The following is a 1,153,433-nucleotide window of genomic DNA, read 5'->3' on the forward strand; positions in this document are numbered from 1 at the left end:
ATATTTGTATTACCTTTGTCTTTTTTACCAGAATATCATTCCAGGAAATAATGCAGTCATTTGAATTTAATTATTCTATCTATCTATGTATCCATCCATTGATCTATCATTTTACTACCTATGTATCCCCTAATTTAAGGTATAACTTGAAATCATACACACAAATTTTCAGGTCTCTTTTTCTTTTTCTACACTGTCTCTCTTGGAAATTTTATACATTTTCTGGATTCAATCAGTGTTTCCATCTCAATCATCCCAACATCTAAATTTTACACCCCAGTGTTTCTCCTAAGTTTGAGTAACAAAAGCATCATCTACTTATTGTACACATTCATCAGGATGTTCTCTAGGTATTTCAAAACAGGACTCATTATTTAACTGTATAAATTCACTGTTCTTATAAAAATCTATGTGCCTATTAAGGACACCATCATTCTTCAGTCACATAATTTTACAACTTCAGAGTCATTCTTAATTTCTTACCCCTCCTCATACAACATATACATACTATTGTCAAGTTTTGTTATTTCTGCCTTCATAATGTATCTTGAATTCATCACCTTTCCACTCAGAGTCACCATCCTACTTCAAGTTCTCATCATCTATCATTGACTATTATAGACTCCTAAATGCTACTTTTCCATCAAGCTATTTCCTCTCTTCAATAGATTCTCTACATAGTTTCCAAACCTCTAGAAATAGCCAAAAGGCATAATGGAAGAGGAAGACCAGAATTCAAATCCAGTTTCAGATACTTACCAACTGTGTGGTTGTATGTAAGGTAATTAAAACTGCTGGCTTCAGTTTTCTCATTTATAAAAAAGGGTTTAATAATAAGAGTTGTATCCCCAGATTGTTGTGAGTGTAAAATAAGATGTTTGTAAACCACTCTACTAGCTTTAAAACACTACATAAATGTCAGCTATAATTCTTGCTCAAAAAACTCTAGAAACTCCACATTGTCCCTAGGAAAAAAAATACACTCTTTTGTTTAATACCATTTAAATCAAATCAATAAGTAAATATTTATTAAATACATATTATGTGCCAGAAATTGTCTTAAGCTTTAGGGATATAAAGAAAAGTAAAAGCTAGTCCTTGCTCTGAAGGAGTTTACAGTCTAATGGGAAGATAGAAAGGCAGTAATAATGTACAACAATACAGGTATTTATGAATACAATATAAATTATAAATAGCCAATGGAGAGAAGGCACTAATATTGAGGAGGATCAGACAAGGAGATCAGACTTGAGTTGAGACTTAAAGGAAGGCAGGTCATTTAGGAGATAGAAACAAATTCCAGACCTGAGGGACAGCAAGTGAAAAATGCTTAAAACTAGAAAATGGAATATTTACTAAGTGGGAGTAAAGGAACAGTAAGGAGACCTGACTTCATAGTCTAGTTTGAACATAACCTTCTAGATTTATCACACATTACTCCCTTTTATGAACTCCATATACATATGTGTGTGTGTGTGTGTGTGTGTGTGTGTGCGTGTGTGTGTGTGTGTGTGTGTATTTCCAAACTGGTCTACTGAAGGGTTTCTCACTCAAAAAAATCTATTTCCCCATCTCTGGGTATTTGCATTCACTTTCTCTAAAACTTGAAACACATTTTCTCCTCATCCCTGCTTCTTGACATTTCTAGTTTCCTTTAAAGAACACCTTCTTTCTACCTGAGGACTTTTCTTAATCCCTCAGGTAAGAAATCTTTCAAAAGAGTTCCTTTCTTCTCTTCCTTTTAAGACTTATTTGAATTCACATAGAAAATATTAAATTTTCCCTAATAGGTAAATGTTATTTCTTTTGACAGAATGTAAGGTATTTGAGCCAGAAATTACTTCATTATTGTCTGTGTATCACCTGTATCTAGTATGTGCCTATCATAAACAAGGCAATGAATGAATCCTTTCTGATTGTTTGATTAACTTTCTTAGTATTGAGGTGAAATAAGTGGTCTGTAAACCTTATAACAGCCTGAACAAATTAATTATCATTATGGTTTGATGTCAAAAACTTTCAATTTTCACTAACACATAAAAGTAAAAATCAGCTTAAATCTAGACTTGATGAATAAAGTTTTGTTCCGATTAACACAAATGTTTCATTCAAATCAGTGTCTAGGAGTGTGAACAAATTTTAACATTTATTCTTTCCTCTGTCCTCTACTTTTCTTAACAATCATTTAAATTCAAATATATTCTTTGAGAAGATATAATCCAGGAAAATCTATTGGTTCCTGTTATCAATATACTAAACTATTTTCTCTACAAAGGTTATATTGGAGGCCAAAAAAAAAAGGAATCTGTTCAATTTTAACAGTTTTTTTTTTTCCTTTTTATATGAGACCAGTCTTTCTCAGGGCTAGTAATTATTGATTAGAGTTATCAGTATCAGGGGTGGCTAGGTGGCGCAGTGGATAAAGCACTGGCCCCGGAGTCAGGAGTACCTGGGTTCAAATCCCGTCTCAGACACTTGATAATTACCTAACTGTGTGGCCTTGGGCAAGCCACTTAACCCCACTGCTTTGCAAAAACCTAAAAAAAAAGTCTAGAGTTATCAGTATTTCATATAGTAATATAAGCATTTTATAAGTGAGGCTATCTTAAGAAAACCTTAACTTTAGGGTCATATGCTTTGTGAAATCTCTTGAATAAATAAAATAAGAAATTTAATTTGTCATATTAGGTAATTCATGCAAACTTAAAATGATCCAAAAATGATCCTGTTTCAGGTTCATACTCTGAAAACTACACTTTTCAGTGCTAGAAATGCCACCATATGGGGGTGGCTAGGTGGCATAGTGGATAGAACACCAGCCCTGGAGTCAGGTGTACCTGAGTTCAAATCTGGCCTCAGACACTTAATAATTACCTAGCTGTGTGGGCAAGCCACTTAGCCGCACTACCTTGCAAAAAAAAAAAAACAACTAAAAAAAAAGAAGAAATGCAACCACATATAAATATGTTAATTTTAAGTAAATAAAAGCCATACTATAGACATGCATTAAATCCCTACATAGCCTCATCAGTTGTGTGCCATTTTGTGATAAGACTCATACTTTTCATCTCTGGGTAATCTTTCTCAATGAAAATCTATGGGCAGAAAAGAAGAGAAAATACATAGTACATTCAATACCACTACATTCCTCTTGGCTAAATACTCTAACTGAATGCCTTCTTTTTACTATTGATGGGTTAGAAGTACTAGTGTGATCATAACATGATGATCTTAGGCATTTATAGTTGTATCAGTAACATAGAAATCTATTATGTCTGGTTATATACTAAGGAAGCTGAATTTCATGCATCTATGAAGCAGCCTCTATTCTAAGGATAACTAGAGAGAGAATATTCAGTACTCAACTGACAGACAAAATAGAAGAGTCTGATTTCCTACTTAGTGTTTTAACTATGCCAAAATATTTGGCAAAGTGAAGAATATTTAGTACTTATTCCTGAAATAACTTGGCTACAAAATAGAAAAATCCAACACAAGGACTATTTATTGAACATTGACTATATTTCCAGAAGGTTTGAAAGATATTCTCCTTGAAGGAAATCCATCAAGCATTTATTTTAGGCTGTTTTTCTTTTGCAAGGCAAATGGGTTTAAGTGGCTTGCCCAAGGCCACACAGCTAGGTAATTATTTAGTGTCTGAGACGGGATTTGAACCCAGATACTCCTGACTCCAGGGCCAGTGCTTTAGCATTGCGCCACCTAGCCGCCCCCATCAAGCATTTATTAAGTGATTATTCTGTGTCAAACACTATTGGGTACTGGAGGGAAAAAAATGGAACACCATGTTGGAGGAACAATGAGAAGGCTATAATGACCAAAGAACAGTGTTAGAATGCTAGGTTGGGATAAGGTAATATTTATTCCTATGGGTTTATTGAGTCATGGTCAGACCTGTACATTAGGAAAAAATCACTTTGACACTGTCTGAATAAAAGTAAAACAGAAAGCAAGGAAAGTCAATTAGGTATTTATTGCAATTGATCAAATATGACTTTATAAGAAAGCAGGATGATGGACCTATGAATGAAAAGGAGAGTTGGGATAGATTAACATGGGCACAGAAATTATAAAATTATAAAATTTAACAACAAACTGCATCTAGGAAAGGGAGTTGAAGGAGAATATATCAAGTTTATGAAGGAGTTTCTGTCATATATTTTTCTTTTATTTTCAAAATCTTGGGTAAGGTAAGTTCATAACATGTTTGTTAAATTAAGTTGTAATTGAAAAACCAGGTACACATACAGCAATATGAAGTTAATTGGGAAAAAAATCAAGTATTAGATGTGATCATGAGTATTATGGATGAATAGAAGAGGAAAAGAATAAAATTAGGTAACCTTTTAAGGAAGCCCATGTGAGAGTGGATTGAGGAACTAGAATATGAAGATGATCACATCTTGTCTGTTATTAATCCAGTAGTCAGGAATGCTTTAAATAACCTGAGTCAGAAAAGATAATCAAGGCAAGGTGACTCAGGTTATTTAAGATTTGGGGGAATCACTCTTTTTTAGCTTTTGTGAATTTTCAATAACTGTAAAAATGATTTCTGCTATTGTTAATAATAATGATAATGGGAATCCACATTTTCTTTAGCTAAAACTTATTAAAATTATTTTATTGCAAACTTTCATTCTTAAACAGTGAATGAAGTGATGAAATTAAAAGTCTGTTCGTTAATTCTCAAATAAAGCATAAGTGAGCATGCTCATGTTAGAAAATAACTACAGCAAATAGTGAAATAACCCACAAAGAAAACAGACTTACATGCAAATTGGGCATACAAATTTTGTAGAGAGAACCAGCGTAGAATTCCTAGAAATATCCCCCCAAAACTCCAAAAGCCATAAAATTGTGACTCTAGCCAAAATTTAGAGGGGCAGAACCCACAGAAAGATCGAGTGATACAATTTCCGAGATCAACACAATTTAGAAGATCCATAGGAAAAGTCTGCTTCACCAGGACCAGGGGTTGAAAAGAATTGCAGTGCAGCCAGGCCGGAGCAAACCAACTCCAGTTTTCTAGGAACAGCCCTCAGAGCACCTGGGTCCCTGGGGATGCCTGGGTCTGTGGCAACAGGGGTAGTTTCCAGACCTCTTGGTCAGGATCACCGGGGACCACTTGAAACAAGAGAAAACTCTGCCAACACCAGGTCTGGGCTAGCACCAGCCTCAGAGCAGCCTTGTGGCAGGAACCTGTAGAGCCACCCAGCAGCTGCTTCCAGAATACTCAGGCCACAGACAGTAAGGGCTGGGGAACGACTTCAGAGGTCTCTCTGTTATCCCTGGGGCAGAACTCTGCTGCTTTTAACATACTCAGATTCAGGTCACAGTCTGAACCCCCATACTATTTCAGAGGAGCAGGGACCCTCGCCACTGCTTCAGAACAGAAGAGAGAGCTTATAGTCATCCATAGACCAGAGCATGGCCAGGAAAGCAATTGAGCCTCTCATAAGACCTTGAAGGAATTGGGCTGTAGGGGGAGTATCTCCAAAAAGACCCCAAAAGCTTTGGAAATATGGTAAATCAGTCATAGAGTGAGTAAATGAGCAAACAACAGTGAAAGAAGAACCTGATTATGGACAATTACTTTGGTCCCATTAAGGATCAAAACACACACTCAGAAGATGGCAAAGTAGAAGCTTCTGTAGCCAAATACTCTAAGAGAAAAAGGAAATGGGCTCAGGCTATGGATGAGCTCAAAAAGGACTAAAAAGCAAGTAAGAGAGGTAGAGGGAAAATTGGGAAGAGAAATCAGAGCAATGCAGGTAAATCATGAAAACCAAGGCAGCAACTTGGTGAAGGAGATACAAAAAAATACTGAAGAAAAATACCATGTTAAAAGCTAGCTTAGGTCAATTGGAAAAAAGTAGTCCACAAGGCAAATGAGGAGAATAATACCTTTAAAAGCAGAATTGGCCAGCTGGAAAAGGAGATTTAAAAAGTTCTCTGAGAAAGTAACTCCTGCAAATGTAGAATGGAGCTAAAGCAACTTGATGATTTTGAAAAAAAAATCAAGAAACAATAAAACAAACTCAAAAGAAGAAAAAAAAACTAAAAGAAAATCTGAAATCTCATTGGGAAAAAACAACTGATCTGGAAAACAGATCTAGGAGAAATAATTTAAAAGTTATTGGGCTGGGGCAGCTAAGTGCTACAGTGATAGAGCACCAGCCCTGGAATCAGGAGGACCTGAGTTCAAATCTGACCTCAGACACTTAATAATTACCTAGCTGTGTGACCTTGGGCAAGCCATTTAACCCCATTGCAATGTAAAAAAAATTATTGGGCTACCTGAAAGTCATGATCAGGAAAAGAGCCTAAACTTCATTTTGCAAAAATAATCCTGCAAAATTACCATGAGATCCTAGTAGCAGAGGATACAATAGAAATTGAGGGAATCTATCAATCACCTCCTGAAAGAGATCCCAAAAGAAAAAAAATCCTAAGAATAATTTTACAAAATTACAGAACTCCCAAGTCAAAAAGAAAATACTTTCAGAAAGAAACAATTCAACTACAATGCTGTTACAGTCAGGATTCCACAGGATTTCCTTTCTTGTTATCCTTCTTTTATTCTAGTTTAGAAATTAGGTTTTGCTTCTGTTCTGTGTGGTTTGTCCTTCTCCTGTTTCAGTTGCCAGTTAATCCTCATGAGACCTCAAAGTATGAACCATGAGAAATTATTGAAATTAGGGTGGAGTAATTAGGGTAATAAAATCAGACCTGCTTGAGGGTTTGGACTTGGAATGTGGCCTGGCATTCATAGGAACCTAGCAAACCTTTTGAATGTATTATCTTTTCCCTTCCCAGAGACTAAAATCATATAAATTAGAGGTATTTTGCCTCACTTGTGGGAGAGTACATTTTTGTATTTATGATGATACATTTGAATAAATATTTTCTCATAAAACATAATCCAGGATGTTAATGGATAAATGGAACTATAATTGGAAGAACATCATTGGCAGGGACTGATGTCATTTTAAGAGTGCATAGACACCTCATTAATATCCTTAAGTATACCAGAGAGCCCTAGGAAGAAGGTTTAAATGTAACCTATCTGTCAAGCAAGGAGGGTCAGATTAAGTTGCATTTCTCTTTTATGAACATAAGTTCATAAACACTTTCCATATCTCCTTTGAAATCATTTATTTCCTCATCTCTTAAATATCATCATATCACATCCATATACTAGAATTTATTCAGTCACTCCTCAGCTGATGAGTCTCCCCTTAATTTCTAGTTTTTTGTCCCCATAAAAGAGCTGTTATGAATATTTGTTCACATTAGGTTTATGACAATAAGTTGCATTAACTTACATTGAAGGAGGCAGTTTCCAATTTAGAAATTTCCTACATTAATGAAACTATAGTTTTAGGCAAAAATACAAACTCAAACATTGAATTACAAGTTATACTAAGGCTGTTATCTCCAGGATAGCATGAGCAAGAGATGTTCTTTATGCAAATGGTACAAGAAGGAGGAAATTTTGAACTATGGATAGATATTCCTTTTATGTGGAAGGACTGATCAATTAGTGATCCAAGGTTCTTCCTACTATTACTTTCTTTGATACTATAAAAAGTGAAACAATGAGGTTTATTCTCATGGAATGAGGTTTGGAACAGATGACTTTGATGAAATCCGGATTGATAAATGGGGGAGATGGACACATTCCTGAGAATAGGTGCTTTACCAAGATTCAATCAACTACCTAGAAAATTTTATTTTATATTACATATTTTCTATATACCATTACATTATATTTATTTATTATATTTATGTTTATGGTTTTATATTAATATTTTATTATATTATATATCTTCTTTATACCATTTGTTTTCCATCCTGGTCTTTTAGTATAACTAATATTACTTTAAAATATGGGGACCTTGAAGACTATAGAGCACAAATAGAACAAATGCCAGACTGCTGATGACAGCATTACAGAGAAGGTAATGAAGCTCTTTCCAGTATCTAGACTTCCTAGTAGTTTTTCCCTATAAGAGAAATAGTCTTAATTCTTCAAGGAGCAGCAGAATTAGACTAATTAAATACAATGATTTTACAAATTAGCTAAGCTATTTGAGGAAATAATGATGGAATAACTGTAATTCAAATAACTATAAACCTCCATTAAGTGAAATTTCACTCTTCGACACATTTAAAGGTATGTCATAGGACTAGTACAGATTTGTTGAAATATTCTCCTGTCCTGTATTGACTGAGTGATGATAAGTTATCCAGAAGAATGGTAATATGAGAGTAATATGCAATTACTTATTATACTGTTATATATTACACTAATATTATATGCTATACAAAATTATGCATTATATACTAATATTATACTATATACTATATTATACTAATATAAATATAATATGATAAGAAGGTAATGAACCAGAGAGAGATGAATTTATACTCTATACAGATTTTTTTTACTTTTACTTTCAAATTCAATATAAAAATGCTGAAAAAGTTAAACAGCATCGTTTGATAGAAAGGACATCAAGCAGGAGAATGTGGTATCTGTGTGTGACAAAACTGAGCAAGATGGAATTGGGGAGGAAGTGCTCAAAATGTCCACAGAGGAGATTATTCAACAGACTCGTCTGTTGGACAGTGAGATCAAGATCATGAAAAGTGAAGTGTTATGTGTAACACATGAACTGAAAGACAAGATCAAAAAGAACAGTTAAATGATTAAAGTGAACAAGACTCTGCCCTACCTCATCTCCAATGTCAATGTCATCAAGCTGCTATATGTTGACCCCAATGACCAAGAAGAAGATGGTGCAAACATTGACCTTGACTTCCAGAGAAAGGGCAAATATGCCATGATCAAAACCTCTACCCGATAGACCTATTTCCTGCCAGTGATTGGTTTGGTTGATGCTGAAAAGTTGAAGGCTGGAGACCTGGTGGGAGTAAATAGAGACTCATACCTTATCCTGGAGATGCTGCCCACTAAGTATGACCACGAAATGAAGGCCATGGAGGTGGATGAGAGGCCCACAGAGCAGTACAGCGACATTGAAGGGTTGGACAAACAAATCCAGGAGCTAGTAAAGGCAAATGTATTACTGATGAACCATAAAGAGAAATTTGAGAATTTGGTGATTCAGCCTCCAAAGGGAGTGCTGCTGTATGGACCCCCAGGTACTGGAAAAACACTGCTTGTCTGTGCTTGTGTTGCCCAGACCAACATCACTTTCCTGAAGTTGGTCAGACCCTGGCTGATTCAGACATTTATCAGGGATGGAGCCAAGCTTCTCCAGGATGCCTTTGCATTGGCCAAAGAGAAAGGACCCTCCATCATCTTCATTGATGAACTGGATGCCATTGGCTCCAAGCACAAAGTTCAGAAGACAATGCTGGAGCTCCTGAACCAGCTGGATGGGTTTCAGCCCAACACCCAAGGTCATTGCTGTGACCAACAGGGTGGACATCCTGGACCCCACCTTGCTCCACTCAGGTCATCTGGACCACAAGATAGAGCTCCCAGTGTCCAGTGAGGAAGCCAGAGCAGAATCATGCAGATCTTTTCCCGAAAGATGAATGTGAGCCCCGATGTGAACTATGAGGAGCTGGCTCGTTGCACAGACAACTTTAATGGGCCCCAGTGCAAGGCTGTGTGTGTGGAGGCAGGGATAATGAAACTTAACAGGGAGCCACTGAACTCAACTATGAAGACTACATGGAGGGCATCCTGGAGGTGTAGGCCAAGAAGAAGGCCAATCTGAAGTACTATGGCTGACCAACTAGGACACCCCCTGGCCTGAGCTTAGAAGCCACTCATTTCTCTAACTTGCTGGTAAAAGTAGTAACAGTGAAGGTGTTTGGGGTTGTTTTTCTTCCAGTGGGAAAAAAAAAGGACATCAAACATAAATGTCAAAAGGACTACAATTATAGTGAACACTTTCTGGGTGAACTTTAGGCTTTATGACTGGCAAGGTTCCCTTCAATTCTAAATCTGTGATTCTCTGAATACTGGCTCTGGCACTTTCTCCTGACTGTGTGACTATGGTTAGGTCATATTCTATCTGAGATTCATTTTCCTCATCTTCAGTACTTGTACAAACAACCCTGAATATTGTGAAAAAAAGGTTTGTTTTTTAATAAAGCCTAAAATACCATATTAATGTGAGGTCTTGTGGTCAATAACAAAAAATCAAACTATCCAATTATGCAAAGCATCCCATTCCTTAACCCCTCTAGATCAACAGACTTGACTATCATGATGTAAGTTCTACAAATGTAAGAAACATTGACTATATTTATACTTTCTGTAAACCAAATAATCAGGTCTGAATAACATAGGTGTTTAATTTTTCTTGAACTGAATTGATTGTTTAAAAAAACCATCAAAAATTTGCCTCTCTAATATATCTTAGGGCAGAAACATAATTATGATTAAAGATTTCTTTTCTATAGGACCTAGCCCAGTACCATAAAAACTTAAGAGTGACAGTTTTGAATTCTGAAAAGGAGCCAGAATATGTCATAGTTTCCATGAAGTAAAAGATCAAAAGATTTGTTGTGAAATATCTGCCACTTCATTAAAAACAAAAATTACCTTTACTTTGTTATAATTTTCCCTATCTTCTGCTCCTTTCCATTTTTTTCCATTTTAAGTAGAGAGCTTTCTGGCTCCTAAGGAAGAACTATTTTCCTCTCTCCTTAGGTGCATAACAGTGAGGGGACCCCATCATCAATGATTCTGCTCAGTACCTCACAGCAGAAAGCCACACAGTTTTTACAAATGAGATTTGCCTCCACAGGTGGCAACTTTGCAGTTAAGTAGGCCTTCTTGACATCTACTGAATTTTCTTAGGGTTTTTTTTCCCCTGTACCTTTCAATCCATTTAAATTACATTAAAAGGAAGAGAAAATTGGAGAATCCTCAGGATTCTAAAATCAAATACCAGCTAGCAAACCCCAGGCTTTCTTTTTGGGTTTGATTTCAAGTTTTTTTTTTTCCCGTCTTTGTTTTTTAAGTGAAACAGCACACTCCAGGGCATTTAAAATTCTATAGTTATTTGGTTTTTAGCTTTGTATGTTTTTAGGCACTTGAAGTACTTAGCAATGTCACAAGGTATAATTCGTGCTGTGTACTATTCCTTTACAATACTGTTTTTTTGGGGGGTTGTTTTATTTTTTTAAGTCAGCTCTTCTAAAATCAGCATACTGAGTGAGAAAAGGAATAATTATTGAAAATTATTGTTCCATTAGTATATAGTTTATCACCTTTTAGAACCTTAACTTCAAAGAATTGGTCTATTACCTGAGCTCTTCTATTTTTGTGTTTGTTTCCAAGGTTCCCACTGCTTTTTATTGCAAGAATGCAGGAGTTCTTTCCTGGTACCTTATTCTTACTTTTGGATGTATTATCCTTTTTTTCATGTGTCCATTATTTTCTGAATGACAAAAAATTATAAAATATTCATCCTCTGTTCATAATGACTTTCTCTTTAATTTTATTAACACCTGTTATATTATATCCTACATTTCCCCATTCTATTTGCAAATATTTATTAAGTATATATTTATTATGTACCAGGAATGTTCTATCATCTTTATTATAAACACATTTACCCCTGGTCAATTCAAGTTACCCCCAAAATAATAAGGAAAATGTTTCTTTGTTTCAGAACTTGACAATGTTCAGTTCTTGGAAATGATGAGAGTCCTAACATTGCTAAGGATCTTTTGGTCATGATGTAAAACTTTTATTGAATCTTTCCTGCCCATTTGTGTTATACTGTTTAATCTTCTATAATATCTTATTGTTACTTTTTTCCTCTCCAAGTTAAATTCTTATTCTAGGTATTGGTTATCATCTGTCCAAATTATAACTACATTCCAAATCCCATGCCCCTGTGTCTTCATATTTCCCAATCATTCAAAAGCTTATTCATGGGGGGGGGGGCAAGATGTCAACAGAAGAAGAGCTTCTCTTAGGTGCGCTCTCTCTCTCTCTCTCTCTCTCTCTCTCTCTCTCTCTCTCTCTAGTATTTCAAGACTCATTAAAATAAGAACTCTAACTAAATTTTCAGCAGAACCCACAGAGGGAGCCAGTGAGGCAATTCTACAACCCAAGGTAACCTGGAAAACAGTGGTAAAGGCTCCACTCCATGGGGTTGGAGGGGTGGCCCACCAGGGTGCAGGAACTTCAGCCTCCTGGAGGCAGCCCCAGGGCTCCTGGGAGCCATGAATTATGGCAGTGGGGGCAGTTTCCTGACCTACGCCCCAGGGAGCACCAAGCACAACTTGGAAGATCAGTGGGGGAACCTTTGCCAGAGTGAGCATGTGAAGTCCATCCCTCAGGGCACTCAACAAGCAGCATGGTCCACAAATCCAGGAAATGGAAACAGGCAGAGCCAGTAACCAGGAGATTCCAGACAACTGAGCGTTGAGTGTTCAGCCTAGGTAGGGGTGGAGAGAGATTTCTGCAGTCTGTCCTCTGTACCTGAAACAGGACTCTGGGGCTCTGACCACATTCATATTCTGATCATAATCTAGGACCCCCATCAAACAGCAGCCCCCCCACCTCAGCCCCATGGCAGAGGGGTGCACTTGTGGCCATTCACAGACCAGGAGGGAGGACAGAGCCTCACACACGGAGATCCTTGTGTGTGTGGGAGGGTCCCAATAATACTCAAAAGCTCAGGAAGCACCCCAAAGCCAGACACAGGCTGGGGAAATAAGTAAACAGAGAAAAAAGAGGAACACCATTGAGAAATACATTGTCTATTATCCCAAGGAAGATCAAAATACTCAATCTGAAGGAGAGGAAGTACAAGCTCCTGTATCTAAAGACTCCAAGAAAAATGGAAATTGGTCTCAGACTATGACAGAGCTCAAAAATGATTTTGAAAATCAAGTGAGGGTGATGGAAGGAAAAATTGGGAAAAGAAATGAGAGAGATGCAGGAAAAACATGAAAATTAAGTCAGCAGCATAGTCAAGGAGATCCAAAAAAATGCTGGAAAAAAAACATGTTAAAAACCAGCATAGGTCAAATGGATAAAACAGTTCAAAAAGTTACTGAGGAGAAGAATGCTTTAAAAAGCAGAATTGGCCAGATGGAAAAAAAAGATAAGAAAGGTCTCTGAGGAAAACAAATCCTTCAGATGTAGAATGGAACTAAAGGAAGCTGCTGACTTTATGAGAAGTCAAGACATAATACTTCAAAATCAAACAAATGAAAAATTAGAAAAAAATGTGAAATATCTCATCGAAAAAAAACAACTGATCTGGAAAACATATTCAGGAAAGATAATTTAAAAATTCCTGGGATACCTGAAAGTCATGATCAGGAAAAGAGGCTTGACATCATTTTTAAAGAATACCTACAGGAAAATTACCCAGATATACTAGAAGCAGAGGGCAAAAATAGAAATTGAGAGAATCCAACGATCTCCCCTGGAAAGAGATCCAAAAACAACAACCCCCAGGAATATTACAGCAAAGTTCCAGAACTCCCAAGTCAAAGAGAAAATATTTTAAGCAGCCAGAAGGACAAAATGCAAATATTGTGGAGCCTCCAGTCAGGATCACACAGTACTTAGCAGTAACTACATTAAAGGTTCATAGGGCTTGGAATATAATATTCCAGAAGGCAAAAGAACTCAGAATGCAACCAGGAATCAACTACCCAGCAAAACTAAACATCATCTTAAAAGGAAAAAGATGGACTTTCAATCAACCAGGGGAATTCCAAATGTTCCTGTTAAAAAGACCAGAGCTGAACAGAAAGTTTGATCTTTAAATACAGGACTCAGGTGAAGCATAGAGAATGGAGGAGAAGGGGAAAATATGAGGAACTTAATGATGATGAACTACATGTATTACTGTATAGAAAAATGATACTGATAATATTCATAAGAAACTTCTCATTTAATAGATCAGGTAGAAGGAGCTTATATAGATGAAGCACAGGAGAGAACTGAATCTGAAGATATAATATAGTGTAAAAATGGAGTCAATGGATAAAAGGGAAATTTAATGGGAGTAAGACAGAGAGGTGGAATAGGCTAAGATATTTCATATAATAAGATTTTTTTATTACAATGAGCTACTGTAATGATATGGAAGGGGGAAGGTGAGGGAGAATGAGGAGGTGGCTTGGAGAGGAAAGCACATATATATACTCAATGCGGTATAGGCATCTGGAGCAAGAAGGAGAGAAGGGGAACAGGAGGAAGGGGAAGGATGTAAGTGATGGAACAAAGGGTGAACTTTAGGGGAGAGTGGTCAGATACAACACATTTTCTTTTTTACTTCTTGCAAGGGGCTGGGATTGGATGACCTGTCCAGAAACACAGGGCCAGGTAGTTGCTGGGCCTTATGGGTAGTATGTGGGCTCAGGGCCTCTCGGCCCCAGGGCCAGTGATCAGTAGGCTGTGCCACTCAGCTACCCTACAGCACATTTAAGAAGAGGGACAAAGTGAGAGCAGATTAAAAATATAGTATATGGTAGTGGGGAGGTATGAATAGAGGGAGTTGCAATCATCAATGGCAACAGTGGAAAAATATGGAAGTAGCTTTTGTGATGGACTTATCATAAAGAATGTGATCCACCTGTGACAGAGCTGGTGGCATTGGAACACAGACTGAAGCACATTTTTATTATTAGTATTATTAATATTATTATTATTTGGGGGGGTGCAGGGCAAATGGGGTTGGGTGGCTTGCCCTAGGGCTGCACACTGGGTGATTGTTGAGTGTCTGAGGCTGGATTTGGGCCCAGGTGCTCCTGACTCCAGGGCCTGTGCTCCATCCACTGTGCCACCTAGCTACCCCTGTTATTGTTATTTTTTTATTTTAATTTTAATTTTTTCCTCTTTCCTTTATTGCTCCTGAGGTTCTATATTTTTGGGGGAAGGGGGGGAATTGCGTTTACTCTTAAACAAGAATATTTTCACAATGTATAAAAATCATTTGTACAACAATAAAGGAATGAATTAATGAATGAATGAATAAATGAATAAGTAAATAGAAATCTTCATCTTCTAGCTATGTTAGTTAGTCAGTCTTTTAAGATTTACTTATTGCTTATTGGAATTATGTTAAGCTCTGATGATAGGCAAAAAATGTTCCTGATTTCAAAGGTCTCAAAAATATAAAAAAGACAAAAATGGAGCAACTTTGCACAAACCAGATATGTTCAAGAAAAATTGGCAGCAGTTTCAAAAGAAAGGTATTAAGATTAAGAGACATAGGGAAAGGCTTGCTGCAGAAGGGAGAAATTTAGTGGAGATCTGAAGGAGTCAGAATGGATACAGAGATGAGGAGATAGAGCTTTCCAGGAATAAGGGATAACCAGTAAAAAAGTTGAGAGTTGATAGATGGACTATCACTTAAAAGGAAAAGCAAGAAGGACAATGTCATCAGATCAATATATTTAAGATGGAGTAAGGTGTACTAGAAAGGTAGGAAGGAGATTGGTTACATAAGGGATATATATATATATATATATATATATATAAATATATATATATATATAAAATTAAAATTCTATAAGTAAAAAGGAGCCACCAGAGCTTATTGAATGGGGAGTGTGCAGTGTTCAGACCTCTACTGTAAGATTAGAATGAAGAAAAACTTAATCCAGAGAGATAAACTAGAAGGCAACTGCAATAGCCCAGGCATGAGTTGATGAGAGTCTGCACCAGGGTGGTACATAAGTAAAATCAAAAGTATGTTTATCAGTAGTTAAATAAAAAGGAGTAACTGTTCCAATGCTTCATAATGGCATGAAGTTGATAAAAGGTTCTCAAAAGCTGTTGATATAGAGTGGAAGGGAAGGTTCACAACTCCTAGAATAACTTAATCAAGATTATTTGCATTTTATATGAGAATCAGCTTGTGGTTAGTTATTTTTCAGAGTCTCATAATCAGGTTGACAACTAAATGCTCTTAGCCAACAGAAATCAAAGAAATCATGAAGAAATGTCTACTATTAGTTGTAACCTTTTTAGAGAGAAAGAAGAAATATAACAATGGAATCAAAAATCTTTGAAAATGTTAGCTTCTTGAGAGGAAGATTAATTTTGTTTTAACCTATTTTTCTTTGCCTTTGTATTCTTACCATTTAACACATAGGAGGTACTAAATAAAAGTTCAGTGAATTAGTGAATAAATGAAAGGCAACTTCCATCTTGGCTTTTAGTATCTTCTTCAGTTTATCTCAGTGAATGAATTCTATGTAGTGCTTAATCCATAGTCTCTCATGAATCCCATCATTATAACCAAATAAATTTCTTAATTTTTAATTCTTCCATTTTCTAAGTGACTTCTTATTCATGGAATGGATTCCAAGTCCACATTTGCAAATCTACATTTTTTTTTACCTTTTTCAAAAGCATTTACATATTTCCAACTCTAAGAACAGGCCAGTTATATGGTAAAGTGAATAGTGTGCCAGGCCTGGAGTTAGGAAGATCTGAGTTCTAATTTGACTTAACAGCTGTGTTACCCTGAGAAAGTCACTTAACCCTGTTTGTCTCAGTTTTCTTAACTACTAAATGTACTGGAAAAGAAATTGTCAACCATTTCAGTTTCTTTGCAAAGAAAACCCCAAAAGAAGTCACAAAGAGTCAGACATGATTAAAAATTATTAAACATCCCTTTAATTTAGAAAAAAGACTGATATCTTGTCTGATCTTACTATCTTTTATACTTTATGTTTTTTCTTTAAGGATATGATTTCCCTCTCATCATACTCAATTTGGATCAATGTAAAGACTGACAAATTGCTTTCTGTGGGGGGTGGGGTGAGGGAAGTAAGATGGGAGAAAAATTGTAAAAACTCAAAATAAATAAAATCTTTTATTAAAAATGACTAAACAACATATTTCTAAGTATACTTAGCTGATTAAGCAGAATTAAAAGAAAATATTGTAACAGTCCCTACATATTCCCCTTTCAAAATTACAACCAGAAAAATATCTCTACCTAATCAAAATCCAGTAGATAGTATAAATAATCCATTTATCCACAATTTAAGTTGGTAAATTATTAAAGTTTCATATTTTTCCAAAATTCCATATGTAAGATGTATTTAGTTTACATTCAAGAACATAGTTCAATATTAAAAAATTATAGTTATATGGCTAAAAATTTTGTCAATATTTTCATTATGAAAATATTTTTAAAATATTAAGGAATCTAATAATAATTCACTGAGGAGACCCACAAATACATTTCTGAAACTTTATAATTTCACAAGTTTGCAAATCCTATAGAAATATGGAGATGACAAAACAGCAATACATTCAGAATTCCTGTGATAAAATTAATTTTATCACTTTCACCAGTAAGAAAAAAAAGTCAATTTAGATCTTTTTTTGCACCAATTCCCAAAAAATGTTCATCTTTAAACACCTTATCTGTAGCTCACTAATTCAGTTATCTTTAGCTTAGGCAATCTAATAAATTAGTAAATTAATATATATTGTATCTTTGGTTTATATACTGTTTTACCTTAGCAGAAATAGTTAATGATTTTTAATATGTATTTTTCTATCTCAAATGATTTCATAAAACAATGCATTAAAATTATGAGTTCTAAATAAAAGCTGAAAGAAATTTTATTTTTGATACTTTTGGAGTCTATAAATATAAATTTATCCACTAAAATTGAGTCTACTGGGATGGTTTACTTAACATGAACTTTCATTAACAAATGCATCAATAATTTCAAAATTAATCAACTAATATGTTGGTTTGCTAGATCTTCACATCAGTGACATAAATAATTAACATACTAATTTTCTTAGCAGATGACAGGCTTAAACAACTCATAATTAAGGATTTCAACCATTTGTCATAACTAGGAATAGTGTCTCTAGAGTTGTCAAGATTTGCCAAACATTTTACATATTTAATGGCATCATCTGTTGATATTAAAAGCCAATCTGTATGCAGAATTTCTCAAAGTGAACACAGCAATCCAATCTCACTAATTCAGCAAAAGCACAGTATGTTCCTGGACAGTGATTCTCAACATGCTTTGTTCTTAGAGAAGCTCTTTTTTTTTTTAGAATTGTATTTTTATAGTATTTAATGATAATATTAACATCATTTACTAGAATGACAAAAAAATAAATTACATGATGTAACACTAAATAGAATGAATAGTTTCACACACAAATCATTTTACTTATTACCATAGTTTAAGCAGGTTAATGCAAAATTCTTCTATTATATTTGTTAAAGAAAAGATGAGAGATCTTGTTTTGGAACAATGAAAAAACATTGAAGATTCACTAAAAGGGCAATTAAATAAGAAGCCAATATATATATTCACTTATTTAAAATGAATGTAATAAAAGCATTACAAACACTAAATTCACCCTCTTCCTCTTTGCTTTGACATTCCAAATTTTATTCCTCTTTTAAGTTTCATCTCAGGTTCCATTTCCTTCTACCTCATGATCTTTTGTGGCACATATTTTCCACACAATATTTTATTCTATGTTCATATGTCATACAAATTATATGTGTTCATTGTGAATATTTCCCCAATCTTTAGATTTCCTCTTTGTCGCTGCCTTTTAGAATTTTCTTATTCAAAATTCAAATATCATTTGCATAAATAAAACCTTTCCTGTTCTACCTAACTACTGGTACTGTCTCTCAGAAAACTACATTTTAAGTAATTTTGTGTCTAATCTATATACATATATATATATATAATTGCTTATCCAGATAGAAGTAAGCTCCCTGAAATCATATACTATTTCACTTTGTCTTTTCATATCTATTCATATTTTCATATTTTAGCCTTCTGTAGGTACTTAAAACTATTTGTTAAAGGATTTCTTTTCTACTGGAGTGGGATTAACTGCAATCAACCAGTTTTGCTATACTATTTATTACTCTTTGATCTCCATTTTTTCAAAAATATCTTCATGTTTGAGAGAAAATGATTTTTAAGTTCTCAGTCTAAGTATTCTATGGAATACTGGTTATTGTTATTGAGTCCTTTCAACCATGACAGATCCCATTTGAAATTTTCTTGGCAAAGATACGAGAGTGGTTTGGCATTTCCTTCTCCAGCTCATTTTACTGATACGGAAACTGAGTTAAAAATGATTTGCCTAGTATTACATAGCTAGGAATTGTCTGAGACCATCCAAAGTCATAAAGAAGACTCTTCCTCATTTCAGGTCCAGTGTTCTACCCGGCTGCCATGACATATTTATATCTCAATATTTGGCTCAATGAAATGTCATAGAAGGTATTTAAATATTGCATGAATTAGATGTTTTTTAAACCATACACTTATAAAATATTAACTAATTAAAAACATTATAATAATAGGATTACAATCAATGAATTGCCTAGCTCTGTCTCTCAAGGAGCACATTTTTTTTCCCTTTAAATATCACTTGATCTTATAATGGTATTGAATATATAGCTTTTGCTTAATAAGTATCTGCTGTCTAAAATATGACAAAACATTTATTTGATAAAATAATGCGGGGGCGGCTAGGTGGCCTAGTGGATAAAGAACCGGCCCTGGAGTCAGGAGTACCTGGGTTCGAATCCGGTCTCAGACACTTAATAATTACCTTAGTTGTGTGGCCTTGGGCAAGCCACTTAACCCCATTTGCCTTGCAAAAAAATAAAATAAAATAAAATAATGCAATATAATGGAGACTTGATAGATATTTGTTGAACTTTGGGCCAATTAGTATTTTTCTAAAAAGAGAAACATTCTAAAACCATCAATCAAGAAGATTTGGCAAATCTATAGGGGGGAAAAATCAGGTCATTTTTACTTTGAAGAAAAGTTAGAGAATGAGCAGTGAATACCTATTGGGGCTCCCTTTCTTCCAATGGTTTTTTTTTTTTATAGAAACTCCATTTTTTGTAAGGGAAGACATTTTTCTCCAAATGAATAGTTATTTTTTTTTAATTGAAGGGCCCTTACTTATGTGCTATATGCTAATTTGGCAACTATTTCATAACATTATCCCTGCTGTTTTTTCATCCATTGCTGTTCATAAACATGAAGGTTGCCTTTTTTATCACATATCAGTTCTTAAGAATTTATCTTATCTCTAATCTAATTTAATTACCTACAGAAAATCAATTCTATCACTCCCAATCTTGAACACCCTCTCATCCACTTATATAAATCCTACCCACCCTTTAAGAATCTGCTAGTCATCCCTCCTACACCAAAGCTTCTCTGATGACTCAAACTCTTCAGCCATTTCTCCTTCCTTCAAACTCCCAGAATACTCATTACCCTTATCTCTCATTTGGCAATTTACCTAATATTTCATAAATTGTTAGTTAATGAGTGTTTGTTTTTTCTGTCCAATGAAATAGTAAGTACTTAGATGACAAGGATGATGTTTCAGAAACAATTAAATCCCTCAATTTTAAGTGCTTAAAAAAAAGATTTTTTTCAAATCATAAAACAGGGATCTGGAAAATGTCTTACGTTCACTAGGTAGGTGATCATGTAACATGATATTTCTTTTTCCCTTGTAAAAGAAGGATAGCAGTATATACTAGGTGAATCAAGAGATGTTATATTGAGAATAATCTATGAATGTGTATACATTATAATTTGATACTTGAAGGGACCAATTCTCTAATCAATGTAAACACTCCTCCCAAAGGTTCAATTCCTACAAGTACTTCTCATCTTGTTACTGTTGTCCACATTTCCAATATTTTGTGTTACTAAAGCAAATGCTTTACTATAGCCATCAAATAGAAAACCAGGTGGATTGTGTTGTTCTCTGTACCTTTGGGTCAATTATATTGGAAATATGTAATGTACAATAAAATACTATTTGTGAAAAATATTTTTTCATTCCAATACCTTCTCAAATTTTCCATAGCTACACTAGCAAATTCTTGTTGTGGAAATTTTGAAGAGACATAGGAAAGAAGGTATATAGATCAACAATTCCTTATCAAGTGTCTATTGCCATTTTCTGATAGAAGTAATGTCTGAGATTATTCAAGGCAGGAGTATTCTCCCAATAAAGTTTATAGATTTTTTAAAAAAAAAGATAGTCTTATTAGCACATTTTTCTTTATTTTCTAACACTCTAACACTGTAACAGCAAAAGGGTATTTTTCAATACAAAGGGCAACCCTGTATTTTTCTGTTTTATAAGTTGCCTTGGCTAATGAATTAATGGCTTCATGGCCTTCTCACTAATTATTGAATTCCATGTATTTAGTGAGACTTGATCCTTAGAAAACCAAAAATCAGGGGTGGCTAGGTGGCACAGTCGATAAAGCACTGGCCCTGGAGTCAGGAGTACCTGGGTTCAAATCCAGTCTCAGACATTTAATTACCTAGCTGTCTGGCCTTCAAGGATTAAAATTAAGAAACAAAGGAAATGTTTAGCATAAGGTAGAATGGGTTTCAGAGAAATCTAGGTTGTTATATACTAAGAAAAGAAGAAGACAGATTTGAGCCAGTGGGCACTAGCTACTTAGCCAGAAGCTTCTAAATTCTCTACTCTAAAGCATTTGACGCCTGGGACTGAACAATTTCCATTTAGAAACAAGAACTTCATAACCAGGACCCTGGAGGTAATAAATTACTCCAAAAAAAGAAAAAGACAAGCCAAAGAAATTATCCACCAAATCCCAACCAGGGCTGTTGTTATTCCTATGGTTGAGAGAAGCTGTTTTTCTTTAAAAAAAAATCAAATAAAAAGTCTTTTTTAAAAAACTTAAAGAGCATTGAAGATAAAACTAGAGTTAAAGATGCCATTTGAATCAAAAGTCATATTAAGCCAGAAGTAGGAAGCAAAAGAAACTCCAACCACAATTACTGATCAGTAAGGAAATTCTGATAGCAGGCCAATGGGAGACAAAAAGTTGTTGCCAGAAGACAACTATGGTCTTGAAATGGCAGAGGCAGCATGAGTTATCACTTTACGTATGTTCTCTGGTCACATAATTCCCTGTGTGGGTGCCTCTCAGTCAATGCATTCTGGTGACACATATTTTCTACATAAATGTGTCCTGAATATTTAACTCCACCTCTGTTCACTCTTCCCATTGAAAGCATATATACTTGAGAAAGAACATGCACCAGCTTCTGCAGAAAATGCATTATTCCTCCTTTATTATGTGATCATTTCATTAAGTTCTTTTACTTTTAACTTAATGTGGATTCTATCAGTGGCATATATATTTGTAGGAGCTTTTCTGTTTTCATGACCTAGGACTCTGATAGATGACTTTATATTATATCTAGCCTGGAGCAAGGTAAAACACCAGAAACTGTGACACTTTTCTTTCTAATGTACTATTTTCCATATTAGAATATACCCAAAGCTATTATAGTTTGGTAGAAGTTAACATATACTTTGGAAACCTCAAATCACATCCATGTCACAGTGATTTTGATATGTTATCTGCTTTTTTTGTGGCCTATCATTTACATTGTTATTGTTCAGTCATTTTCAGCTGTGTATAAAAACTCTTTATGACCTTTGTGTGAATTTTTTGGATAAAGATATGGGAGTAATTTCCCATTTCCTTCTCCAGCTCGTTTTACATAGGAGAAAACTGAGGGGGGAAAAAAAGGCCCAGGGTCAAACAGTTGGTAAGAGTCTGAGACCAGATTTGAACTCATGTCTTCCTGACTCCAGGTCTGGTACTCTACCCACTGTCACCTACCAGCTATTATTTGCATTGGAGAGAATCTAATTCAACTTTCTATTTGTGGAATTATTAAGGTTTTCTCTGATTCTTACAGATATACCTGTTACATAGACAGCTCCCCATTTTCTGAAAGACTTGGGATTTTTCATCAATCTGAAGGCTTTGGTTTTGAACCTACATCAAGATTTTTGTCAGTTCCTTTGTAGAATGTTTTTCTCCTATGGGCCTATTCTGCTTTGTTAACTCCAGAGTCAACTTTTAACTTTATATTTTATGATGCTTTTTTCAAAGTTTATTGGAGCTGATATATACTTTGGCTCTACCAGTGTTTGCTATCATGTGGTATTTCTAAAGATACATTATCAACAAATACTGAAATCTTAAATTCAACCTTTCAAAAACTGAATTATTTTCTCTTTACCTCCAAACTTTCCATTCTTCCTGATTTCCTCTTTTATGGTTAAGAGTACTACCAATCAGGGGGCAGCTAGGTGACACAGTAGATAAAGCATCAGCCCTGGAGTCAGGAGGATGTGAATTCAAATTTGACCTAAGATACTTAATAATTGCCTAGTTGTGTGATCTTGGGCAAATCACTTAAAACCATGGCCTTAAATAAAAAAAAAGAGTACTACCATTCACTTATAATCCAAATTCTCAATGTAGTTGTAATTCTTAAATACTCACTCTCTTTCAACACATATCTAATCTGATAGTATATCTTGTTTATTCTACACTTTTATTAATGTCATTCATATATGCCACTTTCTCTGATACTGATATCACACCCTCAATTCCTTCTCCCTGCCCCCCAGTAAATGGCTTCATTATCTCACATCTAGGTTATTGTAATAGATATTTTTCTTTGATGTCCATGTCTCTGGTCTTTTCCTATTCCAGTTCATCTTTCACTCATCTATATCAAAATGATCTTCCAAAAGTCCAGTTCTGATCATATCACTCCTCCCATAAAATAAAGTCCAGTGGCTCCCTGTTTCCCTTAGGATTTTCTATTTGGTTTTGAAAGGTCTTCATAAATTGACTTCACTCTACCTTTCAACATTTCTTATGCTTTACCGCCCCCCCCAGCCACCTTCACATTATTTGTTAACTAGTACCACTGGCTCACCTTACTATTCCTCACACAAGACTCTCCATTGTTCTCCATGCCTAGAATTCATTCCCTCCTCTCCTCTGCTTCCTGATTTCCCTGATTTTTAAAGACTTGGCTAAAATCTTGCTTTCTGAAAGAAAGGAGTCTCTTAATATAGGTGAGTTCCCTCTAGAATTTCTCCAGTTTATCCTGTGCATATTTTTTTGTATATACTTCATTACATATCATTTCCCCTCATTAGAATGTGAGTTCCTTGGAGGCAGAGACTATTTTAACCTTCCTCTGTTTAGTCATCAGTTAATATAGTGCCTAGTACATATGAAATCTTTTGACTTAATTTAACTAAGAAGGAGAATGATCAATGAAATCAATAAATTAGGAAGCATTGTTATGCATTTTATAGTTGTTCTGTGCCAAGTACCTTCATTGGAACATGGAATAAGAAGATCAAGACAAAAACTCAATTAGCCAGAACATCCCAGTTTCCAATGATACAAATTAACTCAGATAATATGTATAAATATTAACATCTTTAGGTGCTATTTAGGCCATTCATCATGTACCTTCTGTTTTTTTTTTTTTTAATATTTGTTATTGGTTGTGATGTATCTCAAAACTTTTCAGGTTTTGCTTGTCATATAACAAGAACTCAAGGAATGCCCACTGAGTTGACTTGAATGGATAATGTCTGCACATGAAATGTCAGGAATTTGGTCATGGTTAAAAAAAGAGACAGTGAATGGGGGACTTAACTTTATTTCTGTGCTTTTCTATCTCCATAGAAGAACAGAAAAGTAAAATCTGGACATCTCCAAAATCAAGGACTATCTGGTAGTCAGAATGTAAAAAGTCATAAATTCTTCTTTCAGTAAAGGTCATGAGTAATGTGGATTCTCAGCAAAAGGTTCTGTTTGTTAAATCTATTATTATTGTAAACTAAGAATAATGTAAGCCAAAAGAAAACACATAGCCTGAGGCATGACAGCAGTGACCTGTACAAGGCTTTACAAAACCAGGATTTTTAGGTAAAGTAACCTTGATATAGCACCCAAGTGTCTGGGACCTGAGGCCAGTCCTGAGCTAAGGAAACTGAAAAATACCAATCTGGACTAACATACTCTGCAGCATTTTCTTTCTTTGTTTTCTAAAATTACCACATGGATTTGGGGGTGGGAGGTCATTATAGGGATCCATGCCTAGACTGCCCTAATAAGTAAGTCATTATTGAACCACTTACATAATCAGTCTGGAGCTCCCAGCTCATTTCTTTGGTGTTAAGCTGAATCCTTTATGTACAAATGATGCAAGGAAAGATGTAGAGAATTATGAATGTAGCAGAAACAAAATCTGTAATCTTAAAGGCTGTTAAATGTTGTTAAATTGGGTGGAGTTCCCCTACTCTTGACTCTTGAAATGTAAATTGACTACCATTGCTTCACTGTTTATTGTAAAATTTGTATCCTGATCTCCTTAGGCTTCAACCCTCTTTCTAATTCTGGGTCCTATAAAGGGGAAGGGAATTCACCTTTTGCCCTCTGGATAAGGGACAAGACTATAAAATTCTGGGTTGGACTCCACTAGGAGCCAGTCCTCTCTCACTCTCTGGGCCAGTCAACTCTACTTGACTGTTCTTTTATCTCTGTCTCTATCACTTTCTTTTGTGTTGTACCTTCTTTTAATAAATCTTTATTTTTCTTTCCACACCTGAATTCCCAGATCTGAAGGCAGAATCGAACTAGTGGCAACACTAAAGCCTTGAATACCTCATTGCTGGGAATAGTTATCATGGCATGATCCTTATATCGATAGTGGCCAAGGATAGTCTGGCCTTCAAGGATTAAAATTAAGAAACAAAGGAAATGTTTAGCATAAAGTAGAATGGGTTTCAGAGAAATCTAAGTTGTTATGTACTAAGAAAAGAAGAAGACAGATTTGAGCCAGTGGGTACTAGCTACTTAGCCAGAAGCTTCTAAATTCTCTACTTTAAAGCATTTGACCCCTGAGACTGAACAATTTCCATTTAGAAACAAGAACTTCATAACCATGACCCTGGAGGTAATAAATTACTCCAAAAAAAGAAAAAGACAAGCCAAAGAAATTATCCACCAAATCCCAACCAGGGCTATTGTTATTCCTATGGTTGAGAGAAGCTGTTTTTCTTTAAAAAAAATAAAATAAAAAGTCTTTTTTAAAAAATTTAAAGAGCATTGAAGATAAAACTAGAGTTAAAGATGCCATTTGAATCAAAAGTCATATTAAGCCAGAAGTAGGAAGCAAAAGAAACTCCAACCACAATTACTGATCAGTAAGGAAATTCTGATAGCAGGCCAATGGGAGACAAAAAGTTGTTGCCAGAAGACAACTATGGTCTTGAAATGGCAGAGGCAGTATGAGTTATCACTTTAATGTATGTTCTCTGGTCACATAATTCCCTGTGTGGGTGCCTGTCAATCAATGCATTCTGGTGACACATATTTTCTACATAAATGTGTCCTGAATATATAACTCCACCTCTGTTCACTCTTCCCATTGAAAGCATATATACTTGAGAAAGAACATGCACCAGCTTCTGCAGAAAATGCATTATTCCTCCTTTATTATGTGATCATTTCATTAAGTTCTTTTACTTTTAACTTAATGTGGATTCTATCAGTGGCATATATATTTGTAGGAGCTTTTCTGTTTTCATGACCTAGGACTCTGATAGATGACTTTATATCATATCTAGCCTGGAGCAAGGTAAAACACCAGAAACTGTGACACTTTTCTTTCTAATGTACTATTTTCCATATTAGAATATAAGTACCTTGAGGGCAGGGAAAATTCACTTTTATATTTGTATTGTCAGTGTTTGGAACATAGTAAGTGTATAATAAAGGCTCTTTCATTCAACTATTGTAGGCTATGGCTGCATGATGCCTAGTATAGTATCTTGGGAATGGAGTACCTTTCTCTAGATATTATGCTTCCTGCCTACAGGAAACACAAGTTACTAACTGGGTATTTTAAATAATTTAATAATTTTTAAAACTTAGGCAAACATATTAAAAAAGAAAATTGAATTTAAATCTGGCATAAAATAGGATAAAATGTATGTATATATCATATTCAGTACAAATCCAATTTTCAATAAAGCACATAATTAGAACCTTAATCCAATGTGATGGAGCTTATTTTCTTTTCAATTTTTAAGGACTAAATGGAAAAAAATGTCTAAAGAAAGAAGTTCATCTGAACAGGAATTTAAAATTAATTTCATCAGGTAAAGACCAAGAAGGAATTTTATATTTGCCTTTATTCCTCTCTAGGCATTGATCATATCATTAATTTTTTTCCTAATTAAACCTGCATACAAATGGGTTTCTAATAACAACAATTTAACTCAACAGTATAAAGAAGATTTCATAGAGGCTCAGATGATCAGGCCATTTGGACTAATATCAAAAGTTGTGAGTCAGACTAATATAATAATAATAATTACAAACAGGAAATTGTCACTTAAGTGGATTTTGTGAAAATACCCAATAGGTTTATAAGTAGAGCTGACTAAAAAAAATTCCTCTTTAAGGAAATCATTGAGCAACAAGCCTAAATCTGAGAACCAGAATTTAAATTTGATAAAATATAAATTTTTCCACATTAAAATCTTCATTCAAAGTGTCACCACAGTTTGGAAGTGGCAAAAGTTTTTTGGACTTTCTACCAAAATAAAAAGGATTCCAGAGATTGCCAGGGAATGACCAACCAAACTCTTTGGAGATACACTAATGACTAGCTGCATATGTTGACTACAAGGTAAATAAAATGTTTGTAGCAATTATTAAAGATTTACTAAATTATAGGGTTGTAGAAATCAATGTCAGTAGGAGTCCTTACACAGACATCATCATAGATCCTTAAAATATTTAATAATAATAATTTAATAACAACTAGTATTTGTATAATGCCTTAAGATTTGCAAAGCACTTTACCTACATCGTCTCTTTTGATCCTCAGAACAACCCTGTGAAATATATGCTATTCATTTCATTTTACAAAGAAGAAGCTGAAAAGCATTACTGATTCATGTAAAAAAAATTTCATATACAAAATATATACGTATGTATAAAATGTCGTATGCCACCAAGCAAAGCATTCCTCTATTTATGTAATTATTTATTCCTGTCTCATAAAGGACCAGAAGTTCTTCTTCCAATTTAAAGGTCTCTCAAGGCTTCCTTGACTACAAATATAATATCTGAATTCTACCCTCACACCAATCAGTCAGTGTAGTGTCTACTTCTCTCAGCAGGGTTCACTCTTAAAATCCATCCCCTTTCTTCTTTCCATCAGCACAGGTCCCTCTCAAATCTTTTCTAAGTCTGAGTACAATAAGGATTTAGCCTCTTACTGTTCCCTTTCATTCTTCATAGCCTGCCCCTATTCTTCCTGTGGACCTATGACTAGCTCCCTCCTTAACCTTTGCAGAGTAATTACATACAGCTGCAAGCTAATTAAGCATTCCAGGTGTCTGTCCTCCCTTAGGTTAGATTGCCACTCAGATTAGGACACAAGGCTGTTACAGTTTGGGTGAGATCTATTTTGAGCTGCTATTTCCTTACATATCAGAATTCTTTATGGAATATTGGGGGTGGGGTAAAATAATTAAGTTTAAAAAAATGAAAAGCAATTTCTTTTCAAAATAATCACAAGTAAAAAAAATAGTTAACATCAGGAAAATAAAAAAGACAAGAAGGTTTGTAAAAGAATCAAATTTTTTTCATTCCTATCACAAAATAGGATCAGCTGATACTTCAAAAAAACATGTAATTGGTAGAGGGTTCATTTTTTTGAAGAATGCTTATTTTCATATGATCTAAAGAGTTATTCTCTTGTGAGTCAGGCTTTTCTCTGAAATTAAACATGGTCTTTCAGTTCAGACATGAAATAAAAGGCCAGAGCCTGCAAGAAAACAGGTCAAAGCGCAAAGAAATCACGAAGAGGCCAAGTATGAGTGTTAATAATAATGAGTAATGAAGCACAATGGGTAAATATCTTAGTTATTAAGCTCAACTATTGAGTAACCTGAGCAAGTCATCTAATCTTTATGAATCCTCAGTTTCAGCATTTGGAAAGTTAAGGGATTGAACTCAAAGATTAATTTTTTTTTACCTGAACTGCTACAAAAGTGTGATAGATTGTCCAAAATCTAAACTTCTGCAGACAAGGATGCTCACTGTCATACATGATTCAAAAAGTCTAATGTAAGCCTGGGGAATGTAAAAACAGATGAAATTATACATATGTGTATATAATATATATATTGCAAGGCAATGGCATTAAGTGGCTTGCCCAAGGCCACACAGCTAGGTAATTATTAAGTATCTGAGGCCAGATTTGAACTCAGGTACTCCTGACTCCAGGGCCAATGTTCTATCCACTGTGCCACCTAGCCACCTCAAAATATATTTCTATTACACAAGCACACTATACTATTAATATGATATTTTATATTCTTCAGGGTACAAAATTAGATATTTATAGCTAAATACCATTATTACTCTGGTCCTAAATATAGTAATGTTTTAAAAATCAAAATCCCTCTTTCCCTCCTTGATCTTTATTCATCAATTTGGCACTTATAATTAATTTATAGTGGGATTGGATTTATATGATTATTTGAATTTCGGTTCCCTAATATTCCCTCCTCTTCCAAAAAAATTTCTAAAAGGCAGCATGGTTTGGTCAACAAAATGTAAGAAGTAGAGTCAGGAAAATCTAGTTTCAAGTATCCTCTCTCATATATGCCAGTTATGGAATCCTGGAGAAGACATTAAACTTCCCTGGATTATCTGTAAAATAAGAGTCAGCATGAGAAAGGTCCCTTCCAATTTTAAATCTATGACTTTTTATCATTGAAATTCTTTTTTTAAATAAATTTTTGGGGTGGCTAAGTGGCGCAGTGGATAGAGCACTGGCCCTGGAGTCAGGAGTATCTGAGTTCAAATCTGGCCTCAGACACTTAATAATTACCTAGCTGTGTGGCCTTGGGCAAGCCACTTAACCCCATTGCCTTGCAAAAACCTAAAAAAATATAAAATAAAATAAAATTTTATCTTGAATATTCCAAATGAAATTTAAAACATTTTTATCATTCATTTCTTCAAATTCTGAGTTGCAAAGTTTTTCCATTTGGAGAGTGGGATCTATCATACCAAAGACTACAGAGGGATCAAGAAAAATGAGGACTCAGGAAACACATCCTATGACAGTGGTTTTAGTAGAATGGTAAGGATATGATAAATACAAATGGTTGGGAAGAGATTGTTAGTGAGGAAGTATAGACACTTCCTTCCAATCAGTTTAATAGTAAATGGAAGGAGCAAGCTAGTATGGTAGCTAGTTGAAAAATAGAGATTTAGGGAGGTGAATGATATACCCAAAATGACACTGACAATTAGGATGAGAACTGAGATTTGAACAACAGTCCTCTTTAGACATCCTTCCAGAGACAGTGCTCTTGCCATTATATACTGTTGCTTCTGGTTTCAGAAAGGAAGAGAAGATAGGTGATGATGGTAATAAGTTTTGAGGACCAGAGGAGCTGAAAAGAGAGAGATCATATATAATGCTTTCAGTCTTCTTAGTAAAAAGGGATGCTAAGTAATCTGTTATAAAAAGAGGGGGGTTGGGTTTCAGTAGAAAGTGAAAGGAAAAGGAGACTTTGGAACATTTTGCTATGTATGAAATAAGGAAAATAAATAAAGGGAGAAGGACTGAAGAAACAGGCTGTGAAATCAAGATAAGGAAAGTAAACAATATATTTGAAGAAAAGGAAGCTTGATTTTGTGCTTTTCTCAATCACCTTTGATTTAATCCTTTGGTAGCTCTTCAGTACCATAGTCAGACTAACTTGGAGAACCCTGGATAATTTCAGCAATTTTTTTGAGAGCAGAACTATCTTCACTTTTGTCTTTTGTATCCCTATGGCTTAACCCAGAACTTGACCTGTAAAAACTACTTAATAACTACCTCTTGAATTGAATCTTTCAAAGTGAAAATAAAAAAAGGTAGGAGATATAAATTAGGGAGAAAATCATTTTTCTGGATTCTCTTTTCAAAAATTGCCTAAAGAAAAAAAATGAACAAAAATTCAGCAGTATATATATTTATGCTATGTAAGGAGTCAGTGAAATTTGGATCAATTTTTTATCTAATTTGCATCTTAACACTCTACAAAGAAATGAAAAACTGTTTTAGTTTAGATTCTCTTCAGTTTAAAGTTCCATTTCAACTAGTAGCAAACAAACTCTTTTCTAAATATTTTAAATTTTTTGATGTGATACTTGAGGATTGGATTTGCTTAAGGAAGTTTTGTTCAGTTAATTTTCCAATAATTTCTAATTAGAGTTTCTTAGTCTATACTTACTCCCTAGAGGATTTCTATCCAGAGCCAGAAAATATGAGTGTTTGGTGTAATTTGTTACAATTAAGGGATGCTTAACTGGTCAAATTTTTCACAGGACTCAGAGATTGTCATTGCTTATTGTGAGCCATTGTCCTCTATCCCATATGCAAGCTGTCTGCTTTGGAATAATACCAGAGACAGCAGGGGAACCCAGAAGCCCAATGCATGTCAATGAAGTACAGTAGCCATATTTGGAGGCATAAGAAATAGTCAAATCCATTCATTCCTCAAGACCTAGTTAATAATGAGCAACATATGGAGATACTTAAAGGATCAGTGATTTCCTTTAACTGGGGAACTCCAGATGTGAAAACTTTCTCTAGGTTGATCACATCCCTTCTATTATTTGCTTATCTGAGATAAGTAAGTACTAAGGATCTGAATGAAGTGCATAGAGTTTAAGTGATATGCCCTGATCACACAGCCACTTGATGTAAGAGATAAATAGGGTTTAAATCTCATTCCTCCTAATATATAAACTCTGTCCACCCAATCAGAGCAGTAATCATCTTTTAATTTATATGTAAGAGAATTTTCTGGATAAGGGGTTGTATGTACTTTTTTTTTAATTACATAGTTTACCATAGTAGAAACAATTATACAGTTAGGTTATGGCAAAAGTAAAACTGGGGTCTTCCTGACTCCCTGCAAGCTGTCCATTTACCCTGCCCTGATACCTTGTTTCTCAACATCAAAATAGGGTTAATAATAGCACTGTAGAGTTATTGTGAGAATCAAATGAGATATCTGTCAAAAGTAAATCATATTTGTCAGTAGCAAATACTCCCTTTCCCTCTCCTTCTTAACACCAGTATTTTGTTTTGAAATGACATAGCCACAAATTGCAGTGGTGTTACTTCAAAAAATGTAAAATGATAAATGTCCCAGAGAAAAAATGAAAAGACAGCTGAAAGGATATAGTTATCTTGTAAAAAGGAAGTGAATCAGTGATAAAACTAGAATGAAAAACAACAGACAGTTTTAATGGCACATTGGTGCTAAGATACCAAAAGAAAAAGTGGAAGGTTTCTAAATGTTTAGAGTAATCATCTTTGGAGAATTTATGTATAAAGCTGTCTAGAAATCTCAAAAGTGAAAGAGACATGGAGGTGTATCCATTTATTTTGGTGTGGGGATTATGGGAACCACACAAATGAAAACAAGAATCTTTCTAAGCACCAGGGTATGAAGATGCAAGAGAAAAGATAATCTGCAAAATAAAATGATAATTATTTAATAAATTACAACTTAATCTAAGTGGATTAAATTATTTCATCAATCTATATGAATAATTTTGATATTCTGGTGGATCTCAGTGATGTGGGAATTCTTCCTCTGAAGATAAGGATCAAAACATATTTACACCTTCACATTCTGTAGTGCCAATCTTCTGTGAAGGTGAAGGTTCCCAAAACATTTAAGGCATCTAGGTCTCCTGACATGTAAGAATTCCAATAAAGCATATGGATCATCTGTCCTTTCTTGCTGCATTCCTGGCCCACCTACTTATTCTAGTTTTTTTATCTACCCATTGACATTCTTTATGATCCCATATAATTCTTTTCTGGGAATACTTTATGGTATTATCTACTATTGCCTACCATGTGGCTTTTGAGTGGCTGTCTTCTTTAATTCTTTGGAGACTGTGACATTGCATGATCACAGTCATACAAATATCAATTAAAAATTAAAGATTTTAATTTTTTCTTTGTTTCAGGGAGAACTTTGAGGAAATTAAAAATATTGCACAATTTATCTAGTTCAATAAACCTATTAAAATTCTACGTACTTGAAAAATATGGACAAATATTTCATTATCTTGTTTAAATGTACTGAAATACTAAATCATTCCTGGATACATAGTTAAGTAGTTGATTTTCTCCTTTGTTATTTTGGAGTCAAATGCGAGTTAATAGTTTCCTTTTCAAATAAACTAAAATACTCTGTATCCTTGTTTTCTTCTAAAAATAGTTAGTATTCTATTAAGTATATGAAAATCAGCTCTAATTTATCATAGCTAATGGTGAAATTAATGTATATTCCACTTTTTGTATTTGTGATAGGCAGTAGACCCAGACTCAAGATGGAGTCTTCTTTCTCCCTGGGGTGCAATTCGGAATGGGGTATCAAACCTATTCTTCCTCCCCTCAAACCTGTGGGAGTAACTCCTTTCATCTCCCCATCTCTCTGTCCTGCATAACCATGAGGTTATTTATAAAAGCTATTAAAATAGTAAAAGAAAAAATGATGGAATTTTTCTTAGGGGCCCTCCTTATTGTCTCTCTCCAGTTGTTTAGTTAGTTAGGTAAATGAATATGTAATACTATGAAATATCAGGGGAATTTGTATTCCACTGACTATTTGTACCAGCTTCAAAATTTTCTTTGACCAATAGTACAAGATAGCTATACAAATCTATTCGCATTTCTTTCACCTGATTACCTAGTCTAATGTAGCAACTGGTTATTTTGAAAGTGAAAACAATAAATTAAAATATTAGAATTTTATTTGAAGGTTCAAAAATATGAAGCTATTCAATAATTCACTGAGGGAAAATTTAGCAATTTACTTATAACAGACAAACATTTAACAAGTGACTTTACAGAAATATACATAGATAGATAAATAGATGGACAAACAGTCGGGTAGATACTAATAAAATATAAGAAATGTATCCTTACTCTTGAGATTATAATCTAGGTAGCTAATTGAGAAGAGATGACTAATATACATTAAAAAATTAGATGAATGTGAGACAGTATGGGGATAAAGTTAATATTAAAGAAAGCACATTAGTTTCCTAATGAGAATAAAAGAGGGATAAAAAAAGCCTTCACAGAGGAACATACATTTGAGCAGTGATTAAAGTTTAGAAGGGTAGAAGAGAAGTAAAGAGGACAATGAAAATATAATAAAAGCAAGGCAAAGAGAGTGAGATTTCTATGGGGGGGAGACTAATAAGAAAACTCAAAGGGAATAACTAGGGTTCCCACTTGAGGAATAATGGAATGTAAGTGAAAATGCGTTAGAACACTGCTAAGTTATGGAGAACCTTGAAAGTTAGTCTGATGAGCTTTAAATTTGCTTCTTACAATAAGTCATAAGAAGCTATTACAGAACTTCTATTGAAAAGGAATGACACAATTAAAGAAGGGTTTAAGATTAATCCATCAGAAAGGTACATAATGAAATAACCTGGAGGAGACTACAACTAGTACAACAATCCCTACCTCGCTACCAATCATTGTCTGTGGCTATACGTCAACCCGCATAATTTTGAAAAGAAATAAAAATGATGAAATGAATCCATCCAATCCAGCAAGTATCTTTGAAACCCCAGTTAAATGCTATGTACTGGAGAAATCTAAAGGTAGAATAGATACTAGATATGAGTCCAAACCAAGCCTCAGATACTCACTATGTGACTCTGGGCAAGTCACTTAACTTCTGTTTGCCTCAGACTCCTCAACCATAAGTTGGGGATAAACAATAGCAAGATTGTTATAATGATTGAATGAGATAATATTTGTCAAAAGTACTTATGTATCTTGCACAGATATTATTTATTCCCTCCTTGTTCCCCTTCCCTACTAGACATATATACAGACAAAAGGAAAAAATAGTTTCTATTTTCCACAACTTACATTTTTCTGAGGGACTATCCAACATAAATTTATGAGTATTTACATAATAATAACAGGGAGGAATGAAGTGGAAAAAATAGCAGGAATTAAAAAGTTTCCAAAAGAAGGTGGCTCTTAGTCTGATCATTAAAATAAGCTGGGAATTCTAAGAAGCAAAGATGAGGGGAGTGGTCTTTATAGGCATGGGAAAATAAAATGGTAAACAAAGGAAAAGGGAAATAAGGAGATGGAAAGATGGAGTTCAAGAAATAGTAAGCCCAGTTTGGTCAAAATGTACGGTGTATGATAAGTAAAATGAAAAACAAATAATTTAAGTTTCAAAGGAATAGATTTATATTTTATCTGAGAAGCAATTGAAAACCACAGAGGTTTTGAAGCCGTAGAGTGACATGGGCAGCTTTATGTTTTGAGAAGATAATTTTGGCAGTTGGATGAAAGAAGGATTAGAAAAGGATGAGCCCTAGAAGTACAAATATTTTGAGGCTATTGCAATAATCAAAGCAGGACATGATGAGGGCTTTGAATTAGGATGGCTATTGTGAAAGTGGAGAATTATGGAAAGGGTCAGGTGGGTAGAAGGCAATAGATAAAGCACTGAACTTGGAGTAAGAAAGACCTGAGTCCAAATCATGGCACAGATGTTACTAGTTGTATGATCCCCTAGGACAGTTATACAATCTCTCTGAGTTTCAGTGTTCTCAGCTGCAGAACTAAATGACACAATAATGATACCATAATTCATTTTACCATAATTCATATAGTATACATCCTATGAATATCTGTGATCTACCCTATAGCTAGCCTATCTCCCTTATACCTATCTATATTCCTAACCCTATCTGTGATATAATAATTCTACATGACATAAGAGATATTTTAAGACAAGGCTGTTAACTGGATATATTGGAAATGTAACTCACTTCAATTCAGCACGCTAGTTTCCCTACATGTAGTATCATCCACATTTCTATAGGTTTCTATAAAGTCAATGTTTTTTATCAAAGTCTATTTGAGTCCCACTTCTTCTATGAAGTCTATTCTTTGGGATTTTTTTAGTTGTTTTTTTTTTTTTTGCAAGGCAATGGGGTTAAGTGGCTTGCCCAAGGCCACACAGCTAGGTAATTATTAAGTGTCTGAGGCAGGATTTGAACTCAGATACTCCTGATTCCAGGGTCGGTGCTTTATCCACTGTGCCAACTAGCTGACTCTATGAAGTCTATTCTTATCAAAGCAGCTTCTTTGAATTTCTTTCATGTCTATAGCATATTTTTATCACTTAATAAGTGCATTTCATAGGTATTTTGCAACTTAGATATATCTTCAATATCCTTTCCATGCATACTCCCTTGACTTCTGCCTCTTCACCAATGAATTATTTGACAAGCATTTATTAAGTACCTACTATGTACCAGACATTGTGCTAATTTCGAAGGGAGAAAAGAAAGGAAAAAATGAAATAAAGGAAGGGAGAAAGGAAGGGAGACTGATTCCTATTCTCATTGAGCTTACATTCTGCCTAGAATCACAGAATTTCAGTGTTGGAGGGGATTTCAGTGTCTATTTTGATCTAGACCTGAAAAGTACTTCTTTCTACAACATACCTCATAACTTGTACAGTTTTTGTTTGTTGACTTCCTATGAAAGAAAACTCTTGAGATAATTCTTTCTGTTTGGGGGCAGCTCTAACTGTTGGGAAGGTTTTGTTTTCTTCCAAAATTTCTAATTTGCCCCTTTTCAGTTTTTACTTAATCTTTTTTTAGTTATCTTCCCTGGGCCAAATTAGGTTGAACCTTAATTCCCCAACCACATGAATGGCCTTTAAAACACATTAAGTCAAGACTAGGGTCTAGAATCTCTAATTTCTGGACTCAGCCTCTAATATTACTATCTATTTCACTTTAGGAAAGTCCCAGCTTCTTTATTTATAAAATGAAGCAGCTAGTCTTTAAATTCCCTTTAACCTCTAGATCCATGTTGCTCATAGAGCTTCAGTTTCTCCATTTGTGAAATGGAGATAATACTAACAAGAATTACTGTGAGGCTCAAAAGAGAATATATGGAAAACACTTTGTAAGTCTTAAAATAGCAAAAAAGTGATAGCTGGTATTATCATTATTGCATTCTTTAGGTTTCTATTAGGATTTTCTTTTACATTTTATGTTGGACAAATATTTTGTCTCTTTATTTACCCCTCCTTTTTTTAATTCTTGAAGAATTTCTATAGAGAACATAGAGGGTGTGAAAAAACATGGGCTGAATCATTTGGCTAGCTAATTAAATGAACCAAATTAAGTTTCATGATCTTATGAGTCAGACTTTCCCACTAAGCACATGACTCCCTTGGATATTAGACAGTCTAGCACTTGTGAAGTTACAGAAATTCTTTGGGGACCAAAAGGAATCAATTAGTAACTTATTGCTTCAGTGCACCAAATGGTACCAAGGTGGCCCAAAGAGTTAATGCAAGGGGTCATTAATACCTGATATATTCTTAGATATTATTCATTTCATGGGACAGTCTGTCTCAGGAAATTGTCTTCCTGTACCTCATTTCAGATTTTCTATATAATTGTAGAAAATTTTTCATTTAGTCTGCAATATAAAGCCAATTTTCACTTAGATTCTTCCTCCATTCTATCCAACAGAACCCTGGCATTTATAAAGATAAGGGAATTATTTGATTGAACCTCTTAATAAACAAGTTTTGATTTGATTATTTTAGGGAGTTATGAATAGAGAGATTTCCTTTACCAAGTACCCTATTGTCTTAGGGAGTTGCCAGGGTGGGAATGAGAAGACAATGAGAGACTAAGTGAATTTAGGAATTCACAGAATCAGTATGTGACAAAAAAAGGCCATGAAACCAGATTGTTGTGGTCCTAAGGCCTCCTCTCAGGTTCTACCTACTCTTCCTCCTTTCAAGGATTTTTTTAATGTAGGAGATATGATTCTATTTTAAACACAGAGAAGAGAGAATCCAAAAGAAGGAGAAGAAGGAAATGTGGGAAGAGGTGTTAGCTTATTAGAAAGAGGAAAAGCAAAACAAAACTCTACTGTTTGTCTGCAAAAGGACCCATCCATCTACATCCCTGAAGTGAGAAATGTCATTACATGTAGGACCAGTGAATATATCTGACTAACATGTTCATACCTCTTTTGATTTACCTAATTGTTTTTTTCTTTATGTACTTTATCCTGCTTTCCTATAACTAATATAAATCTTACGTCTAACAAAATTGATAATAAAAGCAATTTAAATATGTTCTTTTATAGAATTATGTTATGTTGACTTCTTTTTTCACATCTTTTTATTTTTGAGAAAATGCTATGGATATAATGACAAAATTTATTATGAATCATTTTTCCTATTAAAAAGATTTATGACTCAGAATTATTCTTGTAACTAAATTATTTCAGTTTTTTAACACAACTGTTTTGTTTTAGCATGGATACACAATTAATTAGCAAACGAAAATGCCACACTCATCATTTTCTCTTCTAAAATGCTTTACCTACTTTTGAAAGATCATGACATTTAAATTACCGGTTCACAAGTCTTTGCTGTACTCATTCATGTTTGAATGTAAGATAGATTCAGAATTTCTTCTAATTGGCACATCTCATTTGTTTTGCTAGCTGTCTCCATAAGGAGAATCTCTCCATAGGATGGAAGTATTAATTTTCTTCTCTGAAATTAAGAACAATGCCTGTGAGCTTTTTTTCTATTTTATGAGCATTATCTTCTTGATTCCCTATGATTTTTTTTAACACAGTGAGACTCAGAGGAGAAAGTATTGAAATAGAATGTGCCACTAACTGGAAGCTGGAACAGAATTTTAGGTTTTAGTCTTGCTTTCTCCAATATCCTGCATAACCTTAAGAAAAGTCCCTTTCTGGGTCTTAAATTTTCTATTCTTATATATATAACAACAACAACAACAACAATAATAATGATGATGATGAGGATTAATAATAACATAATAATATCTAATACTTACATATTTCTATATGCTAATGATTTACAATGATCTCATTTGATCCTTATAACAACCTTAGGAGGTAAGTATTATGTTATACCCATTTTGTAACTGAGAGAGAGAGATCTGAGGCAAAGTTTAAGTGATTTGCCCAAAGTGAAATGCCTAGAAAGTGTCCAAAACAGGGTTTGAATTTAGATATCAGCTCTGCATATCTCCAATCTATTAGACAATTTAGGGCCTCTAGGTGCAGTGAATAGAGCAGTGACTTGGAGTCAGGAGAACAGGAGTTCAAATTCAATCTCAGACTAGCTGTGTGACCTTGGACAAGTCACTTAACTCTGATTGCCTTTCATTCAGGGCCATCTCTGGTGGTCCTGATTCATATCTGGCCACTGGACCCAGATGACTCTGGAGGAGAAAATGAGGCTGATGACTTAGCACAGCCCCCCTCACTCAAATCCAATTCATGTGCTTGTCATGGCATCATCTCCTGAGGTCATGGTCTTCTTCGAGAATGAAGGACAAACATTATTATCTACCTTGGGCAGGTCCTTTCTTAATCTCAGGGACATTATTCATACTATAAATAAACTTGTTAGAATTAAAGGGTTTCACCAGTGGATCAATTTCTCTCCATTTTTTAATGGAAATATTTTAACATTTTATTTCTGAGTTTATAAATGTATCCAGAATGTCAGACAGGCAACATGAAACTGAGAGAACAGATAAATATATATCAATTAATAAATAAAAATTAAGTGCCTACTGTATTACAGATATCATACTTCCTAAAGACATGGATGCAAAAATAGGAAAAAAGATAGTGCCTGCCCTCAAAGAACTTACAATCTGATGGACAATCTAGGTAATTAGATATTTATACTAGGAAATTTTAGAAGCATATGAAGTAGGTAATCAATTGTGATTTCAGGAACACTGAAGGTCCCCTGTGCAATCATCTAATCTATGACTTGTCACTTCAAATAGTAATGTCACTGATATGAGTGAGTATTCCCCATCCCCAAAATGCACAAATCATATTCTAAGAATGTTCATCCTTTACATAAAAGAATTTGCATTTTCTACTAAAAATCCCTTTAAGACACACTAAAGGTTCTCATATTCAATTATCTTAGCCAATACTCATTAATTCAGTAGGATGGTAATGTCATCAGAGGAGTAAATCACCCCACCCCATGCTGCCAAAATCAGAGCAAATCACTACCTATTGAAAACTCTTATGTATTACTTCCCATAAATGCTCCAAAAGGGAAATTAAGTGTACAGAGGACTGATATATACTAAGAAGTGGTGGAGAGCTGAAGTTATCATCACAAAGACCAAATCCTACCACAAATATTAGTGCCCTATATATGTGTTCCTGATCAAATCACTTAACCTTTCTCAGCCACAGTCTCCTCATCTGTAAAATGGGAATAACAGTAGCATCTATTCCACAGAACACTTATAAAGAGAAAATGAGACATGATAAAGAACTTGAAAAATCTTTAAAGCAGCATTGTCAAACTCAAATAGTAAGAGAGGTTCATTAAACTAGGCAACATGTTGTTGACTTACAAAAACACATGTTAACATTATCTGTCAATTCAGGCATTTAAGACATCGATGAAAATAGGCTGAAGTCTAATTTTAAAAAAAGGACTGTCTATGACCCTTTGGGTATTCCACAATTTTGAATCTTTGGTGTATCAAGTCACCTCTCACATAGCATTTCTGGAAGAACTTGGTATTAATTAAGATGGGTTTTTAAGTAAAGAAAGTCCTTTAGATTATTTAAAATAAAGGAGTCAAACACTTTGCCACAAGTGGCTGACAACATTCACAAATCAGCTCAAACCAGATTAAAATATACTTGGGAAAACTTTGCAAAATAAATAAAAATATAAAAAACAGCAGTATTACATTTTAAAACTAAGTCAGTAGGTGGACCTATTAGACATAGGGAAACATCTATGGATTAGTAGCCCTCACTTTTATTTGAGTTTGACATCACTGATTTAAAGCACTGTAGAAATTGCAAAATGTAATCCAGCATGCTCCATTCTTCCTGCTTAATTCTCAGTTCATATAATGACCTTTTGTTTAATCCCTAGAATGTAGCACAATGCCAAGAACATAGTATGAGCTTAATAAATATTTGCTTACTGACAGATCACTACCCATTCCCAGTATTTGCCTAAGATGTACACAGTAACAGAATAATTAATTCAATGCTCAGTGATGTAGTTTGAGCAATAGGAATTCTTCTTTTATTTAGTTTCCCTGTATGGTTCCACAGGGTCAGCTCCTTTGCAATGATTGTGGATCTCACTTAGAAGCCAGATGTTCCAATAAGCAATATTATTTTCACAGAGGGACATCTGCAAGACATCATAGAATTACTCACATTTTGATAGCATGTTCTGAGGTCCAAAAAGTACTTTTCCTAGGATCCTAGCTACAGGGCTAGAAGACCAGAGTCCATCTACTTCAAACCGTTATTTTAAACATAAAGGAAATAATCTCCAGAGATGCTCAACTGCTAGTTAGCATCAAGGAGGCTATCAGGGTTTGAACCCACTGATTTCAGAGATAGCATTCTTTCCAAGGCCATGGCTAACTCTTCTATTTAGTCTCTAGGAAGGATAATCCTCCACATTAGTGGTAAAGCAATAATAGTCATATCCTATGGGTCTGTTGTGTGTGGCATATAACCCTAAGGTTATGAAACTTAAATATAATTAAGGGTCCCTGCCTTCAAGAAGATATAATTCTATAAGAGGTAAATACTATTTTTAAGCTTTTAAAAAATTTTGAAATATATTTTGAACCTCATTTAAAATTATAACCAATTAGAAATTGATAATTATCAGAATATCACTAAGTACAATTCATTTATTGCATCTATCAAGAACTAAACAGAATAAACAATAATAGGAATCATGATGGGCATATAGGGAGTGCATGTGGTGGGTACTCTTTGAGATGGGAAACTCATGCCTCATTCTACAGAGCTGCTATTGTTTTCTGGTGAAATTATCAAGCTCTTCTGTCCAGGGCCTACTCCTGTTTCTGTATTTCAGCTCTGCTCCAGGGTCATATAATACTCTTTCACTATCTATGAGATGTTCTGTAACTAATAAGCCTCTTTCCTGTAGAGGAGGAGATGGTTCGGTCAGTTGGCTCTTTCAGCCACCTCTACCATTCACTGGTTATGGGAGGGTGCTGTGATTAATAAGCCTATTCCCCACAGGAGAGGGTAACAGTTCTCAGTCAATTTTTTCAGCCAATGTCATTGAAATTCTTCCCAATAATCAGACTGCTCACATAAGGTAACATATGCCCAGGTTGAAATAATTTCTTTTCTGTAATTCTCACTCCTACACTATTGCATCTGACTCCCTCAATTCATCTTTCATTTGACTTAAGGTCAGAAATTCATTTTCATTCTTATTTCCTATCATAATCCTCTAGCTAAGCAAGTTATCCCCAGAGCTCTTTTTTCTTCAAAGAAAAAAACAGAAAGAGCTTAGCAAAACTGGTTACTCACCAGTGGTGAGAAAATTACTTTCAACTTCCCTTCAATCTGCTCTTCTGTTTTATGCAAATGAGAATAAGGTTGAGCTGCTTTGAAAAATCCTGAAAAGCCTATTGGTCTTTATTTTATTTTATTGTATCTATAACTTATTGCTGATGTCTTCGTTCTGATCTTTCTTCACTTGAGAGATATCTTGTTAGAGAATAACCCTTAAGAATTTGTTTTGTTTTTAGTCAGTAATGAATTTTTGTAATCAATAAATAATAAACACAGTAGGATCTCATAGTCTTTTTTACCTTTAATTCAACTGTGATTCTAAAGGTGGGATCTGCAGTGTAAACTTGTCTATAAAAGTCTTCCTGTTCCTTTCTTCTATATAATCAAGTATTTGGAGCAATCATTGGATTTAAAGTAAGAGGGCATGGAATCTCTTGTATCTATGCAATCTGGGGAAAGCCATTTCATTTCCCTGGGTCTTAATTTCCTCAAATGTAAAATGAGAGGGTTGGTCTAGATCAGGGTCTCTTAATCAGTGATCCACAGACCCCTAGAGGTCCATGGATAATTTCAGGGCAATCATATAGTAACAGGAAAAAAATACATTTTCATTTTAATGAAACTTCAAATAAAATTTACCATTCCTTCAAATATGATTTTTAAAAGCAGCAAAACATTATTCTGAGGAATACCTAAATACATATGTAATATACATACATAAAACAAAAGGTTAAAAACCCCCAGTTTAGATGGCTTCTAATGTCCCTACCAACTCTAAATCTATGAATCAATATTTTTTTAAGGTTTTTTTCCAAGGGTTAAGTGATGTGCCCAAGGCCACACAACTAGGTAATTATTAAGTGTCTAAGGCTGCATTTGAACTCAGGTCCTCCAGATTCCAGGGCCGGTGCTCTATCCACTGTGCCACCTGGCTGCCCCATGCACCACCTAGCCATCCCAAGGCAAGGTTTTAGATAGATAGATGATAGATAGATAGATAGATAGATAGATAGATAGATAGATAGATAGAAACACAGATAGATAGATATGGTTTACATAATACCTTGTAGAGGTGAGAGCAACTTAATGTTATCATTTCTGGATAAAAATACATACATATAAATATGTACAGATATACATAGTCAAATCTATTTGCTTTTTTAACTTAATTTTGAAAGTGTCATATTCCATTCCTCATGTAGTGTGTGTGTGACTCTATAGTCTCTGATCAAAGAACAAATGCTGTGAAATCTGTTCAGGTGACCTCCTCTGAGAGGAAGTCCACCCTGGTCTCAAACTGTGTCTGTATTACATCCAAGGGGAGAAATGAAAATAAATAGATTGAGATAAGGCTTCTCCTGCTCACTAGCTCATTGTTCATATCCCAGAGCAATTCAGGTTACTTCCCAATTTGGGGGTATCTGTAGATCTTTACAAAACTTGGAGATATATAGTTTTATATATTAAGCCCTAATCTTTATTCCAATCCTAGTCATCTTTCTATATGTGGCTATTTGAACTAGATATTTTGAAGGAATTCGTCTTTCCCTCCCAAATCCTCTTCTATTCCAAACATTTCTAGTTCAGAGAAGGAGAACATCATCTTTCAAGTTACTCTGGTTTCCAAGTTTAGTTTCATTCTCAATTGACGCTCATTTCTGCACACTTTGGTCCAGTCAAACTAATCTACTTCTTCTTCCTCCCATATGAAATTTTCTTTCTCACATCTGTGCTTTTTCTCTGAATATCCCCCAAGTCTGAACTATACCCCCTCTCATTTCATCTCTTTGACATCCTTTTATTTTCCTATTAACAGTTAATGTACCACTCTTCTAAGACCCAACTTCCCTCAAATTTAGCTTAAATACCACTTTATATATGAAGACTTCTCATGGTTACCCCAGTTACCAGTGACTCCCCATACTTGCCCCCCCACAGGTGCCTTTTTATTTGTTCTGTATATATTTTGTGTGCACACGTGCGCACGCACACACACATACACACACAGACACACACATGTTATCTTACCTATTAGAATGTAAACTTCTTGAGGTCAAGATCTTTCCTATGTCTAGTATTTATCATGGTACCTTGATTATAGAAGATGCTTATGAATGTTAGTTGACTGATTTTGTATATAGATGTTTTCCTCCAGCTTGATGATAAAAGGTTCTTGAAATATCTCTTAGTTGTGATTCAAGTATAACTTTTTATAAGTTTGCTTTTCTTTCACTGCTTTTAGTGTTTCATCAGGTGATCTCAACCTCCCATCCCTTCTCAATAGTAGCACTCTTGACTTCTATTTCTGCTGATTTTTAAGAATAAATTCTTTGGGGCTTCTTCTATTGTCTGTGCAAGAATGGGTGTGTGGTGGTGGGGTGGCATTTGCTCTATACCACTTAAGAGTTCTCTAAGACATATGAAAAATACGGCTTAGCCCTACCTCATCTAAAATTATAGTATAAAGCATTAGTCATCAAAACTGTCTGGTATTGGCTAAGAAATAGAGAGGTGGACCAGTGGAATAGACTATGTGCAATAGCAGGAAACGATTATAGTAATCTGCTGTTTGATAAACCCAAAGAGTTCAGCTATTTGGATAAAAACTCTCACTTCGATAAAAACTGCTGGGAAAATTTGAAGTTAGTATGGAAGAAACTTAGATTAGACCAACACTTCACTCCCTATACCAGGATAAGATCCAAATGGATACAGGATTTAGACACAAAAAACAATACTATAAGCAAACTAGAATATCAAGGACTAGTTTACCTGTCAGATCTATGGAAAGGGGAGCAGTTTATGACTAAGGAAGAGATGGAGAACAACACTAAAAACAAACTAGATGATTTCGATTACATTAAATTAAAAAGTTTTTACACAGACAAAACCACTGTAACCAAGATCAAAAGAAATGCAGTAAACTGGGAAACAATCTTTACAACTAATGTTTCTGACAAAGAACTCATTTCTAAAATATACAGAGAATTGAGTTAAATTTTAAAAAAGCCATTCCCCAATTGACAAATGGTCAAAGGAGGCAATTTACAGATAAGGAGATCAAAGCAACACATAGTCATATGAAAAATTGCTCTAAATCATTACTTATTAGAGAAATGCAAACTAAAGCTTCTCTGAGGTACCACCTCACACCTCTCACACTGGCCAAAGGATAATGATTATTGTTGTGGGTTGTGGGAAATCTGGGACATTATTACATTGTTGGTAGAGCTGTGAACTCATCCAGCCTTTCTGGAGAGAAATTTGGAACTACGCTCAAAGGGCAACAAAAATTGTGCATACCCTTTGATCCATACCCTGAAGAGATGATGAAAAAGGGTAAAACTATCACTTGTACAAAAATATTCATAGCAGTCCTGTTTGTGGTGGCAAAAAATTGGAAATAATGTAAATGTCCTTCAACTGGGGAATGGCTTAGCAACCTGTGTTATATGTATGTCATGGAACACTTATTGTTCTATTAGAAACCAGGAGGGATGGTAATTCAGGGGAGTCTGGCAGGATTTGCATGAACTGTTGCTGAGTGAGATGAGCAGAACCGGAAAAACACTGCATATCCTAACAGCAACATGGGGGTGATGATCAACCTTGATAGACTAGCTCATTCCATCAGTGCAACAATCAGGGACAATTTGGGGCTGTCTGTGATTAAGAATACCAGCTGCATCCAGAGAAAGAACTGTGGAGTTTGAACAAAGACCAAAGACTATTACCTTTAATTTAGAAAAAAACTGATAATTTATTTTCTGATATTGCTATCTCTTATACTTTATGTTTCTTCCTTAAGAATATGATTTCTCTCTCATCACATTGAATTTGGATCAATGTATACCATGGAAACAATGTAAAAACAGATAAATTGCCTTCTGTGGGGGGATGAGTAAGATCAGGGGGGAAAAACTCAAAATAAATTAAATCTTCAAAAAATATACTAAAAATAGTTAACAAGTTCATCTTTATGTACTTTCCATTTTCTACAGTTTATTTGAAGCATTTGGATTGGAGTTAAATTTCACAATTTTTCTCTTTATTTTAATTTGATGTTAATTTTGACCTCTGCCCTAGCTGATCAATGATATGACTCAGAGATGAATTAGAAATTACCTGACTTGGGACAAAAATGGGAAGGCAGACAGAAAGACAAAAAAATAATCCAAGGGGAGGGACAGCAGTGACATTGATGAGAAGGCATCATTTCATACAGATAATGATGGCTAGATAATCCAGTCAAAGAAACATAAATTACTCTCATCACAATCAATTTGGATCAGTGTATACCATGGAAACCATATAAAGACTGGCAAATTGCTTTCCGTGGGGGGTGGGGTGAGGGAAGTAAGATTAGGGGGAAAATTGTAAAACTCAAAATAAATAAAATCTTTAAGTAAAAAAGGGGCATAAGTTAAAACTAGAAGTAACCTTAAGAGTTCAGCCCCCTCATTTTACAGATGAAGAAACCAAAGCACATAGAAGTTAGTAATTTGCCTAAATTCACAAAGTGTTTAAGATGTGGTGTGAACCTATGCCATTCTGATTTCAAATAGAGGGCTCTATTCAGCTACAATGAGTTGCCTCTCTTCTTCCTTCTCCATTCTCTTATTACCTAGCTCTAGAAACTCTAATTGGAGAAGCATGTTCCTTGTAGGATTCAGGTCAAAGCCTTGTCTTCCCTACCCTAGTTTTGACTCAATTTTAAATGCCCAGAGATAAGCTATTGTGAAATAAGTTTCATGTCAGTCAACAGTCCACAACTAATGATCAAGTGGATATAATGGAAATGTCAACAGATATGGAGTCAAGACACCTTGATTTGAATCCCAGTACTACCACTGGTCAACTGTTTGAGCTTAAGCAACTTGGAACTTTCAACTATAGTTTCCTCATCTATAAAAGGATGCAAAAGCGCGTATATTCTCGTTTCTTCCAACTCTAAATTTATGATCCGTTTATTTTCTACTTAAGGCATTATAAATTATTTTTTCTCCTTCCTTTTTTTCCTGGTACCAATCCTTTTCCTCCTCCTTCTAATCCTCCACTTCCTTTCTCTTTCTCTTCCTTTTTTTTAACCTTTATCTTCTTTGTCAAGAAATCAGCTTCACTGAGTCTTTTCTATAAGCCTTTGACTTCTTTATTTTTGCTCCTAATATGTGCTAATTTTTTTTATCTTCCTCCTTTGTGCTATCGCATAAACATCATAGGGTATAAAAGTACATGTTGACTTGATTTAGGGGATCTTGTCAAAATTTCTATAGTATTTTTCTACTTCAATTTCTTTAACAAATTTTTCAGCATAAGAAACATTAAATTATTTTCAGAGTGACTATACTTAATAAAAATATTAGAAAGGAAGAGTACTATATAATACAATAAAATGACTTTTAAATAATTTCTTTTGGGTCCATTTAAACTACATCCATGAATTCCTTTATGTGACAATTCAAGGAGAATCTCAACCCTCATCTTCTTTTTTCAACATTATCAAGAGAATATTAAAAATAGACTCAAGTATCCTTTGTAGAATAAAATTACCACTTCCAAGATAAGGATCTTACATTCACATAGTCAACAAATATTTTAAGGTTTATTTACCATTTTGAGGCAATATAAAAATTGCACACTCTACGTTCCTGCTATTTTTATTATAGAAGCAGATATTTTTGTATGTTTCTTAATTGTCATTACCAAGTGGTCAGACTATTACTGATGAGTTTCATTAAATTTAGGTAGGCTGATTCAGGAAGTACAGTTCACCATTTGGAGCACTCTGCAAGCTTTTCCAACCCACTTAAATCTATTAGATTAATCTTTACTGGCACAATATCTGAGAACCTAGATTCATTTCTACAAAAGGGAATAGGAGTCTAGAGAAACACAGAGCAAAATTTTTGCCATTAGAGATTGAAGGTTTTATTGGTTTTTCAAGAGTCCTTCCCAGGAGGTGAATTTATATTAAATGTCAACATTCCAATGAATGAATGAGCTAAGACTCTCAAATTCTTAAAAACATTCCTCTTTGGGAAAAGAGCAAAACTAGGTACCCCACTAGAAGAATGGAGACTTGCAAATGGAGAGCTTGCAAAAAGAGGAAATTTTAAAGCAAAAAAATCTGTTTCATCTTTTTCATAACATTCATAAATTTACCTGGGCCCAACTTAAGGAATGAGTTGTTAACAATATCTATTAATACACCCAAAGGGCAACAAAAAATGTGCATATCCTTTGATCCAGAAATACCATTACTAGGTCTATACCCTGAAGAGATTATGAAAAAGGGTAAAAACATCACCTGTATAAAAATATTCATAGCAGATAATAGTGGATAAACAATATGTCTAGAGTAGGAGCATCTGAGTTCAAATACTTCCTGAAGTGTCCTGGAGATACATATGTGCTTTCATTTAGATAATCAACCAACATTTTTCCAAATTTTTAGTGTGGTGGCAAAGAATTGGAAATTTAGTAAATGTCCTTCAATTGAGGAATGGCTTAAAAAACTGCAGTAAATGTATATCATGTAGCACTATTGTTCTATTAGAAACCTGGAGGGATGGTAATTCAGGGAAGCCTGGAGGGATTTACATGAACTGATGCTGAGATGAGCAGAACCAGAAAAACAGTGTACACCCTAACTGCAACATGGGGGTGATGATTAAACTTGATGGACTCGCTTATTCCATCAGCGCAACAATCAGGGACAATTGGGCTGTCTGCAATGGAGAATACCATCTATATCCAGATAAAGAGCCATGGAGTTTGAACAAAAAAAAAGACAATTACCATTAATAAAAACCCATTATCTTTTTATGTAATTCTGCTATCTCTTATACTTTATTTTTCTTCCTTAAGGATATGATTTCTCTCTCATTACATTCAATTTAGATCAATGTATAGCATGGAAACAATGTAAAGACTAACAGACTGCCTTCTGTGGGGTGGGGCAGATGAGGGAAGGAAAATTAGGGGAAAAATTATAAAACTGAAAATAAACTAGAACTTTAAAAACCCCAATATCTATTAGGAGCTTACAATATACCTGGCACTCAACTAGACATTGATTTGAGTTTAACTAGTTTATATCTGTCAGGTGTACATGACCTTCTGTTCTCTCTGCTTTGCTTCCACCTTACCAACCAAGATCTTTTCCGTGACCTTTAAAAGATGAAGTTATATAAGCTTCCTAGAGATAAGAGATTACTTTCTTCTACATTTCTTGATTCTGAGCTTTACCTTGAATCAAAGACCTGATTTTTAAAAATACAATAATTTTCTTCTGATATTATATGACTAAAAATCATGAAACACTAGAGTTCCAAATTTAACTCTGGAATGTCCAGATATTTAAAATGGTTCATGATCTATGGATTCAGACCAAAATACATTTTAAAGAAAGATGTACAGGAGAAGCAGCATAAAAGGGAGAGAATGACTGGTCATGTGAGAAGACAAAACTGATGAGAAGGTCATATGCTACTCTGATAATCACACAAATTCTAGGGGATCTAGAAATAAAAACAGTGGTTTATTTATTGGAGATTATGGACAAAAGGATGGACAGATTATGGGTACAGATACAGATAGGTCACATTCTGGATTAAGAAAGGACTTCTGGGCCAGCTAGGTGGCAAAGTGGATAAAGCACCGACCCTAGAGTCAGGAGTACATGGATTCAAATCTGGTCTCAGATACTTAATAATTACCTAGTTGTGTGGCCTTGGGCAAGCCACTTAACTCCATTTGCCTTGCAAAAATCTAAAAAAAAAAGAAAAAAGAAAAAAAAAGAAAGGACTTCCTACATCAAAAGGAACATGGATTTATAAAATTAATGATGTATGACATGTACTTTGAGGGAGGGAGAAACAGAAATATGAGCTAAAAGAGACAGTATTCCCTTCCTTACCCAGGTCACTTTAACTTCTACAACCACAACAATATATGGTTTGATATTTTTTATTAATTATTTTTTAATTAAAGATTTTACTTGAGTTTTACAATTTTTCCTCCAATATTACTTCCCTCCCTATGGTTTGATATTTAATAAATAAACCTTTATCATACAGTGACAAGCCATGTCTGAAAGGAAGTTAATGTAATATTTTCTGTTAATTTGGTAATACTACAATTCTGATATTTTACATATATTTTCATATTAAATCATGGATCTCGTTATTCAACTGCATAAATAAAAAATTTAAATGTATTTATATACACCCTAAAATTTCATCAAACTCAAAGATTGAGTTGGAAGTATATGAAATTCTAAACAGGTATTTAGAAGATGGGAATAAGGAATATAGATAAATGACATGTATATATTCTATTACTTGAACTTCACAAGTTCTCCATGGGACCGATATAACTGATATTCTCATTTATAAATGAAGAAGAGGAGACTCTTATGGGGTCTGACCTTATAAGCTTCTTGAAAACAGGAACTGCTTCAATCTTGTCTTTATATCCTCAGCAATTAGCACATAATTTGGAATGTGCTAACAATTTGGGAAAATGCTGATTGATTATCTAAATGATAGCACATATATCTCCCAGACACTTCAGGAAGTATTTGAATTCAGATTGTTTATCTACTGTGCCTAATTGCCTCTCTTAACAGAGGAATGAGGTTGGACTTAGGTAGGGCAAGGGGAACTAACATTTATTAAATTCTTATTATGAGGCACTAAGCACTGTTCAGCTATAACTCCTTATAATGATTTGACAGAAATTGAATGTGAAAAGGGTAAAGATCAGAGAGAGAATATCTTTGCCACCAAATTTCAAATAATTAGAAGGACCACAAGATGTGGTGACCAAAGTTCCATTTCCTCTTTCCTTTTCTCTTCTTAATCCCTTTCATTTTTCTTTCTTGCCATCCTGTTTCTATCTACTTTAATACGTACAGTTGCCTTAAGTGATTTCACTATAATCAGTGACAAGTTTCTAGTTGAAACAAAAGGACTAGAGAGACCACTGAATTTAGAGAGAGCTGGCAGACTTAACCTGAAGAGGTTTCAATTATTCTGTTTCCTGGTTTCAAGAACACCTTCTGTCTCATAGGCCACACAAACACACCGCTCATATTCTGTCATTTTATGTCTAACCATTTCCTTTTGGCTTATCCTAACAAATATGCCATAGTGCTCTACATTATATTGCACATAGTTACCAATTCTAACACTTGCTTCTAGCATATTAGACAAAGAGATATAATATAATTGGCACTTTAGTAGAAATTTAGGCATTATTTAATTTGTTCTTCCTTTAGATGAGAAATGATCATGAGATCATAGATTTAAAGACAGAGGGGACCTCATCCTAATATGGTAATTCAGAGTATCATCTAATCTAGCATTGTCACATATGTTGCAATGTGGGGTATTTTCACTATCATTATCATTATATTTTTTAAAAAGATAAATATTATTTCATAAAAAAAAGATTGCTATACATTTTGAAATGGAATTAATTCCATGACAGTTTGGTTACAAAGAAAAAACTGGCATGATAGCCTTTAATTAATCATGATTATTTACACATACAAACACACTGGCCAAATTTAGATGCACTATTAGGCAGCTAATTATGTTGCAAATGCAATAGCATCCTTAAATGGATGATCACACACTCAAGATCACCATTTGTTTAACAGAGTTTTAGATCAAGCAAAAATCTTCACCATGACCTACTAGAAATTTTGAAATTTGTGAAAATACATTCACAGGTACTATAAAGTAACGGTGACATTTTTATCCATTCTGGTTTTGATCATTTTTGCACAATGTATACTAATTATATAGGCAATAAGCTTACCATGATCAAAACACCAGTTATATAATATGGTGAAACCAAATAATTAATTGAGAAACATTTAAATTTGCTTTGTAATCTTTCTAGAATGGTATGCCCTTTATATAATTCTTAGTTACAGGGACATTGACCTCTTATTCCTTGTACTAGACCCTTCATATCCCTACTCCATGGATTTTCACTGGCTTTCTATCATACCTCAAATTTTCTCTCTCCTGATCATTGCTTTCTGGTTTCCCTGCATTCCTTCAAGTTCCAGTTAAAATCCCATCTTCTCTGAGAAATATTTTATAATCATCCTTAATGCTAGCACCTTCCATTTTTTATTCACTATTTATTTATTTAGTATATATGGAGGACTTAATAAACAGTTGTTGATATGAAAAAGGGAAGACAACATATTGGAATCTAAAATCAGACAAAAAAGCATGAACCATAAAGGAAGAAAATATCTCCTAATACATCTTCTACCATAAACTAGAACTAGTTAGCAATGACATGAAAATCAAGTAAAATTTGTAATATCAATGCATACAGGACTTATAATATTTTGAAAAACATAATAGTTTAAGGACTCTATTCAATTTTGTTTTAAAAGTTATTATTACTTACCATTCTCCTCATCTTTTCTCCTCATTAAAAAAGCAGTTGTATCCTTACTTATCATGGAAGATGGTCATAATACTGTACCCTACTCTATTCCTAACAAATGGTCAAGGAATCTTCATGTGCATATCAAAATAAATAATGATTTGGCACCGAGCTAATATAACCCTATATCTGCCACAGGATGGCAGAATTCACCAATGGTAGGAATTCCACACTTGTTTTGCATCAACCCCTTTTCTCAAAGATCAGATGAGATGAGTTGTTGGTTGCAATGCCAATAGAAGAGAATAAATCATGCCATGAGTGTCTTTTATCCATCCATCTGTCAATCAAATCAACTTATTAAGCATCTACTTTTATACCAGATAACAAAAAATATTCTCTGTTCCATAGTTTTAGCTAGTCTCCTGACTAACTTTAAGTAATAAAGTCAAGAAGCAGACCCTACTGCCTTTGTATCAATCAGAAACTCAAAAGCTTCCTTTTAAACCTGAAACTCTATAACATTTAGATTTATCACCATCTTCAAACTATTGTACAGTTATTTTGCAGACCCTACTGCCTTTGTATCAATCAGAAACTCAAAAGCTTCCTTTTAAACCTGAAACTCTATAACATTTAGATTTATCACCACCTTCAAACTATTATACAGTTATGTTTTAAAAGTACTAAGCTGTCAACTTTGATAATCAAATGTGTGTAACATTAATTTACAAAAATCAAAGTTATACTAATTTTATAGCAAATGTTAAGATCTTTGATTACTCTGTGTAATGATGTATTTTAGGAATTAACAGGACAAGTCAAGTATAGTCTTAACATTTAAAGTGCCATATTCATAAAGCAAATTGCTCATTCATTTTGTACATATTTATTATATACTTTTAGTGCATGTTCAATGTATGTCTAATTACTTGAAAATGATTTTAAATGGTATAATTTGGAAACCAAAATAGGTAAGACCATCAAACATCTGTATCTATATTTACATTTGTAGATATAGTGATATTCATAGACTATAAACTAAGCAAGCAGTTTCTGATTTACAGATGATTCCCTCTCTTCCTCTTCCATTTCACAATCCAAAGATGTCAGTGTCACTATGAATATTTGAGACATTAGGGAATCTCTGTGTTTGGAGAAGCTGTGTAAAGCAGTTTAGGAGAGCCAGATAACACATGCAAAAAAAAAGATTCTTTATAGGATGACTGTTTCCCATCCACCTGCAATAGTTTTATTACTATGTTGGTCTAAACCTGATTAAAAGGACATACAAATATAATTTGTAATCAGCTTTATTTTTAATTTATATATACTATAAAATCAAACTCATTACATTGATTGAAATCTAGCAATAAAAGAAATAATGAAACATGCAAAGATTCTCTTTCAAAAACAAAAAATAGCATGAGACAGATTAAAGGCTAACAGTCATTCAAATTTTAGTGCACTTTTGTAAGTAAAAGGGATTTTTTTCTTGAATCATCTGCCCTTGGGAATAGAAGATTTGATTTGGAGAAGATACTAAGTAAAGAGTATTTGGGAAATAATAGCTGTATACATAATAAACTTCCAATTTAGAATTAAGCAGGAGAGAAAAGGTGGTTTAGGAGATCATGACTTTATTATACACCATAATAAAAGGAAAAAAACTTGAACAGAGAAAAAGTACCAAAAGGGAGAGGGAAGAATTCAATTAAACTCTGCACACATTTAAGTCCCTACTAGAATAAGGCACTGGGTCCTAGGCGACTGGAATTTGAAGACAAAAATTACCAGGATCCCTGAACTTAATGAGTTTGCATTCGAAATGAGATTGAAGTCCAACAACTATTTTGAAATTTTGTATAACTGGTCCTAAGAACTAGAAAATTTCCTTCTTCCTCTTTCCCTTTTTTTGCTTGCATCTTCTTTTCTCTTCTTCTAAAAGCCTTATGCTCAAATCACACAGAGTTCATATTAGTAAATAATGACTGTGGCTCACAGGATTACCAATTCAGTGTTGGAAGGTATTTTAGAGTCCAGAGAGGCCATCACTTTAGAAACGAGAAACTAAGGGGAAAAGGAACAATGAATTGTTCAGAGTTACAAAGTTCCTAAGTTTCATTCTATCTAACATGGCATGCAAGGAGTAGCTAGGTGGCATAGTGGATAAAGCACCGGCCTTGGAGTCAGGAGTACCTGGGTTCAAATCAGGTCTCAGACACTTAATAATTACCTAGCTGTGTGGCCTTGGGCAAGCCACTTAACCCCATTTGCCTTGCAAAAGGAACAAAAACCTAAAATGGCATTCTGCCTCCCAGTTCAATTTCTGTTTTGAATATGGGATCTAGTCTTGGATGCTCCACATTATTTCTATAGGAAAACATACTTCAAATACCCCCAGCTTTAGGAGCAGCCCCAAATCAGCTCTTGAGAGGTCTGTATATATTTATACCTTAGAAATTAATGATTAGGAATATAACTATTCCTTAAGGGACTTTAAGCCATCTCTAATACTTGTCTTCATACTTGGACATTTTGAAAGATAATTATTTCCTTCATTAATGTGCATATTTCCAAAACCAATAACTGTTAATGGTGAGTATTAATACTGCAATTACGAAGACATGGGATTAAAGTTTAGTCTCTACTACATACTAACTGTTTGATACTGGATAAATAACTTAACTTCTAAGTCCTCCAGGCAATAAAATACATAAATTCCAAAGAAGATGTCATCTTTTTTATAGCAGGAGTTTCTTATACCACTTAAGTCATAAATCCAATGTCTATTCAAGTTTACAAACATGTCATGACCATTTCCCACCTAAATAATTCACTTAAGTCCTATTGTATATAATATACTGATTTTCAAATTACATCATTAAAAATCATTCTCCTCTAAGAAGAAGTAAAATGATAATGGCTTATATTTGTATAGTCACAAAGTACTTTATATCTTTATAATACCTCTAGGAATTTTACAGTAAAATAATTTATATCCCTATTTTAGAAAATGGAGAACTTAAAACTATAAGGAAGTTAAGTGATTTTCCCAAGGGCATAAGAAGTATAATAATGGTACATTATTGGAATTTTAGAAATTGGAAAACAATTCAATTCTTTCCTCACTCTAATCATGCTGCAATGATTAATCTGCAACCAAAAAGTTTATAGTATATATATATATATATATATATATATATATATATATATATATAATATATATAATTAAAAATAAAGCTGATTATAAATCATATTTATATGTTCTTTTAATCAGGTTTAGACCAACACAGTAATAAAACTATTAGAAGCAGAGCTAGTTCATTTTTAATTTATATACTGCCATCACTAGCAGAGTTCTGGCATATAGTAAGTTACTAATAAACCTTTGTTGAATGACTGATAGACCACAAAAATATTTATACCTACAGAGTGGATATGTATTTTTCTTCACACATTTATATGACATTACTTCCATTGTCCTGTTAATTCTCTAATAGTGCAGTTAATATAGAATAATCAAAGATGTCAGTATTTGATATTTATTTCAATATTTAATAAGCACATATATAAAATTAGAGTTATTCAATATAATGTAAATTATTAAAGTTAATAAAATAAAGCTGAAAATAGATTTCAGTTCTCATTCAATAATATTGATATTTCAGTTCTATCACAAGTTAATGAATTCTCTATACTAATTATTATCCTAGCATAGTACTTTATTCTAATTTAGTAATAAATTAATATAAATTTATTAGTGGCACTTTAGTTTTCTTCCACTTGATTTGGGAAGAGAGTGAGGGGTTCATCACATCTACAACTGCTATGTTCCCAGAGGATTATATATCCAAACTTTTTGCTGTTGTTGTTCATTTCAATTAAATCCTTCTATTATAATATTTCACATGGATTTGTCTCCTCTCTTAAAGAAGCTGAAATTTAAAATATTCATCATAATGCCATAGAAAGTTCTCTTCTGAGAAGGCTCATGTAGGTACTAAGATTCAATATATAAGCAATGAAAACAGACAATAACTGATACCTCATTTAAGAAATAACTAAGTTATTTTAGAAGATATGACTTGGTCAAAAATCTATAAAAGATTATATACATGAAATACAAATTATCCACCAAATGAAATTTGTTTAAGTTTAGAGTTCAAGTGAAACAAACAATCATTTATTCTATGCAGGATAATCACAAATGAAACCAAAAGGAACCCAAATTACACATTTCTCTATAGAAAAGATTTTTTTTCATTTTTAAGATTATTTTACAAGTTTAGCTCATGGGACTAGACCAAAGTAAATATACCTTTATATCATTATTTCAAATAATTAGTGAACTACTTTATTTTTATATGAGTTTTGATTTTTTATCAAAAAAAGAAATGCAATCAGACAATATGAAAAACCATTTACATGTCAACTCTACCCACTTAATAAACATTTTAAATGGATACTAAAAATGTGTTTTACCAGTAAGACAGACCTATCTCATTAAAGCCACTGTAGCCCAGCTCTTGCCTGCTAAGTCCCAGATCTTCGAGGTCCATGCATTTAAATCCTGGTGGGCATTGGTAACCTTCTTCGATTTCTCTGGAGCAGTGCGTATCTGGGATAGCTAAATTATTCCAGGTCACATTTCTGTGGAAAAATACATGAGAAGTATTAGATAAAATCAGTTATGGGCCAATGAACTAAGGATGCTAGAATTTAAGAGTAATTATTAGTTATTAATGACTACTAAAAAGAGTAGATTTGAAATTAATAATTTGAATATAACTAACACAGTCTATCGTGTTTTTCAAACATGAATAATTCTCATAGTTGCCCTGTATGATAGACTGCAAGTGCAATTGTGTTTTATTAGGTTGTGAACACCTTTAGGGCAAAGACTGTTTTGGAACTTTTTTTATCCCTGATATGTAGAAGAGTTCTTAGAAGACAAATAACATTTAATAAATTATTTTTAACTTAAATCATGTTTTAAAGTTTGAGACAGACAATAAGTAAAAATTAAATTTTGAAGTAGAAGGACTGTTAAGATGAATGGGAATCTTATGAAATGAAACTCAGATTACATACCGTGCATTGGACTCTCATGTCTCTGATGATTCCTAATAAATTTAAGAGAACAAAAGAGACTACAAGCTTCTTGAAAACAAGTAACTCACACTTGTCATTGTAATCTCAAGAAAGAAAACATGACTTAGAGGCTAGAGTGCTGGCCTCAGTATTATGAAGCCCTGGGTCCAAATTCAGCTTCTTACAGATATTGGCTGCATATGTCACAGCAAGAGCAACCTTTCAATATCTCAGGCTGGAAGATGCAGAAGAGTTTTTGGTTTAAATTAGTAAATCTAATTACCTCACCAGGAACTGCAAAGACCAATGAAATCTGCTTCAGATAAACTCCCCCCCCCCAACCTCTCCCCAAATCCTCAGGGTCAATTTCAATATTTTGCACACAGGAGGAACTAAATGCGTGCTTCATAAATCAATTTTTGTTCTTCAGTTGTTTTACAGTTGTGTCCAGCATGTTGTGACCCCATTTGGGTTTTTTTGGACAAAGATACTGAATTGGTTGGCTATTTCTATTTCCAGCTAATTTTACAGATAAGGAAATTAAGACAAAGAAAGTTGTGGTTTGCTCAGGGTTACTTAATGTTTGAGGCCAGATTTGATTTCAGGAAGATGAGTCTTTTTGATTCTAAACCCTCTATACAATATTTCTATCTTCAATCCTTTTCATCACCTACTGCCCTATCAAAATCTATATCAAATCAATAATGATATTTTTCGTATTTATTCTTTGATTTAGACCTATTGGATTTGGGACTTGAATGGATTTTGGAGATCATTTAATCATAGAATCACAGGTTTATAGAAGGTACATGTAAATGGATGTTAAAAGTCTTCAAGGCTAGATCCTTCTTTTCCCTGACCTTTTACACAAAAAGAACCTTAAGCTCACAAAGATTAAATTACTTTCCCCCAAACCATACAGGTATAGATCTATATTCTTTGATTATAAGTTCAATGTTCTTTCCACTTCAGAGGACAAAGTAGATTACAGAAGGCACAGAAGTGGGAAAAGGAGTAGATAATATCTTCAGATCTTGTTTCCAAAGTTTCACTATACAATGACTATTATTTTAGGCCCAATTGTTTGTTCATACAGGGAGAGTGTATTTGTGATGGCCATATGTAGGTTACATTTGTACACATACAACTGTCTAGATATAACTTCCAGAGAGGTATCAAAAGATATTTCTAGTCTCTTCTGCCCTCTTTTCTCCAAGGAAATTCCTGACAGGAGAGGAAGCAGAAGATGGATATCAGAAAACTATCCAATCTGCTTGCTTCAGAGAAGTGTGTTAGTTGGATAGAATTAAAACTCTCTGGCTTCCTAAATACTGTTAGGAGAATTTTTAAGTTGTTAATCAAAAGTCAAGATTCCACAAGATATGAATAATAACTTGATTTATTATAACAGAAGTGAACATGTATGTGGAAATCCTTATGCCCAATACAAAGTGAGGTCACAAAATAGGTAGAAATTTGAATATTTATGAGTTACCAAAAAAGTGAAGTCTCATGGGAGGAGCAGAATGAGTGTCAAGGAAGGAGAATACCAGCAGTAGGGGAGGGGAAAGGAATACTCCCTTCCCAAAGGAGAGGAGAAGGGCAGCAAAAGGGATGGGAAACATGAATACTTCCCCTTGGGAAGTACTAGTCTTTGAAGATATGATGGTCTACTTTGAAGATAGTCTGCTTGTTTACAAGGGTTCTACCTGCTCACAAAGTTTATCAGTCTGATGCAGATTGACTAGTGTCTATGTTGTAGTTGGTTCAACTCTCAAGGAGACACTGAGAATTCACCTAGGGGTAAAAATAGAAAATTATGTCAACTTTGATGGAAAGTTAAGGAAGCTTTAGCCTTGTCTCATTGTAGGCCTCCTACATATGCCTGGTCCATGGTTTCTATTTCTGAGAAATATGGCAACTCAAAAAGACAAGTTAGGCTGGCTTAACTTGTGGTCAAAGGGGGGCCCTAATGATCTAATGATACTAATGATCACACCTGGTAAATCATTATCCTAAACACCACTAGGGCGGAGCATCTGGAGGCAAAGGTAAAGAAGCACTACATAAGGAAAAAAAGGTTAAGAGACAGAAAGCCAAAGGATGGCAAGGGAACCAGAATTACTGAACTAAGATAAAAGAAAAGAAGCACAGACAATCGGGGTGATGCAAAATGATTTCAACCACAAAGTAGAACTGGAATTATCTATCAATCACAATAAAAGTCCTAGTAAGAGTGTCTAAAATCAAGGATAAATAAGAATTCAAAGAAGAAATTCACATTGAGGTAACCAACAGAACTCAATAAACAGATTGAACTTAACTCCTGTTCTCTATTACATAACAAACCAAGGCTTGATTATTTTCCTATTAAATGCCAGTAGCAGAAAGATCACAAATGGAGAGTAAAATCATTTAACAAAGTTATCAGTAAATAGAAATCAGAAAAAATATAAGGACAAAAATTACACCAAGAACATACAAAGTGTAAGAGTTGTCTCATGGAGGGGAGGGCTAAGAGAGGTCAAGAGAGGAAAAGAGAGGACCTAGATCTCACCCAAGGGGAAATTCCTCAAAGTCTCTACTGTTGAAAGTAGGGTTTAGCATCTAACTAAAAGACTGTCTCTCTACATGTTAACTTCTTCCAATTTCTCTCTCCCTCCAGAGATCTTAATTGATCTACAATGCCTTTTCTGTTGATGCTAGAAATCAGTAGATCAGGATCTCTCTTCTAAGCTATTGACAACTCCACCCTCACATACACAGAATGCCTAATAATCAAATTCTACCAATAAAAAGAGTCTTATACAAATTTGAACTGAAGGATTACACTACTCAACATCAGGTTCATAGGATCATAAATTTAGAGCTTAAAGCTATGTTAGAGCTCATCTAGTTCAATCTTTTCATTATATGGTTGAGAGAAATGGAGGCCAGAGGGATGGAATAACTTGATAACCTCACTTAGATAATAAATTGCAGAGCCAATTTGAAACTGAGACTTCTGCTTCCAAATTTGTTATTCTTTTCCAATGTGTCTGTCCAGTTACGCATCTGTCAGACAGAGATATTACTTGAATAACCTTCTTCATTGGATTAGAATCATGACTAAATGGGGCTGGAACTGAAAGCACCATTATAATGATAATAACTACCATTTAAATAGCTTCTACTATGTGTCTACCAGACATTCTTCCTACTCTGCTAAGAGCTTTACAAACATTCTTATTTGACTTTTACAACAAGCCTGGGAAGAAGATGTTATATTTATCATCATCAGGGAACTAAAGCAATAAGTAGATAAGAGACTGGTTGAAAGTCATACTGCTTGTAAACATCTTAGGCTAGCTTTGAACTCAGGTCTTTCCTGATTCCAGGAATCATAATTCTCTTGGGGGGGGGGGGAGGGTTCCTGTAACTAAATGTCCAATCATGTTTCAAGCATATGTTTCCTTCTGTGAAGATAAGCATGTGTATTATAGATTTGTTTCAGCAGTGAGTTGAAATAGTGAGGAAATGAATTTGGTGTTCATGTGATGGTTATATCAAACTGCTTCTGACTCAACACAACATGTTTTTGCATTTTCTTAAAGAGTCATCAAATAATTTTTCAAATGCTAGAAGGGATCAACATTCAAATGCAAACGGATTCCCAGGGTGAATACTCACATTTGCATTCTGTTTACTGTACAAGAGTAGTTCCCTCATTTTCTTCTGTTCCCCTGCAATCAGAGGTTGTTAACTATGTAATCATAATCTAGACATTAGGAATATTCACATCTTTGGAAACAAAAATGTCATGTCCCTTGAAAATCATTTCTCTGGACATAGACATTACAAGCCATCTTGAAACCATCACAGATCATTACAAACACTCTGCAGAAACAAGTGTTATATTTCCTCTCTCTGAACTTTTTAAGGTAATTTTCTGATCTTATTTTCCATTATGTTATCACTAACTGGTTGGCAACATTAGTCAGTCATTCAGTAGTTTCTGTGAGAGAACAGCTCTTTGCAGGAGAAAAAAAGTAACATCTAAAAGCATTATTTCCTTATAAAAACTGGTTTAAATAGAAACATTATTTAAAATTAAGTAATCTATTCAATAAACTAAATAATTTATCATTTAACATGTTGTTTATTATTACTATTGTTGTTCAGTTGTTTTAGTTATATCTGACTTTGCCTCCATTTGGGGTTTCTTAGCAAATACAATTGCCATTTCTTTTTCCTGTTCATTTTACAAAGGAGGAACTGAGGCAAAGAAGGTTAAGTGAATTACCCAGGGTCACATAGCTAGTAAATCTGAGAGCAGATTTGAATTTAGGAAGATGAATCTTCCTGATTTCAAACCCAGTACTCTATCTACTATACCACCTACCTTCATGATAAAAGTATATATCATAACTACTTATTCAATTTGTCCTTTGGTTTTATACGTAAATTTTTTTAGAATTAATTTCTGTCTCTCAGCAAGAAAGTCTGTAAAATATGCTTACAATTTCTACCACATATTAGAATAAATTATTATTATTTTATTGTTGTTTTAATTCAAAATGCAGAAATAAATTCATCAGAACTAGTTTGTAGAGTGTGCATACCTGGTATTAAGCCAAATATTACAAAACTTTGTTCAAATATAAAAGTTCAAAATAGAAATTAAATTTATATATAATTATCTTGTTAAACATTTTCATAAATTTTCATAAGTTGTAACTTAATTAAAAATTCTACATATACTCAATAAAATTTGTAAAGTAAATTTAAAATGATATCTTGCATATAATAGCAAGTCTATAACTTCTTGCTGGATTATGGTACATAATAAAGTACATGTTCATTTCATAATTAGTTTTATAATTTTGTTATTTTGCATAATTATTGGTAGAATAAATTTTATATTCTTATAATTACATACTACAAATTTTAATTTGGAGTTTTTGGGTGACAGACATTATTACTGTAGATGTCATAAGCACTTAATAAATCCACCTAAAATACTATAAGGAATATATGTGTGTATATATATATATATATATATATATGTATATATATATATATATATATATATATATATATATATATATATATGTACATATATATTCAATTATCCTGGGGTTTCCACAACCCAATTTTTTTTGGTGGTGGTTGAAAAGGGTTTAAGGAACAACAAACTTTTTTTTGGAAATTCTTAGCTTAAGGCTAATGTACAGAATAGTAATGATGTCGTTTAAGAACAGTATAGGACTTAAGGGAAAAAATTCAAGGCACTGAAATTACTCAGTCTGAAGAAGATATATTGTTATAAACCAACTAATCACTAACTTTAAAAATAGGCAGGTTAAAGAGAGAACACTGCTCTGCTCTTATCTCCTCCTAGAGCTGAACAGAGCTTAAGCTTAAAGTAAAAGGATTTAGATACAAAGAAGAGTTTCCTAACAGTAAGAGAGGTTAGAAATTGGAATAGGAGTTTTACAAAATTGTCCTGGAGAAATGATTAAAAAAGAGGATAGAGTATCTTATATCCCAGATAGCCTAAAGATGAAGTTTGAAGATATATCCTTTTCCCCCATGTCTCTATGTCACACTTCACCACAAAGTTAATCAGCAACATTTGCAAGGACTTTGCTTAAGTGAAGACCTCAGGCAAAGCCTGTCCTTGGAAGGAAATGGTTTAGTCATCTTTAATCATTGGTGCCCTTCTTCTTCCTCTGTGGTACCCTTTTTACTCTTTTGAAGATAGATGTTATATTGGAAAAATCCATATTTATTGTAAGTTTTATTAGTTATTTAGAATTATAGGGTTATTTATAGGGTAGTTAAGAAGAAACTAACATAAAATGCATCTATAATTGAACCATTGTGAAATTCTTATTTTGGCCCAAATTTGACACAAAATATTCAGCACTGGATTGAAAGGATTTTTTTTTCAGCCCCAAAAGAATTAATGTATGGTGCTATACCTCCTTTCCCAAAGTCCTACTTTTTTGTACTTTTTTGTAACAACTATGTTGCAGTGGGTAGATAATCACTATGCAGACATGATCCTGCTCTGTTCCTGTGACACTGCTTCTAAATGGCTATTAAGCTAAACAGTATTAGTTCTAAATTTTTGCTCTAATATTTCTCTCACATCCAATAGATTATCTGCAAACTCTATTTGTTAAGATCTCAGCTCAACTAATTTTTATGTCAGTTTACCTGGGTCACAAACTTTTTTTTTTTAGTTTTTTTGCAAGGCAATGGGGTTAAGTGGCTTGCCCAAGGCCACACAGCTAGGTAATTATTAAGTGTTTGAGGACAAATTTGAACTCGGGTACTCCTGACTCCAGGGCCGGTGCTCTATACACTGCACCACCTAGCAGCCCCACAAACATTTACTAACAACCAAGAAGTGCCAGATCCTATGCTAGATCCTAGGGTTAAAAAGACAAAAATAAAACATCCCCTTGTCCTCTGGAAGCTTAAATTCTAATGTGTTCACATGTAAGTATAAAAAAAAAAACACAAAGCAATTTGTTTTTAGAGGAGAAAGTAGGAAAAGCTTCATGTAGAAGGACAAGTCACTTAAACTTTCTAGGCTTCAGGTGAGTCATGTGTAACATAATCGGATTAATCTAGGTGACCTTTAAATTGTAAAATGAAATGATTATACAAGGTGACCTTTAATGTTTCTTCCACTTCTAAATCCTATGATCCCTACTTCTCTCTTCCCTCCTTAGTGTTTTAACTGTCCACATCTACTCTAGGCTTTCATTATATCTCATATTATAGCTTCCAAAGTAATATCTTTACCTTCAGTCTATTTTACATCCCACTGCCCTATTCATCTTCTGATCACATCATTTATTAACCTTCATAAACTTCCTAAAATGAAACAAGTGTTTTTGTTTTGCCTTGAACAATTTCATTGCATCCTGGTTTTTCACCCTTCTTTCAAACTTCTCTCATAACTGAGTCAATATGAGTCAAACAAAAATACCACTTTTCTTTAAAATTTCTTAAAAATTCTTCAATGCGTGAATATCTTCCTTCTTAAGCTGCTGCCCATTGGAATCCTACCTATCTTCCAAAAACTGCAGTTTAAATTTTAGCATCTCTATGAAGTCTTTTTAAATCCAAGTCAGAAATTCTCTCTCAGAACTCTCCTGTCACTTTTCATCTACCTCTCATGAACTTTTATTATATTTTAGTTGATATTTTCTTTTATTTTTCAAAGTATCCTCTCTCTTATAGATACAGATAATACTAGATTCAAAAACAGAAAGACCTGAGTTTGAATGTTGTTCCAGACACTTACTACCTGACCTGAATCACTTCATCTCCTTAGACTTCAGTTTCCTTTTGAGTAACATCATCGATGGCATAGGAGTTAATTTCTAAGGTCTCTTTGAGTTCTAAGTCTATTATAATCCTTCCTATATTATAAATTTCTTGAAAGTGGAGGACCAAGTCTAATTTATCCTTCAATCATATCTAACTCTTCATGACTCCATTTGGGGTTTTCTTCACAAAAATACAGGAGTAAGTTATCATTTCCTTCTTCGACTCTTTTAATAGATGAGGAAAGTAAGAAAACAAGGTTATGTGACTTACCCAGGGTCACATAGCTAGTAAGTGTCGGAGTCCAAATTTGAATTCAGGAAGATGAATCTTCCTGATTCCAGGCCCAGCATTCTATCGATTGTGCCACCAGGTGGTCATGTGAATATATGACCCCAATTAATATTTTTTCATTACTCTTGAATTTGTTGTATAATGGTCAATGTGATATAATAATACATGATAGTTAATGCTTATTATAGGTGATATATTAGGAAAAATTAATATTATTTTTAAATATTAAAAGAATATCTTATTTTAATACTCTTAAGACCTATAAGTAAATAGCAACAATAAAGGTAGCTGGGCATTTTTTATCACTTGCTAGTTATAATTTATTTTAGTCATTCCAACTTTATTTTTATTGGATGTTTTGATATCATTTATTGATGTTTATACTGTCCTATTAGTTATCTCCTCCTCATCCCCAAAAGTCTCTTTTCCTTCATCCTCTACTTAATATTAGTAAGTTCCACTTGCATGCCATTCAAATAATTCAATTCACTCGTATGAGAAAGACAAAGAAATGTAAAACAGAATTTTTTAATCTCAATTGGATCAGTTGTGCTATTGTCTTGTCTTCTTGTTTTTCTGGTATAAGATTTGTATGTTACCACCATCATAATCTTAATCATTAAATGCTTATTGGAGTTTGATTTATGAAATGATTAATTACCTATAATACACATGCCCTGAAGGCATAAGGCACTATAAAGAAGCCCCTTAAATTAAAATAACTTCTACAAAGTATACTTTAATGAACTTGTGAATTCAATGGAATTAAAAATGAGCTATCATTTACCTAGAGTTTTAAGTTTTGCAAAGTAATTTATATTCATATTATCTCATTTGATTTTTGCAACCAGTCTGTGAAATGATTTTCTATTATTATTCCCATTTTACAAAGTTGAGAAAACATATTGAAAGAAGTTAAATAGCTTGGCAGCGGTAACATAATTTGTAAATGTCTGTTGGCTTTTTTATTATCTTTTTTTAAAAAAATATTTATTTTGTGTTTTACAATTTACCCTAATCTTACTTCCCTCCCCCCCATCCCCCACAGAAAGCAATTTGCCAGTCTTTACATTGTTTCCATGGCATACATTGATCCAAATTGAATGTGATGAGAGAGAAATCAAATCCTTAAGAAAGAAACATAATTAAAAGAGATAGCAAGATCAGACAATAAGATATCAGTTTAGTTTTTCTAAATTAAAGGTAACAGTCCTTGGTCTTTGTTCAAACTCCACAGTTCTTTCTCTGGATACAGATGATATTCTCCATTGTAGATAGCCTCAAATTGTCCCTGATCGTTACACTGATGGAATGAGCAAGTCCATCGAGTTTGATCATCACCCCCATGTTGCTGTTAGGATGTACAGTATTTTTCTGGTTCTGCTCATCTCACTCAGCATCAGTTCATGCAAATCCTTCCAGGCTTCCCTGAATTCCCATCCCTCCTGGTTTCTAATAGAACAATAGTGACCCATGACATACTCTGTTGGCTTTTTGTTTGTAACTCTAGTACTCCAAGTGTGACACTGTTACTTCACCAATATGATTATTCCCTCAACTAGTAAAAATCAAAATTCATCCATGACGTCTTACAAAACAAAATTCTAATCGATGTCTTGTTAAAAATCCTCCTCAAATTATTTTATAAGCTACTTCTTCATGCTTTCTGACTCCATATATAGGTGTGATTTTAACGTGGATATAGTTATCCCTTCCATATCATGACTTTCCCCATCACTGTTTCAATATATCATGGGTTGGCATAAGAAATTAAATGGGAGCTTTTGGGCAGTTTAGAAACCATAGATGACATGTGAAGGTCAGCACAGAACAGGAAAAAGTATAGAAATGCAGAAATGCATAAAATATATGTATAATATCAACTATTTAATACCATAACAACTCAGACTTTCCTTCTGGTAAAAGGGAGGACCAAAAAATTTTACAAGGATTTTTCAGACTGTGGAGATTTGACCCTTGCCCCCATGATACGAAAAGAATAACTGTAGTTCAGTCTCTTCTAAAGTAGATTAACTCAGGCAGCTAGGTGGTGTAGTGGATAAAGCACCGACCTTGGAGTCAGGAGTACCTGGGTTCAAATCTGGTCTCAGACACTTAATAATTACCTAGCTGTGTGGCCTTGGGCAAGCCATTTAACCCTATTTGCCTTGCAAAAAAAAAAACTAAAAAAAAAGTATATTAACTCGCTGGACAAAATTAAGATTACATGTTGAGATAATAAGCATATAAATTAATATTTATAAAAATTCTAAGAAGAGTAATATCCTCAGGATTCTTTGCCCTTTCTCTCCATTCTCTAAGAAAGTAGAAGGGTTTCAAGGAAGACTGAGAAACATTTTGAATTTTCAATAAGCAGACAGTGTTTCAAATACCCCCTGTCACTCTGTGATGAAAGATTTGTTCTGGTATTGAGGATCTTTTCCCAAAGAAAAACATCCTTATCAACACCAAATTTGGGAATTATGAAGACATATTTAGACATAAATTATGGTATAGCTTTGGACTTGAAATTTAAAAGGGGTAGATGATGAAAGATTTTTTCTGGCATTGAAAATCTTTCCCCACAAGGAAGAAACCTCCCAATTGACCACATTTGGGAATTATTAAGTCACAGCTAGTTAAAAATTATGATATACCTAAGGACTTGAAATTTAAAAGGACAAAAGAGACCAAAAGCATAGACAAAGGACACAAAGAACATAGATATGGTTCTTTGAAGGAAACCTTGAATACCTTCAGCTCCTTTGGGAACCATATAGACCTACAAGAGGAAACCCATTTAATCTCTGAGATGGCAGTGATCAGGGAAATCATCAAACCGCTAAGACTTTGCTATTGTCAGTGGCAATGAAACAAGGAAGGATATCCTAAACAACATCAAGATTCTGAAGCAAAAGTGTTCCACGACATAGGAGATGATAAAGCTAAGAAACAAGGTAGGCTAGCCATGATAGAAAAGGCAAAACACATGGATCTTGCTTTTCACTGTTATGAAGTACATGAACTTTGCAGGCTTTTCCTTTGTTTTTCCTAAACAACATCAAGATTCTGAAGCAAAAGTGTTCCACGACATAGGAGATGATAAAGCTAAGAAACAAGGTAGGCTAGCCATGATAGAAAAGAAAAAACACATGGATCTTGCCTTCCACTGTTATGAAGTACATGAACTTTGCAGGCTTTTACTTTGTGAGGAAGTCTAATACATTTTAGTACTACTCAAGATCATAGCAAAAGTCCCTGAAGAAGGTGGAAACCCACTGGATAATAAAGATGTTCAAGGGTTCAGGTATAACTTATTTGTATTTCACATTTTAAAAAGAAATATTATCAAGTCTGCCCTGCACTTGATGTAGGATTAACTCAAGTGTTTTCATGGGAATTGAGAACTTTTTTCTTTTTTTCTTCAAAGAATTAAACATGAACTAGATTCTGTTATTTCCAGGAAAGATTCCAAGTGGGGAAAAATGAGCTAGAGAGAGAAATAGAGAAAGACAGAGACAGATAAACCATTCACACCTTTTCATGTTATTAGATAGTATGTATATATCTGTTATCAGTCATATCCACAGCTTCCATGCAGCATGGGATTACTGAAGCAACTTTATTATACACATTACATAATTTACAAATAATGTGCAGCATATTGAAGAAAATGGAATTAGCTATTCCCATCTGTCATTCACTTTACTTAATCTCCATAGAGATGAAGAAATATAGTTTCTCCATGTAAAATACAAACTCAGAGCTCTCTGTCAGTTCCTCCAAAAGATAAATCAATTTTGAAAATATTTTAAAGAAATAAAAAATGTTAAATTTCTCTTCAAGTATGAAAGGAAAGGCAGATTACATATTTAGTTGTATTATGTTATTTACTCATGCCCATGGGAATTTTTTATTTGATTAATTCTTTTTTGGTTTTAATTTAATTTATTTTGAATTTTATAATTTTCCCCCATTCTTGCTTGCCTCCCCCCCACAGAAAGCAGTCTGTTAGTCTTTACATTGTTTCCATGCTGTACATTGATCTAAGTTGAATGTTATGAGAAAGAAATCATATCCTTAAGGAAAAAAATAAAGTATAAGAGAAAGCAAAATTACATAATAAGATAATGGGTTTTTTTTTAAATTAAAGATAATAGTCTTTGGTCTTAGTTCAAACTCCACAATTCTTTCTCTGGGATGGTATTTTCCATTGCAGATACCCCCAAACTGTGACTGATTTTTGCACTGATAGAATGAGCAAGTCCATTAAGATTTATCATCAACCCCATGTTGCTCCTATGGTGTAAAATGTTCTGCTGGTTCTGCTCATCTCAGTCAGCATCAATTCAGGCAAATCCTTCCAGGCTTCCCTGAGTTCCCATCCTTCCTGGATTCTAATATAATAACAGTGTTCCAATTGAAATTGCTTTTTTCATCAACTAACCAGAAGCTGGAGGGGAGACAACATTAATATAAGAAGATGAGCCATAGGTTTGAGATTTGATATCAGAAGACCTTGTTTTAAATCCTGAATTGGTCAAGACACAACTTTTCTGAGACGCAGTTTCATCCATAAAACAAAATATATGTAATTTGAAATTCTCTTCCATTTTCCAACTCAATAAAGTTATATTTTGTGATAGTCCTCTAGTATAAGGAATCCCTTTTGAAAAAATAACAGGGTTCTGCTTTTGACCCTTGCTTCCTTCACCAGGGTTTACAGTGCTATAATCTCCCCAGCACACAGCTAGGTTAAGTCCTTATACGGGAACAGTTTATATTAAGAGAAAAACTGTGGGCCATGTAGAGATGCTGGGGGGGGGCAATTAATGAATTTGGATGCCAAGAAAAATATTTAGAACAATGGAAATCAGTTCAATATTAACTTGTAAAGTACAGCAATAGATAGGGGAAAGAAAAAAGGGAGAGGAAAACGAGGATCCAATAAATAGCGTGCACAAACACACACACACACACACACACACACACACACGCACACACATAACAAAATGAAAGACTCAAGGGTAACACTGCAATGAAGAGCACAGAGACACCAATTTATTCAATTGGGAAGGTATACTTTAGGGAACAGGTGTGTTTTTAATGGTGGGAAGGTTTTGCTATGTAAGGTAAAAAATGTTGGAATCCATTTGCACTGATATAGTAAGAATGTGAAATTAGTGAGTCATGTAAAATAAGAGTTTGGAAGGAGAAGTTTTTTGTAATTATTATTTGAGACAAGAAGAATATGAAAACTTTTCTATGTCTATAAATTTGTAAATATAATTTAAAGGAATGCCTGTTAAAATCAGTGCTGAATTTTCCTATGGTCTCTGAACCATGTTTCATTGATTTGGCTATTATTAAATTTTATTTTATAAAATAAAAAAAATTCCCATGTGTGCAGTTAAACATGAGAAGATTCATGATATAAACCAATACATTTAAATTTTTAAAAAGCCTATATAATAAATATCACATATTGTGTCCAAAATTGTCCATGTTTTCTTTGCTTGTAGGATTTTGTCTATTCTCTGCTGTGCAGTTTATTTTTTCCTCCCATCTTCCCTCAGGATGGCAATAATTAAGCATGATATATACATGAATATTTATAAACACATAGATCCAAACTCACATACACCCAAAATATAAAGACATATATATGTGTATATATACATATACACATACACACACAAATATATACCCCCACATACCTACACATAGTTCTATAGATTCACATACACAAACATATTCATATATATATATATATTTGGTTTGTGGGTATATACCCTTCACTAGCCTCCCATTAATTTGTATTCCCTGCTATTTAATCTCTTATCCTATTCCTTTATCCCTTAACTCATTACCTTCCCTATTCCCTCCTCTTATTTCTTTCTGAATTTAGGTTTTATATCTATACACATACCTAAACAACATACACACATAGATAGACAGACAGATAGATGGATAAATAAGTAGATAGATATTGTTCATTTTTATTACATTCTCCATGAAAGTCTATTTCCAGAACTACCAGCTCTCCTTCTCTATCTAATTTTTTTTTTTGCAAGGCAATGGGGTTAAGTGGCTTGCCCAAGGCCACACAGCTAGGTAATTATTAAGTGTCTGAGACCAGATTTGAACCCAGGTACTCCTGACTCCAGGGCCGTTGCTTTATCCACTACACCACCTAGCTGCCCCTATCTAATTCTTTGGTATCGGTTCTTCTCAGACTTCATTTGTTTAGGATGGTTACTTTTTTTTACAAAATCTTTTCTTAGATTATTTTAACTTTTAATAATTCCATCCTACTCAGCTCTACCCTCATCTTTCCTTCCAATTACCCAATAACTAATAACCATCTTGAACACATGGTTTAGATTAATGTTTATCTTATCTTTATCTTGGTTCTTGCTTGTCAAATTTTCTATTAAGTTCAAGTCTTTTTGCAAGAAAATTCTGAAAGTCTGGCAATTAATTGAATGTCAGGGAGCATCTTGGTGGCACAGTGGACAGAGCACCAGACCTGGAGTCAGAAGTACCTGAGTTTAAATCTGGCCTCAGACACTTAATAATTACCTAGCTGTGTGGCCTTGGGCAAGCCACTTAACCCTATTGCCTTGCAAAAACCTAAAAAAAAAAGATTCTAGATCTCCTTTCTAGTTGGTTTACTTTCTTTTAATATTTTTCTTGGATTTTTTCTTATTTCCTTGTTTTAGCTTTTTCCTTAATCTTTTGTATTCGATTTCTAAAGTCTTTTTTTTTTTTAGTTCTTCTATGAATTGTTTTTGAGCAGATTGTCATTTGACATTAATCTTTGGATAAGGAGAGACTTTTTGCTTCAGCATCTTCTTCTGAAGATGAACTCTGATCTTCTCTATTCCCATAGTAGCTACCAATGGTTGGATTCTTTCTCCTATGCCTGGTCATTTAAAAAAATAGCAGCTTTTTCTTATATTTTCTTATATTTTCTTATATTTACTGTTCTGCAGTGGTGTGGATGGTGTGTTTTGTCGTTGGTCTAATTTCTGTGTTCTTTTCCCCAGTCAATGCACAGCTGGGGCTCCTCAACACACTGTTTTGGAAATGATCTTACTTCTTGAGAAGCCTCCAATGGCTATTTTTCAGTTATCCCATCTGGCCTGGAATCAAGACCAAGAACTCACTTCTATTACGTGTCCATAACCATCAGTGTTCCTATATCACGGCTTCTCTGCATACCTGTTCTTTCTTGATAAGGAATGAGTCTTACTAAATGACTAGGTCTGGAGTTCCTCATTAGCAGAGGTGCCCTCTCAACCCCTCAGATTCCACTTTAGATTCACCCAAGTTGAATTTTTTTAAATTTTTTTAGTGGAGGAAATCTGAATAGTATAGAATTATCTGACCTGCTCTACCATCTTTCCAGAATCTCCCCTAGATATTCTTTATAATATGGAAAAATAGATAAACAATGGAATATAATTTAAAAACTGACAATATTCTATTCAGTTACAATAGTTAATAAATAAAAAATATAGAAATAAATTCAGAGCATGGAATTATTTGAGGATAGCACAGCAAAATTATAACCTTGAAGAACCATTAAAAGGTTACATTATGGTCCTTTTGTGAGAAATATACATTCAGATTTCATACTACATAACAGATATTATGTTGGCAATTTCTGATTCATAAATCTTTCATGGACACTTAAAGAAGGTCCCAAGAATACAAGACTGCCATATTAAATCTTGGACAGCAGACTAACTGAAAGTAGTGGGACCTATAATTTGAAGAACTGACAGTAAATGGTCCTTGAGAAAACTGTGGTTCTGAATGATATCATTCATAAAGACAGATCCAGATGTTATTGACTTTATTATAGTCTCACTTAAAGTGAGACATGTTCTATAAGTAGAGCAGGCTTTAATGGAAAAATACATAATGTGTGGCATTAAGGCAATATATTTAGAAACTGAAATAAAAAGAATTGTTAAAAGTATATTGGATCAAAATTACTCTAAGCTGGTTTTGAATGAAATTAGTATGGAATGCTAAAACTGATAAAATGAATGAAGTGATTTTTTTTATGTAAGACAATTTGGAAATTAATGTAATTTGACTACCAATAAGTTTTGTTTCATATTTTAATTTCATAACATTGCTTGTTTTATTATTATTTTTCTAAATGTTCTTGAATTATGAATTTTGGAAAATCACTGAATAAGAAATGCTTTTAAGATAATGATGCAATTGTATTATTAGAAAATTAACTTCTCTCTTGATTAGGATGCTATAAAATTATTAATTAAGTTATTAGAGGTTGTCATAATGTTCAAACTTCCCAAGTTTTTAATTGACTATATATCTAGCTTTAAAAAAGAAGAATAATTATTACTTACTTTGTAAGAACAGTACAAAAAAAGTCCTTGTAAAAATGTTTTATTCTGTAAACTTGCCAGGGACCTTCTACTTGGAAGTCAAAAAAAAATCTTATTGAAAGAAGTTGATAAATGTTGCAAAATTCTAAAATAATGAATTGGTTTACATTTCCTCCATCATAAACATTTACAAAGTAAGGGGAACTTGCAAGTTTACTTAAAGTACAGAAGCAATTGATATGATGATTTCTGTCTGAAAATTACAAAATTATAACAGGAATAATATATTTTGATGTTATATCCTGAGCCAAATTAGACTCAACAGATTTGATCCTTAAAAATTTACTTTGGCCTTAAGGAGTTAATATTTAATACTTGCTATTATTCTTGGTATCCAAACTTATTAAAGGCTTACTTTCTTTGGTTTCTCTGACTGATCCATGGGCTCAGTCTTTAGTCATAAATTGAGTCCCCTGGCAAGGAATTAAGCTACACTGCACCTATATTGGGGAAGTATGGCACTTGGGGTCCAGTTATAGCTTGTAGCAAGCAAGAGTCAAAAGGAGAATCTATATCCTCCCAGGAGGGATTCCTTTATGTTAAAAGGCTATCAAAAATACATACAGGTCAAATCTAAAATAGCTCTCAGACTAGACACTATCCATTCTAATTGCATTCTATCAATGGAGGCAACATATACTGTAAGACACTGAGTCTTGAAATCTGTGTACTTTAGCCTGAATGACTGTAAGATCCTGAGTGTCGAAATCTATGCTATTGCATCTCCATCGTGTGGAGTGCCTCTGTTCTGTAATTGGGGACATTTCTCGGACCTTAACATTTGTGGCCTTGTTTGGAATCCCCAGCAGAGGCCACAAGATGTACTTGGAGGGGTATCTAAAGTAACCAAGTCCGCGGCTCTGTATTTGGACTAAGCTGGCAAAGGACCTAGGTGGACTTGCTGTTGTAATGGTTGCCAGCGGGGTTGTGACAGAAGACGTTCCCTGGGAGGTCGTCCTGGAAGGACTGACGTTTGGAAATGAGATAAGGGAACCCTTCTGCAGGTCAGGAATGACTGACGTATGGGAATGAGACAAGGTTAACCTGATTTTTCTTTTAGGACCTGGCAAGCAATACTTAGTTCTGCTGGAAGGGACAGATGCTGACTGGTTATCTATCACCTTTGCTTCTTTTGCTTTGCTTCTGCTTTGCTTCTAGCTCTTAATCATTTAATCGAAGTTCCAGCTGGGATGGGACAGACCCAGACCACTCCTCTGAGCCTGCTCCTAGACCACTTTAAGGAGGTCAAGGTACTGTCCCTTGATTCTGTGCTGCCAGAGTGTTTCCCCCTCCCTCCCCCTTACAGGAGAGAGAGCTACTTCAGGAAAAATTAGTAAAGTAAGTAGTCAGTTTACTCTATTTGAAGAAGGGGGGCAGGGAATGTTCTATTTGGATGACTGCCTTCTCCAGAATTTTAGCAGTTGTATTCAAGAAATGTTACATATTAAAACCTTGGAATGGAAGGTGCATTGTGAAGAGTGGAATCATAGCTGTAGTATGAACTATGTGACTCTAGTTCGGAATGGTGTGACTTGAGGTGAGGGGAAGCTAATGAAAAGGAATGGTGGAAAATGTGAGTTGTATAGTTTGAGTAAGAGATTCTGAAAATACTGGGAAAGAAAATCCAGACTTAGAGATTGGGGTTTCTTTCATACCATTTGTTAAGTAAGGAAAGTGGTAAAAGTATGTAGACAGAAGGTTTGAGCAGGGTTGAATTTGTACACCAAAGATGGATTTGGGGAACTTTGGAAAAGGGTGTACAAATCATTATGATAAAAGAAGAAAGCATAGAACTGTAAATTTATAGGGAGCTATGTGTTTATCTGAGATTGGGGTGATTTAAAATTGCATTAAATTGGTACTTTTTGCAATGTTTGGCAATGAATTAATAAGAAAAGTAATAAGCCCCATAAAGTGAAAAGTTTGATATGAAAACGATTGCTAGGTAAATGTTAATTTTATTAATGTTATTATTGATCCTATAATGTGCTACTCTAAAGATACCTGTAAATTGAGTTAAGAGGCTTGTAAAGAATATGTTTGAGTTCAGATTCTGATGTTTTATGGCCCCTCCAGAGTCATAGGAGTCAGGACAGACTTGTGAGTCAGCTTTAGAATAACTAAACAAGAGGAAGTTAATATTTTACACTGATTGGAATGTGGATCATGTATTTGGGAAGAATCTGGAGTGAGTAATGATAAACAGTAAAGGGAAAGAATTAGTGCATATCACTTTGATATCTCAAATTGTGGGGAATCTCTCATTCCCAGAACATAGAATGTTCTAATATTAAGAAATGTTGGTCAGTGAAGATAGAAAGTTCTTATAAGTGAGAGCACTGAGAAGTTAGAATTGCACTGATGAAGATAAGAAGAATTTGCAAACTTTTTAGGCTTTTGGAAAGAAAATGATTTAAAACTAATTTGAATGTACCTTTTGGAATTTAAGAGAAACATGAATAAAATCTTGTAATCATAAGAAGGGATTTTTTTTAGCAACAATTAGTCTTAAGAATTCTTTGTATTTTAAAGATTTAGGAAATAAAGAGAACATACATGCAACTGAAACATGCTGTGTGAAGCAAGCTTTGTATAAGAACAATTTAAACTACACTTTTGAGATTTTAAAATTGTTTTGTAATAACAAATGAATTGAAGTTTCACCTATCACATTTGTAAAGATTTTGTTATAAAAAAAAAACAAACAACTAGAGAATACCTTGCCAATGGGTTATAGTTCTCAAGGTCCTTTTGGCCCAGAAAATTTGTGAGAGGCTTGGTTTTTCACCTCATGTTTATGAAAGGGAATATTGATATATGAGATTAGTGTAGTTTATTATCTGTTAAAGAGGGATTATACATATTACTGTATTGTTAAATTTAGAACCCTCAGCCCCTGAATTTCCACACCCCATCCCCCACCCCTGTCACCAGGTCCCTTCTGTTTCCTCTCAGAAGATTCCTTTGCTGGAAAAAAAAAGGGGGGAAAGAGGGTAGCAGGAAGATGGTGGGGAACTCGAAAAATCCTTAGCTACTTAAGCCTTAAAGGGAAAGAACCCTCCACAGGTGGGATGTGTGATTGAAAAAAAAAATTATCTAAGATCCAGGGGTTAAGAGACTCCTTTATTGAAAGGAAATCACGTTTAATGACTATCTGCTGGCCATGTGGCCTGAGTGATGACTCTCATTGTTTCTAAAGTTTGTTAACTAGAGTTTTGGGAAGCATTCTGAGGGTTCTAAAAGAAGAATACTAGTGTTGTAATATTCTGACAAAGTTTGTACAGAATGGGAGGAATTAAATAACTAGATTGTTAAATTAGTTTGGGATTAAACTGTTTTAACACTATTGTAACTTTTGCAAGGAATTTGGGATTTTAAAACTCTATTGTAACACCTTTGGGTTAAGAAAACTGGTATTGGGTTACTAAGAGAAACACCTAGGTTATCAGGGATGTTTACTGATGTCTTTTGGGGGGAAAGCTCTAATTGGTTTTAATGTTGAGTTTAATAATGCTAACAGTGTTTTTTATTTTGGAGAGAGCTTTTGGAATGTGAGTGCTGGATTCTCTGTATAAGATACTCTAAAGTTTTTATCGAACTAAGTTTTTTTGGAAAGTTAGTTGAAATGTAATGACATTGGAGTTTAAATGTGTCATATGTATGAGATTGGATTCTGAGAATTTTGCTTTTGTTCTAAGGGAAATGAGATGTTTAAGAATCTTAATGTTTAATGTATATTAACAATATATGTTTAAAGAAGTCAAGAATGTGGACTTCTCTCTTGGTAACTTCAGACAGCTGATGGGGGGACTCTGAACAAGTTGCAATTGTGGGCCCTATTGTAAGGTAACTTACTGATGAATAAGATGTTTTTATCAGCTATGTGATGTTCTTTTGTAACTGCAAAGAGATAATATTTGCAATATTTAGCTATCTCTTGTGAAAATGTTTTCTTTAAATACTATATTGTTAAAGCCTGGGATTAATGTGATTGCTTTGAAGAGCAATAAGAAAAATATGAAAAAGTAAGACACGTTCTGGGATAGATCTGTGGGTTCATGAATAATTCAATACTTATATCTATAAAGGAATTTTCCTTTAATGCCCTGGATCTTTATGGTTAATTACTAAACAAACTAGAAAAGGAAATTTTAGGTGAATTGGATCTAATAGCCAGAGATAGGTTAGGTGTGTGGCTCTGACACCTGCTAACAGCTACATGCTATGATAGGAATTAAGTTTCTTTAATTTTTAGAAGAGATATTTAGGTAAGAAGAAGAATGGGAAATCCTTAGGATAATTATAGTTCTAAGGTCTAGCTTAAGGAAGGGAATGTGAGTCAGATAAGTAGATCAGGAAAAGGAAAATCAATGGTATATTTGAGAATATTTTGAAAAATTTCATTTTTGGTTAAGGATGTTTGAGCCATTACTGTAATAAGAGCAAAGGCTAAGATTGTTGTATTTTTAAACCATATGCTGGGTACTCTGAACTAAGATGATTGTTGAATGTATGACAGTATGACAATTCTCATTGGGAGTTCGCTCATATAGTAAAAGTTTATTGTGTTAAAATTAAGTATGTGCATCAATATGGCAATAAGGCAAAATGTAAATTGCAATAAGCTCCAAAATCTCATTGTCTTGTGAGGAAAACATGTGTTTTGATCTAAGTAAAATGATAAGCAAATCCTTTACCAGAAGACAAAGTTTCACCTAGTCACCTGAGCTGGAGAGAACTTTTTGTAACCAATTCAGAAGATGCAGAAGGACATCAGAGGTCTCGAGGAGAGAAGAGAAGAAAGCAGAGACACTGAAACAGTTCATCTCTACCATTTCTCACCAATGTTTACATTGCATTGTCAAGGGATCTGTTTTTGTAACCTCCCCTTGATAATGAGAATGCCCCTTGCCAGAATCAGAACGGAGCCCCTCATCGCCCCAACCATAGCAACCCTACTTGGAATAGGTCTGGTAGGAGCGGGCACAGCGACTTCCTCTCTCACCCTCCATCAGAAAGGTTTCGACTCCCTCAGAGCAGCGAGGATGTTAGCAGAGTAGAGGACTCAATCTCACACCTGGAGAAATCCCTCACCTCCCTTTCAGAAGTAGTTCTACAGAACAGAAGAGGGTTAGACTTGATTTTCCTACAACAGGGGGAAATATGCACTGCCCTAGGAGAAGAGTGTTGCTTTTACGCTGACCATACTGGCACAGTCAGAGAGTCAATGGCTAAAGTAAGGGAGGGATTGGCCAAACGTAGGAAAGAAAGAGAACAGCAAGAAGAATGGTTTGAAGCATGGCTCAACCAATCCCTGTGGCTCACCATATTGATCTGTACCCTGATTGGCCCGCTGATACTGCTTTTACTCCTCCTAACCTTTGGGCCCTGCATGTTAAACCGAGTGCTTGCTTTCTTTAGGAACAGGTTTAACACTATCCAACTAATGGTACTCAGGCAGTCTTACAATGGTCTCCCTGGGGGTTCTGTGCATCCCTTTGAGAAGCATGAGTGCTCCTGGATTAAACAAGAAGAGGGAATGTAAGACCCTGGGTCTCGAAATCTCTGTACTTTAGCCTGAATGCCTGTAAGATCCTGAGTGTCAAAATCTGTGAACAATAGCCTGAATGCCTGTAAGACCCTGAATGTCGAAACCTATGAACTGTTGCCTAAATTCTGCCCCTAAATCCCTGCTTGGTCAGCTAGCTGAGTTCCTGCCAGATCAGCTCCTGAGGATTCTGCCGGGTCAGCCCTCAGACCATACAGCAGGGGGGCTTCTCCGAGGACCTGCATCCAATAAGACCACGCCACAACACCTCAAGAAAATCAGCAGGCAGATGCTTGAAACTCCCCTACCAAACCATATATAAGGTCTCTCTTCACTTTACTCGGGGTTCCAGGATCCTAGCCCTGACCTAGGATGGAACCCTAGCTCGAGCTAGGTTAATAAACCCTTGCTATTGCATCTCCATCGTGTTGAGTGCCTCTGTTCTGTAATTGGGGACATTTCTTGGACCTCAGCAATACATATATAAATATATACCAAGTAAATACTGAGGACCTCCAGTGTTAAAGTAGTTTTTAAGATATTAAACATTCTAAATCTTTGAAGATACTCTGCATAAGGTATTTTCACAGTTGGGGAATACACTAGCCACTAAGAAATCACAAAGGGCTTCATGCTAGAGGTGTGGACTAAGTTGAGCTGAGAAGGGAAGGCATTCCAGGCATCCAAATGACATATGCCAAATCAAAAAGAGAATATCCTATAAAAGTCTATTCTAGAATCACAAATTCATCCAATTTTTAATCTCCCTATAGAGAATTAAGCTAGTTCTTTAATGTGAGGGTTGAAATAGGCTTGGCAAATGATGAGTGAAAATCCTTGATACTCTTAGGCAGAACAGGTCAGAATGCTTTATACAACTCCTGCTTCTCTACTTCACTCACCTTTCTCTAAGTAAAAAAGCATGTGATTCTTCTATAACTATTTTCAATCAGGGAAGGGGATAGGAAAATACATTCATGTAACACACACACACATGCACACACACACACACACACACACACACACACACACAGACACCACCACCACCCCTTCAATCCACTGGAGAATTCACAGGATGAAGCTAAGCATCAAGATAGAGCACAGAGAAGCAATCTGATCTGCTGGAGAGATTATAGCTCTCTCTTTCTCTCTCTCTCTCTCTCTCTCTCTATCTATCTATCTATCTATCTATCTATCTATCTATCTATATATATATATATATATATATATAACAAAACTGCTGACAACAGAGGGGGGAGAACTATTTCAATCAGTCATATCACTTGAAATTAAAATGAAAAAAGTAAGGATCAAACATTTCTCTGTTGCTAAACCAAAACAAATCCAGTTAGTGAATAGTAAATAATGAATCTGTGACTAGAATAACAAAAAGTTATCTCTTCCATTTCAAAAGAAATAAGTGATATTGTGCTAATTTGCTTTACATGATAAAGTGTGTCTTTTCATAATACTCAGAGAAGGAACTTTTTTATTATTTGTTCCCTGTTGCTCTTATGCATTTTCCTCCTTTCGCTTCCTATATGCCCCAGGTAGGCAGAGGTTTTTAAATTATGTAAAATCACTGCTTTAATAGATTCCATATTTCAAAATTAGTCTTCTGAAATTCTCCAGGGGAATAATTTTTCAAAAACACTTTAATTTTCTGCCCACTAGCATGCTTTTTTTCTTAACATAAGCAAAGTGTTAGTTGTGAATATATAAAGTCTAAGAGAATGTAACTTAAGTATTATACTAACATTTACTAATGTGAGATCTCTCACTCTAGAACTCATCTCCTTAGCATTTATGGTTCCAATCTTAGCATTATTAATGAATAAAATCACAGTACCTGTTATAGAGAGTTAGAAGACCTGACTTCTTCTCTGGATTTTACTACTAAGAAACTGTGATTGTGAGAATTCATTTATGCTCTTTGAGTCTCTATTTCCTCATTTCTTAAAAGAAGGATTTTACAGATGATCTCTCAAGCACTCGTGTCTCTAAAATTAAATAATTCTGTTAAGAGCCATTTTTTCTCATCCAAACACTTCAGATGAAGACAATAATTATAGCGAGACAAGCTGACATCATATTGCAAAGTATGGGTCATGATGTAATGTCAAGCATTATTATAAATTCCCACCAAAGCCATAAGCATTAGCAAAAGACTTTATGTTCCATTTAATTGGCTTGTTCATTAGTCACAGTGCCATCTATCCTTTTCTTTTCAAAATACTATTCTTACATATGGCAAGATATTCACTGCTTTCTTCTCTGGACCTCTAATTACTGTCACTAAAAGCCAGGAGTGTGTTTATTATCATTATTTAACACCTTGACAAAGTGTTTTACTCCTGCATGTGCCAGGTTTTCTGTACAACATGCCTGTTTATGTTAATTCTTTTAGAATTGAACTTTATTTGCATTCTCAAAATATATAATGCAACAATTGTATTCAAAGTCTGAATCTCGCTCTGAATTTCCTTTTTTCTTCCCTAAATAATACATACAAAAGACAATATGAATAAGAGCCACATTCCCTACATTTTCATGTTTCTAATTTTTCTTATTTTTTTCCTTTTCTTTTTTAAAAATCTTACTCTTCATTAGCAAAGTAAGGGTATACAGGAAATATTTAATAAATGATTCTTCACTGACTGCTTAAGCACTGAGCTTGTACCATTGGAATTATGTCATCTATTCCCCATAGTTTTTATCAAATTTATGCCCTTCCATAGGCATACTGATAGCACACCTGGAGAGAACATTCCCATGGCTTCTTGTCCTGAGGGAATGCAGAAAAACTATTAAGATATATGCATGATTCCAAGTTTGCACGCTTTCAATCACCTTGAATGTAGGTAGTCCAAGGGATAGAACCCTGGCCTTGGAGTGAAGAAGACTGAAATTTGAATCTGACCTCAGACACCTGATACTACCTAGCTGTGTGACCCTGGGTAAGTCACTTAACCATAATTGCCTTGCATCCAGGGCCATCTCCAGTCATTAAGATTCATATCTGGTTACTGGATCCAGATGGCTCTGTAGGAGAAAGTGAGGCTAGTGACTCATCATAGCAGCCCCCTCACTCAAATCCAATTCATGTGCTTCTCATGACATCACCTCCCTGATGTCATGGTATTCTTTGAGGAAGCATTATTCTTATTGTTTATTATTCTTATTCTTATTATTATTGTTATTATTCCATCTGAATCTCTACTATGGAAACTCCATGGAAAGAAACCATTTTATAGTTAATGATTCCCTTTCCCCTCATTCCTCTCCTGAAAATTTCTCCATAAATGTAATCTCTTTTCTCATTCCTTTGCCCTTCCTTTCCTGTGGTAGGGCATAACTATTTTTTTCTAGATTTAGTATGTTAGGGAGTGATTTGGAGGTTCAGACAGTAATTACCTGAAGAAAACAGGATAGAACCCACAAGGGCCTCTGAAGGGTTTTGAAGTTCAAGGCTGAGAGCTTATTTGCAATAGAAATGGAAGTATAGGGTCAGGCTAGCCTAGGGGTAGTTAAGATGAGTGGAAATTTCTGGCAACTATACTAGTTTCTTTAAAATGTCATTACAAATTAGATTTTTTCTTATAGTTTTTCCTTCTATTAAACTCATTGAATTCATGTAGATTCTTCCTCATCCCCAAATGCATTTCAATTCTACCTACCTGGAGTAAATAGTATGAGTAGGAATTTCTGGTAGTTTGGGAACTACTTCACCATCTTTCAATATGTACCATATATCAGATTTTCTCTCACATTCTTTCTATTTTATAGAAGTCATAAAAATCTACAATCATTCCCTGACTACCAAAGATATTTCAAACCCTGATACCCTATCTTGCACTGAGGCAATATAAGTAGTATTACACTAGGAAAGAGAGCAGACATCAGAAGAAACGGGCTCAAATTCTGCCTCAGACACTATCTAGGAACGGTTTCATTTAGAACTTTTGTTTCCTCATTTTTGTAAAATGAGGATCATAACACCAATTTCATAAAGTTGAGAAGAAATTATTGTTTGCAAAACACTATAAATTTTGAAGCAATATAATAATTTGAAATATAATACTAATACATTTTACAAAAATATATTTAAATAATTTGATAATGTTGTTGATGGGACTTTTGGGGTCACCAAATAAGCATAGGAATTTGGGGGGCCACTGAAAAGCAAAAGAATTTGCATGCTCTCTGGGATACTACAACTGCTCAGGATTTTATTATGAAATAAAACAAAGTAAACAGGAAGAAACTTTTCCTCCTGAACAGTCAAACAATCATTTAAGACAGAATGAATAACAAAAGCCTAGGAGATGTTACTGGGTAGAGGTCCAGAGAGAGGCTACAAGAGGGAGATAAGGAAAAGATAGTCAGATAGCTGACTGGGTCCAGGAGAGGTGGCCAGTCCCTAGTGGAGGTTCAGAGGGTAAAAGGGGAACTCTTAGGTAGAGGGTTGAAGACTAGGGGCTGAAAATGAGGAGACAGGATACAAATTTTACATTAAACAATGAAATAATAGGAGTCAATTTACATCTCAAGAGCAAAGACCTTTCCACACTTTTAACAAGAGTCCCTGATTTTAACAGCATTAAAAGATTATAGATTTTGTTTCTGCTACATTCATAATTCTCTACATAAATAATATAATATAAATAAAATATTAGTTAATTCTATAAGAATTAAATGTCTTATCATTATTATTTCTACTAGATACAACTTTCCTTATGTTTCCTTATGAATGTAATCAGGAGAAAGAGCCATAACCCTTTTTCTTTCACTATTACTTCTTTCTCTCTAATGTAATCACTTAGTCTTGACTTATCTTAGCTAAACTCAGTGATAGATCACACCCAACACTGACTTCTCTACTTACTCTTAAACATTAATGGGAGAAGTCACATAAACATGCTAAGTCTAGTTCATTTCTCTCAAATGAGCCCTCATTGTTACATAATAATGGAAAGAACATCAACAACTCTACGGATAATAATAAAAATAACTATCAGTTATATAGTGCATTAAGGCTTGCAGAATGTTTTATAATGTAGTACTAGTTCATATAACAACCCTGGAAGATAGGTCCTATCAATTATACTCATTTTACAGATGAGAAGATTGAGGAAAAAAGGTTAAGTTACTTGCCCAGGGTTACACAATTTTTATCTGAGGCAGGATTGGAATGAAAAACTTCCTGTAACACTCTATATTCCATGCCACTAATTGCTACTACATTTCTGTCCTTTGATTCTTTTCTCTGATAGACTCTTTTATCAACTTTACCCATATTATATTTACTCTAAATTTTCTTGTATCCCCTCAAACAACTAATAGCACTCTCAGTAGTGGAGAGCCTCATCTACTTTGTTGAGAAGGAAATAGATCTAACTGACAAGAAATATATCTAACTGCTATTTCTGCTTCTGTATCCTGCTTGCTCAGGAAACCCGCTGTCCCTCAAAATACTATAAAAGTCTTGCTCATTCTGTTCTTTGGGTTGTTACATTTGGGTTTTTACTCCTAGCAACCCCCCTAACAGTGCCCCCCCGAAATAAAGTCTGCTTCCAAATTTCATAGCTTGGTCTTCGACTTGATTTCTGGGTACAACACTCCAAAGGACATTTTAACTGTCTTGCTGGGAGTAGTTAGGATGAGTAGGAATTTCTGGTAATTTGGAAACTATGTAATCATCTTTTAAATGACATTACACATTAAAAAGATAAATTTTCTTTCCAGCATGGTCTTTGACAAAGCACTTCTAGAAAGGTCATCCATATTGTAAAAGAGAAACTCTAATGAAACCCTTCACCTGAAACAAATACAAAAAAAAATCATTTGTATATTAAAATAATTCATTCAACTTTGAAAACTACACAATGCTTATATCTTATATTAATGGCAAAATATGAATTTTAAGTTAATTTTCTAGAGCAAAGTTTATCCACTCCTATTCAGTTTCTTAGCCCTCACTTCATCTGCATTTAATTAAACTGACTTATTCATATCTTCTCTTTCAAATTCATTCCAGGGAACCATCTAGTTTCATTTTTATTCCTAATTAACTTTGCCTTGTGCAGACTAATCAAATACCACTCTGAATTGGCCCAATTCTAATCTTAGATATTAAGGAAGGCTAATCTTTACTAGAAATTTAGGTTTACTGGCAAAGATGATATTATTTAGTGATTTTTGAGATACTTTAACTGATCTGCCTTTCATATTTAGAGGGGTTACTTAAAAGGGATTACTACAAAGGCCACTTATTCCTTAGGTCTGTCCCAGGAAGGGGTTCTGGTTTAAGAATAGAATACCTGGGTATTTCAATGATGTCAGATCTTTATTCCCCTAACAAGAAGCTCACAATTTGTTTCAAATATATGTATATGCCTAGAACCAGTGCTTTTCATCTCCCCCAAACCACTTCCATGGCCCTCCCTAATCCTCTCCCTATCTTGTAAGACTTTTGCCTCATCGTTCAATTAAAAAAAACCTGAATTCATTCACCACAAACTCTACTCACTTCACTCAGATGCCTTCTCTACTCTCTCTCCTCTTTCCTCTCATCTCACATGAAGTAGTTCTCCTTACCAAGGATAATTTCTAAGTATGCAAAAACAATCCCATTTTATCCTATTTTCTCTAGGTACCTGTACTTTACTCTCTCACCTGTTTTTAATCTCTCCCTGTCTACTGGCTACTAATATATCTTCATGCCCCCCCATTCTCCAAAAAAAAGTCAAACCCTTATGTGATCTATCCATCCGTTCTAGTTATTATCCAATATCTCTCCTCTCACTATGAAATTTGAGAAGGCCATCTGTAATCAGTGTCTCCATTTCTTTTTCTCTTGATCCCTTAACTTTCTGCAGCCTGGCTTCTGAGTTTATTCAACTGAAACTGTTCTCTCTAAAGTTACAAGTGATTTATTTTGGTTTTTCCTCAATACTTCATGACCTCTCTGCAGTCTTTAACATGGTATCAACCCTCTTTTCCTTATACTGTTTTGTCTTTAGGTTTTTATGAGACTGGTTTCTTGGATCTTCTACTATGCATCTGAGTGTTCCTTCTCAGTCTTCAACTAGGTCATGCCTGATAGCCTTAGGTGTCCTTGTCCCCAGGACCATAGAATTTCTGAGTTGGAAGACATCTCAGTGAGTTTTTATTTCTTATTTCCTCTGACTGGCTCAAATGTCCTGTCATTCACAATTTTTCTAGAATTACCAGCTGTGTTTTTTCTTCTCCTTCTTCCTCCCTCCCTTCCTTCATCTGCTTTTTATTTAAATTCCTCCCTCCACTTCTTTACTCCCCTTCTTAGTTGTATGATAGAAGTATCTATGTCTTTAAATCTATAGACCAGGCATCCCAAATGCAGCAAAAGAAGCACATGATCCCAGAATGTACCAGAGAGATTTTAATTTTTTTAGTCTAATTAGCTAGCACACATGAACTAGTAGGTCAGTGCTCAAACATTTGTCACCAGAATGGTTGTTTAACCAATCCTAAGGGTAGTGATAGCAGCCTTCAATAAGTTATAAATCATAGTTAAAATTAAATGTAATTACTACTACAATTTATGAAATCCCCACACATGGATATTTAAGCATGTATTGACAAATTTTGATGACTTTATTACAATAGGAATATATTTTCCTGAACAGTTTGCTCAGTCTCACACGCATTTAGGGACAGATTCCTAACCTTCTGTCCACCCTATGACCTTTAAGCTACTTGGGGAAACAAGAACAGGAGTTCTTTATTGCTCTGGGGCTCTTTTTTTTAAAAAAAGTTCTTATCTATATAAAGATGACTAGATGGTTCTTTACTATTCTTCACATATATCCTCCTTGATTTATGCTCTTGCTGTCCTCTAGAAGTTCACTTGCCCTGCTTTGTCTCCTATCCAATGCATCAACTTGTATTTACAGTATGTAGAACCAAACTTTTATTGGCTTAAGTCTTTAGAATATATAAAAAGTCTTAAGCAGAAACATTAACAAATGAGAGAATGAGGTTTTGCAGGGAGGAACAGATATTTTTGACATAGCAAAAAGCATAAAGAAACTGAAATCTATGTTTGATGGGATCACAGAATCTCAGATTTGGAAGAAAATTGTGAAGGGCATAAAAATCTACTGCCTTATACCTGCTCTCCATACAACATCACAAGTTGTCCAGATGAAAAATCCTCTCTCTCTCCCTGCTCCCTGTTCCTTTATATCTCTCCATGTAAGTTCTATCCACACCACTTATGTCTCTATCACATTCTACTTTCTAGTCATTGCATAATCTTGAACCTCTCCTTTTTATTATTTTTAACTCTCTTCATCATATAAAAATTTTTTATCTCCTTCAGGAAATCACTCAACATATTTTGAAATTCATCTTTTACATAAAAATTAGTTCCCCCAATTTCACAATAAGCGAATTAAGGACAGACCTGTTTTTCTTTTGTTTTTGTATATTCAGTACCCAGAAGAAACAGTGCTTGGTACATGATGATGATATTTGTCCTTCATTCTGGAAGAAGACCACAACATCAGGAAGGTGATGCCATGACAAGCACACGAATTGGATTTGAAGGAGGGGGTGCTGTGCTAAGTCAACAGCCTCACTTTCTCCTCCAGAGTCAACTGGATCCAGTGGCCAGATATGAATCAGGATAACTGGAGATGACCCTGGATGTGAGGCAAGCAGGGTTAAGTAACTTGTCCAATGTCACACAGCTGGTAAGTGTCAAGTGTCTGTGGCTAAATTCAGACTTCCGTCTTCCTGACTCCAGGGTCAGTATTCTATCCACTGTGCCACCTACCTGTCCCTTCTTAGTACACAGTTGATATGTTTTTTTTCTAAAATATGGTACAAAATATTTGTTAAATTATTGAGCTCATGGACAAGCTACATCAATACACACTTGAATAAAAATGATCTTTGCAATGATCAAGCAAGTGGACATCCAGTCAGGTGTAGACTTTTACTGAGAAAGAAACCAAAACCATCTAATGCATCCCATTTCATTCTGGAAAGTTTTAACTGGTAGAAAGGTTTTTCTTACATCAAGATTAAATCTCTTTCTCTGCTACATCCACCCAGTGATACAAGTTTTTGCTTCTGTGACCAAGTTTATTAACTTTTTTTATCTAATAGCTCTTCCATTTCTTGTATACAGCTACTGTGTCCATCTTAAGGAAAGTATGAATCAAGCTGAATATCTTCAGTTTCTTGATCTGATCCTCATAAGATAAATAAAGTATTAATTAAGCACTTAGTATGGGTCTTAAACCTACCAAGTCCTTTACCAACCTTATTGCTCTTCTTTTTATGCTTCTTAGCTTAAACAAATTCTTCTAATACAATGTTACTAATAGAACTCAATGAAATATTTCATGTGCAATCTGACCAGGGAAGGACATGGCTAGACTGATATCATTAGTAGACATTACAGTTATCTCAATACAACAAGATTACATTAGCTTTCTTCCCCTGTGCATCTTTTTTAAACAATAGTATGTTTGGTTTTTTCCCAATTACATCTCAAGACAATTTTTAGCTTTCCTTTTTTTTTACGTTTTGTGTTTCAAATTTTCCTTCCTCCCTCCATCCCTAGATCCCCACCCATCTTTTTAAAATGGTAGGCAATTTGATTTAGGTTTTACATGTATTAAGTAAAATTTATTGCTATATTAGTCAAGGTTTTGAAACTAGAAACAGATCAAAAGGGAAAAAATGAAAAAGAATAAAGCTGTTTCTAAATCCAATGGTAGAATTTTATATTTCTTCCTTTATATTTCATCTTATTATTTCTGAGCAAATGGGCTAGACTAACAAAATATCTTTACATCACAACTTTTTATATGATAACTATTTCTCCTAGCTTTGTGTCAACTATAAATTCAATAATAGTCATCTATTCTTTTATTCAATGTGTTTGTTAAATATGTTAAATAAAAAAGATCAAATTGATATTTGGGACACTCCACTATATATGACTACTCTTTGAGTTTGATCATTCAATTAGTTCCAAATCTGCCTGATTGCATTATCATCTATTCCATATCTCTTCATCTTTTCCACAAGAAAAGCATGGGAGACTTTTGTAAAATGTCTCCAACTTTTTCTTCATATAACAAACCTATTCTAAAATGAAATTGACATTAACTTGGAATGACCTGTTCTTGCTGAATTCATGCTGGCTCTTTGCAATCAATGCGTCCTTTTCTAGATGCCATTCCTTTTAGAACCATAACAGGAATGCTAGATACACTCAGGGGCCTACATTTTATAAACTACTTTGTTCCCAATTTTATAAACTTGGGACATTTGACATTGTCCAAAACTGTAGTCATAGCCTAAATTTAAGAGACAGAGAGATTGGTGGAAAAGGGACCAAGGTATACTTTCCTATCTATAGCAGGAAAATAATGCTCAAAGAGGTTGTTACTTGCCCAGAACTTATAAGTGGCAAATTCAGGACTCAAATCCAGGTTCTCTGGCTCCAAATCTAGTTCTTAAAAATGATGTTAATTTCCATAGAATATTATTAGAGTTTATGATAACTCTGAGATTGAATTGACCACTTTTTAAAATGGCATTTCACTATGCAAAATAAACGTTACCAGAAATTGAGATTTTAAAAAATTTAAAGGATGGATGTTTTTGTAAAGTCTTTAAAAACTGCATTTACAATAGAAAAATGTTATATTAAAACCAATGATGAACAAACTTATGCCTCTTGAAGGAGAGCACTGACATAGAATAAAAACCTCATGAAACATTGTAGAAGTAATGTTTGTCCTTTATTCTTGAAGAAGACCATGACATCTGAGGTGACACCACGACAAACACATGAATTGGATTTGAGTTAAGTGGAGGGCTATGTTGAGTCACCAGCTTCACTTTCTCCTCCCGAGTTATCTTAATCTGGTGGCCAAATATGAATCAGGATAACTGGAGATGGCTCTGAATGTGAGGTAGTCAGGTTTAAGTGACTTGTCCAAGGTCTCACAACCAGTTAGTTTCAGTTCTCTGAGGCCACATTCTAACTCTGGTCCTCCTGACTCCAAGACCAGTGTGCTCTATCCACTGTGCTACCTAGTTGCCCTAGAAACACTATAGTATGCATGCTAGGAATATCACTTGATACTGCATTGTCTTTACTATACTATATATATATATATATATATATATATATATATATATATATATATATATATATATATATATTAGATAAGTTATATTATGTAAACAAACAATATAATATATAATGGAATCTATCATAGATTCTTTGATGTATATCCAACCAAATTACTTTAAAAGACAAATTCGCAAAGTATTTGAAAACGTATTTTCTATAAATTCATTTTTATTTCCCCCACAAAAAGTAGCATTCTCTGGAGGAGAATTCCCAAGCTGCTGCAGTTAGCTAACTTTTTAAAAAGAAGAGCAGGCATCAATCAAAAAGACCTCATAATGTCTGTCACTTTTACCCTTCTGCTTTTCTGCATTCTAAATCTCTCTCTCCTCATGAAACACATACCAATTTAAAAACAAAAATTGCTACCTTTCAATTTGATTCATTCATTTGTTTCTTTGATTTTTGTGCATGTTTTTAAATAACAATATTTTGCATGTTGCTTCTTTCCATATTTACATATATTTATATACATAGGAGAATAAAGGACGTATTTTCCTTGTAAGTTTTCCTTGTGGGTTTGTGTGTGATAAGTAGGAATACATTTTCTTTCATCAGAATTGATATATCACAATAAATTGAAATGTACATTGATTCCAGTTAATCAATGAGTAGAACGAAAGATGTGACTTTCCTTCTAAAAAGATTTTTTTTATTGGGCTTAGCAGCAATAAACTGCTGATAATAGTGATCAAATGCTACTTTGTTCCTAGTCTCAACCCTAGTTGCACCAAGTTCTGAAAAATGCCACTGGACATTCCATCTAGAGACCCAGGATCACTGATATTTGCGTTACACTTAATAGCATGTGCCTTTAAAAAAAAAAACCTAGGAAAAACTAAAATAAAAAAAAAAACTTTCTTCAATTACCTGTAGTTTTTGTTCCTTTCTTTGGGATGGCAAAAGATATCAAATCTTATATCTTGTCTTTTTATCTGCAAGTTCTCTTTTTTTTAATGTTCCAGTTATAGCATCTATTAGGAGGTATTTTGTAAGCAAAAAAAACAAAGGATTTTCCACAGAACCACAGACCCATTGTTCCTCTTAACTTTTCTAAGGCTATAAGTTAATTAGTTGCAGGTGCTTCTCTTCTTAATTACCTTAAGTCTCCCCTCATTAACAAGCTGAGATGCAGTTTTTTCCTAGAATTTTTATGATAGGATGGCTGAGGATAACCTCATATTTACTACTGAGAAATTTCATCTATTATTAAAACCAGCATTTACAAATTAAATTGTTTTTCTTGTGCTTTTTGACCCATAGATTAAATATAATCAGGACCAGAATTTCACCAGAAAGACATCAGATCAGTCTTAGAAAAATCTCATCTATAAATTATACTTACAGTTAGACTCTGTCAATTTTTAATCAACAAAAATAGTTAGAGTTATAAGAGCAATGAGGGTACTGGATCTGGTGATTACTTAACAGATAAACATCATAACAAGGACTAATGTCCAATAAGGGAAATTTTATTGTTAATAAGGTAAATGGTGTCCATTAAACATCAAGAAAAATTAAGGTTGACTACTTTCTGTGCTAATATTGGTTACTATTGGTTTTTTACTTGGATAGGCATTGTTTAATTATAAATAAGACAAGAAGTCACCATCAAAATCCAGTCTTAGAATTTGCAGAATTCTATAACAAAAATCACCTATATGAGAAGCACACAAAATATATTTTGTTTGAAAAATTCTAATGAGAGAAAATCTGCTACTCTCAACAGTCCACTCAACTTTTGAATAGGTACAGAAAGACAGAGGATTCCGTGGATAGAGTACTTTGGAGGGCTGGGGGACATTCAAATCCAGCCTTAGACAGTCATTGTTTGCTTTAATCCATTGCAGAAATGGAAAACCACCTCTAGAATCTTTGCCAAAAAAATCTCATGGACAGTATTGGCATGCTATGGTTCACAGAGTCACAAAGAGTTGTACATGACTGCATATCGACAATTATCAGGAATGTTTTACTCATTAAAATATCAAAACACCAGTCTACCCTCTAATTTTTCTTCAGTACTTGCTCTTCCTAAAAAACAATTCAGAAAAATCTCCTCCCTTGATGTTTTTTCTCTTAGATGAACATCTTTACTTTATTTGATTGCTTTATTATATAATCTTTTTTTTTTTTAGGTTTTTGCTAGGCAACAGGGTTAAGTGGCTTGCCAAAGACCACACAGCTAGGTAATTAAGTATCTGAGACTGGATTTGAACCCAGGTACACCTGACTCCAGGGCCAGTGTTTATCCACTGTGCCACCTAGCTGTCCCTTTATTATATAATCTTGAGGTCCTTTTCCATCCTAGTCATCCTCCTCAAATATTTTCTAATTTATTAATGGACATGACACCTATCACTGAACATCATCCTCCAAAGTAGTCTGAGTCAGGGAGTAGTGAGATCATCACGTCCCTTTATCTTTATGCTATAGATTTCTTAATGCAATCTAAGATCACATTAACTTTTTTTGGCTCTTAAGTTTTAGAAGCTGATATGAAAGGGAAATTAAAAGATGTTTCCCCTTATGTATGAAAATTTAAAGTTCAACTACAATGAATTGAATACTAAAATAAAAACAAAACAGGGAATTAGTCTTTGCCAATGTTTGCCATTACATGATTGATAGGACACAGCTCCTTCTTTGTTAGATAGTTGAACTGGCCAATAAAAGGGCAGGGGGAGCTTTTAAATATTTAATGGTTCTACTAAGCAACTTATGGAAGAGCAAAATATTTTGAAGGTATGATTTAAAAATTCAAAGTCTGTGGAGAATTGTATCATACTTCTAATTTTAAGTATTATATCTTAGAAATTCTACTTTATTTTATGAAATAGTTTATCTTTGCTCTTAAAAATTACCTTCTCAGAATATGAGAAACTTAAAGGAATCCTTCTGTCCTAGAACATACATAGTTTCTAAATGGAGAGTCTGATATAGAGCTATCCGGGATGACTTTTCTCAAATGATGTAATATTCAGCTGGACTTCCATGGTAATCATGAAAAATTGCTAATACTCCTCAATTCATCTTACACTGAATTTATCAAAGTTAAGGTTGTTTGACAAACACTTTGTTCAGTTGTACAGATTTTTTTTTAAAAGTTCTAAAATTCCTTTCATTCTGAGTTACTTTAAAGAAAATAGAATGTAACTTTAAATGTTCATCCTGGTGTAACTTCATAGAAAACAGACTTATTCAACCAAATTCTCTCTCTCTTTTTCTCACCTACATATTCACTGTCTTCAGCCCACGATTTTATTCCACCTACATATTCATTCATTCAACAATCTAGACACATGCAACAAATGATGTACTTTCATAAGGCTACCCACACATTATTTCCCTTCACACATTCTCTCTTCTTTCTCACCCACCCACTCACTGTAATGTCTTACTCATCAATCTATATATTGTCTTTATAGTTTTCCTATACTTTTGTTTATTTTTGCTTATCTTTACCCATGATTCCTTATTGCTCTTAATCTCTGCTTTTCCTCCCTACTCTTACTGCTTATCTTCTCCCTCCCCTCTTCTCTCCTCTTTTCTTCTCAGTTTTTTTGTTTGTTTCACTTCTCCTAATTACAAGCTATTATCTTAACAACACTTAAAGTTTGTATAAGATTTTCACTTCCCAAAAATGTTATTTTCTGTGAGAAATTTGCAAGAGGCAATGCTAACTGATGCTTCTAACAAGAATGAAAATTTAACCAAGTAGTGAATTGTGTGTTCTTAGTATTTCTATTTACAAATCTGTCTGAGGAACTAAAAGGCTCTTTCTTGATATCAGTATACATGCAAGTTATTTAAATTTATAAATCTTGATTCCTAAAAGGAAATAGCGTTGTCAAATATATTCAAGGGGGAAGAATTTTGATCTTAACTAAACAAATGGATAAAAAGTATTAAGCATTGAAATTTATACAACTTTACAATTAATGAACTAGACAATTTGTATCCAAGAGCTTTCTTGTTTCAAAAGATAAATAATAAGAATCCCCCTTCCTTTTCAGCCCTCTATCCAAGTCTTTATTCTTAATTCTTTCTTGTTTCCTAAATTATATCCTATCCTTCACTATCACATTCAATTTGACATAAAAAATACACAAATTTCCAATATATTAGGGAGAAAAATCATTCAAATCTATTAACCCATTTAGCTACTATTCTATTTCTTTTCTGCCTCATTATAAAATTTATTAAATGGGTGTTCTTTGTAATTTACTTCTATTCTCTTATGCTAAATCTGAATATTTGAAATCATTTGTCTCATCCATTCTATGAATCTTTTTTTCAGGGTAACAAATGACTGCCAAATGACCAAATGTAATGAATGATCTTTTCTCCATCTTCATTTTTTTTGAGTCTTTGAAACTCTAGTCTGATACTTATATTCCCTCTTCCTGGAAATTCTCTTCTCCTTTTGCTCTGTATTCTTTGTTTTTGGTCCTCTTATTAGACCATCTCCTATCTCCATTATGACTTCTCTTTCATTTATACCAGTAATTCTTAGAATGGGCAGCTAGGTGATGCAGTGATTAGAACACTTGACCTGGGGAGTCAGGAGGATGGGCGTGTGAATCCAGTGTCAACCACTTGACTACATTCTTTTTTTTCATTCTGTGTAGATCAGAAGAATAGTGGAGAAGCAGAGAAGTGATGGGCAACTACTCAGAAGACATCTATCTCCCCCCTTCTCTCCCCTCCCCCCCCTCAAGAAAAGATGCAATGGGGTTAAGTAACTTGCCCAAGGTCACACAGTTAATAAGCATCAAGTGTCTGTGATCAGATTTGGATGCAGGAGACACTGTGAATAGGGCACTGTCCTTGAAGTCAGGAGGAAAAGAGTTCAAATCCAGCCTCAGACACTTGACACATACTAGCTATGTGACCTTGGGCAAGTTACTTAATGCTGATTATCTCACATTCAGAGTCATCTCCAGTTGTCCTGATTCATGTATGAGCACCAGTCCACTGGTCCCAGATGGCTCTGGAGTAGAAAGTGACTTGTAACAACACCTCTTCACTCAGATCCAATTCATGTACTTGTCATGGTATCATCTCCCTGATATCATGGTCTTCTTTGAGAATGAAGGACAAATATTATCAATTCTTAAAATGAGGTCCATGACATTTTTAAAAAATATTTTGATATATATTGCAATATAATTGATTTACTTTATAATCATATGTTTTATTTGGCATTATTCTGAGCACAAGTGAATAGCATTCAATAGATTACCAAAGAAGTCAATGACACATAATGCAGACAACCCCTGCTTTACCATCTCTAGTATATACTTCCCATGTGCATGTTTACTCTATTTGTGTCACACACACAATACAAACACTTATTCTTCCATAGCTTCATTTTTATGCAAATCCTGAATTACATCTCTTATCTCCTAAATTCTCATACCTAATTTTTAGTTTTGCATTGGACATTTTCACTTAGATAACCTATGATAATCTAAAACACTCATATAAAATGAATCTCATCATCCATTTTCTCCCTTTCCAAAAACAAAAACAGAATCCACATGACACAACAACCTGTCACCAAAAAACTATTCCTGCTTACTGTTAAAGATATTCTTTCAGTTACACTTGAATCTCAGAGTAACATGAAATCTTTCTCCCTTACTTTGTTATTGACCTATTTCAGTCATTCTGACTCTCTCTGACCTCATTTGGGGTCTTCTTGTCAAATATACAGTGTTGGTTTACCATTTCTTTTTCCACCTCATTTTACAGATAAGAAACTGAGGCAATCAGGTTTGCCCAGAGTCATACATTTAATAAGTGTTTGATGATAGATTTGAATGTAGGTTCTCCAGACTCCAAGGTTCATTCTTTTATCTTTTGCACCAACTAGCTGTCCTCTTCCTGATTTGCTGAATGCAATTAATTACTAAATCCTAACTATTCTTTCTTAATTATATCTCTGTCACCTATCCCTTTCTTTCAATTTTTACTTTCACTTGTCTAATAAAAGGTGTTATGATTGAACTGAATGGTCAAAAAATGCTTTAACTGGTGTTCCTACCACTAGAATAGGTTTTCTAATCATTATGCATGGAGATATATAGTCTCTGTTTTTATTTCTAAAATAAATGAATAATTTTGGTTTTATTAATTTTAGTGTTAATAATAATAAATTAAATTACTTAGCCTGGCATTTAGAATACATCTTTTGTAGCTTCTTTTATGTTATTCTTGTATATACATTATATGTTCCAGACACATTAGACTGACTGTTCCTGATCTCCCCTCTACTTTAGCTTCCAGTCTTTCTATATACAAACCTCTATATCAAGAATTAATTTTTTTTCTACCATACCCCTTAATTTAGCAAAAATGTATTGATGTTGATTCTATTCTTCCAAACCCAGCTTAGAAGTGATCCTTCTGAATCTCTCCTGTCACTTCACTGACCTTTTCTATGAAATCAATAATTTTGTATAATCTCTAATATATTGGGTATATAACATTTATTTTATTGTCATATTATGATGTGACATATGCATGCATCAATATAGCTATACTAAGCTGCTTATGCATATATAGCTATATTGACTTATATAGAAATAGTGTGAGCATGCCTACACTCTGCTATGCTGACTCTACTAGATTTGTGTTTTTGATGAGTCCCTAGGTTCTCAAAGTCTAGATATGAGTTCAATTTACTTCAGTTCCTACCAAAGTGAAAAAAATTCAAGTATTGCCCAGAGATAGACATTCTTTAATGATAATTTCATCCTTTTATATTCTATTCTGGATCTAATTTTCAAGAAGAGGGTAGAAATGTTTGCTGGATTGGAAAAAATGCAAATCTTGAGGAGAAATAACTACTCCTTTCTAGATTTTGATACAGAAAGAGGAGTGATATAAGATTTCAAATTCTTCAGGGGAAGAATTTATGCTTCAGGGGAAGCATAAATAAGATCACATGGAATAAAATTCTACATTGGAAGCAAGCTCAATAAGGAAAAGAAATATTCCATTGAGGGGCGGCTAGGGGGCGCAGTGTATAAAGCACCGGCCCTGGAGTCAGGAGTACCTGTGTTCAAATCTAGTTTCAGACACTTAATAATCACCTAGCTGTGTGGCCTCAGGCAAGCCACTTAACCCCTCTGCCTTGCAAAAGCCAAAAAAAAAAAAAAAAAAAAAAAAGAAATATTGCATTGAAATTCTGAAGACATATAGGGAAAAAATCCCACAGAAAAAGGTAATTAACAGTTGTATGAAGAGACAAAGTTGACATACATAGATCTCAACAACTGACATTTATTTAATGGAAACAGGGAGTGGTAATAGAATGAATAGAAGAGGATAGTATGGTTCCATAAAAGTATAAGAAAATTTAAAGGTGAAACTAGGCAAAAATAAGCTAATAGCAACAAAAAAAGATTAATTTTAAGCTATATTTAAAGAAAAAAGATTAAAGAAGGATAGAATTAGTGCTTCAGATTGATGATAACAGATAAAAATATAAAGTTATTCATAAAGGTAGTTATTTTGCTTCCATTTTCTCTAATGACTTTTAAAATTTTAAATTAAATTTCAACTTTTTCAAATTAGTGATCCATTTTTCTCAATGTCACTAAAACCCTTAAAACTAAAATGCAGGCAAGCCAAAAAAAATTCCAATACTGACCATGTCAAAAAAGTATGTTTCAATCTGTATTATGAAATCATTATCTCATTGACAATATGACACCAAGACTGGCTACATGACTAGAAGGGTGATGGTAGCCAATCACCCAATTTGGATCAAGGTAGAACATGGAAACAAAGTAAAGACTGACAGATTGCTTTCCGTGGGGGGGGTGGGGGAGGGAAGTAAGATGGGGGGGAATTGTAAAATGCAAATAATATCTTTAATAAAAATAAATTAAAAAAATAAATAAATAAAAAGAGGAGAGTTGGGGGGCAGCTAGCTGGCACAGTGGATAAAGCACCAGCCCTGGAGTCAGGAGTACCTGGGTTCAAATCCAGTCTCAGACACTTAATAATTACCTAGCTGTGTGGCCTTGGGCAAGCCACTTAACCCCATTTACCTTGCAAAGACCAAAACCAAAAAAAAAAAAAAGGAGAGTTGGGACAAGGGAGACAATAAGTACTTTTCTGGACACATTGAGTTTTAGGGCTCTTTGGAACACCCACTTCAAGAAGAAGGACTATATAGATCGGAATAAAGAATAGAGGTGAATCTTTCTATCTAGGAATTATTTGTATACAGATGATAATTGAACCTATGGGAGTTGAGACTTCAGTGTGATTTAGTATAGAGTATAAAGAAAAGAGGACATAGGGTAGAACCTTGGAGGATATCCATATTTAGCGGTGTGAACAAAAGCACAAACCAAGAAACCGAGGCATAGTCATCCAGATAGGAGAAGAATCTAGAGGCAATGCATCATGAAAATACAGAGAGAATAGAATAAGGAGAATTAGGTATAAGGTGATTAATATATTAAATTTTATAGAGAGGTCAAGGATGAGTTTAAGAAAAGATCATTAGATATGATCATTTAGAGACGTTGGTAATGTTGGAAATTGCAGTTGAATGATGAGAATGAAAGCAATACTGGAGAGGGTTTAGAATCAAGTGAAAGCAAAGAAAATAGATAGAGCACTGCCCTGGAGTCAGGAGGACCTGAATTCAAATCTGGACTCAGACACTTAATAATTATCTAGTTGGTGATCTTAAGCAAGTCACTTAACCATGTTGTCTTATAAAAACAAAAAAAAAGGGAAAAAAAAGAAAGTTACCTGAGATAATCAGATCAAATAAAAGATTTTAAAGAAGGGAGGAGACATGAGTATGTTTCCAGATAGCAGAGGGGTAGCCTTGCCCTGGAGAGATTAAAAAATAGTGAGAATGGGGATGGAAAAGGAGGCAATCTACTAGAGAAAAATGGTACATTATAGGGTCAAGGGTGCATATAGAGGCATTTTCCTTGGCAAGGAACATGGCTCCCTTCTCATCTGAGTCAGAATGGAGGAGAAAATGGGAGGTGAAGTGAAAAATATCTATATGAAATTGTGAAGACAAGGGAAGTACTCAGCAAATGGTGTATGTGTGTGTGCTTGCCTCTATCTATGTCTGTGTAGATTAGGTGAGGTTCCTCAAGGAAAGAGAAGGGGTAGATGGAGGCTTGAATAAAGATGGGAAAATATGAAGTAGCCATTCTGGAGAATGGAATAGCAAATAACTAGTGATCAAAATGATTGCCTTGCTTTGGTAAAAACCAGGTGAAGATAAAATAATAAAATTTTTGTGGACCCAATCATTATAGTTTTGCAATTTCTTCCATCTCCATTCAGGATTATGTATATAGCAGCAAAGAAAGTAGATGGTAGGAATAATCTAGAATTAAGATTTGGAGAGAAATGATGAGGAAGAGCACAAAAGGAAAGGGGTTTGACAGTAAAAGATAATGTAGAACAGTGGTGTCATATTCAAGTGGAAACAGGTCACTAAACCATACCTAACATTTTTTTCATGGGCCACATATTAATTTAGAAAATATATATTAACATTATCTATGTTCTAGTATACTTTATATTTCATTAAATATTTCCAAATTACATTTTAATCCAGTATGAACTGCATCTGGGAATGTTATAGACAGTGCATTAAACACATCTGATATGGTTTACCAAAAGGTCAAGATAGGAAAGGAAGGCAAGTACAGTAGGAGTGATGGTCTGAGAAAGATCTGAAAAGATGAAGAATTGACAGTAATGATGAGGACGTAGATCAGAATTGTGAGTTATAGGCAAAAAAGAGGTAAGGAATAGTAAATGATTATCATTCTATAAAGGAAATAAATTTCATGAACAAGGAAATGAAATATTTGTAGGTGATGGCACAATGACCATTTGTGTATGTAGCTATGTGGGCAAGAGTTGAAAAAAGAGAGATAGGCTATGACCCATGCATTAAATTCACTGAAGGAGAAAGAGAAAAATTCTTGGAGAATGACAGATAATGGTCATCAGGATTTACACTGGATAATATATTTGAATAATGTGTACCTAAAAGGAAAAGAAATTGAAGAGAGATGGTAGGAGAGCTGGAATAGGAAAGTGACAAAAAGAATGAAAATGGGGAGGCTAGGTGGTGCAGTGGATAGAGCACTGGTCCTGGAGTCAGGAGTACCTGAGTTCAAATCCGACCTCAGACACTTAATAATGACCTAGCTGTGTGGCCTTGGGCAAGCCACTTAACCCCACTGCCTTGCAAAAATCTAAAAAAAAAAAAAAAGAATTTCAGCTCTCCCTCCCAATACTGTGATTTGGGAGGGTATGGAAGAAAAGTATAGTCACTAGCAGAGAGTGTAAAGATGAAACCAGTTTTATGAGGAGGTCACTAGATATCAGTGAGTAGATGACAACAGAAGGAGTGAGAAAAAGAGAAGTTTAAAGGACATTTGCTACTTAAGGAGCAGAAATTCCAGAGGATACAGTAGAAGAGACAGGGCATTCTAGCGTTAGAAATGGGTGAGAAAGTCATAGCATTGAAAACTAAGGTGGGGGTGGGGCAGCTAGGTGGTATATTGGAAAGAGCACTGACCCTGGAGTCGGGAGGACCTGAGTTCAAATTCGAGTTCAGACACTTAATAATTACCTAACTGTGTGGCCTTGGGCAAGTCATTTAACCTCATTGCCTTATAACACACACACACACACACACACACACACACACATAGAAAACTAAGGGTATTTAATGTTTGGAAATGGGATTCATTCATTGCTATCCAGTTGGAATCACTGGGATATGAAGAAAATAAAGGAATGAGAACATGATAAGCTCTGTCTAGAGGCAGGGATGCCTTCTCTTACACTAAAAAAAGGCCTTGGGAGATTGGAGGTTGACAGAGTCTTAACCCCAGGTTCCCTGCACTGAAGAAGACTATTTGAATAAATACTGCTAGACTAAATTTATTTTCTTTTAATGTCAATTCAGATGCTGTAAAATTGTTTTCCTAAACTTTTGCCAAAAAAGTTAACAAAATGTATTATTCTATCTTGTAAAAGGTAGACAAATAAGCTAAATAATAATAAAATTATTGAGATTGAGAACAGACTGAATGGTTGAATAAAAATAGTTGTTCAATACTCAGTACCAACTGGACAAGAGATCTTCAGGACAATGACCCCAGGAATCTGTGCTTGACTCTGTACTATTTAATATACTTGTTAATATTTTGGAAAAATGAAAATGGCATTCTTATTTGATTTACAAATGATACAATATTGGGAAAGAGAGATAACATAATGGGTAACAAAGGAGAAATCTAAAGATACCATGGCAGATTACAGCCTTGAGCAGAATCTAATGACATGAAATTCAGTAGGGATAAATGTAAAGCCATACTTGAATTGAAAAAAAAAATCAACGTCACAATTATAGGATTGAGGATTGATGATTAAACAGTCATTTGAAAATTATTTGGGGGCTTTAATGAAGAACAAACTTAATATGATTTAACGGTACAATGTAGCCAGAAAATATAATGGGATCCTGTTGTACATTAAGGAAAATGCAATATCTGGAATAAGGAGGTGATAATCTATAGTCTATCTTGCTTAGATCATATCTACAGAATTGTATTCTGTTCTGGAATTGCAGTTTAAGAACACTGATAAACTGAATGCAATCTCAAAAAGAGGAACCTTAATCACAAATGGCATCATTTATTCTGTATCAGGAAACATGCAAGAAATGGGAATATTTAGTTTAGTTAAGAGCAAATTCAGTTAGGATGTAATGGTTGTATTTAAGTAGCCAAAGGCCAGCTGGATTGAATAAAACAAATTTGTTCTGTTTGGCACCATAGGGCAGAACAAAAGAAATGGGCAGAAGCTACCAAAAAGGCAAATTTAGTCTTGACATAAAAAAATTATGAATAATTAGAACTATATACCAAAGTGGAATGGGCTACCTTGAGAGGCAGTGAGTTCTCCCTCATTAGAGATAATCAACCAAAGTCTAGACAACAATTTGTTAGATATATCATAGTAGATAGGAGTCCATGGAGGTACAAGTTGGACTAGCCAGTCAGGGAGGAGGATCTTCTCTGCTCTAATAACTTCGTGAGCATGAAATCATAAATCTTTCAAACATGTTATTATGTTAGCAAACTTCTCTCTATTTTAAAGAATTAGTTGTTCCCCTCCCCCCACAGCCCAGTATGACTATGAAAAAATAAGTAAAAATAACATATTCTAGAGATTTAAAAATTATTAATTCACACAGCTAGTCAATCAAATCCATAAAATAAAACTTGTACTCATCATTTGTTAGCATATGGAGGACAGACACACAAAGTGAGATACTATAATGTAACTAAAGCCAGATGGTTTATCATAATCACTAAAAGGATAAAGTGATTTACAAAGAAATCCTATCACAAAAGGCTTTATCAGTCTTATATTTTGTAGCAACATCAATTAGGGGAATTTGAGCTTTTAAAAACAGTTTTTAATATGTATTCTCCTTTATTAAGATAAATTGGATAAATTACAGCCAATTAGAATTCATTTCCAAAGGCTTTTGTGACTAAAATAGGTAGCTTCAAAATTACAGAAACAATAAATGCTCAACAACATGGCATGGTCTTCATTCATTCCTCTAGGAACACAGAATTTCTGACTTGAGAGGCACCTACTAAATTCTATACTTCAGTGCCAAATTTTAATCACTAAACTAAATAAAGGATCCCTGTGGGCCACATGTTGATTTAATTTTTAAATGTTATCTATGTTATATTATATTTTTATTTACTTTTCTCTTTTTTAAATTTTCCCAGTTAAATCTTTATATGGTTTAGGATGCCCTTGAGTATTGTGGATCATATGTTTGACACCTCTGATCTTATCCAACACCCTCATTTTTCATATCAGTAATTTAAGGTCTAGAGAGGGTAAGTGATTTACCAAAAGTCTCCAAATTAAATAGATGAGTTTCAACCCAAATCCTCTCCAAATTCAATACTTCTATTATATACTATTCTTGAATGAAGTATTTTCTTGGAACAAATTATTATTTAAGTCTTCTATTTTCTTCTCAATATATTAGGTTGCATTCTCCCTGTAATTCAGTAAGGCAGATTTGAAAATTATATTAACTTTTTCTTCATATCACTGGAGTCCAATATAATAAATGACTCCTTCAATGCCCCCAAATGGAGTCCTTGTAGAATTGGAGGGGAAAAAACCCCATATTGTCATCTGTTTAAATAATGATATATGACATCTTACTCATTGGTAATGAGAACAGAGTAGTTTCCAGGCAACCAATTTGCCTGCCTGTTTCAAAAGGAGATGATAAGTAGTTCCCTATGTCTTACAAGCAAAATGGTTAAGGCAAGCCCTATTGAAAGATGAGGAAGTCTAGCTTTTAGATGTTTACTGTTGCTGAAGGAAGGAATCTTCTGAGATTGTATAAAAGGTAAAAAAGACAAGGCAGAAGCAGAGTCCAGTAGATGGCAATTTAGCTTGGATAGAGGAGTCCATAGACCAACAGCAACAATCTACTGTTCATTTCCCAAATAAATAAGAGTCCAGTTTACATAATAAATACTTATTAGTGAAACTGAAAGCAGACTCATAAAATATTTTTATCAGGCAAAAAAATTCTTCTTTGTCATGGAAGGTGGAATAATAATTACAACAATAACATGTTTATACAATAATAATTAGAATAATAATAGCTCACATTTACACATGTGAGAGTTTCTTATGGAGGAAGGAGCACACATATTACTTCCCACATGTTAAAAAATTAAAAAAAAAACCTAGGATGTTAAGTGATTTTCCCAAGGTCAAATAGATAGCAAATGGGAGAACTAATTCAAATCATCTAATTCATGTTACTATAACACATTACAGAAGGAGAAAAAAATAGGATAGAGAAGTATTATAGGATTCTAGAAATTGAGTCAGTATAGATCCTTCTTTTTATATGCAAGGTAAATTAAAGATGTGTATAGCATCATAGTAATTATTATCAAAGGTAGGATTTTAATACAGGTCCTCTGACCTGCTCTTTTCATTATACCATATTCTGGAAGTATAACCTACAAAAATTACTGTTATTTGTAAGCAGCCATTGAATGACCCTAGAGATATTATTGAAAATACAGAAAGATAGGGGCATAAAAAAAAAAGAAAAGAATAATGAAATAAATGAGGAAACCTAAGGAAAATTACAGTGAGCCATTTTCCCAGCTCAGAACAGCATAAGGAGACAGACAAAGCAAGCTGAAACTATGCCCAACAAGTCACTAAACTGTGTGTCCCTTAGACCCAGCAACACCACTAGTAACCATTCAAGCCAACAAAGACCAATATTGACAAAAATTTATATTATCCGTTTTATAGTGGCCTAGAATTAAAAAATAAGAGGGTGCTCCCCAATTAGGGAATGGCTGAGTAATCATACTGTAAATATAATGACATTTTATTGTGTTGTAAGAAACAATGAATGGGAATGCTTAAAGAAACCTGGGAAGACACTGATGAAGAGTGAAGTAAGCAGAACCAGAAGAGCAATTGTGACAACTTGGTAAAGTCAAATTTCTTTTTAAAATACTTTGACAATCTCAATGACCCACAACAATTCCAGAGGACTGATAATGAAGCATGATATCCATTTTGTTTTCCAAAATGGGATATAGAGGTATGAGAAAAAGAAAAGTTGTTTTTGTTGGGGGTTTTTTGGGGGGAGACATTTGGGTTTAAGAGATCTGCAATTTGCTCAAGGTCACACAACTAGTAGTTGAAATGAGATTTAAACACAGGCCCCCCTGACTCTAGGATTAGTGCTCTGCCCACTGTGCCACTTAGCTGCCCCAAGAAAAGATTTTTGCAAATGGAAAAAAAAAATCATGCAACTTTTTTTTAAAGGAAATAGAAGATATCTGTTACTGTAATATAGCTTAGAAGTTCTGAAAATATGGTCTAGAGAACCTGGAAGTTCTACCTGCTTGTTAGAACTGTTTGTTAATTTTGTGAACCAGCAGTTAAACACAGTCAGTGTTCAGTTCACTTACCTTTATTTAAAAGGACCAGTGTCAACTAAAGCAGAATATGTTTTCAATAAATCACTGGATTATTTGGAGCATAATAATCAACATTCAAAAGTAAATTCAACAGCATTTTGTTCAGATATTACAAATATAGTGCTGGGAAGAAATTTTGTAATGACCACAGAGTTATTAGGAAATTTTTCTAAACTCATCATTTTCCTCTGTTTAAATCAATGATATCAAATTTAAGTGAAAAGGGATTCCCTCAGGACAAATATTGTCTTAGAAGATCAAAAATTAACAGTGCTTATACTCTATTGTTTCTTTTTATTTATTTATTTTTGCAAGGCAGTGGGGTTTAGTGACTTTCCCAAGGTCACACAACTAAGTAACTATCAAGTGTCTAAGTTTGGATTTGAACTCAGGTCCTCCTGACTCCAGTGCCCATGCTCTACTCCACCTAGCTGCCCCTTACTATAGTGTTTCTTTTCTAAATGATTTTTTTTAATTAAGATATTTTAATAAAAAAGCATACCTCTCTCAAGGTAGGAGAGGAGCCTATATTGTTTCTTAATGAGGAACAGAAGATCCAAGGCTTGACTCCTTTCTAATCAAAAACCAATTACACAATGCACATACATAGTGAATATGTTGTGATATAGTTAATATATTGTGATAATCATTAAAGAATCTCATTTATCCATTCAACAGCAAAATTGTAATTAGAGTAAGTGTGTATACAGAAACATATACCAGACAAGACAGAGTAAAGAAGCTTTCTCATTGGAAGTGACATAACAGCTTAACCAAGAGAGAATTATTAAAATTTTTCTATTTTATAAAATTCACAAAAGATTACTTAAGTTCATATTTGATTTCAAAAATCCTTGCAAATATCTAAGAGTTTCCAGATGTTTTCTATAGTCAGTTGAGAAATTTAACAATTATTTTAAAAATCATATTTAGAACAAAATTTCTGACAATGTGGTAACACATTTTCTGGCAAAAAAAACACCAAAGGGGAAAAACTTTTTTCTATTTCTGTGGTTTTCAGTCTCTTTGTTCTTTCTTTTTTCCAAAAGTCTTGGAAATCATTTCTAATATCAACCCAAACATATGAAAAGAAAACTCCCTACTCTCCTTATTTAGTTTTATTTTTCTCTCAAAAAGTTTTTACAGATCAGTCTGACAAACAATTGATAGGAAATGTGTAAATGAGATATTGTATATGCAAAGAACTATAAATATACAAATTATAATGTGCTAGAATAGTAAAATGGCTAAATAGCTGAGATTCACATTGTGATAATCATCAAAGAACAAGGACATAGAAAAGCTGTTAGAAAGAGATATTGAGGACCCCTAGTTGAAAAGATAAGAAAAAATTTACTTCAATGCTTGTCAGCTGAGTTAAAAGAGCAAGTCTAACGTATACTAATGATAACAATAAGAAGAAACATTTATTATAGTACTTTAAGATTTTCAAGGTAATTTACAATGATTATCTCACTGATCCTCACAAAAATCCTGGGAGAAAGATGTTATTATTCCTATTTGACAGATGAGGAAATTAAAGTCATCCCAGAGTCACATAGCTACTAAATTTCTGAGACAGTATTTGAACTCAAGTCTTCCTGAATTCAGGTACAGTGCACTATTCATGAACTATTTAGCTGCCTCATATAATATAATTAATACCCAAGATGCAGGTTGTTTCATTCAAAGTTGAAAAGTTTGTTTGTTTGTTTTATTTTTTTGTTTTTGTCATTGTATCTCAAGGCTTTCTAAAGGAAATGCATCAATGCATCTGATAGCTTGATTACTAGGTGCTCACATTCCTTATCCATAAAATTATGGAGTTAGTGAGACTGAACACTAAGTTCTCTTCCAAAATCAATAGATAATGTTGGAGTTTGAGGACTTGCTAATAACTTTGAATTCCCTTTAACAAATAAAAAAATATTTGTCAAGGTCTGCTAACTTCTGGACCATCAATTCTTGTTAATTTTACATTTATATTTAAGTTTCTTTCTATTTACATAGTTATCTTGGCTCAGATAACTTCACTTCTGCACAAATTAATGTAGATCTTTAGCTAATTCTTTATAGCCGTAATAATCATCATTTCTTATAGCACAATAATATTCCATTATATTCACAAATCACAATTTGTTTATCTATTCTCCCAACTTATGGACATCCACTTGTTTCCTATTCTTTGCTACCACAAAAAGTTCTGCTATAAATATCCTGATATGTGTGAGAGTTTTCTTTTTAATGTCTCTCTTGAAGTCCCATACTAGACTCTCTCGGTCAAAAGATAGACAGTTTATTTAAATAATTTTTTATTGCAGTCCATGTTGGAGGGGTTGAAAAATATTGATTCACAGCTATAACACACAACAGTGTATCAATATTTTTCAACCCCTCCAACATGGACTGTTCTTTTTTGTCATCTTTGCAAATTTTCATGGTGTTAAGTGAATCATCAGGGTTTTATCACATCATGGTGGTTCTCTTATTAATAATGATCAGAAGCATTCTTTCATATGATCATCAGTAGTTTGCAATTCTTTTGAGAATCTGCTGAAGATTTGTTTGCCCATTTATATGTTGAGAAATAACTTTTGTCTTCTTCTTATATATCCATTATTTATTAATTATATTGACATCCTGATCTTATCAGAGAAATTTTAAACAAATTTAAAATAATTTATCTACTTCTCATTTTATTCTAGGTGTGTTAAATTTGTGCAGAATCTTTTCATGTAACCAAAATTTTCTATTTTATCATCTATAATTGTCTGTGTTTCTTTTGGTTAAAAAAATACTCATAGCTATGTAAGGACTCTCTTACAATTTTTTCCTATAGAATGATGTGTAACATTTAGATCGCATATCCATTTATAGTATATTATGGAATATAGTATAAGCCCAGTTTCTGTCAAGCTACTTTTCTGTTTTTCCAACTTTTTTTTTTAAATCAGCTGTTCTTTCCTAAGAAACTTTACTTTCTTGGTTTACCAAATATTATTTTGTTGTTATACTTTTTCCCTTGATTCTCTCTTATTTAATCAATCTACCTATTTTTATACCAGTATTTGAAGGTTTAATGAATTAATCTTTATAATTTTATGTATATCCCCCCATTAGAGGAATGAAATTTCTCTTTCTATTATTATCTCTGGGATGTGAGGAGACACTCCTACCCAAAGATGTGAAATGTTTAACAAATAAATGTCTGAAAAAGATATGTATGACAAACTTTTAAGCTTAACCTATATTATTAATATTTTCTCATGGGTGTGAACAATACAATAAATCAAACCTACTGATCTCTCAGTTGTAAATATTTGCACTGAAAATGTAACGTTTGTTTTTCAAGAGCCAGTTTAAGCTTGCTCAAATTGATACACTCCTATGTGTTTTGTAGAGGTGGAAGTTCCATACGTTTGGTGGACCACGTTACACATATATTGTTCAATATATGAAATAAACAAATTTTGTTGAAAAGTCTCTTAAAATTTCTCTTACCTAGTCACTGACTTTTCTACACTGTATTATTTATTCATGTATTTCTTGTTTTGGTTTTTGCATTTCTCCCTAATACAAATGGTTACCTAGATAGTTCATTCATTGTTCCTGTCACAGACACTTCATATTTTTGACAGCAGAAGCTTATCCAGAAATTTAGTAATTGGTAAAATCCTGTTAGGCTTTATATTTCCCTTCCCAAATGCCATTTTAGAGTAAAAAATATATATACTGTATTTCAGAAGAGCAGTAATGGTCTTGGAAACAAGTGAAAACACAGTAATGTCAACTTTTCTGACTTGAGAGATTATTTTTAGAATGTACATGTGATTGACTTATTTTTCTTACTGTTAGGTATAATCATGCTGGAATTTTATTGCTTTACTTGTTTTTTATAAAGCATGTATTTTAAAAAAAAGTATTTGAAATAAAATCTTTGCAAACTGTCTCATTCTTGCCAAGAGACATTAATACAAACTGACAACATTAGAAAATTTGTTTCATTTTATTGCTCTTTTTATTACATTACAAAAGTTATTAATTGTTCATAGCTATTAACCTATCAAATTCTTTTTAAACAAGAAATTAGTTTTTATTACTACTTTTGTTCTTCATCTTATGTGTTATTTCTCTCATTTTGTGGAATTGATATAAAAGCATAACAAAGCTTGTAGGAAAAATATTATCTAAAAATACATGTATACAACTTTTTTCTGTTGGTGGATCACCTCTCTGCTGTCATACTTAAGTCTATGTGCATGTATGTCTATTTGTATAAGCTTCCCAAATGTAAAAAATAATTATATTAATCTTATTATTATGAACAGAATGAGATTTTACTATTCACTTTTTAAAATAACTGATTGTTGTTTTAATAAAAACAAATTGTTTTTCATCAGATATGGTAGGAGAATCTCCAGATCATGCAATGAAATATGGCTTCTGGGTCAGACAAGCTAGAAAGGATCACAGTGATTAAGACTTCTCTATCTACCCCTTTCTAGAGCCACAGGAAGAAATTTCTCCCCATTTTGAAGGGGGATAAAGATGTATACCCAGAGGTTACTATGAGACACCTTTTTCTTCAAAACATAAACATGGTATTCCAAAGTAATAATGGTAATATTGATGAAGAGTAATGTTTAAACAGTACAACAGAGATAAGAAAGCCCTGTTTCAAGATGACACTAAATGATGTAGAAATAGCTATTTCTAATAAAGAATCTAAATTAAATCAATGTTCATAAAGAAACTTACCCCGGCTGAGTGTCAATAGTTACACAGTGATAGGTAAAAGTGCCAAACATCTGAACTCCTAAAATTCCATATAGAAGTAGAAAGAAAAGTAGGAAAATTGAAACACTCCAAATTTGTTCTCCTGAACGCCTAGAAAAATAAATGTTTAGTAAAACATAAAATAGTAAGCTTGCTTACAAATAAGAATTTATTAAAAGTTCATTAAAATTATGGATTACAATACTTACTTTAAAATATTTGTTATCCTTGTTCTTGGTAGTTCAAATCGGAAATATATACGGAATGCTCGGATCATAATAAGAGGCCTTGGGATCCTCAGCATTCCCCAAGGTGACATCTGATCAACTATGTCAGCAATTTCAAATACCTGTAAATATGCAAACATAGATTTTTTCAAATTTCTTCTCACTTACTATATTTATATTTTCTTAGACTCTAAGAATTTCATCATTACAGAGAAGTTTGGATGTCATCTAATACAAATCCATACCTAACCAAAAATCCAAACTACAAACCATCCTCAACAAGTAGTCAATTAGCTTCTTCTGGAAGACAACAAGTGAAAAAAAATTCATTGTCTCTGAAGGTAAAATATTCTGTTTGGGGAGGGGGTATGATTACAGTTGCAATTATTATAAAATTGTGCAGATTATTTTCAAAAATTATTAATTGCATATAGCGCTCTGAATTTAAAGTAAAAGTATTCAAGATAATTAAAAAAGGATCATTAAAAAATGGAAACTATAAAAGCTAAAATTAATTTTGTACTATTACTATGTATCTTATAAAAAATGTAAAACTGTCTATTTTAGAATATCATTTTAAATGTGAATAAATATGAACATATATTTGTGGGTTTGGGGGGGGTTAGTTTTTGCAAGGCAATAGGGTTAAGTGGCTGCCAAGGCCACACTGATCGGTAATTATTAAGTGTCTGAGGTTGGATTTGAACTCAGGTACTCTCCTGACTCAGGGCCAGTGCTGTATCCACTGTGTCACCTAGCCACCCCAATATGAACATATATTAAAGACTCCTTTTTAGTTGCTTAGATTCTTACTAAAAATGATGAAATTAATTTGAGATTTTTTATATCTATAAAGATTTAAATATCTGTGGGAGGAAGAGGGCTGAAAACTCTAAGATAAATTTTAAATGGTATCATTTAATCTATAGGAAGAAAATAAATAAGTTTTATTTTAAAATAATGTTACTTAGTTTCTTTATTTCAATGAGGATAGAAGATGACCAAAAATTATAATTTTATCAGAAGAAAATTAGTTTAAAAGTAAGGAATCCTGTGGCGTCTAGGTGGCACAGTGGATAGAGCACCGGCCCTGGAGTTAGGAGTACCTGAGTTCAAATCTGGCCTCAGACACTTAATAATTTCCTAGCCGTGTGGCCTTGGGCAAGCCACTTAACTCCATTTGCCTTGCAAAAAAAAAACCCTAAAAAAAAAGGTAAGGAAGGCTGTCTGGTTATAAAGCATTCTAATTAGCTAGTAAAAGAAGTTGCCTCTTCCAGTTAATTCTTTTAGGGAAGGTGAAGTGATAGTGAGAGTGAGGCAAAAGTTGCATTTTTTATTTCATTGATATTAGAACTTCTTAGAAAGAAAACAATATCAACTGATAGTTGTTCTGAATTTAAAAGTCTTTAATACAGTATCTGAGATACAAGGTTAAATGACTTGTCCTACATTGGATATAGTATGAAAACATCAAGAATGCTACTTGTAGTCACATTATCCTGAAGGGTTATATCAAACGCTAAGAATATACAAAGGAAAGCAAAAAAAGATCCTGCCCTCAAGATACTCACATTCTAATGGAGGAAACTCTACATAAAAGATATATAACATGTAAATGTAAGATAAACTCATAGAGAAGATACTAGCAATGGGAAAGTATGAGGGGAAGGGAATCGATAGCTCTCTTATTGAATACACCTGTCTGCCTCTTTTGCTTTATCTTTAAAAAAAGACAGGGGCAGCTAGGTGACACATTGGATAAAGCACTGGCCCAGAGTCAGGAGGTCCTGAATTCAAATCTGGCCTCAGAAACTTAATAATTACTTAACTGTGTGTTTATTTATTTTCATCCATATGTACATATATGTTTCTGAGTTACTAAATTTCCCTCCACTCTCCCTTCCCTCCCCCTCCCTCAGCAGGGAGCATTTTAGCATTTTACATACATATTTTGTTACATTACATACATTTAGCATTTTACATACATATTTTGTTAAACATGTTTACAAATTAGCAATTTTTGGCACGAAAGAATCAGGTTTAAGGGAAAGAGATACATGAGAAGTAAACTATTTTTATAAAGCGTTCATCAGATTCGGCAGGGGTGTATTTTTTCTGTGTGCTTTATTTTGTTTTATTTTTCTTCTTCGGGTTGGGGAGAATATAGTCCATAACCAGTCAAATACAGGTGTACTACTCTCTGGACTGATGAAAGGAGCTGCTTCCATCAAGGTTGTTCATCTCACAATGTTGTTGATATGTACATTGTTCTCTTGGTTTTACTCCCTTCTCTCAGCATCAGTATCGACCCTCTTTCAAAAATCTTCCCAGTAACAGCTGTTGTGAGAACCAGGATCCTTAGCTCACAAAGAAACCATTGGAGAAAAGGTTCTCTCCATGCATCCTGTACATTTCAGATTCTTCAGCCTGGTTCTTACCTTTTGTTTTCATTGGGAGTAGAACAAACTTAAAACAACATTTGCCCATTGAGCACTACTCAAGTAATAAATAATGATAAAATATAGTAACAGATGGCTTCTGGAAAGTCATAAATATAAGCTGTGATTTTTATGAGGTTATCCCAATGAGTAATATTTAAAAACTGATAAATATATTTATACAAATGTTTTAAGGTAGAGACGTCTAGTTTCTCTGCTTGTTCAGTACTTGTGTGACAATTTTTTAAGCCACTACCTAGTTCTACACTGTTGAGTGGCAGCCTTCAGGTGTTTAACCTTTCATAATAAAAATGATTGACAGTTCTTGAATAGCAAGAGTGCACAGTCTATAAATGCTGATTTCTTTCCATGGTGTGAGAAATCTTTAGAGTTTTTCCCCATCAGTTTTTCCCTGATGCTACCATAGGTCCTAATTCTTTATCATATGAAATATTGAAATTTCCATATGAAAGTGGGTATTTTAAGTGGGTGTGGGGAGGGAAGGGAGAAAATATATATATAGGTTTCATGGCTGTGCCTGAATCTGAGTGTGTATGTATTTGGGAAAGGGAGTGATTTATTGGGAATACATAAACAAGCTAAATGAGTACAGTGATATTTTAGAGTCTTAGCCTGCTAATTTAGAATATTAATGTGTATGTAGAATAGTGCAAAAATATTCAATGGGCATATGTTTCTTTGAAAATAGAAATTGAATGATGAGGTTTGAGTAATAGGGATGTCATTCTTTAAATTTAAAATAAAATTAGACTTTAAGCCTTCTAGCTTTGAGATGTGTAACATTAAATTTTGTTCCTTCAAATAAAAGTGTTAGTTTTTTTTAAAATTCATTATGGCCTGAATTTAAATTTCTATTATTCAGCTTGAAGTATCTAAGCCTCAATGTTATATTTTAGTTTGTTACATTCAATTCCGCTTAACTGAAATTCTGCTAATTTTAGAATTAAAATATCAATTACTAACAATAATATAAATGATATTCTTGAATATTTTCATGTGTTTAGTGTTTAATGAAATATCTTCTTCCAAAATTATATAAATATAATTGAACTCTCTATAATGAAATGCATTATTTTGCAGATATATATTAGAAGCAATATAAGAAAAGGCAGCTTTAGAATTATTTCTAATATAATTCAAATATAATCTAACCAACAATAGGATCATTTAAAAAAATAATAATTTAGTGTAATAAACAAAATGAAATTTTGGGAACTTTTATTTAGAGCACATTTATTTAGAAAATCTAACTCCAAAATTATAGTTGTTTAGTGAGGTTATAATTAGAATAAGTAGAAATTATTGAGAGCAGAGTAACAAAGAGAATTGAGATGAAACATAAAATAAAGTTGGCAATAGAGTATGTGGGACCTAGGAGATACCCTAAAGTTTATTTAATTCAACTTTCCTAGTTTTACAAATAAGGAAATTGAGGCCCAGTGTGGAGAGATTGCTTGCCCATGTTCATATAGTTAATTGAAGGCAAGACCAAAACTGAAACTTTGGAGGCTGTGAATCCAGAATTATTATGTTATAAAGTGTGTACATATTTATTATTGGGTTAAATGAATTGAGAATGTAATCAAATTGGAGTATCAGGAAACAGACTGAATGGGCCTTCAAAATACTTCAACTTTAGTATTAGGAATCACAGCACCCCATAACAACAAAGGGACAAAAATAACAAGCAGTCATAAATTTTAGTAGTGAATTGAACTATATGACTGCCTTATAGGGATGAGGTAGGATAAAGTTAGGAAAAAATACATCAGGTTAGAAGTTTTTCAAGACAAATGTTAGAAATAAATGTTTAAATGCATAAAGTTTAAAAGCAAAATTTGTGGGACATAACATACACCCACACACATTCCAAAGGAAGTGAATGTTATTTTTAATAGCTATAGGTTCAGCCTGTATTGAGTAAATTGTGAATTAGTGGGACACCTAAATGAAAGAATTTTTAAAAGCAGTTTATTTTTAATTACTTTCAAGTACATGCGATTCCATTTAATGATTATGTTAACTACTAGAAATATTACAATTTCCTTGATAAATTGGAGGATTATTTGTAATTAGCTTTTATTTGTATATATATAAATGTTGCTACTAAAAAGATTTGAAAGCAATGTTTTTTGAATAGGTTAAAAAATTTCATTTGCAATCTTGTTTTGCAATTAATTTGTTTAGCATACCATAAGACTGTAAGATTTAGTTAGCATTGGTTTCACAGTTAATTAAGAGGTAAAATTTGGCCCAAAAATTACTTTAGATTCTTCATTAGTGGGATCCAAATTAGTGATGTTGCATTGTATTATATGTACCTATTAAAGGAGTTTTTTAACAGGTGAAATGTCAGATGCATTCTTCATTCCATATTAAATTTTTTTTCTAATTTATTATTGTTTTTCTAAAAACAACCCTCAAAATAATATATGATGCCTCAGCAGGCTATTTCATTGAATTTAGTTCAATATATATCTATCTATCTATCTATCTATCTATCTATCTATCTATATATATATACATACTAAAAAAATGCCTGCCTCTTTTGGATGCTTCTACCCCAGTTGATATATATTTATTTCTCTCCCATAGAGTTTTTACATATTAATTGTTCCCATCTTTAAATAGCTCTTTGCTGAGCCCCTGGAAGTTTTAGCTCTAATTTTCGAGCTCTTTGAATTTCAAAATAATAATCATTTCTACTGTCTAGTTCTTTTAATAAATATCAAGTGGTTTATTTTGTTTTCTGTCCTCATCTTTGATGTATTGAAATAATTAATACAATATATTTAGGATAAAAGTCAAGAAATAATTATTTTGTTCACATGCTGAAAAACTCAAAAAAACCTTAAAATATATTTAATGCTTAAAATAGTCAGCATTTTATCAGTTCTGATATTAAAAAACTAATAAAATGAAATGTGGTTCAAAGAAAATGACTTTGTTCTGTGCATTGAAATCATGATCTAAGCATGTTTTTCAAAATTTGTTTATATTGCATTTAGAATACAAATCATATTACTTGTGGTTATCAAATATAACATTTTCAAAGGTGTGATAGACTTAATGTTGAAAGATATCTTTGCAGTCATTTTCTCTTATGCTTCACATTTCACAAATGAGAGACCTGAAACCTAATAAATTGTCTAAGATTACACAGGTAGTAAGTAGCAGATTTTTTTTACTCAGGTGTTTTTATGTAGAATCTAGTACTCTTTCTATGATAATGTTATGGAAGTAATTCTAATAACTGTTGTTTCTTGAAATGGTAACAGTGGTTTGGTATATTAAATATTAATTGTACTTTTAGTAATTTGATTTGTATTTTTATTAGTTGATGAAATTAACTAGAAAAATTAATAATGCAATGAATTCTGCATGTTTTGGACATTTTTAGATAGCATACTTGTATCTCTATAACTTGGTAAAGATGGGAGGTAATCCAATATTATTTTGTTTAGCCATGGACTTATCTTGAGATTTCAATGGGTCATGATTATTATGATTATTCCCTCCCCTGGTGAAAATCACACATCCATCATATATTTTTACCTTCCATAATTTATTTCTGTTTTCTTACAAAGTTCATCATAGCAGATCTGTCCAACATAATAGAGAATTACTTTTAAATCTTTTAATATGTCGTGGTTAAATGTGCAGCACTCAGGTCTTGTTCTATAATCTCTATCTCTAGTTAAAAGAATTGCCTATGTCTTTGTTATACATGACATAGTAAAGATGTAGTCATCAGCTGTAGAAAATCATTTGAGAAACCATGTCTATTCTTTTCTTAAGTTTGCACAAAAATAGCTTTAGTGGCTCATACCCATAAAATTAGTAAAAATTAATAACAATGTTAATAATAATAATAATAGCAACATTACTGTAACACTTTTTCCAACTACTTTATGAATATCGCTATCTCTGTCTCTATCTCTATTTCTGTCTCTATCTCTATTTCTGTCTCTATCTCTATCTCTATCACTATCTCTGTCTCTATCTCTATCATCTGTATCTGTATCTGTATCTGTATCTGTATCTGTATCTCTATCATCTCTATCTCTATCTCTATCTCTATCTCTATCTCTATCTCTATCTCTATCTCTATCTCTATCTATCTCCATCTCCATATCATATCCATATCCATATCTGTCTATATCTATATCTATTTCTATATCTATCTGTATCTGTATCTGTATCTGTATCTGTATCTGTATCTGTATCTGTATCTGTATCTGTATCTGTATCTGTATCTGTATCTGTATCTGTATCTGTATCTGTATCTGTATCTGTATGGATCATTCTCATTTTATCTTTACAACAACTCTAGGAGAAAAAATTTCTCTTCAGTGCTTGTGGGGATGTTTTAGAAGTAGTGAACCCATTCATTCATATTTATACATTTCCATATGGATTTTAATAAATCTTTATTAATTTCATTAATAATTATTATGTTATTAGTTGGTTATATGATCTTAATAACAGTAAAAATTCTACATACAGCTAACAAAAGATGGAAGGAATGGCATATGCTGACAAAAATATGTTGAATGTATTGTCAGAGACTTTGGAACCCATTCATTTTTTTAACTTTTTTTTAAATTTAAGGCAATAGGGTTAAGTGACTTGCCCAAGGTCACACAGCTAGGCAATTATTAAGTGTCTGAAGCCAAATTTGAATTCAGGTATTCCTGACTCCAGAGCTGGTGCTCTATCTACTGTGCCACCTAGCTGCCCAATAAACCTATTCATTCTTTATTTTGAATTATAAAGATTTGATTTATTTTGAGTTTTACAATTTTCCCCTAATCTTAGTTCCCCCCCCAAAGAAGGCAATTTGCCAGTCTTCACATTGTTTCCAAGGTATACATTGATCCAAATTGAATGTGATAAGAGAGAAATCATATCCTTAAGTACAAGAGATAGCAAGATCAGACACTAAGGTATCAGGTTTTTTTCCTAAATTAAAGTTAATAGTCCTTGGTCTTTGTTCAATCTCCACAGTTCTTTCTCTGGATACAGATGGTATTCTCCATTGCAGACAGCTCCAAATTGTCCCTGGTTGTTGTACTGATGGAATGAGCAAGTCCATCAAGGTTGATCATCATCCCCATGTTGCTGTTAGAACCTATTTATTCTTGATGGAATTGTAAACTTGTAGAATCTTTTACAAGAGTAATCCAGCTATATAGAGTAAAGTTATTTTTGAAAAAACCCATGTTTGGGGGAAAAAACCTGATTTCATTGGTAGTAATTTGTGGAGCTAGAAAAAGTTACCCAATTATTCTAACTATATATTCAAGTTAAAGAAATTCAATGTTGCCCTCATTGCAGCAAGGGAATTCTTTTGTTCTTCCTTAATTGAATTCTTAGGTCACTTACTACAAAAACTTCTCCAAACCTTCTCATCTTGCCTCAAACATTCCATGTGTTCTGCAAGAACATTCCCTTATACTTTACTGAAAAAATTGAGGCTATTGGATATGAGTTCCCTCTTTTTCTTTTTTCTTCATTTCTAAAAGCCTTGATATCTCTGATAATGAAATGATGCTTTGTCTTGCCAAAGCCAGTTCTCTCAATTTAACTTTTATCTTCTGAGGCAAATATTCCCTCTATTGATATTTCTTAATGTTAGCTAGAACACCTATGGCCAAAAGACTTTATCTAATACCCAGTCTTAGATATATTTACTAGCTGTGTGACCTTGGAAAAATCATTTAACTTCTGTTTACTTTAACTATAAAATGAAGGTAATAGCATCAATAAATTGCTTTCTTGACCCACGCAAAGTACTTGTAATATAAATTCTGATTATTATCATGATTATTGTTATTATTAGTTTATCAATATTCTTTCCTAACTGCCTTCAAACATGCCCAAGACCCTATTGTCTCTTCAGACCACCCTTCTATATCCTTTCTTGGTCTAACCCCACCCCCAATAGTTGTTTATATTTGCTGCCCTTTTTTCATCTTTCCATATGCTTCTCAGACTTTGGTATTCTGGTATCTTAACTCATCACTCAATTAAAACTTCTCTTTCCAAAGTTATAAATGTTTCAATATGCCAACTTTATGATCCTCTCTCAGTCATTATCTTTCATGACTTATTGGTTGCATTTGACATTGGTAATGCCATCTTATTCCATTCTGTGTCCTCTCTGTATTTTCCTGACACTCTCTTGGAACTTCATGTCCAACTCCTCTTTCTGATTTTCTTTGTTATCTAGTTATCATGTGAATCATGCACCTTGACTGTGTCTGTTACCCAAGGTTCTGTCCTGAGCTCCCTTCTCTTTTCTCTTCTCTCTTAGTGACATCATTGGCTCATGTAGGTTTAATTATCACCTCTACACCAGTGGTTCCCAGACCTATATGTCCAGCCCTTCAACCTCATTAATATATCAGCAACTACCAATTGAATATTTCTAACTGGATATTTGAAAGACATCTCATTGATTATGTCTAAAACATAGCTTACTATATTTCCCTCCAAACCTACACCTCTTCTAAATTATTCAAATCTAACATTTATTAAGTACATCATATTTACTAGGCACTATGCTAACCTCTGTGATACAATTTTTTAAATTGAAAGACAATCTCTTTGTCCAAAGAACTTTCAAATGAATTCAAAAGAGAGCACACCAAAAGAAACTGGAAGGGGACAAATAAGGAGAAACTATTATTAGTAGGCATGATAATATTCATATAGAATCCAGGGATAGCCACTAATTGGAAATGGTTGGACTTTGGGTCTTCTTTAAACAGAAATTCTGTGAGAAATATTTTGCTCTGTTCTCTAGCTCTCTGTTCAGAGGGACAGGGCCTACTGAAAGTACTGCTGAGCTCTGAGTACCAAAGATGATTCAGTCTCTCAGATAATAGGTTTGTGGTGATGAGTTTTGCTTGGAAGCATGATTATAGTATAATAGAATTCAAGGAATGAAGCTTGTGGAGAGAAGGAAAAAAAACTACTTTATTTCTGTTAAAGATGTCACCATTTCTCCAGTCTCCTTGGTCCATAGTTTCAGATTATTAACACCATTATCACTATAATCACCACCACCACCACCAAATCATCATCATCTTCATTATTTTCTCATTCTCCCTCAATACCAATTTCGAATCAGTGAGCAAATTTTGCTTTTCTAAGTCCACCAAATACCTGCCCCATTCTCTCTACTCACAAAATAATCTCTTTAACTGAAGCCATCATCATCTTTTGCCTAGATTATTATATCAAACTTATAATAAATTGATTGCCCTGCCTCACATCTTTCTCCATTTAACTCTATCCATACGTACTGCTGCCAAAGAAATTTTCCTTAAGTGCAAAGTGGAACATGCCATTCCCTTCTCAGGTAACCCCTTGTTGTCTCTAGGATAAAATATTAATTACTCAGATTAGTTTTTAAAACCTGTCACAAAGCATCTCAATCAGTTTTTCTAACCTCATTGGACATTACTCTTCCCTGTACTCTGACTTTGCCAAACTGATGTCTTTTTATCTATATTCCATCCTCCAATTCATCTTTGTGCCTTTTCATTGGCTGTTCATCATACTTCAAATATAAATCTTTGCCTTTGGACAGTAATCACAAGAGAGAAAATAATGCAGCAAATCCTAGACCTACCCCTTTTCCCCCTTCCAAAGTAACTGGGCTACCTCTAATAACTTAGTTGACAGCAGAAGAATGAGTCTAAGAAAGACAATGGATGCTTTTCCACCAAATCATAGCTTCAGTCTCCAAGGTAGTAATGTTGAACTCAAATATAAACAGGGAGAAGCATATGACTCAGAAAGCCACAAATTACCATTATCTATGTTGTATTTTATTTATTTTGTTAAACATTATTCAATAACATTTTATTTGGGAGTTTTCCAACCAAATCTGTGGGCCAAAAGTTTGAAACTTTAGTTCTAGGGAAAAGAATTTTCTTCATTACAACAGCTCTTCTTACACAAGGGCAAGAAAGAACCCTATTCTGTGTGCAAGGGTTCGTCTGTCAGAATATAATAGATTGGAGATTCAAGGGACATTAATCAGCAACATTACTTTGTAGCCAGGTGGCACAAAGGATAGAGTGCTAGAAAATCATTCCAATATCTCTGCAAGGAAAACCTCAAATGGAATCATGAAAATTCAGACATGATTAAATAACAGATCTAGAGTTAGGAAGACTCATATTCCTGAGTTCAAATTTAGCCACAGACCCTTACTAGAAATGTGACCATATCAAGTCACTTAAACTTGATTGCCTTAGGTTCCTCATTTGTAAAATGAATTGGAAATGGAAAAGGGCAACTACTTTAGCACCTTTGCCAAGAAAACCCCCAAATGGGGTCAGGAAGAGTCAGAAACAACTGAAAACAACAGTTCTGGGTATTTGAGACTCAAAAACAAAAAAAGAAAATTTTCCCAGTCCTTCAGGTTATATGTTCTCAGGTTAACAGTGTATATAGAACATAAATATTCAATAACGAAATATTTTTGTTTTGTTTTGTTTTTTGAGGGCAGTGGAGATACAAGTTACTATCAGTCAGGAAATCAGAAAAAGACTCATAAGAAGGCTCTATTTGAACTTTGAAGTAAACAAAGGATTCTAAGGGACAAGTGATGAACAACAGCTTAAACAGAGGCACAGAGACAAAAAGATGGTTAAAAAAAGAGCCAAAAAAAGCTGTTTTTTCTAAAACAATGATTTGTGAAAGTAAGTTTACTTCAACTGGTTGAAGTCAGGGTATCATTAGCAGGTGAAAGGCATAGTCAGATGAATCCTTTTCTCCCTCCTATTCTATTGATATTTTATTTTTCCAATTACATTTTATGAAAGTTTTTTAACATTCATTCACATGCACATGCATATGCATATTTTTAAGTTACATAATTCCCTTCCACTCTCCCTTCCCACTCCCTTCCCTTGGAAGTGAATAGTCAGGTGGATATCGTACATACATATTTGTGTTTAACATGTTCACAGATTATTCATTTTTGCTTTGAAGGATTAGGATTAAGGAAAAAAGAAAGAAAACCATGAGATAGGAAAGAAATACATAAGAGAAAAGTTTTAAAAGTGAATGAAGTATTCATTAAGATTCTTGTAGGACTTTTTTGTTTTGTTCTGTTTTTCTTCTTCTGGATGGGGTAGCATTATCCTTAACAGGTCTCCTAGGGTTGTCCTAGCTCTTTGAACTTCTGAGAGGAACTGCATCGATCAAAGATGATCAGCTCACACTGTTGTTCATGTGTACAGTGTTCTCTTGGTTCTGCTCCTTTCGCTCAGCAACAGTTCCTGTAATTCATTCCACACTTCTCTAGAGTCTGACCATTTATGACTTCTTATAGAACAATAGTATTACATAACATTCAAATACCATAATTTATTCAGCCATTCCCCAATTGGTGGTGATATATTTTGGATCATATGGGACTTTTCCCATTTTTTTATGCTTTCTCCTGATAGACTGAGTATTGGTATTGCTGGGTCAAAGGGTATGATAAGTTTTATTGCTCTTTGGACATAGTTACATATTGCTCTCCAGAAATGTTGGATCAGTTCACAATGCCATGAACAATGCATTAATATCACAATCCTCCCACAATCTCTCAAACAATGATCATTTTCCCTTTTTGTCATCTTAGCCAATCTGATAGGTATGAGGTAGAACTTCATAGTTATTTTAATTTGCATTTCTCTAATCAATAATGATTTGGGGCATTTTTCATATGATTATATATAGCTTTAATTTCTTCATTTGAAAAATGTCAATTCATATCATTTAACCATTTATCAGTTGGGGAATGACTTGTTACCTTATAAATTTTAGGCAAATCTCTATATAATGAAACCTTTATCAGAAACCTAAGTATGAAAATTGTTTCTCAGCTTTCTGTTTTCCTTCTTATTTTGGCAGCATTGGTTTTATTAGTTTACAAATTTTTTAATTTAATATAGTCAAAATCATCCATTTTGCAATTTATAATGTATTCTATTTCTTACTTGGTAATTTCTCCCCTTTTCATAGATCTAACAGATAGAGTATTACTCTATGGTATCACACTTTATGTCAAAATCCTGTTCCCATTTTGAGCTTATTTTGGTATAGGATGTTAGATGTGGGACTATGCCTAGTTTTGTCATAATATTTTCTAGTTTTCCCACAATTTTTTGTCAAATAGTGAGTTGTTATCCCAGAAATTAATGTCTTTGGATTTGTGAAACAGTAGATTACTGTAGCTATTTACTGTTTCTTTTGAACCTTTCCTGATCCACTGATCCATTACTCTATTTCTTATCCAGTATCAGGTGGTTTTTGATGATTGTCCCTTACTAATATGGTTTTAGAACCAGTAGAGCTAGGAAAGCTTTCTTTACATTTTTTTCATCAGATCTGATGATATTCTTGACCTTTTGTTGCTCCAAATGAATTTTGTTACTCTTTTTTCCTAGCATGGTAAAATAGTTATTTGGCATTTTGATTGGTTTGGCATTGAATAAGTAATTTTACTTGGGTAGAATTGTCATTTTTATTATACTAACTCTACCTAACCATGAACAATTGACATTTTCCCAATTTTTTCGATCTGACTTGTTCTGTGTGAGAAATGCTTTGTAATTATGTTCATACAGTTTCTAGTTTTATTTTGGGAGGTAGATTCCCAAATATTTAATTTTGTCTGCAATTTCTCTATCTCTTGCTTTTGTCTATGTTATTCATATATAGAAATGCTGATGATTTATGTGGGCTTATTTTATATCCTACTACTTTGCTGAATTTTTAAATCATTTCAAGTAGTTTTTAGATAATTTCTTGGGTTCTCTAAATATACCATCATATCATCTGCAAAGATTGAAAGGTTTGCTTCCTCATTGTCAATTCTGATACATTGCTAAAATTAACATTTCTAATACTATATTGAATAGTAATGATGATAATGACATCCTTGTTTCACCTCTGATTTTAACTGGAAATGTTCCTGGTTTATCCCCATTACATACAATATTTTTTGATGGTTTTAGATAGATACTGCTTATTATTTTAAGGAAAACTCCATTTATTCCTGTACTTTCTAGTGTTTCTAATAGGAATGGATGCTATAGTTTATCAGCGGCTTTTGGAGAAGCTAGGTGGTGCAGTGTATAGAGCACTGGCCCTGGAGTCAGGAAGACCTGAGTTCAAATTTGGCCTCAAACACTTAATAATTACCTAGCTATGTGACCTTCAGCAAGTCACTTAACCCCATTGCCGTGAAAAACTCAAAACAAAGCAAAACAAAAAAAAAAAAAACAACAAAAAGGCTTTTTCAGCATCTATTGAGATCATCATATGATTTCTGTTGGTTTTATTCTTGATATGTTCAATTATGTTGAATGTTTTTATAATATTGATTCATCCATGCTTCCTGGTGTATAATCCTGATTGATCGTGGTATATTATCCTAGTAATACCTTGCTGTAATCTCTTTGCTAAAGTTTTATTTATGATTTTTCCATCAATATTAATTAGAGAGATTGGACTATAATTTTCTTTGTCTGTTTTGCTTCTTTCTGGTTTAAGTAGCAGCACCATATTGGGGTCATAGAAGGTATATGACAGAATTCCTTCTCCTTTTTTTTACAATAGTTTTGTAGAATTGGAATTAATTGTTCCTTAAATGTTTGGTAGAATTCACTTGTAAATCCATCTGGATCTGGAGACTTTTACTTAGGGACTTTTAAGTGATAATTTCAAGGGGGAGGGAAGGGAGAGTGGAGGGAAATTTAGTAACTCAGAAACATATATGTACATATGGATGAAAATAAATAAACAAATTAAAAAAAGAAAAAGGGTCAATAGGCAGTGAGAAATAAACCTTTCAACAAGCACCATACCTAGCGTATCCTTATGCCCAACTAGGCTGGAACTGTTTCTGTTTCAATATTTTCTACCACACCCAGAGTATTCCTGGTAACAACAAATGTTAAATGAGGAGGGTTTTTTTGGGAAAATAAATATAGGGACTTTATCTTGAATGTAAAATTGTCTTTGAGTACATTTTAATATAAGTTAATATGGTTAATAAAATGTTGGGCTTAGAGTCATAAAGATCTATGTTTTCATTTGGTCTTTAACAATAACTGTGTGACCTTAAGTAAGTCTCTTAATTTCTGTCTGCTTCAAGGAGCAGTTTAGGATTTATCTAGTAAATACAATGTATTTTACTAGGAAGACTGTTCACATTGGGAGTATCCGAAATTGAAAAAATTCACAGATCATTCCATTATTTTTTAATTATAAAGCCATCAATTGAGATAGTATAAAATTTTTGGAAATATTTTTTAAAAATCACATTCCCTATTCTTTCTTGAATGAAAATAGTCAATTATTTAACAGTTGTGTTTCTACTACATGACATGACTGACTTCAGCAGCATTTGCTTTAAAATCAATTAGTCAAATGTAGAATGCACAGGTTTTATCCAAACTACAATAATTCTGAACCAAACTTGCCCTGGTTTTTAAAAAGTTTTTTTTTAAAAAAGTTACATAGGCATGAGCACTTTGTTTTTTCAAGTAAATCTTTTCCCATGACTCAAGAGTATTCCATAGAGAGATACCAACTTTGATTGAAAAAAATGGGTCTGACATATAGGCATGCTACGGCATAGATATCCAACAAATCCACACCTATTAGGAAAGTACAATCACTGTAGAAATATGAGTTATGGTTTTCTAACCACAAAGCTTGGATGTTCTATAAAGCTGTTTTAGTCTTTTGGAAAGTACTTAGTGTTTGCATAGCATTACACTGGAACCTGTAGAGAGATTACAAAAACACTTTTCAAAATGATGAGATGTTTGAAATCAGAAAGATTTATTAGAAAAATAGCTAAACTTTTAATAACAAGAACTGAGTTCTAAACCTATCACGCTACTCTCTACATGTGTGATACTGGGTAGGTCACTTAGCCTCAAATATAAAATAACTGTATGATATCTGAGATTTCTGCCAGCTCTAGAGCTACACCTATGACCATATGATGAAATAAACAGCATATATTCAAATATGTGTACACACAGGAAAAATTACCAAAGTAAATATACATTTATGTAGTTGACACAGGGGTATGTTAAAACTAACTCAAACCAACTAATTACATTTTCAGTGAGAGCTTTAAAATCACCTCAGAATACAGCAAACACTACAAATCAGGATTTGTTGCTTAATGTATTTATTGTTGTGCTGGGTTTTTTAAGATTTGAAGTGAGAAAATTTTAAGGATGCAAATTAAATTTACAAGGGGGTCAAGGGTACTTCCCTCCCCTCACTCTTCCTACAGGTTGTTAAGTATTTAACATCACACAACTGCTACAGACATATATTCACATAGATAGTATGATTGCTAAGCTCTCTAGCTGAAAAGGATAAAAGATGAAGATGGAATTTACAGCAGCATGTGGGGGGATAGAACCAAAAATCTTCATGGAAGAGGTGAGCAGTAAGAAAAGATCATTAGGGGCGGAGCCAAGATGGCCACAAGAAAGAATGGAGTCTTAGGCGCTCTCTGATAAAACTCCTAAGCTAAGGACTCTAACTAAACTTTACAGACACAGGAAAAATGGGTCTGAAAAAAATGGGTCTGACATATAGGCATGCTACGGCATAGATATCCAACAAATCCACACCTATTAGGAAAGTACAAATGGGATGTACAAATGGAAAAGTACAAGAGGGATGCAATGAGGCAGTTCTCCTACTCAAGGTAACCTGGGAAAGAGCAGAAAGGCTCTGCTTCCTGGGGTCGGAGGGGCAGCCCACCAGAGGGGTGGCCCACCTGAGCAAAAGAACTTCAGCCTCCAGGAGGCAGCCCCAGGGTGCTGGGAGCCATGGCTCATAGCAGCGGGGGAGTTTCCTGACCTATGCCCTGGGGAGCACCAGGCACAAAGTGGGGGAACAGCAGGGGACCTCTGCTAGAGTGAGCACATGGAGCCCAGCCCTCAGGGCACACAGGAAGCAACTTGGTCTTTCTGCAGCATTGATCCAGGAACAGAAGCAGGTGGAGCCTGTAAGCAGGAGCCCCCAGGGCACGAGCCCATTGAACCTAGGGAGGGGAGTGAAGAGAGACTGCAGAGCTCTGCCCCTGGAACAGGACTCTGGGGCTCTGACCACATTCAGATCCTGATTGCAGTCTAGGCCCCCCCAAGAGCAGCAGCCCCCCCACCTCAGCCCCATGGCAGAGGGAGGTGCTTATGGTCATTCACAGACCAGGAGGGAGGACAGAGCCTCACAAACTGAGACCTTTGTGGGAGTGTCCCAAAAGAGCAGAAGGCACCCCAAAACAGGTGCAGGCTGGGAAAAATGAGCAAGCAGAGAAAAAAGAGGAACACAATTGAGAAATATTTTGCAAATGAGCCCAAGAAGGATCAAAATACTCAATCTGAAGATGAGGAAGCACAAGCTCCTACATCTAAAGAATCCAAGAAAAACAGAAGTTGGGCTCAGGCTATGATAGAGCTCAAAAAAGACTTTGAAAATCAAATGAGGGAGTTAGAAGCAAAACTGGGAAAAGAAATGAGAGAGATGCAGGAAAAAAACATGAAAATGAAGTCAGCAGCTTAGGCAAGGAAATCCAAAAAAAAATGCTGAAGAAAATAGCATGCTAAAAAACCAGCTTAGGTCAAATGGATAAAACAGTTCAAAAAGTTATTGAGGAGAAGAATGCTTTAAAAAAGCATAATTGGCCACATGGAAAAAGAGATAAGAAAACTCTCTGAGGAGAACAAATCCTTCAGACAAAGAATAGAATTCAGGGAGATTGATGAATTTGCCAGAATTCAGGAATTGATACTTCAAAACCAAAAAAATGAAAAATTAGAAGAAAATGTGAAATATCTCATTGAAAAAAACAACTGATATGGAAAACAGACTTAGGAAACATAATTTAAAAATTATTGGAATACCTGAAAGTCATGATCAGGAAAAGAGCCTTGACATCATTTTCAAAGAATTACTACAGGAAAATTGCCCTGATATCCTAGAAGCAGAGAGCAAAATAGAAATGGAGAGAATCCACTGTTCCCCCTGAGAAAGGGATCCTAAAAAACCAACCCCTAGGAACATTATAGCCAAGTTCCAGAACTCTCAAGTCAAAGAGAAAATATTACAAGCAGCCAGAAGGACACAGTTCAAATATCGTGGAGCTGCAGTCAGGATCACACAGGACTTAGCAGCAGCTATATTGGAAGCTCATAGGGCTTGGAATATAATATACCAGAAGGCAAAAGAGCTTGGAATGCAACCAAGAATCAACTACCCAGCAAGGCTGAATTTCCTCTTCCAGGGAAAAAGATGGACTTTCAATGAACCAGGGGAATTTCAAATGTTCCTGTTGGAATGGCCAGAGCTGAACAGAAGGTTTGATCTTCAGATACAGGACTCGGGTGAAGCATAGAGATTGGAGGAGAAGGGGGAAAATATGAGGGACTTAATGATGATGAACTGCATGTATTCCTGTATAGAAAAATGACACTGATAATACTCATATGAACCTTCTCAGTTAATAGAGCAGGTAGAGGGTGCTTTTATAGTTGAAGCACAGGAGAAAGCTGAATTCGAAGATAAAATATGGTGTAAAAATAGAGTTAATAGAAAAAAAGGGAAATGTAATGGGAGAAAGAAAAAGGAGAGGGGGAATAGGCCAAGATATTTCATATAATAAGACTTTCCTTTATTATAATGAGCTATTGCAATGATATGGAAGGGGGAAAGGCAAGGGGGAATGAGGGAAACTTCACTCTCATCAGAGGTGGCTAGGAGAGGAAACAGCATATATACTTAATGGGGTATAGGCATTTGGAGTAAGAAGGAGAGGGGGTGACAGGGGGAAGGGGGGGATGTGAGTGATGGAGGAGAGGATGGACCAAGGTGGGAGAGTGGTCAGATATAACACATTTTCTTTTTTACTTATTGCAAGGGGATGGGATTGGAAGGCCTGCCCAGGACCATAGGGCCAGGTGGATTCTGGGCCTAAGGGGTGGTATGGGGACTCGGGGCCTCTTGGCCCCAGGGCCAGGGATCTGTCTGCTGCACCACTCAGCTACCCTACAGCAGAGTCAGAGTGAAAGGAGAGAGAAAATATAGTACATGGTAGTGGAGAAATACGAAAGGAGGGAGTTGTGATCAGCAATGGCAACATTGGAAAAATATGGAAATAACTTTTGCCATGGACTAATCATAAAGAATGTGATCCACCCATGACAGAGTTGTTGGTGTTGGAACAAAGACTGAAGCACATTTTTTATTATTATTATTTGGGGGGGGTGCAGGGCAAATGGGGCTGGGTGGCCTGCCTGGGGCTGCATAGCAGGGTGATCCTTGGGTGTCTGAGGCCAGATTGGGACCCGGGTGCTCCTGGCTCAAGGGCCAATGCTCTGTCCACCACCCAGCCACCCTGACTATTATTACTATTTTATTTTATTTAGGGTCTTTTGTTTTTGGTTTCTGCAGGACAGTGGGGTTCAGGTGGCTTGTATATCACATGGCTGGGTGATTGTTGGGTGTATGGGGCCAGATGTGGGCTCAGGTGCTTGTGGCTCCAGGGCTGGCACTCCATCCATTGTGCCACCTGGCCATACCTACAATTATTACTATTATTATTTTTTATTTTAATTTTTTCTCTCCCCTTTACTTTATCGCTGAAGCAAGTCTATATTTATGGGGGGAGGGGGTATCTTGTTTACTCTTAAACAAGAATATTTTACTAATGTAAAAATAACATTAATTGTATAAAATGAGAATATTAAATAAAAATATCTGTTTCAAAAAAAAAAGAAAAAGAAAAAGAAAAGATCATTAATATGCTCTTTTGAAAAATAATTATGCCTTTGATTGATTAGAGTAAAAGGCACAACAATAATTTACAGGTCTTACATAATTCAGACTTAATTGGCATGAGTATTCCTGTTATCCCATATTATATGTGATGATAAAGTGGAAAAAAAACATTAGTTCTAGAGTCAGAAGTCTTGGGTTCAAATCTTCCCTTTCATTTAGTTCCTTTGTGCTCTCAGGCAAAGTCATTTAATTCCTTGTGACCTGATTCCCTTACATATAAAGAGGTGGGGATTTACACTAGAACACCTCTGAGTTTTCTAGATTCATGAACTATATATGAGGTTTAGTTTAGGTTTCTCAAAAGTTAACAAAATTAGCTTTCTAATGAAAGCCAACAGCTCAAGTGCCAGTTTCATACTTTCTTTCTGGATTTTGAGGATCTAGAAGGATTTATACTCTACCAACACAGCCTTCAAAAATCTAGTATTACCTCAAAGTCACAATAAATAACAAAGTACAGAACAAAGGTGAGGTCAAGATAAATTGCTATTAGAAATTTGCTAATCTCCTATTATCTACTGAAAGATCATCAAAGGATTCAGTCATGTAGAAATTGAAGCAGAGGAACTGTGGCAACAGGGAAATATTGTCATCTTTTTGTATTGGAAACAGATCTTGTGATTTTTTTTCTGTAATGTTAAAGTGTTCTCAATTCTATATTGGCTATTGTAAACTCAATTTAGTAATAAGTCTGGCAACAGAAACAACTCTAGGTATCCCTATGACTGAAATTAATAGGTGGCCACAGGGGAGGTCCTTAAAGAGTGACAAATACTTGCCATAAAATAAAGACCTCCCCTGTGGTATGAGCAATGAAGTTACCTGACACCAGGTGTTAAACTATTCCTCAAGAATGCCCTTGCTCCTCCCACCATAGAAGTGTATTCAGTCAAGATTTCACTTCCAGCTTGCTTGCCCCCTTTTCTCCTATGTAACTAAATGAGTTTCCTTTCTCCATGCTAGATCTATATGATCCCAGCTCCATGCTGCTAGACCCACATTGATCTAAGTCTAACGAGCATCTTATGGCCACTTCTTTTCCCCTTCTTTTTGCCCTTTCTTAATTTTCTTTGCTGATCCCCCACCCCAGTTCTCTTCTTGCTTAAATCTTACTATCTTCTTAAAAACTCACTTTTTAAAATCTTATTAAAGAATCTAGCCCAGCATATAACTTTCTCATTTTGCTGAACCTCACTTTCTTAGAAACTCACCTTCTTTACCTTTTTAAAGAACCAAAACAAGATTCCCCACATAGCTACTCTCTCCCTGACTGGGGATCAGTGGTTTCACTTTTAGCCTTTTTTTCCCTCCACTTCACCTAATCACAGTCTGCCCTTTAGTCTCTCTTTTTCTTTAGCTCACAGCAGTATTGAAATTCATTATCTTGCTGCTTCTCCAAAGAACCTAACTTGTGAACTTTTTGTAGTAACTTGTTAACCTTTTGTGTAACCTGTGAATTAACATCTAAGCCTTTCTTACCTCCCTGAGTCAGGGAGTTTGGTGATTTTGTCACTCAAAATGAACCACAGCTATTACTCTCAGATTTCCCCACCTCAGTTGCTCTGGCAGCAAAGTAACACATCAACTATATCTTTGGAGGAAGACAGTGAATGCCTATCTTAAATCAGGTTATCGATATCCTTACCTTCTCTTCTTCATTTACCATGAACTCATAGAAGGCAAAAATTCTTAAAATTCCAAAATACAAAGTCTTATTGATAAGAGGAACATTTGTTTGTTTTATATGCTGAATTAAATGACTGAACTATGTTTGGGAGTCCAAGATCTCACAATAAAGTAACGAACACCTTACTTTGAAGAGTCAAGAGCCAGAGGACCCAATGTCAATATAATAGTATAATCAGGGAGATTTTTGTTAGATCATGACCAGGGTAGACCAGAAGGACTGGTCCTGGGTTTGTTTGGAAAGTTTTAAAATATCATCAGAATAGGGAAGTTCTAGGATAAGGCGGTTTTCCGGAAATTTAGAATGGTATGGAGTTTCATCATCTCCTCTAAATGAAATGGAACCTCAAAGATGGCTCAGATCAGAAACACCCTCCATCTCCCCCATCCCTGTTCTTGTTCTTTATCCTTTGTTCTCAAAGAGATTTTGATAGCAGGAAAGAGATGTCATGTCTTGCAAACAAATTGGCTTTAAATGAGAGAGGGCTGTACAAAGTCCTCATCCTCATTTCTCTTCCCTTGAGTCATCTGGCAAGACACAGATCTGGACAACTGGAGATGGCCCCTTGGATTTTTTAATTCAAGATTTTTTTTTCAGGTTTCAATTCATCTGAGACAATACCCCCTCAGTGTTAAGCAAAGTTAGGCAAAAATGAGGTAAAGAATGAGCTTGTTTAGTCAAAAAATAAATCAGTCTGGGAGGGGAAGACCTTCAGGCTTTCCAGCCAAGAAAGAAACAATTACTGTTTGCACTTGCTCTGGGTGATAAGAATCCAAATGACCAGATGAGACTTGGGATGGGACTTTTTGTTGTTTATCAACCAATGTGAATCACAGTGATTTGAGTTTAAGGTATGATATATAAAAAAAAATCTAGCCTGTAAATCCTTCTTTCTGTGTTTCAATGATCAAAATGTATATTCCTTTGAGCAGAGTACCTGCAGGTAGAACTATGATTCCCCGTCAGGAAGAAGGAAGGAATGAAGGAAAGAGCTATATTGCCAAAGTAGAACTGACCATTTGGGCCCCAGTGGCATAGCTACTAAATTCCAAGGTCTGAGAGATAAAAATAGGTTGATCTCTTACTTAACTGGAGATTATTTCAGTCCTCTTTGGATGACTGAAAGGTCCAGAGGGGGAATTCTTAATCCTCAATGGGTCTCTGAAGTTGGATGGGTAAAAAGTTTTCCATTTTTTTTCACTAACTTCTGGCTGAACTTTAGCATTTCTTCTAATTATTTTAAATATTATTCAAAGAAAGGTTCCAGAGGCTTTATCAGATCTTCAAATGTGTCCTTAACAATAAAAATGCTGAGTTCTCTGCTGGAACTACTCAGAGCTCTACATAGATCCCTTTTGACTTTGTTAATGGTAGTGTGCAAAATACAATTCAGTTAAGATTCATTTTGTTTCTACTGTGTGCAAAGTACTCTTAGGTACTAGAGAAACAAAGACAAAAATTAAAAATAGCCTTAAGAGATTATAGGAGCATCTTATGGTCAGGCTACCCTTAGAATCATGGCAATTGTTAGCATATCTCAGATATTGTGGGAGAAGAATAGAACTTATTGCATCATGGATTCCTGAAGTCTTTTCATCTGTGCTTCTATACTGGGGTGGCTGTTCTCCTATTATGTTATTTCTCTCATCTCAGAAAGTGGTTACTAAAATCAGCTATTATTTACTGCTCAGGTATTCCTATTAAAGAGTTGCAAGGAACCTTCAAAGAGCATTCTTATTCTCACAAGTATGTTTCATTTGTGAAAATGTTTACAATTAAGCCCTAAATAGGGAAAAGCATTCCTGGAGATATAGGACTATTCCCAAGTCACTGTCCCTCATCCCATGACTACAGTCTTTGTATTGTCCCTGCTTTCCCATTGCTGTCTTTCTCTGGTCTTAGCTGCCCTATGGGACATAAGTGACAATAATAATCCAAGCCTCCCATTCTTCTTTCATATTTTTAAAACTTCAATTATTATGAAACACATATAGAATATATTTTACACACACCCATACACACATGTTATTTCTGTAACAAGTGGCTGGAAATTCATCTATTTCATAGTCTCCTTTAAATCAGATCAGAGAATAGAGGCGTGAAGGACATACAAACAAGATACCAAAGTAGACCTCCTGGTAATTAAGTCAATTTAGCAGTTGAAAAGGTGCTGAAAGACAATTCCTTTAATTGAAATACAGAATAAAGGTTTGCCTTCTTAATCACATCAAGAGCTCCCCCAGGTATGCCTTTCTCTTGCAGGTCTTTTAGATACTCTTTTTACTGAATTGTATATCCTGCCTCTTCCACTGCCCCATCCTATGTTAGGGACCATAATCATCATTGGAAAAGCCAGAGGTGATGTTTCAGATCACACCTCCCAATGGACAACAGTAGGCTTTCATCATGGAAAGGGTCTAGCAACCCCCTCCACACATACTAGCAGAAGTTTGCAATTTAGAAAAGCATCAATAAATGATCAGTTACCCTAATGGCCAACACTTCTGATAACAGTTTTCCTGATTTAGGACATACTCTGGAAAGATTATCACACATTTATTCCAACAGGTAAAAGCTGGTGAAGTAGCCATCCATTTTGGGAAAAGTAAATTCTCAAGGATAAGGGGGAGGGGAAAGGGAAAGAGGAAGAAAAGCCTATGTAGCCTCTACGCAGTCAAGTGAGACAAATGTGTGTGTGTGTATATGTATATACATATAAATATGTATGTATATATACATATATACATATGTATATATACATATATATACATATACATATATACATATAAATATGTATATATTTTGTGTATATTTATAAGAAGGGGGGTGCTAATCTCTCCTTTCATGTTTCTCATAAGTTTTAATTTGGATTCTTATTTATCATATAATATTATTTTCTTATTCAATTTTTATTGATATTGATTTCTTTTTAGACATTCCTAGGTCAGTTAAGTGTTATAGCGGATAGTGGTTGTATGAAGTAGATAGCAGTGGTATAGTGGTATAGTAGATAGACTAGGGTCAGGAAGGCCTGAATTCAAGTCTGCCCTCAGACATTTACTAGGTATATGAACCTGGGGAAGTAAGTTAACCTTGTTTGCCTCAGTTTCCTCATCTGTGAAATGAGCTGGAGAAGGAAATGGCAAACCACTCCAGTATCTTTGCTAAGAAAATCCCAAACAGTCAGAAGAGCTAGACACAACTGAAAATGATTGAACAATGTCAAATAATCTCTGACTCCATCCATCCCATAGAATCCTTATTTATAACAAATCAGTAAATTCAAGGAAGACAATTCAACATATTGCCCAAGTTTGTATACTTTATTATACATCTATAACTTACCTATCTCTGCTGGGAAGGGGGAGGTATGTTTCAATATTGACTTTTCCTCCAAAGTTATGATTATATCATGAGAAATAAATGAACAAGACTATTCCAACACAGAAAATAGGAGGGAAGCAAGAAGCCCAGGGTTGGGGCAGCTAGGTGGAAGAGTGGGCAAAACACCAGCCCTGGAATCAGAAGGATCTGAGTTCAAATTCAACCTCAGACACTTAACACTTACTAGCTGTATGACTGTGTCTCTTAACCCTGATTACCTAGCTCAAAAACAAACACATCAAAAAGTCCCAACAGAGCAAAAAGAAGCCTAAAGTCCTTTTACTATTTAAAAAAATGTACCCAAAGATTTCAGATGACTGCATATACTGGTTCAATTGGTGTGAGGAGGTTTGATAATGAAAGCAGGATCACTCAAAGGAAGAGGGAATACTGGTTTATAATAGTGGAAAAAGACATTCCTTCAGCATCAACAATATTGAGATTGCTGAATTATGACCTCAAATCTTTATATATACATGCATATATATGTACATATATGCATACATACACACACACACACACACACACACAAGCAACATCAATTACTCAGGTATTTGCCTCTAAAAATATACATGCTACTCCACAAGACAGTCCAAGCAGAAGGATGTACCTCAAGAAAACCAGGAAAAACAAAAACCATTTTTAAAGCTGTGTGATTTCCATTAGTACAGAGTTCTACAATGATTAAATCAAAGCAGTTTTGAATTACTAAAGCATAATCCTTCCAAGAAACTTACCTCAAAAACTCAACTAACTATATTCAAACTTTTTTCATATCAAAGTCTTGATTTATTCCTAGAATCTGTCAATTTCAAAAATTTGATTAATTTTTGTTTCTAAACTCATACAAAATTATCACATCAATCTCTAAATAAAATGAATATTCTAAAAGTAATATTTCCCTAATATTACAATGTTTATAGATTAAAAAATAAGTACATAGCATACCTCTTAACATTTTTATGAAATAATGAAAAGAATTATTTGAGATCTTTTTTCAGTGACCAATAAATGGAATATTACTAGAGAAATGGAATCATTTCAATACTGACATTCTTATTGTATGCAAGAGTGGGGAAAGAAATACGCTTGGCTCTATTGTGTCTAAAGGCAACAAGAAAAATCATTTCATGTAGCATTTGGTTATCTCTTATTACAGCTCTTACAATAAGTATTTTCAAAAGGACCACCATGAAAGGACTACCACTTGTATGCCAACATCTGTTCCAGAGGATAAAGAGGGAGAGAAGTTCTATGGAAAATTTTTGGGGGGCTAAGATCAAGTACTAAAATTTTGGCCAAGATACTGCCAACTAATGAGAAAACTCCTGGTGCAGGATGCTATGAACTGGAATCGTGTCTTTTGTATAGAACATATAACTGGAAAGAAACAGTATTATGATTGCACTTTTGTCTGTTTTATGAAGGCAGGAAATGTTTCTTTCTTTTTCCCAATCAGTACACTATTTCCATTGACCTTTATATACTTTTCTCTTTTTATTCATGTTTTGAAACATTTTTACGATTTTAAAGTACACATCTGTCTCTTATGAATGAACTTTGTTTTAGACTGATGTTGGTTTGTTAAAGCTGCAGTTCTGCTGATATGGAACAGTATTATGTAGACTATTAATTTAAATATATGTACTACTAAATTCCCTATGCTTGAAATGTTCTAGCCTATTTGTTTGCATATCAGTTCAGTAAAATTTTCCAAAATAAATATATATACATACATATATATATATATATATATATATTTATATATATCTTCACATTTGATTAACTCAGTACAAAGTTAAGAATAATTGAAGATTAAAAAAAGTTAATGAAAAATAAGATCATTAATATTTACTTGGAGTAAGGAATCTGAAGGCAATAGCCATGCTGAATACATAATTACATCACAAAAATGAAGCAGATTGTATTTTAACAGACAGGAAATAACTCTTTAGTGATCTGGGAATTATTCCTCAGTCAACAATCCCTCCACATTCAGAACAGTAACTTAAAAATAGATCAAAATTAATACAAGGCTAGGAGAATTAAAATGAGAAAAAATCTACTGATCAACTTTTTCTCTAGAATTTCAACTTATTTCTAAAAGCTTATAGAGAAGGATGGTAGGAGATTGTTAGCAATATTGAATCAAAGTAACAAGAAATGGGGGTGGGGCAGCTAGGTAGTGCAGTGAATAGAGCACTGGCCCTAATGTCAAGAGGAACTGAGTTCAAATCCAGCCTTAGACACTTAATAATTACCTAGCTGTGTGACCTTGAGCAAGTCATTTAACCCCATTGCCTTGACAAAAAAAAAAAGGAAATGGTAGGGGGGGGAAGATTTTTTATAGAGACCCAATTAGGACACAATTGGAAAACAAATATATCAAAAATGGAAGTGATCTGCAAAGACTACTTTTAGTTAATAAAAACTATTATTAAAGACAATATATCCACCGTATTTTAATAATCACATGACAGTACTAAATGTACTCACTGAGGAACTACAAATAGTCCTGATGAAAACACAAGTGAAAAAAGTGGTCAGATCAAGTATACGCAAAATTAATTCATTCAATCCATCCACTCGGGACACAAATTAATTATATTTCATTGAACATTCATTTTTTTCGCTGCTGAATTTTGCAGGGTAGTACACTCTGGATTGTAATCCAGGTCTTTTGCTCTCTGATATATGGTATTCCAGGTCCTCCAATCCTTCAGGGTTGAGGCTGAATAGATCCTGTGTGAGTCTAATTGTGTTTCCTTTGTATTTGATTTGTTTCTTTTTGTTGCTTGCAATATTCTCTTCTTTATTTGAGAGTTCTAGAATTTGGAGATTTTATCCTGGGATCTCTTTCTGGAGGAGTTCTGTGCATTCTTTCAATGATTATATTGTTTTCTTGTTCTAGCATATTTGGACAGTTTTCCCTGGTAAATTCATGTATATTTTCCAGGTTTTTTTTTCCTTGATACAGGCTTTCTGGTAGTCTGATGATTCATAGATGGTCTTTCCTGGATCTATTTTCCAGGTCATTTGTTTTCCCTAAAAGGTACTTTACATTTTCTTCCATTTTTTTCAGTCTTTTTGTTTTGTTTGATGGAATCTTGTGGTCTTATAGATTCATTGATTTCTGTTTGTCCAATTCTAATTTTTAGGGTTTTATTTCCTTCAATTAGCTTTGGTGTTTCCTTTTTAAAAGTATTAAATTACCTGGGCAATTTTTCATAATTTTCCCGAGTGACTTTCATTTCTTTTTTCTATTTTTTCTTCTTCCTCTCTTCTTTGGTTTTCAAATTCTTTTTAAAACTCTTTGGTGGGGTGGCTAGGTGGCACAATGGATAAAGCACCAGCCCTGGAGTCAGGAGTACCTGGGTTCAAATCCAGTCTCAGACACTTAATAATTACCTAGCTGTGTGGCCTTGGGCAAGCCACTTAACCCCATTTGCCTTGCAAAAACCTAAAAAAAAATAAAACTGTCAGATTCTTAAAAAAATAAAAAATAAAAAAAAACCTCTTTGGTAAGCTTTTGTATTTGAGTTCAATTTATAGACTGTTTTTAATACTTCTCCTGTGAGTGACTTTTCATAAGTTTATTCTTCAGATATGGCATTGTTATCATCTCTGTGTATAAAGTAGTTTTCCATAGTGATAACTCTTTAGCTTTTTTGGTTCATTCCTGTTGTTTTAGCTCTGTGCCTGGAGTATGAGGAGTATATATACATATATATATATAGATATATATAGATATATATAGATATATATAGATATATATAGATATTTATATATATAGATATCTATATCTATATATATAAATATATATATATATATATATGTGTGTGTGTGTACATATACATATCCAAGTATATCCAAGCCTCCTTTATTTATTTATTTGTTTGTTTATATATTTATTTCTGGGGCTGGGGCTGGGGTCTGATTTCTGATTTGTTTTTGGCTAAAATGTTGCCTACACAGTCCAAATCTTGCCTTTGATGCAGTTTGTTTTCTCCTTTAAATCCAGGTTCTGACTTAACCAATGGTTTGTTACCAACCAAGTTCTGCCTTTTACCCCAGTGTTCCCAGGGTTTAAACTTTGTTTGCTGTTGGGACCCTCCTTGCTAGCTTGCTATCTAGCTGTTAGGACTTGGATTGCTGTGACTAAAAGCCTACTGCTGGCTTTTGCACTCTCCCACCTCTTGGACTTTACTTCCCCTTCATCCCCAAAAAGACAGTCCTTCACTGAAGATCATCCACAGTGTCAACTGTTGAAAACTTCTTTGAATCTTCTCTTTTTCTTGATGGGATCTGTAGCTTGAATATCAGAATAGAAGCTTCATTTGTCTTTGGTAGGAAAAGCTCTGGGAGCATGTTAACTTCATGACCCCATCTTGGCTCTATCCTGGAAATTCCATGCTGATTCCACAATTTAATTATGTAATAGAAGGAAAGATACCCAAGACAGAAATAATAACAAAAAAGAGTTATAAAGAAATCACCTCATCATACATATACTTTCTCTTCTATATAAAATATTTATGAAGTAATCTGCACAATATATATTATATATATATATATTTCATTTCATGTATTTTACTATCATGCAATTGAGTGCAAAAATGTAGAGAGAATTCAATAACTAATCAAGCTTTTTTGTTGACCATAATGAAGCATTTATTGAGCAGAACATCAACTAAAATCTCTTTTTTTTAAGCGTTGGCAGGAAACCAGACCTCAAATGCCATAGAGAGTGCTAGCTATTTCCTTCCTCTCTTTAGTGTCCAAGACCCTGGCCTTAACTTGCCCAAAAGTAACTCTGTGCTTCTGACCAGTGGCTACTGAGCATTTGCTATAGATTTGCTAGATCCAGGTGAAAAATGCCCTTCTCACACAACTTTATTCTGGCTTTTCTATTCCTGGGGAATAGTATTAGCATGGAGGGGTCAACTGTACTCCTACAGCCAGCACTGGATGCCATCAGTGGGGCTGAGACTCCCATCTTCTTAGATAGCATTGTTTGGATGATGACACCCAAGAACATGCATACAACTGAAATTAATTGATGCAGAAGAAACCTCCATAAGCTAATTAAAATAAACAATAACATAGTTGTATGTCCTAAATGTGGCTGTCTGAAACAAAAGCATGTCCTTTGTGATTACTGCTACAGGAAAGTTCACAACCAGACTATGCAAATCAGGAGGTAGACAGGGAAAAAGAAGAGAAGCCTTTTTGAGGCCCTCACAGTTAGATATGAAGAATAAGATCCCTCAGAAGAAGAATACCATAAGAGAATCATAGAGTTAAACTAGCAGCAACCATACTGGTTAGTAAGAGATTGATGCCACAGGTATATTCAAAGAGGATAATCACACATTAAACATAACTCTGGAAACTTGGGCAATTTTGTTTCTTTCACTCTTTTTCAATATGGGATTCCAGGGAAATGCTCCCAAGAGGCAGTATAGTCTAGTGGGAAGAGCATTGGGCTGGAAGTCAAGAAAACCTGAATTTCAACCCCACCTCAGCTTGGGTAAGCAAACAAATCACCCAGATTCTCTCACCTCAATCTTTTCATCTGTTAAAATAAGGGATTGGGCTCAATAACATCTAAGGTTCTTTCCAAATCCTAATCTGTGACTCTTAGCACACCATGTCTCTGAAATCTGCTTCTGATGCTAAATAGAATGTGATCTAAGAGCAGAACTAATGACCAACCCCGCCAAATAACAAACTGCCTTCCATGTATTCTGTAATATTATATGAGAAAGAAACAATAGATATAACTTTGTTAAAAATTCAAAACAAAAATAATTTTTAAAAACTCTCTCTGATCATCAATATAAAAGTAGAAGATATGTTTATTGATATTCTAGAGGATATCTAGTTCAGGAACCAAGTCAAAAAGGAATACCTCATGATAGAAATGATCTGGTATTTTTGGCATTATACTTACTGCATCAAAACCCAGAATAGTATAGATACTTATTAATTAGATCTATAATCACTCAAAAGAGTTTGTCCCAACCATTCTTAATAATCAGCACTCATACAGTCTTATGCCTTTATATCACAAATAATTCCACAAGTTCTGGTCATAGTGAGCACCAAATAACAAGGGAAAAGGTAAAGCAACATTATATTTTAAGAAACATTTTAACAAAAAGGAAAATATTTTTGATGTCAAAGTTTTCCCTGCATTAGATATCTATATGCAATCATAATACTAACTATTCAGAGTAAAGACCATAGTTTGTGAAACTGAAGAATTAATAAAGGATATGTTAGCAATGAATATTCACCTTTGTACTATGAATATAAATAACTAGCCATGAGAAAAGAAAAACTGGAAATTTGCAAAGACCATAAGACCAAGAATGCTTTTATTATGGATTTTAACTGATATAAATCTATTCTCACAAGAAAATCCAATAAATCCAGAAAGTGCCTTCATTAGCCAATATTTAACTTATTTGTCAAGTAAAGAAAAATGATGCCCAAAGCTGACACTAGTTTGTAAACTGAACTTATTTGAAAAATCTTACAAAAAGGGATGATGTATGATTCTGATCAGTTTCATCTTATCAAACAATAGGTAATTATTAAGTTCTGAAAACTGGTAAAATATTCCATTCACAAAGGAAACTATTTGCACAGGGAAAAAACAGAGGAAAATCTATTGCCCAGATATTAAGATGGCAAACCTATAAGACTCATCCATTAAGTTATTATCTTTGTTAGAAGCAAATTATCAAATTTGTCCATTAGGTGCTTATATCTTTCATTGATGCAATCAATGAACTTATGCTTTTCTCTGAAACAAAGGTTAAAAATTTTAATAACAATTTCTGGCATTATTAGATGGCTGAAAGTCAATCGTCCCTAAAGAACTTAAGTTAAGGATCACAGTAAAGGGAATGGAAAAGACTTTAATGTACAAGTACACACTACAATGTTATAAAAAAGAATGCCATCATTCCCCAGCATCCCCCCCAAAAAAAGACTAAAGGATCTCAGAAACATAAAGGTAGATATACAAATATTTATCTATATTTGAAAGATATCTAAGGGGACAGCTAGGTGGCAAAGTGGATAGAGTACGAGCCCTGGAATCAGGAGGATCTTACTTCAAATCCTGCCTCAGATATTTAATAATTACCTAGCTGTGTGAGCCTTATCATTTAACCCCATGTGTGACCAAATCATTTAACCCCATTGCCTTAAAGAAATAAAAATTTTTAAAAAGATATCTATATCTATATATCTATATGTAATTGGTGGATGAACTAGAATAAAGATAAAAATTAAGAATTTAGGTTAATATACTTGGAATTTAAGAGAATCGGAGACATGCATATATATAGAACTTAGATGCAAGGAATCTGAATTAAAGGCTATTTGTGATCTTGAAAGAAGAAGACCTGGTCATTTGTTGAAGGAAAGTGATAACTAATGGATGATCTCTTTAGTTCTTCATCATCCTCGCAAGAGAAATCAAGGAAAGCCTCCAGGACATTGTGTGAACACCTGGTGGTAGATTTATGTCAAGAAAGAGACAAGAATTACACTAGGTAGTCAGGCAATGATAGCTTAGTTTGTTTTCTGCACTATTGACAAACTTAATTAGAATGATCTGATCACAAATCCAGTCTAGCAATAATAAGTAAATTACTTAAGCTTTTTTTATTCTTGAAACATTTAATAAATGATTGACTAACATTAAATATGTATCACATATTGGATTTCATTTATTTGTCAGAAATATAAAGTAGGCTGATTAGATTTTTTTCATTTTCTTTTTCTTTCTTTTTAAAGATTAGAACTCAGGTACTTCTAAAATGGTGAAAATGTTAGCTCTCTGTTGTTTCCCAGGTGACTGTGGAAAAAAAACGTTTTTTTCTCCAGTGGAGTAAATGAAAGGATCCAGCTCTGATTTTTCCACAGGAGCAAATATTTTAATGCAGAAATATGGTAAGGGAACAAGTATAGGAGAACAAGGAGATTATATTCTCTTATTTATCCACCACCCATTTCATCAGTAAAATCAAGTAGAAAGACACTATATACAGGTTGACTCCAGCCTCTGTTTACAAATCTATTTCACATTAACCCCTTTATATACTCTACAATCCAAACAAAATGGTCCATTATTCTTTCATAAGCACTTCATTCTATCTCCTACCTCTCTATCTTTGGATAGGTTGTCTCTCTGATCCCTAGAATTTTTTCTCCCCTCACCTCTACTTCTTGGAATTCCAATTCTCTATCAAACTCAAAAACAGTCTCGCCACCCCCCCCCCCACATTGGAGGCTTTTCTTGATTCCCCTCAGTTGTTGATGTTTTGTCCTTTGTTCTTGAAGAAGATCATGACATGAGGGAGGTAATGTCTTAATAAGCACATGAAGTGGTTTTGAATAAGGGGATACTGTGCTAAGTCACCAGCCTCACCTTCTCCTCCCAAGCCTTCTGGGACCAGTGGCCAGATTTGAATCAGGATGACTGGAGATGTCTCTGGATGCAAGACAATGAGGTTTAAGTGACCTGCCCAAAGTCACACAACTAGTAAGTGTCAAGTGTCTGAGGCTGGATCCAAACTTCTGTCCTCCTGACTCCAAGACCAGTAATCTATCTACTGCACCACCTAGTCATCTTCCCCTAAGTTAGAACTGCTCTCTGCCATCCTATTCATGGAATTAATTTGTATCTATTCACATTAATTATCTGTTTATATGTGTTTTCCCTTCATAAACTATAAGTTGAGGACAAGGTTGTTTTTTTCCCCTTTCATTTCACCAATGCTTAGAACTATGCCTTTCACTTAATAGCCACTTCAATCCATACTTCACTACATCTTTTCCAAATGCCCTTTATTAATAAGCAGAGTAATATTGCTATTTGAAATTATGAGTGTTTCCTTTGCCACTATATTTCTTCCTTAAAGGTTACCTCCATGCTATGTACTTCCCTTCTGGTTCCTATTAATTTGGTTATAGAAATTAGAAATATTGAAAATGAATTTTCCCTAAGGATATGATAATTTTACTCATCAGTCTATCAAAACTCAATGTAATCTTGTTATGGTGTAGAACCACTAAATATTTTATTCTATTAAAGATAAGATACATCATAATTAAATATTGAAGCATACTTGTATAGCACACAAATTGACTACATACTTAATTTATTAATTCAATATCTACATGTTTGCATACTTATGAAATGTATATATATTTGCATACAAATTATCCTATTTCTGTAATAAACTAGAAGGGATGCAAAGATGACATGTTTTCATTGTCTAGAAAAAATGATGGTTTAAACTTTTAACATATCAAGCAGCATGGTTTAGTTGATAGAGACTCAGTCTCATAATTAGAGTAGGCTGGATTCAAGTTTAGTATGTGACACATACTATGTGATGCTAGACATAGACAAATGGTTATGTAAATGTGGGCAAGTTACTTCTCAGACTATAAGTTGCTAAATTCTTTGGTGAATGGGATTTCCTCTTCATGAGCTCCCTTCAGAAGGGAAATCATCCAAGTATAAGATCATGATCATGATGACAGACTGACTCTTTCTATATACATCTGTATGTGCATATACCTTCACAGTAAGATTTCTGACTCTTTTTCTATTCCTCATGTAATCTCACCATCTGGTAATTTTATATCTGTGCTCAAAATACTTCAATAGTCCTTTACTGTTTCCTTAGTAAAGTTAATTTTTTTGCTGTATATTCAAGGTCCCTCTGTAAATGAGTACTTCCCGACTTGGCCAGATTTATTTCATACAATCTCATGTATTTTATACTCCAAACAAAGTGAGTACAGGGACCCCTATACTTTCCTATATCTGTGGCTTTGCTCACATATTCTTTTATGCCAAGAATAATTCTATGGTTAAATTTCCGCCAATTCCTTACTGGTCAATTCAAAGGTCATCTCCTGTTAGAAGCTTTTCCTGATTTCTCCAGTATTTAAAGAAGTCTTCAGATCACAAAGCACATGATTTATACCTCTCTTCCTGAACATACTTATGATCAAATTATTTTGTATCATAGCTTACATGGTACTTCGTTGTGTAATGAAGGTGATTATAGTTTCTCTAAGGTTACTATGCTAGTGGATCCCTAATTGGAAAGTCCTACCAAAATAGAAGGGATTTGAGATCAAAGATGGACCAAGGTGTCTATTATATGAAAGTCAACTTGTTTAAGGTTGGAGAAGTTATTGAGTAGAATTCTGGGGCTTTCAGGAATGTGTGGGATGGAGAAGAGAGAAGTATAGCACTGATGGAAAATATTTAGTAACACAGGCTGGAGGGTGGTGGAGCACATCTTGATGTCTATTAGAGCAAGGGATACCGATTAATATAAAACAATGATCTCTGAAATGCTGAGGAAAATATTTTTCTACAACAATTATCCGTATGCCATACCTTTATCAGACTGTAAGCTCTATAAGGAGAGGACACAAAAACATATTATCTTTGCATCTCTTGAACTTGGAAATTCACCCAGCACCCATCATAGTACTCTGCAAATTATCATTGAACAAATTTTTTTTGATATTAAATTTAGAGTCATGAAATTGCCACAAAATTTATTTTCTACTGGATCTCCAAGAATTATGGTAGTAAAAACAATGACAGCAATAATAATAAGCATAATAACAATACGTTAGATTTATGTACCTCCTTTTCTCCTTAGAACAATTAATTTCATGAATATCATTGCCTTGATCTTTATAGCATCATTATGAAGCCAATAATGATTTGTTTTCATGGTCAGTTAATTAATAGCTGAACAGTGGTAATACTCTATAGCTCTAATACTGTACTGCATCTACACTATAGACACAAAACCTGCAATGCACAGGAAAGCTAGGTCTAATATCTTTTACCAGAATGCATTATCTTACTGGATCAGTGACCTTGTACAGAAGAATAAATGATTATTTGTTTTCAGCAGGGGTAGGAAAACTTTTTTCTGTCAAGGACCATTTGGATATTTATAATATCATTCTTAGACTATATCTAGTCAAAGTTTTAATTAATTCACCCTTAAAAAGCTATTAGATTTATTGAATTTTGAATCTTGCCTGCCATTGTTGTGGTAACACCAGATCAATTTGGCCCACTGGCTGGAGGTTTCTCCACCCTGGTTTACAGAATAATTGCTAAAAGGTAAATATTAGAGTGAAATCTCTTCTCTTCTCTTCAGTGGGCTCCAAATTCCACATCTTTCCATGACCATTGACTAATGTCAACAAATGTCAACTTCTCAGAAGAACCATGAGCAACATTCCTTCAATAAGCACACCAATGATCTCTATTCACTGCCCTCCAAAATGTATGTCACATTGACACTTTGAAAAGATGATTTATTTGGATTCTACTAATCCCATATTTGTGACAATTTGATAAAACAGTGCTTAATTTACCCTTGTATTATCTATAAAGAAAGGATTTGCTGAGTAAATCTATAGTGTAAATAAGTTTGCCAGGAGGTGTATGTTTAGTCTGCTTAAGAGAACAAACATTTTAAGATCTTTAGTGCATTAATTATTCTTACATAAAGAGATGAATGAATTTCTTGCAGTCTCTTTTCATGTACTCATTGAAAAAGCATTAACTAAGTATCTGCAACATACACAATGGAGAGAAAAGTGTAAGGATAGAAGGACAGACAAAAGCAAAAGTTCATGTCATTAGGAAGTGGGTGAAAACAAATGTGCACAGTCAAAGAAAAGTAAGTATAAAATATACATAAGTAAAATTTATAGTAATTCCCTGGGTAGGGAAGGCTTCCTTTGGTCTGGAAGGTAATACCTGAGTTGAATTTGGGAAGAAGCTAATGAGAAGGCACCTAAGAAACAAGTGAATTTCAGGTCCTGGAAATAACTGCTACAAAAGCAAAGTAACTGCAAATGGAATGGTGAGTGTGGTTGCTCCCTCCCTGGCAACTGGAGACATTTTCTTATCTTTGGCTGGTCTCTCTCATGGGTTATTGTATCTGTTGATACAAGACAGTCTGAATGGGTTGTGTTGGTAAATGATGGGCAAGTGGACCACCAAAAAATACAAAGGACATACTTTTTATTAATATTTTTCATTTTCTTAAATCTAGACAATCAAAAAACAAGCCCTGATTTATAGCATTTGCCAGTTTCTGAGGTGTAAATGCTCACACTGAATATTGAACAATGATATGAAGGCATTAAGAGCTAGCTCCAGCAATACTCCTGAATCTAGGACATAACACCCTCTAATGGCATTCAAGAGAAGTAGCTTATAAGTCTAGATCTCCCATTAGAAAATTTGGCTGAAACATAGAATGTGTGATGCAAAGTAAGGTGAAATAAACCTGGAAAGCTTGTCTAACATCAGATTGTATTTATCCTTTAAGAAAGGAATTATTGAGCAAGAGAGTGATATGTTTTAGGAATATTGATTATCGATTTGGCAGCCATATGGAGAATGAGGTAGAAGAGAAACAGGTTTAGTAGGGAAACCAATTATCAGGCTATTGTAACAATTTAGTTGAGTAATGATGAAGACCAGTTCTTGAATAATAGTTATGGGAATTAGGAAATTTGGAGGATATTAGACATGCTGTTGAGGTAATTGACCAAGGTTTGGCAACTCATTGGAAAGGAAGAACAAGGGAAAAGCAAATAATGAATCAATTAATAAAGGTTTCTTAAATGCCTACTGTGTATTAGGTACTGAGAACATAAAAGCCAAAAAAAATAAATGGGTCCTACTTTCAATAAGTTTATATTTTATAGGAGTTGAGAAAAAGATACAATCCATACATGTAAGGCCTATACAAAGCAAATATGGAGAAATTTAGAGGAAAAAGACACTACCAACTAGGAAGATAAGGAAAGGTTCAGGTAGAAGGTATCCTCTGAACTGAGATTCAAGGGAAACAAGGTCATGTTATTATAATAAAAAATCACTATTAATCGGTTAATACATTAATACCCTAAGTTAAGCCCTCTTCATTCCTTCATTGGAACTGAAAAAGATTTGGATGTTGGACATACAAAAATTGGCTAAACTTCTGAATGCAGTTTGAGAGTTGAAAGCAGGCCAAACTAGCAGTCAGTAGAGAAAACCTGCCTAGCAGGAGAAATTTTTATTTTCTTCTCCCTGAGGAAAGGAGGGCAGGGTAAGGGAGATTTATTTCTCTTCCATCTCTCTTCCTTTGGTCTACTTGGAAAAAATGAGATTCATTATCTAGCAGTTAGGAGGAGAGAGATTTCTGGGAATCCAGTTGAATGGCACAAACAGAAAAGATAATGCACCCAAGGGGAAGATTCATGAGGATTCCGGAGGAGAAAATGACCTCAAGGTCCTACAATTCTGAGTTGGGGAGTTGTTCTGACCACAACTATTCCCTTGTGCAGGTGTAATTAGTCAAGAGACCCAAGTTTAACTTTGATTCTGACAAATATTAAAGCTACTAAAATAACATGTACAGTACCTACCTCATGTAAGGTGGCATAGAGGGTAGAAAACAGGCCACAGAATCAAGAACCCTGAGTTTGATTCTCACCCCTGATACCTGCCATTTGTATAACTTTGGGCAAGTCACTAAAGTCCTCTGTGTTAACAACAACATTGTGAGATGAACAACCCTGATGGAAGCAACTTCTTTCAGTAGTTCAGAGAACTAGGACAACTATATTAGACCAACTATGGTATTCCCATTCAGAGGAAGAAAAACAAAACAAAACAAATACACATGCAAAAAACTCAACCCTTCATAATCTGATTAACACTTTATAAAAATTATATCTTATGCATCTCTTTCCCATAATCTTAATTTCTCATACTGAAAATAATTAATCTATAAACATATTTATCAAAAGTATGTATGAACAATGCTAATCTGACTTTTTGCTGCTGAAGGGAGGGGGTGAGTGGGAAGGGAGGGTAGAAGGAAATTCTGTAACTTGAAAATATACGTGTACATATAGATGAAAAAATTAAAAATTAATAAAGTTCTCTGTTTCAGATAATCCTATATGACTTTAATAGGAGATACACATAAGAAGAGTGAGCAAACCTCATCAGAGTTGTTGTAAAAAGCAAATGAGATAATATATTCAAAACCTGCTACAAACTTTAAGATTGTATTCAAATGTGAGCTCTTATTTTTAAGTGAACCAATTTTTAAAAAGATGACACTAAGATGAGCCCTTGAGAGTTATGTAATAATGCTACACTGTCTTATACTTTGGAGAAACAAAAAGAATTTTCCTCCTTCAGTATCTTAGAGCAATAAATTGATTCCGAAAAGCAGAGACCTCCATAAAACAAGTATGCACAATTTCACATTAAGTAATTATCATTCACCTCCTAGAGTTTCTACTGATTTGTATTTCTGTTGATATTTAGTGATAAAAGAGTTTAGCTTATATTTTATTGTTCTTGTCTGAAGATGAACCTATGTATTAGAACAGTCATGGAATTTGAGAAAGGTTGGAGGACACCTTTGGACTCATCTATTCCATTGCCTTTGTTTCACAGAAGAGGAAATAGAGCCAGAAAATTTAAGCAAGCTATGCCATGCTGCTAGTTAACTGACAGAATTAGGAGTTGAGGTTGAGCAATTTGACTTTTCTGACTCTACACAGGTAATAAAATGGGAGTTTTCTTTAAATCTTCATCATACCCTTTCCTGCAATTTTTCTCCTCTTCTATCTTCGTTATTCTCTCCTTGTACTACTATTCTCTCATTTACTGTTCTTGCTCCACTTCCTCTCCTTTCCTACTAACCATAAATATTTCTCTATTCAAGATAATAAGTAAACAGCATTCCTGAAACTGTTTGCTGGGGTAGAGTAAATTCAATATTAAATGAAAATACTAATCACAATTATAATCTTTTAAAGGCATCATAATACATAACACAGTTGCAGAAATACCATGAATTCTGTCTATATATATATATATATATATATATAATGTATATACATATATATACTTCCTAGAGCATTAACTTCCCTTTTTCCCACCATTTTAACACACTCTATCTTTACCTCTTTTTTAATATGACCTAGTCCAAATATTTCTTTCCCTCTCCTTTTTAATCTCTTTCCAGATGTTGAAAGTAACTCAGTCTGCTGATGTTTTCCCTCAAATCCTGTCTCTCTCTGGCTAAATGACTGTCCTTCATCCACAGCTTTCTCTTCCCCCAACAATTATCCCAAAGCCACATTCACTTTACATAATTTCTATTTTCATTTTACAATTCTATTTTTACTAAAGCTCAGTAATCATATTATTTTACTCCAAGGAATTTGGCAAGAAAAATAAACTACATGAAATTAAGCTTTTGCTAGTTTGTTTTGTTTTACTAAATCAAATATACTAAGACTATTAAGCTTCACCATTCAGATGACAATGTCTTTTGTGTGTTATTTTTTTAATTGAAAAGCTCACCTTAACTATGCCACGAATATGCATTTTTGCTATCATCTCCGCAGTGTAGAGAAACATCAACAGAGTATCCAGGGTAAAGGTGACGTACTGGAGAGGGGGATAGTGTTCAAATGTCTTTGGGGTATTCATACAAACTGAAATGACACTGATGATGGCACAGATGCGCAGCAAAGAATGAACCCACTGAAAAGAAATCAGTAAAATGATTAATTTGACTTCATCATATGATGTATTAGTCAGTGTTTGAAACTCACATTTAAAAAGTGACATATGTGAAAAGAGACAAATTCCAAATTTGCCAGATTGCACATTGTCTCATTATTATATAGGGGAAATAGAGTTAAATTTTTTCTTTTGCCTTTTTAGTAATTTTTCACAATAATATATGACACTTTGCAAGTGTATTCTGTTGACACAGTAAATAATGTATTGCATTTGGAGATAAAAATACAAGTTCAAATATTGCTTCAGACTATTACTAAATGTGTGACCCTGAGCAAGACATTCATCATCTCTTAGTCTCTGTTTCCTCATCTGTAAAATGGGTATGAGTTCCTCCCTCACAGAGTTGTTGCAAGGATCAAATAACATATGTAAAGTACTTTGTAAACTATAAAATATCATATAGATGCTATTGATTCTATTGCTATTCCTTTCCATACAATGTTTTATTGGCATATCAAGCATTTTTATAGTATTTTTCTAATATACTGCATTTTTCCTTAAATATTTCCCAATTACATGAAAAAATTAATCTCCAAATTCTCTTCTTCCTTCCTATATACCTTCTAGCTTGAGAGCAAGCAATTTGATATTGATTATACATATGAAGTCATGTAAAACACTTTCATTATCATATTTCAAAAGAAAACAGACCAAAAAAAAAACAGGAAAAGTAGAGAAAGTAAGAAAAGTGTGCTTTTAAATGCATTCAGTTCTCTTTCTCTGATGGTAGATAGCATTTTTCATTATGAATCCTTTGGAATTTTCTTGGATGATTGTCTTGATCAGAATAGCTAAGTCTTTCATAGGTGATCACTGATATAATATTGCACAGTGATACAACAGTGTCCAAACTTCTCCAGGTTCTGTTCACTTAACTTTGTATCAGTTCTAAGTCTTCCCAGATTTTTCAGAAAACATCCCTTTTATTCTTTCTTATAGCATAATAGTATTTTACCACAATTGGTTTAGTCATTCTCCAACTGATGGGCATTCCCTCAATTTCTAATCCTTTGCCACCACAAAAAAGAGCTGTTGTAAATAGTTTTGTACACAGAGGTTATCCCTCTTTTTGCATTTTTGGGGATATAAACCTACTATTAATATTGCTGGGTCAAAGGGTATTCATAGTTTTATATCCCTTTGGAGATAGTTCTGATATCTAGAATGATTGGACCAGTAAACTCCACTGACAGTACATTAGTATTCTAATTTTCCCCATCCCCTCCAATATTTGTCATTTTCCTTCCCTGTCATCTTAGCCAATCTGATACTTGTGAGATGGCATCTCAGTTATTTTAATTTGCATTTCTATAATCAGTAGTGACTTGGAGAATTTTTTCATCTATAAGTTTGATTTCTTCTTCTGAAACCATCTTATTTATATCCTTTGACCATTTATCGATTGGGAATGGCTCTTATTTTTAGAAATTTGTCTTAGATCCCTCTATATCTGAGAAATGAGGCCTTTATCAGACAAATTTTCTGTATTTTTCCCAGTTTCTTGTTTTTCTTCTAATTTTGTCTATAAGTTTTGTTTAAACAAAAGCTTTTTTTCAGTTCTTGTAATCAAAAATGTCCTTTTTAGAAAAGCATAATGTGTTTCCAAATCCAATCTCATCTACAAATATCCAAAGAAATAAAATAATCTTGATCCTCACCTTAGCTCAAGAATTAGATAAGAAGCATCAACCCTTTTTCCCAGTTACATCCCTTCTCCTGAGTCAAGGGAAGAATGACTCTTTTGGCTGCCTTTAGGAGACACATTATATTGTTGCATTTGAGCAGTGCTAGGCTAGGGATTCCTTTCCTACTTGTTCATAGGGAAAGCCATAGACACAGTCCCAAAAAGCTGGGTAGTCCTACTCTATGCTCATGGTCCCTTTAAAAAATGCAAGCTAAGAGTTATAATACTCTCATTACTGACTTTAGAATTAAAAGATTGAAAGATATTCAGAGAAAGAACTACGGAGTTTGAACAAAGAACAAGGACTATTAACTTTAATTTAGAAAAAAACTGATCTCTTATTGTCTGATCTTGCTATCTCTTTTACTTTATGTTTCTTCCTTAAGGGTATGTTTTCTCTCTCATCACATTCAATTTGGATCAATGGAGACAATGTAAAGACTGGCAAATTGTCTTCTGTGGGGCCTAGGGGGAGGAAGTAGGATTAGGGGAAAAAGTGTAAACCTCAATAAATAAAATCTTTAAAACACAAACAAAAAAGATTCAAAGAAAAAAAGTAAATCTTTAACTCAAAATAAAGAAAAATCAACAGATTTTACAGATGATACACAGAAAGATAGATTGATAGATAATAATGTATTTAAGACTCAAATTCATTCTCTTGAGACATTTCAAGTACCTAATAATGAATATTAACTGCATTCAAAGAATTAGTAAATGTATCATTTCAACAAAATGAAGAAAACAGAACTCAGTTATGGCTTTTAACATAACATTTACAAATTAGTTTATTTTCATAAAGTGTTTTCATTTTCAATGTTACTCTCACTGAGAAAAACCAATCTTGGTCTGGCAATTTGCTGACATTGAAATTGAATAAAATAACACCCCATGTAAAAATAAAACTGCTTGTCAGAACTTTGAGGAATCTCAGATACTGACAAGTTAGTGAGTGGGTTATGATTTATAATATTTTTCTAATATAATATTTGCAAGAAGAAAATAATAGTGACTGTGTTCATACAGGATAAGTCACCAATATTTGAAGGGCTGCTTTCTTCCTTAGGAGTCCAGAAATATTTCAGCCTAGAGCAGTTTATGAATACAGTGTAATATAGATCTCCCAATTAAAGGCACCAAGTAACCAAGCTGCCACTAGTGTTGTACAATGGAAATAGTCCTAGTTTTAGAATCCTCACTCATTCGCTTACTAATATATGTTATTTGGAACTTCTATTGTGATATACATAAAAGAGGTTCAAAAGAACGCTTTCACTTCCATAAGATAGCTCTTTTATCCCACTACTTCAAAATACTTTATTACTATAATTACTGATATCCATATAATCATTCATCTTAAATGTCAAATTTATTTTTAACTTTTTTCTGGTTCTGAGATACTTCTGCCATCAAACATGGCATATTATTCATATTATTAATTTATACACATACATTTTACATTCACATTCTTAGCAACATGATTAAGTTGGTTACTTTATGCTTTGATGTTGCTATGTTTTATTTTATTAATTTTTATTCTGCTATGAATTCTACAGTGTAGGGAGGGACCTCTGGACCTAAAATATTTAATCATCTGTCACAGTTCAGGAAATGTACTAATAAAAAATATATAATAAAGTGAATAAACTTTCTATGCTTGCAATGCTCTGAACCTTCATCTGCTCTGACTACTAATCTCCCTTGCTTCTGTTAAATCCCAAATGAAACCCCACCTTCTTCAGAAAGAAGTCTGGAATCATCTTAATTCCAATGCTTTCCCTCTTTTAATTATTTCCCCTGCATTCAAAGGTTTTTTCATATATTATAAATATATATTTTTATAATATATGTATATATGTATGTATGTATGTTTGCATGTTGTTTCCCTCATTAGATTGTAAGCTCCTTGAGGGCAGGAACTGTCTTTGATCTTATTTTATTCCCCCAGCACTTAGCAGTGCCTGGCAGATAGTAGGCACTTCGTAAATGTTTACTGAGTGAATGATTTTATTGAGAGGGCAGTTCATTTTTGGCTGATGGTATCACTGCTACAGAAAGAATACTTTTAATAATCTAATTCTTCCTAGGTAGAATATTCAGAGTTCTTTTTGAAAAAATTATATATGAATTGTGAATTTTCAGATTTTGAGACATACCAATATTCTCAATTAATTATAAATTCTCACTTTCTTGGATTATTGGCATCACATCTTTCTTCCATTACCATGAAAATCAAATGAACCTTTTTTTTATTTGAAAAAAACATAAACCACAAAACAAAATACAACTTACTGGTTTGTTAATCCACAGTATATCTGCATTATCAGACAAAGATTCATCAGGACCAAAGTCTGTAACTGGTTGGGCTTCCACCCTAGAACTCTGTTTCCTTTTAAGCATGCTGAAATTAACTTTGGTCAGCTAAAACGATTAAACACCCTGGGAAAGAAAAGAGAACAATGGCACTGTGTAAATAGGTCAAAATTGCTTTTAGTTTATAAAACCAATGAGATAAGTTCAACCTAGCCTTCAAGTATTGGCCCTGGATATTGAAGAACAGTGCATATTAAGATTAGAAGTCGATTCTTAAGTAATTCAAGATCAGAAGTAGGTTCTTAAGTTTTTGTGCATCACAGACCAGTTTGGTAATCTAGGGAGACCTTTGAATCCATCTCAGGAAAAAACATTTTGAAATTCATAAAAGATAAAATTACAAAGACTATAAATTATATTGGAAAGCAGTTATCAAAAGCATGTTTTAAAAAGTTCACAGGACCCAACTGAAGCAAGCCTACTTTAGATACCTTTTTGTTCATCTAGTTGGGGTCCACTCAAAAGAATAATCCATAAAGTTTCCTGATTAGCCCATAGGCTTACAACTAAGAGAGTTTACTCCCAGATGTTTCCAATTCTTAGTGATAGTCCCTATTTGGCTGTCAAATTTGAGGAAATCACCTGAGGTAACATATCCTTGTCAGATAGTCTAGTCTACCAGCTATGAGTCCATGGGGGTGGGGGAGAATGTCATCTCTTTTATTTGACATCCTATTCACCAACTAATAGAGAAGTTAGGAATGGCTGTTTGCATTTGTATCTTAAAACTTCAAACTCTGTTTCTTAAATCTTTGACTCTTTTATCTCTTGTTTTTATCCTCTTCTACTGTCCTGTTGCTATGGGAATGGGTATGAATTAGAGCAACAGGGACATCATGAGGGGGTTAGTTTACATTTCTATATAGGTGATGAATGGACCATACATGGAAAAGGAAAGAGCCTAGAAAGAAAAGTGCCTCATTTTTTTCAGTAAAATATGAATTGAAATCTTCAGTTGAGAGGGGAAAGAGTTGGAGGACAGTAGCATAGGTGAAAAAAAAGGAATTAAAAAAATTTGAAATGGGGGGGTTATCTGTATGGTATAAATTTTCATCTAGGTGGGAGTGGGAGAATCTTATACCAACTGCATTCATTCATGTGTATGTAAATATACTTACTAATCCCAGATGTGGTTAAGTTAATTGGTTTTCAACTAAGAGCAGTGCATACCATGGAAACAATATGAAGACTAATAGACTGCTTTCTGTGGGGGGTGGGGAGAGGGAAGCAAGATTAGGGGAAAATTGTAAAATTCAAAATAAATAAAAGCTTTCTTTAAAAAAATGTTTCAGGTATTTCTTGGCTGTCATTTATGGCCCAAATAATAAGGTTGAACTTTGCAGTCAGTTGTGCTAATTAATTTTATTTTACATAATTGGAGTTAGGGATTCTTGAAATGAATATGCAAATATATGTAAAATATTCAAATTAGGCAGTTCCCTGATTTATCAGAGTAGAGATGGAGAAAACGACATCTGGTAGCCTTAATTTGGGATTCCTTTTCAAGCATTTTCTTGAAGTCCCCATGTTTAAATGCAGAACCTTATAGGAAAACCCACAAGAATTTACACACAATATGGAGAAAAATCCTGGAGCATAACTAAAAACAGCTGCTCTAGAGCTGCACCAAAACATGAGGACCCTGGTCATATTGCCTTTTCTAATTAACTATTAATTAAAAATTGGAGAGGGATAATAAAATGAGAGATCCTTAAAATAGCTTTGTCCTTCTTCAACTATGATTTGTTGGAGGTGGGGGTGAGGAAGATAGATAATGAGGGAGAAGGAGAAAGAATTCGTTATTACCATGCTACAACTTTATCTTGAAAGGTCATGTCATTTTTGGAACATAAAATTCTTGAGCTCAAACACTTCCAAGTTATCCATTTATTCATTCATATTAGTTTCCCACTCAAATCTTTTTACCAGAACAATGAACACAATCACCATACCAAGCTAATTTGGCCTCTAGCTTAGGCTTTGATCTCTTTTGACCTTCTGGGAAAGACTTTAACAAACAGTGAAGTAGTAACCTGAGCAATAGCAAAACTAAGAAGGAGGAGAAAGAGACTTTAATTAATAGCGTCTTGGATGTGTATGAACCAACTGTATACATTCATATAGAGGGCTAAACTGAGGCAAGAAATAAAAGAATCAAAATACAATCAAAGTTAGGCACTTGTTAAGATTTTCTTTAGCACAAGGAAACATACTTCTCCACAATAAAATTTGTTGAGTCAATATAGCCACTGCATCTGACCTATTTCTCAACTGAAAAATATCAATTGGAATACTTAAGTATCCAAGGGAAGCTGATCATACTGATAATTCCTACAATTGATTTTAGCCTTACTGTAACCTTATCATATTTACATATTTGATTGCCAACTGTTTTTTCCTGTTTCCAAAGAGTTCCTTATCTAACCCACCATGATTGATCAGTATAGTTTGCTAAATATGACTTTCAATAGCTTTTTGATACTAATTAATAAAAATTGACCTAAAGCTTAGAAGTGGTAGCTAGGCAGTCAGATTATATGTACACCAAGTGCATCTAGAATATGTACTAGAATATGTAGCAGGAAGCTGGGAAACAGAAAATCTGTATTCTTGTACCAAGTTCACTACTTACTAATTCTGAAATCTTGGGTAAGTCACTTTTTAACCTGTTCATTTGTAAAATAGGATAAAAATCTCTATGTTTACCACATGAGATAGTTTTTCAAGAATAAGTCACTCTTCAAATGGAAAGTGTTATTTGAAATCCTTGGAAACAGCTCATGTGAGACTAAGGAGAAAATATATTTGCTGTGAGAAACTGGTTTCATCAGTAGAGGGAGATTCCAATGAGGAAGTTCTACAAATGTAGTAGATATATTCCTCCTCTGCAATTTAGTCCTATGGACCCCTTTATCACTAAGTGGTTAAGTGACTTATTCAGTTACATTATTAGTATATTGTCCAGAATTTTCTGACTGCTAAAATCTGTTCTCTATCCACTTTACCATTCCATATTTTAAATAACTAAAATTTGTGTTTGCATTGATTTCCATTTTACTGTTCAATAAAAGTACATTTATACCAAATCTCTCCATCATTCTGCTAACCCAGTTCAAAAACCCCTCAACTATCATTCTCCTTGACCTTTTTAAGCTGCATATCATACTATAGACGTTTTTCTTCTTTTTTACCTCTTGAATCTTGAGATCTTAAGCATTAGAATTTTTTTCAGATTAATATATTACCTTTTGATTCCTTTCTTATGGTGCTTCTTTTCCTGGGTCCTTCTTTTATCAAATCACAGAAACACCTATTTAAGGAATTTTTTTCCTCTACTTAAACCCCCTTGAAAATTATGTGTTATCACAGTTTTGAGGACTTTATATAGATAGCAATTATATCTAACCATTTACTTCTGATACCCTTACCTAAAAGGTATTCCATTTGGATTATATGATAATAACTAGGATTCAATATGAAAAAATATCTTTTGTTGTTTCTGCATCTAAATCCTTCCCATTATTTTCTAAGATTTCTCATCTTTGAGGCAGTTGAGGTTTTTAAAACATAGGCTTTTTTTTTTATATTAAGCCCTTTTCTGTGCTGCCTACAAACTTGAAGTGACTTTAAGCATTTCTCCTCTACATAAGTTTATTCACAAGTCCTTTCACTTCCTTTATCATGATATATCTAAAATTCATTAATTTTCTTCAACTTCATCATGTTTAACTTAAAACTATATAACAAAATTCTTCAGAATGATGAAATTTAGAAGATGTAGGTTCAAATCTCAGTAGTACTTCTCATTAACTGTATGGAGAATCACCACCTTTCTCTGGGGCTTACTTTGTTATATGTAAAATGAAGTGATTGAACTAGAACTGGGGTTCCTAATCTGGTTTGCTGATCCCTAGTGTAGGCAATATACTGAACAATAATTGAGCCCTTATTTGGAGTATTTGATGCTTTCTGGGTTATAAACATTCACACTGAAAATTTTTAAATTATTTGAGAAAGTCAGAAAAGCTACTGGTTATAACTTTGTTTTTATCTTGCCCTGAGTGTGAAATAAATGTTTGTTGATACAGATGGATTGAGCTAAATTGACACCAAATGTATAAATCTCACATTTGAAACTTGAATAGAAAAAACACTATATGGAATTCCTAAATGTATTTATCAACAATTTGATTACCAATGCTTTTCTGCATCTTATCTTTCCCTTTCTCATAAAGGGAAATTTTATATATCCAGTGCTTTGCTTAAAGGAATCTTCCATTTAAGGGCCCCTTTTCAGGAACAGGAAGAGTTACTAAGAAAAAAAAACCCGCTGCCATAGATTCCAGTTAACTCTGCCAGCTGTACAAATATGGGTGAGTCATTGCCATTTAGCAAATAGAGGTGTGAATCTCAAAGATTAATGAAGGTTGCCAAGGGTTGGCAAAAGCTCAGGACCCAGATGTTTGAATAAATTCGTCTCTCCATCTCCCTTTGACAAGAAAATTAGGGGAATTGGAGTGACTGGGACAAATGTGTGTATATGAGTTTGGAATGGATTGTGAAAGTAAACATAACATCTGTATCTTTTCTATTTTGCTTGTGAATATTATGTAAGTATATATATATATATATATTTAATTAAGCCCTGGAAGCATATATAAATTGATAGCTACTTAATATATTGTCAAGAACTATATATATTCAATAAATAATTTTGGGCATGTGAATGATAACAATGAATCATGGTCAATACGGCTGGTATATTCGACCCATTTTTTCCTAATGTTATAATGCCCACTAATTTTGTATTGCAACTCTATGAAAGCAATATACCAAAAATAAAGAGAAAAAATCTATAAACAATAAACTTTAATATTTTATGCTTAATATCAATATTTATTCACAAAATATATTCTATCAATTAATTTTAAATGTAACTTTTTCACAATGCATTTTCTTCTCCTAAAAGAAGGTCTATTTTAAAACTTATCTTTCTGGATCCTTAATGATATTCTATTTAAAAGAAAATTTATTGTTAGCTATTTGGAAATTTTTCAACAAAATAATTATTCTGTTGCTAATAAAGCACATAAAATGGTTCTAATTGTAAAAAACATTAATCTATGTGACTTATTTGTAGGCTGACCTTGAAAAAATGTTTATCTCCTCTGGATCTGTATCCTCAATTATTAAAAAAGGGGGATTGAGGTGGCTAGGTGGCGTAGTGGATAAAGCACCGGCCCTGGAGTCAGGAGTACCTGGGTTCAAATCCAGTCTCAGACACTTAATAATTACCTAGCTGTGTGGCCTTGGGCAAGCCACTTAACCCCATTTGCCTTGGAAAAAATCTAAAAAATAAAAATAAAAAAAAGTAAAAAAAGGGGATTGGACTAAACTAAATGAATCTATGAAAATCAGGAAATGACAATCATTTGGTAAGCAGAAACTCTTCTTTCATCCTCTCTTTTCCTTTTCCCTAATGTGAAGATTAAGTAAAGAAGGTGATCTAACCAGAGAAAGGCACCATGATAGAGTTGGTTCAGTTTGGGAATCATCTCTAAATCAATCATCAAACATTTATTAATCCTTTACTATGTACTAGACACTATAAATCCTGGATATTCAAAGACAGGCAGATACCCCCATACACACCCACACACACAAATACATCTTTCTTTAAAATATAATTCTATACCTTGGGAGAGACAAAACACAAACACATATAAAATATATACAGATTAGTATCCATGTATGGTTGATGAGATAAGAAAGTACAGGGGGAAAAAAGGAGAAAGGAGTGAGGCCAGGACAGAATCTTGAGATTCAAGAAGTTATGATAAAGAATAAGCAAAGGAAATTGAAATGTTCAGATAGGTAGGGAGAAGATAGAGAAGTGAAGAGGAAAGACCATCCACTGGAAGAAATTAATCAATAGTGTCAAATGTAGAAGAAAGGTCAAGAAAGATGAGAATTGAGAAAAGAGAGAAGTTAAAAAGATTTTACACCTTCTGCAAAGGAAGACAGAGTCAGACATGCCATAATGGAGTAGAGTAAGGTTCCAGTCATACTGGTAGTGTTCAGAACTATAGCAATATTCTGCAGAAAAGCTCAGGGACAAATGGTAAAAGTTACTAGTATAGGGAACAGTAGATAGAGATGTAGGTCTCAGCAGCAGCAGATAGCAGATTGGTTAACAGCAACAATCCCAGCCTTGTGGAAAAAAGAATAACCAATGGCATGTAAGATGCTACCAGTATAACAACTCCTCCCCAGTGAAGGCTAGAAGAATCAAGTCATACTGTCATTGGACGAGAGTTTGTTTTCTTTCCCTTTGAAGGAGGCAAAAGTATCTAACCAACACCATGGAAGACGGAAGGGAGCAGTTCCTCAGAAGCTCATCATGGAACAAAGATTTTAGATATAAATCCACCTCCCTTTCCCAGGTTGCTCTGGAGCGGGGGGAATGTCCTGGCTGATAAATCAAGCAATATTAAATGGAGGGTAATTCTCCATGAACTGTGATAAAGATTGGTGTAGCTCTGCTGTTCCTCATACAGCTCTTACTTATGATCCCCTTTGGATCAACTCTGAATTACAAAGATTTGTTGTTAACCACCACTTGGAGATGATCATTTAGACCTCAGAATCAGTCCTTCCTCAAACTCTCACAGTCACTGCTTCAGGAAACAGTTGTTTTGAGTTTTTGTTTTGTTTTGTTTTGTTTTGTTTTGTTTTTACTGATAATTTTCTGTTTTAGTCACTAAACCTCTCAGTAACCCCAAACAAGTCTTTAAGACTAAGGTCCTTTCCTTTTTTTGTGTTTTTGGCAAGATTGCTCTTGAAACTTCAGGATCCCTTTTGGGAATAATGTTTTTCAAAGCATAAAATATATAGGATTACAAAAGAAACCAAATAAAATGTAAAAATAAAGCTATAAGTCCATAGATTCCCTGAAATCTCCATGCAGCCTTTCTGGGGTCAGTAGACCTCAGGTTAATGACCCTTGCTTTTAGGTTATAAACTATGCATAAGTTGGACAATGGAATACTGTAAAACAGTGAAATCATAGAGCAGACTAAAACAAAACAAATCAAAAAGCTCCAATCAAAGGGTAAAAAAAATGGAGATAATTTGTTACCTATTATAAAGCAACTAAGCTTATCATATTCATGGGATGTTGAGGCAGCTAGGAGGTATAGTGGATAGAGAGGAGAACTGTCCTTAGGAAGGCCAGAATTCAGATTCTGCCTCAGAGATGTAATAGTTGTTTTACCCTGGGTGAAGTAACCTCTCTCATCCTGTGTTTTCTCTTCTGTAAAATATGGATGATAATAGCACCTAGCTCATATAGTTATTGTGAGCATAAAATAAGTTAATATATGTACAATGATTTGTGGAACTTAAATCATCACATAAATATTAGCTGTTATAATAAAAATAAGGCCAGTTTCTCTACAAGAACTTGGGTCCTTTTTGGATGGGGTTAGTTTGAAATTTGTGTTTGGAAAAGGAGCTTATTAAGCTCTATTTTAAATTAAATATCTACATATTAGTTGCAGCTAAAAATGAACCCTAAAGGGGTGCAAAATGTTTCTCCCATAAGACTTTAAGACAAAGTGACCATCTGTTCTATATGCTTAGTCTGTTATTTTTATGTTTTTCAAGTCTTTTTAAAAATAATGGATAAATTTCTCAAAAGATCTTAGCATGGTAGAATTAAACTTATTGCATCTTTTCTAAGATAAGGTTGGAAAATAAGTGATGAAGTCAGTACTAGACATTGTAATGAAGTGATGAAGTCAATAATAGACATTTATTCCCCCCACATATACTCAAAGCCTATTTATGAACCAAGCATCTTTCAACACTAAATTCTCTGCCCTAAAGTCCTACTCTGATGCCTAATCATGGGATCACCTCAACTTCAAAGTCTATTCCAGGAGAGTACAAACTCTAGCAGACTCTACAAAGCTAGACACTAGAGTTAGGAAGACAAAAAATGAAATATCTAGTACTCAGCAATTTGACATCTTATGGGACTTTAACATGAACACAAATATATATTAAAAAACAACCTAACTAAATATAGAAAGACTCATCACCAAAATTTTATTTGTTAGGTAATGAATTCAACTGACCAAAGCAATTCACAAAGACCATCTGATAACAGGTTAGAGAATATATCTTGGTGAAAGGAGTGCCCATACCAGTGAAATCCTTCTCCCTGGAAGTAATGAAGAAATCATTGATTTTCTGATTAAAAAATAGGTGAGTTTTAGCTATGGTAACATGTAAAACAAAATAGGATGTTATTAGGACTAGCTAATTAGGACTAGCTAATTAGGACTAGCCAATTCGATTTTTAAAATTTTTCTAAATAAGGCATGGCATATCTAGTTAGCTAGGTATCTCTGTTTATAGCTATCTGCCTACATATCTATATATACACACACAAATATGTAAATATTTTCATTATATAAATGAAGTCTATATGAAAATTTCATTCTCTCAAGGATTCACATTCTATCACAAAGCTTTCTAATTTGTCAAGCCCTTGAGTTCCTTCTTCATGCTCATAAATGGATGATTATTTTTCCTTCTATCATCCTTAGTATCAAAAGAAGACATTTCATGATTAGCCTAGCTAAATTATCCTTTTAGATTCCAAATAAGCTGTGGATCCTAGCAATATCCTCATAATCCTTTTCTGGAATCCAGAGGTGGGTATGGTTCCTAATCATTTTGTGGATGATTGCTAGCACTGACTCACAGAAAAGTATGATTAAGCCTGTAGATCTATTAAACTCTTTAAATTATTACTTATTCCAGAAAGTAATGTTAGTAGGTTTTTGAATGTGACAACTAGAAGATTAACCACAGTGAAGAAGGTAAGTGAAGATTCATGGGCAAATAGAAATACTGCAACATATGAATGTTAAAAAAAAGTTGATATGTTCTGGAAGTTTTGAAAAGATCTATTCAAGCCAATAAGCATTTGCAAATTATCTTCCTTGTTACATAGTTCTGTTCCAGGGACTAAGTGGGGAGTAGGAGGGTGTGTCAGAACAATAAAGAAACCACCCCATTCCTCATTGAGCTCATCTAGGAGGATACAAAATGTATACAAATATATAATTTCTGAAAAGCATACAAAGAGGGATGTAGAAGTAGAATAACAACAGGGAAGATGAGGAAGGGCCTCATATAGGAAGGGAGCATTGGGATAGAAGGGAGACCAGAAGAGGCAACGATGAAGAGATGAAGAATTTGAGACACACAAGTGAGAAACTGTGTCAAACTGTGAAGGGCTTTAAATGACAGGTGAATTTGTATTTGATCCTACAAGCATTGGTGAACTTTATATGCAGGGTGTCAGACTGAACCCACTTCTAACCTATGGATAGCCAGAGCCAAACTGAGCTGGCTAGAGACTAGTAAGGAAACCAATAGAAATTTAATGTCAAAGTGAGAGAAATGGCTTGCAAGAAGCCCCCTGTACCTAGTGGGGACTCCAGAGGAATTGTGGGAAGATCTCAATACTTTGCAGTGAATTGAAGCCCTGACATTGAGGAGTAAAACACCTGATGCTCCTAGTATTTTGAGAAGGGTCATCATCATCATCATCATTTGTCCTGACCTACATCACTCAATTCTGAATGACTCTGGAGGAGAGAACAAGGCTGATGACTTCATACAATCCTGACACACTTTAATCCAGTTCTAATTGTGAACCAAAATATCATCCTCATGATGTCATTGGATGGAAGTCAAACAACAACAATGGTGATTTACTGCAACATTTGAGCAAAAAAGTAACAAAATAATATCTCTGCTTTAGGTAAGATCAGAGGGGAAAAAATGCATGAATTTCACTATCTAGAGAAAAATTCAAGTTGCCCTGATGCTAAATTCAATCTCTTATCATCAAGTAATCATTAAACTCCCACTATGTGCAACCAATTCCCGTCCTCAAGGATCTTACATTCTATAAGGGGAAACAACATGTAGATAGATAATAAACAAAAAACAAAAAAAAACCCCAAACCATATTCAAAACCTATTCTAGCACTAGCAGTAGGAGATCTAGATTAGCACCAGCACTAGAAATTAAGAAATCATCATAGACTTCTGTGGGATGTAACACTTGAGCTGAGCTCTGATGGGAAGTGAAAGTAAATAGGGAAAGTATTTCAGGCATGGGGGACAGACAGCCTGTGCAAAATCACAGAGAAGAAAGATGGAATGGATGGGGAACTGTAAAGTCAGCCAGCTGGTCTGGAACATATACTGTGTGAAGCATAATGTTCAATAAACCTGAGATCAGTGCTAGTCTATAATGTAACAAAAGGCAAAACCAAGACCAGTAAAGTTATAAGGGAACAAATGCTGATTCTAAACAAAGAACTTTCTATTAGAAAATTCACATCTCCTATCATGTATTAGATGAAGCCTAAGTCCTTAACCAAATGTGCTCAAGTCAAGGGACTAAGGTCAAGAAAGGTTGAGTGTCTTAACTAGGGTCATATATGTAACATACATTTTCTATCTTATCTGTTTTACTAAACCTGCTTTCAACTTCATTTCCCCTTAACTCCTACCTATTAGAAGGCAGCCTAGAATGGTGAAAATGGTGCTGCACATAGAGTCAAAATAAAGCTGTGTTCAAATCCTGAATAACTACTTAACCTTTTTGACATCCATCTGTACACACTACCAATTTTAGAAGGTCATGAGGAAAGTGCTGTAACATAATATAAAATATAAATGCTCATTATCTATTCCTGGCTCCTCTTCTGTAATGGTCAATTTTATCTGAACCATCCTGATTTGTCAACACTTAAGAGACATCACATATTTCCCCTTTCTCCAAATTCAGCTTGTTAATCTGTTCTGTCTGCTTTCTTCAATTCTACTCCCAAGCTACTGAGCATTGCTAGATAATGTAAGGAAAATATATTTACTGAATATACCAAGAATGGCCTCCCACTTGGAAAAACCAATATCATTTTTCTCAGTCTTCTAATCCTTTTTGATTTGTTTTTTTACACGTCATTTCCTTCAAATTTTCTCCTTTATCTCTTGTGACTCTTTACTCTCTGAATTCTCATTTTGCTCTCTCAGACAGTTTTCTGCCCCTTTTATTGATCCCTTTGCTTCCTCTCATTTCCCAACTAAACCCATGCTCCAAAGTTCTATCTGCCCCCATGGATTTTCTGACTTAACTCTCTTCCTTTGCTAACTCCACTAATCATAAAAAGTTCAGCTGCTATATTACCTTTATGCTGGTAACTTCCAAATGAGTATCTCTAGTCTCAAATTCTCTCCCAAGTTTCAGGCTCACATTTCTAAATGACATCTTTACCTCAATGAATTTGCTTCTACTTCAAATTCAAATTCAACAAGTCCAAAATGAAATAATCATCTCACCCCTTGAAACTGATGCTTTTGACTGTTCTAGTTCTATCAATACTACTAGCACCTCTTCATGCTAAATCTATATCCAAGTCATGCCCTATAAGCATGATTCCTTCTGTACTTCACTCTCTCTTCTACTTCTCTTGGTGATGTTATCATCACTCATGGATTTAATTACCATCTCTATGCTGATGATTCTCAAATTTACCTTTGCTCCACCACAGCTCTTCCTTCCTTCCTTCCTTCCTTCCTTCCTTCCTTCCTTCCTTCCTTCCTTCCTTCCTTCCTTCCTTCCTTCCTTCCTTCCTTCCTTCCTTCTTTCCTTTAATTTTCTTCTGTTCACTGTAATTTATTACACCTTTACCTATGGGTTGCTCTTCCCATAGGAATGTAAATTTTGGTTATTGAAATCTTTCATATATCTTGCGGTTTACCAGTCCCAAATCACTCTGGTTCTCATCATATATTGGCCAACAAGCTCCCAGACCAACCCCACTTTGTCATTGTTTGAACCCTGACAAGCTTAGGGTGAATGTAAATAGCAATAGTAAATAGTCATAAACTCTGAAGGTCTTCCTCTTCCAAAATGATTTTTTTTTTGCAAAAAAATCCATTCAGGGACAGCTAGGTAGCACAGTGGATAGAGCACTGGCCCTGGAGTCAGGAGTACCTGAGTTCAAATCCAGCTTCAGACACTTAATATTTACCTAGCTGGGTGGCCTTGAGAAAGCCACTTAACCCCATTGCCTTGCAAAAAAAACCCTAAAAAAAAGGTCATTCTTTGCTTCTCTCTTTCTTACCTTCCTTAATCACTGAATAGGAGTTACTTCAGTCAAACAGAGACTTGTTTAAGGCCTTAACTTAAAATGGTTAAGGTCTCCTATAGTATCAGGGACCATTTCTAGTCATTCTGATTTGTATTTTGCCACTGGACCCAGATAACTACAGAGGAGAAAGTGAGGTTGGTGCCTTTGCACAGCCCTCCTTCACTTAAATCCCAATCGCTTGTGATTCATGTCACAGCATCACATCCCTGAGTCTTGGTCCTCTTTGAAAATGAAGGACAAACAATAGCAACAAAAATGAGATCATTGGATTTGATGGTCTCTAAGGAAATAATCTAGTTTCCTACATAATTCTAAGATCCTATTATGATTGATTCTTCCCTTTCACAGAAAGTTGGGAAAGGGGACATTCTAATAGTTCCACCATTTCATAAACAGCAAAATAGAAATGAAACACTCAAAATTAAAACAAGAGAACCTTTCCCTCCCTTACAACACAAGCTTAATCCCTTTATATACCTGATCCCTTTCTATCTAATCTAGCTGCTGTTAGATGACAAGGAGAAGGTAGATACTTGTCCTTCCATCAAGGAAACCTGAATCTTTTTCATATCCATTTACTTCTGAGATGGATTAAAGCACATTGAATAGGTGCTTATCAGTTTTACCACAGATACTAACAGTTTAAACACACTGCTGCTTTTGGACCTTGCTTCTACAATTATAGATTACTTAGAGATGATATTAGAACTTCTTTTTACAAGGAAATTATCCATGTTTTGCTTCTTTTCTCTCTGCTCATTCCAGTTTGCTTTAGTCTGCTAACTAATTTATCTCCTAAACCCCACCAAATAAGAATACTATTATTGCAAAAATATAATCTTTCATGGATGGCAGTTACACAGCAGGATCACAGCAACCACATAAAACTGGCGAAGAAATAAAGGAAGTCAAACATTTCAAAGAAATGTCTCCAAAGAAAGCCTCTTCTATCTGTTTTCCTTTATAGTAAGCATAACTGATTAAAAATAAGAATAGATTGACAATTTTTACACTGACTCAATCACAACTCAGAAGAAAATTATAATTCTTTTTATAGCTATTACTTCAAAAATTCTAAATAAAGAGGGTATTCTCTCACAAGAATGATTTAAGTTGGTTAAAATACAGAATTTTTGTCTCCAATATATGTGATGGCATACCCACAATTTTATATTATATTAATAATTTGGAGCTGGAAAGAATCTTTGAAGACATAGAATTATAGATTTAAACCTTTCTTATTTTATAGTTGAGGAAACTGAGCCCCCCCCAAAAAAAAAATTAAATAACTAGTCTGGGGTCACAGACATAACAAAAGCAAAGTTGAGGTTTAAGGAAAGGTCTTTTGCCTACTTTATCTCCTCCAGTTCATTTCATAGATTGAAAAAACTCCTGACTCCCAAAGTAAAGGAGCCTATGAGCTACTTAAAGAAAAAAAGAAACAAGAAACATTTCTATCACTTGATCTTGATAAGATTATGAATTAATATAATCTAAAAGCATAATAGACTGAGCAACTATAATCCATCTTCTGTTTACTTAATATAATCTCTCTCTCTCTCTCTCTCTCTCTCTCTCTCTCTCTCTCTCTCTCTCTCTCTCTCTCTCTCCCCTTACCAGCAGGTGCTCTGCTGGAGGGAATGTAAATTTTGCTTGCTGAAACCTTGCAAGATATCTTTGGGTTTACCAGTCCCTTGTTTCAGTCAAACTTAACATGTTTAACACCTTAGCTTAAAAAGTAAAAGGTCTCCCCCTTAATCCTTGGTCATCTACATGTGACTTGATCCATATCTGGCCATTTGACCCACATGGCTCTGGAGGAGAAAATAAGGTTGGTGACTTTGCATAGCCTCCTTTACTTAAACCCAATTCACTTGCAAGTCATAACATCACATTCCTAATAGCTTGGTCTTCTTCAAGACTGAAGGGAAAACAACAGCAACTCTCAGATACTTGCTACCTGTGTGAATCTGAGAAAGTCATTTTACTTCTGTCTACTTCAGTTTCCTCATTTGTAAAACTGTGGTAATAAAAGCAACTATCACAATAACCTGTAAGGTTATTATAAGGCTAAGATGGAACAATATTTATAAAGTGCTTTGCAAACACTTAAGACACTAAATAAATGTTAGTTATTATTAGAAATGCAGCTTTATCAAGTGGATGCAATGGAGGAGATATATGTCAGAGTAAACCAAATGCAAGAATTTGAACAAAGAATATAAGTCAGGGAAAGATAAGGAGATTGGGAAAGGAGCATTCTGATTGATAGGAAAAAATCATGAGAGTCAGAAACCCTCTCTTTTCCCTTTTAAAAGATAAGTTCCTATCACATAGACATATTTGTATTCCAACTCTAACTTGTGACTTGTAATGTTTGTACTTAAGTGTATTTAGAATTAATTCAATTTTGTGGATAAATTATCTTTTTAATATTTTGATAACATTGCTGCTATGATTAATTCAAGAAATATGTACTAGATTGTTTGTCCAGAATGAATGGGGTATATTAAACTCTATTTAACTGAATATTGTGATTAAAGAATTACCTTTAGCTTGACAATTTGCCAATTTCTAAAAGTGTACTTCTTATTAAAACAATATTGAACTTAGAAAATAAGGAGTGCCAGATGAATCAGAGAGGATAATGAGAATGAGGATTGGAGGGGGAAAGGGGGGAAGGTTTTTTCATGGATAGTTTTAGTTATTGAGTAGTCATTAATGATCTGAGAGAGCCACATCAGAAAATAGAGATAACTGAAACTTGAATTGCAAAATATTGAGGACTGAATGATGCAGAAGAAGAGGCAGCATGTGGTAGACTATTTTTTGTAGCAATTTGTCAGTTAAATATTGCCTCAATTTCTTCTCTTAAATAAAAAAAGAGACTGGAGTATGCAAATCATAGGTTATTGAAAAACAAGTAAAATTGTGACTTTTCCTAGCAGGCTAAGTTAAAAACTTATTTTAAAAATATAATTTCATATGCTAGGCTATTTTATTCTTTAAATAATGAAATGGTCATGTTTGTCAAATTCATAATAAAAATAAAAATAATACTTGTAATCACTAATCCTAGACCCAGAGAAATGACACATAAATGTATCTCCCTCCTTTCAGGAAAAAGCACTATACAGTATACTATGCATCTGAATAATATCAAATCACTGAAGAGGGCTGTTTATAACAGATAGCCAGTTGTTATTTGTCTATTAATTAAAGCATTAGAATAAAGTCCATTCCTTGGGACTCTTCCTTCCCTATCACTCCTACAAATGTGTTGTCTCCCTATTGAAATATTAGCTCCATGATTATATGTATTCCTTACCCCCTTTTTGCATTTTTATCCTTCGGTCCTTGTGAGAGGCTTAATATAACTAAAGATATACTTTTCATTCTTTCATTTGATAAAGATCACTTTGTTAGGTAGAAGAAATAAAAGCACAGTGCTATTTTGGCTATCATGTGCCTCTTACAGATAATAACTCACATTTATAGAGTGCTTTCCCCTTACACCTGTGAAGTAATATGACAAAGATAATCACCCCCAATTTGCAATCAAAGAAACTGAGGACCTCTCTATCATATTATTAAGATGCAGTGATCTTACCATCTTAGATAAATGGAATATTGACTTATTTCCATCTGAATATTCTATGATTTGGTAGCTAATGATGACATTCTAAACTGAAATTCCTATTCCCCAACTGAAACAAAATACCTATGACATGTAAAGTGTTTTTAATTATTAAGTTTTCTTTGTGTTATGCATAATGATTGGATAATGGTAAGCTAAAGTTAATTGAATAATCTGTCTGAATGAGAATTATTTTAGAGATCATATGATAATTTCCATAACTCAATACTAAAACTATATTAAATGTATTACTTTCCACCTTAGATAATTGAGACGATGTTTCAGAATCTTATAATGTCTAAAGGTCATGAACCTTAATTTTCATTGCTTAGTTTTTTTATTGTTTTGTTTTGTTTTTAGGTTTTAACAAGGCAATGGGGTTAAGTGGCTTGCCCAAGGTCATGCAGCTAGGTAATTATTAAGTCACTGAGGCTGGATTTGAACTCAGGTACTCCTGACTCCAGGGTCGGTGCTCTATCCACTGTGCCACCTAGCAGCGGCACATATCTTAGTTTTTTAAGGTTCTTTTGTTTGAATTCTGGATAAATGGGCCTTAGTCTAATGCTATAATCAATAAACAAATATCTAATGCCTGTATGTTATAAACTCAACACTCTTTTAGGTGCTATGTGGAACACAGTTTATAATGTATAAGGCCTATATAATATTCTTATGGTTAGGTGTGACTAACATTTATGTCATAAGTGTTCCACATAAAACACTATGTAATTGTATTAAATGGATTTAATAGAAATTATAAATTATTTGGAAATCAATAGAGGTTATAAAATCAATAAAATCTTCAAGAGACCTTGTAGAAATGAAATTAAATCATGCAGAATGATTAAGATTTAGATGAGGCTTGCAATACCTTTAAAGCTAAGAATAACACAAGGAAAGGCATGATTAATAAATAAAAATAAAATAATAATAATAGCTAACATTTACATAGTGACTATTGTAGTCCAAGCACATACTTAAAATTTTCCAAATATCTTATTTAATCTTCACAACAAACCCTGGAAAGTGGGTACTACTATTATCTCCATTTTAAAATTGAATAAACTAAAACAAGATGAAGTGGCTTGCTCAGGGTCACTCATCAAGTATGTGTCCAAGACCATGAACTCAGATTTTCTTAACTCCTTTCTTAAATCCACTGTACACAAAGGATGATGTGCTTTGAAGTCTGTGAGGGCATAGGCTTGAATAGAAAAAAGGTTGGCCAAGAGGATTAGAAATGAAAAACTGGGTCAAAGATCACAGGAAGCTTTGAAAGTCAAACAGAGGAATTTATATTTAATATAGTAAAAAGAAGTTTTTGTGTAAGAGCATAGCATTTGGGGAAAAAACACATAAGACTAAGATGCTAACTCTTCAAAGTCCCAATCTGATCCTACCTTATTCCACTTATTCACTATTCCACTGAATAGTGAGCCTAGATTCTTAATGACAATTTCAGTGTAGCACAAGCTTTAGTGTTCTATGATACTAGAATGGTTTTGAATATGCTATTAATAACAGACTAGCCAATCTACCAATGTATTGAGAAATATACTATAATAGGGATTTCTTGATTCTGTATGGATTGGAGTAGATATCTTCCAAGATCCATTCCAACTCCCATATTCCATCATTCCCTATGAATAGTCCTCCAAATGTTCTTATTTGCAGATGACATTGTGCTTTAAAGCATTAGTCACTAAAATATTATAGTCTCCTGAAATAATCTGCACTCAAAAGAGTTTGTTATACCACAAAAAACAGGTAGATGAACAATATGTATTGCCCAAATTAAAAACTGCAGCTAAGATTGATGATCTTTAGAACTTGTCTATCACAATATGTGAATGTGTGTGTGTTTGTATAAATATTTGTGTGTGCATGTGTATATATGCATGTCTGTCTTACATGTGCAGGTTCATGTAAATGCATGCATATGCAAATATAAATATATATATATATCAGGTATATGTTTACATAGGTATATCTATTCCTGTATATGTCCATGTAGTATGAATATATAAATATATTCACTTGTATATTATATAAATCAACAATATATATATACATATATAAGATATATCTATATAGTATATTTATCATGGCATATTTGCATCTAAACTTCTCTTTCTGATTATGAGTTTCTGTTTGAAGACGAATTTAGTCCGAAATTAAATGGAAGGAGGAAAATAGACATGTTTACTTTCAATAAATAGCAAAGTTACTTTAATGAACTTGAGCTTACCTCAGTAATTAAGGCCTAACTTTAAAAAACCATTATCCTAACAGGACTATTATATATGACTGCAAAACAGAATAAAACAGTCTGGTGGGGGGAGGGGAGAGAATTAAAAGGATATGGATATGAATAGGTCAAAACTTATTCCTAATAAGGAACTCTGAAGAAGTTAATATACAATATATATATATATATATATATATATATATATATAAAATCAAGAAAATATTTGATCACAAAAGTTGCATGTTTAGATATATATTAGGAGCAAGGGAAAACCTCCAGCACTATGTTAAGTGGGACTTCTATCATGAATTCACAGAAGGATATGAATTAGAATCATGCAAGATAAACAGGCATGGATTTTTGAAATCTGCATCCTTGTAGGATGATGGAATTCATGAAAGCATCGATCTATTTGAGCAGTGGAATTAAATGGAAATGATAAGTAGGGTATATAAGAGCAAGAGAATGAGTGACCAATGACATCAATATTCTAAGAGAGAAGGAATTAATGAAACCAAGGTGGTAGCAATAGGAATGAAATCATGTGTGAAACATTTTGAAAAAAATCCACAGAATTTTTTAACTGATTATTGGGAGTGAGAGGATAAGGGAATTAAAAACCACCACAAATTTTCATGACCTGGTGATGTGAAAAATACAGGTTTTCCAATAATTTCACTTTAGTTTTTCTAGATAATGTGACTATATCATGTTTCTTTTTTCTAATGAAAATCTTTTCAAGTAGTTATTTTGAGTGCCCAATTTATTTCACATTTTCCCTGTCTCCCCTTGATATTTTTTGTTGGTATGAAATCTACATGATATGGTGTAATTTCTCCATATCCCTTCTTTGTACTTTGATTTTTTTTTATTTTAGTATAATAACTAATCATCTCTTATTAGCTCTGAAAAGAATACAATTGAATAAAAACAAAGCAATAATGGCTTCAAGAATTTTCTAAAGGGGGGGGGAGCCAAGATGGCAACAAGAAGTGACCTAGTCCTAAGAGCTCTCTGATAAAATTCATCAGCTAAGGACTCTAACTAAACTTTCGAGAGACAGAACACACTAAGGGACCCAGCGAGGCAGTTCTCCTACTCAAGGTAACCTGGAGAAAAGCAGAAGGGCTCTGCTACCCCGGGGCTAGAGGGGCGGCCCGCCAGAGGGGTAGCCTGCCAGAGCCAAAGAACCTCAGCCTCCCGGAGGCAGCCCCAGGGCACTGGGGGTCTCAGCTCACAGCAGTGGGGGGAGTCTCCTGAGCTGCACCCCGAGGAGCACCAGGCACAAAGTGGGGGAACAGTGGGGGACCTCTGCCACAGCAAGCACGTGGAGCCCAGCCCTCAGGGCACACAGCAAGCAGCATCTTCTTTCCCCAGCCCTGATCCAGGAAACAGAAGCAGGCAGAGCCAGTAAGCAGGAGCCCACAGGGCATGAGCCCATTGAGCTGAGGGAGGGGAGTGAAGAAAGACAGCCTAGCTCTGTCCTCTGCCCCTGAAACAGGACTCTGGGGCTCTGACCACATTCTGATCCTGACCACAGTCTAGGCCCCCCCAAAGAACAGCAGCCCCCCCACACACACACATCAGCCCCTTGGCAGAGGGGGGAGCTTATGGTCATTCATAGACCTGGAGGGAGGACAGAGCCACACACACTGAGACCCTTGTGGGAGTGTCCCGAAAGCTCAAGAAACATCCCAAACCAGGCCCAGGCTGGGAAAATGAGCAAGCAGAGAAACAAAAAGAAGACTATTGAGAAATATTTTGCAAATGAGCCCAAGAAGGACCAAAATAGTCTGAAGATGAGGAAGCACAAGCTCCTGCATCTAAAGACTCCAAGAAAAACAGAAATTGGGCTCAGGCTATGATAGAGCTCAAAAAAGACTTTGAAAATCAAATGAGGGAGTTGGAAGAAAAACTGGGAAAAGAAAGGAGAGAGATGCAGGAAAAACATGAAAATGAAATCAGCAGCTTAGTCAAGGAAATCCAAAAAAATGCTGAAGAAAATAGCATGCTAAAAACCAGCTTAGGTCAAATGGATAGAACAGTTCAAAAAGTTATTGAGGAGAAGAATGCTTTAAAAAGCAAAATTGGCCAGATGGAGAAAGAGATAAGAAAACCCTCTGAGGAGAACAAATCCTTCAGACAAAGAATAGAATTCAGGGAGACTGATGAATTTACCAGAAATCAGGAATCAATACTTCAAAACCAAAAAAATGAAAAATTAGAAGAAAATGTGAAATATCTCATTGAAAAAACAACTGATATGGAAAACAGACTTAGGAAAGATAATTTAAAAATTACTGGAATACCTGAAAGTCATGATCAGGAAAAGAGCCTTGACATCATTTTCAAAGAATTACTACAGGAAAATTGCCCTGATATTCTAGAAGCAGAGGGCAAAATAGAAATGGAGAGAATCCACCGATCCCCCAGAGAAAGAGATCCCAAAAAACCAACCCCTAGGAATATTATAGCCAAGTTCCAGAACTCCCTAGTCAAAGAGAAAATATTATAAGCAGCCAGAAGGGCACAGTTCAAATATCATGGAGCTGCAGTCAGGATCACACAGGACTTAGCAGCAGCTACATTGGAAGCTTGTAGGGCTTCAAATACAATATACCAGAAGGCAAAAGAGCTTAGAATGCAGCCAAAAATGAACTACCCAGTAAGGCTGAATGTCCTCTTCCAGGGAAAAAGATGGACTTTCAATGAAACAGGGGAATTTCAAAGGTTCCTTTTGGAATGGCCAGAGCTGATCTTCAGATACAGGACTCAGGTGAAGCATGGAGATTGGAGGAGAGGGGGGAAATATGAGGGACTTAATGAGGATGAACTGCATGTATTCCTGCATAGAAAAATGACACTGATAATACTCATATGAACCTTCTCAGTTAATAGAGCAGGCAGAGAGAGCTTTTATAGTTGAAGCACAGGAGAAAGCTGAATTTGAAGATAAAATATGGTGTAAAAATGGAGTCAACAGAAAAAAAGGGAAATGGAATGGAAGAAAGGAAAAGGAGAGGAAGAATAGTCCAAGATATTTCACATAAGATTTTTTTTTATTACAATGAGCTATTGCAATGATATGGAAGGGGGGAGGCAAGGGGGAATGAGGGAAACTTTGCTCTCATCAGAGATGGCTAGGAGAGGAAACAGCAAATATACTCAATGGGGTATAGACATCTGGAGTAAGAAGGAGGGGGGAGCAGGGGGAAGGGGTGGAGATGTGAATAAAGGAGGAGAGGATGGACCATGGGAGGAGAGTGGCCAGATATAACACATTTTCTTTCTTACTTCTTGCAAGGGGCTGGGAATAGAAGGCCTGCCCAGGACCATAGGGCCAGGTGGATTCTGGGCCTAAGGGGTGGTATGGGGGCTCAGGGCTTCTTGGCCCCAGGACCAGGGATCTGTCTGCTGTGCCACTCAGCGACCCTACAGCAGAGTCATAGTGAAAGGAGAGAGAAAATAGAGTACATGGTAGTGGAGAAATAAGAAAGGAGGGAGTTGTGATCAGCAATGGCAATGGTGGAAAAATATGGAAATAACTTTTGTGAAAGAATGAGATCCACCCATGACAGAGTTGTTGGAGTTGGAACAAAGACTCAAGCACATTTTTTGTTATTATTATTTAGGGGAGGGTGCAGGGCAAGTAGGGCTGGATGGCCTGCCTGGGGCCACATAGCAGGGTGATCTTTAGGTGTCTGGGGCCGGATTTGGACCCAGGTGCTCCTAGCTCAAGGGCCAATGCTCTGTCTGCCACCCAGCCACCCCTACTATTATTACTATTTTATTTTATTTTGGTTTTTTTTTTCTTTCTTTCTTTCTTTCTTTCTTTTTTTTTTTTTTGGTTTTTGCAGGGCAGTGGGGATCGGGTGGCTTGCATGTCACTCAGCTGGGTGATTGTTGGGTTTACAAGGCTGGATGTGTACTTGGGTGCTCGTGGCTCCAGGGCTATTGCTTTGTCCATTGCACCACCTGTCCATGCCTACAATTATTACTATTGTTATTTTTTATTTTAATTTTTTTCTCTCCCCTTTACTTTTTTTGCCCAAACAAGTCTATCTATATTCATGGGGGAGGAGGGTTATTTTGTAAACAGGAATATTTTATTAATGTAAAAAAAACATTTGTACAAAATGAGAATAAAAAAATAAATTAAAAAAAGAATTTTATAACATTAAATAAGATAGTGAAAAATGCAACTTTAAATATTACATATCATTTTTTCATAAATATTATTTACCTAAAATGAATTCATGTCTATACCCATTCCTATATCTTCTAAGAGTTTTATAATAGAAAGAGCATTAAAATCAGTCAGGAAACATGTATTTTCATGCCATTTCTGGTAACTAGCTTTATGACTTTGAGAAAGTCACTTATTTTTCTGACCTTTTTTATCTGTTTCTCATCTATGAAAAACTGTTATGAGATGAAATGAGACATATTTTAAAATACTTTGTGATTATAAGAATCTATTGCAAAATGTATAGTTTTATTATATCCTTAGTATATTCATCCTGAGTATATTTCTCAAAGTTTCTGCTATACAATGTCATGATCATTGGTATTATTATTGCTTGATTTATTTTATAAATTGATTTACACTCATATCAGTGTGCTTATATTTATTATGAAATCACTCTGAGCAAAGGCAAACAAAATACATACAATAGTGTATAGAAGAACTAAAGCCACTCCAAATTGGAATTTACATAATTCTTCTTAGTAGGAAGAATTATTTTTTATATTCCTAGCTGGAATAAATAAGTTAATATGCATATTTTAATTAAAGGGTTTAAAACTTTAAAATAAATGGTTATGTTTTTAGAGAGCCTTTTACATGAAATGTCCTTCATCATTAAAGATTTATAGTTGGGAAAATAAATTGGATATAAAATGGTAGAAAATTATATTGCCTCTGGGGAAACATTTTCAAAAATCTTTCAGATCAAATAATAATCTCACTGAACTGAAATAGTGTGCATCATTTGAAAAAATAAAAATGTTAATTATTTTAGAGATATATTCTAGGATATAAATTAGAAAAGTCAAAAGTTATCTCAATTTTTTTTTTGCTTATAAATTCAGAAATTCAAATTTTCACATTCCTGAAACCTTTCTCAATCAATCACTTTTGTAATATCCCTTGATATGTTCTTTCTCTCTTCTGATACTTCCTCTAACCATTCTGGTGCAGGCTCTCATTACTTAAATCCTGGACTACAGCAATAGCCTTCTAGTTTTTCTGTTTGTCTCTCCTCTTTCCAGTCTATCTTTCAGTTGGCTATGAAAGTTATTTTCCTAAAGCACAGGTCCAACCATGTTTACTATGCTCAGTACTCCCTCCATAAACACCAGCAGTTCCTGTTTCCCAGTTTCAGGATCAAATACAAGATCCTTTGGCAAATTTAACTCATCAGCTTTTCTAGTCTTCTACCTTTGATCCTGAAACACTGGTTTCTTTGATGTTCCTCAAACATCTTATTTCCTGGCATTTTCTGTCTGTTCTCATCTCTGAAATGCTTTTCCTCCTCCGATTCATTTTGGCTTCTGGCTTTTTTTTGGCTTACCTTAAATCTCAAATAAAATCCTAACTCCCAAAAGAAGTCTTTCCTATCCCTTTTTAATTCTAGGACCTTCCTATCCTTAATTACATCCTATTTATCATATATATATATATATATATATATAGATACATATATATATATATGTATCTATATATATATATTGTTTGGAGGTATTTGTTTGCTTCCAGACTTACTCATTAGAATGGAGATTGGGGCCTGTCTTTTATATATCGATAGATATAGAGAGGCAGCTATAATCTATGTATCTATCTATCTGTCTATCTATCTACACACACACACACACACACACACACACATCCATACATCCCAAGTAATATACGAAATGCACTTATTAAGTGATCAATATATGCTATAGACATGAAAGGAATTCAAAGAAACTGCTTTGATAAGAATAGATTTCATAGGGGCGGCTAGGTGGCCCAGTGGATAGAGCACCAGCATGGTAGTCAGGAGTACCTGAGCTCAAATGCAACCTCAGAAGCTTACTAATTATCTAGCTGTGTGGCCTTGGGCAAGCCACTTAACTCCATTTGCCTTGCAAAAAAAAAAATTGTTAGGAAGGTCTTCTTCATTCAAAATGAAATATATACTTTCTTATAATATAACTAACTGCTAAGATATGCGAAACAAACTATAAGTGTTACAGTAATTTGGAGGAATGGGACACTAATGTAGACTTAAGTGGTCACAAATGGCAGAAATATTAACATGGTTTGGAATGCCTTGTAGGAGGTATTCCCTTTAAGGTAAGAATGCTTTCAAATATGGTCGGAAAAGAGAACTAAGGGTCCCGTTGAGATAATGAGACCATCCTTCCAAATATGATTGGTATAGAGTATTTGGGTTTAAGATTAGGGCCCCTGGGGGCCGCTAGGTGGATAAAGCACCGCCTTGGTGAGTCAGGAGTACCTGGCTTCAAATCTGGTCTTGGACACTTAATAATTACCTAGCTGTGTGGCCTTGGGCAAACCACTTAACCCCATTTGCCTTGCAAAAAACCTAAGATTAGGGCCCCCTGGAAAATTTGAATTTCTTAAGTTTATCAGAATTTCTGCTGCCTCACAGGGACATCTTTCTGACCCAGTGCTGTCTTAGAAAATGGTCCACAAAGGATTGGTTTATTTTTTTATTAGAAAACTGCATCATTTTCATCTTATTTAAGTCATTTTATTTTATTGAATTTTATAGTTCATGACTATTACATCACAGTCCAATCACAAGTGGACTGTCCTAAACTAATCCTGACCCAGAATGCCTCTGAAGGTTTTATGAAAATATTGAAGGAAGAGTGAGAATTGGAGAGGCAGGGAATGTTCCAAGCAAAAGTATTTCAAGTTCTTTTTCTTTTAGTTTTTTTTTTTTTTTTGCAAGGCAATGGGGTTAAGTGGCTTGCCCAAGGTCACACAGCTAGGTAATTATTAATTGTCTGAGGCTGGATTTGAACTCAGGTACTCCTGACTCCAAGGCTGGTGCTCTATCCACTGTGCCAACCTAGCCACCTCTGTTTTTCTTAATAAATCTATTTTTGTTATAGGGAAAATGAGTTATTCGGTATTTCCTAAAATATATAACCTTCTTCCAAATCTGATGTCAATAACTTCAACCAAGTTAAAGTGTTTTATGACAGCAGACACTAAGTGAGATAAGTGAAAGTGATAAATTCTTTTGGGGGAAATAATAGCAATTCATCCTTATAGTGCATCTAAACATTCTTCACAGAAGATACTGTCAGAACTAGGATTCAAAGCAAGATGTCCTAACTCCAAGTTCAGCAGACCCTAAAAAAGGAAAATCCTTCTAATACTAAATGGTATCATCCTGCTGATTAAGTTGAAAGGGAAGACTTTGGAGATCAGTCAGTATATTTCTTCCTCTCCTATTTTTCTCTTATCTTTTGGCTAGCAGGCTGAGTAATACAAGTAGAATCAATTTGAATGGAGAGCCTGGGTTCAATTAAGGGCAGCTGAATTTGGTTGCCAACCTATCCTCAATATTTGCTTTGGGTTGGATCACTTCTGTCACACTGCTTGGGTCAGTGTTGTAAGGTAGACACAGGGACAGACTTGATAAATCCCATACAGGTACATACTGAATAAATGAACCTGGATAAATAAACCACCTACTCTTTTTTGTCCCCAGAAGTTCTTCAGACTATAATAAATTGTGAAACAGGTACTGCCAGACCAGTACAAATAGAGAAATTTTCATCTTATACCAAAGAAGTTACAAATGTGTTATGAATACAATGTATAGCACCAACTTTTAGTAGAGCACAAAAAATGTTTTCTGTAAATCCTTGTGAACATTCCATCCCCCTTTCTGTCCCACTCTGTAGTTTTCCACCTTATCTCCTAGGATTTTGAGTTGGAAGGAACTTAGAACTTATCTATTTGAGATAACTGACATTTTACAGAAAAGGTTGCTGAGGTCTAGAAAGGTTAAGTAATATGCTTGAGGTGAAACAAAACAACCCCCCCAAAAAAAAAAGAAAAGCAAACATATGTTTCTAGTCACTGGTGCCCTTTTTAGTTCTTTGTAGGGCTGAGGTCTACCACAAGAGACTGAGAGGCAAAGCATTCCCTCAAGGTTCAAGAGGAAAGAACCATATAAGTCAAATTGCTTGTAAACTAGTAAACATTAGACACAGAACTAAAACTCAGTCCTCTGACTTCAAAGAAAGTCCCCTTGCCATCATGCCATTTTATATCCCCACCACCATTCCTTGTCCATTCAACCCAGAGGAACCAAATATTTCCTCTATCCCTTTGACTTGGGAAACTTCAGGTGCTTTCTTTTCCTGTCCCTTACCTAGTTTAACAAGGCAAATAAAAAGGCCTTAGTTTGGAAGAAATATGAGTTGAAAAGGCTAATTTCATGTACATATACATATATTTTATATATATATATATATATATATATTACACATATAGACATATATGTCTATATGTGTAGGTATGTATGCCTATATACACACATACAAACATATGTGATCAGGAATATTCAAGTAGGATAGCCCCTCATATTTCATAGTTTCTTTTTTAAGTAGAAGCTTAGAACATTATTGTCTTCACTGGTCTAACAAAGGACATTGATCATATTCATTCTGTTTTGAGTATGGCAGATTGAGCATTTGAAATAATTTTGTGGAAAAAATGAACTAAGCCTGAGAGGGTTCTGTCATTTACTTTTTATTCTGCTTTCATTATTCTCAATATACATCAGTAAAACAGACTTTCATTTAATTCAGGCTGGATTTGTTCAAGGTTAAATCTGAACCTACCCTGGTTATGAGTGTAGGCCACTATATTAGCCTAGAAATGAAAGTGAAAAAATCCCAGATGCTAAAAAGAAAGGGATTTTCCTCATAATGTCACATCTCCTCATTCAAAATTATAATTTAAAAAACACTTGGAAGTCATTATTGTGGGAGGGTCTTGCAGTGATAATAGTCTTTTTGAAAATACCAAAGACAAATACAACAACAATACTTCTTAAGACAATGAGGTAGATATGTTCCAAGTATGATGTATGTATGATTAAATTCATCTATCAAAGCTGCTTTAGATTGTACTGGTATTATTTTATTGGAAAACAAGGCATATTTTATAACCTAGAATATAAATTTAGATACCTAGGAAGAAAGGGCAAATAAATCTCTTTCCTAACCAAAGGAGTAAAAGAAAGGTAAATGAAGTTATTATCTGCTTAGTTATTTGTTCCCTTCATAAATCTAAAATCTACATGTAACAGTTATGGAACTTTTTCCTTTGTTTATGCATATAGATCCATATTTATCTATGCATAAACATTCTGATACTGATCCTATCTTAACAACCTCATTGAAACTTATCAAGAACAACATGATCAAGTTGCAGTTTTTGTAGTCTTCTTGGCTAGAAAAGGAAAAGACTTAATGGATCCCATTTACTATGAATGATAAAAAAGAAAATGGTTCCCAAATCTCCTTTTGGAGTCTTTGGCTCCAAATTGATGTTAATCATTTTTAAATATGCGTTGTGCCTTTTTTCTTTAAAGTTCCTACCCAGGACTGTCATCAAGACAATAATCAGAAAGTCTAAATTCTCATAGAAATTGATAACTCCAGTATTCACAGGCTCTATCCCACAAGAGTCCAGCAGGCAAAAACAGAACTTCTCCGGAGACTCCGACCAAGCAAGATGCTCCTAGTTTGCTGTACACATTCTCAAAAATTTTTGAATTTTCAGTTTCTTTTCCAAAGCTATGTTTTTGACCATTGGTGCCATTTTTAGCCCTTTGTAAGGCTGAGGTCTACCACAAGGGCCTGAGAGGCAAAGCATTCCCTCAAGGTTCAAGAGGAAAGAACCATATAAGGCAAGTCAGATTGCTGGTAAATACCTTCCTGTGGTTAATATTTTAGTGAAGGGGTGGTTTTTAAAGGTGTGACAGCTGAATATGTCAGTTCACCTGTGCATTAGCCTGAGTGGTTGACCACATCACTACTTTGTTTCCTCTGATTTAATTTGGAACCACAGCGGTTATGAAAATATCAATAATGAACAATAACATATCCATCTGCCAAGTTATGATCTATTATTCAGACTTCTTTAAGAAAGTAAGTTCTTGTTTTTAACCTCTAGTCATTTTTATTCACCACAGCCCTTTGAAGTAGGGAGTCTCAATAGCATTATTCCCATTTCACAGATGAATATGAGGCCCAAATCGATTAATCACACATACAGAGGCAAATACAGAATAAGAAATATTTTTTTTCCTGTGAAAACTCTTATCTTTTCAACAATATAGCTTAACCCCGAGATGGAATTCACTTATCTACATCTCAGTTCAGGATACTTGCACTGTTGAAGTGTAGCCAATCTGAGAAATGAAGACTGCCAAAGGGATAACCTCCAGCTGACTGGTCAAGGCAACAGTGGAGGGATTAAAGCCATATCTCCTAGGACACTAAGGGCAGCTGAACATACATGCCCCAGCTCTTTAATACTCAGGTGTTGCTAAACCAGGAAGATGTATTGTATTGGTGGTCACCCTAAAGAAAGAGATGCTCAGCAGCCCAATGAATAAAAAGGAGGTCTGATTAGAAAACAGCAAACCAAGGAGGCAGGGAGGGTGGAGGAGGGGCAGCGCGGCCTCCTTTGGAACCGACCTGGCGCATAAACTTCTCCCCCCACCTGGAAACAGCAAGTCTTCCCCTGAAGCAAAAGCAGCCAGCAGTGGGCCAGGGGAAGCCACACGGTCTGCTGCCTCTGCGGGTATCGTCCATACCCCTCCCCGGCTTCCAGAAGCCCTCTCTCCCCCACCCCCCCAGCCCCACTGCACCTGGAGCGGAGACAGGCCTGGGGCTTGACCAAGGGAGAGAGCTCACGACCCCTCCGCCCTCAGCGTTTCACACAGCCAAGGCCAAGGCCAGAGGAGCCGGCAGCCCCCCACCCCCGCCCCCGGCTCCAGAAGGACAGCTCCCCGCAGGGGCCCGCCAGGGTGGGATGGAGGGGGAAGGCGCATCCCCAAACCCGGCGGGTCGTGGAGCCTGACCCTGCCCCACTTCTTCCAGCCTTCTCCGACCTTGGGCCGGGGCCAGCCGAGAGGGAGGACCCCCGGGGCCGTGCGGATGCCCCCGCATCCTCCCACCTGCCCCGGCTCCCCCTCACCCCCGCCCTCCCCCATCCCCACCGCCGGCCTCCGGCCCACCCCCTGGGAGATGCAGAGGCGAAGGCGCACGGCGGGCCCCAGTCTCCCCCAGACCTCAGCGGCGGCGACCAACCTGTAACCCTCAGAACAACCATGGGCACGGGCATCGCGGGGAGGCGGCGGCGGCGGCGGCGGCCACAGCGGGGAAGCTCGGGCCGGGGAGAAGCGAAGCCGGCAAGAAATCAGTCACCGGGGCGCGCGCGGCTCCGGCACAGGCGGAGACTCCCCAGCGCCTTACCTAGCGCAGCTCCCACCCGTCACTGCGTGATCGAGGGGGGACTGGTGGCTGTGGCTCTGGGGCTGTTTTATTCATGTTGTTACTACTGGGCCGATGATTCGGAGAGTGTGGGGGGCAGCGAAATCGGGGGGCTGGGGGCTTCTTTCTTTTTCTCTATTTTTTATCTCTTTTTTTAAGTTGTCTCTCCTGCAGGGTCTGCAGTGATGCTGTGGGCTGAATGGAGGAAGTGAGAGAGGAAGCAGAGAGCTGCAGTTGGTAGGGATAATAAGGGCGTCGGTGCTGGCAGGTTTTCTCTGGGGCTGCAGCCTTCAGTCTCACAGCAACAGCTGGGATCTTCCATTCTGAACATTGCTTCCTCTCCCCCCCTTTTTTCCTTTCCACCTTAATTTTTTCTCCCTCTTCTCCCCCTCCCCGTGTGTGTTTGTGTATATGTGTGTGTGTGGTGTGTGACAGTGTCTGTGTCCCTCTATGTCTCTGCATCTGTCTGATTTTCTCTGTCTCCCTCTTCCTTCTCCTTCCCCACCCACACAGGGAGCTTATTTATATGATAGGTGTGCACTGGAGACGGACAGCATGACATGCATGCTCCACCACTACCTAAAATTGAAAACATCTCTAATTTTTTTCATCTATAGAATGCCATAGTGGTTTCAGCGCTACCCATGAAGTTAGGAAGACCTGGCTTTTAAATCCTGCCTCTAATAGTTAAGCTGTGAGAGCGTAGACAAATCATTTAATCTCTCCGAGTTTCAGTTGCAACATCTGTAAAATGGGCATGGTAATAACTGTAAAATACAGGGTTTTGAGGCTCAAATAAGATAATGTACGGCAAGGGCTTTGGAAGTCAGAAAAGCAACATGGTTGTAATGATGTTGGTAGGAATGTGGTTAGTGCAGACTGGGAGGTGATGTGGAGATGATGATCTTAGATTAATCCTGATGGGGATGCCCCTTTGACATTTTCTGAGTGCCCAATGGGCAAGGCAATTTTCTTCTCTCAGCTTCAGTTATCTCTAAAATAAACATAATAATATTTGTAGGTTCACAAATAATACTCACCGGCTCACAAAAGTTAATGGAAGTAAATCAATTTGCAAATTGTTATATGAATTCCAGTTATTATTACTCTTTCAGCAGAACCCAGGCTACATACAGTATTTCTGTGCACACAGAATACTTGAGTAGATGGCAAAGTTTTACTAATGATATAGTATAGCTAACTTTTTTGAGCTGATTTAACTGGTTACTTTTAGGGAGGTCCTAGAAGGAGCTCCCTCTGTGAATGCAGATGAGTGCCTTCTTTGCACCTTATAGTCTTAGAGAGTTTCCTGAAGAGGTCAAGTGACTTGCTCAGGGCCATATAACCACTCTGTGCCAGAGGGGGGCATTTGAGTATGTCTTTCTGACTCTGAGGCCAACTCTCTAATCATCATACCATACTGCCTCTTTAGCTAACTTGTGTATGTCATTTCTGGGTTTATCTTTCAAAATGTATAGACTTGTCTTTGGGTTTTAATATTTTTTTCTGCTTTTGAATGCCCATTTGAAATTTTAAGTTCTTCCTTGAAGATTGGGTTTTCCACTGTGGACATGTATGTTGCTAGAAACTTGATCAGAAACTTCTAGATGGGCCCTGATGGACATTCTAAAATATCTACTCAAAATCAAACCATCATAGAACTTTTGATTACTACATATCTCATAATTTTATCCACATGTATGCCTATATATGAAAAAAACAGAAATCCATTGATAATTACTCTGTCTCCAACATGCTGCCAGAGTTCCACTTCAAACCCATCAGACTGGGCAAGATGGCCAAAAAAAAAAAAGCAAGAAAAAAGAAAATGATCATTGTTAAAGAATTTTAGGAGAACATAAACACTGAAGAACAGAGTTGTGAAACTGGCCTAGGATTCTGGAAAACAATTTTGTAACTATGCTACAGAAGTCACTAAACTGCATTCTAACTGACTCAGTAGTTCTACTATTGAGTTTATACTCCAAACAGATTAGATGCAAAGGAAAGAACCCATATGAACAAAAATATTTATGACTTTATTTGTGTGTCTATGTGTAAGCAAAGAACTACAAAATTAGGGAGATGTTGATCAGCTGGGAAATGGATGAACAATTGGATCATATGAATGTAACAAAATATTGCATTGTAAGAGACTGTGATTAAAGGGGTGGATTTCAAGAACCATCTGAAGACTTGTGTAAACTGAGTAAGCTGGATGTGGTAGCACATGTGTATAATCCCTGCTAATTGAGAGGTTGAGGCTGGTGGATCACATGGGCTCTGGAATTCTGAGCTGCAGGCTAAAACAATGGAGTGTCTGAATGAAGACTGGCATCAGTTCACACTGATCACCCTAGGACTGGAGGAAGCCACCAAGTTGCCTTAGGAGTGGTGAAGAAGTTAAAGCTTTCACCCCTTGCCCAGCAGTGGTGATAAGCCCTGTAAGTGTTCACTGAACTTCTACTCTGAGAGAGATAGAAGAACCCAGTCTCAAAAAAAAGTAAATAAACAGAATTAGAACAATGTATACAACTATGATAATATTGTAGCAATTTTAAAAGACTAAAGAATTCTGATCAATACAATAACCACCCAGGACTCCCCCCAAAATCTGCTATTTATCGCTTGCAAAAACTGATGGACAACAACTGTGGGATAAGATATACATTTTTGGACATGGTTGATGTGTATGTCTGTTTTGTATGGGGGGGGGGGTTGTTTAGTTTCAGTCTGGAGTCTTTCCTAAAGACACTGACCTCGTAAGTCTAAAGGAAAGTGGAGAAGTCTGACAGCAAGGAAAGAAACCCCAGAAACTACTCCATTGTCCTTGGAAAGAACAGCCATGACCAAAGAGAAGAGACAAACCTAGCCTAATTTAATGTAAAGTTGATTGAAGTGAACTGAGGTGAAATACAAAATGTCTAATTAGGAGCCCTTCCAGACTGCTTTAGGTTTTGATGAAGACAAATGTTCAGCCTCCCAGCAGATTGTAATAATAATTATAAGTTGTTACTGAACTTATTCTACTAGTTCTGTATTATGTGTTATGATTCTTTTATGCTCAGCATTCCTTATGTGAGTAGGAATAAATTATCTATTCATTATCTTCTTCATAATGTAAGTTGAGTACCTATTTTTCTCAGCCTCTTTTTTGGGAGACTCAGACATGAGAAATCATTTCCATCATGAATTGTCCCAAGTATGCCTGGGCTTATTGTGTTTATGAGTGTAAGAAATGAAGAATAATCCTTTTAATTAAAAAAATGCTACCCTACCACTGGATCTGATCTAGAAACTGAAATGTTTATGTATAGGGCAGGAAATTGCTCAGTATTAGGATAACTTTGGCTTAGGATAGTGCATTTGAATTATATGTAGGAAGGATCTTGAGAATCTGATTTGATTCTATCAACCCAAAGTGCTCAGTCTCTCTTTGGAAATATTTCAGCCTGACTTAATTTTCCTTATTGTGGACAAAACATTTTCCTATTTTTGGTGGTTGGGCATTCCTTAAGATTACGTAATGAGGCAACAGATTAGGTATCTAGTGTACAAAAGCAAAATAAGTCCAGTAGTCTAAGATTTGATAAATCTAGAGATCTGGTTTTGAACGTATTATTCAACAAAATCTGATGGAAAAAAAGCAGCTTTGCATAAACTAGTTCTTGACTAGTAGTATCTCAGAATGTAAGCTTAAGATAAGCTCCAAATGGGTATGTGACTACAAGCATAAAGTGTGATAGCATAAACTAATTAGAGGAGCAAAGTTAGAAATTACCTATCTGATCTATGGATAGGGGAATAGTTGATACTCAAATAAGGGATAAAAAAGACCATAAAAGATAAAAAGGAGTATTTTGATTTAATAAAATTAAAACTATTTAGCATAAACAATACTAATAAAGTTAAAATTAGAAGAGAAATATGTAGAAAAGGATGATTTCAGCAAATATCTCTGATAAAGATGTCATAAGTATACGATCCATTCCACAATTTCTTAATGACCAAAGGATATGAGCAGTTTTCAAAGAAATGTTATTAATAACCATATCAAAAATATTCAAAATAATAATAAAAATACAAGTGAAAACTGAGGTTCCATCTTACTCATTAGATTACAAAGGTGATAAAAATAGAAAATAGCAAATGCTGAGGTATATTCATGGAATATTGTTGGAACTATGAATTGGTACAGCTAGTCTGAAAAGCAATTTTGAACTATTACCAACAAATTATTAAACTATTCACTGCCTTTGTCCTAGTGATACCACTACTAAACCCATATCCCCAAAGAGGATATGAAAGAGGAAAAGGACTCAAGCCTATAGGTATATCGCTGAACTAATTGATGGAGACATCACCTCTTTTTGCGGTGGCAAAGAATTGGAAACAGGGTGACCATCAATGGGGAAATACTGAACAAATGAATATGATGGGATACTGTCCGCTAAGAACTGATAAAGAAAAGGTTTATAGAGAAAACTGGGAGAATTTATAAACTGATGCAGAAATTTGCCTGTTCATCATTTCTTATTCAATCATTTCCCAACACATGCATATGCACAGCTTGTTCAGCTATTCTTCAATCAAGATCCCCTTAATTTCCAGTATTTTGCCACCATGAAAAGAGCTGCTAAGCATTTTTTTCAAATGTGGGTTCTTTTCTCTTTTTTATGGTCTCTTTGGAATAAAAATGAAATAATGGTGTTGCTGGATAAAATCATATGCATAGTTTGGCTGCCATTTGGGCACAGTTCCAAATTGCCTTCCAGAATGTTTAGATCAATTCACAACTACCAACAATGAATTAGTATCCTAGTTTTCCCACATCCTGTCCAACATTTATGATTTTCCTTTTTGTTAAATTAGCTAATCTGATCAGTGTGATACGGTACCTCAGAGTTGTTTTAATATGTATTTCTCTAATCAAAAGTGATTTAGAGACTTCTTCATATTCCTATAGATAGTTTTGATTTAATTTATCTGAAAATGACCTGTTTACATTCTTTGACCATTTATCAATTGGAGATCAGCTTGTATTCTTATTCGTTTGAGAAATGAGGCCTTTAATAGAGCCACTGCTTATGAAGAATATTTATTTCTATCTAAAATTATCTTGTTTGACCCCATTGTGAGTAGCTGAATAACTAATAATGTCAAAAGAGAGAATAGTAAAATGACATGAAGTATAAAGCAATATATTCCACCGGATATTTTTTAGGGAAATAATACCTTTATATCAGTCTTCTGAGAAAACTTATGTTGGTAGGGTATACTCAAATTTCAATATGTACTAAACATTGTGTTTAATGTACTGTCCTAGGTACTGGGGGGAATGGTTACATAACGCTTATATAACATAAACTCTTATTCAATACTTTATAATTTACTAAGAATTTTTCTCAAAACAATCTCAGTGCAGGGATTATCACATTTTAAATATAAGAAAAGCAAGGTTCAGAGAGAGTTCCCCATGGTCAGGAGGTCAAGATTTTAACCTGGGTCTCTTCTTCCTAGTTCCATGCCCTCCTCACTATACTAGTTTCTGAGGCAATAATTCCAACATGTTCAGGTTCAATTCTAGGAAAGAATGAAGGACTCACAAGTTAGTGAAATATTTAATATAAGAAAGTGTATTTTGGCTTAGATCAACATCTCACACCCTGTACTAACATAACATCAAAATGGATACAAAATTTAAGACTTAAACAGTGATAAGCATAAGTGAGGTAGAATAAGAAATAGTTTATTATCAGTCTTTTGGAGAGGGGTGGAGTTTATCACCAAACAAGAAATAGAAAACATTATAAATTGCAAAATGAATACTTTTGATTACATTAAATTTAAAAGGTTTTGAACAAATAAAACCAACGCAACCAAGATTAGAAGGAACACAGGAAGCTGGGAAATCATTTTCATAGCTAGTGTTTCTATTAAAGAACTCATTTATAAAATATTTAGAGAATTGAATTTAGAAGATTGCAAATCTTCCTCCAGTTGATAAATGATTAAAGGATATGAACAGGCAATTTTCAGATGAAAACTTAAAGCTATCTATGGTCAGAGAAAAAAATACTCTAAACCATTTTTGATTAGAGAAATGCAAATTAAAACAATTCTGAGGTACTTCCTCAACTATCAAATTGACTAAAATGACAAAAAAGTGATCAAGAGAATGTGGGAAAACTAGAACATTAATTCACTGTTAGTCCAGTTGTGAACTGATCCAACCATTCTGGATAGCAATTTGGAATTATGCCCAAAGGGCAATAAAACTGTACATACCACAGGCAGCTCTCAGAGACTTGGTGTATAGCACTGAATTTGCTCATCTGGGTCAGAACACTCACAAATATCAAAACTGGTTTGATGAAATTGGGGGGAAATACAGAAGCTGCTACATAAAAGCAAGAACTCCTCAAGGTTTGCCAGCAGGATAATTCATCCATTCCCAAGAAGGCATAATTTAAATCCATCAAAAGCAAAATACCAGTAAAGTTAGAGAGTTTTTTGCAGATAGTAACAATTCAAAGTGCTTTTGTGATGCACTGAAAGCTCAACTACTCATTGCTGATGTAGTCACATTGATTAATGATAGGGATATGATCCTAGAGAGATGGGCTAAATACTTCCACAGTGTTCTTAACAGACAACCATCAATCAATGCAGAAGTCATTGACCATTTAATGTCAAGTTGAAGTCAATCTGTCCCTAGCTGAAAATCCAACTGAAGAAGAATGCAATTTTGGATGCAATTAGGCTCCTTTCATGTGGGAAAGCATCTGGTGCTAATGCTATTCCAGCTTAGATTTACAAACTGGGGGGTCTATTGCTTATGCAAAAACTGACTGAAATTTTCTAGGTTATATGGCATGAAAATGTTATCCTCCAAGAATTCAAGGTTGCCTCCATTGTCCATCCCTATAAAGGTAAAGGGAATAGATTGTCCTGTGACAATCATAGGGGTATTTCTCTCTAAGTCATTGCTGGTAAGATTCTTGTCAAAAGTCCTCAATAGGCTGATCCTTCACCTGGAAGATGGTCACCTACCTGAGAGCTGGTGTGGCTTCAAAAAGGATCAATAAGCAGTCAATAAGGTGTTGGGCAGCAAACAGGAAATTTTGTACTCCAGGAAAAATGTCAGGAGCAGAACAGAGGTCAAAATTTGGTTGCCTGGAGAAAGTCATCAATATTGTACGACAATTTCATGACACCAATTGCATGTTTGCTCGGGTTCTGGATAGTGGATAACACTCTCATGATTTCCCCATCACCAAAGAGTGAAACAAGGATATGTTCTTGTTCCCATGCTTTTTAGCATGATTTTTTCAGTCATGTTATCAAACTCCTTCACTGAGGATGAACACAGAATCAAGGTCAGCATCATCGTGAGGTTACAGGCCAAGATGAAAGTGAAGGGAATGTTGGTGTATGATCTGTTTGCAGATAATTGTGAGCTCCAAAGCTGATGTGCAACAAAGTATGAATAGATTCTCTACTGTTTGTGCTAATTTTGCATTAACAACACCAAAAAACATGGGTACCATAACATCCATATATGGAACAATCAGTACAACAAATGGAGAAGTTTTGAATACTGTGGATAAGTTCACTTACCTTGGAAGTGTCCTTTCCAGGGAGTCCACATTGATAATGAGGTTGACACAAGCTTTGTCATAGCTAGCTCAGAAGAGTCTGAGTGAAGAAGTATTACTCTGACTACCAAACTGAAGGTCTACAGAGTCATTGTACTGACCTCATTGCTGAATGCCTATGAAACTGGACAACCTACCATCACCATATCAGGAAAGTGAATTTAAATTGAGACAGTTTAACCTCAAGTTTAAGTCAATCTCTCTCTAGATGAAGTTCAAACTGAAGAAGTTTTGAATGCAATTAGGCTCTGGTTGTGTGGCAAAACACCTTGTGCTGATTCTATTTCAGCTGAGATTTACAAGGTGGGGGGAATCCATTGCTCATCTAAAAGCTGACTGCAATTTAAATTGTATTAGGAAGATTCTGAAAATCACATGGCAGAAGAAGATACCAGACACTGAGGTCTTTTCTCCATTTAATCTGCTAAGTATGCAAATGATGTTATAGAGAAGGCAACTATGGTGGACTGGGCACATTGTTAGAATGCCAGAAGTATGCTTGCCAAAAATACTTTAATGGAGAACTCACACCGGATAAATGCATATAATGGGATTAAAAGTAGCAATATCAGGACACCTGAAGGTCTCTCTTAAGAACTTTAGCATTTGAGGCAGCTAGGTGACACAATGGATAGAATACTGGCCTTTGAGTCAGGAGGTCCTGAGTTCAGAACCCATTTAATACTTACTTAACTGTAGCACCTTGAACAAGTCACTTCACCCCATTGCCTTACAAACAAAATGGGAACTTTAGAAATGATTGTATAGCATGGGAGACACTGTCTCAGGGGCATAGGATCACCCAGCATGGGATGCCCTCATCAAAGAGGTACTGTGTTTTATAAACAAGATAGAATTGAGGGAGCCCAAAAAAGCATAAGTTTAGAGAGATCAGGTGTTCACATAGACTACATAACCTGCAGTAAAGCGTTCTGAGTTCATATTGGTCTGACCAGCCTGTAATTTGTATTTTGTCTCAAATAAAGTGAAGTCATTTTGTTCTTCTTCAGTAACAAAGGACAAGTACCAAGCAACCAACCACTACTAGGTCCATACCCCAAAGAGATTAGAAAAAAAGGGGGGAAGACCCACATTTACAAAAATAATTATAATAACTTTTTCATAATGGCAAAGAATTGGAATTTGAGAGAATGCCCTTCAATTGGGGAATGACTGAACAAATAATGATAAATATGATTGAGTGCCATTTTTCTGTAAAAAGTCATGAGTGGGCAGATTTCAGAAAATCCTGGAACGACTTGAATGAACTGATGCTGAGTGAAGTGGAACATTGTACACATTACAAGCAACATTATGAGATGATCAACTATGATGGATGCAGCTCCTCTCAGCAGTTCATGATCAAGAACAATTCTGAGGGATTTATTGATGGAAAATACCATCCACATCCAGAGAAAAAACTATTGTGTCTGAAGACAGGGGAAAGCATACTGTTTACTTTTTAAAACTTTGTTAAGTTTCTGTTAGATTAGCTGCTCAGGAAGTGGTAGGTTCCTGCAGGCTAGCTTATCCTTACCCAGGCGAACCCAAATGTTGAAGGGACGGGAGACAAGGATGGCAAATCCTCCAAGATTTCCAAAATCTCCATTTATTAAACCAAATACAAGTGCTTAAATATCCTCCCCAGTCCCTGGTCCACTCCCACTCTACAATCAACCAGTAAATAATGTTCTGGTGCTAGAGGACATCAGGTGATTAAGCTTTATAGTACTCCCACATACAACAGTCCTTTAAATTTCTTTTTTTTCCCATCTTTCTCATGAATTTTTCCCCTTTGATTCTGATTCTTCTTTTACAACATGACTAATATGGAAATATGCTAAACACAATTATACATGTACAACCTATATCAGATTGTTTGCTGCCATAGGGAGATGGGGTAAGAAAGAAAGGGAGAAAAATGTGGAACTCAAAAGTTTACAAAAAGCAGAATGTTGAAAACTATCTTTATATAATTGGAAAAAATAAAATTACATTTAATAAAAGAAAGTTTATTTTGCCCAAACACAGTAAGGTTATGCAAGAATACAGGAGTACTTAACTTCTCTAGAGGTGGCCCCACTCATCTACATGTGTAAACATGTCTGGTCATCAAGGCAGGGTGACATTTCTCAGTGAGTTTTCACAATCCATCAAGTCTGAATCCACCTAGGACTTTTTCATGTCCTAAGATGAACAGGAAACTGGACAAAAGAAGGGGCATCCAAAAACTAGAAAGCAACATAATAGATGAAGAAACCAATATGATTGTTTACAATTCAGAAGCATCATGTATATGGAAGATGGCATGAATGACTGGATATTTGGAAAGCAGAGCCAGCACAAGCACTCCTTTCTTGTAACTATGGAAACCTATTGGTGCTGACACAGTGATAAATGGAATATTTAATTAGCAAAAAGTATTTGAGGGCAAGCTAAGAAGGTAAACATATGTACAAAAAGAATAAAGGAAGAAATGAATATGGGTGAACGAACACTGAATATTTCATGGAATGATACAAGTGTGCACTGGGAAATCATTTTTATCTTATCAGTAATATGGAATCAATATTTCTTTGGTTGAATGGCTGTTCTTTGACATATGTAGAATGAGAAAATACTCACAATTTTACTTTATTTTCCAAAAAAACTGCTTCTCAGTAGGCAAAGAGGAAGAATATCAAATCAGGGACAAACAATTAACCTGATCAAGCAGTTCCACTGAGAATAAAACAGAAATCGTATTGTCCTGTTGCATAACTGAGCCAGTAATGGAAAAAGGCTGATGAACTTCTCAAAACAAAGGTCATGTTTCAAGTGAATATCCCATTATAAATTTAGTGAGAATTAAAATGTTTGCTAAATCTTCTATGATATTTGTGCAGTTCTTCAAACTTAAAAAAAATTAGCTAGAGAGCTCATTCTTTACCACACCAAGTGTTCGTTCCCTGCTCTGCAAAATGAAGGGTTGAACCAGAATATTTTTGAAGTAAAGCTCTTAACATCCTATGAATTATGAAGAGATCATTTTTATGGGACTGAATTCTGATCATGTAATCACAGATCAGTAAGAAGATATCATTGATGTATGTGAATCAATGAAAATAAAAAGATTGTCAAATGAAAAAAATGACATTTTTAGGATCATCAATTTCAAAGATTTTTAACTCACTATTATTTTTCCAGCATAGTCCAATTGAACCATAAAATGTAAGACTTGAAACAACATAAATTGGGGTCTAATCCTCTCCTTTTACCTTCTCACTTTTGAGTTGCTAAAAATATGATGGCATTGTGCCAACAATAAAAGTTGAGGAACATAGAAGAACCATGGCAATGAGACATAAGGCTGATGTTCTGCACTCTATAACTTTCAACTTATACCATAATTAAATTTAAACCCTGCAATAACTAGCTTGCAAAACAAAAAAAAATAGTTTCATTTCGATAAATATTTGTCAAACAATTGCTGTGTCCAAAAACATTGAACTGAGCTTGGAGTGTGAGATTTTTTGACAATATTTTTCTTAAAAGGAAGTTTATTCTGGCACTTGAGGTAAGAACACATCGTGCACAGGTTAAAAATATTAAATATAGGATATTAAGAGGCAAATGAAAGACATATAATGTACATACTCTGTGAAATTGTGAGGAGGAATAAAACACTTTCAGGTAAGGAAATATAGTAATATTTCACAAAGAAGCTGGCTCCCCTAGTGGAATGAAAGGTAAAGGAAAAAGAATCTAAAAGAGAAAACAAAGAAGCTCATTTTGAATAGGAAAGACAACTTGTACAAATTTATGGAGATAAGAAATTTAATGTTGATAAATTTGGTTATCCCATAGTCATAAAAACCTATATACCCAAAACATAATTTTATCACCCCTCTTTTAAACCTTCCCTTTTGGGCAATTAATAGCATCATTTCCTTAACCTAGTTTTGCAATAATAGAGCTATCCTCTATGCCTTCTTCTTTCTTCTTCCCCATATTCAATCATTTTTCAATTGTTTATTGTTCCTCCATAACATCTGTTACTTCTTTAATGATGATCTGATTAATGGTTCCAAGAAAGTGTGTAGTATACTTTGCCTTCTGCCAATCTACATGCAAGAACCTGGGGAACTTCCTTGTCCAAACATCTCTGGATCTTCCAAGTTATTTCTGGAATAGTAGACACTAATCAGCTTGTCATTTAAAGCTCTTTGCCATCTGCTTCCAGTATATCTTTGTAGAATAAATTTACTTTACAACCCTGAATGTACTTTGTACTCCATCCAAAGTGACCTAGTAATCATAGGGTGTCTTCTACATCTGTACTTTATACTTTTCTCAAATCAGTCTCTTAGACTCCACTTTTTTTTAAAGTACTTTACTTTCATTTATTTTTTCATAATACTACAGGTCATGTTGTAAAAGTAAATATAATTCCTCCCTCCCCCTGCCACATACACACACAAAGAAAGAGAAACCTCAAGAAAAATAATTAGAGAGAAAAAGATGTCCTTCCATCTGTATTGAGATACCATCAGTTCTGTCTTTGGGATGGATAGCATTCTTTATCACAAGTCTATCAGAGAAATTGCTTCAATGCTTTTCCACAGTAGCTATTGCTTGCTGTTTTTCCTTCCCTCCTATTCTTCCCCATCCCCATTTATTCTGCTCTCTCTTTCCTTTCTCCCTCTTCCTCAAAAGTGTGTTGTATCTGATTAATTTCCCCCACTATCTTCCCTCTTTTCTATTACCTACATCCTCCCTTCCCTTGAACCCTTTTGCTCATTCCTTTCCTCTCCTATTTTCCTCTAGGGTAAGATATATTTCTATACCCAATTAAGTGGGTTTTATTATATTATATTATGTTATAATTTCCTCTCTGAGCCACTTCTAATGCAAGTGAAGACTCACTCCCTCCCCTTCACTTTCTCCTCTTCCACTCTATTGCAAAAGCTTTTTCTTCCTCTTTTATGAGAAATAACTTAGCCCATTCTACATTTCCTTTCCCTTTCTCCTAGTACATTCCTTTCTCATCCATTAACTCCATCTTTATAATATGTTATGCCTTCATATTCAGCTCTCTCCTCTGCCATGTCTATATATACTTCTAACTGCCCTAATAAATTAGAAGGTTCATATGAGTTATCAATATCATCTTCCTATCAGCAATATAAACCATTCAACAACATTAAATTCCTCATAATTTTCCCTTCCCATACACCCTCTCTATGCTTCACCTGAAGCTTATACTTGAAGATCAAACTTTCTGTTCAGCTCTGTTTTTTTAAATAGTAAAGTTTGAAATTCTATTTCATTGAATGTCCATCTTTTCCCCCAAAAGAGGATGTTCAGTTTTGCTGAGTAGTTGATTCTCAGTTGTAATCCAAGCTCTTTTGCCATCTGGAATATGATATTCCATGTCTTACAAACCCTTAATGTAGAAGCTACTAAATCTTATGTTATCCTTACTGTAGTTGCATGATATTTGAATTGTTTCTTTCTGATAGCTTGTAACTACTTGATTTGGGGGTTTGGGAATTTGACTATAATGTTCCTGGGAGTTTTTATTTTGGGATCTTTTTCTGAAGGTGATTGGCAGATTTTGGAATCTCCATTTCTATTTTTGACCTCCAAGGATATCCTTCTGGATATATTGAAAAGTGAAGTCTAGCTCTTTACCTGGTCATGATTTTCAGATAGCCCAATAATTTTTTCATTTACCTCTCCTGGATCTGTTTTCCAGATCAATTGGGTTTCCATTGAGATATTTCACATTTTCTTCTAGTTTTTCATTCGTTTTGTTTTGTTTTATTGTTTTTTTTCTCACAAAATCATCAGCTTCCCTTCATTCCATTATGCATTTGAAGGAATAATTTTCTTCAGAGAACTTTTTGTATCTCCTTTTCCATCTGGTCAATTCTGCTTTTTTAAGGCACTGTTCTCCTCCTTTTTCTTTTGACTTCTTTTTCCATTTGACCTAAACTGGTTTTTAAGATTTTTTAGGATGTTAAGATATTTTCTTCAATATATTTTCTCGTAATTCTTTCACCAAGTTGCAGATTTGGTTTTCATGATTTTCTTGCATTGCTCTCATTTCTCTTCCCAATTTTCCAATTTTCCTCTACCTCCCTTACTAGATTTTCAAAATCTTTTTCAGTTCTTCCATGTCCTGAGCCCAACTGATATTATTCTTGAAGGCTTTGGATACAAAAAACTTTCACTTTGTTATCTTCTGAGGGTGTATTGTGATTCTCCAAGGGCCCAAAGTAATTGTCTATGGTCAGATTCATTTTTTTTCTTTTTTTTCCTTCATTTATCCAGCCTATGACTTTATTTTGACTCTTTGATAAAGTGGGTCTATGCTTTCAGAGTGGAGGAAACACTTTCCCAGGTTTTTGAGGGTTTTCGTAGCTGTTTTCAGGTCACTCCCCCTTCAAGGACCTCAGTTCTTTCAAGGTCTCATGAGAGGCTCTGATTATTCTCCTTGTCTATGCTCTGGACTGTGGATGACCACAAGTACTCCCATCTGCCCTGGAACTTTGAGGAGGATCCCTGCTCTGTTATGGCAGTAAAACTCCTTTTCCTGAGATTGGGGCCCAGACTGCAAGCTGGATCTCTGTTTGGGCAAAACCATTTTCTTTTAAAACTCATTTTAATCTCAAAGATTCCTTAGGCAACAGGTGGTACAATGGATAGAGTATTTAATTAGGTATCATGAAGGGAAAAACAGAAATATGAAATGAAGAAAGAAATCAAGAAAGATTGAAAGAATGTAGGAAAGCAAGAAAGAAGGAAAGATAGAAAGAAGGAAAAGAGATAAGGTAGATAGAAAGGAAAAAAAGGAAAAATAATCTTAAATATTACCTAGCAATTTGTATAGGTTTTGGAAGTCTCCCCAAGATGTAGGAAGACCTTTGTGTCTCTCCATTAATAAATAATTTTCAACTTGTATCAAAGCAAGACAACATATTTTTTCCTTCAAGTGAGCTAGACCAAGAACTGTGTGATATTCTGACTTGATAATAGATAATGGTTATCAAATAATTTGATGAAATCAGTTCCTACAAAGAACCAAGAGCTCACACTTAGAGAATGTAATAAGGGTGGCTAAATGGCTCAGTTGACAGAGTACCATTCTCTGGAGTCAAGAGTACCTGAGTTCAAATCCAGCCTCAGACACTTAATAATTACCTAGCTGTGTGGCCTTGGGCAAGCCACTTAACCTCACTTGCCTTGCAAAAACCTAAAAATAAAAAAAAGAGAATGTAATGTTTACTTGCATAGGGAATGCTATTTATAATATGTTTTTCTTATGCGAAGCTAGAAGGAAACAATCCCAGTTTAAAACTTAAGAACTAAATACTCATATTAAATTTTTCATGTAAAGAAATATGGTGGGGCAGCTAGGAGGCACAGTGGATAAAGCACCAGCCCTGGAGTCAGGAGTACCTGGGTTCAAATCTGGTCTCAGACATTTAATAATCACTTAGCTGTGTGGCCTTGGGCAAGCCACTTAACCCCATTTGCCTTGCAAAAAAAAACCTTAAAAAAAAGAAATATGGTACTGAAAGTGGAAGGAAAGTACTTGATCCCAAAGGAAAGAGAGTTTAACTAATTGGTGAAATAGTTTCTCTTATATAATTAAATAGTTTGATGGTGGAAGAGAAGAAAAGAACTTTACTGAAAATGGCTAAACTTCTGTGTGTAACAAAATTTTCAGATAGGCTATAAGTAGTAGAAAAGGTACAGAAAATATACTGTGGCATAAATATAAAGGCATATATCACCTTGTGAAGGATTTGGGTGATGTCTCTTTTGTAATGTGAACAGTCTGGTGGTATAAAAAGATAAATAGCTCTAATTTATCAAAATTGATGAAATGTCATCATAATCACAGTTGTTAGAGACACAATGTGCTATATTGAACCTATTTCAATAATAAAGAATGCCTCAAGCTATAGTGTATTACTAACAGTGTATTAGTGTCCCACATCCCCTATGATATTTGTCACTTTCCTTTTCAGTCATATTAGTCAATCTGATAGATGTGTGAAGATAGCTCAGAATTGTTTTAATTTGCATTTTTCTAATCAATAATAATTTAGAGCATTTCTCATATAAATAGCTTGGATTACTTTATCTAAAAATTGTCACTCATATCCTTTGATCATCTATTGATTGAGGAATAGCTCTTATTTTTTTAAATTTGACTCCATTTTCTATATATTTGAAAAATGAGGTCTTTAACAGAGAAACTTGCTGTGAAAACTTTTTTCATAATGGTGATTACCAACTATATATTTCCCTCTGTTCTATTTCCCCTTTTATCTCTCTCTCTCTCTCTCTCTCTCTCTCTCTCTCTCTCTCTCTCTCTCTCTCTCTCTCTCTCTCTCTCTCTCTCTCTCTCTCTCTCTCTGTCTTTCTCTCTCTCTCTCTCCTCTCCCCTCCCTCTCCCTCTCCCTCTCTCCTTTTACCTTGTGCCTTCTCAAACTGTTTTGCTCCTTTTAGCTCCTGCTATCTATCTTCTCTTCTACCTAATCCTCCTCCTAGTACTTCTTCCTACTCTCCTGTTTGGTAAGATAGATATCTATATCTAACTGAGTATTTATGTTATCCCCACTTTGAATAACTTCAAATGAGAATAAGTTTCACACAATCATCTCTCTTCTCATATCTTTCCTTCCACTGTAAAATTTAGCTCTTTTATGTCAGATTATTTATCCCATTCTGCATCTTCTTTTCTTATTCTTCTGATCCATTGCTCTTTCTCACTCTTTAATTCTGTTTTTAGATAGTCATCTTATAATCAAATCACACCTGTGTCTTCTATGTATACTTCAAACTACCTTAACAATGTGAGCTTTTAGATGTTATAAATGTTACTTTCTTATTTGATAATGCAGTTTAACCTTGTTTATGATTTCCTGTTTCCTGTTTTTCTTTTTAAGTTTCTTCGGAGTCTTGTATTTGAAAGTTAGATTTTTCTATTCAGTTCTGATCTCTTCATCAGGAATGCTTGAAAGTTCTCCATTTCATTGACTATACATTTTCTGCCCTCAAGGATTATATTTAGTAATTCTGGGTGGATCATGATAATAGTTCCTTTACTCTCTGAAATTCCCAGAGTGGGATTAGGGATTACAACCATACAGATATATTTAAACTTCCCAGTCAGGGGTGAGGTAGAGGGGTAGGGATAGGGTAGAGGGATGGGCTGAATGAAGCGAGGGAGGTTAAGAGAAAACTTGGAGGAGGAGGCAGAGTCAAGATGATGGTGTGAAGGCATGAATTCTCAGAAGCTCTTCCCGAAAAAAACTCCATGTGGTATAAAATTATGACTGTGATCAAATTCTTGAGGAGCAGAACCCCTAGAAAGACTGAGTGAAACAATTTTCCAAACCAAGACAACATGATAGATCTGTGAGAAAAGTCCATTCCACCAAGACCGGGTTTGGAAAGAGTCACAGCGCAGTCCAGGCTGCAACTTTGCCATGCTGGAACAAACCAGTTCTAGTCTTCCAGGGACAGTTTGTGGGGTGCCTGAATCCCTAGAGGCACCTTGGTTTCTGGCAGCAAGAGTGATTTCCAGACCTCTAATCCAAGGATCAAGAAGGACAACTAGGATGGTAAGCAAGAAAACTCTGCCAGAGTATGCATGAAGTCCATTGCAATTTAGATCCCAGTGCCAACCAGGCTAGGGGAAATGAAAGCAAGTAGGCAGAATCACCCAGCAGGGAGCCACTGGGCAGTTGCTTCCAGAGTGCTCAACTCACGGTCAGTAAGAGGGTGGGAGAGACTGTTGAGGTCTCTCTGCTATTCCTGGGATAAAACTCTGCTGGGCTACCTGAAAGTCATGACCAGGAAAACAACCTTGACTTCATTTTTAAAGAATTTCTCCTGATAAACTGCTCTGAAATCCTAGAAGCAGAGGGTAAAATAGAAATGGAAGGAATTCACTGATCCTGAAAGTAATCTCCCTCCAAAAAACTCCCAGGAATATTATAGTCAAATTCTAGAACTCCCAAGTCAAAGAGAAAATATTAAAAGCAGCCAGAAAGAAACAATTCAAATATCATAGCACTACAGTCAGGATTACACAGAATTTAGCATTGTCTACAATAAGGGATAGTAGGGCTTGGAATATAATATTCTGGAAGGGAAGAGCTTGGATTACAACTGAGAATCAACTACCCAGCAAAATGGAGCATCCTGTTTCAGGGGAATTTCAAATTTTCCTAGTGAATAAACCAGAGCTAAATAGAAAGTTTGATCTCCAACTATGGGACTCAGGTGAAGCATAGAGAAGGTGGATGGGAAGGGCAAATTATGAGAGATTCAATGATGTTGAAATGTTTGTAATCCTACATGGAAAAATGAACATTCTCATTTATTAGAGCAAGCAGAAGGAGCATATATAGATAAGGCACAGAAGACAGCTGAATATGAAGGTAAATATAAACATGGATGAAAAAGGAAAGTACTGGGAGAAAGGGATAGGAGAGGCAAAGATATTTCATATAAAAGAGTTAAGAGGCAAAGGCCACTGGAGATCCCATTTTAGGACATGTTTTGGCTCTTTTATTCCTTTGTTCTTCTATGACTTGGCATTAGTGTATCTCAGCACAGGATTTCCAAATTTTCTGGACTACATTTTCTTACATGTCTAAAAATAGTTATTCAACTTGAGCTTTCCTTATTTTAGTTAGCCTCTAATTCCATCCAAGACTCCCATCTATATGTTCCCTACTTTACATCCTTGGTGGAAATATTCAATGTTGCTTTTGTTATTTTTTAATAATATTTGCTATTTCTTTGGTGGCTAAAACTTTTTGCCTGTTGTCCTAGAAAGCACATTGATGGTTTTTTAATAGTTTGACTTTTGATTATGATGTTATTAGGGGAAAATGTCATGTCATTGGATGACTTTGTTTTAATTGTAGTTTTTTTATTAATTTTAGTATTTAAGTAAGTCTATCATATATACTTGGTCTGCCTCAACATACTATGGTAAAAAGAGAACTGGTTTTACAGTTAAACAATCTAGGTTGAAATTCATTAATTGACTTATTTCTGCCAATTCAAATCCTTTCTAAACCTCAGTTTCCACAGCTTCAAAATCATGATCGAAAATGCTCTCACTTGACTCAGGGTAATTTTTAAGTAAGCCCTTAGTAAATTGAAAGTGCCACATAAATTGTATTTTTTAATAATAGCAAAGTATAGTAATGTATATAAGATGTTTGGCATGAAATTCAATAATAGGTAGTAAGATTTATTTCTTCAAGTAAGTTTCACATTGTTCAACACTGTAATGAAGAAGAAAATAAAATCAAGAGACTCGGAGATAGATTCTCATTTTTCTTCGCTGGTAGTGAATCCTGGTACACCTGATTTCCTTGAGAATTTAATAACTATTTCAGCTAAAGATGGGGCATGTAGTGTGAAGAACAAAATGAGAAATGGCATCATGAATGAAAAGAAAATAACTGCTTCGGAACACCATTTGGCTAGGTAACAAAAACAGCATGGCTGCTGTTTTCTATCTATAACTAGTCAGTCATTTTAGTTTTCAGATATCTTCAGTTAAAACTGATGCTTTTTAATCAGTGGAATCTAATGATTTACAGTGCAAGATCATATCCAAAACAGGCAATTAGATATTACTAGGGACAGGGATAAGAAAATAATTAATAGATTGAGATCTATAATTGTAAGAACACAAAAATATTTTTAATTTCATGGGACAACAATTCTCATGTATACATGTGTTATGTCTTTTACTTCAATTAAAATTTTTTCATTTTGTTAAATGTGTTCAATTACTAGTTAAAAACAAGGTAAAAATAGCTCTATGGTCATTTTCTGAATTCCATTAACCTAGCACAAAATCGGTGCTTAATATGTTAGTTGATTGATTAATATTATCATACTAGATGGTAAATTCCTTGAAGGCAGAGATCTGGCCTTATCCATTTTATTATATCCTTTGAGGTTATTCATCAGTAAGCATTTATTAAGCACCATAATGTGAGCAACTAGATACCATGGATACAAGTTAAAACTGAAACAGTTATCTCCTCTGAAGGAGCCTATATTGTAAAATAAAGAGAAGAATTAGTATGTATAAAATAAAGAAAGGAGACTGTACCTGAGATTTCATTGGTATAAGTAATATGTACTTGAGGAAACTCTTTTCTTTTAGGTTATTATCTTCTCTCTAATGGATAGACAGCTATCTAAAGCACTGAGAGATTAAGTGACTTAAGACTCAAACAGTCACTATACAAATGGAAGCAAAACTTGACCCTATCTCTTCTTGGTTTCTGGGTCAGTTCAGAATGCATTTTGCCATACTGTTTCAATTTGTAAAAAACAAATGGCCAATTTTGTGGAAATGGCGCTATTGCTAAATAACGGGTTTCTTGTTTTAAGATATTTTTCTTCTCTCCCTGAAGGCCCAAGTCCAGGTTTCTCTTCTTTCTGTTAACATTGAACCCATGGTAAGTAAAAGGTCAATACGTATTTGAGTGAATAAATGCATGAAAGTTAATTGGATTTCCTATTTTTGTTGTCTTCAAATATTTTTAACATCTTTATTGAAATGCTTTTTATTCTGATGCTTTTTCTAATATTTTTAGCTGAATAGTTAAACATTCTATCTTAGGAATTATAAAATTTCCTTTTTTCATGAGAAATCAAATATTGGTCATGTGATAATAGAATGTTTTATCACTAGCTTACCAGATAATTTTTTCCCCTTTTTTACTATGAGGACAAAATAGAGAAAATACTATATCATCAGGGTATTTTTAAATAATGATTATGAAAAGAATTATGAGGACTATATAGTCAATTTCCCAAATTCAGGAAGAATTGTACCAAAATGATCTTATAAGCCTAGTTATAAAACTTCTTCTATTTTGTTTGTGGCAAATATTTCCAATCAAAAAAATTCTACAATTTAAAGTATAGCAAAATATGTACATTAAAAATTTCAATCATTTGCTAAAGTCAACAGAGGTGATTTTACATAATAAGGGAACTGATCCAGATGAATCACTTTTCAGGATTTTGAAAGAAATATCAACTGTCTCCAGGGCGGAGCCAAGATGGCGGAACAACACTAGGAAGCTCCTGGAACTTTTCCCAAAAAATGTTTAAATGAAGCCTCCACACAGGGCTTAAAGCTACTGATACCACAAAAAAAGTGAAACAAGTATTCAACTCAAGATATCATGGAAAAGGGCTGCAAGGTGACAAATGGGGATAGAGGTCCTGCTCTGTGGTCAGTAGGATATGAGTTCAAATATAACTTCAGACACTTAATAATTACCCAACTGTGTAACCTTGGGCAAGTCACTTAACCCCATTACCTTGCAAAAGTCAAAATAAAAGATATCATGGAGGAACTTCACTAAAAGTCTGTCCCTCTGGGGTGAGAGGGGACTGTAGCCGCCTAATGTAGATGGGAGAGCTGAAAAAAACCCAGCAGGAGGCTCTTACCCACAATGCAGTTTAATCAAGACTCAGCCAGCCAGCATGGCAACAGGCCAACAGTGAGGGTCCCAAAACCCCTGCTCAGATGACATAGTTGAAGCCCTGGGAAAGCTGGTACAACAGATTGGACCCAGTTGGCCTACCTCAACACAGCAAACAAACCACTACATAGGCTATTTCTTGTCATAAAGGGGGAAACAAAACTTTGCATTAAGCAATTGACAAGCATTAAGCCAGGGACCAGATCGCAAACTCAGAACAAAAACCTTGGGACTATACTCCCTGTACCCTGGGATTAGAGTTTAATTACCAAAGTGAGCAAAGAAAAAAAGCAACCAAAAAAACCAAAGGAGTTCTAACCTCATAGAGGAAATTTCCTGATAGAGATAGAAAACCAAGGTTGAGCACATTATTAATTATAGCTTCATTATTTATTATGGCTTCCATTGAAGAACTTCCACTATCAATGCAGGTCATCACCATATCTGCAACTTTTAATCTTAGAGAGTTCCTTCAAATACTGAGACATTGAATGACTTGCCTAAAGTGAGACAATATAAAGAGACAGAACTTGAAATCAATTTTTCCTGACTTTATCTACAATGCCATTCTACATGAACCAAAAATGTCATCACTAATGACTTGAGTCATATGTCAATTCATATTGTGATCTTTAGTAGAATGCTCCAGTAATCTATACTTAAGACTCTACCATTTAAAAAATTTTATCAGTGACTCAGATACTGAAGGGTTTTTATTTGTTTGTTTTGTTTTGCTTTTTCTTCCTCTGGATGGGGATAGCATTGTCCATAGTTAATCTAATAGGGTTGTCCTCACTCTCTGAACTGCTGAGAGGAGTTGCATCCATCAAGGTTGATCACCTCACAAGGTTTTTGTTTGTTTGTTTGTTTTTTAGGTTTTTGCAAATTAAATGGGGTTAAGTGGCTTGCCCAAGGCCACACAGCTAGGTAATTATTAAGTGTCTGAGTCCTGACTTGAACTCAGGTACTCCTAACTCCAGGGCTGGTGCTCTATCCACTGGGCCACCTAGCAGCCCCACTCAATGTTGTTGTTAATATGTACAGTGTTCTCTAGGTTCTGCTCCCTTCACTCAGCATCAGATCCTGTAATTCATTTCACACTTCTCTAGAGTCCAACCATTTATATTTTCTTATAGAAAAATAATATTCCATAATTTTCATATACATAACTTGTTCAACCATTCCCCATTTGATGGGAATCCCCTCAATTTCCAACTATTTGCCACTACAAAAAGATTTGCTATGAATATTTTGGAACATGTAGGACTTTTCTCATTTTTTATGCTTTCTGCTGAATATAGAGCTAGAATTGCAATTTCTGGGTCAGATTTATTGCTTTTTTGGGCATAATTCCAAATTGCTCTTCAGAATAATTGGATCTGTTCACAATTCCACCAGCAATGCATCAATGTCCCAATCCTGCCATAACTCTCCAACATTGATCATTTCCCCTTTTTGTCATCTTAGCCAATTTGATAGGTGTGAGGTAGAACCTCATAGTTGTTTTGATTTGTATTTGTATTTCTCTAATAAATAATGATTTGGAGAATTTTTTCATATAATTATATATAGCTTTAATTGATTTATTTGAAAACTATTTATATCCTTTGACCATTTATCAATTGGACAATGACTTGTAACCTTATAAATTTGAAAATTTCTTACCATCTCAGGGAAGGGGTGATGAGGAAGAGAAGGAAAAATTTTGGAGCTCAAAATTTAAAAAAAGAATGTTTAAAATTGTCTTTATATGTAATTGGAAAAAATTCTATTAAAAAAAAGAATGGTTGAAAGTGCTATGCCGAGGGGCAGCTAGCTAGTGAAATGGATAGTGCTGAGCCTGTTATCATTCCTGAATTAAAATCTGACTTCCTACATTTACTAGCTATGTGATTCTGGTCAAGTCACTTAATTGAGTTTGACTAATTTTTCTCATCTATAAGATAAGCAGAGAGGAAAACAGCAAACCACTCCATTATCTTTTCTAAGAAGATTCCAAATGGGGTAACAAAGAGTTAGATGTAACCAAACAACAATAATAAATGTCCCTTTTCCCAATGAAGGATTATACTCAGTTTTCTTGGGCAACTTATTCATTATTTTAAGCTTATTTCTTTTTGGTTCTTGCATGTCAAATTCCAAGTTTAAGTAGTAAGGGGTTGTGTCTGCTAAATAGTGTATAATTCTGACTATAGTTCCGCAGTACTTGAATTCTTTTTGACTGGTTGCAGTGTTTTGTTTTTGACCTTTAAGACCTTAATTTTGGCGATAATGTTCCATAGAGTTTGCATTTTGGAGTATTTTTCAGGAGATAAGTGTCTTATTTCTATTTTTATTTACTCAATTGATTCTAAGAAAGGCTTAGTTTTGTGATTTCTTGAAGCATTATATGCAGGCCCTTTTCTATGTTCATGCCTTTCAAGTGATCCAATAATTCTTAAATTATTTCTCCTTCAGCTATTTTTCCATCTAAATTGTTTTTCATACTAGATACCTTGCATTTTCTGCTATTCTTTCTATGGTTTTGTTTTAATATTTGTTGTTGTTTTATGGAATCACTTCTACTTGATCCATTCCAGTTTGGTTTTTTTTTGTGAATTTTGTTACTTGGGTAATGAACTGTCCCTCCTATACCAGTTTTTAATTCTTTTTCAATTCTTCCTTCCATAGCTAAAATTTCTTTTCCAATTTTCTTCCAGTGCTTTCATTTCATTTTCAAAATTTTTGTTTTTAATTATTTCTTTAATCATTTCTTTCAGGAATTCCAGTTGAACTCATACAGACTCTGGAGTCATTCTCTTCTTTTGGAGTTGTGTCTTAAGTCCCCCTTGCTATGATATCTCATTATATTATCTTCTTTTTTTGTACTTAGCTCATTACTATGGACTTTACATTAGAACTGGGCTCTGAATATATCTGGAGGGAATAGATGGGTGTCATTAGTTTTGTTTTATATCTTCATTTATTATGTTGCTGTTTTCTTGGAGTACTGATTGTTATGTTAATCAAGGATTTCTGAGATAACTAAGGGAAGGGATATATAAGCTTTCAGTGTACTTGAAATAGTCTGATCTAGGGCAAAATCTGAGACTGAGCATTTCAGATTCCTGATTTGGGTTTTGATGAGTCTGGTTGATTCTACCACTAGAATCAGCAACTATCACTATGGAAATCTTTGAATGTTCAGAGTGACAGAACTACATATCTCCCCCTTTTTTCTAGACTTCTGTCCTTTTTATTCCACTTTAGGCTCCTCCTGGACTGGGAGTTGGATCTAAGACTTCTTTCTGCTCCAGGGATCAGAGTAATACAGTAGATGCTTGTTCCTATACCTGTTCCTTGTTCAATATGGCCAGGATATTTCCTTGTCCTGGACTGTCTCCTCTCACAAAGAGGAATTTTAACAGGATCTGTGAGTCAGCTCTTGCCTTCTGAATGTTCTTGAATACTCTTGCTTTCTGAATAATTTATGCCCCATTTCCAAAATTGGACCTTTTCTTGCTAGGATATATAGTTTTGATCAAGTCCTCTTTTAATCTGTGCTGGAAGGCTTAGTGAAATATGTTCCTGGCTAGATTACATCCTCAGTTTTCACAAAATTCTTTGTTTCTGTGTGGCAACCTGAGCTGGAAAAGTGACACTTTGTGATTATTTTCCTGAATTTACCAATCAGAATTCACTCTGATACTTTTTTTATGTCTTTGTGACAGTTGGTGTGTACTGCTTCCTCCTCCTCTGCCATTTTGGCTGGTCTTTTTCTAATGAATTCTTTTCAAACAAAAATCTCATGACATGAATTCATAACAAATTCAGCCAAATTAAAAATACCAGAACAACAATAATGCATCTATTTGGTTATCAAACATTCTTGATGTCCAAATCCCTGCTGCTCTTACATATGTGTCCTGGGAAAGATTAGTTAGCTATTAACTAGGATTAGCTCATTATTAACCATTCTATTACATTGTCACAGTAAAAAGAACATGCATCAGTCTATCAAGATGGAGCATTTGGAAATTAATGACAGCTCTTGGGAGCACTACTTGGCATGAGATCTGTAGGGTAGGGAATTCCAGGAGTCCATCAAAATAGGAACTTAGACCAGTAAAAGAAGGGCTTTCAACATGAGAACTGATCTCAGAAATCTTGTGATGAAATTTGCAACATCTTCAAAAAAGGTCTAACTGAAACATTAGTCTTCTAAATATTGTACTTTCTTCCCCTTTCTTTTCAGCCCTCATGTTCTTCAATCACATATCTCATTCATTGTGAGAATTTTGCCAGGATTTCCCACATATCCAGTTCTTGGAGAGTTCTCCTTCTATAAATTAATGTATAGCCTTCTGAGATATTTAATTTTATGGTAAACATGGAGTCCATGAAAACTGTAAAGTTCTCTCTTACATGCATAAATGTGACATTTAAAAAAAATATGTCAGCAGAGAATCTAGCAATATTCAAAATCTTATAGGTATCAGTTTTAATAAGTGTTAGTGTTATGCTATTTTAAAGTATTTTGGGTGAGACATAAGCTTCTTAAGGACAAAGACTTTCATTTTTGTCTTGTATCCCCAGAATATAGTAAAATTCCTGGCATATAGTAAACACTTAATAAATCTTTATTTAATTGAGTTATATGTGAAACCTGTTACCAAATATTGGAAAGTACCTCCTTAGGAAGAGAAATTAGGCTTATTTTTGTAAGTCCAAAGGATGGAACTCAAAGTAAAATATGGTGGTTGCAGCTGGGAAGATTTTTTTGGTTTACTGTGAAAGGTAAAATCCTCAATTATCAGAGATAATCAAAAGTTGAATAAACTAAACTAGAATATAGTAGTTTCCTCATCAACCAAGGTTTTTATCAGATATCTAGATGGTCATTTTATTTTGTTGTAAATTTTGATTAAGGGATTCTTACTCAACAATGGCTCAGAGTAAATGACTTTTAGATTCCTTTCAATTCTGAGACCTTATGATTTTTATTATAAACTAAATCACAGGTTACAAAGAAGTTAAAGCTTAAAGGAATAGTTCACAAAATTTCCCTGTAGAGGCAAATAAGGGCTGGACAAATTGATTTTATCATATGCCAAGGGGCAACAAGAAGTCTAATTTTGTGGAGCACTCCTCTCACCTGTTAATGTAGGAATAGTTCACAAATTTTCCCTGTAGAGGCAAATAAGACCTAGACAAATTGATTTTATCATATGACAAAGGGAAACAAGAAACCTAATTTTATGGAACACTCTTTTCACCTGTTAATGTATAATGAAAAAGTCAGAGAACAAAGAACCAGCAGGATGATCACAGCTTATATACCATCACTTTCAAGGGTCAAAGAAACAAACAAAATAAAATGTGAATACTTAATGAGAGGAATATTTAAAGTTAAATAATCTTATACTGTGATATCTCATGACTTTGATGTAAAAATAGACAGGGTAAAAAAAACTATATTAAAATTATGAATCATTATTAAGAGGTTAATAATGACAATAAAAGTTACATACCTGAATATTATAACATGTTTTCCTTAAGAATAAAATTGGCAGGTACTAGATATAATGAGCAGAAAATGACATAGAAATGAAACTATTTCTTTTTTTTTTTAATTAGGTTTTTGCAAGGCAAACGGGGTTAAGTGGCTTACCCAAGGCCACACAGCTAGGTAATTATTAAGTGTCTGAGACCGGATTTGAACCCAGGTACTCCTGACTCCAGGGCCGGTGCTTTATCCACTATGCCACCTAGCCGCCCCTAAACTATTTCTTAATAGATAGTAAATTATTAATGAAGTGACAGTTATTTCATAATCTGCTGTGCAGTATGCTATAAAATGAGTAGAAAAAAGGTCAAAATCAATATTAAATTCCAAAAAAGGATAAAGAGAGGGAATCAGGTACAAATACACATACAGTAGACAAAAATACATAGATTTTTTAATCAATTTTTAAAGATATCCTAAACAACACAACAATAAAAGAAATGAAAAGGTTCAAGGAATCATAGCTTAACCAATAACAATCTTTGTCAAACAGGACAAGTAAAAACTCTTGTGCAAAGCATGATGTAGAAGACAAAAGATAAAGAAAAATGTCTTTAAAAGTTGTGGATATTGGTTCAATATATTGGGAAAATTATTAGCATAGTTGACATATCAATAACAAACGTAACAGAAATTTTATAATTATTTCAATAGATGCTGAAAAAGTATTTGACAAAATACAGCACCCATTTCTATTAAAAAACCACTAGAGAGGGGCGGCTGGGTGGCATAGTAGATAAAGCACCCGCCCTGGAGTCAGGAGTACCTGGGTTCAAATCCGGTCTCAGACACTTAATAATTACCTAGCTGTGTGACCTTGAATAAGCCACTTAACCCTGTTTGCCTTGCAAAAACCTTAAAAAAACCCACTAGAGAATAGGAATACACAGAGTGTTCCTTAAGAAGAAAAGCAGCATCTATCTAAACCATCAATAAGCATTATAACTAATGGGGATAATTTAGAAACATTTCCAATAAGATCAGAGGTGAACCAAGGATTCTTGTTATCACCACTGTTATTCAATATTGTATTAGAAATATTAGCCTAAGCAGTGAAAGAAGAAAAAGAAATTGAAGGAATTAGAACAGATAATGAAGAAACAAAATTCTTACTCTTTGCAGATATATGATAGTATATTTGGAGAATCCTAGAAAATCATCTAAAAAGCTATTTGAAAAAAAAAGTAACAACTTTAGAAAAGTTGCAGTATATAAAATAAATTCACATAAATCATCAGAATTTCTATATATTACTGACAAGAACAGTAAGTAGCAAGGGACAGAAAGAGAAATTTCATTTTAAGTAATTATAGACAGCATGAAATGCTTGGAAATCTTCCTGCCAAGGCAAACTCAGAAATCATATGAAAACAACTGTAAAAAACAACTTTCTCACAAATTAAATCAAATCTAAATAAATGGGCAAATTTAAATTACTCATGGGTAGGGCCAGCTAATATAATAAAAGTGATGCTTCTACCAAAATTAAATTACTTATTCAGCATCATACCTATCAAACTTCCAAAAACTTACTTTATTGAGCTAGAAAAATAGTAACTAAATTCATATGGAATAAAAAAAGGTCAAGAATATCAAAGTAATTAATGAAAAAATGCAAAAGAAGGAGACCTAGCCATACCAAATCAATGCATCAATTTGGTATTGGCTCAGAAATAGTGTGAATCAGTAGTTGATGCTGAGTCAAGGGAGAAGAACCACAAGAACATTGTACATATTAACAACAACACTGTGAGATGATTACCTATGAAGGATGCAGCTCCTCTCAGCAGTTCAGAGATCAAGGACAACCCTGAGAGACCTGCTATTAACAATGTTATCTACATCCAGAGGGAAAAACCCATGGAATCCAAATGCATACTATATTTACTTTTTAAAATCTTTTCTTATGTTTTTCTTTCTATCCCATGGTTTTCTTTCTTTATCCTCAGTTCTAATTTCTTATTCACAAAGTGACTAATATGTAAATAGTTAACCACAAATGTACATGTATAATTTTTACCAAATTGTTCACTGCCATGGGGAAAGTGGAGGCAAGGGAGGGTGGTAGAAAAATGTCTTAATCATAATGTTGCAAATGGATGAATGTTGGAAGACTACCATAGCATGTAATTGGAAAAATAAAATAAAACTTCAATTAAAAAGAAAAAAAAGAAACAGTAGTAAATTACTATAGTAATCTGCTGTTTGATAAGCCCAAAGATTCCAACTTCTGGGATAAGAACTCACTCTTCAATAAAAACTGCTGGGAAAGTTGGAAGATACTTTGGCAGAAACTAGACATAGACTAACATCTCACACCCTATACCAAGATTAGGTCAAAACTGGTAAAGCATTTAGACATAAAAGGTGAAATTGTAAGTCAATTAGGAGAACAAGGAATAGTTTACCTGTCAAATCTTTGGAAAGGGGAGCAGTTTGTGACCAAAGGAGAAATAAAGAACATTATAAAATGTCAAATAGGTAATTTTGATTGCATTAAATTGAAAAGTTTTTACACAAACAAAAATGTAACCAACATTAAAAGGAAGACAGTAAGTTGGGAAACAATTTTAACAATTGGTGTTTCCTGACAAAGGAGTCAAATTTATAAGAATATAAATCATCCACCAATTGATAAAAGGTTAAAGAATACGAAAAGGCAATTTTCAGATAAAGAAATTAAAAATATCTATAGTCATATGAAAAAGTGCTCTAAATCATTATTGATTAGAGACTTGCAAATTAAAACAACTCTGAGGTACCACTGCACACCTAACAGATTGGTCGATATGACTAAAAAGAAAAATGATAAATGTTAGGGGGCATATGGGAAAACTGGGGCACTAATGCATTGTTGTGAACTGATCCAACCTTTCTGAAGAGCAATTTGGAATTATTCTCAAAGGGCAATAACAATGTGCATACCCTTTGATCCAGAAATACTACTACTAGGTCTGTATCCTAAAGAGATCACAAAAAAGGATAAAAAACACATGTACAATAATATTCATTGCAGCTCTTTTCTTAGTGGCAAAGAATTGGAAATTGAGGGGATGCCCATCATTTGGGAAAATGGCTGAACAAACTGTGATTTATGTATGTGATGGAATACTATTCTATAAGACATCATGAGGGATGGGATTTTAGAATAGCCTGGAAAGACTGATGCTGAGTAAAATGAACAGAACTAGAAGAACATTATACACACTAACAGCAACATTGGGTGATGATCAATTATGGTAAACATTCACTTCAACAGCACAATATTCAAAGATAATTCTAAATGGCTTGTGATGGAAAATGCCATCTATATCCAGAGAAGGAACTGTGGAGTTTAAATGAAGACCAACGCTTATTATCTTCAATTTTTCTCTGGTATTTTTTTCTGTTTTGATTTGATTCTTCTTTCAAAACTTGATTAATATAGATCTATGTTTGATATGGTTATGCATGTATTTCTAATAGTAGATTGCTTTCTGTCGGGGAAAGGGAGGAGGAGGGAAAGGGAAGGGAGGGAGAAAAATGTATAACTCAAAACCTTGCCAAAAATGATTGTTGAAGGGCGGCTAGGTGGCGCAGTGGATAGAGCACAGGCCCTGGAGTCAGGAGTACTTGGGTTCAAATCTGACCTCAAGACACTGAATAATTACCTAGCTGTGTGGCCTTGGGCAAGCCACTTAACTCCATTGCCTTGCAAAAACTAAAAAAAAAAAAGATTGTTGAAAACTACCTTATATATTTTTAGAAGAATAAATAAATAAAATATTTTTTAAAAGTTGTGGATGGATAAAGTTGTTTGAAAGCCAATCCTAATCAGCATGACCTGGGTTCTAGTCCTGAGTGTAATACATGCTAACTATATGATACTGGACAAGTTACCCTTTCAATGATCCAAGTAACTTTCTGAGAACCTAAATTACAGAATGGTTTCAGATCTGTCTTAATAGTGTTTCCTTACAGAATATTTGTTGCAGTCATAAAATCATAGGTTCAGTTTGTTACAACTGTGAAAATAGGATCTTTTTGGTTTGTTTTGGTACATTTTCTTTCCTGAAGAATTCTCCCCTATTAGATTATGAGTTCCTTGAGAACTGAGACTGTCTTTTGACTGACTCATTGCTTTATCCCCAGAACAAGCAAAAGTGCCTGATAAGTTGCTTGATTAAAAAGTAGTTTATTGGATAAATGGTAAGAATAAAATCTAACTTTAAGGAAACTATAAGAAGAGAACTATAAGAAAGTTTTTTTCAGATAATTTTCTAGGATAGACCACACTTTTATAGTTGCTCCACTAACTTAGAGATAAAGAGAATATGACTGAATTATGTCTAATGTTCATTAACTAGTTTAGTCGTTTGATTTGTTAAAAATTTTAATAATAAATTTAGTAGATAGCTAAAAGTATAAGCAATCTGTATGTAAGGTAAATTAGTATTTTCCCTCACATTGATTTTTGGTGTTCTACTCTGTTTATAAAATATTAATTTCATTTAATGTTTAAGTTCAAAATAAAAAAAAAAACAAAATCTTCAATAAATATAGATTTAAAGTGATTGCAGGATACTTCTAAAAATAAGTTGCAGGAGAAATGGCATAAATGTATTACAAACATGTAATACAGGAAAAAACCATGGTATGGTAGAAAGAGAAATGCCCTTGGAATCACAGGATGTAAATGTAATCTGAACTCTACCTCTTTGTCTTTAGGCAAATACCTTGATTTCTCTGGACCTTAGTTTCCTCATCTGTAAAATTAGAATGGAAAACTTTTAATGTCCCTTCCAGCTCTCAATACATCATTCCCTGTTATTATTTCCATAAGGAATTATTCCAATAAGAGGAAACTTGGGGAGGTGGAGAGATGTCTTTATTGTCAAGGAGAAAAAAATTAAGATAACTGGAGTACCTCACTGGTAAAAGAGAAAATAGAAGGCTCTGATTGTAGTATGGGTATATCTAATATTTAATATTAATGTATGTGTATAGACTCAGGATGAGAAGGTATGGAGAAAGAGAATTCTATATCATTGGAGGGAGAGACTATACCCATAAAATGATGAAAAAGCATCTGAAGCTTCCAAACTTCAATTGTTTTTAGAAAGTAATACAAGCAGTGCAATAGAAGATAAACCCTTTGGATGTAAACATTAAACAACCAAAATTACATGATCAGTATATTCTTATTCCATTCTGCAGTTCTGGTACTTATCAAAAGTAAGTAAATACACATACTAGTTGCCTATTTCTCATGATTTCTATTTGATTTGAAAGGGCAATTAGGTGGCACAGTGGACAGAGCATAGGCCTTAGAGTTAGGAGAATGGGAGTTTGAATCTGATCTCAGAGACTTGATACTTCCTAGCTGTGTGACAATGGGCATGTCACGTCACCATGACTGTCTTGCAAACCAGTGTCATCTCCTGATTCATATCTGTCCACTGGACCCAGATGGCTCTGAAAGAGAAAGTGAGGTTGATGACTTAGCATACCCCCCCCACTCAGATCCAATTCATATGCTTGTCATGGCATCACCTGTATGATGGACAGGAAGGACAAACATCACTTGATCTGAATAAAACTTTGAAGAATTTTGAGGAAATTAGTAATATGAATATTCCATTCCAAACATAAAATTTCTGAATGCCAGGGCAACAAAAAGGTCATCTTTCTGTTATATCCTCCCTTTTTTAATCACCATCACTATCAGTTAATCCCCCCCCCCCAAACAAGCCAAACAAGTGATCATTAAAAATTCTCTCTAGCCTACTTTCACTTCACTTGGTACATATATTTTCATTGTGCTTTAGGTTGTCTGAAATTTTGATTTTTCTTAGATCATGGATATTGTACAATATATACCCATAATACTGTCTCCAAGAGAAAATGCTAAATGATACTTTTGTGCCAGGGTGTAGCTTCAAATAATCAAGGTGTTATATAATTTCCTAAGTGCAATCAAATAATTATTATGTTCTTCCTTTTCAATTAAATTCCAATTTATTGATCAATTTCTGTTCTTGTCCAAGATGTGATGATGGGCTAATTCATTTTGCTGTTAATTCAGCTGAATGTGCCATAATCTGGAAAACATGTATTCTTTATTTGGTTTCCTATGTCAATTTTTATGCTAATTCCTTTTTGGTTGTGGATCCAATTAAAAAGTCTCATCATTCTAGGGCTCAGTAAAATGCATACAATATGATCCAACCTCTGAAATATCAGAAGAACATCAAAATCCATAGACAATGATGGTTCAACAGAGAAAAGCATTGGACTCAATGTCGAGAAATAGCTTCAAAACCTATCTATTTTTCTCTTTTGACTTTTGGCATTCATTTTTCTGGTTTTCTATTTCCCCCTTCAAAAAATTAGAATCGTTTTATATATGTACTACTTCTGATTATACTGTGAGCACTTTAAAACTATTATAGTAATACTAGTTGTCATTGTTCCAATTTGACTTTATGTAAGAGTTTCCCCTTGAAAACTATTGTACATTTTTTGTGAGAATGTCTTCCTGTTTCATGTTTTGCTTAATATTCATATTCAGAGGATTAACAAAGTAATTTATGTCTTTGCATCTATGCACAAACATTTATATTCAATGTTTGCCATATATACATGTATATACATATGTAGATATATATAGCATATATATACATATACACCTTTATATGATTTAATGTTGGAAAAGTATATTTAAATTTTTTTAAAAATTGATTTTTATTTTAATTTCAGTTTAGAATCATTTTGTTCCATCTTCTTTTCCACTCACTGAGATATCAAGAAAAACATAGCATGTTATTTTTTTTTAGTTTTTTTTTGCCAGGCAATGGGGTTAAGTGGCTTGCCCAAGGCCACATAGCTAGGTATTTATTAATTGTCTGAGGCTGGATTTGAACTCAGATACTCCTGACTCCAGGGCCCATGCTCGATATATCCACTGCGCCACCTAGTCTCCCCCAAACATAGTACATTATTAATATGTATAGCCATAAAAAAAATAAATTCTCACATTAGTCATGTCAAAAAAAAGAAAGAAGGAAAGAGAAGAACATATGCTTCCATCCACAATATGAATCCATCATCTCTCTCTATCTGGAGGTGGATAGCATATTTTATCATGAGTGCTTTGGAATTATGATTGGTCAATCTGTTGTCAGAATTGCTAAGACTTTGGAAACAGCTTATCTTCACATTATTTCTGTTGAATAAATTGTTCTGGTTTTACTCGTATCACTCTGTATCAGTTTATAAAAGTTTTCTCAAGTTTTTCTGAAACTTTCTCCTTCATCGTTTCTTACCACACAATAGTTTTCCTTCATATTTTTCAGCCAATCCCCAATTGTTGTGCACTGTCTTAGTTTCCAATTATACAAAAATAAGACATACTTTTATATATGTGAATTCTTTCTTTGAACTCTTTTGATCTAGTAAAAGTGTGGTTGAGTCAAAGAATCTGCCTAGTTTAATATCTTTTTACTTTACAGAATTGTTGGACTAGTTCACAACCAAGCCATCTGTGCGTGAGTGTACTTTTTTCCCCCCACAGCCTCTTTAATATTTATCATTTTCCTTTTTTTTTGGATTGAACTGCTGGTTACACTTTAGTCTGATACTCCTGACCTGGCTATTCTACTGCAAGCTTACATGCTGGGCTAAGGTTTGCACTAAGTTCCTGCTGCTCTCCTGGGCTCAGAACCACGTAGTTACATTTCCATAACTTGTTACTTGCTCAGTACACAATTAACTCCTTTCCACCTGGATCCATGATCTGGAACTAGGCAGTGGGCAATAGAGCTGCCATACAGTACCCTTTCTTATATCCAGGACTAACAAGTTATGGTTTATGGCCTGGATTTTTGTCTTGACCTTTTTTCTTTACATGAGAATAGAATGCTTCCTACCACAGTTACAACTCACTGAACTCTTAGCAAGTCCCCTGGCTGTAGACCTTTCTGACTATTTCCTTAACCTTTCCTGTTTGGGAATAAAAGGACTCATTTTGATTGTTTTTTTTCTTGACTTTTCAGTTCAGAATTTGATTCTGCTGTATTTGATTGTTAAGGAGGAGGTATGCTGACTAAGTGAGGGAAAAATCCTTTATCTCACTCTGCCATCTTGACTCTGCCCCCAAAATATGTTTCTTTGGAAATAAAAATACAGTAAGTACAGTAATCATCTGTGTTCTGACCACATCTTAGTCAATACTATGACCGTAGGGATATGGACTGTGATGGAAAAAAATATCTACTCTGCACCTCAATTCATCTTTCAAATGACTTATTGTAAAAGTAATACTAAACAATAATGCATCTAAATATGGTTCGGTGTTATTTAAAGTTCAATCAATTATATTATATCCCTAATATTGATTTTTAAGGAAAAAGAATGTTTTCAGAAAAATAGTTCTAGGGCCAAAATCTTTATCTTTCCTTCCTTCCTTCCTTCCTTCCTTCCTTCCTTCCTTCCTTCCTTCCTTCCTTCCTTCCTTCTTTCCTCCCTTCCTCCCTCCCTCCCTCTCTCTATTTCTTTCTTTCTTATTTGTTCTTTCTTCCTTACTTCCTCTTTCCTTCCTTCTCTCCCTCCTTCCTTTGTTTTTTTTTCTGTTTTTATTCCTTTCTTTTTTGTTTTTCTTTATTTCTTCCTATTTTATTTCTTTCTTCCTTTCTTTTCAGTTTTTAACACATTCTGTTGATACTATTTTCTCCCATATCTTTCATTGCCCACCAAGCCACCTTGTTCCTTCACCAAGTAGAAACCCTCCCTTAATAAAAGATGATAAACACATGCAAACACACTCATACACAAATCAATATTTTAACCTGTAGTCTATTACAGCTGTACCTTTAGATCATCATTTCTCTACCCAGAGGTGAAATATATGCATCATCATTATCATCACTTTTTTTTGAAGCTATGACTAATTTCTATGTTTAGAATCCTGGGGTCTTACAGGTTTGTTTCCTCTGACACTGTGGTCATCAAATAATTTCTTTTCCTTAGGTCTTCTAATTTCAGTCTTTACTGAAATTTTTCCCTTATTTCTCCAAACCTGTCATATTACTTATTTCATATAGAACAATATTATTTCGATGCTTTCATTCCACAATTTTTCAATGGTTTTCTAAGTGATGTGCAATTACTTTGTTTCCATTTCTTTGCCACAACAAAAAGTGTTCTTACAAATACTCATATCTATAGATTATTTCCTTTTATCTCTGACCTTGTGATTTCTTGCCTAACAGTAATATTAGAGTCCAATGTTTTGTATAGATAGATAGATAGATAATATATGTTAATAGCCAATGTTAGCTATAGTTCAAAATTGCTTTTCAGAATTCATATTCCACTTGTAATATATCATTGTGTCTGTCCTGTATATTCCTTCTAACAATTACTATTATTTTTGCATTGCCTATCTGATGAGTATGAAATGGAACATAAAAACTTTTTATTTAAATATCTCTCATTATTTAGTGATCTGGAGCATTTTAAATATGATTGCTGATAACTTGCATTTATTCAGTTATTATCTTTCCATATCTGCTGACTTCTTATTCACTGGCGTAATGGCTTATTCTTATTTTTGCCATCCATTTTTTTTTCAATTTTTGGACGTTAGGCCTTTAACAAAAAAAAAAAATGTTGGGAAGTCTTTTTTTCCATACAAAGTAACTCCTTTCCTCCTAATATCATTTGTTTTTCATTGCTTTGTTATAAAAATGACTAATTTTATCTTTTATCATCATCTCATATTTTTAGACATGAGTTCTCCCCTTTATCATCATAGTGAAAGATATCTTTTTTTAACTTTGTCTTCTATTTTTTTGTGGGGGCATGATATGGCATCTTATCTTTAGAACATATATCTATTTGGGATTTATTGTGGCATGAGATGCTGTTTTAAATCTAATTTTTCAAAATGCCTATTACCTTCTTATGTTTTCATCCAGGCTATTCTTTCTCTTTGTGAGAAATAGTCTTAAGGATTTTATTGATAAGAAAATGTAGATAGGATTTATTGATGTTCTCTTGCCTACCCTTTCCCCTCAAAATAGCATTCTCTGATTATTACCATTATTTTGAGATATGCTGTTCTTTAAGATATCTTGAAAATAAATTTCTAAGCATTTTAAGTTTTGCTTTACTCCTAGCAAAGGTCTTTTAAGTCTGTATTTTTTCTGATTATACAGACTTGTCATCCTGACTTCATCGTCATAAGTGTCTTTGATACTTCATACAGTACATCAGGTACTGAGGTGACAGAATCCAAATGAGGTGGCTAAACTGTCACTGGTGATAAGGCCAAATTGTTATAGAACATTAGTAAATCTGCTCCATGTCATGACTATTTGCTCTTTTGCTTGTAGATTTAATTCATTTAAGGGCATGCTCTTACCTAATGTATTTAAGAGGCTATGCCTTGAAATAAAAACAAAAATGAAAAACAATTCCTGTCCTTAGGAGCCTTATATTTTACTCATGGGAATACAAAATGCTTTAAGATAAATAAACAGTTGCATTTGCAAGTTTTTTTCATATTTTCTGTTAAACTCAACACCAAGATTTTTTCATCTTCACCCCTCCCATCAATGAAATCAACAAAATTCATTAATTTAGTGTGTACTATAATATAATAATTAGCATGTTTAGCCATTCTCACTCAGTGTTAATCATTGCCAGTGAAAATTGTTAGGTACTTCAGAAAGTTCCATTAACGCTTTCGAAGTACAGGGTTATTGAAATATATTCAAGCTTTTTAGCAAATGTTTGGAAAATGAAAGTTCAATCAGTTGGATGTTTTAGTCATTCAGTTTATATGATGCCAAATTGACTATTTGGAGACTGAATTAACAAAAGTAATCAGTTGTTTTGGCATTTAAGCCACAAATTGAAATGCAATTTACTTAATGGGGCCATCAGCATCAATAACTAAAAACTGGGGGAGAAATAGTTTACTTTTACAGCTATGGGTAGGACTAGGTAGCCTCTGACATACTTCCTAAGAATCTTGAAAGATGCCTGAATAGTTCAGAATATAGATTATCATTCTTTGAATTTATAAATATTGGATATTTTTTTATTGGATTAGAAATGAGAGTTCCCACTAATTTCTATTTTCTATTAAACCTACATTGTTTTGCTGAAATGCATAGGTTTTGTTTGTTTTATTTTTGTTTTTATTTTTTTCTCTGAAGCAGTAAACTTTGCAAGCTAGGAGAAATGACTCTTCTATATTGTCCATTAGCTCTATTTGGATTGTTAAATTTTCTGAACCTGATATTGCTTATCTAGAAAATTCTAATAATTTCATCAAAGAAAATGTATGTGACAAACAAATAGAATAAATTATTTTAAGAACCCCATAAATTCTATCATAAACACTTTTTATGTCTATGGCTTGATTTTTTTTATAAGTTGTGCAATACTATGAAAAGTTTGTTTCTATGGCATACCTCTAGTCATAGCAGAAGAGCTAATGCTTTCTTCACTTTATTAAATGATGCGAATTTTAGACTTATTTACCAAATATTCAGGACTAAGAATATTGCCACAGGCTTCTGAGTATGGTTTCTCTGATACTTTCATTTGCTAAAGTCAAGCTTAGCATTTCTTATGTTCTGTATCTATTATTTGGTGACATAATGAAAGTCTATAGGGGAGCAGGCATGTTTTAAATGGACAGGAAAATGTATGAAAATAAATTGTTTCCTAACTGCTATATGAGTAGACAGGTTCCATTTATGTGGCTGAGTATATTAGGGAAGTGAAAGATATCACATTATGAAAGGAATTTGATAACTATTATAAAGTCATGCTTATATAAAAAATTTTGACAATTGCATGTGGCATAAAGTGCTGTTGTTTTTGCTTTACTTTTACTTACCAACCTCTATTATTTCTAGCTCAAATGTAGTTTATTATGTATTTTTATAGTGGTTTTTCCCCCTCTTAGAAAGAATGCTGCATAATGATCTGACAAGAATTCATTTAATATTTCTGATTTTCTTCATTTATTGTGAAGTTTGTATGCTCTGCTATATGGGCAATTTTGTGTAGGGCCATGTCCCACAGAGAATTCTATCCCAATTCAATTTTCTTCAGAGGTCTATCATGTCTAACTTTTTTAAAAATGTGATTTACCTTTTAGCATCCTTATTTATTTTGTGGTTGGATTCACCTAATTCTGAGAGAGTAAGGTTGAGGTTCCCCACTAATATAGTATTGCTGTCTATGTCTTCCTATAACTCCTTTAGTTTCTCCTCTAAGAATTGGGATGCTCTATCACTTGGAGCATAGATGCTTAATATTGATATTGCTTCTTTACTTGTTATACATTTTATGAATATATAGTTTCCTTCCTTATTGCTTTTAATTAGATTTATTTTTTGTTTTTGCTTTATCTGATCACCTTGCTTTTTTTTTCTTGAGCTTGAAGCATTCTCCTTTTATCTTTATCAGGTGTGAATCTCTCTGCTTCAAATGTGTTTCTTGTAACATATTTTAGGATTCTGATTTTTTAATCCACTCTGCTATCCTCTTCCATTTTATGGAAGAATTCGTCCCATTCATATTCAAAGTTATGTTCATTAGCTCTCTACTTCCTTTCTTTCTTCCCCCTGATTGTACCCTTTTCTCCTTTCACCTTATCCCTCCTCACTAGTGTTTTGCTTCAGATTGCAATTTGCCTCCCTTCTATCAGGTTTCTTCTCTTTTCTTCTTCCTTTCCCGTTTTACCTTTTCACCACTCTTTTCCATCTATTTTTATCAGTCTCTTCTTCCCCTTTATTTCCCCTTTCCCCTCCTACTTTTCTGCAGGATAGAATTGATTTCTAAGCCCAATTGAGAATGTATATTATTCCCTCTTTGATCCAAATTTTTGAGAATGTGATTTATTCAGTGCTCAAACTTTTCTCCTTCTATAATAGTCCCTTTGTGCCCTTTCATATGATGTCCTTTATCCTCTTATGCCCCTGCCTCCTTCTTCTAGTATAATCCTTTTTTCATGTCTTGTTTTATATCCATCTGGTACTCACACCCTCTGTTTAAGTAAAGTCCTTTCAACTGTCCAATTGGAAGTACCGTTCTCAAGGGTTATAAACATTTTCACAACATAAGCACTTCATACTCATACCCTATGTCCAGTTATATTCCTCTCAACAATCCCATTAGAAATAACCATTTTTAAGAACTAAAAGTATCATGACATCATAGTCAATTTATACCCACATCTTCTGTCCAAGTATAATCCCTAAAACTGTCCCAATAAACATATAATTTCAAGAGCTGTAAGTATCATCACATCATAATCAAATTATACCCACACCTTCTATCTAAATATTTTCCTTTCAACTGTTCTATTAGAAATAACTGTTCTCAAGAGTTATAAATATTGTCTTCCTATGTATGGATGAAACAGTTTAGTATTATTGACTAAATGGTTTTCTCCTTTCTTTTTAGCTTTATGTGCATCTCTTGAGTCTTGTTTTTGAAGATCAAATTTTCTGTTCAGTTCTGATATTTTAATCAGGTACGTTTGAAAGTCCTCTATTTAATTGAAAGTCTATCTCTTTTCCCCTGAAAGAATATGCTAAATTTTGCTGGGGTTATTGATTCTTGTTTGTAATCCAAATTCCTGTGACTTCTGGAATAGCATATTACAGGTCTTCTAATCCTTTAATATTGAAGCTGACAAGACCTGCATAATGCTGACTGTGGCTCCCTGATATTTAAATTTCTTCTTTTTGGAGTAGTTAACAGTATTTTCTTCTATGTTATGTTCCTGTTCAGGGATTGTTAGGTTCCTCCTGACTAGCTTATCCTTACCCAGGTGAATGTTGAAGGGGTGGGAGACAAGGGAGACAAGGATGACAAGTTCTCCTTAAAGTTTTCCTAGTTCTCCAAGATCTCCAAGATCTCCATTTATTAAACCAAATACTAGTGCTTAGATATCCTCCGCAGTCCCTGATCTACTCCCACTCCCATGCCACTTTTCAATCAACCAGTAAATAATGCTCTGGTGCTAGAGGAAACCAGGTGATAAAACTTTACAGTGCTCCTACACACAACAGTCCCTTACATATCCTCCTTTTTGCTTTTTTTGAAGCAAAATTCCTTAATTCAATTACATAATGAATGCACGAATCCACAGATTTATCCCAGAAGGAAGTCACGATTTGTGATAGTTCCCTTACCAGAAAAGTGTGATTATAGATGAGATAAAGAATATATAACATAAGTAACTGTTTTGACAATTATACCAATTTAACATCAAAACAAATCAGATAATACAAATATCTCTTTCCCAAAAGAAATCAGTAAACGATTTATGATTCAATATTTCCAAATTCCTTGAAATACAATTTATCCCAATTATATTTTCCTTCTTAATACACACAAATTCTCAAGATTTTTTACAATTCTTAGGTGACTAAATTACTCTCAGATAGTTTCTTTTTCCTTTAAACATAAGGTAGAGGCTTTTCCACCTTCCTCTTTTCAAAGCCTCCTTAGGGTAGGAAATCTACCCCACTTTGGGCTGCATTCCCAAGCAACCCAACTCCTATAAATCAGTGGAAATGCATCTGGAGGTGGCTGGGGGTCCCTCGAGGCACCTCACCCCCAGCCCTGCCCACCACCCATTGTGGGAACACCACTTGGAGGACTCAAGAAGTCTACATCAATTAACATATACAGCTGTCAATCAATATTAGTTAACAAAAGCTTAGCTCACAGCTGAGATCATTTCACAAACTCTGCAACTAACAAACTTTCAAATGGTATAAGCAGATAGGCTCAGATCCCAACTACATTAACTACTTAAATTAGACCTTATTAAGCAATTAAATTCAAAATTAAAACTAAAAGGAGTAACATTTAACTTTTACCTAAATATTTCAGATCTGAATTAGACACACACACACACACACACACACACACACACACACACACAGGAGTTTAGACACTAGCACAAAGAAACAATTCTCTTGTATCACATTTACCAAGCTGAGACTGATACCCTGGCCAGTACCAGATGTCAGAATACAGAAACATTTTCCCACCTCTCCAGGCCAATGGAGAGATGTTTAAATACACACATAACACACCAATTAAAACTGGTCAATAGAAATATAAACCATAAGCATAGGCTTCATTTGAAAGACAAAAAATCTCAATTTCCCAATACCAGAAAAAAAGTATTCTTCCCCTTTTTTTCTCAAATAATTGGTCACGAAGCTTCCCAATCAATAGCCTAAGAAAAACAGTCATTTCCCAACCCCCCTCCCCCCAAACCAGGAAGAAGGCATGGGGGGGGTCCCTTGATTTCTAAAATAAGTTTTTTTTTGGGGGGGTCTTGCCCTTTTTTGTAGCAAAGCATGCATTCCATCTGAGACATAGGCTTGAGTTTCAAAGTTCCAAAAAAGGAAGATTTCCCTTCTCCCTCCCCCCTCCCTCTGCAGAGGTTGGGAATGGCAGAGAATGAGAGGAAGCATTTGAAATTACTTGAGTTGTTGGCAACAGTAGAATTTGGAGCTGTTGCATTTTCTGAACAATAGTGAACACCATTATAAACTGTCCAATAGCATGTGATATTTTTTGCCCTCAATACAGGAAGTGTAGTTAATGTGTACTTTACAGCAATCTGGTGCTGGAGAAACCGTGGTGGTGTGCTTGGTTGGAGGGTGGAGGGTGACATTTTTTCTGGCTTCTGGAGTGAAATTCATCATAGGGGTCAGGGTTGGTGTCAGGGTCTGCGGCACCCATGAGAAGTCTCTAAAGTTGATCATAGGTTTAGGGGTTTGGGTTACACTTAGCACAGACAGACAGGCAGCAGTGGCCAAAAGGAACAGCCAGCAGGTCCCCCACATCCCATTCATGGTGCTGGTGCTCCACCGACTGCTGCTGAGGAAGAAGCTCTATCCCCTGTGGTGCTGTCTTGGAGACTTTTCTTCCCACTGACTCCTCAATTCTGAATACTTATTTATTTCTTCTTACTTTCATTTTTCTTCACACCTCCTTGTTCCAACTTCCCTAAAATCATCCCCCTGGTAAAAATCAAGCTGTTAACTTCTCCCAAGTCCTCTGCTCCCAGACATTGTCTGGAATTTCTCTTGCTTGTATCTGCTGGTTTTCATCCCAGACTCCACTCAGATAGCTCCACTTTTGTGCCCCTGTTCGGGCACCATTTTCTATGTTCCTGTTATACTAGCTGCTCAGGAAGTGTTAGATTCCTGCTAGCTAGCCTATCCTTACCCAGGAAAATGTTGATGGGGTGGGAGACAAGAATGGAAAGTTCTCCAAGTACTCCAAGATCTCCACTTATTAAACCAAGTACAAGTGCTTAAATATCCTCCCCAGTCCCTGATCCACTCCCACTCTCGTGGCACTCTACAATCAACCAGTAAATAACTCTCTGGTTCTAGAGGACACCAAGTGATAAAGTTTTACAGTACTGCCACACACAACAGTCCCTTACACTTCTATAACTAAGAATTCTGAAATTTGGCCAATTAGGGCAGTCTTCTTGATAATTTTCCTGAAATATATTGTCCAGGCTCTTTTTTTGAATCTGCCTTCCAGGTAGACCATTATCATAAATTATCTCTTCTAGATCTATTTTCCAGCTTGGTCATTTTTCCCTAAGAGATACTTTATATTTTCTTCTATTTTCCCCATCTTTTTGGCTTGTTTAATGAAATCTTAGTTCCCATAGGCTCATTAGTTTCCATTTTTCCAATTCTAATACTTAGAGTTTCATTTTCTTCAGTTAGCTTTGTATTTTCTTTTCCAGTTGGTCAATTTTACTTTTAAAGTATTGTTTCCTTCTCCTGCATGACTCTCATTTCTTTTCTCAATTTTTCTTCTTCATCTCTACTTTCGTTTTAAAAATCCATTTTGAGTTCTTCCAAGAGATCTTTTTTGGATTTTTGACCAATTCATATTCCCCTTTGAGGCTTCACATGTAGGTATTTTGATACTGCTTTCTTCTTCTGAATAGCATTTTCATCTTCTCTATCTGAAGAATAGCTTTCTATGGTTAGTACTCATTTTTATTATTTTGCTCATTTTCATAGTTGACTTCTGTTCCTGGGGCACTGGGTATAGTCCCAAGCTTTATTTGATCACTGAGTTCTAGTCCCTGGAATTCTGCTCTGGCAAATGAGATGCTTGCAGGCTACTCCTTGCATTAGAGTAGCTCCACTTACCCCACCTGCTGCACCAGTAAGTGTGTTGTGCAGCATGGCAACAGTGAGAGTCCCAACTCCAGATCAGAAGACAAAGGAAGAGTTCTGGGAATGCTGGGATTGAGTTGGCTATCCTAATTCAAGGAGGATCCTGGGCTCTAACTTTGTCTTCAAATCTGGGATTGAAACTCTCATTGCTGGTCTGTTGTACTACTATTCTGATGAACTTGGACCTGAACTACACTGTGGCTAAGAGCCTCTCACTTTCTTCCCAGCTCTTATGCCCATGCTGGATTGCACTGCCCTTTTACCTTTTACATGAGACAGACCTTTTCTGAAGTTCTTCCAAGATATTTTGAGCTGAAAATCTCTGTTTCACTCTGGTTTTTTTGTGTGTATTCTATCACTTTCATGCTTGAGGCTTCCTTTTAACTTGTTTCAGGAAAAGCTCCTGGAGCTTCTTAGCTTCCTATCATATTGGATCCTCCCAGTAAGTCTCCCAAAAAATATGGTCTTAAAAGAAATTCAGAACTAGAAAGTAATTTAGATTTTTATTTTGCCCTCTCATATAGGAGCAGAGACCAGAGAGTTTTAGGGACTTACTCTAGGTTACTCAGCTACTGAAATTGGTGGCAGAGTGTGCCACCCCCCAGGTGTCTTTTGCTGAAAGAGTTGAGAATTACATTAAAATAAAAAAAAATAGTTGTTTAAGTCATTGATAAAAAGGCAAGTTCTCTTTTCTTCTAAATCAATTTGACTTCTCTGTAACTTTAATATTTGAACAACTTTTATGAATCATCTGGAATTTCAGGAGTCTCAGATTTTTTTGAAGGAAAAATCCTTTCTCTCAATAATTCCTGGTTGCTTTGGGTACTCTTTCTTTCCTGAGGGTGGGGGGGGGAGGAGGGAGAAAAATACCTTCTCCTTTGCACTTGGGTCTGGAAAAGTTGTTAACCAAATGCCTTTTTATTCCATAGTTCTGGCTCAGCTGAGTTCTTTTTCTTGGAAATGTAAACTTCTTTTTATTGCAGCTGGGAATATTGTGCCTTCCTGAAAGCTTTGGTGTAACTTTTTTGTTTTAAGGACTTGGAAGGTTCTTTCTGGTAAAAAGATTGTCCAATTGGGTTTTGATTAATGTTGAGAATATTTTGCCTCATAATTTTCTCATGATTTACTGGATCTAGACAAAACATCTTGATTTTCATATTAAATATTTCCTTTTCTTATTCATAATTGATTCTTTTCTTATATAACATGGTAATCTCTTTCCTAAATGCCTTTAGTTTATGACATTTTGAATACTGTATGATTTTTTCTCACAATTCAATTCCATACATTTTTAATATGTGTTCAGAGAGCTATGTGAGATACTAGAGAAGAGATATAAAGAGTTGACCCCAGTCTTATTAGAATTTACTGAATAATAGGGGACATACAACATAGACACAAAGCTAAGACACAAAACAGAGGTATAGTATTTGGTCAATAGAAGTACCAATAATACTGGCTAACATTTTCATATCTTTGTGAAATATACTTTTTATAATAGAAAGTTATTAGATGATATCCCATTGTATTATATAGTACTCTATGTTAATACATTATATATTATTTATTATTATGAATTATAGTATTAAATTATGTTATATTTATTCTATACAATCATATATTATGTTATATGTCATGAATATTCATATATGTATATATGAGAGAAATAATATTAAATAATTAATTTAATAAATTTTTGTGTGTGATTCAAAATTTTTTCTCTTACTTCTCTTAAAATCCATCTCCAAAAAAATGTCAGTCAGCCTCTAAAAGGCAAGGTTGAATGATTAGTTTTGCTTCTAACCCTCAAGGCACATTGAGTACCTAAACTGAGACCCCCACAGAATTGAGAGACCAAATCACTATTTAGAGTATAAACAGAATCTTGTATGAACTAGGCTTTGTCTTCAAGAGAAATCTCTGGTCCTTAGCCTCCCCCCCCCAAATAGTGTGAAGGACAACTCACTTCATGGAGGAAAAAAAGAAAAAAACTGATGCTGATGGAGATAGCTTTCCTTCTTGCCCAGTTGCCTTGAGGTTGCTGAGTTTCAAGTCAAGTTCTCAACAGGAGGAGTTGAAAACTTTTAAGCCAGCTCCTCATTAAATGTACACTATCCAGGGTTTAGTTTCACTTGTCAGATGAGTTCCCTTTCAGAAGGCACTTAAGGCATTGCAGAGTCTCCCTTGAAGTTTTTGATTTTTGAGAAAAACCATTGACCACCAATTCATTATTTGCCAGCTAACTTAATTAATAAATTGTTTATTAATTACCTGGAAACTGTATCTTAGTGTTTTCATTTCTTTTGTATACATATACAAATATATGTATATTTATTTCTAAATATATCATCTATAATTTGATTCTTTTTTGTAATTTTTGCAAGGCAGTGGGGTTAAGTGGTTTGCCCAAGGCCACACAGCTAGGTAATTATTAAGTGTCTGAGGCTGGATTTGAACTCAGGTACTCCTGACTCCAGGACCGGTGGACACACTGTGCCACCTAGCAATCCCTATACTTTGATTCTTAAAACATACTTCTGAATTGAGTGCTAATACTAATTTCATTTTAGAGAGAGAAAACAGACTGAGTATATTTGAGTCACTTTCTCTGTGTCATACAACTAGTAAGTTTCTGGGGAGGTTTGGACTCAGTCTTTCTGATTCTAGTTCCTCTGCCACCAAAGTTCCTCTGAAACATTAAAAGTTATATAAAGCCTGGGTAAAAATATAAAGGTCAATTTCTGACCTGGATATTGGAAGCTCACATGAAGAAAAAAGACATGTTAGGTGATCTTAAATGATGGGTAAAATTTCAACATGTGGAAATAGATGAGGATGAAGCAAGATGAGAAGAACATTCCCTGGATAAAGAAAAACATGAGTAAAGATTTGGATGTGAGAAAGCATAGAATGAGCGTGAATAATTAAAGTTGACTATGGAACAGATTATTACATGAAGAAATAAAATGTGAAATGAGACTGGAATGATAAGGGAGTGTCAGACTGTGGAAGGTCTGGAGTGTCAAACTAACAAATTTAGACCTTATTTGGTAGGCAGATGGTAGGTAGCCATGAAAGAATTTAGAGCATAGGAATGACTGATTATATAAGAAAATAATCTGATAGTGATGTGAAAAGGGTAGGTTGCAGTAGGGCAAGATGACAAGTGGGAATTCCAATTATGAGAATATTATATTAATGTTCATAGGAGTTAAGCAGAGCCTGGCTGGGGTTAGGAGGATAAATAGTGGGAGGATAAACATTTTTCCTTGATTTAATAATTAAATATTCCCCAAAGTAGTGCTTTGAGAGGCAGTTTCACTTTTGAAATGCAGAGAATAGATAATTGGGGAAATTGTCTGACCTTATATAAACAAACATATTTAGCATGTATTCAAGCATTTGGAATAACTTCAAAAGAATCGGTCTAAAGTACAGAGTCCTATGGCATTCCAATAGAGACTTTATTTCCAGTTGACATTGACCTATTAGTCAGTAAACTCTAGAGTCATTGAAGTCCAGTGGCAAGAAAAAATTATGTCTGGCGATAGCTCAGAATGCAAAAAAGCCCTTGACCTTTCTAAATTAAAATCATTCCCAGACCTCAGTTGTTCTGAAGCCAAACCCATTCAATGACTAAATGCTAGGTAAGAATTGAGACAAAAGTTGGACTAATTTATCAAAACAAAAATAATAGTTTGAGAGAGGAAGATCCTCAAAATTTCTGTTCTGGCCAGAACAGAAAATAATTACTAATTATATTCATTCTGAGTCATTAAAACTTGCCATAGAGGATTTGTTTAGGTGTTATTATTGACCATTCAATGAAAGCCAGAATGACTTGAGTATCAAGGCATAGACAAGTAGCTCCATTTGAAACCCAGTGAGCCGGTCCAGAGAATCACTAAAATCCTTTAAAACTAATTTTGAAAGCCTGCTTTTTCAAAGCTATATTTCAAGAAATCATAAATGAAAACTGCACAGGAAAAAAAAAGTAAATTTTCCCAGATTTTAGAAAAATATCTAACCCCCAAACCTAAAAATATCTTACAAAATATAAGCAACCAATAATTATATTCCTGGACACAATATCCCCTTGTAAGTTCCCCAAGTAGAGAGAAGAATCACATTGGCAAGGGACTGTAGTTATTTGTGGCTACAAAAGAGGCATAACAGAACTTCTGAGCCTCCTCTTCCCCCACCTTTCTCCAAGAGAGACTTTCATTCTCTTCATGTGCTTTTTTCTAGAACTAGTTATGAGACATCTGTAAGCCCTTGCTTCTTCCAGGGTGGCATGACCCTGGCTTGTGCTCTGGTGTGTAAACTACCACAAACTCTCTTTTACCCTGGAACCATGATCAGGGCCCCTCTACACTACTTATAAATAATGAATAATAATAGCACGCACCTCCAAGAGTCATCTGAATAGAACTGTCAATTTAATTGGCTGCAGTTATTTGAATACTGTTTAAAGACTATCCAGGGCATGGGAACCCCCACCACTCCAGAATCTTTTAAAAAACCTTGCCTGAAATGATCCTTTGAGTCTCAAAATTCAAAACTCAAAACTCATTCTCTTCTCCCCATGTAAGTCAAATGCTATGTCCAAGAGTCATCTGTATAGAACTGTCAATTGAATTGTCTGCAGTTATTTAAGTGTTGTTTAAAGACTATCCAGGGCATGGGAACTCTCACCACTCCAGTATCTTTAAACAAACCTTCCCTTAAATTATCCTCTGAATTTCTTTTTTTTTAAAAAAATAATAAAATAACACTTTTTTTTGAAACAAAAGTCTTTGTTTAAACTCCACAATTCTTTTTCTGGTTACAGATGGTATTCTACATTGCAGATACCCCAAAATTGTGCCTGATTGTTGCACTGGTGGAATGAGTTAAGTCCATTAAGGTTGATCATCACCCCCATGTTGCTGTTAGGGTGTAAAATGTTTTTCTGGTTCTACTCATCAGTTCATGCAAATCCTTCCAGGCTTCCCTGAATTCTCATTCCTCCTGGTTTCTAGATCCTCTGAATTTCAAAACTCAAAACTCAAAACTCATTCTTTTCTCCCCATGTAAGTCAAATGTTATGTCCTTCACAAAATCTTTGTCGACCTGGTAATATAGTATTAGGTGGGATAGGGTGGATTAGTATCAGGAAAAGATTGACTTGAGTTGGACCTTGAAAGAAGGGAATACAATAGCTGGATGGGATAGAAAAAAGTCTCTTGTGAAATTAGAGTTTTGAAAATGTACCGAAATTTTTCAGAGTTTCTTCTGTTTTAGAATTTCATATTTTAAAGATCATCCTCTATAGTCTTACTGATGCTTCCTCAAAGTATTAACATGATCCCTGAATTTTTTTTTTGCAAGGGTTAAATCACTTGCCCAAGATCACAAAGCTAGGTAATTATTAAGTGTCTGAGACCCTAATGGAACTCAGGTCCTCCTGACTCTAGGGTCTATCCTCTATTTACCACACCACCAAGCTGCCCAGATTCCTGAGTTCTTAAAGGCTCTGTACAGAAAACAAGTTCTAGCAGAAGCTACTGAATTGAAAAGGCTATGTCTTGGTGCTAGAAAAGTAGCTTGTTCAGTTATTTCCATCATGTCTGACTCTTTGTGATCCCATTTGGGGTTTTCTTGGCAAAGATAGTGGAGTGGTTTTTCCACTTCCTTCTCTAGATCATTTTACAGATGAGGAAACTGAGGCACACAGAGTTAACTGACTTGATCAGGGTCACAGTACTAGTAAATGTCTGAGGCCAGTTTTGAATCCAGAAAGATCAGGTCAAGTTAATCAATAATGTCAGTCCTTTCCATTTGTTAAACACAAAGCACTCTAAAAAAATTGAATCATTTTTATTTATAATGTGTGTTATTGGGAAATTAGGGCAAATAAGTGAACCACCCCCTGAACTGGAGGATCTTTGACATCATATGCTGAGGCTAATTGCTGAAGAGGGATGATGCAAATGAATACGGAGTGATCATTGGGCTTCTAAACATGGCTATGGAGTTATACCGATATCCCAAAATGTGAAACCTTATAATACTAAACCAGAATATATGTGACCTGGAATCTCAAAGCTCAAAGTGGGTGTTCAGGGCTATTATTTACCTCCATTACATATTTATAGATGGGCTGGAACCAACTCATGAAAACCAACTGTAAATTGTTAGAAAATGTTAGAAATCAGCAATCACTACAAATCAGAGTATGCATTTATTGTTTGGCCTTAAGATAGTGATGGACAAAATGTCAATAATACAAATTAAACTTAAAAGTATATTATACCAGAGGAAAAAACTATGGAGGCTGAAAGCAGAACAAAATATATTTTGTTCACTTTTTAAAACTCCTTTTATGTTGTTTCTTTCTTTTTCATGATTTTTTTTAGATTTTTTTGCAAGGCAAATGGGGTTAAGTGGCTTGCCCAAGGCCACACAGCTTCTTTTACAATATGCCTAATATGGAAATATGTTAAGCATGATTTTATATGTATAACCTGTTTCAGATTGTTCATTTCCAGGGAGAAGAAGGGGGAAAGGAAGGCAATAGAAAAATGTGGAATTCAAAAGTTTACAAAATGTGGAAAACTATGTTTGCATGTAATTGGGAAAAATGCAAAAGAAAAGATGGAATTTTTTAAAATGCACACCATGCATACATTTTTCTCTGAAGAGCTGGTTGTTAAACATTTTTCAGCACACCACTGGTTGTAATGTTTAGTATTCAAGGCATCTCAAGAGGCCTCCTTATGCCCCTTTACAAGACTATATACACTCATACCTATAAGCTATGCAAGAGTTGGGAATATTTTCAGATGTTATTTCTCTTGGCAGCAGAGCTGCTTTCTAATAAAAGAGTGATGAATGCCACTCATCAATAGTCAGATAATCAGTATAATTTAAAAGCTAGAATGAGTCTAATCATGATGCAGACAGGAAAATAATCTCCTCCTAAGCTCACTGTGGTCATAACTAGAATATGGAAACGAAATGAATGATCTATTTTGCTCCTGTAGACATGTGTTTTTTGTATTACTGTCATTTCCCAAAACAAAAAACCCAACATATTTGTTAGATTTAGCAACATATATATAATGTTGGGCATTCATAGTTCCACATCTTTCCAAGCAAAGAAGGATGGTATTATTTTCCTTTTAGGACTGAGAATGATCATTAAAAATGATGCAATGGGGGGTGGGGCAGAGCCAAGAGGGTGTTAGGACAATAACCTTTCCTAAAAGCTCTCTCCAAAATATTTCAAAGACCTTAAAATTATGACTCTAACAAGATGTTTGAGAGACAGAACCCACAGAAAGATCCAGTGAGGCAATTCTAGCCCAAGGTAACCTGGAAGACTGTGGGAAGATTCTGTTTCATGGAATCTTTGGGGCTGGCAAAGCAGATAGGCTCACTTCACAGGAGTGAAGGAGTTTGAGCCCTCGGGGAAGAGGCAAGTGACTGGATCCCTAGGAGCCCTGGCTCCTGGTAGCAGAAGCTGTTTCCTGACTTGCCAACCCAGGTAACACCAAGCACAACTTGGAAGATCAGTGGGGAAACCTCTGCCAGAACAAGCGTGAAGCCTAGTCTTGCATGGCCCTCCTCAGCACAGTCACAGCCCTCAGTGCAGTCCAAGACCCCAGGAAATGGAAGCAGGCTGGCAGAGCAGCCCAGCAGGGATCTGCACTGCAGTTGTTTCCAGAGCACTCAGCCCATGGAAGGTAAAGGAGTGAGAGATTGTTGAGGTCTCTCCTCTGTCCCTGGGACCAGGACTCTGGTGCTTTATCCATATTCAGACCCTGGTTGCAGTCTGGGGCCCCCCATTGCCATAGAGCAGGGACCTTTCTCACAGCTCCAGGGCAGAGGGGAGAGTTTGTAGTCATCCACAGACCAGAGCACAGGTCAGAAAGCAGTCAGAGACACTCTTAAGACCTTTAAGGAACTTAGGTCCTAGCAGGAGGTGTCCCAATAATACTCAAAAGTTTGGGAAACTCCCCTAAACCATGGTGCAGGCTGGGGAAATGAGTAAACAGAGAAAAAAAGGAACGTTGGTCCCATGGAGGAAAAAAACACAGAAGATGCAAAAGTCCAAGCTTCGACATCTAAAAGTTCCAAGAAAAATAGGAGTTGGTCTCAGACTATGTTAGAACTCAAAACAATAGAAAATCAAGTAAGAGAGGTAGAGGAAAAATTGTTAAGAGAAATGAGAGAGATGCAGAAAATCATGAAAACAAAAATCAGCAGCTTGGTGAAGGAGATACAAAAAAATGCTGAAGAAAACAACATTAAAAACCAGTTTAGGTCAAATTGATAAAACAGTTCAAAAAATTAACAAGGAGAAGGATGCCTTAAAAAAGTAGAATCAGCCAGATGGAAAAGGAGATAAGAAAGCTCTCTGAAGAAAACAACTTCTTCATAAGTAGAATGGGGCTCAGGAAAACTGATGACTTTGCGAGGACTCAAGACAGAATGAAACAATACCAAAAGAATGAAACATGGGTGGCTATGTGGCACAGTGGATAAAGCACCAGTCCTAGAGTCAGGAGTACATGAGTTCAAATCCAGCCTCAGACACTTAATAATTACCTAGCTGTGTGGCCTTGGACAAGCCACTTAACCCCATTGCCTTGCAAAAACATAAAGAAAAAGCCCAAAACTTTTTACTCCCAGTAAGAAAACATGAAATGTCTCATTGAAAAAAAAACAACTGATCTGGAAAACAGAGCCAGAAGAGACAATTTAAAAATTATTGGGCAACCTGAAAGTCATGATAAGGAAAAGAGCCTTGACTTCACTTTTAAAGAATTTCTACAGGAAAATTGGCTTGGTATTCTAGAAACAGAGGGTAAAATAGAAATTGAGACAATCCACAGATCTCCCCCAGAAAGAGATCCAAAAAAAAAACCAAACCCAGGATTATTATAGACAAGTTCCAGAACTCCCAAATCCAAGAGAAACAAGCAGCCAAGAAAGAAACAATTCAAATATCGTGAAGCTACCATCAAGATTACCCAGGACTTAGCAGTATTTACTTTAAGGGCTCATAGGGCTTGGAATATAATATTCTGGAAGGCAAAAGAGCTCGGAATGCAACCAAGAATCAAGTACCCAGCAAAATTGAAAATCCTCTTCCAAGGGAAAAAGATGGACTTTCAATGAAACGGGAATTTCAAATGTTACTGTTGAAACACCCAGAGCAGAAAATTTGATCTTCAAGTACAGGAATCAGGTGAAGCATACTCTCTATGCTGGTGGATAAGAAGGACAAATTATGAGGAAATTAATGATGGTGAACTGTATGCATTCGTGCATGAGATGATACAGATATTACTCATATGAACCTTCTCATTTATTAAAGCAGTCAGAAGGAGCTTATATAATATATTGTAAAAATGAGTGGGTGAAAGGGAAATGTACTGGGAGTAAGAGAAAGGAGAGGTAGAATAGATTGATATTTCATGTGAGTCAAGAAATAGCTTTTGCAATGTTATGGAAGGGGGAAGGTGAGGGGGAATGATGGAGCCTTCATCCTCATCAGAAATGTCTCAGAGAGTAAACAACATACATACTTAATAGGGTATGGAAATCTAGAAGAAAAAGGAGAGAAAGGGGACAAGGGAGGGGAGGGGGGATCTGGGAGAGAATATTCAGATATAACACATTTCCTTTTTTTGACTTTTTGCAAGGTGGTGGGATTAGGTGGTCTGTCTGGGACCACAGGGCTTGGTGGTTGCTAGGTCTCTGGGGTGAAATGTGGGTTTGGGGGCTCCTGGCCCCAGAGTCCATGCTCTGTCTACTGTGCCACTTGACTGCTCCATAGAACACATTTGAAAAGGGACAGAGTGAAAGGAGAGAGATTATATAATTAATGGGAGTGGGGAGGAATGAATGGAGGGAATTACAATCAGCAACAGCAACTATGGGAAAAGATGGAAGTAACTTCTCTAATGGACTTATGATAAAGAATATGATCCACCCCAGAGACAGAACTGAATACAAACTGAAGCACATTTTATTTTTCTCTTTCTTTCACTTTATTTTTTGTGAGGATTTTTATTTTTGTGAAGGGAGGGGGGATTATGTTTACTCTTAGAGCAAGACTATTTTAGTAATGTGTAAATAAATAAAAATGTAAAAGAAAAACATATAAAAGAAAAAATAATGCAATAAAAATTGACTTGTAGTCATTATTATCCTTAACAAATTGCAATCTTCCTATGTTTCCCTGCATTTCTCAAATTCTGCTTTTCTATAATGGAATAATATTCATTTCCAATTGTATATCACAATTTGTCCAGCCATTCCCAATTAAAAACAGCCACTTTGTTTTCAGATTTTTTTGCTACCACAAAATTGCTGCTATTAATAATTTTGTTTATATGGAATCTGTTTTGGTCTTTAATCTCTTTGGGGGTATAGGCCTACCAAGTGGTACCTCTAGGTCAAAAGATCTGACCATTTTAGACACCTTAATATTGAGTTTGGTCCCAGAGGTCCAATGACATCTCAAATCTCTGCCAGAGTGAATTCAAAGCAATTAACTTACTTGAATTTCCCCAGGTTCTCTAGACTAGGAAAATGTTTTTCGGGGCTGGTCTGATATTGAGGGCCCATCCAGAGCACAATGTGTTCTATTGAAAGAATGTCATGATTTCCCCAGTTTGAACTCACTTGTCCAGCCCTTGCCAAATTGGCATCTGAGAATGAGAAAGAAGGTAGATCACATTATAATAATACTTTATACTTTTCAAAGCTCTTTCACATATGTGTTTTCATTTGGTCCAACCCAGATCAGAAGCAAAGCTAACTGGTAGTCTGGGTTTTGTTAATTTTCAAAGGATAATAAAATATGAATCAAGTGTTATATTATACAAGGATCGTTGGTTTGCTGTTATGTTTCTTTTTAATAATCCAAATCATGTCTGAAGCATTTGATTCAGTTCCAGGTCCCATCTTTTGAAAAGGGTCATTGACAAACTGGAAGAAGCCATGATCAGAATAAGGAGATTCAAAAGGACTTCATGACCATTGTTTTCAAACAGATAAATAGTTCCACTTATTCTATGGAGCTACTGAGGGAAGAACTAGAAACAATGAATGGGTAGTAGTTTCAGGTAGATCAATTTTATAAGAAGAAGAAAAAAATGTAGTTGACAAGTAAATAAGTTTCCCTGTGAGTTTTCTGTGGTTGGAGGTATTTATGCAGAGACTAGATTTATACTTTATATTACTTTGGAGAAGATTCATGAGATTGAATTATATCATACTTAAAGTTCTTTAGAAAGCTGAGAATACATTATTCTATGTGTCTTTCATTTTTTTTGTAATTTTTTATATATCCTGCCTCCATATCCCCTACCAATTCCAAAGTCATGTGATAGATTTGCCCTATGAAGTGGTAGTAGGTGGTTACTGCTTTTAAAATCTACAAATTGCAGATATGTGAGTTGTCTCCAGAAAAGAAAAAGGCACCAGACTGTCTGCTAATCACAGTACATTTTAAGTTATTCATGGTATTTTGACAGAGATCCCGAGGACAAGAGATATTCCACTGAGTCACAGTGTCAGCCATAATACAACTATTTTAACTTACTGGAAATGTTTCTTCTGTGAGTCACAGAAACAAAATGATCTGAGAATTTAAATATTTTCTAACAGATAGATATTTATTTCACAGCTGTACTTTCTTATGGAATACCATAGTCTGTGAAAATACTGGAGATTAAAATGACTTTCAAAAGCTTTAATCCTCAAGGGGTGATTTTCAAGAAAAATAGGAACCTTGTTTCAACACAATGATTTGTTTTCCTTCCTCAAAAGTGTTCCTCCTTATCATATATCAAAATTATCAAAGCATTTAATAACAAATTAGTTATATTATGGGTTTGATTTTTCTCTTCCCATATTCTGAAAACCTGCTTACTTTTTGGGCTCTTTAAAGTGGATATTAAACTCAATAATAATCAAAGTGGAGAATACCTACCTGCAAAGGGGTTAAAAAGCAAGGGCAGAGTTTTATTCTTGAATTGTGCATCTGCTATAATTGCTTAGGGAAGCATAAATGAGCCAGGAATGTACCAATAGAATTATAGTGAGTAGAAATTCCTTCATTTTACTCTGCTTCACCTCAGCTGCACCTCTGAGGGAAAAACTTTGGTCAAAATTTGGGTGTTCCAACCACCTGAAAATCCAACTGAAGAGTGAATTGCATGGAGAGGTGGGGGAGGGAGGGTTTCTATGACTTGGCTGATCTAGGTTTTTCACTGTCATAATCAGATATTCTATTTTGTGACATGTCAGTGGATGGGAAAATAGAAAATACTAAACCATATTTTTGAAAAAAATTCAAGGAAGAGAAGAATTATAATTTAAAACTGGGGAAAAAGGAACAATTTTCTATAAGAAAAAATATGACAATTTAAGATGTCCCACCAAAATGACAGAGGGCACCATCATCAGATTGCTGTTACCACTAATGTTTTCTCATCATTGTGGGCTTCTCTCCCACCCCACACTCCATCATGTTTCATTGATAATATAACATAATCATTCATATAAGCTATTCCCAAATATTCTCTTCAAATATTTATAGTGCCTGTACTTTAAGAACTAGATAGTTTTCTCAAATCTGTGAACAGGACACTTTTTATGTCAAAATAAACCATCTGCTTGTACAACTGTTTCTAATTACTTCCCTGCCTAGACTGTAAACTTTAGGGTTTGGCACTAACATCCCGCCCAGAGGAGTGCGGCTGCTGCCCAAATCCTTCCAGGCAGCTAATCAAAGGCACTTGCAGCACGGAGAAGAACTTCAAGTTCGTGTTGGCCAGCCCTGGCATTTTCAAACCAAGGTGTCTGGCTGTCGTCTATCTGCTCTCCTGTCTGTCTGTTTGCCTGCCTGGCTGCTGGAGCCTTCTCCTGTGCTACCCCTACTTTGTGGAAGGACAGACCTGCTCCTCACTACTTGGGATATCTCATCATGCACACACAGGGGCTCAGCAAATTCTTACTACTGCTTTCATCCCTTTTCTTCACTGTGTCATCAGTTCTTCCCCAAGGTTTCTCACCATCCCTGAGGTAAGTTGGGTTTGTTATCCTAAAAGACATTTGTGGTTGACAGTTACTTGATGTGGGAGGTCCCAGTTGTACCTTAAAGTTATCCCAATTATACAAGTTCCCAAGTTGAAAGTAGGAAAAATCATTTTCAACCTATTCTCATTTTTCTCTCTAACTCCAGACTTTTAACTCCTAAATTGCTTTTTGTCTCTGTACAAATATATGTGTGTAAAATACACATATAAGAATACATGGAGAAATATGTATAAAAAAAGCTATCATTATTAAAAGACTAATTTTTAAACAGATTCAAATATGTCATGAAGCAGGCTTAATAGGATAACTGACAATCTAAAAGGTCTATAATAAAATTTCCCCTAATGACAATAATAGATTTCCACAGTGAATATACATTAAATTACAAAAGATATGATGCACTTTGAAAATGCAAATATTTTACTATTTATATCATTTAAATACATTTATACTCTCTCTCACGCCTAATTTTTTTTTAATATGCCTTAAGAATTAATAGCTTTGGTGGGGCTAGGTGGCGAGGTGGATAGAGCACCAGCCCTGAAGTCAGGAGTACCTGAGTTCAAATCTGGTCTCAGACACTTAATAATTCCCTAGCTGTGTGGACTTGGGCAAGCCACTTAACCCCACTGCCTTGCAAAAACTAAAAAAACAAACAAACAAAAAAAGAATTAATAGCTTTGTCACTTTAGCTCTATTCTTACTCTGTACCACAAATAAAGTTTATCTTTAATTTGTCATTGGTTTTCAAAGAGGAATTGAAAAGCTTTCAAGGAAATTTTAAAAAATCAAGTGTCACACACTGGATTAATTTATTCAAACTTAAACTTGCCTGTGAAATTAAAAACAAAAAAATAAAAGTTCAGGGGCAAACACATTTCTTCACTTTCAGCTACTGACTTGGCCTTCCAATTCAAGGACTGCTAGGGAAATCTGGGCTACCTTAGCCCACTAGGAAACCAGGCAAATCCATGAGCTGCCAGGCCACTGGGCAGACCTTCTGAGAAACCAATGCATCCTAGGGGATGGTGAATGTGGCCCTTGGCAACCAGTCACTGTTGCTCTCCACATAATCCAAGGAAAGTGATGAACACTCTGGGGTGGCCTGAGACTGTGCAAGGAAAATTAGGGTAACAGATGTAGCAAGAGAAATAATTAAAGTCTCTCCTGACTCTGCACAGGAAGATCAGTGTTCCAAGTTACGTGACTTTTCAAAGATTTCTCCAAGTCTTCATTCATTGCTACTCTTTACATTGGGCATATCTGTTTAAATTGGAAAACTGGGGGTGAGAAGACATGGGGGAAACAGTGAAGAAAAGAGAGAGGAAACAAAGATACAAATATCTAATATTCTCTGCCCTAATAGACAGGTATTGTTTTTGTCCATGTAGGAATGGACCAGGTACCACCTGTAGGTTGTCCCGGGCAGAGGCAGAACGCAGGTGCCGAGCACCAGGACAACCACCTGGGAGTCAGCTGTGCAATGGCCGGGGCCGCTGTGATTGTGGAGTCTGCATCTGTCACGTGACAGAGCCTGGCATGTACCTGGGGCCTCTCTGTGAGTGCCACGAATGGGTATGTGAAACCTACGATGGGGAGACCTGTGCAGGTAAGGGACTAGAATAGGATAAGAGCAAAGAGAAGTGTCAAGATACAAAGAGTGCGCCTTTCCTTGTCATTATGCATGCTCAGAGCATTAGAAGAACAGATTCACCTGTGAGCACGCTTGACTCTTCTTATAATGCCTTTGAAAATATTGGATGAGTAATTGGTTTCTGAGACTTCTGTCATTGTGGCCTAAGTGTGTTTGTGTGAAAGAGTTACTCATAGTCAGTAAAGAAAGTTTTCCAGTTACTGATAAAGATGTCATTTACCTAGTCCCTTTGGGAATCATTTATTTTAATGACTTTCCTCCACATTGAACTCAAACTTTGATAGACAAATTTTGTATAACTAGAAATCTGCCCACTACATCAACCTATCAGGCTCAGTGCTTTCCTGTTTGTGGTTCTCATTTTGGACAAAATTCAACAACCTATTGATGAATCTTTGATTTAATGGAATTTTTATTATTTTGAATAAGAAATCCAGTTCATGAAATATGAATAGCATCTGAGTCCCCACCCTTAACTGGTGGGGCAATGAAAATTTTACCCAAAGTATCTGAAAGTTAAAAAATGCTGAAAATATGGTTTACTTTTTTTTTTTATCACATAGAAACTACTGGAATTTACATCCAGGTTTTCTCATTGTTTCTATAATCAGACCTGATCAATGCTCTTCTGTGGTTTGTAATCCTAAAGTTTTCCCTGTTTCAGGGAAAAGTTAACTGATTTGTGCTGGGTCACACAGTCACTATGTGTTAAGGGTAAGACTTAAACTGAGGTTTTACTAGCATAAAGGTCAATTATCTTTCCACTAGACTGCCACTGCTAATCTTTACATAGCAATATTAGTTCAAATGGGAAAAATTCAGATACTTCCTCACAGTAGGTGAAGTCTTCTCCAGTCATGATCCACCCTGCCCCTTTCTTCACCTGCCCTTAGAGAGTCCTCTTCAGCAATTATGTTATAGACATTTAGGTGACTTGTCTCCCCACTTCCCCCTCCTCCTTTTTTCCTCCTCTCCCTTCTCCTCCTCCTCCTTCTCTTCCTTCTCACAGAATAATGTTCTTTTAAAAAATTTTAAAATAGATTTATTATATTTCATCATACATGCATATTTCCAAGTTACAAAATTTCCCTCTACCCTCCCTTCCTACTCCCCTCCCCTCAGCAAGGAACAGTCAGGTTAGCATTTTACATATATATTTTGTTAAAAATTTTTACAAATTAGTAATTTTTGGCATGAGGCATTAGATTTGCAGGAAAGAGATACAGTATTCACCATATTCTGAAGTGTTGGTTTTTGTGTGTGTGCTTTGTTTTGTTTTTCTTCTTCTGGTTGGGGATAATATTGTTCATAACCAGTCAAATACAGTTGTCCTTGCTCTCTGAACTGTCGAGGGAGCTGCTTCCATCAAGGTTGTTCATCTCATAATGCTGTTGATGAGTACATTGTTCTCTTGGCTCTGCTCCCTTTGCTGGGAAGAATAATGTTCTTGATGTGTGCCCTTCTGAAGTCTCTTTCAGAGTTTTCCCCTCCCTGCCTCACAGGGAAAGATTTCCCTTGCCACAGGAAAAGATTTGAGGCACCTACTCCAGAAGTCAGAACAGTTTATTTTTGTCTGCCTAGGATTATATTTTAACTAAGAAATTAGCAACAATTTCATTTCATTTACTTTAGATTTCTAGTTTTCCTTTATCTTTAATTTCTGAGTTTCCTACTCATTCTTAAGCCATATAGAACTTAAGACTATAGATCTCCAATTGGATAGGACATTAAGACTGATGAGGAGACTAAGCAGTATTAGATACTGAGTGATTTGTCTAAGTTTATACATGCAGTTCATGAAAGTAGAACTTCATATGAGGGACACTCAGAAGTAGGAAAAATAGTTATGAAAATGAGTGAAAGGAGCAAAGGGGCTACTGTCCAGGAAGTTAATACTGTTTCAATTCTTTGAAATATTATAAACTACAGTAGTTATAGTACTGGGTTTTGAACTTATGTCTTATAGCTCAAAGACATTGATACTCATTTCACTCCACCCACCACATTATGGCCCAGATTAAAATGAATGTTTGTAATGTAGGTTAGAATTCATATAACGTTAAATATAAGCAATATTGCCATTTTATCCTTTGAACTGCTTCTGTTTGAAATATGGTCAGTGTTTTAAAGAAAACTGGGAAGGGTATGAAATCAAATTCTTCTTACATACTTTATTTTTGTTCTCTTAAGAGGTTCAGGATTGATAGGAAAAAGGGTCAGAATAATCCTTCCTGCTAAGGGACCGCCTCTAACCTCTTTCTTAGTTTTTCATAAACGTGTCATTTTTTGAGGCCAAGAGCCTCAATTAGGTCATTGTGAATGTTACAGGAATTCCGTTAGTAAAAGGATAACACAAATGCATTCCAAACAGCGGGTTTGGCAAGTCTGGTAGGAAAAAAAGAGCAACTTTCTTTAGCAACAATGTAGCTAAGAATAAGAAGTCCAATACTAACACAAGAATATCAAGAGCAGTTTATAACAAAAAATGCCTATGGTTGGCATCAAGGACCTCCTGGTATTCTCACGGAGAAGGGATTTTATATGCAGACTTCTCAGCAGTGGAAAAAGTAGTCATGCAAATAATTAGAATACAGGTGCTCCTGGACAGGCTATTTTCTCTATGCAGAACCCAGTCTCAATCCTTTAAAATATGATGTGCCACGGTTTGTTATTTTAACTTTCTAACTTTTCAGAAAGCAGAGTATTATTGAGGGTAGCTATTTGGAAGGAAACTATATATCTCCTATTTCATTCCAAATCCTATTGCTATGTGGTTTTTATTGTCTGTGGCATTTCCTTCTCTAATATCATGAGTTCTTAACACTTTTTTTAGATTTGGTTTTATTTTATTGAGAAAGTGAGAGTTGAATCTGAGAAGTCCTCAATGGATTATTAAAAGATTATTAAAAAACATTTGATAACTATCCTCACTTAACAGTGAAAGAATCTGAGCTGGCTTTGTTATCTAAATTGGGAAAGTTAAAGCTCCAGTTCTGAATTGTTTTGTGTGTGTGTGTGTGTGTGTGTGTTTTAATTTTTTTTGTAAGTAAAGTAGCTTGATATTAATAGGAGATAACATACCATGAGAAAGTGTTCAGAAGACTGTATTTATCTGTATGTAGTGGACATTTCTTTCTGATAAAATCAATCAAACTTTTTTACACCAATTTGTGTCTCTATATTCTAGTAAAAACTTAGAGAATGGCAATCCAATTGTTGGAAGTCTCATTTGGGCCAAGATAGCTCCAGAAAGTGAGTCTATAAGTAGATATCTAGAACAAGCACCTTAAATATGTTAATGTTTCATACATTCCACTAAGGTCCTGCTTAGCTTCTGGAATTAGTGAGACACAGGCAACTTTTACACTAAAATCAGAATTTTTTTAATTTTAAGTTTTTTATTCATTTTAAACTTAAATATAAAACAAGAAAAAAGAACATTTTTTACTATACAGCAGAATATAAAGTGAGGATTCACATATAAATTTCAATTTTAGACTATTTGCTTTTTTTGGGAAAAACTATGTAATAAGTATTATACATTTTTTTAAACTATCTAGCATTTTTATGCTTTCTTCTGTTTTCTTTTGTTCTTTGCTGTGCACTTTTTTCCTACCTTTTCCTCACCATGTCCTAGAGAAGATTACAATTAAATATGAATATATGTGTATCCATATATTTCCCAATCCATCCATTCATATACATATGTATATATTATTTATAATATATGTATAATAAATATATAAAACTATAGGTTATATATATTTTTGATTATGACCTTTTCCCCCTAGTAGATAGCATCTTCTTTCATAAGTTCAAATCTTTCCATGTTTTTCTAAACTTGACCAGCTCATCATTTCTTATAGCACCATGGTATTTTCATCACAATAATATTCAATAACTTGTTTAGCCATTTCCAATCAAAAACCTTCTATTAAATCTAATAGGCACAAGAGATTTCTCAGTTGTATTAGTTTGTAATTCTTTCATCAATAATGATTTAGAACATTTCTCCATATCATTCTATATAGATTTTATTTCTTCCTTGAAAAATTTCTCGTTCACTTCTTTTGATAATTTATCCATTGGGGAATTATTCATATTCTTATGATTTTGACAAAGTTCTTATATTTGAGAAATGACACCTTTATCTAAGGGACTATGCAATTCCCCCATCCCCCAATTTTTTGCCTTTCTTCTAATCTTGGCTACATTGTTTTTTGTTTTGTTTTGTTTTGTTTTTGCAAGGCAGTGGTGTTAAGTGGCTTGCCCAAGGCCACACAGCTAGGTAATTATTAAGTGTCTGAGGCCGGATTTGAACTCAGGTACTCCTGACTCCAGGGTCGGTGCTCTAACCACTGCACCACCTAGCCGCTCATGGCTACATTGGTTTTAATTGTATAAGATTTTTTTAAAACAATATAATCAAAATTGTTCATTTCTACACTTCACAATGCTCTCTATTCAGGAATTCTTCTGTGCATGAGTTTGATAGGTTATATTCTTTCTTTTAATTTTCTTGCCATATCTCTCTTTATATTTAGCTCATGTATCCATTTTTATCTTATCTTGATACATGGTTTAAACTGTTGGTCTATGCCTAATTTCTGTCCAATTGCTTTTCAGTTTTCCAGCAAATTTTACCAATAGCACATTCTTAATCCCAAAACTAAAATCTTTACATTTGTCAGACACAAGGTTACAACATGTATTGTATGTCTACTTTGATTCACTGATCTACCTTTCCATGTCTTACCCTGTATCAGATAGTCTTGATAGTTACTGTAGAGTTTGGGGTCCTTTACATTTTCCTCATTATTTCTTATGAAATTCTTGACATTTTGGTCTTCCAAATCAATGTTATTTTTATTCTTTCTAACTCAGTAAAATTTTTTTAGTTATTTAATTGGAATGTCATTAGATAAATTAGGTAAAATTGTCACTTTTATTATACTGGCTTTGCCTACTCTCGAACAATTAATATTTGTCCAGTTATTTAAATCTGATTTTGTTTGAATAAAGAATATTTTACAGTCATGTTCATGTAGTTCCTGGGTCTGTTTGGGCAGGTATGTTCTTAGGTATTTTTTTTATTATCTACACTTTTTTTAAATGCAATCTCTTTCTGTCTCTTCTTGCAGGATTTTGTTGGTGATATATAAAAATGCTGATGATTTATATGGGTTTATTTTATCTCCTACTACTTTTCTAAGACTATTAATTTTTTCAACTAATTTTGGTTAATTCTTTTTGATTTTCCAATTGTATCTTATTGTCTTCAAAAAGGGATAATTACCTAATTTTCCATTCTGATTCCTTCCATTTCTTCCCTTTCTCTTACTTGCTAGCATTTCTAAAATAATAATGAATAATATTGATTGACACTCAATGTAGGTTCCCTGTTTATCTCTTTAAATTAAATCTAATTTAGCTTTAACTTCTGATTTGCTACCCCTGTTTTTTTTAACATCAGTTGAGGCATAATAAATTCTTCTCTGGATCTTTATTTTTTAACTCTGTATGTTTTATTTTTAATTGGATTTTTTTGTAAAAGATATATTGTCAGATTCTGATTTTAATTCTTCCTATTTCTGTTTTATAGGTAAATGAATCCATTCTCATTCAAAGTTACAAATACTAATTGTATATTTTCCTCCATCTTATTTTTCCCAAACTACCTTCTTACTCTGTTTACCCTATCCCTCCTTATGCATCTAATTTACTACTAACCACTACCTTGCCCTCTTGTTCCTTAATCTAGAGTCTCTCCTTTATCCTTTCCTTTCCCCCCCTCATAAATTTTAATCAACACATCTTTCTAAGGTTTCAGTGGTGGCCAGCTCTCCAACCCCACTTTCTTCTTTATCATTTCTTCCATCCTCTCCTTATTTGTATGAGAAATTGCTCTCTTTTAACCTCTTCCTACCCAGTTTTTATTTTATTTTTTTAATCGACCCATCTTACTGTGCTCAGCCAAGTCTTTCTTTCAAACTACCCAAGAAATGTCTTAAAAGAAATGATATTTTCACATAAGTAACCAGTTTGAGCTTATTAATTCCCTTATAATTGGTTTTTCATGTTTACTTTGTATTTCTTTTGAATCTTATATGGTTGAATTTTCCATTGAGTTCTGGTCTTTTTTGTCACAGTTACCTGAAAATCTTTCAGTTCATTAAATATCCATTATTTTGTTCAGTATTATACTCAATTTTGCTGGATAAATTATTTTTGGTCACAACCCTATGTCTTTTGTCTTTTAAAATTATGTTCTAAGACCTACATTCTTTTTTTCTTAGGGTTTAAAAATTTTTTTTTACCTACATTCTTTTAACATAGTAGCTGCTTTATTTTGTGTGATCCTGATTGTATTCTACAGTATTTAAATCATTTTTACTTCTTGCTTGCAATATTTTCTTCTTAACCTTGGAGTTTTGAAACTTGACTTTTATATTTCTGTAAGTTTTTGTCAAGGGATCTTTTTAAGTGAGTATTAGTAGATTTTTCTATTTCTATTTTCTGTTTCTTATTCTAAAACTTTAGGGCAATATACCTTAATAATTTCATATAAAATCATATCAAAACTCTTTTTCTGACTATAACTTTCAGATAGTCCAACATTATTCATATTGTCTCTTCTTGATCTGTTCTCTAGATAAGTTGTTTTTCTAATAAGATGTTTCACATTCTCTTCTATATCATTATTTCTTGCTATCTTTATAACACATTAGTGTCCCCTTTTCCAATTCTAGTCATTGTGAAGTAATCTTCTTCTCAAAGGTTTTGGATCTGTTTTTCCAATTGCTTGACTTTCTTTTTATTTACATATTTATTTATTTTTTCCATCCATATTCCCATGTATATTTTTAAGTTACAAAATTTCCTTTCCACTCCCTTCCCATTCAGGTTATTTTACATACACATTTCTGTTAAACTTATTTACAGATTAGTCATTTTCAGTATGAGGAAATAGGATTAATGGAAAGAAATACCTAAAAGATAATTTTTATAAAGTGTTCATCAGATTCTGAAGGATTATTTTTTGTTTGTTTTTCCCTGGATGGAGATAACATTGTCCATAGCCTGTCCACTATGTCTCTGAACTGCTGAGAAGAGCTGCTTCCATCAAGGTTGATAATCCTACAATGAACAGGTCCATTGCTCTTTGGGCATAGTTCCATATTGCTCTCCAGAAGGGTTGGATCTGTTCACAACTCCACGAGCAATGCATCAGTGTAGCAATCCTTCCATAACTTCTCCAACATTGATTATTTTTCCCTTTTCCTCATCTTGGCCAATCTGATAGGTGTGAGGTGAAATCTCATTGTTATTTTAATTTGCATTTCCCTAATCAATAATGATTTGGAGAATTTTTTTCATATAATTATATATATAGCTTTTAATTTCTTCATTTGAAAACTGTCTATTCATATCCTTTGACCATGTATCAATTGTGGAATGACTTGTAACCTTATAAATTTAATGCAATTCTCTCTATATTTTAGAAATGAGACCTTTATCAGAGCTCCTAATTATGAAGATTGTTTCCCAGCTTTCTGTTTTCCTTCTAGTTTTGACAGCATTGATTTTATTAAATGCAAAAAAATTTTAAATTCAATATAGTCAAAACCATTCACTTTGCAGTTTATAATGTATTCTAATTCTTGTTTGGTCATAAATTTATCCCCTTTCCAAAGATCTGATAGAGTATTTCTTGGTTTGACTTTCTTATAATTTTCTTGGATTGCTCTTGGCTTCCCTCTCCCCATAATTTTTCCATAATTTTCCTTAATTGATTTTTAAAGTTCTTAAGTTCTTCCAATAACTTTTTTAAAATTTCTGGTGATCATCTGACATATTGATTTAGGAGTAGCATTTAACTTTCACTATCTTCCTCTGAATATGAATCCAGATCATCTCTATCATCACTGTAAGAGTCTATGGTCAGGCTATTTTAAATTAAATTTTATTTTAAGCAGTTTATTATTTTAAGTGGCTCTAAACCTAGGGGATGGGGAATAGTGTTCCAAGATTCAGGTCCTTCTTACTGCTATTTTCTGAGCTATGGTTTGTGTGGAAGGGGGCAACTCCCTTCAGCTGTGCTGTCACATCAATGCTCTTGTTCCCTGCAATCTCTTTTGTGTCTGCAAACTTCAGTTCTCTTCACTTCTCTGAAACTACACCAGGGACTGGCTCCACTGCAGGTGTCCACTGCCAGCAGGAACACCATGACTTGGTTACTGAACTCACTTCACTTCTCAAGGGCAGTTAGGTTGCACAGTGCATAGAGCACTGGTCTTGTGACCTTGGACAAGTCACTTAATCCTGATGACCATCTCCAGTCATCTGGTCACTGGGTCCAGATGGTTTTTGGAGGAGAAAGTGACTTAGCACAGCCCCACTTCACTCAAATCCAATTCATGTGTTTTTTCATGGCATCATCTCCCTGATGTCATAGGTCTCTTTGAGAATGAAGGACAGAACATCACTTGGTCTAACCACAGCCTGAGAATTTTGTCTAGTCAGTATAATTGGACCTGGAATCCAATGATTGTGGAGAGTCCTTCCATCTTCCCCTGCTCAGCTGTCTGATCCTTACACTGTCTGTGAGGTGGAAGCTCCTAAGGCCTGATCCAATTGTCCTCAGAGCTTATTTTTTCTTCTTTCAATAGCATATAAGGAAGTGTTTGCTCCCTACTCAGGTAGAATCTTTGCTCTGGGAAGCAGGATTTTTTCCTGAGGTCCTCTTAATTGTCTTCCACTGTATGCTCACTTTGACATGCTCTGTCTCTTCAGTGGGAGAAATTTCAGGAGCTTGGAAATTTCTGAGCAAACTTTAATATCTTCTTATAATCCTCTCTCAAAAGTTGGGAATTCCTATAATAATGTCCCTTAAAAGCTATATTGATATTGTGATAATGAAACATAAAATTTATACCAAGTCTGACTTGTTCTTTTAAGGGGCATGTCTTACAATGAAAGTGACTCATTATCTTTCTTGAAGTTTATTTGTCTGATTGCATCAGGGACATGAAAGGTCATGATCAAATGAATATTTTGGTTTTGTAGCTGAGGAAAAATATTATATGCATCATAAAATTAAATCCTTGATTATAGGTTTCTCATCTGGGGAGCATTAGGTAAAGAACAGAAACAGGTTTCAATTCGCATATACACCATGAAGAGTTAATCACTTTTTTTCAATTTCCAATTGTTTTATAACTCAGGAATCTCCCACAGAATTTTTTTAGTTTGATATAGGATCCAATCATCATCCCTTTGAATTTTATTATTTGTCTAGTAAAATACATTGTTCTGTGTAGAAATGTGTTTGTAGATGTTTAAGAATCATCTCTTCAGAGGGAAAAATTGTACCTATTACATGCTTTTAAAGTGTAATCTTTATAATTAACATTCTCTTCATCACTTTTATGTATAGTCAATTAAAATAATCACTTAAACAGCAGTATTTTTAAGTTTCAGGGTTGTAAATGCACACACTGAAAATTTAAGAATCAGACTCATAGGGTGGCTAAGGTGGTACAGTGGATAGAGCACTGGCCCTGGAGTCAGGAATACCTGAGTTCAAATCTGACCTCAGACATTTAATAATTAACTAGCTGTGTGGCCTTGGGCAAGCCACTTAACCCAATTTCCCCTGCAAAAATCTAAAAAATAAAAAAAGAATCTGACTCATGAAGAACTAGATCAAGCCTTGATCACTCCTAACCAGAATTATTGATTAGCCTCCAAATTGTTTCCCTATTTCTAGTTTCTTCTCTTTCCAATTCACTCTCCTTATAGTTACCAAGATGATATAACAAGTCAACATTCTGACCATGTCAATCACTATTCAAGAAGCTTTAGTGACTCTTGCCTCTATGATAAAATAAGTGTTCCTCTACTGGTCCATTAAAGACCTTCACAATCCAGTCTATTTTTCCAGATTTATTACACATCCCTCCCCTATAAATACTCCATTGACTTAATTGGATCTCTTATCTTTAACATATAACATCCTACCTTCTTTGCATTGTCCCCAATGCATAGAATGAGCTATTATCTCAATGCTATGTCTTAGAATCTCTCTCTTTCAACAATCAATTCAAATCATACTTTCTATTTTATGCCTTCCTCATCCACCCTCCAACCTGACATCATCTTTCCTCTATTTTGTGTTTATTATGAGTCTCTTATATGGACACATAATCATTTTCCCTCTGTAGAATAATTCCTTTAAGATGAGGTGGTACTTCATTTTTGTCTTTGTAACCCTAGTTATGAGAACATTTTTAAGTATAAAGTATCTCACACTTAGGCTCTTAATAAATACTTAATGTTTCACAGAAAAAAAAGTAATAAATAAAAGATGGAGAGCCTGAGGACTCTTTTAAGACAGCCTAAGATTGTATTAGGTTTTTTTGGTTGCCATATCCTGCTATTCATTCACTGTTGGACTTGAAATCTCCTAAATCCCTCCAGATTTTTTTCCAGTTAGAGTGCTTTTTACTAGCACTGACTCCTCTATCTCACAGCTTGAAGATAGTTTTTAAATCCACATATCAGTATTTCATCTTTCGTGACTGTCTGTCTATGACTTTCTATCCATTTATTTATCTATCTCTATAGATGGTATGGGGAGAAGGTTAGTATGTTACTGTAATTACATCAACTTTGAAGCATCCTGTGGAGAAACTCTCTACTCTTCTAAATGGACCAGAAACTTACAGTTTTCGGGAGCTGCCTGTGGTAATAAGAGGTGATATATTTTACCTGTGCCTACACAGTGTTATGTCCCAGAGACAGAACTTGATCTTCTTACTGCAAAGCTAGCCTATATACTTTAACCACACTTCATTTTTTATGGCTCTCTTTGGAAAGCTTTTTACTTATTAAATTGTTTACTGATTTAATTTTTTTCTTTTTTAAATTGCAGACAATCAAGTTTCTTAAATTGGGAGGCAGGTTGGTATAATGGTTAGGGATTTGGAGTCATTATTATCTAAATTCAAATTCTTCCTTAGGTATTTACTGGATTGTGGTACTGGCGAGTCATTTAACCTCTCTTGCCCTCAGTTTCATCATCTGTAAAATGGGAAAAATAATATCAACCATCTCATATATCTTACATGAACACACACACACACACACACACACATGCATCTATCTTGTCCTCCCCCCCTTAGAATTCAAACTTCTTTTTTTTAGGTTTTTGCAAGGCAAATGAGGTTAAGTGGCTTGCCCAAGGCCAAACCGCTAGGTAATTAAGTGTCTGAGACAGGTACTGAACCAGGTACTCCTGACTGCAGGTCCGGTGCTTAACCACAGCGCCACCTAACCACCCCAGAATTCAAACTTCTTGATGACAGAGATTACTATCTTTTCATTGCATGTCTAGGTTTTTTATTGGTTGATTGATTAATCTTTTTTCAGTGATTCAAAATCTTTTTGTTTGTTAGGATTATTATGAGCTCAAATTATTATCTAGGATGCAAAAAAAGGAGGGAAGGAAGGAAGAAAGGAAGAAAAGAAGGAAGACAGGTAGGAAGGATAGAGGGAGGGAGGAAGGGAGGGAAGGAAGGAAGAAAAATTGATTATTTGGAATTATTTAAAATGTGAATAAAAGAACTTCAACTCTACTATTTCTTGTAATTTCACCCTCCTAAGATTTTCCCTGAACTTCTTTTGGGGAGCCATTATCTTCCTTCATTTTCTTCTATTTTACTTAGAGGCATGTCATGTCTAATTTGTATTTTACTTAGTACTCCTTTTGGAGTTTATTATCTTTCACATTATTATCATCACTTATTCCCTTACTCATTGCATTCTTTTGGTGTTCCATCTCTCTACTTTGTGGAGGCTTTTGCTGTACTCCAGTTCATACTCAAAGGTCAAAAGTTCCTTCTACCCAGGGAAGAAGCAAAGAGCTAGAGATTCTCTTCTCCCCAGGTACCTGTTTTATCATGACTACAATTCTGCTGTACTGCCCTGGGGGCATAGGCAACTTGCCAGTTGCAGAAATATCCTGGCATGGGTTCAGTTCATTTCAAAGCTTGAAAGCACTAGCAGGACATATTTGTATCATTATATTATTTTAGCCAAAGTTTACAAGTGGTGGTTTTTAGTTGTTGATTCTTAACATTAAGGCAGATGAGTAAAGTTTCCTATGAAATATAATTGGGCATAGGGATACAAATTTATTTTTGATATTATTTTTAGGTTTTCAAAGCATAGGCTTTTCCATGAACTCTTCAAAGTATATAAAAGCATAGAGCCTTGTAGACTCAGGTGCTCTATAAGACATGCTCGATTTTTCTAGGCTGTGGACCAAGAATTGCTGAAAATAAAGCTGATATAATTGTGTGCTCTAAGGGGGAGTTAAGAGAAAAAGAGAATTGAGTAAAAGGATTCTTTAGTCCTCATTCTTCTAAAATATGTTGAAAGAGTTTTTTCTAAGTCCTAAGATCAGAAGGCCAAAAGGGGGCTTACCATATGCTAATCTTCCAAATACCACAGAAGAAAAAACTGAAATGAGCTGTCTAAGACCATATAAATAATACATTGTAGAGCCAGGATTTGAACCCATATCTTCCAGATTTAGATTTATAACTAATCTATGCACTATGCTTTTATAAATTTATATTTTCATAGTTGAATTTTTATATAGTGTCTAGCCTCAGCTCTGTTAAATAAATAAAGGTTAATGGCCAGACTAGTAGAAAGAGGCTGGGAGGGCAACAGCAAAAGTGGTTATTCTATCATATAACTAATATTTATATAGTTCTTTTATATTCACAGCAACCCTAGAAGACTGGTGATATTATTCCTACTTTACAGTTGAGGGAACTGAGTCAGAAAAAAGGCTAAATTACTTATCCAAGATCACATGATTTGTAAGTATATGAAGTCAGATTGAACTCAAGTCTTCCTGTGTCCAAGCTCAGTGCTGTTCCACTCAGTGGCAAAACAAGAAGTCAGACCAGCAAATTCAAATTGTCTAGCCAGGAGAACACAGTGACTTATGTGTGTATAAGGTCATTGAAGGCAAGAATTATTATGTTTTCTTTTTTGTAACTCCAGCATATTGTCTGACACATAGTATATGTTTCATACTTTTTGATTTGTTAGTTTTGTATATTTATTCCAATAAGAAAATGCTAGAATAATGGAGCTATCCAGTTTCTTCAGGTGATTGGAGTTAACCTCAAATATTAATTCAGAGAATTAAGAATAACCTGTCAGGTTGGGAACCACCTGTATCTTTCTACATCTGTATCCAGAATTAATTGCTTTGTTCATTGTTTCTGTGGCAGGTGAAAGATGAAATGACCAAGGAAACAAAGGTCAGAATTTCCAAGAATATTGATTTATTAAGCCATACGTGCCAATTGCCAAACAAATTCGGAGTAAGAACCTTCCTCAGTTTTAGTACTGGACCCCAAATACGGGGGGGGGGGGGGGTGAAGACAGATTCTTACACATGAAAAAAACAATCAGATGAGGCTAATTAATTAAAGGAAACAACCAAGGTCCCAAATTATATAATTTGATTTCCAATTGGAAGATTAGGGAATTTCCAAGTTGGGGGGGGGGGAGAGAGAGAGAGAGAGAGAGAGAGAGAATTTCCCCTAATCAGAAAGGCAGATATCTCATTCCTCCTCACCCCAAGTGTCTGTATTTAATTAAATGAACATTGAAACAGTAAGTGATTGAACACTATGAGACCAATATTCAAATAAGACATATGAGTTATTTTAGATATGACTGTGAAAAAAGCTACTTGTATCACTCTTCAGAGCTTACTGCTTTTCTGGTCAGCATAACCCAAGTCAGAATAACCACAAGGATCTCTAAGCAAAAGGTGGAGATGGTCCAGGTTGCTAGCTACACAGGGTTTTTCCTCCCAATTCCTACAATTGAATAAAGTTTTCTTTTGGGACAGATGGACTAGACCTGTGATAGAATGGAAACGAAGCTTGAACTAGCTCCAGAATTGAGTCACAAAATGGAGTCACTATGGTTCACTCAATTCCCATAATTAACCACTTGCTGTTTTAAATGCCCTCAATTTCTTCATGTCTTAGAGATCCTGTGTTGATGACCTATATTTCTAGACCTTGGAATGTCATGCATCTGGCTGTTGTTTATTTAATACCATGTAATAACTTCCTCTTTCTAAAGATCCTTCTCTTTCTTCTGGCCTTTCACTATTGGAATCATTATCACAGCAGACAAATATACTTGGGCTAAAATATTCTGCCAGCATCACATTGTAGCCTCTGGCAAGACCTGGCCTGGTATTAGAATACATTTCTTCAGGCCATTTGTGTTCCTAATTCTAAAATTCTTCACTTCAAAGTTTGTTAAATTATTTCTAAGTGTGGACATATCTTCATTTACACCAAATTAGGTTCCTCTTCCTTAGATCCTCATACTTTCAAGCTGATATCTTGATCTTAGATCATTGTGAAGCACTTCTTTGCCCACATCCTGAGATTCTCCCACATCCTGAGGACCTGACGATGATTTTGTGACAAGGCAATATGAGTGATCTTTAATCTTCTAGCCCTGGATAGGCAGATGATATACTTAAGTCCCTAGATGCTGTTTTTTATCCTGAAGAGCTTTATTACTGAATTAATCTACAGCTTTGCATCCCACTTTACTTACACCTCTACTGAAATAAATATTCAATATTTGTTGATTTACTTCTGTGTTAGAACCGTTGTTAGGGACGGCTAGGTGCCACAGTGGATAGAGCACCGGCCCTGGAGTCAGGAGTACCTGAGTTCAAATGCAGCCTCAGACACTTAATAATTACCAGGCTGTGTAGCCTTGGGCAAGCCACTTAACCCCATTGCCTAGCAAAAACCTAAAAAAAAGACTGTTGTGAGTGGGAATCTTTATCACCTGGTGCCCTTGAGCACCAGAATATTGTTTGACTAAGTGCCCCAGGAGTGGGAGTGGATTAGGGACTGGGAAGGATACTTAAGCACTTGTATTCTGGTGAATAAATAGAGACCTTGGTGTAAAAGGGAGAACCTGTCTTCCTTGTCTCCTGCTCTCTCAACACTCTCCTGGGAAAGTTAAGCAGAGTCCAGAAAGGGACTCAATATATGACATCTGAACAGGGACTCAACATTTGTGCATTCCCAACCCTGGACATTGATACTACTTGCAGCTGAAGAGAAAGGATAGAAACCTTTCTCTACCCCCACCATGAGGAGCAGTTTAATCATACAAATCAGATTGTCACTCTATTCATTTCTTCAAATTCCTGTGCTAGGACCAGCTTTCATAGTGCTTTTATATTTTCCTTCTTGGTGTTCATGTAAGTTTCTCTCTTAATAAACATTAGATGATTTCCTTTTTTTAATGAACACAAATCTATTGTTTGCATTTATGTATGAATGTATATATGTTTATATATATATGTATATATGTATGTATGTTTGTGTAAGTGTGTGTGTGTATGTATGTGTGAAATCTCATTCTGTACCTTGAATCCATCACTATGTTTATCATAAATCCTCTATAATAAAGAATGGTCATTGAAATGATTATAGTTCTTAACTGCTTTAATAGTTGCTTGTCTTTACAATTTTGTTGCTATTGTATGTTTTTCCTTCTCATACTGCTAATTTCATTCTATTCCAGTTTATAATTTCTTTATTAAAAGCTTTAAATCAGCTAGGTGACACAGTGGATAAAGCACCAGCCCTGGAGTCAGAAGGACCTGAGTTCAAATCTGCCCTCAGACAATAATTACCTAGCTGTTTGACCTTTGGCAAGTCACTTTAACCTCATTGCCTTGTAAAAACCAAAATTAAAAAAAAACTTTAAGTCTCAGATCCATTTTCTATGAAACTCAAAATTCTTCCTCTTCTTTTCTTCCCCCATTTCTCCCTTTAGTGTTTGTCACAGAATTCTAGCTAGCAACCATGTGCACACACACACGAACACACACACACACACACACACACACACACACACGAATACATAAACAAAAATATATATATATATATAATGTAATCAATATCGATTTCTCTGTGTAAATGTTTATATATGCATGTGCATACATGGATATATGTTTCTATACACACATATACATAAATGTATTTATATAAAAATGGAACATTAGTTTTGGTAGTATAACAACACGTTTACATTTTTTTACTAGAGTAAAAGGTATTAGACATAGGTTTTGAACCCACGTCTTTTTGACTGTAAGACAAACTGACACATACTTGCTTTATGACCCTGAGCAAATCATTTAAATTCTCAGTGCTGTAGTCAACTCTTTAAGACTAAGTTGCAAAAAAAAAGACTAAGTTGTAGAGAAGGTTTAATCTGCACTGATTGAGTTTTCTCACCTAAGAATTCCCAACCAAGAGAATCACAGATCTAATTCTTATTTCCTATATAATATATTTGAGACAAAAATGTTGCATAATGCATAGAAGTGGTTTCAGAATTAGTAAAGAATCATACTCAGCTTCATCATACTTTAACTTCATCCTTTTGCTGTTGTTGTTAACTATTTTTTTTTTGTGTTCAATTTTTTGGAGAATTTTCTTGGCAAATGTACTGTAGTGGTTTGCCAAAACCTTCTCCACTTTTCACAGATGAGGAAACTGAGGCAAATAGGTAAAATGATTTATTCAGGTCACATTGCTAGTAAGTGTCTGAGAGCAGATTTGAATCAGGGAGATGAGTTCTTAACTCAAGTCCTTGCATCTATCTTTTGTGTCACCTACTGCCCTCATGGGGATTTTAGTCATGTCCAACTCCTAACATCTCTCAAAGTCTAAGTTAAAGAATATTTGCTGATTTGTATTCACAGAAGGTCTTTCACATTGACTGATGAAATAATGGATTTGGATCTATATATTTTAGAGAAACATCACAATTTCATTTTTGGGAGTCAAGTCTTAGATAAGAAAAACATTTTAATTCTTGAACTGGGGAATTGATCCCCCTTATATAGATAAACATATTTTCCAAGATTCTATGTTTGTCCTGGCTTGGACTGCATCTTTAATTTACTGGAGTTTATGTCTCTGCTGTAACTTCACCTTTTATGAATAGATGAAGTCTGAAAAAAGCCCAAGGGAATTTCTGCTAAGATTACAGTTCCTCCTGGGAATGAAATGTAAGGTAAATCACTCAGTGTATTCAATTGATACAACAGGGTAAATAGTTTTTAGGCATAATAAAGTTAATTACAAGAATGTATCTTATCTGTGAAAGAAATCTGGTATAGATTCATTTGTTCCACCAGGAAGCTGCTTTGTGGTATCAATATAGATGATTTAAGGCAGAAAAAGAGGACCAAGACTTTGGATTCAAAGATTTAAAAACATTCATATACACACAAATACACACACACATACACACACACACACACAAAATCAAATGACCCTCTAAGAACAAATTTTGTCCCCATCATTCCTATCTCTGCCAATAATACCAACATTTCCCTAGTCACTTAGACTTGAAAACTTCATTTTTTTCTCCTTTGCCTCCTAAAACCAGTAAGTCAAGTTTCATCATGGATATGAAATTTTGATTTTGAATCAGAGTTAACATATCAGGAGACCCCCATGTCCCTACCTGTCATTTTAAAACTTTATTTAGCAAGATCAAAACCAACAAAGTATCCAATGATGTTTGTTTAAAAATGATGCTATTATTATCACTAAAGAAATTCCATGGAGCATTCAGAAATCCCTCAGAAGCCTTTATTGCATGCTAAGTCCCCGAGTGAAGGATTTGGGAGATGAAAATTACTTTTGGCTTTTGGCAAAGATAGCCTCTAGGGGAAAATGAAGTAGAGAACAGAAGGCCAGTGATGAATTTCACAGATCCACGGGGTGCCCTCACACCCTAACCCCTGTGGTTTTGCATCTGGACATAAATCCTGTTGTATAAAGTAGAAACTCCCATCTGTGGCTCCTTCTGAATTTTCTGATCACAACTCTTCAATGGGAAAACAACAAATAAGAAAATTCCACCTCCATCTGCTCTCTCAGCTGCAGTTCCTTTTCTTTCCAGAATTCTCTTTAACTGTCAAATCAATGCAGAACCATTGGATGCATCAGGTCCCATGACAACTACAGACTTAAAAAACTGCTGATAAAAAACAGCTAAGGGGAAGAAGTAGTTGACCCAAGGTATACCTAGTTTTAAGCAAACAATAAAAGAATATCTGAATTTGAATCTTTAATTTGAAAGTAATCATTTTCTTAGCAAAACTACAAACCATATTTTTCAGAAAGCCCAACCCAAATCTTACAATCATTTTTTACTCATATCTCTTTCAAGCCTCCATATTCAGTCTGCCCAAAAACTTGTTGATTCTTCCTTTGAAAATCTCTATCTTTTCTATTTTTTTCTCCATCCACTGCTACCATCAAAAAATCCATATTACCTGCTGCTTGGCATATTCCTTAATCTTTGTACCTTCCTTATGAGATATCCTCAGTTTATGTTGTATACAATTTATTTGTACATAGTTGTTTGCATGTTAAGTTAGGCCTTAGATTGTGTGTTACTTGAGCACAGACTGGTTTTTATGCCTTTCTTTATATTTCCCCCATTTAACAAAGTAGGTGCTTAGTAAGAGCTTCTTCACTTGACTTAATTGACTTAATTTGTTTAGTTACTCTCTGGGTTTCTAGGTTCTCTTCCAATCCATCCTGCATAAGATTACTATCAGGATATTTTCTCTAAAATTATTTAAATCATTCTTGTCAAATCCTTTCAGGTCCATCTCTTTTGAGAAGCCTTCCTTGACTATTTCAGCCCTCTTTGATTTCTCTGTGCTTTGCATCCAAAAGTCATGTTGTGTTTGCCATACAGTTAAGTACTCATTCGTGTGTGTGTGTGTGTGTGTGTGTGTGTGTGTGTTTGTGTAATGTGCTTTATTTTTTGCTTCTGAGTTCAATAAATCATACAGCTGTGCTTTGTAAGAGAAGTAAGAGAAGCAAAGTCAGCATGATGCCCTGAAATAAAAGATGGCATGATGGCAAGAACTTGCTAAACCTAAATATTTTCTTCAGCAGACTATTCAACTAGACCTGGCTCTTTCCCACTATTCCTTGTTCAATTTGTTTATCCTGCTGATGGTTTTGCTTTATGCTTTTTGTCCTGCCTTTTGCTTTATTCAGGACTGATATCTAAGTCTGCTGTTTATCATAGCTGACACACTGAGTCTTGTTTCCAGTTCACTCTTCTTATTCTCAGGCTAAGATACAAATCTGCTAAACGTCCCAGTTTTACCACTTATTATCTATGTGACTATGGGCAATTCGTTTATTGACTCTAGACTTCATCTTCCTTCATTAAAAAAACAAATGAGGAAGATAGACTGTATGACCTTAGAGGGTCTTTTCAGTTTCACTGAGGCACCATGGTATAATAAAAAGTGTTGTTTCTGGAATCTGAAGTACTGTGTTCAAATTCTCTCTCTCTACCACTAGAATTTTGGAGAAATCTAGCTTGAAAAAATCTACTGTATGCTTTAAAACACTGCATAAAATAAAGTAATTTGTGTTCACTTCTAATAATTTTTACTAAAGTTAAAAATAAGAACTAGCACTAAAGACAACTAAAAGGTTAATTCAAATAATGAGGAAATCCCAGGTATGGAAATAGGCTGAAAGGATGAGCAATCTTCAGCTTGGCAAGATGAAGATGTGAGGACGTGATTAGAATCTATACAATGGTGTATAAAGCATACAAATCTCATTTCTCAATTTTCTGTTTATTAGAAATAGGAAGTATTCCTTGGACCTTGATAAAAACAGTTTTAAGACAAAAATGTCTGTACCTTTTATGGGGAATAGTATCCATAGTAACCTTATGAAAGAAGCAACATGGCCATTCACAGAGGTGTTATAAAGAAAACACTTTGTAAATCTGAAAAAATGGATATGGAAATGGGAGCAATCATTATGGAGGAAAAAAAACAGGAAATTATTAGCCTGCAGAACTGGATCTAGGACTTCTATGACTAATTAGCTGTGTTATCTAAGACTTATCACTTAAAAGAGATAGAGTAAATGGTCTCCATGGTCCCCTTATAGCTCTGAAATTCTAGGATTGTAAATTAAACTCTAGAAATCTAAGAAGTCATGCACACTCTTTTTAAGGGCCTGGTGTGGTATGTAATTCATGTATTTCTGGCAAATGATTAAAAATTTATGCAAAGGACAAGTTTCTCCATAAAAAGCCATTGAAGGAATGATGAAGATATTTTATTACATTGGGATATCTGAAGACATATCAAGAAGTTTTCCCCCACAAAACTTTCCTTCTTGTTGCTAGCATAGGCAGAGAATGATCTGTGGACCAATAAATTTGAAATATTTAATAACTGATCAATGTAGTGATCATCCATGATTTTAGAGGAGTGATGATGATGTATGCCATTCCCTTAACAGGGAAATGATGAATTCAAGATTCCAGATGAGAAATTCCTTTTTGGATATGGACAATGTGGTATTTTATTTTGCTTGCCCATGCATGTTTGTTCTAGAGGTTCTGTTTTAGTTTTCTTTTTTAATTGTGGAAATTGGGTAAACAGAGTAAAATGTGACTATTGTTGAAAATATAATCTCTTCCTATACAGTTTTGGACCCAGTTCACTTTATGTACCTGTCCAAGGCACATTTATTTCTTAATTTAATTTTTAATTGAGAAGCAAATCCCTTAACCCTATTTGCTTGGTTTCTTGATCTCTACAATGAATTGGAGGAAAAAAAATGACAAACCACCCTTGTACTTCTGCTAAGAAAACTCCAAATAAGGTCATGAAGAGTTGGACATGACTGAAAAACAACTGAATAACTATATTACCTGTGTATACATTGTACCAAAAAAACGTAAACTCCTTGAGAGCAGGGATTGTTTTAATTTTTATCTCAGTATCCTAGGCACCTAGATAATGTTTGTTAGAATGTTTTGTTAAATCAGTGTGCTTATATTATGGTGTCCTACATGAGACTATGATCATTGGGGAAGGAGGACAGTAGTGCTATGAGTCAAAAGAAGAAAATCAAAACAGTATAATTTATTTCTCAATTTGTCGTTACTGCTCTTTCAAAGCTATCATTTTCTGCTGTGCAAAATAGTTAGATAAGGGTAGCTATTTTTCTTAGCAAAAGGAATTGGCCATTTAAACATTCTTTCCTTCCCTGAAACAGAAAAGCACAAGTTATGTGCTAGTTTCTTCTCAGTCAATATAGTTAGTTATATAAGCCCCAAGGGCATTCCAAACATTTAAAGAATTCATTTCCTTTTTTAAAAAAAGAATGATTATTAAATCTAGTACCTAGTTATACAATATTTTCATTTCAGATGCTATGGGACACATTCTAAAAAGAGGTTTCTTTGGCACATTTTGACTTTAGAGAAGGAAAAATTTCTTCCTAATTAGAGCTACTGCAAAGTAGAGTGGGTGTCCTCAGGAAGTGTTTCCCAGTTAGGCAGGAGTACCTTCCAGACATTGGGGATAGATCATGAAAGGGTAAAGCTTCTCCTGAACTAAAACTCTCCCTCTGCTAGTTCACCATTTGTATCTTCATCCAGTTCAATTCCAACTGACTCAAGATTTATTATTTAGATTTTTTAAATGATGAATTTATTCCTTATCTATAAACATGAACATTTTCTTATCCAAGAAAGGTTTCAAGGAACAGTGAAATGGTCAATTTACTTGGAATGCAGAAGTTATAAAGGAAAAATGATGTGAAATATATCTGGAAATGTATGCTGGAGTGAGTCAATAAGCATTTATTAAACATCTGATATGTGCCAGATACTGTGTTGAGCATTGAGAGAGTGAGGTTGTGTAGCATTTTAAATGGTAATGTGAAAATTGTATATCTGTTGTTCTAGAAGAGAAAGGGGAACACTGAAATTATTAGAAGCAGGTAGTGTCACGGTCATGCCTATAACTAATTTGAGAAGTTTTGAGGAGGATCCATTGGAGAAGGGAGAGATTGGAAACAGGGAAGCCAATGAAGAAAAATGTTTAGTTGAGAGGTGAAAAAAATCTGAACTAATATCATGGTTGTGGAGGAGGGAGAAAGAAACAAAGATGAAAGATCTTGTGAAACATATTATGAAAGTGGGCAGTGAGGTGGGGCAGTGGACAGAGTGGGGTCTGGAGTTAAGAATACCCATCTTCAGCTTCAAATCTGGTCTCAGACACTTACTTGTTATGAGATCCTGAGGACCCTTTTTGCCTCAGTTTTCTCATTTGTAAAATAAGTTGGAGAAGGGAAGGGCAAACCACTCAGGTAACTTTGCCAAAAAAAAAAAAACCCAAATAGGACTTAACTGAAATGACTAAACAACAGCAATAAAAATTATGAAAGTAGAATTAGGAAGCCTTGGTGAGTGATTTCATTCAGGAGACAAATCAAGGAGGATGCTAAGGTTATGAACCTAAATGGAAATAGGGAAGTTCAGAGGAAGAGCTAATTTAGGGGGGAATGGTGAATTCCAATTTCAATATGTAGAATATGACAAACATCGTGTATGAATTCATTTATAGCTTTTTACCAATTACATAATCAATGGGGCTAAGTTTATTATGTTCAGAGCATAGTTATCACTAAAATAAAAATCATTCAGCCCTGTACCTAAGTTTTAAGCTTCAATAGATTTGTGTTACACAAGTATGATGGGTATAAAGAAATTTTGAAGAACAAATAAAGATAATGATTTACAGCTCAAAGCCACACAGATGGGAGAAAGGGAAGATCTGTATCATGTAAAACAGAAAACTAGCTAATTAGCACTGGAACTAGAACTGATGATCTTAAATTTGAATTTATAGATAGAGCATGCACTAGCCAATTAACACCAGGACTGTGCTTAATGTCTCAGCTTGATTTGAAGACTATTTATATGACTTCATCTAAAGCAAATGATGCTAACAAAGTTTAGACAGATAGACTCTTTTGACAAGATTTTGAGATAGCTATGAAACATTTAGGTGAATATTCCTTTCATAGGAAGTTGTTGAGAGGGAACTAGGGAATTCAGGCATTAGATTGGGGCTGAACATCTAGATTTAGAAGGCATCTGCTTAGAGATGATGATTGAATTCATCCAAACTGATGTGATTATAGGATTTAAAGAGTGAAAAGAAGAGGCCCTAAGGACAAAACCTACAACTAGGGGTAGGAAGTACATAATCATCCAACAAAGGAGACTAAGTAGGATAATCACAAAATCCAAGGGAGGAAAGAGTTATTAAGAAAGTCAACCATATTCTTTACTGAAGATGAGTCAAGAAGGATGAAGAATTTAGCATTTAAAGCATTGTTGAGAACCTTGCAGTAAGAATTTTACCTGAATAATAGTTAGAAAGCAGATTAACCAGGAATCAAAAAAGTGAAGCTTTTCTGATGGTTTTTCATCACATTTTAGAGTTTTAATTAATCTTTGACTTCTCAGACACTTTTGAAAGCTGTTGTACAGTCATTTCATTTGTGTTTGAATCTTCATGACTCCATTTGGGAAAGATACTGGAGAGGTTTGACATTTCTTTTACCAGCTTATTTTAGCCATGAGGAAACTGAGGCAAACAGGATGCCCTCCAATGGTGACACAGCTAGTAATTGTCTGAAGCAAGATTCGAGGTAGAGTCTTCCAGACTCCAGGACTGGAGCTTTATTCACTGTGCTTCCTAGCTGCCTCTTGACCAGTATTCTCTCTCCTCTGTTGGCTTCCATGACACCATGAAATTGCCACTTTCCTTCTACCTTTCTGTCCACTGCAACATTGCTGGAATATCATTTACATCTTTTTCAGGTCTAGTCTGAGCACTCTTAAAATTTAGGACTTTCTGCCTGTAAAGTCTTTTCTATGTCTATTACATCACTTAGCTAACATGTTGAGGGCAGAAATATTATCCTTTTTATCATTTCTTGGTAAATGGTTAATGTTAAATTATTGTTTGTTGTTGTTGCTGAATGAATTGTTAGCTGGTTGTGATTTGGGGAGACTAAATCCCCTTATGAAATAATCTGCTGTTACAGGGATTGCAATTATGTGTTGGAGAAAGAAGCAATGAGCCTGATGAAAACAAAAATCCTTTGAAATATTATAGAGAAACAAATGATGTCAGAGTCCAAGAATCTCCCATAGAAAGTGATGTTCTCCTAAACGACTGTGGAATATCAACTTATAGAGAGTGTATCTCTTTTCATCATATAGCTGGGAGTGGTCCTATAGACAATAGTATGAACTACTCCATTTGTGCTACAGGAGGACTGGGCAGGATATTCCTGCACACACACAGAAACATAACTACTCTGGAAATTTAAAGAAACAAAAGAAAGAAATAAAGAAAAAAAAACTCTTTTTGGTCTTAGTCCAGAGAATGAAATTAAAATCAGATTCATGTCAAAGTTACTACACACCCCAGACCCTGCTTGTATAAAAGAATACCTTTCTAAATTAGTGTTCAAAGAAAGAGCCAGGTGAGAGCAACCACTGAATCCAAATTGCTTGTCACCCCTTGAGAGAGCAGTTCCCCCAGCAGTAATTGAAGATCTCAGAGCAATTGCATTTAAAGTCAACTATTATCTAAACAGGCAGCTTCATTCTGAGTCAGCACAGCAGCCATTCTCTCATTAGCCTGGACTTCCTTTGTCCCTAGTGGTTAAAGGAAAATAGAGAAAAAATACAGATAAAGTTTATTTTCATGGATATTAGCTATTTTTATACAGTGGACTTTGTATAATTTCTGTTTATTATGAATACTAAATCACAACAACAGGGGCTTTCTTTGGCTTCTTGACAATTGTACTTCACATAAGACCATTTTGAAATCAAAAGAGACCCCCCAAATTCACATATTTATAATGATTTGCTTGGGCTTAGAGGTATTTTCATAGCCTAACAGTTGGACTTAATAGGGTCTCTAGACTAAGACCCCTGGGAATCCATGGGGTGGAGGAGACAGGGAGAGAAGTAAAGAAATTAAAATAAAACACTTACATTGTTCCCAAGGCCAATTTCTATGGTTTGATGAAGCTCCAGGGAAGGTTGTCTAAGTCAACTCTTCCATGAGACTGTCAGTGATATCCCAGTAAATGGTTAACTGTCTCTCTAGTGGGAAAAATGTGTATGTATGTATATATATATATATATGTATGTATGTATGTATATACATACGTATATAAACATATATAAAGCCCTGATATATGTAGCCAGATTTCTGAGATATAATACAGCTCATAACTGGAAAGTTAGCAGGAAACTTTTGTAAACCATTCCTGTAGGAGCTAGCCTCAGCACCCTCTGAAATTTCACTACTAAAATTTGATTTATTTAAGGGTCAAGTGCAGTTTCAGATTAGAATACAAATACATTCCATCTGGATCTTAAAAGACAGGTAGCAATTGATCAGATTGGTGGGGCAGAGATTTGGAGTGAAGCTAATTTAGAGATAACAACAAACCAAAAAAAATTAGCCCTTTAAAATGTACAAACCATTTAACTTATTGGATAACATTGCTATATAAGGCAATATAAAATATTCCCTATCCCTATCAATGAAGCTCAGAAAAAGTAAGAATCATATAACTAGAGTCAAAGTCAGAATATGAACCCATGTTAGTTTTAAAGTTGTCTTATTTGTCATATAGCTATGTGAATTTCTTTCTTTTCCTTTTCATGAATTTTTAAGGTGTTTGCATAACCCTGGTGTTTAGTTTAACAGTGCTAGCTCTCTTTTTTTTCTTCCCTCCAAAAAATAAGTAGTAATTCACAACCCCTTGGAATAAATTAAGTGTAGGAAGGCAAAAAGTCCACAGATTTGATGTGTTCAAAAACAGCATCTCATTCCACACTCTGGAAAATCACCTTTTTATTATGAGAAAGTAATACATTTTATCATTTTTCCTTTGGAATCTTGATTGATCCCAACAGTGACCAAATTATGTCTTTCAAAGGTTTTTCATTTTTTGAAATTTCATTATTGTAAAAGTACAAATTATTCCTCTGGTTATGTATTTTTCATTTTGCATCAATCCATACAAAATCTTCCCAAGTTTCTTTGAAATTGCTCATTGCATCTTTGCCTAAGAACAATGAATATACATTATGTTCAAGTGCTATAGCTTGTTTGGTCATTTCTCTTCTGATGAATACTCCTTTTGTACAATTCTGGAGCAGTAGGTGGTGTAATAGATGCTAGTCCTGTAGTTTGGAAGACCTACATTCAAATATGGTCTCAGACCCTTACTGTGTGACCCAGGGCAAACCATTTATGCTGTTTGCCTTGGTTTCCTTATATGTAAAATGAGTTAAGAGAAGGAAATGAAAAGAAAATTCCAAATGAGGTCATGAAGAGTCAGACCCAATTGAGAGAAATGAACAAAGGGCACAGTTTCAGATTACTTTCTAGAATGACCATATCAATTCATAGCTCCTTTATCTGTATATCAATCTTCCCAAGTCCCTTTAAAAATTGTCATCTTTGTTAATCTGTAGTGAAAAGTCAAACCTTAAAAATAAACATTATTGAAAAGCAAATATGAATGTAATAGTTGTTGATTACTTGAATATTTTCCTTCTTCCTATGAGCAGCTCATTCATTATAAAGTTTACACTTTATTGGGGCAAGGCAATGCATGCAGGAAGTTGTGGTCAGTGAAAGGCATTTGTTTTATGAAGTCCCAAGGATGGCAAGTTTCTATAAAGGACAGTCAATTATTTTGATTATTATGCCCATAACAATAGGTTGATGGGAAGAAGCAAGAGGGAAGGAGAGAATTCAGGCATGAAAGCAGGCAAATAGCAAGATCATGTGGAATAGTAATTGATTGGAGGGGGTATGATAGTGATTCATGGTCCAGAGCTTCAAACATTTTAGTAGATACAGTAGACTAAGTGGTTTAATTTGCCCTCACTCAATCATCAATCAAAATCTTTGAGATAGGCCTCAAGTAAGAGATATAGTCATAGAGCTTCTCAAAGGGTTTATTGGCATGAATATTATAGATCCAGAGTTTGGAGGTCTATGTCTTGACTGAGGAGTGCTGGTCTAAGTGAGAAGTGGGTTTACAGCAGCATCTAGGTAGCAAGATGGACTGGTTAGATGTCTAGATGGCATTTAAAACTGAAATAGGAAGCTGAATACTCATACATAAATAGCTAAATATAGTTAAGATTTTACCCCTTATTATTATTATTAGTAAGGAATTGCCAGTCTCCCATCAAGTCCAATAAAGTTTAGATCTGTCATAAATTTGGTCATAAGGACTAGGATTCATTATATAAAACCTGGAAGTTAGATTGCCAAGCCATTTATTATTTTCAAAACATATCCCCTCTTGGATGTCTTTGAGATCAACTACAGGTAATATAATTGCACCTTTAATTGGATGCTTAACGTATGATTTATTCAAGTTGTACTATATTGATTTAGACTGATTTTCACAGACTATTAGTGATAAAAGGGATCTTAGAATTAAACTATTCCAATTCTCACATTTGAAAGATAAAGAAACTAAAGGTTACAGAGGTTTGGTTCCTTGATCTATGTCACATCACTAATAAATGCTAGCAGAACTTCAAAATTAGCTCTTCTCTCCATCCAACTTGTGTTCTTTTCATCATGTTTGTTCCTATTGTTTTTTGTTGGTTTGAATTCCAATTGAGTTATTTATCTCTTTGTAGGCTCTACTACTTTGGACAGATTTTTATTTTTTGATTTTTGCAAGGCAATAGGGTTAAGTGACTTGCCCAAAGTCACACCGAGTGTCCTCTCTTCATATCCTCAAGCTATTTTTTTAAATTAATGTGCCCTATCTTTCCAAATTGTATTGTCTTCAATGGCAGGATGTACACACACACACACACACACACACACACAACACACACTACACACTTTAGATCAGGGCCATTCAAAATGTGACTTGCCTGTGGGTTTATTAAATGTATCAGTAAACAAAGCTGAGCTACTGAAGAGCTCTCACGAAAATGGCAAATCAAAATATATTGTTTAGTGATTCAATAAAAACTTTTAAAAGTAAGCTTGGATAGCCCTGCTTTACACACACACACACACACACATATTTCTTCAGATGTATATAATTTTATATATTTTACATATTTTATAATTATATACAGCTTATAATTTTATACAATATATTTGCAAAGCATGTACAATTTAATATATGTATACATATTTGAATAGATTGTATATACACATGTACATACACACATATACATATATATATATACATATACAGCCACACATACTTTCATCAGTTTCCATTTTCAGAACCAAATAAATTGTCTGCATAAAACAGGTTATCAATATATTTTATTGATTGACTAATTTGTTTAAAAATGTGCCATATATTTTTAAGATATATTTTTTCTTGTTCATGCAACTTTCTTTTAAACAATTTATTTCATGATATTAACTATAATAATGAAAGTATATTTAGTTATTTCTGATTTTTACATAAAGGGCAATGTTTATAAACATGTACTCCAAATGTTATATCTTTGAGCTAAGTAATGATGAAAGATGTCTAGAAATGGTTGTATTAACCTCATTTTTTGGAGGATCATGAAGTAGAGAGTAAATCTGCAATTTCATTAATATTGAGAATTCCTAATGAATAAACTCCCCCTACCAATACAAATCATTACTTTCTCCACTATTTATAGTCTTAGACATTTGCCTGTGGGCTCTGAGAGGTTAATAAAAGGTCACATACACTGAGGAAGGTATTAGAGGCGATACTGAATCTGACTATACCCATGCTGCCAGATTGACTCTCATAATAGCATCAGAAAAAAAGACAAAATTTCATATTAAAATAAAGACTATTTTAAATAGTTCTCTACTAAAAATAAAATCTTTGATCCTTAGCTCAAATGTACAATCTCTTTCTTCTCATCCATAATTGTGAGTCATTTATAATTGCTGTTGTACCATATTTTGTTTCCTTTTGACTTTGCTATCCTTTCAACAATGTGTTTTATAGGGCTAAATTATAACAAATTATAAATTGTATTAATATGGCTAAATATAAATTGTATTTATATGGCTACATCATAAAGGAGTATCACTTCACAGAGTTTTGTACTAATGCCTTTGGAGAAATAAAGTGGAAAAGTAGCAGTCTCCCAGTGTTCAACAGGAATACTCCACTCTAACTGCACTAGTTTTCACACAAGTATATAATTCAATCTCCTTAAGAGGAGAGAGAAATCTAAAGAGATGAAAATTGTCTTAGCTTTCACCTAAACCACTTGCTGGACAGCATTTGAGAACTATCTAAAAAAAATTCCATTCCTTTTCTTAATAAAACACGATAAATTCCCTTCTTTAGCATTTTTAAAATTAGTTTTTAAATCCATAAACTCATAAAACCCATGACTTTTAATCTAAGAAACCATAATTATGACCACACTCATGTATAGATATTTATGTGTGTATATATAATATATATTATATATATTTTAAAAATACATTTTTTATTTGTGTGTCCCCTTTTGATATATTTTTGTTCCATAGATTTTTTTTCGTTTTTGGATTTTGTCTCTTTTAGTCCCCTAAAGTCCTCCTCTAATGTTGCAACAAGAAGTGGAAGCAAACTCTGTTGTTTTGAGATGATATAGGTCTTATACTGAGAATCATCAACTTGCTAATCACAAATTCATGATTGCTCTAGAACATCAAATTTCCACAATAATTCAATTTTAATGAACCCAGTTTTATATTGTGAGGCTATGTATAATGTAATAAGTCAAATTCTATGGTAATAATCATCTTTTACAGTTTTCTAGATATATTCATAGTGAATAAATAGTGAAACTAGTGAAAAAAATAAAAGAAAAACTAAATAAGTGACTTCAAGAGACTAGCTTGTTGGTGGTCGTCCAGGTGCTGTAACCAACTCTGTGATCTTATACAAGTCACTTCATAGGCACAGGTTTCATTTTCCTCATTTAGACCAGGGATCTGTAAACAATGGCCTAAAGGGAATTCTGTCCAGTTTTATTTTTGTACAGGCTATAAGATATGATTTTTTTCTAACATTTTAAAGTTGTATTGAATTAAAAAATTTAGAAAGTATTTTTAGCTAGCTGGCTCCATAAAAACTGTCTGTGTGCCAGATTTGGCTTTCTCCTGTAGGTTGCCAACCCCATAGTAAGATGACTTCAAAAGAATTTATTATCTTTGTGATTTTATGACGATATCATGCTACAAATTTGTCTAAATTTGCTTACTGAGAGAAAGATTTGGTGCATAAGGTATCAGATCAATCTCCAAGCAACAAAACAATAAGGAAAATAATTCATGCCTTCAAGGAACTTGCATACTATGGGAAGGAGAGTGTTACCACTTACAGTATGGATTACCCAGAATGGTTTAAAGAACCATTATAAGAAACCATAATGAGGAGTAATAAGCATCAAGATCTGCTGGTATATTCAGAGAATGAAGGTAGGGGAGGTAGAAAGGTGAGAGGTAAGAGGAGAGAGCAGGGATAGAATAGAATAGAAATGTCAAAGATAGACTGCCTTCCTGAATGTGACCAAAATCAAATTAAAATGTAATTGGAAAAGGAAAAAAATAAATAAAAATAAGAAAACACTGATAATGGTTTAGAGGACTCCATTTTTATTTGAGTTAGTTACACTAATGGAGTTGAAAAACATACTCATGCTGTGCAGACATCCAGTAGAATTGTGGAGAGGGGAGTTCCCTATGAGCAACCATTGCTATCTAGCAGGGCTGCAAAGAGTGTTTTGTGTAGAGTCTTTGCATCAGTTCATGTAGGTCTTTCCATCTTTTTCTGAAACCATCCTACTTGTCATTTCTTATATCAGAATAGTATTCCATCATAATCATACAATACATTTGATCAGGCATTCCTCAATTGTTGGACATCAACCTCAGTTTCCTATTCTTTGTCACCACAAAAAGAGTTACTATAAATATTTTTGTATATATATATATATATATAAGTTCTTTTCCTTTTCTTTTGATCTCTTGTGAAGAGTCTTAATGTGAGACAAGTACCAAGAAGCCACACTAGGGATATATCTAACTGAAACACTAGCAAGGGCAGTATTCTGATTGGATGAAACTATAAAGACTTTCAGGGGAGGCTTGCATCTGTGTTGCTATTATTTTCCAAGGGTTATGATGATAATCCTTTTTTTAAAAAATTATATAAATATTTTATTTGTTTTCAATTATATCCAAAAGTAGTTTATACCTATCCTTTTTATGGCAAGGTTTTGAATTTTACACTTTTTTTCTAAACCCCCCCTTCCCCAACTCTCATAGAAGGCAATCTGATAAGCTTTACATTGTTTCCATGCTATGCATTGATCAAAATTGAATGTGTTTAGTGAAAAAAAAATCCTTGAGGAAAAAAAATAAAATATTAGAGATAGCAAAATTATCTAATACATAAGACAACTTTTTTTGTTTAAACTCCACAGTTCTTTCTCTGGATACAGATGGTATTAACCATCACAGATGCCCTAAAATTGTCCCTGATTATTGCACTGATGGAATGAGCAAGTCCATTAAGGTTGATCTGATGACAATCCTAACCATTTTAATTGATCTGTAAATAAATATGTTCATTTTTTTAAACTTGGGAACCAGATATTTGTAAGAGGATTTGGTGCAATATCTTTAGAGATGGAAATATTAAGTCCCCAGATTTTGTGGGTGGGAGCAATCACTAAGGCAATGCCAATAAAGTCAACATGGAAATGCAACACAATTTTGGTCAAATGATGGTCAATGTCTGCAACATACTGGGAAAAAACAAAGGGTGCAGCTTCTGAGAACAGTTGGTATACTTTTTAAAAAATGGAATATTCTTTACAAGTGGTAAATACTTTCTCTTAGATCAAAATGTATTCATAAGTTCAAAATAATAAAACAACATTAATCAGAACAAAGCAAAGGTCATAAATTTAGTTTGTGGCAGCGTTTTGGACTGCTACTAAAAGTTGTTTTCCTGACCCACCAGTTCAGTTCTCTTTTCTTCCTGTTACATCTGGGGGGAAAAAAGAAAATAAGAAGACAAAACAATGAAAGAAACTTGCTTTAGTTTTAGCTTTCTCCATGATATTATTAGAGGAGCATTAGGAATTTCTGGAGAAAGGAAAATATGTTAGGAGATTTCAGTAAGCTAGCAAAAAACATCGTGGCTAATGGCACCCAGGGAAATTTTTTTGACAATCATTTATTGAATATTCCTTCATAAATGACATTACTTTTATTTATTAAAGAAATTTATAGTTAGATTTTACTTTAAAATATAAGAAAAATGAAATGTAAAATACCCTTTTTTGAGATTTTTAAAATGACTGGGCATATTCTTTATCATTGAATACATGATTATGAAGCCTTGATTTATATCTCATTTAAGATACTTACTAACAGTGCAATCTTGGGCAAATCACTGAACTTCTCTAAGTCTGTTTCCTTATTTGTAAGTAGGGATTAATAATATATTCTTAATGTGGTGAATTAAGCTCTATGAAAACCTTAAAATGAGGGCTTCCTTACTTATACAATCATTTATTCATACATTTGAGTAATTATAAATCAGTTATATCAGGACTCAAATAATCATAATCTCCCCCTTCTAACCCCCCCCCACACATTTTAAAGTACAGAGATATGAGCAAGAAAGAGTTATTTTTTAAGTTTTGAGCATACACCAACCAACTGGGAAATAATCTAAAATGTGTGAAGATTTTTTTAGCAATTAACTTCACATCATCTTTTTATAAAATAGTATTATCTTAATTTTTTCATAACACCTTGAATTTCTTAGTACTTGTCTGCTAGCTTGTACAAAATTTCTACAACAAACAATTTTGCTTATTTTCAACCATATTTTTGTAAAATTGGCATACCCAAGTCTTAACAAGTTTTTCTTTCCCAAGCATATATTCTTCTTGCTTAAGTGAACTGTGTTTTCATAGCCTGAAGGTAGGTGTTATAATCCTGTCAAATTTCACAAGTTCATTTGATGCCATAGGACATCAGTTGCTGGGAGACCTAGAGGAACATGGGAAATGATATGACTCTGTGAATGACATTCTGCCCTTGAATTAAGATTTAAAGCCATACCCTCCTATTTATCCACACCACTCATAACTGTTTTTGAAAATTGGATATCCTCATTAGAGCAACAGCAATAAAACAAACAAACACAAAATCACTAAAGTTCCTTTAAATTGTGCCTGCAATTTTTGCTGTTGAAATGATTCCAATAATGTCAATTTAGTCCAATGAAAATTCAGCTACAGACCTTTATACATTAAATAATCAAGACTGATTCCTTTATATAGAAACAGAAATCTGAGGTTAGCTTTTGGCATGTTTTCACTACTTGGGAGAATAAGTGACTATTCATTTGATAATATGGGATTGACCAAGTCTTTTCCCTTTCAAGGGCCTGTCTGTGTTCAGTGAACAGTGAACTGTTACTTTTACTCTTTGTATTAGCCTGGCATCATGGGATTTTATCTCAGTCAATTCAGGAAATTAGTTGAACCTCATGGGTCTTATTTTCAAAAGACAGATTTCCATATAGTTATTACTAAACAAGGGGGAAGTAATTTTTTTCAACTAAGAATTATTTAAGCTACTACTTTATGAGGCTATCTGATTCAGGCTTGTTTTATTTTTAAGACAGAAAATAGGAAATAATTCCCTGAATGAACTTTCAAAGGAGGCAATTAAAAGTCAATTGAGCCAATAAATATTTATTCCTTAACAGAAATGGTCAGATGTCACCAGAAATAGGTTTCCAGAATTTCCCATCCAAATTCATGTGTGTTATATATAAATATATATATATACAAATATATAGCTCTATGAATATATATAGTTATATAAAAATATATATGTATACTCCACATATCAACACTGATCAAGGGAATTTAATCTCTATGGATCTGTTTTACTATTGTAGTCCTAAATACAAAAGGAAAAAAGAATTTATATGTAATATGTAATATGCACATATGTTTGTGTATTGGTACATTGTGTACATGCATGCATGTATACTTGCATGAGTATTTGCATTAAAAATAACTCATATTGGGGCAACTTGGTGGTACAGTGGATAGAGCATCAGCCCTGTAGTCAGGAGTCCCTGAGTTCAAATCCTGCCTCAGACACTTAATAATTACCTAGCTGTGTAGCTTTGGGTAAGCCACTTAACTGCATTTGCCTTGCAAAAAAAAAACCTGAAAAAAAAGAATAACTCATATTTATATAGTGCTTGTTATATGTCAAGGATTCTGCTAAGTGTTTTACAATTATCTCATCTGAGCTTCATGACAGCCCTGGGAGGCAGGTGTTATTATTACCCCCATTTTACAGATGAGGAAACTGAGGTAAACAGAGATTAAGTGATTTGCCCAGGTTCATAAAACTAGGAAATAATTGAGGTCACATTTGAACTCAGGTCTTCCTGACTCCAGGTCTGTAGCACTTCTCTGAAAGTGCAGATATATGTGTGGGCATATATGTGAATATGTGTGTATACATATATATGTGTGTGTGAATATCTATGTCTATATTTGTGTATTTTTGTGTATATATATATATATATGGATAAATGGAAGGTATAGTTGGTCTAGGCTTATATTTTCATTTATATCAATATCTCCTGCAATATGGATAATTCACTCAGCTGTGGTATATAATCTTTTATTTTTGTTTGTTTTTTTAGATTTTTGCAAGGCAGTGGGGTTAAGTGGCTTGGCCAAGGCCACACAGCTAAGTAATTATTAAGTGTCTGAGGCTGGATTTGAACTCAGGGACTCCTGACTCCAGGGCCGGTGCTCTATCCACTGTGCCACCTAGCTGCCCTTATGGTATATAATCTTAAGGAGCTATTTTTTAAAAGGAGTTTTGCTGAGGAAGGAGCAGGCACATGCCCGTAAAACCTAAAATTTTTGTTTCTATTTTTTAAAGAATGAGGGACACGGGTATTTTTGAAGTCAGTAGCAAAAGAACCAGTGGGAAAAAAGGAAGAGGCTGAAGAGTTGAGAGAAAATTAGTGAAGTTGCAATCTGATAGAGAAGATTGTAGGGATAGAATCAAAGGCAAGTCCTAGACTGCCTGGGCAACATCTTGGCCAAGGACAAGCCAGGAATCAGATCCTAGTCCCAGCATAAAAAGCTTGGATCTTTACTCCCTATATCCGGGAGCAGAGCTAAAATAACAAAGATGAGCAAAAAAAGCTAAAGGATCATTTTAGATAGACAGATAGAAAACCACTTCACAGAGAAAGATGATAATATCATGTCAGAAGAAGAAATCAGTGAAAAATTACTCATGGGGGGGAAGTCTCAAAAGAGTCTATGAATTGGATTCAAATCCAAAAGTTCATTGAAGAGAGGAAGAAGAAAAATGAAAAAGAGAAATGACAGTCATGTAGGAAAATAAATTAAGAGATAAGGATTTAATTTAAGAGATTAGAGAAAGGGTGAAAATGTGAGATCCTTGGAATGAGGTTAAGAGTAGTTTCAAATACTTTTGTGAACTTTCTTTTTCTTGTCTTTCTTTTTATTTTTTTAGGTCTTTTTTAGGCTTTCTTTTACAACATGACTAATATGTTTGCATGACTACACCTATATAACCAAGTTGAATTGCTTGCCTGCTCAGGAAAAGAGGGGAAGAAGAGAATTTGGAATTCAGAATTTAAAAAATTAAATGTTAAAAAATGTTCTTATATGTAATTGGGGAAAAAATGTTAAATAAGAGAAGTTTGGTGGGGAGTGAGATAGAGAATCAGGGAGGAATAAATCTGCCCTTGATGCAGTAAAAGCATAGTTGAAATTGAATAACTTGGATTAGTAAAGCACTCAGTCAATCTGGTTGTTAGATGTCATTCAGAACCCTTCACCATTGTAGGGGGTGTGGGGGGACAGAATAGGCAGATGATGGGAGTAATGCAGTACTGAAGTTTGTCAAGTGATTAGCTGCTTGAAAACAGAGGACAGAATGGATTTGAAGTGACCTGCTAAAGTCAGAGCAGTGGGTAATGGATTAAGAAAAGACTAAGGAGTAGGGGAATTGGAGATCTCAAATGATTAATAGGTTTAGGAGGCATGAGTCAAAGGGAAAGATGAAATGATGGGAGGTTAGGATAAGAGAGTTGAATGTTAGATTTTTCTGGCTAATGAACTGGAACCTTTATGGGTAACAATGAGATACAATATGCACCAACCCATATGTGACTGGGGAACAGACAAGTTCATGGTATTTTAGTTATACTGAGCAACTAGGAGTAAGGGGGACTTGAAGAAGTATTGATATGCTTATTTAAGCCCCCTAGAAATAGGGAAGGAGTTAGAGAGAAGCAGAAGTTGATAAGCTAGGTGATAAATTAAATTACAGATTTTTTTTTACAAAACTCACAGTCCAGTTAATTAGTGGAGAGCCTGTTCCAGCCCTGACTCTGCCTCTAATTGGCCATGTCAACCTAGGCAAGTCCCTCAGTCTCTTTGAGCTTCAATTTCCTCATCTACAAATGAGAATTTTTGTTGTTGTTGAGTCATTTCAGTCATATCTGACTCTCTGTGACGCCATTTGGTGTTTTCTTGACCAAGATTCTGAAGTGGTTTGCCAGTTCCTTCTCCAGCTTATTTTTACAAATGAGGAACTGGGGCAAATAGGGTTATGTGACTATCCCAGAGTCATAGAACTAATAAATCCCAGATTTGAAAAAGGGTTATCCTGACGCTATCAGTCTGTGCCACCTAGCTACCTCTTAATAAGAAAGTAGGGCACTTAGGTGGTGCAATGGTTATACTACCAACCCTGGAGTCAGGAGGACCTGAGTTCAAATTTGACCTCAGACACTAGACAGTTATTAGCTGTGTGACCCTGGACAAGTCACTTAACTCCTATTGCCTCCCCCCAAAAACAAGACAATGAAAAAAAGAAAAAAATGAATGAATAAATAAATAAATAAATAAATGAGGGTACTAATCCTTAAATTACACATCTATTAATAATAAATTACACATCTATTCCAAGTCTATATGGAATTAAAAAAACATGATTTACATGTTACTGATCATATCAGACCTAATTTTCAGGGTAATGCTTATGCTACTTCACCATCATTGTTAATGTCCTAAATTCTTAACTTTAAGTAGAACTGTGGCCTTTTTTATATGAAGACATATCACCTTTACTTCATTCACTAGTTTTGCATCATATATTCACAAGAAAAATTGTCCCTAAAGTCACCTAAAATTAGACAAAGTTTCAGCTGCTCTCTATGGAGTTTTTCTGTGATTGAAGAAAAATATATCTGCAGCAAGTGGTCAAATGCCTGAAGCTAGATTTTCAATATTTTCTACTTTAATAAGCTCAAATTCAGTCTCAAAGAATATCAGTGCTGAAAGGTTCCTTAGAGATCATCTAGATCAACTGCTTCATTTTACAGATGAGGAGATGAGAGGTCAGATAAATGAACTAATGATACCTGAGTTAATAAAAGATGCAGGGCTAGAACTGGTCCCTCTAACCATCCATTAGTTGTGGATAACAGGCAAAGAAATGAAACACAAATGACTCTCAGATTTTTAACTTGGCTGACTGTGAGAGTTGCCAAATCTCCCTATACTATTCCCTCTTCTAATGTGGAAAATTAGGACCTCAGAATATTTTACCTCATGTGAGAATCAGTAAGTCACCCAGTTGTAAGCTCACCTTCCTCATCCCCTTCATCTACAACTTCTAAAGTGATGAGACCAGCTCCTGACAAACTTTCAACACTAGCTTATAATTTATCTAATGTTTTAATTAGCTCATTTGATCATCAAAACAGTCCTGTGAAGGTAGGTGCCATTGCTATCTTCATTTTACAGATGAGTAAACAGAGACTGAAAGACATTAAGTGACTTACCCAAGATCACACAGCTGGTAAGCAAGATTTGAATTCAAATCTTCCTGACTCAAGTTCCTGAACTTTATGTACTATGCCCATTAGCTGCCTATGGTTTGCAGTGTGAATATACAGCGGCAGAATTTCATTGCGGCAGAACCAAACTTGTTATCTTTTCTCAAAACTTGATTTCAGAGTAAACTTTTCAGGAATGGAACACACCTACAGGTTTTGGGTGGCAGACCCTTCTGTCCTCAGAATACTATCTAATGTGTGTGTGTGTGTGTGTGTGTGTGTGTGTGTGTGTTTGTGTGTTTGTGTGTGTATATGTGTTGATTGGAATAGTGACTTCATTGATTTAGGAAGCCCTCAGGAAGGAACTTTTTTCCTAATAATGCAGATTGACACTTTTTTTTGTAATTTACTATATTAGGAAGTTACCCTAGGAAAATCTATTTAGTGAAGATATATTAATTCACTTGTCTCTTCTTAAAGGTGGAAAATCATTCATTTATCCATCCATTCAATAAAGTTATCAAGTGACTTCTTTGTGAAAGATTATAGTCACATTATAGAGAAAGGAAATAATGATTTGCCCAGGGTTATACAGCCAGAAAATGTCACAAGTGAAACTTGAATTCAAGTCTTTCTTTCTTAGAGGTAAGAGAGCTATCTACTTCATCATGTTGACTCTTGTGGTTCCTTTAACTGTGTGTATACAAGCATATACATATGTATATTTGTATGTGTATTTGCATACTTTAATATATATGATATATACTTTTAAGTATGTGTGAACCTCTATTCAACAATCCTCTGAAAATAAACATTAGAAGAGGCATAAATTAGGAAGATAGATGTCTGTCCAAGACATTTGCTGCTTCAGTGGAGAAGATCCTATACAAGTTCCAGGTCAAAGAGAAATTTCCTATGGGTGCCAAAGTCTTCCATATACTACAGTTTGTGGAGGATATTGTGCTGATAGCATCAGCACATCAAGTCTCAGAACATTAACAACATCCCTTCTGGAAGAAATCAGTACATCTCTTCAAGGAGATTGGCCTATCAATGCAAGAAAGACAAAGTCAATGGATATTAAGTTAAAAACATTTATTAGACACCTAGGTGGTATAGTGGATAGGAAGATTCATCAAATTGGATACAAATTTGGCTTGAAATACTTACTGTGTGATCCTGGATAACTCATTTAACCCTGTTTGTCTCAGTTTCCTCATCTGCAAAATGAGCTAGAGAAGGAAGCAGCACACCAGTCCAATGTCTTTTCCAAGAAAACTTCAAATGGGGGACACAAAGAGTTGGATCGGACTGAAAAATAACTCCAAATCAATAAAATGTGCCTGACAAAATGAGTTTCCTCCTTGAGGACTTCCATAAATCCCCCTAGCTGGAAGTGATAGTTCCTACTCTATGTTATGAATGCTTTATTTACTCCTCTCATAGAATTTAAGACATTCCACCTCATATGATAGTTAATTCTGCATATTTTTTATCTGACATGGATTGTAAACCCCATGACAGTAGTAAATATGTCTATTTCATGCCCATATCCCAAATATCTCTTTTCCCTAAAGTCCCAGTTTATTGTCTCATTATTATGTGACACTAAACTAGTATTCTGAAAGGCTAGGCCAATGAAGAAAAAATTCAGGCAGTTCAAGAATGGGCTTGATGATGGAATAGGAGCATCACTTAAAGAGAAATCTAACTAAACTCAGAGAAATTCATCCAAAGAAATCTGACCACCAAGTAATGAACTATTGTTACCACAGCCTTAGGACTATGTAGAAGATTCAGTCTCTACAATTAACACATACATGCCTAACAGTGTAAAACACACTATGCTAGGCTGTCCATAACTTCATTGAATTGCACTGAATAAATGTGCCTGAACAATAAATATTCCATTCAATGATAGTAACATTTAATAGAAATAATTACTTTGGTATGGATGTAGCACACTTTTCTTGTCCTAGGTTTCCTAAACTTCTAGAAAAATGTTTTTGTCATTTAGATGAGGAAAAGCTCTCTATATAGAAATAATGTAAAAAGGAAATGTTTTCCAGCATTAAAATCTACATCTACACATATACATCCTTTTAATTCAATGTGAGGCACAGTTTTTAAAGTAAGCAAGGAAGCAAAATGAGTTCATAAAGTTCAGAATATTTTCTTTTTAAAAATTTTTTTATTTATTTGAGTGACTTTCCCAAGGTCACACAGTCAGGCCATTATTAAGTGTCTGAGTTTGGATTTGAACTCTGGTCCTCCTGACTCCAGGACTGGTGCTCTATACACTATACCACCTTGCTGCCCCCCAGGGCATTTTCAACATGAGAGCAGGTCAGTCATTTGAAACAACACCAAACTAGAGGGAACTTTTCCTTCTATTTCCCCTAATTTTTTTTATGAAACTCTTGTTTTTCAGGAATTTTCAAGAAAAATAGTCCTCAGAAGCACCAAAATTGGAAAATAGTTTTAGAGGAATATTTTTTTTAAAAAAGATCAAAGACAAAACAAAGCAAACAATAATAAAATAAAAATACTTGATAAGTTTTAATATCTAGGGAGAAAAGAAGAAACAAGGAACTAAAGATACCATTTAAGATGTAGTAAATACAATGAAATAATTTTCCATTTACCTACTTAGGTTTACTATAAGATAAAACATAATTTTTAAAGTAGATTGCTATTTAAAATGCATGCTAGGAAAGCAGCACTAAAATTAAATACTTTTAAGGTATTAAAAAACAAGAATTATGCTGTTTTTAAATTGCTTAAAGTCACTTTGAAACTTTTTTCCTCTTCATATCTTTTAATATATTTTTCCTTGTGGATATTTAGACTATTAATGTCATTATAGCAGTAAGGAGTTTGTAAAAACTGCATGATGATACATTTGAATAAAGGCCAAATATAGGCTAAAATCTTCAATGAAAAAAGTTCACTTGATAAATGCAAATTTTGTGATTATAGAGACCACTATTACACCAAAAGACACCATCACAGCTAAAGATACCTGTTTTTCCCTGTCAGGGATATCAAGGTAGCTGGTTACCTACAACATGTTTTTACATTTGGTATAGGGAGCCTTAAATTGTCTCTTGTACACTTGTTTCTCTATCAATCAAAACACTGGGTTTTTGAATCTCCAATTATTTAGCCACTACCATTCATCCCTTCCAGCTGTGTTCCCTTGAATGACTTCTACAAAAGTCATTGTTTTAACTATTGTTCTATTAGAAACCAGGAGGGATGGGAATTCAGAGAAGCCTGGAAGGATTTGCATGAATTGATGCTGAGCTAGATGAGCAGAAGCAGAAGAACACTGTACACCCTGCAGAAGAACACTGTACAACCTAACAGCAACATGGGGGTGATGATCAACCTTGATGGACTTGATTATTCCATCAGTACAACAATCAGGGACAATTTTAGGGTATCTGCAATGGAGCATACCACCTGTATCCAAACAATGAATTATGTAGTTCAAACAAAGACCAAAGACTAATACCTTTTATGTTTTTTTTAAAAAAGGTATTATTATGTAATTTTGCTATCTCTTAAATTTTATTTTTTCCTTAAGGATATGAGTTCTCTCTCAACACATTCCATTTTAATCAATATATAGCATGGAAACAATGTAAAGAATATCAGACTGCCTTCTGTGGGGGGGGGGGGAAGAAAGTGAGATTGGGGGGAAAATTTTTAAAATTCAAAAAACAATTAAAAAGTCATTGTTTTATAAAAGTGAAAATCAATTTGTTTTTTTAATGCCAAGTACCTACAATAGAAACCAGAATATAGTAGGCACCTACTAAATGTTTGTTGATTGAATGATCTTTTTAATATCAGACCTGCCCTCCTTTGACTCTCCATCAGGGATGGCAGAACCCTGAGGAGTTCACTTATCATTTTACTTCCTAGGAAAAAAAAATTGTTTTAATTCATTAAGTTTGTCATTTGCTCAGTCTGTGTTGATGAAGAACCTACATGAGGTTTAGTCTCTCTTGGTTATTAAAATGCCATATATAGTGATGTAAACAAAGAGGTAGCCAGAGTTAATGTCACTTTCTCCATTCCATTGCTAAACATGAGATGCCATATATATATATATATATATATATATATATATATATATATATATATATATATACACCTACAAAACCTCTACTTGCTAGAGCAATATTTGCTTCTGTATGGGGAGGCATTGTACCTGGCTCTCAGAAGCTCTCTGAAGGCAGATAAAATGAAAGGGATGAATAGGCTACTTCAACTTGTCTGGCATTATTTCTTCTATTGCCAAGTAAAATACTCATGCATCCAGTAGTAGAAGAGAAGCTCTAAAACCTATACTTCCCTATTCAAGTACTCTACCACTATAAATAAGGCTAATAATAAAGATTTACACAGAGGACCAAATTTAAAACACTGATTCAATTATTCCCATATATTTTTAATAGCCCCTATATTTTACCAAAAAAAATTGCAAGTAAGTTTCCCATAGCAGCTAGTTTTCTAGGCATTTGAGTAGTGCAGTGGATAGAGCAAAGAGTCTGGAGTTGGGAAGACCTTATTCAGATCCAGTCTTATATACTTACTATTTGTGTGACTGTGGCAATTCTCTGTCTTTGCCTCAGTTTCCTCAGGTATAAAATGAAGGCAATCACAGCAGCATCTTCTTGGAAAGGTTGCTGTAAGGATCAGATGAGATAATGTTTGCAAAGCACTGCCTAGAACAGAATAAAAGTTGTATAAATACTTATACACTCAATGTGAAGTCCCATCCCCCAGAATAGAATATTTCTGTCTCCCTGGGGAGTGTTCTTCATTGGAAGGTCAGCTTCTTGGAAGGGTGCAGTGAATAAAGTGCAGAAAAACTCATCTTTTTGAGTTCAAACCTGGCCTCAAATACTTACTATCTGTGTGACCCTGGACAAATCACTTAATTTTATTTGCCTCAATTTCCTCATCTGTCAAATAAGCTGGAGAAGGAAATTGAAAATAGTCCAAATGCCAAGAAAACTGCAAATGGGGTCATGAAAGAGTTGGAGGTGACTGAAAAATCACTGAACAAAAATGCTTATTTTCTTTGCTAAGGGTATTTTACTACAAACAAGATCTAGTTCTACCTTATATCACTGGATCAATTTGAATATTCAAGACAGGTGACCATTTTTTAAATTCAGAAATTTTTCTTAACCAGAATTTGTTTTATTCTTATTATAACCATCAACAAAATATTCAAGTAAATCTTTTCTATTTACAATTTGTTTTTATAGGTGTAAATTCCACTTTAGTAAAATATTTAAAAATCATATTATTTGATTCTCTGTTTTCTATCTGATCTCTTTTCTATATTGATATTTTCCTGGGCCCAAAAGTTTAGAAACTCATTATTTAGAGTAAGACAAAATTTGTTATATTATGTCAGGGTCATGGTGTTTGTTTTGTTTTCTTCCTTTTGTATTGCTCCATATAGGCCTTCCCAGTTTTCTTCATGTTAAATACATTTTTTTTTGGACCTTGAACAAGCATTTATTTATTTATTTGCTTTATAAATTATTTATTCATCTTTAAATTTTACAATTTATCTCTAAATCTTGCTTCCCTTTCCCCCACCCCCATAGAAGGCAGTCTGTTAGTCTTACAGTTGTTTCTATGCTATATACATTGATCTAAATTGAATGTAAACACATTTCTTATGCTTTAAACAATATTCCATTATATTCATATTAACTAACTAACTAACAAGCTAGTTAACTAACAAGCTAGTTCAACTTTTATTTTTCCTGTCACAAATAGAACTTCTATGAATATAACTTTAGAGATGGGCTTTTTTTTTTCTTTTAAAATCTAAGATAAAGTATTAGTAGTATGTTCATGGGTTCTTTGTACAGACACTTTGTAACTTTTATGTGTATTGTCACAGATAAACCCAAAATCTTAAGCCATCTTATTATAGTTAATCTTATTATAGAGCAGAATAAAAAGATTTATATCTCACTTAAAAATAACTTCCAGACCAAATTGTGAAATAGTTTGTTTTCTGAGTTGGCATCTTTGACTGGCCTACCTTTTAACCATTTTGTTATCATTCTGTCTCCTTTCAACACACATGGCTCCTTTCTGCTGTTTTACTTTTCAGGGTTGGACTGGAGTCGGCTAAAGCTCATGAGGGCTGATTGTTAAGTTTTCCATATGGACATGCACACCTCAGAAATCTGCAAATGCTACAAATTATTTTGTTGATAGATGTAATAAAAACGTAGTGATGAAAATCTTAATAATGCAGATTAAGTTTAAGTGTGTCATTAGTACATTTTTTAGCCCAGGAGATCTATTGTTGAACATTTACCAGCAAACTACTGCTATTATTTTTTATTAAAATTTACTTGTTCTGTATTGGTAAGAGCTGAAAATGGAAATCAGGAAAGACAAGTAATTGAGACTTGGTTCTATCCCTTAATAATTGTGTGTGACATCCTAGATAAGTCATTTAACTTTACCAGACCTTAGTTTCTTATCAAAATTTGGGGGTAATAATATTTGTATTGCAGCAACTAGGTAGAGTAATTGATAGAGTGCAAGGTCTGGAGTCAGGAATAGTCATCTTTATGAATTCAAATCTGGCTTTTGACCCTTACTAGCTGTCATCATCATCATAATGCTTTTATATAGGAATAAATTTTCATAGTATTTTACAGTTTAAAGAAAAATTTATCTATATTTTTAGTTTGTATCACAACACACTCCCGTAATATATGTAGTATATGTACTCAACTTGAGAATTTAGATGACTTGACCATGGACCTGAGGCTATTAAATGCCAAAGTCAAAAATAGCTCTCTCTCAAATTTTCTGTTTTTTTACTGCTCTTTGTAGGCCACCATACTGGCCTGTGCATTTAACTATGGTCTTTTGCAAACATTGCCCCCTAATTTTCTTGTTCAGCTGATCAGTCAGTGTACAAATGAAAATTTCAGGCCAGATCAGGACAAAAGGAGAGAGATTTTGAGGCAGACCAGGGATGTGGCTTCCCTCAAATAACCCTTCTTAAGCTGCCAGTCCTGTGTTGCATCATTCCTTTAAAGACTCTGTCAACAACCTGGATTTTATCCAACCTAAAAGAAAGGAAAGACATTTCCAATTCCTCTTCTTTGAACTTACTGATTAAATATAATCATCTCTAAAATAAATCAAGTTGGGTTTACTTGAAAATTAAGGCAAAATGTCTCTAGACCATTAAAAATGGAAAGCTTGAATCCACTCTGTGGCTATTATGTTTGCCTCTTCGTCGTAAATGCCAGTCTAGATCAATGAGAATATCTGAGTGAATAATTTAATTCTCCAGTATTAGTGAATGTCCACAATAAATCAAGGCATAGAGTCCCTAGATAACCCTGGTTAAATCCCTGAAGAAAAGAATGGATTGGAGTTGTTTTCTCCTCCTGCAGGCACAAATCCACATGTACTGCTGGTGATGAGGTCACTGGTATCAAAGGACACTGAAATACAGATGCAAACTGATAAAACAGCATTCACTTCTTCTGACTCACTGGTCAAAAAATAGAAACCCTTAAAAGGTGGAATGCAGAAGGTTGATTTCTTGATGTGATGATTGCTAGCTTTTAGAGGGGAAAAAAGAAAAACAAAATGTTTTATGTTAGGCTTCTTGTCATAAGAGCTTACATATGATGACTTATGTAAGAATTCAAATGGATCTTTAAAATTCAGTATTTTTAATACTTTGTTTGGCATTAGTTATATTAGTTATTTATCATAATATTATTCCAATAAATTTAATCTCATGAATTTGGGGAGATATATAAATGAACCCAAATAGAGGAAGGAATCTTATAAATCATTAAATCTAAATTTCTCTATCTCATTTTATAGTGAAGGAAGTGAATATGACAATGATTAGTTGATATATTCAGGGAGACACACAGGTAATAAATATCTGAGGTAGAACTTGAACTCATTTCTTCCGGATTCCAAGTTTAGTAATCTATTCTATACTATTAAGCTCCCTCATGAAAACTAAACCACATGAATTTCTTAAACAGTCTTCCAAACAAGTGCAGACCCGTTTTATTCTGCTTAGCCTTGGAGATCAGTTGAGAATAGCTTTCTCTTAAATAATTTATCCTCTTTCTTGTCATTCCTCTGTGAAAGCATACCAAAGTTGTTACTGTCTTTATCATTTCTTCTTTTTGACTCTTTTATTTGGGGAATTTGTTGCCCAATTTGTTCAATTCCCACATTCTCCTGAAGTTTCCATTTGGAGAATTGTAGTATTAATAAAATGTTTCAACTGTTATGTATCTCACATTGTCTACTCCATAGCTCATTTCATTTTTCCCTTTTAAATCAGTTTTTAAAAATAAACAAAAACCTATTTTTCTATCTCCCCCACTGGGAAAAATAGGAAAACAAAAACAAAATTCTTATAACAAGTACATAAAGTTAAGCAAAACAAATTCCCATGTTGTTCAAGTCCAAAAAATATGTCTTACTCTGTACCTGGAGTCTATCACCTATCTTTCAGAGGTACAACAGAGATCCAAGGAAGTAAATTTACATGCCCAAGGCTATACAACTATTAAAATCAGATTAAGTCAGGCCTGTATTTGGAGTCATAGGATGTGCATTAAAATCCTAACTCTATTTACTAGGTGACCTTGTGCAAGCTATTTAACTGCTAAGGCCTCGGTTTCTTTTGTCTATAAGGGTTGAGAACTATAAAGTATCTTTTTATTTTAAACTTATGATTCCAAGGACCTGTGATCTAATATTCAAATCCAAGTCTTCTGACTCAAAGACCTATATTTTGCCTATTGAATCATATTCTCTGTGAGGTACATCAAATGGAACCCTGGTAGGGACTATAGAACATTATGATCATTTGGCTCATACCTTTAAGGGTCTAGATACCATAGTTAGAATGAAAGTATTTTATTTCAGTACAAAGTGAAAAAGAAAAGCCACTGAAATCTTTAAGATGTGACGGCTAGGTGGTGTAGTGGATAGAGTATTTTCCCTGGAGTCAAGAGGACCTGAGTTCAAATTTGACCTCAGACACTCAATAATTGCCTAGCTGTGTGACTTTGGGCAAGTCACTTAATCCCATTTTCTTAAATAAATAATAATAAAAAAAAGATGTGGCATCTATTTGGAGAAAAAGCAAAAATGACAAATAGCATCTCATAGTTATTACTATATGTCATTTAAGAAGATAGTATCACAAGTTTAAAAATAATACTTCATTATTCCCTGCATTGGTGATAGTAAAACATTTATTTTGTATAAATGAAAGATAGCTTAAAGTCATTGACTTGGGTTCTTGATGCTTTTATAAAATTGCTGGTCAAAGGAATATAAGTTCCTCTATTGGGGAGAGTTTGTATTTGTAGTAAGTCCTTATATGCTAAGATAATAAAATGATCTTATTGTCATAAATGTATCTCAATATTTTAACAGGAGGCTTTTGAGCTAAAAGCCATTGCCCAAAACTCAGTGGCCAGCTCCTAGTTTAGAGAAAGAAGGAATTGTAGAAATATTTTGTTGAGTGGTCAATTAATCACATCTGACTCTTTATGACTTATTTGGGGCTTTCTTTTTTAATTTAAATATTTTATTTGTTTTACAATTATATACAATAGTAGTTTCTACCTATCATTTTTGTAATGTTTTGAATTTTACAATTCCTCCCCCCCACTTCCCTCCCCACCCTGCTACACAGAAGGCAGTCTGATAGTCTTTACATTGCTTCCATGCTATACATTTATTAACATTGAATGCATTGAGGGAAAAATCATATCCTTAAGGAAAATATCAGGATATGACCTTGGGTTTTCAAAGATCTCATAAATGAAGTAAAAGTTCTGACAGATTCTTGCAAGTTAGAAATGATGGAAAAATTTAGTTTTTAACCAAATAAAAGGGGCTATGCCTATATCTGAAGATCAGTTTAGTTAAATATGCAGGGACTAATCACCAGAAATTTGACCCTTTCAGACTGTTTTTTCCTATGGAGATTTTTAAAAGAGTCAAAATGCAAAATGTCATATATATATATATATATATATATATATATATATATATATATATATATATATATATATGGGCTTCCATGTACTTCCATAGGGATAAGGATAGGAAAAAGATAATAGGGTGTTATGAAGTCAGAATTTTTAAACTGTGTACATGTACAGACAAATGTTGCTGGTAAGATGCGAATTTTATCTTGGGAACCAGTTCAGAGGAACTGAACCATATCTATATTGGCATTTTCATTGTAAAAATAAAACAGGAGACATAAAAGAAGTTGTACCTAAAAGAAGTGAAATGAAGGTTGGCAGGTTCTCCTCATAGAGGCAGATATAGGAAGTAATACCAGTTTCATTATGAACTCAAAGACAACAAGAAGCATAACTTCATAGGATGTTGGTCATTTTACCTACTGTTGGTAAAAATAAGCTCAAAAAGCAGAATACATTGAAACCAATTGTACTATGTACTAAGTATTACACTAGGTGAAAAGATAAAAAAAATATGAAAAACTTGGCAAGATTCTCCAAGTTAACATATATCTTGATTATGCTGTGATATTAACTTAGAGGAGTACGCAAAGAATGAAGTCAGAATGTATGTTGAATATTGTTAGAAATGAGGTTTGTGGAGTTTTCAGAAGTCTCATGCCTATTCAACAAAAACATTTTATTTATTTATTTGTATGTTTGTTTGCTTGTTTATTTTTGAATTTTACAATTTCCCTCCTAATCTTGCTTCCCTCCACCCACCCTCCACAGAAGGCAGTCTGATAGTCTTTATACTGTTTCCATGCTATACATTGGTCAAATTGAATGTATTGAAAGAGATATCATGTCCTAAAGGAAAAAACAAAATATGAGATAGCAAGATTACATAATAAGATTTTTTTTAAATTAAAGGTTATAATCTTTTATCTTTGTTTAAACTACACAATTCTTTCTCTGGGTACAGATGGTATTCTCCATCACCGATGCCTCAAGATTGTCCTTGATTGTTGCACTTATGAAATGAGCAATTCCATTAAGATTGATCATCAACCCCATGTTGCTGTTAGGGTGTACAATGTTCTGCTTTTGCTCATCTCACTCAGCATCAATTCATGCAAATCCTTCCAAACTTCTCTGAATTCCCATCCCTCCTGGTTTCTAATAGAACAATGGTGTTCCATGACATACATATACCACAATTTGTTCAGCCATTCACCAATTGATGGACATTCACTCAATTTCCAATTCCTTGACACCACAAACAAGGCTGCTATGAATATTCTTGTACAAGTGATGTTTTTACACTTTTTCATGACCTCTTCAGGGAATAGATCCAGTAGTGATATTGCTAAATCAAAGGGTATGCACATTTTATTACCCTTTCGGCATAATTCCATATTGCTCTCCAAAAAGGTTGAATGAGCTCACAGCTCCACCAACAACAATGCCTTAGTAAAAACATTTTATTTAAGAAGATGTCTATCATGTTGTGTGCCAATAACATCACAAAAAATAAAATTCACTACAGAATAATATATAGGAAATCTCTGGTTACTGTCTGGTTACCATTTATAGAAGTCATTTTAGAATCAGTTTACCTCTGTGCAGTCAAATTGACTGATTATAACCAAGATCAACATCAATACCAAAATCAATGTCAAATTTCAATTACGAGAAGACACTATGATCAACCACAGCAACTCCAACCTGACCTATTTAAACAAAATGTCAAATCTTCCTCCTAAGAAAAGACAAAATAAACAAGGCTGCATAAACTTTGAATATCACACTTAATAGAATAACTCAAAGATGTACAAGCAAATGTTAACAAACTGAAAAGACACTCCCCAGCCCAAACCACATTATCTAATAAACTATTGATGTTGTCAATCAGAGAAAAATACCAATTAAAAGTTCAGAGTAAAAATTAATTTATAAAATATTAATCAGGAGGAATATGAAAAATTATTAACAATATCATTTCTAGTGACTTCCCCCCCAATAAAGATCACTTTATGAGAAAATGAACTTTAAGGAAGTGACATTAAACCTAATTAATCTGTACATGATAGAATATTTGTAAATGAACAAGAAATGTGTCCAAAACAAATGAAAAGCAGAAGGCATTTTTCATATGGCTAAGGTGATTTATTCTTCTGGGAAAGATAATGGCACTACTTAGTTTTCATTATATGACATAGATGTCTAATCGAAATGAAAATGACACTTAAGGAAAGAGTTTCTAAACTTCACTAAACATACATAGGAGTTTTTTTGCTGGAGGCAACAGTATTTTAAAGGAATTAGGGATTAATTTACAAGTTATCTGAATGAAGATTCCAAGAGAATATTAAAGATCATTGTTGGTACTTTTAATAAAAAAATGTTAACTGGGCTGATATTAGCAAAACCCATACATATTACAAATTTCATATATAAAATATGACAATGACTTTGTATTAATCACAATGATATTAGAAGTTAATAGATCTTTGCCAATGATTTCTGATTGCAGACTTCAAAGTCATGAAACTTGCAGATAGCAGAAAATAACATATTATGTCATTGTTTGCACATTTTAAAACAATTTTTAAAAACATAGAACAAAATTACATTCTTAGAATAAACTCATGAAACATGTATTAAGACTGACCCCAAATATAACTTTGTTCAGTGATACCACAAATATCAGTATCACATGATAAATGGAGCAAGGAGATATGCCTGTCTACATTTTTCAACTTCAAAAAAATCTAGCATTTTTCAATGCTCTGCTAATTCAAAATGGAATAAATATTTCCTATCCATCTTTATTTAATAAGAATTGTCCAAATTCTTTTATTTGCATATGACATTGATATAATTATATTGAACAGTGAAACACTACAAATTCTCTTAATGAAATCTTAATGTGGCCATTCAGAAGGGGCTTCACTATATTCATTAGAAAATAAGAAAAAATGTATAATGTCTAAATTATGTCATACCTATTTATGGTCAAACCATTGAATTAGCCTTTCAATACACATATGTTGAAAAAACCTGCTGATGGGCAAAGGGCTGGATTCAAAACTGATTTGGAAGACGATAGGAGAGTCTTCTTTTTATGTTGCACTTCCATTGATTTCCAAACTGCTTGTAATTACATAGTCCCATTTTTGAAATTTTGTTATACTCCATGATGGTTGCAGAAGAGTCAAAAGGTAAATTATATATGTGAGATTTAGGGAAAGACTTGAACTCAAAATACAAATCCAGGGGAATGGATTGAGATCTGCTGCAGTGAAGCAAGTACTCCTACAAAGGAAATCTTGCATTCATTCACATAAGCCATTCATATACTGTAGTAAAGCAGACTTTGCTAAATTGTAGATCAGATTCAACTTTCCTATATTGGCTCATATAGATTTGCATAAAACTGAAGGATGGTTTGGAATCAATAGAGAGATCAACTCTGGATACTATCTTTCCATTTGATGAGCTGAAAATGTCACAGTTCCCTAGTGTTTTCAGAAATAGCTTTGCTCAAAGCCAAAGGACATTTATTGACATTTAGTAAAGGAAATTTTTAGCATTTTTCTTCATAACTGCTTATACAATACCATTCTTTCTATTATTCTGAATGAGTAGTATGCTAGCATATGCATGTGTAAGTTATTTTTAGAATTTTTGGAAGGCACACTTGGCTGAAAAGTCTGATGCTGGGTTATTTTTAAAAGGCATTTATAAAGTTAAGTGCTATACAATTTATAACTGCTAGTGTGTCTCCAATTTGTCATGGTGGAATTTATGATGGGTTGTTTATCTCCTAGGTTTTTTTTCTCTTTCTATTGTTTTTAAAAGATGAAAAGAGCAACAAATTGGAATCAGTATTTAAAGATATTGAATGAGACATCACTAGAGCATATCCAAGATCCTCAGCAAAGTTAATTACTATCTACTGCTCTCAGTCATTCCCTCCTTTTGCATAATTTTTCTTTCAATGAGTCCCTAGGGAAATTGAAGCAACCAAGGAGAAGGTCAGAGGCAGAACGGGGACAGTGTATTCTCCTTCTGGAATAACAAAAGAAATATTCTTAGGCTATCCTGAAAGGCCAAGATGTATATTATTATTGTTATTTTAATTTAAAATCTACTAGTGGAATTCTTTTACAATTGGATTGCCAAAATACAACTGGGAGCAAACCCCTTAGGACATGATACATTCAGCAATAGCTCACCATGATAGAACTTAATTTGTATTGCCATCTGGTGTACTGTCCCTCACAAGAAAAAAGAAATTAAAAGGAAAGGGAGAGAGAAAAGAGATGATTTTGGTTGAGCTTTAGGATATCATTTTGTGACTTTAGTGGTCCTGCTAATGGTTATCCCTTATCCATCTTCTTGAAAATCCTGTGAACTTGTACTGGTTCTTATTAACAATAAACCAATCACTAACCAAATGCCTTTCTGTGTCTGTTTTTTAATATGTAAAATGAAAGAATGAGATCATGGTCCCTTCTAAAACTGAATTTTATCCTCTAATATAAGTATGGCAAAGCGTTACTCCTTCCCCATACTGAAAAGACTTTTTATTGTCTATAAACTTGAAAATATGTTTTACTTTAATGTGCACCAGTGAAGGGGAAATGATAGTTACTAAGTATTAGGGTTGATCTAGAATAAAGAATGTTACCTTACATTAAAACCATTTTACTTTTCCATTCATCAGAAAGTTCATGGAGCAGGTAGGTAGCATCCATGAGGTTTCATTCAGAATCATAGACCAAGGCTGGCACAACCTTATGTATTTCTAATCCAAACCCTTCATTTTACAGAAAATGAATCATAGAGAACTTTAACATCTGTCTCAATAGAGTCCAATCCTCCTCAGAATGATTTGGAAGGTGTTCCTTATACTATAGAAGAATGGCATTTTCTCCAACCATTCATTGTACTGTTTTGCAAAATGTTTGCCAGGTTTTAGACTGATCTGAAAGATGTTCATTGTTCCAAAGCATTCAATGGGCATAATTTTCATAAATACCTTCACTTTTGTAGAGCCTTTTACTCTCAAATAGCATTTTTTGACTCTCAAATAGCTTCATAAGTAAGGATTCATTCATATACATATTAAATTGGGAAATAATGGCAGGAATTTTGTTAAGGAATGAGCAGAATTGATTTCTTAATGACTCATTATGAAATGCTTACTATGTGAAGTAAGTTAAAAGAGAATAACTAGAAAGTGATATTAGAAGTGTGATGGCCATTTTAATAAATGGTGTGATGAATTGAACTGAATGAGTCATTACTCTTTCATTTTTTGGTTTATTTATTTGATTGGACCTGTGATTTAGTCATTGTAGGTAACTAAGTGGTACAGTGGGTAGACAGTGTTGGGTCTGGAGTCTGGAAGTTTTGGGTTCTTACATATAGACATTAAAAATTTACTATGTGTAACAGAGCAAGACACTTGATCATTGTTTGCCTCAATTTTCTCAATTGAAAATGGGGATAATAATACCATCTACCTCCCCTGAGTTCTGACAATTTACATGGTTTTGCCTAGGGTAGCCTAAATACATCAAAGTAGGATTTGAAATCAAGTCTTTCTCACTCTAAGGTCAATTTTTTATCCATTACATTAGACTACCTCTTTCTATATCCTCTAAAATATAGTATAATTTAGGTAAGTTGATGCTCAGGTTTTTTTTTTAAATAGAGGGGTTTCAAATCATATTGAGCATATACATCCTATAACTTCATGCTTCTATAAGTGAAAAATAAGGATAACCTAGAGTTAAGATCGTCCCAGAAGTAGAATTTCTCTGTGTCTCTGTCTCTTACTCTCTGATTTGTGCTTATCTCTATGACTCTGTCTATCTCTGTCTCCCTCTGTCATCTTCTCTGTCTCCCTCTATGTTTTTTTTTTGGCAAGGCAATGGGTTAAGTGTTTTGCCCAAGGTCAAACAGCTAGGTAATTATTAAATATTTTAGGTAGGATTTGAACTCAGGTCCTCCTAACTCCAGGATAGGTGCTTTATCCACTGTGCCACCTTACTGCCTCCTTCTCTCTCCCTCTTTACTCCCTCTCCATCTCTGTTTCTGTGTCTTGAGTCTCTATCTCGCTTCCCATCATCATCCCATCATACCAGAAAAAGATAGGAATAGGGGACAAGGAAAATCCAAGATCTAAGGAAGAAATAATTCTCTAGGATCTGGGAATCTTCATGTCAAAAACTCAACTTCCAAGTAAAGTATGCCATCTCAGACCTAGGTTATTGCTCTTCTATAAAGAAGTGAGGGGAAGGAATTGAGCACTTTAGAGACCCCCCCCCAACTCCCTTTAGGAGATAGTATACTTTCCATCTGTTACTTTTTTGTCCAACTAATGTAAAGATTTCTGTGAAGAATAAAGAAAATACTGAACGATTTGAGGATCTTTTTCTCTATGTAAATTTTTTAAAGATAAAAATGAATCTTTAAGGTAATAGAATATTTATTATGGAACTGAATAGCATAATAAAGCATTTTTTGAGACATGTCAGTGATCTTACATCTGGTGGGAAAGATTACTTATTAGACTGTGATAGGTCCTACTTTGTGAATATTGTGAATGTTAAATACATGTTGATAATATGATATGACTATAATATAATATAAAACATAATAAATGACAAATGTTCAATAAAGTGAATATTGAAATATAGACTATCTTTTAAACTTTGCCAAATTTCTCCAACTCTTAATGTCTTATATAAAGTTCTATGAGTCTTGCCTTAATCAATCTCTCATTCTCCCAAATTCATTTTTCACATTTGTCCTCTAATTTTGTGAAGTTTTTAGCCTCTATACCTAATGGAAAGAGGTTTATTTGTTTGGGGACTTGAAATCTGAAGCCCTTAGAATACTGATCTCAGTTTTTGTGATTTGACATAACTGAATTCCTATATTTCTTAGTGAAGTCTTTTGCACAGACATAACCACTGTAATCAAAATCAAAAGAAATGTAGTAAACTGGGAAACAATCTTTACAACTAGTATTTCTGACAAAGGACTAATTTCTAAAATATACAGAGAACTGAGTCAAATTTTTTTAAAAAAAAGCCATTCTCCAATTAACAAATGATCAAAGGATATACAAAGGCAATTTACAGATGAGGAGATCAAAGCAATCCATAGTCATATGAAAAATTGCTCTAAATCATTACTTATTAGAGAAATGCAAATTAAAGCTTCTCTGAGGTACCAGCTCACACCTCTCAGATTGGCCAATATGACCAGAAAGGACAATGATCAATGTTGGAAGGGCTGTGGGAAATCTGGGACACTAATGCATTGTTCGTGGAGGTATGAACTCATCCAACCTTTCTGGAGAGGAAATTTGGAACTATGCCCAAAGGGCAACAAAAATATGCATACCCTTTGATCCAGCAATACCACTACTGGGTCTATACCCTGAAGATATGATGAAAAAGGGTAAAAACATCACTTGTATAAAAATATTCATAGCAGCCCTGTTTGTTGTGGCAAAGAATTGGAAATCAAACAAATGTCCTTCAATTGGGGAATGGTTTAGCAAACTGTGATATATGTATATCATGGAACACTATTGTTCTATTAGAAACCAGAAAGGGCAAGAATTCAGGGAAGCCTGGAGGGATTTGCATGAACTGATGGTGAGTGAAATGAGCAGAACCAGAAAAATATTGTACCTCCTAACAGCAAAATGGGAGTGATGACCAACTTGATGGACTCAGTCATTCTATCAATGCAACAAACGGAAAATTTGGGGCTGTTTTGCAATGGAGAATACCATCTGTATCCAGAGAAAGAACTGTGGAGTTTGAACAAAGACCAAGGACTATTACCTTTAATTTAGGGGGAAAAAAAACTGATATCTTGTCATCTCTTTTTTTTAAGGTTTTTGCAAGGCAAATGGGGTTAAGTGGCTTGCCTAAGGACACACAGGTAATTATTAAGTGTTTGAGGCCAGATTTGAACTCAGGTACTCCTGACTCCAAGGCCAGTGCTCTATCCACTGCACCATCTAGCTGCCCCTATCTCTTTTACTTTATATTTCTTCCTTAAGGATATGATTTCTCTCTCATCACATTCAATTTGGATCAATGTATGCCATGGAAACAATGTAAAGACTGGCAAATTACCTTCTGTGGGGGTTGGGGGGAGGGAAGTAAGATTAGGGGGAAAAATTGTAAAACTCAAAATAAATAAAATCTTTAAAAAATGTCTGAAAAACCTGAAGGTCGAGTGGAAAGAAAACCTGTCTGGTACAAAGCATGCTGACCAGTTACCAACTCTCAAACCTGGAAATTTTTAGAGGATTTTCCTGGTAGCCAATGGGCGCCAACACATTTTTTTCAATTGTGGGTTTTGTTGCTGTTGTCAGTCTTTAAGACCGTAAATCTCTGTAAACTAGGACAAGTCACTTAACCTATATTCTCAGTTTCATCACCTCTGAAATTTGGACTAGATGGTCTAATGTCCCCTTAAGTTCTGACTCTGTGACACTGGAATAAGTTTTGGACCTTCCAAAATTATATTAATCAAGTATTAGAGGAAGAAGATGGATAGAAAGATTTTCCCCCTTCAAATCAGTCATTTTTTTGGAGGTATAATATTAACCTGATATTTATATTGTAAGTGTCTGGGTGCATAGAAATATACAACATATGTGCATATATACAAACATGTATACATTTAGATAGACAGAGAGAGAGAGAGAGAGAGAGCATCTTAGTGATGTTCTATATATTTTAGAAGGTATGAAGTCATCTTAGAAATACTTCAATATAGCATGAAGGCATCATAAAGATCACCTATTTATAAAATAATAGAATATTAGAGCTGAAAGGAAGGTTAAATGCTATTGATTCCAATACCTTCTTTTTTCCCAGATGAAGAAACTAGGGTCTAAAAAAATGGAAGTGACTGATTTATAGATTTCCTAATCTGTAAAGTGAAAGTATTGGACTCATTTACCTTCCAGATCCATTCCATCTCTAAATCTAGGATTCCATGAAATGCCTGCTTACTCTTTGCAGTGGAAATCCCTGAACATACTTCTGGGTTTCACTTGTGAGATTTTCCTTCCATTCACATCACTTATGGATTTCTACCAGGGTTTCTTTTTCTTTCTTGACTTTCTGCAGAACAGAATGGCAATCTTAGGTGTATTCCTTTTGAGGTTTCCTGAGAGTTTTGACTGCTATTTAAGCTTCCTACCTCTTGATAGAGAGGTAATGGACTGAAAATGCAGAATGGGTTATAATTTTAGACATGGCCCATGTGGGGTTTTACTTTATTTGGCTATGCTTACTTGTTATATTTTCTTTTTACAACTGGAGGGGTTGTGAAAGGAAGAGATAGCAATGCTTGTTAATTGAAAAATAAAATTTAATTGAAAAATAAGAAACAAGATTTAGACCCTCTAAACTTAGAACCCTAATTAAACTTTTATTTAGTCCAAAGAAATAAAGTCAAAAATGTGCTAATGCTAAACCTTTCTTCATAAAGAAGCAAAGTAAGATGTATTTACATTTCAAAAGCAATTCTGAATGTTCTGTGGCATTTTTGTCTATGGGGTTGGGGCTGAATCTGGAGCGGAAAAACAGGGATTGGTTAAATATATTTCAGGTACATCAGAATTCCTGCTGAAAATGAAAGTAAAGCAAGATCAGTGGTAGTAGACAAAAGAGAAAGGGGTGGAGCATCTTTGGGGTTTGCCTAAGGGCTAAGGTGTTGAAGAGGAGAATTGGGAAGGTGAGATTGGAAGGGCATGAGTGAGAGGAAGAGGGGGGGAGAAGAAAATCCCAAATAACTATCTTAGGAAGGGAAGTAGCAAGAACCCTGTAATCACTTGACATACCTGTCAAAAATTTAAGAACATTTATAAAGTGGGGACTAGCTGTATTTTTAAATAGAGAAGAGTTTCTTTAGAAATTTATATGACCTTGTATGATGTGACTGGTTCACAAATTTTATGATATTTCCAAAAAATGCATACCAGAATAGCTGGTCTTCCTTTTATTTGTGCCTGGTTGGTTTTCTGGTTTTCTCTAATATTTTGGTTGGTCTTATAAAAGTTATTATGCATTTGGGACTAAGGTGGAGAATTTAATAGATAAAATTTGTGTTATTATATAGCTATGTTTCCACAAAATAGTTTTGTGTATATATATATATATATATATATATATATATAGCAGAAGTATGATTAAAGCAGAGAATATTTCATTGTAGAGAGGAAGTCTTTTAGGCACAAATTGAGTCAATTCATCATCATTGAACCTCAAAACCTTTGTAGGTAAGGATTAATTTCTGCAAGTAAAGTATGATTTTCCCATTGATTCCTATCTTGCAGTCAGAGATGAATACCTATAAGGGGACACTGTGTTATATGCTATGGATGTAACTTGTATTAAAGAGTTTATATACACTTATCTGATGAGCTAAGATGTTGATGAAACTGTAAAGGAAACATAAAGAAAAAAAGAAAATGCGTGGGGCTGGGAAGCAGAGGGTGATGGACTTAAATCAAGAATTCTAGGCTATGTTCATGACTCTTCCTTCTTCTGGACTTTATTGTCCTTATTAGTAGAAAAATGGTGTTATACTAAATAATAATAATACATAAAGTCTAAAGTTGTTTTTAACTCAGAAATTCTATGCAGTATAACAGGAGGCAAATCTTTCCCCTAAGATCTTTCCAGCACAGTTTTGGTTTGTTAAACTGTCCAATATAGGGGACATTGTCAATTGGAGATTATTCTGGGATTGAGGGTTTTGGGTTACATGGGATCTGTACTTAGGAACTATGATAACCATGAAGAAGCCTGAAGATGGGGACTCTTTAAAAGAAGCAAGCTGAAAAAAGTAAGGATAAGGTAACAGAAGAAACTCATAAATCAAACAAATCAACCTTAAGATTTTTGAATTTAGGATAAAATAATTGGAGGCAAGACTTATCTCCCTTGATTTTTACAATGCCTTCTACAGTGTATATGAGAGTTATTTGTTAAATGTGTTTGATTGTCAGACAAGGCATCATAGATTCAAAGATTTGGAAACAAAAAGGAACTGGAAGTTTAAGTACAACTTTCTCATGCTACAGATGAAGAAATTGAAGCTAGTGAATTTAAATGATTTGTACAACATCAGACATAGTTTCTGAAGTGAGCATCTGCAAAAACACAATGTTCTTTGTCTATTGGAGAAAACTTCCCTAGAGAAGTAAGAATAACTCTGAGGATTTTTAGGCTTTATTTCATGGTGAAATTGAAAAACCTCATAATAAAAGACAAGACATTTAAACATTGAGAAAACTTTAATGTTTCAGTATGTCAGTATGTGACAGTTCTAAGATGATAGACCCATTCGGTAAAGCTGAATCTAAGAAAGGATATGCTGATATTTTTTATATTTTATATTATTCAATATAATGTTGATCCATATGCCTGGAAGTATTTTCTCTACCCCTACTACTAATCACCATTACAGAATTCTCAGCTTTTAGATAATGGTTAAAAATCTGTTTTGTTACAATAACCCATATCATTGTTTGAAACTAGAATAAATGAATTATGAGATATCTGCTAACAAATCATTTATTTTTAGGGTTTTTTTTGTAAGGCAATGTGGTTAAGTGGCTTGCCCAAGGCCACACAGCTAGGTAATTATTAAGTGTCTGAGGCCAGATTTGAACTCAGGTACTCCTGACTCCAGGGCCACTGCTGTATTCACTGTGCCACCTAGCTGCTCCCCAACAAGTAATTTAAGATACTTTTCCTTCAGTGTACATTAGACCATTAAATTAAGTTTGGATTTCCTACTTACTGATAATCTTCCAAATGTAGCTTATTGACTACTGAGAGGGATTCTTGGTTGAGGCAGATAATGCTTTAGCTTCTCATTTCTGTTTTATTGCTGACTTGTCTCTCCTTCCTGACTGTTTGCCCATTCCCAACTGCTTTGCCTAAACTCCTAGTAATTGTATCTTGTTTTACTCCCGATCCCTGACTTTTAAAATTAAATTGTTTGGTCCTCATCAAATGAGATAATTTATGTAAAACATTTAAACATACTTAAAACATTATATGAACACTAGTAATTACTAATGCTATTATCCTTGGACTCTTTTCCATAGGAGGAATTAGGTACATGGTCCCTTCTCTCACCTTCAGGAGTTATTCAGGTATACATCAACAGTTTCTCAGGATCTAAGATAATACTAGTTTTTCCAAAAAACTAAGGATGGAATTTACTTCATTGAACCTGCCCTGTTTATCTAGAAAGAAAGGTCCAAGTTTCTAATTGTAACATTGGTGTTTTTTTTTTTTTCTGTAAAAGAGGCTCTTTATAAGTACGTTTTAAAATAACAATTAGAGGAATGATCATGCTCTCTAGGCTTCAGGGTGTCAGAGTAGGCAAGAAAACTAAAATGTGATCAGGAAGCAGCTGTGATCAATAGCCCTGATAGCTCACAAGCCTTTCTTTTATCCCTGAAGTAGCTTTCATGTAGCTCAACAGTATGTGGATGAGGACCATCTTAGTGCTCAAGATTGCATTTTTGCAAAAATAAAGAAACAAACAGTGTGCTGTATTGACTGAGAAAGAAAGATGACTAGGTGAGTTCTTTATCACAACAGACCAGCTCAACTGTGAAGTTCACATGTTCTAGGATGTTCCTAGAGCATAATCTCTCTCTCTCTCTGGGAATATCTCTCTCTCTCTCTCTCTCTCTCTCTCTGTCTCTCTCTCTCTCTCTCTCTCTCTCTCTCTGTTGTATATGTTTTCTAGTGGAGGAGTGTGTAAGTAACCACACACACACACACACACACACAAACACACACACACACACACACGCAGTGTGTGTTGTTTTGTGGGACCAACCTGCCCAGGGATTGAGAAATGCCAAGGGATTTCACAATCACATCACAAGATTAAATGACAGCAGTATCCTTAGCAGCAACTTCTGAGATCATTAGAATGACCCAGAGAGCTTCACTTGTCAAGAGAGCATTATTTTTAGTTATTAGAACAGCTTCCTTCCCTGATAACCCCTTGCCTGATGGTACTTTCTTGTTTTGAAGCCAGCTATCTCCAGTCTGACCCTGCTTTCCTAATCTTAGAATATTCCTTGTTTGACTTCTTCCATGTTTAATTACTGAGTCTTTTTGTATTCTATTCTTTTGCACTTTCAAGCCTTTCCTAGCATGGTGCTGGCCTGAATTCTCTTTATAAATTTCTGGTATATAGGTGCAAATGCTATCTGATCAATTCTTATTTCTGGTTATCAATCCATAAATATTTATTACGTGCCACTGTGTGTCAGTCACTGCGCTAGGGATGCATATTTGAAGACAAAAAAAAATTAAATAGTTCCTGTTCTGAGAGAACTTATATTCTATTGGGGGAAATAAACTGTATGTATGTATGTATGTGTGTATATATGTGTGTGTGTGCATGTGTAAAACAGATACTGAATAAATATACTATAACTGAGGAAGAGGCAATAATATTTGAGGGACTATAAAAGGACTCCAAGTAGGAGGTGACTCTTGAATTGGACAGTGGAAGAAGATAGAAATTCTAAGAGGCAGAGGACAGGAGGGAATGCATCCCATGAATGCCGACATTTCTACTTGAATCCTAGTCACTAATCACTTTCTACTCATTTCCATATTATAAACTTCCAATTTGCTTCTGATCCCTTCACCACTACCTTAGACTTTATCTGTCAGTTGTTAAGAAGAGCTATCAGGATACATATGACCTATCTGCTGAATTTGAATAGGCCAGGGAACCTTAGAGCCCAGGGGAAAAAAAAAAACACAACCCCTCCAATTTGGGAATGGCAAGTTTTCCTAGATAGGGCTCATAATCCACATACCCTGATTACCCATGTTAAGTCTGGCTGGTTTTCCTACCTTTAGTTTTCTTTCTCTGCTTCCCCTTTTTTCCTTTTTTTTGGGGGGGGGGATGGTTTTTGCAGGGCAATAGGGTTAAGTGACTTGCCCAAGATCACACAGATAGGTAATTATTAGGTGTCTGAGGTTGGATTTAAGCTCAGGTCCTCCTGATTCCAGGGTCGGTGCTCTATCCACTGCACCACCTAGCTGCCCCTGCTTCCTCTCCTCTTGATCTTCCTTTCTGTTATCATGACCCAACTTTCTACATGATTCTAATGTGGCATGGCAGAAAAGGAAGCACAGAATTACTTGGAGTCCATGTCATGGTTACTTTGTGTGGATTTTAAATCCTTTCCCTCATTCAGGAAGGAACTCAGGTTTGAGACTTGGGGAAGCTGGACCTCAGTTTTTCCATCTGTAAAATGAGCAAAAGGTATAACCATACCTTTTGATATTTTGATATTGAAGGTCCCTTCTGTCTTTCAAATTCTGTGATATTCTCCGTATCTTCTCAAAGTAAAAAAAAAAAATACATTTCTGCACTTTAAAAAATCCCTTGGGACAGCTAGGTGGCGCAGTGGATAAAGCACAACCCTGTAGTCAGCAGAACTTGAGTTCAAATCCAACCTCGGACAACTAATAATTACCTTTCTGTGAGACTTGGGCAAGTCACTTAACCCCATTGCCTTGCCAAAAAAGAAATCCCATTTCAGATTTGATTACATCTTTGAATAAGAACTACTATATATGTTCAGTAGAAAAATAGAATTCTATCACTCAACTTTTGCATATCTAATATGACTATATATGTGTGAGTGCTTAATGTTATTGCATACAAAGTTGATAGAGTATGCCAAGAATTCATGTATAACTTTTAAACTGATTATTATGGCAAAGCCCATGTCTTCTTCAAAACAGTTAAAACTGGGCTCCTTATAAAGCGGAGATGGGGAGTGTTTGGTTCACAGTTCTATTGTCCAAGAATTCAAACCACTTAACTATTTTTAAGCACTGATTGATAATTGTTGCCAATTATTTAATTCTATTTGATTTACTAACTCCTTACCTGGGTATCCCTATTATGGGAAAATGAAAATGAAAGAATTAAAAAGTTCCTCCAATGACTTGATTATTTTCTTTATTATTTATAATTATAATTTATAATTCTGTGGTGGACATAAGGGTGGTATTCAATGCAGTGGAAGGGGGAAAATAATGTTAATTTTGTAGGATATGTAGGATCTCATTGAACATTTTATGATGAGAATTCTTGCAGAGGAGTATCTGTCCATGATCTCATCTGGAGGTCAAAAATATGAACTTCCAAGGGCCGACTTGAAGATTTTCTGTAGAGTAGGATAATAATTCTGAGCTTGACAAAAGAGAAAGGATGGGTCACCATCCAGAAAGATTTCAGAAATATTGATATTAGCTTTCTGAGCTTTTCATTAAGAGATGTCTGAGTGGTTAAGCTAAGAAATTGAATATTGTGTCCAGATCAGATACACAAGTCAGTACTAAGCAATCCCATCAGTCACATACCCATGATCTCAATCTGGAAGAAAGCTCAAATCATTAGAAAAACGAATATTTGAGTTTTTCCATGAATTTGAGACAATCTGTTAACACTAAGTTTCTTGTGAACACAGACATATTGTAATGACCAAAGGTAGGCCCAGATCTAGTTTTTCATCTTGAATTCATCTTTATTTTGTTTTGAACTTACTTGTTTATTTCTTCCTTTAATCATCAGACTGCTGCACTGGCAATAGAGCTTGCTGAAGGCAACATTCTGTTTTGTATTGCTAAATATTCCCAGTTCTTTCAAAATATACTTGAATATTACTTTTGCCAGTCCTGTCACAATTCTTTCAACTCCTCTGTCTTTTCTAAAATAACCTATTAACTGAACATGAGATGTAAAATATGACCTGATCAAGAAATGCAAAATGTGAACTGGTCAAGATATACTGGAAATATTGCTTCTGTTTTTCTTGCTGCATCCTCGGAGAGTATTAGCTTTCTGGGCTACATAAAACACTGTTGGCCTATGTTGAGTTTACAGGTTTTAAATTTTTTTGGATTGTTTTGCTTTACCAACATTTTTTTTAATTTTATGAACTAAATACATCCATAATTTTATGCTTTTGAATTTAATATGTTAACTTTAGTATAGACAGAGCTTTTCATTTATATATATTACATTTCATTTTATTGGATTTGGCTCATCAGCCTCTTTAGATCCTTTTGGATCTGAACTTTGCCATCTAATATATTAATTAACCTTACTAATTCCTAGTCATGTGCAAATGTCATAGTCTGCCTTTAACCCAGTCTGATTGTTTGGGGGCTCACACATAGTATGAACTTTATGAATAATATGCTCTACATGTAATTTGGGACCCAGGTGCCATATAAAGGCTTAGAGTTTCTTATAGGTTTTGTGTGTAATGATTAAAAATTGTTAATACCAGGAAGGAATATTATCAGACCTAAGCAAACTGGCTAATCACAAAACCAAAGCCAAACAATCAAGTACCTGGTGCTACTTCCTTAACAATGTTCCAGATGAGCTTTTTTCATTCCTCATATTCTTTTTTGCAATACCCTCTCTATGTCCAAAAGACATGTGTGTTATGCATCATATTTAACTTACCTAAAATTCAAATCACCTTCTTAACATCCTTCTTGCTTCAAATGTGTTTGTTGTAATCAACATATTGTGGGATTCTGGTTTTAACTCTCTCTACTACCTGCTGCCATTTTATGAGAGACTTCATCCCATTCACAGTTATGATTTCTAACTCTGTATTTCCTTCCATCCTATTGTTCCCTTGTTTGGACTTTTCTCTTTCCTTTCACCTTATCCCTCTCACTAATGTTTTGCTTCTTACTATTGTCTCCCTCATACTGTTCTATTTCTATCAGCCCTCTTCCCTTTCCTTCTCCCTTTCTCCTTTTACTTTTCCCCTTACATTTTCCTTCTCTTTTAATTGCCTCTCCTTTCTCCTTACCCTCCGACTTCCCTGTGTAGGACTCCCTGGACTTTAGGAATATATGTTATTTCCTATTTGAGCCAAATATACTGAAATAAGATTTATTCAGTGTTCCTACCCTCCCTTTTCTATATAAGTCCTTTGTGTCTTTTCATATGATATTATTTATCCTCTTGTGCTTCTGCCTCCTTCTACCAGTTTCATCCTTTTTTTTAATAACTTACTTTTTTATATTTATGTGGTATCCATTCCCTAATTCTCAAGGCTTATAAACTTCATCACATCATAATCACTTCATACCCACATACTCTAAGGACACTCCCTTAAACTGTACAAATAGAAATATAACTGTCAAGAGCTAAAAGTATCAGCACGTCATGATCAATTTGCACCTACATCCTCTATCCAAGTATACTTCCTTAAACTGTCCAAGAAGAAATATGGTTCTCAAGAGTTATCAGTATCTTACCATATAATCAATTAATACCCATACTTTCTAAGTATGCTCCTTTCAATTGTTCTAAGAGAAATACACTTCTCAAGAGTTATAAGCATTGCCTTCCCATGTAGGTATGTAAACAATATAGTCTTATTAACATTTTTTTTCTTTCTGCTTAGCTTTTTTATACATCTGTTAAATCTTATATGTGAAGATCAATTTTCTATTTAGTTATGGTCTTTTTTCATAAGTTGGAAAGTCCTTTATTTCATTGAAAATCCATCTTTCCCCCCTGAAAGAATGTACTGAATCTTGAAGGATAGTTGACTCTTGGTTGTAATCTAAGATTCTTTACTCTCCAGAATATCATATTTCAGACCCCCCCCCCCCCGGACTCCTTTAATGTTGGAGCTACAATATAATCCTGACTATGAGTTACTGTTATTTAAATTGCTTCTTTTTAGTTGTTTCCAATATGTTCTCCTTCATCTGAGAATTCTGAAATTTGGATAAAAATTTTCCTTGGATTTTTTTATTTTGGGAAGTTTTTTGTAAATAATCAATGGATTCTTTCAAAAACTATTTTATCTTCTTCTAGGATATTAGGGCAATTTTTCTTGATAATTTCCTGAAAGATAATATCCAGTCTCTTTTTTTAGATAGTGACTTTAAGGTAGCTCAATAATTCATGAATAATCTCTCCTGGATCTATTTTATAGATTAGTTGTTTTTCCTAAGAGGTACTTTACATTTTCTTTTATTTTTCCCAGCTTTTGGTTTTTTTTTTGGTTGAAATCTTAATCTCTCATAGATTCATTAGTTTCCTGATTTTTAGGGTTTTATTTTCTTTTGTTAGCTTTTGTATTTCCTTTTCCAGTTGGTTAATTTTGCTTTTAAAAGTATTTCTTCAGTCAATTTTTCATAATTTTCCTTTATGACTTTCACTTCTTTTCTCAATTTTCCTTCTTCCTCTCTTCTTTGATTTTTAAAATCTTCTTTGAGTTCTTTAAAATCTTTTGGGATTTGAGAACAATTAATAAGCCCTTTTGAGGTTTCACATATTGGCATTTTGTCACTGCATTCCTCTTCTGAGATGGCATTTTTATCTTTCCTGTCAGAATAGTAACTTTCTATGGTTAGTGCTGTTTTTGTCTTTCTGTTCCTTTTGATTTGAACTCTCCTCCTGGGGCACAGAGGGTATAATTCCAAACTTTTTGTGCTAGGGGCTGGAGGTTTGATCTTTGACTTTCTGCTCTGGCATCTTGGGTGCTACTGATTTGGGTTTGCTCCCTGTGTTTGGATAGGTGAACCTAGTCCCACCTACTGCAGTAGTGTTCATGGGTTGGAACTTTGCCCCCCTCATCTCCCTGAGCTGGGGTTCTCACTGCTGGCCTGCTCTACAATTGACCTGTTGCCCTAGGACCTGAGCTGTGCTGTGGCTAAGTGCTATCCATAGGTTTCCAGTTTTACCACCAATGTTGGATTGTACTCCCCTTTTACCCATGTGAAATAGACCCTTATCAAAAATATGTGTGGACAATGCTAATCTGACTGTTTGCTGCTAAGGGGAAGGGGATGGGAAGGGAGAGGGGAAGGAAATTTTGTAACTTAAAAATATACATGTACATATGGATGAAAAAATAAATAAAAAAAGAAATAGATGTTTTTCTGAAGTTCCTCCAAGATATTATTGAAAAGTTGCTTCACTTTGTTTTTTTTTTTTAATATTTTTTTTTTTTGTGGGTTCTGTAGCTTTAGATTCTGTTTAGAGGTTTCATTTAAAGTTGTTTCAGGAACAACTCCCAAAGTTTCCTAGTTTCATGCCACCATAATGGCTCCACCCAGAGAGAGAGAGTGTGAGTGTGAGTGGGAGGGCAGGGCATCACCCTCCTGATATCATTGGTCCTCTTTGAGATTGAAGGGTGAACAACAACACAGGTGAAATACATGCATGTTTGTATATTTTAAAATATAGAGGACTCTATGAATTTCCTTCCAAAATTTCAGTCATTTATCACCTACATTTCTTTTTATTTTTACTTCAGCTGCTAGTTCCTTCTTATTTAAGAATCAGGTCCAGAATAAAAATTCCTCTTTTAACTCCTTCTTTTAAAAGGAAGAAATAATCTTTAAAGCAATCCATCAATTTATGAGCTGTTCTACTTCTCACTATGATAGTATCACTAGATGCTTGGATAGTTGGAATCCCCCTATTTATAGAATGTTATTCCTCTGTGCCTGGTTAATGATTTGTTTCCCAATATTCTCATAAAAATCTTCTTAGCTTAGAGTATCTATGATCATGTGAAAACATCATTTGCCTTTTCATTTCCATTGACCTTTAGCTAATGTCCCTTTGTCATGCATCTAGCACAGATTCTTGTTATTTCCTTACTGGTATATGTATTAATAATGTATAATGCTCTGTGTATTTAATCCATCACCTCTCTTTTGGTTAGTGGGTAGCATACTTTGTCTCGAGTCCTCTGGAATCATGATATATGTCTTAAACTTTTTCAAAGTTGTTTGTCTTTATAATATTGTTATTGATTGAATTGTTGTCTTGGTTATGCTTGGATATATTTTTGAATGTAGCCAATATGTAAATTTATTTTGCTCTTTTTTCTTCTAGTGGCCTAGGAGGAAGTGAGAGTGAAAATATATGCTTTCTATTTGAAAAAAATCCAATTTATATGCTGTTCTATATGCCTTTTCCCTATCATTTCTTTTGAGTAAAGTATACCCTTTCAGAGTCAAAGTCCAATCATACATCCAATCATATATTAATGATGCAAAAGAAATCAAATTTTCCTTCTTATATTAGAATGTCATACAATTTCTAACCCATACTGAATACATTAGTACACCTGAAACATAGGTTTTATTTTTATTTTTCTTCTTGGATACTATTTGTTGAGGCAATTATGTGGCACAGTAGATAGGGCTTGGAATGGGAATGATTTCTCTTCTTGAGTTCAAATCTAGCCTTCAGATGCTTACTAGCTATGTGACCCTGGGCAAGTCACTTAAACCTATTTGGGTCAATTCCTTATCTGTGAAATGAACTGGAGAAGGAAATGGCAAATTACTCTGATATCTTTGCCAAAATCATTCTCTTTTCTGTTTTTCTTCCTCCCTGCTTTATACTTAATGCAAACTGATATCAAACTTGTCCAAACAAATAATAGGATAGTTTGCTCTTTTCCCTGCCTACTTTAGTTTAAAGATTTCTGGATTAAATTTGAAATTCTACAGGTACTTCCCTCTTCTCCCTCCTGGCCCCTATCAATAATAATAATAATAATCTGTCCTTTGCCAAAAGCCCATCATTCTTATATTTTGATTCTCACCCAAAAATACAGATCTCGTTTTCAGATCCAGTATTCTTAATCTGTTGTTCAATTGGCAAAACTGTTGTTCTCTCCTGAATTTTCTACTTTCAATTTTTAGTGGATAAAACTAGTATATGAACCTTGAGTTTTTTCATCCATAGGACTTAATTTCTAAATCCTTCCAGTGTCCCTTCTGGTGGTATCTCTTCCCCTCTGAATCACTAGAAATAGATATTGGACATCAGAGCAATAGGAGATTCTTTGTTGTTGCCTCAGAATATTCCCCAAAGTCTCAGATGACCTGCCTGTTTTTCATGTCAGAACATTATTCAGGAATTTAACAACCACTGCTACTTTTTATTCACCCACCATTAATGGTTGACTTTAAACTTAATGGTACCTGCAGATTTACATTATTATCCCTGGGAGCAAAAACCCTATTTTTTTTCCCAGAGACCACTTTTATAGGAAGAGCCTGTATATGCTGAATGTTCAGTGGTCCATTTTCTCTTCCTGTTCTGAGTCACACTCTTATATTCCCTAACCATTTGACATGGCTAAAAATACCCCATGCTACTTAACATCATCTTTCTTTGTTTTCTCTTTAAAATGTGTTCATTCAAGTAAACTTTCAGTTTTCCTGATTACATTGGTTTTAGAGATGAGTTTTGTTAAAAAAAAAAAAGAGTTTTGCCAGCCTTTTTACTTCTTTCTCTACAATAAAAACCAAATTATCCTTTGGTTATACATATGTGCTACACAGAACTAACAGAAACCTGAATATTTTACTCTCTTATAAATTACAGAACAATATCTCTTACTTTGCAGATATATGGCAATTTCTTTTCTTCAGTCTAAAATGAACAGTGATGAATTTGTTGAACAGGTAGAGTGAATAAAGTACTACATTAAAGATCAATAATGAAACTGATATAGTCCAGCTATATCTTTGTTCTTGGGAAGGGTAATCTGCTAACTATTCTAAGTCCTTATTGGAGCCATTGGTGACATATTTGTGGTATGTAGTTCCTCTGCAAGGGCACACAAATGTAATATGTAATTAAGATTTTTCAAAAAATAGCATTTTCCTTGTTATTTTAAAAGAACTATGGATTTGCTGATTCATAAATACCCTAAAATATTGTTATCCTTATGTATATATTTTATCCTTGCATTGATGTGATTGGTTGTTTTTAATATTGACTCATAAACAGAATTACTCAAAGGGAAGTATTTTGTAAACATTAATCCCTACATTTATATGTGTTGTTATCCTCATCATAATTATTACTGTTTTTTATTGGAGCTATGATTTCTTTGGTAAAAGAAATTCCTAGTATGGAAAATTCCTTTACCAATGATGTTTGATAATTGCTCTATAAAACAAAGTACTAATTATTATTTCTAAGTGCAAATGAAGAAACTCAGAGTTTTCAACTAGAGCTGAAAAATTCATTGTATGAAAAAAAATATACATCTTTTAAATTGCCTTTCTTAAACTAGGTCCCTCAAGTGAATAAATTATTCTTTTAGAATTAATTAGGCACTTTGGAAAGTGCATTAACTCTTTCAGATCACAAAGAGTACCATTTGGTAAATTATATCTAATTATTTTCTATAACAGGCCACAAGGGGACCATTTGGTAAGAGTTAATAGTTCCTAAGTTTTTGACTTGCTCTCTGAGGTGTTATTTGTGCAGTGAAAGACTTCAGTAGATCTATAAATTTATGATCAGTAATGTGTCCAGAATGAAATTAGCCTTGCTTAGTAATATTACAGGGATTTGAATTTTTCCTTTACTTCTTTATTTTTAATATTGCACCATTTCAACAGATTCGAATAATTCAAAAAAGTCTTTTAGTAGTTAAATTTTTCTCAAATAACAAAGGCACAAATAACAACAAGTTTAGTCATATAACATTTATGAACCTTGGACTTAGCTTCAGTACTCTTAACTTGATTCTCTTCTCTACCCTTCTAAACCCCACAAGTATGAGTATTCTGTTCTATTCTGAGATGGTTGATTATAATTAGCTATGACTTTGGCCACCAGAGGGCTCTCTATTCCTTCCATCTAATGTGAAGGCACCTAGCTTTACAGGGAATCTAAACTGTTCAAATTCATAATGGATACCCATTTCACATATACAGTTTCTTCTACTTATTGGTATATCTTATTTATGTTGAAATATGTTAGATGCATACACAAAAATAGAGTGTTCCTGCTAATTCTGATTATTTTTTTTAAAAAGGCCAGTTTACCCCATTTCTCTTTATTCTGTACCCAGAGAAACTGAACCCGAATATACATTATCCAACTTATACCATACTGACTTGATTCAAATCAGTTTTCATTCATTAGTGATGAGATGAAATTCCTGTTAAAAGTCAGTGTTCTTCTAATCTCTGGGCAATAAATAAAAAAAACTTCAGAGGGAAATGAACAACATAAATTATTCACATACACATGCATTTACATATGTGTATAGATATAAATGCACGTGCATATATGTATGCATACACATATGTTCATATATGCATATATTAATGCATGTATAACATGTGTGTGTGTGTGTGTGTATATATATATATATATATATATATATATATATATATATATATATATATATATATATTGACTAGGAGTCTACAAGAATAGAATTGGTAGAAAGGAATCGAAGGAATTCTTTGAGACTAGCCTCCAATCTCAGGAGCTACCAAGAGGGAAAAAGTAGAGTGAGCCTTCTCCTCTGATCTTCTGTGGGGAAATCACAGGACTGGGGTGCTCTTAAAATGGAACACAATGGCTGAGAATGAGAAGATTTTGATATTGCAATCTAGACAATCCCCAAACTTTCCAGTGCAAGGTAGACAGGCTTTACAAATAAACTCTTCAAAGAGTAGAGTGTTTATTCATGGCCACATAGTTAATAAATAGTAGGGTTAGCATTCAAACCTGGATATTTTGACTCCAAATAAAATTGCTTTGTATACTGTATCTAAAAGTTATTTGGAGAATTACCTTCCTTTTTTGGTTCCTTCAGGGTCTAGAATGTAATTTGGTAGATGTAATTATGACCTATTATGCATTTCCACCTTCAGGTTTTTTCATCTTACCCTCTTGAATGGGGGCAGCTTAATGTTGTTTTTTTTTTACCTTGATCCCCTAAGTTCTTAGAATTTACTTGTGCCTAGTTTTTCTATGCTCAAGAATCCAGGAAAATATCACAGGAGCCTCTGACTAGAAATATACTTACCTGGCAGGAGCACCATGGAAATATGAATAGGGACACGAAACCTTCTAGAGTTCTGAGATGAAACAAAGTGGAATAGGTAGAAACCAGTTCCAGGAATTCAAGAAATTGAGGTTAAGGCAGGACCTTTCTAATTTTCCATTTGACCCCCTCTCCCCCATTTTACAGTATTTGAGGGGAAGAACCAAGAGAAGGAACTAAGTGCCAAATCAGGGAGTGAGAAAAAAGAGAAATGAATATTTGGTGACATTAATTACAAGAGTATTTGGCATAGAATGAAGCAAAAGATTTAAAAAATGTAATGACAAGTGAAATGAAAATTTGGGGAGCAAATAAATTCAATGAGAAAAAAATGATTTAGAACAAAGAAAGTCAATGAGAACAAATGATTTAGAACAGAAAACAGAAAATCTTATCAAAGTAGCAGAATCCTTGAAAGTTAGAATAGACCAAACAGAACTCAATGCCATCAAAGCAAAAGAAGAAATACTGAAACAAAATTAAGTTTGAACAAAATGACACCGGGGCAGCTAGGTGGCGCAGCGGATAAAGCACCAGCCCTGAAATCAGGAGTACCTGGGTTCAAATCTGATCTCAGACACTTAATAATTACCTAGCTGTGTGACCTTAGGCAAGTCACTTAACCCCATTTGCCTTGCAAAAAAAAACCTAAGAAAAAAATGATACCACTAATGAGGAAGAAATTAAGGTAATAATTCAGAGTTGCTTTACCCAACTGCATGACAACAAATTTGATAATCTAAGTGAAATGGATGAGAATTTATAATTAACAGAAGAGGAAATAAGAAATATAACCCCAATTCAAAAAAAAATATAATATACACCAATATAATGCTAATACCTAAACTAGGAAGAGCCAAAACAAAGAAAATTATATACAATCTCCCTAATGAATATTGATGCAAAAATATAATGTTAGCAAAGAGATTTCAACAAGTTATTAATATAATAATACACTATGATCAGGTAGGATTAAAACCAGATAGGCAGGAATGGTTCAATATCAGGAAAACAATCAAGATAATTGACCATATCAATCATATTATTTCAATAGATGCTAAAAAAAGTCTTTTAACAAAATCCAACACCCATTCCTATTAAAAACACTAGAATTTATAGGCATAAATGGACTTTTTCTTAAAATGATAACAGTGTCTAAAACAAAAAGTAAGCATATATGAAATGGGGATAAATTACCAGCATTTCTAGAAAGAGCAGGGGTGAAACAAGAATGCCCATTATCACTACAACTATTCCATATTTTATTATAAATGTTAGCTTTAGCAATAAGAGAAGAAAAAAACTGAAGGAATTAGATTATGCAATGAGGACACAAAACTTTCATTCTTTGAAGATGATATGATAGTATAGTTAGAGAATCCTAGAAAATCAGTTAAAAATCTATTTGAAATAAGTGACAACTTTAGCAAGGTAACAGGATATTAAATAAATCTGCATAAACCTTCAGCAATTCCCAAGAGCAAGAAATAGAAAGACACTGTAGAAAGTAACTGTAGACAACATAAAATAATTGGGAATCTACTTCCCACGACAAACCTAGAAACTATATAAACACAATTATAAAATACTTTTCACACAAATAAAGTCAGATCTAAACAACTGGAAAATGTCAACTGATCATGGTCAGTTCAAGCTAATATAATAAAAATGACAATTCTACTAAAATTATATTACTTAAAATTTATCTGAAGTAACAAAAGCTCAAGGATATCCAAGGAATTGGGGGGGGGAAAACAATGCAAAGGAAAGTGGCCTAGCTATGCCAGAACTAAAACTATATTATAAAACAGTAGTAATGAGAACTGTCTGGTACTGGCTAAGAATTAGAGTAATGGATCAATGGATTAGATCAGGTAAAAAAGAAACAGTAATAAATTATTACAGTTATCTGTTTGATAAACCCAAAATAACACTAATTTTTTTGACAAAAACTGTTGGGAAACTGGAAAATATTCTGGCAAAAATTGGGCATAATGTTCCAGCCTATATGAAAATAAGGTCAAATGGGTACAAGATTTAAATATAAAGGTGAAGCTAAGCTAGGTGGCACACTGGATAGAACACCAGCCCTGGAGTCAGGAGGACCTGAGTTCAAATTCAGTCTCAGACACATAATAATTACCTACCTGTGTGATCCTGGGCAAGTCACTAAAACTAAAATAAACTAAAATAAATAGACAAGTTTGCTTTTTTGTCTTGTGAAATATTATATTCCAAAGGTTGCAAAGTTATAGAATTTCAAACTAAAAAAACTAAAATAAATACGTGTTACATGTGTGTGTGTGTGTGTGTGTGTGTGTGTGTGTGTGTAAAAATTTAAATTTAAAAGGTGATACCATAAACCAAGAAATGCTCTTTCTTTTGGATGAAAGGATAGGGAGAAGTTTATGACCAAAAAAGAAACAGAGACCATTATTAATTTTAAATGGATTATTTTGATTATTTTAAATTTAAAAAGTTTTATACAAATAAACCAATATAGCCAAGATTATAAGGAAGGAATAAAGCATGGAAACAATTTTTCACAGCTAGTGTTTCTGATAAAGGATTAATTTCTTAAATAGAGAACTAGACAAATTTATAAGATTACAGGTCCTTCTCCAATTGACAAATGGTCAAAATATTGGCTAGGATGACAAAAAAAGGAAAATAATTTATGTTGGAGAGGACTTTGGAAACTTTGAGTACTAAAATGTACTGTTGGTGGGGTTTTGAACTTATCTAACCGTTCTGGAGAGTGATTTGGAACTATGTCTAAAGGGCAATAAAATGGAGCATATCCTTTGATCCCGCATTTCCACAACAAGATCTCTATCCCAAAGAGATCATAAAAATGGGAAAAGTCTCACATGATCAAAAATATTTATAGGAGCTCTTTTTGAAGTGGCAAAGAATAGGAAATTGAGGGCATGCCCATCAATTGCAGAATGACTGAACAAGTTATGAAATATGAATGTTACAGAGTGTTATTGTCCTGAAAGAAATTATGAACAGCCAGATTTTTAAAATAGCTTCAAAAGACTTGCATGATGTGATGCTGAGTGAATTGAACAGAACCAAGAAAACATTGGATATTTTAACTACAACGCTATGAATTGATCAGATATGATACATGCAGCTCCTCTCAGCAATTCAGTGATCAAGGACAATTCTAAGACCTTTTAAGGAAAATGCCAACTACATCCATGGAACCATGGTCTCTTAATACAGAACAAAGCATATTATGTTCATTTTTTGAACTTCTTTTATGTTTTTCCTTTCTTTCTCATGGTTTTTTCCCCTTCCTTTTTTCACAACATGACTGATATGGAATTATTTTGAATACAACTATACATGCAAAACTTTTGTCAGATTTTTCCCACCATGGGGAGGAGGGAGGGAAGGGAAGAGGGAAGAAAAATGTGAAACTCATAAACTGGCAAATGAATGAATGATGAAAACTACCATTGCATGTAATTGGAAAAATTAAATAAAATTTCAATAAAATGATAAAAAAAAGGTCTACTACCAGAAGCTGGAAAACAACTTGAAGAAAGAAGAATGAAATATTATTAAGCTCCCTGAAAACTATGAGAAAAGAAAAGCCTGAATAGTTTGTTTCAAGAAATCATAAATGAATTCTCTTAATTATTAGGACTTCAGAGTAAAAAAAAAAAGGTTAAAGGAATGTCATAGACAAAATCAAGAACTTATAAGTCAAAGGAAAATACTTTAATGCAAGTAACTACAGTCATAATTGCATAAAACATTATAGCTGATACTGTAAAGAAGAGAATGGTCCTTGGGTCCATATCATATGAGAAAGGAGAAGAATAGAATCAAATTTGACATATTTGGTGTCTTCTAGTATTTGAATAGCCACCTAATGGAAGAGGCATTAAACTTGTTCTCCTTGGCTGAAGAGGACAGAGGCAAGAGAAATCAGTGGAAGTAGAAAAAAGGGTAATTAGATTCAAAAGTTGGGAGAATAAAAAACAAACTTTGTCACCTCCACAATTAGAGCTGTCAAAAAATGGTATGAAATGCCTTAAAGCTGGGTAAACCCCTGTTCTTAGAGATTTTCAGATTGTGACTAACTGGCCCATTGTCCAAATATATTACACTGGGAATTCCTTTTATGTTTGGGTTTGTTTGGATGGTTAACAAATTTCTTTCCTAACTCTGAAATTCTATAACTTTGCAACCTTTGGAATATAATATTTCACAAGACAAAAAAGCAAACTTGTCTAGCAAGACTATATTTAAGTGCATAGGAGAGAAAAACTACTTTTAATGGACTGGGAGTCTTTTTAAACATACCTGGTGAAAATATAATTGCTAGAAAATTTGAAATGTAGGGGTCAAGACAAGCCTAGAGTAAGTACATTTTAAGAATTGGAAGGTGCTAAACAATGACAAACACAATTCTAATAGGGAGATAAAAGAGTTGTCTCTTCTGACTCCTAATCAATTCAAATATTTTGGTGGGACATTAAATAAGACAAAAAGAGGGTATGGTGATGACTTCTTCTGTTTTGAAGTTTTTGAGAGAAAATAAAAAGGGAATGGAAAGGAGTATTTCATGTAAGAAATGAAGAAAAATGAATGTGCAGAACTTCTATTTCTCTTAATTGGAACACATGAAAAGAAAAGCACCAAAGTGTACCAAAAAGGAGCAAGTGCTAGGAACCATGAGCATCTCATGAACCTCACTTTTTTTCTGCACTGTCCCACAGGAGAAAGTAAGATTAAACATAAACTAATAATTTACATTAAACTTTAAAATTATTTGTGTGTATAAGAATAAATGGATCTTTCCTTAATTTGATAACTAGCATTTATCTAAAATGAAGCGCCAATATTTTATATAATGGAGAAATGTCAGAACAAGAGATAGATTTGGATATTCATTCAGTTCAAACTAGCATCTTATCAAACAAAGGTCTGCATGTTTTTGTTCAAATATTGCAGAGAACTGACCATATTTGTAGATAGAAAGGAATTAGTAGTCAGAAAAGTGGGTGTGAAAGGTTATGGAGAAGGTAGAAGGAAATGGAATCCAAGGCACTTTGAAATATTTATTTAAATTAAATTATTTATTTTCATTGATATGCACATGAATAATTTTTAAGTTTCAAAATTTCCTTCCACCCTCTCTTCCCATCCCCTTCCCCTTAATGGAGAACAGTCAGGTTAGCATTGTACATACATATTTTGATAAACTTGTTTACAGATTAGTACTTTTTGGTATGAGGAATTAGGATTAAGGGAAAGAGATACATAAGAGATAATTTTTATAAAGTGTTCATCAGATTCTGAAGGGGTTTTTTTTTGTGAGTTTTGTTATGTTTGTTTTTCTTCCTCTGGATAGGATAATATAGTCTATAGCCAGTGTAATATGATTAATTCTTCTAGCTTAATGGACTGCTGAGAGGAGCTGCTTCCATCAAGACTGTTCATATCACAATGTTGTTGTGGATGTGTATGTCATTCTCTTGGTTCTACTCCCTTCACTCAGCATCAGATCCCGCAAGTCATTCCCTGCTTCTCTAGAGTCTGATCATTTATGTTTTCCTTATAGAACAATAGTATTCCATAGTATTTATGTACCATAACTTGCTTAGCCATTCCCCAATTGATGGGCACACTTTGAAATGTTTGGCTAAAAAAAAAAATGCAGAGGATACCTGTCCTTATGTAAGGGAGAAAGAAAGAACAAGGAATGTATGAAATTTTTGAGGTGGGGAAGAGGAAAGTTATTATAATTCAAATCAGACAACCTCATTCTTCCACATATGATCATCTCAGAATGAACAACTCAGCTGCTCCAGGCTTCCTTCCTAGTAACAGATGATATCATGGTTACTTCTCTTATTCACCAGAGACAGCCATGCTGATATATTCAGCCTTGCATTAGCTTAGATGTCATTAATAATGCTATATTGTTGGAAGTCTGTATATACTGGAAACTGAAGCATTACTGCTGTGGGCAGTACTATTACCTTGACCTCAATGAATTCTTCGTACAGACCACTTACTAGACTGAGACTCACCAAACCATTGCTCTTATCACAGCCTCTCAGGGCAATATTGATCTTACCAGATTCACTGAGCAGAGCTTTAAGACCATTGTCAAATACAAGATGACTTTCTACTCCTACTTACCATTTGCTTTTGCTATATTCATGCCTAGTATAGATGGAGAGAAGGAATAAGCCAAAGTCAAGAGCATCCTTCTGGAGATGGCGGAAAATTTCCCTATCAAGAATGATTACCTTCACCTTTTTTGGTGACCACAGTGTGATTTGAAAGCTTGGCACTAACATCCAGGAAAATAAATGGAGTTGGCTGATGGTGAAATGCCTTCAACTGGTACCATCTAAGCAAAGTAATGTGTTGGAGGAGAGTTATGGACAAAAAGATCCAGAGAAAATGGCCAAAGTGAGAAAATTGAATTGCCCTCTCTTTTCACCGAGTTCAGGGAAGAAAGAGTAGACTTATGGGGTCATTGAGAAGCATTTATCCAACCTTACCCATCTGTCTTCTTGGAAATGACAAAGATTTACAAATGTCAGAAATGGCCAGGTAGTTGGACATGAGGAGGGGGACTGGGAAGGTAGGGTACTGTATGTGAAATTAAATAGTATGAACTCTTAATAAATTATGACTTTTTTTCATTTCAAATATTTTATTCATTTTGAGTTTTACCATTTTCCCCTAATCTTGCTTCCCTCCCCCCACCCCCCCACAGAAGGCAGTTTGCCAGTTTTTACATTGTTTCCATGGTATACATTGGTCCAAAATGAATGTGATGAGAGAGAAATCATATCCTTAAGGAATAAAAATAAAATATAAGAGATAGCAAGATTATATAATTAAGATATTAGTTTTTTTTTCCCTAAATTAAAGGTAATAGTCCTTAGTCTTTGTTCAAACTTCACAATTCTTTCTTTGGATACAGATGGTGTTCTCCATTGCAGATAGACCTAAATTGTCCCTGATTGTTGCACTGATGGAATGAGCAAATCCATCAAAGTTGATCATCACTCCCATGTTGCTGTTGGGGTATATAGTGTTTTTCTGGTTCTGCTCATCTCACTCAGCATCAGTTCATGCAAATCCCTCCAGGCTTCCCTGAATTCCCATCCTCCTGGTTTCTAATGGAACAATGGTGTTCCATGAGATACATATACCACAGTTTGTTAAACCATTCCCCAACTGAAGGACATTTACTTGATTTCCAATTCTTTGCCAACACAAACAGGTCTGCTATGAATATTTTTGTGCAAGTGATGTTTTTACCCTTTTTCATCATCTCTTCAGGGTATAGACTCAGTAGTGGTATTACTAGATCAAAGGGTATGCACATCTTTGTTGCCCTTTGGGTGTAATAAATTATGACTCTTAAAGAAAAAGAATGAACACCTCAAGATAAATTTGGAAACTTAAAAATAGAGGAAAAGAGCTTTAACATTGGACATCAAAAATGATTTTTTAAAACTAAATTAATCTTTCAGTTATTTGTCAGGAGGCCAATGTAGCATTTATAGAAAACCTGATTTTTGTTTTTGTTGTTTACAACTTTAACAAAAAAAAGAGGAACCCTTGGGACTAGTCTTTAACTGATATTTTACTACTTCACCTAAACCTTCAGGCTGATCTATAATGTGATTTTTTTTTTATCACTCATCACTTATTGTCAATAATTGAAAAAAATTATTTAACAATCTACCTTTTTGAATTACATATTTCTAGAATTCATTTCTTATAATTTCTGCACTTAAATGTGCATCAAGGAGAATAACAACAAGAAGGAACTGATTAACTCAATTATACCACCCACACCTAGATAAAGTCTTTTCGACTACAAGACTGAAACATGGTGTTTTAAGGGAAAATAAAGCAATCTGTTCTACTTAAAACCATTATGTTCTTCCAGCCTGAAGAATACTGAGCTTTCAAAAAATTGCAAATAATTGATGTTAGAATCACATGTAATATGACATTTTTAACATTTTAGAGATACAAAAATTTGACATCTTAAATATGTCTCTTGAATGTTATTTTTAAAAATAATATTGATGATGATGATGATCGGTAATTTGAGCCCTCTTTTCTCCTCCTATCATCTTTGTCCACAATTTTCTGATTTTCTTCAGTGAATGAAAGAGTAAAAAAGAACAAGTTCATTAAATGCTTACCATATGCCAAATATCAATCAATGTAGAAAGTAAATCTTCTAGGAGAAGTTCTAAGTGGTAATTTCATTATTGTTGGGAATGCCCGATTGGAAAACTTTTCCTACTTTGGCAAATCAGCAAGTATTCTGAAATTTATTGTGTTTTAAGATGGAAATAGGGAACAACACTGAGAGATTAAATGACTTGTCTCGGTCATGCAACAATATGTCTCAGAGGCAGGACTTTAATCAAGACCTCTGTGGTTTATGAGTCAATGGTCTAGCAGTATACTATACCATACAACTTATAGAAATGATCCTATAATATCAAAATCTCTTTGCAGCCATTAGTCTGCTGAATTTGTCTTGTCTTTGTATACTTAGGAATATTTCACAATACTAACTCAAAGAATTTTTTAAATTATAATCCTCTTTCTCATCTTGAGGACCTGTATTCCATCATGCCTTTTCTAATTTTGTATATTAAGAACCACAGAAATTTAATTCAGCTATTACCCATGATTCACTGGAATTTAGATATCCTAAGACATTTAAATTCCATTTTTGCACAGAGAAATCTACAAAAAATTGCCAGTGCTAATCAACTTTATTACAGGACTCTCTTTGTGTTATAGTTTTAAACATGAATCAGTAAATGAAATGGCTTTTCTTAGAGATAGGTAAAGATTTTTATTCTAACAAAATTAAACATCATCATAGACCATCCTCCATCTGGATTTTGTATCATCTCAAATGCTTTCTTGGGTAGAAATGAGATTTCTGATCTGCAGCAATTTCATTTAGTAAGACTTTTGACAAAACTTCTATAAATGAGAGATTGAACCAGTTTTTTAGATTATTAATTAAACTATTCAGATAGTAGAGGAAGAATAATTCTTAAGCTATGATATGAGATTTAATGGAGGATTCATTGGTTTAGATCCTCAATACTTATGATTTGAGTCAGTACTGTATATAGTCAATAAAGTAGCTACTTAATTAAATAGGAGGAGGAAAGTGAATAGGATCACCTCGATGAAATTGCCTGGTGCTTTAATGTCCCTGAGATTCTTCATGAAATAAAGGTCTACTTTTTTTAAAAACTATTTTTCTGGTTACACAGTATAGTATCATAGATAAAGATCTATCCTTGGAGCAGAAAGACCTGAGTTCACACTCTAACACATACTAATTGTGTGAACCTGGACAAGTCATTCTCTGAGACCCAGAGATAATCTATCATTAAGGTAGCAGAATTTCTGACATTCTATATTGATAGAGGAAATTTCTCAGTGGGAGTTTGATACACCAATGAAATAACAAATTGATCCAAAACCCAAATATTCTAGTAATGAAAAATGACTGAGTTGTAGAATTACTCAGTCTCAAGAATTAATGCTGAGGTCTCTCAAAATGCATGGGAGAGGTTTATAATGGTGTGAGAAGGATAAAGAAATGAAGCAATGTAAAAAGTATCATTAGGAGATAAATATAACTAGAAAATAAGGAAAACTGGTCATGGGGTTAGAATGAGAAATAACTGTTGGATAGTTGGTATATGTTATTAACAATAATGTTAAGAAAACTGGAGGAGACATCCAGAATATTGGATGGGTTTCCTGTGAAAGACTTAGATTCTAGGCCTTTAATATAGTTATATTAGGGTATTCCCAAGTGAGAATGCTCCCTCTCCCAAGCAAGGTGGCACTATCTTTGTGATTTACAGTCTTGAGTTGCCTAGAGCCCTGAGAAGTTAAGTGACTTATGCAGGGTTAACAATCAGTATGTATAAGGGAGAAGATTTGACTCTTTTTTTTAAGGTTTTTGCAAGGTAAATGGGGTTATGTGGCTTGCCCAAGGTCACACAGCTAGGTAATTATTAAGTGTCTGAGGTCGGATTTGAACTCAGGTACTCCTGACTCCAGGGCCGGTGCTCTATCCACTGTGCTACCTAGCTGCCCCTAAACCCAGATCTTCTTGTCAAGTCCTCTCTCTATCCACTGTGTCATGATGTCTCTCATTAATATGTATGAAGTAGAATAGTAATTGCAGTCACAAAAATTAAAATGAAGAGTAAGTAGTTAACTAGAGACTGCTGATCTGGCTTTTTATGTGCTATTTGCTGTTGCTGTACAGTACTTAATTCTCCCTCTCATTTAAAATACGAATTTATTCCCAAATCCCCTATATTTCTATTACTTAAGTCAATGAGTCAAATCAGCAAGCATTTACTAAGTGCTTACTGTGTGAAGCTAGGCACTGTGTGAAGCACCAAAGAAACAAAGTCAAAGAAACAAAAAAACCACAACAAAACCATCCCTACCATCAGAGCTCACAATATAATGGAGGAGTAAATATATGAACAATTATGTCCAATCAAGATATATTCAAGATAAGCTAAAGATAATCTTGTGGAAAGGCACTATCATTAAAGGGGTTGAGGAAAAATTTTTAGCAAAAGGTGAGATTTTAGGTGAAAAATGAATGAAAGTAGGGAAACAAGCAGGGAAATGCAGAGGGAATAGCCACTGAAGATGGGAAATGATCTAAGATGTGAAAGGAACAGCATGGAAGCCATTATTAATAAATTATCAAGGGGGGTCTAAGGTATAAGGAAACTGAAAAGGAAAGAAGGGGCCAGATCATTAAGGGTTTTAAAGTCAAACTGAAGATTTTATATTAACATGATCAGACCTGCCCTTTATAAAAATAGAAAGCTGAGTGAAGAATGGACTACAGTGAAATATTTGAGACAGAGCATCAACCAGAAGGTTATTGCATAAGGGGCCAGGCTGTGATGTAATGTGATGAAGACCTACACCAGGATAGTAGCAATAGCAGAGGAGAAAAAGAGACATGTTGAGAAGATAAAATGGGTAGGACTCATGGATGATAGCTAGATTGTGATCCTTGGTGACTGAGAAGATAGTGGTACCCTCAAAAGTAAGCAAGGAAAAGGGGAAATTTTAGTGTAGGGAAGAATGATAATGAATTCATGTTGGACAAGTTAAATTTAAGATGTCTAGGGAGGGGGGCAGATAGGTGGCACAGTGGATAAAGCACTGGCCTTGGAGTCAGGAGTACCTGAGTTCAAATCTGGCCTCAGACACTTAATAATGACCTAGCTGTGTAGCCTTGGGCAAGCCACTTAACCCCATTTGCCTTGCAAAAACCTAAAAAAAAAAAAGATGTCTAGGGAACATCCAGACAGAAATGTTCACAGATCCCTCATTCAAATGAGAATGAATATCACATAGCTCTTATACTCAGGATTCTTATCTATGCTTGACTCCCCCACCCCATACCAAATAGCAACAGCATTTTCTCAGCCTCTCAATCCTAATTAATGTTGACTTTTCCTGCTTAATATTTGCAGTGACCTCAACTATCTTATAAGGCATATTAGAAGTGAATGAGGGGCGGCTAGGTGGCACAGTGGATAGAGCATTGGCCCTGGATTCAGGAGTACCTGGGTTCAAATCCAGTCTCAGACACTTAATAATTACCTAGATGTGTGGCCTTGGACAAACCACTTAACCCCATTGCCTTGCCAAAAAAAAATAAAACCCAACAAAAAAAAAATAAGTGAATGAGATCCTAATGAGGCAAGGCATTGTGCTATCACATCCAAGAAATCTTTAAAGTGTCAGATGAATCATGAGTTCAAATCCAGGAATCAGCTGTTAATTGTATGGATATGGGGTGGTCTTAATTTCAAATGTATTTCTTCAGGAATTTATTACTGTTGAAACCTAAGAACTAATAATTTCTTTTTTTAGTCTTTTTGGTTTTTTTACAAGGCAGTGGGGTTAAGTCCCTTGCCCAAGGACACACAACTAGGCAATTATTATGTGTCTGAGACGACATTTGAATTCAAGTCCTCCTGACTCCAGGGCTTGTGCTCCATCCACTGTGCCACCTAGCTGCCTCAAACTAATAATATCTTAAAGCATTTTTATTTTATTGTTATATATTTTGTTTCTATATCTACTCCTTTCCCTTTCAATTCATGATATATTGTCCTTCCTCCTTTCACAATTACTTGCAGTAAATAAAGAATAATAAAGAAGAACATTAAAGCAAAACTAACCATTACATCAAACAAATCCACACCAATAGTTACCCACCTCTGCATAGAATGGAGGAAAGTAAAGTCTCCTATATCTTTTTGTTCATTATCATCTTACATCATTATTAATGATCTCTAAAAGTATTTAAGATTTAAAATTATTTGAAAAATTTTAAGATATGATTAAGTAGCCTAGAAAAATTGTCCAAAGCTTATAGACATCTAGCAGTAAGAGAAATATGATTTACATATAGTCTTCACAAGAACAATTGGATTGTTCTGTTCTCTTTTCTCCCAGCTGTCCATGCCAGAATAAATTCCCAGTATACTGTACTAATTATATTAACTTCTACTCACAGACCTTGACTGTTCTAACTTTCTAATTATAAAAAGTATAAGCTTCTTATCCTGATTTTCATGACTATCCATAATCTGGTCCTATCAGGAAAGCCTTCCAGTCTAATTTCATGTCACTCCTTTTTTATGGTGAATTTTTCAGTTAATCAACAAATATCTATTAAGCATATTTAGTGTGTGAGACACTGTTCTAAGTGGTAGGGTTATAAAGAAAGGCAATGGACCCTGCTCCCAAGGATCTCACATGAATGGGGTAGATAAACCTTCCAAAACTACATATATGCAAGAAATAATCCAAGGGAATGGAAGGTAATCACAGTGGAAAAATGTAAGACTGATGGAAGGGGGTGGGGGAGGTGGAAGGATGACCAGGAAAAGGCATCTTGCAGAGAGTAAGGTTTGAATCTTGAAGGAATACAGGAAAAACAATAAAAAGAAGTGAGGAGGGAAAAAATTCCAATCATAGTCAAAAGGCAGAGTATGGAGGTGAAGTGTCCATGTAAGAATTACCAAGAAAGGGGCAGCTAGGTGGCACAGTGGATAGAATACCGGCTCTGGAGTCAGGAGTACCTGAGTTCAAATCCATCCTCAGACACTTAATAATTACCTAGCTATGTGATCTTGGACAAGTCACTTAACCCCACTGCCTTAAATAAAAAAAATTACCTAGAATGCCAGTGTAACAAAATGATAGAATACATAGAGAGGGCTATTAAGTATAAGAAGACTTGGAAGGGGATGGCAGGGCAAGTTATGAAGGACTTTAAAAGGCAAAAAGGATTTTATATGTATTCTTAGAATTAAGAGAGAGATACTGGATTTTTTTAGGTGGGATTTGACATAATCAGATCTGTACTTTAGGAAAATCAGTTTGTTGATTAAACAGAAGATTGGAATGGGGAAACTCTTGAGACAGAGAGAGATCAGTTAGATGGCTATTACAATATATTTAAGGCAAAGAGTAATTTGAGCCTGTATCAGGATGGTAGCTAAGAAAAAGGAGAGATGTTGAAAAGATATGGTGTGGAAATACTAATGATTGGTTATTCTCAGCAATACAATGGTCCAAGACAATTGCAAAGGACTAATGATGAAGCATGCAATCCACCTCTAGAGAAAGAACTGATAATATCTGAATATGAACTGAAGCATGCTATTTTAACTTTTTCATTTTTTTGAGTCTTCTTGTACAAAATGACTAATATGAAAATGTTTTTACATGATTGCACATGAATATACTATATTGCTTTGTTTATTGTCTCAGAGAGAGGAAAGGAAGAGAAATAGAGATAAAACTAAAGCTAAAAAGTTTTAGTATGCAATTGGTGAAAATAAAGTATATATATATATATTAATATATATATATGTATATATATATATATATATATATATATATATGTATATATAATGTTTGTCCTTCATTCTCAAAGAGGATCATGAGATCAGAGAGGCGATGCCATGACAAGCACATGAATCCTATTTGAGTGGGGGAGTCCTGTGCTAAGTCTCCAGCCTCACTTTGTCCCCTCCGAGGTCCAGTGACCAAATATGGATCAGGATAACAGAGATGGCCCTGGATGCAAGGCAATCAGGGTTAAGTGACTTGCCCAAGGCCATACAGCTGGTAAGAGGCTGAATTCGAACTCTTGTCCTCCTGACTCCAAGACCAGTGCTCTATTCACTGTACCATATAACTGCCTTTTTTGTATATATGTATATATTAATGGGAAGATGTACATATACATATAAATATATAATATTAATGACAACATGTGGTAACAGATTGAATATATGGAGGGAATACAAAAGAGGAATTGAGGATGATACTGATGTTGCAAGTCTGGGTGATAGGAAAGAAAGGAAGAAGGGACAGATTGGGGGAAAAAAACAGATTTTTTAGTGTTAGGCTTTAAAGCTTGAGGTGTCTATCAAACATCCAGTTAAAGATGTCCAATAGATTGCGACTTGAGAGTAAAGGTCAAGAGAGAAATTCATGTTAAGATATTGCAATCTTGGAATTATCTATGTAATTGAATTTATAGATGATGTTGAGATCATCAAGTGAAATAGGGAGAAGGTTAAAGGACCTAGGAAAGGTTCTTGGATGGATGCAGTTAGTGGGCATAATATAGATGAAAATCCAGTAAAATGGCCTAAAAAGGATTGTTCAGAAAGCATAAGGCAAGCTAGGAAAAAGCAGTGTGACCAAAACTTGGAGAGGAAGAAGTATATAAGAGGAAAGGATGGTCAAGTCTGTGTATATGTATGTGGTTGGGGGAAGAACAGTGTTAGTAAAGCAAGGCATTTCAGCTGAATGATAAGGGCTGAAGCTAGAATTGGAAAGTGTTTAGAAGAAATTGAAAGGAAAAGAATTTCAGACACTAAGTGAGGTAACGTTCTGAAGGAGGTAAGCTAAGAAGGAAAGGAGCTATGGTTATATCACTTTTTTTTCTTTTTAAGGATGGAGAAAAAACCATGATCATGCTTGAAAGCAAAAGGAATGTAGCACTAGATACAAAGAAATTGAAGATTAAATAAAGTTTAAGGAAAAATTTTTTCTGGAAAAGATGATTTGGGATTGTGGGTACCTACTTAAGTATTTGACTAGGACAATGAGGATGGTCACTTCTACATAAAAGACAGTAGTAAAGAAGACAAGAGAGGGATATTGCTGAGGCATGTGAGATAAGGAAGATGGAAAAAGAAGAAAGTTTTTTGTCCAATGGTCACAATTTTTTTTGGTAAAGTATGAGTCATGATTCCCAGATAAGAAGTAGAGATGGTTGAGGAGAAATGAAAAGGTTTAAAATTCCCACTGTTGTGAATGTGAGAATGAATTGATTTGGTAGGTATAAATAGATTGTAGTGAGCACCCAGTAGAGATTATGTAACATGCATTTGGGGTGGACCCACTACAAATTTCTGTAACTCTTAGCAGCAGTCCAGAATAAGAATAAGGGTGCCAGAGAGTGGGAGTAATACAGTATAAGGGTTTGGCAAGACATGTTGGCATAACATAAGGGGACCAGATATTCAATTATAGAGGTTAGCGTAAAGTTGAACTGACTCACCAAGCAGCTAAAATAAAGATGGGAGAAAAATACAGCCTATTTAGAAGGGATGCTTAGGAAAGAACTGAGAGGTAGAAGGACTGCAGGTCATGGTGAGGATGAAGGACAAGGTTAGAGAAGGATAATGGAAAAGATGAAATGATAAAATGTTAGAATCAGATAAAGTAATGTTAGAGTTCATAACTTGGAAGAGGAGCAAAACTTATGAATGCTGGCAAGATGAAAGGTTTGGCCATTATGGTCCCATCAAATGTGGTCTAGTTTTTGCTCTTGTTCTCCTATTGTCTACTCCTATTTTCTGTGCTTTTGATCAATCTCCCTCCACCCACATCTTGAAAAGACTCCTCTCTCTCCCTCATCTCTATCTTTTGAAATCACCTCTTGCCTTTATGGTTTCAGTGATACTCCCTACTCCCCCGCCTGAAAGTCATTTCTATTTCCTCAGTTTTCTCACTACACTGTCTCAATCTTCCCTTTGAATATACCATACTTTGCAATATATGATTTTTGCTACATTCCTTATCTTTTCTTTCTGGATATTAGCCCTTTGACTAGGTTGCACTAAATTAGAGGTATCAAAAATGGGACCTTTGGTGCAGCCTAGGGTTTATAATACTCCTAAGTGAAACCAGAACTAGATTAAAATGTGATTGGAAAATATTGAACAACATTTTGTTCAATATGTAATAATGTTTTATATAAGACATCCAATATATAATAATGATATATGTCAAGCATATATCATAATTTTTTTTCTAAGTCAATATATAGCCCATAGAGATCCTCATGTGTGGTTTATTATTTGGGGCCCCTGTTTTTCTTTAAGCTTAACACCCCTGGGCTCTATCTCTACTGTCTCTCATGTCACAAAAACCTGTGATTCTCTGTTAGGAGTGGTTCTTTAAGGATAGACAAAAGCCTATCCACTCCAGTTCCTACAGCCTATCTTATTTTTACATGACATTCTCATTCTTCTTTAACTTCTCCCCAACATCTTGTTCCCATATCACTTAGAATCCTGATTAAAAATCCTAGTTATGTAATATGTAATTTGATTTGACTTTTAATAGAATTATAGAAAGTGGAGAGAGTAATATTAAAGGAAAGAATGCCCAGTACCTCAATTTATATCATCACAATAGGGAAAATGCAATTTCCCCCCCTTACCTAAAGTATTCCTTAGCCATGAAGGAGAATCCTAAAAGATATCCTCTTTATGCTGTAGTTTTAGATTCCCACAATTTAAGCCTTTCTCTTCCCAAGTAAAATGCAGCATATTTAATTTTATGTCTAGAGACAAAATGTGTAATGGCAATTCTTACCTTCAACCAACTTTATCTCTCTAACCATGAGATCATTTGATTAAAAACTCATTAAAAAAAGTATGCCATATTAACATATTCATTTCAAGACTGTTTTGATGGATAATTTGTCTCTGTCTTCCCTAGGTATTTATGTAGTCTGTCTAAACAGCATGAATCACATTTAAAATTGCATCAAGTTGTACCACCTCCAGTGAAACAAACTGAAGTCGAATTGATTTAGTCTCACTTCCAGCTCCCTAATCATTCAGAACATCTGAATGACTTTGGTTCAGTTCGGTTGCTTCATGTTACAGAAGTTAGGAGTCCAAGTTATTGAGAAAGGAGAAAAGGGTGTCAATAGGTCTAATTGTTCTTGCTTATCATGAGTTCTATTTTAGTAGGAGTAGGAGTAGTCTCTTAGAGAAGAGATTATTTTGACTGAATTAATGAACAGAAATTACATTTTCTTTGCTGCAAAATGGATTCTTGAAGAAATAAATTATAATGAAGCATTTTGTCAGGTTTTCTGCACTGTATCATTAAGAAACTGTTACTTATACATACATATATATATATAGATATAGATATAGATATATAGATATATATAGATTGATTCTTCTCTGAAAGTTTATGAATTGTTGTTTGGTACCTTTCATAGGTAGCATGATCTTAGAGATTTGTTATTGAAGGAATTTCATCTAAAGAGGGTAACCACAAGTCAGAAAACACTCCAATACAGATTTAGATTGGGAAGGGATTAATTGATCTTTTAGATCTAAGAACAGATTTTCTTTTTTAAACTTAAAGTTTTGTAATGAAAATACAAAGGTTGATAGAAGACTAGTTTTAATCTATAAAGTTACATTTGTTGTGAATCCTTTAGACTCTTCAATGTCAAATAAGCTTTTAGATAACTTTGGCAAACATTTATATTGAGCAAGAGACTAAACCTTATACTTTGCTACAAAGCTGAGTAAGATATGTCTCTATTCTCAATGATCTTTTGATATAATATGGAAGGGGAAACATAAGAGAAGTAATTAAATAATTAGAGAATAGTGATAATAAAGAGATACTATAAGAGCTATTCTAAGAATGAGCTATGAAGTTTTGCAGGTTAAAATGACCTCAGTTGAGAGGATCAAGGGCAGCTTCATGAAGAAATTGGTATATAAATTGGTCCATGAAAAATGAATTTGATTTTGACAAGAAGAGAATATTCTACTACTTCATACTGCCTTTAGTCCAGTCCCTTTTTGATCCTATTCTTTTGTTCTTCTTGATCACCAATTGGTCTATTTAGAGGCAAAAGGCATAGAGACTTATGCTTGAGGGAATTCATGAAACTCAGAGCACCAAAGATGAACTTGTATTTTTGATTACATAGAAATTGGTAACTGAGTTCATACTCTGCTTTAGGGATATTTTTGCTTTGTTCTCATCCTGGACTATCTGGGAGTTAGGTTTAGAAGTTTATGTTCATTATCAATTCAATCTTGATTTAAGGAATTGACCATTAAATATATGCTTTTTATACTTTTATATTCTTAATGTTTGGGATGATGTGATATGAAAACTGATCTTATATATGCTCAGTATTATAGTGATGATGTTAATGAATTATATGTCCATTACTAATACTCCTGGTAAGCAGTATGGCAAATAAGAATCAGTGGAATTATATAGATTACACAGTGGTTGGCATGTATTTTTATCACAACTTATTAATTTGAGAAGTAGATACTATTCTTATAACTATTTTATAGATGATGAAACTGAGGCAAGAGAGCTTACATGATTTGACTAAGTTCATATTGCTAGGAAGTGTCTGAGGCTAGATTTGAACTCAGTTTTTTCTGAGTTCTATTAACTATGCTCCAAGATACTTAAACTTGACACATATAGGGAGGGGCTATTTGGCTTTCTTATCTTATGAAGAATACAAGGTTTAGGTTTTTGCAAGGCAAATGGGGTTAAGTGGCTAGATAATTACTAAGTGTCTGAGACCCAATTTGAACCCAGGTACTCAGGTACTCCTGACTGCAGGGCCAGTGCTTTATCCACTACTGCCACCTAGTTGCTCCAGAATACAAGGTTTAACAGGGAAATTTGTGAAAGAAGTTTTAGCTGAGTTCTTGCCAGGAATACTTATCTAAACCAGTGTCCAGTTGCTGATTACTTTGGTGACCGTGGAGGCAGTAGGGAACAATAGTATATTATATGTTTTGAAAATACAAGTTGTTTTCTTTTAAATTTCCTGTGATTAAAATTGTTTTTGTTGTATTTATGGACTATGGGTGACTCATTGCAATTTATGCCCCAGCCTGAATTATTAACCTTGGTTGACGTGATCTACCTCCAATACTTTATCCTTCGATATCAACCTTTCAGAATCACTTTTGCTGCATGATACTGTCCTTCATATAATTTCCCTTCCATTTTCAAGAACTTGAAGACTGATATCAAAGAGTGTGTGTGCTTATGTGTGGATGATGGTCAGCTAACTTTAGATAATAAAGCCAATAGAAATGTTATAGACACATTTCTTTTTTTCCTATAAAAGCTCCTGTATAAAGTCCTTTTTTAATGCTAGTCTATCCTCCACTGGAGATATAGATATAGATATAGTTATCAGCTTATAGAAAATACAAGAGATTCTCTGACACTTGCTTAACACTATTAAGGGTCATAACAAAAAATCCTATCTAACATTTTAGTACTATAATTTGTATCAAGTTGATTAGGAGAAACATATTACCACTGAAAATGGGGAAAAAATAAGATAAGACAGGTGGAAGAGCAGTTTTCTCTACTTTCTCTCCACCCATTTTATCCAGGGGAAATTATCAGTCTTGTTTGAAGCCTGTGATTATTTATATACCAATTCCTGCTTCTCCTTTGAATGGGAAAACCTACTATATATTTATTAATCTCTGAGAAGTAGTTTCTGGCTTTTCTGAAATCTATAAAATCTCCTACCTTCCCCAGCCTCCTCTCACAATTCCATTCCATTCCATGACTTGAACCCCAGTGAGCAGTGTAAGTCCTCCCTTGAACATAATGAAGCCTATTCTATTGATCACTGAGAAATCACTTGTAGTGTGCAATGTATTTGATTTTATAAGATGTATGATTTAAATATCTTTTTGGTATTCCTCATTTGGATATATTTTATACACACATACAAATACACATATTGGGGGAGGGAGGTTGGGCAAGATATTTGAACTACAACATTGCAGTTATAAGATTCCTCTCCTATCTCCAGACTCTGCTGGGACTTCCAATTCATTATTTTCTCCTTAAGTAGAGGTTACAGAGATATGTCATTGTCCTGAGTGAAATCTCAGACATAGAGAATCACTAATGCAACTGAAAGTCATTTGCTCAGGAGATTTTATCATGAAGGATGGGTGTTTACATGAGTCTTATGAACATTATAAATACTGCATCAGAACACAGAACAAACTTGTCCACCCTGAGGGTTTATATGAAAAAAAAAACAGATCCCATCTGCAAAAATGTTTATTTCCTCTGCATGTTTTACTCTGAAATCAATAGGAACAAATTTAATTCAATCAAAATTCTACACAAGGAACAAATTGTATACTCAGTGATTCAGAATCAGTATTCTGTATTATGTACCTTTCTAATCCATTCCATTGTTTGTTCCCTCCAAAAACCCAGTTTTCTTGGAAACAAGGCAAAATCCTCCCTCACCTTTCACACTCTCTTAATCAATGCAGCCCATTCATGGGTAGTACTCGCAGAATGATTTCAAAAAAGTCTGAAAAGACGGTTTTGAAGCAATATCTATTTTTTCCTTGTCAGAAAAACTCATGCAATAGCTGAAACACTGATAGCTATGAATTTGCCATGATCCAAAATTGTTCTAAAGGTGGTTTTATTCCTTATATTACTTGAGTCAAAAAATAAGCTATATATTATAACATATTTATAGCTATAAATCTCTGTCTTCACTCTCTTAGGGAATGAGCAAAATCCTAAAATATACTATATGACCAAAACAAGTGAACAAACAGGACTTGTTTCCCTGTATTTTAATTTAAAAAATATTGAATTAAATTTTCCTAACAGCGAAAGCTTTGTTCCTCTATTAACTTTGTTTACTCCCTATTGCTCCTCTACCAGCATTGGGTGCTGATGAAAGCTGGCTGACCAGTTGATTGAACTGATTGACTAGAATGAAATCATTCTCCTGCAGGTAGGTGAAAGGATTTCAAATCAGGACCACTTTCTAGAATACAAAATCAGTCATCAGAAAAAACAAAAATTGGAGTAACAGCTGGTGTGGCGGGCCGAATTTTGCTCATTAGTATTCATGTTATCAGCTTCCTGGTGACTCATGGAGTATTTTACCAAATTCAAAACTCACTTCTTGGATATGGTTAAAAAAAAAGAAAAAGAAAATAAAGCTGTGATAGATGCCCTTAAAAATAAAACTGGGTCAGTAGACAGAAAGGAGGAATTGAAAGCTTTAGTGAAAGATTCAACAGGAACACTTTTTTCCATGCTCAATATTTTCTACCACACATTTCTGATACTGATGGACTGACTCATTTCCTCAATAACATGTATTAGACCCAGTTTCCTTAGCAAATAACACTCTGAACATCATTTGTACAAGAAAAAGAAGTACAAACAAGGCATGATATTAAGAGTGGACAAATCTTTCCCAAATTGGATAATTTAAAACCACTGTCTTTAGAGTAGATCTCTACTTTCTATTTCACAAAAGAGCAATGTTGTATTCTGCCCCATCATTTCTAGTTCCCTAGGAGCATTAATATTCCCCAGTAACACCAAAAAAAAAAAAAAAGATATTAGAAAACAACATAAACCTGTTGAAGTATTGGCTCTTGGTGATGGGGACAGGTCATAAATGATTGATCACAATTGCCACAGACCAAAAAGTAAACCAGGAAGTGAAAATGTCTCTTTACTTTCAAATAGCCACAAGTAATACCCATAGAGTTTATAAACCTCCAGATTGCAAAGCTACATAAATCAAAGAAACAAAAAATTTCTGTGGTAGCTGATGCTTTACCATGTAAAATTAAGCAATTTGGAGATAGGGAAGGGACATGAAACAATGAAGATAACCCATCCAACAAAAATTAGTATATTTTATTAAAGGATAGTTCTTCAAAATTTCTCATGTTCCCATTCAATTTGTGAGGCATTTATTAAGAATCTCCGATGTCTAAACCATTGACTGTAAGCTGGAGATACAAAGAATAAAAACAACTCACTTTTCTTGGGGGAAATGGGTTGGGAAGGGAAAGGATGTAATTAAAAACTTGATTTAGAAGAGTAAAAATAAAATGGGCAAAATAATTTACAATAACTTAAAGAGGATGAGAACATTAGCCAATGAAAGAATATTTAGTAACAATATTTGGAAATGACACTTGATCTGTGCTTTGAACAAAGTTGGAGTCGGGGGGACAGAGGTGATCTCTTTGACCATTATTGTTTTCTGACACAGCCATCCTAAGAGACAAGAATTACTTTAAATGGTGAAGGAAATAAACTAGTTTCCTCCTGGGGAAAAGTAACCTTAAGGGGGAAAGTAACCTAAACACAAACAAATAGAGGCAACAGTCATACCTCATTCAAAGAATTTTGAAAGATAGGTTCCTACCCTATTTAAAATACATATGAATTTCTAATAACCAAAGATCTGCAGTAAGAAACACAAAATGAAGGTTGTGTAGTAATACTTTCATTGCTTCCCTTCTTTAATTCTAAAGTATTGTTATATTCGAAGAGCCTTAAGATGTGGAGGCCAAGAGGACTTCTGGGGCGGTGACAAGATGGCAGCATGAAGTTAACATGCTCCTGGAGCTTTTCCCTACCAAACATAAATGAAGCCTCTACTCTAACATTCAAGCTGTAGATCCTACCAAGAAAAAGAGAAGATTCAAAGAGGTTTTCAATAGAAGACATTATGGAGGATTTTCAGTGAAGGTCTGTCTCTTTGTGGGGAAAAGGGGAAGTAAAGCCCAGAAGGTAGGAGAGCAGGAAAGCCAGTGGAAAGTTTTAAGCCACAGTGCAGTCCAGGTCCTGACAACTTGACCACAGCAGAGGTCCTGACAGCTTAGATAGCAAGCCAGCAGGAAGGATCCAAACTTCAAATAAAGTCTGAACCCTGGGAACAACAGGGAAAAAGACAGGACTAGGTTGGGAACAAACAACTGCACAGGCAGAACCTGGACATAAAGGAGGAAATAAATCTCTTCAAAGGCAAGGCCTGGACTGCATAGATGACATCTTGGTCAACAACAAACCAGGGATCAGATCCCAGCCCTAGCCAAAAAAAAAAAAAAAAAAAAAGCTTGAATCTATACTCCCTATTCCCCAGGAGTAGAGCTAAAATAACAAAGGTGAGCAAAAAAGCTAAAAGACTACTCAGTACAGAAAACTACTTTACAGAAAAACATGATAACAATGCCATGTCTGAAGAAGAAAACAATGAAAAAATACTCATGGGGAAGTATCAAAACAGTCTATGAATTGGACTCAAATACAAAAGCTCATTGCAGAGCTTAAAAAAGAATTTAAAAACCAAAGAAGAGAGGGAGAAGAAAAAAATGGAAAAAAGAAATGAGAGCCATGCAGGAAAATTGTGAAAAATTGATCAGAGAATTTAACACCTTTAAAAAGGAAGCACAAAAAGTAATTGAAGAAAATAAAACCATAAGAATTAGAATTGAACAAATAGAAGCCAATGAATCTACAAGATAACAAGGTTCCATCAAACAAAACAAAAAAGGCTGAAAAAAATTGAAAAAAATGTAAAATACCTTTTAGGGTACACAAATGCAAATAGATCAAGAAGAGACAATCTACCAATCTACTACTTGAAAGCCTGGATCAAAAAAAGAACCCTGGAAAACATGATGAAGGAAATTATCAGGGGAAACTGTCCAAATCTGCTAGAACAAGAAAACAATATAACCATTGAAAGAATTCACAGAACCCCTCCAGAAAGAGACCTTGAGATAAAAACTCTAAGGACTGTTATAGCCAAATTCCAGAACATTCAAATAAAGGAGAGAATATTGTAAGTAGCAAAAAGAAAACAATTCAAATGCAAAGGAAACACAATAAGACTCACATAGGACCTATCAGCATCAGTATTGAAGGACTGAAAGACCTGGGATGCCACATATCAGAGAGCAAAAGACCTAGGATTACAACCCAGAATGTACCACCCTGCAAAATTCAGCATATACTGTCAAGGAAAAAGACAGATATTCAACTAAATAGAGGACTTCCAGAATTTCTTGATACAAAGACCAGAACTGAATGGAGAATTCAATTGCCAAATACATGACTCAAAAACTGCATTAAAAGGTAATGAAAAGGGGAAGGGAAAAAAAACAAAACAAAACAAATGCTAATCAAGACTTTCAAATTGTATCTAACCTTAAAAAGGAAGATATAACATTTCTAATTCTTGAGAACTTTACTTCTCTTAGGATAATTAAAGGGTCAAATATAATTGAAGAAATTAAACTTAAAGGATATAGATATAGTTGGGTCTTGTTTCTCCATTGAAGACAACATCACTATATTTGAGACAAAAAGCCATGATGAAAAGTATGGGTGTTAACTTTAAACTTAAATGTCTCATTATCCTTTGACTCACTTTAATTCTGCTGAGCTGACAAAAGTTTAACACTTTGTCAAATGAGAACATCATAAACTGAGTGGCCCTGGGTCAGTGTCTCCCAAAACTTACAATCATTTGTAAAGTTCTTGGGTGAGACTCCAGAGCCTCCCAGTACTTAGAAATTTCTAAGATTCTTGAAATTAATTAGATCAGGATTTGACTTAATCAGTGCTTCACTTAACAAGGAGTTAAATACCCTGGGGAGGGGGTTAAATTGTGAGGGAAGATAAGCCTGGAAGTAAGGGTCACAAATAATTCATGAAATGTTTTAGCTTTGGATGATATTTTGGCTCTGAGGAGGATTGTGTATACATGGAGGATACTTGAAAAGGAGGTAAGGTAAAAAATGATTGTAATTATAATTTGATGTAATTTGAGACAATGTTGCTTATCAAGCCATCGAATAAACAATCTGTGATATACCTTGATAACAATAAGAACTTATCAAGCAATCAAATAATTAAACTATGATTGATGATACTTGATTAATAGTACTAGAGTGATAAATAACCCAAGGGAAAAGGCATAATGATTTATAGTTTTAGAGGGAAAGAAGGGAGAATGTGAATGTTGAGTAAATTCTATTCAATAGATTTGGCCCAGAGAGGGAATAACATACATTCCCACTTGGGTAAAAAAATTTATCCTAATCTACAGGGAAGGGGGAGTAGGGAAAGGGGAAATATAAGAGAATAAGGGACTGATAAAAGAGAAGGAGAAGGTATAAGTTAAAATAAACTGAAAGTTAAATTTTAAAAGAAAAGTCAAAGGGAAAGGGAGTAAAATTTTTGTGAAGAGGAGTAAGAGGAAAGGAAAGAGAAAAATATAAATGGAGAAAGATAACATGAAGGGAAATACAGAATTAGTAATCTTAACTGTAAATATGAATGGGATGAACTGTCCCATAAAACTGGAAGCAGAAAGCAAAATGGATTAAAAACCAGAATCCTACAATATGTTGCTTACAAAAAACACATATGAAGCAAAGAGATACACACAGGGTAGAGGTAAAAAATTGGGACAAAATATATCACGCCTCAGCAGAAGTAAAAAAAAATCAGGGGTAGCAATCCTGATCTCAGATATGGTAAAAACAAAAATCAATCTCATTAAAAGGAACAAGGAAGGAAGCTACATTTTCTTAAAAGGCACCATTGGTAATGAAAATATATCATTACTAAACATGTATGCATCAACTATGCACCTATGCATCCAGATTCCTAGAGGAAAAGCTGAGTGAATTACAAGGAGACATAGAGAATAAAACTTTAGTAAAGGGGGGGACTTCAATCTCCCTCTCTCATAACTAGATAAATCTAACCTCAAAATAAACAAGAAGGAAGTTAAGGTGAATGAAATCTTAGAAAAATTTAGATATGATAGACCTCTGGAGAAAACCTAATGGGGATAGAAAAGAATATATACCTTTTTTTCTTGGCAGTACATGGCATCTATACCAAAATTGACCTTATAATCAAATTCAGAAAGGCAGAAGTAATCAATACACACTTCTCAGACCATGATGCAATAAAAATTACTCATAATAAAGGGTCATGGAAAAATAAACCAAAAACTAATTGGAAATTAAATAATTTTATCTTAAATAATGGATGGAACAAACAGCAAATAATAGAAATAATCAATAATTATATCCAAGAAAATGATACCAATAAGACATCATAACAAAATTTATGGGATGCAGCCAAGGCAGTTTTGAGGGGAAACTTTATATCTCTAAAAGCCTAAATGAATAAAATGGAGGAAGAGGAGATCAATGAATTGTGTATGCAGCTAAAAAAACTAGGAAAAGAACAAATTAAAGATTCCCAATTAAATAGCAAATAAATTCTGAAATCAAGGGAGAGATTAGTAAAATTGAAAGCAAGAAAAACATTGATCTCACATATAAAACTAAGAGTTGGTTTTATGAAAAAAAAAACAATAAAATAGACATACCTTTGGTTAATCTTATTTTAAAAAGAAAGAAGATAATCAAATTACCAGTATCAAAAATGAAAATGAGGAGGAAATTAAAGAGATAATTTGGAACAACTTTGCCAAACTGTATACCAATAAAAAGCTATGAGTGAAATGGATGACTGCTTAAAAAAAGTATAAACTGCCCAGAATAACAGAAGAGTAAATAAATTACTTAAATAACCCTATTTCAGAAAAATAAATTGAAGAAACCATCAATAAACACCCTAAGAAAAAGTCTCCAGGTCCTGATGGATTTACAAGTGAATTCTACCAAACATTTAAGGAACAATTGATTCCTATTCTACATAAACTATTTTTTAAAAAAATAGGAGGAGTTCTGCCAAACTTCTACTCATTTATTTATTTGCTTGTTTGTTTATTTATTTATTTTTTGCCAAGCTTTTTTTTATGAAAAAAAAAACATGTGCTGATATCTAAACCAGGAAGAACAAAACCAGACAAAGAACATTATAGACCAATCTCCTTAATGAATATTGAAACAAAAAATCTTAAAATAAAATTTTAGCATTGAGACTATAGCAAGTTATTACCAGGATAATACACCATGATCAGGTTAGATTTTATACCAGGCATGCAGGGATGATTCAACATTAGGAAAATACTCAGCATAATTAAACATATCAATAGCAAAACCAACAGAAATCATATGATTATCTCAATAGATGCTGAAAAAGCTTTGATAAAATATGACATCCATTCCTATTAAAATCACTAGAAAGTTTAGGAATAATTGGGGTTTTCCTTATAATAATTAATAATATCTATCTAAAACATCAACAAGTATTATACTTAATGGGAACAAACTCAGAGAATTTCCAATAAAATCAAGGGTGAAACAAGGATGCCCATTATTGCCATTACTATTCAATATAGTATTAGAAATGCCAGCAGTAGCAATAAGAGAAGAAGAAGGAATTGAAGGAATCAGATTGGCAATGAGGAAGCAAAACTTTCACTCCTTGCAAATGAAATGATGGTGAATCTAGAGAACCTAAGAAAATGATCTATAAAACTCCTTGAAACAATTTACAAATTCGGCAAAGTAGCAGGATATAAAATAAGCCCACATAAATCATCAGTGTTTCTATATATGAACACCAAAACCCAAGAGCAAGAGATAGAAAGAGAAATTCCATTTAAAGCTACTATAGACAATATTAAATACTTGGAAATCCCCCTCCCAAGACAAACCCAGAAAGTGTAAGAACACAATTATAAAGCACTTCTTGCCCAAATAAAATCAGCTCTAAATAACTGGAAAAATGTCATTTGCTCAGGGTTAGGTCAAGCTAATATAATCAAAATGACAATTCTACCCAAATTAAATCACTTATTTAGTGCTATACCAATCAAACTGCTAAATAACTACTTTACCAAGCTGGAAAAAATAGTAACAAAATTCATCTGGAGCAAACCAAAGGTCAAGAATAGCAAGGGAACTCATGAAAAAAAATGTAAAGCAAGATGGCCTAACTCTACCCAGATCTAAAACTATACTATAAAGTGGCCAGTCATCAAAACTTCTGATACTGGTTAAGAAATAGAGTAATGGAGCAGTGGATTGAGATAGATATAGATTCAAAAGAAATTGCAGTAAATAACTACAGCAATCTATTTTTTGACAAACACAAAGACATCATCTTCTGGGATGAGAACTCACTATGTGACAAAAAATTGTTGGGAAAACTGGACAACAGTATAGAAAAAATTAGGCATAGACCTAAATCTCACACACTCTACCAAAATAAGGCCAAAATGGGTACAGACATAAAGGGCAATATCATAGATAAATTAATAGACCAAGAAATACTCTATCAGATCCATGGAAAAAGGGTTAAATTTATGACCAAACAAAAATTAGAGTACATTATAAATTGTAAAGTGAATGATTTTGACTATATTAAACTTAAGAATCTTTTGCTCTTAATAAAATCAATGCTGCCAAAACTAGAAGGAAAGCAGAAAGCTGGGAAACAATTTTCACAACTAGGAGTTCTGATAGAGATCTCATTTCTAAAATATATATAGAGAACTGAATCAAATTTATAAGGTTCCAAGTTATTCCCCAACTGATAAATGGTCAAAGGATATGAACAGATTTTTTCAAATGAAGAAATTAAAGCTATATATAATCACATGAAAAAATGCTCCAAATCATTATTGATTAGAGAAATACAAATTAAAACAACAATGAGGCATCACCTCATAACTCTCAGATTGGCCAAGATGAGAAAAGAGGAAAATGATCAGTGTTGAAGAGGATGTGGGAGGATTGGGACATTGATGCATTTTTGGTGGAGTTGTGAATGGATCCAACCATTGTGGAGAGCAATATGGAACTATGTCCAAAGAGCAATAAAACCGTTCATATCCTTTGGCCCAGCAATTCCAATTCTAGGGCTATATTCAGAAGAAATCATAAAAAAAAAATGGGGACAATCCCACATGGTCTAAAATATTCATAGCAACTCTTTTTGTAGTGGTAAAGAATTGGAAATTGAAGGGATGCCCATCAATTGGGAAATGGCTAAACAAGTTATGGTACAAGAACACTATGGAATATTATTGTTCTACAAGAAACCATATATAGTCAGACTCTAGAGAAGCATGGAGTGACTTACAGGATCTGATGCTGAGCGAAAGCAGCTGAATCAAGAGAACAATGTACACATCAACATTGTGAGATGAACAACCTTGATGGAAGTAGCTCCTCTCAGCAGTCCAGAGAGCTAGAACAACTATATTAGACCAACTATGGGCAATGTTACCCCATCCAGAAGAAGAAAAACAAAACAAAAAAGAACCCTTCAGAATCTGATGAACACTTTATAAAATTATCTCATGTATCTTTTTCCCTTCCTAATTCTTCATACCAAAAATGACTAATCTGTAAACATGTTTATCAAAAATATGTATGTATAATGCTAACCTGACTGCTGCTGAGGGGAGGCGGGGTGGGAAGGGAAGGTAGAATGAAATTTTGCAACTTAAAAATATACATGTGCATATAGTTGAAAAAATTTTTAAAAAGATGTGGAGGTTAGAATATTATCAAACTCAAAATGTGTGCTTGAATTTGAGTCTGCTTAGCACTGATTCACCAAAATTTTAGAAGTTTTTTAAAAGAGCTGTCATGACTTGGCACATTCATAACCCCTACACTACATTAAAGAAAAAACTATTGAGATGCAAAGAAGAAAATAAAACTTTAGGAGGATAGGAAGGAGAACATATTATCTCTATCAGCTTTTCAACTACTAAAATTGTCCTGAAGATACTTTGTCTTCATCTTAATTCGAGTCTACATCATAACCCTTTCATTCAATTATTATAAATAAAACAATTTTTATTCACCTGTGCAACAATTGACCAAAAATTTAGCATAAAATGACAGGGAATTTCAGAACCATTTCTGTCTGTATTCTGTTGAGGAAAAAAAAAGAAAGAAAAGTACAAGAAATAATGCCACTAATAATAGTGCACTTACATAGGAAGGAATTTAAGATTTACAAAGTATTTTTCTCAGAATTTTGAAAAATAGATAAATATCTATCCATTTCAGCATTTTCAGAGACTTTGAAATCTAGGTGAGATTGGAAGTGCCATATTAAAACAGGAATCAACTGTTGTAAAGATCAACCCTAGTCTAAAGTTGACATGGGAGAAGAGATGTTGAAAATAGTAAGTTGATTGTACATTTCTGGAGTTCTGACTTGCTTGCACAGTAAACAAAATCAAAACTCATTTTCCCAGTATACTGCTTCCCTTTGCTTAGGCCCTAATGAAGGTTGATTAGAATTCCAGGAATCTCAGAAACAACCTCCTCTCTCTGGGCAGTTTTGGTCTTATAAGTTCTATTTAAGAGGCAACATGAGACTAGAAGAGGAGTGCTTTACTTGGAATTTGGAGATAAGACATTTGTCCTAACTCTGCCACTTCTTAGCTTTGTGAACCTGAATGAATAACCCCAATCTTATATTCTCATTTTCTTATTGGAAACATAAGGCTAATATTATTTGCAAGTACTTTACTGAATTGTAATAAAAAAATGCTACATAGATATGAACCATTATTACTATCATTTATCTTCCCCTCTGACTTGCTATTGTTTTGATAACTCCTATTATAAGGATCACCCCCATGGGTTCAATTATTATATCCAGAAAGTCTCTATTAAAATTCATATATTTACCTAGCAGAATAGCACCCTGGATCAAAAAGTGAAGCGCTGAGGAAATTGGGCAGAGGACAGAAAGTTCAAAACAGAAAGAGTAATCAACAACTTCACATGTGGTAAGCATTAGGGACATAAAGCAATCAAAATGAAACAAAATATGAAACGTGTGCTCAAGGAGACCATGTTAAAATGGAGGCAATAATGTTTAAACTACTTCATAGAACACACAGGCTACATACAGTGTAACTGCCACTCAAAGGCCATTAAGCTAATATAGATGGTGATTAAAATTGAAGAGGGGAGGAACTAATGGCAGAAGGATTGGTAAAAGCTTGCCATGTAAAGTTGGATTTATATTACATCTTAAAGGAAGCAAGGAAGCCAGAGAAAAATAAGAAGAGGTAAAGAAAGCATTCTCGGAATGAAGGAAAGCCAGTGAAAATGTGTGGAGTCAGAAGATGGAATGCTAGTTCTTGTCATATACATATATATATATATATATATACATACACATGGAACAACAAGAATGCCAGTGTTCTATATTTCTATATTGGATAGATGATGGAGGAGAATAAAGAGAAAGAGGAGGCCAGATTGTAAGATTGTAAAGGCCTTTAAAAGTCAAAAAGAGAATTGTATATTTGATCCAGCACTGAATAGTGAACTATTGTAGTTTATTAAATTAATACAAATATTTTATTAGGAATACTGACATTTAACTGTAGGATACATTTGAGTGAGGAGGAAATTAAAAGTTAGGTAGAATAAGTAGCAGGTTATTGATGTGTGCCTGTGATAGTTTGTAGCTGTAGCAATTGAGAAAAAGGAACATATATAATAAACTCTATGAAGTTGGAAATGATAAGACTTGACAACAGAGTGGATATGTGGGATGAATGCAAAGCAATCAGAACAGACAGGTTCAAGTGATATCCAGAATTAGAATGTTTGGGAAATTGAGGAGCAATGTGTGATACTAAGGCTTCAATATGGTTGTTGGTCAAGTCATGATTTTGGCCTTGTGGCTCCTTCTTTTTAAGGAGTCAGGAGATCTGACTTCAAATTCAGCCTCAGAATCATTAATAGTAAATAATTTTCCCAACTCTAAAAGAGAAATAATACATCCCAGGATTGTTGTGAGGATAAAGAGGTAATATTTATGAAAAAAATTCACAAAATTTTAAGTGCCATATGAATGCAAACTGAAATTATTATTACCATTATTAGATATTACCATATTTAATAAAAATATATTTAATATTATTTCTCATTTGTTTCAATTGTGTCCAACTCTCCTGACCCTATTTGGGGAGTTCTTGGCAAAGATACTGGAGTGGTTTGCCATTTCCTTCTCTACTTCATTTTACAAATGAGGAAACTGAGGAAAATAGGGTTAAATGATTTAACCAGGGTCACATAGCTAGTAAGCATCTGAGTCTATATTTGTATTCAAGAAGATGAATCTTCATGACTCCAGGCCCTGTACTCTATTCACATTGTGATCTAGTAAATATTATTATTATTATTATTGCCATTACTACTTGGCCTAGCATTTGCTTCCCTCAGAACCTAGAAGCTCACTACAAGTTGTAGTCTTCCCTCTCAAACTTTCTTTTGAAAATAAAATACTTTGTAAATATCTATGTTCATTTTATATTTATTCTGCATATGCTTATGTAAATACTTTTCCCAGGAGAATGCAGGTAGACTCTGTTTCATGCTTTATATTTGTATCCCCAATTCCTGGACATAACAGACATTTAATAAATGCTTTAGGATTGATTGAGTGAGCAAATAAGTGATGATGTTTAACTTCACTTGCTTTGCTGCCCCCTACTAAAACTCTATTGCAGTTTTGCTGCTTTGATGAAGTTGTACTGCTTTCATGAACAAGATTACTAAGAAGAATATGACTCAGGTCAAGGTGCAACAGCTTCTTATTGGTTAGTCTCATCAGTCTCACAACACTGAGAAAAAGACCAGTTAGGCAGCAGTGAGACAATAGTAACTCACCATTATTAACAAAAAATATTCAACCATTACACTTCAAGGGCAACCAAATTCTATTCACTTTTTCCCAAATAGTATATCTCTCTATTGTCACCATCTTCCATTGAGTGTTTTTGAATTTGGGAAACTTCATCCATCTAGGAAGATGCATGAATTGATGCAATGAACAAAAATAGGATGCTTTATTATCATCATCATCATTATTAGCATTTATGTAATGCTTTAAAATTTATAAAGTCTTTTACATATAGAAATTTCCTTCCATCCTTACAAAAACTACTGTGAGTTGTTGCTGTTGAGTCATTTCCATCATGTCTGACCATTTGTGACACCATTTGGGGTTTTCTTGGCAAGGATATTTGAGTGGTTTGCCATTTCTTCTCTATCTTATTTTATAGATAAAGTGAGCTAAACAAATTGCCTAGGGTCTCACAGCTAATAAGTGTATCAGGCAGAATTTGAATAGGTCTTCCTGACTCCTGGCCTGGTGTTCTTTCCATTGTACCCCTTAGCTGTTTCTTCATTATGCTTATGAAATTATAATATAAAGATGATTTTGAATGAACTAAGAATTCTGATAAAAGAGAATTTTCCCACTGCAATCCAAGAAGACCATTAAATGAGCCTCCTTCCCATTTCTTGATAGGAAAGTGATAGACTCAAGATAAATAATGAAACATGAAATTTTAGACATGACCAATGAGTGATTTTATTTTGCTGAACTATATTCATTATAAACATTTGATTTTTTCATTTTTTTCATAAGTGACAGAATGAAGAAAGCACTGGGTCTGGACACTTAACTAGCTAGGTGACTTCTGGGCAAGTCATTTACACTTCAATTTTTCTTATCTCTAAAATGAGAATAATAATAGCATATAAGTTGGTGTGAGGATCAAATGCAATAATAATTATAAAAAGCTTTACACATTGCCTGCTATATAGTTGGTGTTATGTAAATATTAGTTATTGTTATCATCATCATTAAATGTAGGCTTGTGGGCTAAAGAAAAAATAAATGTTCATTAAAAAAATGAAGTTTAAGAAACAAGGCATCAAATCTAAATTTTAACTAAGTTCTATTAGTCTTTTGAACCAAAGGCTTATTTTTAAGTTTTCATGTTAGATATGTTAATACGTCTCTCAGTATAATACCCAATCTTTTCTTGTGTCACTGTAATTCAGTATTTTCCAATAAAGCTAGACATAATATATGGTAGCCCATTCAAATTCTAAAGAGTTAGAGCTGGAATTAAATATTTATTGACATTAATAGCCAAAATTGATTTCAGAGACTGCTTTTAATGTCTTGGGTAATGTTCATGGCATAAGTAAAAAGACTTTAGGTTTCTGTCTTACCACTCTGATTCCAATTGCTGCCAGTACTCACTGAAAACTACCATATGATAACTATGCTATTGTCTGTGATCCTAGGTCCTACATTCTAAAAATCTCTAACCAGCAGAAAGTCTTAATTCTATCAGCCACATCAGATAGCAATACATAAATCTATGTGCTAGGAGCTTCTAAGTTACAACATGTTCTATTTTATGAAAGGGGCCTTCAGGTAGCAGCAGTAATGAGATTCTGTAACAACATTGCTAAATAAATCACAGAGGCCAAAGTCCTCGTCTTCATACAAGATAACCAAACATCCTAAATATTTGTTCCCTGGGTTTCTTTTAACGACTCCAGAAAGATTACTCTCTCTTAGAATTTCTAGACCACGTAGGCTTCTAAAAACTATAAAGCACAATACAGCTACAGAGCATAGAATATTGGATAGATGTAGTGAAGGATAACCTTGAAGCTGGAAAGATTTGGATCTTGATGCTTGATAACTACTCATTGTGTCAAATTACCCAACACTGAACCTCCTAGGACTCCCAGGGCATGATCTAAGAGTATAATTAGCAGATTGAGTTGCTTATCAAATACATACATACATGTATCCATGCATGGTTACATTTAAAAATCATGAATGTTTAAAACATTTTATAATAAAATAATTGTTTTGTAACCTCTCATTGACAGGAAAAAACAAAACCTCTTATTTCTGTAACTTCTTTATTTCTGTTTTCATTTAACCACATAAACAAAATTAAACAGAAAAACAGCTTGGGAAAAATTCCAGGCACATAACCAATAAGATAGATGAGATATTTTTCAAGGACCCCTTAACTCAGAAAAAAACACCACGCAACAGTGCCCCTGGGTCTAACCTAGATTCTCAGTCCCTGCTCAGAGGTGCACTGTGGCACAGGGTTCTGATCCAGAGGAGCGAAACACCAGTGGCATATGACTGAGGGTGACTTGTTTATAACTTGACTGGCCAGGATATTGACCTGGGGAGTAGAATATGTCTGAATATGTCCAGAAGCAGGGTGCATATATTCTGGATTGTACAATTTAGAGATAGGTGGCCTCAGACTCATGTGAGATTAATGATGGTACCTGGATCCTTTGTAAAGATGTGCAAACTGGGCCATTTATTAAGGGAAACTGATTGTGAGTTAGTATGGACTTGCAAGGAAAATACGGAAATGGCCATTTGCAAGAAAAATAATTTAAGGAACATCACTAGACATATTAGCTATTCTTGGGGTTAACCCAATGACACAAAATCAGGGATTTAGTTTGGTCAATTTTGGAGCCAGGAAGACCTTTCTGAAGACTTTGGTATAAAATTTAAAATAGAAGCAGGTACAACAACCTTGGAAAAGTCCCTATTATCATGGTGATTATAGGGTTTATCTAAAAGGGTCCCTGGGAAGTAAGGAAGTGATCAGGGAGTTGTTATTTAGACTTAAGGGCCAACTCAGAAATATGAAGAAATCTCATCAAAATAAAAGAGGAGCTATTGTGTGGGATAAAGTTTTGAGATTTCTTCAGTAAAAATTTATAGATTGAATCTGGTTAGCTATGTGCCCCTCCTCCCTTGACAAAGCAAACTTCTGGGATATTGTTGAAGAGTCAACTGACTTCATCTTAACTGTTGATGATGGGAGAATCATTCAATTCCTGGGACTAAAGAGATAATCCGGTTTTGGTTTGAATTTTATGTTCTTTTTCCTAGATTAGTTTGCTTTGTTTGAATTCTATGCCCCTTTCCCTAGGGTAGTTTTCCTGTTTAGATTGTAAGACCACATTCCTCACTAACAAGGGTGGGTCAGTTGGGGGGCAGGGGAATCCAGTTAGGATAAATGTGATTCTTGAACCTTTCCCTTTTGCCTCAATCTCTCTAACTGATTGTGTCCTGTTTCTCCAGAAAGAAATAAAGCCTTCTCTTCTTACCTTGAAAAAAAAAACACCACGCCACCACCGCTACCTCCGCCACCACCAATAACAAAGAATAATAATAATAATAATAATAATACTCCATAGGCTGAGCAATTATAGCAGAACATAAGATAGAAAGGCAAGAATATCAGCAAACTCTCATCCTTATAAATTACCAATGCAGAAGACTAATTTCTAGCAGTCACTTTGCACTCCCTTCCCTCTAGTCTAGCCTCAGTACTCAGAGACCACAATCCAAATCACTTACATGAGTTCTGGTTCTAGCAGATGTTGAGCTCTCTATCAACATCCCGTTATTATTCTTATTCAGAACTTTGCAATAATTAGTGATCCTCAACTCTTCCCAGAAGCTTATGGAAACTGAGAAGATAGGGGAAGAAGATATTGGACTCTACCTGAAAAAAATCACAAGGTAACAGAAATTCTATTAAGAATACCCACTATGCAGTACATGGCACCTATACCAAAATTGACCATGTACCAGGGCACAAGAACCTTTTAATCAAATACAGAAAGGCAGAAATAATAAATACACATTTCTCAGACCATGATGTAACAAAATTACATGTAATAAAGAGTAATGGAAAGATTAAAAAAAAAATACCCACTCTACCCTGTCCCAAGCCTGTAAAACATGGTAGGTACCAAGTCAGCCTAGTCCAAGAAATAAAGAATAGAGGGAATTAGACTAGTAAATTTTACTGGGTCTGAAGGAATAGAATATAGCATAGTCTTGTATACACAGAAGTTATTGGTGCTAGGAGCCAAGGTTAATGAAATTAACTTCTCTCCTCTATATAATGGAAGGATAAGAGTATCATATCATCTCTTCTTGCAAACAATGTTTTTTAAAAAATAATTCTTAAATATTTTAAAATATTAAAAAATTAAATATTTTTAAATAATTAAAAAAATTTGCAGCATTCATTTTGATTGTGTGTTTATATGTGACTTTTATTTGCATATAGTAGTCATAGTGTCTATTGTCTTAGTGTTTAGTTTCCTATATTTCATATTAGCCTATGTAGATCTTTCCAAGGTCCTCTGTATTCATCACATCCAACATTTCTTACAGATCAGTAATGTTTTATTACATTCATGTACCACAATTTGTTTGCTTATTTCCCACTCAATGGACCTCTACTTTGTTTCTAATTCTTTGCTATCATAAAGAAGTTCTGCTATATTTTTATGCATGCAAAAATTTTCTTTTTTTAATGGAAATCTTAGGGTAGAAGCAGCATAATGGAATCTATATGTCAAAGAATATGTACATTTTAGCTACTTTATTGAATAATTCTGAATTATTTTGTTAAATAAGTGTATTCATGTCAATCTTCTACCATCAGTGCATTAGTCAATGTGCCTATTGGCCCAGCATCTAATCAATGTGACTATTTCTCACCAAGTTTCAGAATTTGAGGTAAAGCCTTAGATTTCTTATGAATTGCATTTCTTTTATCAGTGATTTGGACAACTCTTTTATGTGGTTGTAATAGTTGGTAGTTCTTCTTTTGATACTTCTTCATATCTTTTGATTGCTTATCTATTGGAGAATGGTTTGATATGTGTATTGTTTATATGTCTCAGAAGCCAAATCCTTATCAGGGATTATTTATTTAAAAAAAAAATTTTTTTTCATTCAACTGCTTCCCTTCTTTTGCTGGGTGCCTTTAATTTTATCTGTGAATAGCCTTCAGTTATCAAAGTTATCTATTTTATCTTTTTCTCTATACCTTGGTTAGTAAAGAATACATTTCCTGCCCATATCTGTGAGACAAATATCATCTGCTTCTCTCCTTTTATTAATTTTAATGGTATCTTTAGTATTAAAGTCACATTCAATTTGAATGTATTGTGCTGTGGTGTGGGTTGTTAGTCTAACTCTAATTTTTATCAAATTGCTTTGCAGTTTTCTATTTATTTGTTTATTTATTTATTTAGGTTTTTGCAAGGCAATGGTATTATATGGCTTGCCCAAGGCCACACAGCTAGGTAATTATTAAGTGTCTGAGGCTTCATTTGAACTCAGGTACTCCTGACTCCAGGACTGGTGTTCTATTCTACTGTGCCACCTAACCGCCCCATGCTTTCCAGTATTTCTAAGTACTTTTTTATTATTGATCAGTTTTATTATTTTTTTCCTCTTCTTGCTCTTTTTTTACCTCTTCTTGCTCTTTTTTTTCCTTTAAAAAAGCCTGTTATTTAGATTGGGGAGAGGAAAGAAATTATAAGAATAATTGCTTACAGAATATAGCCATTTAAGCTTTGCAAATGCTATCTTATTATTTCCCCAGAGCAATCCTGGATGTAGATGCTGTTTTTATTCTAAATTTACAGATAGTAAAATTGAGGTGGTGAGAGGTTAAAAATTACCCAGAGTCACAGAGCTAATAAATATCTGTGGCAGGATTAGAAATCTGATCTTTATGACACCTAGTGGCCTACAACATGAAATTCAGACAATGTAAAATTAAAGAAATGTTGATACACATTCACATGCATGCACATACGCAGACATAGACACACACACAAATGAGGTTGAGAGTATATGTGTTTAAATGGTACATGAATGAAAAGTAACAGAAAAGTCAAACCATTAGAGTTTTCTTTGTATGAATTTCATTTATTTACACATTGCTTTAACTCATTCTTTCTAACAAATTTTATATTTAATTTTTATTTTTTCTTTACAATTTACCATATACCACCTAGTATATACTCTCCAAAGTTATCAAATTTATGATCTCTGTTGCCAAATCCTATGACATATTCTAAATAATCTTAGTTTTCTGCAAACTTTGACACTATTGATGACCCTCTCCTCCTTGATATTCTTTTCTCTTTGGGCAATTGGGACACCATTGTACTGGTTCTTGTCCTACCTTTTCAAATGCTCTTTCTCAATCTCTTTTGCCTGATCTTCATCCAGATTACTGTCTCTAATCATAGATGTGCCACATGGGTTTTTCCTTGGGTCCTCTTCTCTTCTCTTCTCCCTCTATATTACTTTGCTTGAGGATCTCATTAGCTTTATGGATTAATTTTCAAAGCTATCTATCCTATCCAATTTAGAGCATATTGAATTGGATGTGCAGTAGACATCTTAAACTCAACACATACAAAGCCAAACTCATTATCATTACTCCCAAAATCTCAACTTCTATCTTTCCTAATGCCTTAGAGGACACATCATATTTCCAATTCTCAAGCTCACAAACTAGGAATTATCTTGTAGTCCTCATGGCCTGTCAACTTCACCTCTGTAACATATCTGGTATATTCCCCTTTCTTTTCTCTCACTCTGCCACCACGCAGGTGTACTCTTATCACTTCATTTCTAGACTATTACAATAGCTTGTTGGTAATTCAGCCTGACTCAAGTCTCTCTTCACATTTATCCATCCTTCCATTAAGACATCAAAGTAATTTTCCTAAAACTCAGGTCCAACTATATCACAACCCTACTTGATAAACCCCAATAGCTACCTATAGCCTCTAGGATCAAATACAAAATCTTTCATTTCAAGTTCAAAATCCTTCATAAACTAACCACCCACTCAATCCCTACCTTGCCATTTTTTATGCAAGGCAATGGGGTTAAATGACTTGCTCGAGGTCATGCTGCTAAGCATTAAATATCTGCATCCAAATTTGAACTCAGATCCTCCTGACTCCAGGGCTGGTGCTTTATCCACTGCCACCCAGCTTCCCTTTGTCATTTTTTTAACACCTTATTGCCTGCCACATGCTTTTCAATTTAGTTCTACTGGCTTCCTTCATGTTCCACAAACAAAATATTCCATTTTTGGCTCTGGGCACTTCTTCTGCCTGTTCATGACCTGAATGCTCTTTCTCCTCAGCACTGCCTACCAGGATAAACCAAAATTGCATTTTCTACAGGATACCTTTGCCAACTTCTTTTAACTCAAGTGACATCTCTTGCTAATTATTTCCTATTTATCCTGTATATAGCTTGTTTATATTTATTTTTTGTCTCTCCCATTAGATTAAAAGCTCTTTGAAGGCAGGAACTATTTTGCTTCTTTTTGTATCACCAGAACTTAACAGAGATCCTTGCATATGGTAAATGTTCAATACATTTTTATAGATTGATAAAGTGGTGTGAAAATTTCTGGAAGAGTAAAATTTCTTGTTTTTCTATTTTTATGGATAATATTAGTCAGAAGTATGACATGACAGTCACAAAAGTTATCTTGAATATAAGGGTACATTATATATAAACTAGATTGGATTACATACCATTCCAGGGAAGGGGTTGGTAAGATATAATTTAAAACACAGCTTTTTTTTTAATGTTAACATTTTTTAGCATGTATTTTGGGGAAAAATGTAATGTTTAAAAATTGATAATTTCCAGAATAAGATAGGTTATAATAACAATGGGCCTTATTTTGATCAGATCATATCAGAAGTATTATATTATTATTTAAAATGATATATGTTGTTATCTAAAATTACATATTATGTTGCTATTATATGTAATATATTAATTTTGTTGGTTTTATGTTACATAACAAATTATTATATATTAATGATGTTGGTATTATATCATTTAGCTTAAGGCACGATAAGGTGCTGTATTCTATTCAGAGAAGGGCTAAAAGGATGGTAAGAACTGGAGGTCCCTAGATACAAGGATTGGATCAAGGAAATGGCTGTGTCTAACCTGAAGCAAAGGATGCTTGATGAAATGTTAATAGTTGCTTTGAACTAGCTAAAAGGTTATAATGTAGAAGATATATTAATTATTGCCTCAATAGGATAAAATTTAGGGTAGAAGTTGCAGAGAACCATAATATGATTGTAAAGAAAAGCTTAACTAACAATCAGACATCCAAAATTGGAATAAATGGTGTATCTTTCAACAAGTACCTATTAAGCACCTACTATGATCTAGTCACCATTCTAGTTATTTGCAAAAGAATAACAAAAACCAATAGTCCCTGACTAAAAGAATCTTACATTCTATTGGGAGTGTGGAAAATAGCATGCACAGAAAGAAAATGAATACCAAATAAATACTGAGTAATTTTAGAATAGAGAAGAAGGTACTAGTAATTGGGAGATAATGTGGGTCCTTACCCTGGAATTCTTCAAACAGGGGCTAGACAATAATTTGTCAGTTGTTGTGGAAATCATTTTTGTGTGTGGTTTGAACTAGGTTTCCTCTGAGGATCTTTCCAATTCTAAAACTACTGGCCTCTGGAAGCATGATCTCCATTGTAGAAGAAAGCCAGTCTAATGCAGCACAATAAACATAATTCATGACCCATTATGACTTGCCTGTCTTCTAATGCCATTTTGTAAGTTATAAATCTGAGAAATTTTGCAAAGATGATGAATGAGGGATACAATGAACTTAATTCCACTATCCACCTTTCTTAATCAATATAGCAAAGCATTCATTAAATGGGAAAAGATCAAAGGGAAGTATACAAAATGAAGAATATATGATCCTCTGGTATTAATTTCAACTTGCCTGTTTCTGAAAGGAATAGTTTGTTGTTTTTTTTCCTTAGGAGAAAAAACTATCTGAACAACTTTTCAATTTGAGGGCCATAGTTTCCACCTAAAGAACAGAATGTGTTATCTGGCTGAGCTAAGCAAAGGTCCAGAAAAGGAGTACAGTTCTTATGGCTGTTTGATGATCTCATTAACAGCTCACAGATTTATCATGCTTAACTGCTGTAAAAAATGTTTAGCTTCCCACCTTCTCTCCCACTCCCACACTTGCTTGTCAGCCTGTAATGAGTAAGTTTACTTGATTCTAGAATACAATTCCAACAGCAATCAATTTTTGCCACCATTGTAGCACACTGAGTTTAGGGACCTGGGAGGACATTTTTTAGCAAAGTTAGTTATGGTCCAAGCAATAATTGCTCATTCATGTGTGGAATGGCTATGTTCCCTACAAGCTGGATTTGACTCATTCCATCTGACATTTGCCTCTGCTGGCACAAGAACTGAAGATTATTGCAAGGTAGCCACTCATAAGCCAGTATCTTCCCCTAACTTCCTGTGGGAATGGATGTATGGTTCCACATGTATAATTCAGATCCTTCTATTCTCTAAATATTCTAAATATAAACAAATATTTTATAAGTAAAAACAACAAGAGTTATCCAAACTAGGAAGAATTTATGTGCTGGATTAGTTTGGAGGAGACAACTTGGTTTTCAATTTGGTTGAATTTTTAAAGCAATATGGAAAATAGATATATAAATATTAGACAGTATTAGTGTTTAATCAATCATACTATCAGTTATACTAATACTAACAATTATAATATTACAGTATAAATTGACAAGAAAAATACAGGAAATGTGTAAATGCAAATGTAACTAATAGCATTACCAAAATGTACTATTTATTTTAAAAACCCAAACAAACTAAACAATTTTCATAAATTTGACATTTATGAGACCAAAATATTATAAGAATGTAAACTTCAAAAGAACAATGGTTTGAGTGATACATACCCTGGGATACTTTCCAAGCTGACTTCTTTAGTTAAATAACTGAACAACTCTGAACAGCCTTGATTAGTCAAGGAGGGGTAAAATAGTGAAAAAATTAAAAAAATGTATTTTATTTACAACTCAATTCTGGCTTTGTATTTCTTTTGACAAGTAACTAAAGATGCCAAAAAAATTGTTTAATCTGTTCCAAGAAACAGTCAGATTCCTCTGAATTTTTGATATCAAGACCAGCTATTTAGTTCCAGTTGCAAAGAAGACAGTGTGAATATTCCTTATTCTGTGGGATCATTTTGTTTTTTAGCAGAGATAACTATAAAGGGGATTTCTTTGAAATAAAGTTCATTTTCTTTCTAACTAGTCATGTGATTATAAGTTTGTTTAAAAAGTAGAATCCTGGGGCAGCTAGGGGATGCAGTGGATAAAGCACTGGCCCTGGAGTCAGGAGTATCTGGGTTCAAATCCGGTCTCAGACACTTAATAATTACCTAGCTGTGTGGCCTTGGGCAAGCCACTTAACCTCATTTGCCTTGCAAAAACCTAAAAAAAAAGTAGGAAACCCCCAAAGATTCCCAAAAGACAACTGTAGATGGGGGGGGGGGATAGTAAATCAACAAGCATTTATTAAGTGCCTAATATGTCTAATGGGGGAGAGAAAATGCCAAACAAACAAAAAAAATCCCAAAAACATGTAGGAAAAAAGATATACACAGGATAAACTGAGATAGTCTCAGAAGGATGTTTGGAAAGGCAGAAGCTGAGATTTTGGCTCAACTTGAAGAAAGAAAACTAGGGAAGCTAACTCACTCTTATGGAATCAATAATACCTGTCCTGCTTGATATTGTAGTCTATTGCTTGGAGTTATAGAGATCAAGTTCATATGGTAAATTGAAAAACAAAACAAAAAGTCCAACAAAGAATTTTCAGTTGGGAGTCCTAGATTCTAATCCAAACTTTAGTTCTTACTGCTTGTGTTATTATGGGTAATTCACTTAACCCTTCTAGCCTGAGTTTGTTCATATATAAAATGAGTGGTGCAGACTACTTCCCATTCTAGTTTCTATTGCTGTGTGATCTTAACTTACCATGACTCTTCTCCTTTGTCTTTCAGTATATTCTTTATGCCAGAATCTCTCTCCAGTCATTTGAAACATCTTCTTTATCCTGAACTATTTGGTACAAGACCACATGTATATGTCCTTTCTCAGGACATTCCTTAATTCAAAACTATTTCCAAAATTTGTCTGACTCTTTCTATTTTTTATATGAAAATTTAAACTCTTATTCTGGCCTGCAGTAATAACTAGGGATTGGATCAGTGATTTCATTGATATAGATGATTCCCAGATAAGAAAGTTCCCTCTTGATGGGAATTCAGGGAAGCCTAGAAGCATTTGCATGAACTGATGCTGAGTGAGATGAGCAAAAACCAGAAAAACATTGTACACCCTAACAGCAACATGGGGAGGAAATGTATAAATGCAAAAGTAGAATTTGGGTTTGGCCTTAAAACAGACTTGCTCATTCCAACAGTGCAACAAACAGCAACAATTTTGAGCTATCAGCAATGTAGATTACCATCTGTAACCAGAGAAAGAATTGTGGAATTTGAACAAAGACCAAAGACCATTACCTTCAAATTAGGAAAAAAAACTGTTATCTTATTATGTAATTTTGCTATCTCATATTTTATTTTTCTTCCTTAAGGATATGATTTCTCTCTCATCATTTTAACTGTGATCAATGTATACCATAGAAACAATGTAAAGAATAACATAATGCCTTCTGTGGGGGGGTAGGGGGAGGGAAGCAAGAATGGGGGAACATTGTAAAATTCAAAGTAAATAAAATCTTTCTAAAGTCAAAAAAAAAAGAGAAAGTTCCCTCTTGAAACAGTGTCATGGGGAGTTGCTTAGGGCACCACTCAGGGTCACACAGTCAGTCTATGTTAGAAGTGGGACTTATATCCAAGTTTTCCAGACCCCAAGACTAGTTCTCTCTATAACATTATGCTGCAACTCTTCTCATCAATTATAAAATTGAAATGAAAGAGATTGAAGGGAGACAGAAAGGAACAGAGGGATAGAGAGAGAGAGGGAGACAGTACCCTCATTAGAACATTCAATGGAGAAGTCAGTCAGTTGGTTATCAAGTACAATCTAGGTCCTTCACATAGGGATAAATAATAATAAAATATAAATAAAATATAAAATAATAATAATAATAATGACATTTATATGTCTTTAAGATTTGTGAAGCACTTTAAAAATATCTGTCAGAGTTGAATCTAGGAAAGACAATCAGAGTTTGTATACATGCTTTATGGTGGTATGCATGTAGAATTGAGATCTCTTTGGGGTTAGGCCGCACAGAATATAAAAGCAAAAACTGCAAAGCTGGCTGGGAATGGCTCAAGTTGAGTTCCTATTTCCCCTGGAAAGGGTCTTTTCACAGATGCCTTGAGATGCCCCAAGGTGCATGGAATGAGGAAGAGAGTCTGGATGGAAAGTCTTCCAAAGTTCTGTTGTGGTAGATGGATTCAGAATGTGGTGCAGCAGAATGCTCCTTGGAGTTGTAGAATTTGGGTTTGGCTTTAAAGCAGTCTTAGTGAGGACAGGTGAGTTGCTGGAGGTAGAGGTTGGCTTACAAGGATCAGTCATTTGGGGGGGGGGGTTCAGTGAAGAAATGATAATGCTCAGTGACTCAGGAGGGTAAGAGAAGTCAAAACCTTTAATTTACAGACTATTGCAAAACATTAACAAGTTAATTCATAGAGATAGTGAAGTTAAGTAAAGAGAAGAATTACATTGCAAGGCTATTCTTGGCAGCTGGGTTGGGGAGAATTATACAATGAGATAATTAAAGGGGAGGGGAAAGGGAGAAGGGAAGAAGAAAAGTTAACAAGTCACCAGGTAGCAGCCAGGCTAAGATCAACAGAGATGCAACATCTTGGCAAAGAAGGGGCAGAACTTTTAAAGACAGCCTAGGCCACCTCCTGTGTGGGGAGGAATCAGGGGGAGGGGTCAAGAAATGACCCCACATGGACATGACTGGAGTCTGACATACACCTTGGCAGGCTACGTGCCAGATATATGAAGTAGGGAGAAGGGGATGAAGTTACACTCAGTAAATTTACATTTCATAAGAGGTTGAACAAGGAGGAAGTAGTCAGAGGTCCACAGAAATGCAAACACAGATAATATTTTCTAATATTACAAGAAGTGCCAGATAAATATTTCCTTAAATTTCCCCTTCAACATTAAGAAAACAGAGTCAAAAGGGGAGCCCTAATAGCCCTTGAATTTTTTACTTTAGTTCAATCCTGTTTTTATATATCATTTTATCCTCCCGAAACAGCAGAAAGTGTTATTATTATTATTATTATTATTATTATTATCCACATTTTACAGAGTAGCACAGGTTAAGTGGCTTGTCCAGGCTCACATAGCTAGTAGGCTTTTGAGGTCACATTAGAATTCAGGACATCCTAATTCTAGGTCTTCCTGGCTACAGACCCAGTGCTCTAGCCACTGTTCCACAGGTGTGAGAGCAAGATTGCTACACAACACTGAGACATACTCAAAGATTGAGTACATAATAGGAAATTTGGACTGTGGAATTTTACTAAAATACAACTCCATCTCTGACCCTGGCTGTGTGACTTGGGATTAGTCATTTATCTTCTCTATCCCTGGCATCTCTCCAAGACTGTAAGTTGCCAGATGGCTGCAGATTTATATTGTCAGAGGAAGATTCCAAGCAGAGAGGTTTTTACAACAATGAAATAATACCAAGCAAAACTTAACCAAATAAAATTTTTCTTTCTAAGTCTGACTAATGGTTATTTTACAGTGGATATCAAATTTTCTCTCTTTAGCATTTAACAATTTTGACTCTTCCCTTTTTGTAACTCTTTCTCCTGGGATAGCCTCCCACCAGTTAATGTGTGATATTGTATAGCCTTCATGACAATAGCAAATATATTTTGCTATTTAATGATTTGACTATTATTGTATATTATGCAGAAACCAGCCTCCAACTTCTTGGAATTTTAATTAAAATTTCCAAATCTTTTTGTTATTTCTTTGAAAATCCATGAGTTTTGCTGATATTAACAAAATTTAACAAATTTCACCAAAATCATTTTTAAAAAATCTTTTAGGATTTATTTGTGCCATTGTTTTGTTTCAATTTGACAATTAGCATAAACTAAGCATCAAGTTAATCTTTTTTGTTGTTGTTGTTGTTGTTTTTGCAAGGCAATGGGGTTAAGTGACTTGCCCAAGGTCACACAGCTAGGTATATTAAGCATCCGAGGCCAGATTTGAACTCAGATCCTCCTGACTCCAGGGTCAGTACTCTATTCACTGTACCAATTAGCATCCTTCATCAAGTTAATCTTAATACTTTTAGTGGCATTCTTATTTTAGTTAAAATAAGTAAATTTATTTATAGTGTTTTCAATGGACCAGAATGACAAAGTAGTAAGTGCTACTTTGTTCAGTTTGACTTAATTTTTTTTAATGGCCTTATGAATAACAGCTATTGACCAGATACTTTGCTTGATTCTGCACCTACAAAGACAAAGCAGTTATTGCCTTCAAGGAGCATACATTCTACATTCAATCCATTAAATTTGATAGCTTTGATTTGAAATAGTGAGCAGTTAGGTGGTGCAATGGCTAGTATGGGGTCTGGAAAACATGAATTCAAATCCAGCCTCACTAGCTAGATGACCTTGAACAAAGCACTTAGACCTGTTTGCCTCTATTTTCTTCAGTTGGAAAAGGAAAGGGCAAAGCACTCCAGCATCTTTCCTGTGAAAACCCCAAATGGGGTTACAAAGAGTTGAACATCACTGAAATGAATGACTAACAACAAAATATTTGGAATAACAGAACATCAGAGCTGAAAGAGAATTATAGAACATCTAATGTTATTTTTAACTTTTACTGATGAACAACTTGAAGCCCATAGAGATTATGGAATTTGTTGAAGGTCTCATGGATGACATATGATAATCAATCAATTAATCAAACAATCAACTTATGAGGTCAGCTAGTGAATTGCATCACTGTCCTTGGAGTCAGGAGGACCTGAGTTCAAAGATGACACTTAATACTTAGATGTGTGACCCTGGACAAGTCACTGAATCCCATTGCCTTGCAAAAAAATACAAACCCAAATTCTTACTATGTGCCAAGCCCTTGGCACATAGTAAACATTTGGGTTTGGTTGAATATACTAATGGTTTGATTGACTATGCTAATGTACATATGGAAGTATATATATAAATAAGAGTATGCATATGTACATATTCCCATATATCACACAAAATGATACAAGGCAATTTTGAGAGAGACCACTAGCAGATGTTATCAAGAAGATTGCAATTAATCTGAGTCTTAATAAGAAACCAAGAATTTGAAGAGATGAGTGTGAGAAAGGAATATATTCTAGGCATGTGCAAAGTCATAGAGACAAGGGAAGTCATTTTTAAGATTATTAGAAAGGTAAGACTAACTTAGTGAAGAGATATATGCCAAAGAGGATTCTATAGGTCAACCTAAAACAAACAGGAAACTCTCAAAGTCTTTGTAGTAAGGGTGTGACTTGATCAGAACTGGATTGTAGGGAAAATACTTGGCTAATAGGATAATGAATTAAAGTGAATTGATGCTTGAGGCAAGTAGACCAATTTGAAGGCTATTACAACAGTCCGGGTTAGAAGACTTTGAGCACCAGAACTAGGGTGTTAGAATTAGATAAATGGAAAGGTAGGGACATATATGAAAGATGTTGTATATATTTATGTGTAAATATAATACATGTTATATATATGAATATATACATATATATGTAGATATAGATACAAAGCTTGGCTTAATGAATTTACTTTTGTATTTAGATTCTTTGATTTCCTTTCCTCCTTTCTCTTCTGGTATTTTCTCCACATGGACACAAATAACTCTAATAACAACTTCCTTGGCACCTTTTCTATGATGGCCATAGAGACCCAAGAAAATCTTGTAAAAAAGTCTGAAGACATTAAACTGAAACCTCCTTAAAATCTTTATTCCATTGCCATGGTGGAAATATGCTTACATCTAATTTAATTTATAAATATTTTAGGCCCAGATATGTTAATTACAAAATTACAAAGATTAAGTTCTTGTTTTTTGACATATGGCCATATGTTATATGACATAGCTGGAGACTCAGTTCCTGGGTATATGTAGGAATAAGCTCTCTTTATCCCTGTTAAGATCCAAATAGATATTACTTTTCTGAATACACACATACACAAGCACACACACACACACACACACACACACACATAGATGTAAACATTTAAAAAAAATACAAAAGGATTATTTTTAACCTCTTCAAGACTTGAGGGCATGATGCCACAGAAGTGTAGCTAATACAATAGTAAAATTATTTAAGGTTTGGTTTCTTTGCATACAGAATGCAAGCATGTTTCCCTCAGTCAGACAAAAACTTTTATCCCCTGCTTTGTTTTTATTTCCCTCGTTTTTCTTATTTTAGCAGGGGTGGAGATGACCAATTAGACTTTGTTTTTTTTTTTTTTTTTGGCAGAAGGTCATTGGTAAAGAATGTACCAAGCTTGACAAATCCCTTTTTCTTTCCATGTGAAAGAAGATTATTTTAATTTAAAGATCAGAAATGTTTTCTTCCTTATTGCAGTAATGTGTTTTGATAAGCTCTTATCTTTACTTACTGAGGGAGATTAGAGACTTTGCTCACCTCTTAGCCCCAAGTAAAAGAGACTCTGAAACTAAGTTGTTGTATTGTTTATTTAAAGAACCACAAAAAACCATTATTTTCCCTGCATTTTTCAGAACTGCAGACTTTTATCAGCAGAGATCAAATCATTAGCTCCCTTGGGAAGCAAGTGGTGAGAGAGGTTGGCTAAACTAACCCTTGTGTTCTTAAAAATCTTAATAAGACATTTCTATTTTACCCTCCACAGGGGCTTATCTACATTTGCCAGTGAATTCTACCAAATATCACTGGCCACCGCTGAAGCAGTAAAAATAGCAGTTAAATCCCTCCCTTCCCAGGCCCACTCCCATCTCAATAAATTGGTTTGGGATGTTTTGCTTTGCACAAATTCAATTTTTTCCTTGATTCATTTGGCTCAGCTTTGAAGGTCAGCAGACTTATTTTCAAATATAGGGGATTGTTCATTTTGAGATACACATTTTCAAACCTGTGGAAATTAAGTTAGCAGCAAAGGAAAACTCATGCTAAAGTTTGACTTTATTAATAATGGGATGGTCTGGGCAGCCACTAGCAACTGAGTTATGCTTGGCTACCTCAAATGAGTTAGTAACATCACCTTTTACATGGATGAATATGAGTGTCTGAAGTGAGGTAGGCAGTAAGGATTGATTATTTAAGAATTTGTCAAGTGCTTTGAAAAAAATCAAGTGCCTTCTAAACTGTTTTTAATATTGTTTTGATAAACAAATTCTGAATCAGTTGATTTCACCCATATTTTGTATAAGTAGAACTTTTTGCCTTGATCTCCCACCAGAATACCTTTCCTTTTTTTTTTTTTTTTTTTTTTAGTTTTTGCAAGACAAATGGGGTTAAGTGGCTTGCCCAAGGCCACACCACTATGTAATTATTAAGTGTCTGAGGTCAGATGTGAACTCAGGTACTCTGGACTCCAGGGCAAGTGCTTTATCCACTGTGCCAGCTAGCCACCCCTCTACCTTTACTTTCAATCAGGTTTTAACTACTATTTCATGTGGAAATACATATAAGGATCTGCAATATGTGGTTTCATTAGTATGGGGAACTCTTTCCCCTGGAAATTTTTCCCATATGATTTAGTTGATGAGTTCTGGGAAATTGACAGAGGCACCTAAAAGTTAAGTTATTCTTTGGCTAATGTCAACCAGCTGGTTAGTGTCAAGGGTGGATTTGAAATTATAGCTTTCTAACCATGACCCTTTATCCTCTACATTACATCCTGTCTAATACAACATGATAATATAAAAGGGGAAGCTAACCACATAAAGTCTAGGTCAGATAGACATTTTATATCATTGGTGTCTCTAGACTGACAATGAAGTTAATATTGAGGGAACCCATCATCATATTTACCTTGGTATTATGTCTCTTCCTCTTCTTTCCTCTTGTTTTTACTCTCCATCAAACTTTTATTTATTTTTCTGACCTCTCCCATTTCCTACATTTATATTGATGAAAACTGAGGCATTGCTCAGTAAAATCTAAAGAGGTTCCTGATCTCTAGTGTATATGGACAGACTGTAAGGAGAGGGGAGAAATTATATCAAATTGAAATGAAGACTCGGTAAACTTCCATGTTTTTAATGTTCTGAGACCCCCAAATCTCTCATAGAATCATATGATTGTGGATTAGAATTAGATAAGACCTGATAGACCATCTTTGGAGCTCAACGCCCTTATTTTACCTTTGAAGAAACTGAGGCACAAAAAGATTAAGTAACATAGCCCAGGGTTATACACTTAGTGAGTGCCTGGGATAAGATGTAATCTTCTCTTTCCTTTCCATTATTTCATCTTATTTTTCAGGGTACAAGGTATTTTTGTTTCTCTTCTTAGGTACTTATATTTAAAAGTGGCAAAACAAACACAAAAACCAAAAGTCAAAATATGTTTCATTACTTTTAATTTGAAGTGGCTCTCAAAGATTCAGAGTTTTAAACCACTTCTAGATTTCAAGCTCCTTGACTAGTCAATTAGTTAACAAGTATTTATTAAACACTTACTTTGTAAGACCTTATAAAAAATTGTAGGGCTTAAAGAAAGATAACAATGGTTCTGCCCTCAAGTAGCTTAAACTCTAATGGGGAAAATAATATGTTAAAAGTTAGACACGTAAAAGATGCAAACTATATTTGATATTCAAGGCCCTTCATAAACTTGATGGTTTTTACCATTTTATTCTTATACTTTAATTCCCCAGGCTTACCACATACACTGTGATGCAAGGGATACTAGTTTCCTTGCTATTCCTTGAACAAAACATTCCCTCTCCAAACTCTTTGTGTAAGTCTCCTGCTTACTTTCAAATTGCAGTTAAAGTCCCATCTTCTATAGGAAACCTTTCCCAATCTCACTTAATTCTAGTGTCTAGCCCCTGTTGATTGCCTCCAATTTGTTCAGTAAATAACTTGTTTTTTCAGAGTTGTTTGCATGCTCTCTTTCCATGTGAACAGTGCGTACTGCTAGGATAGAGATTTCCTTTTGCCTTTCTTTATATTGCTAATATTTAGCACATGTCTGATTCATACTAGGCTTTTGATAAATGCCAATTGAATGATTTGAGTTGGGGGAAGATAACTTGAATAGGTAAAAGCCCCTAACAACTAAGGAGATCAGGACCAGCTTCCAGCACAAAGGGGATTTGAACTAAATCTTGAAGTAAGATGTAGAAATTAAGAGGAGTTGAGGGGACAGAATAATTAAGATGAGGAAGAGTAAGGGCAAAGGCAAGAACATGAGAGATGGAAGCTACTAGTAGACTAGTGTTACTGGAGTATAAAGTGTGTGGAGGTTAGTAAAGTGAAATAGGATCAGAAAGTTAAAAAGGATGAAGAGCTTTAAATAACCATCAGAAGTAATTATTTTTGCTCTTGGAAGTAATCGGGAGCCATTGACACTGAGTAGGGGTTGACATAATCAAACTTCTGCTATAAAAAAATCAAACACTTTGTAGAATGGAAGAACCCTTAAAGCAGGGAGAGCTTTGAGGAAAAAAATACTAATGAGGAGGCTATTATAATAGTATAGGTTAAATTTTTTTAAAATATATCAAAACAAAATAGAAAACCAAAAATGTGAGACAAAGCAAATATGTGTTATATGTGTACATTGTGTGTGTGTAATATAAATTTTAAAAAATCTCATATAACCTTCCCCCACCTTCAAATATCTTAATTATAAGGGGAAAATCCCAACTGTAAAACAAAAATCACATTTGAAATTGACCAAGACCCAAAATGCTTATCCTCAGAGTTGAGGAGCCCATAATCCTTTACTCACAAAGTTTGAAACTCTCCTAGATTGTGATGACTAAAGTAACCTTTTTTCACCTCTGATTGCTCCTGGTTATTATATCAAAGAAATATTGTATTTAAATGTCCTGAAAGTATTAACACAGCATCTAAGTCTCTAATTTACAACCAAGAGGAGTTTAGGCACTCTAAGAATTTGGCTTAACATTTTAATAAATAGATTGGATGGTTGAGTAGAGAGAGCACTTATGTTTGTTGATGATACCAAGTTGGCTGGCATTGCTTGCACTCTGGAGGGCAGGACTAGAATTGAAAATGATATCAACAACTTGGAGGAGTAGTCTGCCTCGAATGAGATGAATTTCAATAAGGACATATGCAATGCTTTCTATTTAGGACAAGATAATTAATTCCACAAATGCTGTACGATTAGGAACTGGCTACATGGAATATGGCATATGGAAGAACATTGCTGAGAGACAGAGTGGAACACATACTCATGCTGTTTCTGTCTATGGTCAGACTAATGGACTGTGACAGATCTGAACCATTTATCTTGGCTGATCAATCTGGATCACTCTATGAGAGGTTTGACTACAGTGCATCCGAGTGCCCAGATTGCCAAACAGGAAATGACTCTGTTGTGCCATGGTCTGTTTATTTTAAATATATAGACAGATATTATTGTGAGATCATGAAAGGGAATTGACTTTGGAGAAAAGAATTAATTTTTATGTTGTATATAGTCAAATCTTTGGATTACTCACTGTTCACAAAGCACTGAGAAGGAAGAAATGCTTTTCTCTTTGAGGCTTGTAAGATATCAGCTGTAGTTCTATGAGTTTAGTTTGAATCAATAAATATTTATTACACTCCAGAATAAAGTGATACTTAACACCTTTTCAACTTACCTGTATTTGCCTCTCCCCTCTGGTTAAAGGGTGGAGTGCTAAATTCCTCCCAAAGTCTTCTTTTATAGAGAACTCAGAACATTCCAGATGAATACATTTTCCATCATTAGCTCTCCTTAACTAAATGGAATCATGGAACATCCTGCCCCCATACCACACAATATCTTACTTTCAGCCTCCTTTATTTTGTGTTGCCCTTCTCTATAAGGTTGTTAGATCTTCAAGGGCAGTAGCTAAACTCTTTTTCTTATTTATGAACCCAGGAACAGGGTCTGTACTTAGTAGGTGCTCAATAAATGTTTTTAAATTGTATCATCTATTTTCAAGGTTCCGTGCTAGGTGTGTGGGAATGTATAGCTATCTTAGAGAGGATTTTCAGAAATTAAATACTTTTTCCTTACCACTATACAAATACTATTCTTCCATTTATCCCCCCAAGACTCACCTAAAGTCCCACTACTTCAAAGAAACCTTCCATGAGTACTCTAGTGGCCCTGTTACCTCTCTTCTCTTTGATCTATTACATAACCTACATTCTCTATAATTCTTATACTAGTTGTGCATAATTTTGCATAGTATTAAACCAGTCGTTCAGGTAAGCACAATGTCTACCCATAACAGACCCTGTCTCTTGTCTGTTTCTCTCAATTCTAGATTAACTCTCTCCATATTTATAATGCTCTCTTCTCATCCATTATAATATAGGGAAATAAGAGCTAGAAATGAGAAAGAAAGAAGGGGAAAGGGAGGAAAGATGGAGAGAAATCCATATCAATATATAATAGAAAAAAGTACTGAACTTGGGTTAGCAGTGTCTATACAAAACATATAATAGGCTCTCTCTGTCTCTGTCTCTATCTTTATCTTTATTTGTCTCTTTCTGAGTCTCTATGTCTCATTGTTTCTGTGTCTGTTTATCACTTTCCCACAACCCCACCATCATGGGAAGGAGTGTTGAATTGGAGTATGACCTTGACCAAATCTCTTGATATTCCTGGATCTCAGTTTTCTAATTTGTAAAAATGAAGAGGTTGGACTAAATGATATCAAATTATTTCCATCTCTCAGTCTTTGATGCTATGATTCCATGAAATATTTATTGATGTTGCTAATGACATCAAAGAGTTTCATGTTTTTGTCTTGACTTCTCAATTTGATTATTAGTTCCTTGAAGACAGAGGCAACTAGGCACTACAGTGGATACAGTACTGGATCTCAGACATAAAAATCCAACCTCAGACATTTAATAATTGTGTGACCATAGACAAGTCATTTAACCTCTTTACCTCAGTTTCCTCAAATGTAAAGTGGGGATATTATTAGCATCTACCTCCCAGGGTAATTGAGAAGATAAAAAACAATATTTGTAAGGCACTTAGAACTGTATCTGTTCTATAATTCTTATCCTACTTGGGCATAAATTTGTATTCAACCAATCATTCAAGTTAGCATAGTATTTATGCAAAATAGACCCTGTCTGTTAAGAAAAGCTTGTTTCCTTTATTCCTTTTACTTCTCAATCTTCATGGTGCCCAACTTAGTTGATCATAGTTTTTCACAGTACACAGTTTGTACTTGTCTCTTGCCTGTTGATTGATTAATGAGAAACCAAACTTCAGGCAAACAAGGGTTCAAATGATAGCCACAGTTTATAAGAAAGACCATTTATTGGATATTCCCTAGGAAGGGAACTTGAATTTATGATCATTCATTTGAAAAGAATAGAGATTACCTTTAAAGAATCAATGAAGTCTTTAGATTCAGAAAATAAAGGATTTTTTTTTAAAAAAAGCTTTAATGAAGTGGTTCTGTCATCTGAGTTTTTTTAGGTTTATCTGTAATATGTCAGTACTTTATGCTAGGACATACATTGGTGTAGATAATTTTCAAAAGTTTCTGTGGCCAAAATGGAAACAAAAAGGAATTCTTCATTAAGAATAGTATCAGAGTATAAGTTTGTTGTTTTTTTGAATATTGAGAATTAAAGTTAGTTATGATTTATATTTAACAGACAATATGTGACATTGAATTGAGCTGTGTTACTTAAATGTTATAGAATGAATAAACATTTCAGTCCTCAGTGACAAATCTGCAAAGATTATTGGTTTATTGTTTTTTTTCACATATCCTAAAGTTTTTCATAAACTTACTTTGGCCTACTGAGAGTAATTTATTTAAAATGAACTATATGAAAAAAAAATTTTGTCTAATATTGGTAGAAAGCAAGAGGAAGAATAAATTGGAAAACCCACAAGAACTCTTTCTATTTGATACTCATGCACCATTTAGAGTATTTATTCTCCATGATTTAAGTTATTATGTTAATTGACTACTACTTTGTTGACTTCCTAGGCCATGGGAAGTGTGACTGCGGCAAGTGTAAATGTGATGAAGGATGGTATGGTGAAGCTTGCCAATATCCAACTAATTGCAACCTTACAAAGAAAAAAAGTAATCAGATGTGTAAGAATTCTCAAGATACCATCTGTTCTAATGCAGGTAAGAATTTTATTTTTCTCTATGAATATAATCTTTTTCCCTGTTAACTTGAAGACTGTGCTAATTATGTTTTGAGTAAAATGTTCAGCTTTGGGCTCTTTAATGGAAGTGTGTAGCTGTGGAGAAATGCTGAAGTACTGAGTAAAAAATGTATTTTCCTGAAATGAAATTCAGATAAATCAATAGGAAAAAAAATGTCATCTTGCTGAAGCTCACAAGATTGACATATACTCCAGCTGTTCCAAATGCCTTCTTCATGCAGGATATTCACTGGAAACAAAACCTCGGCAACATTTTATGTAAATTGCCAAAGAGGAGTTTCAATGCTGGATTAAATCTTTGAGGAATGATTTAAGTAAACTAACAATTATTTTCTGTGTTATAGCTGAAGAATTCCTAAGATTAGCATCAATTGGATCTATAGCCATTTCAGACTGATGCTTGTTTTACCTGATCTAGTCGTAAAACTCAAGGAAAGCACATAATAACTACAGGAACAGAGAGGGATATAGTGTTTTGTTTTGACAAAATTGCATCATAATGTTTAGAAGGCACTTGAAAACATTTCTCAGAGATTGATGAAAAAGCTGCTAAGACTCATTACAAAAACTGGGTGACAGGAAACACTTGCAGTTCCTGCTGACTTGAATGGTCTTTAACAGGATAAACAAAATCATTCACTCTTTATGTCCCTGTGCTGGTCATATCATCTGCCAGAATCACATACTGGTCCCACAGAGAACACAAGTCAGAGCCTTTCAGACTCAGGGTTGGGCCCTAGCCACAGGTTCTTTGATCCCTACAAATTACTTCGTTTGGATTAAGATATGAAAAAGTGCATGGGAGATAAATTTCTAATTGTAACTAATAGTCCTAGGGTCATGCCTAGAGTGAGTTACCATTGGCTCAAGAAAGGGATTACATTGGTCCTGGGTCACTTTGTAATATCACTAATATTGGCAAATATTTATCTTCAGCATTAATTTTAGGGTCCAGTTTCTGAATGCTGGCTGAACGTTTCCTCATGTATATCTCTACTGGAATCTCAAATGATACTTTATAATTTTCCTTTTAAAAATGCTTTATTTTCATCTCCATACCAGCACCAACATTCTTTCAATCAACTCAATAATTTCAAATTATAGAATTGTTACATAAATGAAAAAAGACCTGAAACAGCAGAAAGAAGACTGACCAGGGTACAAATCTCACCATGCTATTTAATACCTATGTGGCATCACTATGTATCTCAGTATATTTATCTGGAGAATTATATACAAGGTCCTGTATGTTCTAAAAACCTACAGTGAATGAATGAATGACAAAACATTTAAGGTGCTTCCTATTTTCTTATTCATCTTTTTTTTTAACCATGTTCAACTCTTCATGATGATTTAGGAAATTTTTTTGACAAAGATACCACAGTGGTTTTCCATTTCCTTTTCCAGCTCATTTTACAGTTGAAGAAACTGAGGCAAACAAGGTTAAGTGACTTGCCTAAGCTCACACACATAGACACAGCTAGGAAGTGTGTCTGTGGCCAGATTTGAATTCATGAAGATTAGTTTTCCTGACTCCAGCCTGGTGCTCAATTCATGGCATTACCTAACTGCCATTCCCTAAACATTCTTGCCCTATTTTACTTTCATGTTTTTGCACATCACTTTGGGAATTCTCTTCACCACTTTCCTTATGCACTCTTTCATGCAGTCCTAACAATTTTTCCTCCAGTCTTTATGTCTATCCAAATTAGATATGAGATCTCCTTCTACTTTACTGATTTATTTGTTATTTATCATATTATCACATGATTCTTATCTGCTAAACTTATATTTAGTCATACCAATATTTTTCTTGGTTTTGTAATATAATAATATGTATTCATCATGAAATTCAGCCTATCGTCTATCATCTAACAATTTTAGTATTTATTTCCTGGATAAATAGTTAGATGGATAAATGGGCAGACATGAAAGTGTGGAGTTGGGATATTGTTGTAATTGGTTTGGAATTTTGTATCTTCTTGAGAGCAGGAAAATGTAAAATGACAACTCAAAATAGACAAATAGTATGCACATATCTTTTCTTTAATATTTTTAGGTACATGTCACTGTGGCAGGTGTAAGTGTGATAATTCAGAAGGAAATGGATTAGTTTATGGAAAATTTTGTGAGTGTGATGATCGAGAATGCATAGATGATGAAACAGAAGAAATGTGTGGAGGTATGTACATACATATAAAAATGCATATAGAACTACTTAAGTGTTTTAATTTTCATGTATTGTATACTTCTCAGAATCTGTTTTAAGGTTCATTTTATTTTTCAAGCTTATGAGATATAAATTATTAATTATGTATTACTTATATTTATATATGAACAACATTTCAGAGCAATAAGCTAGTGCACTTCAGTATAGGTGAATGGTGCTTAAAAGAGATGCAAAATTACAATTAGCATAAAGATAGACAAGACAACCTAGATGGGTGGTTCATCAAAACAACTATTACACAAAATAAATTTTTCTTTGGTTTCACTTTTTTGAATCTCCTTGTCTCCTTTGCTACACTGGATTCCCCCCTTTTCTTCTGTTTTGTTCTTTCCTAAACTAAACAGGGTTAATTAACAATACTTCTTAGCTCTAAAGGCATCACTCAAGAGAAATATGTGTATTTAATTTGGACTTAGCAAAATATTTCCAGTAATATATACTATATGAACAATTCTGTGCAATACTCATGATTATCTTATTTTCAGTGATTTATTTGATTTTTTTCTTGGGTCATTAGTGATCAAAATCAATCATAACCTCAGTGATTTGGCATATTGTTTTATACTCCAACACTTCTTGTGGCTCCAGAATATGTTCATCCTTGATCAGCACTAAGTTAAGTGGAGAACTAAGGCAGGTGCCTAGGTAAAACATATGGAAATTCCTTCACCACTTGGGTGTATTGACCAATTTTTTTCCTTTCACTTCAATAATTGTTTACTTCTTGGGTTAGTATTTGAACATGATGAGTATGTCTGTGTGTGTGTGTGTGTGTGTGTGTGTGTGTGTGTGTGTGTGTGTGTGTGTGTGTGTGTGTGTGTGTGTGTGTGTGAGAGAGAGAGAGAGAGAGAGAGAGAGAGAGACAGAGACAGAGACAGAGAGACAGAGGGAGACAGAGAGAGACAGAGACAGAGAGAAATTCTGTTTTTGAGTAGTCCAGGACTCTAATTACTGTATGAAGGATAATATTGACAACTCAATGACAACTCAAAATGGCAGAGGAATAAGAGGAAATGATAACACATTAGAGTAAGTAACACCAGCATTAGTAGTACATGTCCTTGTTTCTACAGCTCTTTTCACGTTTAATTCCTGTGGTGAACCAGATGCTCTTTCTGTACATCTGTTTCCTCCTTTCTCCTTGGTCTTTTTGCTTTTCTCCCTCCCCCCTAGGAAAAGTCCTTCTGTTCAATTTTCAAGCTAGTGACCTAAGCTGTCTATAACCCAGGCATTTCTGTTCAAGGATCTAGTCTAAATCCCTTGAACAGTTCAACAAATTCACCCACACAAATTATACATTTTCAGCCTGATTGTTTCATTATACTTCATGAAGACAAAGGGGAGAAGGGGAATAAAAATGTCTGGGGACCAATAGCAGTCATACTCGAGTATATTTTGTCTCACTGATAACCAATGGAATGTAGTTGTGCATTTTTACATGTAAATATATAATTTCCTTTTGGTTTGTGTCATCAGTAATATTTAGCATTTGACTCATGCATTCTATTATCATAAATTATAATATAAGCAATGTATAATTATATTTTATTATAAATTTCATTACTGTCATTTGTATACATATATGTTTGTAATTTTTTCAGGTTCATGCTTTGATTATGTATATTGTTCTTGTTGGTAGCCTTCATCTTGGCTCTTGTAGTTAAATAATAAAGGCTTTTCACCTGATGAAATGTTTCCACTGGATAAGCTGTTTTGTTATATATGTTCAAAAAAGGATTGTAGCCAACACATGATTAGTGCTCATTTAGACCGACAAAATGGTGTGTTTGCTGGGCCTTTCCCTCCCATTGGCAGACATGCTGTCTGATTAATAGGAGTCTTGCCGACAGGGATGTCCTGGACACCAACCCTGTACTATCTCCCACTTCCTACCCAATCTCCACATTCTCCATCTGCTCTTCCACCACCTGTTCAAGCTGTTATAGTATAGAATTTAAAATGGTCTTACAAGCATTTTTCTTTTAGATCTGAGTTTTTGTGAGTTTTACAAGGGGATTGACAGAAGGTAAAAGGAAACCACATATAAACAATTTATAGAAAATATAGACTATATGACAAAAAAAAAGAGTTGAAGAAAGGTTGACACACCAAAAATTTTTGCCATCACATTTATAAGAAGAAAAAATTTAATTCAAGCAAACAATTATACTAATATCTTTTAATAAAATCAAAAAGAAACCTAGAGATCTGGCTACTTCAAAATGTAGAAAAAAATCTGGTGGGAAGGGGCAATAATCTTGCTTGTGGGAATTAGAAGCAAAAGAAAATCAAAACAGGAAAGGAAAAATTAGGGAAAAGTTGTTTGAGCAGTTAGGAATTTGGGGAACAGAAGTTGATGTTACTAGGATCATGGACATAGAATTGGAAGGGATTTTGGTAGTTCAAGGAAGTTGTTCAATTCCTTAATTCTACAGATAAGGAAAAATAGGCCTAGAGAGATGAATTTTAGGAAGTTATGCAGATAGTAACTGATAGAGGCAGACTTCAAATTCGAATCATCTGCTTGCCAATTCCATGTCCTTTTTGCTGTATCACAGTATGATGAACTTGGACAACTGAGATGGCCTGGTTTTATAGAAGTTTTTGTCACTAGTTAATTTTCTCTTTAATATAACATATTCAAGTGGGAGCAAGAAATGACGTGGGTTGAAATGAGCACTCAAGTTTTACTGAAAACCATTTTTCTACATTATAGAACACTGTCCAGACTGGCTAAGTAAAAATCTCACCAGCTTGGAATGATTTGTTCATTAATTATATACCTAGGAGTAAGTTTATTTGGTTCCAAAATCATTGCTCACAGACACTTTCTTCGAGGATTACTTCAAGAAATGCCATATAAGAAAATGCTTTAAGAATCATTTAATTGGTTATGTTAATTTTAAATCTAAAGCTAGGATAATTTGCAGTCCTTTATTTGATTTTTTGTTACTTTTATTTATTTTTAATACTTCTTTTATTTGAATTCATGAGATGAAAAGGGTTTTTGGCTTGAATCATCACTATATATTATTGCATCCATGGGGGGGGGGGGTGTAGAGGAAGCCATGATATGTTGGCACATATTCCATCATCATTTAATAAATTGCATTAACTAGGAAGCTATGGATATTGTTTTATAATGCTATTTATACACATAGATGTATGTACATACACATATGTTACAAATCACTAGGATATTAATTCTGCTTTTAAAAGTTGTTTTCTTTTTTTTTATCCTCACTGTATAAAATTCATTTTGGGTAAAGGCCATGGAAAGTGTTACTGTGGAAACTGTTACTGTGAGGCTGGTTGGCATGGAGATAAATGTGAATTCCAATGTGACATCACCCCCTGGGAGAGCAAGAGAAGATGTACATCTCCAGATGGCAAAATCTGCAGTAACAGAGGTGTGTCATTCATGTACTCTACTACAGAGATGAAAACAAAGCCAGTAATTACTGATGATTCTTGTCTCTCTCTCCAGCCCCCACCACATTGCCTTTCATGAGAAAGGATGTCTGCTTTTAAGTCATTCATACGTGATCCAAATCAACATACACTCTGTACGTAATTTTCAGAATTTTTTTCCATTTGACAAAAACAACACAAAGATAAGAAACATCCTTTCATTATCTTAGCTTCATTGAATAAACAGTTAACAGAGTCAGTAATGTCTTTGGCCACTGCCCAAGACTGGCACAGTATAATTCAAAGACAATTCATGGAGCTACTTCTGTTTAAATGTTGCTTGATTAACAAAGTCTTCTATAGCAGGAGCATCTTATTATTCTGAGAGCATTTAGAAAATATTCTCATCTTAATTATGGGTAAATTGAAAGCTTCAGCCATATCCAGAATGGATATAGACTGATTTCAGTTCTAGATTTCCATAGTGAAAATGATATCCTGAACATGATATGAATGTACAGAGAGAAACATAACATGTCAAGAAAAGTATTAGGTTTCCTATTATATAGGTGATATTTTAGCAAGTGAAGTTAGAAAGATCTTAGACCAGAAATACTTCTTTATCTATTATTAGAAATGAAAGGCGGGGTGGCTAGGTGGTGCAGTGGATAGAGCACCAGTCCTAGAATCAGGAGTACCTGAGTTTAAATTTGACCTCAGACACTTAATAACTAGCTGTGTGGCCTTGGGCAAGCCACTTAACCCCATTTGCCTTGGCAAAAATACCTAAAAAAAAAAAAGAAAGGCAAATTATACTAGGTGATATTCATCTAGATGCAGATTTCTGCAGAATATTGAATGGAAAATTTGGGACCTTCTTTGCTTATCCCCACTGTCATCTCATTCCTCTGCCTGTTGTGTACCTGGGGAGACCTGACACACTTTATACTTCTTTCCCCTCATTCTTCTATCATGAAATGGTAATTTTTTTATATGAAATTAAGACAACAGAGCAGGAAATATCCACTTATATACAGTAAGAATACATGAATGGATGAATTTAGCATATTGAATATTAAAGAACAGGACAACCCCCCCCCCCCCCATTTATTTAGTATAACATTACTAAGCATTGTACAAAGCAGCTGTGGATATGGATAGAAAAAGTGAGGTAGTTTCTGCTGTCAAGAGCTTCATGTTCTTAATTGGAAGAGACAACACAAAAGAGAGATTGACTACAAGGAGGATAGAAAAGTCCAGTGTATATCTGCAGGGGAGGTGGCAGGTTTCCATGTTCTGGATCTTCTCATGGTGTAGACATAGAAGAACAAATATGACACATTTTTCTCCAGCAAGACATATGAAAATATTACATAATCAAGTCATGAATCTTGGATAAAAGTCACATATACACATTGTTCCATTTAATATTTTTTTAGCAAGGCAAATGGGATTAAGCGACTTGCCCAAGGTCACACAATTATTACATGTCTGAGGTCGGATTTGAACTCAGGTCCTCCTGAATCCAGGGCCGGTGCTCCATCCACTGTGCCACTTAGCCACCCCCTTCATTTAATATTTTGCAGAAATTTTTCTATCTGGATTTCTCCTGTGAAAGAAGTCAGATATTGTTTCTATTACTAAATATATTTTTTTCTGCCTGAGTTTTGTCTTAGACTATATACAACAACATATCAACCCTATATATATATATATATATATATATATATTGATGATTCATAATGCTAGAATAACCATACTACTGAGCCTAATTAACATGATACCTGTCAGTGAGAATGGAGAGAAGGCATTATAATTGATGGAAGAGGGACATGAGTAGCACTATCCTAAAAGCACAGGATTTAAGGTTGCAGGAGAGAGAAAGATTACTTTTTAGAAGAACAAGCAAGTGAAATAATGTCTGTTTCATCTTCTTTTATCTAACTTGGCTAGGTTTTTCCTGGCTTTATTATGTGGCTTGAGACCATATATGAAGTGGATCTCAGAGGCTGAAATACATATGAGAACTTTCCACAAAGCAGTTCCCTAAGATAGGAAACATAATGAATGAGTGGTAGAGTAAGGATTTGGACCCAAGATCACTAATTCCAAAGTAAGTGGGCTTTTGCTGTGTTTCAGTTATCTCATGAGCTTAATCATTCTGTTCACTCTATTTATTGTCACTGTCAACTTTAGGATGCTGATGTATGTGTGAGTTATTCTTAAATAACACACACACACACACACAAACACACACACACACACACCCAGCATAGTTTTTTATAGCTCTGGTCTAGAATTTAAACTATTTTTTTTATTCCTTCATATTTATTTGATATTTATAGAACTAATAAATGAAAGAAGGTAAAGTATTATATGAATATGTGTTATATTTCATACTAGTTGATTCAGTGCAATATTTTAATCTGTAAGTCTTTTGGGACTGACATTTTCATCTATCATATGACTTTGTGCCATCTACAAATGTGATAAAGATACTTTTTCTATTACTTCATTTAAGGGGCGACTAGGTGGTACATTGGATAGAGCACCAGCCCTGGAGTCAGAAGTACCTGAGTTCACATCCCTCCTCAGACACTTAATAATTACCTAGCTGTGTGGCCTTGGGCAAGTCACTTAATCCCATTTGCCTTGCAAAAACCTAAAAAAAAGGGGGGGTTGAAAGTGTTGAGTACATCCCTTTACTTCTCTAGGTCTTAGTTTCTTTAATGGTGATATACAGATCTGAACTAAGTGTAGATCCCTGAAATTTTCCTCTGGAGACCTTTCAATTTGGCATTAAGCAATTAGCGTTTGCTTTAAGGATTAAAAAATCTTTTCTTTCTTTCCTTCCTTCCTTCCTCCCCTCCTCACCCCCATCTATCTATTAATCTATCTAATCTCTCTGTTTGTCTGTCTGTCTTAATTCTACTATCATCTATGTCTCACCATTTTTTTCACAAATTAGAGGAGATACTTTTTTGAGTGCTTTGCTGAAGTACAGGTAAAGTATATTGACAGCATTCCCCTGATCTACCACTTTAGTAACCCTATTTTTAAAAAAAGGAAATCAAGTTAATTTGGAATGACATGTTTTTAGCAAAGTCACGCTAGTTCTTTGTGATTAAATCTTTTTTAGAATTTTGCCTAAAGAGGAATTCAAAGTCAATGCTCCATAGACTCTTTTCTATTTATTTTTTTAATGAAATTTTACTTTTATTTTCAGTTCCAAATTCTCTCCTTCCTCTAACCCCTCCTCACCCATTGAGAAGGCAAGGAATCAATATCCATTATGTAAAACATATTTCCATATGTTCCAAGAAAAATTCCCAGGAAAAATGAAGGAAAAATATACTTCAGGCTGTACTTTTACTCTCTTAACAATTCTCTATCTGGAGGTTTTAAAGAATTTTATATCTTGTGTCCTTTGGAGCTGTGGTGGATCATTATTATTGTTCACAATTAGTAAGCCACATCAATTATCTTTACAATATGGCTGCTAAAGTCATATAATACTACCTAGATTTTTCTGTAGATATTCTCTTTATCATTTCTTAAAAGAATATGGTATTCTATCACATTTATACTCCAGAAACTTTTCGGTCATTCCTCAATTGATGGTCATCCTCTCAGTTTCTAAAATTCTTTGTCATCACAAAATACCACTGTTAATCTTTTCATACATGACACATTTTTCCTTCAATTTCTTGGAGTATAGAACTAGTAATGTATTGCTGGATCAAGGTGTATGATAGTTTTTATAGCCCTTTTTAGCATATTTTCAAACTCCAGAAAAGTTGGAGTAGTTTACAATGCCACCAATGATACATTGAAATGTTGATTATCACACAAACTCTCCAGAATTTGTGATTTTCCTTTTTTGTTATGTTGGACCATCTGATAGGTGTGAGGTGATATTTCAGAGTTGTTTTAATTTGAATTTCTCTAATTATTAGTGATTTAGAGTGTTTTTTATGTGACTATTGATAGCTTTGATTTCCTCCTCTGAAAACTGCTTATTTGATTATCCTTTGATTATTGTTTGGGGAATGGCTCCTGATTTTAGAATTTTGACTCAGTTCTTTAGATTGAGAAATGAGGTCTTCTTTAGAGAAATTTGCTGAAAAAAATTTCCCTAGTTCCATGATTTTATTCTACTTTTTGGCTACAAACATTTTATTTATACAAAATCATTTAAATTTTATACAAAAATATACATTTTTATAATCCTGATCCTCTCTTTCTCTTGTTTGATCATGAACTCTTTCCCATCCATTGATCTGATAGGTATTGTCTAAGCTCACCAAATTTGCTTAAGATATAGATCATGTATATATAAATCATGTACCTATTTTAAGTTTTTTCTTGGTATACGATATGAATTGTTAATCTATGCCAAATTTTTACCAGTTTACTTTCCAATTTCTCATTAGTTTTTGTCTAAAAGTGAGTTTTTGCCTCATAGTTGTGATTCTTGGATTTATCAAACACTAAACCACTCAGTTGATTTGCTTCTGTATTTTGTGTGCCTAATTGCCTCCATTGCTATTATTCTATTTCTTATTTAAATTATCTTGATAATGACCACTTTCTAAAATAGTTTGAGATCTGGGAATGCTAAAATCCTTTCCTTCACATTTAAAAAAAGTTGATTCCCTTAATAGTCTTGACCTTTGTTATTCCAGATTAATTTTGATATTATTTTTTCTAGCTCTATAAAATAATTTTTTTCATGGTTTAATCAGCATGACACAATAATAAATCTGTATAGAGAGTACATTCATTTTATGATATTGACTTGATCTACCCATAAGCAATTAATGTTTCTCCAAATATTTAGATAGCCTTTGTGTAATGAATCCTTTATATTGTGTTCATATAGTTCCTATGTATATTTTAGCATGTAGATTCCAAAGTATTTTATACTATTAATAGTGGTTTAAATTTTTTTTTCCCTTTTTATCTCTTTTGCTGGTTTTGTTGGTAACATGCAGCAATGCCAATTGGTTGATTTTATATTCTGAAATTTTGCTAAGTTAATTGTTTTTAAGGCTTTGAACGGTTCTTTAAGTATGGCATCATATCATTTGATAATTTCATTTCCTCATTGCCTATGTTTATTTCTTCAGTTTCTTTTTCTTGTTTCATTGCTATAGCTAGAATTTCTAGTACAATATTCAATAATATTGTAGGTAATGGACATCCTTAATTCACCCCTGATATGACTGGAAAGTCTTCCAGCTTATTTCCATTACAGATAATATTTGCTCCCTGGTTTCTAGTCTTCTTGTAAAAAGAATGGAATATTTACCTTCTCTAGTCTTGTAGTACTTCTGAGCTGATATTTTTCACATCATGGAGGGAGCACTCTCTTCATGTATGTCTAGCAGTTCTTTAAGTATTTAAGACTTCTTTCAGTATGCAAGGTTTATCTGTGCCAGGTGATTTGTTTTATTCACCCAGACCATTAAGCCTCTACCTTCTTTGATCTTCTCTTGTTCACAATAGAGCCTAAAAAATAAAAAATCTTAACTTTTCTGTTGTTTTTCTTGGCTTTGTTGAGCATATTTCAAACAAACATTCCTGACCAAGTTATACCTTTGTATCCATCCTCTGTTAGCTATCATTACTTCCATGTTTTGTTTTTATATTTTTATTTTTAAAATAGATAATGAGTTCTCTGAGTATCCACATTGATTTCTTCAGATAGCTTTTCTTTTTCCTCCTCATTGGAATTATTGTTCTTTCTGAGATGTCTGACTTTCTCCTTGTAATTCACAGAAACAAAACAACCAATTAGAACAATCAACCATTCCATTTTATTGGTTAAAAATGAGCTGATCTACAGACTAATACATACCATTTTTTTTTGTTATTACCTTCACAGGAACATGTGTGTGTGGTGAATGCTCTTGCCATGATGTGGACCCAACAGGAGACTGGGGAGACATTCATGGGGATACCTGTGAATGTGATGAAAGAAATTGTAGATCAGTCTATGATAGATATTCTGATGACTTCTGTTCAGGTAAGAGACAGTTGTAATAACATGGTTAGAATATGCTCCTAATTTCAAAATAATGTCACCATATTTACCCAGTCAGTGAATTCATTTGGATTCTCACTGGAACTGGGCTAAATGTAGATTTCTCAGCAATGGTAGTCCACTTAGTAGCTTTTGTGAAACTGGATCTATGATATCAAAGTTAGTCTAATTGTTTGCTCTTGGAGAAGTCACCTATGCTTGCTGCATCTTAATTTCCTTCTATGTCCAAAGTCAATTATAGTTCAGAAAATCCATGGTTCAATAGCTTGTTGCAGAGAACCAGTAATGGAAAAGATTCTTTGATCTACTATTTGCATTTATTTATTTTGGTCTGTATTTTTGCTTTCATGTTTATGATGGAAATTTCCTCCACTGATATAAGTGGACACCTGTTTTGCACCTTATATAGAATTTTTTGGGAGTTCTCAGAAATTAACTGATATACTATTATATGTGAGAGGCAGGGTATATATTCACATCTTCCTGATTCCAAGTCAGAAAAACTCTTTACTTATTCCTATTCTGCCTTTTATTTTGTTTACAAAATCTCTTAACTAAAAGTTTTGAAATATGGGAATCATAGACATAATGTCCTATCATGAATCTTGTAACATGGTAGCATATTAAAAACCCTATGTTAATAAAATCATTAGATACTTTTTAGAATTTTCAAAATCTGATTACTTGGAGCTTTGCAAACCTAAGAATTATCTCTTTGCTTAGTCTTATTATAATGGGGAGAGTTTATAAAATAAGAAGTCAATTCATAGAAAATGCTATATTTTTATGGAAGATATATTGATTACTAAAATGGATTTAAGAATTTTTGGCCAGTTCTATTTTTGAACTGAGTCATGCCAAAAAGCCTGTCTGACTAGCTGAGGTGTAGTTAGGAAACTCCATTTGTCCCTTTGAAAGACTACCAGCAGAGTAACAGATAAAAAGACTTACCTTATTTAAATGTAAATATTCAGCTTCAAAGACTTTACAGGTTTGGTATAGGAGACCCTGCTGCTTAAGACTTCCCATCACAGAGGGCTCCTTCCTTTGGAGAATTCACAGTATTATGTGGGGATTTCCTAGTTACTGTATGAACTTCCTTTTGCTAAGTGAATTCCTTTTAAGATTTTTCTTCTTTTCAGTATGTAGCTAAATAGTTGTTGTTTCAATATTTACCTTTTTTTTAATATTCCAGGCTTTTTTTTTTGGTGAGTTTTGTTATTAAAAAAATTGAATACCATGAGAATGTCACTTTATTCAAAATGATCTAATTTTTTTTTGTGATCACCTTTATAGGTTATTTAAGTATATACTCACTAGCTAGATTTTTGAAAGGTAGATTTGAAATCAGGGACTATATGAAAGATTATTGCAGATCATTAAGACTCTATAACATAATATAAATCATGATACCTATTTCCACTTTATACCTTGGAAATCGTCAAAGATTACAAAAAATGGGAATAAACAATATTTGAATGCCCTAGAAAGATAGAGACACAAATATTCTGTTGGTGGAGCTGTGAATTGGTCTAGCTATTCTGAAAAAGCAATTTTCATTTATACAAAAGAAGTGACTAAATTATGCATACCGTAGGCAACAAAAGAATACTCTGGAGACTCTAATTATTGTTTGCCAACACAAGAGTCCTACTTGTCTGACTCTTTGTGATAATGTTATGATTTTCCTTGACAAAGATACTGGAGTGGTTTTCCATTTTCTAGCCCATTTTACAGATAAGGAAACTGAGGCACATAAGATTAAGTGATTTCCCAGGATTATATAATGAATAAATGTTTGAGACTAGATTTGAAGTCAGGTCTTTCTGATTCTAGCTAGGGCCCATATTCAGTCTACTATCACTAATTACCCAAAGTGAGTACACATTGGAATTATTTATACTTAAACCACAAAGGAAAAGGAAGGCTTCCAGTAAAAGGAGATTATTTGCAAGAGGTGGTTGTATGTATTAGATGTCATTGATTGTCCTTTGTTCTTGAAATGGACTGAGATATCAGATAGCTGATGCCATGACATGGAAGTGAATTGGATTTAAATGAGAGAGGGCTGTGCAATCAAATACCTCACCTTCTCCACCCGAACCATCTGGGGTGACAAAATATAGATTAGGATACTGATGTTAACCTTGGATTCAGTGGGAGACTTGGCCTTTTTTAGCCTAAGATCTTTAACAGGTCTCAGTTTGACTGAGGCAAAGTCCATTCAATGATTAAGGCTAATCCCTTGACCTCAGTGACAAAGATTATTCCTGAAATCTGGGAACCATTAAAGCTTTTATCAATAGATGTTATCACAGAAAATTTTCTTGTGGAGTTTTCTTTGGGGTGGGGAGTGTGGAAAGGAGGTCCTCTAATAGGTAAACTAATGCTTAAAACAAAATGGAGGAAATTGTTCTCAGTTTAAGATCCACAATTCTCTGAGCCTCAGAGTATACTTCTAGGCATGTACTCTAAAGGGGTCAGGGGTACAAAGAAAAGGCTCAATTATATACCAAAATATTTATAATGGCACTTTTTTTAGTGTCAGAGAATTGGGAAAAAGGTAGATGCCTGGGCGGAGCCAAGATGGCAACATGAAGGGATCGAGTCTTAGGAGCTCTCTGATAAAAACTCATAAACTAAGGACTCTAACTAAACTTTCGAGAGACAGAACCCACAAAGGGACCCAATGCGGCACTTCTCCTACTCAAGGTAACCTGGAAAAGAGCAGAAAGGCTCTGCTCCCTGGGGTCGGAGGGGAGGCCAGCCGGAGGGGAGGCCAGCCAGAGGGGTGGCCTGCCAGAGCCAAAGAACTTCAGCCTCCTGGAGGCAGCCCCAGGGCGCTGGGAGCCTCAGCTCACAGCAGCGGGGGAGCCTCCTGAGCTGCACCCCAGGGAGCACCGGCACAAAGTGGGGGAACAGCGGGGGACCTCTGCCAGAGCAAGCACGTGGTGGAGCCCAGCCCTCGGGGCACACGGCCAGCAGCTTGGTCTTTCTGCAACCTAGACCCAGAAACAGAAGCAGGCGGAGCCGGTAAGCAGGAGCCCCCAGGGCATGAGCCCATTGAGCTGAGGGAGGGGAGTGAAGAGAAACTGCAAGCTCAGTCCTCTGCCCCTGGAACAGGACTCTGGGGCTATGACCACATTCAGATCCTGATCCCAGTCTAGGCCCCCCCCATAAAACAGCAGCCTACCCCCCCACCTCAGCCCCGTGGCAGAGAGGGGTGCTTATGGTCATTCACAGACCAGGAGGGAGGACAGAAACTCACACACTGAAACCCTTGTGGGAGTGTCCCAAAAGCTCAGGAAGCACCCCCAAAAAACAGGCTTAGGCTGGGAAAATGAACAAGCAAAGAAACAAGAGGAAGACCATTGAGAAATATTTTGCTAATGAGCCCAAGAAGGATCAAAATACTCAGTCTGAAGATGAGGAAGCACAAGCTCCTGCATCTAAAGACTCCAAGAAAAACAGAAATTGGGCTCAGGCTATGATAGAGCTCAAAAAAGACTTTGAAAATCAAATGAGGGAGCTGGAAGAAAAACTGGGAAAAGAAAGGAGAGAGATGCAGGAAAAACATGAAAATGAAGTCAGCAGCTTAGTCAAGGAAATCCAAAAAAATGCTGAAGAAAATAGCATGCTAAAAAACAGCTTAGGTCAAATGGATAAAACAGTTCAAAAAGTTATTGAGAAGAATGCTTTAAAAAGCAAAATTGGCCAGATGGAAAAAGAGATAAGAAAACTCTCTGAGGAGAACAAATCATTCAGACAAAGAATAGAATTCAGGTAGATTGATGAATTTACCAGAAATCAGGAATCAATACTTCAAAACCAAAAAAATGAAAAATTAGAAGAAAATGTGAAATATCTCATTGAAAAAAACAACTGATATGGAAAACAGACTTAGGAAAGATAATTTGAAAATTATTGGAATACCTGAAAGTCATGATCAGGAAAAGAGCCTTGACATCATTTTCAAAGAATTACTACAGGAAAATTGCCCTGATATTCTAGAAGCAGAGGTCAAAATAGAAATGGAGAGAATCCACCGATCCCCCGAGAAAGAGATCCCAAAAAACCAACCCCCAGGAATATTATAGCCAAGTTCCAGAACTCCCAAGTCAAAGAGAAAATATTACAAGCAGCCAGAAGGACACAGTTCAAATATCATGGAGCTGCAGTCAGGATCACACAGGACTTAGCAGCAACTACATTGGAAGCTCATAGGGCTTTGAATACAATATACCAGAAGGCAAAAGAGCTTAGAATGCAGCCAAGAATGAACTACCCAGCAAGGCTGAATGTCCTCTTCCAGAGAAAAAGATGGACTTTCAATGAACCAGGGGAATTTCAAAGGTTCCTTTTGGAATGGCCAGAGCTGAACAGAAGGTTTGATCTTCAGATACGGGACTCAGGTGAAGCATGGAGATTGGAGGAGAGGGGGGAAATATGAGGGACTTAATGAGGATGAACTGCATGTATAGAAAAATGATACTGATAATATTCATATGAACCATCTCAGTTAATAGAGCAGGGAGAGGGAGCTTTTATAGTTGAAGCACAGGAGAAAGCTGAATTTGAAGATAAAATATGGTGTAAAAATGGAGTCAATAAGAAAAAAAGGGAAATGGAATGGGAGAAAGAAAAAGGAGAGGGGGAATAGTCCAAGATATCTCACATAATAAGATTTTTTTTATTACAATGAGCTATAGAAATGATATGGAAGTGGGGGAGACAAGGGGTAATGAGGGAACCTTTGCTCTCATCAGAGGTGGCTAGGAGAGGAAACAGCAAATATACTCAATGGGGTATAGACATCTGGAGTAAGAAGGAGGGCGGAGCAGGGGGAAGGGGTGGGGATGTGAATAAAGGAGGAGAGGATGGACCATGGGGGGACAATGGTCAGATATAACACATTTTCTTTTTTATTTCTTGCAAGGGGCTGGGATTGGAAAGCCTGGCCAGGATCATAGGGCCAGGTGGATTCTGGGCCTAAGGGGTGGTATGGGGGCTCAGGGCTTCTTGGCCCCAGGACCAGGGATCTGTCTGCTGCGACGCTACAGCAGAGTCAGAGTGAAAGGAGAGAGAAAATATAGTACATGGTAGTGGAGAAATAAGAAAGGAGGGAGTTGCGATCAGCAATGGCAACGGTGGAAAAATATGGAAGTAACTTTTGTGATGGACTTATCCTAAAGAATGTGATCCACTCATGACAGAGTTGATGGTGTTGGAACAAAGACTGAAGCACATTTTTTGTTATTATTATTTGGAGGAGGGTGCAGGGCAAGTGGGGCTGGGTGGCCTGCCTGGGGCCACATAGCAGGGTGATCTTTGGGTGTCTGAGGCTGGATTCAGACCCAGGTGCTCCTGGCTCAAGGGCCAATACTCTGTCTGCCACCCAGCCACCCCTACTATTATTACTATTTTATTTTATTTGGGGTCTTTTTTTTTCTTCTTTTTGATTTTTGCAGGGCAGTGGGGATCGGGTGGCTTGCATGTCACATGGCTGGGTGATTATTGGGTTTACGAGGCTGGATATGGACTCGGGTGCTTGTGGCTCCAGGGCTGGTGCTTCGTCCATTGCGCCACCTGGCCATACCTACAATTATTACTATTATTTTTTTTAATTTTAATTTTTTTCTCTTTACTTTTTTTGCCCAAGCAAGTCTATCTATATTCATGGGGGAGGTGTATTTTGTTTACTTGTAAACAAGTATATTTTATTAATGTAAAGAAAAACATTTGTACAACATGAGAATAAAAAATAAATTTAAAAAAAAAGGTAGATGCCTATTGAATAACAAATGGTCAATAAGGTTGTAATACATGAATGTAATGAAATATTATTGTGCCCAAAGAAACAATGAGAGAAACAGAAAAATGAATGAACTGATGAAAAATGAAGTAAGTAAAACTAGGAAAGCAATATGAGCAAAGGTTATGATAATACAAGTGAAAAGAAGCACAATAAAAACATCAAAGACTGAATGTGATTACCTGTAAAGACCTAGTGTAGCCCCACAAAAGAGATATGAGAAGTGATTCCCTCCTTTTATCTATGGATATGTATGTAATGCTATAGAAAATGATATATATTTTCAACATGTTGGCTAATTTGGTTGAACTGGTTTTTTTTTCCCTTTGTTATTCTTTGTTATTCGTTATAAGGGATGACTCTATGGAAGGAAGAGTGTTACATTGGGAAATATAGGTGATATAAAAACAAAAGACATCAATAATATTAATGTAAAACAATAAAAAAAATAGTCACTGTGTAAAGTCAGATAATGTTACAGACTCACTCTAAGTGACCCCATGACTTTTGTACTTTGGGTACCCCATACAACCATTCTAGAGGAGATGGTAGTTGGAAAATATCCTCAGAGGTTTGCACTAATCCCATCTCTCTATGATACTATAATGGGGGGAGGAGCTGAGGCACCACTGATTCCAAGTCCTCATTGTCTCTTCATTGAAAACATTTACACATTAGTATTGTCTTGTCCTTATTTGAAAGTTTGTTTACTCCTTTCTATAAAAGCAGATTCTGCAGTTAGAATTCTGAATTTGGGTCAGTGGCCCAAAGTTCCCTGTCTCTGTTACCTAGGGAGAAAATTATTATTTTCTTTGAGGGGTTTTTTATGGATAAGGAATATACTTATTTTGTTTAGTCAGAGAGTCAGAGAGTCAGTCTAAGGCATTGGTGGAAATTTCAGAGACCCAGAGGTAGTCTTGGGATGAGAAAATATATTCTAATAAATAGTTATCCAAAAATGGTATAAGTTGTCTTAGCAGGAAGTGGGGAATTTGAGGGGTCATGGGAAACTGGTTCCCCCTTATTGGAGTTCTTCAAAAAGAACCTGAACAATGATGTGTTGGGAGCAATGTTTAGGTCATTCTTGAACAGCATATTTACAACAGGATTTTGAGGTCCCATTAAGCTCTGGGATTCTGCGTTTATAACAGTGAATGGTTCTGGGCTAAATATTTTGTGATCTGATATCTACAGATAGAGAGACCATCAAAAACTTAAGATGTCTTTTTTTGGAGATATTGAGTTGAATGAGCCTCAAATGTCTAAGGCATAAAACACTTTTTTGCCTTGATCATTCAGCTAAAACTACTCAATTTTCCACTTTATTTTGATAATAAAACCTATATTTTATTTGAAGATATTCTATATCACAATAATCTATGATCACAATGGGAAAATATTATGATTTATTGGAAAGACAACTTTGGAGTGAGAGGATCTGAATTTGGATCTAGGTTCTACTTCTGACTTTCTGGGTGACTTTGCACAAATTCCTTAAGTTGTCAAGGTCTCATTTGTAAAATGAGAGTTTTGTACAAATGATTTCCTTTCATTTGAATTCTTTAATCTCTATAGTAGGACAGCTAGGTGGTATACTAGAAAGAGTGTCAGACCTGGACTCATGAATATTCATCTTCCTGAGTACAAATCTGACCCAGATACTTATTGGCTGTATGAGCTCAGACAAGTCACTTAACCTTGTTTGCCCATTTCCTCATCTGTAAAATGAGCTGTAAAATGAATTTTCTTTGTCAAGAAAACTCCAAATGAGATCACAAGAAGTTGAACATGACTGAAAAAAATAAATATGGCATGGACATCTTTGTGTAAGAGTTTAAATTGAGACTCAGGCACCCAGAATATGTCTCTCATGAATTTACTATAGATCTAGAGTATCCTACTTCATGTCTTCAGGGAGACAATGACTTCTGTCTTTGAATAAGAGGGCAGCTGAGACTGTGCAATCACTCCACTCTCTTGTTTTTCAAACAGCCTCATTGTCATCTCTCTCTTTCTCTCCCACCCTGACTCCTTCTCTCCCTTTCTGTCCCTTCCTCTGGCCTCATCTTTCTCCCCTTTCTCCCCTTTTACTCTCTCTTCTCATTGGTACAGAGAATTTCCTGTGAGGAATAAATAAATATTTGTTTTTTTTTAAGGTTTTTTTTGCAAGGCAAATGGGGTTAAGTGGCTTGCCCAAAGCCACACAGCTAGGTAAATAAATAAATATTTGTAACTGTTTTGTAACTTATACTTTTAGAGAATTGACTGGAGTCTTGAGCAGGTTAAGTTACTTGGACAGAGTCCTATATTTGCTTTCTGTTAGTGATGGACCCTTCTGTGTCATTCCCTCATCAGATCAAATCTGGAGTTTTGCTTTCAGTTCTGGGCACCACACCTTAAGAAGGTTATTATTAAGCTGAAGAGTAGGGAGCAGATCCAAGATAACAGAATGAAGGCAGGAAATCCCAGCAGCTCTCTCTCCCAGGTCACTCCAAATACCTCTTAATAATGATTCTAACCAAATTATAGAGTGACAGAACCCACAGACAGACTGAGTGAATAAATTTTCAAACCTAAGACAACTTGGAGGATCTACAGGAAAGGTCTGTTACATCCCCTTCCCACTCCTCCCTTCCCCTTCCCAGCAAACTGGTTCTAGCCATCCAGGAGCAGCCCTCAGCTGCCTGGGTCTCTGGGGGCACTTGGATCCATAGCATCAGGGCAATTTCCAGACCCCTCATCCCAGGGATTGCCAAGGACAATGCAGAAGGTCAGCAGGAAAACTCTGCAACACCAGAGTGATCCTGGAGTCCAGGCCAGCACAGGCCCCAGTGCAGCCCCAGCCCCAGGAACCAGAAGCCGGTCTGTGGAGCTACCAGACAGGGAGCTACCTGGCATCTGCCTCCAGAGTAGCTCAGTCCACAGATAGTAAGGATGTGGGGGATTTTCTTTGTCATCTATCTCTGAGGCAGGATTCTGTGACTTTGCCCATACTCATATCTGGGTCATAGTCTAGGTTCCAGTCTCAGGAAAAGGAAATTTACTGTCATAGCAGAGCAGGGAACCTCCTCACAGCTCCAGGGAAGAGAGGAGTCCTTGTGATCATCCACAGACCAGAGCACAAAGAAGAAAGTAGTTAGAGCTCTCGTAAAATACTGAATGAATTGAGTCCCCTGAAAACAACTACAAAAATCCTCAAAATCTTGGGGAAAATGTGTATTCCTCTCCATCAAAAAATACTGAAGAAAATAACATCTTAAAACCCAGTTTGGGTCAAATGGAAAAAACAGTTAAAAAAGGTCAATGAGGAGAATGCCTTAAAAAACAGAACTGGCCAGATAAAAAAGGACATACAAAACTCTCTGAACAAACTAATTCTTTCAAATATATAATGGAGTTAAAGAAAGCTTATGATTTTCTGAGAAATCAAGAAACAATAAAACAAAACCAAAAGAATGAAAAACTAGAAGAAAATGTGAAATATCTCATTGGAAAAACAACTGACCTGGAAAGCAGATCCAGAAGAGATAATTTAAAAATTATTGGGCTACCTGAAGGTCTTGACCAGGAAAAGAGCCTAGACTTCATTTTTTTCAAGAACTAATCCAGGAAAATTACCTTGATATTCTAGAAGCAGAGGGTAAAATGGAAATTGAGTGAATCCACCAATCACCTCTTGAAAGAGTCAAAAAATAAAAACACCCAGGAATATTATAGCCAAATTCCAGAACTCCCCAAATCAAGGAGAAAATATAACAAGTAGCCAGAAAGAAAAAATTCAAATATTCTGAAGCTACAGTCAGGATTACACAGGATTTAGCAGCTTCTTCATTAAGGGTTTGTAGGACTTAGACTATGATATTTCCAGAAGGCAAAAGAGTTTCGATTACAACCAAGAATCAACTACCCAGCAAAATTTCAGGGGGAAAAGATAAATATTGATGAAATAGGGGACATTCAAACTTTCCTGTTGTAATGACTAGAGCTGGCACATCGCAAACTGCAAAATGAATGATTTTGACTATATTAAATTAAAAAGGTTTTGCATTAATAAAATCAATGCTGCCAAAATTAGAAGGCAAGCAGAAAGCTGGGAAACAATCTTCACAATTAGGAGTTCTGATAAATGTCTCATTTCTATAATATATAGAGAATTGCATCAAATTAAATGGTCACAAGTCATTCCCCAATTGATAAACGGTCAAAGGATATGAACAGACAGTTTTCAAATGAAAAAATTAAAGCTATATATATAATCATATGAAGAAACACTCCAAATCATTATTGATTGGAGAAATGCAAATTAAAACAACAATGAGGTATCATCTAACACTTATAGATCAGTCAAGATGAGAAAAAGGGAAAATCATCAATATTGGAGAGGTTGTGGGAGGATTGGGGCATTGATGCATTGCTGATGGAATTATGAACAGATTGAACCTTTCAGGAGAGCAATATGGAACTATACCTAAAGAACAATAAAACTGTTCATAGCCTTTGGCCTAGCAATTCCAATTCTAGGGCTATATCCAGAAGAAATCATAAAAAAAGGGAAAAGGCCCACATGTTCCAAAATATTCATAACATCTCTTCTTGTAGTGGCAAAGAATTAGAAATTGAGGGGATGCTCATCAATTGGGGGATGGCTAAACAAATTATGGTACATGAATGCTATAGAATACTATTGCTTTATAAGAAGCCATAAAAGGTTGGACTTGACCAGAAAAAGAGCCTAGATTTCATTTTTCTCTCCATCCCATTCTATTCTCTCTCTCTCTCTCTCTCTTTCTCTCTCTCTCTCTCTCTCACTCTCTCTTGCCCTTCTCCCTGTTCCTCCTCAAATGTGTGTTGTATCTGACTTAATAATGGTTCTACCCAAATTATAGAGTGATAGAACCCACAGAAAGACTGAGTAAAGAAGCATGGAATAAGGTACAGGATCTGATGCTGAGCAAATGGAGTAGAACCAAGAGAACAATGTACATATTAACAACAGCATTGTGATATGAGCAACCCTGATGGAAGCAGTCCCTCTCAGCAGTTCAGGGAGCTAGGACAACTCTATTAGACTGGCTATGGACAATGTTATGCTCATCCAGAGGAAGAAAAAGAAAAAAATACACACACACACACACACACACACACACAATCTAACCCTTCAGAATCTGAGGAACACTTTATAAAAGTTACCTCTTATGTATCTCTTTCCCTTGATCCTAATTCCTCATACCAAAAGTAACTAATCTGCAAACATATTATCAAAAATATTTATGTACAATGCTCACCTGATTGTTTGCCACTGAAGGGAGAGGGGTGGGAAGGGAGGGCCACAGGAAATTTTGTAACTTAAAAATATATATGTGTATATGGATGAAAATACTAACTAACTAACTAACTAACTATAAAGAAAGAAAAGAAAGAAAGAAATGACCAGAGCTGAACAGAAAGTTTGATCTTCAAGTACAAGACTCAGGTGAAGCATAGGGTGGGTGGATGAGAATGGCAAATTATGAGGGATTTAATTATATTGAACTGCTTGTATTCCTTCATGGGAAGTTGATACTGATAAATCATATGTACTTTTGCATTTATTAGGGCAGTTAGAAGAAGCATTTTTAGACAAGACACAGGAGGGAGCTGAATATAAAGGTATAATATATTATAAAGATGGAATTAATGGGTAAGAAAGGGAAAGGAAAGGTAGAATAGGCTGTTATTTCATATAAAAGAGTCAAGAAAATGCTTTTGCAATGGTGTGGAAGTGGAGATGATAAAGGAGAATGAGTCTTCATTCTTAGCCAAAGTGGCTCAGAAAGGAAATAACATACACACTCAATTGGGTATAGCTATCTATTTTACCCCAGAGGAAAATAGGAGAGGAAAGGGATGGGAGAAAGGGGATGGAGGGGAGGGGAGGGGGAGGGGGGATCTAGGTGATAGAAGAGAAAAAAGATCATGGAAAAGGATAGTCAGATACAACACACATTTGAGGAGGAACAGGGAGAAAGGTGAGAGAGAATAGAATGGGATGGAGAGAAACATAGCTAGCAATAGCAAGTATGGGAAAAATATTGAAGCAACTTCTCTGATGACATGATAAAGAATGCTATCTATGCCAAAGATAGAGCTGATAGTGTCTGAATACAAACTGAATCATACTTTTTTTTTGCTCTATTTTTCTTGAGGTTTCTCTTTGTTGTGTGGAGAAGGTATTATGTTACTTTTTAATATAAATATTTTAATTGCTTTCCAATTATATACAATAGTAGTTTCTACTAATCATTTTTTGCAAAGTTTTGAATTTTACAATTTTCCTCCTCTCTCCCTTCCCTCCCCATCCCCCACACAGAAGGCAATCTGATAGTCTTTACATTTATTTCCATGATATGCATAGATCAAAATTGAATGCATTAAGAGAAAAAATATATCCTTGAGGAAGAAAGTATTAGGGATAGCAAAATTATGTAAAACATAAGATTTTTTTTTAACATTGAAGGCAATAATCAACATCCCTCATTAAAACTCCATAGTTTTTTTCTCTGGATACCAATGGTATTCTCCATCACAGATCCCCTAAAATTGTCCCTGATTATTGCACTGATGGAGTGAGTAAGGTTGATCATCACTCCCATGTTGTTAGGGTATACAGTGTTATTCTGGTTCTGCTCATCTTGCTCAGCATGAGGTCATGCAAGTTTTTCCAGGCCTCTCTGAAATCCCATCCCTCCTGGTTTCTAATAGAACAATAGAGTTCCTTCATATAAATATATCACAATTTGTTCAGCCATTCCCCAATGGGCATCCTCTCAGTTTCCAATTCTTTGCCACTACAAACAAAGCTATAAATATTTTTGCATATGTGGGTTTTTACCTTTTTCATTATTTCTTCAGGGTATAGACCCAGGGTATTACTGGATCAAAGGGTATGAACATTTTTGTTGCCCTTTGGGCATAATTCCAAATTGCTCTCCAGAAAGGTTGGATCAGTTCACAACTCCACCAACAATGCATTTAGCATCCCAGATTTCCACATCCTTCCAACACTGATCATTATTCTTTCTGGTTATATTGGTTAATCTGAGAGTTGTGAGCACTCAGAAATGCTTTAATTTGCATTTCTCTAATTGGTAATGATTTAGAGCAATTTTCCATTTGGCTATAGATAGTTTTGATTTCCTCATCTAAAAATTGCCTTTGCATATTCTTTGACCATTTGTCAACTGGGGAATGGCTTGGGTGATTTTTTTTTATAAATTTAACTCAGTTCTCTATATATTTTAGAAATGAGTCCTTTGTCAGAAACACTAGTTGTAATGAGATTATGTTTACTTTTACAACATGACTATTATAGTAATGTGAAAAAAAATAAAGTGTTTAAAAAAAAAGCTGGAAAATATTCAGAGGAGGGCATCCAGAATGATGAAGAGCTTTCAGTTCATTCTACTTAAGGATTAGTTGAAAGAATTTAGGATGTTAAGCCTGGAGAAAAGAAGACTCATAGTATCATAGAGAGAGTTGAAAGGGACCTCAGAATCTATCTATTCCAATTGTTCATTTTAATATATGAGGAAACAAGTTCATGGAGACTAAAAGTTTGATCAAGTTCATATAGATAATGTTTTACAGAGATGGTATTTGAACCTGGACCTTTGACTCCAGTGCCAGAGCTATTTCCATTGTGCTATGCTTTCTCCCAGATCTTATAAGATGTCATGATAGATATGAAAATTTTTTCAGTAATGTGGAAAATTTGTTCTACTTGATCAAAGGGAGTATACCCAGGAGGAATGAGAGGAAGTTTTAGGAAGTTTCCTGGCAGTTAGAACTGTTCAAATATAGAATGGTTTCCTTTTTGGAAAAGTGGAATCTATGTCATTGAAGGCCTTCAAGGAAAGGCTTGATAACCACTTCTTAAGGTATGTTATATTGAAGATTGTTCTGAGATTATAGGAGAAACTAGATGTGACTAATGAGGCAGACCCTACATCTACAACTTTTGGGATCTGAGAGTAGTTCCCTATCCAATAGACTGATTTTACTTCTCCTTTGAAACTATATAAAATATTATAATTTAAATATCAAATCATCACATTTCCATTTTCAAACTAATTTTATTCTTACTTCTTCCCTGTTGAGAATATTTTTGGGTTAGCTCTTATATTAATATTCATTTATACAATAAATATTTATTAAGCACCTGTGTTTAACAAATACAATAAGCCATTCTGGTCATACAAAATGAATAAACTCCCCCCAAAGTCCTGCCCTTCAAGGAGCTTTTATTCTTGGGGAGAGGGATGCAGAGAGAAGAAGGGAATATTATAGATCCACAAATAAATAAGTACAACATAACTTAGGTAAAATGTCAAGTTTACTGCTTCATATTTAAGCCTTTCATAATCATATTCCAGCTGATCTTTCTAAGCCAAGGGTTCTTAATTTTTCTTTTTTTTTTTTTCTATTTGGTCAGCTTTCCTTTTTTTCAGTCTGGCAAATTTGGTGAATTCCTTTTTAGACTAAAAAGTACTCTCATAATCTGGCTCCAATTTATCTTTCTAAGTTAAAGGTTCCCCATCTGTTTTTATGTCATGGACCCATTTGGAAATCTGGTGTAATCTTTGGACCCCTTTTCAGAATGAAAAAATATACTTAGGATTTTGTAGGAAACCATTTGTAAGCTCATGAAACTGACTTCAAGAATACCTTCTGAGTCTGATCATCTTTTTCTCTGTAGTTCCAACCAATGATTCTCACTCCTATGCATAATGAAATGTCTACTGCTTCAGTGATTTTTGTACCAACTTTCTCTTCTGCCTCAAATGTTCTACATCTTTATCCCCAACTCAGGAGATTCTCAATCTTTCTTTAAAGAAGAGCTTAGTTTCCATGCCCCAAGAGAATTCTTTCCTAATTCCCCTACTTGTTATTGCTTTGCCAAAACTACTTGACATTGTCTTTGAATATATTTTACATATATTTGTTGGATGTGTAATCTTTTTTTCTCAATTGCCAAGTCATTGAGAAGAAAGACTGTTTCATTGTTCATCTTTATTCTCAGAACCTGATAATTTCTGGCACACATAGTAGGTACTTATTAATGGTTATTCCTGTAGTACAAGCCCTGGAGCAAATCTCCTTAACCCCAATTCAAATTAACAGACTCAAAGCAAAATGCTTACTCCATTCCTTCAAGTCCCAGGTGTCTCACTGGTGTGGTATCCCTGTTATTTTCGATTCTTATCTATCAGCAAGATTTAACTGACCTTTAAAAATGGAAATTTATTATGATAGTATAGTTGGTATGGAATCATCTCCCTAAAAGTCTGAGACACATTTTCCCCCAGTCACATACAGAGTCTAAGACAAGATAATCTCAGCCTTGGGTTAATCATAATTTCTGAAAGATAACTACTCATCTTCATTAAAAGGAAGTTGCAGGGTGGCTAGGTGGTGCAGTGAATAGAGCACCAGCCTGGAATCAGGAGTACCTGAGTTCAAATCCAGCCTCAGACACTTCATAATTACCTGTGTGACCTTGGGCAAGCTTAACCCCATTGCCTTGTAAAAAACTAAAAAACTAAAAATAAAATAAAAAGGGAAATTGCCTTAGATACCTCTTAATGGTATGGGGACTACTTTCAGGTCCAAAATCTATGGAAATAGGGCATAGATTCATTCCTCATGCTCTTTTTGAATCCTTAATTTCCTTCAAGGTTTAATTCAGCTTCTATCTCATAATTATGGTGAGACTTTCCTGATTTCCCTAGTTGAAGTCAATTTAGTAAATAAAGTGTCAAGGAATGGGGAAATTATTTAGTCAATCAATCAAATCACCCCATTCACCCACTTAAAATAACTGACAAGTTTTTATTCTCTGATTCGTTTATCTAGATACATCTCAGTTGAATTAATCAATCATAGATGGAAACTAAGGCTCTTAGTCTATATCAAAGATGTAAACTAAGATTCAAAAACCAAGGTTCTCTTCATTCCTCATCTCCATTCCCAAACTCTTCTTGACCCAAAGAATACTTTGTGGACTTTAGAAGGTAAAAGGATTTCCCTTTTTTCATCAGTAACCTAGAAGTTTGACTTGGACAGCAATGACTGGAGGCAATGTCTGTATCAGGACAAAATGCACAATGAAGAGAAATAGATTTCACATTTTACAAGAAATCTAGTAAAAAAAGATACATAATTCCTAACAGAAACATTTTGAGGATTTCAACAAAAAGACGTGTATCTCAAGATGAATAATACAGCTGGTAGGAACATGGAACAGCTGGAAAGTGAATTGAGATGAAAGTGGAGTGGTGAATGATATTATTGCTTTCTTTAGTAATCCTGTAAATGACTAAATGTAGAAACATTTCCTTTGCAAAAAAAAAAAGGTTCTGAAAAGTCCATTGACACTACTTTATCAGAGTGCCAGAAGGGTTCAAGATACAAAAATGGTTAATCGATGCTTTTAGAATATAGAACTTTTAGAAGTCAAAGGTATTATAGCAGGCTTTAGACCTATAAGTTATTGAGTCTAACCCTTTCATTTTACTCATGAGGAAACTGAGGAGAGAAGTTAAGTGGTTTACCCAGGTTTACACAATCAGTATATAGCTCTGAATGGATTTGCACTCTAATCTCTTGTCTATAAGTCCAAAATGTTTTCACTATACCATACTGCCTCTTAGAAATTATCTATTTCTATCATTTCATTTCAGGAAATTAACATAGAAATCAAATGACTTGCTTGTGATTATATAGTGGCAGAACCAATAGGGTTCTATAGGGTTCCAGAAACCATGGAACCAAGACTCATTACTCCCAGGAAAGTATTTTTTAATTAATATTTTTTTAACTATATTTAATCTTCTTACTCTACCATGTCTTTTCTAAGATAATTCTTGTGCTATTAGCATAGACTAGTATGAAACCAATTTTGCTTATGTGAAAGTTTCCACCTAAGTAGTTTAAATCTAATGTGTTGGAACTCAGACCTCAAGTTCAAATCTTGGTCCTACGCCTTACTAACTGTGTGATCTTTCGTGGCTTAACTTACCTCATCTTCCTCAATTTTAGGATAAAGTAATTGTTTTAAAAAATACACAATACATATAAAGTGAAAATGAAGCAGTTTTAGAGTGTGTGGATCAGGAAAGTCTTCATGAAGAAGTTGATATTTAAGATAGGTTTGTAAGGAAGCTAGAGATTCTAAAAGTCTTACATTCTAATATTTTACTAATAATTTTTATGACACAGTCAGAGGCTGATGAGAAGATGCCTTAAGTATGTTTCCTGAAAATATCAAAACTAATATTTTCTCTAGTTTCTATTATATGAATTTAACTGATTTTACACTGCATCAATTTTCTAAAGGAGTTCAACTTTTCCTCTGAATTAGTTTAAAGTTATAAGTTAACTAGCTATCATCCCTCAAAACGATATTGTCCATCCTTGTCTGTCCTTGAGATTTTATTTCCCTAAAAAATTCTTTCAAGGCATTAGGGAGTCTGCTAACTTTGGAATTACCAATAGGGTCTTCATGATGCTGATACGTTCCATAAAATAATTAATATTCCTTAATTGTCAGAGAGATGTGGTCAATAATCAGTGGATGTGGCAGCCCCCTTCCTTTAAAATAACTAATCAAGGGGGCAGCTAGGTAGCACAGAGGATAGAGCACTGGTCCTAGAGTTAGGAGGACCTGAGTTCAGACACTTATTAATTACCTGGCTGTGTGACTTTGGGCAAGTCACTTAACCCCATTTCCTTTCAAAAACCAAAAAATAAAAAAAAAATCACTAATCATGTTGTCACTACCCCCCAAGATATCATCTACCCTGAAACCAACAGTATTTTCCTCACCCACCTAATTCTGTACTCCCCCAAACTATATTAATGGTGATGAGCCTTACCTTGGAGTCTTTGGTCATTAGGAGAGTCAATTGACTAATTTATTAGTTACTATTAGCCTAGTTAATAAATTGATCATGCTCAGTTCATTGTCTCTCAGTTTAATTTTCAAATTTAACATTGCTGAAGGACTAAATGCTTCATGTCCTCATGTTTCTGCACTCTATTTATCTCCATTCTTGACATTTACCTACTACTGATCCTGACTGCATACAGGACATGACTTTGGTAAAGAAAATCTGAATTTATTGATTTTTTTCTTAGGCATCTCTATCTTACCTGTGAGGAAATGGAGTTTCTGACAATTCAATTCAATAAATATTTATTAACTACTAGCATTTTTCTAGGTCAGGTGAATTCAAAGACAAAAACAAACAATCCCTGTCTTCAAGAAGTTTGCAATCCTTAACTATAATATGAATCAGAAAATGACCAAAGGTAAATGGAGTGGTAGGAGGAATTTCAGGATGTAGGCATAATTTCTAACTGGTAGGACCAAGGAAAGGAGAACAACCAGGTGCTCCTTAAAGAAGGACTAAGATTTCAAAGGCAATGAGGGGAAAATGGCTCGAATCATGGGGATGACTTCACATGTCATAGTTAGAAACAAGAAAAAAATGGACTGAGTGAGTTCAGATTGCATAAGAAGACATTCAATGAAAAAATCTTGAATTCAGATCAGAGTTAGAGCCTTTTTTTGAATACCAAGCTAATTTTTTTTTATTCAACAGGACTAAAAGAAAAAAAACTACAGAAAAAAAACTTTGAACAAGACATTGCCAATAAACCTATGTATTAGGAAGATTATTTTGTAGGAATAATTGAAAAGTAAAGAAATGGGAGACAGGGAGACTAAGAAGCTATTGTAATTGTGCAGGGAAAAGGTAATGGGAGACTAAGCTATAATCACAGTAGTGTCATTCGTCTGCTCAAGAAGCTTTGAATAGCTTTCTATTGCCTCTAGAATAAAATACAAATTTCTCCCTCTGGCATTGAAAACCACTTTCACTTCCTCTTTTCAACCACTAGATTGATCACTCACTAATCCCTCTTATGCACTCTATGTTCCAGTCAAACTAACCTACTTGCTATTCTTAAAAATGCAACATTTCATCTCTTCCCTTCCAGACGTGAATAGACAGTTCCCATATTTAAAATGCTCTCCTTCCTACCTCTTCTTTTAAAGAATAACTCAGCTGCCACTTCCATCTTTTGCTGATCTTTCCACATTTTTGTCTCCCCCATTTCTCCATCCCTCATCAGCAGCGTTTTTTGCCTACTTGATATATTTTGTATAGACTCATCTGTGTGTATATTGTTTCCTCCTAGAAGATTATAAACTTTTTAAGATAAGGACTGTTCCTTTTTTCTTTTCCTCCCTTCCTCCCTCCATCCCTCCCTTCTTCCTTCCTTCCTTCCTTCCTTCCTTCCTTCCTTCCTTCCTTCCTTCCTTCCTTCCTTCTTTCCTTCCTTCCTTCCTTCCTTCCTTCCTTCCTTCCTTCCTTCCTTCCTTCCTTCCTTCCTTCCTTCCTTCCTTCCTTCCTTCCTTCCTTCCACATTCTTCTTTGTTTAAAAAAAAATTTCCTCCTCCATATGAGTCTACATAATATAGTAGATAGACTTCCTATGAGATCAGGTTCTGCCTATGACATACACTTGCTCTATTATCATGGGTAAATGATAGAACAGTTTAGTGATTGCTAGGAACTCTAAAATTCTAAATTGTGGAGAATTTGATGGTATGCATCAAGGGAGGATATTTCTGCACCATAAGTTCCTTACATGAATCAAATCAAAGATTCAGACCACCCTCCACCCATCCATCTCTCACCAAAATTACCTTTACTTAAACAAAGATATTATCAGTTATAATAGCATTAATGATTCATAGCAAAAAATATTAATTTCTTTAGAATATACCATATGATATTTGAATTGTTTTGGTCTATGTCCTTTCTAACAGCCACTCAATTTGCTTCCCCTTTTAACTAGTTGTCAGCTATTTCATTTGCTTTATCCAAGAGCAAGAAGGAGTAGAGAACATTACATAGCAATTACATAGAACATTAGATTACAATACATTAAATATTGATTGAGGTATGCTACATCAGATTGAAGGTGTTCTTCAATCCTTTTGCTTTAAAAGAATGGCATCTGCCACTTCCAATAGTCTTCATCAATAATAATTTTATGGATATTCCCCAAGATATCAATTATGTGTGTGTGTGTATCCCCATAATTACCATGAATTTGTTTAAAACTTGACTTTTTTTCTGCTACCCTTGTAAGTCTCTTTTTATATCTCTTCCTTAGTTGAGAGTAAGTTGCCTTCCTGATATACAGATTGAAGTTCTGTTATTTAATTTAGTTGTGAAAGTGTTAGTCTTCCCAGAAAGGACAGCATGTTCTTTGTTTGTCCAGCTCTCTGACAGAATGTCTAACTGTTCTCAAAATGATGCCTCCCACTTCTAAGCATTTTGAGGTCACTGAACCCTAGAAACTGTAATTTTTTACCTTAAAAAAGCTGTTTATCTGTTTATTTATTTATTTACCATTATCCATTCCTCCTTTTCCCAAAACAATATAGAAGAGTTGATAATATCAAAGATAATCTTTATCTTAAGATAAATTGTGGAGAAATAAATGTTATATCTTAAATTTCTTTTTTTCTCTGAAATGGACATTATTTATTCTAAGAACTGATTATTCTGAAATATTTTCCCAAAAGATCATATTTATATTTTGCTTAAATCTTATATAGAATTAGTAACATTTTCTTCTAAGATCCTAGAAATTAAAGTTGAAGGGGACCTTAAAAATTGTCTGGTTCTGCCCCTTCATTTTGCAGATGGAGGTACTAGCCCTCAGTGAAGTGAATGATTTGTCCAGGATCAAACAGTGACTGAATTACATTTGAAATCCAGCTCATCCAATTTCAAATAGAGTATTCTTTCCATCACTTTGCACAATTCTACTTTTCATTTAATTAAAGTGAGGAATGTGAGTATCTTACTTGGCATGAAATATGGGTAATCAGTATTTCATGGCCAGAACCAGAAAATCTAATATGAATTTAGCCTACTTTAAGAAAGGTATAATGTACAGCTGAGGTGATCAAATAATAATTGGAGGATTGTATGCAGTTCTGAATGCCACATTTTAAGAGGATGACTTTCATGTAAAAAGACCATGCTTCATAGAAACAGATTGGAAGAATTAGGAAAATTTAATCAGGAGAAGGGATTGGTGATCTTTAATTTTTCACTCATCTTCATCTCATATAGTCAATTTTATCACTTCTTTCATTCTACCTCTATTACATCTCTAGCCCTATCACATATATCTTCCCAGAGTCAACATACTTATTTAGATGTTTGAAACCTCTTTTTTATATTGACATCCCTGCTTCAGGTCTCTCTCTTCTTTGAGCTTTTCTCCACAGCTTCCAAAGTCATTTTCCTAAAGTGTAAATCTGATCATCTCACTCCATTACTCAATAAACTCAAATGTTTGTTTTTTCCCTCTAGGATAAAATCCTATTTCATTTTAGTTCAGACCCCATTTATCTAATGCTCACTATAACCCCAAGTTCCCACCTGCTATTGTCCTACTTTTTCCTTCTTTGATCAGCCAAATTCTTCAAAAAAAAAACCCAAACAAACCAAAAAAAAACCCCAAACAAACAAAAAACAAACAGCTGACAAAGATATCTTCATTTCTGCTCCTTTTACTGTCCTCATTTCTCATTAATTTGGTTATCTAATTCATCACTCAACTAAAACTATTCGTTCCAAATTTGCTGGTGATATCTTTTAAAAATATTTTATTTTTTCCAGTTATAAATGAACTTCTAAATTTTCATTTTTTTAAAAAAAATTGAGTTCCAAATTCTTTTTATCCCTCCATTCTCATACCCCCATTGATAAGGTCATCAATTTCATGTAGATTATACATCTGCAGTCATGTAAAACATATATCCATAGTAATTATAGTGTGAAAGAAAACACCAAAAAAAAAAAAAGAAAGTTTTTAACAAGTAAGCTATCCTCATTCCCACTTTTTTAAGTTCTTTCTCTGGAAATGAATAACATTTTTCATCAAAAGTTCTTCTATGTCTCTGAGAATAGCTAAGTCACTGAATGCTATTACTGTATATACACTTCTTTCTGCTCACTTAACTTTGAATCAATTCACTTTGCATCGTCTTTCTAGGTTTTTTATGAAAATATCTTTTTTCATCATTTCCTCTAGCAATACAGTATTCTATCATGATAATAGATCACAATTATTTTAACCACTCCCCAGTTAATGGACATTCTTTCAGTATTCAATTCTTTACCATCACAAAAAAGAACTGATAAGAATTTATTTGAATAGGCCCTTTTTTCTTTTCTTTTTTTAATCTCTTTGGGATACAGGCCTAGTAATGGTATTGCAGGGTCCATGAGTATGCATTGTTTTATAGCCCACTGTAATTTTCCTTTTCAGTAATATTAGCCAATTTAATAGGTGTGAGGTAGTACCTCAGAATTGTTTTTATGGCCATTTCTCTGATCAATGTTTTTATGTCCATTTCCCAATCAATCAGTTTTATATAATTATGGATAACTTTCATTTCTCCTTCTGAAAACTTCATATCTTTGATCATTTTTCAATTTGGGAAATTCTTATAAATTTAAACAATTTATCTATATAATTTAGAAATGAGGCTTTTATCAATAATTAGTTGCATTTTATCCTCTTCAATCTTGCATTTGTAAATCAATTCTTCTATTTAGCTTGAGTTTTTCATTAGGAAAGCTTGAAAGTTTCTATTTTCTTTTTTTTGTTTGTTTTTTACAAGGCAATGTGGTTAAGTGACTTTCCCAAGCCACACAGCTAGGTATTAAGTGTCTGAGGACACATTTGAACACAGGTCCTCTTGACTCCAAAGCCAGTGCTCTATCCATTGTGCTACCTTAGCTACCCCCAAGTTTTTTTTAAAATTAATTTGAATGTTAATTTTTCACTCTCAATGATATTACAGTTATTATTGTTGGGAATCCTAGTTCTTTTGCTTTCCAAATTATATATTCCAAGCCCTCTGATCCTTTAATTTAGAAGTTGTTAAATCTTGTATTTTCTTGACTATAGTTCCATAATGTTTGAGTTGTTTCTGACTGCTTGCTATATTTCTCCTTACCTTGGGAGATCTAGAATTTGGCTATAATAATCTTGGGAGTCTTCATTTTGGGATCTCTTTCAGAAATTAATCAATGGATTTTTTTTCAATTTCTATTTTATGCTCTGATTCTAGGATATTGGGGCAATTTTTCTTGATAACTTCTTGAAATATGGTACCCAGGATCTTTTTTTTTAATGATTTTGGATTTCAAGTAGTCCAATAATTCTTAAATTATTTTTCCTCAATCTATTTTCTAGTTCAGTTAGCTGCTTTTCCAGTTAGATATTTCACATTTTCTTTATATTATGCCTTTGTTTCTTTATGTCTCATGGAGTTATTAGCTTCTACTTGTCAAATTTGCTTTTTAAGGAATTTTTTTCAGCAAAATTTAGTATCTCATTTTCCATTTGGTCAATTCTGTTTTCTTAAGGAATAATTTTCTTCAGTGTATTTTTGTGGCTCATCTTATCATTTGGCCTATTCTATTTTTTAGGGTGTTATTTCCTTCTGTGTTTGTGCCTCCTTTACCAAACTGTTGACTTTTTTTTCAAGATTCATTTTGAATTACTTTTATTTCTTTTTCCAGTTTTTCCTCTACCCAATTGAAAAATGATCAAAGATATGAACAGTTTTCAGAAGGAGAAATGAAAGTTATCCGTAGTTATATAAAATTGATTGATTGGGAAATGGACATAAAAACATTGATCAGAGAAATGGACATAAAAACAATTCTGAGGTACTTTTTGATCTCTTCCAAGAATTTTTTTGGTGGCCTGAGATCAATTCATATTTTTCTTTGAGACCTCGGATATAGTAGTTTTGACTTTGTTGTCTTTTGAGTTTGCATTTTGATTTTCTCTATCCATAGTGACTTTCAGGTTCTTTTGTTGTTATCTACTTACTTTTCCAGCCTATTTCTTAACTTTTCACTCTGGGCTAAAGTTGGATTCTGCTCCTGGGTCTGAAGGGGTACTGTCCCAACTATTAGGTTTTTTGTACTGGTATTTTCAGAGATAATGCTATATGTATATATGTTTTCAGTTCTTCCAAGCTAGTATGATCTAAGGAGAAGTGTGATTACTGATTTCTCCATTGCTATGGTCTAGGAGTGATCATGAACATTCTTTTCTGTTTGGACCCTGCTCCCCTATGGCTGCATTATATAGTATACTAGAACTCCTCCTCAACCTGGACCTGCACCTGGAATCAAGTATGGGCAATGCAAGTCAGTTGTAATCTACTCTGGACTGTGTTCTACTTTTACTCCAGTGAGAATTTTTAGTTCTTTTGGTTTTTGCAAGGCAATGGGGTTAAGTGACTTGCCCAAGTCACACAACTAGGTAATTATTAAGTGTTTGAGGCTGGATTTGAACTCAGATCCTCCTAACTCCAGGACTGTGCTCTATCCACTATACCACCTAGCTGCCCCTAGTAAGAGCTTATAAGTTGATTTCAGCTGGAAAACTTCTTTAACTTATACTTTTGTTAGTTCTGAGTTTAGAGGGGAATTTGGGAGAGCTCAAGCAAGTGGCTCCTTTGACTTTACTGTACCAGTGATCTCTAAATTGCCAAGTCTACTGATATCTTCCTGGATCTCCTGCTTTTTGACCTCTCTAAAACATTTCAAATAATTGGCTACTCTCTTCTCAGTATCTTCTCCTCCCTAAGTTTTTATGCCATTTCTCTCTCCTAATCTCATTATTTTTCAGTTTTGTTGCATCATTATCCATGTCATATGTACTAGCTATCGATATGCCCAAAGATTTGAATCAAGATCCTCTTACCTTTTTATTTCTATACTGTCTCAAGTGTTGACCTTGTTAGTTACAGGGGTTCATGTACTATGCAGAAAGTTACTGAATTCATGCCTCTAACCCTGGCCTCTCTTCCAATATCCAGTCCTACACCATGAATTGCCTATTACATATTTCAAATTGGATAGTCCATGGATGACTCAAAATAAACATGCCCCAAAGTGGACTTTATATCTTTCTCTTCAAACCTATACCATTTCAAAATATGTGTTTTAAAACCTCACTCACCTCATATGTCTTGTGATTTCATTTTCCACAAAACTGCCTTCTTTTTATATAAGTAACTACCCTGTTTTTCAGTCTTTATCATCTCTTCTTCAAGTCTTCTAACTGAACTTCCTGCCTCAAGACTTTTCATTCAAATTCATTCTCCATACAACTGCCACAATGATTTTTCTAAGGTACAAGATCTGACTGTGTTGTTCCATTTTTAACTTTAGATTTAAATAATTTAAATAAAACCTTCTCCTCTGGAGTTGAAAACTCTTCATTACTTGGCCTCTTCCTTCATTTCCAGTCTTCTTATGTCTTACTCCCTTCCATGCATTCTACATTCCAGGCACACTAGTCTATTTGCTGTTCTCCACACATAACTCTTCGGCTCCCCTCTCTGTTTGGTGTATTAAAAGAACACCAACATCACTGCCTTAAAGGTCTATGATGTAACTCAAAGCCCAAAATCAAAGTCCAACTTATTTCACATCCCCAAGAGTAAAATATAAGAGTCTTAGTGGGCATTAAGGAATTTCTAGTTGCAATCATTTTGCTTTTCTTTGTGATATCAAGTGCTTTTAAGTACCTTAGATACTTAGAGGAGGGAACATCCTTTGCTTCAGGGTTTTTTTCAGTTGATCGTATGAACATTCATTCCATATAGAGAAAAACTTTAACTCTTTCCAAACAACCACAGTTATTCTGCAAGATCTTGAATTCTATGCAGGTTTAAGCTTAATCTGATGAATGGGGCTCAGAAGGCATTCACAATAAAACAATTTGACTCCTATTTCCCAAAGTCATCCTCCTCAACAGAACTTAAATTCTATGAGGACATAGAGGGAAAGACATTAAAGAATCAGCTACCAACCAAACCGTAACCATCAAATATATATATATATATATATATATATATATATATATATATATATATATATATAGTTTTTTAGAACCTAAGGGAGCTAATTAAATGGAATACAACTAAATTTATCTCATACTGACTGATTCAGAATTTGTCTACCAAAAGATTGATTTTATCCAGCCAATTGAATTCCTTCATCATCATAATTTTTTTGTTTAGCTATTCTTTTTAATATTTTAATATTATATTTATATTTTAATCTTTATTCTTTTTGTACAAATGTTTTTTTACATTAATAAAATGTTCTTGTTTAAGAGTAAATGAAATACCACCTCCCCCCCATAAATATAGATTTGCTTGAGCAATAAAGTAAAGGGGAGAGAAAAAATTAAAATAAAAAAATAATAGTAATAATTGTAGGTATGGCCAGGTGGCACAATGGACAGAGCACCAGCCTTGGAGCCATGATCACTGAGCCCACATCTGGCCCCGTACATCCAACAATCACCCAGCTGTGTGACATGCAAGCCACCTGAACCCCACTGCCCTGCAAAAACAAAAGAAAAAAGAAAATAAAAGACCCAAAATAAAATAAAATAGTAGTAAGGGTGGCTGGGTGGCAGACAGAGCATTGGCCCTTGAGTCAGGAGCACCAGGGTCCAAATCCAGCCTCAGACACCCAACAATCCCCCTGCTATGCGGCCCCCAGCAGGCCACCCATCCCCATTTGCCCTGTACCTCCCCACACACATAATAATAATAAAAAATGTGCTTGAGTCTTTGTTCCAACATCAATAACTCTGTCATGGGTGGATCACACTTTTTATGGTAAGTCCATGGCAAAAGTTACTTCCATATTTTTCCACCGTTGCCACTGCTGATCGCAACTCCCTCCTTTCATTTTTTCCTCCACTACCATGTACTATATTTTCTCTCTCCTTTCACTCTGACTCTGCTGTAGGGTAGCTGAGTGGCACAGCAGACAGATCCCCGCCTCTGGGGCCAAGAGGCCCCAACCCCCATACCACCCCTTAGGCCCAGCATCCACCTGGCCCTATGGTCTCAGACAGGCCTTCCAATCCCAGCCCCTTGCAAGAAGTAAAAAAGAAAATGTGTTATATCTGACCACTCTCCCCCCATGGTCCATCCTCTCCATCACTCACATCCCCCTCTTCCTCGTCCCCCCCCCCCTTCTTATTCCAGATGCCTATACCCCATTGAGTATATTTGCTGTTTCCTCTCCTAGCCACCTCTGATGAGAGCAAAGATTCCCTCATTCCCCCTTGCTTTCCCCCCTTCCATATCATTGAAGTAGCTCATTGTAATAAAGAAAAATCATATTATATGAAATATCTTGGCCTATTCCCCCTCTCCTTTTTCTTTCTCCCATTACATTTCCCTTATTTATCTGTTGACTCCATTTTTATACCACATTTTAACTTCAAATTCAACTTTCTCCTGTGCTTCAACTATAAAAGCTCCCTCTACCTACTTCTATTAACTGAGAAGGTTCCTATGAGTATTATCAGTATCATTTTTCTATGCAGGAATACATGCAGTTCATCATCAAGTCCCTCATATTTTCCCCTTCTCCTCCAATCTCTATGCTTCACCCGAGTCCTGTATCTGAATATCAAACCTCCTGTTCAGCTCTGGCCATTCCAGGCCATTCCAACAGGAACATTTGAAACTCCCCTGGTTCACTGAAAATCTATCTTTTTCCCTGGAAGAGGACATTCAGCCTTTCTGGGTAGCTGATTCTTGGCTGAATCCTAAGCTCTTTTGCATTCTGGTATATTATATTCCAAGCCCTACGAGCTTCCAATGTAGTTGCTGCTAAGTCCTGTGTGATCCTGACTGCAGCTCCATGGTATTTGAACTGTGTCCTTCTTGCTGCTTGTAATATTTTCTCTTTGAATTGGGAGTTCTGGAATTTGGCTATAATATTCCTAGGGGTTGATTTTTTGGGATCTCTTTCTTGGGGGGATTGGTGGATTCTCTCCATTTCTATTTTGACCTCTGCTTCTAGAATATCAGGGCAATTTTCCTGTAGTAATTCTTTGAAAATGATGTCAAGGCTCTTTTCCTGATCATGACTTTCAGGTATTCCAATAACTTTTAAATTATCTTTCCTAAATCTGTTTTCCATATCAGTTGTTTTTCAATAAGATGTTTTACATTTTCTTCTAATTTTTCATTTTTTTGGTTTTGAAGTATTGATTCCTGATTTCTGGTAAATTCATCAATCTCCCTGAGTTCCATTCTTTGTCTGAAGGATTTGTTCTCCTCAGAGAGTTTTCTTATCTCTTTTTCCATGTGGCCAATTTTGCTTTTTAAAGCATTCTTCTCCTCGATAACTTTTTGAACTGTTTTATCCATTTGACCTAAGCTGGGTTTTAGCATGCTATTTTCTTAAGAATTTTTTTGGATTTCCTTGACTAGGCTGCTGACTTCATTTTTTTATGTTTTTCCTGCATCTCTCTTATTTCTTTTCCCAGTTTTTCTTCTAACTCCCTCATTTGATTTTCAAAGTCTTTTTTGAGCTCTGTCATAGCCTGAGCCCAATTTCTATTTTTCTTGGAGTCTTTAGATGCAGGAGCTTGTGCTTCCTCATCTTCAGACTGAGTATTTTGATACTTCTTGGGCTCATATGCAAAATATTTCTAAATGGTGTTCCTCTTGTTTCTCTGCTTGCTCATTTTCCCAGCCTAAGCCTGTTTTGGGGGGTGCTTCCTGAGCTTTTGGGACACTCCCACAAGGATCTCAGTGTGAGAGGCTCTGTCCTCCCTCCTGGTCTGTGAATGACCATAAGCTCCCCTCCTCTGCCACGGGGCTGAGGTGGGGAGGGGCCCTGCTGTTCTATTTGGGGGGGGGGCAGAGATCAGGATATGAATGTGTTCAGAACCCCAGAGTCCTGTTCCAGGGGCAGATGAAAGAGCTCTGCAGTCTCTCTTCACTCCCCTCCCTCAGCTCAATGGGCTCATGCTCTGAGGGCTCCTGCTTACCGGCTCCACCTGCTTCTGTTTCCTGGATCTGGACTGCCTTGGCCATGTTGCTCTCTGTGTGCCCTGAGGCCCTGAGGGCTGGTCTTCACGTGCTCACTCTGGCAGAGGTCCACCCCCCACCCTCTACCCCCCGCTGTTGTGCCTGGTGCTCCTCGGGCATAGGTCAGGAAACTCCCCTGCTGCTGTGAGCCTTGGCTCCCAGCTCCCTGGGGCTGCCTCCAGAAGGCTGAAGTTCTTTCCCTCTGGTGGGCCACCCCTCTGGCGGGCCACCCCTCCCACCCGGGGAGCAGAGCCTTTCTACTCTTTATCAGGTTACCTTGAGTAGGAGAACTGCCTCCCTGGGTCCCTCTGTGTGTTCTGTCTTTCAAAAATTAAGTTAGAGACCTTAGTTTATAAGTTTTATGAGAGAGCACCTAAGACACAATCCGTTCTTGTCGCCAGCTTGGCTCCACCCCCAAGCCATCATCATAATTTAATAAAAATTCATTTTTAAGAAATATAGCATTAAATAAAATACATCTATCTTCTTTTAAAAACATATTGTCCAAATAAAGATCTTGATTCCCAGAACATTATTATTTGAAGAGAAAGAACTTTTGATTTTAAAAAAATTCTGTGCTGTTTTAAAGGTCATGGGCAATGTAATTGTGGAAGATGTGACTGCAAAGAAGGCTGGGCTGGGAAAAAGTGTGAGCATCCCCTTTCCTGCCCATTGTCTGCTGAGGATAGCATCAAGAAGTGCCAAGGAAGCTCCAATTTGCCCTGCTCTGGAAGAGGTTAGTAAAACCATCAAAGCTTTCTCAGTTCCTTTTTTTCTGAGTTTTCTTCCTCTTTCTCTCCACATATATGTACACATATACAGATATACACACACACATATGCACATGCATAAATAGATTGTGTTCTTCAAAAGCTGATGATCTGCCTTATTATTTCATCTCATAATGGCCCTCAATCACATTTATATATCTCAATTTATTCAAATATTCTTCAATTTAAGATATCCAGCTGGTTTCCATTTTTTTTTGCCAACACAAAAAGTTTCTATAAATGTTTTGTAGATAAAAGACTCTTTCTTCTTTCTATGTTTTCTTTTTGAGTATAAGTTTAGCAGAGGTAAAGTTGGGCCAAAGGGCTCTGCCTGAAAGAAGATTTGCATTTTCAGAACTAATAAAGAGTTGCATCTACATGAGTGAGTATGAACCACACACTCATCAACTACACTTTGAAACTCTTCCTTTTCTCTCTGCTTTTCAATCCACTCTTACCTGTTGTTGTCTCTCTAGGCCATTTTCTCCTTTGGCTTCTGGCATATTTCTTTCACTTTTGTACTGGATATTTGTTTGTGTGGAGGATTTTTAAAGTTCATGTAAGATCAATTTTGATGTTGATAGATGTGTGCTCTCTAGCCAGAGCATATGAATGACAGCACCTAATTGTCCCAGTGACATTTCTGAGACCTTAGAACATTGCTTATGGAGCTTATTGTCTTTGGCAAAAAGCTTTATCTAAAATAGATATTTATGAATTGGCATCTGCTGTTGGGGAGACTATGTAGTCTCAGGTGTGTTCCCGGCATTGGATCAGCACAAATTGGAGACCAGAGAAAAATCTATCCAGGAAGAAAACTGGTTCCATTCATTTTGATTTATCAAAATATGAAATGTGGTTTCATCTCTCAGATGAGAATAGAAAAGTAAATGTGAAATGGACTTTTGTGGCAATCAGTAATTGAAGTTATTACAAATGTTACCCACTGAAGTTGTTGAAGGGAAAGGAGGAAAGCTGTTCTTTACCTTTATGGATGACCTTCCATTTCATTTCATTTTATCTGGATTTCTTTATTAATATTATTTATGCTAGAATGCTCATAAGCTCAATATACTTTCTGTGCTTAATAGTCCTACCATAATTTTCGAATCCTCAAATTAATACCAAGAACATTAACCATGGCATTGTTTCCATGCACATAAAATTAGTCTTCTTTTATAGACAGAAAGAGCTAAATATAGATTTTAATCAATCAGTTTTTTTACCTTTGTTTTTCCAATGCATTCTCAGTGGATTTAATGGTTGGGTTGCTATTTGTAAAGTCAAAACTTGTTTATCAGTGGCAGGAGAAAATAGTTAATAGAGAATTTGTATTTTTAATAGTGCTTGGAAACACTATATTATGAATTTAGAATGGAAATAAGTCATTTTTGCTTCAGAATATGACTGTATTCCCATTAAAAGTTTTACCTCCCAAAGTTGTTTTTGTATTTGATGATGGGAGAAGAATTTGGAAATAGTGACCTCTAAATGAGTAAGGATGAGAGATGACTGATGGAGAGGCAGTGTGGTCTACTGGTATTGAGCTTTTGGGAGAGAGTGAAGAACATTTCATGGATATTGGATAGACCACATAGTAAAATTTATTGGATCTTTTAATACAATTCTACAGAATGGACAGGATGGGCATGTCTGAATTGAGTTTTCTATCATAGAAGGGGACTTCCAAAGCAATAAGATCATAGATCCATGTGAATATTTTAGATCTCTAATTAGAGATATACTGAGAACAGAAGAAAAGAACATTTCACTGTATTAAAGCTAAATTTGATATAGTTCTGTGTGATAACCGACTTATGACTTCACATATTAATGATGGGCCAAAGGAAGAAATAAACACAACTAGAAATTTTACAAGATACTTCATGCTGAGGAGATGGAAATTATGTTTTGTTTCATTTAAAACAAAAAGGTAAGATCTAGTACAATGCTAGATGGATGCTTTATGATATATTCATGAGTAAATATGAAGAGGAATTTGAAGGGATAGGCATGGCTGGGTAATGATATCTAACAATGGAGGTAATGTGTATATATATATATATATATATATATATATATATATATATATATATATAATTTTAGATTGACTTCAAAAAAAGGGGAGGGAAGATCACAGAATAGAGAAATTCTTACAGGAGTCCTCTTTGTTTTAAAATTTATAAAGTCAGCAATTCACCCTTTTTTGTGATAGCCTTTGGAATTTTTCAAATATGATAATGTACAGATACATGTTGTGGTCTTCATGTATCCTTTCCTAAACTTTTGCATAGAAGAAGTCAAGTATTTCTTTACTTCTATCTAAGGCACATTTTTGCACATCTTTTTAATGGTGCTGGTAACATTTTGCTATTACACTTAAGCTGTGCATCACTATATTTTATTATAAAAATGTTGGGAATGAGAACATAGAAATATTGCTTTGCATTTTTATAGCCTCTTAAAGTATTTTACAAGCAAATAACCTTATCCCCTTTTTTTCTGGCTGGGAAATTGAGGCATAGAAAAGTTAAGTGGTCAAGGTACCATAACAAATTGAAACAAATTCAAGAATGAAAACCAAGGACTTATGATTACCAGTTCAGTCCTCAGACCAATGGATATTGCTCCTTTCTGTGTGACACATCACTACACCTGCAAAACTCTTTGGCACAGGGTATTTTTTTTTTAAGCAAATGGCTAAATTGGAATTTTTAAAGGATTAGATTTACCATTTATGAATGAAAAAGGCAGCTGCAGTTATACTAGCGAAAAAAGCAATTACAAGGCCCATCAATTCTCATGCTTCAGTGCCTCATCTGCACACCAGCTGGGGGTCAAGGAAGAATTCTTCTCTGGAGCTGTGTATAGTGTTTCTGGAATTATTCAGGTAAAGATGCAGAGGAAATGGAATTCTAGATTATCTGTTTCTGCCAGCAGGTGGTTCTGTCACAGTGACAAAATCACTGGTTTTAGAATCAGGAGATCAAGCTCTACTATTTGCTATCTGTGTGACCTTGGACAGGATAGATAGTGAACCTCTTTGCCTTTCATTTTTCTCAGCTATAAAACTGTACTAGCTAATTGTTTGGGTCTCATCCACATCTACTTTAAATTTACAGTTTAAATTTTATTCCACTGTATAGAATATCTTGAGGACATGGACAATTTAATTTTCTTTAGATCTTTCTATCCCTACTATAAAAGGTGTCACACAGTGGGTGCTTAAAAATGTCTTCCAAATTGAACTGGTATATTCTTTGACCTAGATCTTGCTGTTATAGTCTGAAGATAAGGAAAATAATTAACTGATTTTCTGAGATATCTTTTAATCTTATTATTACATATACTCCTGATGTTTTTTTGGGGGGGATTTTGTTTTGTTGAATATTTTGACTGTATTCAATAAAAAAAGAATCTTTTTTAACTCATCATTCCTCTGTCCAAAAATATATAGTGAATATCTTCTTCTTTATGCCAGAATTTTTAAGGGTCCAATCTAGTCATCCAACTTTTTCCCTTATACCTTTTAAAATATACTTTCCATTCAGGTGGTGGTAGGTCTAACACCAGTCCATTCCTTGCTGTGTTCCAGACAAGTGACTTATACCAATCCCACTACCAGTAATCAATTCGTATGTAACCTCATCCACAAAGATCTCTTCCAATCCATGCTGATCTACTGAGTTTTTAAAGAGTCATAAGATCATCAATATGGAGTAGAAAGGACTTTAGAGGTTAGTTAGGTTAATCATGCTCATTTTTGCAAATGAGAAAATAGGCTACAAATGACAAAGCTGGTCAAGTTGTGTCAAGATTTATTAGGGACCTACTGGTGCACGGGTTGAAGGTACCAAAAAAAGGTCAAAAAACAGTTCTTGCTCTCAAGGAACTTGCAGTCTAATAGGGGTGTCAACATGCAAACAACTATGTATAAATAAGATTAGCACTGGATTGGGGCAGCTAGGTGGACCAGTAGATAGAGTACTGATCCTGGAGTCGGGGGGAACTGTGTTCAAATTCAATCTCAGACACTTCATAATTACCTGGCTGTGTGATCTTGGGAAAGTCACTTAACCTCATTGCCTTCAAAAATTAAAAAAAAATTAGCACTGGATAAATTGCAGCAAGAAGATTAAGGGAGTACCAGGAAAGGCTTCTTACAAAAATCTCAAAAACCTTTCTCTAGACTTGAAGAAAGTCAGGGAAACCAGGAGAGGGAGATAAAGAGGCAGCGAGTTCTGGGACTTGAAGGATAGTCAGGAAAAATGAACATTGATTATTCAGTGTAAAGAATAGCAATATTTGCTATATCAGTGCCATTTGCTTGCAGAATGTAGCTGAAGGGGGAAATTTAGGTATTAAAATGACTTACAACTTAAAAAGAGGCAGGTTTAAAAGTCAAAGGCCCTCTTTCTAAAGATAGTGTTCTTTTCACTTTGTCTTGCTTCTTCTTTGTACTTCCATAATTTTAATTTCACACATATTCCCATTTACAGGAGAGAATAGTTTCACTGAACAGGTTGTACCTTGGAGAGAGGGATCATGTAGTTTCCTGATCTGAACACTCTTCTCCCTAGTGTCCTTTAACACACAATTTTGCACTTAATGGTTTCATCTAGTTCTATGTTTGTGTGACTTTTATTTCCATTAAAGTACAGAAGGCAAGGACCACTTCTTAGAGTTCTTTTATATATAACTATCTATTCCTACAACTCTCAATGTACTTTGGGGCTGCTTAAATAATTGTTGGTAAAGTAAAGTTTTGATAAACAATGATATAATCTAGTTTTTATCTTGGAATCACAAGATCCCATAAAGATTTGGAAGAGATCTTAAAATACTAAGTTTGCATGTAGAGGTGTGTGTGTGTGTGTGTGTATGTGTGTGTGTGTGTGTGTGTGTGTGTGTGTGTATGAGACTGAATTAAATACTCTTACTGTATCTTCAGTAGCATTTAGCTATGAAAAGAAAGTTACTTGGGTACTTCAATTTAAGCCTCTATTTTGTAGAAATATTTTCCCTAATTTTCAATGTTTCAGTACTATTTTCACAGAATAAACTCATTTGATTGGCCAGGTATTCTAAATAGTTTTGTTTTAAATGATTTAAAAAAATCCATCCTCTCCCTCAGTTTTCCTTTTCATAAAATGTTCCTTTTCCAAACACACAAATTTGAGACCCCCCAAACAGCCCTATATCTCTTTACTAATTCTAAGGAGAATGGCTTGGAACATATGTGCCATTTATTGTGAACTCTAAAATTTTAAAAGCCGAGTGTTAAAACAAAAAACTATACATTAGACATGAAGTTTTATTCTATAGGATTTACCAAACAAACTCTATAGGTAATGGAGACCATCCCATGATGGTCACAAAGAAACTGGAAAATTAAGTGAAATCTTATACCATCTGGGAAATGGGAAAGATCATTAACCTTCTTAGTGACCTGTACATAGAAATTTGCATAATATTTCTATCAAAATTGATCTACAAAGATGATCATTTCTGTATCTCTTCTGAATTCTTCTCTCCTCTTTTCTTGGGACAATGGTCTCCTTAAATCTTGAACATTATTCTCCTAGGTTTGTAATTAACATAAGGAGCTTAATTTGTAACTAGAAAACAAGGTGATCTAATACAAGACTAGTATTCTCTAAAAGAAATTAATCTTCTATCCCAATATAGTTATGAGAAATTATTATTGCTTTCATAATATATATGTCTTCTCTTTAGCCACAGAAAGTATTAAACCATTCCAAGTTCATTGCAGATAGGAGCAGAATATTCAATTATTCTTCACCTAAAACTAACCACCTGTCAGTTTTTCCCAAGCTTCACAGGCATCTAGGTGGTCTAGTAGAAATGAATACCAGATCTGAAGTCAAGAAGTCTTATCTTCCTGAGTTCAAATCTGGTCTCAGACACTTACTAGCTAATGACACTGTGAAAGTCACTTAAGTTTTGCCTTAATTTTCTCATCTATAAAATGTTCTAGATATAATGTAGGGGAAAATCACACCAGTAGTTCTTTGCCAAGAAAAGCATAAATAGAATCACATGGATCCAATTGAAATTATTGAACAAAACTATGTCTTCAAAGATTATTATGTATGAATATGACTAGCCTAATAATAATAAATCACTTGGCTTTTGTGCCCTACATACACACACACACACACACACACACACACACACACACACACACTTTATGTTTACATTATATTTTCTATAATGAAAATAAGAATAAATAAAACTTAGGACCATAATTAAGTTTTTGATCATTTACAACCTTTTTTGGATAACACATTTTTATTTTGTCAGGAAATGCTTTAAAACATTCTCTTTTCAAAGTCACAAGAGGATGAGAAGGAACAAGAACATTATCTCACTATACTACATCTCCTCCTGTACTTTTGGGTAATAAGCGTGAATGATTTCCCCTGGCCAGCTAGGCAAATAATCTCTATCTCCTGGTGAGTTCCCCAGTGCAAATGGTTTCCAGTTCTGTGCCTTCATACATGATTATAGCCATATACCCTGTATGATGCAATCAGAAAGAATGAACTTTTGCTGGTTGCCTATTGCCTGATGAAATCACAGGAAGGTAAGAGAAATGAAAGTCATACATTGCATCTTCTTTAAAATTAGTTTATTTTTCCAATTTCATGCAAATGTAGTTTTTGACATTCATTCATTTGCAATTTTATTAGTTTTATATTTTTCTATCACCCTTCTCTCCACCCCGCCCCCCATCATGGCATTGAACAATCTGGTAAAAGCTGTACATGTACAATTGTATTTAACATATTTCCATATTATTCATGTTGTGAAAGAAGAATTAGAAGTAAAGGGGGGGGGGAAGCATGAAAAAGAAAGAAAAAACAAAAGAAATTTTAGAAAGTGAATATAGTATTCTTTGCTCAGCATTCAGACCTCACAATTTTTCTCTGAATGTGATTGGAGTTTCCATAAAAGGTCTCTCAGGATTGTTCTTGATGACTTACAGCTCAGAGGAGCTGCATTCATCATAACTGATCATCTCACATTGTTAATATGTACAGTGTTCTTTTTCTGCTCACTTCACTCAGCATCAGTTCAGCTAAGTTTTTCCATAGTTCTCTAAAGTCCAACCACTCAAGATTTATTACAGGACAATAGAACTCCTTAACATTCACATACCATAACTTGTTCAGTCATTCCTCAATTGATAACATCCCCTCTATTTCCAATTCTTTGCCAATGTAAAAAGAGGTGGTAAAAATATTTTGAACATATACGACTTTACCTATCTTTTATGACCTCTTTAAGATATAGATCTAGTTGTAATACTGCAGGACCAAAGGGTATGCACAGCCTTGGGCATAGTTCCAAATTGTTCTCCAGAGTGGTTGTATCATTTCACAAGTCCAACAATACAATAGTGTCCCAATTTTCCACATCCTCTCCAGCATGGAACATTTTTCTTTTTTGTCATCTTAATAAATCTGATAGTTGTAAAAATGATGCCTCAGTGTTGTTTTAATTAGCATTTGTCTAATCAGGAATGATTTGGAGCATTTGTTCATATGACTATAGATAGCTTTAATTTCGTCACCTGAAAATTGAAAAATGTTCATATCCTTTGACCATTTATTAATTAGGGAATGACTTGTAATCTTATAAATTTTATTCACTTCTCTATATATTTTAGAAAAGAGTCATTTATCAGAAACACTACATGTGAAAATTGTTTCCCAGTTTTCTGCATTCCTTTAATTTTGTCTTCATTGGTTTTATTTGTACAAATCATTTTTAATTTAATACAATCTAACATCCATTTTGCAATTTAAAATGTTCTCTATCTATTGTTTGGTCGTAAAATTTCTCCCTGAGCCAACAAATAGTGTATTTCTTGTTCTCTTGTTTGATATACAGTATCACCCGTTTTGTCTAAATCCTGTACCCATTTTGACTTTATTTTGATACAGTGTATGAGATATGGGTCTATGGCTAATTTTTGCCATATCATTTTCCAGTTTTCTTAGAAGTTTTTGTCAAATAGTGAGTTCTGATAGCAGAAGTTTGTGTCTTTGGGTTTAACAAACAGTTGTTTACTATAGTCATTTGCTAATATTCTTTTACATATAATCTAATTCAATGATCTACTTCTTTATTTCTTAACTAGTACCAGACAGTTTTGAAGACTGCTGCTTTATAATATATTTAGATCTGGTAAAACCAGGTCATCTTCTATTGGACTTTTCCCCCCTTAATTCTCTTGATATTCTTGACCTTTTGTTTCTCCAGATGAATTTTGTTACAATTTTTTCTAGCTCTGTAAAATATATTTTTGGTAGTTTTATTTATATGGCACTGAATAGTAATTTAGTTTGTGTAGAATTGTCATTTTTATTATATTAGCTCGGTCTAACCATGATTAATAATATTTTTCCAATTGTTTAGTTCTGAATTTATTTGTATGAAAAGTATTTTGTAATTATATTCATATAATTTCTGGGTTTGTCTTGGGGTATAGATACACAAGTATTTTATGTTGTCTACCATTACTTTAAATGGAATTTCTATTTCTTGCTCTTGGGTGTTATTGGTCATATAAGGAAATGTTGATAATTTATATGGATTTATTTTATATCCTGCTATTTTGTTAAAATTGTTCATTGATTCAAGTTCTCTAAGTCTACCATCATATTATCTGCAAAGAGTGAAAGTTTTGTTTCCTCATGCCTATTCTGATTCCTCTAATCTCTTTTTCTTCTCTTACTGCTAAAATCAACATTTCTAATACAATATTGAATAGTAGTGATAATGGGTTATCCTTATTTCACCTCTGATCTTATTAGAAATATAACTCTTAATGGTCATTTTAGATATATACTACTTAACATTTTAAGGAAAACTCCAATTATGATTATACCCTCTAATATTTTCTTTCTTTTTGGTTAGGCAATGGGATTAAGTGACTTGCCCAAGGTCAGACAGCTAGGTAATTAGGAGGCTGGATTTGGACTCAGGACCTCCTGACTCCATGGCAAGTGTTCTATTTACTGTGCCAACTAGCTGCCCCTGCCCTCTAATATTTTCAATAGCAGTGGGTGCTGTATTTTGTCAAAGACTTTTTCAGTATCTATTAAGAAAATCATATGATTTCTATTAATTTTGTTATTTATATGAGTTATGACCAATTATAATGATTGTTTCCTAATATTGAAGCATCCTTGTCTACTTGATATAAACCCTATCTGATCACAGTATATTTTCCTAGTAATAACTTGTTCTTTGCTAAAAAATTTCTTAAAATTTTTGCATCAATATTCATTGAGTAGATTGGTCTATATATATCTTTGTCTGTTTTGGTTTTTTCTGCTTTAGGTATCAGCACCATTTTGGTGTCATGAAAGGAATTTGGCAAAACTTCTTCACATATTCTTAAAATGTCTATGTAGAATTGAAATTAATTATTTCTTAAATGTTTGTTAGAATTCACTTGTAAATCCTTCTGGCCCTGGAGATTTTTATCTTAGGCAGTTTATTGATGATTCATTCAATTTCTTTTTCTGAAAAGGGGTCATTTAGGTATTTTAGTTACTCTTCTGTTAATCTGGGTAGCTTATATTTTTGTATTCATCTATTTTATTTTATACTGTCAGATTTTTTGAAGCAAAATAGCTTCATTTCCTCCTCATTGGTGGTGAGTTCACCCTTTCCATTTTTAATACTGGTAATTTGGTTTTCATCTTTCTTTTTTTAAATCAGATTAACCAACCAGATTTTTTTTTGAACTTTTCATAAAACCAACACTTAATTTTATTTATTAGTTCAATAGTTTTCTTACTTTCATTTTTATTAATTTCTCCTTTGATTTTCAGAATTTGTCATATGGTATTTAATTGGGAATTTTAATTTGCTCTTTTGTTGATCTCTATTTTATTCATATAATCATAGAAATATAAAATTTTCCATTAAAAACTGCTTTGACTGTATCCAAAAGTTTTGCTTCATTGAAATTGTTGATAGTTTCAATGATTTGTTGTTTGATTTATTCATTCTTCAAAATTAGATCATTTAACTTCCACATAATTTTTAGTTTGTCTTTCCATGAACCTTTATTACATGTTTCATTTACATTTAATATTTCTTCCTTTCTGCATTTGATTGTGAAATTTTTATGTCCTAATACATGGTCAATTTTTATGTAGATGCCATGTACTACAGAGAGAAAAAAAATATATATATATATATATATATATTATATATATTTATATATATATATATTCCTTTCTATTCCCATTCAATATTCTCTAAAGATCTATCATCTCTAAATTTTCTAAAATTCTGTTTACCTTCTTAACTTCATTCTTGTGTATTTTGTGGTAAGATTTATCTAATTCTGAGAGAGGGAAGTTATAATTTTGCCATCCTTGTTTCCATGGAACTCCTCTAAGTTTAGCTTCTCTAAAAATTTGTTTGCTTTACCACTTGGTGCATATATATTTAATATTGACATTATTTCATTGCCTTTTTAAGAAGATGGAGTTTCCTTCTTTATCCCTTTAAATGAGATCTATTTTTGTTTTTGTTTTGTTTGAGATCAGGATCACTATCCCTGCTTTTTTTAAACTTCAGCTGAAACATGATCTATCTCTAACAGCCTTTTACCTTTGGCCTGTATTTATGTATCTCTCTGCATCAAAAAATGTATAAACATTTCTTTTAAACAACATATTTAGGACTTTGGTTTTAATCCTTTCTGCTATCTGCCTTCATTTTATGGGAGAGTTCATCCCATTTCCTTTAATAATTATGTTTTTTAACTCTGTGTTTCCCTCCATTCTATCTTCCTCCATTTATACTTTTCTCTTTCCTTTTCCCTTATTCCTCCTCACCAATATTTTACTTATGATTACTACTTCTAGATCAACCCTCCTTTCTATTAGCTTTTATATTTTCCTTCTCCCTTTATCCTCTTACTTTTCTTTTTCACTTTTACTTTAATTTTGGCTTTACTTTTACTTTCATCCTCCCTTTTATTATTCCATTTACCACCTTTCTTTCCTCCCCCCACAAACTTCCCTGTAGGGAAGCAAGAAATTTTATTTTATTTTAGAGTTTATTTATTTTGTGTTTTACAACCCCCCTATTCTTGCTTCCCTCCCCCCACCCCCACAGAAGGCATTCTGTTAGTTTTTATATTGTTTCCATCATATACATTGACCTCAGTTGAATGTGCTGAGAGAAAAATCATATCCTTAAGGAAGAAAAATAAAATATAAGAGATAGCAAAATTGCATATTAAGATGATGGGTTTTTTCCCTAAATTGAAGGTAATAGTCTTTTGCCTTTGTTAAAACTCCATAATTCTTTCTCTGGATAAAGATGGTATTCTCCATTGCAGATAACCCAAAATTGTCCCTGGTTGTGAAGCAGAAAATTTTAAACGCAATTGGAAATGTATGTTATTCCCTCTTTGGGCCAAATCTGTTGAGAGTAAGATTTACTCAGTGTTCATCCCTTCCCTTCTTTCCTTCAACTATAATAGATCTTTTTACCTCTTCATGAAGTGTTATTCATCCTCTACTGCCTAAACTTCTTCTAGTATAGTCCTTTTTTATGTCTTAATTGTTTTAAACCTGTCTTTTATCCCCAACCTCTGTCAAGATAAACTTTTTCTAATTGTTCTGATAATTGAACCATCCTCAGTGGTTGATTTGATTGATTGACTGATTGATTCCTAAGCATCATTCCCTCATAGTCACTTTGTACGCAGTCTCAGTCCAATCAGCTCTCCCATCAGAAATATATTTCTCAAGAACCATAAGCATCATCAAATTATAATCAATTTATACCACCCCCTTTTCCTATATACCATCTATATAAATACAATCCTCATGAGCTAAAGTATGTAAAGCAAAATCACTTTATGATTCATTTATCCTTCTCTAAATATATTAATTCCAACTGTAACTAACATATTAAGTAAAGCAAAATCACTTCATGGTCTTTTTATGCCCAGAACATCTAAGTATACTTCTTCCCTCTGTCCCAATGGAAATACAATCCTCCTGAGCTAAAGGATCATGTAAAGTAAAATCACTTTAAGTTCCAGTTATAATCATATCCTCTAATTACACTCCCTCCAATTATATTCAACCCTAATGAGCTAAAGTATCAGCTAAAGCATAATCACTTTCATAAATCTATACCCATATCCTCCTTTTGACTATCTTAAGAGAAGTATGGTTCTCTTTTTTCTGTTTTTTTAAGGCAATGGGGTTAAGGGACCTGTCCAAGGTCAAATAGCTAGGTAATTATTAAGTGTCTCAAGATGAATTTGAACTCAAGTCCTCCTGACTCAGGCCTAGTGCTCTATCCACTGCACCACCCAGATGCCCTGAGAAATACAGTTCTCAAGAGTTATAAACATTGTCTTCCACGTAGGTATGTATATAATTTAATGTTACTAACTTTTTGACCTTTTCTATTTTTGTTTTTCTGCATCCCTTTAGTCTTGTACTTGAAGACTGAATTTTTTGCTCAGTTCTGGTGTTTTATCATATAAGTTTGAAAGTCCTCTATTTCATTGAAAATCAATATTTTCCCCTGAAGAATATGCTGAATTTTTCAGGGTAGTTGAGTCTTGGTTATAATCCAATGGCCTTTGCCCTGCAGAATATCAAGTCCAAGTCCTCTGACCCTTTAATGATAACACCTAAAATTCCTGCATAATACTGGCTGTGGTTCCTTTTCATTTTACTTGCTTCTTCTTTACTGCTTCAGTATTTTCTCCTTTAGCTAAGAATTCTGAAATTTGTATACAATTTTCCTTGGAGTTTTTTATTCTGGGATCTCTTTCTGAAAGTGACTTGTAAATTCTTCAAAACATGATTGTTGGGCAGCTAGGTGGTGCAATGGATAGAGCACTAGCCCTGGAGTCAGGAGTACCTGAGTTCAAATCTGGCCTCAGACATTTAATAATTACCTAGTTGTGTGGCCTTGAGCAAGCCGCTTAACCACATTGCCTTGCGAAAACTAAAAGCAAAATAAACAAAAAAAAACCAAAAACATGATTGTGTCTTTTTATTCCAGGATATCAGGGCATTTTTCCATGATAATTTCATGAAAGATATTTTCCAGGTTCTTTTTTAGATCAAGGCTTTCAGGTAGACCAATAATTCACAACTTATCTCTTCTAGATCCATTTTCAAGAATGGTCATTTTTTTCCCCCTAAGAAGTCCTTTAAATTTTCTTTTATTTTTTCAGACTTTTTCTTTTGTTTGATGGAATCTTGGTGTCTCACAAAGTCATTGGTTTCCATTTGCCTAATTCTAATTTTTACGGTTTTATTTTCTTTGGGTAGCTTTTGTATTTCCTTTTCTAGTAGGTTAATTTTACTTTTAAGTAGATTTTTTTCTTTTCCAGTTAGTCTATTTTACTTTTAAATGAGTTGATTTCTTCTGTCAATTTTTCATAATTCTCCTGCATGATTCTCATTTCTTTTCTCCATTTTTCTTTTTCATCTCTCCTTAAGACTTCAAATAGTCATTTTATTACTGTTTTTCCTTTTCTGAGATGCTAGTTTTAATCATCCCTATCAGAATAGTATTTTTTTTTGATTAGTGCTTTTTTTTTGTTCTTTTTGAAAGTTGAGCTCTGCTTCTAGGGTAGTGTATAATCCCAAGCTTTTTGTGATAGGGCCAGGATCTGGCTGACCTCTTGCCTATGGTATTGCTTATGTAGCAGTTTGTTTCCTGTGTTAGGATAGCCTAACCCAGTCCCATCTGGTCCATCAGAGTTCCCAGGGTTTGACTTTGTCTTCCAAGCTGGGCTTTGGATGCTCATTATTGGCCTGCTGCAATGCTGGTTTGTTGAGGTTTAACCTGACCTTCACTGGCTTTCCACCTGTCTCACCTATGCTGAGCTATAATCCCGTTTTACCCCTGTGTGACAGACCTTTACTGAAATTACTGCTTGAGAACTTGTTTCACTCTTTGGGTCTAAGTAGAGGCTTCATTTAAAGCTGTTTTATGAAAAGTTTCAGGAGCTTCCTATCTTGGTTCCCCATTGCATTTTTTTTAAATACCTATCCACAAAGAACTTGCATTTACTGGGCAAGGATCAGATTTTTATTCAATCTACATAAAATAAGACTATAATGACATAATTACAAAAATAACAATAATAAAATGCTACAAAGCTTAAATCACTCTAGTTTGACTATTGTCTATCTGTATTGACTAAAGTCTCAAAAAGGTCTCCATTGTATTTTGACTGTATATTTTCTTTGTGTATGTATGTAACTAGAAGGTTCATGTATCCTATGTTCATGTATCATGTATTCTCTGTATCATAAAGAAAAAGTGGCCTATGATTTATCTTATTAACTAAGAAGTATATTGAGTCCTACATCAAAAATGCAATTTAGGTGTTATTCAACTTCTCATAGAATCATAAAGCTAATAAGTCAGTCATTAAACATTTTATTAAGACTCAATGTACATCATTATGAAGAAAGAAAGCAAGGTAAAAATAGCCCCTGCCCCTAAGACATTTATAATCTAATGATAGAGGCAATATGTAAACAACTAAATATAGACAAAAATATATTCAAGGAAACTTGGAGACAATCTCATATTGAAGGCACTAATATTAAAAAAAAAGATCAGGAAAGGCTTCTTGTAGAAGAGATTTTAGGTGAGAGTTGAAGGAAGCCAGATTAGCCAGAAAGTAGGAAAGAGAAGGGAAAGAATGCCAGGCATGGAGTACTGCCAGTGCAAATGTCTGGGATTCAGGAGATAAAAGTTTCTTGTTTAAATAACAGCAAAAGGGGCCATGTCACTGAATGCATGGAGAGGAATATGTTGTTAAGAAGACTACAATGATAAAAGGGAGTCAAATTATGAAGGGTTTTGAATGTCAGATGCAGGATTTTCTATGTTTGATCTTGAAGATGATAAAGAAGTACTGGAGTTTATTAATCAGTGTACTGAATTGGTTAGAACTGTGCTTTAGGAAGATGAGTGAAAGATAGCTAGAGTGAAGAGTCTTGAGGCAAGAAGAGCAGATTGTTATAATAGTCCAGAAAGGAGATGATAAGATAATACACCAAGGTGGTGGCAGAGGGGGATTCATGAGGGAGGAGATGTTATGAAATTAGAATATATGGAATATGGCAACAGATTATATATAGGGAGTAAGAGAAAATGAATCTAGGATAATATCTAAGTTATGAGGCTAGGTTATGGGGAGGGATGGTAGTACCCTAAATAGTATTAGGACAAGTAGGGAGAGGGAAAGATTTAGGTACCCTCCACATTAATAAAACAATGCTTTTCCTTCATTTTTGAAGATCACAACATCAGGGAGGTGATGCCATGACAAGCATATGAATCGGATTTCAGTGAGGGGGTGCCAAGTCACCAGCCTCACTTTCTCTTCCAGAGCCATTTGGTCCAGTGGCCAGATATAAATTAGAATAATTAGAGATGATCCTGGATGGGTGGGAGGCAGTGAGGATTAGGTGATGTGTCCAAGGTCACAAAAGTGTGTCAAGTGTCTGAGGCTGGATTTGAACTCCTGTTCTCCTGACCCCAGGACCAGTCTCTACTATTGCACCTAACTGCCTCTAGGCAGAAATTGGAGAAATTAGGAGAGGGATAAGATATGGAGTAAAAGCTAATGAGTTTATATCTGTATATGTTGAAAAATATCAGTATCTATGTAGAAGACCCTTAATATGTGGGTAGGAGTTGAAGAGGAGAAATATTATGAAGAAAGTTATGTTCTGAGGGTTGGTAAATGACAGCTACCAGAATTTTGATTGTGTGGAAGATATGAATTGGGTGAACTGCAAAGGAGTGATCTTTTGAGTGATAATGGTAGAGTGAGAACTCGGAAGTATTAGAATATTGATATAAAAAAGCAAGGAGTATTCTTCCCTTGCCATGCCTGTGACTCAGGGCAATGACTTAAAGTTCAAACTGTATTGGAAAGGGTGCCCAGTGGAGCAGTATTATCAGGAAAGAGCCAGAACACAGTGAGAGACAAAAGACTGAGGCAATAGGTAAAGAAATGGATTGATAAAGTGTGTTAACTACAGAGCAAGAATTTTAGAAAGTAGAAAATGTGGACAATTTGGAGTGGTACAATGGTAGGATTTGGTTTGAGGAGGATCGGCATGATGGAGCAGTCAGTGGTGACTTACATAATGATGACAACTAGGGGATGAGTATCAATGGGATGGAAAGGTGATGATTGGTTGGGATTTGTTAATCACTGAGTAATGAGTTCAGAAAACACCTTAAAGTTTAACTAATCCAACACTCTCATTTTATAGAGGGGAAACTGAGGCTCACAGCTCAAATAACCTTTCTTAATTCACAAAGGTAATAATTAGCTTTTCTGGTTTTTGAATCCATTTCTGCAACTCTAATTCATCTGGCTTATCATTTTGATTTCATATTGAGCATATTAATTTCAAAGTGCATATAAACATCTTATTTTAGATTCAGGAGAGGAAGAATAGTGTGATGAGAGGGGAGTAAAAGGAGTTAGGAAGATCATTTAAAAATTAGTTTTAAGAACAGAAGCAGAGGAGAGATAATTCTATATAAATAAATACCATATATAGTCTGTCTGCAGACTCTAGCTTAATGTATTTTAAATGTAGTTGTATGGGCATGGGCATCTTCTCAAAGATGAACATCTGGGTCACTATCCTTTGCATATTAAACACTTTAAAATTTTTATCTTGCTCTTTTCTTTTATGGTAAAAGATTATTACAGTATTTAAAAATTGAAAGACTCTTGAGTTTCCTACATAGGGATAAAAATGGAAAATAAGAAAATATTTCAAACAACTAATAAAATTAAAGCCTTAGAGACATATACTGTGGAAATTTACTGAGAAAAAATTAAGTTGACTTTCATCTCTTATCTCTCAAAAATTATCTGTTATCTGTTGACAGCATGGGAGAAAAACTCTGTAAACACATTGCATTAAAAAAATCTCATTGTGAAAAGAAGCAGAGAATTAATCATTTTTAGTGGTCAATTCAGTCCCCAGAGAGCTGGAATGTTTATCATTCATTTCAAATCTCCCAAAATTCAATCACTACCAGGAATAATTCATTGATCTCAATAATTGAAAGAAACAATACCCAAATACAAAAAAGAAACAATACCCAATTTCTTATCACAGAGAATTTACCAAGTAATTGTTGTGCAGTCATTTTGTAATTATATTCAGTCTTTGTGACTCCAAGTGCTATTTTCTTGACAAAGATACTGGAATAGTTTGCTATTTCCTTCTCCAGCTCATTTTACAGATGAGGAAACTGAAGCAATGAGGTTAAGTGACTTGCCCAGGGACACACAGCTGATAAAAGTCTGAGAATAGATTTTGTACTCTGGAAGAATCTTATTGACTCCAGGTTCAGCACTCTATCCACTGTGCCACCTAGATGCCCTTTTGGGACATAGCCTAGGAGCAAATTGTGTAGCACTAACTCATGTTTCTCAATCAAGATACTTTGATCACATATATCAAGCAAATTCAGTGATTTCTAAGCTTCCTAAACTGTACATCAGTGGTATAAGATACATGATTAGTCCTCAATAGTTAGAATTCCACCAATCAGAAGCCTTATCCAAATAATCCATTGGCATCTACCAGGAGGTTAATAAAAAGAGTTCTAAAGCTTTCCAAGACTTTAAGGGTGATGCAATGAGATATTTCAGTGAACTAAAGAAATATATTGAATTTGAATCATTTTTAACTGAAAAGTTTTAAGTATTCAGTTCAAGTTAGTTAATTCAAGTTAGTGAACTCAACTATCTACTTCAAATAAAAGTCTATAATTAACTTATTTTTATCCATTAAATAATTAAATAAATTAACAAAAAATGCCATAAGTCAGTTTTTAACTGGAGAAAAAGATGTCATCTAATATCATTAAGTTAAAAAACAGAAATGAAACTAGCAATTCATTCTATGAACCCTCTAGTCTTCTGGAATTGTACTCTACTCTAGAAGCTTAAATGATCCAAAACCTCATCTTGTTAAACAAATTAATAATGTAGCTTATCAGAAATATGAAACAAATATTCAAAAAATCTCCTAAGCTAATAGAAAGGCAAGAAAACAGCACCAACTCTCCAAAAAAAAAAAAGAACTGAACTGAACATTTTCAAACCACAAAATAGGGTGAATGTATAAATTAAAAACTAGAGAGTGATTAATAACATTTACCTCCAATGTTAGAAAATAGAACAGAACAATTAGCATCCTAGTTTTTCCATCACAAGGGGTTCACGTTTTAATAGATTTTTTTTCTCACAAGGGGAAAAAAAGCATAAAACCTAGAAGTATTTTCATCATAGCAAACATTTTTTACAAATTATAAGCTATCATCTGTGATCAAGGTATAGTAAGAAAGCTGTGAGATGAGAAATTTCATCTAACAATACTGAAATAAAGATTAATTGTAGCCAAAAGGTTAGTTCTGAATTTATAAGAGGGTGTTTGTGTTTCTAATGTTGATAGGAAAATTCCATGTTATTTGATAATCTATTCTCCTATTTTCCTTTGAAGGAAATGTATAGTTGCCAATAAGCAATATTGAGTTTATTAAATAAACATTGACATTTGCTTTTACAATAATTCTTAAGAAAATGTTTTTATAGGATCTTTATTTTGACTTGTAAAATTGTTGAAGTTCCTTACAAGGGTCTGAATTAAAAAAAAGTAAAGTTAACATTTCATTAAATCTAGAAATTATGATAAGATAAATACATATATAATAGATATAGAAAAGGAAAGAATCAGATTGGATGGGTCAAAGGGTATGGATTAAGGTATAGAACTGGAAGGGGTAGCCACTGCTCAGGGACTTGAAGAAAGGGAAGGATTTCAATGAAGAAGATTTGGGAAAAGGGAAGCTCTCAGGGGTTGGTGAGCATGGAGCAAAAAGGCAGGAAAGGTCAAAACAAGAAAAAGGGATGGTAAATAATTTAATTTGGATATGTGAAGGAGAATAGTATATAGTAAAAGTACAAAGATAATTCAGAACCAGATTATGGGGAAACTTGACTGACAGACTGAGAAGCTTGTTTACCAAATATATTTGCGCTGGAAAGATGAATCAACATGTAATTAAATAGCATGTATAGTGTTTTTGGATTACGTCTTCCTGTAAAATACAGGCTAGTGCTGTCCATACTTGAAAAAGTTATTGAATATATGATCATGGTGTAGTAGTATGAATATTTAAATACAACACTGTATATGCTAATATAAAAGAAAATTTTCATAGAAATTCCTACAGTGAATGTCAAAATAAGGACAAGCAATACCAATGAAATAGAATGTGCAAATGTAGACCATTCTAATGGGAAATAATGTATTTTCACTTCATAATCATCATTATCTTGAGAGTGATTGTAGGTCACGAAGATGACTCTTGCCATCCTATAACCATACCATGGATGACCACAGGTACAGTATTTTTAGATCTCCAGTCCTGAGTCTGTGCTACTCCAACTGATGAAGACTAATTATATCCAGTTAATGCAAACCTGCCCCATCTCCATTATGCTCATTTATGCTTCTCTATGGCTATCTATTTGTCATTCTTCTGGGAGTGCTATTTTTTACCATCATCACTCATTTTTCAAAATGTAACATTTTGTTTTCAACCAATTACATATAAAAACAACTTAAATATTCTTTTCCCCCCAAAATTTTGAGTTTCAGATTCTTCTTTCCTTTCTCTCCCCCCCTTCTAATTTCAAAACTAGCAATTTTACATAAATTATCCATATACAGTCATGCCAAACACATTTCTATGCAAGCTATGTTATGAAAGCAAACACACACTGGCCCTGGAGTCAGGAGTACCTGAATTCAAATCCAGCTTAGACACTTATTAAATACCAAGCTGTGTGGTCTTGGGCAAGCCACTTAACCCTACTGCCTTTCAAAAAAAAATCTAAAAAAAGAAAACAGACCAAAAAACCCCAAGAAAAACAAGGAAAGTAAAAGAAAAGATTTAATTGATTATTTCTCTGGAGAGGATAGCATTTTTTCTTCATAAATCCTTCAAAATTGTCTCAGGTCTTTGTATTGCTGAGGATAGGTAAGTTATTTACCTTGATCATCATATAACACAGCTGTTACTGCATACAATATTTTCATGATTCTACTCATTTTACTTTTCATCAGTTTATATAAGTGTTTCCAGATTTTTCTGAAGACATTGTGATTGCCATTTTTTGTAACTCAATAATATTCCATCATAACACCAACTTGATATGATATACTTATTTGTTATATTACCAACATCCATATATAACAACCTGATCAGCTGTTCTACAATTGATGGATATCCCCTCAATTTCCAGTTCTTTGCTACTACAAATAGAATTGGTATAAGTAAGTCCTTTTCGATTTTAGTTTTATGTTTGGGATACAGACTTATTTGTGGTTTTGCTAGGTCAAAGAATATGTGTATTTTGTAACACTGTGGGCACAGTTCCAAATTATTCTACAAAATCCATTCCCCCACCCCAACTCATCTTTTAACATTTTGCCTTAGGAACGGTAATTGAATAAATTCTACTATTGCCTTTGGAAAGGCCAAATTGTCAATTAATTGCCTTATGGCTTCACAAATAATCCCTGAAACTCCCAGCATAAACCAACATTCCACCAATCATCTTTCTGAGTTTTCTCCCTCAGTTAGCACATAAACTCCTTGATGTCAGGGACTGTGATTTCTTTTCAGATTGCATCCCAAACCCAGTGTGTGGCATAAAGTGAACATTTAATAATAATTTTCCTTAGTTTCTTCATGGATACAATAATTTATTCCATACTTAAGAAAGCCAACAACTAGAATAAATTTTGTTGTTCTGGGGTTGTGGACTATGACTTACTCTGGTGTACAGTAGTCACTAGAAGCAGAACATGGAATGGAGGCAGAACAACTAGGAGTTGGAGTTTCTTAATTGGTCAAGCAACAATAATTATTAAGCCCATTTTATGATGCTAAATACCAGGAATACAGATGCAAAACAAAACTTAACAAAAGCAGAAACCCTTTACTCTTCTAGAAGCAAGGGCTCTGTGGTAGAGTAAAAGACTGTGAAGTTTGTAATGTATTTGGGTGGAAGGTGAGTAACCCAGACATCGATAAATGATACCAATATGGACTCAGAAAGGATTTTTAAAGGAAGAGAAGTAGTTATTATATATGATAGAAAAGAAAATATTTCTCCATGGCACTGGGGAATAGGAGTATTCAAACTTCTCGCCTATATGGCAGGTAATGTGGGAGAAGGAGCAGTTAGAGAGCAAGATATGTCTTTAAGAGAAAAGTGTGTTATAGTCAGCCTCTGGCTGTTCCATGAATAAGATACTTCATCTCTCAGTTCTGAGCACCCTAGTTGTCCCCATGCCAGTGATTCTCTTCCACTTTCACTGAATCTTTTGACCTCCCTGACTTTCTTTAAATCTCAATTAAAATGCTATTGTCTATAAGCAAGCTTCTCTCAAACTGCTCTTAATTCTTTTCAATTTATCCTGCAGTTGTTTTGTAATATATTTGTTTGCATGAGGTTTCTCACATTAGAGTGTAGGCATCTTGAGGGCAGGGATTATCTATTGTCTATTTTTGAATCGCAGGGTTTTGCACAGTGCTTAGCATGTAATAGGTACTTAGAAAATATTGATCAGTTGATTGATTGACCTGGATTGGGATGACCTCCTTAGTTGATTACAAAAGGAGAGGAAAAAATATCAGTGTAACATCATTATCTAAGATAATCTATTGCATGCTTACCTGTACAGAGCATTTTGAAAAGAGGAAGAGGCAGGGAAACAGCCTTGTCCTCCAAAATTTACTGGCTAGGAAATTTGGTAGTTTATATCATTTTAACAACTGATCTGTGATGTCCCCTGAGGTACAATCACTATGTCAGTTATGGGAAAAGGATGACTTTGTTAGAAGATCTGTAATGACCCATCCCTGCTAGTTATCATCCCATTTCTCTCCCTACTCTTGTTGCTAAACTCCTTGAGAAAGTCATCATTAAGTTGAACCTCTGCTTCCTCTATTTTCACTTCTTAACTCCATAGTCTGACTTCCATTATAATTCATTTGAAACTATTCTCCAAAGTTACTAGTGATCACTTGGTTGCCAAATCTGATTCCCTTTCCTAAAATCTAATCTTTTTTTCCAAAGACTTTGAAATTGTTAATCACCCTCTTCTTGATACTGTCTTCTTTCTAAGTTTCTATGGCACTGATCTTTTCTGGTTTCTTATCTATTTAACTTCTCCTAAATGTCTTTAATTGTATCTTTATCTGGATCATACCCAGTAATTTAATAGATGTCCTCTTCTTTACTGTTGTTGATATGCACATGTATATTTTTAAGTTACAAAATTTCATTCCACTCTCCATTCCCACCCCTTTCCCCTCAACATTGAACAGTCAGGTTAGAATTGTACATACATATTTTTGTACATACATATTTTGTACATACATATTGTATGTACATACATACATGCATATTTTGTACATACATATTTTAAAACTTTATTTATTTATATTATTTATATTTATATTATTATTATTATATTTATATTATTTATTATTAATCTATATGTACATACATATTTCCAAGTAATAAAATTTCCCTCCACCCTCCCTTCCCACAATCCTCCCCTTCGCAGGGAACAGTCAAACAGTTAAACATGTTTACAAATTAATAAATTTTGGCATGAGGAATTAGGATTAAAGGATATACATATATATATATATATATATATATATATGATTTTTATAAAGTGTTTATCAGATTCTAAAGGGTTTTTTTGTGAGTTTTGTTTTGTTTTGTTTTTCTTCCTTTGGATAGGGATAATATAGTCCAAAGATAGACTAATACAATTGTTCTAGCTCAATGGACTGCTGAGACAAACTGCTTCCATCAGGGTTGCTCATCTCACAATGTTGTTGTTGATGATGTGTACATTGTTTTCTTGGTTTTACTCCCTTCACTCAGCATCAGATTCCGTAAGTCATTCCATGCTTCTCTAGAGTCCAAACCATTTATGGTTTCTTATAGAGCAATAGTATTCCATGGTATTCATGTATCATAACTTGTTTAGCCATTCCCCAATTGATGGACACCCCCTCAATTTCCAATTCTTTGCCACTACAAAAAGAGCCGCTATGAATATTGTGGAACATGTAGAACTTTACTCTTTTTTTATAATTTCTTCTGTATATAGATCTAGAATTAGAATTGCTAGGTCAAAGTGTATGAACAGTTTTATTGCTTTTTGGGCATAGTTCCATATTGCTCTCCAGAAAGGTTGGATTCATTCACAGCTCCACAAGCAATGCATCATCAATATCCCGATGCTCCCATAACCTCTCCAACATTGATCATTTTCCCTTTTCCTCATCTTGGTCGATCTGATAGGTGTGAGGTGATACCTCATTGTTGTTTTAATTTGCATTTCTTTAATCAATAATGATTTGGAGAATTTTTTCATATAATTATATATATATATAGCTTTAATTTCTTCATTTGAAAATCATTTATTCAAATCCTTTGAACATTTATCAATTGGGGAATGACGTGTGATCTTATAAATTTGTTGCAAATCTACATATATTTTAGAAATGAGATACTTATCAGAACTCCTGGTGGTGAAGATTGTTTTCCAGCTTTCTTCTTTCCTTTTAATTTTGGAAACATTGATTTTATTAGTGCAAAAACTTTTTAATTTAATATTGTCAAAATCATTTATTTTGCAGTTTGCAATCTCTTCTAATTCTTGTTTGGTCATAAATTTATTCCTTTTCCATAGATAAGATAAGGTATTTTTTTTTGGTCTATTAATTTATCTATGGTTTTGCTCTTTATGTCTAAATCCTGTACCCACTTTGATCTTATTTTGGTCTAGTGTGTGAGATGTGGATTTTGATATGGCCTAGTTTTTGCCATACTATTTTCCAGTTTTCCCAACAATTTTTTTCAAATAGTGAGTTGGGTTTGTCAAATAGTAGATTGCTGTAATCATTTACTGCAGTTTCTTTTAATGCACTGATCCATTACTCTATTTGTTAACCAGTACCAGGCAGTTTTGATGACTGCTACTTTGTAGTATAGTTATAGATCTGGTAGAATTAGGCCACCTTCATTTACATTTTTTCCCATCAATTCCCTTGCTATTCTTGACCTTTTGTTACTCCAAATGAATTTTGTTACCATTTTTTTCTAAATTAGTTATCTGGTAGTTTGATTGGTATAGCATTGAATAGTGATTTAATTTGGGGAGAATTGACATTGTTATTATATTAACTCGACCTAATCATGAGCATTTGACATTTTTCCAATTATTTAGAACTAACATTATTTGGGTGAAGAGTGCTTTATAATTGTGTTCATACAGTTTCTGGGTCTGTCTTGGGAGGTAGATTCCCAAGTAATTAACGTTGTCTACAGTTAATGGAATTTCTCTTTCTATCTCTTGCACTTGGGCACTTTCTATCAATTGCATATTTATATATAGAAATACTGATGATTTATGTGATTTATGTGGGTTTATTTTATATCCTATTACTTTGGTGAATTTGTAAATTGTTTCAAGGAGTTTTTTAGATAATTTTCTCTGTTCTCTAGATTCCCCATCATATCATTTGCAAAGAATGAAAGTTTTGCTTCCCCATTGCCAATCTGATTCCTTCAATTCCTTTTTCTTCTCTTATTGATGCCATATTGTTAATATAGTCTGTTAATATTATATTGAATAGTAATGTTGATAATGGGCATCTTGTTTAACCCCTGATTTTATTGGAAATGCTCTGAGCTTATTCCTATTAAGTGATGGTTTTAGATAGATATTATTAATTATTATAAGGAAAATCCCATTTATTCCTAAACTTTCTAGTGTTTTTAACAGGATTGGATGTTTTATATTTTATCAAGGACTTTTTCAGCATCTATTGAGATAATTATATGAATTCTGCTGGTTTTCCTATTGATATGTTTAATTATGTTGAGTGTTTTCCCAATGTTGAATCATTCCTGCCTGCCTCATATAAATCCAACCTGATCTTGGTGTATTATCCTGGTAATAACTTAATGTAGTCTCATTGCTAAAATATTATTTAAGATTTTTGCCTCAATATTCATTAGGGTGATTGGTTTATAATTTTCTTTGTTGGTTTTGGCTCTTCCTTATTTAGGTATCAGCATCATGTTGTTGTCATAAAAGGAGTTTGGCAGAACTCCATCCTCTCCTATTTTAAAAAATACTTTATGTAGAATAGGAACTAATTTCTCCTTGAATGTTTGGTAGAATTCACTTGTAAATCCATCTACATCTTAAAACTTTTTCTTAGGGAGTTTATTGATGGTTTCTTCAATTTCTTTTTCTGAAATGGGGTTATTTAAGTAATTTATTTCCCCTTCTGTTAATCTAAGCAATTTGTATTTTTCTGAATATTTATCTATTTCACTAAAATTATCCAACTTATTGGCATACAGTTTGGAAAAGTTGATCTGAATTATCTCTTTAATTTCCTTCTCGTTGGTGGTTAGTTCATCCTTTTCATTTTTAATACTGGTAATTTGGTTATCTTCTTTCCTTTTTTAAAATCAGATTAACCAAAGGTTTGTCTATTTTATTAACTTTTTTTCATAAAAGCAATTATTAGTTTTATTTATGAGAACAGTGGTTTTCTTGCTTTCAATTTTATTAATCTCTCCCTTGATTTTCAGAATTTCTAATTTGGTATTTAATTGGTGATGTTTAATTTGTTCTTTTTCTAGCTTTTTAGTTGCATACCCAATTCATTAATCTCCTCCTTCTCTATTTTATTCATAAAGGCATTTAGTGCTATAAAGTTTCCCCTGAAAACTGCTTTGACTACATTCCATAAATTTGGTATGATGTCTTATTATTATCATTTTCTTGGATATAATTATTATTTTCATTATTTGCTTTTTGATCTACTCATTATTTAAGATAGTTAATTTCCAATTAGTTCTTGGTTTATCTTTCACTGACCCTTTATTACATGTAATTTTTATTGCATCATGGTCTGAGAAGTTTATATTTATTATTTCTGCCTTTCTGCATTTGATTTTAAGGTTTTTGAGCTCTAGTATATGGTCAGTTTTGGTATAGATGCCATGTACTGCCAAGAAAATGGTATATTCTTTTTCTTTCCCCTTTAAGTTTTCTTTAGAGGTCTATCATATCACATTTTAATCCCTTCTTAGCTTAAGGCCTTCCCCTTTCAGTCTTTTTATTACTTCTACCCTTAATTCTCTATCCATTGACACTCAACTTTCTTCTTGTTTATTTTGTTTGTTATTTTGTTTGTTAGATTTATCTAGTTCTGAGAGAGTGAGATTGAGGTCTCCCATTATTATTTTGCTGTCTATGTCTCCCTGTAATTTACTCAGATTTTCCTCTAGAAATCTGGATGCTATCCCACTGGGTTCATACATGTTTATAATGATATAGCTTCATTACCAATGGTGCCTTTTAAGAAGATGTAATTTTCTTCCTTATCCTTTTTAATGAGATTGATTTTTTTCTTTTACTTTGTCTGAGATTAGGATCACTACCCCAGATTCATTTTATTTCAGCTGAATCCTAATATATTTTGCTCCAGCCTTTTACCTTTACTCTGTGTGTACCTCTCTGCTTCAAATGTGTTTCTTGTAAACAACATATTGTAGCATCCTATTTTTTAATTAGTTCTGATATTTACTTCCGTTTTATTGGACAATTCATCCCATCCATATTTACAGTTAAGATTACTAATTCTTGATTTCTCTCTATGCTATATTTCTTCATTTATATTTATATCTTTCCTTTTCTCTTATTTCTCCTCACCAAAATTGTACTACCTTTCCCCTTTGACTTTTCTCTTAAAAATTTAAATTTCAGTTTATTTTCTCTTATACTTTTCCTTCCCTTTTATCGATCCCTTCTTCTCTTATCTTTCCCTTTCCCAGTTCCCCCTTCCCTTTAGATTAAGTAAGATTTTTAAACCCAAGTAGGAATGTATCTTATTCCCTCACAGGCCTAAATCTATTGAATAGAATTTACTCAGATTTCACATTCTCCTTCTTTCCCTCTAGAATTATAAATCTTTTTGCCTCTTCCCTTGGTATTATTTATGGCTCTAATATTATTAATCAGTTATCATCAGTCACAGTTTGATTATTTGATTGCTTGATAAGCTCCTATTGTTATCAAGTTATCATCACAGATTGCTTACTTGAAGCACCATTAACTCAAATTATATCAGATTATAATTACAATCATTTATACCTTACCCCCTTTTCATGGATCTTTCAAGTTTACAAAATCCTTCTCCAGAGCCAAAGTATCATGCAAGGCCATTTCATTTCTTGAACTACTTGTGCCCCTCTCCCCAGGCCAATTTTCTTTCACTCTTTACTTCTCTCCAGTCCCACCCAAAGTACTTAACACTTTGTTAAGTGAAGCAAGGCCTATTCTGTCTCCCACTTTACACCCCTCTGCACCTGGAGTACTTAACCCCTTGCTAAATGAAGCGTTAAGTCAAACCCTGATCTAATTAACTGTAAGAATCTTAAAGATCTCTGAGTACCAGGAGGCTTTGGAGATCTCACCTGAGAACCACACAAGTGATTGTAAATTAAAGAGACACTGATCCAGGTTCTCACAGTTTATGATGCTCTCATCAGACAAGGTGCTAAGCTAAAGTGAGTCAAAGAATAATGAGACACTTAAGCACCCCTGCTTTTTCTTCAAGGCTTTTTGTCTCAAACAGAGGGATGTGATCTTGGACCTATACAATGGAGAGATAAGATTCAATGAACCCATAGCCTTTAGATTTATTCTCTTCAATTATATTATAATTTCTAACTATACTTAGAGAAGTAAAATTCTAAAGAATTAGAAGTGTTATATCTTCCCTTTTAGGGTTGTATATAATTTGATATTCTTGACCAACATTGGTTATGTTTTGTTTTTTCCTCCTCCTTTTCATTTACCTTTTTTTAATGGAATTTTTGTATGGTGTATTTGGCAGTTGAATTCTCTGTTCAGTTCTGATCTTTATGTCAGGAATTTCTGGAAGTTTTCTATTTCATTAAACATCCATCTTTTTTCCCTGACAATATATGCTGAATTCTGCGTTGTAATCCCAGGTCCTTTGCTCTCTGAAATATGCTATTCCAGTTCTCCTGATCCTTTAGTGTTGAGGCTTATAGGTCCTGTGTGAGTCTGATTGTGTTTCCTTTGTAGTTGAATTGTTTTCTTTTTTTTGCTGCTTGAAATATTCTCCCCTTTATTTGAGGACTAGAATTTGGCTATTTATAGTCCTTGAAGTTTTTATCCTGGGGCCTCTTTCTGAAGGGGTTCTTAGATTCTTTCAGTGGTTATATTGTATCTTGTTCTTGTAGATTTGGACAATTTTCCCTTAAAATTTCCTGCATGATGTTTTCCCAGTTCTTTTATAAGTCCTGTCTTCCTGGTAGTCTGATGATTTGTAGATTGTCTCTCCTGGTTCTATTTTTCAGGTCATTCATTTTTCCTAAATGGTATTTTACATTTTTTCTTTATTTTTTCAGCCTTTTTTTTTGTTTGATGGAGTATTGTAGTCTTGTAGATTTGTTGTTTTTTTTTTTGTTCAATTATTTTTTTTTTTTTGCAAGGCAAATGGGGTTAAGTGGCTTGCCCAAGGCCACACAGCTAGGTAATTATTATTAAGTGTTGCATTTGAACTCAAGTACTCCAGGGCCAGTGCTCTATGCACTGCACCACCTAGCTGCCCCTTTTTTTGTTCAATTCTAATTTTTAGGGTTTTATTTTATAAACAAGTAGCTTCTGTGTTTCCTTTTCCAGTTGGTTATTTTTACTTTTAACAGAGTTGATTTCTTTGGTCAATTTTTCATAATTTTCCTGCATGACTTTCATTTCTTTTTTCCTCTTTTTTTTCTTCCTCTCTTTGATTTTTTTAAATTCTTTTTTTTTTTAAGCTCTTCAACGATCTTTTGTATTTGAGTCCAATTTATAGACTGTTTGGATACTTCACCTGTGAGAGATTTTTCACTGCTTTCTTCTTTAGACATGGCATTGCTGTCATCTTTGTCTGTAAAGTAGTTTTCTATAGTGAGCACTCTTGTAGTATTTTTGTTCATTTTTGTTGCTTTAGATCTGCTCCTGGGGCATTACCCTTACCCTAGCCTCTCATATTTATAAAATAAGTATTATCTTTGATTCCACAAATCTTTGAACTTCTCCAATATCCACATATTAAATCTTTTGCCAAGAACTGTTGATTTTACTTTTATAATCTCTGTTTTATGGCTCTGTAACACTACTGTAACCTTGACCAGATCTTTAACACATCATGTTTACACTACTGCAGTAGCCTTTCAGTTGGTCTCACCAATTCTCAGCATTTCAATCCATCTTCTATTCAACAGTCAAAGTAAATTTCCTAAAACAATGATCTAACCACAGGATCCTCTTATTCAGTAAACTCCTATGACTCCCTCCCACTTCCAAGCTTTGCTGTTTCACATTTTAATCCCTTCTTAGTTTAAGGCCCTCCCATTTCAGTCTTTTTATTACTTCTACCCTTCATTCTCTATCCATTGACACTGTCTACACATTTTCAATGGCTATCTTCCATGTCCAGAATTCTTTTTTTCCTCATCTTTACCTTCTTTCCTTTGCAGCTTGTTTTCAAATCCCATATAAAATTTTACCTTCTACAGGAAACTTTTCCTGATTTCCTTTCAATTACTGCCTCTCTTTAGGGTTATCTCCAATTTATAATGTATATATTTTATTTGTACATACTTATTTGAATTCTGTCTCTTGTGTTAGACTGTGACCTTTTTGCGATTATGGACTTGATTTTTGTTTTGCTTTGGCTTCTTTTATATTGTCAATACTTAGCACAGTGCTTCTACATAGTAGACACTTAGTGTTTATTGACTGACTGAAGGATAAAGTGTGTGGTTTGAAGTCAGTCCTACTTAAACTCTTCCACTGAGGGGAGTTACCAGGTGACAGCCTGGTAGGAGGTAGGTAACCCTACCTTCTAGGTCTCCAAATGTCAGTGCCCAAGGGTCATAGTTAGTTATGATACGGTCATTTTGGATCTGTAAAACAAGACAGAATTTTACCTTTAAGGAACTGCTTTTTGCGGGGGAATTGCATTTTTCAAATCAGTTCTACATAGCACATGATAAAAACGTAACAAAATGAGATAGAATGAATCAAAAAGTAAAACCTAACATATCATTTTCTAATAATTATTATAGAATAATTATTAGAAAATAATGCATTTAATATTTCTTTTGCAATCTTTTCACCCTTATCTCTAACTCTTCCTTTACCATTTATTCTCCCCACAAACTTCACTCTACCATTTAATTACCAAATGACCTTGGCAAGTTATTTTACTTCCCTGAACCTCAGAGTCTGTATTTATAAAACGGGCATAATATCTTGTCTAGCTTACAAGATAGCTGTATGATGCAAAACTGAGAAAATTATGAGCCACCATTGTAAGTGCTAATAAAGACAAAGAAGTCCCCAAATATCTTAAAATGTAATAGAAGGGATTCAATATATCTCTCAAAATCTCTGCTACCAAGTAGAATGTGAGAAGGGTACAAGTGAAGTAAAGGAACAGTAGTTTATGAAATTCAGGGAAGAAAATCACATCCCACCTGGAGGGATTAAGTCACAGAGAGAAGTAAGCATTTGAACTTGAACCATGAATTTCAATCTGTGAAATTTGGAGAGGGTGATTTGAATGAGATAATTAAGGTTATTTAGCTGGGAAGGACTATAGAGTTCATCTATTCTAAATGTCATACATTGACTTATTATAACCAATTATTAGTAACTAACTATATGAGAAATTTAAGCTTACTGAGTGGTGTGAGGTTTGCTGTAAGAATATGCCAGAGCAGAAGGTAACCAACCATCCTTTATTAGACTCCACAAATACTATGCATACTGGCTAATAATCTCAATAGCCTTATGCCTCTCTTGTTCCAAGATTCCTAATTACCAAGGTAATACTGTGGATGGTCAGCCAAGAATATTGTTCAAATGTTGGAATTATTGCTGAAGGTACTAAATGCTTTGTAGCCTTTCGCCTTAGTAAGCAGGTTATACTTGTCAGGGGTAAAATGAAAAAAAAAATAACATAGAAAAACTCCCAATTAAAAACAAAGTACATTCATGATTAATGACACTATACACTTTGTATTATCACTTTGTCACCTATTTTATTAACCTCCTATGTTAGCTTCTAATAACCAGTATTTAAAGAGAAGTCTTCCTTGGCAGATAAAAGACACCATGATTACGGAGGTATATTTGACTTTGTCTCATTAAGTTAGCAATACCTGAGTTCAAATTCTATCTCAGACACATATTATTTATGTGACTCTGGGCAAGGAATTTAATTGTTACGACAACTGTCAAAATTTCCTCATCTGTAAAATGGATATCATTGTAGCATTCATTCCTTAGGTTTATTATAAAGATCAAATGAGATAATACATGCAATGTGTTTGGCAAATTTTAAAGTGCTATATAAATGCTGGAGGTTGCTGCTGTGGTGGTGGTGGTGGTGGTGATTATGTCAAGGGCTTGGACAAGTAGGTACAAGACTTATCTTAGAAAGCTGGAGTAAAATTAAATGCCAGGCATAGAATTTGAACCCAGGTTCTCTACATACTCTTTTCTCATAATAGTCTCATAATAATTTAATTTGTTTAGCACTAACTCTATGAATTAATTCAGCTAGTATTATTTTTTTGTTAAATTGACATGGTCCTCAATCTTGCAGAAGGAAGAGCCCTCAAATTATTTGTCTATGTTTATTCCTTCATGTTTGTTTTTAAATGTGTTATACTGTGAGAATGTTTTGGCAAATTGATTTGGAACTTTTTTTGTACTTATTTTGAATGGAACAATTCTTTTTATTATTTCCTCTTGTTGAGAAGGTGATGAGTTTTCTGAATTCATTCTATATCTTACTACTTTAATGAAGCTTTTAGTTGATTCAGTTAGTTGCTTTGCTGATTGGGGTTTACAAAGAAAATCATTATGTCATCTGCTAATATAGATAGTTTCAACTTTTCATTATGGATTTATTTATATCTCTTGTCTTATTATTAACATTTTTATAACTATGGTAAACACTAGTAGAACTAGGTTTCCTTTTCTCTAGCTCATTTTCCCAACAATCCTTTTCCCAGCTTCCCCAGTCTTCAGAAATTAACATATGTATTTCTTAGGGTTTCCAGAGCCCAGCTTCTCTTCAGTAATGGAAATAATACCAACGAAAGTAAGGGTAGGAAGAACAATTGAACTCTGGATCAAGGTTACAGGGAGGAGAATCTTGCTAAAAGAAAAATAATTTTGAGAATGTAAAGGGATTAGTCATCAGGGTTTTAAAAGGGGGGAGGGAAGGGGGAAAATATTCCAGAAAGGATGAAAAGGCTCATGGATAATTTTTTATAACCAAACTACAAAGCTCACTGACATGGAGTCAGCTTGTGTGCACCAAATTTTCATGTTCTCTCCTTTCTAGAAAATCTTTATGAACATGGTTCTTGAATGCATCAAGTACTCTAAAAGAAAATTTGAAAGGAATAGAATCTTTTTCTGATTATTTTCTAAGTGGACCATATATTCATGGTCTCATAGCTATCAGGATTGTAGAAAATGTAAAATCATTTTATTTTTATTGTTTACTGATTGTAAAAAGGAATTTGACCAAAAAACGCAACATATCCCCTTGAAGGTTTTCCTTTTATACAAGTACAAGGAAATCATAGAAGCTATTAATCTACAAACTAATTTAGTAATCCACTGATGTCATAATAATCACAGAAATGATAGCTTCTGTAGGAGCTATGTTCAGAATGATTTTATAATCAAAATAGAAGATCTTATATTATCCTAGAAGAAAAAGGTCTTTCTTCTTCTAGGTGTTTCTCTGTATAAAAGAACCATCACAATCCACTACAGAAGTCACTCAATGAGATCTTTAATACTGTAGAAGACATTTATCTAATTATTCATGTTAGAAAAAATACTATGGATGAAAACAGATGCTGTCCAGATTATGAAAAACATTTAATATAGAAATAGTTATCCCCTTATTGATTCATTAGTATTTTCACCTTAAGTCCTCCAGATGAATAATTGAATCAAATGGAAAGAGTAGGTAGGATCTAATGGATTTGAATAACTGAGTAATGCTTTCAGTAATCCTTAACTCTATTATTTCCATAACCAGTCTAGAAGGAAGAGGAAGAAGGAGAAAATAGAAAAGAGCAGTAATGGCAAGATTAACCTTGGCAAGGAGGAAGGACATTTCTTTTACCAAAATAGAATTGAGATGGGAAAGAAATTTTGATGATACAGAAGAATTTTAAATAAATAGGAAGGAAGTTGAAATTATAGAGAGAGATCTAGCATGGCATCAAAGATTAATTATGGACTAGCAATAGTTAAGAGTTGACTAATGATTTATATTACTGCAACATATTACGTGATCCTGATGTTGTCTTACTTTCTATAGCCTATATTGCTTTTAATTTCAGGGAGGGAAATAGTGTGACTTTTGCTTTGCTAGCAGAGTTAAGGTCTTGTTTAAAGTGGATAGCACAAATACTACACTTGGCAAGATGTTTGCAATTTGGGAACATTGCCCCTTTGTGAATTGCTATAATTATTGTAATTGCTATTACCAAATCAAAGAATAGACTGATGTTAATTTGTCTCAGACTTCTCTTCCATTTATTTGTTCTTTGCTAAATAGTCTTGGAGTAGATTCACATCTGTTTTTGTAAGCATCTTCATAATCCAGAAAAAAGTAAGCAGTTGAGAAATGACTGATATACTAAAGAAGTATTTGAGGGTAGTAGTTGGATTTCTTTATCTGCCTAGGAGATCAGACTCGAACCAATGCAAGTCTGTGGAGTAGGAAGTTTATTTTAAGGTACTTTTCTCCTCCTCATTTTGTGTTCCTTTCTCCCTGCTCTTGCTTTTGTAAGCCTGTAAGTTAACTGTAATATATCTTCCTTTGTGCCATCCACTGAAAGTAGGAACAGATTCTTTACTATTAGTTTGTGAGCTCTTTGAAAATACAGAAGTTTTTTGACCTTTCTTAATATTTCTTGTCAGTTCCTAGCGCAAAGTAAACAATAGTAAATACTAATTGATTTGATTTGAATTCTCTGGATATAATATTGCCTTGGATTCATATAGTGCTTTAAGGTTTAAAACGCACTCATTTCATTCCTACAACTGTGGAATGTTGTTATTATTATTATTATTATTATTATTATTACCATTTTATTTTTTTAAGGTTTTTTTTTACAAGCAATGAGGTTAAGTGACTTGCCCAGGGCCACACAGCTAGGTAATTAGTAAGTGTCTGAGGCTGGATTTGAACTCAGGTACTTTTGACTCCAGGGCCAGTACTTTGTCCACTGCATCACCTAGCCACCCCTATTATTACTATTTTATAGGAAAAGGTTAAGTGATTTTTCCCAGAGTTGTACAGTTAAAAAAACTCTTAAGACCAAATTTGAAATTATATCTTAGTTCATAATTTCCCACACTCTTCCACCTAGTTCCCTACTCTTTGGTCTTAAACCCTTTTCAAGGGCTAATTTTCAAATTTAGTTATCCTGGTCTCCATTCCTCAAGAACTCTCTATTTGTTTTCCAGTGCAACAAATTTCTATCCGATAAACTATTATCCCCTAAGGTTAATTGCTATTAGTAATAGGATCACATATTTTCTATTCCAAGGGTGTTTGAATGTATTAGTTCATTAAGTCATACGAACAATAAAATAGCAAAGTAGCCATTTTCTCTGATTCCTTTAACCATCTTTCCAAAACAGAAATTATGCAGCAAAGATAAAGTAACTTCAGTTGTATGGTCTGGGTCAGCAAGGATCCAAAAGAAGGTTTTAAAAAATAAAACACCCAGAAATCCATGAATTAATATTCGTTGATCAGTGTTCTTTCCCCACATCCCATGAAAGCTCATACTAACAGACCCAGGGACATGACACAGACCTGTATCATAACTAGTCCCCTTTTCCTCCTTCCAGTGTCATGGAAACCCCAGCTCCAGTCTGGAAATTTCCTTTGTCCTCCACAGCTAGTTTGGACAAAACCCTTCAGGAACAAAAGTCTGCTAGGGACTGCAACCTAGACGCACCAATACTGCAAAGCTCTGAAGGAGCAGTGCCAAGGAAAGCAGACGTATAAATGGTGATTCCAGCAGGTATTGCATTGCTGGTATTGGGCCAAGAACTAAGGAACAGAGAAAGTAGGACAGGTTGCTAGAATAGGACAGTGTGCATGTAAAGAGCTGGGCAGCACCATACCAAGTCTGAGTGTAGCATCCAACAGAAACCAGTTCGGATTCTCCAAAAGTCAGATGGGTGAGAGACCTAGATTGATGATCTATGAATTGCTCTGTGTAAGAAGTGGTTGAGAGGCTTTGAGATTAAGGGCTCAGGCAAATCTTAATTAGAGAGAGACAATCAGAAATGAATTATAAATAAAATAAGGGATGTGGCAAAAAAAAAAAAAACACTTGAAGTACCAAAGATTCCAGGAAGAAGAAATTTCAAAGATTTTGAACATAAATAATTCAAAAGGAAATACAATAACAACTGAAGAAAACGGGACCCTCAGATTTAGTAAATGAGTTCTAACATCTATGAATAAATACTAGAAAATAAAGGAAAATGATCTAGCACTTAATGAGACAGAGGATTCTATGGAAATTGTAGGGAATATGGAACTATAACATTCCATTGTTAAATTGGTTAAAAAAGAAATGAGAATTAAGAGAGTAGAATTTATAACCGTCACAGCAAAATAATGAGCAAAATAGAAAGATTTGCATCTAGAGTGGAAAGCCTTCGGAAAGAAACAAAAAAAGAACAATAAATTGAGAATATAAACACACAGAAGTAAAAGACAATCTAGAAGAGATGCAAAACCTAAGAATATTATAAAAAATATATTCACAATGCAAGCAAAAAACATGAACTTTAAGGACAAGATGTATAGACAAAACCTGAATATTAGGCCTTGCAGAAGGATGTGATAACATAAAAAACCCTTATCATTATGATAGGAATAATAGGAGAGAACTACCCAGAAGTCCTGAAATAGAAAATGAATTTCTAATTCAAAGAATTAACAGATCATCATAAAAACCAGGGGTGCAAACTCTAAGATATATATTGGTTAAATTTAACAATTCAATTCGGAAGCAACAAAATCTGCAAGTCGTCAGAGAAAAAGATCTTTAAATACAAAAGAAAAAATATTCAAATAATGAAAGACTATTTCTCACTCACTAGCAAAAAGAGAAGAGAATGGAATAATAATGAGCCTAAAAATAGAGGACAAAAGATAGACATTTAATAATAAAGAAGAGTTTGAAATACATTTAAAAATGAAAAACAGAAATGAAGAGATTATTTGCAACTTGAACACCCCAAACAAAATAAATTCTGGAGAAGTAAATGCACACAAAGAATGGTGTCTTCTAAATGGGATAGTAAATTAATATGCATCTTTTTCATGGAACTTTTAAAAAAATTGATCACATACTATGGTGAAGTATTACAAACACATATAAAAAGGTAGAAATAATCAATACATCCCTTATGGATTAGAATTCAAAAGAATAGATAGCAAAGAATAGATATTGGTTCAGGGATTACAAACAAAAGATATAGACTAAAATGGAGACATAACAATTAAATCTTAAATAATGAGTAGGCCAAAGAAGAAAATATAAAAAACAATAATAATATAAGTGAAAATGTTAATGATGAAAGAGCATACTAAAATTTCTGGGATGTAACTCAGAGGAAAATCATAACTTTATGTACTGTAAAATAGAAAAAAGAGAAGATTAATAATAATAATTTATAATAATTCATTAGTAAAATAGAAAAAAGGAGATTAATTAAATATTAAAAGACATGTAAAAATTAGAGAATCATTACAAAATCTTAAATAAATGAAAAAATTTTAAAAATTAGAGAAGAAATGGTTAAATTAGAAACAAAAACCCATTGAAATAAAAAAGTAAAAGCTATTTTTGAAAAGACTCAAAAAAGTTCTTGAATCTTTAACCTGATTAAAGAGAAGAGAGAAGAAATCAAATAAATAAAATAGTAAATGAGCAAGGTGAAATCACAGCAAATTAAGAAATAAAAATGAAAATAATAACAAATTTTACACAGCTGTCTGCATATAACACTAACAACATTGAACACTGTACATTGTTAGCAATACTAACAATACTGAGAATGCAAGAGAGATAGAGCAATATCTTGAAAAATATAAAATGCCCAAACTATCAAAAGATCAGATGGACATTTTTTTTTCAGGATTTTGCAAGGCAAATGGGGTTAAGTGGCTTGCCCAAGGTCACACAGCTAGGTTATTATGAGGTGTCTGAGGCTGGATTTGAATTCAGGTACTCTTGACTCCAGGGCCGGTGCTCTATCCACTGTGCCACATAGCCGCCCCTATGGACATCTTAAATAACCTGATCTCAGAAAAGAAAATAGATATAGCTATTAAGAAAGAACCAAAAATACAACAAATAAATTGTCAACCTGTTGAATTCACAGGAAAAGTCTAACAAACTTTTTTTTTTGCAAGGCATTGAGGTTAAGTGGCTTGCCCAAGGCCACACAGCTAAGTAAGTATTAAGCATCTGAGGTTGGATTTAAACTCAGGTCCTCCTGACTCCAGGGCTGGTGCTCTATCTACTTGCACCACCCAGCAGTCCCTAACAAACTTTTGAAATGTTAGTATCCACAGTTCTCAATTATTCTCAATTATTCTCAAAAAATCAAGGAAGAATGAATTCTACCAGAATCCTTTTATGAGACAAATATAGTCATAGTACTGAAATCAGGGAAAGATAGAATACAGAAAATTATAGGCAAATGTCATTAATGAATATTGACTCAACCATTTAAAAAACAATCCTATCAAAGTGTTTATAGTGATTTATTCAAGAAATCATTAGTTTTAATCAAATAATATTCATACCAAGGTTGTAAGGATGTCTCAATATTAGAGAAAAAATCAATATAATTATATTAAAAACCATAACATCCAAAACCACAAAATGTAGAAAAAAGTATTTGACAAAGTACAACACCCTTTTATAAGAATCTTAAAAAGTATAAAAATAGAGGGACCTTTTTTAAAATATAAAATATATTTGTCTAAAAGCAAGAAGTGTAATATGCAATGCAAATACATAATCACGTTTTCCAATAGAGGAGTGAAGCAGAGATGCCCTATCTCTCCGCAATTATTTAACAGAAGTTTAAGAAATGATAGCAATAAAAGAAGAAAAGAATTAAAAGAATAAAGATGGGTAAAGAGAAAATAAAATTTTCTCCTTTTTGTTGATGATATGATATTTAATTGTAAAACCTCAGGGAATCAGCAAAAAAATACAAATTGATTCAATTTAATAATAGCTTCAGTAAAGTTGCAGGTCACAAAATCAATTCTCAAAAAATCATCATATTAATAACAAAAAGCAAGAAAAATAATAAAAAGAAAGTTCTATTCTAAATTCATAGAAAATACATCAGATATCTGTGACTCAACCTATCAAAGGATATAAAAGGCATATATAACTTTAATTACAAAGCATGCCATAAAGAAGGTTAGCTAGGTAGCAAACCTTGGAGTCAAGAGGACAGGACTTCAAATCCAGCCTCAGACACTTGACACTTATTACCTGTATGACCCTGGACAAGTCACTTACCCCTGACTGCCTTACATCTAGGGCTATTACTAGTCATTCTGATTCATATCTAGCCACTGGACCTATATGATTCTGGAGGAGAAAGTGAGCCTGGTGACTTAGCTCAGCACCACCTCACTCAAATCCAATTCATATGCTTGTCTGGCATTGCCTCCCTTAAGTCATGGTCTTTTTCAAGAATAAAGGACAAACATTAAAAAAAGTACCATAACTTCATAAAGAATTGAAGAATAACCTCCTTTCTTGGTAGTAAATATAGGCTATGATAATACTACCAAAACTAATGTATAACGTTTAATACTTTACTAATCAGATCACCAAGAGTTACTTCAAAAAGTTTGATAAACTAGTAGGAAAATTGTTTGCTTCTTTTTTTAAAACAAATTACATAGAATATCAAGGGAAATGATGAAAAAAATTAAAAATTAAGAGGGAATTCAGTTCCAGTCTTCAAATTATGTTACCAAGCAGCGTTCATCAAAACCATCTGGTATTGGTTTTTTAAAAAATAGAATGAGAGACCAAAGGAACAAATTAGACAAGGAATATACAGAAATGTTAGAACTTAATTAACCAGTGTTTCATAAAGTGGGGAAAAAATATTTTATAGAAAAAAGCTCCCTATTTGATTAAATCTGCTGGGACTATTGGAAAGCAAAAAAGTCTGGTAGAACTTAGACTTAAACCAATAACTTATAACATACTCCACAATATATTTTAAATGAGCACATAACTGTCCTATTAAAGATTATACTACAAAAAATGAGAATAAAAGCATTTCATGTACCTCTTATAATTCTCAGTAAGAGGTTCAGCATGAAGTAAGCAGAGCCAAGAAAACAGTAGCTACAAACAATATAAAGTGGGGGGAATAAAATGAAACCCCAATATTCAAAAGTAAGTGAAATGAATTATAAATATTAAATGGGACTTAAATGAAAAGATATGAGAAGACACTCTAAATCTACCCCTTTACACAGGTGGGAGAGCCAAAGGAGTGACACATTGTATGTGTTTTTGTATTTCTCAATGTAACATTTAATCAGTTACATTGATGGGTTTTTTTCCTTCTCTAAAGGAATGCAGGATGGATCCTAGAATGGGAGAGATTGGGGTGGGGGAGTGGTACCCATATGATGGTAAGAAAAAGAAAACCAGTAAAAATTATTTTTACTTATTTAAAATTTTTACCTTTTTCACTTATTTAAAATATATCAGTTTTACTTATTTTATTTACTTAATATTGTTACTTATTTAAAAGGCATAAGTGCAATTGAATTCATCCCAATAGTTTGAAGTTCTAGCATCAAGATCCTATTCCAATTACTTGTAAAATCAGCCCTGCATGTACTACTGGCTTATTGTTTCAGTCATTAGCCAAAACAAATCAGGCCCTTTTTTCTGTCCTTGAGATCCTGCTAAATGACAATGGATAGAACACTAAATCTGGAAGACAATATCAGGAAGACATTCAGATCAAATCCAGTAGCAAACATCTACTAGATGGATGATTTTGGGTAAGTCACTTAATCTCTGTTTGGTTCACTTTTCGAAATTGGAAACTGGGAATAGATAATCAAAGCATTTACTTTTCAGGGTCAAGTGGGCTTTAAGGGAGATAATAATTGTTATAGTCTTAGCACAGTGCCTTGAGAGTAGAGTTGTTTATCCTTTGTTTTCTTTTTTTTATCTTTTTTTTTGCAAGGCACATGGGGTTAACTGGCTTGCCCAAGGCCACACAGCTAGGTAATTATTAAGTGTTTGAGACCAGATTTGAACCCAGGTACTCCTGACTCCAGGGCTGATGCTTTATCTACTGCGCCACCTAGCTGTCCCTATCCTTTGTTTTCAAAATGGACCAGTGACATCTCAGAGTGATGTCATGACTGATTCATGAAATGGATTTACATGATGCAGAGTTGTGCAAGATGTTAGCCTCCCTTCTTCCTGAGTCCAGTGATAGGACAAAAGTCCAGAGTGCTGGTGGTGTCCCACAATTTGGTGAATAACTGGTATCTTTGATGCTTATGATAACCAAGCTCTAAGCACTCCAGCAAATCTGCTTAACTACCTTCATGACCTTTCATCTGCCCATTCCTCCAATGGAAGTCTTCATATGCTTGGGGTAGACACCCTCTTAGGACATGATACAGCTACTTGTAACCACAGGTGAGAGTTGGATACTAGATGGACACCAAAGGAAGATGAGCATCCCCAAAAAGGACTCAGTAAGCCTCATACCAGAGGCACTAGTCCTCCTTGAGTACCCCTTACAACCCAATACACATCTTCATGAATAGTAGGCACTATATAAATGTTTAGTCCCTTCTTCCTTAGTCAAAATCAGTACTGTTGACCAACTAAGTTAATTTAATATTTTTCTTCTGTAATGTTTAGTTATCCATAAGCTAAGTGGTCTAGAATATATAAAAATATTGTTCATTTATATAGCACTTTAAAATATTCATTATTTTCTAATGATACAAGGAAAGGGGGAGGGAGAAACCATTTATATACTGCCAATTATTCTACTTAGCACTTTTAAAAAAATAAGTATTGTCTCATTTGACAATATCACTGTGAGGTAGGTGCTTCCAGTTTTATAAATGATGGAATAGATGTTCAGAGATATGAAATGACTTGCTAAGGGTTACACTCCAGTAAGTTCAATAAGGAGATTGTTTATTCAGTCTTCTCTCAGTTTTCAGTTATATAATCTTTGTACTTCCATCTTTTGGCCCTTAGCTAAAAACTAGGATTGTATAGATCTAACCATTCCTATCCATATACCAGAGGAATATATTGATACTTTAAAGTTAAGTTCCTGCCTATCTTTGATTTTGGATTTTGTCTTATATCATTTAAATCAGTAAGTTTAGTTTGACACAAGGAGTTTGGATGAAACTCATTATTAAGTCTTATTATGACCCTCTGAAGCAAAGGAAATTTAATGTGATAATATTTCATAGAAGGGAAAACTTTCATGCAAATTATGCCCCTTAAAAGAGAACTATTCTTCACCAATAATGTTTCAGAGCTCAGTTTCTGTTGGAGGAAGCTATTTTGATCAAGAAATGCTTGTAGCATTAGATAGCTCATAAGAGTTCAATAAAGCATTCCAAAAATACCTAAAGAGCAAGAACCAAAGGGAATTTCATTTGTATGATAATTGAGTTTGTTTGAACTGCTGCAAAGAGATCCATCTCATTATATATATATATATACATATATATGTATATATATATGTATGTATGTATATATGTGTATGTATATGTATATATGATTTTTGGTATAGTTCATGTATATTTGCATATATATATATATAATTTAAATAAGGAACATTGGTGCCTAATTGATAAAATGCAAAGCTATCATGTCTTAAAATGCAGGTTCATCCAAACCAAAATCATGTTTCTATTCACATTTCCAAGACATTTTTTTTCATGTACTGATACCTAAATACCTCTATAATTTAGACATTAGCAGGTTAATGTTGATATAAATTCATTCTTTGGCTAGACTTCAACATGTGTTTGGCAAATATAGTATTCTATGTTTAACCAGCTGGTGTTCACATCTGCCACATGAGTTAATGTTAACATTATGAGGTTAAAGTTTGAAATGGATAATAGGATCATAGGATTTAAATCTGGAAGGAGCTTTGAGATCAAGTACAAAATCTTAGTTACTAAAGAACTTGAATGACTTGCATAAGATTATACTAATAATTGTAAGCAAAAATGAGGTGCAAATCCAGGTCCTGCAATGCAAACTTGATTATCTTTTGGCTATGGGCAATCTATCATATAGTTTTTCCTTTTCTCCATATTTGGAATTCCAGAGCAACTGCAAATTGGCATATTTTTATAGGATACACACACACACACACACACACACACACACACACACACACACACACACTATACTACCCAGAAGCTCTAAATGCATGAATTCAACAATTCTTAGCAAACTTTAATTTATAATGCTTACAATTCGAGCTCAAGAAGATGACAGAGTAAAGGCAGGGACATACCTGAGCTCTCCCCCAAATAACTTCAAATACCTTTAAATAAGGATTCTAGCCAAATCTCATCACTCAAAAGCCTGAGTGAAATGATTTTCCATCCCAAGACAAGTTGGAAGATCAGGCTAGAAGCACATGCTGCACTATGATAAGAGAGGAGAACAAAATCTGGAGTAAACAAACCCAGCCATTGATGAACAGATTGTGGGGTGATTGGGTCAGTGGCAGCTTTGGCAATTTCCAGACCTTTTAGTCCAGGTATTGCCAAGGGCAACTTGGAAGGTCAGCAGGAAAAATCCACCACACCAAGGTGAGATTGAAACACAGTCTAGCACTGGCCTCAGCAGAGCAGAATTGGTCCCAGCAGATCAGGAGCCACTGGAATTAGCAGCAACAGCTGTTTTAATGGAAAGGGGGTCAGAACAGGATTGCAGGGCCTCTTTGCTGTCCCTTAGGCAGGACTCTGTTGCTTTTCCCATACTCAGATTTGGGTAGAAATCTTGAGTCACAGTCCCAGGAAGAGGAGCAATTCCACAACAGAGCTCACTGCCTTAGCAGAGTAGAGACTCTCTAGCACACAAGGGAGTAGTTGTGGTCACCCAGAGATCAGAGTGCAGGCCAGTTGAGTTGTACTAGCCTCTCATAAAATCTTGGAAAAAATTGAAAAATTGTAGGTTCCTAGAAGAAACTCTGAACACAGCTACAAAAACCCTCAAAAGTTTAGGACAAAGCATCTTCCACCCTGGAAAATTGAGCCCTACCTTAACTAAGAGTTAAAATGAAGTCATGGACTGGGAAAATGAGCACGCAACAGAAGGAAAAAATCCATCTATAGAGAGTTACTATGAGAATATGTAAGATCAAAATATATGCTCAAGATAACAAAATCAAAACTTCCATATCCCAAACCTCCAAGAAAAATATGAATTAGGCTCAAGCTATAGAAGAGCTCAAAAAGGATATTGAAAATCAAGTAAGGGAGATAGAGGAAAAATTTGGAAGAGAAATGGGCAGGATGCAGGAAAACAGTCAACAGGTGTTTGTTGGAGATACCAAAAAATACTGAAGAAGATATAGCTTAGGGACTTGCGGGCCAAGATGGCGGAGAGGACAGGCATAGGTCTAAAGTCTCCTGATCTTTCCCCATTTATGATATGAAACAAACCTCTTAGCAGAAATCCGAATCCACAAATTCCAGAAAGAAAAGCCAGGAGAAAGAACATCTCGCTCAGGATTTGTTTTCCATGGTCCTAGGCGAGTCCTGGCTCAGAGTGTGGATCAGCAGCAGATCAGCCTGATTAGCAGCGGGGTTGGAGCCCCAGGAGTCTGAGGGCCTGGAAGCCAGACCTGCTTGATCAGCAAATGGATCATCCAAATGGATACAGGATTTAGCCATAAAAAACCAATACTATAAGCAAATTAGAAGATCAAGGACTAGTTTACCTGTCAGATCTATGGAACGGGAAGCAGTTTATAACTAAGGAAGAGATGGAGAACATCACTAAGAACAAACTAGATGATTTTGATTACATTAAATTAAAAAGCTTTTGCACAGACAAAAGTACTGTAAGCAAGATCAAAAGAAATGTAGTAAACTGGGAAAAAATCTTTACAACTAATGTTTCTGACAAAATCATTTCTAAAATACAGAGAACTGAGTCCTATTTTTAAAAAAAGCCATCCCCCAATTGACAAATGGTCAAAGGATATGCAAAGGCAATTTACAGATGAGGAGATCAAAGCAATCCATAGCCATATGAAAAATTGCTCTAAATCATTAATTATTAGAGAAATGCAAATTAAAGCTTCTCTGAGGTACCACCTCATACCTCTCAGATTAGCCATTATGACCAGAAAGGATAATGATCATTGTTGGAAGTGTTGTGGGAAATCTGGGACACTATTACATTGTTGGTGGAGCTGTGAATTCATCCAACCTTTCTGGAGAGAAATTTAGAACTACACCCAAAGGGCAACAAAAATGTGCATATACTTTGATCCAGCAATACCACTACTGGGTCTATACCATGAAAAGATGATGAAAAAGGATAAAAACATCACTTGTACAAAAATATTCATAGCAGTCCTGTTTATGGTGGCAAAGAATTGGAAATCAAGTAAATGTCCGTCAATTGGAAAATGGCTTAGCAAACTTTGGTATATATGTCATGGAACACTATTGTTTTATTAGAAACCAGGAGGGACGGGATTTCAGGGAAGCCTGGAGAGATTTGCATGAACTAATGCTGAGTGTAATGAGCAGAACCAGAAAAATATTGTACACCCTAACAGTAACATGGAGGTGATGATCAACCTTGATGGACTCACTCATTCCATCAGTGCAACAATCAGGGACAATTTTGGGCTCTCTGCAATGGAGAATACCATCTGTATCCAGAGAAAGAACTGTGGAATTTGAACAAAGACCAAGGACTATTACCTTAAATTAAAAAAAAAAACCCTGATATCTTATTGTTTGATCTTGCTGTCTCTTTACTTTATGTTTCTTACTTAAGGATATGATTTCTCTCTCATCACACTCAATTTGGATCAGTGTATACCATGGAAACAATGTAAAAACTGACAAATTACCTTCTGGGGGGTGGGGGGAGGGAAGTAAGATTAGGGAAAAATTGTAAAACTCAAAATAAATAAAATCTTTAATTAAAAAAAACAAAAAAATAGCTTAAAAAAACAAACTGAGTCAAATGAAAAAAGAAGTTCACAAAGCAAATAAGGAGAACACTTGAAAAAGCCAAATTGGCCAAATCTAAAAGAAGATACAAAAGATTACTGAAGAAAATAATTTATTAAAATATGAAATGCAGCAAGAGGAAACTGATGGCTTTGTAAAAAAAATCAAGAAACAATAAAAAAAACCAAAAGAATTAAAAAATGGAAAAAAATGTGAAATATCTCATTGGATAAAATATCTGATCTGGAAAACAGATCCAGAAGGGATCATTTAAAAATTATTGAACTACTTGAAAGCCATGACCAAAAAAAAAGAGTCTAGATATCATTTCTCAAGAAATTGTCTAGGAAAACCTGCCCTGATATCCTAAAACCAGAGGATAAACTAGAAATTGAAATAATTCACTTATTACCTCCTGAAAGAGATCCCCAAATGAAAATTGCCAGGAATATCATAGCCAAATTTCAGTACTCCCAAGTTAATGAGTCAAATATTGAAAGCAGCCAGAAATAAACAATTCAAATATTGTGGAGCCACTGTCAGGATAACACAAGATTTAGCAGCTTCTACATTAAAGGATCATAGGGCTTGGATGTGAGATTCTGGAAGGCAAAACAACTTGGATGACAACCAAGAATCAACTACTCAGAAAAATTTAATATACTCTTTCAGGAGAAAAGTTGGAAATTCAATGAGAGGACTTTAAAACTTTTCTGAGAACAAAAGCCTCTCAGAGCTGAACAGAAAATCTGATCCTTAATTGCAAGACTCAAGAGATACCTAAAAAGTTTTCTGGAAATGGGAAAGGAAAATCACAAGGGACTTAATGATGTCAAACTGCTTATATTCCTGCATGAGAAAATGATATCGATAGCTCATATGAATTTTCTCATTTATTAAGGCAGTCAGAAGGAGAATATATAGACAAGGCACAGATTTAAATTGAATTTGAAGGGATAAAATATTAAAAAGATGGAATTAATGGTTGAGATAGGAATGTACTGAAAGAAAGGGAAACAGGGAGGTAGAATAGGTTAAGTTATTTCATGTAAGAAGCAAGAAAAAGCTTTTGCAAGTGAGTGGAAGAAGTGGCAGGTGAGGGGGAGTAAGAAAACCTCATCAGAATTGGCTCAGAGAGGGAACAACATACATACTCAATTCAATACAGTAATCTATCTTACCCTAGAGGAAAGCAGGAGAGGAAAGGGCATGGGAGAAAGATGGGGAGGGGGAAGAAGGGTCAGTGATAGAAGAGAGAGAAGATTATAGGAGGAGGTAATCAGATGCAAAACACTTTTGAGGAGGGAATGGGCAAAAGGAGAGAGAGAGAGTAGAATAAACAGGGGTGGGGAATAGGATGGAGGGAAATAGCAATAGCAACTATGGGGGGGGGGAAGTGAAACGTTTCTCTGATGAAGAGCTCATTTTTCAAACATAAAGCTGAGAGAAATTTATAAAATTAAGAGCCATTGCCCAATTGAAAGATGCAAAAAATATGATTAGAATATCAAAGTTTTCAGATTAGGATATCAATACTTTCTATTTAAGTCATTTAAAACAATGTCCTAACTCACTATTGACAAGACAAATGGGAGTTGGAACAATTCTGAGGTACTAGCTTATACCTATTGGATTGGTTAATTGGACAGAAAGAGAAAATGGCAAATGTTGGAAGGGATGTAGGAAAAATGAGACATTAATGTACTGATGGAGAAGTTGTGAAAAATTCAACAATACTATTGAGTAACTTGAAACCATGACCAAAGGATTATAAAACTATGCCTACCCTTTGACCTAGCAATGCCACTACCAAATCTATATTCCATTATAGTTGAAAAACAGGAAGGAGAAGGACCTATATGCATATGACTCTTTATAACAACCTTTTCGTCTGGTGACTGGAAATTGAGAAGATGCCTATCAATTGGGGAATAATTGAACAAAGTGCTATGTGATTAAGATGAAGTGCTATTCTGTTATAAGAAATGAGAAACAGTATCAGTAAAAATTTCCAGTAAAAATTAAAAAAAATTGCATGAGAAGATTTAATGGGGAATGTATTATATACAAATAGCAATGCTGTAGGATTATCAGCTGTGAATTATGAATGTTGCTATGACCCAAAAGAACTCTAAAGGATTTATGATTGAGAATACAGTTCATCCTAAAGACAGAGCTGATGATTTTTAAAACTTTTCTTGAGGTTTCTTTTTGGGAGTGAGGGTTATGTTTACTTTTATAACATGACTATTGTAGAAATGTTTTTCATGGCTATACGTTTTTAAAATACATCAAACAACTTTCTTGCTCGGTAAGGGGGATGGGATGGGAGGAAAGGAAAGAATTCAAAACTCAAAGTTTTAAAAGTGAATGCTGAAATTTGTTTTTGCATGTAACTGGGGAAAATAAAATATTTTTAATAAAAATAAAGCTTGCAATTCTATCCTCTACTAAAATAACTTGTTCAAACCAAGATTTCATTAGTTTATTTGATATTATTTCCTGATAGTGCGAAAAGTTTTTGAATTTTTTCACAGTTTACTACTAATTTTTAATTATTTGATAAAGATCACCCCTAATCAATAGTCTTTGCAAAGTAACCTTATCAGAAGCCAGCTACAGTGGGCTCAGAGAGTACTCTTCTAAAAAAATCCTCAAAACAAATTGCGTGAAAAAATACCTTTTATAGCCACTTTGACCCTTTTTTGAAATGCTAAAGACAGCTATCAGTTTAAAATTCAGACTTATTAAATTTGAAGGCAATAATAAGCATTTACAAATGCTTATAAAATTGTGAAAACGCAATTGAGATTAGGTGACAAAACATTCTCCCTTTACTCTAGACAAAATAGCTTCTTAAGATATAATGCCAAGGCATGAAAAAAAGTATATTTTTATGCAGAATTCACTTTTTTTTACTTAAAAAATTAATCATAATGCTCTTACAGTTGCAAAAATACATTTCAAAATTTCCATGACTTGAGTTTTAACTTATTAAGTAAAGTTTTAACTTATTTACTAATGTTTCTTCTTATTTCAAAATGTTAAATTCTAGTGATACTAGGAAATTAATGCATAATTTTGTGACATTTTAAAAAATTAACTAAAACTTGAAAGTATAAGCATGCATGATGAAATGTTAAAATGCTTTGCGGTGTGGTCTAGTTTCTGGTTTGAATGTGACAAATTCATGAAAACTTTGGTTCGGGCCCAGAAATATCTATAGACAAAAAAAAAAACCCATTTGCTTATATATTACCTAGTTAGCAGAAACTAAAGGAGAGAGAAAGAATAAGGCAGTGGACTGATCTCCTGAGTTGAGGGACAAGAAAATGACAATTATAGGAGCAGGAGCAGCAGCAGCCTCTACTATAAGGGAATAAGCAGCAAGAAAGGAGAGCAACATAATAAGAAACTAAGTTCGGTTGCAAACCCAACAGGGCTGGTAACAGCAGCTTCCATCTGAAGTATGGGTGGGTTTTTTAAAGGGAGCAGGGAATGGTATATATATACTGGGGGGAGGAATTGAGGCAATTCCCACCATTTAAGAATTCCTTTCATGGGTGGTATTAGCCCTAGGGTGGGAAAGAAGTTTAGGAAAGATAAAACATTTTATTGAGTTTGGGAAAGAAGCTAAGATATTTACATCTGAGAAGGTATTGGGGTGATTTCTACCAACTCAGTAGGCTTTTTATGGGTGGAATTAGATCTGGGGGGCTTTAAACTGGCCCACTAAAACAATGGGCTAGAAATTAGCATATTTCTCTTGATATTTCCTCTACTTCAGACCTCCTCTCTCCTTTTCACAAAGAAAAAAGAAAAGTGATATAACTCACCACTTTCTCTGAGAAGTGAGGAATGAAATATAATATTTTCCTGAGAAGCAGAAAAGCCATCAGAACTTTAAAATCTAAGAGTCAGTTGTAAAGCAGTGTCATTTTTACTAATTAATGGAATACATAGATTTAAGTTAATGCTTGTCTCAGTCTTTTCCAAAAGCATTTTTTAAAAGTTTTTATTAAAGATATTATTTGAGTTTTACAATTTTCCCCCAATCTTGCTTCCCTCCCCCCACCCCCACCCCACAGATAGCACTCCCTTAGTCTTTACTTTGTTTCCATGTTGTACCTTGATCCAAATTGGGTGTGATGAGAGAGAAATCATATCCTTAAAGAGAACAGAATTCTCAGAGGTAACCAGATCAAACAATAAGACATCTGGGGTTTTTTTCCCCCCAATTAAAGGGAATAGTCCTTGTACTTTGTTCAAACTCCACAGCTCCTTATCTGGATACAGATGGTACTCTCCTTTGCAGACAGCCTAAAATTGTTCCCGATTGTTGCGCTGATGGAATGAGCAAGTCCTTCAAGGTTGAACATCACTCCCATGTTGCTGTTAGGGTGTACAGTGTTTTTCTGGTTCTGCTCATCTCACTCAGCATCAGTTCATGCAAATCCCTCCAGGTTTCCCTGAAATCCCGTCCCTCCTGGTTTCTAATAGAACAAAAGTGTTCCATGACATACATATACCACAGTTTGCTAAACCATTCCCCAATTGAAGGACATTTACTGGATTTCCAATTCTTTGCCACCACAAACAGGGCTGCTATAAATATTTTTGTACAAGTAATGTTTTTACCCTTTTTCCTCATCTCTTCAGGGTATAGACCCAGTAGTGGTATTGCTGGGTCAAAGGGTATGCACATTTTTGTTGCCCTTTGGGCATAGTTCCAAATAGCTCTCCAGAAGGGTTGGATGAGTTCACAGCTCCACCAACAGTGTAATAGTGTCCCAGATTCCCCACATTCCAACAATGATCATTATCCTTCCTGGTCATACTGGCCAATCTGAGAGGTGTGAGGTGGTACCTCAGCGTAGCTTTAATTTGCATTTCTCTAATAATTAATGATTTAGAGCATTTTTTCATATGGCTATGGATTGCTTTGATCTCCTCATCTGTAAATTGCCTTTGCATATCCTTTGACCATTTGTCAATTGGGGAATGGCTTTTTGTTTTAAAAATATGACTCAGTTGTCTGTATATTTTAGAAATGAATCCTTTGTCAGAATCATTAGTTGTAAAGATTGTTTCCCAATTTACTACTTTTCTTTTGATCTTGATTACATTGGTTTTATCTGTGCAAAAGCTTTTTAATTTAATGTAATCGAAATCATCTAATTGGTTTTTAGTGAGGTTCTCCAACTCTTCCTTAGTCATAAACTGTTCCCCTTTCCATAGATCTGACAGGTAGACTAGTCCTTGATCTTCTAATTTGCTTATAGTATTGTTTTTTATGTCTATGTCCGGTAACCATTTGGATCTTATCTTGGTAAAGGGTGTGAGGTGTTGGTCTAATCTAAGTTTCTTCCATACTAACTTCCAATTATCCCAGCAGTTTTTTATCAAAGAGGGAGTTTTTATCCCAGTGGCCTGACTCTTTGGGTTTATCAAACAGCAGATTACTATAATCCTCTCCTGCTTTTTACACCTAGTCTATTCCACTGGTCCACCACTCTATTTCTTAGCCAATACCAAACACTTTTGATGACAGATGCTTTATAATATAATTTTAGATCTGGTAGTGCTAAGTCACCTTCATTTGCATTTTTTTTCATTAAACTCCTGGCAATTCTTGACTTTTTATTTCTCCATATGAATTTACTTACAATTTTTTCTAACTCATTAAAGTAATTTTTTGGGATTTTGATTGGTAGGGCACTAAACAGATAGTTTAGTTTTGGTAGAATTGTCATTTTTATTATATTAGCTCTACCTATCCATGAGCAGTTGATATTTGCCCAGTTATTTAAATCTGATTTAATTTGTGTGAGAAGTGTTTTATAATTGTTTTCAAAAAGATTCTGAGTCTGTCTTGGCAAATAGACTCCCAAGTATTTTACACTGTCTGAGGTTACTTTGAATGGGATTTCTCTTTCTAGCTCTTCCTGCTGTTTCTTGCTAGTCATATATAGGAAAGTTGTGGATTTATGGGGGTTTACTTTATAACCTGCAACTTTGCTAAAATTGCTAATTGTTTCCAGTAGTTTTTTAGATGATTTCTTGGGATTCTCTAGGTAGTCCATCATGTCATCTGCGAATAGTGAGAGTTTTGTCTCTTCCTTCCCAATTCTAATTCCTTTAATTTATTTCTCTTCTCTAATTGCTGATGCTAACATTTCTAATACAATATTGAATAGTAGTGGTGATAATGGGCACCCTTGTTTAACCCCTGATTTTATTGGGAATGCCTCTAGCCTCTCCCCATTGAGTATAATGCTTGTTGATGGTTTCAGATAGATACTGCTAATTATTTTAAGTAACAGCCCATTTATTCCTACACTCTCTAGTGTTTTTAATAGGAATGGATACTGTATTTTGTCAAAAGCTTTTTCAGCATCTATTGATATGATCATATGGTTTCTGATAGGTTTGTTATTGATATAATTGAGTATACTAACAGTTTTCCTAATATTGAAACAACCCTGCATTCCTGGAATAAATCCTACTTGATCATAATGTATTATCCTAGTGATGACTTGTTGTAGTCGATTTGCTAAGATTTTATTTAGGATTTTTGCATCTATATTCATCATGGAGATAGGTCTATAATTTTCTTTCTCTGTTTTAACTCTTCCTGGTTTAGGTACCAGTACCATATTGGTTTCATAGAAAGAGTAAGGCAGAGTTCCATCTTTCCCTATTTTTCCAAAGAGTTTATATAGGATTGGAACCAATTGTTCCTTAAATGTTTGGTAGAATTCACTTGTGAATCCATCAAGCCCTGGACATTTTTTTTAGGGAGTTCAATAATGGCTTGTTGAATTTCTTTTTCTGAGATAGGGTTGTTCAGGTATTTAATCTCTTCTTCATTTAACCTGGGCAACTTATATTTTTGTAAATATTCATCCATTTCACTTAGATTATCAAATTTATTGGCATAAAATTTGGCAAAATAATTTCAAATTTTTACTTTAATTTCCTCCTCATTGGTGGTGAGTTCACCTTTTTCATTTATAATACTAGCAATTTGATTTTCTTCTTTCTTTTTTTAATCAAATTGATGAGAGGTTTATCAATTTTATTGGTTTTTTTCATAATACCAACTTTTGGTTTTATTTATTAATTCAATAGGGTTTTTTGCTTTCAATTTTACTAATTTCTCCTTTAATTTTTAAAATTTCTAATTTGGTATTTGATTGGGGATTTTTGATTTGTTCTTTCTCTAATTTTTTTAGTTGCATGTTTAGTTCATTGATTTCCTCTTTCTCCAATTTATTCATATAAGCATTTAGAGCTATAATATATCCCCTGAGAGTTGCTTTGAATGAATCCCATAGGTTTTGGTATGTTGTTTCATTATTATCATTATCTAGGATAAAATGCTTAATTCTTTCTATAATTGTTTTTTGGTCCACTCATTTTTTAAGATGAGGTTATTCAGTTTCCAATTTGCTCTGGGTCTATATCTCCTTGGCCCAGTATTGCATATGACTTTTATTGCATTGTGACCTGAGAAAGATGTATTCACTATTACTGCCTTTCTGCAGTTGATCATTAGGTTTTTATGTCCTAGTACATGGTCAATTTTTGTATAGGTTCCATGTACTGCAGAGAAAAAGGTATATTCCTTCCTATCCCCATTCAGTTTCCTCCATAAGTCTACCATATCTAATTTTTCTAACAATCTATTTACCTCCCTAATTTCTTTCTTGTTTGTTTTATGATTTAATTTATCTAGATCTGATAGCGGGAGGTTGAGGTCTCCTACTAGTAGAATTTTACTGTCTAGTCTTTCTGTAATTCTTTCAGCTTCTCCTCTAAGAATTTTGGTGCTGTCCCACTGGGTGCATATATATTCAATATTGAAATGTCTTTATTGTCTATGGTACCTTTTAGGAGGATAAAGTTTCCTTCCTTATCTCTTTTAACGCTATCTATTTTTGCTGCTGCTTTGTCTGAGATAAGGATTGCTATCCCTGCTTTTTTTACTTCAGCTGAAGCAAAATATATTTTGCTCCAACCTTTTACCTTTACTCTATATGTATCTCTCTGCTTCAAATGAGTTTCTTGTAAGCAGCATATTGTAGGATTCTGGTTTTTAATCCACTCTGCTATTTGCTTACGTTTTAAAGGAGAGTTCATCCCATTCACATTCAAGGTTATGATTACTACTTCTTTATTGCCCTCTGTGCTATCTTCCCTCTGTTTGTATTTTCCCCCTTCCCCCCCTTTTATCCATATTCCCTAGTATTTTGTTTGTGAATACCACCCCCTTCAGTGTGTTTGCCCTCCTATATCACACCCTCCCCTTTCTTTCCCCTTTCCCTGTTCCCTTCCCTTCCTTTCCTTTTGTTATTTACCCTTATTTCCTCCACTCCCCTTCCCTTTCTCTGTCCTCCCTCCCCTTTTCCCCTTTTAATTCTTGAAAGTTTAGATGTTTTATAAGTTAACTGAGTATGTATAGGTTGACTTTAAGCCAAATCTGATGAGAAGAAGATACAGGTGTTTCTCCTCTACTCCCTTCTTCTCCTCTATTACCATAGGTTTTTTGTACCTCTTAGTGTAATGAGATTTGTCCCATTCACTACCTTCCCTCCTCCCGTCTCTTTCCTGTCCCCCTTTTTAGGGAGGTAGTGTATTTTTTTTAGATCATTCTATCTAAGTCATAGAAAATTCTGAGTGTCTGTCCCTTCTAGTTCAGTATATTCTGTTGAATAGAGTCAAAATTCCTGAGAGTTATTAGAGTCTTTCTCCCCAGTGGAGTTAAAGCCAGTTACATCCCATTAGATAGCAGTCTCATGGATAGGTCATGGATGTCCATCATTTCTGGCTTGGTATATTCTATCTGTTAGAGTTATATTTCTCAGGATTTATGAGAGTCCCCCCCCCCCCCCCATGCTGGGATATAGCCAGTTTCAGCTTGCTGGATTGCATTTTTTTTCCTTTTACCGCCCCCCTTTTTTTTTACCTTTTCATATGTCTCTTGAACTTCCTGTTTGATATCCAAATTTTCTGTTTAGCTCTGGTCTTTTCATCAGAAATTTTTGGAATTCTTCCATTTCGTTAAATGTCCATCTTTTTCCCTGGAAGAGAAGGCTCAGCTTTGCAGAAAAGTAGATTCTTGGCTGCATTCCAATCTCCCGTGCTCTTTGAAATATCTCGTTCCAGGCCCTTCGATCCCTTAAAGTTGATGCAGCCAGGTCTTGCGTGATCCTTACTGTGGCTCCTTGATATTTAAATTGTTTCTTTCTGGCTGCTTGCAGGATTTTCTCTTTTATCTGATAGTTCTGGAGTTTGGCCACAACATTCCTTGGTGTTTTCATTTTAGGGTCTTTTTCTAGTGGGGATCGATGTACTCTTTCAATAACTACTTTGCCCTCTGATTCGATGATGTCAGGGCAGTTTTCCATCACTAGATCCTGTAATATTAAGTCCAGGCTTTTTTTCTCTTCAATGTTTTCAGGAAGTCCTATAATTTTCAGGTTGCCCCTCCTCGATCTATTCTCAAGGTCAGTGGTTTTGTTGATGAGGTATTTCACATTTGCTTCTATTTTTTCTATTTTTTGATTTTGTTTAACTGACTCTTGCTGTCTCGTGGAGTCATTAGTTTCTGTAGACTCCATTATTTTTTGGGGGGAGGAGTTTTCTTCATTAACCTTTTCCAGTTAGTCAATTCTACTTTTGAAAGAGCTTTCCATTTGACCGATTGAGGTTTTGAGAGAATTAATTTCTTTTTGCATTTGCTCATTTGAGGATCTGAGAGAATTATTCTAATTTTGTAATTGTCCAATTGATGATCTGAGAGATTTATTCTCCTTTTGTGTTTGTCCAATTCTACTTTCTAAGGTTTTGTTTTCTTGTTGCAAGGTATTGTCTCCCCCAAATTTTCCAGTTGATGTTTAAACTCCTTCCTTATTTCTTCAAGGAAGTCTTTCTATGCTGGAGACCAGATTGTATTCTCCTCAGATGTTCTAGGTCTCTCTGGGTTGGGGTCTTTCCCTTCCAGGAATTTTTCTATGGATCCACCTTTCCACTGACCCTTCCTCATTATGCTAAGACCTTGAGTTGGGTGGGGCTGTTTCACCTGGACTTGGGATCTCTAAAGGCTTTACTGAGTGCAGTTTCTCTGGCTGGCCAGTAGGAGGTGCTGGTTGCCCTCTCTGGAGTGTCTGTGACCTTGGTTGCGAGGCCTTCTCCCTTTGCTTGAGGGAGGGAATTGGAGCTATTGAATTCTTTTGCCTTCAATCAATGGTGGGCTTTACCCTGGCCTGAGGTTATTCCTCAACTGGGCTGGTTCTTTTGCTCACACACCTGGGCCTGAGGTAGAAGTAATTTGCATTTGTTTGGGAGGAGGCCTCAGTGCAATGGAGGCGTGGGCTCAGAGTTTCTCAGACCTGAGGAGCCTAGGGATGGTGTCCACAGCTCTCCTGCACCAGACCTCTCCCCGCAGCCCCTTCCCCAAGCTCCAGGGAGACAGCACCAACACCAGCGCCTCTGCTTCCCCGCGGACCCAAGCCCCCTTCGTCCAGCCCCACTGCTGATCCAGCAGGTCCGGCCCTCAGACTCCTGGTTCCAATTCAGCTGTTGATCTGGCTGATCCCAGGCTCAGACTCACCTGCGGGTACTCAGCCAAGGCTGCTGCCTGAGACAAATGCTGAGGTAGATTTTCCTCTCCTGGCTTTTCTTTCTGGGTTTCCTGGTTCGGATTTCTTTTAAGAGGTTTGTTTCATGTGATAGATGGGGAAGAGATCAGGAGACTTTAGAACTGTGCCTGTCTTCTCTCTGCCATCTTGGCTGGAAGTCCCCAAAATCATTTTTAACAAAATATTTTATTCATTAATTCACTTGGAAAAATATTTATTGAGCTTAGTTGACTCAAATTCAAAATTACCAGTTTATTCAATTCAGTAAACCTTTATAAATCATTATGCCCTGCAGTTAACTAGGCAATAGAGACAATATTTAGCTAAATTAATATTAGTTTCTCCTTTCTGGGAATTTACAATCTAGTATAGAAATTATAATATTATAACTAAGAACAAAAAATAATAATCAGGGGTTATGAAAGTTCATAGAAAGGAGAAACCAGAAAGAACATTTTTTTAGGGTTTTTTCCCCCAAGACAAATGGAGTTAAGCGGCTTGCCCAAGGCCACACAGGTAGGTAATTATTAAGTGTCTGAGGTCGGATTTGAACTCAGATACTCCTGACTCCAGGGCCTGTGCTCTATCCACTGCACCACCTAGCCACCCCCCCAGAAAGAACTTTGTAAAGGAAATGGATAAAATTTTTTAGGGTATTAAAGATTTGAGTTGTTGTATAACAAATGGTAAAATATCTTCCTATCATTGTTTCCTATTGATGCAGAGAATTATGAATGTAGAAAATTTATAATCAGAAAAAATTCTGTAATCTTTAATGCTGTTAAATCTTGTTAAAAGGTGGAAGACTCTTTGCTAGTGAGATGTAAATTGACTCCTATTGTTGCAGGGTTAAATGTAAAATTTTTATACTGTCTCCTCATTCTGAACCCCCAGTTTCCAACCTTCTATCTGGTTTCAGTCACATAAGGGAGGGGGGGCATTTCCCCTTTTGCCCTCAGTGCACAGATAATGGCCAAGGCTATAAGACCTGAGTTGTACCTCTGCTCCTGGTGGTCTGAACTCTGACCCAGTCAGCTCTCCCTGATTTTCTTTCTCTCTTTGTCTCCCTCTCTGTCTGTCTCTGTCTCCCAAGCAGTCTTGCCTAACCTTTTGCCATTCACCCTATCCTAAAGTGCCTGTTACTTCTCTAGGAGGAGAAAAGTTTTAACCTCTTTACTTTGTAATAATTTGTAATAAATCCTGAGTAGTTTTAAAATCCCAGGGAACACACAAATTCCTTCATCTTTCAGTAACCTTGATTTCCATCTTTAATTGGCAACCCTAATTTCCATCCACAACAGTATGAGCAGAAAAAAACTTTTTCTAACTTCAATATTATTTACTCTATCAATCAAGAAGGATTTTTTTTATACTGGTCTATATTCCAGACCCTCTAGTTTATGCAGTAATCTTGTGAAATATGAAGAACCAACTTATTTGTGTCTTGTACATTTTTATCTATCCAGGTTTTGCAAGGAATTTGAGCCTTCAGAGTTGTACTTAACTAAATTTGTTCAACATTTATGATGTTGAAAGAAACATGGGGTTATGAATCTATCATTTAAAAAATTATTATACCCTTTTAGAATGTACAAAATCATATTTTATCAAATTAGAAATTCTGAAAATTAGGGGAGAGATTAAAATTCAAAGCGAAAACTATTGGGCAGCTAGGTGGCACAGTGGATTGAGCACTAGCCCTGGAGTCAGGAATACCCGAGTTCAAATGGCCTCAGAGAATAATTACCTAGCTGTGTGGCCTTGGGCAAGCCACTTAACCCCATTTGCCTTGCAAAAACCTAAAAAAAGAAGAAAATTATCAATTTCATAAATAATACTAAGTTGATTTTATAAAAAAAACCCAATAAAATAGAAAAAAAAACTTTGGTTAATCTGATTTAAAAAAAAAGAAGATAACCAAATTGCCAGAATCCAGACAAAAAGGATGAACTAACTGCCAATGAAGAGAAAATTAAATAGATAATTCAGAGCTACTTTACAGGATTTTATGCCAATAAATTGGATAACCTGAGTGAAATGGACTTTAAAAAAAGATAATAGTATTTAAAGGAACTTATTTCTCTATCTCTCTGATGCAAATTTCTTTATAAAAGGTTTTCAGAAATTCCAAACAGAATTCAGGATTATTTTTCTATCTTCTAAACCTATGCTTAAGCCTAGTAAAATCTTGCTTTTAACCTCTATATTTTCTGCATGGAATGGTAAAACCATTTGACCATAGCTATTACAGTTGAACTAAAAAAACAGGATATCTCTCCCATAAGATTGTCTAGTTTTAGATTGAGAAGTATCACATGCAGAATTTTTCCCAAAGTGGATTACTGAAAGATAAAATGAATATTACAAGTAATTTTTGAAGAGTTATGATACTCAAACTACAAGCACACACACACTCTAAGAAGGTACAGCTTTTGTTTCTTCCCATAATTTGGATTTCTGGTATCAACTTCAAAATTCAGATTAAGAAAGACAAATATTACTAGGTTGCATGCATCCTTTATTTCATGCATACAAGGAGCTATAGTTAGAACTGAGTTCTCTCTGGGGTTAGGTTGCACAGAAAGACAAAAAAATTGAAAAATTGGGTGGGAAGACTTCCACCCAAGATAGTGGAGAAAAGACAGGCACTGCCTTAAGCGCTACCTGTGTCCCCTTAAAAATAACATGAAAGAAACCTCCTAACAGAAACTTGATCAACAAAACCCAGAAAAAGAAGCTAGGGGATGAACACCTAACAACAAGGTCTGTCTCAGGGGAACGTGGGTGAACTGGGAGAGGAGACCAGAGGGTCAGTGCAGGGACAGCAGCTAGGGAAAAGCCAAAGGACCTACATTAGCTGTAGACACTTTGGTGAGAGGCAGCTCAGGAACCAATTTTAGCCATGGAGTCTTTGGCCCGGGGATGGGGAGGTCTGCATGCCTGAAAATCTTCCAGCTGGAGTACAGGACCTGAGCTCCATACTTTTGGAGCATTCTTACAGGAACAAATGGTAGCTGTCCCACCCCCTCCCTCCCATCCCCTTAGGCATAAGTATACACTAAGGAGCCTACTCAGCTGAAAGGGAGATTGGCTTCCAGCCCATTGTTCAAGGTCAACTCAGACCCTGCTGCCCCTCCTCCCTCCCTCCCCCCTTACTCCCTCCAGGACTGGGAAAGGGTTTTAATCAATCCAGAGAAAGCAACCAGTACCCCCTACTGGCTGGCACTTGGAATTATTAAGCCAAGTGAACAAAGCTTCTTAGGATCTTCAAAAGCAAACCTCTGAGAGCCAGCCCCTCCCCCCAAAAACAAGATCCTAGAAAAATGAAGGAAAAACCAGCAAAAAGGGGGACCCATGGAGAAATATTTAGAAGGACCAGATCCTAACACAGAGAAATCTAGTACTTCTGAGGAGAATATGAATTGGTCACCAGCCCAGTAAGACTTCCTTAGAAATCAGGAAGGAGTTTAAAAGTCAATTGGAAAAGTTGGGAAAGGAATCTCAAGAGAAAATTAACATCTCTCAACAAGAAAAAAACACTGGAAAATACAATTGGATAAATACAAAATGAGAATAATTCTCTCGGATCCTCAATTGGGCAAATGCAAAAAAGAAAATAATTCTCTCAAATCCTCAATTGGGAAAATACAAAAAGAAAATAATTCTCTCAAAACTACACTTGGGCAAATAGAAAACTCCTTCAAAAATAGAATTGACCAATTGGAAAAGGAGTTGCAAAAGTAAATGAAGAAAATTCTTCTCTTAAAAAAAGAAAATGGAATCTGTGGAAACTAATAACTTCATGAGACAATAAGATTCTGTTAAACAAAACCAAGAGATCAGCAAAATAGAAGAAAATGTAAAGTACCTCATCAGCAAAACCACTGATCTCAAGAACCAATCGAGAAGGGACAACCTAAGAATTATAGGACTTCATGAAATAATTGAAGAGGGGAAAAGCCTGGACTTAATATTACATGATTTAGTGATGGAAAACTGCCTTGATATCATGGAACCAGAGTGCAAAATAGTTATTAAAGAATAAATTGATCCCCTCTGGAAAGAGATCCTAAACCGAAAACACCAAGAAATGTTGTGGCCAAATTCCAGAACTATCAGATAATAGAGAAAATCTTGTAAGCAGCCAGAAAGAAGCAATTTGAATACCAAGGAGCCACAGTAAGGATTACGCAGGACCTGGCTGCATCAACATTAAGGGCCTGGAATGCCATATTCTGAAGAGCAAGGGAGCTTGGAATGCAGCCAAGAATCCACTGTTTGGCAAAGCTGAGACTTCTCTTCCAGGGGAAAAGCTGGACATTTAATGAACTGGGGGACTTCCAACATTTTCTGATGAAAAGACCAGAGCTAAATAGAAAATTTGGACAACAACAGGAGGGTCAAGCGGCACATGAAAAGATTAAAAATTGGGGGGGGGGGGTAAAGAAAAAAACTGCTATCCAAGAAAATGAAACTGGCTATATCTCCACTTGGGAGAAAGGGTCTCATAAGTCTTGAGAATTGTAACTCTATTAGAGAGAATGTACTTAGCCAGAAATGATGGACACTCAGAATTTATCCATGAGACTGCTATCCAATAAGTAGAAACTGGCTATATCACTACCTGGGATAAAGACTATAATAACTCTTGAGAATTCTAACTCTACTTAGCCAGAAGTGATGGACACTCATAACTTTTCTGTGACTCCTTAAAATAATACCTCCTTAAAAAGGGGAACAGTAATGAGATGGGAGGATGAAGGAGACTGAATGGGGTAAATCACATTATTTTAAGAGATATAAAAGACCTATTGCAATAGAGGGGAAGAAAGGAGAAGGTTAGGATCACCTGAATCTTCTTCTCATCAGACTTGGCTTAAAGTTAACTTACACACACTCAATTAAGTTAAGAAAGTTATCTTACCTTTCAAGTATTAAAAGGAGGAAAGGGGAGGGGGGCATGGGAAGGGGGAGAAGTAACAGATAGAATGGAAAGAGGAAAGGGGAAAAGGGAAAAAGGGAAAGAAAGGGGAGGGGGTTGATATAGGAGGACAAACACACTGAAGGTGGTATTCAGAAATAAAATACTGGGTAATGTGGATAAAGGGAAAAAAGGGGGAAAATACAAACAGAGGAAAGATAGCATGAGGGCAATAAAGAGTTAGTCATTATAACTTTGAATGTGAATGGGACGAACTCTCCCTTAAACCTTGAGTAGAAAAATTGGGTGGGAATGGCCATATCAGGGCCCAATCAGAAACTTATACCATTTCTCAAGAGCAGGAACCTCCACCCATTTAATAGATTTTGTTTCCACTACATTCACAATTCTTTATATCATTTCCCCCTCAAAATTATTCAGGACCCAGATTCTCCTGGGCCTTTCAAAGTCTATTTGGAGATGAATACATTGCAGCAAGAACTTCATTGAGGCAAGGTCCAGAGATTGGTTGGCAGTTGACTGGCATCTTGCAGAAACTAGTCTCATAGCTATACAGCTAGAGAATTTACACCATTCCTTGGATTTGGTTTACTATTTCCCTGCAAAGGGGTCATTTCATGGAAGACATATAGGGTACACAGACCAAAGAAAAGGGTCAGGATGGAAAATCCCTAAAGTTTTGTTGTGGGGATGGATCTAGAATGGGAATGGACTTGTTGATTTAGGGAAATGCTCCTTGCAGTGGTAGAGTTTGGGTTTGGCCTTAAAACACTATTAGGAGGGGCTGCTAGGTGGTGTAGTGGATAAAGTACCAGCCCTGGAGTCAGGAGTAACTGGGTTCAAATCCAGTCTCAGACACTTAATAATTAAGTAGCTGTGTGACCTTGGGAAAGCCACTTAACCCCATTTGCCTTGCAGAAACCTAAAAAAAAACACTATTAGGGGAAAGAAGGTTTAAAGGGGCAGAACCTTACTCTTCCTCAAAAAGTGGAAAAAGGTAGTTCTAGTAACCCCTATTTGTTTAACCAGGAGTCTACACTGTATAACTAAGTGCTAACTTTTCTGTAACTGTGTTCCTTTAAAACAAATTCTGTTTTTTTATTACTCAAATTTACCCCTATATCCCTTAGCTCTCTTGTCCCCCAAGAACCATTTCAAATAACAATTTTTTCCAAAGAAAAAGAGATGAAAATAAAAATCATCAAAACCAAACAATGTGATGAAAATAATCTGAAATTATGTTCACTGAATGACATTTCTGAACCTACTACCTTGAAAAAGCAATGATAGGAAATCTCATGTTCACATTGTTTCTTTGGGGCTGTAGTTGTTCTTTGTAATTTTGCAGCATTCATTTTTTATTATTTTATGGTAAATATTTTATTTTCTTCAATGTAACTAATTCTCATTGGTTTATCCAGTGCCAGTAGTTTGGGCAGTACTACCATATGTCTGACACATAATCATTTATATATATATATATATATATATATATATATATATATATGAATTTACTCAACTATATGCACTTAGATACCGAAACACATATTTATATAATGCATACTGGAATGTGTATATATATATATATATATATATATATATATATATATATATATATATATATATATATCTATTATAAACAGTGAAGTGTGTGTGTTTTAAATTTATATTTCTGTTATACAAATGACTGGAAATTCACCTTTGACATAAAACCTTTTTAATCAGATCGGAGAAAAGAAGGGTGAGTGAGATCAGTTTCTTTTGGATATCTTTAATCAAATCAGTTTAGCACTTGAAAGGCATGCTTTGAGAGAATTCCCTTAATGTAAAGGAAAAAAGCCCCACCCAGTATATATTTGCTTTGAATGGTTTTTAGACTTTTTTTAATGGAAGATGTTACTATCTCCTCTCTTATCTCCTCTATTGTGGGAATCTCTTTTAAGGGGTTGCTGATTGGACAAATCAAAGTTGACATTTCAGATCACACCTCCTGATGGACAATTGTAGGTCTTCATTTTGGGGTGGGGGGGGAGTTGTTTCTTTCTGGCTAGCCCCCATCACCCCCTCACACATAGATATTGGTAAAATCCACAAAATAGGGAAATAGCAATAAATGTGTTGATTAACCTACTTCTGTTTTGTTCTTCAAAACTTCTGGTAATATTTAACTCTAATTAGGACAAACTCTGGGAAGGTCAATGCACAAAACTCCTTTATTTGGGAAATCTTCACAACATAGATATACGCACATATAAGTATATTTTTTTGTTCTTGAAGGGTTATAAGAAGATTCATTGAGTAAGATATTGGCACAAAAATAAATTATATATGTTTCTCAGTGATAATTATTTATTTTAAGATAGATTTCTAAGAACATTTTCTCATCTAGAATCTCCAATTTCACCTGGCAACTTTCTTGATGACTTTGTTAAAAAATTCTCTGATGGAAATTTGAAATTTGGGTACTTCAAATCCTCACAGTCCCTGCCCCAATATAATCCTGCCCATGTTCTCTTATCCCTTCAAAAGACAGATTTGTGGTCATAAAAATTCAGAGACTGCTTGCCTGTTTTTTTCCCCCACTTAAAAAGGGATGAGGAAATTGATCTACCCTTAGACTGATCATAAGCTCTGGATCAGATCTGTATATTCAGTTAGACAGATTTCTATACTCTAGAGTCCTTACAGTAGCTTTGGGAAATAATCATGGCTATCTCTCTACAAGATGTGCTAGACAGAAGAATTTCAGAGTCTTAATGCATTAATAGCAAGATAATAGAAAAAGGAAGGATTTTCCATTTTGGAGGTACCTTTAGGGAATGGTGGGTTTTTATCTTAGTCAAAGGGGAGCAGGAGTGTTGGCAGAAAAATTAAAGCTTTGAAGGGAAGAAGGGGGAAGTAAAAAATCTGGCAGATTATCTTGAAAATTCAAGTCAGACAGTGAAATCCCCAGAAGCTCCACAAGTATGTGAGATTCTGTGCAATGTATAGTTAGACTCTAGGAAAAGAGATATAATATTGGGGGAAAATGTATCAGCCAGAGGGCAAAATGAATGATGACCTTGACTTTGAATAAATCCTAAGGAAAAATATTATTTTTATTAAAAATTATATTTTCAATTGTCAGTCTGTAAGTGTTCTGGATTATTATTGATACTCCCACCATGTGTCACCTCTCTATTCTCCTAAATGCCACGCTAGTTTAGACCCTTACTATTTCTTACTTGGATTACTATTTGAGGTGCCTAGGTTGCTCCTTTATTCCAATGTTCCTCCTCTTCATTCTTTTCTAACCTGAAGCAGGGCACAGGTAATGGCCATGTTGGATTTGAAAGTCACACTGGGACAGGAAAAATTATTGCATAGAAGGCCAACCATGAGCAAAGAGTACTGTCTTAGCCACACCTGGGAAGCTGCCCGTGTGACATATGTATTGGAGAATACCTGGAGCCAGGTGCTAAACCACTCCTCAACACTACCTTTGGCTAACCCATATGGAAATGCATTTAAGCAAGGTCTGCTGGAGTGGAACTCTTTTTTTACCTCCCTCTTCTGTCTCTTTCTCTCTCTCTCTCAACTAGGCCCATGTGCTTCTAGCCAGTGCCACTGGAGAACTTTAACCTCAGCTCCATGTGGATTGATTCACTTGAGCCTTAATGGCTGTTTTCATTTCTCTCTTTCCCTCAGGTATCCTACCTAAAATTTTGTTATGCAGCCTGTCCTCAAGCAGCTTATCTCTCCAGGAAAAAGTTTAATCTGTAAAATTTGCAGGTTTGTCAAATAAGCTTTACCTCCAGGGCTAGTCATAAGTTTTCCATTTTCAAGAAATTTCTTCTTTATGGTGGCACCACCAATTCTACTAAGCATACCAGCTACCAAATGAATATAACTGGCTTCATCCTGTGTGTCAAGAAGCTTCAGTGGCTCCCTATTTTTTCTTAGGATAAAATACAAACTCTTCAGTTTGTCAATTCTTGCAAGTGAATTGAATTTAAGTGAGGGAGCATTATGCAAAAAAGATATGGATCAGGATGGAAATGGGCCAGGATACTCCTGTTGCATCTATATCTGGCCACTAGACCCAGATGTCTCCTGAGGAGAAAGTAAGCCTGGCAACTTTGTATGTTATGGTCCTCTTTGAGAATGAAAGGAAAAATAGTGGCAACAAAAACAACTATCAACTCATTTTATGGAGAAGGAACTGAGGGAAACAGGGGTGAATGACTTTCCCAGTTTCAATCAGATAATAAATGACTGAATTCAGATTTGAACCCTGGAAGCTAAGTGTTTCTGACTATAGGCCCCATACACTATTCATTTTGCCAACTAATGATTATAAAACCCTTTGGCTTTGGAATCATATGGAGGTCAACCATCCTCTGTGGTTTTGCTATGCACGAGCTAGAAATTTCCTTTAGCCAGAAATGCAATATGTCTTTCAATCATTTGGCAGGCCACTATGCCCTAACAGAAATTATTTATTTATTTTATTAAGCCATAGTCTCCTTGGTACTTAGAACTTTTCCAGTTAGTAAATTGAACACTTGGGGAAAGAAATTGATATTTTTAGAGTATTAAATTAAAAGATTGTTTTGTGATCTTCAATATCTCATAGGTCTAATTTATTTTTATTTCTTTGGTCTATTGAAATCAAATTAATCAATTTATTATCCCTTCCCTACAGTTTGGTTGTTCAGTCTCCTAGAATGTGTTTCGGAATGTATCAGTATATAAAGTATGTGTCCTTTTCTCTCCTTAGAGTATATTAGTCTTACTCTACATGTCTAGGTTATCTTTGAACTGGTTCAGTGTTCAAGGAGACTCTTAATAACTACTCTAAACACTTCTTTGATCAGTGTTTCCCAACAATTAGGTACCCAATTCAAGCATAGATTTTTTTGTACTTGCTTTTTTATTGTTTTCAAATCATTTCTTGAGTACATGATTTGTTTCCTCTACAAAGAATTCAACCAACTTTTTTGAATTCAACAAATATTTATTGAAAAACCTTCTCTGATCAAGAAATTGTTAGGCTCTGAAATGCATAACTATCTTATCTATCTATCTTGTCACTCTGTCTGTCTATCTATCTGTCTGTCTGTCTGTCTGTCTATAGTAGTAGTAGAGGAAATGCTGGGTAGAGAAATGTGTTTTATAATTAATCTGTTTTCTCTGTACTGACCGTATATCTTATATTGATCAATGCTATATAACTCTAGATCCCTATCCCATAGTCCAAGTTATAGAGATGAGGTAAATCAACTTTTAGGAAAGTACCTTACCCCTCCCTGACAAGAAAAAGCTTCTATCAATACAACTAATGGATATCTACACTAGCCTGAAAGGATTAACTCTTTGAGCTACTGAATCTTCATCAACATATTCCTTATTCCCTTATCTCTGCATTCTGAGCTACCAGTCCTCCCACCTACATATACCTACCTATACACATACATACACACATAGGCACACAAAGGTGTGTTTTCCTACATTTTCCTGCTCTTGAGTGGCATAATCCCCCAAGTAACCTCTCATACCTTTCCTTGATTATTATCTTCTATTGGTAAATGATGTGGAGGATGTGTCTAATCCCCTTAGGGGATCATGGTGTCCTTTACCCTTTACCTTTACCCTTTCACTTCCTTAGCTTCTGCTAACCATAGCAACACTTAAAAATAATTTTTGTCCCTAAATATATATATATGGTTCACAGCTGCCATTTTTGTGAATTCTTCATATTCAAACTCCATGATAGATCACCATAAAAACATTTTCCAAAAACATTTTTTTTAAGGATTTTGCAAGGCAAATGGGGTTAAGTGGCTTGCAGAAGGCCACACAGCTAGGTAATTATTAAGTGTCTGAGGATGGATTTGAACTCAGGTACTCCTGATTCCAGGGCTGGTGCTCTATCCACTGCGCCACCTAGCTGCCCCTGCCCCACCCCAAAACATTTCTAAACTTCATTTTTAAAATTATATAAATATTTCATATGTTTGACAATTTACATGCAATGATAGTTTCTACCAATCAGTTTACAAGGTTTTGAATTCTACAATTTTTCTCCCTCCCTCCCTATCCTCCCCACTCCCCCAACAGAAAGCATAATGATGTTTGCCATTTGCATCCATGATAAGCATAGATTGAAATTGAACATGTGAGAGAAGAATCAGATTCAAAAGGAAAAAAGAAAAACATTAGAGATGACAGAATGATATAATACATAAGACAACTTTTAAAAAATGAAGATAATAAAATCTTTGGTCTTTTTTAAAACTCCACAGTTCCTTCTCTGGATATGTATGTTATTATCTATCACAGATCCCCTAAAATTGTTCCTATCTATTATGCTGATGGAGTGAGCAAGTCTATTAAGGTCAATCATCAACTCCATGTTGCTGTTAGGGTGTATAAAGTTCTTCACTTCTGTTCATCTCATTCAGCATCAATTCATGCAAATCTTTCCAGGTTTTTCTGAAGTATCATCCCTCATGATTTCTTATAGAATAATAGTGTTCCATAATGTACATATACCACAGTTTGTTCAGCCATTCCCCAACTGATGGACATCCCCTTGATCTTCAATTCTTTACCACAAACAGCTGCTATGAATATTTTTGTACATGCAGAATTTTTACCCTTTTTCATGATCTCTTCAGGATATAGACCCAGTAGTGGTATTGCTGGATCAAAGAATATGTATTCGCATACATATTCATGCACACAAATTGCCCCCTCTCCTCAAAAAGAAAAACATTCCTTAAGGAATTTTCCTGTTATTGTGATTGTGAATCATACTATTTTAGTATTAGGAGTTATCCTTTAGATTTAGTTATGTGAAGTAAGGAATTTGTTTTTAAGATCACATGGGTTCTAAGTAGAATAATGAGGGAAACCAAATCTCCTGAATGCCACCCTAGTGCTTCTCTCACTTTGCCCTGTTGTAATTCTTAAGATACAATCTGATCAGGATAAATTATAGAAAGTAAATTGCTTGCCTCATTTTATATACTATATTTCTCTTAATATATCCAAAGATCTTGCTTTTTTTTTTTGGAGAGGGAAAGCAGAGTGTTATTCCATCATATTCTATGATGATTTTACTTTTTCAGTCTAGGAATAAAAACCTCAAGTTGTTTTTTTTTCTTCATAAACTAATTTTTCATCATATCTAACTCCTATCTTAGTTGTATAGTTGATATTTGAATTCCAGTATGATACCTTAATTTTTTCATTCAAATTCTATCAATCTACTCTGTGGGGATGTTTATAGATCTCAATTTTACCTCCTTTTCAAAGTTTCAGACCACCTGCAGATTGGACAATAATAACACCTACATCTTTCTCAAAAATGATAAGTATCTTATTACCTGATGAAGTTTAAAAATGTTTTGGGTTGTGGTCTAGTTTTGAGTTTGAATGTATAATGGATTCACAAAAGAACTTACTCTTGTCCAGAAGTATTAGGGACAAAAAAGGATTTATTTACATATTATTCTGGTTAACAGAAGCTCAGAGAAAGAGAAGTTGGAAGCAAATGGTCTCCTAAAAGGATTAGGAGCAGTTATGGCTGCAGCAGAAGGAGGAGCAGGAGCCTCCATCGGGGATAAGCAGTAAAAAAGGATATGAGGGAGTGAGAGTTTATTCAGATGATCATGTTCCCCAAGAGTTGGCTGGCTTCCCAAAGGAAGAACAAGGCTCAGCTGAGCAGAGGGTGAATTTTTTAAAGGGGGAAAGTAGATGAGGTATTGAGGGAATATGTAGATGGGGAATATAGCTCAAAAAGCAAAAATGAGGTCATTAAGAACATATAGACAGGGACATAGCTCAATTTTCAGGTTAGGGCAGGGATCTATTTTTGTTGTTGTTGTTGATAGGGGTTTGTCTTATGCCTGGTTGAGGGAATTAAAGAGTCTTTTCCAGGGAGGAGCAAGTTACCTTACTAAAGCTCATTTATCTCATTTAAATAACTTAGACAATAGGATGGGGGAAGGAACTTATAATGACCTTGAATAATTGGATAGAGGTCAGTGTTAATGAAGAGGGAAGAGATTAATTATAGAACATATTTCTCTGTCCAATCCTTTACTACAGCAGCATTTGCAGAGTCCTATAGCATTTTATTAAAGCCCCCTTTCCAGGCTACTAGTGATTCCATGAAAGAATGTTTTTGCATCTTTTTCACTTAACTTCTGTCTGCCTCAGGTTTTACATCTAAATAAAAAAGGTGATAATAGCACCTACCTCTCAGGGTTTCTTTAAAGGGTAAAATAAGATAATATTTGTTAAGCATTTTTCAAACCTTAAAGCGCTACATGGATGCTAGTTGATGGTGTTGTTGTTATTGTTGTTCATTCTCTTCCTTCTCCCCATGTACCTTTTCCTCTCCCTCTCATCTTCCCCATTTCTCCTTTTCCCACCTACCTCTCCTCTCCTCTCCTCTCTCCCTTCCTCTCCTTCTTTTCCTTCCCTGTCCCTTAACCTTAGAACATTGCCATTAATGAAAAGTAATAATTTATATGTCATAGATGCTTAGTATAGGCATATTCAGCAAATTAATTAGTACATCACATTTATAAAGCTAGATCCTAGAGTCCTACTAGTATTCTCACTATCTATGGGGGAAAAGAAGCACATATTTATATAATTTTGGTATGGAGATTCAATATCATGAACATCACACAAAGTCACCTTTCTGCTCAGTGGTTTTTATTTAGTCCATTCAGCCCTCCTGCTGTATAAATTATCATCTTTTATCATCATGAATTTAAGAAGCAGTGCCAGACTCATAATACAGTCACCCTTAAAAAAGAATTGAGAAAGTATTAAGGGATCAGTGGCCCTGTTATCTGGAAAATAGATAAATTTGTATTTAAGAATTTTTAAAAATTATATTTTCCATTTGTAGTTAAGCATTAAACATCCAATTTTGAAAAGTTAGATATTTGGTAGCATGGTTAGTGGATAGAAAGTTGGCTTCAAAGCCTTGAAGCACAAATTGGCTTTGTGACTCCGATCAAATCATTTAATCTCTCACTGGTTAGTTCTCTAAAACTTATGTCTTTCAACTTTGCTAACCTGCCTTTGGTAGAGGGAATTTCCTCACCTAGGAGGTTTCTCTCTAAAAATGAAATCACACTAAGTGGAGCAGTGGATAAGAGCACTGGCCCTGAAGTCAAGAGAACCTGAGTTCAAATATGACCTCAGATACTTAATAAATGCCTAGCTGTGTGACCTTAGGCAAGTTACTTAACCCCATTGCCTTAAATAAACTTTTTTAAAAATTAAAAAAAATGAATTCACTGATTTTGTCTCTATCTTTATGACCTGTATTGGTATTCCACTGTAAAGTAACAACTTTATAGAACAATGTATTAAAAAAAAGAAACTAAAGAAGTAAAAAACCTGCCTTTGAATGTAAGATCTCACTGAAATATTACATGACTCTTCATTCACTTCTCAGTATTGAAGCTAGCTTAATTACCTGATGGAAAAAAATCTTGATTCTTCTTTTACTTATTCCTTCCTCAATCCATCCCTCCATTTTTTCCCCTCCCTCCCCACCCCTCTCTCTCCTTTTACCATTGCTATGTGAGACAAGTTACCCTAGCTAATTTGGAGCTTTGGGTTCAAATTCTATCTCCATTACTTGTTTATAATCTTGGGGTCAGTTCACCATGTGGAACTTAGTTTCCTTATCTCTAAAATGAGAAGATTGAACAACATGATCCCTAAGTTACATTTCAATTCCAAATCAAGGAAATTATCACAGGGAGAAAAAATGTGTTAAATATGTCATCAGAAATTACTGGGTTGAAGTGATGCAGTATTCCCTGGCTCAATATAATCATAATCACTTTATCACTATAAATTTTAATCTCATCTGCAAAGTGAGAATATTAATGGTGTTTCTAATCACAATCTTGTGCTACTGCTTTTCATCCATTCACCTATTAATGGGTATTCCCTCAGTTTCCAATTTTTTGCCAGCAGCAAATGAGCTGCAATAAATATTTGTGTGTGTGTGTGTGTGTGTGTGTGTGTGTGTGTGTGTGTGTGTGTGTATGGATCCTTTTCCCCTCTTTTTTTTATTTTTTGAAGTATAGTCCTAGTAATAATATTGCTAATTTAAAATCTTTTAGGAATAGTTCCTAATTACTTTATATAATGTTTGAACCTGTTTATGATCTACCAACAATGCATTATTATCCTGCTTTCCCACATCCCATTCAGTATTTATCATTTTATTTTTTTCATCTTAGTTAATCTGACAGGTATGAGATGATACTATAGTTATTTTAATTTTCATTTTTCTAATCATTTTTATTTACAGTATTTTTTCAAATATCTTTGATTTCTTCTTCTGAAAACTATATTATTTGACCATTTATCAATTGGGAAATCACTCGTGTTTTTAATAAATTTGATTCAATTCACTGTATATTTTAGAAATAAGTCCCTTTCTTGAGAAGTTTACTGCATATTTTCCTAAATTCCTGTTTTTCTTCTAATTTTGACTGCATTGGTTTTTTTAGTGTAGAAACTTGTTGATTTTGTACCTCATGTTGACATCTGTCTTGCTTGGTTATTAATTCTTCTATTTGTAGTTGTGACAGGTAATTCCAACCCCCCTCCAATAATTTGTTCATCATTTTACCCTGTATGTCTAAATCATGTACTTATTTTGAACTTATCTTGATAAGCAGTGTGAAATATTGGCCTGTACTTAAATTTCTGCCAGAGTATGTTCCAGTTTTCTCAATTATTTTTGTTAAAAAAAGTGAATTTTTATCCCAATACCTGGGATCATTGGATTTATGAAAGACTGCTTTTGTATGTTGTGTTCCTAATCCACTCTATAGATCAACCTCTCTATTTCTTATCAAGAACCCCATTTTATTGATCATTATAAATTAGGGGTATGGTTGGAGATATGTTTGTACTAGACATTTTTCTTTCTCATTTCCCAGCTACCCCATTAATTCCCTTGATATTCTTGTTGCTTTCTTGATCCAAATAGGTTTTAACTTTTTTTCCTATTTTTGAAAGTAATTCTTTGTTGCTGGAATTAGCATGGGACTGAAAAAAGTAAATTAATTTAGGAAATATCATTATTTCTTTTATATTGACTCATCCTACCCATGAAAAATTAACATTTCTCCAGTTATTTAGATCAGACTTTACTTGAGTAAAAATTATTTTGTTTTTACATTCATATAGTTTCTGTGATTGTCTTGAAAGGTAGGGTTCTAAGTGTTTTATGTAATCTGGTGTTATTTTAAATGAAATTTCATTTTCGATTTCTTTTTGATGATTTTTGTTCATAATATATGGAAATGATAATGATTTTTGTGGGTGTATATCTTGCAACTTTGCTGAAGTTGTTAATTTTTTAGCTGTATTTTTAGGGTTGCCTAAATAAGCCTTCCTATCATTTTCAAAAAGTGAGTTTTGTTTCCTCTTTGACTATGTTATCTACTTCTACTTCTTTTTCTCATCTGATTTCTATTTCTAATATGATATTGAATAGTAATAATGATAATAGAAATTCTTGCTTCACCCTTTCTCTTAATAAAGTTTTAGTAGGTTCTTGTCTACACCTATTACAGATCACACTTGCTCTTAGTTTCAGTAGAGACTATTAATATTATTCATTTTAAGGGAAGTTCTATTTAACCCTTTGCATTCTGGTTATTTTAATAGGAATGGGTGTTAAAGTTAATCAAATACTTTTTCTACATTTTCTATTAAACAATCATTTGTATTGTTTTTGCTCTTGATACAGTTAATTCTGCTTATAATTTCCTTAATTCAATCAGTTTTGCATTTCTGATACAAATTCAGCCTTGGAATATTGTATTATTGGATATATAGCAAGAATTTACTTAATATTTTATTTAAATTATTTTGCATTAAAGTTCATTAGGGAAATTGGGCTATAGTTTGCTTTCTCTTATTTAAATATCAAGACGATATATGTATCCTCTCAGCAGTTCAGAGAGCTAGGACAACTATATTAGACTGGCTATGGACAATATTATTCCCATCCAGTGGAAGAAAAACAAAACAAAACAAAACAAAACACACACACACACACACACAAACACACACACACACACACACACCACCCTTCAGAATCTGAATGACACTTTATAAAAATTATCTCTTATGTATCTCTTTCCCTTAATCCTATTTCCTCATATCAAAAATAACTAATCTGTAAATATGTTTATCAAAAATATGTATGTATATTGCTAACCTCACTGTTCACCACTGAGGGGAGGTGATGGGAAGGGAGGGTGGAAGAAAATTTTGTAACTTAAAAATATACATGTGCATATGGATGAAAATAAGGAAATAAATAACAACAAAAAACAAAAAAGACCATATATGTGTCATGGAAGAAATTTGGTAGGACTCCTTTCCATCATTTTTCAGTTTATGTAATATGTTGAAATTAATTATTTTTATAAATATTCGGTGGATTTTGATTATAAAGTCATCTAGTCCCAGATATTTTTCCTTGGGAAGTTCATTTATGACATTGATTCTTAAAGATAAGGTTATTGAAATACTCTTTAAACCTGCTCTATTAAGCTAATCAATTTATATATTTTTAAATATTCATCCATTTTATTTAGATTGCTGTTTTATTGGCATATAATTGGGTAAAAGAGCTCCTAATAACTGCTCTGATTTCATCTTTGCTGACTGTATGTTTATCTTTCCATTTTTGATGCTGGTAATTTAGTTTTTTCAAAATCAAACTTACTAGTGATTTGTTTAATTGTTGTTTTCATACAAGCTCCTAGTTTTATTAGTGCAATGTTTTTGTTTTTCTATTTTATTAATATGCCTTTAAAATTTCAGGATTTCTATTTTAGTGTTTAATTGTGTTTTTAATTTGTTTTTCTATGCTTTTAGTTTTATGCCCAATTCATTGATCTGTTCTTTCCTTCCTTTATTTATGTAAGTGAAATATAAATTTTCTTTTGAGTATTGCTGTTCCAGCATTCTACAGATTTTTTGGGTATGTATTCTTATTATTGTCTATTTTTAATTAAATCTTTAACTGCTTCCATAAATTTATCTTTGACTCACTTATTCTTTGAAATTGTTATTTCATTTCCAATATATTTTAATCTATGCTTTAAAGGTACTTTTTTGAATACAATTTTCTGAATTCAATTTTATTGCATAATGATAAAAATATATTTAATTTTTTCCATATTTGTCTATAAGGATTTGTACTATGATACGTGGCCATTTTTTTTTACAAGGCAATGGGGTTAGATGGTTTGCCCAAGGCCACACAGGTAATTATTAAATGTCTGAGGCTGGATTTGAACACAGGTACTCCTGACTTCAGGGCTGGTGCTCTATCCACTGTACCACCTAGCCACCCCTATACATTGCCAATTTTTAAAGGTGCCATTTTCACCTGAGAAATTTCTATTTTAATACTAAATTAATAAATTTCTATTTTAATTCAATGTTCCCTAGATGTCTGTCATATCTAACTTTTCCAAAAATTCTTTTTAAATCAACCTTAACATTACCTTTTTAAAAAATTTACAATTTTCCCCCAATCTCACTTCTTTCCCCCCAAACTTCACAGAAGGCAGTCTGATAGTCTTTACATTGTTTCCACGCTGTACATTGATCAAAATTGAATGTGTTGAGAGAAAAATCATATCATTATGGAAAAAATAAGAGATAGCAAAATTACATAAGCTATAACTTTTAAAAAAATTGAAGGTAATAGACTTTAGTCTTTGTTTAAACTCTGCAGTTCTTTTTCTGGATACAGATATCATTCTCCATCACAGGTACTCTAAAATTATTCCTGATTATTGCTTTGATGGAATGGGCAAGTCCATTAAGGTTGATCATCACCCCCATGTTGCTGTTAGGGTATACAATGTTCTTCTGGTTTTGTTCATCTCACTCAACATCAGTTCATGCAAGTCATTCCAGGCTTCTCTGAAATCCTGTCCCTCTTGCTTTCTAATAGAACAGTAATGTTCCATAATATACATATACAACAATTTGTTCAGCCATTCCCCAATTGATGGACATTCATTCGATTTCCAATTCTTTGCCACCACAAACAGAGCTGCTATGAATACTTTTTTACAAGAAGCTTTTTTTTAAAAAAATTATTTTTCTTTAATTTATTTACATGTTACTAAAATATTCTTGTTTAAGAGAAAACATAATACCCCCTCCCCCACAAAAATATAAAACCTCATGAGAAATAAAGTGAAAGAAAGAGAAAAAATGTTTCAGTCTGTGTTCTAATACCATCAGCTCTGTCTCAGGTGGGTCACTTTCTTTATCATAAATCCATCATAAAAGTTACTTCCATCTTTTCCCACAGTTGCCATTGCTGATTGTAATTCCTTCCATCCATTCCTCCCCAATACCACCTATTATATTTTCTCTCTCCTTTCACTCTGTCCCTCTTCAAAAATATGCTGTGGGGCAGCTGAGTAGAATAGACAGGGCACCGGCCTTGGGGCCAAGAGACCCTGAGCCCACACCCCGCCCCAGAGACCCAACAACCACCCAGCCCCATGGTCCTGGACATGCCACCCAATCCAAGTCCTTTGCAAGAAGTAAAAAAGAAAATGTGTTATATCTGACTATCCTCTCCTATGATCTACTCTTTTCTCTATCACTCACATCACCCCTCCCCTCTCCTCCCCCTGTCCCCATTCTCTCCTTTTTCTTCGAGATGTCTATACCTTATTGAGTGTGTATGCTGTTTCCTCACTGAGCCATTTCCAATGAGAATGAACAGTTCCTCATTTCCCCTTGCCTTCTTCCTTTCCATACCATTGCAAAAGCTTACATGAAATATCTTATATGAAATACCTTTCCTTTCTCTTTCTCCCAGTATATTTCCCTTTCACCCATTGACTCCATTTTTTTACAATATATCTTCAAATTCACCTCTCTCCTGTGCCTCATCTATAAAAGCTCCTTCTACTTGCTCTATTAAATGAAAAGGTTCAAATGAGTATTATCAGCATCATCTTTCCATGTAGGAATACATGCAGTTCATCATCAAGTCCCTCATAACTTACCCTTCTTGTCTTCCATTGTATACCTCACCTGAATCCTGTACTTGTTCAGCTCTGGTTGTTTCAACAGAACATTTGAAATTCCCCTTTTCTTGAAAGTCCATCTTTTCCCCCAGAAGATGTTCAGTTTTGCTGGGTAGTTGATTCTCAGTTATATTCCAAGCTCTTTTGCATTCCGGAATATTGTATTCCAAGCCCTACAAGCCATTAATGTAGTTGCTGTTAAGTCCTGTGTGATCCTGACTGCAACTCCACGATATTTGAATTGTGTCCTTCTGGCTGCTTGTAATATTTTCTCTCTGAATTGGGAGTTCTGGAACTTGGCTATAATATTCTTGGGGGTTGTTTTTTTTTGTATCTCTTTCTGGGGGAGATTGGTGGATTCTCTCAATTTCTATTTTACCCTCTGCTTCTAGGATATCAAGGCAATTTTCCTGTAGAAATTCTTTAAAAATGAGATCGGCTAGGTGGTGCAGTGGATAGAGCACTGGCCCTGGAGTCAGGAGTACCTGAGTTTAAATCTGGTCTCAGACATTTAATAATTACATATCTGTGTGGCCTTGGGCAAGCCACTTAACCCCATTTGCTTTGAAAAAACCCTAAAAAAAACCTTAAAAAAATGAGGTCAAAGCTCTTTTCCTGATCATGACTTTCAGGGAGCCCAATAATTTTTAAATTATCTCTTCTGGATCTATTTTCCAGATCAATTGTTTTTTCAATGAGATATTTCACATTTTCTTCTAATTTTTCATTCTTTCAAAGTTGAACTATTGTGACTTAGTTTCTCACAATGTCATCAGCTTCCTTTAGCTCCATTCTACATCTGAAGGATTTGTTTTCCTTAGAGAGTTTCCTTATCTCTTTTTTCATCTGGTCAATTTTGCTTTTTAAAGCTTTCTTTTCATCAATGACTTTTTGAACTGTTTTATCCATTTGACCTAAACTGGTTTTTAACATGTTATTTTCTTCAGTATTTTTTTTTGCATCTCCTGGCTTGGCTGCTGACTTCATTTTCATGTTTCTTCTGCATCTCTCTCATTTCATTTCCCAATTTTTCTTCTATCTCCCTTACTTGATTTCCAAAATCTTTTTTGAGCTCTATCATAGCCTGACCCCAACTTCTATATTTCTTGGAGTCTTTAGATGCAGAAGCTTGGACTTTCTCATCTTCAGATTGAGTATTTTGGTCCTCCATGGGACCAAAGTTATTGTCTATGGTCAGGTTCCTTTTTTTTCCTGTTTACTCATTTCCCCAGTCTGTGCTTGATTTTGGGGTACTTCCTGAGCTTTTGAGTATTATTGGGAACCCCCCCCCCAAGCAAGGACTTCAGTGTGTGAGGCTCTGAATATTCTCCTGGTCTGTGAATGACTACAAGCTCACCCCTCTTTTCCTGGGGCTGTGACAAGGGTCCCTGCTCTCTTGGGGGGGGGGGGGCTAGACTGGGATCAGGGTCTGAATGTAGTCAGAGCACCAGAGTCCTGTTCCAGGGACAGAGGACAAACCTCGGCAGTCTTCCTCCCACCTTCGGTGGGCTGAGCACTCAGTACACAACTGCCTGGAAGTTCTTGCTGGGCACCTCCACAAGCCTGCTTCCATTTCCTGGGATCTGGGCTGTCATGGCTGCACTGAGTGCGTGGCTGCACTGAAGGCCTGGGCTTTGTGCTTGCTCTGGCAGAGGTCTCCCTGCTGATCTTCCAAGATGTACTTGGTGCTCCCTGGGGTTCAGTTCAGGAAACTGCTTCTGCTGTGGGGAGCAACCACTCCCAGGCACCCTGGGGCTGTTCCCAGGAGGCTGAAGTTCCTTTATTCTGGTGTGTGCCAACCCTCCAACCCCATGGAACATAGTTTTCTCATTATTTTCCAGGTTATTTTGGGCTGGAGAATTGCCTTGCTGAAACTTTCTGTGGGTTTTCTCTCTCTCAAAAGTCATAATTTTAAGGTTTTTGAGATATTTTGGAGAGAACACCTAAGAGAGGTTCTTCTCCTACCACCATCTTGGCTCCACCCCTCTCTAAAATTCTATTCATCTCCTTAGCTACTTCCTTTTTATTTTATGCTGAGATTTATCTAGATCTGAGAGGGATACATTCAACACTGATTTATTTTGCTATTTCTTCCTGTAACCCAGTTAATTTTTCTTTTAAGAATTTGTATGCTCTCTGAGGTACCACCTCACACCTCTCAGACTGGCCAATTTGACCAGAAAGGATAGTGATCAATGTTGGAAGGGATGTGGGAAATCTGGGACACCAATACATTGTTGGTGGAGCTGTGAACTCATCAAACCTTTCTGGAGAGCAATTTCAAATTATGCCCAAAGGGCAACAAAAATGTGCATACCCTTTGATCCAGTTCTTCCACTACTGGGCCCATACCCTGAAGGGATGATGAAAATAGGTAAAAACATCACTTGTACAAAAATATTCATAGCAGCCCTGTTTGTGGTGGCAAAGAATTGGAAATTAGGTGAATGTTCTTAAAGTGGGGAATGGCTTAACAAATTGTGGTATATATATGTCATGGAACACTATTCTATTAGAAACCAGGAGGGATGGGAATTCAGGGAAACATAGAAGGATTTGCAACATAGGGGTGATGATCAACTTTGATGGACTCACTCATTCCATCAGTGCAACAATAAGTCACAATTTGGGACTGTCTGCAATGGAGAATATCATCTGTATCCAGAGAAAGAAATGTGGAGTTTGAACAAAGACCAAAGACTATTACCTTCAAATTCAGGGAAAAAACCCATCATCTCATTATGTAATTTTGCTTTTCTTATACTTTATTTTTCTTCTTTAAGGATATTATTTCTCTCTCTCATCACATTCAGCTTAGATCAATGCATACCATGGGAGCAATATAAAGACTAACAGACTGCCTTCTGTGGGGGATAGGGGAAAAATTGTAAAACTCAAAAAACTCAAAATAAATGTTGATTGGTTGAAAAAAATTAAATTTAATTTAATTTAAAAAAAGAATTTGGATGCTATAACATTTGATACCTATATGCTTAACATTGATATTTATTCATTACCTATCATAATTTTTATGAAATATATTTTTCCTAATTATCTCTTTTACATAGCTCTATTTCTTATTTTTGCTTTGGCTGAGATCATGATTGCAACCCCTTTCTTTTTTTACTTCAGCCAAAGCATGATAGGTTGTATTCCAGCCTCTTATTATTTTAACTCTATATTTTTTTCCTTCATTTTTCACAGGTGTTTCTTGAAAACAACATATTGTTGGAATCTATTTTCTGATTCATTCTATTATCCTTTTCTGTTTTATGGGTGCATTCCTGGCATTCACATTCATGGTATAACTACTGTGTATTTCCATCAATCCTATTTTTTATGCTTATCATTCTCCCCCCCCCCCCCCCAAGGCAATGGGATTAAGTGTCTGAGATCATATTTGAACTCAGGTACTCCTCCAGGGCTGATGTTCTATCTACTGTGCCACCTAGCTGCCCATTTTTCTTTCTTTTTTTCTTTAATACTATTTTATTCTCAAGAGTCTTTTTGCTTCTTAGTACAGCTTTCCTTAATTTACCTTCCCATTTATTCTATTCCACTCTCATTTCTCTTATTCCTTTTCCCCTTTTCCTTGTTGGATAAGATGGATTCTTATGCCCAGCTACATTTATATGTTTATTCTTTTCTCCTTTAGCTAGCTAATATGAGAATGAGATCCAAGAATTGCTCAATTCCCCCTACCATCCCCTCCACTTTCCAAACTCTTTCTTGCACACCCCATTTATTTGAAGTCATATTTTTTGCCATTCTTCCCTTATTCCCTCTCCCAGTTCATTCCTAGGGTAGCTAGGTGATATAGTGTATAGAGCACCAGCTCTGGAATCAGAAGGATCCAAATTCAAATCTGAACTCAGATAATTGACACTCAATAGCTGTATGACCTTGGTCATGCCATTTACTGCTGATTGCCTCACCTCTAGGGCCATCTCCAGACATCCTGATTCATATGTGGCCACTGGTCCTGGATGACTCTGGAAAGTGAAACTGGTGACTTAGCACAGCCTCCCCAGCCTTTCACTCAAATTCAGTTCATTTGCTGACATAGAATAATCTTCCTGATGTCATGGTCTTCTTCAAAAATAAAGGACAAATAATATCATTCCTCCAATTCACCATTCTATTATTCATCAGAAATTATTCCAACATAATTATTTCATACCAGACCCACTAACCAAATACATTCCTTCTAAGGAACCCATTGATAAAGTTCTGAGCAGTTACATATTTCCTTTATATAAAAATATAAGTCATTGAACTTTAAGTCCCTTGTGATCTCTTACTCTTTTTTCACCTTTTTATAAGCTTTTCTTGAGACATAGGTTTGTATATCAAATTTTCTATTCACCTCCAGTCTTTTTGCGTGTAAGACGTATTTCAAGCTCTTTGTTTCTTTCTAGTGTTAACTGCTAAATATTGTGTTATCCTTATTGTTGTTCCATAGTTCCTGAATATTTTCCCCTGTTTTCAGAATCTTCTCCTTCACTTGGGAATTCTGGACTTTGGTTATTTTGGGGGTTTTTAAAATTTCTGTCAGGAAGTGATCAATGGACTTTTCAATTTCTTCTTTGCCTTCTGGTTCTGCAAAAGCTAAACAGTTTTATAATTACTTGAACTATTTGACTAAGTGGTTATTTTTATGTTGCTTAATTTTTTCTTGATATCTAATTGCTTCTCTAAAACTGCCACTGTCCTTCTGGTTAGCCCCTGTCATGTCCAAAGACTTATTTGCTTAAGCTGCCTTGGGCTGAAAAAGTCATTGTGACTTTTTCTTGGTTTTCTAGATCAGAATTCAGTCTAGTATATTTTCAAGGTTATTATTTACCTGGGCAAAAATGATATGAATAAAAAATGCTCACTGCATCCAGAGAAAGAAATGATAAATAGAAGTATGTGTAGAATAATTTTACATATATATATGTATGTATACATATATACCTATTTGTGTCTAATGATAGCCACCTCAAGGGTCAGGGGTAGGGGAAAAAAAAGAAAAAAGAAATTTAAATGATTTTATTGTGTACTTGAAAGGAATATCAAGTTGTGTCAAGTAGATTTACAGTCATCTTTTTTATTGTACTAAATTATGGAAATGCTTACTTTTTTCTAAAAATTAAAAATAAATCAATTTCTGTTCAAGTGCAAAAAAAAAAAAAAGGATGACTCTCACCCTGCCATCTTGTTTCTTAAACACTGACATTTTGAGAATTTTGTTTTCTACCCAGACCTTTGATTTCATTGCTTTAGGGAATTCCTTGTGGGGAAACTCCTCCAATACATTTTGATAGAATTTTTTCATCTGTAGTTTTTAGAGCAATATCTGGGGATTTTGAGGTTAAATGATTTGCCAAGGGTCACATAACCAGTATTAACCCATTCTACCTCATGATTTTGCAGGCAAATTCTTTTTTAAAAATTCCAATTCTGAGCTTTTAATTGCTCACATCAAAGTACATTTTTAAGAGACTCTAGTCTAATAGGTGGAGACTAAATAATGGATTACCAGGAGGAGGCAAGGGAGTAACCAGTCAGGGGAAGGAGGAGTTATTAAGAAATAAGGTACTTTTACTTTTATAGGTCAGAAATACTTATGGATATCTATGGTTAGGAATAAAAAAGAAATTAGAGATATTAGGAAATTCTACTTGCCTTTCCTCCTAGTGCCTCCTCACTGTCAGTTTTTCACCAGTTCCTCCTAAGGAAGCCGGCAACCTTTGGTTTGAAAGCCAAACCTCAAGGATTTTCCTCTCAATTCTCCTTCTGGTGATTAGAGCCAGATTTGCTGAGGCAGCCAGCTGGAACCACCCACAGATTCCCTTTGTTGATAAGTGGTTCAGAAAGGTGAGGGAAGCCCTAGTTCTGCAGCAGGCTGCAAAAGGACTGAAATATAGAACAGTTCACCATGTAGCTAACATTTTGACCCTCATTTCCAAGGGAGAGAAAAGATAGTTTTATGGCACGACAATGCAGTTTGTGAATCCTGTCATATGCCCAATTAAAACAGATTCTACTGGTGAGCTGTATACAGTGGGAAGAGGTAGGTAATTATTCAGAGATAATGTTCCTAGAACAGAATGTTGTCACAGGATAATGGTCCCCTGCTGATAGATAAATGCAGAGGCAAAGTCAGTATGTTTATTTTTCAAATCAGGAAACATTTTTTCCCGTGACACAATTGAAGCTCTTGCAATTACTTTTCCTGTTTTACCAAATGAATGTTGTAGATTTAATCATTGTGTCTGATGGATGGCTAATGCCATGAAGTGACAAGAGCTTTCCCAGTGATTATGAGACTACTGCTCTCAGATTGGCTTAAAATGGCAGTCCATGAGTGTTAACCAGTGAGGGAATAAATCATCTATAGATGGACAGATTGTTGGTCAAAACTTCTTTCCTTTTTTGAATTTTGCACTCCAGATGGTTAAAGCTTAATTAGTTTTTGTCTTGTCAATTAAAGTCAGCTGGCCAAAACCTTGTCAAGTGGCTATTTTGGGGCATGGTCACATTTGACTTGTAGGTTTTTGGGGGTTTTTTTTTGCTATTTTTGAAGTATAAGTAGATAATCAGATCTGACTCTCTGTAGATTTAGAGTTTTATTGTTCACCTCTGATATCAACTCCTGCAAGCCAATACCTGTTTGCACACTAATTGGCCTGCAGCAGATGAGCAAAACTTAGTATTGTTTTCAACTAACCTCTTTTTCCTATAATATCCATTGTTATGGCTCCTAACTTCTTTTTTCGTCTCTCTCATGGCCCATAACTTTTCCTTAAAACCCAGTCTCATCCCCCAACATTCTTGTGTGCAACCCAAATATTGTGTCACTGGAGATGATTTCCCCTTTATCAGTGATTGACACTAGAGTGAATACTTCCTCCCTCTCTTTACCCACTTTCATGACCTCCCATAATTCTTTCATTTCTAATCTTTCTTGGGTAGCTTAGCAACACTCCCTCTCATTATAGCCAGTCTATGCTTTGCAAAAGTTGGTATAGTAAATGCTTTCTGTAACCTGGACACCATTAGAATGACCATATTTTATGAAATGATGAGTTATGGCATTTTAAATGTGCAGGTTGTTACTAATTATGGAGTAGGATATAAGAAATTATCTAGTTCATTCTAGTTCTTTTAAATAGATCAACATTAAAATCAAAGGTAAAGAATTCTTCTCTTTTAAAGGATTGTGACACATGGGAAAAGCAATTCAACTTCACATAAATAATGTATGCTTTAATTCAGTTAAAGGTTTTTGTGTTTAGTTTTAGAGAAACAGAACTATAAACCATTTTTCTTGCCCAGTTTTCAAAATTAGAAAAGGAAATACTAAAATCTATTAAATAAATTAAACAAATTGTAAATAAAACTAGTTATATGTTTTGGTATATCAAGGGAATAAAAGGAAAGGGAGATTGTGAAGAGGAGAGAAAGAAAAGACCCAGGTATCGACAAAGGGAGGAAGAAGATACAATACCAGCTAACTTTAGCCCTTTAAGAATGGGGGGTGGGGATGCTATTCACAACTCTGTGAGCAAGAGATTAATGTTTACCTATCCTGTGAAAACCATAGTTTTGCAACTGAGGAAACTGAGCCATTGAGAAGGGGAATGATAGCTAATTAAGAAGCAGAACCTTTAAGTTCCTTTTAGAACTGGCAGATATCTTAGTGCTTTATCTAGTCCTGGGTAGCTAGGTGGCTAAGTGGAGAGTGCTAATTTGGAGTCAGGAAAACCTCAGTTCAAATTTGGACTCATGTATAATAGCTGTGTGACTCTGGACAACTCACACTATTTACTTCAGTTTCCACAACTGCAAAAGTGTAGTACTTGTACTACACTTGTACTACCTACCTCACAGATTGGTAAACAATGCACTTTTACTTATGGGGTTGTTGTGAGCATCAAATGAGATAACAATTGTGAATCAATTAGTCCATTATTAAGGTTATATAAATATTAGTTAGCTAGCTAGTAGTAGTATTAGTAGTCATACTAATACATAGTGATTGTCCAGCTATTTAACTTTATATAAAAATAGTCATAGTTTATGATTTGTCCAAAGTCACAGAAGTATAAGCCTAGAATCCAAAGTAGCTACCTTTTGACTCCAAAAGCAATGTTCTTTGTATTTTATCTAGCAACCGCCCCCTTTTAAAAAAAAAAGACTCTTAGAGATGTACCTTGAAAAAGCTATAGAGAAGACAGAGATTCTCAGAAAGACAACATAAAGTTACCATAAGGAAAAAGACACACACACACACACACACACACACACACACACACACACACACAAATAAGGAAAGATAGGGATAAGCAAGGATTTAACATATTCCAAGTATGTGTGTATAACATATTTAAAAGCCATCTAGATTTTTAAAAAATCAGTGAACATTAGACAAGCACATAAAGCATTTTTGAAATCTTTTAGAAAGGGAAACCACCTACTTAAGATACTGCTATATTCTTCATAGGAAAAAAAAAGGTTTCCTTTTAAAAAGATAATTACCCTTGTTTTGATAGCCTGTTTGACCACTGCTCCCAAAGATTTTCAGAGCAAGCTTAAACTGACATAAATGATCTTTACATTTGGAATTCAGGTAGAAGAGTCTACACTTATTTAACAGAATCTATGCAAAATGTATGATTTTGGATTCTACCTTTATATTTTAATGGAATTAGACTTCATTATCCTCCCTTGGTACCCCTCCCTCCATTTAATATCTATTGCAATCAGGAAATTGGTGAAACCTGAGTGTAAACATAAACTCTAAGCATTCCAATGTCAAAATGGAATGCTGCAGTCTGCTCCTTTTGTTTGGAGGAATCAATAACCAGTCAGCAGACATCTATCAGTGCTTACAATGGCTGAGGGGGCAAAGAAAAAAATGAGCACTCTTCCTGCTTACAGAAAGCTTACATCCTAATGCATAATACAACAAGTATATAAATGAATACATATAAGATGAAGACAAAGTAGATAAAATATAAAAGAGGTCAGAAAGATTAAATAATTTATGGTAAGTTCCATCTTGTTTTATTGAAAAAGTGCTATACATATAAGCCATAAAACATTCTTTCCCCCACCAGTTCTATATATCATTTTTTCTAATTTTCTTTATTTAAGGCAATGAGGTTTCTAAATGACTTGCCCAAGGTCATACAGCTATTATTAAGTGTCTGAGGACCCACTTGAACTCAGGTCCTCCTGAATCCAGGACTGGTGCTCTATCTACTGCAACCTAGCTGCCCCTACGTATCATTTTTTTTTAATGATAGCAGCAACATGACATTGTTAATGTTATCTGGGTGGCAATGGCACATCAGTACAAAGAAGTCACCAAGATATTAATTTCTCTAGGAGCCTAGAGAATTGTCTGTTTGGTTTTCCCTTCAAGAGTTGTAGATCATAGGATCGCTTTCATATCTTAGCTCCATGACTCTATTTTGTATGTCCTGTATTAACACTTGAATGTGCTTAACCTTGTGACTTAGAAGCCTCATCAAATAATTGGACAATACCTGAGCATCACAGTTAGTCAAAATAATCTATGTATCTTAAAAATTGTCAGATCTCTATCAACTGAAACTAAGTAAAGTGATACAGAATTCCTAAATAATTTCCTTTTATTGCATAATATTAACTTGCATGTATTTTAAGCATAGCTGCTTGACATCATTTCGACAGTTCTTATAAAGATTCCTCTAGAAGAAACCTAGGTAAGCAAAATTAATTGTGCACATTCCCTTGTCCTCTAGATCTACTTGAAATGTTGTGAAATGATGCAAAAACTTTAAAAGAAATCAATCTGAGGATTTTTAAAATGCTTTAAAATAGAAAAACTGAACTTGTGGGAATTAACTTTTTTTAATTTGATGCTACTGATGTCCTTTAGCTCCTAAACATATTAATATAATATATTTAGGGCCTGAACAATAAATTAGCATTCAGGACTTATTTATCTAGCATTTCTTTAATGGATTAAAACATAGCTCATTATTTAGATCAAATCCTAATTATTTAAAGCAAAAGATCTTAACCTGGAAGCCCTAAACATGCTTTTTTAAAAAAATTTAATTATATTGAAATAATAGTAATTATTTCAAATATCTTGCATTTTATTTTGAACATTTAAAACATTCTGATATAGGATTCATCAGACTGCCAATGGAATCCACAACATCCACACACATGCACACACATATGATTAAAAGAGACATTTTCTTATAATAGAGAGGCTGAGGTCAAAAGAGTTGATCAGAATGAAAATTTCTATTTTTCTTTTCTTTCTGAAATCAAAGAATCAGACATTGAATTGTTTGTTTTTCCCCCTGCTTCTATCAATCATTTAACAATTTTAAATGTTTACTAGTCTTTCCTATACACTCCAATTTAATTATCTTAGCACAGTAGCTTTTCCTGCCAAGAGTATTAAATCTTTCTCATTAGTCCCTTGGACTCCAGAATCATAAAATCTTTGTGAGATGGACCTGGAGTCCATATAGTCACATCTGTATCTTAATAAGAATTTCCTTGGGAAGTTACTATAAGCCTCTACTTGAAGAACTTTACTCAGAGGCAATACACTACCTCTGATACTTCAGAGTACTTCATTGTACTTTTTTAAGATAGCTCCAATTATTAGGAACAGGTTTCCCTTGTTCTTCCCCAATCTCCCCCCCCCCACCATATTGAATATAATGTGTAGTCTGTCTGCCAGGGCAAAAACAAAACATTTGACAACCTTTCAAATACTTGTGAATACTGATAGCATATCACTCCTCTAGTTTCCTTATCTCCAAACTAAACCTTCCCAGTTTCTCTATTACTTGTCTCTTATAGAATGATCTCTGGTTGCTCAACTGTAGACATGATCTAATTTAGAAATAAAATGTTGCTGGGATGAGCAAGGGTAAGAGTAGAGATAGTGTTATCAAGGTAATCCAAGAATCTTAGGTATATAGGTATTCTGCATCATGAGATTAGGGGAAGATGGGTTGGAACTTTGGTAACCAGTCTTTATTTTTCTTTTTTTTCTATTTTTACTTTGAGACACAATTTGTTGTCATAAAAACTGGTAAAGTTATAAGAAATGGTAAAATATAGTAGCAATGGTATAATTTGATTCTATCACTACCTGTCCTTTCACTTTACTCACTTCTCTTGATTCTCACTCTACCTAGTTTTCTCATCTCTAAATTAAACCTTCCTACATCCTCATCAGCAGTCTCTAATAAAATGGTATCTGATTGCTCAATTGTAGACATGACCTAATATAGAAATATCTTTGGGGCAGCTAGGTGGTGTGGTAGATAGAGCACTGCACCTGGAGTCAGCAGGACCTGAGTACAAATGTGACAGACATTTACTACTGGGTGACTCGGCAAGTGACTTAACCCAGATTGCCTCAAAAACCAAAAAATAGAAATGTGGAACCAAACAACAGTTCTCCACATGGGGCATAAAACAGAGCAAACCTTAATAGGATTATCAGTCCCTCTATCAGCTCAGATCACAAGACAGCCATATCTCCTCATGCTCTTAACACTCTTGTTCAAGTCCTTGGATAAGTACTTCAAGAGGAGTTTTCCCAACTTGAAAAATCTTTCCTTTCTGTCTTTTGATGATTTGGGCATACCCATATAAGACCTAAATTCTCTTTCAGTAATCTCTATCTCTAGTTTTGTGACTTTGTCTTCTCCTTTTTTTAGAGAATACATTTTTCTGATGATATTCTTTACAGAGATTCTGCATATTTCTTCATCAGTTTTATGTTCCAGTCTACTGAAACTTGTCATGGAATTTACTGTAATGCTTTGGGTGACCTTTAATGAATCTTCGTATACTATGGTATTCAATGATTCACAGTTAAACAATATCTCTTTTTTTAAATTAATTTTTATTAAAGATATTTGAGTTTTACAATCCCCCCCCATCTTACTTCCCTCCCCCCACCCTGCCAGGGAAAGGAATCTGTCAGTCTTTACTTGGTTTCCATGATGTACCTTGATCCAAATTGGGTGTTATGAGAGAGAAATCATATCCTTAGAGAAGAGACAAGAATTCTAAGAGGGAACAAGATCAGACAATAAGTTATCTATTTTTTTCTAAATTAAAGGGAATAGTCCTTGAACTTTGTTCAAACGCCACAGTTCCTTAACTGGATACAGATGGCACTCTCCTTTGCAAGCAGCCCAAAATTGTTCCCATTTGTTGCATTGATGGAATGAGCAAGTCCTTCAAGATTGATGATCACTCCCATGTTACTGTTAGGGTATACAGTGTTTTTCTGGTTCTGCTCATCTCACTCCGCATCAATTCATGCAAATCCCTCCAGGCTTCCCTGAAATCCCGTCCCTCCTGGTTTCTAATAGAACAATAGTGTTCCATGACATACATATAACACAGTTTGCTAAGCCATTCCCCAATTGAAGGACATTTACTTGATTTCCCATTCTTTGTCACCACAAACAGGGCTGCTATGAATATTTTTGTACAAGCAATGTTTTTACCCTTTTTCTTCATCTCTTCAGGATATAGACCCAGTAGTGGTATTGCTGGGTCAAAGGGTATGCACATTTTTGTTGCCCTTTGGACATAGTTCCAAATAGCTCTCCAGAAAGGTTGGATGAGTTCACAACTTCACCAACAGTGTGTCCCAGATTTCCCACAACCCTTCCAAAAATGATCATTATCCTTTCTGGTCATATTGGCCAATCTGAGAGGTGTGAGGCCATACCTCAGAGAAGCATTAATTTGCATTTCTCTAATAACTAATGATTTAGAGCATTTTCTCATATGGCTATGAACTCCTCATCTGTAAATTGCCTTTGCATATCCTTTGACCATTTGTCAATTGGGGAATGGCTTTTTGTTTTAAAAATATGACTCAGTTCTCTGTATATTTTAGAAATGAATCCTTTGTCAGAATCATTAGTTGTAACAATTGTTTCCCAATTTATTACATTTCTTTTGATCTTGGTTACAGTGGTTTTATCTGTGCAAAAGCTTTTTAATTTAATGTAATCTAAGTCATCTAGTTGGTTTTTGGTGATGTTCTCCAATTCTTCCTTAGTCATAAACTGCTCCCCTTTCCATATATCTAACAGGTTAGTCCTTGATCTTCCTTTTTCTTCTGATTTTCCTTTTACAACATGATTAATATGCAAGTATGTTTAACATAGTTATACATTTATAACCTACATTAGATTACTCTCTGTCAAGGGGAGGAAGAGGGAAAGAGAGGGAGAAAATTATGAAACTCAAAACTTCACAAAACATGATTGTTGAAAACTATCTTTACTTGTAGTTGAAAAATAAATAAATATTTTTTTTTAAAAAAAGAATTTCAGGGGTGGCTAGGTTGTACCGTGGATAGAGCACCAGCCCTGGAGTCAGGAGGACCTGAGTTCAAATGTGACCTTAGACACTTAATAATTACCTAGCTGTGTGGCCTTGGGCAAGCCACTTAACCCCATTTGCGTTGCAAAAATCTGAAAAAACCCAAACAAACAAACAGAAAAGAATATTCATATTGAAAATCTTGGTCTTTGTTTCAAGGAGACACATGGAATTATTAAGAGCAAGTGCTACAAATTTCCCAAAGACAACACAAGCCATTATCCTTCTTAAAATAAGTTCTAGGTCCAGTTTATTTTCCTTCTTCAGGGTTTGTCCAAGATATCCATATAGATTGATAGATTAACTCTTTGTGGTGTTTATCAACTGAATGCCAATTCCAGGTCAATAGTATCTTTTCATTAACATTTTTTTTAATGTGGATAGTTAGACTGAACTATTTCAAAATCATATCTTGAGTGATTATGGATTTAATAGGGAGACTTGGTAACAGTCTAGGACTTGAATCAGTGAACACAATGCTGTTACAAACAGAAATATCTGAAATACCTCCTCATATTTGGGGAATCTGTCTTCCACTTTAGTTTTCATGCTGAGGCATGGTAAGCACATTTTTGCTTCATTTGCTATTAGAAATCACAATCATCAAATGAGGCAACTGCTGTTTTATCTTTTAAGAGATCTTGAATAATTTTGCTTTAAATATGGGTGATTTTTTTGTTGGAAGAGAGAGAGAGATTTTAAGAGCTATTTTCCTATTTTCACTCAAAAAGTTGTTGTTGCTTTTAAAATAGTCAAAGATTAACACTATGTGGTTTTTGTAGTCCAGTCAATTGTGAAGATGTAAAGATGTAGCATGCTTCAGAATTGTTTGTGAAAGCCTGCCAATTCCCTTCCCAAATTTTCATCAAGGATGCCCTTGATTTTTGTCCTTGCCCCTGCACTATTTCATTGCAAGATTCTTTAGGGGAGAATTTGTTCCATAGATTTAAATGTAGTTGCTAGTACAATACCATCTAAATAGTTTAATGCTTAATAAATATTTGTGAAATTGAATTATAGTTTTATATCAATACACAATCTGTACTTATCCTAATATTTTCATTTCATAGGCATTACAAAAGGCCTGTAGTTTGTTCTTTGGATGTCACAGAGAAGACCCACTGTGGATTAATTGCCATACAGAATTTGAACAGATGGTTGAGTCAGAGCCTACAAAAAAATGAAAGGGCAATTTGGATAAGGAATCAGCAAACTGGATTGATCTCAGACAATGGAGTTGCCAATCACTCATTCAACAAGTATTTATTTAACAACTGCCATTTGCACAGGATTGTGTTGGATGCTAGAGGGGTATAAAGCAGGATAAAAAACATAGCACTTAACATTAAGACTTCTTGACTGAAAAGATTTTAGTTTGTTTTTGCTGGTAATTTTATATATTTGTATAAATAAACTTTTATAAATAATGCCCTTTTGAAAGATAAACTAAAAAAATGCTATATCTTATTTCTCTGACAAAAGAACATTGAGCCTTAGAACTAGAAATCCAACATTTTTATTTTATAGATGAGAGACTATAGAGATAGGTAGTTAGTGGAAGGATCAGGATCCAGACCAAAATTATACCACTTCTTAGTCCAGTGCTTTTTATATGACAACAAATTGGATCTCCTAAAGTTAAAAAAAATCAGAAATGGATGGCAAATTTCCATTTCAATTTTCCCTAATCCCATGATGCAGAATCCCTGGATACCTAAGATTTGGATTTCTTTGGTACCATTCTTTCCTCTCTCATCCTCCTCCCTCCCAGCTATATTCTTCCTTTGTACATAACCATTTACTTAGCTATATCTGCCATATCCTTCCATTTTACCAGGAACTCAGTATTTTCATGTAACCCCATATCTTAAACCATTTTATTTATCTAGTTCCATTCATCTTTCTGGACTGATGGAAATATTTTACCCTCTTCTTCTTTTCAAACAGAAGATATTGCATCGCTGGCTACCCTCTCTTGTACTAGATGCTTTTTTGTCATTCTTCCATTTGATTTATAATATGGACTGGATCAGTAGTCAGTGCTATCTGCCAGGCTTCTGTTTTGGTGATACAAAGAAAAATTAAAAATAGTTCTTTGAAAATAAGATTTTAAATTTTACTGGGGATGACAACATACACATTCATGTATATGTGTATATAGATGTGTAAATGCATATATATATATACTAATTTATGTATATAAACATAAGCATAAATATAAATATTTATATATTTTCTACCTATGCATGTATCTGTATTTCTCTCTATATATGTACAAATAGAGTAAATGAAAAGTGACTTTAGAGCAGGTGACACTAGCAGATTGACCTTTTTTTTAGCTCTAGAAGTTTTTTTGGTTACTTAAAGATTTTATTCCTTTTGAGTTTTACAATTTTCCTTCTAATCTTACTTCCCTCCCCCTACTCCCCAAGGCAATTTGCCAGTCTTTACATTGATCCAAATTGAGTGTAATGAGAGAGAAATCATATCCTTAAAGAAGAAACATAAAGTATAAGAGATAGCAAGATCAGACAATAAGATATCAGTTTTTTTCCTAAATTAAAGGTAATAGTCCTTGGTCTTTGTTCAAACTCCACAGTTCTTTCTCTGGATATAGATGGTATTCTCCATTGCATACAGCCTCAAATTGTCCCTGATTGTTGCACTGATGGAATGAGTGAGTCCATCATGGTTGATCATTGCCCCCATGTTGCTATTAGGGTGTACAGCGTTTTTCTGGTTCTGCTCATCTCGTTCAGCATCAGTTCATGCAAATATCCCTAGGCTTCCCTTAATTCCCATCCCTTCTGGTTTCTAATAGAACAATAGTGTTCCATGACATACATATACCACAGTTTGTTAAGCCATTTCCCAACTGAAGGACATTTTCTTGATTTCCAATTCTTTACCACCACAAACAGGGCTGCTATGAATATTTTTGTACAAATGATGTTTTTACCTATTTTCATCATCTCTTCAGGGTATAGACCCAGTAGTGGTATTGCTGGATCAAAGGGTATGCATATTTTTGTTGCCCTTTGGGTACAGTTCTAAATTCCTCTCCAGAAAGGTTGGATGAGTTCACAACTCCACCAACAATATAAGAATGTCCCAGATTTCCCACAACCCTTCCAACAATGATCATTATCTTTTCTGGTGATATTGGCCAGTCTGAGAGGTATGAGGTGGTACCTCAGAAAAGCTTTAATTTGCATTTCTCTAATAAGTAATGATTTGGAGCAATTTTTCTTGTGATTATGGATTGTTTTAATCTCCTCATCTGTAAATTGCCTTTGCGCATTCTTTGACCATTTGAGATTGACCTTTTCTAAAAGAACCATTTGGAACAGTTCATCTCCTAACTTCAGAAGAAGAGATGCCTTGGGAAGAAGTATGGAAGAACCATACCCCTGAGGAAAAGATCACCTACCCTTATTCCTCAAGGAAGCACTTAAGGCAAAGTATCCTTAGGAGTGAGATGAATGAAGGTCTAGTTGAGGTTGCCTAGAAAGAATTTTAATGGACCAAGGCAATTGGACTCTATGATCTTACAGTCATCTGGGGACTCAGAGTAGGAGTGGATATTTCCTTTTCTTTTTTTTTCCCATAGCAAATCTTTTTTCTGTCATGGTGATTCTAGTTCACATCTATTGCCTTCTTTCCTTTCTCACTAAAACTGCTCAAGTTCAGACTCTCATTATCTTCACCTGAACTATTGAAATAGCCTTCCAACTGGTATCCCAGACTCTAGTCTCCCTTCTTCAAGCAGTCCTTCTCTGCTTTTTTTTAAGTCTTTCTAATGCACAGACAAAATTTTGCTAATTGGATTTGAGGGAAGAGCTTTCCACAGTGTTAAAAAAATATTATAAGTAATAGAAAGTATTTTAAGTAATAGAAAACCATCCCTTCTGGCTTTATTGTCAATAAACATCTTTGATGTACCTATTTATTTATTTGCTTTCCTTATTAGAATGTAATCTCCTTTGTTTTTGTCTTTTTTTCAGTGCTTAGCATGGTATTTGGACAGCATAAATTCTATATCAATCTATATTGTCTTACTGAATGATTGTCTATGACTTAAGTATGATTTAAAGGTAGAAAGGTAGCTCCCAATATATTTATTCTATTATTTGAAACAGGATTGAGTCCTACCATTAGAGATTAATTTCCTTCAGTTTGTTTATTCATAAATTCATTTAGTCAATAAATATTTATTGTGTATCTCCTGTGAAAAGGGCTCTGGTCTAAGTGTTTTGGAAAATAAAAAGGATAGAAAAAGAGGTATAGAACTACAAGGCTGATCATCCTGTGAATATGATGTTCTGTTCTGAGGGTCATATTTTAGGAAGGACTCTGTTATTTGTAGAGAGTATAGTGGAGGGCAATCAGAATAGAGAAAGACCTTGAAATGCCTAGATTCATTTGAAGAAAATGTGAATGTTTATAGTTTGAAAGAGAATATTAAAAGGGATAATTGCCTTCAAGTATTTAAAAGATTAATAGACTTTGTGCTTATTTCTGGTTTGGTTTTGGGAGGATTGAAGAGGGAGGCAGAATCAGGAACAAAGTTTGGAAGACAGACATAGGAGCAGAGAAACTGAAAGGAGAGAGAAAGAGAGACAGAGACAGACAGACACAGTGATATAAATAGATGCACACAGAGAATAAATGTTAGCTTTGATGCAAAAAAAATACATGAATACCTAGAGCCATACAAAAGTAGAGGTGTTAGGACTTTTGTCACTGGAACTTTTTCCTGATTTTTTTTTCCTCCCCCTCCATCCAGCTATTAGTGTTTTCTACCTCTTCAAATTGATCAACATTTGCTTATTTATTTATATAAATAAATAGTAGAAAAATCAGTTCTTTATTTTTAATTACTTTAAAAATTTTTCATTTATTAATGTATTTAGTATTTTATTTTTCCCCAGTTACATGGAAAAACAATTTTTAACATTCATTTTTAAAATTTTGAACTTCAAATTCTCTCCCTCCCTCCCTATCCTGCCTTCATTGAGAAAGCAAGCAATTTGATTTAGTTTATAAGAATGTAGTCATGGAAAACATTTCTGTAATAGTTACCTCAAGATACCTCAAGAAAAATTAAGTTAAAAAAAAGTATGTTTCAATCTGTATTCTGAAACTATCAGCTTATTCTCTTGGAATGGATAGTATTTTTCACTGTAAATCCTTCAGAGGGGAAAATATAACACAACTCTTGAGAATTGTACTTCTCTTAGGATAATTAAAGGGTTGAATATAATTGAAAAAATTGAAGTTAGAAGATATGGGATTGATTGGATCTTGTCTTTCTATTGAAGAAGTCCAAGGTGACATTACTATGTTTGAGACAAAAATCCCTGATTAAAAGTAGGGTTATTTACTCTAAACTTAAGTATCTCAGTTTCCTTTGACCTACTCTAATTTTGCTATGTTCACAAAGTTTAGCACTTCTCTGATGAGGGCATCTTAAGCTGGGCAGTTCTGAGTCAGTATCTCCCATAACTTACAATCATTTGAAAAGTTCTTAAGTGAGACTTCAAGAGCATCCCAGTACTTAGAGCCCTTTGAGATTCTTATAGTCAATAAAATCAGAGTTGAACTTAATCCATACTTTACTTAACAAAGGGTTAAGTGCCCTGGATTGGGGAGGGGGGGAAGTGTGGGAGAAAATATGCTTGGGGGGGAGGGGTATAAAAAGTTCATGAAATGATTTGGCTCTGGATGATACTTTTCCTCATGAGGATTGTGTGTCCTTGGATGGTACTTGAAAAGGGGGCAAGGTAAAAGATGATTATAATTATATTATAATTATAATATAATTATAATCAAGAAAAAAGTAAAAAAGTAAATCCTTCAGAGTTGTCTTGAGTCATTGTATTGTTGAGTAAAGCTAAATCATTCACAACTGATCTTTTTACAATATTACTGTTACTTTGTACATAGTACATTTCACTTTGCATAAGTCTCTCCAGGTTTTGCTGAGAGCATCCTGCTCATGATTTCTTATACTAGAATAGTATTCCATTATATTTACATATCACAATTTTTTCAGTCATTCCCCAAATGATGGAAATCCCCACAATTTCCATTGCCATCAGAAAAAAATGCTGCCAGAAATATCCTTATACATATAGGTACTTTTCTTTTTGTTCTTCAACTTCTGGAGACTGACATAGTGGCATTGCTAGGTCAATGGACATGCATGATTTGCATGGTTATACCCTTTTGGCATAGTTTCAATTTTCTCTAAAGAATGGCTGAATCAGTTCATAAATTCACCAACAGTGGAAAGCCAGTTCTTTAAGGATGGGTTCTCAATTTTTATTTTGTCTTTGTAGCACCATAAGTAGAGTGCCATGAACCTAGCAGCTATTTATTTGATGGATTTGATTCAAACAAAGTTTGATTGACTATTTGTTGGGAATGTTTTAGTGGGAAGTCTTGTTCAGGTGCAAGCTAAACTAGATAATGTCCAAGATTACCTTTCAGCTTTGAGGGTCCATAATTCTGCTAAAAGATGAAGATTACCTACAGGAAATGTTTTGCTTACTTTATAAAATTTTGTCTTCTTCATGTTTCCCTTCTAAAATGTGAATGTTCTTATATGAATGATATTAAAGGTTATCAGTTACCTTGGTACTTAGTTACTTAAGAATCCCACAGCTCTTAAGGTTTGACTCTAGAAAGTCACTCTGTACATAGGTTGAAGGTACCTTCCTGTTGGAATAAGATTTGGCATTCAAACTTGTCTTCATTTGCTGGCACTGGCAAGGATGCCAGTCATTTGGAAAATAATGGATTCCTTAAGAGAAGCACAATCTTCTCTAAGCCTCAGTCATATCACCCTATCCATCTAGATACCTCTCCAGTTGACTAAGCCTCAACTAAACTTTGAAAGGCAATCTTATAAAGAATAAGAATGTTTTTGCTTCAAATTGTTTATGTAATTTTTAGCTTGAGTTGAAAATCAACTGCTAATGAGATGGCAAACTATGCTACAAGCCCTTTAATATAGGTAACTATATTTTATACATTTTTATTTCCCTTGCATTACCTAATTCTTAAACTCAAAGGATGCTTACATTTATTGTAGTTGAAAAAAGAGAGAGGGTAAAAATGTCTGAGAAGATTTAAAATGTTGGCGAAGAACAGGCTAAGAGGAGGAGACCAGTTCTGCTTATTTTCTCTTTATTCTACAGATGGAGGTTTTTGTTTTCACAACAAAGTAACTTTTAGGCCTGCTGTCTTAATTATTGTGCAGGCAGCCAGACTGTAGCTACAGCAAAAACAGAACTGTTCACTATTTCCATCATCTGAGTAGGGCATTCCTTTCAGGACCAGATGCAATTCTTTTTAAGCAACTGTAACCATAGGGTTTGACTTCTAGCTAAATCAGAAACATAACTGTATTTAGCTAAACTGTTCTTCTCATCCAGTCAATGATTCTCCCAAGAGCTCTTGAAAGCTTTGGAATCAGCTATCTGCCAATGAGGACATTTATTTCACCTTGCTCCTCTCCTAGATGTCTTGGAGTGGCTTGTTTATTTTCCATCTCACTAAAGATCTGAGCCATTTATGTAATACCATGAGGATAGGAAATAGGCTATCTCTTGGAACTTGGAACTCCTTGAGGTAAATGCTGTGTCTTGGAGGACAACCAATCAGTTCCCTTAGAGTGGTAATTAATCTTCAGTGGGCAAGTGCTTTAATGAATATAAATTACCACTTCTAGAGAGGCACAGGGCCCAGCATAGCAAAGTTCATTTATACATTGATTTAATGTAAATTTATTGCTGTATAAATAGAGCACAGAAGATTCTATATGGAGGATCTTACAATCCAATACATGGACCAGAAATCTTTTAAAGATGAGGTACTAAGTTTCTGACCTTTATTTTTCTGTATGAATGTGTAAAAGAGAGTCTAGAAAAGATCCTTAAGGCTACAAATGATTCTTGTGTGCATTCTTCCAAGTAGAGATTCACTTGGTGAAGGAAACTAAGTCATTCATGCTTGGTGTGATTTTCTTGGATCTGTTAGCTAATTTCTTTCCTTCTGAATTTCAGGAACAGATTGAAGGGTAAGGGGGAAGGAATGATAGGTATCATTGAAGTTTGGGGCCAAATTCAATAACCTTTCTTCAGTTCTCATCCTTTACAACTGAATATTTGACCACTTTCCCTGATTCTCCCTTTTGGATACCCATCCTTCCCTTGTCTTCTGTTAACATTCCTCTTTTCTTCTACTTTTCTAACCATTCTTTCTTCACCTTCTCCATGAACTCATTTTTCTATCCCTTAAATGTGGGCATTTCCATTCCTATTCTTGACTTCCCTCTCTTTTCTCTCTAAACTATCTCTCTTGTTGATCTTATAAACTACTGTGAGTTGAGTTACCATCCTTATACAGATAAATACCAGATCTATGTCTACATCAAATGTTTCTTCTGAACTCCAGTCCTATATTGTTAGATACCTGTTAAACAGTTCTATCTAGATAACTTACAGGAATTTGAAACTCACCATATACAAAATAGAATTCATAGCCTTTCTTCCAAAACTAAACCTTCCTAACCACCCAATTTCTATCTAACCACCTACTATTTACTAGGTACTATTAAGATAAAAGCAAAGTAATGCCTGCCCTCAAAGATCTTACATTCTATTTATATATTCAAAGTAGAAATAAATTAGTGGGGGTGGGTGGGATTGTTAGAAGCTGAAGGAACTCAGGAAATGATTTATGTAGAACTGAGTCCTGAGGGAATTTAAGCGGCATTGCTCTCTTGTTCTTATAGTAAAATGAAAAAAATAACCTCAACTGGAATAATATAAAGAAAAAAATCACTAAGGAAGTCACATACTTAGTAATTGGCAAATCAAAGAAGTTTCCAGAGCTTAGGTAATGAAACATAATTCTCTCTTCACTGCAGAGGAAAGGGGAACAACTGAGGGAGTAAATGGTATAAATTTTGTCAGATATGATCATTATAAAGGATTTTTTTAGATCAGTACTTTTTCATTATCAAAAGGAATGATTGATTCAGCCTTGATGAGGATCTGAGATTTCTAGAAATGAGCATAATTTAAAGGCACAGTGTATCAAGACAATAAGGATTTATCAAGTGCCTACTACCAGATTATATGTTAAAGAATACAACAAAAGAAAAGGAAAATCAATTTTAAAAAAACAATAAAGCATAAAAAGATAAAAAATTGGAGATAACCTGCTAGCAGAAGAAAGTATTTTCTTTAATTTTCTTAAGAATTCAATTTAACCTTAAATATACCTTGAGGGAAAAGATATATTTCTATGTACACAGAAAAGCATAGAAAAGACCATATAAAACCATTAATTTCTATTTCAGACTATTTACTTGAAAAAAGAGCTGTAATAAATAACTGCGCATCATTTTCAGTTAACTAGCTTGTCTGTACTTCCTTTTAAGTTTTCTTTTGTTCTCTGCTGTGTACTTAAATTTTTTTTCTTGCCTCTCTTCCCATCCCATCTTAGAGAATGTTGCAATTAAACACAAATATACATTAACATGTACACACATATATCTCTATAAATATAATGCACATGCGTATATAATCTGTGAATATATTCATGTATATAAATACATAAGTGTAAGACCTTATTAAACAGTTCTCTGAGAAGAAGGTGGATAGTATTTTCCATAGGTCCAAGTCCTTCCATATTTTTCTATAATCAACCACGTCATCATTTTTTTATTATTATAGTTGGATTCTATCACAATCATTTACCAAAACTTTTTAGTTATTCTCTGACTCAATGACATCCATTCATAATTCATTTTAGACAATATAATAGGTATCAGATGATATCTCAAAATGATCTGGAAAATCAAAAGGTCACAAATTTCAAGGAAACTAATTTTTAAAAAAAGTAAAAGAAGGAAGTTCAGCAGTATCAGACCCCAAGCTATATTATAAAGTAGTTATCAGAACTATCTGGTATTGGCTAAGAAATAGATCAGTGAAATGGTAGATATGCAATACACAGTTATAAAGGATTATAATAATCTTGTATTTGACAAATTTAAAGATTGAAATTTTGGGGATAAGAATTCATTATTTGGCAAAAATGTTTGGGAAAGGTGGAAAAGAGTCTGGAAGAAATTGGGCATTGACCAATCTTAAGACTATGTACGAAGATGGGTTCAAAAATAGATGCATAATCTAGATATAAAGGGAGATAGAAAAATTGTTTGTTCATAATTTTTCTCCTATTCATTAATTTGGTAGATAATATGTTCCATGTTTTTCTCACTTCACTTTGCATCAGTTCATATAAGTCCTGTCTTTTTTTTCCCCTGGAAAAATTACCCCCTTTACCATTTCTTACAGCACAATAATACTCTAGCACAGTCATATAGCACAATTTGTTCAGCCATTTCCCCAAATGATGGATATTTTACTTAAAAAGTAGTTTTCCTTTCATTAATCTCTTTGGTGTACAGACATAGATAGTACTGGTATTGCTAGGATAAAGGATATGCATGATTTTATAGCCTTTTGTGCATAGTTCCAAATTGTTTTCCAGAATTCCGCTTCACAAATCCACCAAAAATTTATTTATGTCCATATATCCCTTCATCCCCTCCAACATTTGTCATTTCTGATAGGTATGAGGTGGTATCTCTGAATAATTAAAATTTGTATTTTTCTGATAAATAGTGATTTAGAGGGCAGCTAGATGGCGCAGTGGATAGAGCACGGGCCTTGGAGTAAGGAGTACCTGGGTTCAAATCCGGCCTCAGACACCTAATAATAATTGCCTAGCTATGTGGCCTTGGGCAAGCCACTTAACTCCATTTGCCTTTAAAAACCTAAAAAAAAAAAAAAAAGAAGAATTTAAATAGTGATTTAGAGTATAGTTTTTCAAATTACTCAAATTACTATAGATGGCTTTAATTTCTTCTATTGAAAAATGCCTGTTCATTTTTAACTATCAATTGCAAAATGGTTCTTATTTTTATGAATTTGATTCAGTTTAATGTATTTGATAAAAGGGACTTTTGTCAGAGAACGATGCTGTAAATTTGTTTTTGATATTACTTCATTGTCTTTGGTACTTTTTAGCAAAATAAAGTTTGCCCCAATTATCTTTTTTGCTTGAGTCTATTTTTACTTTTGCTGTGTCTCAGATCATGATTGCTACCAAAGCCTTTTTTTAACTTCAGCTAAAACATAAGAGATTCTACTCCAGCACTTTATTTTAACTCTGTATCTATCTGTTTCAAGTGCATCTTTTTAAACAACATATTATTGATTTCTGGTTCCTAATCCATTTTTTATTTTTATGAGTAAGCATATTGCTTTCATATTCACAATTGTTAACTACTATGCATTTCTCTGCATCCTTTTTACTTTGGTTTATCCTTTTCTTTCTCTTTTTTTTAGTCCTTTCCCCTCTCTAAAGCCCATTTTGATTCTGACCATTACCTCCCTTCATCTGTCCTCCTTTTTATCATTCACCCCATTTCTATCTCTCTCTTATCAGCTTCCTTCTTGGGTAAGATAGATTTCTATAACCATCTGAGGGGTGTGTGTGTGTGTGTGTGTGTGTGTGTGTGTGTGTGTGTGTGTATGGAACTATCTTCCATCTTTGAACCAATTCTGGTTGAGAATGAGGTTAAAGCATTGTCTGCCACCACCACCATTCCCATTTACCATTTACAATAAAAGTTCTTCCTTATGTGCTTCTTTTATGTGAGAATCTTACTTTTGCTAATCTACCTCTCCTTTCCCCTTTTCTTTCTTTTTATTTTCCTCTTGATATTTTATTTAATGTTGTGAAAGTTTTTCAACATTCATCTACATGCATACGCATACTTTAAAGTTACAGTATTTCCTTCCACCCTCCCTTCCCATCCCTCTCCCTTCAGTGGTAATGTCTGGTAAATATTGTACACATATGTTTGTGTTTAACATGTTCACAGATTAGTCATTTTCTGTATGAGAAATTAGGATTAAGAGAAAAGAAAGCAAACCATAAGATAGGAAAGAAAAACAAGAGAAATTCTTAAAAAGTAAACATAGAATTCACTCAGATTTTGTGGAGTTTTTAGTTTTGTTTTTCTTCTTCTGAACGTGGATAGCATTGTCCATAGCAGGACTCCTAGGGTTATCCCAGCTCTTTGAACTGCTGAGAGGAGCTGCATGATGTTGTTGCTAATGTATACGAAGTTCTCTTGGTTCTGCTTCCTTTGCTCAGCAACCGTTTCTGTATTTCATTCCAGGCTTCTCTGAAGTCTGACTATTCATGGTTTCTTATAGAACAATAACATTCCATAATATTCATGTACCATAATAGTTTACCCATTCCTCAGTTGATGGGCAAATAGTCAGTTTTCGATTCTTTACTTCTATGAAAAGACCTGCTATGAATATTTTGAAACATATAGGACTTTTCCCATTTTTTACAATTTCTTCTGGATGTAGCCCTAGAATTGGAATTGTTGGGTCAAAGAGTATGAACAGTTTTATTGCTCTTTGGACATTGTTCCATACTACTCTCCAAAAAGGTTGGATCCATTCACAACTCCACCAGCAATGCATCAATGTCCCAATCCTCCCACAACGTCTCCAACATTGATCGTTTTCCCTTTTTGTCATTTTAGCTAATCTGATAGGTATGAGTTGGGGCCTCATAGTTGTTTTAATTTGTATTTCTCTAATCTGTAATGATTTGTAGTATTTTTAAATATGTTAATATATAGCTTTAATTTCTTCACTTGAAAACTGTCTGTTTGGGGGGCGGCTAGGTGGCGTAGTGGGTAAAGCACTGGCCTTGGAGTCAGGAGTGCCTGGGTTCAAATCCGGTCTCAGACACTTAATAATTACTTAGCTGTGTGGCCTTGGGCAAGCCAATTAACCCCATTTGCCTTGCAAAAACCTAAAAAACAAAACAAAACAAAACAAAAAACCCTGTCTGTTCATATCCTTTCACCATTTATCAGTTAATCAAAACATTCAACATAATTGAACATAGCAATAAAAACCAACAGAATTCATAGGATTATCTCAATAGAACCTAAAAGTCTTTGACAAAATATAATATCCATTCCTATGAAAAACACAAGAGCATAGGAATAAATGGAGTTTTCCTTAAAATAATAAGTAGTATCTATCTAAAATCATTAAGAACTATTGATTATAACATTATAAATTTGATGTAATTCTCTATACATTTTATCCGACACCCTAGCTGTGAAAATTGTTTTCCATTTTTTGGTTTTCCTTCTAATCTTGACTAGCAATGGTTTTATTAGTGCAAAAAATTTTCACTTTAATATAGTCAAAATCACCCATTTTTCACTTTTTAAAGTATTCTATTTCTTGTTTGGTCATATATTTCTCCCCTTTCTATAGATCTGATAGATGAGTATTTCTTGATCTGTTAATTGGTCTGTGGAATCACCCCTTTATGTCTAAATCCTGAACTCATTTTGACTTTATTTTGGTATAGAGTGTGAGATGTGAGTCTATGCCTAGATTTTGCCATGCTGCTTTCCAGTTTTCCCAATAATTTTTGTCAAATAGTGAGTTCTTATCCCAGAAATTAATGTCTTTGGGTTTGTCAGAGATTACTGTAGTCATTTACTACTTTTTAAAAAAATTTATCCTAATCCACTGTTCCATTATTCTATTTCTTAACCAGTACTAGGTAGTTTTGATGATTGCCTTTTTGATAGTTTAGTTTTAGATCTGGTAGAGTAAGGCCACCTTCCCTTACATTTTTTCCCCCTCATTGATTCCCTTAATAATCTTGACATTTTGTTGCTCCAGATGAATTTTGTTACTAATTTTTCTAGATCAGCAAATTAGTTATTTGGTAGTTTGATTGGTATGACACTGAAAAAGTAATTTAATTTCAGTAGAATTGTTATATTTATCATATTAGCTCTACTTAACCATGAGTCATTGACATTTTCCTAATTTAGATTTGACTCTATTTTTGTAAAAGAAGTAATTTGTAATTGTGTTCATATAGTTTCTGGGTTTGTCTTGGGAGGTGGATTCCCAAGTATTCAATGTTGTTCACATAAGGAAATTCTGCTGACTTATGTGAGTTTATTTATATCCTACTACTTTGCAGAATTTAATTGTTTCAAGTAGTTTTTTTAGATGATTTTCTTGGGTTTTTCAAGGTATACTATCATATCATCAAAAGTCGAAGTTTTTCTTCCTCATGGCCAATTCTGATTCCTATAATTTCTTTTTTCTTCTCTTATTGCTAAAGCTAACATTTCTAATCTTGTATTGATTAGTAATGGTGATAATGGGCACCCTTGTTTCACCCCTGATCATATTGGAAATGCTCCTAGTTTATCCTATTATTGTTCATGGTTTTAGATAGATACTACTTATTATTTTAAGGAAAACTCCATTCATTCCTATGCTCTTGTGTTTTTAATAGGAATGGATATTGTATTTTGACAAAGATGTTTTCAGATTCTGTTGAGATAATATATGAATTTGTTGGTTTTCTTATTGTTATATTCAATTATGTTAAATGTATTTCTTAATATTGAACCATTTCTGCCTACCTAGTATTAATCCTACCTGATCATGTTTTTGCAAAACAATGGGGTTAAGTGACTTGTCCAAGGTTACACACCTAGGTAATTATTTAAGTGTCTGAAAGGCCAAATTTGAACTCAAATACTCCTGACTACAGGTTGGTGCTCTATCCACTGTTCCACCTAGCTGCCCTTTATCCTAATAATAACTTACAGTAGTCTCTTGGTCAAAATTTTATTTAAGAATTTTGCATCAATGTTTATTAGGGAGATTGATGTAGAATTTTCTTTTACTGTTTTGGTTCTTCCTGGATTAGGTATCAGTACCATATTGGTGTCATGAAAGGAATTTGGTAGAATTCCTATTTTTTTAAAAAATAGTTTATGTAGAATTAGAATTAATTGTTCCTTAAAATTTATCTAGACCTGGAGACTTTTCCTTAGGGAGTTTATTGATGGTTTTTTCAATTTTTTTTCTGAAATGGGGTTATTTAAGTATTTTATTTCCTTTTCTTGTAATCTGGGTGGTATTTTTTTTTTGAAAATACCCATCATTTTCACACAAGGCATTAAATTGAATGACAGAGTTTGGCAAAATAGCTCGATTTATTTCTGAAATTTCCTTCTCTTTGATGGTTAGTTCACCCTTTACATTTTTGATACTGGTAATTTTTTTCATTTTAATCAAATTGAGCAAAGGCTTATCTATTTTATTGACTTTTTCATAAAAATCAAATCTTAGTTTTATTTATTAGATCATTGGTTTCTTACTTTCAGTTTTATCAATCTCTCCACTGATTTTCAGAATTTCTAATTTAGTACGTAATTGGGGATTTTTAATTTGTTCTGTTTCTAGCATTTTTAGTAGCATATCTAATTCATTTTTCTCTTCTTTCTCTATTTTATTCACATAAGCATTTAGAAATAAAATTTTCCCTAAAAACTACTTTGGCTGTATCCCATAAATTTTGATATGATGTCTTATTGCTCATTTTCTTGAATGAAATGATTATTTCTATTTGTTGTTTGGTCCACTTGTTCCTTAAAGTTAAAGAATTAGTTTCCAATTACATTTTGATTTATCTTTATATGGTGCTTTATTACATGTAATTTTTATTGCATCAGAGTAATTTTGGTATAGGTATCATGTACTGCTGAGTAAAAGGAATATTCTTTTCTATCATGTCTATGTTTTCTAAGATTTTATTCACCTTCTTAACTTCCTTCTTGTTTATTTTGTGATTAGATTTATCTAGTTCTGAGAGAGTTTGAGGTCCCCTGTCATTAAAGTTTTGCTTTCCATGTCACCTTATAATTCACTGAACTTTTCTATGGATTTGGATACTATACTACTAGGTGCCTACATATTTAATGATATAGCTTCATTACCTCTGGTGCCTTTTAAGAAGATGTAGTTTCCTTCCTTATCACTTTGAATAAGGTCAGTTTTTGGTGTTATTTTGTCTGAGATCATGATCACTTATCCCTGATTCTTTTACTTTTTTGCTCCATCATTTAACCTTTACCCTATGTGTATCTCTCTGCTTCAAATGTGTTTCTTGTAAACAACATATTGTAGGATTCTGGCTTTTAATCCATTCTGCTACCCCACTTCCGTTTTATAAGAGAGTTCATCCGATTCACATTTACAGTTAAGATTACTAATTCTGTATTTCCCTCCATACTTTCTTTCTCCATTTATACTTTATTCTTTCCTTTCCTCTTATCCTTCTGCACCAAAGTTTTAATCCCTTTCCCCTTTAACTTTACCTTTAAATTTTTAACTTTCAGTTTATTTTCATTTATATGTGAAGACGTTCCCTTTTATCAGTTCCTTCTTTCCTTTTCTTTCTTCCTCTCTTTACTATACCACCCATCTCCCCGTGTGTGTGTGTGTGTGCATGTTCACGCACATGCAGTCATGTGCATGTACACACACACACACACACACACACACACACACACACACACACACACACTCTTCACAGGAGAGTAGGATAGATTTTTAAACCCAAGTGGGTATATTCAGTGTTCAATTCTTTCCCTTCTTTCACTCCACCATAATAAGCTTCTGTCTCTTCACCTGGTGTTTTTTATTCGCTATTGCCTAGCCTTCTCCTTTTTATGTTTTAAATATTTTAACCCTATGTTGTATTCACATCCCTTTTAACAAATTATACTCCTTTTATCTACCCATATAGAAGTATTATGAACCAAAAGTTGATTGATTGATTGCCTGCTTGATTGATTGATAAACAACATAGCCTCATAGTCTTTAAGTACCCTTCCTTCTTCTCTCATTAGAGAAATACTTTTCAAGAGTCATGAATCACATCAAATTGCAATCACTTTATATCTTAGCCCCTTTTCAAGTATACTCCATAGACACACATTCCTTAAGAGCCAAAACATCATGCAAAGTCAAATCATTTCATGGTCCATTTGTATTCCCCACAAGCATGCTGTCTCTGCAAACCTGGCCTTTAGCTCTCCAGCCTTGAAATTTAAAACTTTGTTAACTAAAATATGGACTAAGATAAAAATCACTGACTAATCTTTTTACATCCAGCTTTTCTAAGTAGGATCCCACCCTAGGCTCCTATGGTGCTACTAATCTCTAAGTATCTAGTAAAATAAAATCACTTATGATTTAATTAACTATAGAGTCTCTAAGTACTCTTAAGTATTGGGACACCCTGAAGGTCTCTCTTAAGAACTTTACAATTGATTGTAAGCTATGAGAAACACCTAATCAGGACCTTTCAGTATAGGAGGCCCTCATCAGAGAAAGTGCTAAACTCTATGAGCAAGACAGAATTAAAGTAGGTCAAAAAGACAGAATTAAAGTAGGTCAAAGGAAACATAAGACATAAAAGTTTAGAGTAAATGTCTCAGCTCTTCACCTGGGCTATTTGTCTAAAACAGAGTGATGTCATCTTGGTCCTCTTCAATAGAAAGACAAGAACCAAACATACCCATATCCTCTAAATCCCATCTTTTCAACTATATTCAGCCATTTAAGGAATATATAATTCTCAAGAGTTACAAGTGTTATATCTTTCCTTGGAGGGTTGTATACAATTTAATGTTGCTGATTAACATTTGTTTAGTTTAGTTTTGGTTTTTTCCCCCTTTTCTGTTTACCTTTATACATCTCTTGAGTCTTGCATTTAGAGACTGAATTATCTGGTTAGTTCTGCTTGTTTTATCGGGAAATTTTGGATATCCTCTATTTTGTTGAGCATCCATCTTTTCCCCTTACAGAATATACTGAATTTTGCAGGTTAGTAAATTCTAGGTTATAATCCAAGGTACATTACCCTCTGATATATGGTATTTCAGGTCCTCTGGTCCTTCAGTGTTGAAACTAATAAGTCCTGTTTAAGTCTGATTTGGTTTCTCTTGTATTTAAATTGCTTCTTTTTTCCTGCTTGCAGGTTTCTCCTTTATTTGAGAAGTCTGGAATTTGGTTATGATAGACCTTGGAGTTTTTTCCCTGACATCTCTTTCTGGAGGAGTTCTTTGTATTCTTTCAATTGCTATTTTGTCCTCTTGCTCTAGTATATTTGGACAGTTTTTCCTGATAATTTTGTGAAAGATAATTTCCAGGATGTTTTTTTTTTTTGAAGTGGACTTTCTGGTGTCCAATAATTCATAAATTATCTCTTCTGGATCTATTTGCTAGGTTGTATGTTCTTCCTAAAAGGTAATTTACATTTTGTTCAATTTTTTTCAGCATTTTTTCTTTGTTTGATGGAATCTTGTAGTCTCATGGATTCATTAGTTTTATATGTCCAGTTCAGATTTTTAGGGTTTTATTTTATTCATTTAGCTTTGATGTTTCCTTTTCCAGTTGATTAATTTTACTTTTTTTTTTATTCAGTAGCATTCCTTTTCCAGTTGTTCGATTTGAGTTTTAGATGAATTGCATTCCTTTTTTCATTTGGTCAATTTTATTTTTTTCAAGAGTTATATTCTTTTTCCAGTTGATTATTTTTACTTTTAAGGGAGCTGATATCTTTGGTCAACTTTTCATAATTTTCTTGGATGACTCTCATTTCTTTTTTCATTTTTCTCTTTCCTCTTTTCCTTGGTTTTAAAATTGTTTTTTATTCTATGAGCTTTTGGATTTGAGTCCAATTTATAGACTCCTTTGCAACTTCCTCTGTAGGTAATTTTTCACCTCTATATTCTTCTGAGGTGGCATTGTTATTATCACTACCTGCATAGTAACTTTCTATGGTTAGCACTCTTTTAGTTCTTTTTAGCTCATTTTGATTGTTTGAATTCTGCTTCTAGGGTATAAGGAGAATAGACCTTTTTATGCTGGCACTGGGCTCTGATCCCTGGCTTATCATTGGCCAAGATGTTACCTATGCAGTCTAGGCCTTGATTTTGCAGGGGTTTGTTTACTCTTTTTATGTCCAGGTTCTGCCAGTGAAGTGCTTTATTCCTAACTCTGTCCTCTCTTTTGCCCACTGTTGCCAGGGTTCAGACTTTGTTTGGGGTTGGGTCCCTCCCTGCTGACTTGCTGTCTAGCTGCTGGAACCTATGTTGTTGTCAGCCTGTCAGGACTTGAACTGTACTGTGGTTAAAAGATTCCCTCTGACTTTCCTGCTTTCCCACCTAGCTGGGCTTTTCTTCCCCTTTTCCCCAAAGAGACAGACCTTCACTGAAGATCCTCTATGATGTCTTTGGTTGAAAACTTGTTTCAATCTTTTCTTTTTTTGGTGGGATCTGTAGCTTTAATGTCTGTGTGGAGGTTTCATTTAGCAAGGTGTAGAGAAAAGCTCTGGAACCATGCTACCTTCATGCTGCCATCTTGACTCCACCTAGAAATTCTCCTTTCCCCTTCTTCCTAGAGTCTCCTTCTTTCTCACTGCTTCTTTAAAAAAAAAAATTGGAGATCATTCTAACATAATAGTCTCACACTCAGCCCTCTGTCAATGTTGACCCCTTCTAACTGCCTTAATAATGATAAAGTTATTTTGAGTAATATGTGTCATCTTCCCATAATGGAATGTAAACAGTTTAATTTCATTGCCTTCCTTATGATTTCATATTTTTTCAATCTTTTGATTTTGTATGATTGTTTCTTGATGTCTAATGAAGTTATTAGCTTCCCCTTATACAGTTCTAATTTTTTAGAAATTATTATCTACATTGAGCTTTTGTACCTTTTTTCCATTTGATCCATTCTATTTTTTAAGTAATTCTTCTCCTCAATGAATTTTTGTACTTCCCTTTCTATTTACTTTAATATATTTTTAAGTTCTTTTCTTTAGTGATTTTTGTACTTCTTCTAACATTAAATCTATTTAGCTATTTATGATATTATTTCCTTCACTATTTTTACCTCTTTTAGAAAGCTGTTAATTCTTTTTTTCATAATTTTGTGCATTATTCTTTTCTCAATTTTTTTCTTTACTAATGTCTTGCTTTTGAAGTTTGGGGAATTCTTTTTTTTTAAATTTTTATTAAAGATATTATTTGAGTTTTTACAATTTTCCCCCCAATCTTAATTTCCCCCCCCCCAACGGAAAGCAATCTGTCGGTCTTTACTTTGTTTCCACTTTGTACATTGATCTAAATTGAGTGTGATGAGAGAGAAATCATATCCTTAAGGAAGAGACAAGAAGTCTAAGAGGTAACAAGATCAGACAATAAGATATCTGTTTTTATTCTAAATTAAAGGGAATAGTCCTTCAACTTTGTTCAAGCTCCACATCTCCTTATCTGGATACAGATGGCACTCTCCTTTGCAGACAGCCCAAAATTGTTCCCAATTGTTGCACTGATGGAATGAGCAAGGCCTTCAGGGTTGAACATCAACCCCATGTTACTGTTAGGGTATACAGTGTTTTTCTGGTTCTGCTCATCGCACTCAACACCAATTCATGCAAATACCTCTAGGTTTCCCTGAAATCCCATCCCTCCTGGTTTCTAATAGAACAATAGTGTTCCATGACATACATATACCACAGTTTGCAAAGCCAGTCCCCAATTGAAGGACATTTACTTGATTTCCAATTCTTTGCCACCACAAACAGGGCTACTATAAATATTTTTGTACAAGTGATGTTTTTACCTTTTTTCATGATCTCTTCAGGGTGTAGACCCAGTAGTGGTATTGCTGGGTCAAAGGTAATGCACATTTTTATTGCCCTTTGGACATAGTTCCAAATAGCTCTCCAGAAAGGTTGGATGAGTTCACAGCTCCACCAAGAGTGTAATAGTGTCCCAGATTTCCCACAACCCTTCCAACAATGATCATTATCCTTTCTGGTCATATTGGCCAATCTGAGAGGTGTGAAGTGGTACCTCTGAGAGGTGTGAGGTGGTACCTCAGATAAGCTTTAATTTGCATTTCTCTAATAATTAATGATTTAGAGCAATTTTTCATATGGCTATGAATTGCTTTGATCTCCTCATCTGCAAATTGCCTTTGCATATCCTTTGACCATTTGTCAATTGGGGGAATGGCTTTTCGTTTTAAAAATAAGACTCAGTTCTCTGTATATTTTAGAAATGAGTCCTTTGTCAGAATCATTGGTTGTAAATATTGTTTCCCAATTTACTACATTTCTTTTGATCTTGGTTACAGTGGTTTTATCTGTGCAAAAGCTTTTTAATTTAAGGTAATCGAAATCATCTAGATAGTTTTTGGTGATGTTCTCCAACTCTTCCTTAGTCATAAACTGCTCCCCTTTCCATAGATCTGACAGGTAAACTAGTCCTTGATCTTCCAATTTGCTTATAGTATTGTTTTTTAGGTCCAAGCCCTGTAGCCATTTGGATCTTATCTTGGTAAAGGGTGTGAGGTGTTTGTCTAATCTAAGTTTCTTCCATACTAACTTCTAATTTTCCCAGCAGTTTTTATCAAAGAGGAAGTTTTTATCCCTAGCTGGACTTTTTGTATTTATCAAGCAGCAGATTACTATAATTGTCTCCTGCTTTTGCACTTAGTCTATTCCACTGGTCCACCACTCTATTTCTTAGCTAGTACCAAACAGTTTTGATGACTGATGCTTTATAATATAATTTTAGATCAGGTAGGGCTAAGACACCTTCATTTGCACTTTTTTCATTAAGCTCCTGGAAATTCTTGGCTTTTTTATTTCTCCATATGAATTTACTTAGAATTATTTTAACTCATTAAAGTAATTTTTGCAATTTTGAATGGTAGGGCACTAAACAGGTAGTTTAGTTTTGGTAGAATTGTCATTTTTATTATATTAGCTCTACCTATCCATGAGCAGTTGATATTTGCCAGTTATTTAAATCTGATTTTATTTGTAGGAGAAGTGTTTTATAATTGTTTTCAAAAAGTTTCTGAGTCTGTCTTGGCAAATAGACTCCCGCATATTTTATATTGTCTGAGGTTACTTTGAATGGGATTTCTCTTTCTAGCTCTTCCTGCTGTATCTTGAGATATATATATATATATATGTAAAAGTTGAGGATTTATGAGGGTTTATTTTATAACCTGCAACTTTGCTAAAATTGCTAATTGTTTCCAGTAGCTTTTTGGATGATTTCTTGGGATTCTCTAGGTAGACCATCATGTCATCTGCAAAGAGTGAGAGTTTTGTCTCTTCCTTCCCAATTCTAATTCCTTTAATTTCTTTTTCTTCTCTAATTTTTGAAGCTAACATTTCTAATACAATATTGAATAGTAGTGGTGGTAATGGGCACCCCGATCTTGTTGGGAATGCCTCTAGCCTCCCCCCTTTGAATATAATGCTTGTTGGTGGTTTCAGATAGATACTGCTAATTATTTTAAGGAGCAGTCCATTTATTCCTACATGCTCTAGTGTTTTTAATAGGAATGGATGCTGTATTTTTGTCAAAAGCTTTTCCAGCATCTATTGATACGATCATATGATTTCTGATAGGTTTGTTGTTAATATAATTGAGTATACTAACAGTTTTCCTAATATTGAACCAACCCCACATTCCTGGAATAAATCCTACTTTATCATAATGTATTATCCTAGTGATAACTTGTTGTAATCATTTTGCTAAGATTTTATTTAAGATTTTTGCATATATTCATCATGGAGATAGGTCTATAATTTTCTTTCTCTGTTTTAACTCTTCCTGGTTTAGGTAACAGCACCATATTGGTTTCATAGAAAGAGTTAGGCAGAGTTCCATCTTTCCCTATTTTTCCAAAGAGTTTATATAGGATTGGAACCAATTGTTCCTTAAATGTTTGATAGAATTCACTTGTGAAACCATAAGGCCCTGGAGATTTTTTTCTTGGGGAGTTCAATGATGGCTTGTTGAATTTCTTTTTCTGAGACAGGGTTGTTTAGGCATTTAATCTCCTCTTCATTTACTGTGGGCAACTTATATTTTTGTAAATATTCATCCATTTCACTTAGATTATCAAATTTATTGGCATAGAGTTGGGCAAAATAATTTTGGATTATTAATTTAATTTCCTCCTCATTGGTGGTGAGTTCACCCTTTTCATTTATGATACTAGCAATTTGGTTTTCCTCTTTCTGTTTTTTAAAACAAATTGACCAGGGGTTTATCAATTTTATTGGTTTTTTCGTTATCCCAATTTTGGCTTTATTTATTAATTAAATAGTTTTTTGCTTTTGCTTTTTATTAATTTCTCCTTTAATTTTTAGGATTTCTAATTTGGTATTTAATTGGGGACTTTTAATTTGTTCTTTCTCTAATTTTTTTAGTTGTATGTTTAGTTCATTGATTTCTTCTTTCTCCAATTTATTCATGTAAGCATTGAAAGCTATAATATATCCCCTGAGAGCCGCTTTGAGTGAATCCCATAGGTTTTGGTATGTTGTTTTATTATTATCATTATCTAGGATAAAATGGTCAATTCTTTCTATAATTTGTTTTTTGGTCCACTCATTCTTTAAAATGAGGTTATTCAGTTTCCAATTGGTTCTGGGTCTATATCTCCTTGGCCCAATATTGCGTATGACTTTATTGCATTGTGATCTGAGAAAGATGTATTCACTATTTTTGCCTTTCTGCAGTTATTAGGTTTTTATGTCCTAGTACATGGTCAGTTTTTGTATAAGTTCCATGTCCTACAGAGAAAAAGGTATATTCCTTTCTATCCCCATTCAATTTCCTCCATAAGTCTACCATATCTAGTTTTTCTAACAATTTATTTACCTCCTTAACTTCTTTCTTGTTTATGATTTCATTTATCTAGATCTGAGAGTGGGAGGTTGAGGTCTTCCACTAGTAGCGTTTTGCTGTCTATGTCTTCCTGTAGTCCTTTCAGCTTCTCCTCTAAGAATTTGGGTGCTGACCCACTGGATGCATATATATATATTCAGTATTGAAATAGCTTTATTGTCTATGGTACCTTTTATGAGGATAAAGTTGCTTTCCTTATCTCTTGTAATGCTATCAATTTTTGCTGCTGCTTTGTCTGAGATAAGGATTGCTACCCCTGATTTTTACTTCTTCTGAAGTAAAATATATTTTGCTGCAACCTTTTACTTTTCCTCTATGTGTATCTCTCTGCTTCAAATGAGTTTCTTGTAAGCAGCATATTGTTGGATTCTAGTTTTTAATCCACTCTGCTATTTGCTTACGTTTTAAGGGAGAGTTCATCCCATTCACATTCAAGGTTATGATTACTAATCCTTTATTGCCCTCCATACTTTCTTCCTTCTGTTTGTATTTTCCCTTTCCCCCTCCCCCTCCCTTTATCTGTATTCCCCAGTATTTTGTTTGTGAATACCACCCCCTTCAGTGTGTTTGCCCTCCTATATCACCCCTCCCCTTTCTCTTTTTCCCTTTTCCCTTCCCTTCCTTTTGTTAGTTCCCCTTTTTTTCCCCACTCCCTCTCCCTTTCTCTGTCCCCCCTCCCCTTTTCCCCTTTTACTCCTTGAAAGGTTAGATGTTTAAGTTAACTAAGTATGTGTAAGTTGACTTTAAGCCAAGTCTGATGAGAAGAAGATTCAGGTGTTTCTCCTCTACTCCCTTCTTCTCCTCTATTACCATAGGTTTTTTGTACCTCTTAGTGTAATGAGATTTACCCCATTCAATCCCTTCCCTCCTCCCGTCTCCTTCCTGTCCCCCTTTTTAAGGAGGTAGTGGTTTTTAGATCATTCTATCTGAGTCATAGAAAATTCTGAGTATCTGTTACTTCTAGCTATGCACCTTCTGTCTAATGGAGTCAAAATTCCTGAGAGTTATTAGAGTCTTTCTCCCCAGTGGGGTTAAAGCCAGTTACATCCCATTAGATAGCAGTCTCATGGATAGGTCATGAATGTCCATCACTTTTGGCTAGCTATATTCTCTCTGCTAGAGTTATAATTCTCAAGATTTATGAGAATCTTTTCCCCCCATACTGGAATATAGCCAGTTTCAACTTATTGAATAGCAATTTTTTTAATGGCCCCCCTTTTTTTTTAACCTTTTCATCTCTTGAACCTCCTGTTTGATTACCAAATTTTCTATTTAGCTCTGGTCTTTTCATCAGGAATTTTTGGAATTCTACCATTTAGTTAAATGTCCATCTTTTTCCATGGAAAAGAAGGCTTAGCTTTGGGGGTTGGTGGAATCTTGACTGCATTCCAAGCTCCCTTGATCTTCAAAATATCTTGTTCCAGGCCTTTTGATCCCTTAATGTTGATGCAGCCAGCTCCTGCATAATCCTTATTGTGGCTCCTTGATATTTAAATTGTTTCTTTCTGGCTGCTTGCAGGATTTTCTCTTTTATCTGATAGTTCTGGAATTTTTCCACAACATTCCTTGGTGTTTTCATTTTAGGATCTTTTTCTGGAGGGGGAATGATGTATTCTTTCAATATCTGCCCTCTGGTTCCATGATATCAGGGTAGTTTTCCATCACCAGATCCTGTAATATTAAGTCCAGGCTTTTTTCTCTTCAATGTTTTCAGGAAGTCCAACAATTTTCAGGTTGCCCCTCCTCGATCTATTCTCAAGGTCAGTGGTTTTGTTGATGAGGTATTTTACATTTTCTTCTATTTTTTTTTCTATTTTTTTGGTTTTGTTTAACCGGCTCTTGCTGTCTCATGGAGTCATTAGTTTCTGCAGACTCCATTCTTTTTTTTTAGAGAGGAGCTTTCTTCATTAACCTTATACAACTCCTTTTCCAATTGGTCCATTCTACTTTTGAAAGAGCTTTCCATTTGACCAATTGAGGTTTTGAGAGAATTATTTTCTTTTTTTGCATTTTCCCAATTGAGGATATGAGAGAATTATTATCATTTTGTATTTGTCCATTTGATGATCTGAGAGATTTATTCTCATTTTGTATTCGTCCAGTTGTATTTTTTAAGGATTTGTTTTCTTGTTGCAAGGTATTAATTGTCCCTCCCAAATTTTCCAGTTGATTTTTAAACTCCTTCCTTATTTCTTCAAGGAAGTCTTTCTGTGTTGAAGACCAGGTTGTATTCTCCTCAGAGGTTCTAGGTCTCTCTGAGTTAGGGTCATTCCCTTCCAAGAATTTTTCTGTGGATCAACCTTGCTGCTGACCCTTCTTCATTTTGCTAAGACCTTGAGTTGGGGTGGGGCTGGTCCACAGGGGCTTAGTATTGCTAGAGGCTTTACTCACTGAGTACAATTTCTCTGGCTGGCCAGTAGGAGATGCTGGTTGCTTTCTCTGGAGTGTCTGTGACCTTGATTGAGGCCTTCTCCCTTAGCTTGAAGGGAGGAGTTGGAGCTAATGAATCCTTTTGCTTTCAATCAATGGTGGGCTTTGCCCTGGCCTGAAGTCATTCCTTTCTTGATTGTCAGCTGGGCTGTTTCTTCTGCTCACATGCCTGTCTGTGCCTGAGGTAGAAGTAGTCTGCAATTGTTTGTTCTGGGAAGAGGCCTCAGCAGCAATGGAGGTGAGGACTCAGAGTTCCTTGGACCAAAGGAGCCCAGGGATGTTGTCCACAGCTCTCCTGCACCCGACCTCTCCCCTCAGCCCTGTTGGCAAGCTCCAGAGGGTCAGCACGCCTGTGCTCCCTAGTTGACTCAAGCCCTGGTGTCTAGCCCCACTGCTGATCCAGCAGGTCCAGCTCTCAGGCCCTCAGACTTCCTGTCTCCAATTCAGCAGCTAATCTGGTTGATGGGGGGCTAATCTGCCCTCTGTGCCTAGACTCACCCGCCCAAATTCCTCCAGTGCTGCTGAGGGAGACAAATCCTGAGGTAGATGTTCTTTCTCCTGGCTTTGCTTACTGGGTTTTGTGGGTCAGATTTCTTTTAAGAGGTTTTTCCATAGGATAGATGGGGAAAGATCAGGAGACTTTAGAACTGTGCCGGTCTTCTCTCTGCCATCTTGGCCAGGAAGTCTCTACTAATATCTTTTTAAAATTCTTCCAAGTATTCTTGTTGATCTTGAATTCAATTAGGATTATTTTTTGAAGATTTGCTTGCCGTTTTCATATTATTGTCTTATAAGCTTATGTCTTGGTCTTTCATGCCACTATAGTAGTTTTTATGATCAAATTCTTCTTTTGTTATTGTTGTTTGCTCATTTTCCTAAACAATTTTTTTTACTCTGAACTTTGTGTTAAAATTGGGCTCTGCTCAATTGAGAATTGGGGTAGGGGAGGCACTCTTCTAATTTTAGACTTTTTTATGCTGTTGTTTTCAGAGCTGTTTTTGTGACTCTGTAAGCTTTTATTCTTTGAAAGTTATCTGATCTGGGGAGGGATATGGTCAATGCTTTTTTGCTAAGTGCTCTGGTCTTTATCTAAGAAGGGGCTCTATTTCCCTCTAGCCAAAAATACTAGCATTATTGTCTCTGTAACTGTAACCAGGACCTCTTTCTCTTGTCAGCAACACTAAATCCTCTTTTGTGCCCTGGAACATTGACCAGGATCCTTGCCCCCTTTTTTTGATCACATGCCTCTCTCTGTCCTAGGACTTTAAATCAGAACTGTGGTTAAGCAAAAGAGCTGCCAATCTGTGCTAGCTGCTTTTAGTACCAGCAATGGGTGTCCTATAATCCATTTCTGACAAATTTTCTTACTCCCTTACCTCATCTGGGCTGTGATGCTGCCACTATCACATCTGCCTCTGAGACATACTACTGGTAAACTTCAGGATGCCCCCAGTCCTACATCACCTCTTAAATTGTTGTGGGCTGGGAAAATGTCTTGCTAACTTTTTGTTGGCTCAGCTGCTCCAAAATTTTTCATTTGAGGAGTTAATTTAGTTGTCTGTAGAGAAATGCTGAAAGAATTCAACTGAATTGCAACCTATTTTCTTAAATAAGTTGCATTTTGTCTTTGTTTCCTAAAGGCAACTCTTAATAGTATAAAATAGTGTAAAAATAGACATCAAGATTTTGTAGACATATAATATTGGATTTAAAAAACTGCCCATTCTCAACATCCAAAGAATATAGCTTTTCAGCACCTCATCCTATATAATGGTATAGTGCTTCATCCTTCCTTAACATAATATACTACAGCATCCTCTGGTTTCACAGTAACTACACTTAAAGGAATAAAGAGAAATATAATTTTCTCTCAATTAGTAAATGTAGCTATGCATTTCAGGCTTTTTGCTCACAGTTTTCATTTTGAAGAATCTACTGAAATGCAGGAAAATGGAAACTATGAAAATTAATATTTGAAAAAAATTGTACCATTTTGTCTAAGTATTTTCCTTTTGGAAAGAAACCTAGTCTTTCTTCTATTTAAAAGTAAGACTTGCATTCTTTCATAAAAGGTTCCTCTTTTCATTCCAAACCATTTGCCAGCCAGGATTCCTATTAGTAGTTAAGAAGGAAATCAACATTTAAATCTAGAAACTTATTTTGCAGTATCAGTGATTATTGATAGGATGATGTGAGAATAAACTTAGTATTTAATTTGGCTATGGGACTAGCAAATATAGTCTGAACTGCCCCACTGCTGACCAGCTGGGCAACACAGGTTCTTCCTTTTCTTTTTTTCTTTCATTTCTTTCTTCTTTTTATTTTTTTACCTTTTTCTTTCTTCCTTCCTTCTTTCCTTTTCCAAGCCCAAATCACTCTAGCTCTGGTTGATTTGTCAATAATAGGTCCCAGGTTTACCCCACTTAGTCTTGGTTTGGGCTTTGACTGATTCAGAGTGAATGTAAAATAAAAATGTTTCTACTTTGACCAGAAACCCTGGGGATCTTCCCCTCGCAATTTTTTTTTGAATAAGCAAAAGAGGCTATTCTCTTGTCTAATTTCTTATCTAGAGTTAGTCACTGAATGGACATTGTCACAGTCAAACTGAGACATTTTAGCTTAAAACATTTTAGCTTAAAAAAGGTCTAGATCTCTCTCTATATCCAGAATCATTTGCAGTGGTCTTGATTCATATATGGTCCCTGGATCCAGAGGGCTTCAGAGGAGAAAGTGAGACTTGTGGCTATTCACAGTTCACCCTTACTTAAATTCAATTCAATTGCATGTCATAGCATCATCTCCCTGAAATCATGGTCCTCTTTTGGAATAAAGGACAAACAGCAACAAGAAAAACAGTATCTTTCTAAACCAAAAATGTGGTTTGATCTATGGATTTTGGGGGGATGGGGAGAACTGAAAAAAAATCATTCTTAATTGTTATCATTTTTACCTTGAAATTCACTATCCAATTGATTGTATCAGATGAAAATTTGACATTTCATGTTAGATTAGAGAATGAATCACTATGTAATTTTGCAGGCAATAAATTTCCAAGTGATATTTCCTCCTTTTTCCTCTTCAGATTATTTTTTTAAAGTAAAGAGAATGCATTCCAAAGTTAATTGGACCTTCCCTAATTTCTCTTTTCAAAAACATTGACTCCTAACATAACTGAAAATATATGTAAGTACAGGGAACAATTTAAAAATATCTTCGGCTTATGATTTTCTGAGGCAGGGAGGGCAGTAGCAGATACTTTTTCATTAGACTTATGTGTAATAAATTGGGAATGATGGTGGTTTTTATGGGCAGGACTTCCTGGCATATTTCTGTGTCTTAATAGTGTATTTTTTGTAGTAAAAATATCACAAATGATACTTTGAGTGATCATGTCAATTATAGTTACTCCTTCCATAGGTATAGAATTATTATTTCTCATTGTATGCTATTCTTATCCATTATCATTTTTAAGTCTCCCATGAGGGATATACCCAGAATTCTAAAGGCCTTCCTCTGCTTTATTTTATTCATTCTTTCAGTACCATAGCAATATCAGGCCTTTCCATCTGTGATCACATATTCTTTGTTGTAAAGTAAGTCCCACTCCTGTTTTGGTCATGTATATTCTTTATGATACCATTTATGACTATTTTTATGTGTTAGTCATTGGTAATATATGGTACCCTACTTGTACTCTTCAATTTTTTTTTCTCTACTGTTATATGAGGCAGCTGCAGTTTGATTCTTTGGATCATGGTGCCCCATGATTTATAGCTATATAGCGCCACTAGGATTATATTAGAGTTAGAAAGACATGCTTTCAAAAGTCCATTTGTAAATTGTGTGTGTGTGTGTGTGTGTGTACACATATATTTGTATAAATAAAACTGATCAATATGAGAAAATGCTCTGGTTGACTAGGCATTTTAGTTATAATACTTTAAAAATTTTCTTATATATGTAGGGTTTTTTTTCCTAGTAGGGAAGGAGGGAGAAAAAAATGCTCATGAATTGAAGAAAATGAAATTTAATTAAAAATAAATACAACCCCTCTTCCCCAAAAGTAAAATCCACTATTGCCATAGCGACTTGAAAAAATTGAAACTAAACATGCATAATAGAAAAATAGGATAAGAATGACATGTGGCACCAAGCCTATGAAACAAGTGAATGAGCAACTATAATTAAGCTAAGTAGGAAAGAGAGATACTTTGGGAAAGATACTTCTTGGTTCTTTTACTCTAATAAAGTTTGCTTATATCCCAAATGTTTAGAACTTAATTCTCCCCAGATCTTCTAGGCAATGATATCAGAATATCTGAAAACTTCCATAGAAATGTCAAAATTTTGCTCAAGAGAAAGAGATATTTAATGGAGAGCATTTGAAACATGGAAAATGTTGGAAATTATTAGTTTCTCAGGAGTTGCCATTCTTAGCTTCTTGATCCATCTCAACTCCTGAAAAACTAGTTATTTATTATTATATAATATTAATTATAATAATTCTTGATTATCAGGTACAACTCAGCTCATTGTGAATATAAAAATCTACCAAATGTAACTCATTATGTCAAAAATAGAATTCTTAGCAAGAATTCTAAAACTATAAGATACACAATTATGCTTAGAAAGAGAATGAGAGAAAGAGAGAATGAGTCTCATTTTTTCAATCTATGGCACCCTGAGAAGGATTTTTGTATGGCCTTTATAAAGCCAAAGAATTTCCAACATTTGAATCCACAGCCATATATGGATAAAAGCCATGAATTATTTCTGATACTACCAAAGATGGCAGGGCTAAAAAGACCTTCAAACATGCAACAAAGTATAGATCAGTTTTCTGCTGCTTGTGCTAATTTTGGTCTAACAATTAACACCAAGAAAACACAGCACCACACCATCCATCTGTGTAGTCACCAGATTACTGGACCTTGTGATCATTTGGACAATTATAATAGCCTCCTGACAGGACTTTTTAACTCCCAGTTACTTCCCTTTACCAATCTGCCTTATGTTTGTTTTTTAACATACATTTTGTCATAGCATTTCTGCCAGCAAAACCCTTTAATAGTTGAGTTCTTGACCATTTTTTTTGTCATGGACTTCTTTAATAGCCTGGTAAAGCCTATGAGCTCCATCTGTGAACAATGTTTTTAATGCATAAAAGAATTATTTAGGAAACCAATTACATTGTAATATCATTGTTGTTGAATCATTCAATTAAGTCCAACTCTACATGATCGTATTTTGGGAAAGATTCTTTGAAAATATACTAGAGTGGTTTCCCATTTTCTGTTCCAGTTTATTTTACAGATGAAGAACTGGGGCAAACAGGATTACACAGAAAGTGTCTGAGGTCACGTTTGAACCCAAATCCCCCAGACTCCAGGACCAATGATCTATCCACTGTGTCACATATTAAAAAAACAAACAAAAACCCAAACAAGTTCATGCCTTCCAAATTAAGAAACATTGCTTTCAGAGCTTACTCTTCCCTAGAGAGTAACATTTAAACTTCTTAACCTTTCACAGTTTGCCTGAATAATCTTATCTAGTTCATATAAACTGGACTGTTTTTCCTTTCTTTTACAGACCATAGACTTTCTTATTTTTGTATCTTTCCTCATCCTCTTCCTTGTACTTTACTATAACAGTACTTTGCTGCTACCACCACACTAGTCGTACCCAGCTTAAATAGTGCTTCCTCCAGAGTCTTCTTCATTCTCTTGATATATAAAAACCTGAAATTATTTTCATTTTGCTTGTACCTTTTCAATATAGTCATCATGCATCACTTTGTATTATAATTATCTGGATATATGATATAATCGTAGAAGGAATACTGAATTAGTTCAAGGCATTTAAACTTTTTTGTATCATATACTATTGGCAGATTGGTGAAGCCTATGCATCCCTTCTAAGGATTTTTTAAATGCATAAAAATACTTAGTATTTCGTTAAATATAGTTATCAGAATTAAATTATAAGAACTTCTAGTTTGGACTCAGAAGAGCCAGTCATAAATCTTAACTCACCACTCATTACTTTGTTATTTTATTTTGAACTGCTCCCTTCTTTTCTTCAGCCCTCAATTTCCTCAAGAATAAAATAAAATATTGGATAAAGTAATTTTTGAACTTTATATAATGATTCTCCTTTTTAATTAAAAAGGCCCCTTTTTTAGTTTAAAACAATCAAATCAAGTAATTCTCTAAGTTAATTACATTCAATAAAATTAAGAATTTATTATGTATTTTATAACAGCACAAAAAAGTAATCTATAGATATTCAATATGTTAAATTCAATGATAGAATTCACATTTATAGCTTATGAAAATAATTACCTTAGACTGGTACCATAGTAAAGAAAATACACAGAGAACCATCTTCAGAATAAGAAAATCTGGGTTCAATTCCTGTTTCTAATCAATATTGATGAGTCAGATCTTCCCTCCCCTCCCCTCCCCTTCTCTTCACTTTGTGACCCTGATCAAGTTACTTATTTTATTAGTCCTTGGACTCAGATGATTCCAGAGGAGAGTGAGGCTGGTGACTTTGTGCAACCCTTCCTTTAATCCAATTCAATTTGCTTGCAAGTCTTGACATTTCATTCCTGAGGTCATGTCCTCTTTCAGAACAAAAGACAAGCAACAGTAACTAAGATCATATATTGCAGAGCAGTTGCCAACCTGAAGTTAAAGAGGAAGTTTCCTATTAATGAGTATGCCAATGTGATAACCTGTCTAATTAAAATAGTATTCTAAATGTAATGTGTGGGAATTGGGGTGGAGGAGAAGCATGCAAAGGTCATTAACAGATCATTTTACTTTTTTTCAACAACTGATGAAGATATGTTTTATCTTTAAAATTGTAACAGAAGAAAAATCCATTTCATGCAAATAAGATATTCTGTATAGAAGTAAAATGTATAATTCTTTCTTTGATAAACAAGAAAACCTTTAACTTTTACATAGCCACAAGAATTTTTAACTGCAATTTTTTTCTAATTTATGATCACAGATCTGTCAAATATTTTTACCCAGCTTAAATAAAAAACAGGTGAACATGTTTATCCCATATTTGTTCTGATTAAATTTCTTGTCCTCGCCCTTAAATGTGTATGTAACTTTATTTGTGCTGTATGTATATATATATATATGTATATATATATATATATTTATATATATACATATACATATACACACACACACACATACATACATACAGGAAAGCTAGATGGATAGAATGCCAGGTGTGGAGTCAGGAAGATTCTTCCTGAGTTCAAATCTGATCTCAACTACTTACTAGATTTGTGATCCTGAGAAAGTCACTTAACCCTATTTGCCTCTGTTTCCCCATCTGAAAAGTGAACTGGAGAAGGAAATGGTAAACCAATTTAGGATCTTTGCCAAGAAAACTTATAGGGGCTCACAAAGAGTAATGACTCTTAAATGACTAAATAATAAAATGTTCATTTATGTAATACATACTCATATATATGGATTAAAAAGTTCATATATTTATGTGTGTGTGTGTAAATCCAATATAACCATCTTAATTCCCTGTTATAACATTTAATAATTTTCCAAAAGTAGTAAGCCTTAAATTTTTCATTAATAATGCTTCTTAAACTTAGATAAATTTTTATATTTTTAAAATTTTATTTATTTACAGCAATGTGGTTAGGTGACTTGCTCAAGGTCACATAGCTAGGTGATTATTAAGTGTCCGAGAATGGATCTGAACTCAATTCCTCTTGACTCTAGGGCCAATGCTGTATCCACTGCACCACCTATCTTCCTCTGATAACTTTTGAAAGAAAAAAATTCCAGTATTTCACAAGATAATTAATATGATCTTAACATTAATACAATTAAGAATGTGAGAGAATTATATGGGAAAATATGCTAAGTAAACTTTTGTATTAAAATTCGAGATGTTAAATGAGACCTTGACTTCTGAAATTGGCATATTGATCATTTCTTACCTCACTCCTTCACACTTTATCTGCATATAAGACAGTAGAATAGTCTTTGAATAAGAAGCAGAAGAAAAGGTATGGTTTATAGCATGGAGAGGATAATCTGTGCCTATGAATTTATAGATCGTTAGGAATGCTGAAGTGTAGCATGAGTAAGCTACTTTTTGAAAGCTACAACCAAGTACATAAATAAAAAGTAAAACTAAAATGCATAGCATTTTAAAAGAGGAAGCCAGTCATCTAGCATTTATTAAGAGCTTACTAAGTGTCAGGGACTGTTCTAAATGTTGGGAAGACAAAAAACACAGTACTTGAATTCATGGAGTACATGAATTCATGCAAATACCTATGAACATTTAAGAACTAGAGTACAAATAGGGAGTAATCTCAGAAGAAAGTAGTGGAGGAGGTGGGACCTTAGGAAAATGGGCTTTTAGCAAATTTTGAAGCTAGGGAAACCAGGAGATGGGGAAGGAGAATATTCAGGACATGGAGGATAGCCACTGAAAATGCTTAGAGGCTTTTACATATATGAGTTTTTTAAAATTTTTTCCCAAATTTCCCCAATTATGTGTCAATTTAATTTTTTTTAGGTTTTTTCAAGGCAAATGGGGTTAAGTGGCTTGCCAAGGCCACACAGTTAGGTAATTATTAAGTGTTTGAGATGGGATTTGAACCCAGGTACTCCTGACTTCAGGGCTGGTGCTTTATCTACTGCGCCACCTAGCCGCCCCCAATTCAATTTTTAACATTTGCTTTAAATATTTTTTTAAATTTCTAAATTCTGTCATTCCCTCCCTCTTCCTGTTCCCCCCCCATTTCCTCCATGTGAAATTGTATAATCCATTTCCATTAGTTATTTTGTACAAGACTTAAATGAAAGACAAAAAAATGAAAGAAAGAAAGTGCATTCAATTAAAAGTGTATTCAATTAACATCAGTTTTTTCTCTGTAGGTAGATACTATGCTTAATCATTAATGTTTTGGTATTGTCTTGTGTTATTGTATTGCTAAGAAAAAAGCTGAGATAGATTTCCAGCCAGGATGGTGGATAGAAGCCAGGCACTGTTTAAAGCTCTCCTGGCTTTACTGACATGAATCAAGCCTCTTAATGGATTTTGGATCGACAGAACCTACCGAAGAACAGAGGGAAACATTTCCCAGTCACAGGGGATGGACATTCCCAGGGCAGAGAGCAGACACCCAACACAGGGGTTATATGGTGAGGGAGGATACTGACCTCAGAATTGACTTTGTTGAGTGTCTATGGCAGCGGACAAGGAGAGCTCCAGTGTGGCTGCCCAGACACCCTTCTGACCAGCTCGATTATGCTAGAAGACCTGGGCAGGAAGCCCCTATGTTTCCAACTGAACCTATATCCCCCACTCTTCTTGTGGGAGGGTCTGACATTCTCAGCACAAATACAGAAATAGCCCCAGGTGTTTGCACCTTGTACCAAGGCCTGGGTATAGGCAGCAGATCTTCTCTAGGTCTGATTACACAGAGAGAGCCTGTGGCTTTCTAGCTGACAGTCAAGTCCAGATTGTGCAAGAACAGCCCAGATCCTGCCCTAGGCATAGGGAATAGGCCAGCAACACAGACAATTCAGAGAAAGCTTTTGGCATTCCTTACTGGTGAGCCTACTGAGCAATCCTCTGGAGTTCCTAACCCCAGTGAGCAAGGACTCTAGGAATCTCAACACTGAAGGACTGCAAACTCCCCCCCCAACACAAGACCCTCAGAATGGGTCCAAAATGAAGAAAGGCCAGCAAAAAGCAGGGTCTATTGAATATTACCTTGGAAATGAGGATACTAGCTCAGAAAAGGAGGACAGAAGGGATGAAGTTTCAAAAGAGAATATGAATTGATCTCCAACCCAGAAAGACTTCTTAGAAGAGATAAGAAAGGAGGTTAATAATCAAGTGGAAAGATTGAGAACAAAATTGACACTATGCAAGAGAAAATGACTCAAATGCAAAAAAGACAATGATTCCCTTAAAAACATAATTGGGCAATTGAAGAAGCATAATAACTCCTTCAAAGACAGAATTGACTAATCAGAAAAGGAGATGCAAAGGGTAAATGAAGAAATTCTTCTGTAAAAATAAGATTGGAATCTATGGAAACTAATGACTTCATGAGATACCAAGAGTCTGTTAAACAAAATCAAAAAATGAAAAAAAAATAGAAGAAAATGTAAAATGCCTTATTGGCAGGACAACTGACCTAGAGAATAGATCCAGTAGAGACAATTTAACAATCATAGGATTACTTAAAAACCTTGAAGAAAAAGCCTAGATTAATACTTCAGGATACAGTTAAGGAGAACAGCCCTGATATCCTTGAACCAAATGGCAAAATAGTCTTTGAAAGAATACTTTTATCCTCTCCTAAAAGGGATCACAAATAAAAACACCAAGGAATAGTGTGACCAAATTCTAGAATTATCAGATCAAGAAGAAAATCCTGCACGTGGCCAGAAAGAAGCAATTCAAATACCAAGGAGTCAAAGTCAGGATTATGCAGGACCTGGCTGCATCAACATTAAGGGATTGAAGGACCTGTAATTTGATATTATGGAGAACAAGGAAAATGGGATTACAATCAAGAATTCACTATTCAGCAAAACTTGAGCCTTTTCTGTCAGGGGAATAGATGGCCATTTAACAAAATAGCATGGAGGACAATAAAGAGTTAGTAATTATAACTTTACATGTGAATGGGATGAACTATCCAATAAAATGGAAGCAGACGGCAGAATAGATTAAAAACCAGAATCCCACAATATGCTGCTTACAAGAAATATATTTGAAGCAGAGAGATACATACAGAGTAAAGGTAATAAGTTAGAGCACAATATGTTGTGATTCAGCTGAAGTGAAAAAGGCAGGGAAAGCAATCCTTATTTCAGACAAAGCAATTGCAAACTTACATCTCACTAAAAGAAATAAGGAAGGAAGCTATATTCTCCTAAAAGGTACCATAGACTATGAAGTAATTTTAATACTAAATGTGCATGCACCAAGCAGTATAGTTTACAAATTCTTAGAGGAGAAGTTAAATGAGTTACAGGAAGATATAGACAGCAAAACTCTACTGTTGGGGGACCTCAACTTCCCTCTCTCAGAATTAGATAAAGCCATCCATAAAAGAAACAAGAAGAAAGTTAATAAAGTGAATAGAATGTTAAAACTTACATAAGATACATATCTAAAGAAAATTGAATGAGGATAGAAAAGAATATACCTTTTGTTTGCAGTACATGGCACCTATGCAAAAATTGGTGATGTGCTAGGGCATAAAAACTTCCTAATCAAATGCAGAAAGGCAGAAATATTGAATGCATCTTTAAGAGACTTCAGTGCAATAAAAACCACATGAAATAAAGAGCCTTGGAGAGATAGACATAAAACTAATTAGAAAGTATTACCCAATTTTAAAGAATGAGTGGATCAAGCAGCAAATCATAAGACGAATTCATGATTTCATCCAAGACAATGACAGCAATGAGACAACACACCAAAACTGGGATACAGCCAAAGCAGTTATTAGGGGATAATATATATATATGTTTATATCTACATCTCTCTCTCTCTCTCCTCTCTCTCTCTCTCTCTCTATATATATATATATATATAGAGAGAGAGAGAGGGGGGGGTTTAGGGGATAACACATATTTTATATATATATAAAATCTATAATAATAATAATTAATAATAATAGTAATAATGTTTATACTTCATTTTTGAAGAAGACCAACATCAGGGAATTGATGACATGACAAGCACCTGAATTAGATTTGAGTGAGGGGCAGCTGTGCTAAGGCATCAACCTTAAAATCTCTTCCAGAATCATCTGGGTCCAGTGGCCAGATATGAATCAAGATGCCTGAAGATGGCCCTGGATATAAGGCAGTCATGATTAAATGACTTGCCCCCAAATCACACTAATAAGTGGCATGTGTCTGAGGCCATATTCAAACTCCCAACCCCTTGACTCCAAGACCAGTGCTCTGTCTCCTGTGCCACTTAGCTGCTTATACATGCTTACCTGAATAAAACAGGGAAGCAGGAGATCAGTGAACTGAGAATGTGACAATAAACGATAGAGGCAGAAGAAATTAAAAATCCCCAATGAAATTACAAATTAGAAATTCTGAAAATTAAAGGTGAAATTAATAAAATTGAAAGCAAGAAAGGTATTGAACTAATAAATAAAACCAAGTATTGGTTTTATGAAAAACCAGTAAAATAGATAAAAACTTTGGTTAATTTGATTTAAAAAAGAAAGAAGAAAGCCAAATTACTAGTATCAAAAATGTAAAAAGGTGAATTCATCACCATTGAGGAGGAAATTAAAGTAATGATTCAGGACTATTTTGCTCAACTGTATGCCAATAAATATGATAATATAAATGAAATGGATGAATATTTACAAAAATATAAATTGCCCAGGGTAAAAGTAGAGGTGATTAAATACTTAAAGTTAAGCATAAATGAATGAATAAAAAAGGCATTCAATGAATTGCTAGACTTTCAGGATTTTGTTGCTGAAAGACCTGAATTTGATTGAAAATTTGACATACAAGAACCAAAAGAAACAAAGCATAAGGTAAGCATCAAAGACTACAAGGATCTTAGGATGAATTATTTGCTAGCTAAATGTAGAAATGTAAAACATATGTGTTAAGATTGGTATTAATAACTGGGTAGTTAGAACAAAAGAATGGGGAAGAACTGAGAAGAATGGCATTCTTAAAAATAAAGTGGTCTAGGAAAATACTTTTAAAAAAAGAGTTACTATTTTATACAGATGAGTTATATGGGAGAGGTGAGATAGTAGTTCTGGAAACATACTCTCATCAGGCTTGGGTTAAAGAGGGAGTGATATATATATATATACATATGACTATATATACATACACAATATAACTATAAAAGTCTTCTAAATTCAGAAATAAATAAGGGAGGTGATAAGTTTGAAGGTAAGGGGATATATTATAAAGGTATATAGCAGGTTGTGAATATTAATGAGGAGGAAGGTATAGAAGGGTGTGTGAGGGAGGGATTCATTGTAAGGCAATTATTTAAGGAATAGGAGGGCAAGATATTCAGTAGAAGTAGAGTCAAGGAATGAGGGAGGGGTTTTTGCTTTCAGAAAATGTTATAAAAATGAGAGATACAAATTCAATCTATATCTAGGAATATGTATGTTTATTGTATCTCTATATCTATGTGTATGCATATGAGTATATATATATGTCTTTATGAACTATATATATGTGTAGATATATGTATATGTATGTGTGTTTATATATTTATACACATCCATGCTTAACCATAGCCATACTGGGGGGTAGTAGGAGAAAACAAATAATGCACAGCATAGAAGAAAACCTACAAGGGAACCAAGGAGAACAATTTTGAACACAATGTGAGATATTTATTATAGATTTTCTTGAAATCAAAATTTATTTTTATATTATGAATCCTCTTATTTTTTCAGCAAACATGATAATTTTTTTAATTTTGTAAAATAAAATATAGATTAATAAAAGAAAAACAGAAAGGGTTCGACTTGCAAAAGACTTTAAAGGTCAAATGGCATCTTACAGTTGATCCTGGAGATAATTAAGAGCCTCTGGAGACCACTGATTAGGGCAGGTAATATGTTTGGACTTGAATTTGTTGTTATTTTTGATAAAATTATAATTCAGCTATCTGATAATCTTTTATATTGAATAAATCTGAATTAACTGAAATTTAAACTAAAAATTCAATCTTGCATATTGGAAGTAGTGTTGGACTTAAAATTAGCAGTCTTAGATTGAGAAACAACTTCTACCCTTGATAACTTGATGTCTATCAGTCAGTCACTTAGACATTCTAAGAATGTTTCCTTTAGTATAGAATGGGGAGATTATGTTTTGTAATGCCTGGATTTTCTACTACTTACCCATCTCTAGTGGTCCTGTTCATTATTTAGCCTCTGGACCCAGAGGGCTCCAGAGGAGGAAATGAGGCTGGTGACTTTGTATAGCCCTCCCTCAATTAAATTCAACTCACTTGCCTTTCATGGCATCACTTCCTGATATCATAGACTGCTTTTGAGAATGAAGGACAAACAGCAACTACAGATATAATGTTGTATACATAATATCTATACTACTATATAATAGTTGTATTACTTATCCCATAGAATTGTTGTGAGGAAGTATTTTATAAGTCTGTGCAATATAAATATGTGTTGCTATTTTTATTTCATTTTTCACTGATGTCCTTAGCATCACAAATGAGAACAAGCTTCACATTTTAGGTAAACATTGTATCTCAGAACCTAGCACAGTTCTTTGCACACAGCAATTATATAATAAAAAGTTGTTGAATATAATGACAATCAAACACCATTTCATCAGAAATTTTAATGTTCATACAGGCCACAAGCTTTAATTCCATATAAATGCAAATGCTCTTCAAATATCTAATTTTGTTGTTTTATGTTATACAGCAGTACAAGTTAGTCTATTAATGGCTATTGTATTCAATGTAAAACAAAAAAATGAAAAGAAGATAGTTGTCAGATGGAGCTATTTCATGCTGTACAAGTGACAAGGGCATGAATGGCAGCTTGTTGAAGTTGTGTTTTACACACTGAGAGAAAGTGATTGTTCTACTCTAAATATAGATGCATCTACAGATGTTTGATATCACACTCATTTCCTTGCATTTAAACAGTATATTTTGGCAAAAAAATATGGGGACAAATGCATGCAGACTATTTGGTAAAACTTTGATGGATTGTGGGAGAGGAGAAACCCTTTTCTTATTCTCTTTATTTTTTTATTACCTTGTGTGGGAAATTATCTATGGTAGACATTTGATTTCTTTCTCCTAAAATACAACCCCTCTTTTTCCTGGGATGCCATTAGATTAATGAGAAACTGAAACATAATCGTGACTTAGAATTAATATGTGCAAGCTGTTGGTAAGGGCTGATGAATGGTTTATGTAAAGGCAGAATATAAATATTTTTGTTGTCCTCTGGAAAGAAAAGCCATTCAAATAGTTCTCTTCTATGAAATATGACTAATCTTCAGTTTAAGTGATGATCATTTTTTTCCGAGAAGTGAAAACCTTTAGGATTAAGTGCAAGCAATTATATATATATATATATATATATATATATATATATGCATATATACACACAGATGTATATGTGCATATATATTATATGTATTATGTGTTGTAAAGCAATTTCTTATTTATTCAAATAAAAAAGTTTGAAATTGAATTTTGTAAACTTAAGGAAAGCCTTATAGATTTTAAAGATGTTTGTCTTTGTTTAATTCAAATGTGTTTTTATAATTCTACATTTCAAATATTCCTATTGTACATTTGTAATTAGATGGCAAGCACTGATTGGTTTCTCCCAGCCTATTTCAGTATTTTGTATTCATTTTGGGAGTACTTTTTGTTTTCTTCATCTCTAAAATGCATTAGTGCAATCTTATTTTGTCTTCAGATCATCCAATTATCAGAATATCACTATGTACATAACATTGAAGGAATGAGTCATTCACCCATTTCCCATCTTTTGTTTCCCTTGCTGATTGAAGGGTTCAATAAATTACTGTGGCTCAAAATGACTATCAAAGTTAAACACTATTTTTATTCATTCAGCTGTGCTTTGAATAGAGCTTTGGTATCTCTTATTCTACCATGGATGGAGGCTATAGGAACATTTGACAATTTATAATCTCTCCTGTCCATATTTATGTGGGAAATATTACTTTATATGCAATAATATCACCATTTTCTAAAGTCCAATAAAATAAAATACAAAAACTTTTAAAATTTTACCTTATATTAATGCTTGCTGAAAATAAAAGCTATTTTACAAGTAAAAGCAGATTTGGTCTTAGTTGAATTTTTTTTTGGAAGGCAGTGGGGTTAAGTGACTTGCCTAAAGCCACACAGCTAGGTAATTTTTAAGTGTCTGAGGCCAGATTTGAACTCAGGTCCTCCTGACTTCAGAGTCAGTGCTCTATCCACTGTCCCACCTATCTGCCCTCTAGTTGAATTATTTTTTTTAATTTAAAATGAAATATGTGTGGCAAGAAGATATTCTTGTTCAGTTATGCCCGATTGTTTTTATACATTAAAGTTGAATGGGGGTAATACCAATCAGAAAGTACTTAACCAAGTAATTATTTCTGTTTTAATTTTAAGAGAAAACCGAATCATGATTTAGATATATATTATTTTCTATTAGAGTACATATTTTCTTCAGTATTCTTGCTTATAGATATGTTAAAATTTTTGAAGGATGAGTTCAACTTCTTATGTCTATCTACTTTATCTGACCATAAACAAATCCTTTTCATCTAAAACCAAATTATATTGCATTTATTCATTTGTTACTTTTTGATTCTTCCCTGATTGTTTTATGTGCTCTACAAATCAGTTATAAATTTCTAATTTATCTCTTTCAATGTGACCACTGTAGTAATGACTTCAAAATATAGGTTTATTTATTACTTGTCTGAAAGATTGAGAGAAATATTATTCTGAACAAAATGCTCTTTCATCCTGACAAGGAAGATTTCTTTCATGAATTATTTTTAATATATATTTATTTTCATCCAAATGTACTTGTATAGTTTTAAGTTACAAAATTTCCTTCTACCCTCCTTTCCCACACCCTTGCCTCAGCAGCAAAAATTCAGGTTAGCATTGTACATACATATTTTTGATAAACATGTTTACAGATCAGCTATTTTAGCAGTTAGGATTAAGGGAAAGAGATACATAAGAGATCATTTTATAAAGTGTTCTTCAGATTCTGAAGGATTTTGTGTGTTTGTGTGTGTGTGTGTATGTGTGTGTGTGTGTGTGTGTGTGTGTGTGTGTGTATTTTGTTTTGTTTTTCTTCCTCTGGATGGTGATCATATTGTCCACAGCCTGTCTAATACATTTGTTCTAGTTCTATGAACTACTGAGAAGAGTGGCTTCCATCAGGGTTGTTCATCTTACAATGTTGTTAATGTGTACATTGTTCTCATGGTTCTACTCCCTTCACTAAGCATCAGATCCTGTAAGTCCTTCCATGCTTCTCTAGAGTCTGACCATTTATGCTTTCTTATAGCTCAATAGTATTCTATAGTATTTTTGTACCATAACTTGTTTAGTCATTCCCCAATTGATGGGCATCCCCTCAATTTTCTTTTCTTTGCCACTATAAAAAGAGTTGCTATGAATATTTTGAAACATGTAAGACATCCCCCCCTTTTTTAATATTTAATTTTTTAAAATAATTTCTTCTGGAGATAGACCTAGAATTGGAATTGCTGGGTCAAAGGATATAAACAGTTTTAATTGCTCTTTGGGCATGGTTTCATATTGCTCTCCAGCAGTGTATCAGTATCCCAGTCCTTCCACAAACTTTCCAACATTGATAAGTTTCCCTTTTTTTCATCTTGGCCACTCTGACAGGTGTGAGGTGATACCTCATTGTTGTTTTAATTTGAATTTCTCTAATCAATAAAATTTGGAACATTTTTCTGCATGATTATATATAGCTTTAATTTCTTCATTTGAAAACAGTTTGTTCATATCTTTTGACCATTTATCAGTTGGGGAATGACATGTGACTTTATAAATTTGATGCAATTCCCTATTTTTTAGAAATGAGGCCTTTATCAGAACTCCTAGTCATGAAGATTGTTTCCCAGCTTTCTCCTTTCCTTCTAATTTTGGCAGTAATGATTTTATTAGTGCAAAAACTTTTTAATTTAATATGGTCACATAATTCATTTTGCAGTTTATAATGTGCTCTAATTCTTGTTTAGTCATAAATTTATCCCCTTTCATAGATCTGATAGAGTATTTTTTGGTCTTTTAAATTATCTGTGGTATTGCTCTTTATTTGTAAATCCTGTACCCATTTTGACCTTATTTTGGTACAAGGTGTGAGATGTGGATCAATGTCTAGTTTTTGCCATAATATTTTCCAATTTTACCAACCATTTTTATCAGATAGTGAGTTCTTATCCCAGAAGCTGATGTCTTTGGGTTTGTCAAACAGTAGATTGCTGTAGTCATTTACTGCAGTTTCTTTTTAAACCTATCCTAATCCACTGATCCATTACTCTATTTCTTAACCAATACCAGGAAGTTTTGATGACTGCTGCTTTATAGTATAGCATAGTTTTAGATCTGGTAGAGTGAGGTCACCTTCCTTTATATTTTTTTCATCAGTTCCATTGCTATTCTCACCCTTTTGTTTCTCCAGATGATTTTTTTTACTATTTTTTTCTAGTTTGGTAAAGTAGTTATTTGGTAGTTTGATTGGTATGGCACTGGGTAAATAATTTAATTTGGGTAGAATTATCATTTTTATTATATTAACTCAACCTAACCATGAACATTTGACATTTTCCCAATTATTTAGATTTGACTTTATTTAGGTGAGAAGTGCTTTATAATTTTCTTCATATAGTTTCTGGGTTTGCCTTGGGAGATCCCCAAGTATTTAATGTTGCCTATAGTTATTTTCAGTGAAATTTCTCTTTCTATCTCTTGCTCTTGGGCTTTGTTATTCATATATAGAAATGCTGATGATTCATGTGGGTTTATTTTATATCTGCTACTTTTCTGAATTTGTTAATTGTCTCAAGGAGTTTTTAAGATGATTCTCTCAGTTTCTCTAATTACACCATCATATCATCTGCAAAGCGTGAAAGTTTTGCTTCCTCATTGCCAATTCTGATCCCTTCAATTTCTTTTTCTTCTTTTATTCCTACAGTTTGCATTTCTAATACTTTATCAAATAGAAATGTGGTAATGTTTCACCCCTGATCTTATTGGAAATGTTCTAAGTTTATTCCCATTATATATAATAATTATTGATAGTTTTAGATAGATGCTATTTAATATTTTAAAGAAAACTTGATTTTTCTCCTAAACTTTCTAGTGTTTTTAAAAGGAATTTATGTATTTTATCAAAGGGTTTTTCAGCATCATTGAGATACTCATGTAATTTATGTTGGTTTTACTATTGATATGTTTAATTATGTTGAATATTTTCCTAATGTTGAATCATACCTGCCTACCTGGTGTAAATCCTCCCTGATCATGGTCTATTATCCTAGCAATAACTTGCTGTAATTCCATTGCTAAAATTTTATTTCAAATGTTTTCATCTATAGTCATTAGGGACATTGTCTATAATTTTCTTTGTTTTGATTCTTCCTAGTTTAGGTATCTGCACCATGTTGGTGTCATAGAGTTCAGTAGAATTCTTTTCTCTTCTATTTTTTAAAAATAGCTTATGTAAAATAGGAATTAATTGTTCCTTAAATGTTTGATAGAATTCACTTGTAAATTCATCTAGACCTGAAGACTTTTTCTTATGGAGTTTATTGATAGTTTCTTTAATTTCTTTTTCTGAAATTGGGTCATTAATTTATTTCCTCTTTTGTTAAAATGGACAGTTTATATTTTTGTAAATATTCATCCATTTCACTTGTTATCCAATTTATTGGCATACAGTTCTGCAAAGTAGCTCTGAATTATCTCTTTAATTTTGTCTTCATTGGTGGTTAGCTCACCCTTTTCATTTTGATACTGGTAATTTGGTTATCTTCTTAATTTTTTAAATCAGATTAACCAAAGGTTTGTCTATTTTGTTGGCTTTTTCATAAAACTAACTTTAAATTTTATTTATGGGATCAATGATTTTCTTGCTTTCAATTTTATCCTCTCCCTTCATTTTTAGAATATTTAATTAGGTATCTTTAATTTGCTCTTTTTCTAGCTTTTTTAGTTACATATTCAATTTATTGATCTCTTATTTTTATGACTTCTTAAAGAATTGGGAAAAGTATCATACATGTATTTCCATGAAGGTTGCTACTTTTATAAAGGGAGCATTCAATTAAAAATGGAAATAATGCAAATAATGAAACCATATTTTATGGTCTAGGTAATGTAGACAGCTTCAGGTTTGACATAGAAAGTTAGGGAAATACATGGTAATTCTTTTGAGGCATTATTAAAGAAGTAAAAGGGATATGATACTCATGGCATCATGACATCTAGAGCTAGAAGATACATTAAATAAAGACAGTCCACCTTCACTCAATAAAGAGATACAGAAGCAAAGTACAAAGAGGTTAAATTACTTTAGCATGTTCCCACAGGTAATAAGTAGTACAGTCAGAGTTGGAAACAAGTTCTTTGAGTCAAATACAATGTTTTTTCCATTATGCCATGCTTCCTAGAGATTTTAACTCAAGAAGAAAAGAAATAGGGTTTTGTATATATTTATCATTTTGTCTTAATGGAAGATAAGTCATGACTAGGATATTACATAATGTTTCTTATTCTTCAAAAGGAACTGATTAGATAGTAGGAATGACAGAGTAGTAGCTATGTTGAATATGCTGTTCTTGTGTAAAAGTTTGTAAATCTAATAGGAAGCTTGGTAGAGAACTTTTAGGTATGAACCAAATAAGAAAGAAATAAAAGTAGCAGTGCATCAAGAGAATGCTCTCAACTGCCTGACTATGCTGAAGAAACAAATGAATTGTCAATGTCTTATCCAATGGCTTACCAGAGAATGTATTTTATTGAGCTTCTGAGAATATGGACTAACTGCTATCTTATAATGAGGCATATTTATTACAAACATTTAAAACTCCCCTTTGCAGTATGCCAAAGATATTCACATTCTCTTGTCTCACAATGAGTGAACTTTGCTTGTAGTGCTGAGGATACCATACTTAAAGCTCCCACTGTGGCATAATCTGTCAATGTGCTTCATTATACATAGTTATTTTCTGCAAGGTATAAGGTACAGAGAATATTAATACTTAATCACCTTAGCTTTCCTCTTCACTGAATTAAGATCTGCTTCTAGATGAAGCTAAAAGAGTTGTACTTCGATGAAAAAAATTGCTTGTGCTTCAGATGCTGAAACTTATATTTCTCATTTATCTATCACTTGTTTTGTGGACACACAAGGACTGTTTAACTCTTCCCCTTGGATTAATAACACCTTAGAAAACTTAATGTTGGGGTGGCTAGGTGGTGCAGTGGATAAAGCACTTGCCCTGGAGTCAGGAGTACCTGGGTTCAAATCTGGTCTCAGACACTTAATAATTACCTAGCTGTGTGGCCTTGGGCAAGCCATTTAACCCCATTTGCCTTGCAAAAACTTTAAAAAAAGCCTTTATGTTTATTGTTAAATTTCACTCCATTTTTCCACCAAACTCCCATTTTGTATGGATTCAGAAGCAGTGGGTCACTTATTTTGTAGAAAGTGCAGTCGAACTTTTTTCTTCCCTTGAACTCATCAGTAAACACTGATTAATGCTAACTGGAAGAGTGTACGTGTTCAGAGTAAAGAATATGCCTACTGGTTCTTCTGGACATTAGATTAATGTGTTTCTTCTGGCTCTAAATCACATTTGGTTCCTGAACCCAAAATAGTACTTACATTATAATATTCTATCATTCTTAAGGGCAGTGTGGTATGGTGGAAAGAGCATTGTCTATGGAGTCAGAGTATTTGAATCCAAATCTTATTTCTAACACTAACAGTAGGAACTTGATTAAATCATTTAAATTCCCTGAGTTTCAGTTTCCTAATTTCTAAAATAGGAATTGGGAATAGATTAGCTCCAATTTTCATTTGACTCTAACTCCATTTCAAAATCTATGATCTTAATGTTGATGTGATATGAAATTGATGTTGATGAATGACCTTATGATGAATATAGCAAATAAAAGATGAGACACCTTGTAGTGACCTAGTTTGCATCTTATTAAATCACCTCCACAGAGCTTCTTGATAAAGACAGTTTATATATAATAATTTTAAGAGGAACATTGGGTCGATAAAGAAGAGCAACTAATAACTCTATCACATTGCCATGATGTTAGTCAATTGCTAATATTCAATAATAATAATGTAATATTTTTACCACTTCATGTTCTGAAAATGTGCTTTCAGATACTTTTTTTCATGTTTTACTTACAACAATACTTTAAGTAGACGGGAAAATTTCACTATTGTCAGTTTATTAAGGGAAGAAACTGAGTCCCAGAGAGCTTGATTGATTTGACCATAGTAAGTGGGAGAAATGTTATTTGAACTTAGGTCTTCTGAATCAGTCATTTCTCTTTTCACTAAGCCATGATGATATCCTTTGAATCAAAAATCCCATGAACCAATGTTAGATTATGGGAATATAGTGGCAAAAATGAGAAATAATAATCTCTTACATCCCAGTAGGAAAAGATAACATTTACAAAGACAAATGGATACAATATAATTTAGGTGGAGAAAAAAAGTCCTTAACAACTATCAAGAAAGTCTTCCCATGGGAGGACAAACCTACATTCAATCTTTTTTTTTTTTTTTGGTTTCTGCAAGGCATTGGGGTTAAGTGATATGTCTGAGGTTGATGTGAACTCAGGTCCTCCTGCCTCCAGGGCTAGTGCTCTGTCTACTGTGCCATGTAGTTTGCCCCTTTGTTCAATCATACCAAAGATTCTTGGAGGCAGAGGTGAGGCAGGAATTCTGGATCTAAGGGACACATGATTTAAAGACATGATGGAAGAAGATGGAATGCAGGGTTTAAGGGTCAACAATTTTACCTGTAATACCAAATGAGTGAAGAAGAAAAAAGGAGGAAGAGAAAATAAATCTATATTGGCAGACTAACTATAGTGTGAAGGACTATATATAATAATCAAATAAAGACTCATTTATAGTATAGAAAGAATAGCCACCTTTGCAGTTAGCATCAAATTATTCCTCTTAATAGCAATTATTCATCTGAAATATAGAAATCAGTTTTGATAAAAATAAGGATATCCTCTTGGATTAAAGAAGGGGAGAATGGATATTAATGGTGAAATAACTTGAAGTATAGAATAGTTAGAAGAGAGAACTCCTAATGGAGTCTCTTTTTCTTGGTAAAATAAGAATTAAATTCTTATGCAGAGAGGAAATAATGAGAAGGTATAAGTGACTTGAAGAGATAAAAGGTGATTTTAAAAAGAGTCATTGGGTAATATATTATAGAGCCAATCAGTTAAGAATAAAAGGATTGATTTTCAATGGTGATGATCTAGTTGATGTTGAGATAAATTTATACTTTTTTGAAAATAGAATAGTAGTGGATTTCAAAATCAGATATAGCTGAATCAGATTTTTATTTTAGTGACTAGTGTGAAAAAGATCCTTAATTCCTGAGTGCCCAGTGAAATCTTAGTAGATCTTGCCTTTGGATCTTTGTATTTTCTCTCCCAAATGAAGCCAAATCATTCATTCTCACAATAGTAATAATGTTTGTCCTTCATTTTCAAAGAAGACCACAACATTAGGGAGGTGATGCCATGACAAGCCCATGAATTGAATTTGAATGAGGGGCTGCTCTGTGAAGTCACCAGCCTCACTTTCTTCTCCAGAGTCATATGAGTCCAGTGGCCAGATATGTAGTAGGACTACTAGATGTGAGGCAATCAGGGTTAAGTGACTTGCCCAAGGTCACACAGCAAGTGTCAATTGTCTTGTGGCTGGATTCAAACTCCTGTCCTCCTAACTCAAAGACTAGTGCTCTATCCACTGAACCACTTAGCTGCCTTCTTCGGAGGATGGCATTAGCATAGGGGAAACAGCAGTGAATCATGAGCAGAGCAGACACAAATTCAAATTTTTCCTCTCAGAGTACATTCTCTTTGAAAACATGAAAAGAAAGCAGGCTTTGAGAATTGCTTTGTCAACAACAAAACATATTTAAAGTCAAGAAAGTAACTCAGAAGTTTAGATGATATGTATTCTCATTTCATTTAGCGGTACTTCATATTAAGAGAAGCATTTGTTTCAGTAGAGCAAAATATTGTCATAAAATGTTCTTTTCAGTAAAATGTCTTATTACTAATTCAAATATATACATGACTTCATGATGGATTTTATCACTGAGCTTAATTATTTGATACAGTGCTCCCCTGTTTTAAGAGATACTAAACAGAAAGTTATATGTTCATCAATGGTGTTGGTAATTGTCATATAATATTTCCAACTTATGAATTCCAATGTACCTGTTGATGACTTGATTCTCCAAATATTCTTATAGATGTTGGAATATTTTCATTGAGCCCTAAAATGACACAGTGTCCTCAACTAAAATCAGAATAATTGATTTTTAAAAATATTTCCTTTTCCCCAATTGGCTAAAACAAAATTTCAAACTTTTTAAAATAATTTTTGCATTCCAAATTTTATCCCTCTCTCCCTTTCCCCTCCCTAAGATGGTAAGCAAAAAATCAGAATAATTTAAAAGGACTTTTAAATTATCTCTCCTGAAAAGATAAACTTGAAGAAAACTGCCTTTTGCCTACACCACAATACCCTGCAGCCCAGTGAGCCACCCAACAACATTCTTCATTGATAATTGTACCCTTGACCAATGGTATCTAGATAAACAGTGAGTTTGGTGGCTCATACTTGGCTCATACTTTATTGTTTTCAGCGATACATAACTTTATGCCATAGAATAAGTCTGTACCTCTCTCATCATTAATATCAAAGTAATGTTATAAAGCCCACAGTCTGAATCATGGAATCCAATGATCATGGAATAATTTGAATCACAAATAGCAACAATGATGCAAAAATGCAAGATATGGATATACGAAGAATATAATATGACCCATCAACAACAAGATGGCAAAATGGATAAAGCACTAGGTATGGTGTAAGGAAAAACTGAGTTTGTATCCTGCATTGAACATTTACTAACTGCATGGCTCTGAGTAAGTCATTTAACCTTTCTGATCCTCAGTTTCCTCACCTGTAAAATGAAATTTTTAATAACATCTATTTCACAGAGTTGTTGCAAGAATCAAATAAGATAATGTTAGTGAGGTGCTTCACAACCTTATAACTCTACATAAACACTAGTGGTTATAATTATAAAATTATTTTTATAGTAGAGATCACTCAAGTGCAAGTAATGTCCAAGATTAGAAACAAGAAAGTTAGAACTATGATCCATTCTATTGGATCACCATGTGTTTCTAATCTAAAATTGTAATTTTAGACTAAGATTAGTCACTGAAAAAATGAAAGGACTCTATGGAGACATAACCAGATGTGATTCAGGAAAACTAGTAATAAAAATAGAATAAGAGATAAATCTTCCAGCCCCTTGCACAAAAGTCTTTTTGTTATCTTATTTCTACTTCCAACAATATTAACTACATTCCTTTTGATTCATGTTTATTTCATAGAGCATTTTAAATTCTATAACATTAATGGTTGAGTTTTTATGTTCAATTAGGAAAAAAATAACTAACTCATTTGAGAAAATAGTGGAAAGAACACTGACTCTGAAAGAGTATTTTTTTTTTACATTTTTACCTCTGATTCTTAACTACATGAACTTGGGAAAGTTACTTCTTTTGTATCTCAGGTTCTTTATGTCACCTGAAAGTTTTAAATAAATAAAATAAAACTGGTAATATGCAAAATATTTTCCTTGCTAGTAATTACCTAGATTTCATTGACCTTTTATTCTAACATCTCAACAAAAAGCATCAATTTTAGACAATATACACTTTTAATAAAACATGGAACCTACTATTCTATAAATACTGTTTATCAAATAAAATCCTTAAAAATTGAAAGAATATTTTTAGCCTGAATCTTACATTTTACTTGTCTGTGGTATGAAGGTTCCATATTGTATACTATATTTATATGATCTATGAGTTCCCTTCCAGATCTAGATTTAAAATTAAATGAAGTGGTATAGATTTACCATCAGGATACAACAAGACCAAGAGAATGGTCTCCAGAATCTTGGACAGATCCCTTACAAAGGATCTAGCACACAGGAACTGAATTGAAGGAAGTCATAGAGGATCTGTGCTCAAGTTGGAATGAGTATTACTCTAATAAAATTATCAATGAATCAAGATATTAAACATAATTTTTTCTGAGTCCATTTCTACTTTCTATCTCAAATCCTGCTTTCATAACTTTCCAAATGACTTGTTTTATGTGTTTGATATGTTTGACCCCTGTAGTTTTTACTTCCATAGATATATCTTAAAGCTAAAGGCAATACAGCTCTTTTGCTTCTCTCAAAAATTGTCAAAAACCAGTTTGCTTTTTTAAATGACAAAATTAATGAAACCCAAACTTTGCAAATAAAATGCTTTTGCATGTAATTAATGACAGCTGTGTGTGTGTGGTTTCTAACAAAATACAGTTTCCCACATTTTATCTCCTTTGATTTCATAGTAATTTTTAACATCTTGAACCTTCACCCCATTTCTACATAGAAGTATGCCAAATTTATGCTAATTGATTATTTAATCACTCAGCTATGGCATCTGTTCTGAAATATTGCAGCTGCAAAAGTATACGTTAATATTCTCACTAAAGTAAATACTATTGCGCACCAGATTTCATGGTATGATTTCTCCCCATTTAGATTGCAAGGGCATTAATTAGTTTGCCCCTTAACAGGAAGGAGAGAAGAACATTTTTTTTTTGATATCTGCCTCCTATAACTTCTTGCTCCCTTCAATTCTATGCTACCTAGCACAGCTGAATTTCCTACTTTGTACATTCAAGAAGTTCCTGCACCTCCTTTCTATTCAAAAGAAGAAGAAAGAGAAGGAAAAGAAGAAAAATAACTCAAACACAACCACAATAGTTGGGTACTTTCCAAATTATCTTCCATCTTTTTCTCTAAGGAGCAATGCCTTTTATTTCCAACATATGGGAAAACAGAACTGTGCAATAGACCATAGCATAGGTTTGTTCAAGGAAAGAAAAGTTAGGGTTATAGATGAATATTTCCAGTCCTCTTAAGGCAGTGATTGATCTCAGTTAAGTAGATGATCTTTTAGAGGAAGAACAGGATTCATAATGGTGTTTAGAGACACTGCTACAAATAAATGTGCAAGCAGAATCTGAGAACTTTCCATACCTCACAACTATCTTTGGCTTTTTCTCTCCATCTAACTCTACTATTGTCTCCACTTTGACATCTTTTGAATAGATTCCCTAGTCTGGATCCTCATACCTTCTCAGATAGACTTGTAATAGTTTCTAATAGATCTCATTCTCTCCATTCTTTTTCCTATTTAATTTATCCACTAGACAGCTGCCAGAATAATGACCCTAAAGTACAAGTATGCAGATTATACTTCTCTTCTCAAAAACTTCCAGTGATTCCTTATTGTTCATAGAATAAAAAACAAATTTCTTGACCTGATAATTGTTCCTTTGCAATGTATCTTTAACTTCCCACCCAAAAAATTATTTCATAGAAATGTCCTTTGTGAACTTTTTGGTCTTTTAAAATCAGAATAGTAGCAGTTTCCCAAATCAGTACTTACTGTTCCTTATCACCGGAGTGGTTCCTTTATGTCTACAAATGTACTTTTGCCTCATCTTTGACTTTCAAAAACCATAACTTTCTTCAAATTTCAGCTGACATCATGCCTTTCAAAAATTCTTGCTTGGTTTCTTGCAAAAGTGTTTCTCCTTCAACTTTTCCTGAAGGCACTTCTTGAACTTCTCCTTCACTACTATCCTTTATATAAGCCTTTTTTGCATACAATGAATCCCTTTGGAATTGAATAAAGGCTATGGACTTCTGAAAATAATATTTTTAATACATAAAAAATAATATGTGGAACTTAGGAAATCAATTATATTGAAATGAGTCATCGAAAATGTATTTTAAAAAACGTTCAGAGACCCCACATTAAGAAACCCTGCTCTAGGTTATACGGTAAATCCTCAACTTTCATCAACATAAAAGTAAAAAATGAGAATGTTGACACATTGAAATATGGGAAATAAGGGGTCAGGTTCCCTTGCTACTAAAACTGTAATCCATCACCAAAAAGTGTTGAAAATACATTTTCTCATGCACAATTCTTTATAACAAAACAATTCTGATAATGTGTTTTCTTAATAAAATAAACATAAAATAAACCATAAATTGCAATATACACAATAACTTTGGTAATATGCAAAACCCTTTTTCTTTCTGGAAATTCCCAAGAATTATGTGATTTTTTCCTAACATTTCAATAAAAAAACACATTGATTTCAGACATTTTCTTTTTAAAGCACACATAGTCTACAGTACCAGAAATACTAAAGAACAAATAAAATTCTTTAAAAGATTTTTTTAACCTGACCCTTACCTTTCACTGTGTTAGAGGGCAGTGTGAAGATGCTATGTTGTATTCCATACTACTTTAAATCTACCTATCCTTATTGCCCTCTAAAAATCAGGGAAAGATTGTTGGGACTTTAGGAATTCCTGCCTATAAGTAACTTACATTCTAATAGGGAAGACATCACATTAATAAAAAGGTGAAAACAAGATCATACTAACGAGATTGAACTTAGCCTTAAAGGGGAAGACCATGAGAATGGAGTTTAGATAACAAAACATACACAAATAAGTTAGCAAAATTTTTTAAAATTCTGTATCCAAGAGGCCATGATTAGCAGTGAAAGAGAAATTGGTTTAGTGATAAATATTCAAGAATGAAAAAGAAATCATGGAGATTAATTGCATAAACATTAACTTTTAATGAATGACTTTTTTGAGTAAAAAAAGTCAGAAACCTGAGATCAAAGTTAGGGAAAATTTGTAAGAAAAGAAATGGGAAATATAGACAAATATAAATATAGATACAATGTGAAATAGTTCACAAATTATTATTTTTTAAGATTATGGGCACAGCATGTCTCTTTTCCTTTTTTTTTTAGTATATCCATGCAGAAATATAGTTGCTAAACATGCATATTTAAATGAGTTGAGAAGAAAGTTGGTAGAGAACATAATTTAATAGTAATAATTTATTTTCAGAATTTTCATTTTTCTCTTAACAGTTTTTCTAATCTTTAAAATGTCATTGAAATACTTATTTAGCTAGTATATAACAACCCTTTAAGAAGGGAATGTTAGAAATGATAGCTACCTGATATATCAAGTTACAAAGTGGAAATAATTAAACTTGGGTTTATAATTTTCTCTCTTATATAACTTTCCAAATCTCACATTTTTTTAATGCACAAGAATATATGGTATATATTGCTTCTGTCTATATGCATATGTATCCATATATGTTTATATACACACATGCATAAATATATCTATCAGCTAATGTACCTATAAAATATTAGAAGTATTCATAAATTTAATTCATCATTTACTTATAATTAAAGAATGACATAATTCAATAGGACTTTAAGGTTTGTAAAGTACTTTGCTCACAAATGAGGTATATAGTTGTCTCCCTATTATGATTTCATAAATGAACAAATGAGAGGTTAAGTGATTTTTTGAGGTTCGCAAAGTTAGTAAAGTCCAGAATAGATGTTAGATCCTGGTCATATGACTCAAAGACAAGTGATCTTTCCTCTATAATTCTATTATAAGTTTAAAGTCATATTAATTTGATCAATAAGTATTAAAATGTCAAAAAAGCAGCATATTGGAATGGATAAAGCCAGGGAGACTTAGATTCTTGTCCCATCTCTGACACATACTAGCTATGTTACCCTGTGCAAGTCACTTCAATTCATAGTATTTCCTTTGGTCACTTTTCTAACCCAATTAGTAACAGAGAAAATGCTGTCTTCCTTTGACAGTGGAATTTTTCTCTGAACCAAGGAAATCATAGATTCAGTCCTTATCTTTATGATAAACACCTATTATGTGTTTAGAGCAACTGGTACTATTGTTTAGTTATTTTTCAGTCATGTTAAACTCTTGGCAGAGATACTGGAGTGGTTTACTGTGGTTTATTTTCTTCCAGAGTTCATTTTACAGCTGAGGAAATTGAGACAAGTAGGATTAAATGATTTCCCCAGGTTCACACAGCTAGTAAATGCCTAAGGCCAGATTTGAACTCAGGAAGATGAGCTTTCCTGACTCCAGACTCAGCACTCTATTTATTGCATTACCTAACTGTCTAGAGCAATGCTACCATTTATATTGCTAACTATAACTTTGTTCATATATATACCTACATAAGTGTACATATACATTCTTAGTGTCATATAATGTTTATACTTTGAAAACCTACTACTTATTTGGAGCAACATTGCTCTAAATGTATAACTGTATACATGAGTGTAGATATGTAAATTTTACACACACATATATATATATATATATATATATATATATACACAGGATATATTTATAAAGGTAGTATTCTAAATTCATATTAGCTGTTGGCATAGGGATATACATATATATATATAGAGAGAGAGAGATAGGTAAAGATAAGATGCTTGCAAGTATATGTTTACATCTATGTACAGATTGATAAATAGTAACTTTCCTGTAAACACCTAGTAGGTGCATTTAATAGTAAAAAACTTGTGATTTCTCACCAATAAATAATTAGAGGATGTAGAATAATCTCTATATGAATATTTATGTGTGTATATATGAGAGGAAAGGAGAGGGAGAAAGAACAGGAGGAGGAAAAGAAGAAGAGGAAAGAAAGGGAAAGGGGAAGGGAGAGACTCGAATGCAGTTAAAATAATAAATTTGAAATCGGAAGATCTAGTATGAAAATCTTGCTATAGTTGTGTGACTTGTGTGACTCAGAGCAATCTCTTTGAACCTTAGAATATCCTTCTGTAAAGGGAGGAATTTTTTTTAATCCATATCTGTAATTTTATTGGTGAATCTCTTTTATTGGTGAATCTCTTGCTGAGAGAAATTTCTTTTTACCAGTGAAGACTGGCAGCTTTCTTTATAGGTTCTTTGTCTTTCCCCCCCAAATATTATAACTATTTTCTCTTTCTAATAATATAGCATCTTTTTAAACTAGCATCCCAGTTTTGGAGATGAATGTACAGATCATATTACTCTAGGGAAAATTATCATCTCTTGTCATTACCTTATTTCTTAATGGATCCCTCTGTTTGAGTTAGATTCTAGGCTATCAACTTTTATGTTCTATCTGGCCCTTCAATGAATGTTAAAGATTACTGCTAGAAATGAACAACAAGAACTATCATGGTCCAGTACTAAATTGGATTATTTTTCCAAAAATATACAATAAGAGCAAAAAGTAAAAACCTTGCCTTTCCCTTGTGATACCATCTCCCCTCCCCTCCCCAATACACAGACAAACCTTTCCTCTAGCACTGGAAAAAACAGATCAGAAATGGTGACTCATCTACAAAATGTTACACACAATGTTAAAAGTGGACTTTGAAAAGATTAATTTGTTCACACAGAGATGGCTGAATACTTCCTATGATTGAATCAGCATCCTCCTCCCCATGGGGAGAAAATGAACCACTATTCAGGCTGAAAGAAATTCATCTAAAACTAAAACTGTCAACAGAATAACTCCAATTGTCTATAAAAAGTGTTAAGAGACTGACTGGCTACATTTGGAGCCAGGATATATATATAAGAAATAAAATATGTCCTATGGTTAAACCAAAGTTCATCTCACACTGATAAAAATGGGCAACATCATCTTCACTGGAAGGAGGAATATAATTAAAAGGAGCATATTTCAACATAATATTAGTTATTATTCGTGTTAAAAATGGAGAGAAGTAGAGTTGACAAACAAGTCATTTATTTTTATAGGGGAGAAATTAGGCATAAGATTTCAAGTCCTTAGGCATATGGATAGTATACATGTTGCAGTTAAACAGGTATTTCTAACTGTGCTATGGACCACAATGACCTGGAAAAATGTGAGATATAAATGGATCTCTAATCTGTTTGAGATGTTTCTGGATTGTGCAATAGAGAGATTTAGACACTTACTGAAAAAAATCAACTAAATGTAACATTCATTGGAATCCTCGGAAGTGGTGATATAACTCTTTATGCTTATTTGTAAAATAAATGGATTAGGATGAGCTCATCTAACATGACTTGAGATGTCCTTTGAAGGACTTTAAAATCTATTGTATATTATTTGTACTTAGATGTTTATTGCATCCAATAATTTAAAAGAATCAAGACAAACTGAAACCTTGATATGAGCACAAAGAGTACATTTCCCCAACAATGTCTATGTTCTCAAAGAGATAAACATGGGGTTCTCTAAACCCTGCATGTTAAAAATCTTTTTTTAAGTCGTGTGTGTGTGTGTGTGTGTATACACTATGCCATATTTAAGTCACAGAATTTATGTTCATAGCCTTACTTTGATGTTTATTATCTCATCATCCCAAAGCTTTCCTTCTTCTTAGTTCCCCTGTTACAATCCAGAAGGTAGTCAATGGGTCACCCAGGTTCACTGTGTCTTTATCATCTTTAACTCCTAAACTGTACTCATTTCACATATTTAATCTGATGCTAAATCTAGAAGTTTCTATCTTGATAGCCTCAGCTTCTCTTCAAACAACCTTCTCTTTCTACTCACTATCACCACACCACCATAGATTAGGCCCTTGTCACCTTCATATTGCTACAATATCTTTATGGTTGTTTTTCCTACCTCAAGTCTTTCCACATTTTAATATATCTTTCCACTCAGGTGACTAGCAACCTCTGGATTTTGACTATAAAATTTCTAATTTTCATTTGGGGTTTCTTTTAGGAGATGGCCAGTAAAGCTATTTCCTTCTTGATTTACAGCTTGGGCTTCTCTTAACTAATGGAATTTCTTCGTTAAATTACTTGTTGGTTTTGCTTTGCCTGTCTCTACATCAGTTCCTATATTGGGACTTTATGACAGGACTTATTTACTTCTTCATACATTCTTAGGGAAGGTATTCCTGCATGCTGTCTGGACACTACTATGACTTCTCTCTTATACTACTGAACTTCATGCCTATGGTATGGAATGGGAATAAGACGTGGGACCATGCCCTGATTTCCATCTTAATCCCTTGATTCTGTCTCTGTCGCCTGGAGCCCTGGTTCACAGAGGTCATAGTTCTGCCTCTCTCCTTCTTCTTTCAAAGGAGGTGACTTCTATTCATGGTGCAGCCCTAACAAGTTTCAACTGAATTTTAAAGATTGTTCTGGCTTCAGGCTTCGTGGGAGGCTCTTTGGTCAAATTTTCAGACAAGGGGCTCAAGTTTTTCTCAATCTCTCAGTTTTCTGTCATACACTGGGAGTTGTCTTTGTTCCCTGGTTTGTGGTCTCAGACCTGATATGGAGCGATTTGAAAGATTAAGCTCACTTCAGGTCTCCTGAATGACCCTGTGTAGGCTATAAAGGTATCTTTTTACTGTGTTCTTGGGCCATCATGGCCTGGGAACTGGCTTGGTTCTCTACTTTATCTCCAATGAACTTGAACCCAAATTGTCAGATCCACTTTACCAGGAATGGTAGATGAAATGTAAGGAGAAATAAGTGGGGGAAAAAGACATAATATTTTACTTGAAGAAGCATTTCATATTCACCTTAGACCAGGAAAAAATGTGGACTTTGTAAAACTAAAATTAAGTATCATGTGCTTTTCTTCTTAAATAAATTGCAAATTTAGTTTATTCCTTTCAAAGCTACCCTACTTCTTTCTGATTTTTTTCCTGACTTCCCTTTTTTGTCTTTGTCTTCTTTTGCATAAAGAAAAAAAAATTTCAAAAAAATTTTGCAGCAGTATATATATATATATGTATAAAGTTTATTGGAGTCAGAGCAACTGGATTAATGATAGTGTATTTGATCTCATATAGTAATCCCTGAGAGGCTTATTGGGTTTCTTTGTATACAGTAAAATGAGGTATGGGTCCTACATGTGGTAAGAAACTCTCATTGTTTTGTTTGAAGGGAGACATAATAGACATTCTTAGCTTCTCTCCCCTGCTCTCCTCCAAGGGAGGCTTTATTTAGCCAGGAGGGAAAGCAGGAAATTGTGGCTAAGACCACTCTGTAGTCCCCGGAGGGGGGGTGGCACTAGACTATCATATCTTTTATGTTGGTAAATTGTATGTATTTACTCCTTTAGATATTGTTTGTCCAGGGGATTTATTTGATTGGGTTTGAACTAATTTCTGATTTCTTTGTCATTTGGGGAAGGGGTAAGGAAGGCCCCAAGCTCTATATCCAAGGTTTGACCCCTTTCCCATATGATACCATGTGAAAAACAGAGAGAATAGCAAATGGCTTTGTCCAAATCATAGCAAAAATAGAAGTCAGAGAAGGTATACATAGGAGAATGTTTGCCAGGCAATACAAAGTCAGCTCAACCAAGAGAGAAAATCTTGGATTTTAACCAAGGGGAAATTCCCTGAAGTATCTACTATTGATAACTGGGACAAGGATGTGATGGATGTTGCTAGAGCTTTTTTCCCATAAGAAGCCCAAATTGGGCTTGGACTCTTCTATCTTCTCTGTCAAAGAAGATCAGTTCCAAAAGGAACTGGCCCTGAAGAATCATGAAAAGATGCTTAACACATATCTCTTACCAACTCTGCTCATTCCTCTCCAAGGCAAGGCATTCATGCCCACTAATTAAGGAGAGAATCCCATATCAATAGTTTTGGTCAAGGGTTATAGTGCTTCCATGGCCTAAAAAACTTTGCAAGTCAAAATACAATCAAATTAACAAAATAGAAACAAGCATTCTCAAAATATAGCAATTTACATGTACAGCAAAAAATCACTTTTCACAAGAGTAATCCCCTATACTAATAATATTTAATTGAAAAGATAGTTATAATTCTATCCTGATCTCCCTTTCACTGAAGAGAATAGAGTGGCAACCTCTGATTCCAGCTTGTTCCTTTCCTTCCTAGCAGAAATTAAACTCCCTCGGAGAAGGCTTTGGAAAGAGGAGACCAGAGATATCTATTCTGCCTCCTTTGATCCATGTAATGCCATTTCCTCTCTTCATGTGGAAAACAACCTCACTACATTTAAAAATAAGAATTATATTTAAATAGTACTTTTGGAATATAAATTTCTTCATTGATGCAGCTATTGCTTTGCTCAATCTCACTTCCTTACTAGGAAGAATATCATATTTTTTGTCTACTTTGCAATCTCAGTTACATTTTACATTGGATCTTAAATGAACTAATGGAAAAAATTAATAAGCACTTACTATATTACAGGCACAATGATGAATGCTGACAATAAGAATTGGGGCAGTCTCTTTCCTCAAAGAGGAAAAGTAGTAGAGGAAGCGATGATCAGATAGGGAATTTTTTTATTTGGCATCATAAGAATAGGGAGTAAAGAATGGGGAAAATGACTGATGTACCTTTTCCCAAACAATGGTTGTAATGCTATGTTTGTTGTGCTCAAGACTAAAGATAGAACTCAAGGAAAGTAGAGGGTAGATAGATAGAGAATTGAGGCTGGGCAGTTAGACATCATGGGCAGGGGGAGTATGAATTCCCTCACCTATAAATGCAACTCAGTACCAGCATGAAAATTCCAGAGGCTTCCTTAACCAAGACCTCAAGGTATGATTTCTTGAGGACTGAATGTAAAAGGTGTTGTTTTAATTAGCAAGAAGAATCATAGAAATAAGATTAATGACAAGATGGCCCAAGTAGATGACTAAATAGCATGAAAAATCATAGGAGTTAGACCTGAAAGAAATCTGAGAGATCTTTGTTTCATCTTCTTGTTTTGCAAATGAGAATAATGAGGGAGATGAAATGCCTTTCCTAAGATCATGCAAAAAAAATAGTAGATCAAAGAATAATGATAATAAGAATAATAATGACAATGCTTATTCAATATGTTAAGATTTGCAAAGCATGGAGTCAATATGACAGCATGAAGCTAACATGCTCCTGAAACTTTTCCCTATTAAAGATAAAGGAAGCCTCTGCACTGACATTAAAGCTACCGATCCCACCAAGATAAAGAGAAAATTCAAAGAAGTTTTCAATGGTAGACATCATGAAGGATCTTCAGTGAAGGTCTGTCTGTTAGGTAGAAAAGAAGAAGTAAAGTCAAGTGAGGTGGGAGAGCCAGAAAACCAGCAGGAGGCTTTTAGCCGCAGTGCAGTTCAGGTCCCAACAGCCAGACAGCAAGCCAGCAGGGAGAGTCCCAAAACCAAAGTAGGAATCCTGGGAATACCAGGGCAAAAGACAGGACTGCATTGGGAAAAAAAAATTACTGCATAAGCATAACTTGCACATAAAGGAAGAAATAAACTTCTGCAAAGACAAGACCAAGACTGCATAGGCAACATCTTGGCCAGTCCCAGTATAAAAGGCTTGAATCTATTATATTCCCTATACCCCAGGAGCAGAGCTAATACAACAAAGATGAGCAAAAAAGCTAAAAGAGTATTCACTATAGAGAACCACTTTGTAGATAAAGATGATAGCAGTGCCTTGTTGGAAAGAAGAAATCAGCAAAAAATTACATGGGAAGTCTCAAAAGAGTCTATGAATTGGAATCAAATCCAAAAGAAGAGCTTAAAAAGAATTTAACAACCAAAGAATAGAGGAAGATGAAAATGGAAAAAAGAAATGAGGATCATGCAGGAAATTATGAAAAATTGACCAAAGAAATTGACTCTGTTAAAAGTAAAAATAATCAACTGGAACAGGAAACATAAAAGCTAATTGAATAAAATAAAACCCTAAAAATTAGAATTGAACAAATAGAAACCAATGAATCTACAAGACTAAAACAAAATAAAAGGCTGGAAAATTGAAGAAAATGTAAAATGGCTTTTTAGAAAAAAAATAAATGAACTGGAAAATAGATCCAGGAGAATCATCAGACTATCAGAAGAACTCGATCCATAAAAGAACCTGGAAAATATCATGTAGGAAATTATTAGGGAAAACTGTCCAAATCTGCTAGAACAAGAAGACAATATAGCTATTGAAAGAATACACAGGACTCCTCCAGAAAGAGACCCCAGGATAAAAACTCCAGGAGCTGTTATAGTCAAATTCCAGAACTCTCAAATAAAGGGGGAAATTCTGCAATCAGCAAAAAAAAAAAAAGAAAAAAAAAAAAAAAAAAAAAAAAAAAAAAAAAGAAACCACAATTAGGCACACATGGGACTTAGCAGCCTCAACTTTGAAGGACCAAAGGACCTACAATAGGATTATAACTAAGAATTTATTACCCTTCAAAATTCAGCATATATTGTCAGGGGCAAAGATGGATGTTCATTGAAATAGAGGACTTCCAAAATTTCCTGATAAAAAGTCCAGAACTGAACAGAAAACTCAATTACCAAACACATGACTCAAGAGATGCATTAAAAAGGTAAATGAAAAGAGGAAAGAAAAAGCAAAACAAAGCAATTTTTAGTCAATACTATAAAATTGTATATAGCCTTAAAAGGGAAGATATAGCAATTATCTCTTGAGAAGTATACTTCTCTTAGCATAATTAAAGGGTCAAATATAATTGAAGAGATTGGACCTAATTAGAGGATATGGATATGGTTAAATCTTGCCTTTCCATTGAAGAGGTCCACTACATTTGAGACAAAAAGCCCTAATGAAAAGCAGCAGTGTTTACTCTAAATTTAAATGTCTCAACTTCCTTTGACCTACTCTTATTCTGCTGTGCTCATATAGATTAGCACTCTCTCTGATGAGGGCATCATAAGCTGGATGGTCCTGAATCAGTGCCTCCCATAACTTACAATCAATTTTAAGTTCTTAAGTGTGATCTTCATAGAGTCCCAGTACTTAGAGCACTCTGAGACTCTTCTAGTTAGCTAAATTAGGCTTGAACTTAATCCATACTTTATTTAACAAGGGGCTAAGTACCCTGGGTGGGAAGAGGGGTATACTTGGGGGAAACAGTACAAATAGTTCATGGTTCATGAAATGATTGGGTTTTGGATGATACTTTGGCTCAAAATGATTGGGTATCCCTGGAGAGTACTTGAAAAGGGGGTAACTTAAAAATGATTAAAATTTGATGTAATTCAAGGTACTTCAAAAGTTTACTTCTAATGAGACCAAAGAGGGGAGGATTTTTAGTGACTTTGAAGAAATGCTGCTCATCAATCAATCAATCAGTCTGTGATGGTACATTGACATCATTTCGAGCTTATCAAGAAATCAATTATTCAATCCTTGTTTGATGATGCCTGAATTAATAGTATTTGAGTAATAAATAACACCAGTGAAGAGATACAAAGATTCATAATTTTAGAGGGAACTAAGGGACAGTGTGAACACTGAGTAAATTCTATTCAATAGATTTGGCCCAGAGAAGGAATAAAATATATTTTTACTTGGTCTTTTTGGTTTTTTTTTAAATTTGTTTTAACTTTTTTTCCACTTGGATTTGAAAATCTATCTTACTCTATAGGGAAGGGAAGACAGGGGAAGGGAAAAGATAAAGAACAAAGGGACTGATAAAAGGGAAGGTGAAAGTATAAGTGAAAATAGACTGTGAAAGTTAAATTTTAAAAGAAGTTAAAGCAGAAAGGGAGTAAAACTTTGGTGAGGAGGAATAAGAGAAAAGGAAAGAGAAAAATATAAATGTGTAAAGATAGTAGAAAGGGAAATACAGAATTAGTAATCTAAACTTAAATGTGAATGGGATGAACTGTCCCATGAAACAAAAACAGCAGGAAGGATTAAGAACTAGAATCCTACAATATGTTATTTATAGGAAACATATTTGAAGCAGAGAGGTAAAGGTAAAAGGATGGAGCAAAATATATTATGCTTCAACTGAAGCAAAAAAATCAGGGGGAGCGATCCTGGTCTTAGATAAAGCAAAAAGAGATATCATTAGGAGGGAAACTTCATCTTCTTTAAAGGCACCATAGGTAATGAAGCTATATCATTATTAAATGTATATGCACTTAGGGGTATAGCATCCAAGTTCCTAGAGGAAAAGCTGAGAGAATTACAAGGAGATATAGACAGCAAAATTTTAATAATGGGGGGCACCTTAACCTTCCTCTCTCAGAACTAGATGAATCTAACCCCAAAATAAACAAAAAGGAAGTGAATGAAATCTTGGAAAACTCAGATATAATAGACATGTAGAGAAAACTTAATGGGGAAAGAAAAGAATATACTAATATCACAGCAGTACATTGCTCCTATACCAAAACTGACTATGTAATAGGGAATGAAAACCTTTTAATCAAATATAGAAAGGCGGAAACAATAAATACATACTTCTCAGACCATGATGCAATAAAAATTACATGTAATAAAGGGTCACAGAAAGTGAAACCAAAAATTAATTGGAAATAAATAACTTAATTTTAAAAAATGAGAGGTTCAAATAGAGAATCATAGAAAAAATCAATAATTATGTCCAAGAAAATGATAATAATGAGACATCATACCAAAAATTATGAGATACAGCCAAGGCAATTTTGAGTGGAAACTTCACATTTCTAAATGCTTATATGAGTAAAATGGATTAAAAGGAGGTTAATGAATTGGGCATGAAGCTAAAAAATCTAGAAAAATAACAAATTATAGATCTCCAAATAAGTACCAATTAGAAATTCTGAAAATCAAGAGGGAGATTAATAAAATTAAACCAAAAAAATCCAGTGACATAAATAAAACTAAGAGTTGGTTTTATGAAAAATTCAATAAAATAGATTAAACTTTGGTTAATCTAATTTAAAAAAAGAAAGAAAAAACCAAACTACCAGTATCAAAAATGAAAAAGGTATACTAAGTACCAATTAGGAAGAAATTAAAGAGATAATTCAGAGCTATTTTGTACAACTGTATGCCAATAAATTTGATAACCTGAATGAAATGGATGAATATTTACAAAAATATAAATTACCCAGATTAACAGAAAAGGAAATAACATACTTAAATAATCAGATTTCAGAAAAAGAAATTGAAGAAATCATCAATAAACTCCCTAAGAAAATGTCTCCAGATCCAGATGGATAAACAAGTAAATTTTGTCCAACATTTAAGGAACAATTAATTCCTATTCTAATATAAACAATTTTAAAAATAGAAGAAGCAGGAGTTCTGCCAAATTCCTTTTATGACACCAACATGGTACTGAAACCTAAACCAGGAACTATCAAAACAGATAAAGAAAATTATAGACCAATATCCCTAAGGAACCTTGATGCAAAATCTTAAATAAAATTCTAACAATGAGTTTATGGCAAATTGTTTCTAGGATAGTGTACCATGCTCAGGTAGGACTTATACCAGGTAGGCACAGATGGTTCAATATTAGGAAAACACTCAACATAATTGAACATATCAATAGCAAAACCAACAGAGATCATATGATTATCTCAATAGATGCTGAAAAAGCCTTTGATTAAATATAAATCCAGTCATATTAAAAACACTAGAAGGTTTAGGAATAAATGGAATTTTCCTTAACATAAAGTAGTTTATCTAAAAATCAACAAATAATATATGTAATGGGGATAAACCTGCACATTTCCAATAAGATCAGGGTGGAACAAAGATTCCCATTATCACCATTTCTATTTAATATAGTATTAGAAATGTTAGCTTTATCAGTAAGAGAAAAAAAATTGAAGGAATCATAAATGGCAGTAAGGAAGCAAAGCTTTCACTCTGCATTTGATATAATGGTATACTTACAGAACTTGAGAAAATCTTCTAAAAATCTCATTGAAACTATTAACAAATTCAGCAAAGTAGCAGATATAAAATAAACCCACATAAATCATCAACATTTCTATATATGGACAGCAAAGCTCAAGAGTAGGAGATAGAAAGAGAAATTCCATTTAAAGTAACTGTAGACAACATCAAATACTTGGGAATCGGTATGAACACAATTAATTATAAAGCACTTCTCACCCCAAAAAAGTCAAATCTAAAAATGTCAATTGCCCATGATAAGGTTGAGCTAATATAATAAAAATGAGAATTTTACCCAAATTAAATTGCTTATTCAGTGCCATTCCAATCAAACTACCAAATAATTATTTTACTGAGCTAGAGAAAAATAGAAATGGAAAATTCATCTGGAGCAAAAAAAGGTAAAAAATAGCAAGGGAACTGATGAAAAAATATGTAAAGGAAGGCAGCCTAGCTCTACTAGATCTAAAACTATACTCTAATGTGGGCAGTCATCAAAACTGCCTGGAACTGGTTAAGAAATAGAATAATGGATCAGTGGATTAGGATAAGTTCAAAAGAAACAGTGGTAACCGACTACAGTAATCTACTCTTTTGACAAACCCCAAAACGCTAGCTTCTGGGATAAATCATTATTGGACTAAAAATTGTTGGGAAAACTGGAAAATAGTATGGCAAAAATTAGGCATAGACATATATCTCACATCCTATACCAAAGTAAGGTCAAAATGGGTACAAGAATTTTACATAAAGGACAACCCCATAGATAAAGTAATAGTCCAAGAAATACTTTATCAGATCTATGTAAGAGGCATGAATTTATGACCAAGCAAGAAATAGAGTACAATACAAACTGCAAAATGAATGATTTTGACCATATTAAATTAAAAAAGTTTTCCCACTAATAAAATCAATGCTGCCAAAATTAGAAGGAAAGCAGAAAGCTGGGAAACAATCTTCATGACTAGGAGTTCTGAAAAAGGTCTAAAATATAGAGAGAATTGCATCAAATTTATGTTACAAATCATTCCCATATTGGTAAATGGTCAAGGCTATGAACAGACAGTTTTCAAATGAAATTAAAATTATATATATATATATATATATATATATATATATATATAATCATATGAATAAATGTTCCAAATCATTATTGATTAGAGAAATGCAAATTAAAACAACTCTGAGGGATCATCTCACACGTATCAGATTGGCAAATATGAGAGAAAAAAAGGAAAATGATCAATGTTGGAGAGAATGTGGAAGGATTGGGACACTGATACATTGCTGGTGGGGTTGTGAACTAATCCAACCATTTTGCAGAGCAATATGGGATGATGCCTAAAGAGTAATAAAACTGTTCATAACTTTTCACCCAGCAATTACAATTCTAGGATTTTATCCAGAAGAAATTGTAAAAAATGGGAAAAGGCCCACATTTTCCAAAATATTCATAGCAGCTTTTTGTAATGACAAAGAATAGGAAATTGAAGGGGATGCCAATCAATCAGGGAATAACTAAACAAGTTATGGTACATGAATACTATGTAGTAGTATTATTGTTTTATAAGAAACCATAAAAAGGAGTACTCTAGAGAAGCATGAAAAGGATCTGATGCTGAACAAAGGAAGCAGACCCAAGAGAACAATGTACACAATAACTTTGTGAGATGATCAATCCTGATGGAACCAGCTTCTCTCAGCAGTTCAGATAGTTAGGACAACTCTGTTAGACTGGCTATGGACAATGCTTTCCCCATCCAGAGGAAGAAAAAAAAACAGAACAAAACAAAACAAACCCTTAAATCCCTTCAGAATTTGATGAACACTAAATTTAGTTTTTAAAAAAAATCTATTATGTATCTTTTTCTTAATCTTAATTCCTCATATCAAAAATGACTAATTTGTAAGCATGTTTAATACAAATGGGTAATGTACAATATTAACCTGACTGTTGACCACCTCCAGTAGGGGTGTGAGAGAGTGTGGAAGGAAATTTTGTAACTTAAAAATGTACAACTGCATATGAATGAGTGCTGAAAAACTTTCATAACATGTATTTGGAAAAATAAAATATCACATAAAAAAGATTATAAAGCCTTGTAGAGAAATTAGCCTATTTGATTCTTAGAGCAACCCTATAAGCTGTCTGATTATGATTACCACTTTACAAATAAGGAAACTGAGACTGACAGAGGTTAAACAATTTTCCCTGGGTTCACAGCCCTGATAGCTTTCTGAGGAGAGATGTTTGAACTCAGATCTTTTGAATTCCAGAATTCTAGGCTCTTTGCCACCTTGCTGAATTCAAACCTGGGTCTTGAGTCCCAATCAAATGCTTTCCAAACGATCTCTTTAGCTGTCTACATTACTTTTGATAAAAGCTAGGTCTTACTGGGTATATTCACTTTTCCCCCAAAAAACATTCTTCAAATAAATCAAAACAAATAAGGAAAGGCTAAGTGCAAAGAGACTTTATTTGAAACTATTATTCTTTTTTTAAATGCAACTTGAAATAGGAATTGAAATGACTTTTTATTTCACCTAATTACTATCCAAACAAATATTCTTAGACCATTTCATTAGCCTAACAAACAACAGTGAACATAATCAATCCAAGAACCTTTCCTAGCAAGGAAAAGAATAAAATAAGATGACACAATGGAGGCTAAATGATTACATGTTTTAAATAATGATAAGCCAGACATTACACAAAAAAGCATCGTCAGAGGAGCTGTGATTACTTTTTGTCTCATTTGAGCTTTGGTTAATACACCTGATCATTGCCTTATCATCCAGAGGCTTGATGTCTCACTCATTTTTTTATGGGCTTCTATGTAATGAGTCATATTATTAATTCTACTGTGATTCTTAATTTGATATTAATTTACTACACTGCAAAATGTCAACTGCTTTGTGAGACATTTAATTATCAAAATGCTAACCTCTTTTTTCAATAGTTGACTATTCAGGGGGATTGAAATTCTAACTTTGGATTTGATTTAACACAGGATATGGTGTGGCATTTATTTTCATTTGACCAAAGTTCGTCTTTTCAGAACTATTATTCCCAGACAATTTTAAACTGAAGAAACAACAGCACAAGATTTTAACAATCCTCTATTCTTACTTGAATGGGTGATATGTTAGGACACCATGGCAACAAATACTAGTATCATCTGTCTGGCTTCTTAAGTTACTCTTCAGAACATTTGGAGGGGGTAACTAACTGGTATTTATTTTTAAATTGGTTTAAAATGGAATTGCATTAGGACAAGTAATTTGAATATTTGCTTCTGAGAAAGTCTTCTTGGTCACCAGTAACATCCATATATTGTCATTTAGGGCAAAAAACACCATCTCTTTTTTTCTCTTTTTAAAGAGGATAACTTCCCATTTCACACTGACTGGAAGTTCACACTCACAAATTGAACCCACTGCTGCTCAGTACAGGAATTTTGATGCACTCCATTTCTGGCATGACCCAGTTATCCCCTTCTTGGGCAAGCTGGTAGTCATCCATCACTAAAGAAATGATGTTGAACTTAGTGTGGATATCCAAGTAGCATAGTCTATTCCAACTCAGAACAACCCACTTTACGAGTTGTATAAGCTACCCCAGTAGATTGTGGGTGTAACCCCTGCCCAAAAGCCCACTTATATTTGAATTATTTGTGGACCCCATGAGGGATGAGCAGAATTGGGGAAAGATACTCATCCAGTCTCCCTTTTGGACTCTTCAGGGTCATTCACTTTTGGGACTGATTGGTCAAGCTTCAAGTGTTATTTGGGTGTTAGGTCTCTTCAGGAACTCCTGGCTTCCGTAGAGAAAATGGAAGAGATCAACCCCATTTCAGGTTTCTGATGATCAAGAGTCTCTACTTGTCTTCAGTTGCATTGAATAACAACAATAAAACCTAACTCTGTTGATTCTGTCTATTGTGACTGTTTTTTTTTGTTGTTGTTGTAGGTTTAGAAAAGGGCACAACTACTTGAAATTGATTTGAAATCAAAGAATTATCATGAAGGAATTAATAGAAGTTATAAAGACTAACTTTAGATGAGATCAGACTTAAGATAAGGGCTTGGATCCTACTAAGTAAAGGAGTTAAAAAAAATTGGGTAAACTTGGGGCAGCTAGGTGGCATAGTGGATAAAGCACTGGCCCAGGAGTCAGGAGTACCTGGGTTCAAATCCGATCTCAGACGCTTAATAATTGCCTAGCCGTGTGGCCTTGGACAAGCCACTTAACCCCATTTGCCTTGCAAAAGAACCCCTAAAAAATTAGGTAAACTTATCCTGAATACACCCTGACTGAACTTTGAATATTAACTAGATGAGGTTGCCCATAGCCTCAGCTGTACTATTATTTATCAAGTTCCCCTTATTATGGAAAAACTTTTTATCTATTTTACCCTGATTAGTATTTAAGATTATCATTGAGTAACAAGAAAAAAATGAAATACAGAAGCTTGTATCAAATAAAAACTCAGCAGCTTTGAGAACAACAAAGATTAATAACCATGAGACCAAGTGAGTCTATCTGGCAGTAGGAAGAAACACCTAACAAAAGCTTATTTTACATCGCTCTCCTGACCAGAGGATACATATCTAGCAAAGACTACATGAAGCCTTTAGGTATCATTGACTGATCAAGCATAACTCTATGGAAAACTTAGAGGAGGGATAGCCTTTCAGCATTATAGAAGTGAGTTGTATTGCAGACATGTTTAGGTCACACATATACTCTCTACATGTTCATCTCCAAATATATATGTTCATCTCCAACCTCAAGTTTCTTTGTGTACCACCATATAGTACATGTGTGTTGGGGAGGGGAATGTGCTCTCCACAGTATGGGAGAAATATTCTTGAGTTTCTTTTTAAACTTTACTTTCCATTAAATATCTTTACTTTTAATTAATTGTGTTTTTTGACTAATCAAAGCACACAAATCAATGAGGGTGTGGAGTGAATGTGGACACTACAAAATATCTTAAAACCTGTGTGGATTTCTTTGAAGGTAATGAGTGTGAAAGAGGGATATCTCAGGAGCCATATTTTTTTCCAGAAGTCATATTAATAAAATTTCATTTATTTTCTGTCTCTACTATAACTGAGAGCAAAATGTACCCTATTAAGGAACTTCTTCTTTTCTTTCTTTTTTGGAAGTATGAATGTATTTTTATATTATAATTTATAATGAATACATATATGTATGTATATATATACATATATATATATATATAATGGATAGAGAACTAGACTTGAAAATTCAAAGACAACATCAACCCTTCTCCTGATGTAAAATGAATGTGTGACTCTGAGGAATTCACAACCACTCAGTGCTCTAGGCTGCTCCCCTGAGATTATAAATTGCAGAGAAGGTGCCAGACTGCAATGGTAGAGAGTGTTTCCATATACTATTAAAATCACATTTTTATTTTTCAAGTTTATCCAACTTTTGATAACCCTTTTTGGGATTTTGGGGATTTTGGGATACTGGAGCAGTTTGCCATTTCCTTTTCTATTTCATTTGACAGTTGAGAAACAGGCAAACAAAACCCCTTTTCCTAGGATCACACAGTAAGTGTCTAAAGTCACTTTTCAATTCAGGTCTTTATGACTCCAAGCATAGTATTCTACCCACAGTACCCTAATTGAACTCTGGATGCCCTAATGAAGCCACATGCCCAGTTTCTATTGCTATACTGATATCTAACCCAAAACCTGATTTTTTTTTTATTTGGTATGTTTAAAAGAAAAAGAGGTCTTGTTTTTATGCAGCATACTAATAGAAGAAATATGGGCTTAGGATCAAGAATGACCCACTTCTAAATCTTGGGTTCAGAATTTCTAGCTCCATATGACCTTAAACCAAGTCATCAAATGTTTCTATTAGCCTAATTTGAAATAACAGAGGCATTCTCTCCTTTATCTGCAGTAATACCCAATGCACACAGAGTATATGAACCAGGTTCATTTATTATTATCCAGATTCAATTTCTGCATGAAATTATTTATAAGGAGACTTTTCCAGCCTCTTCAAGGGCTTCAGTGAGTTATTACACCCAATCAGATGTCTTAGTATGTGAAGTCTTTCCAGCTATTCCCTTTTCCAGATTAATCTCAGTAGGACAAACCTCCAGGTTCTTTCTTTTCCTTATATCTGAATTATAATTGACCCAGATCAATCCATGGATCTGGGCATTGAGTGTTGTTGGTATTTCTTTTTTTAGTAGCTCAGAGATAACTTTAGGAATACATCTTGACTCAAATACCATCATGAAAACAGTTCCATGAATCTTTTTTTCCTAAAGCATCTCTAACAGTAAAGTTCCCTGCCTCCTCTCAGTCAAGCTGTATATTAGTTTCAATTCCAATATAAAATCAGATGTTTATTATTTGTTGACTGAGAAAAGATACTCAAGTAAAATTTAGCTTTTATAACATTCCAAGAAATTTTAAATAAAATATTATAGAGAACCCTGCAACATTTAAGCTTAACAGAGAAATATAGTTAATATGCAGATTTTGTCCAAATTAATAATTTTAGCTTTTATATTTGAACTCCACTTTCCGGGAAGCAATTTACTGCCATATGGAATTTAAAGGTGATTAGTGCTGTAGAAACTCCAGTCATTATTTTACAAATGAGGAAACTGAAGGTCTAATAAACTAAGGGACTTGGTTAAGGACCCTACAGGTAGGCAGTGAAAGTTCTGGGATTAGAAACCAAATATCCTGATCCCTAGTTCAACATTTTTAATACTCTGTTCTCTTTCCTTCTCTCTCTCTTCCCCCCCTCATTTTTTTTTAATTTTCCTCTTTCTCCCTCACTCCCCTTCTTGCCTTTACCTTGTTCTTTCTTCCCTTCCTATTATTAGTTTTTTCCTATGTTTTTACCCGTTATGTCATTTTTGGTGAGTAAAGTTATAGCTTAGAACCTTTAATACAATGCATTTTTATTGATGCCTTTTTTTATATCATGTGTATTTTTTAATATATCACACCATTCAGTGACCCTTTCTTTTAATAAATATATTTTTAAAAGGTAACTGCAGTCCAATTCCATAAAGAGTGCATGCAATATTTCATACCCTTAACTTCCCATCTTTGTAAAGAAGGAGAGGGAGGAGGCATACTTTTCCAATGTAGCTAATGATCACAGAGAAGAGAGTGCTGGTTCTGGAGGCAGAAGGCCTAAGGTCAAATGAAATCTCAGATATTTACTAGTTATGTGGCCATTATCATGAGCTCCCTAAGGACACAGACTAACTTTTGCCTTTATTTGTATCCCCAGCACTCAGCAAAGTTGCTGACACAAGGTAGGCATGCAACAAATACTTGTAAACATTTAACCTTAGAAAATCTCAGTTTCCTTAATTGCAAAATGAACATAATAATAATAATAAACACCTATTTTCTAGGTTATTTTGAGGATAAAACTGGATATTTGTTAAGTGCTGTGCAAACCTTAAAGATCTATACAATTTCTGACTGTCATCATTATCAACATTGCCATCATTAATAAATATTTTTCAGGGCCAATTTGGACATAGTTGTCACAGGGCTTACTTTAATTTAGTTATTGCCACTGTAGTTCTTTCCATTTACATTGTTGTAGTCTTTGCATATATTTTTACTTCATTTTGCATTAATTCATGAAAATCTCATGCTTCTTGGAACCATACATGTGTGTAATTTCTTATAGTCTAATAATATTCCATTCCATTTACATAAAACAATTTTTAGCTATTTCCCAGTCAATAGGCTTTTATTTTATTTCTACATTTTTGTTTAAAAATGTTGCTACAAATATTTTGATATGTATAGAATTCCATTTCTGTTGCTATTTTTTTTGCAGTACAATCTATAGTTTATTTAGATATTTTCTGGGGTTTTTTTTGTTTTTGTTTTTTTGTTTTAGGTTTTTGCAAGGCAAATGGGGTTAAGTGGCTTGCCCAAGGCCACACAGCTAGGTAATTATTAAGTGTCTGAGACTGGATTTGAACCCAGGTACTCCTGACTCCAAGGCCAGTGCTTTATCCACTATGCCACCTAGCTGCCCTATTTAGATATTTTCTTACCTTTTTTTGTTGAAAAGCCCAATTCACTTTACTTTCCAAAATGGCATTACAGCATTTTAAAAAATTATAACTGCAAAGATTTGTTTAATAACCAGAATTCATTGCTTGAGACCTTTCCAGTTTGCTAAGATTTGCCTGGGCTTGCAGTCCACCAGGATTATTTCAGTGCCACACTGAGATATCATAATAGAACTTTAATGTATGTGATCCATTTACATAGATAGAAGAAGCAATCACCTAGATAAGATTGAGAATACAAGGAGGTATCTGAGTATCCCACCCATTAAGAACAAAAAGTTTTAAGATTGTAGAGTTGGGAAGAAATAACAGAACTCTTCAGTCAAAATCCTATCACACTCATCCTATTTTAAAAAAAAACATTCCTCAATAAATGACCATCTATCTATATCCTTTCTTTAAATACTTCCAGTTATGGAAGCTAGATGCAAGGAATTAAGCAGAATCAATAAGAACAGAGACATCACACCATAAGATAAGGCAAAGTCAGGAAATCAGATTAAAAAGCATTTATTGTTTGTACAGATGTTATGCATTATGCTAAATGCTGGGAACACAAATCCAAGTAGAAAGAATAATGGTATTGTACCTAAAGGATCCCAAGTAAGAAGGTCAAAAGTAGCATTAACTTCCTACATTATAAGGCTACAAGAGCATGGTGGAGAAAAGCCTGGAGATTCAAGAGTAAAACTTAGAGAGTAATGAAGATACCTACCCAAAAGCTCCCACTCAAGACTGATAGAGAGCAATACCCACAGATTCCAAATCTCTTGTCTCTGATTTTAATAAAACTGAATATTTTAGAACGTATTTTTTTATGTTGAATTGGAATTTGTCTCCTCATAACACAGCCATTGGTTCTAGTTTTATATTCTGATGCCAAATAGAACTATGATAACTCTTCAAATATTTGGAAACTTTAACAGCATACCTAAAATTGTCATTCTAACAACTCTCTTCTGGATAAGTCCAAGGTTGGCACCTGGATCTCTTCACACTTGCCACTGTCACTCCTGTGTTTTTTTTAAAGAAAATGTTCATATTTTGACCTCCCAGTAAGACTGAAAACTCCTTGAAGAAAGACAAGACTATGTCTTGCTTCATCCTTATATACTGAAATCTTTGGTACAGTGCCTTTCATCCTGTGGGCATTTAAGACATGGTTGGTTAAATGAATTTAACTTCTCATGAACAACTCTTCTAATTATAGGTTCTAAAAATTTAGCAGAATTTATTGTCAAGCTCATTGGCGTATAGTTGAAATTAGTTCCTGATTTTTTAAAATCCAGGAATTTGCCTTTGTTAAGTCCTGAAGGCATTTCTCTCATTTACTGTGATTCCTCAGAGAGAGCTCTGAAGGAAGCAAATAAGCTTATTTGAAAGTTTGGTTTTTTTCCTCTATTTTGCATACAGATTTATCTGACCCAAGTGATGTGAACTCATAGGACAACTAGATTTTCAGTATTCTTTTTGTTTAATCAACTCTTACACTGAATTTTAATTCCAAATTGACTATTTTTTTTTCCTGTTTCTTCCAGTGTAAGGATTTTTTTCCTTTTGTAGGTAAAATAGTGGGTTGAGTACTTTTGCCTTGACTATATGGCTCATTATTACCTTTCTATATACACCAATCAATATTATCTATTCCTTTTCCTTACTCTTCTAGCAATATAGCTAAAATGTTCTTGTTACAAGTCTCATTTTACTCCTCGACCTTTGAAAAATATCATCTAAGTGAAATGATCAAAATCAGCATTCTTTTCTATTGAATCTCATAAAGAATTTCTTAATCACGTTAAAAAGAGTGGTAAAATTATTCTGATTTTTAGCATTCTTCATATTTAAAACTTCATTTGGGTTACAATTTCCCTGCCACTTTCTATCTTGGGACACTATTTAACTTGTCTTTGTTTCTTATATTTCTTTATATATAATTTTGTTTTTAAATGGTGGGTTCTCAAATCCTTTTGTAGCTCTAAAACTAGATCTGAGATTCCATGATGCTGAGATCATCTCATAGAAATTGTATTTAATTAAAAATAGAAACATTTTTAAATGACCTTTTGATGGGGCAGCTAGATGGTGAGATGAATAGAGCCTCAGCCCTGGAGTCAGGAGGACCTGAGTTCAATTCCCACCTCAGACACTTAAGAATTGCTAGCTCTGTGACCTTGGGCAAGCCACTTAACCCCATTGCCTTGCCAAAAAACCCCCAACTAAATGACCTTTCGATATGCTCTAATAAATTTAGGTTGAATGAAGCCCACATTGTTTTTATTCATAAAAATGTGATTTTACAATTTTATTTGGATCACAATCTAATCAAGATAAACGACTTTTTCTTCTTGAACAGCAATTAGTATAATCATTCCATTAATGTTCAAGCTCTCATTCTAGAAAACAAATAAGAAAGCACAGCCATGAGGAAAATGTTCTCTGTTTTCTGGGCAACAACAGATTTGGTTTCTTCATAGAGTATAAGCTCAAAATGCTACCACAAGAGTAGGCAGATGGAAAATATATGCAGCTTTGAGAGTTATCAAGCCATAGAAAAAATTAGCAAAATGAATAATAAACTGTTAACCCAGTAGCAGATCTTTACGAAATGGTGCTTAAAAAGATAACATAAAGCAAAAGCTACCAAGACAATTATGGGAAGAGCAGCAGAACTATTTTGCATGACACATTTGGGGAATTGGCATGAGAGAGTGCTCCAGATAATAATGAGTTATAATTTCACTGCTAGTCTCATTGAGCACAAATGACTAGTTTATATGTCATCAGTCAACTGGTGTCATAGAATTGTAGATTTTCATTCACATTTTCTATAAATGTAGGACTCTGCCTAAGATACTAGTAGGAAATGTCAATTTTGGGGTAATGCTTTGTCAGGTTATTTTACAGTGATCCTAAGATATATTTGTCCTTGATTCAGGAATTTAATTAATGACTCTATTATATGGTAGAAGGAATTCTGGTTGTTAAGTTGGGGTAATTTCTCCCAATTAAACAGCTCCATTGGGCTTTATTTTATCCTTTTACAAGTTCCTTGTCTTCAGTTTATTCATTTAAAAAAATCAACCAAGTGATACTACTAGCAATATCTTTATCATGTTATGAAGAAAAGTTCATAGTAAATCAAAATCTCTAAGTAAATATGAATTCTTTCTAGTTTTGATTATCTTACATATGTTTTTCTTTCCTCCACTTTTTAAAGTGTGTGTGTGTGTGTGTGTGTGTGTGTGTGTGTGTGTGTGTGTATGTGTGTGTGTGTGTGTGTATGTGTATAGGTTAATCTCTGAGTAAAAAAAACAGGAGAATTTATTAGTAGCATATTGATTGTTCTAAGTGAAGCCTCAGATGGAAATATAATTCTTAGAAAAATAACAAATTCTTAAATCTTGCCTTCACATATTTATCTGCTAGGTGACTTTGGATCAAATACTTGAATCCTGTTTGAGCCAGTTTCCAACTTAAAAAAACAAACTCAGAATTCATCATATTCAATTATCGTATTTATGAGATGTTAACCTTTGAAGGGACTTTAGAGGTTGTCTAGACCAGGCTTTTCACTTTTCAGAGGAGAAACCTGAGGCTTTGATATTATAAAGGAGAGTAAAGCAAATTTAAATACATACTCCTAAAGGAAAGAGGTAATACTCATTACCAAAATGAGCAATGCATTAAAAGTGAATCACAAAACTAATAAGGCATCAATAGTACCTCAGTGGCATATTTTAATGAGAAGCATAATGGAATTACTCTAAATGCATATTTTTTTCAATATTGCTCATTAAACTGTTGACAGTTTATAGGTTATCTGGGAACTGGCCAATCAATATAACAAGAAATGAGATTTTAATGTATGTTTTGAGATAGGTCAAAGAATGCTTGAATATAGAAAAAAAAGTTTTCTCAGGAAACTATACTATACTAATGATGAAATGGAATGTGCACTATATTTCAAACCATTGTAAGGATGGTGGGAAACAATCTTTTTGGGCGTCCCCTAGTTTTAAGCTTCATAAAACAAGGTATCAGGCTTGATTTTTTAGACATCTTTCTTGATCAAAATACATGTTATGATGAATTTTTCCTTTAAATGTAAGGCAAAAATTTGGAACTATGACCAAAGGGCAATAAAGCCATGCCCACCCTTTGGCCTTGCAGTGCCTCTGCTAGTTCTATATTCCAGAAGAGATGAAATACAGGAAGAAAAGAACCCTATATGTATAGGGAGATTTATATTAGATCTTTTCTGGTGGCAGGTAGATGGAGCTTGAGGGAATGTCCAGTGGTTGGGGAATGACTGAACAAATTGTGATATGCTATTGAGATGAAATGCTGTTTTGTTTTGGGAAATGATGAACATGATGGACTTAGGAAAAAAACTCATATGAGCAGATGCAATGGGAATTGTACTTTATACAGAGTACCAGCAATATTGCAGGATGATCATTTGTGAATGACGTACCTTTTCTCCGAAATGCTGTGACACAAGAGAACTCTGAAGGCTTATGATAAAGAATGCTCTCTATTCCAAAAACAGAGCTGATTGAGTCTGAATAAAAACTGAAGCATGCTTCTTATTTTTTACTTCATTTTTCTTGAGGTTTCTCTCTCTCTCTCTCTCTCTCTCTCTCTCTCTCTCTCTCGATGGGGGTTATGTTTACATTCACCATGTAATGACTATTGTAGTAGTGTTTTTCATGACCTCACATTTTTAACCTATATCAAGTAACTTGCTTTCTCAGTGAGGGGAGGTGAAATGGGAGGAAGGCAGGGATTTTACAAATCAAGGTTTTGGAAATTAATATTGAAATTTGTTTTACATGGAACAAGGGGAAAAAATAAAATAAAATAATTAAAAAATAAATGTGAGACAAATAGTATTTTCATTATTTTTATATATGGCTTTTGAACAGTAAAATATAGTGAAGGAATGAGGTAAATTTCAAGATAATTCAGAATTTATCTGTAAAATTCAGGTCAAATTGTTTTGTTTTTTTACTTTTTTTACCTGTGTCATTGGTACTATTTGGGTAAATAGATAAAAGTTCTTAAAGTGTTACTAAAGAATAAAGGGGTCATTATTTTGAAAGATAAGGTATTTAAGGACATTCAAGTTACTGGAATATTAGGAATAATTATATCTATGCTATAGATTCCATCAGACTTTTGTGAGGAAACTACTTTAAAATCTTAAAGTAGACTGGAAAATGGATATGTTCCAATTCTGTTTAAAAACTTGTTTGTGTATGATTTTCAGAAAGTCATTTAACCTTAGTTTTGCTTTGTTTTGTTTTAGCTGTAAAATGGTGGTAATAGTCGCACTTACTTCACTGAGTTGTTCTGAATATTGATAGTGATTTGTGAGTATATATATATCTATATATATATCTTTGTGCATAATCTCACATATTTGCTTAATATACATATATATAAATAGGCATATTTAATATATACATGTACATTAACTCAATTATATGAGGCTCCATGTAAGAGTTATTGTTATTATCAGTTTCATCAATCATTTCCTTCTCTGTAAAGTGAAGGGGTTGGGGGCAGTTAGGTGGCACAGTGGATAGAGCACTGGCCCTAGAGTCAGGAGTACCTTAGTTCAAATCGGCCTCAGACACTTAATAATTACCTAGCTGTGTGGCCTTGGGCAAGCCATTAACTCCATTGCCTTGCAAAAACCTAAAAAATATATATATATAAAGTGAAGGGGTTGGACTAGATGACTTCTGATCTTACTAGATTTCAATTTCCCCCCCTACAATAAATGAAAGGATCACTATCAAAAATAAATGTCTTCCATAAGCAAATTTCATAGCTCTTTTTCAATTTTTATATTCTCTCCCAACTCAAGAATGAATCCCCTTACTCTGTTATAACATTTTGTTGAGAATTACTGGGAACTAGGAATTGACAATTCATTTTGGGGGAAGTCATAGGGTAGAAGAGGAACCATTCTGTGATGTCAAATGACAGAAAAACCAGGAGACATTTTCAGGCTACACAAAAGCTGGCACCATTATAAATGACTTCATGCTTTGATCTTTGGGTGCCAGTAAAGCAAGCTCAGTGCTCTTTTTCCTGGATGTGATCATTTTTTCTAATGTGCTGAGGATTGGAATCTCAACAGATCAGCTTGTTAGTCTTCATTACCCCCTCCTTGGAATGGATAAATGAAAATTTCATTTGGATGCCTCCAAGTCTGACACTAAATTTCCACTAAATCCTAAGAACTTTAGACCTCTTTCTCCTGAAAGAAGCAAACTGCCTGTAAGTGTGACTTCATTAAAATATAATTAACATCCTCAAGGTCAAAAATATTCTCTCTGGCAAGAAAAAACTGCAACTTTACAAAAGAACTATGACCTGAAGTTCCAAACTTATATAGTGTGTTCTTACAGGCTTTAACACCTTCTGGTGTGCAAAAGCTAACATAGAAGGATCCAGAAATTAGAAATTCTATATACTTACAGAAAGTGAATTGTTATAAAAGAATATGTATACCTGTGTTTCTGTCCAAACATGCTATGTATCATATATGTATATATTCATATATGTATATTATGTTCTAATATTTTACAGATTACATATTATTTAATATGTATCATATATATATATATAAATATAAAGCAGTGACCAATCAAATTTAATATACAAACACCCACACATATAATCAATCAACAAAGAATTGTTATGTGTTTGTTTTGTGCCAGTCACTGTACTAATTACTGGAGATTTAAGCAAAGGAAAAAACTTGATCCCTCTCCTCCAGGAACTCACACATTTTAATGGGAGAGACAACATGCAAATAATGTATGGAGTAATTAGAAGGTAATTACAAATAGAAAGAACTAGCATCAGGTGAGCAAGACCAAACCAGCAGAAAGTAAGGTCTGAGTTTGAAAGGAAACCAGGGAAGCTATGGGAAATGAGATGAAGAAGAATAATGAAAATAGCATTTGCGTATTACTGTAAGTTATATAAAATATTTGAAACATGTTTCATTTGATTCTCACAACAACCTCATGAGGTAGAAACTGTTAGTCCCAATTTCGCAGATAAGTAAATTGAAGTTAAAAGGGTCAAGTGACTTGCCCATGGTTACACAGATGATAAAGTATCTGAGATAGGATTTGTTCCCAAGCATTTTTATCCACTTCTTCTCCTAGCTGCTTGAGAACACAATCTTAGATAGTCAATGGAAAAAAAAATGAAAGTATGAAGGCAGAAAATACAGCATTCTGTGTAAAGAACGGCAAGTGTGCTAATGTTACATTTTGTTTGTGTGTGTGTGTGTGTGTGTGAGAGAGAGAGAGAGAGAGAGAGAGAGAGAGAGAGAGAGAGAGAGAGAGAGAGGGGGAGAGAGAGAGAACAAAAAATGTAGGATTAGAAATGTAGGAATGGGTGAGGTTGTGAAGGGTTTTAAAAGTTGAAGAGAGGATTATAGAGGGTTTAGAAGTAGATGAGAAGAGAAAGTACAGGTAGCTAGTGAAGACTGATTTCTCAAGCACTTTAGGAAAGAAAGGAAGTAATTGGAAATCAACCCCAAGGAAGAAATCAACTAACAGTGGAAGGTTTGAAAGGCTTCATCTGTATGAGGTGGCATTTCAACTGAGTTAGGAAGGAATCCAGAATTCTAAAAAGAGGGAGTAAAGAGCATTCCAGGAATTGGGGACAGGCAGTGAAAGGATATAAGATAGAGGATGGGGTACTGTGTGGAAAGCAGAGCAAGAACTACTAGAAATTTAGGAAGACTTAATTTAAAAAAGATTTGATTAATTTGCCCCTGAAATTGTTAGGGGATCAGTGGAATATATATAATATATATATATATATATATATATATATATAAATTTGTATGTGTGTGTTAAGTATGTGAGGCATAGAATTATATATTTGTTTTTATATGCACACGTACTTATATGCACATTTTATTTTTGTTTACATTTTATATTTTCCTTTATTTTGTTACCATCCCTTTGAAAGTAATTTGTGATAATGATGAGTATATCTGTTTTCTACGACTTGGAAATAGTAAAAGAGTCTAATGCTTATTTTGAATAAGCATAGCTAGCCCTCCTGGAATATGTACTATGACTAGCTCTGGCTTAACATACGCTATTTTTTAGGATCACAAGAGTTAAACTGGGAAGGACCATTCAAAATCATACACAAAGTTGGAAGGGACCTTAGAAATGATGTAGTCTAATTCCCTCATTTTTGAGGAATTAAGGTTTAAATTGCCCATGATCACACAGGAAGATAATCTACTCCAGTGGTCTCATTTTACTGATGAGGCAGCTGAAATTTGCCAACGATCTTAAAGCAAGCATTGAAACTTAAGTTTTTTCCTCCCTTCACATTCTAGTTCTCTTTAAACTAGACTGTGTTGTTTTTTATGCTATATTGAAAAATGACAAACAAAATTCGTATGTGAGTGAACTAGAGGAACCAGGTATACCCCCTTTCAAATTCTCTTCAAGTATCCAACTGACATTTTAAGAACTATTCAAAATGTAACTCTTCACAAACACATCATTGTATACCCCAGTCTATTAATCTCTCTCCCTTTGCGCTAGTTTTCTTGCATTAACTCATCTTTTAGCATGAAAGGTACAAATAATTGTTGATTTTATTGGATTATGAGATAGGAAGGTGTGGCTTCAAATTCTGCCATTGACAGTGATTAGTTGCATGGCCATAATGTACACAGTATTTATTCTCTGAGAATTATGCAGTCTTTAAGTTTTTGAGTTCCAATATCAAAGAAGAAAATAATTAGTCCTTGCCATATTTAGCCCAATTTCCTATAGGTCACAGGATTCATTTGACTTCTATCACATGGGTCTAGTTTTGCTATCTGATCTTCTATCTCTTATTTCTGCCACTAGCTCAGAAACCTCTTCCTAGAAATCAGAGAATTGTAAAATTGTAAAATTATAGAAGAGATCTGAAATTCCTTCATATTTACAGGTAAAGGAGAGGAAATCTAGAGAAATTATGTGGCTTGGCCAAAATAAAATAAAAATTGATAAAGACAGGATTTAAACTCAGTTGCTTGCTTCCCAGGCAGTGCTGCCGAAATGACTCAAATTAGTTTTTATAGTTTCTGTAGAGCCTTGTATTTAATAACAATAATGATAATGTTTCAGTTCTAGTAAGTATTCATTGAATAAAGATAGTTCATTAAATAATTAATTACAGATATATATATATACACACATATATGCATATAGAGAGGCTAAAAAAGGCTATTGAGAGTTAGCAAGTTATTTTATCAGTTCATCCCTAATTATGCCTCATAAAGTCATGAATATAAGTATACAACTATTTATGATGTTTTGTTACATCAATATTATATAGTAAGTTTCAAAAGAAAAGGGATACTGTGAGAAGTCAGGTTCAACATATGCAATATTTTTTTCATTATCCTCCTTCCCTAGAGCATCATTTTACCTTATTTTGAGGTTCAAATACTCCAACTTTTGACTTTTTGCCCTGAATCCTGGAAAAAGATCTTGATGGAACAGTGAAGTCTCTTAGACTCCATTTCTATTTCTCAACTCTGGTCACAATCAAGAAAAAATTATGGTCAGAACAGACTTTATTGGTCTTAAATGCATAATGTGCTTAAATAGTTGTATTTATGCTTGTGTGCCTTGAAACCACAAGTAACTGTCCAGACATCTAGCCTCATTAAAAAGAAAACACAAGTTTCTCTTCCATCACCAACCATTGATCTCTAATGACATTGTATATTGTTTGCATTTTAAGAAGTTTCATCATCCAAGTCTGAAATTAGCAAAAAAGCTAATTCCCATCTCAAAGGTTAAGAGGAAAACTGTTCTTCATTCATATGATGTAGTGAGTCATTTTTATTTCTACTTTTCAAAGGTTGAGTAAAATGGTACTGAATATCATAGCTCTCAGATGTTTTATCCATATAATATGATCTTAAAATTTTTAAGGAAATTTGGAATGCAATTTGTAGGAGCTTTTACAACATAATCCAGTTGCTATGGTGAACTTATTATCCTAGGCAAAGAAGGCGCTTCTTAAGTGTGATTCTTTTTTTTCCTCTGTTTTTTTATGTGAGCTTCTAATTACTCTTTAACTATTGAGTTTGTACTGCAAGTATACTGCAAGTTATCACAATAAAAAGTGAAAGAATAAGGTCATAGAGAGTGTGCCTGCTATTATTTCGATGGCAGATGCATTTGATAATACAATGCTTTTCCTAAGTAGCTCATTCTGGGTCCTGTAAATACTTTATTTTTTAATAGAGGATATAAAAGGTTGGAAACGTAATGAGTTGGAATTGAGATTATCTGCTGATGCCCAGAGAAAAGGCTGTGCATTTTAGAAATGTCAGTTATATCCATCTGTAGCATGGATAACAAACTATATTCAACAATAGCATACAAAGGGCAATCAGAAAGTTATTAAAACCCTTTCTTTCCTACCCTACCCCTCCAAAGAGGGAAAAATTACAAGAACATCAATAAAACTTTTAAGAGAATATACATAGTGAGACAGCAGATAAATCTGGACATACAGAATAGGCTGACATATTTTTTCATATTCATTTTGAAGTGGCTTCCCAGTATGAATTATTTTACATATCTCAAGGCATCCCTTCAGGTTTTCCCTAGTTTTTTTCACATTTGTAGATTTTATTTCTCATTATGAGTTCTTTCATGTTTATGAAAGAATTAGATATTAAGATTTAGATTAAGATTAATATTACTAAGATTAAGATTATTGAGATTAAGATTTAGATATTAATTTTAAAGTCTTTTCTATTTTAAGTAACTTTTCCATTGTATGAGTGAGTCTTCTAATGTCACTTAATATATGAACCATGCCTGAAACTTTTCCTATATTCATTACATTCAGAAAGAATTAACTTCTGTGTTTGAAGGAGTACAATCATGGTGAGAAATTTCCCACACTCACTATCTTTATAAAATTTCATTCCAGAAATTCATTCATGAATTTCCTGATGTTGAGTTAGTCATTCTGCTGAAGACTTTCTCATATTCATGACATTCAAAGTTTCTGGCCTATGTGATTTATTGTATGAGATTTTGTATTTTAAGATATTTCTTCTGTTTGAAGACTCTCCCACATTTCTCTCTATATGTATAGGGGTTTCCAGGTTGAATTTTCTGATGTCACCTAATGAATGACCTCTTTCTGAAGACTTTCTCACTTTATGAACTGTTTGATGTTCAAGTAAGGTACTGCTGAAACCTTTCCCCAATTCATTAAATGTATTGAGGGGAGGTCTCTCCAGTAGGAATATTTTTTTTGTACAGCAAGGCATTTGATGATGTTAAAGATTTTGCCTCATTTATACTCAGGGAGAGTTCCTTGAACAAATACTCTATGGTAATGAATAGGGTTTAAATGATAAGTAAAGGGCCTTTTAGAATGACTACACTTAAAAAAGTTTATTTCCAAAGGAGATTGTATTATGTTTAGTCCTAAAAACTGTTTGAAGCTTTTTTCTGAGTGTCTAATATTTATAAAAAAAAATTATCTCAAAGGAATTCCCTGTTGAGCAAAGAGGACTGAGCCTAGATTAATGTTTCTTCCAAAACTATTACATTTATATATACTAAATTTATTAATAATTGTTCTACAAATGACAATGACTATTTTCTGTGCAATTTCTCCTTGCTGAACTTTTTTCTCTTTGACATGAGGGTATTACCTCAAACTTCTTCCATTTCAGAATTCCAGAGAGAATCCTTTGGAATTCTCTCCTTAAAACTTGCTCCCATAGGGATACATGGCTTAGAGGTTGAATTTTGATTTTGCAATTGGAATTTAGTTATGTGCTTCTTGAGACTTTTTTCTTCTGGAAGAGCTGATGTTTCTCTTTTCTCCAAATAGAAGATCAGAGTCAGTTTGTAAACTGAAAATGCTCAGCTATACAAAGTACTCAAAGTTTTCTAGTATTATGCCTTTTTGTGGAGGTTCAAATAGCCCCCATTCCTCTGTAGTGAAATTCATGTCCATGTCTTCAGGGATTTCTCAGACCCAGCTGTCAGGATCCCAGAAGTCATTCTCTTTTCTTCTTCCTCCACCTCAATTCTTCCTTTATGGGGAAGGTCAGAGTCTTGAGATGCTAGAGCTGCTGTTTTGGATCATGCTTGAGGACCCAGATCAATCAGAATTGAAATGATGTATACATTTATAGACCATCCAGCTTATGTGGTGCAATGGCTAGAGTGCTGGACCTGGAGTCAGCAAGATTCATCTTACTGAGTTCTAATCCCGCCTTGGACACTTAATAGTTATGTGATCCTGGGCAGTTCACTCAACCCTGTTTGCCTCAATTCCTTCATCTGTAAAATGAGCTGGAGAAGGAAATGGCAAACACTCCAGTATCGGTGCCAAGAAAATCCCAAATTGATGTCACAAAGAGTTGGACTCAATTGAAAAATAACTGAACAACAGATCACCTAACTGTGAGAAAAAGCCTCATATCTCCAGGTACTCCCTGTGGCCAGACCCCAACCTCACAGGACCAAATAGTTAGAACTGGAGGGATCATCTCATCCAGATTCTTTTACAGATCAGGAATCTTAGATCCAAATAAGGTGAGTGATTTTCACAGGGTCACACAGCTAGGATGCAGCAGCTGGGTGGAATGAATACTCAGGTCCTTGGCCTCCACATTCATAATCTTCCTGTTTCAAGCAGGACCTCCTGGAGCCTAAGATACCTCTGAAGAAGATCCCAGGAATGAGCAAACTTACACTCACTCAGTCCCTCCCCAACACAATCTCTCTGTGTCTCTGCCTTTTTCTCTCTCTGTCTCTCTCCCACACACACAAACACAACACACACACACACACACACACACACACACACACACACAAGGTGCCAGGTTAACTCCTCCATTGACAAACACGCACACCCATATACTCACATATTCCCACTCATATATAATCACTTAGCCCCTATCCCAAAATAGGCCCATACCCACACTCCTCTAACTATAACCAAAATATATGCTTCCCCATCCCAGGTTAAAGATTTAAAATATGACTTAAAGTCAGCTTCCCAAACTTAAAAAAAAGAAGGAAGTTTTCCACAGGGTCTCAGAGAGCCATTTCAGAGATATCTATAATTTTACTTTAATAAGAAGGATTTTATTTATTTCTGAGAAAGAATTCTAGATTTGGCAGCAGAATTCTTAAGATCATTGACTTGAAATTGGAAAGGAAGTTAATGGTCATCTGGTCCAACCACCTCATTTAGGGGTAAGAAAACAAATCCAATGATATTATATAAGTTGTCCATTGCCAAAGAATCAGTAAGTAGCAGAGCCAACCTCAGGATCAGTCCTCTGACTCATGGTCTGGTGGTCTTATCACTGTTCTACTCTGCCTCTAAGATCATGTAATAATTCTGCAACTTTGCTGCTTGTGTGACCTTGGGAAAAATCACTTCCCCTCCCTGGGCCTGAGTCTTTTTATCAGGACAATGAGAGATTGGAATGAGATCATCTGTAACATTTCTCCTTCCTCCAAAAATGATGAGATTTGCTGTTTATTATTCGATATACACCTCATATCTACCCTGCTTGACACAGGATCTCAAATATTATGCAGTACTTTGAGTTGAGGTATTGAAAGTCATAATCCTTCACCAATTCTACTCTCCTTATGGAATGTTTTCAAGGTTATGAGAGTAGAATATTCATTCTAGTAGGCATTGTCATAATGGAAAGACTTTGAGGACAGGTTCTTTAACAGACCATATCTACTGTTTAAGGCCATCAATATTCAATGCAAAAATACCACCGGTAGATAGGACACATCAGTCCTCTTTGTCTCCACTAATGTGATCACTATTCTAGAGTTATCTTTCATCACCTATTCTTAGAACTGTTGGTAGAGCCTTTTAAATGATTTCTGCTTCTAGTCATTACCTTCTCCAGCTTACCATCTATAAAATAATCTCCCTGTATTACAAATATTTCTTGTGTCATCCCCATGCTCAAAAATCTTTAATGGCTCCTCATCACATAAGTAAAATATAGATATGAGTCTGACATTTAGAGTCCTTCACAATCTGCTTCAGTCAACCTTTAAGTATAATTTCATTATATTGACCTTCATTAAAACTGGACCTGTCCTTTCATCTCCCTTCTTTCATGCATTCACACAAACCATACTCAAGCTTAGAATAAGATCTCTTCTCCTCTATACCTCTTTATTGAATTCTTAATTTGCTCTAAGACTCAATTCTCTCTGCTTCCTCTCAGAATAATACTGACCTCCTCAGTTTCCTTTTAAGTTCCAGTTAAAATCCCAACTTTTATAGGAAGCATTTCCTAACCTCTCAATTCTAGTACCTTTTAAAATTATTTCCTATTTATTTCATATATAGTTTACTTTGTAAGGACAGTTAGATGATCCTAGCCTTGGAATCAGAAGGTTTTGAGTTCAAATCTGGCCTCAGACACTTGCCACTTACTAGCCTGGCATCTAGGGTCATTTCCAGTCATCCTGATTCTTATTTGACCACTGGCCCCAGATAGCTTTGGAAGATAAAGATTTAATACAGTCCCCATTCACTCAAATCTAATTCATATTTGTCCTGGCATCACTTCCCTGTTGTCATGGTCTTTTTCAAAAATAAAGGACAAACATCAGTTTGTCTTGTATATATTTCTTTGTCTCCCATTTTAGTTATTAAATTCCTTAAAAGCAGAGATTTTCTTTTGTCTTTTTGTATCCTCAGAACTTAACACTTAGTTAATAAATATTGCTTGAATAAATGAACTCAACGGTCATCTTCTCTGAAAAGCCTTCTGTTTCCCTTCTTAATTTTTCTTTGGATAAGCATTGCTTAACATTTCACTATTATAGAGAATTCCCTAGTGAGGAACTTCCTTCTAACATTGTATTTCCTCCTCCTTCTTTGTAACTTAATAGAGAATAATCCAAAACATTGATAAGACCCCTCCAGTATCTTACAGACAGTATGTGTCATTGTTGGAACTTGAAGATAAGTCTTCCTGGCTTGAAGGTCAGCTCTCTATTTCCTATGCAAGACCACTGCTTGTGTTTACACATTGAATTTTCTAGAGGAGGAGGAGGAGTAAAGCAGAAAAAGCATGTAAAGAGTTTGAGAGGAGGTTTTCCTGGGATTTAGGAGTTGGATAACTTAGAAAGAAAGGGAATATTATATTGTAGCAAGAGGAATGAGGAGACCTTACATTATCAGCTTGGCTAATTTGACAAAAAAAAATAAAAATGATAGATGTTGGAGAAAATTTGGGAAAGTTGGAATATGAATGCATTGCTAGTGGAGTTGTGAAGTGATGCAATCATTCTAGAGAGCAATTGGGAACTATGCCCAAGGAGCTAAAAACTGTTCATACCCTTTGATCTAGCAATATCATTACTAGGTCCCTATCCATAAAAGAGGAAAGGACCCACATTTACAAAACTATTTATAATAGCTCTTTTGGTGGTGACAAAGAATTAGAAATTTGGGAGATGTCCATCAATTGGGGACTGGCTGAACAAATTGTGATACATGAATGTAATGGAATTCTACTATGCGATAAGAAATGATGAGCAGGTAGATTTCAGAAAAACCTGGAAAGACTCACTTGACCTGAGTGAACAGAAGCAGGAGAATATTGTATGATGATAAACTATGACAGACTTAGCTCTTCTTAATAATACAACCAAGACAATTCCAAAAGACTCATAATGGAAAATGCTATTTACACCCAGGGAAAGAACTATGAAATCTGAATACAGATTTAAGAATACTATTTCCACATTTTTTTTCTTATTGTAGTTTTCCCCTTTTGTTCTGATTCTTCTTTCACAGCTTTACTAATGTGGAAATATGTTAAATATGATGTACATGGCTAACCTATATCAGATTGCCTGCTGTTTGGGGAGGGGAGAAGAAAGGCAGGAGAAAAATTTGAAACTCAAAATGTTATTAAAACTGTTGAAAATTATATTTACATGTAATTTGAAAAAAGATAAAATACTATAAGTGGGGGGAAAGAGGAAAGAGAAGAAAACATTTTTTACTAGTTTTGACTAACAAAGATTCTATTGATCATGATAGTGAAGTGAAATCGAATTTTCTTTTGATTTCAGGATATAGTTTTCAATAACTTGGGAGCTTTTTTGGTAGGTAATTAATTTAGGGCCTTTAAAATTATATTTCAATATCTTCCCAGGTGGATGTAATGGACATCATTCAAAATTTCAGAATCAGTGCTGGTAGATTTAAGTTATTGAAATGGGGGGAATGGGTTTTGTCCATTTTAAAATCCTATGAGAGTTGATTTTATAAAGGAGTTAAATTAGATCTTGTACAGAAAGCAGTTGAGAAATGTCGATAAGAAGTGAAAGCTAATGAGCCAACATAATAAAGTTTTGACCTTTCAGCTTCTAAAAACATAGTCCTTGTAATCTTCATTTGATGAAAGTCTTAGATGACTCCCAAAGCTATTTCTTTTCATTTCATTCTATAATTTGGTTGTACTGTTTTGTCCTACAAGAGAAAATGTGCATTCACAGAGGGTCCATCTTTTTTACTGACATTGAAATAATGAAACTTTGTTTATAAATGCTTTAAAATCACTGTTGACAACATTAAGGACAGATATATTATTCAGATTAGGTTTTAGTCTATTTAAAGTTTTTGATAATTATGGTGATTGAGTGAAATTCTCTTTTCTCAAAAGCTTTATTATTTCATTATTTCTGTTAATTTTCAAGGCATACAAAAATGTGCCCCTATTTAGGTTGCATCAAGTACTGGTTATAAGCAATGGACTTTTTTCTCTGTCTATGTGAATAGATTTTTTAAGGAGTTTTTTCCCATTGAGAATTCCCAGTCAATTAATACAAGTGAATTTGAAGATTTACTTCTGTCCCCTTACTAGATCTACTTTCAGTTCTCCAAGATAGTAAAAAACATTTTTCAGGGTTTTTAAGTGATTCAGATTTTCTTTTCAAGATAGAAACCTCTTATTCATCCAGTTCAATTTTTATCTATCTTCTTCCATTAGATAGCCCCCCCCACCCAGGACAGGCTGAAATATCACATTCTACATCTATCAGAGGAATTGTCAATCCCACATACTTGTCACATGACCAACCTACCTTTTTCAATTATATATTTGTAGTTATAACTAAGGTGTCCCCAAAGTCTTAGTGCAGTTTTAAGCTTTATTGAGTTAAACTTTAAAAATTTTAAGTTTAAGCAGTTTAAAATTGTACTAAGGATTTTAGGACCCCATATATTTCCCTCATGTCACTTTTGGGGAAAGACCAATTTTTGAAATAAGCTGAAGTTCAGTTGCATCCACCAGGAATGCCTTTAGTCTGAGTCTTCCACACTAATCTAGTCTGATGCTTCATCATCATCAGAGAGGAGTGAACTCAGAAACTTGATGTGCTGTACTGGAAATGTTTAGAGCACCTTCCCATTGACAACCTTAGTCCTCTGTCAGAGAATCAATCTAGCTAAACATGGAGAGATTTATCTCCTGAAAGTTGGTCACTAAGTGAATACTTCTTTAGCAATAGTGTCTCAAAATCACCAAATGACATAAGAGCAAAAATATGGTAATGGATACTAAAATACTTTTTCCATGGCAACTAAATGATGATTATAATAGTAACAAAATATAATAAATAATAGTTGGAGTAGCAGAACTATAAGGTTCATAACACATTTTATATATATTATCTTGTTGATAGCTCACAACAACTCTATCAGGTAGATTGTATTTTCTTTATTTTATAGGCAAGAAAATTGAAATTGAAAAATTATCACTTTCCAAGAGAAGTAAAGCTAGTTAGTGTCCTAAGGCAATATTTGGACTTGACATTCATTCTCTCTAGGTTGTTCTAGGGCTACTCTCATCATTTTTCTGCTATTTCTCTGACCCCCTCCTTCTTCTTCTTTGCTGGATTTTCATTCACCCAGGTTAAATACACTTACTGTAAGTATTCCCAAAGGCTCTGACATAGGCTCCCTTCTCTTCTCACTCTATATTCTCTCACTTAGTAATATCATCAGTTTCCATTGATTCAATATTATCTATATGCTAATAATTATAAGATCTAAGGCATAACTTTTCTCCTACTTGACTCATTTTCTAGTTGTCTTCTGGACACTATGTTTAACTGTATGTCCTAAAGACATCTTAAAGTTACCATGTACAAACTAAACTCATTCATTTCTCTCAAGTTTCCCTTATTCCTAATTTTCCCATTACTGTTCAGGGCATCACCTTCCTCCCCATCACAAAAGCTCACAAACTAGGTGTCATTTTCAACTCTTCACTCTCTTTTACCATCTTTCATATCAATTTGGTTGTGAAGTTCTGAAATTTTTCTTTATAACATGATGTGAATCTCATGGACTATGCTTCTCTGACATAGTGACCACTATGGTACAGTCCCTCCTCACTTCATACCTGGACCATTGCAATAGCCTTCTGGTTGTTCTCCCTATTTCAAATCTGCCCCACACAAGCTAATCCTCTACTCAATTGATATTCTATAATTCATGTCTGACATGTTATAAAGATAAATTCCAATAGTTCCCTATTGGAGAACTCAAACCTAAAATTTCATTTGTGGTATTTAGAACCCTTTATAATCTGACTCACTCCTAACTTTTCCAGTTATTCTATATTTATCTCAAACCTCCCCAATATTCACCCTTTCTCTTAAATTTAGTAACACTGACTACTTTGCTGTTGTTCCATTAGACATTCTATTTCTGACTCCTGGATGTTTTTTCAGACTATCTACCATGACTGTACTTCTCTCCATTCTCATCTTCTTATTGCTCAAGCTTCTTCCTAGTCCCAGTTAGAAATATATCTTCTACTCTATAGTCTTGCTTAATCCTCCCTTAATACTAGTACCTTCCCTGTTTTGATTATTTCAAATTTTTTCTTCTTATATTTTGTCTATAACAGTATATGATGTGCTCCATTAGATTGTGAAATTATTGAGAACAGGAATCATATTTTTATCTTTCTTTGAATCCCTAGAACTTTGACACATAGTCGGCCCCTAATAACTAAATGCATTCTAACTCTCCTTTTTAAAAAAATTTAAGACAATGAGGTTAAGGGTGACTTGCCCAAGGTCACATAGCTAGGCAATTATTATTTAGTGTCTGAGGCTTCATTTGAAATCAGGTCCTCCTGACTCCAGGGCTGGTACTCTATCCACTGTGACACCTAGCTGCCCCCACAATCTAACTTCTTGAATTGACTTGACTTCTACTTCCATGACTTTGTATAAATTCTCTCCCATGTACTTGGGATGTACTCTGTCTTTCTGCCTGGGATGTACTCTGTCTTTTTTGCTTCCCCCATGCTCCAACTCTTGCTTCTTTTAAAACTCAGGACAAGTATTACTTATTAAAAGAGATTTTTCATGGAGGTGGAGCCAAGATAGGTCAATAGAATCAAGAAGTCACCTAAAATTTCCCAAATTCCTCTCCAAACTACTTTAAAATTCAAATAGAATTCTCTAATGGCAGAACCAATACAAGTTCATGATGAAATATTATTTGAAATTTAGAAAAATAGATGTATTAAATGCTTCCTTTTCAGACCATTAGGCAATAAAAATGATATCCAAAAAGGGACCATAAAAGTATAGATTAAAAAATTAATTGCAAACTAAATAATTGAATTATAAATAATGTATGGGTCAAGGAACAAAATTATAGAAATAATCAACAATATCATTAAAGAAAATCACAATGAGACAACATACCACAATTTGTGGGATGCAGCTAAAACAGTAGATAGGGGAATATTGATATAAAATAAACAGCAGAAAAAGAATTTGGACATGCACTAAAAAATAGAAAAAAATGAGAAATCCTCCATTAAATGCCAAATTGGAAATACTGAAAATCAAAGGAGAGATTAATAAAATCAAAAGGTTAAAAAATCAAATTAATAAAAAATTAGATTGATTAGTTGTTTAATTTGATTCCTTAGTAAAGAAGCCTAATTACCCAAAAAAGGTAGTGACCACCAATGAAAATGAAATGAAAGCAATTATTGTCATTTTGCCAAGTTATATGACAAATAAATCTTTTTTAATTAATTAATTTTATCCATATGCACATGTATATCTTTAAGTTACAAAATTTCCTTCCACTCTCCCTTCCCAACCCCCCATATGACAAATAACTCTAACAATTTCCAGAAATGGATAAATATTTATGAAAATATGAATTACCCAGATTAATAGAAGGGGAAATGGAATTCTTTAAGTACTATACTCTCAAGAAAAAGAAATTTGATAAGTCATAAATGAATTCCTATGAAAAAATCACCAGGACCATATGAATTCACAAGTGAATTTTACCAAACATTTAAAGAACAATTAATTGCAATACTATATATAAATGGTTTGGGGGAAAAAAAACAAAGAAGGAATCATAGCAAATTCTTTTTATGATACAAATATGCTGATATCTGTACCAGGAAGAGTGAAAACAAATAAAGAAACCTATAGCACAATTTCCCTAATGAGTTTTGATGCTAAAAATTGAAATTAAAAATTCTAAATTAGAATACCATTAAGGAGATTACAGAACTATATCACAAAGATAATAAAATATATCTAGATGGATTTTGAATCATGAATTCCAAGTTGGCTCAGTATTAGGAAAAACTATCAGGTAAAAACATCAGCAACCAAAATAATATGATTACTTCTATAGATGTAGAAAAAAGCTTTTGACAAAATACAAGACTTATTCCTATTAAAATTACAAAGAAATGTGAGTAGAGCTTTAATAAAAATGATAAGTAGTATTTTTTAACGACATCAGTTAGTAATCTCTGTAATGGTGATAAACTAGAAGCTTTCCCAGTGGGATCAAGTATGAAATAAAGATGCTTATTACTATTACCATTATTCAATTTGTTTCTAGAAATACTATCTATGGCGATAAGAGAAGAACAAATTGAAGAAATTAGAAGCAGCAATTAGGAAATAAAAGTATCATTCTTTTCAGATGATATAATGTTTTACCTAGAGAATCCTAAGAGACTCAAGGACTAAACATGTTAAAATAATTTATCACTACAGCAAAGTTGCAGGTATAAAATAAATCCACGTAAATCATCAGTGTTTATATTGCCAACAAAGTCAAGCAGGAGCAGATCAAAATCGAATTTAGATTTAAAATAACTGCAGAAAACATAAAATACTTGGACTGTCTTCAAAGACAAATCCAGAAACTATATGGATACAGTTACGGAGTACTTGTCTCACAAATAAAGTCAGATCTGATCACTTGGAGAAATATTAATTACTAACTGATAGACCAAATCAATAAAATAAAAAATAATAATTCTACTTAATTTACTCATTTGGTGCCTTACCAAACTACTAAAAATTCTTCTATAGTGTTAGAGAAAAATAATTACAAAATTCATCTGGAAGAACAAAAGATCAAGGATATCAAGGGAATAAATAAATAAAGAACCATGAAGTTGACTTAGTCATAGTAGATCTCGAACTGGATTACAAAGAGATAACAAAACAATCTGGCAGTAACCAGGAAATAGTATAGTAGATCAGTGGAAAAGACACAGAGAAGTAAATGGACCATAGAAATCTAATGTTTGGTAAGTCAAATATCCAAGATTTTAGGGCAAGAACTTACTATTTGACACGTATTGATGGATAAGCTGGCAAGCAGCTTGACAGAAGCTAAGTATAGACCAACATCTCACATAGTACACCAGGATAACATCAAAATGGATACTTGATTTAGAGAGCTCTATGAATAAAGAAAGAAATTATGACCAGGAGAGAGAGAGAGAGAGAGAGAGAGAGAGAGAGAGAGAGAGAGAGAGAGAGAGAGAGGAGAGAGAGAGCACATTGCAGAAAATTCATTAGATAATTTTGATTATTATTAAATTAAAAAAAGGTTTTTGCACAAAGAAAGTATATTCTATTAAGATAGGAAGAAAAGTAGGAAATTAGGAAAATGTTTTTTATATCAAGTTTCTTTAAAAAGAGCCTCATTTCTCAAATATGTAAAGAATCAAGTCAAATTTATATGATTATAGAATGTTCCCAATTATGAACAGGCAGTTTTCAGATGAAGAAATCAAAGATAGTTAAAGTCATATAGAAAAATGTTTTAAATCTGAGATTTCATCTCACAACTATCAGATTGGTTACTAAGGCAGAAAAGGAAAAAAGACAAATGTTAGAGGAGAGATGGAAAAATTGGAAAATCAATGTGTGCATGTGTGTATATGTGTGTGTGTGTGTGTGTGTGTGTGTGTACGTATGTTGTAGTAGCTTTTTTTGGTGGCAAAAATTGGAAATTGAAAGAATTTTCATTAATTGAAGAATGACTGAACAAGCTGTGGGATAATATTGTGATGGAATACTGTTATCCAATAAGAAATGATGAGCAGGATATGTTTAGAACACCCTGGGAAGACGTGTATGAACTAATGGAAATAGAAGTGAACAGAATCTAATGAACATTTGTATATAGTAATAGCAATATTATATGATCAATTGTGAATATCTTATTCTCAGAAAGACAATTATTTAAGACAATTCCAAAGGATTTTTAATGAAAAACATGTTATCTGTAACATCCATAGATTGAGAAACAGATTAAGTAAATGAGATAGATTCATCTTCAATTGACCTGGGAAGAGAAAACTGACAGTCATGTTCTCTTAGAGAACAATAGAGAAAGAAATTTTGCCTCAGTTGCCTGAGGAAGACACTGGGTGTGTAGGTGTGTATGGGAGAGGTAAGGCTTGATAATTGGGCATAAAACAAAAGACATTTTAAGGACCTCTGAGGCACTCAGGCTTTTGAAATGAAAGTCACAGCAGGTTATAATCCTTTCATAGAACAAATGGCTAAGAACTGACACCCTCTCTTGGGCGAAGAGATATAATGTAATGGGGAACAGAAAAAGAGAGAATCAGGGAAGTGATGGAGTATTGGTGGAAGGAGAATCATAATGTCTGACAGAAAGGATGACAGTAGCCATATGGGAAAGTATCTATGTGATATTTTTTTTAAATAAGGGTAACAAGATATGGAACCCTAAAATGAAAAAGCAAACTAGGAATTCTTTCTTATTGCTGCAGATTTCACCAGGGTAATATTTTGAATTATGGAAATTTTATAAGTCTCTGATGGGATAGATTCTCATGTATTCCAGGTGAGAGAAATTCTATTTTTCTTATCCAAAAGCTGAGAAGTGAATATTTTTTGGCTCAATTTCATTCATTTATTAAGAATTTCTTACTATCAACAAGTCTTAGTTTTAAGTACCAAGAATATAAAGAAGTACATTTCTTTTTCCACTGAGTGTTATTGTTTCATCATTCAAAAGATGTCCTGTTCTTTATGATTCCATGAACCACAACTTGCCAGGCTTTTCTGTCTTCCATTATCTCTCAAAGACCGTCCAGGCTTATGTTTATTGTTTCTATGGTACTGTCTATCTCATCCTCTGCCATTCCTTTTCCTCTTGCCTTCAATTTTTCCCAAAATTTAATTTTTTTCCAATGAATTCTGTCTTCTCATTATGTGACCAAAGGAATTAAACTTCAGCTTTGGTATTTGATCTTCCAGTACATGGTCTACTGGAGTTTGAGCCAAATATTATTAAGTAAATACAAATTTTCTGGAAAGCAAATGCAATTCTTTTTTTGTGAAAGGAGTAATACTAACAACTGAAGAGCTGGGAAAAGGACTTTGGGGATTGCAAAAGGTTTATAGGAAGGAGACTAAATGTTGCATATAATGATCAGTAAGGAGGGAAAATTTGTCTAATGTGATATGTGTAGTAGAGACTATAGAAATAGTCTTCCAAGGTAGATAGAAGACAATCTCTAGAACAGAGAATTTATATTTTTTTTGGGGGGGGGAGTGAAAGGAAGACTTTGATGGCTCTTAACCAGTAGAGTTTTTGTGCTTAATCCCACTCTCTTAAGCAATATAAATTTGCCTTTTGTGTCTGAAAGGATTGGAGGGGGAAAATAATTGAGAAAGGATCATTGGAAGGCAGCTGTGATGGTGCATATGAAGATGATGAGGGTTTGAATTAGGAAAGTGTTTCTGTTAATAGAGAGGAAGAGAATGATATTATGATTTTTAGAATTGACAAGATTTGTTAGATGTTGTATACAGGTAATGAGGGAGACCTTAAAGTTGAAAACCTGGATAACTAGTATGGTAGTATGACAGAAATAGAAAACTTGGAAGGAGAAAGAATAATGAATTCTGTATTACATGTGTTGCATTTGAGATTCCTCTGGGTCATCTAGATGGAGATGTTAACAGGAAATTTGTGGTGTATGCCTCGACCTCAGGAGAGGGCTGGATGTGTAGATTTGGGAATCTTCTACATAGAGGTGATAATTGAGTCCATGGTAGCTGACAAGATCACTCTAGTGGGGAAAACAGTTAAGAGAGAAAAGAAAAGAGGAGCAAAGACAAAACCCCAAGGTACGACAAACTTTAGAGTGTAGAACATAGGTGATGGACACAGCATACGCTTTTTCTTGGGGGAGAAATTTATAATACTCTCACTGAGTGGGATCTCTTGACACCTTCACCCCCCACAACCCACCATGGTCTCAAATGTTAGTTCTTTCTGATTCTTTTCAGTGGTTATATTTAGACACTTTGTGCGCCTGAGTACTTATATAAGATATTTTTTTCCTACCCTTTGTTCCTACCAGTGAAAGATACTAAAAAACAAGCTCCCAGTGAGAAGTATAGAAGTTCATCCAAAATGTATCTCAGTATTAAGAGGGAACCTCTAACACAAGTGTTATGTGCTAGTAAGAATGGATACACATATTATCACAGTTTGAGAGCTTGAAGAAGCTTCAGAAATAATAAAGTCCAACTTTTTCTTTTAACATGTAGCAAAAGAGATAAAGAAGGGCTAAGGGATTTGATCAAGATCCAGAAACATTTCTTGTAATCGGGTAATCCTGACTCCAAGTTCAGTGATGATTCCACTAGAATCCAATCTTCTCACTTTACTGATGTGGAAACTGAGGTCTAAAGTATAGGTAGATCGTCTAAGGATTACCAAATTACAGAGATAAAATTAAAACTCTGACAACAAAGACAATATCTCTTCCCCTGCATCTTACTGAATTTTCCACTAGCATTCCTCCAAGAGTAGAAGCATGGATCTTACTCAGTAATGGTAGAACAAGGATTGAGCCATCTGTAAAAATATTCAGAAGAAACAATGAGGATTCTTGTGTTGTTCATTATTATGACATTCTAACTTACTTTCATAAAACAATTTGATATAAAAAGCAATTTACATGCATCTGGTTTTCTACCCACATCAAACCCAAGTAGTAGGAGTCATAATAATCCTCTCTTCTTACAAATGAACAAAATGAGACTTAAAGGGAATAAGTTACTCATCCAGGGTGAGGCAGCATGCATATGTATAAGTATGTGAGTGTGTGTATGTATGTGTGTGTATATGTGTTAAGGGAGGGGGAACACTCATTTATTAAGCTTTCATTATGTGTTAGGCTCTGTGCCATAAAAATATAAACTCATTTGATTCTCACAACAATCCTGGGAGATATGTTCCATAATTATTCCCATTTTATGATTGAGAAAACAAATGCAGACAGAGGTTAAGTGAATGACACATGATTACCAAGCTAGTGTCTGAAACTGGATTAAACTCAGGTCTTCCTTACTGCACTATCCAAGTTCGCCCCTGGGTCCACTATGCCAGATTGCCATTGCTATGTTCTATGAAGAAGGAACTTGGATTTTTCCCACACCATTGAAATAGACTTTAGAGGGACATCTGGGGTGGAGCCAAGATGGTGGCATGGAGCCAAGATGGCAGTGAAGCTAACTTGCTCCTGGAGCTTTCCCCTATCAAAGATAAATGAAGCCTCTTGCATTGATATTAAAGCTACATATCCCAACAAGAAAAAGAGAAGATCCAAAGAAGTTTTCAACGGTAGACATTATGAAGGATCTTCAGTGAAAGTCTGTCTCTTTGGGGGAAAGAGGGAAGTAAAGCCAAGCAAGGCAGAAGAACCAGAAATCCTGGTTGGCTTTAAACCACACAGTAGTTCAGGTCCCTATAGCTTGGCAACAGCATAGGTCCTGGCAGCTAGATAGCAATCCATCATGGAGGGTCCCAACCCCAAACAAAGTCTGAAACCTGGGAATACTAAGACAAAAGATAGGACTGGGAAAAAATCTACTGCATAGGCAGAACATGGACATAAAGGAGGAAATAAACTTCTGCAAGGGCAAGGCCTAGACTGCACAGGCAACATGTTGGCCAAGAAAAAGTCAGGAATAGGACCCTAGTCTCAGCTAAAAAAAAGTTGGATCTATATTCTCTATACCCCAGGAGCAGGGTAAAAATGACAAAAATGAGCAAAAAAATTGAAAGAGCACTCATTATAGAAAACTACTTTGCAGAAAAAGATAACAATGCCATGTCAGAAGAAGAAATCAGTGAAAAATTGCTCACAGAGGAAGTCTCAAAATAGTTGTGAATTGAACTCAAATCCAATAGCTCATAGAAGAGCTTAAAAAAGAATTTCAAAATCAAAGACGAGAGGAAGAAGAAAAATAGATAAAAGAAATGAGTCATGCAGGAAAATTATGAAAAATTGACCAAAGAAATCAACTCCTTTAAAATAAAAATAACCAACTGAAAAAGGAAACACAAAAGCTAACTGAAGAAAATAAAACCCCAAAATTAGATTTTAATAAATAGAAACCAATGACTCTACAAGACTACGAGATTCCATCACACAAAATAAAAAAGCTGAAAAAATTGAAGAAAATACCTTTTAGGAAAATAAATCCAGAAGAGATAATTTATGAATCATCAGACTACCAGAAAGCCTAGATCAAAAAAAGAACCTGGAAAACATTGCGGAGGAATTTATCAGGGAAAATTGCTAGAACAAGAAAACAATATAGCCATTGAAAGAACATAAGGGGGCAGCTAGGTGACATAATGGATAGAGCACCAGCCCTGGCATTGGGAGTACCTGGGCTCAAATCTGGCCTCAGGTAATTACCTAGCTGTGTGGTCTTGGGCAAGCCACTTAACCCCATTGCCTTGCAAAAACTAAAGGAAAAAAAAAAGAACATAGAGAACCCCTCCAGAAAGCTACCCCCAGGATAAAAATCCCAATGGCTGTTATAGTCAAATTCCAGATTTCTAAAAGAAAGGATAAAATTTTGCAAACAACAAAAAGGAAACAACTTAAATGCAAAGGAAATACAATTACACTTCTATAACCCATCAGCCTTAACATTGAAGGACTGGAAAGACATGCAATATCATATATCACAGGGCAAAGAATCTGGGATTATAATCAAGAATTTACTGCCCTGCAAAATTCAGCATTTATTGTCAGGGGTAAAGATGGATGTTCAACAAAATAGAGGACTTCCAAAATTTCCTAACAAAAAGACAGAAATGAACAGATAATTAAATCACCAAATACACAACTCAAGAGATGCATAAAAAATTAAATGAAAAGGGAAATGACACAACCAAATAAAACAAAACAAATGTTAGTCAAGACCATCAAATTGTACACAACTCTAAAAGAGAAGATATAACACTTATAATTCTTGAGAATTGTACTTCTTTTAGGACAAAGGGTTGGATATAATTGAAGAGATTGAACATAGAGGATTTGGTATGGTTGGATCTTGTCTCTCCATTGAAGAGGTTCAAGATGACATCAGTATATTTGAGACAAAAAATCCTGATGAAAAGACAGGAGTTAATTGTCTCAGTTTCCTTTGACCTACTCTAATTCTGCTGTATTCACAAAGTTTAGCACTTTCTCTGATGAAGGCATCATAAGCTGGATGACCCTGACTCAGTGTCTCCTGTAATTTACAATCAAGTGGAAAGTTCTTATGTGAGATCTTTAGAGAGTCCTAATACTTAGAACCTTTTGAGATTCTTATAGTTAATTAAATCAGGGTTGGACTTAACCCATACAACCCTGATTTAACCAGAGTTAAGTTCTCTATGTAGGGAAGGGGGGGAAATGTGGGAGAAAATATGCTTGGGGGGAGGGGTACAATGTTCATGAAATGATTTGACTTTGGATGATCCTTTGTCTCATGAGGATTGTGTGTTCTTGGAAGGTTCTTGAAAAAGGGGTGAGGTAAAAATGATTATAATTTCATGTAATTCAAGATTCTGGAAAAGTGTACTTCTGAGACAGATAAGGGAAAGCTACTTCATGACTTTGAAGCAATGCTGCTTATCAGACAGTCTGTGGTTGATGATACCTGATTGATAGGACTTGAGAGATAAATAACATCAGGTGAAGAGGCACAGAGATTCATAATTTAGAGAGATAGAGGGGAAGGTATGGACACTGAATAAATTTTATTGAATAGATTTGGCCTAAAGAGGGAATAAGGTACATTCTTACTTGGGTAAGATACTACTCTATAGGGAAGGGAGAGAGGTGGGGAAGGAAAAGATAAGGGAAGAAAGGATTAAGAAAAGGGAAGGTGAAAGTATAAGTGAAAATAAATGGAAAGTTAAATTTTAAAAGGGAAAAAAGGGGAAAGGGAGTAAATCTTTGGCAAGGAGGAAAAAGAGGAAAGAGAAAATATAAATGTGAAAAGAGAGCATGAAGGGAAATATAGAATTAGTAATCTTAACTGTAAATGTGAATGGGATGAACTTTTCCATAAAATAGAAGCAGAGAGCAGAATGGATTAAAAACCAGAATCCTACAATATGCTCTTTAAAAGAAATAGATTTGAAGCAGAGAGATACACACAGGATAAAGGTAAAAGGATGAAGCAAAATATATTATGCTTCAGCTGAAGTAAAAAAAAATCAGAGGCAGCAATCCTGATATAGATAAAGCAAAAGAAAAATACATATTATTAAAAGGGATAAGAAGGGGAACTACGTTTTCTGAAAAAGCAACATAAGTAATGAAACTAAACAATTATAAAACAAGTATGCATCTACTGGTATAACATCCAAATTCCTAAAGAAAAAACTGAGTGAATTACAAGGAGACATAGACAGCAAACCTTTAATAATGGGGGCCTCAAATTCCCTCTCTCAGACCTAGATAAATCTAACCCCAAAATAAACAAGAAGGAAGTGAAGAAGGTGAATGAAATCTGGAGAAAATTTAATGGGGATGAAAAAGAATATACGTTTTCCTCAGCAGTACCTGGCACCTATACCAAAATTGCATAAAAACCTTATAATCAAATGCAGAAAGGCAGAAATAATAAACAAATACTTCTCAGAACATGATGCAATAAAAATTACATGTAATATAGTCACTGAAAAAGGAACCAAAAATTGATTGGAAACTATGTAAGTTAATTTTAAATAATGAGTGAATCAAACAGAAAATCATAGAAATAATTAACAATTATATCTAACAAAATGACACCAATGAGACATCTTACCAAAATTAGTGGAATGCAGCTAAGATTGTTTTCAGGGGAACCATTATATCTATAAATCCTATATGAATAAAATAGAAAACAAGGAGATCAATGAAATGGGTATACAATTTAAAAAGCTAGCAAAATAGAAAATTAAAGATTCCCAATTAAATACTAAATAAGAAATTCTAGGGGTGGCTAGGTGGCACAGTGCATAGAGTACTGGCCCTGGAGTCAAGAGTACCTGATTTCAAATCCAGCCTCAGACACTTAATAATTACCTAGCTGTGTGGCCTTGGGCAAGTCACTTAACCCCATTTGCCTTGCAAAAAAAAAATCTTAAAAAATAGAAGAAATTCTGAAACTCACGAGAGAGATTAATAAAATTGAAAGCAAGAAAACCATTACTCTAATAAATAAAACTAAATTGGTTTTATGAAAAGGCTGATAAAGTGGAAAAATCTTTGGTTTATCTGACTAAAAAAAAGAAAGATAATCAAATAACTTGTATCAAAAATGAAATGAGTGTACTAATCACTAATGAGGAAGAAATTAAAGAGATATTTTAGAGCTACTTTGCTCAACTATATGCCAATAAGTTTGATAACCTGAATGAAAAAGATAATTATTAACAAAAATACAAGCTGCCCAGATTAACAGAAGAGGAAATAACATACTTAAATAGCCCCATTTCAAAAGGAAAAATGTATTTGAAGAAAACATTGATAAACTCCCTTAGAAAAAGTCTCCAGGTCCAGATGATTTACAAATGAATTCTACCAAACATTTAAGGAATGATTATTTACTATTCTATACAAACTATTTAAAAAATAGGAGGAGTTCTGCCAAATTCATTTTATAACACTAAGATGGTGCTGATGCCTAATGCAGGAAGAAGAAAAACAGGAAAATAAATTTGTAGACCAATCTCCCTAAGGAACATTGATGCAAAAATCTTAAATAAAATTTTAGCAATGAGATTATAGCAAGTTATTACTAGTATTATATACAATGAGCAGGTAGGATTTATCCCTGGTAGGCAGGGATGGTTCAACATTAGGAAAACACTCAACATAATTGAACTTATCAATAGCAAAAGCAACAGAAATCATATGATTATCTCAATGGATGCTGAAAAAGCCTTTGATAAAAATGCAACATCCATTCCTATTAAAAACACTAGAAAGTGTAGCAACAAATGGAGTTTTCCTGAAAATAATAAATAGTATCTATCTAAAACCATCAACAAATATTATATGTAATGGGGATAAACTGAGCATTTCCAATAAGATCAGGGGTGAAACAAGGATGCCCATTATCACCATTACTATTCAATATATTATTAGAAATCTTAGCTTTAGCAATAAGAGAAGAAAAATTAATTGAAGGGATCAAAATTGGCAGTGAGGAAGCAAAGCTTTCATTCTTTGCGGATGATATGATGATATATTTAAAGAACCCAAAGAAATTATCTGAAAAACTTCCTGAAATAATTAACAAATTCAACAAAGTAGCAGGATATAAAATAAACCCACATAAATTACCAACATTAAGATAAACCAAGACAAACCCAGAAATTGTATAAACACAATTATAAAACACTTCTCACCCAATTAAAGTCAGATATAAATAACTTGAAAATTTCAATTGCTCATAGGTAGGTCGAGCTAATATAATAAAAAATGACAATTCTACCCAGATTAAATTATTTATTTCCATAGCAATCATTCTATCAAATAATTATTTTATCAAGCTAGAAAAAACAGTAACAAAATTCATCTGGAGTATCAAAAGGACAAGAATAAAAAGGAAACTGATGGAAAATATAAAGGAAAGAAGCCTAGCTCTACCAGATCTAAAACTATACTCTAAAGCAGGAGACATCAAAACTATCTGGTATTGGTTAAGAAATAGTGTAATGGATCAGTGGATTAGGATAGGTTCAAAAAAACCACAGTAAATGACTCTAGCAATCTACTGTTTGACAAACCCAAAGACATTAGCTTCTGGTTTAAGAAGTCACTATTTGTCAAAAATTGTTAGGAAAACTGGAAAATAGTATGGCAAAAGGTAGACAAAGACCCACATCTTGCACCCTATACCAAAATAAAATCAAAATGGGTATTAGGATTTAGACATAAAGGGCAATATCATAGATAAATTAACAGGCAAAGAAATATTTTATCAGATTTAGGGAAAGGGAACAAATTTCTAACCAAACAAGAAATAGAGTACATTATAAACTGCAAAATGAATGATTTTGAATATATTAAAAAATTTTTGTACTAATAAAATCAATGCTGACAAAATTAGAAGGAAAGTAGAAAACTGGAAAACAATATTCACAACTCAGAGTTCCAGTTAAGGTCTTATTTTCAAAATATATAGAGAGCTACATCAAGTTTATAAGTTTGCAAGTCATTTTCCAATTGATAAATAGTCAAAGGTTATGAATAGACAGTTTTCAAATGAAGAAATTAGATATAATCATATGAAAAATGCTCCAAATCCTCATACCTGTCAGATTGGCTAAAATGACAATAAGGGGAAATGATCAATGTTGGAGAGGTTGTGGGAGGATTGGGACATTAATGCATAGCTGGTAGAATTGTGAGCTGATCCAGCCATTCTGGTTTTTTTTTTTTAGGTTTTTTGCAAGGCAAATGGGGTTAAGTGGCTTGCCTAAGGCCACATGGCTAGGTAATTATTAAGTGTCTGAGACTGGATTTGAACTCAGGTACTCCTGACTCCAAGGCCGGTGCTTTATCCACTGTGCCACCTAGCTGCCCCTAGATCCAGCCATTCTGGAGAGCAATATGGAACTATGCTAAAAGAGCAATAAAATTGTTTATATCTTTGACCCAGCAATTCCAATTCTAGGTCTATACCTGGGAGAAATCATAAAAAATGGGGAAAATCCCACATGTTCCAAAATATTTATAGCAGCTCTTTTTGTAGTGGCAAAGATTTGGGAATTGAGGGGATGCCCATAAATTGGGCAATATGAAACAAGTTATGATACATGAATACTATGCAATATTATTGTTCTATAAAAATCATTAATGGTCAGACTCTAGAGACTCATGGAATGAATTACAGGATCTGAATCTGAGTGAAAGAACCAAAACCAATAGAATGATGTACACTACTAACAACACTGTGAGATGATTAACCCGGATGAAAGCAGCTCCTCTCAACAGTTCAGAGAGCTAGGACAACCATAATCTATTGGCTTTGGACAATGTTATCCTCATTCAGATGAAGAAAAACAAAACAAAACAAAATCCTTCAGAATATGATGAACTAGTATTCATTCACTTTTTTTAAGGCTTTATTTGTTTATTTTTAACCAATTAACTTTTTTATTGATATTTTATCTTTCCAAATAAATGTTATCAAGTTTTTGCAACATTCATCCATATGTATATGTATATGTATATGTATATGTATATGTATATGTATATTTTTAAATTGCAAAATTTCCTTCCCATCTCCCTTCCTACCCCTTCCTACCCCTTCCCTCTCAGCAGTGAACAGTCAGGTTAACATTGTACATGCATAGTTTTAATAAACAGATTAGTCATTTTCAGTATGAGAAATTAGGATTAAGGGAAAGAGATACATAAAAACATAATTTTTTAAAGTGTTCATCAGATTCTGAAGGGGTATTTCTTTTTTTGTTTTGTTTTTCTTCTTCTGAAAAGGGATAACATTGTCCATAGTGAATCTAATATGATAGTCTTAGCTCTCTGAACTGCTGAGAGGAGCTGCTTCCATCCGGGTTAATCATCTCACAGTGTTGTTACTGTTGTATATTGTTCTCTTGGTTCTTTTCCCTTCAACTCATCATCAGATCCTATAATTCATTCCAAGCTTCTCTAGAGTCTGACCATTAATAGTTTCTTATAGAATAATAATATTCCATAGTATTCATGTACCATAACTTGTTTACCCATTCCTCAATTGATGGACATACATTCATTTTTAAAAAAAATCTCTTATGTATTTCTTTCCCTTAATCCTATTTCCTCATACCATAAATGACTTATTTGTAAACATTTTTAATACAAATGTGTATGTACAACATTAACCTGACAGTTTGCTGCTGGGGGGGGAAGGTGGGAAGGAGGATGGAAGAAAATTTTGTAACTTAAAAATGTACATAGGCAGATAGATGAATGTTGAAAAATTTCATATGTATTTGGAAAAATAAAATAATAAAAATAGACTTTATATGTAGAAGACATATAATAACTTTTATTTAAAAATAGACATTTAAATTGAATAAAATTTGTATGTTTTATTGAAACACTTTTTTGGAATCTGTTTGGTTGTCAATGAGCCTGTTAAGAATTTTGTCATTGCTTCCATTGTGAGCATTAATTGTAGAATTACACTTTATTTTTCTTACTTTAAAAATATAGGTTTAAAAAATATATATTTTGGGGGCAGCTAGGGCACGCAGTGGACAGAGCACTGACCCTGGAGTCAGAGGGACCTGAGTTCAAATGTGACTCAGACACTTAATAATTGCCTAGATGGCAATTAACCTTGGGCAAGTTACTTAACCTCACTGCCTTGTAAAAAACAAACAAAACAAAAAATATATTTTCATCAACTCCCTACCAAACTGAAGCCCTTTAAAAAGGTTTCATAAATATCAGAAGATTGACAAAAGATAGCAGAGATAGTCATGAAGGAGTCTAAGAAAGTTTTAGAGGACTTCCTGTAAATATGGTGGTTAATTTAATAATAGAATGCGGGAGCTCTCTCATACCACAACTATATTTTAGGAAAAACAATGCAACTTTCTCAGATTAATTTTAATTTTTAAAACACTTATTATTTATCCACTTCTTGCAAGATACCTTGTTAGTAGCCAGATAGAAAAATAAGCTATAGAAAGTATATTAGATAGTATACAGAATGAAATAATCCCTACTTTCAAGGAGAGTTCATTTGATTACAGAGAAACAAATATGCTAATATAAGAAAATGCCAATTATCTGCAGAATAACATCCTGAAAAAATTCTGAGATGAACTTTAATGTGTAAACAAGAAAATAGTGGTTTCATAGGGTACAGTAGACAGATTGGGATGAGTGTGTAACATAGGAGGGATGGGACTGAAATGGATAGGTAATTAGAGGAGTTATCTCCCTTTTTCATGTAGCATTTTAATGGCAAATAATAATAGTTTAAAATCACTCAAAGACTTATAAATGTCTATTAATACCCTTCTGATTTCTAGATCTGAATATTCTTGTTTATTCTCTATATTGTATCAAGACTAACTACTAATTCTTTTTAGGATCTAATTGTTAATTATCTATTATGATAAATGCATAAAATATGTATATATGTTTATATTTATATTTGATATAAATAGTAGGTTTTTGAACTATAGAAGTAATCATAAAAGAGATATTTATTTGAAAATGATGTTTACCAACATTCATTTCAAGATGACAGGATGAGTCACAAATCAAAATCTGGGCATTTCAGGATAACCTTTAATGTTTGCACTACTCAATAAAAATCCATCAGTACCTTTGGAATTTATTGCCAGATATGAAATATCACATGATTGAGTTGAAACTATCACCTTAGCTGTCCTATGATAAGAGAACTCTGGCTCAACTGAATTATCTTTTTAAGTGGTCAATGAAAAGAGATAATGGTGAGTAGTCCCTCAGAAATATCATATAACTTCTCTTTAGAACTTGTGTTTGAACTTTATCTTAGTAAGAAATTAGAATGCTAGATCCTAAAATACTAACAGGAATAGAATTTACCTAGACTACTTTTGTTTGGTTTGTTTCCCCTTTTTCTCACATTTTCCGTAGGTTGTTATGATACTGTGAGTTTAATTCTGCTTTCTTTTTCTTTCATTGTCTCCCCAGGTAAATGTGAATGTGGTCAATGTACCTGTTACCCTCCAGAAGATAGCAGAGTCTATGGCAAGACCTGTGAATGTGATGATCGGAAGTGTGAAGACTTGGATGGAATAGTCTGTGGAGGTGTGTATTATCCATCCCCAAAAGGGAAATGGTTATTTTGACTTCTGTGTAAATTGCATTTCTTGAAGCAGTGAGGGCAGTACAATGAATAGAGCACCAGACCAGGAATCAGAAAAATATGAGTTCAAATTACCTAACTATATGACCCTGGTCAAGTCACTTAATCATTTTTTTTGTTTGTTTTTGCAAGGCCATGATGTAGTTAAGTGACTTGCCCAAGATCACATAGCTAGGCAATTATTAAGTGTCTGAGGTTGGGTTTGAACTCAGGTCCTTCTGACTCCAGGGCCAGTACTCTATCCACTGTGCCACCTAGCTGCCCCTTAACCATGTTTTATCTCATTTTCCTCATTTATAAAATACAGATATTAATAGAACCTATCTCCCAGGGGATGCTATGAACATCAAGTAAAATAATAATTATAAAGTGATTAGTATTATTTTAGGCATAAGATAGAATAAGTTCTATCTAAATGTTGGCTATTATTATCATCATTATTATTTGGTTAACTGTAAGACATTATTTTATACATAAAATTAAGAACTCTAAACTCAACTGACAATAATATGTTTTTAAAGGATGTTATTTTTAAGCTTTCCTATTCCAAGAAAAATTTGTTGTCACTTGAAATAGAGGCAATTGTACCTACAATAGAGTATTGAACATGGAGTCTGGGATATCTGAGTTCAAATATGATAGTAAGTGTTTGACTCTGGTCAATCACTTAATCTTTATCTGTCTCAGTTTCCTTATCTCCCAAGGTTCTTTCCTTTTTTTTTTGCAAGGCAAATGGGGTTAAGTGGCTTGCCCAAGGCCACACAGCTAGGTAATTATTAAGTGTCTGAGGCTGGATTTGAACCCAGGTACTCCTGACTCCAGGGCCGCCCCTCCCAAGGTTATTTCAAGAATGTTTGAAATAATATTTGTAAAGCACTTGGCACACCTAAAAGCATTTTATACATTTTATTATTATTTCTTGACCTTTTGTTGTAATATTACTCTCTAACCTTTAAGAATATTATTTTGCCCCACCCATCCATCTACCTGTGAGCATTTACTGTTTCTATCACAATCCAAATAAGCCTGTAAAGTTTTAGTAATAAGAGCAATTAGATATTTTTGAATATTGTTTAGTCAGAATTTTAAGACTCTCATTGGACAATTTATAACCAGAGGTCAAGTAAACAGTAGAGTATGAATATAAACTATCTATATAGTGACCTCATTAAATCACAGATTCTCAGATTTTCTGTTTTGGAAGTAATCGTAGAGATTATCTCTTTCAATCCATACTTCCACAAGATATTCTCAAAGAATAATTCTCCAACTTCCATTTGAATATTTACAATGCTAGGGACCCATTTTGGGCAGTTTATTAGAATGTTTTTCTTAAAGTATTATAGAATTCTGCCTCATTGGGGGTTCCATCTATTGCTCTTAGTCCTGTCTCCAGAGCCAAAAATTAAAAAAAAATAGTAAAGAAAAATGTGTAATGCCTTTTACACATGACTAATACCATTGTTCTCCCCAACTAAGTTTTTTTTTTCCAGGCTAAGATCCTTCCTTCTTTGCTTAATTCTCATCTCTAGCCTCCTTATAGATCTGGTCACTATCTAACTGATGTGGTTCAACTTCATCAATGTTCTTCCTAAAATATGATGTCTAGGATCTCATCTCTAGCTTCTTTGTCACTCTTTAGCTGATATGCTCCACTTTATCAATATATTTCCTAAAATATCTTGGACCAGATTCAAAAAGAGTGAAAAAAGGACTATTTTAATGCATTTTGGACACCACAAATCTATTAATATACCCTTAAAAACATGTTAGCTTTTGTTATAACATAGTGTTGATTCACATTGGCTTTGCAGTCTAGTGAAATCCCTTCATTATTGCCTGGATATGTCTCCTTTCTCCTAAACTTTTATTCATTATTGCCTAAACTATGTCTCCTTTCTCCTAAACTTTTAATTTGATTATGTTAATCCTAGTGCAGGACTCCCCTTCCTCCACCATTATTCCTTTTCAGTTTCATTTTATTCCTTATTAATTCCCTAGATAGTTAGATTATCATGATGTTCTCATTATAATAATGATTGAATAACCCGATAGTAGGGACTAGTCCTTGGGTGAGTAATATTAGTGCATGGAATTAAAGAAAACTCAGTTTTTGGTGAAATAGTCATGGAGCTAGTATAGAAAATAGTTATGAGAATGAGAATGAAAAAACAGACAGTGATGGTGAAAAAAGAATTCACAGAGAACTGAGGAGTCTGGAATCTCAGAGATTATATATGAGAATGAGTCAGCAAGTTTGTGCCCAAGAGGTTAGAAGTCCCAGAAGTTTGTGCAGGAGGAGGAAAAAGGTCATTTGTTTTGGTAAAGTATTGAGAAAAAGAGATTGACTCAGTTCAAAGACAAGTCTGAGGGCCCTCCCAGTTAGTGCAAGTTTGGGAGCAATGCTAAGAGAGAGATCAATGAGAGCTTATAAATCTGATTGATGCATTTCTTTTTTATTATATAAATATTTTATTTGTTTTCCAATAACATAATTGATAGTTTCTACCAATCACTGTTTTTGCAAAGTTTTAAGCTTTATAATTTTTTTCTTCCCTCCCTCCCTTCCTTCCCTACCCTCTCCCCAACAGAAGGCAATCTGATATAAGCTTTCCATTTGCATCCATGATAAGCATAAATCAAAATTGAACATGTTATGAGAGAAGAATCAGATCCAAAAGGAAGAAAGAAAAATTAGAGATAGCAAAATTACATAATACATATGATACCTTTTAAAAATAGAAGATAATGAGCTTTGATCTTCATTTAAACTCCATAGTCCCTTCTCTGGATACAGATGGTATTCTCCATCAGAAACCCCCTAAAATTGTCCCTGATTATTGTACTGATGGGGTAAGCAAATCCATCTGGGTTGATCATTGCCCCATGTTATTGTTAGTATGTACAATGTTTTTTCTGGTTCTGTTCATCTCGTTCAAAATCAATTCCTTTCCTTTCCAGGCTTTTCTGAAATTCCGTTTCTCATGATTTCATATAGAACAATAAAGTTCCATCACATACATATTCTACAATTTGTTCAGCCATTCCTCAATTGATGGACATGCCCTCAATTTCCAATTCTTTGCCTTAACATACAGAGCTGTCATGAACTTTTTTGTACATGTGGGATTTTTACCCTTTTTCATGATCTCTTCAGGATACAGACCCAGTAGTTGTATTGGTAGATCAAATGGTATACACATTTTTATTGCCCTTTGGGCATAATTACAAATTACTCTCCAGAAAGGTTGGATCAGTTCACAACTCCACCAACATTGCATTAGTGTCCCAGATTTCCCATATCTCCTCCTACATTGACTATTACCCTTTCTTGTCATATTCGCCAATTTGAGAGATGTGAGTTGGTGCCTCAGAGATGCTGTAGTTTGCTTTTCTGTAATCAATAATGATTTAGAGCAATTTTCCATATGACTATTGATAGCTTTGATTTCCTTGACTGAGAATTACCTTTGCATATTCTTTGGCCATTTGCCAATTGGGGAATGATTTGCTTTTATATAAATTTGACTCAGGTCTCTACATATTTTAGAACTGTGTCTCTTGTTAGAAACACTAGTTGCAAATTTTTTTTCCCCAATTACTATATTCCTTTTATTCTTGGTTACTGTGGTTTTGTTTATGCAAAATCTTTTAAATTTAATGTAATCAAAATTATCCAGTTTTTTTATAGTGTTCTCTGTCTCTTCTTTAATCATGAACTTCTCCCCTTTTCATAGATCTGACAGGTAAAGTATTCCTTTGATTGACCCATTTCTGATCCACATTAGTTTCTGCATATGCAATTCAAATTCAAATGAAATCAGTAGCAAGAATGTGGCTACCAGTGAATAGCAAAAGAGACCACAATGGCAATAAATACAGGTGTGCAGTGTTTATGACTTTTATACTATGGAAAAATGCTTGCCCTTGGTCAAACAACTCGTTAAAGTTATGAGGCTGTTTTCAAACCCAGATTTTAGAGTTACTCTTTCATGGTGATCCTTTGGAGTTTGTGATCCATAATGGTATTTAAAAATGGGTTTTGTAACAGGAAATTCATCTTCTGATACTGATGAAATCTGGCTACCTTTGGAAGAAACTATATTCTTGTCTTTCCCCTTCAGGTGTTTCTTCTGGACCAGGAAAAGAAGTAGACAAACTCCTTCCCATTGCCACTTCAGTATTTGCACTGGCATGTAGCATCACTAAAGTTCACTCTATTCACATAAGTTACATTTTCTAGGTTCTTGGTGAACACATGTATTAACTTCGCGATCTTTCTCAAGTCAGTCAATCAACAAGTATTTGCTTTTTATGTTTGCTATTTGTCATATACCATGAAAACTGAGGCTCATAAATGTCAAATACAGAATTATATAGAAAATAAATATAGAGCTTTGGGGAGGGGTGGAAGCATTAACAACTGGAAAATCAAGATATGTCTCTTGAAGGAGGAAGGGTAAAGCAAAACAGAATGGTATTCCAGGGATGCGAGACAAAGAGTACAGGATATGCAAGGGGTTGGAATGAAGATGCAATGTTAGTGTAGATTAGTCTGTCTCTATTCAGTTATTAGGTTGGAAATAGTGGTTGGAGTTAGACTTCCATCTTTTTAAAAGTGAATCCATGTATTGGAGTGGAGAGGAGCAGGCATTAACAATTGGACAAATGGAAAAATGGAACAAAATGACAGAGTAGGTAAGAATATAAGTGGGAAGAGGGGAATGGAAGAATGGCATAGGATAGTTGATGTACTCTTAGCAAGTCCACAGATAAATAGCAAAGGGATTATGACTCCTGAAATATCAATAAGAAAGCTTGCTGGAGAATGAGAGAGAGAGAGGACAGAAGGGAAAGAATGAAAGAAGAAGATGGGGAGCACAGTGCAGTTCAAATGAAGACCACTGCCATGGGGAAGAGATGTGTGCTGGTAGTGAGAGATAATATTAAAAAAATTCATGTTAAATAGGTGTGCTGAGAAACTAGTTTCTTTGAAAGAATATTTTGAATAATAACCTCACCCAAGAAAAGGGACAGATGAACTCCTTAGAGAAACTAAGACCTGGAAAAGGGTCTATTCTTTTATTTTTCTCTTTTTTTAAAAAAATGACTTTGTATTGTGATTTTTTCCTTTTGTCTTTCCTATATTTCCTAATGTATTCTTATTTCACTAAGCTATTTTTTTAACAAGGAAAAAAAAGAAGAAATGGTCCAGCAAACCCAGCCAACAGACAAAAGTACTACCCATTGCCCCTTCTCACCCCCATCTCAGCAAAGTAAGCTGAGGGGAAATGCTTATACATATTTCTTCTTTGAGACCAAACTTAGTCATTATGATTTCCATTGCAGTCATTCTGCAACCAATTTTAATATTGAAGTCATTGTGAATATTGTTTTTCTACTTTTATTTATTTCAGTTTGCATCATTTCATGGATGTATTCTCATGCTTCTCTATGGGGATTATATTCATTTTTGCTAACTAAACAAATAATATTTCATTATATTTATGAACCATAACTTGTTTACAGAATCCCCAATCTAGTCATCATCTTCACACTATAAAAATCATGCTTTGAGAGTATATTATTCAGGGTTGTCTCCGGATCAATTCATAATTTCATACATGATTCACAATCATAATTTCAAGTTGTTTTCTATGGTCAGTTCAGTTTACTGACAATTCATTACTTACTGTGCCTTTCCACAAGCCTTCTATCAATCATTCTATCAGTTTCAAATTTTAAGAAACTTATCAGTTTGATAGGTGGAAGTTGGAACCTCTGAATTCTTTTGATGTGCATTTTCTTATTATTGGTGATTTGGTACACTCTTTCATATTGTTAATAGTTCTCAATTCTTTTGAGAACTTGTCATATCTTTTGATCAGGTATCTATGGGAGAATGACTTTTGACCTTGTATATCCTTTTTCTAAAGATTGATTAAATACATTGCATTATATAAGCCTAGACTATTATCAGAAAAAAATTTTGTATGTTTAAATTGTTCTTTGTAAAGAGAGTAGAAGAGAGGAACACATTCGCTAAAATAAACATTGAGTTATTGTCCCCAAAGAATGAGAGGGAGAGAATTAAGATACCTGACAAGGCAAGACAATTGTAAAGATGAATCCAAGTCCCCAGTCATGTTTCTTTTTCCCCTTTCTTATTGTCAATGGACAACTTCAGAATTGTTGTTTGGTTCTAGAAATGTAAGATTTTTCTGTTATAGATCAGTGTCAATGTACCTGTTACCCTCCAGAAGATAGCAGAGTCTATGGCAAGACCTGTGAATGTGATGATCGGAAGTGTGAAGACTTGGATGGAATAGTCTGTGGAGGTGTGTATTATCCATCCCCAAAAGGGAAATGGTTATTTTGACTTCTGTGTAAATTGCATTTCTTGAAGCAGTGAGGGCAGTACAATGAATAGAGCACCAGACCAGGAATCAGAAAAATATGAGTTCAAATTACCTAACTATATGACCCTGGTCAAGTCACTTAATCATTTTTTTTGTTTGTTTTTGCAAGGCCATGATGTAGTTAAGTGACTTGCCCAAGATCACATAGCTAGGCAATTATTAAGTGTCTGAGGTTGGGTTTGAACTCAGGTCCTTCTGACTCCAGGGCCAGTACTCTATCCACTGTGCCACCTAGCTGCCCCTTAACCATGTTTTATCTCATTTTCCTCATTTATAAAATACAGATATTAATAGAACCTATCTCCCAGGGGATGCTATGAACATCAAGGGAAATAATAATTATAAAGTGATTAGTATTATTTTAGGCATAAGATAGAATAAGTTCTATCTAAATGTTGGCTATTATTATCATCATTATTATTTGGTTAACTGTAAGACATTATTTTATACATAAAATTAAGAACTCTAAACTCAACTGACAATAATATGTTTTTAAAGGATGTTATTTTTAAGCTTTCCTATTCCAAGAAAAATTTGTTGTCACTTGAAATAGAGGCAATTGTACCTACAATAGAGTATTGAACATGGAGTCTGGGATATCTGAGTTCAAATATGATAGTAAGTGTTTGACTCTGGTCAATCACTTAATCTTTATCTGTCTCAGTTTCCTCATCTCCCAAGGTTCTTTCCTTTTTTTTTTGCAAGGCAAATGGGGTTAAGTGGCTTGCCCAAGGCCACACAGCTAGGTAATTATTAAGTGTCTGAGGCTGGATTTGAACCCGGTACTCCTGACTCCAGGGCCGCCCCTCCCAAGGTTATTTCAAGAATGTTTGAAATAATATTTGTAAAGCACTTGGCACACCTAAAAGCATTCTATACATTTTATTATTATTTCTTGACCTTTTGTTGTAATATTACTCTCTAACCTTTAAGAATATTATTTTGCCCCACCCATCCATCTACCTGTGAGCATTTACTGTTTCTATCGCAATCCAAATAAGCCTGTAAAGTTTTAGTAATAAGAGCAATTAGATATTTTTGAATATTGTTTAGTCAGAATTTTAAGACTCTCATTGGACAATTTATAACCAGAGATCAAGTAAACAGTAGAGTATGAATATAAACTATCTATATAGTGACCTCATTAAATCACAGATTCTCAGATTTTCTGTTTTGGAAGTAATCGTAGAGATTATCTCTTTCAATCCATACTTCCACAAGATATTCTCAAAGAATAATTCTCCAACTTCCATTTGAATATTTACAATGCTAGGGACCCATTTTGGGCAGTTTATTAGAATGTTTTTCTTAAAGTATTATAGAATTCTGCCTCATTGGGGGTTCCATCTATTGCTCTTAGTCCTGTCTCCAGAGCCAAAAATTAAAAAAAAATAGTAAAGAAAAATGTGTAATGCCTTTTACACATGACTAATACCATTGTTCTCCCCAACTAAGTTTTTTTTTTCCAGGCTAAGATCCTTCCTTCTTTGCTTAATTCTCATCTCTAGCCTCCTTATAGATCTGGTCACTATCTAACTGATGTGGTTCAACTTCATCAATGTTCTTCCTAAAATATGATGTCTAGGATCTCATCTCTAGCTTCTTTGTCACTCTTTAGCTGATATGCTCCACTTTATCAATATATTTCCTAAAATATCTTGGACCAGATTCAAAAAGAGTGAAAAAAGGACTATTTTAATGCATTTTGGACACCACAAATCTATTAATATACCCTTAAAAACATGTTAGCTTTTGTTATAACATAGTGTTGATTCACATTGGCTTTGCAGTCTAGTGAAATCCCTTCATTATTGCCTGGATATGTCTCCTTTCTCCTAAACTTTTATTCATTATTGCCTAAACTATGTCTCCTTTCTCCTAAACTTTTAATTTGATTATGTTAATCCTAGTGCAGGACTCCCCTTCCTCCACCATTATTCCTTTTCAGTTTCATTTTATTCCTTATTAATTCCCTAGATAGTTAGATTATCATGATGTTCTCATTATAATAATGATTGAATAACCCGATAGTAGGGACTAGTCCTTGGATGAGTAATATTAGTGCATGGAATTAAAGAAAACTCAGTTTTTGGTGAAATAGTCATGAAGCTAGTATAGAAAATAGTTATGAGAATGAGAATGAAAAAAAAAAGCAGACAGTGATGGTGAAAAAAGAATTCACAGAGAACTGAGGAGTCTGGAATCTCAGAGATTATATATGAGAATGAGTCAGCAAGTTTGTGCCCAAGAGGTTAGAAGTCCCAGAAGTTTGTGCAGGAGGAGGAAAAAGGTCATTTGTTTTGGTAAAGTATTGAGAAAAAGAGATTGACTCAGTTCAAAGACAAGTCTGAGGGCCCTCCCAGTTAGTGCAAGTTTGGGAGCAATGCTAAGAGAGAGATCAATGAGAGCTTATAAATCTGATTGATGCATTTCTTTTTTATTATATAAATATTTTATTTGTTTTCCAATAACATAATTGATAGTTTCTACCAATCACTGTTTTTGCAAAGTTTTAAGCTTTATAATTTTTTTCTTCCCTCCCTCCCTTCCTTCCCTACCCTCTCCCCAACAGAAGGCAATCTGATATAAGCTTTCCATTTGCATCCATGATAAGCATAAATCAAAATTGAACATGTTATGAGAGAAGAATCAGATCCAAAAGGAAGAAAGAAAAATTAGAGATAGCAAAATTACATAATACATATGATACCTTTTAAAAATAGAAGATAATGAGCTTTGATCTTCATTTAAACTCCATAGTCCCTTCTCTGGATACAGATGGTATTCTCCATCAGAAACCCCCTAAAATTGTCCCTGATTATTGTACTGATGGGGTAAGCAAATCCATCTGGGTTGATCATTGCCCCATGTTATTGTTAGTATGTACAATGTTTTTTCTGGTTCTGTTCATCTCGTTCAAAATCAATTCCTTTCCTTTCCAGGCTTTTCTGAAATTCCATTTCTCATGATTTCATATAGAACAATAAAGTTCCATCACATACATATTCCACAATTTGTTCAGCCATTCCTCAATTGATGGACATGCCCTCAATTTCCAATTCTTTGCCTTAACATACAGAGCTGTCATGAACTTTTTTGCACATGTGGGATTTTTACCCTTTTTCATGATCTCTTCAGGATACAGACCCAGTAGTTGTATTGGTAGATCAAATGGTATACACATTTTTATTGCCCTTTGGGCATAATTACAAATTACTCTCCAGAAAGTTTGGATCAGTTCACAACTCCACCAACATTGCATTAGTGTCCCAGATTTCCCATATCTCCTCCTACATTGACTATTACCCTTTCTTGTCATATTCGCCAATTTGAGAGATGTGAGTTGGTGCCTCAGAGATGCTGTAGTTTGCTTTTCTGTAATCAATAATGATTTAGAGCAATTTTCCATATGACTATTGATAGCTTTGATTTCCTTGACTGAGAATTACCTTTGCATATTCTTTGGCCATTTGCCAATTGGGGAATGATTTGCTTTTATATAAATTTGACTCAGGTCTCTACATATTTTAGAAATGTGTCTCTTGTTAGAAACACTAGTTGCAAAATTTTTTTCCCCAATTACTATATTCCTTTTATTCTTGGTTACTGTGGTTTTGTTTATGCAAAATCTTTTAAATTTAATGTAATCAAAATTATCCAGTTTTTTTATAGTGTTCTCTATCTCTTCTTTAATCATGAACTTCTCCCCTTTTCATAGATCTGACAGGTAAAGTATTCCTTTGATTGACCCATTTCTGATCCACATTAGTTTCTGCATATGCAATTCAAATTCAAATGAAATCAGTAGCAAGAATGTGGCTACCAGTGAATAGCAAAAGAGACCACAATGGCAATAAATACAGGTGTGCAGTGTTTATGACTTTTATACTATGGAAAAATGCTTGCCCTTGGTCAAACAACTCGTTAAAGTTATGAGGCTGTTTTCAAACCCAGATTTTAGAGTTACTCTTTCATGGTGATCCTTTGGAGTTTGTGATCCATAATGGTATTTAAAAATGGGTTTTGTAACAGGAAATTCATCTTCTGATACTGATGAAATCTGGCTACCTTTGGAAGAAACTATATTCTTGTCTTTCCCCTTCAGGTGTTTCTTCTGGACCAGGAAAAGAAGTAGACAAACTCCTTCCCATTGCCACTTCAGTATTTGCACTGGCATGTAGCATCACTAAAGTTCACTCTATTCACATAAGTTACATTTTCTAGGTTCTTGGTGAACACATGTATTAACTTCGCGATCTTTCTCAAGTCAGTCAATCAACAAGTATTTGCTTTTTATGTTTGCTATTTGTCATATACCATGAAAACTGAGGCTCATAAAGGTCAAATACAGAATTATATAGAAAATAAATATAGAGCTTTGGGGAGGGGTGGAAGCATTAACAACTGGAAAATCAAGATATGTCTCTTGAAGGAGGAAGGGTAAAGCAAAACAGAATGGTATTCCAGGGATGCGAGACAAAGAGTACAGGATATGCAAGGGGTTGGAATGAAGATGCAATGTTAGTGTAGATTAGTCTGTCTCTATTCAGTTATTAGGTTGGAAATAGTGGTTGGAGTTAGACTTCCATCTTTTTAAAAGTGAATCCATGTATTGGAGTGGAGAGGAGCAGGCATTAACAATTGGACAAATGGAAAAATGGAACAAAATGACAGAGTAGGTAAGAATATAAGTGGGAAGAGGGGAATGGAAGAATGGCATAGGATAGTTGATGTACTCTTAGCAAGTCCACAGATAAATAGCAAAGGGATTATGACTCCTGAAATATCAATAAGAAAGCTTGCTGGAGAATGAGAGAGAGAGGACAGAAGGGAAAGAATGAAAGAAGAAGATGGGGAGCACAGTGCAGTTCAAATGAAGACCACTGCCATGGGGAAGAGATGTGTGCTGGTAGTGAGAGATAATATTAAAAAAATTCATGTTAAATAGGTGTGCTGAGAAACTAGTTTCTTTGAAAGAATATTTTGAATAATAACCTCACCCAAGAAAAGGGACAGATGAACTCCTTAGAGAAACTAAGACCTGGAAAAGGGTCTATTCTTTTATTTTTCTCTTTTTTTAAAAAAATGACTTTGTATTGTGATTTTTTCCTTTTGTCTTTCCTACATTTCCTAATGTATTCTTATTTCACTAAGCTATTTTTTTAACAAGGAAAAAAAAGAAGAAATGGTCCAGCAAACCCAGCCAACAGACAAAAGTACTACCCATTGCCCCTTCTCACCCCCATCTCAGCAAAGTAAGCTGAGGGGAAATGCTTATACATATTTCTTCTTTGAGACCAAACTTAGTCATTATGATTTCCATTGCAGTCATTCTGCAACCAATTTTAATATTGAAGTCATTGTGAATATTGTTTTTCTACTTTTATTTATTTCAGTTTGCATCATTTCATGGATGTATTCTCATGCTTCTCTATGGGGATTATATTCATTTTTGCTAACTAAACAAATAATATTTCATTATATTTATGAACCATAACTTGTTTACAGAATCCCCAATCTAGTCATCATCTTCACACTATAAAAATCATGCTTTGAGAGTATATTATTCAGGGTTGTCTCCGGATCAATTCATAATTTCATACATGATTCACAATCATAATTTCAAGTTGTTTTCTATGGTCAGTTCAGTTTACTGACAATTCATTACTTACTGTGCCTATCCACAAGCCTTCTATCAATCATTCTATCAGTTTCAAATTTTAAGAAACTTATCAGTTTGATAGGTGGAAGTTGGAACCTCTGAATTCTTTTGATGTGCATTTTCTTATTATTGGTGATTTGGTACACTCTTTCATATTGTTAATAGTTCTCAATTCTTTTGAGAACTTGTCATATCTTTTGATCAGGTATCTATGGGAGAATGACTTTTGACCTTGTATATCCTTTTTCTAAAGATTGATTAAATACATTGCATTATATAAGCCTAGACTATTATCAGAAAAAAATTTTGTATGTTTAAATTGTTCTTTGTAAAGAGAGTAGAAGAGAGGAACACATTCGCTAAAATAAACATTGAGTTATTGTCCCCAAAGAATGAGAGGGAGAGAATTAAGATACCTGACAAGGCAAGACAATTGTAAAGATGAATCCAAGTCCCCAGGCATGTTTTTTTTTTCCCCTTTCTTATTACAATGGACAACTTCAGAATTGTTGTTTGGTTCTAGAAATGTAAGATTTTTCTGTTATAGATCAGTGTGAATATTATGGGATATAGCACAGCTGCATCTGTACCTTCCTATAAATTCCTTTGTAATTATAGTCCCCTTCTTTAGCACTTTGAATGGCTGGTCTCCTATCTAAGAGGGGGAAATTATTTTGTTCTGCAAAAGATAATATCTTTTCTGTCTCTTACTGCTCTTAACACCCTCTTTATCCTTGAACTAAAATTCTCAAATCCATCATTTCAGAATTATTTTTAACAGAGTTTCTACAATCATGCTCCTTTTTTGGAGAATCTTCTCATAGGATAACCCAGTCTTCTTATAATGGATAGTATATAGAAAGCAAATTAGAACAGGCCACTTAAATTTCTTCACATCACAGTAAAATCTTCAGTTTTCTTAGTATATTTCAAATGTCCATGTATATCTAAAAACCCATCCTTTTTCATGTTTTATCTTTGCATACTTTTTTTGTTCTTATATATTTATATATTGATTCTCTGATGGAACCTAAGCTCCTTAAGGAAATCAATCAATCAGTCTAAATTTATGCATCTCTTTTGGTTCTGTTAATATTTTTGCTGAGCACTCCAGCATCCTATGTACTACTTATGCACCTTTTGTCATTTTGCTTTTGGAAAGTTGGCAATCTATGACCAGCTCAGTCTGTTACAGTACTTCTCTGTATCTGCATCAATCTGTTAAGGTTTCTCTATATCTGTATCAGTCTCTTACAGTGCTTCTCTGAACAATGTTTCTTTATATCTGTACCAGTCTGTTAAAGTATTTTTCTTTATATCAAAAGTAGACTTTTGGGGCGGCTAGGTGGCACAGTGGATTGAGCACTGGCTCTGGAGTCAGGAGTGCCTGAGTTCAAATCAGGCCTCAGACACTTAATAATTACCTAGCTGTGTGGCCTTGAGCAAGTCACTTAACCCCATTGTCTTGCAAAAAAACCTAAAAAAAAGTAGACTTTTAAAAAAAGAGAGGGGAGATAAAAAGTAACTTTGGAACTGCCTGAGGGGGATCATCTTCCCAATTTAAAGAAAGTAAAACATTTTGCTTCAATTGATGTTCTAATTACCCGAAGTAATTGCATAATTATTTCCATTTTCAACTTCTCTTTGCTGGGGAGACACAGTTTGAATTTCACACCATCACTTTCATTTCAATAAAATTTCAATTCAAGTGAAAATATGCATTTCAGCTCAGTAGATTTTTAAGCAGAGAAGGAAACACAGAGTATAACAATTCTATAACTATCTTTATAAATACACTGAAAGGGAAAGGGAAAGATAGTTTTCTTTTTTTCATTTAATTGGTTTGAATAGTTTTCCTTAAAATTCCAAATTAAAGGAAAAGAGGGGAAAAATAAGATTCTGCTCTGAGTTACCTGGCTAGCTATACTTCAAGGGATTCATTAATTTTATAGTTGCAGTCAGGGAGACATTGGCATATGCAGTTTAAGCAAAGCCTTTAGGCTAAAAAAAAAAAAGCAGATTTTGCTTCTTAAAAGGTGGTGCCAGCAACTAAGATTGGGGATTCTGCAATCTGAATCCTAAAATGTAATAGTTAAAGGATCTTGACCAGGCTAAGACTGCACCTTAAACATTACTTGAATACTAGCAAATCTAATTTTTTTAAAAAAAGTTTTAAATTAAAAAAGGAAAGGGAAAGAAAAATATATATATATATCACCTAGGATAGCTACTTTAGAAAGTAGTTAAATTTTAGCAAGAATTTTCAGAGAGAAACCCAGAAATTCACTTGTAAACAAAATACAAGGGGGGGAAAATAGTACAAAATAAAATTCAGATAATGACTCACAAGTACATGAAGTATGGGGTCACAAGCAATTTGAATTAGGGATCCCAAAAGAAGGAGGCAAATTTGTCACTAATTTTTGATGACTTGATGACATGGGCCTGAGACCTCATTCTGGAGGGGTATGAATATTCAAAAGAAACAATTGGTACAAAGAGGTGGGTGGTAGGGAAAGTAGCATTGTATATTTATGAGATAGGCTCCTGTGAGGAAATCTAACAATCTGGAGTGCATGGGAATATGGATCAATTGTCCATGGAAGAATCAACAAGTATTGATTAAATGCCTGTGACATGCAAGGCACTGTACTAGGTAGGTACTGAGCATACAAATAGAGTATAAGAAACTATTTGCAGGTTCATTCTTTTTTTTTAGTTTTTTTTTTTTTGCAAGGCAAACGGGGTTAAGTGGCTTGCCCAAGGCCACACAGCTAGGTAATTATTAAGTGTCTGACACCAGATTTGAACCCAGGTACTCCTGACTCCAAGGCCGATGCCGCCACCTAGCTGCCCCTGCAAGTTCATTCTAATGGGCAGTCAACAAAGATACAAACAGGAATAAGCAAAATAAATCTAAAGAAAATAAATTTGACTAAGTATAATGAAGGTATCTGCAAGATAATGAGAAGGAACTAATAGTTGAGGGGATCAGGAAAGTCTTTATAGAGAGGGAGATAATGCATGGACAAGGGACTGTGTGAGAAAGAAGAATATTGTCCAGTGAGACTGTAAAGATGGATTGGGGCAAGATTGTCAAAGACATTAAAAACTAAACAGAAGAGGTTTTATTAAATTGATACAAAAGGCAACAGGAAGTCACCCAAAGCCCAATGGAACCCTACAATATAAAAAAAGAAAAAATAGTACAGCAAAATAAATTTAATCTGCACCAAAAAGACAGAGATAGCTTTCAACATCCCCAGCTCCCTCCCTGCTGCACTCTGGAATAAGCATTGGTTATTGCAATTAATAAGAATTCATCTTTGGGGTAGCTAGGTGAGCTGTGGGAAAGAACACTGGTTGTGGAGTCAGGAGGCCTCAGACACTTGATATGAGCTGTGCAATCTTGGGCAAGTCTTTTAACCCCATTCTCTCCACCCCCCCACCCCCCTCGAGAAACAAAAATAAAATGAAGTCATTTTTTTCTTGTTATTTCATTTACATTATTGAAGCACATGTGTATGTGTGTGTGTGTGTGTGTGTCTGTGTGTCTGTGTGTCTGTGTGTCTGTGTGTGTCTGTGTGTCTGTGTGTAAAATAATACCTTGGTTCTAGTTGTTGTTTCTTACAGCATAACAATATTCCATTACTTTTATATGATAACCTATTTAGTCAATTCCCAGTGGATAGGCAAACATTCTGTTTCCAAATTTGTTTTTCCTCCTTAAACTCTATCACAAAAGAATTCTATTATGAATATTTTGGTATATATGGAGTCTTTCATTTCTCTCTTTGATATTCTTTGTAAACACATTCCATAGTAAATTCACTGAGCATGGGTAATTGAGTGAATTCTTTAACTTATGCTCAATATTTTTCTATAAAAGATGGCACTAATGCACAGTTCCACCAGTTGTTTTTATATGCCAGTCTTCCCATTGCCCCTCAACATGAACTAGTCTCATCTTTTATCATTTTTTGTCATTGTGTTAGAATGTAGTGACACTTCAGAATTGAAAATTTGCATATTTTTTTCATATTCATTGGATGAACTTAGGTGACACAGTGAATATAGCCCTGGTCTTGGAGTCAGGAGGATGGGAGTTCAAATGCAGCCTCAGACTTGACTGTTACTAGTTGTGTGGCCTTGGACAAGTCCCTTAACTCTGCCTTGCATCCAGGACCATCTCCAGTCATCCTGATTCATATCTGGCCACTGGACTTGGAAGGTTCAGGAGGAGAATTTAGCACAGCCCCACCCCCACCCCAATCCAATTCATGTGCTTGTTATGGTATCACCTCCCTGATATCATGGTCTTCTTTGAAAATGAAGGACAAACATTCATTCATTCATATTCTTTATAATTATTGAAATTTTGAAAACTTCTTTTTGTTTGTATGTTGAGAAATTACTTAATCCTATATAGGTAGTCACTTATATTTATATCTTGGATATGACTTTTTATGGAAAATTTAATGCGAAGAGTTTTTCCCATCTGATTTTGCCTCTTCTTGTTCTAACTGCATTTATCTTGTTTGTGCTAAAGGTTTTTATTCATATGTAATTGAAATCATCTATTTTAAAAAATTTGGGGCAGCTAGGTGGCACAGTGGATAGAACACCAGCTCTGGAGTCAGGAGGACCTGAGTTCAAATATGGCCTCAGACACTTAATAACTACCTAGCTATGTAGCCTTGGGCAAGCCACTTATCCCCATTTGCCTTGCAAAAAAACAACAAAAAAACCATGTATAATGGTTCCCCTCCCCTTAATAGTTGTGAGATATACCTTCTCACATTCTTTCTTTTTTATTTTTTCTTTGCTATAACCCTATATTGTTAGCTACTTGTAGTTTATTGCGTTACATGGTACATGAGACTGGCCTATCCCAAGTAGCTATCAAATTTCTTTCCAATTTTCCCAGTAATTCTATAAAATAGAGAGACCATCTTATAGTTCCTTGTTCTTAGAGCTTTCAAAAATTGGGATGGTGAGTTCAGTTGCTTTCTCCTCTATTCTATTGATTTTCATTTCTTTTTTCTAAATTCATAATATAATTTAAGATTTGTAAATGCTATTCCTCCTTTATGCCTGCCTTATTTTTAACATCTCATTTAAGATTCTACATTTTTAGTTTTGTAAATTAATTTTGCTAAGGTTTTGTCTAGTTTTATAAAATAATCCCTTGGTACCTTGATTTGTATGGGAATAATTATATAAATGCAATTTAATAGTTATTTTTATTGCGTAAAATAACTATAAAATAAACATTGCCTAAATGCTTATATCTTAATTTATGTAGCATTCTATTGCGTTTATACAATTCTTGTCAATATTTCAGTAAATTTATCAAATATCCTATATATTGTTGACATTGTTATTTTTATTAGGATTTCCCTTCCTATCTTTCTGCATTTTGCTATAAAAATGCTGAGTTTGTGATTTTCTTTGGTACTTCTTTATTAATTTCTTCATTGAACATTTTTTATAGTATAGATTTGTTTTTTGAATATGTTAGAATTTTTGTGTTCTAAAAGTTTTTTCTTTACTTTTAGCTGAATATTGACTTTTAAGTTTTCCTTATGGAGATAGAATTGTTTTAAAAATCTCAATTTCTTGAATCATTCATCTTAGTAAATATACATTTAATAGATAATCATCAATTTACAATTTTGTTGGAATTAAGATTTTTGTAGCAAATTTTGATTATTTTATATATTTCCTGTGTTTTGATTATAGATTCATATACTACATTTTAATTTTTTGGTGATTCTTTTCATCAAATTAACAAGATGTTTATTTTTATTAGCCTTTTAAAATATATTGGGACATTATTTGCTTTCATTTTCATATTCCATTCTGTTCTTCCCCATTCTTCCACACAGAAAACTATCCTTTCTGAGCAAAAAAAATCTAAAAGTAAAAAAATAAAAACTACTCCAGTAAAATTATACATCAGTCAAGTCCAACAATATTTGCAACATTCTACATCTACAATCCTCTACCTCTTCACTGAAAAAACATGAATGGGAAAGGAATTCTCATAACTCTTCTTTAAAGTCTAGCTTGGTCATTATGATTTTCTTGCATTTTACTTCAATTATTTGATTCTGGTGTTCTTTCCATTTACTTTGTTTTTGTTATCATGTGTTTAGTGTGTTCTGGAAGACTAGAACCTCTGTTGTGAGCTAACTGAGCCCTATTCAGTGCTGTTCATTCACCTTTGGGGTCCACCTATCACCCCACTCTCACCTGTGGCTCCAAGAAGCTATAGCATGCTCAATGACTACATTCTAGTAAACTGTCTCAGTAGTCAGGTTAAACCAAATTGAAGGGAACCACCAAGCCTTCAACCTGTTATTGAGTTAGTATATGAAACTTTCCTTAGTGAAACAGTAAAGTGAGAATAATTTGTTCCAGTGGTTCTGAAGGTTATTGAAGCAGGCACTATGAAGCAATTAAGAGCTTGATCAGGCATCTAGGATACCAGGGTCATCTTGACTTTTGTCCTACCAATGGATTTTGATGACTCAGGAAGAGAGATGAGACTAGTGACTGTGCAACTCTGCCTTACTTAAATACACACATACAAATCAAGACATTACTCAGGATGTCACTGGTCCTCTTTGAAAACAAACCCAAAGGACAAATAACAGTCATCATGTACAGAGGTTCTTGGTTCTGCTTGCTTCACTTCACATAAATTCATGAGTCTTTTCTTAGTATTCTTTTTATTATCTTTTTTGGATTATATATCATAAGCTTTTTGTAATAAAATATGTTTAGCCATTCTCCAGATGATGAGCATCCATTCCATTTAGTGTTTCTTTGCTTCTAAAGAAAAATAAGTGCTGTTGTAAACATTTTTATGTATAAAAATACCTCCTCCCCATTTAAAAAACAAAACTGATTGCAGTAACTTGCTTGGCAGTTGACTATGTCAAGGGCATTTAGTCAATTTATTGTTTGTAATTGGAATTTTCTCATTTAAATACAATATATTTTGAAGTTTTAAGTATATAGTTATGACTTTTTCTATCTCCTGAGTAAATGCAGATTCTCTTGATCACCTTATTATTATTATCTATTTTTAGAACAGGTGGAATTTTTGTATTTCCTGCACTATGGTGTTCAGTTCTTTTGTTTTGTCTAACTCTGCAGGCAGACATAGGAACTTTACATTTTGTCAGCAAGATTAGACATTTTGACTTGCATAGAACTCCTTTATTCTTTTAAGATGCTTCTTTTTTTATTTCTAAGTTTTTCTCCAGTTCAGTCTCTAATGGCTTTCACATCAGTTTTTCTTTCAGAAAGTTTTTCATTTTTAGGATTCTCCATTATGTAGTTAAATGTTCTTTCTCTGGTCATGATATATAGATAGATATAGATATAGAGATAGAGATAGAGATAGAGATATAGAGATAGATACATGTATATACATATATACACATAGATATATAGATACATATATAAATGATATATACATATTTTTATGCATATATATTCATTTATATTTTTCTAAATTCATGAAGTTTTTTCCTCTTAATTTATATTGAAATATCTTACTATCCCATTATCTCTGGAGAGAGTTCTTAAGAATCTGTCTCTTATCAGAGAACTGAGGAAATGGAATAAACCACACTAACTTCATTTTGTGACTAAACTCTGAATCTAGCTCATTTCCCTTTCTATTCACTTATGGGTCTAGTCCAATTTCTGCCTCATGAGAAAACTCAATTCAGTTGGGGAAATTGAGAAATGCAACAAACATCATTCATTGAAAGTTAGTTCTGCATGATGGGGAAGGTGAATCACTTCTACCAACTGCTAAGAGGCCTTAAATAGGAACTCAGATTTTTGCTATACAGAAACCCAGTCAGAGGCAAAGATTTGATCTGTTATTCCTGTAATTATCCATCTAAAGCAGCCCATGTGTCTTATTTGAAAACTGTTTCCATAGTAATCAATTATTGTTTCCATGTTCCTTTGATTGCATTCAAATATGTTGGGAGAATGGGACCCATATTTTTCTTATTTTGTGAATTGTATCTATTCACTTTCCCCCACCCAACTTGTAAAGTCCCTAACTTTTCCTCCAATTATAAATAAGCTTACCTAATGTTTTATCTTGGTTATTGTGTCCTTTTTTTAATGGTATCATTCACTTAACTGTTTTTAAAGCATTAAAAAAAAACTGTCTTCTTATGTATTTGAAGTCCAGTGTCAAACCTGAGGAAAATTACTGGACCCAATTTGTTAAGCAAAAGCAAGCATTGCTTAATAAATTGTTATACTTGGGAAACTTGAATCTGTGTTTCATCAGTCATTTCATCCTTCACCTGTCATACATCCACATTATAATATTTAATCAATGTAGAAAGTCTTTCCTTGAGAATTTTCTTATTTTTCCTTCTATTTTTTAGATAATTCATGTTATTTTATTATTGCTTGTCTCATATTCCCTGTCACACTGAAGCCCTGCCTGTCCTTCCACTGATGAATTCATCCTATGGATTGAATGGTGACCTCAACTGTCTTAAGTTGTTGAATAAGTTGACCATCTAAATCTAATTCTTTACCTTGAGTAACTTCCTGTGGGTAAGGATTATCTCCACTCAGAATTTTAATCTTAAAATCTTAGGCTAAAAGATCTTCTTCTCACTAACTTGTGGCTCTGAGATTATGAGCAGGATCTTTTTTGGTATGGCCTGATTTTATACTCTTGCTTTCCTTTAAATGGATGAGGACAATCAGTGTCTATAGATACTTTAAAGTCCTGATGACTTTAAAGGGAGTTATTTCCATTCGGTATGTTCACTTCATACATTAAGAATGTGAATTGGGGCAGCTAGGTGGCACAGTGGATAGAGAACCGGCCCTGGAGTCAGGAGTACCTGAGTTCAAATCCAACCTCAGACACTTAATAATTGCCTAGCTGTGTGGCCTTGGGCAAGTCACTTAACCCCATTGCCTTGCAAACACCTAAAAAAAAATAATGTGACTTACAAACCTGTGAGATTGCTGGAGATTTTGACAAGCACATGGAGTTGCTTTGAGACTAGAAATAGTCGATGAGAGCTCTAAGTACCAAAGTTCTCAGGAATCATTTATGGAATTTTTACTTTGGGAATGTTCAGGTGGGAGTAATTTTGTTTTGTTTTTTTTTCTGAATTCTAATATAATGATTAGGTATGCCATATAATTTTTTTGAGGTTCTGAGGTTAACATAAGCAACTATTTAGACCATCTAACAGTCTCCAGGTTCAGAATTATCTTTTATTTTTAAAGATCTTTAATGGAACTTGATTCTCATGATAAAAATGGTGCTAGGTCAACAGATTAGTCCCATTGCTTCCTTATCACCTATCAATATACCTTACCCCATCTCCCTCTGAGTCATATATACACAGAAACACAGCAATTCCTTTTTGTATAGTGGGAATTAGTCCCATGAAAAATGGAACTTGCTCTGAGAAAATATTTTCCTGGAGTGTCTAACCTCAATGAGTGAGGTTTGTTGTAAGACTCTTATTGTACACTTTCCCCTACCAAATTTGGGCAATTCTCCATGAAGTTACAAAAACATTTATCATCCATTAGGAGAACCCTACTTCTTATTCTGTGTGATAGTTCTACCAATGACTTTTTCCTACTTTTTTTTGTCTCTCAAGATAAGATGAGGAATTAAAAACTTAATATACATATAACCTAACAATTTTTTGTCTTCCTGTCAGAAAGTCTTTATTCTTTGCCATCTTTTTTATACATTCCTCCCATATTAATTTTTAATGAAGAAACATTTTCTTTCTCCTTTCAATAATAATTATCTTTGTTTCCTTCCTTACTCCTGATTTTTAAGCTGTTCTTTGGTTTTTATTCCTTTGATTCTGATTTCTCTGTCTCTGTTTTCTCTCTCTCTCTCTCTCTCTCTCTCTCTCTCTCTCTCTCTCTCTCTCTCTCTCTTTCTCTCCTTTCAAAATCCTTAATATAATGTGAAGAGAAAAGTTCCATCTCCTCCAAAAATCCCAGCTATAACTATATATATGATAGATGGTGGGAGACATGGATTTCATTAGTCTTTTCTTTTGTTTTACATGTTTTCAATAAGATTGACTAGTTCACCTCTTTTTTGTTATTTTTTGTTTTGCTTTTGAAATAATGTCTCAAAATTTCTTTTTGCTGAAAGCACAAAATTTCATTGATTATTAAACTCTCTTGTAAAGTGCATGGAAATCAGAGACAAAATCTGACAGTTACTACTTTTCTGATTATCTTTTCCCAATGCCAGGTGATTTTTTTAATTGAATTTTTTTTTGTTCCAATTATATGCAATGGTAGTTTTCAACACTCATCAATTTGTAAATTTATGAGTTCCACATTTTTTTAAATCATCTTCCTTTCCTTTCCCTCCTCATGGTAGTGAATAGTCTGGTAAAAGTTGTTCATGTACATTTTTATTTAACATTTTACATATTGATCATGTTATGAAAGAAGAATTAGGATTAAGGGAAAAGGAAAAAAATGAGAGAAGAAGATGTAACATAAAAGAAATTTTTAAAAAGTGAACATAGTATGCATTCAGACTATTTTTTCCCCTGGTTTTGGATGGCATTGTTCATAACAGATCTCTCAGGGTTTTCCATGATCTCTCAACTACTGAGGGGAGCTGCATGCATCATAGTTGATCATCTCATAGTGTTGTTAATATGTACAATGTTCTCTTGGTTCTGTTCACCTCACTCAGCATCAGTTCATGTAATTCTTTCCATGCTTCTCTAAAGTTCAACCATTCATGATTTCTTATAGAACAAAGGTATTCCATAATATTCATATAGCATAAGTTGTTCAGTCATTTCACAATTGATGGGAAAACCCTCAGTTTCTAGTTCTTTGTCACTACAATAAAAAAAGAGTTGATATAAATGTTTTTGAACATGTGAAACTTTTCAGTTTTTGCGAATTCTTTGGGATATTAGCCTAGTGTTGGTATTGTTGAATCAAAGGGTGTGATCAGTTTTTATTGTTCTTTGGGCATAGTTCCAGATTGCTCTCCAGAATGACTGGATCAGTTCACAACTCCACCAACAGCACACTAATATCCAAATTTTGACCCATATTTCTCCAACATTGATCATTTTCCTCTTTTGTTATCTTAATCAATCTGATAGGTGTGAGGTGGTACCTCAGAGTTGTTTCAATTTGCATTTCTCTTATCAATAATGATTGGAAGCATTTTTTACATTTAGATAAGTATCTCTCTCTCTCCATATATATCTTTAATTTCTTCATCTGAAACCTGCCTATTCATATCCTTTGATCATTTATCAATTAGAGAATGACTTGAAATCTTCTAAATTTGATTCAGTTCTCTTTATATTTTAGAAATGAGTCTTTTATAAGAAGCACTAGCTGTCAAAATTATTTCCCAGATTTGTTTTCCTTCTAATCTTGTCTGCATTAGTTTTATTAGTGCAAAAGGTTTTTAATTTTATATAGTCAAAATAATCAATTTTGCAATTTATAAAGTTCTTTACTTCTTGTTTGATCATACATTTCCCTCCTTTCTATAGATCTGAAAGTATATTTCTTGTTCTATTAATTGGTCTATGGTATCACTCTTTATGTCTAAATACTGTACCCAATTTGACCTTATTTTGGTAGAAGTTGTGAAATGTGTGTCTATGTCTAGTTTTTTCCATACTATTTTCCAGTTATCCTAGCAGTTTTGGTCCAATAGTGAGTTCTGATACCAGAAGTTAACGTCTTTGCATTTATCAAATAATAGATTACTACTGTTTCTTTTGTACCTGCTCTAATCCACTGGTCCATTACTCTATTTCTTAATTAGTACCAGGCAGTTTTGATGACTCTCTTTGTAATCTAGTTTTAGATCCAGTACAACTAGGCACCTTCCTTTTCAGTTTTTTTCATCAGTTCCCTTGATATTCTTGATGCTTTGTTGCTCCAGATGAATTTTATTACCATTTTTTTTCCCTAGCTCTATAGAATAGGCTTTTTCTTTAGTTTGGTATGGCACTGAATAAATAATTTAATTTGGGTAGAATTGTCATATATTAGCTTAGTCTAACAATGAACAATTGATGGGTTTTTTCCCCATTTGCTTAGATCTGACTTTATTTGTGTGAAAAGTATTTTGTAATTGTGTTCATATAGTTTTTGAGGTTTATTTGGGAAGTAGATTCCCATTTTATGCTCTCTACAGTTACTTTAAATGAAATTTCTATATCTCTTGCCCTTGGGCTTTATTATTCATATATAAAAATGCTGATGATTTATGTGGGTTTATCTTATATACTGTTATTTTGCTTATATCCTGCTCTTTTACTGAAGTTATTGACTGTCTCAGGTAGTTTTTTGTTGTTAGGTTTTTGCAAAGCAAATGGGGTTAAGTGGCTTGCCCAAGGCCACACGACTAGGTAATTATTAAGTGTCTGAGGTGAGATTTGAACTCAGGTACTCCTGACTCCAGGGCCGGTGCTCTATCCACTGCACCACCTAGCCACCCCCAGGTAGTTTTTTAGTTGATGTTCTAGGGTTCTATAAGTATACCATCATATATATGTTCTGCAAAGAGTGAAAGTTCTGTTTCCTCTTTGCCAATTCTAATTCTTCAATTTCTTTTTTCTTCTATTATTGCTAAAACTAATATTTCTAATACTATATTGAATGGTAGGGCTGATACTGAGCATCTTGGTGTCACCCCTGATTATATTGGAAATGTTCCTAGTTTACATCCCCATTACATAGAATGTATGCTGAAGGTTTTAGATAGAGTTTATTATTTTAAGAAAAATTCCAATTATTCCTATTCTGTGGTTTTTAAGGAATTTGTGTTGTATTTTGTCAAAGGCTTTTTCAGCAGCTATTGAGATAATCATATAATTTCTGTTAATTTTATTATTGATATGGTCAATTATGTAGATAGTTTTCCTAATCACTTGATTTCCTGTAAGGAAGAAATAGTCTGGCATTATTGTGATTTCTTTCTTTTAACATAAGTCAGGTTTTCTCTGCAGTGCCCATAATAATTGTTGTTTAACATTATCCTTCTAAACATAGGCTAGAATATGTCTTGGTGTTTTGAATTTGGGGAGAGTCTCTTTGTTCTGATATTTCTTTTAATCTTAATGTCTTGTTCCAACACTTCTGGAAAATTTCCAGGTATGATATTTGAGTTTTCATTTCTGAACAATGTTTTGCTGGAAGCCTTATACTTCTCATATCATATTTGAACATCTTATCTCCAAATTCAGTAGCTGTTTTATAGAGCTCTCAGATCATTTGGTCTTTTGATTTTTTTCAATTTTCTTTCTCTTTTTGTTGTTTTGTGTTCCAATACTCTTGTCCTTTTTAATCCAGAAAATTTCTTGTTTTGGAGGATTTCTCATTTATGAATAAATGTTCTACTCTCTCATTTATCTTAAGAATTTATTACATGAAGGGCGGCTAGGTGGAGCAGTGGATAGAGCACCAGCCCTGGAGTCAGGAGTACCTGAGTTCAAATCGGCCTCAGACACTTAATAATTACCCTGCTGTGTGGCCTTGGGCAAGCCACTTATCCCCATATGCCTTGAAAATAAAAAGAATTTCTTACATGAGAGTTTTAATTTCTACCCTTTAACAACTGTTATTATCATCTATATGAATTTTAGTTGTTTTTTTTCATTTATAATATTTTACCTGTGAAATAAGTAGCCAACTCAATGTCCTTCAGGAAAAAAAACAGTTATTCATTGTATTATTTTCTAGACTCAATATATTTCTTCCTTTGTCTATTTTTTTCATCCATTTTACTTTTTTTCTGTGGTGCCCTTCCTACTATTAGATTTCCTACTAGCAATCATTTCCCTTCTACATCAGAAAACATTAAAATAGACTTGGTAATACACATACACTGATGCCTAGTCTCTCCAAATCTGTGACTCTTTCCAAGTATAATAGACTAAAACTCTGTCAAAGGAATATTCCAACAGCTCCTTGAAATAGGAACTGTTTTCTTTTTTTCATTAAGCCTTCCTGCAGGAAGTCTAGTCTATAGACTACTACTTTAGTTACATTGCAACCATCTCCACAATGCTAGACGCTTTCCTCCTCCATACTTGTCAATCTTTTTCAATTCCAATCCCTTAATCCATGTAATCACAACTCCTTCAGGGGCAGGTATACTTTTTGAAAGCAGAACCCAATGAAAGGACTTCTTCTCAACTATGTGTTCTAATGTTCACTTAATATTTTATTGGATCCCCTTTTCATAGTGTAGGTGATAGGAAAATACCAGAGTTTTAGATTTATTTTGTTCCCCACTTGCATGAACAGAGATTCCCCAAAGGGAGTTTATATGATATACATACATATACATATATATATATATATATATATATATCCTTAAAACACAAAGAAGGGGAGGATGGTTTCATGCCAAATGAAATTGGGAGGGATTGTTGCAAGAACTGGCTGATCAGATAAAATACCTTGACCTTAATGACCAATTTGATTTCTGAACTTGGGGAACCTTTTAAGTCTCCTTGAACAGATGTTATCATACAGTATGTTTTTGAGGATTAATCGTTGAGGAACATGGCAACGTCTTTTAATTGGTTGAAAACAAGATGGAGGAAATTGAGCTCAGTTTGTAATCCATACTAGTTAGTGTCCTGATAAAGTGCTGCAATTATGGGTTTCTGCCTACTTTGCTATTTCCATTTTTCTTCCAACCCGATCCCCAGGACTACTAAGATTCAGGACATTTGTCAATTTAGGAGTATAGTTGGGTTTCTGCCTATGAAACTGCCATGTAGAGAATCCTAAATTTGCACTCTGATACTACAGTATCCACATGGATTTTGAAACATGAACAAGTAAAAAGAGAGCACTGGGAGTAGCTAGCTAGTTTATAAAATGATCTTTATTTCTCTCCCTCTCCCTCTCTCCCTCTCCCTCTCCCTCTCTCCCCCTCTCCCTCTCCCCCTCTCCCTCTCCCTCTCTCCCCCTCTCCCTCTCCCCCTCCCCTCCCCCTCCTTCTCCCTCTCCCCTCCCCCTCCTCCTCCCCCTCCCTCTCCCTCTCTTCATATAGATGTATGTATGCATATATTCCTGATAATTACACAGTGGCAAAGTAATTCCTTATTTCTATTATTATTATTATTATTATTATGCTATTGTGTACCTTTCTTATTAATTGTGAAGTTATAAAAAAGGGACCCAAGCCTAGTATCCATATCTAACTGCCATCTTCCTATAAACAAGTCTCAGTCTTTTAAGAGAGATATATGAGTGGAATATTAAATTATTTGAATACAGATTTTTCCCCTCTCCTTTTCTGACCTGCAATGCATTATTAATAATATGCCATCCAGACCAGATGCCTATGGAACTATGGGGAAAGGATGTAATAAATGAAATAGCAAGTGATAAAGAACCCTTATTGCTTTGCATCTGAATGTTTATAATGAGTCACTTGCTACTGAGGAGACAGCTGTTCACTGGGATACTATTAGACAGGAAAAAAAAAAGAATGCTTTCCTGAAGAAGCCTCCTGCATTAAGACCTAACATATAATCCTCAGTAATTTCCTAGATCTGATTTATGTTAGACTGTTTCGACTTATAATAATGTTACCTGACCCACCCATTCTTTAAAAATTAATTAAAATTTGATTGATTAAAAGCCCCATTTTGACCAGAAGTACCATGTTCTAGTAAGCTTAACCCAAATAGGGAAGATGCTAGACTTGATCATTTTGTTTCATTTTTGAATACTAATATTGTTTGTTTGGATTTCTTTTGGTCACGAATTCTTAAGATTTTTCTTGGGAAGGCCACAAAACAGAGATAATATTAGGTAACAGTAAATTTAGGAGCATAGATTGAAAGAGAGAATTGATCTCAGAGGGCATCCAGTTCAACTCTCTCATTTTACAGATGAGGAAACTGAAGTATGGAGAGATTAAAGTACTGGTTCAAGGTCACACAGGCAATAAGATGCTGAGTTAAAATTTGAATCCAAGGCCTCAACTTGCTACCCATGACTAATTCCACAGTACCATGTTGCACATCATTTATGTTTGTGTGAATGCCTACACACACACACACACACACACACACACACAGTATTAAGCTTTAAGTAGATGTAAAATTATTAGAGAAAAGTCCCCTTTATCCCTTAGTTTACAGGCAGTTTGAAGTAATAAGGTAAATACATTGAAATAGTTAACTAAGAGAGCAAGATTGACAATTACTGAAATAATTAGCATATACATTAAGTGCTATAAAAATTCATGAAATGAGATCAGTGTGAGACCATATGGGAAAGGCTTTGTGGAGAAGGTGGGTACCATGAAGAATGGATAGAATCAATTCCTCTGTGCACAGGAGAAAGAGAACAATAGTTTGAAGGAACTGCATCAGTAAAAGCCTCAAAATTGAAACTAAATGTACCTTTCCATAAGACATTGGGGAGATAATAACTAGACTAACTTACTGATCTGCTAATGGGATAATGGTGTGATTTAGGGTTTTTACTGGGGGGGGGGGTTACAACAGATAATGCTAATTTTAACTTTCAGTCTGAACTGATTGAGGAGTCATGGGAAGTTTTCGAGAGTAACATGATAAAATTAGCATTTTGTAACAAGTCATTTATGCCATGGGAATTAGTTTCAACATCCTTTCCCTTATTGGTTAATACTGATTATGTTCCCATTGACAGCATGAGTGAAACAACTTGCTTCTGGGATTCAATGAATTTTGAATATACAAAAGCCATAAGTCTCAAGTGAGGTAGGTTTGGAACAGATCCAGAACTCTATCTTTAGCTGCTCATTGACAGGTATGAGTCAGAAGTTTCACTTTTGGGCTCAGACATAGAGTAGAAGAGCTGACAGACAGGAACAAACATAGAGCTATCTATATAATGTTCCTCTACATGACTAAGTCATTTCTTTCTTTTCAGTAGAACAAAGCTAGCTTGATCTCTCTGTCTCTCCTTTGTCTCTCTATGTGTCTGTCTGTCTGTCTGTCTCTCTCTCTTTCAAATGCATTATTTTGTTTACCAGTCTTGATCAATCCAACTTCAGGATGGTATATATTGTTTTGCCTTCCTGCTTTCATGGTAACTTCTGCCTGATTTCATTATTGCTTGGCTACACAGATGAGAGAAGGAAGGGGAAAGGGGGAAGCAGTTTAGGAAGCAATGGAAGCACTGAGGAGAGCATAGAAGAAGCCCTTGGAACTATTTACATCTTGTCCCAATATCTTTTGTTTCATTAACACTAGTGAAGATGTTGACTAAGGAGGTGAGAAAGGAGAGGTATTTTTTGTCACCACTTTAAAATATCTCTTGTACCATTGTACCTTTTGGCTTTGCTTCCTTTCCCTATTCTCCTTCCTATCTATTCAAATTTTACCTTTCCTCAAAAGGCCTAACTTAAGTTTTGCCTTTTCTATGTGGTCATTTGTTCTGAGCTAAATTTCCACTGAACTCATAGCACTATTTTTGTCTATATCCTTCATATGCCAACTAGTCACATACTGGCTTGTCATATTTATTTTAATTCTTGACTTTTGGGTGTATAATTATTTAATTTCTCTCATGTACAAATTCTATTGGGTCAACTAAGTGGTGTGTAGATAGTATTCTGGGTCTGGAGTCCTGGTTTACTACCTATGTGAACCTAGGCAAGCCACTTAATCTCTATTGGCCTCCATTTCCTCACATGACAAAAGGGGAAAATAAAAGTGCCTACCTTTCAAAGTTGTGAGGACCAAATGAGATGATAATTGTAAAGTACTTAGCCCTTGCACATGGTAAGCATTATATAAATATTCACTGTTGTTATTTTTTAAATTGTCAAAAATTTACTTATTTTCACCTTTTCCTGGAAGGAAAACAAAACTACTGTAACATACAAAGGTTGCCAAGTTAAACAAATTCCCCTATTATTTTTACCCCAAAATTCACATCTTATCAGCTCATTTAGATTGCAAATGTGGGAGTAGAAAATTTTTTCATACTTTCCTATATAATTTATACCACATAGTAATATCTTTCTATATGGGCATCACTTAGTAAATATTTTTGATGGATTTAATCTATTAGCTACTTCATGTTCATCCTTTACATGAACAAGAATCCTTGAATAAGTGATCATTCAGCTTTGGATGGTCTCAGTATTGGGGAACCCACCATCTTTCAAAGCAACCCATTCCACTTTGTGATAGCTTTTGTTATAAGCAAGATTTTTTCTTGTATCAGCCTAAAACCTGGTACTTTGCAGCTTTGACTTGCAACTCTTCATCAGATTTTATGGGGCCCAGATGGATGAGTCTTCCACATGACAAACAGTTATTACATCTTTGCTGAGATCTTTCTTCTCTAGCCTGTCTTCAGGTCATAGGGCAGTGGTGGAGAAGAAGCAATCAGAATACCTCTTACCAAGATATTCTGCATAAGAGGTAATCTGGCACAAGAGAAGTACTTGATTTAGGATCAAGGGATTTGGGGTCAGATTAAGGCTGTGCTTTGTACTTACTCTTCCCCCACCCCAGGGTGAGTCATATAACTCTCTGAGCTTGAGTTTTTTAAAAAAATTGGGATAGTAATGCTTATGCTAATTGCCTCACAGATATTCATGGCAGAGGCATTTTGTCTGTCTTAATGGCTTTTGTTAATGGGAACTATGATTATTAATTTTTCAATCTTTGATTCTAAATCCAATAGTATGTTGGTTCATATTATCTCACTTCCAGAATCTGACAGGTATGGCTTCTGCTGCAAAATTATTTCCTTTACTCTCTTTCTTTCTCCTCCATGTTCTAGCTCTCTTTATTTTATTATATATATATATATATATATATATATATATACATATATATGTATATATACATATATATATATGTGTGTGTGTGTATATTTATATATATATATACATATATATATATTTAGAGCATATATAGTAAGTGTAACAAAAAGACAAATTCAATGTAGGGCTATGTAGGAAAAGTTTGTGGAGAAGATGGGACTTGAATTGGAACTTGAAGAATGGGTTAGAACTATGCCACTTTGAAGGAATTACATTAAGAAATGACTGAGAGTTGAGATGCTTTATTTATTGAGATGCTGGAGTTATTTATTATTGCCTTCTCAAGGAAACTGAGGTGAACAGGGTTAAATGACTTGCCCAACGTCACATAGCTAGCTAGTGTCTAAGACCAGATGTGAACTCAAGAAAATGATTCTCCCTCACTCCAGATGCAGCACTCTACCTACTTTACCATTCAGTTGTCCTGAGGGAGAAAGAATAAAATGCTATGCCTGGACTCAATTTTAAGTTTGGCCTCAGACTCTTATTAATTGTGTTCCCTGAGCAAGTCACTTCAACCTCTTTGCCTCAGTTTCCTCATCATAAAATGACCTCTCCAGCTCATTTTTCTTCTCCAATAAAATGGCAAACTATTCCAGTATATTTACCAAGAAAACTCCAAATGGGGTCACAAAGAGTTGGTCATGATTGAAAAATGACTGAACAATAACAACAGTATTATTATTATAAAGGTCCCAGTAAAAGAATAAATGGCCAGAGACCCAAAGTCAAAGCCTTTTTTATAGCTATCCACAGATTACAGAGTTATCTGAAGATGGTCTTTCTGCTAAGCAGATACTACTGAAATAAGCAAGAATGAGAAAGAAGTCTGAAAAGTACCATATTATTAAATGTCAGGGCATAATTAAAATTTAGTTGCTTTGGAAAGGAGAGATCTTGGATGCAACAAATTGGTGAATGTGCTTTCTGTGTATTTTTAGGTGGGAGATGGATGCCCCATGGGGAAGGATAGATAGTCTTATACTATCTTTAGTATAAGAAAACTCTCTCCACATATGCAAATTAGCAACTTCTTTGTAATTTGCAATATTAGAAGTTTTGTATAGGTTACTGAGAGATGGAACAATTTGCTCATGGTCAGACAGCTAGTATGTATCTGAAACAAGACTTGAACCCAGAACTTCCTGACTCCAAGGCTTTGACCTTCTCAACTATACTGATCCTGCCCTTTTAACTGACTTTTCTTTATGTAGAATATCCTTCCTCTTTATTTTAGCCTTCTAGATTCCTTGATTTTCTTCAAAATTTAATTCAAATGAAAGATTTAGGAGGCCTTTTATGGTTCTCCCCAGATTTCCCTTCCTTATAGGACTTTCTTCATCAAGATATTGTGAATATGTTTGGCACATGTATCTCTCTATATGTGTATGTTGTATTTCCTAAGCTTCTTGAGTCCAGGGATTATCTTTCTTTCATCTGTGTATCCTCAGTATTTACCATAATGGCAGGCACAAAGCAGGTACTTTGTAAAGGTTATCTGTTCATGAAGATGGTAAAGGAGAGTCACTGACACTCTCCTTAATGTGCACATCAATATGTCTTTTGAAGAATAACTAATGAATATTCCCAAATCAGAACACTTAGTTCACATCACAATTCTGAGACTTACATATGTTACTCTGAGCAAGGGATATAAATTACTGGGTCCTTATTTTCTTCTTCTATACAATGAGGGGTTTGTATTAAATGGCCTTGGAGCACCCTTCCAGCTTTCCATCTATGTTTCTAGATACAATTTGTACCATGGTTTTATCTATTTTCTATATTTGCTAGATATAGATTGTGAGATATAGATATTCTCTGTGTGGCCAATGAATATCCCAGATTATAAGGTCAATGGCAGGAATAAAAATATCCCCAATATCTTAAATTCAAATTTCATAAAACATTAGTCCAAATAGCATCAATATATTCCAGATTATATTCATCACATAGTCATACATATTGCTGCTTAAACATGATTGTATCCAAATTAGTAGGAAGACTTAAATCAGTTCGCTGGCATAGTTTAAAGATCATTGTACTTGGAGTCAAGAATATCTGAGTTTAAATCCTGCCTCAGAAATAGATTAGCTGAGTAACCCTGGATAAGTGACAACTTCTTTATGTTTCAATTTCTTTATATAATGGGGATAACCATAGCACCTAACTATCAGAGGGGCCATGAGGATTAAATGAGATAACACATATAAAGTACTTTGTAAACTTCAATGATATATAAGAGCTAGATATTCTTATTCTTGGGCATATTTATTATAAGCAATACAGAATCAGGTATTGATGGGAGAAAACAGTTAACTTATATACCACTTAGGAAGAAGTAGGAAAAGCAATCGATAAAATGTTGCAAGTAATTGAAACGTGACCAGCTTTTCAAATTGGTCCAGATGCCATGGTGTCCATGATGAGAATCAGCTCTAAGTCTTTTTAACTGATAAAAATGCAAATGAGGATGTGTTTTGTTATCTATCAATAGAGGACAGAGGAATTCCACTTTAAATAACTTCAAAGTTTGCTTTCCTCTTGGGTCCTCCTCTGATTCGAGCTCCAGATTTATCACATTAAGCTTGAGCACTGTCTGGAGAGTTCATCTGGCAATTATGGTTGAGCTGACTAATGCAGAAAGAACCAGAATAGTGTTTTCCTCAGATAGGAAGTTCAATATTGTAGTTTATTTGAGGCAACCTGCTTCAGTGAGAAAAGTACAGGGTTTTTAGCTTCTTTTTGTATTTTATTTCCCCCCATTAGATTGTGAGCTCCTTGAGAGCAGGTACTATCTTTCTTATTTGTATACCCAACCTGGTTCACAGGAGCCACCTAATAAATGTTTATTTATTATTGACTATTGACTTGGAGTCAGAAATCTCATGTTTTTTTAATTAACGATTTCATCTTACTTCCCTCTCCTACCCCACCCCCCACAGAAAGCAATTTGTCAGTCTTTACATTGTTTCCATGTTGTACATTGATCCAAATTGACTGTAATGAGAGAGAAATCATGTCCTTAAGGAAGAAACATGAAGTATAAGAGATAACAAGATCATCCAATAAGACATCAGTTTTTTTTTCCCCTAAATTAAAGGGAATAGTCCTTGAGCTTTGTTCAAATTCCATGGTTCTTTATCTGGATACAGATGGTATTCTCCATTGCAGACAGCCCCAAATTGTCCCTGATTGTTGCACTGATGGAATGAGCAAGTCCATCAAGGTTGATCATGTTGCTGTCAAGGGCGTACAGTGTTTTTCTGGTTCTGCTCATCTCACTCAGCATCAGTTCATGCAAATCCCTTCAGGCTTCCCTGAATTCTCATCCCTCCTGGTTTCTAATAGAACAATAGTGTTCCATGACATACATATACCACAGTTTGCTAAGTCTTTTCCCCAATTGCAGGACATTTACTTGATTTCCAATTCTTTGCCACCACAAACAGGGCTACTATGAATATTTTTGTACAAGTGATTTTTACCCTTTCTCATCATCTCTTCAGGGTATAGACCCAGTAGTGGTATTGCTGGTTCAAAGAGTATGCACATTTTTGTTGCCCTTTGGGGGTAGTTCCAAAAGAATTCTGGCAATTTGAAGCTCTTTTCTGACACTTTACGAGAACATAGATCTAGAGTTGGAAGGGGCCTCAGAAATCAGCCTGCTCATTTTACTTTTGGGGAAGCTAAGTCTAGAGAGGTTTAATGTCTTCTCCAAAGTCACAGAACTAAACAGTGAAGAACTAGAATTTAAATTCATGTCTTCTAATTTAAAATTTAGTTGTTTTTTTCTCCTCCTCAATGTTACTTCCCACTTCCTAGTGTTACCCCTGAGCAAATCTGGAAGGGGAAGACCCTGATGTCATTGTCCTCCTCTAGAATGAAGGACAAACATCAATCAACAATCCCTGAGCAAGTCATTTAAGTTGATTGGGCCTCAGTTTAGGAAGAAAGCATTTTGTATTAGCAAAGTAATATAGAAATATTACCAATAAGAATAATAATGGTAGCAATTATTTTTTCCCTCTGAAAGCTCAAGTAAAACTTTCAAATTTTTAATGAACCTTTGCTGGCTCTCTTTTTATTTTTCAGGCCATGGTAAATGCTCCTGTGGTCGCTGCATTTGTGAGAGAGGATGGTTTGGAAAACTCTGTCAATATTCAAGAAAATGCAACATAACTGAAGAAGAAAGCAGGAGTTTGTGTGAATCAGCAGATGGCATATTGTGCTCAGGGAAGGGTGAGTATTGTAGTCGAGCACCCAACCAGAATACAGTTATTCTTAGGTTTTCAATTGAATGAAAATTCTGATGTCCTATATCTGTAGCATATTTTAAGTCTGGAAATTAAATCACATAAATCTTAGTAGCCCTCCGAAAGTAGGGTTAAACTTTTGGACAGGGCCAGGATGAAAAGAGAGAGAGAGAGAGAGAGAGAGAGAATAGAATAGAATAGAATAGAATAGAATAGAATAGAATAGAATAGAATAGAATAGAATAGAATAGAATAGAATAGAATAGAATAGAATAAATGAGAGTGGGGAGGAATAGAGTAGAGGTACAGCTAGTAATAGCAACTGTGGGAAAAATATTGAAGCAACTTCTCTGGTGGACTTATGATAAAGAAAGCAACTCACCCCAGAGACAGAGACATTGGAATCTGATCACAGACTGAAGTACATTTTTTCTCTCTCTCTCACTGTTCTTGAGGTTTCTCATTTTCTTGGGGGGAAGGGGGTTTTTCTTTATTCTTATAATAAATTTATTATAATGATAGTAGTAATAATAAATTAAAGTTCACTTGAAAAAAAAAAGAAACCAGGAGGGATGGGACTTCAGGGAAGTCTGGAAGGATTTGCATGAGCTGATGCTGAGCAAGATGAGCAGAACCAGAAAAACATTGTACACCCTAACAGCAACATGGGGGTGGTGACCAACATTGATGGACTTGCTCATTCCATCAATGCAATGGTTGGGGGACAGTTTGGGGGTATCTGTGGTGGAGAATGTCATCTGGATCCAGAGAGGGAATCGTGGAGCTTGGACAAAGACCAAAGACTATTACCTTTCATTTGGGGGGGGCCCATTATCTTACTACACAATTCTGCTATCTCTTATACTTCATTTTTTTCCCTTAAGGATACGATTTCTCTGTTATCACATTCAACTCAAATCAGTGTATACTATGGAAACACTGTGAAGACTAACAAACTGCCTTCTGTGGAGGGGGAGGGAAGGAAGATTAGGGGGAAAATTGTAAAACTCAAAATAAATAAAATAAAAAAATAGGATTAATACCAACAGAATCCCAGTCATAATTGTAACATTGAATCACAGAACATGCTAAAGCAAAGTATTTTGCCAAGTACTATATATATGAACAAATAAGAGAAAGGGTGACATGAGTTAGATTCTGAAATGCTAGAATACAGACACATGGTGAGGTAATTACAGGACATAGCATTGGCAAACAGATGCCTTTTAGCCTTGATGTGGGAAAATTATAGAAAAATTATAGAGAATGTAAGAATTAGTTACATTCTGTCCTCAAAAATTCAGCAAGCATTTTGTTCCTAAGCACTTCATTTTGTCTTGATGAATGGTACAAATATTAAATAGCATTTTACTTGGTCCACTCTATGGTGGACTTGAAATTGAGCCTCAATATTTGAAGGAACAGGATACAATCTCAGATAGTTCTTGCTAAGCCAGGTGTGTTTCAAAGATAGGCCCATAACAGTAAATCTGAGGACTTATCAATGCTAAATTTGGAGAGAGTCATTCATAAATTGAAATAGGATGGTGACTTGTTTTAACCATATCAGCTCAAAAGGCAGTCTTCTAAGGCACATTGAGGTCCTGACCTGTGTTGGTACAAGGAGCATCAGGAATCTTTGAAATACTCATTATCATAACTGTCACACTCAATGAAGGAAAAGGTTATGTCATCTTGACATTTCCATGTTCCCAGCTTTAAAGTCTTGGAAATGGTGGGAGAAGTAAAGTCACACTAAATTTACTTATGCAAAGTAACTTACATCCACATGGCTAAATATTTAAGAAATTAGACTGAATATTAGAAGTTGATATGAACAATATTTATAATTTTTGTTTTCTTTTTGTTTCTCAGGGAAGCCACAAATATGTGTGTATGTACATATATATATATATATATATATATATATATTTGCTTCTGTCATACATGTATTTTTATTCTTTTCAGTTTCTTTCTTTTTTAATTTAAGGCAATGGGACTAAATGACTTGCCCAAGGTCACACAGCCAGGCAATTATTAAGTGTCAGAGGTCAAATTTGAACTTAGGTTCTCCTGACATCAGGGCCGGTTCTCTATCCACTGTACCACTTAGCTGCACCCTCTTTTCTTTTCAGCTTTTGAGAGACCTAATGGTGGTAGTCAAATAAAGACTATCTATGGGGTTATTCTGTTTGTGACTTTAATCCCTTTTTTTCAATTATTTTTTGAATTTGTAATTTTCCTTTTGAACTCAGGGTCTCTCTTTTAGTCATAGTTCAGGTTTATTAGGCAGATGTCATTTCAATTACATTTCATTTGATTCCACTAATTTTTATTCAGTGTCAGCTTTGAGTAGGATAGTGTAGGAAACAGTGGGAAAGATGTGATGTTGAGATACAGCCTCTGCCCTCAGGGCACTTAGAGTCTGTTAAGAAATCCAGACTTCCTGATAATTTTGTTGTGATATGATAATAATAGCCAGAAATTATATTGTACTTTAAGAGTTGCAAAGTACTTTTAAAAATATCCAATTTTATCCTCACAACAAACCTGGGAAATAGGTGCTATTTTTATCACCATTTTACAGATGAGGAACCTGAGACATACAGAGATTAAGTGACTTGCTTGGGTCACACAACTAATGTCTGAGGCAAAATATGAACTCAGATCTTCCTGACTTCAGGTCTTTTATTATCCATTACACTATCTAACTCATTTATCTATAAACAGTAGAAAAAGACATAATACTCCAAGGATCCATTAACTATGAAGTTAATAAAAATTTTATAAACCTAAGTTTCAAAAAAATTCAAAGATGAGTCTGATTAAAATTCAGAATTAGTGAGAAGTATTGAGTGACTTCTGCTTTTAGGGCAAATAATATTTATATTATTTATCCCACACTATCACAAACATCTTGAAGAGTAGAGGGTCCCCAGTACCTGAGGATCCATGGTACTGTCTTCTTAATGGTCAAAAAAAATTATTTTAACAGGAAGTGAAGAGCTCCCCAAGGCGTACCATAAGAAATTCTTATCCTTTTCCAGAGAGAAACACACACACACACACACACACACATAGACACAAAAAACACTTAATATGTGTGTGTATGTGTATACAGTCAGCTCTTGATTTCCTGTGTTTATGTGAGTCATGATATATATTTTTTAAAAAAGATTTAGAGTTGGATTTTGTGACCACATTGTATTCTATTCAATTCTGTATGTCACATTTTAGGAAGGAATAAGTTGAAAGGAAACTGAGTAGAATGGTAAAATTTGAAATCATGAGGGAAAATTGAAAGTTCAAGGGGGATTTAACTTTTGGAATATCAGGTAGCATGATGTAGTGTGTTAAGTTTTATCTCTGGGTTCAAGACTTACACATACTAACTTTGTGACTCTCAGAATGTCCCGTAACCTCTCAGGTAGCTCCAAAGTTTCAGAGAAATCTCTGCCAACTTGCAGATATTCAGGGGTGGAAGAGTGGTATTCAAGATAGATGATAGCTCTCTTCAAGTATTTAAAGGGTTGCCTTGTCCAAGAAAAATTAGATGTTTCAGTTTAGGCCCCTAGGGAAGAATTAGGAGTAATAGGTTGAAGTTGCAGAGGGACAGATTTAGGCTGGATGACAAGAATAACTTCCTAACAATTAGGAGCAATCTAAAAGTAGAATGGGGATAACAGATTCCCACTTAATGAAAGTCTTTAAAGGGAAGCTAATTGATCCCTTAGTGGGGAGTTGTAGGGTTATGTGGACAAATATATCACGAGGATAATTTTTAGGTATGGTTAAGGTATATGTTAATAAATTATTTAGAATGATGAATTTAGAATAATGAATTATTTAGAAACTTTTTTTATCAGTTTTCACAGGAAGTATATACTAGGGTTAACTGGAACTTTCTGTTCATTGATTTAGAAAATGATATTATTTTACTGGTTTAATGAAGACCTTGAGTTTTAATCCAGCAGGCTAAATTAATTACATTTAGTTAATTTTATTGATGTGTATTTTATTGTTTTCTGTTAAAATAAGTTCATATTTGAGTATTATATGTGATATATGATACATAAGGACCACTACTCTATTCCAATCAGTAATAATCATTTTGATATTTTACATAAATCAATAAGGGATAATTAGATAAGATATGTTCTTATGGTAGGCTTTTTTAGCAGGCTTCAAACTTGAATAGAATGTTCAGTATTATTGTTTACCAGTTATGGTGCTCACTTATGCAACCATAAGAATAATGACAAGGTATCTCCATCCTGTTTTATTCAAACTTCACTTGCAAACTCAGCATAGGTGGGATGCCTTGATTATTTGGAAAGTCCCCCAACTCATTTTTGTACCCTGGACATTTTTCTTTTGCCCAGAATGAGCAGCTGATCATTTTATGACCACTTGGTCACTGGAGACTTTTATCTTGTCCCATCTTAATTTTTGGCCCTCAAAAACAAGATCTATCGACAGAAGTTAATGGTATTCTGTATTTTGTGTAGCCCCTGTAGAGTATTAAGATATCCATCATGGTATCAAGTCTTATAAAAATAAGGTCTTAGAAGAAGGGGGAGCATCTCAAGTCATGAGAAAGATTTGAGGGCCATGTCACTAGAGAGGACCATGAAACCTTTTAAAATGTATCATGGGCTCAGAGGTCTGTCTCAGTGATTTTTCTGGCAGATTGGGCAATTATCATCCCAATACATACTTATAGTTATTCTTGCTTAATTATTCATAACCTTGGAGGTATCCCAGGGCATTTGTGGTATAGGAATCCCTTCCCTGGAATAGATCAGCAACTTGTCTGTGACCTATTTTGTAATCTGTTTTTTGGGGGTGCTGCTCTATCAACAATTTGCCCAAGGTCCCACTTGACACAGTTTTTGTCAGAGGCAAGGCTTGAACACATGTATGCCTTCTGTACTCCAATGCTAACTAACCTTCTTGCCTTAAGGTCTCTCATCTCTCATTTAATGTATGATTAATCTCATTTCTTGACTTTTCCTATTAACTTTTTGAGTAAAAATTATTCAGTGTATAGGGATATGCCTGTGTTATTAATGTAGCACAAAAATGACCTGATTTAGGAAGAGTTAGAAATTTGTGCAAAAGCAGTTGACCTCAGAGTCAGTAAGACAAGTTTCATTTCTGCATTTGATGAAAATGGGCTAGATTAGCTTGATAAAGACACTAAGCATACTTATTTGTATCCCAAACTACTGTCTCTAAAACTGAAATTTGCTGGGCAGGTAATGATTTGCATTGATAGAGAGAATTTCCTGACCTAGAATTTCTTATATCAATATAATCACAAGTTTAATTAAAAAATAAATGCTTAAATCAATGAAATTTTACTACCTTCCCTACCCAGTCAAGGAATACTCTTATTTGTGTTCTATTTTATGCTGAAAATGTACAGTGGATACAATAAAGGTTTCAACTGAACCCTTCTCTCCTCCACTTTAAAAATGATGAATTTGTAGCCCCTGCTTTCTCTGGGTTGCAGGGGAATAAATAGAAATCAGGAGCAGTGAATAGAATGATGTTGACAAAGGGCTTTCAAGATATGGCACAGATAATCTTGCTACAGAGGCTGAAGTGTTGGTAGTCTTTTTCCAAGAGGTATTTATCAAGATTAAAGCTATCTTAAGATAAAGCTTCAGTGATACCCACTAATGTAGATCATGCATGCTGGGAAGAAGAAAGTTGACCTAAAATTTAGATTCTGAATATCACAGTTTAGAAGCAATCTATTTAGAGGTTATTAGTTCAATCTATGCATAATTAGGAATTATCTTTATAATCTAGAAGCTGCTCAGAGATCTCCTGTGGTAGATAACTCAGCACTGTTGCATATGTATATACACATGTAGATATCTGTACTTATATATGTGTATATATATATAATACATGTATGTATGCACATAGTACATGTTTACTACCAAAAAATTGTTTATAGGCTTAGTGGTTGTTATGAGAAGGGATATTTGCAGGGGCCCAGGGGGAGCTGGTTAAGAGTTTGAAAAAATCAGTTTTCAAATTGTAACTGTTAAGTTGTATTTTATCAGCTTGCCCTGTGAAGGAATTGTTTTGAGCTTTTTTGTTCATATGATAAAAGTATTTCTAATCTCTGCTGAATTGCTTAGTCCCCAGTATTTTAATTTTGTTAACTATTATCTAATCCTTCCTTTTCCCCATCCCTTAAACTCCCTCCTATCCACTGTCTTATCTATAAAAGCAGATATTAAACAAGATCTTCCTTAGAGTCTGATAGGCTACAAACTTTGTTTTTAAGGAAAAATTAAACACTTACTTATAATGTTTTAATGTTTTCTCAAAATATTTTCCTGCTGACAAAGTAGCATGATGCATTAGAACACATTGAATTCAGATTCAGAGAATCTGAGTATAAATCCTAGTTCTACCATTTACTCCCTGTGTAACACTGGACAAATCAACAAACTTCTCTGGAACTCATATTCCCATCAGTAAAATGAAGGGGTAAAAGTCAGATAACTTCTCAAGTCTCTTCAAACTCTTAAATATTTAAATATATGAAGCACAACCACAGATCAATACTTTTGGTTTGTTCTGCTGTAGATACTTGCCAAAAAAGAACTAAGCATTTAAAACAGAGTTTAGGCTGCCTCCAAGAGCTCCAGTTCAATACTAGTGTGAGTAAAGGAAAGATTTGAGGTACCATGCTATAATGGAAAGGCAACTGGCTTGGCAATCAATTGCAGAGACAGCAAAGTGGCCCAATGAATAGAGTTCTGGGACTGGAGCAATGAAGATCTAATATTCTCCTGCTAGTTGAGTGTCACTTAAAAAAAAAACAAAAAAACCCTCTATTTTCCTCAGTTTCCCCCCTTGTAAATGGGCATAATAATGATATATACTTCACCCTTCTAGCCATTGTTTTGAGGTTTAAATTAGATAATAGTTGTAAATTACATATACTGTGCCTGGAACATAATGTATTTAATAAATGTTTGTTTCCTTCCTGGAAATTAGTCCCAGTTTTACTCATCAACCTATTTGGTAATCTTGAACAAATTGCTTCACTTATCCAGGATTCCATTTCTTTATCTATTCAAATGAGAGATTTGTATTCAATCGTATCAACATTGATGTACATCTTGCCCTCTCTTATTACAGGTGAGGAAAAAGGAAATTCATAAAGGTTAATTGGTTGACCAAAACCCCATAGGTAATTTGGAGATAGAATATGAGTCTAGACCCTCACATTTCAGAATTAGTACTCTTTCTACTTTACTACATTTCTCCCTATGACCTCTCTTTGATTTTAGCTTCTTCATTATCTTTCCATTAAGGAAGACAGCAGCAGCAAAGGAAAAGATCAGTTCTGTCTCCTACTTTTGTTAAGAAAAGAAAAGAATGTATCTAGACTGAAATCATGGATTTCTCTTAATCTATAGGAATCAAGGAACAGATAAATCACCTTCACCTTCAAGTCTGTGTTACAGGGTGCAACTGTTGTTGCTGACTTTAGTGCCTGAACAAAATGATGACCCATAAAACTGAGAAGTTTGGATTAATTGGTATTCATATTCCCTCTTAGCTCTTAGCTCCTATTATTCAGTCATATGATGAATATTATTACCATGCTAGTGGGAGGGGACGGCTAGGTGGTGCAGTGGATAGAGCACAGGAGTACCTGAGTTCAAATCTGGCCTCAGACACTTAATAATTACCTAGCTGTGTGGTCTTGGGCAAGCCACTTAACCCCATTTGCCTTGCAAAAAAACCTAAAAAAAGCATGCTAGTGGAGAAGAATTAAAAATACTCATGTACTTTCATTAACACGATGATTTGTTCAAAGTACAATACTTTGGACTTAACCCCATTTGCCTTGCAAAAAAAACCTAAAAGAAAAAGTCTGATACTTTGGGAGGAAAGTTTTTAAAAGAACACAACATCTTTATTATCACATATCAAGAAATCCTAAGTTCACACTTTGGTATGGTAAAGACATGAAAATTATTTTTATGAGGATACTGTGCTCTCATTATGCCCTAAGTCTACATCATACCCAATTCTTTAATTTTTTTAAGTAACTGTTGAACAAAGCTGACACTTCATGACAGAAGACGGTGAAGAAATAGCATTTTATTTCTTTACAAATTTGTAGCCAAGACAATAAATCACTCCATAGAAAAAATTTAAAACGGATACATTGTCTATGACCATTCATAATGGATGGAAAGATTAGTACAAGAGTGAGAACCGCCTGTTGTGATGTCAGATTGCAGCATTTTGCCAGGCACGACAAAATAAAAATGAATTCCAACTCTACAAATATAGGAAACTTAGCATGATGCCTTGCTCTTGGACTTCAAAGGTCCACATGTACAACCAAGAGAAGAGGAAGTAATTTTTGTGTACAGATCTCCCTAATATCACAATCTGGATTGTATTCCATGGAGTTAGTTACCTTTGCAGAGATCTGAGCACAATGAAAAGGGGCTTTGTGGTTTTGATTATTGAGTTTCTGTGTTTTGTATTTGGATCCTAGAGCACCCAAGCAGGCTTTGTCTATCATCATTTCAAAATAATTCCAGCTAATCATCACCAACCTTCTTTAAAGTAGCTGTCATGAGAGAAAGGATGCAAATTTGAAATGTTAAATTATTCTCCACACTTGGTTGGGAGATAGAATTATGGCACTTTTTGAATCCTAGATCACTCAGTCAAGAGTACAATATATATATCTACTACAGAAGGGACAGGCAAATTCAGTGGAAATTGTCCTTGCTTCATATTAGAGCTATTATACCCAATTTAGTTCTCCAATAAAATGTCTAAGAATTAAATGGACCTACTCCTGAAATTCATGAAAGAAATTTGATTCTGAGAGTCAGTACAGGTGATTTGGGGTGGGGGGGAGAGTGAAAACTGGTCCAGTTCCTAATCTGAGGTTAACTTTGTGATCTTAAGTCGCTTCATCTCTCTTTGTTTCCGTTTCCACATTTGTGAAATTGGAACATCTGTCTCACCTCTACCTGTCTCGGAGGGTAAGCTTTAAAGACCAGAAAAATTCTATGCTTGATTCCCAAAGGACTGAGGCCAAAATGAGACTATGAGCATTCCTAAGTGTACCAGAATGAACTGGGGAGTTACAAGTATTATTCTTCTGTCATAATTCCAGCCTACTTCTCAGAAAACCTGGGATTATATTTAACTTTCAGGTAAGATGATAGTTGCTTCTTTCCTGAAAGAGGTGCAGCCTAAATGTGGCTGAGGGCAACTTCTCCGCTATTGCCTCTCTTATAGGGGCAGGGAGCAGATCCCTTTGTTTGTGAAAGCAACTGGAGCTCTTAGAAGGAAAAGTGCCTTAGTGTCTCCTAATATATCATATCATATTATTATTAACATAGGTTAAACTATTTCTAACCTAGTAGGTAAGGGGAAAAGTTTCCCATCTCTAGGAGGCACTGAGCTTTTAAAAATAGAAGCTTAAGAGCTCAGTGGGGAGAAACTGGCATCTCCTCCCTCCTTTCATTTTAGAGATTTCTGTTTTCTGGCACACTTCTGAGAGTTATTAGTGCTCAGAGTAGCCGGCTTGAGACTTATTGTTCAAAGATCTGGTATAACGTCCCACAAGAAGCTCCACTGTGCCTGTTGAAACATAACCTTTTTTTTCCCCCACAACAGAGAAATGGCCGTGACAGATGTCATGTCACTAGGTAAGAAGGTTTCTAGATTTGACAACAGGAAGAACTGACCTACGGTAATGAAAGTGAATGAGGCTAATGATGCAGTAGCTTGGAAGTGGATAAAGATACCTGAACCATATATTGTCACATACAATTTAAAAAAGAACCTTTAGAAGCAGATGATTCATGGAAGTGTTATTGGGAAATCAATTGGCTGCCATTTGTGGTAATTAACTGGGGCTTTTCAAAACCATTTTGTTCCATATGTCACTTTAAAAAGTTCTAAAATGATGCTATTTAACAAAGCATTTATTTTTATTCATCCAGAAAAATAAGAGATTAAGTATAGTGTCTTCCAAAGTAAATCACAATTAATGAAATTCAGAATGTTTTTGTTGACATTTTTTCTCATTAGTGTATCTGTCAATCTATTAGTTAATCTATTAGCCGCAATAGCTACAGTATGACATACTTTCATGACTAGATGTAAAAGAAGTTTGAAAGAGGAGGCAAATGAAAAACAGAAACAGAAGAAAGATCTATTCTTGAAAGAGTTGAGAAAGGGGGAAGACCTGCTAATTGTTACTGGAAGAGAGCCCACAATAGTCTTTTTTTTGACAACTATTTTAGTCAGGACTGAGGTAACCCTTTCCTTAAGTCTGGCATACAAATTAGCACTGGATCACAAGTAGGAAAAATAGACCAGATATAAAAGCAATAAATGTTTATCAGTTAATGATGACTACAAGTGGAAATAAAATCCATGATTGTTCACTGTGACATTTTCTGTTTGTTAATACTGACAGTAAAATGGCAGTATAGCATGGGAATATTGGCACGGAAGTCCCAATTGATGTGCAAGGAAATAGTTGGGGGGATCAAGGAATTTAAAATCTATTTGGAAATTTCTCTATTAGAGATATACTTGGAACAGGTAGTATATAGTTCTATAACTATTTTCTTACAATGTCTTGAAAATAAAAAAAAAGTTGGTAACTCTCTTTTGCCTGCCAAGTAAAAGTATTAGCTTCCTTTTGGAGCTTTTGTGATGTCCTAATTGATGTTAGAACATCAAAGGTGTTTGATCTTTGCCAAAGATCTTGATGCCACAAAGATAGCTCTTTTTGGTCCCTTGCATTACATGGACACTTTAGAAATGATGTACTCTAAACCATGGAAGGGAATGATATATATAACTATGTAGTAGGGCCTCCTCATTAGTTGTCAATTTAGGATGGGTTCTAATAACACTGAAACACCTCATGTTTTGAATATACAAACCCCATCACATATCCCCCTTCCCTTCTTTTTTACAAATGCAATTTTGTTCCTATCTCTTTTTTCATTGAAGCAGTTATTCATTTATCACACAAATGGATGTTCTTTTTTGGAATGAATGATTGCTGGAGGCACACAAGATCCAATTTTCAAACATATCAAACTAATCTTTATTGAAATTTCAAGTAATATTTCAAGAACTTTCTAAAATCAAAGCATTTTAAATAATATATACTTTTGTCCATGTAGAACTTCCAAACCCTGAATATTGAATCTATTGTTAATAATATGTGACATTTAGAATTAGTAACCAACTCAAGGCAATATTTTGTAGCTGAAAGATATGGTTAAGGAGAACTGAACTAGGTTTCAGGAGGCCTGAGTTTAATTCCCAGAGCAGCCACAAACTTAGTTATATAGTTTAGGCCCAGTCATTTAATCTCTTTGACCTTGGTTGGGATTAGACTAGACAGAATCTAAGGTAATTTCCAATATCTTCTTGACAGATATCAAGAAAAAGAACACCACTCCTAAGTCAATTTTATCTGTGGATATATTTAATATCTGTAAAATTACAATTTTCTCAATAACATCTATTCCTTTAAATAAAAACATAAAAGGCATATCTGAAATATGTTAAAAAAAAAACCTTGGTAGAAAAAAATTAAGCTTAAATGAAGTAAAGATGTGCAGAGGAAGCTTCTTGAGGGCAGACTCTTCTTGGATTCATGTTATTTTCCTCCACCTAACCCCCCCAACTTAAAATAGTGATATGCACAACTTAAGAAATGGATTTGTTAACTTTAAATGCTTGCAATGTGCCATTGAAGATAACATTTTTATTTTTGACTCTCTACCCCAGAGCCTAAAACAGACCAAATAGAGGCTTAATAAATATTTGTTGGATTCAGTTAGTTGAATAAATTGACCACTATTAGGCAATTTTTGATTGCTGCTTTTGATTGGATTGAGAGTTTATCCTAAATGATCCTTTCTGGATTAAATGTGGAGGTGTTTATATTTCTAATTTCCAGTATTCTTTACTTTTAAGAAAAACACATAGATGAAAATCCTGATTTATAAACCAACTGGGGAATAATTATTTTCACTATGAAAAGAGCTTTCACTTTTCAAAATTCATTATTGAATTCCCTTAAATTATAAGCTCCTGTCAGGCATTTAAAACATGATTTAATTTACATGACCTTAATTTCTACACAGCAAATCCATTTGGGATAAGCAAATGGATAAGCACTTGTCAGGGGACCTGAAATTGAACCTTGCTGACATTTTCAGAATGAACTGCTTTAACTTGGTTCAGTGACAAATACATTCACTGGAACCCCAAAAGGATTTCTTTACTGCAAAACTCTTTATGAAATCAAATGATAAAATAGGGCATTCAGTAGAAGTTAATGTGTTGTTAAAGTTCTCCTTTAAGCAACTTTACTTTTCAATAAGCTTTTATCTTGATTTTCTGCTGCTTAGATTGTGGTGGTTGGTGTATGGCATTGCTCTAAGACTGAAAAACATGTTTGGGTCATGATAATAAATACTGATCTTTGCGATTACAGGCTCTTGTCACTGTGGAAAGTGCATCTGTTCTTCTCAGGAATGGTACATTTCAGGGGAATTCTGTGAATGCGACGACAGAGATTGCGACAAGCATGATGGCCTCATTTGCACAGGTGTGTAGGTCCAGATCACCCCCTCCCTTGTTCTGAGCAGCAGGCTGCAAAGCTGGTAGATGAAAATGTTAAACAACGAGACCACTTCAGGCACAGGCTGTTTCTTTCCATGCATGAAAGGCAAGATGTTAAATTTACCCAATAATATGAGAGTGACATTGTGCAGGGGAGGGGACATGGCAGAATAGGGGAACAGTTGATTTCTATAGAAAGGTTGGGAATGACAAGCACTAAGGTATGAAGTGTGAGGAAATCATTGATAAAAAAAAAATCATCTTGAGGCACTGATTTTTTTTAAAACCCCAAAGCATTTTAATATGTGACAAATGAAAATGATTCTGATGAAGATCCTTGCATTTTACCTGTGTAAGGGGTATCTCTCTTTTTTTTCCCAATAACTTCAGCTAAGGAAGATGCTCCTATTGTATATGTATGTATATATATATATATATATATATATATATATATATTTATATAGATATGGATATAGAATATCTATATAAATATATAGATAGATATGGATAATAAGATGAGAAAGAAGAGAAAATTATCATGATACTGGTGCAATGTTTACTTAAATGATGGATTTTAGAGTGACTTTCCTGTCACCCTTTCCAGATATAAGGAAAAATGGGTCTAGCTCCACCTTCCTTCACCATCTCCTCAAAAAATGATAAAATCGCTCTAATGGGGGAGGAAACATAGAGGATATTTTCAAAAGAACTTTGCTAATATACCTAGTCTTTCAATTACTCCCTCAACAACAAGTATACCAGGCATCTTCCTACAGAAGAAATCTTTATGTGGGGCCTGTCTAATGCTCCTCTGCCACCTATTATGTTAGTTTGTTTCTAACTGTACTAGTTAACAGTATTTGTAATTCTATGCTCATTAAAGACAGGCCTGCTGTATAGCTTGTTACCCTGCCTCTTTATTGAGAGAAGAAGACCAAAAGATGGCAATAGAAATCCAGCTGGGTACAAAACCTGATGGAATAATTACAATAGTTACTCTTTGGCTGATGACTTTGCTGGAAAGATGCCATTAATTGTTTCAAAGAGCCAGTTTCTTTTAGCTGCTTAGTCAAATGTAAAGCATTCTACACAATAAGACAATCTCTAAAGGACCAATGGAATGGTTTTTATTATGGCTTGTTACGTTTTATAACAACACATTTTAATGTAATACATTTCAATTATGATAATGATTCCCCTGTTCATTTTGTTCTAGGCAATGGAATATGTAGCTGTGGAAACTGTGAATGCTGGGATGGATGGAATGGAAATGCTTGCGAAATCTGGCTTGGGGCAGAATATCCTTAACAATTACATGACAAAGGACTAAGTTCTTATTTTTTTTAGGCCATTAGAACACATAAATGCACAGCAAACAGCATATAATCACTACTAGGGCTACTCAAGCAGACTATTGTATTTTTTTTCTATTTCTGAATGCTGAGTAAAATCTGGGTACCCATTAAAAATGAGTCTAAGCAGTTTGTGATGGAAATAGCACAAGAAAAGGCTTTCTTACATAATTTGCATGGTTGTCAGGTCAGCACATAATTACACAATGAAAACCACATTAAACTTAATGAGGTGGAGACCTGACACGGAAAACTACGAAGCTATTGGTCAGACATAGACTATATTGTGTGCCAATCTGAATGTCTAAATGTGGATGATAGAAAAGTCAACACCAAAGTGCATATTGTCTGTGACAAGTGCTCCCGGTGACTACAGAGCACAATCAATCCCTTTCAAAACTGGTCACTTTCAACATTGAAGAACCTTTTAACCTGTTTAATTTCCACTTTGTAGAACTCGAAATTCATGTAAAAAAACCCATAAGATGATTAAGAAAAAATGTACAATTTGAAAATTTTAATAAATGTTGTCACAATGTGATTGTACTGGTTGTGAATATGTATGTATCTATTGATCAAAAAAATAAAGAGAATGAATCATGTTTTGACTGCCAGGTTTGGAGATATCCTAGCTAGCACTTTGAGGATTGTAAAAATGCTTTGGAAGTGGCCAAAGGGTACTTATGTGTGGAGATGGATTTCCTTAATATGTAAATTTTTTCTTATTAAGGCATTTAGAGAACTCTTTCTAGATATACTTGTGGATTAAATGATTTATTATGTGCCTTTGATGACTTATATACTTAGTTACTAGGTAATAGAATTATTAAAAATACATAATCTGGTGATATAGCGTAAGCCTCTAATATCAACCACTCAAGCTTTGAAAGGGGCAAGATAAAGAAGGTGTACAGATTTAATAGCAAATACAAATATTTGTATTAGTATGGAGAAAAATAATTTCTTTGTAATGATGAAATGTTAGAATGAAATTCTCATCAAATTATGAAAATCCACAATTATTGGGATGTTCCTAATTTATGATCATTAAATCACGCATGTCAGTATTGGCAAACTTTTTTTTGCAAGGCAATGGGGGTTTAGTGACTTGCCCAAAGCCACATGACTGGTAAGTATCAAATGTTTGAGGCTGGAGTTGAACTCAGATCCTCCTGATTCCAGGGCCAGTTCTCTATCCACTTTGCCACCTAATATCAGCAAACTTTTAAGGTTTAGAGGCAAAATGATAAAATATATATGTTTTGTTTAAATTTAGAAAAGTATATTTGTGAAATTTTAGTACAATTTAGGGAAAGTTATTTTAATGTTTTGAAAAATGCTCATTTAAGTTACAAATTCTTTTATGGGTAGATATTTTACATTCATGATCTGGGCTTTAGAAGTGATATCAACAAAACTTAGGAACCATCCCAAAAATAAATAGGCCTTAAATACCTGATTTCTTAGAAGATCTTTACAGGGCTAATTTTTTTGCAAATAGGCCAGGGTTCCTTTCCATTGATGTGTTTGTAAGTTCTCTATTGTTGGCCTGAAGTGGATTAACAGAACCATCCCAGTTGTCTCCATATCTTTGTATGTTAGTTGTCCTAGAAGCTTTTTAAAAGGTAGGAAGTGAGTTCAGAATCCAAGGACAATTTCATACCTCCATTTTTTCTCTTTTCTGTTTTGATGCTTATTCCCACACTTCTGTGAATAGGTTAACTGGCATTTTAATGAAAGTAACAATGAGATACCACAGAAAGCAATGGACAGAGTTGACTCATAGTCAAGAAGACCTGGGTTCAAGTATTTTTTTCTGACATACACTGGATCTGGTTCAAGTACTTCTTCTGACATATACTGGATCCAGGTAAGTTATTTAATCTTTCAGTGTCCCAACTCAACTTAAGACTATAAGTTGTCAAGAGGGTTGCCAGTGGGGATTTCTTTATGCTGATGAAATTATAGATCTTGTCTATATTCTATTTAATGGGAAATATAAAAATAATTATTAATTCCAGTAATTATGAGATTTTCTTCACTGAACTCTGTGTTTGGAATTCTCCAAGAGACTGTGTTTTTTTCTTTTAAGATAATTTTAGGTGTACTTAATTTTGTTTGTGATGCTTGTATATATATATATATATATATATATATATATATACATATATATTATATATTATATATACATGTTTTTATATTCATATATATAATTAATTTTAAAATATGTCTGAATAATAATGAAAATTCATTTTAAAAAATATTCAGTTTCATTTTTGTGACCAAAATGATTATATAAACATAATAAAAGGGAAAAAGTTGTATAATTTAATTTGCTTATGGTAAGAGAACTTACCCTCTGGTTTAATATAGGGAGACTGCCTTAATATCTGAGTCCAATGAATCATGGTAACAGAGGAGGACATCTGATTAACTAGTGATGACTTTAAGGAATATGAGTTAATGAATCACCTAGTTTATAGACAGGGCACTGGTAGAAAGGAAGAGGATACTCAATCCAAGGATATTCAATCCTTTTTCAAAGCCAAATTCAGGGTGAAACTGTATCTCTGGCACCATGCTTGGGAAAAGTAGTCCTTTCATACAAGGTAAAAGCTTCTTCTTCCAATGGGCATGCAACTGTGATATAAATAGTGAAAACAAATTCATTATCAGTGCCTGCCTTCTGGGGGGAAAAACACCCTATTCCATAGTCAAGTCAGTTAGAAGAAATATTACGAGTTTTACATAGTTAGGAAATGCAAAGAAATACTATCTCTCTCCTTGTTAAGAAGCAGTCCCACAATCTTGATTTTTTGTTTGTCTGATTTTCTGGGAAATGTTGAGCATTTATCCTGAAATGTTATTTTTATAGCATATAGTTTCTCTCTAAAGCATATTTACTAAAGGTACTATTTACTCATGCCCCTCACTGTGTGTTCCTCCTTCTTAGGAAGGTATTTGCTGAGAAATCTAAATGGCATGTATGGATTGGGGTTAGAAATTCAATGGAGTATGCCTATGATTGCAAAGTGGAACAAAGAGTTCATTACACTTAAAAAAAATTTAACCCCAACACTAGTATTAGTCATGAAGAAAAATACTATGTATTAGGTATTTAGAAATGAATTAAACAAATGCCACAATGTGCTCAAGGGGGTGTTTTTGGAAAAAACACAATAACCTTATTTTGTCTTTCATTTCAACTGTGTTTGGTCTGTCACTTGACTGGTAAACATCAGAAGGCCTAGGGGAGTTGACTCTACATACCACCACATTTTGGGAGGTCTTCTTTCATTCTTCTCAAAATGATGGTTCTCTTATTGCTTCAAAGTTGGCATAAAGCAGTAACAGAATTTCTAGGGACTATCAGACAAAAACAAGTGTTTCCATACAAACAATTTTTCCCATTTTGGCTGGGCATGCTTTTTCCAAAAGGGAATTACAACAAGAGTGAGTGGGGAGATGTAGAGTTTGGTTTCAGGAACAAACAGAGCTGCAACAACAAGTTTCATAGAATCTTCCAGCTGCCATTGACCAGAAAGGACATCTAGCCCAACCCCACCTGAATATTCGTCTTTAGCCAGAGATTGAAGAATGTTGGTTCCCCTTTTATTCTCTGTGTGGTCCAGTTCTGGATTCACTTTTCTAAAATGTGAGAAATTTAAATCAGAAAACTTCCATTCCTACATCTCTGAATTGATGATGTACACTAAAAGAAATTTTGTAAGTTGTTCAGGAGATATTTAACAATAGACAAAAGGGGGTATATTCTAAATTGGGGGAGCAGCACTTTTGTTTACTTTCTGTCTACTGAAAGGTAGATTGATTGTATCACATCTCTGCAAATGTTGCCAGCTTCTATTGCAGCCAAAAATAGTTTAAAAAACAATCTGGTTGTAAAACAAAGCTAATGTTGAAATATTTACGTGATGCACATTATAGAAGCAAGGATGATTGATAATAGTCTCTTAGACCATAAAGCAGTCAAATTTGAAACTGATAGAAATCAAAGCTCCCACAAGACATACATGCCAAAGGAATGGGTAACTATAGAAACTTGATGCATAAGGGATGGATATGTACATAGAAGTACAAGACACAATCTATAAGTACAAATCAATTCCATCAGATTTACTATACAGTACTGTGGCAGTAACATTTTTCACTTAATTACAGCAAACTTGATTTGGGGAAACAGAATGGTGAAATCTTATCCTGAAAAACAGCAAGAGAGGTATTATCACGGAGCTAAATTTTTTCTTTGGCATGGCAAAGGGGAAAATTGAGTTTACCAACCTATTTACACAACGTGTCTGTATATTCGTGGGTGGTGCAATGTCATTTTTGCACGTTCTATTTCTTACATAAAGTTGTTTGATGTTTTTCAATATGTCTTTGTATAAATATTTTATTCAATATGTTGCATCTGTGTATACAACAAATGATAATAAACACAGAAACTGTACAATGCAGACAAACTTTGCATATATGTATGTAAATTTAGTAATACATACCAACAGTTCTTGATACACAGGGCCTACTACATGCAGTTCGCCATTTCAATCCTCTTCCCATGCAACAGATGAGACCAGACACAAAATTAAAGACCTGACCAATGCACAAATAACATGGACCTCTCTGTTCTATGTTGAAACATATTTTAGAAGAAACTGCTTTAAGACAGCCATTTATAGGAATAAACACTCTTATAGACAACCCATAGAAACAGACAAACTAAAAGCAAAGTTGTTACAATTACAGAACATTCTAATCATTTACAAATTCAGCTTTAATTTTAACCAGTCAAAGGGATTTGCAGAGCAAGAAGGACCCAGTGAGGAGAGCTTAATATTGAAAACAATGGGTATGTTCATGGGAATGGGAGAGGGAGAGAGGATATTTGAATATATGGTACTTAGAAATCCCATCTCTTTAAAATTCCATGATTCACCGAACTTGCTGAAGGAGACCATGTTTGCCCCTCCCCCACATCATGTTACAGGAGAATGAGCTTCACACAATGTTCTTCAATCTCCAAAATTAAAGTCAAATAGACTTACCCTGCATTTAAAAAGGAATTAGAGAAATTAAGAACAGGTAAAAGAATCACTTTTTCTATTTGTCCTTTAGCATCATCCATGATACTCTATTCAACATTATACTAACTTTTATTTATTAAAACTGAATCCAATATGAAAATTTCAGAAGCATAAACAGTTCATTTATACCAAATTATTAATTAGCTAAGCAGACCAAAAGATTAAACAACAGGTAAGGGCTTCTACGATGCTTAGTGGGAAGCAATGACCAAAGTATTCCCAGTAAATACATTGCAGATGGGAGAAATGGTTACTATGTCATCCATCTCTGTGAACTTACTATCAAGAAGCCAAGACAATGATCTCACATAGAGTTTTCCAGAACTGAGGTACAGATTGGTCATAATTACTTCTTCTGAGAATCAAAAATTTAGTTTTCCTAAGCATACACAATTTTCATTATTTATTAAATCTTTGACAAGTTAAACACTAAATATTTTGAAAATTTTCACCTTTAATAGCTGACATTTTGTATGGCATTGTTAACCTTTAGCCAACTGCTATTGCCTTTCTTAAGTTGGTTACACTGAGTTCAATGAACAGCCCTAAGTGTTATCAACAATAGTCTGCCCCACTCCCTCAAAAAGAAAAGAAAAAAAAATTTTAAAAGATGAAGCTAAAAGCTGATTTTCTAATGAGTTTGTTTTCCTTTGTTTATTTTCATCTATAGCAATTCAACAAACTGTTTTCTGAGATCAAGGCAAGGCACCTGTAACCAAGCTATTTGTAGGTGTGCCCCCAAATAGCTGGGTTAGAGGTATGTACTGGTGAAATACACAGTACTGGACTTGGCATGCTGAGCTAAAAAAAATACTTTTTTTCTAATATGTCCAGTTTAAAAACTTGTCATTAAACACCAAAAATATTAAAGTCTAATTTATAACTAACCTTTGCATTGCTGCTTCAGAAAATAACACAACAGCCGCCTTGCCCATGCTCTGCTGAGTATGAGTGGAACGCAGCCAAAAATTGGGATGGTATTAAGTTCAGTTCATTAAAAACTGGAAAAGATTATATTTGAAATGGATTTAGGTAGCGCAATTCTTGTTAATAATTATTGTTTTTCAAATAATGAAGATTAGTAGATGAAAAATGAGCCTTAATTCAGGCCTACAAGGCCTACAGAGTTCTTTGGACCCACTTTCTCAAAAACCAGTGGGTCTTGCTCGCTGGGCAAGGCAAATGTTACCATTACCAGTAAGCTTGTGATATGTATAAAACACACACACACACACAGAAAGAAACTATAGGGGGATGTCAAACATTTGTCTTAGAAAGCTTTCCCCTGGTCATGTTTGACACGTGTCCCTCCCCAATCATGCTGACCTCAGGAGCACGGAATCTGATATTAGAGCATATTCATAATTTAATCAGTAGTGTGAGTCAATGACAACAACCTTATTCTTTATAGATGCAATTTATAATTATAGGTTTAGAAGGCTTCCTGATTCCCTGATTGCTTTCCAAACTCAGCTACCTGCAACATGTATGTTTTAAAGAAAACACAATCCCTGCAAAAGATCACAGACAGTGGAGCGAGCAGCCTGGTAAAAAAAGGGGAGAAGAGAAATCCATCATAGCACAGGGTTTACAGCGTCTAACTAGAAAGTACTCAATATTATTGGTGTGCTACAAAATCGAACTTAAACACATGGATTTTGCTGAAACTGGACTCAGAAAGGGATTATGGGTAACTGTCAGCAGGCAAGGTATCAAGTGTATCAAGTGAAGTATGTCATTCACATGAAGTGTCACAGTCACAGAAAAGATATTAAAAAGGCATTCCATATCTGGTAGGGCATTCCATGGTCTGAGTTTAGCTGGTTATCCAGGTGTCCTCTTGGAGTGGGAAGAGCGGGAGAAGGAAAAGAGGGTGCAATACGTTGAGCTTTATCCATTTGCAACAAGTTTGTTCAGAAGCAGCAAAGAGCAAGCCTTCACCTGCTTCCAGCTGCTCCATAGATCCCAGAGGCGGAATGTCTGGCAAGGATAAACAGCTCAACTTTGCTCAGGATGCGTTAAGTCAAACACCTGTGAGGATCTGGCTATGTGGTCTTACTCTTGTTCACTGGTTTGCCTCCATTCATTATTGCAGACGCACTTGTGCTTTTACTTGGAGTCACCCCGGCTTTTGGCACTGTTTCTCCGACATCGTGCAAAGATGGTTCTCTGTACATGGCAACTAGTGTTTAAAAGGAAGAAAGACAAAAAGAAAGTTCATTTGCTCAAATAAGCATCAGTATTGGGCAAGTAAATAAACATTTTCTTCCCTTTCTAGCTGCATGGATCATGGGTCTTCAAGATGAACTACAACCTTAGAGGTCATTAAATCTGAGGAAGAAACCAAAACCCAGAGATAAAGAATGACATTTTCAAAGTCATATAGATAATATGTAAGTGAGCTGGGTTATTGCATCAAGCTGCCTGAAACATTTCATACATAACTGTTGAATGTTAAAGTCATAAAGACTGTAGAACCATGGTTAGCACCTAGGTCTCCCTGTTTGTCTTTTATTTCTCGCATATGAGGTGAATTGCCTTTGAAAAGGAATGCCAATTTGAAGTTTAATTATAAACCCTGAGTCTACCACCTCATTTTTCTATCTACAACTGTGTGAAACATACAGACTGTAGGAATTCATTTTGTGGAGATTTCTAGGTGCTGTGATAGAATGGGGTATGAGAAATGAGCTTGCTTATAAAAGCAGAAAAAATAGTTTACAACTATACTTATTCCATTTCTACTGTAAGAACCCATATTTTTAAAAATTAAATTTGCAAACTCTGGTTATTTATTGGTGCAGATCATTCATAATGATTATTTTTCTTTCAAATGTTTCAAGGCTATCACATTCACAATAGTGTGAAAAATCAGAGTAATCCAATATTATAATGAGGAAATCTGACATTAATTATCCTTTCCAGTGAGTATCATTTAAATTTTCCCCCTCTCTCCCTTCCTTGTTAATCATCCTTGAACCAATTTTCAGCACCTGCATGGCCCTTATTGTCATTCCTCATATACTTTTTTTAAAAAGTATTTTTCCTTCCTTTTTTGTTTCATTCTATACAAAGCAAAAAGCACAGTGTGAAAAGAAAGTGAGCCAGAAGCTGACATTTGACTCAGCTCTAAGAAATCTTCAGAAAGAGCCTGGTGATGATGTACTTAATCACAATAGATGGAACAGTATCTGCCTCTTAGGGGGATATTCTAGGAAATACTAGGAAGGCACATTTGACAGTGACCGGTATGTAGAAGAACAATGAAATACTTGAAATAATCTGCCAGCAGAAATCCAAGTGAATCAGAGCTAGCCCAATGGGACTTCTTGGGCTTTCAGATATTTCAGGTTGAAATCTTTTATGGGAAGTGCATACCCATTCAGTTAGGAAGCTGGAGTTTAAAAGCTGTCTGGTTGATGGATGTGACAGAATCTCCTTTTCTACTGCATTGAACCAGGTAATATTTCACCAAGATACAAGTTTACAACATTTATGGAGATCAAAGCTGTGTTAACAGAGATGTCAAGGCAGTCTAACCGATTAATTCTTATGCAATGATTAGGGAACTTTATGATTCTGAATAAGACTGGAATCCCTCTCTCCCTTGACTAATTAGAGTAGAAAACAGAAGTATCAAAGGACTGACCTTGGTTTCTTATGCAGAGAAGTTGTCGAAGAGATATGAAGAACTTAAAATATCTTTAGCTAAGTAAATAGCTAAGCAAGTCCTTAATTTTTAATACTTCCAAAAACATAATTTAAATCTTGACCTTAGCTTTGGAAGTTTGAATTTAATTGACCTTTCCCCTGGACCCATATGTGACAGGTGACGTTTATCATTACAGCACTTCACTATAATTGTTTGCAGAGGATTTCTGTTTTCTAATTATTGGCAAACATGATGAATGTTGGTGAACTCCTCCTGATGCACCTGTTTGTTGATGACACTAGAGTAATTGAATCAAATCCCAAATTGCAACAAAGTTTAGCAATATTAAGAAAAACTAAGTGGATGAAGAATATTTCCTCATAGAGATAATAATATGCCTTTGAATAATTTAGAAGGTCCACCAGTGCACAAATCTGAGACAGTTACTATAAATGAATCAAGACTGAAACAAATTAAAGAACACTGGGACTTTCAACAATACTTAGCGTTCTCCTAGAAACAAAAATTGGTTTGTGAAAACTTTTGCCTTCTAATGATGGTACATGGCTACAGATCATGGACCCTATGAAGATGATTTTTGGAAAGACATGGGGATAAGACAAAAATGTGAATGGGTTTTTATCTCTATTGTAGGAAAGGAGAAAACTCATGATATACAGTTCAGGTCCAGTGAAGTATGAGAGTATGATTGTAGATTATATTTTTAGAACTCCCCTCAAGGAAAATACTGACATCCCACTAACAAAATCTGACTTGGGGAGGAAGTTATCTTGTTTCCCCGTTCTGCCTCTCTGATCAATTTTTCTCAGTCTCATCATTACATTTTGCTTATCTCTTACATTGAGGAAAGAGTTATTTCTTTTTTTTTTTAGGCTTTTTTTGTAAGGCAAACAGGGTTAAGTGGCTTGCCCAAGGCCACACAGCTAGGTAATTATTAAGTGTCTGAGACCAGATTTGAACCCAGGTACTCCTAACTCTAAGGCCAGTGCTTTATCCACTACGCCACCTAGCCGCCGAAGAGTTATTATTTCTCTGATACATTCTGGGTTAAAAGAAGTTCTCAACTATTTAAATTTCAAAGAACTTCTGAAATAAGACAAAATAAATAAAAGGAATTGATATGTCCACAATTCTCCAATTAAGCAGATTATTAAGTTTTAACCATTAAGTCAAAATTTCCAGGTAACAACAAAATAGTGTAATTAGTGAAAGTCCAGTCTATTGTGAGTGCTTGGAGGTGCCTTTCGTAGTGAGTAATACACAGCCTATACCATTTACAATACTTCTGCCAAGTTTCAATCCAACACAGCAAATCTAACTCCAATTATATTAATTCTCCTCATAACTATGAGGGATCCTTTATCTCTCTACTCCCTTCCTTATTATGCTTGAGTCAGTTTTTGATACCTACATGACCTACTTCAGTATACTCTAATGGTTTCCTTTTAGAATACTCTGTGATGATAAAACATCTTTTAATTAGTTACTGAACAGGAACTGAGTATGAAAATGGATAATCTCTTACTTTCTTCCCTAATAATTTTCAATGTAGGAGAACTGTCTTCGGGTAATAAATGGAGGGTTTGGGCTTTATTTCCAATCTAGTTACCATTTTTCTATGACTGTAGTTTTTCTGTTGCTGCTGTGTTTCTTCTATTGATCTTAAATGAATAAATATTCTGAGAAGGTGAATTCTGAGACCAGAAAGTTTGTCAAAGTCATCCAAAATTTAATCCCACTTTTTTCCAAGTTACCTTCTGAGTAATGCTTGAGGAGAGTGTGCCTTTTGATTTGGGGAGAATTGTTTTATAGTTAGAGTTCATGCAATTTTTTTTTCTTAGTAAATGCTCTCTTATGGAAGTGAATTTGTGTCAACTGGTTCACTATTAAGGAACACATCAGATGGGGGTCTATGAGCAACAGTATTAGAAGCCATAACTTCTTTGGGTAACTTTGTATGATCAAGGAGGAGAAGCCATTCTCCCTCTAGGCACCCAACATGTTAGTGCAAGGGTGGAATGTAACTGTGAGCTTGATGAACCATTCAAGTATTTCACTACTATCAATGTATATTTTTGATGGTTAAGATTTCAATAACTTGAAATTGAAATTTCTGATGTACCTTTGTAAAATTGAGAAGTGATTTATCAAAGTTTCAAATAATTCTACAAAAGCATTGTGAACTAGAAAAGATATATTATAGATTTATAGAAAGATAAGTATAGGGAGTACCTAGTTTCCCTTGATGAGTTAAAGTCACTGAAAAATTTAACAGGTATGAGTGCTGTTGCACCATTAGTCATATTTCAAAAATCTGAAGAGAAAGGACCCATAGAATTTGAGAACAAGATCCCCATATTTAAAGGAAGAAAAAAAGAAAGAAAATGAAACCTGCCAAGTCTAAACAAATAGTATCAAACTTAGATAAAGACAAATCCTTGCTTCCGCATGTTGACTTAGAAAACTACAAATTAACATTATCTATGTTGTATTATTCTTTAAATGTCTTTTGTTAAATATTTTCCAATTACATTTTAATTACTTTTAGACACACTTAGGTTGTGTACAAGTTTGATCCCAATCTAACAGATTATCCTTACATCTAGGCCAATGAGCTTGTCTTTAATTCCTGATAAAATTCTAAAATTATTATAGGGATGATAAGAGAACGTGTAGCAAAAGAAAATAATACTATAAATATAACTCATCTAAAATTTTGGCATAAAATTTGACCAAAAAAAACCTCTCAGATCAAATTATAGAAAAGGTCAAATGTGAGCAAAATAGCATAATTTGAAGAACTCTTTTTTTTCATGATTAGTAATCAAAATTAATGTTTTGAAATGTTTTGGCTTTAGGAAGCTAAGGACATGTATTAAGTATTATTTTTGAAAATTCTTTTCAAATAAAAAACTAAAGTAAAATTTTCAGTATTTTACTCTGTTATGATGTATTTTTAATGGAAAAGAGAAATGTGCTTCAGTGCTACTATTTTATATGCTATAAGAGCCTCAAAGATACTCATCATAATCTCTTATTTTAAATGACCATGTTATACCTTAAAACTGAAGGAAATATGATGAATAAATATTTCTAAATCTGAATACAAGTCAATAGAAATGATATTTTATAAGCTTTTCAGGATCTTACTATGTGGATACTTTATTAAACTTTTAAAAATGAGTATATTTGAGGTTTCCAAATAGAATATTAATAATAATTGATTATAATTATATATAATAAATAAATGTAAAATAATAATAATAATTAATAAAAATTATTCTTAAAGAAAAAAAAGAACTAGATGAATAGAAAGTTTTTTCATCTTTTTAATGCCTTAATGCCACCTTGGAAGGTGTTAAGCAGTAGGTCTGAGGGATTTATGCCATTCAACATTTTTGTCAATGCCTGATATAAATACATAAATGGTAAGTTTATTAGATTTGTAGTTGATGCATATCTGGGAGAGGCTACTAATATAGTGATAGCGTTCAATTATATTTTGAAAGTTTTGACTGCTCAAAATGACTAAAATGAAATATGATACTGAAAAAAAGTTTTATACTTGTGTTAAAAAATCACTATCATAAGTATTTGGTGGAACAGTAAAGTGTAATGAAGAGTAAAGTAAAATGAAGTTAAAAAATTCAGTAGATTCTTATATATAGACTACAATCTCAAAATAAGTCAACATAATGATATAGCAGTCAGGCAAGTTAATAGTATCTTTAATGTTACATTCTCTGCTCTTTTTTGAATACATCTGGAGAATTGTGTTCATTCCAGGAGCCATATTTTAGGAAGGATACTGATAGAATAAGAAGAAAGTATTGAATGGGATAAAGTCTGAGATTTCTTCAGTAGAATATTATAGATTAGAAATAGTCAGGGCAGCTAGGTGGTGCAGTGGATAGAGCACTGGCCTTGCAGTCAGGAGTACCTGAGTTCAAATATGACCTCAGACACTTAATAATTACCTAGCCATGTGGCCTTGGGCAAGCCACTTAACCTGTTGCCTTGCAAAAACTAAAAAAAAAAAAAAATAGTTGAACTGTGTGTTATGTCTCTTCTGCCCCTCCTCCCCTGACAAGCAACTTAATGTTGACTGAAATATAAAGAGTAAACTGACCCTGTCTTATCTGGATTGAAGTCCAGATATTTCTACATTCCTTGTCCTAGAGGGGGAGAATCTGTCTCTGTTTCAATTATATGCATTTTCTTTAGATTAATTTACACGTCTAGATTGTGAAGACCACATTTCTCACTAATGAGTATGGGTCAGTGGTGATGGTGGTGGGGATTGCATTAGGATAAAAAGATTTTGGATTCCTTGCTCTGGTACCTCACTGTCTCTCTCTTTGTTTTAAGGCAGAGTGAAGTCCAATTCTCAAGAATTGAATAAAACTTTTCTCTTCATACTTTGAGAAATCTCTGGATTTTATTTAAGTGGGTAAATTCATCTCAGAAAGTTGGGGACTATTCCAGGATTTCATGCCCATTGGGGGCCATTGCCCTCTCAGAACTTGGCAAAAAAAAGAGCCCTTGCCCAAATTTGGCAGTTTGCCATTTTCTGGGGGGGGGGGCGCAGTCTTTGGTTTCCCCTCTGTGCAAGTGACCTGAAGCAGAGAGAATTGGTAGGAAGAAAAAAGCAAATCCACAGTAAAAATCTAACCAGTCAGTGGGGACAAGAAAGTAAAACCTTGGAATATGCTAGATTACTTGAGGGTCACTATTTGAGTGGCTAAGGGTTGGGGGTGACCCCGCCATATTGGGTGTAAGAGACTTGGCTCTAAAGGCACTTGATCCTGAGAGTTTTCTGTCAATATTTAAAATGCAAAGAGCACAGTCATTGCCTCCCCCATGGTAAATAAGACTAAAATATAAAGGGAAAAGTAAGAAGAAAATGATTAAGTATTGTTGTCTTGTATGGGGAAATAAAGATACAGGAGAAGGAACACATTTGATCTGCCTTTGGGAGGGAGAGATTGTCAGACACAATGCTGAAATCTTGCCTCACGGCATTCCTGAGATGTCAAGAATTTGCCATTGGCCTGTGTTTGTTGATATATGTTGCAATTGTCAGTTTGGAAAATTCTGTTGCATTTGTGTGATCTGTGTTTGTGCCATGTCTGTCTTTATGTCTTTAGAATGACTATTCACTTGTGTGTTTGGTTCCTCTATTGATTTGTTAAATGGAGAGAAAAGTTCCCCCTAAAGATTTCTTTGGGTTGCCTCATTTAAATTGCTGTGCTTTGTTATTTTAGTCACCTGGATTTTTAGGCAATATTCATCTAACTCTCTCACTGGTTCTCCCCTTGAGCCTGCTTTATGCCTTTGTTACACTGGGTAATATGAGCCACTGCTATGTCTCATGAGTACTTCCAAGAGGGAATTTTTTTTTTATTTTTATTTAAAAAAGGAATGGATTATGGTGTTAAATTGCCTGAGGCCAAACTACTCATCCCGTTATTCTACCATTATGAGAAGGGCTCCCCCTTCCCTGTTTATGTTCCCTTCTCTTTCCTGTTCTCCATGATTCTGTATGGCCAGAATATTCCCCACCTCTCTCCCTCTTTTAGAAAAAGGACTAAGAGACAGAGAGTTACTTCAGGAAAAACTAGTAAGATAAGTGTTAAAAGAGACCTTATTTTGAAGTTGAAGGAACAGAAAAGAGAAAGTGAATATTACCATATATGTTAAACAAAGAAATTGGAAAAAAGAAATGCTATTTTAATTTGAAAAAGTTGTAGGAAAATTAATTTCAGAAAGGCGAGAGAGTTAGATTAATCCTAAAATATATAATGTGGTTACCAAGATATGCCAGTATAAGGAAAACTAAATAGTTAATTTTTTTCCTCCAAATGTTATGGTATCATTAGAGCTTCAGGAGTTTATCAGTATAGATTCCGATAATGTTAGGTATTACAGAAAATTATCGGACATGTAAGGATTTAAGAATAGACGGTCAACCCCCCCCCCCCAGGATTGTTCCTCTATAAAAGCCACACAGCTTACTCTATTTGAAGAAGGGGGGGGGCAGGGAATATTCTAATTAGGCTAAGGGATTTTTGAATGACATTTTGCCTTCTCCAAGGTTTTAGCAGCTATAAACAAGAAGTGTTAAATATTAAAACCTTGGAATAGAAAATTTATTGTGAAAAGTGGAATCATATCTGTGGTTTATATAGCTGTATAAGCTATGTGATTCTAGTTAAGAATAGTATGAATTAAAGTCAAGAGGAGCTAATGAAAAGGAATGGTGGAACAGTATATTGAGGGAAACTGAGCTGTATAGTCTGGATCAGAGTTTTGAAAAGGAATGGAAAGAAAATCCAAACATAGAGACAATTGACGTTTTTGAACCATTTGTTAAATATGGAAATTGGTTAAAGCATGTATGTAGACAGATTTGAGCAGGTTTGACTGTATACAAAAGATAGATTTTGGGAACTTTGGGAAAATGGTTTACAAATCATTGTTAAAAAAGGAAAGCATAGAACTTTAAATCTATAGGGAGATATGTATTTATATGAGGTTGGGTGATTTTAAAAAACTGCATTAAACTGCCACTTTTTGCAACATTTGTCAGTGAATTGATTGGAAAACTAATAAACCACCTAAAGTGAAAAGTTTGATATGAAAGCAATTGCCATGTAAATGTTAATTTTATTATGTTATTATTGATTCTATAATGTGCTAATCTAGAGATACATGTAAATTGAATTAAGGAGTATGTTAAAAAAAAGTTTGGGTTTTGATTCTGATGTTTTTTGTTTTGTTTTGTTTTTTAGACTTTGCAAGGCAATGGGGTTAAGTGGCTTGCCCAAGGCCACACGGCTAGGTATGATTCTGATGTTTTATGGCCCTTTCAGAGTCATGGGAAGCAAGACAGACTTGTGAGTTATGTGTTTTTAATCAAGCTTTAGAATTACTAAACAAGGGAAAGTAATATTTCATGTATTTGGGAAAAATCTGGAGTGAGTAATGATAAACAGTAAAGGTAAAGAATTAGTACATATTACTTTGATATCTCAAATTGTAGGGAATCTCCAAATTCCCAGAACATAGAATGTTCTAAAATTAAGAAATATTGGTCAGTGAAGATAGAAAGCTCTTGTAAGTGAGAGCATTGAGAAGTTAGAAGTGCACTGATAAAGATAAGAAGAATTTGCAAGCTTTTTAGCTTTGAAAAGAAAATGATTTAAGGCTAATTTGAATGACTTTTGGAATTTAAGAGAAGTATGAAGAAAATCTTGTAGTTATAGGAAGGGATTTTTTTAGCAGCAATTGGTCTTAAGAATTCTTTGTATTTTAAAGTTTTAGGGAGTAAAGAGAAGATACATGTATTTGGAATATGTTATGTATAATTAATAAACTTTGTATAACAACAGTTTTAAACTTTACTTTTTGAGATTTTAAAATTGTTTTTGTAATAACAAATCATGATGAACTGAAGTTTCATCTGTCACATTTGTAAAGAATTTTTATGAAAAAAACTAGAATATGAGTTTATATCTCTCAAGGTCTTTTTGGTCCAGAAAATTTTTGAAAGGTTTTGATTTTCACCTCAGGCTTATGAAAGGGAATAAAGATATGTGAGATCAATGTAGCTTACTCATTATCTGTTAAAAAGAGGAAATTATACATATAACTGTAACACTGTCATGGGTTGTGAACATTGGGCTCTTGAAATTATTGTGTAAAGCTAACATTGATAGAGAATCTTATTTTCTTTGAAAATAGAAGTGTAGGGGCGGCTAGGTGGCATAGTGGATAAAGCACCAGCCCTGGAGTCAGTACTTGGGTTCAAATCTGGTCTCAGACACTTAATAATTACCTATCTGTGTGGCCTTGGGCAAGCCACTTAACCCTATTTGCCTTGCAAAAACCAAAACCAAAAACCAAACAAAAAAAACCAAAAAATAGAAAATAGAAGTGTATTTGGAAAAAGACATAAAAATAAGCTTACAAAGCAAAAATTCAGAAGAGATTTGTGAGTAAAAGATACAATTATAAGGTTAACTTTAGGAGAACCTGTTGTTTTATGTTGCTTTAAGAGAATGAGATGTCAACATGTTATGTTTCATGTAGGATAAGAATTTAATGTTTGTATTATATCTTAACTGCAAGATACCCTTTCCAATGATGTTGAATAAATGTGAGGGGATTTAGAAAATGAATGTGAAATTAAAATTATGTAACCCTAATTAGATGACTTATCAATAAGTAAGGGTGTTATCAAACATATGATCTACTTTTGGAAATATAAATTATTTTACTATCATGATGCCAAAACCTGGATGGTGGGACTAAGGGGATGGAAGTATTTTTATACCAGAAGTACTGGGGTGGGAATAGGTGCAGAATATGGAAGCGATCTTAGCCCCTGAATTCTCAAACCCCATCCCCCCACCCCAGTCACCAGGTCCTGTCTTTTCCCCCTCAGAAGATTCTTTGACTAAATAAAAAGGCGAGAAGAAGGCAGCAGGAGGATGATGGAGAATTGGCAAAAAAATTCTTATCCCAGAAACAATAGGAAAAGAGAGAGTAAAAACTCTTGCAACAGGTTTTGAGTGTCTTTTGGTTTTTGTTGACACATTTTTTTTTTTAGGATGGGTAGAAGCAAATGAAACAGCCTTGGAAATAGTTTTAAAAAAATTCTGACTGAGCTCCTCCTCGATTTGGCCTCCTGCTAGGAATGAGGTCAGACAACGGCCCTGCCTTTACAGTTAAAATTTCTCAAGGAATACTCCAGATGCTGGGAGAACTTGACTGCTTTTTGAATGTTTAGAAAGTAACCCTATTTAATGTATTGTGATGACAGGGACACTCAGAGTAGAATTATGTGATCACTTGAAGATTTAATTAGGTAAAACAACTATTTTAGATCACAGGACTTTGAATCAATTTTCTTTTTTTACTTCAGATACCAGGATGGTCAGCAAAAGGAAATGGTACTGGGTAAATGTCATGTTCTTACAGCCAAGGAAGCCAAGATGTCAGGTGAAAGGGATGTGTAGCCAAAGGGGCAGCTTCTCAGTATGGCCTGAGGTTGGACCCTTTTGACTTCATTTCCCCAAAATGACACTTGGATAATGTCTCACCTGGAAGAATAAATCTGACCTAAGACATTTGACTTACCCACATGACCTCTGGCTGCTGATATTCAATACTTATATGTATAAGGAAATTTTCCTTTGATGTCCTGGATCTTTATGGCTACTAAGAAAACCACAAAAATGAAGTTTTAGGTGAACTGGATCTAATAGAGGTAGGTTAGGTGTGCTAGGTTTGTGGCTCTGACATCTGCTAACAGCTACATGTTAAGATAGGAATTAAGTTTCTTTAATTTTATTTGGAAGGGGTATTTAGGGAAGAAGAAGAAGAAGAAGAAGAAGAAGAAGAAGAAGAAGAAGAAGAATGGGAAATTCTTAGGATAATTACAATTTTAAGGCCTAGTTTAAGGAAAGGAATGTGAGTCAGATAAGTATATCAGGAAAAGGAAAATAAATGGTATATTTGGGAATATTTTGGAAAAAAATCATTTTGGTTAAGAATGAGTCATTATTATAATAAGAGCAAAGGTTAATATTGTTTTATTTTTAAACCATATGCTGGGTACTCTGAACTAAGTTGATTGTTGAATGTATGTGTTATAAGCTTGTCAATATGATAATTCTTATTGGGAGTTTGCTCATATAGTAAAACACTAATGAAAGTTTAATGTGTTAAAGTGAAGTTTGTGCATCAATATGGCAATAAGGCAAAATGTAAATGCAATAAGGTAAAATGTAGTAAGCTCCAAAATCTCATTGTCTTGTGATGAAAACATGTGTTTTGAACTAAGTAAAATGTTAAGCAGTTTCTTTACCAGAAGACAAAGTCTCAACCAGTCACCTGAGCTGGAGAGGACTTTTTGGAACAGATTCAAAAGATGTAGAAGGAAATCAAATGTCTCCAGGAGAGAAGAGAAGAGAGGAGAGACACTGGACCAATTCATCTTCACCATTTCTCACCTATGTGTACATTGTTTATCTGTAACTTCCCCTTGACTTTGGAAAATATGGCCAGCTGAAGGTTTCAAGGGGTTGAATGAACATGAAAGAATTCACTTAGAAAACCGATTCTGATCCAGAGGAAAGAAACACAAGTGGCATATGATTAAGTCAGTTCAGGGTGACTATTGTTTATAATTTCCTGGCCAGGATATTTGCCTGGGCAGTAGCAAATGTCCAGACATGTACAGAAGCAGGGTACATATATTCTGTACAACATAGAGATAGGTGGCCTCAGACTCATGTGAGATTAATGATGGTACCTGGATCCCTTGTAAAGATGCACAAAAATGGGGACTTGTTAAGGGAAATGACTACAAGTTAATGTGGACTTGCAAGGAAAATGAGGATGATGACCAGATAGACCAGCAATGTGAGTTTATAATACAGTAATCTGAAGAAATGGCATCAAAATAAAGAGGAGGGATTGAATGGGATAAAGTCTGAGATTTCTTCAGTAGAATATTATAGATTAGAAATAGTTGAACTGTGTGTTATGTCTCTTCTGACCCTTTTCCCCTGACAAGCAACTTAATGTTACCTTGACTGAAATATAAAGAGTAAACTGACCCTGTCTTATCTGGATTGAAGTCCAGATGTTTCTACATTACTTGTCCTGGAGGAGGAGAACCTGTCTCTGTTTGAATTATATGCATTTTGGGAGAAGGCTAGGTGGCACCAGTGGAGAGAGCACCAGCCCTGGAGTCAGGAGTACCTGATCAAATCTGAACTCAAACAATTAATTACATAGCTGTGTGGCCTTGGGCAAGCCACTTAATCCCACTGCCTTGCAAAAAGTTAAAAAAAAAAGAATTATATGTATTTTCTTTAGATTAATTTACATATCTAGATTCTGAAGACCACATTCTTCACTAATAAGGATGGGTCAGTGGGGTGGGGGTGGGGGAATCACATTAGGATAAGTAGATTTTGGATTCCTTGCTCTGGTACCTCACTTGCTCTCCTTATTTTAAGGCAGAGCGGGTCTAGTACTCGAGAACTGAATAAAACTTTTCTCTTCATACTTTGAGAAATCTCTGAATTTTATTTAAGTGGGTAAATTCATTTTACACAGTAGCTAAGTAGTGGAGCCTCTCAAAATTAAATTGTATGAGAATCATTTGGAAATATTTACTCTAGAGAACAGAAAAAAATTAAAAGGGACATAAAAACTGCCTTCAAGTATCTGAAGAGCTTTCATTTGGACATAATGTCAGAAGCAATAGGTGGAAGCTTCAAAAACACAAATTTAGACTCAAGATAAAAGAAAAATTTCTGAACCATTAGTCCTATCCGAAAGTGCAATAGGTTGTCTTGGAAAGCAGTATAATCACCCTCCATTACCAGAGGAGGAGTCTTTAAGCAAAGAGTGGATGATAATTTATCAACTAAATTGCTGAAGATTATATTTTAATAAGATGAAATTGATAGGCACTGATTTATACTCCAACTCTGAAAGTCTGTAATCCTATAGATAATAGGTATAGAATATAGAGAAGAGTTCTGAGGAAGGAACATCTTTTTGCTTAAGGAAAAAAACAAGGATAGAATGGCCTGTGCTGGTATGAAAAACATTTTTATCCTCATTCAACAGAGCTGATTTTCTGCATAATAGAAACAAAAATCACTGGAACAACTATACAGATTTAAAATCCCTTAAAATTAAGTTTAACTTTGTTGTTCTGGGGAACAAGTGTAACATGGAAAGAAGCAAATGGTACTTTTGATGGAACTGTAACTGAAAAAGGCATAATATTTTCTGATGAGTTAACAAGACTCCTTTTTAGGACAGCTGTGTAGAAATATGATCCAAAACAACATGTGATGTTTAACATGACAAATGACAAACAACCTCTTCAAAATAATCTTAGCAAGATAAGGTATTTTCACAATTTTATATGAAGACTGAAAATTAACACACTTTGAAATCTATAATGTCACTTGGTTCCATAAGGTCAGTATGCATTCTCTAATCTTTACTGTGTTCAAGAAAGACACTATTATTTTTAACCTAGATTAGCATCCATATAAGCAAATAATAAAAAGAACAACAAAATATCTCTCTCTCTTGAATTTATGAAGGCCCTTTTGTAATATAGTCTTTTAAATTTACAAATACATTATTTTTTTGAAAATCACCAAGTTCCTGTTACAGTGTAATAGCTTTTGGCAATGAGAAGTAGAGAATAACTTTAGGTTAATGGAATTCTGAAAATAAATATAGTCCAAAGAATATTGACAACTAACACAATAAATAAAGTCATATTTTAACCCCACCAGTGAGGGTTTTATGTTTTGTTTTGCTTTGATTCGCATAAATTCTAGAGAGTTAACTCTGGGAAGAGTTATAGAACATGTGACCTTGGATCCTTCTCTTTATTAGACAAATGGAATGAGACCCCCACATCTAAATACTATGGGAAGAAGAGGAACTAAAGATTACAAAAAAGATATTATTAACTATTTTAAATTAGTTAACTATTTTTTAAATCATTTTAACTTAAATCTGAAGGTAATAATATAAATGTGAAACCTACCTTCCAATGGCTTGGGTAGAAAATGAGCTGCTGGTTTTGTTTTCTTCACTCTGTTTCCCTTCATGACTTGTCCTTCCTTGTTAAGACCCAAGAACCAAGCCCTACCAGATTCCTGTTGTCTGTACAGCATGGATGAGTAGATTACATAATAATTTTCAAAAACAGATTCTTTAAACTTGCATTCAGGGGTAAAAAGTTCCTATAGGGAGAAGGAAAAAGGAAAAAAAAATTAGAGAAAGGAATGTATGTATGCTTTTGGGGGTTTGTTTGTTCATTTCTTTCTTCTTGACAGCAGAAAAAGTCCTTGACTTCTTTGGTTTTAGTATAGTCAATATTTTCAGAGATTAGAGCAAAAAAACTTTCTCTTGTTGATGTAGGATATCCTGAGTTTACTTAACTGAAGAATAAAAAGAATATATAGACAGAGAAATATAAAACATAGAGATCAAGTTTATAGTTAAAAATTATTATAAGTAAAAAAGAAAAATATATTAAATAGTATTAGATTATATACAATAAAGGAAAATCAATGAAGAATACCTTTTATACACCAAACATTCTTACATTTTCTGTCCAATTAATTAAACACAAAGAAGAAACTTAATTCTCTCCAGGAGCATTAAATATTTTTAACAAGAATTATATTTGCATTCCTCACAGTCTATAAATATTATTTACCTACCATATGTTAAGCTCCGAGTCCAAGTATGGGAATATAAAAAAGAGGTCAAAGATAGTCCCAACCCTCAAGAAATTTATAATCTAAAGGAGGAGGCAATATGCAAACAAATATGAAAAAAAAAGCTATATAGGACAGAAGGAAAGCAAAGATTCCTATAAATGGTGGAGATTTTCAGATTTACTTTCATGATTTTTTATAGAATAGATAAACCCAGGAACTGCTTCTTCCTAGAAGGTCACTTCAGTCTTGTAAATATGTTTCAGTACTCTCTGCCCTTAAAGTTCTCTCTTTGGTTGTAGGGTAGGTGAAGACATAGAGCTCATTCCAGAATCTGGATGCTCAGATCAGCCATCTTTCCATTTCCCACCAGGATGCATACCTCTGAATTGGCCAGGTACTTTCTTTCTATCCTCTTGCCCTATTTAACTTACTTTTGTATTGCCTTCCCCAGTTAGAATGTAAGCTTATCAAGGGAGGAAGGTATCTTTGTATTTGTAGCACTTACTTAACAAAAGTCTTAAGTACTTAATTATTACTTGTTGACTAGAGGTGAAAGAACCAGAAGATCTATGTAGAGCTAGAAAGAATAATAGAGACCATTTAGTTCACCTCTTCATTGTATAGAGGAAGAAACTGAGGTTCAGGGAGATCCAACCGCTGTCCTAGGTAATCAAGAGTTCTTGGCAGGATTTGTATCTCCCTCTGTCTCTGTCTGACTCTCTCTCTCTCTCTCTCTCTCTCTCTCTCTCTCTGTCAACTTGAAAGACCTAGAGAACTGACCTCAGAGTTATGAAGATCTGGTCTTCTGCCTCTGAATATACTGGATATGTGACACCGGGCAAGAAATAACTTCTCTAAAGCCTCAAGCAACTTTCTAAGATTATGAAGATGTTGACCTTAATTGGACAAAGACATTCTTCAACTGAAACTCCCTATTAATTAATTAATCCAAATATATGGCCTGAAGTGTTTATGTATGTATTTCTACTCAATGGCTTGGATAGAAAATGAGCTGCTGGTTTTGTTTTCTTCACTCTGTTTCCCTTCATGACTTGTTCATACTCGTTAAGACCCAAGAACGAGTCCGTACCAGATTCTTATTGTCAAAATTAATTAATCCAAATATATGGCCTGAAATGTTTATGTGGTTTTCCAATGGCTTGGGTAGAAAATGTGCTGCTGGTTTTGTTTTCTTTACTGTTTCCCTTTATGACTTGTCCTTCCTTGTTAAGACCCAAGAACCAGACCCTACCAGATTCCTGTGTACAGCATGAATGAGTAGATTACATAATAATTTTCAAAAACAGATTCTTTAAACTTGCATTCAGTGGGACAGAGTTTTTGCGAATAGATTCATTCTCTAGAGACAGAGGAAGAAATGATGAGATACTCAATACCATGGATTCCTTGAGATACAGCAGAACATTGCAAAATGAAGAATCATTGACACTGGAAGCAGTTCTCTTCTGTTTGACACCACCAGAATTCAAATTATTATTTCTGTCCAAGATAATATTTTGATAAATCTTAATTTTTTCTTTATTCCAAACATTATTCTTTTAGTTTTCTGACTAATATAATCTCCTTCAGTCAAATACCATGCTATACTTTCAAGAAAGTCTGAAAAAATAATGCTTGTACATATATTTGTGAGTCAAGATAAGTAAATGGATGCTATACCTGCAGAAAAATAATACATACAATATACTGGCTAAAACTATGCTTTCCAGGACAAACACATTAGAAGCTGACATACATATTTGTCTTTTTTAACAGAGTCAACAGTGAATAAATCTATTTTTCATTTGTTAGAAAATGACACAAAGGCAACCATAATAGAAAACTATAAAAGCTATTTACTCAAAAAAAAAAGATGAAAGAAGCAAGGTTTGGGTGTAGGCTATTGACCAACTGTTACCAATAGGCAAATAAGAGGAATTATCTGCAGATGCCTGGTCTTGCTTCTAATCTAAACCCCTGGAGCTATGGGAATATGTAGATAACTCCTTTTGCAGTAACTGATACAGCTACTGATATCCCTGAAAAAGAAAATTCTTACTACCACAATCATTGGTACTATCAAATGATTTAACATTAGAAATTTAGTTGATTTTATTTGCTTTATCAATGAATCCAAAGGTCCATAAGTCCTTTCCATGTGACTTCTACCAGCTTCTTTCATCTTTTTTTTTGAGTAATCCTCTATATCAGCTTCTATAGCTTTCTATTATTTGTTGTCTCTGATTCATCTTCTAACAAATGAAGAATATATTTGGCCACTGGTGATTTTGTTAAAAAAACACAATACATATGTCAGCTTCAAATGTGTTTGTCCTGGAAAGTATAGTTTTAGCCAGTACATTGCATGTATTAGTGTCCTGGAGATGTCAGACACACAGCATTCTGTTTATTCATCCTGACTCACAAATGTATGTACAAGCATTATTTTTTCAGACTTCCTCAAAAGTATAACACAGGATTAGATGGAAGGAGATTATATTAGTCAGAAAACTAAAAGAATAATGTTTTCAAAAAAAAATTTGTGTTGTCTCCTCAAATGTTATATGATCTCCTTGCATATTGTCTCTCCTTTTCTCCTTATATCTCTAGCATTTTGAACACATAGTGTTGAACTCAAAAAGCAAGATGGAGACCAAATTATAAGTTTTAAATTGGAGATTCTTTATTACCCAGGGACTGCCTGGGGGGGGGGGATCAAGAGCACCCAAATCAGACAGTACCTGAGTCTTCAGAAGATAGGGTTTTAATAGTATTTTTTGAGGGGGGTATTGGGAGCAAGCAGGACACAGAAGCAGAGATAGTGGTTAGATATATATTTTCTTGTCAGACTACTACAAACATAGGCAAACATATGGTTTAGTGTAGATAATGGTCTGGACAAGGATGGAAGAGGGTCAGGGTCTTTGTGTTATGTCTTAACATGTTTCCCGAAACAGAGGGAGTCACATATTCATGGGCTTCCCACAGGTTTAAGGGAGTTGAATTTACTATCTTATGGTTTCAGCTGCATCTGGGGGAAGGGGAGGCAGTCTTGGGAAGAAGCAAAAATTTTACAGATACAACAAAATGATTAGGTTAAGAAGAGTGCTTTGTGAATCTTGGACAAATTTATGGTATAACTCATGACCCCAGGGTCGACTATTTGGGTCCTGTCAGAATGTTCTCAGACCCAAAGTTTCCTAACCAAAGTTATATTTCTGAGGAATTTTTGGGACACAGAAAAGTGTCAAAGACCCCCTTTATATATGGATTATACAAATATTAATATTGTACTTCAATAGTAAGGACTTAAATGCCCTTTCATTTCTTCATTCATTCATTCATCCATCCATCCTCCACTGGACCAAGATTTATGAGGAGTTAATATTAAAGTGCTGGAGATTGAACTGTCAGCCAGAGAGAATGAACAATATCAGCAAACTAGAAATCCATTATGTCCCTCTTCTCACTTATGAATAATAGGGATAACAACAGAAACTATCATTTCAGTGGTAGAGGGCATTGTGGTGAGAAAACTCTCTCTTTTAATGCAGATGCACAACTTCTCTAAAACATATCTAAGAGAGTTGCCAAGAAAGGGTGATTTCCCTAGGGTTTAAGTTTGCCAATATTGTGTCAAAAGTGGGATTTAACACTACCTCTTCCTGGCTGTCAGTCCATCAACAATAAGCATTTGTTAAGCACTTACTGTATTCTAAGTATTGGGGACAGATTAAAAAAAAGACACAATGTTTTCTCTCATAAGAAAACCCAGTAACAATAAAAAATCAGAATCTCTCCTAAGTAGCAGGGCATTCAGCCTTGATATTTTTTTTTCTTTTAGCAATTCTGGCACTAAACCATACCCCCCCCCCAAAAAAAAAAATGGCATGTGTAATGTTATTAAAAGTCTCTGTAGAAGGCAATTCCACAATCCCCTTTGGCAAGTGAATGATACTGTAAATCAGGTTTTCCTTTGTGTCTTCTCACAATTTCAGTCTATTATATTTGGTGGAATCCTCCTTAGAAATGAAAAATAAAACACTATGTTCTGATACTCTACAATAGTACTGTGTACCACTAAGAACAGTTATCAAATCATTTTCAATCTTTTTCTTTTGTAGACTTAATTATTCCATTAAAATATATGCATATGATTTTCACAGATCAAATTTTCCTAATGCTTCAAAATCTTTTGTAAATAAGGGCCTAGATTATTTCTGAATTTTGCAAAGCTTTCACTTCTGAAACCCAAAATTTGACCAAGTATTTACTTCATAAAAATCATTATACTCTATGGTTGGCCCTGGAAATATGGATACAGTTAATAGCACTTATTTAAAAAATGTTTTAAAGTTTATAAAGCACTTTCCCCCCAACAATCCTGTGAGACTAATAATTTGGGTATCATTCTCTCTCAATTTACTTATGAAGAAATTAAAACACACATTGATTAAATCACATTTCCATGTTAAAAGCTATAACTAAATGTGAAGTTTTGAAAATCATTGGCATAGGAAAAAATCTTGTGCTTTTGCTCTGCTATAGTTCTTGACATCATTGAGTTTACAATCTAGCATGTGTATATGTGTGTATGTATGTGGGAAGATTTGACCCATACACTAATAATTTGGAATGACAGTGGGGAATGGAATCCAATAAGAGCACAAGATAATTAATAATGTTATGAACGATCAGAAGACAGAAAGATGATTGCAGAGACAATCAGAGATGCTTCCTGGAAGAGATAAAATTTATTCTGGTCCTTGATAAAACAATAGAATTTCCAAAATCAGAAATTGGAGGAGAAAGCATTATAGTTTTAGCATGAACAAAACACAAAAGTGAATAACATGTTGGTGGAGATTATATAAGGAAAGAATCTATTCCAATTTTGACTGGAATCTGGCATCTTTAAAGGGAAGTGGTATCACATCAAGAAAGAAATATAGAAAAATCTATTTTTGTTTAGGCTCTTTTATAAGGTTAGGGGTATCATTAAAAGATTTTAGATAGAGGAATAAAATATAAAAGAATTTTGTTCTATTAGAGTTATGAATAATGGATTGGAATAGTCAGAGATTGTAGACTTGGAAATCAGGTAAGATTCACAAGGGTCATAAAGAAGGCTTATGATATAGGGATGGCAATGGGAAAGGAAAGGTGGGCATGGAATTTAAAAATATTACAGAAGTACAATCCACAGAGTTTGACTGGTTTCAAAAAGGACAGATAAAACTAAGATGGCTTGATTGTATGTGAACTTCATAAATCACTTGTATTTATGTAGATAAACTGAATAATAATTCATCAGTATTATATATATATATATATATATTTCCATTTTCTTTTAAATTTTCCTTATTTAAAAAAATGGAAAAACAAGTTCCTGACACATTTGACCAGTCTAACAAAAAAATGCACATAATGGCCATGTCGAAAAATGTGTTTCATTCTGCATCTTGATTCTGTCTTCTCTCTGTCAAGAGGTCAGTAGCATGTTTCATCATTAGCTCTCATTAATTCAAGTAATTAAGATTACATCCTGAAATATCATAGCATTATTCAGAGTTCATAAATCTTTCAAATTGTTTGTTTTTTTATTTCTATTGAAAAATTGTTCTACTGGTTCAGCTTATTTCATTTTTCCCAAGTTCATAAGAGTTTCCAGGTATCTCTGAAGTCATTCTTTTCATTAATAAATGTAATTTATTACAGAAGCAGTGAAGTAAAATAGATAAAGGATTTTGAAGACTGGTTTAAGTCCTACTTTTCACAAATCTACTTATGTGACCCTAACCAAGTCACTTAATGTCTCAGTGATCAAGGCAGCCCTTAATGTCTGTAAATTGCAGAAAAAGTGATGACCTACATTGAAATAGGGAGTTTTCCTACTTAGGATTTCCCAGTACCAAAGAAATCACAATAATAGGCAGTTTCTAGCTATACTATAATTTCAGAAAACTCGGAAGATGTGAGAAGAGTTCACTTTAGCAATAGCATGTTCCTTTTGTGTGAGAAATCACACCTAGCAATAATCCCAAGAGCTTTGCAGTAAGAGTCAGATGACATTGTCCCTAGAATGTTGTAGTGGGGAAAGAAAAAAAAAACATGGATTTGGACTCAAAAGACCTGAACTCTGCTATTTATCCGTGACCCTAAGCAAGTAACTGAGCTCTCTGGGTTTCATTTTATTCACCTGTAAAATGAGGAGACTGATGAAAGTGATTTCTAACGCTCCCTTCCAGCTCTTAATTTTGTCATTCCACCGTCCTTCCTAATCACTGAATCACTCCTCTGAGTCTTAGGTTTTTCATGTATAAAATGAATGGGTTTGATGAGACGATCTCTAGAGTCTACCAAACTTTAAAATCCTATGCTTCTTAAAGAAGGTAGTATTAATTTTATATTAAAAAACAGAGGCATCTTATTCATATGGAAAACACATTCATAAGAATTATTAAAATTATGTTCTTATTTAGCAATGGGCTTAAGAAACCATTTAATCCATCTCCTTCCTTTTAGAGATGAAGAAACAAGGGTCCATCAAGATTAACATTTTTAGTGTTGAAAAATATTTCTTTTTTTTGCCCCAGTGCCAAATTTGGACCAAAATACAAATTTCACAAGGGATCAGTTATAGTTGTAGTTTATCTTAATTTCTTTCTAACAACCCTATAAATGAACCTAAAACAATTAAATATCAAATAAAGCTTGCAGAAAACATGTATTTTTTCAATATTATATGCTCTAGTATCAAAAGAATTAAATGGCTTATCCTAGGTCACACAGATGACTGACTGATTCAGAAATTGAACCCAAGTCCCTGGAGCCCAAACACAAGTTGACTTTTCACTCTGTCATGTAGTCTCCCATGTGACCTTAAATAAAACCTGTTATACTGCCAATTCTATGTTTTTAAATATTAAAAAAATCTTTCTAATAGCAAATTGTTCTTCTCTTGTTCAGTCATATCCAAGTCTTCATGGTTATGTAGATCATGGAATTTTCTTGGCAAAGATACTAGAGTGTACTGCACTTTCCTTTTCTAGTGGATTAAGGCAAACAGAGGCTATGTGACTTGTTCAGTGTCCCAGGGCTAGTTATTATCTGAGGTTTCTTTGGAACTCAGGTCTTCCTGATTCCAAACCCAGAGCTCTATCCACTGAGTCACCTAGTTGCATTCAAGAACAACTAAGCAAAGAGTAATTTTGGGTGTAGCTATATTTTGCTTTAATATATATGATCACAACAATACTCTTCATTTTACAATTCTAAGGGGGAAAAAACTGGTGAAATAAAGGAAAGTGGTAATTACTTCAAATATTTTTTAACAGCCCCTAATTCAGGAATCATTCTATTGCAACAAATTTTATAAAGTTGATCAAAGGAGTTTATATTAAATTTAATTTGTGACAAAACATCTTCATATATATATATATATATATATGTGTGTGTGTGTGTGTGTGTGTATGTGTGTGTACACACACAAATATCATTAAAATTGTATAAGAAATGAGGTTTCATTCTTTCCTTTTGATTTGCTACTTTGAATAACTTCATTACTTTCCCAGCTTATGACTCTCTGGATTTTTCTGCCATGTTGCATTCTCAATTTAGAACTTTCCACAATGCCTGGGTCTTCCTCACCCAGGAATAACCCTCTGATTTTTCTAGAAAGTTGTTCTTGCCCTTCATTCATTGATAAGGTCTTCCTGGGGCCTTCGTTTTAAGGATGGATCCAGGTCAGTCAGCCTTCATTCCTCTTCCAACTCTGCTTCTGATTTAACAGATTTTGCCACCATTCCTCAATTGGAGTCTTTATCCTAAAGCCTTTTCATTACCTGTTGTATAGAAGTCTTCTTTCATTATAATGTAAGCTCCTTGAGGGCAAAGACTGTTTGTTTTGTAACTGCTATATTCAGTACAACGCCTGGAACAAGGTAAGCATTTAATCAATGTTTATTGACTGATTTTATCATGACTTAATTTTTCTTAACAGATAATACAATCTGGTTAAGGTAATGCACTCTTTAAATGAAATTCACCTGATCCAAAATATTCATAGTAGCTCTTTTTGTTATGGCAAAGAATTGAAAATTGAGGGGATGCCCATCAATTGGGGAATGGCTAAACAAGTTATGGTTCATGAATACTATGGAATGTTATTGTTCTGTAAGAAACCATAAATGACTGGATTCTAGAGAAGCATAGAATGACTTGCAGGATCTGATGCTGAGTGAAGGAGTAGAGCCAAGAGAACAATGTACACATCAACAGCATGATGAGATGAACAACCTTGATGGAAGCAGCTCCTCTCAACAGTCCAGAGAGTTAGGACAACTGTATTAGATGAGTAATGGATTATATTACCACCAACCAGAGGAAGAAAAACAAAACAAAACAAAACACGCAGAAAAAAAGACCAACCCTTCCGAATCTGATGAACACTTTATAAAAGTTATCTCTTATGTATCTCTTATGTATCCCTTAATCCTAATTCCTCATGCCCAAAATTACTAATTTGAAAATGTTTTTCAAACTATGTGTGTAAAATGCTAACTTGACTATTCCCTTCTGGAGGATGGGAGTGGGAAGGGAGGGTGGAGGGAAATTTTGTAACTTGGAAATATACATGTAAAATTGGCTGAAAATAAATAAATAAATAGATAGATAGATAGATAATAAATCAAAATAGCCAAAAAAAATGAAATTCACCTAAGCTCCACTCAGTTCACTGGGAATCCCCCCCCCCATATTTTTATTAGCAATTTAAAAACAACCAAAAAAAAGAAAGTTTTTACTGGCATTAGTACAGAATTAATCAAATTTCCTATTAAATTTTTTAGTACCTATAGTAAAAATTTAAAATAAGATTTTATCTTTACTGAGAATATGAATTTTCTCAAGAATATAATTTAAGCTATATTATGAGTTAGAAAGATATTCACTACCAGTATTTAAAACAAAAGACATTTCTAAGTAAATATAAACTAACCTGAAAATACATTTTATCATATCAACTTGTCTAATTGGCAAGCTAAAAGTTATTTAAGATGGCCTTGATCATAAGGTTCCACAACAGTTCTGTGAAGCAGGTTGCAATCAGTAGACCTGGGTTTGAATTATGACTCTAATGTTGAGATAATGGTGGTATAAAATCTGGGGTAAGTCACTTAAGTTTCCTTAAGAGTATTTGATTCCTCTTTTGTAAAACAAAGATAATAATACTTACACAAGCCCCTATATAATAATATTGTGACTTTATAAATATTATATAAACAGGAGTGGTCTTTTTGGTTATTGTACTTAATCAGAGAATTATTCAAGTCTTGATTAATTGATGACCTGCAGCCCACAAGGAAATTAAAATAAATGCATTTCTTAAGTGATTCTCTGTATATTTGCAAGCTCAGTGTTATTTAGTTATCTCTTTGTAAAGAACATTTGCATTCTATATAATGAATTCTCCAATAGAGAAACTGACTTTGCAGAGGTTATTTATTGAGTGCCTCACTGATGAAAAAGTTATTTAAACAACTAGACTTAAGAAAGAAGTGAATATATAAACACATCCCTAAAAGGACATCCTTTTCTTGTTATTATCTATAGCATATTTACCTAGTGAATGTGAAACCCTCAAGGACATTTTATTTTATTTTACTTTATTTTATTTTATTTTATTATTTTATTTTTACTGTCATTATAACCCAGCCCCAAGTACAACATATAAACTTAATGTTTAATAAATGTTTGTTCAATTCAAATGAATGTAGGATCCCAGCAAAATTTAGATCAGCATCTTAATTTTAGAAAATATATTCAATTAGTAAAATGTATACTGCTTTCCCCATTTCCTCAATATTAATAGCTAGCATTCTTACTCTAGGGAAATGTAGATTACATTACAAAAGCAGTAATATTTATAAGCCATCTAGAAGAGAACAGCTAAGATTACAAATGGAACCATGTTTAATGGTTACTATTGTTAAATACATTTTTTTAGATTATAGACATTTATCAGTGCTTAAAATAACAATTTATAACAAGAACAGATGGTTTAAGTGCTATATGAAAGTTGGCAATGAAGCTCAAAACATAAATAAATTAAAGTCAGCACAATACAGATTCAGAAACTAGTCTCATTTATTTGATCCTGTTTAAGAGGGACGTTAGAAAGCATATTTCATCTTTAATATACAAAAATAAGTATTTCTGCCCTCATACTTCAATAGAACATTATTAAATGTTTAGGGAGCACCTCATTTCATTTGAACATAACAAAAAATCTCATATTCTAAGTCCACTGATAAGCAAAGTTAAAACTACCAGAATATTATTTTTTCTATTACAATATATGTTGATGTATTACAGAGGTAACAGTACACAAGAAGCACTAAAAATGGAAAATGTGTATTTGTAAAGAATTAGGAAATTAATTGAAGGCAAAATAAGTAAAAATAAACTCTTTCATTTCTTTCCCTCTCTAATGTCTCTTTTCCTATTCATCAACTGAAGAAACATTGGAAGAAATAGAAACATATATAACTATAAATGACATTCTGACAGTCAGCCACCCACTGTCTTAACAGTAAAACATGCTATTCTCTTCTGCCATTGTGGTGAAGGTTGGGATGAGATGAAGAATCATGGAAGAAGGAATGGTAAATGATGCAAAATTATCTGTCAAATTAAACATGTTTTGTTTCCCAGTTTGCCAATGATACAAATCCCCAACCTTAAAAAAGTGATAATATTGTTTTAAAAAGCTCTGTAAAATTTTACAACCATTGAGAGAGGGTCAAGAAAGGATAAAATATAAGACTAATATTTTGAGTAAAAAGAACTGAAATGAATGTATGCCTCATTACACGTCAAGAAAAATGCTATCTTAAGTCGAAATATTTCCCAGACCACTCAAACTAATATTGTCACCAGACAGCAGATGGACAAAGTGTACCACAGTAAATCTGGAAGCAGTCTTTTTTCCCTCATGAATGTCCAGAGGCTATTTCCAACAAGAAGTTGATGGTATCTCTAAATCAGTCCTCCAATGTAAGGCTTTTTTCACATACTATTAGTAATTTATATTATGGTTATATCCATATTAGGCTGGAATATAAGCAGCTCCATGACAACATCACCACCTGAGTACTGAAGTTTCTAAAGAAAATAACATAATGAAGACAAGGCTATGTGATGACTGGTGTGACTGAAAGTTTCTAGTGGAGATGAGGAAAAGAGAGAAAGGAGATAAAACTCTTCAAAATAAGGTTGTGATGTTTAAGACACACAGAAGTCAATATTGCCATAGAAACACGTGACACTCAAGGCTAACCTCCTTAAATAACCATATAATTGTGAGATAATAGAAGTAAGACAGATATCAGAAAAAAATAGGGAAAAGAAAAAAGTACAAAAACAACAAACCTATTCTTCCTTAATAAACTATACTAAAGTACTTGATTTTCAAGAACTTCCAGGTGAGAGGCAGCTAGATGGTACAGTGGTTAGAATTTTCACCCTGGAGTCAGGAGACCTGAGTTCAAATCCGACCTTAGACATTTAATACTTTGCTGTATGATCTTGGACAAGTCACTTAACTCCATTGCCTTGAAAAAAACAACCACAAAAAACAAAAGCAAAAACAAAAAACTTCAGGAGTCAAGATTGCTGAATAGGCTGTAAATCCCTGTAACTCTTTCAAATATGCCTTCAACCATAAATAGCACCCCAAAACAAATCTTGAAACTGCAGAAGCAATCAAAAGAAAGTGGTGAATTAGTCTTTTAGTTCAAGAAACTTGAAAGATTTACAGGAAAGGTTGGTCTTACTATTGTAAATGGGAAGCTCAGACCAGGACAGGAAACATTCCAGTAAGGCAGCAGCAAGTCCCAACTCAGCAAGCCAGTGGTAGATCCTGAGGTCCAATGTGGTGGACCAGGTAAGCACCAGGACCCGTATGTACCTCAGCATAGCCAGAAAGAAGGGCTGTTCCCAGAGATCAGTATCATCACTGTGCTTCATCATAGCCCAGGGCAAATAGGCAACCTCCAGAGGTTAGACCTCTACTTCTTTCAATGTTTCCCTGGAAATCTTAGAAAACATGAATATGAATGTAATGAAATACTATTGTGAAATAATAAATGATGAACAGTCAGATTTCAGAGAAAGATGGAAAGACTTGTAGGAACTGAAGCAAGATGAAATGAACAGAACGAAAAAAACTATGATCCAACTCTTCTCAGCAGCACAATTATACAGGTGAAGAATAAAAGACTCAGGAAAGAAATTGCTATTGACACCCAAATAAAGAAGTGATGAACTCAGGGCAGCTGGGAGGTACAGTTGATAGAGCACTGGCCTTGGAGTCAGGAGGATTTGAGTTCAAATTTAGCCTCAGACACTTAATAATTGCCTAGCTATGTGACCTTGGGCAAGTCACTTTAACCCTATTGCCTAAAATAAATTTAAAAAAAAATTTTAAAAATTAAAGAACTGATGGATTCTGAATGAAGATCAAAGCATATGTTTTTCATTTACTTTATTCTTTTTCATTTTTTTCTTTTGATTTTTCTTCTTCACAACTGAGATTACTAAAGGAAATGTGTTTTTTCAGGATAGCAAAAGTTAACCCATGTCAATTTGCTTACCATTTCTGAAAAAGTAGAGGGGAGGGAGGGAAAAAGAAAAGTTTGAAACTCAAAATCTTGTATAAATAAATATAAAAAGTATTTTGATGGGGGCGGCTAGGTGGCGTAGTGGATAAAGCACCAGCCCTGGAGTCAGGAGTACCTGGGTTCAAATCCAGTCTCAGACACTTAATAATTACCTAGCTGTGTGGCCTTGGGCAAAGCCACTTAACCCCGTTTGCCTTGCAAAAAAAAAGTATTTTGACATGGAATTAGGAAAAATAATATTTAAAATAAAAATGAAGTACTTGAATTTATTTCTTTTAAGTATAAAGAATAAATAATATCTCATTATTTATAATTTTACAGACCTTCTATTTTGCTAATTAGTTCATTAAGCCATTTAACAGATCCCTAAATCTCAGGATTATTCAATTAGGACCATAACATGTGTTAAGGTGGCATATAAATAATGGGGTTAGATGCTTCAACTTAATTCTATTAACTAATAGGAAAATAAATGAATTGAGCTTTGAGAAGTGAGAATGAAGCTTTTAAGGCTTGTTTAGCTAGGACAAGAGGTCTTAAACTGGGGTTCATGAACCGCTGAGCGGTCTATAGATATATTTCAGCAGGTATCATGAACTTGGAAGGAAAAAAACAAATTACTTCTTTATGTTTATTAATCTTTTATTCCCTTTTGTAATTCTAGGTATTTTATTTATTGCTTTTAAATATGTTATTCTGGGAATGGGTCAATAGACTTCACAAGAATACCAAAGAGGTTTATTATCTATAGACATATACACAATGCACACATGTAAACACACATAAACAGACAAGATTAAGAAATTCTACTTTTAGGGAAAGTTTGAAGGAGAGGGAAAAAGTTAGGAAAATTTGGAAATGTTAGAGGAGAGATGCAAGAACAAGGAAAGAAATATAGGATTTTTTTAAACTAGTATTACAATGTCAAACATGGCATATACCTGGCCACAAATATTGACAGCTTCCTCAGAAAACATTTTCAATGAAGTCTAAGCATATTGAAAAATGCTGGAAGTTAGTCATTAAAATTTATTTGTGAGCCAACTTTTCTGGGACTGCATCCATGTAAAGACTGAGGAATATATGTGTTTTGAAATCTCCCACTAAACAATGAAACTGTACTGTGAGACTTTCCTCAGTCCAGAGTCTTTTCTCTCACTTTGCACTCCCCAGACTGCTCTGTTAGATTTAGGTACATGTACCTGTTCTTGCTTTTCTGCCTGTGATTTCTACTTTTCACTTTAAATTTTCCATTTAAGCTGCCCTGGCTCTATATTTCTCAACTTGCTTTCCCAGAATCACAGAATCTTAGAGACTCAACCTCAACCTGAATATTCCCTCTTCATGATTACATTTAAAGTTCATTTCCTTAACCCAAGTCTCATTTGCTCATTGTTTGGATTTTGATGGCTCACCATGTATGTAAATAAGCAAGACTCTCAGAGTCTTTCCCTTCCTGGTGGATTCTTTTGTGAAGACAAAGTTGAAAATCTTTTACCTCACTTATCTCCTAGCCTTTAACCACTGAATGAGTGTTGTCTTAGACAAACTGAAACCTTAGCTTAAAAAGGTCAGGGTCTCCCACTGCAGCCTGGTCTATTGCCTAGTCATGCTGATCTAAGCCTTGCCACTGAACTTAGATGAATCTGGAGGAAAGAGTGGGACCAATGACTTTGCACAGCTCTGCCTCACTTAAATCCAGTTCATCTGAGAGTCAAAACATCACCCTGCTGATATCATTGGTCGTCATTGAGAATGAAAAATGAACAACAAAACAGTACTTAATGGAAGTGGTTGACGATTTCTACCTAATTTCTCCCTAACCAGTAGGTATTCTATATTTTAGGAATGAAAACAGAAATGAACCATACAAATTATATGTCTTGTTTTATCCAGCCTTTAAACTGTAAGTGACTATAGCAGAAATTGAGTATTCAGAGCTTTCCACATTGTACATTTTATCCCTGTATAGCTCTATATATGTTTCATAAAAGTAAATCAAAATAAAAACCATTCCTAGGACACTCATATTGCTTTTCTCCCATTGTATCATTGTTAAAGTATTTCCTCCATCTAGACTTACCTCCCAATCTAGAGCATATTCATCCTTCAATATTTTTCACTTATTTTAAATACATAAAAACTGATTTTTTAGTTAGATCCTTAAGGTTTGCAAAAGGAATTTATACCCTTTATTTCATCTGAGGCTCATTAAAACCCTGTACTATAGACACAATGATTATGATACAATTTTACATATGCAGTAAACTGAGACACGAAGAGATTGAGCAGCTTATTCACTGTTACAGAGCTAACAGAGCTGCTAAGAATGAAAAGTGGCTTTTTTTTTTTGCAAGGCAAACAAGGTTAAGTGGCTCTGCCCAAGGCCACACAGCTAGGTAATTATTAAGTGTCTGAGCCTGGATTTGAACCCAGGTACTACTGACTCCAGGGCCGGTGCTTTATCCACTACGCCACCTAGCCACCCTTGAAAAGTGGTTTTTAAACCAAGTAATTATGTGTTAGCTGTTTAGTTCTTATCTCTATGAGACTCAAACTATTTCCTCACTTTCTGGAGGATGCCATTCTGTAATTCCAGTGGCTCAATTCCAACTCCTCTTTCAAACCCTAACTCAAAATGTCAACTCTTCCATGAAACCAGCATTCATTCCTCCAACAGGAAATCCTTCCTTTCTCTGGACTTCAAAGCATTTTGTTCACATCTCTCTTTATTGCCATTTTTATACTGTTTCTGCTATCAGTTATTTATGCATGCCTTATTTTCACCTTGTTATTATTACCTTAGTTAGTAAGCTTCATAATGGAATCCCACTCTATTAATCTTGATGCACCCTTAATCTACTATACCTACACAATAGTGCATATAAGCACACATAAAAATTATTTTCTCAATTAATAAAAATATTGCTTTACAGTTTTCAAATGACTTTTTCATATATTATCCAATGTGATACTCATGAAAACCGTGAAAATAAGGCTAGGTATTATTCCTCAGGCAATAATCAAGAATTTGTTAAGCTGGACCTTTATTCAGTGAGAGAAATTTGTCCAGAGTCATAGAGCTGGTATGTCAAAAGTGGGACCTGAACCTGGGCCATATTGCCTTTGAGGCTGGTCAGTTTTTTATCCCCTATATAGTTCTGTCTCCTTCTGCAAATACAAACTAAAAATGAAAGTGTTTTGCCCTGCGGGTTCCTATATTCCATCAGAGAAGAAAGTTTGTGTGTTAGTGTGTGTGTGTGTGTGTGTGTGTGTGTGTGTCTGTGTGTGTGTGTCTGTGTCTGTGTCTGTGTCTGTGTGTGTGTGTAGGAGGTAGGGAAGTGGGGAAAAGCAAATTTTTATGAAAAATGAAAACTATTTTAATTCATTCTCAATTTAAATGATGGTTTTGGGGGTCAGGCTCTATAGTTAAAAATTTGTGTGTGCACACATAGTATATTGATGCAAAACAACTACAAAGTAATTTGGGGAATAGTGAGTACTGGCAATTTTAGAGTTTGAGAAAAGTTTCATGGAGAAGATGACTCCAGTTGAATTATGGAGGAAATAAGAGAGATTAAGAGGTATAAGTAAAGAAGGGCTATATTACAGAAATGGGAGGGAGTAGGGAAAGTACATTGTTTGAAAGATGAAGTTTACTTCTAGAGCTATCTAGAAATGTCCTCCATGTTACTTGGCTAAAGAAGGGTCAGACTTTGCCTTAATGTATGAATCCAGTATGTGTTCCATTATACCAAATTCCTTTACAACATTTTAGACAATGGTAATTTATTAAAACAATCAAATGGATATGTTACTAAACATTTTTCTCTTGTGCCAGTTAATTACCTTAGTAGATGAAAAAAGCATTTTTATAAAAAAGAGTTATGCCTGCTATGAGAATCATTAATAATTGGCTTTTGGGGAGGCTAGGTAGCATAGTGGATAAAGCACCAACCTGGGTTCAAATCCCATCTCAGACACTTAATAATTACCTAGCTGTGTGGTCTTGGGCAAGCCACTTAACCCCATTTGCCTTGCCAAAAAAAACTAAAAAGAATATTAATTGGCTTTTGTACATTGAAGGGGGAGGTAACAGAACGAAATGAGGAAAGAATTTTTTCCTTGTTTCTTACAGGTATAAATACATAAATTATGTTTTTTTCTGATTCTCAGGAACTCCACATTCAAAACTTCCAAAGGTCAACAGAAAAGAACAAACATTAAATAGCTAGAACAGAGACTGAAAGAAAGAAAAGAGAGGTTATACCTTTGAGGGATATAAATTTCTAAAGAGAAAGAAATGTTATCTCTCCACCTACTGACTAAAGAATTCCAACATGGAAATTCCAAAGTCATTAAGACTTATTGTTTATGTAGCTTTAGTCCTTCCAAATTAGCACCAAATCCCTTTTCATGTTTTAATCTCCAATTTTTAAGCATCCTTTTACAATATATTACCTTCTTTTCAAGGTTGTCAGCATGAATGACTTTTATTGCTGTGAAATGGCTAAAAATTACACATACATATTAAACATACATATTTCTAATTGTGAAAGGTATCATCTCTGGATGCTAATAAACTTTCCAGTACCAAATATTATATCTCCGTGTGGAATAGTGTGTTGTTATGAACATAGGAAAACCATTTATATTCATTCATAATTTAAATGATGGTGTTTGGGGAGATAGCTTTCATGGTTCCTGAAAGGTCAGGTTCTACAGCTGTATCTCCCAGATATACAACCTGAAGTAAGGACTTGAAATAGCTCAGGAAAACAGTGTGCTTTCTTTGTAGGTAGGGATTAGATTTTATTAATGAAATACAAGTATGTAAGATAGTGACACTCTCCCTCATTAATTCTGGGGGGAGATGTTCCATATAGAAAAAACTGGGTCTTTCCTCAAAAACCTGTTTAAGGGCCCCAGAATCTAAAACCCTTCAAATTCCAGTTCCAAACTACTTGGCTATCCTTAACTCATGACTTTATGTCTCTATTTTCCTGCCTGCAGGAAATTACTTCTATAATCATGACATTACCCATTATGGTTTTGATATATTGTGATTTCTATATATTACAGGTCTTCATAAGAATTTAAATGGGAATTTTTCTGAAAGTTTTACAGAAGTCACAGACAACATGTGAAGGCCAGAAGATAACACAGAAAAAAGTTTAGAAATTCAGAAATGCATAAAATATATTCATAGTATTGCATAATACCAATACATTTTATCTTTATCCATAATAATTCAGACTTCTCTGATATGAAAGGAGAGCCAAAAATGTTAATATGTTTTTTCATATTCTTGGGATGCTATACCCTAACCCCTGTGCTGTAGAAGAGGAAAGTATAAGAAGCCCACAAACTCATCTGATACCTTCTTATCCTTATGTCTTTTATTGTTCTATGTGATAAAGGAGTCCTACCAATTTATGCCTTAACTATCCCTTCCAAGACAACTGCTTAATTGTCCATAATGCTTTCCTCATAATCATTCAACAATACTCATTAAATGCCTTCTATATGGTAGACATTGCTGAACTAACTTATTCAAAGAAATACCCCAAACAATCCCTTTCCTCAACATAATTTTTTTTCTTTTTGGAAAAAAACGATTTATAGAATAAAACAAGCATTTCTATAACATAACAATTAAAAGGATGATTGCACATGAAACTGTAAATCTACTGCATAAATTTTCTATTCCATTCATATACATAAATGTATAAATATATAATTATTCTATTCCTACTTCTATTTGTCAGTTCTTTCTCTGATTATAAATAGCATCTTTCTTAATTATCCTTTTAAATTAATTTGGATATTTAATACTATTAAAAATAACTTTAATTCAAAGTTATACCTTTAACAATTTTGTTGTTACTGTATACAGTGTTCTCTTGGTTCTACTTATTTTACTCCTATTTGGTGCAAGCCCTTCTATATTTTTTCTAAAATCATTGAGTTCACCAATTCTTATAGCATAGTAGTATTCCATCCAAAGCATGTTCAGCCATTTCCTAATGGATGGAATTTCCAGTTCTTGTGATCCAACAATGACAAAGAGAACTTCTATAAATATTTTAGAACATACAGGTTTTTTCCCTTTTTCCTTACTTATATTCTAATAGCGGATACATCATGTAAATCAATAGGATATAAATAAGGTGGATGATTCATGATAAGCTTACAGGAGAAAATTCTACTCACAAGCAGAAGTCATCCCTTCTTAAATTTTTATTAGCATTTCTTCCTCTTCTATGTTCTTCACTATTTCCATTTTTGCTAGATTTATCCCTATACCTATCAGATTAATGATTTATTAGTCTGTTTTTAGCCCAGGTAGTATTCTTATTTATTTTAGTGTCATTACAATACATATTTATGAATAACTATTTAATTGTGAGAAGATGATAAGATCAAAGATACAGAGTTTAAAGGGACTTCAGAGGAAATTTAATTCAATCTCCTTATTATAGAATGTTGAGTCCCATTCCAGACTCTTTTAACCTTACCCAGGTGAACATTGAAGGGGCGAGAGACAAGGTAGACAATTTTTCCCTTTGTAAACAAGGTGTCAGTTTATTTATCAAAATATAAGTTCTTAAATATCCTCCCTAGTCCCTAATCCACTCCCATTCCCAGTCCCACTCCCAGTCCCACTCCCATTCCCATTCCCATTCCCATTCCCACTCCCACTCCCACTCACTTAGTAAAATAATGTTCTGGTGCTCGAAGACACCAGGTGAAGATTTTACAGTACTCCCACACACAACAGCCCATAACATAATATATCCCCCTTCTTGTTGTTTTTGAAGCAAAATTCCTTAAACAAAAATAGTATTACCAAATGTCAATTAAACAATAATAAAAACATCCAAGTCAATTAACATGAGTTATTAAATTTTACAAAATAATATTTCCATAATTATATTATGCATGAATACAAACTTTTTTCTTTTGCCAACAAAAAAACCTTTCAAAGCAATCAAATTTGAACCCTAAACTGAAGGAATAACTTTTAATTCAGGTAGCATTTAACTATTTCAGATATGACTTATACACACATACACACACACACACACACACACACACACACAGGAGTTTAGACACTAATACAAACATAGAAACAATTCTCTTGTATCACATTTGCCAAGTCAGAATATAGAAACATTCTCCAGGCCTGTAGAGAGATGTAAAATGTCCTATAGATGTTTAAATACACATATACACACAAAACCAATTAAGACCAGTCAACAGAAATATAAGCCATAGGGACAAGCTTCATTTGAAAGACAAAATCTAAATTTCCCAATCCCAGGAAAAAAGTCTTCTTCCTCTTTTACCTTAACTAATTGATCATGAAGCTTCCCAATCAATAGCCTATTGCCCAACACCCCCCCATACCCCAAACCAGGAAGAAGGCATGGAGGTCCCTTGATTTCTAAAATAAGCCTTTTGAGACATAGTCTTGAGTTTTGAAGATCCAAAAGGGAAGATTTCCTTTCTCCCTCCCCCTCCCTCTGCAGAAGGTGGGGCAGAGAATGAGAGAAAGCATTTGAAATTATTTGAGTTGCTGACAGTACAATTTGGAGTTGCTGCATTTTGTGAACTTTAGCCATCACCATAACAAACTCTCCAACAGCATGTGACATTTTTACACTCAACACAGAAAATACAGTTAGTGTGTAGACTTCATGGCTTTCTGGTGCAGGAGTAAGAATCCTGGCATGCTTGATTGTAGGCTGGAGAGTGAAATTCATTGTTTGTGTGTCAGGGTCTCCGTCAGCAAAGAGAAGTCTCTGAAGTTGACTGTAGATTTAGGGATTTGGGTCTTGCTTAACCCACATAGTGCAATCAGGCAGGCAGCCATGTCCAAAAGAAACAGCAAGCAGGCTCCCCGCATCCCATTCATGGAGCTGGTGCTCAGTGCAGACAAAGAATCTCCATCCCCTACAGCACTGCCTCAGAGACTCCACTTCCCGTTGATTCCTCAATGTTCCTTAAAATCAACCCCGTGCTATCAAAACCAGTTACCTCTTCCAAAGTCCTCTGCTTCCAGATGTAACCTGAATGTTGCTTTTATCTGCTGGTCCTTATTCCAGACTTCACTCAGATAATTCCACCTTCATCTCCCTGTTCGGAGGCCATATGTTGAGTCCCTTTCCAGACTCACTTAACCTTTCCCCAGGAGAACATTGAGAGGATGGGAGACAAGAGAGACAAGTTCTCCCTGTGCACACCAAGGTCTCCATTTATTTATCAAAGTACAAATGCTTAAATATCCTCCCCAGTCCCTAATCCACTCTAGTGCTCAAGGACACAAAGTGATGAAGATTTTACAGTACTCCCACACATAACAGTCCCTAACAATAGAAGGGGAAGTTGAGATTAGATGATAGGATATGAAGCAAAGTTCAAATCTCTGTTTCCAGAATTACTATTATTTTCATGGTGTCAAGTATTCTCTCAAGATGAATGGAATGGAGAGAATTGGAGGTTTTTTTTGAATTAACAATATTGGAATTTTTTTTGGTTATTGTTTTTAAAATTATAAACTTTATTTTTGTCCACGCCAGAACAGCTTAATTTTTCAATTTCATTCTCTTCTGCAAGTTTTATGAATTTGAGGTACAAAAACATTCTTGCTCATAGCCAAAAACATATGTGACATACTAATTTAGGAAGTTGAGGATGGGAGGGAAACATACATATTTTAGCTGAAGAGAAATTGGCAAATATGTAATAGTTTTGGAAGCTAGGAGTCTTGTGTTTCCCCCAGAGGATATTGGTGCGGGGTTTATTATTGTCACTGTCATTTAGGACAGAAGTGTGTGGCTAATTGCTGTACTATGTTGAGGGAATAAAAAGTCCCTAAGATGATCCCTGTAAGATGTCAGTTTGAATCACTCTTGTTTGCCACAGAAGAAAATGGGAAGTATTATATGATATTTGATTTATGGTCCAACAGCTCAGTCAGCAGTCTCAGTCAGATGATATAACTATATGGGACTTGATCACTTTCTTTTTGCTATAAACAAAATTAGGAATTTGCTTCTTTAATAAACTAAGGAATTGGGACCCCTTCCTTGTCTGAGACAAAAATCTTGGATGTGTGCCAAAGTCCTAAAGGATTGCTTAATAACTAACACAAATGAATTATCCATTAGGGCCTTCTTCACTAAGGTTCCCTTGTCATCTACTATATTTGTTATCTTGCACAGGCTTAATATTTATATATTCTCTCTCCCACTGTAATATAAATTCTATGAGGGCAGAGAATGTTTTGTTGGTGGTGGTGGTTCTTTGTTTTTGTTTTTTTGTATTTTTTTATCTCACAATGCTTTTCACATAGCAACAATACATAGTTGTTGGCTAATTTACACATTAATTAAAAAACATTTATTTTTATCCTATATTGTTTGCATACCTCAGTATTTCTTTAACTTAAATTTAGCATCTGTGTGCTTTCAGCCATTTAACGTATTTATGCAGTTCTATCAATATTTTGTTTCCTTTGTAGACTGTTTTAGATTTAGATTCATAAAACAGACTCCACAACTCTAATTAGGGTAGAAATTCTGTGGGTTTTTGCCCCAGGAAATTGGACTTTAGAGGGACAAAATTTAGACGCATGCAATCCTTCAGGAAAAAAAAACTGAGATTTGCACCTACTTAAAAATAATTCATGAAAATAGGAGGCTAGCAGATTTCATTATTAACTATATACCTGAGCTATTTAGTAACTTCCTGTCCTACTCAATTGAATTCATTTTAATTACTTCTTGCATTATTTTTCACATTATGAGCTACAAAATTTATTTGAAAGAATATTCCCTGCTGCTGGTTTCTACCACCAAATTTTTTAGTTAGATCTCCAGCCTACCTGGTTCCCCATTTCCTTAGTTCAATGTTATATGCTCTTTAAGATCCCCAAAGGCCCATAACATGCTGGGTATCACAAAGAAAACTAGTAGATGTAGAATTGAAAACATCCAAGTGTGGCACAAATTTAGGATGATATGTTGCTTTTTAAGCCAGTGAATAGGTCTGGTTCAACTCATCAATATATATAAATATATATTAAAGTGTCAAATATAAGATGTTTTAATGAGAACTGGAAATATGAAGAAAAGAAAAAGAACCTGCCCTTAATGAGCTGTCATTCCACTGGTTATTATATCTTAAAAGGATTGAGGGAATACGAGAAGAAAAAATATTTAAGAAAATATGTCTGCATAGAAATGTTATAAAGATGGACAAAACTTAAAGGGAAAAGAATACATTTATATATATATGTGTGTATGTATATGTATATATACATACATATATAAATATAAGTCAGACATATACACACATATACTGTGTTAGCACTTATGCTAAGCACTTTAAAAATAGTACCTTATCTAATCCTCACCATAGCACTGTGAGATATTATTCCCATTTTATAGTTGAGGAAACTAAGGCAGACAGATTAAGCAACTATCCAGGATCAAAAAAATACTAAGTGTCAGAAGCTGAATATGAAATCAATTCTTCCTGAGGGCAGGTCCAGTGTTCTGTGCTCCTGGTGTCACCTAGCAGCATTGTCATTGAAGAATTAATGAATAATGGATCTAAAGCTGGGAGAGACCTCAGAGACCAAGTATCCCACTCTATCATTTTATGGGTGATTAATACCTGTGATTCACAGAGGTGTGTCCCAAAGTCATTCAGCATAGGCCCTCCTACTCTACAGCAGATATGATCAACATTAAGTAAAGTTTATATATGAAGTGTATAAAGTGAGCTTTGTCTTTTTGCAGTACTTAGCATTTGGAACATCAACTTGAGGTTTTAAAGTGAGAAATCTAAAAATAAAACAAAGTATTGTTATATGCCAAGAGTAACCAATTTGTAAAATGTACTATCCTAAAATGTAGTAGAGACTGAAAATATGAATAATTTCAAATACGATATTTTAAAATATGTGGATCCATGACAGATAAATTATATTTCAGAGATAATTTTTTACTATTTGAGTTAGAGAGGTCAACAGTCAGTTATCAGCAAATTTCTCATAGTATCAAAGAGTTTGACTTAACAGTATGTAAACTGTATGATCTTAAAATGACTGAACTAAAAATTCAAAAACAACTGAAAATTTCTTACAAAAAAAATCTCCAGAAATTTTCTATTATGAGATCATCGGAAATATACTAAAGCTTTGTCTTTTGAAGTTCTTGTTAAAACTGAGATTTTAAATATATATATTTATCAAAAATAATTATTTCTAATTTTTCTTTCAAAGATACAACACATTTTCCAGGGAACTAGAAATCAATTTTTTTATCCATGATAAACTGAATATTAAGTTATATATATATATATATATATATATATATATATATATATATGTATTTCTAGTAGAGAAATTTAAAGAAATTGACCAATGCAAACAAGTATGGAAATAAATACTAACTCCTAAAAGGGTCGAAGATTCACATATTTTAAAATTCTGCACATTTTTGAAATGTTATTAAAATTTATAATGTAATATGTAAAATTCTGCCTGAAGATGAATCTACTAGGGATTTATTCATAAGATTAATCTCATATTTATTCATATGGGCTAATCTTTACAATCAGTAAAATGGTGAGCATACCAGCCATTCATACAAAATATCTGAGTGTTGATTTAACATTTTCCTTAACTAGCCTATAACTTGAGGCAAATGTTTGTAACTGGATTCAAACTCAGGTCTCCTTATTCTTAAGTACAGCTCTTTATTTACTATAGGGTACCTGATTAACTGGCAAATAAATAATGAAAACAATACTTAAAAATATACTCAGGTTATCATGACTGAAAAAAAACTATAGAGGATCGACATATTGGTAAATGTTTAACTGATTCTTGTTGCACAGGAAAGTAGTTATGACACACTTTGAAATTTGAAAATAAATAAAACCATAACTCTGGCCCTCTTTTATTGCATTTACCAATTTCCAATTTCAATTAAGCAATCAGTTCTACCAAGTCAGTAGCAGAGACTGGCATTTCAGGTGGGAGCAAAAGTACAAAGATTGGGAACTAAATCAATTTGAAAAGCATTTATTAAGTATGTATTATTCTCTAAGCACTATTCTAGGAAAGTACACAATTTATGATGGGACAGCAAGTAAATCTATTTGATTGGAGAAAAGAATTAAGGTTAGTATTTATGTCTGAAGATGCAGACTGAGAACCTGCCATAGAAGGCCATGATTGTAAGACTAATGGATGTGTACTCTATCAGTAGGCAGCAGGTCAATGAGGCTATTTCAGGGGGACAGTGAGGCAGAGTTGAAGTAGTGAGTTTAGAAAGGAAAAATATATGTCTACAAAAGACACTGTGAAAATAGAATTGAAAAGACTAGGTAATTTGAAATGGTAGGAATAAATATTGAAAATCACTGAAATTTCCAAAATAGGTGATTGGTACATTGCTGATATCATTGATGGAGAGAAGAAGTCAGGATGAAGAGCAGGTTATTTATATTGTAAGGTATACAAGGAATTAAGAACATAAGAAACTGCTTGTGGATATGTTATATTAGGGCTGCCACTACTGTAGACAGATGAATATATAGAATAGGAAACTAGAAAAATGACACTATGCCTTCTGGATAAATCTGATACCAGTTTGATTTCATGATTTACAATTCTAAATTGACTAGACATCCTGTCAATCTGCCATCATAAAATGGATAGATGACAGGTGACATTCCCTCATTTAGGAAAAATACAGGGAAAAAAGTTATTAAACTATTAACACTGACTTTGAAGAAGGCATCGATCCTAATCAATTGAACAAAATTTGATTAAGGGCCTAATGAATGCAAGATAAATTTATAGATAAGAAAAAGTTGTGAGGATAGGTAATTCACTAGATGATCTCACAAGGAAGTGAAACTAAGATGAAATTGCATAAGAATAAATATAAAATCGTATACTTGATTTCTGAAAAAATACAACTATACAAGGATGGATTGAAGGAGAGATGTGTGTACACAGCAGCTCCCAGGGGAAAAAATAAAAACTTAGGTAAGTCAATATGAATTAATAATGAAAAATGACAGGCAAAACAATCTGATCCTAAGTTTAATTAATAGATGTTTCTTGTCAAAAAATAAGGAGAGATATAGATCCATTGTATTCTGCAATGATCAGGTCATACCTGAAGTATTATTAGTTTTGAATACCATATTTTAGAAAAGACATTGACAAATCTGAATACTTTCTAAAGGGGATAATCTGAATAATGAAGTTAGAAATCAGAGAAGGACTATTTGAAGATGGAATGTTTAAAGAGGAAAGACCTCTGAGGTCATAAGAACTAATATTAAAGGCTATCATATGGACAAAGAATTAGACTTATTTTAAATCACATAATAGAGAATTAGAAACTAAAGACTGGAATTTGAAGAAATATAAATTTCAGCATTCTAAAAGGAAATGCATCCTAAATAATAAGAGTTGTCCAAAAGCAGAATATAATGCACTGGGGGAGGTAAAGTAACAAGTTGACTATTACATGGAAGTCTTCAAGCAAAGAATAAATGACATTTATTAGGAATGTTAAAAAGAAGACTCAAGAAAAATTTAATTAGATGGTTTCTAAGATACCTTTGAAAACTGGGATGCTATTATTTTAGAAATGTTTATGATTAATAATTTTTTAAAATTCTAAATACAAATATTCACCCCTCTGCATTAGAAACCATTTTTCTCATTCTTCTATAAATTTAAGTTATGGTTCCATTTTAATTTTTGAACTCTTGAAATTTATTCAACTATATCATAGTAGAGTTTAGGGAATGAGAATTGTACACAGTTAATCACAAATTAAATATTCTATGTTCTAATGTAACTAAATTCTAAACTTTCTGAATACAACTAATATTGCTATTTCTAGGATTTGGTTCCCTTTTGATAACCTGGTTTTCACATAGTAGACCCCTTATAAATACTTTACTCCTTGACAAGTCACATTCTGTCCATTTTCCAAAAATTGCCAACTTTCTGACTTTGGGCCCATTCCTAACTCACAGTTCAGCAACCTCCATTAATTTCAGCAAGCACAAACGTTTAATATGCATGAAAAACTCATTAATAAGACTTTTTTGAAGAAAGGCTTATGGAATTCTTTTATGTAGAATGATATTATGAGATATTATATTTTCCTCATTAGGGATATCTAAGTAAGCATTATTTGAGCAGCAAGGTGATATAAAAACAAGACACCTTCAATAATTTAAAAGTTCTTTTCAGAAAGACCTTGAGAACCCCAGGAAATTCTTACCTGTCAATAAAGTGAAATAACTAAATGGAAATAGAAAGAAGGCAAGAGTTTGAAATAAGAAAAAAATGCAAGAATAGCCCTGTGGTGATGGGAATTTACTCAGAAGCAGACTGGTGAGCAGACAGGAAATAATTCAGTACAAGTTCTTTCTTTTTAGGCTGTGATGAACACATAGCAGCATAAGGCTAGGTAGAAGGAGTCAAAGTTGTGGTGGCTAGATGGCGCAGTGGATAGAGCACCAGCCCTGGAGTCAGGAGTACCTGAGTTCAAGTCCACTGTCAGACACTTAATAATTACGTAGCTGAGTGGCCTTAGGCAAGCCTCTTAACGCCAATTGCTTTGCAAAAGCCTTAAAAAAAAGAGTCAAAGACCTCCAATGGGCAATCATTTGACAAAATGAAGGAAGAAAGTAGTTCTGCCTAGTCATTCATTCATTTACTCATTTATCTCAAAAAGTTATTTAACATATTCATTGGGTATCTCCTATACTTAATCTTTTTACTTAATAAAGTCTTGTATTTGACAAAATGGATCTCTTTATAAATCTGGTTTTAGGGAAAGAAGACAAACATATTTTAGTTTCTGTTCAATTTCTATACACTGACTATATTTGAAGGAATTTTATTGATCTTTGCTACAGGCAAACACCAAAATAAATGGAAATATGTTACAATAAGTCTACAGAAAGCTTCCTTCTTTCCCCCCCACAATTTATTTATTAAAAATTGTTAAGAAAATCATGTATCATCATAAAAATGAAGCAAAAGTGAATTAACAAAACACCTTTGTATAAATTTTTCCAATATAAGTATTCCAATTTATTCTATTTATCTAATATTAAATATTATAAAATGATCACCAAATATATCTTTAATTATTTTATCCTTTAATAAAGTTTGTGAAGAGTCTGATTCTAGTCCTCAGTGCCATTTAATTGGTTAAATACTTTTATTTATCTATTTTTTCAAAACTGTATACAATCTTGCCTAATTCACAAGTACTCATTTCAGCAAATATGTAAATGGGATGGGATGGAATTGTTACAACTTATCTTTATACAATTTTATACTGCAGTTGTTAATTGTTGAAAAGTAGAAGGTGTGCTTTAACTTTAGTAACTTAGTCCCAGCAATAACCATTATTTAAAAACTGTGTTTGTTGTCATATAAAATTGTGTTCATGTCCTGTGATGCAGTAGAAAGGACATTAGATTTAGAATGTACTTAAAGATCTGAGTTCAGTTCTTGCTACTGACATTTAAAATATGTGAGTTTTTTTTGGGAGAAGTCACTTAACCTCTCTGGATGTCAGTTTTTTCAACTGTAGAATATATTCAACCTATAATGTTGGTTTCAGCTCTAAATCTATGATCCTGCATAAATTTAGCCATTGTATTTATTGTTGCTTTTGTACTATCTTCTTTTAACTAGACTATATATAAAATGTCAACATTATGCAATAACTTTTTAAAAAAATTTCTATGGAGTTTTTTTTTTTGTTTTTGCTTTTTGTTTTCAAGGCAATAGAGTTAAGTGGTTTGCCTAAGGTCACACAACCAAGTAATTATTAATTATCTAAGGCTATATTTGAACTCAGGTCCTCCTGACTCCAGGGCCCATACTCTATCCAGTGTGCCACCTAGATGCCTCCTCTATACAGCATCTTAATGAAATTTTTATCATTAGCTATTACAAAATAATTAAAGAAACTCATAGCAAACACTGTCGCTATGTTACTATATCTGATATATAGTTAATATATGAGGTATATAGTAATGGATTAAAATGCATAAAGACCTTCAAATTCATGAAGAAGTCAAAACAGTTATCTGGAAATCATGTCATATCATGATATAGCATTCTTAAAGGAATTTTGTTATCTTGTAGGGATAATAGAGATTTATATCTTTGAAAACCTGTCACATAAAAAAAAAAGATACAGACAGATGCCAAGTAGTTCCAGAAGCAAGAATGGCAAGAAATGGATGAAAGTTACAAGAAATTGATTTTAGCACAATAAAAGGAAGAACTTCATAAAAATCTATGCTGGCCAAAAAAGTCATAGACTGACTGTTCTGTGAGATATTATGATTATTATCACCGGAAAAGTTGGATGAACAGGTTTTATATAGATTAAAAGGAATTTTCACACAATCCTCCAGTACTATACTGCCTAAGCTACCTGGAATTTTAAACTTCTTTACCCAACACAGAATCCAGAAAACTCCAGATTTCACATAACATTACTTTTTTCCTAGAAGATAAATTCACTCCAGCAATTCTCTGAATTATTTAAAAATTCTCTATAAATTTGATGAATCCTAATTTCAAATCTGAAATATCTGTTTGCTTAGAGAGAATTCAAAGATGAAATTCATTCTTATAGGGTTTTCCCACTGGAGAAAAATTCTCCAAAGGATTTGAAGATAGGGTTTATGAAAGTGAAGGTGTGTTCTGGAGATTTTATAATGAAATTAATTTTGGGGAATGACTTCCCATCTCTCCTCACATACTGTCATGCAAATTATGTTAATCTTGGCATAGTCCTTTTCATTCATGGCCAAATTTAACAGAAAACAATTGCAAAATGTAAATAAAAAAATATAGAGTTAATGTTATATTATCCAGTCATGACTGACTCTTCATGACATCCTCTGGGGTTTTCGGGGCAAAGACACTGGAGTGGTTTCCCATTTCCTTCTTTTGCTTTTGTTTTTACAGAAGAGAAAACTGAAGCAAATAGGGCTGAGTGACCTGCCCAGTTCACACAGCTAGTTAGTTTCTGAGGCTGAATTTGAATTCGGATTCTTCTAATTCCAGCTTTGGTGCTCTATTCATTCTGACCTAATGTAGATTCAGTTATAGTGAAAATTATGCCCTCTCTTCTCCATTTGATATTTTAGAAGTAAACTAAATATATATATATATATATATATATATGTATGTATGTATGTATGTATATGTATATGTAAGATGGCAGGTTAAAGAAAAAAATTGAAGAAAGAAGAAAAAATAAGAAACTGAATAGCTTACAAAGTATCACATCATATTTTGATTTTTTTATTGGCTAATCCAATCTGTCAGAGCTCATTAAAATTAAAATATGACTTTCCAAAGAACAGATTTATATTATACTATTTCTTTTGCAGTCAGAATGTGCAAACTGTTGCCCAGACACATAAGAAAGAAATTGATATACATAAATCTGGTTAGCAGGGAACCATTAAATACTAATTTTATTGTTGTTTAAAGGCTTGATTGAATTCTGGGGAAAAAAGCAGCAATTTATTTTTTTAAAGGGAACATTCTTGAATATAACAGGAAAATGATGATAATGCCAACAATATTACTCATTTGATTAACAAACCACTTGATTGAAGGGACACTGAGTCATTTTGGAAATTCTGTATCATGAGTAAGTTATCACATCTTCATGGTGTTAAAACAAAATATAATAACTCAGTTTACAAAACTATCTCTTTATATCTGGCACAGCTTAAAACATATACAATGTGACAAGTTAAATCTTCAAAGAAAAGTCCTTTGTATACTATGTTTCAATTCACTACCCCCCCATTTGAACTGCTATGAATATATAAGGAATATAGATCTTATTGCTAACACATATTCTTATATTTTGCTCCCATCTTTTAAACTCTGAATCTATAGCTGTTTTGGTTTCCAATCATAGTTCATTCAGATATAGACTTATGTTTACAAATGAGATTTCATCTAACTTTTCCCCTTCAGGTGATGAATATAAGGGTAATATTTTTTTAGAACTATTACAAGGTATGTTTAGCTGTCATACAATGGTGACACTCTAAAACGATAACTCAAACTTCAGGATATAAGATCTCACAAGCATTGCAAACCCCAGATATTATCATAGGGCAGGCAGAGAGAGAAACCACAATCCACTGAAACAAACAATCCCGTGAGACCAGTTCTAGAACTGAGAGGAACTCTTAAAAGTAAAGCAATCAGGAGCTGAAACATATCATTTGTAGCTTCCTACTTTAATAAATTGCTTTTTTTCTTTTAAAAAGATAATTAAATTTTATTGCTGTCTTCTGTTTCTATTGTACATTCATTTCTAAATATATCCATCTTCCTAAATGCCAAAGACTTTTGTAATAAAGAACAAAAAATGAATAGAAATAAAAAATGAATAAAAATAAAAAGAGAAAAAACATTTAGCAAAACTAATATACCTACCAAATCTATTTTTTCAGGATCTCTATAGCATAGTTAGTCCTCTTTCCACAGGTACATATCAAAATCCATCCATATTTTCTCATATTCATATCTATATTCCTCTTTAAAGAAAGATCTGCCAGTAGTCACATAACTGATATATGACAGAAATAGGTTTTAAAACCTGCTCTAAGGCCAGTCATCCTGCCACTATATCATAGTAGCTCCTACCTTTCATAATGTTTTGGCAAAAGAATTTAAATTCCAAATAGATATTGATTTTAGTTGTCATAATCTTTCATTGGAAAAGAATAAACTAGTAGATAAAAGTGTTTGCTACATTGTATGAATTATGATTTTCATACAGTAGTTTTTTATGTTGTTTTAATAGAAGAAGAATTGTCCCTCTTAAGGAGAGAGGGAAAATGACCTGTAGCTTGAGTAAGGAAGTTCACAAGGAAATAAACTAGAGAGAATTGGGGGGAAATGCTGACCTGTAACAATGACAGAATTGAATACTGATAGCATTAACTTTTTCAGTGCTGAAATTTATTTTTTTCCTTTCATCCCAGTGCTGAATATTTGTGCCAAATTTGGGCTAAAATATGAATTTCACAAGGGCTCAATTATGGTTGCAGGATATGTTAGTTTCTTCCTAACTACCCTATAACTGAACCTAAACAACTAAATAACAAATAAAACAATGAAAACGTATTTTTTCAGTTTTTCAACATGTTCCCACACCAAAAAAGTTCATTTGCACTGAGCCTAATCTTCTCAGTTCTATGTGTTCTACCAGAATCAACACTGTCATTGGGTACACAACATGGATGTTCAGTGTTATCCTTCCCAGAATCTGGTATAAATTGGGCACATAGTAGGCATTTTTATAATATATGTTAATTTAAACAATAGGCAAATTGGTAGTTTCTAACTATTTTGATACACTTCTTTGCAATTTGTAATGTGCTTATGTACCTTTTCAGGAGGGAGATATTAGCATATCAAAGGGTTATTAAAATGCTCAAAGATTAACCTAGAAATAAAATAATAAATATAAGCATAATCTATTATTTTTCCAAGTTTAGACATAGAGCATTTTGATATTCTGATAACTAGTCCATGATGAAGACAGTTGTCATTAGCTGAACAAGCAAATGATTAGCTGAGTATTGAAATATCAACACAGGCACAATCTACCAATTTTTTGATTTTGGTGAACATTAGTTAACTGGAGTCATTATTCTTGGGTCCTGGGATTACTGTTCTCTCAAGTTCTCTGTGAAATACAAGGCAGAGCACTTTGGATGTCATAATGAAGAAGAGGAATTGTCATGATTATTGGACATTCCCCTTTAGTAACAGAGTCTATAAACATTAATTAATGGACCATCTTAAATTCTACCCTAGCATATTTCTAACTGTGACCTATGTTCAATAAATAGTAATATTATTGAAGAAATATGTAATAGGAAAATAAGGATGGTTAATCATATAGTTATAGAGAGGAATAACAATTGAATCATCTAAGTGAAAAATAAATATCCAAAGACATGCTTGACTATTCTATTAGAAAACTGACAAGAATCACACAAGATGACAAGGTATGGAATGGGTGATTTCTATACTGATGGAAGGAATATTGATGTTGATGAGATCATTTGTCCATTGACTTATTTAAGTATAATTCCATTAGCAATATAAAGTAACATTTCTGTTCTGACATGTCTATTAGCAATCTAATCATTGACTATTAAAAGAAACTAATAAAAACAACTACAGTACAGTGAGAGAGGGAGAGAGAGAGAACTCTTAATTTAAATACAAGGATAAGAAGGATGTCATAATCTATAAAAATGTTCTGTCCATTGTGAACACACTTTGCAAGCAACTTGGCTATGTAGTACATGGGAATAATAAATATGCAAACTATTCAGGTTCAAATTTAAATTCAAAGGACAATGTCCATAAATTTAAGAAGATAAAGTCTTCTTGTACATATCGCACAGATGAAAACTGTGAGTCACAAGGAATGTTAGATTTATCATTAGCATGAGAACTGGATTGTATTCATGTCTCTGAGCTTTCATTTATAGTGTGTGCATTGACAAGGAGATAGAGCTAGAAATAGATATAGACACAATTCTATATCTGTCTCTACATATATAAATACATGCATGTGAATATAATAAATGTTCGATTTGTTTTTTGTACATGCATTGTATATTAATATTGATCATTTAATTAATTAGTCCACAGCTTTGTGGAGGTTCTGAAAGACATATTAAACAATTAATTTCCAAATATTACTCTTTAAAATAAGTTAAGGAATATTAATTTATAATATTTAAGAAAAAATCCAGAATTATAAGCATACATATAATCCCTTTGTTCAATGCAAATTGATTTCAGCAGTTCTTTCCTACTATTTTATAGACTTCAAGTTCTTCTACAACAAAAGAAACATGATTAAATGAAGCAACATGAAGAATAAAATGTTTCATACAATTTCTCATTCATTTTGTATAATAACATATATTAGCTGTATGACCCTGGGCAAGTCCCTTGATCCTGTTTGCCAGTTTCCTCATCTGTCAAATAAACTGGAGAAGGAATTTGCAAAATACTCTAGTATCTTTGCCAAGATAATCTCAAATGGAGTCACAGAACTGAACATAACTAATCAACTAAATCACATAATATCCAATCAGTTTCCAAATATTGTTTTCTTCTATAACTATAATGCCTCTCACATATATCCCCTTTTTTCTACTTATATAGCTACTTCATTAGGTTAGTCCCTCATTCCCTTTTCATCTGAAACCTTCCTATATCCTCTCAAGTGGTCTCTATTTCTATGACCATATCACTATCCCACTCAAAAAAATTCTAATTTTCCCCTCCACCACTGCTGCTAGAATTAAATACATGTTCTTCTGTTGAGCTTTCTAGGCCTTTCACAATCTGACTTCATCCCACTCTTCCTAAATTACTCTCCTTCTCAATCTCTACTGTACAACTAAGTTATGCTTTTTACAGTTCCTTATATAATCTAGAATCTGCAGTCTCTTCACTTTTGCATTAGAACCTTGGGACTGAAATCCATTTCTGTCTTAGTTCTGAGTCTAAGGATTTCTTATTTTTTTCACAACTCTGCTCAAGTAAGCAAACCTTTCCTGAGTCTTCTAGACTTCTCTGCCCCTCATAAAACAAGAAGAAACAAAACCTTTGTATTTTTTGTTTATAGCATTCCCAAGTCTTTCTTGTGTGTGTGTGTTTTCCAAAGTATATATATATATATATATATATATATATATATATACATATTTTTATCTATCTATTTATCTATCTATCTATCTAGTTAGCTAGCTATCTAAAGTTTTTGAAAGGAGAGATTGTTTTCTTTTGCTATTGTTTATTTTTATTATTTATATTTAGAAAATATATTTATACATCTATTTATACTTTCATTTACATATTGCACATAGTAGAGTAGGTACTTAATAAATCTTCACTGATTGAATTAATCTGGTCCCAGTATAAATTGATTTGAAAGCATTGGAGTCATTCCACATGACATCATTTTCAATGGAGTCTACTTTGTTCAACAACAAACACTTATCAGATGCTTATTATACCCAGCAGCTAGACCACAGGACTGAGCTTGGAGTCAGAAAAACTCCTGTTCCAGAGTTCAAATCTGGCCTCAGACAGCTACTAAGCTGTATGACCCTGGTCAAATCACTTTACCCAGTTTGCCTCAGTTCCTCACTTGTAAAATGATCTGGAGAAGGAAATGAGAAACTATTCAAGTATACCCCAGATAGAATACCAAGAATACCCCAAATAGGTCATCCAAAGAGTTAGACAGACTGAAATAACTGAATAAAAACTATTGTGTGTTGAGGCATATGCTAGATAAAGGAAATGCAAAGATAAAATAAAAACATCCCAGGCTTTGATGAACATATATTGAACAATAGAATGTTTTATAAACCAAAAAAAAAGAAAGAAATCTTTTCAAAAAGGGGTAAAATTATTGGAAAAATTGTTCTCTTTTTTACTTCACAATTTACTCTTTTTTGCTTCACAAAGTGAAAAGCTAGGTCAAATTCAGTTTAATTTGAATCATGCCACATAATCAAAGGCTAGATCTTTTAAAAAAAAATCTATCATATTCAGTTAAATTAGGTTTTACTTTTCTCATTTGTAAAGGGTAATGATAAAAAGAATAGGAAATTTATTCTGGAAACCACAACTCTATTAAATTGATCATAAGATGTTAATTAAGTTTGGGGAAGATGAGTTTAGTGGGTTTCTTATGTGTTTCTGGTCATTGTATAGTTCTGTTCTTCTGTTTATTGTCTTCATAATATTCTGAAGAAAAGTAGCAAACATCACACTAATTTAATTCCATTTAAACAATTTTATTCATGGTTCTTTTCTTTAATAATCAAAGAAAAGAGGCAATTTTATGGAAGCAAAATAATTTCGTGACATTTTTAACAAAAAAGCTTTTTTTAAGAATAAAAGAATTCAAAAAAAATGACCTGAGCAGATAAACATTGCTTTAATTTAATACAGTTGAAGAAAGTTGATTTAATTTTTAAATGTTACTAAAGAATATTTGCTGAAATTATTTTTAGAGTAATAATACCTTTGTAAATGGTGTTTTTTAAAAAAAAATAATTAACATAGCAACCTTTACAAATGTTGAACTTCTTTAATATAGAATATGCAAAAGAAACCAAATCTGGTGTTCAACCTTAATTATTTGTAACTGTAGCTAAACTGAGATTTCTGATCATTGTCTGAACATCTTGATTTTGCGGCTGTCAGGATCTTTTTATTTTAATTACAGCCACATGGTTCATATGGTATCTAGAGTTTCCTAGTCTTATTTTAAAAACACAAAATGAGAGGAAAAACAATATGGTAGTCTCTCCCAATCCCAGAGACAAAATTCTGCTTTCTCATGCCTTCTATTTTATTTCAACATTTTAAAATTTCAGTCATAACAGATGAAGAATATGGAAAAGCAAATGTCTACATATGTTGATAAGATATAGTGCCTTATTTCGCTCTAAGAATTTGAAGATATTTGGATTCAAATTTCCTAGAAAAATAATAGGAAAAGAAATTTTTTAGTTCATAAGTTCACTATGATGACACAACTATTGAGCACCCATTCTTCTCCAGTCCTACAGCTTAACTGTAGTTCTGTATAAACCCGTGAGATTTTGCATGGTAAAGACTATTTGGGCTCATACGAACCACGATTTAGGTAAAGGTCACCCTCTAGTGGGATTATAAAGTATTTCAGGTTTCAGGCTGATTCTATATGAAAAGAAATCTCATCTTACTTATATTCATTCTTAAAGGTATGATTTGATGCCCAAGTAGAGATTTCAAGGAGTGGAGGAAGGGTCACCAATGAATCTGCTTAGCCTTAGGGTATGCATCATAAGAATTTCTGGAGCTGTAGGACAGAGGCTTAATAAGTGATGTTATTGTCTGCAGATTATTAAGCTAGTTGTTTATGGACCTCAGATTATTCAGTCAGATGATGATGATGTTTGTCTTTCATTCTCTAAGAAGACTATGACATGAGGGAGATGATGGCATGACATGCATGTAAATTGGATTTGAGTGAAGGGGAGCTGTGCGAAATCAGCAGTCTCACATCCTCCTCTGGAGCCATTGGAATCCAGTAGCCAGATATAAATCAGGACAATTTGAGATAGTCTTGGATGCCAGGCAATCAGGGTTTAGTGACTTGCCCAAGATCACAGTTAGTCTGAAGTTGGATTTGAACTTAAGTCCTCCTAACTTTAGGACTGGTGGCTCAACTCACTGCCTTCATATATAGTAATATATATTATATATAAATGTTAGCATAACATTATATATAATACAATATATTAACATAATATATTAATATTTAAAGTAAGGCACAGAGATCAATTTTTCCAACTTCTCATGTATCCAATCCACAATGCCTCTCCAATTCTGGCTTCTTTAGTTCTTTCCTTGGTTGGATAAAAGTTGGTAAAGTACAGAGGAAGGGCTGGACCATCTAAAGAAAACATCTGGCAGCCTGTGAATATACTTCTAAATACTAGCAAAATTCTGTCTGGGTTGTTCTGACGTGAAAAAGTCATCTTAGTATTAGTGAGTAAAGTCTCCATATAGAATTGCCATGCTTTGATTGATTGGATAAGTGATTCCATGTCTCATCTATAAGAATACATTGCATTCTTTGACAGAAAGGATGAGTTGATCAAGTGTTGGGATGACTTTTAGAAGTATCTGTCAGTTAAAAGTAAAGTGGTTAAGGAAATCTTGCTTTGCTGATTATTCCCTCCTTCAGAAGATAAAGTGTCCATCAATTAGGGAATAGCTAACCAAGTTATGGTACGTGAATCCTGTGTAATATTATTCTATAAGAAACCATAAATTGTTGGACTCTAGAGAAGCATAGAACTAGTTACAGGATCTGATGCTCACAGGGAGTAGAACCAAAAGAACAATGTACACATTAACAACAACATTAACAACATTGAGATGATAAACCTTGATGGAAGTAGCTCTTCTCAGCAATTCAGAGAGCTAGAACAACTGTATTAGACCAGCTATGGACAAATGGACAAAAAAATGACTAATCTGTAAATATGTTTATTAAAAATATGTATGTACAATGCTAACCTGACTGTTCACCACTGAGGGGAAGAGGGTGGAAACAAATTTTGTAACTTAAAAACATACATTTGCATGTGGATGAATGTTAAAAAAAGATAAAATAAAAATATTCTTTAAAATATTTTTTAAAAATGAAAAAATTTTTAAAAAAGAAGATAAGACAAAACTTCAGTTTTGGAGTTTATTCTAAGGAGAAGACAAGCGACAACAGAGAAATGGCTAGGATTTTGAAAGGAAGTGTTTGTACAACTTAGAATTCCCACTAAATGGGAAGAGAAAGGTTAGACATAATTTGTAATGTACCCTAAAATTTGGGAAAGAAGAATTCAAAAGTTCAGAATCAAAAACCAGTAGAATTCAATGGATATGATTTTACACAGAAAAATCAGTTGGTAGTGAAGAGAATGCTTTGAGAATCCAAACATGCCAAATAAACCTCATTCTTTTTTTTTTTAGTTGACAGGCAAATTGCTGCTGAATAGAATGATAGAATAAAGAAGAGAAGACATAGGGTGGACATGAAAATTATTTTCAAGAGTCTAAATAACTATCTCATGAACTTTTAGATATGGATATTTATCTATGCTTTTATGCATATGCATGAATATATGTACACAATCAGATATGTGTGTTTGCTGCTATTGTTATTGTAATTGTTATAACAAAATTTGAATGACTTCTTGTTAAGTATATTGTTCACATGGACTAGAAGGACTTTGAGGTCCTTTCCAAGTTTAGAATTCTCTGATATTATGATTTCTGTGAAAAGTAAAATTCTGATGACATAAATATAAATGATTTCAATGAGGGAAAAAAACAGAAAACTTTCAAGAGACCAATGTTACTACATAGGGAACTCATCAATGAAACCAGATTTTTTAAAAATCCACATCTACAGAGGCCATGAAAATTAAGATGGATAACTGAGGATAAATATATAAGAGCATAATTACATTTCTGTAAGAATATTAGCTTTAATAAAGCCCCAAACAAGTTGACATTTGTAATGAATGCTAAAGACGAGTATTTTATGTTTTCTTTTGTGTTCAAGTTTACACATGCAGAAGAGATAAGATGTAAAATCACTTTGCTGTTCTCAAAAGTTATCATATGTAAATGAATGAATGATATCTCAAGGTAGTAAAAGAACTTGCATATGTGATTACTGAAACCATTTTGGTATCCTTTGAAAAAATCTCAGTGAATAGAAGTACAGCAAGAGTAAAAACTGGCAAATTATCTGATCTACTAACAGGGAAATGAGGTTCAAACCACAAGTTAGTGATTCTGACACTGACTCTTTTTAAATTCTAGAATTCCTGTTAAATAAATGGCTTATGAACAGTTAGAAAGGGGAACAAAAAAGAGTAATATTTAGCATGTTCATCCAGAACAAGTTATGCCAGGCTAACTTTATTTCACATTTTTGACAGGGTTATAAAACAGATGGGTCAGGAGAATGACTTACTGAATTTCAATAAGGCACTTGACAAAGTCTCTGACAATATACATGTGTACAAAGAAGAAAGAGACAATTTCTCTGATGGTATTGTTAGGCAAAAGAATTGGTTTGAATTAAAAAGTGGCAATTGTGTGTGCATATATGCATATGTATTTACATGTGTATGTATGGATATATGTGCACATACACATATACATACACATACATATATACATACACAAGTGTATGTATACACACACACATATATATTTGAGTCTAACTGTTTTAAATAATTATTAGTGCCTTAGATGGAGGTGAATGCTATGGCAGATAGTAGAAAGAAAAAGAAAAATGGCTGTGAATTCAAGAGCCCTGGTTTCAAATACCAGCTCTTCTCCTATCTTCATTATCTTAGACAAGTCACTGATTTCCTTTAAACCTAAATTAGTCCAAGTAAAATGAGAGTAATAACTCTTACTAATAATAAATGAGAGTAATACATTAATCATTCATTGAGTATAAGTAACATAAAAGTTCTATAGAAGTATGAGACTTTGGTTATGAAAAGATATTTTATTAAAAATGCAAATGATAAGATATCATGACAGATTGAATGAAAGTAGTAGGACTAAAACATTCTTAATAAGCTAGAATTAAGCACTAAAGCTACTAAAATGAAATTAAGTTGAATGCATTCTACAGGGAAAAGGACAATATAAACAGGTTAGTTATACATTCAGAATACCAGATTTCAATTCTACCTGTGACATTTTCCTGGGTGACCATAGATAGGTCCTTTAACCAACCTGAGAGCCCTAGTTTTCTTCTCCAGAAAATGAGAGAGTTGGGCTAGTCACCCTTTCATATCTCTTTTAATTCTTAATCTATGACCCTTAATCTAATTATCCTACTCCTATACTTTCACATCTGTGAAATGAGAATGATAATCCTTGAATTAATTTTATCATAGGGTTGTAGTGAAAAAAAAATTCAAAACAGTGTCATATAAATATTGCCTACTATTCTTTTCATCTTTGATTTTCATCATCATCTTAGATCATGATATTTCCTACATTGCAGTTCTTTAGGATTATCAAGAGAATACTGGTGTTAAAGAGCTGAGTTCTGAGATTGACAGTAGTTTAAGGGTAATTTATAGTATTCCCAGTTGGAAGATGTCTAATGCAGAATCCAAAAAGGGGGGGTGGAGAGAAGTCCAGATTCATGGCAAGGCTCACAAAACACTGCTGGTTGCCTGGAATCCTGGAAAACCTCAAAGCTTCACAGGTGAAATTCACAGAAAGAGTACAAAGATTCATTTACACCATACATGTTAATACTTTAAAAAATCTATTTATCAGGGGTTAAAATAAATGTTGAGATAATGATATCCAACTTAAAAGTCAATAAATTTTATATGTATTTCTATCCAGAAATACATATAACTATACACAATAATGGAACATTATTATTATATATTATAATTCACATATTAGTAGCCTAACAACATTTGTGTTATAATATGGTATAAACTGTAAAAAACGTAAATGCAACTGGCATCTTTTTTTGTAACTAGAAAAATAGGACTTGGGTAAATGAAAGAAATTTCTAGATTGTACTTCTCCTGAATAGTAAAACTTAGGAATGTGATATGAGGAGAACCTAAAAAGAAGATGAATTTCCCAAAGGACCCAGAAAGCTTCAAGCATATTCATTCAATACCACTTTTCTGAGTATATTAGGAATGGGGACAACTATAATTTTTTTTCATAAATTGGATTGCCCTGGTAAAATTCTCATCAATCAGAACTACCACCTAATTCCCAGATGAAACTACTTTTCACAACTAGAAAACAGAAACACCAACTAGTGAACTGAGGATGAAAAATTCAATCACCCTTAAAGAATTCTCTAGAATCTCTCCATTCCCTGGAGCCCGGGGGAATAACTGCATCTAGCTCACTCTACCTCCATATGTAGGAAAAACATTCTCCAAATTTGCAAGTATGCAAGTTATCAGTTGCCAGTTTTCCCATGCCATCTATCAATAAGATCACTTTGAGAACACAAAAGAGGTTATTTTCATAAGAATCCTTCAAGGTGGCATTTAAACTAAAATTTACAAAGCAAAAATTAAATTTATATAGCCTTCAAGTGCATCATGGGCACAAAGTGATAATGATCATTCCCACTGACAAGAGAATAAATTCTGCATGACCTAGAGCAAATCATTTAATCTCTCTTTTCTCGAGCTTCCTAAAATGCTTAAATATTGCCTTCTCCTTAATTCACTCTAGAAATAACTCAGATAAGGAAAGTAATGCATCCAATTGCTATGATCTCCTTTAAGGAAATATATGATTTCTAGGTGAGAAAATTTAAAAAGTAATATCCATGAAAATAAAAACACATCATAAACATTTCTCTTCTTAACATTTACAGAGAATTAATAAAGCACATTCTATACCAAATAATAGCTATATGAACCCAAAGAATTCAACTTCATTGAACTCCACTATCCTCAAATGTAGAAAGAGCATAATACTATCTTTGGTACCCACCTTAAAAGGTTATTGGGAGGATCAAATGAGTTAATTTGTGGAAAGCACTTTGAAAAATTAACATGCAAAATAATTATAATTATTTTCAATGCTCTTCAAAAATGTATCAAACTTTTTTGCCCTTGCTAATATAGAATATCTAGTAGCAATGGAATTAAATTTATGTGTATCATACATAAACTTATTTAGAGAGCATCTAGCTATACAACTCCTATTTGTTATTTTGTTATTTTCCTTAAAAAAATTAAACTAAAAAGAGGCAAATGGAAATAACTTTTACTCAAGGGAATAAAATATTTTTGAAATTACCAAATGCAATGTCAAGACAGATTCCATTGCAAGAAGCATTCATACTTGACCAAAAGGTAGTCTATTGAAATGTATTTTTTCTTTTCTTTCTTTTTTTTTTTTGCAACGCAATGGGATTAAATGACTTGCCCAAGGTGACACAGCTAAGAAATTATTAAGTGTCTGAGGCCACATTTGAACTCATGTCCTCCTGATTCCAGAGCCAGTACTCTATCCATTGTGCCTCCTAGCTGCCTTTTTTCATGTAGAAATGCATTTTTCATGTAGAATGGTTTCCAAAAAACCTGGGAAGATTTACATGAACTGATGCAAAGTGAAGTAGCAAAATCAGATCATAGTTTGTTCAACTGTGAATAACTTAGCTATTCTCAGCAATGCAATGATTCTAAAGGACTCATGATGAAAAAATGCTATCCACTTCAAAAGAAAAAATCTTAGAGTCTGAGTAGCTCAAAGTATCATTTTAAAGCTTTATTTTTCATGTTTTTTTCTTTGTTTTCTTCCTCAGTTTATCTAATGTGGAAGTATGTTTGATATGACTTAAGTATAATTTATATAAAATTGCTTGTGTTCTCAAAGCAGGAGGGAGGAGGGGAATTTAGAACTTGAAATCTGAAAAACATAACGTTAAAACAGAAAATTTTTACGTTATTGAGAAAAAATAATTTTTTTTTCAGTAAATGTATACTTTTCTCCTTAGGTTATGATAGTTCCTTTGTTAATACAGCTTTGCTTCTTACTTCAGGCACATGCAATATGCTGGTATTACAATGCATTTCCTTGTATATACTGTAGAGTTTTCATATCCATACATGTAATCTTTTTTAACACTCCCATGGAGGCAAAGAAGTAGCAGCATCCTTTCTTTTGGATTTTCAAGATTCCAAAACCAGGTTTATGTATTAACTACAATCTTGCAAAGAAATATTTTTTCCTCCCCTTTCCTTCTATCTGTTGTCTGTCTGTCTGTCTGTCTGTGTATCTATCTATCTATCCATCTATCTATCATCTATTGGTAGGCTTTTCTGTGCCTGATAAGGATAGTCTTTTTTGCCTTTTATCAATAAAGATGAAAAAAGGTAGATGATGTTATTATTAGGATGTACATCCTAAGAGATTAAGTAAAACATAGCCATGCCTTTCTAGGTAATTTCTATCATCAAGGCTATATGTATCCAATAAATAAATTCCTGAATTTGTAAATTTATCAAGAGGAGCTGTCAGGGAAAAGAAAAGTATGTTTAAATATCATAGATTAAACTCACAAAATATTTTGTTGCACCAAAGATGAAAAAGTTACGAAAAAATATTTTCATCTCATGTCTCAAGTAAACTCTTTGAAAACGTGTGAAGAGAATGTCATAGAAATAGTTCACATTGTGCTTTAGTGGTTTTTAAAGATTCAAGACGGCAGTGACTAATTTATGTAACTGGGGCTGCCTGGTGAAGAGATCAAAGTGTGGAATTCCCTCAAACGAAAATCCCTAGTGATGGGGAACCCCTCTGAGCCACCCACATAGCAGGCAGATGCTTATTTTGGGTCCTCTAGTATTTTCAAAGGCATGAAAGCCCCCTCTCTTCTTTGCTGGTAGCAGCTGGGAAACTGTTGCCCTGCAGTAATCAGTGTATTGCTCAATGGCATGGAACCAAAATAGAAAATCTCTGTCCTCAGGGAAAAATCAATAGAAGAATGAATAGAAAGATCCCTGGGACAGCCCCCTGTTTTATATGTTAAAGTCAGGGAGTCCGGTAATTTCATGGACTGATCTAGTAAGTAGAACAAGACCAAGTGCTGTAAGTGGTGACAATAACAAAAATTAACATCAGTCAGATGAATAAAATGGGAATTCCCTCCACTTCTTTCATTCTCTATATGACCACTGAATTAGTTGAGGGGATAAAATGAATTTGGGTTTTTATGAAATCACCTCAATAGAACAAATGCCAGGAATGATTATAGTTGTTAGAACTCAGAGGTAGAGGATTTCTAAGAAGTCATTTAGAATAACTCCTTCATTTTATGGATGACGAAACTGAAGTTCAGGGTAGGCGTAAATAACTTGCCCCAAATCACAAGACAATATATAACAGGTAGGATTTGAGCCCAAATTCTCCAATTTCAGACCACTCTTCTTTTAAATGACCATTAATGAAAAGATGCTTTTCAGCAGATCTAGCTTCTAGTGTATAAAAGCATACTTATTAGGTTGTGAAAACTGTTTTTAAAAGGGCTGAGCAGAGGCTCTGCAAAGTAGAATTCTGCTTGACAGATGGTACAGTTATATAGCACTAACAACCTTACAGTTATGCAACTTTTTAAATACCATACCCTAGATCCTCAATAGGTTAAATTTGGCTGCAACACAATAATTTCTTTAGTAACTATTTTAACCTGGTTGTTAAAGAGACTGCTTTTTGAATTCACAAACAATGAATTCACTGAACTTTTAGAGCCCTACATCTTGTATAAAAGGCATTATATTCAAGGAGAACAAATGTGTGTCTGTCATTCTCCCTTTTCAGCTTTCTCCTAGAAGTCAAACAGGGATCTCATTTTCAGGTTATGCTACTATGGAATGTTGGGGATGTGATAGAGGAAGACAGCGACCACATAAATTAATTGAATTCATTAAGAATATATTGAACATGGGCAGCTAGGTGGCATAGTGGATAAAGCACCAGCCCTGGAGTCAGGAGTACCTGGGTTCAAATTCGGTTTCAGACACTTAATAATTACCTAGCTGTGTGGCCTTGGGCAAGCCACTTAATCCCATTTGCCTTGCAAAAAAAAAAAAAAAACTAATAAAAAAGAATATATTGAACATGTATTCTATAATACACTATTGTAAAAGTTTTCCAGGTCCTTGAAGAGTGAAAACCACAATGTATAGAACATTATTTAACATGTCACATTCTTTCTTATGACACCATGTTTAATATATATTTGATGACCTGAATGGTGCCCCTTTACTGAACTGATAGCTTTGAATGTCACATTTGATTCACCTAAATCTGGATTAATCTATTACTCCTCTTCTTGTCATGAAATCCCAGGAATCATTTTCAGTCCAGTCAATAAGTTATAATATGGTAGACTGTCCATAAAGCTTCAGGGAAGACTTTTTAATATTGTATCAAACACATACCTGGGACTTCAGTCTTTAGCCTTTATTTCAATTGCGAAAAGGCCCACAATCATCTTTTCAATTACCAGCCTCCATTTCTCTTTTCCATCACAAAGAAAGTCAAATACAGAGTAGCATTTGCTACCCTGAAATTAGTAAAGTAAGACCTGGAAGGAGGTTGATGAATGTTTTTGGGTGGTGAGAAAAAGGACAAAGTCAGGAAGAAGAGAACTTAGAAACTGGTAGCCACTATCACTACAAAGCATTCTATGTGACAAATCAGAAGTTGTTTCTTGCTTCGGCAGTATATATTAATGTCAACAGTGATGAATAATAAACACTTCAAGTATACTACAATGCCTAGTGATACAAAGTCATTCATTGTGCAAAGAAAGGTTTCTGAGTATATTTTAGAGCACACATGGGGATATTTAATAAAATAGAAGCTAACATTTACAGGATACTTTAGGTTGTAAATATATTTTCCATATGTTATCCCATTTAATCCTCACAATAAACATGAGAAGTAGGTGTCAGATAGTAAAAAGGTCTGAACAGAATTTGAACTTGTCTTCTTAACTATTTAAATCCATAGTTTTCTCCACTATGCCTCCTTAATTATTTTTCATGTTCAACAAAAAGGTAATTCTTGGTAAGACAGACTATTTTAAGTATTCAATTTAAAACAGCTTATTTTATTTTATAATACTGTCCATAATACTAGATTTTGTAGTGAATTGTACTCATTAATTAGCATCTAAAGATAATCTCTTGGTTGTATATTTCATGTATTAATAGAATAGCATAGAGAATTCAAAAAGCATTAAATAACCTCTCTACTATTTTAAACCTTCCTCTCTCCCACTGACTTTCTTTATAATAGAGATTAATACTTCATAGTATCATAATTGATTAATTTGTGTGTTGGCTGTTGCCTTTTCCTGCTCACCCTCTTCTGCTGAAGATGTTAATGAGCAAAAAGGAGATAACCCAAAGGAGAAGGAAAAGGCAGAAGCATGAATGATTCCTAAAGTACACAATCATTCCCTAAATAATCAAGATTCAACTGCATGAGAGAAACAAAAAATGCTCTTCATTCCTTGGACTCTTTAGCTGATTATTTTTTCTTGATGTATTCATTTGAGATTGAATTTTCTTAACATTTTATCAGGGAGAAAAACTACCCCACTAAACTGTGTCAAATTCAGTTCTGCACACACTCCTGTGTCTTAATTCTCCATATATACTGCTTCTCTATGGTTGTGGCTATTTTGTTTTCTTCAGACAAAAGAAAGTTTCCATTTTGTGGGCAGTGGCTCTCTGTGCTCCACTTGTCTTCCAGTCTGCAGGTCTTCTGTGGCCAATATCTGAAGACATTTTAGAGGTACAGTTTAAATAGGAATTTCTAAGTAGTGGGCCACAGGGCATTGGTAGCCTTGCAGAGTATTTTTTTATGAACATTAGCATTCTCCTCTATTTTTATTTCTGCTGGTTTTGTGAGTCTCTTTCCTTCTACTCTCAGGTGTAATAGGAGTTGATATTGGTGAGTAGGCAAAAATAATAAAAGCACTTTTGTGGTAGAACTGGTAAAAATCTAAATTTGAAAATAGCCTGCATATTACAATTATATGCAGAGATTCTCTCAGCTGGAGCTGCCAGCCCATGCAAGTTTCAAGTTGAAATATTTCCAGACACTTTTAGAATGTTGGAGCAGGGTATAGGGAGCCACTGCTACATAAATGGGAGAATGTCTGAAATGATTGGTCCTCCCTCCCTCTCAAACTGCAAAGAAAACACTAGTCAAAGAAAAGTTGACACTGTTTTAAGTAATGGTGTTTAACTGTCACTCCCTACATCTAATCTGGAAATATCCTTAAGGGTCAAGGTAAATGACAATTTATCCACTGGAATGAATTGTTCTGATTAATGATTGATAGAATTCTCACAGTGCTTTGTTATATCTATCTAGTCTCAGCCACATGCTACACATAGCACCTAGCCGCATATCTCACTATATTTTTATCATCTTCTCAGCTGGCTTTCTGCTTTGCTCTGTTCTACCCACCCTGCTCTTGCTCTGGGAACCTTAAGTAAAACAATAATACTATTGCCTCCCCATGCATGAAACACCCTCCTTTCTCCATTCTGATTACTCAAGTCCCTGGCTGCTTTTAAGTCCTAACTAAAATCTCACCTCAGTGTTTGGGTTTTGATAGCTAAGAGAGAGTGCAAATGACAATTGTTTCTGTTCTGGACAGAAACTCTGAGGTCTTAACCTTCCAGACTGAATTTTTCATGAAGGCAAAGTAGACTATTGTCTGCATCAATTCTTACCTAGAATGGGTATTGCCTCAGAAAAACTGATCTGGAAAAGACCTTAGTTCAAAAAAAGTCAAGGTTCCCCATTGCAACCATAACCATCACCAATTGTCTAACCGTTTATGTCCTGCCACTAGTCTCAGAATGACTTTAGAGAGAGTGAGTCTGATGACTTCATAGCTCTGCCTCACATAAATCCAGTTCATTTGCAAGTCCTGATGTCATCAGTCCTCTTTAAGAACAAAGGACAAACAACAAAAATCCACCTTCCATAGGAAGCATTGCCTAACACTTTTGAATTCCAGTTTCCTCCCTTTGTTAATTTTATCCTGTTTATTTCATATATAACTTGCTTTGTATATACTTGCCTGCATGCTGTCTCCCACTAAATTGTAATCTTCTTGAGGGTAGGGCTGTCTGTTGCCTCTTTTTTTTTTAATCCCCAGTGCTCAGCACAGCATCTGATCCATAGTCAGCATTTAATAAATATTTATTAATTGATGGGAAAATATGTACCTGATCTATTTAATGGCTCCACTTACTATTACCTGTAATTTTCAGCTCAAAACATCTTTCCCTGGCCAGTATACTGATGTTATCTTAATAATTAGATATCAATTTCATTGAATACAGCAATGAATGAGGTACTTTTGTTTATTCATTCTCAGGAGTTATCTAATTCTATAATTATATCTTCCTTACCTACCACAGTTCTTGGCATGGAATAAGCATATCATAAATGCTTTTTATTCGTTTATTCATTCATTCATTGATTCATTCAATGATTGCAGAGAGTCACAATTGATCAAGGGTCCCCATGGTGAAAATCTGTATGAAATCTACTTCATCTCAGGCAGAGTAATTATTTCCCTTGAGGGAATATATGGAATCTATGCCATAGGTACACTTATATGTAAGTCTTCTCATTAATTTTTGATTTGGCTAAATAGGGTTAGTAATAACGACAACAGATACTTTGAGCACTTTAAGATTTGAAAAGTATTTTCAATGTTATTTAATTTTAGCCTGACAAAAACTCTGATATAGTTATTAAGGTGCTACTTACATTTTAGTCTCTTTTTTAAAGGTGAGAGAACTAAAGCTTAAAGGAATTAAGTGACATGCACAATCTATCCAATATACCATGCTAATATTATATTCCTTTATATTGAACTCTTCAAATGCAAATGATAGGGACTAATTTGAATACTGATTTTTTTTCTCCAAATAAAGATCCTGAAAAGGCAAATAAAAGGACAATTTTATATGACCATAGATAGAATTGATAACCTCAACTGAAAACTGTTTGTATTTTTTGATTATTTATTTATCAAAATCCACCTGTTTTTAAACAAAATCCTTCCAACTAAATGCTTTGTTTTAGGCCTATAATTTACTAATAGTGTTACAATAGTGTAACCTCCCTGTGTCTTTATTTTTGGGTTTTAATGTGATGAATATAACACGTGATAATGAAGTTAAATGGGCATTTTCAGGATTTAATTTCTTAGCCTAAGAATTCTTTTTGTCATATTGAACTGAAAGCTGTTCCTTTCATTGGGGGTTAGATTAAAAAAATCAAGATTAAAGGCAATATTTCATTATCCTTATTTCTGTGGGCTGAATTCCATTATATTGCCATTCTCTTCAAAACATTAACAAAAAAATTAAAACAAAAAAGCTAACAAAAAATTAAAATTCTTAATGTGGGGTCCAGAAATCTGCAGGGGAATTGCACAGAAAACAATTTTCACAGTTTGGGCAATAGTATTAAAAGTATGATTTGTTTTTTTTTTGTTTGTTTGTTTTCAGGATATGCTTATCTTTTACTATATGATGTAAAAGCTAATTCTTTGATCCATGGTTTGAGTGACTAGAATCTTTCCATTTAAGGTTTCTGTAGGTTCAGGAGAGCATAAAAGAATCAATTTGGTTGTGCAAACTTATGTTCCCACAGGACATAAATTATGTTCTCTCTTGAGAGAAATTGCACAAAATATGTGTGAGCCTAGGAGCCATGAACAATCTATATCATAAGCTCTTTTCCCACATCACTAAGAATTTTCTGCAGAGCACTTATTTGGTTGCAAATTTTAGAATTGGAGGAGACAGGAAATATCAACTTGTCTAAGATTCCCATTTGACATGAGAAAAGTAAGGCTCTGGTCTCACTAACTAACCCATATAACTTGAGAGATGCTAAATTAGAATGAGAAAATAGTCTTTAAGAGAAGAACAATAAAGGGCGGAGGAAGCACTTATTTTATGTAGTGAAGTACTGATGGGGAAAGGTGGAGAAACATACAATTTAGATAAATTCAGTTTTTGTATCACTAAATCAAGAGCTCTTCTTTCTACTCCATAGTCTTTATACTATCAAGCACTTAATAACACAAAGTTTAGAAACATAAACTTTAATAATTCATGTTAGTGTAGTGATAGACAATTTTTTTTTTACCATAGTGAGGCAGTTAAGTGTCATGGTGATAATAGTGCTGGGCCTGGAGTCAGGAAGACTTGAGTTCAAATCCAACCTCAGATACTTACTGTATGATCCTGAGCAAGTCATTTAATTCTCTGTGCCTCACCTTCCTCATCTGTAAAATGAACTAGAAAAGGAAATGACAAACTAATATAGTATCTTTGTCAAGAAATCTCTAAATTAAGTTCCAAAGAGTTGGACATGACAGAAACAACTTAACAACAAGCCACAAGGATTATTCAGAAAGGAGACTTGGAAGTAGATAAATTATATAATTTATTAAGTGGTGGCAAGGGGAGCTAAACAAATATAACTCAATACAAGTTGAGGGGAGCTAAACAAGTTGTGGCATATGACGGCAATATAATATTACTGTGATTTAAGAAATGATGAGCTGGTTGATTTTAGAAAAAACAAGGAAAGCTTTTCATGAAATAACAAAGAGGGAAATGAGCAGAACCAAGAAAGGTATAACAGCACTATTGTTTAAAGAACATCTGTGAATAGCCAAGTTATCTTAAGTATTATAAACACTCAACTTGACTACAAAGGAAGATGCTATTCACTTCCTGAGAAAACTGATAAATAGAAGTATGCTTAGTAAGGTGCTACACACAAACATTTATACACATATAACAACACATATGTACATACATGTGTGAGAAATGGTGGCCTTCTCTGGTGTGGGGGAGGAGACAATTCAGATTATTATAGATTGTAACAAAATGTAACAACTGTAACAAAAAAGAACTAAAACAATTTTAAATTGTTTAGCATGTTGTTAAACAGTAGATTAAATGAACATCTTTGAAAAATGTTTCACAAAAGGATAGACAGTCAACTAAATGAAGTCATGCTTTTCCTTCCAGGCTTGAAAATCTTTTGCAAGATTCTCTTGCTTAAAGCAGGGAGCATGAAAAGATTAACAGTGACATCTTTAGGGAAGTTCTAGAGGGCATTGCACAAAAGGGCATCTGCCATCCTATGAGGTGTGAAGTTCTACAGTAAGAATGAAATTACTTCTCTATTATCCCAGAAGGACATGCTGGAATAGTATGGATTACTGAAAATTTCATAACTTTCTAAACTATCTCCTAATGCCATTTGACTAATCAAGATCTAGGGACCTTTCATTTAAAAAGGACACTAGATTTTTTTTTTTACTCTGAGGCATTTATACATTTGAATATTTCCCTTGGACACACATTGTATTACCCATTCTGAGCAAGGAGAATATTTATACTCACAGGTCAGTTTGTGGGTCAGCTGATTCTTCCTCTTTAGGATTGTGGAATAATCCTGTGTGTCCCTAAGGTTTCTCTAGATGAGCACTTATGCAATCTTATCCATTCCTTTTCCCATTGATTATCAAGGATAATCAACTTTTCCTTTTTTTAATTTTTATTTTTAAGGCAGTGGGATTAAACGGCTTGCCTAAGGTCACACAGCTAGGCAATTATTAAGTTGAGGTGAAATTTGAACTCAGGTCCTCCTGACTCCAGGGCTAGTACTCTATCCACTGTGCCACCTAGCTGCCCCTCAATAAAATTTTCCAAAAAAAATTTTATAGAGATGACAGAATAAAATAGTTGACATAAAGAACAATCCCTCCAAAAGTCTGGGGCACACTGTACCACAAAGAAACATGGAGTTTATGGGGAGAATGACCACAAACTTAACAGGAATTATGAGATAAATGGGTAGAGAACTAAATGGGAACAAGTTCCAGGTGACACAGGGAAATTTAGATTTCATTCATTCATTTATATTTTTTCAGACCAGAGATTTCATTGGTGTGAGGAAAAGTGATATATACATATACACAAAAATAATTTATAAACATAGCTTTTATTCCTGTGATTTCATGAGCATACAGAATTCCTGGTAAGGATATCTTCTTTACAAGTGTAAGTTATTAAAAATTCCATGATATACATTGTCTCAGAAAGTTGCTTAAACATTGAGATAGTGATACACCCTGTGTCAAAGGCTAGAATTTAACTCATATTTCTGACTAACAGGCTGGTTCTCTATCTATTATGCCTACATGTCAGTTCCATATACATATATATGTGTATGTGTGGATCCACATGTCCATATAAACACGTGTACCACACAGAGATATGCATAATACATGCATAATACACCAAGTTTATTATATACATAAAACATATAGGTAACAGATGTGCATATTACAGATATAGCTATATGTGCATGCCAAAACACACACATTATAGATATGAATATATATTTATATCAGGTAGTATAGATTTATGTATTTCATTTAGTAGTATGCAAAACTAGATACAAAAAAACAGTGATTTTTAAATTCACCTCAGTCTGAGGTCAATATTACTCTGTGACAATAGGAAAATCAATTTGACCCTCTCCTACCTTGTTTCTGCACTTGAAAAACATTAGTGGAGACTAACAAATCATACTCCTTTCATATATTTACATAAAAGAAAGTGATATAGACACTAAAATGATGTAATCAAAAGATCACAAGCAACTGCCATTCAAATAATTTTATTCCAGGTGAGATTCAAAGGCAAATGGCCCCTTGGTTACAGGGAGGGGAAGCTTGGGCTTTGTTGCCAAGGAAACCTGTGCGAAGGCCAGAGAGCAAACAAACAACCAGGATGGAGTGTGGGAGGCCACAAAAGACTGAGGTATTAGCAGAAAATCTTAACTGCATTAAAACTCCACACACACACACACACACACACACACACACACACACACACACACACACACAGAGCCACCTGGTTTTCCACAAATTAAAACACTTGTAAAAATTAATCTAAAGTTATATTTGCTTGAAGGAATAAATTAACTTGAATTCAGTTTTGACACAGTGAGATCTCCTGCATCTTCTAATCTTCCTATTAGGATTGGTAAACACAGCAAAATATTCCCTATTAATTTAAATCTAATCAAATTTGTGGATGGAGGCACTTTCTCCCCTTTCTTGTATCCCAGAGTGAATGACAATTCTGCCTTCTGTCATCAAGTTTGCATTTGCTGCTCATTGAAAGTCAGTGAAATTCACTATTAATTAAATTGGAATTTCCCCTAAATAATTAGTGAGCTAAAAAAGAAAGACAGATCTATCAAATAGGATATATTATAACTCAAATAAGCATGCAAAACAGGTAAATTATATGAATTACTAAAGCAGTATGGAATGTTGGGAAGAAGTGACAAACTACTGGGGGCCAAAAATAAAAGCAAATTGTAGAATCAGATTAATTTTGGTGAATAAATACTCTACCAATACTCATATATATTAAAAATAGCAAGGGAATTTTTAAATTATTCAGTCATAAAAGAGAAACTTTATAACACTCTCATTATTATATATTAAAATGCATTTGCAATAGGTGGTAAGTCATAGGAACTTAGAATTAAAAGTGAAAGAACTTAAGAGTCCATTGAGTCCAACCTTCACTTTGCACATGAGAAAACAGACACAAAGGTATTAATAATTTACTTATTGTCACAAAGCAGTTGATGATCCGAGGAAGGTCCTCTTCAATAAAGCCCTCAAATTCATGAGTACAAGATGTGAAAGAATAACTTTTTCTTTATCCAAAAAGAATCTTGAGGTTGCTTTTGTTTGTTCTTTGAATGAGCCAATAGTGTGAATTCTCAAAAAAAAAAAGCTTTTAAGTGTACAATTTTAGACCTCATTATTGGAAATGCAATGTCTTTTATATATATAAAATAGAAGAGTACACACTGTACTTTGCATTGATGAGATCATGTCTAGGGTAGTGTATTCAATTTGGGGAATATTTTAAGAGAAAATGAAAAAAGTAGAGAACGTATCTGCAAGGCATAAATTCACAAGAGATGAATTTTTCTTTGAAGTCCCAAGATGCAGCCCAAGGCCAGGCAATTAGAAAGTGCTTAATAAGTGCTTAATAAATAACTAAGGGGCATTTAGAAAAAGAAAGACTTAGGGAGTGTTTTACAGTCATTTATAAGAATATGAAGGACTGACTTTAGAAATTGGAGTAGTCTTTTTCTCTGTGTGTGTTCAAAAAGCAGAACTAGAACCTATAAATGGAAGGCACAGGGAGGCAGATTTGAGTTCCATATGGGGCAGAGCTTTTGAAAAATGGAATGGACCAACTTCCTACAACTGTTAAACTTACTCATGTAGAAATTGGATAGCCACCCATGTCATATACTTTTTAAGGAATTAGTCCCAGAATGAATGAAAAGTTGAACTGGATGGTCTACTTGTCCCTTTCAAGCTTAAGAACATGACTCAAAGATATAGAAATTAAAGTCCTGAGGACAAAGTTTGATTTTTTTCCAAAAATGCTTCTTTGCTGCTCAACCTTCGTTCAAAAACAACCATTGACATTACATTGGATAAGAAGAAATGATAGAAGAAATGAAAACTGGTGAACAATGAACATCTTCTAGAGAAGGACCATCATCTAGAGAAAATAATGATGAAGTAGGATATTTCAGAGGATAGGACAATGGGGAACACTCTCACAACTCTTGCCATTATTTCATAAGACATCTTACTGAGGATAGAAAACCACTTCCCTTTTATGCCTACTTTATTTGTTCTTCTCCTGCATCCTTACCCCATGTTGTTTTGTTGTTCAGTTGTTTTAGTCATGTGTGAGCTTCATGACTCCATTTGGGGTTTTCTTGACACAGATATTGGATAGATTTGCCATTGCCTTCTCCAGCTCATTTTACAGATGGGGAACTCACACAAACAGGGTGAAGTTATTTTCTCTGAATCAGTTACTAAGTTTCTAAGAACAATGATACTATACATTATCGTAATAAAAGGCAAGAATTAAATACATTTTTTAAATGTGAGCATTTACATGCTACATACTTAAAATGTTCCATTGATTCAAATATGTTCATTGTGTAGCTTCAAACTCAAATAATATTGGGGCCACTAAATCCTACGTAAGAATCCCTAAAGGCTGCATTTTGACTTTAAAAAGTACATTTAATATTATCTATGCTTTATTGTATTTTTATTTATTTTGTCAAATATTTCCTAATTACATTTTCGTCTGGTTCAGGCTGCCCTCAGGAATGTTGGGGTTGCCTACAATTTGTAGGTCACATGCTTGATACTTCTAACTCGATAAATACCACACAAATCCTTCCTTTAAGCCTCATTTTGGTGAATTGATAATGCTGAATTCTCCAAGGCCATAGCAGTGTGGCACAAGCTTTGATATCTCCTACCAAATTGAAAAGGATTTAAGTATAGGTCCCACTGCAAACTGGGCAACTTTTTGAAAGTTAGGTAATTAAAGCAAAGCACAGGATTTGGAAGTAAGAATTGAATTCAAATCCTGCCTCAACCACTTATTAGCTGTGTAACACTGAGCAAATCATTTAGGCTCTCGATCTCAGTTTATTCATATAATAATGTATTTAAGGCAATACTTATTTCATGTGGCTGTTGTAAGGGTCAAATGAAATAAAATTCTTACATTTTAAATGCTATTTAATTCTTATCTTTCCATTAAAATATATTGCAACGTATTTCACTATAATAAGTTCTTTACAGATCTTAAAGTGTTCTATCATTTTAAATTATTGTTGTTATTGAGGACAGCTAGTTGGCACAGTGAACAGAGCACTGGACTTGGAGTCAGAAAGATCTGAGTTCAAATCCAGTCTCAGATACTTAATAGCTCTGTGACCCTGGGCAAGTCACTTAATCCTGTTTGCCTCAGTTTTCTCATCTGTAAAAATGAGCTGGAGAAGAAAATGACAATCATCTGTAATGTCTTTGCCAAGAAAACCCTAAATAAGGTCACCAAAATTAGAACAACAATTGTTATAATTATTGTTGTAATTATTATTTAGCACCAACCAAGCTAACTTTGGAAAGCTTCAGCTGAGAGCTAGTTTAGCTTCAGGATAATCAATTTTTCTGCCACAGCAATTTCTAAAGACCATTTACAGCAAGATTCTGATTAATGTGAATGATAAATCCTTCCTTTGACATGTCACATTATTTGTATTCATACTGCATTTTCCACTGGTCTGGAAACAATTACCATATTTTATATGATTATAACTAAATAGTAGGAATTCCAAAACATTAGACCAATTCACAATATTCATTTTATATATAGGACCTAACTGATATAGAATGATAGAAAATAAGGACTTCAGGGATAGGAATTGTTTCATTCTTTGTATTTATTGCTCAATGCTTAGTAAAAGTCTGGCATCTTTGTGCATTTTCACTGGCTAACCTCTGAGCCTGGAATGTTCTCCCTCTTTATCTCTGCTACTTTCCTTTGCTGGATTCCTTAAGTTAAAATCACACCTATTTCAAAAAGCCTCTCTTAGCCCCCCTTTATGCTAGTGTCTTTCTTCTGATATCTCTAATTTATTCTGTACCTCATTTATTCACTGACTATACATAAATGTTTCTATGTTGCCTTTCCCATTAGAGTGTAAGATCCTAGAGGGTATGGATTGTTTTTGTCTTTCTTTGTATCTCTAATGTTAGAATAGTATTTGACTATAATAGGGATTTAATCAATAAGTATTTATTGATATTGATGATACTGATGATATTTTTGATATGTGTTTGCTGATTGGTCACTAAGTTGTAAAGGTACAATAATTCACAAACTTTGATATTGACACCAACTAAATCTCAAGTCCTTGAAGTATGAAAATAAATCAAATGAATTATTCTTGGTTCTGTATTAAAACTTAGGAGATTTTGAAAAACTTAATGATTCTTGAATACATTTAGAATCACTCCCTACTTGGAGATAGTGGATGCGTGTGTTTGGGGGGAAAAAAAAACATTTGGCTCCAAGATAGTATATAGGAAAGATTTTCCCATTTAAATAGATTCTATTTTTACCAATGGAACTTTGTCCAAATTCTCCATAAGGAGGTATACACACATTTGTAGAACTGAGAAATTCTGAGTTTGGGAGAGAGTGGGTATTTTCTGAAAGCTGCACTGAACAGGCTGGCTTTACAAATAATCTTTGCTAGTCTTCTCTCACTTTTAGATATCTATTTTTTTCTTCAGAAGGAATGCTGATCTGTTTTGCATTACTTGCAGAAAGTCTTAATTGTTCATAAGGCATTAGCAAGATTGTCTGAGAATAGTATAATATTACAGACAGATTGCTCCAAAGTCAAAACGGAAATTGAAAAAGGCACAAGAGCCATGCTCCCAGTGATGCCAGGACATGCTTTCAATTTGTATTAATAGAGCTGCACAAGAGTGCAGGGATAGGGGTGGGGGTGTGTATACAATCTTACCCTTTAAAATCACTCATTGCCACCAATTATCTACACAACTTAGAATTCTCAGGCCACATACCAAGACTTCTCAGCAGGAAACATTGTCCTACTCTAAGTAATTATGACATATAGAATGTAGCAATATTTTTCCTATGATGATGGAAAATTCATGAGAGCACTGTATATGAGACTGAAATTAAAATCCATTCTAGGCAATAGGGACTCTCCCCCACTACAGTCCCAATTTCCCCATTCAACTGACACATTTCTCACTTCCATTAATAGATTCGGAAATTACAAATGGGCACCCAGAGAAGATGGCTCAGACCTTCGACCATTTCCCATTATTATGAGTGGGGCAATCATAAAGGGCAATTTTCTTTCTGCCTCATCTCTTTCAGAGTGAAAGCTGGTTATTTAATACCATTTTTTCAGTAATCAACCAGAACACTGAAATATTAAAATTAGGATTATGTTTGGGAAAGGCACTTGTTCTCACTATGAAAAGCAAAAATGAAAATAGACCAGTGATTACATCTATACTTGCAGTTATGATTATAAGGCTATTATTTTCAAGGGATATTTGCAAAGGTGGGAAGGTAAATGGATTACAAGCCAAGTTTATTTTCTTCCAAATCTTGCTATTCAGGGACTCCGATTTTGGTTCAGAGATGATAGAGTAAATCCCCTTGCAATTCATACAAATCGCTGTCAGATCCCTTTCAGCAAGAACCAGCTTTCAAGCTGACCCCTTCAGAGTGTAGAACTGTCCGCAGTTCCTGATCGAGCCATTTAAACCAGACAAAGGGAAAAGAAATCGCAGACCACAGAACAAAACCAGTCCTACTTCAAAAGCACATTCCCATGTGGGATCCCTGCCGTACTCAACATATTCTCAAGGCTGTGTTTCTGGATCCAACTGGTAATTCGTGCTCTATACAAAGTAAAAGTGCTATGCTCCACCAGTAGAAATCTTTAGCTCTCAGAGAAGCCAAGCCAAAAAAATCCACTCATCAAATAGTACTCTAAGAGGACTCACCTGGCACCATTCAATAGCTAAGCTACTGAGACTCATTCAATACAAGCAAAATGAGTTTCTGCAAATAAGGTTTCTGAATTATAGAAGACAGAATACCAGATAGGAGTAACAATAGTTTTTTTGTGGATTGGTCTGGTATGGTCCAGTAACTACTATATAGAGGAATAAGAACTAGATTGAGAGGCAAAAGATCTAGATTTCCTTGTTTTAAAATAGAGAGCTCTTATGTATAGCATGGAAACATTGTAAAGATTGTCAGACTACCTTCTGGGGGGGGAGAATTGTAAAATTCTAAAAATTCAAAACCTTAAATTAGAGAATTCTCAGAGTCATAGACGACTTTGTTCCAATGCAGCCTCATCAGTGTCTGTCTGTGTGTGTGTGTGTGTGTGTGTAGGGGAGTGGAGGGAGGAGGGAAAAAGTTTGGAGTGTGGCACCACTGTAGATCTAAAGTTTTGGCCACAGATTGTCATAATATATGCGTGGATTTTTTCTTTAAATTTATTTTTTTATTTTCATTCACATACACATATACATTTTTAAGTTACAAAATTTCCTTTTACCCTCCCTTCCCAAACCCCTTCCCTCAGTGGTAAACAGTCAGTTTAGCATTGAAGATATATTTTGATAAACATGTTTACATTTTAGTCATTTTCAGTATGAGGAATTAGGATTAAAGGAAAGAAATACATAAGAGATAATTTTTATAAAGTATTCATCATCTTCTGAAGGGTTTTTTTGGTGTTTGTTTGTGTGTGTGTGTGTGTGTGTGTGTGTTTTGTTTTGTTTTGTTTTGTTTTGTTTTCTTCCTCTGAATGGGTATAATATAGTCCATAGCCAGTCTAATGCAGTTGACCTAGCTCTCTGGACTGCTGAGAGGAACAGCTTCCATCAAGGTTGTTCCTCTCACAATGTTGTTATCCAAGTGTACATTGTTCTTTTGGTTCTACTCCCTTTGTTCAGCATCAGATCCTGTAAGTCATTCCATGTTTCCCTAGAGTCCGACCATTTATGGTTTCTTACAGAACAATAATATTCTGTAGTGTTCATGTACCATAAACCATTTAGTCATTCCCCAATTGATGGGCATCCCCTCAATTTCCAATTTTTTAATTATAAAAAGAGCTGCTATGGATATTTTGGAACATGTGAGAGTTTTCCCTTTTACTATAATTTCTTCTGGATATAGACCTAGAATTGGAATTTCTGGGTCAAAGGCATGAACAGTTTTATTGCTCTTTGGGCATAGTTCCATATTGCTCTCCAGTATATGGATAGATTTGAAGGGAAAGACTAGAGTTTGAATTCTAGCTCTGTTGCTTTATTATCTTAGATGTCATTTCTTCCTCTGTGCTCTAGTTTCCTTATCTTTAAAATAGAGGTTGAAATGGAACATCTTTTGGCTTGCAATTCTCTATGCTTTGCACTTGAAACATTTTTTGCCCTTATAGAATTTGTTTATCCTAGAATTTATTGATAAATATGGTGCCAGAAATTATCTCTTTTTTAAATGAAAATTTTTATTTTCTTACCTATTTGATATATTCCTAAACATCAGGAAATGTAGTTTTTATGTCTTTAAATACCTCTTTGTGCCATAATATAGAGCCTCCTAACCTAGTTGTATAGAAAATTGTGGAACTAATAAAGAAGTCCTCATGTTATCTAGGCAAGTAAAGGAAAATAGCTGTACCAAATGGGAGATTAAAGTCAATGCTTTTGTTGTTGTTGAATCATTCAGTTATGTCCATCTCTTTGTGGATCCCATTTAGGGTTTTTTTGGCAAAAATACTGTAGTGTTGTATTATTTCCTTTCCAGCTCATTTTACCAATAAAAAGACTGAGGCAAATAGAATTTAATGATTTGCCCAGGCTCACATAGTTTACAGTAAAAGTGTCAGAGATCATATTTGAACTCTGGAAGATGAAGCTTCCTATTTCCAGACCCAACACTGTCCACTTCATTACCTATCCGTCAATAAAGGAAAACAAAGGGATTGCCACTAGTGTGAGCTACTATGGAAATAGCGATCTTATATCAGAAGAACAAAATAGGAAAAAAATAGAATCAGTACGGAATCTTGTAGGCTTCTTTCCATATCCTGTCAGATTTTGGGGTATATGTGTGTGCATATGTCTATGTGGGTTTGTGTATATAAATTTGGCTGATTCCTTAAGTCAGAAATGAAAACAAGCAATCAACAATTTTATCTGGCCCAGAAAGCAATCAAAATGGGAGGAGAAATAATACTTCACTGTTGCTTTCATTTTCATTAAGAGTTTGATGGGATTTGATATCTGTGGGCTATTTTCATTCTCCTACCTCATAGGGTTGCTTCACAACTCAAATGAGCTAAGGAATGCAAGGCAAACTTCAAAACTTTATGTTCCAATTGAACTTAGTTGTTAAGGCAGATGTTTATATTTGATCAACTAATAAGTATAAGCACGTCTGTTGGCATGGACTTCAGTGGTTACTGATAAACTTGGTATTTAGTAGAATTTAAAGGTCATTAAGTGCATCCTTTATCCCAACAATTTGTGACACATTTAGAATTAAAATCTAGAGCCCTGTTCAGTCCCAGTCTCTATTCACCAAGTCATATGCCCTACTTATACTACTCTTGTCTAGCTAAGGTTTAATATATTAATAAACTCCAACCAAACCATTCTGTGAAATGCATCCACCAAATCTCACTTGCTATGACCTCTCTAGATTAGATTTCATTAGGTAGCTTCATTAAATGAGGATTTGGTCTTCCACTGGTATGCAAGGGTGAAAATGACAATTAACAGTGAGAGTTTGTCACTTTGTCATGCTTTGTTATGTAGTGTTTGTAAAATCTTAATTGGCAAAATTTAAAAACTGCTTTGGAATCTTTTGCCTAACCAGGCACAAATCAAGGGTTGTCACTAGCAGCAAGGTCTGACATCTGAATTTAACTGACATCTATGTATTTGGCTTGAGTTTGCTATCAGCTCCCTCAGTCTTCCAGTAACTGAATTGACTGCTTCAAAGGGAGCCTTAGGGATTACAAATGAGTAAATATCTGGGATTCAAATCCCTTTCAATTACACTAATTATCTGCTAGGGGCAGAAAAGAGTTTTGACTCTGAACTCCTATTAAAATTAGATTTCAAGGTTAATGAAATGGATTTTAAAGCTGCACCCTTACCCCAAGTGGTTTTCCAAATCCCCAGTGAAACAAAATTCTACACACATACTTCAATGAATCTGTGATCAACTAAAAGTCAGAAGCCATTTGCTCTGACCACAGTAATAACTTATATAAAACAGTGTTCTGAAGACAAAGGTGAGGCTAGCTGATGATAAACATCATAGGAAGTGACCTATTACCCTTGCCTAATAGAAAGTCATTTTCCTGAATTTGCTATTATAATTGAATCTGATTTCTGTTGTTGTTATTGTTTGATTATTCTTTTCAGCTGTGCTCAACTCTATGTGACCCCATTTGGGGTTTTCTTGGCAAAAATACTGGAGCAGTTTTCAATTTCCTTCTCCAGCTCATATTATACAAGAGGAACTGAGGCAAACATAAATAAGTGACTAGCAGTTTAGTTGACTATAATCTTTCCTGCTCAAAGAGATCCAAAATAATATCACTATGTTAAGGTCAAGGTACAGTGGGTCCAACTGTGGCTAATCAGACCAATATGAGATCAGAAGGTTTTATCACAGGTGAGGCAAAATAGTCCACAGGAACATTTGGAGAGGAGATATCTCTAAATTTGCACTTATCACATTTCTTTTGAGCTACTGCAATTCTGCTTTTCTCATAGAGCACAAGAATGCTTACTTTGATGTGGGTATACCTGGCTGGATGATCCTGTGCCAGTGTTTCTCGTATGTCTCACATTGATCCCAGTGTTCTCAGAGAGACCTTCAGAGTGTCTTGTATAGCTTTTTCTGACCTCCATGATATCACTTAACTTGTGTGAGTTCTCCATAAAATGGTCTCACACAGCTAGTGTCCAAGAACATTTGAACTCACGACTTTTTGATTCTAGTCTCAGAGCTCTTTACAAGTTTTAGCAAATTACTAAAAGTTGCATTTGAGTTCACTTTTTCATGATTTAAACAATGATTTTTGCTATTTTCTTTCAGAATAGTTTAAATAATTTATTTTTTATTTTTTTCCAATGACATGCAAAGAGATTTTCAAAACTCATCCTTTTGCAAGCTTTTGAATTCCACATATTTCTACCACCCTTCCTTCCTTCCCTGAGGTTGTAACATGGACAGCTTGTACTTGTACAATTGTGTTTTAACATATTTCCATATTAGCCATGTTGTGAAAGAAAGAATTAGAACTAAAAGGGAAAGAAAAATCATGAAAAATGAAAAAATCATAAACGAAGTTTAAAAAAAGTGAATATAATATGAATGCTCTGCATTCAGACTCTACAGTTTATTCTCTGGATATGAATAGCATTTTCCATAACAGGTCTCTTAGGACTGCCTGTGATCACTGAACTTCTAAGAGGACCTGTGCCCACAATAGTTAATCATCTTACAGTGTTGTTTTTAATGTTTTCCTGATTCTGTTCACTTCATTCGGCATTGGTTCATGCAAGACTTTCTAGGCTTTTCTGAAATTCAGTCACTCATGTAAATCATTGATTTCTTTACTGTAGAATTCCTTTGGAGTGGATATTTCTTCCATCAATGCAGATCATCAATTTGTTTCTAACAGAGCATTTTAGATATGTTCCTGGAGCACTGAGAGATTAAGTGACATGCTCATGTTAGCAACAGTGAAATGGACTTGAACTCAATTCTTCCTGACTCAAGACTGCTCTTTAGCCAATCCTCTTAGTCCTTTCTTTCTAGTGTGTGGATGGTGACACCTTAAGCTCTCTCTTAAAGGAATTTTTTTGCCCTTCTAGGGAATTCAATAGTGCATAGCAGGGTTATGAACACAGTTTGGTTTGGGAAATTACCCCTTCTCCTAAATATAGTGGTCATCGTTGACTCTCCCCAAAAAAGAATTATTCTACCAAATACCTAGAGTAATCTGTCAAAAGGTGAAAGCATATAAAAAATTCAAGAGGATTACAGATACCATCTACCATACTTCCTGCCCTTAGAGACCCAATCTTCAATTATCACAGACACTTATTAGTCTATATTTTTCTCTATAATGTAAGTGTAAAATATTATTTTTTAATGATCAGTAAAGGTTTCTAGGACCAAAGGTCAGGCAGATGAGCAATGATTTCAATTGACATACCAAGATATAAAGAATGCATTGTTAAAAACACATTTCCTAGTATAAAATCAGTGTTTACCGAACATCAATAGATTATCAGGACAAATACCAAAGGAGCAAAAGGCATTTCAGTAACTAAGCAACTTAGTAGATACTTAATGAACTTCATGTATGAGGAATTTAAAGACTAGGTTAGAAAAGAAATGTTTTTAAATTAATACAATCTTAAATTTTTTCTCAGATCTAATATAAAGTATTGATGAGAAAGTATGTACATTTGCTGCTAAAAAAAACCATACCGATTTTATTCACCAATATTGAGACAAACTGAGAACTATTTTCCCTTCCCCAAACATTTCCTCTTTCCCCACTTGCTCTCACCTTCACTTTAATTGCCTTTTCTCCTCATATCATTTACTATGATCCTGAACATTCTTGAAAACCCAGTTCAAATGCCCCTGCTTCTCCTAACCACTCCTGATTCCCAACAACAAGGGTGAAATTCTCACTTCTATGAATTTCAATAAATCATCAATTGTGTGATTTAGTAACTAGAGAACTTCCGGAAATCAGGAAGTCCTGAATCCAAATTCAGCTTCAGATACTTACTTATTAGTATATCTCTGGTAGACATTTAACCTCTTTCCTGTCTCAGTTTCCTTATATATAAAAATAGATATAATAATAATAATAGCACCTCACTCCCAAGATTGTTGTAAGGATCAAATAAGATAATATGTATGAAGTTTTTATTATAGAGTCCGGCACAAAGTAGGTGCCACATGAATTTCGCTATCATCATCATCATTGTCATCATCTCAACCCTTTTGCAAATACTTATTACATTCTACTTTTTGATAGTATTTTATTTTTCAAGTTACATGTAAAGACAATGTTCACCATAGATTTTTTTGTTTTTTTTTTTTAGTTTTTAAAAGGTTAAATGACTTGCCCAAAGTCACACAGCTAGGCAATTATTATGTGTCTGAGACTGAATTTGAACTCAGGTCCTCCTGACTCCCAGGCTGGTGCTCTATCTACTGTGCCACCTAGCTGCCCCTCACCATTAATTTTTTGAAAGATTTTGAGTTCCACATTTTTCTCCTTCCCCTGTCTACCCCCTCCCCCAAACATCAAACAACCGATATAGTTTGTATGATAATTATTTGTTTATTAATTTTAGTAACATTCCATACTGGATGTTCCTTGAGAAGAGGAGGGTCATTTAATATATTTGTATATTCTACAGCATTTAGCACAGTGTCTGCAGATTACAAGTGTCAAGTAAATATTATCTCAATCAATCAAGGTATATTTAATCCGATATTATAAACTCTTTTGGTTTCACTTTCTCATCTGGATTTCTCCTGACCATTAAAGTCCCATTGTGATGCTTCATTATGGCAAGGAAATGACATAGATTCTTCGAGTTTTTGTCAGCACAATGCAAGTCCTTACCAATCTGGGAAGCTTTCCAGTAGGGCTTTAGTCATGGGATATATGACTCTAGTCTAAGGACAAGCCTCTAAAGAGTTGCATCCTGAAGTTGTCCAATAACTAAGGGACTTTTTAAAAGCAGCAAGGAAAATGACAAGTCTGCTAAGGATAAATAGAGTATATATTTGTAAGTTTCTATGGGGGAGGATCCACACCACTACAAATACTGATTGCATAGGCATCTGTCATAAGTATCTCCCCATGACTATATGATAACAAATAACAAAGTCATAAGTGTAGAGCTGAAAAAGACTTCAGAGACAATCCAGTCTTAACTGCCTCATTTTACAGGTGAGAACACTGAGTGAGACTCAAGAAGCTTAGCTGACTTGCCCAAGGTAACAGAAAGAATGAATGCCACAGGTGAGAAGTGAATTCAGATTCTATGACTTTAAAGTCAGCATTCTACTGTAACATTTTCCTTTACCTGATCCATAATCCACAATTTGAGGAATTTGTCATTACATTTATGTAGAGAACAGGATAATATTAACTCCTCATTTAGTCACTGATTTCAGGTGTGACCTGAGCAGGTTGCCCGAATTCTTTGAGCTTTAGGTATCCTGAAGAGATTTGCATGATTTCACTGGTAAGGAGACCATTACTAGACAAAGGGGAGCTCAAATGGGAAAGCAAAAATATTATAGACTGTCAAGCTTAAAGGCAATGCTTTGCCACCTTTCTCTCCATTCTCCCCCTCCATTTCTCTCAAGTGGTTGTCATTAACAATATTTCAACAGCCAGAAATTATGGAGCAGATTTTGCAGTTTTTCAGCAGGCACTTGGGAAGCACCATATGCTACAGATATTTTTTTCTAAGAAATTCTTGCAACCTTTCATTAGGCAGATGTCTTCATCTACAGTGAAAATATTTCTTACCTTTTGTTTCTAACAATAACATAAAAAGAGTTATAATTATCTCTGTCTTGACCTGAGACACAAAATTTTCCTTTTCTCTTTGTGTTGGGGGAGGGTTAGAGGGTTAGAGGGAGTGACTCGATCTTATATGACAGACTGCAGAATGGAGAGAAAAGTATTTGTTTCCCTGGAAGAATTAACAAAAGGTCAAAATCTTAAAGTCATTTTGGGTTCTTCTTTTTCCCTCATTCCCTCACATCCAGTCACTTAACTAAATTCTGGAGACACTCATAACAATCTCCCTTATGCCCTTGCTGCTAGATCTTTTATGGTGGCAAAAAACTGGAAATTGAAGGAATGCCCATCAGTTGGGGAATGACTGAACAAGTTATAGCTTATGAAAGTAATGGAATACTACTGTGCTATAAGAAATGATGAGGGGGTGGCTAGGTGGTGAAGTGGATAGAGCACCAGCCCTGGAGTCAGGAGTACTTGAGTTCAAATCTGGCCTCAGACACTTAATAATTACCTAGCTATGTGGCCTTGGGCAAGCCACTTAACCCTACTGCCTTGCAAAAAAAAAACCTAAAAAAAAAGAAATGATGAGCAGGTGGATTTAAAAAAAACTTGGAAATATATGAAGTGATGTTGAGCGAAGTGAGCAAAATCAAAATAAGACTGTAAATAGTAACAGCAATACTGTGTGGTGATCAACTATAACTGATCTAGTGAGCACTTCTTAGCAATATAGATATCCAAGACAATTCCAAAAGACTTTTGATGGAAGATACCATCCACATCCAGAGAAAGAACTATGGAATCTGAATGAAGATCAAAACATTCTATTTTCACTTTTTTTCAGTTTTATTTTTTTCTTTCCTGCGATTTTCCCTTTTTCTGATTCCTCTTTCACAACATGACTAATATGTGAATATGTTCAACATGTTTGTCCAGGTATAATTTATATCAGTTTTTTTCTATCTTGGGGAGGGGGGAGAGAAGAGAGGGAAGGAGAAAAATTTGGAACTCAAATATCTTACAATAATGAATGGTGACAATGCTGCCAAAATGAAAAGGAAAACAGAAAGTTGGGAAACAATTTTCACAAGGGTTATGAAATAGGTCAAAATAGGTAGAAAATCACATCAGATTTATAAGGTAATAAGTCATTTCCCCAATTGATAAATGGTCAAAGGATATGAATAGACAGTTTTCAAATGAGAAATTAAAGTTATATATAATCATATGAAAAGTTGCTCCAAATCATTATTGATTAGAAAAATGCAAATTAAAGCAACTATGAGGTATTATCTCACACCTATCAGATTGGCTAAGATGACAAAAGGGGAAAATGATAAATTTTGGAGAGGATTGGAACATTAATGCATATGCATATGAATGAATGTTGAAAAACTTTCATAACATGTATCTGGAAAAATAAAATATCAATTAAAAATAAATGTTGAAAGCTATTTTCAATGTCATTGGAAAAATACTATTTTTAAGTAAAAAAAATATACTCTTGCTGCTACCAACTAACTGGTTCTTGCCAATGAGTTTTCCCCATCTAATCTATTTTGTAAACTGACATCTGAATAGGCTTCCTAAACACAAATTTAATTAAATTTTCAAAAATCTTAACTGAATCCTTAAAGACTACCAAATAAATTCCACATTCGTTGGGTTTGCATTTGAGTCCTTGAACAGTCTGGTTCTTGTCCATGGTTTTAGTTTTGTCTGTTTTTTCCCTACTTTAAGTTTTTTTTTGTGACCTCTTTGTACTAAACCATTATTCCTCTCTTTTGCATTCAACAATTGGATTACATCCCACCATGTCTGGAATGGAATCTGTGCATTTATTTTTCCCTGCTGAATTGTTTCAAGGCTCTTCTCAGAGCCTTTTGTACTTGGTCAGAATTCTCTCTTCCAGTTCAGTTCAGTTTCTATTTCAGTTTCAGGTCCAGTTCAGTTTTTATTTCTTCTGTGAACATGAGCTACTGCTTTAATTTGTAAAATTTTCCTTGAGAAATTTGTCTGATTTTTCCCTTGCTCCATCCACTCTCTCTCCCTTTCTTATCTTTTACTGACATGTATATATGTTGTATCTCTCCACTAGAATATAAACTTCTTAAGAATATAGACTTTTTTTCTTTGCAACCTTACCAACAAATAGTGCCTTGCATAAAATAGATGTTTAATAAAAGCTAATTGATTTGGATTGAAGACTTATCTGATACTGAGCACTGTATGCCTCATTTTACAGGTAAGAGAGATCTCCTTTCCTCAAATTCTCACAGTAATTTAATCTTCTTTGTATTAATGTTCCAATTCATTTTATAATTTCTTCTCTGTATATGACATATCTTCCTCCTCTAAAATATTTCCAATTCCTTGAGGGAAGAAAGTAAGGCTTAATCTTTCCCCCAAATCTAGTATAATATACACTTTACAGAGTAGAAATTAAACATTTGTTTGTTAAATTGAATTTAAAAAAGAACATAAACAATTAGCAGTTATTAAACTTCTACAGTATGACAGATGCTGTGCTTTTTATTGTTTCTTGTTTTCACCTTTTGTCTTTTATTATGTTTTCGTGCATGGATGGATCTCTAGTTTCTGAGAAAAAAATGAATTGAAAAACTAATAGAATGTGAGAAATCAAGATCTGTAATTTGGAAACATTTCCATTAAAAGAAATCATTCCAAACACATACCTATGACTGTTTAGACTTTTAAATAGCTCCCCCCCAATCCAGGTTACTTTTATAATAAATACTTTTGAAGGCAGTTCAGTTAACTTAACACGCATTATATTCATCTAATTAAGTGGCAAGAAATACTAACTCTAATGGAATTGAAACTAAATGGGGAAAAAAGAGGCAAAGAGCTGAGTATTGATCCTCTTGGCATCTTTAAAGGTGTCCAACAAAGAAGATGCAAATCATGCCTATAATAAATACTCATTGAATAAATGAATGAAAGAAAACAGTTTTTTAAGTGACATCTCTTGCCTTTAATTTATATCTCTGTCAATCAAATAATAGCATATCTGCTAAATATTTTACATGACACAGATCATAATTCTCTAATCTTTAAAATCTTCTAATAATTATTTTTTACCTTTTCCATCTATTTCCCCCTGTGTTTCATTGTGCTTTCTCTAACTACCTTTCCCACTATATCTTCAGGTGCCTGTTTTCTCATATTATTCTATACTGGTGAGGAATCAAACTGGCAAAGCTTTATTCCTCATTTTTTACCTAGAATACAAAGCTTCTTGAACTCAGGAAGATGAAGACACTACAAGTGGAACTTAGCACACACAAAAATTCACATATGCATATGGGGTTTATGTCTAGGCCTGTGGCTGTGGAAAAAAAATTTTTCTACTTCAATTTGAATAGTGACAACTCCTGAAAGATGAGGAGAAAGGTTTTTTTAAAATAATTTAAAGTTCTCTACATCTCTCTGCCACCAAATTTATTAAAATATCATTTGTTATAATGCTGATGGAATGAATTCAATAAACATAACTAATATTAATATTCTTTAATTATATATTCAAGAGTTGAAAACAAATGTTTGCCTTATGTTAAATAAAAAAAGAAAAAAGAGTTCTCATTCAGACAAAGATAATGACAAAGTATTATTTTTGGTTGTTAGGGAATATGTTTAGCATTGCTTATGGTTCTAAATGGCACTTTCATCTCTTTTTTATTAGATTAACAAATACAAACCAATATTTTTTCATTCCTTCCCACTCAGATAATGTAAATCATATTAGGCATTTTCATGATGTTATATGTTATACTAAACAATATAACAGAATGTAGGAGTGTTTTTCTCTTCCTTCCATAAACATGCACCCAATCAACTTGTATGTAACAAAGAGAATTATACATCATGAATTCCAAAGGTAAACACTAACATATCTATCATTAGTTTATATGAGACATTAATTTACTATATAAAGCACTACTAATTTACTTTATAAAGGTCCTAAAATTTCATTTCCAGATACTAAAGGCTTACAAAGAAATCTGCAGATGTGCATCAATCAACTGCTCAAACTTTTATTTTTAGTCAATCAGTCAAAAACATTTATTTAGTACATCCTATACTGCCAGACATGTTTCTAAGCACTGAGGAAACAAATAACAAAAGCAAAATTAGTCCCTGCTCTCATAGAGTTCAAAGTCTAATTTGGAGAAATCCAACTTGAAAACAACTGGACACAAACAACCTATATACACAATAATTTGGAAAAAAATTTACAGAGGAAGACTTTAGTTATATACTTTAGAAATTCTATATGATAACAAGATTAAGGGATCCTTAGAGACTTCCCCAACTGTATGATATCTTTTTTGAGTTATTCATGTGCCCAACTGAAATAACCAGCCACTGGATGTCACTCTTACTCTAACCAAAAAAATAAGAAATACTATCCAAGAGCAAATGACTAGCACTGGCCCCCACATACTCAAGCATTTGGATGGACAGTGAATCCGAATTTTGTCGTACACAATTAGAAAAGCATTTGCATATGGTAAATGCATTTGTAATCCATTAAAAGGGCAGAGGTGATGAGCTACAGTAACCTAAATCATTCCACTGTCTTCTGAACAGGTAAAGGAAAAGAGGCCAAAACATGACATTTCCTTTATGGTCCTGACCCTAGCCCTGTGATTTTCTGAATCACAAAACCTCAAAGGACATCTGGGAGAACATAATGGTTTACTCTTCAAAACAGAATAACCTTTGACTTTTCTACTGTAATTAATGATGATCTAACTGGGGAGTAATTAAACAGTGTGATATTTGAGGGTACTGATGATGATGACAGTAAATTCTCCTAAAATTCTCACTTCTTTTCATGTAGGCTATTATCACAGGAAAATATCTGCCATTTTCCTTCAACCAATGGTTTGGTTCTTAGCATCCAAGTCATTAGTACTTTATGTACTAAAAATGTTCATTCTCTCCTTAATTTTTTTCATTGTTTTACATGATATTTCCATTATATTTGCTATATTTTCCAGATAATTATCTTTCCTCTTTTTTCCCATTAGATTTTCAACTCCTTAAGAGGAGGGTCTGTTGTTATAGAACTACTCACCCTCATACTGATTGTAAACATTCCCCAAGCCTGGGCTTCTACCAGTGTTTACTTTCTTCAACTTCTTGGTTATTACTGAGGGCTTGAAACTATGCTATTTACTTATAGCATCTCCCAAGGCTTTTATCCCACTTTCCTCAGTGCTGAAATTACTCTGTAAAGAGGGTGCTAGGATCCAGAATAAGCCATATTCCCAGTGGTTTGCTTAGACATAGAATGCTATCTTCTGATAATCATTCCTAAACACTAGCTAAATCAAAATCCAGCCTTAGGGCAAAGCCAGCACTTTTAACTCAAACTCCTCCACAAAAACATTGGAATAACTTATAGTTTCATTTTGATGATCTAATATTTTAAGTTCCAATCTTTTGACTAAAGACAATGGCTATTTTATGTGCCCCTGGTTTGTAAATATTAGAGAAGCCCAATCCATTTTTGAAAATGACTTTGACATGAAATTCATGCCTCCCCTGGTTACTTTAAATGTAGCTCTGTTAAAAAAAGGAGTAAAAATATTAAATTTTATAGTTTCTTAAGATTTTTTCATATTCTTGGTTTTATCTCTTTAATATGAATGGGAATAATTTCAAGTACTCCCTCCTCCATTTTAAGTTTCACTTCAGGAGAACTCTATACATGGACCTTGCTCTTTCTAGAGTACTAGGTAAAGTTGACCTAATCAATTCGGTCCTCATTTACAAAATCCTCTTCTCTATACTCCTTTTCTCCTTCACTTGCTTTAGATTGGTCTTATGCTTCTCCAATACCATTCTCTGAGAGAATATTATTCAAATGAGTTTTTATTACCACTCAGAGAAAAAGATTCTGAGGTCTCAGTTGTGATTTTTCATACTCTCAGAAGCACTTTATATAGTTGCTAAGAAATCTCTTTATTTCTTTAATTACTGAAAAATAAAATATGTGTCAAAGGGCTTTTATTCCTTCTTCTGAAGGGACAATTTACCTCATTTTTTCTTTTGCCATCATCCATAATAGCCTAAGAATTCCCTGAACCTATATTTTTGAAGCTATAATTTTTCTTCCATATTCAACACATCATCAAAACCACTTATTTCCTCTTAATTCTCTTCATCCCCACAATAGAAACTACCATCTTTGTGTCTAAGGATATCCCAAAAATCTTCTTGTCATGTTTCCTATGTTTAGACGCCCACTGCCTACACTCTATTTTACACACAGGACAAATTTCATCCTCAACAATGATCATTTATGTCATTTTTCCCTTGCCTAAGAGTCAATTACATTAAATACAAAGTATTGATGACAGGAATTTAGATCTCATGCCACTTATATCCTCTTTATCTACATGCCCTAATCTCAGCAAATCTACTTTGTAGTTTCCTTTGTGTTTTTTTTTTTTTACTTCATAGTTTCTTCTGGTCAGACACAGCCACTAGTTACCCCTTTTCACCATCCCTGAATGACATCTATCACCCCCATATTGTCATTCATCAAATCCTCTTCATTCAGGATTTGGTTCTCATTCCTAAAGTCCCCCTCATATCCTTATATATAGAGTGATCACTCCTTCCAATTTTCTTGTAACAATTTGTCTGAAACTTTCCTTTAACACATTCCTTTTTATTTTTTTATTTCTTTTACTTATTTGTGGTCAAAATTCATCCCATTTAGTTACTGATTTCATTCTGTATCACTACTGATATTTTTATAATTCCCCAAGTCATGTTTCATTTGTCTTAGAGTCAAGTCTGGAAATCCAGCTTTCCTGTAAATCACTCATTGTCTCTGAGTTAAGTTTAGAAGTTCAGTTCTCCTGCTAATCACTGTTCTATTCTTACAGCAAGGAAATCTGTTATCCTTGAAGGATGTAGGTGGACACCAGGGAGTCTGTTCTCACCAAGGCAGTATGGTCTGCTATCACTAACCTGTTTTTTTGCAGGTGGACTCAAACGACGAACATTTCTTAGGGGCAAAGTGGAAAGAAGGGTTGTTGGAAGCTTTTAATTTTCAATTTCCAGCCAATCAGATTGTATATCACACCTATGATGCTACAAACTCTGTGAGCTATCACAATCCCATCATTGATGCTGGTTTCTATTCTGGATGTTCCTTTTTTGTCTATAACAGACAGTGGTTCCCCTCATTTGGGATCATTTGGCTTGCTGAAGAGCTTGAGAGGCTTATTTTTGACCCTGTTTGTCTCATTTCACTTATAAAATGATCTGGAGAAAAAAATGGCAAACCACACCAGTAACTCTGCCAAGAAAACCTCAGATGGGGTCATGAAGAGCTGAATATGACTGAACAATAAAAACAATAAAGTCTTACCAGTAAGTTAAATGTGCTCAGAGTTCTGGGCCTCAGATTATCTTAATTTTAGCAGTGGACAAGTCATATCCCTCTATTAGATTGATGTCTTCTAAAGGACAAAGACTATAGTATTTTTTTCATTTTAAATATCCATAAATGAATGAATTTTTTTGAAATGCTTACTATGAATTAAACATTGTGCTAAGCATAAAATATGAACTTAGTAGGCATTTGTTCATTTCTTTGCTGTATTGAGCTCTGTGACTTTGATAAATTACTTAACATTTCCTTCCTTCAGTTACCTTTTCATTACTAAATGTCAAAAATGACACATGCCAATCCACCTACAATATTAAGAGATAGTGCTTCCTGAAACTCTGGGTGGTCTGTCAATATGATTTACATTTTATCTGCCTAGATTAATTAAGGAAGCAAAAAATTAGATAACAACTTGCTGAAAATTCCTAACTATCTTTGGGTATAAGTCATTTTGTCACAATGCTTCCTCAGTTTGTAAAGCATGAGGTGTATGGATTTAATTGAATTTCCACTAAACTTCCAAAAGTGACATAACAAGAAAATAGATAAATGACATTTCTGATGTCCTTTAAAGTTTACAATTTTTAAAAAAATTCTTATAAAAAGCATGGGTTTTATTGGTAGGGCAAGAGGAAAAGGGAGAAGGGAAAAAGCATTTACATATATATGTATATATACATAAATGTATATATATATTATATATTATGTATCAGGTACAGTGCTAAGTGCTTTACAAAATCAACTTATTTTAATGCAAGTGTTATCATGCTAATTTTACAGATTAGGAATTTAAGGTGCATAAAGGTAACTTGCTCAAGAAAGTGAAGCTATCAAGTTCTTGAGTCAAAAGATGAATCCAGATTTCCTGGCTCCACAGCCAGTGTACTTTATATGCTAAGAAGAAAAATGGTGAATTTCCATACTTGAGCTTCCCACAAAGCAAAAAAAAAAACAAAACAAAAACTAATATACAAACTAAAACTGAAATAAGCAGAATTAAAGCACACTTTTTGCCTTGGCCCCCAAAATGTAAAAAAATTACAAGGGAGCATGTGGCTACAATGTCAGGAAAATCTCAGTGGTAGTATGAAGCTAAAAAACCATCAAAATATTGGACAAAATATAGAGGAAGAAGTAAGCATATGTATAAGTTGATATAAAGTCAACAGTTGAAGTAAGTAAAAATCCTCTTTTTATATTTTCACTGCACAAAGGGAAGCACAATAAAGAAATAAATAGTAGCTTTACTTATTCCATGACTCTATAGTCATATTGGGGTATAGAAAAAAAGAGAAAAGATAGCAGAACAAAACAGTTTCCTGGTACAAAGGGACAATTCTTGATTTTTGTATCACTTATGGTTTGACAAATTGATACACAGGACACATCACAATTCATCACAACTACGTATAGCTGATTAGAGGCAGAGTTAAAGAGTTTGAGGCAAATCTGTATAATGCAGTAAAATGTTTTTTTACATAATAAATTAAGAATCAAGGTCATTCCATTTGAAATATATGTATATATATGCATATATATTTAAAGTTTCTACATGAAAAAAGAAAATTGGCAACTTCCAATAAGATCTTGCAAGAACTGGGGAGGAAACAGAATATATTCTAATTAACCAAGATTGAAAAATAAAAAAGAATAAGTGCTGTTAAATAAGAGGGAACAGGAAAGATATACAACGTAGCAGATAATTAGATTATTTGCCGTATTTAGGAAAGAAAGGAAGTATTGTTTTTCTCTCAAAAAATTATGACATTACTTTGGGTAGCATAAATTATAGACACATATACACATATGTATACATTGTCATCTGTCTGTACATGTATATATGTGCATGCATATACATAGTGTATATGATATGCACTAATTCTTATATATGAAGATTCAGATATAAAACATGCATATATATGTATAAATTTGTATATGTGTATGGCATACAAATGTGAGCATTGAAATTACTGAAATCATTTTCATCCTCAAAAATATGTGCTTCCATTAAAGTTATACAAATCACTTCATAAGTTATAATCCTGAAAATTTTCATTTCAATGAGACAAACCATGTATTTATTGATTACAGTATAATTTCAAAAAATCACAAGAGAGATAGGAATAATGTGGAAAATATTTAAAATTCACATATTTAATAGGAAGCAAATTAAACCATTATTAATAACACTAAATGGATTTTTCTAAAATATTATAGAGTATATGAAAAATGCATAGAATAGAATATAGTCCTGGTTGTATTTGAAAATCTATGTAGCATTTCAAATAATTTCAAGCTGTTAAATATCAAAATAATCTCTTTAATATCATAATTCTTCATTTGATGTGATATAAAACTATGAATTATGAAATGTATCTCAAAATTAACAAAGTAAAGAATATTCAAAGACCAATTGAAAGACACACAGGCTATTCAAGTATATTAGTGATAATGACATGTATAAATCAGCACTGTGTAATGGAAAGCACTTTGGACTCAGAATTGGATGTGGATTAGTGTGATTATGATTCTGATATTTTCCATCTGTGTAGTTCTAGGCAAGTCATTTAAAATTGATGTCTAAGTTTCTACACCTGTAAACTGAGTATGATTATACTTTACTTCTTACTTCACAAGGTTGTTGTTGAGAGAAAGAAAAAAAAACTTTGAAAGTCATTATATAAAAAGTTTCCTGAGCCTCAGTTTTCTTATTTATGAAATAGATTGGACTAATACAGGTTCCTTGTGTATGTGTGTGTATGTATGTATATATATATATATATATATATATATATATATATATATTTGATTCTATGAAGTGTAATTAAAATTATTTTCAAGATTATGACTATAAAAGAACATATGTAATTATCTGTATACATATATAGTGATATTATAAAAACTGAAGAAATATCAGTGCGCCAGTCCAAATGACACACTAATACTCTCATGAGAGTGTAAATGAGATATCTGATGAAATATGAGAGTTAAAAGAGTCATCCCACTGGGTGGATCATTATGAAGAGTTTATAGAAAAATCTAGATGAGCAAAACATAAGAGTAATCAGTTAGAATCTCCATCAGTGGAGAATGTATCCAGACTCAAATCTGACCTTATATACATACTGTGTGACTCTGGTCCACAGAATGTGGAGAGAGAGAAGAAGATGATAGCCTCATTATTTCCCTTCTAATTAGATCACTCATGTAGTCTGGACCACAGAAGGTATTTACTGAATGTTTGCTGAAATGAATTGTTATTGCTTTTTTTTTAAGTGGCAAGCAGTCAAAAGGGAGTCCTTTCCAGGAGAGTAAAGGATCTCCACATCATGTCATATGAGGATTAGTTGGACAAATTGGGTAGATTTAATGCTGAGAATAGAAGATATAAAGTAGACAATGGTAGAGGTCTTCAAAAATCTGAAATACTTTCATGTTGAAGAAGAATTGCATTTTGTCAATTAAAAAAATTACCATATCTCCTATATACAAAATATTGTTAAGTGCCAGAGGAATAAGACATAATTTCCCTCCTCAATAAAGCTTACATTTTTTTCTGTCAATTTGTTCACATTGTAGCAGAGTTTATATCTAGTTTACAAGAGGACATATCCAGGAGAAATGATCAGAAGTTGTAGAGAAGCACATTTCAATTCATGTAAAGAATGTATTTTTAATAATTTTGACTATTCAAAAGTTGCTTTAAAGGAGGTAAGTTTCTGTTCTTTGGAGGTCTTCATGAATTAACAAAAAAAAGGATTAGCATTGTGTTGTAGAGAAGCTTTAGGTATAGTTTGGGTGAAGACCTTCAAAGCAGATTCCTTTTGATTCTGAGCTGTGAAATTCTGAGATTCTGGGTAATTATCCTAACAAAAGATTTTTATAATCACTTCAATGGTTAGAATTCACCCTCCTATCCTCATCCTGACCTGAAGCTGAGGAACAAAACTATTTTTCTTTGGGTCATGAGACTTATTTACTGGCAAGAGGAAGAAAGGTAAAAAGTTCAAAGCCAGAAAAAAAGGCAAACAATAAAAGGAAGGATGATGAGATGAAAGTAAAATAACAAAACATCCCAAGAGAGTAAGGTTAGAGATGCAATGAAAAATCTGAATGTGTCCAATAAGTTTTAAATGCATCAGATCTACATATATTACTTAAAAATCAAATGGTCAATATTTATGAAATAGACAATTTTATATATGAAAAGATTTTTCAACCCATGATAGTCTCCCTAAAGAATATCTGTTAGAAAAATATATTTCTCATCTTATAAATGAACAGGGTTTTAAATAGGAGTAAATATCTAAGTAGGCAGTTAAGTGGTATAGTGGATAACAGCCTGGATTGAAAAAGTTTAAAACTGGTCTCAGGCACTTACTAAGTGACCCCGTGGGCAAGTCATTTCACCCAGTTTTCTCATCTGTCAAATGAAATGGAGAAGGAAATGGCAAACTATCTTTGACAAGAGTACCTAGATAGGTTGTGAAGAGTCCAAGAGGACTGAAATAACTGAAAAGCAAACATCTGAATATAAGGTAACTTCTAGATCTGTCTCTGATACATTTAAAAGTACTAGTAAAACATAAACATTATTTCTTAGATTGTTTCTGAGATTTTCCGTTTAAACAGTGCTGGTTTATACCACACAAACTGGTCATAAAATTAGCCACTGATAATCATTTTGGCAAAATATAGTTTCTATTACTGCTGTCTGATCTATAATAATCTGTGATACATGTAATATGACATATAACCATCTGACATATAATAATATAAACTATAAATATGTTATATAATAATTGTAATATATAGCTTATTATTAAACACCACAAAAATGATAATAGATAGGAGTCCAATTTGCATATACTTTAATTAGTTAGCATTTCTTTATTTAGTGATTTATTAATTCTTTGCTCTCAATGGAACCAAAATGCAGTCACTCAGTTCTTGTCCTCATAGAGCTCCCTTTCACTCTATTTCATAGAAGCATCATGTACACAATGAATAAAAATATATATGAAGTAAAAATAACATATTATGTGGTTAGGGCAACATAATAGGGGAGAGGAAAAGACTCAAGTTAGGATTTCTGTTGAAGGTACTCCTTGAACTGAACCTTCAAAAGAATCAAGGGTTTCCAATGGATGGATGTGAGGAGGGACTAAATTCTAAACTTGGGTCATACAAGTGCAAAGCAGTGGAAGATGGAATGCTTTGTTTAAAAAAATGGCTATTTTGATAAGAAGATAAGGCATATGAAAGGGAATTGAGTATATTAAGCCTGAAAAGTTTGACTACAGCCAGATTGTGGACCTTAGGATGTCAAGACAGAAGAGTTTATATCTTATCTCAGAAGCACTAGGAAGACACTAAGCTCATTGCTCATAAACATACTTGGTATTTAGTATAGTACAGACAAAAAATTGGCAAAACCTCAGGTCAAATCTCCACTAAAGACAAAAATTGGAACAGATGCCAAAACTGTAGTAAACAGAATAAGTATTTATTGGCAGTGGATCAGTTAGAAGAGAATGAATCACATTAGCCCTACAAGGGTCTCAGCACAGATTGGAGACTTTTGCCTTATATACTTTGAACTGATGACAGCAATATTTTCTAGGAAGACAAGCTGTGGTTAATTTCTTTGATTTAATTTCTGTTTGGTTGTGTGTGTGTGTGTGTGTGTGTGTGTGTGTGTGTGTGTTTTATCTTCTGGCAAATCTAGACACAGCTTATGAACTTCAGGAATATAAGATGACTGCCACAAATGGTTTTAAGTTCAGTTAAAAAAAGTAGCCAAGAATTTAAATGCAGTAAAAAGCAAATAAAAGCAGTTAAGCAAATGAAAATTTTCTGCACTGTTTTGAGGCCATTCCAGAAATGCAACCTTTTCCTTTATGATAGCAGCAAAAAAAAGGGGAGCTGATACTAGGAAAATTCTGTCTGAAGATTAAGAAACAATGGAATGACATTGAAATTCTGAAGATAGCAGGTGAACGCATTTCTCTACACTTAGATAAGCTCTGCTGTGAAATTTCTTCCCTTATATTTTCTGTCCCCAATTCTGAATGATCCCATTTTTAATAGTTGTTAAGCAAATTCATGTGTTGCCATGTAAGAAAATGGACATACAAGGGCAATTTTCTCCAATGATGGAGAAAAGAATCCATACCTTGACTTATTGTCCATTATTCTCCTTGAAGGAAGGTAGGGACAATCACTCAATGAACTGTAAAGCATAGATTTCTATCAATCAATCAATATTTATTCAGCTCTTATGTGCCAAAAATGTACTATAAAGAATATCTGTTGTTCAATTTAATTCAATATTGATGTTTCATCTTTAAAAAGACTGAGTGACATGATTAAGATGAAAAATGCCCCCTATGCTTAAAGAATTGATTATTGCATTTTTATTCATTGGCTATAAAAATACACTATCAATGAAATAATTTTTAATCAAAACAATTTGTTATATGTTGATTCATAAAACAGTTGGTTGGAGTTACATTATGTCACTGGCATGTCACCATATGTAATAAATTAAAAGGGATAAGGGGAGTTGAACCAAGGCTTATGGTATACAGTCCAAAAAAATAGCCCTTTCTGCTATCCCAGAAGCTCAAACAATTGAGAGCTCAAATTGGAGTATGTTCATTTGCCTATGACAAACTGGGTGGAAGGTGGAGCAATAACATTAGAATTTTAAAAATAGTCTTCCCCCTATTGCTAGCAGCAAACAATTTCAGAGCTCTGTTTGAGAGCAAGATGTTAATTTATATCTCTGTCTGAAGATGGGAAGTTAAATGTATTTCTGCAAAAGTACCTGGGATAAATAGTTGGGCAGGTTGTATCTCTGTACATATTGGGAAGGGCTGCCTCTGATGCAGGGAGAGCTATACAAGTGCTTTTGTATTTATCTATGGAGGATCAAACATTCAGTCAAAGTATACATAAAGTGCGGGCAACTTTGATTTTGAAAGGTCCTTCCTGTAAAATATAGCCACATATCTATACATACCTTTATGCAATACTTAATCTTTAAACAATACTTATTCTAGATCATTCTTGGACACTAAAATCCATTTTAAAAAGAAAAGGCAGATAATATTTCTGTTGGATCTTACTCATTTCAGTTTCTTCTTTCTCACTGTGATTTGTGTGTTGCCTAAGTCTGCACATATTGTTTGAGCCCAAGGACAGAACAGTCACATCAATGCCTTTAAGTGACAATGATGGGATGTTCCCTAAGCATACTTTATCCTCATTCCTGGCTCAGAAGCTGTCTTGATAAGGACAGGGATGCCTGCAAGAAGCCCTGGTGAAGGGAAAAGCATGGTCAGAGAGATGTTGGAACAAAAACCTGTTTTCATACTGTTTATAGTTAATAAATAAGAAATGAATTCAGACAAGGAAATGTGACCTCAGGATAGGCTGAATAATTTGTTCTACTATTGAAAACAGTAACATTTAATTACTTGAGAATAAAATAACATCTTTTATTAGTATCATCCTTAAATATTCATTCCATAGGATACTGTTGAAATAGCTTAGATTGGGAGTCAAGAGTTTTCTTGGGAAAGTTAAGTGGTATAAGGCTTGGATAGAGCCCTGGGCTTGGAATCAGTGAGACTCATCTTCAGTACTTCAAATCTGACTTCAGACACCTACTTGTGTGACCCTGGGCACTTCACCCTATTTGTCTCAGTTACTCATCTGTGAAATGAGCTGGAGAAAGAAAATGACAAACCACTTAAGTATTTTTGCCAAGAAAACCCAAATAGAGTCTTGAAAATTCGATATGAGTGAAATGATTCAACAAGAGATTTCTGGCTGCATTTGGATCCATCATGTAAGACTTATATAAATATGAACATTTTCCAAGTATCAGATACTTCATCTGCAAAATTGGGTCTAAAAAATTGTATTATATATTTCATGTGTCACTGAGTTTAAATAACCTAGTAAACTATAAAACATTATACAAATTAGTTGTTATTAATTCAATATTTCACTCAATTTGTGATATGAAGTGAGTAGTCCCTTTATTGATGCAAGTTACATCCTATTTATAATTTTTCTTCTGGAACATTTGTCCATTTTTAACGGAATTATACAACAAAAGATTTCGAGCTGGAATGAGTCTTGGAGGCCACAGAGTTTCAATCTCCTTTATTTCACAGGTAAGAAAACTGAAGCTCCAAGCAAGTGATCTACCCAGGGTCACTCATCTAGTTAAGTATTAGAGATAGAATTTAAAGTCAGTTCATCAGATTTCAAGTCCAGCACTCCATTATGTATTTCAGAATATTTTGTGAAAAGTCTCAATGAGTTGTATATATTTTACTTTAAAAAAAAAAGGTTTGCAATAGTTGGCTGAAGAAAATAAGAAACAAATTATACAAATATAAATAGCTATTGTTTAGTGCTATACCTTTTGAAACAGTCAATGATAGTTATACTGCCTTGCATTTTTTTCATGGAAAAGGGTTGAGTAAAAGGCATGGGACCTCAGATTTCACTGCTAAAAGAAACTCCCAGGTCAGAGCACATTCTTGAGAAATGTGTACTGTTATTTTTCTCTGCAATTTATAATCTTAGAAAGCTACCTATAGCAAGACAGGGTAAGGGACTTGCTCAGGGTAATACATTCAGTTTAGCAGAGTTAGGGCTTGCATCCTGGTCTACCTGGCTTCCTGCTAGCTCTGTAATTTACTACCCTATAGGACTGCCAACCTGACGTTTCATCTCTGAGAAAAGGAATAGTTTGTTTCATTAATTGTATGCCCAAATCTCAAAATCTAGAACTGGGGACAGGTAAAAGAGACCTCGGCTCTTGTACCTCATCACATAACTTGCAGTACCAGATAGTCTGAATAGGTATAACTAAAAAGTTAAAAATTGCAAATGATGCAAAACGATCAGGAAAAACAATTTGTGAAAAATGATGGAGTGCTGTGGAATGAGAGGATAAGGAGTTTTAAAAAATGTTTACTCACAAGGATCTTCCATTGAGGAAACATATCCTGAGAAGGAGCAGTCAGTGTAGAGAGTGACACTGCTATCAGATGAGGGCAGCCCACACCAGAATGGCTTATGGAATTATTCAAGGACTTTCTCACTTGAAGAACTTTGGAGCCCAAAACTTTAAAAAGTCTTAGATAAATAGCCAACATAGCTCCAAAAGGATACTGACAGATTATCCAAAGTATTATAGCTGAGATCAGTGGCATGATGATATTTTCTAAATGGCTTAATGAATTAAGAATGAGAGGCCAGGATGAAGGGAACTTATCTCTAATTGTGCCATTCAGCAAGATATAGAGTGGTTAGCCTTAGCATACATGTACACTTGACTGTTTCATTTTCACCAGTTGACAAATTAAAGAGAAAGAAACGAGATAGAATATTGATGTCCATTCAGTTTTCAGTTGTGTCATACTCTTTATCACCCCATTTGGGGTTTTCTTGGCAAAGATACTGGAGTGGTTAGTCATGTCCTTTTCAAGTTATACAGATGAAGAGAATGAGGGTTAAGTGACTTGCCCAGGGTCACCCAAATAATATCAAATCCCCAGATTTGAACTCAAGAAGACAAGTCTTCCTGACTCCAGGGTTAGTACTCTGTACTGTATCAGTTTGGGTACATTTAAAATGATTGGACAAAGAATTCTGATGGACAATTATAGGGAGTTATGGAAAAAGTGTTATAACTTGATGTGCTGAAATTAATTTCAATGTAACTATTAATCAAATTAAACTGATATAAAATGCTATTATAAATATTTTTCAAAAGATAATATATTAGTCAACTAATTGCTACACAACATAGCTTATTCCAAATAAATATGTGAAAGAGTTGCCCGTGTTTGAAATGTATGATAAAACATATATTTGAGCCATAAGATATTTGAAAAAAGAATATTTTATCAGCATCATTTTCTTAACTAGTAAATATTATACCATTATATAGTGAAGCATATTAGAGAGAAGAAACATCCAGGTGTGTGAGCACTCCTCTGACACATATTGGCTGTGTGACCCTAAGCAAGTTACTAACGTTCCTATTGAGAGTAGCTTCCCCATACTTTGAATTAAATGATAGAATATTTAAATAATTGCCTGTCTACACTGCTAGAGGAAGTTTCCTTATCAGAAATTCTTCAAACCAAAGAAAGCATAGGTGAAAAACACTATCACTCCAATTATGAAAAATAATTAATTTTGCAAATTATTAAATAAGTCTACCTGAAATTGACTGAATGTAGAAAAATATCAATAACATAAACACTAAATATCATATTTATATTATAGTTTCATTTTTTCACAAAGCATCCTAATGAGAAAGATAGATGTTATGCTGGTTAATTTTGTTGAAATGCTTCATTAGTTTTTTCCTTCTTTTTTATTTTCTACTACAAATGATGGTCCATTGAGTAGTGGAGACAAGAGGCATCTATTTAAAAAAACCATATGGGTAAGGACTGGACCTCTGAGTTCATTTATATATAAAACTCCTGGATGAGATATTCCTTCCAAAGATGTAAGTCCACACCTTCTGTGCCACTTAGAAAACTGCTTGGAACACTGAATGGTTATGTGACTTGCCCAAAAGCATAATAACTATAAATATCAAAGAGAAGAATTGAATCTAGGTCTTTTTAGTACTTAGGCTAAATTGCTTCTCACTTAGAATTAGAGATGATCAAAAGAAAAATCAATAAAAAAGAAAAATAAAATACTTTATTTTTGAATTAGAATATGTATGAATATGTATAAAACATATATACGTATATATAATAAAATGACAAAAATTAATTCAATATACAGTCAAAACTTTCTTGGGAGAGGATATTTTGTCAAATAGCATTGTATTATGTTAATTTTAGCGTTAATTTTAGGAGGGTGAATACAAATATATCTAGTCTCAAATCCCATTAAATAAAAACCAAAACAAAATAAACCCCAACTCTGACACCCAACAGCTTCCAGAGTATTACCCTGTTAAAAATGAAACACTAAGGAAGGGGCTAGATTCAACTATTAGAAAATCAACACTTCATTCTCAGATATCCTACCTAGTGAAATAAGATTCATGTCTCTACTCCACTATTATTTCACATTTGTCACATTGCAGTTTGCTTCATCAGTGTTTTAGGATTTATCTGATTTAGAATGAATTTGATATAAAACAAAAAAGGCATCAAGATACACTTTTATTTGAACATGTTGTCTACTCAGAATTTCCAAATGGGTGCATGTTCTGTAATTGTACTGAGAGAACAATTAGTAGAAACTTAATCAAACACTGTGGTAAATCTAATAATGTCTAGCAGAATTTATCACTTATAGCAGATGTTAGCAAAAATGTTTTTGATAGAAAAATCTTTTTTAATAAAAATAAAATAATTATCTGAAATTAGCATATTGATCTGTGAGTGATTCCTTAAATATTTGGTTCAATTTCATTTCTCCTGCTTCCTTTTATTTTTTTTTTCATCTGAGAAGAAACAAATGGTTTAGAAGACAGAGCTAGTCTTGAATAAGCAAAACCTGGTTTCAAAATAAGCCTCTGAAACATATTGACTGTTTTACCAGTGAACAAGCCTAAGTATTCTAAGGCAACTCTCAAGGCACTGTAGTCAGAGCTAATGCTGAGCTGCAGTGATAGAGGGAGTTTTCCTCTCTGAGAATTACCAATTCAAATTAAAATCACAGATCTGTTCTTTACTCTTATACTTCATTTCTACCACTAACTGTGTTACCTTGGACAAATTATTTCATCTCTCTAAGGATTAGTTTCCTTACCTTTGAAATAATGATAATACTCTTTACCTTACTTATATCACTAGGTTGTTATCAAGATCACATGAGGTAATGTGTGTACAGTACATTGAAGCCACAGAGCGTACAAAAATTTCATTATTAAGTAAGTAAAAATACTTACCATATAATTGATTAAACTATTAATTGTCTCTTGAGATTCCTTTTTAAATAATTTTATAAAGATAAATTTCATATATGCTTATTTTACAAATTCTAAATTAACTCAGACTTTATACATTATATATGTATTCTAATAAAAATTCATCAGGAATATATTTTATATTATTAAAATATGATAATTGCATTATGCTATTATGAATATTATTCATAAATATACGTGAATGTACATATATGTGTTTATATATACAAATATATTTCTTAGTTTGGAACAAATTATGGATTTCCAGAAAATACATTTTACTTGGAAAAACAATATTTAATAAGGAAAAATGGTTTTGAAGAATTCATATGACAAATATAGATGTTAGTTAATGACCAAGAAGAAAAATTTATTAATCTTAATGCTTCCTTTTACTAAGATTCAGATAAACTCTGAAGACCTGGCAACAATAATGTCTGTTGTCTTCATGAACTATCACTACCCATTTAGATTCCAAATACTGTCATGCTCACAAATATATATTCAGCTTCTATAAATAATTTTCTAATTTAAAACTGACCAAACACAGTTCACATAAGTCATTTTCCCTTTCTCATTTTGTGTTATTGTTTTTAGTTCAAATATTACTTTCTTGAAAAGAACCATGAAGCGCAATTACATTAGCAATATCTCTATCTCCTTCAAAGGACCAAGATTTCAGTCCTAACCAGAAGATCTCTCTGATTTTCTCATGAGGAATTCCATCTTCCCTTTATGAAATGACCTTGTGCCCAGCATAGAATTGTGGTTTTTTTGAGTCAGACCTGGTACAAAGTGCTCACAATAGGTGAGAAGTGAGGTAATAAGGAGGGGGGAAAGAAGAGTAAAGATTGATGGAAAAGAAAAAGGAAAGTGAAGAAGAGGGAGAATCATTTGTGGTTTTTCCATTCTAGGTAAAATGGTTTGCTAGCTACCCCTGAATAAATGAAATTCCATTTGCTGTCTTTGTACCTTTGCATAGGTGCTGTCCCCTCTCTGTACTATGCAAAATGCACTTTTTTTCTTATCTTCAAAGTAAAAACAGAGCAAAATTTCCTATATAAAATCTTTCCATGTCCCTCCCCTGGTCCAATTAATATCACTCTTACCCTCTTTTAATTACCTTATATGTATTATATACATGCATGTTTCTGCATATGTACACATATATGTTTATATAGTATTAGTCATATATACATACCCAAACATACATGATCAGTTTGCCCAAATTGAAAGCAAGTTCTCTGTGAACACATACCTTAATCTGTTGTTTTATTCCCTGGGTCCCTGACTCATAGTAGGTACTTATTAAATGTTGCTGATTTAGAGTCCTTAAACATGGATTTTTCCAGACCATTAGGCAGGGATTATTAAGCATCAGTGCTCTCCTTGGAAGTAAGGTTCTGTTAAAGCAATACTATAATCTCACTGAAAGAAGGGAAAACTTTTTGTATTGCAGAAACTACTGGAGGAATGTGAATGAGGAAATCGGTGGATAGAAAGAAAGCTAAGAGAAAAGGTAGCCACTCAAGCAACCAGTCTGGTAGTTGTCTTTCCTGTTCTCCAAGATCTGCCTCTCAGTCCAACCCAGGTCAGCATCTACAGGATCACCTTAGACCTTCCTAACCATGATGTGCAGTAATTGTTATTCTGAATGCTGGGTGGGTGTTTTAATATGTTGGACTTTATTCAATGTAAGCACTTAGAAAATAGTTCGAGGAGAAGACAGAAGGGATTTAGGTAGTGGAAGAATTGCTAAACATGTTGATCTTGTGTTAGAAAGAAATTAAATGTGAAAATATATATGGAGCAAGCATCGCCAATTTGGGCAACTGGGTGACAAAGTGGATAGAGCACAGGATCTAGAGTTAGGATGAACTGAGTATGAGTCATGCTTCAAGCACTTTCCAGTTGTGTGAACAGAGCAAATAATTTAATTTCTCAATGCCTCAGTCTCCTATTCAGAAAAAAATAAGGTAATTATAACACACACAAATTTTCTATAATGATTAAATGAGTTACATATATATGTATATATATATATATGTGTGTGTGTGTGTGTGTGTGTGTGTGTGTGGATTTACAAACTGTTAAAAGTTATACAAATGGATAAAAGTTCCCAATTTGCTAGTCCTGCTTAAACAAAACATTCTTATTTTAATAAAACATAAGACTGGTGGCATATCAGTGCTAGCTATTGTACTATACATAAGGAAAAAGTGAAATTGCTTTTAAAGAAGTGCAGTATGATAGAAGAATGCAGAGGAAAACCAAGTACAATGGATAGAACTCCTGGAAAGAAGTTATGGGCATTTATGCATGAGATGATATCCATTAATTTTTATCTTTCAGTGTGGATTTTCATATGGGTTGATCAATAGCATTTCTTATTTGGGAAACTACCTGTTTATGCTAAAATATGATAAATTATTAGTTATTACATTATATTATTTAGTATTATATTGAAAGACTTGAAAATACTTTTTTGAATGGCCTAGTAACAGAGGGAAAATTAATTTGACTTTACAAGGTGTTCTTTCACTTATAAAAAAGATATTGCCTAAGAAATTCAAATCATGTTATACTTTCATAATCCTCCATAGCCAAGTTACTCAATATTCTCATACCATATCTAGAGAAGTCATCTTACAGACTGGATGTCACAGGTGAAATTTTATGAACAAGCAGTTTATATTTTGTTTTTTTAAGTTCATGGGCATTTATCACATAAAGGCAAATAAAGGCAAAGGGATATATAATGTCACTCATATCAATGGGAGCAGCCCTAAAGAGAAGGTAAGAAGACACAGTATCAGAGCAGGAGAATAATGTTATAAAATTAGTTACTGTTCAAAATTTAGTCCCATAAAGCTGTGTAATTCTGAATATTAAAAACTCTTACATGGTTTGTCCTATTTGTTATTTAGTTCTTGGTTACTGATTCAGTCTTCAATGCAATATTATGACTGGGGGAGCAGGAGGATAATTAATGGTGATCACTAAAACAAGTGCCTGCTAATTTAACAAGCCAGTTTTAGCATGAAACCTCTATTCCATTGGCTATAGGTATAGGTAAGTCCAACACAAGATTGTTTCAATAATTAAGGCAGAAAAATTTGTTGCTGACTTAATTTGACTCCAGATGAGTAATGTCACTGAATTGGATACAGAAAGAAAAATATTTTAATGAATTGAAATCTCTTTCTTGATTCAATTTTTATGGGGGGGGCACTAATGACATGGATACAATGACAAGAAAATCACATATCACATAAAGATAAACAAATTATTTTCCCTAAATTAACCCAGTGAGTTAGTTCATTCGAACATCATCATCTTCATTTTTCAGAGAAGGAATTTAAGTCTCTAAGAGTTTTTCTGACTTGACCAATGTTTTGTAAATATGAAAATTAAAATTTGAAATCACATTCAGCACTCCTGATTCTAATAAGTTGGCACAGAGACATGTTAGATCCATATGAAGAAGAAATTTCTAATTAATGTGTTATTCTAATATAGAATGGGATTTCTCAGGAGGGATAGAGTTCCAATTTATCATAAATGTTCAAGTGAAGGTTCAATGACCACTTCATGGGAACAGACATGCATACATATATATGCATGTATGTTTATATATGCATATATGTATGCATATACTTACACATATATGCATATATATACTTTACATTTGTAGACACTTATTTTCCCTTTTGTTTGGGTATAACTTTTACAAGAGAGAGACTTTTTTTTGGTTCAGATAATGTTTGGTCTCAAAGGTCTTAAGTTCTGTGATGTCAAATCTAGTAAATGCTTTAAAATGATAAACTGACTGACTGCCTCTCATTGCTGCCAGTTTGTGATAGTTTTACTCTTTCCAAACATTAATATTTTTATTAAAGAAGATTGTGTTATATCTCAGGCCAGAAGTACCTCCCAGGATAGCTTTCAGAACTCTTTCCAGGTATAAAGACTTCTTTTATCTGACTGAATATCATCCTCCATTGTTTTGGGGGACACAATTTCAGGCTATTGAGGATGGCTGTCCCATTTTCCTTTATCACTTTGTTGGGCAGATATTTCTTGCTGTGTTTCTTCTTGATACAGCTTGATCTAACCTATCTAGTACCATACAAGAATTTCTAGGGTTATATAGCAGGCGTGTAATTTTGGTTTGTCCTTTCAGACCCATTGACCAATACTCATTTCCCTCAAAGTGGACACAAGACCTGAGGGCCATGTGTTTTCTTTGAGGTTTCTATATTAGAGCAAAAACATAATCAATTAAGTCATTTTTTTGCTTTTCTCTCTTTTTCATCTGATGAGTTATAAAGGCTTTCTACTCTATCACCCCAATATCCCATGGATTTTTCCTTCCTTAATTCCCTACTTTCAATATTCCAATTCAGGCCTTTATTAATTCATGTCTGGAATCACAATCTCTCACTTCTTTTCTATACCATTCCATACTTTAGTATCACCTAATCTTTCTAAAGCTCAACTCCCATCATGTTCTTATATTCCCCATTACATATTAAGCTAAATTGAAATTATATTTCTTGGCAGTCATGAACCTCTTAAAGTTTTGATTCCAATGTTTCTTTCAAGAATTATCTTCCTGATATTTCTTTACAGATTCTACATTACTACCAAATCTAGAATTGCTGTTATTTCCTCAATAAACCCTATTCTTCTAGTTTTCCCCTTTCAATTCTGAATGTACTTTGCTTGTATTTTTCAGATCATTCATCACTAAAATATTTCACAATTATTGTATACATGTATTATTCCCCAAATCTAGGATCAGCTAAGTCATGCTTTGGGTAGAACATGGGACCTACAACCATGAAGACATGAGTTCAAATCCAACATCAGATAGATTCTGATTTTTTTCAAGCAAGCACCCAGATCTGTGTCATTTCTTCAGAGTTGCCTCTAAACCATCCCTAGGTATGAGAGCAATATCTGATGCTCATATTAGCCATCAGGTTATAAGTTACCCAAATATAAACAAGAATACAGAATCTTAAATTCCTTGCCTTTAGGTTTGTTTTTGTTTTGTTTTGGTTTTTTGGCAAGGAAATGGGGTTAAGTGTCTTGTCCAAGGCCACACAGCTAGGTAATTATTAAGTGTCTGAGGTCAGATTTGAACTCAGGTACTCCTGACTCCAGGACCATGTTCTATCCATTGCACCACCTAGTCATCCTAAATTCCTTGTCTTTAAATCCCTCCTACCTTAGGTTTTCATTGTCATCTCTATTATATACCATATCTTACCCTTTCCTATAAACTAAATGTTTTGGTGGCCCCTTGCCATAGATTCTGTGTAATGAGCAGAACATCAGCATATCATTTTTTCCTGATTGAAATAACATTTGTTAAAAGAAATTCTTAAGATGTTAATGACCTAATGTAAAAAGTTTAGTGCTGGCACTATTTGAGGTTGTTTGTGTTGACTCTAAGTTTTTTACCCTTTAGGGAAGAAAGAATAGCATTCAAACTGGGACAAACTTCCCTAAGTTCTTAGTGAGAGATGAGCATTTAATGTTAAAATTAGTTCTAACTAAAAAAAAAAAATCATGAAGATTTTGATGAAGAAATGAAAACAGGAGAGTTGCTTCTTCAGAGGTTTTTTGAGACCTCAATAGGGCATTTTAAATTGTTATTCTGAAGAAATTAATTTACATACTGAGATTTGAATTTGAATTCAAAGTACTAAAAGCCAGAAACTGGGACATTCATCTTGTTAAACTCAGTTTATAATGAACTGATGTAACTTAAGCTTCACATATAATCTCAAACTTTGCAAAGATATATATAATAGAACAAAAATTAACTAAGTCAAAGTAAAATTTATTGGTATTCCAAGCACCTTAAATCTTTTCAGAGTTTTTTGTTCTAGGTTTTTCAACAATTTGAAATCACAATAAACAAAATTTACCTAATAGGAAATCTTTGATATGAAATTAACTTTTTGGGGACTGACAAGCCTTCCTAAAATTCATATATGGCTTTATTCAGCACTTATGGTCCTGATTCCATTCTACACCATCTTTCATCTTTCACTGAGAGCTGCTTATCTAAACCATCTCCCACGTCTTTCAGGATCTGGGAGTCTAGTTCATATAGGTCAAGTTACTTGAACTGAGCAGAGGTTTCTAGATGATATCTCCCTACTTATTTTGAGAATGAATTGTGATAAACAGATTTTTCATTACAAGACAAAATAGAGCAGACAATGAAGTGGGTAGTGTAAACTTATATGGAAGAGTATCAAGTGAGGGTGATTCCCAGTGGCCATGGTAAGAGTTAGGAACAAAAGCTCAATTGTATTCAACTAAAGTAAATTAAATGCATGGTTCTGAAAAAATAATTTCTCTTTCAAAAAGAGGTTGGGTTTTTAGGGGAAACTGGAGATTTTGTTTTATTTGACCTTTACATTTTCAACTTTCAGAATTCTGTTAAAGTCTGGCATGTGGGGGGGGGGGGAAGAAGGGTGATGTCTATAGAGCAGAAAAGTTATATAATTCATTAAAAAACTATATAATTTCTATGTGGTTTTTAAAGGTATTTACCTGGGGTCAAATTATGATCTAAGATACTTTATGATAGTCTATAAAAGCCCCAAAAGTTTGCAAATATCTACTAAAACTTTTTTTTAAAAAAATGCATGTATAGAATAAATAGCATTTTATTTTGAATGGACCAAAAAATAATCAGTTAATCTCAGCATGATTTCTACATATTTTAACTGAAAAAATATGCTATTTTTGTACTTCATTAACCTTCTTATACCCTCATGAATAAGTACATGTCACTCCATTATATAGATGAACAATACAAAACTCCAGGCTAAAACACAGGAAAATGCAATTGTAAATTTACTAGGTTATAATGATGGGAAAAAAGGAAAACATATTTCATCACTTCAATACTTAATATTTTCACATATTTTGTTTACAAAACATTATATAAATACATGTTAGTCTGTTGAATACAAAGACCCCCCCCCCTCACCCCATCATGCTTTGAAGAAATATACAATTTTAAGACTGGAGTATAATGTTTTTGTTTTCTTATAAAGTAGTTTTATAAATGAAGAAAAATATTTAGTAGTACATTATATTTTCATTACCCATTTTTCTCCATGACAGGATGAGTTGGGGAGGGAGGGAATCATATTTTTTTTAGCTATATATTTTGTTACTTCTGTAAGAAGACTTAATGTCATTGAAGAAAATAGCCTTGCAAATGATGCCATATACTTCCTAAAAGGCACTTTATTTCCTCAGTAAGCTTATAGCATATATAAGTATTTTGGGACATGTGGAAAAGGTATTTGACTAAGTCTTATATTTGACATCTGTCTAAGGTGGGCTGGTGATTTTTTTTTTTTTTAGATTTTTGCAAGGCAAATGGGGTTAAGTGGCTTGCCCAAGGCCACACAGCTAGGTAATTATTAAGTGTCTGAGAGCGGATTTGAACCCAGGTACTCCTGACTCCAGGGCTGGTGCTTTATCCACTGTGCCACCTAGCCGCCCGATATTATTTTCTATTTACTGGTAAAGTAATAGAAGAACAAAGAGATAAAATGCCTTCTGTGAAGTCACTCAACAAATTACAGTCAGTGCTGTAAATATATCCAATCACTACAATACACTTCTTGCTCAGTTTCATGCCCATCAGAGCGAGCCACTATGATCTGACAATTGCATGCATATTTGGTGGTAAGAGGAGATAGGCATAAGAACAAGAATGATCAAGGGAAGGAAGAGAGAGACATAAAAGTCATCCCTACCTTTTGCTCTCTAAGAGAGAAATATGACTAGCTTGTTCTAGGGGAGAGGACTCAAAAAAATAGGGAGCATGAACTTCTACTAAATTATGAGACACTTCATGCTTTCCAGCTAGTAGCAACACCTTTATCAAGGGGGAAAAAAGAACCTTTGAAATTATTGATACATGAAACTTTTCCATGTTCACTGAAGCTTGAATCAGCAAAGAATGTTTAACAACCATCTGTCAGATTTATTGGAAGATTTCTTTCTTTTTTTCTTATTGTTTGTGTCTTCCATACCTTCTGACTTCAAGATTAAAATCTTCCTTGACCAACCCCAAGTTCAGGAATGCTGGGAGATGATGCTAGCTGGTCTCATTTTTGTTGTTCAGTCATTTCAATCAGGACTGACTATGACCCTATTTGAGGTTTTCTTGGCAAAGTTACTAGAGCAGTTTACCATTTCCTTCTCCAGTTCATTTAATGATGGGGCATGTAGGGTTAAGGGATATATGCCCAGTGTTACACAGCTAGTGAGTAACAGATTTGAAATTGGGTCTTACTGACTCTAGAGCATATGATCTATTAACTGTGCCAACTTGCTTCAGTCTTTACAATACATTTAATTTTCACAAGCCAAAGTGAGAACTCGCATCTGGAATTTTTTTTTTAAATCACTAAACAGCTTAGTATTGTAACTAATAAGGTTCAAAATCAAAGAAATAGTAGCATAGTATTGTCTGGACAAGGACATGAGAAGATGGTGGGAAATATGATGATTAATTTATCCCAAAGCTTTACAATCTTCTTCAATCAAATTTGCTTATTTATTCAGTAAGCATTTATAGATACAAACTATGTGAGATGCATTGTAGAAATACAAAGACAAAATAAAAGCAGTTCCTGTCCTTAAGGTCTTCACATTCTATTCTATTAGATCAGGGAAGAAATAATATGTACACTCATAGGTCAATGAAAAATAAATAAAAATAATTTTATTAGGGGGGTGATTCATTTTGATTAGTATATGAGTTGACTTGAGTTTCATTTCTCCTTATCTCCTATTAAAGAAATAAGAATGGAATGGGATTAGTGGTTACTTTGATAAAAAAGAGCTCCCCCTATTACTGCTATTCAAGCATTAACCTCATTTGTAATTGTAATAAGCTTAGCTTCTTTACAAGTCTTAGCCTTAGGAAGTTTGTTGATAACAGTGCTGAGAAACACAGGACATGTATTGACATGATCTATGTTCTACTGTATTTTTATTTATTTTGTTAAATATTTCCCAATAATAATTTTATTTGGTTCCTGCATGTCAGGGAGTCTTTCAGGCTCCCCATTTGTATAAAAATCCTAATCTAGAGCACTAAGAGTTTAGGACTTTCTCAGGTACTCAGCCATCATAGGTCAGTGTTAAACCCAGGTCTTTTTTAAAAATTTTACTTATTTAAGGCAATGGGGTTAAGTGACTTGCCCAAAGTCACACAGCTAGACAATTATTAAATATCTGAGGCTGAATCTGAATTCAGATCCTCCTGACTCCAGGGCCAGTGCTCTATCCACTGTGCCACCTAACTGCCCCAAACCAGGTCTTTTTAATAAGGCCAGCACTATTTACTATACCAAACTCTCTCCCTAAGGAGGTGAAATTGCCCAAAGGAGAGTGCAAACTGACTTAACAGAGGATCTATTCTAAGATTGCAAGTCATTCTACTTTTGTTTTCTTGTGTCCTTGTATTAACTCTATCAATGTGTAACTCATGGAGGTTTGTAAGGGGAACTACTCCTTTTTATTCACTCTGTTGGGCGACTTAATAAACTGCTTTGTAAAATTACTTTCTTTTTTTCTTAAGGAACAATGTGGGGTCAGAAATTGTATTAAATCCCCTGTCTTCTTGAGATGTGGAAAACCTGAGTTTAAATATTGCTGTTTGCCTTAAATTTCTCATCAGCAAAAGTGAAAATTGTAAGAGTACCACCTTCTAGACTTGTTGCAAGGACCAAAGGAGACAATATTTGCAAAGTGCTTCACACAGTGCCTGGCAAATAGTAAGCATTATACACATGCTAACAAAAATAATATTGATCGTGATCACAACAAAAAGGAAATATTGTTGTCCCATGTAGGTTTTGAACTGTATTTGTAGGAGAGAGAAGGATGAAATTGAGAATTTGAAACTTCTTTCCTAACTGAATGGGAAAATGAAGATCTTTGGTAGGTGCGTTCTAGTAGTTTTCTCTTTATTTCTATTTAGTAACTTATTGTAGTTAGTAAAAGTAATGGCATCTTTTTTTTTTAGATTTTTCAAGGCAATGGGGTTAAGTGACTTGCCCAAGGCCACACGGCTAGGTAATTATTAAGTGTCTGAGAGCGGATTTGAACCCAGGTACTACTGACTCCAAGGCCGGTACTCTATTCACTGCACCACCTAGCCACCCCAAGTAATAGCATCTTGAAAAGATTTTTAAATGGTTCAGAATTTGAGGACATTTCTTAGAGCAATATCAAAAGAAATGTTAAACAAACAAGAAATTATAAGCTTTGCTATCCTGTTTAGCATTTCATAAAGCCAGATAATTATCATTATCCTATAATTTTCAGAAATGTAGGTGGGCATACTACTTTATGGGCAGATTTGTTGTGAGGAAGCTATGAAAAGGTTATAGTCCATAGAGAGTGAAGTAGAAACTCTTATCTTCTTTTACCTGAACTACTCTGAAAATGCCAAAAACAGATAAACAGGAGAGATATAGTAAAGTATAATTTTGGCAGCTAATGTGAGACTCAAGACTTTGGGGGTAAAATTAAACATTTCAAATAATAATCACTGAATCAATCATGTGGTAATATTTTATGTGAAATGAAAGTATATCTCATTGTCTCCTCTTCCCACTTCCACCACATCATTTCTTGGCTTTGTGAAGACATTAAAACAGATAAGACTGGGTTTGGTTCTGAGACAGGAAGCCAGGCTCTGCTTCTCTCCTGATATACCATGCCATAGAATTATCTTAATCACAGATATCAAGTCATCAGGGTAACTGACCTTCACAGAAGGGCACACAAGATTGTCTTGCTTTGGAACAGACATGTGTCTCTCACTGGCATATTTAAGGTTTCCTCTGATTTATCTGACTGACAGTTGTTGCAGGGTATAGACAGTTCCTGCAGTGATGTTTATGACTTATTACAATTAGAAATGGGGTTACTGCTTGAATCTTAGCTCTTTCCTTCATCACTTCTGCCACATAGGTCCCATTTAAGCCTTTGGCATTTCCTGTTTCTCCCTAGCTCTTTCTATACTGAAAGCATGAGGAAAGATTAGGATGAGAATTAATTGCATTGAAGCAAAGCTACCAAGAGACTTGCCTAGGAGAGTTGCTCTTCTGTCCCATGGGACAATGTGCCAGAGACACAATAGCAGCAATATATCAAGAAACCTAATTTTTCTGATGCTTGACACAACCCATTTTACCACCAATAAGAGATGTTGAATTCTGTAGGAAGATCACTGAAGAAGAGGAAATGTACTGTCACTTTTAAAAGCAGATTTATTAGAAAAACAAGGCTTCTTTATGTTTAAATTTGACAGTGAATAGATCAGGCTAATATTTTACTACTACTGCTATTAAAAGTAAATGGAAGGGATGGTTTTTTTTAAAAGAAGAGAAACATTTAAATAACATTATGGAGATAAAACAAAGTAATTCAAGGTGAAAGTCAAATCTTGACATTCTATTTGGGGATATTTTATTCCATCAAATAATGCAGTAGCCATTAGCTGATATGCCAGCTCTGAATTACAGAGATCTAAGTTAAATTCAAATCAAAATGAACCTGATTAAAAGAAGATTCACTTTCTTACCAAAATTAACTCTTGTTTTAGGTGGGGAAAATACCTGGGAAAAAAAAGTTTTAAGAAACAGAAATGAAATTCCATTGTGAACTGAAAAGCCAAGTCTTTACTTTACTAGAGAATTTATTTAACAAACTCCTTGTCTTCTCTTCCTGTTTCCTGGAATTTTCTCTGGTTGTTTTCCATTTAAGTATCTAAAGTGTTTTTTTAAATAAAGATTTTTGATAATTCTATCTTTAAATCAAATATTTTTAAGTTTATCTTTTATCTCTGTAATTTGTAGTTGGTTATATTTCATAGAATGGCTTTTAGGTGTTACATACAGGAGAAACAACTCACAAAAAAAAGACTTGACTTTCACCTTGGATCACTTTGCTTTGCTGTCAATATTTTTGGACAATCCAGTATTGCTTCAGGTTCTCTGAACAGAGATTCTAATTGCCTTTTGACACAAAGAGTTGCCTTAGAAAAACTTCTGGGGATATTTGTCAGAAATTTCTCCATAGAAAATCTGCTCTATAAATAGGTTTAAGTTATTTTAAATAAGAAAAATCTCTGGATTATAGCTGTTCTCAGTCTAGGTTATTCACACTCATTCCTGCTACACTTTAATTTAGAGGGAACTATCATATAATAAAGATGATATTTCTAGAGGAAAATGCATTTCTGTGACCAAATTATCTGGAGAGTAGAATAGAAGGCAAAATGGAGACAAATTTTACCAAGGAGAATCCATTTGTGACAGTAATAAGGTAACATATCTATACTGATTACTTCTTAGACTATAGTCCAGAAAACCAGAGATGATATTTTAATCTTCTTTATTTGGGGAAAATGCATTCGTTTTTTGTTGTACCTATAACCTTAATAAATTTACATAAATTATACATCATCTTGTCACCTCAAAAGGAATATCTCTCTTCTTTTTTTTAAACTATAGAACTAATGTCTTTATAAAAGGAACTAAAGGTCATTAGCTTATCATACTAAAACTACCCCCAAAAGAAGTCCAATAGTGAATACTAACTTAGATCCATGATAAGACCTAATCTTGCTCCTAAGGAGTTAGAAACATTCTACCTCTAATTTTAACTTCAAATATCAGTATCTTTTTATTGGGAAAAGTGCCAAAACTACAGGCTGAGTACTTCAGTGCAAATTCTAGCCTTTGCTACTTAATATTTGTGTGGTCTCGGGCAAATTATTTAAACTCTCTGATTCTCAATTCCCCAATCTAGATATGAAGAGGTTGGACTAGATGAACTCTAAGGCCCCTTCCAATTAGGATCCCATGCTAAATTAATAATAAAATTCAATATTTAAGTAATCATTATTTTCAAAATGATGTCCCAGACTTTGCACTAAAGAAAGGAGGCCCTTGGGAGTATGATCAAAATAGAAAAGTTATACACACTAAGGATAGACCATCTTCCTTATAAACATCTTTGATGTATTGCTTCACCGAGTAATAGGACTGATACTCAGAACCCTAACTAATACTGATTTCAGGAAACTGAGCAAAAACACAAAATGATGGAAAGGAAACAATGGAAGAAGAAAGGAGAAAGGAAAGCAAAAAGAAAGGTGGATTAAGACAAAGGTCAAGGCCAAACTGAAAGGGAAAGTAAATAGAGAAAATGACAGTGGCTAAAGGGAAGGAAGAGGTGAAGAGAAGTTAATTTGTTTTGATGTAGAAAATAAAAGATCATGACATGAAATCTAATTTCACAAACAACAAAGTTCAGTTTCATCCAGTATTGACAGTTTTTAGCTTCCAAATTTTAGGCATTATGTCACCTTAACATTCCTATTTACTCAAATAGAATGTAAGTTTTGAGAGAACAAGTACTATTTGGTTTATATATGAGTAATTTAATGCATAGCAAAGCTTTTTTAATTGGTTTGAAATGCATACTCCAAAATGACACTACCTAAAATCTCTTTCAGAAAGGATTAATCCACTGTTTTGAATTTACAATTAATTGGCATTATTTTACAACACACTGCCTAAGCAAAACATTTAAAATTTTCAACCTGCCTTTTCAAGTTTTATTTCTAGTAAGAGGGAGAAACCAAGAAGAACATAATATTCACATAACTCTTACCTTTCTGAAATTTTAGATAATATTTTTTACTCTATGATTCCCACCGAGAAGAATTCACTCAGACCTTAAGTATAAGGTCAGAGGTAAAGTTATGCAATATTGTCAAGATCTATAATCTAAAGTCTATAATAATTAGAAAAGCTGTGAAGAGGTGGTGGCAAATGCCACATTGTATTTTGAAGATAAATTGGGGACATAATCTAATTTGCTTACACAAAAGATATCAGGCACAAAGATTATGCCATAAAAAAATTAGGTTTACGAAATTCACATAAAAACAAACAGTAGCATAATATCTGATAAACCCAAATACTCTAGTCATAAGGATATGGAAAAAAAAACTGCTGGGAGAACTAGAAGGCAATCTTACAGAAATTAGATATAGATCAACATTTCACACTGTATTTCCTTTTTTATTTATTTGTTTGTTTGTTTTTGCAAGGCAGTGGGATTAAGGGATTTGCCCAAGGTCATACAGCTAGGTAATGATTAAGTGTTTAAGGTTAGATTTCTCAGGTCCTCCTGACTCCAGGGTTGGTGCTCTATCCACTGTGCTACTTAGCTGCCCCCAGACTGTATTTCAAAATAAACTACAGTTACATACTTTCGGTGTAAAAGATGACATAAAAAGCAAAGTAGAAGAAGGGAAAAACTCTCTTACCAATTTTTGATAAGTGAAGAGTTGATAAGAAAGTATACAAATATTAATTGAACAATTTTGGTTACAGAAAAGTATATTATTATTTGCTGAAGCAGAATTGATTCAGTTAAATAAGAGAGAAAACCAGTAATTTTTTTGGGGGGGGAATCATTGGAACAAGTTTCTCTGATAAAGGTATTATCCCAGATATATAGATATAGATATAGATATAGATATAGATATAGATATAGATATAGATATATCTATATCTATATCTATATCTATATCTATATCTATATAGAGAGAGAGAAGGAACTGATTTAAATGTTTAAAAATATAAAACGTTTTCATACACAAACACACACACACACACACACACACACACACACACACACACACACACACATATATATATATATTCTCAGGATATAAATAGCTTTAAAAGAGTAGAAATATAAGCTATAATAAGCATGTGAAAAATAGTCCAAGATACTAATAATTAGAAAACTTCAAGCAAAAGCATCTCTCAGGTTCTTTGTCATCTCCATCAGACTAGCAAAGATGAAAGAGGAAGAAAATGGCAACTGCTGTAGAAATTGTATGAAAACAGGTATTTTCTTTATTTTCTTTAAAAAAAATTCAACAGTAGAAAGTAGAAAGAAGGAAAAATTAAATCATTAATTGGGAAAAATTAAAATAAAGAGAAGGGGCACATAATTAAGGTATTATTGTATTTAACATTGTAGTAACAATTGTAGTAACAATGTTAAATTAGAAAAAAAAATCCATATGCTTTATGGAGTGGGGGAAGGCAAAATGCTTCATAATAAAAGTTCACAATATCATATAGAATTTCCTTTTCTTGTTTTTCTTCATATATTAGAATAGCCATTTTTGAAGTTTCAGTTGATTAAAAAAAATCCATTGTTTTTAAGTTTGACATGTGAACCTCCCCAAGTCCAAAATAAACCACTAGTAAGAGAAACAAATTGATGTGTTCCCAAAAGACAATATAAGGGTTACATTGAAGTATTTGCTTTTTAAGTAAATAACATCAATAACATTACAGTTTAGAGCTGTTCAACCTTCTCAATCTGCACATATAATAGGAAATAAAAGAAAAATCCCTGATGTACACCTAGATTACCTGGATTCAATTTTTCCATTCTACTGCCTTTCAGCTATGTAGTCTTGAGCCTGACATTGTACCTTTCCAATTGGTGGCAGCATATTTGAACAAAGGAAGAAGCTCCAGATTTGGCCCTTAGAAAATCTACTTTCAAATTTCATCTCTGACATTTACTAAATTTCCCCATCTGAAATCTGAGAGGATTAAACTAGATAACCTCCTCTTTCCTTTCTAATGCTCAATCTATGATTTTGTGATCTTTATCTGGTTGATGTGAATATCAAATGAGATCACTCATGCTAAATACATATCAGTTTTATAAGGCTAACAAAATTTTTTTTCTTTTATTGAAGAAATGAAAACTGACATCTAATGGGAAAATGGTTAAAGTCACCCTGCTAGTACAGCAGTCTTCCTCAGACAGTAATAGCTTGACCTTAAATCTGAAAATACTACCTTTCACACAACATTTTCCTTCTAGATGTGAGGTCTTTATAAATTTTCTTTAGTTTGGGGTCAGAGAATACCAACAGGTCTTTAACATTGCAAATTAGAGCCACTCCATGCCTTTGAAATGAATAAAGCTTTACTAAGATCAAGGGCCCCAATTCTTTGCCTTTAGGTAATTATTTCAAATGCTAGGAGGAAGATAATTTTGCATATCAAAAAAGAAGATTTGGTAGTTTTTATAAAGTAATTCACTGCACTCAGGTTTTTCAACTTATTCCCAAATCTAAAACCTCTGCTCCCAAACTTAAAAGTGTAAAAAAGTATTATTTACTAAGTATACCTTTCCAAACAGACTTAAGTCTTAATCATTTTACTACTTTCCTTAAAAACTTTTCAATGATTCCTTCTTTTCTATAGAATCAAATCATACTCCTTAGTCTTTTCATCCAAGGAAACTAATCTCTATTTACCTACCTTTTGACCTGATTTTTCCTTCTTAAGATTCAGAGTTATTGAACTAAAGTGTAAATTCTGCCATTCTATTTAATTAGCTCTAAGTAGACCAAGTGTAATTCACTTAACCCCAATTTCTATAAAATAAAAAAGTTGCATGTTCTTTTTATTCAATCTTCCTCTCTTATCTTTTTTTTTCCTCCTTCCCTCTAATTAATACACAAGAAACAAAAATTGTCCCAAGATCAGATGATAAGTACTCTTGGCAATTACATAATCAAGAAGGCAGAGGTATGGAAACATTAGTTGATTATGTTCATAGACTCACCATATACAAAAATCAGTGAGTGCAGAGCCATGACTTTAAGCAACTTTAAGCAGGATGGGTACCATGAAAAATCAAAGGGGAAAGTAAGGAAAGATGATAATTTACAGCCCAAAGAAGAGTTGGCAGAAGGGGAAGATCTTTATCAGGAAAAAACAGGAAAAGGACTAGTAAATATCAGTCCAGCAACTGTAAATTTGCAGTTGGACTATCCAATTAACACCAAAGGCAGTTGATTGTGCAGACATTAACTAATTATATAGTCTACCCTTCTTAAAGATGTCTCCATTTTGCCTGATAATAAAGTTGAGTCAGAAATGCTCTTATTACACACACATGCACACATTATCATGGCAAGGTGATATGATGGATACTTATTTTTTAGGCTAGTTACAACCTCTCAGTAATCCCAAATGATTTATCAAGACTTTAAGCTGCAGAACACCTATCAGTCTTCACTGATTTAAAAAAAAAATTTTCTACCTGGCATTTCCCTATGCTAGTCACAGTTTATTATGGACAAGTTGATTTTGCTAGTGCCAGTAGAAAATGTAGGCAAAATGAGAGTGAATGAGATTGTCAAGCTTTGGGGTAAATTCAGAGAAAGAAGAAAAAAGAACCTTGGGAAACACAAAAAACGAAACAGAAATCTAGATACAGAACAAGTTTAACAGGGAAGAGGTCAATAAAGCTGTAATTTTGACACCAAATATGATCAAAAGCCAAAGAAGTCAAGGAAACTTCAGGTTGGAAAACTGATATTTAATTTGATAATTAGTACTAAATGAAAAAATAATTTGTGCAAAATATCATAGAACTATTCATTTTTCAGCCAATAGTGAGGACATCATGTGGAGATTACTTGATAATGAACTTTAGTCAGGAGGAGGAATATAGAGATGATTCAGAGAAGAGGAATATAGAGATTACCCTTCATTTTTTAAGGAAGTGGGGTAATAGGAGCATGTTTGCACTCAAGATAAGAAGTGATATTGATGCAGGGGGAAAGATGAGAATTGTGATTGTAACAGAAAGAATTTGGGTAGAGATATAAATTGATTCTTGAGATGTAAAGTGATTCAAAGTAGAGAGTTATGATTGTAACAGAAACAATTAATTTTAAGAGCTACTTGGGTGGAGACCTTCCCCTATTTTTGATTTGTATTTATTGTTTTTCCATCTCAAAATCTGTTTTGCATTTCATTTACAGCATTGTACTTAGCTACATGAACAAAAACTGAATTATGATTTTATTTTACTGGATCTCTTATACCAAATTACAGCCTGGCACACTCTTGGTTTTCCTTAGAGTTCAAGCCTGAAGCTTTAGTTATAGGTAATTGCTATATTACAACATATTGATCTATCTGACATCAGGCATGATAACATAGAAAGACAATATGCCAATGAATCCATTTAGCCCTATGGGATTTGTTAAATGCTGCAGATGGAGTAAGTGACCTTTGAAAGAATGACCCTAGCCTCAACTAGGGTAGGATTCCTTTAAAAGTTCCCTCACCTGGACCATTGAAGAATATTGTCTATATGACTTCAGAAGGGAACATGTCCTTGGGTCCCTCTCTGCTCTGTAATAGCAAATTGCCATGATCATTCCAGGTGCATCATAATTAAGTTTGAGAGTGAGGCAGTAGATCAGGATAATGCCTATTGGCGTATTTAATGGCTTTAAAGGAGAATTCCATTCTTCAACTAGAAATTTTGTCCATTCTAATCATGGCCAAAGCTAAAATAGAAAATTTTATTGCAAATTACTTTTTGGACACGTGCAATTTTAAAATGCTTTTTCAGTACATTTGTTTATGCTATTTTTGAGCTTTTGTTTACAACTTATGTGGCAACCATCAATGACTCTGATATATTGGAACCCATGTTCTCATAAAATGTATTTTTATACTGGTTTAGGATTATAAAGTATAATTCTTGTCCCTTATAGACCTTCTAGTTTTTTCCTAATTATTAGACCTCTGTTAAATAGCCTCTGTTACAATATCTCTGATTTTTACTGGTTCATTTTTTCCCCTTGAGTTTTGTTTCTGTTAGCTGTATAACTCCAAGACTAGACCCTGCAGATGCCAGCCAGCTATGTCAGCCAACCATTCCCTGGACCCTGCCTCAATGAAGCCCTCTTGAAAGACCTCTCTTGAAAGGCCCGGAATAATTTGGTCCAGAATAATTTGAGGGGAGAATGATGCAGGGGAAAGATAAAGAGAATTGTGAATGTAACAGAAAGAATTTGGGTGGAGATGTAAATTGACTTGAAATAGAGAATTATGATTTTAAGTAGAAATAATTATATTCTTAAGAGCCTCTTGGGTGGGAACCTCCCCCCATTCTTGATTTGTATCCTGATCTTCTAAGGCTTTACCCTCTACCTAATTCCGGTCCAGTATAGGGAAAGGGAATTCACCTCTGGATGAGAGGCAAGACATAAAAACCTGGGTTGAACACACTGGCTCAAGGCCACAGTCTTCTCTGACCATGGCTCAGCCAAGCTGTTCTTGTTCGTTCTCTCTCTCTCTCTCTCTCTCTCTCTCTCTCTCTCTCTCTCTCTCTCTCTCCCCCTAGCCCTTCCTATATATTGTAACCTTTTATTTCCACCCATGCTTTCCCGAGTTGTAATTCCTCATAAGCAGAACTGAACCCAAGTAGCCAACAGCTACAATATTCACTGGCAGATAAGGAGAAATTAAAGAATAAAATTAATAAAGACAATGATTGGTGGATCAAAGTCTTAAAGGAGATGGAAAGGAAGGACATTAAGGGTGAATAAGGCAGACTGGTATTCAATAAAAGTACAAAAACTCTTCTAGAAGAAAATAAGTCATTAGTATTGCTGAGAAAACTTAAAAAATGAAAAATGAGAGAATTAAAATTGGCCATCAAATTATCACAATCTTTTCTGAAAGCAAGATAATATTATCTGTTTTCACTGAGGGGAATGAAAGTGTGCATAGGAGGAAGGTAGTCACCTATAAACCTCTTATAGAAAGATTCTGGTGTAGTTTTTAGTGATAAGAACGACTTTAGAAGTCATTCATTTTATTTACTTCTTTTTAAAGATAAAAATGGACTTAAATGGTTTCAAATGTTAAACATATATATGAAAAGAACAAAGAACTATTACATACAAAATTAGTCCTCATCATTTCCTCTCTAATGTGAAGTAATGCCCCGTCACAAAGTTTTAATACAATAGACAATTTCTAATGGCTTAAAGAAATAAATCTAAATTAGTCTAAGTGTATTGAGGTAAAACTGGGTATAAATTTAGATCATCACAGGGGATACTGAATGGTTCATTACAGTTTGTTTCTAGTGTGGCATTTTGTATTAGAAATGATATCATAGGGAATAACAATTAATGAGGAACTTCCATTTTGACAATTAAAGATTAGATATAAAATTGAGTTATAGCCATTTTTGAACAAAGCAAAATAAACTCACAACCCCTGATCTATTTCTATTTGATATGTTAATGCATGGATCAGCTAAGTTCCAAGTTTCTATAACAGCTTTTCTGACAATCAGTACCCATGACTTTGTCTATTTAACTATTTGCTTACAAAATGAAGTTAACCTAGTGTATTAATTAAATTCCTAACATACTCTTTTATTTATAATGTAAATTTATTAACCAGTACTAAGAAAATACATCAAATAAAAATGTGATTTATTTCAGTGTTGAATTATATAGCATAACTCTGGTTATATCTATATATATATCTATATATCAAGCACCAAATTAGGTCCTAACTCCTCTGTTGTACTGGGGAGAGTGAATAGAGAAATGGAGTTGAAGTCATGAGGGCCTAAGTTAAAATCTTTTCTCATACATTTACTGAACATATGATACTGAGTAAAACATTTAACCTCTATCAACCTCAATTCATCTATAAAATAAGGATAATAATATATATTACACAAAGTTGCTTTGAGGATCAAATGAAATATTATTTATAAAGTGTTTTCTAAACTTTAAAGTACTATGTGAAGGCTAACTATTATCATTATCATCATCATTAGCATATGACCATTTCAGTGAAGGCATAACATATCATCTTGGAAAATTTGTTCACTGTGGATAGAGTTATGGATTCTGCATTCATCCATATGAAAGGAACATACTCATCTTGGTAACTATTTCCATAACTGTAAAATTCTCATTAACCATTAAATGGTAGAGCTTTTAAAATTAAAATAGACTCTCTTGGGCAAGAAGAGAGAAAGTACACTTTATTATAAACCCCATTTTCTTGTTGGTCAAGCAATCAATGTTATTGCGAAGTTATTGTGAAGAAGGGAGAATAGTTTCCCTTATCCTAAGCATTCTGAACAGAACATTAATTTCTATATGTACACAAAATTAATACAGATTTTTAGTTAGTTCCATAAAATAGCTCAACTTGCTGTGAACTGATGGGTTTAATCTTATGGATTAAGTTAATTCCACAACTGTTCTTAATTTTACCCCAATTTTATTATTGCCATGCTAAAATCTAACAAAATGTTTATCCACTTTTACTTCTGGGAAGAAAAAAATGAATTTTTATGTGGATCTCTATTCACTTCCCTTTGGGATCTTCACTTCTACAATAGACCCAGAAATGGAACTCAGTCATAGAGATTAGTATTCCACTTCAGTTCCCTCAGACCTCTCCTATATTTTCATGAGAAACTCCATAAAAGTGAAGGCAATCTAGGAGTAAACCTGATTTCTCATGAGTTTCTCTACCAGAAAGGACACAGGGTCAAATAGAACACTACAAATTCTTTAATATCAACTAAATTCTGACTTCATCTCTGATCTTAGGACTTGTAACCTTAGATCTATAGAATAGCTATTGGCACATTTGAATCCAAGTGTCCTTTCATTTGTTCTTGTGCTGATAGCAAAAGTATAATTGAGATGGAGAGATTCCATCAATTGTAAAACATATTGAAAAAGAAATCCTTAACATCTTCAGAAGTCTTTTGCATAGAGAGTATATAAAGACAAGGAATAAGCTTCATTAGCTGCTGAGTAGGAAGAAGAGTCAATGATTTAAAGGAATCATTCAAAGGAAAGTAACCTTACAAAGTTCTCTTCCCTTTTATTTACAAGATTGTTTTGAGCCATTTCCCCCGAATGATGTGAAGGAGAAGGTGGTTTAATCTATTCCACTCTCTGGCCAACTCTACAACTATGGGCATATAGCAGATAGAATATATCTACCTGAAAAGTCAAGCATAATTTTCCCCTAATTTTTTTATGTTTATCCTTTCCTAATCTTAGAAAAATGAAGATCAATACCAAGAGATGATGGATATAGAGAGAGTTTGAGGCAGTCCTGTGAGTTTGAGAACTTAAAACTTCAGAAACAGTCAGTAGAAGCTTTTACAATATTTTTTGTTGAAAATGATTACTAAGAGAAAGGGTCAAAGGTCTAGGCTGACTTCCAGAAAAAATGGTTATGAAGATACTGGATTAAATATAAAATATCTGATCCACAGTATTATCAACAACTTTATGTTTTGATGAAGTTTAATTATCAGTCTCCTAAAAATTCTGATTACTTAAATCTTGTCAATGCACAATGACCACAACTTGATGGTGGAATAAAAGGTCTTAAATTCCTCTTATAAAAACCTTGACCAAGTACTCCCTCATTCAAGAAAGGCAAAGGACCTATGAAAAAGGGGCCTCAGCTTGGAATCTTATTACAATTCTAAAAAAAAAATGTAATAGCTATTTATTCAAGTCTGAATCAAGTAAGGAATATATTAAAAGAACTGATAATACAGAGCCTGGCACAAGCATTAGCTCTCTTTTAAATTAGTGCTAACTCATGGCAGGTACAACATATTGGCAGACCTGAAGCATAAATAATGATTATAGATATATAAATATAGATTATAGATATATAGGGCTTTCATATACTATAACCTTGCCTATAAAATATGCAGGACATGAAGGAAAGACTAGACATGAATTGGGAGGGGTAGAGTAATAGGGAACAGAGGAATTGTTCCAGGAAATGGGAACTAGGAAGTTGAAATGTTGCTGCACAAGTATTTAGGAGCTGAACTGTCATCATCTCCCGTGAATTCTAAAGTTTTTCAGTTGGTAAGGCACATAATGGTGTGATAAGCTCTGGAAGTTGTTTTAGTTGCAAGATTCAGCAGATTGCAAATGTAAACTGCAAGCAATTCTAATCCAATATAGAGGTTATCGTAGAAGATTTGACTCATTCTGGATCATTTCTGGATAAGAAATCTATGAGATGCTAGGTTAGTTACTGTGCTAGCCCCCTACTTAAGCAAGACTGATGGTTAGTTCTCCTAAACCAAATACAGGCTTGAATTCCTGAATCTATTCTGGAGTTGAGTGAACTCCACCAATAATGCTGAAAATTGTCTTGGATTCCTCTGCAAAAAAGGAATTCATCACTTAATTTAGCTAATATTATTTAGCATCTATCAAATGAAAGGATGTTTGCAATTAGACTAAAATTCCTTCCCCCCCAAAATGATGAAGATGATGATAATAAATAGCTTTTATATAAACACTTCAAGGTTTGTAAAGAACTTTACATAAATTACTAGGAACTGTGTGGTTTATTTACTATCATTGCCTCCATTTTATAGATGCAGAAGGGCAACTAGGTGTCACAGCATATGAGTGTTGGACCTGGAGTCAGGAAGACTCATCTATCTGAGTTCAAATCTGGCCTCAGACACTGGCTGTGTCACACCTGTGCAAATCACTTCATCCTCCTTGCTTCAGTTTCCCCTCTAGAGGATGAGATGGAGAAGGAAATGGCAAAGCACTCCAATATCTTTGCCAAGATACCTCAAATAGGGTTATGAGAAGTTGAACACAGATGAAAAACATTAAATTAATAAAAAAAAAAAAAACCTCTCAGCAAAGAGAAGTCAATTGACTTGTCTTAAATTATAAGGGTATTAAATTTCTGAGGCAAGATTTAAATTCAGGTCTCCCTGAATCCAAAACCAACATCTATCCATTGCACTACCAAGTCTTCCTGAAAAACCTCACAAGGAGTAATGAAAGGTGGGGGCAAGAGAATATCTAGGCATTGATGCAGTGATCAGAGAAATGAAAAGAAATGGAAAATTTTGGAAAGTTTACAATGTGAGATATCCAATACTGCTCCAGAAAAACCAGACCAATACTACACTAAGATATTCTCAGACCACTCAGCATCTCTCAACCCTAGAGAAGATTATCTGTATTTTTAAAACTCAATCATTCTTGAAGAAGATAGTGATCTCAAATGCTCTTGTTACTGCCATGGCCCTGTAACTACCACCAATTTATTTTACTATGTATTTTCTTTTCTTCTCCTGTAAGCTCCTTCTTTTGGGAGAACCTGAAAAGGAAAATGTTTGTCTAGCAAAATGTATATCAACATCTATATTTACATATGTCTATAGTTAATCTGCATCTAACTACATATAGAACTATCACTTTACTAATTCATAGGGATAATCAGAACATGGATAGGGATAGAAAATAATCGTTATCATAATAACTATCATTTATTTGGCACTTAGGTACTGTGCTGTGCTAAATGTTTTACAAATATTATGTCAGTTGACCTTCACAACAGCCCTGGGAGGTAGGTGCTTTTAATCTCTATTTAAAGATGAGGAAACTAAGGCAAAGTAAGCATAAGTGACTTGCCCAGTTTTACATGGGTTGTAAATGTCTGATGTCAGATTTGAATTCAGGTCTTCTTGACTTTAGACCCAGTATTTTATCACCAAGCAAGGTGAGGGGAGCATGGGAAGGAAAACAAAATGAAAAAGGGAAGGTAAGGGGTTCAGAGAGGAAGAAATGAAGAAAGTGATAATCTTTGTTGTGTTTGAAAATAGAGGCCACTCAATCTAATTTTCTCACTTTCCAGATGAAGAAAATGAGGTTAGTGACTTGCCTAAAGTCAGATAGGTAGCTATCAGAGAAACTGTTTAAATCCAGGGCCTCTGACTCAAAATTCAATACTCTTTTCACTATATTTAGTTAGTAAAGGGACTGGTATAAGGTAGATCCTTAATACATGTTTACATATAGAAATACACAAGCATGCATGTATATATGTGTATGCATATAGATATCTATTGTGTATACATGCATGCAAGTTTTAACTGTGCTTATATATATGTATATATATATATATATATATATATACAAAAAAAACAAATGTATGAATTTCTGATCCAGAGACTCATGAACTATTTAAAAGGCAATTTCCTCTCAGTTTGATGTTATACATCTGATGCCTGAATTTGAAAGAGAGGGAGTGAAATACTGCTTCCTACAAATTAATATTTGGTATATCAAGGAAGGAGATTGTACCCTGTCAAAGACTACTCAGTAGGTTGGTTTGCCTGCAGATATTTTCTATCTGTAGGAAATGGATCACTTCCATAGATGTAATTAGACCACAGCCACCTGCCAGGAGCCATTAAAATATATAACCTGTTGTCTTGATGCTTAATTACAGTCTTGGGTTAACTAAACTACTCCTAAGTGTGCTGTACCTGGAGCATCCAGCAAACCTCCTAAATTGATGAATGTGCTTTGTTATTTCCTGACATGGATCCAGAAAATTTAATGGAATGTGCTATCCAAATAGCAGTGTGTGCTTCTAATTCATCTCCAGCTCAGTTCATCTGGAATACCGTTGCTGTTTAATTTCTCAAACCAATAATAGTGTAATCCCTGGTGATTGTACAATTACTTCCATGTGAAAAGCATAAGGGGCACACTCAGAAAATATAGGTATCAACCAGAAATTGAGAAGATAAACTAAATTATATCTAGCACTTTTTATCCTTTCCCATTTACTTATTACATGTTCTTTTAATCTATACTATTAACCAATTTCATCCATTTTTATCATTTTTATTGGCTTCTTTATATAATACTGAAACCAAGTCTTGTTTTCAGAATCATTTTAGTTATTACAATTCCTTGATACATAGTAGGGCCATCAATGTCCAGATTTTGAATCTGAAAGGAATCCAAGACAATGGCATGGAGCAGGGGAATGAAAAGAGCTTTTGGAGGCAAAAGTATTGAGTTATAATCCTACCTCTCCCAGGTGCTACCTGAGTGAGTTTATAATAGTCATTTAACCTCTCTATTTTGTTTTATTGTTGTTTTGCTTTGTTTTGTTTTATCTACAAAAGGAATGAGTTAGATTAGGGAGCTCCTAATATCCTTTCTAGTTTCCAAGCTATGAACCTATGATACTCTTTTTTTTTCATTCTAGTTTCAAGATAGCTATAATGCTTTTCAGTAACTTTAATAATAATAAGTGACACAAAGAGAATAAAATAGGTTACAAGGATCTATTAATGAAGGAAGAAATATCATCCTGCTTCTAATCCTTATAGTTCCAAGAGAAAAAGAACTATCTGGTTCTACATTTATTCAGCAGTTTGCATCTGAAAATGTCGATTTTATTAAACAAACACTTTTATGCCTAGAAGCTGGTCTGTATTCTTACTCTAAATTAACATAACAGCAACCAAAAGAAAATTTGAAACTGTTCAGCATAAAGTAACATAAGCCAGTAACAGAATTGGGTATAGATTCCTAATTATCAACCCAGGTGATGGGTAAAGGAAGGGCAAAGTAGGAAGGGATATAAATTCCTTATGAGTAGGGACTGTGCTATTTATAATACTTATATCTTAAGTAGATAGGATAGTGTCTGGAAGATCTCTGAATATGAGGAAAGATTAAAGTTATATAATTTAACTAACTGCAAAACTATCTATATATACCGTCATGAGCAAATCAAGTTATTCACTGGATATTAGTTTTTTGAACTCTAAAATGAGGGGGTTTTGTGATCCCTTTCAGCACTGATATCCTGTGATTCATAATATATAATTTTAGAAATGAAATACTAAATCAGAAAAATTTTTTTCTTAAGGATATTCATATCATGAACCAAAATTTGGACCTTTATGTATTATCCCAAAGAGTCATTTCCTCAATATTACAGTCCATGGAAGTCTACTAGAGATTAGAGGGCTATACCAAAACTCTCTTAAGATTAAATACTACCTCTCATCAATAAATGTGGGTATCACTTTTCCAAGGGCTATTAACTATTATTCAGTGGCTAGCAAAGTCAAAGGATTCAACTTTAGAAGTAGAATAAATATTAGATGTCATCTAGGTTAACTTCCTCATTTTAGAGAGATTGGGGGGGATTAATGTCACATAGTGACTAAGTAATTAATTCAGGAAAATCCTTTCATTTCAAATCTACTGGAACAATAAAGTATTAGGTAAATTTAATTTTCATAAACACTGGAGGACTGTTGATTTGTGGTTAATGACTTTCTTCAAAATTCTAAGTATGACACAACTTGAATAACACTGATAATGATATTACATTTCTTATGACTCTTGACTCTCCTTTTATCTCCTTTCCTTCCAAATACACCACATCTCTTGGGAAATTCTGACCTGAGTTAGTGACTGGTGTGGATATATTTTTTCTACTCAATAACCTTTGACTTCCAAGGTAATAATATCCTACCTTGGATTAGATCATATCTTTTCTGATAATTACTTCTCTGTTGATTTTTCAAGTTCTTCTTCTACCCCTCAAGCTGACCTTAGTTCAATTAACTCTGGAGTCTCAAATGATCAATGTCAGGTTTTCAATATTGCATCTATATAAACTCATTTAGCTTACATACTTTTCATGACTTCCAACATATTTCCAAAAATAATTCTTTCACTTTACTTCTCATTCTATTGCAATATCTCTCATGTTGTACAAATCATTTCCATGGAGATATAGAAGTTCTATACAAATAATATAAATAATAATGATTATTATGATAGTCAGTATTCATGTTCTGATTAAAGTTTTAATCATCTTTTACAAATCTTATTTCATTTGATCCTCAAATTCTCTAAGAGAATGGTGTTATTTTCCTCATTTTACACATGAAGAAGCTGAGGTAGATAGAAGCTAAGCCATTTGTCTAAGAACCCTGAACTAGAGTATTAGGTCATATTTGAACTCAGGTCTCCTGAGTTCAATTCCACAGCTCTATCTATGGTTCCACCAATCTGCCTCTACAAAAAAATGATAAAAATGAATAACATTTCTCGGCAATTATCTTCTGTTGAGTGATTTCTAGAATGTACATCACTGTTGAATCCAGATGTTTGTAATCACCAAAATTAATGAGCTCTGAAACATAAACCTAATTATGAGGAAACAATAAATAAATGTTGACATTGAATCAACTATACAAGTTCTTCATGATGAAAAATATTCACAGGTAACTACTAGAATGAAAATATTAGAATATATTTTATATGAATTAAATTTTTATCACTATAAGAGACCCACTTTTATGCCTCATCTATTAAATCTTAAAAAATAAAACCTTCTATAAAGCCCAAGAAAGCCAATTTCACCATTCCTCCACAGTATATTTACTGATTTAAAATATGATTTTGGGGGGCTTTTTGCCACACACAAGCAATAAAAACTAAATATAAAAACCAACATGTTGCAATATATAACAGCATTTATGTATGAAATCAATATAGTCATAACTGCTAAGTCACTCACAGAGAACCTTATGCTTAGGAGATTCAAGAAAACTTTCAAAAGAATGAGCAGTTTCAAAGAGATTATGATAGAACCAATTAAATTTATACATTATCATAATATGTGTCAACATCATATTTTAGAAAATCATCTAGCATGTTAGTTTTCTATGAGCACTATTCTTACTACTATATTTTATAATTACAATTTTTCCAAAAATGTATTTGAAAATAAATTTTGTTATTGTTTTATTGTTATATCAACAAAGTATTCTCATTTCTCTCTCATCCTTCCAGAGAATCATACCATATTATAAAGATTTAAAAAGGAAAAAAGGAAGAGCAGAAAAATAATTGAACAAAACTGATCAACATAATAAAAATATATGCAATATTTCACACTTGTAGTTCTTCTAACCTTGCAAAAGCATTAAGTGGTCTTCCCATGCTCTTCTTTGAGACTATGATTTGTGAAAAATAACAAAACCACGAACTCCATATTTATTTCATCCTTTTCCACCACCCAATATATAGTATTACTATATATGTACTATAGTATTCTTTTTTTGTTCTCTCCTGAAAATCTTTTCAAATACCACATTGCATTGCAGAGATAACTTATATTTTTGAAGGTTATTCCAGTAGAGATCATGGTCTGAAAAATCCTAACAAATTGGAAAGGCCTCAAGTACAAAAGAGCTGATGGATTATATGTTTCTCTATGAGGTCCAATGTATTTAAGTTTCTAGAGCTACATTACCAGAAAGTTAGTTATAGTAGGGTATTTTATTTTTTATTATAAAAACAAACAAAACCATCTATTAAGGCATTGACTTGGGGGAGAAAATTTTGATCTGTGTTGATGGAGGGAGTTTTCTGCAGTAATCAATTTATAGCTCTTTTAAAAAAAGTTTAAGAAGCAATGGGGTTAAGTGACTTGCCCAAGGTCACACAGTTAGGCAATTATTAAGTAACTGAGGCTGGATTTGAACTCAAGTACTCCTGACTCCAGGGCCCATGCTTTATCCGCTACACCATCTAGCTGCACCAAATTATAGCTCTTTTTTAAAAAAAAAATTATTTATTTAAGTCAATGGGTTTAAGTGACTTGACGACTTGACCAAGGGTCATAAAGCTAGGCAATGATTAAATGTCTGAGGCGGCATTTGAACCCCAGGTCCTCCTGACTCCAGGGCAGGTGCTCTATCCACTATACCACCTAGCTGTCCCCAATTCATAGCTCTTTAACAAGAAAAATTATAGTAATTCTTGCTTAGAGAACACCAAGTGCTTTGAAACATCCTTTTAATGACTAGAAGACTCAGTTTAATAAAGCACTAATGATTTCTCCAGACAATAAAAGATAAAAAAGGTCAAAAAAATCAAAGCATAACTCTTGTCTATCCAAGTCTCTAATAACACACATTAAAATTGTTCCTTTATCCTGTCATTATTTTCTCATGGGACTTTGAGCAAACATTTAATACAATGTCAGCATTGTATTATGAGGTAACTGAAGCCAAGACAGTTAATATATAGTTGAGACAAGAGTCCATCTTTGTGCATTTTCTTTAACTACCCTTTCTCTTTTACCCCAATATTTTACTTCACTCAACTTAAAAGAGGGCCATAGAATTGTAGATCTTTTTCTGCAATGAAACTAAAAGAATTCTTTGGTTTAAATTTTTCATTATATTGAAGAGGAACTGAGAGACTGGGGGGGATGTGGGAAGTCATTTACCCACAGTTTCATGGACAGTGGTAGAAACTCCATGGTCAGTAGCCTGTCCACCAAACCTCTCTATCTTAAACTTAATACTCATAAATTAGTCAATAACAAGAATTTATTAATTACTTCCTATGTGCTAGGCTCTATGTTTGGCATTGGATATAAAAAGACAAAAATTAAATAACCCCTGCTTTAAAAAATATTTTCTGTTGGGGGGAGGCAATATGAGCTCATAAGTGCACTTACTTCAAAATACATACAAAATATTTTGATATTTATACCACATTATTACATGGTGAGAGGCAGTAGAACTTATGAAAATGAGGGAAAGTCTCTGGAAGGAAGTAGTGTTTGATGTGAGTTTTGAAAGAAACTAGGAAATTTTTGAGACAGATGAATAGAGAGTGTATTATAGGTATGGAGGGCAAATTGTATAAACTCAGAGATGTCATGTTTAATAAGAGAAAAAATGTCCTTTTGACAGTATTAGAGTGTTTCTAGAGTAGTATCAAGAGTAGTAATAAACATAAAAAAGCAAACTGAAGACAGTTTGTGAAGGGCTTTAAATGCTAACAAGTCAAGTCTGTATTGGATTCCATAGGTATGAGGGAAGCACCAAAGTTTGTTGAGGGGGAGTAATAATCTGTCCTTTAAAAACATTACTTTGTTAGTGGTGTAGAAGACAGACTGGAGAGGGATTAGACTTTTATTTAGAGCAACAAGGCAATTTAGAAGACTATTGTACTAAACCAGGTGAGAGATGCTAATGACTAGAATTAGAGTAGAAGTCATCTAGATAGAGAGGGATGGAAATTAGAGATGTTATGGATGAATAGGTAAAACTAGGAGACTGAACAAATATGATGATTAAGGGTATAACAAAAACACTACAAATGGTAAAGTATGTCTCTGCTTTTAGCAAATAGTGCCTGTGGTTCAAAATATGATACATTACTTGAACATATTTTACATCGAAACTAATTTTATCTTGGCGTTAAAGGTGAAAATTCCTCAATTAGGAAAAATCTTGCATGTAAAGAAAGAGTTACCATTATAGCTATAACAACAATAAAAACTAGCATTTATATAGCATTTTAAGGTTTACAATTCCCCATACATATATATATATACATATAAATATATATTATATATATATATTTACATATTTTATCTCATTTGATCCCTACAAGAAACCTAGGAGGCAGGTCCTACTTTCATTCTCATTTTATAGATAAGAAAACTGAGGTTAAGAGTTATAAATAATTTGTCAAGCATCATAGAATTAGTGACAACTCAGATTTTCCTAGCTACAGGTTTAGTTTGCTATCTACTGTATTACCTATCTGTCTTTAAAATTTAAAACATATAAGCTTCTACACTAAACTACTCATATTCCTCATTTGGGGCATGGTATGGAGGAGGAATAACAATGGTTCTTGAAGTTTTCAGTTATTTTTTTTAACTTTGGTAGGTTTTGGAAAGCAGGAAATTTTTTGAAAACAGATATATGCAAAGACTAGTGTAGCTAAAATGGCAGAGTGTAGTTGCAAATTTGGAGCAGAGTGATGAATTCCTCAGCCATAGCAACTGTGAAAAACAATTACCAATTTATAAACAGGCCATGGTCTTTGTCAGATGAGGGACTACCAATAGACATAATTATAAATCTTTGAAGTACTGAACCAACTATAAATTTCAACACTTAAATACGATTTTTTTTTGGTTTGGTGTGAAAGTTCTTTGTAGGTAGTAGGAAAAAAGAAAGAAACTTGTACCCAGAATCTCCCCAGGTTAAATTGGGATATAATCAGTCCAAACCCATGGGAAACCTGTCTTTATATTAGTAAATATTGAAGGTTAAAGTTCTAAAACACTTGGGAGATTATCTAGTTCAAGTCCCAACATCATGTAGGAATGAATTCCTTTCTCCGCATCACTAAGAGATGATCTGTTGTGTTTGGCTACTTTTAATTTCTGATAACTCACAATCAAAAAGGAAACCTATTTTGGGTCATGATTTTCCTCTCAGAGACTTTTCTCACATTGATCCCAGTCATGTTGTCTGTAGCTAAGATGCTCTTCTACCTGGAAACTTTGAAAATATTGAATTGCAATTCTCCTTATAATTTATTAACTTTATCTTTCCTAGACTGAATGTTCCCAGTTTAGATTATTCCTATTATGATAATCTTAAGTGTGCTTAACATGCTAGTCACTCTATTCTGCACTTGATTTACTTTGTCAATGAACTTTCTGTGGTTATTGCTTGCCTTGTCTGGAATGTTATAACTCCATTAATAAAAATTTTAAAAACAAAAACATTTACTAGAATTAACTGAATTATCCAAGCCCAATTTAAGGTGTAGAGGTAGCATGGTATCATAGACAGAATACTGGCTTTAGGCATCTGGAGACCTGAATTCAATTCCTTGGTCAGTTATTTACAATCTGTATGTTGTTCAGTCATGTCAGACTCTGTGACCCTGTGGATCACAGGGCAAGTCAATTAACTTCTCAGTTTTCTCATTTATAAAATGAAGAGGTTCAATTAAATGATGATTAGATTTCCCTTCGAATTCTAACTGTATGATCTTTCTAAGCAAAAGCTTTTAGGTTTCAGAAACCAGAACAAACTCTGAAATAACATTCAATTTTCTTTAAATTAATAACTTCAAAGTCCTATTGCCTGAGTTTATTCATGACTCTCAGATTCTAAAAGGTTGGAGACACTGAAGCTTCTAGATGTTTTCAGGATTTGGTTTACTTCTTTTAAAATCTCTTGAGGTAAGTCAGAGATGAAGGAGTCCCTTGACACTCATATGTTACTCTTTTGCATAATAAGTTCCATGCCTAACAAAGTTCTTGCTTCAGGCACAGTGATTCATCTTGAAACACAGAAACTTCAATTATTCACTGAGATGGAGATATTTTACATGCATATTTGCAATTTCAACCCAATCAAAAGGTATACCAGGTCATTTTCAACCAAGCAATCTCCAAAACAGCTCTTAACACAAAATATATTTTCATATTAAGTAGATAAAAATCTATGTTAAAAATGAAGTAAGGAGAGATCTTTCCAAGGTCTTTTTCTCCCTACACAGATCTGTATTCATCTGGAACTATGTGTCTTCTCCTTGAAGTCACTACAGTTATAGTTATAGTCCTTTGGTATTGAAGAGGACCAATTAATCAGCCAAGTGATTGGTGGTGTGAGTTTCACAATTATGTTTTTCATAGTGAGGTGTATAATAGGACTATTGAAGATGGTCTCACTTTTCTGCAGGAGTCTCTTGCCCTGAAATTGGTTTCATTTCCTCTCATAACAGTGAGGCACCATGTTGTACCATCAATGCTGTGCAAGTACTAGCATGTGATATCTGGTGACAGAATGTGACAACCTGATATATCCTAACTAGTCACCCAATGAATACAGTACAGCCTTTCTTCTCAGACCTTCTATCTTTGAGATGCTTGTCAATATGACACGATTGGCATCAGCTTTAAAACTAGGATGATGGGGCAACTAGGTGGAGCAGCAGATAGAGCACTGGCCCTGGAGTTAGGAGAACCTGAGTTCAAATCTGACCTCAGACACTTAATAATGACCTAGCTGTGTGGCCTTGGGCAAGCCACTTAACCCCATTTGCCTTGCAAAATCCTAAAAAAAAACCCAAACAAACAAAAAAACTAGGATGATGTTAGCTTGCCATTCATAGGACCATTCTGCTCTGCTGTTAGTACACTCCCCAGAGCCTGATCTGAAGCTAGAAGTCAGAAGAACTGACTCTCTATTCTCTCTCAAGTTCTTGCCAACTCTATCACTCACAAAAGTATGGACTGTTGAATAATCAATCTCCACCAATGAAGAGAGATCCATAAAAATGAACTGGGAGGTATGAGATATGTAGATAAGGAAATGGAAGCTCAAATAATTTAAATGATTTGATTAAAATCACAAGGCTAGCTAACATCAAAGCCAAGATTACCCCTGAACTCCTACTTCCCAGTCTAATGCATTTTTTTCTACTAATAAACTATATTGCCTCTCAAGAAATATTGACACTTTCAATATAGTAATTCAAAAAATAATATTTCACATGTCATGATCACTAGTTAGGAAAATATGGACCTATATTCAGGTTTAGCAACTTAAAGGGTTTATATTAATTATGGAGTGAAAGTTGTAGTTAATACCTATTGGCATATTAAGTTTGATCCCACTTCCAGATGACAATCCATTAAAGGCTTAGAGACAGCTATCAATCATGTGCCCCTAAATATCTTCTTCCCTTGGACTTTAAATAGAAAAGAAAACAAGGAAATGAACATAGCACTCACCGGACAAATGCAGTTCATGAAATAGTAGATATTATTGGCTCCAAATGGATTATAATGAAGGTCACCTTGCCACTACATGATAGGATGTCCTTGTGTAAATGCATATTAGGTTGTTTGTATAGTATTTTCATCTGAGAGCATAATTTCAGCTGTTATATTTCAAGATGAATTACTATTTCTGAAGAAAGAACTTTGTTACATATGGAGCTTCTTATCCAAATGAGTAATATATCCCTCAAATCCCTAAATCCATGATCCAGTGATTTTATGACTTTCATGAGAGCTCTTCATTACCAGTTTAACTTGAGATAATCAAGAGTCCTGAAGGTTCAATATTCCCAAGCTTTCAGACTGAGTGTCAAGGGAAGGGCTCTAATGGAAGTATTTGGCACTAGATATTAGGATCACAGATTCAGAACCAAAAGAGACAACATAAACCAATTTAGTCCATTTCTCTCATTTTGCATGAAAAAAAATTAAGACAAAGTTGAAGTCACTTGCCCAATGTCAGACAACAGTAAATGTTAGTACTGAAATTTTCAGCAAGTCTATTTTTAATTGAAATTTCATTTTATTTTTCCATTACTTAAAAAAGTAATTTTCAACATTCATCCATTTGCAAATTTATGAATCCCATATTTTTAAAAAATCATCCTCCCTTTCCTTTCTCCTCCCCATGGTGGTGAACAATCTGGCAAAAGTTGTACATATACAATTGTATTTAACATATTTACATATTAGCCATGTTGGGAATGAGAAATTAGAGCTAAGACAACAGGGAAAAAAAAAAACAAGAGAAAGAAAGGAAAAATGTTAAAGAAAGTTTTAATAAGTGAAAATATTATGCTTTGCTCTGCATTCAGATTCCACAGTTTTTTCCCTCTGAATGTGGATGGCATTGTCCAGTCTCTCAGGATTTCCCTTGAACTGATGAGAAGAGCTACATCCAACATAGCTGATCATATATAAAGTTGTTGTTAATATGTACAATATTCTCTTGGTTCTGCTTGGATGCATTTTGTGACTGTTAGCTATTAATGGAGTAAAATAAACGAAACTTCAGATAAGTATATTTGAATATTCAATATTTTTTTTTTAGGTTTTTGCAAGGCAATGGGGTTAAGTGGCTTGCCCAAGGCCACACAGCTAGGTAATTATTGTGTCTGAGGCCAGATTTGAACTCAGGTACTCCTGACTCCAGGGCTGGTGCTCTATCCACTGCACCACCTAGCCCCCCAATATTCAATGTTCTTACAAATAAAAGTGACACAAAAGGAGACACAAAGGAAGATATTACTAAGAAAAAAGAAGACTGAAACTATTTCTTAATATAGAAAATTTGTCTGTAGATCAGAAATTACCTTATCTTTAAGGATGAAATAAAGTAAAAAGAGCCATTTCCCAATTGATGGATGTTCAATCAATTTCTAATTCTTTGCCTCTACAAAAAGTACTGCTATAAATATTTTTGAATATGTGAAACATTTCCTGATTTTTATTTCTTTGGGCTATAGATCTAGTATTGGTATTGTTGGATCAAATGGTATGAATGGTTTTGTTGTCCTTTAGGCATAGTTCTAGATTGTTCTCCAGAATGGTTGTATCAGTTCTCAACTTCTTCAACAATGCATTAATATAAGACTGTGTTTTTAACCAAAATTCTCCAATTCTAAATTCAAATTTTTTTCTACTGCATTGCCTCATATAGTAGGAATACATTTTTATTTAGGAAATTTATTTGAAACAAATTTGTAAGAAGACAGAATTCTATTTTTGAATCTAAGACAAAAGGAAGACTTAATGAACAAGATAGAGGATCAGAGAAGGGAAAACTAAAACATTGATTACATAAAAAGTGAAAACATATTGATTACATAAAAAGTGAAAAAAACTTCACAAGCAATATCAATGCAACTAAAATTACAAGATGCTAACTAGACAAACATTTGCAGCTATTTTCCATGACAAAGGTCTTACTCCTAAACTACACAAGTAGCTAAGATCTATAAGATTTAAAGCCAATAAAAAGATAACAATAGCCATATAAAAAGTGGTTCAAATCACTGAGGTAAATGCAAATGAGACAATTTACAAGTTTCCTTATCATACTCATCAGATTGCAAAGATGATAAACAAGAATATTGCAAATGCTGGAAGGATTTTGGGAAAACAAGCATTTTAATGTGCTATTTATTGATTGAACTACATATAAGTGCATACATGTATCATCTCCCCCAATTTGCCACTCCATAGGCTATCAATATTTCAACAAAACTGATTTGAGCAACTGGGAAATCAGAATCAATACAAGCAAGATCTATAATTTGGCAATATACTTCACCAATAAGGATAGAATTATGTAATGATTTAAACACTAATAGATATGAGATTGAGTTATAACCTTGATTCCCTTCCTGACATTCTGTATGACTTGTGGCAAGTTACTATCACTCTGTGCTTTAGCTTTCTTATCTGTGAAATAAAATTCAATTTTCTCCTGCATGTTTATGTATAAGGTATTATGAGCTAATTTTAGTTTCTCTAAAGATTTAGTATATAGCCAAGAAATATCCTTTTCTATGTTCCTAAAGTTTGGCAATCATAGTAGACAGAGGAGAAGATATTGACAGCCAAGTACATGAGCCATGGTGGGGTGTTGGGTGACAAGACTTTCTTCTGGCTCTATTCTCCTCCCTATTGTAAACCTTGCCAAGTCAAGGAGAGAAAAAGAGAAAGTAGCAAAAGCAGCTTGGAGATCTACCCAGTGTAATTTGGAGAGGATCTATTGGCATATCTCCCAAAATTGTTTGGGGACAATAAGAGCTATTAACTTTTGTATTCTTTAATGCATTTTAATTCCTATCTTCTGTGTTTACATCTCTTAAACGTCCCCTATATTCTTTTCCCTCACCTCTTCCAAAGAGCCATCTGTTATACTAAATAATTTTTAATAAGAAAGAAAAAAAGAAAATTCTACCAAACCATAGAAGATATTGAAAAAAGCTAGCAATGCATGCAATGCTCCACATTACATCTTCTGTCTGGAAGCTTGAGTCAAGCATGTGCTCAAAGGCTCCAAAACTTGTAAACTTGGAAACATTGTATGGCTGTTAGCTAATGATGGAGTAAAATAAATGAAACTTCAAATAAGTATATTTGAATATTCAATATTCTTGCAAAAAACTGACATAAAAGGAGACAAAAAAATACCAAGAAAAAAGAAAGGTTGAAAAAATATTTTTAATATAGAAGAATCGTCTGCAGATAGAAATTGCCTCATCATTATCTTTTATATTTGAACTTCAGAAGCGATAATGTATAAGAAAGTTCACTATTTTTTTTCTCTTCTCTTCAATATGATCCAAACTCCTAATTTATCAGGGAAACCACTTAAAGAGGAAGAAGAATATAAACAATATAAAGCATGAATAAGAAGAAATTTCATCCTTAAAAGCATATATAACATAAGCTTCTTGAGGACAAGAACAGTTGTGTTTCTTGTTTTGTCTTTATATCCCCATATATCACACAATTGTTTTCACAGCTTTTTTTCTGTTATGTCTTATTTATTTTCACATCCATTTAAAACTTTTTAATTTCCCAATTTTATTCCTTTCTCTAGCTCTTTCTCCACTCATTGAGAAGGCAAGTAATATGATACCTATTATTCAGTTGAAGTCATGCAAAATTCAATTCCTTATTATGTTAATAAAAATAAGAAAGCAAGAAAAAAGTAAAAAGATAGGCTTCATTCTGCATTCAAAGTTTATCAGTTTTCCTTTTGGAGGTCGATATATTTTTTTTAATTATACAGTCTCTTGAGATTGTCTTGGATTGTACTGATCAGAGTAGCTATATCTTTTACGCTTGATTATCATGACAAAATCTCTATTCCTATGTACAGTGCTCTCTTAGTTCAGTTCATTTTATTTGTATCACTGAATTTGTCTTTCCAGGATTTCTGAAACCATATTCCCCTTCCTCCCATCTTTTATTTTTAGTGCTATAGTAGTTCATTACAGTTTTATACCACAATTTGTTCCCCAAGTGATGGACATACAATCAGTTTCAATTTCTTTGTCATTACAAAAGAGTTACTATAAATATTTTCGTACATAGGTCTTTTACTCTTTTTTAAAATCTGAGTCCTAATACCAAATTGTTCTTCAGAATCATTACACTAGTTCACAATTCCATCAATGAATAACTTTCACAAACTGATTAATAAATGCAAATGAATCAAAATTAATGATGACTAGGTAATGTATTGGATAATCACTCAATCTGAAGCCAGCAAGCTCATCTTTGTGGATACAAATCTGCTTTCAGATCCCTACTAGTTGTGTGACCCTGGGCAAGTCAAACCCTATTTACCTCAATTTCCTCATTTATAAAATGAGCTGGAGATGGAAATGGCAAACCAGTCCAAGTAATCTTGCTAATAAAACTTCAAATACGGTACTGAGAATTGGATACAACTAAAAATGACTGAACAGCCACAATAACAACAATAAATTGGACTAAAAACTAAAAAGGGAAAGGGAAAACATAACAAAATGATGAAAATTTAAAGAAAGATAAGAAAAGGAAGAAAAGTGTAAAGACAATAATAGGAATTTAGCTCTACAACTCAGACCTCAGAATTCTTCTAGTCTAATTGTGTCATTTTACTTATGAGAAAATTGAGGGTCAAGAAGATTAAGAGTCTTGTCAAAGGCTGAAAAAGGAGTCTAAGGTGAATGTGAACCCATGAACTTTAAGACATGAAGCTAGCACTCTTTGCCCTGTGCATGATATTTCCCCTGGGGGGGGGGGTCATGGAGAAAAGAAAGTGGAAGGAGAAGGAAAAGAGGTACAAGAAGAAAGAAAAGGAAAAAGAAAAGAAAAATGAAACACTAGTTGAGAATTCCAATATTTTCTTTTTGCAGTGAACCAGTGATTTTTTTTTTTTGTGGTAAAGAAGTCCTGATGATGAACTCCCTTTACCAATGCAAACCAACACCTGCTCTGCAATTTATAGTCTTAAAAGAATTGTCTGGTAATACAGAGAGGTATAGGGATCTGTCTAGAATCACAAAAATCAGGATGTGCCAGAGAAAGGATTTGAATATAGGTCTCTCTAGCTCGGAGATCATTTTTTTCTTCAAGGCAAGAGAGTTCTTTGAACTTTTTAAACTTTTATCACTGGTCTTTCAAAACCTCATTTATGAACTTTAAATTGAACTCATTCTTGGATTCTTTTGTGTTTAATCTAAAAATAAACTTCCATGAAATATTATATTAAATTCAAAATTGCAAGACATAAATTTATACCCCAGGGATTTTGACTTTGAAAAAATAAAAATCTTGTTCATGGAGAGGAAGATGATAATATGAAAATAAAAATTTGGTCATTTACACTTTGCAACAAACAAAATCATCATTACTGCAAAACAATACTCATGTTGCTGTTTCAAAATGTTGCATTTGGGACAATTTGCTTTTAACCTAATATTTAATTATGGTTTACTTCTGTTTTTTTCTTTCAGAAAGATATTTTTTCATTTTAAATTTATTGCTTTATTTCATTATTTTCATTTTATAATAATGGAAACTTTCTTGTTTAGATAAAATAATGAAAGAAAATGAAAACCTCGGGTTTATGTACTATATTTACACATGGTACATTTCCTGTAATTCATATACTACCTATTAACAAAATAAACCTCAATATGGATTTTATGTTTAACTGCTTCTAAGCAATCAGAACATTAAGTGTATCTTTCAGTGAAGTCTTTTAGATTATTTGATTTGGGATTACTGGTCAATAGCCTCCCTTCAAAATTATGTACATCATGACTCTTTGAGTCATGGGTCTTTGGCCGGGATTTTTAATAACCTCTTCAGGGAATTTTCTTGGCATATTTTTCCTTCTTTGTTATTCAACTGACCAAAAACTTCTTCATACTCCCTCAGTGTTCAAATTATTCTAAGAACTTAATCACATCTGGTCTTAAGCCTAGAACTGAATAGAAGCCCTTGATTCTGGACCACTGATAGTTCCTTATGCCTACAGTTCCTTAGCGAAAAGCAAATCACTTTGAAAATAAAATATTATAGACGTGAAGTTTTCATAGTAATTTATTTGTGGCCCGCCAAGATGATAGTGCTTTTCAAATTACCTCACAAAACTTTTTAAGATAAAAATAACACCTTATAATTTTATACTCTTTCATTTTATGTCATTTAGAATGCTTTCACCTTTCACATACAGTAAATTCATTCTAGTCTAACTTGTTGCAACAAAGAGCTATTATCATTATTCCACTTTTAAATGAGAAATATGAGGTTCAAGTGTGGTAAAATAATGAAAGTAACTTTTATTGAACTAGGAAGTGACAGTCAGGACATAAAGTTAAATCAGGGGACAGCTAGGTAGAACAGTGAGTAAAGCACCAATCCTGGAGTCAGGAGGACCTGAGTTCAAATCCAGCCTCAGATCTTAATAATTACCTAGCTGTGTGACCTTGGGCAAGTCCCTTAACCCCATTGCCTTGCCAAAAAAAACCTAAAAAAGTTAAACTCAGTTTTAAGACTTTGTACTGATCCAACTTCAAAATAATCACAGTAATACTGATGCCAGAAAGTCATAATTAGTGTTTATGAACAGTTAAGATGCTTTGAAATATAAAATATATATATGTTGGTTTTTTCATTAGATCAGCTATTGAAAGAGTAGAGAGCTAATGTAAAGGAAATGCATTAGAGTTTAACATGATTTGATAGGCAAAAACAATATACTGTGGATCTGGACACTTAGAATAGAATCCTAGTCCTTTCATTTGCTTACTTAAAAGCACTCTGATTTTAAATTTATTTATCTATCCTAAGAGATGTCCTCTTTTCTTCATTTACAATCCAATGCTCACTCATCACTTCTGCCTTGGACTATTGAAATTACCTCCTAAATGGGTACCATTGCTTCTCATGTCACCAATCTATCTTCTGCATAGATGTGAAATGGATTCTCCTACAGTTTGTCTAATCATGCCTCTCCTTTGTTGAAAAATTTTCAGTTGTTCCTCCTGCCTGTAGGATCAAATACAAAGTCCTTTGTCTGATATGTAAAACCTTCCAATTTCTTCTATAAATTACTTTCCTCCATATATTATGAATTCTTTGTTTCAAACTGGTGTATTTGCTGATATTCAATAATGTTCTCAATTCAAGCTTCCTACATGACTCCAAAATCCTCTTGGCATGACCAGGTGAGAAATTATTTCCAGTTGTGTAATTTAAAAACTATTTTTTATGGTTATAGGCTATTATTTTTTATTTGCATTATAAACTCAGAAATAGCTGCTAGATAATTATTTTTTTCTTTCGAAAAAATGCAATTACCAAAAGAATGGGAAGCAATTTGCAGGAAAACAAGTCTTATTTCTGAGATTATAAAATAGGAAATGTTGGTAGTGTGGCAGGATTGAATATGATCATATATATATATATATATATATATATATATATATATATACACATATACATATATATATGGTGAGGTAGTATATAGTAGATATGGGGGAAATGACACAATATTAGTATAATGAATATGTTAACCTTAAGCTGGAAATAATTGATCAACTGATAAAAATTTATTAAGTATGTATTATTTGCCAGATACTGTGCTAAGTAAGGATACCAAAAAAAAGGGGGGGGGAAGATAATAATCCCTGTCCTTGAGGAGATTACAATCTAATGGAGGAGCCAAGTAGATAGGAATTAGTCATTTAAAATTTAGGTTTATGTATGAAAAGGCAGTTCATTCACGGTATATTTATGATGATCTAACTAGGTCTAACTAAATCTAGGGTAAAGGAGCAAATTGTAAGGCAAATGAATAATTCAGGTAAATTTAATTTCACAAGGATCTTCAATAATACATTTCTTTCAGGCCCTTCAATCGTTTGGAAAATTGCCTGTATTCCCTACTACTATTTGTTTAGACATAACATAAATGTGTGTTTATGTATATGTATATACATGTTTTATTTTGAATGCCTATTTTTTCAATATTTGAATCAATATTTTTGCTACATACAATTTCAATCTCTTATTGTAATATAATGTATATAGCAAAAATGTGATCCCCTCAAAATATAATTTTTTTGTCTTAATCATGATATGTAAAGATTAGGTAAAATAAGCAATATCAATAATATAAAACCAAATTCTCCTTCAAAGTACATCATATTTTCAATAATGACAGCATCATGTGGGGATATTTTCTACCATCATGGGATAAAAGTATGAATGAGTACTGAATGAGAAGTATTGAATGAGAAAAGTATTGAATGAGAAGAAATAGGCCGCCAAAATATATTGGTATAAACATGTATTTTTTTAAAACAAGATTAATTCCAAAAGGCTTATGAATGCAAAAATCCTTTATATAACAACAAAACATTTCTGTAGGGAAGAATATATCTCTAACAATGTCTTTTTTTGATTTAAAAATATCTGTCTTAGGATATCAAGATAGAATAGGAATAAAGAACAGTTAACCAGGAAACAGGAAGGGAAGAAAAAAGGGATAAGAATTTATGGAGTATCTGAAGAATGTTCTAATATAAACAGTATATACCATTGCCATATTTTATATAAAATCTCTTTACATCTCCTGCAGTATCCAACAGACTTCAGTATGTATTAGGTACTTAATAAATAATTTGTTATTGATTTATTACATAGTGAATTTTTGTAGATTTGGGTATCAAAATATTATTCTTATATTTTTGCAAGTAGGCAAGCCAGTGAAGTACTGTGCAGATAATGTATGCAAAAGACATAAAATATTCTTGCATAGGTTTAAAATAACAATAACAAAAAAGGAAATGTTTCCAAAGAATTTGAAAATTGCAAAATAACTCTGAAATTATCCACCCCAATATCCCACCAAAGTATAAGAAATAAGGAAGGTATTTTAGACTTGCTAATTTCCAATTTTGCAAAAAAAAAAACTGCACATAATATTGTATTCTCTATATCTTTTTCTATTATCAATGACAAATTCCATTTATTTTCTGATGGTTTACACTAGTTTTATTTTCCTCATAATTTTTCAAATGTTACAAAAAAGATGAGATATTTATCAGGTTATTTTGGAGAAAAGTAACTATTTTCCTTATAGAGTTGATACAAGATGAAAATTTATAAATTCCACAAGAAGAATGTTATTGTCATATGATAACAAGGACATTGTTTTTTTGCAGCCTACGTTACTCATGTGAATTTCAATTAGCTATGCAAATCAGCTATGTATAAAATAAAATGTACTGTTTCATATTGCTTATCTACTAAAGTACATAGGTAGTTTTACATATATTTTAAAGCTTATGTCTTTCAATGAATTATCTTCAAGCATTCCATTTGATATCATATCTCCAGCTTTAAAAACAATCTAGAACACATAGCAAAATAACTGTGAGGAAATTAGGTTTAAAGTCTGGTTTTGCCACTGTTGTCTTAACAGTAAAATGAGATTAATAATACAGGCTGTCCCAGAAGCTTTGGTCCAATTTTAAACTTAGTAAACTCCAACAACTTTTGGGACACCCATTACTTACAGTCCATATCTTATTCGATTGTTGCAAGGATTAAGTGAGACCATGTATATGAGTATGCCTTGTAACTTTAATAGTTCAATGTCAGTGTACATTATTATAATTTTAATTAGCCAGAGGAAAATAAGAAATTCATTTTTACCCTTCATGTTGTTTCTGTTGCCCCACCTGGTTTCAAATCCATGAAACAAGATGTTCTAGTGCCAGTACTCCCCGTGTTCCTTCTCCCTCCAAACCCCAACTTCCCTGCCTATGTGTATATGTGTATGTGTGCATGTGTGTGTGTGTGTGTGTGTGTGTGTGTGTGTGTGTATGTGTGTGTTGTCTCATCTCCCAGGTTAGATTGTAAGCTAATTGAGGAATTGAGAGTCTGTCTTTCTTATTATTATTAACCTAGCATTTAACTTAGTGCTCAGTACAGAGTAGGCACTTGATAAATGTTTATTGAATTAAAAATAGTTTTTTTTTATGATTCAAAGACAATTCTTTGAATACAAATACAAGAAAATAAAGGTGATTGATATCAGACAAGTCATTTTTGGGGGGCAATGCCTCCAATCATAAGTTAACTTTAAAGCTCAATGTTGAAATGGTCAGATCTAACTGGAGCAATAAAATGTAAGTAATTCAGTGGTTTAATATCCTATCCAGAAAGGACTAAAAATGTTTGGCTGCAATCCTATAATATGTAGGTCATTTCCTATCTGTTTGCACTGTTGGACTGGACTCTATCATGCTCTCAGGAATTTATAGGAATTCATTATCCTTCAAGATTTCATTAGTTCTGATTCTCATACCTCATCAGGAATCTCAATATCCTTTGATCATTGGAGGGCTGGAAGGAGGATCCCCAAACCTATATTTAAAGAGGGCCCCTAAGGTAGTCATCATTTCCTACTCAGTTACCCTTTTCCAAAACACTTTTCTTCATGTTGTACGTTTTCTTCCCCCCAAAAGATTATAAGGTGCTATATAATCATATGAAAAAAATGCTCCAAATCATTATAGAAAAAAGAGAAATGCAAATTAAAACAACAATGAGATATCATCTCACACCTATCAGATTCGCCAAGATGAGAAAAAGAGAAAATGATCAATTTTGGAGAGGTTGTGGGAGAATTGAAACATTGATATATTTCTGGTGGACTTGTGAATGGATCCAACCTTTCTAGAGAGCAATATGGAACTATGCCCACAGATCAATAAAACTGTTCCTACCCTTTTACCCAGCAATTCCAATCTAGGTTTATATCCAGAAGAAATTATAAAAAAATGTAAAAGTCCCACAAGTTCCAAAAAATCCATAGCAGTCTTTTTTTTGTAGTGGCAAAGAATTATAAATGGATGGGATGTTCATCAACTGGGGAATGGCTAAACAAGTTGTGGTACATGAATACTATGAAATACTACTGTTCTATAAGAAACCATAAATTGTCGGACTGCAGAGAAACATGGAATGACTTATGGGATCTCATGCTGAGAGAAGGGAGTAGAAATAAGAGAGAAATGTCCACATCAACAACAACATTGTGAGATGAACAAACTTGATGGAAGCAGCTCCTTTCCGCAGTTCAGAGAGCTAGGACAACTGTATCAGACTGGCTATGGACTATGTTATCCTCATCCAGAGGTAGAAAAACAACCCCCCCCCCAATATATAAAGCAACCTTGCAGAATCTGATGAACACTTTATAAAAATTATCTCTTACATATCTCTTTCCCTTAATCCTAATTCCTCATACTGAAAATATTAATACTATTCTGTAAATATGTTTATGAGGGGAGAGGATGGAAGGAAATTTTGCAACTTGAAAATATGCATGTGCAATTGGATAAAAATAAACAAATAAATAAAAATTAAAATGATCCCATCAAAAAAATAAAAAAGATTACAAGCTGTTTGAGGATAGTCTGCTTTTCCTTTTCACAAGTGGATCCCCAGTTCTTCAAATAGTTCCTAACATAATTGTCCCTTAATAACTGTTAATACTGGCTAACTTGAGGGAATCCAAGTAGCAAACACATATATAAAAATTCACACTGATAAATCCAAAAATTGGTATTTAAACAGCAGATACTATATGTCTATTCATTTTTTTTTTGTCAGAGATGTGTGGCACAAAAGCAGACAAGAAAGAAAATACCAGTTAAATAGCACATTTACAGTTTTGTCCCTTTCATGTCTTTTAAAATTCTTGGATTATACTTCCTGAGGAACCGTTGGAGATGGTAGTAACAGTTGCATACACTAGAAAATTCCCTATCCTATATAAAGTGATATGTAAACATTCTTACCAAGAACCAAGGTTTTCTACAGAAAACAACTCCCACTCCTTCAAATGCTAAGCAAAAAAAAAAAAAAAAAAGGGAAGTGGCCCTTTAACTGTGCTACTTTTCCATTCTGAAACTTAACTGTTTTAAAATACTGTCTTCTTCAAATTCTACTCCATATTACATAAATCATTTAGTATGAGAATAATGGGAATTTTCCCAATATAAATAGTAAAAAACCTATGCATGGACCCATAAAAGTTAAAAAAAATAATATTAAGAGATTTTATTCTTTAGATTCTGATTAGCAGCATCAAAATACTCTATCATTAACTTCTGTAGAATTTGAAAAAATTAACTTGGTCACATATCTTTTATTTTCAATAAGGTTACAATCAAATGTGGTTCAGTGAGAGCAGATTAAATATGCTAGATAGATTCCAATGAAAAGGGATATGGTGTTTCTGAAGAAAAAAAAAACAAAAAACTATAGTCCTTTTTAAAGATCATTTTGGAAAAAAATTAATGATTTCATATGTATTTTCTCTCATTCAACTATCCAAATTAGCAGAAGAGGAAATGGAGATTCATAAAGATTAAATAACTTATCTTAAATTAATGATTTTTCTGGTAACAATCCAGGTTGGGACTGCACTTGCAAAGGTATATATGAAAAAGCCTTACTTTCCCATATGGCATAGTTTCCATGTCTTTCCAATAAGGACAAGGGGAAGGATACAATAACTAATATAAAGAAAGCACTTGTTGAAAGACAAATTCATTTTGATCTCTGGGCAAAGGAAAAGGGAACAGGGTCACATTTTTAAAATTATAGAAAAATAAGTTTGTTTTGGTCATCTCAATATGCCTTTTTCACTGTTAAGGAAGGAAAATATTTTCATACTTCTCTCTGATTATTCAAAACTCCCATCATGGTATCTGCTCCAACACCCTGCTATATATCCTAGAATTAGGTTTTTTAATCCTTCTCCATATCCAAAATTCCCTGTCATAAGAAAGAACTAATGGGTAATCATTTATTTTTGGAGTCTGAAGAAATAAATATAAGTTCCAGGGCTGATACCAGTATGACACTAACAAGTTACAGAATCATAGAAGCAAAATTTCAAAGCAGAAAGAACCTTCAAAGGCTGCTGAATTCACAACATATTAGGATCTATGAGTCTCTCACCTTGTCACCTCATTCCATGATTGGAAGCTACAATCAAGATAGACAAGGAAATTGTTAAGTTGAATTTGACAGATAATTGAAATTGAAACCAATAAAACTCAAGAAATGATATTTAATAATAATATAATAGTGCATATATGTACATACAACACAAGCCATTAAAGCTTAAGACTTTTGGTACAACCTGTATACAAGTATGGATGAATTAATCAATCAATAATATTTATTAAGCACCCACTATATGTTAGGATTTTATTAAGTACTAGGATTTTGAAAAGAGCCAGAAGACAGTTCCTACACTCAAGAACTTACAGTCTAACAGTGGAGACAACACACAAAGAAATAGAAACAGGCAACCCATATATATAAATTTTATATATATACATATATATATAATATATATCTTATATAAATATATATAAATATATATTAAAGGAAATAATTAATAGAGAAAAGGCACTGGAATTAAAAGAAGATGGGGAATACTTTCTGTAAAAGGTAGGATTTTACCTGAAACCCAATGGAAGGCAAAGAGATCATAGTTGAGCCAAAGAATGAAAGCATTTCAGGCAAAAGGGACACTAGGGAGAAAGTATAGAGTTGAGAAATAGAGTGTCTTAATTATGAAATAGCCATCTATCTATTGATTGATTGATCTATCTAATTTAAAATTTTGTAAAGCATTTCCTATATATTTTCTCTCATTCAACTATCCAAATTAACAGAAGAGGAAATGGAGATTCATAAAGATTAAATAAGTTCTCTTAAACATTAGAGGCAGGAAAATGAAGGTTTTCTTTCCTCCTAATTTATTCACACTGTCCTAGTAACAAAATTGCTGCCCTGTAAGTGCTGTATTTACTCTATTCATTCAATCTAATTATAAAGTACTTCTCCAGTGAAATGATTCCTGGTAAGATAACTGCCAAAATATATAACTGTTTTCTGAATCCTCATTTATTTTTAAAAGCTACATTCATATATATTTCATTTATTTTTGCTATCACGACTGAGAACAATGATGATAATGATGAGGGTGATGATGATGATGATGACAACAGTGGTGGTGATGTTATTTCTAAATGGTCATTTATTCCCAATGAATGGTAGGTAATTTCTTTAATAATATTGACTCTGGTTTAAATATTTTAGACAATTTAACAATTTTTTTAGGTTTTTGCGAGGCAATGGGGTTAAGTGGCTTGCCCAATGCCACACAGCTTGGTAATTATTAAGTGTCTGAGGCCAGATTTGAACTCAGGTACTCCTGACTCCAGGGCCAGTGCTCTATCCACTGCGCCACCTAGCCGACCCCCCCCCCCAATTTAACAAATTTTTAAAAATTCTTTGTTTTCAAATGATAAATTAAAATTACTGACTTTTTATAACAGTATACATGTAAACATTATATAGCTATATGAAGAGAGTAGTTTGACAAAACTTATCTTTTACATTACAGCAAATGAAAATTGCACAATTTTACCACATGAAAAAAATTCTAGTGCTTTTTATCCTTGCCAGAGTCTAGTCTTCAGTATAATGAACACAGTAGATGTATTCAGATTGCTATGCTGTTCACTTAAAAAAGACAAGACTATTAAGGATGAAAACTTATAGGTGCCCCTACATTCATTGTGGCAGAATTGGTCCAAAATCTGGGGAAATGAGAAATGCTGCAAAATAAAAGACTGACACTTTAAAAGCTGTCCTGCAGAGACTTTTTTTGGTGAACTAAAAGAAGCAACACTTTCTCAGTCATTAATTCTGCAAGGATATGCATAGGACCTACTCCAAATCTCAGCAATGTGTTGAAAGATGTAGGATCCTACATGACAAACATTTCCTTTGATTAATGTTTCACTCAGTAGATGTAGTGACTTGCAGCTTCAAAATACTATTTAATGATGGCAAGGTTGATGATAGACGAAAGTATGAAAAAAAGATCATTTGCAAAGTGAAAGCCAATCAGATAATAAAGATCACCATTTGGGACTTAGAGTACATTTCAAAATATTCTGAGAGCTCTAAAAACAGTTGATGTTATAACCAGTAGCTAATTATTTATGTCTTCATTTGTAGAAGTAAACATATTAAACAAAGATGCATTCTTTATATATTTGAATCAAATTTTTAAAATTAGTGCTATCTAGTAGTCATCATTATATTGTCATGCCATAATGTCATGCCCCCCTATTCATTTTCTAAATCAAAGAAAGATTAAATTTCATGATCATAGTAAGTTTATTGATATTTTTAAATATATGTACAGATCTTTTATGGCCACAGCACAAGTATATGAGTACAGAGAATCAAAGAGATGGCATTTGAGGAAAATAGATCCATTTTATTAAAACAGTTGAATATCAATCATTACTGTAGAAAAGAGATAGGAAGCTTACAAGAAATAATAAAAATTAAATTAAAAATCTAACTGAGAAGTACCTACATAGGTAACAAGATGGAAGAAAAAAGAGGGAGTGTCACTGATAAGAGAAGTTGTATTGGATAAAGAGAGATATGAAAATGGAGAAAAAAAGAGACAGAAAAGAGAATGGAAGTCAAAGACCAAATATCAATAGAAAGTACAGAAAAAAGATTGAGAAAAAACACATTTGAGATTCAGAGAAAATAAAGTATTAATAATGTTAGCAAACATGATGTCATAATTATAAACAACTTTCAGATGTTTTGAAATCTTACCTAGTCTCTGAATTTGTTCTAGTCTCTGAATCTACAATATGGTATTCCATTATTGCTAAAAATAATAGATTGCTCTAATTTGGTTAGTATGGTCCCAGTTTTATTATCATTATCACTATTATTGCTGTTGCTGCTGTTTTGTTGTTGTTACTCTCTAACCCTAGAATATCTCTAGAAACTAAGTAACTGCCAGTAAGTTATATCTTATGAATTAATTTTGGAATTGTGATTGTATTTGCATTGTATGTATTTATATACCACATTGAAACTGATAATATAATAAATCACTCCTTAAAAAATTTTCACTTTTTCAGAGTTTGCTAAAGCAAGATTACAAAATAATTTCTCAACATATAAAACAGACCTATAGGAAAATAGAACTGTAAAAGTACAGTTGGTGTTTCCTTTCAATAATATCTTTGGGGTGGCTAGGTGACGCGGTGGCTAGAGCACCAGCCCTGGAGTCAGGAGTACCTGAGTTCAAATCAGATACTTAATAATTATCTAACTGTGTGGCCTTGGATAAGCCACTTAACCCCATTGCCTTGCAAATAATAATATTAATAATAATAATAAAATTAATAATAATAATATCTTTGTTCAAAATTTATAAAAATGACTACTCCAAAAAGAAGACCTACACCCACATGGAAAATCCAGCCAATTGGAACTTTTCTTTCTCTTTATATTTTATCTGTAACTAGTTAGTTGCATGTTGCATTAATTGCATAGTTTTTGATTCTCTGAATCCCCAGTGATGGCAATGTACTTGCAAATCATACCCATTCTTCTTCCCAGCCCAGGTCAGATCTTCCATGCTCTATGTGATTTTCCTTTTCTCTTTTTTCCTTTTTAATTTCAATGAATCAATCAACAAGTATGTATTAAGTGCTTGCTCTGCACCAGATACTTTGATAGATACTAAAGACACTTGACCTCATATAGAACTTATTCTGCATAGAATTATTTTGTACTAAACTATTAGATACTATTACTTATTTAATACTTATGCCTAATTTCCCAAAAGAAATTTTCATCTAACTGATAAAAAAGATCATATTTACTCTGAGTATTAAGATTGTTTATATGTTATAGGGAACTCAAATTTTTTTGTTGACTGGGTAAATTCAGAGAACAAGACTATAGGAGTTGAGAAAAGTGTCAAGGAAAATATAAAAAAAATGCAAAAGGCATATAGAATAAAGAATAGAGAATTGGGGAAATGAGAATTCTTCTTTTGAGGGAAAGGAAGATGAAGGATTAAAAGGCAAAGTAACTTCTAAAATGGCTTGAAGTGACAGTAAATGTCTAAACTCTGTTTTGACTAGCTTTTATTTAGCTGATGTACTATTTACTGTTAAAATCCTTTGGCTAAGCTAACTGCTTTAGGAGGTCTAGACTGATTGGGATAATAATAGCAGTATCACCAGGAAGACTCATTCCCTGGTTTGCAGTAGAAGTGATCATAATAAAGAGAAAGTAAATGAGCCCTATCCTTAGCAAAGATAAATGTATTTTGGAGACTGGACTATAGATAAAAATTCTAAATTCCCATTTACCTACTGATTCTATTGCTTGACTCAACTTGAGGACTAAAGAGATAGTTAAGGGGTGGTGTCTGATATTTCACCTAATGTGAATCATCTCTTAGATGATCAAAATTATGAGGGAGGAAGACAGGAGCAAAGGGGGAGAGAGAGAGAGAGAGAGAGAGAGAGAGAGAGAGAGAGAGAGAGAGAGAGAGAGAGAGAGAGAGAGAGAGAGAGAATTTGAAAATTCCTACTTCAATATAAGAAAAGAAAACATAGAGACATCTTTCTCTTATTCCTCATGGAATAGATGCCAAGAAGGAGAAAAAATGAGGAAGGGGTAATTTAAGGTAGAATTTTTTTCAAAAGGAAAATCTCATTTTTATGATGAGGCAAAGAAAAAAGCAAGCAATAAAGATCAATTAAGAATTTATCCCGAGTTCTTGCTTGTCTGTATATCTGATCACTAGCACTACTTTGATATTCTAGACCTCCTTCTGTTAAGTGACATCACAATGCAGCAGAGCCTCATTAAAAGTTTCTGGGACACAAGAGGAACATGATGTATTATAGGTCCTTGTTCTAGTGGAAGCACTGCTCTTTGATATGCTCCTACATTCCTTGAGCAGGAAATCTAGAATTTTCTCAATTTCTGCAACAATCCTCCAAAGGCCAAACTGGCCCTCTCTGTGGTCATGAGGTGAAAGAAGACCAGACTAAATGTTGAAACCTTAATAGTTTGCAGGCTCAGCTTCACCATTTACTATCTATTTGACCTTAAAAAAGGTTCTTGATCCTTTCTCCACAGTGGTGTAAAGAATATTCATTCTAGGGAGGAGCAGGGAGTTCTCTGAAAATTAAATTGGATAATACTTGGTAAAACCTTATACAAGTATAAAATAAACATTATTTCTCTTAATTTAATATCATTCTAAGAAAAGCAAGATAATTAAAAAGTCCTGGAGGAAACAAGTCAGTTCATTTTCAACAGTGACTATCCCACTCAGTGAAAGCTTTCTTTTTAACTAGATGTAATTTTATTTGCTTCTCATACTAGGATTGGTGGGTTTAATATGAAAACCAATGGATAGAAAAAAATATTGAATTGACATTCAAGAGGTGCACTTGGCAGCAGTTAAAATGATGGAAAATAAGACATAGGAAAAACTAAACTCAAGGTGAGAGCTCTGCATGGGTATCATCTGGATAGAGCTGAAACAAATTTAGTCTTGGTATAAAGTAGTGGTGGTAGTAGATGGTGTGAAAGCTAACAACTTCTGAACAAAGCTCACCTAAAGTGGAATGAACTGCCTCAGGAGGGTGAACTTTATTTAGAAGTGTTCAAATAAAGGCCAAGAGATTATTCCAAGTAACAATTTTTCTTTTTCCCCAATGAAAGAGAAATCATTTATCAATTTATTAACAAAGAGGCAATTACAAACAGAAACTCAGAAAAAAAAGGAAGACCATTGTTAAGAACCAAGTGTATAACCAGCATAAAAATTTATGGATTCATCCATCTATTCCTTTTGCAGATAACACTGTGCCAATTGCATCAAGTCCTGAAATATTCTGGCTTCTTAAACAAGTTCATGCAAACATGAGTGTCCAGATTAAAAGTTTAAATAAAGAGGTCTCTACTATATGTAAAATATTACAAAATATAACAGACATTCCAAGATTACTAAGACATTGCCTTTCTCTTTATAGGATATAAAGAACATTCTCTATAGTATGTAAAGAGTAATGCTCTTTTTAGGATATTAGAGGAGTATAGTATATATACAAATTACAATATTAGGCAATGAATCATGAAAAATATTCCTGAGAAGTACTGAATATTGTTTGAAGATTATCAAAAGTAAGAAGATTTCCAATTGAGGGAATCAGGGAAGGCTTCATAGGAAAGATGATATTCAAGTCATATTTTTAGATCATGATTAGTATTTCAATAGACTATAAATGGTGAGGAGAAAGCATTCCAGGACTAAAAGCAATAAAAACAAAACATTTTTCTTATATTTCTAAGAAAGCTTACTTTCTGTGTAAAATCTTGAAGAGGATAAAATATATTTTAAAATGTTAGCAAACTAAAATCACAAAGCTTCAAAATCTTAGGATAAATTATATTTTAAAATATTAATGAAGTTAATTACAATGTTATAAAAATTCCTGTAGAATAATAAATCATCATTGTATAGTCATTTAGCTAAATCAGATACATAAAAAAGAAAAAAATAGAAATGATATTTTAATAGTAACTTCTAGGATTGTTTTCCAGGTCATTCCAATAACATGGTGACTATTTGACATTAACAGAAAGATAGTGATAACAATTGTAGGTGTGAGATTAAAAACAAATAAACCAACCTCTGCAGTACAACAATGAACTGAATTGAGTTAGAATTTTTTAAAAAGTAATAGGTCATGAAATGCCAAATAAAATTTTCTTTTCTATATGGAGATAAAGAAGAGAACACTGAACTATTTTTTTAAAAAACAGATTTTGACTAAAAATCCCCAGAGCTTTTCCCCTTGAGCTTGTTACTCTGCTAATTGGAAAAATATAAAAGAAAGGTTCTTTCATCTCTCTTTAAAACTCATCAGACACCCATACAGTATAAAGGCTGAAAAGCCAGATCTACTGATGAGTTCTTCAGTCACATGTCAGCTTACTAAGTGCTCTTGAAAAGTAGACATTTCCACCTACATGAATCCACTCATTCACCAATGAAGAAGACCAATCTTCATAGTTAACTTTCTTTTCCTAGAACTACATCTTACAGCACTACACTCACTCTTACTTAAATGTTTTCCTCCTCCATAAAACCTGATTTGTTTTTTCACTGTCAGTCAAGATTGACAAGAAAATGGTAGGAAGATGTGGATAGATTTCATTTCATATTTCTAATACAGAGTTCCTAATCCACTACATAAGTATCTTGCTGAATTAGAGGCTACATTTCAAAGATTTACAGAAACCACAGTAAAATTTTCTTTAGGTAGTAGACCACTGTCCTTGGTATTTCTTGTGCCCTTATTTCTCTATCCACACACAATTTCTTAGGGAAGAAAATCCTCTCTCTCTCTCTCTCTCTCTCTCTCTCTCTCTCTCTCTCTCTCACACACACACACACACACACACAAAACTGAAGTCATGAAGAATTTCACAGTGTGATTTGGTCAAATAGAGGGGAAAAGACTAAGATGTAATAACTTTGGCAACCAGGTAAATAATGTAGAAAGCTACTATATAACTCTTTTCATTCCTTTCTATTTTTGTCTTTTAGGATTATCAAGGTATAACATTACCATTCCAAGGTTCTTTGTCTAATGATACTCCCTGTTTGATCCCTAGTGATGATAAAGTTCAGAGGGAAAAAAATCTCCCCACATAAGAATGTGAGCAGTTTTCCCCTTGTTTAATTCCTTGTGACTTTTTATTCATGTTTACATTTTTATGCTTCCCTTATCTTTTTCATTTGAACTTCAAAGTTTGTACACAACTCTAGTTTTTTCATCAAGAATGCTTAAACATATTTTTTTTCTTTAAAGATCTATTTTTCCTGGAGGTCAATAAACTGTTTTGATATTATTTGTCTTCTATAACATCATAGACTACACTCTTTGCTCCTTCATGATGGTAGATACTAAATCATGTGTGATCTTGATTATAGTTTATTGGTATTTGAAGTGTTTTTTGGATGTCTGTATTAGCTTTCTTTGATCTGGAAACTTTTGATTATTGCTATAATATTCCTGAGAATTTTCATTTGGAGATTTCTTTTCATAGGTAAATAGAGAATTCATAATAACAGTATACTTCCTGACTTCAGACTTTAGGGCTAGATGCTGCATGTTTTTGGTGGGAATGTTCAGAATGGTGTCTGTATAGGAGTACTGAACATTGTGCTATCTCAGGCTCTCTCTGTTTCTGAATGTTCCCATTGCTTGATACATAAACTTATGCTATTAAGACTCATAATTCCAGAAGGTCTCTTCCTAAATCCATCAAGGAACTGTGACCTGAAACCAAGCGGGAGTAACATAACTTTCAGTTGGTTGTTGCTCAGGTGATTACTAAACTGTCTATGCCAGATTTGGTCCTTTACACAGAAGCACAACCTTTCCCCTCACCTAAATTTCCTATTGTACGCTGACCTAGGTGGAAAATATGACTCACTGTGATGTTTTTCTTGGATTTCCTAATCAAGATTGTATCTGATTAATTTTCAGATCTATCTGTAGGAACTGTGTGATAGGGAAGTTGATGCATTTCTTTCTATTACTCCCTTTCAGAGTATTTTTGACTGTATTTATCCTTAATTTTTTCCTAGTATATTAAAATTATCTGTAGCTATAGTCTTTTCACCAAATCACTACATTATATTGTATATTTCTTGAAAACACAAAAAAGTAAAGTGATAACCTCTCAAGGTATCCATCCTATCTAGTCTTATGGTTATATGATTTGTTCATGTACATCATACAGCTGGGATCAAAAGGGTGTTCTTTATTTCTCTATTCTAAAGGATATATAGAGGGATGGAGAGGAAGAATGAATAGAGTAAGCTTGGATATAGAAATAGACACAAGGGGAAGTCAATTAGTATATTGCTTTGATGAATTTTCATTTCATAAAATTATTACATGCCTTTCATCATGAATATTTTGAATATTTTATATGTATTTTCTATAATAAATAAGTTGCCAACATTGTTGGTGTTATTTTACAAATGGCAACCGTACTTTCCAACTATTTCACTAAAGGGAAATATTACCTTTCTTGTTATTCCAAAAGAGTAGGGCTAAGGGAATGCTACAGATTTTTTAAATCAGCTGAAATTTTTGAATATTTACTGCAAAAGTCACTTGCTTTATGAGGGACAGATTGGGCTTTTTGATTTCAAGGGTTAATACTAAGATCATTAAATATGTTCTATGTCAATTTTAAGCATCACTCATTATTAAGAAAAGGTTTTTCTTTAACAGAGGCAGAAAAGTTATCAGAGTAATGAATGGACCAAGTTACAAGAAAATTAAAATAGTACATGATCATCTTTCATCTTAGTTTTTAACTTCTTCATAACACATGTATATACTTCATGCATACATACATACACACATACATATTTATATAGTACAAAATACAAATTATCAATCATATATACATCTGGCATTACAAATGAATCACTGAAACTCAGAATATTTGAGATACAAAAATCTGACATTAATATTTACATTATAACAAGTTCACAATTTTAAATAAAATATCCCTGGATTCTATGATTATAAAATGCAGCCAAATTTCAATCCTTAATGTCTCCTCCTTAAGAATTTCACTGAAGTGTGCAGAATTCATTTTGTCCATCTCAGTTAAAAAGAAAAATTAATCAACCCTGCTGGGATTTAATCCTATTATGGGCACTAAGCTGTCTTCAATTACTACCAAAAGATCTTAATAAAAATATGGAAAAATGGAAAGAAAGTTTGGAAAAATTGCATATTTAGTCAATGTTTTCTTTAAAAATAATTTTTCAGAGAAACAGAGCCACCCATAAAAATATGATTCTCTTAAATGAAAGAGTGATGGTATCCTCCATCATAAAAACATGCTTAAAAGAATGGAAAGTATTATGTATTAATGAAAGGACTGGAAATACTTTGGGAAAGTGTTAATAATGGCAAATGGTAGCATTTAGAAGGAACAATACGAAAGTATTAATTTCAATGTGGAGAAGTTGCAAAATACTTGTAAAGCTGGGTTTCTTAACCTAGAATGACTGAATAAGGGATGGGAGAGAAGAAAGGAGTAAAAAGAGGAAAGAAAAAAACAGAGGAAAATGAGGTAACCTGAGGTGCCAGAGTCACAAAGATAGAAAATGTCTGAGACAGGATCTAAGTTCAAATATTCCTGACTCCAAGAGTCAAACAGATATTCCTGACTCCAAGTCCAGATCTCTATCCACTGTCACCTATTATCACATCTAATTCACAGGGTTCATTCAAGGATTAAGTATGATAACACATGTGAAGAATTTTATATGAAACTCTTATGTATATAATATATATTGGTTTATATAAAAATTATATAACTCTAGTGTCCAATAATCCTTCCCTCTCCTGGTAACATTCTTCTGCCTGCAAGGTACCTAACAGTGTGAAATTACTCTCTGCTTCTCAAATCCACTTAAATTTTTATTTTTTTATTATTTTTTTCAGAGAACAAATACTTCAATCTCTCTAATGAAGCAAGAACAAAAAAAAAATTCCTGGAAATCTCCTCAAGGAAACAACCTTGCATCTTGTGATTATGGTACTGTTACTTGGCCCCAATAAGAGCACAGAATGTGATTTTAAGAAGTCACTGCAAAATTCCTCTTTACTATTATGGACATAATTTATGGAATGGCATTCTTCATTTTTAAAATATTCTTGTTCCTGTCATTAGTGAGACAGATGTATTTTCTATGTCAGGGATACTAGAAATGGCATATCTTTTTATGGGACCCTTCTGCCTTTTCTTTCTTTTTTTTAGAAGCTTTTTTACCCTTTATTAACTCCCCAGACCTGCTTCCTGTCTCTTCTCTTTTTTAGTCTTTTTGAGACTTTGATCCTTTTTAAGTAAAATGTAAGAAAAGGAAAGATGATTTCTTTAATACTCAAAATGATATGATTCTTACTAATCCAGATTTAAATGACAGGGGAAGTAATAAAAAAAAGTATTTAGAGAAAAATGAGTTGAAGTTTTAGCAAATGCATAACAGTCCTAGAAGGATCACAAGGTATAAAAAATGAAGGAAGTCAAAAAACAAACAAACTTTGTCACTATGTCCATTAGTCTACTCTAATGAATGTGAAACTAACTTTTTCATATTATGCATATTACCATGCTTGCTGAACAAAACAAAATTGTCACCATTCTACCAAATTATAATCTCAATAGCAGAAAATCAGAGGGAACATAATTGAGCATTAAATTATAATTGAGAATTATAATTGAGAATTATATTTGAGAATAATTATGAATGCCATCACTATGCTAGGAGAATTCATTAGAAATCAGAAGTTATCCAGAGGGTCAAAGCCTAGCACTTTTATTAGTTCTATACTCACCTCTCATTGAGTCTGTAGTCCTGGGAAATATCTCCCCCATCTTGCCTGTCTATCCACTCTGATCTATAGACTGGTTGGAGCCATGAACCATTTAAACAAGTTTTTGATTAGTTTAAAATTCCAAGAGCAAGAACTCATAGATTTTCTGACCATTCATGACACTCACAATAACAATACTTTTCTTTCCTTTGGGATACATAAGATATATTGAGTGAAGGGAGGGAAGATATACATTCCTATAAAAGGAGGAAAATGGATATGGTCCTTTCCTAATATATTTCAGACCAATGGTTCTAAAGCTTTTTTGTCCAGTTGACTTTTTTGGAAGTGTGGTGAAACCTATGAATCCCCTCTCAAAATGATAAATATTTTTCATTTATATTTTATTTTTTCCCAATTACATGTAAAGATAGTTTTCAATGTTCATTTTTATGTATTTCTGGGTTCCCCATTTTTCTACCTTCTCCACTTCCTTCTCCCTTCCCATGACAGTGAATAATCTGTTATGCATGTACAACCACATTTAACATATTTCTGTACTAGTCATGTAGTGAAAGGAGAATTATAACCAAAGTGGGGAAAAATATGAGAAAAAAATTTTAAAAAGTGAAAATAGTATGTTTTGGTCTGCCTTCAGATGCCATATTTTTTTCTGGGAATGGGAATGGCATTTTTCATGAGAAATCTTTTAGAATTGTCTTTGATCATTGAATTGCTGAGAGGAACTAAGTCTATTATAGTTGGTCATCACGGAATGATGCTTTTAATGTCTACAATGCTTTTTGGTTCTGTTCACTTCACTCAGCATCAGTTCATGTTAAGTCTTTCCAGATTTTTCAGAATGATGTTTTTAAAACATGAAATAAAATACATGGAATTACCAAGAACAACAATTATTTTGAAATAGAGTTTATATATATATATATATATATATATATATATAGTCTGTCTGTGTATAATATATAAAATGGATGTCAATATATACTCTAGATATACATATATATAAACACATGACATTTTAACATATAATCAAATTACCAAGGAAAGGCAAAAATAAAGTGGCAGCTTTTTTTATGATGTTTTCTCTATCATTTTACTTTTGAACAGTACCAGTCAGGTGAAGAGCCTAAAATACCAAAATACTTTCCCATTAATAAGTTTTTTTAAAGAGTCAAACATACTTGTCTGAGAATCTCAAAAACAAAAAAGAAAGTATATCTGATTTTGATTTAAAAGAACAACCATAAGGATTAAGAATAGTTAAATAGAATGCTACTTTGTGATTCAAACATCTCATGCAATATAAGTAGACTCTATGCATTTAAACAACTGTAAAAACTAGAAAAGTGTACAAAGAGTACATAAAAATTAATAAGAATTTCTTTTAGTATTCAAAGTCCTACAAGGCATAATTTGATTTTTTTTCAGAAAAGCAAATTGGAACCATAACTCAATTTAATTATTCTTCCTGTATCAGAATATAAGCCCTCTCACAGATTGTTATCTTACATTAAATAAAACTCTCATATAAATTTCGCCTGGGTATATGTTACTATCCTCTATCTAGCATATCTAACATATTCTTTGAACAAATAGGGGTACATGCTAATTTACCTGGATCATGATTATATTTCATATTAGAATTTATTTTATAATAATAAAAAATTCCTCTTGTCTCTTCACTAATAAACTATTATATTGTTTAGATCATTAAAACTATTAATTTATTTATTATTTTACAATGACCAACTAAAATCAAAGTAAAATTTTAAAAAATTCTGGTCTTCAGCAAACACTGTTAAAAGTAATCTTGCTTAAGATATTCATAACATGTTTTTAGAAAATGTATAATATACATGGTTGCAAAAAGAATTTTATTTTCCAATCACAATGGCTCTTCTCCCCAAGTTTTCTCCTGAGGGGTTCAAAGAAGTTCTATTACCTCTCTCAAATTATCATTAAAATCCTTTCAAAATGCATTAGAGCTCATCCCCTTCCATTCCAAACTTGTTTTTTTTCTTTTCTTCAAAAGCACCATGATAAGTGTCTTCCTCTATGTTGTTCTCTTCTTCCTCATTGCTTCTTTGAGATCAAATCTCATCAATTCTTCCTTCAAAACATCTTACACATCTGTCTCCTTGGCTATTTTCCAATAACAAACACCTTAATACAAGTCCTATTCAATTCTTATCTGAAGGCTCTTGTTGGATAATCTGAATTATTCTCTTTCTTTTGTCTTCTAATACCTTTCATACACAAATCAGTCTAATCTTCTTTGTGTAAAGACTTGATCAAGTGACTCCTGCTCAGAATCCTTCAGATAAATACTATAGCCAACTATTGCCAACAAAATAGTCCAGTTGTTATTTTGACATTCAAAGGTCTCCAAAATCTAGCACCTTCACCTGGGTCTCAATTTTCCTATAAATGAGGGTGTGAGACAAGATGAACTTTAAGGTTTCCACAACTAAGTTCTATAACTGTAATACTATGATCTTTCCTTGTTTGCTCTAACTTGTGATATTCTCATTCTCTTAATGCATATATGAGTTAAATTGGCCAGTTGTTTAACACATATACATATTTATTCAAATGATACTTTACCACCTCATTTCTCCAATTATTCTCTGGGCCATTAACCTTTTCTACTTCTACCTTTTGTAATGCTACCAATGCTTAAATCTAGTGCAAAAATGATTTCCTCCACAAAGACTTCCCTGATCTTGCTATTCATCACCATCTATTCTCTTTCAGATCTGACATCATGCTCTGCATCAGCATGGGGACACCCACTATGTACTAATTTGTATTATAGGTTTGAGTCTTACTGTTCTACTATGCCCATGAGGGCAAGGACAATGTTTTAATTACACTTTGCATTCTCTTATGCCACTCCACATTCTTAATAAAATGTAGTAATTAATGGTCAATATTATTCCTTCAGAATAAGATCTTTAAAAACTTTCTTTCACTTCTTCAATTCTGTACTTATGACATGCATTTGTACTAAAAGGGAACTGTAAATAAATTTGCCTTATAAACTAGTCATATATTATTATATTTGAAAAATGTAGCTATTTTACATTTGGCATCAACATTTTTCATCCATAAATCTTACAGAGAAGTATGCTTCCCCACTTTCCCTTTGTATACAAGAGAAGATATTGATTTGTTAAAGATAATTCCCACAGTACTAAAATTGAATCTGACAAACATAATAGAGCTTTTCTATGATACAGTATATGACAGCACATGGTGGGACATATATGTTTAGCTATTTTGTAACCCCTGACATAGCATTATTATTAAATGATAGTTTACAAAAATTTTATCAGTGCAATAATCTTTTTGGGAACTACTTCTCATTCTTCCCTTTACCCCAGTATGTTTTCTTCATTTAATTAAATAAATATAATTGGAAAGTGCTTCCACATGAAAAATAAATAGTTATTCCCTCTTATCAGGGGGCTCTTTGAAAGATTGTTCTGATGAATTTGTTTTTCATGAAAAGCATCAGTTTAACAGTTAAAGAAAAGATAGATTCCCATCTTACCACATATCTGTTTCATTTGGTCACAAGTTATAGATCAGAATACAACAAATATTAATAAACTGTAAATATTCTTAGGTATGAAATGGTAGTTCCTTTGTACTGTAATGAGGAAGTCATCAACAATCAATTAAGAAATCCACACTGCATAGGTTATTTAAGCCCACCTGAAGTTTTTGCTCTCTCAACACTATCTGTGATTCCATGTACTTGTGAGTGTGTGTGTGTGTGTGTATGTATATTTCAATATAATAGCAATCATTTATATGATATTTTAAGATTTGTAAAAAACATTATAAATAACATTCATTTTATCTTGACAAAGACAATCAGAGGCGTGTTTTTAATATCCATTGTTTCACAAATGAAAGAACTGAAAAAAACAGAAGTTAAATGGCTTGCCAAGAATCACCCCACTAGTATCTGAGGTGAAATTAGACCTTAGATCTTCCAGACTCCAGGCCCAATATACAATCATAAAAAATGTGGAAATTCATTTCCCTGCAAATTCTTGTTCTTTTGTAAGCTCTTTTGTGTACAAATAATTTCCTACCATCTTCTTCCATGAGATTTTGAAAATTAGTTTTTCTTCTAAATCAGAGTTAGATGTTTCTTCTAAATATCTTCCAAGTCTCTCAGTTTCATCAGAGGGTCATGAATTCTTTGACAGGATGATTTCAAGACTTTTTTATTTTGATCTACTAAATGTAATAATTGTTTTACAACATTTAACTGTTTACAAATTTAACTGATGATAGTTTATCATGGTGATGTTTCTTTATCCCATTTTAGGATTAAATAATATATGTCAGATTGGAGCTATTTTATTTGGAAGTTATTTCTCTCATTTTTTTTCTGTTTCCAAATATCATATTATTTTGATCTTTGCTCTGAAAAGGCAATGAATGCAGTTAGGTGATTTGTAATGACTTTCAAACTATTACTCATTTCTATTAAGAGATAATTTCTATCTGCATATATTTTTTATTCAACATATTCAGTTTCTTCTGCCCCTCTCTTCTTAAAGAAATTATTCATGATACCTAGGCATGAGGCTCAAAAAAGAAATTGGGAATTGTGTTATGCTCATTTTATATAACAATTGAACATCTTACTTTGCAGTACACATGACAAGCAAAAGTAAAAGAAGGCCAAATGTTTCATGAAACGGTATTTCTTGATTTCTTTGGTTCTACAATAAATTAAGCTATTTAGTTACTTTATTTGCTTCTCTAGGGAGAATGTTAATTTTGAAATGGTACTCCAATAGAATGTTTATTTCTGAGTTACTGGACAAAAATCACATTTGTAATATTTGTTTCCTTAACATTATAACACCTGACCTTCAAAATTTTTGTTTAATATCTCTTCAAATTCTTCCCATCCCTTTAAAAAATAAGAAAAAAAGGAAATAAAATCAGTAATGTCAAAATGCACATGGGAAAAATCTGATATCAACAATGTTTACCAAAACCTGTGAAAAAGAATAGGGAGAAGTACTTTTTCATATTTCTTCTTTGGGGTCAAATTTCTTCTTTCTAATTTCACAGCATTCACAAGCATTCATTTTTAGAATGTGATTCATTTAGCAATGTAACAAGTTATGTGTATTATTTTCCTAGATGTATTTACCTTACTCTGTATCAATTCATATATGTCTTTCCATATATCTCTATTTTCATCATTTCTTATAACATACGATTTCATTATATTCATGAACTTCAATTTAGTTAGACAATTCCCCATTTGATTGGCATTTATTTTCTTTACGACTACAAAAGAGTTCTACTATAAATATTTGGGTATCTAAAGAATCTTTCTTTATATCAATAACTTCTTTTTTCAAATTTGCTAAACAGTGAGATATCTATATCAAAATTTACAGACAGTTAAGGCATATTGTTTACATTATTTGAAATTCTTTCCAGAGTGGTGACTTCAGCTCACATTAGCATTTTTCCTTTTCACAGCTCCAACATTTACTATTCTCATCTTTGCAAATTTGCTAGGTAAAGACTTAGAAGTCTTATTATAACAATCTTCATTTAGGTATATTACTAAAATATGCCACAAATCACTAATAATTAGAGAAATGAAAATTTACATAAGTCTGAGGTACCAGTGGTTAATATAAAAGTTAAGAAAAATCACAAATGCTGAAGTGGATAAGGAAAGATAGGGAAATTAATGTCCTCTTGGTGGAGCTGATCTGTGAATAGATTTAATCATTCTGGAGAATAATTTGGAACTATACTCAAAAGTTTATAACTTACTTATTTACAGACCAAGATTATTTTAGTGAATATCTAAACTAAAAGGAAATCTGCATATTCTGTGATCCTGTAATAATACTACTTTCATTTCAGAGAGATCAATGCAAAATAATCTTTTTTTTAAAAAAATACATATATAGCAGTTGGGTTGTGTGTGTGTGTGTGTGTGTGTGTGTGTGTGTGTGTGTGTGGTGACAAGGATTTGGAAAACTAAGGGATGTCCATCAATTAGGGAATGAAAAACAAGATATGGTATATGATGTGATGGAATATTATTGTATTATGAGAAATGACACAGGGATGTTTTTGGAAAAACCTGGAAAGACTTCTACTAAGTGATATAAAGTGAAAATATCAGAATCAGAAGAGCATTGCACACAGTAATAGAAATATTAAAAATATAAGGAACTGTAAAAGACTTTAATTTCCCTGATTAATAAAGTACTCCACAATAATCCCCAAGGGCTCCTGATAAAAAATACTAACTACCTCCAGAGAAAGAACTGATGAATTCTGGGTGCATATCAAAATATATAGTTTTTCACTTCCTTTATTTTCCTTTTTTTCAATGTGGCTAATATGGAAAGATATTTTACATGACTTCACACACACACACATACACAAACACATACAGACACATATATTTAGTTTTAGCAAGGCAATGGGGTTAAGTGATTTGACTTCAGTCACACAGTTAGGTAATTCTTAAGTGTGTGAGGTCAAATTTGAACTCAGGTCCTCCTGGCTCCAGGGCTGGTACTCTATCCACTGGCCACCTACCCCCTCCCTGCACCACCTAGCTGCCCTGACTTCACATATATAATGAAAATCATATTGATTACCTTCTCAATAAATGGAAGAAGGATTGGAGAGATGTATAGAATTTGAAAATCAAATTAAATAATGTATCTCAAAAATAAATAGAAAACATAACTTTAATAATAAATATTTAAGCCCATTATATTTATGGTAGTAAATATTTAAAGAAATGTTTATTGAAATTTTAGACAAAGATACAAAAGGTATATATATAAATATATGTATATACATATATATATATATTTCCCCTTCCTTCCCCCTCCCAGAATTACACTATATATAAAAAAAGCACTCACAACTTAGTTACAAGTCAGGACCATTTATAGTGAATGAACTACAAGGAACTCATTCAATGTCCTTAGAAAATGAATATGAATGATTTCATGTGTTTCAGAGTTATTGAGATGACTACTTGGGGGAATATCTTTAAGATAGAGCAAGCTCCCTAGTCATCTATTACTACCCAAAACCATTGCTGGGAGGAAGAAGGAAGTATTTTGTTTTTTGATAATCTGTTTTTATGTCTGAAGTTTTCTATGAGAAAAAATGTTACCTTAAATACTGGATACAATATTGGATTCAATATTGCTTAAAAGAACTCATCTAAGGGGGTGGCTAGGTGGTGCAGTGGATAGAGCACCGGCCCTGGAGTCAGGAGTACCTGATTTCAGATCCAACCTCAGACACTTAATAATTACCTGGCTGTGTGGCCTTGGGCAAACCATTTAACCTCATTGCCTTGCAAAAAAAAAAAAAAAAACTCATCTACAATAAAAAAAACTGAAGAGCAAAAACTCACTACTACAATTTACTTATATTGAGCATCATGCTATCAGTCATAAAATTTCCCATATATAGAAGCATAGTGTTAAAGCATCATAATTTTAGCCCTGAATTTCATCTACTTAGTAACTGTTTCTAGTGTACAGTAGCCATCTGCTTTCTTTCATCATTCTTTTTTTGGTCAGTGTTTGCTTTGTTCATAATGAAGACAATGAAAAAATTATACATATGCAATTTAAAATAAAGTTCAAACATTTAATAATCTCTTCTTTATACTTTCATACATAATATTTACATCTAATCTCACTATCATCAACTCTCTATGACCTCCAAAGAATGAAATGAAACATCTCAATCAAGAAATCTGTTTCAATAAATTATTGGTCGTGAACTACCTAGTTTTCTCTCACTCCTCTATTCTTCTTAATTCTACTCTATTCCACTCCATTGCATTCTACTGTGCACTCTGGAATTCCCTGCCATCATGACTATATTATCCTTTATTCTGGACCTCTTTCTGTCAAATTCCCTTCTCCTAATAGTAATCACAAAAAACAGCCTTCCCCTAGTGAGACTTCATCCCTAGTTCTCCTTCCCAGTACAGCCTGGGTTTTCTCTAACACCTCCCAACAAGCTAATCCTAGATGGGCAGTCAGAATATTCCTGACTCTTCTACTGTGAATTCTGGATTCTCCCTTCACCTCCATCAACAGCAACTTTTCTTCCTTTAAAAATCACTCAATTAATGATTTTCACCTACTCCAAAATATGGTGAATGTAATATCCCAATCTTTTTCTTTTTTTCCTCAAGAAATTCACTACCTATTTCACCATCTCCCTTGCTTTCCCAACTCCTTATGCATAATTTTCCTCAAGTTTCCTAATGTCTCAATTCCTCAGCATTCTTAAATCTCATAACCTATTTCTAGACTTTAACCATCACCCATAAATATTCCACTTTAAGAATTAGAAACCTTGACATTCATCTATCTGCTCATAATCTTTAATTATTCTGCCTTTCCTAATGTCTCAACCTACTAAGCCTAGTATTTATTCCCATTTGGATGGTCTAAGCCTTCTATCCTTCTGTCTTTCTCTTTTCATTGCTTCAACTCTGATTTCACTTTCCTTTCTCTCTGATCTTAGTCTAAGAATTGTTACTTTGACTTTACACTGAATTCCATGTCCAATCCCTATGTATATCTTCTCAAACTTCAGGCCTGGAATACTCCTACTGGTCAACCCTCATGTGTTAACTTACTAACTGCACAAAACTGCTATAGAAAGTTTCATAAGATCCTCAACTGATCCTGTCATTCCATCTAACTATTGTCCCATATCTCTTTTGTCCTTTGTGGCTAAATTCCTTGAAAGGTCCAATTATGATAGGAACCTTAATTTTCTCTCCTCTCTCTCTTTTCTTAACACTTTATAATCCAACTTCTGACTTTGTCACTCCATTGAAACTGTTGTCTCCAGTTATGAATGATCTTCTAAATCCAATGGTCTCTTTTCGATCTCCCATTCCTCTCAACTATTCGGCAGTCTTTGGATTTTAATCATTGTCTTCTCCTTTGATACTTTCTTCTCTCTATGTTTTCAGGACACTATTGGCTCCTTTGTCTATCAGACCATTCCTTTTGATGGAACTTCATCCAGATCACACCCTTGAATCCTACGTACTTTGCAGAACAGTGTTGTAAATTTTCTGATCTCTATATATTACTTCATTTGGTTATCTCAGATGGATTAAATTATCATCTCTGTGCTGATAATTCTCAAATCTACTATTTGTCTTCTTACTACTCAGGTGACCAATTTCGCACCTCTAAAAGCCTTTTAAAATCTCAAACTAGATGTTCAATAGACATCTTAAACTCAACATGTCTAAAACAGAACTTATTATCTTTCCCCCTTAAACCCTTCTCCTCTTTTATTGCCCTATTACTGTCAAGGGCACAACTATTCTTTTCCCAGTGTCTTCCAATTCTAATGTCTTCCCTTTTAATTATTTTGATTTATCGCTTATACAGCTTGCTTGTACATATTTGCTAACTTGTCTTATGCCCCATTCCATTGTGTGTTCCTTGAGTGGAGCAATTATTTTTGTTCCCCCCCCCCAATGCTTAATATAGCATTTAGCACATAGTAGGTGCTTTACTGTCTTAATCATGACACAAAAATGATTCTGAAATCCTGAAGGCAAAGTCAGCAAAATTTAAGCTGAGGAAGGTTGAATCAAGCTTTTAAGCACAGGTTACAACATACATATATGTTATGAAAGGGCATTTAGTCAGGAATACCAGCAAAAGAAAGCTGTCCATTAGATTTTAGGTCACATTTTTTTTGGCCAAAACAACTCATGAAGAGTATCTAACAATTTAAGCTCTTAGCAAATAGACTATTGGGCTCATTGTATTTGTGTTCCTGGTACTTAGAGATAATGAATTGAACATAACTGATATTTAAGGGGAATAACAAGAAAGTAATTCCAAATAGTATCAAGTTTTAAATTTCAAAATGATTTTCTCAAAGATTTTAACAATTCCTCTTAGTCACACATTTCACATTTTTGTAAATGCCCTTTCCTTTTTCTGTTCCACATAACTACTGTGATGTAGCAAGTGGTACTATGGTTAACAAGCCTCTCCTCTACAAAGGACAGGTAATAATTCTTTCAATCTGCTTCATCAACATGCATGTTTTCTTTTGAATGTGCCTCAGCTGCAGCAATATCTATAAAGCCACCTACAATTCAGTTATCCATCCACTCCAACATAAAGAACTATTGTCCTCAGTCAGAATTTTCATCTTATCAGTGTTACTATTTCTTCAGTGTTCTTATGTAAGTCTAAGCCAATAATTATGAGACTGAGACTCTTTTCCTATTAGTCAAGCTATACTAGCACTACATAATATCTCTGTAAATGATCTCACTTCATTCTTCCACATATAGTTAGACCCTATTTATTTTTATCTATATCATAATTAATAGATATAGAAGAAAGAAAATAATCAACCTCTTTAGAAAAGTATTTCTAGGGGATAGCTAGGTGGCTCAGTGGATAAAGCACCGGCCCTGGAGTCAGGAGTACCTGGGTTCAAATCTGACCTCAGACACTTAATAATTACCTAACTGTGTGGCCTTGGGCAAGCCACTTAACCCCATTGCCTAGGAAAAACCTAAAAAAAAATCTTTCTACAATGGAAGACTAAGTAATATTCAACTTCATTTTTTCTTAAGCAAACAAAATTCATCTTCATTCAAGATTCACTGAATGACATCACAACCAAGAGATAAGAATTATAAAGTTAAAAAATATAACTCAAATGATCAAGCTGCATTCATTGATATAGGGCAATTTTAATCTATAAAACAAAGAAAACTGAAATTATTTTATAATTTTCAAAATGAATATTAAGATAACACTAAAAATAAAACATTTGCATCGTTATCTGTTTGACACTTCTATAATGTTAATATCACAATAGAGAAGATAAACAGGACCTACAAATGGCAGAATGAAATAGAGAATATAGAAGGAGAAGTTCCCCTACAGGGAACAGAGGCTAAGTCAAATCCTTTCATTTCCATATTTCATTATATAATTCTCTTTCCCTTTTATTCTCTATTTCTCTCTCTCTCTCTCTCTCTCTCTCTCTCTCTCTCTGTGTGTGTGTGTGTGTGTGTGTGTGTGTGTGTGCACCTCTCTCCATTCCTCTATTGTTAGTCAGAATGCATTACTTAAGTTATTGTGACTATTAAGCTATCTTTCAATTCTTAATTTTTTTTAAAAAGATGGCTTTATGTTTCTTAGATGAAAAGATAAGTGGATATTGTATTTTTTGACACAGGTATATGACTTTTTTATTGTAATTCTGTAGATCACTGGCCCTACAAGAAGGAAAATATCAGTTTCCAGCAGCTTCTGACAAGCAAATGTTTTGGTTCCAAGGCACAAATCCATGCAAATTCCCATGCTTAATTTCACATGACACTCCCTTTATACACTCTACAGTCAAACTATTAATGCCTGTTCTTGTGCAATCTCCCATCATTATGCATTCTCTTAAACTCTGTTCCAATTCTGAATTCCACTTTTTCCTTGTCCAAATTTTTCTAATCTTTATCTACTTTCAAGATTCCCAAACATACAAAGTATCTTTGGGAAGACTTCTCCCTGGTTTTCTTTGCCCAGTAATCTCTCATTTCTCAACTACATCTAAAATACTTTGCCTATCCCTTGCTCCCTTAATTCCATACCTTATCTATATCTATATTTATACCCCCTCCTTTTAGAATATAAAGTCCATGTATTCAAGGAATGTTTCAGTTTGTGGTCATTGTGGTTCTTTAATATCTCCAGTGCCTATGAAACTAGTATTTAATGAATATGTATGAATTAAATTAAATTCCTATCTGACAGATTAGGATACTAAGGTTTTTGAAAAGCAATAAATTTACTTGCAGAGATATGACTTTAAAATACTCAAACAAAGATGTAACTGAAAAATGGTGATGATGATTTTCTTTCCTTCTTTCTCAAAGAAGACTATGTTATCAGGGAGCTGATGCCATGACATACATATGAATTGAATTTGAGATTGGATTTGGGAGGGTTCTATGCTAAGTCATCAGCCTCACATTCCTCTAGGACCATCTGGGTCCAGTAATCAAATATGAATCAGGATGACTGAAGAGAACCCTGGATGCTACACAATTGAGGTTAAGTGACTGAAATATCTTTACCTTAAATACAGTACTCTTATTAAGTTTCTTCTTTACTAGGTGTAACATTACAGATTCTTCAAGTTTCTCAATAGACAATCCTAATATTTTAATATAATTCTAGAAATTTTAGACAATTTTTTATTTAATTGTAAAGAATTTGGAGGATCTTGATACTAGAAACAATATTCCCCATGCTGTTATTATTTTAATTTAAAATAATATTATTGGAAGAGGGTTCAAGTTCAATGCTACCAGGATCATAAATTTAGAATTTGAAGGAAATTTGAAGGACTCTGGTCCAAATCTCTTATGTTTCAGTTACAAAAACAGAGGCCCCGGAAGGTTTGTAAATTTGCCTACAAGCAGCTAAATTTTGGAATCTAGGTTCTCTGACTCTAAGTTAAGTGTCTTGTCATACTATCTCTCCTTTCCAGTGGAAAAAAAAGATAAAACTTGCAAAATGCATAATTAAAGGTACAAGATAATTTTTAATTACTTGAAATATATTGTTTAGAATGTTGCTGATTTACCAGTTAGTAATTTTTCTTTCTTTTTGATCTCTGATTTCATAATGGTATAGACAGCATGGTACAGTAGAACTTTTAGACTTTCAGTCAGTCAATAAACATATACTAAACACCAAAAACTGCCAGCTTCTAAGCACTCAAGATACAATGAGAGGCCAAAGATAGCTCCATTATCAAGGAAACTCAGTCTAATAAGGAAGAAACATGGGAAAAAACTATACAAACAAGATTGAGAAAAATAATAATTAGAAGGAAACAAAACAGAAAGGTACTAGGATTAAGAAAGGATCAAAAATATCTTCTCATACAACACTGGAAAAGAGAAACCAACAGGGAGAGATGAAAAGGGAAAACATTCTAAATAAATGAGGTAGATTAAGGTTTTGGGGATAGTTTCTTATTATCTTGATTTAGTCAATTAATTATGGATCTTTCTTCATCTATTAAGTAGAAAATTATAGAAATATTACCTACTTCATGTAGTTATTGTGAGGGGAAAAAAGTCCTACTTTTTAAAATTTCTTTGAATATTCTATGTACTTAAAAGTCTCCCCTTAATTAACAACACCCTAGTTCTATTCCCTGTTAAATGCTTTAAGTTTCAACTGAAAAACTTCAAGCATGGAGTAAAATACAATGTCACAATGGTACCTTCATAGAAAATTATTTAAGCAAACATAAAGTTGCTTTATGTATGTATTTGTACCTTACTCTGACTCCCACTTTTAGAGATGTCTCAGGATCCAGATCAATGCTCTCTTATTCTCAGGATTCTAGAGCTACTACTGGGCAGACAAGCATGATTATCTACTGCCATCTGGAATAGTCATACTCTATTTTCTTATTTATCATTTCTATGTTTATTTGATTTTTATCAGTAGCACACATGTATCATAAAGCTTGTGATTATTAACTATATTTAATTTGTGCTTAGCTATGTATACACTACTTGATGACATTATCAAATGAATTCAATGTCATTCCAGCAATACTTGGACTTATTGCCAAAAAAAGGGAAATCTAAATCACTAAAGACTCTGGAAGTTGCACTTCTCCCCAGCTGAAGATAAGAGAAGGCAATCTGAGGATCAGAACCAGAAGTTATTATTTTTTATTTTTTATCCACATTGAGAGGTAAAGTCTCCTGGAGAGAGAATACCGTTAGTTTCTAGATTTGGCAACAAACTATGCTATACATTTCCCTCAGAATTCTTTACTATATGGCAGTGGGGAATGACTTTGCAAAAGGATAACATAAAACCTCTTCAAGTCACCAAGAAGATATGCTGGACTGGGACTCTGGACTTTGCAAAAGTAACTGGAGTAGGGAACCTATAGAGGGGTTCCAGTGATTATCCATTACATTGAAAAGTAATCATCTTTGTCATGGAAGACTGAATCAATTAATTAGAACCTAGAACAAATCTGATCTGTAATCTTCTTTGAATCAAAAATCATTGTATGAAAGAAATGGTTACCCCATAATGAATTTGTATTGAAGAAGGAGCTATCTTTGGAGCATATAGAGAGTCTTGTAGTCTACAAATAGTGATGAAAGGCCAAAGTTGAATCAAGAATTGGCAGACCTAGGGCAATCAATGAAAGGAGAAAGAAACATCATGACTGAGCTGTAGCAGACAAGGAAAATACTAAGGAGGATTAGCCACTGTACAAACATCTCAAAGTGGAAGACCTGAATTAGCACCACAAGTTCTAACTTGATCAAGAATCAAAATAAATTGTGATGGAAAAAAATTACTCATTCCTCAATTTCTTCTCCTAGGACTTGTCTTGAATGATTCAAGGAGGAGTACAGATATAATCTCCTGCATTTACCTAAACATTTTCAGTTACAACTGCCTTAGCCATAAAGTTGGTAGGAGTTAACTAGAGAGAAATATAAATGTAAGTTTAAACAAAGTCCAACTCCTGTCTAAATATTAGGAAATATCCTAATTGGAGATTCAAGAATGTAAAAAAAAATTAATAAAACTGCAGATGAGAACCCCATTAACTTCCTAGGATATTATACTATTTAAAATGTGGTAATTATTGTACAGAAATGTTATTCTTGCTTGAGTGATTGAATGATTGAATATACCTAGAGTAATCACCTAAATGATATTTCCATCTCCTTAGGGTCAAATGAAACAAAGAGCTAAAATAGCATGTCAGCCTTATGTGCTAGCAAGATATTTCACCAGAGCCTCCACAGCGGGGGGAAAAAATATACAAACTGAGTAGGTGGATGTTTCCCCAGAAAAATAGAGTTTTTATTGCATAAAGATTTTTTCCCATCTGTACTTGTTCTACACCCTGTGGAAAAATTTAGATGACAAGCAGGTTTGAGGAGAATGCCAACACCTTCAACATTTATAAAGTTTCCTACTTGAGTAATGAAAAAATGGCAACATTGATTTATTAAATAATAACCTTATGAGGCGTGAAAATCTGACAGAGCAACAAAAGGTATCTTTATAAAGTTTATAAATTGATTATCCTAATTTTGAAGCAAAGGATAAAATGTTACTATGGAAAGAGCCCTTTGCAATCTCCAACCAGGCAATTTTTGTTTTACAAATGAAGAAACTGTTACCTCAGTCAGATTTAAGAGACTCTTCCATGATCATTTATCTTGTTTGTGTCAGACCTGTGTCTAGAACCCAGACATCCCAATTCTTATCCTGCTGATCTTTCCATTATACCATGTTGAATCTATCTATTTCTTGGTTGGTTCCAGAAAATGTTTATTTAGTTCTGGAATATTCTTACCTATATTCTAAACACTGCTCCCTTCAAGGTTCAGTTTTAAGCATCAAGAATATTTCTATTAGAAATAGACCCTTTTTATCTTTATGCTTTCTGTTTTTATTTTGTTTTTCTCTGTTAGCCCCACTACTTAGCAGTTCCTAGCCCTCAGGTGTTTAATAAATGCTTGGTGACTCGACTCACTATAAAGAATTTGTGACAAAAATCATATACAAAATTTCATTACTGTACTTTAGATAACAGTTTGGATGAGTCTATACAGAAGAATATTTTAAAATAAAGCTTGTATTTTAAACTTTCTGTATCATTATCCAAACTATTTTTGAGCTTTAGTTTTGAGATCTCACAGAATATGTTTTAGCTTGAAGCAAACTGTTTATAACCAACATTAGAACCTCTTGAGATACATCTCTAACAAGCACCCTAGAAACATTATGGTCAGGATAAAAATGAGTGCTGTCATTTTAAAGAAAAAAAGATTTCCACAGAGAGTAGTCATCTCCAACACTGCCATTATGATCATCTACATCCCTATCAAGGCACTTTCATGTCCCCTTGGGTGTCATTATGTTATACGTGTCTATCATACTTTTTTATACCTAGAAAAGAAAATATATTCTGAAATAAAACTACCATGTAGCTTTGCCTGTGACTCTCCATGGTAATTTTGTTTTTGTCTGTCCACAGTTTTAACCAATTAAACTGTCTTTTGCCTTTCTCTGCATTCCCAGCCCTTAGCATAGAATCTAATAAATAGTAGACTTTTAATAATGTTCAATGATCAACTAATTTATCAAATTATTACAAGTTTATTATTGAATTATTCTGTTTTCAAAGTTCATTTCACAAATCAATAAAATGGGCAATTTTCAAATATTGAAATGTTTTCAAATGTCATTCTGACTTTGCAAGGCAACTAAGGTGTGCAGTAGAGAGAGTGCTTGTTAAGGAGTAAGATAGACCTGAGTTTGAATCTTCCTTAAGACATTTCTAGTTTGTGACCCAGGGCAAGTCATTTAACATCTCTGTACCTCAGTTTCCACATTTGAAAATAAATATAACTAACAATTGATTTAACAAAACAAAACCATTTTAAAATAAAACTTGCATTTTAAAGCCTCTGGATCTTTAATCAAAATGCTATTATGATCTAGTGATAACTTAGCTCAGGTAACCAAGCTCCCAGGATTGTTGAAAGGATTAAATAAGGTAACAAGTAGCATTGCAAACCTTAAAATACTGTATAAGTGTTAGCTATTACAATTGCTGTTGTTATTTGATTATAATTTTTTGAATAATATCGCATTTGAGCAGGCTCTCAGGAATCAGTGCAGTTGAAAAAAGTGAAAAAATTTTTCTACCATATTTTATGTAAGTGAAATGCCTTTCAGATGATAAACTGCAGTAGGATATCCAAATTATTTTAAAGTTTTACTAATGAATAATAAACTTCTCCTCAATACCTTTATTTATGATTCAAATTTATAATTGAAATGAATCTTTTTATTCATAGGAATGTAGATAAGAACTATTGAATAATGTTTATTAATTGAACCAACGAATTTTTTTCTCTCAGAAAGAACCATTTCCACTATTTTCTTTTTCTATAGAAAACTCCCATTTTTCTTATTTTACGCCTCCTATACCTGGACCTGAGATGAGCTTCTTTCACTAACTGTGCTAATAGACTTACATATACTACACTATCAGATGTTTATTACTTCTTACTTAAGCAGGTGATTATTTATGAAACACGCCTAGAAAAAATTATCCTTTTCTTGAAGTCCTCACAATAGTAAATGTTATTGCAATAAGGTCAATAAATCATGGGGCCACCAATGAGAGCTGGCAATTTTTTTAACAGCATACCTTTGATTGTGATACAATCTGATTTCCTATTCTTGCAAATGGCTATTCCTACTGCACTGCAGTTTCTACCATATGATTCCAATGATTTTGTTTATGTCAAAGCACCTAGGCAAGACAGTATACCTCCCTTTCTGGAAATGTATAGCTGATGCTTTTTTTTTAAAACTTCATACAAGACAGAATGAAAGAATATTTTTTAACTTCAAAATTATCAAAAACATTTAAAATTCATTCACATATCACACTGATGTCAGTTTCTACAGACACAATGTATTCACAGATATATGTGAATTCTGATGATTTTGTACCTGTCACAAAAAATTTCCTAGATGGGTCCATGTTGGAAAGAGACAACTAGACAAATGTTAAATAAATTGATTAATTTATCACTTACAAAAAAGTATCCTAGGAATATAATCTTTTATTTGTACTATCTCTTTGGAAGTTGATTTGGGGGAAGGGCAATGTAGGCTCCAGCAGCATCTCTATCTGTGGAAGGTGCACATTTATCTCTTGTGACAACAGAAAGCAATCTGCATAATATAGGACCCAGTTCCACATACAGGAAACCCTACAGGGAACCTAGATGGTGACAGAAAATGAATACCAAATAGCCTATGTCACTGTGTTCACTGTGATGAGATGGTACAGCTTTCAGTTCATTTTCCTTTGACAGGATTTCCCAGATTCACAGAGAGAATCTCTCCTATTCTGTGGGGAACCCCACAGAGACTCTCCTTGCTCAACATTTTCCCCAGTTGTTGACATTCAATAAAAGGATTTTTGGTTGCAGCTTTCTTTAGAATATAAAATCTGGAATGAGTGCCACACCCTAAAATAAATAAATAAATGGATGAATGAATAAACAAACAAACAAATAAATAAATAAGAGTATTTTCCTTTAACACCAAGAGTTCAATCTGTCCAATTTTCTCTCAAGGGATGATAGAAACAAAAGATTCTACTGCATGCTTTTGCAATTTGAAATAGGTGACACAAGAGCAATTTAACAGCACAACAAAGTATGAATACAATACATACCAAATGAAAACAAATTCTTTAACACTAAAAAAACTTAGGAAAAAAGCTTATGGTGGTAGGAAAATACTCAGATTTAAGGAAATCACCATTTTACAAATTTTATTAACCACTGTATCATGTACTTTGACTTAACAGAATTGGTTGTAATATCTTAAAGTATTTAATAAGCTGTTTACTTTGTCACAGAAAAAACTTTTTCTTTTTTTTTTTAGCATTTACTAGTATTCTCTCCACAGTTTCCTTTGTGTACCAGTGCATGCAATTTCCTATGACAAGAACATTTCTAAATGAAAAATAATATATTAATAATATCATCTGTTCTCAAATTGCTCTATTAGGGGGCAAGCTAGTTCATTTGTTTTTTTTTTAATATGGCAAATGTAGAGGCTCAAAAGCCACTAATAAACCAGAATTTAACTATCTTACCAGAAAGATAATTTTACCTGATATTTATAAAATAGCTGCTTAGAGGATCACAATGAAGATCAAATCCTATGGGGAAATTGATGCAAATCAAATGCCATAGAGCTTTGTCAGTATTTGTTATTTTATATAGAAGGTATTCATGGGGTGCTACTTACTGATGTGTAGAGGTACCCTTCTCCATTCATGGCAATATACAACCCTGTCTTTACTCCCTGCATGGCAACAACTCGAAGTCCCACTGGTATGAGGTTGAATAATGCTGTAAAGATAAATGGGATCTGTCATGGACGGGCAGGGAAAAGAAAAACACTGCAATAGCTAGGCATTTCTTTGTTAAAAATCAAGATACCACACTTAGTACTGACTTCATAGAATGTTCATTTTTCTTAATATTAGCAATATTATAATGGTACTAATGGGACAGTATTAGAATCAGTATCATTATCATTGTCATCATTTAAATCATTACTTATCATCATTGTCATCATTATCATCATTTTAAATCAAGACAGTATTTATCTAATAAAGTTAGCACTTAAGCTTCAGCTTGTAAATTTAATTAGCAATCATTCCTACAAGTGTTGGCTAATGGCACAATTGTTGGTATAACAAATACAAACTGGCCTGTAATCAGAAAGGTCACATTTCACTTTTTAACAGCATTTTGTACTTAGCAAAAACAACTGTGAATAATCTCATGGAAATCAGAAAAAGAAAGCAATTAAAACCGAGTGATCATTCTTCTACTTTTTAATAGAGGTGTGACTTGTCTTTGCAATATAGGACAGTGTCTTTTTTAAAAAGGAAAAGGAAAAAAAGATAATTCCTGCAACTAATTTGCCTTTCACAGGGAATTTCTACACTGAGGGCTTCCTATACTAGATAAAAATCACAGGGCAGAAGTAATTTGCTTTTTGCAGAACTAATCAGATATCTGAGCTAATGACATTCAGTCATTTAAAATAACCAGAAGGCTAAATATTAATTCCATTTTACTGATTTGAAATCTGGGGATTTTTTTTTTTGACTATAGCACCAATACTTTGTTCACCCAGGCACACCAGTCATACAGAAGTGATCCTTCATCCTCCTTAGAATCCTGAAACCTTAAGGAATGTGAATCATTTGAATGCTTAAATGGATTTTCAAAGTGATTATAGGCACATCTGTGTATGTGACCCTTTGCTTGGGTAGTCCTCAGAAATGGAGGTTAGCCCAGTGGAGATAAGGTCAATCAAACTTTGTAGAAGGGAACAATACATTTAATCTTAATAAGAAAAGGAATAACTTGTATGAAGACAATTTATGCAAATATACATAAATAAAATATTTAAAACAGTCTGTGACTTTCTTACATATTTGCTATACTACTACATCCTCAGACACAAAATCACCCACTGTATCTAGGCCCATGTCCAGTCATCCTGATCCATATCAGGCCACTGGACCCATTCGGCTCTGGAGGAGAAAGTGAGACTGGTGACTTTGCACAGCCCCCCGCCCAATTCAAATCCAATTCACTTGCATGCCATGGCATCACCACCCTGATGTCATAGTTTTCTTTATGAATTGAGGACAAATAACAACAACTACTATACCCTTAGAGAACCAGGACTTCCCATGTGACCTGACAAAGAACTCAAAAGAAACCTGGACCTTTTCATTTGGCCTACAGTTACTGTCTTAGGAATATTAGGCTCTTGCCCCCACCCTACAGCTGATATATATGACCCCCCCAGTTAGGTTGTGTTTTTCTTGATGGCAGGGACAGCCTCATTTTTCTATTTGTATTTCCAGAACTTATCATAGTCCATTACACATAGTTAATACTTAATTAACACTACTTCATTAATTTATTCTTCTCAAAAGATTTTACAAGAGTTTGTCAGAAAAATAAGGCTGTTACTTAATGGTCAGGAGGTAAATGTGTGTTGCAAGCAGAAAGACATCAAAAAGGAAAGAAGCACATTATATCAAGAAAATCAGCCAGGCCCACCTAACATTATTAGAATTAAATGATTCCAAAATTGATTAAGTCAATCAATGATTTGACATTGATTAAGTGCCTACTATTTGCTATTCACTTGAATAGACTCTGGGGAAACAAACTCTAAGCAACACCTTACCCCATCCTAATTCAATACACTTATAAATGTAAATAAATGTGGAAATGTAAATAATTTCTGTGGCAAGAGGTGAAATTTAGCAGCTAGATGTCCTCTGTAAGATGTGTCATACCAAAAAAAAAAAAAGATGTGTCATACGAGCTGACCTTGAAAAGGATCTAATGATTTTTAAAAGTGGAGGGGAGATGAGAGAATTGCAGACAAAGACATTAAAGAAAAAATGGAATATTCTAGAGAAAGAAGAACAAATAGAACAATTTGATTAGAATGGAGAGAGTACGGAAAGGAGAGTACTGTGGGATACACCTAGAAAAACAAGTCTAGAGTCAGACTGAAAGGGGCTTTAAACACAAAATAGGGGAGTTAATATTGCATACAAGAGGCAACAAATACCCACTGGGAATTCTTGAACAGGGGAGTAACATAGTCAGATGTGAGCTTTAGGAATATAATTTTGACATTTATGTGGAAGATGAATTAAAGTGACCTGAAGATAAATGGACTGTATGAAAAAGTCTGTATGAAAGACTGTATGACAAAGAGGACAATTAAGAAGCTATTGTAAAAGCCCAGGTAAGAAGCAGCTAAGTTTTCCCTTAGATTGGAAAGAAAGGGAAAGATGTGGGAGCTAAGGATAATTCTATAGATGGCAAGAATTGAGTGGAAAAAGTGTTGTCTCCAAAAGAAAGATAGAAGTTTGAAAGTGGGGTGGATTTGGGGCAAAGATAAGTTGTTTTGTTTTTGATACATTCAGTTTGAGATAATTTTGGGACACTCACTGGTATATGCCCAAAAGGTAATTGTATAAATATACATGTCTTTATGCAATTTCCCTAGGGTTAAACATTTATTTGATTGAAAATAGCCCTTTGATTCAAATGCTTAAAATGCTTGTAAAGGAAAATACTACAGAAATAACTGATGTTCGTGTTAGCTAATAGGGAGGAAAGTCTATATTGTACATTTTGCTGTTATCCTTACCCTCCCCCATCTTCAGTACTCACGTATATCTATAGTGTAAGCATAGAGCTCAGTGTGCTTATTTTAACACTACATTTAAAATTGTCGTTTTTAGTATTAGGAAATTATGAAAATCTATGTATGTACTCTGCTGAAGCACAAAGCATTATTTAGTGAGTTTGATAAAAATAGAAAATTTAAAAACCTAGGTAGTCGTTTCTTTTGCTGGGGGGAACCCTAATTTTTTTCTCTATGGTTCTTCAAGTAATTAATTCCCATGGATATACTTTCCAATCGAAACAGTTATAAAATCTTAAATCTAGAAAGGGGCTCAGTCCAATCCCTTCACTCTGTGAGCTAAGCAAATCTAAGCCCAAAGAAGGAAAGATTTGTCCAGAGCCTAAGAATTAGTTTGTCGAAGAGACAGAACTAAAACTATAGACTCCTGATTACCACCAAGTATTATTTTTATCACACTATGCCACACCTGAACTGAAAAGTTTATTTTTAAAATATTTTACACCTGAATGTTCTTAATCTGTTATATTCTATCACTACTAAAATACTTTTAGGGTATATGTTTCATAGACATTGAAACTTTACTATTTGAGGAAGGGGAAGGAAAAGGGAAAAAATAAGGGAAGGGAAAGAACACATACATTGCAGGCACTATTTATAAATATTATCTCATTTGATCCTCACAAAATCATCCCTGCAGGGTAGGTGTTGTTATTATTATTATTATTATTATTATTATTATTATTACCATTTTAAGGTGAGGAAACCAAGGTAGAGATTAAGTGACTTGTCCAGAGTCACATATCAAATAAGAGCTTGGGATTTGGACTTCCAGACTCCAGACCCAGAACTCTAACCCCTGTGTTATGAATCACTGATTTTCAGAACCCACAATAAACCCCTTAAGTCATATTAGATTTAAAGGAGGATATATTTAATTCCAAATAAATATCATTTTGAGCTTTGGTATATATGGATATGCACATGTGCATTTCATATAAAGGCAGAAACATGCATATGTATATAGAAAGATATTTAGAAGAATTTGTGAACCTTAAAATATACTACCTTTAGGTTATCTTCTAAAGGTCACAGCTAGGGTTAAACTCGCATTATTTCCTCCTAGTACTAAATCCAATGCAGATTTGCAATAGTTCAAAATTATGTGATTCTTGGGGCAGCTAGGTGGTGCAGTGGATAGAACACAAGCCCTGGAGTCAGGGAGACCTGAGTTCAAATTTGACCTCAGACACTTAATAATTACCTAGCTGTGTGGCTTGGGCAAGCCACTTAATCCCAGTGTCTTGCAAAAAAAACCCAAAAAACAAAAAAACAAAAAAGACCTAAAATAGAATGATGTGATTCTTCAAGTTTCAGATTAGAAATGACAATTATCAAGCAAAGAAAAAATCATATTAATCAAAATATATTTAGTTACTTTATCTTTAGAATGAAAAATTACACTTAAAGAGTGCCCCCCTCGAAATCCCTGGAAACAGCAAAGGGAGTTGGGAATAAATATACAAGAAATTTTAGATAATTACATGGATTTATATTGCTGTTCATTTGTTCAGTTGTGTTCATGACCCTTTGTAGCAAAGTATTCCAGTCCCTTCTATATTCCATTGTCCCCAGTGTATGACCAGACTCACTTCATGGCAAATCAAGAAGAGATGGAAAAGCGGTGTTAGATTTTAAATTCTTCTGTTATGACACCATTGACCTTATCCTCTGGTTGTCCCCTTTTCCTTTTATCTTCAATCTTTCCTAACAACAGGATCTTTTCCAATGAGACTTGTCTTCTCATTACATGAGCAAAGTATTTAAGTTGCAGTTTCATTATGTATCCTTCCAATCAATAGTCCGAATGAATTCCTTTAAATATTGACTAAGTTGATGTCCTTGCTATACAAGGGACTCAAAAATTTTCTTCAGTACCATAATTCAAAAGCACTGAATATGTGGTGTTCAGTTTTCTTTATAGTCCAAATTTCACAGCCATGTAAAACTATTTGAAAAACTATAACTTGAACTATATGGACCTTTATCAGGAAGGTAATATTTCAGCTTTTTAGTATGCTGTCCAGATTTGCCATAGCTTTCCTTTCAAGGAAAAAGCATCTTTTAATTTCATGGTTTCAGTTCCTGTCTGTAGATATCTTTGAATCCAAGAATATATAATCTGACACTGCTTCCATCTCTTCTTCTTGATTTGTCATAAAGTGATAGGACTCATAGCCATGATCTTAGTCTTTTTTGTGATATTCAGTTTTAAGCTAGCTTTTACACTGTCCTCTACCACCCTCACTGACATTTTAATTCTTCACTTTCTGCCATTAATGTGGTATTGTTTGCATATCTGAAACTGTTGAAATTTCTCCTGGTAACCTTAATTCTTGCCTTAGATTCATTCGTATGACATTTCACATGATGTATTCTGCATATAAGTTAAATAACTAAGGTGACAATATACAGACTTGTCAAACTCCTTTCCCAAACTTAAACTAATTAGTTGTTCTATGTTCATTACTAATTGTTGCTTCTTGATTGGCATACAGATTTCTTAGGGGACAAGTAAATTTATCTGGTATTCCCATCTTTTTGAGGACTTGCTTTGTTGTGATTCACAGAGTCAAAGGCTTTAAGTGAAAAATCAATAAAGCAGAAGGAGATATTTCGTTGTTTTGTTTCTGAAAGTTGCTTTCTTTCTACATAACCCAGTGAATGTTGGCAATTTGGTTTCTCTGCCTTTTTTTGAAAACCAACCTGCACTTCCAGTAATTCTTGGTTCACATAATACTGACGCCTAGTTGCAAAATCTTAATCATAGTTTTCCTGTCAAATAAAATGATTACAACTGTTTGGAAGTCATCACTTGACATTGTTCTTTAAGTTTGGGACATAAACTGATCTTTTCCAACCTACTAGATACTGCTGAATTTTCAAAGTTTTAGGGCATACTGAGTACAGTACTTGAACAGCATCTTTTAGGATTTTAAATAGTTTAGCTGGAATTCCATCACCTCCATTATCCTTATTATTAATAACAATGCTTTCTCAGGTTCATCTGACTTTATTTTTCAGGGTGTCTGGCTCTAGCTCAGCAACCACATCATTATGATTATCAATGATATTAAGATTATTTTTGTACAGTTTGTTCCAGTTCTTTTTCATCTCTTCTGATTCTCTTATGTCCTGATTATTTTTTTCTTTTATCATGCCTATTTTTATGAAATTATTTCTTTGATATCTTTGTTTCTTGAAGAGAGTTCTTATTTATTTCATTCTATTATACTGCTCACTTAAGACAATCTTATTTTTCCATACTTTTCTTGGGAATTCTGGATTCAGTGGGGGTATAGCTTTCCCTTTTGCTTTTCCCTTTCCCTCTTTCTTCAGCTATTTGTAGAACCTCATCAGACAGGCATTTTGTTTACATCCCTTCTTTTCCTTTGGGATGCTTTTATTGTGGTGGTTGTTGTTGTTGTTGTTGTTGTCGTCTCCTGTATAATACTGTGAACTTCTGTCCATAGTTCTTTGGGCACTCTATCTACTTTACTTAATCCTTTAAATCTATCTATCATCTACCCTTCATATTCATAAGGGATGTTATTTACTTCATACCTATCTAGTCTGATGTTTTTCTCTCATTTATTCAGTTTAAATCTAAATTTTGCAATAAGAGGCTCATGATCTGATCCATAGTCAGCTCCAGATCTTGTTTAAACTTATAGAGCTTCTCTGCCTTTGGTTGCAAAGTAAATAATCAATTTAATTCATATACTGAACCTCTGGTGATATCCAGGTGTAAATTTGCTTTTTAGGATATTGAAAAAGAATATTTGATATGGTCAGTGAATTATCTTGATAAAATGATGAGTCTTTGAACTGTTAAATTTGTACTCTTGAACAAACTGGTCTATTATTCCAATTATCTTTTGATTTCCAACTTTAGTATTCTAATCAACTCTGATGCACGTGACATCTTTTCTTGGTATTTTTTCTAGAAGAGGCAGTAGGTTTTTAGAGAATTGAATAACTGACCTATTCAGCACCAGTAATTGGATCTTATACTTGTATTACTAGGATTTTTGAAGAGTTTGCCTTGCATTTGAATAGATATCATTGTTATTTCTGAGATCATATTTCAGTACTGCTTTTCTCTCCCTTTTACTGCCTAAGAAGACTACTCCATTTCTTTTAAGGATTCTTGCCCATAGGATTCATCTTCTGATGTTATATATCTCTTAATGTTTTAAAAATGTCCATGGGTTGTTCTTGGCAAAGATAGTGAATGGTTAGCTATTTCCTTCTCCAGTGGAGATTGGTCTATGTTGAGTTTTAAGTCAAAAGACAAAAAGAAAAGGGTTATATCTTAAACTTTTCAGGTTACTATACTGAAGGAAGAGGTTGCTTACCAACCTTTCTTTTAGCTTTTCTCACTGATGGAATATCAGATAATGGTTGTACTTTAGGGTTCTTGAAAAAAGAACATTTGATATAGTCAGTGAATTACCTTGATAAAACAGTGAGTCTTTGCACTGTTACATTTGTACTCTTGAATAAATTCTTTGTCTGAATACTTTCATAAAATATTCACAACCCTATGAAGTACATTGTATTTACTTATTTCAATGGAATGATGAGCTAGTCAATGAAGTATTTCTTCCAAAGGTATACATCATAAGACACACATGTACTTTCTCCCTGTGTGTTTATTAATTTGTTCTCCTTTAAATTATCTATGCCCAGTGTACTTGGCATCTTCCACTAGTTATCTCGATATTATTAATACCAATTTATCATATACGTTATCACCTGGAAAGTCCTCACTCTCACCATGTAACTATCCCTCATTCTTTTCCTGTCCAAAGTTTTTCTTGACACAGGCATTCTTCCATCTATTTGTTTGATGTGTTTTTAATAGTGTACCTAGGGGACCTAATTTTTTCCAGTAGTTATGAATCTCTCCATATAGTACAGGATTTTGTACACTCAGAAGAATATGATATCAAACAGAAAATTCTGGAGAACCTTAATATCCATTGGGAATTTTTCTTTCTTTTAAATCATAATCTGGAGGACATGTTCAGTGATATTGGCAAACACCTTAAGCCATGTTGGACATACCTTACTCTTACAGGGTATCTCTGTTGCTACAGCCTTCATGAACTATTGTTCAGCAACAGCATTATTCTAGTGAATCAAATGCCTTTTTAGTCAATAAACAACAAGCACAGTGACATTTAGTATTTGATAAATCTTTAAGTCAAATTTATGATTTCCCTATATTTGGTCTACTGTACCATATCTTTTGCAAACTCCTTCTTTTTCCTATTCATTCCTTCATTAATGTCCTTAGTACTTGAAGATCATTCTAGAATTTGATATAAAAATATAAGTATATAGGTGAGTAATTATTAACATTTTCTTTATCAAATTATTTCTCACTCCAATAAATAGAGCTAACATTATCTCCATTATATATGTGAGAAGACTGAGGCTTATATAGATGAAATTTTTTCTCCAAAAAAAACTATAAAGTAATACTTAGACTTAAACCTGAGTGTTACAACTCCCTATCTTTCCAATTTTATACTACCTCTAAAGCTCTGATTCACAAAAATTATTCATAAAGTCACTTTGGTTTAATGGGTTATGATCTAGAGGGCACTTCAGAGATCATCTTATTCAATTCTTTCAGATTATGATGACAAATCTGAGGTTCAAGGAAGTCTTACATTCCCAAGGGTATTCATATAGTAAACATGACAGGCAGAATTTGAACCCAGGTCTTTTGACTTTAAAGTCAGTAGTTTTTCCACTCTGTCTGGCTACCTCTCAATACTTATACCCCCTTTAAATATAAGTATGATTTTTTTCTGAAACCCAATCTCATTATTATAAGAAATCAAAATTCAATTATGTAATAAAGATATCAAGTAACAAATGTTTTCTGATAAATATGTACTTAGATAATAATTGTTTATTATCATGTAAAAGAGTTAGAATTTTAGAGTTAGAACAGACATCATTAAAACTGTATAGGATAATTTTTTTTTTTGTTAAGGGACTTGCCCAAGTTCACATAACTAGGAAATTATTAAGTATCTGAGGCTGGATTTGAACTCGGGTCCTCCTGACTGCAGGGTCAGTGCTCTATCCACTGTGCCACCTAACTGCCCCTAGGATAATTTTCTAACATTACAGACAGAAAAACTGTGATCTAGAAAAAATAGATGATTTACACAAAGTCATGCGGTTAATAATTGGTACCATCAGGACTATCATCTGGTTACTTGATCTTAAGTTCAAACTATTACTGATCTATAATTAATAGGGATAATGATAATTATATTGACAGAAATGGGCTCAGAAACAGACCTATAATTTCATTGGTACTGGGAACTCCAAAGTAAGGAAGCTTCCTCTTCCACTACAGACTGGTTTCTTCTTACAGTTATAATCTTAGTGACTTGCTTACAGCATGGACAGGTCAAATGAATTGTCCACTGTTATAAAGTCAGTATGTGTCAGAAGCAAAACTTGAAACCAGGGTTTGCTGGCTTGAAGAAAACTCTCTATCCACTATACCAATCACTAAAGGATACTATTTCAATTTTAGAGGAAAAAGCATTATTTATATTTTCATAAATGCTCCTCCTCTAGAGCATTTCATTTATATAACAATATCATATATATATATATAATTTTGTTTTTAAAAGTGTTTTACATTTTATCTAATTTAGTCTGCATGGTAATATTATAAGACAGGATTATTAAGTGTTTATATTTATTTTACAAATGGGGAAATTGAGGCTTGGAAAGAGGGTAAGTGACTTGCTCATGGTCATATAGCTAGTTAAGTGTCAGACATGCTGATTAAAGTCTTAGTGATTTCAAGACTAGTCCTTAATCCACTAGGCTTAAGGAAGGTGGTTTCCTTCTCCTTGCTTTCTGTACTGAGGATCAGAGCAAGTTAATTATTCTACTGTCCCATGTATCTACAAAAGATTTCCATTTATTGATTACTCTGTACTATGCTGTCAAACTTTCCCAAGAAAATTTCAGAAAATGAATGCAAGTATTCAGTGACTTCTGATCACTTCTTTCAAAGCTGATATGACACTGTGAAACTGAGAAATATTTCAAAACCCTTAAAACTCCCACTGTGCCTGGTATGGGAAAAAGTAACAAAACCATATAAGGAACATATCTTCCAGAGTCTATTAAGGATTTTAGAGGTTTGATGGAGAGATTTAATTCACTTATAATTCTGTCAACTGATATTTCTATATTAAAAGAAGGGCTAAATATCATTTCCTTTAAATAGATTCCCTTCCTCAAATATTATCTCTATCAGCTCCAGTCTTTCCTCCTATAAATAAATCCCCTACTATAAGCACAAACCCAAAGCGTTTTATCATCGTCAAAAGAGTTCAAGAAAGAGAATCATTAACTGCCCAGGATACCAGTTAGTATAGCTCAAAGGTAAACCTCAAACTCAGGTCTTCCAGGCTCTGCAAGTCAACTCTTTATCTGATACATTGTACTATTACTCATTAAATATACCTTTGACTAAATAATAATGGTAAATAATGTTTCTTGAGGACATTTTGGTTAATTAAAATTGGTTTCAATAGCAAGCAATATTTTAAGGATCATGATGTTTGAAAAACAAATTCCCTTATCATAAAACCTAGCATGTGGTAGACACTCAATAAATGCTTGTTTACTAACTTGTCTACTAATGAACTAGTGACTATTTGTTATTTAGTCATTTTTTTCCCCATCATGTCCAACTCTTCATGTCCCCATTTGGGATTTTCTTGGCAAGGATACTGGAGTAGCACTTTTGTAGTTCATTTGACAGAAACTGATTCATTCAGGGTTAAGTGACTTGCTCAGGTTCACACAGCGAGTAGTCATCTAAGACAGGATGTGAATTCAGGAAAGAAGAGTCTTCTTGACTCAAGGCAGCACCATCTATCTACCTTTGTCTTGGAGAATCAGTAAGACAAGACTCAGAATGTCATGTCAGACACAGCTAACTTTTATTTACTTAAAAATAATTCTTATGATGCTTATTATTTGTAACTGACCATTAAACTATAGTATACTATGTGAACTGTTAAAAAAGAACATAATTTTGAATAATTATATTGTCATCCTCTACAATTATGGTGAACTAATCGAGTTTACTTGTAATGTATGGTCTTAATTTGTTAGAAAAGAATTCAACCTTTTTTTAAAATCACTTGATTTTAAGATTTCTCTATGAGTCAAAAAAAAAAACCAAATAGAACTTTAAACATTTTAAAGGAAACAAATTAACAGCAACATTGAGTGATGCTTAACTCTTCTCAACAATATGATGATCCAAGACAATTCCAAATTCCAAAAGATTCACAATTTAAAACACCAGCCATATCCAGAGAAAGAACTAGTCTCAATGTAGATCGAAGTATACTATTTTCAGCTGAAGCATAGTTTTTTCCCATTTCATTTTATGGGTTTTTTTTAATTTTTCTTTCTTGTAATTTTTTCAGTTATTTCTGATTTTTCTTGCTCGACATGATTAATTTGGAAATATGTTTAACATATTTAACATGCTAACATACCATAACATATTAACATAACATGTATATGTATAATCTATATCACAGTACTTGCTGACTTGGAGAGAGAGAAGGAGGGAAGGTGGAATGGAGAAAATATTGGAACTCAAGCTCTTATTAAAAATGAATATTGAAAACAGTATAATTGGATATATTAAATACTTAAAGAAAAGAATCTGTGTGTATAACAGAATATTTGTGTGCAAACATACATCTATAAAGAAATATATATATATATATATGTATGTATGTATGTAATGATAATGACATATGCATACCAAAGATTATTTTTGTCTTAGTACAATTTTAAGCTATTAAAGCTTAAAACTACTCTAAGATTGTTTTGGATAATGAAATCCTTCATACTACCCTCTCTACAACTCATTGATCCCTCTGATATGTTTAAATGAGATGAATAAAAAATTACAAAAAAATGAACAAATTCTTTAAAAATTTTAAACTTTAATTAGGTAAGTTTAACTGAAAGCTTTCTTATACAGATCTTTCTAAAGGTTCTGTCAGCAAATGGAGTAAGAAAAAGTTACCTGCTGCTTTAGAGGGCTTTCTGACATATAAAATAGACATGTAAATTATATAAGACACTTTTCTTTCTAATATGGCAACACTAACAGCTTCCAAAGAATTTCATTTGAAAGAGCAAAAAGCAAGAAACAGAGAGAGAGAGAGAGAGAGAGAGAGAGAGAGAGAGAGAGAGAGAGAGAGAGAGAGAGAGAGAGAGATTGGAAAGGCTAATAGCTGACTAGTGCTTTCTATGGAATTCTCAGTGGGAACTTGTTTTGTTTTTATTACATATTCTTTCATCAGAACTTTTAATTTCCCCCTATCTATTAATGCTATATTCTATAAACCTTTCAGGAAATACAGGGGTCATAATGTCCAAAATATTATTTTTAAAAATGGCAGAGATGTTATACTTGGAAAATAGTACCAACATGCCTATCCCCAAAGTTCCTATTCTTTTATTGTTGCTGTTCTTTTTTTTTGCTTTTTTGCAAGGCAATGGGGTTAAGTGACTTGTCCAAGGTCACACAGCTAAGCAAAATTGAATGTCTGAGGTCAAATTTGAATTCAGGTCCTCCTGACTCCAGTGCTGATGTCTATCCACAGAACTACCCTAGCTGCCCCTGTCCTTTGTTCTTGAAGAGGACTGTGACATCTGGGAGGAGATGCAATGATATGCAAATGAATTGTATTTAAGAGAGGGAAGACATGCAAAGTCACCAGATTCACTTTCTCTTCTGGAACTATCTGGGTTCAGTGGCCAGATAAAGATTAGGATGCTACTGTCTACTTCAAGTACTAGTATGAGAAACAGGATCCTCCTATGCTATTGTTATTTTAAATTCATATTAATAAATACTTATTCTTGTATCTCCCAAACTATTTAAGTTAAAAACAACCAAGTCTGGGAGCAATCTGAGTCATTCCACTCTTTTATGCTTTTGCTTTTTGATGACTATGATACCAACATCTGGTTTTAAAATATTGACAATGTTATCATTTAGCCTATCTTGATGAATCAAGAAAATGGAGGGATATCCCTTTGTAAAGTATTTGTTCATTTGAGGTAAACTGGTCCTTTTAGGAATCCTCACAGTATATCCATATACTGTACATACCTATACGATTTTCTACTGGATATAGCTTATTTCATATAGGTAATACTCTCTCAAGTAAAAACTGACAAACAAATTTAGCATCAACGTTCTGATGCTTCCAGAAATTGTTTTTGGTTATTCATCCTGTAAACTCATGTATTTATCATAGTAATGGAAAACTAACTAGACATGCTATACATACTGTTATTCAAAAATACTTGGACATTCTCCAAGAGATACTATAAAACTTACTGATCAAAGAAGAAAGCCAAGCACTTCCAAATTTTAAGACTGAATGGCCTCCAAGCCAGTCAGCCATAAGAAAAGGAGATTGGTGTCCTTCAGAATAGGAATATGAGTAGCAAGGAAAACTATAGAGAAAATGATAACATTTTATATATACATATACATTTCTATGTATATGTGTTTGTGGAATGGAGTGAAAAATCATAATAGAAAAATAATTGACTGAAGTGTGTAGTATACAGAAAATTTCTTTTTGTGGTCCTATGCCAGTTTTTCAATTTTTTTAATCATCTAATATAGGATAATAGAAGTAAGAAAACAAAAGTTTAAGTTATATGCAGGAACAGAATTGGGTGTAAGTGGGAGGGAGGTCATGTCAGAAGAGACTTTTGAAGAAAACAAAAGAAAAAGAAAAATACGAAGCAAATTTAACCATGATATGAAAAATATATCTTAAGAAATAGAAATAATGAACACCAGTATTGTGCTTTAAAGTTTTTTGGATAGCATTATCCTATTTAATGAAGAAATAATTAACACAGATCAAAAAAGTGAAGAAAAGATTCTTACAAAATTACACAACCTAAAAAAAGTGCAAAGGAGATAGATAAACAAGGAGCTCAGTGACAAATGTAGTAATTATTTGTCCTTTGTTTTTGAAGAGGACCATGACATCAGGAAGATGTCATAACTTGCAAGTGAATTTAATGTAAGTGAGAGAGGGATATAAGTAACGATGCTGGTTCTTGAAAGTTGAGAAAGGGATTTTTCTAACATTCTGATTGAAGAACCTGTTTAGTGACATGATTCTGCACTCATGAGAAATGATAACTGGATAGAAATACTCTCATTTTTTAAAGTCTAAGTTCAGAAAGAGAATGTATATCTGAAATCCTAGGCTAAGCCTACTTCAATATGGAGTGCTTATACCCTAAAAGCTAGTCACCAGATGATCAAGGTTTTGGGGACCATGAAACACAGGATATCCTGCAACCAGAGACAATACGTGAAAGTCTCTAAGCCCATGAAATCATGACTCATTCATACATAGAAACAAAGTTTGTCTAGAATAAAATTAAGAAATTAACAAAAAATAAAATAATAAAACTGAAAGATTATGTTTCTAATATCTAACACAACTATGCCGAATAAATTTTTAATGTATGCAGGCACCTTCAGAATTTGGGCACAATAGTACAGTGACAGACAAAAAGGAATAATAAATTAAAAGCCACATAATTTTAATTGATTATATTAGAAAGTTTGTTCCTTCTGAGGATGGAATAAATAATCACTTTGTGTTGGAAGTACTAATAATGCATAAAATTGAAATATTTCCATCTCTACTCATCTCTTGTAGATAATCTAAGTTTCTATATAATTTTTCATGTAATTTTAGGAAAATAATGAAATACATACAAATAGGAAACCAATTTGTGAAATTAATTGACATAGTCAATATATCCAAATTGCAAAAAATAAATTAAAGAAGCTTGAATCTCAGTAGTCAAATGATAATTTCTGCAAGGTATATTAAGTCAATTTCCTACAATTTTCACTTACTAGAATTACTGCTGTCATCCTTGGTTCCGTCGAGAGCTCCATCGGGGTGCATTTGCAAGTAGTAGCCTTGCCTGCAATATAACCTGGTCACTATACCCTTGAGCTGGGGATCTGAAAGGAAAACACAGTTTTTAATAAGCTTCACAATGGTGTAATATAATATTTTTTCTTCATTTTATTTCATTTATATTTTATTATCATCATTATTATTGTTATTGGTGTAATAAATTATTCTACAGAAGCAGAATTTTTGTTTATCAAGATTTCTGAAACTATTATTAACATGATAATTCCATTTATCATAGAATAATAGATTTAGAACTCAAAGGGTGAGCAAGATGTACAAGACCAACTTCCTCCTTTTATAGATTTTAAAAAACAGAATAGAGGTTCTGAAGAACAAAGAGATTAGTTGAGTACCTTGACCAGACTTATCTATGAAACAGAAACCATGACCTTTGATGCAATTTTCTTCTAGTACACAAATGTTTAAGTGGGGTTATTATAAAATATAAAATAAATTAGGTACAGTAGAAATCACATTCTGAGTCTAAGGAGAAATAAAAAGAGGGGAGCAAGGACAAGAAGGAATGGAATACTTCCTTGTAGGATTGAATTTCTGGTGTGATAACTCATTGAAAAGATAGTATCTCATATCAACACACCTTACTTAAGAGGAAAAAATGTTCCCTTGAAAAATTATTGCTTGTATGTTAGTTTTCATGTACTGCCTTCTATACATTTATTGATCAGAGTACAATGACTGAAGTTTTGAATGATTTCTCAATGACAGATGATCAAATGTTATTCTAGGTAATTTGGGCATCACAATACTTTCTAAAGCAAAAAGAGGCATCAACACCATCAAAATATGATATATGAATTTGAATGTGATGTCAAATTAACAACTAAATGGACTATTTCAAAAAACAATGAGTACACACAACATTCTAATTAAAATAAATACGAACCCACAGAAATAGAACATATGTGTGAACTGTTCCAAATTATCATTATTAAGAGGCTTTGCTTTATTTCCCATTTATTATAATTGTCTGATTGAAGATGACATTTACTAACAACTTGAAATAGATTAATATTTAAGCTTTCTTTGAATTCAAGCATCATTAAATTATATAGATCTTTTTATATAATAATGAACTAATAACAGTATTAAAGTTCAGCTGCCGTATATTATAATAGCATGGATATGTAAAAATTCAAAATACAATAATAATTATGCCAGTTTTAAAAATTTTACTTTGGTTAATTGACTGCCACATGAATATTTATATTCATATATAAAAAAGATCAATCTTTCATATTTAACATGTACTACCTATAGTTTACAAAAATACATTGGCTTAGCCACTCATTCTTCTTGATTAGCCTATTACTAATATGGTATAATAATATAATCAAAATTCTTATAATGATAGATCAGAACATGAATTTTGAATCAGCTAATTTTTTTTTGCTAAGGATCCAAGTAGCTAACAATATGAAGTAAAATCTAAAAATACAACAGGAATAGAATGTCATTTTGTTTTATTTTTAAAAGCATTAATTTAAAATTTTATTTTTTAAAAATTTAAAAAACAATTTTAAAAATTTAATTTAAAAAAAACCAGTGAAAATGCAATAAACTTGGAATCTGAAGACCAGAGTTAAAATCTGCTTTCTGCTATTTACTATCTGCATAATAAACTAATATCTTTGATTTTCATTTTCTTCATCTATGAAAAGAAAAGGCTTCAGCAAGTGACCTAGAAATTCCAAACTTTAAATTATCTGATCCTCTTCTCAAATTTTAGTTTAGTTGACTCTGCTAAAATCCTCACTGTCCAGAGTCTTCTTCCTCACCAGTTTGTAAGAAATAATTACAGGAAAGTATTGAAAGGGGTTCATTAAAATCCTTAATATTCTACCTAAATTATTTTTAGGCCTTAGGTACAGGTATGGGTGCTATAAAATTGTAGTCCAGAGTGGGTCACAAATTGAATGGGTTTGTTTGTAATTAATCCAAATAAATTATTACACTCAAATTCCACTTTTATATTATGCCTAGACTCCAAAGTAAATCTGGAGAACGAGAGAGAGAGAGAGAGAGAGAGAGAAAGAGAAAGAGAGAAATGCTAAATTTTCCTTTTCATCAGATGCAGCCTACATGTTTCAATTTTGGTGCTGCAGCTCCTGAAAAAAAAAAACACAAAACTATTATAATTAGGATGGAATCCTACTGGAATTCTTTTCTGCTCTCCTATGCCAGGCAATTCTAAGATACTTAAAACAAAATAAAATGCCTTTGTTCAAATTTATTTTGATTTCTTCATTAAGGGCTAGAATTGAATGTTTTGGAACCAGGCATATCAGAATCAGGCATTCTATTTTAGACTAGTACAGAGCATGAAAATACAAATGAAATGGGAGAATTAGGTACTGTTTTGTTAATTGTTACAGTGAGAAGACTTGCTTACAGTTATAATTCAAAAACTGAGGAACTAATATAAATTAACAAGATGGCTCGGTGGATAAAGCACTGGGTCTGGAGTTAGGAATTTCTGAATTCAAATATATCCTTAGACATTCATCATTAGCCGTGTGATTCTGGGCGAGCCACTTAATCTCTGCTTGCCCAATCTACTGGTGAAGGAAATGGCAGACCTGATACCTCTGTCAGGGAAAACCTCATACAAGGGTCATAAATAGTCAGACAACACTGAAAGAACCAAACAACAATAACATATTAGGTTTTCTAGTGATACCCTTTGGTTCAATTAAACTCAAGATGAAAACCCAGGCAAGAAATGTTTGTGAGAAAATTCAAAGTTTAGCAGTGATGAGGAGGAGAATATCTATAGCAATTGTTATTGCTTTAGATGCATACTTCTAAAACCAAAAAAATAATAATAATAGTATAGAGATAGAGGGTATCTTAGCTTGCTTTCAAACAACTTACAAAACAATTTCAGGGGGGCATCTAGGTGGCGCAGTGGGTAGGGCACTGGCCCTGGAGTCAGGAGTACCTGAGTTCAAATCCGGCCTCGGACATTTAATAATTACCTAGCTGTGTGGCCTTGGGAAAGCCACTGAACCCCATTGCCTTGCAAAAAATTTAAAAAAAAATTAAAAAACAATTTCAGAAAATATGATTATCCTCATCAATGGAGAAATTTTCTGTACTGATTCCTTACATTTATTATATCAAATATGGGGGGGGGGGGAAGGAAAGAAAAAATCCAATGAAAATTATTGTCAAGAGGAACATCATTAAATGGACTGAAAACTAACACTGGAGTTTTGCAGGCCTGTTTTGAAATTCTGCCTCTAATTTAATTTTCTTATATGTAAAAAAAGGAATAAGAGAACCAATCCTGATATTAGATAAAGTAAAAGTAAAAATAGATAAATAGATCTCATTAAAAGGGATAAAGGAGGAAACTACACTTTCTTTAAAAGTACCAAAAAGCAAAATCATATTGCTGAGGGTCCTCAAACTCCCTCTTTCAGAATTAGATAAATATAACCAGAAAATATATACAAAAGGTTAAGAAGGTGAATAGAATTTTAGAACAAGTTAGATGCGATAGACCTCTAGAGAAAATTGAATGTAGATAGAAAGGAATACACCTTCTCTGCAGTACATGATGCCTACATAAAAATAGACCATATTTTAGAGCAGAAAAGCTTCAAAATCAAATGCAGAAAAGCAGAAATTTTAAATGTACCCTTTCCAGATCATGATGCAATAAAATCACACGTAATAAAGAATCATGGAAAGATATAGCAAAAATTAATTAGAAGCTAAGTAATCTAATTTTAAAGAATGAATGATCAAAGTTAAAGAATGAATAATCAATAATTCCATTCAAATCATTGACAATAATACAGACAGTATACTAAAACTTGTAGGATGCAGCTAAATCAGTTCTTAGGGGAAATTTTATATCTCTAAATACTTACATGAATAAAATAAAGAGGATATATGCAATTTAAAAAATTAGAAAAAGAACAAATTAAAAATTCCCAATTAAATACTAAATTAGAAATTCTGAAAATCAAAGGAGAAATAAATAAAATTGAAATTAAGAAAACTATAGAATAAAACTGAGGTGGTTTTATGAAAAAGCTGATAAACAAGTTGAAGAAGGCAGTCTGGGCAACCAGAATAAAAAAAAAAGAAAGAAGAAAACCAAATAACCAAAGAGGAGGAAATTAAAGTATTCACAGCTATTTTGTCCAACTGTATGCCAGCAAATCTTACAATATCAGTGAAATGGATGATTATTTACAAAAATATAAACTGCCCAGATCAACAGAAGTGGAAATAAAATATTTATATATTTATATATAAATTTATATATATATATATATTTATATATTTATATATATATATATATATATATATATATATAAGGAAAGAAATTGAACAAGTCATAAATTTATTCTCTAAGAAATAATCTCCAGTGCCAGATGGATTTACAAGTAAATTATACCAAACGTTTAAAGAACAATTAATTCCAATTCTATATAAACCATTTGAAAAAGAATAGGTGGAGTTCTGTCAAATCCCTTTAATGACACCAACATTGTGCTTATATCTAAACATGGAAGGGCCAAAACAAAGAAAATACTATTAATGAAAAAATTTTAAATAAAATTGTAGTAAAGAGATTACAGTATCACTAGGATAATACACTATGAATAGATACAATTTATACCAGGTATTCAGAGATGTTCAATGTTAGGAGAACATTCAGCATAATTGACCACATCGATAATAAAATTACAGAAAACATATGGTTATCTCAGCATATGGTAAAAAAAAAGCCTTTGACAAAATACATTCCTAATATGAAATTGGAATTAACTAGAATTTTTCCAATAAGAGCAGGGGTAAAACAAGAATGGTCATTATCATCACTATTATTCAATTTAGAATTTGAAATGTTAACTTTAGCAATATGAAAAGAAAAAGAAATTGAAGAAATTAGAATAGGCAAAGAGGACTATCACTCTTTGCATATATTATGAGGGTACACTTAAAAATCATACCAAATCAACCAAAAATTACTTGAAACCATTAACTTTTGAAATTAGCAGGATATAAAAGAACTCCACATAAATCATCAGCATTTAGATATACATATATATGTATATTTCCAACAAAACCCAACTGCAAGAGTAAGAATGAAAAATTCCCTTTAAAGTAACTATAAATACCATAAAATACTTGGGTATCTATCTCCCAAGACAAACTCATAAACTATATGAACAAAATTACAAAACACTTTTCACATAAATGAAGTCAGATCTAAATACCTGGGAAAATGTCTATTGCTCCTGGATAGACTGAGCTAAGATTATAAAAATGATAAATACACCTAAATTAAATTACTCAGTGTCATACCAATCAAACCACAAAAAACACCTATTTTACATAGCTAGAAAAAATAGTAACAAAATTCAATGAGAGAAGCAAAAGGTCAAGAAAATCAAGGACATTAATGGGGGGGGGGGATGTAAAGAAAAATAGCTTACCCATACCAGACCTAAAATTATATTATAAAGTGAAAGTCATCAAAACTGTAGAGCTCACTAAGAAATAGAAAAGTGGATCAGTGTAATAAATTGTGTATAAAAGAAACACTTGTAAAGAACTATAGCAATCTACTATTTGATGAACCCAAAGACTCTAGGCTCCTGGGATAAGAAATCGCTATTTAATCAAAACTGGGAGAACTGGAAAATAATATGGTAAAGTTAGGCATAGCCCAACATCTCACACCTTATTCCAAGATAAGTTAAAAATTTAGGCATAAAAGTTGATGCCATGAGCCAATTAGGAGAATAAGGAATAGTTGGTCAGATCTATGGAAAGGGGATAAGTTTATGACTAAACAAGAGCTAGAGAACATTATAAATTGCAAAAATGTTTAATTTTTGCTATATTAAATTACACAAACAAACCAATGCAATCAAGATTAGAAGGAATGAAGATAGTTGGGAAACAATTATAATAGCTAATGTTTCTGATAAAAGACTTATTTCAGGGGTGGCTAGGTAGCGTAATGGATAAAGCACTGGCCCTGGAGTCAGGAGTACCTGGGTTCAAATCTGGTCTCAGACACTTAATAATTACCTAGCTGTGTGGCCTTGGGCAAGCCACTTAACCCCATTTGCCTTGGAAAAAACCTAAAATAAAATAAAAGACTCATTTCTAAACTATATAGAGAACTGAGTCAAATTCATAAGAACATAAGCCATTCTTCTACTGACAAATAGTGAAAGGATATGAACAGAGTTTTTAAAGCTATCTATAATCATATGAAAAAATGCTCCAAATTATCATTGATAAGAAGAATGTGAATTGAAACAATTCTTGAGGTATTATCTCACATCTATCAGATTGACCAATGAGGAAAAAGAAGGAAAACTGAACACCAGTTAGGTAATATGGGAAAACTGAAATATCAATGCACTCCTGGTAGAGTTGTGAATTGACTCAACCATTCTGGCAAGCAAGTTGGAATTATGGCCAAAAGGCAATAAAACTGCATAGCCTTTGATTCAGCAATACTGCTACTAGGTTTATATTCCTAAGAGGTCATTATAAAGGAGAAAAGACCCTCACACGCAAAAACATTTATAGCAATTCTTTTTGTAGTGGCAACAGGAAGACACAAGGTAATTTGTCTCAAAAATAGTGACGTCATTATTGGTCTTCTTTGAAAATGAAGGACAGGAACCAACCAGTGGCAAAGAATTGGAAATTGAGGGGATGTCCATCAATTGAGGAATGGCTGAAGAAGTTATGGTACATTAATGTTATCGAGTACTATTGTTTGGTGAGAATGAGTCAATTAGAAAAGTGGGGTAAGACTTGTATGAGCTGATGTGAGTGAAGAGAAGTAACCTAATGTGAGTGAAAAGCCAAGAGAATGTTGTATACATTAACAACCTTGTGAGATGATCAACTGATGGGTGCAGCTCCTATCTGTGATCAAGGACAAATCTGAGAGAACTGTTGTAGAAAATGCCAATCCACAGCCAGAAAACAAACAAACTACAGAGTTTGAATGCAGTACAAAGCATACTAAATTTACTTGTTAAAATTTCTTTTATTTTTTTCTTTCTTTCTTATGTTTTCTTTCTTATGTTTTCCTCCATAGTTCTAATTCCTCTTTCACAACATGACTAATATGGAAATATGTTAAATATGATTGTATATGTACAACTTATAGAAGATTGTTATCTGCCATGGGGAGGAGGGAGGGAATGGAGGGTGTCAGAAAAAATCTGGAATACAAATCTTCCAAAGAATGAACTACTTTGTAAACTTTGTAAACCACCTTTGCAAGTAATCAGAAATATGCATGTATGTATGTATATATGTATGTATGTATATATATTAAGACTGCTGAAGGATAAAGGACTATGCAAATTCTATAAATTTATATTCAGCCTCCTAAAAAAAGGAGCCCTTTTAACTTCACTATGGCAGTGATTGAAGGCAACAGAATTTTTGCTTGTTAGAAAAATAAAATATAATTTGAAGGAATTGATGTTAGGTATGCAAATATTAAGAAAAAAAGGTGAATTATTTCCTGGCTGAGAAATAAAAAAATTTTCTGCTCTGTTTATATTTGATTTTATCATCCTACTGCCCTATTTAAATTTTGTTTAAATAGGTCACCATTTTATCACCTTAAGGAAGATATCGAATTCAAATATGGCAAGACATTTGTCAGTAAATCAGAAAAGAAGTAGTTCTTGGATTAGAAATTGAGGTTGGACCATAAAGAAAGTAGTAAGAATGGGAATAAATAAAATTTTAATATACTGCTTTGAAGGAAAATATTTGGGAAATAAGGATTATAGAAAATATGAAAAAATATTTTAAAAATCAAAAAGATTTTTCTTGTTCAGTTCATTAATTAGGGAATGGCTAAACAAGTTATGGTACATGAATACAACAGAATATTATTGTTCTATAAGAAGCCATAAATGGTCAGAACCCTAGAGAAGAATGGAATGACTTTCAGGATCTGATGCTGAGTGAAGGAAGCAGAACCAAGAGAACAATGTGCACATTAATAACAACATTGTGAGATGATCAACGAGAGCGAGGACAACTGTATAAGACTGGCTATGGACAATGTTATGCCAATTCAGAGGAAGAAAAACAACAGAAAAACAACCCTTCAGGATCTGATGGACATTTTATAAAAATTATCTCTTATGTATCTCTTTCCCTTAATCCTAATTCCTCATACCAAAAATGACTAATCTATAAACATATTTATCAAAAATATGTTTGTGGGGGGGTGGAGCCAAAATGGCAACAGGAGAATCCCCTCTTAGCTGCTCTCTCTTCCTAATATTTCAAAACTTATAAAATAAGGACTCTAACTAAATTTTTCAAGAGACAGAACCCACAGAAAGATCCAGAGAGGCAATTCTCCAGTCCAAGGTAACCTGGAAAATAGTGGGAAGGCTCTGCTCCACAGAGTTAGAGGGGCAGTCACCAGAGTGAAGGAACTTCAGCCTCCCAGAGGTAACCCCAGGGCACCTGGGAGTGGCTCAAGGCAGTGGGGGCAGTTTCCTGATCTACACCCTGAGGTTTAAAAAGTAGAATTGGCCAGATGGAAAAAGATATAAGAAAGTTCTCTGAGGAAAACAAATCCTTCAGATGGAGAATGGAACTGAGGGAAACTGCTGATTTTATGAGAATCAAGACACAATATTTCAAAACCAAAAGAATGAAAAATTAGAAGAATATGTGAAACATCTCATTGAAAAAAACAACTGATCTGGAAAACAGATTCAGGAAAGATCATTTTAAAATTATTGGGATAGCTGAAAGTCATGATCAGGAAAAGAGCTTTGACCTCATTTTAAAGAATTCCTACAGGAAAATTTCCCTGATATCCTAGAAGCAGAGGGCAAAACAGAAATTGAGAGGATCTACCAATCTCCCCCAGAAAGAAATCACCCCCAAAAAACAACCCCCAGGAATATTATAGCAAAGTTCCAGAACTCCCAAGTCAGAGAGAGAATATTGCAAGCAGCCAGAAGGACAAAATTCAAACATCGTGGAGCTGCAGTCAAGATCACACAAGACTTAGCAGTGCCTACATAAAAGCTCATAGGGCTTGGAATATAATACTCTGGAAAGCAAAAGAGCTTGGAATGCAACCGAGAATTATCTACCCAGAAAAACTGAACGTCTTCTTACAGGGAAAAAGTTGGACTTTCAATGAACCAGGGGAATTTCAAATGTTCCTGTTGAACTGGCCAGAGCTGAACAGAAAGTTTGATCTTCAAATACAGGACTCAGTTTGTGAAGCATAGAGAGTGGAGGAGAAGGATAAAATATGAACGACTTAATGATGAAGAACTACATATATTCCTGCATAGAAAAATGATACTGATTAGACTCATAAGAATCTTCTCATTTAATAGAACAGGTAGAAGGAGCTTTTACAGATGAAGCACATGAGACAGTTGAACTTGAAGATATAATATATTGTAAAAATGGAGTCAATGGCTAAAAGGTAAATGTAATGGGAGTAAGAGAAAGGAGAGGTAGAATAGGATAAGATATTTCATATAATAAGATTTCTTATTACAATGTGCAATTGCAATAATATGGAAGGGGGAAGGCAAGGGCAAATAAGGGAATCTTCACTCTCATCAGAGGTGGCTCAGAGAGGAAACAGCATATATACTCAATGGGGTATAGGCATCCAGAGTAAGAAGGAGAGAAGGGAGACAGGGGGATGGGGGGGATGTGAGTGATGGAGAAAAGGGTGGACCATGGGAGAGAGTGGTCAGATATAACACATTTTCTTTTTTACTTCTTGCAAGGGGCTGGGATTGGATGGGTTGTCTGGGACTACAGGGCCGGGTGGATGCTGGGCCTAAGGGGTGGTAGTGGGTTCGGGGCCTCTTGGCCCCAGGGCCGGGGATCTGTCTGATGCTCCACTCAGCTACCCTACAGCACAATTAAGAAGAGGGACAGAATGAAAGGAGAGAGAGAAAATATAGTATATGGTAGTGGGGAAGTACTAATGGCAACAGTGGAAAAATATGTAAGTAGCTCTTCTGGTGGACTTATAAAGAAGTGATCCACCTGTGACAGAGCTGGAGGTGTTGAAACACAGACTGAAGCACATTTATTATTGTTATTATATTAATATTAATATTATTATTATTGGGTTGCAGGGCAAATGGGTTTGGGTGCCTTCCTTGGGGGCTGAACAGCTGGGTGATTGTTGGGTATCTGAGGCCAGATTTGGACCCAGGTGCTCCTGGCTCCAGGGCTGGTGCTCTGTCCACTGTGCCACCTGGCCGCCCTACTATTACTACTACTACTATCATCATCATCATCATCATCATCATTATTATTATTATTATTATTTTGGTTTTTGCAGGGCAATGGGGTTGGGGTGGCTTGCCCAGGGTCACACAGCTGGGTGATTGTTGGGTGTCTGGGGCCAGATTTGGGTTCAGGTGCTCCTGCCTCCAGGGCTGGTGCTCCGTCCACTGTACCACCTGTCTGCCATTATTAATTATTATTATTGTTGTTGTTGTTATTGTTTTTTAATTTTAATTTTTTCTCTTTACTGTTCATGCAGATCTATATTTTGGGGGGTATTATGTTTACTCTTAGAGAAGAATATTTTAGTAATGTATAAAAAACATTTGAAGGGCGGCTAGGTGGCATAGTGGATAAAGCACAAGCCTTGGAGTCAGGAGTACCTGGGTTCAAATCCGGTCTCAGACACTTAATAATGACCTAGCTGTGTGGCTTTGGGCAAGCCACTTAACCCCATTTGCCTTGCAAAACCTAAAAAATAAAAAAGAACATTTGTACAAAGATAAGAATAAATAAATAAAAATTCAAAAAAATATGTATATACAATGCTAACCTGACTGTTCACTGCTGAGGGGAAGGGGGTGGGAAGGAAATTTTGTAACTTAAAAATATGCATGTCATATGGATGAAAAAAGTAAAAAAAATCTAAAAGAAAGAATGTTCAAATAAATAATAAATTACAATGTTAAAAAAACAAACAAATAAACAAAAAGAATGACCCTATTTGGGTTTTTCTTGGCAAAGATACTGGAGTGGTTTACTATTTCCTTCTCCAATTCATTCGATAGATGAGGAAACTAAGGAAAGCAGGGTTAAGTGATTTATTCAGGGTTACAGAACTAGGAAGTATTGGAGGCCAGATTTGAATTTAGGAAGATAAGTCTTCTTCACTCCAGACCCAGAACTCTATCCATTGTGCCAACTAGTTGCTCCAAGGTCTGTGCCTGCTTCTAGTTAACCTACTTCTATATAAAAAGAAAACAATCACTCCTGGGAAGATTATTCATATTTTAAATTGTTATCTTAATGAGCCATACAGTAAATTATATAACAAAGGAATAGGGATCATAATAGAAGAGCTTTATATCCAAGACTCTTACTAGCTGTGTGACCTTAGGCAAGTCACTTAACCCAGATTGACTCACATCCAAGGCCATCTCCAGATGTCCTGATTCATATCTTGCCACAGGGCACAAATATCTCTGGAGGAGAAAGTGAAGCACATCACTCTCTTATTCAAATCCAGTTCATGTGATTCTCATGGTATCACCTCCCTGATGTCATGATCTTCTTTGAGAACAAAGGACAAGCATCATTATCATCATTACCATCATGAGTACAGACAAGAAGGGTACTGAAATCAATGAGACCAAAGAAATGAAATGTGCTTTGGCATAGATTTCAGTACTCAAGATGGTAATGATGAAACCATTAAAGATCAAGGAAGACATTTTTATTTCCTCAATATTGTCTATAATGCATCAGAATGCTGGTCAATAATATGGAAAACAGTATGTTTAATAAGTGAGCAATAGAGTGAACAAGTCCAACTTGCTCTGAGGAAATCCATGACAACTGAGGTGTAGAGCTTAGAAATGACAGGTAGACTGGTAGTATCTAACCTTATGAAAAAGTGCTGGAAGAATCCAATACAATAAAGATGATGAACAATGTGTGTTTTGCCCAAATAATATTAGAACACCAATGGCCAATTAAGAAGGAAGACAATCAATGGATCAATCAATTCAACTATATGGATAAAACTGAAAACATGTGGAGTGGCTAATTAAATTTTAGAAAATTTTTATGGGTTTATCCCTTTGTTTTTTTAAACTGTTTTGTTTTCTAAATTCTCTGCTTCCTACCAACACCTTACTCATTTAATGAGAAAATAAGTTATGTGATATCAATTTTTTTATGAAATCTGTCAAACAATTCAATACTCACTCATCATGTTGAAAAAAAGAAAGAAGGAAAAATAAAATAGTGGGAAAGTATGATTCAGTCTGCATTCAGAATTAATTCATCAGTTCTCTTTCTGGATCTAGAGAGCATTTTTTTTTATTATTTTCTTCACTTTGAATCTGATATAAGTCTTTCTGGGATTTTTGAAACAATCCCCTTGTCATTTCTGAATGAGCAATAGTGTTCCATAACAATCATATCCCACAACATGATCAGGCATTCCTCATAGCTAATTAATTTTGTAACCAATTTTCAAGATCATTCTGGCCCTTAAAGTATCTCTCTATGATATTTCTTCAGATAGAAAATTATGGGAAAATATTAGTTATCCTGGTTAAAAAGGATTACAGAAGAAGACATATGAGCAATAAGCTACCAACCAAAGATTACAACAATTCTGAACTCAGTTTTTGTTAATTTCCAGATCAACAATTACAGGTTACATTTAATATAATAAATAACATCATTTAGAGGATAATCTAGATAACAAGTAATTAGAGGACATAGGTTTCAAGGAAGGGGGTAGCAATGATAAATTTTTTCCCAGTGGAATTATAGTTGAACCAATAATTAAGAATCAATAACTTGATCTTAGAGAATAAAATTCATAAATATTTATTTTTAGAAATATTTACTTGACTTATTAGATAAAATTAGGATCGTACTTTTATTGACATTATTTAGTTTTCATCATTTTTGATTGAGTTCAGATAGAAATAGTCCTGACAAGTCACCATCCTTTTTTAAAAAAAAATTAATGCTCTATGAACTGTACAGATAAAACATTTGCTTTTTATAGTTGAATAAATGTACTAGGATGCAGGCTTAACCTTTGTAGATTGACTAAAAGCATTCTCAGTACAATTCCGGTAGCAGACAGGATGACAGGGATGATATGTTTCTCATCTTATTCCCATATGATTTTTATTTCTGCTACTGCATAGTTTGGAAGCTTTTTTTGTTCCACATTACTTGAAGATTATGAGAATTGGACACATCTTATTTAATATTATTCTTAAGTTTTCATGTATCAGTGTTTTACCCAGTGTTTATGTCATCCTCCAGTCTATGAAAATGATTTGGTTACTGTACAGAAACCAAATTCTTAAGGATAGTTTAGTCTCTATTTCTCTATACTTTGTCTATTAAAGAGAGCTTCAAATGTACAAATTGAGCCATATCTTGCTAGATTTTTCTTTTCTTTTCTTTTCTTTTCTTTTTTTTTGAACTCATTTACTCCTGACTCCAAGGCTGGCAATCTATCTACTGATCTACCTAAGTGCCCCCATCTTGCTAGATTTTCATAGGTATTTTCATTGTTTCTGTTATTAAAACATCTGCCCAAGTCAAGATAATCTTGGAAAGTAGCTGCTATATTCCTAACAAAGCTGTTGTTTTTCTATATTATTTTAATCAAAGCCAACAGAACATCTCTATTTTATACCTATAATTTTAATCAAATTAAAAAGAAAAAACATATCTTTAAAGTATCAATGTAAGATAATAAATGTTAAAAAGAAGCAAAACTAATCTAGAATATATACTTAAAAACTTAAGCTTCTGGAAGACTGGAATTTGGAATCCATAAGAAAATCCTTAGTTTTTGTTTCCCCACTCTAAAGAGGATAAAAGCTATTATAATTTGTGTATTTAACCTTGAGAAAAAAATAAATAAATGGTCATCTTGGGCCAATTCACAAAGATGGTTTTGTGTTTTACCCTCTTTTAGAAAACTGATTTAGTAGCAACTGATGGTTAAACACCTACCTCTCTGGTCATTAAAATGGATAAGTGATACCATTTATTTTAGGGTTTTCTTCAAGGCAATGGGGTTAAGTGACTTGCCCAAGGTCACACAGCTAGGTAGTTATTAAGTTTCTGAGACCAGATTTGAACTCAGATACTCCTGACTCCAAGGCTGGTACTGTATCCACCATGACACCTAACCACCCCAATCCCATTCTTTTTTTACAGAATGTCTTTTGTATTTTTTCTACCTTGTCTGAAACTCCTAGAAATCAGTGATTTTAAAGCTACTTTGTCGTCTTCAGTATATTTTGGATTAAACATTAATAGTAATCTTCTTGGTAGTATTTTAATACTTATCTCTGCTGACTAATAAAACTTAAAGTAATCTATTAAATTCTATGATATCCCTATAGAAATATGGTGGAAGGTAGCTACTGTGAATACCAGATCCTCTACATTTCTACTTATTACTGAACTCCTCTGCACTAGGGTTGATAAAGTATGTGACTGTGAAAAATACAGGAGATGAAAAATTTTGAGCTGCATTGTGGGAAAAAATGAGTGATACATAAAACTGCTAGTTCCAGATAAGCATTAAAAAGTGGTACCATGTTCTTGCCCAACTAACAGGCATCCCAGATTATCCTAGTTCCATGACAAAGCTAAATGGAGCTGTCTTTTTTCATGATATTTGCTATATATCTAGCAGGATCAGGAAAGAAACACAAGAGCTTCCTTGTAAAGAAAAATAATGTTAAACATGGGGCAGGAAAATCAGAGGTACAAGAGAAAAATTTGCATATTATTCTATTTTTTGGCCAACCTAGAGAACAGCTTATTCTACATTACCAATTTCTTTTGGAATCTAAATGAATCCCATCATTACTCTCTGTAGATAATTTGTCTTTTGTTTCCTTGTTGCTTCCAGGACATAATGTATTTTTGTCACCATACTTTCTCTTCCAGAGTATCTGTTTTTTCTCTCTAATAATTTTCTTCTCTTCTATAGGAGAAGGCAAATGACATTTCCAAGGTCAACATCTCTCTATCGTCCATAGATTCAGTCAGCCAAATTTTGTTCCTTCAACTTTCCTTTTCTTTAGCATCTTCAATTAATTTTTCCTTCATTGGTTCTTTCCTTTTGCTTTCAAACATCTTTAATAATTCACTGTTTTGACCCTGATGCCACCTTCAGCTCCTGTCCTGGTTCTTTCTATTTCCATGAATACCTTCTAGAGATAATACTTTACACGAACTACCTCCACTTTATTCTCCCCTTAAATCACGATTCCCTAGCTTTAATCCCTCTTGAAACTTGCTGCTGCTATTCAGCACTTCAATTGAGGACACCAAGATTTTTTTAAAAATTTCTTGGAATTTTTAACCTAAGGACAATAAGAGTTAAGCCAATGATTAGATAACAATTTCCAGGGAAATATGCAGTAGAGTTTGGAGGTTTGGAGCAAAACGAATTTGTCATTGTTACATCAAAAGGAAGCTTTTCTTATAATACAGAATGGCATGCATCCTTAATCTATCAAAAATTAAATTCACTCCCTGAGAGAATACCTAAAATATATAACAAGTAGCATGCTCTGGTGAGATATGCTGGTATAACACTCTTCACAGTCATATAATAAAAGATAATGAGAAAGATTTCCTGTTAATATATTCTATTACTATTCGCCAAATAGGCTATCCATATTACTTTCAGAAAGTTTCATTCTCTTGAGAAGCAAAAACAGGAACTAGGAAAAAAATCATATTGGCAGAAATCCTATACCACAGAGACTTCTTTTTTGCTTTAGGTCAATTAATTTATGACATCATAGAATTTCAGCTTCAGATGTGAAAAGAAATAATTAAATCTGAGATGATATGATTACTGACAAAGTATCTAAACTGATTTTATATAACTAGTTATTATTTTTGTATTCCATATATTGCTTGGTATTCATAGTATCTCAGAAATATCTGAAATTCCGAACACTATATTTGTCTTTAGTACAGTGCTCTAGTTTATGTGACTGGAATTCTAAACTACTGAAATTACATTATGAAGACTTCATTCATAAATTCTCTTAATGTTTCAAATTTACTAAGTTTTCTAAATGTTAATATGATGGGTTATGCTAGAAAGAAGCCTGGAAATTATCAATACTGTAAATAATATCACTATGTTTATCTTTCTACTGATGTATCTCTAATTGACTGTAATCAGTTCAACACGTTAATAATAATAATAATGACTAGTAATAATATTTTAAAATTTTAAAATCATTTACAAATTCATTAAATATATAGTATAGGCAAAGGATGGCATAAAATGATAAAATGAGACATAGACCAGTCCTAAAGGAGCTCATATTCTTCATTCATACACTGAAGGCAAAAAAAACCCCAAATGTTACAAAACAAAACACAATTTTGACTGACTCCGCAATCCTATTTTCGTATTTACCTAAAATTACATATACACACCATTCATTTTAAATTAGTCTCACCTCTCATAGCATACTTTCTAAAGCATTATTCCTAATAAACACATCCTAATTCAAGAACAAAAGACAACTGAAAGAATGAAAAATGCTTTCCAATAATATCTGCTGTCAAATCATAGAAGTAGCACAGCTTCAAAGTTAGAAACATGACTATAAGAGAATGTACCATATATAAATCCAAATCATGTCACACAAATCTCATATGACTCATTGGTTTTCTAGACTTGCTATAAAACTGTGTTACTTGACTCATTTTATGAAGCATTTACAGTATTTGATTGAAACTCCATAAAAATATCTGGCTTAGTGTTCCCTGCGGAAACTAAAGAAGTGACGTTAGAAAATCCAGGGATATGAAAAATACGGAGTTTCAATCACTCTCTTAATTTTTTAATGCAAACCAAATGGTAAAAAGAAATGTCAATTGTTTTGCTATTCTAATTTGTGTCTTTCTTCCTTCAATTCCTTTAACTATTTATCAAGGCATTTATTTCTTTTATTTTTTATACAGAAGTACTTAGAAATGATAAGTTTCTTTCAAATGGATCAGTCTTGTTTTATCTTAGTTTTTTGATCTATATTCTTTCCTTTTAAGGGAGCTCATTTCGGGAGTACCTTCTATATTGGTATCAATAATATATTTAAAAAATATTTTGTTGGCTATAGATTGAAACATTTGAATTCTGGCAATCCTTATAACTCTTCTGTAGTTCTATTGTGATGAAGATGGCTGGTATAAGGGCAAAGGAGTTTGGGAGATAATTGCAATAATTACTTCAGAAAAGGCTTTGATGCCCCCTCTCAATTTAAATTCTGAGCCTCTATCTTATTTAGGAAATAAATACCTTACAGGTTTGTTGTAAAAAATCAAATGAAGAATCCTATGTAATGAAAATTTTGCATTAAAATTTTGCAAATTTTAAATCATTAAACAAATGTGAGCTATTACTGAAGAGCATTAATTTGACATCTGTTGTGTGTCATACATACTGTTCAGTAAACATATGCTGTCTTAGAAGACAAGTTTCAAAGATTTTGGGATTTTGAGATCTTAGAGATTATCTAATTCACCTTCCTTATTTTATAAATGATTGACTTAAAACCCAGATAAGTGAGTAGGTGTATGTGTATACACACACACACACACACACACACACACACACAGAGAGAGAGAGAGAGAGAGAGAGAGAGAGTGTGTGTGTGTGTGTGTCAGACTCCTGTCTTAGACTCCTGGATTTCTGCCTCAGTTTAATGATCTTCCAATTCACCTTGCTTAAATTCTCTGGATGAATGAACATGTAGAGAGCTCTCAGTATAAATTAGTGTTCCAGTTATGTGTGGAAGAAAAATTAAGTCCAGCCTATTCTAAAGAATGTAATCATACTTATAGTATTAAGTGATAATGAAAAGTGAACCAATCATGCTTTTAAACTATAACTTTTAATAGAAGATTCCAGGTTAGAACTTTAGATTTAAGAGTTTGATTTAGGGGTTCTGATGTCCTATGTACATTTTCCCCCTATATAATGCTGTTCTTCAAAATCTATAACCGAAGAGATATTTGAAGGATCTGATCTCAAACTGTATTGAATTGGGTAGATACTATGTGGAAGCAAATGGACACAGTAATCTACTGGTTGATCAACCCAAAGATTCCAGCTGTTAAGGTAGGAATCCATTATTTGAGAAAAACTGCTGGTACAATGACAAACTAGTCTAGCATAAACTAGGCAAAGAATGACATTTTGTACCATACAACAAGATAAATTCAAAATAGGTACATGATTTTGATGGAAAACATAAACAAATTAAGCGAACAAAGTACCTCTCAGATTCATAGATAATGGAAGTTTCATGAATAAAAAAGAGCTAGAGTGGATCACATGAGGTAAAATGAATATTTTTTACTACATAAAATTGAAGTGTTTTCACAAACAAAACTAGTAAGTGAAAGTTAGAATAAGATCAGGAAACAGGAAAATTTTGCAGTAGCTTCTCTGATTAAGGTCTCAAATGAGTCTAATACATAAAACTGAGTCATTCCCAAAATCATAAATGATCAAATATATGAATAGATAGTTTTGAGAGGAAGAAATCAAAGCTTTCGATAATCACATGAAACAATACTCTAAATCACCTATACCTGAAGAAATGCAATTAAAATAACCCCGAGGTACCATATCACAGGCATCAGATTGACTAAGATATGAGAAAAGGAAAATGAAAACTGCTAGAGTAGATGTGGAAAAAATGGTTGCACCAATGCACTATTGGTAGAGTTGTGAAATGGTTCAATCATTCTGGAGATCGATTTGGAACTATGCCTAAGGGGCTATTAAACTTTGTATATCTTGTGACCTAGAAACATTGCTAATAGTCTGAACACAAAGATAAAGGAAAAAGGGGAAAGACATATATTTAATGAGAGGATGCTCATCAACTGAAGAATGACTAAACAAGTTACATTATAAGAATGGGCTCTTTGTGGCTATGGTTGTTGAGCATTTCAATTGTGTTTGATGCTCCGTGATCCCATTTGAGCTTTTCTTGCTAAATATAATGGAGTGGTTTGCGATTTCCCTCTCCAGTTCTATTTTACAGATGAGGAACTGAGGAAATAGAGTTAAGTGACATGTCCAAGGTCACACAGCTGGTGAGACCAGATTTGAACTCAGGAAGATATCTTTCTAGTAATTGAACAGCACACTATCCACTGTGCCACCTAGTATGTTCAAACAAAAAAATCTGAGAAGACTTATTTGAATTTATGTTAAATGAAGTAATCAGAGCTAAGAAAATAATCTATACTTTAACTGCAATGTTGTAAAGATAATCAATTATATAAAACTTCATAATTGATCAACACAACAATCCACCAGAAGTCTAAAGGCTTCATGATGAAATATGTTAATCAATCAATAAAGAGAAAAGTAACTAACTCAGAGTATAGATTGAAACATTTTTTCTTTATTTTTTCTTGTTTTGGGGGGGGAGGGAAAATTGATTGATATGGAAAAATCTTCATGACTTGATAAATATTATATATATATACATATATATATATATATAAAATGAATATCATATTTCTTATCTCTCTCCAGAGAAACTGTAGAGAAGGAAAATACTTGAAACTAAAAATCAAAATAATACATGAAGGAATATAACCTATGGCCAAAACAAAGATTAAGGTAAACTGGCAAAATTAGGTCAAAGGAATTTTTTAAAACAAATAATGTATTGATTCTATGAACAGATTTATGAGCTAAGAGGCACTCAGGTGATGCTACTTAGATGCCAAGTACAATCAAGTTTCTGAATGTATGGGTGAACAAAGAAAGTGACTGGACTTGGAAATCATGTAATTTCTATTAACATGCTGACTTCAAGAAAATTTTTAGTGTGCTCCACAAAGGATGGTTAATAACAGTTGTAACTTGTCTCTGTCTGAGTTTCTGTGTCAATTTATTATGCAAAGTTCATGAATCTCTTCCAATGTTCGCAGAGTTTTAAATAAATTTAAAATATTGTCCAATAGCTTCCAAAGAGGATTTTAAAAACAGTTAGGTTAGTTGATAGCAACCATGAATAGTAAATAACAGTACTACATAAATCAATATTTTTACCAGACAAATCCCATTGTTTCTCTGTGCCACAGTTTTCTTAATTATTTTTTAATTTTTTAATTTTTTTTTAAAAAAGTGACCCACTCAATGCCCAAAGGATCATAGATGTGAAGTTCGGAGGGATTTTGAATGTCATTGAGTATAATCTTTTCATTTTCCATATAGGGCAAGTCTAAGTTCTAAAATTCTATGAGAAATTTATTCTTATTCTTTCATAAAGTCACTCTCAGAAAGAAGATAGATTCACTTTGTTTTAAAATTTACCATCTATTTTCAAAGAAAGTAGTGTCTATACTTTTCAAGGCTCTCAGTAATGACAAGCTATTTGTTATTCTGTCATTTTTAGTCATGTCTGTCTCTTCATGACTCCATTTGAGGTTTTCTTGAAAAGGATACTGAAATGATTTACTATTTCATTCTGATCATTTTACAAATGGGGAAACTGAAGCAAGGGTTACATAACTGGTTAGTGTATGAGGCTAATTTTTAGCCCAGGAATGAGCCTTCCTGACTCTATGCCTAGCACTGGATTCATTGTGTCATCTAGTTACTATTAAAGACTATGATATGACTAAGATATGGTTTCCTGAAGCAGGTGGAGTTAGAATCATTTGCTTCAAATATAATAGCAGGTCAGAAGTTCCACTTTTCCAGTATTAAGATTTTCCTATTATTACCTGTCTCAACAAGTATATGAAGATTTTTCTATTCATCCACATAGTTATCAAATTATATCAAACTATTTAACTTACCTACCCAATAGGTAATTCATAAGAACATTCATATTATTAAGACACTTAGAAGGAAGATGGATAGATACATAGATAGACAGACAGACAGACAGATAGACGGATGGATGGATGTATGGATGGATGGACAGACGGATGCAAAAGTATGATGAATATGAAGGGATGATTCTAAAAAATGAAATTAAGGAATGAGAGGAATGTACTAGGAGAAAGGCAAAGGAAGAATGGGGCAAATTATCTCGCATAAAAGAGGCAATAAAATGCTTTTGGGGGAAAGGAAGGGGGGAAGGTAAGTGGGGGAAGGAGGAGGGAGGGAGGGAACCTTATTCAATAAGAATTGACTCAAAGAGGGTATAACTTATAAACTCAACTAGGTATATAAATCTCTGTTACCTTATAGGAAAGTAGGAGAACAGGATAAAAAAGGGACTGATAGAAGGGAGGACAGATTTGGGAAGGGGGTAGTCAGAAACAAAACACTTTGAGGAAGGACAGAGTGATAGGAGAGAAAAGAATAAATGGGGAGGCACAGTTTGGAGGAAAATACAGTTAGCTGTAACTAACTGTGGAAAAAAATTGAAGCATATTTCTCTTATAAACATCTTATTTCTAAAATTCATAGAGAATTGAGATGAATTTATAAAATTTAAGACTAATTCCCCAAATGGTAAATGACCAAAAGATATGAACTGTTTAAGCAATCAAAATTGTCTAAAATCATATAAAAATGCTCTAACTCACTATGAATTAAAGAAATGAAAATTTAAACAATTCTGAGATACCAATTACATTTACTAACAAGACAGAAAAAGAAAATGACAAATGTTGAAGGGGATGTTGGAAAAATGAAACATTAATACACTGATGCTGGGTTTGGGAACTGGTTTAATCATTCTGTAGAGCTACTTGACAACAGCTAGATGTTGCAGTGGATAGCACTGACCTTCAAGTCAGGAGGATAGGAGTTGGAATCCAACCTCAGAAACTTGACTCTTATTAACTGTGTGACCTTGGGCAAGTCACTTAACCCTGATTACCTCGCATCCAGGGCTATCTCCACTTGTCCTGATTCATGTCTGTCTACTGGACCCAGATGGCTCTGGAGAAGCAAGTGAGGCTGATGACTTAGAGCTTGTCATGGCATCACCTCCCTGATGCCCTGGTCTTCTTTGAAAATAAAGGACAAACTATTGTTTTGGAGTTATTTGGAATTATTCCCTAAAGGCTATAAAACCTTGTATTCACCTTGATCTAGAAATATCAAGAGATTCTTTTTTAAAAAGGGAAAGAAATAATATATACAAAAATATTGATAGCAGCTCTTTTCTGTTGGAAAAGAATTGGGAAGGGATGCCTTCAATTGGGAAATAACCAAATAAATTTTTGATATGTGATTCTCCTATTCTGTTGTAAGAAATAATGAGCAAGATGCTCTCAGAAAAAACTGGAAAGACTTACATGAGCTAATGCAAAATGAAATGTACTGTATTCAAAGTAACAGCAATAATATAAAATGATTAACTGAATGATTTAGGGCTTAGCTATTCAGAGAATAAAATGATCCAAGAACTCTTAAAATTTATGATGAAAAATGCTGCTTTTCATCTCCAGCAAAAGTTCAGATACTATCTGAATATAGATTGAAGCATACTTTTTTACTTTGTTTTTCCTGAAGGTTTTTTTTGGCTCTATATTTTCTTTTACAATATGACTGTTAAATGGAAATGTTTTACATGACTACACCTGTATAACTTATATCAAATTGCTTACCTTCTCAATGAGATGGGAGGGATGGAGAGGGAGGAAGGGAGGGAATTTGGATCTCAATGCTAAAAATAAATGCTAAAAATTGTTTTTACATATAACTGGTGGAAAAATAAAATATCAAATAAAAAAGAAGCAAACAATCCCTGATTTTTATTTAAAGTTCTTTACAATAAGGTTCAAATCCTAGTTTTTTCCTGGTTTTTGTGCCTTTTAAAAAACTTATGAACTTGTAATACAATAAAAGATTTTCATATAATCAACCTTGATGCACTCACTCATTCCATCAATGCAACAATCACAATGTGGGGCTGTCTGCAATGGAGAATACCATCTGTATCCAGAGAAAGAACTGTGGAGTTTGAACAAAGACCAAGGACTATTATCTTTAATTTGGAAAAAAACTGATATCTTATTGTCTGATCATGCTATATCTCTTATACTTTATGTTTCTTCCTTAAGGATATGATTTCTCTCTCATCACATTCAATTTGGAGCAATGTATACCATGGAAACAATGTAAAGACTGACAAATTGCCTTCTTTGGGGGTGGGGGGGAAGGAAGTAGATTGGAGGGAAAATTATAAAAATCAAAACAAATAAACTCTTTATAATTCAAAAAAAGATTTTCATATAGAAAACTGTATATAAAACCATAAATCTTAATTTATATAAAGAAATTTTAAGTATCTAACAAATTTAACATGAAAGTACTAATTCTGCTGTTTCAGTTCTTCCTGATTTTTTTCTGCATAATTTTAAATGTTTATTGACACTGTTTTGTCTTTTCTTCTGCATCTATCAGTAGCCCTATTTCTCCCATAATACTTCTCTCAATAAATAAAAGCTGTTACTTGTAATGAATAAATGCAGTCAAGCAAAACAAATATACTGTAACTAAGAATGTAAGTCTTCTCTACTAGTAGTTCTTCTAAGAAGTAGGAAACCTCAACCTATATTTATAGACATGACATATTATTCCTTTTATTGTACAAGATAAATTGACCTTAATTCTAATAGAAGATATTCTATCTTTTTGCATTTGTAATAATTCTCTCCTTTTCTTGAAATATACCATTCCTCAACTCTAACTCTCACAGTCCCTAGAGTCTTACAAGGTTCAATACAAGGAATATCTTTTACATGAGTTTTTTTTCTGATCTCCATAATTGATCATGTTCATTGCACTTTTCAATTATATTATATAATTATATATCTATATTAATTCATACTGAATTTAATTACTAAAAATAATTCAAACTACTCATTGGAAGGACAAATATTGAAGCTGAAGTTTAAATATTTTGACTACATAATGAGAAGACAGGACTCATTGGAAAAGAACCTGAGGTTGGAAAATAGTCAAGGCAAAAGGAGGAGATGATAGAGGATGAAATTGGATAGTTAGTGTCATGGAAGCAGTGAGCACAAGCTTAGATGGAGATAGTGAAGAATAGAAGGGCACCTGGCATGCTTTGGCCCATGTTGTCATGAAGACTTGGACATGAGTGAACAAATTAAAAATAACAAAAATTATAAATAATTATAATGACTTTACATATAACTATAATTATGTATATATACATATATATTATATATATATATATATATATATATATATATATATATATATATATACCATTATAGATCTATATATCTCTACCAGTTATAAGTTTTTTGAGGGAACAACTTTACTCTTTTTTGTCATTATATTTTCTGCATCAACCATGGAATATAGTAAGGTCTCATAAAACCTTACTGAATAAATGATAAACCAACATTGTTTCTGCAACATTCAATATGCAGACCTAAAAGCTGCTAGATGGCACAGTGGATAGTGGAAACAGGAAAATTTGAATTAAAATCTAGTCATAGACACTAGTTATATTAAACTGAACAAATCATTAGACCACTGTCTGTCTGTCTCAAGTTTCCTTAACTGAAAATAGGAACAATAACTACTTAAATCCAAGAACTGTTGAAATGATTAAATGATATATTACTTGTAAAGTATTTAGTATTATGCCTAGCAAATAATTAATGCTTATTTCCTTCCTTTAGACCTTCCAAACCCTGGTCTTGCTATGTCTTTCAAATTACCATATATAGAGAGCATATATGAAATACTCCAAATCCATCAATATGGAGTATTGTGAGACAAAAAAACATTTTAAATGCTTTAGAATAACAGTGTAATAATATTTTGCTTACCTGACATAATACAATTCTAGTTTTCACTGTTTCAATATAATATGGAATTTAAAGAATAGTTCATACAAAGGCAGCTGTAGGTAATAAAATCAAATTTCTATATAAAATAAATTACATTATTATATAATATAATCTAGTATCAAAATTGTTCATTTTCAATTTATGGCTACAATTGAAATCAGCATGCTGTATAAACTATAAAAGTAGGAATTATAGCATATGCTTAATTTCTATAGACTCCTTGTAATGGAAAGAGAAGGAAAATGGAAACCTTCTATTGGAAAAAACCTTCTTGATTCATGAAAATATTCTCAAGTTTTACTTCTAAGAAGGGCATTATTTGAACTAATCATGATTTGAAATCAGTTAGTGATTTAACAAGCAAGATGGCACAATGGATTGAGTATTAGGTCTGGAGAAAGCAAAACTCATCTCCATGAGTTCAAATCTGGCCTCAGACACTCACTAATTGTCTGACTGTGAGTAAATCGTTCAATCCTGTTTATTCGTCTGTAAAATGAGCTGGAACCATAAAAATACAAACCAGGATCTTTGTTAAGAAAATCCCAGACATGATCACAAAGAATCAGACGTGGCCAAAAGTACTGAAAAATAATAATAACAATAACAAAAAACAAACTAAGAAAACTCTCTGTTCTTGGCACTGTGCTTGAAGATACAGATTCAAAAATGAGAAAATGTTTATATTATTACTGGAGTTTACATACATATATTTATATTTAATATATATAAAGTATTTAAAGAAAACATGAGAGGAGGTTTAATAAAAATTGCTACAAAGTAGATTTTTACCATATAAGAACTGAAATAGTATTTGGAGGCATCAGGAGTAGTTTGTTTGGTGTCTCAGAGATAAAAAGGAATTCTATAAGTAAGAGAAGAACATATATATATATATATATATATATATATATATGTATATATATTTTTTTTCAAAAAGAGGATTAAAGTTTAGAAAACCTTAGTCTTGAACAGGTGTTACATTTATTTTTTTCCACTCATAACTAAAGAGTGTTTCTAGTGAGTCAAAGACTTCAGATTATATATCTATCAATCAATCGATCGATTGATCAATAGATATAGATAAATACATATATATATATATATATGTATGTATAAATGAAAGAGACAACTTTCCAAAAATCACAATCCTCTTTGTATAAGTCAGATTTGTATGCTGTGGATAGTACATAAGATCAAAGTATCTAGACTTTTTTAATATATATGAAAAAACTGATTAATATTACACCAATAATGATACTTTATGTTACTACAGATTCTGTCAAGACCTTCCTAGAAAAGGTTATATTTTTATTTAATTTAAGATTTTAATCATCAAATGACTGTTAGCAAATGTCTTTAGCAAATATTTCCTCATTCGACTAGAGAAGCATTCTTCTGGAAAATTTTTTCCACAGATTTTTTTAGACTGTGTTATAAAAGGAGTACAATACATTTCAGGCATCTGGCACTAAAATTCTGCCAGTCTAAAAGGAATTATACATAATGGCTACTTGCAGTGGATGAAATGCTCGACCTGAAGACAAGACCTGAGTTCAAATTTAATCTCAGACATTTATTAGCTGTGTGAGCCTAGGCAAAACATTTAACCTCTCTCTGCCTCAGTTTCCTTAACTACAAAACAGGAATAATGATATCTACCTTTTAGAGTTGTTGTGAGAATAAAACACTTAACATAGTATGTGACACATGTTTGTTTGGTTTTTGTCCCATGTTACTGAAGAAGAGCAAAATGACATCACTATGCCAGAGACGAGTTATAGTGTGTCTGACTGGGGCTGATCAAACCAATACAAGCTCAGAATGCTCTTCAGGTTAGGCACTAATAGTCCAGGCAAACACTTGTGGTTACTCTAAACTTGCATGTCTCACATTTCCATTGAGCTGCTTCCATTCTGCCTTGCTCCCAGAGTAGAGCATCCTCTCTGATAAAGGCATGTCATTCTGGACAGTCTTCTGTCAGTGTCTCCCATGCTTCACAGTTTCACAGTTCTCAAGAAAGACTTTCAAGATGTCCCTGAATCACTTCTTCTGACCTCACTGTGAGTGCTTGCCTAGTGCGAGTTCTACATTAAATAGCAAGCAAACATCTGTCATTTGAACAACATGGTCAGTTCATCATAGTAGCATTCTCTTTAGTAACATTTGAATGCTTAGCAGTTCATCTTGAGAAAGTCTGGCACATAATAGGTACTTTAAAAATTCTCTTTCCCCTCCTTTCCTCCTTATCAGAGTTGGATGGTATCTTTAAGACATTTAAAGTAATCTTCTCATTTTACTGAGCATACAACTAAGCTTCAGAAGGATGAAGTGAAGTGTCTGAGGCAACACATTAAATTGGAGGCAAATCTCCCCAGTCCTAGTCTTTTTCTTCTAGTCCAACAAGTTGGATTATACTCCTATAAGGAAACTCTGGGGTCTCCAGAAGAGATGGGTGCAAGCATGTAATGAAACTTCCATGAGATACTTCTGTTCTAGACAATAACAAATAACTAAATGGGAAAAGAAGTAAATCTTTCGGAAGGGATTAAGAAGGATGGAAATTGTACTTTCATTCAATGATATTTCTGTACATATTTCCAGTATGCTTTTTCTTTTAGAGCATAGGACTTGTGAAGTAGGGTGGAAGACATATCATTTTGATAGTTTAGAAAGCATGAAGCATGATATGGTCATAAGTTCAAATACCATTTCTGATGACTATCTGAGAGACCTTGGGCATGTCACTTCATTACTTGGGGACTCAGTTTCTTCAATTGCAAAATGAGCAAATTGGATTTAGATGGCTTCCAAATTCCTTTCCAGCTCAACATCTATGATGTGATCCTCATAAATATGTCTATAGACTTATAGAACCCAAGAGATCTATAACTTGAAAGGTTAAATGATATAAAAGCTATCTATCCTTATGCCAAATGAAGATTATTTTTTTCTTTTGGAATGTTAACTCTGTTCTAATGTGAGGGATTCAAGGAAGAATTAAATAAGATCCCTGACCTAAAGACAGTTATAAACCATTTAAGAAGATAAGAAGCAAAGGAAGATATAATTTGATTCTATAAACTCATTCATGTGAGTACTTTCCTAGTTCAAATCACAGTACATACAGGCTTTCTCATCTTATGTAACTCTTCCAAAGCATCTTCTTTGGTTATTAGAGGCTTCCTGGTTGTTTCTTCTATTACTTTTCCCAATACATATACTGTCAGCTCATATTTAATGCATGATGAGTCTGACTTCTCAAGTTTTAATTAAAATAGTAGCGTAATAACCATTTGAATTAAGAATAGATAAAATATCTCAAGAAATCTATGATCAGCTTTCAATTGAAAAGCACAGATGATAAAAGGTATAGCTTCCAGAAGGAGACTGATAACCTACAGATATAGGATATCTAGGAAAGTTTTCAAAAAAGGGATAGCATTTAAGTTATTTATTAGGAGGGTGACTAAAATTTGGCTAGGTAAAGGAAAGGGGAGAAGGACATTTCATATTGAGAGAATGATATACTGAAAAATGTAAAAGGTGGAAAATATAAACCTTGATATGGAATAGTGTGAATTTGACCAGAACAGACTTACCTCAAGGGTAAAGACATGTGTTAAGGCTAGAAAAATAGATTAGAACTATTTTGGATGGCTTTGAATCCAGTGACAAGTCCATTTTAGTTACCTTCAAACAATGAAAAACCTCTGAATGCTTATGGTGGTAGAATGTCATAATCTGTTTTAGGAAGGTAACCTCTGATGATATGAGAAGCAATGAAGCCTGGGTACAAATCCCTCCTCTGACACCCTGAGTACATGAACCTGGGCAAGTCAATGACCCAGCCAACCCTCAAAACCCACGAAATTTCAGAGAAGACATTCACTTAAATTCATGCTAATAATATTAATAAGTATTATTATTATTATTATTAAAAAGAACTAGAACTATTTATCACATTAAAAATTATAAAGCATTTTTCAAATATCTCATTTTATGTGATATATATATATATATATATGATAGTGATGAAATTCTACTCCTATTAAAAATATATGAGCTCAATGACCTTAGAAAAACATGGAAAGACTTGCAAAAAATAATGAAGAGTGAAATAAGCAGAAGAAAGAGAACAGTGTAAACAATTGCAATATTGTTTTTTAAATGATTTTAAGTGAATAAATTATTTTCACTATTAAAAATACCAAATTAACCATAAATGATAAATGGAGAAAGATATTATCTGTATTCAGAAAAAGAAATGATAGACATGTATAGAATAATTTTACATTTGTATTTGTATATAAATATTCATATATGTATACACACACAAATATATGTAACTGTGCTTAATGGTAGCCATGCCTAGAGTAGGGTAAGGGGAGGGTATAAAGAAAGAAGAAAAAAGAAATTTATAAGATAATTTTGTGTATATTTGAAAAAACTAATATTATGATTAGTAGATTTACAGATTCAAATAATCATCTTTTAAAAATTATATTGTCATAGAAATGTTTGTTTTATTTCAAAAATATAAATTAATTTAAAAATAAAGGAAAAGACCAAAAATTTTATTCTCATAACAACTCTGAGGGATAGATATTATATTACTCTCCCACTTTATAGATGTGGAAATTGAAGCAGAGATTGTGATTTAGCCTCGTCAAGACACTATGTGTCTGAGACTAGATTTGAACTCCAGCCTTCCTGATTTCTAGGTTCAGAACTCACTTCACTTCTTCTATGTGGTAGAAATTTACTCAAAGGGCATTGCCAATAATAAAATCATAAATCTAATACAAAAATTCTCTAATCATGGCAAATATACCATTATTTTTCATATATCATTTAACAGGGAAATTAATTCAAAGATATTTAATGATCTAAAAAAATAGCATCTGATTCTAATTCAATACGATACAGATCAAAATTACTATAATGGGGAAATGTGAATATTTTAGATACATTGATATATATCAGAAGCTAAAATGTTATTTATGATCTACAGTTAAAATAAATTTTTCATCATGAAACTTCAGGTTACTTCAAGATCATGCCTACTGCGATTTCCACAGGGGAACATTTTAAATTATATTTTAATCAAGCCTGCACTGGTGCCTCATGAGAAAAAAGGATATATAATAAAATCCCTAATAGAAAACAACAAAGCTTTGAATCCCTGCTTTTGACTGAAATGTGCTCAGCTCATGTGGTTTAATGAATTAGCAACTCCCCTATCATTTCAAAGCCAAAGAATTTATGGAGATCAATTCTTTTTTCAAGGTTACCTGTGTGTGGAGGCAATATTTCTTTACAAGTGTTAAATTCACAGAACCTCTTGTCTTAATGGTTCCAAAGTCACAAAATCAAAGTTAAGCCAAAGGAGGAAAGGAGAAAAAAACAGAAAAACATTCATTATCCAGCAGGAAAGTAAGCAGATATGAACCCCAATTAAACTATCCCTTTTATTTGAGAATTCACTTGTTTCCCACCAATTTTTTTCTTCTACATTTGTTTTCTCAATGCTTCTTTCTATGTAACTGTTGTTACCAATTTTGTATTCAAGAATGAGAATTATTTTTAATTCTCCAGACAAAAGTAAAAAAGTGACCTTTTTTATAATGTTTTAAAGTTTTTCTGTACATTATCACGTTTGTTTCACAACTCTTCCTTCTAGGATTTAGATGCATTGATGGGAAAGAAGCTAGATAAACAATGGAGAAAATAAAATAAATACATCTCCCATGACCACATTTAAAGGTTTCTTAGACAACTATCTTTGAACTCTGGTATTCCAATGAAAGGAAAGAAAGTAAGAGAAAATAAAACCCCAAATAATACCATGATATTTAAAGAGAAAATAACATGACTAGGCATTGCATTAGGGAAACAAAAAGTCCTAAGTCCTGCTTATGACATAAGATATATGATACTAGACCACTCATTAAACTTCTCAAGGTTCTAGAAAGCTCTTAAAAAAGAAGTTGCAGAGAAGACACAAGTCTGAATTGGTAGAAGAGATTTTATCATCTGGGGGTTCCTAAATCATTGAAATCACAGTTCTAGTGATTATCCCTGAGTGTATCCATACAAATTACAAAAAAAGTTATACTTAAAAATTTTGTTCTCAAGTTTTGTGGAAGTCACACAACATTCCCAGGCTAGCTTGTGAAAGGTAAATTAAAAATGATGTACTTAAACCAGAAATAAAAAAGTTACAGAATTCAGATGATATTTATAAATGCCAAGTTCAGTGCTTTTCCTGGTGAGCTATCTTAGACAAAGCAGATACCTGATTTTCTATATGAACAATAACTCTGCCACTTATGGGTTTAGGCAAATTACTAAATATTTTAAAGCTATGTTTTTTTTCTTTTTTAAAATGTCATAATGAAGAAAAAATTTCCAGGATAAAAATGAAAAGTGTGAATGTACAACAAATGTAGATGAAATAAAATCAATTATTAGGCACTGGTTTGTCAGTTAAATGCCAATATGATTGGCAATATAACAATTTAAGTGAAATTGATGAATATTACAAAATATAAACTATCCATATTAGCAGAAGAAGAAATAGACTGCTTAAATAACCTTAACTTATAAAAGGAATTTAAAAAAAAGCCAAAACTGAGCTCTCTAAGAAAAAGTCCTCAAATATCAAATGGATCTATAAGTAAATTATGTGAAACAATTAAGGAACAATTAATCCAAATATTATAACAATTATTTGAAAGACAAAATAGGTTAAAGGAGTCATACAAAATTCTTACTTTAACACTAATATGGTTTTGGTGCTTAAAACAGGAAAAACAAAAATAGAGAAATGTCCCTAATATTATCGATGTAAAAAATTTAAAAATACTAACAAAAGATTACAGGAATATATCACTATGACAAAATGGGTTTTACATGAGGCATGCAGGGTTGGATCAAGAATAAGAAAATTAGGGTGGCTAGGTGGCACAGTGGATAGAGCACAGACCCTACAGTCAGGAGTACCTGAGTTCAAATCCAGCCTCAGACACTTAGTAATTACCTAGCTGTGTGGCCTTTGGCTAGACACTTAACCCCATTGCCTAGTAAAAGCCTTAAAAAAAGAAAAAAATTATAGGCATAATTGACCATATCAACAACAAAAACAATAAAAATCATATGATTGCATCAATAGATGCATAAAATAAGCTTTTGAAAAAATAAAATATCCATTTCTATTAAAAACATTAGAATGCACAGGATTCCATGGAACCTTTCTTAAGATGATAACTAATATATATCTAAACCAAGAGAAAACATTATCTGTAACGGAGATAAGCTAGAAGCCTTCTCAATAAGACATCCTCAATAAGGATGTCTATTATCACTATTATTATTGAATACCATGCTACAAATGCTAGTTGTAGCAATAAGAAAAAGAAAAATTAATTTAAGAAATAAAAATATGTAATGAGGAAACATAGTTCTCACTTTTCAGATAATATGATGATATAAGTAGAGGACTCTAGAGAATCACTTTAAAAACTATTTCAAACAATTAAGAACATTAGCAAAGTTGAGATATAAAATGAATGTACATAAAGTATTGGGAGTCTATCTGCTAAGATTAATCAGGAACTATAAGGGCATATTCACAAAGCAATCTTGACACAAATAAAGCTAAATCTAAATATCTAGAGAAATATTCATTGCTCATGGATAGACTCACCCAGTATAATAAAATAACAATTCTAATTAAATTAATTTATATATTCAGTGTGTCAGACTAATCAAACAAACAAAGCATTATTTATAGAGCTAGAAAAATAGTAACATAACTTATCCAGAAGAACAAAAGATCATAAATATTAAAGAACTCAATGTAAAAAATAAAGGTAACCTAGTAATATCAGATTTCAAACTATTTTACAAAGTGATAATCATCAAAGCAATCTAGCACATTGGCTAAGAAGTAGAGTGGTGGATCAGTGGAACAGATTAGATTCACAATACAGAGTGGTAAATGACCATAAAGTTTTATGTTTAGTATACTCAAAGATCCAAGCTTTGTTGGAAAAAATTCACCACTTGACCAAAATTACTGGGAAAACTGGAGAGCAATTTGGCAGAAACTTAAAATTTCATACTATGCAATAAGATCAAAATAAGTGCATTAATTAGACAAACAGAATAATATTTTAAACAAATTAGAGGACCATGGAAAATTTTATTTGTCAGATCTACGGCTAAGTGAAAATATTATGACCAAACAATGACTAGAAAGGCTCATGGGAAATAAAATAGATACTTTTGATTACATGAAATTAAAAAGATTTTGCACAAGTGAAACAACTGCAGCAGAAATTAGAAAGAAAGAAGGCAGCGCCAAGATGGCAGCATGAAGGCAGCATTTCCTGGAAACTCCTTCCCCAATAAACTGCAAAGGCCATCAAATTATGACTAGCCAAAATTTAGAGGGGAAGAACCCACAGAAAAAATGAGTGATACAATTTCCCAGTGCAAGATAACTTAGAAGTTCCTTGGGAAAAGTGTGTTTCACTGGGACCAGGGGCTAGAAAAAAGCTACAGCCACAACACAGCGCAGTCCAGGGATCCCCAGAAACAGCTTGAAGGGGCAGTGAGAGAACTCTGTTGCACCAGAGTGAGTGTGGAGCCTTAGAGCAGCCCTGTGGGAGCACCATCCTCAGTGGGAATCAGAAAAGGAAGCCTGCACCTTCAGAGCACAGCCCACAGGTGGTAAGCAAGTAGGGGGAGATTGCAGAAATCTCTCTAATCTCACTGGGGCAGGACTCTGCTGTTTGCCTGCAGTCGGATCCCAGGTAGCAGTTTGGGCTTCCATACTAAGATAGACAAGCAGGGACCCTCCTCACAGCTCCAGGGCAAAGGGTCTGTGGTCATCTACAAATCAAGCACAGGCAAGAGATCATAAGACCTTGGAGGAATAAAGGTCCCAGTGAGATGTCCCTAAACCCCTCCAAAGCCTTGGAAGTGCTCTAAATTAGTTTTAGGCTGAGGAAATGAGCAAATGAAAGAAAAAGAAGAATCAGATCATAGAAAATTACTTTGGTCCCTTGGAAGATTCAGAAGATGACAAATTCAAAGCTTCTGTATCCAAAGCCCCTAAGAGAAATAGAAAAGGCTCAGACTATGGATGAGCTCAGAAAAAAGACTTTAAAAAGCAACTACAGGAGGTGGAAGAATAATTGGGAGGAGAAATGAGAGTAATGCAGATAAATCATGAAAACCAAATCAGCAGCTTGGTGAAAGAAATACAAAAAAAAAATACTCCAGGAAAAGAGCCTAGACTTCATTTTTCTTTTTTTTAAATATATCTATTTTTAAAATTTTATTTAATTAAGGCAATTGGGTTAAGTGACCTGACCAAGGTCATACAGCTAGGCAATTATTAAGTGATTGAGGCCGTATTTGAACTCAGGGACTCCTGACTCCAGGGCCAGTGCTCTATCCACTGTGCAACCTAGCTGCCCCCTAGAATTCATTTTTCAAGAAATAATACAGCAAAATTGCCCTAAGATTCTAGAAGCAGAGGGTAAAATAGAAATTGAAGAAATTTACCAGTCACCTCCTGAAAAGAGATCCCAAAAGAAAAAGTTCCAGGAATATTATAGCCAAACTCCAAAACTCCCAAGTCAAAGAGAAAATACTAAAAGCTGCCAGAAGCAAACAATTCAACTACTGTGGCTCTATAGTCAGAATTACACAGGATCTGGCAGCATCTATATTAAGGGCTTGAAGGGAGTGGAATATGATATTCTGGAAGACAAAAGATCTTGGTTTACAACCAAAAATAAACTATCCAGCAAAACTGAACATCCTCTTTCAGGGGAAAAGTTGGACTTTCAATGAAACAGGGGACTTTCAAACTTTCCTTTAGAAACAACCAGAGCTAAACATAAAGTTTGATCTCCAAGTACAGGACTCTGGTGAACCATAGAGGGTGTGGATGAGAAGGACTAACTGTGAGGAACTTAATGATATTGAACTGTTTGTATTCCTGCATGGGAAGAAGATATTGATAACTCATATGAACTTTCTCATTTATAAGAGCTGTTAGAAGCAGCATATATGGACAGGACACGGGAAGGAGAAGAATATAATGGCATAATATAGTAAAAAGATAGAGTCAATGGGTGACAAATCAAAGTACTGGGAGGAAGAGAAAGGAGAGGAAGAAGGGGTTAAGATATTTCAAACAATAGCAGGAAATGATTATAGTAATCAGCTGTTTGACAAACCCAAAGAGTCCAGCTATTGGGATAAAAACTCTCTTTGATAAAAACTGCTAGGAAAATAGGAAGTCAGTATGGAAGAAACTTAGATTAGACCAACATCTCACACCTTGTACCAAGATAAGATAAAAATGAATACAGGATTTAGACATAAAAAACAATAGTATAAGCAAACTAGAAGATTGAGGAGTAGTTTAGCTGTCAGATCTATGGAAAGGGAAGCAGTTCACAACTAAGGAAGAGATGGAGAACATCACTAAAAACAAACTAGATGATTTTAATCTCATTAAATTGAAAAGCTTTTGCACAGACAAAGAAACTGTAACCAAGATCAAAAAGAAATGCAGTAAATTGGGAAACAATCTTTACAACTAATGTTTCTGACAAATGACTCATTTTTTTACATTAAAATATTTTTTATTAAAGATATTATTTGAGTTTTACATTTTTTTCTGCCAACCTTACTTCCCTCCCCCCACCATGGAAAGCAATCTGTCAGTCTTTTTTACTTTGTTTCCATGTTGTACATTGATCTAAATTGAGTGTGATGAGAGAGAAATCATATCCTTAAGGAAGAAACAAAAAGTCTAAGAGATAACAAGATCAGACAATAAGATATCTATTTTTTCCCTAAATTAAAGGGAATAGTCCTTGAAATCTGTTCAAACTCCATGGCTCTTTCTCTAGATACAGATGGCACTCTCCATTGCAGACAGCCCAAAATTGTCCCCGATTGTTGCACTGATGGAATGAGCAAGTTCTCCAAGGTTGAACATCACTCCCATGTTGCTATTAGGATGTACAGTGTTTTTCTGGTTCTGCTCATCTCACTCAGCATCAGTGCATGCTAATCCCTCCAGGCTTCCCTGAATGCCCATCCCTCCTGGTTTCTAATAGAACGATAGTGTTCCATGACATACATATACCCCAGTTTGCTAAGCCATTCCCCAATTGAAGGAATACTTTTGTACAAGTGATGTTTTTACTCTTTTTCATCATCTTTTCAGGGTATAGACCCAGTAGTGGTATTGCTGAGTCAAAGGGTATGCTCATTTTTGTTGCCCTTTGGGTGTAGTTCCAACTTTCTCTCCAGAAAGGTTGGATGAGTTCACAGCTCCGCCAACAGTGTAATAGTGTCCCAGATTTCCCACAACCCTTTCAACAATGATCATTATCCTTTCTGGTCATACTGGCCAGTCTGAGAGGTGTGAGGTGATACCTCAGAGAAGCTTTAATTTGCATTTCTCTAATAAGTAATGATTTAGAGCAATGTTTCATATAGCTATGGATTGCTTTGATCTCCTCATCTGTAAATTGCCTTTGCATATCATTTGACCATTTGTCAATTGGGGAATGGCTTTTTGTTTTAAAAATATGACTCAGTTCTCTGTATATTTTAGAAATGAGTCTCATTTCTAAAATATACAGAGAACTGAATTAACTTTTTTTAAAAAAATAAAATCATTCCCATGTGGTAGCTAGGTGGCATAGTGGATAGAGCACCGGCCCTGGAGTCAGGAGTGCCTAAGTTCAAATCCAGTCTTGGACACTTAATAATTACTTAGCTGTGTGGCCTTGGGCAAGCCACTTAACCCCATTGCCTTGCAAAAAAAACTTTAAAAAAATTTTAAAAAGCCATTCCCAGAATTGACAAATGGTCAAAGGATATGCAAAGGAAATTTACAGATGAGGAGATCAAAGCAATCCATAGTCATATGAAAAATCATTACTTATTAGAGAAATACAAATTAAAGCTTCTCTGAGGTACCACCTCACACCTCTCAGACTGGCCAGTATGACTAGAAAGGACCATAATCATTGTTGGAAGGGTTGTGGGAAATCTGGGACACTATTACACTGTTGGCAGAGCTGTGAACTAATCCAACCTTTCTGGAGAGAAACAATACCACTACTGGGTCTATACCCTGAAGAGATGATGAAAAAGGGTAAAAACATCACTTGTACAAAAATATTCATAGCAGCCCTGTTTGTGGTGGCAAAGAACTGGAAATCAATTAAGTGTCCTTCAATTGGGGAATGGCTTAGCAAACTGTGGTATATGTATGTCATGGAACACTGTTGTTCTATTAGAAACCAGGAGGGATGGGAATTCAGGGAAGCCTGGAGGGATTTGCATGAACTGATGCTGAGTGAGATGAGTAGAACCTGAAAAACACTGTACACCCTAATAGCAACAGGGGGGCAATGATCAACCTTGATAGACTTGCTCATTCCATCAGTGCAACAATCAGGGACAATTTAGGGTTGTCTGTAATAGAGAATACCATCTGTATCCAGAGAAAGAACTGTGGAGTTTGAACAAAAGATCAAGGAGTATTATGTTTAATTTAGGAAAAAAATGACATCTTATTGCCTGTTCTTGCTATCTCTTATACTTTATGTTTCTTCCTTAAGGATAAGATTTCTCTCTCATCACATTCAATTTGGATCAATGTATACCATGGAAACAATGTAAAGACTGGCAAATTGCCTTCTGTGGGGGGTTGGGGGAGGGAAGTAAGATTAGGGGGAAAATCGGAAAACTCAAAATAAACAAAATCTTTATAATTATAAAAATATATTTCATATAAGAGTCAGGAAAAAGCTTTTTCATTGGAATGGAACAGGGGATGGCGAGGGGGAATGAGTGAGCCTTCATTCTCATCAGAAATGGCTCAGAGAGGAAATAACATACATACTTAATAGTGTATAGAAATCTATCTTACCCTAGAGAAAAATGAGAAGAAAGAGATGGGATAACAGGGAATGGGGGGGGAATAAGTGATAGGAGAGTAGGAATATTGTGGGAGATACAGCAGATACAACCAGATAAAAGGAGAGAGAGAGAATAGTGTAAATGAGAGTGGGGGGAATAGAGTGGAGGGCAAATATAGCTAGTAATCATAACTGTGGGAGAAGTATTGAAGCAACTTCACTGGTGGATTTATGACAAAGAAGGCAACTCACCCCTGAGACAGAACTATTGGAATCCTAACACAGACTGAAGTACATTTTTTTTGCTCTCTTACTATTCTTGAGGTTTCTCGTCTTCCTGGGGGAGGGGGGTTATGTTTACTCTTATAACAAAATTATTGTAATAATATAAAATAAATAAACCAAAAAGAAATTAGAAAGAAAGCAGGAAATAGGGGGTGGCAGCGACTTACAACATGTTTTTTCTTGCTAATAGCAACTTTCTCTTGCTTACATCAAGGTCTAATTTCTCAAAGATATAAGGAATTAAGCCAAATAACTGAAAATACAAGACATTGCCCAATTGTTTAATGGTCAAAGCATATGAGCAGGAGTAAAAAAAATCAAAACTATCAATAGTCATATGAAAAATCTAACTATAAATTAGATAAATGCATATTCAAGTAATTCTGAAGTACTACCTAATACCCATAATTTTGGGTAACATGACTAAAAAGGAAAATTATATATGCTGGTGGTAGTGGGGAAAATGGAAACATATACATTGTTGGTAGAATTGTGAATTGATAATCAATTTTTAAACCATTTTGGAACTATATAAAACTATGCATGCCCTTTGTCCCAGTAAAACCACTTACTAGGTCCTTATACCAAAGAGATCAAAGAAAGAAGGAAAAAAATTAAATACACTGAAAAAATTTTATTAAGGGTGGCAAAGAATTAGAAAACAAGGGGATACTCATCAACTGGGGAATGGTTGAACAAGTTGCTGCATGTGATTATGATGGAATACTAGTGTGCTGTAATTAACCTCAAAAGTGATAGTTTCAGAAAAAACTAGGAAGATTTATATGAACCAGAGCAAAGGAAAATAAGCAGAAACAAGAGAATGCTGTACACAGTAAGACTAATTTCATAATGATGATTGAATGTGAAAGAATTAGTTACTTCGATCAATTTAGGAATCCAAGACAGTTTCAACGCACCACTGATGAAAAATACTATCCATCTTGAGAGAGAGAGAGAGAGAGAGAGAGAGAGAGAGAGAGAAAGAGAGAGAGAGAGAGAGATCTGATGGATTTTTGAGTTCAGAATGAAGGATACTTTTTATCACTTCCTTACTTTTTCAGATTTTTTTTTGCAACCTAGCCAACATGGAAATATATTTTGTGTGATTATACATGCATAATTGCTAGTCTTCTCAGGAGGGAGGGAGAGAATTTGGAATGCAAATTTTTAAATGAATTTTAAAAATAAATGAATAAATAGATATGTGTTCATCTCAGTTTTCTACTCAACCATAGTTTAGCTGCTGCTATTTATCACTGGGAAGATGTATTTTTGTTGCAGCTACATCTATGTAAATGAAACTGAAAACACTAATATCACTTTTCAATAAATAATGTCCATCAACCTTGAAAAAATAAAAATAAATGAATAAATGAAAGAAACCAAATATGTTTCAGTTACATCACCAAAGTCTATTATTATTCTAATAGTCTATGGATGATCCTTTGATCAGTGCAATCTATAGCATAATTTCAGGGATTCCAGGAAGATCTTTCCAATTATATTTCTCTCCTATCTATCATTATCTGAACCTCCATGAATATAGAATTAATTTATTTAGCTTATTTAGCTTATTTTTAATATACACATAATAGACTTTAAATTCCTACCTTTCACCATTCCTCCCTCTTTTTTTCTTTCCTTTTTCTTCTCCTCTCTTCACTCTCCTTCCTTTCTTTCTTTCCCTTCTTCTTTTTGTTTCTTTAATAAGAAGGATATTTCCTGTCTCTATCTCAAAAATTATACAAGTCTCAAATTTTTCTCTTTCAACCAAAAGTATAAAGTATATATAAACAAAGCTTAGATTTTTCCATCAAATTAATCAATCAATGTTTTTTACTCCAGAATTTATGCAACACTTTAAGGTTTTCAAAGTGTCATATCAATTAAGTAGCAAATATCACTGGAGGAAGTGAAATAAAGCCACAAAGGAAATATGATGGGACTGGGTAGATAAAAATTGTTATGTCCTCTGTACTTTGGATAAAATACTTTAAAATAGAGAGGGTTCTGTCAAGAGCCCTGTGAAGTAATTGTCTTAAGCAGAGGAGTCCAGTTTTGATCTCCTAGAGCAGAGGGAGACTAAGTGAACTTCAAAATGTTTTGCATTTTCAATGACATACCAGCAGCATTCTTGGAATAAAAACAGAATTTCCATGGGGAACCAAGAACAATCTAGAAACATTTAAGAAAAGCAACATCAAGAATTCTACTAAGAACCTAGCTACCTCATGCCCAATAAAATAGCTTCATGGGTGTCATACAAGAGAGAAAGACTCAGTAAATAGGAACTGTGAATAACTATTCTGTCACCTATGTGTTCCAAGTTTAAATCAACTTTTCCATATGTAATGATGGAAAATTATGGCATGATTTTTTGGGGGGAAGGAGATGTTATATGATAATTATTTTTTACTATACCACTTTACTCAATTCTCCTTTCACGGGTGCTAATTAAGTCTAGCTAACCAAATGACATCAACTAATAATCACAGAGTGAATCATACCTCTCATCAATACAATGATTCAAAACAATTCCAATCTACCTTCAAAAAGAGATCTAATGAACTTTGAGTATAGAATTCATCTTATAACAACAGGAAAATACTTATTAACACTTCAGGACTGCCTTTAGAACCCCAAAGGGAAAAATTTTAATCAAGTCCTGAGGTCCTGATTTTTCAATGGAATGGGATTTAGGAGACAGTTACCTGGGAACATGTGCTACCACATTTTTATTTCAATATATTATTATAAATCAATTTTGGGGATAATTTCCTAAATAAAATGAAAAGGAGTTTTGATGGGAGGTGGGGGGAGTGAATAGAATATGAGGAAAGGCACAAGATTCTTGGGGGGGGGAAAGTACCACAGGAGGGAGGATGGAGAAGGAAATAGAAATGTCCTAAGACTAACTTCCATTACCACACTGTTTTACAACATATGGCTCTATAAATTTCCATTCAAGTCATAGATCCATCTTATTGCATATATCAAAACCTTATAGGAATATTTAACATAATTTATCTTTCAATTTACATAATATTTATAAAGCACTTAGTCCAATGACTGGCACATAGCAGGCGTATAATAAATGCATATTACTCTCTTCCTCCTTTGATGTACTTCACCCTTTATAGAAATTTGTCTGATGAGAAATAGAGATGTCAACTTTCACATCAAAATTTTGGATGCTCAATACAATGGAAAAGGTTATTGTATCTGGAGTCAAAGAAACTGGATTCAAATTCTAGTTCTGCCACTTATCACCAGTGGGACACATCATTTAACCTCTCTGATACTCTAAAAGGGACAAGATTATTTTTTTAAATTATATTTTGTTTTTTCTAATCACATGAAAAAACAATCTTAACATTCATTTTCTTAAAATTTTGAGTTCTAAATTATCTCCCTTCCTCCTTGAGAAGACAATGAGATATAGATTATATGCAAAATTTATTTCTGTATTTGCCAAATTGCAAAAGAAAACAGACCAAAAGAAGAAAAGAAAATTAAAGAAAGTTAACCATTCAGATTCCATAACTTCTTTCTTGAGGTAAGTAACATTTTTCATCAAAAGTCCTTTGGAACTGTCTTGGGTCACTGTATTGCTGAAAATAGATAAGTCATTCATAGTTGATCATTTGTTTTATTTAATACAATGTTGCTATTACTCTGTATAATGTTCTCTAGGATCTGCTCACTTCATTTTGCATCAGTTCATGTAGGTCTTAGACTAGATGACTTCTAAGGTCTCCTATATTTTAAAATATATACTAAATTTACAAAATGCTGCTAGTAAGCATGAAACTATCATAACTGCTCTGTGATTTTCTTTATTTTAGATAAAACATTTTGTATTGTATGGTGTGGTATTAAGGGAGAATGTTCTATGATTGATTTTCATCTGGTCCTTTTCACGAAAATAAATTTTTAATGAGGTTACTCTATAAAATGGAAAATTTTAAATTAGGAGAAAATTTTAAAAGCTCTAAACCCTAGAAAAAGTGGCACAAAATAGGTCACAACTATAAAATGGATTATAACAATAATGTTTGCTAATTTGGAATTATGCCCAAAGGGTTATAAAACTATTCCTTTAACTGAGAATTACTATTAGGTCTATATCCCAAAGAGATCATATAAAGAGGGGAAGACCCCCAATAAACAAATATTCATATTAGCTCTTTTTGGGGGTGGTCAAAAATTGGAAATTGAGGGAATGCCTATCAATTAGAGAATGGTTGAACAAACAGTTGTATATGAATGTGATGGTATACTATTGTGCTATAAGAAATGATGAACAAGCTGATTTCAGAAAAATCTGGAAAAACTTAGAGGAACTGATCCTTAGTGAAGTGAACTGAACAAGAACATTGTACAACATTCTGAAATGGTCAACTATGATAGACTTAGATCTTCTCAGCAAAACAGTGGTCAAAGACAATTCCAAAAGATGTGTGATAGAAAATGTCAACCACATCCAGTGTAAGAACTATGGAGTATGAATGCAGATCAAAGGATATTATTTTTACTTTTTTTTTAAAATTTGCTTTTTTTGTTTTTTCTTTCTCATGTTTTTTGTTCTATTCTTCTTCCATAGCATAATTAATAAGGAAATGCATAACATGATTGTGCATGTATTACCTATATCAGATTACTTACTATCTTAGGGTGGGGAGGAAAGAATTGGAGAGAAAATTTTATAAAAATTAATGTTGAAAACTATCTTTACATATAATTGAAAAAATTAACTAATTAATTGATTAATAAGGAAAAATAATGTTCTCCTCCCACAAATATTACTCTTAGGACCATGTTTCTAAACAAAAGCCAATCATATCCTGAGCTCTAAGCATCCACATAGATATGTCTATAACAAATACTAGTCATCAATCAGCAAGGTTGGCTACAGGCAAATTTATGAACAAAGTAATTTTCTTGGTAAATTCCTCTTATCATTCAGTATTCCCTGCTTAGACTCTCCCCCCCTCCTCATAAACCAGGAATCTTTGGGATATGTCTGATATGGGTTTTCTTCCTTCCTTCCTTCCTTTCTTTCCTTTTGCAAAGTAATGGGTTAAGTGTCTTCACTAAAGTAACACAGCTAAGTATTGTCTGAGGTTGATTTTAAACTTGGGTCCTCCTGATTCTAGGACCAGTGCTCTATCCACTGAGCCACTTACTTGCCCTCTGGGTTTTCTTTTTTTTATATATTTGACTTTAAATTTCCTATAACTTTCCAAAACAGTCTCCTTTCCCCTGACTAGAAATTTAATTGTTTCACCCCACCTCTTCCATGGTTCATATCCCCAATAAAACAACTCTCAGGCTCTAGCAGTCTCCCTAAAAATGAAAAATATCTGTAGATTTATCTTTAATTCAGAATATATTCTAATCTCTGCTTTCAGAGATTGGAAGGAAAGAGGTACAAGGTAGAACAGGATCTCAGGTATGGCATGGGAAGAGATTTCAAAAATACTGAGATTACCTGGGCAGATATATTCTACCTCCTAGGGTAGAAGAAATAACTTTATATAGTAAAAGCTATAGTTTTGAATATTTAAAGTCATCAAGTAAGAGAAAAGAAAATAGTGGTAGTGAGAGAATGATGTGAAAAGAAGGGCTTGTACGGGAAAGAATCTATTTTTTATTTTTGTTTCCTTGACTATGAAAGTTGGAAAAATGAATTTCTCACATAATGCAATAGTTTAATATAGGCTTGTAACATAAGTTTCTTTGTGAGTGGTTTGGAAAGAACTTTATGCACAATAGAGAATTATCCTCATTTATTTTGTGTATTGCTCAGTGCACACTTATTGTTTGTTCTTCATTCTCAAAGAAAACCATGACATCAGGGAAGTGTTGCCATAACAAGCACATGAATTAGATCCGAGTGAGGGGGAGCCTGTGCTAAGTCACCTGCCTCACTTTCTCCTCCAGGGCCATCCTGGTCAGTAACCAGATATGAACCCAGATGACTGGAGATGGCCCTGAAAGTGAGGCATGTCCAAGGTCACACAGCTAGTAACTGCCAAGTGTCTGAGACCGGATTTATTCTCAGGTCCTACTGACTTTAGTGTCAGTGCTTTATCCACTGCACTACCAATAAACATATACACAAAAAGGAGGGTTTGATGTTAAGAGTTATGCAGCCCATTGAACATTTGAATGGGAAAAAAAATAAAACAGTATTGCCTCCACTGCTACCCCAAACTCAGTACAGCTTGAAGGAAAACTTGGTACACAGTGAAGTCACAATAATAACTCATATTTACATAGCTTTTTAAGGTTTAAAAGATGCATTCATTATAGCTACTAACCCCAATAAGGTCAGTAAGATTCCTCAAAATTGATTTAGCTAAAAGCCAGTCTACTTTGTTTGTCTATGAATATTCAGGACTGTATTTCTAAATATAACCCTATTGTTAGCGAGGGGAATAATGATTGGGCACAAAATTTTGACTGAAACAAGTAGACTTTCTATTGAAGGAGAGGCTATGGATCATTTTTATGTCATGGGCCTCTTTGAAGGCTGGTAAAGCCTATGTATTCCTTTTCCATAATGTTTTTAAACATATCAAATACCATAAAATTTCAAAGGAAGCTAATTATATTGAAATGTGGTTATCAAAGTATTTTTAAAAATCATTTTATAAGCTACCCTGATATTTCTGCCTGCACCCTCACTACTCCCTCTGTCTTATTGAAACTTTCGATACACTCAAAGATTTCAACACAATTTAAGAATTAGTTACATATTTTATTGTTTCATATATATATATATATATATATATATATATATATATATATATATATAGTGATGTGCTGACTTTGGTTCAAATCAGCTCATAAGAAATGTTTATTAAATTTTCATTGTGAGCATTTAAATCTCATAAATCAGAACTTGATTTATTTCTTGGTTGGTTCTGAAATTAAAAAGGTGATGGAGAAAAAATTAATAATGCAGATTAAACTTAAAATGTGTACTTCATACAGTTATTCAGAGAGTAAATTGCTAAACATTTACCAGCATATTGCTGCATGTCTTTTATCCAGGTTCTTAGGCATGAGGGAATTGAAGCCTCTATTTCTTCTATATCCTACAAAATACATGTTGTTGAGCTTGTAGTAAATATTTAATAAATTTTTATTGTTTGATTTTTAAAAAAATTATTTGATGACTCTTAGGAATAATTCCTCTGTTATCTGAAGGACCCCTTTTGGGAAATATCAGGTTAGAGGAACATTCATTTTACTGCTCTTTAAGGTATAATCAAAAAATATATGTTCTTTAGGATACACTGACATTATCTTTTTTGTTGACTTCTGTTGACTGTTCACCACAGCTTTGATTCTATACATTTTAATAATGTCAACTCAATTTTTTCTTCCAAAGAAGATCTTATTTTAAAATATTTATTTTTAATAATAATAGTCTAATTGCAGAATTATGTGACTAAAATCTGTAGGAAACATCATTTCTCAAGATTAGCACCAAAGTGATCTATATGAATAAAAAGTAGCGAATGTAAGTATATACGTTAATACAATGATCTCATTCCAAATGAAGGGGACATACTTTTCATTCTGATCATAAAATTATCTGGGGTAGCTAGGTGGTGCAGTGGATAGAGCACTGGTCTTGGAGTCAGGAGGACATGAGTTCAAATTCAGCTTCAGACACTTGACTCTTACTAGTTGTGTGACCTTGAACAAGTCACTTAACCCTAATTGCCTCGCACCCAGGGCCAAGTCGTCCTGATTCATATCTGGCCACTGGAGCTGGATGGCTTTGGAGGAGAAAGTGAGGTGACTTAGCACAGCACCCCCTCTCTCAAATTCAATTCACATGCTTGTCATCATCTCCCTGATGTTGTAATCTTTTTTCAAAAATGAAGGACAAACATTATAAATATTATAAAGTTACTTATGATAGGTATTTTATAATCAATAATGAGGAGAAACCTTAACATGAAGTATTTCAATTATTTTATGACATACGAGAATATCAAGGGAATTAATAAGAAAAATGCAAAGGAAGGTAGTCTACCCATACCAGATCTAAAACTATTTTATAAAGTCATAATCATCAAAATTATTAGGTACTGACTAAGAAACAGAGTGACAGATCAGTGAGACAGATAAAGTATACAAGACTCAGTAGTCAATAACTATAGTAATATACTGTTTGATTTAATTTAAAATCTCCAGATTTGGGGGAAAGAAATCTCTTAGTCACAAAAACTGTGGGAAATAGAATGGCAAAAACTAAGCAGACTCACATCTCATACCCAGTTCCAAGTTAAGATCTAAATGGGTACATGACTTAGACATAAGAGGTGATGCCATAAGTCAATTAGGAGAACAAGGAAAAAATTACCTGTCAGATCTATGAAGAAGGGAAGGATTTATGACCAAAGAAGAGATAGAGAACATTATGGAAAAAAAATGGATAATTTTGATTACATTACATTAAAAAGGTTTTGGACTAATAGAGTATAGGAAACAATTTTAACCACAAGCATTACTGATAAAGGACTCATTTCTAAAATATAGAGAGAAATGATACAAATTTAGAAGAATACAAATCATTCCCCCATTTGATAGTCAAAGGACATGAACAGTCAATTCTCAGATGAAAAAGATATAGTTATATGAAAAAACAATGCTCCAAATCATTACTGATTAGAGAAATGGAAATTAAAACAGTTCTGAGATACCACCTTATACCTATCTGATGGGTTAATGTAATTAAAAAGAAAAATGATAAATGTTAGAGGATGGAGTTGTGAATTGATCCAATCACTGTGGAGAACAATTTGGAACTATGATCCAGTTTTACCACTATGGTATCTGTATCCCAAAGAGATCATTAAAATGTGGAAACACCCACATGTACAAAAATATAGCAGTTCTTTTTATAGTGGTAAAGAATTGGAAATTGAGGGATGATTGACTAAATTGTGATATGTAAATGTGAAGGGATACCATTGCTCTGTAAAAAATATCACAAGGAGGAGAATTTCAGAAAAACTGGGAAAGACCTACATGAACTGAAGCTGAGTGAAATGAGCAGAATATACATAGTAATAGCAACAATGAATGATGATCAATATAGTGATCCAATACAATTCTAAAAGACTTGTGATGGAAAATACCATCTACATCCAGAGGGAAAAAACTATTATGTCTGAATATATTATATATTTTTACTTTTTTCCTTTGTCATAGTTTTTCCTCTTCATTTCTGATTCTTTTTTCACAACATGACTGATATGGAAATATGTTTTAACACAATTGTGCATCACCTATTAGTTTGCTTTCTGTTTGGGGGAGAAAAAAGAGGAAAGAGGAGGGAGAAAAATTTTGAATTCAAAATCTTACAAAACGAATGCTGAAAACTATGTAACTGGGGAATAATTAAATATTATTACTAATAAAAAATATTCTTACTGCTACCACTGAATTTTAGAACCTGAGCACATTTTACCTGGACATGGACAATGGTTCTTCTTGCCACTGAGTTTTCCCCTGTCTAATTCATGTTGCACACTGTCACCTGAATATGTTTCCTAAATATGAATTTCATTACTTCATTACTTCAAAAACCTTCACTGATTTCCTAAAGTCTGCCTATTTGAGTCCTTGAATACTCTAAATATAAAACTTACTTCAGAATGCTTACTGTCTTTAGGAAAGGGGAGAGATGGGAGTGAAAGAGGGAGAAAATTTTAACAAATCTGAGTTCTGAAAATTATTTCTACATGTATTTAGATAGGTTAATAAAGAAAAAATAAATTATATGGCCCTGGGGAAAAAGATTGAAGTCAGGCAAATAAAGTAATTTGATAATAGTATTTGTATGATATTTTAATCAGAAAAGGGGAGGAAGATACAAGAAGATTAAATTGTTTTGATGATGAAACTATTTTCACTCATTCTTATAACATTCAGCTCTTTTTGATAATCTACTCTTTGTTTTGAATTTGTGCCACACATAGGAACAGTTTACATGCCAGCAAAAATAAAGGCAAAAATGATATTATAATAAGACCAGAAAGGATTATAGATAACAAAAAAATTTAATTTAGGTTGAAGGAAAAGGACATTTACTCAAATGACTTGAAAATGTTATTTCTAACCCTAAGATAGACTGTGTGAATACTCATATTATCTAGGCAGTTTCAGACCATTATTTCTATGGATATTCAAATAGATTATTTTTTCAACTCTGTTTTTCTATATTCAATTTTAATTTCTATTCTTTTTGGATTTTGTAAAATCAAATATTATTTCATTAAATATTTGTTCTGCTATGAATGCTTTCTCTAGAATTCTTTATAAACTGTTAATTTTTCAAAGACTTTTTTAGAGGGTGATTTTATTTTTTTAAGTATGGAATTTACTACAAAAAAAATCACTGAACCTCTACCTTAGATCTTTTGAGTCCTTTCCAAACTCAAGTTAAATTCATCAACATCAATATATGATTCTATCATGTTTAATTTTTCCCCCTAATTTTCCCCTCCCTTTTTCCCTCAATCTGTCCATTCTTTGAAGGTGAGTTATAATCAGGAAAATGGTAGGTTGCATTTATATGCTATTCAGGATAGATGTGCTTTCTAGAACACATTTCAAAAAACATTTCAAATATATGAAATGCTCCAAAGTCAATTAAAAGCTGACACAAAATAAAAACATCATAAATGAGTCATTGAATGAGTTTAGTGATTCTCACTTAATTGAGTACTAATTTCTGAGGACAGAAATACAAAAGAAGGGGATCCTTGACCTCAAGAATCTTATATTTTAGTTGGAGAAGTCTATCTATTTATTTATAGGAGAGGAAGCCATGACATTATATTTTGATTAGAAAAGTCATCAAAATCTTGACAAGCCATTAAGATGTCAATTGACCTCCTCTTTACATGTTCTATGGCAAGATTGATTTGATTACATTCCACTGGGCAAATAGAAAAAGGAAGGGAATAGGAGGAAAGATAGCTATGAAGGGTAGCAGAACAAATGGCAAAGAGTAAGCAAGAATGGATGGTTGAATAGGATGTGAAACATAGTTTGGGGTCTGGAACTGCCTAGATAATACGAGTATTCACACAGTCTATCCTAGGGTTGGATTACACAGCCAGCAAGTCAATGGTTCCAAAGCAAAATTGAGTGGATCCGACAGCCTGGAGTCATCAGTGGCCAAACAGATAATGGGGAGGTGAGAAGAAAATTCAAGAATTTAAAACCCACTGTGTGATATGTATATGTCATTTCGCTGATAATACAACCAAGCTCTCCATAATGAACCAAAAGGAGCAACATGTGGTGTTTGATATTGTTGTCTATAGTAATCAAGCAGAAGGCAGAAAAGTGAAAGAAATGCTTAAGCATATGAGAATTAGTTCAGAAGCTGAGAGCTTTCCATAACAAATACCCAGGTAACTCTACATTGTGATATACTATTATCAGCAATAATTTATATCAATGATGATGATGATGATTAGAACTAGGAGGACTAGCATTTATATAGCACACACATTACATGTTATTATTATTCTCATTTTGTAAATGAGAAAACTGAGGCAGACAGAGGGAAAGTGATTTACCTACTGTCACACAGCTAGAAAATTATTGAGGCTAGATTAGAAGCTAGATCTTCTGGATTCCAGGTCAACATTCTATCCACCCTGTCACTTTAACTGCTCATGATCAAGTAGCAACAGTATCCTATAATAGAATCAGGTGTTATAATGAAAAGAATCCTGAATTTGGACTCAGGATACCGGAGTTCAAGTCTTTTCACTTTTTTTATTGATTGTATGATTTTGTTCAATTTAATTAAACTCTTTAATCCCTAATTTCCTTATCTATAAAATAAGAATATCAATATCTGCTATAATTATATGGCACAGTTATTATGATAGAAAAAAGAATTAAAAGATGTGAGATTACATTGAAAAGGTTTTCCTTCATGGCGAAGTGTGATCCATTATGAAAAAATGTAAATTTATCACTTTGGTTATAAAAGTATGTTCTACTTATTTTTCTAATTTTGTTTTCAGATCTTTCAATAATGCTCACATTTTTATTCTATTTTTCTCTGAAACACTTTACAGTGAATAAATGTTAAATATTATTGATCCCATGGTGTATTTTCTTATAACATGTTGATGATTCAAAATTGCCTTTTTGTCTTTCAAAGGATTTCGTATAATATATTTCTGCTCATCCATCACTTCTCTCTCCTCACACATCAAGAATAATACAAATCATATTCAAAACTACTCTGGTATTTCAAGTTGTCACAGTACCAATTCATTCATTCTAATTCAATCTAATAAGCATTTTAATAAGTACCTGTGATGTACTATACTACATATAATAAATGGATCTGGAGACACAATCCAAACAGAGATCCCCCCACACATCCCCAAAAAGAAAAAAAAACATTTCTTGCCTTCAAGGCTCATATTCTCCTGTGGAGCAGGGACATAACAATGCATAAACAGATAAATTTAAAATGAAAATTAAACAGCTGTGCCAGGAGAAAGGCAACAAAAAAAAAACCTGGAAAGAAGATGCTAATATTCTTTTAGACAGATATCAAGAAGCAATGACAGTCTATTCCTTTTCTAACAAAAAATGGGGAAGGAGAGTGGGAGAAGAGAGAACATCCATCACAATATGAAAGCATTAATTCATTACCCCCCCCCCGTGTGTGTGTGTGTCTCTCTCTCTCACACATATACAAAAAATGAAATTGCATAGTAGAAATTTACAGATTCTCAGTTTTCCGGTCATCAAATTCAAATTTTATCTAAGTCTTCCTTATAACTTTGTGTTTTTTGTTCCTTATTAGTTTCAGTCATGTCTGACTCCTTGAGAACATTCTTTGTGATTTTCTTGGCAAAGTTACTAGAGTGGATGTCATTCCCTTCTCTAGTTTACTTGACAAATGAAAAAACTGAGGCAAAAAGGTTAAATGACTTGACAAGGCCTATACATTTAGTAATTGTCTGAAACTGAATTTGAACTCAGGGTTTTATTTTTTACTCCAGGCCCAGTAATCTATTCACTGCACCACCTAATTGCTCCTTTTTTACAACTGGCATTTTTTTCAAACATCAAAGTAAATAGAATTTCTACATAAACATAATTGATCACATTTTTTAGGAAGGAATATTATTTGACAAAGAAAACATTAATTAAGAACAGAGCTGACAGTGACTTATATTTGCATTTTCAACAAACATCTACAATGCCCACAATTAAGTTGCCTTGTTGAAGACTTCTAATGACAAAAAAAAGACTTCTACCTATCCAAGTAGCCCATTTTCTATCTGAATACATCTGTTTCCAAGATTTTCCTTGTATTGAACCCTTTTTTGCCTTACTCTATTTTCCACTAAGTGTTCTTTTTTTCAAGACAAACATAGCCTCCTACTCTGCATGATACCTCAATATAGAGGCAAAGTACCAATTATTGACTAGCTTCATCTATCCTTTTTCAGTCCTGAGCACTAAATTAATTTTGACCCAGATCCTGGAGTTCACATATGAATCACAAAAGATCAGGAGTCAGTGTATAAATTAGTCAACACTACAGAGACTGACCAAGCTTCAATTTGGATACAATTTTTTTTAGGTTTTTGGCAAGGCAAATGGGGTTAAGTGGCTTGCCCAAGGCCACACAGCTAGGTAATTATTAAGTGTCTGAGACCGGATTTGAACCCAGGTACTCCTGACTCCAAGGCTGGTGCTTTATCCACTACGCCACCTAGCCGCCCCAATTTGGATACAATTTAAGTTGAATAATAATCATTTTATTAATATTAGTATCGTTATTATGTGTGAGACATTAAGTTCAATTTTGGCTTTTGTGGCTGTTTATTCAAAGCCAACCATAGCTACAGGACACAAACAGATTCTCTAGTTTGCCCTAGGCCAGAGACTAAATGTTCTTGAATTACTGTTAGAATGACCCTAATCTCTTTGGGATCATAGTATCACAGATTTAGATCTGATTCATGTGTTTCATAATGATATCATGCTAGGATGGGTATTCTTGTGTACAATCTGGTCTCATTCTGGCTTTTACTGACCCCAGATTCCACCCAAATTAAACACAGCTCTATGAGCAGGACCCTTTGTCTTATTCTCTTCTAACTAGTCTATCATTCTTAATATCAAAATAGGTCATCTAATGATCAATGGTTCCCCAGATGTTACAGTCAATGAATTTGGACTGTAGCAGTAATGGTGGAATGACACTTAAAAACAATATTAAAATCCAGTTCAAAAGGAATAAGATAACTATCATTAGTTTTAGCAGTGTGATAATATGAGAAAATTAATATAGTAATATATAAAATATATGTATATATGTCCAATTAATAGAATAATTTAGGAATAATCTTCTCTTTTTTTTAGATCTGTTTGCTAAATTCCCCAGTCTTTCTTAGACATTGAAAGTGAAAATAAATGTAGTTCCCAAGAAAGTACAAATTTTTTTAAGTGACAGTTAAAGAAGCATCCCCTTTATATTCAGTTATTTTTATAAAATATTTGAGGGCATTTTTTCATCCTAAACCAAGTAATCAAGAGTTTCCCAAAATATAAACTATGGCTGATATAACCTCTCTGATGGTTTTCTCAAATTATTGAATCTTTGCCTAGGAAATAAGAAAAAAAAGCATGCTTGTTTGCTTCTACCAGTATTTCTGAGCATTAGGATTAACAGTGAGGAAATGCTTGGAACATATACAAAGTCATAAACATGTTAAGAATCACTAGATGAAATAACATGTCATCCTAAATCCATAAATTATTTATAACTCTCCATCTTAGAAACTTTTCCCAACTGTAGTCTGTTCAGAAAGATGTTAACAGGCAATTGTCTACTAATAACAACAATAATCAACATTTATAAAATGCTTTAAATTATTATCATTTTATTTTCACAAGAATTCTGTGAACAAGATAGTACAAATATTTTAATCTCCATTCTTTAGGTAAGAAAGATAAGGCAAAGTAAAGTTAAATAATTTGCATAAAATCACAGATATTAAATGGCAGTGATAGAACTAGAATTCAGGTCTTTCAATTTTAAATCTAAATATCTTTCTACTATAACATACCATGTCTAGACTAACAATAGTTAAGGGGAAAAACCCACATTTCAAATGAAATTTAGAGCTAAACAAAATAACATAAAAGCATAAAAGATCTATGATCCAGGTCATTTGAAACATGAAGAACCCATGAGATTTTTCTTTTGTGACAATACTGATCCTTTTCCAAATCTTAGGGAACATTGAATTATACATAATTTCTGAGCATATACAACTGCCCATATTTTTTGCAAGAAACACTTTTTTAAACAAAGGAATCATTGATGAAAATTATAGAGATGACAATGAGATATTTTTGAATTCTCAACAGAACATCTGGAAGTGAAGATCCACCTGATACTCTGGGAGGAAAGATCAGGAATTAAGGAGTGGCCAGTAGGAACTAGCCCTCTTCTCATCCTCTAAGTTCACTGAAAAGACAAAGAGGTTGAAACAAGGGAATGCTGTTATATCAATATCCTCTGAAGGAATTTTGTCCTGATGAAACTTCAAAAATATTTATGGGAAACAAAATATTAGGAACAGACTACTTACCTTCCCTTTTTCCGATAAAGTCACTGGCTAGCTGAACTATCAGTCAGCACTGGACAAACCAGCTAAAGTTTTAATTGATTGTTATACTGTAGCTGGCTGCCCTGAAACTGACTGACAGCTCAGTGACAGGTGAGACAGGAAAGCTGCAGGATACCAGGTACAAGAAGATGGTCCCAAGCATCAGTCTTGGGAGGAAAATGCCCACGACTTTCTAGAAACACCAGATACAAACGCATGATCAGGCTGCCTCAGTTTCCTCCCATCTTACCTGAGAAAAACTAGGGAAGGTAAAAATTATCAAAGGAGCAATATCTTCTAAGAGCCTTGATATAGTTGCAGCCCTATAGGAAATCTTAAATTTATTAATTTGCTAAAAGTTTGACTTTAACCCAAACATAATTAATAGGTATGTACCATACTTCACAGGGGATACCAAAGAAGTATCCCTGACTTCAAGGAGCTAAAAATCTAGTTAATACACAACTAATTGACACAATGGATAGAGCACTGCACCTGGAGTAATGAAGACCTGAGTTCAAATATATACCCAGAAATTTGCTAACTGTATGACCTTGAAGTAGTCCCTTAACCTCTGTTAGCCTTAATTTTGTCAGCTGCAAAATGAATGTGATAATAATTGCACACAATTTTTTCAGGGATATTTTGAGGATCAAATTATATAAAATTTATTAAATATTTAATACAGATGCTATGCAAATGCTAGCTATTATTGTTCAATATTTGACAGTTCATTCTACCATATGTGGTCTGGGTTACCATATATCCCTTTTGCTTGCCCCTGACTTTTTCCTCTTGCTTTCCTTTTGCTACTTTTGATATTAGAATGATGCATAGTTCAAGATGAAAGTTTTTGTTTGGCATTTCCCAAACTATTTCTTTCATGGAACGCTGGTGTACTGCACATTGTAAACAAGATTCTTATGAGAAAATGTTATCATTATAATACTTTTTTCCTCTTAAGTATTAAATTAAAATTATATATGTATAAAGTGCTTAATAGGTACAATAGTTTTGGTGCAAAAATAAGGGTTTTTTTAAACAAATATAATAAATATTTGCTGACTTCTCCCCCCCCCCATTCCAGTTCTATGCTAGAGGCATTTTAATCTAGCATTAATGGGTTCAATGTATATTTTTCAATCAACTGTTATTGTCTAGAAAACTTGGTTTGGAAAAATTAACTAATGTGTAGTCATCAGAGATTACCGTTATTGACCCATTAGTGATTGCTGCACTTTCAGTCAGGGGATATGGAGAAATGAGTTTTCAAATGAAAATAAAATAAAGGCAAGGAGGAGAGAAAAGCATTTGAGAAACAAGAAGATTGAATCAAAACATATACCCTTGTTCTTGAGGAATTAAGAATGAAGTAAATTTTTTGTGTTGTAAGGCCAGTGGTGAAGGATGTGAGCTGTTTCTTTGGCTTAGCACACAGCTGAAGATAAATGAAGATCAACAATAGGGGATATGTAAATAATAGTGATGACGATAATGATGACAGCGATGTAGAAAAGTGTTCCTCATGGACTTTCTTTTAAAGATTAAAGGTACTTCCTCAGGTAGTAAAATAACTGACATGTAAGTAGGATGGAGGGCATAAGTTGGATTATAGAATAAAGTGAAGATTTTTTCACTTGGGGAAATTGCTGAAAAGAAATAATGCTCCAAAGTGAGATATTTCCTTTTTACTTTAAAATGAATGGACAGAAACTCATACCATTAAAACTAATGTAGCCAGGGGAAATTATGCTGAATTCATGCATCCTTACATCTATAGAAGCAAGAAAAGACACAAATAATGGAAGTAATATTAACTTTAGCTTGATTTGTTGATGTAAAAATTGCAAAGGAGACAATATTGTGAAATGGTTTTTGTCTCACATGAATAAACAACAGCAAACTATCTGGAAGAAAAATAACTATACTATTAAGGAGAATGTTGAGACACAAGGGACATTTCTAATATTGAAAACTATGTCAATTCAGCAGGAGAGATACAGTGGACCTTTGCTCATTAACACTATGTATTCAAAACTTCAGCAATTTTAGTAACCTTTATTTTTTTCATTAGACAAAATGAGAGAGAAAGAGAGGATGAGATGGAGGGAAGGGATAAAGGAGAGAAGAAAAGAGAGTAACAGAAAAAGAGAAAGAGATAAAGGCAAAGACACACACATTGAGAGAATTAAGAGAGACCTAAAGAGAGAATGGGAGAAGAGATGTAGAGGAAGAGAGAGGAGGGGGAGAAATGCATAGAGAGACAGACAGACAGACAGACTGAGATTGAGACTGAATGACTTTAGTTTCTGGCAGATAGGAATATTTGGAAGTAAGGCCGGGGCTGTTCTTAAAGCCAGAAGCAACAGTGGTCACAGGAGCAATAGCTGCTATTCACAATCTTCCCAGTCAGAAGTCCTTGGAAAACAAGGTACACAGAGCTGGAGGTAATTCACCTCTTGCCACATTAAAGATCTTTCTAGAATTAGCTCCAGTTGGATGATGAAAATGACTCTGATTCTGGAAATCAACCTTAATTTCTAGGCTGAGTTAATATTGTACAAATGCAAAATTTAACTTTTAGATTTGCAAGTATCTTACATCTACTTGACATTCCATTCTTCTGGCAGCTATAATAAAAATAAACTTGGCAAAAACGTATATAGGGCTGAAAAGTTTACAAAATGATTATTGGCAGTTAGATGGTACACAGTGGGTGTAGAATGGGATCCAGAATCAGCGAGTTCAAATTCAATCTCTTATTAACTGTGTGATCCTAAGCAAGTATTCTAACCTCTGTCTGCTTCAGTTTCCTCAGCAGTGAAATGGAGAAAATAATAGCACAAACTTTCTAGGATTATTCTGAGGATTTCAAACCTCGGGGGACTATTTAAATGTTAGGTATTGTTATTATATCTCTTGTTCTTCAGTCTTTGAATTACATACTCCAGATTATTAATGTCTCCATTTTTTATAGAAGAGGAAACAAAAGCACAAATGACAGAGGTATAACTAAGAATTTTTCTATCTAGGGAAAGACAGACAAGTGATAGAAGTATGTTCTCATTTGTGGGAAATATTAAAGGGAAGAGAGCCACAGAAACTGCTCTGAGGTTTTAGTGAAGTGGGCAGAACAGGAGAGAGTTAGTACAGAATAGGAAAGAGCCTATCCCAATATATCTGGTAGTTTCCTTTTTAAACTAATTATTCTTGCTAAGTGACTTCTAAGTTACTGTTTCTTTGAAGCTGAAAAATGTGTTATAAATGCCCTCTAAGTGTGATGCACAGTGACAAAACTCCAGTAAAACCCTGTCTTAGTTCTGGTTTGGAATAGTCAGGTCCAGCATACGATGCCAGGTTTTTCCTTAACTATGAATTCAATGTTCGTTTTAGCATCATTGCCTCAAATTGATCCAACTCCACTACTGCTATAGGTCTCTTTAAGTTAACAAGTGCTCCGGTCACATGCAAAGAGAAAGGAAAATCTTCAAATTTTGTCTTCGGATTTGTCCTCAAAAGAGCATTTCCCTCAGCATGAAGTTCTTGTTTCAAAAACAGTATTCATCCAGCTTTCTGGTTCAAAGATGAGGTAATTACTGAACAATCTAAGTCACAGAAATGATTAAGGGGCTGGTGACATTTACTTATGTGGAAAGATTAATCAAATTAAACATTGTAACTTAGCTAAATGGTAAGGAGGATATAATAACCGTGAACAAATATTTGAAGGGTTTTAAAACACCCAAGGAGATGAAGGAACTGTTTAGAAAAGTTCAAGAAGAAAAAAAAACTATATGTGAGATAGAATGAAAATAAATTGAGCAATGAGCCACACAGATCCTTAAAAGTAAGAACTTTTAAACTCTAATGAAAGAAAATTTATTTATTTCAGGAATATAAAAAAGCTAACCAAAATCAGAAACTGTCTTCATTGGGGGTTAACTGGAAACAATGTAATAAAAAGAACAGAGGAAAAAGTAATATATCAACAATATTTCAACAAGAGAAACCAATATTACTTAGTCTTATTTGATTCTTAACTTATTCTTATGCAAATACCAAAATCTCATCAAGTCTAATACCATACACCCTTAGTAATGAAGAAAAGGGGAAAAAGTAGTATTTGAAAAACAGCACATTTAATTTTAAATGATCACAATCATATGCTGTGTTTGTGACTATTAATATTTATGGAACACCAAAAAGATAGCAATAGAATATTAAATTTAATTTTCATTCAAAAATCTTGGAACTTAACAATAGAAAAGATGCATGTTGGAAATTAACTCTGCGTATAGAAATAATGAACTATACCAAACAACCTCCTTCAACCCTCTGAACAATTCCTTCTGAAGAAATATATGAAATTTTAATTTTGCCTGACACAAATTCTTATGATTTTACTTGCCTAAAATGCTTTCATTCCAAAAGTTACATGTAGTTTCCACTTCACTGTTTAATGCAGACTGGTCACATTAATCAACTGGGTCTACCTCTGCATAGGATAAACATGCTTACTCAATAACTTATAATAACCAGGTTTTAAAATAAAAGGATTTCTCAATCATTATGCTTTTTTAAAGGGGCAAATGATTAAACTTGTGAAAATTAATAGTTTAATACAGTTACTTAGGCTAAAATAAAGTAGATAGGGAGGACATAGGGTTTCCAAATAATAAATCTAATTTTCAAATATCTGAGTCTTAGAACTTGGGAGAACACTGTCACATGCTGGCAATGCATAACTGATTAGTAGAGCTTGAGAAACCCACAGAGTATTCCGACTATGAAAAGCTAATGACCTGCATTTTTTTTGTGTAAATAATTCATTAGACGCATGTTGCTATTAATTGTACCCATGTTATTTTTAAAAAAGAAAATATATCATAGAATGCAAAATTTTCTGCCAATATATTATTTATCTAAACACTCACACATGACTAGTTCTTAAAGATGACACTAATACCATTTTTCTTTGTAGCTTATTTTGACAAAAGAAAATCCTCAACTTCACTGTCATACTAAGGAAGAAAAATTTTTAAAAATCTAAATGAATTAGGTATATTGATATGTCCCAGAATAAAAAAAGATGAAGAAGAATATAACTATTTCTCAAAAAAAGGGAAATTAAAATGATTGAATCAATTACTTTTGAGAGTAAACCCTGGTCTATTTGTCTCAGCTATGTGGAAATACCTCAAAGAAATTATTTCATAAGTTTTACAGGGAGAATCATAAGCTTCGATGCATATGCAGATTGGTGGCTACATAGCCAAAAGTCTATAAGGTAGTTATTGTTATGATTATAAACTGAGGATTTGGTAAAGTTTCATCTATAGACTGCTAATGTTGAATGATATGATACTAGATTAAAATGAAAAAAGTTGACTAATTAATGAAAACAAACTTCTCTTTCTGTAATTCTGGACTTTAGCTAGACATTCTGATTAATATTCAGATTCCTTGACCAAATTTGATGTTGGCCAATTTTAGATTTCACCATGATGTAATAAAGAAATAGATCTTGGAAAACTTTTTACAATCCCCCAAACCATATAGAACTGGTTTCAGAATGATGCCTGTGGTAAGAAATACATATTTAAAACATTCTAGTTTCATATTCTGGGAAGGCGATCATGCACTTCAGAGATAATTGAAATTTGATTATTCTATGGTATTCAATAGGATTTCATAAAACTGAACTCCTATATTATTTTAAAAATAACAGCAGTAAATTGTACAGTTATCTGGAAATTTCTGAATTTTAATTATTACTCTTCCACAGTTAGTATTTACTTTAGTTTAATAGTTGGCTTCATTTTTTCATCTCCATCATGATGTTTCAATTTTCAATTAATAATATGTGATTTTATATTTTAACATGATCTCATAGCGAAACTATACAGATTTTACATATAAGGAAGCTAAGGCTCAGAGAGATGAAGTAGCATGCCCAATGTCACAGTACTAATTTCTGGCAGAGCCAATGCTGGAATTCATATCTCTTGACTTCTAATACATCGTCCTTCCCATTAGACTATGTATTTTAAGGCTCAAACGCATTTTAAAAAATGAATCTGACTATAATTCAAACCTCTAACCCATTTAATTCTAAGACAAAGTTGCATATTGCATGGGTATAAATAGCATGAAATTGTGTCTAATGCTTTTTAATCTAGAGCAATTCTGGGGTTTTTTTTAGGAATTCTTGACTTTTAAAAAGAGATTATTAAAATATAATTTCCTCTATCACTTCCCACAAGCTATCACACTATGGTCAAGTATGCTTCAGTAAAAGACATCTTAAAAAATTCTAATTCTATTAATTGTATTCTCTTTCTAAAGAATCTGCTTACTCAGCATCAAAATCAATCAATCAACAAGTATTTGCAATACAGAACTCTGGTAACGAGTTTACAATCCGGTAAGGATTCTCAGAAGCTCTCAAAACATCCTTCATTGCACAAGAAAAAATAAATTAACCAGCAATATTCCATGAAGGGCCTACATCACAAAAAAAACCATAATATATTTTCTAATCAAATTCTATATTTTTTCATGTTTAGAGAATACCACTAAAATACATAGAAACACAGATGAATACTCTCTCAAAAAATCTTTATTAAGTGAATTCCTTCCCTCCACATAAAATGATAGAGGCGTTTAAAAAATAATGAATTGCCTAGTTTTTTTTCATAAACAATGCTGCATTCAGAATTTTTTGGACAAAAAGGCAAAAAACTTAAAATTTAAGACAAAAATCTTAAATTAGCTTAAACCCTCAAAAAATAAAGATCAGCTTTGAACTGTCATTACCTAACTATAAATTCTACCATAATATATTTGTGAGGAGCAATTTACAATATTGAATAGAGTGTTACACTTGGAGTCAGGAAGACCTAGGTTCAAATTTTGCCCTCAAGAACTTACTAGCTCTGTGATTCTGGTCAAGTCAAAAAATCTTCTGTGGCAATTTCTTCAAATGTCAAATGAACAACATTGGAATTGATAGTCTCTATGGTGCTTTCCAAATCTAAATCTATATACCCATGTCTTCAGGCTATATTTTCTCTGTGTATTCCTGAATTTTAAACTAGTAATGAAAAACAACAAACGAGCCAGGACAGTGGCATTTTATGGATATCATAATGTAACCAGCAGGATGTACTTTTTTTAATACGTGTGTTTTTGTGATAATTTTTTTTGTGAAAAATACCAAGAAAACTGTCACTAGGTATTGTGAATTCAATATTTCAATTTAAAAATATATATTTAAATTTACTTGTCAAATAAATCAAAATCTAATTATCAATTTTAGGGCAATTAAACACAGTTGTAAGGCTACTAAAGCAGAGATTTCTGCTTTGAAAGTCAGTGTCACTCACATTAGCTAGAGAAATGGGGTACAGGTCACTAAATGAATTTTTAAAAATTGTTGCAAGACCTCAGACAATGTAGAAAAAATTAAATTATTTCGTTCACTAGTCTGAACTGAGAAATGAGACTGATACTATAATTGTTCCTACTTCTCTTTAGGAAAAGTGTTAAATTGCCCAAAGTATAAGTTGGCATTCAATGTCAAATTCATATATATATATATATATATATATATATATATATATATATATATATTTAATTTGAAATACTGAATTTACATCTATGATAAATTTTTATTCACTAGGCAGCAAGTAATCAATCATTTCCTTTTTTTCTTCCAATGTGAAAATGGGACTCAGTCAGTCCAAATATATATTATGTAAACATATGTTTGATCAACTATATATTGGCTATTCATGATAGAACCTAGCTAACATGGTACATTGTCTGATGGGACCATTGTGATGTTAATCATCTTCCTATGTCAAGTTCATTTGCTTCTGTATTTATGAATATAAATTAAATCATTTGACCATCACATTCTCAAAATCTGTCATTCAACCTTTGTGTCACACAAATTTTTACTTATTTAAAATGGTTTCATTTGTAAATTCAGAAATTATGTACACTTTGCCAAATGATTTTCCAATTTCACAAAAAAAAATTATAAATCTGGCTGTGATTCAGTTGAATTTCTGCATGTCTACAATTCAGGCCCACTAGCAACAAGTATGTTAAAGTGGAAACATGAACATTTCAGTAGAGATAGTATGACTGCTATGAAATGCATTCCTAAGTTGGGGTGAGGGGAATTGGCTGATTCTTTCAGGGTTTATTATTTTAATTTTTTTAAATTTTGTTTTAATCACAGGAGCTAAAACAAACATGTGGTCTTTTTAATTCTCTGATGTGACCAAATGGTATCAGTCTGTTTTTTTTTTATTACTTCTAGTTTTTATTCTTTTTTTTCCCATTTATTTTGAGAGTGGAGAGGCATTTTTTCCCTCATATAAGTGCTTTGCAAAAGACAACTGTCACTTTTCCTTTCTCATAATGATTGATGATATGCTGTTTGACAGTCACAAACGCAGAGAAAGATTTGGTTTTTATATAGCCAATTCAATGTAAAAAACAAATGAGTATTTATTTAGTGATCAATATCCCAGCTGGAGCAGCCTCAGGTAGCTTTTAAAAAAAGAAATTCTACTCCTGTTTGCTTTAAATATCATATAGAGAAACCTAAACACTATGGTTAAATGTCCAATGTGTGTCATTTTAGAAGATATCAAGTGAGAAAATTTTTATCAATTTATCATTTTTATAGGGTTTCATTTTCTAAGTAAATTCTTAGATGTGCAAAAGATCTTTATGCTAAAGAGAACAAATTGAGATATAAAATAATATGCTTTTCAAAAATTAATTTTATCTATAAACTTTGCAAACATGAAATTATTTGCAAAAGATAGGGCAAATGATAGAATACATGCTTAATGAATGATTAGCAAAGTTGAAACAATTATCTGAAAAGTAGACTAATGATGCAACAATACTATTTTAAAATAGTTTGAGGTCAGTTAACTAGTTTGTTAATTCAATTACTCTCATTAGTTCCCATCACTATGTAGGCCTATGATCTTTTCATATTCAAAGTCTATATTCCAACTCAAAAAGGTGTATTATTAATACCTGTTCTTGGACTCAAAAGAAACAAAACACACACACACACACACACACACATCATAGCTGAGCAACTCACCATGACTATTTGACTACTTAAATTTGATGGATCATAGAATCATAGAACATCCTCATATTACTGATAAAAATTCTGAGGTCCATGTTAAGTCATTTGCCCAAGGTAACATAGATAATAAGGGACAGAATTCAATATTGAAACCAGGCCTTTTTATTCTAAGTCAAGAATTCTTTCCCCTGTACTGGGCTGCTTTCCACAGTCATGGAAGTCATCTTTCCTTTAAGACCAATAGCTCTCATAGGAAACAGGGTATGAAAACAACCTAGATATGAATCTATTTTCTTTCACGTAGAAATGTATAAGTAGAACCTTAAACACTTAATTTTATTTCCTTTATCTAGGAAGGAGGAATAATGAAATTTGGACTGCTTGTCTCAAAGGGTTGCTATGAAGTACAGTCTTGGAAAGACTATAAGAAGGTATATTTTATGTAATTATGCAGACAGATAACAAAATAAATATATTATCTCATTCTTAGACTACACAACTTAGAATTATTTCTCTTATAAGATAATTTCTATCTATCTATCTATATATATGCATATATGTGTAGAGAGAGATTTGCGTGTATAAGAGAGAAAGTATAAATGTATGTAGATTCACACATATTTTCATAAAGAAATAGACCTTGCTAACAACTGTGTAAAGACCAGTTTATGGAAAGAGAACAAATACACAAATACATACACACATGTATTCAATATATTTAATGGTCTTAGAATAGCATATACCCATAAAATAGGAGCTAATTAAATTTGCTAGAGATGCACTGATAATGTAAGTATTAGAAGAAATTGTTTCTTAAGTAGGAATTGAAATGAAGGAACATTATCTTTTTTATCTGACAATAAGTAGTAATAATGATTAGAAAATTTTTCTAAGAGCAAGAAGTGTTTAAAAGTAGAATAGTAGCTTCTTGGGTAGTGAGTTCCACATCTCTGAAGGCCTTTAAGCACAGGCAACAGGATCACTTGTTGGGGTAGCTGGAAAGTCATGGGTTGGACTAAATAACTCTTAAAATTTTTTGAACAATAACATTCCATGATTTTATGCTTTGATGATGCTTTCATATATTTATATAGAACACTAGGATATGTAAATATTTTTATGCAAAATTGATAAAAGACTCACCAGAACCCAAAATTGAAGTATAGGCTACTTCAAAAGATGTTAAAAGTTTTCTATTGTTGTTTTTCCATGTATAAAAAATATACACTTATCTTAGGATTCCAGAGTAAGTCATTGTTTATAAATAACATACAAATACATTTTGTGTCTCAATTCATAATACTGTGCTTTAAAAATTCTCTACACAATAAATGGCTGTCATGGTTATATTAAAATGAATTTTTCTTAGCAGAGGGTTATTTCTCTGCTTTAAATAGATATCAAATTTAAGCTTCTACTTGGGAAAATTTATTTTCTAAAACAAAAAAATTACTCTTTACAAAATAAGCCTTAGCAACAGTGATGAAGTACAAATGACATTTTGGCATATAGGAAATAAATAACACCATAAAAATACAACACCCCACAAAGCAACATTGCTTAAAATGAATACAGAAGGCAATTTAGTCAGCCTTAGATCTTGGGAATGTCAAGTAATATACTCCAAAGAAAATATCAAAAATTCAGATAATATGTTTTAGTCCTTTCCAAACTAGTTTGAAAATATCTTCATGAACCAAGCTGAAAAGTTCATCCTTTATTCAGAAAATTTCTGTATTATATCACTCCACACTTAATCTCAACTTATTTAAAATCTCCAAACTAACACATCTTCAAACCTAATTGACTGGGGTTCAAACCTATTAACTTTAATACTATGGAATTCCCATTCTTCATTCTAGCAGTACCTTACTACCTTGAAGGAGCTATTTAGAAATTCTCTTTTTTTTTCGTTTTTGATTTTGGTCCTTTTGTTAATAAGTTCTGGTCTTTTTTGCAATAAGGAGGTATAAATGTGATGTAAAAATGTACATAATTATATACATATATGTTTATACTTTTATGTGTCCATGTAAGAATCTAGTCATAGAATGCATTCACTTCATATTAAGATCTACAAAGCATTAAAAATAAATACACCTGTGCATTAAGATAACCAATGCAGTCACCCAGACACACCTATCAACGTCAGTATATGTTTTCTCCTTCCTTCTAAACCTACTTTGTTATTTTAATAAGGATGAAAAACCAAACAAATCTCTCTCACACACACACAGAATACTCTTCATGTTCTCAAAGGCAACTGCTCTTAGCAACCGGGTGTAGAATCAAGCAAAAGAACTGGACACAACCTGATCATTCTCAGGAGGAAGTTGCTTAAGAAAATGCTGTAAATATAGAAACTGCTCCATAGAACAAGTACCCTGTTTCTTTAAAAATCATTAAGTTTATTATACTCTCTACCATTCAGTAACTATTTTGTCTAGTAAAATTCAACTTCTTTTTTTTTTAATCAAACATAAAAGCAAACCTTAGGTCATTCGGCTTCTCCAAATCATAAATTGGATTTTCACTTAAGCACACACACACGCACACACACACACACACACACACACCACAGAGACACATACAGACACACCCCATCATAAGATCTGAGAGTAACTGGTACAGTCCTCTGTTTAAAAATTAAACCTCTTGTCTAATTCAAGGTTTAAGGAACAATCCCCTAGGGAGTTAATATACAATATAATTGCATCCACTCATTTTTCCTCTAACATTCAGCTGCTAGAATAAAAAGGACCATTCCTTAATTCTGCCCGACAGTGTAATAGAGCTACAGGTCATCTGCCCCATGGCTCAAAAGCTAAAAAACGGGGAGTGTAGTCAGACAAAAGAGTGAAGGAGGAGAGGAAATTGAAAGGAGCTCATTTAGTTAAAACCGATTACCCCCAAGGACCTGAGACTAGAAAGATGAAGACATCATCTAAGGCTGTAGCCACTGGGGAAACAGGTTTTTAGCAAGGCAGGAAAAGATGTTCAAGTATACTCCCTCCCCCCCCAAGAGACCCAAGAACAAGTGGGAGTGTGGGGAGAACAGGAGCTAGGAGCGCTCTCAACTTGTCAAAAGCTATTGGTCCCGTTAAGTTTTCTGTTGCTACAGGTTGCCCCAGAGAGCAGTATTGCCAGCTCCCAGGAAAGGGCGCTGAGGAAGCTAGTAGAGGGAGAAAGGAAAGGAAGGGAAGAGGCCAGAGCCAGGGACAAGAGGAGAGGGGAAGCAGAGAGAAACATTGCAGGAGACCAAAATGGGACGGGACAAAGGAAGGGAGGAGGGAATCGATGCAGTCAGTGGGAAAGCACAACACCTACAGACCTTGGCGCCGCAACCTTCTCTTCTTGAGGCCAAAGATGCGCACTTTGGAGAAGATATCCACCAGGTTCCCGTTACACAGCCCCCGATTCTTGCTGGGGCTGTTCCGCCTCCTGCTGGCCGAGGGCCTGTCCCAGTGCTGCTCCCGTGCCTGCCGCTTCTGCCGGATCAGGCCACTAGCGATGGCTGCGGCCATGGTGTGGTTCAGGGGCTAGTCCCGACTAGGTTAGGGATGAGAATGGGGACGGGAAGGAAGAGGAGGGCTCAAGGAGCTAGGGGCAGGAATGGGACACAGGCTCCTCACGCACTAGGGAGGAGAGCTAAGGGGTTGAGGGTTGGAGACTGGGTGAGGGGGCGCTCAGTCCCTGCTGGGACCCATATCCCCTCTGTACTTAGCGGTGTGAAGAGCCTTTGGGCTAGGAAGGAAGCCCCTGGTTCCACCGAGGTGCCCGGAGCCACAGGTAAGGGGCAGACCCCGGGGCTTTACAGCCACCTACCCCCTCCAGCAACTTGGAGTAGGACTCTGCTGCTGCTGCTGCTGGCTTCCCTGGGGCCGTTTACTAGGTCCCCCCCCCCCAGCCTTGGCTTTCAGCTGCTCCCTCCGGTGCCACAGGAGCCCCTTCTTTCCTTCTTGTGCTTCTTCCAATCCAAGAGTTCCGTAGGGGTTGGAAGCTAGCTCTCTTGATCCTAGACTCTGATCTGGCAGAGAAGATCTTTGGCTGGCTCCAAGGCAATCAGTCATTCACAGAGAATAGCTGGCACCAGGCTTTCTCACTCCCAGTATTGCCGCTGTTGCTGCTGCCGCTACCGCTGCTGCCGCCACCACCGCCTCAGAACACCCTGGCTTCCGATACCCACCGGCCCATGCAGCCACTGCCGCCACCACTGCCACCAGCTCAAGATTGCTGCCTGGTGATTGCTAAGTGCTTTTAGAAATCAGCATCTGGAGAGAGCAATCTTCTCCCTGGAGACGTGCAATCAAAGCGCTTCATTCCAACCTTCCCATTTTCCCACCTCTTCTCCTTCATTTCTTTCTTTAAATAAAGAAAGAAGCAAAGAGGGGATATAGGAGACAGGGGATACCATGAGACTACGGAAAAGGAGAAAGAAGAGGAGGAGACTGTGGTGGTACAGGAGGACGAGTTGAAGGAATTTGGGTGCGATGCTGTTCGTGGGAAATCTCTAGTCTCCAATAAATAGATAGATCCAGCAGCAGCCGCTTCCTCAGCTTATCTGGGCTTCTTGGTTATAATGTGTCTCTCCGGTCTCCAGGAACTCTCAGTTCTGGTTGGAGGGCTATGTGCTTTAGCCCGCCTAGGCTAATCCCTGCAGCACTGAATCCCAGGGAGAGGGAAATGGAGGTGAGGGGTGGGACAGTGGGGCTTGGCTCCTTCCCCTGCACACCTAGCTCACCCTAACTTGTGGGGAGCTCCCTGCCATCAGAAAGGACAAACGTATCCATTTTGCGATGGTGGTACAGTGGAAGGAGGGAAAGGGGGAAGGAGACAGAAAAAGGTGATACCAGCAGGCATGAAAAGACCCCACCCATAAGCCCCTCCCCTTGTAACTGTTAAAGGAGGGGACTAAGGTAGCAGCAGCTGGGAAAGCAGCAGCTGGAGATGATATAGCGCCCAAGGGAAGATTGGGGAAGGCATAACAGAAACATTGATGTTCTATCTCCCCCCTCCTCCTGCAGGACGGCGGGGGGGGGGGGGGGGGAGCGTCCTCTGTGTTCCAGTGACAACAAATAGCTAACACACAACTTGTGCTTCTGTCTCCCGTAGTCCCGAGGTCATCTGTCCCTTGTGGAAAGGAAAGCCACATAAGTCTGTTTCCAATGCCACAGACTATTTCCCCTCCCTGCTCTTCAAGTCTTCATTCTGTCTAGGACACAGCTTTGCCTTGGGTGACAATGAAATACAAGCACCCGGGAGGGAGGAAGGGGTGGGGGAAGGGGGGGAGAGAAGGTAAGGTTGGGATAGACACACTTTATGCTTGGCTGATACAGATCTGTGGTTTCTAGGATACACCCCGAGTGACAGTTCCCGGCTCTTGCCCAGGGCTTCCTACTTTTTTCTCTTCCTTCTGCCCCATTTTGGTAAATCATTATGGGGAGGCAAACAAAAAGATATAAACTAACTCTATGGCTCACGATTGCGTGTGAAAGGTTGGGGGAGGGAAGGGAAAAAAGAGGCATTTGAAAATCAAAAAAAATTTATACTGATCACATTTATTGTGAACATTTTAGAGTAACTGCAACCCAAGGGGGGGGGGGGGTCTCTTCGTATTCTAATCTAAATGGACAAATACTTTTTCTCTTTGAGTAATGATCAGATCAGATCAGTGAAATTAATTCAGGGCTGATCATCTGGAATCTAGACATATTTTGCACTTCTCCTTTCTTCATCTATCCTTGCCAATTACTGCATCACCCATCCTGAATGTTTACCCTAGATTTACTTTCTTTTTAAGGGGTTGGGGGAAGTGAGGAGGCAAACAATTTAATCAAGGTTACTATGAGACTTTTGAAGTCAACTTAATTGTTACCAGCCACTGTGTTGTGTCTCAGGTGATATAAGTAGTACATAATAATCAAATAGGCTGTACAATTTGTTTCTTCCACCTTTGTGGGGAGTAAGCAGAATACTGTGTACTGGAAAGATCTCTGCCTTTTTAGAGTCAAGAGATCGGGATGGAATTCTGGTTCTGCCATTTATCTTTTATCTATTTTGCATACAGCTATAAATGTGTTCATCTTCAAATTCAAGCTTCTTGAAGATAGATTCTGTTTGACTTTTTCTTTGTATCCTCAGCATTTCATAGAATATCTTACATAATATATCCTTAATAAATGATTACAAATTAATTGAATGATTTATTGAATGATTTTAGGCATAGCATTTTTATCTCTTAGATCCTTAATTTTTGCAACTGTAAAAGGGAATTGAAAGTGGTTGTGCTTTCTAACTCAGACTTTGACATGAATGTGTCATTCAAATCATTCTACTCAAAATACCACACCAAATGATAACAAAAAGATAAGTATGCTATTTACAAACAGTTTTTTAGAAGTATAATTCTCATCTCAAGTGAAAACTAGGAAAATTTATGGATTGATATAGTCTTCCTCTGCCTTTGTCAATTTTCTGGGCATCTTCATACTTGACTTTTCCTCTATCATCTATGATCCTATTAAACATTTCACCCCATGAAGGGATATCTATGTAAAAACAAATATTTATAATATTTTGACCATCAAATACTACAAATTTAACTTTCTTAATTTGGCATGATAAAAATAATCTAAACATGGATGAAGAATTACCACTACAAACCTGACTGTTCACCACTGAGGGAAAGGGGATGGGAAGGGAGGGTGCAAGGAAATTTTATAACTTAAAAATATACATGTGTATATGGATGAAAATCAAATAATTTTAAAAAAGAATTACCACTGCTGATCTCTTCACCAAAGAGTGACAGATTAATACTCTGAGTTCAATCAGGATTTTTAGAATGACTTTAAAATTAAATTATTCAAATAAGTTTACCTACAGTGGGTTTTTTTGTTTTTAATTGTCATTGAAGTGAATATAAAGACTTAGCAAAGTTAAAAATGTATACAGCAGGGAGAAATAGAAGATTTTAGGCTGAATTTTAGAGAAGGAATCAGAAATTTTGATACTTTTGTCCAAGTTGTGCCTCTAACTAATTGTAGGACCTTACCTAGGTCATTTATTCTCTCTATTCCTCAGTTTCTCCTACTTCCATAAAATAATTTTGGGATTAAAAGATCACTTCCAACTCTAAAATTTTATGAGCCATTTTTGCAAGTAATTCTACTTTTAAAGGATGCAAAATATATCAAGTTTAATTTTTATTGCCATTTGGCTTTGTTTCTATAATTGCATTATGTTCTTAAAATGCAATTCTTTAAATTAGAGTCTCTTCAAAACTCTGGATAATTAAAGGGAGATTTTTCCTGCACTTCCTCCTTATGTGTTGGTTCATTCAGTCAGCCCTGTTTCTTTGTGGCTCATTATCTGTGTGCTCATTAGAAACTGAGTACAGCCTAGGTTTTAGCACCATGGACAGAGGTTATATTCAAGTTGGGTATGGTATTAAAGTGGGTTTCCAAAATGTCAGAACATCGTCCAGATTACCAGGATGTCCTTGACATTTTGTACTAATAAAGCAAATCTCTATCATTAAGCATATTTTAAGGTGGAAAGGAAATTAAGCTTCACAACTCCCACTGACTAAAATGAGAGAGGGTGCTCAAATCAGTTAAGCTGAGGCTAGGGAGGAAAGTATTTTGCATATTCCTTTCTTTAGCCAGAAATTAGCATCAGATTCACTGGTGCAGAGCCAAACATCACTGATCCTTTCACAGTTTGTTCATCTAACTTTATATCATGAATTTCATATAATACCACTGGTCATTTCTATTATATTTGACATCTTGAGTTAGAAGACAACTGCATGGAGAAGGGGGGAGGGGAAACAGTGGTAGTGAAGACAAGGTATATATTCCTGTCTGAAATCTGTGCTGCTCCACTTCCTTCTCAGAAACATGCCATGGTTGTTTACAGTTTTAAGGACACCAAGGAAAACTCAAGAGAGCCATCTGCTGTCTTAACCTGTGATAAAGAATGTGTGCAATGCTAGGCAAAAAAAAAAAAAAGTTTTGGGCAACTAAACATGTATCCATAGGTTGTTATAAATTTTACATTAGAATCTAATTCTTATTTATTAGGCCCTCCCTCAAAATATGTAAAAACCACTAATGAATGCATTAAAAATACCTTTTAATTCTGTTTGACATCTTGTTTAAACATATAAACAGATGATAATTGATGCCATTTATTTCTGCTCCTTAGGCTATTTCATACTATTCCATATATTCCCTTAAGATCAAAGACAAATATATTTCCAAATATGGTTCTTATCTTCATAAACTGATAAAGAATGTTAAAATAATAATTTAAAATTGTTCTTTAAAAACAGCAACATGAACTTTTATTGTTTGGGGGAGTGGGGTACTAAAAGCAGGATGTTCCAGAAATGCTTATTAATTTCTCCTAAAGACTACTACTTCTCAACTGTACAAGCTACTGCCAAGTGATTCATGGTATCTAATTAGGGTAGCACAAACATAAATATTAAACTCACTTCAGATATAGAAAACTGAAAGAAGGAAAGATAGAGAACTCATTGTTCTCACAGGCTCTTCAAATAAGAGACACATGGCAAATTATCCACCATTCAAGACCCTCAAGAAATCATTCAGTGAAGATGATATATGTTCTGGGCATCTAAAAATTCATTTCCCCCCTACACACCTTTCTAATAAAGACTAATTTGATTCCCTATTATTTCTTATGGAGACATGGTTAGTTATACTTATGCAGAATTTATTTTTATTTTAACTTTTCATTTATACTATGGCAAAAAATTGTATATATTGTTTTTCTTGTGGTGTCCAATTTATAATGAATCATTTTATATATATATATACACATATATATATATTCCCCAAATTTTCCCTGTGAATTCTTCATCTCCATATTCATATCCTTCATATCACATGAAAATATAAGATTTGAACATATTTTAATGCCATAATTTGTTTTTAATATTTCCATAAGTGATATGTGGATCCTTTGTTTTTAATTTCTTGCTACCACAAAAAGTGCTACTACAAATATTGTGGGGGTTTTGGGGGGGCATTACTTCTACCTTTATCTTCTCTGGAGATATAGTCCCTGCACAAGGATCTCTTAGTCAAAGAATAGGATCAGTTTAGTGACTTTTCTCACAAAATAATAAACTTTTTCTGCAATAGTTACAACTCTACCAATAATATATTAGTGAGCCTGCCTTCCAGTAATATAGCTAAAATTAAATATTTACAATATTATTTTGCAACTAGATAAATATAATTACATACTTGGTATAATTTGGATTTAATCTTAATACTGGGGATTTGGTCATGTCAAGACATGATTGAGAATTTATAATACTTTCCTTGTAAATAATTTCTTCATTGCCCTTAATCCCATATACAAAGATTTCCCCAAATGACAATTTCTCTCATTCTAGGTACATCAATTTTTCTCATGTAACAGTTTTTTATAATTTTAGATAATTTCAGCTTTTTCTTGTCATTCACCTCTGTTATTTGGTAAAGAATTTTCACCTTAGTACAATAAAGTAAGCAGAATAAATTAAAACAATTATACATTAAGTACTCTAATGTAGCTGTCAGCAGTTCTTTATTATTATTTAGTACAGCTTTCTGGTCGCTACAGGTTATTGTCAGTATGGTTACATTTGTTTTTTGATATTCAACTGATAAAACTGATGAAAACACACTTTATCTTCTAATAATCAAAGACAAATCTCAAAGTATTCTGCCCTCAACAATTTCTACAATCTTTTCTATAATGATCTCTATTTTATTATTTCTGAATAACATTATTGAACCCTCAACCACAGGTGATGCACTTAATATAACTCTCTCTGTGTGTATATATATATGCATATACACATATGTACATAGACATACATGCATGCATACATGCATACAGACACGTTTCTATTTTGCTCATGCAGGGCAACCTTCATTTTAACAATTTCTTTCCTAAAGGAAGAAGGTCCTTCTTCACATTTTTTAACTATACCAGAGATCCAAATATATATTTATATATTCAAGCAGGATTCTTACAAGTAATACTCCGGTATTCTCATTGACATGAAAAAATTATTTCATGCTTACTATCAGCATGGTATTTGGGTTAAAATTCATTACAAACAAGATAATACATGATGTCGTTTTTGCTATTTTGAACAAATGTATTTTGTATAAAGCAACAGGATTTGCAATTACTACTACTCTAGAAAGAGTGAAGTATAGAGCCAGATCTCTCTTCCTTTTGATACTAGTATCTACTATTACTTAAATAAGAAGAGGAGTAGTGGGAGAAAGATCTGCACTGCTACATGGCAATAAAGTTATCAATCATTAAAAAATAGGGTTTTTAAGTTGTAAACACTAGCATTCATAATGCTTTTTTTTTAAAAATGCAAATTTGATGTAGATTTTATTGTTCTTTTTTTGATGGAAGAAATCACTGCCAATAGGCAATGTTTCCCATTTCTGGAGGGAAAAACCTGGACAGCATCTACTTATGACTTTATATTTTTATTCAATAAAGAAAAAGAAAGGAAAAGTACTGGTAGAAAAAAAGTTATCTTTTGGACACACCACTGCTTCCTAGAGTAGAATTGTCAGACTGCTATAAGTAGATAGATTAGTTTTGGGAAATAAATACATCCATATGCAGAAACACTCATGCAAACACTAATATTTGAAGGTGGGACTAATATATGAGGGATTAATTTCATGGAGAAGATTTTTCACTGTCTTCATGGTACTTCTATAAAACTAAATATAAATGTAGAGGTAGAGTTTCTCAAAGTACCAAAGGTTGTAATATGTTTCCCTAAATAAGCAAATCAAAATAAATAACTCATCAATTATATAGAGAGACCAGATTGGATTTTTATTGTTTCTATTGCAACAAAATGCAGTCAATGATAATGCAAATACTCATGTCTCACCATTTTCCAAATGACAGTAGGGCTCCTTCTTGGTATTGTTACAAAGTCTATATATGAAAGGTTGCTTTTCTTTCTCTAAACTCTTGAGAAGAGGGCCTTTCAGACAAGAATCAATCTGTCAAGTGTTTAGTAAGTGCTAAGCACTCTGCTAAATGTAGAAGATAAAAATACATACAAAGAGAAAGATAGTCATTGCTCTCAGGAAGTTTTTATTCTAATAAGGAAAGACATCCAAGAGGGGAGCTGAAAGTAGAAAAAGGAGGGGACACTCACATTGGAGAACAGTGAATAAGGTCTATGAGCCAAGAAGGGATTAATTTGTATAATTTGGGGCAGTTATTTTAAAAGCTTTCATCTTTAGGAAGTTAATGATCCAAGGACACTCTATGGTTCCTTTTTTTCAAAAGTTATAAAAATAGGTTACACAGTCTATTCATTTTAACTCACTCCATTCACATACACACACACATATATATAGTTGGGGATGCAAAAACAGGGCATTTCTTTCTTTTGCTAGGTCCAAATGACTGAAGGAGTGAGGGGAAGGAGGGGCACCCACACAAACTTACAAAAAAGACTAATTGTGAAGCATTCCATATATTCCAAATTCATATATTCCTCAAAATACCTGATCTCTCTCCCCCCCCCGATTTCCTTCCCAATTTCCCCCTCTTTCCCTCCCTTATTTTCTCACAGATATGCATAACATTACTGTTTTGCAATGACCCCTTTCAACAAGTTCAGAAAATGGCCAAGATGGGGGGGGGGGGAATCCCTGTATCTAGTAAATAGAGGGCTAGTCTAACTGCTAAGCTCTAGTTGAATTAGATGAGTTGTTCCTCTCCCTTATTGTGCATTCTATCTTTTGTGTTCATTCAAGCTCTAAAGTATGAATGGTTGTGCAATTGGTTTCAGGTTTTACTAAGCTCCTGTGAATCTGTTGATTTTTGTCCTGGGCCCTACATCCTAGAAATTTCCTTGCTGTCAGATGTAAAAAAAATCATGCAAACACAATATATAAAAACTGTATACCATATCTATAGGGCACAGCTAATCTAAAGGCTAAATAGATTTTTAAAAATCTCAAAAAAAAAAGACATTACCATCGCTGAATTATCTCACCTAGAACCTGGCACTTGTTTCCATTTTCAAAGATTCTTACAAAATCAATAAAATCTTAGGCAAATGGTGAAAGTAATTTATGAATCAGCTGGAGCCTGGGCAAGAGGAACAGAAGACAGGATAGTATAACAGAAAGGATGCTGAATTTGAGGTCGAAGGACCTGGGTTCAAGTCCAGGCTCTGCCACATATTACATATACTGCCAAGGACAAGTCATCAAATCTCTGTGGGCTTCAGGTTCCCTAATCTGTAAAAATGAAGGCATTCTGCAAATTACCCTTTAAGGTTTCTTTCATTTCTAAATGTATGCTAGTCCAAGTTGTAAAAAATATATTCTATGTCCAAAATACAAAATATCATAGATGTATAAATGGAAGCAAAATAAAACAATCATGGCCAAATCTCTCACTTTAAAGATGAAGAGAGAGTTACCTACACAGAAAGGTGAGGTTGTTTTACCATATGCAAAAATGTAGTGAGTAGTAGAGCTGGAATTAGAATCCCAGTCCCGACTTTAATTTAGTACTTTTTCCATCAAAACAAACTTTCCCTTTTTTCTGCAAGCTTGTTTGTTTCTCTATACCATGTTTCCCCATGTATAAGATGCACCTTAATTTGGGGAATCCAAAATTTGTAAAAAATGTGTTACATAAAGTTATTGAACTCAAGTTTTATTCATTATAAAATTTATGCAACTCTTTTTTTTTGTAAGACAAACGGGGTTAAGTGGCTTGCCCAAGGCCACACAGCTAGGTAATTATTAAGTGTCTGAGACCGGATTTGAACCCAGGTACTCCTGACTTCAGGGCCGGTGCTTTATCCACTACACCACCTAGCCACCCCCAGTAGTTTCTTCTTCCTGTAGCCAGGCTTGGGTTGTTTTTCTCAAGGAGGACCAAACTGATGTTCACCAGCAATTTCCATTCACTTCTGCAAACTGAATCACTTTTAACTTGAACTCAGCATTGTACAAAAATCTTTTCTGAGCCATTTCTGAGCAGAGCATGGCAAAAGGTAAACAAATGCGAAACAATAAGCGCAAAGACAACAAGCATGAAAAAGCAGGAAATGTAAGTAAGAAACTCTACAACCACAGTATAAGATGCTCCATTTTTGGATTCCCAAATTTTTTGAAAAAGGGTATGTCTTAAACATGGGGAAATACAGTATGTATATCTTCATGTGGTGCTCATAGTGCTGGTATGTATATCTGGGACAGATGAATAATGCACAAATGAACAATGGGCCATGCCCATTTGAAAAAGTGAGCATGGCATAGGATTTGGGAGAATTTACAAAGCTCTTTTCTGACCCCAAGTTTCCCAAGAAAAGTCCAAGTTTTCAATACTAATATTTTACCAGTCTTACTCTATATCAGTGAGTTAAAAAAGCTACTCCTTCCAAATGCAAATATTAGGAATGTACAAGTTGCAACATATAAAGAGAAACTACAAAGAGCAGAAGAATATGATCGAAGAATTATATGACCAGAAGAAAAGATGGATTAGGTATGTGACTAGAGCAAAAGATGGTGGGTGGATAGCTAGAAAGTTTCAGAGAGATTAAGGCCTCAGCATGATGAGATCACCTTCCCTCTCCATGATGATAACCTTCGATGAGAATATTGACAATAGGATAGATGAGTTACAATTTGTGTAAGTGGAAGAAACTCCTTTATAGATGAGAATATAGATCTATTTGCATGGTCTAGTGTTTATACGTGTGATTATGTATATGAGCTAGCTACAGAATAAGAAATATCTTTAAGTCTTCTCTATGACACAAAATGAGACCCTGCTCAATTTATTTACCTTCAGGACCCCGGGCAACTCTCTTGGACTATAAATTTCAGAACCAATTGTGATAGAGACAATTTCCTCAGGTGCAGTCTAGACCAGGTACCAGATGGCAAGATAGACAAATGATGGTTGAATGGATATTTGACTAGATAGATGGATAAACATGAGGAGGGGTAATGAGGGGGGGGGGGAGAGAAGGAAAGAGAAGGAGAGGGAGGGAGGGAGGGAGAGAGAGAGAGAGGCACAGCCAGACAGAAGATAGGTCCATATGTCCACTTATCCAAAGGACAGCTATCCTATAAACTGAGTAATCATCAAAAACAGAAGAAAATTTACAAAGTCCTTTACAAATATTATCCCAGTTGATCCTTACAGCAATCCTTGGAAAGAGATAATATAAAAGTATCATCATTTCTAAGCTACAGATAAAGAAAGAAACCAAGAACAATTTTTGTCTTCTCATATAAGTTAGTAATTTGTAGTGTAGATAGAATAATTCCAGATTCACTATATCAAACTCTTATGCCCTGTACCTAATTCATAAAAAGTCCAATAAAGCCCAGACTTTAAGCCTATTTTATTTCTATTAATTAGCAAAATTAGACAGGGTTATTTAGCTTTCCAAACCACAAAAAAAAATTACCAAGAGCAAATGCTGAGAAGTAGGTAGAATGATATCAGCAAGAAGCAAGAACTGACAGTTTATCATCAAACAAGGAGACAGACACAGACACAAGGTTAGACAGAGCATGGCAGTCTGGAACAATGTTGTGTGGGGTCAAAAAAAAAACCCTTCTAACTTTTTATCCCCTGATAGCAACTTAAAAGCACACTAATTTTAATAACTGAAATTGTGGGACTTGAAATCATGATTAAATGATATTTTGAAATTGTGTCCTCTACATAAGAAAAAAATGGTTTACAAATGAGGTGTTTGCTCTACATCTCTGAGATATATATCACCTGAACAAAAAAATATCTTCTCCTTGCCCCCTTGTGGCTGCCCCTTCCTCATTTCATTTGCATCTGTCATGCTCAGAATTTAACTTAGGTTCATATTTCAGAGAAAAAAAACCAATAGCAAAATGCAATTGTGTGTGATACACACATTCAGATACACAAACATGTTATATGTGTATATATATATATATATATATATATATATATATATATGTTCCAAAGTAAATTTCAGACAGTAAAGTTATATCATTAACAGTGTATTTTCAGCTAGTTATCAGTGAGCATTATTTACTACTGAAGTTTGGAAAATTACACAAAGTCTTATTTTAATCTTTTTATTCTAAATCTGAGTGGTATAGTAGATAAGATGTTAGATGGGGAGTTAGGTATGAGTTTAAAAGTGAAAGCATCAGAAATGATTGAGAACTTGGAAACTCATTTTTATTTCTAGCTGTCTCAAATGCTTGCCCACTTTTTAATCCTATTGCTCCCTTTTTCTCTGTCTCAATTTCCTCAGCTCTACCATAAGAATAACAGCATCTACCTCGCAGAGTTTTTGGTAGAATCCAATGAGAGAATACATCTAAAGCCATTTATAAACCTAAAAGTATCTTTAAAGTACTATATAAATGCTAGTTACTATAATTGTATTTTCTAGAATAGTATTAGAGTAATACAGAGCCCTAGCAATTAACATCTTTTCTTCTTCATCATCTTCTTTGTTTATATTTCCCTTCCTTCATTCACTAAAATGCTATCAGATGTTGAAAGTAAGGCTCTCAGACTAACATCCTCCCAACTGCAATTTTTGATATTTCGTATTTCAGGTGTATTACAATCTTTGTGATCCTATTTGGTATTTTCTAGGCAGAGATACCGAAAGGGTTTACCATTTGATTTTTCCAGATCTTTTCTACAGATGAGGGAACTGAAGCAAACACAGTTAAGTAACTTGCCCAGGATCATCCAGTTAGTAGGTTGCTAAGACCAAATTTGAATTAAGGAAAATAAGTTTTCCTGACTCCGAGCCCAACTTTCTATCCACTTTATCAACTATTTACCAAGCTTAACTACATTTCCTAATAGGCAACGATCCTTATTTCCATATTTATATGTATATTAACATATATATAGAATTATGATATATGCATTCTAAAATAAAATGGAAATTCTTTTACCCCAGGTTAAGAACTAGGGGAACTTTTTATAGGAGTAATCTGAACAGTGTTACAAGCCTCTTTCTTGAGCCTTAAACTTCATATCTTCCCAGGGACTAGAATCACATTCTGCACACGGTGGGTGATTAATAATTGTCTTTTCCACAAATGAATGTATGCCCTGCCTCCCAGTTATCTCTCCTGATGGCCTAAATTTGTATTTGAGATGTTTGTACTTGGAATCAGACATTTGAATTACAGGAATCAGACATTCAGGTTCAGGTATTTACCTAATAAAAGATCACAAAAGGTTTTAAAAAAGTGTTATTTGTAGAGATAGCACTATTTTATAATAGCAATGATGAGAACATTAGAAAATGATATATTTTGATGACAAATGGGGGATAAAGGAAAGAAAAAAAAAATCTGTAGATGCTCATCCCAGAGGCTTTTTTTCCTGAAGAGTTGGGTGTTTCAGTAGAATGTAAACTCTGGGAAAAGGATCATTTTTTCCTGTCTTTGTAGCTGCAGAAATAGCCATAGGTTTTACATAGATTAAGTGCTTGTTAGATGAGGTCATTGGGAGATTGGACTTTTTCAAAAGGGTAGATATGATACATATTAACTCTACCTCCTTTCAAATTAGCCTTTGGCTAGTTTTGCTTGTCAGTTGAATGACTAAGTAGGTTATTCTGAATCTGTTAAGGTAGATGTTAACCAAGAGTCTGACAATTCTGAAACCTGTATTTATCTCTAGTTTCGCCTTTCTCTAACCTTTGATCTATCACTGAGTGTTTGAATTTCTAAAATGACTAAAGAAGTGGACCATGTACAATTAATTGAGGCTTCTGTAGTGTTTAAATGTGTTATATCAACATTTTGAAGTCAGAATCCATCAGTCAGGTAATATATAATGAACTATTGATTAATCACAGTCCATTTTATGGAAGAATGAATGATGCCCAGAACCATGGGTGATGTTTTTTTTCTAAGCAAAATTGGGCTACCTCTATAGGATATATAAGGGAAAAAATTCTGTACAAAACAGGATTAATCTATCTAACATGTGGGATATATGTTACCCATTTGATAACATTTATGAGAGGACACAGGGACATTTTCAGTGGGTTCTAATTTATAATCAAAGATAACATGTGGTTAATAAATGTCCTCACAGTAATCACTATCATTTTTAAGTTTTTAAGCAATGAAGGGGGAAAGGCAAGGGAGGGTAAGAGGAATTTCAAAAGCAGTATGACACAAGAGAAATTAAGGAACACAAGAAAAATGTCACTAATATATATTGGGATATTTTTATTTTTATCATAATCATTATTAATGTTATATTACTGTCCTGAAACTCCCAGACACTCTCATGTTCAATTACTTTTCAAAAAAATATTTACTTTATTTTTAATTTATGGAATAAAATAAACATTTCTATAGCAGAGTATAATAAAGAAGAAACACAGTCTATTTGTACCACTTGCTATTCCTTCTTTAAAATTTTGAATATTTTTATTTAAAGTTTTGAGTCCCAAATTCTATCCTTCCCTCCCCTCCTTTCTCTCCAAGATAGTATTTATTCAAATATAGGTTATATACATACAATTATGTAAAACATTTCCATATTAGTCATTTTGTACAAGAAGGCTTGAAAAAAGGGGGAAAAATTAAAGTGAAAATAGCATGCTTCAGTCTGAATTCAAAAAAATACCATTTTTTCCTCTAGAGTTGGTTAGAGTGCTTCCACATGATTTCATTCGGTTTGTTGTCTTACAGAGTATACCTAAATCATTCACAGATCTTCACTGAGCACTATTGCTATCACTGTGCACAACATTCTCCTGGTTCTGTTCACTTCACTATACATCAGTTTATGAAAGGCTTTTCAGGTTTTTCTGAAATCATCTTGTTTGTCATTTCTTATAGCACAATAAAATTCCATTACAATCATATTCCATAGCTTGTTTATTCATTTTTCCCAATTGATGGGTATCCCTTTGATTTCCAATTCTTAGCCACCACAAAAAAAAAGTACAAATAGGTTCTTTTGCCTTTTTTTTTCAGAGGTCTTTGGACTATAGACCTAGTGGTGATATTGTTGGATCAAAAGGATATGCCCATTTTTTATAGCCCTTTGGGTGTAGTTCCAAATTGCTCTCTGGTAGGGTTGGATTCATTCACAACTCCACCAAAAGTACTTAAGCGTTCCTCTTTTCCCACATTTGATAGAACTGCTTTACTTTGCATTTCTCTAATCAATAGAGATAGAACATTTTTCATATGACTGACTATGATTTCCTTGAAAACTGCCTGTTAATTGCCTTTGGCCATTTATGAATTAGGGAATGAATTATATTTTTATAAAGTTGACTAAGTTCTCTATATATTTGAAAAATGAGACCTTATCTGAGGGACTTGTGTAAAAAATTTTCCCAGGTTTTTACTTTCCTTATAATTTTAGATTTATTGAGTTTATCTGTGCAAAACCTTTTTAATTTTATATAATCAACACTATCTGGGTTTTTTTCCATTTCCATTTCCATTTCCATTTTGTATTCCATTTCCATTTCTCTCTATACCTTCCTGGGTGTCAAATTATCCTTTTCCCTTAAGTCTCACAGATAAACTTTTCTATACTCTCTGAATTTTCTTATGGTATCATTCTTTATATGTAAATCATATACCCATTTTGACCTTATCTTGATTTACAGTGTGAGGTGTTGGTCTATATTTAGTTTCTGCCTACTGTTTTCCAGTTTTACCAAAGTTTTTTGAAATAAAATTTTTCTTTAAAAAATTGGATCCTTATCATCTAGTATCATATCATATAGATTTTTATGGCTATTGACTATAATACAACTTGTGCTAATCTTGTTCACTGATCTACCACTCTATATCTTATTCCTTTTAAATATAAGGTTATCACGTACATTTCTTTCTCTTCATTTTTCTCCTCTCCCATGAGAAGGGAAAAATTTAAAAAAATGTATCTAATGTTCAATTCTTATAACAAAAGCAATGTTCTACCTGGAATTATTCCTCCCTTCCAGAGACATAACTTAGAATTTTTCAATGGGGGAAAATGCAGTAGTAGGGTGGGGCTACAGTTTCCCAGCAAAAGAAAACAATGGTGTTAGGAGATGGGTTGACCTAGCGACAGTCTGAGCTTCAAATCCAGAAGTTCTAGGGCTATTTTGTCATGAAGGCTAGTAAAGGGCAATAGGGCAGGATGATACTGTGCATCTTATTACTAGAAAACAAGTCTACTCTCCTCTCCCACCCATAACCAGTCAGAATTTTAGAACAAAGACCCTTTGCCCACATTATAGTTAACAGATATCATGCCTGTCTCTTCACTGGTCTCCCTTATATACTAGATAATGTGTCTGTTCTCTCTTAAAGCACATAGCCTAGCTAACAACTTATTTTTGCTCACTGTTAAACTAAAATTTAAGTACATCAACTAAGAATTAGTCATTGTTAATAGTTAAGGATTAGATCTTAAATTTTCAATTAATAAAGTAGATTTTCTAATTCCTTGTAGTAATACAGAAATCACAAAGTTGGGGAGGAGGGAGAGATGGAGGATGGATTTTTGCAGAACATTTTGAGATAACTTTAGATGATGTTATTTTTGTCTACATCCAATATGTCTGATTTCTATCTTATATATTTTCTGATTTCTAATGATAGTTTTATTCAATTCAGTTATATGGTCTAATAAAGGCAGATTGTAAATCCACAGAACAAAACTCATCTTAGATGTATGTGGAGCTGAATTAATTTCCTTTTCTCTAATCCTCTGAGAAGCATAGATAGCACCTCTGTTCCTGAAATACCTGAATAGCATATGAGCTAAGCATCCTCCCCTGAGAATTCTTCAGGAAACAGTGATGACAGTGACCCACATTGTTCATGATTTGGATAGGTACCAATCAGGATTTATTGCTGTCAGTTAATGATACTCTGAATGAAATAGGTATAAGCTTCAAGAAGGAAAAGGCTATTTTCTATGTTTTATGGCTTAGCAATGTATTACTATTATTATTCCAATTATTTTTCTGGAATTCAGAGAGAAGCATTACAAAGATGTGTCACTATCCTGCTATTACTCTTTTATATTTAATTGTGCTGGATTAGTATCTGAGTGGATAAAATGACTGCTTTTTATAACTCTCTAAGCACATTGAGATATAAGTTTATTTTCACTACACTGAGGAAGTCCAACTTCCCTTATTATATAGCCACCCCAAATGTTGGGGTGTCTCTGCCACCTCAACTGTTTGAACCAAAGCTCAAATTTTAACATCAGCACATTCTGATAATGACCTATTAGAGTGACATGGCTGAAAATTTAAATTTGTTAGTGTCTGTGAGTATGTTATAAAAATTTAAACAACTGCTATTTTGTGAGAAGAATGGAATTCCAAAGGAAAATGAAAACTTTTTTAAAGCTTGATTACTAGCTCAAAATTGACATTTTTGCTGTTTTATTAAAATATTGTCCCAATAAGGCCAATTAAGTCATAGAACAATACCATATTTCAAATGCCAGAGGGATGCTAAAAAGAGCATGGGTCAAGAAATTAGTCCTGGCTTCTTCCACAAGCTAATTCTGAGACCAGGGCCAAGTCAATTCAAGCTCTTGAGGCTTTAGTTTTATGATCTGAAAAAAAGGAGGCAGAATTCTTGATGATCTATTCTTACCTATCATTTTTTATGATTCTAATTCAAGTAGATTGCTATGGGTTACCAGATATAATTTTACATGTTTCATTGAAGAATTGAAAATCTTGAAAACCAATTAGCTTCCTTTTTTCCCTTGTATTACATAGATAGAAAGACAGCTAGAGAGAGAATGGATAAATAGACAGACAGATAGATAGACAGACAGAAAGACAGATTTCCTGGCTTAGTTTTCTCATGCCGAAAATGGGGGTAATAATAACTTCTACCTTGTGGAGTTATTATGATGTTAAAATAAATACTATTTGTAAAAATTCTTTGCAATCCTGAAAGCCCTATATAAAAGCTAATTAATGTATTGGTTTCTGGATCTACAGACTCTAAGATTCTAACTTTTTACCTTTCCCTTACAGGTTTTCAATCTCCCAGAAAAGTACTATAACTATTGCTTTAAGACTATTCCAATAAAGAGCAACTATCTATCTTCCTTCCTCTTTTAAAAGTCAGTGTTGGCAGTCTTCATGCCAACCTTTCACTTTGGCTTTCAAGTATTATGAGTGAAACAATGAAGAGGGAAGAGGGAGAATGGAAGGGTGAAAATATTTTCAAGGCACAAAGTTGTGAATAACAGAATTAACTTCCTGCAACTGTAGTCATTACTGTAACACCTTGCCTCTATGACAAAAACACCCTCTGTTATTTAAACCCTTCTAATGTCTCTGTGTTAAAATATTAGTATATATAAAAACAAAAATAAGTCATTATCCATATAAACAAATATTTCTTCTTGATATATACCCATAGGTAAAATTTAGCTCTCAGAAAATTGTCTCCTTTGGTCAAGTCCTATCAATGAAGCTCTGATAATAGTAACAGGATCACAATACATTTCTTTGTCATAAAGGTCTGTGTTTATCTCTTTTTTTAGGTATTTTTAAACTATTTATTTAAGGCAATGGGGTTAAGTGACTTGCCCAAGGTCACACAGCTAGGTAATCATTAAGTATTTGAGGCCAAATTTGAACTCATGTACTCTTGACTCCAGGACCCATGCTCTAATCACTGCACCACCTAGCTGTCCAAGAACTGTGATTATCTTCTAAGCATTTGTCCTAATTAGAAAAGAAAAATATGAACTGCTGCTATTACTCCCCACCCCAAAATAAAAAGTTTGACTACTTCCATAGTAAGCTTCTAAAACTGGGCTATAAACATGAATCTTAGTCTCTATTTTTTGTACCTTAGGATCTCACTCTATAAAGGAAGAAGCCACAGTTTTCATAAGGTTCCCTTACAAGAATGCCTTTAGCCCAAATCATCAAATAAGAGAGATGCAATTGTATTATTATCTGTGATTCTCATTCTGATTATCTGAAGTCACTTTATCATTATTATTAATTATTGACATATTTGTCAGCATGAGGAAGGAGCAGGTTAGGGTTCAATACAAATATGGCCTCAGATGTGAAATGGAAACATCTTTATGTCAGCATTTCTGGTGCTTTGTAGACAAGGGAATGCTTCCCTAGAAAGAATTGTTTTTGCTGAGAAAGAGATACGAGGTTCCCAACTAAAATATAATGTCCATTCTTTTATAAGGAACCAATCTACAGAGTTCAATGTTATATGTAGTTTATGGAGAGCAAAAGTGAATTCCTTCTCTTGGGAATATATGTATGTATGTGTGTGTGTATATATATATATATATATATATATATATATATATATATATATATACACATATACATATACATATATTATATATATATATAAACACACAAAATGAGTGTTCATACACAGATGCATATATGTGTGTGTATATATATATATATATATATATATATATTTATATATATTCACATACACACCTACATGCATACATTCATTCACTCATTTTAGGGCAGCCAGTTTGGCCTAGTCATTGAAACCCATCAGTGTTGTAATTTTAGACTTTCTTTACAAAGAGAAAATTGACCCTTGCCTCTCTTTGGTTCCTCCAAAGGTTGTTATAGGAAAGAAAAAAGACTCCAATTAGTCTTTGGTATAATTTCATTTGGTCCTGAGAAAAATTTCTGTTCTTGTCAGTCATTCTTCTACCCTTCATATTTTTGGCCAAGATTAATTAATTCAAATAAGTCTTTCAAATTAACAACTGAAAAATTTGTAAGTTAAAACCTTACTTCACATTGAGGCACTTTAGAAAAGGAGATAAGAGATTTGGCAAATTGAATGAAGGAAAGTTTTAGTGATGGGATGCAAGGTAAATGGAAGTAGAACTGGATTCAGTAAGAGTTAAAAGGACCACCAGTCCCCTAAAGATAATGTAAGGAAAAGTAATAGATGAGCACATGTTAGGTGTGTGAGGGATTCAGGTTGACTTGGGAGTGATAATAAAGATGGGATTTCGGTGAAACAGACTAAGGAGACAGTATATTGACTCAACAGCACATAAATGTAGAGATTTTGTAGGTGATCATTTGAGTCCTCTAAGTATAAGGGGTATTTGAGCTAAGGTCTTTTGGGAGAATCTAGCTTATTGGATAATAAATCATAGCTATATTTCTATATCTACATATATTTATATCTATATTTGCAAATCTATTAATTAATAGATATCAATTATTGTCTGCCTTTTGAATTTTCTCTTGTGCCTGTCTTTCTCTTTCCTTCTCTTTTCTCTGTATTTCACTTTATTTTTACCTAGTACTTCTTTCTCTAAATCTCCTAGGCTCTCTAATTTCATTCTCTTTTTTAATTCATTTTTCTACGTCTTATTGTCTATCTCTCTATTTTCCCTCTCTCTCTCTCTCTCTCTCTCTCTCTCTCTCTCTCTCTCTCAACTAATTACTATATAAAGTATAGTTTATGGTTATTTTATTTATAATGCTCCTTTTCTACTTCATAAGAGTACTTAAGTTGAAGGTTTTTAGATTTCTCCTTCTAAAATCAATTAAAACTCCAAAAGTTTTGGAAAGTTATTATTTTATTCATAAGTAGTCCCATATATATTTTTCTCCAATTTCTGTAGGGCTCAAGAGAGAAAAATATCCCACATGTGACAGCAGGTAAACATTTTGGTTACAACAAGTTACAATCTGTGGTGTATTCTGATTGTTTATTTATTCATTGATTTTTTTGGTCCAGATTGTGATTTCCTTTGTTGTTAAGAGCACCTAATGAGATAATTTCTTCTACTGCAGCATATCCAATATCACTAATCAGGGATTCCTAAATAACATTGATAAATTAAATTACTTTCCCAGGATCATTTAACTAGTATATGGAAGTAGTGGGACCCTGAACTGAAGCAGTTAGGTGACACAGAAAGTAGGGGGTTATGCCTGAAATCAAGTAGACTTGAGTTCAAATTTAATTTCAGATAGTTCCTAGCTGTGTGACCCTGGAGAAGTCACTAAACCATTTTTAAATTCAGTTTCCTTACCTGTAAGGTACTTTTAGGGTGTTTTTCTAAGGAGCATATGAGAGAATATTTCTAAAGATGCAGGCAAAGTCTAGCACATAGTAGGTGATATATAAATGCTTATAATTTTCCCTGAATCTGGTCTTCAGTATTCAACACTGGGTCTCTATCTACTATGCCATGCTTTGTTTTCCTCTGAATTCTTTTAGATTGAAATTTTACATAACATGACTGCTATTTTGAAATATTTTTAAGTAATTTAAAACTGCTAGAAGAGAAATTATTGTTTCCATATTGAATTCATTTTAGTTTACAAGTAATATGCCTCTGAGAAGAAATTAGATTCTGTTACACAACTAACTTCCTTCTGCTAAGATAATACTTTACAGAGCATGAAACTGTAAATTCATGCACCCTGTTCAACTAATATTCTCAAGTGATGATATTTCTAAGACACATGAAGTAAAGAGAAGAAAAGGAAACATCAAAATTTAGAATTTTGTTCCTTTAATTTGATTCCTGATTCATAGTGGACTGATTTCATTGCTATATTTTACTTTACCAAATAAATGCATATCAGAGGCTTAAAAGACTACTAATATAAGTACATTTAGTTTTCATGATACAACAATGAGATCCATAATCCACAAAAATCTAATGATAATGTCCCAATTCCAACACAGAGTCCACCTCACAACTCTTTCAGCAAATCTTTCAACTCTTCTTCATCTCCTTGTCACAACACACACTGCCCCCATAAGCAATACTCTTAACTATTAAATGGAAATGACATTGTTTGCAGTAATTACCTCACAGGGTTGTAAGACTCAAATGAAATGAAAATTTTGCAAACCTTTAAGTGGTACATAAATGTCTGTCAAAATTATATACTTTTCAATCCTCCCTTGCTATTTGTTTAGAGTGTGACTATAGAGATTATGAAATATTTGCTAAAGATTCTTATATTCATGAAGAAATAAAAAGTATAATCTTCCTAGATCCATCAAAGCAAAAAGGGCAAATTGACTTTGACATGCAACTCAGGTCCTAATGGCAAGAATTTTTAAGACCATCTATGTCTATTCTATCTTAAAACATCAACTTTACAAAAGATTATGTTTATACAAATTGCTCATATATATATATATATATATATATGTATATATATATATATATATTATTTTGAAAGTGTACTTAAGAGATGAAATATAGATTTGGGATGATTAGGAACAATGATAAGGTCAAAAGGATGGCAGAAACTGAAGCTATTCCCAGAGAAATAATCCAATAAAATGTAATGGATAATAACAAAATGACAAGAACATGAACAGCCCTCAACAAAATGTAAAAATTGACAATAATCATCTGTGATGCTCCTTTTGAGCTACCAGTGCCATTTTTATCACACCCCCAGTGTTCTTCCTACTGCCCAGTGATTTCCCAAGAGCCCCACTGTCATGCCTCACTAGGTCTATGCTCCTTAGAGAGAGAATGTAAAGCCTGAAGTCTCTGGTTAAAATTTTCATTCTCTTCGACTTGATAACTTTGGCTGTCTCTTCCAACACCAAGATCTTATAATTCTATTATTTAAGAGAATCAAATTCTTTGAGGTTAGTGGATGAAATTCAACTTTTGAGGGAATTGTAGATAGCTTTTAAGGAGCATCTGTCTCTAGTAATCTATAATTCTATAATATATCCAGGACATTTTTGCTTTTTTGCATATTCTTTGCAAATTCAAAAATTTCCTTGTTTCTTATTTCATTAATCACTCTGATAAACTCAACTATTCTCAGTCTTTACTGGCTATGTTACTCTGTTAAGATAATACATTTTAAGAAAAGGATTTCTGAATACTCTGCTTTAGGCTCATAAAGAGTGATTCTAATTGGAATGAATACAATTTCTGAAACAATGATACCCCTTAAACCACACAATATAAACCTAACTTGGATAGTACTAGTTTAAACACAGTAAGTTCATCAACAAACCTTTATTTAATATCTGTTCTGGGCTGAAAGGGTAGAGGAAAGTAACGTATTGAATACTGACATAATCCAGAGGAACACAGCTGCAAGAAAAATAGAGATAGTTAGACTAAGCACCCTCCTTATATGGAGGAACTGTCCCACTTCCCTCCCTCCCACACATGTTCAATCAGAGGAATGTTTCTGGGAAGGGGTTACTGATAAGATGCAAGTTCCAGTATTAAAGTCATTTTCACAATGATGAGTTTCCTGGTGTAAGATGGCAAGATCTAAAGGAATGTTGCCAAATGAGAAATGAATGAAAGGTGTCTTTTTCCTTCAGAAAACAAAAACTCAAGATTTAATAATTTTTCTTTTCTTTACCCTTTTTTACCTTTTCATGTATCTCTTGAGTCTCCTGTTTGATGTCCAAATTTTCTATTTAGCTCTGGTCTTTTCATGAAGAAAAGTTGGGAGCCTCCTATTTTGTTAAATGTCCATCTTTTCCCCTGGAAGAGAAGGCTCAGTTTTGCTAGATAGTGATTCTTGGCTGCATTCCAAGCTCCCCTACTCTTCAGAATATCCCATTCCAAGCTCTTCAATCCCTTAAAGTTGATGCACCCAGGTCCTGTGTAATCCTTACTGTGGCTCCTTGGTATCTAAATTGTTTCTTTCTGGCTAATTGCAGGATTTTCTTTTTTATCTGATAATTCTGGAATTTGGCTACAATATTTCTTGGTATTTTCATTTTGGGATCCCTTTCCGGAGAGAGTGATGTATTATTTCAATAACTTTTTTGCCCTCTGGTTCCTTGATATCAGGGTAGTTTTCCATCACTAAATCCTGTAGTATTGGGTCCAGGTTTTTTTTTTCTCTTCAATGTTTTCAGGAAGCCCAGTGTTTTTTTTAAAGATTTTATTTATTTTGAGTTTTATAATTTTTTCCCCTAATATTACTTCCCTCTCCCCCACAGAAGGCAATTTGCCAGCCTTTACATTGTTTCCATGGTAGACATTGGTCCAAAATGAATGTGATAAGAGAGAAATCATATCCTTAAGGAAGAAACATAAAGTATAAGAGATATCAAGATCAGACAATAAGATATCAGGGTTTTTTTTTCTAAATTAAAGGTAATAATCCTTGGTTTTTGTTCAAACTCCACAGTTCTTTCTTTGGATACAGATGGTATTCTCCATTGCAGACAGCCCCAAATTGTCCCTGATTGTTGCACTGATGGAATGAGCAAGTCCATCAAGGTTGATTATCACCCCCATGTTGCTGTTAGGGTATGCAATGTTCTTCTGCTCATCTCATCATCAGTTCATGCAAATCCCTCCAGGCTTCCCTGAATTCCTGTCCCTCTTGGTTTCTAATTGAAGTATAATGTTCCATGACATACATATACCACAGTTTAAGCTATTCCCCAACTGAAGGACACTTACTTGATTTCCAATTCTTTGCTCCCACAAACAGGGCTGCTATGAATATTTTTTTACAAGTGATGATTTTACCCTTTTTCATCATCTCTTCAAGGTATAGATCAAAGGGTATGTACATTTTTGTTGCCCTTTGGGTGTAGTTCCAGATTGCTCTCCAGAAAGGCTGGATGAGTTCACAGTTCCACCAACAATGTAATAGTGTCCCAGATTTCCCACAACCCTTCCAACAATGATCATTATCATTTCTGGTCATACAGGCCAGTTTGAGAGGTATGAGGTGGTACCTCAGAGAAGTTTTAATTTGCATTTCTCTAATAAGTAATGATTTAGAGCAATTTTTCATATGACTATGGATTGCTTTGATCTCCTCATCAGTAAATTGCCTTTGCATATCCTTTGACCATTTGTCAATTGGGGAATAAGCCCAGTGATTCTTAAGTGTCTCTCTGGTTCTATTCTCATGGGCAGTGGTTTTGCCAATGAGGTATTTTACATTTTCTTCTTTATTTAGATTTTTTGATTTTGTTTAACAGATTCTTGTTGTCTCATGAAGTTATTAGTTTCCACAGACTCCATTCTTCTTTTTAGAGAAGAATTTTCTTCATTTATCTTTTGCAACTACTTTTCCAGTTGGCCAATTCTGAAGGAGTTTTTCCATTTGCTCAAATGAGGTTTGGAGAGAATTATTTTCTTTTTGCATTTGTCCAGTTGTATTTTCCAAAGATTTGTTTTCTTGTTGCAAGGTATTAATTTTCCCTTGAGTTCCTTTTCCCAATTTTTCCAATTGATTTTTAAACTCCTTCCTGATTTCCTCTGGAAAGTCTTTCTGGGCTGGAGACAAATTCATATTCTCCTCAGAAGTTCTAGATCTCTCTGGGATATTGTCTTTGTCTTCTAGGTAGTTTTCTGTGGACCCCCCTTTCAATGGTCTTTCTTCATTTTCCTAAGATCTTGTGTTGGGGGAGGGGCTGGTTCACAGAAGTTTGATGTTGAGATTCCTAGAGGCTTTGCTCACTGGCCTTAGTAACTCCAAGTGGGCCAGCCTGGAGGGGCTGGGAGGGGCACTGCTGGATACTTTTATCCTTAAACAATGTAGGCTGTGCCCTGGGGTGAGGTAGTTAATCTCCCTCTTCAGCTGAGGTAGCTCTGCTGCCCATGCCTGAGTCTGGAAGGGGGTTGTTACTGTGTTTGTTCTGGGAAGAGGACTTTCTATGTATGTCTGGAGTCTGTGGCCCTGAACTGAGCAGATTGACATCCAGCTGCACTCTGTAACTCAATCTTCTAGAACTCCCCCTCCAGCCTCACTGGGGCTCCCCAAACCATGACTCCCACAGTCAAAGTGTCTGAGGCTGATCTTAGGTTGGTCCTCAGGGTTTCTCCTGCTGCCCCTGAATTGGCTCTCTGCCCCCAGGTCACCCACACTCCCTAGAGACAGACCTTATTGGGAGATATTCTTCTCCCAGCTTCTTTTTCTGGGTTTTGTTGATCAAATCTCTGTTATGATGTGTGATTCCTATTATTTCTGGGGGAAAGACAGGAGACCTTAGCACAGTGACTGACTTCTCTCCATCATCTTGGTCAGAAGTCCTTGATTTAAGAATTTTTCTAAAATTATAGGTGCATTGGATTATTCTCTTGTAATGACAAAGAAGTTAGTATGATAATAAGAGTTACTCCTTTAAATAATTTATAGGTCTTCATCTTCAAAGGCATATAGTTCATAAAATTACAAATGGACAATACAGGCCTGGCTTTTTACCAGACTCATTAACTTGTAAAATAAAACCAGGATTCAATTTTAGCTATTAATTCTTCAAATCTCAATAAAATAGAGAGCTCTTATGTACACTTTGTATACAGCCAAATGGAGGTCAAAAAGATGAATCAATATTTGAATTGTATCATGTGGGTAATTAAGAATTCATACACATACGCAGAATTGTGTAAGAGAGTTGTAAATAAGAATTCTGTTCATAAGGTAATACTACTCTAAATTATCTTTCTTTCTCTGAGAATTTTTTGATGTATAATGTTCTGATCAGCATCCAGTATTTTCATATTTACTCTAACTCATCCTTGGGAGAAGAATACAACTTAACAGATTTTAGCAAAAGTTTACAAAGAAAAATCTGAACAAACAAAATGAGAAAATTTTAGTTTTAGGAAATCCTTTAACAGATTGCTATTGAGAAGTCTCAAGTCTTCACCCAGATATGCATTGTTTTACACTTTGAAAGGAGAGATACAAATTATACCAACAGTAATTTATTAAAAAGAACTGTAAAAAAGAATTTTACAGAAGCATTGCCCATATTACATTAAATTCAGATAAATACTGCAATCTAATGTACCATAACAGTTATGAATCAATGGCAGGATAATAGTGCAATGATCACATCAAATATAATGGGTTTTGGAATAGCAAATAAATTAAAAAGACATCAGTTGACTCATCTAGAACATTCATTCACTCATCTTTTTGATGTTAGAGCAGGGTTAGATGCAGAATTCAGTTATGTTGGAAAAATGGATTATCTTACTTTCCAAACTTCAGGAAACAGATACAATTCCAAAGGTGACTAGGCAGAAAGTGAAAAGCAGCAGTGACAGTTGTAGAATGGCCTTAGGAATAAAGAATTCTTTTGTTTAGAGTTAAGTCAAAAATAATTTATTAAGCATCTACTATGTGTTAGGCATTGTGCTGAAACTTAAGGAAAGGAAAAAAGATTTAAAAAATACAAGGAGCTGTCAAGTTGCTCATGGCTGAAGGAAAGATAGAATGAAAACAATTATTATAAAAATACATTTTCAGAATAAATTGGAAATAATATTAGAGGGGAGGCTTCCCTAGTGTTGAAAGACTTGAAAGGTTTCTAGTAAAAAGAGAGAATTTTATCTGAGATTTGAAAGCATTAGAAGAAGGACATAGGAGGGAGGGGGAAAATTCCAGGTATAGAGAGAGCCAGTGAAAATGTATAGATTTGGGAAAAAGAATGTCATGTCATATGAACAACAAAAGGAAAAAAGGTAACTGGAGGTACAAGAAGACTGAAAAGTCACAAATAGGCCAAATTATGAAGAGCTTCAAAATCCAGAAGAAAATATTATATTTGATCCTGGAATTAATAGGGGAAACTCTGGAGTTTATGGAATAAAAAGTGAACTGGTCAGACATGTGCTGAAGGTAAATTAAAATCTGCTGAGTTGAGGATGGAATGGACTGGGAAGAGACTTGGAGCAGGGAAGTAAACCCGAAGTCTACTGTAGTAGTTTAGATGAGGGGATCAGTGTCAGAAAATTTGAATTAAGGGCAACTGATAAGATCACCAACAAAATACTATAGAAGGAAAAAGGACATAGAACAGAGATTTAGAGTATACCTATAGTTAGTGGACAAGACCTAGATAAAGATCCAAAAAAGAAGACTGATAAGTGGTCAGGTCAGTAGAAGTTAAAACAAGGTTGATGAGGGTTACAAAAACCTAAAGAAAAATGAATCTGAAGGAGAAGAGGGCGATAAACCAATCAAAGGCTGATCAGAAGTCAGAAAGAGTGAGGATTCAGGGGCAGCTAGGTGGCACAGTGGATAGAGCGCATGTCCTGGAGTAAGGAGGATCTGAGTTCAATTCAGGCCTCAGACACTTAATAATTACCTAGCTGTGTGGTCTTGGGCAAGCCACTTAACCCCACTACCTTGCAAAAAAAGAAAAAAGAAAAGAAACAAAAAAAGAAAAGAAAAGAAAAGAAAACAGGATGGAATGGAATCACATATCATGTGAGAGAGAAGAAGGAGGAAAGAGCAGAAGTTATATGAGCCATCTGTGGATTAGAGGGGGCTCTCAATGATAGGTCTCAATTTTTTTCATTCAAATTTGAAACAAGGTTAATATCTGAGAAAATGGAAGTGCAGGAGTCATGGGTCATTCGATAAAAGGTTTGGAAACAAATTCTCTGTTGTAACTGGGATGATAATTCATTTCTCATGCATAAAGGGATCTCAAAGTTGAGAGACTCTTCTATCATCAAAGTAAAATGTGTCACTAACTGTTTTGCTGCTTTGCTACAGTACCCTAAGATTGGTATCCTCCTCACAGACAAAAGAATATTGAAGAGAACTCTGGAATGAAAGCCAGAAAGACCTAAAGACAAATCCTGCCTCTGAAAAATTGCTAGCAAGTAAAAGGTTGAAAACTCTTCATGTGGTTTATGCTGCTGCTGAGCGGATATTTTGATCTATTTGTCTATTTTTATTTTTAATGGCCAATGTTTTAATTCCTTCAATACATTTGAACCATAGATGGCTTGAATGAAAAAAAAATCATTTATTACATGCTTATTATGTGCCAGCTATGGGCTAAAAGCTGTCACTGCAATGAGAAAAAGAGAGCTCCTTCCCTCAAGAGGTTCACCCTCTATTTCAGAGACAAAATACACAGCACATTTCCCTGGCAAAGGAAATGTTTAAATAAATCAGTCCTTATGATAGTACATAGGATTTTCCTATTCAATTTTTTCACACAACTGATCTATCAAGATTTAGATGAAATAGGTATAGTATTGATACACACTGTGGAATCACTGGTACATTTAAGATATTCCCTTATCTAACAATAAAATATCAAGTATTTCCTAAGATTCATTCAAGCATTAGAAATGATAAGAAGTTCAGAGGTAGAAGAGATTGCAGAGATAAGCTAGTTATCTAATCCAAGGCAAACCTGAACAGGAACCACCAGTACAACACTGCTAACATTCCAACATTTGTTTCAATACCTCCAAAGATAAGTAATTCAATATTTCTCAAGATAAGTATAATCATGTTTCATTAGCTCAAAATTTTGGTAAGTTTTTCTTTCTGCTTAAACACAAATTGGATTTTCTATACTTCTTTACTTCTATGCACTTCTTTGAGCTCTGTCTCCTTGGGCCAGTAAAAATAGATTTACTATTTTTCCTTATGTAAACTTTCAAATACTTAAAGACAGCTATCATTTTTCTTTCCAAGGTGTTTTTGGATCTAGTTCTAGTGCCAGCTAAATATCCCCACTCCCTTCAATTCATCTTTGACCAGCAGGTGGTGCTGCTAGCCATTAACCTGATCTTTTTCTAAAGTAAAGCTCAAAAAACAAAGAAATTCAATGCTTGATCAGTTAAGTGCTGCCCTTTACCGTAATAACTACTGCTGGGGAAGTGCCAAGTACTCCAGTCTTTTGATGTTCATACAAGATCATAACACTAGATATGGAATCAGGGAAGTTTTAGGTTCTAAAATCAATTCTAGCTCTTCCCCTTATCACTTATATAGCCTTAGACTTGATGTCACTTAAAACTATTGAGTTTCTTCATTTATGACTCAAACTGTCTAGGATTTTGAGTTATTTTATTTTTTCAGTACAAACATTGTAGCTTAGAGTAGTGGCCAATATTCTCTGCCTTTTTGCTGAACTTTCAAGATTTTAAGGGAAAAAATCCAGAACTAGGGGTTAAAGAGCTTTTCAAAGTTCTTAAGCTCACCAAGAATGAGACAAAAGTATCCTTTGAAATGGTGCTGTCATAACAATCAAATCTAAATAGGAGAACTTAAGACAGGAAATAATAGGAGACATTAAAGAGCAGAATTTCTATAAGATTGGGTATAGGGGATGGGGAAAAAAAGTCTTCCAAAAGAGACCTCACAACCAAAAGGTAAGTAGGTAGCATTCAAATAAATCATTAAAGATCTTATATGGTGGGGAAAGGGATGGAGGAATTAAATGGATGGTAGTAGAAAGTAAATTCCCTATCCCACTCTCCTTGTGGGAAATGCTCCATCTTTGCTTCTGTCTCATATAATTTCTACTTTACATCAAATAACCAGATCATATTCTATTCCCTATATGAGAACTTTTTTTAATCCCCTAATTGTTACTAATAACTACCTCTTGAAATTAGTTTCTATAGCTGTGTGGCCTTGGGCAAGCCACTTAACCCCATTCACCTTGCAAAAAAAAATGAAAAAAAAAAAGAAATTAGTTTCTATTATTTTCTGTACAATGATATATTTACTTCTTTGTATCTATACAATAGTATTTCAGTAGAATACCAGGTCTATGAGAGCAGAAACTATCTTTTTTGTCTTTGTATAGTGTTTTATAATGTGTCCTGCCCATAGTAGGCATTTTATAATTTTTGCATTGACTTTGAAATGTCAGTAAAAGAAATAATGATATGAGGAATTTGATCCTGCCCTACATCTCTCTATGATTTCTTATAATTTTAATTATATTTTCATAATTCCTTATTTTTGTCACTTTATTTTAATGCAAACTAGCCTATTCTGAAAGTTCAATTTATCAAACTGGACTTGGTATAATTGCTCCTGGTGAATTACTTCCTTTTATGAAGAAGGCATGTACCTGGTAAGAAATTTCTAGTCCTAGAATTTCCTAGAAAACCAGAAGTTTAAGTGACTTGTTTAGTGTCATATTGTCACTACCAGTCAGTCAACAAGCAATTTTGTTTACTTTGTAAAAATAAAAGTCAAACCAAAACATGGCCACCAAGAACAATCACTTCCTACTGTCAATGAGCTCATAGTCAAATAGGGGAGGCAGAATACAAATAGCTATTATAAACAGGATATATTCAGAATAAAGTGGGGCCAATATCAGAGAGAAGGCACTAAGATTAGGGAAAAAGTCATTTTGCCCCTGCAGAAGCTGGGATTCTAGTTGAGTACATATCAGAAGTTGAACTTGAACTAAGGGTTTCCTATCTCCAGGGAGTGATAGGAGGATGGAAGAAAGAAGGAGGAAAAGGAGGCAGGGAGGAAGAATGGAAGGAAGTAAAGAGACAAAGAGGGGAAGAAGAAAAGAGAGAGGAAAGAAGAAAAGGAACAATGGAGGAGGGAGGACAGGAAAAATGGAATGATGGAAGGAGAAAGAGAAGAAGGAAAGGGGTTGGGAGAGAGGAAAGGAGGAATTTATTAGTTATTTACTATGTGTCAGGTATTATATTAAGCACATTAAAATTATCATCTCCCTCGATCCTAAATGACCACCCTGGGTGATAAGTGCTATTAATAATGAAATCTTAAATTTGAGGAAACCAAGTCAAACAGAAGTTCTGTTACTTGCCCAGTTAATAAGGCCAGATTTGTCCCTTGTTTGTCAACTCCCTATCAAATTACCTTTTCCTTACAGCTACATTTTCACATCACAATAACAAGTCTATAAAGTCATATGCATTTGACTAGGACCTAAATTACTTTGTAGAATTCTCATTTTCTTTCATGCACCTGAATCTATTAATTTATATAATACACTCTGCCAGAAAGCTGTAAAGCTTAACTACATACACCCAGTTTTAATGATACTCTAAAAAAGAGAAGGAAACTAATCCTTTGTTGCTTTAAGCCTTTTTACAATTAAAATTTGCTGCGTCTTCGTTTTCCTATTTCTGGTTTGGAAGCTTAAAGATTATTTCTCTTTCAAAGGAATTAAATGCCTTGCCATATGATAACCTCAGAAAAAAATTCATTTTAGTGGGGTTTATCTTCTATATAACACATGGATGATGTAAACATTTTTCAGAAATAATTTATGGCAATTTTTCTTAAATATTTAAAAAAATAAATATGAATAAAAATAAAATAGGGGGAATTTCAAAATAAAAAGGCAGAAATTTAATCACTACTACTTGAACATTGCTCCTCCAATTTTAGACAGAAAAAATATAGGCAAATGTTTTTTTCTCTGAAAATAATATCTAAATGATCCCAAAATGACAAGGAATGAAACTTCTTTTTTATTAAAATGTGGAACTATTGTTTATTCTGTTTATTTCATTAAAAGAACCAAAGACTTTTGCCTTTTTAATCATATGATAGATACTTATTAAGTACCTAGTGCATGCCAGTCCTGTTAACCCATACAGCTTAAAAAGAAATTTTGAAAAGAAGAAAAATTTCATTGTTTGATTTGCTGACAGCCCTGTATATATATTTTTTTAACATCAATGATCCTGGGAACCCTACCAAGCTGTCACATGCTATTCCTGGAAGTTCTACAGATACCTGCAAGAATGATCATAGCAATCCAGCAGAAATAAAAATTTTCTTTTCTGATGTGAGCCTCAAAACTTCAATTAGAAAACACTAAGGCTCTAAAGATACATTGCTGTTATTCTTCCATTCCATAGCTGTACAAAATATAGTGCAATTATCTGATTTGCCAGCAGTGGACACTGTTTCTCTAGTTACCAAAGCATATACAACGATATAACCTCTGTGATAGCTCAGGACATTTCTGTTTTGATTTTACATGCACACACACACACACACACACACACACACACACACACACCCACACACACGGACACACAGACAGACACACACAGTGAGAGACAATGGGCAAGAAAAAAACTGAAGTGGAAATGAGAAAAAAAATTGAAACTTTTAGGTACCCAGAGATAATTCATAAATGATTATTTGTAACTATTTTAGTTATTATGCAAAACTGTAAAAGTATATAGCAAATCCTTGCAAAAAGAAAGGTATTCAAATCATCGAGCTTTCTTGTATATAGTTTGAGCAACAATTTGGAAGGCCAAGAAAATTCAACATTCCAAGTAATGCCATGAAAATGTGAAAGGGATAATCATATTGAAATGTACTAAATACTATGTTGCAAAGACATCTCTAACAATGCAGAACCCTTTTTGTAATCCATCTTCACTGAATCCCTATAATGGTCACATAAAACCACTGTTCTTTCAGTAATGTCCAAACATCTAGTGCTCAGGAGAGGCATAAAGGAAACCAGGAAGCAAATAAAACAGGATTTTTAAAAAATAGCATCCTTTCTGGATAGCAATTTGGAACTATGACCAAAGGGCAACAAAAATGTACATAACCTTTGATCCAGCAATACCATTACTGGGTCTATACCCTGAAGAGATGATGAAAAGGGGTAGAAACATCACTTGTATAAAAATATTCATAGCAGCCCTATTTGTGGTGGCAAAGAATTGGAAATCAAATAAGTGTCCTTCAGTTGGGGAATGGCTTAGCAAACTGTGGTATATGTATATCATGGAACACTATTGTTCTATTAGAAACCCAGAGGGATGGGAATTCAGGGAAGCTTGGAAGGATTTGCATGAACTGATGCTGAATGAGTTGAGCAGAACCAGAAAAACAATGTACACCCTAACAGCAACATGGGGGGTGATGATCAATCTTGGTGGACTTGCTCATTCCATCAGTGCAACAATCAGGGACAATTTGGGGCTGTCTGCAATGGAGAATACCATCTGTATCCAGAGAAAGAACTGTGGAGTTTGAACAAAGACCAAGGACTATTACCTTTCATTTAGAAAAAAAACTGATATCTTATTGTTTGCTCTTACCATACTTTATGTTTCTTCCTTAAGGATATGATTTCTCTCTCATCACATTCAATTTGGATCAATGTATACCAATGGAAACAATGTAAAGACTGGCAAATTACCTTCTGGGGGGGGGAAGTAAGATTAGGGGGAAAATTGTAAAACTCAAAATAAAATATTCATAATTCAAATAGCATCTTTAATTCTTCTGTTTTAACTCATGGACAATTAAATAAGGGGAACAGGAATGTGGGTGATGCAGGCAGATGCTCATAATTTTCTTATTCAACAAGATGGTCAAGAGTAAAAGATAGAGGGGGGTGGCTAGGTGGTGCAATGGATAAGAGCACTGGCCCTGGAGTCAGGAGTACCTGAGTTCAAATCCAGCCTCAGACACCTAATAATTACCTAGCTGTGTGACTTTGGGTAAGCCACTTAACCTCCATTTGCCTTGTAAAAATCTTTAAAAAAGAGTAAAGGATAGAAAGATGATGGGTGAATTTGATCAAGACCAATGAAAATGTTTAGTCAATAATATTCTGAGTCTGTGTATTGTGTATATGTATGCGTATGCATGTGCTTGGTGATATGGGTAAGTCATATAAGGTTGTTAACATGAAAAACAACTTTCATCTTCTATCTTTGTCTGCTCTGAATTCCATTCTGCTCTGAATTCTTTTGATTTTGAAATCACTTACTTTAGTTATCTTGGATGGAGTAGGAGAGAGTGCAGATTTCATCTCTATCCTGAGCCACCCAATCATAGTACTTCCCCACCTAAAATTTAGAGAGGTGTCTTACTCAATAAAGCAAGGATAGATTCAGTATCCTGGGATGGAGTTAAATCTTGAGGTGACTCTTGCATTTATAGTTGAAAAATCTTTGTCTTGTACGCTACTCTGTTTTTTTTCAGTGACTGAGTAAACTGTGTCTATTTACAGAGAACCTCACCAGGTAAGAACTTTTGATGGGTTATGTAATTATTTTGATTACTTAAAATTCAATGATGTCTTTATTTTGAGTATATTAGCTAGATAATTGTGAGGTATAATTTTCATTAAAATATATTAATTTTTTATTGGTAAACTTGAAGCATGGCAAAATGTATTGTGACAAAAAGTCAAGAAAAAATTTATCATGTCTAATCCTCTGGCATATCTATATTCTATCACACTGGGCAAGTCACTGGATTTTTCAAAGCTCCCAGTTCCCAAGACTAGATGATACTGAGAAATTGCTGTTCTGTATTGAAAGATGTACTTTAGACAAAGCTCTTTTCACTGACCACAGCATGCAATCAAATACAAAATGCCCCAAAAATATAAATTAATTGTTAATGTGTGTACACTTCATTATCTCTGAACCCTGTAGAATAAATCATTAGTCTTTTTTCAAAATACTATAAATAAGCATAGATAACATAGTATAATGAAATATCAAGCCTCAGATATACATAAATAATTTTTCAGTAACCAAAATTAGAAAAGCATATGTGTCCTTAGAGCCAGGAAATCCTGGGTTCAAGTCCCTATTCAGAAATGTACTACTTATATGATCATTGGCAAATCACTCACCTGTCAGAGCCCTCAAGCAACTCTAGAAAAATTATAAGTTGAAGAACATGTGTCTATCTGCATTGGCAAAGAAGATCTCTATACCAATACAATCATAGGCCTTGTTCAAAGTCATTTATAAAAATTTGGAAATGTCAAAAATTGTTGGATTCAAATAAAACAATTCCAACCAAAACAACTAACCCCCAAAACCTAATTTTTAAACCAAATTTTGGTAAGTGATGACTTCTGAATAAAGAAGATGCATTATAATAGGGAACTTATATTTTCAAAACTATTTCACATGCCTAAAATGGGTGAAATATTAATTCCTTAATTTTCTTTAACTTTCCAGATAATTTGTCCCATTTCTGTATAACATTCTAATAAACTTTGCCTTGAGATGCCTTAAATGTGGTAAGTATGTTAAGTCAATTTCTAGAATGATAAACACTTCCTAATACTATAATTTCAAGGGGGTCTCTCCACTAAAAACTGACCACAAAGTCTTCAACAACTCTCAAAGTAGACAGACTATGCAAGGAATTCAGACCAGTAAGTTCTTCACCTGTGGCTTAAACTTGTAATAAGGGCAGAAGATAAATTCACCTAAATTTAGTTAGTTCAATAAGCATTTATTATCAAGACTATAACTTTAAAAAAGGAAATTTCTTCCAAGTCACATCCATTTAATTATAACTCATTTCTTTCCTATTTTGAGGGACATGTAAGTCAAGCCCATAATAAAATGCTGGGTCACTAACACCGAAGTAGACAATTCAGTAAGGATTTGCATACATTTACCAGTTTCTTCCTGTGCAATCTCCCAAAGCTGGATTTACAAGCTCTTTTACTTGTGGGAGAGATAAGCACAACTAAATTACAAAGTCTCAACAGTGAGAAAGCTTGTGAATCATTTTTATGAATATAATATCTGCAGAGCATTCCATCAAGATAGCATTTTATTTCTCAGGAGAGTAGTTTATTTGCTTGCTATTACAGCTTATTTAGAAAAAACCCTAAGATGAATAAAATAAATATTCTAGCTGAGAAAAAAATAATATGACAAATATATTTTGAAATAGAGAAGCAGTGTGGCTTACTGGATGGAGAGCTACTTCTGAAGACAGGGAAAACTTACTTCAGGTATCCTCTGACATATCCTAACTTCCTAACCTGATTCTTCATCCAAACAGTCCTCTAAGTCAGAGGAATCAAACAATAGTCTCCAGGCTTCTTTTAACATACAATATTCTGAGTTCAATCTCCACCAGATTAAGTTATAGCTCCTACTTGATTTTAATATGCTGATCTATTGACAAAAAAAAAGAAATCTATAAACATGTATGTTTTGCTAAATCAACACGTAGCCCACAGGGTTCCTTATGTATGGTTCAAATATTTCTATTTGACTTTAATATCATTATTCTAAGCAACTCTCTAGACATTTATTTGCAAAAGGGGAGTTCTCTTTCAATGAAATCACAATTCCTATCCCTGCTTTAGCATACTTAGCTGCATAAGGAGGATGGAATGGACCAAGGAGAGGATGAAGATAAGAAAGAAGGAATGAAAGAGGGAAAAAGAACTAGGCAGAGGAGGAAGAGAAAGGAAAATCTGAACTATATCAGAGTAAAATTAAAAATATCAAAAGGAAGACACTGATGAAAACAATCTTGTTAATCAGAATATCAAATATTTTCATTTTATACATTTCAATGTGAAAAAATTGTTTTGTAATAACGGTTAATTCTAAGAGAACTGCAAAATAATTAGAGCAGTAGCCATCTTTATTTTCAGAAAGAAATAATTCAAATTCTTGAGAAGATTATGTTTTTGTTACTTTTTTCATGCTTTTAAGACAGAGTTCACCTCATATCATAGACTAACCATTTATATTTCTCAGCAAGCTCCTGAGTGCCAAAGATTGCTTGTTCATTCAATTGTTGCCTTTTGAAATACAAATTATCCCTTAGTTCTGATTTGCAACAGCTTATTTTGAATAAGATACTAAACTAAATTAGCATGAATCATTTAAAGGTCATATTTTCCATGAAACTGAAGAAACAAAAATGAAATGAAAATACAGTTTTTCTTTTTAAATTTTGCTTTCTGTATTTTAGAGTAAAGATAAAAGGTCATTATGCTATTTCGATTTGTAGAGTGATCTTACTATGATTTTCAGATTAGTCTCTTTCTGCCTCACTTTCTCCATCATAGATCAGGATGAAAATACCATTTCTTGAATACTGTTATCCCCCTAAACGCAGGTATAATTTCAGAAATAAATTTAGGTCTAGGCATCTCTTCCAGGAAGTCACACATGGGTTTAAATAAACTCATTTTTCTAATTCAATTACCTACTGATATCATTTAGAATTTTTTTTCTAATCATAGTGATAGAATTCCAACAATGAATTACTTGCTCTTGAGACCTGCTACTAAGTCTATATTTTAATATACATTCCAAGTCTCCTATGGTCTACCTCACTGAGTCATTCAGATACTGGATATTATATGATTCCATTATTCATTTTCTCCTTGTGGGGTACATTTTGGTAAATTAGCATCACTTAGAGAGACCATTAAATCAGAAATCACTAAAAATCAAAGAGAAAAGAAGTAAAATAAAGGTATTTAGAAATGAATTTCTTTCTGTTACGGAACCCTAGTGGCTAACAAGAATTAATATACACCTAAAGTGCCTACCTTATTCCCAGAGATGATCTCCAGAAATGATCAATCTCAGTTCTGGTTAGAAACTTTAAAACACTTGAGTCTTTTCTAACTCAGTGGAGACTATGTTGGAATCCAATGTTAAAAAAAGAAGGAGGTAGCTCACTGATAATCTTTTAGTGAGAAGAGAAACAATATAAGTAAAGCAAAATATATATGAAAATGAAAAGTACATTAGGAAAAGGGAGGTTTTTTTTTTTTTTAAGGTTTTGGCAAGGCAAATAGGGTTAAGTGGCTTGCCTAAGGCCACACAGCTAGGTAATTATTAAGTGTCAGAGGCCAGATTTGAACTCAGGTACTCCTGACTTCAAGGCCTGTGCTCTATCCACTGTGCCACTTAACTGCCCCTGAACAGGGAGGTTCTATAGGAAACTTTTTTATTTGTGGAGAAACAGGAGTCTTGAAGGTAAGGTGAGATAATATTCAGTGTATAGTGGTGGGTGATTTGCTGATATGACAAAGTGGAAAGAAACCAGAAGAAAATGATTAACTTAAATAATTAGGTTTATTAATAATCAAATAACTTTATGATACACAACCAAATATGATTTTATAGGGCAACTAATCTTATTGGTTATGTTGATATTGTATTTCCTAAGTTGTTTATTTATTAGTCCATACCCCCTCTTTCAATTCTTGATTGTACAAAAATGAATCCAAACTCTACCTCTCCTAACCTAATCTCTCTCCTGAGCTTCCATCTTCTATCTCTGCCAGCCTACTCTCCTTTTCCAATTGGTCCTGCTGTAATCATATTGTAACCTAAACTGAACCTCTATCATATGTCATAATCCCTTCATCCTTCATTTTTTCCTAATTTTCCTCTTTCTATTGTTTGCATCACCATTCATGCATTTATTAGAATTTGAGACTCACTCCCAATCTAAATTTTCAAGTGCACAGTTACATTTGTACAATTTTTTTCTTGTCCAATCCCTTCTCTCCATTCCAGTTGCTACCATCCTAATTTATGTCTTCCTTCCAATTAAAAATATCTGGTTTTATCTGTATGGCCAAAATAGAGTATTTATATATTTTTTAGTCTTTTTAAAATTTTCCACATGACTAAATTCAAATTAATTTTAAAATTAAGTTTCTTGAAATTCTAAATCAGAAGATGACAAAATACATGTATTATAATACTTTCATCCACTGATCAAGCAATTACATGAATGGATGGTTGGATTGGACAAGGCCTCTGGTCTGGATCTGATTCTATAAAAATTGTGAGAGGCAGCTTAAGTGGCATAGTGGATAGAGCACCAGCCATGGAGTCAGGAGAACCTGAGTTCGATTCCAACTTCAGATACTTAATAATAACCTGGCTGTGTGACCTTGAGCAAGTCACTTAACTCCACTGCCTTTCAAAAAGCAAAAAAGTAGAATAAAAACTGTGAGTTCCAGGACAGGAATACCAAAGTTGAGAGGACATGGTTTCTGAAAGTTTCAAGGGGTCAACAGCTAAGCAGATAGCAAGAAGATGTGAGGTGGATGACTGGATGAATTATTAGGCATGTTCTAGTCCAGGGCTGATACAGTTGGGTTTGTGAGTCAGATGAGGACTGACAGCAAAAGTCTATGGCCTCCCACTCCTGACTTTCCCCTTTATTCATGTGACATATGTTCTCACTCATTCTAGGTGACTCCATTCTCTGAAAAACTCTATTCAGAGTCCTAGAAAACATTGAAAGTTGTTTGACCAGATGGCTCAAAGTATTTTCAGCTAAATGCAAATCCCCTTCTGAGTTTAGCTCTAAGTATAAATTCCATATTCCAGAATGTTTCTTTGTCTGTATAAGCAAATAATAATAATAATAATAATAATATAAAAATATAATAATATAAAAAGTTTAAAAACTAAAGATTATTTTATTGATGTTTGCTGTTTCATCTTCAATACATTTGACTCATTCTCCTCTATCTCAAAGGAGATTTACAGTAATTCTTAACAAATTTAAATATTCAATATAGAAAGACTGAGAAGGTAAATCCAGTTAGGTCTGAATTTTCTTATGATACACTTAGAGGGCACAGTCCCAGAAAAGTGAACTGTAGGTATGCCAAGACACTATTAAATTGTTCTTACCAAGAAAATTCAGCCTTCCTACTATACTGTTCCCCAATATTATCCAATTTATGAATAATCTTCAATCTTTCCCAATGTATTAGTTCATTCTCTACTGCTGACAATCTTGCTTCTCCCAAATCTTTAAAAAGTGGTCTTACTTGATTCTAGCCTTCCTTCAGGATATCAGTCTCTATATCTGCTCCCCTTCAACATCAAATTCTTAGAACTTCTTTTCCATTCATTTTTCCTCTCCTTGCAGTATGGGTTCCAACCTTTGAAGTAAATGAAAACTGCTCTCTTCTAAAAGCTCAGAGAACTATGAATTATAAAATCAAAAGAAGTTTTTCAACCATTCCTCTTTCCATTTATGCAATCTGTGACACCTGGTAAGATAAACTCTTCCCTCTCTTGTTTTTTTTTTGTAGCTCCTCTCTATCTAAAATGCTTATTATTTTTCTTTACTGAACCATTGTGCATATCCCACTCCCTAACTGTGGGTACACTCCAATTATCTATCATGGAACCTTCACTCCTTTCTCTTTATCCTATGATCTCATCCATTTTCATTGGTTCAATGGTCATTTCCATTGTTACCTCTCAGTTTTATTTAGTCTTCCTTCTGAGTTCTAGTTCCACATAGTCAACTACTGATTGAGACAATTCAAACTACATGTCTTAATAGCATCTCAGACTCAAAAATATCCCATGTAAAACTCGCTTTCCTTTTTAACCCAACCCTCTTTTTTCCTTATTCTCCTATTTTTTTGAGGGTACAGCCATTTTTCTGGTTACCCAAGTTCCTAAACTCAGAGCCTTCCTCCAATCTTTTCTCTTCTTACATTTGATCCATTGTCAGACCTTGTGGATTTTAATTCCACAATCTCATTCTATTTCACATTTATCTCTTTGTCTCCACTCATACAAACACCAACCTCCTAGGTACAGTAAAGGTAGAAAGAAAGATGGTGGCAAAGGAAAATCCATTATGGAGAGTCAATAAGCTAACATCTGTGATTGGCTGGAGGAAGAAGTATGTAGGAACTCAGGTTTCTTATCAAGACACTACAGTCCTCACAATATTCAATCTCATACAAAATCAATTCCTGTTTAAATAAAAGTCAATCTCCCTTAAACTGACCATTTGGATTAGATAAATCCTTAAGTATGTCAATAATCAAGTGAAATTCTTTTCTTGAGTGTCAAATGCAGGCCCTTCATGTGAAAAAGAGACATGATAAGGTTCAAGACAAATTTTATGATTTCAAGAGGTCTGCATTGGATAGATAAGCCTTATATTTATATATTTGAAAATTAAACAATACAAATTAATAATACAAGTATATGTCAGCATTTAAAATTAACAGTACAAGTGTATATCAGTACTTTGCAAGCCATGGGGAACTATGTGTCATATTTCTATTAATGTCATTAAATGATGAATTTTATTATGAACAAGAAGAGCATAGGAGAGATACTTGGTAACTACTCAAATTTATTTTAAATCTTAAAGTTTACAAGTCATTTTTCTCACAATAACCCTGTAAAGTAGGTAGGGAAAATGTAATTACTCTCATTTTACAGATAAAGAAGCTGAAACTATGACACAGCATTAAGTGTCAGAACCAAGATTTAAACTGGTCTTCACACTTTAACATTTATGTGTTTGTCACTACAGCATTGTACTGCCTGAGGTGATTTGAGAAAATCTGACAAAGAAGGTGGGTTCTCAAATGAAATACACATAGTAAAAAAGAAAAGGATAACATTTCAGGCTATAATATAAAATCTGCTTTTCTAGCATAAAGTTAGTATGCTCTATAGTAATATTAGTGTCGATGGTGTTTCTTCTTTTCCTTCATGCTTCCCAGTGTCTGTCTGTCTCTGTGGATCTCTCTATATAGTGCTCTCACACAGGTACCTAAGATAACTCTGTTAAGAAGAAAGGATACAAGTAGCTCTGACAGCTAGCCTCAGCCAAAAACAAAGATATTTCAGGCACTGAAAGAAATTCAACTTGTTTGTTTAAATAAAAAGATGGGTTGAAATTTCAACAATTTATTTTCTTTTGCAGTGACCTGAAATGAAGACATATAAGTCTTTTAATATGGATAAGTCAGATCCTATGATACAAATAGATTTAAACAAGTCAGAAAGGGTATCTCTACTGTGTTCTACATGATCTTATGGGAAAATGCACTATGCTTAGAGTCAGGAGGCCCTACCTTCAAATTCTGCCTTAGATATTTATTAGAAACAACTCATTTGCCTCTTTCAATCTCACTTTCCTCATCTTCAAAATGGGAGTGCTGAGCTCAAGGTCACACATGTTTTCTTCCAGGTCTAAATCAGCCTATGATTCTGGGCTTCTCTATGTTAAAAAAACAAAAGAAAAGAAAGAAAAGAAAAGAAAAATTGATTATTCTAATACATAGATTAGCATTATCATCTCTCTGTGTCTTTTTTTATTTTTATTTTATTTTTTTGCTCTACCCAGTGAATTCCATATTCTACCCTGTCTTGAATTTACAATCAAGAGCATTCTGACCCTCAACTAACCTAGAGTTTCCTTTCTAAACATCTAATCAAGTGTATCTTCAATTACCTTCCTCAGCAGGGGTAAGCAGTCTTTTCTTAGTAATAGAATTTTGAGCTTGCTCTCATATCTTCTAAGATACTGTTTCTTGCTAAACAGAAGAATTGTAATTTCTTGAGAAAGGGGAGGGGGAACCCACAAAGACTTGCAAAGAGGCTTTGGATATGACTCATTATCCTACTTAATGTCAACAAAAAGGGGGAGGATGATGATTAAAGCAAAACAAAACAATATCCAAATGTAGATGTGTTTCTATTACATTCATAAATGATGCGATTTTAATTAGTGTAATGCCTGAGTGACAGGTTTGCTGAAGAATGAAGGCTCTGGAGAACAGTGAGTCATATGTATTTTCTTCATGGGGAACACTGTCACACTGATGGAGATGGGAAACCACTCAATATTGACCAAAACAAGAACTCTTGTCACCTAACACTGTAGCAAGTAATTAGATGGCATTTACACTTTTAAAATGATTATTATGGAATGAACACAATGCTAAAAATAACAGAATGAGACTATATGATGAAGAAACACTGTCAAAGGTTTCAGACTGAGTAATTTACAACCAGACCATTTCTTCACTAAGTACATCCTTGTCTAAAAAATCAAGGATGAACCAACATTTAAACACAGAGAAACAACTGTTAGGTCTCATTTTTTCCCCCCATTATTTGAGGACTTGGAAAATGTGTTCATGAAGGATTAATTTGTCACTATTGAAGACCTAGAGGAAAACAAAGGGCGAAATTGAGAAGTCTGAAACAATAATGCTACTTTATCATATCAAACCACTTCATTTTCTCTTTACAACTGCTGCTACTCTCCAGGGAGTCAATCAAGACCATGAATTCTTTTTCACACTTAAAGAGAAAAATAAGAAATAGAATTCTAATACACTCCAGAATTTTTTTTTAGTTTCATTTTCATGACTTGCAAATTTTAAGAGGAAAACACTTAATTTGTGTTTAACATCTAAGTTCTAGTTTTTACTCTTACATTTACTCTAGATAAGGATTTTTAATCTTTTTGGTGTCATGGAATCCTTTGTCCTTCTGAATAGGCCTTGGAACAGCTCCCAGAATAGTGTTCTTAAATTCATAAAATAAATTGCAAAGAATTACAAAGGAAGCCAATTATATAAAAATTCAGTTATCAAAACGCTTAAAGAATTTTTTTTTACCATCTCCAGGTTAAGACTCATTGATTTTATTCTTAGGATGAATTTGTATAGTGGAAACTTCTTTTACCAGCATGTGATTTTTTTCTAAGCAGGGAATTGTAGGGAAACAAACTCCCAGCCAAAGCTGTTTGGGAAATTTGGTGTAAAGACTTAGAGCATTATCAGGGTCCCTGAGAAGTAAAGTAATTCTTCTGTAGTAATTCAATGATGATACATTCAAATTGCATGTGTCATAAGCAACTTTGAGGCCAGATTTTTATCCACTATGGGACACAACTTCTCAGTTATATTCTCCAGCTATGAAATTATTTAATTATTTTAAAAGTGGAATTTACATTTTTGAAAATAAATTAGAATGCAGATAGGTTTTATCCTCATTAATTTATCTGTCTATAATTTCACAAAGCTCTATTATGTTAAAGGTATATCTCATTTTAAGAAAAATCTGATATGAACATTCATGCCTCCTTCTACCACTAAATTGTTCAGTTCAGTCCTGTCCAACTCTTTGTGATACTTTTAGGGATTTTCTTGGCAAAAATACTTAAGTGATTTTTTAATTCCTTCTCCAGCACATTTTACAGATGACAAATAGGGTTAAGTGACTTACCCAGTATCATATAGCTTGTAATTGTCTTGGGTCAAATTTGAACTCAGGAAGATGAGCCTTCTTAACTCCAAGTCCAGGACTCTGTCCACTGAACAATTTAGTTGTCTCTACCTCCAAATAAGGAAATGACTATACTTTGCTTTGCAAAAAAGATCCAAAGGAGTCTTACTCAAGAGAAAAACCAAGTCCTACTGCATTCAAGGCTTGGTTCAATTTGTACCTACAGATTTTCAAGGATCATATCTCTTCTGTCAAATGAATCCCATCCATTCTGAGGATCTCAAGGTGGAAATGAACAAATCTGTAAGATTTGGTCATATTAAAAAAACAAGCAAAATACATTTCTACATTCATTTTAGGAAAATCACCTTGTGATAGCTATAATTGTTCTTCCTACCTGAAAAGAAAATTAAACTTTTACCAGGAATAAAGATTTAATTATGATTAATGAATTAGAAGATGTCTAAAATAAAATGTGTAGGGAAAATAGTTAAGATTTTGTTGAATGGTATTAAAGAAAATTAGAGCCCCATAGAAGGTATGTAATACACTTGGAAAAAAAAGTTATTTCCTGTACACTTTGGGGCATCCTACCTAGGGGAAAGAGATGGCACAGTTAATAAGAATTAGAATTTGAGGCAGGAAGACCTAAATTCAAATCCTATTTCAGACACTGCTTAGCTATGAGGTTCTGAGAGAGTTTTTTAAGCTCTACAAGTTGATTTAAACTCCTAACTTTATTTTTCTTAAGTGTAAAATAAGGGCTACTAATAGAAATCATTTCATAGAGTAATTGTGAAGATCTGTATAAAAGCTATTTATATTATCATTTACCTTATAAATGTTGATTTTAATGGAATTGTACAGGTGTGTGTGTGTATATATATATATATATATATATATATGTATATATGAAACATCTAGGGGTGGCTAGGTGGCACAGTAGATAGAGCAGCAGCCCTGGACAGTACCTGATGGCACTTCAGGAGTGCCTGAGTTCAAATATCCTAGCTGTGTGGTCTTGGGCAAGGCTCTTAACCCCATTTACCTTGCAAAAACCTAAAAAAAAAAATCCATACATACACACACACATACTTAAGCATTTGTCCTATAAAAATAAATATTTGATTTGGACATAGAAAATATGAAGCAAAACAAAATAAAAACTTTTTGAAATACATAGATATCATTTCAATTTCTGAGCCCTAATTCTATTTCAAAAAAGCAGCATGACTTTTTAAATGAAGAATTTTTACATTTTTTTTTTCATTTGAGAAAATATTGTCCAGGATATACAAGAAATGAGAATAGAAGACAGAAACAAAGGGAGAAAAATACCTGGAATAGATGAAAGGAGTGGGGTAAGCAGAAAAAAAATCAGAATATTATTGTTTACATCAAAAAATGAACAATAAAATGGACTATGAAAGAAAACTGACAGTACACTAAGAAAAAATACTAAGATTGCTATAAGCTATCCAATTATAAATTATAAGAAAAATAGCAACAGGTAGTCAATTCTGAATATCTTTTTTAAATTGTACTACGTCTTCTAATCAAACAACCATTCTATTTCTCTCTAAATTTCTCCTAAATTTCCCCATTTTCTATTTCTTTCAAAACTTACATACTTGCATACACACTTACAGTCATGAACTAACAAATACATGGCATTTTTGTGGGATGGGTGAAACAAGTTGTGATATATGATCATGATGGAATACTACTGTGCTATAAGAAATGAATTGTTTATTTTAGAAAAACATGGATAGACTTGCATAAAATTGTAAAGAGCAAAAATAAGTAGAACCAAGAAAACTTTGCATATAGTAACAATAATATTATTTTAACAACTCTGAGAGACAAAATCATTTTGACTATTTTAAATATACAAATTAACTGCAAAGGACAAATGAAGGAAGGCACTGTGTACATTCAGAGAAAAAACATAAATAAAAATATATAAAGATTTTCCATATACATATATCTCACATATATATATATATATATATATATATATATATATATATACACAAACACACATATATACATATAAATAATTGTTATAATGGTAGCTATCCCTAGAGTAAGGGGGGGAGGAAAAAAAAGAAAAAAATATACAGGTTAAATTTATTATATATTTAAAAGGTATAGCAAGTTGTACAGAGTAGATTTACAGTTTCATATGCAATCATCTTTTTATTATTCCAGTATGTTATGCAAATGCATTTAATTTCATAAATTAAAAATAAAAAATAAAAATTTATATATTTTAACATTTCAATAATATTATCTTATTTAATTTTATAGTAGCCCCATGAGGTATATGCCAATTAATATTCTCATTAAATCATGAGGAAATTAAGCCTCATAGGAAAATAGACTAATTTGTGTGATAGAGTTATATTGGTTGCATTATATTTTCACATATAAAATTACAAGCTAAGTTTCATTCCTCCCATTTTTCTTGTTCTTTTGGCTTCATCACAATTTATCAAAAAGTGCAATGGGAGAATCTAAACCTTTGGATCTCAGAGACATAGAAGTGTAAAATACACTAGCTATTTAACTTAGAATTTAACTATTAATGAGACCAAAGAATTAGAACCCCAAGACACTTTAGAACTCACCTATTACCAGATTTATTACTAGATCCATACTCCAAAAAAGGGAAAAGACTTATTTGTACAAAAAAATTCACAATAGCTCTTTTATGGAAACTAATTACTGAAAATCAAAGGAATGTCCATTAATTGAGGATTGGCCAAACTAGGTATATGATTACAATGGAATATTATTGTACTATTAGAAATGGCAAGCAGGATGATTTCAGAGCTACTTGGAAAGACTTACAAGATGCATAGTGAAGTGAACAGAATCAGGAGAACCTTGTACAAAGCAATAGCAATATTATACGATGAAGAACTGTGAATGACTTTGTTCTCAGTAATACAATGATCCCAAAGGACTAATGATGAAGCAAATTATCCACCTACAGAAAAAGAAATTGATACTGTTTGAATAAAGAGAGAAGCATGTTATTTTTCACTCGTTTTTTCTTTTATTCAAATCTTTTAGTACAAAATGACTAATATGGAAATGATATACCTAAGCATGTATAACCTATTTCTGATTACTTACTGTTTGGGGGGAGGGGAGAAGTGACAGATAGGAGGGAGGGAGGGATAGAATTTGGAACTTGAAAGTTTAAATAAAAATGTTTTTAAAAAGTCACATTCTAAACACTACATTTAACAGATGAAACTGGTGCTAAAGATGCTTAATGATTTCCTCATCATCATTATTATCTGTTCTTTACTCTCTAAGAGGACCAAGACATCAGAGGCAATGCAATGCAAATGAATTGGATTTAAATGAGGAAGGGTTGTGCAAATTCATAAGCCATACTTTCTCTCATAGTTGTAGTTATTAAAAGCCTAAAATTTGAGTTTGGTTCCTTTGATACCATCTCAAGCATGTCCTTTTTAACACAGAAACAAGAATTTAACCTCACCATTTTAGAATCTCTAAAAGGGAAGTCTTCTTCCTACAGCTACCTAGAACAGAGATGTATAAAAATAAGAGACTGTCCTTAAACCACATTTTATTTCTCAGTTACATAATACATGTTCCTTCTTCACTTCTCTTCTGTGACATTCATATATGCTCTCATTTCCTGATATAGATCTGGGATTTCCTTCTGCCTCTTCAGATACTTTTCCTTCATTTGAATAGCCCAGGTTCCCTTCAAACATGTATCAATGAGACCCTAAGTTTCAGGTATGCTTTGAGTAAGTGTCCGTTCAAAATCACAGTTCATGAGACTTCATCACTGATTTATTCTGGACATTTTAGAACTGCTCTCTTCAAAATTACCAATGATTTCTTTACATCTAAATATAGTTCTTCAATTCCCATTTATTTTACTTGTCTGTAACTTTTGACATTGATAACAATACTCTTTTTGTAAGGACTATCCTCCCTTACTTTCTCCAACATTAATCCTCCTATTGTCTGTCTATTCCTTAATCCCTTTTTATAGAGCATCCTCCTCTTCTGGTCCCAAATTAAGAGTACTGCTTAACTCCCCGTCCTGGACCCCTTTTATTTCTTTTCTCTTTCTTTCCATACTCTCTCCCTTAGGTACTATCTTCCAACAATGGGCAGGGAAGCCTAAGAGCATCAGGGGTAATAACATATCCCTACATTACCAGCACTACTTCCAGGTTCCCCCACCCTACCCCATTGCCTTTCAGGGGAACAAACCCTGGGGAGAAGAGACATGTCAGCCCCCAACCAAATACCAGCTGGATCCAATAAGGAAAGCAAGCCAGTCCACCTGAAGCAGAACAAGATGATCTAACAAAGATGGAAGGCCATGCAGATAAAAACACGATCAACACTACTACCTCAAACATCATATCCCTTTCCCCTTGGGAAAAAACACAAAATCCAGAGCTCATGAACCCTAGGAATTACAAGGCCCACCCCATCCATCCCAGAAATCAGTCTTTCATATTAGGAATACACTCCCTCTCCACCTTTGCCTCATAGAATTCTTAGCTTCCTTAAAAATGCAGCTCAGGGTGACTGGGTGGCACAGTAGATAGAGCACAGGGCCTGGAGTCAGGAGAACCTGAGTTCAAATGTGACCTCAGACACTTAATAATTACCTAGCTGTGTGGCCTTGGGCAAGCCACTTTACCCCATTTGCCTTGAAAAAAAATGAAAAGATTTTAATATTAAAGAAAAATAAAACTAGGGAAGGCAATACTTTTCAGATTCAATTACCTAGCTTGTGCAAGCCACTTAACTCCATTTGCCTTGAAAAAACTATAAAACAAACAAACAAACAAACAAAAACCCCACAGCTCAGGTACCACCTCCTTCTGGAGGTCTTTCCTCATCTTCTCAGTTACTGATGCTCTTCCTCTAGAAGTAACTCTGTATGTACTTCATTGTGTACTTATCAAACCTGCCCTAGAGGAAGAGAATTCCTTAAGGGAAGGGAAGGGTCTCTTTGAGATTATCTTTGTATATGGGTGGGACCTAGAAAACTCAACCAAATTAAATTACTTCAAACAAAATCCCTTCATTTAACCAGCACCCCAAAATAAATAACAAGGAAAATCCTTCCCCTTTCAAACAGGAGTTCACTCCCTTCAGGCTTATCATACCAAACACTGGAGAAGGGGAAAATGTATAGGGAATACAGTAGCTATGGAAGACAGGTGAAAGTATAAAAACATAGCTAGAGAGAATATGCATAGTCTGGGCCACCCACCCTCTAAAAGACATCCCCATTTGTATCTTCCTTTGGTGTTTCTGTATTGTTTACTCCTTTGTCCCTTGAACTTCAAATCTTCCCTATCTAGATTGACTTTTTTTTTTTGGACTAGGTAAAAGAGGCCATTCTCTGCCTTATTTCTTATCTAGCCTGAATCACTGAATAGGAATTTCCTCAATTAAATTGAGACCTGTTAAAGACCTTTGCCTAAAAAGGGCAAGGCTTCCCACTGCATGCAGAGACTTCTCCACTGATTCTGATCAGTGGCCATCTGGACCCAGGTGGCTTCACAAGAAAAAGTAAGGATGGTGATTTTGCACAGTTCTCTCTCCATTAAATCCAATTCACTTACATGTTAAGTGATCACCTCCCTGATGTCATGATCCTCTTCAAGAATGAAGGTCAAACAACAATTAGCATCTTCTCTTGGACAGAGTACAGCTTCATTGCCATCTGATGGTGTCTCACTGAGTCACTAACTGATGCCCCAGGTTTTACACTAAGTTGCTCTCTTCTGCCATCTGCTAGTATCCCACAGAACTGCATTTATCATGAAGCTTCCCCACCTGGAAAGATTTTTTTCTTATAGTCTTGGTTAATAATTCACCTCGTGTGTGTGTGTGTGTGTGTGTGTGTGTGTGTGTGTGTGTGTGCATGCACACACATGTCTCCCAAAGGCTATATCTATCTAGCTAACAAAACTCTAAAGATTAGATTGTCTCTCTTTTTTTATGTTAATTCTTTTTTTCTTCTCCCATTTGGCAGTCCTAGAACCCAGTCCAGTACTTGAGAGAGGGGAAAAAAAATACATTATTTTTAGCTCCCACCATGACTCATAATTAGCTTTGGTCCACATAAACAACCTCTTAAAAATAGTGGAAGGATAAAGTAAAGAATCTGAAAAGTATTGCCTTCCCTAGTTTTATTTTTCTTTAATATTAAAATCTTTTCATTTTTTTTTCAAGGCAAATGTGGTAAAGTGGCTTGCCCAAGGCCACACAGCTAGGTAATTATTAAGTGTCTGAGACCAGATTTAAACTCAGGTACTCCTGACTCCAAGGCTGGTGCTTTATCCACTACGCCACCTAGCTGCCCCAAAATCTTTTCATTTTTAAAGAAAAATCTTACTCTTCCTGATAACTAGAAAGGCATTTTTTGAATTTCTTTACCCTCTCTTTTAGGAAGATCAGCTTTTAATTCGAGCATAAAAAAACAGTTACTAGACTAAGGCAAAGCAGTTAATAAAATCAAAAACTAAAGAACTAAAAAGAAATTTAAAGACCATCTATTTCAATGATCTCATTTTGCAGATGAGAAAACTGAGTTCCCAAGAGGTTATGATTTACCCAGAGTCACTCAGGTCCAAAATTCAAATTAAGATCATCTTACTCTAAATCCAGAGTATTTTTACCATCTAATTTATAATGAACTACATTTATAGATTAAACATCACTGTAAAACTGAAAGTTCTATTGCTGTTCAGTCATTCCATCATTAATGACTCCATGGACCTTAGCCAATTTTGGAATATTCTTGGCAAAGATATGGAGTGGTTTGAGGAAACTGAGGCAAACAGAGTTAAGTGACTTGCCCAAGATCACATTGCTGGTAAGTGTCTGAGGCCATATTTGAATTCAGGTCTTCCTGACTCTAGGCCTAGTGCTCCATCTACTTAGCCACCTAATTGCCTCATTACCTTAACCTATGGATGCATGAATAAAAGATATAGAGATAGCAAGGGTTCACAAATAAATAGTATCACAAATAATGGGTCACAAAAATAGTATCAAAAATAACATAATATTATTCCTAAAATAGAGAATCAGGAAATCTAGCATCTAGTCCTTGAACTAGGGGATTGAGTGACTTTTCTTTTTTTCAAAATGAAGGATTAGATCCATAATTATGACAATGCTATGACAGAGAAGAAAAGAAGGGAGAAAGGTTAGGATGTCCCCAATGTTTGATTTGGTGTCGAGGTAAGTATGATTACAGAATACCGATAATAAGATAAATATATATCCAATGTTAAAAAAAAAAGAAACAGGAAAATGGAAGGAGTAGAAAAGAAAATGAAATGTGGACACCCTAAATCCAGGGAGGAAAGTCTTTGATCTCCTCTGATCAACCTGCTCTAATATACCCAATTGAAACCTTAATGGGATTCCATTCCACTCTTCACAATTCCTCCCTGGGCATCACTTTTATTGGGAGCTCTTCAAATACTGTATACTCCTTTCCTGAAAGAATTACTCCCTCTTTGATGTCAAAAGTGAAACATCATCAACAACATTCTGATAAGGAAGGAAGGTATGATATCATATTTATAAGCAAAAATATAAGAAACTTTTATATTAGATAGTATTCAACTATTTAAGCTTTCCCTTACAGCAACTAACAAGTGGGCTAATTAAATTAGTAGCTTGGTTCATTTTACTGGGCAATAAATGTCAAATTATCAAGGATTTATTGATATTATTAGATTTCAAACAAATTTCATTCAATTTATTTGGCATAATGACTTTCAGAGAGTTCATCTGTAGAGATTTGTCTTTCTTCCTGATTCAATTGGCTTACTATTCTGATGTGAAAAGCTCTTGATTAGACACAACGTGCTTCTCCCAAGCAAAAAATGATTTCTCACTTCTCAAATTTTTCATAACACTTTATTCAGACCTCTATTTTATAGTTTTTTTTGGGGGGGGTGAGGAGAAGAGATAATGACATAGTCCCTTTACATTTACTGGAGTCAGGAAGATTTGATTTCAAATCTTGCCACTGAGACTTCCTAGCTCTGTGATCCTTTGTAAGTAATTTAACCTCTTTTTGCCCCAGTTTCCTTAACTGTAAAATGAAGAATATCATAGCAACTATTTCCTAGAAGTATCTAGAACACCAAATGAGATATTTATATAGTCTTGCTAGAATAGGATATTTTAAAAATAAATCTTACAACTTAATTCACATGATTCACATAAGTTATCAAGAAAGCATTCCATGAGATATAAAACTAGAGTTAAAAAGAAATTGAAATTCTCTCTAGTTCAATTACTTCAGTTTATAGATAAGGAAAGAGTCTCAAAGACATTAAGTGATTTAACTATAGTCACTCAGGTAGTAATAGATTTAGAATACAAATTGATATCACAGTACCCAGTATGTAGTAGGTGCTTACTAAACATTTGATTCCTTGCTTCTATTTCTTTCTATGCATCATTCGTTTCTTTGTACATTTATCTTTTCTGACTAGCTTATAAGTTTCTTAACAGCAGGATCTGTGTAAAAAGCTTTCTTTATAGCTCATGCTTCTAATACAATTCTCTTCATACTATATATATTTAATATATGTTTGCTGAATTGAATTGGATAAGACACTAGATTGCAACCCTGATAGAACACAGGGAGAGTACCCCAAATACAATAGGCACTCAATAAGTATTTGTTGAATGACCCTATCAATGAAATAAACAGCTATCAAATGTGATCAATCTTCACATGACAGAAATCTATTCATCATTAAAATATACCATCCTATGCACACAAAATTGTGTGGCTTAAATTATGATCCTTAATATCTTGAACAGCTGAAGTTCTTGGCAAAAATTAATCAGTAATTGAAGGCAAATACGTAAAGTAGTAGAAAGTAAAGGTAGGGGGCGGCTAGGTGGTGCAGTGGATAAAGCACTGGCCCTGGAGTCAGGAGTACCTGGGTTCAAATCCGGTCTCAGGCACTTAATAATGACCTAGCTGTGCGGCCTTGGGCAAGCAACTTAACCCCATTTGCCTTGCAAAAAAAAAAAGTAAAGGTAGTCAGGTGGCCCAATGAATAGAGTTCTGAATGAACTTGGAATCAAAAAGAACTGAGTTCAGATGTGGTCTCAGATATTAGCTATATGTTACATGCAAGTCACAACTACTATTTGCCTCATTTTCCTCATCTTTAAAATGAGGATAATCATAATAGCCCTAAGTGGCAGCATTATTATGAAGATAAAATGAAATAATGTTTATAAAGTGTTTAGAACAGGGTCTGGCACATGACAGATTCTACATAAATTGCTAAATATTATTATAATGACTATTATTAATTATAATATCTTCATCATCATCTGGTCTCACACCCCAGCTGCATGACACTGGGCAAGTCTCTGTCCCCTGCTTGTTCCCACAGAGATTTGGACATGACTGAAACAATTCATCATTGCCACTATTATCATAATATAACAGAAAGGTATGGGATAAACAGAACTGAAAGACTTTATACAAAGAAAAGAAAAATACTAAATACTAAAAGGCAATAATGATGATAAAAGAATGAATTTTGCTTCTAATCATGGATTATAAAACTAAAAGGAATTTGATTACATTAAATATGACTTGATAACCTTACATTAAACATGACCACTTGATAACCACACTCTTTCCTATAACAGGGATAACAATGTCAGTTATTAGCATTTTATTAGCCTCTAAAGAAAAAAAAAATCTTACAAAAATGGATAGCCCTAATGATTATCTTTAAGATTATAAGACTATAGATTTAGAGTTACAAAAGACCGTAAAGGTCATCTTGTTTAAAACCATCTCAATTTACTGATGAGGAAACTGAGACCTAGTGAAATAAACTAATTGAATCAAGACCACAAACAGGGAAGGAAGCAACAGATCCAAACTCAGATCCTCTGATTGCACCACCAGGTCTCTTTCCTCTGAGCAGCATTTTCCCCAATGGTTATTAATAAATTTCCTGTCTTTTCTGATGAACCTTATTATTACTTCATTGTTCATCAGTTTTAGAAATGTCTTTTCATTTGGCTTAACAAGGGTGTTTTGACACTGTCACATCCCCTTTATAAATAAATACATATGTTCTATTTATAAATTCATATCACCATATCTGGAGAGGAGAAAACTCTCTCACTAAAACTACTGTTGAGCATCTATTTGCCTATTGCTCATCTCTTATTTGGAGGCAAAAGGACCAGTTTGTATAAAACCAGGAAACAGAGGAAAGGGTGAACTTAGTTCTGTCTCTGTGTGAAGAACAAATGCAGCATTTTTATCCAAAGAAGAATGATTGTTCTATCCACTGAAGAAAAGAAGATTTTTGAAAGTCTTTACCATACTGAAGCTATGTTTAGGAGCAGCAACAATACAAGTCATGTAGGGAAATGAGAGAAAGACAAAATAAATGTTTGTTAATTGAAAAAAATTAAATTGAATTTGCCATATAAAAAAGAACCAACTCTAGTAATGGACAGAATAATAATGATATGAACATTATCCAATCTCTATTATCTTGAATTCTCTACATTTTGAAATAATTTTGTCTTCATGTAACTTGAAGAATATTCCAGTACCTATTAATATATTCTTAAAGACAATACAAGTAATGAAAGCATAAGATATAATTCAGAATATATGACTGAGTGTAGCATAAAAATTTTTAATGTTCTATGTCTTCTAGCCAAGGACAAACAGTAATATTCATGCTGGGAGGACCAATATCAGCTCTAAGAAAAACATGACCTTCAAATGGCAACTAGCCAATTTGATTTCATCTTTCCTGGAAGAGTTCAAATAAAATTACCCTGAATTCAAATCCTTTTTGTTTGACCTTGAGCAAGTCATATAACTTTGCTGGGTCTCAGTTTCTTCATTTCTAAAATGAAAATGTTGGGTTGGGTAATTTCTGAGGTCCTTTCTGGGTAAAGATCCAAGAACCTATAAAATAAAAATCAACTCTCCTCTCACTCCTTTTCCTTAATCCTATTATTTCTTTATAAACCTGAGATACTTTTTTTTTAATTGCCTTCCTCAAAAGACTAGATGTGAATATCCAACCTATCATTCAATTTTTAATTCAAATATTACTTCTTTCATGAAACCTTTCCTGGTCAAATCACACTTCTTTTGAGAAAATGAAAAACAAGTCAGACAACTTAATGCATGTAGATTTTCTAATGCCAGAGATCTCAGAAGATCTTAACCATGTAGGGTGAAGCATTTTGAAGCAACTTATTCTGAAAAAAAGCTTACAGAGAATCTATTGGATATTGAGAATAGAATTTGGATCCAAGGTGTAAAGGATGAAAATGTTAAAGGATTTTAACTATGCAAATAGTATGAAGTTCAGAACAATTCTTATTATTTTTGTCTTGACCCATCCTTAGCCTCCTGGCTGAGTATAGTGATTTATAACAGAGGAGCGACTTAAGACATATTCACTGAATTTAAATGAAATTAATCCAACTGAATTGGATTGAATTCATATGTATTTTAATGTAATGGAGTAAAAATGTTGTTGGACTTGGAGAGATCTCAGTTTGAATTTCATCAATAAAATTTACTATCTGTGAGCAGGTCACTTGACCATTCTTAGATTGGTTTCCTCATATGCAAGATAGAGATAATAATAAATTTCAGTTGCTATGATAAAACAAAGGCATCAGACACACAAATGTATAACTGGAAAGAATACTATAAGTATTAAGTCCAATCTCTTTATATTACAGATGGGGAAACTGAACCTCAAAGATGTGACCTGCCCAAGGGCACACAGATTTAAATAGCAAATCAGAATTAAATCCCAGGTCTTCTAACTTCAAATGCAGCATGTTTTCTTGGCAGGGGCAGAGGGGTAGTAGGGTGGAAAGAAAGAGAGATGGATAGAGAGACAGAGAGAAACAAGATATAGGAAAAAAGACAGAAAAAAATGATAGATACACATTTATTAAATATGTGCTATGTGCCAGTCACTGGGCATACAATTACAAGTTAGACAGTCTTTGTCATCAAGAAGCTTTCATTATAAAGGAACAAAAAAGGGATTTAACATATTTTCTAAATCATACATTTCAAATTATAATAACTGGAAATTCTAAGGTGTGTGAAAGTTTGCAAAGTTCTTTATATACATTAATTTCATCAACCCTTCACAATAGTCCTATGAGAAAAGAGTGTCACTCTCTAAGATAACATATGGCATATGGAAATGGACCTTACCAGAAATAAAAAAAGGTGGGAAGGGAGAAAATAAGTATTCATTAAGCACCTACTATGTATCAGGTACACACTAAGTACTTTACAACTATTATATCATTTGAGATTAAAACGAATGAAAGCTATTTCCAAAGTATTCTAACAATGGAATTATTAGACAAGTTAATTTATATTCAAGCCTGTAATAATGTTGATCATGAAAAAATTACTATCAGGTACTGATCTAAGATGTCAGAGTTGAAAATTAACTATTGCAGTCTGTTGTCTCAAATGCTTTGTCTTAACTCCTTTAAAAAAACATTCTTTTTTTTAATCTTTATATTTTCCCTTCTCAGTTATGGGAGAGGCAGTTGAGATTATAAGGCTAGCTAGCTTGACGTCATTTCTTTATAAGTGGGCACAGTAGTATCATTTCATGGGTAAGCAATAAGAGGCAATAGGTTATATAAAGACAGAAATCATCATTTATACTCATGAATAATTCAAGTAAATAGCAATAAAAGCAAACTATGTCCTAATAAATAAGGAAACCTGAAGTCTTTTTAAAATATTCCCCTTCTTACTCTCTAAACAAATCCATTTCTTTAAGACTATAGAACAAAAAAGGGACTTTTCATAAGTTCATGCCTCAAATCCCCAATATCCATCTCTGTTATTTCCTACCTATGTTATCTTAGGTCAGACATTTGACTACTTTGAGTCTCAGTTGAATACTTTTAATGAAAAAATTATAGAAAACATAATTAGAAAAAGAGATAGACATATTCATATTTTCATATGTGGGCAATATGAGTCTAGAGTCAAAAGATCTCAGTTTAAGTGTCAGCTCTGTCACTTACTAGCTGGGTGACCTTGGGCTATTTACTTAATCTTTCTGGGCCTCAGTTTTTCCAACTGCAAAAATGAGTGGGTTGAAATAGAGGATGTCTGGGGGTTCTCAACTAGAGAGCTATGATTCTATGAGAGAAGTATAAATTACAAATAAAGAAAACAAGATAGTGTGTCAGGAAGCCTAGATTAAAATGTCTGTTCCTCTCTAGTTGTGTGAAATTTGGAAGGACATTTCACTTTTCTGGCTCAAGTCTCTGGTCTATAGAGGATGATATGTTATGTTATTGATATATGATGATAGATTGATGGGTAGGAAACCATGTGATTATTTTCAACCTATTAATCAAATGATAATTGAAGAATCATTCATTAAAGCCCACTTTATTAAAAACACAACAATGCTCTAGGGAATGTGTTGAAAATGAAAATATATGGTTGATTGACAAACTATATAGATTGGCTTAATTATGTAGAATAGCTGTCACCACATGATATAGGACAAGTTTTGGGGGGGGTCAAAGAGAGTTGCTTGACAACCCTTGGTTGGAAATGATGATATATATGGATAAATTCACATTCTCCCTTGAATTCAGGCATCTAGACTTGTTCATAATAAGCATGAATCATGACAATGAGGTCATGTCATGAGGTGGATTTGTAGCAAGGGGCATTAGCACTTGGAAAGTATGTTTCCAAAGGGAAGTGTCAAATTTATTAGCTGAAATTGATGACCATAATGGAAAAAAAATTGGTTACTTTTTGCAACTAATGTCTGCTATTCAAAAACTTTTTCTAGTGGGTGGCAGTAAATGATGTTCCATCTATGTGAAAGGGCAGCAGAAAGTACATAATTTTAATTGCTTCAGTCACAGGTAAACTCTTGTGGAAGAGATCACATCTATTTCTGAGCTTCTATTGAAGTTATAAAGAAGGAAAAATATGAAGATGACCAAAAGTGAAGTTAGGCATTAGTGAGATAATAGCTAATGCTGAACCATAAGCCCTTTCAGAATACATCCAGCAAAGAACTTAAAAAACTGTTCTAATAAACATAATAGCCCTGGGTGATTGGGAAGTTGAACCACCTTTGTGTGTTGCTTAGAGACTCTTAAGTAAGAACATCTGGAGATATAGTCAGATCCAAAGATTGATGCAAGGAATTTCCTCACAAATATACATCTCAAGTAACTCATATGCCTTATCTGAAAACTTCCCCATACTATTAGTCAGATATTGTTTCCATATTTCTTTGATTGAAAACCGACCCTTGGAAGGAGTGAGACAACTCTTTTTTTTTTCAATTTGTGATTTCAGGGAATTGTACCTAATTGCTCTCCCCCTCCCAACACAAAAAACTCTTAATTTTTCTTTCAGTTAAAAATCAGATTACCTAATTTCTGATTCTGGTTTATATTTTGTTGATTATTTTTTAATGCAGAACAATCTTTCTCTCCCTGTATTCAGAGTACAGAACCAAGCTGAGGAGACCTGATCCTGATTTGCTTTGAAATTGGCATGCATTGCTTAATAAAATGATATGCTCAAAAGTTTCCTCAGTTATTTCAGTTTCACCTGCCATAGTAATTATAATGATCAAATCTGGCCTTAGAAAGAAGCTGAGATGAAAAAATGTTAGTGTGGTAATAAGTTCCCTATACAACTTGCCCTACTCTCAGTCTCATCTTTACATGAACATAGTTATTAACATGAACATGTTATTTGATTTTGTGTATACTGATCACTTTTGAGTTAACCAAGATATATTTTTTCTATCCAAGGTATTTGTTGATCAAAATCTACTTAATCACTGGTCAACTCCAGATGCCTATCATTGATCATATTTACTGTTTATATACAAGATTCATTGCTTGATGTAGAGAAAGTGTAGTGAATAGAGACATCATAGAAAAAAAAAGAAATCTTTAAATGACCAAGTGTCCATGTCTTAGAGAAGTAGTTCTATAATTGCTCCAGTACAGAATTGACCTCAGAGTCAGTACAAGAAAGGCATCATTGTTGTGAATTCCCAGCACCTAATAGAGCATTCTATTAATTAGCAGAAGCTAAATAAATGTCTATTTAATTCCATTAAAATTAAAGTCCAAGTGAAGCTTAGAGAGATGCAGCTCTTGGCTCAGTAAGAAGTCATGAATTGAAATTCAATTTTATGCAGGCAGTAACAAACCAAAATGCATTTATGATGCCCTGAAAGCTTTTTATCGGCCAAAGACGTATGGTGCATCTCAACTACTCAGTGTTGATGGATCCACATTGATTAATGATAGGGACTTGATCCTAGAGAGAGAGAGGGCTGAACACTTCCATAGTCTTCTTAACAGAACATCGACAATCAATGCAGAAGTCATTAACCACTTACCTCAAGTTGAAGTCAATCAGTCCCTAGCTGAAGTTCCATTTGAAGTCTTGAATACTATTAGGTTTCTTACAAGTGGCAAAACAATTGTTGCTTATTCTATTCCAGCTGAGATCTACAAGGTGAAGGGTCCATTGCTCATCCAAAACCTGACTGAAATCTTCCAGGTTATATGGCATGAAGAGGTTATCCCCCAAGCATTCAAGGATGCCTCCATCATCCATCCCTTTTAAGGTAAAGGGAATAGATTGTCCTGTGACAATCACAAGGATATTTCTCTTTCAGTCATTGTTGGTAAGATTCTTGCCAGAGTCCTTCTAAGTAGGCTGATCCTTCACCTGGAAGATGGTCACCTATCTGAGAACCAGTGTGGTTTCAGAAAGGTCAAGGAACAGTCGATAGGGTGTTTGTTACCCAACAACTCCACTATCAGAACAGAAGTTTGTATACAACATTTGTAGATCTGACAAAAGCCTTTATTCCATCAGTCATGAGAGTTTATGGAAAATATGTCAAAATTTGGTTGCCCAGAAAAGTTCATCAGTATTGTACATCAATTTGATAATGGCATGAATGTCCAGGTTCTGGATAGTAGACAACATTCTTGAGATTTCCCAGTCACCAATGGAGTGAAACAAGGATGTGACCTTGCTCCCATACTTTTTATCATGTTTTCAGTCATATTATCAAATGCTTTCAACAAGGATGAATATGGACTCAAGGTCAGTTACTGCCCCAATGGCAAAGTTTTTAACTTGAAAAAGTTACAAGCCAAGACCATAGTGGAGGAAGTGTTGGTGATCTTCTATTTGCAGATGACTGTACACTCAATGCAGCCTCTGAAGCTGAGATGCTTGTGCTAATTTTGTTCTAACAATTAATACCAAGAAAACCTAGGTGTTCCATCAGCCAACACCACATCATCCATGTGTAGAACCATCAATGACAGCAAATGGAGAAGTTTTGAGTATTGTGGGCAAGTTCATTTACCCTGGCAGTGTCCTTTCCAAGGAGGCACACATTGACAATGAGGTTGACAGTCACATTGCCAGAACCAGCTCTTGGGAGGCTTTGAAAGAAAGTGTGGGGCAGAAGAGGTATTAGACTGACCACCAAACTGATGGTCTAGAGAGCTGTTGTGTTGACCTTATTGCTATATGCCTATGAAACCTGGTCAGTCTACCAGTGCCATGTCTGGAAACTGAATCGCTTCCATTTCAATTGTCTTGGGAAGACTCTGAAGATCACCTAGCAGGAGAAGATTCCAGACCATGAGGTCCTTTCTGCCTGGAATTCCAACATTACTACAGAAAGTGCAACTATGATGGGCTGAATGTGTTATTAGAATGCCAGACATATGCTTGCCAAAAAACTATTCAATATAGAACTCACACAAGGCAAACACTCACAGGAGGATCAGAAGAAGCAATACCTGAATACCCTGAAAGTTTCATGGAAGAATTGTAGAATTGATTGAACAGCATGGAGACACTGACACAGGACCACCCAGCATGGTGTGCCCTCATCAGTGAGGGTGTTGTGTTCCATGAGAAAGGCAGATTTGAAGCGGCTCAAAGTAAACATGACATCTGTAAGTTTAGAGTACCCACCCCAGGTGTTCACATGGACTATATGTGCCCAACCTGTGTTAGAGCATTCCAAACTCATATTGGTCTGATCAGTCACAGTCAGACACAATATAATTTGTCTCAAACATGGTAATGACATTTTGGTCTTTTTCAACAATAAAGGACAAGAACCAACCAACCATTGATTAATTGCTTGGTTATATTTTCCTTCACTGCTTATAATTTCCAGCAGAGAGGTACTCAAATGTGATGTCTGTGGGATTCAAAACATGTCAGATATTTTTAAAATAACATATTGATTTAACAAAATAATGTAGTGAAAATGCCATTAATGTAGATAAAGGGAAGTGCAAAGAAGTGATTGAATAATAAACAATGCTAAAAGTGCTGCCCTTCAAGTAGTTGTTCAAACAAATGTCAAATCACATGAACTGCCAGGCCCACAAGACCCTCACACTGAACATCTGTTCAGTGGAAAGATATTAATAATTATTCTTGGAAATTTAATCATTCCTTAAAACCATGAGTTTATTCTAAAATTATTTATTACATTTCATATTTCTTCTTGGCATATGTAAAACCTACATAAGCTTAAAAACATTTTCTTGCAGCATGGAAGATGGAGAAGGAAAACTTATTTGGAGATTACTTTCTATAGGACTGTGTTGGAATCAATAAACTCTCTAGGCAGGAATCCCATTTTTAAAATTTTCATTAAAATTTTTAAAATTCCATCTATCAAAATTTATGCTACAAAAATAATTAAACACTAGAGTTTGTCTACTTATTTTGTTGACTAGAAATTATAAAGTGGAAAAATAAAATATTAGTAATGAATATAATATTTAAAAGTATGCTGTAGAAACAAATTGTCCCACCCCTTCCACCAAACAGTCAGTTGTGAAACATTTACTATCATAGCCCTCATTTCTGAACACTAACCCTAACACCTATGTGTCTAAGCTTTGAATTTATTTTACTTCCAAAACCTTTTTCCAGTAGGTATAGTAAACCTAAGGAATACCATTTCTTGACTATTCTGGGAAAGAATTTTACTTGTTTCAAAAATTCACAATATATTCATGATTCCTTGGTCCCAGGGGACAGATTCAAGGAGGAGATTTTGTAGAGAGCTAGATCTTGGTTTGATGTCAAAGTTGGTTCACAGAAATCCACAATTTCAGAGTGCTAAGGGACTTCAATAGCCATCTAGTCTAACCTGCAATTGAACAGGAATCTTCTCTAAAAGATCTTCAACAACTAGTTATGCACTTCTGCTTGAAGACCTCCAATGTGGTCATTCTCTGTTACTGAAAGTCTTCAAGCAAAGCCTGAATGACCACACATTGAAAATCTTGTGGATGAGATGTATTACAAATAGGTATAGATTGAAATTGATTTCTGTGATCTCTTCCAGTCCTGATATTCTGTTAATCTGTCATAGTATTAAATATGAGTGGTCTTCAATGTTACTGGTAGTGATCTGATTAATAATTGCATAGCAGATGGTCATGATGGCAAGGGCTCTATCAAAACTCTAATTTCATGTTCCTAGTCTATATTCCTAGGCTTTATAATATATGATAAATATGATATGAAGCAACATGGCATGCTATGATATGATATAAAATAATATAAACAACTTTGAATGATCTCATTTAATTTAATTTGATTTAATGACTCCTTTCCAAAGTTAGAAGATAGATTTCTTTTGGCAGATGCAGGTTTCCTTTTCATAGAGAAACTTTCTGTTGTTTCTTTCACACAGGCTAATCCTACTAATAATTATAAAACTTAACATTTGTGGTAACACAATATCTGTGTACCTTTTCCCCGACTACTTCTAAGATCCAATTAGCTACAGAGAGGGATTAGAACATCTGTGGAAGTCTAAAGAAGCTAGCTATTTTAAAAACAATGTACTGAGTTGATACAATAATGAAGGGAAAATGCAGTTGAAGTGGAACTAATGTTTGGAGCAAGAAGCAGTGTGGATTTGTACAAACAGAAAAGTCTTCACTCAGGAACACCTGGGTCTAAATCTCAAGTCTGACACATGCTAACTGTGCATCCCTGGGCAAGTTATTTTCTCATTGTCCCCAGGAAACTAAGACTAAAGTACAGAGTTGATGATGTATATTAGAGAAAGGTGGCTCTAAGTCCAAAATTCTTAGAATTCAGTTTTAGGGTTTTTTAAAAAAGATTATTTGATAACAAATATCTTTTTGATGAAAGAGCTTTTTAAAATCATTACCAATGGGGGCGGCTAGGTGGCGCAGTAGATAGAGCAACGGCCTTGGAGTCAGGAGTACCTGGGTTCAAATTCGACCTCAGACACTTAACAATTACCTAGAGGAGACTTCTGGCCAAGATGGCAGAGAGAAGACAGGCACAGTTCTAAAGTCTCCTGATCTCTTCCCCATCTATCACATGAAACAAACCTCTTAAAATTAAGTTGAACCAGGAAACCCAAAAAGAAAAGCCAGGAGAGGAAGATCTACCTCAGGATTTGTCTCCTGCAGCAGCCTTGGCTGAGGACCAGCGGGTGAGTCTGGGCTCTGAGGGAAGATCAGCCCAGGATCAGCCAGATTAACAGTTGAATTAGAACTGGGAGTCTGAGGACCCGTGAGCCGGACCTGCTGGATCAGCAGTGGGGCTGGACGAAGGGGGCTTGGGTCCGTTGGGGAAGCAGAGGTGCTGGTGTTGGTGCTGTCTCCCTGGAGCTCAGGGACCAGTCTGGGGGGAAGAGTTCTGGTGCAGAAGAACAGCAGACACCATCCCTAGGCTCCTCGGGTCTGAGAAACTCTGAGCCCAGGCCTCCATTGCACAGAGGCCTCTCCTCAAACAAAGACAAATTACTTCTGCCTCAGGCCCAGGTGTGTGAGCAGAAGAACCAGCCCAGCTGAGGAATCACCTCAGGCCAAGGTAAAGCCCACCATTGATTGAAGGCAAAAGAATTCAATAGCTCCAACTCCTCCCTTCAAGAAAAGGGAGAAGGCCTCTCAACCAAGGTCACAGACACTCCAGAGAAAGAAACCAGCACCTCCTACTGGCCAGCAAGAGAAACTGCACTCAGTAAAGCCTTTGGCGATCCCAAGCCCAGGTGAACCCGCCCCCCTCCAACTCAAGGTCTTAGCATAATGAAGAAGGGTCAGCGGAAAGGTGGATCCATAGAAAACTTCCTGGAAGGGAAAGACCCGAACTCAGAGAGACCTGGAACCTCTGAGGAGAATACAATCTGGTCTCCAGCACAGAAAGACTTCCTTGAAGAAATGAGGAAGGAGTTTAAAAATTTTGGAGAGACAATTAATACCTTAGAAAGTACAATTGGACAAACACAAAAGGAGAATAAATCTCTCAGATCATCAATTGGACAACTACAAAATGAGAATAATTCTCTCAGATCCTCAAACGAGCAAATGCAAAAAGAAATTAATTCTCTCAAAACCTCAATTGGTCAAATGGAAAGCTCTTTCAAAAGTAGAATTGACCAATTGGAAAAGGAATTGCAAAATGTTAATGAAGAAAACTCCTCCCCCCAAAAAATAATGGAGTCTACAGAAACTAATGACTCCATGAGACAGCAAGAGTCAGTTAAACAAAATCAAAAAAAGAAAAAATAGAAGCAAATGTAAAATACCTCATCAACAAAACTACTGACCTTGAGAATAGATCAAGGAGGGGCAACCTGAAAATTATAGGACTTCCTGAAAACATTGAAGAGAATAATTACCTAGACATGTGGCCTTGGGCAAGCCACTTAACCCCATTGCCTTGAAAAATCTAAAAACAAAACAAAACAAATAAAATCATTACCAATGTACTGATTTTCTTATCAATATGGCAATATCATCAGTCAGGTTATTCAGCTAATGTTTAAATAAACAGACATTCAGGTAATTTTGATCATATACCAAGTCCAATCAAATCCCAAATGTTTTATCAAGCTGAATAATAGTCAAGTGATATAATGAGCAACCACACTAAATAATTTTTCCATGCCAATATTTCAGTTGAAACTTAATGGAAGCCAGGAGGCAGAGATAAGGAAGGGGACTATGCCAAAGAAAATTATCAGAGTCAAGAGATGGAGTATATTGTTCATTGAACAACCAGAAAGGCAGTGTCCTTGTATCAAGTAGTACATGGTAGGATAATGTTGAGACTAGAAAGACAGAAGGAGACTAGGTTAGGAAAGATATTGAACATCAAGCAAAAGGTTTTTTTAAAAACCTGGAGGTGATAATGAACCACTGCATTGACTGACATGGCCATTCCCTCAATATAAAAGGCATTAGAAGCCAAAGCGGTACCTTTGATAGTCTTAGGCAGTTGGAAAATGGATAAATTAGATCAATGATAGTTGTTCCAGAAGAAGGAAGAAGATATATTCAAGAGATGATGCAAAGGTGAAATCAATAGACCTTGGGAGAGGAGAGAAAATATAAGGAGTTCTAGGTTGATTCCATCTACTTCATTATCTTTGCCAAGAAAATTCCAAATGGGGTCATAAAGAGTTGGAAAAGGCAATAAGAGGGAAGAGTTTGGGGTTTTTGGGGGGGTGAGGAAAATAATGAGTTCCATCTTGGATCTCTTGAGTGCAAAAAGTTTATTGGACTTCCAAAAGCTAGGTGGAACAGAGGATAGCATTTTGGGCCTTGAATTAAGAAAAGTCATCTTCCTGAGTTTAAATCTAGCCTCAGACAATAACTATGTGACCCTAGGCAAGTCACCTAGCCCTATGTACCTCAGTTTTCTTATCTATAAAATTATCTTGGGAAAATGTAAAATTACTCTAGTATCTTTTTGCCAAGAAAACCTCAAATGGAATCACAAAGAGTTAGACACAACTGAAACAAATCAATCACAATAAATGAACATCCTATTTAAGATGACTAAAAGACAATTGGACATGCAAGATTAGAGTTCAATTACCAAGAAACTATAATCAAGATCACACAAAACCTACCAAAAATAAGAGGAAATTTTGGAATAAATATTCCAAAATATTACAATCAAGAATAACACATTGAAAAATTGATTTAAAATATATAATGGGAAAATGATCTTTTCATATAGAAAAGAGAACATTCAAACATTTCTGATGCAAAGATGAGAGTTGAGTAAGAACTTTGAAATAAATATTCAGAAGTTTAAAGAAACCTAGAGAGTCAATTTATTTAAGTAAATGAAAGAAGCTATATGATGATCTCCTTTCAGAATCTTAATGTCTTTAAAGTGTACTGAGGGAGCTAAGAAAAACAGATTCTTGGAGAGAGCATCTGTTCTGAGGATTTTAAAAGGGAAAGGAGAATTAAGGGTAAAATGGGGACTACAAAAGTATAAAAAAGAGAAAGAAGGTGCTAGAACTTGCGACTTCTATTAATAGGGTTGCATAAAAAGATGAATACATAAATGCAGAAGAAAGGTTGAGATTGAACCTCACTCTTATTTGAAATGGACAAAAGAGAGCTGAACAAAACACATGTAATTTGATATAGAAATATATCAAACATGACAGGAAAAGGGCAGGGAATCAGAAGATTATGGTTAAGAAAAGATGAGAGAGAGAACAGTCACAAGCAAAATAAATTTCTAGGATAGTAGAGGAAGGCATTAGAATCCAAAGTGTGCCTTTGATAGTCTCAGGCAGATGGAGAATGGATAAATGAAATATATACACGCATATAAAGAACAAAAATAATTTGAGGATCCTAGGGTAGCATAAAGATGCAGAGTAAGTCAAATGAATCAGATAAAACTGAAAAAAAAAATAAAAATCAATTTTAATAGAGGCAGGAACTGATCAAAGCAATAATCAATCATGTCTTCCAAGCATGTAACTCACTTGTGAACTTTCTGAACAGAAAGGTAATAGATACAAGGTGTCATTCACAGACACTTTTGGACATGACTTTTGTATTCAATCCACTTTACTATGTTTATTTATCCACCCCCCCACCCCCGCTTTCTTCATTAGACTTAGGTAATAGAGTAGATTGAAGGAGAAGGAAAGCTTACTAATAATAATACAAAAAAGTTATTCTAACATTTTAAAAAATACACAGGAGAGAACACATAACACAGAGAAGTAGGAAAATTTTGAAAATAAGTTAGATAATATATTATGTGCTTTTAAAATGTACAGCATAAAGTTAAGATTTATAGTTTCATACAGAATTCCTTTTGTATATTCTGCTGTGTATGTGGAAATACTCTTTTTGTATTTAAGTTCAGAAAAATTGAAACCCATTTGTTTATCATATGTGCTAAATAAATCACTAATTGTACTTTATAAAAAATGTCAAAGATTTCTTTTCCTTATTATACTGGTTTTGATCATATTTTTCAGAGCTAGAAAAATTTTAGAAATCAACCAATGTTATCCTCTCCTTTAATAGATGAGAAAATTGGAATCCAGTTCAGATTTGCTTGAAGTTATATGAGTAATCAATTTCAGTGATATAATTTGATGTAAATTGACTTCAAATATGATATTCTTAAATCTAGTTTATTTTTCATTTTAACTGATCAACTCTCTACTACTATTATTATTTTAGATAGGTCCAAGTTCCTGGTCATCATTACCATTTCATTCTGTTTCTACTTTAGATAACTGCTCTAGAAATTGAAATCAGTTTTCAAAACCCTTCAATGACTCCCCAAATACTTTACCAAATACTCCCAAATTCAAGACCTTCCATAATCAGATTCCATTCCAATTGTCCAGTCTTATCTCTATTTCCCTGAATATAATTTATTTTTCAAAAGTACTGTCTTACACATTTCTTTTCATGTATTATTCCATCTCCTTGCCTTGCCTGACATCATTTTCCATAATAGAATACCATACGTTTTCATAATAAATTCTCTTCCCTTTCTACCATCATCATTTTTAGAAACCTCTCTTCCTTCTGGTCCTCTTTATTCAAATCTCAATATTTCACTGGAAACTGTCCTGATGGTCCCATTTGCAAATAATGTTTTTCTCTTAAAATTTCTCACAGCCCTTGTCTCCTTTTTCCCTTGACATATGCTATCTGGTACTGACTTATTTATTTACATTTTATATCACATGGTTTCCAGTTACAAATTGCATCCCTACCCTTTTTATAGCTATGTAACCTTTGGAGTCAGTTAAGTCTCCAGACCTCAATGAAGAATTGAACTGCCTGTGTCCTATGGTACTTGAATGTTCTAAATTCATGATACTATCATCTTTTAACTTTGTATCTTAAACATCTACTTACCTTGTCATTCAATTCAATTTGATATAATAAACATTAAGTTTCTACTTTGTATCAGACATTGTGCTAGTTTCTGGGGAAGAATAGTTATTATTGTTAAATCCAGTTAAAGACAAACTTTGGGAACCTCTGAACAACTTTCTCTCTGATTTCCTAGGCTTCATAGTTTCTGTAGGTTCCCTCACAAGGAGACTAAAGAAAGATTTCCTTTCCTTTGTACAGCAATTTCCAAATAGGCACTCTGCATCATAAAAACTGCTGTTATATTATGTCTTCTGACATCTACAAAGGAATCACCTCATTTACCATGAGAAAATTCTTCCTCTTAAGAACATTTAAAGGCTGAACTTGTCACTGTCCTGAGACACAACAAACAGGACTGCTGAGAAGGAAATGTAGGCACAGAATATTCCTCATGACTAGAATTTTAAAAGAGCCAGTGTAGCCTTGTAGATAAGGTCAGCTTTCAATTTCATCCCTGTCTGGAGTACTGATAATGAACAGGATTATGCAATGAAAGACATCTAACCTTTTTAGTAATGATGCATTTAGCTATGAAAACAGAAACAATACAGTTCACCTTTTGAAAACTGATTTTTTAATTCAATTTTTAAAAATTACTAAATACCTACTATGTGAAAAATCATTATTTTAGGAACTAGAAAGAAAAAAAATGAAAGTTAGCTAAAATGGCAATTGCCAATATAGTCTTTACTAAAAGGAGGGCTGAGAGATAGACTGATGTCTTATGCTCAAGAGTTCTGAGTAAGGCTAAGACAAGATTAAATCCAGCACCAATATAATGAACCTTTGGAAATCCACCAGTTTTTGACACTCATTATTAAAAAAACAAAATAAAAATTCAAGAAATAATCTCTCCTCAATGTTAATATTCAGAAAAGAGAGGAAACACACAGCTGGTCTTAAATTCCATTTAATTTGACAAAAGGGAACCTAATTTTTTTTCAAACTACGCTTCTCAAAGTATTTGGAATAGAAAGATGAAATAGAGCACAATCCATGCTCTCGAAAACCTTGAAGATTAAGGGTTAGACATGGCATAGAATTCAAGATAAAATGCTTTAGAAAAGAGGACAGCTGAGGGAATTCTGTCTGGTCTCAAGGAGAAAGTTGTATTTGAATTTTTTTTTCTTGCAAAGCAATGGGGTTAAGTGGATTGCCCAAGGCCACACAGCTAGGTAATTATTAAGCACTTTGTCTGAGGCTACATTTGAACTCAGGTCTTCCTGAATCCAGTGCCAGTGCGCTATCCACTGTGCAACCCAGCCACCCCTTGAATTGACTCTTGATGTAAGGGAAAGTCCAGTCTTAATTCAGAACAGTGCACTATGTATCTCTCAAATATATGACTTACAATCCTGGGCCACAAGTACAAACAAGAGATGTATTTTTTTTTCTTTTTTATTACTATTCATTGAAAAAGATTCTCTTGAGGTTAGCAATGATAAGCAAATTACATGATTATGAATTATCTCCATGATCAAGAATATCAACAACAAAAGGTAAATATATCTTGGGTTCAAGATATCCACAATATGGATTGTGGGGAAGAATGGATAGAAGTATCAATAAAACATGGATTTCTAACTTACCTCTGACAGATGATGGCATGATTTAATGTCATGACATGACATTACCATGATTAAATTGCTTAACATCTTTGAGCCCCAGACCACATTCTAAAATAATGGGAGGACACAATGAACAATGATAATAAGCTTGATGGTCCTAAAATCAGAAGATCTGAATTTAAATCTCTCCTCAAGCACATGCAATCTTTATAACCTTGTACAAATCATTCAGGATCCTTCAGTCTCAGTATTCCTCACTGTAAAAGAGAAGGGGGGTTGGGATGAGCTGGCCTTTGAAATTTCTTCCAATTCTAGCTTTATAATCTTAGTTTCACTTCTCAAATGAGTTGCCTCCTTGAATTATCAGAGGTTATTTAAACTTTGGAAGTTTCCAAATCTGGTAAACTCATAGGTCCAGACCAATCCTATGGCCCTTCCCTGAACCAAACAAAATATATCATACTCAGATATTTTCCACTTTCTACACTATTCATATACTCTTTTTTTTGCCTACAAATTCCAAATTTTTAACATTTCTTAACTTCCCTGCTGGGTAATTTTCTCATTCTTAGACTTCCCCTGAGTCATGTGCAAAGACTCCATAATTACCAGTCATATAGAATCATCTCTCTAAAGCAAATATTGTACACTGTTGGATCAATGACTCATAAAAATGGTTTTATTATAACTAAGTATGACTTCAATGATCTCATGAAATAAAATGAAATTCTCAAAAGAATAATAATTATGAAAGCAGCTAGGCAGTGCAATGAATTGAATGCTGGGTCTGAATATAGGAGTACACATTTTTCTGAGTTCAAATCTAACCTACTGTGTGACCCAGGCCTGTCACTTAACTCTGTTTGCCCCAACTCCTCATCTGTAAAATGAGCTGGAGAAGGAAATGGCACAGTATTCTCCATTAGCATTGCCAAGAGAATCCCAAATGGGGTCTCAAAGAGTCAGACATGACTGAAATGATGAAAAACAACAACAGAATTAAATATACCAAATATCTGGGAATAATTTATACGAGACAGAAAAGTCCACGTTTTCTACTTTTCTACCTTTCAATCTAAAATTAGATATATAGATACAATAAGAGTTCAATGAATTAAGGAATGCAAAAGGTATAGAAGTCAGACATACAACTTTAATTAAATTTACTTAAAACTACAGTAAATACATTGTCAGTGTTTAATATTTGAAAATTTCATTAATATTCATTAATAATGTGAGTGGATCAGATGGTATAGAGAAAATATTATATTCTTAAAACAGAAGTACAGTAATTTTTATTGTAGAAAAGGTAATTCATTCAGATCTGGTAGCCTGAATGTTTCAGACTAAGAATTTATCCAGTGATGAGTATCCTGTTTGATTCATAGGATTGTTTTGAGATCAGAAAATATGACTTAATACAAATTGCTTTTGCAATGTATAATCAGATAACTTTGGTGAGCCTATATTAGTTATCTTATCCTGAGACATGAAAGAGTTATTTTATTTTCCCCAATGTCAAACTCAGGGTATGTTCAGTCCATCATTGGAAGTTTACAAAATGAATTCAGATAGCCAATTGTTTCAACAAGTTAATGCCAAATTACAAGCTTAACATTTCTTTTCCTTGAATTGGAGAGGGATTTTTGTTTTCCTTTTTTTTTAAAGTTAAACTATTATACCTCACACCTCTCATGCTGGCCAATATGACCAGAAAGGACAATGATCAATGTTGGAAGGGATGTAGGAAATCAGGACACTAATGCATTACTGGTGGAGCTGTAAACTCATCCAACCTTTCTGGAGAGCAATTTGGAATTACACCCAAAGAGCAATAAAAATGTGCATATCCTTTAATTCAGCAATACCACTACTGGGTATATCAATACTCTGAAGAGATCATGAAAAAGGTAAAAACATCACTTGTACAAAAATATTCATAGCAGCTCTGTTTGCGGTGTCAAAGAATTGGAAATTGAATGAATGTCCATCATTTGGGGAATGACTGAACAAATTGTGGTGTATGTATTTCATGGAACACTATTGTTCTATTAGAAACCAGGAGGGATGGAAATTCAGAGAAGCCTGGAGAGATCTGCATGAACTGATGCTGAGCAAGATGAGCAGAACCAGAAGAACATCATACACCATAACAGCAACATAGGGGGATGATCAGTCTTAACTCATTCCATCAATGTAACAATCAAGGACAATTTGGGGCTATATGCCATGGAGAATACATCTGTAATCAGAAAAGAATTGTGGAGTTTGAACGAAGACTATTACTTTTAATTGCAAAAAGTTATCTTATTATGTAATTTTGCTTTCTCTTATATATTTAATTCTTTTTCCTTAAGGATATGATTTCTCTCTCAACACATTCAACTTAGACCAATGTATAGCATTGGAAACAAGGTAAAGACTAATAGACTGCTTTCTGTGAGGGCTGGGGGGTGAGGGAAGCAAAATTGGGGGAAAATTGTAAAATTCAAAAATAAATTAATTATAAAAAAGTTAAACTATTATGTATTATTATTATTATCATTATTATTATTATTATTACAAAGGAAGATATTATTACCCAACAGAATAGTTTTCTCATGCATGTATTTCCTTGGTTCTCACCTGTGACTTCACTGTTACACACCTCCATTGGTATAGGTTACAAAAAACAGTGAATGCAGGAATTCTTCTACAAATGTAAATTAACAATGTGTAGTCTTAGTGAGTTGTCTGTGACATTGACAGGTTAATGGGTTTCTCTAATGTCACACAATTTGTAGGTGTCAGAATTGAGACCAGAACCCAGGGTTTCCTAACTCTGAATGTTACTTATATCCATTATGACTATGAATCTCCAAAATCAAAATCTTAAGGCTTATAGGGGGTCATTGAAAGGTAACTAAATCCATCCTTCTCTCTTTAGATCTGAGATTTGTGCCTCCATATTCTCCCTCAATTAATTCATTTCAGCCTCACTGATAGGCCTCCCTAATACAAATATCCTCTTGTTTATTTTTGTATGATAAGACTGCTCTGGAAGTCTGATGAAACCTATGACCATCTTCTCAGAATATACTTATTTAAATTCAGAACAGTAAGAAATGCATAGAGGTTAATGAAACTAGCAATGCAATCCCCCTCCTTAAAAATATACAAGTATTCCATATGGGGGAGATGCATGGGAATTGGATCCCAAGTCATAAATCCTTGCTTTAGGAGTTTGCTATTTTGCTTTTGTTTTGTTTTTTTTAATTTTGGAGATTATGTTTTTTTTTTTATTATTCTATACAACCTGGTTAGTTATGGACTTAAGGGGATTTAACCAAAAGTTTCAAAATCATTGAGCCCAGCTTCTAATTTATTTGCTACTCATTTTGAGGTAGTTTTTTTTAAGTGAGGCTAAATTTAATGCACATTTGGCAACAATCCTAAAATCCAAATTTTCCAGGGATTTCTTTTCTAGGTGTAGAGATGAGGGTTTATTTAGGAATCTAAGATTTATAAGGACAGAGAAAACAAGTACTCAGTGAGATTTAGGATCTATATTTGGTTTCACCAGTGATTTCTTGGGTGCCACCAGCAAAAACAGGGCCTTCAACACTTGATTCACATAATGCCTAACATATAGTAGCCATTTAATAAATGGATGTTGAAATGAATTTGCTTTAACTGAATTATCTTTGGGCAAATTACTTAGCTCCTAGGCCCCTCTATCGTTCTTTTAGAAAAATATAGATAATAACACCTCACAGAACATAGCCTGCGTCAGACAATGGAACCAGTGTTGGATTTGGGTCATATGGTCTGGATTTCAGTTTAGACTCTACCACTTACTGCCACTTACATGGGAGATTAATTTTACATCCAATGGACCCCAATTTCCTCATCTATAAAGTGAAAATAGAGGACTAGATTATGGGTAAATAATCTAGGATTAAGAGTTCAGGGTTCTGGGAACTTTTACATCTTTATTTTCATCAACTTCTAAATGGCACTACTTTCAATTATTTAAAAACACTATTCTACATTATTCAAAGGTTTCATCAGAAACTAAGAAGGTCCATTGTAAGAGCAGGGGGTGGGGTGGTAAGTAATGTTTAAAACCCTCTAGACTATATGAACTCTATTTTTCTATAGTTTTTTCCCTGCTCTAAATTTATGATCTAAAAAAGTCTGTAGGTAATTCTGAGATTCTCAGAAAATCACTCATGTTAATTTCTCATATATTTTTAAAGCTCCATAAAGATAATTAACTATCCAATTCTACACATATTATGGAATGAATAATACATTTTCAAGTTTTTAAAGGTCACCACCTTATCTTCCCTCTAACTATAGTCAAAGAAACCTTTTATACATTACATATAATATATACAGTTTTTCAGAGGGCAATCTTAGAGATCAAAGGTGGAATTATTAGCCTCAGGTTGGTCCCTGAGCTTGCTTTTTCACCTTAAAAATTACTTTGGCAACTGTATTTCAATATAATTGGTTTCCTTTGCTTGACTACATATTTTATCCTATATAAAGTTAAAACATTATTCTAATGTTTCTCTGTAGATTTCACCTGATAGCCAAAGGCATTTATGACCCCCAAAAGGTAAAAACCCTTTGATCTAAAGGGATTAATTTCTTATGAACCTATCCAAATTAATTTAATATAAACTTGGAAGACCTTTGATCTTCCTTACTTTCATCCCCAAATCTGAGGTCAGTATTTATACAGCAAAAACATCAAATTCACCATCTTGGTCATGACTCTGAATTTTAAAATTTTTCTTCAAAAAAGCAGAATTCAAGACCTAAGAATGGCAACAGGGTCACAGGCAGGAGATGTAAAGAAAGTTAAAAGGAGAGAGATGAAAATTGGCATTAGTTCTGTGTATAAATAAACATACCTCAGTAGCATCCTAAGGGTATTATTGAGCCACAAACATAAGTCAAGTAAAATATGCTTCTATAGTACTTTTCCTATAGAGATTAAAAGGTCCCATCTTCCTTTCTTGGTCTAGAGAAGTCATTTTGCTATAATACCTCACAATAAGTGATGATCTTACTGACTACCAAGCAAAAGGTAAGGAGATACCTTTAACTACTATTGGGGGGGAACAAAGAAACATTATTCTTGACCAAACTAAGGATGGATAGAATCATAAAAGGTCAAATGAATAATTTAGATTATGTAAAACTGAAAAGTTATTGCCTATGCCAAGTCAATGGCATTGGAATTACAGGAGGAACAGTCAACAGCTCAGGGAAATCTTTGCAGCAAATTTCTCTAATAGAGATTTGCTACAGAAGATATATTTCTTCTGAAGAGTAGAAATGTAAGTAAAATCAATAATTACAAAGAGAAACAAAAATTAAAATAATTCTAAAGTAATTTATATATAAATTCTTATCTGTAAATATAATTAAATAATATTGTACAATAAGAAATCATGAAACGGATGAAGAATTACGAGAAACATAGGATGACACTTATTGCTGTGATGTAAAGTGGTCAGAACCAGGAAAATAATTTATATTATAACTACGATCTTGTAAAGGAAATCAAATTTAAAATAGTTAAGAACTAACTCATCAATGCAATGGCCAATCAGTACTTAAAAGACTTAAGAACTCTCATTAATGCAATGACTAATCAAGAGCTTGAGGGAATAGATTATTGAATAAAAAACTTTTCTTCTTTTGGCAGAGGAAATATGTAGAATGAGGCATGCATTTTCAGATATAAGCTTTGTGTGAATTTGTTTTGCTTGACTACATTTTTTGCAACAATAGACTTTTGATAGGTGAGTGGAAGGGGGAAATTTGTGAGAAGGGATAATAATGATTTTTTTTAGGAAGAAAAGTCTCAATGAAATATATAAACATATACATAGAAATATATGTAAAAGTGTGTGTATACACACACACACACACACACACACACACGCGCGTGCGCACACACATACATGCACACACAGAAGGGGCAACAGAGCTAGGAATAGAAAGCTAACTGTAGACCTGAGAAGACATAGATTCAAGCTCTATTTCTGTTTGTTTTTTTTAAGGTTTTTGCAAGGTAAATGGGGTTAAGTGGCTTGCCCAAGGCCACACAGCTAGGTCATTATTAAGTGTCTTGAGACTGGATTTGAAACCAGGTACTCCTGACTCCAGAGCCAGTGCTTTATCCACTGAGCCACCTAGCCTCCCCTCAAGCTCTATTTCTAATAAGGAATGACTCCCTGATCATTACATTTAACTGCTCAGGTCCTCTGCAAATATCGAAAACTATTAAGTTCAGAGCAATTGTTGATTTGCACTGGAGTCTGTTAAACTCTCAAGAATCAGTTTAATTTTTTCAAATCACTATTTGCTTTGATATTTACCTAGGATTTGTGACATGGATTCGATGCAATTTTATAATGTGGTTTAATGAGACAAGCATCTGTAACTCCAAGTTATCATTTATGTAAAATTTAAGATAACATAATAGCGCTTCTATGTATATGATAAGCAGACAACTAAACAATGTAAGTACAGAAAAAGAAGAAATATCCAGAAATTTTTATGACAAAAGATTTTCATTGCTGTATACACTGTGGACAAAGGAATGAGAGAATAGCTTTTTAAATAAAATTTTTAAATGAAGTTGACAAATGTCAATAAATATGAACATTTCCCCATACAACAAACAGGAAAAAATTATTATACTTGAAACTATTATTGCTTTATTAAGCTATCTATTCTTGAGACTTTTAACAGAATCAGCTTTAAAAAATTATCAGTTCCTTCAAATATATATGTACATAAAAATAATAAGAAAGCAACCATTGTATTTCATAAAGAAGGATTTTTAGGATAGATATGTTAAATCTCATGAATATTCCTAATGCTATTTTCCTTATATTTTATACAAAGTCAATTTTATGGACAATTCATGGAATATTAATAATAAAGATGATAATCCTGATAAAGAAAGAGCCTTTTATCAGAAGAACCCAGATAGAAATTTATAAATTACCTCTCTTAGACCACTAAGTGGTACTATGGTGCTTTCGAAGCCTGATTGTAACTAAAAGAGATGAGTACTTTATTTAAAGGGAATAATTCATTTACTCTACCTCCTAACTCAATATCACCTCTTACTTCCTCACATAATACAGTGAAAAATAGTTCTAATGTTCAATGCAACTTTTTTTTTAAAAAAAGATCTCCCTTAAGAGAACTTAGAAAGAAATGGCAGGAATTGAAAAATGTAGATCTTTTTATCATTCATCTCTTCTGTTATGTCTATCTTTGTTTCAAATATCACCCATTAAATCCACAATGTTCCATTACCATAGAAAGGGGATTAAAAGGAACATTCTCTAGTTGTGTCTATGGCTGTCCCATATTATAGAAGAAAATATTGAAATACAGTTCAGATATTACATTTTAGGATCCTTAGCAGTCAATCAGTCAGTAATTAAGGAGGCAAATGAATAGAACTGAATGAGAATAAATAGTCATAACACTAGCCACCATCAAGTCCCTTTATTAGACATAGGAGAAGGACATTTTATCTTTCTTTACCCACATTACTTCAAATTATCATGCCAATCACGGGTAAACTGGAAACTGCTAAAACTAAGCAAACTAAATGTTAAATTTTCAATGTGAGCAATTATTTATTCCAATCTGCAAAGGTTATAAATCAGAATTTGATTGTATTGTTGATATCTAGATTTAAGAAAATGGAGAAAAATTAATGATTCAGATTAAACTTAAAACTATGTCTTCTATACATAGTTGTTGTTTTGAGAGTCTTCTGTTAAACATTTGCTAGCAAACCTCTGGCATGTACCTAAATGCCAACTAAAATTATTTCTTTGATTTCTGGGATGATGAATACTGCTTTTCTAAAACAAAGGGGAAAAGCAAAGGTGAAAATTAATTTAAATTAAAATTCAGTGTCATTTATTGGAAGCAAAACATAAGAAGAAAAGGATACAACTTTCCTGAATTTAGCTAGATTTACATCTTACATTTCATTCAACATTCCTTTAGTGCCAATAACAGGGGTAAACCTACCAAGATCATTTAAAAAAACCTTTGACTACTCACAAGTGCCCAAAGCCCATATTAGTTATTGGTTCTATCTAAAAACAATAAAAGGATTAATTATCTACAAGTAATGCCAGTTTATTGCTTCTAGCTTTCAGTAGTGGGGCAGGGGGAAGCTATTCTGCTATTTTGTAAACAGATAAACGTGCAATGAAATATGATTAATTAAGCAAAATTGTAAAAAAGCCAAATAGTTATTTCAATTAATTTGAGTCAACTAAAGAAAAAGACAGATGGAGAAATTAGCCTGTTATTCATTTTTAAATTATATATTTCAAAGAAAAATAAATAATACTTATTATATCATTCCAGAATTTATGGTATTACCAAGTCATTAGAATAGGTCACAGGAGAAATGAAAAAAGTAAAAAACAAATATATAGCACAATTGAAAAGGGAAAAGTCATTCATTATTTTTACAATGAAAATGTTTAAAAGGAGCAAAACAGGATTTCTATAACATGCAGAATTTCAGTGACATTGAATGAATGAATATGAATTAAACAGTTAATATTTTCAGGTACTGTGCTAGGTTCCTGGGGAAACAAATAGAAAAACAAGACAATATCTACCCTCAAATGCGAAGTAGACTACAAGAGAGTAATTCCTATATGTTTATTCCATTGATACCTAGCTTTCACCTCACATCTTTTCCCTTCTCCTCACATCTTTTCCTTTCTCCATGCCCTCTCCTAATAACTGCTTCCCTGGTCACTCATCAATATTTGTTGAACTTTTACTCATACCCTACTAATTATTCCTTCTTCCTCTTTGCCACTTCCAGACTCTCCCTCTACTGCTACCACAACTTCTCCTTTGAGATTCATTCAATCCATATTAATCACCAAATCCACATTCTGATGATTGTTGACCCATCACCCTCCAGATCACTTTTATTTCCTTCTCAAAGAATTTAATGGTTAGCACATTTTTTTCCTCTTCCACAATTCTCTCTCTTTTTTTAGTAATAGTATACTTTTAACATTCATAATGATACTCCATTAAACACTTTACATGATAATTTCTCAACTTTCCCAAGACAAGCTCTTATACATAACCAAAGCTATGGTACCAAGATGGTCATACATTCATCTTTTCATCACCCACAAATGTTCTTCATCTATATTCATGTACTCTGAAATTCCTTTATCTGACCATAATTAGCTTTCCTAAGACCTTTCTCTCTGCCTTGCAATCATAAAACCTATTTTTATTATCACCATGAACTCCAATGTCTTAATTCTTTTAACCAGGTCATTACCACTAAACTGGTCATACTCTTTTGTTCAAGCCAGGTTTTTAAAATATATATATATATATATATATATATATATATATATATATATATATATCTTCTATTTTCTTCTTTTTTTGTTGTGTTTCTTGCTGTATTGTTGAAGCCCTGAATTTTAGGACATGGAGTACTTACATGTGGCTATTTAATTTTATTTTACTTTTTACCATCTGTTCTAAGCTGTCAACTTTTCTTCCCAGTTTTTCCTCCTTTTTTATTCTCTATATATTGTTTCATTTCTTCCATGGGCTTCCACAGACTCTGTAGCTGGGGTATTTGGTGGGTATATTTTCCATATGGGTCAACAGAGTTTTTCTTGATTTGTTATTGGCAGGGAGAAGGGAGGAAAATTGAGCCATGTTCATAAACTAAACAGTATGGGCACTCTGTCTTGACCATAGTGAACCAGATTAAACTCCTCCTTTAAGAAGCAGGTTTAAGAGCATCTCTGGGCTCCATCTTTATCATAAGGACCTCTTTCTACTCTAGGCTTGGAATTATTCCTATGCTGAATTTCCATCACAGACTTCAGCTGCTCAAATTAGATTTTGAAGAAAACACCTTTTTCCAACATCTTGGGTGGACAAATGGCATCTGCCTAGATCCTGCCCATAATGTCCTGAGTCTGCCTCAGGCTTTTATTCCAGGTGGAATGTCCTAGACCCTTATGAAGTTCTGAGACTTCTTACTTTAGGTTTGGAACTTGATTTTCTTAATGGAAATATTGAGGAAAATGTCTATAAAAGAATATAAAATTTTTCTATTAAAAACAGTGTAAAGACAAAAGGTAAAATAAGACTTGCCAATCTCCATATAGCTGAAAGAATTAATAGGAATTTATTAATCAACTCTTGTGTATTAGGCATTATAGTGTTGTGGAAATAAATTGGCCTCCAGGTCTTGCCTGGCTTGATCAGATAATGCTATACCCAGAATGCCCTTAATTCCCTTGTAAGCAGCAGTGGGATTCTGGGGAAAGGCACAAAACTCAGAGAGTAGACTGATCTGCCCTCAGAGGTCTAACTTTCAGCTTTTCTTCACCCATTTATCCCAGGTTCTCCTTAAGACTCTGGGATTTCCCAGGTAGATTTTTGGGTTGGATAGAAGAGTCTAGAGGTAATTCTTATTACAGCTTGGTAAAGTGATGCATTTCCAAGCCCTGATGGAATATTTGCTGAAGGATTCAGGATCCTCTACAATTCTAACACTTTGAAAGTTTTTGTATTATCCTAATTCACAAGATTTCAAGTCATTTTTCATCTTTAAAATTGAATTCCTTTATTGGCTTCACAAGTGTTTAAAAAAAAAATCACATTTTTCCCTAGCTCAGTTTTTCATCAGCAACCATCATTAGCATCTAAAAGGACTGTTTTTATACCAAGTAGAAAACTTGGTATATAAAAAAAATAGACTGTTCTTATGTCCTTCTTTTCTGGACAAGTTTCTCAGCATGGACATTGTAATGGTGAACTATTCAACATTATACTTTTCAGAAATTAATTCAAATATTAAAAAAATGAATATTTTTCATTATATTTTGTCATTTTCATCCTATTTCAAACTGACAATAATGATATCTTTCAAGACTAAAGACATTTCATTTTTATTCAGCAGGCACTAATTGACATTGCTTTATCCTTGTTACCAGCATCATGCTTGCTAATCACTGCAAATGAGACAGCTTTATGTAGTGGTAAAAACACTGGATTTAGGTATGAGAACCTGGAAGATTTATTATAGAAAGAAAACTGGATTTAGAATCACAGGACCTGGGCTTGAATTCTAAATTGTGTCTTTTCTATTTGTGTGATACTCAACATGTCACTTAACCTTAGGAAGGACTCAATTTCCTTATCTGTAAAATGAAAGGATTTCAATGATCTCTTTGGTCCTTCATGTCTGGTATACTAGCTGATGCTTTGCAACCAAAATCTGGATTTGCAGAAGATAGAGCAAAGATTTTATAAAATTTAAATAAATAACAAATAAATTTTGTAGAAAATGTAACCAGGTCTAAAAAAAATGTGTAATTTATCAAATAGGTTTATGAGAAGTAGATAATGGGATCACAGATTTAGAGCATGAGGAGGCTTTCATTTAATCAAAATCTAAAGTATCTTGGGTGTCTTACAAATTTATAAAAAGGGAAACAGAAAGAATACCCTCCAAATTGGATTTCTTGCCAAATCTCTGTCTTGAATTACATTGCTAAAGTTGATGAGAATTTTTTTTGTAAGGTAAAGGGGTTGTCATGGGACATTTTGTTGGTCTGTTGGGTCTGTAGATTATTCATGAACACACATTTATATCTTTAGATAGATTTTCAAGGAAGCAGTAATAAACCTCTCAACCATCTCCTCCTCCTACTCCTCCTTCTCCTCCTCTTCTCCTAGTGAGATCTGATTCCTGGCAGGAAGAGAAACTAGAAGTTCAGGCTGGAGGCAGGTCACTATTCTTCTCAGGGAGTGGGGGCATCTGATTGGAATTCTATTTATTTATTCTTTTAAATATTATTAGTCTAGAAGATAAAATTTTTAAGTTATAGCTCATGGTGACTATCTCTTAACATGGAAGAAGGGGACAAGTTATTTATCTAAGGCTTAACTCTATTCCTACCAAATGCTAATTCCACATTGAAGACATAGAAAATAGCAAAGAAATATTTATCCAAGCTGATAGCAAAGCAAAAATCAGGAAAAGTATTTCTATTTTGCTATAAGTTCTCACAATGGAAGTGGGATAATTTAGCTAAAACCAAGAGAGTTAGTTCCAGATCTTACTCTGGGAGAAATTCCCTAAAGTCTTTAGCATAGCAAGCCAGGTACAAAGACATGATAGAGATTACCAATTCCTCTTGTATCAGCTTCTTCTCAGCTTCTTTCTTTCCCTTCAGTAACCTAAAAAGGAGCTGGAACTGTCACTTACTCTCTTGAAGCTAGAAGCCAGAATAACCTGAAGAGGAAAGATCTCTCTTCTCTACCAATGTCACCATCTTCAGCCTATTCCTTCATCCAGAGGTGAGGCACTAAACCATCAATCTCCACCAATAAGGAGAGAGTTTCATACAATTGGCCCTTCAAGTCAAAAGTTGTTTAAAATCAAACACAATTAAAACTTGAGAAAAAATTTTTATTAGAAGGCAAGAGGTTCTTCTAATGAGCAGCATTCTCAAAGAGACAATGTATGAATTCAATATACTACAATAACCACAAAAATTGGCTCAGGGAAATAGATGGTTTTTTCTGTTGTTTCCTGGTCCTTCAGGTTTTTATAAGGACATAAGTTTCTATTGTTGCATTATTTTTAGGGTTTTGCAAGGCAAACAGGGTTAAGTGGCTTGCCCAAGGCCACACAGTTAGGTAATATTAAGTGTCTGAGACCGGATTTGAACACAGGTATTCCTGACTCCAGGGCCAGTGTTTTATCCACTGCACCATCTAGCGCCACCTAGCCGCCCCTATTGTTGCATTTTAAAGAACTTTTACTCAAAAGAAATCACAGTCAAGGCAACAGCTTGCTTGCTATCTGACTTGCAATTTATATTCTAGCAGAATATAGCTAATATTGATTCAATTCCCAAATGGTATTTGGAATCTCACTTCACTAGAGGAAAATTTAAACAGAAGTCTCTTCTGTTCTATTATTTGGGCCATGTGCTTTTGTATTGCCATTTTCTAAAACTTTCCAAAGAGTCAAAGGAATTAATAATCTCTCACATACAAGACCTTACAGACTATGAAGTAGAATGATTGCTTTTCTAGAATGCAGAGAAATCCCATTATTTTAGTATCTTGCTGGGTTTCACTGAATCATCAACATTAATCATAGATGACATATTCCTAATGCATTACTGCTGTCCTTCATGGTACAATGACATTTATAGGAAAATAGTTTTTTCTTTGCTGAAGTGAAACATTGTTCAGGCCAGGAAAGCCCATAACTAATATGACATAGTTAAACTACTACCTAATTCAGGGTCTTTAATAAAATCCAGCAGTTTATCATAAATGCAATGTTGAACATTCTATCAATGTTTTGCTCAACATGAGAACATAAGCAGAATGTACAGAGCTATTCTGTGAGGCTTAGAAGCAAAGCAATTTAAATCTTAAAACACAGAATATTGGCATTAAGGTCTTATTTTCTCAGAGGTCTTATAATAATATTCACTAGACCTAGGCTATTTGCACTACTACTCTCAGCATTCAGAAATCAAGCTCAAAAGGACACTAGTGTTATACTTACATCTTGTCTTTTTTTTTTTCTCCTTTTGGTTTGGATCTGTGATTTCACTCTTGTAAGTATTTCTAGATGAGTAAACTCCCTGTATCTATGTGGATTGCCAGCTACTGTACATCAAATAGTCTTAGAGAGTTGTCTGTTTGCAAAGGAAAAAAAAAGATAAAAGAAACAGAAAAAAAAGGACTAAGTGACAGCCAGGTTCACAGCCTCAGTTGGTTTCAGAGGCCAGTATCTTCCTGGTTTCAAAGCTATCTTTGATTTTTTTCAGCATACTGCCTAAAATCTATCATAAAAAAGAGATGATAATTACATTTATATGGGAAAAAAATAAATTTTTTAATTGATGGGGGGAGAAGGAAGATAGTCTAGTTGCCTAGGTGATTTTAATTGCTTTTTCCAAAAGAATAGGGGGAGGGGAATCTATTTCCAGTGCATTTATTATTCGAGTACATTCCAGAAACATTCCCTAGAGCAACCTGAACCAGATTAAAATGTAATTAGGGAATATTTTACAAAATTTGATAAAAATACAACAAAACATAGATCAATATATGGTTTTCTAAGTCACTGTGTACCTGCAGGGATACTAATGTATTGTTTAGTGACCTTTGCTGACACACTGGATTAGATAATCTCTAAATTCACCATGGAATAGTGAGAATAGCACTTTCTTTGGTGTCAGATATCACTCCTTTTCCATCTCTAAGACCTTGGACAAGTCACTTAGCCCACTTTTATCTCAATTTCCTCATCTCTTAAATGAGGGAGGTGGATTATAGAACCTTCTAGGTTCCTTACAAATCAAAGTCTATGCAATGACTACTACACAAGTCTTTGATTATAACTTTTGACCCTGGAACCAACTAGGTAGACTATGTTATAGTAAATTTGAAGTCAAAAGATTTGGGTTTATGTCTGTGCTCTAAGGTAAAGTATTTATTTTCTGTGAACTTTAACTTCCTCAAATTTAAAATGGGGGTGGGGGAATGATAAAGTTTGTAAGGTATTTTATGTATTATCTCATTTGAGCCTAACAAGAACCTTGTTTGTTAGTTCTTATTATCCTATTTCTATTTATTTCTATTATACTGTTTCAGAGTTGAATTAAATGAGACTTAAAGAGATACTTGACACATAGTAAATGATTAATAAATGTTATTTAAAATAAACTGAACTTGCCCAAGGTCAACACATGAATTATTAAGGGAAGATTCAAACCCAAGTCTCCCTGTTTCCAAGTGCTACACTCTATAGAGTGCTGGGGATTATTATGATGAAAACTCTTTGTAAACTTAATAAAATATTATGTGGTACCTACTGGTGTTGACAAAACATAAAACTATTATAATTACTAGTATAGCTACAAACACATAAGGCTATGGCTCCCACTAATCTAGAAAAATTCCAGTAATGCAAAATATTATGCAGAACTTCCTGAAGAACTTCCTGGGATTTAAAGTATACCATTGGTCTTTCTAGTGGCACCTGAGTGAAACACGTTATTTTATCTCTTTTTCATCTAGTAAGCAGATAGCAATTTGCTTGATCATTCATCATGGGAGTGATCTGGACTTGCTAAAGTTAAATAAAATAATTGAACTTTAATTAAACTGGTCTAATATTTTCTATGGCTGCAGAGAATCTGGGATTCTGCATTCAGAGCCAGAAGGGACCTAAGAGAATATCTAATCTGACCTTTCATTTTATAAATAAGAAAACTGAGACCCAGTTTTGTTCAAGACTACAGTGATCAGGCAGATTTATATCCAGATCCTCTGAGTAAATAGGTAATGTTTTTTTCTGTTTCTCCTACCACAACTTTCAACCAAAGATTCTCACTCTCATTTCCACCCTTCTCCATCACCTAATTTTTACACAAATTTCTAATTGCACATTTTCTGAATCACTACTTTGTACTAATCACACTCTCTTCTTTATTATAGTAATTTGTATAAATAGGAATAAGGACTGGATTTCACTAGGACAGAAAACTTCCATTTGAAGAAACTCATTCTATCAATGCAAGTCTTCATCTCCTTTGCAATTTATATATTTACAAAGTTGACTAGAGAACCGAGAGATTAAGTCATTTGCCTAGGGTCACACTGCCAGTATCTGACAGAGACAAGATTGGAAGCAAGTCTTCTGGACTTGAGAGTGAGTTATCCACCCATTTTCCAGAATGCCCCTCTTGGGTAAATAATTTCAATAAAATACCATAAATAGTATTGGCACACTATGGTCAGTGAGATCCTAGTGAATCCAACACAAACAACTAAATAACAAAGGCATAGCTAATTAAAATTTATCTCCTGTTGGGCCTAGATTGGTGTTCTGAACATAGTTGATTTCAATAAAGACTACTTTGTGATGAGTACCCTTCTTTAATTTTTTAAAAAATTTAAGCTGTTATTGCATTAGATTAAAATTATCTTCATTGACAACAAAACTTCTAAATTTTTAATTCCTGAAAAGTTTTCCCATATGCAGACCAATTGTATTAGATAAATTACAGAGTAGACTCCAGATATATTGCAACCTTAATTTGAGGGAAATATTTCTTTCTCCCATTAGCTATTAAAGTCACAAATTATGAAGAAGCCCCCAAGATTCAGAACACAAACAGGAAATAAAATGACCCAATTTCACAAATACTGATATCCAGAACTTTGATCTAGCAATTTATGCTTCAATGCATGGTTTTCATTTCTTATAAATTCTCTGAGAGAATGGTGCTGTCAAAGTTACCTCATTCATCCACTGGCTTTATTCTACCATTTTCTTCAAAATCAGGAGTAATTTCCTTTATTCTTTCCAAAAATCTTTGATTCTAAGTCCTGAAAACCATTTTAGTACCACATTTATTTAATTCACTACTCCATCATTTATTTTGACCTTTTTCTGCAATGAAGACCTGTTATTCCTCCTTTTAATTTCATTTAATTTCATGTTACTGTGCTTCAAGGTCAAGAAACAGGATGATTTTTACAATCACTTTTTTCATGGGTGGGGTGGAGAGAGGGAATAAAAGGTTACAGTGGAATTGGTGTCAGTAAGATGACTGAAGCTGATCTTTGGATAAATTTGGATAAATCACTTCTCCTCCCTGGGTCTCAGTTTCCTGGTATATAAAATGAGAGGCTTTAGAGTCCTTTCTGGCTGTAAATTCTGGAAACTTACTCATATAGTTTTGGATTGGACATTGATGAAATTTCAAGACCACATGCAAGGACACTGTTTTGATCTTCAGTAGAACTTGCAAGGGAGTATAATAACCTCTGCTTTTTTTAAATCATTGTACAGAATTAAAATAAGGGATGTAAGTTTAGGAACACAGGATTAGCATTGCATTGATGATTAATTTATTTTTTTTCTTGTCCAAAACCTGTTCAAGTGATTTATTCTTTCACAAAGGTCTTGTCAATAAGAACTGCCAAAATGAAACAAAAAAACTTGTTTAATTGGAAGCAGACAGAATATGTAGATAAAACCACATTCAACTTTAGCTACAGTAATAAAATCCCTGGGGCTATCCTATTCCTCTCCAAGAGTGTAAAATGGGAAAAAAATGAGGCATAATTTGCATCTCAAATATCATATGTAGAGAGTAGGAATAGATCTTAGAAAAGGTAGCAAAAAAGAGTTAAACTGAGACATTGCATGTTTCTCTTTGTCCATAGCATCTTTTCAAGATAATTTTTGTCTTTAGACTGGATGAAAGGCTGAAATGATGACAATAGACTGCAAGCCAAAAGTCAAGAAAGTTGAATATCAACATTGGGTTAGATCCTGGATAAATATTTAAGTAGCTAGATGAATGGAAAAAAGCCAAATCTCTGTAAATTTGAGCAAAGAAATATAAAAATATAAAAAAAGAAATAGAAAGAAGAAACACTGAAGATTAATTAGGAAATAGGGAGCCATGTAACTTGATTAATTTTTAAACAGAGAAATATTCTTAGTATCCTTGAATATAGTGATTGGTTAAAGTATGTTAAGTTTAAATGATATGATAAAGATGTAGCTGACCTCACAGTCAGGAAGACCTGAGTTTCAGTCTTGTCTCCCATGGATGCTGTCTGTAAACCCATAGGTAACTCGTGTAACTAGCTCATTGTCCTAGGCAACTCTCTATCAGAGACATGATGTCTACCAGAACTCTCTACAGATATACATACATACATACATACACACATATTTGTGTGTTGTTTGGTCAGGGGGAAAATATATACATACACATGGGACATGTTGCTTTAAAGAAAATTTGGGAAAATATTTATTACCTGAAAAATAGGATTTAACAAAATAAAACAAAGACATTGAACTAGATCTCCTCTGACGTCCATACCAGCTTTATGTTTATTCACTTATCATTCTAATTTAGCTTTTAAGAGGAGCTGTCATTTTGAATTTCATAAAAAAGGATTTGATTTGTAGCCTGATCCCTGAAAGATAGTACATTACTGATGGCTGCATGAGTCTAGAATAGGTCATATGGATTACCAAAGATCACACTTCCATGAATGCCCCTTTTTTACTTAAATCCAATTCCTTTATATGTCATGGCATCACTCCCTAATGCCATGGTCCTCTTTGAGAAAGAAGGACAGATAACAACAACAATCTATGAATGTCAGAGTTAGGACTAGAACTTGGTTCTTCTAGCTTGTAGGTTAATATATGCCTTGCAAAATCTTAACACAATTTTAGAAATATACTAGATAGCAGCCACTGACTAAAATGAAATTATGCTAATGACAAATTTTCTGATTTTACAATTTAAGTCCTTTGGAAAATTGCTATGTTTTCTATTTGTGCTTGAGTTTCCAAAGTATGGCCTTGCATTTTTATAAAATGACTTCTTTCTCCAGGGAATACTTAACATTAATTGCTATAGGATACTCATGCCTATAAATCCCCCTGATTTGTTATTTTAATTTTTCTTATCTATAGTATTTGATTTAAAAAGTATTTAGAAGTAATCTATGGTTAAAAGATTTTATAGAAAAAAATGAAAACAGTTTGAAATGAAATAATGTGATGGTAAATGTTGTACAGAAATCAAATTGACATTTTCATGCTCTTCATAATAGAAGTTAAGCTCGTTGAACATATTTCATAATCACTTTAAATATGCATAGCACTTAGTAATATAATTATATCATCAATAAGAGACATGGTAATGCATTGATGCAAAATTTTGTTACATAACTGGACATGGCACATTAATATCTAGATAATATAACCATTGGGATATATGACCATATTAAACTGCACCATTTTAGTTGAAATAGCTTGCATGATATCTTGAGTGTAAGATAACATACAATTACAGTTATTTGAGTAAAAACATGAGTTGGTTAAAATAAGAATCCTAATGTCTAGCATCCGTTATGCATCACCCTTGAGATGATGATCACTAAATTGAAAGGGTAATTTTTAAAAAAAATTCAACAAAAGTCTTGTCCAGTTCTCTGCCTATCATCCTTCCTAAGAGTTTTTTTTTTTAAATACTAATCAAATTGAATATTTCAAGGATTTCTGAATAGCATCTATATAAAGTCAAAAAGTCATCTTTCAAGGATGACATTTCCATTGTAGGGAATGCACAAGAGGTACTGACATTTGCCTAATTCAATAAAAACTCAATTATTCATCCAGCATGGTATACAATGAGAGATGTTAAGACTATTCATAAAATCTATGTTCTATGGCAACTTAGGAAAGCCCAGATGTCATTAGGAATGGGTAAGGTAACACTCAGTAATGTCTGATTGCTTTCCCTTGTCTGAGGAAGATACCAATTAGCAAGGAAGCTGGAAGCTTCTAGTCTGGAAGTCTAGCATAGAAGAACAAATATTGAGGGAGGGAGGGAGGTGGAGAAATCTGGGAGAGGGTAGAACCAGAAAGGAGTAGGGCAGGAAACAGTATCAGAAAGGGGAATAGTTAGATAGTAAAAAAAAAAAAAAAAAAAAAAAACCAACCCATGAACAAATACCTTGATGGTGAGAGAAAAATTGACCAGAAAAATCATAGGTTTTCCCATGCTGTATTAGACTAGATTGACTGTTGACTAAATATTTTGGTCAAGGACAAGTTAAATAGTATCATTCAGGGTGCTCTTTTTAAAAGCTTTCTTTGCCATCACAGTTTTGGGGTTTTTTTGGGGGGGGGGTTGGTTTTGTTGGGGGGGGGGGTTAGGTTTTTGCAAGGCAAATGGGGTTAAAGTGATTTGCCCAAGGCCACACAGCTAGGTAATTATTAAGTGTCTGAGGCTGGATTTGAACTCAGGTACTCCTGACTCCAGGGCTGGTGCTCTATCCACTGCACCACCTAGCCACCCCTTAAAACCTGTCTTTGCTCTTCCTCTATGAAATGTAGCCGAATGAAAGAATAATGATTTATCAGTAATCAATAGTGTGGGGCGGCAAATTAGAATAATTTTTCAGAGTGTAATTGTCCTTGGATAAAAAGATCACAGACTTTGCTAGCTGTGTGATCTTGGGAAAGTCATTTAATCTCTATCTGTATCAGACTCCTCAATTGTGAATTAGGATAATGTTATCAGCTACCTTATAGGGATATTATGAAGATCAAATGAGATAATATTTTTAAAGTACTTAGTACAGTGGAATGTAACATAACTATATATCAACAAGCATGTTTTCCCTTCCCCTCTACAGTGGAAGGAGATAAGGAATAGGAACAACCAAAGAGCTTTCATCTTCTCTTTCTAGCAGTTTAACTGCCACTGTTATTATGTCCATAAGATAAAATAAATCACCCAACTTCTTATTTCCCAACTTTTTTTTTAATCTTGTAATCCAGTTACTTTCTCTAAATGGACTAAAATTTTATAGTTATTCTGCTTTAGTCATATTATTCAAAAGAACTAAGGTCATATTAAAAGAACATTTAGGATGAAATAAAAAAAATTAAAAAAAACACTGTTAAAGTGGAAATGTGTCACATGATCTCTAATTAGTGTACCAGGCACTCTTTGAGAACCATATGATTACCTTTCTGAACATGTCCTGCTGAGAAAGTGGATTAAAAGACATATGGCACATTTCCCCTTTAGCTGTGATCTTACTGATCTTCCTGATTTTCTGATAACACTCATGCAGCGTTTGGTGACTAAGTAGAAATACAAAGTAAAAATATTATTAGAATGAGATAGTATCTTGGCAAATATTTTACCTTTTTTTCAAAAATTCATGAAGCTCATTAAATGAATGAGTATCTTTCATTCTACTTTCAAACAACTTGAATTTTTTTTTCTTTGTCTCATTTTCTGTTTTCCTATTTATCCAGTTATTGGAGGAGAAGGGTAACAGAAAAGGGAAATGGCAGGAAAGAGAGTGTAAACATGTATGTATCTGGAAATTGTGTTAGGGGTGTGCATCTCTTGTTGATGGTCAGGAACTGACATACTCCCTAAAGTGTGTGTTCACCCCACTAGCTTGGCAGCTGATCAACTAAATTAGTTCACACAAGGGGAAGATGGACACATTGTCAACACAGGGGCCAGTGCTGCATAGCACATTAGTAAGTATCTAATTACTACTTATTTTCTCCTCCTTACCCCAACAGAATTCAAGGAGACCATGTGATGATAAAGCATAGATGATTCTCTCATAAGAATCACAATGACAACCCAATGAATGGTAGGAGGCCAAGTTAGATGTAAGTAGGCCCCAAAATAGTATCAATGGTTTATGTTATTAGTAATAAAATAAAAATTGATAGTATGGGGCAGCTAGGTGGCATAGTGGATAAAGCTCCGACCCTGGAGTCAGGAGTACCTGGGTTCAAATCCGGTGTCAGACACTTGATAATTACCTAGCTATGTGGCCTTGGGCAAGCCACTTAACTTTGCTTTGCTTAAAAACCTAAAAGAAAAAAATTGATAGTATGACTTGTCAGAAAAATGGAGACTATGGGTAAAAAGAGGGAGAGATGAGATGGGAAGCCAAAGTGGAACTATAGCAACTTTAAGATATTAAAATGTACTAGGTAGATCTTTCAAAGGGAATTATAAAGAATGAAAAAGTTAAAAGAAGCTACAATTCATATCTGTAGAAGAACACATACTGATGAAATCATAGAGTATTCCAAGTAAACACTAGATCAAGAAATGTGGAGGAAAGGTAATATTAAAAGAAAAGACTCACCATTATATTTTCCTTTTAGGAAATCAGAGATAGTTTCCTAGATATAGAAGCTTAGTCAGATTATCTTGAAAAGGCTGAAACCAAACAAATTCCATACTGGAATAGATGAGTAACCACCACGTTGTAGATATAGATGACAGTGGCATTATAAAACTAGAGGTGACCTTTCCAAACTATGGCTTTTATCATCAGCTTTTTAGGATTAGCATCTATTCTATTTTTAAAGTAGAGAATTGAGGCAAATGAAAACATGACTTTATGAATCCTATTTACACATTCTTTGTATAATTGCTAATAATGTACCATCATTGACTCATGAGCAAATTGCTATACACCTTGACCCCTAGATCTTTTGTTCTGTACTTCAATGTAATCAGTGTTTTCCATTAGTGCTCCCCTCTTTCCCCTTATCCTGGAAAATGAAACAATCTTGACCATTAGAAAAAAATAGTTGGGAATACATTTTTCCCAAACGAAATTTTGACTTTAAAAAATACCTAGAATATCAAATGTGCAATACTTTTTGCTAAAAATCATTTTTCTTGGGGCAGCTAGGTGGCATAGTGGATAAAGCACCGGCCTTGGAGTCAGGAGTACCTGGGTTCAAATCTGGTCTCAGACACTTAATAATTACCTAGCTGTATGGCCTTGGGCAAGCCACTTAACCCCATTTGCCTTGCAAAAAAAAAAAAAACCCTAAAAATCATTTTCCTTTATCATTGTGCTATATAGATGAATTTGGACTTGTAAGAAAGTATCAAAGGGTATTTTCTCAGATAATCTAGTTTCAAAAAGAGAAAAGTGTCTGTTGAGCTAACCATGCCATTTAAAACTTCTAACAGTATATACAAATTATGATGAACAGAAGTGCCTAGAGTCATCTTTCACAAGGAACACTTTTTAAAATAGTATCTCAAGTCCATTTAAGAGTATATCTACTTTTCTATACACTGAGTTCTATGTCACTTTCAGTCAGAATTTCAAACCTGATCATAGTTGGATTCCTTCAAAATTTAAATCAGAGAACTTCTTTGATGTTATACCAGGATGCAACATTACTAATAACTCTGAAGCATGGCTTTCCACTTTCCTCATTCTTCTTTCTAGTTTTCTAAAATTTTCAGAGAAATTCAGATATAGTTTTATTTATCAGGTCAATCCCAACTATTTCTGTGGAGTCAGTTCCTTAGCAAAGATCCTAAATAGTTACAAAGATATTTAGAAAAATACTCCAATTCCTTTTCTTATATTTCAAACCCTGTGGCTCACTGGAAAAAGGGCTCACATCCTTTAAAGTCAAAAAATCAAGATGTCAGTCCCTTTATCTCAAAGAGTTAAGAAATTTTTAAGTGAGTATGACATCATTATTAAGAAAAATGATATAACTGAATATAGTCTAGAGTAGTTAAAACCCAACACTCTGAAAGGAAACAGTATCAAAATATGACTTTTCTTTATAGTATTCTTCTGGCATAAACTAGAGAATCTATCACTTTTTAAAAATTCCTCTTATATTTTTCCTTCCTATCCCTTGATTTTTTTCTTTTCCTTTAGTCTTAATTCCTCATACAGAAAATGACTAAGATGTAAACATGTTAAATATGTATTTGTATAATGTTCATTAGACTTTGCAGTTGAATGAAGGTGGGGTGGGAAGGGAGGGTGGAAGAAAACTGTGTAACTTTCATATATGCAGATAGTTGAATGTTGAAAATCTTTCATAAGATGTAATTTGAAAATAAAACAAAATACCAGTATAAAAGTACTCTTTTGGCATCAGTAAATAGAAGATTGTAGCTATTACAAAGGACAAAAATAATCCTTCTTGTCTTTGTCTAATTTCTGCTGTTATATACACACATATACCCAAACTACTATGGGCATGTTTAACTGCACTGTTTCTAAAACTGACCAATTGAGTAATTGGGACCTGAGACTGCTTTTTATCTGAATGGTTCTGAGTACCTCTGATGCTCTGAAGATAATCATTCAAATATTTTCATTAATTGGAAATATGAACCATCAGAGGAAGAATACTGTATTTGCAATGTGTTAGTATGAGAAAGAGTTTAGATATTTAAAGCAAATCTTGATGTCTGAAATATGTGTTACCTCTAAGAAAAAAAGTGCAAAGAAGTAGAAAACAAAAGTTTCTTCTCATAAGAACTAGTCTTCCTCTTAGTGTCCTACTGTAGTAACTGATTAATCTATTGGGTTCTCCATGAATATAAATACAAGTTTGAATGAGCAAGTTCATCTTTAATATTCTGCCACTACATTCTTGGTAACCCCATAATCTTCAGAGCCCTTATTGATCACCCACAGGATACCCAGGGATGTCCAACTATAAACCCATTTAATGAGAACAGTATGTGTTCCATTCTATCAACCTTTTCTGATTTAGTCCTCCCCTATAAACTTTCCTGTTCTTATGCCCCATTTTGTTGGTGATTAGATAATTTACCTGATTTAAATATATAAACATTTATGTACATATATTCATATATGTACATATAAATGTTTTAATAGATAACAGATCTTTTTTAAATTCTCTTTCCTTTGTAACTTTCTTATCTTTTTTCTTTTTTTTTGATGGATTTAATTTATTTAGGAAACACACAGTGAAGACATTTATTCTATTATTTCATGAAATTAGCAACTTATCTGATATGTAACACCACAGAGATTTGCCCAGATAACTGATAGATAATATAATTCACTTATTATCACAAATAGAATGCAACAAAGATAAAACTTGAAATCAGAACCTTCTGACATATTGCTTTACATAATGTAATATATTTAATTTCTAGGTCCTCAATTTCTTAATCTCACAGGGTGATTACTTTTGGGAATTCTAGACATTAGGTATGCACATGAGATAAAGAAAATTTTAATTGCATTTCAAGTTGTGTCATACACCTGACTGTCTGCTAGTCCTGTCAATAATTATGAGGAAAATGGTTAACCTCTGGGCATATAAGCCTATAGAAGTCCAATAGATTTAAGAAGTTAAGATATATTTGTCTTTTATCTGAGCTTCAAAAATTTGAAAAACCAATCCGCTTTACTCTTTTTGCATAATTTGCCTATGGTTTCCATAAAGTTAACCTACCTAGTTAGGACAATTGCACCCTATTGACATTTATTTTCTGCAAACAAAACTACTTCTGTTTCTTCCTAGATACACTCAAAAATATGGGTATAAAACTGCTATAGAGATACAGCAATTAATACTAAAATCAAGAAACATTCCACTTGGCTTCCAAGTCACTAATTTCCCTTCTGCCAATAGCAGGCTTTTTTTTTTGCAGTCCTGGTGTGCTCTTCCATATTCAATTTCTACAACCTGGATAACTTTTTTTTGTAATCTATTTCAGAATTCTCATGTTTGAGAATTTAAATACTCAACAACAAATAAATATTCAAAGCAAAATATCATATTAGAAACTCAAACAGAATTGTGGTCCTTCAGATAGATTTTCTTTTGTTTGTTCTAATTTAGAGAATATAAAGCCTCCATTTTCTAACAAAGCCAGTAAAGTCAGAGACCAGCTAAAATAATCCCTTTCAAATAGTGGCTCTAATGTAAAAACAAAGATTAATATATGAAGATAATAATATTAGATACATTCCATGATTAATCTAAATCAGATATCACCATGATCATAAATTAGTGAACTTCTAAGATTTAATCTATATTTACATAAATATAACTCCCTTGTGGTTTCGCAGCATAAATTCAGCTACAAATTATAAATTAATGTTTATGCCTATCAAAATGATTAACCACTACCCACTTGCAAAACCTGTACAATTTATCATAAAAAGAAAGGAAAGCTCTAGATGATTGAAGCTTCAAATAAAATAGTAGTATAGGCATTGTGTAAAACAATATAACAACCAAATTGAAAAATTAATTCTATAATACTGCACTAATTTAATAGTGGAATCATAACATGTAAATGCTGTATCTTCTCTCTTTCTATTAAAAAAATGTCATTTACTAGGATTAGCAACCTTCTGGACCCATAATAGACGCTTGAGAAATGCTTAATGACTGTCTGATTTATCTATTAACTTAAAATGTGATTCTCTAATTGAAATTCTGAAATAACTGACCAATTCATGTTTGATGAAATTAACAATATACTTTCCTCTGGGTGCTATGGAAATGCAAAGAAAAGTGACATAATGCCTGACTTCAAGTAACTTATAATCTAGGGAGACAAGGCAAATAATTGAAAAGTTGAAAGTAAAAGCAATATAACAGTTTTAGACATCTAAATCAGATTTTATAAGGTGCTGGGCATGATTAATTGGTTATTGAATGAAATAGATAAGAAGTGTTAAATTCAGAAGAGAGAGATTGATGACATTGATACTGTTTTATTAATTTTTCACATAAAACATAGGCCAGTCTATCTCCTGTCAGAATTATAATTAATTGTCCTGAACCACATAGAAGTCAAATGTCATATGCTGATATCACAAAGCAGTATGGCTTTGTAAAAGGAACCTTAGTCTTTAAAAGCTGTCGTCCTTTTTTATGAAATCTATATTTCCAATACAGCCTTTCTTTATTTCTTTAATCAATATATCAATCAACAAGAATTTATGTAGCATCTATTATATTCCAGATAATCTACTAATTACTGGGATAAAAATATAAAGAAAGAACCAACCTTTATGGGAGATGAACTTAATGGGAGAAATAACAAGTACATAGGCTATACAACTAATATTAAGAAAATAGGTAAGGTATTTAATGTTGATTTCATTAACTTCAGAAAATTTCCAGATTAAAAAAAAATTCCCTCTGACAATAAAGACTGATCTTTTTTTGCCCTTATATATGGTCTTAAAGAATTTCCCAGAGGACTAAGGAGTTTCAGAGGTAGTTCTTGAAATCAGATTTCCTGTTCTAAGCTTCCTGGTTCCACATCTCTAGGAAACATAATAAGGTTGCCTTTCAATCTTAGGAAATGTGTAACTAATAGTACTTTATTTATAATATTATGTATTTTTAAAAAGGCAAATAAAATGTATCATTAGAAGGAAAGCCTTAGCAGGTGGGGAAAGACTTCTTATAGAAAATAATGCTAGAGTTGGTATTAAACAAAGAGGGAGATTCTATGAAGTTCAGTTGAAGAGGAAGTTCCTCCCAAGACATGGAGGATGCGCAATACAAATTCATAAAGATGGCAGATAGAATATCATGTGAGAAAGAACGACTACTTTTACCTGAACTGGAAAACTAAGAAAATTATTTCCCCTACCAGAAGGTAGATGTTTACAATAAAGATGAAGAAAAAGAAAGAATAAAAGGCATTTCAGAAAAACAAATTAATTCTATTTTAAAAAAATCTTCCCTATTCCACACACATATTTCTACAAAGAAGGGGTGGAGGTACCTCCCCATATCTTTTCTCTGAGGTTGTACTTATAATTTAGGAAGAATATTCTTAATTTGTACTAGTAGTTTGAAAATTCTGATTTAGTCAGAACAAACACTAACTTGAACTGGCTATTTTTAAAAAAATAAATCGGATCTTAAAACCTTCAGACATGCCCTCTAATAAATAATAACTCTTAAGATGAGTCACCAAAATCTATTGTACGTGTGTTTGGAAAGTACCAGTAGATCATTTAGATGTCTGGGTCCTTGAAATAAAAGGACAAAGCTATTTTTTTTTAATATTCAGAAGTACTTTTAAAGTAAAGAGTTTTGGCAATATAACTATTTGAAACTGCCTAGAGTAAAACTGAAAAAGTGAATCTCATCTGCATCAAAGGTGCAATTATCTTCATTTTGAGTTTTTACAATTTTTCCCCAATCTTACTTCCCTTCCCCCAACCCCCCCCCAGAAGGGAATTTGACAGTCTTTACACTGTTTCCATGGTATACATTGATCCAAATTGAATGTGATGAGAGAGAAATCATATCCTTAAGGAAGAAACATAATGTATAAGAGATAGCAAGATCAGACAACAAGATATGTTTTTTTCCTAAATTAAAGGTAATAGTCCTTGGTCTTTTGTTCAAACTCCACAGTTCTTTCTCTGGATACAGATGGTATTCTCCATTGCAGACAGCTCCAAATTTTCCCTTATTGTTGCACTGATGGAATGAGCAAGTGCGTCAGATTTGATCATCACCCCCCCATGTTGCTGTTAGGGTGTACAATATTTTTCTGTTCATCTCACTCAGCGTCAGTTTATGCAAATCCCTCCAGGCTTCCTGAATTCCCATCCCTCCTGGTTTCTAATAGAACAATAATGTTCCATGACATACATATACCACTGTTTGCTAAGCCATTCCTCAACTGAAGGATATTCACTTAATTTACAATTCTTGGCACCACAAACAGGGCTGCTATGAATATTTTTTGGAAAAGTGATGTTTTTAACACTTTTTCATCATCTCTTCAAGATATGGACCCAGTAGTGGTATTGCTGGATCAAAGGGGAAAAAGGTGCAATTATCTTGACAATAAGGCCAAGAATTCAGTATGCTATCTATTGAATTTCACATAATGTATGCTCAATTAAAAATAATTAAAAGACAAAAATCAGTGTAATTTTCAATATATTGCCAAGTACTTCAAGAACCATATGTTCAAAGGACTCTTTCATGATGATCATGTCAAAAATTGTCACTGATACCATAGTAGTTGGAAGATTACTGAATGTAATGGGTATGAAACCCATCGCTAATCATACAGTTTTAGACAGAAAAAAATCAAGAGCTTTTGCTAGTTTCACTCTGCTTCATCATCACCATCATTACTGTTGCCACCACCACCACCATCATCACATGGAAGTGAACTAGGGCTTCTTGATAGTCAAGCCCAGTTGGAATGACTTGACAGGATCTCAGTTTTAGACCTAGAAGGAACCTTTGTTTGTAGCCATACCCTTTTGTTTTATAGATGAGGAAACTGAGACAGAAAGATTTGCTTTAGTTTATACAGGTAGCCAAGTAGAAAAGCCAAGTCCTGGTCCTCCAATGTGTTTTCCCCCCCACTACATTGGGTCAAGCAAGTTTGAGGAAACACAATATGTTTCATTGAGGACTACTGCTACATCTAGATTATCCAGTGGATTAAGTTCCAGATTTGAAATCAAGAATTCTTGCATTCAGATCTTGTGTCAGATTCTTTACTAGCTTGTGGTTGATCAAGTAGCAGTTTCTTACAGCTTCAGTTCCTTCATCCACAAAATGGAGAAGATAATAGCCCCAATCTAAAGGAGTTGTAAGAATAATGTATATAAGGTACTTTCCTACATTAAAAGTATTATTTAGGTATGGGCTATTATCATATCTGTGAAAATATACCTTGGGAAATCATAAACCATTATGCAAATAGTATGGTTATTGTTATTTCTATGTTTAGGCTTTTTCTGAATAATATTCTTCTAAGTAGTTATGTTTTAAGAGATATGATTTTACCTGCACTCTGTATGAGTCTGGATAATAATGAATCAAACAATAATGAAGTTATATGACATTCTACAGACATTTCTTTATTCCTAGCATTAACCCCATAAGAGGAAAAAATATGGCTAAAGTCTCTGGGGAATGTGTATGATTAAATACTTGCTTGAGGTTTCACCAAGAATGAATGGAAAAGATGTGACTTGAATAAGGATAACCTTATTATCCATATTGCCTTTCTATTTCAGATACAATGAGTAACATGAGCTGTCAATTTTTCAGGTAACCCATTTCCTCAAACAAGATTATAGAAAGATTTAAAGGGAAAATACATTCTCCAAAATAGTTGAAGATAATCTAGTCATCATGGAATTATTCATAAATGCTCCTCCCACTGCTGTATTGAAGATGCCAACAAGGATTTTCTTAATCTCTTTCTGGGAAATAATTCTACTATTATACAAATCCAAATTGATAACATACTAGTTTACAAGATAGGAGTCTAACTTCATCATTATGCATGAATGCTTATGTTTGAAAAATTGTTACTCAACTGTGGAAACCTTTTCACAAAACACAGTCACACCAATCAGCACCTCTAAGAAATGCTCTGAAATGCATAAAGAATGGTTCCATTTGAGAATACCATCTGCATCCAGAGAAAGAACTGTGGAATTTGAACAAAGACCAAGGACTATTAACTTTAATTTAGCAAAAAAAACTGATATCTTATTGTCTGATCTTGCTATCTCGTATACTTTATGTTTCTTCCTTAAGGATATGATTTCTCTCTCATCACATTCAATTTGGATCAATGTATGCCATGGAAACAATGTAAAGACTGGAAAATTGGCTTCTGTGGGGGGAGGGGGGGAGGGAAGTAAGATTAGGGGGAAAAACTGTAGAACTCAAAATAAAATCTTAAAAAAAAAAGAATGGCTCCATTTATGCCTTCTGTAAAGGGTTCACTTGTAATGACATTTTGAGAAGAGACAGCATGGAAGAGATGTTCATTTTACACATAGGCCAGTAGTGATGCTGAGCTACAAAAAGGCCAATGCCTTTAGGGAAATGATTAATAGGCACTCTTATCAGCTAATATCTTAGAGATAATGATAACTATACTGTTCTTTTTTGCTATTCCCCTAGTATTCTCTCACTATATTTCCTTTCTCCATATTTTTTCCCTGTTTCTATGAAGAGTCCCATGTGTGGACTAGGTTGCATCTGAACTGACTTGTGAAGGACTGATGAAACCTCAGTTGGTAATGGTAGAGTGGTCAATGATAATATCAGGCACAGGGATATTAACTAACCAAAAGAAATCCCTACTTCTTTAAAGCTTTGACCACTCACTCTGTTTCATAGTTTACTTTACCTTGCATCTATTTTGTACATTCTTTAGTTCCTATAGTAGAAATCAGTAGGCTCTGTACTTGTACATAGTGAAAAAGGACTGGGGAAGGAAGGGAAATTTGATACTTTTGGTGGTACTATTCCTACCTAAGAAATTTTCCATTTAAGTCTCCCCAGGGCAAGTCTGAGTTTTATATATTTTTGTAAAATTCAGCTCCACACAGTCCTCTTTGTAAAATATACCAGTAATAGCAACAACTCAATGCTTTTATGTTTGCAAAGCAGTTTATTTGATCTCATTTGATCTTCATACATACTCAAAAACAGATGAGGACACTCAACAGAGACGTTAAGTGATTTACCCAAAGACACCAGGTAAACCTGAGACAAGATTTGAATTCAGGTTTTCTTAACTACAAATCTAGCATTCAATGCACTGCATCTTGCATTTTGGTTCTTATCCTTCCAGATCAAAGAAGACCAAAATGACATCATTATGTCTGAGACAAATTACAGTGTGCCCTTGTCCAAATGTGGCAGATCAGACCAATAGGAGCTCAGAATGCTCTCCCACAGGTACCACACCACCTAACTTTTTATTGTATATTAGGAGGCATAACAAATATTTGTTCAGCTGAATTGAATGAATACAGCTGAAAGGAGATTGAGAATGTTAATGCCTTTATCAGTAGATGTTTTCATTTGAAGAAGCTGTGAACACTAGCTTATTCAGTGATAATTAAGTGCTTACTCTAGGTAGGAGTTTTAGAAAGCATAAATTTTGGTTCTCTTCACTGATTATTTAGTGGACTTGCATTTTGCAATTTCATCCTAATTCATTGACCTAAGATAAAAGATGTAATTTTAACCTCTGTTCTGGTGTCTAGAAATGGTCACATAGAATTAGTATCTGTTCTCACTGTCTTCCTAGACAACACTCCATACTAGTTGGAAGTTATCCCACTCTTGTAATTACTTACATTGAATTTTATGGATCCTGCAATTTGGGAACAACTAATGAGTACAATGGTTAGAGTGCCAGGATTGGAGTCAATAGGATCTGAGGTAAAATTCAGCATTAGACATTTTCTAGCTATGTGATACAAAGGTAAGTCACTTAGCTCTGTTTGCTTCAGTTTCCTCATGAACTACAGAAGGAAATGGTAACCATTCAAGTATCTTTGCCAAGAAAACTCCAAAAGAGTCACAAAGAACCAGATGCAACTGAAATGACTGAACAACCACCATTTCTGGGGTGCTTTCAGAATAAAATTCCTATATATGACCCTGAAATTGGCTTTGAGTTTTATGGGAATAATTGCAGAATTTAGGCTTTCATTGAATACTGTTTCTCTAGGCAGACATCTTTCAAGGGACATAATTTTTATTGCAGTATGTACGAGTCAAGATAATAACGAGAAACAATGATGACCAGTTAAACCAGGATAAACATAATTTCAATCTAGCATACAAAATGCTGATTTGAAAATACAATTGTCAACTTCCCTCTGAAAATGGAAAATGAACCTAACTACCAAACTATAATTAGCCCCCCAACTCCAGAAGTAGTAGTTGGGAAAGATAATTTCTTCCCTTTCAGCCTCCAAGCATATATTTTTTATCATTATATAATGTTTAATCAAGATGTAAATGTGGCTCTTTTTCAATTGAATGTAGAGGGTTCCAAGATGATTGATTTGTTCCTAAAGTCTGTAGAAATTCAAGGCTGTGTGAGACATTGTTTCAAAAATGTAATTACAACATTGCACTCTCTTTGACTTCTTGATTCCTGGAGGAATGAAGTGAATAGTATAATTAATTAATACTGGGAAACTGTAAGCTACTTGAGGCCAAGGATGTTTTGCTTTCTTTTTTCCCCCCTTTTCATTTTTTGTAAAACCTAGGGCTAAAAATGGTGTCTGGCATATAATAAGTCTTTAACAAATGCTTGTTGGTTGATTGATTGGGGAGAAAAACAACAATTATCTATGAAGGAGAGAGGGGGTGGCCTGAGTGTATGTAGAAAGAAGTGGAAAAGAAAGTTTGATGGTTTTGGTAGCCAATTTTCCTTTTTAAGAAATTACACATCATAATTGAACCATTCCCTCCCTCCCCACTAAACACATGGCCAAATATCTTAACTCCTCACCTCAGCTTAGAAACAGAACATTTTCTCACAGTGGAATTAAGTTATATAATGAGATTGTGACAAAACAAAGCTGATGTGCAGCCATTAAATGGAATATTTTAAATGGAAACAGATGGAACCAGTGATAAGAAGCCAAGGTCCAGGGTTTCAGAGCAAGAGATTTAGAGTCTTCTTATATCCAATCTTTCAAGCTGTCAGTGTGTACGACAGATTCTTCTATCAAGTTTTGTGACCAGCACTCTCCCAGAACCATACTCCCCACTCATCACTAAGAAAGAAAGAAAAAAGTAGATATACAGAAGACTGCCAAAAGTGGAACTGGAGTGTTGGTGTTGTGGTGATGGGTGTTGGTAATAATGGACCAGTGTACTGTAATGACAATCAAATGCCTAATTTCAGGAATGTGTAGGTAGGATTGGGTGGAGGGGGAGAGGAATGTAAAGGAAAGTGAGTTTTAGATGATTAAAAGTGCATTTTCTAATAAGTTATTTAAAGTAATAATTTAAATCAGAATAAGTCAAATTCATTATATATAGATGCATGTGTGTATGCATATGTTTATATGCATATAGTTTCCATGTGTGTAGGTTTTCTATTTTAATAATACTATTGTCTAACATTATCTTAGTGATTTGTTCTTTAAGACATGCCCAGATTCCCATTTCCATGGAAACAAAGCTAACTTAAATGTATCTTCTTTGTTATATAGGCCAGATTTGGAATCTTTTTAAGGTATCACGAAAATAGCTTCTATAAAGTGGTTAATTGTGCATAAGATTATTATAGGAATCATACAGGAAGAAGTATTGTAATATAGTCCCTAACCCTTAAAATCTAAATCAAATTTGGCCAAACTATTCAAGTTTTAAAAACTCTTCTATCCATTCCTTTCTCCTACTTACCTAACATCCAAGAGAGAGACTTCTTATCAGAATGGTGGAAGTATTCTTCAAGAGCTCGGTGGCAAGTCAGCCCTGATCCCATTCCCTTGGTACCTAATAACCTCCCTCTCCTCATATCTGAACCATGAAACTTAAATAGCTGTGTTCAGGGTGACCTAGTGGGGGCTATTTTAAGATTTACATCTCTGTTCAAATTGCTGAAATCCATACCACAGAAACAGAAATAACCAGTGTCCCTGGTTGCTAACTCATTCTAACAACACATTCTCTACATTGATAAAGCTCGGCACCCTAATCCCGTTGTACACCACCTCTTTCCTGGAGACTCTTCTATTTGTTTTGGATAAGCAGGCAACAGCTCACTTTTAAGATTGATATAGTAAAACCATAAATAGTTTCATCCATTACTAATGACTTTAAAGGTAATTTGTAATCAAGTGTAATACTTCCCATTCCAGCACAAAATCAATAAAAATGATTTGGATTGTTCTATGTTTATTTTAATTTGAAATGGAAACAAATCTAGTGATGCTGAAGAAGTTTAAGAGTAGTGAATGATAATATAGGGCTGTCAGAGAGAGGAATGGAGCATTACATTCTTATCTACAATTATCTCTGTATTCCAGAAATATGGCACATACATATTATAGTATAAATTAATCCAATTATCTAGTTTGGTAAACTCATAATGTCCTCAGGGGAGTATATATAAAATGGAAAAATTTTCATAAGTAAAGAAGGAAAGAAAATAAGCACTATTTATTGTGTCAGACCCTAAGAATTTTACAAATATTTTCTCATTTATTCTATGCAACAGCCCTGAGGAGTAGGTTCTATTATTATCCCTCATTTTATAGTTGAAGAAACTGAAGCAGAAGGAAATTAAGTGGTCTTCTTAGATCACAGTTGGTATCTGTTGTTATATTTGAACTATATTTGAATATAACTGTTGTTATATTTGACTATAGGTCCAATATTTTATTCAGTTTGTCAGTCAGTTAGCTCTTACAGAAGTAAATCTAACTATAAACACAACACATAACCCATTTCTGTTTATTTCGTGGATATTTTAGACAAAATGAACTATCTGATCTTATCTTTTCATGGTATGCTTTATTCTCTGGTAACCAATTGGGTCCAGAGCTATGATTAGAATGGAACAATTCAAACTTGATCCTAGGTAATGTTCCTCCTTCATTCTCAAAGAAGACCATGACATCAGATCCAGAGTGCAATAAAAGGCTTTTTTACACCATCAGCAGGCAAAAAACTATTTACCATTATCTTCCTAATCCATTTAGAACCTATCAGGATCATCCACATCCTGGTCCTTTTATTGACCTCTCTAGAAGAGGTTCATGGTTAGCAAACATCTTTATCTTGGTGTTCCCAAAGAGGAGAATGGTTGGGTTAATCTGATTACAAAATAAAGGCACTAATAATATGCTCTCCATGGCCTTCCACATCCTTGTTATGAAACCTTTTTCTGCTTCGGGTAGACTGGCTTTTTTTTTTTAGTGATAGCCGTTGTTGGTTGGGAGATGGTATGTCTCTTCTCTCCAGGTTTTTAAAGATGACTGTAGGAGCCAAGATAGAAGCAGGGCTGGTAGTGTAGGGGTGTGTTACTATCTATGATCTATTAGATCTATAGCTTTCTAAGGGATACCTCTTCCGGGAGGAAAGAATGAGGTTGATGAATATGCACAGCTGTCCCTCACTTACATTCAATTCACTTGCATATCATGGTATCACCTCCCTTATGTCATGGTCTTCTTTGAGAATGAAGGACAAAACAACAAGGATTCTAATTCTTTCATTCAAAATATAAATTGATTTACTTAGTTTTTCTTCATAGCTGCAAATTTAGTAAATTTGCCATCTTTCTTTATCAGTCACTAATGGAAAATATTAAACAGAATGGGATGGAGACTTACAAAATTCTAATAGAAAACTGTCTTTCATTTCAAAATTATCTTTCATTTATACTTTACATATTTTATATGTACAGTTGCCATTATAACTATAATTCTTTCTCCTTTTCCTATCCTTACTCTCATACCCAAATGCTCAGGACCTTGTTATTTATTCACTGACTCCATCTCCTGGCCTCTCCTTTGACATTAATTTTCAAAGAGCACAAATATAATTTTAAAACATAATGGTAAACAGCCATGCAGAAAATGCCCACCTCCTCCTTGGCCTCCCTGAAGCAGATGTTGAGCCTAGAAATTTTGCATGTCGATTCATGCATGACTAGCAGGAGGGCAAGGTGACAGCAGCCCACAACCCCAAGTCACCCCAACAGAAATATTTTAGGGGAGTTAGTTGGCAGAAGGAAAGGGGGAAAACTGTTGCCCAGCAACACTTGCTCTAGGCAAAAGGATAAAGATTTTTTTCCCTTAGGACTGCTTTATAACTTGGTGACCTAAACATTCTTTAACCCAAAGGGCAACAGCCCAGATTCTAACCACTTTCACAAACCAACTTGGAAAAATCAAGAGACAGGGTTTTGCTGTCACCCAGGAATGATAATTCCAACAAAGTGGCCTTCATATAGAAAATACCAATACCCTACATTTAAAATATGAAAATGGAACTCCATATATATCAATGAATCTATCTGGGGTTCAGAATTTGTCCCTGAATTCTAATATTTATATGTTGTCTCCTCCTATAGAATGCATACATTTTGAGGGCAGGGACTGTATTTTTTTCTTTCTCATGACAGCAGCACCTAGCACAGTCTCTGAGATAAGAATTTAATAAATATTTGCTGAATGACCATTCTTTAAGCTGTCATCAAACCACACACTGAGTCCAGTCATTCTCTTCTGATTCAAATCTTCCGTTAACCTTGGGAGAGACTTTATTAATTTTTTTGCAAACATATAGAAATGTGACAGTTATGAATTGTTCATCTAATTATCCATTAATTATCTGAACTAATTTTAAGATTAAGAAAATGAAATTTAGATTGTTATGGTGTGTTCTCAACGAATCTATGCAAACTTTTATTGATAATTCACTAGAGTTTGCAAAATTCATCTCTTTCTCTTTTTAGGAACTTGTGGGCCTCTTTTGGACTATCCCCAGGTCTAAGGCATCCTTCCATCATCAATGATTTTTCATTCATTCCTGATGATTTTTAGCAATCATATTTACAAGTTCTAATGTAATTTGACCAAGTAGAGTGAACTTACTAACACAATCTAGGATTATTTTTGTTATCCTTTCACCTATTGTGGAGTTTTATTTTCTTTTTTTTTCTTTCTTTTTTTTAGTTTTTGGAAGGCAATGGGGTTAAGTGGCTTGCCCAAGGCCACACAGCTAGGTAATTATTAAGTGTCTGAGGTCGCATTTGAACTCAGGTACTCCTGACTCCAAGGCCAGTGCTCTATACACTACGCCACCTAGCCACCTGAGTTTTATTTTCTTAACTTAAATTGGAGCCTCTGTTCTTTGCACATAGGCCAAGTGGACCTAGTGGAGTCCGAAGTCTATTCATAGACCTGGTTCTCCTTAATTCCCCATAATTCTCCAGTCAGATTATGTGGTCTGGGCCTTGTTCTGATGTTCTTTTATAAAAAAAAAAAAATTACACTGAAGGAAAAACAACATTCAGAATTTCTATTTTCTCTCTATTATCTGTTACTGGTCCTGCCTTTCTCTATCAATAGGCTAATTTCCTTCTTGATCTTTTATGTAGATGTTGGGGATGCTAGATGGTTAGCATTCTCAGTGGAGAGAATGCTAAACCTGAAGTCAGGAAAAGTTGAATTCAAACGTGGCCTTGGACACCGACTAATTGTGAGACCTTGGGAAAGTCACTTAACCTCTCTTTGATTAGGAGGTAGTTAGGTGACCCAGTGGATAGAGTGTTGGGTTTGGAGTCAGGAAGACCTAAATTTAAATATGACCTCAAACTCTTTCTAGCCATGAGACTCTAGGCAAGTCATTTAACCTGTGGTTGCCTTAATAAACTGGAGGAGGAATTGGCAAACCCCTTCAATATCTCTGCCAAGAAAATCTCATGAACAATATGACCCATGGGGTCAAAAAGAGTCAAACACAACTGAACAGCAAGAAATGCTGTGCAAGCCTGATTGCTTCATTTAAAATTGGAAATGCATAGGTAAAAAGACTATTAGAATGCAGGGACAAATTTTGAGCCCCTACTTCCTAATGTACAACATAGGATTATCTCTTACCTCACATGATTGTTGTGAGGCTCAAATGAGATAATGATTGCAAAATGCTTTGAAAAATTAAAACTTTATTTAAATATTAATTTATGACTGGTCCCAAACTGCAAAATAAAATACTTGTTTTGCTATTTATTCCCCACTAATGTCTTACCCTGATGCCTTCAACACAGAAGAAAACTGACCACAGTTCTCAAAGTTGTGACAGGTTAGTATAAGTTGTGGTTGTACTAATTAAAAATGCTATGCTACTCCTAGTAGTACAGCAATAAATGACCCCATTCTTAGCATCCAAAGGCCAGCCATATTATGCTCAGAAAGTTGGTTACAAGTGAATTGTTCTTGTCAGACTAGCTCATTAAAAAAAACTATCTTCTTTCCATCCACAGTGGATAGAAAAAACAAATGAAATCAAGGACACTTTGAAGTGGCATCATCATATTTAGTATTTGTTTTGTAATCATTATCGTTTGAATGCACTCACATCTATCCTTACAGTGTAGCCCTTGTAAATCAAGGAACAATAGAGTTACCTATGCAATTTTATTTCTCTTTAGATGTTCCATCTTCCCCTTTATCAAAATTAACAGGATGGTGACAGACCTGGAAGGTGTATCATAAGAAAATCTGTTGATATTTATCCTTAAGAAAATAAGTTTCTAAATACTAAGATACATGATTCTTGTTATGAAACATTTGTAGGGTTGCCAGGGGAAAGAGATTAAACTTGCTTTTTCTTGATCCTAGAGGCATTCAGAGATGCATATGTAAGTAGGCTATAAGGATCAAGCTCCTTATAACCAGAGATGTTCATGAGCACCTTGTTGTTTCTTTTTCATTTTCAAAGAAGAACAATAGGGATGTGATGCCATGACATGCAAGTGAATGAGAGGGACTAGGGTGTCTTGAATGTACTTGAATGTAGTACTCCTTCCTCTTCACTAGAGGGTTTCAAGCAAAGGATAGAAGCTACTGCAGTGGGACTTTTTGGTAAGTACAGTAAATTTTGGATCACATAGTCTTTGAAGTCACTTCCAATTATGAGTAATATTCTTGATTTTTCCCATCACTAAGGAGCTGACTTCCTTTTCAAAATCTCTGATAAAAGAATGATCTTAACATTTGTCTGACATTTAAAAAAATCATTTCCCTTAAAGATCATCTAAAATAATAGGAAAGTTCTTCCCAACTAAGTGCTGATCATTTTTTATCTGACTTTTAAACCACCAAGATTCTTTTAAAATTATGATTTTATTACATAAAAATAAAATTATGAATAGCATGTATGTAGCCCTTGAAAATTTTCAAAGTACTTTACATATTATTTCCTTTGATCATCACAGCAATAATTTAAAGTATATACTGTTATAGTCATTTCACAGATAATATAACGGAAGCCAAAAGATTATGAATGACTTGCTATAGGTCACAGTCAATAAACATGTGAAGCAGAATTTGAACACAAGATTTCTGAATCCTACACTCTAACATCTGGTAGACATTAAATAATAAAGACTCCATCAATTCTCTGATATTCAGAATCTATTCATGCCTACCAAAAATTGAACAAGCTATTCTACATGGTCAGGTATCAATCCTTCCTGTATCATGGCAGATAATAAAACAAAGCCATGCCCAAGGTGACTTATTTCTGGTTCCCACAAGTTTCTCCAGGCCAATATTTGATTTATCTCCCTTTGGCCCCAAATTCTATATTTAATAATAGGTTGTGATATCATACCATTTGCTTCAACAATTTATATATTGCTTGGTGCTAATGCTTTTTCCTTAATGCTGTTGCTCCCCATGTCTCTCATCCTGAAATTTTCCCATAGCAGGTGCATCCCAGACAGGCCCTCCAAGAGCAATAGTCCTGTATGACTGGCAAGATTCCATAATGGAAGACCAAGGCTTTATGGATTGCCTTAACAATGCTGCCTGTCTGCTCATGCCAAGACAAGAAATTTAATCCCCTCCTGTTGCTCAGATATCATGTAGTGTTTTTCCATCACTGTTTCTTTACATTATCAAGGAAAACTACCTTATATTGCATTTTCATGGAGCCATCTGGGTCTAGCTTCTTCCAACCCAAACAATTATCTACACAGCAGAAGAGAGAGAAAAACAGGATTGCTTAGGGGTAACTAAGAAAAAGCAAATCAAACACTTGTGCCAGCCACGTTCACTACAGCATCTATATGTGTCTTTTTAGATACATCTGCTGATTTGATCTCCAGCCAGTTTATATTTTAGAGGAGGGGAAGGGAAGTTGGGGAAAATAAGAGGGGGGGAAAGGGGTAAGAGGAGAGAAATGAGAAACATAGAGAGAGAGAAAGGAACAGAAAGAGAAAAAAAGGAGGGGGAAAGATAGAGGGAGAGAGAGAGAGGGAGAAGGGGGCAGAGAGAGAGAGAGAGAGAGAGAGAGAGAGAGAGAGAGAGAACCAATGAGAAAGAGTCAAAAACAAATACTAATGACAGTTTAAAATTCTATCTGAAATACAATAGTCTCTATGTTGTCATTTTTCTCTGAATTTCCTTTAAATTTCTGTTGGAGATAAAAGTTTTTTCAATAAATTTTCTAAGTATAAAAAAATCCAAATCCTATTCATTCTATCCTTAATCACTATAATAGATGAAATACATTTAATATAGATTAATTGGCACCATGCACTGACATGGTACTTTTACATGGTTATGTGAAAATCAGAAGTCTAAAGAGATCTTTAAGAACATTTTCCTTAAGTAAGAGAAAGGCAGGAGGTAATTCTTAATGCTCAACTCTCTGCCCTGAAAATAGATCCCTTTGAATAGCATATTTACTCAGCAATTATGGACTTTTATAGGTAAAGGGAGTTTCTTCCCAGGGAGTATCCTACACTAAAAAAAAATCAGCCTCCCCCCCATTCCCACATTAAAGTCTATTGACTTGAAAGTGAAAATTTGATGGAATTGTGACTTTTGGGTGAAAGGTGAATCGCTGAGAATTAGAGGACTTCCATTTAAATCCTTGAAGACATAAAAAAATAACAAAGAGACTTAAAATCTATATTGTTTAAACCATGGCACTTTGAAGCAGTCTACCAGAGAAGGTTTCAGCTCTGAGATTTTTAGATAGAAGAAACAATGAACTTAAATGGTCAAGATCTTCAAGTGAAAATTTGCCCTTCATCAACCACCTAGAGTTAGAGAAATGGGAAGTTTCTCAAAAGGCATACTACTGGGGCAGCTAGGTGGCCCAGTGGATAAAGCACTGGCCTGGAGTCAGGAGTACCTGGGTTCAAATACGGTCTCAGACACTTAATAATTACGTAGCTGTGTGGCCTTGGGCAAGCCACTTAATCCCACTTGTCTTGCAAAAAACTAAAAAAAAAAAAATTTAAAAAAGTGTACTACTCTCTATTTCATGTTTGGCTTGAGAAGGAAAAGCTTAGAGGAATTTGTATGTGCTTAGTATATTGATGTGTTGGCTATATTTTTGCCTTTCTTTTAATAGTCAACCAGAATTGTGTTTGTAAAAGTTACATTCTGATCAAATAGCACAGCACCTGAAAGTATAAAGTAACTAGTTGGGAAAGTCCAAATATAGGCAGTGTGATGACCTTTGTAGTTCCCTGGTTGCCAGAGAACTGTTATTCACCTTAACAATACCCTTTTTTTAAAGAAAGATTTTATTTATTTTGAGTTTTATAATTTTTTCCCTAATCTTGCTTCCCTCCATTCAACCCCCCATCCCCCAAAATTGTCCTTGATTATTACACTGATGGAATGAGCAAGTCCATCAAAGTTATTCATCACCCCCATGTTGCTCTTAGGGTGTATGATGTTTTTCTGATTCTGCTCATCTTGCTCAGCATCAGTTCATGCAAATCCCTCCAGGCTTCCCTGAATTCCCATCCCTCCAGGTTTCTAATAGAACAATAGTGTTCCATCACATACATATAACCACAGTTTGTTAAGCCATTCCCCAATTGAAGGACATTCACTTGATTTCCAATTCTTTGCCACCACAAACAGGGCTGCTATGAATATTTTTGTACAAGTGATGTTTTTACCCTTTTTCATCATCTCTTCAGGGCATAGACGCAATAGTGGTATCGCTGGATCAAAAGGTATGCATATTTTTGTTGCTCTTTGGGTGTAGTTCCAAATTGCTCTCCAGAAAGGCTGGATTAGTTCACAGCTCCACCAACAATGTAATAGTGTCCCAGATTTCCCACAACCCTTCCAACATTGATTATTGTCCTTTCTGGTCATATTGGTCAGTCTGAGAGGTGTGAGGTGATATCTCAGAGATGCCTTAATTTGCATTTCTCTAATAAGTAATGATTTAGAGCAATTTTTCATAAGACTATGGATTGCTTTGATTTCCTCATCTGTATCCTTTGACCATTTGTCAATTGGGGAATAGGCTATTGTTTTGGAAATTTGACTCAGTTCTCTGTATATTTTAGAAATGAGTCCTTTGTCAGAAATAATAGTTGTAAAACTTGTTTTCCAATTTACTACATTTCTTTTGATCTTGGTTACAGTAGTTTTGTTTGTGCAAAAGCTTTTTAATTTAATGTAATCAAAATTATCTAGCTTTTAATGATGTTCTCCACATCTTCCTTGGTCATAAACTGTTTCCCCTTCCATAGATCTGACAGGTAAACTACTCCTTGATCTTCTAGTTTGCTTATAATATTGGGTTTTTTTATGTCTAGATTCTGTATCCATTTTGATCTTATCCTGGTATAGGGTGTGAGGTGTTGGTCTAATCTAAGTTTCTTCCATACTAACTTCCAATTTTCCCAACAGTTTTTATCAAAGAGAGAGTTTTTATCCCAATAGCTGGACTCTTTGGGTTTATCAAACAGCAGATTACTATAATCATTTCCTGCTATTGCACATAGTCTATTCCACTGACCCACCACTCTATTTCTTAACCAATACCAGATAGTTTTTATAACTGATGCTTTATAACATAATTTTAGATATGGTAAGGCTAAGCTACCTTCTTTTGCATTTTTTTCACTGAATCCCTGGAAATTGCCTTTTTTTTAATTTCTCCATATGAATTTACTTACAACTTTTTCTAACTCATTAAATTAATTTTTTGGGAATTTTGATTGGTAGGGCACTAAACAAATAGTTTAGTTTTATTAGAATTGTCATTTTTTATTATATTAGATCGACTTATCCATGAGCAGTTGATGTTTGCCCAGTTATTTAAATCTGATTTTATTTGTGTGAGAAGTATGGTTTGATATTTTTTTAGGTTTTTGCAAGGCAAATGTGGTTAAGTGGCTTGCCCAAGGCCACACAGCTAGCTAATTATTAAGTGTCAGAGGCGGGATTTGAACTCAAGTACTCCTGACTACAGGGCCAGTGCTCTATCCACTGTGCCACCTAGCCGCCCCTGTGAGAAGTGTTTTGTAAATATTTTCAAAAAGTTTTTGAGTCTGCCTTGGCAGATAGACTATTAGGTATTTTACATTGTCTGAGGTTACTTTGAATGGGATTTTTCTTTCTAGATCTTTCTGCTGTATCTTGCTAGTCATATATAGAAGTGTTGAAGATTTATGGGGGTTTATTTTATATCCTGCAACTTTACTAAAGTTGCTAATTATTTCTAGTACTTTTTTAGATGATTTTTTGGGATTCTCTGTGAAGAGAGTTTTGTCTCTTCCTTCACAATTCTAATTCTTTCAATTCCTTTTTCTTCTCTTAAACAAAACCCTTTTTTATATGTACCCTTAAATACTGTATTAAGGATAATTAAAAGTTTGAAGAACTTATTAATACTGCTAGTATGTATAACTGAAATGATCTGTCCAGCAGAGAGGCAGCAAAGACCAATAAACAAATAGTAAAGAGATTAAGCAGCTTAAAAGGCTTTAGACAAGAATACTCAGTAGTTTCAAGTACAGAATTTTCCACCCCATGTGTTTCCTTCAAAGATCCTGTAAATATATACTCACTGCTCACAACAGATTTTACCTAAACAGGACAGTGTATTGCAAATCTATATGAAACCTCTTTTATTTTTATGTATTTTCTTTAAAAGATGAATATGTGATTATTTCTCTGCCTTGTTAACTTAATGGCTATATTTAAATCTAAAATCATCATCATTATGAGTTGTATAAATAGAAAATGCATGGGGAAGGGAGATGTAGAGTTTCAGTATTAAGTAAAGGAAATGTATCTCTAGGACCTTAAGAGAATTTAAGTGCAACCATGTGGGGATAGTCTCTCTCCTCTCTCTGATAACCCAGACTTGGTGAAAATGAGGGAAGGTCAGAGTAAGGAGCCAAATCCAAGGGTAGAAAGTCAGAGGTATGAAGCTCCTACAGAAAATAGATGAGAACTCCAAAGGTTCTCATCAACTATGACATTTTTACATGATATGGATTTATCTTTAGTGGGTTTTGTCTTCAGTTATTGTAATCTAATATACACCCATTATCTTAGCAGTCTTTTAGGAAATAATATAAATTCACTAAAAATGCTCTGGGTAAAATTTCTGCCAAGCTCCTAGTAACTATAGGTAAGCATTTGAAAGGAGCAAGTTTTGTTCTCATTCACATGCTATCTATCATGGCATACATTTTGATTTGGGGCACAAAATGAACCCCTCAATTGCTCAAATCTATTGATTTACTCAAATAAGAATAATAAAGGATTAATGTAGCCAAGAACAATTAATTTCATAGGATTGAGTTAGAGCATTTTAGTGATCACATCATTAAACTGTCACATTTCATAGATAAGGAAAATGAGGTCAAAAGAATATAGAGAGGTTGGTCAATTAATTCAATCTCCCCGCCCCCCCCCCCCCCCCCCCCCCCCCCCACGATTTAGGAATCACTTAGCTAAAGCTTCCTGTCAGCTGACTACTTCTAAATGTCTTGGCTTATACTAAGAGAAAGAGAAACTTTTCAGTTCTCTACTTTATTCCTAGTCCTTCAATAGCTTAAATGATTCTTTTTGACTCTCAGTGACTTTCTACTCACCTAAAAAGAATCAGAACTCCCCCAAACTTCCCAATCAAATGAAAAAATTTTTCTGATTTTATATAGATGGTTATATAAGATTCAGATCCTATCATTTATAAATGAAATGCTCCTTACAGGTTATTTAGTCCAAACCTCTCATTTTACAGATAAGGAAATTGAGGCCAAAAGAAGTAAAGTGACTCACTCAAGGCCATACAGGAATTAGAACTTAGGTCTACTACTACCACTACTAATAATATATTTAGTTTTTAGATAGCACTTTAATCTTTACAAAGTGCTTTATACATATTATGTCACTTATCCTTTAAATTTTCCTTCAAGGTTGGTACTAATATTAGCCTAATTTTACACATAAGAAAATGAAGACTGAAAAAAACTACAAGATTTATCCAGAAGAGTTAGTACTTTTGTTACTTCAGATTCAGCATTTTTTCTGATGCCAGTTAGTTCTTATTCTACTACACCACAACATTGCCACTTCAAAGTAGGATATTTAACAAAAACCAATTTCTATTTCTGGCTATGTAGTGTTTGTGTTTTTAATATATAAGCTTTAAAATAAATATCATTGAATTATGTGGCTTTCAGATTTTTTTTCCCTTTAGTTTCCATTACATAATGCACCCCCTCCCCTTTTTTTAAATTGTCTTAGACCTGGAAATGCAGAGTGAAAAGGGAAAGACATTTAAAAAAAAAGAAAAAAATTAAATCTGCATTGTAGGATATATCTCAAGACCAAACCAATTCACAAGCTTCTAGTTGTTTTAAGCTTAGCAATTATCAAGCCTTTGCTTGGTACCAAAATTAAGTCAATCCATGACTGAATTTTTTTTTTTTAACAAGAGCCAGTAGTGCTGTATTCTTCCATTGTGAATTAAAGGGACAGTCAATCCCTTGAAACACCAGATAGTAAGATGAAAGTTTTGTAATTCTGTTATGAAAGTTTAAGAAACAGACTTGTATTCTCACACAGAGTTAATTTACTTCAGCATAGTCACATACCTTGGGGACATTACAGGCATAAGCCATCTTTTCTTCCAGAAAAGGAAATTTAAATCTTCTCAAAAGTTTTCATTACTAATTGCCTATGAACTTAAAATCTATGGGAATTTAGACTAAAATATCTTAGGAGAGGTATAACCAACTACCTTGTGCTCCCAAAATCTTAGTTTGAACCAAAAGAATGCTTGATTTTCAAAATAATTGGTCCAACCCAGATGAGTTGACTCCAAGAGTTTGACAAAAACCAAATAAATGAATAGACCTGTTGATGGAATCAATGAGGATTAATCATTTAAATGTCTTTAAATAGCTTACCGATACAGAAACTTTAATTTTTTTATAATTAATGCCCAGGTACTGTCGAACCTATTTTATTAGAGATGGGGACAATAATTCAGAGAATATTCTGAACAATTCTATTTGCAAGAGATTTTACTAGGAATTTTTCCCATTGTTAGTTATTGATTTGATATTTTAGACTAGATATATTTATTCTTTTCCAAGTGGAGAAATCTCTGAAATATATAGTTTGAAATGACTATGATAGAAGTCGATCGTAGGCATCTAGATGACACAGTGACCAAAGCACAGAACCTGGAAGTATAAAACCTCATTTTAAACTCAGCCTCAAACACTGACTAGTTGTATGACCTTGAGTAAGTCACTTACACTTCTGTTCCTAATTTGTAAAATGGGGATAATAAAGATCCTTCCTTACAAAATTGTTGGGAGGACAAAATGAGATAATTCTAAAGTCCATACCAAATCTTAAAGTGATACATAAACATTTGCTGTTGACATGTAAGATAGCTTGTTCCATCATCAATAGAAGCTTGATCTTTTATAGATCTTTCTGTAAAAGTATGGTATCTGAGGCAGCTAGGTAGTGCAATGGATAGAGCACTGGCCCTGGAGTCAGGAGTACCTGAGTTCAAATCCGGGCTCAGACATTTAATAATTACCTAGCTGTGTGGCCTTGGGCAAGCCACTTAACCCCATTGTCTTGCAAAAATCTAAAAAACAAAAAAAAGCATGGTGTCCTTTTACATCATGTTTCTATTGTAACCCTCTACTTTATTTTCTCCATAACTGTATTTATGTTTTTATTTTGTTCTCTGGGTAGTTTTTAATGAAGCTATGATACTAGAATTTATCTTTTCCTAAAATAACACCTACTGGGACAAATTTTTTCCTCATTTTCTCTTTTGGTTAAGTGGAAAGATTTTTTCTAAAGATAAACAGAAAGGAGTTCAATTAATTCCTTAGTCTTCAAGAATCACTATTAAAGGTAATTATAGATAGATTTGGGATCAAACCAATACTTGTAGAGATTTTTATCCACTTCAATCTTTTCAAAAATATTTCACCTTTTTCAGTTGGCTGTGGATCAGTCACATTGTGGTGAGGTTTTGGAATTTTTTATCTGCCTACATTCTTCTGGAACTCTTCACCATGCCTCAGAAACTTTCTCATCCTAAAAGACCACTTAAGTACTGGAATTTATATCTCATTCTAGCATGGGAGATTTCATTTTCCCCTCTGGACTAAGGCAAGGTTCAGCCTGTATAAAGGCAGCAAGACATGTGAGAAGGTTGCCCCTGCTGAAGCACTCCAAAGAAGATCAGGTCAACACAAAACCTACCCAAACACTATTGGAAAAATATGCTTTCTTTAAACAGAAGGAGGGAAAAAAAGAGATGTTAGGGGATTCTTCACTGATAGTACTAGGGAACAAAAATGCCACTCTGACATAACAAGCTAATTTCCTTTATCAAAAACATAGTGCTATTTTAAAATTCTTTCTTCCATTCCATCAGCATAAAAAAAATGAATGCTTTTATTTTTATCCTGCCTTTCCACATCCCCCTAACTCCCATTTCCAGATTGACAGAGGTGATTGCTTAAGCAGGCAAAATTAATAGAGTGAAATTCAAAATCTGGTACAATCTAATCCACTTGATAATCAACCCTCATTCCTTTCAAACTAGATTTACTACCTAAAATAAAAGGAAACAATCATCACTTATATGCCATATCACCACCTTGCTTTTATAAAAGTCTTAAGACTTAAATTGCTAGATGTATTTTAGAAGAGAAAATATTTGGATAACTTTAATGAATCATGGATACTGCAAAAATTTCTTTTTTATGACATGTAGTTTAGTGTTAGAGATTCAGTGGACTCTTGAATATGAATATACTTCTTTACCATAGCTGACATTTTTGTCCAGAAAGTCAAAAAATATTTATCAATAACCTATTATGAGCAAAACATTGTAGAAGGTACCCAGCCATAAATGAAAGTCTTTAAGGTACTTAAAATTTCATTGAAGAAATGAGATATCAACCATGTAAAGACTTAATAAAGAAATAAATGCTCCAGTGTATCAATAGTAATGATATCACAATGAATTATCCTTTAACTTATTTCTATCTTCCAAGAAACCACCTACGAACTGAGTATTCAAATTCAAAAGTAAAACTATCCCTGTTCCCAGGAAGCTTATATTTTATCCAATGGGGAATAAAATGAATACTGGGGAGAGGTGAGCATAAAAGGGAGTCTGAGTCAAGGGGATATTGGGCTCATCTCTAGGGTTGTTGACTGACAGGACCTTTCCAGAAGTAATGATAGAACTGTTTTAATTGTTGTGCCCAAAGCAACCAGCAGAAACTGTGCATGGGCAGTGAATGTGTGGCAGCAGGGATAATGACAAGGTACCAAGACTAGATGATTTAATAGAACATGAAGTCTGGCTTGTTAAGAGGTCTGCTAGAAATAATGGGTCAGTTGAGTTTGCACTTACTAACAGTTATGGATGTGTTGTAGGAGGATTCGCTAGCTTCCCATGAAGAACTCATGACTCTAACCAGGAGTACAGTTGTAGAAGAAAACATAGATTTATTAAAAAAGTCATTACAACACAGAAGTGATAGCTAATGGGGTGGTTAGGTGGCGCAGTGGATAAAGCACCGGCCTTGGAGTCAGGAGTACCTGGGTTCAAATCCAGTCTCAGACACTTAATAATTATTTAGCCGTGTGGCCTTGGGCAAGCCACTTAACTCCATTTGCCTTGCAAAAACCTAAAAAAAAAAAAAAAAAAAAAGTGATAGCTAAGAGTTCCTTAAAGTCTGAATAGCAGTTTAACCAGGCAGGCTAGGTTTAACTCTGCTTTAGAAGATTAGAGACCATAAGATTAAGAGATTTAAAGTACTTTAAATTCAAGACTATAAGATTAAGAAAGTTTAAATTTTTTTAAAAGTCACATGGTTTTGGGCACAGCCTGATTAAATGGAGCATTATAAATCAGAAGAAAAGGCTGTGTGAGAGAGAAAAATGCTTTAGTTTCTCCTGAAATACCCCGCCCCCATCAATGGGAGGGGTGATGTTTTGGGAGTGGTTCAGCATTTACTTTCAGATTACTCTAGGAGGGTGTGATTGTAGGATGAATCCCTACTTGGTTTAATGTGATACACTATCACAAGTGCATAATATAGTATCTAACTTGATCTACTGCTGAGCTCATGGCCAGGGTCAAAGTAAAAGGTCAAGGGCAGAAAAAAGATTACAAAATTTGTTTCCAATTACAATATTCCTCTCTACCAATAATTCCTTGTTGAATGAGACATAATACTAATAATAGCTGACATTATAAAGAATTTTGAGGTTCATAAAATGCTTTATACACATTATTTGATTTGTGCCTCACACAACCATATGAGGTGGGTATTACATGTATTATTCCTATTTAACAAATAAGGAAACAGATTCAGAGAGACACTGGTAGTAAATATCAGAGCTGGGATTTGAACCCAGGTTTCCTGATTCCAAGTCCAGCATTGTCCAATTTACCACATTGCCTCTAGCTGCTACAAATGTGGAGAAACAGGAAAATGCTTTTTTGACTAGGCTTATCTGAGACATCTTTAGGGACTAGGGAGGATTTAGCTGAGTTCTGAAGGATGGATGCTTTGAAATCACAAAGTGAGAAGAGAGGATATTTGAGGTGGAAAGAACTCTCAAACCATTAAAAGAAAGGATGATTTTAGTGGCCATAAAGTAGTAGGATTTTTAAAAATCTAATCACATCAGCAAAAGATAATGAAAGTACTTAGAAACTAGAAATAAATGAACTGAACTTTCCTTACAATGCCATTGAAAGAGGAACTTATACAAGAATGTTTTATCTTCCTGTACATGTCGCTAATTTCACAACTTTTAAATAGTTTGAGGGTTTGGGTTAGAACTACAAAATAAGCTAGCAATAACAGGGTTAAGATTCACTTAGTGTTGAACAAAAAAAAATAAAATAAACTATTTCAAATGCTCTGAATGGAGACTGATTTGCCATAGTCAATCCAATTGGACTACACTTTCTAATCCCACTTTCCTGAATGTCTGACTTTAAATGGGTAAAATCAGAGTTATTTGAAAAGTCATTTTTAAAAAAAGCATGATACTGCAACATAGTTATGATTATAGGACATGTACACTCCAGCTTCTACTGGAATCAAAGTCCATTCTCAATCTAAGGTCAAACCTTAAATAGAACTTTTTTTTAATAGAGAACCATCAGTAGTCTTCTTCCCTAAGAGTTTCACCTAGCCTGAGAATTGAAATGAAAGAAAGAATAAATGAATGCTCTATTCTTATTGACAAAGTGCCTCTTCCACTTCCTATCTTTGTGACTCTAGATAAATCATCCCACTTTCCTGGGCTTCAAGTTATTTCATCTAAAATGAAAATAATAGTATATAATAACTTATCTCAGAGGGCTGTTGTGAGGGAAAAAAACTGTTTTTAACCTTAAAATGCTACAGAAATAGAACCATATGTTTCAAACTAGAATAAATCTTAAATGCTAATAGTTCAAATTTCCTTTCTTTCCACATAAGAAAAACAGTTCAGAGAAGTTAAGGGATTTGCTCATGGTCATACAGACTATAAAAATTAGAACTCAAACTAAGGCCTTTCTAACTTGGAAGCTTGCTCTCTATCCTCAACGTCATATATTTCCAATCTGGATTTTTTCAATATTTCAGATTGAAAAGGAAAAAGAGCCCAATATTTCAGATTGGAAAGGGAAAAGTGGTAAGTGCTTAAGCTCTTATAAGCTCTTTCTGTAAAAACTGGAAAACCATTTACTGGGCATTTGTACCTGAGATTCTTTGGAGGTATAGGCTTGTTTACATAGCCACCAAGATCCCAATTAATCCTAAAAAGAATTAGTTGGTAGAGGGAATTTAAATAGGAAGAGAAATGGAGGATATAAACCAAAAATCTGGCTATTACTCTAGCTTCAGGTGTCAGTTATATGAGCCTGAATAAATCATTTAACTTTACTGGGTTTCATTTGTAAAATTTGGATTCTATGTTGGATTCTATGACCTCTAAGGTTCCTCACAGTTCTAGACTTGTGATTCAGAAATAAATTTCACCTATTTAATAATTTAACCTATGGCTAGTTTGGATTTTGGATTTTGGACACTAATTATTAACATAAAATTTTCTTTGGGTACTTATTCTCTTTAGGACAAAGCAGTTCATATCAGCAAACATTTATTAAGTATTTAATATGAATCAGGTACTGTGATAAATGCAGGGTATATAAAAACAAGCAAGAAGAATGGCTGTCCCAGCTCTCAAGAAAGTTATGTTCCATTGGGAGGAGATAACACATAAAAAGGGGGGGGGGATAAAAATGAGGTTGAGGGAAGATACCCCACACAAACATGGTGGAAAAAGGTTTAGGGTCAATGCATGACTAGTCAGAGATCTTCTTCAAGATGGAGGCTCCAAAAGAAACTCACCAATGGGAAAAAGGAACTTCAGAGCAAAAGGAAGAAAGCAGCCAAAACATGATTGCAAGATCTGGAAAACTAGGGATATCACTATTCTCCTCAACTGGGAGAGACATGAATATGTCCCCAATTTCCAGAGAGAAAGCACAATGCATCTTGGTCCCCAAACTGATCAGAATGAAAAGTCTCAGCATACTAGTAATTCACATCTCAATGGTACAAAAACCAACATGCTCAATTTTGACATAAATATTGATAACATGTTTGTCATAACACACATGCTAGTTTCACTGCCTTGGCAAATTTTCTTACAAAATTTCAACAAGTATAATGGAGGGACCATGCAAAGGCCACAAATCAGGTTTTTCTGTTGCCTTGGAGTACTGCCTTTCATCTGTGAAGCAGATCTATTTCAAGTACTCTTATCTTAAAACAGATTTCTTTCTGGCTAATGACACGGCTGGCAAGAAAAACATCTTGTTCTTTCATTATCATAATAAGACATCATATTTTGTTTTGTCTTTTTCCCCACATCAACAAAAAACTCCAGATCTTATATTCTGCCTATTTCCCTGCATCTTGCCTCTTCATTTCATCAAATCTCAGCTCAAGTGCCACCTTTTCTGTGAGTTTCTCCTGATTCTACAATCTGTTGTCTTTCTTCAAATTACCTTGGGTTTATTTAGCAGTATATATAGTGAGAGTCAGAGGGACAGGGAAGATTGAAGAATTTCATATTAAGCTAAGTTTGCCTGCTTTGCTTCCTGCATGGAAACTGGATGGTCTATATGGTCCAGCCTCTTGCCAAAGAAAATGACCAGAGATTTCGGTCCCTTTGGTCCCTTAACAAGAGGGAAAGAGAAGTACTGTGCTGTGCTAAGGATGATTCCTCACAGTCACAAGAAATAAGGCAAAAAATTATATTCTCTTTCAAGATAGTCTTTGTTGGGACATAACCAGTATAAGTTTTCTCCTGAAATTGCAATGAAGAGGTAGGGAGGGGATTTAATTTCCCTGTATACAAAAGCAGTTATGGTGGCTACACATACAGTAATGAGAACATGTACTTCCCTAGGGGACCCAAGGACAGAATACCAGCTCCAGGCCACATCTACTTTATGATTTTTTTCCCACTTAAGCCCAGAAATTCTGATGGCTAGACAAAGTAGAGTGTTTTACAGTACCAAAATTCTCAGAGAAGATCACTGACACCAAGAGAATTCGAAACTTGAAGGATTAGAAAGAAAACAACACCCTGGCTTACAGAAAATCTGAAATGTATAAATTGTCTCAACAGTATACACATGAGATAAATGTCTCACAAGTTTCCCCCTAAGTCTTGACCTCCTGGGATAGGAATGACCTCCCTGATCTCCCATATAATAGGAATAATGAATTTCTACTTAATATTTAGCAAAATTGTTCATGGGGGCTTATGAGGCTTTTGTTTATTAAGTATCTTTGTATACATGAAAAGAAAAGTTAAACAGCTGCCCAGTAACTTGATCCCTATGATTTTGTACACTGACAATTTTTCTAAAAAGATGTCATTGATTTTGTTTAGGCAGGATCCTAGATATGAGTTTCATTTATTTATTTTTTAATTGATTTTATTTTTAATTTATGGAATAAAACAAGCATTTTCATAACAGTATAATTAAAAAGAAGACTACACATGAAACTGCAGATCTATTATGTATGCTATTCCTTTTAATAATAAAGTTATCAGGGGCCACTAGGTGGAGCAGTGGATAGAGCACTGGCCCTGGAGTCAGGAGTACTTGAGTTCAAATCTGACCTCAGACACTTTATAATTACCTAGCTGTGTGGCCTTGGGCAAGCCACTTAACCCCATCTGCCTTGCAAAAAAAAACCCCTAAAAAAATATAATAATAATAAAGTTATCATATAAACTTTTTTCCCCTTTTTTCACTCCTCCAATCCTAGAGATGACTTATCATTAGATACAAATAGGTATTTTTATATTTATATATACATACATGTGTGTTTTTAGTGTGTACATATATGTGCACATGTAGAAACATCTAAAATTATTCTATATACTTCCAGCTAGCTATTCTTTTTTTGCATGGAGAAGAAGTTAACTGAAGAAAATTTCTCCAGAGTTTTGGGGGTCTGGTTTCCCAAGGTCTGAAATACATCTAATTGAGGTCTGATTTTTCCATTGAGGAAAGCATTTTTCCCATTCCTGTTGGTGACATATTTCACATATGTTTACATATATGCAAATTCTCTCACCAAAAATAAAGTCAACTCCTTGAAGGTAGAGACTATTTAACTTTTATGTTTATATCTCTAGCCTCTACTATATTTGTGGGACCTAGGAAAGGTTTAGTTTTTAAATGCTTGTTGATTGCTTGTCTTAAGAAATATTTTCCACCTGTATTTATAGCTTCACCTTATTAAAGAATGTGATTATATAAAGTGTGTGAACAAATTTCTAGCCTTATCACAAGCTTCCTATATTGTAAAAGAAGATGTTCCTACTATGTACAGCACTACATATAACAGGGATGTGACTTGATTTTCTGTGTTATCATATATAGCATAAGGCAAATCTTATTACATAGGATTTTCTAGTTAGGTACCATGTGCTACATTTTATTGATTTTTCTTGATTCTATACCTGTAAAAAACACATCATTAAAATTAAAGGTTAACATAAAAGCTTGACATGAAATATCATGAAAATATCCAGGGATAAGAAAGTAGAGTTTGACATTAGACAACAGTATGGCATTATAGAGAAGACATTTAATATTGTCTCAGAGTACGAAGGCAGTAGTAACAGAAATAGTATGTCCAAAGCAAAGAATGTGACAATTCTGCTCTACTCTGGAATTATTATATTATACCTTAAGTACTATATTTAATTCTATCACATTTTTTAAGGACAGAAACAAAGTTAGTATAAGACCATGAAAGTAAGGGGATTCACAATCATGAAGAAGAGGGATGTGTTATCTGTCTTCAAATAATAGAAGGATTGTCATGTTATAGTTGAATTTAAACTATTCTGTTTATTTTCCCAGTGGGGTGAAAGTTAGGAGTCAAAAATGGAATAGGATGTCTTGGAAAGTAACACATTTCCTGGAATAATTAAAGCAGAATCTGTTAGGGAAGCTGCAGTAAGGCTGCATGTTTCAATAAAGGAGTCTCTAAATTTAAAAATATAAAATATTAAAAATAATATTAGAAATGTAGAAGCTATTAGCACTAACCAGGTCAAAGTTCCTTCTACTGGTTTAGAATCATAGAACCATAGAAGTAGTGGGGCTTCTAAGACCATTTAATTCAATCCTGTTTGAGGAAGGTTCAAGGTAACTTGTTATATTGATTCTTTGTAATTAAAAAAGATATTTTGCCTAGTCTATAATATTGTGTCTAAATTTAAATGCAATAAAAAATTCTTTTTCAAGAAATTATGTAGGGTAACATTTCCTCCTAAAGAGCTGTTCATAAGGTTTCTTTAAATAGGAGCATTCATACAGAAATAAAGTACTTGCAAGTTTCCTCTAAGATTTTTCATTTTTCTTTTTTAAGAAGACCTTAGGGGTAAAAATTCCACATATACAAAAAATGTTCATAGCAGCTCTTTTTGGAGTGGCAAAGAATTGGAAGAGGGGAATGGCTGGACAATAGTGATATATGTATATGATGGAATACTGTTGCTCTATAAGAAATCATGAGATATGGGATTTCAGAAAAACTTGGAAAGACTTGGCTCAATTAATGTGGAGTGAAATGAGCAGAACCAGAAGAGATACACAAACTAATGGCAACATGAGGTGATGATCAACTATGATGGACTTGTTCATTTCAGTAGTAAAATAACTGAAGATAATTAAAAACAAATTGTGATAGAAAATACAATCTGTATCCAGAGAAGGCATTGTGGAGTTTGCATGAAGATCAAAGCTTATTATCTTCAATTTTTAAAAGTTGTCTCATGTATTGTCATTTTTCTCTCTTTAATATTTTCTTTCTTCCATTTAGATTTGATTCTTCTCTCACAACATGATCAATGTGGATCTATATTTAGCATAGTTATAAATGTAGAGCCTATATTAGATTGCTTTCTGTCAGGAGGAGGGAGGAGAGAAAGGAGGGAGGGAGAAAAAGTAATACTCAAAATCTTGTCAAAAAATGACTGATAAAAACTACCATTTCATGTAGTTGAAAGAATAATTTTATTTTTTAAAAAGAAGACTGGGTCATTTTTATTATGAAAAAAGAGGAGGAAATCCTCTAAGTTTGCCATTAGCTATCTATTTCATGTTGATTTCTTCCAGTCTAGTTTAATTTTTTCAGAAAAAGCAAATTGGTTAATAATTTATAACTTGAGCCTTTGTTCCTTTTTGTTTTGCTCAAAGGACAAATTAGAAAAAAAGACAAATGTTGGAGGAGCTATAAGAAAACTAATATACGAGTGGTGGATTTGTGAATTATTTCAGTCATTCTGAAAACCAGTTTAGAATAAGCCTAGAAAGTCATCAAATTCTATAGTTTTTTAGTGCTTCTAGGCTTATACCACCAAAGAAAGAAAGAAAAGATTTTTATGTATGGAACTGCTTTTAATAACTTTTTTTCATGATATTCAAACATTAAAAGCTAAGGAAATGGCCTCTTATTAGAGAGTATATGAAATGTAAACTGTGGCATAAGAATGTTGAAGATGAATGTAAAACAATATTAGTGTGCAATAAGAAATAATGAAAGGGGGGGCACCTAGGTGGCTCAGTGGATAGAGCACCGGCCCTGGAGGCAGGAGTACCTAAGTTTAAATCCAGCCTCATACACTTAATAATTACCTAGCTGTGTGACCTTGGGCAAGTCACTTAACCCCATTGCCTTGCAAAAAACTAAAAATAAATGAATAATAAAATGAACAATTCAATTTCAAAAGAAACTAGGAAAACTTTTATGAACAGATGCAGAGTAAAGTAGCAGAACAAGAAAATAATGTACACAGTATTAACATTATAATTATAATTAACATTATAGAGAAAAAGACCTCTTTGAAAGAATTTAGAATTACTGCCATCAAAGCAATAAACTGTGACTTCAAAAAAATGAACATGAAACATGCCACTTATCTATTGTCAGAAAGGTGATGGAATTAAAATCCATATATTTTACATACATTTCAATTTGAGGGTTTGTTTGATTGGCCCACACTGATAAATATTGAAATATTAAGAAAAATTACTTAATGGGGAGACAGATTAATTAAAAGTAACTTATTTGAATTAAAAAAACAATTAATTAAAAAGTCCAAAATCTAAAATATTACTATCTCTAAGAATATATAAGATTTACATATCTGCTTTTATTTTTCTTTTTGAGATCTGAAGATATTTATGGACATCTACCAGTAGAGGTGCCATTAAAAAAGATTTTTACTTGTTCTTATTGTGGAGAAAAAAGCAAAAGAAATAATGCCTCTTGTGTACTATGTTTATGACCAGTGTGATTTCAAATTCTAGTTAGAAAATTGAAGCGAATATTAGGAGAACTTTATTCTAACTTTTCTTGGTAATCTTTCATGAGTAAATGTCTCTGCCTCTGATATTGAATGATTTTTCTATTCATCCTCAGGCAAGATAATTTGGCACAAAATTTTCATATCTATACTTAATTTTGATAAAATAAAAATAGAGAAGATTTGTGAAATGAAGTATAAATTAACCAATCAATATTTGTTAAGCACCTGTTATGTGCCAGATGGAAACAATATAGTATATGGTCATATAAAAAAAAATATGATCAGTTTTCCTTTTTTTTGCTTCTTTCATTTTGTACAACAAAGAAATAATGATTTTACAGCTTAGACCAAGAATAATGGAAACAGTATTTCAATATTGTGCAACATTTCCAACTTAATCTCTGAAATAATACAAAATGTTAAAAGAATGCAACATTAATTTAAAGGATGATGTACATGAAGTTTTCATTTATTTGCTGGTTAAGTTTTGTTAGCAGACAATTAAATTAATGGAGTCAATTGTGCAATTTTTCAATTCAAAGATTTCATATTATAAAACTATAATAGTTAAAAAACAAATTTAATTTTTATATCTCCCTACAACACTTAGCTTTTTCCTCCCTAGAGAGATGACCCATTTCACAGGGATATTCTCTGTTCCAAAAAAGGTCCAATGATATTTAACTTATGCAATTATTGTGATCCACCTTTGATTTGGGATTGGCCAAGGGGTAGGAAAAGAATATATGTAGATGACAGAAAAACTCAAGATGTCAATAATTTTCTAAAAATCAGCAAAGAATTATTTTATTTTTTTTATTTATTTTTTAGCTAGGCAATGGGATTAAGTATCTTGCCCAAGGCCACATAGCTAGTGTCTGAGGTCAGATTTGAACTCAGGTACTCCTGACTCCAGGGCCAGTGCTCTATTCATTGTGCCACCTAGCTGCCCCTATTTTATTCTTTAAAGACAAATTCATCTCTCTATAGTAAAAAAAAAAAAACACACAAAAACTGGTGAACAAAAAAGGTTTGACACCTGCCACGTTAAAAAAAAATAAAAGGAATACAATTTGAAAAAACCGTGTGTGTGGTGTGTGTGTGTGTGTGTGTGTGTGTATAAACCTTTTGTTATACATAGGGAGTAAATCATTAGAATAGACTCTGCTCTCCTTTTCTCAACCAGGAAAGGTACTAGCTAGCTATGGAAGCTCAAGTCTTAAAAATTCTCCCCAGTTCTGAGACATGTTTGTCAGTACATAGGAAGAGTAAATTCCATTGAGGAGAGGGGTGAGTTGCTTCTTCCTAATTTTCCTCAGGTTCACCCCATCTCTCTGACATGTCTCTGCCAAATAAATGTTCCTAAAGAAAAATTCTAATCTCATCATTTTTCTACTCAAAAACATTCAATGGTCCCCTTTATATCCAGTAGCCTGGAATTCATGGTTTTCTTTGGTCTGACTCTCAGGGAGCTTTCAATTGATGACTTCCACAACACTATGCTACAGCTTCTGCTCAGACCATTGCCTCCACCCAAAATAGCCCCTTTCTCCTTGCCCTTTCCTCTCAGTCATTTCCATTTGGCAAACATCACAAACAGCCTCTTTCATGACATCAACTCGGTTGGAAATGATTACTATCTATAATCTCATAGCATGTTAGAAACTTCAGGGGCCAACTCATTCATCCCCCTCGGTTGCAGCATGCATTCAGTCCTTTTTCAGTTGTATCTGACTCTTTGTGACTCCATTTGGGGTTTTCTTGGCAAAGATACTAGAATTGTTTGTCATTTCCTTCTCCAGTGCATTTCACAAGTAGAAAACTAAGGCAAACAGCTAGTATGTATCTAAGGCAGAATTTGAACTCAGGAAGTTTGAGTTTTCCTGATTCCAAACCTAGGGATATATACATACATATATGTGTATTTTATTATGTTAGTAGTAAACATGTTTTTCTCCTCTACTATATTTTAAATTCTTTGAGGTCAGGGACACTCAGTCTTTTTTCTTTCTTTTTTTTTTAAACATAGGCAGTGTGAAAATAAAGTCAAAAATCCCAAGTGTGAATCCTGGCTGACAACTGCTGTCTATTTAACCAACAGAAAATCACAGTAAGTGCCTCAGTTTTTGAATTGGGCATTACCTACCTCAGGGTTTCAATGATACAAAATACATTGTAAACTTTGAAGTGTTATGAAAGTAGTGAACTTTTGCTCTTAAGCAATGGAAAGCTTTGAACACAAGCACTAAGTAGGTACTTAAAAGAAATTTATGGATAAGAAGGGCAAAAGAAGGAAGTGAAGAAATGGAAAGAGGGCACAGGAAAAAGTCCCTATCAACAAGACATTAATCCTTGCCCTAAACTGAAAGGATTAAATCTTTGAGTTACTGCCCCCATCTACATGTTCCTGCTTTTTGCCCTCTGAGCCACTCCCCCTTCCAATTTATGTGTCTCTGATTAACTACCTTTTAAAACCTCACCCTTTCCTCAGTGAAGTTGTTTCCTTTGCAAGGTTAACCTGCTTTTGGGGAAGTACAATTTCCCCAAAATGTCCTTTGCTTGACTTGGAGAAAGCCTGTATCTCAATTCTTTTGAGAGATGATGTGCATTCTGAAACTCAAAGTTTTTGCATCTCAAGAGCCTTGGAAAGAAGAATGATTCAGAGCATTAAACTTAGTTACATTGACTCTAAAGAGTGTTTTGAAGTTAGAGAAGTCAGTCCTCAAATATCATTTTTAGTTTCAAAAGAAAGCTCTTTTGATGATTTGGTATATTATTCAAGATATATATATATGCATATATATGTATACATATATGTGTATATATGCAATTTATTATATAATATATAATGCAATAAATTATACAATATGTAATTATATTTAAAATTAATTTCTAGAATACATTGACCCCTCATCCCTTTTCAGTGAGTGTGTATGTATATGTGTCTGTGTGTTCATGCATACTTAAGACTTTATTGGTATCCAGAGTCTTAGTTTAGTAATTCCCTTTACTGATGCAGACTTACATCTTAATAACTTGTGGTATTCTCAAAGGGTCCTAAGAGATTATATGATTTGTCCATGCTCACATAATATGTGTCCTGACTTCAAAGCTAGACCTCTTTCTCTTGGTATATGCTACATTCCTGCTTTGAAGCCTTGTTATCATCAAGTTGCCCATGTAAAAGCCATGAGTTCAACAATACTGAAATCACAAAATTGAGTAAATAGGAAACAGTCTTGTAATTATTCATTGTAAGAAATTTTAAATAACTTCCATGTAAAATGAATTCGTCTAGACCTGGGGGTATAAGTGAGAAAGAAAGATAATAAGGATAAAAGTAATTATAAGAGAAAATAGAATGGGATAGCTGTATGGCAGATATAAAATAAGACTATATAAGAATCACTGCAGATTGTCTATTACCTTGGAAAAGTATATCCTGACATTAACTATGTTCTTTTGTATTTTAAATTTTATTCATTAAATATTTCCCAACTAAACAGGCTTCACCAAAGTGTATTAAAGACCCAAACATGAGCTTGACACTTTCGTTTGAAACTAGAAAAAAAAAAAAGAACCTTACAGGTCATGTAGTGCTGACCTCTTATTTTATAATTGAAGAAATTTAGTCCCTGACTGGAAAAGTAACTTGCCCAAGGTCACAGAACTTATAATTGGCAGAAAAGTGCTTAGAAGCCATGTCCTTAGTTTCAAATTCAATTAATTTTCCATTTTAGCACATTGATTTCTATTAGTACATAAATTCTATTAAGCAAAAATTATGTTTCAGTTAACATATTACATTTGTTATAAAGACCACAGACTCTGAAGTTATAGCTGTGACAAAAAAATAAATTCTGCAGTTTATAAAAAAGAACTGATTTTGAAGTTATTTAACTATTGAAATTAGGTTTATTTTTAACACAGTACTTAAATACCACCTCTGAAAAGGTGCTGTGGAGGGAGGACTATGCCCTATGAGCAACTTTCCTAAAAAACCATTAACAGCAGAATGCTATGTCTCAGGGGAATGATCCTAGGAAAGTGAAGCTCATAAATCAGAGGAGAAACTGTAAGCTTCCCCGCCCCCCCACCATGATTTCAAAAGCTTCTTTCTGGGATAAATGGCATTATTTTATCTAATAGTGGGAGGGAAGATGGATGTACAGTGTGGCTATACATATAAAGAAGTGGAAGCTAATATGGCAAGCCCAGTTTCATTCTTCTAGAAAGCACAGACCCGTGAAAACTGCCATTCCCAAATAGAAATAATAAGGTGGAACTGTATCATTCCTGTAACTGTCTCATGACAAATCCTATTCCAAGTCTGTCAGATCATATGGTTTACAGTTATGGTACGTTGAAGTAGTGGTTGAAAATATCCTGAAAGCATTATTATACAATCAAGAGAAGACAGACTCAGTAGTCATAGGACCTGAGTTCAAATTGTGCCTCTAACTTAATTGTGCTTTCTTAACTTGTGTGATCATGAACAATCATTTAACATCTCTGAGCCTCAGAGTCCTGATTTGTAAGGTGTAGATCAAAGCTCCCAAGTCCTTTTTAAAAGTCAGATGTTTAGGGGGCAGTGGATAGAGCACCAGCCCTGGAGTCAGGAGGACATGAGTTCACATCTGGTCTCAGACACATAATAATTGCAAGTCACTTAACCCCACTGTCTTGAAAAAAAAAGGCAAATATTTGGCAAGGTGTGAGGATTTTTTGCCTCCAGGAGGTCTTTGACTGTTTGTAAAACATGATGGTGGTGTCAGCATCAAAACTATCAGTAGTTTCTAGACAAAGTATTGAGATCTGTTTAATTCAACCTATACGTTCCAGAAAGAAGGTAGTAGGAACTATAGAAGATATATTTTGATATGGATTCTTTCCATTGATTATTAACCAGGAATATGAACATTCAAGAACTGTTTCACAAACACACACAGTGTATACATATGTACAACATAAATATCCATACATATGTATATACTTTACATTATATAGTTTGTATATATACATGTGCATGCACATGTCTGTGTCCATATGCACACACATTTGCATGAATGTATATATGCACATATGTGTTTGAAACATAGTATCAGCTTTAGATAGATTTAGAGCTAGAAAGGAACCTACAGCTCAGTTTTCTAGATCCGCCTCTTCACTTTATAGTAAAGAAGCTATGTCCCAGGAAGATAAAATAACAATGTCACACAGATAGATAGTGACTGGGAAAGATATGATTAGTTATCAAATGCTCTGCCTTCAGCTTCAACTCAATTTCCATTATATTAAGATAATTTTGGATTATGTTGAGAATGTGTGGAAATTGTGTAGAATATGCAAACTCTAACAAGCAAATATATAACAAGGAGCAATCTAATTGTCTTTTCTAAATTCTCATCCTTCTTAACTTCTCTGGAGCCTTTGAAATTGTGATCATCTTTTCTTCCCAAATATCTTATCCTCTCTCATAAATATCTCATACTCTCTTCTGATTGCTCTTTCCTAACTGACTTTGTTAGTCTTCTTTGTTCACATCATCCCAACTAGTCATATGTATCCCTTTAGCCTCTATTCCTAGTTCTTTTCTCTACATCCTCTATATTCTCTCACTTGGTGATATCTTTGGCTCCCACAGGTTTAGTTATCATCATTTAGTTATTAGTCAGAATCATATCATCAGCTGCTTAGTGGAAATCTTAAACGATGTCCATAGACATCTTAAACTTAGCATGTCCAATATAGAACCTATTTCCCCCCCTAAAACCCTTTCTGAATTCTGAACTTCCTTTCTTATTACAAATCTCTAAGTCAAGACAGGGTCATGACCTCAATGTCAACCTTGATTCTTCTTTTTTCCTGACTCCACCTAATCTAATCTTACCACCTACTTAATATATATTCCTTTATCTCTACTCACAGAAACCACCAAGCTAAGGGCAGGCATTTATTGTCTTTTACCTGGATTAAGACAATCTTTCTGAGTTTATCCTTCATTCTGGAAGAAGATCATGATATTGGGGAGGTGATGCCATGACAAGTACATGAAATGGATTCGAGTGAGGGGGTTCTAACTAGCCTTCCTATCTCAACTCTCTCTATTCTACTCAATCCTCCATGTCCTTCAAGAAAAATCTTACCATGTCATTTCCCTACTCAAAAAAATTCAGTAGTGTCTTATTACATCCAGGATCATACAAAAGGGACATTTCAAACCACTGAGTCCAATTCTCTCATATTACAGATGAGGAAACCCTGTTTTAAATTTAAAACCTTACATAAAGCTGTCCCTGTCCTCCACTTCTAGTTTTTTTACATTACCCTCCTCCAGACAGTCTATGATCCAGCTACACTGAAATACTTTCTCTTCCTCACATAAGACACTGCAACTTTAAATTCCAAGGTGATCATTAGCTATGCCTGAAATGTTCTATCTCCTCAATGTGCTTTAACAATTAGCTCACATCTCATTTTTCTTTATACCCTCAAACTGATTATACCTTCTTCCCCTTTGAAATCACTTGTTACCTACTCTATATCTCATGTATGTACTTTGCTTTTTAAATGTTTTCTTTATTAGAATGTGAGCTCCTTGAGGAGGGAGGGCTAATTTTTCTTACCATTAAGAGAAGGAACTATTGAGAAACCAACAATTTAAAGTTCATAATTAATGATATCCACCACAGAGGTGGGAATTAGAGCATAGGTGGGGGAGGGGTATAAAATGCCTGAAGGATGGTATTGGTTAAGGGAAGAGACTATCAATTAAGAATAGATAGTAGATGAATACCACCAAGATTGGGAGGTCCTATGGAGGAAAAAAAAAATAGTTCAAAAGAGTGTGAAAATAAAAGGATAAAAGTGATTAAATAAAAAACAGGGTTTCCTTATCTGTAATATGAGAGAACTGGACTCTATAGTCTGAAATGTCACTTATGATTCTAAATTCTGGTAACAGATAGCTTTACATAGAGCAGTACTGGCATAAAGTTGTGACTGGCCAATGAAAAATAAGAAACAGAAGAGGGAAAGGGAGATGAGAGAAAAGGAAAGGAGAGAAAAAAGAATGAGGGAGGTGGGAAGAAGTGAGGGAGGGAGAGAGAGAAAGGGAGAGGGGGAGGGAGAGAAGAGAGAGAAGAAAAAAGAGTAATTGAAGTTATAAAAACAGTGTACAATATTCTACTTTCTTTTTAAGTTGTATTTTTTGATACAACTTCAAAATGTGATTTGATATATTGTGGATCCTGAAATTATAACTATTCATACAAACAGAAATATATCTGAGCACTTAGTGATTATTAATATCCTCATCATTTTCAATTATCCCCATTTCTACCAAATTTCTGAAACAATTTATTGAAGCTGAAAATAGAAACAAATGACTCAGTACCTGTTCTCCTTTAGAAAATGCATGCCCTGGTGAGCAATAGTAAGTCAAACAATAATCATTAATTAAATACCTACTTCTGAAGACAGTATCCCATTCCTTACAAGAACCAAATGAACTGAAATATAATAGAGACCAAAGAGAGGCATGTTAAGTCCCTATCAGGATTTGAAGTTAGAAGAAATTTTACAGATCTAATTTCAATATCCTTATTTTACAAAAACTGAAACTTGGAGAAATTATTAACTCAAAGTCACAGAAGTAATAATTGTCAGTACTAAGAAACAGAAATTTTTTGAAATTAGATCTACTATCTCCGAATTTAGTGTTCTTTCCACAACAGAACTTTGCCTCCAAAAACTAATATGAAAGGGAAATGGACAGAACAATTGAAAATTGGCAAAATGCTGGGGTTCCCCCCATCTCTAATTTCCATGATGCTTTTTATAGCTGATAAAAACAATGTGGAGCACAATTTTCTTTCTTATTCAATATGGCAAACTTGTGAATAATATCAATTGGCTGGATATAGGGTGGGTTTGTTCTAGAGTTAAATGCAATGGTTTATTCTTGTTTGGTTTATTCTTCTTTGTTCTATTATCCTTTAGCTTACTATTCTCTGTAAATACATTATCTTTGGAAAACTATAACTGAAAAATTGAAAAACTTAGGGAGCAAAGCATGCCTGCATCATTTACTGTGAGTTAAAAGACCTTGGATCTACTTTAAAAAATAAACATGCACCCAGGTATTTTGCACAATTTAATATCTTACAGTAAAATACTGAAACAGCAATGAGATATGCATTTTAAGCTATGGCTCATCAATGAGAATTGCAAAGGTGAATGGAAAAATTAGATTAACTGTAAGCTAATTTCTATCTAGTTTTAAAATTACAAGTCATTTATTTTTTAATTGATATCATAGAATTTACAAATTAGAGATTTTATTGAACTTTTAAATAAATTAACAACAAACTGTTATGGAGAATTATATATCTGCTTTTATTACTTGATGGTTTCTGGCCCTGATACACTTTTTTTTTTTTTAGGTTTTTGCAAGGCAATGGGCTTAAGTGGCTTGCCCAAGGCCACACAGCTAGGTAGTTATTAAGTGTCTGAGCCGGATTTGAACTCAGGTACTCCTGACTCCAGAGCAGGTGCTCTATCCACTGTGCTACCTAGTTGCCTCCACTCCATTTTTTTGTTTTGTTTTGTTTTGTTTTTAGGCTTTTGCAAGGCAAAGGGGGTTAAGTGGCTTGCCCAAGGCCACACAGCTAGGTAATTATTAAGTGTCTGAGACCAGATTTGAACCCAGGTACTCCTGACTCCAAGGCTGGTGCTTTATCCACTACACCACCTAGCTGCCCCTACTCCTTTTTTTTTTAAAGAAAAATTTTATTTATTTTGATTTTACAATTTTCCCCCCATTCTTGCTTCCCTTCCCCCACCCACACAGAAGGCATTCTCTTAGTGTTTACATTGGTTCCATGGTATACATTGATCTCAGTTGAATGTAATGATAGAGAAATCATCTGATACACTCTTTAGAAAAAAAAATTACTAAGTAAAGAAAGGCAGAATTTCTGTACTAGAGGTGACAAAAAAAAAGATGTTAGAACAGAGTATAAATCTCACAAATAATAAATGCCATGAATTTCAGTTTCTGGTATTAATTCTGATTAAGTCTAAACTAATATATTCTTTGGGGAAAATTCCTTAGTGGGATAATTCTAAAAGAGGAATAAGAGGGGAGATCTAGGTTAATTATGAAGCAGATGGAGTTTAACTTTGGCCTTTCCAATTACTTGGATGCTAGTTTGAGGTTATTCCTTTAAGATGTGTGGGCTTGATGGTGATCAGTACAGGGGTTCTTAATCAAAGGGATGATATATAAGGACATTGATAGATTAGAGATTATAATCCTTGATTATACACAATGGTGCTAAACTTTGAACATTCTAATTTGATTCTGGTTCTATTTGCTTCCAAATTATTTCTGTCCTTACAAGAAGCTATCTGCACACATTCAAACTGATTTTCATTTCAGATTCTCTGGTATGCTAGAATTGACCATCCTTGCACCACTCCTGTCTGCTCTTTTCCAGCTTCTCTGATTAACAGTATTATTCCTTACTTCCCACAGATCTCTAGCCTCCCTGTTGCTCTCCTGCCCTGAGGCACCTAATGCCCTTGTGACATTGGTTGCCCCTTCTACTGAATTTTAGTTTATGGACTTGTTAATCACTTGCTATTCATTCAGATTGGGTATATTGACACCAGATGGCGGTACTAAACCACAGTCACTATATTCAAATAGCAAGTCAAAGATCTTGCTTTTACACACACACACACACACACACACACACACACACACCACCCACGCGTGCACGCACAAGGTCTTAATCATTAAGTTGTCTGTACTTATAAAAATGATCTTTAAAGCTAACCAGTAAACATTAAAGTACAATTTGATACCAGTCAATTTAACCATTACTTATTAAATACAGGGTTGCTGAAGATACCTTACTGTGTTCTGTATATTGCACTTGGAAGAAGAGAAAAGTAAAAAAAAAAAACAAAAAACTTTTAAATAACATTTATGTTTAACTTTCTTTTATCGGAGTTTCTCAACAATGTTGGGCTAACACTGTACCCAACTTTGAAAAATCAACCCAAAGCATAAGACCTCTTTTTCCAAAGTCTGATGAAGACCATAATTAAGATGGAGTGCTTATAGGTTTAAATTCATTGGTTCTCTACTAATTATGGATTATGGATTCTCTTACTTTTTTCACCTCATTTTTGAATGATTTTTCTTCAGCCCCTTGCAATTTAACTGGAGAGAGAACACATGTGAAGGCAGAGAAGAACACTGTGAAGGTATAGTAGGGCAGTTAGATCAGATTGGGGAACCTATGGCTAGAGGACTTGTGGTGTGGTGCTGCCAAGGTAACCATAGGTGGAACTTGAAATTCAATAAATCTAGGAGCTTTTTAGGGATGAATTAAATGTTTGGTCAAATATAACAGGCTAAGTTTTAAGTTTTGGACCTTGGCAGAAAAAAGTTCTCCACCTCTGAGATAGGTGATAAAGTGAGTAGGAATCTAGTCTTAGGAGCTAGTTCAGCACCTGAGGTTAAATCTAGACTCAGATACTTGATAAGTATTTAGCTGCCTGACCTTGAACAAGTCACCTTACTCCATTGTCCGACACAAAACAAACAAACAAGCAAAAAAACAGAAATCTGGACTTAGAATCAGGAAGATTCATCTTCATGAGCTCAAATCCAGCCTCAAATACTTTCAAGCTGTGTGCACTGGGGAAATCAATTAAGACTGTGTGCCTAAGTTTTTATTTGTAAAATTAACTGGAGAAGGAAACAGCAAATGACTCCACTAGCTTTGTCAAGAAAATCACAAATGAGGTCAAGAAGAGTTGGACCTGACTGGAAAAAAAATGAATAATAACAAAGGCTAGTAAAAAGAGCATTGAAGTGGACCACATCATCTCTGTCACTAACTTTTTATGTGAATTTAACTAGGTCACAACACCTCTCTCTTTGTCTAAGTTTTTTTTTTTTAATTCCTTAGTTTCATCTTATCTATAAGAGGAGATGTTTTAACTTGGGTCATTTCTACTTCCATCTTTCTAAGAATGTATGATGGAGAAGTGATGGATGTATTGAAGAAGTAGAGAAATAGAAATAACAAAAGATGCAATTTACACCTGAGAAAGAAAGTGTTCATTGTTTACCAGGTGGAAGTAGAAATATAATTTTGATGCAGAAAAAGAAAGCAAATTCAAACAATGATGGAATAGAAGAATATGAGAATACAAAGTGCAGGAAATTTGAAGAATAAGCTATATTCTTTATTATCAGTTCTTTGATTATGTTACAGATGTTTAATGATTAAATAAATACTCAAATGGACTGATAGATGATAGGTGAGGAGGATATGAAAATTCTTGATCTATACTCTCACGATATTTCATATAATCAGTTTACTTTCCATTCTCATTCCCTGTTTATAGTTTCTTTGTTAATCAAGTCACTCTGAATGCCCATCCTTCTCTTTAAGATTCTCTTGTCATTCTCTATCATAAATGGTACGTACTCTTCCTCTTAATCCTTTATAGGCTTACACTGTCTTTTTCATCATATTACACTTTACAATTCATTCCCTTTCCTGATTCCACCATCACCTCATTACCTCTTATCTCGATGTCTTGTGCCTCATCTCTATTCCATGATGAAAAGCAGAAACAAACTCTAATCTAACAACCATCAGCATCTCTCCAGTCTTGCCTTCCAAATTCACTTCAAATTCTATTTTCTGCAGACATATAACTTGAAAAACTGCCAAACTAGTTTCAATTGAACTGCCAAGTAATAATCATAGGCTTTTAAAGCCAGAAAGGACCTTAGATATGATCTAGTCCATTTCCTCTCTTTTTCAAATAAAACTTCCCTTCATTAAGAAATTTGTCCAAATTCACACCCTTTTGTAAATTTGTATGTTAATCAAAATACAATTAACATAAAAAAGAAAAGAAAACCTGAGCATATTCCAAGAGAAAAGTTTACTAGGTTAGTCACTTCCTTTCTTATTATGCCATTCCCTTGAAAGCAGGTACCCTTTTGTCTCCTGTTTCTGCGTATGTAATTTTGGAAACTGCCAAGCACACTTGTGGAAATTCAAGTGTCAAATAAATGATGCTAATGAGATTTTTCACATCTGCATAAAAGCTAACAGGGAATGCTAATAAAAATATGGTATCATTTAGTAAAACAGAAGCTTCTATGTGTGACACTAAACAGTCAAAATGTACGCTAATTCCTCTCATTACAAATGAATTAACACAATTTACTCATCTTCTCCTCACTTTTTAGTCATGCAATCAACCCTAGGTCTCAGAAATGGAGGTGATGTTCTTTGTCCAGGTGTGATCTATTCTCTTCTCACTTAAAATTTGAACCCTTATAAGAATGTCAAATGGCTACAAATAATTGACATGTAGAAGTTTCCAGAAACACTATTTGGAAAGTCTGAAGGCTTGACTCTATAGCAGAGAGTACAAAGGATGATTGTCCCCTAATCAAACTCCAGAATAAAGTTAAAATTGCAATTCCCACCGAAATACATCAGTAGTCCATTTTATTACTTAGTTTTGTTCTCTAACACATCTTGGACCATTGTCTCCTTTTCCCTAGAGTGCAACTCAGATCATAAGGAGTCCATCCATGGGGGGAAAAAGTCACAAGTATAGAGAGATTGCAGGTAAGATCCTTTATGTGGATTACTAAATTTTTTAAATGCTTTTCCACAATGATGTTTTTCCTTGGATCTCTTCTATGAAGCTAGAGAGTAGAATATGGGTTTTAGATCTGGAAACACTATGGTTTTATGCCACCTAACTTACTCTTCTTGAGTAGGATTTGCTAACACCAAATTAGTAGATGAGAAAAAACTTAAAGACTCAAAAGATAAACCCATTAAAAATAAACTCTGATTCTAGCCTAGTCAATATGCAAATTAATGACTAAAGTGTTAATGGGAAAAACAGATCTTTTAAAGATAAAGGGTTTTTTTTTAAATCATTCTAACTATTCTAGGGCAATAACTATTTCTCGGTTCTCTAACTCCTTTCTTTGACCCACTAAGGTACCACAAATTCATTGTTAGAAAACATGAATCATCTTTAAGTGACATAAACTAGTTTGTTTTATCATGACTGCTAATTTTTGTTAGCATTTAAGAGGAAAATCTGATTGGGGAGCATGATATAATGAATAGAGAGCTGATAAGTCTGGAAGAACTCAGTTCAAGGTTATCCTCTGACACATACCTGTTCAAAGACCAGTGGCAAATCACTTAAACTCCCTAGCCTTGGATAACTAAATCTATATCTTTTGAATCATTTTCTGATATATTTTATGTGCTTTAAAATCCTTTTCAATCTGGCCCCTTCTTATCTGTCTTAGTCTTCTTACATTGTCTTACATAGTCTTCTTACAACCTGTGATCTAGCTATACTGTCCTATTTTCTGTTCCTCACCACATGACACTAGACTAGATGCTTTTCCCCTGCCTGTCCACTCTCCTTTCTGCTTCTCTAACTTCCTTCAAGTCTCATCTCAAATCCTACTTTCTGCAAGAGAACTTACTCCTAGTAAGGAGATACTATCTCCTTAAGGATAATATCTTTCCTCCAAGAGTGCTGTCATTTTATACTATGTATCATGTAAGGCCATAGTTTGCACTACAAAAAGAGAATTTCTGACTTAATTTGCTTTGCAGCCATTATGATAAGAAACTGTCCCAGTCTCTATTTTGAGCTTCTAGGCATCATTGTTCCTGGAAGACACCTGCAGTAAGGCTAGGAAAGAAGTCATAGAGTCTGCTCTGACCAGCTGGCAGGCTTCCTTATCTTCCTCCTTATGTTACTTGTTTCTAGATATGTATAGCCTTATCTTCCCATCCTGCTTTTCTGTAAAATTCCATTTTTCTATTCTGCTTATGGATTCATGTTCTATCTAAGGCTGCAGAAGTTGATCATCTGGGCTGTCTTTTTATACAGATGAACCTTGACTCTGAGCACAATAAAATCCTGCAGATAACTAGCTTCACATTGGTGACTCAGTATTTGAATGCAATAGCTAAGCAGTTATCTCCATCATTAGAATGGAGCTCCTTGAAGGCAGGCTGAATCTCCAGCCCTGACAAAGTGATTGCTAAATCCATCTTGAGGCAATGAATTTAGCAGAGAGTTTTCTGATCTGGAGTTCAGCATACCAACTGAACCTACAAATTAGGAGAATAGGTTTATATGTGTATATGAAATATTTTAATGTACATATACATACTTCCAAATATCATGAATTTAGGGAGGTATTTTGTTTTGTTTTAGAGTAAAACAGCTCTTGCCTAATGAATGATTTAAAAGAAAGACATTTTTAGCTTAAAAATTGTTAACAGGGATAACATTTTCAATTTTCAGCAATGATTATAATGAAAGTTAGTATGGCATGAAGAAAGAGCACTGATCCTGGAATTAATGGTCTTGGATTCAAATCCCATCTTAAAAACTTACTGTTTCAGTTACTTTGGACAGGTTATTTCAAGTCTTTGTGTTTTAGTTTCTTATCTGTAAAATAAAAGGGTTGTAATAGATGACCTCTGAGGTCCCTTTCAAGGTCGAGATATAGGATTCTGACTCTTAAACATACTTAGAACAAGTGACCAATTTTAAATTGCAGGTGAGATTAGTAAAATTGCCAACATGCCTCTTAGGATTCACAGTAAGCCTTAAGATCCTTTAGAAAGGGCTTACCTTTCATGCATAAGATATGACACTAATAAAACTATCTCAATATTTAACTATTTTTAGGGTCATATATCTTGAGCAATACTAGGTTCCTTCTTGGAAATAAATAAAGAAATTTAGGGGTGACTTTCTCCAGCAAGCATTCAGATGTAGATAATTAGAACATTCCACAAAGATACTCCTCTGACTCTGAAGATTCATTCAATCAATATTTATTAAATGAAAAATTTTGTGCACAATTTTGATTTGTGATATTTGGAAGTTTCTGTACTTTTATCCTTCAGTGACTACAAAGAGATGAAAGAGAGATGAGAGCGCTGTGTGTGTGTGTGTGTGTGTGTGTGTGTGGAGAGAGAGAGAGAGAGAGAGAGAGAGAGAGAGAGAGAGAGAGATGAATGGCAAATAGAAATAGACTTAGCTACAAGAGGGTCAGACAAAGACCAAGGAAATAGATAAGAAGATGCATTAAGTACTGAGTAGGTAATTGAATTGAAAGAACAGTGTGAGGTATGAAAATATAAAACCAGAATCTGCAAGGATTTCATACTAGTTGTGCTAAATGGACCCTGAAACTCTCTACTTACACAAAGGGTACTTGCATATCAATTGTGTTCCAACTACCATTTCTTTGTCAGGGTTGAGAAAGCTTGGAGAAGGGAGGGAAGTTCTAAGAGGCGAGAAACATGGATCTTTGTTATTTGTGATTGCTGGAGTGTGATACTCTATAGGAAGCAGCAACCTAAGACACTGCCTAATTGGATTCTCCTACACATGCACAGATACTATACCCTTCCTGGAAAACTGTGCCATAATTACAAATTAAGGTTCTTTAAAAAAATTTCTTCAGTTACTTGGCACTCACTCCTACCAAACTAAAAAAAAAGAAAGAAAGAAAGTGCGTGTTTATGTGAGGAGGGAAGAACAAGGAATTAAACTTACTCATTTTCTTTTTGACCAGATCTGTGTTTTTAATGGCATCAGGAATTACATAAGGAAATTACCAAAGTACATCTTCCAACATATATATGCATGTATATATACTCACATTTTTGCATATTTAATATGCATATATAAGTAACATTTATATATCATCTCCCCAATTTGAATGTGAACTCCTTGAGAGTAGTCTATTATTTTTATCATTCATTGTAGCCCAGCACTTAGCAAAGGAGTTGGCACAAGTAGAAACTTAATTATTGCTTATTAATTTAATTTGACCTTCTCTGTAACTTAACACTCATAGAGACTTGCCTCAGATACTGAGAGTTTAAGAAACATGCCCAGGGTCACAGAAAACCAGTAGTTAGCAGTAGGATTTGAATTCCTGGTCTTCCTGACTGATGATGACTATTATCCAACATTACACCATTTACACTACATAAAAACCTTCTCTAAAGTGACAAGCTAGAGACAATGTTGGAAAAGTCAGTGGCAGATATATACACCACTGGATATGATGACACACCTGTTTTTATTATAGTTCAGAAATAGCATATAAGATGAATATCATAAAAGGGAGTGATACATTTATCTTAATAAACTCCTGTTTCAATTCCTGATAATATTCATTCTTTTAGATCCAAAAAATAATACAACCTTGCCAGCATCATTATCAATACCTCTCTGGTTTTTTTTATCACAGAGCTACAAAAAATTTTCCTGGACCCAAGAAGAGATCAAACTAGATGAATTTAAGATTCCTTCTCATCTAAATTTTGTGGTTTTATAATTGTTATCTACAGTGTTTTATTTTATTTCATGTGGTATAGTATTTTTTGATTTGTGATGTTCTCAGAAATCTATAATCCTTCTAATTCCCTTTTAAGGGATTATTTGTCCAAATTCAGGTGCTTTAGCAAATAAAACACGTGTCTTTTAATGTTGCTGCCTTTTGATTCCCTTACAGCACATATTCCTCCATTTTAATCTATCAGTGCTCCATTTCTGTTACTCTCAGTTTACTTTGGAGAGGAATTTAGTCTTTATTTCTTTAAGGAGATTCTCAATTCACAATTGACTGTTTTTCTATTCTGACTTTTATTTTCTTAATTCTTTATTAATAGATTCTGACCAATCCATATTAACTCCTAATTTCTTTTTTTTAAAGATTTATTTCTCTTTTGGATGATTCTGGAGTTTCTCATAACTATCAATTCACATAATTTCTGTGTTCATATGATTCTCCTTTTTCACTGTGTAATTTTGGTTCATTTTCTTTCATATTATAATATTGTTGAATATACTTTGATGCCTCTTTAAAGTATTACTCATTCCTTGATTCTATCTTTAGTATCACTGTTCATTTACTTGTAAGGCAGTTTCCTTATTGTTTTGTTTTAAATTCAAGTTTTCTCTGGGACTTTTGGTCTTTCATAGTAGGCTCTTAAAATTTTGATTGATTGATTTCAGTCTCTTAAATTCCTACTTACTTGTCTTTGGTTTTCTTTCTCAGTCTTTGGCAATGCTGCAAAGATTACATTATCCTGTCTTTCACCCTCCCCCAAACAAGTTGGGCATAGAGGTAATTCTCATATGAGAGTTGGGCTATTCAAGATTCCTGTACAGATTAAACTCCTGTGAAGAAGATTGGCCCTAGCAGGATTTTTTTTAATCACATTTCCCTTCTCTTTTAACTTATGGCTCTGAAACTAGTTTCCATCTTCTAAATCTCCTATAATACCTTTGTTTCCTTCCCACCCTAATTTTTTTCAACTTCCAAGGCAGAATAAGTCTTAGCCAACTCTTGTGAGGTTAGGTCAGGCTGAAGTCACAAGAGGAGTGAGGAGGAAATCTCGTATAATCAGACCCTAAATTAGAAGGCTGTGAATTTGCTTTATCTCATTAAGCTGAAAGCAATTACTTCACCTACTTTATTGGAGCTGTCCTTCTATTCCCTTGGCTTTACGAAAATAATAAAAGATAAAACAATGTTTATGGTGCCCTTGAAAGAGTGTTAGATCCTTAAGACAGACTTGAATTCAAATCCCACTTCTAACATTTACTAGTACTAATCCACGGTCAAGTCACTGAATCTCTTTAAGCTTCTCAGATTCTTCAATTCAGTTCAAATCAATAAAACATTAATAAAGACTTTATTAAAGACATTGTGCTAGAAACGAGTTAAAAAATAAAAATCCTCTTACATTAGGACTACATTCTAGTGGGGGATAAAAGAGAAACAGAAATGAGTAAATACAAAAAGACAAATTTCAAGACAGAGCAACTAGGCTACAAAAAAGGCTTCACGGAAGAGAAGTCCTTTGATCTTAATCCTGAAGGGAGTTACATAATCCAAGAGAAGCAAGTGAAGAGGAATAGCCTTTCAGGGATGTTATTCACTCTACACAAAGATATGAAAGCAAGAGATAATAAGAAGGCATATACAGGGAGCAGGTAGTAAGTCAGTTACACTGGAATGAAAATCAGGTAGGAAAAGTCAGGTGAAATAAATCCAGGAATATAGTCTGGAGACAAATTACAAAAAGATTTAATGACAGATGAAGGAATTTGTTTCTTGCCTTAGAAATGCTAAGGAGTCACTCATTGATTTAATTTCCTTGAGGATGGGATTGATAAAGTCAGACATATGCTTTAGGTATATCAATTTGGCAGCTGTGAGAAGGGTGGATTGAAGAGGGAAGAAGCAGGAAGCAAGATAAAAACAATTAGGAAACTATTATAATCATCTAAGCAAGAGATGATAAAGGACCAAACCAGGATAAAAGCTGTATAAATATAAAGAAAGGAATGAACTGGAAAGCTCTTGAGGATTTAGAAACAATTGATAAGTTGTAGTAACTGATTGGATAGGAGGATGAGGGAAGTTTTAAAGAAATCTCCAAAGCTATAACTTAAGGGACTGGTAAAAATGATGATCAGAACAGAGAATGGGAAGTATGTAATAAAGGATTGGGGGAGAAATAGAAATAGTTCTGCTTTGGACATATTAAGGGACATTCAGATGAGTGTTCTTGCAGTAAACTGGTGATAGGTAATCCAAACCAAAGAGAAGAAATTTGAACCTATCAAGGTAATATAATCATGATCAAGGAAGAGTCAAAAGGAGATGGAGTAAAAAGAAAGCACTGAGATTTTGGGAATACTTTCTTGACTAAGATCAGGACTAAAGGTCAAGATATATATTCTAAATTCTAAACAGAGTAGTGGCCCTAGAGTTGGGAGGATGTAAATTCAAATACGACCTCAGACACTTAATAACTACCTAGCTGTGTGATCTTGGACAAGCCACTTAACACCATTGCCTTGCTAAAACAAAACAAAAAAAAAAAACAAAAGAATATCTTTCATTATACACAAAGATGCTGAAATATGACACACCCTAATCAACCACCCATCTAGTTTCTCTTTCTTAATCTATTAAAACAGGAAAAGGTCACAGTTGTCTTGTTTTCAATCCTGAATTAAGAAAGAATGAAGAGGACTGGAGTTTGACATTTAAATTTTAAGGAAAAACCATGACTTCCCTGATCCTTGTGCTTGGGGATCTTCTATCTGACCTCTGTTTCTTGTTTCTCTGTGGCTAGACTGTTTTTTTGATGAATGGACTTAAGGTAAGTAGTCTCAACAGAAATAACATTGAAGAATTCTTGTTTTTTGGATATGACCAGGAGAGGAAGATAGAGACTCAACTAATACATCATCAAGTCTTTACTGTGTCCTGATGGTGGTGCTGGACTGGGGAATTTCAGAATTGGAGGATCAACAAGAAAGACAGACTTCTGACCTCTCAATTAACTCTGGAGTGATTAAATAAGCATATATTAGGTTTCCTTCTTGGGAGGTTAGAGGAAGAGTGATATTCTTAATTTATCTTGGATTTTCTATCATCAAGTTGTTAGGGAGCATGATAGATATTTCTGGGTGTAGAATCAGGAAGACTTGTATTCAAATAAGACCTCAGACACTTAGTAACTATGAGACCCTAAGCAAGTCACTGGATTTGCCTCCATTTCCTCATCTGTAAAATGGAGATATATTGCACTCCCAAGGTTGTTGAGGATCATAACACTGCCTGGCAAATAGCAAATACTATAAAAAATTAATTATTATTATTTTCTAACTCACAAAGAAATGTTTGCCATAGGAAAATGCATCATTAACTACACACCTTCCTTCTGATTTCCAGGTCACATGAATTCACACACGAAGCTCTTTCACTCCCCCTTGCAGATCACAGTCCTAAAAAAAGAGTGGCCTTATGCATTTCAGTTGCCTAAAAAACAAAAAACAAACACACACAAAAACAAAAAAACCCAAAGAAACCCCAGAAATTCCTGCAGCTAATGAACAAGTTTCTGATGTTATTCATCAGCTGCGTAAGTTCCATGATAAGAGATACACAATCTGATTCTGATTCTCAAGCTGAAGCCATTCCAAACTTGCCCTTCCAGATCTTGATCTCTGTGCTGGCATGGCCATGAGTATCCAATGAATTAAAATAGAATCTGAGTGACTATTGAACTATATCAGAATACATTATGATGGGAATGTTCTCATTTGTACCATATTTTAGTCCTTTTCTCTGATGAATATTTCCCAACACTCCACCTTGCATCTCATTTGGATTATTGCTTGCAAAGTACAAAACCCATGTATAAACAATTTAACATGTAAACATTCACAAAAATATATGTAAATCAAATTTTAAAATATATATATATAAATGTATGTGTAGTTCTAAGTATGTATATATAAAAACATACTTTATATATAGATTCATACATTTCACGTATAGGAACAAATACGCATTATGTATGCATCACTATATATAAAATTCATATATTGTATTGATATGTGCAAATATAGGAATTCTATGTGTATATAATAGATGCATATAATGTAAGCATATGTAGACATGTGATATTCACACATGGATATATTTATCTGTGAAGCATATATCTATAAATATTTGTACTTTATATGTGCTTTGTGTGTATGTGTACAGTTTTAATCTATATGTATATACATATATACATACATATGTTTGTGTATTATATATATGTGTGTGTGTGTGTGTGTGTGTGTGTGTGTGTGTGTGTGTGTGTGTTTTAAATTTGTGGTTTAAAGACCATCTGCTTCTGGAAAGACTTTGAAAAGAAGTGTGAGCCTATAGCTTCACTTTTTATTTGGCAGCTATTTTCTCTTGTATAATTTTTAGGAGAATTATTTATATCCAGTGTTACTATTATTCCATTCTACCTATGTGCCTACTTAGGTGACTGACTAGAAACAGTAGTAATATAACTTGGTGCTTTTCTTTCCTAGTATAGTACAAGGATAATTGAAAATAAAGAAGTGAAGGAAGTGATGGATAAATGATTTGAGGGTACAGGAAGAAATAGGAATATAGAATTAGGTACAATGGCTAGCCTTGCCAAGAAGGAAGCTTACAATAATCTCTGACACTGAAGGAAAAGGAAAGAATGAATGGGTGACACAAGAAAGATACAGAAAAAAATTGGAAGATAGGAAGTGGGAAATCTTCAGCCTTTTCAGTAAAATAAGAACAGAGGTCATTTTCCAGATGAGAGAGGTATAAAGTGGATTTTTTTTTTACAAAGAAGGAAAAAAAAGTTGGTCCAGCTTCTGAGGGGAATGTGAAAAGAAATTAATTAATAAGAAAAAATGAAAGAATTGTGGTAGGATAATAAGGACCCAAACATTAGGGTCAAAATTTAGGAGAGGCTAGGGGGCAGTTGCCCTAGTAACAATCTCCAAGTCATGATTCCTTCCTGTCTCTATTTTTTCTTGGTCCTTAGAGCCAAGGCACTATTAGGGTCCCAATTGGGGATTATGCCTATAAATGTTTAATGACTGACTCTCAAAACTGGGAGATATACTTGCAAGTCCAATTTGAGTTAATAACATTCTTTCCAAGAACAAAACAACACACCACAACCTGATTTGTAGCATTTAAAGAATTCTAAGGTGTAAATGTCCACATTGAAAATTAAAGAATCATCTCTAGGTGGTTTGACCTTCCTCCTCCTTTGGTGGTTGCCCAGAACATTGGTAGCACCAGAACTCATTCCAGGACTTGATTCTGAATCCATTTTCTTTCAGCAGAATTTCACTCTTTTGACTAATCCCCATCTATCAGTATTCTCCCCCTTTCTCCACCTACTTCTGGGGATTGTCCAGTGTAACTGTAGCTAACCAGGGCTATCATCCCTGTGAATCATTATAGCCTTTATCCCCCTTTAAATTCTCCAGAAGCTTATCTGTGTACAACTGTACCAAATGGGTCATACTCCTCTCACTTTATGCCACTGCTCTCATCCCTTATGCCTTTTTCTGATAATTGCATTGTAGTTGCATTTAACATGGGCAAATTATTTTCTGTATTTCCCTTCCTTTTGACTTCTCTTGGGGATTATCTGGTGATATTTTAGGACTAGGGAACAGGGATGGTTTTTCTATATCCGGATCCACTTAACCTTTTCCAAGATACTACCTGATAGAACAGTCTACTGCGTAACCACCACCACCACCAACAACATTGTCTTAATTTGGCTGTTGATGGAAAGAATTGCTAGTTGCAGTTTTGAAGACCATGGGTTTATAATTAATTTGAATAGCTTGATGAAGTTTCTCAACATTACTTGGAGACAAGATAATAGGAGTAAAGGCAGATGGTAGAGATGGCATCTATGGTTGGAAATTGGGAGAGTTGAAGTGACTGAGTATTAAAAGGACCAAACATTTCATGACATAGGTAGATATATGGTTACAAATCATATCACAGAGGTGACAAAGACCGAAGACTGTTTCTAGTTCAATACCCTCATTTTAAAGAAAAAGGAACTGAAGTACAGGGAAGTTCAATAGTTTGTAGACAGCTAAGGAGAATGGAAAGATATGATCCTGAAACCTTTGACTTAAAATGCAGTGCTCTTTCCAATTTACCAAACTATGTTTCTATTAAACAGACAGTCAAAATATTAGAATGAAAGAAGTTAAAAGAGTAGATAAGGAAAATGGAAAGAAAGACCTGAAGTGGATATTAAGGGTGAATAAGAAGAGTAACAAGCATTTATATATTATTTCCAACCTTATAAAACTCACGAGAGCATTCAGGTGGCATAAAGGTATAAGATAAGAAAGTGTGCTAAAAGAAGAGAAATTTCAGTCGGATTTTTGGAAGTGAGACAATAACTTATAAAAGTCAGCTATTATTTATTATTACTATTATTATGATGATGATATATTTTATAAAAATCTATTGACAATGTTACTCCCTCCAAGAAATCTTTCCTGATTTCTTCTACTATCAAACCTAATTCCTTGGCAATAGCTTTCTCCTTCATGCAGAACTTTGTTCTATATAACAGCAGTGTACTCTTGTAAAAGTCTAGGTCAGGTATAGTATGTTTTCTCAATGTACCTCCCTGGTGCTGAGCATGATCATGGCTCTCTGAATGAATTGGGGGAAGAATTAGAAGTTAGTAGATTTTTCCTTTTCCAAAATTTTCAACTTTTCAAAAGCATTTAAAGGTTTTGAAACTTTTGATCAGGGATTTTCTCAGTTCAAAGTTGCCAAAGATGATATTTCCCTTTTACAAATATCCTCTAGCATTAGTCAATACAAACACATTGCTTTGACCTTCTAGTAAAAAGCAACAAACAACTGATCATTATTCTACAGAGAACTTCCTGCTTGGCACAACAGTTGATCTCTCTCTAAAATGTAGCATATTATCAGTTTATTAGTTCAGTTTTTAAACAGCAGTCATATTCTATAGAAAGCTCATTTTTTCCATAGAAAAAAGTGTCTAGATTCTCTATTACAAAGAATGGCTTATCTGGAAGTGTATATAGCCAAGCTTTGGAGGCCAGAAGGTAGACAGAGGTAGAAGTTTAACAGTGAACAGGATGGCAAGTAGAATCAATATAGACTGGTCAGTGAGGATGTCTAAGGATTTTAGTGAAGTTACTGCTAGGGAAGCTCAAGGCTATTCAAATGATGCTTAGGCCCAAGTTCCAGATGTCTTTGACAAATGATGTTCTTTGAATTCATCAGAACCCTTTACTTTCTGCTTATACCAGATATACAACCATTGGCATCAGTCCTTTGACCATTTTCTTGACAGTTTTGGAACTTAATTTCCTTTCCTTTATAGAACCAACTTGTGGATTCTGAGAACTGCTCATCTCAAGAATTCCATTTCCTCTCCTGTTCTGCTGGGCCACTCACCCTGGGAAAATCAAGAAAGCTTGCCCTCAAGAAAATCTTGCTTGCAGATGGTACTCTGCTTCTGTGCAATGATCAAGAAAGATATTACCCAGTCTTTTTCATTTCTTGCAATCCTATTTTATCTTCTTGAATAAGGACTAACATTTATATAATGCTTTAAGTTTGGCAAAGGCACTTTGCATTTATTATCTCATTTGATCTTCTTAAAATCTCTATGAGATAAGTGCTGGTATTAACCTTGTTTTATCTTTTTTCTTTAATTTTTTTTAATTTTCACATTACTAAAATATTCTTAAGAGCAAACATAATACACTTTCCCCCACAAAATATAAAACCTCATGAGGAATAAAGTAAAAGAAGGAGAAAAAATGTGTTTCATTGTGTTCTGATATCATCAGCTCTGTCTCAGGTATATCACATTCTTTATCATAAGTCCATCACAGAAGTTACTTCTGTATTTTTCCACAGTTGCTGTGGCTGATTGTAATTCCCTCCATCCATTTTTCCCCACTACCAACTATTATATTTTCTTTCTTCTTTCACTCTGTCCCTTTTCTAAAATGTGCTGGATAGGTGAGTGGTGTAGTGGACAGAACACTGACCCTAGGGCTAAGAGGCCCCCAAGCCCATATCCCACCCCAGAGACCCAGCAACCACCCAGCAGACCACCCAATCCCAGCACCTTGCAAAAAGCAAAAAAAAAAAGAAAATGTATTACATCTGATATTCTCTCCTATGATCTGCCCTCTCCTCTATCACCCACATCCTCCCCTTCCCCATCCCCCTTCTCTTTTTTTCTCTAGATGTCTATACCCTATTGAGTGCAAATGCTGTTTCCTCTTTGAGCCATTTCTGATGAAAGTGAAGGTTCCCTCATTCCCCCTCACCTTCCCTCCTTCCATACCAATGCAAAAGAAAATATCTTTTCTATGAAATATCTTAGCCTATTCCACCTCTCCTTTTCTCTTACTCCCAGTACATTTCCCTTTTAGCCACTGACTCCATTTTTGCAATATATTATATCTTCAAATTCAGCTCTCTCCTGTGCTTCATCCATAAAAGTTCCTTCTACCTGCTCTATTAAATGAGAAGTTTCTTATGAGATTATCAGTATCATTTTTCTATGCAGGAACACATGCAATTCATCATCCTTAAGCCCCTCATAATTTACCTACTCGTTCACTCTCTCTATGCTTCACCTGAGTCCTGTACTTGAAGATCAAACTTTCTGTTCAGCTCTGGTCATTTAAATAGGAACATTTGAAATTCCCCTGTTTCATTGAAAGTCCATTTTTTCCCCTGGAAGAACATGTTTAGTTTTCATGGGTAGTTGATTCTTGGTTGCATTCCAAGCTCTTTTGCCTTCCCACATATTATATTCCAAGCCCTATGAGCCATTAATGTAGTTGCTGCTAAGTCCTGTTTGATCTTGACTGCAGCTCTATGCTATTTGAATTGTGTCCTTCTGGCTGCTTGTAATATTTTCTCTTTCACTTGGGAGTTCTGGAACTTGGCTATAACATTCCTGGAGGGTTCCTTTTTTGGATCTCTTTCCATGGAAGATCAGTGGATTCTCTCAATTTCTATTTTTCCCTCTGCTTCTTAGGATATCAGGGCAATTTTCCTGTAGGAATTCTTTAAAAATGAGGTTAAGGCTCTTTTCCTGATCATGACTTTCAGGTGTCCCAATAACTTTTAAATTATATTTCCTGAATCTGTTTTCCATATCAGTTCTTTTTTCAATGAGATATTTCACATTTTCTTCTAATTTTTTATTCTTTTGGTGTTGAAGTATTGTGTCTTGATTTCTCGATAAGTCATCAGCTTCCTTTAGCTCCATTCTACATCTGAAGGATTTGGTTTCCTCAGACAGCTTTCTTATCTCCTTTTACATCTGTTCAATTCTGCTTTTTAAAGTATTCTTCTCCTCAATAACTTTTTGAACTATGTTATCCATTTGACCTAAGATGGTTTTTAACATGTTATTTTCTTCAGCATTTTTGGGTCTCCCTGACTAAGCTGCTGAATTCTTTTTTCATGTTTTTCCTGCATCTCTCTCATTTCTTTTCCCAAATTTTCTTCTATCTCCCTTACTTGATTTTCTTTTCTTTTCTTTTTTTTAAAAAGAGTTTATTTAGAAAGTTTCAGTGTAAACAAATTGTACCACTTTGATTTTTTTAATACAAGATACTCATGATGCAAAGCTCCAGCCATTCATGAGGATTGTGCTTCTCTAGACAGTTTTTAAAACCATTTGTCAACCAACCAAGTGTGTTTAGTAAAGATTTCCTTCAAGGAAGAGATGGGTAAGATGGTCTAGTTAATTCTCTGCTTTAAAGTTTCAGGGAAAAAAAACTGCATACATATATATGTACAAATATATAATTATAATGGGTAAGACTTTTTGCCACTTGTTATTTTCTGTTAATGAGCTATCTTGGGTTGGAACAGGAAAAAGCAGGAAATGGGCACGTTAGGATGAGGGGGAAGAATCTTTAGAAGGGGACTGGAAACAAACTCAATAAACAATTAATTTCATGGTGAATAACACAAGAGAAATAACTTCAATGAATTTAGCTATGGAGCTTCTTATTTCCAAAAAGATTTATGCACATACCACTAATTCTTTCGTTCTGGTCACAAGGGGTGTGGGGAAGGAGTAGAGAAAAGCACACTTGAACACCATGGAATCATCTTTCAAGGCAGTACAAAGTATCCATGTTACCATTAAATCTCTTAAGGGATCACTTACATTTTTAGGGAAGGTTAAACTAGCAATTTTTGGCTAACAGGGCAAGGAGCACAAAAGGTATGTTTAGGATAAAATACAAAATGAGTACTAAAATCAACTTTGTGAATTCATAATGTGAAAAATAATACATATAATTAAATGAATTTAATTAAGCAGGAAAAAAGCAATTAATCAGCATCTACCTTAAGTAGATGTGTTAGATTTTTGTGCCCTTTAAATTTCAGTGCCCTTGTGGCAAAAGCCCTTGTCAGTTTATTCTAGTTGTGGTTCTGCATTTAGAACACTGTAGCAGTATTTCATGTTATTTTCTCTACCCCCTCACCTAAGTACTATACCTAGTTGAATGATTAATTAAGCCTACTTGTTAATTTTTTTTCAGGTGAAGTATATAATCTGAATCTTCATTAAGTAGTTAAAATTTTTTATTAATATTATATACTCAGGGCTACTTTCAAAGTTTCCTAAAATAGCCCTTTTCCAAATCTGAAGGGAGCTTTGCAGATACTTTTTAAAAGCCTCTTTGATACCCCTACTACTCCTCTATGAGTAGAATAATCAAACTTTAAAGTTTGAGAGTATTCCACCTTCAAGAGAAATGAAGCAGTGTAATTTCTGCCCCAAAAGGAACAAACAAGAGAATCTTGAGTAACAATTCACCTGACTTGTAGAAAGACACATACACACATACAATTATGGCATCACATAATCTTACTCAGGCACAGGTTAAGAGTACCATCAATTTCATTTTGGCTAACCTTCCATAATGAAAAAGAAACAAGAATCCCATGGCATGATGGCAATTCAGGATCTTCCAAAGGTGAGAGTGTGATCTTTATACTCTTTCTTCAAGCAAGCTACCAAAAAGTTTTAAAGTTTTACTTTAAAGGCCAACAACAGGAGTTTTTTGAGTTCCAATGTTTCTAGCAATTGTGGGCAATTCACAAACTATACTTTGGCAACTGCTTTTGACCAAAATCATCCTAAAACCAAAAGTTATTTGCCAATTCCCTTAATTTGATTTTCTTCACCTCTATTTTTGTCTTAAAGGAAACCATTTGAATTTCATCAAAGGAAGGTGAAAGGGCAGTTTTTGCTCTACTGCCACTGAAAATATTCAGTTTGGACAGTGACTATTTGTTAGAAATTTACCCAGACAAACCTAATAAAGAATCGGTACAGTGTGTTGGCTTTAAAAACACATAAAGAAGATATCACAAATTTAGTACATTCAGTTTCCCAAATAACCACCATTTAAAATTCAGTAACATTAGCATGGATTAACCCCTACAAGTTGGGCATAGGAGAACAATCAGAAAAATAACTCCCAAATGAAATTCTACAGTTCATCTTTTGCCTGTCGCAAAAAAAAGTTATATAATGTTTCAAGGTCTCTGGCTCCATTGTGTTCAGTGAGTTTTTCTCCTGCCCAGAAGAACAACAACGTTGGGTAGCCTCGTACCGAGTATTTGCTGCAAATAGTTCTGTCAACAGTACAATCAACTTTTGCTATCTTGACTCCTGTCAAGCCAGGGAATTCCTTTTTGGAGAGGTTCTCCCATGTGGGAGCCAGATTCTTACAGTGACCACACCATGGAGCATAAAACTTGACAAAAGTTATTCCTTCAGCAATTGTGTCATCAAAGTCCTTTTCAGAGAGAGACAGCACAGCACTCTCAGGTTCTGCAGCAAGTTCTGGGGCCTCAGAAGCTTCAATAGTTTCTCAGACTTCCCCTACAACACTCCTTAGCTGCAACTCCACGTATTCTTTTAGGGAATCTATATCTCTCTTTCCTTTGTACTGGTCAATCTTTTCACCATTCCTAAACCATAGAAGTGTGGGATATACTCGAACTTGATTTCCAGAGCAGAGTTCATAATGTTGTGTACAATCAACCTTACCAATCTTGACAGCTTGTGAATGTTCAAGACTTGAAGCCAGTTGTTCCCAAGTTGGAGCTAAAGCCTTACAATGGCCACACCATGGAGCAAAGAATTTGATAAAGTGGTTGCCTTCTGCAACATGTAGCTTGAAGTTGGCTGCTGAGAGCTCATACAGTCCCTGTTTGAGTTCTGGGGCTGTTGGCAATTCTGGTTCAGGCTCTGGTGTAGCTGGCTCTTCATTTAGTGTCTGCAGCATCCAGTTTTCCAAAGTCTGGAAATCCCGGATACCCTGGTATTTCACAGCTTCTTGACCTGGTTTGAAAAACTTTAAAGTGGGATATCCTCTAACACCCTGTGCAGTGCACAATTCAGCATCTGCTGTGCAATCCACCTTTGCAACATAGACCCTTTCATCTTCCATAGTATTGTATTTATCCCCCAGGTCATTCCAAGTTGGCTGTAGCCACTGGCAGTGTCCACACCAGGGCGCAAAGAACATGACGAAGTGCGCGGGTCCTCGGCAGCTCCCCTGGGCTGCGGGGCAGGGAGCCCAGCCTGGGTGCAGCCATGGCGCGGGGCTCTGGGCAGGCGCACTCGCCCCTTACTTGATTTTCAAAATCTTTTTTGAGCTCTGTCATAGCCTGAGCCGAACTTCTCTATTAGATACAAAAGCTTGGACTTTCTCATCTTCAGACTGAGTATTTTGAACCTCCATGGGATCATAGACAAAGTGATTGTCAGTGGTCTGGTTCCTTTTTTTCTATTTATTCATTTCCCCAGCCTATTCCTGGTTTTGGGGTGCTTCCTGGACTTTTGAGTTTTATTGGGACACCCCCTCAAGGACCTCAGTGTGAGGCTCTGATTGCTCTCTAGGTGTGTAAATGACCACAAGCTCACTCCTCCGCCATGGGGCTGAGGGGAGGGTCCCCACTCTATTGGGGGCCTAGACTATGATCAGGATCTGAAGGTGGTCAGAGCCCCAGAGTCCTGTCTCCCTCTACTCCCTTACCTTCAGTGGGCTGAACACTCAGGGCCCAGCTGCCTGGAGGCTCCTGCTGGGTGACTCCACAGGCCTGCTTCCATTTCCTAGATCTGTGCTGTTGCAGCCATGCTGAGTGATGGGGACCTGGGCTTCACAGAATGCCGGGGCTGGACTGAGGATCTAGGCTTTGTGCTTGCTCTGGCAGAGGTCTCCCTGCTGATCTTCCAAGTTGTGCTTGGTGCTCCCTGGGGTGCAGGTCAGGAAACTGTTTCTGCTGCCAGAAGCCAGCTCCCAGGTGCCCTTGGGCTGTTACCGGGAGGCTGAAGTTCCTTCCCTCTATCAGGGCTGGTACTCTAACCCTGTGGAACACAGTTTTTCCACTATTTTCCAGGTTACCTTGGACTAGAGAGTTTCCTCACTGGATCTTTCTGTAGGTTCCACAAGTCTCAAAAATTTAGTTAGAGTCAAAAATTTAAGGTTTTTGAAATATTTTGGATGGGGTACCTAGGAGAGACTGTTCTCCTGCCACCATCTGCCCCAACCCTGTTTTATAAATGAGAACCTGAGTCTGTCCCATTTTGGTTCATTGAGTTCACCAGTCACACAGAATAATGTCTGAGATGGGATTTGAACTCAGGTTGTCCTCAATACAAGTTCAGCACTCCTTTCACCGTGCCACCTAGCTTTTCCTAGAATCTTGACTGCCCATAGTGTCACATAATGAGGACTGTGTATGCACACAATTACTGGTTAATTTTGTACTCTAGAAGGAGTAACATACAATTATGTCCCACTTCTAACAGGATGGCACTCTGGAATGTGTATATGTTTATGTGTGTAGGTATATGTATCTAGTATACATATATGTATCATATATGAATATATATGCCAGATAGATATGTAAATATGTGTTCAAATTATATGCATGCCTTATTATATATATGTGCATATATATTTATATATTTTCCTATATTTGTCAGAGTTAGGCATCATATGTCCACTCTGAATAAATTAGACAGTGTGTCTAGGTGAATAAATGAATTAAAGAAAATACAAAAAGATGATATTAAGTGCCATTGATGTGTTGGGGTCTAGATATACAAAAATAAAAGTGAGACAATCTGTTCTCTCTAAGACTGTACATTCTATTGGAGGAGATGGCACATCTGGGAGAGATGACTAGGGAAGGGATATTTTGTCAGAGAAGTCATGGAAACATGAGTAGAGTTAGTAGGAAATCATTTAATGTCTCTATTTCAGGAAGCCATGGTACATGTTATATTTGTAGTTTCATGTACAATCATCTTTTTCTATTCTACTTTGTTATGGCAATGCTTATTTTTATTTCTTAAATTCAGAATAAAATAAATTTTTTTTAAAAAGACTAAATTGCACTAAATTTAAAAAAAGTAAAGAAATGTTTGGAGGAAAAGGAACTAATCTTGTGAATATATTCCTATAATTAATTCCTACATAAAGAAACCCCCTCTGTTTCAATGCAGGACAATATCTTCTGTACAACTTAATATACAGATATAAATATGTATATATATTTCTATCTTGTGCTAAACAGTAAGTATAAGAAGAAAAACCTCATAAGATCTTTATTAATATAAATAATTATAATAAATTATTACAAATCCCATCTACTTCTTGGATTCATGATCTCATCACATTCTCTCCACAAACATACAACACATTTATGCTCTCCCTTACTTTGAAATTTTTATCCCTGCCTTGTTATGAATTCTCCATTAAAGATCTAATCATTGTACTGAAGTTTTTATAGAAACTCTTAGCTATCCATCTGTCATTCCTCTAACTCATTATATAAACAGTAGTCCTTTTAGAACCCTACATTTTCCTAATAATCTTTTTATGCCAGTTTCTTGAAGGCAAATCATTAATGATATATGATGTTTGGCTTACACCATGTGTATTCCTCCTTCATCTGTTTGACTCTGGCAACACAGGAATACTCAATAATAAGTATAAATAGAATGTTTGTGTAATAATTACGAGGTCAATATTTACCTTGCACAATTTTGGGGTCTTTACCTTTCCTCTTCATACTCAGATGAATGGATCAATAGACTCTCTGTTTTTCTACCTACATATGCCTAGAAAATCCAACCTCTTATGTATTTTTAAATTACTGGTCCAAATTATTGTACACAAACTCTTTTTCTCATCCTATAACAAATAGTCATAGAGAATTTTAACATTTTATATATATTAATAATTTGGCCACTTAAAAATGAGGAGAATATGATCTGGTCTCCAGCACAGAAAGATTTCCTTGAAAAAATAAGGAAGGAGTTTAAAAATCAATTGGAAAATTTGGGAAAAGAAAACCAAGAGAAGATTAACACCTTGCAACAAGAAAACAAATCAATGGAAGATATAATTGGACAAATACAAAATGAGAATAATTCTCTCAGATCATCAATTGGACAAATGCAAAATAATTGGGCAAATGCAAAAAAGAAAAACATTCTCTCAAAACCTCAATTGGTCAGATGGAAAGCTCTTTCAAAAATAGAATTGACCAATTGGAAAAGAAGTTACAAAAGGTAAATGAAGAAAACTCCTCTCTAAAAAAAAGAATGGAGTCTCCAAAAACTAATGATTTTAAGAGACAGCAGGAGCCTGTTAAGCAAAACCTAAAAACAGAAAAAAATAGAAGAAAATGTAAAATACCTCATCAGCAAAACCACTGACCTCGAGAATAGATCAAGGAGGGGCAACCTGAGAATTATTGGACTTCCTGAAAACATTGAAGAGAAAAAAACCTGGACTTAATATTACAGGATCTAGTGATGGAAAACTGCCATGATATAATGGAACCAGAGGGCAAAGTAGTTATTGAAAGAATACATCAATCCCCTCTGGAAAGAGATCCTAAAATGAAAACACCATGGAGTATTGTGGCCAAATTCCAGAACAATCAGATAAAAGAAAAAATCCTGCAAGTAGCCAGAAAGAAACAATTTAAATACCAAGGAGCCACAGTAAGGATTACACAGGTCATGGCTGCATCAACATTAAGGAATGGAAAGTCCTGGAACAAGAGGAGCTCCTAGGGAGCTTGGAATTCAGCCAAGAATCCACTATCCCACAAAGCTGAGCCTTCTTTTTCAGGAGAAAAGATGCACTTTTAATGAAAAGGAAGAATTCCAAAAATTCCTGATGAAAAGACCAGAGCTAAATAGAAAAGTTGGACATCAAACAAGAAGTTCAAGAGACACATTGAAAAAAGCAAAAAAAGGGGGGGATGGTAAAGGGGAAAAAACTGCTATCCAATAAATTGAAACTGGCTATATGCCAGCATGGGAAAAAGATTCTCATAACTCCTGAGAATTGTAACTCTAACAGAGAGAATATACCTAGCTGAAAGCGATGGACATTTATGATTTATCCATGAGATTGCTATCCAATGGGATGAAACTGGCTATAACCCTACTTGGGAGAAAGACTAATAACTCTCAAAAACTGTAACTCTATTAGATAGAATGTACTTAGCTAGAAGTGATGGATACTCAGAATTTTCTATTACTCAGATAGAACAATTTAAAAACACTTCTTCCTTAAAAAAGGGAGACAGGAAGGAGACAGGATAAGGGAGGGGATTAAATGGGGTAAATCTCATTACATTAAGAGGTACAAAAGACCTATGGTAACAGAGGGGAAGAAGGGAGGAGATAAGAAACACCGGAATCTTCTCATCAGACTTGGCTTAAAGTTAATTTACACACATACTCAGTTAACTTAAAAAAATCTAACCTTTCAGGTATTAAAAGGGGAAAAGGGGAGGGGGGTGGAGAAAGGGGGGGAAGAGAAAAAAAGGGGAACTAACAGAAGGAAGGGAAAAGGGAAAAAGGGAAAGGGGGAAAAAGGGGAGGGGTGGATATAGGAAGGCAAACACACTGAAGGTGGTAGTATTCAGAAACAAAATACTGGGGAATACAGATAAGGGGGGAAGGGGAAAATATAAATGGAGGAAAGATAGCATGGAGGCAATAAAGAGTTATTAATTATAACATTGAATGTGAATGTGATGAACTCTCCCTTAAAACGTAAGCAAATTGCAGAGTGGATTAAAAACCACAATCCTACAATATGCTGCTTACAAGAAACTCAATTGAAGAAGAGAGATACATATAGAGTAAAGGTAAAAGGTTGAAGCAAAATATATTTTGCTTCAGCTGAAATGAAAAAAGCAGGGGTAGCAATCCTTATCTCAGACAAAGCAGCTGCAAAAATAGATCTTGTTAAAAGAGATAAGGAAGGAAACTATATCCTCCTAAAAGGTACCATAGATAATAAAGTGATTTCAATACTGAATATGTATGCACCCAATGGGATAGCATCCCAATTCTTAGAGGAGAAGCTGAAAGAACTACATGAAGACATAGACAGCAAAACTCTACTAGTGGGAGACCTCAACTACCCAAATCTCAGATCTAGATAAATTAAATCACAAAATATACAAGAAAGAAGGAGTCAAATAGATTGTTACAAAACCTAGATATGATAGACTTATGGAGGAAATTGAATGGGGACAGAAAGGAATATACCTTTTTCCTCTGCAGTACATGGCACTTATACAAAAATTGACCATGTACTAGGGCATAGAAACTTAATGATCAACTGCAGAAAGGCAGAAATAGTGAATAAATCTTTCTTAGATCACAATGCAATAAAAGTCATGCAATATTGGACCAGGGAGATATAGACCCATAACTAATTGGAAACTGAATAACATCATTTTAAAGAATGAGTGGATCAAACAACAAATTATAGAAAGAATTAATTATTTTATTCTAGATAATAACAATAATGAAACAATATACCAAAACCTATGAGATTCACTAAAAGCGGCTGTCAGGGGATATAATATATCTTTAAATGCTTACATGAATAAATTAGAGAAAGAGGAAGAGGAAATCAGTACATTCAGTGAGCTCTCTCATAATGGAGACAACATGAAATAACTGACATATATATGTATGTATATATATATATATATATATATATATATATATGTAGTGTGTATGCAATATGAATACAGTCTAGATTGAAGATAATCTTCAAAAGAAGGAACTAGCAGAAGGTAGGGAAAGGGGAAAACCCAAAGTCTTCATGTAGAAAAATAATTGTGAGCTATTCTGAAGGAATGGAAGCCATGAGGCAAAGATGAGGAGGGATATGATCTCACTCAGAGGAAACAGCCAGTGAAAAAGCATAGAATGGGGAAATGGAATAACATGTTTGAGGAATAGCAGGGTCAATGTTCTTACAACCTAGAGTGCTAGGATTGAAATGAAGTATAAGAAGGGGAGGGTAACAAAGATCTAAGTTGTGAATGGCTTTAAAAGTCAAATGTAGATTTCTATATTTTAACCTAAAGATATTAAGGAGTCACTGGAGTTAATTGCATAAAGGAGAGTTAAGGTCTGATGTACACTTTAGGAAGATAAGTTTGGTAGCTTGGTGAAGGATGCACTAGGCTAGAGAGAGACAAGACAGAGATCACCCAGAAGGCTACTAAAGTAGTTCAGTTGTGAGGTGATGAGAGTCTGCACTAGGATGGAGCATATAAGAGTCAATAAAGGAGTTAAATATATTGTGAGAGATGTTGTAAAGGTATCAACAATAAGAGTTTTCAAGATGCAAATTTGGATACATGGGTGGGGAGTTGGGAGTCAAGAATGACACTGAATTTTCAAGTCTGAGTTATTGAAAAGATGTCAGTTCCCTCAAAATGAAAAGAAGGAAGCAGAAAATAAAGGACTTGGGAGAAAAGAGAATTAGGTCTATTTTGGACATGTTCAGTTCAAGATGTCTAATTGGTAGATGGAGATTCAAGACTGAAACTTAGGAGGGAGAATAAGATTGGATACATAGAGCTAAGAATTAGCATCATAGAGAGAAAAATTGAGCCCCCCAAAAGTGGTTTTCCATTATAAGACAAAAAACAGTATCAGAGGCATATCTTTTAGTGAGTCTAAAGAACCAAGCAAGTCTTAATGAAAAACCAAATAAAATAAAGACTTTACCCTTTCCAATTTTGTGCAATGATGCAAAATCCTCAAAATTATGTGGTTTCTCCCTTATTAGATGAAGAGAATTCCTGATTTGTTGTTCATCCAAAACTATCTTCAGTCAAATGAAAAGCAAAGAAACAAAATGTTTTAGGTTCTCTGCATCACCCTGCATCAGCTGAAGATTGAGCTCCCTTCTCCCAATTTTCCTGTAAAAATGAGGCACTACTCTTTAAGGAAAGATAGTATCAGTCTTTGCACAACTTTATAAGAAAAATAGTGCCAGTTTATAAAAGCTCTGCATTCCACACACTGCCTATTCCAAGAAGAAGAAAAATGGAGATAAAAAAAAAATAATACTTCTTGCAACCAAGGAATTGCAGGAATCTTTTTGGAAATGCCTTATGTTTATTTTGACATAATTTAAAAATGTTTTGCTCAAAACATGTTTCATATTCTCTATTAATAGGTGCTTGGTTATCTAAAAACAAATTGTTATATATTATCCCAAACAAAAATATATGTTAGTCTTCTTTACAATATTTCAATATTTGTCAAAAATTTCATTAACTGAAATTTTCTAATCTTCCTTCAGCTTCCTATTTTCATTGGTAGTATTATAGTAATCTAGCATGTGCATGTTTGATACTATTTTTATTAGTTATTTTAATATTATGCTACTAAATCAATTGAATTCTAGTCTGCACTTAGGATTCTTAAGCTCTTTTTTATATAAAGATGAAAAGTAGTAGACTTGAGAATCTGTTTCTAAAGTCACTGGCTATTTAAGTTCCATTTGGTCCACAAATCTGCAAAAATTAAACCTATATTTACCATAATAACTTTCTCCCATTAGTAGAGATACTATAAAGTATTCCAATTTTTTCATCTCACAATTCAGCCAGCCAACAAATATTTATTGAGTACCCACTATTTGATAAGACATGTATACTGAAAAAGTTAATTGATAATAAAAATAAAATAAAATAATAATAATAAATATTAAATCAATAAATAATTAAAAGATAAAAAAAGAAAATGACACAAGGGAACACATATTTAATTGCCAAATAAGAAAGTCAAGAATTCAGAATACAGCAACTGGGTGCAAATCATTCAGGGATATGATGACAATCTGAATAGAGACCTGTTTCAAGGACTCTATTTAGGCTGGAGTAAGGAGAGGATAGTATCTGAACAGTTTCTGGGGGGATTTGAGGTCCTAATTTTATTTCATTTTTAAGAATCCTATCTCAGCTCTATTCCCATTTCCTTCTCAATTCTTCCTTTATAATTGCAGAAAGACAAAAAAGTTATTTTTCCTGTCTTCCAAAATATAATAGTGCTTGGTATAAGTACTAGTAAAAAAATGCAAGACATTTGTTAAATATTTCTTGTCTGCCTGAATCTACTCATAATAAAAGAAGAAAGAGAATCCATGCTAACTTTCTTTTAGTTCTGTGGCTTATATTCCTTTGGGCCTTGAACCTATGGGCTAATGATATTTTTTTTCTAACTAAAATTCTTGTTATAAAATGATGGAGATTTTTATGAGTCCTTTTTTTCAATTCCTACTGAAAACAGAGCAAAAATAAAATGGGCACCGTAACAGGGAAGATTTAGTTAAAACAGATAACTCTTACTTATTCATGCTGGTAGAGGGAAACCAATATGATTATTCTAAAGAAGTACATTTTTTAAAAAATCATTTAAAAAATCATTTATATCTGAATACTGCTACCATCATTTTGTTTTCCCAGTTATGTTTTATTTTAGCTAATCTGAAAAGTCTGGCTTTTGAAATGGAAGCATGAAATAGACTGATAGGCAAAATTAATGAAAGTTTTTGTTCTTGAAATGGTGCATAATATTATGATTATATTAAGATATGTGGGCAGAATAATTGTTTGAATATAGCAAAAGTGTTTGAATAAGTTTACAATGATAAAACCAAGGAACTCATTATGAATTAATGAGAACTAGTTATGAGACTTGGAGGTAATTTTATGTTTTACCGATTTTTGTGCAAAACTTGAAGAAAAATTTTGGAATTTAGGTTTCTTCAACCTGCTCTTAATAACAGAAAATATCATCTATAAGGAATTTTTCTTTCTCTTGGACTCTGCCTCATCTTTCCTTTAACATATATATATATATATATATATATATATATATATATACATATATATATAAATTATGTCTAGGATAAAGCTTTCTATTTTATACATTTTCTTATATTTGTGAATCCACAGTTGATGAATAAAGTTCTTTTTAATTACTTTTTTCAAGGAATATAGTGTATTTGACATATGCATAAAATAAATCTTTAAGGTAGCAAATGCTTTAAAAATAATCAACAGACATTATGTACAGTAAGGGGATTTTTATATAAAGAGGGAAAAGCATGTCCTTAGAAGAATGCTTAAGCAAAAAATAAATGTCCTGGTGTGTCTCAAGGGAAAGTGATAACCACTGAACAATCCGTGTATACCACTAAATCCACAAGTATTATGAGAAAATCCTGTAGCTTGTTGCATGGAACCTATGTTACAAATTCTTGTGAGGACATGGACAAGAGTCACAAAGGATAAGTAGACAATAACAATAATTCAACAATAAATGAAGGTGTGATCAAAAGTATGAGATCAGAGATTTATTTGAGCAACTTTGACAGGTCATAGTAGATCATAACATTTGAATACATTTTATTACGATGATAAAATATCTTTTTCTATAAAATGACTTCCCTTATAAAAATGATCTAAATTTTATGAATCATGGGGTCACAAAAGTTGGAAGAACCTTGCGGGCTCATCTGGTCTAAATCCCTCATTTTATAGATAATGAAATAAAAGCTCAGAGAGGTTAAATAGATTGCTTGCTATCAAGTCATTTCTCATCAAAAGATTTCTATTCATTCTTATAATTAATAAATTCTTCCTCACTATCTCCTCAGGTAAAGTCAATGGAAAAGCAGGCATTCACATTACTATGAATTTCATTATTTTATCTGAGGGAAAAAGAAGTTTCTTTGCATTTCTGTTTAACATTCTCTACCGAAAGAACTTGAGAGTGCATCTAAGAATGGATTAAAATATATAACAATGATTTTTCTCTCAAACCAAAAGTTGGTATTAAGACCCTGAACACACTTCTTTCAATACTTCAATTTGCTAAACAGGAACCATAAATCTTCACTTCTTATCTGTTTCTGTGAGGAAGATTTAAGGAGTATCATCACTGTCAGCAAAGCTCTAATTACTTGTCTAATGAACATTCCACCTTATTATTGTTGTATCTTAGCTACTAGTTCTGAATGTGTAAACTCTACCAAGAACATCTTTGAAGCAGATGAACATGATATCTCTGGGGCTTTATATTTTATGAACAATTGTTCTATGGGACTTGAGTGATAATCAAGGATGGTTAAAACCATTTTAAGACCTTTGTCATTCAGAAACCATGGCCCATTGGGTGTTAACCAGGGCAGATGACATAATTAAGAGCCAAATAAAATAAGACATTTTAAGAAACTCCCCAAATTTGCTACTCTCAATTAAAATAAAACCATAGAAATAAAATGTGAAAACTGCATGCAATATCAAAATTCAATCTAAAACTTAGGTGTATTCTTGTCATTTGATGATTTTCCCAGTTTCTTCAACTGTCCCTTTCCAAACAGTATACTAGAAAGTTAGCTTTTCTTAGATATAGTCAGTCAAGCAGAGATTTTTACTACTCAAGTGCATAACTCTCTCTTAAAAGAGAATCTCTCCTAAACCAAAAAACAAATCTCGCAGTACCAACCTTTCTTCTTTTCTTTATTCATCTCTGTTTCAGAGATAAATTCAGAGCTGAATTCATGTTAATTTCTCTTGTTCCTCATAAGCTCTGTTTTAATGCACTGAATCCAAATTTAGTAAGGCTAATAGCACCTCACAATCTGCCCATAGTGCCTTATTTCATAAAGGTTTATTGGGAGATGAGGGTAGAAGAGATGCCACACCTGCAATTTTATCAGTGTATTTAACTCTCTGTGTGCAAATTCCCTCCCTCTATGCAGATCAGAAAATTAAGAGTTGCATGGGGAGTGAATGGTTAACGACTCATCCATGATCACAGAGCTAGTATGTCTCAGAAGCAAGACATGTATTAGGTCTTTCTGACTGACACTGATCTTCTAGCTAGTGCACCACATCAGCTCTCAACATCTATAAGTAGGGAGGGTTTATCAAGAAAGAATTATACTCATGTGTCATCAGTAAAGAGTGATAAAGTTACTAAAACATGAAAATTAGGCCTTCTGAATCTGAGTCAGCTAGGGGATGGAGATAGAAGATTGCAAGAGGGCATATATCTCTAGCAAAGCTTATCGTTAAAATTATGGAAGGAGTGTAAACAGGAACTTTCATCACTATATAAAAAATGGTTACCTATGGAAACTCAGTGGTCTGAAGTGATACAAATCAGAAAGTTTTTTTTTATTATTTGCTCTTATCATAAATAAGAATGCAAAATACTTAGTCATGCAGAAAATTTAGACATCTCTGAAATCATTTTTACAAAGTATTATGCATATGTCAGATTTAAGGAAGGGTCCTTTGTATTTTAAGATTTTGTTGTCAATCATATTACAAATTCAAGTTTCTCTTCAAATCAATTGTGAAATACCTTCAGCATATGTGCGGTAGAGAAAGAGAAGAGAGGTCTGGATGTCACAGGGAATCATGTAATTTCACAAAGTCCATGATAAAAATTCAGGGCAAATATAATTAAGCTTAATGAAACACTAAAATAATAATAAAAGAATAGTTTCTAAAAATCAATGTAGTAATGTGAACTGGTGACTAGGTTGAATAGTGGATAGGGTTCTGGACCTGAAGTCAGGAAAATTCATCTTCCTGCATTCAAATCTGCCCTCAGACACTTAGCAGTGCTTGACCCTGGGTAAATCATTTAACCATTTTTGCCTCAGTTTTCTCATCAGTACAATGAATCAGAGAAGGAAATGGCAAACTACTCCAGTATCTTTGTCAAGAAAATCCCAGATGGGGTCACAGAATCAGCCAAGATTGAACAACAACAACAACAACAACAACAACAACAACAACAACCAACAACAACAACAACAACCAACAACAACAACAACAACCACCAACAACAACAACCACCACCACCAACAACAACCAACAACAACAACAACAACCAACAACAACAACCAACAACAACCAACAACAACCAACAACAACAACCAACAACAACCAACAACAACAACCAACAACAACCAACAACCAACAACAACCAACAACCAACAACAACCACCAACAACAACAACCACCAACAACAACAACCAACAACAACAACCAACAACAACAACCAACAACAACAACCAACAACAACAACAACAACCAACAACAACAACAACAAACAACAACAACAAACAACAACAACAACCAACAACAACAACAACCAACAACAACAACCAACAACAACCAACAACAACAACCAACAACAACAACAACCAACAACAACAACAACAAACAACAACAACAATACACCATGGTCTATCTATGCAGTTCAATGCCTGGAGACCCCTGTTTCCTCATTTGTAAAATGGAATTTAATGACACTAAATAAAAAAAAAATCTAGGGTGGGGGGAGGGAAGTAAGATCAGGGGAAAAATTGTAAAACTCAAAATAAATAAAATATTTTTAAAAAACTAGGATTTTATGATCCATCCCACTTCCTTATTCAGATTAAAACTTGCAAATGAAATTTAATGCTACATTTGTAGTAGTAAAGAACTAGAAATAAGGCAGAAATTAAATGATTGGGGATTGCCTAAACAAACTGGCTTGTGGATATAATTAAATATCGTTGTAAGAAAAAAAGACTAAGATGAATCCAGAGAAGCATGAGAATTCTTATATGACCTGATATAAAGTGAAGTAAGTCAGGGAAACAATATACACAAGATTATGATGAGGAAAATTGAAAGAAGAGCAACAAAAAACTGAATTTGAACACTGTGAAATTATACTGAATAATCTTGATTGCAAAGAGGAGGTTGAGAAGAACAGTCTCTTTGGGAAACTATTGATATGAAACATTATTGGCTCATTTTTTTATACAAACTATTCTTTTTTCCTCTCACCTTTGTAATCTTTGTTATATGAAATGGCTCTCTAGGAAAGGAATAGAAGATATGAGAATAATAGATAAGCAATAAATAATCTCAAAGATTACTATAAATGCTTATTTTAAATATATTGCAAACTTAAAAAATCCTCATTACCATTATAAATACTGAGTAACAAATATCATCATTATAATTTTATTTCTTCCACTTTTTCACTTCTACACGTGGTAGTTGTAAAAAGTTTTGTAATCTTGTAAAAATGACATTAAAGCAGTAACCTTTCAGCTATTTCAGTTCTGACCGATAAGGTGCATGAATTTTGTGTGTTTCTAATACTTTTGGAGGGACTGTAGTCAGAAGGAACAAGAAAAAAAGAAATACTTTAGCCTCAGCTATCCTCAGTAAGAGGAACTGCCACATGAATAGCAGATATTTGCTTCTTATGGCACATTTATCTAATGTTATTATTTTTATTCCTGTAACTTCTTCAAAATTTGATCATTGGTCATATGTGGCACACTAATTAAACCTACCATATGCTAGGGGTGTGCTGGTAAATGTTTAACAACAAACTCTCTGGGGGAAACTGGCACATTTTAAAATATAATCTGAATTCTTAACATTTTCTCATTGCTTTTTAAATTCTTAGGCAATCATTAAAGAGCAAATCAAGCCTTGATTTATAATTTGCCTATTTTCCCCAAACTGGAAATCATACTTGTTGAACATGAAGTCTGCAGGCCATAAAAACCTAAACCAGATTGAAATGTGATTGGGAAAAATTTAACAAAATGAATAAAATACAATAAAACATAGATAGTATTACATTTTAAAACTAAATCATTATGTCTACAACAGAGGATCTTGTGTTTAGATTAGTGGCGCCATTTCTATGTCAGTGTGGTAATAGTAATATAAATGTTCAAACTGAAAATTAACAAAAGGTTTATAAGACTTGACTCCAGTCTGCATTGCCCACATGTGATACTCATTTCCAGTTCTTCAGGGATTGTGGTTTCCCATTGTTACATTCAAACCATATGTGTGTATGTGTGTCCATATATCTGTATAGACAGATGGATAAATGATCAACATATAGCAAATATAAATTTTTAAAGAAGGCACCCTGCTTTGGTCTACTCTGTGGTCCCTTGCTAAGAAACTGAATGAAGAATTAGATTTTTGAAGTTTTGCAAAAAAAATCATTCATTACCTGAGAACATATGAGCTAATAAAAGAGCCAAGACTTCAGTTCTATTTTTAATCTATTGAAAACCATTAATTTGGTGCAAGGTTGAGCGGAGGAGAACAGAGCTTGGCTCCATTGAACTATTAATCTGATACTAACTAGTGGAGAATGTCACAGCCTCATAATGTACTTAAATGATAAAGCATTAATAGCAAGTTATATTGGCTTAAATATATCTTGGCTTTAAGCAGGGGGTTATTATTATATTATAAATCTGTACTAATTAGCATGGTAGAAAGCCTAGAATTTAAAATATGAAGCTGATCATAATAGAATTTGGTTTTGTTTTTTTTCAAGCTATACTCTTTGAAGTCTAATACATGTCTTACATCATGAGCAAAGTCCTTTTTTCATTGTTACCCAAGAATATTTCTTTAAAATGAAATTAATGCTCTTCTTGGTATATCATTTGAATGGAGTTCTTGATTTTCAAATGAAAACCAATTAGACACTCAAAAATAGATGAACCAGTAAAATTGTCTTATCAAACATGATGTCATTTTGCTAAATGACAGTTAATAGTGATGGCACAGGAATAGCCAGTGCTTTTGCATTTCACTTTCATATTCATATTGCTTTCCTAAGTGAATTAAAAAAAAACTCCAAGGTTTAGTGGACTGGATACATCATTTAATATTCAGTCAAGCACTTTTATTATCCCTGAAAATATTCAAGTAATAAGTTGCAAGTGCCTTCAAAATTGTTTCTCACCTTACAAAAAAAGTGAGATGTCCCTGCCCTAATTCTCAACCATCCTCTGGTTTTTGCCTTTTTGTCTCTTCTTCTTTCAAATTCTGCATTAATGGATCAGTGAGGGAAAAAAACAGAGAAAAGAAGGCAAGGAAAAAGAATGCTTTATGAATGTTAATAACATTTTACCATGAAAATTACATGTGACTATAAACCATGACTATTCAGGCAATTGCACATTCTTTATAAATAAGATGCAAATATATTCACGTCTTTCTGTTTCCTGAAAATATATCCATAGTGTGCTTTTATACTTGGAAGGAGACATGAGCATTATCACAATGGCTGCCACTATATTCAAGAATAGTATCTGGCGTTTTGAACTGATTAATTTGGTGTCTATTTTGAGAAGCAATGTGATCTGGATGGAGGTAATCAAGAATGCTGACAGTCCTTATTTTCATGTTTGTTCCTACAATTAACTTTGAGTTAGCCATTGATAACTTTTTATATAACCATTATAAACCCTTAATTTGAGTTGGCTATTATAGCTTTCTCTGCTTCTTTATGAAAAGAAAAGTTTAAAATTTTGACAAATATTTGATTCATCATGTAGAAGTTATAATGAATCTGGAGGCATTTTATAATTCACCCCCCCCCTTGACAAGCTCGCTCCCACTCCTGACTTTCCTATGTGATAATTCTCCCTGTTACCAAGGCATTAAACCAAGGAGTTAGCTTTTATTTTTTTCTCTTTAATTCTCAACACTTAACCAGTTACTAAACAAGTCTCACTGTTTTCTTCAAAATTGTTCTCAAACCCACTCCTTTTTTTGCTTCTATTGCCAAAAAGGCTAAACTAATCTTTTAAATATTGTGATAACTTTTTCAGTGTAACTGATTTCCTTTGTTATGCTGTATTTTATTTTATGCATCAAAAACATTATACTGAGTACAGATCCTAGTCCATGATTAAAAAAAGAAAAGAAAAAAAGAATTCTTAGACTACAACAAAGACATCCAGATGACTTCAATCTCAGACAAAACTGAAAGTCTCAACTGACCTCCCTGTCACCAACCTCTTCTTTCTGCCATCCCACCACTGCCAAATTAATCATCTTGAAATTTTACTTTCAGGATGTAACTTCTTCATTCAAAAACCTTCACTTTCTCCCTATGCCCATAATAAAAAGTCTAGGCTCCTTAGCCTGTCATTCTAAGCTCTTGTTTGATAAGCTCCTACAATCCCTGTGATTCAGAAATGTTGTTTAGCAAGGGGAAAAAAATCCTTTTCACTGTTTTTATCCAGTTCAGTCTTCATCTTTTCTAATCTCTTTACAATACTTCTATTCCATTCCTTTCTACTCTATATCTCTTTTAAGCCTAGATTGGATTTCCTGCCTCATTGCTGCTTTCCAGAATCTTTATGTTCTTGTGATTAACAAATGGATTATAATTCTAGAGAATTCATGATGAAATAGACTATCCACCTGCAGACAGATAAATGATATACTCTGTTCAGAGATTAAAACTTTTTTTTAGCTTTTTGTAAGGTAATAGGGTTAAGTGACTTGCCCAAAGTGACACAGCTAGGTAATTATTAATTGTCTGAGGTCAAATTTGAACTCAGGTCTTCCTGACTTCAGGGCTGGGGCTTTATTCACTGTGCCACCTAGCTGCCCCACAAAACTTCTTTTTAACATAACCAATAAGAGACTCTTGAACTCTTGTACTTTTTACTTTCTCAATAGGCTGGGGAAAAAACGTGGGAAGTCATAAAACTGAATACTGTGACTATGACTAGTATTACTACTACTTCTAATAATAACAACAATAAAAATAATACTCTGTACTTTTTCAAAGCTCAGCTCAGGTGTTACTTTCTCTTAAAATCTTCCTTAACCTATCCAAATGTTATGTTCTCTCTTCCTAAGTACTTTGACTTTATCTATGTACCTTTGTATCTACTGTCTTCCTAATCTTCAAAACAAAAGCAGGGAGGATTTCAATTGTCTTTACATCTCAAGTTAGCAGAGAAATTCCTTATTTATGAATATTTATTTGAAGACATGGACATAATTTTCTTCTTAGTGCTAATCAATATGTGTTTTAACTGACTTTAGTCATCTTGATATATTACTAGTGGATTTCTTCAAATTGTATTTAGGCAAAATTGATTTGAATACAATAGTATGACACAACTACAGCTTTATAGTTAGTGGAACCTTAGAGATTGATCATTGATTCTATGCTCCAGACCTTTTTTTTTTTGTTAAACCAATAAGGAAATGGAGGTGGTTACTTCCTCCAAGCAATACAGATCAGAAAGTAGAAAAATTGGTATTTGAACACATGTGACAAAGATGCAAATACAATGCTCTTTCCTTGACATCACAAGCTTATCTTTCAGAATAATGTCATCACTCCTAAAACACATAGAAACATGTGCTTTGGTGACTGGGTCACTAAGGATTAAGTACTTTGTTTAGTCAAGAAAGTGAGAGAGCGGGGTGGGGGGGCGTTTGGGAAGCAATCTTTTAAAAGATTGCTATAGATCTCTATAAATGTATTGAAGAGTAAAAGAAGGTTCACTCAAATAAAAGTAATCTTCTGGGATCAATATAGCTCACAACTAAAAATGTCAGCAAAATCAGTTAACCTATTTTTTTTTCCATTTATTCCTTGGTTAAACTACATGGGAAGAAAAAAAACATAAAGCAAAAGTCAAGATTTATTTCCTGTCCTTTGAAAAAGCATTCCTGTGTAGACAGCAGGTAGCAAAGAAACAGCAAGATATCAGGAAGAAGAAGAGCAAATCACAACTTGAAAGAAGATATAAATATAGCACCTGTTAGTGTCAGAGTGAATTTTTTCCCCCTAAAGAGAAAACAAGTGGGGATGAAACCACAAAGAAAATTATTCCCTAATAGTCACATGAAAGGATATGTGTAACTAAATATTTTATTACAAAATACTCCATCTCTAACCTATTTCCTGGGACATTGGGCTGTTTTTTGTTTAGCAAATCATGCTTTTGTATTTTTTCTAAATTTGGTACTGCAACTCATTTGCATTTTTTCCATATTTTCCACTTGTTTGAAAGTGTTCTGGATTATGAATCATAGTACCTGGGTTGAATTTTACCACTTATTTTATTCTTACTGAGTGGCTGAACATCCCTAGGTCTTTGTTTCATCATTTGTAAAATGACAGAATTGGGCTATGTGGGCTATAAGGTCCTTCCAGCTCTAAATCTATGATTCACTGATCTGTCTTACTTGTTTTAATCAAACATTAATCAATCAAACATTAATTATGGGGAGAAATGAAGTCAGAAAGTAAACAGCTTTTTATTTTGCAAATTCCAATATATGTTGTAATAAAGATGGAATAATTCCTTCATATAATCCCTTTTTAATACATATTTTTGAATATGATAAGCATGAGCATATAAACAAAGATATAAATCTCTTCTCATTTTCCACCTTTTTGGATATACTTGGTTAATTCTACCAATAGAGAAAAGAACTACTGGTTATGAAAGTATAAAGAAAAACTAATACAGTGAAAGATGAAGAAAAACAATTAAGATAATAAGATTCAACAGGTTTGGAATATATTATTTTCTTTGAGAAGCATTTTGAGATTGAATTTTGTTTCCTGTAGGTTAAAGTTCTAATTATTTAGTGGTTCCATAATGTATAGGCATAGAATCACTAACTTTAAAGCAGTCTCTATAGGAAAAGAATTTCTTTTCTCCCTTTCTTCATAGATTTCATGATGAAATGAAGTAAACTGATTGTCTAGGATACTTTTCTTCAATGAAGATGAAAATTTAAACAATTCACTGGATTATATAGCAGAGTTTCATCTTAAAATATTTACCAGAGAAAATACTATATCCCAAACATGTTATAAGTTATGCAAATATCATTCAGGATTTCTTAAGTAATTTCCCTGTCCTATTATGAAATAAACCATGTATGCATTTGTTTTTAAACTTTTTAAATTTAGGTTTCCTATCTATGAAGTTAGAAACTAAAGTATATGGAAATTATTCCTAAGTACTATGATTTTTAAAATGGAATGTTTGCATTTTCATAGATAGCTATTAGCACTCGGTCTGCAACAAAATGAAATGTTTGCTGATGTTAACTCTTGCTGATTTGATAATAGATAAACTATAATCCATAGATAGATAGATAATAGAAAATAAATAAACTATAATCCATAAAATAGTGAGTAATGTCAGTGGTACTTATTTCACAGGGTTTTCCACTGTGATTTAGTCATAAGAATAAATGCCAATCAATTCTCTAGCCAATTTCTACAACTGCATCACATCCTTGTAATTATTGTATTTATTATTACTTATTTGTATTGATTGCTGATTTGTCTTGTCTTTATTGTGAAAAGCTCCTTAATGGCAAATATGGCAACACTTAATCACTTAAATGGGACTTAAACCCTTCTATGGAGTGATGTATTATCTCAGGGCAAATGTTTGTATTAACTTAGGACAATAGATTATTCAGCATGCTACTTTTTAGTACCAAAGTCACTGCAAGATTTCACTAGGCAGAGGTACAATGAGGTCTTCTGAATAAATAATAAAGTATGAAATAGGAAAAAAAAGTAAAATCTGTTTCTGAATTTAAAAATAGGCAATATTTCAGAACTAGTTTTATAAATGGAATCATCAGACCAATGTCTTTTTAACTTCAGTGTATAAAATAACTTTAGCTCTTAATTTAGAAGTGGTCAATACAAGTAGATTCTAAGATTTGCACATAAGTCCTTTTAGTATAGACCTAGAGATGAAGACACACATTTAAAAATGTAGAAGCTCATTAACAAAAGGTTATGAATTCCTTGGAGTTTGTGGCACATAAACTATCTAAAAATAAAGATAAAAAGCTTTTGACTTTTTAGTAACTTTTAGACCTTCAAGAATGTTGAAGTAGAAGTAACATGAAGAGAAAGTAGTAACTATTAGGCACTTTATTAAATCAGATAACCCCCATGAATTTAATTGTGCCTACTCTAAATTTTAGATATTTTCTCAACTCTCAGTTATGAAGTGTCTACTATTCACCAACCATTATATTGGACTCAAGAGGTACAAAGATAAAAGTCAAATCCCTCCCAACTTCAAAGAGCTAATATCCTTTGAGAAAGACAAATGCACTCATAATTTTATGCAAAAATAAGTAGGAAAAAATAGGAGGAACTAAATTCTCTTACTACTGACATTCCTGCTGTAAATCAAACTAGAAGGCTACAGAACATTCAGTCTAATGATGAAAGGATAGTTCATAGGCTTTTCTTAGAAGAAGGAAAAAAATAAAAAGGAGGCAATGAATCTGGTTGCTTCCAAATGCAACAAGAGGAAACGATCATTTAAGCTTCTTGTCTTACATTACTTATGATGATAAAAACAAAAATACTTTCATGAAGATAAATGTAGTTTATACACTAAGACATTGCATGGGATGAATAAGTATAGAAATTCTATGAAGCACTTGACAAGATCCTCCAAACTAATACTCATTGACTGTATAAAAGTATACTTTTAAGAAAAAGGGTTGCTAGGTGGCACAGTGGATAAAGCACCGGCCCTGGAGTCAGGAGTACCTGGGTTCAAATCCAGTCTCAGACACTTAATAATTACGTAGCTGTGTGGCTTTGGGCAAGGCTTTGCCTTGCAAAAAAAAAAAAAAAAACCTAAAAAAATTTTTAGGAAAAAAGCGTGAAAATAGCAAATACTTCCCAACATTCTGTCTATTTTTTCCTTTATTTTTCTTATCTCTTCCATTCCAAACATGTCTAATGAGAAATGTGTTTTGCACGACTCTCTCAAGGAAAGGGTTAGAGGTAAGGAGAGAATTTGAAGAAAATAAGCACATAGTTAAAAAAAAAAACTTGAACAATTTGGCCAGGTCCCAAATTCTATCTACTTTGCTCCATTTTCAATAAATCACCTCCCCCCCAAACACTAGGAAAGGTGCAAAATTATCTTCAAAGATAAACAGGTTCTAATTTTGGAGTATTTAAGAATTAGCAATTTATCGATGAACAGTTAAAACAAAACATAAAACCCACTACACTAAATTTAAAAAAAAATAAAGAGTAAAAAAGAAGATACTCTATTTACTTGTATTTATGCAGACTAAGTGAATCACTGACTTATTTATTCTTAACTCAGGTTAGAAAAATGAGAAATGAATAATAGTAAAGATTTTTTTGTTGTAAGTTTTGCCATTTTTTTTGAGAAGTTTTAACTGATTTAAAAGTCAAATGGCAGCCTCAAAGAGCCTAGAAACCACCACTATATTATCTGTTGAGTACATAGTTACTGCAGTTTAGTCAGGAACAAATTTAATAGGAAAGCTTATTTGTTGCAGAACATTACTTAAACAAGAAATTGTATTTTATAGAATAAAAGAACATCTTGCCCAATGATGAGAAAAAAACATAAATAATAAAAGAAGAGAAGAGACTCAAGAAATATTGGTGCAAGACCCAATTAAAACATATCTCCCCAAGAGCATTTTCTGATTAAATTGGAAGGACAGAAAGACTCAAAATGGCATACTTTTCCAGCATTTCTATAGTAATCCTGCTGTCATTGAGAGTTGAATTGCCATATTTGCATTCTAATTTGATCATATTCAGTATTCAACATGAAAAAGTGGAAATGGCACTTAAGAAAATTAAATTGAGAATAGTTGCTGGATCTATTACATGGAGGAGAAATTCATGCTGGGAATGAAATTTTATAAGCACTCAAACAATTTTTTTGAAGCTATATAAAAGAGATGACTATTTCACAATGCTGGGAAGGATAAAAAATACAAATATTAAAAGGGGAAAAAGAAGTAAAGATAGATAGCATCAGTGAAAACTGACTCATATACCTTCTTTCTCATTTCTACAAAATATTTAATTTTAAAAGTTACCTATTTGCTTACTGAAGCTAACCATGATAGAAGTATAGATAGAAAACAAGCCAGAGAATATTTGCAAAATGCTTAGAATAGTGCTTAGTATTTTTTCCTTTCTTTCTTCCTTGATTTCACATCTTTAATCATCTTTTTTTTTCTTTTTTGCCCTTAGGTCTCCCTTGTTTCATACAGGATGGAAGGAAACTTTGACTTGCTTCATTTCCAACCTGGACCAATACATTCCTTTTTAAATAGTCACCTTTAGATGACCAAAAGAGACAATGATCAGTGTTCAAGATGTTGTAGGAGAATTGGGACATTTATACATTGTTAATGGAATTGTGAACTGATCCAACCATTCTAAAGAGCAATATGGAACTATGCCCAAAAAGCAATAAAACTGTTCATATCCTTTGATTCATCAATTCCAATCCAGAAGAAATCATAAAAAAAGGGGAAAAATCTCACATGTTCCAAAATATTCACAGCAGCTCTTTTTGTAGTGGCAAAGAACCAGAAATTAGGGAGATGCCCATTAATTGGAGCTTTGTTAAATAAGTTATGGTACATGAATATTATGGAATACTATTGTTCTATAAGAAACCAAAAATGGTCAGACTCTAGAGAAGCTTGGAATGAATTACAGTTTCTGATGTAGAGTGAATGGAGCAGAACCAAGAGAATAATGTACATATTAACAGCAACATTGTGAGATGGATGCAACTACTCTCAGCAGTTCAGAGAGCTAGGACAACCCTATTAGACCAGCTATGAACAATGCTAATCCCATCTGGAGGAAGAAAAACAAAACAAAAAATCCTTCAGAATCTAATGAACACTGCATTCACTTTTAAAAAAATCTCATGTATTTCTTTCCCTTAATCCTAATTCCTCATACCTAAAACAACTCATCTATAAACATGTTTAGTACAAATGTGTATATACAATATTAACCTGTTTGCCACTGAGGGGAGGGGATGGAAAGGGATAGTGGAAGGAAATTTTATAACTTAAAAACATACATATGAATGAATGTAGAAAGACCTTCAAAGCATATATTTGGAAAAAATAAAATATCAGTTTAAAAAAGTAGTCAAATTTGTGGGCAGATCATGCCTGAGAACTCACCATTTTATGTTAAATTGAGTGGAGACACCTCATCAACATAACTTACTGCAGATCAGAACTGCTAAGCTCAATAGAAGAGCAAAATTTTTTAGCTTTCTCCTAAACATTTCTCCAATGAATATTTTAAAAGCATATATTCCTCAATGACCATATATTAGAAAAAAGATCTTCAGACTGAACCACAGCCATAATTGTTCAATGATCCTCTAATTATCAGTATCAAAGGAGATATAAAACAAGAAGTCATGTGATATCTTATGGGGGTTTTTTTACCTTTGTCCTGTACTTTATCCAAATGAGAGAAGATTCCCTTTCTTCTAATGCTCCTGTTTGAAAGTAACACGTCTTGATTGCCTCAAACCCTAGAATAGAAGTATTTAATTTTTTCATCATGTACCTTTGGTAATCTGATGAAGCATGTAGACAATCTCCTGGAATTTTTTTAATTAAATTGAAAAAAATGGTTAATTTCAGTTAGAATCTAGACTGTGATGGTATAATATATTGCTAAAAGACTGAAGGAAGCACACCAGGACTTTGTCTAGCTCCATGGAGGTTTTAGGGAGGAACATAAAATTTCAGTTAATAATAAGGTATGTACAGGTTGTGATCCAAACTAGGGTAGGACACTGATGAGATCATCAAGCCATCAAGATGAATGAAGTAGTATAGTAATCTTTTTCTAATACTGTTTCAGAGTGAAGATTAAAGTTATATTCATAAAATTATCTGAATGGTTCCAATAAATGTAGCAGCATAAAGTTCAGGTAACTGTATTTTATTGTTTTTTTCTTATTCAGTAATATTTTTATTTCAGTGACCAAAATTTTCATTTTGGTAAAGGGTGTCCTTCCAGTGAACTTATATATTTGATATAGTCAGAAGATATCAAATAACTTAGTTTTGTTGACCTCTTCATTTCACTGATTTGTTTAAAAATCAATGCTAAAATTTTTTTGAAGAGGGAAGCATCTACCTTTAAGTTTAAAAAGATTTATCATGTCATTTAAAACTTATTTTTTCACTGGTACATTTCTGTTCATCTCTAGTCAGGAATGATAATTTAAATTTTGCGACATTGGGCAAGTCATGTAATCTTCCTAGGTCTAAGTTTCATGATTTTTAAAATAAGCATTAGAAGGTCTCGTGTCACTTATATTCTAATTCTAAGACTATATAATCTTAAAGCAAAAAAATTATGTAACAACATCAAGTGGTAATATGTTGGGGAAATACTATATTTTTTGATAAAAGGAAAAATGAATGGATTGTTACAAAGTTAGGTCATTCTTGAGTCCATTATCTTCATTGTCTAAAATTTATGACATCTATAGCTAAAAAGAATACCCCTCAAAGAGTTGGGGAGGTGAGTGTAAAATAATGCTATTTCCTGGCATTATGAAAAGACAAACTTTCTATTCTACATTCTTTGTGTTCAATACATTTGAAATTTATAGGAGATGAAAAAGGAAATTCAGTATTTACCAGACTACTAATATATGATTTTTACTAAAATTAGTTTTCATTAATTCTAGGAAGCAGAGAGAGCGAGACATAAAGGAAGACAGCAAAAATGGAGGTGGGGATGGAATGGGCTAGGGTGGAGAGATTTTCCTTTGTAAGTAAAGCATAACTTAGAGATATACAAGAGAAAGAGGAGGAAAAGAATGTAGTCACCACTTTTAGGGAGAAAGGTGTATGTGCACTAAGATGAGAAACAAAACAAGGCAACTGTTTGATCTCTTAGTATGTCCCTGAGTCATAATGAATTAAATAAATTGAGTTCTCAATATTTCTACTCCTTATTGCTCTTGATTTTACTAAGGAAAGAATTTGCTTTAACATTTTTTTCTTCCTCTTGTCATCCCTACTGACACTACCATGACATTTTTAGTTCATACTTTCTTTTTTTTTCTTTTAATGTAGAGATAAAAGGGGGAACATCTAGAATGTGATAATTAAAGTGACTTGTGTTGCCTACTGATCTTATTGGGAGGATAAAAATGACATCAATTTTCAATATTGAGCTAAATAATTATATCAGTCATAACCACAATCGTGCTGCAAATATTGATGCCTCACCAAACATCATTTGACAATAATAATATTTAAGAGAGACCCCAGTTCACTCTAACATGATACCTTAAACCCTAATTTAATCATCTTTAGCTTGATACCCTAGATCAGCCCAGCTTTGCCCATCAGCCATCACCAATTTCACCTTCAAAAATTCTAGATGTCCAAACCCAGGTTCTAGTTTATTCAGTATCCCTATTTCCAGGAGCATTTTAACTCTCTCCCATACTCCATTATTCCTATGGAAATATCTACCCTAGTGTTGTTTTACCTGACACTTTGTTTTTATGGAAGGAACTAGCTCCTTTGACTAATGGCTATTGATATGGAATGACCCAGAGGGGAAATGGGTCAAAAAAAATAGCAGATCTGAAGATTTTCTTCCAATTTGTACATTTGTTTGTTTGTTTTTTTAATAAACACTGAACAAAAGGATTCTGTTTTAGAAAGTTGAGGTTCCCAGTTTTCTTACTCAGGTGTGAATTAATTCATTAGCAGTCAGATGAATTGCTTTGTTCAAAGATAAATAGATGTGATTGATCTGGTTCATCTAAAGAAAATTCAGCAAACAGTGTCAGAAAATACTCAGAAAAAATATTCATTAACATGAAATTCCCATGTCTCCCAATATAAAAGTAGCTATCCTTTAGAGGGGGATGTTCTGGCAGTACTCTGATAACTATTATTTTTCTCTACTTACAAATCCCACTAAAATTGTTGAAAAGATTTGGAAAGGAAATAATGAAAACTTAATGCAGTGCTCCTAAAACTGTAATATTGTTCAACAAAAAATAAAAATATATGAGTATGTTTGATCTATTTGTTGTGTGACAACAAAATTCAAAATATTACTGCCCCTGAAGAACTGAAGATGAGGATCACAAGGTGTAATAGAAAGGTGGGTGTTGAGTGAGAACAAGTTAGAACATCAACAAGGAACTCCAAAGAAGATTGTGATGAAAGGATGACATCAAAGAAACTTAGGATGAAAAGATGATCTGATCCCATGCAAAAGCAAGTGATGACAGATGAGTGATGTGAAATATTTACTAATATCTCTTAACAGTGGTAGAAAATAAGGAAGGACTCCAATATATTGGGTGGGACCCCCATGAAAGACTTTTCAAGAGGCCCATGAGTCACATCATATAACCATCCATGGATGAGTCCCTACATCAGTGAGAAAAATTCAGAATTAAAGATATCACAGATTGATTTTCTATACTCTGTTTTATTAGCTAGAGAAAAATTCTATTTGTGCAAATGATAAACTTTGTGGAAATGGATTTGCCATTTTCCATTACTTTTAGAAAAACACTTTACTTTCCAGGTTAGAGATTGTCAATGTGATTTCAATCCATTGTTCCTATAATTATGAGAAGAAATACTTCAATGTGAAAAAAATAACAAAACAACAATTTACTACTCTATCTCCCACCCAAAAACACAACAAAACAAAACAATATAAGCAGCCTCAAGAGATTTCCTATTATGATTTCCAGCTGGGTATAATTGAGTTCACTAGGGTCTTTAGCTTTTTATAATCCTAAGTAATTAGTATGATAGGATGACATTTAAATGGAATCAGGTGGGAAGTCAGGCTGAGGAATTAGACATCTGTCCAGTCCAACAGAGCACAAATCTCAGGTTTATTTCAGAAAACCAAATCTGTTAAAAGATACCCTTTAAAATGAAAAGAGTAGATCACTGAAAAAAACTGGAAAACCATGAATGACAAGTCAGAAACATCAAAATTGCAATATTTTAAAAGAAATATTGTCTTTATTTTTGTTTTGTTTTAATCAATTTAATTATCTTTAACAGTTCTTTCCCCAGAAAGACCTTGTTTTTGCAATTCTACTAAGTTATAAAATAAATATTATTTTAGCTTGAATTTAAGAACCAGGAGTTTTAAATAATCAACAATTATAAAGGGATAATAGGCTCACTGATTTAGAACTAGAATGGACCTTAGAGATAATTTAGTCCAAGTCCCTCACATTTTATGAAGGAGAATACAGGCATCCAAGGTAAATTAAGTAGTAGATGGCAGAAGTGGAATTTCACCCTACATCCTCTATCTTCAAATCCATAGATCTTTCTATAGCACCATGCCAGGGTGTTATTTTTAAGATAGTTTAAGATTAAAAGTGAAAGTTCCAAATATTGTGTTTCAAAGTTCTATTGCCTAGAATGATTGGAAAATCGAAATATAATGTGCTAGTTCATTTCAAATGATATGAAAGAATTTTCATTTGTAATAAATTATATCATAAAATTATAAATCAATTTTAAATTATATTATTTAAATTTTTAAGTCAAATTAAAATAGAAGAAAGGCAGTTAGGTATACAATAAATAGAGTGTACAGTCTTGAATCAGAAAGTCTCATCTTCCTGAGTTCAAATCTGGTCTCAAACACGTATTAGTTGTGTGACCATAGCCAAGTCACTTAACCCTGTTTAATCTTTGTTTATCTCATTGGTAAAATGAACTGGAGGAGATGGAAAAACCACTTCATTCTGTGCCAAGAAAACTCTAAATAGAGCCGCAGAGTTGAACACAATTAAAAATAACAACAATATAGAGACAATAGATAGGAGTGCTCTACTTATACCCATAAGATGTCAGAAGGAAATAAAGGTCATTAATAGTGAATTAATAAGAAACCATGGCTAAGCTCTCACAGAAGATGCAGGCATGAATCAGTTGCAATCTGTATAATTGAAGATAATTTTGAAATCAATAAGAGCACAGATGCAATTGAAGCATTAAATTAAAAATATATCATTCAAACAAGTACTGGTAAAAAGAAATGGGTATTTTTTCTTTTAAAAATTTCATTTATTATTATTAGCATATCAATTTGTTTTTTAAAGTTGTTTCCATATCATGCTATTTAAAACTCACTTTAATCCCATTTTTGATGAAGAAATTGAAGATCAGAGGAGTTAAGAGATTTGAGGTCACAAGACTTCTAGACTAGAGAAATTAAAACTAGAACCCACAATTCAGTGTCTGGACTATGCTCTAAACAGTTTGGAATACTACAAGGGATCTTCCCACTCCTTAGCCTAATCATGCTTCTCTTTCTATTTATTTAAAGGAAAAAATTAAAAATACTTTTTTTTTTAATTGCAAGATATCTCTACAGTGATGATAAAGATGCAAAAGTATTTTCAGCAATACTTTCTGGCAGTAAAGTAAATGCTCCAAAAGTTAAGTAAATATAGATTTATAATCATTTACTATATGCCAAACAATATGGTAGGTGCTGAGAATACAATTATAAGTAAAAAAAAAAAAACCCACAAAAACAAAAACTTCTTAGGAAGCTTACATTTTAAAAGGAAAATGAAAGGAAGCTGAAAGGGGAGGGTGAAGTAGAGGAAGAATTTCCAAAATTCATGAGTAGGAAAAAAAATGAAGGAGTGAACATGGTGAACCTGGGATTTTTTTTAATGGAAGATCCCGGTGGTGCTGACCAATCAGAGGAAAAGATTAAAGGGGATAAGTGATTTTCTGTGGTGTGAAAGTTGAAGCATCAGAGTGGAAAAGAAGTCTAGAGAGTCAGAAGCAAAACTCATCTTTTTTTGGGGGGGATCATAAGCCAGACCCTGCCCCTCCCCAAAAACAAACTAAATTATACCCATATTTTGAATTTCGATCCTAGACCCTCTTCTTTACATGTTCTCACTGACTTGAACACTCTCTCTCTCTCTCTCTCTCTCTCTCTCTCTCTCTATATATATATATATATATATACACACTTTCATTGATCCAATCAGCTGATATTAGATTAATTGTCATTCCATATCTGTATATCCAGCCCTAGGTTTTCTCCTAATTTCCATTTCTGCATCAATTGTTAGATCTTTCAAATTGGATTTCACATAGATAAATTAAACACTATGTGTCTAAGCAACAGCTTATTATATTGATTCCAAATCCACCTCTCTTTTGTATTTTCCTGTTTCTGTTGATGTAGCTAGGATATTCCCAGTTCTCCTGGTTTAATACTTTGCTGTCATCTTTCACTTTTCATCATTAATCAATCAATATATCGATTTAGCTGGAAAATATACTTTCTACCTCTACAATATCTTTCATATGTCTCTTTCCTCTCTTTTACCCTAGCTTAAGTTTTCATTACTTCTCACTTGATCCCAAGCATCCCTAAGGTACTTCATGGGAAGTTCAACTCAGTAAGATGCATTTAAATCAGTGCAGTTATAGGGAAATGTAGGAATAGGGAAAGGATAGTACCCACAGAGAGCAGCAGACTTGGGTTGATCAAGTGGTAGGGAATGTAGAGAAAGAGGTGGTGAGGCAGTGGTTCCATATCTAGGGTAGCCAGATAACATCACTAGAAGGAATAACAAGCAACTATGTTGTATAGTGAATCAAATGACTGGAGTCAAGAAGACCAGAATTTAACTTTTAACTCAAATACTCATTATCACCTTTGGCAAAATACTTTGGTAAAATGCCTCTTTCAATCTCAGTTTCCTTTTCTATAAAATGAGGATGTTGGACTTCTGAGATCCCTTCTTGGGACTAAATTCTATGATAATCTTCCCCATATTCCACCTTGGCAATCAGGGGAAAGCTCCATTTGTCAAATTTTAGTAAGACTATGAAAGAAAATACTCCACTCTGGGGACCGGGGATGATTCCCCCCCTCATAGTGTCCAGGGCAAAAAGAGACATGTATGGATTTTCAAACATTTTGCTAAAATTTTCCAGGGATGAAGCTTATCCTTAATATTAATCTGAACTATATTAAATTATAAAAATAATTCTCAGATTTAAAAAAACAATTATGAATAAAGATAAGCATTGATCTTGAACATGGAGCTAGTAGAGCAATTCATATTTATTTCAAGAATTTATTGATTCCATTGAATCTAAAATATAGTATTAAACTATATTCATCTAGTTTACTAAGATAAAATAATCAGTTTTTTAAAATCCCTATACTCCAGAATCATTTGAAACATATAGATACAATTTAGTATTAAACATGTTCAATTTTATATCAATTTAATATGAAATCTGAGAGACAAAATGAAGTGTAGATTTTCCTTGGATGTGATTATGTATGTGTATATATATATATATATACACATACATATATATGTATACACAAACCAGTTGCATATATTTAATATGAAGTTAAAATATGTTATTATCAATCTTGTAGAAAAATGTCTTTTTTTAAAAAATGGAAATTAAAGATATTTTTATGTAGAACTATAAACCAAAAATATACACACATACATATGTATAGATACATATAAATTTTTACATTTATAGAAAGAGAAAAAGAGGGAGTATGAGAGAGGAAGAAAGAGGAAGAAAGGGAAAGAAAAGGAAAAAAGGAAAAGTGAGTTTTTCATTCTAACTTAGAAGTTTTTAATGAATAAAACACTGTTTAAAGATTACATTTCCAATGGTTTTATTTTTAAAAGAAATTTAGACTGCACTTTTAAATGCTTAGCATCATTTGTTCATCCCAAAGTACAGGGCTGATTTGTATTACATTAAAACCTCAATTAACCAAAATGCTTCTGGCTAACTCTTTTGATGCAAAAAGTATTGACTAGAAACTTTATCTCAAATGTTGCAGTTAAAAATCTTTCTGCCATAAATTAGTAGTTCACCTAGCTTTAAAACCTTTACTCTACTAGCACAGTATATAATGAATAACTGACACAAAACATTCTTCCCCCAAATCTGTGACACACTTTCCCTTGAGTTCCTGTTGAGCCTAAGGGGAAGTGGGCTCAAGCTAGGTAGCTCATGCAGGAAAGGAGTAATTCATAATTTGTGGTTGCTAAAAGTGCTTTCTTTCTATTTGTGAGATGGTGTTAGTTTCCCTTAAGAATGAGGAATTTTTGTTCCCCTGTCCTTAGCTTTCAGCTGCTGCTGTACTAGAGGAACTATACTAGGATAACCGATGAAGTCCAAAAATCCGTCAGATCTTTCAGAAGATTCCTTCTTTCCTTCCTTCCTCCCTTTGTCTTCCTCCCTTCGTTCCTTCCTTCCTTCTTTCCTCCCTATTGAAATCATTTGATAATTTACAAACAATCCTAGTGGTGTGACCAAATTTCCTTGGACCACCTGAAAAAAATGGTTCTTAAGTCACATCATTTTTGTTCAGACCTTTTAAAGTCTGAGGAACTGAATGAGACCTTCTCAATTAGAGAAATTATAAGGATAAACCCAGGGCAGTTTGATTTTGAGCTCTTTCTATATAAAAAGGCTGGGCACAGCTGAAATTATTTCAAATTCCATAAAGAAGAGAGTAGTAAATGATACAGTCTGTTGAGATCAAGAAAACTAAAATATATATTTTTGTAGTTCATATCATAACAAGATGTTTAGGTCCCTGAACCTTGCAATGTAAATAGAGAAAATGACAAAGTTAGCACAGGTTGATATTTTAGAATGTTAGATCTAGAGCAAGAAGACACTTCAGAGATTATTTTAATCCAACCCCTCATTAAACAGATGGGAAGATAGAGATGTTGTATGACTTCTCTAAGGTCACAGATAACCTACACTATGTTCCTCTAGAATCATTCTTCTCTCTACTGTTCCACAATGGCAAATTCGAGAAACAGCTTAAATGTTTTAATGAAGATAGGTGATTTTTATTTGTTTATTTTAACAACTAGTATGAAAAAGATATAGTAGGAAAACATTCAAGGTTTTGAGTTTCATTCCCTGTTCTGCCATGTGATCTTGAAGCAAATGACTAAATTTCTCATATCTTCAGTTGGTTTCATCATCTACAAAATGAGGAGGTAAAACTAGATGACCTCCAAAGTACTTCCATTTTTAAATCTATGACACTATGAAAGACTTTGATTACCTCACTTAATTCACCAAGTCAAATGAATCATAGATTTTAAAGCTAAAAGGGACTTCAAGGTCATCAAGTCCAACCCTCTCATTTTACAGATGAGGAAAATGAGGCCTAGAATAGTTATTTGGCCAAGGTCAGAAAATACTAAGTAGCAGAACCAGATTCAAACCTAGAACCTATGATCCCACTCTTTCCACTTGCCTTATCAAAGAGTCAGTAGAAAATTATCTCAATCACTATTCACTCCCCCCAAAGATATTTAAAAATCAAACTTGGAAAAGGTTTGAACCTTCTATTAGGTTATTTACTCTATAAAATATAGCCTGGCTTACTGTGAGACCAGGGACAATTTGACAACAGTTACAAAGTAAAAACTGAACATTTTTGCAGAGCATTATTATTATTATATGTCATAACTAGATCTGTTTCATTAATTGATTCATTTCATATTTATGAAGTGCCTACCATGTGAAAAGCATAGTTTGAGAATTTGACTACAAGTACTGTGAGATAAAAGATGTACAGGCCTATGCTTATAGGAAGGATCCCTGTTTTCACTTTGTGAGTACAGCTTTCAATGACCCAATGAGGAAGAGAGTAAGTTCTTTATAAGGAACATTTTTGATCAACCAATCAAGAAGTGGATATCGTACTAGCATCGGAGATAACAAAATTTAAAATTAAATACTCTTTCAAGGAGTTTACATTCTGTTTATTTAGTAGAAAAATACACTTAGCATCAGAAAGTCCAAGTTTAAATCTGGTCTTGGACCCTTGGCAACTGCATGACTATGGCAGAGTCATTTAACCTACATCAGTTAGCTAAATTTGTAACATGGAGATAATTATCCCACCTACCTCGTGGAATGGTTCTGAGGTTTAAATGTGATAATTTATATAAAATTTGCAATCATTAAAGTTCTCTTTGAACATTAGCTATTATCATTTATTATACATATGAAAAAATAAAAATTAATAAAAAATTTGGGAGAGAGAAAGTGAATCAGTCATATATCAAGAACAAAGTATAAGAGACAGTCAGCTAGATGGGTAGTGGGCTTGGAGTTGGGAAAACCAGAACTCAGATCTGCTTCAGACACTCAGTAGTTGTATACCCTGGGCAAGTCACTTAGTTTTTGTTGGTCTTAGATTCCACATCTATAAAGTGAAATTAATAATGGCATCTGGCACTACTATGGCAGGTCTCAAAATTCAATAAATCTAGGAGCTATATTTGTTCGACTAAATATAGCAAGTGAATGATGTTATAAATATCCAAATGGCCCTTGGCAGAAGAAAGGTCTCTCACTCCTGTGTTATAGTGTTATTGTGAGGATCAAATGAAGTAATATTTGTAAAGTCCCTAGTATATAGTAAATTCTATATAAATATTAGCGGTTGTTGTTATTATTGCTAATAACAGTACAAATGTTCAACTGGTGCTTCCAAAGCTATTCTAAGAAAGTAGAAAGGGTTTTCTCCCCCCTAACTTCAGGTAGATTTTTTTTTTAGGTTTTTTTTTTTTTTTGCAAGGCAAATGGGGTTAAGTGGCTTGCCCAAGGCCACACGGCTAGGTAATCATTAAGTGTCTGAGACTGGATTTGAACCCAGGTACTCTTGACTCCAGGGCTGGTGCTTTATCCACTGTGCCACCTAGCCACCCCTTCAGATAGATTCTTGATGCAAAATTTGGAAAGCAATGAACAAGACTCACATCAGATAAGAGCAATAAGACGGGTCCTAAGGCACAGAGGGAGTGCCTTAAGTAATAGCTGATAGATATTACTAGCACTTCACATTGTTATGCTCCTATTAATCAATTAATCATGGTCAATGAATTGAACTTCTGATTATATATTAAAAGTTATCATTGAAAACCACAGATTAAATTTTAAAATGTATATTGAATCATCATTAATTTCTAAAAACTTGCCCTAAAATGGCACATAAGCATCCTAATCCATGGAGTTTTCTTTGTTATGTCATTTCAGTTGTGTTTAACTCTTCACAGTCCTATTTGGGGTTTTCTTTTTTAAAGAAATGGTTTTTCATTTCCTTCTCCAGCTCATTTTACAGATATGGAAGCTGCAGCAAACAGGATTAAATGACATGCCCAAGCCTGTAAGTGTCTGAGGCCAGATTTGAACTGAGGAAGATGAGATATCTTTTTGTTTGTTTGTTTTAGTAAGGCAAATGGGGTTAAGTGACTTGCCCAAGGTCACACAGGTAGTTATTAAGTGTCTGAGACTGGATTTGAACTCAGATCTTCTTGACTTCAGGGCCAGTTCTTTATCTACAGCTGCCCCTGAAGATGGGTTATCTTGATTCTAGATATCTCTAAAGGGTCATGCCCCCTTGAAAGAGCTGGAAATGTGCTTTATCATGATAAGCAATAATTTGTGCACCCATGAATCACCCTGTTCAATACAGAAGAGATGAAACATATTGATAATGACTTAAATATTTTACTTGATTTTCTCACAGATGCAATATTATAGTAAAGAGGGGGTTTTCTTGATTGGTAGGAGGTAGCTAAGAATGATGGCAAGAGAAAGTCTGGGAATGATTTTGTTTAGGATTGAGAATATGGGGTTAAGGCTCAGAGAGAGAAACCAAAAGGGCGTATGGCTATTAAAAATCACATTAATATGTAGCTTCCCCAAAGGCTAGGAATTAATATCTTCAGTGTGATTGCTTTCTTGAGGGATGTTGATCAGATGGCAGCTGCTACTCTAAGCCTAATTTCATGTGATTTTTACTGTCCATGTTGCATTAAAACAGAGTAGGTATTTGCTAACATGCTATGATTTAATCAACACTGAATATCCAAAGGTTTACTCTCCATGGTCTGCCAGATTGCCTGAAATTTTCCCCTTTAGTCTTTCCCTTGAGTTAAAAGCATTGAATATTATTGCTAAAATTCAATTATGTTATTTGAGTAACTCATAAATTTTAGTTATTTGGGCCTCAGTTTACCCATTTATTAAAAAGGGAATAGATTAGATTATCCTATAATTTGCTCTTATTCTATGAGTCAAAGTAATCACAGAGTTTGAGCTATGAGAAATGACCCTCTTTATCTTATAGAAAAAGGAAACTGAGGAATAGGAAACTCATAAATCATGGGATCTTACAGAGTTCTAAAAAGGAAAGAACCACAGAAGTCATCTAGTTCAAACCTTCATCTTACAGAATGAGGAAACTGAGGTCCAGGGAAATTAACTGAATAGTTCAAGGTCCCACAGATAGTGAAGGATGGAGAAAAAAATCTGGATCCACCTTATTTGACTGAACAGTTAGTACTTTCTCAGTGTAATATTTATCATCTAAAATCTATAATTTATTCCAAAGAATTAACCAGATTAGTCATCTGTCAAGGAGTTGAGTGAATGGGGGGGGGAAGTTGTTATTTAGTTGCCTTTTTTTTTTGAGGCATGTCTGATTCTTCATGTATCCATTTGGTATTTTCTTGGCCAAGATACTAATTTGACTTGCCATTTTCTTCTCCAGTTCATTTGATAGAAGAGGACATTGAGGCAAATGGGGTGAAATTACTTGCCCAATATGACATAACTAGTAAGTATCTGAGGCCAGATCTGAGCTCACAAAAATGGATAGCTAAATACACTGTACCACCCAGCTGTTAATATCAATGAATATGCTGGTGGGATATATATATCTCTGATTCCAGTTCCCTCATCCATAAAATCAGAGAGTTTGATTTTTAGAGCCCCTTCAAATCTCAATAGTCTATGAGTCCACTACAAGAAAGTGTTAATGAGGAAGAAGAGCAGAATCTGAAATTTTTTAATAGTTGGAACACTACTCAGTGGGGAGAGAGGAGAAAATGCCATGGGGATCCTGGATATCTAGGGGAAGTTTGAGGGTACTTGGCTAGGAAACCCAAAGAGAGTGATGAAGAATATGTAGACAAGTCCTCTCCCATCCCTTTGTATGTTGGTAAGCATGCTACGAGCAGGGAAATTGTCTTTTATTAGGTTCATGTTCTTGGAGTCAGGAGGACCTGAGTTCAAATTTGACCTCAGATACTTAATAATTACCTGTGTGACCTTGGGCAAATCACTTCACCCTGTATCCTTGCTAAAAAAAAAAAAAAAAAAAAAAAGATCCATGCCCAACGCGTAAAATTCTGGGCCTGGAGTCAGGAAGACTCATATTTCTTAGTTTAAATCTAGTCTCCAATCATTTGTTATATGACACTGAACAAGTCACTTAACCTTTTTATGCCTCAGTTCCCTCATCTGTAAAATAAAGTGGGGAAGGAATTAGCAAAACACTCCAGTATCTTTGTCAAGATAATTCAAAATATAGTCACAAAGAGTCAGACAAGACCAAGCAACTACCCTCTTGGATGTTGCAACAATGATCCAAGGGGTTTATGATAAAAATTAAATATATTAAAAGTAAATAATTATAAAGAATATTTCAATCACATATTAAATAACCCTGTTTCCCATGCATTTTGCTCATGATTTTAGAAAGGAATCAGTGTTATTAAGAATGTTGAGAATACTGATCTTACTAAATGATAATACTTATAAGTGCTAAATTAAAAGAAACTAATGAAAAAGAGAATCTGGGCTACTGCCTGGCAGAGAAAGTGATCTTGAGAGGAATAGATTGGGGAATTAGAATTTGGTAAAAGTTAAATACAAGAATGGTCATTCAGAGACACTAATCAAAATAATAGTTCTGTCTAGAAAGGGGAGTAAGAAATGAGGGATTAGACCAGTACTCCTGAATCCTTAATAGGAGAGTTGTTCTATCTGAACAAGATGCAACAACTCCAATCCATAACCAAGATCACATATTTAAAGATAGAAGGGTCTTCAAAAGCCCTTGCGCCTATCTCTCATCATTTTAGAGATCAGAATACAAGCCCAGAGAGGATAAGTATTCAAGTCACCCACATAAGAAGCAGCAAAGCTAGGAATAGAAACTACTTCCTCTGACTCCCAATGCAACTTCCTTAACACTATAGACCACACAACCTCCAACGTTGAGAAGAAAGGAGTTTTGTACCACAGAAACAGTATCTAGGTGGAAAACCTGTCTTCCTGGGGAGAGAATGAATGCCTCTTTCCCAAGAGCAATCACACATTGTAGGTAGATAGGATCCAGTAGATAGAATAATGAACTTATAGTCTAAAAGATAGGAAAGTATCTCTTTTACATATTTTCTTGGTATGTGGCTCTGGACAAGTCACTTAATTTCTTTCAGTCTTATTTTTATCAGATGAAAAATTATCAGGTAGAACTCCATAGCTTTTCATGACCCTCCAGCTTTAACTCTATGTTATTATATAATCCTATATTGCTCTACTGCTACTCAACCCAGTACTAAAATACCACCCAGGAAAACCTCCAGGATACCTTTAAATTAGCATCCCAAGAGGATCCTTGTTCTAGCATGATAACATCCAAAGTTGGACCATCCTTTATGGTTGCATTCACTGTTTTCCAAGTATTTTTTTTTTGCCCCAGATGAAAATATTCCTATTTAAAATCTCTTGAAACATATTTCAAAGGTAATCTGGGAGCGGAAAAAGCTATGTGAAGGTAAGGTTCATTTCTGGTGACTTTAGAGGGGTTTACCTACTCAATATCACTTTGACTTTCATTGGCCACTGTTTGGGTCCTGATTTGCTCAGAGTGAATGTAAACAGCAATTGTTTCCATTTTATTTTTTAAAGTTTTTTGCAAGGCAATGGGCTTAAGTGACTTGTCCAAGATCGCACAGCAAGATAATTATCAAGTGTCTGAGGCCGGATTTGAACTCAGGTCCTCCTAACTCCAGGGGTGGTACTCTATCCACTACATCCAACTAGCTGCTCCCAATTATTTCCATTTTCACAAAAAAAATCTGAGTGTCTTCCCCTCACATATTTTTTTTGGACTAGACAAAAGAGGCCATCCTTTGCTTCATTTCTTTCTTACATAGCCTAATCATTGAATGGGCAGTGCTTCACTCAAATTGAGATGTGCTAAGGATCTTAGCTTAAAAAGACCAAGGTCTCCTGCTGTAATACAGGGTTATCTCCAGGTGTCTTGATCCATATCTGGCTACTGTACTCATGACTCCAGAGAAGAAAATGAGACTGGTGACTTTGTACAGTTTTCCCTCACTGAAATCCACTTTATTTGATGGTCATAGCATCACATTCCTGTAGTTATGGCCATCAGAAGAATGAAGGACAGTAAACAGAGAAGTATCCCAAACAGATTAGCACTAATTGAGACCTAAAATAGATAATTCTAAACTCATCCTCTACACCAGTAATCACGGCCATGCTAACATTTTAGTAACTTTTAAAATTCATACATTTGTAGGAATATGCAAGATTATGTAATTTTGAGCTGAAATATCAAAACACAAGGCAGGGAATAGTTAGACTCCCATGGAGGGCACAACACTAGTAAGGAAAACTAAGCTCTTGAGTAGGAGAAAATGTAGATGCCCTTTCATTTTTTCATAAGGGATGCCTCACTTAAATTTCATGTCCTTCATATTTTTTTTTTTTTGCCAAGGATAGCCCTGTTGATGGTCAGCATATTCCCCTGAAGAATCACAATATGCTTCCTATAAGAAAATGTTACACAATTCTTAATGAAAAATTCAACATTCTTATCCATTAAGTGATCCATCTCTTCAAATGGAAGGTGAGGGAAAGTACAAAGGAAAAGAACATTGCACTTAGAGTAAAGGGACTTCATTCCCAACTCTCCCATTTATTAACTGTGCCCTTGCACAAGTTATGATCCCTATCTGGGACTCAGTTTCTTTATTTGTAAATGAAAGAGTGGCATGTCACTAGACTCTAAGGTCCCTTCTAGTCATAAATCTATGCTTCTACAATTAGAGTAGTTTTAAAAGTATTTTGTCAACTCAGTAATTTTGCAAACATTTATAAAGTATTTACCATGTCCAATGTGAAGAAGAAACCAATACAAAAAAAAAACTACCCTTGTGGACCTATAAGGTTCAACCAGAGGGAGCTTACTTAGTGTGTAGCACTCTCCTTTCCCACCAACTCACCTTCCCCCAACACGCATTCTGTTTTCAGAAACTGAGAAGTCTTTTTTTTTTAATCTGGTAGAGAGCAATTATTCCTCCTATGTTTCTATGTAAAGTTTTGGGAAAGTGAAATGATTTTTTGTAGCTAGTTACATGTTACTGTGGTCAAATCTGAGATACATTTAAAGCATGCTTTTGTTTTGACTGGAGAGCTATTTAAAAAGGTTTTGCTTCTATTGGGCAGGATTCTTTATAGGCCTAGCTTGTGAGAGACTGTAATTTGACCCAAACCAACTATATCCAAAAGCGTGAAACCAGAATCAGGCACAAAGGACAAGATGATAATTACAGAGCCTCCTGATGGGATCCAGAATGAATGAAAGGGCCGGCTGCCTCTTCTGGTTTCCAAGTTGCTAAACCTTGCCTGATCCACAGTAAAAATTGCTTCCCTTCTAATACACATCTGTCAAACAATACTCTGAGGGGTGCTTAAAGCCCCTCGGAATGAGCAGAGCAATGATGATCAGAGAACAATAACTGTCTCATGGGGAAGCCTAACTATAGGACCAATGATGCCACATGGCAGCTGAACCTAGAGGCCATGTGGAAGGCATGGACCAGAAGGCTTTGTGCTCTGCTCCTGCTGGCTTGTGCTGAGTGTAGTCAAGTGAGGAAAGCTGTAGCAGCAGCCTGAGGCTGCTAAATTATCCATCTATTGGCATGCAGCATGGATTTGGGGAGGTGGGGAAGAGAGAGGGAGAGAGGGAGAGAGGGAGGGAGGGAGGGAGAGGGAGAGGGAGAGGGAGAGGGAGAGGGAGAGGGAGAGGGAGAGGGAGAGGGAGAGGGAGAGGGAGAGAGAGAGAGAGAGAGAGAGAGAGAGAGAGAGAGAGAGAGAGAGAGAGAGAGAGAGAGAGAGATTAGGAAGAAGGGGAAGATTGAGAAGAGAGGGAAAAGGAGTTAGGGAGAGAGGACAAGGCTATGCAATAATTCCCATTAGGAAGAACATTGCATATGGTCCTGCATTGCTAGATTCAGTCTATCTACTGATAATCTACATCATTTGTAGAATGATTGCCTGGACATTCTTGCTAGATCTGGTTCACTAGATATCCTGTGGCCATCAAGCACTTCCTTCTTGCTTTCCAACTCCCACTTTCCTGTGCAGAGGACAGGTGGTCCTTCCCCTCACTCCCCCTCTCCCAAATCTTTTTAGAAGACCTGGTCCCCTGATATCAGCATTTAGGATGATAATATAACTGATGCACCTATGTGTTATACAGAAATAATTTCCTCAGTTTTGTTTCCACAGGACAAAAGAAAGAGCTATCATTTATTTCAGAATATCTTCTAAGAATTCAGCCAGGACTGTTTAGCAAGTCTAGTGCAGAAATCAGACTCTATGTCAAGAGGGAATGTGACAGCATAAAAAGATGTTATATTCACACCAATTAATAATTCACTTTCCCTGCTTTCCATTGAAATATTTATACAGATACATAATGCATAGTAATTAGTTTAATGAGGTTTAGAAGGAGAACTGTAAAGCAAGATTTTGTCCAACAGAAAGGAGTTATTAAAATAATATGGCTTACTACAAATAACTGAACCCAAGGATGTTAAACAGTTCATTTAAACTCATCACTGGGCTTCCTATGGATATATGCCCTCTCTTTAGACTCAAACTTTACTCTCCTCAGAATGAATAGCTACTGATTGATGGGATTTTAGTATTGGGGAGATATTCCTGGTCCTCTCAAATTGCCTTCCTCACCCATTCACTGATCTATAAAATTCATTTAAAAAGACCTGAAGCCTCTCTTTATCTGGCTTTCAAATTCTTTTCTTCCCAAGCTGATCCTCTATATTTCCCATTCCTGTCTCACCCATCATCCTTCCTCTTATCATTATCATAATATTTCACATAAACAGAGCCCTTTAAGGTTTGCAGAGTACTTACATATGTTATCTCATTAAATCCTTACAACATTAATTACAACATTAAATCCTTATATTATGATAATAAGACATTCCCATTTTACAGATGAGAAAGCTGATGCAAAACGAGGTTAAGTAACTTGCCTAATGTTACACAGTTAGTAAGTATTTAAGGTAGAATTTGAATTCAAATGCTGGCATAGACTGGTGCTCTAATGCAATGTTCTAGTTAAACTAGAATTTTTACTATTCCTAGAGCTCATCATATTTTCAGCCATTTTGTGTAGATTGCCCTCCAAATGAACTCTTCCCCATCTCTGTCTGCTGATGTCCTCCCCTTTTAAATCCTTTAAAATCCAGCTGGAATGCCTCTTCTAACATTAAGTCTTTCTTGGTGTCATAAGAAAGAATGAGTTCTTCCTTCTGATCTTTCACAGTATTTTGTTTATAACTATCCAATGCAATTATATATTTATATGTGTACAACTTATCTCTTCTAGGAGATTGTAAGCACCTTTTAAAGTATTATTCAATTTTAGTTCCAAGAACCTAATTAGCACTGGGTCTTCCATATAAGGTATGTGTAAATATTTGTGAAATTACTTAATTCACTTAAAAGAGAACTTCATATACTTTTCATAAAATTCATATACTCTTAGGAAAGGTAACCTTGGAAAGTAGGAAAGTATGAAAAAAAAAGAAAATGAATTTATACAAGATGAATTTTGCTTAACTTTAAAATTTTTGTCTTAACTTATATCCTTTGTTCCTTGTCCCCCACCTATGGGTGATTATTAATGCCAACCCTATTTTAGACTACATTTAGAGAAACATATTAACAAAAATTAGAGAGGAGACAGTGCTGCTATTGTATTCCATAGCAGACCACATCTAAGGGATGGATCTATATATGATATTTTGTAAAGGTCATTGACAAACTGGAGTACATGCTCCAGAGGATGGTGAAGAAAACATGAGACTATAATGAAAACTTGATATATATCATCATACATCTAGAATTGGAGGGAGTTTGCAGGTCATTTACTCATTCAGTTTACAACTCAGGAAAAGGAGATTCAGAGTCATCATTAGGTGACTTTTTCAAGTTAATAGAATCCAGTAAAGAAGTTGGGAGGTCCCCTAAAGGTTACATAAGAAACTGAAATTACTTGACTCCTAATACAAGATACTTTCAAATATAATTCTATGAATATCCAGAATATTTCTTTACTGATGTCTGAATCATTCACTCACAAATTCTTAACTTGGCTGAGATGATTTGGGAAACAATAAACATATAACATTTTTGTATACATTCATATATAAATCATATATATATAATGCATATTATAATGATACATTTATACATGCACATATTTTTGTATTTATGCACAATACATACATTTTATATAACATGCATCAATATTTATCCATATATGTAACTTATACAGATTCAACAGGTATTTAATATATATGTGTATTATAGAAAGTAGATCTACCACATTTTCTTTCACCTTAGGTTGAACTAAATGGTCAAATGCTTAGCATGGTAAAAGATTCTTTTAAGTAATACTTTTGAACAGGTAGTGAGTGATACAAGAAATAATAAGGGAGAAGAAAAAGGCATTCACTAGCTATCTTCTGTGACTGAATTTTTTCCCCTGACTACTAGAAAGATCACACTTATCTGTGAAGGCTCACATCACCAACTCTAAGAAATGACAAAACTTACACAATAGAAAACCAGTGTGACAAACCCTTGTTTTAAGAAGTAAGGGAAAAAATTATCCTTCATAAAATTACAAAACCTGGAATCATAGGGATGAAAGGAATCGACCCAAAGTCTACAAACGGGACTCTGGATAAAAACAGGATTTCCTTTTACCTGTACAATTCCTTATCCCCTATGCTATGGTGCTGTTAAAATGAGCAAATTTAAAAGGTCCAACAAGCTTCATTTCATAAAATTGTTCTTGTTCAAAAGGGTGCAATCAGTAGTGCTACTATTCATATAAGTGAGGATGCCTGAAAAACAGTCTTTGTATTAACGTTTTTACATACAGAAGTTTGCTAGTACTGTTCTTAATTTAGTGATTATTTAAAGCCCTACATTCCCTGGCTTTAGAAAGCAATCTTGTACCTGTGACCCTGATAGTAGAGATAGCGAGAAGACTATATAAACACTAATGGACAATCAGAACCACTGTGGTGGAGAATTAGAGACAGAGAAATCTAACATGAGATTTTAGTCAGCATCATTCGTTCAAAAATGGGACATCAGTTCTCAAAGAATTCAACAAAAAGCTGAGCACAGAAGAAAGTTAGTTTTTTTCTAGGCCACAAAATACTTAGTTTTTCCAGCACAATTTTAAAAAAGGGAAACCTATTAAATGTGTTTACAATAAATATGAATGACTATTTGCTCCCAATTAAATTTCACAGGTCTTTAATTGCTGGAATTTCTGGTAACAGAATAAACTAAATTAAAGTACATCAGTCAAAACAGCAAACACATTTTGGGAGAATATACTTCTTAGAGCATTTTAAATATTAATAAAATGTTCCTATTCCATATATTTATATATGTGGCCATTCTTGCTTGGTACTGCCCCACCCCCCACCCCTACAAGAAGATATGAGCCAACGTAGCTCCAAACCCAACTTCGGTACAGGGATATATACCATAAGGTATAATTTATTCCTTTATTATCTCTGCCTTGCCAAAAGATGATGTTAATTCACTAAATCCATAGGGTAGAGTTCCTCAACCCACTAATATGACTTTCTATTTGTCAAAATTTTTTAGATTTGGTTTGCAACTGACCTAGTGAGCCTTGAAGATTGCCTGGTACTTATCAAGCAATATGAGACTCATCATTGGAATTCAAGGCAATTAAGATCCCCCAATTCATCACAGATCCAAGAAGTACCACTCCCTATCTGACAAGAGTTAGGTTTGAAAAATAGTTTAGAGATCATTTAATATATCCTCTTCAATGAACAAATGAAGAAACTGAGTTCCAAAAAGGTTAAGTAATGTGCTTATTTTAGGTAATATACTTAGTAAGCAGAAATCAATCAACATTCAGCAGCTACTATAAGGAAGATACAGATAATAAACCCTTCTGCAAAGGGTTCATTTTCTGCTGGAAAGACACAAGTACACAGTTGGGCAAATACAAGAGCTATACAAATAAACATAAGATAAATACAAATAATTTGCAGAGGACATTATAAAATCAGAAAAGAAGGGGATGATATTTGATGAAATTTGAGCTAAGTCTTAAAGGAAGCTCAGGGGGTCTAAGACAGAATAATCTAAATATATATGGGGAAATTTGGACAAAGACAAAGAGGTTGGAGATTGAATGTTTTTCATGTGAAACAGTCCTAATGAGATCAGTTTGGTGGCAGTAATACATAACCATCCTGAAAATATAGACTAGAGTCAAATACTGATGACCTTCCAATACCAAACAAAGCAGTTTGTAATTATAATGCAGAGCCATTGGAGTTTCTTTAAAAAAAGGGTGATATTCTCAAGTCTGTACTTTCAGAATATCACTTTGGCAGACATTTAAAGAATTACTAAAAGGGCAAGAGATCAAATGCATGAAGAACAATTAGGAGGTTGTTTTAAAAGTCCAGAAGGAAAGGAATAAAAGTTTGAACTAGCAAAGCTGGGATTTGAGACCTCTAAATCTATATCTGGCATTTATTAAATTATTTTCTTCTCTTCAATATTTCATAAAGTCTTCCTTCTCTCCCCTTTCTTCCCTCCATATAACTGAATTTAGGATCAAGGTCAGGGGGATATAGAACACCAATACAAGTAAGGAGAACCTGGAACATCTTAATTATATTCAATAACTCAAAGAGGAAAAACTTCCAAAACAGTTATAACCAATATTAGAAACATTTCTAACAATTAAGAATACACCTGAAAAAGTAGTTTTATGTAGCAGCCCCATCTTTCAGGGAATGCATTAAATTTAAAATCTGATTACTTGCTATCTATAAAATATATACAATAGTACTGAAGGAGGGGGAAATCAACAATAAACCTTACAGTGGGGATAGGTTAATAGCAAGAGTTGCATTTGATCTACCTGAAAAGCAACTAAGTAAAAAGTATTAAATACTTACTGAAATCATTCATTCACTATATCAGTGACATCAATGATACTATATGACAGTCAAACTCTAGTCTTTATAACTTGCTAAGACAAATGACTACTGGTTTTTAATAACAATAATAATGATCATGATGATAATGATAAATAATAATAATAATTAGCATTTATATAATGCTTACCAGGTGATGGACTTTATGTTAAAAGCTTTACCCATTATCTCTTTTTATCCTCAAAACAACCACATAAGATTGATTACATTATTAACCCCTATTTACAGTTGAGGAAACAGAGGATTGACTTTCCCAGGGTCATACAACTAATAAATGTCTTAGGTCTTCCCTAAATCCAAGCCCAGTGTTCTATTCATGCCACTATCTAGCTGCCTATTCAGTTCAACACATAAGGATGATACAATAGGATATTATCTGAGAGTTATTCATTCACTTTGCTGTGAAGTTCCTATCTGTGCTGATCAGAATGGATTAGATTATAAACCAATTCTCATTTCTTTTCCTGCTTTCCCTTCCTTCAACTGATAACAGTAGTGTTTCTAAAGTCTACAAAAGAAGCAAACTTCTGGGTTCTCAGTTTCCTGGACCTACATGTTCTTCCTCTCCCAAGTGTTGGTCTCAGAATGATACCCTAAAGGTACAACATTATGTAAGGATGACCCTAAGAAAAAAACTATAAAGTAGACTCAAAGAAGGTTAAAATTAGAAGAACCTTTGGGGTTCTTCAATTCCAGCTCTTATCATTATATTCACAAGGAAGCTGAGGCAAGTAAATGTGTCTTCAGCTCCTTAGGTTCTCTGTCCCACCCACATTTGCTTTATGATATCTCTCTCTCTCTGTCCTAATCATCAACCTTTCCTCAAGGTCTTTAGTCAGAAGAGTAGCCAAGCAGAAGCCTAATCATATCTGCCCTCCCAATCTTAATCAATATCATCAGTCATAAATTATCATATTTCTCTGTGGAAATGTATAAGTTTCAGTGCCACATGCTGGGGACATCAGAGAAATGCAAGAGGGTCCTTGTTCTCGGATCTTTCCTTTACAGCAAAGGAATAAGTGACTAATAGCAATTTATTAGCTTTCCTTCCTGATAGCAGTTTTGGCAGAGATCAAAAAAAGTGTAAAATTCGAGAGCTTCCAGGTTGGCATTTTAGAAAGTGTCTAGAGATAGAGAGTAAAGACAGGGGACAGAAGATATGACAGGCTTTGTCTTGAAATCAAGTAATTTGTTATTAGATCTTGCTTCTAAACCCTCAAAGCCATCTTAGAAGTTACAACCAAAGGACAATGAATGCTTAGTGTACTATTCTACATATGCATAAAGGTGCCATGAATGAGGTCCTCTAATTTCCATTGGTGAAATCCTATATATATAACCAAGGTATGCTCAACTATAACTTAAAAAAGAAAAAAAAATCCCTATTTTTAAAATAAAGTGTTGCTTCAGCTATTTGGAGCAGTTGTCCTGACATTTTCGATTTAGGAGTCCTCCAAAAACTTTGCAAAAGAACCCGGAAAAAACGAAAGCTATTATTTCTTTTTGAAATGTCAGCACACAAATAATTGGATGCCCTGTGATCTATAGTGAAGGTTAGGATTTCACATTTCTTACTGGAAAACAGAGTATTTTCCCTTTTCTCTCCAGCATATCAGATAAGGGCTATATTTTTTCTTCTGGCAGAAAAGAAAAGATGTTTGTAAGTGATTTTAATAAAACTAAGTAGGTCTGGAAGAATAATGAGGCATTTCCTCTAATCAGTTGACCATGGGTGACTTCTATTGGAGTCAATTAGATATTTTTAAAGAGGAATCACTGACCTCTTTTATTTTTCCATTGTCACATTTCTCAATATTTGAAAGGATTAGAGTGAATAGATTTATCTCCCTTATGAAATGAAACAGAATCCTCATTAATATTATTCTGAGATTTCCTGGACATGTCCTTTTGCTGATAATCAAAATCCACAACAAGTAAACTGACTTTGGCTGTATTTACTGGTATAAATGAAGACAGCAAATTTGCAAAAACACTACCCTGACAGAAAAAAATATCACGATCAATCAACAAGCACAGATTAATTAAGCACCTTCTCTATGGAAGTCACTATGATAGGTGCAGGACATAATGATACTAAAAGTAAGAACATTCCATTATTAAATCCTGCCCTCTAGGTGCTTCCATAACATTAAAACATAAGTAAATAGGATGTAAAGTCTTTTGAAATTATTATATGTTTTCACCAAGTATCAAATGATTCTTTGATCTTATAACACACTCAAAGATATTAAAATTAAGGTGAACTTCCTGTCATACTGAAAATATAATTCTTATAAACAGTTCAGGGTATTAAGCCAGAAAGAGTTGGGCACTCCCAGTTTCCTAAGAGACAGCTGGCTCAGACTCAAACAATTTTCCTTTTAAGTCATCAATGTCATCATCAATTCGTTGTTCAGGACTCAGGTAAATTGGTTCAATGATTGAAAAAATATAATCTATTAATATTAATTTACTAGGCACTGAAGAGTATATATTAAAAAAGTTCAAGGCCTCTGCCTACAGAATTTTATATTCTAATGGACAAATGGATTTTGTAAAGTGTCATAGGATTAGGTTTAGAAAGTAGCTTACACCACACATCATTTTCAAGACTGTTTCAATAGACTTCTGATTTCCATAATAAAACAGTCTAAATAATTTACTACAACAGTCCTCTTTTTATTCTTTATATCCCATCTTGACTGTTACATGTAAAAAAAATTAATTCTAGCAAATCAATGTAATATGGCTTGACTGACCTCTGTAGCTCAATAATCTTCTTTACTCTACTACTCAAAACATATCCTTGGTATAAGGCAATTTCCTGGTTGATAAAGAAATTATATCTCATGATGAAATAGTTTTGAAAGCAGATACTTATGTACATTTGGGTATGATATTGGCAGAGGGAAAAAGTGTCTATCTGATTGGTTTACAGACTTAAGCTAATAGGGTTTTTTTTAGTAAAAAATAAACAGGTTCATTTATGTCTAGTGCTTTTTTATTCCCATTCAATATTTAGGATAATTTTCCAGGATAATTATATATATATATATATATATATATATATATATATTTATATATTTCAATAGAATATAGCATGACAAATGTGGTATATTTATATTTTTAATTTAGGTATATATGATAAATAATAATTTATATAAAATAATTTTAGAATAATTTTGAGTTATCAGCAGAAATGTTAGGTATGAACTAAGAAAGTATACCTGAGAATATTTAGATTGCCTATACACTTCATTCTGGAGAACATACATAATAGTTTTATGAGAGCTCATCTATAGCATAGATTGTTCTAGTGTTAGAACAGCATTGATTCACCAGCAGCCTTCAAGTCCTTTGGGGTTCTTCATGTTAGCATGCAGTGTGGAATAGAGAGCCATATTATTCTATAAGTTGGGCACGAATCTCACCTCCATTCCTAATTATAACTCATCAGTAATACCCTGATATGAGACTCATTGATTAAGGGGTTTTTAAAACAGATTTGGTCAACTTTCAAAGCTTTGTAGGAAGAGAGAAAGAGAGAGAGGCTGAATTTTAGCAAAACAAAAAATAGAGGTCAAAAAATAAATAATTTCAGTTACATGAAATTGAAACACTATATCAAACAAAATTAATGCAATTGGGAGAAGAAAGGAAGAATGTGATTGAGGAAAGTATCCCAGCATATAATACCTAATAAGGGTTTAATATCTAAGATAACATAAACTATGTAATACACATATGTAGGATAAAAATTATTCCCCATTAAATATTGAAAGAACTGAATAAATAGCTCTCAAAAGAGAAACTACAAATTATTAACAACTATACTAATGAAGAAGGGGGAAGAAAGGGGACAAACACACTATGTTCCAGGGACTGTGTTGAGTGCTTTACATCTGAACTTCAAAACTATCCTGTGAGATAGGTGGTCAGTCATAATAAAGACAAATGCAAATCAAAACAACTATGAGGATGCAAGGCACACTCAGAAATTTTGACTTCATATATTTACTAGCTCTGTGACCCTGGGTTAGTCATTTAACTGTGTTTGTCTCAATTTCCTCATCTTTAAGACGAGCTGGAGAAGGACATGACAAACCCCTCCAGTATCTTTGCCAAGAAAACTCCAAATGGAGTTACAAAAAGTTAGATAAAAGTGAATGATAACTAAAAAAAACAGTGGATTCCAAATTATTACAGCAAACAGAAGTATGCTTGGTCTGCATAACTCCTTTGGGACTTCTTAGGGAGAGCTTCAGCATCCCCAAAAGGACTGTGAGACACAAAAGCTACATAATAAATTAAAATAAAGATAAAAGAAATTTATATATGTTAGACATCTCTCTAGAGTAACAGTTTTCAAATCAATAACCATTCATAGGTGGTTAAAAGAAATGATTTAATCCTTGTCTGGGGGTCCTCTATTTGGCTATTATCTGGCTCCCCTTAGTTAGGTGCACTGACTCAAGACTTCAATTGGGAGAAGAACCTTAGCTTATCCTTGTAAATGAGAGGTTTTCTGTTCACTGCATCTAAGCAGAAAGGAACTGGGATGGCCAGCAGATGGCTGAAGAGCTAAAGCTCAGAAGATAATAGTAGTGTCAAATCTTGGAATAATTCAAACTCAAATATCCAGGAATAAGTTTAATTGAGATAACAGGATAGCAAACCTTTCACCCTAGGGAATATCCCTTCAGGATACCTTCAGGAAAGGTTTATATACTTTTGGAGAAAAAGGGGAGAGGGTCACATTAAGTAGCAAGACCTGGTCATGGGAAGCCACAGCTGCCCTGGACAAACCAAACAAGGAAAAATCTTTTCATTCAGGCTCTGTTCCCTTTCCAATGGATGGGGGTAAGGACATCAGAAGGTACTTTGAGAGCTGATCTGGCTCAAGTTGGCTTTGTTTACAAGGAAAAGTCCCAAGGTGGAGATGAGGTGTGACTCAACCTGACCTAATTGAAAACATCTTAAAAGTAGGAATACAAGGATATTATTAAAATTCTACCATTACTGGAACAATTAAGAGGGAGTGGTAGTTGATATTACAACTGATGGTAATGATTTTTCTCTTATTACATTAACACATTTTCTGTCAGTGGAAAGATTTTTAATTATCATGAGACAAGCAGAACTGACCAATACAGATAGCCAGTAAAGACAACAACATATCATTTGGAGGACAGAGGTACAATATCCAAGCTGGAGGAGCAAAGATGAGTATTGTCATATAATCAGAACAGATATAAACAGCTCTTGTCATGTGGAAAACCTACTCATGCATACATGTTTCCTAGTTATAAATGTTCTTCTTGCATATGCCATTCCTCATTGGTTGTATATAGGTCTTTGGGAAAGTGAATCACATACATATATGGAGGATATTTCCCCATAATTATATTTGCTATGCAATTTGATTAAATATATGTTTTCTTTTGAACTAAACTGATCCCTAAGTTGCTGTTGTAAGTAAACACTACAGTGAAAATTTGTGAACTATCAATTTGAGTTAACACTTACTCAAAGAATGCCTAGAACTTAGGATACCTTTTCTGGAGGTGGGACATTTGAGAAAATCTCTTAGGATTTGATTTTTCTCCTTTGAGTCTGGAATGGAAACTAAAGAAAAAAAACAGATTAAAACCAGGAGCCACCCATATGGAATACTGAAGGTTATTTTCTTCAAAGTAATAAACTATTTTTGACTACAATCACTTCATTAGAAAAGATAAATCTTCTATTTTATAGGGACAATTAGTGGTACAATGATTATTAGAACATAAGATCTGGGGCAGGAAGACCTGAGTGCAAATGTGAGCTCAGACGGTTTCCTGTGAGTCTGGGCAAGTCACTTTATCCTGACTTCCTCACCTGTAAAATGAGCTGGAGAGGGAAATGACAAACCACTCTAATACCTCTGTCAAAAAAAAAAACCCAAACGGATCATGAAGTTTTGGTCACAACTGAACTAACTGAAAACAAAATATTTTGTAAAAATTGTCTAACATATACCATAGAATTCCTTATATAATTTATTTTAGGGTCTTATATCTACAATTCTTTATGCATCAAAGATGAAAAATATTTGTTCAGATGAGATCATTTTAAATGAAGGAAGCAGCTAAAAACCATGTCAGAGGTGGGAAGGGAAAACTTAATGCTGAGGAAACATGTCTGAAGAAAAATTTTGTAGTAATTCAAATGGCCAGGTGCCACTAAAACTGCTATCTCCTTAATTTCCTTAAAATCACAACAAGCATTTTATAGTGATTGTACAACTGCAATCCCAGTATTCTATGAAAAGTACTAATGTATATATATATTATAAGATTGTATGGAATTTTAGAAGAATCATCCCTGATTTCTGATTAATTTCTGGTCTTTAATTACCACTTTGATTCTGTCCTGCACACACTCCCCACCATAAGCCCCATCAGAAGGGGCCTTTCCATCTTCCAGTGTACAGAACTATTTTCCAACAATAGGTAAAGCCTTTAGAAGTTATTTTGAATTTCATTTTGCTTTCTTACTTTGTATTGATTATTCTCCCAGTTTGGCATCACACAAATCCATTACCCAGCCACACATGTCCTTTTTCAGATGGTTGATGAGTAATCCTCTTGATTTAATTATTTTTAAAATCTCTCCAGCATATGCCAGTCTTCAATCCTCAATCTGATTTTTATTATCCATTCAAACACCCCAGGCCATCTCACTTTTTAAATTATACTTATAAACAACACTGCATTTATTACACAAGACAATTATATGCAACAGACCTTCATTATTTTGATGTGGATGGTTTTCACTGGGTTTTACAGACCTTCAAAAATTTTTGTAGTATATAATTCATTTGCAATTCCTGGAAACAATATTTTTACGTGTGCCTCCCACCCTCAGTTCTTCATGATCTAAAGGTTGTTTACATGGCATGAAACAATTGGTATCTTCAAACTCAAACTTTAATGGATATAAACTCCTAGGAATTTAAAAATTATTATTAGATATCATTAAGTCCAATATGCTCAATTTTATAGTAGAGGAAACTGAGACATAGAGAATTAAATAACTCAGCCAAAGCCACATAGACAGAGAAAAGCAGAACTAGGACTGAAATCCAGACCATTCCCTCCTCATACCCCTCAGTCCAGTACTTATTTCACACCACTATCAATCCAAGTGAGATGTTTGTTTTAACAGTTCATCACTCTCGGCTTTTTCTGTATCATAGATTCAATGATACAGATAGTCTTCACTTCTCTGATTTTAATAGTATATTTTTTCCAATTATGTTTAAAGATAATTTTTAACATTCATTTTTATGAAATTTTGAGTTCTGAATTTTTGTCCCTCCCTGTCCTTCTCTCTTCCTAAGATGATAGGTAAATTTGACATGTTATTCATGTGAAATCATATTAGTCACAGTAGTGAAAGAAGAAAAAACAAAAGAAAAAAAAACATGAAAAAATTAAAGTGAAAATTGTATGCTTCAATTTGTATTCAGAGTCCACCAGTTCTTTCTCTGGATATGAATAGCACTTTCCCTCATGAGTCCTTTGTAATTGTCTTAGATCATTGTGCTACTAGAAGAGCTAAAGTTATTCATAGTTGATTAGCATACAATATTGCTGTTGCTGTGTACAATGTTCTCCTGGTTCTGTTCATTTCACTTTGTGTTACTTCATATAAATCTTTCTAAGTTTTTCTGAAATCTGTTTGTTTAGCATTTCTTAAAGCACAATTGTATTCCATCATGATCATACACCACACAACTTGGTCAGAAATTCTTAAACTGATGGGGAATCCCCTCAATTTCCAATTTTTTTCTGCTGTGAATATTTTTGTGCATATAGTCCCACTCTGATTTTGATCATCCATTCAACCACACCAGACCAAATTTTTATGCTTTTATGCACAATTGTGCAAATTTTGCACATTGTGCTTTTAAAAAAACCCATTACAGTTGGGAAAGTGGTATAGGAGAGTAGAAGGCAACCTTGGAATCTGTGAAAATTTAATAGAAGGAGAGCTGACTCCAAAAGAGAAGGTTCAAATTCTACCATGTCCACAATAGGCACTTCATAGATGTTTACTGAATTAAATTGATTTGAACTTTGTGACTTTGGAGAAATCATTTTGACATCCCTGGGTTTCAATTTCCTCAGTTGTAAAATGAGGAAGTTGGACCCTTTAAGTTGGATCAATTTTTGAGGGCCTAAGAATTTGAATAGGAAAGAAAGTATTTTCACTAAACTTTAGTTTCTTTGTGATGCTATTTTATTTTATTTTACTCATTTAAAAACATTCCACATCCATTTGGACAGCAAAAATAAAAATTTGCAACATACAGAAAAAAGGTTAAGAATTTTGGACTTAAAGATATCAAAGATACCTTCTACATCTTAATCTATGATCTCTTTCAACTCAGAAAAGATATGAATCATTACAATAAACTAAAAGATAAGACATCTTAAGCAAACTCATATTCAAAAAATTTAATCCCCAAGGTCCACGATATTTTTTGGATAAACTATTAAAGATAAGATATGTTCCAAATCAAATGATATTCTACAGAAATTTGAGTTCTATAAGACATCATTAAGATTCTGTAAGAAAAAAATGACAGGGATATTTTTACTTGAAAATATTAACACTGAAATTATGTATTCTATAAGTATCCATTAAATGTAGCAGCTTTAGGAGGAAAATGGATTTCATTACCTCTGTTTCTGAAATTTTCTTCTCTTTCTGCTAGGTGTTCCAAGTGAAGCATGTAATAGCTGTAGGGTTGCACTATGAGGCTTGGTTGAAAAAAATCAAATATACTTAACCTAAAGAAAAATGGAGGGGGGGATTTAAGAGCTATTTTCAAATATTTAGAAGATTGTTATATGGAAGAAGGTTTGGATTTGATCCCCTCAGTCTCCAAATACAGAACTAGTGGAAGGTACATGGAGGCAGACTGAGTACCAATAAAAAGAAAACAAAATAAACAATTTTTTAACAGTTATTCTAACAATAATTCTAACAATTCATAAGATTAAGAGATCTCAGTATATGAGTTATGTATCATTGGAAGTGTTCAAAGGAAACTAAAATGTTGTTTTATTGGAAGCATTAAAAGTAAAAAGTAATCTTGCTTCACTGGTGATTGAAACAGATCAGGACTGTTAAGTAGAGTCCAAGAACTTTTATTTTTTAGTATTTTGTTAGCTATTTCAGTGTAATTCATTTCCTTTATTATCTTATGTATTTTTATACACTTAAAAACAAGATTCTGAGAATGGCTCTAGGGGTTTCACCAAAGGGGTCCATGTTACAGAAAAGGTTTCTTACAATATATAGTCCTAAGTTAGGAACAATAAGATCTGTACAGAGCATACTGGCCATGGAATCAAGAACTCAAGTAGAACACTTCTTTCCTGTGTGAACATTTACATCCTTGTTTTAGTCTCCCGAGTCCAAAAAAGAAACAATAATTTCCACACAATCTCAATTGTGAGCACAATAGACCTTTATGAATTTATAGAGTTGGATGATTGTACTGTGTTATATTAGGCAATTAGGAGGAAGGGATACTGTGAGTAGAGCAAGAGGAGAAAAGGCATGTGGACTTGGGAAGAAATATCTCATTTCTCAGGGGAAGGCTAATGGGAAACTGTTCAAGCCAACATATCTCAAACCAGACTGAGAGGGGAGAGATACCTCCAGGACTTGCATCTGCCACAGTTCTTTGGCTGTACCTTCTCCTATTGTTCCTTTGGCCTCAGAGAGAACCATTTTTTCTCTTTATCAAATTCAGCTACAGAAAGCATGATGCAATGCAAACAATACTGGCTAAAGAGTCAGAAGACGTGGGTTCAAATCTCAATTCTTACACTGTTTGACCTTAGATAAATAACTTTTACTAGTCTCAGTCTCTCCATCTGTAAAATTAGTAGGGTAGATTAGAGAGATGACTTTTAAGACTATTTTTACTCCTATATTCATGAAAACATGCAACTGGTTAGATTTTCATTCTAGATGAAACTTCAACAGTATTATACCTTTGAAAGCTGAATTCTTTATGCACATATACTATGTTGGAAGAAGTAGATGGAATACTTTGCCTGGAAACAAAGGACAGCCAAGTTTCAAATTCTACATGGCCTCAAGCAAGTCACTTACCTTCTTGTGCCCCAAGCAACTATATAGGTCGAGGGAATTCCCACACCAAAAGTTCAGTACAGAGCTCTTTTTTAGGTCCAATAAAGACCTAGCAACTATAAAATATCTTTACTGGCTCTAGATACATTAAATTAGGGTAACCCTGCTCTTTTGAAAGGTTGCCAGACCCTGCTACAAATAAACCCCTGAAGTTCCACTTCCCCTTTCCCTTTCCATTCTTTAAAGGTTCTAGATGTTAGAGGAGTTGGGGAGGCTAGAATTAAAGTAAGAGTGCTTCTATTCTTATTTTTTAAGCTTTAATTATATTCTATTGATTCTGAATGGCTGCAACCAATTTTAGCAACTTTTTTTAAAACTTTCTCCTTTTCCCTGAAAAAAGCTGTGACAGAAAAGGGCCCAAATTGCTGTAACTTCTATTTTTAATCTACCTCAGACCTTGTCTATAACTTCTATTCTTAATCCCCTTACTGTGTGCAATATTTTAAAGATCTCTAGCAATAGTTTCAGAGCAGTTCAGCACAGTAAATAGAATACTGGGCTGGGAATCAGAAAGACTCACTTTCATGAGTTCTAATTCAGCCTCTACTAGTTACTATCTGCAAGACCCTGAACAAGTCACTTAAAGCAATGTTTATCTCATTTGTAAAAAGAAGTGAAGAAGGAAATGGCAAAAAAAACTCCAAGATTTTTGGCAAAAAAACACAAATAGGGTCACAAGAGTTAGATTTAACTGAAAAAGGCAACAAACAGTAGATTCAAGATTTTCTTTTAAAAAAAATAAACTTCTGAGGCAGGTAGGTGATGTAGTGGATAGAGCACTGGCCCTGGAATCAGGAGGGCCTGAGTTCAATTCCAGCCTCAGTCACTTAATAACTGCCTAGCTGTGTGATCTTGGGCAAGTCACTTAAGCCCATTGCCTTAAATTAAAAAAAAAAAACTTTTAGTGCAAATGTGTTTAACACTTCAAAAGATTCAGTATTTTATCAGTATCTAAACTCCTAGGTATATTGTTCAAAACCCTCCATCCTTTAGTAGGTGATCTTCATGAGTTGCAAGGGAGGGGAGAGAAGAGAGAAGGAAGGAAAGAAGAGAGAGACAGAGGGGCAAGAGGGGATAATTCATCACCTGGTGATCAGTCTTTAAACTTTGGTTATAAGCAATTAAACTGAACTGTAAGTGATATAATAACAGTAGTCGACTTAATCCATTTAAAAGAGAGATATGTTTCATTCCATCCCTGGAGACATTCCTCCTCTGAAAGGTGAAAATATATATATTTATCTATTCATTCAGCAAGCATTTGCCAAGTTCCTTCAATGTACTAGAGACTAGTACTATTAATCACAGTTACAAAAACAGATATAAAACAACCCCAGTCCTTTGAGGAATTTACATCCTTCTGAGAACATCAGTGTTGATATCATGGGGGAAATCTCTTGGATGAGTTGTGCTATACACACACACACACACATACACACACACACACACAAACATCCTTAGTCTCTCTCTCTCTCTCTCTCTCTCTCTCTCTCTCTCTCTCTCTCTCTCTATATATATATATATATATATATATATATATATATATATGTATATGTATATGTGTGTGTGTGTGTGTGTGTGTATCCTTAGTCTGAACATTTGTTTTTATCTTAATTTAAACTTTTGTGTCAATTCAATAGCTTTAAAGCTCATGGAAGATGATAAGTAAACTTAGGGTTGTTATAGATCTAGGAATGTTTTTGACTTAGATAAGCTTCTAGATACCTCCAGCTCCAATCTGTGATCCTTAGTGACCCTTATAAACTTTAGGGAAACCTTATCCCAAGTTCCATTCCCATTGATAAGTTGGGTTTCGAGCTGCCCAGAGTTCCTGTAGTAGAAAGGAATGGGTAGAATTGTGAAAGCTTTGAGGTTACAACAGTTATTAAAGGTCAGGTTTGTCCTAGAAAATACTTCTCTCTGTAGTAAGTCTTGTCAAAATTTTGTATGTAGGTAGCAAATTTCTAAGAAGGTGTTGTCCTTTTTAAAACAGAATCAGTTTTGTTCACCCCAGTGTTGTCAGAAAGTGAATAAAACTAATTGGAGTCTATTTATAGACTCCAATAGCTGATTCTTTGGCCTTGCAAGTTACTTTTATTCTGGGAAGAAGATGCCTCCTCAAAATTTACAACATTATTGTTCACCTTCTTCCAACTGACTAAGAATTAATACAGAGATCCTGGTTACTGGAAGTCCTTTTTCTTCTATTTGTAGAGTGCTCAGGAAGTTCCTTCTTAAGCATGGTAATTTTCTGTCCTTCTACTATATCTTTGTCTTTGTAGCAATTTCTGTTAGTAGCTTTTCCAGGAATACCACCAGAACACTGATGGGAAAAATACCAGCATTCTCTGGAATCTTTGGTGATGATACTCTCCAAAAGTGGAAAAAACTGACAGGAGAGGGGTGACTTTCCTCTCACTGGATGTATTTGGACAGAGGTTCCTTGGTCAGATTATGATTGGCTTACATGTTCTCCATGATGCCTTTTATAGATCCTCCTCTGGATAAATAAACTCAAGAGTGGGAGAAGGGGTGGGAGGGTGGTTTCAGGGTTGCAAATCTAGTTAAAGCTGAGGTCTCTCCCTGCCCCCTCTTCCTGAGTAGAATTCTCCTAAGCAATGTGCTAGAAAAACCACATGATCCAAAATTCTGGAAAAGAGTCATACTCCATAACTCAATAGTTTTATATAGGAGCTAGAGGATGGAATTAAATTCTACAGTCATTTGCAGCAAACTACTGGTCTGGTTGATTTCATTTCATCAAATGGCTTTCAATGATTATGGACTCAGTCTAATGTCTTTTGATTTATTGAAATGTGTTCTCACTTAGTCAAGTTTGATGGTTATAATGGGATAAGATGATTTTAACCCTAAGTTTGCATATACTTAGTTTCTCAGAGTACATTTCCAGTCATATAAAAAGTCTCTTATCTAGTGTCAAGTTATGGTAATTAAAACAACTGCCACTTTCAGGTTTAAGGCTGACCTTTTATTTAGCAATTTAGAAAACAGCAATAGCCAGGAAATGGTAATTCTTTAAAAGAGTTACTAAAAAACAAGCTGGGGCTTTAAAGGTCATTTTTCACCATTTAATTGCTCAAAAGCACATTTTCTAAAATGGAATTCAACACATTTCTGAAAAATCATACTTCCCAAGCTCTTCTCAGAGGACCCATAAAATATTAGTATTTACTTATTGCCTATTTTCAGAGAAACACATTAATAAATCAGGGAGCATAGTGTGAAAAGGAGAGGGAGATAATGTCTTAATGGGATTATGTGGAAGGTAGAGAATGGAAAGCAGGTTAAATTCTAGAGTCCTTGAGGCCAAAATCATTCATCATCTAGTGGTCCTGTGTTCCTGGAGCTACTTTGCCTTGTTGTCTAGATGAAGAGTCAGGGAGAGGGGATCTATGATCAAAAAGAACAAATCCATTTCTTACAACAGTCACATTCTTCCAGTTTTATCTATTGCAACTGCTTCCCAGTCAGGGTCTGCCAAGTCCCTGCTGTTTTCTCTGCCCCTTTCTACCCATTCCAGTAACTCAGATCATGTATCTCTTTGTTACTGTTTTTTAATTTGGGTTTTTTCCCTCCTTTGGAAACCAGTAATGCTTATATTAGTAGTCCCCATCCTTTGCAAGTATGGGAACCCCCTTTTAACATTTCAAGGTTTCCCAATGCCAGTAATTATATCTACTTTAAAAATAACTGATATCTATATAATGTTTTTCCCCAAAGGCTATAAAGACTTTAGGTATTGCTCCTTTTTATAGAGGAGAAGGCTGAGGTTCATAATGAAGAAGGTAAGGAAGTAGTACTTCCTAAACATGGGGAAGAGGAATAGAAAGTGGATAGCCTAGGCAAAAGTACAAAAGTGGGAGATGGAAAGCCTAGTCTGAATTTGTTTTTGCTTGTTGCTGAGTTATTTTTCAGCCACATGTGACATTTCCTGACCCATTTGGGATTTTCTTGGTAAAGATACTGGAGTGGTTTGCCATTTCCTTCACCAGCTCACTTTATAGATGAGATAAACTTGCCTAGAGTCACCCAGTAACCCTAGGAGGTTGGTGCAATTTTGCCCGTTTTATAGATGAGGAAACTGGGGCAGACAGGTAAAATATTTTGCCATGATTCATAACACTCAGGTTAGATCTTCCTAATCCATGTCCAGCTTCCTTTCCACTAAACCACTCTCTTTACACCAGATTGCCATAAAAATCTCAGACAGCTGACATATTCTAAAACTTGCAAAATATTATAGTCTTTTTAAAACTCCTCTAGGATACTACCTAGCACATTTTTTTTCCTCATCAACCTCATAATTTTTCTAACTCAAAAAGGGGTTTCTGAAAAACTTATTTTGCTATTTAAAGCAAAACTGCAAACTTCTGCAGAATAAGATCTTTTAAGACATGATTTTTGTTTAGGAACTACAAGGAAAGTTAAAGAAACTTCATCTTGATCCTCTCTACTGGGTTATTTTCCAGAATTTCTTGGAAAGTGCTATTCATTCACCTCAGTAGCTAATAATCAAGATGAGTGGGAGAGTAGAGAAATGGTTTTGGGGAGGAAATACAGAGGAAAGATCATGGTTATTATTTAAAAAAAAGTCACAGACTGGGAAGAATAAAAAGTTTCCATCCAATAAGTACATTTAGAAGAAAGAAAGGTAGCATTGAAATACTAATGAACAAATACTGATAATTAAAGGAGTTGTCCCTTATGAAAGCACTAACTAGGTTAGTAAGAGACAAAAGGAAGAAAGTTATGGATGATCAGTGTCAATCTCAGACAAGTGATGGCATAGGAAAATGCAATTTATAGAATAGAAAATTAAATAGCTAAATAGAAAGAACCCTATTTTTCTGCAGTAACATTTCATTATTTCTTCTGGCATTTTGATCTTGTTAAAAGTTTTGTAGAAGATAGATTTTGATAGTATCTTAGAGACAGAAACCATTTTTTTACAATGAAAAAATCTCAGACCCCAAGATATCAATTGAGTTGCCCAAGGTCATACAGAGAATAAGCCTCTGAATTAGAATCTGATCTCTCTCTGCCTATCAATATTACTTGTCTTTACCTTATAAAGTGTTGAAGATTGCATTTAAATGAGCTATATCACTTGGAGAACTAGACCTGCAGAAACAGATTGATATACAGTAGGGATCAGTACAAAGTGAGAAACTTCATAGTTTAAAAAAAAAACAGTTCCATCAGTAGATTAGAAAATTCAAGGCCTTCTCAGGTACATATTAGTCATGTGACTGAGCAATAAGTCCCTTAAGATCTCAGAGATAGGGGCAGCTAGGTGGCATAGTGGATAAAGCATCGGCCCTGGAGTCAGGAGTACCTGGGTTCAAATCCAGTCTCAGACACTTAATAATTACCTAGCTGTGTGGCCTTGGGCAAGTCACTTAACCCCGTTTACCTTGCCAAAAAAAACCTAAAAAAAAGATCTCAGAGATCCACAAGTTAACTCTCTAAATTAAGACTATCAATTGTAGAGTAGCTGCTAATCTCTATTAATAGAAAGTTCCTTACAGGAAATATGCATTACTATATATACCAGTTCTATTTCCTATCTATCTGCTAAACCAGATCACATAATAGCTGTCCTATTATTGTTATTATTATTATTATTATTATTATTACTAATAATAATAATATAGACAGAATTTATCTAGCAGGTTAAGGTGTGCAAAGTATTTTGTCAGTACTGCCTCATTTTATCCTCACAAGTATGTGATGTTATTATCCCTGTTTTACACAATACATACACACATGTAGAGCCAAATTTGGGTCAAAAAGACATATATTCAAGTTCTGTTTCCGCTATGTACTACCTTCATGCAACATGGCCAGGAAAAATTCACTTTACCTCTAAGTGACCAAAACAATTACTAAAGAATTTAATCTAAAGACAAATTTCTCATCTAAGTCAACACTGAAATTCATTTCAATTAATATTAATTAGGCACCTACAATGTATCAAGCACTGTACATCAGATATACAATAGAGAAAAAAATCCCACATACATATATATTTATGTGAATATATTTACGGAGATATGCATAGACAAGTAGATATGTGTTTGACTTGAAACAAAATTCAGATTGATGCTGGCAGAAATTAAAACAAATAACAAATTGATAAATCTGAATTTTATTTCTCAACCCATTTGAAAAGTAAACATTATCTGTGAAAATATCAAGTCCATCAAGTTCTACCTAACATATATGATTTGTAAAAATTAATTATTTAGTGACATTAATCAAGGCAAAACAAATCAATGCAGACAAAGCAGTCACAACACATATTTAAAGAGGAAACTCATTGACTTTTTACAGTGATGTTTATTATCTGTCTTCATCCACAATCTGCATACTTCTTTCAAATAACAAGAACCAGAAAACACTACTGATGCAGAAATATTAACAACGGATTTATTATTTAACTCATGTGTTGCTAACCTACAAAATAGGACTTGCCAAAAATACTGAAGTGGTTATCATTCCCTTCTCTAGTATTTACTACATATATGTGATTTACTATAAATGTACATATACAATGTATGTTATATATCCATGCATGTAGTGAACTCATAAGAAACTCCCTCTGCCACTGCAGATAACTACTGCAGCATATCATTATTAGCATTTGTTCCATCTTAATCCAAATATCTTCCCCCCCATGAAAAATTATTTATATTCTTCTCAGAGCTCCCCCAAAGAGCTCCCAACACCCATAAGTACTCAGGAGCAGGTGATCAATGCCAATGCCTTTATAGCTGATTCTTAAAGCACAATATTAAGGTAGGGATAGAAAACAAGAATTGTCTCTTTTTAAAAGGTTCTAGGCATGGTATTTTGCTAGAGTGCAAGTATGTTTTAGTGTTCTCTTTGTGATTATTTTTAACTACTCAACTATTCCATCTTACTTGTGAGAATGAAATAGTACCCTTTAATCTTTTAACTACCCATCCCAATCTCAGGCATACATATTCACACACATTCACATACACATTTCCATTCTTTTGGGTATGCTGTCATGTAGTGTACTACTTCAAGAGAAATGTTGATTTCTATTATTATCAGTATTTTGAAAAAATCAGAATCAACATCTAGAAAATCTTTCAAGAATTAAAGTTTAATTCTTCTTGAAAGAGAGCTCCATGATTAGATCAATTTGGCCATTGATTAGAGAGAGAGAGAGAGAGAGAGAGAGAGAGAGAGAGAGCACATGGGCAAGAGAAAGTGAGAGAGAGAGAGCAAACATGTATTTCTTTACTAAATAATGAATTCAGTTTCAGTACTCTCTTTACCCTATACATTATAACTTAGAATTCTTGGTGTTCTAATATAATATCAGAAAAATATATGTACTTATTAAGAGGCATCCTGTTAGGTAGAAAGAAAACTATTTATTAGGGATAGTAATTAATATTTCTAAAGCCTGCCTTTCTCCCTCCATAAAATGAGAACAATACTTGGGCTACCTTTCTCAAAGGAATTAGAAGAGAAACTTAAAACTTAAAATACTATATGCAGGTATGTATTGCATTTATGTTCTTTGAAATGATTTGTTTCATCACTTGTACAAAAAATACTCATAGCAGCCTGTTTGTAGTGACAAGGAATTGGAAATCAAATAAATGTCCTTCAGTTGGGGAATGGCTTAGCAAACTGGGGTATATGTATGTCATGGAACACTATTGTTCTATTAGAAACTAGGAGGGACGGGATTTCAAGGAAGCCTGGAGAGATTTGCATGAACTGATGCTGAGCGAAATGAGCAGAACCAGAAAAAACACTGTACACCCTAACAGCAAAATGGAGGCGATGATCAACCTTGATGGACTTGCTCGTTCCATCAGTGCAACATTCAGGAGCAATTTTGGGCTATCTGCAATAGAGAATACCATCTGTATACAGATAAAGAGACTTGGAGTTTGAACAAAGTTCAAGGACTATTCCCTTTAATTTAGGGAAAAAAAAACAGGTATCTTATTGTCTGATATTGTTATCTCTAAGACTTTTTGTTTCTTCCTTAAGGATATGATTTCTCTCTCATCACACTCAATTTGGATCAATGTATACCATGGAAACAAAGTAAAGACTGACAGATTGCTTTCCGTGGGGTGGGGGGTGGGGTGGGGGAGGGAAGTAAGATTGGGGGGAAATTGTAAAACTCAAAAATTCAAATAAAATATTTAATAATAATAAAAATAAATGATTTGTTTCACAGCATCAGGCTGTATGGTAAAATAGGAGATGGCAGTCCTGAAGTTGAACATATCTGATAATGACTACTACAAATGACAAGTTGTTCCCAATGGGGACTAAAGTCATTAAAGTTTTAAAAAGAATTAAGTACTGGCAGAAGTGAAGACCCAGAACTATAAGGAACCATTTTTTAAAATAGAAGAATGAAGACCAACATTTGCTTCAGGATAAAAACTCAATATTCTTGAAAATAATAATTATATTCCAGATGTTAAGGAACAACTACTCACCAAACCACAGCTAGGTGGCATAGTGGATAGGATACTGGGCCTGTAATCAGAGGAACCTGAATTAAAATTCGGTCTCAGATATAATGTGACCCTTGGCCCAGTTACCTAATCCTGTTTACTTCAATTTTTCACTCTAGGATCTTTGTCAAGAAAACCCCAAACGAGGTCATGACGAATCAAACAACTGAACAATAACAATACTTACCAAACCACTACACGCTTAAAGTTACATTTCTCCTAAACAAGAACTAGATATCCACTCCTGCTCAAATGCAACAAAATCATCAAATTGATTTTTCATGCCTTTTGAATGAAAATATGACTATTATAGCCCTAGAGAGTTATTTATGTCAAAGATTAATAATAATATCCATATTGTGTTTGTTTTCATTTCAAACTAAAAAGTCATAGTATAAATATACTGATCCAAATTCCGAGTTCATTATTTAAATTTCTATGCATCAAAGAACTGACAGTAGATCCTTATTGCTTACTATATTTAACTATCCCTGGTTTTCAAAAGGCCTCTATAATGAAACTCCTATCTAAGCCAACTCACTAATTTACTCCAACTACCAATAGAATTATAGAATGTTAAAGGCAGAAGAGACCTTTAGCAATAATTTAGTTCAATTTAAAAAAAAACCAATTGATGGAGAAAATAAAATCATAGACCAAAATAATTATGTCTCAGACTCAACTTCAGTGGTTTATTTCTTTGTTATTTTAAGTCAGATTTGTTCTTAATTATCCTGCATACAATAAACTCTCTTATCATTGTGACTTTATGCATGATTCTAGAATCCAATGATGCTAGAATATGAACCTAGAAGTCAATCTACCCTCTTAATCTGTCTCTTCAAATTCTTCCCATTCTTCAATTCTCTGTTCTAGTTCTACTTTCAAATCCCAACTTTGACCACTTACTGACTAGGCTATTTTGGAGAATTCACTAAAATATATTGTCACTTTGTATCCTCATCTGCAAAATGAGGGGATTGGATGAGATCCTCTCTATAATCCCTTCTAACTCTTAATCTTTGATCCTATGATCTTCCAGGAAATGCCCATTTCTTCTATCTTCTGTCAACACTAAGATTAAGGCATTGTGGATACAAAGTTTCTACAATCGAGGAATAATAAAAATTATATGTATGCAAATAATTTTAATACAAATTATAATGCTTTAAATCTCAAAGGAGAGGTCCTAACAAGACAACAGTGCTACATGACTTTTATATAGATTCTTCATGGAGCACCTGGAGTAAATTCCAAAATGAAGCACTATGGGAAATTGTAGAAAGAAGGAATAATTTTCTAACAAGACAATAGTGCTATATGACTTTCATATAGATTCTTCATGGAGCACCTGGAGTAAATTCCAAAATGAAGCACTATGGGAAATTGTAGAAAGAAGGAATAATTTTCTGATGGAGGTGAGAAGAGGCATTTTTAGGGACAATTTCATGGAAGAAATCTCAACTGACTGAGGTTTTGAAGGACCTAAATCTTTTCTACAATAAGTGATGGAATATAAATCTATTCCAGCTATGGAGATGTTTCCAGCAAAGGTAAAAATAGAAGATGGTAGAAGTCATCTTAGGGGATGCTAAATAATTTAGCTGATCGCAGTACAACAATTGAAGGAGATGAGAGTGAGCTATATGTCCTGTATGGTATATTAGAAGACTACCATGTTGAGTTCTGATTGATAAAGTCTTATTCCCTTCAAGATAGAACTTGAATGTAACACCCTATGCAATCTCTTTTCTCATATTCCTAATTGTTGGAGTTTTCTCCATCACTTTGTATTGTTTTTATGTATCTGTCTAAATGTCTACTCCCTTACAGAGTATAACATGAGCTATTCAAAGACAGATCCCATTATTTTCCTTTGTAACCCCAGTATCAAGCACAATACCTCAAATAAAAGAGAACTTGATAGATGTTTGTTTATTTTTTAAATGAACTGGATTAAGCAACTACATAATTTAATACATAAGGGAAAGACATTGAAAGGTTTGGAATGGTCTGTAACATTTTGAATTTTCCATCACACTAAAACCAAGTTACTTTGGATGATATCAATAAAAACTTATTAAAGTAATCTAGCTCCCTAACAATTTCTATAATCATTTCTATAAAATAAATGTATTGCTTAAATTGCATTGGGGGTAGGTTTTATTTGTGCATCTATAAAACCTCTAGCTGGAGTTTAAGATCACAAAGTCTTTGAATACAAATATCAACATATCAGAGGTTCACAGCACCACTTTCATAGGTACAAGAAATTGGTAACAAATTATAAAACTGATTGCTTTCCTTCCCTAATTTAGTCAGTGAGGGGAATACTGATGATATAGTTTATTAAAATTTTACCAAAACATTTAGTAAAAAAGTCATACTATTTATGTGAAGAAATAGAGAGATATGAGCAAGATATTAGTACAATTCACTGGAATGATTAAATGATTGCTCTTGGTGTCATCAGTGATGATCAAAGACATGATTCTTGTCAATTTGGTAAGTGATCTATAGTGGAATATAATACAAATCCATGGCTTGGTCCTATTCTGGTTATAATATTTTTCATCAATGACTTGAAAAAATCTAGGTATAAAAGACATATTTATTAAACTTTCAAATTATGCAAATTTGATGATAAAATATTAGATTACAATACATATTAGATTATAATGCATATAATACATATTAGATTATAAAATCAAGACCCCCCCAAAAAAAATTTTCCTGGGCTGAAATATTGGACTGGACATTAAAAGAAGAAATAAACATAAAGTCTTAACTTGGGCTAAAAATGGACCTACACATTTGAGAGTGAGGAATCATAGCTAGATAACAGATTGTGCCAAAAAATCCAGAAGTTTTAGTGAATTGCAAATCCTTTGCTATCCAATAATATCCTATAATAGCTGAAAAATTAATAGTACCTTAGGTTGCACTAAATGATGCATATATCTCTCAGGAATAAGAATGTAAGAATATGAGAACCTAACCTGACTAGACCATATCTGGGATATCATGTTCAATTCTGATCAAAGTAGGACTGACAATCAGAGGAATATCCCCAAAAGGACAATTAGGATAAAAAAGTATATTCAGTTCAAGTTTTATAAAGATCAATTGATGAAACTGAGGCTTATTTAAGTTTTCATATGGTAAGAATTCAGGGGGATATAATAATCTATCCTCAACTATTTAAAAGACTGAAGTATGAAATAAGAATTGGGTTTGTCTTTATTTGGGCCAGAGGTCCAAATCTAGGGAAATGAGTAGAATCTGCGAAGCAGAATATTTGGAATTGATATCAAGAAAAAAAAAACAAACTTTCTAGCAATTAGTGTAATCTTTAAGTTAAATAGACTGTCTGAGAAAATCCCTAGGTTCCCAATCTTTGGAGTTTTTAATGAGAGACTGAATGACCATTTGCTGCTAGATATATTATCTTCCTTTAAACAGAGGGATGATGGATATGAAATTTTATATACTTTGAAGCCATTTTTTACTGCAGAAATAAAATTTGCTCAGCTATGTTGTTTTTTCATTATATTGGTGAACACTGTGTTGGAGGTACAGTTATTAAGTATTGAGTATAGAGTATAAAAGATGAAAATGTATTAATATCATATTCACATTGTTTTTAAATAGAATTTCCTGCCAACTAAACTAAAAAAAAATAGGCTTTTCAATGAGTCATTTCACCCAATGGCATGTTACCTAATAATGATAGAGAATATTTGTCATTACTAAACATATCAGACACGAATCCGGACTGTCTTTATTTAATGTGAGACATTCATTCACCCAAACTGTGTTCTTACTACACCAGATTTCAGACAAGGGCCAGTGGCTCCACATGATCACCATGTTTCCAAAGCAGCAGAAGCAACACTATACTAAGAGAGATATGAGTTTCTATCTATTTTTGTTTTCTTGGGCACTTGATCAACCTTTTTCATGCTGTGAGCAATAAGCATAAAAATGGGAGTTCCCTGAGGAACAGTAGAATGATGAAAAACAAGGTATCAGTGATGTTCTTTAACTAAGTGGATATTGGACCACCAAGCTCAAGCCTATTGGTAGAGTGATTTTTAGATACAGTCACAACATACACCTAACACATTCTGATTCCAAAGCAAGCAAGACTCTTTAGGAGGTAGGAAAAATTGGACACAAAGAATGAAGTCATAGGTAATTTCAGATCTATTTCAGAAGATGTACCCTAAATTTCATTTCAATGTCCTAACCAATATTATGCAGGGTGGATCCATATTTGCTATAAATTTAATTCATTCATTTTTACATTTTTACATCAAATATATTTTTTTAGGTTTTTGCAAAGCAAACAGGGTTAAATAGCTTGCCCAAGGCCACACGGCCAGGTAATTATTAAGTGTCTGAGACCGAATTTGAACCCAGTACTCCTGACTCCAGGGCCGGTGCTTTTATCTACTACGCCACCTAGCTGCCCCTACATCAAATATTAAATATTTAAAGTGTGCATAACATAACACTGGAGGAGTATTTAAAGTTTAGATACAACTCCATTTTAGAATGAAATGTAGACTCTAAGTATAGCCATAATTTAAACAATGCCAATATATATATGAAAATAATACAAAGTGTACAAATACATATATTTTTTCCAGCATGGTTTAATTTATGGATGGTAACCAAAAGAATAGCTTTTATGCAAGTACTTACATGCAAAGACACATATACATATACATATACATATATATGTATGTATGTATATATATATATATATATATATATATATATATATA

The 1,153,433-nt window shown here is 34.0% G+C and overlaps 4 protein-coding genes, 2 long non-coding RNA genes and 2 pseudogenes across 7 annotated transcripts; 3 read left to right on the top strand and 5 right to left on the bottom strand.

Moving 5' to 3' along the window:
• Positions 1–8,577: 8,577 nt before the first annotated feature.
• LOC141492274 (26S proteasome regulatory subunit 6A pseudogene) lies at positions 8,578–9,784 on the top strand (annotated as a pseudogene).
• Positions 9,785–9,905: 121 nt separating this feature from the next.
• On the bottom strand, positions 9,906–131,783 carry LOC141492275 (sodium leak channel NALCN-like). The gene is made up of 5 exons (XM_074192774.1): positions 131,763–131,783; positions 110,760–110,899; positions 110,533–110,661; positions 57,301–57,468; positions 9,906–10,113 (listed from the first exon to the last, which is right to left on the bottom strand). The coding sequence occupies exons 1-5, from the start codon at positions 131,781–131,783 to the stop codon at positions 9,906–9,908; spliced, it is 666 nt and encodes a 221-aa protein (XP_074048875.1).
• Positions 131,784–150,647: 18,864 nt separating this feature from the next.
• LOC141491244 (uncharacterized) lies at positions 150,648–184,435 on the bottom strand. Its single transcript, XR_012469537.1, has 3 exons — positions 184,404–184,435; positions 154,844–154,990; positions 150,648–150,825 (listed from the first exon to the last, which is right to left on the bottom strand). It is a non-coding gene; the product is annotated as an uncharacterized LOC141491244 (long non-coding RNA).
• Positions 184,436–241,313: 56,878 nt separating this feature from the next.
• Positions 241,314–664,167, top strand: ITGBL1 (integrin subunit beta like 1). Its single transcript, XM_074191980.1, has 11 exons — positions 241,314–241,641; positions 243,048–243,265; positions 371,224–371,370; positions 373,471–373,593; positions 376,911–377,051; positions 382,940–383,080; positions 412,508–412,654; positions 612,634–612,750; positions 647,868–648,014; positions 660,567–660,680; positions 661,911–664,167. Exons 1-11 carry the CDS (start codon positions 241,544–241,546, stop codon positions 662,000–662,002), a joined length of 1,485 nt encoding a protein of 494 aa, XP_074048081.1. The 5' UTR covers positions 241,314–241,543; the 3' UTR covers positions 662,003–664,167.
• Positions 261,028–276,374, bottom strand: LOC141491915 (uncharacterized). Of its 2 annotated transcripts, none has more exons than XR_012469801.1 (3): positions 276,242–276,374; positions 267,773–267,979; positions 261,028–261,373 (listed from the first exon to the last, which is right to left on the bottom strand). It is a non-coding gene; the product is annotated as an uncharacterized LOC141491915 (long non-coding RNA). The 2 variants fall into 2 exon arrangements; XR_012469802.1 differs by lacking the exon at positions 276,242–276,374 and adding an exon at positions 268,325–268,428.
• Positions 312,842–321,770, top strand: LOC141491522 (farnesyl pyrophosphate synthase-like; annotated as a pseudogene).
• A 2,036-nt stretch (positions 664,168–666,203) lies between the features above and the next one.
• On the bottom strand, positions 666,204–929,212 carry FGF14 (fibroblast growth factor 14). The gene is made up of 5 exons (XM_074191981.1): positions 928,681–929,212; positions 862,320–862,430; positions 847,325–847,428; positions 683,414–683,612; positions 666,204–669,330 (listed from the first exon to the last, which is right to left on the bottom strand). Exons 1-5 carry the CDS (start codon positions 928,871–928,873, stop codon positions 669,194–669,196), a joined length of 744 nt encoding a protein of 247 aa, XP_074048082.1. The 5' UTR covers positions 928,874–929,212; the 3' UTR covers positions 666,204–669,193.
• Positions 929,213–1,083,632: 154,420 nt separating this feature from the next.
• Positions 1,083,633–1,085,119, bottom strand: LOC141491917 (thioredoxin domain-containing protein 5-like). Its single transcript, XM_074192647.1, is given in 1 exon segment — positions 1,083,633–1,085,119. A coding segment is annotated over 1 exon segment (1,044 nt). The 5' UTR covers positions 1,085,114–1,085,119; the 3' UTR covers positions 1,083,633–1,084,069.
• Positions 1,085,120–1,153,433: the final 68,314 nt, after the last annotated feature.

Source organism: Macrotis lagotis, chromosome 6 (assembly GCF_037893015.1).
Source record: "Macrotis lagotis isolate mMagLag1 chromosome 6, bilby.v1.9.chrom.fasta, whole genome shotgun sequence".
Taxonomy (NCBI): domain Eukaryota; kingdom Metazoa; phylum Chordata; class Mammalia; order Peramelemorphia; family Peramelidae; genus Macrotis; species Macrotis lagotis.

Excerpts from the sequence above, each read along its gene's own strand:
- ITGBL1 (XM_074191980.1), top strand. The coding sequence starts at position 241,544 with ATGCACACACAGGGGCTCAGCAAATTCTTACTACTGCTTTCATCCCTT. Across the intron at positions 243,266-371,223 it reads CGATGGGGAGACCTGTGCAG|GCCATGGGAAGTGTGACTGC; the intron begins GTAAGGGACTAG and ends TTGACTTCCTAG. Across the intron at positions 371,371-373,470 it reads TACCATCTGTTCTAATGCAG|GTACATGTCACTGTGGCAGG; the intron begins GTAAGAATTTTA and ends TAATATTTTTAG.
- LOC141492275 (XM_074192774.1), bottom strand. The coding sequence starts at position 131,783 with ATGGTAAATGAAGAAGAGAAG. Across the intron at positions 110,662-110,759 it reads AGGATAACAAATATTTTAAA|GCGTTCAGGAGAACAAATTT; the intron begins GTAAGTATTGTA and ends TTATTTTTCTAG. Across the intron at positions 57,469-110,532 it reads ACTATTGACACTCAGCCGGG|AAATGTGACCTGGAATAATT; the intron begins GTAAGTTTCTTT and ends ATTTTTCCACAG.
- FGF14 (XM_074191981.1), bottom strand. The coding sequence starts at position 928,873 with ATGGCCGCAGCCATCGCTAGTGGCCTGATCCGGCAGAAGCGGCAGGCA. Across the intron at positions 847,429-862,319 it reads GGATGACAGCAGTAATTCTA|CATTATTCAACCTCATACCA; the intron begins GTAAGTGAAAAT and ends TTATCTTTACAG. Across the intron at positions 669,331-683,413 it reads TCTACCCAAGCCATTGGAAG|TTGCCATGTACAGAGAACCA; the intron begins GTAGGTTTCACA and ends TTTAAACACTAG.